Here is a 1,153,433-nt window from a genome sequence, read left to right as displayed (position 1 = left end):
AATGTCAATTAGAACATAAAACCGAATCCCACTCAAAATCGAATATCGGCAAAACACCAGTACGTTTACATAGACCAACATACAAATCCCTGGTTTACTAATATTAACTTTGAAAAAGAACACCAAATCGATCTCCAAGTCCCCAAAATAATAGACCTGCTTCATGTTGGCGATTATAGCATGAGCAGGTATGAATTAGAGATGCATGCACAGACCAGTTCTGTTCTGAGTATAAAAAGGTTGTAAAGTTTTAGAATTTTTAAAAATAAAAAATTACATGGGGTCCCCCCATAAAAACATAACCAGCGCCAGGCTTTTCTGAGTCAGTCCTTGTTGTGAAAAAATGGGGGACAAAAGACGTAGGGGTATTTTGCACAACCGTGGATAGCCCCGGCTATCAGCCCAATCCTGGGAGAGGGGGAACCCCTTTATTGGGTGGGTCCCTACCTCTCCTGGGATTCTCAGCCTGGACTGACTAGCAGTCATTCATAATGCTTTTTCCGGGGCACCTGGTGAAAGGGTACCCCGGCTGCGGCATTACACCCCCACTAAAAAGTGTTTGGTGCTGGTTTTGTAAAATAAAGGGGACCTTTACGTCTTTTGTCTCCTGTATTTCCAAACCCAGGACCTGCTCCCTGAGCCCAGTGCTGGTTGTGCAAAATACGGGGGACCCCTACATCTTTTGTCCCCTGTGTTTTCACAACCAGGACCGGCTCAGAAAAGCCTGGTGCTGGTTGTACTTTTAGGGTGGGACCCTACATCATTTTTAAAAAGAAATGTAACACTTTACAAGCTTTTACACACAGAAGCATGCATGGATCTAAAAATAATATGCCTCGCACCTGTAGTGAACAAAAAATCAGATATCTCCAGCAGCCAATCAGCACTAACACATGGAGAACGCCAGTCTCCACACACAAAACTTGGTACAAAGAAAAAAATGTGCGGTAAGCTGTGGTGCTCAGAAATAATAATAATTCAGATTCCAATAGATAATATATATTTATTTTAAATATTTCACAGGTAGATTAACTCCGGCGAGTACATATAAATAACAATGGCCCTCATTCAGAGCCGTACGCTCTGAGCAGAGCGCACGCTCTGAATGAGGGCCGGGCTCCATTTTCATGGAGCGTCCTCCTGGACGCTCGTATAGCTGTGGGTCACCACCCACAGGCTATACGAGCGTGCTTTTTGATGGCCGCGATGGTCGAGACCATCGCGACCATCGAAATTGCGAGCCGGAGCCTGCGGTTGAGGTTTTCAACCGCAAGCTCCGGAGTGATTTTGGCTCTATCAGAGCCAAAATCACTCCCACTGACATCACTAGTGATGTCAGTGGGCCGGCTTCTGACGGGAGGCGTTCCTGTGGGAACGCCCCCGTCAGGGAGGCACGCCCCCGGCACGCCCACCAAAGGGGGCGTGCTGTCAATCAACATTGACAGCACGCCCCCTTTGATCGGACACAACGAGCGAAGGACTTTCCTTCGCTCGTCGCGTCTGGCGCATGCGCACGACGGAGCTCCCTCCGTCGTGCGCATGCTCAGTGCATAACATCGACCCACTTGCGAGCGGACAGCCGCTCGCGAGTGGGTCTGAATCAGGCCCAATGTGCACAATGTTAAGATTACAACATTGGGACTAAATATACAATAACTCCTTCGCATATGGAAAAAGTTACACTGTTGTTGTTAAGTGTGATGATATATTGTAACAATGACGGATGAAACACACAAACAGCAAATGTATCTGATAATAATCCAAGAGCACAAGCATATATGAAAGACAGTCAGCCTTTTCCTAATCCTCCATGATGAATATTGAACAAAGTTAAAAAGGCAAAAGTTTGCATGTGCTAATAAACTTAAATACGTCTCTAATCCTCAATCCGGCTAGGAGTATGGGGATTAGGAGTATGGGGATTAGGAGTATGGGGATTAGGAGTATGGAGATTAGGAGTATGGGGATTAGGAGTATGGGGATTAGGAGTATGGGGATGGCAGTTTCACACATGTGGGAAAAAGTCATAACATCCAATATCCTCGTTTATACTCACTGTCCGTAAGCACCAGATCCACAGCGACACAGCCGGCAACAAGTGACAGCGCCGACAGGTAACTAGCGCCGCTGCACAGGCACGCCGAAGGGTCAGCTGGTCATTAACGGTAAACAAGCAGGGAGCCACAATAGCTCCAGCAATCATCTGCTGCAAGGGTAAGCTACAGTGAGCTAGGCCAGACAGGCCACCCAGAGGAACAGTTGATCGGCAAAGTTAAGGATCCCCAACAAACAGCTTTATCCAGGCACAATGGAGTTGAGCAGACACAGGGGGTCATTCAGACCCGCTCGCGAGCGCAGGACGCTCGCAAGCGGGTCGATGTTCCCCCAATGCGCATGCGCACAACGGAGGGAGCTCCGTTGTGGGCATGCGTTAGACCCGGACAACGACAGCCAAGATGTCGCTCCGGGTCTCGCACCAAAGGGGGCATGCTGTCGATGTTGATTGACAGCACGCCCCCTTTGGTGGGCGTGTCGGGGGCGTGGCTGCCAGACGGAGGTGTTCCCATGGGAACGCCTACCGTCTGAAGCCGGCCCCACTGACATCAGTAGTGATGTCAGTGGGAGTGATTTTGGCTCTGATAGAGCCAAAATCACTCCTGGGCTTGCGGCAGCGAGACCCTACTGCAGGGTCTCCGTCGCAAGCCCGATGGTCGCGAAGGTCTTGACCATCGCGACCATCTTTTTGGCCGCTCACATATGTTGTGGGTGGTCACCCACAGCTATGCGAGCGGCCAGGAGGCCACTCCATTTCCATGTAGGAGGGCACTGATTCAGAGCGAGCGCTCTGGTCAGAGCGTCCGGCTCTGAATCAGGCCCACAGTGCAGTATGATGCAAATAAAGATAGCACCTGTAGCTCTCAACGCGTTTCTCCATGAACCACGGCTTTCTCAAGAAGCAGGTGGATCTCACTGATCTGTGCATGCATCTGTGTAATTCACACCTGCTCATGCTAAAATCGCCAGCATGAAGCAGGTCTATTATTTTGGTTATTTCGATTTTGTATTCGATTTGGACATGGGCATGCAAAATCGAACAAGAAATCTCTATTAAAAATGTTAACCAAATCGAATTCCATTTAGAAAAGGCTTCCAAAATCGAATTTTAGTAAATGTGGGATTATGACAGGGATTTCTACATTCGATTTGATTAGATTTCAGGTGAGCTAAATCGAACATAAAATCAAATACAAAATCGAATATACCCCTAAGTGTGCTAAAAACATCTATTTGTAAATGTCAGCAGTTATTCAGTAGACTCACGGCCTGATTCAGTATGGATCATTAGTCTTCTTGTACGCACGCAGCGCAGTTGCTAATATCCGCGGTGCTATTTAAATGTTTGCATTCACATTGCGATCGCAGACAGACATAAGATGCCCACTTCCCCTTACTCACATCCGCATGCTAGGGTAACATAGTGAAACCATCGATAACATAAAGTAACATCGGACCCATATGCACACTTGTACAAGCCCTGACCTTACTCAGAACTTGCTAGCAGCCACACACGCTATCAGTGGTACGGCTGCTGTGGATAATTTATGCACGCCCCTGCAACGGCGTTGAAAAGCACTGGCACGTCTGCGTTTACCCGACTAACCCCCGTCACCACCCACAAACAGCACTTCCTGTCAATCACTCTGCCTGGGTCTGCGTAGCCTCAGCAATAGCAGTTGTCATCGCAATTGCTAGTTCATGCACTTTGATGCATGCGCAAAATGCAACAATCGTCCGATTACGTGCGTTTAGCAATTGCGTTCCTTATTGAATCAGGCACTCAGTTCCTGCAAATACTTACTTGCTGGAACTCTGGGATAAATGTATGAAGCCTTGGAGAGAGATAAAATTGAGAGAGAACAAGTACCAACCAATCAGATCCTAACTGTCACTTGACAGTCTGTGGCCCTCATTCAGACCCACTCGCGAGCGGCTGTCCGCTCGCAAGTGGGTCGATGGTCTGCACTGCGCATGCACACGACGGAGGGAGCTCCGTCGTGCGCATGCGCAAGACGCGACGAGCGAAGGACTTTCCTTCGCTCGTAGTGTCTCATCAAAGGGGGCGTGCTGTCGATGTTGACTGACAGCATGCCCCCTTTGGTGGGCATGCCGGGGGCGTGCCTGCCAGACGGAGGCGTTCCAAAGGGAACGCCTACCGTCTGAAGCCGGCCCCACTGACATCACTAGTGATGTCAGTGGGAGTGATTTTGGCTCTGATAGAGCCAAAATCACTCCTGGCCTTGCGGTTGAGAAACTGAACCGCAGGCTTCTGCTCGCAGTTTCGATGGTCGCGATGGTCAAGACCATCGCGACCATCATCCTGCACGCTCGTATATGCTGTGGGTGGTGACCCACAGCTATACGAGCGTCCAGGAGGACGCTCCATATTTATGGAGGTGGGCCCTGAATCAGAGCGAGCGCTCTGGTCAGAGCGTCTGGCTCTGAATCAGGGCCAGTGTTTTGAAAATGACAGTTAGGAGCTGATTGGTTGGCATTTTAACTCTCTCTACCTTATCTCTTTCCAAGCTTTGATAAATCTCCCCCTCTGTCCTTGTCTGTCCCATTTTTATTTTTTGCATTTGTAATACTGTATGCAGTATAGTGTTCTGTGTATCCCAATGCCAATTGCATTGCCATTGTAAGTTTACAGTCATAAGCAGAAAGTATAGTATACTGTATGGTGGATAATCAGTTTTCATTCTGTCCAAGGTGCTGAAAATAATAACCCAATAAAAGCCTCATTTGTTCATTAAATAAAGTAACAAGCTGCATTACTTACACAGTAACAAGCCGCATCACTTAAAAATTGGAAAATCATGGATTTATAGGGTTTTTAGATCTTTTTAATCATGGATAATAATCTTACTAGCAGATGCATAATTAAAAATATTGACTGTGTTGCAAATGTTTCCATTGATTGAAAGTAGTCATGTCTTTACTGCTCACATTTTGTGCTGCTACGGACATTATGAGATCCCTTTGCTATTTAAAATGTAACAATAAATAATGATAGATTCAACCTTCACTTTCTATTTGCTAAAAACTAAGGTTAAAAGAGATTAAAGTTATGTAGAATTTGAATTATGATCTAATTTACCCCAAACACAATTGCACAATTTAATTTCTGTTTATGTTTTGGCTGCAGTAACCTCTGATACATTAATACATTGATGTTAATGCATCTTTTTTTTTTTTTAAATCAAATACTTAATTGAGAAATGTTAATGCCAATGGAATTGGGAAACTGGGAGCAGAACATTTTGTACTGGGTGAAATGGGTCATAATGGAAAAGAAATGAAATAGCTTTTAGGATATTTTAGGATTTCTTTTGCGTGGTTATTGCCCTTAACCTCTGTTTTACTGTGATATTGTTGGAGCTGCAGTTGTTATTTCTATGATCTTTCTTTCTACATCGTCTATATGTCGTCTCAGTTCTCACGTTGCTGTAAGGAAAAAAAGTGCTTTATAATTGCCAGTAATAATTGATATGACCTATTGTTGGAACCTGGGTGATCTGGGACCTGGGTGATCACTATTGGTGTCAGCGGAATGTGAAAGTGGATGTTAGGCCAGGCTTGCAGGTTTATTGGTAACAGCAGCTAAGCACACAGGTAACAGCGGTAGCTGCAATACAGCGGTAATTCAGGGGTAGACAGCGGTGGTCACTGCGGTGGCTATCACAGCGGTATAGAGTCTCACCTGGTGGAGCAAAGGGCCTGATTCAGAGCCGCCCGTAAGCGGCCGCTCGTTCGCTCCGAGCGATGTTTGCCCAACTGCGCATGCGTACGGATCGTTATACGCATGCGCGAACCAGTCAGTGCGGTCGAAATTCATGTGCTTGCAAAATAGCGAATGCCTGATAATTTGAGTGACAGAAAGAGGCGTATGTGGGTGGTAACAGGGGAAGGTGCTTGAAAACGGGGAGTGGATATCCGAACGCAGGCGTGCTTAAAGGTCAAAACGGCCGTTTTATGGGTGTGCATAATTAAAACAGCAGCGTCATTGACCACGTCACTGGGTTATTTTATAGCCAGAACTGCTCGCAAAATTGTGGTAGCAAAAACCAACCACAAGAATAGCGAGCAGTTCATACCCTGGTCGATGTACTCAATTAATCTAATAAATAGCGGACATGACGTAGGATGCGAGCGGCCAGGGGGCGTAGTTTCCCAAAAAACGACCGCAAGTTTTGTACGCTCGTTCAGACCTAGAGGCGTGAACAGACTGCAAAGAGCGAACGGTTCATTTGAATAGCCACCCCTATTTTCTGGACGAGCGAGCGCTAATTGCGTCCGGCTCTGAATCAGGCCCAAAGTGCTTTACGTCCGCGCACATGTGCATTGCTGCACTCTGTATTTTTAGAGCAGTCATTATAATGATCATCAGCAATTACGCCTACCCAATGCAGGTAATGCAAATTAATGTGGCATCAACAATGCATGTCCATTAATACTGTCTGCTTGCCCATGAAACACTCTGACGTGCCCACAAAACAGTCCTCTTATCTGCATTTGTATTATTGCTGTCCTGTTGCCCATTTAGTGGCCACAGAGAAATAGGTGAGATAAGTATGAATCCTGTATACCTATACATTTGCAAAGATGCATGTGAATTCCGCAATGCATTCACCGTATGCAAAGTAACCCCCAGATGCCACCGTCTCTGAAGTTGCCTCTCGGATCAGACCCACAGTATCGCCAAGTGAGATCTGGCCGCTGTGCAAGACTCTTGTAGATAATAAATGCAGCTCACATTCACTCCATTAAACAATAACTTTTGACTTTATCTTATATAAATAATTCTTTATATAGAATATATACACATTGCTTATTATAGTATCTTCACTACAGCATGTATTCCAGCTGTCTTTATCTATGGTAACGAATGTTAGCACATGCTGAGGGGGGGATTTACTAAGATCTGGAAAGTGATGAATTGGAAAGTGGTAAATTACACTGCACAACAATGAAAATGTTTCCGATGTGAAAATAGTTACTTCTAATTGATGTCAGCATGCAAAGAATGAATATGACATTTATAACGCTCAGTTAGCTCTGAGTTCCGAGATATAGCCCATTTATGACGATGTAGGGGTATTCCTAGTGAAGTGGGCAGAATGGAGAGAATCTTACCAGCAATCTGCGTTCCGCGCAGAGGGGGCGGGGCCTAATGACCCAATTAAATGAATCAGTTATTTGTCCTTTCCCCTATTCAAATATTTGCGATTCACGGGATTACCCACACATGATAACTGTGGTGCACTGAGTGACAGCATAGGGAGCGATTCCACCAAGACATTTCAGCAATAGGACAAAGATATCAGGGGAGGTGATCACTACTGTTGGACAGTGACAAGAGAGGCCCCAGAAGAGGAGGACAAGTGACAAGCAAGGAGAAAGCACCCCCATGAATAGGCCACTATATTACATAGTACTTTCGTATGCTGTATGTTTGTTTCCTATGCTGTATGTTTGTTTCCTATGCTGTATGTTTGTTTCGTATGCTGTATGTTTGTTTCCTATGCTGTATGTTTGTTTCCTATGCTGTATGTTTGTTTCGTTTTGTGTTCTTATTTGTGATTGTTTGAATTAAAGCAACTGTTATTTATTTTCTGTCAAGAAAATATCAATTATTTTAAAATAGCTTTTCACTATGACTATATTACTAATGTACATACAGTATAGTGCTTTTAGTTAGTAAAAACATTCTGAAATCATTTTAGTTTTTATTGACCTCAAATTAGTAATGTATGACTATTTTTACAAAGGAAACACATTAAAAGCCACTCAGCTCCTGTCATTTTTCAAACAAAGCCTGTAACATGACAGTTAGGAACTGATTGGTTGGTAGTTTATCACTTTCCAATGTATTACTTTCCAGAGCTTAGTACATCTATCCCGCAGTGTTTATTAATCACATATGAGAAGGGAAAAGGAAAGCTTTTGAGGACCAATTACTTGTCAGACAGAAACACAATGAATCCTTCCTGCTTCACAAAGCCGATATGTTCAAATAGTACTCATATGTAAGTGTCTTAATTCATTCATAAGGCAGTGAAAAGCAGCAATGGCCTTCATTATAATGGGCCTGGTTCACTCAATTATTGGGACACCTGATGCAGCTGTGGGGGAGGAGAGAGGAGCCTCAAAACTGCCATGAGAGCGAGAGGAAGCGGAGGGAACTACCTAAGCAAAGTCCTGAGAGATGACAGTCAGAGAGCCCTGAGCTAGGGATGCCATCGGTGGTGTTACCATCGATGGATACCATCAATTGTAAAATAGCAAGTAGCCATCGATGGCTACAAACTATTCAATGGATGACCATCAATGGTAACACCAATCGATCGTCATCCCTATTACGTGAATGACTGGCCCGTGGGCCAAACAGAACATGGGGGCGGGGCTTCATGTGTGCCAGGGGGCAGAGCTAGGCTCCAATGTCGGCACCTTGGCAAAAAACAACATTTGGTTATGCTGTGACATCGATGGGGGAGAACTATATGGTTCTCCCCCATCAATGTCAAAAGCAACTGACATCGGCCATAAACCATCAATGATTCTGAATCATCGATGGTCGATTGCCATCCCTACCTTGAGCTGGCAGAGGAGGCAGAGGGTGGAGATTCCCATGAGTGGGAGCAGGACCTGACAGATTTCGGAGGACCAGGACTGTGATGATAATAATGCCCTGTGCCCCTCACAGATAGTGACAGAATCAGGCTGCCACTGGTAACAGAGGTTACATATGTAGCATTTGCAATTACCACACACTAAGGACCTCATTCAGAGGCGGTCACACGGAGTGATTGGACATATCGAGCAAAGTTTTTTTCAACTGCACATGTGTGTATGTGTACAGTACGCGTGCGCAAGCATGTCTTCCCGACCGCAATCCTCTTGCTCGCTAGTCACTACGAGGTAGTAGTTGTGATTGACATTTCGTGCCGCTTGTGGGAGGTTACAGGGGAATGTGCTTGTGAACGGGGGTGTGGTGGTGCGCACGCAGGCATGGTTGACATTAAAAATGGCGTTTTAAGGGCGTGCAAATATTACTGAGCGAGTTATCACACACATCATCTCGTTGCAATAACGACGCTACTAAGGGTAGCCCAGGGTCTACCTTAAGCATTGCGACTGTTGGCGATGGTTTCTGCCTCAACCGATGTTTGTAGGCAATTAACAATGTAACAGGTGTTAATCGTGCTGATGTAGGTTGCCGCCTGCGACCGACTCTGAATTAGGCCGTAAAGATAGCAGGTGTGATTTCAAGCTTACAATGTGCTTTGCGACTGAGCGCTCGTTTTGCATATTCTCGGTCACTTTGGGTGCGACCGATAGCTCCCGAGCGACCGCCTCTGAATGAGGTCTAAATTACTTCTGTGACAGCACTGAGGACAGACAGTAATGGCTGACAGGCTATGCACTCATACAGGCACCATATACAGCTCTAACCAGTAACACCAGGAATACCCTCACCTGACAGCACTGAAGACAGACAGTAATGGCTGACAGGCTATGTGCTCATACAGGCAGCATATACAGCTCTAACCAGTAACACCAGGAATACCCTCACCTGACAGCACTGAGGACAGACAGTAATGGATGACAGGCTATGTACTCATACAGGCAGCACATACAGCTCTAACCAGTAACACCAGGAATACCCTCACCTGACAGCACTGAGGACAGACAGTAATGGCTGACAGGCTATGCACTCATACAGGCAGCACATACAGCTCTAACCAGTAACACCAGGAATACCCTCACCTGACATCACTGAGGATAGACAGTAATGGCTGACAGGCTATGTGCTCATACAGGCAGCACATACAGCTCTAACCAGTAACACCAGGAATACTCTCACCTGACATCACTGAGGATAGATAGTAATGGCTGACAGGCTATGCGCTCATACAGGCAGCACATACAGCTCTAACCAGTAACACCAGGGATACCCTCACCTGACATCACTGAGGATAGACAGTAATGGCTGACAGGCTATGCGCTCATACAGGCAGCACATACAGCTCTAACAAGTAACACCAGGGATACCCTCACCTGACAGCACTGAGGACAGACAGTAATGGCTGACAGGCTATACTCTCATACAGGCAGCACATACAGCTCTAACCAGTAACACCAGGAATACCCTCACCTGACATCACTGAGGACAGACAGTAATGGCTGACAGGCTATACTCTCATACAGGCAGCACATACAGCTCTAACCAGTAACACCAGGAATCCCCTCACCTGACAGCACTGAGGACAGACAGTAATGGCTGACAGGCTATACTCTCATACAGGCAGCACATACAGCTCTAACCAGTAACACCAGGAATACCCTCACCTGACATCACTGAGAATAGACAGTAATGGCTGGCAGGCTATGTCCTCATACAGGCAGCACATACAGCTCTAACCAATAACACCAGGAATACCCTCACCTGACATCACTGAGGACAGACAGTAATGGCTGACAGGCTATGTGCTCATACAGGCAGCACATACAGCACTAACCAGTAACACCAGGGATACCCTCACCTGACATCACTGAGGACAGACAGTAATAGCTGACAGGCTATGTGCTCATACAGGCAGAATATACAGCTCTAACCAGTAACACCAGGAATACCCTCACCTGACAGCACTGAGGACAGACAGTAATGGCTGACAGGCTATGCGCTCATACAGGCACCATATACAGCTCTAACCAGTAACACCAGGAATACCCTCACCTGACATCACTGAGGACAGACAGTAATGGCTGACAGGCTATGCGCTCATACAGGCAGCAAATACAGCTTTAACCAGTAACACCAGGAATACCCTCACCTGACAGCACTGAGGACAGACAGTAATGGCTGACAGGCTATGTGCTCATACAGGCAGCACATACAGCTCTAACCAGTAACACCATGAATACCCTCACCTTACAGCACTGAGGATAGACAGTAATGGCTGACAGGCTATGCACTCATACAGGCAGCATATACAGCTCTAACCAGTAACACCAGTAATACCCTCACCTGACATCACTGAGGACAGACAGTAATGGCTGACAGGCTATACACTCATACAGGCAGCACATACAGCTCTAACCAGTAACAACAGTAATGGCTGACAGGCTATGCACTCATACAGGCAGAAGATACAGCTCTAACCAGTAACACCAAGGATACCCTCACCTGACAGCACTGAGGACAGACAGTAATGGCTGACAGGCTATGCGCTCATACAGGCAGCACATACAGCTCTAACCACTAACACCAGGAATACCCTCACCTGACATCACTGAGGACAGACAGTAATGGCTGACAGGCTATGTACTCATACAGGCAGCACATACAGCTCTAACCAGTAACACCAGGAATACCCTCACCTGACATCACTGAGGACAGACAGTAATGGCTGACAGGCTATGCGCTCATGCAGGCAGCACATACAGCTCTAACCAGTAACACCAGGAATACCCTCACCTGACAGCACTGAGGACAGACAGTAATGGCTGACAGGCTATGCACTCATACAGGCAGCACATACAGCTCTAACCAGTAACACCAGGAATCCCCTCACCTGACATCACTGAGGATAGACAGTAATGGCTGACAGGCTATACTCTCATACAGGCAGCATATACAGCTCTAACCAGTAACACCAGGAATACCCTCACCTGACATCACTGAGGACAGACAGTAATGGCTGACAGGCTATGTGCTCATACAGGCAGCACATACAGCACTAACCAGTAACACCAGGGATACCCTCACCTGACATCACTGAGGACAGACAGTAATAGCTGACAGGCTATGTGCTCATACAGGCAGAATATACAGCTCTAACCAGTAACACCAGGAATACCCTCACCTGACAGCACTGAGGACAGACAGTAATGGCTGACAGGCTATGCACTCATACAGGCACCATATACAGCTCTAACCAGTAACACCAGGAATACCCTCACCTGACATCACTGAGGACAGACAGTAATGGCTGACAGGCTATGCGCTCATACAGGCAGCAAATACAGCTTTAACCAGTAACACCAGGAATACCCTCACCTGACAGCACTGAGGACAGACAGTAATGGCTGACAGGCTATGTGCTCATACAGGCAGCACATACAGCTCTAACCAGTAACACCATGAATACCCTCACCTTACAGCACTGAGGATAGACAGTAATGGCTGACAGGCTATGCACTCATACAGGCAGCATATACAGCTCTAACCAGTAACACCAGTAATACCCTCACCTGACATCACTGAGGACAGACAGTAATGGCTGACAGGCTATACACTCATACAGGCAGCACATACAGCTCTAACCAGTAACAACAGTAATGGCTGACAGGCTATGCACTCATACAGGCAGAAGATACAGCTCTAACCAGTAACACCAAGGATACCCTCACCTGACAGCACTGAGGACAGACAGTAATGGCTGACAGGCTATGCGCTCATACAGGCAGCACATACAGCTCTAACCACTAACACCAGGAATACCCTCACCTGACATCACTGAGGACAGACAGTAATGGCTGACAGGCTATGTACTCATACAGGCAGCACATACAGCTCTAACCAGTAACACCAGGAATACCCTCACCTGACATCACTGAGGACAGACAGTAATGGCTGACAGGCTATGCGCTCATGCAGGCAGCACATACAGCTCTAACCAGTAACACCAGGAATACCCTCACCTGACAGCACTGAGGACAGACAGTAATGGCTGACAGGCTATGCACTCATACAGGCAGCACATACAGCTCTAACCAGTAACACCAGGAATCCCCTCACCTGACATCACTGAGGATAGACAGTAATGGCTGACAGGCTATACTCTCATACAGGCAGCATATACAGCTCTAACCAGTAACACCAGGGATACCCTCACCTGACAGCACTGAGGACAGACAGTAATGGCTGACAGGCTATGTACTCATACAGGCAGCACATACAGCTCTAACCAGTAACACCAGGAATACCCTCACCTGACATCACTGAGGATAGACAGTAATGGCTGACAGGCTATACTCTCATACAGGCAGCACATACAGCTCTAACCAGTAACACCAGGAATCCCCTCACCTGACAGCACTGGGGACAGACAGTAATGGCTGACAGGCTATGCACTCATACAGGCACCATATACAGCTCTAAGCAGTAACATCAGGAATACCCTCACCTGACAGCACTGAGGACAGACAGTAATGGCTGACAGGCTATACACTCATACAGGCACCATATACAGCTCTAACCAGTGACACCAGGAATACCCTCACCTGACATCACTGAGGACAGACAGTAATGGCTGACAGGCTATACTCTCATACAGGCAGCACATACAGCTCTAACCAGTAACACCAGGGATACCCTCACCTGACAGCACTGTGGACAGACAGTAATGGCTGACAGGCTATGCACTCATACAGGCAGCACATACAGCTCTAACCAGTAACAACAGTAATGGCTGACAGGCTATGCACTCATACAGGCAGAAGATACAGCTCTAACCAGTAACACCAGGGATACCCTCACCTGACATCACTGAGGACAGACAGTAATGGCTGACAGGCTATGTACTCATACAGGCACCAAATACAGCTCTAAGCAGTAACACCAGGAATACCCTCACCTGACAGCACTGAGGACAGACAGTAATGGCTGACAGGCTATGTACTCATACAGGCAGCACATACAGCTCTAACCAGTAACACCAGGAATACCCTCACCTGACAGCACTGAGGACAGACTGTAATGGCTGACAGGCTATGTACTCATACAGGCAGCACATACAGCTCTAACCAGTAACACCATGAATACCCTCACCTTACAGCACTGTGGATAGACAGTAATGGCTGACAGGCTATGCACTCATACAGGCAGCACATACAGCTCTAACCAGTAACAACAGTAATGGCTGACAGGCTATGCACTCATACAGGCAGAAGATACAGCTCTAACCAGTAACACCAGGGACACCCTCACCTGACATCACTGAGGACAGACTGTAATGGCTGACAGGCTATGTACTCATACAGGCAGCACATACAGCTCTAACCAGTAACACCAGGAATACTCTCACCTGACAGCACTGAGGACAGACAGTAATGGCTGACAGGCTATGTACTCATACAGGCAGCATATACAGCTCTAACCAGTAACACCAGGGATACCCTCACCTGACAGCACTGAGGACAGACAGTAATGGCTGACAGGCTATACACTCATACAGGCAGCACATACAGCTCTAACCAGTAACAACAGTAATGGCTGACAGGCTATGCACTCATACAGGCAGAAGATACAGCTCTAACCACTAACACCAGGAATACCCTCACCTGACATCACTGAGGATAGACAGTAATGGCTGACAGGCTATGTACTCATACAGGCAGCACATACAGCTCTAACCAGTAACACCAGGAATACCCTCACCTGACATCACTGAGGACAGACAGTAATGGCTGACAGGCTATGCACTCATACAGGCACCATATACAGCTCTAAGCAGTAACACCAGGAATACCCTCACCTGACAGCACTGAGGACAGACAGTAATGGCTGACAGGCTATGCGCTCATGCAGGCAGCACATACAGCTCTAACCAGTAACACCAGGAATACCCTCACCTGACATCACTGAGGACAGACAGTAATGGCTGACAGGCTATACACTCATACAGGCAGCATATACAGCTCTAACCAGTAACACCAGGAATACCCTCACCTGACAGCACTGAGGACAGACAGTAATGGCTGACAGGCTATACACTCATACAGGCACCATATACAGCTCTAACCAGTGACACCAGGAATACCCTCACCTGACATCACTGAGGACAGACAGTAATGGCTGACAGGCTATACTCTCATACAGGCAGCACATACAGCTCTAACCAGTAACACCAGGGATACCCTCACCTGACAGCACTGTGGACAGACAGTAATGGCTGACAGGCTATGCACTCATACAGGCAGCACATACAGCTCTAACCAGTAACACCAGGAATACCCTCACCTGACAGCACTGAGGACAGACAGTAATGGCTGACAGGCTATGCACTCATACAGGCACCATATACAGCTCTAACCAGTGACACCAGGAATACCCTCACCTGACATCACTGAGGACAGACAGTAATGGCTGACAGGCTATACTCTCATACAGGCAGCACATACAGCTCTAACCAGTAACACCAGGGATACCCTCACCTGACAGCACTGTGGACAGACAGTAATGGCTGACAGGCTATGCACTCATACAGGCAGCACATACAGCTCTAACCAGTAACAACAGTAATGGCTGACAGGCTATGCACTCATACAGGCAGAAGATACAGCTCTAACCAGTAACACCAGGGATACCCTCACCTGACATCACTGAGGACAGACAGTAATGGCTGACAGGCTATGTACTCATACAGGCACCAAATACAGCTCTAAGCAGTAACACCAGGAATACCCTCACCTGACAGCACTGAGGACAGACAGTAATGGCTGACAGGCTATACACTCATACAGGCAGCACATACAGCTCTAACCAGTAACACCAGGAATACCCTCACCTGACATCACTGAGGACAGACAGTAATGGCTGACAGGCTATGCACTCATACAGGCACCATATACAGCTCTAAGCAGTAACACCAGGAATACCCTCACCTGACAGCACTGAGGACAGACAGTAATGGCTGACAGGCTATGCGCTCATGCAGGCAGCACATACAGCTCTAACCAGTAACACCAGGAATACCCTCACCTGACATCACTGAGGACAGACAGTAATGGCTGACAGGCTATACACTCATACAGGCAGCATATACAGCTCTAACCAGTAACACCAGGAATACCCTCACCTGACAGCACTGAGGACAGACAGTAATGGCTGACAGGCTATACACTCATACAGGCACCATATACAGCTCTAACCAGTGACACCAGGAATACCCTCACCTGACATCACTGAGGACAGACAGTAATGGCTGACAGGCTATACTCTCATACAGGCAGCACATACAGCTCTAACCAGTAACACCAGGGATACCCTCACCTGACAGCACTGTGGACAGACAGTAATGGCTGACAGGCTATGCACTCATACAGGCAGCACATACAGCTCTAACCAGTAACACCAGGAATACCCTCACCTGACAGCACTGAGGACAGACAGTAATGGCTGACAGGCTATGCACTCATACAGGCACCATATACAGCTCTAACCAGTGACACCAGGAATACCCTCACCTGACATCACTGAGGACAGACAGTAATGGCTGACAGGCTATACTCTCATACAGGCAGCACATACAGCTCTAACCAGTAACACCAGGGATACCCTCACCTGACAGCACTGTGGACAGACAGTAATGGCTGACAGGCTATGCACTCATACAGGCAGCACATACAGCTCTAACCAGTAACAACAGTAATGGCTGACAGGCTATGCACTCATACAGGCAGAAGATACAGCTCTAACCAGTAACACCAGGGATACCCTCACCTGACATCACTGAGGACAGACAGTAATGGCTGACAGGTTATGTACTCATACAGGCACCAAATACAGCTCTAAGCAGTAACACCAGGAATACCCTCACCTGACAGCACTGAGGACAGACAGTAATGGCTGACAGGCTATGTACTCATACAGGCAGCACATACAGCTCTAACCAGTAACACCATGAATACCCTCACCTTACAGCACTGTGGATAGACAGTAATGGCTGACAGGCTATGCACTCATACAGGCAGCACATACAGCTCTAACCAGTAACAACAGTAATGGCTGACAGGCTATGCACTCATACAGGCAGAAGATACAGCTCTAACCAGTAACAACAGGGACACCCTCACCTGACATCACTGAGGACAGACTGTAATGGCTGACAGGCTATGTACTCATACAGGCAGCACATACAGCTCTAACCAGTAACACCAGGAATACCCTCACCTGACAGCACTGAGGACAGACAGTAATGGCTGACAGGCTATGTACTCATACAGGCAGCACATACAGCTCTAACCAGTAACACCAGGAATACTCTCACCTGACAGCACTGAGGACAGACAGTAATGGCTGACAGGCTATGTACTCATACAGGCAGCACATACAGCTCTAACCAGTAACACCAGGAATACTCTCACCTGACAGCACTGAGGACAGACAGTAATGGCTGACAGGCTATGTACTCATACAGGCAGCATATACAGCTCTAACCAGTAACACCAGGGATACCCTCACCTGACAGCACTGAGGACAGACAGTAATGGCTGACAGGCTATACACTCATACAGGCAGCACATACAGCTCTAACCAGTAACACCAGGAATACCCTCACCTGACAGCACTGAGGACAGACAGTAATGGCTGACAGGCTATGCACTCATACAGGCAGCACATACAGCTCTAACCAGTAACACCAGGGATACCCTCACCTGACAGCACTGAGGACAGACAGTAATGGCTGACAGGCTATGTACTCATACAGGCAGCACATACAGCTCTAACCAGTAACACCAGGAATACCCTCACCTGACATCACTGAGGACAGACAGTAATGGCTGACAGGCTATGCACTCATACAGGCACCATATACAGCTCTAACCAGTAACACCAGGAATACCCTCACCTGACAGCACTGAGGACAGACAGTAATGGCTGACAGGCTATGTGCTCATACAGGCAGCATATACAGCTCTAACCAGTAACACCAGGAATACCCTCACCTGACAGCACTGAGGACAGACAGTAATGGATGACAGGCTATGTACTCATACAGGCAGCACATACAGCTCTAACCAGTAACACCAGGAATACCCTCACCTGACAGCACTGAGGATAGACAGTAATGGCTGACAGGCTATGTACTCATACAGGCAGCACATACAGCTCTAACCAGTAACACCAGGGATACCCTCACCTGACATCACTGAGGATAGACAGTAATGGCTGACAGGCTATGCGCTCATACAGGCAGCACATACAGCTCTAACCAGTAACACCAGGAATACTCTCACCTGACATCACTGAGGATAGATAGTAATGGCTGACAGGCTATGCGCTCATACAGGCAGCACATACAGCTCTAACCAGTAACACCAGGAATACCCTCACCTGACATCACTGAGGATAGACAGTAATGGCTGACAGGCTATGCGCTCATACAGGCAGCACATACAGCTCTAACCAGTAACACCAGGGATACCCTCACCTGACAGCACTGAGGACAGACAGTAATGGCTGACAGGCTATACTCTCATACAGGCAGCACATACAGCTCTAACCAGTAACACCAGGAATACCCTCACCTGACATCACTGAGGACAGACAGTAATGGCTGACAGGCTATACTCTCATACAGGCAGCACATACAGCTCTAACCAGTAACACCAGGAATCCCCTCACCTGACAGCACTGAGGACAGACAGTAATGGCTGACAGGCTATACTCTCATACAGGCAGCACATACAGCTCTAACCAGTAACACCAGGAATACCGTCACCTGACATCACTGAGGACATACAGTAATGGCTGACAGGCTATGTACTCATACAGGCAGCATATACAGCTCTAACCAGTAACATCAGGAATACCCTCACCTGACAGCACTGAGGACAGACAGTAATGGCTGACAGGCTATGTACTCATACAGGCAGCACATACAGCTCTAACCAGTAACACCAGGAATACCCTCACCTGACATCACTGAGGACAGACAGTAATGGCTGGCAGGCTATGTCCTCATACAGGCAGCACATACAGCTCTAACCAATAACACCAGGAATACCCTCACCTGACATCACTGAGGACAGACAGTAATGGCTGACAGGCTATGTGCTCATACAGGCAGCACATACAGCTCTAACCAGTAACACCAGGGATACCCTCACCTGACAGCACTGAGGACAGACAGTAATAGCTGACAGGCTATGTGCTCATACAGGCAGAATATACAGCTCTAACCAGTAACACCAGGAATACCCTCACCTGACAGCACTGAGGACAGACAGTAATGGCTGACAGGCTATGCACTCATACAGGCAGCACATACAGCTCTAACCAGTAACACCAGGAATACCCTCACCTGACAGCACTGAGGACAGACAGTAATGGCTGACAGGCTATGCACTCATACAGGCACCATATACAGCTCTAACCAGTAACACCAGGAATACCCTCACCTGACATCACTGAGGACAGACAGTAATGGCTGACAGGCTATGCGCTCATACAGGCAGCACATACAGCTTTAACCAGTAACACCAGGAATACCCTCACCTGACAGCACTGAGGACAGACAGTAATGGCTGACAGGCTATGTGCTCATACAGGCAGCACATACAGCTCTAACCAGTAACACCATGAATACCCTCACCTGACATCACTGAGGACAGACAGTAATGGCTGACAGGCTATACACTCATACAGGCAGCACATACAGCTCTAACCAGTAACAACAGTAATGGCTGACAGGCTATGCACTCATACAGGCAGAAGATACAGCTCTAACCAGTAACACCAAGGATACCCTCACCTGACAGCACTGAGGACAGACAGTAATGGCTGACAGGCTATGCGCTCATACAGGCAGCACATACAGCTCTAACCACTAACACCAGGAATACCCTCACCTGACATCACTGAGGACAGACAGCAATGGCTGACAGGCTATGTACTCATACAGGCAGCACATACAGCTCTAACCAGTAACACCAGGAATACCCTCACCTGACATCACTGAGGACAGACAGTAATGGCTGACAGGCTATGCGCTCATGCAGGCAGCACATACAGCTCTAACCAGTAACACCAGGAATACCCTCACCTGACAGCACTGAGGACAGACAGTAATGGCTGACAGGCTATGCACTCATACAGGCAGCACATACAGCTCTAACCAGTAACACCAGGAATACCCTCACCTGACAGCACTGAGGACAGACAGTAATGGCTGACAGGCTATACTCTCATACAGGCAGCATATACAGCTCTAACCAGTAACACCAGGGATACCCTCACCTGACAGCACTGAGGACAGACAGTAATGGCTGACAGGCTATGTACTCATACAGGCAGCACATACAGCTCTAACCAGTAACACCAGGAATACCCTCACCTGACATCACTGAGGATAGACAGTAATGGCTGACAGGCTATACTCTCATACAGGCAGCATATACAGCTCTAACCAGTAACACCAGGGATACCCTCACCTGACAGCACTGAGGACAGACAGTAATGGCTGACAGGCTATGTACTCATACAGGCAGCACATACAGCTCTAACCAGTAACACCAGGAATCCCCTCACCTGACAGCACTGAGGACAGACAGTAATGGCTGACAGGCTATGCACTCATACAGGCACCATATACAGCTCTAAGCAGTAACACCAGGAATACCCTCACCTGACAGCACTGAGGACAGACAGTAATGGCTGACAGGCTATACACTCATACAGGCACCATATACAGCTCTAACCAGTGACACCAGGAATACCCTCACCTGACATCACTGAGGACAGACAGTAATGGCTGACAGGCTATACTCTCATACAGGCAGCACATACAGCTCTAACCAGTAACACCAGGGATACCCTCACCTGACAGCACTGTGGACAGACAGTAATGGCTGACAGGCTATGCACTCATACAGGCAGCACATACAGCTCTAACCAGTAACACCAGGAATACTCTCACCTGACAGCACTGAGGACAGACAGTAATGGCTGACAGGCTATGTACTCATACAGGCAGCATATACAGCTCTAACCAGTAACACCAGGGATACCCTCACCTGACAGCACTGAGGACAGACAGTAATGGCTGACAGGCTATACACTCATACAGGCAGCACATACAGCTCTAACCAGTAACAACTGTAATGGCTGACAGGCTATGCACTCATACAGGCAGAAGATACAGCTCTAACCACTAACACCAGGAATACCCTCACCTGACATCACTGAGGATAGACAGTAATGGCTGACAGGCTATGTACTCATACAGGCAGCACATACAGCTCTAACCAGTAACACCAGGAATACCCTCACCTGACATCACTGAGGACAGACAGTAATGGCTGACAGGCTATGTACTCATACAGGCAGCACATACAGCTCTAACCAGTAACACCATGAATACCCTCACCTGACAGCACTGAGGACAGACAGTAATGGCTGACAGGCTATGTACTCATACAGGCAGCACATACAGCTCTAACAAGTAACACCAGGAATACTCTCACCTGACAGCACTGAGGACAGACAGTAATGGCTGACAGGCTATGTACTCATACAGGCAGCATATACAGCTCTAACCAGTAACACCAGGGATACCCTCACCTGACAGCACTGAGGACAGACAGTAATGGCTGACAGGCTATGTACTCATACAGGCAGCACATACAGCTCTAACCAGTAACACCAGGAATACCCTCACCTGACAGCACTGAGGACAGACAGTAATGGCTGACAGGCTATGCACTCATACAGGCAGCACATACAGCTCTAACCAGTAACACCAGGGATACCCTCACCTGACAGCACTGAGGACAGACAGTAATGGCTGACAGGCTATGTACTCATACAGGCAGCACATACAGCTCTAACCAGTAACACCAGGAATACCCTCACCTGACATCACTGAGGACAGACAGTAATGGCTGACAGGCTATGCACTCATACAGGCACCATATACAGCTCTAACCAGTAACACCAGGAATACCCTCACCTGACAGCACTGAGGACAGACAGTAATGGCTGACAGGCTATGCGCTCATACAGGCAGCATATACAGCTCTAACCAGTAACACCAGGAATACCCTCACCTGACAGCACTGAGGACAGACAGTAATGGATGACAGGCTATGCACTCATACAGGCAGCACATACAGCTCTAACCAGTAACACCAGGAATACCCTCACCTGACAGCACTGAGGACAGACAGTAATGGCTGACAGGCTATGTACTCATACAGGCAGCACATACAGCTCTAACCAGTAACACCAGGGATACCCTCACCTGACATCACTGAGGACAGACAGTAATGGCTGACAGGCTATGCGCTCATACAGCTCTAACCAGTAACACCAGGAATACCCTCACCTGACATCACTGAGGATAGACAGTAATGGCTGACAGGCTATGTGCTCATACAGGCAGCACATACAGCTCTAACCAGTAACACCAGGAATACTCTCACCTGACATCACTGAGGATAGATAGTAATGGCTGACAGGCTATGCGCTCATACAGGCAGCACATACAGCTCTAACCAGTAACACCAGGAATACCCTCACCTGACATCACTGAGGATAGACAGTAATGGCTGACAGGCTATGCGCTCATACAGGCAGCACATACAGCTCTAACCAGTAACACCAGGGATACCCTCACCTGACAGCACTGAGGACAGACAGTAATGGCTGACAGGCTATACTCTCATACAGGCAGCACATACAGCTCTAACCAGTAACACCAGGAATACCCTCACCTGACATCACTGAGGACAGACAGTAATGGCTGACAGGCTATACTCTCATACAGGCAGCACATACAGCTCTAACCAGTAACACCAGGAATCCCCTCACCTGACAGCACTGAGGACAGACAGTAATGGCTGACAGGCTATACTCTCATACAGGCAGCACATACAGCTCTAACCAGTAACACCAGGAATACCGTCACCTGACATCACTGAGGACATACAGTAATGGCTGACAGGCTATGTACTCATACAGGCAGCATATACAGCTCTAACCAGTAACATCAGGAATACCCTCACCTGACAGCACTGAGGACAGACAGTAATGGCTGACAGGCTATGTACTCATACAGGCAGCACATACAGCTCTAACCAGTAACACCAGGAATACCCTCACCTGACATCACTGAGGACAGACAGTAATGGCTGGCAGGCTATGTCCTCATACAGGCAGCACATACAGCTCTAACCAATAACACCAGGAATACCCTCACCTGACATCACTGAGGACAGACAGTAATGGCTGACAGGCTATGTACTCATACAGGCTGCACATACAGCTCTAACCAGTAACACCAGGGATACCCTCACCTGACATCACTGAGGACAGACAGTAATAGCTGACAGGCTATGTGCTCATACAGGCAGAATATACAGCTCTAACCAGTAACACCAGGAATACCCTCACCTGACAGCACTGAGGACAGACAGTAATGGCTGACAGGCTATGCACTCATACAGGCAGCACATACAGCTCTAACCAGTAACACCAGGAATACCCTCACCTGACAGCACTGAGGATAGACAGTAATGGCTGACAGGCTATGCACTCATACAGGCACCATATACAGCTCTAACCAGTAACACCAGGAATACCCTCACCTGACATCACTGAGGACAGACAGTAATGGCTGACAGGCTATGCGCTCATACAGGCAGCACATACAGCTTTAACCAGTAACACCAGGAATACCCTCACCTGACAGCACTGAGGACAGACAGTAATGGCTGATAGGCTATGTGCTCATACAGGCAGCACATACAGCTCTAACCAGTAACACCATGAATACCCTCCCCTTACAGCACTGAGGATAGACAGTAATGGCTGACAGGCTATGCACTCATACAGGCAGCATATACAGCTCTAACCAGTAACACCATGAATACCCTCACCTTACAGCACTGAGGATAGACAGTAATGGCTGACAGGCTATGCACTCATACAGGCAGCATATACAGCTCTAACCAGTAACACCAGTAATACCCTCACCTGACATCACTGAGGACAGACAGTAATGGCTGACAGGCTATGTGCTCATACAGGCAGCACATACAGCTCTAACCAGTAACACCAGGGATACCCTCACCTGACATCACTGAGGACAGACAGTAATAGCTGACAGGCTATGTGCTCATACAGGCAGAATATACAGCTCTAACCAGTAACACCAGGAATACCCTCACCTGACAGCACTGAGGACAGACAGTAATGGCTGACAGGCTATGCACTCATACAGGCAGCACATACAGCTCTAACCAGTAACACCAGGAATACCCTCACCTGACAGCACTGAGGACAGACAGTAATGGCTGACAGGCTATGCACTCATACAGGCACCATATACAGCTCTAACCAGTAACACCAGGAATACCCTCACCTGACATCACTGAGGACAGACAGTAATGGCTGACAGGCTATGCGCTCATACAGGCAGCACATACAGCTTTAACCAGTAACACCAGGAATACCCTCACCTGACAGCACTGAGGACAGACAGTAATGGCTGACAGGCTATGTGCTCATACAGGCAGCACATACAGCTCTAACCAGTAACACCATGAATACCCTCACCTTACAGCACTGAGGATAGACAGTAATGGCTGACAGGCTATGCACTCATACAGGCAGCATATACAGCTCTAACCAGTAACACCAGTAATACCCTCACCTGACATCACTGAGGACAGACAGTAATGGCTGACAGGCTATACACTCATACAGGCAGCACATACAGCTCTAACCAGTAACAACAGTAATGGCTGACAGGCTATGCACTCATACAGGCAGAAGATACAGCTCTAACCAGTAACACCAAGGATACCCTCACCTGACAGCACTGAGGACAGACAGTAATGGCTGACAGGCTATGCGCTCATACAGGCAGCACATACAGCTCTAACCACTAACACCAGGAATACCCTCACCTGACATCACTGAGGACAGACAGTAATGGCTGACAGGCTATGCACTCATACAGGCAGCACATACAGCTCTAACCAGTAACACCAGGAATACCCTCACCTGACAGCACTGAGGACAGACAGTAATGGCTGACAGGCTATGCACTCATACAGGCACCATATACAGCTCTAAGCAGTAACACCAGGAATACCCTCACCTGACAGCACTGAGGACAGACAGTAATGGCTGACAGGCTATACACTCATACAGGCACCATATACAGCTCTAACCAGTGACACCAGGAATACCCTCACCTGACATCACTGAGGACAGACAGTAATGGCTGACAGGCTATACTCTCATACAGGCAGCACATACAGCTCTAACCAGTAACACCAGGGATACCCTCACCTGACAGCACTGTGGACAGACAGTAATGGCTGACAGGCTATGCACTCATACAGGCAGCACATACAGCTCTAACCAGTAACACCAGGAATACCCTCACCTGACAGCACTGTGGACAGACAGTAATGGCTGACAGGCTATGCACTCATACAGGCACCATATACAGCTCTAACCAGTGACACCAGGAATACCCTCACCTGACATCACTGAGGACAGACAGTAATGGCTGACAGGCTATACTCTCATACAGGCAGCACATACAGCTCTAACCAGTAACACCAGGGATACCCTCACCTGACAGCACTGTGGACAGACAGTAATGGCTGACAGGCTATGCACTCATACAGGCAGCACATACAGCTCTAACCAGTAACAACAGTAATGGCTGACAGGCTATGCACTCATACAGGCAGAAGATACAGCTCTAACCAGTAACACCAGGGATACCCTCACCTGACATCACTGAGGACAGACAGTAATGGCTGACAGGCTATGTACTCATACAGGCACCAAATACAGCTCTAAGCAGTAACACCAGGAATACCCTCACCTGACAGCACTGAGGACAGACAGTAATGGCTGACAGGCTATGTACTCATACAGGCAGCACATACAGCTCTAACCAGTAACACCAGGAATACCCTCACCTGACAGCACTGAGGACAGACTGTAATGGCTGACAGGCTATGTACTCATACAGGCAGCACATACAGCTCTAACCAGTAACACCATGAATACCCTCACCTTACAGCACTATGGATAGACAGTAATGGCTGACAGGCTATGCACTCATACAGGCAGCACATACAGCTCTAACCAGTAACAACAGTAATGGCTGACAGGCTATGCACTCATACAGGCAGAAGATACAGCTCTAACCAGTAACACCAGGGACACCCTCACCTGACATCACTGAGGACAGACTGTAATGGCTGACAGGCTATGTACTCATACAGGCAGCACATACAGCTCTAACCAGTAACACCAGGAATACCCTCACCTGACAGCACTGAGGACAGACAGTAATGGCTGACAGGCTATGTACTCATACAGGCAGCACATACAGCTCTAACCAGTAACACCAGGAATACTCTCACCTGACAGCACTGAGGACAGACAGTAATGGCTGACAGGCTATGTACTCATACAGGCAGCACATACAGCTCTAACCAGTAACACCAGGAATACTCTCACCTGACAGCACTGAGGACAGACAGTAATGGCTGACAGGCTATGTACTCATACAGGCAGCATATACAGCTCTAACCAGTAACACCAGGGATACCCTCACCTGACAGCACTGAGGACAGACAGTAATGGCTGACAGGCTATACACTCATACAGGCAGCACATACAGCTCTAACCAGTAACAACAGTAATGGCTGACAGGCTATGCACTCATACAGGCAGAAGATACAGCTCTAACCACTAACACCAGGAATACCCTCACCTGACATCACTGAGGATAGACAGTAATGGCTGACAGGCTATGTACTCATACAGGCAGCACATACAGCTCTAACCAGTAACACCAGGAATACCCTCACCTGACATCACTGAGGACAGACAGTAATGGCTGACAGGCTATGCACTCATACAGGCACCATATACAGCTCTAAGCAGTAACACCAGGAATACCCTCACCTGACAGCACTGAGGACAGACAGTAATGGCTGACAGGCTATGCGCTCATGCAGGCAGCACATACAGCTCTAACCAGTAACACCAGGAATACCCTCACCTGACATCACTGAGGACAGACAGTAATGGCTGACAGGCTATGCGCTCATACAGGCAGCACATACAGCTTTAACCAGTAACACCAGGAATACCCTCACCTGACAGCACTGAGGACAGACAGTAATGGCTGACAGGCTATGTGCTCATACAGGCAGCACATACAGCTCTAACCAGTAACACCATGAATACCCTCACCTTACAGCACTGAGGATAGACAGTAATGGCTGACAGGCTATGCACTCATACAGGCAGCATATACAGCTCTAACCAGTAACACCAGTAATACCCTCACCTGACATCACTGAGGACAGACAGTAATGGCTGACAGGCTATACACTCATACAGGCAGCACATACAGCTCTAACCAGTAACAACAGTAATGGCTGACAGGCTATGCACTCATACAGGCAGAAGATACAGCTCTAACCAGTAACACCAAGGATACCCTCACCTGACAGCACTGAGGACAGACAGTAATGGCTGACAGGCTATGCGCTCATACAGGCAGCACATACAGCTCTAACCACTAACACCAGGAATACCCTCACCTGACATCACTGAGGACAGACAGTAATGGCTGACAGGCTATGTACTCATACAGGCAGCACATACAGCTCTAACCAGTAACACCAGGAATACCCTCACCTGACATCACTGAGGACAGACAGTAATGGCTGACAGGCTATGCGCTCATGCAGGCAGCACATACAGCTCTAACCAGTAACACCAGGAATACCCTCACCTGACAGCACTGAGGACAGACAGTAATGGCTGACAGGCTATACTCTCATACAGGCAGCACATACAGCTCTAACCAGTAACACCAGGAATACCCTCACCTGACATCACTGAGGATAGACAGTAATGGCTGACAGGCTATACTCTCATACAGGCAGCATATACAGCTCTAACCAGTAACACCAGGGATACCCTCACCTGACAGCACTGAGGACAGACAGTAATGGCTGACAGGCTATGTACTCATACAGGCAGCACATACAGCTCTAACTAGTAACACCAGGAATCCCCTCACCTGACAGCACTGAGGACAGACAGTAATGGCTGACAGGCTATGCACTCATACAGGCACCATATACAGCTCTAAGCAGTAACACCAGGAATACCCTCACCTGACAGCACTGAGGACAGACAGTAATGGCTGACAGGCTATACACTCATACAGGCACCATATACAGCTCTAACCAGTGACACCAGGAATACCCTCACCTGACATCACTGAGGACAGACAGTAATGGCTGACAGGCTATACTCTCATACAGGCAGCACATACAGCTCTAACCAGTAACACCAGGGATACCCTCACCTGACAGCACTGTGGACAGACAGTAATGGCTGACAGGCTATGCACTCATACAGGCAGCACATACAGCTCTAACCAGTAACAACAGTAATGGCTGACAGGCTATGCACTCATACAGGCAGAAGATACAGCTCTAACCAGTAACACCAGGGATACCCTCACCTGACATCACTGAGGACAGACAGTAATGGCTGACAGGCTATGTACTCATACAGGCACCAAATACAGCTCTAAGCAGTAACACCAGGAATACCCTCACCTGACAGCACTGAGGACAGACAGTAATGGCTGACAGGCTATGTACTCATACAGGCAGCACATACAGCTCTAACCAGTAACACCAGGAATACCCTCACCTGACAGCACTGAGGACAGACTGTAATGACTGACAGGCTATGTACTCATACAGGCAGCACATACAGCTCTAACCAGTAACACCATGAATACCCTCACCTTACAGCACTGTGGATAGACAGTAATGGCTGACAGGCTATGCACTCATACAGGCAGCACATACAGCTCTAACCAGTAACAACAGTAATGGCTGACAGGCTATGCACTCATACAGGCAGAAGATACAGCTCTAACCAGTAACACCAGGGACACCCTCACCTGACATCACTGAGGACAGACTGTAATGGCTGACAGGCTATGTACTCATACAGGCAGCACATACAGCTCTAACCAGTAACACCAGGAATACCCTCACCTGACAGCACTGAGGACAGACAGTAATGGCTGACAGGCAATGTACTCATACAGGCAGCACATACAGCTCTAACCAGTAACACCAGGAATACTCTCACCTGACAGCACTGAGGACAGACAGTAATGGCTGACAGGCTATGTACTCATACAGGCAGCATATACAGCTCTAACCAGTAACACCAGGGATACCCTCACCTGACAGCACTGAGGACAGACAGTAATGGCTGACAGGCTATACACTCATACAGGCAGCACATACAGCTCTAACCAGTAACAACAGTAATGGCTGACAGGCTATGCACTCATACAGGCAGAAGATACAGCTCTAACCACTAACACCAGGAATACCCTCACCTGACATCACTGAGGATAGACAGTAATGGCTGACAGGCTATGTACTCATACAGGCAGCACATACAGCTCTAACCAGTACCACCAGGAATACCCTCACCTGACATCACTGAGGACAGACAGTAATGGCTGACAGGCTATGTACTCATACAGGCAGCACATACAGCTCTAACCAGTAACACCATGAATACCCTCACCTTACAGCACTGTGGATAGACAGTAATGGCTGACAGGCTATGCACTCATACAGGCAGCACATACAGCTCTAACCAGTAACAACAGTAATGGCTGACAGGCTATGCACTCATACAGGCAGAAGATACAGCTCTAACCAGTAACACCAGGGACACCCTCACCTGACATCACTGAGGACAGACTGTAATGGCTGACAGGCTATGTACTCATACAGGCAGCACATACAGCTCTAACCAGTAACACCAGGAATACCCTCACCTGACAGCACTGAGGACAGACAGTAATGGCTGACAGGCTATGTACTCATACAGGCAGCACATACAGCTCTAACCAGTAACACCAGGAATACTCTCACCTGACAGCACTGAGGACAGACAGTAATGGCTGACAGGCTATGCACTCATACAGGCAGCATATACAGCTCTAACCAGTAACACCAGGGATACCCTCACCTGACAGCACTGAGGACAGACAGTAATGGCTGACAGGCTATGTACTCATACAGGCAGCACATACAGCTCTAACCAGTAACACCAGGAATACCCTCACCTGACAGCACTGAGGACAGACAGTAATGGCTGACAGGCTATGCACTCATACAGGCAGCACATACAGCTCTAACCAGTAACACCAGGGATACCCTCACCTGACAGCACTGAGGACAGACAGTAATGGCTGACAGGCTATGTACTCATACAGGCAGCACATACAGCTCTAACCAGTAACACCAGGAATACCCTCACCTGACATCACTGAGGATAGACAGTAATGGCTGACAGGCTAAACTCTCATACAGGCACCATATACAGCTCTAACCAGTAACACCAGGAATCCCCTCACCTGACAGCACTGAGGACAGACAGTAATGGCTGACAGGCTATACACTCATACAGGCAGCACATACAGCTCTAACCAGTAACACCAGGAATACCCTCACCTGACAGCACTGAGGACAGACAGTAATGGCTCACATGCTATGTACTCATACAGGCAGAATATACAGCTCTAACCAGTAACACCAGGAATACCCTCACCTGACATCACTGAGGATAGACAGTAATGGCTGACAGGCTATGTACTCATACAGGCACCATATACAGCTCTAAGCAGTAACACCAGGAATACCCTCACCTGACAGCACTGAGGACAGACAGTAATGGCTGACAGGCTATGCACTCATACAGGCAGCACATACAGCTCTAACCAGTAACACCAGGAATACCCTCACCTGACAGCACTGAGGACAGACAGTAATGGCTCACATGCTATGTACTCATACAGGCACCATATACAGCTCTAACCAGTAACACCAGGAATACCCTCACCTGACATCACTGAGGACAGACAGTAATGGCTCACATGCTATGTACTCATACAGGCAGCATATACAGCTCTAACCAGTAACACCAGGAATACCCTCACCTGACATCACTGAGGACAGACAGTAATGGCTGACAGGCTATGTACTCATACAGGCACCATATACAGCTCTAACCAGTAACACCAGGAATACCCTCACCTGACAGCACTGAGGACAGACAGTAATGGCTGACAGGCTATGTGCTCATACAGGCACCATATACAGCTCTAACCAGTAACACCAGGAATACCCTCACCTGACAGCACTGAGGACAGACAGTAATGGGTGCAGACAGTAATGGCTGACAGGCTATACACTCATACAGGCACCATATACAGCTCTAAGCAGTAACACCAGGAATACCCTCACCTGACAGCACTGAGGACAGACAGTAATGGCTGACAGGCTATGTGCTCATACAGGCAGCATATACAGCTCTAACCAGTAACACCAGGAATACCCTCACCTGACAGCACTGAGGACAGACAGTAATGGCTGACAGGCTATGTACTCATACAGGCAGCATATACAGCTCTAACCAGTAACACCAGGAATACTCTCACCTGACATCACTGAGGACAGACAGTAATGGCTGACAGGCTATGTACTCATACAGTCAGCACATACAGCTCTAACCAGTAACACCAGGAATACCCTCACCTGACATCACTGAGGATAGACAGTAATGGCTGACAGGCTATACATTCATACAGGCAGCACATACAGCTCTAAGCAGTAACACCAGGAATACCCTCACCTGACAGCACTGAGGACAGACAGTAATGGCTGACAGGCTATGTACTCATACAGGCAGCACATACAGCTCTAACCAGTAACACCAGGAATACCAACACCTGACATCACTGAGGATAGACAGTAATGGCTGACAGGCTATACTCTCATACAGGCACCATATACAGCTCTAACCAGTAACACCAGGAATACCCTCACCTGACATCACTGAGGACAGACAGTAATGGCTGACAGGCTATGTACTCATACAGGCACCATATACAGCTCTAACCAGTAACACCAGGGATACCCTCACCTGACATCACTGAGGACAGCCATTAATGGCTGACAGGCTATGTACTCATACAGGCACCATATACAGCTCTAACCAGTAACACCAGGGATACCCTCACCTGACATCACTGAGGACAGCCATTAATGGCTGACAGGCTATGTACTCATACAGGCAGCACATACAGCTCTAACCAGTAACACCAGGAATACCCTCACCTGACATCACTGAGGACAGACAGTAATGGCTGACAGGCTATGCACTCATACAGGCAGCACATACAGCTCTAAGCAGTAACACCAGGAATACCCTCACCTGACAGCACTGAGGACAGACAGTAATGGCTGACAGGCTATACTCTCATACAGGCACCATATACAGCTCTAACCAGTAACACCAGGAATACCCTCACCTGACATCACTGAGGACAGACAGTAATGGCTGACAGGCTATGTACTCATACAGTCAGCACATACAGCTCTAAGCAGTAACACCAGGAATACCCTCACCTGACAGCACTGAGGACAGACAGTAATGGCTGACAGGCTATGTACTCATACAGGCAGCACATACAGCTCTAACCAGTAACACCAGGAATACCCTCACCTGACATCACTGAGGATAGACAGTAATGGCTGACAGGCTATACTCTCATACAGGCACCATATACAGCTCTAACCAGTAACACCAGGAATACCCTCACCTGACATCACTGAGGACAGACAGTAATGGCTGACAGGCTATGTACTCATACAGGCACCATATACAGCTCTAACCAGTAACACCAGGGATACCCTCACCTGACATCACTGAGGACAGACAGTAATGGCTGACAGGCTATGTACTCATACAGGCACCATATACAGCTCTAACCAGTAACACCAGGAATACCCTCACCTGACATCACTGAGGACAGACAGTAATGGCTGACAGGCTATGTACTCATACAGCCACCATATACAGCTCTAAGCAGTAACACCAGGAATACCCTCACCTGACAGCACTGAGGACAGACAGTAATGGCTGACAGGCTATGCACTCATACAGGCAGCACATACAGCTCTAACCAGTAACACCAGGGATACCCTCACCTGACATCACTGAGGACAGACAGTAATGGCTCACATGCTATGTACTCATACAGGCAGCACATACAGCTCTAACCAGTAACACCAGGAATACCCTCACCTGACATCACTGAGGACAGCCATTAATGGCTGACAGGCTATGTACTCATACAGGCAGCACATACAGCTCTAACCAGTAACACCAGGAATACCCTCACCTGACATCACTGAGGACAGCCATTAATGGCTGACAGGCTATGTACTCATACAGGCAGCACATACAGCTCTAACCAGTAACACCAGGAATACCCTCACCTGACATCACTGAGGACAGACAGTAATGGCTGACAGGCTATGTACTCATACAGGCACCATATACAGCTCTAACCAGTAACACCAGGAATACCCTCACCTGACAGCACTGAGGACAGACAGTAATGGCTGACAGGCTATACACTCATACAGGCAGCACATACAGCTCTAACCAGTAACACCAGGAATACCCTCACCTGACATCACTGAGGACAGACAGTAATGGCTGACAGGCTATGCACTCATACAGGCAGCACATACAGCTCTAACCAGTAACACCAGGAATACCCTCACCTGACATCACTGAGGACAGACAGTAATGGCTGACAGGCTATGCACTCATACAGGCTGCACATACAGCTCTAACCAGTAACACCAGGGATACCCTCACCTGACATCACTGAGGACAGACAGTAATGACTGACAGGCTATGTGCTCATACAGGCACCATATACAGCTCTAACCAGTAACACCAGGAATACCCTCACCTGACATCACTGAGGACAGACAGTAATGGCTGACAGGCTATACACTCATACAGGCACCATATACAGCTCTAACCAGTAACACCAGGGATACCCTCACCTGACAGCACTGAGGACAGACAGTAATGGCTGACAGGCTATACTCTCATACAGGCAGCACATACAGCTCTAACCAGTAACAACAGTAATGGCTGACAGGCTATGCACTCATACAGGCAGCATATACAGCTCTAACCAGTAACACCAGGAATACCCTCACCTAACAGCACTGAGGACAGACAGTAATGGCTGACAGGCTATGTACTCATACAGGCACCATATACAGCTCTAACCAGTAACACCAGGAATCCCCTCACTTGACAGCACTGAGGACAGACAGTAATGGCTGACAGGCTATGCGCTTATACAGGCACCATATACAGCTCTAACCAGTAACACCAGGAATACCCTCACCTGACAGCACTGAGGACAGACAGTAATGGCTCACATGCTATGTACTCATACAGGCAGCACATACAGCTCTAACCAGTAACACCAGGAATACCCTCACCTGACATCACTGAGGACAGACAGTAATGGCTCACATGCTATGTACTCATACAGGCAGCACATACAGCTCTAACCAGTAACACCAGGAATACCCTCACCTGACAGCACTGAGGACAGACAGTAATGGCTGACAGGCTATACACTCATACAGGCAGAATATACAGCTCTAACCAGTAACACCAGGAATACCCTCACCTGACAGCACTGAGGACAGACAGTAATGGCTCACATGCTATGTACTCATACAGGCAGCACATACAGCTCTAACCAGTAACACCAGGAATACCCTCACCTGACATCACTGAGGACAACTATTAATGGCTGACAGGCTATGTACTCATACAGGCAGCACATACAGCTCTAACCAGTAACACCAGGGATACCCTCACCTGACATCACTGAGGACAGCCATTAATGGCTGACAGGCTATGTACTCATACAGGCAGCACATACAGCTCTAACCAGTAACACCAGGAATACCCTCACCTGACAGCACTGAGGACAGACAGTAATGGCTGACAGGCTATGTACTCATACAGGCAGCATATACAGCTCTAACCAGTAACACCAGGAATACCCTTACCTGACAGCACTGAGGACAGACAGTAATGGCTGACAGGCTATGCACTCATACAGGCAGCACATACAGCTCTAACCAGTAACACCAGGAATACCCTCACCTGACAGCACTGAGGACAGACAGTAATGGCTGACAGGCTATGCGCTCATGCAGGCAGCACATACAGCTCTAACCAGTAACACCAGGAATACCCTCACCTGACATCACTGAGGACAGACAGTAATGGCTGACAGGCTATGCGCTCATACAGGCAGCACATACAGCTTTAACCAGTAACACCAGGAATACCCTCACCTGACAGCACTGAGGACAGACAGTAATGGCTGACAGGCTATGTGCTCATACAGGCAGCACATACAGCTCTAACCAGTAACACCATGAATACCCTCACCTTACAGCACTGAGGATAGACAGTAATGGCTGACAGGCTATGCACTCATACAGGCAGCATATACAGCTCTAACCAGTAACACCAGTAATACCCTCACCTGACATCACTGAGGACAGACAGTAATGGCTGACAGGCTATACACTCATACAGGCAGCACATACAGCTCTAACCAGTAACAACAGTAATGGCTGACAGGCTATGCACTCATACAGGCAGAAGATACAGCTCTAACCAGTAACACCAAGGATACCCTCACCTGACAGCACTGAGGACAGACAGTAATGGCTGACAGGCTATGCGCTCATACAGGCAGCACATACAGCTCTAACCACTAACACCAGGAATACCCTCACCTGACATCACTGAGGACAGACAGTAATGGCTGACAGGCTATGTACTCATACAGGCAGCACATACAGCTCTAACCAGTAACACCAGGAATACCCTCACCTGACATCACTGAGGACAGACAGTAATGGCTGACAGGCTATGCGCTCATGCAGGCAGCACATACAGCTCTAACCAGTAACACCAGGAATACCCTCACCTGACAGCACTGAGGACAGACAGTAATGGCTGACAGGCTATACTCTCATACAGGCAGCACATACAGCTCTAACCAGTAACACCAGGAATACCCTCACCTGACATCACTGAGGATAGACAGTAATGGCTGACAGGCTATACTCTCATACAGGCAGCATATACAGCTCTAACCAGTAACACCAGGGATACCCTCACCTGACAGCACTGAGGACAGACAGTAATGGCTGACAGGCTATGTACTCATACAGGCAGCACATACAGCTCTAACTAGTAACACCAGGAATCCCCTCACCTGACAGCACTGAGGACAGACAGTAATGGCTGACAGGCTATGCACTCATACAGGCACCATATACAGCTCTAAGCAGTAACACCAGGAATACCCTCACCTGACAGCACTGAGGACAGACAGTAATGGCTGACAGGCTATACACTCATACAGGCACCATATACAGCTCTAACCAGTGACACCAGGAATACCCTCACCTGACATCACTGAGGACAGACAGTAATGGCTGACAGGCTATACTCTCATACAGGCAGCACATACAGCTCTAACCAGTAACACCAGGGATACCCTCACCTGACAGCACTGTGGACAGACAGTAATGGCTGACAGGCTATGCACTCATACAGGCAGCACATACAGCTCTAACCAGTAACAACAGTAATGGCTGACAGGCTATGCACTCATACAGGCAGAAGATACAGCTCTAACCAGTAACACCAGGGATACCCTCACCTGACATCACTGAGGACAGACAGTAATGGCTGACAGGCTATGTACTCATACAGGCACCAAATACAGCTCTAAGCAGTAACACCAGGAATACCCTCACCTGACAGCACTGAGGACAGACAGTAATGGCTGACAGGCTATGTACTCATACAGGCAGCACATACAGCTCTAACCAGTAACACCAGGAATACCCTCACCTGACAGCACTGAGGACAGACTGTAATGACTGACAGGCTATGTACTCATACAGGCAGCACATACAGCTCTAACCAGTAACACCATGAATACCCTCACCTTACAGCACTGTGGATAGACAGTAATGGCTGACAGGCTATGCACTCATACAGGCAGCACATACAGCTCTAACCAGTAACAACAGTAATGGCTGACAGGCTATGCACTCATACAGGCAGAAGATACAGCTCTAACCAGTAACACCAGGGACACCCTCACCTGACATCACTGAGGACAGACTGTAATGGCTGACAGGCTATGTACTCATACAGGCAGCACATACAGCTCTAACCAGTAACACCAGGAATACCCTCACCTGACAGCACTGAGGACAGACAGTAATGGCTGACAGGCAATGTACTCATACAGGCAGCACATACAGCTCTAACCAGTAACACCAGGAATACTCTCACCTGACAGCACTGAGGACAGACAGTAATGGCTGACAGGCTATGTACTCATACAGGCAGCATATACAGCTCTAACCAGTAACACCAGGGATACCCTCACCTGACAGCACTGAGGACAGACAGTAATGGCTGACAGGCTATACACTCATACAGGCAGCACATACAGCTCTAACCAGTAACAACAGTAATGGCTGACAGGCTATGCACTCATACAGGCAGAAGATACAGCTCTAACCACTAACACCAGGAATACCCTCACCTGACATCACTGAGGATAGACAGTAATGGCTGACAGGCTATGTACTCATACAGGCAGCACATACAGCTCTAACCAGTACCACCAGGAATACCCTCACCTGACATCACTGAGGACAGACAGTAATGGCTGACAGGCTATGTACTCATACAGGCAGCACATACAGCTCTAACCAGTAACACCATGAATACCCTCACCTTACAGCACTGTGGATAGACAGTAATGGCTGACAGGCTATGCACTCATACAGGCAGCACATACAGCTCTAACCAGTAACAACAGTAATGGCTGACAGGCTATGCACTCATACAGGCAGAAGATACAGCTCTAACCAGTAACACCAGGGACACCCTCACCTGACATCACTGAGGACAGACTGTAATGGCTGACAGGCTATGTACTCATACAGGCAGCACATACAGCTCTAACCAGTAACACCAGGAATACCCTCACCTGACAGCACTGAGGACAGACAGTAATGGCTGACAGGCTATGTACTCATACAGGCAGCACATACAGCTCTAACCAGTAACACCAGGAATACTCTCACCTGACAGCACTGAGGACAGACAGTAATGGCTGACAGGCTATGCACTCATACAGGCAGCATATACAGCTCTAACCAGTAACACCAGGGATACCCTCACCTGACAGCACTGAGGACAGACAGTAATGGCTGACAGGCTATGTACTCATACAGGCAGCACATACAGCTCTAACCAGTAACACCAGGAATACCCTCACCTGACAGCACTGAGGACAGACAGTAATGGCTGACAGGCTATGCACTCATACAGGCAGCACATACAGCTCTAACCAGTAACACCAGGGATACCCTCACCTGACAGCACTGAGGACAGACAGTAATGGCTGACAGGCTATGTACTCATACAGGCAGCACATACAGCTCTAACCAGTAACACCAGGAATACCCTCACCTGACATCACTGAGGATAGACAGTAATGGCTGACAGGCTAAACTCTCATACAGGCACCATATACAGCTCTAACCAGTAACACCAGGAATCCCCTCACCTGACAGCACTGAGGACAGACAGTAATGGCTGACAGGCTATACACTCATACAGGCAGCACATACAGCTCTAACCAGTAACACCAGGAATACCCTCACCTGACAGCACTGAGGACAGACAGTAATGGCTCACATGCTATGTACTCATACAGGCAGAATATACAGCTCTAACCAGTAACACCAGGAATACCCTCACCTGACATCACTGAGGATAGACAGTAATGGCTGACAGGCTATGTACTCATACAGGCACCATATACAGCTCTAAGCAGTAACACCAGGAATACCCTCACCTGACAGCACTGAGGACAGACAGTAATGGCTGACAGGCTATGCACTCATACAGGCAGCACATACAGCTCTAACCAGTAACACCAGGAATACCCTCACCTGACAGCACTGAGGACAGACAGTAATGGCTCACATGCTATGTACTCATACAGGCACCATATACAGCTCTAACCAGTAACACCAGGAATACCCTCACCTGACATCACTGAGGACAGACAGTAATGGCTCACATGCTATGTACTCATACAGGCAGCATATACAGCTCTAACCAGTAACACCAGGAATACCCTCACCTGACATCACTGAGGACAGACAGTAATGGCTGACAGGCTATGTACTCATACAGGCACCATATACAGCTCTAACCAGTAACACCAGGAATACCCTCACCTGACAGCACTGAGGACAGACAGTAATGGCTGACAGGCTATGTGCTCATACAGGCACCATATACAGCTCTAACCAGTAACACCAGGAATACCCTCACCTGACAGCACTGAGGACAGACAGTAATGGGTGCAGACAGTAATGGCTGACAGGCTATACACTCATACAGGCACCATATACAGCTCTAAGCAGTAACACCAGGAATACCCTCACCTGACAGCACTGAGGACAGACAGTAATGGCTGACAGGCTATGTGCTCATACAGGCAGCATATACAGCTCTAACCAGTAACACCAGGAATACCCTCACCTGACAGCACTGAGGACAGACAGTAATGGCTGACAGGCTATGTACTCATACAGGCAGCATATACAGCTCTAACCAGTAACACCAGGAATACTCTCACCTGACATCACTGAGGACAGACAGTAATGGCTGACAGGCTATGTACTCATACAGTCAGCACATACAGCTCTAACCAGTAACACCAGGAATACCCTCACCTGACATCACTGAGGATAGACAGTAATGGCTGACAGGCTATACATTCATACAGGCAGCACATACAGCTCTAAGCAGTAACACCAGGAATACCCTCACCTGACAGCACTGAGGACAGACAGTAATGGCTGACAGGCTATGTACTCATACAGGCAGCACATACAGCTCTAACCAGTAACACCAGGAATACCAACACCTGACATCACTGAGGATAGACAGTAATGGCTGACAGGCTATACTCTCATACAGGCACCATATACAGCTCTAACCAGTAACACCAGGAATACCCTCACCTGACATCACTGAGGACAGACAGTAATGGCTGACAGGCTATGTACTCATACAGGCACCATATACAGCTCTAACCAGTAACACCAGGGATACCCTCACCTGACATCACTGAGGACAGCCATTAATGGCTGACAGGCTATGTACTCATACAGGCACCATATACAGCTCTAACCAGTAACACCAGGGATACCCTCACCTGACATCACTGAGGACAGCCATTAATGGCTGACAGGCTATGTACTCATACAGGCAGCACATACAGCTCTAACCAGTAACACCAGGAATACCCTCACCTGACATCACTGAGGACAGACAGTAATGGCTGACAGGCTATGCACTCATACAGGCAGCACATACAGCTCTAAGCAGTAACACCAGGAATACCCTCACCTGACAGCACTGAGGACAGACAGTAATGGCTGACAGGCTATACTCTCATACAGGCACCATATACAGCTCTAACCAGTAACACCAGGAATACCCTCACCTGACATCACTGAGGACAGACAGTAATGGCTGACAGGCTATGTACTCATACAGTCAGCACATACAGCTCTAAGCAGTAACACCAGGAATACCCTCACCTGACAGCACTGAGGACAGACAGTAATGGCTGACAGGCTATGTACTCATACAGGCAGCACATACAGCTCTAACCAGTAACACCAGGAATACCCTCACCTGACATCACTGAGGATAGACAGTAATGGCTGACAGGCTATACTCTCATACAGGCACCATATACAGCTCTAACCAGTAACACCAGGAATACCCTCACCTGACATCACTGAGGACAGACAGTAATGGCTGACAGGCTATGTACTCATACAGGCACCATATACAGCTCTAACCAGTAACACCAGGGATACCCTCACCTGACATCACTGAGGACAGACAGTAATGGCTGACAGGCTATGTACTCATACAGGCACCATATACAGCTCTAACCAGTAACACCAGGAATACCCTCACCTGACATCACTGAGGACAGACAGTAATGGCTGACAGGCTATGTACTCATACAGCCACCATATACAGCTCTAAGCAGTAACACCAGGAATACCCTCACCTGACAGCACTGAGGACAGACAGTAATGGCTGACAGGCTATGCACTCATACAGGCAGCACATACAGCTCTAACCAGTAACACCAGGGATACCCTCACCTGACATCACTGAGGACAGACAGTAATGGCTCACATGCTATGTACTCATACAGGCAGCACATACAGCTCTAACCAGTAACACCAGGAATACCCTCACCTGACATCACTGAGGACAGCCATTAATGGCTGACAGGCTATGTACTCATACAGGCAGCACATACAGCTCTAACCAGTAACACCAGGAATACCCTCACCTGACATCACTGAGGACAGCCATTAATGGCTGACAGGCTATGTACTCATACAGGCAGCACATACAGCTCTAACCAGTAACACCAGGAATACCCTCACCTGACATCACTGAGGACAGACAGTAATGGCTGACAGGCTATGTACTCATACAGGCACCATATACAGCTCTAACCAGTAACACCAGGAATACCCTCACCTGACAGCACTGAGGACAGACAGTAATGGCTGACAGGCTATACACTCATACAGGCAGCACATACAGCTCTAACCAGTAACACCAGGAATACCCTCACCTGACATCACTGAGGACAGACAGTAATGGCTGACAGGCTATGCACTCATACAGGCAGCACATACAGCTCTAACCAGTAACACCAGGAATACCCTCACCTGACATCACTGAGGACAGACAGTAATGGCTGACAGGCTATGCACTCATACAGGCTGCACATACAGCTCTAACCAGTAACACCAGGGATACCCTCACCTGACATCACTGAGGACAGACAGTAATGACTGACAGGCTATGTGCTCATACAGGCACCATATACAGCTCTAACCAGTAACACCAGGAATACCCTCACCTGACATCACTGAGGACAGACAGTAATGGCTGACAGGCTATACACTCATACAGGCACCATATACAGCTCTAACCAGTAACACCAGGGATACCCTCACCTGACAGCACTGAGGACAGACAGTAATGGCTGACAGGCTATACTCTCATACAGGCAGCACATACAGCTCTAACCAGTAACAACAGTAATGGCTGACAGGCTATGCACTCATACAGGCAGCATATACAGCTCTAACCAGTAACACCAGGAATACCCTCACCTAACAGCACTGAGGACAGACAGTAATGGCTGACAGGCTATGTACTCATACAGGCACCATATACAGCTCTAACCAGTAACACCAGGAATCCCCTCACTTGACAGCACTGAGGACAGACAGTAATGGCTGACAGGCTATGCGCTTATACAGGCACCATATACAGCTCTAACCAGTAACACCAGGAATACCCTCACCTGACAGCACTGAGGACAGACAGTAATGGCTCACATGCTATGTACTCATACAGGCAGCACATACAGCTCTAACCAGTAACACCAGGAATACCCTCACCTGACATCACTGAGGACAGACAGTAATGGCTCACATGCTATGTACTCATACAGGCAGCACATACAGCTCTAACCAGTAACACCAGGAATACCCTCACCTGACAGCACTGAGGACAGACAGTAATGGCTGACAGGCTATACACTCATACAGGCAGAATATACAGCTCTAACCAGTAACACCAGGAATACCCTCACCTGACAGCACTGAGGACAGACAGTAATGGCTCACATGCTATGTACTCATACAGGCAGCACATACAGCTCTAACCAGTAACACCAGGAATACCCTCACCTGACATCACTGAGGACAACTATTAATGGCTGACAGGCTATGTACTCATACAGGCAGCACATACAGCTCTAACCAGTAACACCAGGGATACCCTCACCTGACATCACTGAGGACAGCCATTAATGGCTGACAGGCTATGTACTCATACAGGCAGCACATACAGCTCTAACCAGTAACACCAGGAATACCCTCACCTGACAGCACTGAGGACAGACAGTAATGGCTGACAGGCTATGTACTCATACAGGCAGCATATACAGCTCTAACCAGTAACACCAGGAATACCCTTACCTGACAGCACTGAGGACAGACAGTAATGGCTGACAGGCTATGCACTCATACAGGCAGCACATACAGCTCTAACCAGTAACACCAGGAATACCCTCACCTGACAGCACTGAGGACAGACAGTAATGACTGACAGGCTATGTGCTCATACAGGCACCATATACAGCTCTAACCAGTAACACCAGGAATACCCTCACCTGACAGCACTGAGGACAGACAGTAATGGCTGACAGGCTATACACTCATACAGGCACCATATACAGCTCTAACCAGTAACACCAGGGATACCCTCACCTGACAGCACTGAGGACAGACAGTAATGGCTGACAGGCTATACTCTCATACAGGCAGCACATACAGCTCTAACCAGTAACAACAGTAATGGCTGACAGGCTATGTACTCATACAGGCAGCACATACAGCTCTAACCAGTAACACCAGGAATACCCTCACCTGACATCACCGAGGACAGACAGTAATGGCTGACAGGCTATGTACTCATACAGGCAGCACACACAGCTCTAACCAGTAACACCAGGGATACCCTCACCTGACATCACTGAGGACAGCCATTAATGGCTGACAGGCTATGTACTCATACAGGCAGCACATACAGCTCTAACCAGTAACACCAGGAATACCCTCACCTGACAGCACTGAGGACAGACAGTAATGGCTGACAGGCTATGTACTCATACAGGCACCATATACAGCTCTAACCAGTAACACCAGGAATACCCTCACCTGACAGCACTGAGGACAGACAGTAATGGCTGACAGGCTATGTACTCATACAGGCACCATATACAGCTCTAACCAGTAACACCAGGAATACCCTCACCTGACAGCACTGAGGACAGACAGTAATGGCTGACAGGCTATACACTCATACAGGCAGCATATACAGCTCTAACCAGTAACACCAGGAATACCCTCACCTGACAGCACTGAGGACAGACAGTAATGACTGACAGGCTATGTGCTTATACAGGCACCATATACAGCTCTAACCAGTAACACCAGGAATACCCTCACCTGACATCACTGAGGATAGACAGTAATGGCTGACAGGCTATGTGCTCATACAGGCACCATATACAGCTCTAACCAGTAACACCAGGAATACCCTCACCTGACAGCACTGAGGACAGACAGTAATGGCTGACAGGCTATACACTCATACAGGCACCATATACAGCTCTAACCAGTAACACCAGGGATACCCTCACCTGACAGCACTGAGGACAGACAGTAATGGCTGACAGGCTATGTACTCATACAGGCACCATATACAGCTCTAACCAGTAACACCAGGAATACCCTCACCTGACAGCACTGAGGACAGACAGTAATGGCTGACAGGCTATACATTCATACAGGCAGCACATACAGCTCTAAGCAGTAACACCAGGAATACCCTCACCTGACAGCACTGAGGACAGACAGTAATGGCTGACAGGCTATACTCTCATACAGGCAGCACATACAGCTCTAACCAGTAACACCAGGAATACCCTCACCTGACAGCACTGAGGACAGACAGTAATGGCTGACAGGCTATGTACTCATACAGTCAGCACATACAGCTCTAAGCAGTAACACCAGGAATACCCTCACCTGACAGCACTGAGGACAGACAGTAATGGCTGACAGGCTATGTACTCATACAGGCAGCACATACAGCTCTAACCAGTAACACCAGGAATACCCTCACCTGACATCACTGAGGATAGACAGTAATGGCTGACAGGCTATACTCTCATACAGGCACCATATACAGCTCTAACCAGTAACACCAGGAATACCCTCACCTGACATCACTGAGGACAGACAGTAATGGCTGACAGGCTATGTACTCATACAGGCACCATATACAGCTCTAACCAGTAACACCAGGGATACCCTCACCTGACATCACTGAGGACAGACAGTAATGGCTGACAGGCTATGTACTCATACAGGCACCATATACAGCTCTAACCAGTAACACCAGGAATACCCTCACCTGACATCACTGAGGACAGACAGTAATGGCTGACAGGCTATGTACTCATACAGGCACCATATACAGCTCTAAGCAGTAACACCAGGAATACCCTCACCTGACAGCACTGAGGACAGACAGTAATGGCTCACATGCTATGTACTCATACAGGCAGCACATACAGCTCTAACCAGTAACACCAGGAATACCCTCACCTGACATCACTGAGGACAGCCATTAATGGCTGACAGGCTATGTACTCATACAGGCAGCACATACAGCTCTAACCAGTAACACCAGGAATACCCTCACCTGACATCACTGAGGACAGCCATTAATGGCTGACAGGCTATGTACTCATACAGGCAGCACATACAGCTCTAACCAGTAACACCAGGAATACCCTCACCTGACATCACTGAGGACAGACAGTAATGGCTGACAGGCTATGTACTCATACAGGCACCATATACAGCTCTAACCAGTAACACCAGGAATACCCTCACCTGACAGCACTGAGGACAGACAGTAATGGCTGACAGGCTATACACTCATACAGGCAGCACATACAGCTCTAACCAGTAACACCAGGAATACCCTCACCTGACATCACTGAGGACAGACAGTAATGGCTGACAGGCTATGCACTCATACAGGCAGCACATACAGCTCTAACCAGTAACACCAGGAATACCCTCACCTGACATCACTGAGGACAGACAGTAATGGCTGACAGGCTATACACTCATACAGGCACCATATACAGCTCTAACCAGTGACACCAGGAATACCCTCACCTGACATCACTGAGGACAGACAGTAATGACTGACAGGCTATGTGCTCATACAGGCACCATATACAGCTCTAACCAGTAACACCAGGAATACCCTCACCTGACATCACTGAGGACAGACAGTAATGGCTGACAGGCTATACACTCATACAGGCACCATATACAGCTCTAACCAGTAACACCAGGGATACCCTCACCTGACAGCACTGAGGACAGACAGTAATGGCTGACAGGCTATACTCTCATACAGGCAGCACATACAGCTCTAACCAGTAACAACAGTAATGGCTGACAGGCTATGCACTCATACAGGCAGCATATACAGCTCTAACCAGTAACACCAGGAATACCCTCACCTAACAGCACTGAGGACAGACAGTAATGGCTGACAGGCTATGTACTCATACAGGCACCATATACAGCTCTAACCAGTAACACCAGGAATACCCTCACCTGACAGCACTGAGGACAGACAGTAATGGCTGACAGGCTATGTGCTCATACAGGCACCATATACAGCTCTAACCAGTAACACCAGGAATACCCTCACCTGACAGCACTGAGGACAGACAGTAATGGGTGCAGACAGTAATGGCTGACAGGCTATGCACTCATACAGGCAGCATATACAGCTCTAACCAGTAACACCAGGAATACCCTCACCTAACAGCACTGAGGACAGACAGTAATGGCTGACAGGCTATGTACTCATACAGGCACCATATACAGCTCTAACCAGTAACACCAGGAATCCCCTCACTTGACAGCACTGAGGACAGACAGTAATGGCTGACAGGCTATGCGCTCATAAAGGCACCATATACAGCTCTAACCAGAAACACCAGGAATACCCTCACCTGACAGCACTGAGGACAGACAGTAATGGCTCACATGCTATGTACTCATACAGGCAGCACATACAGCTCTAACCAGTAACACCAGGAATACCCTCACCTGACATCACTGAGGACAGACAGTAATGGCTCACATGCTATGTACTCATACAGGCAGCACATACAGCTCTAACCAGTAACACCAGGAATACCCTCACCTGACAGCACTGAGGACAGACAGTAATGGCTGACAGGCTATACACTCATACAGGCAGAATATACAGCTCTAACCAGTAACACCAGGAATACCCTCACCTGACAGCACTGAGGACAGACAGTAATGGCTCACATGCTATGTACTCATACAGGCAGCACATACAGCTCTAACCAGTAACACCAGGAATACCCTCACCTGACATCACTGAGGACAACTATTAATGGCTGACAGGCTATGTACTCATACAGGCAGCACATACAGCTCTAACCAGTAACACCAGGGATACCCTCACCTGACATCACTGAGGACAGCCATTAATGGCTGACAGGCTATGTACTCATACAGGCAGCACATACAGCTCTAACCAGTAACACCAGGAATACCCTCACCTGACAGCACTGAGGACAGACAGTAATGGCTGACAGGCTATGTACTCATACAGGCAGCATATACAGCTCTAACCAGTAACACCAGGAATACCCTTACCTGACAGCACTGAGGACAGACAGTAATGGCTGACAGGCTATGCACTCATACAGGCAGCACATACAGCTCTAACCAGTAACACCAGGAATACCCTCACCTGACAGCACTGAGGACAGACAGTAATGACTGACAGGCTATGTGCTCATACAGGCACCATATACAGCTCTAACCAGTAACACCAGGAATACCCTCACCTGACAGCACTGAGGACAGACAGTAATGGCTGACAGGCTATACACTCATACAGGCACCATATACAGCTCTAACCAGTAACACCAGGGATACCCTCACCTGACAGCACTGAGGACAGACAGTAATGGCTGACAGGCTATACTCTCATACAGGCAGCACATACAGCTCTAACCAGTAACAACAGTAATGGCTGACAGGCTATGTACTCATACAGGCAGCACATACAGCTCTAACCAGTAACACCAGGAATACCCTCACCTGACATCACCGAGGACAGACAGTAATGGCTGACAGGCTATGTACTCATACAGGCAGCACACACAGCTCTAACCAGTAACACCAGGGATACCCTCACCTGACATCACTGAGGACAGCCATTAATGGCTGACAGGCTATGTACTCATACAGGCAGCACATACAGCTCTAACCAGTAACACCAGGAATACCCTCACCTGACAGCACTGAGGACAGACAGTAATGGCTGACAGGCTATGTACTCATACAGGCACCATATACAGCTCTAACCAGTAACACCAGGAATACCCTCACCTGACAGCACTGAGGACAGACAGTAATGGCTGACAGGCTATGTACTCATACAGGCACCATATACAGCTCTAACCAGTAACACCAGGAATACCCTCACCTGACAGCACTGAGGACAGACAGTAATGGCTGACAGGCTATACACTCATACAGGCAGCATATACAGCTCTAACCAGTAACACCAGGAATACCCTCACCTGACAGCACTGAGGACAGACAGTAATGACTGACAGGCTATGTGCTTATACAGGCACCATATACAGCTCTAACCAGTAACACCAGGAATACCCTCACCTGACATCACTGAGGATAGACAGTAATGGCTGACAGGCTATGTGCTCATACAGGCACCATATACAGCTCTAACCAGTAACACCAGGAATACCCTCACCTGACAGCACTGAGGACAGACAGTAATGGCTGACAGGCTATACACTCATACAGGCACCATATACAGCTCTAACCAGTAACACCAGGGATACCCTCACCTGACAGCACTGAGGACAGACAGTAATGGCTGACAGGCTATGTACTCATACAGGCACCATATACAGCTCTAACCAGTAACACCAGGAATACCCTCACCTGACAGCACTGAGGACAGACAGTAATGGCTGACAGGCTATACACTCATACAGGCACCATATACAGCTCTAACCAGTAACACCAGGGATACCCTCACCTGACAGCACTGAGGACAGACAGTAATGGCTGACAGGCTATGTACTCATACAGGCACCATATACAGCTCTAACCAGTAACACCAGGAATACCCTCACCTGACAGCACTGAGGACAGACAGTAATGGCTGACAGGCTATACATTCATACAGGCAGCACATACAGCTCTAAGCAGTAACACCAGGAATACCCTCACCTGACAGCACTGAGGACAGACAGTAATGGCTGACAGGCTATACTCTCATACAGGCAGCACATACAGCTCTAACCAGTAACACCAGGAATACCCTCACCTGACAACTACAGTCACCTAATGCTGAATTACTACCTACTGTAATGAGCTTACTGGATGCTATTATTCAATCAACTCCATAGTAATGAATAAGTGCACCATGGTAGCATGGCCATGCGCACAGAGAGAAAAGTAAATTAAACTTGTTGCTTCATGTAAATTGCAGTGTCCTATACCCATATTTAGGGCCATGTAGTGTGAGCCATTAGGGAAATCTTTTGGTGATAGTAATAATGAGAATACATATAGAAGTATTTTACTGCTTTTTTTTTTTGTAATATTAAATTGTATTTACTGTCATTTCTTGTGCATATTTTTGGTATCATCTAGAATGTGTGTTTTAATGTGTAATAACCCTATGACATTGATGCTGCTTTAACTGTATTTAATGCAAACAGGTTTTATTACTTAGGAAGTGTTCCAGTCATATAAAACTGAATTTTCCTTTATTAACCTGTGTGATTCTGGGGTCTGGGGTCAGGCTCCCTTCACCTCTCTGCCAAGGAAGAAAGAACCTGTTATGTTTGAAAGACTGGACAACAAAGGTGGGTGTCACACCTCTGCCTGATTAACATGCAGAGGTGTTTGTGGGCTGGGGCAGGGACGGTCTGCATTTCCAGGAACGGGTGCGTGTCATTCCCATTTTCTGGGAGTGGCAAAGCCAAGATCTGCATCCATTGGCTGCAGACTTCCTGGCCTCGCAGGCTGACAGGACCCAGAGAAGCGATGGTAATGTCTGCTACCACCAGTGTCGGACTGGGGTATGAAGGGCCCACCAGGGAATGCAGTGGTAGGGGCCCATGCTTAAGGGGTGTGGTTATCCATCAGAGGGGGTGTGGCCAGTCTCCCAAAATGCTTGTATAATCAATAGGTGTAGATTCTATAGAAGGGAACCAATCACCCATATTGATCAGTGGTACTGCTCCACCAGATAACTGACCTAATAGGGTAACAAAGTATAATTTGAGGTCTGGAACCTGACAACTTGAAGAGTGGGTGGGCCCACCGGGGATTTTCCCTGTATCCCTGTGGGCCAGTCCAACCCTGGCTACCACGGCCTGGCCAGAGGGGCAACTATTGTGACCGATGGTTTCAATGGTGATCCCAGGCTGTGACCTCGGTCCCAGCGCTGGGATTCCAGATGCAGCAAGGAGGTGTCAGATACCTCCTACTGCATTTGCATTTTTGCAGGGCGGACTTGTACACCTGCTTGTGTGTGGCTTTGCCATTCCATCATCTGTTGAATCAGGGCCATTATCAGTAAGACAATCTGAATTCAGTTACAGTTTAATAGGTACATCCCATTCATGTTGTTTTTAGAAGTGAACTAATATTGAAACTCCAAAAGTCTGTAATGTGTGTATGTATAATGTAGAGTAAATATTACCCTGCTAGCAGCAATGCGGGTCCTACTAACATAAAGTATATGCCCAGCTATATCCTTGCAGCGGCAAATCGCACCACGCATAGTGCACGACGCACACCCGCAAGCGGATATGTACACTGCGTACGCGACGTGCCTCCATAGGAATGTATGGTGTGATCACAATGTGCGCCATAGTATATGCAGGCGCGGGGAAGGGCATGGCACAATGCGTGCGCACATTTGTGGTGCGATCAGTGACAATATAACTGGGCGCATCTGTTATCACAAGCTAATTAAAATATAACATTATTGAATCTGGGGGGGGTGAAAGTGTAAAATGTGAATATGCATCAACTCAAACAACCAATCAGCAATTAGTTTGGGTGTAGTAGGTATTACCGCCGGGCACATGGACGGCGATTCAAATCCCAACAGCGGCAGCCCGGCTAGGGTGAAAATCCCGATCGTCCCTAAGGTAAGTATCGCTAACCTAATTCTACCCCCTAACCCTCCCTCAGGGGTGCCTAACCCTAACCTCCCCCTAAGTGCCTAACCCTAATCCCCCCTCTAAGTGCCTAAACCTAACCCCCCCTTCCCCGCTGCCTGAACCTAAGTCCCCCGGGGGGGTGCCTAACCCTAAGTCCTCCCGGGGGTGCCTAACCCTAACCCCACCTTCCCCACTGCCTAAACCTAACCATCCCAGGGGGTGCCTGACCCTAAGTCCCCCCGGGGGTGCCTAACCCTCCCTTCCCCTAGCCTAAACCTAACCCTCCCGGGGGGGTGCCTGACCCTAAGTCTCCCCGGGAACTCTAAACCTAACCTTCCCCCACACGGCTTCGTTCGTTATGCCGGGCGTCGGTCTTCAGGCGTGTGGTTAATGACAGGCGTCGAGTTTTTGGCGCCTGTCATTAGTACCACGCCACGATTAGAAAGTCTGGAAGGCGGCGGTCGGCATTTAGACCGTAGGCTTCCAAACTACATCCCATTAGTTTGGCTTGATCTAGTGACCTCCTTATTCGTTCGTCTCTAATGAGACAGAAAGACACCTCACAAAGTATGAAATGAGCAAAAGGTTTCACCCAAAAGCTTATGACAAGTAAAAAAAACTGACTCATTACAGGTGGGATTTTTCTGATAACTGCTGAGCGCCCGGTGACAAAGAACACGGACAGCCTATTGTATTCCAAAGAGTGCGGACATTATCAAAATAATGCGCTTGTTTTGTACGTGTTTCCAGGAGCCGGTTCATTATTGCACTCTCACCAAGCGCTGATGGAGGAGGGTTCATTAAACGTTGCAGCATTTGGACAGGGTACAGTCTTCAGGGTGGCGTGCTCGGGCTGTCGTAGCAGCAGATATTATTCCTCCTACAGGATACTTGCTGTCATCGTTGTTGCCTTGCCTACACACATTAAGTTGTTTTGCCACTGATTATATGCAAGTCCTCGAGATAACTTTTTTTTTTTTTTTGCAAAACAAGCCTAGGAGGTAAAAGGTTAATTACCCAAAATTGTTGCAAAATATGCGATAGGAAGAAATAGGCAATTAGAGAGAAGAGTGTAGGAGAGAGGGGGGGCTGGCGAAGACAAAGAATGGCACTCTGTGATGTCATGGATCCTTGGAGGGGAGCCAGGAGAGGCAGAAACACATAGCCGCCAGAGGGAAAATCAAGAGAAATAGACGACACATTACAAAGGGTGAGAGAGACGCATCCACATCTGAAAAGAAAGCGATAATGACTGTAGCAGTGGACAATAGAATAATACAAATTAGCATCGCCTTTATCTTCCCATAAAATGATTCATTACCCCTTAAATGGGGAATTGAGAGGAGATGAAGAACGGTGCTTAACTTTGTTAGGCTGCGGTGGCACGCCGGCCGTGTCGGCTCTAGGCCCGATCCCTGAAAGCGCTCTCTGTCCGTCTTGTTTGCTGCGGATCTAGTTTGCTTTGGGCTTGCTTCAGCGTTGAGACACATCCAAACAGTAAATCATTCTCTGTTTGTATAGATTTTAAGTTGAAGTGGTGGCTGAAACGCAGGGAGCTGGCTCCCGCCTTCCCGGCTGATCTTATTGATGGCATTGTGGGTGATTTGGGGTTTTTTGTTTTATTTTATTTTTTATTTCTGTTTCTTTAAAATAGAATTTAAAGGGAAGTTTCTTGTTATTTCTTATCTTTAATACATATGTGCTCTGATTCCTTATTGTTAGCAGGATAGTGATAAGACAGGTATCCACTACCCGACAGTGAACAGACTGAACGATATCGATATCGTTATCATTCAGTCGTTCACTACACTGCAGGGTGCCCACACTGAACGATATGTCATTCAGTGCAGGCACAATCAATCATCTGCAAACATGCTGAATCTGACGATATTGTGAGGTTGACCAGCATGTTTGCACGATGATAGATGTCTAAAAGATGTCTTAAAGACCAAATTTTCAAACAATTATCGAACGATTTTATCGGTATCGTTCAATCGTTCAACTTAATCGTCTAGTGCAGTGGTTCTCAAACTCGGTCCTCAGGACCCCACACAGTTCACATTTTGCAGGTCACCCAGCAGGGGCCCTGGTGTACTCATTACTCACTGCCATATTTTAAAAGATCCACAGGGGGAGCTAATTATTTCACTTCAATTCTGTGAGGAGATATGGAAAACATGCACTGTTTGGGGTCCTGAGGACCGAGTTTGAGAACCTGTGGTCTAGTGGATACCCCCCCTATAATCTGACCCTTGGAACCAATAGAGTGAGCATCTCATAGTATGTCAGATCAGTGCCCATTAGATGGTGGAAGGTAAATGAATCTTTACGGTAATATCGGTAGTGTGACCTCGGCGTGAGTCGTGGATGTGGGGATGTGAAGCCTACTGCTGATGGGTCTCTTGCATCTAGCACGGGGCCTGTGCAATGGCTGATGCTACTGATGATGGTTGCGGCCTTTGGTCGGAAAGTCAATGGGCATCCTGGCTTCCCTCCTGCAGACCCATGAACCAACACATTAGCCCTATGGAATCTCACATTAGCATAAAGTAGTATATATCGGGCTTCTCTGGCTGCCGGCAACTCCTTATGTGTTTGAGTCACAATCAGCCCCACAAGATGGAGACCATGTAACTCTCATGGGAGTTTCACCATCCTGAGAGGATACAGCGAAAACAACATTGTGTACTCTGTGTTTCATGAATAATAGTTAATGGGTACTACAGTGACCTGTTAAGACATGCTCTCAAAATGCGTAGGGTTACTGCGTTACTGGCCAGGCTGCATCTGCTTCATACTTACCTACCTTTCAGAATCTCTTCCCGGGAGAAGCCCGGGTAAGAGAAGCAGCAGGGGGCCGATGGGGGCGGGGCCTAATGAAGCGCGTAATTAAGCCACGCCCCCTCGTGGCAAAACTGCCGCGATTGGGTAAAGTTTGCATAGGGGGCGGGGCCAAATGCTGTGATTCATGCAGAATCACATCTTAAGCCCCGCCCCCTTCACAGAGACCCGCGATCGCCACGGGTATTCTCCTCATTCTGCCCACTTCACTAGGAAGTGGGCAGAATGCGGGAGAAATGCCTACCCTTCCGGGGGTGCGGGGGGTTACCCGAAAAATCGGGAGCCTCCCGCGAAAACCGAGAGGGTAGGCATGTATGATCTGCTTCCATTGGTGGAGACGGAGAGCAACTAAATGGTTCTATTTTTATTTGAAAAAATTGCTTGTTGTCTTGCTGGCTTCCCTATTAGTGTCTAACATTATTCTATGCTGACATATAAACCATTGAAATCACCAATTTCTAGACTGTCTGGAAATGAGCCAGAGGTAGGAACAAATCCAAATCAGGAGCGATTTGCTTCTGGAACAAACCATGTTGCAATACAAGGGGTGAAAATAAAATAAAAAATGTTTGCATGTACTGTAGGCTAAATACTGTCTGCCTATGCATACAGCCCACAGAGGCTGGAGAAGGTTATTTTTACACTGCTATTTAGATTTCTTTGGACACATCCCTCCCAAATCTAAATCTCTCTGCACATTATACACCTGCCCCCCCCTGCAGTGCAGCATGGTTTTACCCAGATGCAAATTTCTCCTGTTCTGCTTCATTTTCTGTTTTGCTCCTATATTGAACCAAGCCATCTGTGTTTGACCCGTATAGTATTAGATTGCAATAGCACACTTGCCTACTCTTCCGGGACTGCTGGAAGCCCCCCAAAAATTAGGTGCCGTTCCCCGCCCCCCACAAGAGTAGAAAAGTCCCTCAGAATGGCTGCCAGCCCCCCCCCCCGTGCCCGCACCAAAAGTGGGCGGTCCGGGGTGTGATGATGTGATTCACGCTGAATCGTGTCATCATAGCCACGCCCACTGCTTTATAATGCCGGCAATATTGCAATCACGCCGGCAAGATCCCCCACCGCACACTTCAGTCGCCCCCACACCCCTGCACTGACCTGGCTGTAAGTATGCTGGCTGTATCATACATGCCGACATTTCACTCCCTCCCAGCTTCTGGGAGGGAGCTGTCGGGCTTCTCGGTGGGGGGCGGGTCGCAGCAAAAAGGGAGCGTGGCCCGGTGATGATGAACATTTTGGGGCGGAACATGGGGGTGTGGCAGCACATTCGCGTCATCGCGGCTCCGCCCCCTCTTCACAATGCCGTTTTTAAAGGCATTGTGAGGCAGGGGGCGGGGCCGTGATGTCGCGATTCAGCGCGAATCGCGTCACTGGCCCCTCCGCTGCAGGGATTTTTATGGTGAGTGCAGGGGGCGGGGGGCGGACGGATCGCTGGTGCCCGGGAGACTTGCCTGCCTTCCCGGGAGGTCGGGAGCGGAACCCGATTTTCGGGAGGCTCCCGACCAAATCGGGAGGGTAGGCAAGTATGGGCTGTATTGTATAATATCTGACATAAATATGAGGATCTTAGTGCACCCCTGGTCATCTGTTTGCAGAAGAATAGTAACCAGAACATGTCTCCTGAAGGGTGCAAGCAGAAATATGCATTAACTGATACCCTGTGACTGCTGGTGGGTTGGTTGTGGGTCTCTAATTATCTCTGTGCACTTCACTTGGGAGAACAGATCATGCTATAAAACCTGCAGCTAATTGAATCTGCACCAAAATGTTCCTAGCGGTGATTAGTATAAGTTTAATGTGTACAGTATCTCCAGCATGCTGTATTATTATGTCAGTCTGTCACAGTGGTGATGACCTTTATATACAGATGACAAAATTGGCATGTGGAATGAATCCTCCCAGTATTTCATATTCGGCATACTAAAGTTTGTGACTTACTTCAATTTGGTCTTGCACCCCCTCCCATCCACCCCCTTCCCCATTAATCCATATGTGTTTCTAACTAGGATAGCTTTTAAGTAAATCTCATCATCTACAACCAGGAGGGATTTTACCTAGGAGCTGCAGGGCTGCGTACCCCCCGTTAACCCCCCCCCAATAAAATCTACTTCACATTGGAAGCCCTTTCTTCTGCTAATTGAAAGCCATTCCCAAGGGCAGGTTTTTTCTCCCCCTAGGACTGCCAGTAGGTCATTAGGAGAAACACTTCCAATGTGATGCTGCTGCAAGGGGAACTGCCTCCGATGCAGTCTCTAGAAGCCGGGTTTTGTGAGTGTGCGCTTTTATTTTTTTCTTCATCCCCTGCCTAGATTTTCTGCGCATCGTGTGTAACAGAATGAGGCCAGTTTGCTGTGTGCTGCATCCCAGGGAAGACAACAGACTGAAACCTGTAGGAACCGCCGCTGTCTATAACCTTAAGGAGGAGGCCTCCAAAAGGAGATGCAGTGTGGAAGCCGACGGTCGAAATGCCGACCGCCTGCTTCCCGACTGTCTAATCCCGGCAGGGGTCTAATGACATGTGTCGAGAACCCAGACGCCTGTCATTTATCTACGTCGGGAGCCGGACACCCGTCATACCGATCAAAGGTAAGCCGGGCGCGGACAGGCGCAGGGGGAGAGGTTTAAGTAAGGGGCTCCCGGGGGGGACTTAAGGTTAGGCACCCCCCCCGGGAGGGTTAGGGTTAGGCTAGGGGAAGAGGGGGTTAGGGCTAGGCACCCCCCGGGAGGGTTAGGTTTAGGAAGCGGGGAAGGGGGGGTTAGGTTTAGGTACTTAGAGGGGGGTTAGGGTTAGGCACCAGGGAGGGAGGTTAGGGTTAGGCACCCCTAAAGGAGGGTTAGGGGGGGGTGGTTAGCTTAGTTAGTACTTACCTTTAGAAAAGCCGGGATCTTCACTGGTGCCGGTCTTGCGGTGTCGGGATTTGAACCGATCCCCCCAAAAGAGGTATTTACCCTGTTACAGAGATTGTCAGTACAGATTGCCATCTACATTAGGCTCGCCTTGTGACTGTAGATGGACCCCTTCTCCTGATAGTGCCAAATGTTCTGTTCATATATTATATTATTAATAACACACCATTGCTTCTCCTTAGCGTACCAGCCTTACTCTCTTAGTAAACAGCGCACATTTTGTACGAGTGCTCTCATTGCTTTGCCCAAACTTTTTTTTGTTTGGTATTACACCAGCATTAAGGAGCAAAAGGCGATGTGTTCCTGAGTCTGACTAGGGAAATATTACCGCTAGAAGTATTAGATTAAGTACATATTACTGAATAAGACAGAATCAGCTGCGTTCTGACAGAAAAACAACAAAATAAATAAATATAGATGAGAAATACACAAGTGCCGCCGTCAGTCTCCGCAGCTGTTCCTACATTCGCTGTAGTCGGAATTTGGAAGCTGTAGCTGATTTCTGCAAGGAGCATAAAACATTTCTGAAAGATTATATATATACAATTGAATTAAATATAGAAATGGCACTACCATCTAGTGAATAAAACACATGAACAAGTGATTTTCATTACTGGCTGCACTGAAGCTTTCCATCAGGTTTTATAAGCAATAAACAAATATGAATTCTGCTTCATTATTGAGATTTGTACTTGGTGTCTTAGTGATATCAGTATTGTCTGTAGGTGGGTTATAGCAATTATGAAGGCATCAGTACACTTATTTTGAAACCATAGATAAAGGCCAGAGTAAGAGCAGGGCACTTACGCACTGTGGGCCTGATTCAGACCCGCTCGCGAGCACTATGCGCTCATGAGCGGGTCGATGTTAGGCCACTGCGCATGCGCACGCCGGAGCTGGCTCCGACGTGCGCATGCGCGAGACCCGGCTAGCGACGGGCGCTCCGTCGCTCCGGGTCTCGCAGCAAAAGACGGCGGCTGTCGATTTTGATCGACAGCTCGCACCGTTTTGGAGGCGTGGCATGGGGGTGGCTTCACAAACGGAGGCGTTTGTGGGCGGCCCCACTGACATCACCAGTGATGTCAGTGGGAGAGCTTCCGGCTCTATTAGAGCCAGAAGCTCTCTGGGGCTTGCGGCCATCATCCTGGCCGCACGCAGTAGCTGTGGGTGGTCATCCAAAGCTATGCGAGCGGCCGGGAGGCCACTCCAAAAAAAAAAAAAAAACGCTCTGGCCCCTATAACTTCTTGCCCTCAGGACATGTGATGTCATCATGTGATGTAGAGGGGGCGGGGCGAGACCTGTCAGGTACCGGGGTGTGTCCTAAGGATGTGCCGCCAAGCACCTCTCCTCCCTGCAGAGTGCAGTTCTAGGCAATCCACAGGCTGGAGAAGGGTGCCACTGGGGCAGTGACAGTGATAACCCTCAGCCTTGCGCCATTAGCGGCGACACTGGTGGTACAATCCTCCTTACGGCCCAGTACACTGACCTAGCAGCTCTCTTTTTTTCCCTTTCAAATACTAATACTGAGTTGTAAGTGGTGAACTTGAATATAAAGTTAAATATTATATTCTGTGTGCATTAGGACAAGGTATTTTTACAAATCGCAAACAGTGCATCAAAAGCGCGTATTAGGTGACCGTGCAGTAAACAAAACCTTTTACTGACCCTGGTTATGGCAAAGTTGTGACATTTGGAGTAATTCCAGCGACCATGAAGGGGCCCTGCAGAGTGGGTACTATGCCAGCTGCTGTGGCACAGTCTGCATTTTTTCGCATGGCGCCTGCAGAGGAACGTGAATGCACACAGATGTGCGATTGTAGAAAGGGCGCATAGAGACATACGGACAGAGAGGCAGAATCCGGTTTGGAAGGGGTGCAGATCAGCAAGGACATGTACAGTAAACGTAAACATGGCTCATGCAGACCAATTATGCACCTATACATATGCCCGGTAAGAAGCATAACTTCTTATTACATGCCACAAGGCATGAGCAAGTACACACTGATGATGATAATTTGTCTTAAATAAATGTTGGCATTAGGGTTAGGCTGCGGGACAGGAAGTTTAGGGTTAGGCACTAAGGGCAAGTTAGGGTACAGTATGGGGGCTAGGCACTAAAGGAAGGGGTTGGGATTAGGGTTGGGGATAGGGAGACTGTACGTGCTTAAGTTGTCTCAGTCGGAAGTGACAGTCACATGACCGTTGGGACTCGGACGATACTGCTGGAGTCGCTGCAGCCGCCGGGAGCAGGTAAATCACCACTGGGCTAACAGGGACGATATGTTGATTTCATTAGAGTCTACAAGATGAATTTCAACATGGTCAACATTTTCATGTTGACATTATGAATGTCAACATATTATATCACACAAATTTGTTTTACTAAATGACAGCCTCGTCCTTCTCTTTGTATGTGCAGCCTCATCCCTCTCTCTGTCTCTCCATCTCCAGACACATCTCCATCTCTCATCCTTGTCTCTGTCCATCTCCAGCATCATTCCCCTCTCTGTCTTTCCAACCTCATCCCCCTATCTGTCTCTCTAGCCTCATCCCCCTCTCTGTCTCTCTAGCCTCATCCCTCTCTCTGTCCATCTCCAGCATCATTCCCCTCTCTGTCTCTCCAACCTCATCCCCCTCTCTGTCTCTCTAGCCTCATCCCTCTCTCTGTCCATCTCCAGCATCATTCCCCTCTCTGTCTCTCCAACCTCATCCCCCTCTCTGTCTCTCCAACCTCATCCCCCTCTCTGTCTAGCCTTATCCCCCTCTCTGTCTCTTCATCTCCAGACACATCTCCATCTCTCATCCTTGTCTCTGTCCATCTCCAGCATCATTCCCCTCTCTGTCTCTCCAACCTCATCCCCCTCTCTGTCTCTCTAGCCTCATCCCCCTCTCTGTCTCTCTAGCCTCATCCCCCTCTCTGTCTCTCTAGCCTCATCCCTCTCTCTGTCCATCTCCAGCATTATTCCCCTCTCTGTCTCACCAGTCTCATCCCACTCTTTGTATGTACATCTCCAGCCTCATCCCCCTTTCTGTCTGTCTGTGCATCTCCAACCTCACCCTCAATTCTGTCTCTCCATCCCCATCCATCTCTCTGTCTCTTTATCTCCAACCTCATCCCCCTCTCTGCCTTTCCAATTTCATCCCCCTCTCTATCTGTCCATCGCCAACCTCACCCCCAATTCTGTCTCTCCAGCCCCATCCTCCTCTCTGTCTCTTTATCTCCAGCCTTATTCCTCTCACTCCTTTTCTCCATCTCCAGACTCATCCCCATTCTGTCTCCATCTCCAGCCTCATCCCCCTCTCTGTCTCTCCAACCTCATCCCCCTCTCTGTCTCTCTAGCTTCATCCCCCTCTCTGTCTCTCTAGCCTCATCCCCCTCTCTCTCTTTAGCCTCATCCCTCTCTCTGTCCATCTCCAGCATCATCCCCCTCTCTGTCTCTCTAGCCTCATCCCCCTCTCTGTCTCTCCAACCTCATCCCCCTCTCTGTCTCTCTAGCCTCATCCCCCTCTCTGTCTCTCTAGCCTCATCCCCCTCTCTGTCTCTTTAGCCTCATCCCTCTCTCTGTCCATCTCCAGCATCATCCCCCTCTCTGTCTCTCTAGCCTCATCCCCCTCTCTGTCTCTCCAACCTCATTCCCCTCTCTGTCTCACCAGTCTCATCCCACTCTTTGTCTCTCTATCTCCAGCCTTATTCCTCTCTCTCCTTTTCTCCATCTCCAGACTCATCCCCATTCTGTCTCCATCTCCAGCCTCATCCCCGTCTGACTCTCCAGTCTCATCCACCCTCCCTATCTCTCTGGCTCTAGCACCCACCTCCTCTCCACCTGAGTCTCTCTGGCTCCAGCCACTGCATACAATTACTTTCTCTTTGCATCTCCTTTGCCATTGTTGTGACATCAGGGAAAATCAAAACCTTTATTGTGCTGACTGGCTGCCCGGCTCCTTCTTTATGTCTGCGTCCTGCAGTATTTACTGCAGCCACACAGGCAGCACTGCCGGCAGCGGTCAGAACCTAGACTGGACTCTGCAGTCTCCTGAGTGGCCGGGGCTCCTGAGAGTCTTGGGGCTTTGTACAGCTGTCCTCCTAGTACCTGGCCTGTCCTTCCTTAAACAGTTCCTCTACTAACCCGACTATTCCCGACTCCAGTTTCACTTTTAATACACAGTATCCTTTGTTATTGTCTATTACTTCTCCCAGATTCTCTGCTGTTCTAAACATTGTTTCATTATGAATGGCAACATCACTTTCCAAGAAATAACACAACACTAATAAAACAATATAATACAATCAAGTTTATCCCAAATTAATAAGAAATCCACCTGAAACCTAATACACTGAAATCCTGAATGCCTTCCAATAGTTTATTTTGTTCAGACTGGTAGCATAGGTCATACTGTATATCCACTGCAGTCAGTAAGTGTCTCTGATGAAGATACACATCAGCAACTAGGACTATACAAAATAAAATACAAACTACAATATAGGGGTTGTGCTGTAGGCAAAAAATGATAACGCAAAAGGCTTTTAAAGATCTAGTTGAATTCTTGTTTTGTAAAACAAATAATTTTTGCGCATTTGCACATTGCTGAACCAACTGTATGAATTACAAAAACTAGGTAACTAAGTAATGTCACCATTATCTACATTCTGGCCCTGTCCTTAGTTCAGGGCTGGTGCTAGACTTATAGGCACCCTACGCAAAACTTCTGCTTCATGACATCTCTCCCATAGTGCACTGCGGGACCTGGAAGACGGTGCTCAGGAGTGGGGGGGGGTTGGTAAGGAGCCGGGTTCTGCCGGGAGAGGGTAGAGAAGGAGCCGGGTGCCCGCTGGTAACACAATCTCAGCAGGCACCCTGCAAATGGGGGGTGTGATCAGAGGGCCGGGCGACCTCTAGTGGCCGGTGCATCTAGGAAGCTGCCTAAGCTCGCCTAGTTACATTTATAAAAGGACTCGTGTTGCTATCCCCTAATGCTGGGTACACACTGGCAGTTATATTGGCCCATCAATTGATCGGCCAATATATCGCGTGCGTCGGAGAGTGGACTAGCGATATGTTTGTGAATAACGTAGTTCACAGACATATCGCTTTGGCTTTGCTGCACAGCCGATGGCAGGTACATCGGCAGATATATTGGGGCATCGTGCGGTGCGTACGGGCGGTCACCGGACCGCCCTTACACATGTTGCACAGGCCACTGGGGAAGGGGCGCGACACGACCCCTGACCAGCGGCAGTGCCAGATTAATGTCCGCATAGGCCTGGAGCTGAAATTTATGATGGGCCTATTGTTTGGCGCTGCAGGGGGTGTGACAAGTGCTGCAGCACTGTGATTGCTGATGTGGGGTCGTGACCATAGTGGTGTAGGTGTGGTTTGCATAGTGGCTGGCACAGGGCGCTCCTGAGCTAGGCCTGCTATGCCGATGACTGTGTGTAATATACTCCTGCATTGACAGGCGGTACTCCACGGAATTAAAGCTTGTTCACATGCAAACTTGCATGTGAATAAGCTTCTTTAAATCCGTGGTGGAATGCCTCCTATCAATGAAGGAGTGTGTGGCACTCATGTGCAAAGTTTGGTGCTATGGTGGCTGGTGACCTCCTAATTACCTGTGAAGGGAGAGGACCATGCAGCAGTGGAATGTACAGCTCTGGACGGCTTGTACATATCACAGTAAAATCCATTTATTTTATTAACAATTCAGAACTTGTATTTGTCCCTTTGGTAATCCTGACAAAAGCATGAATACAAGTTCTGAATTGTTGATAACGTAAATGGATTTTAGTATGTTTTATACAAGCCGTCCAGAGTGCCGTCATTCAACTGCTGTATATGCAGTCAGGTGCATAAATATTGGGACATTGACAGAATTTTCATATTTTGGCCTCTATTCACCACCACAATGGCTTTGAAATGAAACAAACAAGATGTGCTTTACCTGCAGACTCTCAGATTTAATTTAAGGGTAATTACATCCAAATCAGGTGAACGGTGTAGGAATTACAACGGTTTCTATTAGGGGTGTGCACCGGCCACTTTTCGTGTTTTGTGTTTTGGTTTTGGATCTGGATCTTTCTTCGTGTTTTGGATCTGGATTGGTTTTGCCAAAACCACCCTTCCGTGTTTTGGGTTCTGGGTTTTGTGTTTTGGATCTGTATTTTTTTGAAAAAAAGCATAAAAACAGCTAAAATCACAGAATTTGTAGGTTTTTCTGCTCCTATGCTATTATTAACCTCAATAACCTTAATTTCCACTCATTTCCAGTCTATTCTGAATACCTCACACCTCACAATAGTGTTTTTATGTCCAAAAGGTTGCACCGAGGTAGCTGGATGACTATGCTAAGCGACACGAGTGGGCGGCACAAACACGTGACCCATCTAGGCGTGAAACTGCAGTGGCAGACAGGATGGCATTGAAAAACTAGGCCCCAAACTGTACATAATGCAAAGAAAAAAAAGAGGTGCAAGATGGAATTGTCCTTGGGCCCTCCCACCCACCCTTATGTTGTATAAACAGGACATGCACACTTTAACAAACCAATCATTTCAGCGCCAGGGTCTGCCACACAACTGTGGCTGAAATGATTGGTTCGTTTGGGCCCCCACAAAACAAGCTGGCAATTTATCTGTCCCTGCACAAACTGGCTCTACGGAGGCAAGATGTCATCCTCATCCTCCTCATCCACCGATTCCTCACCCTCTTCAGTGTGTACATCCTCATCCTCACAGAGTATTAATTCGTCCCTGCTGGAACCACAGGTCCCTCTGTACGTTCTGGAGGCTGGTCTCCCTGGAAGAGTTGATAATTCATTTTATGAACATCATCTTCTCCACATTTTGTGGAAGCAACCTCCTATGCCTTTCGCTGACAAGGTTCCCGGCTGCACTAAACACTCTTTCGGAGTACACACTGGAGGGGGGGCAACTCAGGTAAAATAGAGCCAGTTTGTACAGGGACCTCCAAATTGCTTCTTTTTCCTGCCAGTACAGGTACGGACTGTCTGACATGCCTACTTGGATGCTGTCACCGATGTAATCCTTTAACAGACAGACGCACGCTTGTCGCTGCTGCTTTGAGGATTCAAGTGCGGCTACAGCCCACACAATTCACAAAGACAGAAAAAAGAAGAAGAATATTTTTATTGTTTGTGTAGCACACTTTGAGGGTGTCACCACCCTTTAACAGACAGACGCACGCTTGTCGCTGCTGCTTTAAGGATGCAGGTGCGGCTACAGCCCACACATTTCACAAAGACCAAAAAAAAAAGAACAATATTTTAATTGTTTGTGTAGCACACTTTGAGGGTGTCACCACCCTTTAACAGACAGACGCACGCTTGTCGCTGCTGCTTTAAGGATGCAGGTGCGGCTACAGCCCACACAATTCACAAAGACAGAAAAAAGAAGAATATTTTTATTGTTTGTGTAGCACACTTTGAGGGTGTCACCACCCTTTAACAGACAGACACACGCTTGTCGCTCTTCTTTGAGGATGCAAGTGCGGCTACAGCCCACACAATTCACAAAGACAGAAAAAAGAAGAAGAATATTTTTATTGTTTGTGTAGCACACTTTGAGGGTGTCACCACCCTTTAACAGACAGACGCACGCTTGTCGCTGCTGCTTTAAGGATGCAGGTGCGGCTACAGCCCACACATTTCACAAAGACCGAAAAAAAAGAACAATATTTTAATTGTTTGTGTAGCACACTTTGAGGGTGTCACCACCCTTTAACAGACAGACGCACGCTTGTCGCTGCTGCTTTAAGGATGCAGGTGCGGCTACAGCCCACACAATTCACAAAGACAGAAAAAAGAAGAATATTTTTATTGTTTGTGTAGCACACTTTGAGGGTGTCACCACCCTTTAACAGACAGACACACGCTTGTCGCTGCTGCTTTGAGGATGCAAGTGCGGCTACATCGCACACAAGTCACAAACACATAAAAAAAATAGTTTTTTATTTTTTGGAGCACTTTGAGAGTTACACCACCCTTTAACAGACAGACGCACGCTTGTCGCTGCTGCTTTAAGGATGCAGGTGCGGCTACAGCCCACACATTTCACAAAGACCGAAAAAAAAAGAACAATATTTTAATTGTTTGTGTAGAACACTTTGAGGTGTCACCACCCTTTAACAGACAGACGCACGCTTGTCGCTGCTGCTTTAAGGATGCAGGTGCGGCTACAGCCCACACAATTCACAAAGACAGAAAAAAAAAGAACAATATTTTTATTGTTTGTGTAGCACACTTTGAGGGTGTCACCACCCTTTAACAGACAGACGCACGCTTGTCGCTGCTGCTTTGAGGATGCAGGTGGAATCTAGACGGGATTTGGAACCGAGGACACACTACCTCCATCAATTGTCTAAATCCCACTGCACTAATGTCGGATACCGGACGCACGTCTAACACCAACATAGCAGTCAAGGCCTCAGTTATACGTTTTGCTTCAGGATGACTGCTGTCGTACTTCATCCTCATCGCTAGGGACTGTTGGAGGGTCAATTGTTTAGTAAAAGTAGTGATGTTCCTACTTCCTCTCTGGGATGATGAACAACTCCCAGCAGCAGCAACAGCACTAGGAGGAAGAGGTTCTTGATCTTTCCCTATTTTATTTTTATCGGAGAAAGTTTGGTCCTCCATTTATGTTATATTGATATATATACGTGCGGCTAAAGCGCACACAAACACAGAAAATATTTCTTTATTTTTGCTGGAGAGTAGTGCACTTTGTGGGTTACACCACCCTTTAAGAAATGAGCCAGCCGGCTCTTTACTTATGGGACACAGGCGCACGCTTGGCGCTGCTCCTTTGTTGATGCACGTGCAGCCACAGTGCACACAAGTCACAAACACAGAAAATATATATTTTTTTGGTTTGGAGTGTACTTTGGGGGTTACAGAACCCTTTAACGGTCAAGCCAGCCGGCCCTTTACTTATGACACAGGCGCACGCTTGGCACTACTTTGTTGATGCACGTGCGGCTACTGCGCACACAATTCACAAACACAGAAAATAATTTTTTTTTTGGTTTGGACTGGAGTGTACTTTCGGGGGTTACAGCACCCTTTAATGGTCTAGCCAGCCGGCCCTTTACTTATGACACAGGCGCACGCTTGGCACTACTTTGTTGATGCACGTGCGGCTACTGCGCACACAATTCACAAACACAGAAAATAATTTTTTTTTTGGTTTGGACTGGAGTGTACTTTGGGGGTTACAGCACCCTTTAACGGTCAAGCCAGCCGGCCCTTTACTTATGACACAGGCGCACGCTTGGCACTACTTTGTTGATGCACGTGCGGCTACTGCGCACACAATTCACAAACACAGAAAATAATTTTTTTTTTGGTTTGGACTGGACTGTACTTTCGGGGGTCACAGCACCCTTTAACGGTCAAGCCAGCCGGCCCTTTACTTATGACACAGGCGCACACTTGGCACTACTTTGTTGATGCACGTGCGGCTACTGCGCACACAATTCACAAACACAGAAAATAATTTTTTTTTGGTTTGGACTGGAGTGTACTTTGGGGGTTACAGCACCCTTTAACGGTCAAGCCAGCCGGCCCTTTACTTATGACACAGGCGCACGCTTGGCACTACTTTGTTGATGCACGTGCGGCTACTGCGCACACAATTCACAAACACAGAAAATAATTTTTTTTTTGGTTTGGACTGGAGTGTACTTTCGGGGGTTACAGCACCCTTTAACGGTCAAGCCAGCCGGCCCTTTACTTATGACACAGGCGCACGCTTGGCACTACTTTGTTGATGCACGTGCGGCTACTGCGCACACAATTCACAAACACAGAAAATAATTTTTTTTTTGGTTTGGACTGGAGTGTACTTTGGGGGTTACAGCACCCTTTAACTGTCAAGTCAGCCGGCCCTTTACTTATGACACAGGCGCACGCTTGGCACTACTTTGTTGATGTACATGCGGCTACTGCGCACACAATTCACAAACACAGAAATTAATTTTTTTTTTGGTTTGGACTGGAGTGTACTTTGGGGGTTACAGCACCCTTTAACGGTCAAGCCAGCCGGCCCTTTACTTATGACACAGGCGCACGCTTGGCACTACTTTGTTGATGCACGTGCGGCTACTGCGCACACAATTCACAAACACAGAAAATAATTTTTTTTTTGGTTTGGACTGGAGTGTACTTTCGGGGGTTACAGCACCCTTAACGGTCAAGCCAGCCGGCCCTTTACTTATGACACAGGCGCACGCTTGGCACTACTTTGTTGATGCACGTGCGGCTACTGCGCACACAATTCACAAACACAGAAAATAATTTTTTTTTTGGTTTGGACTGGAGTGTACTTTCGGGGGTTACAGCACCCTTAACGGTCAAGCCAGCTGGCCCTTTACTTATAACACAGGCGTACGCTTGGCACTACTTTGTTGATGCACGTGCGGCTACTGCGCACACAATTCACAAACACAGAAAATAATTTTTTTTTTGGTTTGGACTGGAGTGTACTTTCGGGGGTTACAGCACCCTTTAACGGTCTAGCCAGCCGGCCCTTTACTTATGACACAGGCGCACGCTTGGCACTACTTTGTTGATGCACATGCGGCTACTGCGCACACAATTCACAAACACAGAAAATATATTATTTTTTTAGCACTTGGGGGGAGCACCCCTGATGGACAGAGCACCCCCTGGATAACACTACAGCACCCCTTTAGGACTGGGACACTGCACAGGACTTTGGAGTGGACACAGCCCCTATGGAGAACTGACTGCACAACACAGTCCAGCCAGCCCCTATGGACTTTGAAGTAGTGGACACAGCCCCTATTAACAACAGCAGCACAGCACAACACAGCCAGCCCCTATGGACTTTGAAGTAGTGGACAACAGCAGCACTACACTACACTACACTACACAGCCTTAACTCCCACCCTCCCTCTTCACTGTCCACAGCCGAGTGAGAAAATGGCGCCGACGCGGGTACCTTATATAGGTTCCAAAACCCGCGAGACTCGGAAGGCGGGATGATGACATTTTGCCTCGATTTCAGATCCGAGTCAGGCGGGAAAAGTCGAGCCTGATTCGGATCGGACTCGGATCGGGGGGGCTCGGGGGGGTTCGGATTTCAGAAATCCGAACCCGCTCACCCCTAGTTTCTATATGTGCCTCCCACTTTTTAAGGGGCCAAAAGTAATGGGACTATCAACTCAAAAGCTATTTCATGGACAGGTGTGGGCTATTCCCTCGTTATTTCATTATCAATTAAGCAGGTAAAAGGTCTGGAGTTGATTCTAGGTGTGACATTTGCATTTAGAATCAGTTGCTGTTGACTCTCAATATGAGATCCAAAGAGCTGTCACTATCAGTGAAGCAAGCCATCATTAGGCTGAAAAATCAAAACAAACCCATCAGAGAGATAGCAAAAACACTAGGTGTGGCCAAATCAACTGTTTGGAATATTCTTAAAAAGATAGAATGCACCGGAGAGCTCAGCAACACCAAAAGACCCGGAAGACCATGGAAAACAACTGTGGTGGATGACAGAAGAATTATTTCCCTGGTGAAGAAAAACCCCTTCACAACAGTTGGCCAAATCAAGAACACTCTCCAGGAGGTACGTGTTTATGTGTCAAAGTCAACAATCAAGAGAAGACTTCACAAGAGTGAATATAAAGGGTTCACCACAAGATGTAAACCATTGGTGAGCCACAAAAACAGGAAGACCAGATTAGAGTTTGCCAAACAACATCTAAAAAAGCCATTACAGTTCTGGAACAACATCCTATGGACAGATGAGACAAAGATCAACTTGTACCAGAGTGATGGGAAGAGAAGAGTATGGAGAAGGAAAGGAACTGCACATGATCCAAAACATACCACCTCATCAGTGAAGCATGGTGGTGGTAGTGTCATGGCGTGGGCATGTATGGCTGCCAATGGAACTGGTTCCCTTGTATTTATTGATGATGTGACTGCTGACAAAAGCAGCAGAATGAATTCTGAAGTGTTTCGGGCAATATTATATGCTCATATTCAGTCAAATGCTTCAGAACTCATTGGACAGCGCTTCACAGTGGAGATGGACAATGACCCGAAGCATGCTGTAAAAGCAACCAAAGAGTTTTTTAAGGCTAAAAAGTGGAATGTTATGCAATGGCCAAGTCAATCCCCTGACCTGAATCCGATTGAGCATGTATTTCACTTGATGAAGACAAAACTGAAGGGAAAATGCCCCAAGAACAAGCAGGAACTGAAGACGTTTGCAGTAGAGGCCTGGCAGAGCATCACCAGGGATGAAACCCAGCGTCGGGTGATGTCTATGCGTTCCAGACTTCAGGCTGTAATTGCCTGCAAAGGATTTGCAACAAAGTATTAAAAAGTGAAAGTTAGATTTAGGATTGTTTAGTTTGTCCCATTACTTTTGGCCCCTTAAAAAGTGGGAGGCACATATAGAAACTGTTGTAATTCCTACACCGTTCACCTGATTTGGATGTAATTACTCTCAAATTAAATCTGAAAGTCTGCAGGTAAAGCACATCTTGTTTGTTTCATTTCAAAGCCATTGTGGTGGTGAATAGAGGCCAAAATATGAGAATTCTGTCAATGTCCCAATATTTATGCACCTGACTGTATATTACACACATACAGTGGTAAATTGGGAGAGTATAGGAGCTTGAGCCACACTTAAGGGGACCAGGGCAGGTGTGGCGGTGTTTGTTTTCAGTCATATTGTCAACATTCATCATGTTGACATGAAAATGTTGACATTAGGGTTTGGCTGGGAGGGTTATGCTGGCCACACACATAGCGATATTTTACCCGATCTGGCCGATTCCGACACATTGGAATGACAGATTGTGTAAAATATGGCCAAATGGTGAGAAAATCGTGAGTCCCCACTCACGATGCGATGCGCATCCCCGCTGGTCGTACATCGCATCATCAGATCTGCCGTGCTGTAGGGCAGATCTGCCAATCTGGGTTACAAATGCACTAGAGAAATGTCTGGCTGCACGATAGATCATTTGAAGATTGGCTGCAAACATCAAGTCATGTGCAGAGCTGCCGAGGAGAGTTTTCAAGGGAAATCGTGCACGATGTCGGATCGTGAACACATTGCTATGTCTGTGGCCAGCTTTAGGCACTAGGGAAAGGTTAGGGTTAGGCTGTGGGGGTGGAGGAGTATAGGGGAGGCACTGCAGGGAGGGTTAGGCACTAGGGGAAGATTAGGGTTAGGCTATGGGGGGTGGAGAAGTATAGGGGAGGAATTGCAGGGTAAGCACTAGGGGAAAGTTAGGGTTAAGCTGTGGGGGTGGAGGAGTATAGGGGAGGCTCTGCAGGGAGGGTTAGGCACTAGAGAAAGGTTAGTATTAGGCTGTGGGGGGTGGAGGAGTATAGAGGAGGCACTGCAGGGAGGGTTAGGCACTAGGGGAAGGTTAGTATTAGGCTGTGGGGGGTGGAGGAGTATAGGGGAGGCACTGCAGGGAGGGTTAGGCACTAGGGGAAGGTTAGTGTTAGGCTGTGGGGGGTGGAGGAGTATAGGGGAGGCACTGCAGGGAGGGTTAGGCACTAGGGGAAGGTTAGGGTTAGGCTGTGGGGATGGAGGAGTATAGGGGAGGCACTGCAGGGAGGGTTAGGCACTAGGGGAAGGTTAGTATTAGGCTATGGGGGGTGGAGGAGTATAGGGGAGGCACTGCAGGGAGGGTTAGGCATTAGGGGAAGGTTAGTATTAGGCTGTGGGGGTGGAGGAGTATAGGGGAGGCTCTGCAGGGAGGGTTAGGCATTAGGGGAAGGTTACGGTTAAGCTGTGGGGGGTGGAGGAGTATAGGGGAGGCACTGCAGGGAGGGTTAGGCACTAGGGGAAGCTTAGTATTAGGCTGTGGGGGGTGGAGGAGTATAGGGGAGGCACTGCAGGGAGGGTTAGGCACTAGGGGAAGGTTAGTATTAGGCTGTGGGGGGTGGAGGAGTATAGGGGAGGCACTGCAGGGAGGGTTAGGCACTAGGGGAAGGTTAGTATTAGACTGTGGGGGGTGGAGGAGTATAGGGGAGGCACTGCAGGGAGGGTTAGGCATTAGGGGAAGGTTAGTATTAGGCTGTGGGGGGTGGAGGAGTATAGGGGAGGCACTGCAGGGAGGGTTAGGCACTAGGGGAAGGTTAGTATTAGGTTGTGGGGGGTGGAGGAGTATAGGGGAGGCACTGCAGGGAGGGTTATGCACTAGGGGAAGGTTAGTATTAGGCTGTGGGGGGTGGAGGAGTATAGGGGAGGCACTGCAGGGAGGGTTAGGCACTAGGGGAAGCTTAGTATTAGGCTGTGGGGGGTGGAGGAGTATAGGGGAGGCACTGCAGGGAGGGTTAGGCACTAAGGGAAGGTTAGTATTAGGCTGTGGGGGGTGGAGGAGTATAGGGGAGGCACTGCAGGGAGGGTTAGGCACTAGGGGAAGGTTAGTATTAGGCTGTGGGGGGTGGAGGAGTATAGGGGAGGCACTGCAGGGAGGGTTAGGCACTAGGGGAAGGTTAGTATTAGGCTGTGGGGGGTGGAGGAGTATAGGGGAGGCACTGCAGGGAGGGTTAGGCACTAGGGGAAGGTTAGGGTTAGGCTGTGGGGATGGAGGAGTATAGGGGAGGCACTGCAGGGAGGGTTAGGCACTAGGGGAAGGTTAGTATTAGGCTGTGGGGGGTAGAGGAGTATAGGGGAGGCACTGCAGGGAGGGTTAGGCACTAGGGGAAGGTTAGGGTTAGGCTGTGGGGATGGAGGAGTATAGGAGAAGCACTGCAAGGAGGGGTTGTACTAGGGGGAGGTTACAGTTAGTCTGGGTACAGCCTAGACAATGTGTACCCAGCCCGATCGGGGGAGCCGGCATCGGCACGTGCATACACACTTTCCGATGCGGGCAGCAGCGGCGAGAGCTTTGCTGCATTCGGCAGCATGGCCCTCGCTAATGACTTCCCCCGTTGGCCCTGCATGTAGGGCTGACAGAGGATGTCGCTGACAACGTGCCAGATCGAGCATCGCCAGCATCATAGTGGGCACACACTAGATGATGAGCCTAATATGTCGGTCCGATCCATCAGATCGGACGACATATTGTCTACTGTGTACCCAGCATTAGGCTACAGGGGGAAGACAGCTGCACCTGTCAAAAGCAGGTTATAGACTGCTGGGCCAACAGGAGTGAGATGTTCATTATGTTAATATATCACACCCCTGCTACAGCCCCCTTAGAGTGCCTCAAGCTCCTGTCCCTCCCTATTTACCGTTGTGTCTGTGTAAGTGTGTGTATATACATTGTATATATATATATATTATATATACACACACACACACACTTACATATATGTGTATATATTTATACATACATACATATACAGTAACACCTATATAGAAAGATAGATGGATAATCTATTTAGAAAATATATATATATATATATCAGAGCCGTAACTAGACTTTTTGGTGCCCTGTGCTAGGAAAGAGCATTGGTGCCCCCCCATTTTTAAAAAAGGGAGATAATACCCAAAGGGCCATGGCCTGATGGGGAAGGGTCAGGGAAGAGATAGGAGAGGCCAGCAGATGCTGGAATAAGAGGAAGCTACAAGTGAGAATGATAATAAACAGAAAATTGACATGCCCAAACAGCACCCCCTGCCCTGCGGTGCCCTGTCCCATTGCACAGGCCGCACTACCCTAGTTACGGCCATGATATATACACATATACTCGGGCCAGATAGTACACTGACCTGTGTGATCATGACATGCTTGGCTGTTTCCCTTCTGTAGTTCGGAGCCTCAGCCTGTCGTACACAGCTTTGGAGTAGGACTAGGACGGTATAGGGGCGGAGCTTCATGTTACTTGGGGGCGTGGCTTTGTAGAGTACATAAGTGGGTTACAAATTAAAGAACTAAAACTGCCCAAACTAAATAAAGTGTGGTGAACAATGTAAAATACAAATATGGTATACTAATAATGAAAATAATAATAATGTTCTTTCTTCTACACAGTCGCAACACGCATATGTGTCCCGATTTTGTACACTGTCGCAGTACAGATCAGGCTGCACTGTATCAGAAATGTAAGGGGCTCTCATGGTTGCTGGCTGGGGGGTAGCTAAAAAGATGCTCAGTGATGTTATGCCTTATGGGAGTGTTGTAGCTGTGTTGCTGGAAGCAGTTACTGTATTGTCGAAGTCAAATATTAACACTGAATGAAGTACAATAAAATACAACACTTTCTGTACATTACTATAAATATTATTTTCATTATAGGTGTAATTTCTTATTTATATTGAATTTGTATAACTGTATATTGATGTTTAATCAGCATTTGATATGTATTGTTTTACAAATACTGCATCTCTGCTGTAAATATAAATGTAATATTATAGATGTAAGTTTCTAGTTCCATTTATTAGCAGTTAAGCAATGTAATGTGCTGCCCCTGAAACTCAATACATCCCTCACCCATGATACTGTAAAACAAAGGAAATCCAGAATGGGATAGTCATCGACGGGGCCCTCAGGCTTTATGAAAATGTGGCCACTCACACAAAGGAGAAGATCCTGACCTATCCAATGTTGAGTATACACAGATCCCTGCTTGTACCCAATGATATTATTCCCTAAGGACTATTTGAATGTTAACCTTTAAATTGTACTGCAGTGACCTTTGGAAGACAATGCATTCAGAATTGAATCCCTTGGTTGGTGCCAACCGTGCATGCACATTGTAGGCGCAGTACTCTTTGTATTTCTTTGTGCGAATAAATCTTTTGGAATTCCAAGTAAGCTGATCGGACTTCACAATTATTTTGCTTTAATAATTGGGGGCTCGTTGTACAAAGATGCTGATCCGCCCACAACACAGAGACAGAGGACCTCATTCAGAGTCGGTCGTTGCAGATATGCAAATGATGCACTCGCAAGTTACGTCCTTAAGATCGGATCGTTAGCTGGCCGACCAAGGGGAGGATGCGGCCGTAAGACAAAAAATATGCCCCCTTCTCGTACGCATTACACGTCATCTCCGGCCATATAAGGATTAATCGAGACCATTGGTAACCATCGGAACTGGTCGTAGAGCTTAAGGTTGACCATACCCTCTCTTAAGCACTACGATTAGGTCAGTGTACAAACCACCCATGTCACGTGTGCCATGACACTACTTTGTTAATTATGCACTCCCATAAAATGCCATTCGCATAATTAGGCACGCCTGCGTTCGGATCTCCACTCTCCCGTTTTCAAGCACCTTCCCCTGTTACCACCCACAAACGCCTCATTCTGTCACTCAAACTACCGACCTGGCTGTGTTCAAGGAGATAGAAATTTCTGATCATAGCAGCTAGTTTGCGCACGCGCATTGCGAACTTTACACATGCGCAGTTTAGCGAACATCGGTGGCGTACGACCGTGCGGCCGCAACAACCGACTGAATGAGGTCCAGAAAGTGGTGTCTCTAGTAAAGGTTTTTTTTTACACAATATACCTGATTTCTTGACATTTTTTTTTACAGTGATAAGATATATAGTGAACTAACTGGGACGTGTAGATCATTCTGACAACATTCGTTTAGAACCATTTCTATCAGGCGCAGACCTTAAACTATAAATCAATATTGTAAACCCTTAGGAGGTGAGGATCTCCCAATTATTAAGGTCATTTGCTGCCGACCCGCAGTGAGCACTAAGTCACCTATGTATTGATACAGTTGACTATTACACGCCCAGTAAACGGACCCGACATGCCTGCGATTTTGGCTGAACTTTCCGAAAACCACCCACAAAACGCTCTATTTCTGTCAATCAATTGCTAGTGAATCCTCACAGCGAGCGCAATTCATTCGCAGCTTGTGTGCAATGCAGCTGTGACGCGTGCGCATACCACCGATAATCGCAGAACTGCGTAAACATTGGAATAGCGGTCAACTCTGAATTACGCCCAATATATATAACCTGTGTGCTATATAAATCTGTTATTGAGCACTGCAGTTTAATGTGATATAGTGGTGTAACATGTACGCTATATGCCCTCCCAGCGCAGAGTGCGTCCGCCATTTAGTCTTTAGCTGAACCCTTTCCAATGACACTGTGACTATTATTACAAGCTCCATCTCTCGTGCACCTTTGTATCTCCTTACAGAGATCTACTCTTACATTAGCTGAACAATATTCTGAAGATGTACACAACCTTAAGCAAAGAAAATCTAACCAGATGGCACAATAGAACATTGCCGGCTCTTTCTTTCCATTACCCCAGACACAATGTAACATCACTTATCTTCAGGAATATTGTTATACGGAGCAGAAAAAGCCTCTCTCAGGCAGGACAGATAACGTAGCCCTCCGGTACTCTGCAGGCAGATCAGCAATCAGCTTATTGCAATCAAAACTCATTTTCTAACACATCACTTTTTTTGTCCCACATTCATCAATGAAAGATCTTAGTACTAATTGTGATTTATAGTTGCTATTCAGACATTAAGACTTTTCCACAGCTGCGTACTACAGTACCACATAGAAGAAGATCGTATTGACTGTATAAGAAAGGAGAGCGTTAAACCTCAGAGGCTGGGGGCAGTCCTGTGGGGCATCACATGATAGGAATTGTCCTATAGCGGGGAAGGTTAGTGTGTTTGAGTGCTGTGGGGGTTGGTTCAGCCTCCTTTGCAGTGGCGTTACTAGTGGGGTGCGGACCGTACCCGGGTGTCACCCGCCGAGGGGTGACACCAAAGTGCCAACTCCCCCTCAGTGACAGGAGACGGGTGCTGCATAGTAGCATTATGTGCAGCACTCGGTTCCTGAAATAGTGATGGAGCCGGCACTGTGAACTTACTGGTCTCCGGGGGCAATCTGCACCTCCTGGACCCCCGGAGTGACCTAACCAGGGGTTCGTGTCATGAGGCCACACCCCTCCACTGTGATACCACGCCCCCTCCCTCAAGGCCATGCCCCTTTTTTTTACCAGTGCATGGCTTCACCCCACGCACTTATAGCTGCCCAGAAGGAGACCACACCGGGTGTCCCACAGATAAGTGGAAAGAATGGCAGGTTATCTTTTTTGGGGCGTTTTTTCCTCAGTTAGCGTTGGACCGTTTATATGTTTTCTGGTGCGCTCGCCTTCATTGACTGTTTCTATCTGCTGGACCACCTAACCGGGGGCAGCGCCATCACCCTGCCGGGTTGGTAGTACAGGTAGAAGGGTTGGGTAGATACCTTTGTGGGTGTTTAGTTTGTTTGATAAGTAAGGTCTAATCTGTTGGGGATGAGGATATGAGCCATTCTTTCTTTGCCACCATGTTTTATATATATTTATATATATATTTATTTTATTCTGCTCGTATTTTTTAGGTTTCAGCTCATTTGAATAAATAGCTAACAGTTCCTGCCAAATTCATGTCTCCATGCCGTTATTTTATTTAAGATGTGTGTGTGTTTATTATCATCGATGTATGCACGGGGCAATCCTCATCCACTGGGAGGTTTAGTACCTATATTTCCATTATCTATCTGTACTGGCGTATGTATATGGCGTACTTACAGTATATCATATAGCGTACTTATAGTATGTGGTGTACTTATATGATATAGTGCACTTTTATGTCATGGTGTACTTACTGTATGGTATGGTATACTTATATGATGTAGTATACCTCCCGACAGTATAATCCAGATGCCAGCATCCCGACATGGTTAGCATACCGACACCACACTAATTATATATACACATTCATGTGTTCAAAATCAGCAGCCTGGGCTAAAGGGAACCAGTTCCATAAACAGAGCACAGAAGAGTCCAGAACAGAGGGCCTGATTCAGAGCCGCTCGTAAGCGGTCGCTTGTTCGCTCCGAGCGATGTTCGCACAACTGCGCATGCGTATGGGTTGTAATACGCATGCGCGAACCAGTCATTGCGGTCGGAAATTGTGTGCTTGCAAAATAGCGAATGCCTGCTAATTTGAGTGACAGGATGAGGCGTTTGTGGGTGGTAACAGGGGAAGGTGCTTGTGCTTGAAAACGGGGAGGGGAGATCCAAACGCAGGCGTGCCAAACGGTCAAAACGGGCGTTTTAAGGGTGTGCATAATTAACAAAGCAGCGTCATCGACCACATCACTTGGTTGTCTTTTAGCCTGAACTGCTCGCATGATTGCAGTAGGAAAATTCTACCACAAGCACTGCGAGCAGTTCATACGCCTTTCGAAGTACTCGATTTATCTAATAAATAGCGGAGATGACGTAGGATGCGAGCGGCCAGGGGGCGTTTTTAAAAAAATAGCGAGCGCATGTTTCGTTCGCTCGTTCAGACATAGAGGCGTCAACAGGCCGCAAAAAGCGAGCTCTCTATTTAAATATCCGGCCCCTTTTTCTGAACGAGCGAGCGCAAATAGCGTCCGGCTCTGAATCAGGCCCAGAGTCCCTATAAGTGTTTTACCAAACAGTTTGTTGCAGAACAACAAGTCCACCTGATGTTAAAGTGTGTAAAGGGCAGTGCCAGATCAAGGCCCACATGGGCCTGGAGCTGAAATTTATAAAGGGCCTATTGTGTGCTTCCGCAGGGAGCGTGACCAGCACCTACCTTCAAAAACTTCAGTCTCCCTCCTCTGTTTTTATCTGTAATGTAATGTGAGAGTCTACAAATGAACAAAGGGAAACATTCCTTGGTAACGTGAGCCTAATATGGCAAAAAAAAAAAAATGCAACTTAATGAAATGTAAATGTAAACTGTAAAATCTCTGTATATAAAAGAAGATACCTCACATTACTAATAGCTATACTGAGAGGATACACACACAGTGACACACATATATAGGTCTGTCCTGTCTCAAACATGCCTGGGTAGTGGAAGCCAGGAAGCCACCTGCCCCCTCCAATGGCTCCCACTGCTAGGGAGATGAGATTGACATAGCCAGAGAGGAGGACCCGCCGGGTGTTGGGAATGGCTTAAGTAAAGGGGCTGGACAGAGTGGGCAGGGGAGAATGGAGATGGGGTGCAGAAAGGGACAGAATGGTGGTGGGGGAAGCAGACAGAGCAGTAGAGAGAGGGATGGAACGGGACAGAGACACAGTCAGAGCGGGGAAGGGATGGGGTGGAACGGGAGATGGGATGGGGGGAAGACTGAGAAGATGTATACCCTGGGGCCCCGGCACTTCCTGAATACGAGGGCGTAGTGCTCTACAGCCCCTAAAAGGCCACAGCCTGTCAATCAGGGGGCACTGCGTATGATCACACATGACCCGTTCTGCACATGCGCAAAACCGGTCCTGTTCATGCGCAGAGACACAATTATCGGAGATGTACGTAAACCTGATCTCTGAATGAGACCCAAAATGTTTTAGCGCACCGATAAGGGACAACTACATTTAGATGATATGATTTTTAATTGCACGATACATCTACTCCTAAATATAAATTACTATACAATGTTAATAATAACAGAGCTCCCCACCTGCACCATAAGCTAAATAATACTTTTGTTCATCACACCTCCTCAAATAGACTTTGGTGCTGTAAGATAAACACCTATTTTATATATATACAGATATTATATATATATATATATATATATATATATTACACACACATATATACATTATATAAAATTTATATAAATATATATATACAGTCAGGTCCATAAATATTGGGACATTGACAGAATTTTCTGATTTTGGCCTCTATTCACCACCACAATGGTTTTGAAATGAAACAAACAAGATGTGCTTTCAGATTTAATTTGAGAGTAATTACATCCAAATCAGGTGAACGGTGTAGGAATTACAACGGTTTCAATATGTGCCTCCCACTTTTTAAGGGGCCAAAAGTAATGGGACTATCAACTCAGAAGCTATTTCATGGACAGGTGTGGGCTATTCCCTCATTATTTCATTATCAATTAAGCAGGTAAAAGGTCTGGAGTTGATTCTAGGTGTGACATTTGCATTTGGAATCACTTGATGTTGACTCTCAATATGAGATCCAAAGAGCTGTCACTATCAGTGAAGCAAGCCATCATTAGGCTGAAAAATCAAAATAAACCCATCAGAGAGATAGCAAAAACATTAGGTGTGGCCAAATCAACTGTTTGGAACATTCTTAAAAAGAAAGAACGCACCGTAGAGCCCAGCAACACCAAAAGACCCGGAAGACCATGGAAAACAACTGTGGTGGATGACAGAAGAATTATTTCCCTGGTGAAGAAAAACCCCTTCACAACAGTTGGCCAAATCAAGAACACTCTCCAGGAGGTAGATGTATATGTGTCAAAGTCAATAATCAAGAGAAAACTTCACAAGAGTGAATATAGAGGGTTCACCACAAGATGCAAACCATTGGTGAGCCACAAAAACAGGAAGACCAGATTAGAGTTTGCCAAACAACATCTAAAAAAGCCATTACAGTTCTGGAACAACATCCTATGGAAAGATGAGACACAGATCAACTTGTACCAGAGTGATGGGAAGAGAAGAGTACGGAGAAGGAAAGGAACTGCACATGATCCAAAACATACCACCTCATCAGTGAAGCATGGTGGTGGTAGTGTCATGGTGTGGGCATGTATGGCTGCCAATGGAACTGGTTCCCTTGTATTTATTGGTGATGTGACTGCTGACAAAAGCAGCAGAATTAATTCTGAAGTGTTTCGGGCAATATTATATGCTCATATTCAGTCAAATGCTTCAGAACTCATTGGACGGCGCTTCACAGTGCAGATGGACAATGACCCGAAGCATACTGCAAAAGCAACCAAAGAGTTTTTTAAGGCTAAAAAGTGGAATGTTATGCAATGGCCAAGTCAATCCCCTGACCTGAATCCGATTGAGCATGCATTTCACTTGATGAAGACAAAACTGAAGGGAAAATGCCCCAAGAACAAGCAGGAACTGAAGACGTTTGCAGTAGAGGCCTGGCAGAGCATCACCAGGGATGAAACCCAGCATCTGGTGATGTCTATGCGTTACAGACTTCAGGCTGTAATTGCCTGCAAAGGATTTGCAACAAAGTATTAAAAAGCGAAAGTTAGATTTAGGATTGTTTAGTTTGTCCCATTACTTTTGGCCCCTTAAAAAGTGGGAGGCACATATAGAAACCGTTGTAATTCCTACACCGTTCACCTGATTTGCATGTAATTACCCTCAAATTAAATCTGAAAGTCTGCAGTTAAAGCACATCTTGTTTGTTTAATTTCAAAGCCATTGTGGTGGTGAATAGAGGCCAAAATATGAAAATTCTGTCAATGTCCCAATATTTATGGACCTGACTGTATATATACACATACACACACATATATATATATATATATATATATATATATATATATATATACTGTACACATACACACTTCATTTTATTACATTACATTATGTGGAAGATAATATTGAATTCATACCCTGAATAAGGGTCTACTCTATGTGAAGAAAAACAATTTACAGTAAGTGTGTAGTTTACATCAGGTTAGGGGGTGCACTTGGTGTCAGAGTGACTGTCATGAATTACAAAGCAGGAGGATTAGACAGTTTGCAGCAGACCTACCTTGGTTCCTGATGCCCTGTTGGATCTCATCAGTTGGACAGGTAATGGTCTATGCTGAGGAGCCGCCTGGGCTGAGCTACTCACTGACGGCATGCCTGTCCATTGAGACACAGTGGGGCGGCCGTGGCACATAGGTGATGTCGCGCAGCGCGACGTCACATGGCGCGGAAGAGCGGCGCAGGGTAGGCTTGTGAAGTCTTCCACTGCGCCGCCATTTCTATTATGCCAGGCATTCTCGGAGACCCTGGCAGACGGGCAAGAAAGGATGGGGGATGGTGGGGGGAATGTTGCTGCCCGGTGAGGATTAAACGCACGGTGCCTTGGACGGCCGCTTAGAGGCTGAGTAAGGAAAAATGTTTTCCTTTCTCCACAGCTGATTCTGTGGACAGTGGGCCTATTTTCATTGGAGGCCTGGAGCTGAAGCTCCACCCGCCCCATTTTTAATCCGGCCCTGGTAAAGGGCAATCTAGCCACATCCAAATTCACAACAGCAAATCCTTCCAGTGCTAATGAAGTAGGAAATATAATAGGGAGCCCATTGAGGTGTATTGCGGAGCAATGTAACGTCTGGTGTTAGTATAATAAAGTCACGCTAGTCTACCAGCAAGAGATCTCATCATTTCTGAAATGGTCCGTATGGGTTCCCCTTCTCTGACCAAAGTCCTGAAAATAATGAAGTGTGTCCACTAATGTAATCAACAAGTCTACGGCAGAGCGATAGAATCAAAGTACTAGACGCGTTTCACCACTCCAGCATGGCAATTTCATCTGAACAATGGTTACAACGCAAATCCCAATGTCCCTCACCCTAAAAATAAATTGGACACTTAAAGATAAACCAAACAGTATTTTAGGCAGAATGGAGACTAAAATGGTTGAGTTGTGTCAGAGGAATGGGAAAGAAATTATTATAGTTTAGTCATCCTATAGCTCTTGCTGTAGTCAAACGCAGAATATATATTATTCCTGTGAAAACATATTTAGATGTTATATTAAGAAAGTGTCTGAAAAGAAACAAAACTTCAGGATTACAGATGGTGATATATGAGCAATGTGCCTAATTCTATTTGTAGAACAGCCGTCTCTAGCTGCCAGTGCAATTCACTTTATAAACATTGAATCAGAATTACAAGCATAATATATTTTATTTTTAATTAAGAATATTTCCCCCAATATGGACTCATAATGAAAACTCATAATCTAAGTTACAAGGTCATAATCGTTAGTTTTCATGTTTAAAGATGTAACAGTGTCTACCACTGTGGTTTCTATGTACTAAGGGCCTGATTCAGACCTGTTCGCTATGCTGCATTCGCACATACTGTAGCCTGCCGATGTTTTCAATCTGCGCAAAGACGCAGTGCGCGTGCGTGAACCAGTCCATGCAATTGCAAAGTGATCTCACCCTGTACACAGACGTCTCGCTAGATCGAGTGACAGGACGAGCCGTTTGTGGGTGGTGACAGGGGTTGGTCAATGGAAACGGGGGAGTGGTGGTGCGAATGCAGGCGTGTTTGAGCGTTTTAACGCCATTTCAGAGGTGTGCATAATTAATACGCAGCATCATAGTACACGTCACATGGCTGAATTACACACAGCAGCACTCGCAGTGACTGCGGTAGGGTATGGTCAGCCACAAGTACTGCGTATGGGTCCGATGTTACTAGATGTTACCGATTGTTGAATACACTTCCTGGAGATGACGTTTATCACTAAGGGAAAGTGGGCGTCTTAAGACAGGCTGGTGGGCGTCTAAATACATAACGCAATCGCACGGTAAGGCAAAGTGAGCGTGCTAATGCCTTGGCGTGCGATCGTGGAATTTGCATACTTTGGCAGCTGACGGCTGCGTGTGAAGGCATCTAGGGGGTCATTCAGACCCACTCGCAAGCGGCAGTACACTCGCAAGTGGGTCGATGTTCCCCACTGCGCATGCACACGACGGAGGGAGCTCCGTCGTGCGCATGCGCGAGACCCGGACTGCGACAGGCAAGTTGTCGCTCCGGGTTTCGCACCAAAGGGGGCGTGCTGTCGATGGTGACTGACAGCACGCCCCCTTTGGTGGGCGTGCCGGGGCGTGCCTACCAGACGGAGGCGTTCCCATGGGAACGCCTACCGTCTGAAGCCGGCCCCACTGACATCACTAGTGATGTCAGTGGGAGTGATTTTGGCTCTGATAGAGCCAAAATCACTCCAGGGCTTGTGGCAGGGAGACCCTACCGCAGGGTCTCCGTCGCAAGTCCGATGGTCACGATGGTCAAGACCATCGCGACCATCTTTTTGGACGCTCGTATATGCTGTGGGTGGTCACCCACAGCTATACGAGCGTCCAGGAGGATGCTCCAATTTAATGGAGGAGGGCCCTGATTCAGAGCGAGCGCTCTGGTCAGAGCGTCCAGCTCTGAATCAGGCCCATTGTCCGTATTCATGTGTTTCATTTTTCGAACAGGTTACTAAATTTACTAAGCTGCCGATTTGTTGTCATTCGTGTTGATTGATGGATATTCATTCGTAACCATTCGTAATTTTCATTCGCATTTTGCGTTCAATTTTGATCATCTTGGCCGAACATGGGAGGAATTTGGCATCCGTTCATATTTTGCCAATGCGTACGCAATCACTGTAACTCTACCAATTTCACAAGTTCCGAAAGAGACTGTGCGTGATTGGTTTAAAGCGTCATACTTGTGGGTGGCACACAATGTATGGTGTCATTGGTGCGTACACACGGTACGATAAAAATGCACGATATGAACGATAATGATATCGTTTATATTGTTATTGTTCAGATTGTTCATTTTTTGGTGCGTTCCAACCCTTAAACGACCTGCAATGCGCGGGCACGTATGGACGATAACAATATTGTCCATCGGCCGTGCATGCAGGCCAACCTGGTCGATATCGACTAGGTTACATCGCGTTGATCGCGGGTTGCTGGCCAGTCTTTAGTGATATCGTTAGTGGTAGTTGGCGATCGATAGCGATCGATAGCGATCATCCAGCACACCGGGAAGGTGGAGGGAGATCAGACAGCAATATCGTTATCACTGACTGATCGTACCGTGTGTACGCACCATTAGTTTGCTATTGTGTAATGTAATGTTTTGTTGTTAAATTACAGATGTGTCCACATACATTTATCCTCCTCACGCTACAAGTCGCGCTACACATAAGACGGGAGCTCCGTGTGTCGCTCGGTTGCACAGAGCGTCTTATTTTGTGACTTTTTTCCTTCAAATGCGTCTTTTTCGCACTGTGATACATAGCACAAAACCTAGGCATGCTGCACATCATTTTAAACAGCAGAAGCTGCTTGTACTAACTAGTTGCAACCGAGTCACTCATTGGCATGTATGACTTCGCCGTCGGCCAATGCTGACCATGCTCAGTTTTATGGGCCGGGTTTCTTCCAGCCTGGTGGTAGAGCCTCAGGTATCTCACAGCGCCCACAAGATCTCCATCCAGCACAGAAAACTGCCATGCGTTGTTACTCTATGTAACAGGGGAGAAGTGTATGCATAGGCTTAACCCCCTTTTAGTGGCCACAGATTTGAGGTGTTAGTGATGGTTAAGTATCTTCAGATGTCAAACTCGAATTGAAAAAGATGTTCTATTTGAGATCTCTATTTGGGTTCGTTTTAGCGTCTTTTGCGGCCGAATTGCGCTATAATTCGCCGCGATGACAAATTCGAATCATTAGTAAATTTCCAGGTCCTATTGCTGTCTATGGCAAAAGGCTGCAGAGTTGGATCGATGGTCTATTTGTCCGAAAACATGTTACCGTCCGAGTTTCAGGTCTTCTCGACCGATTTTTCTCTTTAAAATGGGACAAACTCGGATGATTTTAGCGTTTACTAAATTGCAAATATATGCATTTAACGTGCGATTTAGCCACATTCAAATTCATTTGAGCTTAGTAAATTTACCCCTTAGAAGCTGATTGGTTGGAATTTTATCTCTGCCCACTTTATCTCTCTCCAAGGATTAGTACGTAGACCCTCTATGTCTTCAATGACTATTATCTTTCAGAATCGCATCCTCCTTTACCTGAAGATCTATCTCAGAGTGGGTTGTACTAAGCTTCATACTGTATGTAGATCTGCAGTAGTTGCAGAACTACAAGTACCAGCATGCTATGTAGAACATGTGGGGACTTCCACTGCAGCTATATTATTATTTATCCTATTGGAATTTTCCTTCATGGAATCACATTTGATTAATTGGGACACATACAATGTGGCTTCAGTCGTACCAAACAGCCCCTCTCGGGACATCAGTTCCCAGGCGAGTTGGCCGTATCGAGCATCCTTTCTGTTTAATATCTGCATCTTATTTGCACAAATAAAACAACTGGAAGCAACGAGCATAATCTGCTAGATTACACTGATTATCAATTTGATGTGTGACGTGTCAGTGTGCCATTGTTCTGGGAGGGCACCGCAGGGCAGGGGGCGCTGTTTGGGCCTGATAATTTTCTGTTTATTATCATTCTTGCTTGTAGCTTCCTCTTCTTTTATCCCCAGCATCTCCTGGCCTCCCCTATCTCTTCCCTGACCCTTCCCCATGAGCCCATGACCCTTTTTCAGGTGCGTTATGTCCCTATTTATCCCCAGCATCTCCTGGCCTCCCCTATCTCTTCTCTGGCCCTTCCCCATGAAGCCATGGCCCTCTCTCAGGTGCACTATATTATGCCCCTATTTATCCCCAACTGCTCCAGGCCTCCCCTATCTCTTCCCTGGCCCTTCCCCATGAAGCCATGGCCCTCTCTCAAGTGCACTATATTATGTCCCTATTTATCCCCAACTGCTCCAGGCCTCCCCTATCTCTTCCCTGGCCCTTCCCCATGAGGCCATGGCCCTCTCTCAGGTGCACTATATTATGTCCCTATTTATCCCCAGCATCTCCTGGCCTCCTCTATCTCTTCCCTGGCCCTTCCCCATGAGGCCATGGCCCTCTCTCAGGTGCACTATATTATGTCCCTATTTATCCCCAGCATCTCCTGGCCTCCCCTATCTCATCCCTGGCCCTTCCCCATGAGGCCATGGTCCTCTCTCAGGTGCACTATATTATGTCCCTATTTATCCCCAGCATCTCCTGGCCTCCCCTATCTCTTCCCTGGCCCTTCCCCATGAAGCCATGGCCCTCTCTCAGGTGCACTATATTATGTCCCTATTTATCCCCAACTGCTCCAGGCCTCCCCTATCTCTTCCCTGGCCCTTCCCCATGAGGCCATGGCCCTCTCTCAGGTGCACTATATTATGTCCCTATTTATCCCCAACTGCTCCAGGCCTCCCCTATCTCTTCCCTGGCCCTTCCCCATGAGGCCATGGCCCTCTCTCAGGTGCACTATATTATGTCCCTATTTATCCCCAGCATCTCCTGGCCTCTCCTATCTCTTCCCTGGCCCTTCCCCATGAGGCCATGGCCCTCTCTCAGGTGCACTATATTATGTCCCTATTTATCCCCAGCATCTCCTGGCCTCCCCTATCTCATCCCTGGCCCTTCCCCATGAGGCCATGGTCCTCTCTCAGGTGCACTATATTATGTCCCTATTTATCCCCAGCATCTCCTGGCCTCCCCTATCTCTTCCCTGGCCCTTCCCCATGAAGCCATGGCCCTCTCTCAGGTGCACTATATTATGTCCCTATTTATCCCCAACTGCTCCAGGCCTCCCCTATCTCTTCCCTGGCCCTTCCCCATGAGGCCATGGCCCTCTCTCAGGTGCACTATATTATGTCCCTATTTATCCCCAGCATCTCCTGGCCTCCCCTATCTCTTCCCTGGCCCTTCCCCATGAGGCCATGGCCCTCTCTCAGGTGCACTATATTATGTCCCTATTTATCCCCAGCATCTCCTGGCCTCCCCTATCTCATCCCTGGCCCTTCCCCATGAGGCCATGGTCCTCTCTCAGGTGCACTATATTATGTCCCTATTTATCCCCAGCATCTCCTGGCCTCCCCTATCTTTTCCCTGGCCCTTCCCCATGAGCCCATGACCCTTTTTCCGGTGCGTTATGTCCCTATTTGAAAAAAAAAGGGGGGCACCAAAGATCTTTCTGGAACAGGGCACCAAAAAGTCTAGTTACGGCTCTGTAATATGTTAAGAATATCATCTAACATGTCTCAAAAAGTCTCTCAGGTCTGCGAATTTCTCTTTTGGTTCTTTCATACACAGTCTGTGTTTCATCAACCATGTTGCACCTTTCTTGAATCATGGTATGTTCACCGTTATCCAGATTATCATACATGTCAGGTGAAGGATATTCTTCGATCATGTTGTCTTCATGTTGGTTAGGTTGAGATCTTTAATCCACCCGATTTCTTCTTAATTCTGTTTCACGCTCTGTGCGTATAGTATAAGATCTTGGTGCTACTTCTGCTTGCACAGTACCTTTCTGCATCCAAATACCTTTCTCATAGTCTCTGAGACGGACTTGGTCGCCCGGTCTAAGATCAGACAGGCTTTTTGCTCGTCCATCATGGAACAGTTTTTGTTTCACCTGTTGTCGTTCCTTACTCAGTCTTACTAATGTTGAACTATGCGTTTTAAGCAGTTCATCATGTATTGGAAGATTTGCTCTAATTCACCTTCCCATCAACATTTGTGCTGGAGAGAACCCATTCTGCAGAGGTGTACTGCGGGAGATTAAGAGACTTTTGTAGAAATCTTCTTTACCTTCCTGCGCTTTTTTCATGAGACTCTTTACAGTTTTTACTGAACTTTCCACCAATCCATTTGACCGTGGATAGTGGGGACTTGACGTGGTATAGACAAATTCCCAATCATCAGCAAATTGTTTAAATTCAGCACAGAAAAACTGAGGACCATTGTCAGTGAACACCTCCATAGGAACACCATGCCTTGCACCCACTTCCCAGCATTCCCCATGGTACTAGGGACCGTCACTGAAGATTCAGGCTTTCACATATAAGTTAGGGAGTGTCTACAAACATTAGGCATATCTAATGCAATAACATCACACACACTATGCGAAAAATATCGTTTGTGCAGCCGATATATCTGTGAATGACATCTTTCACAGACATATCACATTGTGCCTATTGGTAAGTGTGTATGCTTACAAAATCGGTCGCTCGGTCTGCGTGGCGGTCTTTTGGCCGGCTGCTCGGGTGCCCGGCCTTAGAATACTGTATATAAGAAAATGAAAACACCTGATTAAATAAAAAAAATATTGGTGCTCCTCCCTTTCAAACTGATGCAAATTAACAGCTGGTGGTGATAATTGAAATTGATACATTATCTTTGTTTTACAAGCGACATGCATTAGGCAAGGCAGTAGTGTCTTACTGCGTAGATGGATACCCCTCTGTAAATAGCTAGTGATTATTACTCAGCTTCCTCTAAGCTGAGGGCTTTGCAAAGTGGCAACATCTTGTTTTAGGGAAGAAATGGTGAATATGAGCATAGAAAAATTTAATATAATATCTAATTTGAAAACTGTTGAAGCATAATATCGCACAAGTATAAAAAAAATTCATGTTGACGCTTCTCTTTGATTTTTGTGAGGTGAGGTGTTCAGGTGCACTTTGTCCTGAAAGTCTGCAGATAGCAGTATAGAGAGCATCCTGAGCAGAGGGCCTGATTCAGAGCTGCTCGCTCCGACATAGCGCTCGCTCTGAATCAGGGCCTGGTTTGGTTTTTTTTGGAGCGGCCTCTTGGCCGCTCGCATAGCTGTGGGTAACCACCCACAGCTATAGCGAACGGCCATGATGATGGTCACGATGGTCAAGACCATCGCGACCATCGGGCTTGCGACGAGACCCTTGTGGTAGGGTCGCGTTCATCGCAAGCCCCAGAAAGCTTTCGGCTCAAACAGAGCCGGAAGCTCTCCACTGACATCACTTGTGATGTCAGTTGGGCCACCCCCAAATGGCTGGCGTTCTCGTGGGAATGCCTCGGTTTTGGCCAGCCACCCCCCCCGGCCCACCCACCAAAGGGGGCGTGCTGTCACTCAACATCGACAGCACGCCCCCTTTGGTACGAGACCCGGAGCGACGGAGTGCCCATCACTAGCCGGGTCTCGCGCACTAGCCGGCTCCGTCGTGCGCATGCGCTGTGGGCCACCATCGACCCGGCTGCGAGCGCTCAGCACTTGGGGCCGGGTCTGAATCAGGCCCAGAGGCCGGGCTCTGCATCAATCATGACCAAGCACACGGCCCTAGTCACTTTGTAATTTCAACCTTCTCGAAATAAATGGTATGTGCTATAGCTGCTCATAAATTGAAAACCACAACTGACTTTAAACTAATTGAAACTACCAAGCAACCAATTAAAAATTATTTTTCTCCCTCTTTTTCTTATAGAATATATTGCCATTCTTTATTAAATAAAAATGTTAAGGAACCACAGTTTTAGGCAGGGACGTGCAGTCAGGGTAGGCAGGGGAGGCAGAGCCTAAGATTTGATATAAAAATGATTAGAATAATACAAAGATGATATTTACATCTTCTTTGTTTATTATAATAATTTTTGTAGTTAACACTCACCAGCTTTGTGGAGCTTCCTGGGACTGCAGGAAGACAAGAGATGAGGCAGCAACAGCTCAGCCTCGCTTCTGTATAGTCAGACACTGCTTGCAGAGCTGGGGGAGGGGCCACACCACGGGCAGTAAGCTGCACAGAAAGAGAGCTAATAGAGGCATGCCTCTGAGTATGGGGTGCGTGCCTTGAGCACTGATGGACAACTTGGATGTATCATGTGACCGGGAAGTGCACTGCTGTGTTTAGAGATCGGAGCTCAGCTCAGTCAGCAGCAGCAAGAGAAAACGCAGTGATGGAGGTAGGAGAATCAATGGACACTGAAGCTTAGTGTAGTGTGGGGAGAGTTACAGTGAGTAGGGGGTGAGACAGGCTCCCAGCACTCAGACCTATCTCCATGTGTGCCTCCCCAGCCATTGACCTCACCACACATCACTGGTTTTAGGTTATAAATAATTAAGTATCAAGGAGTTGGGGTAATGGCCATTAAAAGCCGTGCCTGACCAATATTTTGAATATATTTCATACATACCATAATATTTAGGTTGACTCTTTCACTCAGCTCTAGTACGTCTCTTCTTGAGTTATATTACAGCTATTTAATTGGGGTTAACTAACTACTAAAATTAAAGGTGGCTTGTACAGAGGACCTCCAGAAAACCAGTTACAAACAGGGCTGACATGAGAAGTTTCGGGCCCCCTGTACAATGGGGTCACTACTTTGCTTATAGAAGTCATGGCCACACCCTTTTTGGGGTGTGGCTCCACCTCGTTCACAGTGCCAGGCCTTGGCAACTTTTATCCACCGGCCATTCTCAGCACCTCTGTTTACAGATATAATTTGTGGAGGTTATATATTCCTTCACACATCAAACATCCTCTCTGTAATCCCCTTGAAGGAAACTGATGCAGCTTTCAGTCCTCTTTTGCAAAAGGTTGCTAACAGGGATTAATAACTTACCTAAGGAAGTCCAAATGCAGCAAAACGCGTAGAGTCTTCACCACTGGACACTTCAAGTGAAATGGTTTTTTTTTTCAACTCAACATGCTGTTATTCCTGATACTATCTGCTTGCATTTCAAATGAACTAAGGGTCTAAGAAGTAGATGTACTAAACTCTGGAAAGTGATAAACTGGAGAGTGATAAACCATACCTCCCAACATAACCCTCTCCAGGAGGGACACAATGCTCTGGTCCTGGACTTCCCTGGTAAGAGGTGGGGCTGCAGCAGAGTTCAAAATTCAAATAGGGGAGCCACACCAACTGTCATTTCACAGGCCGCCAAACATCACTGGCTGGGACTCACTGGCAGTTGGTGTGACTCCCCTATTTGAATTTTGGACTGTGCTGCAGCCCCACCTCTGGAGCCACCACCAATCATAAATTACCAGGGAAGTCCAGGACCAGAGCATAGTGTCCCTCCTGGAGAGGGTCATGTTGGGAGGTATGGATAAACTACCAGCCAATCAGCTCATAACTGTCATTTTTCAAACACTGCCTGTAACATGACAGTTAGGAGCTGACTGGCTGGCAGTTTATCACTTTCCAATTTATCACACTCCAGAGCTTAGTACATTTCCCCCTAGAAGGCCAATTTACCAATACCTGCCAAAAAGGAAAGGTTCTCTGTCACAGTGACAGAAAAACTGAAGAGGTCACCAAGACAACTAGATGTTGATCTGCTCCCCAGTAATACTAGCTCGATAAGAGGACTTACCAGGCAGCCTTGGGGCAAGCACAAAGGAACTGGAAGCCTGGACTTCCAGTTCCATTTTTTTGTGGGAAAATAACTAATAATAAAACAAATTGTGACTTTTTTATTACTTATATAATTACTGTAGGAACAAATGCTAGCGAACCACTTGTTCAGGGCTGGGATTCTAGGTTCCTCCTTCACTTGACTGAAAAATGGTGTGACCACATATATAGAGCCAGAGAGTCTGCGTGGCACTCACACGTGCCACAGAAGGGCCAGTGGGAGACAGTCCCATGAGGCTTGGATTCCATCAGAGACTCAGCTTGGAGCACTGTAGAAAAAGCCTACTGACTTTGAGGGACTTTAGGGCAAAAATTACTGAGAAAGATTCTGCATGATACTGAAATGTGGTAATCGTACTAAGAGGGGAACGTACCAAACCTCCTAAAGAGTGGAGAAGTTGCCCATAGCAACCAATTGCTTATACCTATAATATAAAGTACTTGATAAGTGCTAATTGATTGGCTACTATGGGCGACTTCTTCACTGGTCCACTTCTCCACTCTTTATAATGTTTGAAACATTTCATAGGGGCCGAGCAGTGAGGCAGCGCCCCAATAGTTTTTGTTATTTTAATTTTCCTTAAGTTGAATATTAAAGCAATTTATGTTTGGACTCTGATTGCGTGATTCAGCAAGGAACGCACGGATGCAGACGTATGCACCTGTTCGCTGTGAGAATATGCTAATCAATGCACACTCACAGAGACCACAGAACAAGATGCAAACGTCCCCAGCCCCATACTAAGCCGCCCATCTCCCTTTACTCAAAGCCTGATCAGCGCGCAAGATAACGTAAACATCGGTAACATCGAGAACCATCGGACCCATTACTATAATAGTGGTTGACCTGACCTGACGCAGGATTTTGACCGCTTCCTGTGTACAGCTTACGGTATGGCTGCGTATGCCGCCACACTGCCTTAATTATGCATGCCCCTATAATGGCGTTATAACGTCTGCGTTCGCCTGACCACCCCCCGGCACCGCTCACTCACGGCACTTCCTGCCAGTTTCAGAAGGGTCTGCGTACACACTGCGTATGGCCTGCGTACCATAACCCAATCACACTGGCTAGTTCGCGCATGCGCAGTGCGATGCATAAACATGCGCAGAGCAAAAACATCAGCCAAGTGCGTGCGTTTTCTCCCGTGCGTTCCTTGCTGAATCACGGCTCTGAATTACCAGATGGAGCCCATATCTTGGTACCCTCAGCACTGCACCATACTACCTGAGTGCAATTCCCCTTATGTCACGATATATATTTTTGTTACATAAACTGGATGCCAAATATTAAAAAATAAACAAGCAAAAACTTTTTCTTTAGTGTTAGTCTACATCACAAGCATTTTTCCTCATTAGTTTATATTTAAAATAGCTCAAGTACCCGGCCAAGTTATTAAGTTATATTATGTGATGTTGTTTAAATCCTTTCAGTTAAACGCCCAGTACAGGCTCGTTGGGTCAAAGTTCTGTCCAGCGTACATCAACTAGAGGTCCGACCGGGTCCTCAACCCTCTAGTATGTCTTCTGGGATCCAATGTTACCACTCTGTGAAGTTTTCATCTAAATTATGTGATTCTTCCAAATCCATCCAGTGGAAGGCTCAGAACAGGCTCCCTGCGTCAAAGTTCTGCCCGGCGCACTCTTCCATGAGGTCCAACCATTCCAGACCAATTGCCACCCCTCTGTGAAGTTTTCATCCAAATCCATCCATTGGTAAGGTCCAGAACAGGCTCCCTAGGTCAAAGTTCTGCCCAGCGCACACCAATGGGGGGTCCAACCAGGACCCTAAACTCCATAAAACCTGGCCATGATTCAACTGGATCCAACCTCATGTTGGTATCATCCCAATCGGTGCAGTGGTGTCCGAATGCATAACCAAACAAACAGACCAATGAATTTTATATATAAGATGTTAAACTTTTAAATTAAATTTTACTCATTTTAGTTTCAAAGCCATGTTTATAGCATAACCCTGACAAAACCACTACCGTTTCCAAATTAATTTACTTATCCCTAATGGTGCATACACACGATCAGATTTTTTCTTCAGATATGGATGATAACGATTTAAAAATCGTTCAGTCGTTCATATCTGATGGAAAATCGTTCATATCTGACATGCCTGAACGATGGACGATCAACGATGCGCGTTCCCGTTTGTCAGATAACGATATCTGACATCTGATGGGTTTGCAGTCAGACTTGGATGATTCCATTCATTTTAATGCAGTCAAAAATCGTTCAATCGTTCAATCGTTCAAATCGTTCAAAACTTCGGTCAAATCGTCCAAATCGTTCAAATCGTTTAATCGTTCAGTCGTTCATCTGACAAATCTGACAAGTCTGACAAATCTGACCGTGTGTACGCTCCATTATGGTGCATACACACGGTCAGATTTTTCCTTCAGATATGAACGATAACGATTTAAAAATCGTTCAGTCGTTCATATCTGAAGGAAAATCTGACATATCTGACATACCTGAACGATGGACGATCAACGATGCGCGTTCCCGTTTGTCAGATAACGATATCTGACATCTGATGTGTTTGCAGTCAGACTTGGATGATTCCATTCATTTTAATGCAGTCAAAAATCGTTCAATCGTTCAAATCGTTCAAAACTTTGGTAAGATCGTTCAAATCGTTCAATCGTTCAATCGTTCATCTGACAAATCTGACAAGTCTGACAAATCTGATCGTGTGTATGCACCATTAAGCTGCATACACACCCAACGATTTTGTTACCAACGATTTTATGAACGATTTTTATGAACGATTTTCTGTCAGATTATCTGTCAGATTATAGGTGCATACACACTAGACGATATGCTCCCTGAGCGATATCGTCTAGTGTGTCCCCGGCAGGCTGTGCTCAATGTCGTTCATGACATTGAGCACAGCCGCTGAACGATATCATTAGCGATATCGTTCAGCGCCGGGCTCTCTCACCCATTCCCTGACATGCAGCAACCTGACGAGGTCGTCAGGTTGGCCTGCATGTCAGCCCGATGAACGAGGATGACGAACGACCCGCGGGAACGCGCGTCGTCATCATCGTTCATCTTTTTTGTGTTAAAAATGGACGATAAAGTGGACGACTGAACGATAACGATATCGTTATCGTTCAGTCGTCCACTTTAATCGCCCAGTGTGTACGCATCTTATCTGTCAGATTTTTTAATGTGTAATGAACGATTTTTATGAACTACAAACGATTTTTGCATATTCCCTTAATGAAAATCGTTGAGTTGACAAGTCTGACTGAACTACAAACTACAAACGACAAACTACAAACGTGAACGCGCATGAACGATAATCGTTCATCGTTTGACTCAGAAAGTGAACGATTTTTTCAAATGATTATCGTTAAACGATATCGTTTAACGATAATTGTTTGCAAAAATCGTTCACTTTCTGAGTCAAACGATGAACGATTATCGTTCATGCGCGTTCACGTTTGTAGTTTGTCGTTCAGTCTGACTTGTCAACTCAACGATTTTCATTAAGGGAATATGCAAAAATTGTTTGTAGTTCATAAAAATCGTTCATGACATTTAGTAAATGAACAACTTTAGTAAACGATTTTAGTAAATTTTTTCAAGGGAAAAAATCGTTTACTAAAATCGTTCATTAAAAAATTTGTTGTGTGTGTATGCAGCTTTACACTTTTTAATTGCAGAGTCGGGACAAAAACCCTCCTTGACTTCTGTAAAATTAACCCATCGCACATGGATGATTTCCATATGGTAAATAAATAATCTTATAGCTGTCATTATTTAACCAAAGTATTTATTGTGCTCAGAAAACAACTCAGTTCCAAATAAAATCCTCCCTCAGACGTCAAGTTCTTATGATCTAATTACAGAAAAAGAGGAATGTTTTTTAAAGCGCGTTTGCAGTATCTTTTTTAAAAGGTGTTAAATCATTCTCATTAATCATATTGAGACGGCAGGGTTCCAGACCCAGCTTTCAATCAGTTTTCACGCTCCTGGAGACTCTTGTATTATAAGGGCAGAATAGCGAATGAACACTCTATTAGACTGCAAATTAGCTGCAAATCAATTACTCCAGACAAAGATGTGTAAACACAATATGCAATGTCTGTAACTCATCTCGCATCTCCTAAATAAATGATGCCAGCGCTCTGTATATTGGCTTTGTTTCAAAATAAAAAGTTGCACCTGATGCCTCCTGTATGCTGGTGGTACCAGGATTTTTTCGGCAGATATATTCCTGGCCGATCCCTGGGATAATGAGCCAATCCCCAGTGGTCAGCTGCTTGGGCAGCTATATGTTCTGGGACTTATGGGAAAGAAGAATAGAAAAGAAGGGAGCGCTGATAGAAGTCATAAAACATTTAATAGCAATTCATGAGGATAAAGATAAAAATCACATATAAGAGAACATAAAATGTATAATGCACATATGTACAGATAGAAGCTAAGTCTCGTATAATTGAGTAAATGAGAACAGCAGCAATGTTACCATATGAGTAATGTCCATGGTTAGAAGGTATTAAGTGCTGTTGTAAGTGACCTGTATAGGATCATGAGTGTCCAATCATAAAAAGAATGATTCCAATTCCAGAAAAAGTGGTTGATTAGTGAAAATTCTATGAACCTGTGCTATCCTGACTAATGTTCTTGCACTGTAGTGAAAAAAAGTGTTCCAGTGTGTAAAAAAGTTGACGAGGGTTAAGCAAGATGAATATGATGACTATAGTATAAATGGATATTAGATCCAGTACTTAGCTGATGGATGAAAATGGCCGGACCGGTCTCGGTATCAATCAGTCAGTATTCCTCCTAGTCCCGTCCTCTCGTGGCAGGCAGTGTCCGGAATGCCGCTCTAAGGTGGCCTTAGGAAGGAAGGCAGCGGTGAAAGGGTAATGCTGACTGATTGATACCGAGACCGGTCCGGCCATTTTCATCCATCAGCTAAGTACTGGATCTAATATCCATTTCTACTATAGTCATCATATTCATCTGGGTTAACCCTCGTCAACTTTTTTACACACTGGAACACTTTTTTTCACTACAGTGCAAGAACATTAGTCAGGATAGCACTGGTTCATAGAATTTTCACTAATCAACCACTTTTTCTGGAATTGGAATCATTCTTTTTATGATTGGACACTCATGATCCTATACAGGTCACTTACAACAGCACTTAATACCTTCTAACCACGGACATTACTCATATGGTAACATTGCTGCTGTTCTCATTTACTCAATTATACGAGACTTAGCTTCTATCTGTACATATGTGCATTATACATTTTATGTTCTCTTATATGTGACTTTTATCTTTATCCTCATGAATTGCTATTAAATGTTTTATGGCTTCTATCAGCGCTCCCTTCTTTTCTATTCTTCTTTTCCATAGGGGCTAGCCACCCCTTAGGTGTAGCTGCTTATAGATTTCACTCTTTTTAGACCACAGCGCCCGGTTTCCTGTATTATTATAACTTATGGGAAAGGTACAGAATTTTTATCTCTGCAGAGCATCCATCTTGCTCTCATCAGCGGCGTGCCATGTCCAGAGTGAGCTCCACGGTGGGGAGCACTGGTCCAGCTACAGTCACTCATAGGAGGCATCTATATGATGAGGGAAGTCCACAATGAGCTGGGTGGCAGAAATGGGACTTTGATTTGGATAGAAATCTATTGATTCCTTTACTAATGGATGGAACAATTATATGATCTCATCAGGACCCCTCATACTGACATGATAACAAGAGCATAAGTGACCAATACTATCTAACATATGGCACAGTCTGTGACATATGTTGTGCCAGCTACACAGCCTCTCCCTTCCATTGATTAGCTTAGCAATATGACTCTTAGTGGTTCCAGAGCATTGCACAAAGGTTGAAGTGGAGGGCTACTGTAGCTCCCAGCATGTGGTTAAAGCATCTGCACAGATGTTACTAACTAACATACTAGTGATTGAGCCAAGCCCCTGAAGCGATTATACAGTATCAGGTATTCACCTAGCAGTCAGTGCTAGGTGATTGACATGTGTAGATGACCCTATTTCCATCTGCCAGGTTAATGAAACTGTGCACCACCATGATCTGCCTTCTGACCTCGTACAGCATATATTTATTTGCCCATTTTATATTACTGTGTACTGACATTATCTACCTTCTGACGTTGTATACTTATCCATCTGACCATTTTGATTTTACTATATACTGACTTGATCTGTCTTTTGACCTCACTCTGCTGTCCAGAGATGTGGACTGCTCCCAGGGACCAGGCTATTTGCAGTGCCGGCTCCCTCACTGTGTCATGAGCCGAATGCTGCACATAATGTTATAATACAGCACTTGGCTCCTGTAACTGAGGGGGATCAGGCACTTCGGTGTCACTCCTCAGCAGGTGAAACCCTTGTGATGTCGCTGGGATATATGTCATCATTAGTATCTGCATGTGCACCAGCCCCATGCCAGGTGCAGGAGATTCATCATCATTAGTATTTGCACGTGTACCAACCCCAAGCTAAGTGCTGGTGATCCTTCACCATCAGTATCTGCATGTGAACCTGCCCCAAGCCAGGTGCAAGAGATTCGTCATCATTAGTATTTGCACGTGTACCAAACCCACGCCGGGTGCAGGAGATGCTTCATCATTAGTACCTACACGTTCATCAGCCCCATGCTAGGTGCAGGAGATCTGTCCTCATTATTATCTGCAAGTGCACCAGCCCCATGCTAGGTGCAGGAGATCCGTCATCATTAGTATCTGCAAGAGCACCAGCCCCATGCTAGGTGCAGGAGATCTGCCATCATTAGTATATGCATGTGCACCAGCCCCATGCTAGGTGCAGGAGATCCGTCATCATTAGTATCTGCATGTGCACCATCCCCATGCTGGGTGCAGGAGATCCATCATCATTAGTATCTGCATGTGCACCAGCCCAATACTAGGTGCAGGAGATACGTCATCATTAGTATCTGCATGTGCACCAGCCCCATGCCAGGTGCAGGAGATCCGTCATCATTAGTATCTGTATGTGCACCAGCCCCATGCCAGGTGCAGGAGATATGTCATCATTAGTATCTGCATGTGCACCAGCACAATGCCAGGTGCAGGACATATGTAATCATTAGTATCTGCATGTGCACCAGCCCCATGCTAGGTGCAGGAGATCCGTCATCATTAGTATCTGCATGTGCACCAGCCCCATGCTAGGTGCAGGAGATACATCATCATTAGTATCTGCATGTGCACCAGCCCAATGCTAGGTGCAGGAGATCTGTCATCATTAGTATCTGCATGTGCACCAGCCCAATGCCAGGTGCAGGAGATCTGTCATCATTAGTATCTGCATGTGCACCAGCCCCATGCTAGGTGCAGGAGATCTGTCATCATTAGTATCTGCATGTGCACCAGCCCAATGCCAGGTGCAGAAGATCTGTCATCATTAGTATCTGCATGTGCACCAGCCCCATGCTAGGTGCAGGAGATCTGTCATCATTAGTATCTGCATGTGCACCAGCCCAATGCCAGGTGCAGGAGATCTGTCATCATTAGTATCTGCATGTGCACCAGCCTCTTGCTAGGTGCAGGAGATACGTCATCATTAGTATCTGCATGTGCACCAGCCACATGCCAGGTGCAGGAGATATGCCATCATTAGTATCTGCATGTGCACCAGCCCAATGCTAGGTGCAGGAGATCTGTCATCATTAGTATCTGCATGTGCACCAGCCCCATGCCAGGTGCAGGAGCTCCATCATCATTAGTATCTGCATGTGCACCAGCCCCATGCTAGGTGCAGGAGATCTGTCATCATTAGTATCTGATGTGCACCAGCCCCATGCCAGGTGCAGGAGATCCGTCATCATTAGTATCTGCATGTGCACCAGCCCCATGCTAGGTACAGGAGATCTGTCATCATTAGTATCTGCATGTGCACCAGCCCCATGCCAGGTGCAGGAGATATGTCATCATTAGTATCTGCATGTGCACCAGCCCCATGGCAGGTGCAGGAGATATGTCATCATTAGTATCTACATGTGCACCAGCCCAATGCCAGGTGCAGGAGATCTGTCATCATTAGTATCTGCATGTGCACCAGCCCCATGCCAGGTGCAGGAGATATGTCATCATTAGTATCTGCATGTGCACCAGCCCAATGCTAAGTGCAGGAGATCTGTCATCATTAGTATCTGCATGTGCACCAGCCCCATGCCAGGTGCAGGAGATCCGTTATCATTAGTATCTGCATGTGCACCAGCCCCATGCTAGGTGCAGGAGATACGTCATCATTAGTATCGGCATGTGCACCAGCCCAATGCTAGGTGCAGGAGATCCGCCATCATTAGTATCTGCATTTGCACCAGCCCCATGCTAGGTGCAGGAGATCTGTCATCATTAGTATCGGCATGTGCACCAGCCCCATGCCAGGTGCAGGAGATACGTCATCATTAGTATCTGCATGTGCACCAGCCCAATGCTAGGTACAGGAGATACGTCATCGTTAGTATCTGCATGTGCACCAGCCCCGTGCCAGGTGCAGGAGATACATCATCATTAGTATCTGCATGTGCACTAGCCCAATGCTAGGTGCAGGAGATCCGCCATCATTAATATCTGCATTTGCACCAGCCCCATGCTAGGTGCAGGAGATCTGTCATCATTAGTATCTGCATGTGCACCAGCCCCATGCCAGGTGCAGGAGATCCGTCATCATTAGTATCTGCATGTGCACCAGCCCCATGCCAGGTGCAGGAGATCTGTCATCATTAGTATCTGCATGTGCACCAGCCCCATGCCAGGTGCAGGAGATCCATCATCATTAGTATCTGCATGTGCACCAGCCCAATGCCAGGTGCAGGAGATCTGTCATCATTAGTATCTGCATGTGCACCAGCCCCATGTTAGGTGCAGGAGATCTGTCATCATTATTAATATTTGTACGTGCACCAGCCCCATGCTAGGTGCAGGAGATCCGTCGTCATTAGTATCTGCATGTGCACCAGCCCCGTGCCAGGTGCAGGAGATACATCATCATTAGTATCTGCATGTGCACTAGCCCAATGCTAGGTGCAGGAGATCCGCCATCATTAATATCTGCATTTGCACCAGCCCCATGCTAGGTGCAGGAGATCTGTCATCATTAGTATCTGCATGTGCACCAGCCCCATGCCAGGTGCAGGAGATCCGTCATCATTAGTATCTGCATGTGCACCAGCCCCATGCCAGGTGCAGGAGATCTGTCATCATTAGTATCTGCATGTGCACCAGCCCCATGCCAGGTGCAGGAGATCCATCATCATTAGTATCTGCATGTGCACCAGCCCAATGCCAGGTGCAGGAGATCTGTCATCATTAGTATCTGCATGTGCACCAGCCCCATGTTAGGTGCAGGAGATCTGTCATCATTATTAATATTTGTACGTGCACCAGCCCCATGCTAGGTGCAGGAGATCCGTCGTCATTAGTATCTGCATGTGCACCAGCCCCATGCCAGGTGTAGGAGATCTGTCATCATTAGTATCTGATGTGCACCAGCCCCATGGCAGGTGCAGGAGATATGTCATCATTAGTATCTGCATGTGCACCAGCCCAATGCCAGGTGCAGGAGATCTGTCATCATTAGTATCTGCATTTGCACCAGCTCCATGCCAGGTGCAGGAGAACACTCATCATCAGGGCCAGATTTACCGCTAGGCAACCTAGGCATTCGACTAGGGCCCAGCGGGTCCCAAGGGGCCTGTAGTCGGGCCCCCCCTCCCGAAATCCGGCCCTGTGCATAAAGCTGCTGTTGGGACTAACTGCTGCCCGGACGAGGAGAGGACACACGCCAGATACCCTGCTCCTACCAATAGGGGGAGGAGGCGGAGTCACAGACCAGGGCCAGCCGGCAGCCCTACCACCAAGCAGTGTTTGTGCCTCATTCAGGAGGCTTGGATGGATCCGTGAGGGCGACGTGATGTTTAGGGGTTGTTAATCTAGGTGGTTTGGGGAGATGGGTCTGGGCTGACAGGGTTCTATGGTGGGAGTGGTCTGTGCTGAATGAGCAGAGGGAGGGGGGTCTATACCAAGAAAGAAATGGGGTCTATGCTGTGAGAGGATGGAGTACCTGTGCTAAGAGGGCAGGGTTGTTACCAAGAGGGCAGAGCGATCTGTGCTGTGCAGGGGAAGGTTTGTGCTGTGAGGGGGGGGGTCTATGCTATGAGGGTAGTGGGCCTATGGGGAGAAGAGTCTATGCTGTGAGGGGTGGAGGTTCTGTGCTGTGAGTGGAGAGGGGTGATGTGAGGGGAGGTGGGTCTGTGCTGTGAGTGCAGAGGGGTGATGTGAGGGGGTCTGTGCTGTGAGGGGTGGGGGTTCTGTGCTGTGAGTGGAGAGGGCTGATGTGAGGGGAGGGGGTCTGTGCTGTGACTGCTGGGGGTTCTGTGCTGTGAGGGGTGGGGGTCTGTGCCGTGAGTGCAGAGGGGTGATGTGAGGGGAGGGGGTCTGTGCTGTGAGGGGTGGGGGTTCTGTGCTGTGAGTGGAGAGGGGTGATGTGAGGGGAAGGGGTCTGTGCTGTGACTGCTGGGGGTTCTGTGCTGTGAGGGGAGGGGTTCTGTGCTGTGAGACAGGCAGTCAAGGGGGCCGTATGTGGTGCTTTGAGGTGGGCAGTAACTGGCTTAGGGCCGTATTAATTAGGCTGCGAAAATGGGTTATCGGCAATAATTTATCGCCGAATACGTCATTTTCACCTGTTTCACTTATCCCCATATTCAATTACAAAGATTTTTCACAGGTGCGAAAAGTCTTTGTTAGAAAACAGGGATAAGTTTTCACCATGTAATACATGGCGAAAAAAAGTGCAGAATTGGGGTTTAGGGGTGCAGGCTTAAAAAAAAAATAGTATGCAGCCCTGGGGTCTTCTAAAAGTAATCTGTGTCAAAAAATTTTTTAAAAAAATCCTCAGGACACCCCAAAAAATTTACTTTCATTTCAAAGAATTCGGGTGGTAGCGGCAGGTGCAAATTTGAAGAATTTTCAAAAATTACTTTAGGGACTTAAAAATATGCTTGCACCCATTTTCATGTACCCAAATTTGATAGCTTTTGTTTTTACTAAAAAAACTACTTCCAAGTGCTTTTCTTCATCACTTCTTCACAGGCACATTTATGCACCTGCCGCGGCTATTAAAAACCCCAACTACCTTCAGGGGTACCCATAGTGATCCCCCATGTCAGACCATCTTTAGGGGGGGTGTCAGGATGATTTCCCAAAAATTTCCAGGACTTTTTGATACCTTTTCGCCGGATCCTAATTGAATATGGGGATAAAGCGGGCACACGCCCAATACTTTATCCCAGAAAAAACGGCGATGATGGCGAAAAGTCCGACCTCGGACTTTTTGCCTCAAATTGAATATGGCCCTTAGTGTGTGTGCTATGGGGGACATGAGTGAGTTGGGATGGAGGACAATGTGCGGAGGGATTGCTGTCAGAGGGCAGTGTGATATTTAACGGACAGGCTATTAAAGCTATAGAGGGGGCAATCAGCGGGCCCTATCTCAGAAAAGCTATGCAAAAGCTAGGAAAAAGCAAGTGTATTATACATACATAGCCAACGTTTCAAGGCCGCAGTGGACCTTCACGGTGCTGTAAAAGAGGCATGAATCAGGAATAAAAATGTAGTGCTATGGATTGTGGGAGGGGGCCCCAAAACTGGTATCTTGCCTAGGGCCCCATGAGCTCCAAATCCGGCTCTGACTCAGACCGTCTCATACGACCATCAGACCTCTCCACATGTCCTTCATGGGCCCCTCAGATCTCTACAAATGGCCATCAACCTGCCACTCAGATCTCCTCAAATGCCACTAAGAATTCCCCTACATGCCACTGAGAACTCCTTACATGCCACCCACCTACCACTCAGACCTTCTCACATGACCATCAGACTTCGCCTTATGCCCCTCACATGCCATTCAGGTCTCTCCACATGCACCTCACATGCCATTGAGACCTCCTCACATGACACTCATACTGTACCTCCTCACATGTCACACACCTGCCACTCCTCAGACCTTGTCACGTGACACCCGTCTGCCACTCAGACCAGTGTTAGGTAGAGAAGCATGATCACATGGATCATACCTGTATTCATTTACTTGACTTCACTTGGGCACTTCAGCACTAGACTCTACACATATTTAGAGTAGATATATTTTGGTATATTGCAGTATATGCCCCAATACTTTGTATATATTGTAGTTGTATTTTGCATTCTTAGGAATTGTAATTGTCTTTTTCACCGGTAAACTGTACAGAAATACTAATGTATCCCGATTATGATGACGCCATTTATATATCTCGCTATAAATGTCTACCACACTGCTCCGCTGCAAACAGCGTCACTGTTTTCCTTTAGTTTAAACCCCCAGACAGAGTGAATATTTCATCTAAAGGATATTGACGTTCCCGTCTGTGTTTCAAGAAATGTTCTCAAGCTGAACCGAGAGCATACGTTTCCTTCTGCCTCAGCAGATGGGAAGAGTTGAAAGAAGAAAAAAAAAACCTAAATTAAGACAGTCGTTGTATGACGAGAATCCGACTTTAACAGCCAGAATGCGTAAAAATGTATTCCGCTCATACGGCGCCAACTCCTATGCTAAACTCATTCCTGTTTTACGCTGTAACAATGATTTTATCTCAGGTTCAGCGTCCAAGCTATGTTGAAATGCCTCATTAGTTTCATTATTAAATTTTAATGTGCAACCTTTTGAGACTGTAGCACTAGCTGACATCAAAGCCTTGAAGCTGGGTTACGCCGGCTCATTCTCTAATACCAGAGCCAGGCAGCGAGTAACAACCTCATTATTTGTAGCAAGAAGATTCATGCGGATTATTTAGCAGAGGAATTAGAGACATGATATGGAACTGCACGCTGGGTCCGGATGAGATCTAGGGGCCCATTTATCATTGTATCTATGAGGCTTAATCCCCAAAAAACGGATGTTAACCGCAGATATTAAGTTTCCACGAGAGGTATTACAGAGAGACCACAGTAGAAATCTCCGATACCTGCTGCCAGGGGCGCCGAGAGGAAGGGGAAGCGGATACAAATTGCCCGTGCCCGGGTCCGACGCCACTCCTCCTCCCTCTTAAGTCACAGCAGCCCAGCACACACTGCTGTGTACTGGGCTACACTGGGAGACTGCTCGTGGCTGAAGCCACATGGCTATGCCTATGGGGGGAGCGATCATGCTGATCATGCCCCCCGTTGACTGTGCACTTGAGGGGCACACAGCGCCCTCCTCCTCCCGGTGGTGAATTTTTTTTTATTGTTTATATACATTTTTTTTTCTAAGGGGACGTGACCACGCCTCCCACTATTAGGCCATGCCCCCTGTCACCTGGGCCCGGCGCTGCTCTCGTCGGCCCTACTTGCTGCAATCCCTCCATTCCCGCCGGCAGCCACATCCCCCTTAAGGTTTCTATGTGGGATGCGATGCTGCCACATTCACCAACTTCCAGAGATTGGCCCCCGCAGCTACCGCCATCTGAAGATCACGGTAGCCCATTGTAGCCTGTGGGTTTGTGTTGTCAGCGGTAACGCACATGCGCGGCAGAGTCGGCAGCACTCAGAGCACATCACAGGGATGAGCTGTTTTCAGAGCTCCTGTCCCCAAGGGTGTTGAAAAATACATCCCGCCAATGTAATCGCATGCTGCATAATTGCATTCCGCGCTAATATGGCGCCCAGATCACATTGCAAATGTGATTAATAATAAATGAGCCCTTTAGTGACTTTTGCATTCCAGGATGTTAGGTCGCGGTTTGTAACCTCCGGGACGACGTTATTGCATTGGTTTCAATGGCTGTCGTCCTGCGACTTTTACTAAGTACATCATTTTATCAAGCTAGATTATTTTAAGTCATTTTTTTAGCCACGTTTTCCTATATCCAGGTAGAGTTGTTGCTTTGGGATATGACATATTAGGTACAATAAGTGTATCCAGAGACCAGTTATGTTTCAAACCTAGGGGCAATAAAAATAAACAACCGAGCCTGAAGCCTAGAAGGAAAAGGCCATTAATTTTGTAAAAGAACAAGTAAAGGTAAAAAAAAAATAAAAAAAGCCATCCACTGTCAGTGACAGCTGAGAGGCCTGGACTCTGAGGAGTGTCCCTTGGCCACACGGTTACACAGGGTATTAAGAGTGGACGACATGTATTAAATGCTGGCGTGCTGGGCAGCTACACATTTGCAATAGGAGACCCATCATTGCTGGGATTCCCATCCTATTAAATGCAGTATAGATGTAATCAGGCCTTGTTAGGCAAAGCATTATTAATAGATCCAGGTAAAATTTGCAATACACTTTGGAGGTAAGAGTGAAAAACAATCATAGCATTGCCCCCTGCCCTTAATATTTGACAAGGCTCATATACATGATATCCGTGTACATAGCACAAACCATGCTAACATTGTATAGAGCACACTGAACCTCATTCAGAGTCGGTCGTAAGCGGCCGCTCGGTCTTACCCAGCGATGTTCGCTAAACTGCGCATGCGTAAGATTCGCAATGCGCGTGCGCAAACTAACTGTTGCGATCGGAAATTTCTCTCTCCTTGAACACAGCCAGGTCGTTAGTTTGAGTGACAGAATGAGGCGTTTGTGGGTGGTAACAGGGGAAGGTGCTTGTGAACGGAGGCGTGGTGTTCCGAACGCAGGCGTGCCTGACTATGCTAATGGAGTTTAATGGGAGTGCATAATTAACAAAGTAGTGTCATGGCATACGTGACATGGGAGGTTTGTACACTGACTAGATCGTAGTGCTTAAGAGAGGGTATGGTCCTCAGGTTAAAGACACGCTTCGAGCTGCAGTTCAACTTACAGCCTGGTATAATGAAGAAACCTTGTCTTCAGGTGAACCACCATTTTAATTCCTGTATTGTTACGTTCCTCATGGATACATTGTATTGCACATCACTGTTGTGGTCTTGTTGATGTCTTGCCATTTTCTGATCAATATGTTATATTGTTTATTGCGGTTTTACAATAAAAATATGTTTTAAAAAAAAAAAAGAGAGGGTATGGTCAGCCTTAAGCTCTGCGATCAGCTCCGATGGGTCCCGATGGTCTCGATTAATCCTTATAACCCCGGAGATGACGTGTGTTGCGATCGAGAAGGGGGCATGTATTTAGTCTTACGGCCGCTTCTTACCCTCGCTCGTTCAGCTAACGATCTCATCTTAGGGCGCAACTTGCGATCGCTTCATTTGCATATGCGGCCCCTTTCCCCTACGACCGAGCGGCCGCTTAAGATCGACTCTGAATGAGCTACACTGTCTCTTGCCAAGATGGGTTTAGTGACTAGGAGATCCCACTGAACAGGCTCCTTTTGTATTAATAATCCAGAGTTCTTCATTTTTGTCCTTCTTGAGCTGGAAAATCACTTCTCAAAAGTTGCACTGAAAAAAAAAAAAGTTTGAAGTTATCATTTTCAATTGGTGAAAAAATTCTATTAAGAAGGTAAAATTCAAAAATTCTACTAACACAAGCCAAAATAAGATATATTTTAAATGACCTTTTTTTTTTTTTTTGCATGAACCATTGATGAAGAATAGGTGAATTGACTTACCGAATCTATTGGCCAACATCATGGTTGTTCCTTTGGCTGAAGAGCTGGAGATTCATTCTTCTCTAATTATTATAATTTTTTCCTAGCTGGGATAGCCGGCGTTGCCTGGGTTGAAGACTGGACCCTGAAGTACATCTGCAGCCTTTATTTGTTTACATTCTCCTCACCTATAACCCCATTCCACTGATCCTGACCCCACTCTTTGCTAACATGCATGCAAACAGTAGTGTAACTACCGAGGGTGCAAGGATTGCGGCTGCTATGGTGTCCAAGCTACCTATGTAGCCCGCCGCTCCGCCTGCACCCAGTCACACACACAAGGTGGGCCGGTCCAGTCAGGGCTTTTGAGGGGGGGGGACCGGGTGTCAGCAGTGTTGATTTGGTGTCCGCCTGCCAGCTGATTACAGCAGGCGCACTGATAGGCAGTCATGGAGAGACATTGCCGTCGGTCGTGAGGCAATCAGACTGATAGCCAAACAACAGTGGTGGCTACTGATTGGCTGCTAGTCTGCGAGCTCCAATTGGCTCTTGACCGGCACCAGATTCAAATTGCACCAACAATGTCTGTCTGGAATCAGTATGATTTACTGCCGGCCGCATACTAACCCAACAGCGGCTGCCCGACAGAGGAGGAAATCCTGATCGTCTATAAAGGTAAGTATAACTAACCTGATCCCCCCCCTAACCCTAGCCCTCCTTTAGGGTGCCTAACCCTAACCTCCCCCCCCAGTGCCTAACCCTAATCCACCCCAGTGCCTAAACCTAACCCCCCCTTTCCCGCTCCCTAAACCTAAACCTAAGTCTCCCGGGGCGGTGCCTAACCCTAACCTCCCACCGTGCCTAAACCTAATGCTCCCATTCCCCTAGCCTAAACATAACCCTCCCGGGGCGGCGCCTAACCCTAAGTACCCCCCGGGAGCCCTGAACCTAACCCTCTCCCCTCGCGGCTGTCTGCGCCCGGCTTGCCTTTGAACGGGATGCCAGGTGCCGAGATTTCGACGCCTGTCATTTAACCCTTGCCGGGATTAGACAGTCGGGAAGCCGGCTGTCGGGATTCCCTCCATCGGCTTCCCATCTGTCTATGTCTGCCACTGCCTGCTGGTGCGCCAGCTGTAATAGGCTGGTGCCTGGCACGAAATTCACACCTGCTGGCTGCTGATGGCACACAGGGGGAGGTGAGAGGCTGCTGGAGGACACAGGGAGGTGTGTTGCTGGGGGGGTATAATGTGTAAGCGACACTACTATTGTGTGGAATAATGTGTTGTATGGGGCGCTACTACTGTGTGGCATAATTTGTAAAGGGCTTTACTGTGTGGTATAATGTGTAAGGGGCATTACTGTGTAGTTTAAGGAGCATTACTATGTGGCATAATGTATAAGGGGCATTACTACTGCGTGGCATAATGTATATAAGAAGTACTACTGTGTGGCATAACATGATTGGGCTTTGTGTGGGGGCAAATGTATGTTTTTTTTTTTACCTCTGGGGGGACCCTTTTAAGATCTTGCTATGTGGTCCCCAAAGTTCTAGTTAATCCCTTGCATGCATTGCAAACACAGAGGCTCTGGATTTAACATGAACTTGCATGAGTCATTAAGTTTGCTCAGACAGGTTAAAATTTATACTTTTGTTGCTTTCTCACAGGTTTTTGCCAGACTTCCAATTTCCACCGGAGCCAGCTACGGAACCTGTGTAATTTAAGAATGCCCCCATTTTCAAGGATTGCGCGACAGTGTGTGGCCCTGACGAAGTTCAAACCTAGGCAAAAACCTAATCCTGTTCAAACTACACCACCCTGCCACATTTTCTGAAGCTAGGTCCAAAACTCTGGCCGTGCATAAAGGACAAAAAGACGGACAGACAGCCACACAGACACGCTTTCTTGTTTATTATATAGGTATACAGTACATACAGAGGCTTTAGTTTGGCCCCGTGGTCAAAGTATTCTGCCTTATGCACAGGATGGAAACTGCATATCACACACCATTGTACTGCAAACCATGGGCTACCTTCAGGGGTCTATGTACTAAGCCTTGGAGAGAGATAAAGTGGACAGAGATAAAGTACTAACCAATCAGCTCCTAACTGTCATTTTTCAAACACAGCCTGTAAAGTGACAGTTAGGAGCTGATTGGTGAGTACTTTATCTCCATCCACTTTATCTGTCTCCAAGGTGTATTACACATAGGGGTCTATTTACTAAGCTGTTAGGAGATAAAGTGAACGGTGATAAAGTACCAGCCAATCAGCTCCTAACTACCATTTTTCAAACACAGCCTGTGACATGGCAGTCAGGAGCTGATTGGCTGGTACATTATCACCGTTCTCTTTATCTCCTAACACAGATTAGCAAATAGACCCCATAGACTTCCTTAATTTGCTTTATACAGAAAAACAGGGATTTTTTAGGGGTAAATTTACTAAAGTGAGAGTTTTTAGAAGTGGAAATGTTGCCCATAGCAACCAATCAAATCGTTAATATCGTGCAGTGTGTATGCATTACATCATGTAGCGCGCGCTCCCCTGGGGCCGACAGCCGCATCTCCTGAACTTTTGTGCATGCAGTAAAATCAGGTGCTGTGGCTAACGATCCCAAGCAGCGCTATGCAGCGGAGCCCGGCATATCGGGCGGTCGGGCACTGGATCGCCCAGTGTGTACAGACCTACCAATAAGTCGGCCAGTCGGCAGGGGGGTCGTCGGTCGTATTGCTGGGTACACACGCCGTTAAGTGTGTACCCAGCTTTACTGACACACAAATGGATGTGTCCACATGTGCACTTGTCACATAAAACACTTTACTGTGCTTGTAAAGTGTATAATAACACAGCTCTGTGCATCTGTGTAACATTGCACCAGGAGAGACTCGGTGTACCTGCTACAGTTGTACCTTCCACAGTGTTCAATAAAGAAGGTGAACTGCAATATTACATCGTATAATGTCTGCTGCAATTGCTTCTGACAGGGTACAAAACACAATAATAACATTAAAGACTACATCTGAGCTTTACTGTTAACTCAGCAAATGCCACTTGCACAAATGAACATTTCCACAGCCTTTGTGCTATTCCTTTGTGTGGTTCATACCAGCACCGGAGAATTTATTTTGTTATGCTAAACTGTAATATATACATAGAGTCTGCAATCCAGGACAAAGCGAGCAATAAGATACTGTAGCAATGGAACTAAACAGTATACATTTTACGCATAGATCTGGATAGTTTCATTACATGGCTACAATGTTCCAATCTTCCAAACATTGCTCCCAAACCAGAAGGGACTCTGCTGGGAGCAGTGCCACAAATCTGCGGGATGTTTCTGCATCATGATAGCAACCTCAAACTTTTACACTTATATCGGGGCTGGTGTCACAGGAGCAGCTTTCACTCAGCCAGAGAAGAACACTTTCCTGCCTCACAATAATCCAGCGCCAGGAAAGCTCTTTAGATATGCAAAGTAGTTTTAAAGTAGCACTTATTCACTTCAGTGACATGCGCAGGAGAAATATCATAAATGTGTAGGAAGCAGTTATTTGTTTAATCTGTTTGATTGCTGAGGGCTAAATCTGCTTGTGTGACAGTGTCTCGGCAGAATATACTTTGGCAAAAGTGACGGAGATATCTGACTTGACCACAACAGGGCACCACCGAAGGATTATAAATTGGCCAATAATGGCGATTTGCTTTTTCATGGTAGAAAAGATGAGAAAACACCACTTTGTACATTATAAGGTAGCCCACCACACCTGGGACCTCATTCAGAGTCGGGTACAAGCGCCGATGCGCTTGTAACCGACTCGATGGTTAGTCCTGCGCACGCGCAGCAGCCGCAGTGGGCGTGCGCAAGCCCCGGATCGACAGCGAGACTCTGTCGCTCCGGAGCTCGCTACCAAAGGGGCGGCTGTCGATGTTGATCGACAGCTTGCCCCGTTTGGTAGGCGGGCCGGGGGGGTGGTTTCCAAAACTGAGGCGTTCCTTTATGAACGCCTGCCGTTTTGTGGGCGTCTGCACTGACATCATCAGTGATGTCAGTGGGGAGCTTCCTGCTCCATCATAGCAGGAAGCTCCCTGGGGCTAATGAGTGCCCAGACAAAACCTTAGGGTCTGGTCGTAAGCCCCGATGGTCGCGATGGTGATCACCATCGCGACCATCAACCTGGTCAGCCGTTAAGCTGTGGGTGGTAACCCACAGCTTAACGATTGACAAGGAGGCAGCCGTTCAGGATGCAAGCGGCCGCCCTGATTCAGTGTGACCGCTTGCAACTAACGACCACCTCTGAATGAGGTCCCTGGTGTGAAGCCATGCATTTAAATGTGCAAGGACTGAGACGCCCACTGCGTTTTGCCACTGCGTTCAATATCAATGCTGCCTTCGAATCAGGCCCACGATGTGTCAATCTGGGCCAATGCAGCATTTACTAGTTAATTACTAATGGGCTCCAGCAAAATCACATAATTTACCCATAAATTGCACCATGCAAAAAGTCAATCACCAACAATTTAAATTTTAGATATACAGTAGAGTATGACAAAGACAAACAGTAACAAGGAACCATTGTACTGTAGGTCATTCTGTCATTACCTTGGCAATTAGAAGTAATCTGCTAACCACATTAATTAGTATAATAATCTCGGTAGAATAAAACTTTGTGTTCATCCAGTTGATAACTGCGAGTCCTGATCCAGCTGATAGAAGTTCCACCAGAGGTGCCCGTGGGAGCCGAGTCCACTGTATTGGAAATTCAGTCATTCGGGGGAGATGTACTAAGCTCTGGAAAGTGATAAACTGGAAAGTGGTAAACTACCAATCAATCAGCATCTGTCATGTTACCGACTGTGTTTGAAAAATGACAGCTAGGAGCTGATTGGTTGGTAGTTTATCACTCTCCAATTTATCACATTCCAGAGATTAGTACATCTCCCCCATATGTATAAAATGTACAGAGTTAAAAAAAAAAGTGAAATTTACGCTTTGGGAACTCAGGTGCTCATGCGGTTTTCTGTAGGTTACAAGCCGCTGTTTTCTTAGTTACATAATTGGGAATCAGAAAGAAAGAGCTGTCCTTTCAAATGTTACAGCTTTCATACACTAATGAAGCGCGGATACCTCCTGTAGTGCATACAAAGTTGAGATTCCTGAAATAAACCGGCTCATTAGCGTGAAGAGAACATAAACTCTAAGGTCTGACTTGTTAAATCTGGGCTGTACACTTTTGTGGGACTGAAATTAACAGAAAACGTATTAATAATCTTAAAGTGGAATTAGCATTATGAATGATCTGCTTCCTATATAATAGTACAATCGGTATATAATGATTTGTTACAGAGAGGCTCGGGAAGCACTCCCATCATATAGTGCCTCAGGGCGACAGCTTGACCTCTGGTGTTGGGTTACCTCTGTCTGCTTGTGTTATATACTATTAGGCTAGCTCATGCTTTATTTTATAGGGCAGGATTGGATGCATATCCCTGTGGGAGCATTGGTTTACCGGGGGGCAATTGGACTAAAAAATACCCAACATGCATTAGTCTTACATTGTTCAATCCGTATTTACCATAGAATAAAGATAGAGCGGGTCTGAATCAGGCCCAGTGTTCCACAGTGCACTAATGGCGTGCGCTTCCAATGTGAAATTGCGTAGCGATACAGAGTGAGAAAACTCAATACTCAGCTGAACTCACTCTCCTCTTGTCAGTAACGCCGCTCCAGCGGCTTTCAGATGGTAGTGACTCCGGCTCCAGCAGTGTGGAAATGATAACAACACACAACGAAGCCGTCCCTCCAGGTGGAAGCTCCGACCGCAGTCCTCCGAGTGTCTCACCCACAGGAGGCTGCGCGGGTCACATGGGGCGTCAGCTGTTTGTAAATGTGTGAGCCGGAGAAGTATATAGATGTAATCCCAGAGAGTGAGTATTCGACAGCAGTTGGGCTCAGCTCTCAAATAATGGTCCGTGTCCTCAACGCGTTTCTCCGCACACCGGCGGCTTTTTCAAAAGGCGGAAGTGTGAGTCTGTGGATCAGATCAGAGCTAAATAGCTCAGATAATCAGTTTAATGGATTGACTCTAGGTGTTCATAATTAATGAAACTCTCTGACCCATATAAAGCATATAGGGATGGTTCTTAAATATATATACACATAGGGCCTGATTCAGAGCCGGACGCTCTGACCAGAGCGCTTGCTCTGAATCAGGGCCCTCCTCCATGAAAATGGAGCGGCCTCCTGGCCGCTCGTATAGCTGTGGGTGACCACCCACAGCATATGCGAGCGGCCAAAAAGATGGTCGCGATGGTCTTGACCATCGTGACCATCGGACTTGCGACGGAGACTCTACGGTAGGGTCTCCCTGCCACAAGCCCTGGAGTGATTTTGGCTCTATCAGAGCCAAAATCACTCCCACTGACATCACTAGTGATGTCAGTGGGGCCGGCTTCAGACGGCAGGCGTTCCCATGGGAACGCCTCCGTCTGGCAGGCACGCCCCCGGCACGCCCACCAAAGGGGGCGTGCTGTCAATCAACATCGACAGCATGCCCACTTTAGTGCGAGACCCAGAGCGATGGAAAGCCCGTCGCTCCCCGGGTCTCGCGCATGCACACGACGGAGCTCCCTCCGTCGTGCGCATGCGCAGTGGGGAACATCGACCCGCTTGCGAGCATACTGCTGCTCGCGAGCGGGTCTGAATGACCCCCATAGTGTAGATCTATCTGATCACATCCCTACAACCATAGATAGTGAATGGAGTTATATATGGATAAAACATTTATCACCATAATAAAACACATACAAATTCATCTATACAATTCATACACATATTGTTTATTTATTATCATCTTTTAATGTTTATTTACCCATAAAACAAAAAAACAAACAATTAGACATATAAGCATAACTTGACGTGCTAAATATATCTAGTATCTATACCAAAAAGTGAGGTTAATAATGAAGAATATGCAAAAAACCTACATAATATTATTAAAGGTGATTTATATCTACACTCCCCTACTATTTGTGTGTATTTTTCTGTTTTTGTTGGAAGTGTGGCAATACTTCCTGTGGGTGTGCAGCAATTCACACAAGGAGGGGAGTTGACAATACACCACCACTGGCGCTTGGGTTATATCTTTTGAAAAATCTTTTCCAGGTTCAAACTGACACCCACAAAGTCGACAGGAAAAAAACATGAGACTCTGACATAATTTCGAAATGTTCAAAATATAATACATGATGTCAGCACCCAATTGTCAGCCTAACCCTGACCCCTAACACTAAGCGCAACCCCCAACCCTACTAAAAACCACAAACTCTCAACCCTAATCCTAAAATTTTTATAGACATGTAAACGATTTACCTCGTAGTTATGTTCACATTTTGAAACTGTTGATATTTTGGTTATGGACAGTTTAACCACGTTGACATTATAAAAGTCGATATGATGTCAATACGTTGACTGTCGGTATTCTGCATGATAATGACTACATACCCTTTTCTGCGTCTGTATACTGAAATAGGTTGCAGATGAGGTTAGTGATAGGCTACGGATAGGGATAAGCTGCTGGTGGAATTAGTGATAGGCTGTGGATGGGGATAGGTTGTAGGTGGGGTTAGAGATAGGCTGTGGATAGGGATAGGTTGCAGGTGGGGTTAGTGATAGGCTGTGGATAGTGATAGGTTGTAGGTGGGGTTAGAGATAGGCTGTGGATAGGGATAGGTTGCAGGTGGGGTTAGTGATAGGCTGTGGATAGTGATAGGTTGTAGATGGGGTTAGTGATAGGCTGTGGATAGGGATAGGTTGTAGGTGGGGTTAGTGATAGGCTGCGGATGGGGATAAGTTGTAGGTGGGGTTAGTGATAGGCTGTGGATAGGGATAGGTTGTAGGTGGGGTTAGTGATAGGCTGTGGATAGGGATAGGTTGCAGGTGGGGTTAGTGACAGGCTGTGGATAGGGATAGGTTGCAGGTGGGGTTAGTGACAGGCTGTGGATAGGGATAGGTTGTAGGTGAGGTTAGTGATAGGCTGTGGATGGGGATAGGTTGTAGGTGGGGATAGTGATAGGCTGTGGATGGGGATAGGTTGCAGGTAGGGTTAGTGATAGGCTGTGAATAGGGATAAGTTCCTGGTGGGATTAGTGATAGGCTGTGGATGGGGATAAATTCCTGGTGGGATTAGTGATAGGCTGTGGATGGGGATAGGTTGCACGTGGGGTTAGTGATAGGCTGTGAATAGGGATAAGTTCCTGGTGGGATTAGTGATAGGCTGTGGATGGGGATAAATTCCTGGTGGGATTAGTGATAGGCTGTGGATGGGGATAGGTTGCAGGTAGGGTTAGTGATAGGCTGTGGATGGGGATAAGTTCCTGGTGGGATTAGTGATAGGCTGTGGATGGGGATAGGTTGCACGTGGGGTTAGTGATAGGCTGTAGATAGGGATAGGTTGCAGGTGAGGTTAGTGATAGGCTGTGGATAGGGATAGGTTGTAGGTGGGGTTAGTGATAGGCTGTGGATAGAGATAGGTTGTAGGTGGGGTTAGTGATAGGCTGTGGATGGGGATAGGTTGTAGGTGGGGTTAGTGATAGGCTGTGGATGGGGATAGGTTGCAGGTAGGGTTAGTGATAGGCTGTGAATAGGGATAGGTTGCAGGTAAGGTTAGTGATAGGCTGTGGATGGGGATAGGTTGCAGATGGGGTTAGTGATAGGCTGTGGATGGGGATAGGTTGCAGGTGGGGTTAGTGATAGGCTGTGGATGGGGATAGGTTGCAGGTGGGGGTAGTGATAGGCTGTGGATGGGGATAGGTTGCAGGTAGGGTTAGTGATAGGCTGTGGATAGGGATAGGTTGTAGGTGGGGTTAGTGATAGGATGCGGATGGGGATAGGTTGTAGGTGGGGTTAGTGATAGGCTGTGGATAGGGATAGGTTGCAGGTGGGGTTAGTGATAGGCTGTGGATAGGGATAGGTTGTAGGTGGGGTTAATGATAGGCTGTGGATGGGGATAAGTTGTAGGTGGGGATAGGGATAGTCTACGGATGGGGATAGGTTGCAGGTGGGGTTAGTGATAGGCTGTGGATGGGGATAAGTTGTAGGTGGGGATAGTGATAGGCTGTGGATGGGGATAAGTTCCTGGTGGGATTAGTGATAGGCTGTGGATGGGGATAGGTTGCAGGTGAGGTTAGTGATAGGCTGTGGATAGGGGTAGGTTGTAGGTGGGGTTAGTGATAGTCTGTGGATAGTGATAGGTTGTAGGTGGGGTTAGTGATAGGCTGTGGATGGTGATAGGTTGCAGGTGGGGATAGTGATAGGCTGTGGATAGGGATAGGTTGTAGGTGGGGTTAGTGATAGGCTGTGGATAGGGATAGATTGTAGGTGGGGTTAGGGGTAGGCAATAAGCGGCTCTCCAGCTGCTGTTGAACTACACATCCCAGCAGGCCAGTTTTAGCATGGCCAAATAGCAAAACTGTGGCAGAGCATGCTGGGATGTAGCTCTACAACAGCTGGAGCGACACTTATTGACCACCCCTAGGTTAGACTTTGGAGGAGACTAGATTTAGGAGATTAGGTTTGGGTGGCCTAAAGGCAAGGCATAAACTGCTGGTGGGGTTAAAGATAGTCTGTAGATGGGGATACTGTAAGTGGGATAGGTTGCAGGTGGGGTTAGTAATAGGCTGTGGATGGGGATAGGTTGTAGGTGGGGTTAGTGATAGGCTGTGGATGGGGATAGGTTGCACGTGGGGTTAGTGATAGGCTGTGGATAGGGATAGGTTGCAGGTGGGGTTAGTGATAGGCTGCGGATGGGGATAGGTTGCAGGTGGGGTTAGTGATAGGCTGTGGATAGGGATAGGTTGCAGGTGGGGTTAGTGATAGGCTGTGGATAGGGATAGGTTGCAGGTGGGGATAGTGATAGGCTGTGGATGGAGATAAGTTGTAGGTGGGGTTAGTTATAGGCTGTGGCTGGGGATAGGTTGCAGGTAGGGTTAGTGATAGGCTGTGGATAGGGATAGGTTGCAGGTAAGGTTAGTGATAGGCTGTGGATGGGGATAGGTTGCAGGTGGGGTTAGTGATAGGCTGTGGATGGGGATAGGTTGTAGGTGGGGTTAGTGACAGGCTGTGGATGGGGATAGGTTGCAGGTGGGGTTAGTGATAGGCTGTGGATAGGGATAGGTTGCAGGTAGGGTTAGTGATAGGCTGTGGATGGTGATAGGTTGCAGGTAGGGTTAGTGATAGACTGCGGATGGGGATAGGTTGTAGGTGGGGTTAGTGATAGGCTGTGGATAGGGATAGGTTGCAGGTGGGGATAGTGATAGACTGCGGATGGGGATAGGTTGTAGGTGGGGTTAGTGATAGGCTGCGGATGGGGATAGGTTGTAGGTGGGGTTAGTGATAGGCTGTGGATAGGGATAGGTTGCAGGTGGTTATAGTGATAGGCTGTGGATGGGGATAGGTTGCAGGTGGGGTTAGTGATAGACTGTGGATAGGGATTGGTTTCAGGTGGGGTTAGTGATAGGCTGTGGATAGGGATAGGTTGTAGGTGGGGTTAGTGATAGGCTGTGGATAGGGATAGGTTGCAGGTGGTTATAGTGATAGGCTGTGGATGGGGATAGGTTGCAGGTGGGGTTAGTGATAGACTGTGGATAGGGATTGGTTTCAGGTGGGGTTAGTGATAGGCTGTGGATAGGGATAGGTTGTAGGTGGAGTTACTGATAGGCTGTGGATAGGGATAGGTTGTAGGTGGGGTAAGTGATAGGCTGTGGATAGTGATAGGTTGTAGGTGAGGTTAGTGATAGGCTGTGGATAGGGATAGGTTGCAGGTGGGGTTAGTGATAGACTGTGGATAGGGATAGGTTGCAGGTGGGGATAGTGATAGGCTGTGGATGGGGATAGGTTGCAGGTTGGGTTAGTGATAGGCTGTGGATAGGGATAGGTCGCAGAAGGGGATAGTGATAGGCTGCGGAGGGAGATAGGTTGTAGGTGGGTTTAGTGATAGGCTGTGGATAGGGGTAGGTTGCAGGTGAGGTTAGTGATAGGATGTGGATAGGGATAGGTTGTAGGTGTGGTTAGTGATAGGCTGTGGATGGGGATAGGTTGCACGTGGGGTTAGTGATAGGCTGTGGATAGGGATAGGTTGCAGGTGGGGTTAGTGATAGGCTGCGGATGGGGATAGGTTGCACGTGGGGTTAGTGATAGGCTGTGGATAGGGATAGGTTGCAGGTGGGGTTAGTGATAGGCTGTGGATAGGTATAGGTTGCAGGTGGGGATAGTGATAGGCTGTGGATGGAGATAAGTTGTAGGTGGGGTTAGTTATAGGCTGTGGCTGGGGATAGGTTGCAGGTAGGGTTAGTGATAGGCTGTGGATAGGGATAGGTTGCAGGTAAGGTTAGTGATAGGCTGTGGATGGGGATAGGTTGCAGGTGGGGTTAGTGATAGGCTGTGGATGGGGATAGGTTGTAGGTGGGGTTAGTGACAGGCTGTGGATGGGGATAGGTTGCAGGTGGGGTTAGTGATAAGCTGTGGATAGGGATAGGTTGCAGGTAGGGTTAGTGATAGGCTGTGGATGGTGATAGGTTGTAGGTGGGGTTAGTGATAGACTGCGGATGGGGATAGGTTGTAGGTAGGGTTAGTGATAGGCTGTGGATAGGGATAGGTTGCAGGTGGGGATAGTGATAGACTGCGGATGGGGATAGGTTGTAGGTGGGGTTAGTGATAGACTGCGGATGGGGATAGGTTGTAGGTAGGGTTAGTGATAGGCTGTGGATAGGGATAGGTTGCAGGTGGGGATAGTGATAGGCTGTGGATGGAGATAAGTTGTAGGTGGGGTTAGTTATAGGCTGTGGCTGGGGATAGGTTGCAGGTAGGGTTAGTGATAGGCTGTGGATAGGGATAAGTTGCAGGTAAGGTTAGTGACAGGCTGTGGATGGGGATAAGTTGCAGGTGGGGTTAGTGATAGGCTGTGGATGGGGATAGGTTGTAGGTGGGGTTAGTGACAGGCTGTGGATGGGGATAGGTTGCAGGTGGGGTTAGTGATAGGCTGTGGATAGGGATAGGTTGCAGGTAGGGTTAGTGATAGGCTGTGGATGGTGATAGGTTGCAGGTAGGGTTAGTGATAGACTGCGGATGGGGATAGGTTGTAGGTGGGGTTAGTGATAGGCTGTGGATAGGGATAGGTTGCAGGTGGGGATAGTGATAGACTGCGGATGGGGATAGGTTGTAGGTGGGGTTAGTGATAGGCTGCGGATGGGGATAGGTTGTAGGTGGGGTTAGTGATAGGCTGTGGATAGGGATAGGTTGCAGGTGGTTATAGTGATAGGCTGTGGATGGGGATAGGTTGCAGGTGGGGTTAGTGATAGACTGTGGATAGGGATTGGTTTCAGGTGGGGTTAGTGATAGGCTGTGGATAGGGATAGGTTGTAGGTGGGGTTACTGATAGGCTGTGGATAGGGATAGGTTGTAGGTGGGGTAAGTGATAGGCTGTGGATAGTGATAGGTTGTAGGTGAGGTTAGTGATAGGCTGTGGATAGGGATAGGTTGCAGGTGGGGTTAGTGATAGACTGTGGATAGGGATAGGTTGCAGGTGGGGATAGTGATAGGCTGTGGATGGGGATAGGTTGCAGGTTGGGTTAGTGATAGGCTGTGGATAGGGATAGGTCGCAGATGGGGATAGTGATAGGCTGCGGAGGGAGATAGGTTGTAGGTGGGTTTAGTGATAGGCTGTGGATAGGGGTAGGTTGCAGGTGAGGTTAGTGATAGGCTGTGGATAGGGATAGGTTGTAGGTGTGGTTAGTGATAGGCTGTGGATGGGGATAGGTTGCACGTGGGGTTAGTGATAGGCTGTGGATAGGGATAGGTTGTAGGTGGGGTTAGTGATAGGCTGTGGATAGGGATAGGTTGCAGGTGGTTATAGTGATAGGCTGTGGATGGGGATAGGTTGCAGGTGGGGTTAGTGATAGACTGTGGATAGGGATTGGTTTCAGGTGGGGTTAGTGATAGGCTGTGGATAGGGATAGGTTGTAGGTGGGGTTACTGATAGGCTGTGGATAGGGATAGGTTGTAGGTGGGGTAAGTGATAGGCTGTGGATAGTGATAGGTTGTAGGTGAGGTTAGTGATAGGCTGTGGATAGGGATAGGTTGCAGGTGGGGTTAGTGATAGACTGTGGATAGGGATAGGTTGCAGGTGGGGATAGTGATAGGCTGTGGATGGGGATAGGTTGCAGGTTGGGTTAGTGATAGGCTGTGGATAGGGATAGGTCGCAGATGGGGATAGTGATAGGCTGCGGAGGGAGATAGGTTGTAGGTGGGTTTAGTGATAGGCTGTGGATAGGGGTAGGTTGCAGGTGAGGTTAGTGATAGGCTGTGGATAGGGATAGGTTGTAGGTGTGGTTAGTGATAGGCTGTGGATGGGGATAGGTTGCACGTGGGGTTAGTGATAGGCTGTGGATAGGGATAGGTTGCAGGTGGGGATAGTGATAGGCTGCGGATGGGGATAAGTTGCAGGTGGGGTTAGTGATAGGCTGTGGATAGGGATAGGTTGCAGGTGGGGTTAGTGATAGGCTGTGGATAGGGATAGGTTGCAGGTGGGGATAGTGATAGGCTGTGGATGGAGATAAGTTGTAGGTGGGGTTAGTTATAGGCTGTGGCTGGGGATAGGTTGCAGGTAGGGTTAGTGATAGGCTGTGGATAGGGATAGGTTGCAGGTAAGGTTAGTGATAGGCTGTGGATGGGGATAGGTTGCAGGTGGGGTTAGTGATAGGCTGTTGATGGGGATAGGTTGTAGGTGGGGTTAGTGACAGGCTGTGGATGGGGATAGGTTGCAGGTGGGGTTAGTGATAGGCTGTGGATAGGGATAGGTTGCAGGTAGGGTTAGTGATAGGCTGTGGATGGTGATAGGTTGCAGGTAGGGTTAGTGATAGACTGCGGATGGGGATAGGTTGTAGGTGGGGTTAGTGATAGGCTGTGGATAGGGATAGGTTGCAGGTGGGGATAGTGATAGACTGCGGATGGGGATAGGTTGTAGGTGGGGTTAGTGATAGGCTGCGGATGGGGATAGGTTGTAGGTGGGGTTAGTGATAGGCTGTGGATAGGGATAGGTTGCAGGTGGTTATAGTGATAGGCTGTGGATGGGGATAGGTTGCAGGTGGGGTTAGTGATAGACTGTGGATAGGGATTGGTTTCAGGTGGGGTTAGTGATAGGCTGTGGATAGGGATAGGTTGTAGGTGGGGTTAGTGATAGGCTGTGGATAGGGATAGGTTGCAGGTGGTTATAGTGATAGGCTGTGGATGGGGATAGGTTGCAGGTGGGGTTAGTGATAGACTGTGGATAGGGATTGGTTTCAGGTGGGGTTAGTGATAGGCTGTGGATAGGGATAGGTTGTAGGTGGGGTTACTGTTAGGCTGTGGATAGGGATAGGTTGTAGGTGGGGTAAGTGATAGGCTGTGGATAGTGATAGGTTGTAGGTGAGGTTAGTGATAGGCTGTGGATAGGGATAGGTAGCAGGTGGGGTTAGTGATAGACTGTGGATAGGGATAGGTTGCAGGTGGGGATAGTGATAGGCTGTGGATGGGGATAGGTTGCAGGTTGGGTTAGTGATAGGCTGTGGATAGGGATAGGTCGCAGATGGGGATAGTGATAGGCTGCGGAGGGAGATAGGTTGTAGGTGGGTTTAGTGATAGGCTGTGGATAGGGGTAGGTTGCAGGTGAGGTTAGTGATAGGCTGTGGATAGGGATAGGTTGTAGGTGTGGTTAGTGATAGGCTGTGGATAGGGATAGGTTGCAGGTAGGGTTAGTGATAGGCTGTGGATGGTGATAGGTTGCAGGTAGGGTTAGTGATAGACTGCGGATGGGGATAGTTTGTAGGTGGGGTTAGTGATAGGCTGTGGATAGGGATAGGTTGCAGGTGGGGATAGTGATAGACTGCGGATGGGGATAGGTTGTAGGTGGGGTTAGTGATAGGCTGCGGATGGGGATAGGTTGTAGGTGGGGTTAATGATAGGCTGTGGATAGGGATAGGTTGCAGGTGGTTATAGTGATAGGCTGTGGATGGGGATAGGTTGCAGGTGGGGTTAGTGATAGACTGTCGATAGGGATTGGTTTCAGGTGGGGTTAGTGATAGGCTGTGGATAGGGATAGGTTGTAGGTGGGGTTAGTGATAGGCTGTGGATAGGGATAGGTTGCAGGTGGTTATAGTGATAGGCTGTGGATGGGGATAGGTTGCAGGTGGGGTTAGTGATAGACTGTGGATAGGGATTGGTTTCAGGTGGGGTTAGTGATAGGCTGTGGATAGGGATAGGTTGTAGGTGGGGTTACTGATAGGCTGTGGATAGGGATAGGTTGTAGGTGGGGTAAGTGATAGGCTGTGGATAGTGATAGGTTGTAGGTGAGGTTAGTGATAGACTGTGGATAGGGATAGGTTGCAGGTGGGGATAGTGATAGGCTGTGGATGGGGATAGGTTGCAGGTTGGGTTAGTGATAGGCTGTGGATAGGGATAGGTCGCAGATGGGGATAGTGATAGGCTGCGGAGGGAGATAGGTTGTAGGTGGGTTTAGTGATAGGCTGTGGATAGGGGTAGGTTGCAGGTGAGGTTAGTGATAGGCTGTGGATAGGGATAGGTTGTAGGTGTGGTTAGTGATAGGCTGTGGATGGGGATAGGTTGCACGTGGGGTTAGTGATAGGCTGTGGATAGGGATAGGTTGCAGGTGGGGTTAGTGATAGGCTGCGGATGGGGATAGGTTGCAGGTGGGGTTAGTGATAGGCTGTGGATAGGGATAGGTTGCAGGTGGGGTTAGTGATAGGCTGTGGATAGGGATAGGTTGCAGGTGGGGATAGTGATAGGCTGTGGATGGAGATAAGTTGTAGGTGGGGTTAGTTATAGGCTGTGGCTGGGGATAGGTTGCAGGTAGGGTTAGTGATAGGCTGTGGATAGGGATAGGTTGCAGGTAAGGTTAGTGATAGGCTGTGGATGGGGATAGGTTGCAGGTGGGGTTAGTGATAGGCTGTGGATGGGGATAGGTTGTAGGTGGGGTTAGTGACAGGCTGTGGATGGGGATAGCTTGCAGGTGGGGTTAGTGATAGGCTGTGGATAGGGATAGGTTGCAGGTAGGGTTAGTGATAGGCTGTGGATGGTGATAGGTTGCAGGTAGGGTTAGTGATAGACTGCGGATGGGGATAGGTTGTAGGTGGGGTTAGTGATAGGCTGTGGATAGGGATAGGTTGCAGGTGGGGAAAGTGATAGACTGCGGATGGGGATAGGTTGTAGGTGGGGTTAGTGATAGACTGCGGATGGGGATAGGTTGTAGGTGGGGTTAGTGATAGGCTGTGGATAGGGATAGGTTGCAGGTGGGGATAGTGATAGGCTGTGGATGGAGATAAGTTGTAGGTGGGGTTAGTTATAGGCTGTGGCTGGGGATAGGTTGCAGGTAGGGTTAGTGATAGGCTGTGGATAGGGATAGGTTTCAGGTGGGGTTAGTGATAGGCTGTGGATGGGGATAGGTTGCAGGTGGGGTTAGTGATAGGCTGTGGATGGGGATAGGTTGTAGGTGGGGTTAGTGACAGGCTGTGGATGGGGATAGGTTGCAGGTGGGGTTAGTGATAGGCTGTGGATAGGGATAGGTTGCAGGTAGGGTTAGTGATAGGCTGTGGATGGTGATAGGTTGCAGGTAGGGTTAGTGATAGACTGCGGATGGGGATAGGTTGTAGGTGGGGTTAGTGATAGGCTGTGGATAGGGATAGGTTGCAGGTGGGGATAGTAATAGACTGCGGATGGGGATAGGTTGTAGGTGGGGTTAGTGATAGGCTGCGGATGGGGATAGGTTGTAGGTGGGGTTAGTGATAGGCTGTGGATAGGGATAGGTTGCAGGTGGTTATAGTGATAGGCTGTGGATGGGGATAGGTTGCAGGTGGGGTTAGTGATAGACTGTGGATAGGGATTGGTTTCAGGTGGGGTTAGTGATAGGCTGTGGATAGGGATAGGTTGCAGGTGGTTATAGTGATAGGCTGTGGATGGGGATAGGTTGTAGGTGGGGTTAGTGATAGGCTGTGGATAGGGATAGGTTGCAGGTGGTTATAGTGATAGGCTGTGGATGGGGATAGGTTGCAGGTGGGGTTAGTGATAGACTGTGGATAGGGATTGGTTTCAGGTGGGGTTAGTGATAGGCTGTGGATAGGGATAGGTTGTAGGTGGGGTTACTGATAGGCTGTGGATAGGGATAGGTTGTAGGTGGGGTAAGTGATAGGCTGTGGATAGTGATAGGTTGTAGGTGAGGTTAGTGATAGGCTGTGGATAGGGATAGGTTGCAGGTGGGGTTAGTGATAGACTGTGGATAGGGATAGGTTGCAGGTGGGGATAGTGATAGGCTGTGGATGGGGATAGGTTGCAGGTTGGGTTAGTGATAGGCTGTGGATAGGGATAGGTCGCAGATGGGGATAGTGATAGGCTGCGGAGGGAGATAGGTTGTAGGTGGGTTTAGTGATAGGCTGTGGATAGGGGTAGGTTGCAGGTGAGGTTAGTGATAGGCTGTGGATAGGGATAGGTTGTAGGTGTGGTTAGTGATAGGCTGTGGATGGGGATAGGTTGCACGTGGGGTTAGTGATAGGCTGTGGATAGGGATAGGTTGCAGGTGGGGTTAGTGATAGGCTGTGGATAGGGATAGGTTGCAGGTGGGGTTAGTGATAGGCTGCGGATGGGGATAGGTTGCAGGTGGGGTTAGTGATAGGCTGTGGATAGGGATAGGTTGCAGGTGGGGTTAGTGATAGGCTGTGGATAGGGATAGGTTGCAGGTGGGGATAGTGATAGGCTGTGGATGGAGATAAGTTGTAGGTGGGGTTAGTTATAGGCTGTGGCTGGGGATAGGTTACAGGTAGGGTTAGTGATAGGCTGTGGATAGGGATAGGTTGCAGGTAAGGTTAGTGATAGGCTGTGGATGGGGATAGGTTGCAGGTGGGGTTAGTGATAGGCTGTGGATGGGGATAGGTTGTAGGTGGGGTTAGTGACAGGCTGTGGATGGGGATCGGTTGCAGGTGGGGTTAGTGATAGGCTGTGGATAGGGATAGGTTGCAGGTAGGGTTAGTGATAGGCTGTGGATGGTGATAGGTTGCAGGTAGGGTTAGTGATAGACTGCGGATGGGGATAGGTTGTAGGTGGGGTTAGTGATAGGCTGTGGATAGGGATAGGTTGCAGGTGGGGATAGTGATAGACTGCGGATGGGGATAGGTTGTACGTGGGGTTAGTGATAGGCTGCGGATGGGGATAGGTTGTAGGTGGGGTTAGTGATAGGCTGTGGATAGGGATAGGTTGCAGGTGGTTATAGTGATAGGCTGTGGATGGGGATAGGTTGCAGGTGGGGTTAGTGATAGACTGTGGATAGGGATTGGTTTCAGGTGGGGTTAGTGATAGGCTGTGGATAGGGATAGGTTGTAGGTGGGGTTAGTGATAGGCTGTGGATAGGGATAGGTTGCAGGTGGTTATAGTGATAGGCTGTGGATGGGGATAGGTTGCAGGTGGGGTTAGTGATAGACTGTGGATATGGATTGGTTTCAGGTGGGGTTAGTGATAGGCTGTGGATAGGGATAGGTTGTAGGTGGGGTTACTGATAGGCTGTGGATAGGAATAGGTTGTAGGTGGGGTAAGTGATAGGCTGTGGATAGTGATAGGTTGTAGGTGAGGTTAGTGATAGGCTGTGGATAGGGATAGGTAGCAGGTGGGGTTAGTGATAGACTGTGGATAGGGATAGGTTGCAGGTGGGGATAGTGATAGGCTGTGGATGGGGATAGGTTGCAGGTTGGGTTAGTGATAGGCTGTGGATAGGGATAGGTCGCAGATGGGGATAGTGATAGGCTGCGGTTGGGGATAGGTTGTAGGTGGGGTTAGTGATAGGCTGCGGATGGGGATAGGTTGTAGGTGGGGTTAGTGATAGGCTGTGGATAGGGATAGGTTGCAGGTGGTTATAGTGATAGGCTGTGGATGGGGATAGGTTGCAGGTGGGGTTAGTGATAGACTGTGGATAGGGATTGGTTTCAGGTGGGGTTAGTGATAGGCTGTGGATAGGGATAGGTTGTAGGTGGGGTTAGTGATAGGCTGTGGATAGGGATAGGTTGCAGGTGGTTATAGTGATAGGCTGTGGATGGGGATAGGTTGCAGGTGGGGTTAGTGATAGACTGTGGATATGGATTGGTTTCAGGTGGGGTTAGTGATAGGCTGTGGATAGGGATAGGTTGTAGGTGGGGTTACTGATAGGCTGTGGATAGGGATAGGTTGTAGGTGGGGTAAGTGATAGGCTGTGGATAGTGATAGGTTGTAGGTGAGGTTAGTGATAGGCTGTGGATAGGGATAGGTAGCAGGTGGGGTTAGTGATAGACTGTGGATAGGGATAGGTTGCAGGTGGGGATAGTGATAGGCTGTGGATGGGGATAGGTTGCAGGTTGGGTTAGTGATAGGCTGTGGATAGGGATAGGTCGCAGATGGGGATAGTGATAGGCTGCGGAGGGAGATAGGTTGTAGGTGGGTTTAGTGATAGGCTGTGGATAGGGGTAGGTTGCAGGTGAGGTTAGTGATAGGCTGTGGATAGGGATAGGTTGTAGGTGTGGTTAGTGATAGGCTGTGGGTAGGGATAGGTTGCAGGTGGGTATAGTGATAGGCTGTGGATGGGGATAGGTTGCAGATGAGGTTAGTGATAGGCTGTGGATAGGGATAGGTTGCAGGTGGGGTTAGTGCTAGACTGTGGATGGGGATAGGTTGCAGGTGGGGTTAGTGATAGGCTGTGGATAGGGATAGGTTGTAGGTGGGGTTAGTGATAGGCTGTGGATAGGGATAGATTGTAGGTGGGGTTAGGGGTGGGCAATAAGCGGCTCTCCAGCTGCTGTTGAACTATACATCCAAGCAGGCCTTGGAGCAGTTTTAACATGGCCAAATAGCAAAACTGTGGCAGAGCATGCTGGGATGTCATTCTACAACAGCTGGAGGGACACTTATTGACCACTCCTAGGTTAGACTTTAGCGGAGACTAGATTGAGGGGATTAGGTTTGTGTGGCCTGAAGGCAAGGAATGAAGGAAAGTATTTGCAGGTAAGTGTTGGGTACAGGATCCCGACAGTCAGAATCCTTACAAAATTTGGTAAGTATTATAACCCTAACCCACTTTTCCCACAGCCTAACCCTAACCCTCCAAGAGGAGAGACGCAGCTCACTTGAGTGGATGTAGTCAGGAAGCCGAAGGTCAAGATGCCAACCCCTGGTTTCCCGACTGTCAAATCCCGGCTGGGTACAAATAACAAGTGTCAAAATCCCGACGCCTGTCATTAGACCTACGCCGGGAGCCCGACGCCCGGCATACCGAACGAAGGTAAGCCAGGTGCTGGGCGCAGACAGCCACGAGGGGGGTTACATTTTAGGGTTCCTGGGGGGATTTAGAGTTAGTCCACCTCCCTGGGAGAGTTAAGTTTATGCCAAGGGGAGGGTGGGTTAGGGTTAGGCACCCCCAGGGGGAGGTTAGGGTTAGGCACCCCCTGGGAAACTTAGGTTTAGGCCACGAGGATGGGGGGGTTAGGTTTAGGCTCTTAGGGAGGGTTAGTCACTAGGGGGGAAGGTTAGGGTTAGGCACCCCCCCTGGGAGACTTAGGTTTAGGCCGCGAGGACGGGGGGGTTAGGTTTAGGCTCTTATGGAGGGTTAGGCACTAGGGGGGAAGGTTAGGGTTAGGCACCCCTAAGGGAGGGTTAGGGGGGGTAGGATTAAGGTTACTTACCTTAATCTGCTGTCGGGATCTTCACCCTTGCCCGGCTTCCACTGTTGGGAATTGAACCGCCGGCCGCATGGCTGCATACTGATCCCAACTTGTGGTGGGGGCAGAGCTCGGTGCTACACATCATTAAGTCTCACCCCCTCATGGGAAATGCCGCAAATCGTGGGTTAATCGAGAAGGATGGGGCCAATGTGATGTCATTCTCTTGGAAACATGTCATATTGGCTCTGCCTTTTCACTGTGTAGCCATGATTCACGGTATCAGCGCCGTAACTAGGGTGGTGCAACATGTGCCATGGAGGGCACCACAGGGCAGGGGGTGTTGCTCGGGCCTGTAAATTTTCAGTTTATAATCATTCTCACTTGTAGCTTCCTCTTCTTTTATCTCTGGCATTTCCTGATCACCCCCATCTCCTCCCTAGCTGACTCCCCTCCATCTGGCCACCTCCCCAAATCACCTTCAGTCACATCCTCTTTTATTTACCACACATTTCAAAATACTGTCATAGCCAGGACTCGAACCTATCACCTCTCACATAACAGTCAGACACCTTACATATGGAGCTATCTGCCCCACAATTTCTGATGGCAGTCCCGAACACAGCCACCGATTCCCTCGAGTACCCTTGCCGGTGAGTTCAGCTACCGGCACAGGGTACATACACGGATCTCCCCACCACTGATATTTGCTGCATACACACTACAAGCAGCGCTCTTTCTATAGCTTCAGTCAGTGACCTACACTGCCGGCTCCAGGCTTGTGTGCGGCTGATCTGATGGACAAATCCTGCTGCAGCTTCCCCAGCGCTCTCCTACATCTAGTGCTGGTGAGTTATACTGCGTAATTATTGTGTATCATCACTGCAGCCATTGTACTCACACTGTATTTGGCAGTGAGACCTGGACAACAGGGGTACAAAGTGATCAGTACCCCTTCATCATCGTACGTAACAAATCAGATTTTTTTCATGGACGTTCCCAATGAGGCCACGTCCCTTTGTCGGATGTGCGTCTTATGTCCCTATTTGAAAAATTGCGGAGGGGGGCACTAATGCTGTTTCTGGCCCAGGGCACCAAAAAGTCTAGTTACGGTTCTGGGTGGGATTTATCATAGTGCCCACTGTTGTGAGAGGGCTGCCTTCCGGGGGTGTGGGAGAATACCTGCATATTCGGGAGACTCACACAACTTTCGGGAGAGCAGGCAGGTATGACCTAACCCTAACCCCTAACCTAATCTATACTCTAACCCTAATACTCACCGTAGGGATGTCAGCGGTCGGGATTCTGCTTTTTCGCTTTTTCCTAGCACTGTTTTTTTAATTCACACATTTATATGTATAATTTAGCATTTTTATAGGAACAATGGAACAATTAGCAAGTAACCAAAACGCCATAACACACAGCACTGTCCAAATGCTGCCGGGAATTGCATGAAACTGTGTCTTGAAAATAGGACATTTTATCAAACATCTAAATTATAGCCCCGGGAAGGCTCAGTGCATGGTGGCAAATCTACTTTACTTTCTGGTCATCAAAATCTACTTTATTTTATTCATTTTTTTCCTCCCTGACTTTACAGATAATAACGTTTATCATCACATAATACATTAGTGCAGCAATGTCTCAAGATACACGTCCAACAACACTTGAGGGCCTCAGATTAACTGTACATTATTACATTTCTCGGACATATACAACCTTCACTTCAGCTTAGAATGTGACCAATGTCTGATAACAATAATACGGCTTTCCCAGTGTTACCTTCTTCCCTGTCTTACACAAACACTATAATGTTGATAGATAGATATTTTTCTATCTATCTATCTATTTATCTCATATCTATCTATCTATCTATCTATCTATTTATCTCATATCTATCTATCTATCTATCTATCTATTTATCTCATATCTATCTATCTATCTCATATCTATCTATCTATCTATCTATCTATCTATCTATCTATCTATTTATCTCATATCTATCTATCTATCTCATATCTATCTATCTATCTATCTATCTATCTATTTATCTCATCTCTATCTATCTATCTATCTCATATCTACCTATCTATCTATCTATCTATCTATCTATCTCATATCTATTTATCTCATATCTATCTATCTATCTATCTATCTATCTATCTATCTATCTATCTATCTATCTATCTATCTATCTATCTATCTCATATCTATTTATCTCATATCTATCTATCTATCTATCTATCTATCTATCTCATATCTATCTATCTATCTCATATCTATCTATCTATCTATCTATCTATCTATCTATCTATCTATCTATCTATCTATCTATCTATCTGGTAACATTAATACGGCTTTCCCAGTGTTACCTTCTTCTCTGTCTTACACAAACACTATAATGTTGATAGATAGATATTTTTCTATCTATCTATCTATTTATCTCATATCTATCTATCTATCTATCTATCTATTTATCTCATATCTATCTATCTATCTATCTATCTATCTATCTATCTATCTCATATCTATCTATCTATCTATCTATCTATCTATCTATTTATCTCATATCTATCTATCTATCTATCTCATATCTATCTATCTATCTATCTATCTATTTATCTCATCTCTATCTATCTATCTATCTCATATCTATCTATCTATCTATCTATCTCATATCTATTTATCTCATATCTATCTATCTATCTATCTATCTATCTATCTATCTATCTATCTCATATCTATTTATCTCATATCTATCTATCTATCTATCTCATATCTATCTATCTATCTATCTATCTCATATCTATCTATCTATCTATCTATCTATCTATCTATCTGGTAACATTAATACGGCTTTCCCAGTGTTACCTTCTTCTCTGTCTTACACAAACACTATAATGTTGATAGATAGATATTTTTCTATCTATCTATCTATTTATCTCATATCTATCTATCTATCTATCTATCTATTTATCTCATATCTATCTATCTATCTATCTATCTATCTCATATCTATCTATCTATCTATCTATTTATCTCATATCTATCTATCTATCTATCTATCTCATATCTATCTATCTATCTATTTATCTCATCTCTATCTATCTATCTATCTATCTATCTCATATCTATCTATCTATCTATCTATCTATCTCATATCTATTTATCTCATATCTATCTATCTATCTATCTATCTCATATCTATTTATCTCATATCTATCTATCTATCTATCTCATATCTATCTATCTATCTATCTCATATCTATCTATCTATCTATCTATCTATCTATCTGGTAACATTAATACGGCTTTCCCAGTGTTACCTTCTTCTCTGTCTTACACAAACACTATAATGTTGATAGATAGATATTTTTCTATCTATCTATCTATTTATCTCATATCTATCTATCTATCTATCTATCTATCTATTTATCTCATATCTATCTATCTATCTATCTATCTATCTATCTATCTATCTATCTATCTCATATCTATCTATCTATCTATCTATTTATCTCATCTCTATCGATCTATCTATCTCATATCTATCTATCTATCTATCTATCTATCTATCTATCTATCTATCTATCTCATATCTATTTATCTCATATCTATCTATCTATCTATCTATCTCATATCTATTTATCTCATATCTATCTATCTATCTATCTATCTCATATCTATCTATCTATCTCATATCTATCTATCTATCTATCTATCTATCTATCTATCTATCTATCTATCTGGTAACATTGATATGGCTTTCCCAGTGTTACCTTCTTCCCTGTCTTACACAAACACTATAATGTTGATAGATAGATAACTGCAAATATATTTTTCTATCTATCTATCTATTTATCTCATATCTATCTATCTATCTATCTATCTATCTATCTATTTATCTCATATCTATCTATCTATCTATCTCATATCTATCTATCTATCTATCTATTTATCTCATCTCTATCTATCTATCTATCTCATATCTATCTATCTATCTATCTATCTATCTATCATATCTATTTATCTTATATCTATCTATCTATCTCATATCTATTTATCTCATATCTATCTATCTATCTATCTCATATCTATCTATCTATCTCATATCTATCTATCTATCTATCTATCTATCTATCTATCTATCTATCTATCTGGTAACATTAATACGGCTTTCCCAGTGTTACCTTCTTCCCTGTCTTACACAAACACTATAATGTTGATAGATAGATAACTGCAAATATATTTTTCTATCTATCTATCTATCTATCTATCTATCTATCTATTTATCTCATATCTATCTATCTATCTATCTATCTATCTATCTATTTATCTCATATCTATCTATCTATCTATCTCATATATATCTATCTATCTATTTATCTCATCTCTATCTATCTATCTATCTATCTCATATCTATCTATCTATCTATCTATCTATCTATCGATCTATCTATCTATCTATCTCATATCTATTTATCTCATATCTATCTATCTATCTATCTATCTCATATCTATTTATCTCATATCTATCTATCTATCTATCTATCTCATATCTATCTATCTATCTCATATCTATCTATCTATCTATCTGGTAACAATAATATGGCTTTCTCAGTGTTACCTTCTTCCCTGTCTTACACAAACACTATAATGTTGATAGATAGATAACGGCAAATATATTTTTCTATCTATCTATCTATCTATCTATCTATTTATCTCATGTCTATCTATCTATCTATCTATCTATCTATTTATCTCATATCTATCTATCTATCTATCTATCTATCTCATATCTATTTATCTCATATCTATCTATCTATCTATCTCATATCTATCTATCTATCTATCTATCTATCTATCTATTTATCTCATATCTATCTATCTATCTATCTATCTCATATCTATTTATCTCATATCTATCTATCTATCTATCTATCTATCTATCTATCTATTTATCTCATATCTATTTATCTCATATCTATCTATCTATCTATCTATCTCATATCTATTTATCTCATATCTATCTATCTATCTATCTATCTCATATCTATCTATCTATCTATCTATCTGTCTGTCTATCTATCTATCTATCTATCTATCTCATATCTATCTATCTATCTATCTCATATCTATCTATCTATCTATCTATCTATCTCATATCTATCTATCTATCTCATATCTATCTATCTTATATCTATCTATCTATCTATCTATCTATCTATCTATCTATCTCATATCTATCTATCTTATATCTATCTATCTATCTATCTCATATCTATATACCTATCTCTCTCTCCAGTGGTGGAACTAGCAGCGGTGCAGCTGATGGCTTGCACCAGGGCCCGCTGTGGTGCAGGGGCCCATAGCCCCTGCAGACAACAGCATCACTGCACCCGCCGCCAGTGTCTCCCGGGCCCCATAGTGTAGTGTGGACAGCAATGAGTGAGGTCTGTACTACACAACAAACTCCGTCGCCGGCCCCGGGTAGTACACTCGTGCGGTGTGTTTGTTTTGACAGCCTATGAGAGTCCTACAGACTCTCATTGGCTGCTGCATCCACGGAGGGACCCGGGAGCTCCGCCTTCCGGCTCCAGCAGTGGGTGATGGGAGTGGCGATATAACGTCTCTTCCATACTGCAGAGCAAGAGCGGGTCAGGAGGACGTAGGAGCAGACAGCGGTGGGCACAGGAGCAGGGATTCAGGTAAGTGGGGTTTTTTGTGTGTGTGTTTGTTCTATAGGCGGACTACTACTGGGGGCACTGCACAGGGGGACTACTACTGGGGGCAGTGCACCTAGGGGGGACTACTACTGGGGGCAGTGCACATAGGGGGGACTACTACTGAGGGCACTGCACATAGGGGGGACTACTACTGAGGGCACTGCACATAGGGGGGACTACTACTGAGGGCACTGCACATAGGGAGGACTACTACTGGGGGCAGTGCACCTAGGGGGGACTACTACTGGGGGCAGTGCACCTAGGGGGGACTACTACTGGGGGCACTGCACATAGGGGGGACTACTACTGAGGGCACTGCACAGGGGGTCTACTACTGGGGGCACTGCACATAGGGGGGACTACTACTGAGGGCACTGCACCTAGGGGGGACTACTACTGGGGACACTGCACATAGGGGGGACTACTACTGGGGGCACTGCACATAGGGGGGACTACTACTGAGGGTACTGCACATAGGGGGGACTACTACTGAGGGCACTGCACATAGGGGGGACTACTACTGAGGGCACTGCACATAGGGGGGACTACTACTGAGGGCACTGCACATAGGGGGGACTACTACTGGGGGCACTGCACATAGGGGGGACTACTACTGAGGGCACTGCACATAGGGGGGACTACTACTGGGGGCACTGCACATAGGGGGGACTACTACTGAGGGCACTGCACATAGGGGGGACTACTACTGAGGGCACTGCACATCGGGGGACTACTACTGAGGGCACTGCACCTAGGGGGGACTACTACTGGGGGCAGTGCACATAGGGAGGACTACTACTGAGGGCACTGCACATAGGGGGGACTACTACTGGGGGCACTGCACATAGGGGGGACTACTACTGGGGGCACTGCACATAGGGGGCACTGCACATAGGGGGGACTACTACTGGGGGCACTGCACATAGGGGGACTACTACTGCGGGCACTGCACATAGGGGGGACTACTACTGGGGGCACTGCACATAGGGGGGACTACTACTGAGGACACTGCACATAGGGGGGACTACTACTGGGGGCAATGCACATAGGGGGGACTACTACTGGGGGCACTGCACATAGGGGGGACTACTACTGAGGGCACTGCACACAGGGGGGACTACTACTGAGGGCAGTGCTCCTAGGGGGGACTACTACTGGGTGCAGTGCACCTAGGGGGGACTACTACTGAGGGCACTGCACATAGGGGGGACTACTACTGGGGGCAGTGCACATAAAGGGGACTACTACTGGGGGCACTGCACATAGGGGGGACTACTACTGGGGGCAGTGCACATAGAGGGGACTACTACTGGGGGCACTGCACCTATGGGGGACTACTACTGGGGGCAGTGCACATAGAGGGGACTACTACTGGGGGCCCTGCACATAGGGGGGACTACTACTGGGGGCACTGCACATAGGGGGACTACTACTGGGGGCACTGCACATAGGGGGGATTACTACTAAGAGCACTGCACATAGGGGGGACTACTACTGCGGGCAGTGCTCCTAGGGGAGGCTACTACTGGGGGCAGTGCACCCAGGGGGGACTACTACTGGGGGCACTGCACATAGGGGGACTACTACTGGGGGCACTGCACATAGGGGGGATTACTACTAAGGGCAAAGCACATAGGGGGGACTACTACTGGAGGCACTGTGCGGGTTTTTAGAAGTGAAGATGTTGCCCATAATCAATCAATTTCTACTGTAGCTATTACCTTCTAGAAGGTGCTGGATAAATGTTAAGTAGAATATGAGTGGTTCCTATGGGCAACAGCTCCATTTCTATAAGCCTGCACTTTAGTAAATGTACCCCTAAATATTACAAACAAGAAGAAATTGATCCTCTACACTCACATTTAGCAATACATTAATGACCACTGCGAGATAAAGCAATGGAAGAATGACTGCAAAATGTAAGGCTTATAATGGGTGCAGGGTGTGCGGTGCACATGATCCACCGGGTCCAGGGGGGGCCCGCACCGCACACCCTGCACCCATAGCATTTAAAACTTAACTCTCCGAGGTCCCGCGTCGGGTATTAGCGCTGTACAAAACGCTGGAAAAAATGGCCGCCACTGTAATTTTTACGGCATTTTGCGCATGCGCAGCAGACTCCGGGCACACTCTAGTGCCCAGAGTCTACTAATGCTCCGGTGGCTAGCCAGCCGCGTCTGTCGGCTGCTGGCTGCCGGGAAGAGAGGAGGGGGCCCTGGATGGGGAAGGCACATGGGCCCCCTCTTCTCTAAAGACGACCCTGTAGAGGCCACAATGCAGGAGAGAGCAGGTCACATCAAGGCAGGGTTGCCTACCCTCCCGATTCGGGCGGGAGCCTCCCGATAAATGGTTGCAGCTCCCGCCCCCCGGAAAGGCAGGCAAGCCTCCCGCCTGCCGCCGATCCCCCGACCCGCCCTCCGAATTACCTGATAAACCCCCGCAGCAGGGGGGCCGCTGACGCGATTCGCGTCATTTTGGCCCCGCTCCCTGCTTCGCAATGCCTTTTTTTCCTGCATTGTGTAGCGGGGGCGGGGCTAAAATTACGCGATTGCGTGGCCCCGCCCCTGTCACGCCCGCAAACCGCCCTCACCTCGTTTGGACCGCCCCCTTTTGCCGACCACGCCCCCTGTTCTGCTGATCTGGCTGCTCCCTCCCGGAAGGAGCAGCCAGATTGTCGGCAAGTATGCATCAAGGTCAATTCTAATATCGTTTATATTTTACAGAAAGAGAAAACTATGGGCCAAATGTAAAAGGGTGCGATTTTTAGGGTCCCGTTTTGACTTGCATGTGAATTAAAACTGCGGGAAAACCTTGCACCTTGCAATGCGACTTTCATTACCAGATGCTAGTCACACAGGGGCATGCACAGATCATTGAGATCCATGCATGCTTCTGTGTTCAAAAACCTATTAAAGTGTAAAACGAAAAAAAAAAAGATGTGGGTCCCCCCCCCCCTAAAAGCACAACAAGCACCGGGCTATTCTGAGTCTGTCCTGGTTGTGAAAATATGGGGCGGAATAAAGATGTAGGGGTCCCCCATATTTTCATCAACCACTACCAGGCTCAGTGAGCCAGTCCTTTTTGTGGAAATAATAGGGGACAAAATGAGTAGGAGTTCCCTGTATTTTACACAACCAGCACCGGACTTTCTAGCAGGGGTGTAATGCTGCAGCAATGGGACCCTTTCACCGGGTCCTCCTAGCCAAAGCATTCAGCACCCCTAGCTAGTCAGCCCAGACCGGGGATCCCTGGGCAGGTGGGGAAACCTCCAATCAAGCGGTTCCCCCTTTCCATGGCACCCCATGCCTTGGCTGAAAGTCTGCGGCTTTCCGCAGCACATCTGGGCGGTGGGTGCCGGGTGATTGTGTCAAAAAATAGATAAAACAATATTGTCTTTTACAGGAGAACTAGAGGTCCCAGCAAGCCTCCCCTGCATGCTGGTACTTGGAGAACCATAAGTACCAGCATGCGGGGCATTAAGGGCCCACTGGTACCTCTAGTTCACCTGCAAAAGAAAAATAAAAAACAGGACACAGACACCAAAGGTTTTAATATTTTATTACACATACACTCACACATACTCACCTACTATCCCTGTAGCCATTCACATCCTCTTCTCCGTGTAGCATCCACGTAACTTGTAAAAAAAAAAATCCATATTCACCAACCCCTTGTTCCGGTACTCTTCTGTCCATGTAGGCATCCATGTCTTCAGGAAAAAACAAACCAAGAACCACGGACATAGGTACCATTTTCTAAGGATGATACTTCCCTAATGACGTCTCAGCAGCGGCATTTCACATAGAAATACATTGACTGAGTCTTCACTGACTGTAAGAGGCAAGCCTTGCCTCTCTCAGCTAATGAGTGGTTCCCACCATGGACTTCAATGGTGGAAACAGCTAGGTAACCTTTAGTAAGTCATTGGTGGGAAGTGCTCATTGGCTGGCTCTTGGTGGGAACCGCTCATTGGCTGGCTCTTGGTGGGAACCACTCATTGGATGGCTCTTGGTGGGAACCGCTCATTGGCCGGCTCTTGGTGGGAACCTCTCATTGGCTGGCTCTTGGTGGGAACCTCTCATTGGCCGGCTCTTGGTGGGAACCTCTCATTGGCTGGCTCTTGAGTTTAACTAGCTATTTAAAAATGTGGTCATCTTTATTTAGTTTGAGAATACCTTGTGTACTTAATTATATACTGTATTTTGGCACCTTCAAAATTATATTCTGTCCTTGTGCAACTGAATATATACGAGAATAAACACCGGCTTTAATGTTCCTATTTCAGACTTGGCCAAAAGCTCGATAATTGACATCAACAAATAGCGTATGCTGCTAGCCAAATTCTTATTTTACCTACTGAACCTGTCATTTTGTGCAATTAATTTCCCCTTCATTATACCGTCCCTGAAATAGCTTCTGGATACAAATCAGCTATAACTTTAGGACCTTGTTATGTGATAGATAATGGTCATTTTAGAAAAACACAGGACAAATGAGGAAAATATGCCGTCCATTAGTATTTTGTGTTGATTGAGAGGTTATAAAGTGCTAACTCTGTATTTGTGCTGCTGGGTGACTTGCCGGGGGATTAAATTCCTTTTTGACCTTGAATAATTTACACTATTTTTATTTTACATTTTGAGCAAAAAAGTGACAAATAGTCAGCTTTGTGATTGTCATTCAGACTCAAAGGGGCATATTCAATTGGGGGTGAGAAAAGCAAAAATCCCACACCTGCGAGGTTTTCCTGCAGGTGCGGGATTTTTGCTATTCAATTAGGTGCGGATTTTTTCCACCGGAGACCCCCGGGCAGGTAAGTACAGAATTTTTTTTACGCGTTGCAGGGTTTTCAGAGCTGAAAACCCCCGCAACCACTTTTTTTAATTTGGATACCGCAGGTATTGGGAGCGCGCATACCCGCGGTAATCCAAAATTGGGCGCAAGGTTTTTTCCTCGCTAAACCTCGGTCCCAATTGAATATGCCCCAAGGGAAGATATACTGTATTAAATAAACTGCACATGTGTATATGGGATAAAGAAAAAAATCAGGACAAAATAAACCTTTCTCCTGATTTGCTAATTCAACACCCACCACCCCCATGCTTCCTAACCACATCCCAAGACCCCAGTTCCCTAAAGTCATTTCCTTATTCAGTCATAGTCTGAAAATTGGGACTTTTGGATGATACGGAAGGATAATATTCAATGTTTTCATTACTTCTATATTGCCCGTGCTGCTCCCTACCTCTGGAACTCTCTCCCTCTCCCCATCAGACTCTCCACCCAGGGGCATATCTATAATGAGTGGTCCAGGGAAGCCCCGCACAACACACCCTGCACCCATAGTATTACTTACCTCTCCGGAGTCCCATGTCGGCGCAGGGGTCCGTCGCTGTAAAAACGACTGGAACATGGCCGCCACGGTCATTTTCCCATCGTTGGCGCATGCGCAGTACAGGGAAAGTGGCCGCCGAGGCCATTTTCCCGGTGACCTGCGCATACTCTATAGACTCTGGGCACACTCTAGTGCCCAGAGTCTTTAACTCTGGCCGCGCACAGTTCAGTGCGCTGCTGGCCGCCGGACAGAGAGTAGGGGGCCCGTTTCGGAGACTGCACACGGGCCCCCTCCTGTCTAGAAACGCCCCTGTCTCCACCTCTCTACAAATCTTAAAACGGGCTCTCAAGACCCACTACTTCATCATAGCCATCCAGCTCTCATCCTAACCCATCCTTCCTCACTGTCTATCCCATCTGTGCCACTCCTGTTTGTCTGCCCCTCCCCATTAGAATGTAAGCTCCTACGAACAGGACCCTCTCCCCTCATGTGCTTCTCCTTATACTGTATTTTCATCTTCTCTTTACTCCTCACAAGGGAACCTAACACCTGGATGTTGATTCCCTGCTGCTTATTTTGTGTGTTATGATCGCTACTGCAGCAATGTGTATAAGCCGTGTCCTTCTCCTGCATTGTATTGTGCTGTAAGTCACTGGTTTCTTGTTCACTTATTTGTTTATGCACAATGTTAGGCGCTGCGGAACAGTTGTGGCACCATATACATAAAGGATAATAATAATAATTGGAGCTTCTGCTAAAGCTAGAAAAGAATAATTTCCGATGTTTGTTTAGAGTCAGTAACAATGATAAGTGCAGCTTTAAGTGTCTGTACTCCCGAACTGTCCCGATTTCAGTGGGACAGTCCTGCTTTTTGGGCACTGCGTCACGCGGGGGATGGTTGTCAGGGAACTCGCTCACCTGTTGTTCTGTATAGCATAGTTGTGGGTGAAGAGATGCTGTGCCCAACAGTGCTGAGAGAGGCTGGGAAAGTTCTGGGCAGGCCGGAAACTGCCACCATGACTCGCAGCCACACCCCCTTGTATGGACACACCTCTGGCATATGAGTGTCCATTGTGGTTAGATACATTACCTTCTGGAATCTATATAAGAGGCAGTTTTCGTTCGTGGTTGTTTTGGGGTCAGGGGCTGGACGCAGTGCATACATCACAAATACAGGGTGAGATGTAATAGGGTCCGAGTTTATTGTGTAAGACAAACTCGGACCTTCTTGCACATTGAAAGGTCTGAGTTTGTCTCACTACTCGCCAAATGTAACAGCCTGTGAACTTGTGAGTTAGAGGCTATTACATAATGCGAGTAACGGTGAGGTTTCTCCTATGAAATCTCGGACCCCTTAATGAGACTAGCATTAAAAGGTCCAAGTTATACAGAAGCCTTCACAGATCAGCGGTTCTCACCATAGACTTCAATGGCACTTTCCCACCATTGAAGTCTATGGGGGAAAGTCTGACAGGCAGCCTGACCACTTGGTGCCAATCGGCGGGCAGCTCCTATGGAGGCGCCCGCTGATTGGTTGACGGCTCCTGTAATGACAGGGCTCACGTGGGTCCCAGTCATTCGCAACTGGACAAGGGGATGTGAATGGCTACAGGGATTATAGGTGAGTATACATGAATGTGAGTGTGTGTGAATGTGAGTGTGCATGTGAGTGTTAGTGTGAATGTGAGTGTGCATGTACAGTATGCTTTAATAAAACTTTACTTTAAATGTGTGTGCTTATTTTAATGTTTATTTTGCCGGTAAACTACAGGTACCAGTGGGCCCTTAATGCTGGTACTAGTGGTTCTACAAGTACCAGCATGCGGGAGAGGCTTGCTGGGAGGAATGGGATTGAAATACAGACGGTTCAAATCCCGACAGTGACTGTGCGTCAGATCGAGATCCCGATGGGCGTTGGTAAGTACCCTAACCCTCCCCTCCCCCCCTAACCCTCCTCTAGGAGTGCCCAGAGGCAGATTTAGACGTCATGGGGCCCTAAGCAAGATACAGATTTGGGGCCCCCTTCCTCAAACAATACAGAACACCATATTTCGTTCCTGCTTTATTCCCCTTACATTATTTGCCATTTTCAACTTTTTAAAACATTAAACATTAGAGTTGCTGTGAAAAAATGCTCATACTCTAGGCCGTGATTCAAAAAAGTATGGGAACTGCCCTATAGGTAAAATCTGAATGCTGTCTGCAGGGACAGAGGGCTTAATTCAGAGATGGACGGAACTACAGAGACGCACACAAGCGGCTGCGAAATTCCGTCCATCTCAGATGCCAATGCAGCAGGAGGTGTCTGTCAGAAACAGACACCTCCTTGCTGCAACTGTGATCCCAGCGCTGCGGCCAAGGTCACAGCCTGGGATCGCCATCGCAACTTTTGGACTTGCAGATGCAAGACTGCACATGCGCAGTACACATCCTGCGCATGCGCAGTCCTTTAACAATTGGAGATGTGCACTAACCCCATGGCGAAGTGGAAATTTGGAGGTGGGGGTATGAACTTTCAATCTTCAACCCCCCCTCCCCCTCCATGTGTCAGCAGTGAGCGGTAAGCAGTGCACGTACTCACCCCACCTTGCACTGTCCCTGAAGCCTTATGTCACGCTGGGGGATTAAAAATCATACTTACCTATGTGAGCTGCGCACTGACGCCGTCTAAGGAACAGCACTCGGCGACTCCCAACCAAGTGGAGGGAGATGTTTCCGCAGACAGAGCGGCATTTAAAGCCGGCGCTGGCTGGCAGCCAATGAGAAGCTGCCACTTGGCAGCTTCTCATTGGCTGGCGGGCCGCGAGCCATGATTGGCTTGTGGCCACCCCTTCTTTTAATCCGCGAACCAGGCTGGCGGCTGGAGCTAACTGATGTCAGTGTAGCTCCTGGCTGCCTCCATCCTAGCGCCGTCATCGAGATGTGTCCCCAGTGGGACACATCTCCATGCAATGCCGCTGCTGTTCCAGCATTGGGATCCCATATACGATCCCAATGCTTGTACCTTGCTTAATGTGGCAAAAAACTAAGTGGTGGCAGGAAGTGGCGGTATATCATACCGCCGTATACCGCCCCACTTCGAGCACTGGGTTAGTGCACATCTCTGAATCAGGCCCAGACTCACTAAACGGCAGCTTCCGCCTACAGTTCATCTACTGAACTGCAACAAAGAGCACAATCGCCCCAGCGGGCTTTCATATTTGCAGCATACTGTGTACCACAGACTTGATTTGGCTACAATACGTACAACTCTGAATTGCCAGCAGATTTGTGAGCTTGCCTACGGAGCATGCACAGTGGGAAACCACCCAACTCCCATTGGAGAAATGTGCAGCGCAACTGAGACGCACGCGCAAACTAAAAACAATTGTCCATTTTTGTGCAGCATCGACACTGCGTCCACCTCTGAATTAGGCCCAAAATGTTATTCTCTGTTACATTTAAATGGAAGTATTGTGATATTTGCTCTTGTCACAAAGGTACCGGGCCGTAACTAGGGCCGTACGGCTGGTGCCGCCGTACAGAGTACAGGATACTCTGAGGGAGGAAATAACCGCGTCCGCAAAGTCCATTTGTCGGGCGCCGGCTGTTATATTTTTTACTAGCGGTGCGCCCGGCAGCTCATTCTCACTGGCAGAGGCTGATTGGGCTTTAACGGGATGTTACCCGTTTGCCACGCATCACTCTCCTACCATTCTTGCATGACAGGCAGTGGCAGCCCGCCAGCATCCCGCAGCGCAGAGGAGCGCTGGGCTTTTGAATTCACGAGAGGGGACTGACCTCTCCCGAGACAAAGCTCCGCGCTCTAGTCACCATTTGGATGCCTAATCTCCAGCTCTTCCATGTACAGCCTGTCCTCTCCTGTTTCCTCCCTGTACAGCAGATGCAGCAGCAGAGTCCCGGCGCCGGTAGCGGTGAGTAACAATAGCATCTCCCTCTCCCCTGGGGCGGGATGCACTAACATAGTGCACTACTTACCGCTAGACACCGCATTGGTACTGATCGCATATGTACTAACATATGCGATCAGTACATCAAAGGCCAGCTCTTCCGATAAGAGCTGTCCTTTGCGATTTCCGCTGCGCAATGGACTTCCGGGTTTATGACCCGGGAGTCCATCTGCGCATGCGCAGAGTAAAGCAGCTGCTGCGGGGCATGCTGGGAGGGTTCCGATCGGATCCCTCCTACCAGCGCGATGTGGTAGAAGCCCATAGGCTTCTATAGGGTAACGCCAGCAAAAGCAGGCGTTACTTTTCGCATCGGAGCCAGGCAACCAGGCCAATAGTGCATATGGAAAATGCGGTAAAACCCCGGAAATGGGGGTTTTATCGCATTTTCAATTTAGTGCATCTCGCCCACTAGTCACCATAGTCAATGGGTGGGATGCATGACGCACACCGATATGCATTACGAACGCCGCAAAGGACTGCTCTCTCGGTAAGAGCGCTCTTTGCGATGGGGGGACTTCCGGGTCTACGGAGAGGGATGCATGTGCCGCGGGGGGTGTGGGAGGGATCCAATTGGATCCCTCTCTCAGCACTCTCCCGATAGAAGCCCATAGGCTTCTATAAGGTAATGCCATCAGGAAGATGGCGTTACCCACGGCAACCAAGCCCCGGAGTGCATCACATTCTGAGGCTTGGTGCATATAAGAAATGCGGGCAAACGCTCAATTTTGGGGTTTGACAACATTTGTACCATTGCTGCATCCCGTCTGATATATGGTGAAGCAACAGGTTGTGGAGGAGTGGAGAATGGAGGGGGTTAGTGCATGGCTGGTGGTGGTGCTGATATTTAGGAATAAGAGGTTGCACTTCCACCCCTGCACTCTCTAACTACCCACCCCTGGACCTCCCACCCCCTGCACAGTGTAACTGTTCTTCTGCAACTAAAACCGTCACACCCTATAACTGCCCCCAGCAGGACTACTAATAACCAACCCTCTCCCCAGAAATTCTTAAACATCAGGACTACTAATAAATAAAGATTTTGGGGGAGGCGATATTTAAATCAGTAGGAAAATAAAAAATCAACCTCCGTATTTTGGACTATAACATACAACAGAGTCTTGCTGAAGACAGAAGATTAAAAATCTCTCCTTACGTCCTTACGCCATTTCCTATGTCTGAAAAACATTGCCTCCGTTATGCCGCCATGAGTAGCGGTTCATTGTAGGAGGGGTTGCTACCTAGCAACAGCTAATTGGGCTTTGGTTGCAAACCTCCCAAATTTCGCTGGAGGCAGGGACAGTGCAAAAACGTTCTCTTATCAGCCACAAGCAAACGGGGACATGATACGGGCACCTGCCTCGCAGACAGTGTGCGCGATTGCATTGTGTGCGCACATTGCGGTCACTTATGCCTTGGTGCACACACCTCTCGGGGCAAATTTTCTTTCAGCGACTGACAATGGAGGACACAGAGTCTGTTTCTGTGACAGACTCAATACACTTGTCCCCAATTACTGTCAGTTTGGACACCAGGAAGCCTAATTAAAGGCTGGTGTCAGTCTCCTCCTCAACTTTTGTTCAGTAGAAGAACAGACGTGTCTGTGTTAGTTCAGCTGACAATATTTCTAACTCAGATTCTGAGGCTAAAAACAATAAATCAAACAGTTCGGACTCTTCCTCCCCTTCTACAAAGAATGTCCGGGAGCATATTTTTTGATGAAGACGTAAACAATAAATTAATCGTCATTCTCATAGGTTCAAGCATATTCACAGCTATCACTGGTAGGCAGAGGAGAACTGCCCGAAGCTGTTTTTTACCTACAAAAAAAGCAAGATGGCTTCTTCAGAACAGTCCTAAATATCAAGGATTGAGGGCCTGATTCAGACCCGCTCTCAAACGCTATGCGCTCGCAAGCAGGTCGATGTCCAGGCAGTGCGCATGTGCCGCGTGCACAAGCCCCGGAGCGAGCGAGAAATCACTTGCTCTGGGGCTCGCAACAAAACGGGGCGGCTGTCGATGTTGATCGACAGCTCGCCCCATTTTGTAGGCGGGGAGGAGGGGGGTGGCTGGCCAAACGGAGGTGTTCCCGAAGGAATGCCTGCCATTTGAGGGCGGCCCTACTGACATGTCAGTAGTTGAACTTCCTGCTCTATTAGAGCAGGAAGCTCACTGGGGCTTGCGGGAACGAGACCCTACCACAAGGGTCTCGTCGCAAGCCCGATGGTTGCGATGGTATCGACCATCACCTGGCCGCTCGCAAAATCTGAGGGTGGTCACCCACAGCTTAGCGAGCGACCAAGGGCCGGCTCTACAAAAAAAAAAAAAACGCCCTGATTCAGGGCCTGATTCAGAGCCGGACGCTCTGACCAGAGCGCTCGCTCTGAATCAGGGCCCTCCTCCATGAAAATGGAGCGGCCTCCTGGCCGCTCGCATAGCTGTGGGTGACCACCCACAGCATATGCGAGCGGCCAAAAAGATGGTCTTGACCATCGGACTTGCGACGGAGACCCTGCGGTAGGGTCTCCCTGCCACAAGCCCTGGAGTGATTTTGGCTCTATCAGAGCCAAAATAACTCCCACTGACATCACTAGTGATGTCAGTGGGGCCGGCTTCAGACGGTAGGCGTTCCCATGGGAACGCCTCCGTCTGGCAGGCATGCCCACCAAAGGGGGCGTGCTGTCAATCAACATCGACAACACGCCCCCTTTGGTGCGAGACCCGGAGCGATGGGAAGCCCGTCGCTCCCCGGGTCTCGCGCATGCGCAGTGGGGAACATCGACCCACTTGCGAGCGTACTGCCGCTCGCGAGTGGGTCTGAATGACCCCCTCAGAGCGAGCGCTCTGAAAGAGCGTCCGGCTCTGAATCAGGGCCTGAATTCGATACTTAAGGCCAAGAATATTCTGAATGGAAAGCCTATCAGATATCCTTTTCTTACTTACATATGGTTGCTGTTGTCTACACCCAAATCACAGGCATCTACAAAGATAAACAAAATGACTGTATAGGAGTGGAGAGGGTGAAATCTCCTAGGCTGGGGGAGGACCTGTGTGGGGAATCATGTGATAATAAGGGCCTATGGGTTTTAGGGTCATAGGTATTAGCAGGGATAGTAGAGTTTGTTGGAGGCGGAGTCAGCCTCTTTTGTTCCTGTCTTCCTACCCTCCCTCCCAGGGCCGGATTACTAATGGGCCGGGTGGAGCTCCAGCTCCAGGCCAACCATTCAAATAGGCCCAACGCAGTGCAGACAGGAAAAAAAAATCCCTGTGAACACTGTCTGCACTACTTTGAATCCGACATTGCAGTGATGGAGGATTCGAAGTCTGGTCCATTCACCCCCCTCCGCGCATCGGCAGTCCGAAGCTCCGTCACTGACTGTCCAATTTCTCTCCCTGGCCCTGCAGTCTGAGGCTCCGCCCCCATGCCGCCCGAAGCTCCGCCCCCATGCCGCCCGAAGCTCCGCCCCCCCGGTCGTACTAGCTTCCCTGACCATGTGAAATTGGCTCCGGTTCCCTGGGTCATCTGAAGCCCAGCCGTCTCACCCAAGGGGCCACTACTCCCCTCCTCCCTGCGCAATGAAATTAAACTATAAGGTTAGCCTTTTGAGCAGAGGCTGAGCTGCTGTGAGAAGAAGCCAGCATGCATAACCAGCGTTCCTTCCCACAGGTCAGTGTCATGTCTGGCATCTATTAAGTGTGTGTATGTGTGTGTGTATATATATGTATATGTTTTTGTATATGTGTGCACATGTATGTAAATATATATATGTATATGTTTTTGTATATGTGTGGGTATATATATATATATATATATAGATCAGTTGTTGAACCTGGCACTCCCATACTCGCAGTGGTGTATCTATAATGAGTGCAGTGTGTGCGGTGTGGGGCCCCCGGGTCCAGGGGGGCCCCGCACCGCACACTCTGCACCCATATTTTTTTAAAACTTACCTGTCCGAGGTCCCGCGTCGGGGGTCACTGCGGCTCAGAACACGGGAAAAATGGCTGCCCCGCCCATTTTCCGGCGTTCTACGCATTTGTAGTAGACTCCGGGCACACTCTAGTGCCCGGAGTCGACTAATGCTCCAGTGGCTAGCCAGCCGCGTCAGTCGGCGGCCAGCCACCAGGGAGAGAGGAGGGGGCCCCGCACGAGGAGTGCACACGGGCCCCCTCCTCTCTTAAAACGCCCCTGCATGCTCGTAAATAGAATTTGCGCCAGTGTCCTCCTTAATTGCCAACTTCTGCAATAGGTTGGCATCCACACAATTATGCCAATAAATGCGACCCTGATGGTGATTATGGACCACACAGGACATCCAATTGCTTTCAAAATACAATAACTCTTTACTTAAGCTGGGTACACACTGATAGATATATCCCCCATTTCACTGAACAGGCGATATATCCATAGTGCATCACCGTGTGTGTACAGCGGATATGTCTGTGAACGACATGGTTCACAGACATATCCGATCTGCTGTGCAGCTGTCAAGGCCGGGTCATCGGGCAGATGATTGGCAAGTGTGTATACACTTAAAAATCAGCAGGTCGCGGGTCAGTCCAACATCGACCTAGTGTGTACCTGGCTTTAGGTTCTTTCATGATTAAAGAACCTAAGTAAAGAATTCTGAAACATTGAAAGCATCTTGGGGGTCTTGTGTGATCCACAATTGCAGTCAGAGTGTCGCCTTCACTGGTATTGGATGCGGTCATTATACCGACAGTCGGGATTCCGGTGCTTACAATGCCAGCGCTGGAATCCTCATACCTGTCAGAATCCTGGTCCCGGCATCCTGACTAAGTACCGGGCTTAGGGTTAAGCATTAGGGGGAGGGTTGGACACTAAGTAGAGAGGGTTAGGTTTACGGGTGCAGAGAGGAGAGGTCAGGATTAGGCACTATAGGATTAGGCACTAGGGGGGGAGGGTCAGGATACTGACCAGCAAGTGTTGTTATCCTAACCCTGGCGGGATGCCGGCGCTGGAAACCCATACCCAACCCATTGATATATATATTAGTGTTTATATACAGTGTGTCTGTGTGTATATATATATATATATATATATATATATGTCTCTGTGTGTATGCATATAGGGAGCTGCTGCATCTATGAGGGGTGATTATGATCAATCATAACCTCCAGAGGTGCCGCAGGCCGCGGATGGCAGCTGTGTTTGCACTTTCACAAAAGAAACAAAACTTTTTTGTTTTAGCTCCACTATAAATTTGTTAAAGGTAGGCGCAAGTTTTGCCCCCATGGACATAGCCATGCCCCCTGTGTAGACCACATCACTGGTCACACTGCCACAGAAGTTATCACACTCCTCTGCAGCGCCACACAATAGGCCATTCATAAATTTCAGCTCCAGGCCCATGTGGACCTTAATCTGGCACTGCTCCCTCCCCAAATTGTACGTTATGTGCTCTCTTTGGTTTGGGTTTGGTGATTTCTTCGTTGGCCATTTTAGGCAGGAAAGAACGGCAGGTTACCTATTAGCACTGTGAATATTGGTTTACTCTTTGTTTTGCTCAGGTTCGTTGACTGTTTATGTCTGCTGGACCACCCTGCCGGGGGCAGCATCATCACCTGATCGGGTGGGTAGTCAAGGTAGAAGGCTTGAGTGTATGTGTTGTGGTTGGAGTGTTTATAGTGTTGGACTTGGGCTGTTGTTAGCCGTTCTTTCTTTGCCGCCATAATTTAATTTAATTAATTTTAGTAACTAATTTCATTCATCTGTTATTTAAATAAAATAGCTACAAATTCTACCAAATACATGTTTCCGTGTCTTTATTTCAGTTGAGTATGTTTTATTGTCGCTGAGTCACACACGGGTCAATCCTCAGACGATAGGAGGTTTAAAGATTATTTTTGGAGGGATGGCTGATTCCAATACACGGTTACGGCGTTTTGCCTCTTTATTGCTACATGTACTTTTACCAAACTGATTAAAGCAGTAATATCACATCTGTGCCAGTAAACGGTTCAGTGCATTATACAGATGTGGTTTCAGTCGCACCACACAGCCCCTCTCGAAACACCAGGTCCCATGGCGTCCTTTGTTACGCTAAACGTCTTTTTCACTCAATATGTGCATCTTATTCGCTAAAATAAAACTGGGAGCAACACAACCTCTTTGCTATGTGGCACTTATAAATTTGATGCAAAACATTTGTACATCCGTGTGTCTGAATCTGTACACGAAGGGCTCCGATGCAGCCGTCGTGGATTTCTCCAGTGCAAAGTTCCATTGCTTCATCTGCGGCTTTGTACGTATTCAAAACGAGATGTAGTTATGAGACCTTTGGCCGCATGGATCCCGGCAAGGAATTTAACATAGGCGTCAAAATACTGACGCCTATGTTAATCCGGGCACCAGAATGCCAAGGACACCAGCCCGTATGAAGGTAAGTCCGGAAAACCCCTAGTGTTAGCTGCGGGGGAGGGGGGTGGGGGTGGGTTAGGATTAGGGAGTCTAGCGGGGTTAGGTTTGTGGGGGGGAGATTAGGGTTAGGCACCCCCTGGGTAAAGATTAGTGCTAGGCACCCCCGAGGGAGGTTTAGGGAGCGGTAAGAGGCGGTTAGGGTTAGGCACAACTAAGGGAGAGTTAGGTTAGGCACTAAGGGGGGAGGTAAGGGTTAGGCACCACTAGGGGAGGGTTAGGGGGGGCAGGGGAGGTTTAGGGTACTTACCTGCCCCATTCGGGATCTCCTCCTGTCGGGCACCCGCTGTCGTGATTTGCTAAACAGCCGCCGGTATTTCAATCCCATTGCATTCAAAAGAGGGATGAGCGGTCCGGCTTCTGTGGAATCCGAACCGCTCCGAACTAGAGATGAGCGGGTTCGGATCTCAGGGATCCGAACCCACCGAAATTTAGCAGATCCGAGTCGGATCCAAGCAGGCTCGGGGTTTCCCGCCTGACTCGGATCTCAAAACCGAGTCAAAACCATAGAGTCGGAAATCTTGCGGTTCGCAAGCTTACATCTCTATGATCAGTGTAGTATATAGGGACCAAGCGACAGATACCATTCCACTCCGGCTGTGGAGAGTGAACAGGGAGGGTTGGTAGTGTAGGGCTGGGAGATGTGCTGGTGCTCCTGCTCGTGTGCTTCGCTGTCTGCTGTGTCCTGGGCTGGTGCTACTGATCCATTCTGGTCTGGGGCTGTGCTGTTTGCTGTGTCCATCTGGGCTGGTGCTGCGTCCATCTGGGCCCAAGTTCTGGACTCCCAAAAAACTATATATATATTGTCATAAAAAAACAATAAAAGTGTCTTATTGTGTAATATTTTTCTGTGTGTGTGCGTGTTAGGCTTAACCACACAAGATCCAGCCAGCAACGCAAGTTGCGACCTAGTGCTGCCCGACTCTAGTCGTCATCAATCGGTGCTCTGGGCCCAAGGTCTGGACCTGTAAAAAAAATTACTAAAAGTGTATTTTTTTGTGTAATATTTTTCTGTGTGTGTGCGTGTTAGGCTTAACCTCACAAAATCCAGCCAGCAACGCAAGTTGCAACCTAGTGCTGCCCGACTCCATTCGTCATCAATCGGTGCTCTGGGCCCAAGTTTAGGAGCTGAAATTTTTTAGATCTTTGTCTGTGTGTGTGCGTGTTAGGCTTAACCACACAAGATCCAGCCAGCAACACAAGTTGCAACCTAGTGCTGCCCGACTAAAGTCGTCATCAATCGCTACTCTGGGCCCAAGTTCTGGAGCTGAAAAAAATTAAAAATAAATTTGTCTTTTTTTTTAAAATTTTGTCTGTGTGTGTGTGTCAGGCTTAACCGCACAAGATCCAGCCAAGACGCAAGTTGCAACCTAGTGCTGCCCGACTCCAGTCGTCATCACTCGGTGCTCTGGGCCCAAGTTCTGGAGCTGAAAAAAATTAAAAATAAATTGTCTTTTTTTATCTTTGTCTGTGTGTGTGTGTGCGTGTTAGGATTAACCGCACAAGATCCAGCCAGCACCACAAGTTGCAACCTAGTGCTGCCCGACTCCAGTCATCATCAATCGATGCTCTGGGCCCAAGTTCTGGAGCTGAAAAAAAATAAAAATATTTTTTTTGTCTAATATTTGTCTATGTGCGCACGACTGCATGTGTGTGAATTTTGTTACCGCACCTTGGCTACACTATTAGTGCTTGTGACACTGCTTCAAGACCGCAGAAAATATGGAGGGCTGTCACATGACAGGAGAGACAGTTCTAGAACCACATGTCGTAGCTGTTGCCAGCAGTGCAAGACCGTCAACTTCCTCATCCTCTATGAAGGCCCATGCCCCAGTGCTTAAGTCATGCCATCGATACGGTAAAGCAAGTCTTACTGAAGTTAAGAAAAAAAAATTGAAAGGAAATTTGCCTTTAGATAAACAAAAAAATGGCAATATGCCTTTCACTACACGAAGTGGCAAGAAAAGGATAAGGCCTTAGCCTTTCTTTATGAAGACTGCTGATTCTGATAGCCCTTCTGCTTGTAATAGTAGTGGTGGTGGTCCAATTAAAAATTAGAAAATTGTTAAGACAGCTCCGGAAAAACCAACTGTGTGCCCTGAGAAATCGAAATCACAAATCCCCGAGGAGAGTGCAAGTGTGTCCGCTGTTGCCATGTGTGAGCCAGACCTAAATACTAGTGTACTGGAAGATCCTCCAAGTTCCAACATTTGTGTGCCCTCTGTAAATGAGGGGAAGGGCAGTCAACATCTTGCAGACGTAGTCATTGAGGATGCTTCTGTGGAATTGCACATGGAGGAGGAGGATATTTTGGTAGTTGAAGGCGCTAAGAATGATGAGGATGTTGAAGATGTTGGTGATGAGGATGTTGATGCCGAGGATGTCCTTTGTGTAAGTAAGGCAACAGCTGTTGCCCATGGATTGAAAAAGCCAAAGCCCATTGTTGTCATGCTGGGGCAAAAGACCAAAAAATCCACTTCTCACGTGTGGAATTATTTCCACCCCAATCCGGACAACAGTTGTCAAGCCACATGTAACTGTTGCCTAGCAAGAGTGAGCAGAGGGAGGGACCTAAACCACCTAGGAACCTCCTCCTTGTTACGTCACTTGGAGCGCATTCATCAAATATCAAAGTGTACGCTGCCAAGTTCCAAAACTCAAAACATAACAAGTCCAGTGTCACCTACCTGCTCCCTCTATGTGAGATCCAAGTGCATTCGATCTCCAACACCAACACCTGCATCATCAACATCCTCATTTGTCATCCGGAGTAGTCCTGCTGCATCCAATGTTGGTATTTGCCTGTTGCTGTTGCTGTCAGTGGATCTTCATCCCAGAAGGGGACCAGGAGGAAGACTACTTGTAGCGTATCTTCAAAGAAACAATTAACTGTTAAAGAATCGTTTGCAAGGGCAAACAAGTATGACAGCAATCACCCATTTGCACAGCAGATTACTGATGCCATAATAGCTATACTGGTATTAGATGTGTGTCCAGTATTCACCATTACTGCAGTGGGTTTTCAACAGTTAATTAAGGTCCTGTGTCCTCGCGACCAGATGCCTTCTAGATTCCATTTCGCTAGAATAGCAATTCCAAGTCTGTACAAGGACATTAAAAAAAAACTTATTAATGTCCTTAAAAATGCCGTTGTACCCACTGTCCACTTGACCACTGATATGTGGACAAGTGGGACAGGGCAAACTAAGGATTACATGACTGTGACAGCCCACTGGGCAGGTGTATTGCCTACAACAGCAGCAGCAACATCTACCAAAACACAGCTGATACAGAGGCAGGCTACTCTTTGTATAACTTTGTATAAGAGGCATACCGCTGAGAACCTTTTAGAAAAACTCAGGGAAATCATTGCTAAATGGCTTACCCCACTTGGACTCTCCTCAGGATTTGTGATTTCGGACAATGCCACCAATATTGTGAGAGCATTACATGTGGGCGAATTCCAACACGTCCCATGTTTTGCTCACACAATTAATTTGAAGGTGCAACATTTTATAAAAAAATGACAGGGTCGTGCAAGAGATGCTCTCCGTGGCCCGCAAAATATCTGGACATTTTAGACATTCGGCAAACACTTGTCAAAGACTGCATGACCAGCAGGTACTGTTAAATTTGTCCTGCCATCAGCTGAAGCAAGAGGTAGTAACTCGGTGGAATTCTATCCTCTACAGTATATGTTTCAGCGGATGGAGGAACAGCAAAAAGCCATCCAGGGCTATAAAACGGCCTATGACATAGGCCGTGGAGGGGGAATGCACCTTACTCAAGCACAGTGGAGAATAATTTCCGTGTTGTGCAAGGTTCTCAAACCCTTTGAACTTGCCACACGTGAAGTTAGTTCAGATACTGCCAGCTTGAGTCAGGTCATTCCCCTCATCAGACTTTTGCAAATTCAGCTGGAGAAACTGAAGGAGGAGGTGAAACGGAGCGATTGCGCAAAGTATGTCGGACAGGTGCATCAAGTCCTTGATTCACTTCACCAGGATCCAAGAGTCGTCAATCTATTGAAATCTAAAAAATATATTTTGGCGACCATTCTGGATCCTAGGTTTAAGTCCTACCTTGTGAGTTTTTTTCCAACAGACCAAAATCTAAAACTGTGCAAATAGATGTTTGTAAAAAAATTGTCAGCTGCAGCCGCACGTGAAACGCCATCATCTCCTCCTTCAGTTTTTGCAGCTGCCAGGAAAAGTCTAAATTTTCCTTACAGAATACCTGCTGGTCATGCAGATCGTTCACCAAAAAATGACATCTGGTCGGGCCTGAGAGAACTGCCTACTAGTGACATGTCTTCTACCATGACTATGTGTGATACGGTCTCCATTCACAGAATGGTGGAGGACTATTTCAGAGATAATAGGTATGTCAGACAGTCCCTTTCAGTACTGGCAGGAAAAAGAGGCAATTTGGAGTCCCATACACAAAATGGCTTTGCATTACTTAAGTTGCTCGCCCTCCAGTGTATACTCCGAAGGAGTTTTCAGTGCAGCTGGCAACCTTGTCAGTGATCGGCGTAGGAAGTTACTTCCTCAATATGTGAAAAAGATGATGTTCATTAAAATGAATGACAAATTCCACGAGGAAGACCTCGACCAACAATTACATCAAATAATGACAGAGGCGCCCATGGTGGATATAAGCGGGGATGAATTAATATTGTGATGGGGATGACCAGGATGAGGGCAACGACAACTAGTAATGTAAAGCCAGTTTGTGTATGGGATCATTTTCATTTCCATGTCCAATGCACATTGGCAGCTTTTTTTAGGGGGTTCCAAACAAACCAATCATTTCAGCCACAATTGACAGTCCTTGTCACTGAAATGATTGGTTTGTTAAATTGTCGTGTTTCGTATACAACATAAGGGTGGGTGGGAGGGCCCAAGGGCTAATCCATCCTGCACCTTTTTCCATTCCATTATGTGCTGATTGGCGCATTGCTGCCTGACATTTTAAATTAATGTTATGGTTGGTTATGGTTGTTTTTAAATTAATTTATTATCAATTTTACAGCCAGGGGCTGTACCAATGAATTTCTTTTTATTAATTATTCAGCCAGGGGCTGCACCCAATGAATTGTTTTTTAATTAATTTATCAGCAATTTTACAGCCAGGGGCTGCACCCAATGAATTGATTTTTAATTTAATTTATTAGCAATTTAACAGCCAGGGGCTGTACCAATGAATTTCTTTTTATTAGTTATTCAGCCAGGGGCTGCACCCAATGAATTGTTTTTTAATGAATTTATTATCAATTTTACAGCCAGGGGCTGCACCCAATTGTTTTTAATTAATGTATTATTAATTTAATAGCCAGGGGCTGCACCAATGAATTTCTTTTTATTAATTATGCAGCCAGGGGCTGCACCCAATGAATTGTTTTTTAATTAATGTATTAGCAAATTTACAGCCAGGGGCTGCACCAAGGAATTTATTTTTATTAATTATTCAGCCATGGGCTGCATCCAATTAATTGTTTTTTAATTAATTTATTATCAATTTTACAGCCATGGGCTGCACCAATTAATTATTTTTTAATTAATGTATTATCAATTTTACAGCCAGGGGCTGCACCAACTATCAATTATCAATTATTCAATCCTCAAGGGTATCATCTTTGCACAGTCCTCAACTCTATTAATAATTATATCAATCAGTTTAGAGCCAGCAAGCTGGATGCAACCTTTTGGCCCTATAACTAGATGAAATAATCAATATTGTGAGCTGTGAGGTGGTCAAAATTGACTGGAAATGAGTGGAAATAAATGTTATTGAGGTTATTAATACTGCAGGAACAAAAAAGGGCCCATTTTATGTGATTTTAGCTTTTTTTTTATTTTTTAAGATAAAATCAAGATCCAAAACCAAAACACGAAAATAAAGCACGGAGGTCAGGTTTTGGCAAAACCAATCCAGATCCAAAACCAGGGTAGATCCAGATCCCAAACCAAAACACGGGGGTCGACGCTCATCTCTACTCCAAACATGTGGAATACGAGTCCACCAGAGCCGTCGCTCGGGTGTTTCCACCTGACTAATTTTCCAGTTCGAGGCTGAGCATCATCTTCCCGACGTCGGATTCTCGGGAGACTTGGTTTTATATAAAGCGCTGGGACTGCAATTTGTCACTAAGCATGCAAGCTGCACACAGCTCTGCAAAGTTGGCTGCCAGTGCCTGTATGAAACAAAGACTCCATTGGCTGTGCTGTTAATGTTAAGTGACTGTAGGGAGATCCGAGTCAGCACGCTGATGTTTGCTGCGCTAATAATTACAGTGGCTATAGTAGCCTGTCCACTGTCCAGACTCCAGATTCCATTGGCTGTGCTGTTAAGTGGCTGTGCACTGCTGATATATGCTCAGTTGCTCATTAAAGTACTGCCCATCTGCTCCAGTGTAAAAAAATGTTTTTTTTTTAAGTATAAAAAAAGAAAAAATATATATATTCTAAAAAAAAAATGTGCTGTATCTCACTGTGTAGTGTACTCTTAGTACTGTATAGTGTATTGAAGCACCGTGACTTCATGGGCAGTAGCCCTCTGTGTGTATAAGCACCATGACTAATTGGGCAATAGCCCTCTGTGTGTATAAGCACCGTGACTCCTTGGGCAGTAGCCATCTGTGTGTATAAGCACCGTGACTCCTTGGGCAGTAGCCATCTGTGTGTATAAGCACCGTGACTCCTTGGGCAGTAGCCATCTGTGTGTATAAGCACCGTGACTCCTTGGGCAACAGCCCTCTGTGTGTATAAGCACCGTGACTCCTTGGGCAGTAGCCCTCTGTGTGTATAAGCACCGAGACTCCTTGGGCAGTAGCCCTCTGTGTGTATAAGCATCGTGACTCCTTGGGCAACAGCCCTCTGTGTGTATAAGCACCGTGACTCCTTGGGCAGTAGCCATCTGTGTGTATAAGCACCGTGACTCCTTGGGCAGTAGCCATCTGTGTGTATAAGCACCGTGACTCCTTGGGCAGTAGGATTCTGTGTGTATAAGCACCGAGATTCCTTGGACAGTAGTCATGACCATCGCGACCATCTTTTTACCTGCTCGTATAAGCTGTGGGTGGTAACCAACAGCTATGCGAGTGGCCAGGAGGCCGCTCCATTTTTAGGTAGGAGGGCCATGATTCAGAGCGAGCGCTCTGGGCAGAGCATCCGGCTCTCAATTAGGCACTGTGTGTATAAGCACCATAACTAATTGGGCAGTAGCCCTCTGTGTATACAAGCACCGTGACTCCTTGGGCAATAGCCCTCTGTCTGTATAAGCATCGTGCCTCCTAGGGCAATAGCCATCTGTGTATACAAGCACCGTGACTCCTTGGGCAGTAGCCCTCTGTGTGTATAAGCACTGTGACTCTTTGGGCAATAGTCCGCTGTGTGTACAAGCACTGTGACTCCTTGGGCAGTAGCCCTCTGTGTGTATAAGCATCGTGACTCCTTGGGCAATAGCCCTCTGTGTGTATAAGCACCGTGACTCCTTGGGCAGTAGTCCTCTGTGTGTATAAGCATCGTGACTCCTTGGGCAATAGCCATCTGTGTATACAAGCACCGTGACTCTTTGGGCAATAGTCCGCTGTGTGTATAAGCACTGTGGCTCCTTGGGCAGTCGCCCTCTGTGTGTATAAGCACCATGACTCCTTGGGCAATAGCCCTCTGTGTGTATAAGCACCATGACTCCTTGGGCAATAGCCTTCTGTGTGTATAAGCATCGTGACTCCTTGGACAATAGCCATCTGTGTATACAAGCACCGTGACTCTTTGGGCAATAGTCCGCTGTGTGTATAAGCACTGTGGCTCCTTGGGCAGTCGCCCTCTGTGTGTATAAGCACCATGACTCCTTGGGCAATAGCCCTCTGTGTGTATAAGCACTGAGACTCCTTGGGCAGTAGCCATCTGTGTGTATAAGCACTGTGACTCCTTGGGCAATAGCCCTCGGTGTGTATAAGCACTGTGACTCCTTGGGCAGTAGCATTCTGTGTGTATAAGCACCGTGACTCCTTCGGCAATAGCCATCTGTGTATACAAGCACCGTGACTCCTTGGCCAGTAGCCCTCTGTGTGTATAAGCACCGTGACTCCTTGGGCAGCAGCATTCTGTGTGTATAAGCACCGTGACTCCTTCGGCAATAGCCATCTGTGTATACAAGCACCGTGACTCCTTGGCCAGTAGCCCTCTGTGTGTATAAGCACCGAGACTCCTTGGGAAGTTGCCCTCTGTGTGTATAAACACCGTGACTCCTTTGGCAATAGCCATTTGTGTGTATAAGCACCGTGACTCCTTGGGCAATAGCCCTCTGTGTATACAAGCACCGTGACTCTTTGGGCAATAGCCCGCTGTGTGTATAAGCACCGAGACTCCTTGGGCAATAGCCATCTGTGTGTATAAGCACTGAGACTCCTTGGGCAATAGCCCTCTGTGTGTATAAGCACCGAGACTCCTTGGGCAATAGCCATCTGTGTGTATAAGCACTGAGACTCCTTGGGCAATAGCCCTCTGTGTGTATAAGCACCGAGACTCCTTGGGCAATAGCCATCTGTGTGTATAAGCACTGAGACTCCTTGGGCAATAGCCATCTGTGTGTATAAGCACCGTGACTCCTTGGGCAGTAGCACTCTGTGTGTATAAGCACCGAGACTCCTTGGGCAGTAGCCCTCTGTGTGTATAAGCACCGTGACTCCTTGGGCAATAGCCATCTGTGTGTATAAGCACCGTGACTCCTTGGGCAGTAGCCCTCTGTGTGTATAAGCACCGAGACTCCTTGGGCAGAAGCCATCTGTGTGTATAAGCACAGAGACTCCTTGGGCAGTAGCCCTCTGTGTGTATAAGCATCGTGACTCCTTGGGCAACAGCCCTCTGTGTGTATAAGCACTGTGACTCCTTGGGCAGTAGCCATCTGTGTGTATAAGCACCGTGACTCCTTGGGCAGTAGGATTCTGTGTGTATAAGCACCGAGACTCCTTGGGCTGTAGTCATGACCATCGCGACCATCTTTTTACCTGCTCGTATAAGCTGTGGGTGGTCACCAACAGCTATGCGAGTGGCCAGGAGGCCGCTCCATTTTTAGGTAGGAGGGCCATGATTCAGAGCGAGCGCTCTGGGCAGAGCATCCGGCTCTCAATTAGGCACTGTGTGTATAAGCACCATAACTAATTGGGCAGTAGCCCTCTGTGTATACAAGCACCGTGACTCCTTGGGCAATAGCCCTCTGTCTGTATAAGCATCGTGCCTCCTAGGGCAATAGCCATCTGTGTATACAAGCACCGTGACTCCTTGGGCAGTAGCCCTCTGTGTGTATAAGCACTGTGACTCTTTGGGCAATAGTCCGCTGTGTGTACAAGCACTGTGACTCCTTGGGCAGTAGCCCTCTGTGTGTATAAGCATCATGACTCCTTGGGCAATAGCCCTCTCTGTGTATAAGCACCGTGACTCCTTGGGCAGTAGTCCTCTGTGTGTATAAGCATCGTGACTCCTTGGGCAATAGCCATCTGTGTATACAAGCACCGTGACTCTTTGGGCAATAGTCCGCTGTGTGTATAAGCACTGTGGCTCCTTGGGCAGTCGCCCTCTGTGTGTATAAGCACCATGACTCCTTGGGCAATAGCCTTCTGTGTGTATAAGCACCGTGACTCCTTTGGGCAATAGCCCTCTGTGTGTATAAGCACTGAGACTCCTTGGGCAGTAGCCATCTGTGTGTATAAGCACTGTGACTCCTTGGGCAATAGCCCTCGGTGTGTATAAGCACTGTGACTCCTTGGGCAGTAGCATTCTGTGTGTATAAGCACCGTGACTCCTTCGGCAATAGCCATCTGTGTATACAAGCACCGTGACTCCTTGGCCAGTAGCCATCTGTGTGTATAAGCACCGTGACTCCTTGGGCAGTAGCCCTCTGTGTGTATAAGCACCGTGACTCCTTGGGCAGCAGCATTCTGTGTGTATAAGCACCGAGACTCCTTGGGAAGTTGCCCTCTGTGTGTATAAACACCGTGACTCCTTTGGCAATAGCCATTTGTGTGTATAAGCACCGTGACTCCTTGGGCAATAGCCCTCTGTGTGTATAAGCATCGTGACTCCTTGGGCAATAGCCCTCTGTGTATACAAGCACCGTGACTCTTTGGGCAATAGCCCGCTGTGTGTATAAGCACCGAGACTCCTTGGGCAATAGCCATCTGTGTGTATAAGCACTGAGACTCCTTGGGCAATAGCCATCTGTGTGTATAAGCACTGAGACTCCTTGGGCAATAGCCCTCTGTGTGTATAAGCACCGAGACTCCTTGGGCAATAGCCATCTGTGTGTATAAGCACTGAGACTCCTTGGGCAGTAGCACTCTGTGTGTATAAGCACCGAGACTCCTTGGGCAGTAGCCCTCTGTGTGTATAAGCACCGAGACTCCTTGGGCAGTAGCCATCTGTGTGTATAAGCACGGAGACTCCTTGGGCAGTAGCCCTCTGTGTGTATAAGCACCATGACTCCTTGGGCAATAGTCCCCTGTGTATATAAGCACCGTGACTCCTTGGGCAATAGCCATCTGTGTGTATAAGCACCGTGACTCCTTGGGCAATAGCCCTCTGTGTGTATAAGCACCGTGACTCCTTGGGCAATAGCCCTCTGTGTGTATAAGCACCGTGACTCCTTGGGCAATAGCCCTCTGTGTGTATAAGCACCGTGACTCCATGGGCAACAGCCCTCTGTGTGTATAAGCACCGTGACTCCTTGGGCAGCAGCATTCTGTGTGTATAAGCACCGAGACTCCTTGGGCAACAGCCATCTGTGTGTATAAGCACCGTGACTCCTTGGGCAATAGCCATCTGTGTGTATAACCACCGAGACTCCTTGGGAAATAGCCATCTGTGTGTATAAGCACCATGACTGTTTGGGCAATAGCCCTCTGTGTGTATAAGCACCGTGACTCCTTGGGCAATAGCCTTCAGTGTGTATAAGCACCGTGACTCCTTGGGCAATAGCCCTCTGTGTGTATAAGCACCGTGACTCCTTGGGCAATAGCCCTCTGTGTGTATAAGCACCGTGACTCCTTGGGCAATAGCCCTCTGTGTGTATAAGCACCGTGACTCCATGGGCAATAGCCCTCTGTGTGTATAAGCACCGTGACTCCTTGGGCAATAGCCTTCTGTGTGTATAAGCACCGTGACTCCTTGGGCAATAGCCCTCTGTGTGTATAAGCACAGTGAATCCTTGGGCAATAGCCTTCTGTGTGTATAAGCACCTTGACTCCTTGGGCAAAAGCATTCTGTGTATATAAGCACTGTGACTCCTTGGGCAATAGCCCTCTGTGTGTATAAGCACCGTGACTCCTTGGGCAAAAGCATTCTGTGTATATAAGCACCGTGACTCCTTGCGTAGTAGCCCACTATGTGTATAAGCACCGTGACTCCTTGGGCAATAGCCATCTGTGTGTATAAGCACCGTGACTCCTTGGGCAGTAGCCCTCTGTGTGTATAAGCACCGTGACTCCTTGGGCAATAGCCTTCTGTGTGTATAAGCACCGTGACTCCTTGGGCAAAAGCATTCTGTGTGTATAAGCACCGTGACTCCTTGGGCAATAGCCTTCTGTGTGTATAAGCACCATGACTCCTTGGTCAGTAGCTCTCTGTGTGTATAAGCACCGTGACTCCTTGGGCAATAGCCCTCTGTGTGTATAAGCACCGTGACTCCTTGGGCAATAGCCCTCTGTGTGTATAAGCACCGTGACTCCTTGGGCAATAGCCCCATGTGTGTATAAGCACAGTGACTCCTTGGGCAATAGCCTTCTGTGTGTATGAGCACCGTGACTCCTTGGGCAGTAGCTCTCTGTGTGTATAAGCACCGTGACTCCTTGGGCAGTAGCTCTCTGTGTGTATAAGCACCGTGACTCCTTGGGCAGTAGCCCTCTGTGTGTATAAGCACCGTGACTCCTTGGGCAATAGCCCTCTGTGTGTATAAGCACCGTGACTCCTTGGGCAATAGCATTCTGTGTGTATAAGCACCATGACTCCTTGGGCAATAGCCATCTGTGTGTATATGCACCATGACTCCTTGGGCAATAGTCCCCTGTGTATATAAGCACCGTGATTCCTTGGGCAATAGCCCTCTGTGTGTGTATAAGCACCGAGACTCCTTGGGCAGTAGCCATCTGTGTGTATAAGCACCGTGACTCCTTGGGCAGTAGCCCTCTGTGTGTATAAGCACCGTGACTCCTTGGGCAGTAGCCATCTGTGTGTATAAGCACCGAGACTCCTTGGGCAGTAGCCATCTGTGTGTATAAACACCGTGACTCCTTGGGCAGTAGCCCTCTGTGTGTATAAGCACCGAGACTCCTTGGGCAGTAGCCATCTGTGTGTATAAGCACCGAGACACCTTGGGCAGTAGCCCTCTGTGTGTATAAGCACTGTGACTCCTTGGGCAATAGCCATCTGTGTGTATAAGCACCGTGACTCCATGGGCAATAGCCCTCTGTGTGTATAAGCACCGAGACTCCTTGGGCAGTAGCCATCTGTGTGTATAAGCACCGTGACTCCTTGGGCAGTAGCTCTCTGTGTGTATAAGCACCGTGACTCCTTGGTCAATAGCCATCTGTGTGTATAAGCACCATAACTCTTTGTGTATAAGCACCATGACTAATTGGGGAATAGCCCTCTGTGTGTATAAGCACCGAGACTCCTTGGGCAGTAGCCCTCTGTGTGTATAAGCATCGTGACTCCTTGGGCAACAGCCCTCTGTGTGTATAAGCACCGTGACTCCTTGGGCAATAGCCATCTGTGTGTATAAGCACCGTGACTCCTTGGGCAGTAGGATTCTGTGTGTATAAGCACCGAGACTCCTTGGGCAGTAGTCATGACCATCGCGACCATCTTTTTACCTGCTCGTATAAGCTGTGGGTGGTCACCAACAGCTATGCGAGTGGCCAGGAGGCCGCTCCATTTTTAGGTAGGAGGGCCATGATTCAGAGCGAGCGCTCTGGGCAGAGCATCCGGCTCTCAATTAGGCACTGTGTGTATAAGCACCATAACTAATTGGGCAGTAGCCCTCTGTGTATACAAGCACCGTGACTCCTTGGGCAATAGCCCTCTGTCTGTATAAGCATCGTGCCTCCTAGGGCAATAGCCATCTGTGTATACAAGCACCGTGACTCCTTGGGCAGTAGCCCTCTGTGTGTATAAGCACTGTGACTCTTTGGGCAATAGTCCTCTGTGTGTATAAGCACCGAGACTCCTTGGGCAATAGCCCTCTGTGTGTATAAGCACCGTGACTCCTTGGGCAGTAGTCCTCTGTGTGTATAAGCATCATGACTCCTTGGGCAATAGCCATCTGTGTATACAAGCACCGTGACTCTTTGGGCAATAGTCCGCTGTGTGTATAAGCACTGTGGCTCCTTGGGCAGTCGCCCTCTGTGTGTATAAGCACCATGACTCCTTGGGCAATAGCCCTCTGTGTGTATAAGCACGGTGACTCCTTTGGGCAATAGCCCTCTGTGTGTATAAGCACTGAGACTCCTTGGGCAGTAGCCATCTGTGTGTATAAGCACTGTGACTCCTTGGGCAATAGCCCTCGGTGTGTATAAGCACTGTGACTCCTTGGGCAGTAGCCCTCTGTGTGTATAAGCACCGTGACTCCTTGGCCTGTAGCCATCTGTGTGTATAAGCACCGTGACTCCTTGGGCAGGAGCCCTCTGTGTGTATAAGCACCGAGACGCCTTGGGAGGTTGCCCTCTGTGTGTATAAACACCGTGACTCCTTTGGCAATAGCCATTTGTGTGTATAAGCACCGTGACTCCTTGGGCAATAGCCATCTGTGTTTATAAGCACCGTGACTCCTTGGGCAATAGCCCTCTGTATGTATAAGCACTGTGACTCCTTGGGCCTTATCCCTCTGTGTGTATAAGCATCATGACTCATTGGGCAATAGCCATCTGTGTGTATAAGCACCATGACTCCTTGGGCAGTAGTCCTCTGTGTGTATAAGCATCGTGACTCCTTGGGCAATAGCCCTCTGTGTATACAAGCACCGTGACTCTTTGGGCAATAGCCCGCTGTGTGTATAAGCACCGAGACTCCTTGGGCAATAGCCCGCTGTGTGTATAAGCACCGAGACTCCTTAAGCATTAGCCATCTGTGTGTATAAGCACCGAGACTCCTTGGGCAATAGCCCTCTGTGTGTATAAGCACCGTGACTCCTTGGGCAATAGCATTCTGTGTATATAAGCACCGAGACTCCTTGGGCAGTAGCCCTCTGTGTGTATAAGCACCGAGACTCCTTGGGAAATAGCCCTCTGTGTGTATAAGCACCGTGACTCCTTGGGCAGTAGCCCTCTGTGTGTATAAGCACCGAGACTCCTTGGGAAATAGCCCTCTGTGTGTATAAGCACCGAGACTCCTTGGGAAATAGCCCTCTGTGTGTATAAACACTGAGACTCCTTGGGCAATAGCCCTCTGTGTGTATAAGGACCGTCATTCCTTGTGCAGTAGCGCTCTGTGTGTATAAACACTGAGACTCCTTGGGCAATAGCCTTCTGTGTGTATAAGCACCGTCACTCCTTGGGCAGTAGCGCTCTGTGTGTATAAACACTGAGACTCCTTCGGCAATAACCTTCTGTGTGTATAAGCACCGTGACTCCTTGGCAGCAGCATTCTGTGTGTATAAGCACCGTGACTCCGTGGCAGCAGCATTCTGTGTGTATAAGCACCGTGACTCCTTGGCAGCAGCATTCTGTGTGTATAAGCACCGTGACTCCTTGGCAGCAGCATTCTGTGTGTATAAGCACCGTGACTCCTTGGGCAATAGCCATCTGTGTGTATAAGCACCGAGACTCCTTGGGCAGTAGCCCTCTGTGTGTATATGCACCGTGACTCCTTGGGCAGTAGCCCTCTGTGTGTATAAGCACCGTGACTCCTTGGGCAGTAGCCCTCTGTGTGTATAAGCACCGTGACTCCTTGGGCAACAGCCCTCTGTGTGTATAAGCACCGTGACTCCTTTGGGCAATAGCCCTCTGTGTGTATAAGCACTGAGACTCCTTGGGCAGTAGCCATCTGTGTGTATAAGCACTGTGACTCCTTGGGCAATAGCCCTCGGTGTGTATAAGCACTGTGACTCCTTGGGCAGTAGCCCTCTGTGTGTATAAGCACCGTGACTCCTTGGCCTGTAGCCATCTGTGTGTATAAGCACCGTGACTCCTTGGGCAGTAGCCCTCTGTGTGTATAAGCACCGAGACGCCTTGGGAAGTTGCCCTCTGTGTGTATAAACACCGTGACTCCTTTGGCAATAGCCATTTGTGTGTATAAGCACCGTGACTCCTTGGGCAATAGCCATCTGTGTTTATAAGCACCGTGACTCCTTGGGCAATAGCCCTCTGTATGTATAAGCACCGTGACTCCTTGGGCCTTATCCCTCTGTGTGTATAAGCATCATGACTCATTGGGCAATAGCCATCTGTGTGTATAAGCACCATGACTCCTTGGGCAGTAGCCCTCTGTGTGTATAAGCATCGTGACTCCTTGGGCAATAGCCCTCTGTGTATACAAGCACCGTGACTCTTTGGGCAATAGCCCGCTGTGTGTATAAGCACCGAGACTCCTTGGGCAATAGCCGGCTGTGTGTATAAGCACCGAGACTCCTTGGGCAATAGCCATCTGTGTGTATAAGCACCGAGACTCCTTGGGCAATAGCCCTCTGTGTGTATAAGCACCGTGACTCCTTGGGCAATAGCATTCTGTGTATATAAGCACCGAGACTCCTTGGGCAGTAGCCCTCTGTGTGTATAAGCACCGAGACTCCTTGGGAAATAGCCCTCTGTGTGTATAAGCACCGTGACTCCTTGGGCAGTAGCCCTCTGTGTGTATAAGCACCGAGACTCCTTGGGAAATAGCCCTCTGTGTGTATAAGCACTGAGACACCTTGGGAAATAGCCCTCTGTGTGTATAAACACTGAGACTCCTTGGGCAATAGCCCTCTGTGTGTATAAGGACCGTCACTCCTTGGGCAGTAGCGCTCTGTGTGTATAAACACTGAGACTCCTTGGGCAATAGCCCTCTGTGTGTATAAACACTGAGACTCCTTGGGCAATAGCCCTCTGTGTGTATAAGGACCGTCACTCCTTGGGCAGTAGCGCTCTGTGTGTATAAACACTGAGACTCCTTGGGCAATAGCCCTCTGTGTGTATAAGCACCGTCACTCCTTGGGCAGTAGCGCTCTGTGTGTATAAACACTGAGACTCCTTCGGCAATAACCTTCTGTGTGCATAAGCACCGTGACTCCTTGGCAGCAGCATTCTGTGTGTATAAGCACCGTGACTCCTTGGCAGCAGCATTCTGTGTGTATAAGCACCGTGACTCCTTGGCAGCAGCATTCTGTGTGTATAAGCACCGTGACTCCTTGGGCAATAGCCATCTGTGTGTATAAGCACCGAGACTCCTTGGGCAGTAGCCCTCTGTGTGTATATGCACCGTGACTCCTTGGGCAGTAGCCCTCTGTGTGTATAAGCACCGTGACTCCTTGGGCAGTAGCCCTCTGTGTGTATAAGCACCGTGACTCCTTGGGCAACAGCCCTCTGTGTGTATAAGCACCATGACTCCTTGGGCATTAGCCCTCTGTGTGTATAAGCACCGTGACTCCTTGGGAAATAGCCCTCTGTGTGTATAAGCACCGTGACTCCTTGGGCAGTAGCCCTCTGTGTGTATAAGCACCGTGACTCCTTGGGCAGTAGCCCTCTGTGTGTATAAGCACTGAGACTCCTTGGGAAATAGCCCTCTGTGTGTATAAACACTGAGACTCCTTGGGCAATAGCCCTCTGTGTGTATAAGGACCGTCACTCCTTGGGCAGTAGCGCTCTGTGTGTATAAACACTGAGACTCCTTGGGCAATAGCCCTCTGTGTGTATAAGCACCGTCACTCTTTGGGCAGTAGCGCTCTGTGTGTATAAACACTGAGACTCCTTCGGCAATAACCTTCTGTGTGTATAAGCACCGTGACTCCTTGGCAGCAGCATTCTGTGTGTATAAGCACCGTGACTCCTTGGCAGCAGCATTCTGTGTGTATAAGCACCGTGACTCCTTGGCAGCAGCATTCTGTGTGTATAAGCACCGTGACTCCTTGGGCAATAGCCATCTGTGTGTATAAGCACCGAGACTCCTTGGGCAGTAGCCCTCTGTGTGTATATGCACCGTGACTCCTTGGGCAGTAGCCCTCTGTGTGTATAAGCACCGTGACTCCTTGGACAGTAGCCCTCTGTGTGTATAAGCACCGTGACTCCTTGGGCAACAGCCCTCTGTGTGTATAAGCACCATGACTCCTTGGGCATTAGCCCTCTGTGTATAAGCACTGTGACTCCTTCGGCAATAGCCATCTGTGTGTATAAGCACCATGACTCCTTGGGCAATAGCTCTCTGTGTGTATAAGCACCGTGACTCCTTGGGCAGCAGCATTCTGTGTGTATAAGCACTGTGACTCCTTGGGCAAAATCCCTCTGTGTGTATAAGCACCGTGACTCCTTGGGAAATAGCCATCTGTGTGTATAAGCACCGTGACTCCTTGGGCAGCAGCATTCTGTGTGTATAAGCACCGAGACTCCTTGGGCAATAGCCATCTGTGTGTATAAGCACCATGACTCCTTGGGCAATAGCCATCTGTGTGTATAAGCACCGTGACTCCATGGGCAATAGCCATCTGTGTGTATAAGCACCGTGACTCCTTGGGCAGTAGCCCTCTGTGTGTATAAGCACCGAGACTCCTTGGGCAGTAGCCCTCTGTGTGTATAAGCACCGAGACTCCTTGGGCAATTGCCCTCTGTGTGTATAAGCACCGTGACTCCTTGGGCAATAGCCCTCTGTGTGTATAAACACCGAGACTCCTTGGGTAATAGCTCTCTGTGTGTATAAGCTCTGTGACTCCTTGGGCAATAGCCATGTCATGGCCAGGATATTTCAGCATGGCGCTAGGCGAGTGTTACCTGTGATGTCATTGTGGCGCGGGCTGTCTGGTGGCGGAGCTGGTTTCTGGCCGGGGGCTTTGGCTGCGCGCATTTTTGTGCGGGCCTGTTGTCACTCTGCACTGGTAAGGTCTGGCGGCGTCTCCATTCCGTTTGGCATGGGCGCCGCCATCTTGCCTTCTGGCCATGTGATGCGGCTGGCCAATCCTGGTGAGTCACATGTTCCCTCCGGCCAGTAACAGCACGGCATGGGGTATTTAGGAAGGGTCAGTGCCTTCCTTCTTTGCCAGTGCAACGTGTATCTCAGCCTAGCTGAGAGGGAGTTCTCTGTGCTTTCCTGTTCCTGTGAATTCGCTGTCTGCCAGTCTGCCTGTCAGCTCCTAGCTCCCACTGGAGTACCCCGCTTCCTCCATCACCCTTGCCCATATCTGAGTGCCTGAGCCTGCTGACATCCTGCGCTTCAGTTCACTACCTGCAAACCTGGCTTGATTATTTTCAGTTCACTACCTGCAAACCTGGCTTGATTATTTTCAGTTTCACTACCTGCACACCTGGACAGCTCTAATTGTTTCTACTTGGACATTAACCCTTTTGCTCCCACCACAGAACTCGTGTGCACATTTATATATTCCTGGACTTTTATTTACTGCCACATTATATGTCTACTCAAGCACTTATTAAAAATCCTAGTTTTATTTTCAAACCTGCTTCTGTGATCGCTCCTGCTACCACCCCGGGTCCACAAACAACCCAGAACATAACAGTTTTCACTGGCCCCATGTAGCCGGCCACGTATCAGTTAGAGATGAGCGGTTTGGATTCTGTGGAATACGAACCGCTCCGAACATTGGGGATCCGAGTCCACCCGAACCCTGTTCGGGTGTTCACCGCCTGACTCGGATCCCCGTTCGGGGCCGAACGGCGGCCGCCTGATGTCGGATTCTTACTAGAGAATCCGACATCTGGTCTCCTCGCGTGTAGGGCAGAGCGCAGTGATAGCGCTCTGCCCTACACAGACACAGACACACAGCCGCCAGCGGCAGCTGTGTGTTTGTTACAGCAGCCAATGAGAGTCACACAGACTCTCATTGGCTGCTGCACGGAGGGAGCCGGCTGGAGCTCACACATGAGCTCCGTCTTCCGGCTCCCTCCTCAGCGTGTGACAGAGCGGACGGCGCGGGAGCGGGGAATCAGGCAAGTTTTATTTTTTTTACTTGTCAAAGGTCCGGGGGCGCTACTGGGGGGGGTCTGCTACTGGGGGGGGGCTATACTACTTGGGGGGCCATACTACAGAGGGGCCTGCTACTGGGGGGGGGGCTATACTACTGGGGGGGTCTGCACTACTGGGGGGGTCTGCTACTGGGGGGGGCAATACTACTGGGGGGGCCATACTACAGAGGGGCCTGCTACTGGGGGGGCTATACTACTGGGGGGGTCTGCTACTGGGGAGGCCATACTACTGGGGGGGATCTGCACTATTGGGGGGCCATACTACAGAGGGGCCTGCTACTGGGGGGGGCTATACTACTGGGGGGGTCTGCACTACTGGGGGGGGTCTGCTACTGGGCGGGGCTATACTACTGGGGGGGCCATACTACAGAGGGGCCTGCTACTGGGGGGGGCTATACTACTGGGGGGGTCTGCTACTGGGGGGGCCATACTACTGAGGGGCCTGCTACTGGGGGGGGCCATACTACTGGGGGGGCTTACTACTACTGGGGGGGGGCTGCTACTGGGGCAGCCTACTACAGGGGGGGCCATACTACAGGGGGGGCCCATACTACAGGGGGGCTACTACTGGGGGGGCCTGCTACTGGGGCAGCCTACTACTGGGGGAGCCATACTACTGGGGGGGCATACTACTGGGTGGCATGCTAATGGGGGGCATACTACTGGGGGGGCCTGCTAATGGGGGGCATACTACTGGGGGGGGCCTGCTAATGGGGGGCATACTACTGGGGGGCATTCTACTGGGGGCACTGCATAGTGGACCCTACTACTAGGGGGACTGCATAGGGGGCACCACTGCTGGGGGACATTGTGTAAGGGACACCGCTACTGTGGGCATTGTGTAAAAGGGTCACTACTGTGGGCATTGTGTAAAAGCGGCACTACTGTGTGTCGTAACATAAATAAGAGACACTACTTTATGGTGTAATGTGAATCAGGCCCTATTGTGCACTGTGACTCCTAGGGCCGTAGCCCACTTTGTAAACAAGTACTATGACTCTGCTGGCCGTACCCCACTGGGTGGGTGCCCTACTTTTCATTTCTGCCACTGCTGTGTGGCAATGTGTCATAGATGTGCTTTATACTGTGGTGTCTGTGTCGTTGTGCCGCTGCTTTGTCGCTTAGTAACCAGTCAGCTCACTGCAACCTTTGGCCAATAATGTTGAAAACAATATTATAAGCTGTGATATGGTCTAAATTGACTGGAAATTAATGTTATTGAGGTTAATAATACTCTAGGAAGAAAAAAAAGACCAATTTATGTGATTTTAGCTTTTTTTGTCAATTTTTGTAAAAAAATCCAAATCCAAATCCAAAGCCAGTCACCGCAGTTTGGCAAATCCAAATCCAAATCCAAAGCCGGACGACGAATTAGAACCAAATCCAAATCCAAATCCGGCAAAAATGGTCCGGCGCACATCCCTTGTATCAGTAGTCAGGAGTGGATTTGTTCTGGTGCATTTCTGGTCGTTTAGAAAATCTGGAAAACATGCAGCATCAGATGGCTCAATTTCTGCAAGAGATGTCCAAGCGACAGGATAGTTTGCAAACTTCCTTTTCTACCCGTGAAGTACCAGCATCTACATCCGCATCAGCGTCTGGGAATACAGGAGGCAGATCATCTCCCCGCTTACATCTTCCTTTACCAAGTAAATTTGACGGCAATCCTAAACTCTGCCGAGGATTCCTAAATCAGTGTGACATACATTTTACCCTGCAGCCTGACCAGTGTCGTAGCTAGACGGCAGTGCGCCCAGTGCAGCACTGCTGCCCCTCTCACTCCCTCTCCGCCCCCCCTGAGCGCTAACCCTACCTTCCGGCAGCAGGAGGGCGGGCGGGATCTTCCGCCAATTTTTCAATGTCCGGCGTGCACCAGCCGGAGGTCTCTATCTGCAGACCTCTGGCACAGAAAAGTGTGTGGCCGGTGCCGGTGCAGGATGGCGCCCGGTGCACATGACCCCTCAGCCCCCCCTAGTTGCGGCCATGAGCCTGACAACTTTCTAACTACAAGAACTAAAGTGGCTTATATAGTCTCTCTGTTATCCGGCCAGGCCTTGGAATGGGCTTCCCCACTCTGGGAGCGCTCAGATCCACTGCTGGATAATTACGCAGGCTTTGTGTCATCCTTCAGGAGGATTTTCGATGAACCTGGGCGTACTGTATCAGCATCATCAAACATCATGACACTGAGACAAGGGGTCCGTCCTGTCAGTCAATATGCCGTTCAATTTCAAATTTTAGCATCAGAGCTCAAATGGAATGAGGAAGCCCTCGCCTCGGTCTTCTGGCATGGGTTGTCAGACCGACTAAAGGATGATCTAGTCACTCGAGAGCTTCCTACTAATCTGAACAACATGATTTCGTTGTGTATCAAAGTTGACCTACGCTTCAGGGAACGTCAGGCTGAAAAAAACAGAACTGACCGGCAAAGGTCATTTACCCCCTCCATTTCTACCCGACCCATTCCTTCTTCTACTGAAGAGGAGCCTATGCAGGTGAATCATACACATCTCTCCAAAGAAGAACGTCAGAGAAGAATGCAAAAGAACCTCTGTCTGTACTGCGGAGAGTCCGGTCACCTGCTGATCTCCTGCCCCCGTAAACCGGGAAATGCCAAATCCTAACTGACCCTGGAGACATCAAGTTAGGAGTTATGAACCCGTCTCCAAAAATTAAAGATTTTACGATTACCCTAGCCTTTGATCTTAAACCCAAACCTGTCTTTGCTACTGCTCTACTTGACTCGGGAGCAGCCGGAAATTTCATAACGTCTAGTTTCATAGATAAATTTCAGATTCCTTGTTTGTCTCTCAACCATGCCATCTCTCTGACCTCTATAGACGGACGCCCTCTAACTAACGGGATAGTCACCAAAGAGACTCAACCAGTATTGGTCCAAATTGGAGCACTTCATTCTGAGTCCTTAAAATTCCTGGTGATATCAGAGGCCTCTCAAGAAGTGGTTCTTGGTCTACCCTGGTCAACATAATCCCAGGATTGATTGGAGTTCTATGCAGATTCTGTCATGGGGTATGGACTGTCAGAAATCCTGTCTTCCAAAAATTCGACCTGTGAGAAAGACAGTTCCATTAGTTTCTTCTGCCATTCCCAAGGAATATCAGATGTTCGCCGACGTGTTCTCTGAACAACAAGCAAATATCTTACCCCCTCATAGGGAATGGGACTGTCCAATTGAATTGATACCTGATAAGATACCACCTCGTGGTCGTACCTATCCGCTGTCCTTGCCTGAGACTCAAGCCATGACCGAGTACATCCGGGACAACCTGGCAAAGGGGTTCATTCGCCCCTCTACTTCACCTGCCGGAGCTGGGTTTTTCTTCGTTGGCAATAATGACGGTGGTCTAAGACCATGTATCGATTATCGAGGCCTTAATGACATTACTGTAAAGAATCAATACCCTCTTCCCCTGATTACTGAGTTGTTTGATAGGGTCAAGGGCTCTGTCATTTTTTCTAAATTAGATCTGAGAGGGGCTTACAACCTCATTCGTATCCGAGCTGGCGATGAATGGAAGACCGCTTTTAATACCAGAGATGGACATTTCGAGTATTTAGTAATGCCTTTTGGATTGTGAAACGCCCCTGCTGTCTTTCAAAGTTTCGTTAATGAGATTTTCCGGGATCTGTTATATGTTTCAGTTGTTGTCTATCTGGATGACATACTGATTTTTTCACCCTCTGTGGCTAAACATCAAGAACATGTTAAAGAAGTTCTGACCCGTTTGAGAGAAAACCACCTTTACTGCAAACTGGAGAAGTGCGTCTTTGGAGTGCCCAGTGTACTTTTTCTCGGCTATGTAATATCTGGCTCCAGTTTAGAAATGGACCTCAAGAAGGTACAAGCAATTCTGGATTGGACCCGACCTCAGACACTGAAGGCCATCCAGAGATTGTTGGGCTTCGCCAATTATTATAGACGCTTCATTAAGGGATTTTCTACACTGCTGGTTCCCATTACAGCCTTGACCCGCAAAGGTGCTAATCCTGCCCAATGGTCATCTGAGGCAGAGTCTGCCTTTCATCTTCTAAAACAGGCCTTTATCTCAGCACCAGTTCTTCGACAACCAGATCTGGACAGGCCTTTTTTGTTGGAAGTGGACGCATCATCTGAAGCTGTGGGAGCAGTCTTGTCTCAACATTATGAGGACAACCGAGTCCATCCGTGTGGGTTCTTTTCTAAAAAATTCTCACCTGCCGAAAGGAACTATGCCATAGGTGAGCAAGAACTACTAGCTGTAAAGTTGGCGTTGAAGGAATGGAGATATTTGCTAGAAGGCGCCAAGTTTCCATTTACTGTATTTACGGACCATAGAAATCTCCTATTTCTCAAAAACCTCCAATGTGTGAGTCCTCGTTTGGCCCACTGGGCAATATTCTTTGCCAGATTTCAGTTCACCCTGACCTTCCGGTCTGGAGCACTTAATCAGAAGGCTGATGCCCTATCGAGATCTCTCCTCTGTGATGATCAATCTGAAAATCAAAGCAATACCCCTGTCTTGGAATCAAGAGTTTTCGCCGCATTACAAGTTCAGCCTCCTACGGGAAAATCATTTGTGGCCCCAGAATTAAGGAAGCAGCTTCTCACTTGGGCACATTCCTCTCGCTTCGCAGGGCACTCAGGCACTCGGAAGACCTTGGAGTTCCTGAAAAGACACTATTGGTGGCCTTCTATGAAGGCAGATATAATGGAGTTCATCTCTTCCTGCTCCTCCTGTGCCCAGCATAAATCATCACGACAAGCTCCAGCTGGGGAATTGCTTCCATTACCTACTCCATCCCGTCCATGGACGCATCTCTCCATGGATTTTGTCACAGACCTGCCAGTCTCTCAACACTATCTGGGTTGTAATAGACCGATTTTCTAAGATGGTCCACTATATACCGTTGAAGAAGTTACCTTCTGCCCCTGACCTGGCACAGTTGATGGTCCAACACATATTTAATCTACATGGCCTTCCTGCTGAAATTGTCTCTGACCGTGGTGTGCAATTTACTGCAAAATCCTGGAGGGCTTTGTGTTCTGTTCTTCAAGTGAAGTTAAACGTTTCCACGGCCTACCATCCGCAAAGCAATGGCTCCACCGAGAGAGTTAATCAAGATCTAGAGACTTTCTTAAGAATTTTTATGTCATCTTCTCAGGACAATTGGGCTGCCTTGCTGCCGTGGGCTGAATTTGCACATAATGCTTCCTACCACTCGTCAACTAACCAAACGCCATTTCAGGTTGTATATGGCCTTCATCCTCGTGTTCCCGAATTCCGAAGCCTGCCTGTTTTCGATGTTCCGGCCGTGGAGGACACGGTGCGGAATTTTGCTGCCATCTGGACTCAAGTACGGTCTGATTTGTTGAAGGCATCCTCTCGCAATAAGACCCAGGCCGATAAGAAGCGTAGAATAGTTCCACGCATGCAAGTTGAAAGCCAGGTCTGGTTATCCACCCGGGAATCTTCGTCTGAGGGTTCCTTCTATGAAATTTGCACCACGCTTCATCGGTCCCTTCTCCATAACAGAAGTCATTAATCCAGTGGCCTATCGTCTACAGTTACCCCCATACCTAAAAATCCCTAATTCCTTCCATATTTCCTTATTGAAGCCCCTGGTCCTGAATAAATTCCATAGTGCTCTACCTGCTTCTCCTCGAGTCCAGACAGAGAGAGGAGATGAGTTTGAGGTCGCCCAGATCTTGGACTCTCATCTACGCAGAGGTCATCTACAGTATTTGCTGGATTGGAAAGGTTACGGTCCAGAGGAACGTAGCTGGACCAATGCGCATGAAATCCACGCTCCCACGCTCATCAGGAGATTCCATTCTGCCCATCCGGAGAAGCCTGGTGAGTGTCCTGAGGCCACCCCAAAAGGGGGGGGTACTGTCACGGCCAGGGTATTTCAGCATGGCGCTAGGCGAGTGTTACCTGTGAGGTCAATGTGGCGCGGGCTGTCTGGTGGCGGAGCTGGTGTCTGGCGGGGGGCTTTGGCTGCGCGCGTTGTTGTGCGGGCCTGTTGTCACTCTGCGCTGGTAAGGCCTGGCGGCGTCTCCATTCCGTTTGGCATGGGCACTGCCATCTTGCCTTCTGGCCATGTGATGCAGCTGGCCAATCCTGGTGAGTCACATGTTCCCTCCGGCCAGTAACAGCACGGCATGGGGTATTTAGGAGGGGTCAGTGCCTTCCTTCTTTGCCAGAGCAACGTGTATCTCATCCTAGCTGAGAGGGAGTTCTCGGTGCTTTCCTGTTCCTGTGAATTCGCTGTCTGCCTGTCAGCTCCTAGCTCCCACTGGACTACCCCGCTTCCTCCATCACCCTTGCCCATACCTGAGTGCCTGAGCCTGCTGACATCCTGCGCTTCAGTTCACTACCTGCAAACCTGGCTTGATTATTTTCAGTTCACTACCTGCAAACCTGGCTTGATTATTTTCAGTTTCACTACCTGCACACCTGGACAGCTCTAATTGTTTCTACTTGGACATTAACCCTTTTGCTCCCACCACAGAACTCGTGTGCACATTTATATATTCCTGGACTTTTATTTACTGCCACATTATATGTCTACTCAAGCACTTATTAAAAATCCTAGTTTTATTTTCAAACCTGCTTCTGTGATCGCTCCTGCTACCACCCCGGGTCCACAAACAACCCAGAACATAACAAGCCATCTGTGTGTATAAGCAACGTGACTCCTTGGGCAATAGCCATCTGTGTGTATAAGCACAGTGACTCCTTGGGCAGTAGCCCTCTGTGTGTATAAGCACCGTGACTCCTTGGGCAATAGCCATCTGTGTGTATAAGCACCGTGACTCCTTGGGCAGTAGCCCTCTGTGTGTATAAGCACCATTACTCCTTGGGAAATAGCCATCTGTGTGTATAAGCACCGTGACTCCTTGGGCAGTAGCCCTCTGTGTGTATAAGCACCATGACTCCTTGGGCAATAGCCCGCTGTGTGTATAAGCACTGTGACTCCTTGTTCAATAGCCATCTGTGTGTATTAGCACCGAGACTCCTTGGGCAGTAGCCCTCTGTGTGTATAAGCACCATGACTCCTTGGGCAATAGCCCGCTGTGTGTATAAGCACTGTGACTCCTTGTTCAATAGCCATCTGTGTGTATAAGCACCGTGACTCCTTGGGCAGTAGCCCTCTGTGTGTATAAGCACCAAGACTCCTTGGGCAATATCATTCTGTGTGTATAAGCACCGTCACTCCTTGGGCAATAGCCTGCTGTGTGTATAAGCACCATGACTCCTTGGGCAATAGCCATCTGTGTGTATAAGCACTGTGACTCCTTGTGCAGTAGCCCTCTGTGTGTATAAGGACCGTGACTCCTTGGGAAATTGACTCCTTGGGCAATAGCCTTCTGTGTGTATAAGCAATGTGAGTCATTGTGCAATAGCCATCTGTGTATACAAGCACCGTGACTCCTTGGGCAATAGCCCTCTGTGTGTATTAGCATCGAGACTCCTTGGGCATTAGCCCTCTGTGTGTATAAGCACCGAGACTCCTTGGGCAATAGCCTTCTGTGTTTATAAGCACCGAGACTCCTTGGGCAGTAGCCCTCTGTGTGTATAAGCACCGTGACTCCTTGGGCAATAGCCATCTGTGTGTATAAGCACCGAGACTCCTTGGGCAGTAGCCCTCTGTGTGTATAAGCACCGTGACTCCTTGGACAGTAGCCCTCTGTGTGTATAAACACCGTGACTCCTTGGGCAATAGCCATCTGTGTGTATAAGCACTGTGACTCCTTGGACAACAGCCCTCTGTGTGTATAAGCACTGTGATTCCTTGGGCAGTAGCCCTCTGTGTGTATAAGCACCGTGACTCCTTGGGCAGTAGCCCTCTGTGTGTATAAGCACCGTGACTCCTTGGGCAGTAGCCATCTGTGTGTATAAGCACCGTGACTCCTTGGGCAATAGCCCTCTGTATGTATAAGCACTGTGACTCCTTGGGCAATAGCCCTCTGTGTGTATAAGCACTGTGACTCCTTGGGCAATAGCCATCTGTGTGTATAAGCACCGTGACTCCTTGGGTAGTAGCCCTCTGCGTGTATAAGCACCGTGACTCCTTGGGCAATAGCCATCTGTGTATAAGCACCGTGACTCCTTGGGCATTAGCCCTCTGTATGTATAAGCACTGTGACTCCATGGGCAATAGCCCTCTGTGTGTATAAGCACTGTGACTCCTTGGGCAATAGCCATCTGTGTGTATAAGCACAGTGACTCCTTGGGTAGTAGCCCTCTGCGTGTATAAGCACCGTGACTCCTTGGGCAATAGCCATCAGTGTGTATAAGCACCGTGACTCCTTGGGCAGTAGCATTCTGTGTGTATAAGCACCGTGACTCCTTGGGTAGATGCCCTCTGTGTGTATAAGCACCATGACTCCTTGGGCAATAGCCCTCTGTATGTATAAGCACCGTGACTCCTTGGGCAATAGCCATCTGTGTATATAAGCACCGTGACTCCTTGGGCAGTAGCCCTCTGTGTGTATAAGCACCGAGACTCCTTGGGCAATATCCCTCTGTGTGTATAAGCACCGAGACTCCTTGGGCAATATCCTTCTGTGTGTATAAGCACCGTGACTCCTTGGGCAATATCCCTCTGTGTGTATAAGCACCGAGACTCCTTGGGCAATATCCTTCTGTGTGTATAAGCACTGTGACTCCTTGGGCAATAGCCATCTGTGTGTATAAGCACCGTGACTCCTTGGGCAATAGCCATCTGTGTGTATAAGGACCGTGACTCCTTGGGAAATTGACTCCTTGGGCAATAGCCTTCTGTGTGTATAAGCAATGTGAGTCATTGTGCAATAGCCGTCTGTGTATACAAGCACCGTGACTCCTTGGGCAATAGCCATCTGTGTGTATTAGCATCGAGACTCCTTGGGCAGTAGCCCTCTGTGTGTATAAGCACCGAGACTCCTTGGGCAGTAGCCATCTGTGTGTATAAGCACCGTGACTCCTTGGGCAATAGCCCTCTGTATGTATAAGCACTGTGACTCCTTGGGCAATAGCCCTCTGTGTGTATAAGCACCGTGACTCCTTGGGAAGTAGCCCTCTGCGTGTGTAAGCACCGTGACTCCTTGGGCAATAGCCATCTGTGTATAAGCACCGTGACTCCTTGGGCAATAGCCCTCTGTATGTATAAGCACTGTGACTCCATGGGCAATAGCCCTCTGTGTGTATAAGCACTGTGACTCCTTGGGCAATAGCCATCTGTGTGTATAAGCACAGTGACTCCTTGGGTAGTAGCCCTCTGCGTGTATAAGCACCGTGACTCCTTGGGCAATAGCCATCAGTGTGTATAAGCACCGTGACTCCTTGGGCAGTAGCATTCTGTGTGTATAAGCACCGTGACTCCTTGGGTAGAAGCCCTCTGTGTGTATAAGCACCATGACTCCTTGGGCAATAGCCCTCTGTATGTATAAGCACCGTGACTCCTTGGGCAATAGCCATCTGTGTATATAAGCACCGTGACTCCTTGGGCAGTAGCCCTCTGTGTGTATAAGCACCGAGACTCCTTGGGCAATATCCCTCTGTGTGTATAAGCACCGAGACTCCTTGGGCAATATCCTTCTGTGTGTATAAGCACCGTGACTCCTTGGGCAATATCCCTCTGTGTGTATAAGCACTGAGACTCCTTGGGCAATATCCTTCTGTGTGTATAAGCACTGTGACTCCTTCGGCAATAGCCATCTGTGTGTATAAGCACCGTGACTCCTTGGGCAATAGCCATCTGTGTGTATAAGGACCGTGACTCCTTGTGAAATTGACTCCTTGGGCAATAGCCTTCTGTGTGTATAAGCAATGTGAGTCATTGTGCAATAGCCATCTGTGTATACAAGCACCGTGACTCCTTGGGCAATAGCCATCTGTGTGTATTAGCATCGAGACTCCTTGGGCAGTAGCCCTCTGTGTGTATAAGCACCGAGACTCCTTGGGCAATAGCCTTCTGTGTTTATAAGCACCATGACTGTTTGGGCAATAGCCCTCTGTGTGTATAAACACCGTGACTCCTTGGGCAGTAGCCCTCTGTGTGTATAAACACCGTGACTCCTTGGGCAGTAGCCCTCTGTGTGTATAAACACCGTGACTCCTTGGGCAGTAGCCCTCTGTGTGTATAAGCACCGAGACTCCTTGGGCAGTAGCCCTCTGTGTGTATAAGCACCGTGACTCCTTGGGCAGTAGCCCTCTGTGTGTATAAGCACCGTGACTCCTTGGGCAGTAGCCCTCTGTGTGTATAAGCACCGAGACTCCTTGGGCAATAGCCTTCTGTGTTTATAAGCACCATGACTGTTTGGGCAATAGCCCTCTGTGTGTATAAACACCGTGACTCCTTGGGCAGTAGCCCTCTGTGTGTATAAACACCGTGACTCCTTGGGCAGTAGCCCTCTGTGTGTATAAACACCGTGACTCCTTGGGCAGTAGCCCTCTGTGTGTATAAGCACCGAGACTCCTTGGGCAGTAGCCCTCTGTGTGTATAAGCACCGTGACTCCTTGGGCAGTAGCCCTCTGTGTGTATAAGCACCGTGACTCCTTGGGCAATAGCCCTCTGTGTGTATAAGCACCGAGACTCCTTGGGCAATAGCCTTCTGTGTTTATAAGCACCATGACTGTTTGGGCAATAGCCCTCTGTGTGTATAAACACCGTGACTCCTTGGGCAGTAGCCCTCTGTGTGTATAAACACCGTGACTCCTTGGGCAGTAGCATTCTGTGTGTATAAGCACCGAGACTCCTTGGCAGCAGCATTCTGTGTGTATAAGCACCATGACTCCTTGGGCAGAAGCCCTCTGTGTGTATAAACACCGTGACTCCTTGGGTAGTAGCCCTCTGTCTGTATAAGCACCGTGACTCCTTGGGCAATAGCCATCTGTGTGTATAAGGACCGTGACTCCTTGGGAAATTGACTCCTTGGGCAATAGCCATCTGTGTGTATTAGCATCGAGACTCCTTGGGTAGTAGCCCTCTGTGTGTATAAGCACCGAGACTCCTTGGGCAATAGCCTTCTGTGTTTATAAGCACCATGACTGTTTGGGCAATAGCCCTCTGTGTGTATAAACACCGTGACTCCTTGGGCAGTAGCCCTCTGTGTGTATAAATACCATGACTCCTTGGGCAGTAGCCTTCTGTGTTTATAAGCACCATGACTGTTTGTGCAATAGCCCTCTGTGTGTATAAACACCGTGACTCCTTGGGCAGTAGCATTCTGTGTGTATAAGCACCGTGACTCCTTGGGCAATAGCCCTCTGTGTGTATAAGCACCGTGACTCCTTGGGCAGTAGCCCTCTGTGTGTATAAGCACCGAGACTCCTTGGGCAATAGCCTTCTGTGTTTATAAGCACCATGACTGTTTGGGCAATAGCCCTCTGTGTGTATAAACACCGTGACTCCTTGGGCAGTAGCATTCTGTGTGTATAAGCACCGAGACTCCTTGGCAGCAGCATTCTGTGTGTATAAACACCGTGACTCCTTGGGTAGTAGCCCTCTGTCTGTATAAGACCGTGACTCCTTGGGAAATAGCCCTCTGTGTGTATAAGCGTTCAGATCTCCACTCCCCGTTTTCAAGCACCTTCCCCTGTTACCACCCACAAACGCCTCATCCTGTCACTCAAATTAGCAGGCATTCACTAGTTTGCGAACACACGATTTCCGACCGCACTGACTGGTTGGCGCATGCACATTACCACCCATACGCATGTGCAGATGTGCGAACATCGCTCGGAGCGAACGAGCGGCCGCTTACGAGCGGCTCTGAAACCGGCCCTGAGTTTAATATACATAGAAAGGTAACATTCACCTGACAGTAAAAGTCTCTCAGGAGATTTCAGATTGGTGCGTACCACCCGGACCACCTCCAGGGCCTCTACTAAACTCCCCTCCATTGGTGACAGTCACTTCGGATTATCAGATGTATCATAAGAGGGTTAGTAGGCTTCACTCAAGATCATGCAGAGAGAGGAAAGTTGTTTACTGAGGAATGACTTATTCAGAAACATTTGCTAGAACTAAAGGCAGGAAAAATTAAAGGGGGAATAATTTAAAAGCCAAATCAGCCTGGTTTTGCCTTTTAAATGATTGCTCCTTTAAAGCAGTGGGCAGTCTTGCCAGGAACTTGCCGATACCTGCAAGTTGTAGACTATTACATTTGCCCCTTAAAGCCTTAGGGCCTGATTCAGACCCGGTCGCTCGCTGCCAAAAGGGGCCGGGTATGCAAATCCTGCGATCGCACTGTCTGGCTTAAGGACACCCTCTATGGCTTAGAGGACGACGACAGTGAGCGTACGCAGGAGTATAAAGCCGCCCACCTTTCTCTCATAGCAGATGTCATCTCCAGGAAGTGTGTGATATATCAGGAACATCGAGACCCATCAGAGCTGCACGCAAGCACTGCGATCAGTTCAGGCTAAAAAACAACCAAGTGACGTGTTCAATTACGCTACTTTGCTAATTATGTACACCCATTAAACTCCGTTTTGACGCTCAGATACGCCTGTATTTGCACATCCACTCCCCCGTTCACAAGCACCTTCCCCTGTCACCACCCACAAATGGCACTGGCACGCAATTCCCGGCTGCAGTGAATGGTTCGCGCATGCGTACTTTGGCGCATGCGCAGATGTGCGATAATCACCCCTAGCGAGTGTTCGCAGCTAAGCGAGCGAGTCTGAATCAGGCCCTTAGTTCCCATCAAGACATTCCTGCCCACCTATGTCTGGACAACAATACAGCGACGTCTTATATAAACAGAATGAGGCTATCGTCATCCAGGGCCTCAACTAGGGGGGGCTAGAGGTGCACGTGCACTGGGTGCCAGAATGCAGGGGGTGAAAAAGGGCTGACTCAGCCCCTGCGCACCCCGCGCAGTCTTGTAGTGCGCGGTGACTTGGGGGCTGCAGATTCCGTGCGGACTAGCCATCCGCATGGGCTCTGCTGGAAACGGACATCCAAAAATGGCTGCCGCCAAGGAGGAAACAGGTGCTAGAGGTCCTACTGGACCTCTAGTGTCTGTTAGGCCAGCGCAATGCACATAGCATTTCCGGAAGTGCCAGGAATGCTGGCGCTGCTGGCAGAAGCTGCATCTTGACAACGAGCATAAACCCCCTGGCAACGAGCATGAAACCCCCTGGCAACGAGCATGAAACCCCTGGCAACGAGCATGAAACCCCCTGGCTACGAGTATGAAACCCTCTGGCTTCGAGCATGAAACCCCATAGCAACGAGCATGAAACCTCCTGGCTACGAGCATGAAACCCCCTGGCTATGAGGATGAAACCCCCGACAACAAGCATGGAACCCCTGGTATTGAGTATAAAAGCCCTGACAACGAGCAGGTAATTTTAAAGTAATTAGAAGCCTTACTGTGGGGCATAAAATGGTGTCAGGGGCAAATATGTAAGTGGCACTTTGGTAATAGGCATTACAGTGTGTGGCATAATGTGTAATGGGCATTATGGTATGTGGAATAATGTAAGTCACTATATCAGGGACGTCTGACTAGTGCACTGCCTTATGGAGGAGCAAGGACAAAATCCAGGTACAGGAAGGGAGGGTGTGCAAAATTACTGCCTTGCACCGGGTGACAGATATCCTGGTTTCGGCCCTGCGTCGTCCATATCTCTTTTGCAGAAATATCCGGTAGATACAAAACTGGGAGATTCAGAACATCTTTTTGATTTGCGACTTACTTGCCAGGGGAAATGAATGCACTTGCAGACACTGTACATTATCTAGAGTTGGGTATGAAATCCCGGCGGCTATTTCGACGCCTATGTTAAATCCCTTGTCGGCCTTCTGCTGTCTGGATATAGACCTGGCGGCATTTAGCCCGCCGGTCTATAAACTACATCCCATCTAGACAATAGACAGCTTAGACAAAGTGAAGAAGCTATTTAAAAGAAAACTATTCGCCAATCCTAGAATTACACTGGTTCCTCATTTGTGGTAAAAAAGTGGACAGAGGAAGCCTGAAAATGTATGTGAAGCCCTCTCCTTGGATGGAACTGGCTTGTCCTTATGCCTTTTTCCCACCAACTCTCTTACTAAAAGACCTCTACAAGTTCGGGATAGAAAAAATTGCCTAGATAATTCTAGTACGCCCAGTGTGGCCTTTCCAGAGATTGCTTCTAGAGTACTCTAGATCTCCTGAACACCCATTCCCAAATCACATTCATGGCAATATTGTTAGGTTGCTAGATTATTTAGCTGTAGCCTTTCCAAGGAAAGCAATAGTAAATGCTTAACGAAGAACTCGTGCAAGTGCAAATTAGGATTCAAGGAGACTTATCTCATACTCCATCTTCTCCATTTCGCTCTCGAAATTTTGGCTTATAGATATGAACCGGGCTGGTTTCTTCTACCATAAGATCCTATGATTCAGCACTGACCCCAGTGACCCCAGGTTTGACAGAAAACATATTATACCTGGAACAACAAGTCCGGTCTGCTGCAGCTCCATCAAACAACTTCCAGGCGTTAAAGTAGAGTCCATGCCTCCTCAGCTCTGAGGTTAGCAAGAACTTATTCATCTCACGTAATTACATCTAAAACACGTTTTTTGCCAGTGAACTTATCCTTTAAGTGGAGCATTTGCAGAAACAGATCAGAGACTTTTTTTAAGTCAACTGCGACTTACTCCTGTTCCACAGCTGCATAAATTTGCAGACTAATTTTTTTTTCTTTGCTCAGAAACACAACAGCTGACCGGAGCAGGGATGATTTATGTCTGCTTGCTGTAACCCAGCAGAGTTATTGATTTGACAGGTAACTACCTCCCCTCCACCCCCCGTGCAAGCCTGAGTCGTTTTCTAATACCCCACTGAGGGTCACTCACCTGATTTTCAATTCGCAATCTAGAATTCAATTAAGTCAGAAATCCTTTCCTCCCCGCTTGCAACGTATTAGAGCTAATTTCTAATGTTATTTATCTGATAAAACTATGATCAAAGTTAATACCGTGGAATTAATAGAAGCTTTTCAGCTTATCATTAGGATTTGTAAGTAACTTAGCCTGGGTAGATGGCTGGTACAATTCCATGAGAATTCCGCTCAGGCAGATAGTTTCCCGCATAGAAGCGCAGATTCTGAAAATTACCTGCTTCTTAGTACTGATGTTTGTTAGCCTGGAGCAAGGGAAAATAGATGATTAATGTATCACACCTTGCTGGGACCAAGTCATGCTTGTATATTAACACAATGCATAACGCACCAGGGCCTCTCAGCAGATTTACCAAATTATCAAGCCAGGAACCTATTACTGATAGCAAAGTGATTAATTCCGTTCTAGCAGGATAGTAATAAGCTTAAATATCACATTTAGTACACAGACCAAGCGCCTGTTTAAGATGTAAGTGAGAGGGGTAGTGGATTGGAGGTCAGAACTCTACATGCATGCTAATGTATTTTATTCTGGTGTACAGGGGGAGAACCAGAGAGGGTATTTTTTGCATGTAGCCTAACTGTACATCAGCTGGCTGACACCCTGGGGGCTTCTATTGTGCAACCTAAACAATATTTATGAGAATATACAGCAGATTACTAATTCTCTAATTGCCGCATCATCAAGGCAATTTATGGCTAATATTCACAAAGACGCTGAGTGCTAGAGACTTGACAGGTTGCGTTTTCATAAATATTACTTTTCCCTTAAAATTGCCTTTGTAATCAATACATTGAGCATTAAATAGAAGTTCAAGTGAGCAATAACTAGTTCTGTAAATTGACCACTAGGGGCAGTGCTCCACTGGACTCTATTGTTCTTTATCCATTGTGTAAAGGAGAAACTACACCCCCACACGGATTTCTGTAACTTCCAGTCAAGTTATCAAAACTCTATGGGGAAAGGGGGAGGAGCTGCCAAGTTGGCCCATGTGATGTTTGGCAATCAGCAACTGCTTATTTGCAAGATAAAACCCGGGTACGTTTATATATATATATATATTAATATAGTTTCAGAGGTGGATTCATTGTCGATGTTTGCGCAGTTGAGTGATTATTTGATACTGCGCGAGCGCAAAATGTCAGTGTAACTCCTACGATGCACGCGTACCACTGCACGGAGAGACTGCTGTTGTGAATGGAGTTGTTTGTAATAGAGCTGGGGGCAGACAGACATGGGCGTTCCTTATAGGTGACTGGGAGGCGGCTTGAAGTGAGCGCAATAAAAGGCCGTCTCATGGGCGTGTTATGGGAGTGTCACGGGGGATACAGTTAATATACCTACAGCCGGGATCCCAATCAGTGTTAGAAGACTGGCACTGGAATCCCGACATGGCTGGAGATGCCAATGCTGGAATCCCCACAGCAGCATCCCGGTTGTATAAGTACAGCGGGTGACTTTAGCCGTTAGCCGCGGGGGGGTGTTTAGGTTTAGGCACCCTGGGGGGGGGTTAGAGTTAGGCAATAAGGGGGTTAGGCACTAAAGGGGAAAAGTTATGCTCAGTCTATTGATAGCCGGCATCCCGAGAGTCGGGATATCACACCAATCCCTGTCACGGGAGAGTCAGTGAACTCGGCTGATTTCTCAAACGCAGATCCGCAGTCACAGAGACCATGATTACAGAGAGTTCAGAAGCAGACACTGTGCCAGACATCTTAAATGTCAATGGTGCTCCGATGGTGGACTGTGCGACTACATTGGCAGATTTCCACTGTCCACGGACATTATGGGGGATTTTCAATATGGGGGCGAAAAGTCCGTGATGGAGTCTTCGCTCCACATCGCAGCTTTTCCGGGGATTAAAGTATCGGGCGCGGGCGCGCTTTATCCCAGTATTCAATTAGAAATCAACGAAAACGGGAGCCGGTGGAAAGGTAAGTATCGCCAAAATACTGGAATTTTCTGGAAATATTCCAGGGACACCCCTAAAGATGTCTAGACATGGGGGATCACTATGGGCACCCCCAATTTTACCTGCTGAAGGAAGTCGGAGTTTCTAATAGCCACGGCAGGTGCATATTTGTGGCTATGAAGAAGGGGTGAAGAATAGCACTTAGGAATAGTTATTTTTACAAAAAGAAAATCTATCAAATTTGGGGTACATGAAAATGGGGGTAAGCATTAAGTCCCTAAAATTTTTTTTTTTTAAATTCTGCAAAAATGCACCTGCCGCTACTCCCACAATGAAGAAAACACCTGCCGCATACTTGGGGACCCCTCTAAATTTAATGTGGCTATTTTAGAAGTGTGTTCCTTTTTTTTTTTTACACCCAAAGTTAAAATTCATTTTTTGGGGGTCCCGATTTTTTTTTAAAACTTTTTTTGCCAGTTTACTTTTAAATGACATTCCCATGGGTGCAGGCTATTTTTTTTTAAGCCTGCACCCCTAAGCCCCAATTCTGCACTTTTTTTCCCCATGTAAAACATGGTGAAAAGTTATCCCTGTTTTTTTGCAAAGTCTTTTCGCACCGGCAAAAAGTCCGGGGATAATTAAAACATGCAAAAATGACGTAATCGGCGATAAATTATTGCCGATTCCGACTTTTTGCTGCCTAATTGAATACGGCCCTAAAAGTGGGTGACTCAGTGCTTGCAAGAGAAGGGGAAGACTGAGACTTCATAGCATTCGCATATTAATGCAGCCGCGAATCCGAACCGCGCATGCAATAGCGTCCACCTCTGAGACAGGCCCACATTCACTTTCCTATAAATAAGTTTGCAATTCTGCCTTTAAAGATTTGTAAGCTTTCGCAAAGATACATGATGTAACATTTTATTCTTATGTATGTTTTACATTTTTGTTGATGTTAGGTTACATATTTATGAATTTTATTTTTAAGTATTTTGGGATTTTTGTCAGCATTGGCACCGCAGTCCAGTTATCGAAATATTTCTTCATGTCACTTTGCTGCCCATTAGAATTACAGATATCGCTATGTTGGCCGTTTTAAACAGTGGCCAGTATTTGATCTCATTTCCTTGTTTCATACATTACAAAGTATTCCATTTCTGTACATTTATTATTTCATATATAAATAACATATATTTCGATTTTCCAGTGATGTCCACTTTTTAATTGCATGTCAGTGGTTTACTTCAAGTGAAAAAGCAAATTGAAACATGCCTCTAAAAACGCGCAGTTACTTTGGATGGTCGACATTATGAGATTTCGGAAAACGCAATCTGTAATTTTCAACATCAGATTTAAATTATTTGTGAAAACACTAAGAAACAAAATAAACGGTGACAATACAATGTTAACTGAAGTGAGAAATTGTTTCAGTGTTCTTGGTAAACAAAAATTAATTACAAAAATGAAATGATGTACACACCAGGCCCAAAAAAGAAGACACTAGCAACTTAAAAAAAAAAAAAAGTTGGAACTTTAAATGTAAAATAAGTTTATTCATAGGCAAAAACTTTCACTGTAAAAAAAAAAAAAAAACAACTTCACAGAAACAGCAGTTGTCTAATGTTGCGGTCTTCATCCATCCTGGGGGGGGGGGAGCTTTTTCTCTGTCAGCTGCAGAAAACCAGTTGATCATTTCAACAGATGAACATCAGCAGCTGTAAGGCAAAAATGTTCCTGCCTGCTACGCCAATAATATACCAGAAAGAAAAGTAGCGGTTTCAGTATCTCCTGGTAGATACTATGGTAAAATATTTGGTTCTTCTTCATTTTGTAAATGCCTGGGCACATTTGTATGTTTCAGTATCTAGAAGGAGTAGATCTTAGTCGTGATGCACATGATAAAGGCTACAACATTGCCATTTCAAAAAGTAAAATATTTGTTAACATAGGGCAAAATTTACTAAGCGGCGGTTTGACGGCGGTTTCTATTCTATTCTAAACCCCGGGGGTTTGGTGGCGGTTTCTATTCTATTCTAGACCCCGGGGGTTTGGTGGCGGTTTCTATTCTATTCTAAACCCCAGCGGTTTGGAGGCTGTTTCTATTCTACTCTAAACCCCGGGGGTTTGGTGGCGGTTTCTATTCTATTCTAAACCCCGGGGGTTTGGTGGCGGTTTTGCAGCGGTTTCTAAATGACAGCCCTGTTCTATTCTATTCTAAAATGTGTTTTTGCCCAATGTTCTAAAATAGAAGTAAATTTTGCCCAATGTCTCTAACTGGTCCTAACTACTAATTTGTAAACCACATTCATCAAAAAAAGGATGCTCCTTTGGCAAAGGAAAACTGGGACATTAAGTACTAATTTCTTTAAATGGTCAAGTGCACTAAATTATATGTTCTGAACTTTTTTAGGTTCTGGCCTAATTTACAGTCCTTGAAAAAGTTCCTAGAAAATAAGCCTGCACCTAGTTTGTGGACCCACTTGAAGAAGTCGCTTCAATCTGTCCCTCCGGCACTTTATCACTGACGCTTTACCCATTTACATTTATTTGAGTTTCTTCAATGACCTATATTAACTTAGTTGTAGAGTGAAGGGAAATAGTGACTTATTCCTCGTCATATTGTTACAATGTTTCCACTGCATTGTTTAAGGAGTGCCTAGAACCAGGCTTTCCCACAGAAGCACAAGCAGAGGTGCACGCCCATTAATATTATAGGGTGATAGGGTGAGATCTCAGGCCCTCTCCGACTCGTTATGTCATTCAGATACTGTATGTGCATCTATGCTCCTGATCCGAACTCAGCAAAGAATACCTCAGAGTCGCCCCAAATCAACATCAACAGCACGCCCCCTTTGATCAGACACAACGAGCGAAGGAAAGTCCTTCGCTCGTCGCGTCTGGCGCATGCGCACGACGGAGCTCCCTCCGTTGTGCGCATGCTCAGTGCAGAACATCGACCCACTTGCGAGCGGACAGCCACTCGCGAGTGGGTCTGAATCAGGGCCTAAGTAAAATGAGATAAGATACCAGCCAATTAGCCATGTCACAGGCTGTTTGAAAAATGGCAGTTAGGAGCTGATTGGCTGGTACCTTATCTCCTTTCACTTTGTCTCCTAACACTGCTTAGTAAATAGACCACTTTGGGCCTCAAATATCAACAAGTTTTATCATTCACAACGACTGATAAAACTATGATAACGGTGCTCCAGCCAATCGGCTCCCAACTGTCATCTGTTTGAAAAATGACAGTTGGGAGCTGATTGGCTGGAGCATCATCTATCATATTATCACTTGTTGTGAGTGATAAAACTTGTTGATATTTGAGGCTCTTGAGTTTTTATTCTCTGTAATATGTCGGGTTTTTTTTTTTTTTTCAAACACGTCTTTTTTTTTTATTTTTACTTGAAGGCTACGACTTCAAAAATTGCTTTTTACAGCAAGATAAAAAAAACACTGTTACCTTTTTTTTTTCCCCGGCTTGTTCTCTTGTCAAATCTAATAAATAATCCAGCTCTTTACACGTGATTATATCTTCAAGGAGTCTTGGCAGATTCTTGGTAGTGCAGATAAGTGAGAACATGAATAACAAGCATCTTATATTTAACAAAGACTGAGGGGTCTATTTACTAAGCAGTGTTAGGAGACAGAGGGCCTGATTCAGTCCCGGTCGCAAGCGCTGAGCGCTCGCAACCGGGTCCATGGTCGCTCAGAGCGCATACGCACGACGGAGCCGGCTCCGTCGTGCACATGCACGAGACCCGGATAGCGACGGGCAATCTGTCGCTCCGAGTCTCGCACCAAAGGGGGCGTGCTGTCGATGTTGAGTAACAGCACGCCCCCTTTGGTGGGTGGGCCGGGTGGGGTGGCTGCCCAGATGGAGGCGTTCCCATGAGAACGTCTACCAACTGGGGGCGGACCCACTGACATCACGAATGATGTCAGTGGGAGAGCTTTCGGCTCTGTTTGAGCCGAGAGCTCTCTGGGGCTTGCGGCCATAAGACCCTACCACAAGGGTCTCGTCGCAAGCCCGATGGTCTCCATGGTCTTGACCATCCCGACCATCATCATGACCACTCGCATTAGCTGTGGGTGGTCACCCACAGCTATGCAAGAGGCCGTTCTAAAAAAAAAATGCCCGACCCTGATTCAGAGCGAGCGCTCTATCAGAGCGACCGGCTCTGAATCAGGCCCAGAGTGAAAAGTGATAAGAAAGTGATAAGGTGCCAGCCAATCAGCTCCCAACTGTCATATTTCAATCACAGCCTGTGAGATGACAGTTGGGAGCTGATTGGCTGGCACCTTATCACTTCCTTATTACTTTTCACTCTGTCTCCTAAAACTGCTTAGTAAATAGACCCCTGAAGGAGATAAAACAGAAGTCGTTTGCCATCGCGTCGTGATGTCCGGCTCACATATAGCTCTCGGAATGAGGAATGCATCTTGGGTTTCACCTGCATTATCTTAAATGGTCCTGTGGGGGGATCAGTATGAAAGACCGCCGGATCTATGTAAGACGGTTCAAATACCGACAGCAGAACACCGGCAGCGTCCAAAATCCTGATCGTAAGTATTTTAACTATTGCTAACACTTTCCCCCCTCTAACCTTCCCTTAGGGGTGCCTAACCCTAACCTGCCCCCTAGTGCCTAACCCTACCCCCCCTGTAAGTTCCTAAACCTAACTCCCCCCTTCCCCGCACCCTAAACCTAAGACTCCCGAGGGGGGGTGCCTAACCCTATCCTCCCCCCGGGGGAGACTAACCCTAAACCCCCCTCTCCTACCCTAACCCTCCCAGTGGGGGGTGCCTAACCCTAAGTCACCCCCGGAGCCCTAAACCTAACCCTCCCCCCCGCGGCTGTCCATGCCCGCCATCCGGCTTACCTTTGTTTGCTATGCCAGGCATCGGGCTCCCGGAGTAGGGATAATGATAGGCATCGATACTGCGATGCCTGTCATTAGTCCCCTGTCGTAATTAGACAGTCGGGAAGCCGGCGGACGGCATTTCGACCGACGGCATCCCGGCTGCACACCCCGGTGGGAGCTCATGTCAGCCCAATGCACGGATACAGTAATCACCTATCTTGCTGCATGTATGTAACATACAGTATGGGGGACCTGTGCCATAAAAAGGTGCTGGGGCTGTTTCCTGTAGTAGCCAAATAGACTCTTTATTTACTAAGCGGCGGCTTATTATAGCTGTTGACCCATTAAAAGGACAATGCTTTTGATCGCATATCTCTGGGCCTAATTCTGAGTCACACGTTACACCGTCGCAATTCCAGGCGTCTCCAGCAATCAGAACTCCTACGTAAATATCCTATCGCATCCTGAGCCATATGCAACTATGTGACAGCACCTCCACCAAGTAATGGCACTTACACCTACCCTCGGTGCAAGGTGCAGGAGGGGCAACTGAAAATGGCGTGCACTGTGCATGCGCTCAACTGGAAATAGGTCGCTACAATTATAAGAAGTAGGGAGATAACTTGTTGGTGCCCACACCATACTTGCCTACCCTTCCGATTCGGCCGGGAGCCTCCCAAAAATCAAGTGCCGTTCCCGGCCCCCCGGAAAGGCAGGCAAGCCTCCCAACCCCCGGCGACCCATCCGCCCCCCCCGCCGTTACAGTGTAAATCCCCGGTAGCAGGGGGCCGGTGACGCGATTCGAGCTGAATCGCGTCATCGTGGCCCCGCCCCCTGCTTCACAATGCCATTAATAACGGCATTATGAAGAGAGGGCGGGGCCACAATGATGCAACCGTGTTGTCACGCCACAAATTTGTGTCATTTACCGACCACGCCCCCTTTTTAACCCGCCCCGCCCCCCCACCGAGAATGCGCAACAGCTGCTTCCCGGAAAGAGGGAGCGAGATGTAGGCAAGTATGGCCCACACTTTGGGGCATATTCAATTGGGCTTAAGGTTTAGCGAGGTAAAAAAACCTTCCGCCCAATTTTGGAATACCTCGGGTATGCGCGATCCCAATACCCACGGTATCCAATTTAAAAAAAGTGGTCGAAGGGTTTTCAGCCCCTCTATCTTGTCACTGGAGAGGGGTCTGCAGGGTGTCCAGGGGGCTGCTGGGAGGCTCCACAGGCTGGTGGAAGGGGCAAGAACTGCTGGGAGAAGTAGTTCTCCCAGCGCTCATTCCGGGGAGGGGGGGCACACAGACACTGGGGGAGCCAAACAAAATGGGGGTCAGACACACAAGACTCATACACACACACACACACATACACACTTACAAACAGTAAGAAACACTCACACACACTGACATACTCATCCTGCTGCAGAAGACCCGGCTTCCGACGCTAGATGAAGAGGGTAAGTAATTAAGGACTAATTAAGCTATTTGGACACTTCCAGGGTGCCAGAGCAAGTCCCGCTGATTTCTCCTAAAATTAACGACACTTGCTCTGGAGGAGTGAGAATAAAAACCTCCCGGCACGTAAAAAAAGACAAATTCAGAACCTATTTGAATAGCAAAACGGGTTTTTTACTATTCTCTCACCCAATCGAATATTCCCCCGAGTGAAATAAATATGTAAAATGATACCATAGATGATAAAATAAGTATTATGCTGGCACCTGAGGGGAATAATATCTCGAACCACTATCAAAGGGAACAGTAGACAGCAAATATCCTAAATATAGTTTTCAACAATAACCATTTACTCTAAAAATAGGGACAATATGAGATCAAAGAAAATAAAATAATGGAGATTGATTCATACAAATAGGGATGCACTGGGACCAGGGGCGTCTTAAGAGAGGAGGGGGCCCGTGTGTACTCCCCGTGCGGGGCCCCCCACAGACAGGTGAGTTTAAAATAATATGGGTGCAGGGTGTGCAGTGCGGGGCCCCCCTGGACCCAGGGGCTCTGCACACACTGCACCCATTATAGATACGCCCCTGACTGGGACCCCTTGAAGATCTCCGGGAATCATTTCAAGGACGGATAGGGGACCTCATTCAGAGTTGGTTGTAAGCGGCTGCTCGGTCGTACGCCTAACGACCGAGAAACTGAAAAAGGAAGCAATCGCACGGCCGGTCGGTCGCAACCAAAGTGACGCCCATACGTGACCAATGCACCTCCTCTAGCTAGCGAGTGATAGCAGCTAGCGATCGAGTCAATCGTTGTCAGTCGTTGTCAGTCGCTGTCAGTCGTTGTCAGTCGCTGTATGTTAATTTTCTTCTGATGGTTGCGGCCGCTTGTGTTGTATTGTTCAAATGTCATTTAGTTCATGCTGATGTTTTACTGGTAGTGTGTTTGTAAATTAAAAAGATTTTAAACCCGGAATTTGGAATAATAATGTTGTGTTGTTGTTAAATGCATGATAAAATTAACAAAACCGCACAGAATAAGCCATCCCCATGAAATGTATTTATTCTTATAATTCGCTAATGCTAACGCAGCTGAATCAATTACAAGCCAATTAGCAGTGTTATTAGCTACAACAAACGATTATTAGCTACTTGCATTGTGTGGCTCAAAATAGAAACATCAAACATAGCATCAGTCACATTCGATAGTATCGATTGTACTCTGGGGCTTGAGAGAGCACGTACCCAACCTCAGGCTGTACGCCCTCAAAACGCTGAGGCACGCCTGCGTTTTACAGACCACCACCCACAAACTGCCTTTCATGTCAATCAACTCTCGGAAGCCACTTCCTGCTCGTAAGCCGAGCGATCTACAGCATTTTGGATCGCAAAGCCTCGTACGCACATGTGCACAACTAACCGTGCGCATGCGTGGTTTGGAAACATCGGATGCGTACGACCGAGCGGCCACTTACGACCGACTCTGAATGAGGTCCAGGGTCCTAATGCATATATCACTCTCTCTGGTACGAGTCTTCTCCTTCCTGTGTGACCGCCGCCGATGCGTTTCGTCCTGTACGTAGGTCTTTTTCAAGGCATTGAAAAAATACCTCATATTGTCCCTATTTTTATACAAAATGGTTATTGTTCAACACTGTATTTATGATATTTGCTGTATTTCTGACTATTCCCTTTGATAGTGGAATCTTTTATTTACTTGTAAATTAATAAATTAGTGTTTTTAACCCTTAATTGGTTTCAAGATATTATTCCCCTCAGGGGCCATCATAATACTTATTTTATCATCTATGGTATCATTTTACGTATTTATTTCGCTAAGTGTGGGCGACATCACATTATATTCCTACTTCCTATAACTGAGGCTGCCTATATGGGCTAAAAGTGGTTGAAATATATCTACAATGAGAATATGACGCTACTCTGACTACACGCCCACAGGGCGCTTCTCACGTGCGGACACCCAGTAGCCATGCACTAACCCCTATTCGTCCACCAGTGATAAGCAGCTGAGATGCGCACAAGCCAGAATTCCTTTCAGCTGCTACGCTGGCCACGATACATGGATATTGCAAGTTGCGGTCACAATCAGTCATATACGTGCGACTCAGAAGCCGGCCCAAGGGTCTGCCGGCCGCACATTTGTGATTTATAATAAGGTCCAACCAGGAAGGACTGATATAGTACAGTATAATGACTCAGAGATGGGAAATGAGGGCCTGATTCAGAGCCGCTCGTAAGCGGCCGCTCGTTCGCTCCGAGCGATGTTCGCACATCTGTGCATGCGTATGGGTTGTAATGCGCATGCGCCAACCAGTCAGTGTGATCGGAAATCGTGTGCTCGCAAAATAGCGAGTGCCTGCTAATTTGAGTGACAGGATGAGGGGTTTGTGGGTGGTAACAGAGGAAGGTGCTTGAAAACAGGGAGTGGAGATCCGAACGCAGGCGTGCCAAACGGTCAAAACGGGCGTTTTAAGGGTGTGCATAATTAACAAAGCAGCGTCATCGACCACGTCACTTAGTTGTCTTTTAGCCTGAACTGTACGCATGATTGCGGTAGGAAACTGCTACCACAAGCACTGCGAGCAGTTCAGACGCCTTTCGATGTACTCGATTAATCTAATAAATAGCGGAGATGACGTATGATGCCAGCGGCCAGGGGGCGTCTTTACAAAATAGCGAGCGCATGTTTCGTTCGCTCGTTCAGACATAGAGGCGTCAACAGACCGCAAAGTGCGAGCGCTCAATTTAAATAGCTGGCCCCTTTTTCAGAACGACCGTCCGCAAATAGCGTCCGGCTCTGAATCAGGCCCTGATATAGTACAGCATAATGACTCGGAGATGAGAAATGAGTCATTAAGTCAATTACAGTCGTTTATTCATTCAAGGATATTTCAAACACCTTACCTAAGAGTTCTATAAATAACCACATTTAACAGAGAGCACCGATGCAATAATAAAAATAATATATCATGTCATGTGGATTATTTAAAAAAAATATATAATAAATTCCGTCTATACTAAAACCCAAATCCACCTGACGTGACGATCGGCTTCACAGTGAGTCGATGACAAGCTCATCTCAGCACAGAGAGCAGACGCTTTTCCTTTCACCAATTCATTTGCAAAAATTTTTTTATTTATTTATGTTTTTTTCTATCACAAATTCCCTCAGACCGTTCAGTCTTTGACTGCGGAACCGATGTGTCGGCAGAATGTTGCTGATATTACTTTTTTTTTATTCCTTTTTATTTTTGTAAATAAAGTGATGGTGGCTGTAGCATCTTCGATAAGATTTGCGGTACGTGGTTAGATAGCTATGAAAAGCCACATGTTCATACCGCTTCCTCAGTGAGGGGCAGCAGCACGCATCCGTTGTCACTGCCCTTTCAGCCCCCATGTGGTAAGACAGCGGCGTGTGCGGTGTAGTGTAGCTCCGACACTGGCTCTCCTCCATTGGGTAAATGGAACTGTGCACTAGACAAGGTAATGGGAAGGTTTTGATAAGAGAAAGCTCTGCAGCTATTATTCTTCCCAGTGTGTGGCTTACAGAGAGAAATGTGGGGCCCAGGGAAGGTTAATGTGCCATCAACAAACCCCACTGATTTTTTCCGAATGAAGGTCATGATCCACCCTAGATCTGGAACAACCTGGATGGAACAGATATCTCATCCTCCCTCCGGTTCTGGTTCTAGGTATCTAACCATATTAGTCTGTAGGGCAGAACAGCAATCTGTATTGGTTATATAAGCGGTAACCCCTCTACATACCACTGATGCCGTAGGTGCACACCAGTAGGATAAAGTAGGTACCGGGCACAGTTATAAAGGATTATGAACGGTCACAGTGATACCAGGACCAGCCATTTTAGACTTTGCTAACCACAAAGGTCCCTCCCTTCGGGACAGGTTGTGATCACTTGTGCTGAACACCAGTCAAATCTCTGTTGAAGGTATATAAGGGTAACACAGATGAGGGGAGGTTCTTCCATTTGTTCCTGAGGAAGCCCTTCATAGGGTGAAACGTCGAACTGAGAAGCACTGAGTCTGCCGACAGACCCTACATCTGTGTCATTCCCCCCCACATAATTGGAAAAACTCCAGGAAAGGTAACCCTATGAATACTCCAGGTTTGAAGCTGGGAGGCTGTCATTTTTGAAGGAACCTGAGGTAGAGGCTGTCATTTTTGAAGGAACCTGAGGTAGAGCATAGCACCAATAGGTGTTTTTCCCCCCTACATGGAATATTTTTGATGTGGACTTGGATTAAACACAGCAACTTTTTCTGAATATCAAGAAGAATTGATTTATCACTATTCTATTCAATTAAATCCCTACATAGGTTTCTTTGTGCAGTGAGTAATTCACTTCCTTGGCGCTTTTCTGCACATCGCTATTTTTTCTTCTATTTGTTGTGTCAGTTATATATTGTGTATATATATGTGGTATACCGGTACTAGGTATTTTGTTTTTTAGTGTTTTACTAGTACTAGTTATTAATTGATTGTATATTACTGTTTTGCTATGACATAGACTCACCCCCCCCCATTTTTTACAAATTAAAACGCAATACTTTGAATATAATTTATTGACTCTATGTGAATTCATTATTCACACTTGAATTGCGCAGGAAAGCCCCTTTTCTCTTTTGCATGTATTGTTTGTGGGCATAGGGGAGTGTACCCAATACGCTTCCTAGCAGCATTGTAAGTGTAAGGTGGTCACTTTTTTGTGGTCTGGGTGCGGTGTTAACCCCCTATTATCTAACATAAAGGATTATCCCACCAGGACATCTTGCACCTACCACCTATATAATATCACTGTTATTCTTAATCCCCATATGGGTAAATTCCCCATTATTTTATTATAATGTCATGTTCTCTGTAGATACTGTAAGTTATTATCGTACTTGGTCTCTGTGGTGTTGGTGGTTGACTATGGCTTCCGGTGCTCACAGAGGGAGTAGGATCTGGTGGTTGAACACAGCTGGTTTCTTTCTCAGGTACTATCTGGCTATTGTCCCTCATGTTTACCATGTCTTGTTTTCACTGGTCGATTTCCCAGCTCAGTGGGGACATCCTAGCAGGCGACCATGGGGGATATAAGGTGGTCCCATATATCAGAAGCTCCTATATAAGGAAGACTGACTGTGTGTCCTTTGCCCGATCCCATTTCCATGAGGCCGGTTGGAAAGCAGAACTTACTTATATTAAAGGAGTGTTCAACTTTGTATAGGCCCCTCTAGGTATTTACTTACACCACCTCATCACTACGGGCATCTTCTCCACTGGTCCACTAAATGACTCTGAACTGATTGGGTGCCCCACAGCACTGCTCGCACATCCTTCCCTATGGCCCTGTACAGAACAATATATACAATGCCTTGCAATAGTATTCACCCGCCTTTGCATTTTTCATGTGTTGTTGCCTCACAACCTGGAATTAATATGGATTGTGTGAAGGTGTGCATCATTTCATTCACAGAACATGCCTACAACTGTGAAGTTGTGTTTTTTTTAATATTGTGAATCGAACAACATTTAGGACAACATGACAGAAAACTTCAGCGTGCATAACTATTCACCCACCTAAAGTCAGTACTTTGTTGAGCCACTTTGGATAAGTCTCTATGAGCTTGCCACATCTTGCCCCAGGGATTTTTGCCCATTCCTCAAGGCAAAACTGCTCCAGCTCCTCCATGTTGGATGGTTTCCGCTTGTGAACAGCAATCTTCAAGTCTGACCACAGAGTCTCAATTGGATTGAGATCTGGGCTTTGACTAGGCCATTCCAACACATTTAAATGTATCCCCTTAAACCACTCGAGTGTTGCTTTAGCAGTATGCTTCGGGTCATTGTCCTGCTGGAAGGTGAACCTCCGTCCCAGTCTCAAATCACAGGCAGACTGAAACAGGTTTTGCTGAAAAATATTCCTGTATTTAGCACCATCCATCTTTCTCTCGACTCGTATCAGTTTCCCAGTCCCAGCTGCTGGAAAACATCCCCACAGCATGATGCTGCCACCACCATATTTCACTGTGGGGATGGTGTTCTTGGGGTGATGGGATGTGTTTGGGTTTGCCCCAGACATAGCGTTTTCCTTGGTGGCCGAAAAGTTCAATTTTAGTCTCATCTGACCAGAGCACCTTCCTCCATACATTTGGGGAGTCACCCACATGCCTTTTGGTAAACTCAAATCGGGTCTTCTTATTTTTACCACTAAGTAATGGCTTTTTTCTGGCCACTCTTCCATAAAGCCCAGCTCTATGGAGTGTACGGCTTATTGTGGTCACATGCACAGATACACCAGTCTCTGCTGTGGAACTCTGCAGCTCCTTCAGGGTTACCTTTGATCTCTGTGCTGCCTCTCTGATTAATGCCCTCCTTGCCCGGTCTGTGAGTTTTGGTGGGCGGCCTTCTCTTGGCAGGTTTGTTGTGGTACCGTGTTCTTTCGATTTGATGATGATGGATTTGATGGTGCTTCGGGGGATCATCAAAGATTTGGATATTTTTTTTATAACCCAACCCAGAATTATACTTCTCAACAACTTTGTCCCTGACTTGTTTGGAGAGCTCCTTGATCTTCATGGTGTGATGCCTCTTGCTTAGTGGTGTTGCAGCCTCTGGGGCCTTTCAGAAAAGGTGTGTTTATATACTGACAGATCATGTGACACTTAGATGTCACACAGGTGGACGTCATTTCACTAATTATGTGACTTCTGAAGGTAATTGGTTGCACCAGAACTTTTGAGGGGCTTCATAGCAAAGGGGGTGATTACATATGCACATGGCAATTTTCAGAGTTTTATTATACAGACTCTTCTTTATATATATTTTTCTCATTTCACTTCACCAAATGTGACTATTTTGTGCAGATCTATCACATAAAATTCAGATAAAAAATAAAATAAAATAAATTACAGGTTGTAATGTAACAAAAAAGGTAAAAAGCCAAGGGGGTGAATACTTTTCCAAGGCACTGTATCTGGTACCTGCCAGTCAGGGGCTTCAGTCCTCCATGAGCTGGCCTTAGGACCCCCCTTAGTCAAAATTGACTATGAAAACTACACACACTGCCACTGGGCCCTGGTAATAACACCCTTGCTCCACTTCTCTCCCATCACAGGGGCTGGTGAGGTGTGTGCAAGTCTACTGTGAGGACTTGTAGGCTTCACCAGTGGCGTAATTATAGAGGGTGCATGGGGTGCACTTGCTATGGGGCCGGGCAGCTTAGGGGGCCCGTCAGCCCAGCAAAAATCCCGCTGCACCCTCTGTAGCACGACTGTCCAAGACTTGCTGGTGCCACTGGGAACACTGGTCTCTGAAGCAATCAGAGACTAAAGACACCACTCTGATTGCTTCAGAGGCCAGCGTTCCCAGTGATGCAGCTTCGCGTCACCCTCATCACCTGCGATGAGAGGAGCCTGCGCCTGCTGCTGGATCTAGTTAGATCCAGTCAGCGGCAGCGTCTACGTGGGAGAGCTGATGGCGTGGATTGGAGCATTGCCCAGCGGCCAGCGTGAAGAGAGGTAAGTACTGCACGGGGAGGGGGCCACAGCATAAGGGGCACTACTAGGGGCATTACTGAGGGCACAGCATAAGGGGCACTAGTAGGGGCATTACTGGGGGCACTGCATTAGGGGCATTACTGGGGGCACAGCATAAGGGGCACTACTAGGGCATTACTGGGGGCACTGCATAAGGAGCACTATTGGGGGCACTGCATAATGGGCATTACTGGGGCACTGCATAATGGGCACTACTGGGGCACTACATAAGGGGCTTTAATACAGGGGGCACTGCATAAGGGGCTCTAATACAGGGGGCATTGCGTAATGGGCACAACTACAGGGGGCATTGCATAATGGGTACAACTACAGGGGGCACTGCATAATGGGCACAACTACAGGGGGCATTGCATAATGGGCACAACTACAGAAGGTACTGCATAATGAGCACAACTATAGGGGGTATTGTATAATGGGCACTGCATGAGGGGGACAACTACAGGGGCACTGTATAGGTAGACCTATGGGGGACCTGAGGAAATTTTACTATGGGGCCCCCATACGTCTGGTTACACCCCTGGGCTTCACTGCACTTTATAGCTAAGATACGATGTGAGGGGTCAACAAATTGGTGCTGTATTTCTGGATACATGAAAGAAGTGTAATGCAATCACATTCCAACCGTCTCCCTGTACCACCCTGCAACCTAGATACAAGGCTGCCATTAATACGGCTAACTTCCTCTCCTTGAACTGATACCAATAGGTGAGATAACTCGTGAAGCTAAACCCTCAGCCAGCTTCTATGGGGGGTATCACGACCAGCGTTTCTCGGCATGGTGGTCGGCGGGTGATACCTGTGAGGATGCTGTGGCGGAGGGCTTCTGGCGGTGGTGCAGGTGCCTGGCGGGGAGCATTGGATGTGCGTAGTCCGGTTTGGGCATATTGTCACTCTGTGCTGGTTAGGCCTGGCGGTGCTTCTGTTCCGTTCTGGCATGTGCGCCGCCATCTTGCCTCCGGTCATGTGACTTAGTTGCCCTATCCTGGTGGGTCACATGCTCTCTCTGGCCTCTCACAGTGCGGCACTGGGTATTTAAGGGAGTGCCGAGCTTCCTCTCATTGCCAGTGCAACGTGTTTCTCAGCGAGAGCTGAGAGAGAGTTCCTGAGCTAGTCAGCCTGCCTGTAGGATTCTGCCTAAGTCTGCTATACCTGAACCTGCTCCTAAACCCTCCTGGATGCCCCTGCCTCCTCCTATTGCCTCTCCTACTGCCTGAGTACCTGTGTCAGTCATTTACCCTGCACCCTGCCTCCACTTGCATTTCATCTGGACATCATTCATTTCAGCTTGCAACTCACTTCAGTCTGCCATTCACTTCAGCTGGACTATATCACCTCTGCCTGCATATCATTTCAGCTCACCTTACCTGCATACTGGCAGGGCCGAAACTAGGATATCTGTCACCCGGTGCAAGGCAGTAATTTTGCGCCCCCCTCCCTTCCCGTACCTGGATTTTGTCCTTTCTCCTCCATAAGGCAGTGCACTAGTCAGACGTCCCTGGTGTAGTGACTTACATTATTCCACACACCATAATGCCCATTACACATTATGCCACTCACTGTAATGCCTATTACCAAAGTGCCTCTTACATATTTGCCCAATACCATTTTATGCCCCACAGTAAGGCTTCTAATTACTTTAAAATTACCTGCTCGTTGTCAGGGGTTTTATGCTCATTACCAGAGGTTTCATGCTTGTTGTCGGGGGTTTCATGCTCGTTGCCAGGGAATTTCATGCTCATTGCCAAGGGGTTTCATGATCGTTGCCAGGGGGTTTCATGCTCGTTGCCAGGGGGCTTATGCTCGTTGCCAGGGGTTTCATGCTCGTTGCCATGGGGTTTCATGCTCGTTGCCATGGGGTTTATGCTCATTGCCAGGGGGTTTCACAGGAGAAGATGCAGCGTTCTTCATCTTCTCCCTGCAGCGCCAGCGTTAACCGATACTTCTGGGAACGCTATGTGCATTGCGCTGGCCTAACAGACACTAGAGGTCCAGTAGGACCTCTAGCATCTGTCTCCTCCTTGGCGGCGGCCATTTTTGGATGGCCGTTTTCAGCAGAGCCCATGCCGACTGCTGGTCCGCATGGAATCTGTAGCCCCAAGTCACCGCGCACTGCAAGACTGCACGGGGTGTGCAGGGGCTGAGTCAGCCCTTCTTCACCCCCTGCATTCTGGCACCCGGTGCATGTGCACCTCTAGCCCCCCCCTAGTTGCGGCCCTGATACTGGACTGTTCCTGCCTGTCACTATCTGGACATTCTCCCATTTACTTCACTACAGTTCCCAAGTGCACTTCAGTGCTATACCTGGACTTTTTCCTTTGCCATTTCCATGTCTACTAAGCCACTCATTAAAAGTTCCACTTTTTTATTTAAATCTGCTTCTGTGTCTGCTTCTATCACCACCCCGGGTCCACAACAAAACCAGAACCTCACAGGAGGTATTCAATATGGGAGCGAAAAGTTCATGCTGGAAATTTCGCTCCACATCGCAGGTTTTCCGGGGATAAAATATCGGGCGCGTTCCCACTTTATCCCAGTATTCAATTAGAAATCAACGAAAACGGGAGCCGGCGGAAAGGTAAGTATCGCCAAAAAATGGGAATTTTTGGGATATATTCCAGGGACCCCCCTAAAGATGTCTAAACATTGGGGATCACTATGGGTACCCCCATTTTTACCTGCTAAAGGAAGTCGGGGTTTCTAATAGCCGCGACAGGTGCATATTTGCGGCTAGGAAGAAGGGGTGAAGAATAGCACTTAGATTTTTTTTCTGGTAAAAATAACTATTGCTTTCAAATTTGGGGTACATGAAAATGGGGGTAAGCATTTTTTTAAGTCCCTAAAATTATTTTTAAAAACTCTGCAAAAATGCACCTGCCGCTACTCCCGCAATGAAAAAAAAACACCTGCCGCATACTTGGGAACCCCTCTGAATTTAATTTGGGTATTTTTGAAGTGTGTTTCCTATATTTTTTTTTTTACCCACAAAATTAAAATTAATTTTTTAGGGTGTCCCAATTTTTATTTATTTATTTTTTTTTACTTTTTTTGACACAGTTTATTTTTAAATGACATTCCCAGGGGTACAGGCTATTTTTTTTAAGGCAGCACCTCTAAACCCCAATTCTGCACTTTTTTTCGCCACCTATTTCAGTGGTGAAAAGTTATCCCCGTTTTTTTTTTTCAAAGACTTTTCGAAACTGCGAAAAGTCTTTGAAATTGAATACGGGGATAATTGAAATGGGCGAAAATGACGTCATTCGCCGATTACGACATTTTGCTCCAAATTGAATGCGGCCCTTAGGGCCTGATTCTGAGTCATGCGCTATGCCGATAATAGCGCCGATGCTGAAAGTACTGCGCTTGCGTCCGAGCCACACTGCACCTGCATCCAGATTGTTACCGCACCAAGATACAGAACGAATTTGGACGCACTTTAGTGCTCCTGCAAGTTTCAATGGTACTTCTGATGGTTCACCATCCGAGATGGATTTCCACAAGAAGTGGAGGTCTGAGGTTTGAAGAAATCGGCTAATGGCATTAACGGTAAGAGAAGCAGCCGCGGCTGCGTGCGACTGAGAATAAGCCCCCTAAGTCACAGCTTCAGTTTAAACTTTTTTTTTCTCTCTTTTTTTTTGTATCTACTGTAATTATTAAGTGTGATAATTATTCCCCTCTTAGTTTATTGAGACAAGTGACACAAACAGACCCGGAAAACACGACAATGATTTTTACCAGAGTTTTATTTCCGCTGAGAAGATCCAATTCCAAATATATCCACTTTTTTTTTTTCTCGACTATTTTAGCTAGTTTCACAAATTCAGTACAAAATCAAGTGCAAAACAATACAGATTCCATGAAGTATCGGATGGATGATAAATGGATTGTCACATTCTAAATTTGAATAATACTTTTCGAAGAGAAATAGCTCTGAAATCACAAAAAACATATGAGAATTGTGCTATAATTAGGGATCTGCAAAAAACATGGTGTCGGCGTCCTATGCCAAGAGACTTAGTGACAGACAGTACAGTACAGGGTTGTTTTACAGCAGCGCCATCGGTAAAAACAGCTCTGGCCGCTGGATTCTAGAGGGGGATCCGCTCTCCTATACCGTTAATTTAAGCCGGTCATATACCTAGCTGCTAAATGATCACCATGCACAGAAAGCATCTCGCAGTGCCGCTTTAAGATCCGAATGAGCCCTGACCACGTTGGTGGGCCCGCCATCACTTTTGTCATACAGAAAGAGTAATTGGCAACAAAAGAATACGGTTTCCATAAGAGGTCAGTAAATCACAATAACTGCATATTTATTTTTACAATTCATCAAGTATATACAGGTATAAAATCTATTATCCGGAACGTCTGCGGGATTAGCTTTTTCCAGATAAAGAGTTTTCCATGAATTTGGAGCACCATGCCTGAAATATACAAAATTGCATTATAACATTTACCACTGCATCTAGATTATTCTTATTAATTTGTGTAGGACTGCTCCTCACAGTGACTGTCGTTTGAACTACTCTGTGATCATGTCTCTTTGTGACATGCCCCATCCTTCCTAAACATGTTAGCAGTGCTCCTCATAAATACAGTAGGCACAGTACTTCTGTCTGTATGTGACATTTCCTGTCTTCCTAAACATGTTAGTAGTTCTCTTCAAAGTGACAGCAGGCAGAGGTACTCTGTGTGACAGTCCTCTCCTTCTTAAATATAATAGCAGTGCTCCTCACAGTGACTGGAGGCGGAGCTACTCTGTGTGACATCCCCCCTCCTTCTTAAATATGATAGCAGTGCTCCTCACAGTGATTGGAGGAGGAGCTACTCTGTGACATCCCCACTCCTTCCTAAATATGATAGCAGTGCTCCTCACAGTGACTGTAGGCGGAGCTACTCTGTGATCATGTGTGTGTGATATTACCCTCCTCCCTAAACATGTTAGTAGTTCTCTTCAAAGTGACAGCAGGCAGAGGTACGCTGTGTGACAGTCCTCTCCTTCTTAAATATGATAGCAGTGCTCCTCACAGTGACTGGAGGCGGAGCTACTCTGTGTGACATCCCCCCTCCTTCCTAAATATGATAGCAGTGCTCCTCACAGTGACTGGAGGTGGAGTTACTCTGTGTGACATCCCCCCTCCTTCCTAAATATGATAGCAGTGCTCCTCACAGCGACTGGAGGCAGAGCTACTCTGTGTGACATCCCCACTCCTTCCTAAATATGATAGCAGTGCTCCTCACAGTGACTGTAGGCAGAGCTACTCTGTGATCATGTGTGTGTGATATTACCCTCCTCCCTAAACATGTTAGTAGTTCTCTTCAAAGTGACAGCAGGCAGAGGTACGCTGTGTGACAGTCCTCTCCTTCTTAAATATGATAGCAGTGCTCCTCACAGTGACTGGAGGCGGAGCTACTCTGTGTGACATCCCCCCTCCTTCCTAAATATGATAGCAGTGCTCCTCACAGTGACTGGAGGCGGAGCTACTCTGTGTGACATCCCCCCTCCTTCCTAAATATGATAGCAGTGCTCCTCACAGCGACTGGAGGCAGAGCTACTCTGTGTGACATCCCCACTGCTTCCTAAATATGATAGCAGTGCTCCTCACAGTGACTGTAGGCAGAGCTACTCTGTGATCATGTGTGTGTGATATTACCCTCCTCCCTAAACATGTTAGTAGTTCTCTTCAAAGTGACAGCAGGCAGAGGTACGCTGTGTGACAGTCCTCTCCTTCTTAAATATGATAGCAGTGCTCCTCACAGTGACTGGAGGCGGAGCTACTCTGTGTGACATCCCCCCTCCTTCCTAAATATGATAGCAGTGCTCCTCACAGTGACTGGAGGCGGAGTTACTCTGTGTGACATCCCCACTCCTTCCTAAATATGATAGCAGTGCTCCTCACAGCGACTGGAGGCGGAGCTACTCTGTGTGACATCCCCACTCCTTCCTAAATATGATAGCAGTGGTCCTCACAGTGACTGTAGGCAGAGCTACTCTGTGATCATGTGTGTGTGATATTACCCTCCTCCCTAAACATGTTAGTAGTTCTCTTCAAAGTGACAGCAGGCAGAGGTACGCTGTGTGACAGTCCTCTCCTTCTTAAATATGATAGCAGTGCTCCTCACAGTGACTGGAGGCGGAGCTACTCTGTGTGACATCCCCCCTCCTTCCTAAATATGATAGCAGTGCTCCTCACAGTGACTGGAGGCGGAGTTACTCTGTGTGACATCCCCCCTCCTTCCTAAATATGATAGCAGTGCTCCTCACAGCGACTGGAGGCAGAGCTACTCTGTGTGACATCCCCACTCCTTCCTAAATATGATAGCAGTGCTCCTCACAGTGACTGTAGGCAGAGCTACTCTGTGATCATGTGTGTGTGATATTACCCTCCTCCCTAAACATGTTAGTAGTTCTCTTCAAAGTGACAGCAGGCAGAGGTACGCTGTGTGACAGTCCTCTCCTTCTTAAATATGATAGCAGTGCTCCTCACAGTGACTGGAGGCGGAGCTACTCTGTGTGACATCTCCCCTCCTTCCTAAATATGATAGCAGTGCTCCTCACAGTGACTGGAGGCGGAGCTACTCTGTGTGACATCTCCCCTCCTTCCTAAATATGATAGCAGTGCTCCTCACAGTGACTGGAGGTGGAGCTACTCTGTGTGACATCCCCCTCCTTCCTAAATATGATAGCAGTGCTCCTCACAGTGACTGTAGGCAGAGCTACTCTCTCATCATGTGTGTGTGATATTACCCTCCTCCCTAAACATGTTAGCAGTGCTTCTCACAGTGACTGTAGGTGGAGCTACTCTATTATCACAAACAGAGGGACTGATTCAGACCCATTCGCTATCCGCGTACGCTCATTCCCTGCGTATGTAAATTTGACAAAGTCACGCCACGGGAAGCGATCGCTCGCCAAGGCATAAGCACGCCCACCATGTGTTAGCGAGCGGCCACTTTGTGTATGCGTACACCCAATCGCACAGGCAGAGCCGCCCACCAGCAACACGTCATCTCCAGGAAGTGTATTAAAACATTGGTACATTGAGCACTTTCGGATGCTAACGCAGTGCTTGCGGTTGCCTTACCCTACCGCAAGCATTGCGAAGAAATCAGTGTAAAAAAAAGTCATGTGACGTGTACTATGACGCTGCCTGTTAATTATGCACACCTCTAAAACGGCGTTTTATTAGCTTCCTGCCCCTGTTTATTAGCTTCCTGCCCCTGTTACCCCCCTGTCACTCATTACCCTGGGCTGCCTTGCTGGGCGAGCGAGAGGGATGCGATCGCAGTGTGTAGTTTGCGTACGCGCAGAAGGAAGCGTGCGCATGCGCGTACGCAGAACATCCTGCCGCTTGCGAACGCACAGCGCGAGCAAGCGGCTCTGAATCAGGCCCGGAGTCACTTTGTGATCATGTCAGTGTGAAATTTCCTTGATTTCTAAGCCTGTTAACAGAGCTCCTCACAGTAACCACAGGTGCAGTCACTGTTGTGATAAAGTCTGTGTATGACATTCCGCTCCTCATTAAACTGTTTAGCACTGCTCCTCATAGTGACTTTAGAACTACTGTGAGATCATGTCGTGTGTGTCATTTCCCCCTCCCTAAACTCTTTAGCACTGCTCCTCATAGTGACTCTAGAACTACTGTGTGATCATGTCCGTGTGTGTCATTTCCCCCTCCCTAAACTCTTTAGCACTGCTCCTCATAGTGACTCTAGAACTACTGTGTGATCGTGTCTGTGTGTGTCATTTCCCCCTCCCTAAACTCTTTAGCACTGCTCCTCATAGTGACTCTAGAACTACTGTGTGATCATGTCCGTGTGTGTCATTTCCCCCTCCCTAAACTCTTTAGCACTGCTCCTCATAGTGACTCTAGAACTACTGTGTGATCGTGTCCGTGTGTGTCATTTCCCCCTCCCTAAACTCTTTAGCACTGCTCCTCATAGTGACTCTAGAACTACTGTGTGATCGTGTCTGTGTGTGTCATTTCCCCCTCCCTAAACTCTTTAGCACTGCTCCTCATAGTGACTCTAGAACTACTGTGTGATCATGTCCGTGTGTGTCATTTCCCCCTCCCTAAACTCTTTAGCACTGCTCCTCATAGTGACTCTAGAACTACTGTGTGATCATGTCCGTGTGTGTCATTTCCCCCTCCCTAAACTCTTTAGCACTGCTCCTCATAGTGACTCTAGAACTACTGTGTGATCATGTCCGTGTGTGTCATTTCCCCCTCCCTAAACTCTTTAGCACTGCTCCTCATAGTGACTCTAGAACTACTGTGTGATCATGTCCGTGTGTGTCATTTCCCCCTCCCTAAACTCTTTAGCACTGCTCCTCATAGTGACTCTAGAACTACTGTGTGATCGTGTCTGTGTGTGTCATTTCCCCCTCCCTAAACTCTTTAGCACTGCTCCTCATAGTGAACGCAGGCGCGGTCACTCTGCGATCATGTCTGTGTATGCGTCCTTCCTAAAAATGCTAGCAGCGCTCCTCATAGTACACCGCAAGTAGAGCTGCTTGGTGATCATGTCTTGCGCTAGGCATATAAGTAGATCTCGGGCCAGGGCTTGGGTGGCTTGCATCAATGTTACAGATGGAGCAGAGTTTATTGCAGTGCTAGAGATTAAGTTGGAAAATCTGCGCTGCCTTGTAACAGACGTTGGATTAGTTTAGCGATGTATAGCTTGGGATACTTGAGTTACAGGAACAAGAACACTAGAGTCATTCACTACAATAAGCTATTTTTATCTGTTGGTATTCCAAGGATACCAGGGGTGGGGGGGCTAATTTATTGGCCGTAAATGCCCACTAGGAAGTCGGCAGTAGATGTTAGCAGACATCAGCTAGGTACCGTTTGCTCATTACTTAGAGTGTCCTGACAACATGCTTGACAATAACATCCTTTGGAGTCACCCATGAATGGGACATTAGCTGTGATAAAATAGCGCCATCTATTGGACACCATTTATCTGCCAAGAAAAGCCGTGTTACATTAGAGAATTCTGCATGGGTTAAAAAAACAGCGAGCTTGAAGAGCGGCCGAGCTATCGGCATTCGCAGTGAAGTCTCTCACACCGGGGTGACCACATGATATGAACTCCTAAAAATATGTTCTGTACATTTCAACATTTTTTCTTTTATATATATATATATATTTATATAGACTGAACTCCCTCCCCGTAAGCTAGTAAAACCCCCATCTGAATAAAAAAAAAATAATAAAACTTTATGAAGGCACACCCATGCGAGACATACAGGTATAAACTGCTCCATGCAGTTTTTCTTCCATTTTTTATTTTTTTTGTGTTGCTGTTTCTTGTATAATACTGAACCAGGATACCCAAATGTATAACTTGCAGTCGATCTAGCTAAACGTAACTGGGAGAAATCTTTCGAAGGCAATATCTCTGTAATAAAAATGGAAAATGTTTGATACACATGAGTTCAAAATCTTATTTTCGAAAAAGGCGAGGGAACACGTGCCTGGGAGCTTTAAAGCGTATTACTTGCCGCCTGTGCAATACTCTCTCAGCTTATTAATTTATAGGGGGCTTCTTCGCACACCTCAGCCTGCGCCTACCATGGCAGACCGTCACCCAAACTCTTTTCTGAAAAGTTTTCAAATTACAAACATGAAGTCACGATTATTAATATTCCTCTAAAAGTAATTTCAGAGCTTTTTACGTTATCTCTCTCTTTTTTTTTTTTTTTTCTTAAAAAAAGGACAATGTGTACTGCGTCACAACGTAATGCAGCTAATCGTAAAAGAAAAATTAAGGTATTTACAAAATGAACAATTCTAAAGAAGCCGACCGATCCCCGCGTAAGCACTGCCGATTATATCCCAACACACTGCGCTTCGGAAACAGACCAGATCGCATCCCGTCGTCAGCACTTCCGTAGTCATCTTTTAAAGCCTTTTTTTTTTTATGGTTCCGTGTGTTTATTGTATAACGACGTTCTTCAGGTATATTATGCTCGTAAAAGAGGAAAGTGTCAAAACAAGGTACCAACAAGAGAAAATGATTTCTGCTCTTCCGGTAATGCCGTACTGGGCTGTGCTTGGTGCTGAAAGACACAAAAGGAGAGAGAGGAGAGCGATAAATACATCTGAAAGCACTATATTTCCAGGCAGGCAGCAGAATAATATATACTTAAATAGAAATAATATGATCAGTGAAACACTATACAGCACTCCAGCCCGGCTCGTCCGCACGTTACCAGATTTTTTTTTTTTTCTCCTTATTTTTTTTAACCGATTCCAGGTGAAAGAGGAAACACTCCCTGCTACAATTATCCAGGCCTAGCAGCTTAAAAGCTCTCAGACTAATTTATATGGTACCTGACTGGACAGGAATGGCGTCTGGTCCCAATAACCAGGACCGGCTCCAGGCACGCTACGTGGATGCGGCTGCACAGGGGAGCCGGGGATCCTGCTGCCATTACTATTTTATGCTCAGGGGGAGGGCGCAGTGAGGGAAGAGGCGAAGGGGGAGCACGGTACGGCGCTGGGTGTCGATACACCTAGCACCAGCCCTGCCAACAACTGGGTCATGAGATACATAACTGTGCGCACCGAACTGTTCACGGATCTAATCAGCTAGGGCCTGGTTCCGAGTTGGGACCAAAAGTAAAAACAAAAACTTTGCCCTTTCGTAAAGATAATGCTGCACTGCAGGTGGGTAGATGGAAAATGTGCAGAGAGAGTAAAGGTGGGTATACACCTAGCAGATATATCTGTAGATGATGGTCGTTCATATACACTGAACGACCATTATCTTCCAGGCAGACACAGGTCCAGCCGGCCGGGGGCATGTCCGCCCCCCTCCTCGTGGCTGCCGCTGAATGTCTGCAGACCGCCCGTACCCCCCGTACACACTTGCCGATGGACAGATATGTCTGCAGATATATCTGTTCATCGACTGTGCAGCGCAGCTAATGCGATATATGTCTGTGAACGACGTCGTACACAGACATATCGCAGGTACACACTGGCCGACGGGCACCAGACATTTTGGACCATCAATTGGTCGGCCAATATATCTGTCAGTGTGCACCCAGCTTTAGATTTGGGTGGGGCGTCTCCAAACCATACTTGCCGACTATCTGGCTGCCCCTTCCGGGAGGGAGCATCCAGATCGGCATTACTGAGGGGCGTGGCCAGCAAACGGGGGCGGGGCCGGCCATATGACACATTTTGCGGGCGGAGCGGGGGCGGAGCCACGTGAGCACGTAATTTTGGCCCCGCCCCCGCGACACTGCCGATATTACAGGCAGTGTCATGCAGGGGGCGGTGCCAAAATGACGCGAATCGCGTCACCACCCCCCTTCGCTGCCGGGGGTTTTACAAACAATTGGTGTGGGCCAGGAGGGGTCGGCGGCAGCCGGGAGACTTGCCTGCCTTCCCGGGAGGTCGGGAGCGGCACCTGATTTCCGGGAGGCTCCCGACCAAATCGGAAGGGTAGGTAAGTATGCTCCAAACTCAGGCTAAATTGCGGTGTAAAGCTGTCCAGTATTTGTGGGCTGCACGCAAAAGCAGCCAGTGTTTATCCTACATGCAATATAAATACTTTTTGCACCATATATTGACCGTGTGCAGCGAGCCCTCTCCTCTGAGCAGCAAACTAAATAGCCAAAAAGGGGTTTACGAAACCAAAATAAAGAAGAAAATAAATATATTTAATAGCAATTATTAATAAAAATATTAAAGAGGTAAAACGCAGAGCAGGGTGTAGAGGATAAATATGCGCAGCTCGTTTAGCGGGCTCTGTAGTTAAGAATGGCTTTGAGCGGTTACTAAACAGCCCCTTTTAAATAACCTGCTTGGTCACTTTGAATTAATGTCCAGTGGATTCCAAACGACAGCCCCATTTTGCAGCCCTGGCAGACAATTTTACTCGTCACCTGGGTATCTTAGCAACAGTGCGATGCTGGTTAGAGAGCAGCTAATTTGGGACCTATCAGTACTATGGAAGCATTCTGACTCGCTATGCTGCGCTGATAAGAATGATTCCAACAATGCCTGCGATGGAAAAGAAAATGATGTACTGTAGTGTTATGCTTATATGAGCTTAAGTAGTGTAAGATATTCTGCTGCTACAGTATCTCTGACATGAAGAGACTAAGGGCCTGATTCAGAGCCGCTCGCTATTTGCGGTCGTTCGTTCAAAAAAAACGGGTGGCTATTCAAATGAACCGTTCGCTCTTTGCGGTCTGTCCACGCCTCTAAGTCTGAACGAGCGAGCAAAACTTGCGGTCGAAATTTTGTTAAAAACGCCCCCTGGCCGCTCGCACCCTACGTCATGTCCGCTATTTATTTGATTAATCGAGTACATCGAACAGCGTATGAACTGCTCGCTATTCTTGTGGTTGGTTTTTCCTACCACTATATTGCTAGCAGTTCTGACTACAAAACAACCAGGTGACGTGGTCAGTGACGCTGCTGTTTTAATTATGCACACCCATAAAACGCCCGTTTTGACCTCTAAGCACGCCTGCGTTCTGATCTCCACTCCCCGTTTTCAAGCTCCTTCCCCTGTTACCACCCACATACGCCTCCTCATGTCACTCAAATTAGCAGGCATTCGCTATATAGCGAACAAACGATTTTCGGCCACACTGACTGGTTCGCGCATGCGTATTAAAAACCGTACGCATGCGCAGATGGGCGAACATCGCTCGGAATGAGCGTACTGCCGCTTACGAGCGGCTCTGAATCAGGCCCAAAGGCCCTTATTCAGAGGCAGTCGCAAGAAGCGATCGCTCTCTCTGAATGAGGGCGGCCACTTATTTTTTTTTTAGTGCGGCCTCCTGGTCGCTAGCTAAGCTGTGGGTTACCACCCACAGCTTAGCGACCGACCAGGTTGATGGTCGCGATGGTGAACACCATCGCGACCATCGGGGCTTGCGACGAGACCCTAAGGTTGGGTCTCGGCAACTGCAAGCCCCAGGGAGCTTCCTGCTCTGATCGAGCAGGAACTCCCCACTGACATCACTGATGATGTCAGTGCGGCCGCCCACAAAACGGCAGGCGTTCCTTAAGGAACGCCTCCGTTTGTGAAACCACCCCCCCCTGCCCCACCTACAAAACGGGGCGAGATGTCGCAACAGCCGCCCCTTTTGTAGAGAGCTCGGTCCGGGGCTTGCGCACGCGCAGTGCGCAGGGCTAACCATCGACCCGATTGTGAGCGCATCGGCGCTTGCGACCGGGTCTGAATGAGACCCAGTGTTCTTTGCTGTAGAAAACCGCCAATCTCTGTAGCTCAGTTATAGAAGTTGCACATAAACGTAATTTCGCAGAGGGATGTGTCCGACACTCTTCAGGCATCAGTGTGGCAGTGGCAGGAACCTCCTATATTCCTCCCAAACATCCGGGTTCCGTCAGTACAGTCCCAATTTGCGTATATGTGTCCGGTGCTGGTGGGGGGGGGGGTTATGTGAGGTATTCCTCTGCGATCTGCATTTTTTTTTAAAGCGCCTATAATGGGTGTGGTCACATACAAAATGATACGGCTGTGGCTATGCTCGCTCAAAAATACTTTCCTCTAATATCGATTATAAAAATAACAAATGAATTACAAAACGTAATAAACAAAAAAAATATATATACAGTATGTTACTGGCATAAGCACAACATAAAGCTGAATTCTAACTATAACAATTTAGTATGAAGCTCAGTTCCAAGCTGTCCCTCGCTGCGCTGTGCTCCCACAGAGATCGCTGATGGTACGAGCTGCAGGCCTGCATAGCAGGGCGACTTTCTGGCTTGTGCTGGCCCTGCCCCCTGAATGAGTGATGTCATGCTGAGGGGGCGGGGCCAAGGAACAAGAGGCGTTTTGGGTGACTGTATAGGGTGCAGGGTGCGTTAGTGCCACCCATGGGCTGCGGGGGAGTTGGGGGGGAGTCACTCGCACAACATCTACGTAGTGTGGGGTAGAGCCTGGGGGCAGTCTAGCATCTCTGGGCACGCTGGGCATCCCCCAGAGTGATGCAACCAAGTGATGGCCCTGGCAGGATTTTATAGGGCTTTATACAGGGCTTTAACCCTAACAGTCAGGTGCATTTTAGGAATATCCCACAATCTATACAGATCACCCTACTGTATGTCCCACCAGATCTGCTCATCCCCACAGATAATCATCCCAAAATCAAAGCCATCTTGTCACGCTCATTCATGTGCCGTTTCATAAAGATATGATGCTAAAAAATAGGGACATGGCATCAAAAGTCAGAAAATAACCATCTGCACCACTGCGCTTAAATAAATGAGATCCCCTCTGTTCTAACCTTTCATGGCTGCGGTTCAATTCAGCGCAATGCTAAATAGCCCCCGGGAGGGAGCTCCTGGGGCTATTCAATCCAGCGAGCTGTTACGTCGGAGAATGCCGGTTCTCGCGACTTAATCTGGGCTGTTAGCGCCGCGCTAAGCCGGAAAACAACCGCGCGGCCGGCACTTTTGTCGGATTTCTCCTCGCACCCTCAGGGGGGTGCGAGAAGAAATCCTTTAGTCGGACCAAGCATAGCGCTGAAATGAATAGCTCCGGGCGCTCCGTCACGCGGCTATTCATCATCGCGCTGAATTGAATAGCGGCCAGTGAGACACAAGGAAATAAAAGTAATGTAGGGACAGAGGATTTGGGTTACAAAAAAACAAACACTAATGTCTCTGTTTTTTGGAATGTTGTTTTTCTTTATTTGCAAAAACCTAATCGCTTTTCCTGCAGGTAAGTATGTCATCCATTTCTGTATACTGCCTGTAACACCACCTGCCTGCTAATGACTAGATTCAAATTAGAATGTTTACACAACATGGCCTACTTCTTCTATCTGAATACTGATTTATGTACATTTTTTTAACCCAGTTACTCATTTATGAGATACAGTCTAACAGAACGCAGTGGAAGCTCAGGCGCGTTTACATAAAGGTATATATACACCGTACACGTGGCACAGCAGGCCTAGGAGTTGCGGCAGAGTTGGCCTCAAAATGGGCATAAAAAAAAAAAAAGATGTAAAAATCAGGTGTGCTAAGTTGTACACGTCTGGCGCTATGTATGGCGGCGACTTGGAAGCTTATACGCACGTTTTACGCCACTATTAGACATCTACACAGTCGAGTCACAGTATTATGACCACCTCCTACATTTGACGTCTGCAGCGCGTAGCCCATGAAGTACGTCACGTGGCGTGAGCTAGCTTGGTGGGTATATAAGGTGTGCGAAAGGCCGTATGTACACATATCATTCGTTGCTGTCATGGATAAAGCAGCGATTTAACAGAGTTGCAAAAAGGGATAACTATTGGCTTTCGGGCCAAGGGTGGCGGTATTTCTGAAACAGCGCAGTTTGTGAACTGTTCGCGTGCTGCTGTGGTGAAGGTGTATATCGTGACTGGACAAATGGCACCATTGTGATAAACGACGTGGAAACTGTGGAGCACCACGTGCAGGGGCGTTTCTAGAGAGGAGGGGGCCTGTGCGCAGTCTCCGTCATGGGCCTCCTCCTCTCTGTCCTGCGGCCGTCTGCGCACTGAGCGGTGCGCGGCCAGCGCTGCACTTATAGACTCTGGGCACTAGAGTGTGCCCAGAGTCTATAGCGCATGCAGAAACAATGGGAAAATGGCCACGGCGGCGTTTTTTACAGGCACAGACACCGGAGCCGACGTGGGACTCCGGAAAGGTAAGTTTTATGGGTGCAGGGTGTGTGGTGCGGGTCCCTCCTGGACCCAGGGGCCCGTGTGCATCGCTCACCCTGCACCCATTATAAATACGCCCCTGACCACGTGCCATTGATGTGAGAGGTGAACGTTAGCTATGAAGGTGCATGAGGGCTGACCGACACGCTACAGTGGAGCAGCTCACCGTCAAAATGAACCTGGGGCCACCTGACGTGTGTCCAATACAACAGTTCTGCGCACCCTGCTGCGTAGGGGGCTCCGATGCAAACGGATGGTCACTGCACCTATGCTAAGGAAGGTGCATCGGTTGAAAAGGCTTCAATTTTCACGCCTGTATCGGAATTGGACCTCCGCTGATTGGCGAAGGGTTGTCTTCTCCGACGAGTCACATTTTCTGCTTCATCGAACGGATGGACATTGGCGTGTCAGGCGTGAAACATCGGCGAACAAACACCCTGCAACCATTGCTGGAAGAACACAAGCTGGTGGTGGCAGCGTTATGGTCTGGGGAATGTTTTCATGGCATTCACTGGACCCACTCATCCATGTGGAAGGCACCCTCAGCCGATTTGGTTATGATTCCATCCTTGCAGAGCATGTACACCCATACATGCTGACTGTCTTCCCTGAGGCGGACGGGATCTTCCAGCAAGACAATGCGGCATGTCACACGGCTAGTAATGTCCGACAGTGGTTGGACGCGCACGACCAAGTACTTCCCTGGCCCCCTAATTCCCCAGGCTAGAACCCAACTGAGCATCAAGTGTGGGACCTTATATAGACAGGTGTATGCCTTTCAAAATCATGTCCAATCAACTGAATTTACCACAGGTGGACTCCAATTAAGCCGTAGAACATCTCAAGGATGATCAGTGGAAACAGGATGCACCTGAGCTCAATTTTGAGCTTCATGGCAAAATGAATTTATTCCATTTTGGAATAAGGCTGTAACATAACAACATGTGGAAAAAGTGAAGCGTTGTGAATACTTTCTGGATGCACTGTACATACAGTATATGGCAAAATGCAAATCTGTTTCCCGCCTTTGGTAATAATACACATAAACGCGAATGGAAGGTCATGAGGTCATGTCATTAGTTTCTAGTGAATGAATGGACTGTGTTCTGATTATCACTGTATGTGTAAAGGGTACAAATGAAAAGAATTCACTTCCTGTCCATTAGCAGTAAACACTCGGCTTCTTCCTACCTTCTGGAAGCGTTATATATGTTTTATTTTATACTATATACGTAAAACAAAAATGTAACTCTCGAATCTCGTTGATTCATTCTCCTATTCGTTGTTTTGTCTGTCTTTACCTTCTTTTGGAAAGTAATCCTTGTTACTTACCATAGGTCACATGAGAGCCCAGGCGCCTCCTGACCTGTCAGTGCCCTGTCCGTTCTCTATCACAAACTGCTCCTTAACTAACAAAGGGCTATTTTTGTGCCGAAAAGGTAGAGGTTTCAGACCTTATCTTAATTGGGAAGTGTCTGTATAACAAAGAGTGCTATAAAATTGCAATTGTAGATGTCTCGTACAGTACACAAGGAAAATTGAAACTCTTGGGAAATAAACTGGCCGCTTGAGCGCTGGACGTATTTATTTGAAGAGCAACACGATACATTTTGGCCACAAACTCCGCAACATCGTGTACCTGGACTGTGTCGGGGAGTCAGGGACCTAAACCATCCAATTACCAGCAAGATGCCAATAACATTTTAATAGATGGCTTTGCCGTGCACTGGAGACGGCGGATTAAAGTTTAGAAATTGTAGGAAAATAGAGGCTAATGGGTCTCGCACCCCAATAAAGCAGAATAACAAAAATACTAATGAAGACCCTCTAGGCAGCTCAAGGTGAGAAGCATCTTTTTTTCTTCACCTATTTCGGTCCATTTTTACCTGAAAAAAATCTCACAAATGTGTCACATGACGGAAAGCTGAGCTGTCAATCAAAGCAAAACACAGAGAGAGAGACGAGGATCACCTCATAGTACTGGTATTCCACTCCAGGGCCAGATTAACAATGGGGCAGCTGGCACTACGGCCCCGGGCCTCCACATAAAAATAGGCCATTCACCACAATCAACCCTTCATAATTTTCATCCACCAAGCCCATTTGGCGCTGTTCCTCTCATATCACTTCACTTTTGCTTCCCCACTCTTGACAATCTCTACACTGGTTCCTCTTCCCCTACCGACTTCACTTTAAATTCCTCCACTCTCCCACCCAATATTATTTAACTCCACACTCCCGCCCGCGCTCTCCCCTCTGTCAATGACCGACGGCACAACTCCCCACCAATAGCCACACTCCTGCATCCAAAACTCATCCTGGGCCATCCCCAATTTCTGGAATACACTTCCACAGGTCCATTGACACCCACCAGTTCATCAAAGCCTACCAGCTTCCTGTGTAGCTCCACTCTTCAGCTGGCCTCTGCCTACAGTCTCACTCTGGGGGTCATTCAGACCCGGTCGTTAGCGCCGATGCGCTCGGACCGGGTCAATGGCCCCCCACAGAGCATGCGCATGACGGCGCCGGCGCCGTCGTGCGCATGCGTGAGACCCGCTACGACCGACAGCGTTGGTCGTAGCGGGTCTCAATCCAAAGGGGGCGAGCTGTCGATGTTGATTGACAGCTCGTCCCGTTTGGAAGGCGGGCCGGGGGGGTGGCAGCCCAAACGGGGGCGTTCCCATGGGAACGCCTACCGTTTGGGGGCGGCCCCACTGACATCACTAGTGATGTCAGTGGAGAGCTTCCGGCTCAGACAGAGCAAAAAGCTCTCCGGGGCTTACGACAAGGGAGACCCTACCCTAGGGTCTCATCGTAAGCCCCGCAGCCTTACCACCGCAAAGGAGGACGTCTTGAAAATTCAAGAGGTCCTCCCCTCATTCAGACCGACTGCACGCTCTGTGCGACCGGCTCTGAATGAGGTCCTCTATGTGGCCGTACTTAATAAGGAGCCTCGAATGATGTCACATGACCTAGCGGACAGCTTAACGTACCGCTAAATACTGCAGCTTCTACTGTACTTGGAATGTATCCAGCTTAAAACACTCTGGAGAACCCTGTTTTTTTCATGCATTTATTTATTCTAATTTTCTCTTGCCGCAATGTTAAAGTTACTGATAATGTGTGTTTATTATGAAGACATCTGATGTCCTACGCGGAAATAAATAACAATATCAGCTTTTCATTCGCGCATCGTTCTTCTGCTATTCTTGCATTCGTTCTATTGAGGTTTTTCCCTAATTCAATTTCTATTGTCTCTATTGTAATTAGACACTTAACGCTTTCGGCAGTTGTCAGTAAAAGCTTACTCTATTGTGCGACATCACAATTTCCGTAAGCATCGACGCTTTCCGATTAATCATCTTAATTGCTTTCAAGCCGTCAATCATTCTTCGTGAACAGGAAGAATATTTTAAATTCCACCTGTTTTCACTTAGAGATGTTAAAGGGCAATTTACATTGGAAATTATGTTTTTTGTTTGTTTTTTATATATATTTGCATTATATTTAATTAAACAAGAAATTGTTGAGACTTTAGCTTCTCAGCAATGTCTATCTAGTAAAATGTCTAGCAATGGCGGTGTACCGGCAGAGTTTTAATTTCACTCTAGAGATCCAGATCAATTTCTATACACTGTCCGCACTTGTGCCCGTTGAAGATTTATGACTTATAAATCGCATGTTGACAGTCTATAAAAGTAAAAATTATGACGGATAGTGATGAACTAGATAATCGTTTCTAACTTATATCAAAACTGACATTGACGGTTTGGACCATGAAAAAGTTTATCAGGGTCTAAAACTCAACAACACTTTGAAGATCTAACGACCAGTTTTATGGCTGTTCTGCAACATATCGGAAACAGACATATTGCAAAAATGTTTTTTTTTTTTATTATTTACAGCAGAGAATTCCTTATGGAGCACAAATCCCGGATGCTGAAAGAATGGATAAATAGCAGTCTATATTCTCTGGCGGAGAGGAAGCAGATCTGTAACGCAATCCCACTTAAAGGATGAGACTTCCGTGCCACTGAATTAATTAGGGCTCGTAAGGTAGCAGTCAGTTAATGTTACAGGAGATAGAGGTGACAGAACCCTTAAGAGCTTTTCCAAACGAGGATTTGAAAGTGATTACACAAAAAAATAGGTGTTTGTATTCAGCTGCAGACCTCCGCCCACACGCGGAGAGGTGTTCTGCCGAGGCTTGCAATTTTAGGACACGAGAAGCAGGTTTATTTCCATAGGAGCAGGTATATTCTTCATCTTAATGTTTTACTATTAACTTATTTGATATTATTTAGAGGTTTAGTATCACTAAATATGCACTGCCCAGCAGCCAATCTAGTATAATAGTAAAATAATATATTTGATGCATATATTTAAGTTATTGCACAAGTTAAATCAATAAAAATAATATATTGTGATATATAATAATGTTAGAAGTCACAGGGTGTTTAGTGACCATATGGAAGTTTGGGTTTAGAGTTTTTGAACAGGTCCCAAAACCGCCCATATCCCTATATTTCAGAGTAAGGGGTATAATGCACCCATCTGATAAACCTTGCTTACTAGGAACATATACACACAGACAGACACCTAGACAGGCTGACTGTACTTAATCGCGTCATCAATGTAAGTAATTACTTTGCACGGCATCGCCAAGCAGACTGTGCTTCAGGGGTGGTTGGGGGGATTTGTGATCAGTGTGTAACTACTGCCACCTATGACACTTCTTCTCTCTGCCCACTATCGCTGACTGCGCCTGCATAGCATCGCAGCGGCACAATGGGCACTGCCAATGTGCCGCTGTATGCCGCACCGCTATATAGAGGTGGCTAGCTGTAGTGGGCAGAGCAGTGGGGGCAATAGCTGACCCGGGCCGTGGTAAGTAGTACCCCCTCCCCTCTTGGGCCTCTGGGCCTGATTCAGACCCGCTCGCAAGCGGGTCGATGGACGGGCAGTGTGCGCGCGTGCGCAAGCCCTGGAGCGAGCGAGAAATCACTCGCTCCAGCGCTCGCATCCAAAAGGGGCGGCTGTCGATGTTGATCGACAGCTCGCCCTGTTTGGTAGGCGTGTCGGGGGGGTGGGGTGGCTGGCCAAACAGAGGCATTCCCGAAGGAACGCCTGCCGTTTGGGGGTGACCCACTGACATCACGAGTGATGTCAGTGGTGATCTTCTGGCTCTATTAGAGCCAGAAGCTCACTGGGGCTTGCGACGGACGAGACCCTACCACGAGGGTCTCGTCCCAAGCCCGATGGTCGCGACCATCATCTGGCCGCTCGCTAAAGCTGTGGGTGGTCACCCACAGCTTAGCGAGCGGCCAGGAGGCCGAACTAAAAGAAAACCATGCGGCCGCCCTGATTCAGATTCGCTCGCTTTTTGCGAGCGACTCTGAATCAGGCCCTCTATCAGTTTATTTTATCTCCACTGTCACCTTTTCTTGTGCTACACAGTATATAGTGACTTTGGCTTAGTGAAAACGACAATAAAATATACATTTTATATAAAACACATTAGGCAGTAAACTTTTATGTATATATTATTCTCCAATAAAAAATAAAAAGTAGCAAATTATCCTCTCAGAAAATAATAATTGTTTATTTTAAGGATTCTCAATAAAATATTCTGTCAAATTAGTTTTATCAAGTAAATTATTATTATTATTATTATTATTTTTACTAAATTGTGTAGCCTCAAACAGGACAGTCAGGCCAGGATTGTCTCCTACATGAAATGTATATATAAATATATGCGTTAGTATGAATTTCGTCCACTGAATTATTTATGTGTGATTATCTTTTCCTGAATGTATGCAGACAAATTGCTGTGAATATATTAAGAAAACCTCCAGGAAAATAACCACAAGTGACAAAGGGAAGTTAACGCATTTGTGGTATTAACGATGTCGGCCTAGAAAGCAGCCTCATTACTTCTGCCGCTTCAACTGAAGTCTACATAATTTAGACAGGAACATTGCATTTTCCCATTTGTCTCTGCTCAGACCCTCATCCTTCAGCTTTTTAATCACTCACTTCTCTCTTTTCCTTTAAATCTTTCTGCCCATTAACATCAAACGCCAATAGCGATCTTCCAGGCTCGGCTGAAAACCCCGTTCTATTTTCTTAAAGTGTCCCTGTTCTCTGCACACACAGCCCAGACAGACATTGGGCCTGATTCAGAGCTGAACGCTCTGACCAGAGCGCTCGCTCTGAATCAGGGCCCTCCTCCCTGAAAATGGAGCGTCCTCTTGGACGCTCGCATAGCTGTGGGTGACCTGCGAGCGTCCATGATGATGGTCGCGATGGTCTTGATCATCGCGACCATCAGGCTTGCGACGGAGACCCTGCGGTAGGGTCTCGCTGCCGCAAGCCCTGGAGTGATTTTGGCTCTATCAGAGCCAAAATCACTCCCACTGACATCACTAGTGATGTCAGTGGGGCCGGTTCCAGATGGTAGGCGTTCCCATGGGAACGCCTCCGTCTGGCAGGCACGCCCACCAAAGGGGGCGTGCTGTCAATCAACATCGACAGCACGCCCCCTTTGGTGCGAGACCCGGAGCGACAGCTTGTCTGTCGCAGTCCGGGTCTTGCGCATGCGCACGGCGGAGCTCCCTCCGTCGTGCGCATGCGCAGTGGGGGAACATCGACCCGTTTGCGAGCGTCCTTTGCTCGCGAACGGGTCTGAATGACCCCCATTGTGTGCAATAAAAAAGAAATTCAGCCAATCAGTTGGAAAATAAACTGGTGACATCATTGGGAGTGAGCATAAAACGTGCTTCATATTTTCAATATTTAATGTGCCTAGCCACGCCCCTTCCCTTATGATGTCACACATATATCCCTTGCTAACGTGTCATGCTGTCTACTGAATTTAGAACTCACTTCCGCCTATCCGATTGCAAGTGTACACGGGATCAAAACCGCTTATAACCAATCAGCACCTAACGGTCATGTGTTTGAAAAATGACAGATAGGAGCTCATTGGTTGGTAATTTGGGGTCTATGTACTAAGCTTTGGAGAGAGATAAAGTGGGCGGAAATAAAGTACCAATCAGCGACTGTCACTTTACTGCATACTAGCCGACTCTCCCGCAATGGCCCGAAGGCTCTCCAATATAAGGCGGCACTCCTGGTTTGGGCGCCACCCACCGCTTCTCCCCACACTTACATGTCAAAAGTGGGCAGTCCGGAAGGGTCGCTGAATCGTGTCATTGTAGTCCCGCCCCCTGCTTTACAACGCCGAAATCTCGCCATTGTATAGCGGGGGACGGGCTGCAATGACGTAATATTGCACCGCCACGTCCCACACCGCCCACCATTACCTCCGCCAAGCCCCTGCAGTGCCCACCATTACCTCTGCGAAGCCCCTGCAGTGCCCACCATTAACGCTACAACGCTTCCTGCACAGCCCCCCATTACCGCTACCATGCTCCCTTTCAATGTTTGAAAAATGATTCAGACCCGTTCGCTAGCAAACGCTCGCTCAGAGCGAGCGATGTTTTTCAATCTGAGCATGTGTACGCTTCGTATTGCGAGTGCTCGAACTGGTACGAGCTATGGGGAAACTCTCGCTCGCCAAGCATAGACAGCCCAGCTGAATGAGTGACAGGAGAGGCCATTCGTGAGTGGTAACAGGAGCAGGCCACTGGAAATGGGGAAGTGGAGGTGCGAACGCAGGCGTGCCTGAGAATCCGAACGCCGTTTCAGAGGCTTGCATAATTAACAGCCTGCGTCATAGGACACATCACTTGGCTGCAAAATACACTAAAGTGATCGCAGTGCTTGCGGCAGGGTATAGTCAGCCTCAAGCGCTGCAATCGCATCCGATGGTGCTCGATGTACCAATGGTTTCATGCACTTCCGGGAGATGATGTGCGCAATAGGGCGTCTTAAGACAGGCTGGTGGGCATCTACAAACACAAAGTGATCGCTCGCCAAGACATAGTGGGTGTGCTTATGACTTATAACATAGTGGGTGTGCTGTCGAAGCTAGATAATTGGCTGAGACAAGATCAGTTTAAAATTGGATCGCAGCGACGCCATCTTGCGACTGGCTGCAAGACGCCATCTTGGAAATGAGATCGCAAGAGGCCATTTTGCGAATGGCCGCCTAAGCGCCATTTTAGATAAACTCAAACTTTAGTACATGTGGCGATATTACTATTAGCATCATGCGATTGCATCTGTGACCATCGCCATAAGTTACGGCGATTCATCAAAAGCCCATTTCATGACTTTACGTAGTTTGGGTGCTCTGGATAAAGTGTGTGTATTATTATAATTCCCCTAAAGGATATATTTCAGAAATGGCTGTACAGTATGTCAAAATTGGATTGCATTAGCTAAACAGAGCAAATGGCCACGTGACAACTAGCCTGTGAAGACAAGCTTCCTGGACATAACGTCTGCTCTCACTCCAGGTGGCCATGCTCGAATACAGAAAGAGGGTCGTTTGTAGAACCTTACATTAGCAGGCTTCCTACAATAAAATACCTTCAAAGCCAAGAGTGCTATCTGAGGTTTGAGTTTTGTAGCTGTGCTAATTTGCATCTACACAGGCCCTGGGAGAACAAAGACCAGTATTTTGGAGCCTGAAAAGGGTGGTGGCTGCTGGGGCTTGAGCAAGTCATGGAACTATAATGCTCAGAATTCCACACTGCTAGGTGTTCACTTCTAGGGATAGCTGAGAGCGAAGAAGTGCTCCCCATGTCGGTCTATGGTGGTCTCCCTCCACACAGATTCTCTAAGACTTCAGATCAGCGTTATCTCTGTGCTCTAATGAATTCACGTGCCTGTAGAGGCTCATGCTATAATTGCGTAAGCACTGTGAGTTTAAGTGAGATTTAAGTGCACCATTTCTCATACACATTAATACGCACAATTTCGCTGTTAACTAGTCGCATATTAGGGAATGCATAAGACCCTGTATGAAAATGCTGAATATTAGCTCCATGCACACGCATCTGCCCCAAGTTAACTAGCGTGTTTACATCAAACCCCACATACTCACACATTACATATTCACATACAAGGTTCCATAAGCTATAAGGTATAAGATTCAAGTATGCACATTTATTATCATTGCTAGGAAATAAAGGTTATTTCGTAACTAAGGTTTTATACGTGATAAGTAAGCCATGTTTGGTATTGTACTGATGCGTACTCTCTCAACAGTATTCCGGTAATATCGATGGAGAGATCGCATCATGCATTCTTAACTTATAGACCGCAGAGACTTCAAGCAACAAAATGTACATTATATGAACAACTGTTAGGATTTGCATGAGGCGGGAAACCAGAGACCACCAGTTGTTAGAGGCTGGATTGTGTCTATTTGAACCAATTTGTTAAATGCCTTGTAACATATGCCCTCTCCTTTAGGACCAATGGTATTAGCAACAAACTTCTCTATTGTGTTGTTTATTCCAGGGGGGTATAAATTTGTGTGCTCTGGCCCTGGGTTCCTAGTCTGTGTGCTGAATGCTGATTGACGAGGGGTTTCTTGCTGATGCCTACATCTGGACCAGAGAGCGCTGCGTATGTATAATTGTACTTGGGTCTGTATAATCTCTTTGAGCTAAGATTATATGTGGATCATAGCGTGTAACTGCTGTACTTTTACTTGAATAATACTTTGTGCTTTGGAATCACAGGTTCTAGGTCTGGAGTCTTCATTTACTGTATGGCTGCGTACGCAAATTAGCGTCATCCTTATAGGTTTATAGGCAGGATATCAGAAGGGATAGGCAGGGGTGTATAGAGGTTCATAGGCTGTATCCTTAGTGCTTATAAATATAGACGCAGATAAATATAATTAAAATCTTAAACCAGTAGAAGTACAAGCGGTTAAATGTTTGAAATGTTGGAAATCTGATGAGACATCAGTTATAAAACAAGATGATAAAGGGGGGGCAGTTTAGTTCAAAATAGGGAGGCTTATTTAAGTGAGGCTTATAAAATAAAAGATACATCCACCTACGACAAACTTAATAGTGACCCAACAGAAGACTATCAAAAAAAACTTTTTCACTTTTTAAATAGAGCCAAAACGAAAGGTATTCTATGCGAAAAAGAATTTGAATGTTTATACATGAAAACCCCACAAACAGCAATATTTTATCATATTTCAAAAACACACAAAAATAAAAACTGTCCCCCCCCCATCCTCTAGGAGACCTACAATTCCTGGGATAGATTCTTTAACAGCTGACGTGTCTCACTATGTTGATCTTAAACTTCAGAAGTATGTGAAAAGTCAGAGAATATATCTTAAAGATTCCACTAGTTTATTAAGAGACCTGCAGACGATCCATTGGGATCTGACAATAGACGTACAAGCCCTCTTTTCCACTATCCCACATGAAAAAGGATTAAAAGCAGTAGAAAAGGTTCTTAATCAAGACACAGATACTGTATATCAAGTGATCTTAGGGGCTTTCTTTTATATAGTATCAAGTTCATATTACAACATAATTTTTTCAAATTTGAGTATGCTTTTTTCCTCCAATGCCAGGGCACAGCAATGGGCACAAAATTTGCCTCTGCATATGCAAATTTCTTAATGGGAAAATAGGAGGATGAGTTTATTTATAATACTGAATATGATACAAGTCATATGAAATTTTATCGCAGTTGTATTGACGATTTGATTTTGATCTGGTTGGGGAGTCCAAATAGTATCAATAAATGTATATCATATATAAACACTAATGGTTATAATTTGAAATTTCTCATGCCTATAAATGGCATGAGAAATGTATTGATTACTTAGACCTAAAACTACAGGATACAGGACAGGATAGGGGAAATATTACCTTTTTCAAAGAAACAGATGCAAATAGCTATATTCCTGCTAAGAGTTGTCATTTAACCAGTTGGAAAATTAATGTGCCTTATGTACAGTTCCATAGAATTAAAAAGAATTATAGTAGTACACGTACATTTTGGGAACAGTCACAACTGCTAGTCGATAGATTCTTACATAGAGGTTATGATAAGGAAAAGATTGAAGAAGTCCAACGGACTTACCTTAAAGATGGGGGGGGACCTTTTAAAAGTAGACTCTACACAGACTGACACACAATTTGTACAGAAACCCTTCTTAACACAGTTTAATAAGGATATATATATATATATATATATATTTTAAATTGGAGAAACATTGGAATATTCTCCTAAAGGCCCTATATTAGGTGCACATCTTCCTGAGAAACCTTCCATAATTTATAAAGCCCCTAATTTGAAAAGTATTTTTGCGCCTAGTCAGATGGGGTCAGAAATAAAAATATTGAACAATTTTTATCAAAGAAACCTGGCTGTTATCCTTGTAATAAATGCATATATTGCAAATTTATAGAAAAGTCACCGGTACTAAAGGATGATGAGAATAAAACATTTAAGATGTTCTGAATTGCAACTCCAGTTTTGTTATATATACTGTAGGATTACTTGTAAATGTGGTCTTTTCTATATAGGAAAAAATAAAACTATGGCCCTCATTCAGAGCCACTCGCTAGCGGCAGTACGCTCGTTCCGAGCGATGTTCGCACATCTGCCCATGCGTACAGATCGTTATACGCATGCGCGAACTAGTCAGTGCGGCCGAAATTCATGTGCTCGCAATATAGCGAATGCCTGCTATTTTGAGTGACAGAATGAGGCGTATGTGGGTGGTAACAGGGGAAGGTGCTTGAAAATGGGGAGTGGAGATCCGAACGCAGGCGTGCTTAAAGGTCAAAACGGGCGTTTTATGGGTGTGCATAATTAATACAGCAGCGTCATTGACCACGTCACTGGGTTATTTTATAGCCAGAACTGCTCGCAAGATTGTGGTAGCAAAAACCAACCACAAGAATAGCGAGCAGTTCATACGCTGGTCGATGTAATCGATTAATCTAATAAATAGCGGACATGACGTATGGTGCGTGCGGCCAGGGGGCGTTTTTAACAAATAAACGAGCGTATGTTTTGCTCGCTCATTCGGACTTAGAGGTGTGAACAGACTGCAATTTGCGAACTGATCATTTGAATAGCCACCCCTTGTTTTTGAACGAACGACCGCAAATAGCGAACGGCTCTGAATCAGGCCCTATGTCTACATCTAAGAAATATTAAGAACAAGATTGAAACACACAGTCTACCAAGACATTACTCTGACCATCATAACTCTGCCGTGTTAGACTTAAAATTCACCATTCTTGAATATGTTAAGGAAGCTATCTATGAGGGAATCTTACTGGATATTCACTTTAAATTCAATGGCTCCTAGAGGTCTAAATGAGGGGATTGATATTCTTTTCTATAATGAGTTCACAATTGGTTACTATATTAGTATGTATGCTTCTGGTTATGGATGTATAAGTAAATAGATTATTGTAAATGACAACACTATCCCTTTTATCACTTTTTTAGTATATATATACTTTTTATATATTTATTTGTTATCTGGGGTTGTATATCTAATGTTTGAGGGCAACTTTATTTTTATTTATATTTAATTTTAATTATATTTATTTATATTTAATGTCTGAGGGCCACATCACTACTGCCTGCTTATTATATATGAAATATGGCAGAGTTAGGCTGCCAGAAGCCCAGCGGAGGACCTCACCGGAGTGGTAAGTATTCGAAAATACCAGTGAATTTTTTCGTTAGTATCACAGTGATAGTAACCTAAAAATTCCGCCGGTATTTGCTTTCATTGGTAAATAGGGGCCTTATTGTATAGGATTAATTTTAATACACCACTAAGTTATTCACTTAAGTAAATCACTGTCTAATTAGGGAGGAAGGAAGCCAAACAAGAATTCGTTCCTGGCCGATGTTATGCAATTGCGCATGCATCGCAGTGCGGGAACTAGTCCGAGCGATCGGGAAGCGTTCGCTCGCCCAGCAAAGCCAGCCCAGTGGAATGAGTGACAGGAGAGGCCGTTTGCGGGTGGTAACGGGCAGGGCAGTAGTAATGGGGGAGTGGAGTTGCGAACGCAGGCGTGCCTGAGTGTTTCAACGCCGTTTCAGAGGCGTGCATAATTAACAGGCAGCATCATTGTACACGTCACCTGGTTGAATTATACACTGAAGTGATCGCAGTGCTTGTGGTAGGGTACAGTCAACCGTAAGCGCTGCGGTCAGATCCGATGGATCCCGGTGTACCGATGGTTGTATATACTTCCTGGAGATGACGTTCGCTAGTGGGCGACTAAAGACAGGCTGGTGGGCGTCTTTAAACACAAAGTGATCGCTCGCCAAGACATAGTGGGCGTGCTTATGCCTTGCCGTGCGATCGCCTGCCTTGACGTCACTTTGCTGAATTTGCATACGCTGGGAGTGAGCGGCAGCATCCAGGGAAGGGTCTGAATCAGGCCCATAGTGAAATACTCCAATATATATTGGGAAAAGTCCGTGATTCATTAGATAATTTCAGCGGATTGAACTATTAGAGTATAATAAGATCTCAAGAAAGGCAGTAAAATTAAACCTATGAAGGCAGTCTATTTAAGTATATTGGCCAGAATTAACTAGCCTTTCAATAATGTTGGCATATATTGACAATTGCCAACATTCTGGCTGCCTCATCCGGTAGGGAGCAGCCAGATCGGCATAGCAGGGGGCGCGGCCTATACAAGGGGGCGGGTCCATTTTGTGGGTGGATCGTGGGTGTGACATTTTGTCCCTGTCCCAGCTACGAGATTCTCGGCATTGTGAAGCAGGGGGCGGGGCTAAAATTATCCTATTCAGCGTGAATCACGTCACCGCCATGCTGCGGGGGTGTCTTTTGTTTGATTCAGCTGCCACCTGGAATCTTGCCTGCCTTTCCGGGGGGCGGGAGCTGCAACCGCTTTTCTGAAGGCTCCCGGCTGAATTGGGAGGGTAGGTAAGTGTGCAACAGGTTTACTGTGACAAGTATACAAAAACATCCAACAGACTGGAGAAGTCACTCTTTTTCAAAAATTAGTACAATAAGAATTGCGTCCCTTTTTGATTTTTATATTCGGACTTGAAATACCAGCTCATTATGTTTGCTTTGAAATGTAATATACTGAAATATCAAGTTCAAATATATATACAATCAACTTTGATAATTTTATTGATAGGGTCCCCCGCAGACCTTAAGCCGGCCCTGTGCATATTATTTACTGATTATTTTAGGAAGAAAAATCCCTTCCCTTTCTGTCTCTAAGCGGAATGAATGTCATTTCCTCCCTGCCTGTCGGCGTACAGGTGTTTTATACAATCCCAGAGGTTTTGTTAAAGCTGACAGCTGTATACAGCACTGTCCTGCCTGTCTCTATGTTTTACTCTTTGTTCAAAGCCATTAAATGTAATGGGGCTCTGTGGCTGCATGTTGAAACATCTCCTCTTAAAAAAGATAGATTAATAATGAGCAGAGTTTCTCATGATTTGGCTAAACGCGCCAGCTTAATAGGTTTGTTCATTATGAAAAACCTTTCCGAGGATGTCACCCAGATTTTATGCTCTGATCTAGTCCTCGTCTGCGGCTCAGTTCGTCTTCGAAGCGTTTTAATTTCACCCTCCTGAACTGACATTGTTTGATGTGTCTGACGAGGATTCTCATATTGGTAATTGTCAGCAGCTGTTAGTCCAGCCCCTTGTCAGTGTGGTACATAGCACACTGCCATCTGCGTGGCAGACCACTTGGCCGGCAGTCCGACTTTGGGTAAGTAATGGCCCCCGCACGCTGGTCATAAAACTGTGCCATCTTGAAGTAATTATGCTGTTTGTTGCATGGATTGAATCTTCTGTCTACTGTACAATTCTCAGGGTTCAGCTGCGAGGCACAGTTAAAATATGCATGTTTCTGCTGCTGGAGTTGTAAGTATGGTCTCCGGGTGTATAAAGGACAGCACCATTACACAACGTAAACCGGCTTTTGTGGTGTTTGTGCCAAATGACTGTATTGTGCATGTAATATAAAAGCGAATGTTAATGGGTGTGGCATGAAAAGTCGACATTCAAAAAATGTCAACATCGTTAAAATGTCGACTTGTTCATTAGTTTGACATTTTACATGTTGATATAGAGGGTTTTTTTTTGGCTTATTTTAGCCTAATCCTAAAAATAAGGAAACAACTGTATGTCATCATTCTGGTTTCAACATGTTATTGCTTATCGACATAAAGTGGTCTATGTACAGTATTATGCCTCGGAGAGGGATGGAGATTAAGGGTGTCATTCAGACCCCGCTCGCAAGTGCCGATGCGCTCACAAGCAGGTCGATGTAGGGGCCCTGCACACGCGCAGCGGCCGCACTGCGCGTGAGCAAGCCCCGGAGCGAGAGAATTTCTACTACAAAAGGGGCGGCTGTCGATGGTGATCGACAGCTCGCACCATTTGGTAGGCGGGCCGGGGGGGTGGCTTGCCAAATGGAGGCGTTCTGTTTGGGGGCGGCCCCACCATCACGACCATCAATCTGGCCGCTCGCTAAAGCTGTGGGCGGTCACCCACAGCTTTGCGAGCGGCCAGGAGGCCGGCTCTTTTTAGAGATGCGGCCGGCTTCATTCAGAGCGAGCGCTCGTATTTTGCAAGCGGCTCTGAGTGAGGTCCTAAGTACCAACCAAGCAGCTCCTAACTGTCACTTTACAGGCTGTGTTTGAAAAATGACACTTAGGATATGATTGGTTTTTATTTTATCTCTCTTCAAAGCTTAGTACATAGACCCCAAAGTCCGTGTCGCCATTCTGACCAGATCCCATGTTGATACTTCTATAAAATAAGTGGCTATGATCTATATTATACTGTCTCCATTACGCACAGAGGGAGCTGGGGCTGGCACCTATGGCAAGTGCCCCCCCACTCCCGCTAACGGCTTCCACTGAGTGCAAAGATAGTGAGGAACAGCGTACAGGTGGAGCTGGAAAATGATGGTTCAAAGAAGTTGCACAAGATAATGCATTGTCATGCAGACCACAGATCTCTAATACAGTGGTTCCCAAACTGTGTGCCGTGGCACCCTGGGGTGCCTCGGGACACTCTCAGGGGTGCTTTGGTTGGTGGTCCAGCACCAAATCAACCTATTTATGATCAATGTAAGGCAAAAACATAAAATATGCGGACAAACAGAAGCGCAAACCCTGCCCACCACCATATAACTGAATTTAAGTATGACCAATGAGCACAATTTAATTTTTTTTTTTTCTGAATTTCTCAACAACAAACTTTTTGGCTTAGGGGTGCCGTGAAAAAAATGTTGATACTCTAGGGTGCCGTTATTCAAGAATGTTTTGGAACCACTGATCTAACAGCTTTTTGTGATGCAGTCCCGGAAACAATCCCGTGGGTATTCAGGATGGAGGCTAGAGAACAATGCTGGTAATTCACCGGTTCTTTAGAATGCTGGTTATCAGCCGGATTCCGCCGGGATGGACAAATGGTTCAAAGAGAGTCTGGCATCACCACCCCTGTTACCTCCTCCAAATGCTGACTTCCTGTCGCTTACTTGAGAGAATTCTCTGTGCGCCCGTAATCGCCATGTGATCGCTGCGCACCCACAGTGCGCTTACACGCATACGCACTGGCAAAACAATCACTCGATCTGCGTAAATATCGTCATTGTGTAAATCTCTGAATCGGACCTTTCTAGTGGAGAATCCAGCGCTATGATTGTTGGAAGGCTGGCATTATTCCTCCATCGCAGTGGCCGGTGTTGACCCCTTGGAATGGGGTCTCCAGCCTACTGAGATGGGTCTACACTTGAGCTGCCAATAATGATCTGACTGAGTATGGCTGGCTTTACAAAATAACGAGCACGCGATACCTCCCAAATTTGCGCCCCCAGTCACAATCATGCTCTATCCTTCCTAAGCTTGATATACAGGTGCAGTAGGATAAGGAAGCGGTGTGCTTGTGAACACGTTTTATGGTTAAGCTCTCGTGAGCCAAGACAGTATAACTGATACAAGGGAATAGTTCCCTTCTCTGCCGTCTGCAGGAATATGGCGCGGGAATGGCCACCTGGGGAGGCTGATCCTGCCACCTCACACATTCACCAAGTGTGGGATGGTTACGGTGAAGCTACTAAGGGGTCTACTTACTAAGCAGTGTTAGGAGACAGAGTGAAAAGTGATAAGAAAGTGATAAGGTGCCAGCCAATCAGCTCCCAACTGTCATTTTTTCAAACACAGCCTGTGAGATGACAGTTAGGAGCTGATTGGCTGGCACCTTATCACTTTCTTATCACTTTTCACTCTGTCTCCTAACACTGCTTGGAAAATAAACAGCCCATTACCCCTAGAACTATGTTACCCTAGGCCTGTCTCATACTAAATATCCATTATCCAGTCTGATATTTATATTCCAAAGACTAGAGTGGATGGACTATAACACTGGAAAGCAAGCCACTCGATGACATGCCTGATGCATTACATAGTGCACATGCCTTTAATAAGTATAAATTAACTGATCCTAGCTTTCATACCGAAGCTTGTGCCTCGACGTTCATGGGTTTGATTGATGAACCTAATTAAACTATTGCATTGATTTAAATTCCCTATAGGGCATGCATGTTTCTTTGGAAGATGTTTTACTATGCATGAAAAGATTTATGAGGAACCTACATAATGTATATTGTACAAAATGATGATATAGTATCTGTTTTTAAAAAAAAAAAATATATATATATATATTGGGCAGAACCTCTTTGATAATAATCACAGTTTTCCATTAATTTCTGAGTGTTGAAAGTCTGAATGTACCGACAGCGCGAATGGAATTATTTAAGGCAACATAAACACCTGATTGGTTGGTCTGCGGAGATTGATGGGGTTCTCATCATGTAAGTGCATTTGTACTTCATCTCTAATAAATGAAAATCCCTTTATCTATTGGCGGGTTCTATATTTTTGTCTCTCCATATACTTACGTATTGTCTGAGCTGCGCTCATGTATACAGTAAGTCGGTGAGGAGGCTTTTGAGAGCCGGAAGGGAGGTGAGGCCGGGGCGCTACCGGAAAGAACTTTACTTTGATCTCATCTCATCAGCGCTGACCCAGTTACCGTAATGTGAGTTTTTATTTTCCGTCCGTTTTTTATCTACGTGAATGACAGTGATTCTCTTCTAATTGTGTATATGATTCTCACACTTGCTTCTTAGAGATATTTATCATTCTGACAAGTTCCCAGCAGTTGTATGCACAATGGTTGTGATTTAAGGGCATAATCATTAATTATCGGGACACGGTCCCGATAATTATAAATTTGCTGCATTAAGAAACTAAGGCCCTCATTCAGAGCCGTACGCTCTGAGCAGAGCGCACGCTCTGAATGAGGGCCGCCCTCCATGAAAATAGAGCGTCCTCCTGGACGCTCGTATAGCTGTGGGTCACCACCCACAGCCTATACGAGCGTGCAGTTTGATGGCCGCGATGGTCTTGACCATCGCGACCATCGAAACTGCGAGCCGGAGCCTGCGGTTGAGGTTTTCAACCGCAAGCCCCGGAGTGATTTTGGCTCTATCAGAGCCAAAATCACTCCCACTGACATCACTAGTGATGTCAGTGGGCCGGCTTCTGACGGGAGGCGTTCCCATGGGAACGCCCCCGTCAGGGAGGCACGCCCCCGGCACGCCCACCAAAGGGGGCGTGCTGTCAATCGACATCGACAGCACGCCCCCTTTGATCAGACACAACGAGCGAAGGACTTTCCTTCGCTCGTCGCGTCTGGCGCATGTGCACGACGGAGCTCCCTCCGTCGTGCGCATGCTCAGTGCAGAACATCGACCCACTTGCGAGCGGACAGCCGCTCGCGAGTGGGTCTGAATCAGGGCCTAAGGACTCTGATAGGAGACCATCCATGCAATGTCTAAAGGTGCATACACACACAACGATTTTTTGAACGATTATCGTTAAACGATATCGTTTATCGATAATAGTTTGAAAAAATCGTTCACTTTCTGAGTCAAACGATGAACGATTATTGTTCATGCGCGTTCACGTTTGTAGTTCAGTCAGACTTGTCAACTCAACGATTTTCATTAAGTTAATATGCAAAAATCGTTTGTAGTTCATAAAAAACGTTCATTACATTTAAATGAACATAGTAAATGAACAACTTTAGTAAACGATTTTAGTTCATTTTTTCAAGGTAGAAAATCGTTTACTAAAATCGTTCATTAACTCAATCGTTGTGTGTGTATGCAGCTTTAAAAGCTGCATACACACAACGATTTTGTAAATGAACGATTTTAGTAAACGATTTTCGTTCACTTTTTCAAGGGAAAAATGAACGAAAATCGTTTACTAAAATCGTTCATTTACTAAATGTAATGAACGATTTTTTTTTAACTACAAACGATTTTTGTAAGTTCCCTTAATGAAAATCGTTGAGTTGGTCAGTCTGACTGAACTACATACAAACTACAAACGTGAACGCGCATGAACGATAATCGTTCATCGTTTTAACTTAGAAAGTGATTGATTTTTCCAACGATGAACGATAATCAATATCGTTTATCGATAATCGTTCAAAAAATCGTTGTGTGTGTATGCACCTTTAGAAGTAAAGTTATCAATCGTGCGATCCCTTTACGGTCAGGCTCAGGACCTGGCTGTGCTACTGCAAATGCGTGTTCATCAGACTGAATACGCCAGCGGCCATTGCTGGAGAGATCCTACAGATCCCTCTCCTGGAAATTTTTGGGGCAATGTAGCCCGTAGGCCCATTAGCTACCGGAGCTTGGTACATTCTAAATTTTAGCATCTTCCATAGTGACCTATGGGGGCTGCTTTTGCAGTCAATAAAGACGGATCGTAGCAGATATTCTGCCGTGGTCTACTGTAGTACATCTGGAGGATCCTAAGTATTTGCAGGTCGCCCCCAAAATCGGGTGTTTTTGGGGGGCTATCCCGCAAGTATTTTTAAATAAATATGCCCCTGAGAGTTGGGCGCCACAGCAATGTAATTCTATACCTCATGTGAAATTTGAGCTGCATATACTGTACATAACACTTACAGCCCTGTGCGCATTTGGAAGCAGATCGTACGAGTACAGTACGGGCGTGCGGGAAAATATACTCGCCTCTTTCAAATGCATCCTATATTGGGTTACATGTATCTTTGAAATACGCTCCCTGCCAAGTGTGATCTGGGCCTACACATGATGACAGGTGTGATCTGGGCCTACACATGATGACAGGTGTGATCTGAGCCTACACATGATGACAGGTGTGATCTGGGCCTACACATGATGACAGGTGTGATCTGGGCCTACACATGATGACAGGTGTGATCTGGGCCTACACATGATGACAGGTGTGATCTGGGCCTACACATGATGACAGGTGTGATCTGGGCCTACACATGATGACAGGTGTGATCTGGGCCTACACATGATGACAGGTGTGATCTGGGCCTACACATGATGACAGGTGTGATCTGGGCCTACACATGATGACAGGTGTGATCTGGGCCTACACATGATGACAGGTGTGATCTGGGCCTACACATGATGACAGGTGTGATCTGGGCCTACACATGATGACAGGTGTGATCTGGGCCTACACATGATAACAGGTGTGATCTGGGCCTACACATGATGACAGGTGTGATCTGGGCCTACACATGATGACAGGTGTGATCTGGGTCTACACATGATGACAGGTGTGATCTGGGCCTACACATGATGACAGGTGTGATCTGGGCCTACACATGATGACAGGTGTGATCTGGGCCTACACATGATGACAGGTGTGATCTGGGCCTACACATGATGACAGGTGTGATCTGGGCCTACACATGATGACAGGTGTGATCTGGGCCTACACATGATGACAGGTGTGATCTGGGCCTACACATGATGACAGGTGTGATCTGGGCCTACACATGATGACAGGTGTGATCTGGGCCTACACATGATGACAGGTCTGGTTTTTAAAGTTGATTGATGCATATTTGCTCTACACACGTCCATAGGCCAGAGAAAGAGGACTATGGGGGTCATTCAGACCCGCTCGTGAGCGGCAGTACGCTCGCAAGCTGGTCGATATTCCCCCACTGCGCATGCGCACGACGGAGGGAGCTCCGTCATGCGCATGCGCGAGACCCGGCGAGCGACGGGCTCTCCATCGCTCCGGGTCTCGCACCAAAGGGGGCGTGCTGTCGATGTTGATTGACAGCACGCCCCCTTTGGTGGGCGTGCCTGCCAGACGGAGGCGTTCCCATGGGAACGCCTACCGTCTGAAGCCGGCCCCACTGACATCACTAGTGATGTCAGTGGGAGTGCTTTTGGCTCTGATAGAGCCAAAATCACTCCAGGGCTTGCTGTAGCGAGACCCTACTGCAGGGTCTCGTCGCAAGCCCGATGGTCGCGATGGTCAAGACCATCGCGACCATCATCATGGACGCTCGCTATAGCTGTGGGTGGTCACCCACAGCTATACGAGCGTCCAGGAGGACTCTCCATTTTCATGGAGGGCCCTGATTCAGAGCGAGCGCTCTGGTCAGAGCGTTCAGCTCTGAATCAGGCCCTATGTGTTAATATGGCCTGAAAAGATAAATTTTCTGTCGCCCAATCTCGTTGCAATAGAAAACTTTTTTTTGCCCCTAATAAAAATCACCCGGGGGGCTGAGCTATGCTGAGTATTGTCTGGTAACAGCCAGCATACTCTGACAACTTGCAGGACACTGCAGGGGGGCTCTGTGCACGGGTGTGCCCGGCTTATTGGGAGCCCAAGCAAGTTCGATAAAAAAATAAGAAATAGAAATGGAAAAAACAAAATAGAAAATAATATTTTAATGTACTTTTAAAAAAAAAAAATTACACCTAGGGGGTAAATTTACTAAAGTGAGAGTTTTTAGAAGTGAGTTTTAGAAGAGATGTTGCCCATAGCAACCAATCAGATTCTACTTAACATTTCACTAGCACCTTCTAGAACAGTGGTTCTCAAACTCGGTCCTCAGGACCCCACACAGGTCACGTTTTCCAGGTCACCCAGCAGGTGCACAGGTGTGTTCATTACTCACTGACACATTTTAAAAGAGCAACAGGTGGAGATATTTATTTCACTTGTGATTCTGTGTGACCTGCAAAACTTGCACTGTTTGGGGTCCTGAGGACCGAGTTTGAGAACCTGTGTTCTAGAAGATAAGAGCTAGAATCTGGTTGCTATGGGCAACATCTCTTCTAAAAACTCTCACTTTAGTAAATCGTGGTGAATATCTCCATTTGGCACCACGGACTTAGACACGCCAAGCGTACGGACAGCGTTTCAGAAAATATGCATCTTATTCACATCCCTGATGCGATAAAAGTACAGTGCACTGGTACCCTGGTACTCACGCTGGCACCTCGTGGCTTCTGCGGGTGACGCTGTTACTAATCTGGGTAAAAAGACAGAGGTGCGATAGCGGTGACCCGCCTCATACCGTGCACAACGTATCTTTATCTGTGACTTTGAACCAATTATTTTGTGACAAAACTACTAATAAAGGGTCTATTCACCAAGCCTTGGAGAAAGATAACATGGAGAAAGAGAAGTCTCAGCCAATCAGCTCCTGTCATTTTTCAAACACAGGGGTCTATTTACTAAGCAGTGTTAAGAGACAGAGTGAAAAGTGATAAGAAAGTGATAAGGGGCCAGCCAATCAGCTCCCAACTGTCATTTTTCAAACACAGCCTGTGAGATGACAGTTGGGAGCTGATTGGCTGGCACCTTATCACTTTTCACTCTGTCTCCTAACACTGCTTAGTAAATAGACTCCACAGCCTGTAAACTGAGAGTTAGGAGCGGATTGGTTGGGACTTACATTTCTCCATTATCTCTCTCTCCAAGGGTTAGTGAATAGGCCCCTAGTGTGCCAAAGGCCTCATTCAGCACAGATCACACTTCTGCAATTGCACACACCCACTTGAATGCGCTCGCAGTGCAATCACAGCACATTACCAAGACGCCCACCACTGTATAAAGTCGCCCACTTCCCATTGCATACATCCGCAAATCAGCGAAAACATCAGTAACAACGAGTAACATCGGACCCATACGCAGAGTTGTGGTTAAAGCTGATCCTGACTCACAGACTACGAAACGTCCTGTCGCCATGTAGACCTCTGGTTATGCACGTCATCACAGGGGCTTAATTATGCACCCCCCTGTAACAGCGTTCAAACGCACCGGCATGCCTGCATTCCTTTGACCACCCCACCCCCTCTCCACCACCAAATGGTGATTCCTGTCAATCATTTCTTTGTGTGGCTGCGTGTCCGCTGCATTTGCATACCCGATCGCAGTGGCCAGATTGCGCACACACACTGCGATGCATACGCATGGGCAGGACGCAAGCATCGACCAGTTGCGTGCGTCCGCAGCCTTGCGATCCAAGCTGAATCAGGCCCCAAAGTACACTATAAGCGACTTTGTATGTGGTTACAAAGACGCAAAATTCAAGTTAGAAAGTACAGGAATTGCTACCCATGGGGGGGCATCTAATTTGCGCCGTGTCTCGCATCATATAATGCAGATACGCCTGGTGGATGAGGAGGGCTCCAGTCAATAAATAAACAATAAAAAGGTCGACAACGTCTAGATAGACAACAGTTGTTAGGCAGGCAATAGGTCGACAGGGACAAAAGGTCGACATGGATTAAGGTCGACAGGTACAAAAGGTCGACGGGGTCAAAGGGTTAACACAAAAATGGTCGACACATATAATACTTTTTTTAAGGTTAGGCACTAGAAGGGTCAGTTATGGTTAGGCACCAGGAGGGAGGGTCGGGGTTAGGTACTTACCGGAGGGTTATGGGGGCCCACACCACACACCCTGCACCCATTTATCCAATACTTACCACTCCTGAGTCCCGCGTCAGTGGTAGTAACGCTGTACAAATCACCAGCAAAATGGCACGACGGCCATTTTCCCAATGTTTTGCACATGCGCAAAAGGGAATTCACTGGGAAAATGGCTGCCGCGACAGCTCCCCGGTGACCTGCTCATGCGCGGTAGACTCTGGCACAGACTAGTGCCCAGATTCCACCATTACGCTCAGTGCGCAGCTGGCTGCTGGGTAGAGAGGAGGGGGCCCTGGACGGAGACTGCGCACAGGCCCCCTCCTCTTTTAATACGTCCCTGCCTCTACTGCTCTTGTTAAATATGCGATAACCAATGATAACTTTGGGATTTCTAAATAGGGAGATGGGAATGTAGTTAAAATATCGGCGATGGGATTCCGGCCGCTGATATACCGATGCCCAAATGGGATCAGGATACCCGCGTCGCCATACCGAATGCCGGAAACCCGAACGTCCGTACGCTGTACGTCAGGCACCCCCCAGGGAGGGTTAGGCTGCGGGGAGGGGGTGTTAGGGTTAGGCACCAGTGGGGGGGGAGGTTAGGGCAAGGCATTCCCCCGGGAGACTTAGGTTTAGGGTGCGGGGAGGGGGGGTTAGGTTTAGCCACCATCGGGGGGGAATTTAGGGTTAGGCACCACTAAGGGAGGGTTAGGAGAGGGTTAGGGTAGGGAGAGGGGGAGGGTTAGGGTACTGTCGGGGGGTTGGTTAGGGTGCTGTCGGGACCTCCACAGTTTGGGCTTCCGGCGTCAGGATTCGAACTGGTATATCATACCCATCCCAGGAGATGGTCTATCTCCAACAAAAATACTCGTTGTTGCCAGATTTAAGTCCCTTTTTCTCTATGATAAATAGCCCTCTTCAAATTACCCACATATTTGGTAATTTACTAATAATTCTGTTATACAGTATGAAACAAATTGTAGAGACCTCACTAAACCTGTACAAGATAGAAATACAGGAAAGAGTCAGTCTCTATCCATGATGAACAGTAGAGAGAAATGGGCATTCTGTGCAAACAAAAGTATGAAAACAATAATAATAATATCAACAATGTGGACATAAAATAGAGTTCCCATTGTATAAATATAGACTCCGCTCCAGAAAGTTATCTCGTCTCTGTCTCAATAGACATTTTAATTGAGGGGAAAAAAAAGTCATTTTAGAAATCATCGAGTCTAATGTCACCATTTATTGCCTTTTTCATTTGCTTCTAAGACCCTATTTAAGCAGAGCTTCCAGGTTACCATGACAATATAATTATAAGAGATAACCGTAAAATCATACAGATGCCCTAAATACAGTCAGCAATAAGCGTAATGTGCGCTATCAGTGCTTAATTAAAACTACCAAGGGATAAGGGTGACTTTAGGGGTGATGTATATTACAGCTGGTAGATACAGTATGTACAGACACATTCTCACTAAGTAATAACAATAATACTTTTATGGAAGTAGTGAACAAATAAAGAAGACAATGGATTTCACTCACGTCAAAAAAGTCTCTTTTCTATTGGACGATCTTCGTCGTTTCTAATTGTTGGTATGATATAAGGTCGTGGCCTCAACGTAAGGTCGGCATGTGCCGGCTGTTACCTGTCAACCATCCCAATTTTGATAGGACAGCCCTGATTTGAGGACTGTGTCGGGCTGTCACGTTTGGGACGGTGGGTCTGATTCAGGTATGTACGTAAACCAGATGTTTAAAGTACATATTCAATGTTTGTGGGTCTGCGTATGCGCAGAACTGGTCCTGCGTGTTAGTGCCTCAAGCCTCATCGTGAGTGACATGCTGCGACCATTTGGGGACAGGGAGAGGACGGTTCCGGGCTGCGTTCCTGGGAAGTGCCAAGACCAGGGTCTGCGCCATAGGACGCAGATTTCCTGGTCTTGCAATCGGCCAGGCTGAGTAAACTTCGGCTTACACAGCCTGGCCAAAGCAGCAACCATTCCAAAGCCGCGTCTATGGACGCTGCTCTCGCACCACAGATGCATGAAGGAGGCGTTTGTTTCCTACAGACACCTCCTGCTGCATTCGCATTGTAGTTGCATGTTGTATTGCACAGCTGCTTCCTTGCGGCTGTGCGATACTGTCCATATCTGCATCAGGTCCCTGTGTTGTCCCGATCTGCACGGCAATTGGGAGGTATGTAGACCATCAGAGAATGGGTGCCAGGCACACCTGCCACTGGTTCACGGCAGTGAAAGGGTGACAGAGGAGACCTGGGCGCTGAGAACCCACCCAGGCCGGGGCCATGGCCCCATGGTGATTAAGACATGCCATTTCCGTGATGTGGTCATGATGATATGATGTCATAGTCACGATCCTGGCTTTCTTACAACTTTGGGATATGGGCAATGGTGCAGCTAGATTGACCCTGCCCCCCCCCCCCCTTCCTGCAAAATCCCAACCACTGACATATGCAGAAGCACTAAGTGGCTTATTTATTAGATACTGGAGGCTTTCTAGTTCTGAATTCTAGTTGGGTGCTACAATTACTGTTGATCCAGCTGTTCATGGTCATAAAGAGAGAGGCAAAGAATCAAGCAGCCCGGAGACCGTGCAGCACTTTGGAATTGGGGCTGTATTACTATAACTCTCACCATATACTAGGTGCAAATGTTCTGTGTATGGGCTCATTTGTCTCAACAGCCTCATTGCATCAATATGACTGTAGCACTGACCTTATTACTGCCGCTCTTGCCATTACGGTAATTGTAGAATACTGCAGGAAACTTATTTTATGCTAATTATTCTACAGTTACTGTACTGTTACTGTCACCCACCCGCTGCTCTTGCACCCTGCGTATCCTTGCATAAGAGCCTGGAGAAGTTTGGCCATTGGTATGGCTTTGCTGAAGGTCGCCAATCGTGTTCATTTAAGGTTTTCCAGCTGTACCGGACAATGGCACTCCCCCTCCACATACACTGGTTATGACAGTCAGGGATAATGGTCTTGCTAACCATCCTGGAGTGGGAGGATTACTGTTGAGCATTGCGGGTGAGATATGGAAGGATTATGGGTTCCTCCTGCAAGCTCACAACAGGGGCAAATGCAGGCTTTGTAGAGCAGTGGCGTAAATTCATACCAGACGCCCGGAGGCAAGTTATAATTTGGTGCCCCCCCCTGTCACAGTGTGCAATTGACACTGTGAAATTTGCATGCAGGCAGGCTCTAGATAGACGAAGGAAGCAGCTGATGGTCTGACATGGAGCTCTCCACTAGTGTATGGTGGCTTCTCAGGTGCCGGGAAAGGGTGCCATGTATTGGGCGGCCATGACGTTACACTCTAGGTGCACAGTTACAGCCCTAAGTGGGGAGAATATGTTGTGGACAATGGAGAAGGTGCCCCCTTCAGAGCTGGAGCCCGGCGGCAGGCGCCTCCGTTGTCTTCCATAGTTCTGCCCCTGTTGTAGAGGTTTTTTTTAAATGCTTGCTTTTAGAGTGAGGGTTATCAGCCCATGAGCATGTACATTATTAGTACATAACAAGCTATAGCCTGCCTCATACAAAGTACAGTGTATGTAATACAGTACTACAGACATACACAGGGTCCACGATCATGGTAAGCTGCTCTCTGGTCCGCTGCGTTGATTCAGCGCACAGATCCACACGCACAGCAAACGGAAGGAGAATCTGCTGCCACTGGGCATGCCCAGCATCTCCATTCTGACCGTTACACAGCATGTGGCAGCCGCTGGCAAGGCTGTGAGAAGGGGGGTTTTCAGGCAACGGGACCCCCCCCCTGCATTTGCCTAATCACAAGCTCAGAGTAGCCTCCGCCTTAATAAAACATTGGTGGGGACACTTTCAGCATCTGCGGTCTCTATTCACCTAGCTGTTCGGAAAGCCCGCACGCCATGGTCCGCCGTGAAATACAATATGTCACCCTGCCCCTCTATGCGCAGTTTGAAGTACAGGCCAAGCTGCTCATCCAGGGGCAAACGTGAATTGAATTGTGGTTTAAGTTGATCTTACTGGAGCTTCCAGGTTCATAGAGAATACAACAACGTCAGACGGTGTCGGCGTTTGCTCAAGCAAGTGCTATTACGTACTTTTTAGCCGACCATGAGCCGTAGATAGTTGTTTATAACCTGTGTGTGGAAAGACCCCGTCAGACTTAGAGCCAGACTAACAATGGGTCAGAAGGCGCTACTGCTCCAGGCCTGCACATAAAAATAGATGATGACTGAATGATCATGACCAGCCGCCCAACTGGCCCCATGGTTGGACATAAAATATGACAATTGTATTTCTAGTTTCCTCCCAAAGTTATGCTATGTTTTATACTTCTACACGACATAGTGTAGGGATTGTACATGGCCACATGGCACTGGCCACACCCACATGGCACTAACCACACCCACACGGCACTGGCCACACCCACACATGACTGGCCACACCCACACATGACTGGCCACACCCACACATGACTGGCCACAGCTCCTTCACTTCTCACAATAGGCCCGTGACCATTTTCAGCTCCAGGGCCCAATCGGCCTTAATCTGGCCCTGCTCAAACACCAGACATGCCTGCGTTTCCAAACGCTCTGTGACCCCCACGAACACGCTCATTCTTCCTAGTTTAAATATCAGAGTCACCCATATACTATTTTATATTTGCTCGGTTCCAGGAGCAAAAAACATTTCATAGTCTAAAAAGAACAGTGTGGTTTTGTCAAATTATGTCGTCCTTCTCCCCATCAGCGTCAGAGCCTTCAGGCTGTTTTATTTGGTATTAACGCGTCGGTGACGTGGATGATGGACTGGGCTGGGTCCTAAATCTTTACTCAGATAGCGAAAAGTTCCAATAACAAATAAATAAGGGCTTTATAGCTTAGATCTGCTCTCCTTCCAAGCTGAATTATTAAATTGCACAAGAGGATGATCAGAGCCCTGGCTAGTATTCCTGACATGACGCTGTACATGGTCTCCGTGTTCCTGCATTAAGCAGCGTTGTTCCCCCAGTAACCTATCACACTTCTCATCTATCAAGTGCATTTTAGCAGCGCTGAAGAAGGCGCCTATCTCTCTGTATCACACTCCACCTAAGTATCATCCATACTGAATTTGTCATTTTTACTTACAAAAATTAACAGAGTAAAGTGTCGCCGCTGATCCACGCTCGGGTAATTCTTCCTGGCAGATAATAGCTTTGTGACATCTCTCTGTGTGTTTTATAAAAAAAAATCCACTAAATAAGGCAATTATTTCACGATATGTCTCCGGGTCTAGATCTACAATATTGTCTGCTCTTATTGCTGAGAATTTGTGGCAAAGGTGCTTGTAGTAATGGCACGAATCCACCGGCACTCCATGCTCGCCGTCCATATCAGCGTATTGTATTCATCCGCTTATCTTATACAAGATGCATTATCTACTCATTGACATCCAGATAGAGGCTTGTGAACATGATTTCGCTCAGAAATGGACATTATGGAAATGCCGTCCGCGCCAAGTTGAGTCATTGTTGTCTGTTTCAGAGCCGAGATGGAAAATGAAGGATGAGGTAAGGTGTTATCTAACACACATGAGACCTGTAGTACAAATATAGAGAAAAGCTTCATAAAGGGACATCAGAAAAGCAGGTGGATTTGCAATGAAGAGGTAACTGTCTTTTGTGTTGGGCATGAATTTCATAATTGTGCATCTTTGGTTCTATAAGCCATCAAGTGATTGTTTGCCACTGCGTACACGTAAACGTCGCACTGCGAATGCGCTGCGATTGTTTTGCGATCTCCGTAAGACTTGCTCGTACACATGCGATGCTAAAGTTGAAAGATCCGGTTGTTTAATATTCAGCCTGTCTTATTGGGCCCATGTATGTTGCAATTCCTTTTCCTGCATACTTGCCTACACTCCCGGAAGTCGCGGGAGGCTCCTGATCTTTCGGATAACCCCCCGCGCCCCGGGAAGTGTAGGCAGAGCTCCCGCATCCTGCCCACTGTCTAGTGAGGCGGTCAGGATGGGGAGATTAAATGGGGAATTTGCGGATGGGCGGGGCTAAACGGCGCAATTTGCGTAATTTAGTCCTGCCCCCTCCTCGCGGACCTTTCTGGGGAAAGAGGCGGGGCCTATTATGTCAACGGTCCGGCCCCGCCCCCTTAACCGGCCTGCAGGAGGGCTGCTCCACGGAAAGCATTTATAGGGAGTCAGTATGTTTTACTGACGCTTAATTGGCTGTCAAAACGGCAGCATATTTTGGCACCCTTAGGGGTTTATTTAATAACAGGGTGCAATGGACACTACTGTACTGTAACTCGCAGCAGCCGATTTCACGCATCTCAGCTTTTCATGCTGGGGAATCGGGACAAACGCGTGAAGGAGTCATGGCCGCACATCAAAGGGGAGTGGTCAAAGGACATAGGGGGTCATGTACAGCGCTTCTATTGTGCTGGATCACCCTTTGCCCATTTCCTCTCCCTAAACACCACCATTTGAATGTCCCTGTGCATTTCAGAACATTGCACTGTTTTTAAATGAACCTTGGAGCACACCTGCCATTTTCCCACTTCTGTTATCACAAATATTGCTTCAGCATACAAAATGGCTGCCTGCACTCTATCTGGGTGACAGGGAAGCATACCTTTCAACAATTATATTTTTGCAGCAGAACGATACGCTGAAGCTGGGTCTGGACTGGAGCATGGTCGTCGTGTTTGGGGCATATCCCAGTTCTTCAGAAGCACTGAGCCACCCCTAGCCTCCATCATAAACACCCCTTCAATAGCTCGCACGGCTTTGAAGGGGCAACTCCCAACTGTGTTGGACAAGAGCCCTGATCCTCAGGATGGTGGGGCCATCCCTCAGATTGGGAATACCCCGTCTGCTGTATATATCCGAACAGTCTGGAGAAAGTTTTAAGGAAATTTGTTTTTGCTAAACTTTTGGTAACAGAACTCAGCTGAGCCGTGATCCTGTAATACTTCATCTCTGTTGTCTCCAGATGGTTTCTAAACATTGCTCCCACCAAGCATTATGCATTAAATTAAAAATTGTTTATTAAAGGTCTGTGCACAGACCTGAACTTTTCTGTTCATTATAGACTTTTTTTTTAATTTTTTTGTTAAATGCGAGGGCATCTGATAAACCGTCCACATAAAATAGATCTATGGTTCGTTCACTTCAAATGTCTGTAATATATAGGACCATGAAACCATGAGGACATTATTTGGCTGAGAGCATAAATAATAAAACATGTCAGTCTAGTCATTGTACATTTATTATATTAGTTAGTAAATGCAAAGGCCATCCTTATTCTCCTACAATAAAAACTACCCAGCCTTTTCATAAAAGATGATTGCAATTTCCAGTAGCCTGTATTTGCAATAAAAAGCTATAACTCACCAGAATTTGAGCTATTTGCTCTTAAGATACAAGAGCGGTATTTCCCCCCACCCCCTCTCTCCAATGCCGTACGTGATATTAAGTATTCATAGATCTGAAAACGAAGCTCAGATGTGGTCCAAGTATAATTGTTCCTACTTTTCAAGTTGATTGAAATCGTTTCTGAGCGAGACGTATGCTGCGCACTGGTAACCGGGTCGTTTTAGGATGGTGAAAAAGTGGCCAGGTGCCTACTAAGCTTTTCTTCCTGATCATAATTGCATCTATTTGAGCATTTCCATTCCTCTGTCTGATGTGAGATTATACTAGGGAGAAAACAAAATATATGGTGAATCTTCTCTGTATATCACAGGACTCTACATAACGGTCTCCGGAGGTTCCTACGTGTCATCTGAAATGTATTATTCATAGGGATGAGCGGGTTCGGTTCCCTGAGAACCGAACCCACCCGAACTTCGGGGATCCGGGGCGATCCGAGCCCAAGCTCGGATCTCCCTGTCTGCCCCGGATCCCTCTCCCGAGGCAAAACCTCGAGATCTGCTGTCGGATCTCGAGGTTTTGCCTCGAGCGGCCATTTAAAAAAAAATGCCTTTGCCTTTAATGGGCAAAGTGCTGATTGGCTGACAGAGCCGTCTGTCACGGCTCTCAGCCAATCAGCATTATGGTGCTCATTTGCATGTAGCACGGACTCGTGAGATCCGTGCTACATGCATCTGTGTGACTGACAGTGACACAGAGCACAGATGGGTCAGTGAGACACGTCTGTGCTGCTGTGTATTTCAATGACACAGATGCACGCACGGACCAGGAGATCCGTGCTACTTGCATCTGTGTCATTGACACAGAGCACTAACGGGTCCGTGAGACCCGTCTGTGCTGCTGTGGTAAATAAAAAAAAAAAAACCTGTGTAAAAAGAGAAAAAAATGGCGTCCTCCCCCCCAAAAAAAGAGCAACCAGCCCCGGGCATTAGTGACCCAGTGCTGGGTGTGCTTAAATACAGGGGACAAACGACATAGGGGTCCCCTGTACTTAAACACAACCAGCACCGGGCTAGTCAGAACCAGAGCTGGTTGCCAAAATACGGGGGACAAACGACGTAGGGGTCCCCCGTATTCTGCGCAACCAGCTCTGGGCTCTGATCCGGTCCTGGTTCTGGAAATACAGGGGAAAAAAATGAGTAGGGTTCCCCTGTATGTTCCAGAACCAGCACTGGACTTTTTCTAGCGGGGGGCTGATGCCACAGCCAGGGGAGCCCTTTCACCGGGCCCCCCAGCCGCAGCATCAGCCCTGACCGCTAGTCAGCCCAGGCCGGGGATCCCTGGAGAGCTGGGGACCCCCCCAATAAAGGGGTCACCCTCTCCAGGGCACCCCAGGCCCAGGCTGATAGCCCGGGGCTATCCCCGCCACCCCTGGTGGCGGTGGGTGGCGGGTTGATTGTGTGGTGTGGTGTAAATAAAGAATATCAAACATTGTCTTTACAAGTAGAACTGCAAGTCCCAGCAAGCCTGCCCCGCATGCTGGTACTTGGAGAACCACAAGTACCAGCATGCAGGGCATTAAGGGCCCACTAGTACCTGTAGTTCACCTGTAAAAAAATGTTTAAAAAAAACACAGGACACACACACCGTGACAGTATAAGTTTATTAAACATACATACACACACACACATGTACACATACTCACCTATGTAACCCTGTAGCATCGGTCCACTTGTCCGGTAAAGTATCCATAGGGGACCTGTGAAAAAAAACATACTCACCATCTCCTATGCGAGGTTCTGTCCTCTTCGTTCCAAAGTAGGCATCCCCGGACTTGGCAAAAAAAAAAAAACGAAAACGCGATCCACGAACTTAGTACCGTTCTATAGAACGGTACTTCCCGAATGAGAGCTTAGCGGCGGGGTATCACCATGGAAACCCCGCTGCTAAGCGTTCATTGGCTGAGAGAGGCCATCTCCCGTCTCTCTCAGCCAATGAACGGCTCCCTCCATTGTAGTCAATGCTGGGAGCCGCAAGGTTATTAAAGTTTACCCTGCGGTTCCCACCATTGACTACAATGGAGGGAGCCGTTCATTGGCTGAGAGACGGGAGATGACCTCTCTCAGCCAATGAACGCTTAGCAGCGGGGTTTCCATGGTGATACCCCGCCGCTAAGCTCTCATTCGGGAAGTACCGTTCTATAGAACGGTACTAAGTTCGTGGATCGCGTTTTCGTTTTTTTTTTTTGCCAAGTCCGGGGATGCCTACTTTGGAACGAAGAGGACAGAACCTCGCATAGGAGATGGTGAGTATGTTTTTTTTCACAGGTCCCCTAGGGATACTTTACCGGACAAGTGGACCGATGCTACAGGTTACATAGGTGAGTATGTGTACATGTGTGTGTGTGTATGTATGTTTAATAAACTTATACTGTCACGGTGTGTGTGTCCTGTGTTTTTTTAAACATTTTTTTTACAGGTGAACTACAGGTACTAGTGGGCCCTTAATGCCCTGCATGCTGGTACTTGTGGTTCTCCAAGTACCAGCATGCGGGGCAGGCTAGCTGGGACTTGCAGTTCTACTTGTAAAGACAATGTTTGATATTCTTTATTTACACCACACCACACAATCAACCCGCCACCCACCGCCACCAGGGGTGGCGGGGATAGCCCCGGGCTATCAGCCTGGGCCTGGGGTGCCCTGGAGAGGGTGACCCCTTTATTGGGGGGGTCCCCAGCTCTCCAGGGATCCCCGGCCTGGGCTGACTAGCGGTCAGGGTTGATGCTGCGGCTGGGGGGCCCGGTGAAAGGGCTCCCCTGGCTGTGGCATCAGCCCCCCGCTAGAAAAAGTCCAGTGCTGGTTCTGGAACATACAGGGGAACCCTACTCATTTTTTGTCCCCTATATTTCCAGAACCAGGACCGGATCAGAGCCCAGAGCTGGTTGCGCAGAATACAGGGGACCCCTACGTCGTTTGTCCCCCGTATTTTGGCAACCAGCGCTGGTTCTGACTAGCCCGGTGCTGGTTGTGCTTAAGTACAGGGGACCCCTACGTCGTTTGTCCCCTGTATTTAAGCACACCCAGCACTGGGTTACTAATGCCCGGGGCTGGTTGCTCTTTTTTGGGGGGGTGCACGCCATTTTTTTCTTTTTTTACACAGGTTTTTTTTTTTTTTTTTTACCACAGCAGCACAGACGGGTCTCACGGACCTGTCATTGCTCTGTGCCAATCACACAGATGCATGTAGCACGGATCTCCCGGGTTCGTGCTACATGCAAATGGGCACCATAACGCTGATTGGCTTCCTGTCTGCCACTGCAGTGCCACTCCTAGATGGGCCACGTGTTTGTGCCGCCCCCTTGTGTCGCTTAGCATAGTCATCCAGCTTCCTCGGTACAACCTTTTGGCCTAAAAACAATATTGTGAGGTGTGAGGTGTTCAGAATAGAGTGGAAATGAGTGGAAATTAATGTTATTGGGGTTATTAATAGCGTAGGAACAAAAAAAGGCCCATTTATGTGATTTTAGCGGGTTTTTTTTATTTTTTAAGAAAAAATCCAGATCCAAAACACAAAACCCAGAACCCAAAACACGGAAGGGTGGTTTTGGCAAAACCAATCCAGATCCAAAACACGAAGAAAGATCCAGATCCAAAACCAAAACACAAAACACGAAAAGTGTCCGGTGCACACCCCTTATTCATCAATCTGACCTTTTGCCGGATATAAAAACGTTGAGGGATTTATTACCAGACAGGTAGAGAAGAGACTAGTAAGTGAGAGTATGTACTACAGCCAGACTTGGACAGTCACAATTGTGAAGTAGAGTCGGGCGCAGGCATAAATTACGCTGGCGAAAAAAAGACACATTTTGCACAGTATGCACAGAGGGATGCAACTGAAGATGCAGCCATCTTGGAAAAGGTGGTTTACATCCTAGGAAGAAACAGGAGGTATTTTCCAGCCAATGGTGGCAACGTTGGCCGGTTATTCATAGTCAAACTTTTTGCAGGATCTTTTCCAGATCAAAATAAGCACTTAAATAAATTCATCTATCTACATTTATTTATATTCTATGGGATGAGCCTGGGTGTCATGAACCCTCTGGGTGCAGTTGAGTATAAGTCACAGATTAAAGTAACATATCCAAAAGGATGATTATATATAAGGGAGGATACAACCAGGGCCATAGCTAGGGTAGTGCGGCCGGTGCCATCGCACAGGGCACCACATGTCAGGGGGCGCTGTTTGGGTCTGTGAAATTTCTGTTTATTATCATTCGTGCTTGTAGCTTCCTCTTATTTCATCCCCAGCATATCCTGGCCTCTCCTATCTCTTCCCTGGCCCTTCCCCATGAGGCCATGGCCCTCTCTCAGGTGCACTATATTATGTCCCTATTTATCCCCAGCATATCCTGGCCTCTCCTATCTCTTCCCTGGCCCTTCCCCATGAGGCCATGGCCCTCTCTCAGGTGCACTATATTATGTCCCTATTTATCCCCAGCATTTCCTGGCCTCCCCTATCTCTTCCCTGGCCCTTCCCCATGAGGCCATGGCCCTCTCTCAGGTGCACTATATTATGTCCCTATTTATCCCCAGCATCTCCTGGCCTCCCCTATCTCTTCCCTGGCCCTTCCCCATGAGGCCATGGCCCTCTCTCAGGTGCACTATATTATGTCCCTATTTATCCCCAGCATCTCCTGGCCTCCCCTATCTCTTCCCTGGCCCTTCCCCATGAGGCCATGGCCTTCTCTCAGGTGCACTATATTATGTCCCTATTTATCCCCAGCATCTCCTGGCCTCCCCTATCTCTTCCCTGGCCCTTCCCCATGAGGCCATGGCCCTCTCTCAGGTACACTATTATGTCCCTATTTATCCCCAGCATTTCCTGGCCTCCCCTATCTCTTCCCTGGCCCTTCCCCATGAGGCCATGGCCTTCTCTCAGGTGCACTATATTATGTCCCTATTTATCCCGAGCATCTCCTGGCCTCCCCTATCTCTTCCCTGGCCCTTCTCCATGAGGCCATGGCCCTCTCTCAGGTGCACTATATTATGTCCCTATTTATCCCCAGCATCTCCTGGGCTCCCCTATCTCTTCCCTGGCCCTTCCCCATGAGGCCATGGCCCTTTTTTGGGTGCATTATGTCCCTTTGAAAAATGAGGGGGGCGCCAATACTCTTTCTGGCACAGGGCACCGAAAAGTCTAGTTACGGCTCTGGATACAATGGCAGGGGAATGCAGAAAATCTTCAAAAAGCAGATACACTTGTTAATGCAGATACACTTGGAAAAGCAAGAGTCTTTACATTTATGCATCACATTCCATTCCATGTTAAACAGAAGTTAGGCAATATTGTGGCGGCATCCGCAGATTATCACGTGATTGCTGTATACTGCTGCAATTACTGCTTGTCTGTCATTTTATGAAAGAAATAAAGGAAATCGGCAGCTGGATAAGTTCTATTTTTGTAAAAAAAAAACAATGTAATGTTATAATACGATTGGTTATGGACAGCAAAAATGAATATAAGACCTATCACCTTAAAAAAAACTAATATTCATATCTAATGTATTAGCAGAGTATTGCGACCACAGTGCATTCCACAGGGCAGGAGAGGACACTGAGGACCATGACCTATCAGCTTGAGGCTGCTGGACTGTGCCTGCAGTCCATGACCTATTAGCAGAGTGCAGTGCAATGGGTCTGTGAAGGTATTTATCTATCTAGCAGGAAGAAAGCAGGATGTTGGGAGTGTTGTGCAGGTGCTGGTGGTGGTTAGTCCACACGTGGTACACCTTAACCAGGTCTTACTGTTGGTTTATTTAACATGTACTGTAGTACAGCAAGCAGCATAGAGGCTCAAGGATGAAAAGGTATATACGCTATATGGTGCAGCCTAGAACACAAGGGTATTGCTGGGTATTGCGGTGCACCGGCCAGTAAGATGACATACACAGCTTACGTAAGTGGCGGTGGTACAGGATACTTATGGTGCCCGTAGGGCTCTGTATGGCTCTCTGTCTGCGGGAGTCTTAAGAGGGCAAGTACAGTACATGTAACTGGAACGTCGGAGAGGAAAAAGGCACCAACAGGGCGCACATATGCAGCACCACATGCCAGAGTTCAGGTCTCATGCGGAGCCACGGCGGGTCATGTTACCATACAGTAAGTGGATGCAGGCAGCGCAGAGCAATCTAGCCTGTCCACCTGTATTTGTCTAATTTGGCCTTCCACATAAAGGGGTAACACTGTGGTCCCATGATACACCTCCCAATGCTTCCAATTTCTGCAGGACACTCCCGATTTGAAGGGCCTGCCGCTCTCCTATTGTCCCACAATCCACATAGTATCTGTCCTGATTTTCCGTAAGGTTGGGAGGTATTTCCCTTACTCTAAAGATCAGATGCAGGTGCTTCCAAGTGACAATGGGCACATGCCCAGCAAGCCACGTGCCACATCCCGATTCGGAATCTCCCAAAGCTGGCAGGTATGCTCTGATCTGACGTGGCAACTTCTACACTAATACCCCTTTTACACCAGAGCTAAAACCCGGGTTTTTGAAGGGTTAACCCGGGCAGCTCCCTGGTGTAAAAGGGGAGAGGGTTGGATCGCCAGGTCGAGTGACCCGGCAATCCAACCCAGGTAACTAGCAGGGTTTAACACGGGCATAGCCCGTGAAACCCTGCTATGGGAACAGCGCACTCCGGGTCACGAAGACCTGGAGTGCGCTGCTAGCCAGCCGATTGGCCCGCTTCAGTGGCGCTTGGAGATGACGTCATCTCCAAGCGTCCACTTTCACTCCGCAAAAGCCGGGTCTATGCAGACCCGACTGCGGTGTGAGCGGCGCTGACTCGGGAATATCCCGAGTCAGCGCCGGCAAAATTCCGGGTCTGATCCGGATAGGAACTTTGTTCCAACTCCGGGTCAGACCCGGAATTTAGGTGTAAAAGGGGTATAACAGACACATGCAATCGTAAAAAGAAATGGATGGGATGTTGTCAATAGGTCAACAGTTACAACGACACAGTGCCGACAGTTATGATGTTGACTGCTAAAATCTCAGAATGTCAACATTGAGGTTAGGGGAGAAATAGTCAACAGAACACTGGAACATCGGAAGTCTGACCCAAAAGTGATGGTCACATGACTGCCGGGACGACGCTGGAGCCGCCAGGAGCAGGTAAGTGACCGCTGGGCCATCATAGATGATATGTTGACATGTTGACATTTCATCACTGTGTTTCGCACTTCTCCACATTTCCCTCCTGCTATCATCACTCCGGCATTGCTGTTAGCCCGTCATTAAAGATTCTATAACCGTAAAATGTATGTAGCTTATTGATAAATACACTGCAATGTATATGCAGCCAGATAAAGCGTTGGTGGCACAGTGGTTAGTATTGCTGGCACATTAGGCACAAATCCAACCCGCACATAACCACTCTCTTGGATTTAACCCGGAAAGATGGGTCACTCTCATGCACCCACGCTCCCCCCCCAACCCCCCAAGGCCGTGAAATGGGCAAGACGAAGTGCAGTGATTTGCTGTGCATCGTATTATCCCAGGTTAGCCTGTTAATACACTGAGAAAAGTTGAAAAAAATGATTCCTCTGATAAAAACATTAGAGAAAGGGCTTTTCTCAGCTTAATGAATAGGCCCCTATGTCCCTCATTTTTCAACCACAACAAATAGCACAGATATCTACAATGAGGCCATATTTGATGAATATACTGGTATATCTCTAGCTTGCACCTGTTGTTCTTGTGGAATTATTAACAGATGCTTCAAGTAGAACACAGTAATTAAATTAGAGTAGCGTTAGGGGCAATATGTTTAAATGTAAGCTCGATGCTTTATTTCCCTCATTGAAGAATGAAGGTCCTTTCTATATATATACAGTCAGGTGCATAAATATTGGGACATTGACAGAATTTTCATATTTTGGCCTCTATTCACCACCACAATGGCTTTGAAATGAAACAAACAAGATGTGCTTTACCTGCAGACTTTCAGATTTAATTTGAGGGTAATTACATCCAAATCGGGTGAACGGTGTAGGAATTACAATGGTTTCTATATGTGCCTCCCACTTTTTAAGGGGCCAAAAGTAATGGGACTATCAACTCAAAAGCTGTTTCATGGACAGGTGTGGGCTATTCCCTCGTTATTTCATTATCAATTAAGCAGGTAAAAGGTCTGGAGTTGATTCTAGGTGTGACATTTGCATTTGGAATCAGTTGCTGTCGACTCTCAATATGAGATCCAAAGAGCTGTCACTATCAGTCGCTTCGGAGCTGGCAGCAAAATGGGGCGGCTGTCAATGTTGATCGACAGCTCGCCCCGTTTTGTAGGCAGGTAGGGGGGGTGGCTGAACAAATGGAGGCACTCCCGAAGGAACGCCTGCCGTTTGTGGGTGGCCCTACTGACATCTATTAGAGCTGGAAGTCCACTTGGCACTGCGAGTGCTGGGACCCTACCACAAGGGTCTCCTCGCAATGCCGATGGTCGCGATAATCGCGACCATCGCCAGGCCGCTCGCACAAGCTGTGGGTGGTCACCCACAGCTGTGCGAGCGGCCTGGAGGCCGGAATGAAAATAAATAGGGACGCCCTGATTCAGAGTGAGTGCACGCAAATAGCATGCTCCTCTGAATCAGGCCCTGAATTTGCACAAGGCATACGCACAACTCAGAACAGAGAGTAAATCTGGCTACACACCAACGAAACACCCCAACACGCCCACAAAACTGTTCTCATGTGTTCTTTTGTATTGCTGCCGCAAGTTGCCATCTCGTCTATTTAACGGCCGCAAAGAAGCGGCTGAGATGCGTTGCACTCCCGCGTACAACGGCATAGATGCATATACAGTCCACAGCGCAGGCGTGGAAGAAGCACGCAAGATGCGGACGCATTCAGACCTGCCTGCCTCTCAGAATTAGGCCCAAAAACTTCAGATTTTCGGCAAGAAGCAAATCTCCGGAATAACCCAAAAGGGTTTATTGGCTGTAACAAGTACTTACAATAGACGAACGGATGTTAAAAAAAGTGATACTTCAGTTTAAAATAATGAAAACAGGAAAGTTTTTAATGTAAGGGAACCAGATTATTTATATATTTGTGGATAAACCTATCGTATGACCTGAATGCCCCACAAGGACCTCCAACGACTAGTGAGGACTAATGTTCTGGTAATGTCACTGGCTACTGGGCACTGCATAAGATAAAAGCAGAGCCTATGTCCCAGAACGCTATATAGGGGTTCCGCGTGGCTACTGCTGTCATGAGAATAAGGAGAGTGAGTGGGTTAAAGCCTCTCTCTGTTCCTTGGCAACAGTGACCAGATAACGCTGGGATAGCAATTTATTACTCGCTAAGGTCAATGGTAAAGGTTCTGTCCAGGAAAATAATGAATTGTAGGAAGGTCGGTTCATGTCATCACCGTGCAGGTAAAAAATATCCCAGTGTCTGGAAACTGCCTGAAGGGAAGGGACACAGATGTATGGCGTTCACGTAGCGCAAACACAAGGGACCCGAAAGAGCAGAGCCAATTGGTAGCCTAGGGAATGCACGAAGCACGGAAATACAATGATAAATTCATTGAGATGAGGGTAAAAGATGAGCAAAATACAGATTCACAACCTGTGCGTCAGTGCGCGGACGTTTGTCCCTTTTTTTTTTGTTTTTATCGGAGCTCAAATATTTTGGCTATCAGGGAATATTTGTATAATAGTTATTACCAAGGACCTGACAGACCAGACAGATAAACCCGTGCATGGCTAAAATCTGCAATGGGAAAATCAGGACGAATTAGGCCACTTCCCCAGCCCACCCATGTGCCACAACCAATTTCAGTTGGGAGCAAACACCTCTTTGACAACTGAGCCAGCGACGTAGCAGAGCTTAGCAGCGCCCTGTGCTGGCCCCACCCCCTTTGAACATGACATCATAACGTCAGGCTTGCCTACCCTCCCGATTTGGCCGGGAGCCTACCGAATATCGGATGCGCTCTGAGCCCCCCCCGGAAAGGCAGACAAGCCTCCCGACATTCCCGAACCCTCCCGACTTTTCCTCAGAATACACAAGAAATCCCCACAGCAGGGGGGCGGTGATGCGATTTGCGCTGAATTGCGTCATCGTGTCGTGCTTATAGGCACGCAACGTAGTTGCTAATATCAGCGGGGATATGTAAATGTTTCCCTTCGCATTGCGATCACAGCCTGAAATAAGGACGCCCACTTCCCCTTACTCATATGCGTATACTTGGGCAACATAGCGAAACAATCGGTAACATCGAGTAACATCGGACCCATACGCACAGTTACGGCAGGTCAGAGCTCACTCAGGAATTGCTTACTTCAGCGCACGCTATGAGTCCTCAGGCTGCATATGGTATCGCAGTGGCTAATTTATGCACGCCCCTGCAATGCCATTGAAATGCACTGGTACGCCTGCGTTCGCCCAACCACCCCCCCGTCACCACCCCCAAACAGCACTTCCTGTCAATCACTCTGCCATGGATCCGTGTATCCTCTGCCATCGCTTTCCCGATCGCAGCATCTGGCTCGCACACTGCCATATATACGCATGGGCAGTGCAAATTAATCGACCGATTGCGTGCGTATAAGCAACTTCGTTCCTTGCTGAATCAGGCCCTTGGTCTGCAGGTTACCCATGGTGGGCAGATAGGTGATATTGTCTGCCAGTCTGGATAGATCCCAAACATGATCGGACGTTAATTGGGGTTGCTGGTCATTTAGGGTCTACAAACTTAGGGCCTGATCCTGATGCGGACGGTATGGCACAAAAAGCAAGGAGGCGGCTGTGCAATCTCATCCAACTAAAATTAAGATGCAGCAGGAGGGGACTGTAGGAAATAGGCACATCTTGTATACATTTGCAATCCGAGTGCAGCGTCTGTAGATGCATAGGCAAACGCAGGGTGGGGGGGGGGTTCCAGTTGCCTGGAAATCCCCCTACCCAGCCCACACCATGACCACAATCGAAATAGTAATATAATAGAATTTTACTAGTGCTACATATTTTTCTCAGTATCACAAATTAAATAATTAGCACCAGCCGTGTAATGTAATGTCTTACTGTGATCACTGGTCCTGTATATGCTGGAATTATGACACATAGGGGCCTATTCATTAAAGAATACAATTCACTGGAGATAATTAGCTTTAGAACTCTCATGGAGTTCTAGCTAATTATAGGTGGAATTCATCATTCCACCTCTCCATAAGTATCTATTCCGGTATCTGTCATTTTTGCGATGACAGCTTTTCGGGAAATAAATACTTTTCCTGCCTACACTACCTTATCGCATCTGGAAACAGTGCTGCGCATGCGCTGTTACATCTGTAAAACCAGCGCATGCGCAGCACTGCCTACAGATACGTTAAGTTTCATACCCCCCCCCCGATCCCCCCCTCCCCCCTCCGCTCACCTTACCCCCCCCCCCGACTTACCTGTCCGCGCAGCAGCCTCCGGCTCCGTCCTGCTGGTCTGTCATGTGGTTTCCCAGCAGACCACATGACAGATTAGAAAAAAAATATATATTTTTTTCTTTTTCTAAACTTTCTTGTGCTCTGCTGGGGAGCACACATGACAGACCAGCCTCCAGAGCCTGAGGACGGAGCAGAGCGCCGGAGGGACTCGTCGGGGGACCTGCACACATGGATACAGATAAGTGGATTCTGCTATTCGCCACCTCACAGTGGCGAATAGTAACTGCATCAAATTCCGAAAATTTATAATTTTCGGAATTTGATGAATACAACAATTTCCACATCCCCATACTAATGTACTAATGTACTAATGTACTAATGTATGGCATACTTACCTACCTTTTAGAATCTCTTCCCGGGAGAAGCCCGGGTAAGAGAAGCAGCAGGGGGCTGATGGGGGCGGGGCCTATCGAATAGCGTCATTAAGCCCGCCCCCTTGTGGCAAAACTGCCGCGATTGGGTGAAATTTACATAGGGGGCGGGGCCAAATGCTGTGATTCATGCAGAATCACATCTTAAGCCCCGCCCCCTTCACGGAGACCCGCGATCGCCGCGGGTATTCTCCTCATTCTGCCCACTTCACTAGGAAGTGGGCAGAATGCGGGAGAAATGCCTACCCTTCCGGGGGTGCGGGGGGTTACCCGAAAAATCGGGAGCCTCCCGCGAAAACCGGGAGTGTGGAAATTAACGCAGGGGAACTTAGCAAGGAGATATCTGTGATATCTCCTGTGTTAAGTCTGTTCATGAATTCCAAAATAAAGTTATTTAAGGAAAATGTCCTTAAAAACGTTATTTTGGTGTTGATGGATAGGCCCCACAATACACTATGTATGACACATATAATGGGTTACTGTGATCACTGGTCCTGTATATGCTGGAATTATGACACACAATACACTATGTATGACACATATAATGGTTACTGTGATCGCTGGTCCTGTATATGCTGGAATTATGACACACAATACACTATGTATGACACATATAATGGGTTACTGTGATCGCTGGTCCTGTATATGCTGGAATTATGACACACAATACACTATGTATGACACATATAATGGGTTACTGTGATCGCTGGTCCTGTATATGCTGGAATTATGACACACAATACACTATGTATAACACATATAATGGGTTACTGTGATCGCTGGTCCTGTATATGCTGGATATATGACACACAATACACTATGTATGACACATATAATGGGTTACTGTGATCACTGGTCCTGTATATGCTGGAATTATGACACACAATACACTATGTATGACACATATAATGGGTTACTGTGATCGCTAGTCCTGTATATGCTGGGATTATGACACACAATACACTATGTATGACACCTATAATGGGTTACTGTGATCACTGGTCCTGTATATGTTGGAATTATGACACACAATACACTATGTATGACACATATAATGGGTTACTGTGATCGCTAGTCCTGTATATGCTGGGATTATGACACACAATACACTATGTATGACACATATAATGGGTTACTGTGATCGCTAGTCCTGTATATGCTGGGATTATGACACACAATACACTATGTATGACACCTATAATGGGTTACTGTGATCACTGGTCCTGTATATGTTGGAATTATGACACACAATACACTATGTATGACACATATAATGGGTTACTGTGATCACTGGTCCTGTATATGCTGGAATTATGACACACAATACACTATGTATGACACATATAATGGGTTACTGTGATCGCTAGTCCTGTATATGCTGGGATTATGACACACAATACACTATGTATGACACCTATAATGGGTTACTGTGATCGCTGGTCCTGTATATGCTGGGATTATGACACACAATACACTATGTATGACACCTATAATGGGTTACTGTGATCACTGGTCCTGTATATGTTGGAATTATGACACACAATACACTATGTATGACACATATAATGGGTTATTGTGATCACTGGTCCTGTATATGCTGGAATTATTACACACAATACACTATGTATGACACATATAATGGGTTACTGTGATCGCTGGTCCTGTATGTGCTGGAATTATGACACACAATACACTGTGTATGACACATATAATGGGTTACTGTGATCGCTGGTCCTGTATATGCTGGAATTATGATACACAATACACTTTGTATGACCTATATCAAAGCTGGATAAGCGCTAATTCTGCCCTCTTCATGGACTGGCCACACTCACTCTAAAATCCAGCATTTGGAAACCCCCCCTCTAGAAATCCTGCGTTGGACACTGAGTAGATGCGGCTTCAGATTACCATCGCAACCATTGAAGCTTAATCAGCCTGGCTGTCGGATCCCATCTGCCAGCTCCAACAGCGCAACCTGCCCCCCAATTTTGTACAATGGCTCTGGTCGCCGCCCCCGCTCCTCCAACCACACGCCGCAGCATGTCAACCGTGCTGCGGCTAATAGTACAAAAGTGAAAGGGAACCCTGCTCCACCCCATCTTTAGCTTGCTGCCATTTCCCATCTCGCAAGATAACGTATGCCCTGTCGGTGGTTGACCTGTCTTCACTGACACAATCTCACCAGCGGCTCCCACGTGATCAGCGCACTGACCTCCTGAAATACACTGTGCTGCTGTGAACATCCAGAGGAGCTGATTGGCTACAGGTTCTTATATCCACGACCAGTACAAAAGCTTTGCAATAAAATTATTGGGATTTTGAGCTTTATAGTAACATGTGAAAACTAAAAATGTTGAAATAATAATAATAATAATAGAAATCATAAAAAATACGTAGGTTTCACAGGGGATCTGGATAAGACGCAAGTGGACAGGATGCCGGACGTCAGGATACCGACGGCGGAATCCCGGCGCCCGTCAGAATGCTCACCCCGCTATCTCCTTGAGATCAAGATACTGACGTCGGCATCCCCACCACCGGCATTCCGAAGGCAAGTATGCGGGTTAGCGTTAGGGTTCGCGCGGGGATGGGTGGGTGAGGGTTAGACAATGACCAGGGATGGGTAGGGTTACTGTAGGCTATGGGGAGGGGTGTTAGGGTTAGGCACCACCGGTGGAGGGCTAGGATTGGGGGTAAGAGGGGGAGGGTTGGTCTACTTACCGGCCCCTGTCGGTATTTTGCCGCTGTTGATCTTCTGGCCTCCGGCATCCCGCCCACCGGTCATTCATACCGATTCCGTTTCTTATGTAGGGCTACTAATAAATAGTAATAATAGTAATACGAGGCCTTCACTAATTATTTTTTATGTTGTCCATTTTCTTATAAGCTGATGTTTGAAAACACTGTTATTCAATAGATGTTCAGCAACTACACTTGATCCGGGTAGTTACACACAAGGAAACAAAAAAATCGATATTCTTGTTCTTCTGCTCAAACAAAGAAGACTTCATGCTGTGTACACATAATTTAGCAAACAGTCATTAAAATCCGCCTGGCAGGCAAAGCCCCGGAAAGGCTGTTCTAGAGCAGTGAGACTATACCCACCGTTGGCATGCGGGTCGTACCCACTGCCGTGTATTACACATTCATGATTTTATACCCAGATCGCTTCCGGGCGTGTTTAGGATAAGAAGCCTCACTCATCGTTTAACAGTATCGGTCATATTTCTTATTCAAGTAATTAAAATATTATATAATCAGAGGGAATCCTTTACCACGAGGTACATGTATTAACATTATAATTCCTGAAGCGCCAATGACTTACGCGGCGCTGTACATGGAGGGGATCATGATACAAATACATAAGCTACGATGATATAAAACGGAATTTGAAGATGGCCCTATATATATCATCGTAGCTTCGTATCGTATACCTGCTGCCAGCCGCCTTCACACATTGCTTTATCTATGTCAGGGGGTGATGACATGGGCGGTCGCCTATGTCATGTGCGTTCCTATTATTGTCACTATAGAATGGTTAGCATTGCTATTTTGTGGATACCAATAAAGGTTGTGTACGGGCGCTGAGATGGTCTGCTACTAGAATAGGGAGAGTCATACCCTTAAACAGAAAACACACATATACAGGATAGTAGCGCTCTATTACAATACATAGATATGTATTTAAGAAATTAGAAAGATAGATAATTCATATATATTACCTTTAATTAAAAATATTTGCATAAAAATGTAATCTCATAACATATACACAAATTCATATATGAGCAAAATGCCTCACCCAAGTGAATGTCCACAATAAATACAGCCTGTTCCTATGGATACTTCTGGATTTGAGCAAACCAAATATAAATTGCAGCAATTTGCCAGTTTCATTATAAAAAGTAGGACTGTCCAATTGGTGTATAATTACTAGACCTTCTCACCGGTAGTGGGGTAATCCTTTTAGCATGTGAATTCCATACGCATATACTTGGAGCCCTCATATGTCCGCGGTGTGCGGATAAGATTAGGATATAAAGGCCCCCTTGGACACACTATCTCCACCTTTGAAAAAGCCGTCATTTGTGTACAGCGAAACGCGTTAGGGGTTATTGCCTCCACCCATCAAAGTGATCCTGCAACCTACCACCTGCACAAAGAAGCCTGGACCAACGTGCCGAATATATCACAAGCACCATTACCACCTTGGACTTTGTCCTTACTTCCTTCCAGGACCGAATCGTATCCGCACACCGCGAACATCTGAGGGCTCCAAGTATATGCGTATGGAATTCACATGCTAAAAGGATTATCCCTCTACCGGTGACAAGGTCTGGTAATTATACACCAATTAGACAGTCCTACTTTTTATAATGAAACTGGCAAATTGCTACAATTTATATATTTTTTTATCAATTCCGGAAGTATACATAGGAACGTGCTCTATTTACTGTGGACGTTCACTTGGGTGAGGCACCTTGCACATATATGAATTTGTGTATATGTTATGAGATTACATTTTTATAATTTTTTTTTTAATTAAAGTGAATATATATGAATTATCTATCTTTCTATTTTCTTAAATACATATCTATGTATTGTAATATAGCGCTACTATCCGGTATATGTGTTTTCTCTGGTTAGCATTGCTGCCTCAAAACATGGAGGTCATTTCACTAGGAAGTGGGCAAGGGTGACTTAATCCATAAGTGCCTACTTACTTATTCTCCTCTCCAGAAGAAGCCCAGAGAGGAGATGCAGGTGGGCGGCGATGGGGGCATGGCCAGACTATCCACATTATAAGGCCCCGCCCAATCACAGTCAAATGCCGTGAATCCCGCATATTTAAATCGTTTTGTGGCAAAAATGGTGCAATTCTCATAGAATCGCGTCATTAGGCTCCGCCACTACTCGCGGACCGCCGATTCCGAGGAAAATTCTCCCCATTCTGTCCACTCTTCCGGGGGTGCGTGGGTAACACAAAAATTAATTTGCTTCTCGAAGTACCGCGCCATAATTAAAATCGGCTCCTCCATGATGCAAAGGCTAAAATGTTATCGCCGGAGGGATTACTATTATTGGCAGTAACGCCTCTAAGGTGAAAATAAGCCCTAGCCCTGACGAAAAGCCCCCATTTTGCCAGCAACAGGGCTTTTCATCGTTTCATTAATAGAACCTGTTTTTTTTTTTTACCTCAGCAAACTTATTCAGAAAATAACGAGATGTTGGTGTATTATTCCTGTAGTCTGTGTTCTTTTATTCCTGCTAAGATCACAAGATAACAGATTGCTACGGGACAGTTTTATGCGCTGCGGAACATTATACGTACGACTTCGACACACGTAATGTGACAGGGAATCACCCAACGATAAACACTTTTTAAGAGCACTGTAAATTGATGCCACATGAAAACCTAACACTCTGAGCGATTAAACTGCACCAAGACCCTTTGGGGGGAGCAAAAACAGTAAAAAATAAAAATAAAAAAAAAACAAAAAACAGATTTTCCGACACAAACATATGGCACGCTGGAACACGTCAAACTGTATTGTTGCCTCATAAACTTAAGTTTATACCAAACAGCAATTAAGAAACAAATGAAACTGCAGTCACTTCAGCGAAACCTCTTATTTTAGGTGACATGAGAAATTAAATTAACCTCTATTATTTCGAGTGTTTTTTTGAAATTTTTTATTTTTATTTTTAACCGCCATCTCTAATGTGCTCATTTCTAGATAAGGAACTCGATCGCTCTGTAGTGTTTATAAATAAATAATAAAAAAATAAGTAGGTCTTGTTTATTCCATCTCGGCGACATGAAGCGCTAAGCCGGCCTGGTAAGGATGGATTGCATTATGAGAAAATGCTAATTCAGTCGTCTGAACCATATTCAGCACTGGGAATATCAAACGTCTGTAAGAATTGATTAGGCATCACGCTGAACATTGCTCACTAAAGCGCCAGAGTCATTTACTCTTGCGTATTTTATACGTATGGATTTTCTCATCGACCCTTGAGCTGCAGACCACGGATGGGGTAGACGCTTCCCCAGCCGCATGTCAATCACGCAAACCAGATACAATGTTTCACTTTTTGTTCTGTGGGCCTGATTCACTACGGATTGCAACAGGGATCGCGGCTGCGATTACGCACGTCGTGAGGGGCTTGATGAAGCGATTATATGATAATGGCGCCATTTGGCTCCTCCCCCTGTCCGTGATTCATGTCATTTCGTCGCAAGGTTGCGGGGCCTAATGACACAATCGTTCGGCCCCACCACCATCACTGCCCACTTGCATCTAGTGAAGGAGCCTTCTCCCGGGAAGCTCCATTTAAATGTCAGCAAGTATATGCTCAGCAGAGGTGTAACAGGCAATCACCGGGCACCATGGCAATATGTATTGTGGGTGGGGTTGGGGGGAGGGGCCTAAGCATATGCTTAATGCTTATCGGCAGAGATGGCCAATAGGAGGGCCTGGAGTGCGATCGCCAGCAAAAAATCTCCCCCCCCCCCCCCCAATAACTAATTCCCACATGCGCATCAGAATACAACAGCACCATCAGTGCAATTATAAATGCGACGGATATATGGCTTTATTTATTATCCCGTTAGTTATATGGCGCACGCATATTCTGCAGCACTTTTACAGGCAATATGTCACTCACTTACAACAGTACCTGCCCCAGAGGAGCTTGCAATCTATATTCCCTAGCACATGGAGGCACACACACACACACTAGGGATAATTAGCATGTTTTTCAAGTGTGGAAGGAAACCAGAGCACCGGAGGAAACACACCCAAGCACAGGGAGAACACACAAACACCACACAGATAGACCATGAACGGGAGTTGTATGCATGACCTAGCTACTGTGAGACAGTAACCAGTAATGCTAACCACTACGCTAACCTTGCTGGCAAGCATTGCCTGTATTGATTGGAAACCATGGAAACCAATCCAAGATCGGGGCCTGATTCAGAGGCGTACGCTATTGCAGATGTGGCTAGCGTTCCCGCTAGGCTGTTTTCTGGAAGGCAAAAAGCGCCCTGCCCTAACAGCCTGCGGGAACCGTCTTCACCCATGGGTCGCAGTGTCCCGCGGGTGAAGAAATGTGCGCTGACCCGGTCACCGCCGGAGAATAGACGCCGGGCACATGCGCCCGGCATCTATTCTCCCTGTCTGCAGTGCTTGGGGGCTGACCGGCGTGTCCGTAAGTGCCGGGCACGCCCCCAAGAGTGACGAAAAGGGGACGCGTCTTATAGACACGTCCCCTTTTCGATGACCACGCCCCCTTCTCGGTCGCGGACATGCCCTCTCTAGCTCCGGCGCCCTGCCTCCCGCCGGAGCTAGAGGGAACACCATGTGGCTGTGTATTTTTACGCAGCCATGACTGCGTCTGTATGCTAATGCCGCAGCCGAAGGGCCACCTAATGAGATGCGCACCGATTACATCACTAATCTGCCGCTGTGCTTATTAAGACGCACCATTGTTACAATAGACGCCTCAACAGAGATTACACCTGCAATTTTTTAATTTCAACATGGCCGCCGGGGTCAATGCAACCGCGTCTTTGGATGCAGTCGCTGACAACGACATGCCTGCGACTGGCTAGCACCACTTTGTTAAATCCCATCGAAATTGCGTGGATCTGTGTGTAATTTTGATCTGCGTCTTGTGACACATGCGCAGACTGAAAAAAAAAATCATCAGCTTGCGACTGACATCGCCTTTGCGTCCACCTCCGAATCACAAAATTCTCGATATATCGCCATTAGACGACTGTCCCTACTTTTTGTTGTCTGGGACACAATAATTTGAAGAATAAGAGCTGGCATTAAATTCATACAAGTTTCACATGTTATTTTTATATAGACGACAGCATTCTCTATGCATTACGTGTTATTATATAGACGACAGCATTCTCTAAGCATCACGTGTTATTATTATATAGACGACAGCATTCTCTATGCATTACGTGTTATTATTATATAGACGACAGCATTCTCTATGCATTACGTGTTATTATATAGACGACAGCATTCTCTAATCATCACGTGTTATTATCATATAGACGACAGCATTCTCTAATCATCACGTGTTATTATATAGATGACAGCATTCTCTATGCATTACATGTTATTATTATATAGACGACAGCATTCTCTATGCACTACGTGTTATTATATAGACTATAGCATTCTCTAAGCATTATGTGTTATTATATAGATGACAGCATTCTCTATGCGTTACGTGTTATTATTATATAGATGACAGCATTCTCTATGCATTACGTGTTATTATATAGACTACAGCATTCTCTAAGCAATATGTGTTATTATTATATAGATGACAGTATTCTCTAAGCATCACATGTTATTATATACATGACAGCATTCTCTAAGCATTACGTGTTATTATTATATAGACTACAGCATTCTCTAAGCATCACGTGTTATTATTATATAGACGACAGCATTCTCTAAGCATTACGTGTTATTATTATATAGATGACAGCATTCTCTATGCATTACGTGTTATTATTATATAGACGACAGCATTCTCTAAGCATCACGTGTTATTATATAGACGACAGCATTCTCTATGCATTACGTGTTATTATTATAGAGACGACAGCTTTCTCTAAGCATCACGTGTTATTATTATATAGACCACAGCATTCTCTAAGCATCACGTGTTATTATTATATAGATGACAGCATTCTCTATGCATTACGTGTTATTATTATATAGACGACAGCATTCTCTAAGCATCACGTGTTATTATATAGACGACAGCATTCTCTATGCATTACGTGTTATTATTATAGAGACGACAGCTTTCTCTAAGCATCACGTGTTATTATTATATAGACCACAGCATTCTCTAAGCATCACGTGTTATTATTATATAGATGACAGCATTCTCTAAGCATCACGTGTTATTATATAGATGACAGCATTCTCTAAGCATCACGTGTTATTATTGTATAGAGACTACAGTATTCTCTAAGCATCACGTGTTATTATATAGACGACAGCATTCTCTAAGCATCACGTTTTATTATATAGACGATAGCATTCTCTAAGCATCACGTGTTATTATATAGACGATAGCATTCTCTAAGCATCACGTGTTATTATATAGACGATAGCATTCTCTAAGCATCACGTGTGTTTAGGACAGGAAAATATAAAGATCAGAGGCAGGATCACAATATTATAATATGTATTATTTTAACAGATTTACGCCAGGGGCGTGTCTATAATGAGTGTAGGTCCAGGGGGGCCCACACCGCACACCCTACACCCATATGTTTAATGCTTACCTCCCAGCCTCCGGAGTCCCACGTCGGTGCCGGTATCAGCGCTGTCAAAATCTCCTGGAAAATGGCCTCCACAGCCATTTTCCCGGCATTTTGCACAAGTGCAGTAGGCAAAACACTGGGAAAATGCCCGTGGCCCTATTTTCCCAGTGACCTGTGCATGCGCTGTAGACTCCGGGCACACTCTAGTGCCCAGAGTCTACAGGTGCGGCTGAATGCCAGCCGCCGGAGAGAGAGAGAGAAGGGGGCCTCGGACAGAGAGCCGGACGCTCTGAATCTGGGCGTTTTTTTTTTTAGTGCGGCCCCTGGCCGCTTGTATAGCTGTGGGTGACCACCCACAGCTACTGCGAGCGGCCAGGTGATGGTCGCGATGGTCTCGACCATCGGGGCTTGCGACGAGAACCTTGTGGTAGGGTCTCGTTCCCACAAGCCCCAGTGAGCTTCTGGCTCTTAATAGAGCCGGAAGCTCACCACTGACATCACTTGTGATCTCAGTGGGGCCGCCCCCAAACGGCAGGCGTTCCGTCAGGAAGGCCTCCATTTGGCCAGCCCCCCCCCCCCCTGCCCGCCTCCAAAACGGGGCGAGCTGTCGATCAACATCGACAGCTGCCCCCTTTTGGTGCGAGACCCAGAGCGAAGGAGCACCCGTCGCTAGCCAGGTCTCGCGCATGAGCACGTCGGAGCCTGCTCCGGCGTGCGCATGCGCAGTGGCCAAACATCGACCCGCGAGTGCTATAGCTGGTTTGAATCAGGCCCAGAGACTGCACATGGGCCCCCTCCTCTCCTGAAACGCCCCTAATAATTGCCGCTAATTATTTTAAGAGCAGAGATGACATGGGAAAGATCGTGGGCAGGCCCCTAAAATCCCCCCCAAAACTTGTGTACAATGTTTGTTTAGTCTGCGAAAGATATCATAAGTAATCACTGGGGCGTTTAGGTTAATCAGTGCTCAATTACCAACCAAAAACTGTCTAATTGGCCTCCTCTATGAGTAGGGTAGATCCATTCATCACAATTTTATACATTTTGCTTGTCTGGTCCCCAGGGACAGATCCTGCGTCGTGGAGATGGGTCTCTTGATTAGCTATTTACCAAGCTGTTTAAAAGACATGTGAGATAGTTTTATCTACACCTAGTGGTTGCTATATAGATCGACTTGGTTGGATTTTTCATATTATATGGTATACAGTTGATCTACTGTATGGCTATGAAGGACTGGGGGACTACAAGTGCCAGCATGTATTGCCATCCTGCTGAATACACAACAGTTATAACTATAGTAATAATTTAAGAGACTTTGGAGGTGGATCAGAGGAGCAGCAGGGAAGCCATCGGGCGCAAATGGTCCCAATGGTTACCGCACAGAGAGACGCAGATCCATGCCATTTTGTTGGTGCGGCCAATGTTGCACCTGTACGCGGATTGGGGCTGCAGCCAGCGGACGTCTCAATAGGACGCCCATTGGCCGTAGAATGAAGACGCAGCCGCTACTGCAAGAGGTCCCCCTCTGAATCCCCCCTTCTGTATACCGCAGGCATGAGTTACTATTGGGATTCATCCACACAATGTCAAGTATTAAATGTAATACTGCGAATGGAGTTGCCTAAGGAATACTAAAATCAGGAGATACATTTATTAGATATGAAGTAATCATGTCACTCACCCATAACACTACGTGCCTGTAGCTGAACTGAGGAAATAATAGAAAACTGGCATCTTCTAGGAAGGAAATCTTGGCATTGCTACTTACTATGTGCAGCCTGAGTGCACTGATGTGCAATCCCTAGATTGCACTGATGTGCAATCCCTAGAGTGCAGTAATTATAGCCAGGGTTCCTTAGATTAATATGCTGTGTAATGGGGATTCACTCGGCCCACATGTCTCTGCCTGACGATATCCTGTGCCTCTATGTTCTAAGATGTGTTTCACTTGGATCTGAGCTTATTTTTTCTGCTATTAACCTTCATTAGTTGCCATTTGTTTGTCCCCTGCTTTGCAAATTGTGGGAATAGATTAAATTATAACAGCAGTGACCTGTCCACCCATATGATTGTGTTATAGAGGACAGGGCTGCATGTGGCAGGGGCAGTGACATGATGTGAGCAGGGGCGCCGAGAGGGGGGGGGAGCGGGTACAGTTTACCCGGGCTTCCAGAGGGGCCCGGCGGGGGCCCGGGTCTGGTGCCGCCCCCTCCCTCACTTCCTCCCTCCCTCCCTCTGCAGCAGCCCAGCGCACGCTGCAGCAGGAGATTGCTTGCGGCTGCTAAGTAGCAGCCACAGCAATCTCCTATGCCTGAAGGGGGGAGCGATTACACTGATCGCGCCCCCCGCTGGCTTTGCGCCGGGCTGAGGGGCTCACAGCGCCCCCTCCCCGGCGCGCAGTGCTGCTTCGCGGCGCTGCAAAACTCTATTTTTTTTCAAGGAGGCATGGCCATGCCTTCTGAAATTAGGCAACGCCCCATCTTTACCGGGGCCCCGCGTGGCTCTCTACGCCCCTGGATGTGAGGAGGGGAATGGAGGCAGCAGGAAGTCACAGACTGAGCATTAAATAGTGGGAGGAGCAGGGTTCCCAGCAGCACAGAGTTTATCAGGAGATGAGTGATGTGTTAGTGAGGACAGGGCTGCATGTGACAGGGGTAGTGACATGATGTGAGCAGGGGAATGGAGGCAGCAGGAAGCCACAGACTGATAGTTATATAGTGGGAGGAGCAGGGTCCCCAGCAGCACAGAGTAAATCAGGAGATGAGTGATGTGTTAGTGAGGACAGGGCTGCATGTGACATGATGTGAGGAGGGGAATGGAGGCAGCAGGAAGTCACAGACTGAGAGTTATATAGTGGGAGGAGCAGGGTGGACACCAGGATGGACCCGTGTAAAAAATCCCGGGTACGACCCAGTATTGCGATGTGAAAGGGGTATTACTGACACAGCAAGTTCTCTGACAATTCCTGTCTGTTAGAGACCCCCAACCTCTGGCTGAAGTCTGGGCTCTAAGGGCCTCATTTATCAATGAGTTTTATCATATGCAGCAAGTGATAAAACTCGTTGCTTATGATAATAGTGCTCCAGCCAATCAGCACAAAACTGTCATCTGTTTGAAAAATGACAGCTGGGAGCTGATTGGCTGGAGCACTATTATCATAAGCAACGAGTTTTATCACTTGCTGCATATGATAAAACCCCTTAATGTGTATATTACTATATTTGTGTCTTGTTCCTACTGTCCACAGATCTGTCCCTTGTCAGATGCTTCCTAGTGGAACAAGAGGGAAGTGTATTAAGCCATCTACAGAGCGAAGTTGCCATAGCAACCAATCAACTTGTAGCTAGTGTTTATAAAGTACATTAGATAAAATGATAGGTAGAAGCTGATTGGTTGCTATGGGCAACGTATTTAAAACAGTGATGAGCAACAGGCGGCCCGGTGATCGCAGTGCCCAGCTCCTCCTCGCTGTGTTGTCCTATTTGTTTGTTACAGCTGCTGATATATTACTACAGATTGGTGTCGCTTTCTTTGATTAAATGTTCATTTAACTTTCTACTTAGAATAAGCGTAATGAGGGCTCCAAAGTGTATAAGTTTGGCTATCGTTGCTTTAGAAGCTCTGATACATCTCCCCCCAAACTTGGGATGCGGCAATCTGCAGCAAAACCTGCAGCAAAACCTTCGGAACATACTTGCATACTCTCCTGGCACCCCGCAAGAGTAGACAAGTACCCCGGAATGGCGGTCGCACCACCCCCCCACAACCCCCCCACGCTTGCCGTGAAAGTGGGTGGTCTGGGGCCGCGATTAAGTGATTTGCCCTGAATTACATCATCGTAGCCCCACCCGCTGCTTTATAATGACGGTAATATCGCCATTATAAAGTGGGGGTCGGGGCCGCAATCATGTCGGCACGCCCCCGCTCCGCCTACCTAAACCGCCACACGTTCTCTGCTGCATCGACCTAGCAGCCCAAATGTCGGTAAGTATGCTTCAGACACTCATTAGAATCATAGCCCAGGTGAGTCAGCGCTAAACCGCTAACGGCAAAGTGCGTCTACTACTAGCACCTCTTACGCAAAGTCTACATAGGGAGGGGCCACTTACCAAGGGTGGTTGTCACAAAGTGGACAGCCCCATAAATGATACATCGAAAAATGGGACACTGGAAGGTTATGGCACATATATCTTTGCTTAATTAAATCCACAACCACACTGGGAACACAGATCACATTTAAGCCCCCCGGCTTGTATAGTACATACAATTAGATAAGAGGGTATGGAGAAGACAAGTACAGAAGAGATCCATTTGCTACATGTAAAATTTAGTGGGGATTAGACTTCAACAATACAGAAAAATGAAACATTATTAGAAGGAAGTAGAGATGTGCGGGGCTCCCCGTGTTTTGGTTTTGACAAAACCCCCCTCAAAGGTTTTGGTTCAGTTTTGGATTTCTTTAAAAAAAAAATGATAAAAACAGCTAAAGTCATGTAACGTGGGCCTGTTATTGTTCCTATGGTATTATTAACTGCAAGAACTTTGATTTGCAGTCATTTCCAGTCAGTTTTGGCACCTGAAATCACGAGCAGGGGTGCCGAGTGGGGGGGGGGAGCAGGTACAAATTACCCTGGCCCGGGCTTGCTGGAGGAGCCCGGCACCGCTCACACGCCCCCCTCTTTCATCACAGCAGCCCAGCACACGCTGCTGTGTGCTGGGCTGCACTGGGAGACTGCTCGCGGCTGCTATGAAGCAGCCACAGCAGTCTCCTATGCCTGTGGGGGGAGCAATCAAGCTGATCGCGCCCAAAACTGGTTATGCGCCGGATTGAGGGGGCTCAGCGCGCCGCTCGCCAGCTCGCGGGGCGCTGCAAAACTTGATTTTTGGTTCTCTCGAAGGGGGCGTGGCCACGCCTCCCGCAATTAGGCCATGCCTCCTTTACCCGGGCCTGCCACGGCTCTCGGCGGGCCTGATCACGAGAGAGGCACTTACACAGAGCTGTAACTAGACTTTATGGTGTCCTGGGCCAGAAAGAGCATTAGTGTCCCCCTCCCAAATAGGAACATAAGACGCGTATCTGAAAAAGGAGCCTGGCCTCATGGGGAAGGGCCATGACAAATCTGATTTGTCCCGTATGATGATGAAGGGGTACTGATCCCATAGTACCACTGTTATCCAGTGTGAATCCAATGGCTGCAGTGATGATACACAATAACTGTGCAGTATAACTCACCAGCTCTAGATGTAGGAGAGCGCTGGGGAAACTGCACCTGAAGTGGGATTTGTCCATCAGAGCAGTCGTGCACAAGCCTGGAGCTGGCAGTGTAGATCATCGACTCAAACTATAGAAAGAGCGCTGCTTGTAGTGTGTACGCAGCACGTATCAGTGGCGGGGAGATCCATGTATGTATTCTGCGCCGGCAGCTGAACTCACCAGCAAGGGTACTCGAGGTGTGCTGGTAACACCTGCGTCGGGAATCGGTGGCTGTGTTCAGGGCTGCCATCAGAAATTGTGGGGCAGATAGCTCCATGTGTAAGGTGTCTGACTGACTGTGAGAGGTGATAGGTTTGAGTCCTGGCTATGACAGTATTTTGAAATGTGTGTGTTAAATAAAAGAGGATGTGACTAAAAGTGCTTTGGGGAGATGGCCAGATGGAGGGGGAGTCGGCCAGGGGGGAGATAGGGATTGCCAGGAGATGCCAGAGATAAAACAGGAGGAAGCTACAAGTGAGAATGATTATAAACTGAAAATTTACAGTACCGAGCAGTGCCCCCTGCCCTGTAGTGCCCTGTGCCGTGGCACATGTCGCGCCACCCTAGTTACGGCCCTGGACTTACATGCAATCCAAAACAAATGAGATCCGTTTTTTAGATCTGTGATCCGACTTGTGAGAAGATCCGAGCCGAGACTCGGTTCTACCTGGAACCCCAAAGTTCGGGTTTGTTCAGTTTTCAGCAAAACCGAACCGCCCATCTCTAGAAGGAAGAGTAGCAAACAAAATAAAAAAATAATAACAGTAACTAAAAGAACAAAACTTCAACTGCACTGATATGGAAACAAGATGAGAAAAGAAAAAAAAACATTTTCTATATAGAGGCGAATGAAAAGAGAAGACAGAAGCTGGGGAGGTTCTTCGTGTAATGTACTAAAGTCTCTGTTTTATGTTTGCTTGATAGGATTGTCTCAGTATGGGGGCATTAAAATCAACTGAGACTTGTCACTTTGTCATGTCACCTGTTGCGAGACTCTCTGCCGCATTAATATCCATCAAGTAAATTGTTGTCACAAACAAATAAAGAAAGATAAACACAGATAATTCTGCCATCAGGAGTCAGGCGTACAGCGCGCAAAAGTGACTGATGACATTTCACTACAGCATTTTTAGCATTTAATTCTCATTGTTCTAAATTAAGTTCCAAAAATAGTTTGGTTAATACCTGCCTAATGTGATTTCCATCCAATTTTCACAGAATTTTTGGCTACAAAACAGGAATGGGACGCATAAGGAATAATTACTTTTTTTGTTAAAAGAAATGGAGAAATCTGTCCAAGCACAAAGAAAATAATCCAGCTCATCATCACTGCTGTGTGTGCGCCGTCTGTGCGCCGTTTAGTGGACAGCATGTCTGCCCTAGATAGCAAGAGAGCAGCGTACCAAACACAGGATCTCTACACTCATATCACCCTACAAATTGCACCCTCCTCCCAATTTCCTCCCAAAGTCTCCATTCCATCTACCCCATTAGATGGCCAACTGCGACTCACCTCTCCAAATTCTCTCCCCATTGACACATATCCATCTTCCGTTAAACGTGGGCCCTCTCATGGATCCTAAATAAATCTTGCTCCAAGTACCACTCTGTTTCTCTTCCCCCCTTTGCCTCCTGTCTACTATTAGCTACTTTCTCTCCTCCATTACCCTTCTCAATTCCCTGGACCCAGGCTTCTGCCCCCAACATTCCACTGAGACTGCAGCCAAATAAGTGGTCAATGATCTAATTGCAGCAAAGTCTTGGGGCTATATTTGCAAAGTGGCGGTCGGCAGGTTGAAGCTGAAAATTTAAAGCGGGACTCACATTTGGTGTAAAGCCCTGCGTACTTTACACTGAATGTGAGTGCCGCTTTAAATTTGCAACTCCAACCCACTGAGAAGCGGCCGCTTTGAAAATATATAGCCCTTGAAGTCACTTCTGCATGCTCATCCTCTGGGATCTCTTTGCTGCCTATGAGAATGCAGATTACCAACTTCTCCTAAAAAACAGCATAATATTCAATCTCAGGGAGTGCTTAATAAAATCTCCTAAAAAAACTCCACTTCAATACTCCTCAGGACGCAGTTCTTTCCTGGTTAACTTTCCAACCGCTACTTCAGTGTCGTCAATTGTTTCTCTACTTGCCTCACTGTAAACCTCTTCTCTAGGTGAATTAATTTTCTACAGTACCACCTCTATTCTGACCAGGGACGCCCAGAGTGGGAGAAGCTGGTACTAATTACCCGAGCCTGGGCTTGATGCAAGGACCCTGTGGGGACCTGGGTCTGCCGCCCCATTCTCCCCTCCCTTGCTGCGTGCTGGGCTGCGGCGGGACCAGGGAAACTGCTGCCGTTGATCAGCAGCAGCAGTCTCTTATGGCTGTGCGGGGGAGTAGTGATCACACTGATTGTACCCCTGCTGGATTTTCCCCCTCCCCCCTATGGGCAGCAAATACTATTTTCATAGAAAAAATTTAAGGCGGTGTGGCCACATCTAGTGACATTGGACCTGATTCAGACCCGTTCGCTAGATGCAATCGCTCGCTCCCAGCGTATGCAAATTCAGTGAAGTGACGTCAAGGCAGGCAATCGCACGGCAAGGCATAAGCACGCCCGCTATGTCTTGGCGAGCGATCACTTTGTGTTTATAGACGCCCACCAGCCTATACTACTCATATTAGTACACCCTCATATTATACTTGCTGAATGCCTGCAAACAGTGGGAGGCGTGGCCAGGCAATGGGTCCGTGTTGGGGGCGGGGCCACAAGGTCACGTCATCGTGGCTCCGCCCCCTCTTAACAATGCAGAAAAAAGGCATTGTGAAGCAGAGATCAGAGCCACGATGATGCGATTCAGCGCAAATTGCGTCATCTGGACCCCAGGCTGCGGGGGTTTCTACTAGGTAGTCGGGGGGGGGGCAGGCGGCAGCCGGGAGGCTTGCTTGCCTTTCCGGGGGGTCAGGAGTGGCACCCGATATTCGGGAGGCTCCCGACCAAATTGGGAGGGTAGGCAAGCCTGCCTCACATCTACCTTACTCCCACCTATACTACTCGCACTAATACGCCTTTACAGCTGTCACAATCTCCACTCTAAGCCATACTCAGTCCATGTGTTTCAGTCTTTTCCTACAAGACCGTAATCTTCTTCATGTACCCTACTCCCTCATGTCTGATTTTGTCTTTTATATCACTGATTTATGTAGGTCCAATTTTAGTCACTGTCTGTTGCTGAGGAACACTGCGGTGCCTTACAGATTACCGTCAATAATAATAACATAATAAGAAGAATACTTCGTAGTGATGCAACAAAACAATTTCTATTTATGTTATATTTGTGCTTCTCTGTGAATAGTTACCCAAAGGGACGATCAAATCAGGAGCAATTATCATGCCTACACCCAGTATTACTAAAATCACACATTTGTATCTTCTGGGGGAGATTTATCAAAGCTTGGAGAGAGATAAAGTACCGAACATTCAGCTTGTAACTGTCATTTTTCAAACCCAGCCTGTAATATGCAGTTAGGAGCTGATTGGGTGGTACTTTATCTCTCTCAAGGCTTTGATAAATCTCTCCTTTTGTGACGTAATGTTACTTTATACCTGGATAATATGTACACCATCTGTTTAAAGAAATCTGTTACCATAGTTTAAATGAAATACACACAAACATAAAAATGTGACTGTAGTTCCCCTTTTGTGCAGATGGTGAAAAACATCATTTGTACTGGAAACGTCATGCACTTTAATATATGTATAATGATGTTTTCCCTTTGCCCATGAGTATCACATACACATGCTTAATGCACAGCAGCAGCGCCTAAGAGCAGTATACACACACACAGGAACATGCTGAGATTTCTAAAGCACTTTTGCTATGCATATGGTCCGAGCGTCCGATGCCCTCGGTGTCCTTTAAAATGTATCCATCACCCACTCACAATAAAGGCAGCAATTTTTGTGGGTTGAACCCAATACCAATTACTAACAACACTGAGGCACAGGGTATTTTGTGCCTCATGCCTCAGTGATGTCTAGTAAATTGATAGGCTTAATATTATAGGTTCATCTCACAACACGGCGGCCTCAGTTATGTGTGGGTCACAGCTATAGGGTGCTGCTTGTCAATCCGTCACTTGTCTACCCAATAAAGCATAAATCTGTAATTGTTTGTTGTGCCACAAAGTAAATCTCTCTACCTTACATATTCATTGTACAACATAAAAATGACTCCTAATCCACCACAGGTATTTTATGTGTGATATAAAAAAAACGTTTTTCACAAATAATGTAAAGCACTGCAAAATGTATATTAAGTCACAAAATATCTATTTAGTAAGTTACAAACTTATCTTTGTGCCACATTATCTATCTATCTCATATCTATCTATCTATCTATCTATCTATCTATCTATCTATCTAATATCTATCTATCTCATATCTATCTATTTATCTATCTATCTATCTATCTATCTCATATCTATCTATTTCTCTATCTATCTAATATCTATTTCTCTATCTATCTATCTATCTATCTATCTATCTATCTATCTCCTATATATCTATCTACCTATCTATCTATCTATCTAATATCTATCTATCTGTCTCATATCTATCTATTGATCTATCTATCTATCTCCTATCTATCTATCTATCTATCTATCTATCTATCTATCTCCTATCTATCTCATATCTATCTATCTATCTATCTATCTATCTATCATTTATTATAACACATTTTTGTACAAGAAAATTAACATTACATTTCAAAATCGATCTTGAGTTGTTATACTTTAGTGTCGCAAAATAAAATTTGTGCTAGAGAATCATGCTTTTATACTACAAAACTGACTGAATTCTAGAAAGTGTATACTGGAAACACAAATTTGGAGAAGTACAGGAAATGAATAGGTCGACATACAAATGGTCAACATGGGGAAAATCTACACACCGGCTATACGGAAATCCTTGTGAACCTTTCTAATTATTCAACCACTATTAACAGCAAACAAGTGGTTTCACTATCGGAGATTGCACCAGCATCCCCGTAATTAAGGAGTTACTATCTACAGATTTGCCGGTGCCAGTTTTTTATATTTGACTACAAAGTCCGTTGTGTCCATAAGAGCTATCTAAATCCACTATCCAAGCGGCAGCTAATTGAAGGAACCACAGTATTTACAATTAATATACTTTGTTGCAAACTTCATATTGTAAGTTTTCTTTGTGTGAATAGAGGATTCCTTAATATTTTTATGCACTGGAAGCGCTAATCACTTGTGGATGTTGCCTTAGGTACAATGACATATATATATGTGTGTAATTTGTATTAGATTATACCCATTTGTTAGTAATTGTTCTAAAAAATTTGATGTGTTTTATTAAATTGTGATCTTATTTTTCATATATTTATGGTCCTATTTATTTTTCTGTCCCATTGCTGGACGTAATATTGTATACACTGGAGACCAAGCACTGCTGTGTATTTATTTTCTAGTATCTCTTTTGTTATAGGTGGCGGAGACCATCTAGTGACAGCTGCTGGTCAGTTACATACATTTGGTCTTTTGTGCTCTCCTGTGCACAGCGCCAATGGTAATTACGTGTATATATTAACATGGGGACAAGGTCTACACAGAAATGACTGACGCGTTGTTTTATATGATTATTAGGGTAAGGATTAGAGATAGGGTTAGGCACCTGGCAGAGGGTTATGCTGCAGAAGGGGACGGTTAGGGTTAGGCACTAGGGGGAGGGTTAGGCACCAGAGGGAGGGGTAGAGTAAGGCACCAGAGGGAGGGGTAAGGTAAGGCACTAGGGGGAGGGTTAGGCACCAGAGGGAGGGGTAGTGTTAAGCACCAGAGAGAGGGGTGGTGTTAGGCACCAGAGGGAGGGGTAGTGTTAGGCACCAGAGGGAGGGGTAGAGTAAGGCACCAGAGGGAGGGTAAGGTAAGGCACTAGGGGGAGGGTTAGGCACCAGAGGGAGGGGTAGTATTAGGCACCAGAGAGAGGGATACAGTTAGGCACCAGAGGGAGGGGTAAGGTAAGGCACTAGGGGGAGGGTTAAGCACCAGAGGGATGGGTAGAGTTAGGAACCAGAGGGAGGGGGATGGTTAGGCACTCGGGGGGAGGATTAGGCACCAGAGGGATGGGTAGAGTTAGGCACCAGAGGGAGGGGTAAGGTTAGGCACTACAGGGAGGGTTAGGCACTAGGGGTAGGGTTAGGCACTAGGGGAGGGTTAGGCACTAGGGGTAGGGTTAGGCACCAGAGGGAGGGGTAGAGTTAGGCACTAGGGGGATGGTTAAGCACCAGAGGGAGGGATAGGCACTAGGGGGAGGGTTAGGCACTAGGGGAAGTATTAGGCACTAGGGGGAGGGTTAGGCACTAGGGGGAGAGTTAGGCACTAGGGGAAGGATTAGGCACTAGAGGGAGGAGTACGGTTAAAATAACGGAAAATAAAATTCGAACTTTTCTCTGTTGACCATTTGTTTGTCGACCTTTTGAGCCAGTCAACCTAAGTCCATGTCAACCTGAGGCCTAATCGTGGAGGCTTGGCCAGGCCCAAACCCCTATTTGCAGCACTGGCCCTGGCCCAGGTAATTAGTACCCGATCCCCCTTTCTCGAGGGCCCCTGTTAACCAGGGCCAGACTGGCCATCTGGCACTTTTGGCAAATGCAAGAAGGGCAGATGGCCTGATGGGCCGGTCCGGATTGAAACCCTGCTCCGCCTCTCGGTGCACTACTCAGCCGGGATACTGAGAGACGGGGGTGTCCGGTGAGGCCAAACTACACTCCAGTGTGGCAAGGCCACGCCCTGTCCAACAAGGCCATGCCCCCTTCACGTAAGTGCCTATGGCACGCTCATAGGGACTCATGCCAGGGCTGTTATGCAACCCCAGTCAGTCTCTGCTGTTGACCATTTGACTCTGTCTACCTATTACCTATCGACCATCTGGTGTCAACCTATTGACTGTCTATCTAGACACTGTAGATATTTAAATCCACAGCCTATATCATATCTACATTTAATAAATAAAAGAGGCAAACTAGTTAAAACTTTTCATTATAAACAGTCCAAGATTTGTGGATAAGTCGCACAGTGTCGGGGTCTGTCTTCCAATAGACTGTAGGCCTGCCGGTATGTAATAACATCACTGATCACTTAGGATTACTAATAGATTACTCTTATATCTTACTCTTCTTTCATTGATGATCAGAGGCGGAGGTCAGGATCTTTACATTGAACGGGAGTAGACGGTAGGAAATACTTTGTACGAGTGCAAATATTGTTCATTGTTACTGCTTATTCTACATATCACATTTATTCCACTTTTAAAAGTGAATTATTAGAAATTAATTTAGTCACTATTACAACTATTACACAGATTTTTTTGATTGGTGTAAACCTGAGACTTTTTTACGCAGACAAAACAGTTTACGTCATGTTAAAAAATATGTATTTTGAACTATGAAAGAGTTCTTTATGACTCCTGCAGTACTACTTTCATCCTACACCACCGTTCTATTGACTACAAAATTAATTTTGGGTTACATGTGGTTATGACATGAGCTGGACAAAACTTATTTTGTACTCAAAAAAAAATTTATGATTACAAATTAAATTTTTATTACAAAATTATTATTTTTTTTTATTCATTTTTTTTGTTTTCTTTTATTAGATTTGTTCTTCCAATTTTTATTTTTATTTTTTATTTAATTTTGTAGGCTACTTCCGAATTTTGTGAAACCGGTTAAAATAAAAAAAAATTAAATCTGACGAAATATGTCTTGTCTGTATGATTGATTTTGGTAGACAGAAATTTTGATGGACAAACAGCACCTCACAGACACGGAAAATTTAGCACCGACCCTAATGCTGAATTGCAGCCACATACAAACATATAACACGACAACAAACATCATGACGGTTCCATGGTATTGCTGGCTTGACGCTAGAAATGGCTGATGGCATGGCAAAGCAGAGAGAAAGTACCCAGACATACTGGAGGGTATGCGGACACTGACCTGAGCTGGTGACAGGACTAGAGGTGGAAGGTTCAAAAATTTCTACAAAAACGGGAAGAGGAAAAGGAAACAAAACAAGAAGAGTTTGGGTATTAATCACACACTTTATGGAAGACAGACATAGAATGAGTCAGGCTGCATTCATGCAACAAACCGCGACATGTTTACCGGGGAAGTGTCATTTTTATCATCTAGAAATTGCCGCAATATAATAATTCACCACAATCCTCCATCGAATGTTATTTTATATTTACTGGCACATAAAAGCTATTCATGGTTCTTTTCTTCCATTTTTTTTTGGAGGGGGAGGGGGGATCTACTTGTATATGACTTTATCACCAGCTGTCTGCAGGTTTTATTTTTCACTTTTGTGCAATAATATTTATTGACTGGAGAGCGAAAAAGTCTGACTGAGGTCTATGTACAGTGAAGGCTGACATGTTCCGGGCTCTGGGCCTCATTTACCAATGAGTGATATACTTGTAATCACTTGTACTAATCTTAAATGGCGCTCCAACCAATCAGCTCCTGTCATTTTTCAAACACATGCCAGTTAGGAGCTGGTTGGTTGGAGCACCATTTAAGCTTAGTAACCAGTGATAACAAGAATATCACTGGTTGATACATGAGGCCCTCATTCCGGTATTGATGAGAATGCAGCTCATCATCAACCTGAACAGCTTGATTGACACGAATAACTTAGCGCGGCAGCTCACATTAGTATATTCCAATTAGCACCATGCAGTGAAATTAATGTGTTAAATTAAGGCTGAAATGTTAAATAACACATCATTTCGGTGAAGAATTCTATATGTAGTGCAATGCACATCACCAATACTAATTTGCTAATGTAGTGTGGCAAGGAAAGGGCTGAGAAATTGTAATTACAGATGTGCAGGTACCACCAGTAAAAGATGTTCATTTTGCAGCATTAAAGTGAATATTTATCTTACAGTACGTACTGTGCTAAATAGGATGCACTTTATTTCAGTACAGTCGTTATGTAAATATTTACTGTGTTTGTTTCACAATAACAACAAAGACTGGAAATAATACACCCATCCCCCGTACCCCCGGAAGAGTAGGTACTTCTACTGCATCCTGCCGACTTCCTAGAATTTGACCAGCAATCTATGGTCTGCACATAGGGGGTGACGCCTACTGATGCTATTCTATGATAATCGCGTAACTTGGCCCCGTTCCCTATTTAAATATGCGCAATTCACAGGATTTCCCCTGTGAGGGGCGGGGCTTCATGACGCTGATATCCCAGCCCCACCATATCACTGCCCACTTGGAAGTCCTCACCCGGAGAGGTAAATATATATATCGGTAAGTATGACTCATACTTACCATACACCTACCTACTGTACACTACCCAAACTGGTACACACTCACACTTACCACACACCTACCTACTGTACACTACCCAAACTGGTACACACTCACACTTACCACACACCTACCTACTGTACACTACCCAAACTGGTACACACTCACACTTACCATATACCCACCTACTGTACACTACCCAAAACTGGTACACATTCACACTTACCATACACCCACCTACTGTACACTACCCATACTGGTACACCCTCACACTTACCATACACCCACCTACTGTACACTACCCAAACTGGTACACACTCACACCTACCTACTGTACACTAGCCAAGCTGGTACACATTCACACTTACCATACAAACACCTACTGTACACTACCCAAACTGGTACACACTCACACTTACCATACACCTACCTACTGTACACTACCAATACTGGTACACCGTCACACTTACCATACACCCACCTACTGTACACTACCCATACTGGTACACACTTACCATACACCCACCTACTGTACACTACCCAAACTGGTACACCCTCACACTTACCATACACCCACCTACTGTACACTACCCATACTGGTACACACTTACCATACACCCACCTACTGTACACTACCCATACTGGTACACCCTCACACTTACCATACACCCACCTACTGTACACTACCCATACTGGTACACCCTCACACCTACCATACACCTACCTACTGTACACTACCCATACTGGTACACACTCACACTTACCATACACCTACCTACTGTACACTACCCCAACTGGTACACACTCACACTTACCATACACCCACTTTCTGTACACTACCCATACTGATAAACACTCACACTTACCATACACCCACCTACTGTACACTACCCAAACTGGTACACACTCACACTTACCATACACCTACCTACTGTACACTACCAATACTGGTACACCCTCACACTTACCATACACCCACCTACTGTACACTACCCATACTGGTACACACTTACCATACACCCACCTACTGTACACTACCCATACTGGTACACCCTCACACTTACCATACACCCACCTACTGTACACTACCCAAACTGGTACACCCTCACACTTACCATACACTACCCATACTGGTACACACTTACCATACACCCACCTACTGTACACTACCCATACTGGTACACCCTCACACTTACCATACACCCACCTACTGTACACTACCCATACTGGTACACCCTCACACCTACCATACACCCACCTACTGTACACTACCCATACTGGTACACCCTCACACTTACCATACACCCACCTACTGTACACTACCCATACTGGTACACCCTCACACTTACCATACACCCACCTACTGTACACTACCCATACTGGTACACACTCACACTTACCATACACCCACCTACTGTACACTACCCATACTGGTACACCCTCACACTTACCATACACCCACCTACTGTACACTACCCAAACTAATACACACTCACACTTACCATACACCTACCTACTGTACACTACCCCAACTGGTACACACTCACACTTACCATACACCCACTTTCTGTACACTACCCATACTGGTACACCCTCACACCTACCATACACCCACCTACTGTACACTACCCAAACTGATACACCCTCACACTTACCATACACCTACCTACTGTACACTACCCATACTGGTACACACTCACACTTACCATACACCTACCTACTGTACACTACCCACACTGGTACACCCTCACACCTACCCTACTCTCGCCTCTTCAGAGGTCTCCATGTCATTCACTCGTCAGCCCGACCACACAATGATCAGATCTGCTGAAGTCCACATTACCAGCTTTAGTGAAGAGGAGCGGAGCTGCCCTTCCCTTAAACAAACTCAGCATTTTGAGGATTAAATCTTAGTTTGCTATGTTCAAATGGGGTTCCCAATTCAGCCACACACGTGGGGGACCAATATAGTCTAATCTGACCCCTCCATGCTGTGACTGTGTAGTTGGGTCTCAATAGGGCCCGTTAGTGTGATTGGCAAAGGATTGGGCCACTGAAGGCTGATTGGGCTTTGTGCATGGTTGTCCATGATCTAATTCATTTCCGTACGGGTCACTCTCAGGCACTGCACTCATTGTAAAGCTCAACATGCTACAAGGTCAGGACAATATGAGATCATTCAGCGACTGGTCAGCATTCGTTTCCATGAGGGTCATCTAACAAAACAACTGCACTTATAACTGGGCGTACATGTGCTGTAACACACAGCAACCCATCGAATTTTGGGATTTTATTATTTTTTTTACCTGTGATCTAGTTTTCAAACCTACCAGTTTAATGGAATAAAGCCTCACTTGGAGTCACCAGACTTTTCCTTAAATATATCTGGATATATTGGTGCCCACCAGAGTTTTAAATGATCCCATAAACTGGTCAGTAGTCTGGGAGATGTCAGTTTTTGGGACATTTGATCCAAGAAATTCCTATTCCTGTTTGACCCACTTTTAACTAATCATATTAGTAATTGGTCTTTTTATAGTAAATTGAGCCCCAGGAGGGATTGAGGAATAGAGGCTCCTGGGTTGAACAGTCTGACAATGTTCCCACTTGAAGTCTTGGAGAAAGACAGACGCGTCTACAGTACATGGAGCCTGGGAGAGGTGCCAAGACAAAGCAAGTGGAAATAGGTGGCTGCCGTGTGAAGTGCGAGGCTGAAAGGATTCTGAGGCGAGTGTCACAGTTGTTGACTTTAACAACAGAACTTTTTTTTTTGGCAGTCTCAGCAGAGAAGAGTCGGGAAAGTCACACACATTGTTTGTAGAGCGGAGTCACAAAGGCTCGGAGCTTTGAGGGTATAAATAGACTTCAGAGTCTTCTAACTTAATACCTGCATCTAACCTATCATGCATTTTCTGTATAAGATATTTAATTTTGCAGTCAACTATAATCGGTGTTGTATAAATAAAGGTTCATATTTTTTTATTTTTAACAAATTGGGTTTGCAGTAGATGTGCAAAGAAAGATTTACTCAATAATAAGACAAAGTGCAGGTCTTTTATTAGGCGCACAATAAGTACAGCAACTGCCAGGGCCGTAGCTAGGGAAGTGCGGCCGATGCCATCGCACAGGGCACCGCAGGTCAGGGGGCGCTGTTTGGGCCTGTCATATTTCTGTTTATTATCATTCTCACTTGTAGCTTCCTCTTATTTCATCCCCAGCATCTCCTGGCCTCCCCTATCTCTTCCCTGGCCCTTCCCCATGAGGCCATGGCCCTCTCTCAGGTGCACTATATTATGTCCCTATTTATCCCCAGCATCTCCTGGGCTCCCCTATCTCTTCCCTGGCCATTCCCCATGAGGCTATGGCCCTCTCTCAGGTGCACTATATTATGTCCCTATTTATCCCCAGCATCTCCTGGGCTCCCCTATCTCTTCCCTGGCCCTTCCCCATGAGGCCATGGCCCTCAGGTGTGCTCTATTATGTCCCTATTTATGCCCAGCATCTCCTGGGCTCCCCTATCTCTTCCCTGGCCCTTCCCCATGAGGCCATGGCCCTCTCTCAGGTGCACTATATTATGTCCCTATTTATCCCCAGCATCTCCTGGCCCCCCTATCTCTTCCCTGGTCATTCCCCATGAGGCCATGGCCCTCTCTCAGGTGCACTATATTATGCCCCTATTTATCCCCAGCATCTCCTGGCCTCCCCTATCTCTTCCCTGGCCCTTCCCCAGGAGGCCATGGTCCTCTCTCAGGTGCACTATATTATGTCCCTATTTATCCCCAGCATCTCCTGGCCTCTCCTATCTCTTCCCTGGCCCTTCCCCATGAGGCCATGGCCCTCTCTCAGGTGCACTATATTATGTCCCTATTTATCCCCAGCATCTCCTGGCCTCCCCTATCTCTTCCCTGGCCCTTCCCCATGGTCCTCTCTCAGGTGCACTATATTATGTCCCTATTTATCCCCAGCATCTCCTGGCCTCCTCTATCTCTTCCCTGGCCCTTCCCCATGAGGCCATGGCCCTCTCTCAGGTGCACTATATTATGTCCCTATTTATCCCCAGCATCTCCTGGCCTCCCCTATCTCTTCCCTGGCCCTTCCTCATGAGGCCACTGCCCTCTCTCAGGTGCACTGTATTATGTCCCTATTTATCCCCAGTATCTCCTGGCCTCCCCTATCTCTTCCCTGGCCCTTCCCCATGAGGCCATGGCCCTTTCTCAGGTGCACTATATTATGTCCCTATTTATCCCCAGCATCTCCTGGCCTCCCCTATCTCTTCCCTGGCCCTTCCCCATGAGGCCATGGCCCTCTCTCAGGTGCACTATATTATATCCCTATTTATCCCCAGCATCTCCTGGCCTCCCCTATCTCTTCCCCGGCCCTTCCCCATGAGGCCATGGCCCTCTCTCAGGTGCACTATATTATGTCCCTATTATCCCCAGCATCTCCTGGCCTCCCCTATCTCTTCCCTGGCCCTTCTCCATGAGGCCATTCCCCTTTTTTGGGTGTATTATGTCCCTTTGAAAAATGAGGGGGGTGCCAATGCTCTTTCTGGCACAGGACACCAAAAAGTCTAGTTACGGCTCTGGCAACTACAGTATATCCTAATTAATGCTAATGTACGTGAAATGGTTGGTTGGTCAAGCTGAACCTGAACATGTGCCTCCTTATAGTATAATTAACATGTCCATTATACTATAACTATACTATAATGGCCAACAATAGGAAACACTACCAGTCCAATCTTTGTTTGTTCTCTCAGTGCGAATACATTATATAATAAACATGTTTGATTTCAGTAACCATTCAGGGGTTTGTGTATCAGAGGGGCACGCACTGATCTAAACGTTCCTTCCATTTTTAATGCAAAGTTAATATGTGCAATAAAATACTTTTTCTTCAATTCCATAGTCCTTTTTATTTCGGCACACTGTTGTAAATGGTTTACATTAAGTGTCCTAGGGTTGCTGCTGACGTGAGCGGACAAAATTAAATATATTTACACAGCAACTATTCAGTGTTACTAGTCCCTTCTGTGCTCCTGATTAGGGGCCATTCATCAATCTTCAGCTGAGAAGTGGTGGTGTGAATACAGGTGCTGCCTTAGCAATTATCACATCCCGGGCACTTGCGTGAATTAGAGTTATTGATATAACACATTGGTAAGCTGTCTATTGAAATATGAGCTCACCTGCTGCACAATTTATGTCAAGGATGGAGATGGAAGAGCGAGACAGAGTGATTGAGAAAGAGAGGAAAGGAAAGAGAGATTTACTAAGGTGAGAGTTTTTATAATTGGAGATGTTGCCCATAGCAACCAATCAGATTCTACTTAACATTTCTCTAGAACCTTCTAGAAGATAAATGCTAGAATCTGATTGGTTGCTCTGGGCAACATCTCCAATTCTAAAACCTGCATTTTAATAAATATACCCCGTAGAGAGAGGGATGGAAAGAGAGACTGAGAAAGAGTAAAGGACAGAGGGAGGGAGAAAGAGAGAGGAAAAGAGATATTAAGGAAGGGGAAGACAGACGGAGAGACTGAGTACTACTAGATGCGGGAACGACGGCACGATTACGACATAGTAATCGCGTCATCGTCCCCCTAGGGGTGAAGTGTATACACTGAACGTTCAGACATTCAGTGTACGCAGATCAATCATCCCCGAACATGGCAACCTGACGGCGGTCGTCGGATTGACCATCTAGTTTGGGCGACGATCAGGGCCGGATTAAGGGGGGGGCGACAGGGGCGGTCGTCCAGGGGCCCCCACACACAGGAGGGCCCCCACACACATACCCGGCTGGTGACGCGGGGACTAGGGGCACATGTAGACTGCTGCCTGCGCTGCTGCATGATCAGCAGGGCGCAGGCAGATACCTGTAAGGGGACAGGACAGTCCGGGGATCCGCGTCGCTTAGTAACTTTATTGAACCGGCGGTGCCAGTGGCCGGTGCAATAAAGTTTTTTTTGTTCAATCAGTGAAGCGTGCGTGACGTCGTGACGTCACGCAGCGCTGCACCTATTGAAAGAGCAGGCATACGAGGAGCTGTGCTGCAGTGAGCAGCCGACAAACAAATAAGGTAAGTGTGGGGGCTAGGCGCTGGGGAGGGAGACGCAGTGTGCCGAAGAGACAGACAGGGTCTGTCAGAGTGTCATCAGGGGGAGGAAGCACTGTGGCTGTATTGGAGGGGAACAAGGGCCCCCACAATTTAGGTGCCCCGAGGCCCCCACATGACTTAATCCGGCCCTGGCGACGATAAATGTTAAAAACGACCAGCGGGCGCGCGTATCGCTGGTCGTTTTTAACATTTTACTGGGTGATTTGCGGCCGATTACCAAGCGTTTGAGCGATAACGACGGTCGTTATAGCTCAACGCTAGGTTTAATCACCTAGTGGATGGGCAGCATAAGGGAGCGAGGGAGAGAAAGAGAACGAGAGGGAGGGAGAGATGTATATGCAACATGAGTTTTCCATGAGAAATACATTAATACATTGCTATTTGGTAAATGTGATATAAGGGAACTGCTGTCATTTTTACAGAAAGTGATGGCCAAGAAAGAAACATTGTATAACATATTAATGTGCTATGTAACAGCTGCAGAAAGCTGAAGCTGTCCCCAGAAGCAGGACAGGAGGGAGGCTTGGGTAATGCCCTCATACACTATAGCTGCAGTCGCGCCAAACAGCCCTTCCCAGCGCCCCAAGCATCAGCGCAACTCGGCTTGCACCAACAAGTGTTTTTTTTCACCCGAAAATGCATCTTAGTCGCATGGCGTATTGGGGCTGGGTGCACGAGGACACATCTATCTGTACAGTGGCGTAAGTTCATCCCTAACGCCCCGGAGGCAACTTTTAACTGGGTGCCCCTCCCGTCACAGCTGCTGACACTGTAATGTAGTAAATCACATGCAGACAGGCTATAGATAGACGAAGGCAGCAGCTGATGGTCTGACATGGAGCTCTCCACTAGTGTATGGTGGCTTCCCTTGTGCCCGGAAGGGGTGCCATGTATTGGGCGGCTGTGACGGTACACTCTGGGTATATAGTTACAGCCCTAGGTGGGGTGAATATGTTGTGGACAATGGAGGAGGTGCCCCCTTCAGAGCTGGAGCCCGGCAGCAGGCGCCTCCATTGTCTCCCATAGTTCTGCCCCTGTATCTGTATTTGGTAAAGAACGATCACTGTTGCCAGCAGCTTAATGTCATATGAGATGACTGTAGATTCTTTCATGATATTTCTGCAATGACCGGTCCCTTGTACCTTCCGCTGTCTCTTCTCAGTCCAGCCATACCTGGCCACTAGTAGCCGCACAGAAATGGCGCTCGCCAATGTCTGATTTAAGTTTAGTGGCTAATAATGCTTGTATTATGCTCCCCTCAATTTATAGAGACACATAACATGTTGGTGTTTTTTTTTAAATTATGATTATTATTATTATTTATAATAATAATAATAATAATGTTGCAAAGGTGAGAACGGCGTACATGCATGTAATAAGTACCATACCCCTCTCTTTTTAATGTCTCCCATTCTGTTTACTCGCTCCGGTGGTCGTCATTTTTAAAACCTCATAATTTAAATATTGGGCTTATTACACCTCTATAATAAGGCTCTGAAAAATATTACATTATGTAATTAGAAAAGTAAAATAACCTATTAATAAAACTAAACAACAAGTACATTATTCTGTGTGCTACATACAACCGTGGTCAGCAAAGAATATACATCTGCTTTCTGACTGGTTGCATAGTGGTCAGTACTCTCAGCAAGCAGGTGGAGTCACAGAACTATTATTAGTTGGTAAAAGATTGGAGGTCTCAGCTGTTGCGCTGATTATCAATACATTTATGAAGAAGAATAGAATATGCCCCGCTCCTTATTACTATCTCTCCGATCAAATATGGGGAGATAAAATCTTAAATAAGTTATATATTAGAGAAGCGTAGAATTTAATACTGATCAGACAAGGAGATGAACGGACAAAGTCATCTGACACCAGACATGGACATCATGAATATTGTGGCATGACATGTAATGGTTCCAGGCGTTACACCGGATTGTGTCAATGACATTTTGTGATCATTTTTATGGAGAGATCTAATGTATCTTGATGAATCTGTACACTGGTGTTCCCTACTTCCTTAGAGGAAAGTCATAATCGCGCCTTTGGCCAAGCTCCAAAACAATTCTTATAACAAGCTCAATTACAGATGATCCAGGAAAAGTTTTCACTGGGTTAGGCTGGCCTCAGGGGCATTACCAAATCTCTTTGTTGGCCCCATAGCAACAGCTTGAAGTGACACCCAATGCTTCTAGAAAGACACATGTTTATTTTCGGCCTCATTGTATTTCCCTCTGCCCCCCGTCACATTATGCCACACAGTGCCACCCGTTCATATTGTATCACACTGTACTGTCCCCAGTTCACATTATGCCACATTGTAATGCTCTTAGTTCACATTATGTTACACAGTGCCGTCAGTTCACATTATTCCAATCCATGCCCCCAGTTCACATTATGCCACATTATAGTTCCCCATTTCACATTATGCCACATAGTGCTCCCAGTTCATATTATAACACAAGATGCCCCCAGTTTACATTATGCCACATGATGACCCAGTTCACAATATGCCACAGAGTGCACCCAGTTCACATTATTTTACACAGTGCCCCCAGTTCACATTATGCCACATTATAGTTCCCCAGTTCACATTATGCCACAAAGTGCTCCCAGTTCATATTATAACACAAGATACCCCCATTTTAGATTATGCCACATTATACCCAGCTCACAATACGCCACAGAGTGCACCCAGTTCATATTATGACACAAGATGCCCCCAGTTTACATTATGCCACATGATGACCCAGTTCACAATACGCCACAGACTGCACCCAGTTCACATTATGACACACAGTGCCCCCAGTTTATGTTATGCCACAGTATAGTTCCCCAGTTCACATTATGCCACATTATTAGTTACCCAATTCACATTATGCCACAAAATGCTCCCAGTTCATATTATAACACAAGATGCCCCCATTTTACATTATGCCACATGTACACCCAGTTCACAATACGCCACAGAGTGCACCCAGTTCATATTATGACACAAGATGCCTCCAGTTTACATTATGCCACATGATGGCCCAGTTCACAATACGCCACAGTCTGCACCCAGTTCACATTATGCCACACAGTGCCCCCAGTTTACATTATGCCACATGGTATCCCTAGTCCACACTATGCCACACAAAGTCCCCAGTTTACATTATGCCTCCAGTTCACATTATGCCACACAGTACCCCCAGATCACATTATGACACAAGACACCACCAGTTTACATTATGCCACACAGTGCCCCCAGGTCACATTATGACACAATATGCAACCAGTTCACATTATGCCACACAGTACCCCCAATTAACATTATGCCACACAGTGCCCCCAGTTCACATTATGCCACAAAGTATCCACCATTTAACATGACAGATGTTGCCCCCAGTTCACATTATGCCACACAGTGCCCCCAGTTAATATTATACCAAGTTGTGCTCCCAGTTCACAATGGCGGATGCTTGCTTTCTGCACTTCCTGATCTTGGCCGCTTTTCTCTTTTTCTTGTAAATACTGATGATAAAAACTTACTAATATATTGAATCAGCTAAAAAATATAATTTCAGACAGGCTAAATGTAAATTTTACATCACCTATAGAGAATGAACTAGGAATATTATAGTTGATGCACTGCTTTGTAATTTTTTTTGGCATGAGTACAAAAACATTCATCTGCCATCCTTCCCATTCTCCCTGCTGTTCAAATAATTTCTGCTTTAAGACCAGATTTATTACTTCAAACTCAACAAGCCAAAAAAACTCCACCCGGCAAAACTCCTAAAATACAGCTTGTATTACTCCAGCCTATCCCCATGTATCCATTCTTAAAGAAGTACATGTCTCAGAAGTGGTTGGAGACCCAGGTGTCTGCCAGTCTGTCCAAAAACTTTCTAGAACAGTTTGGTGGCTACTCGAGATATTAAGGCTTGTAAAGTGTGCGATAGAAATGAATCTTTTAGCCCTGCTCCATTTCATCTGCTTCAGCCTTTGTCCATCACTAAAGAACTATGGATTCATATATTCATGGATTTGATTGCCAAATAACTTAACCGAAGGATTTAGCGCCATTTGGGTGCTCACCGACCCTTAGTGAAATGTGTTTCTTTATAGTTTTATGCCACTTAGTCTACTCTTCTGCCAAACAAATGCCCATGACAAACCAGACAACACAGCAAGAGAATAGGGCACTGCTAATACACTAAACATGTCATAAACAAAAAACAAAATCGGACCAAAAAAATCATATTACATAAATATGCATAGAGATTCATACGAAAAGTCCTCAGAGAACTGAAATGCGTTGATCACACCTGTGAACAGACAGTTCTCCATGCCGAGAAAGTTCTGCAATAATAAAAAAAATATTTATGCTTAAGACATTAAACAGGGTGGAGGAAATACCCGACAGATCAGGTCAATAGTCCAGTAAAATCAAATGGGCAATTATATATCTTTAGGAGCCAGAGATACCTGCTACTAATGACATAACTACCATAACTACATAGCAACCTATGTAGCGGAAGATGCAGAAAGCCAAGGTCGTAGAGGAACACGTCCATCTCAGAGGCATCATCATGTGGCGACATAATCAGTCTTGGGTCTATAGGTCCTTCTTAAAAAACGAAGGCCTACCTTTATCCCCAACATAACAACAACACATCGGGTATGGACTTCAGTGATAGTAGTAAATACAGGTAACAAAGGGGGTCATTCAGACCTACTCGCGAGCGGCAGTACGCTCGCAAGTGGGTCGATGTTCCCCACTGCGCATGCGCACGACGGAGGGAGTTCCGTCGTGCACATGCGCGAGACCCGGCGAGTGACGGGCTTTCCATCGCTCGGGGTCTCGCACCAAAGGGGGCGTGCTGTTGATGTTGATTGACAGCACGCCCCCTTTGGTGGGCGTGCCGGGGTCGTGTCTGACAGACGGAGGCGTTCCCATGGGAACGCCTACCGTCTGAAGCCGGCCCCACTGACATCACTAGTGATGTCAGTGGGAGTGATTTTGGCTCTGATAGAGCCAAAATCACTCCTGGGCTTGCGGCTGGGAAACCCGACCGCAGGGTTTCCCTCGCAAGTACGATCTTTTTGCACGCTCGTATATGCTGTGGGTGGTGACCCACAGCTATACGAGCGTCCAGGAGGACGCTCCATTTTAATGGAGGAGGGCCCTGATTCAGAGCGAGCGCTCTGGTCAGAGCATCCGGCTCTGAATCAGGGCCAAAGTGTTGCAGATCTGAGTAGAGGCAGACAGAGATGGGCACAACTGATAGTGTGCTGTAGTATAGCTGGGAAACTACCTGGAGCAACGGAGATGCCTTCAAAATTTTCCTATATGCCAGAATAAATTCTAATTACGGCTATAATTATAGTTGTTTCTGCCCTTAATATTTTGTAGGGACACCTCTTTAATTATTATGCAAATAACCCTGTTTTTTTTAATCTTTACTGGGAAAAGATGGTGGTTGCTCCAGGCCAAGTAAAAAGAATTAAAAAAAATAGACAAAAATAAATCAAATCAACATAAAAATATTTACATGCGCCACTAAACAATCGTGCCTGGAATTTGCGTCTAGTTGCCCATGCAAGTAAACAGTGTCGGACTGGAGCATGAACGGCCCACCAGGGGGCGCATGCTTTGGGGTGTGGTCAGTTACCACAGGGGATAAGGCCAGCCCCCACAGAGGCTTGGGCAGACAGAGACCATGTAACTGACCATTTAGTAGAGTAACAATGTATAACTTGAGAGCACAGTCTGGAACCTAAAATTAGAGCAAGCTGTGGGCCCACCGGGAAATTCCCCTGTACCCCTGTGGGCCAGTCCAACAATGCAAGTAAACACATTGTTAACAGTGGTAGTTAAGGTAAGTTGTCTTCTTCTGTCTCTGCAAAATGCCCACAAAACTAATTAAACTAAATAATGATTTTTGTTAGTTCAAAGCATAGCTGGCCATCAAAGAAATAAACCCCCTAATTTCTTAATAATAAGTGACATATCCAACCACGCCGGTTACCGCGTTATACACAGCAGGAGCATAAATTACAGCATATACCCTACATTTCATTACAAATTACTTTATACTGTTACATCTCTATTATAAAGCGGCACAGTGTTAGTATCCAGGAGACTTTCAGTGCATCACTATATATGCGGTTCAATATGGTGACAATTAATCTCACACTCTCTGTATTGTTAATAATTGCAAATCTAATTTATGCACCAACCAGTGCATACCGGTAATTTGATTGAAGCCAGGACTTTGTACGTGAGACTCATTGTTCAGCAATTTAACTTAAAGACCAATAAACACATGCCGAGCTCCAAAATCAAAGTTCCCAAATTTAATTTAACAGTTTGAAGAGTAACCCTATCGTGAAGAACAAGATCATCATTCTGTGCAGCAAAATTCTCCAGAGGAATTTGACTTGTTCAAGTTTGTTGGAAGCCGGTGTTAGAATTACAGTAATTAGTAGCTTAAACTATTAATAAGCCAGGCTGCCAAGTTGCAGGAGAAGAGAATTTGCATTTTCAAAAGCAAATTAGTCTCGGCAAAGACAAATAACACAATTCTGTTGCATCGTAGCCCTTCTGATTAGTGTCAGACCAATCATCGTCAGCATTTATTTGTCATCTTTCTCTTTATGACATGACAGCTGGATGATGCCATTGAGCAGGGTGTCTGGGTGTTTTTTAGGTCTTCAAATTATTTAAATTAAATATTGCAAAAAAAAAAAAATTGAGAAACAATACAACCCCCCCAGCAGGAGCTGCTCACAAGGACGTTGTCTGAGGTCCACTCTACTTTGCTGTGGTCCCCACAGACCACACATGAAGCATAGTCATTCATCTCTAGGCTAAAGGCTATCTGGGAGTGTTTCAATAGATCTAAAATAAAAAGGTCAACAGTGAACAGTGAATAGGTCAACACCAAGAGTCAATAGGTCGAAATGGACAAAAAAAATCAACAGGTTAAAAAAAAAAAGTTGACGCACAACAGGTCGACATGGATGTAGGTCGACAGGTGCAAAAGGTCGACAGGGTAAAAAGGTCAATGTGGGAATGGCTGACACAAAAGTTATCAATACCTTTTTTTTCTAAGTCTAATCTTCACCCTTACCTTAACCCTTGGTGCCTAAAGCTAACTGTCCCTCCTAGTGCCTAACCCTAACCATCAGGGTAAGTGCCCCACCCTAATCATCCCTCCTAGTGCCTAACCCTAACCATCAGGGTAAGTGCCTCGCCCTAATCATCCCTCCTAGTGCCTTTTTACTGTCGATCTTTCAATGGAACCCAGGATATCCGGGTAGTGGAAAGTAGATGGTACCCCAAAATGGACATTAAGAATTCTGTGCCTGATTCAGACCCGGTCGCAAGCGCTGAGCGCTCGCAACCAGGTCGATGGTGGCCCAGAGCGCTTGCACAGGATGGAGCCGGCTCCGTCGTGCGCTTGTGCGAGACCCGGATAGCGACGGGAAGCCATCGCTCCGGGTCTCATACCAAAGTGGGCGTTCTGTTGATGTTGAGTGACAGCACGCCCCCTTTGGTGGGCGGGCTGGGGGAGTGGCTGCCCAAAAGGAGGCGTTCCATTGTGAACGCCTCCGTTTGGGGCCGGCCCCACTGACATCACGAGTGATGTCAGTGGGAGAGATTTTGGCTCTGTTAGAGCCGAAATCTCTCTGGGGCTTGCGGCAACGAGACCCTACCACAAGGGTCTCGTCGCAAGCCCGATGGTCGCGATGGTCTTGACCATCGCGACCATCTTCCTGGCCGCTCGCATTAGCTGTGGGTGGTCACCCACAGCTATGCGAGTGCAGTAGGCCGCTCTAAAAAAAAAAAAAAAAAATAGCCCGGCCCTGATTCAGAGCGAGCGCTGTGTCAGTGCGTCTGGCTCTGAATCAGGGCCTCTGTTTGACTTTTTTTTTTTTTTTAATAATCTTTTTATAAGTAGCACTTTTAGCCACAAATCTGAGTGTTCATTTAGTTTAATATAAGGCTTCAGGTCCATTTTCCCCTCAGTTATCCAGAAGCTTCATCCTTGATACTGAATTATCAGGTCCACCGAAGGGGATGGAAGGTGGGAGCCTCGCTACAATGTAACCCTATCTAGATCTTATTTTAATTTTCGCTTGTAAACCCAAGAATAATTAAATCAATCTCACCCAGTGTCCCATGCAAAAATAGTGACTCAATACTAGGAAGTTATCTTTATTCTGAGACCTGCATGACCATCAAACAGAGGTTAAGGAAGAGATGCATCAAACATTCCAATCTGGTTCTAGTACTTTCTATAAAATGAATAAAAAGAATCTCATTTGTTGCAGAATGGTTGCTATGGGCAACACCCCCATTTGGCCTGTTTAGGGCAACACCTCCCCCTTAATCTTTCACACCTTCAGGATTGTAGGAACCAGAAATTCAATACAATGCTCCCCCCCAAGATCATGAGGAAATAGACACACAGTCATCTCTATTGATGGTAAAAAATAAGTGCAAAATGTATAAATAAATAAAATAATCTATGCAATTGTATATAAATCGGAATGTGGGTGTAATTCGAAGTACTGATGGGCAAATTGATTTTGCGGATTTGGAAAACCCATTTGGATTGTAGAGATTTGTTAATCGCTCACAATTCACCCAAAGATAACTGAATAAATACCCAGCATCAGGACCATGCTCAAATAGGTGCGGATTCATGCTTCTAGTCTGAATGGGGGATGTATCAAGCTTTGGAGAGAGATAAAGTGCAGCAGTTGCCCAAACTAACAAATCAGCTTTTAATTGTCATTTATCTAGCGCAGTCTATGAAATGACCATTATGCTGCGTACACACGGTATGATAAGCTGTCAAGATTTTAACGATAATGATCCTATAGTTATTGTTAAAATCTGACAGTTTCTGGCCCCTGCAAACGACCGTACGATGGTCGATGCACAGCCACGTATAGTAGTCGTTATCGACCAAGTTAGCCTGCTTACTATAGGGACCCGCAAACTTTAGAGTCGTTAAGGGGTTACTGCATGTGTTGGATGAACATCCAACACATGCAGGACGATCAGACAACGATCGTCTGATCGTCGTCTGATCGTTGCCATCGTACCGTGTGTACGCAGCCTTAGACTTCTCCATTTTATCTCTTAATTGTTTGATACATCTCCCCCTCTGTCTTCTGCTGTCTCTCCTCGTTCTAACACTACTACACCACCTATGGGGCTTAGTCTGAGTCGGACGGATGTTTTAGCATTCAGTACATGCACAGAAGCAAATGTAGACATATTTACATATCTCCGTCCGATTCTTACGGATCTTGGCTGGATCTCTATGGCATGAAATGGGTGTTTCAGGGTGGGAACTGGGGGACGACAAAGCAATCACCTGGAACTGTTCGTTCTTGTAGGAGTGTCATGGCAGTGACCTTGGTGTGTGGCTAGAGTCCCACGCGAGTCTGAATGTTGAGTATAGAAAAGGGAAGCCTAATTCTGACAGATCTCTTCCACCTAGATTGGGGCTGGTGCAAGTGCCAATGCTTATGGTGACGATTGAGGCTGTGGAAGGAAAAACAATGGGCGGAGGAGTGGCTTCTGGCTTGGAGCCGCACAGATTCTCGCATTAGCCCTACGGAAACTGGCATTAGCAGAATCGGCTCCTTTATATCTAATGAAAGTCACCTACACTTTCCCTCAGCAAGTGTTATTCCTCTACCTTCTGTATCTCATGTTCCCGGGGGAACACAATGCCGGTAGTCGCAATACAGATGCCGGAATCCCGACAAGGGTCAGAAGCCCTGCTCGACAATCCCGGCGGCCGTGATTCCGCGGGTAAGTTTTAGGGTTCGCTGCTAGGGGGAGGATTAGGGTTAGGCCGCGGGATGGGAGAGTTAGGGTTAGGCTGCAAGATCGGAGGGTTAGGCTGCAGGAAAAGTGGGTTAGGGTAAGGCATCGGCATATTAACCGCCCGGATGCCGGCTTCGGTATTGTGACCGCCGGCATTCTTTGCACCGGGATCGCGTACCCCACCTGTTCCCGCTAACTCTTACACTGTAATTGTTTAGGCCGTTACATTCTGTTTTATTGTATGTAATTTGTTACTGTAATTCCCGATTCTGACAATGTAGAGCGCTGTTTGATATGCCAGCTGTTTATAAATAAAAATATAATAAGTATGGAATGAAACCATCTCATTTGCCAGTATACGCCAATGGCCATAAAGGTGTATCAGATACATTTCATGTATTTGTAGGTCATACTGTAAGTACCACATATTTTATTATTTAGACTTTGTCACACTGTCCCCATTTTTAATTACTCTAATGGAGTTCTGAAGAAATTAATAATGAGCACATATGGACTACAATAAATTTGTAGTTTTTTTTCTAATGTTATTTTTTGCTGAGAAAAAAGGTCCAATGACTGAAAAAAAAGGTGCGCTACTCAGATAAAAGTTACGAGTTGATACAAGATTTATAGCAGCTTCCACACTTTGGATAAGTGAGCAAATACTTATTTTATTAATTTCTGAAATTATTTCACTGATGTTTTCCTGTATCTGGAATTATTTAGAAGAATTAAAATTCAGACCAAAAAAAGGGGTTTGATACTGTGTACCCCTGAGTCCCATCAGAAAAAGGCATTTTTCCCCCAATTTATTCATTGCCTTTAACAGTCACATCCTTGATAAAACTTTGTGAGTTGTTCAGAATATCAATTATGAAATTTTTATTTTTACATTTCTATTGTGAGTGGTATGGAAATTAAAAACATAGGGTCTCATTCAGACCCGATCACGAGTGCAGGACGCTTGCAAGCGGGTCGTTGGTACCCAAATGCTCATGCGCATGACGGAGGCTGGTGAGTGACAGCAAGCCCCCTTTGGTGGGCGTGCCGGGGCGTGACTGTCCAGACGGAGGCGCCTACCATCTGGATCGGGCCCCACTGACATCACTAGTGATGTCAGTGGGAGTGATTTTGGCTCTGATAGAGCCAAAATCACTCCAGGGCTTGCGGCAGCGAGAACCTACCGCAGGGTCTCGTCGCAAGCCTGATGGTCGCAATGGTCTAGACCATCGCGACCATCATCATGGACGCTCGCATAAGCTCTGGGTGGTAACCAACAGCTATGTGAGCGTCCAGGAGGATGCACCAAAAAAAAACAAAACGCCCTGATTCAGAGTGGGCGCTCGTTCAGAGCGTCCGGCTCTGAATCAGGCCCATAATTCTAACTTTACAATTCACAATTCTGACTAAAAGAAGGGTTAAAGGCTGTTGCTATATAAAATAAAATATATAAAAAGTCAGAATCACCACCTTTTAAAGCAAAAAGTATAATTTATCTCAGAATTAAAACTTTTAGGTTCTGTTCACATACAGTATATGCACTAGGAACATCTAAAAATTCTGATTATTTAATTTCAGAATGATTATTTTATCCTATTTCTCTAGGCAGAAGCACAGCAGAAGAACCCTGATGCTGCCTAAAATACAAATGTATCATTCTTACTTTAAAAAGTCTGAATTCTCAGATTGTAATATCAAAAGTCTGACTTTTATTTATTTTTTAAATATATTAATTTCAAAATAACGAAATCGCATGACCAGCAAGTACAAGCATAAACATGATACGGGATAAATATTTAACATTTTAAATAAATATTTAATGGGCAGGGAAAGAGGGGAAAAAAAAATTAAACATTAAACCATTATGGGGTGTGAAAATCGTTAAATATAATGGGGGAGGAGGACTATTATTTATGTTTTAAAGGATAATATATTCCTAAAGAAAAACTGCGGTTGATTATCAAAACATTCAAAGTGTCAATTTCCAATATAATAATAATAGACACAAGCACTGAGGTGTATGGTCGTAATTATATGTTTGTTTTTGGACACTGAACGTGTCCGTAACTGATGTCACTATTAATGCTGTGTAATCGCTCATAACCGTTTTTCTGAATTTTTTTATTGTGTTGATAAGATATAAACATCCGAAGGCTTCTGACATGAAGTGATAATCTTCTTAAATCGCACAATTTATTAATTTCATTCATTAGTGCTATCTAGGTGGAGAAGCACACAGCCAAGTAACTGTGGGCCTGATTCAGCAAGAATCGCAGTTACTAATACACACGCAATCGGCAGACCCATCGCAGGGTGATTGAGAGGAGGTGCCGTTTGTGGGTGGTGACGGGGGTTGGTCGGGCAAATGCAGACGTGCCAGTGCGTTTCGACGCCGTGCATTAATTATCCACTGCACTCCCATGCGCAGGACTCATATCGTGCGCTGAAGTTAGCAGTTCCTGAGTGAGGTCTGACCTGCCGTAACTGTGCGCATGGGTCTGATGTTACTCAATGTTACAGATTATTTCGCTCTGTTGCCCAAGTATACTGATGTGTGTAAGGGGAAGTGGGCGTCCTAATGTTAGGCTGAGATCGCAATGCGAATGCAATTATTTGCATATCACCGCTGATATTAACTGCGTTGCGTGCGTATTAGCAGAATAGCGATCCTTGCTGAATCAGTCCCTGATTCAGAGCCGCTCGTAAGCGGCCGCTCGTTCGTTCTGACCGATGTTCGCACATCTGCGCATGCGTATGGATTTTAATACGCATGCGCGAACCAGTCAGTGCGGACGAAAATCGTTTGTTCGCTATATAGCGAATGCCTGCTATTTGGAGTGACAGAAGGAGGCGTATGTGGGTGGTAACAGGGGAAGGTGCTTGAAAACGGGGGAGTGGAATCCGAACGCAGGCGTGCTTAAAGGTCAAAACGGACGTTTTAAGGGAGTGCATAATTAATACAGCAGCGTCATTGACCACGTCACTTGTTTTTTTTTTACTCAGAACTGCTCGCAAAATAGCGGTTGAAAAAAACCAGCCACAAGAATAGCGAGCAGTTCATACGCTGTTCGATGTACTCGATTAATCTAATAAATAGCGGACATGACGTATGGTGCGAGCGGCAAGGGGGCGTATTTTTCAAAATTACAACCGCAAGTTTTGCTCGCTCATTCAGACTTAGAGGCGTGAACAGACCGCAATGAGCGAACGGTTCATTTGAATAGCCACCCCTTGTTTTAGAACGAACGACCGCAAATAGCGAGCGGCTCTGAATGAGGGCCTCAGTCCCTGTGTTCTTAGCCAAAGCATTTTCCCATTTGCACAACTTCTGCAATACACATACAGTATTTATTTGCAGCACATCAGACAATTAGCTTTGTAGGTGTAGAACTACACAAACACATGATGCCTACCAGAGTATCTGCTAAAAGACCTAGAGTGCCACAAAACACACATTTTAGCTGTGCCAAGCTTCCATAGGCCTCTAATTAAGGCTTCTTTTTGCTGTGAGGTCACAATATCCAATTTACTCGTACCGTCTGCTGGTTACCGAGTATCTGCTGCCTGCATCACACAACTGTAAATTAATTGACAGGGTGTTATGGAAAAATACCTGGGAAACTCATTTCTAGGCTGCAATCCTGTCAGTGTGAGTCACTGATAAGTCACGCGACTCGCGCCAATGAAGAGGAGCGGGTTCAAGGCGGCACAGAGAGGATAGGGGCGAGGTGGGGGAGGGCGATAGGGCATGGCTAAAGTCGGTCCCAGGTAGGACAGCGAGACAGTGCCCGAAAAGCGGGACTGTCCCGCTGAAATCGGGACAGTTGGGAGGTATGCAGAAGCACAAGTCCTGGGGTTAAAATGCGGGGTTGCTATTATAATATATAGGGGCTTATTTCCAGTCGGACACAGCTGCGGCTGCAGCTTTGTACTCTCTCTGATAGTCAGATGGGACTACCTGTCTAATGGCCCGTACACACGGTCATATAAACTGGACGATTTTAACGATAACGAAAAACAATCATATCGTTAAAATCGTACAGTTTGCAAACGACCAAACGATGGTCGATGCGTGGGCACAAATGGTCGATGACGACCATCGCCCGTCGCCCGTGCATGCAGGCCAACCTGTCGATATCGAGCCTATTTACTATAGAGACCTGCGATCGGTACTCGCGGGTCATTATAGTGGTTAGGGGGTTAATGCATGTGTTGGATGCTCAATAACGATCATTCAACACATGCAGGATGATCAGATAATGATCGTGGTGCTGTATGACCGTGTGTCAGAAGTCTGCGCAACTCTGTATACCATTTGTGCTTTTTAGCAAATTCGGGAGCGGGGGTCATGCTCCAGGCTACATCTTTGGATAGGATGTATGACCACTAACAAAATTAATTCTCTCCCTAGATTTTTTTTTACTTATTCCAAACCCTGTCTTGTCTAGCAGAAGACCTGGGGTTTACTACTCTTAGCTGTCCATCTTACTTAAGAGTTACTAGCTCATGGGAAGTCCCACCTATGAGTATGGGTTGATCTAGAGAAAGATTTTTACAGTTTTCCTGATACAAAACTCCCTACTCTATCCCTCTAAATCCTGGTGTCCATCAATACAACCACACCCTACTCTATATCTCTAAATCCCGGTGTCCATCAATACAACTACACCCTACTCTATTCCTCTAAACCCTGGTGTCCATCAATACAACCACACCCTACTCTATCCCTCTAAACCCTGGTGTCCATCAATACAATTACACCCTACTCTATATCTCTAAACCCCGGTGTCCATCAATACAACTACACCCTACTCTGTTCCTCTAAACCCTGGTGTCCATCAATGCAGCTACACCCTACTCTATGCCTCTAAACCTTGGTGTCCATCAATACAACTACACCCTACTCTATCCCTCTAAACCCTGCTGTCCATCAATACAACTCTACACCCTACTCTATCCCTCTAAACCCTGGTGTCCATCAATACAACTACAGCCTACTCTATTCCTCTAAACCCTGGTGTCCATCAATATAACTACACCCTACTCTATCGCTCTAAACCCTGGTGTCAATCAATATAACCACACCCTACTCTATCCCTCTAAACTCTGGTGTCCATCAATACAGCTACACCCTACTCTATTCCTCTAAACCCTGGTGTCCATCAATATAACTACACCCTACTCTATCGCTCTAAACCCTGGTGTCAATCAATATAACCACACCCTACTCTATCCCTCTAAACCCTGGTGTCCATCAATACAGCTACACCCTACTCTATTCCTCTAAACCCTGGTGTCCATCAATACAACTACAGCCTACTCTATTCCTTTAAACCCTGGTGTCCATCAATACAACTACACCCTACTCTGTTCCTCTAAACCCTGGTGTCCATCAATACAGCTACACCCTACTCTATTCCTCTAAACCCTGGTGTCCATCAATACAACTACACCCTACTCTGTTCCTCTAAACCCTGGTGTCCATCAATACAGCTACACCCTACTCTATCCCTCTAATCCCTGGTGTCCATCAATACAACTCTACACCCTACTCTATCGCTCTAAACCCTGGTGTCCATCAATACAAATACACCCTACTCTATCGCTCTAAACCCTGGTGTCAATCAATACAACTACAGCCTACTCTGTTCCTCTAAACCCTGGTGTCCATCAATATAGCTACACCTTACTCTATTCCTCTAAACCCTGGTGTCCATCAATACAACTACACCCTACTCTATTCCTCTAAACCCTGGTGTCCATCAATACAACTACACCCTACTCTATCGCTCTAAACCCTGGTGTCAATCAATACAACTACACCCTACTCTATCGCTCTAAACCCTGCTGTCCATCAATACAACTACACCCTACGCTACCCCTCTAAACCCTGGTGTCCATCAATACAACTACACCCTACTCTATTCCTCTAAACCCTGGTGTCCATCAATACAACTACACCCTACTCTATCCATCTAAACCCTGGTGTCCATCAATACAACTCTACACCCTACTCTATCCCTCTAAACCCTGGTGTCCATCAATACAACTCTACACCCTACTCTATCCCTCTAAACCCTGGTGTCCATCAATACAACTACACCCTGCTCTACCCTTTAAACCCTGGTGTCCATCAATACAACTACACCCTACTCTATCCATCTAAACCCTGGTGTCCATCAATACAACTCTACACCCTACTCTATCCCTCTAAACCCTGGTGTCCATCAATACAACTCTACACCCTACTCTATCCCTCTAAACCCTGGTGTCCATCAATACAACTACACCCTGCTCTACCCTTTAAACCCTGGTGTCAATCAATACAACTACACCCTACTCTATCCCTCTAAACCCTGGTGTCCATCAATACAACTCTACACCCTACTCTATTCCTCTAAACCCTGGTGTCCATCAATACAACTACACCCTACTCTAGCCCTCTAAACCCTGGTGTCCATCAATACAACTACACCCTACTCTATCCCTCTAAACCCTGGTATCCATTAATACAACTACACCCTACTCTATCCCTCTAAACCCTGCTGTCCATCAATATAACTACACCCTACTCTTACATTTGCAAGTTCAATAAGGGATTATTGTGTCAAAGTTTATAATTTAATTCAAAGTTTATGAACCCTTTATAGTCTTTCCTCCAGGTTTTATCTCCAAAACTTTTGACTCCTGGACCAATTACAATATAACTTGTCTCTGTGACTTTGCCTCCTTAATATATTTCCCAAATTTTCAGAGCTGCGGGACGGCCATGGCATTCCATCCGACCGTTTTTATTGATGTCTTCCGGCATTCCCTCACCCTTTTCTCTTTCCCTTCCCTCCCACGGACACAGCCTCGGTATTATCCTTTGTCACCTGTAACTTCAGGAGGTTTTTTTTATTGCACTAATGCTCAGTTACCCTATGTAAAATAATATTAGAAAGTGGAGACACAGGTGCACCTACTCCAAAAAGAGGCACTGTATCATGTTAGGAGGGTCTATGTCACAAACAGCATGGCCATGCACTAGGGGGTGTCTAACGCTTCTGAAGTGCTAGGCAGCTGACAAATAGCATTCCCTAGAAATCTCCTAAAAACATACTTTAGGTTGTGTTCTTCCAGGCTCTCAGGGTAGCAGGCCACCCTCACGGGTATGCAGTCGGGAAGCCGGAGGACCTAATCCCGACAGCCGGCTTCCCGACTGCTTAATCCCGGCGAGGGTTAAATGACAGGCGTCTTATTCTAGACGCCTGTCATTTTACCGACGCTGGGAGACCGGCGCCCGGCATCCCGATCGTAGGGGCGGCGGGCGCCGATCGCGGATAGCTGTGGAGGGGGGAGGGTTATGTTTAGGGTTCCCGGGGGGACTTAGGTTTAGGCGGCGGGAAAGGGGGGGCTAGGTTTAGGCACTTAGAGGGGGGATTAGGGTTAGACACTGGAGGGGGGAAGGTTAGGGTTAGGCACCCCTAAGGGAGGGTTAAGGTTAGGGGGTAGAATTAGGTTAGAGAATACTTACCTTGGACGATCGGGATTTCCTCCTCTGCCAGGACGCCGCTGTCAGGATTCCAACCGCCGGGCATGGGTCCGGCGGTAAATCATACCGATTCCCCCTCACGGATCTTGCCCACTAAGTAAGTGAAATAGGCACAGCAACACCCTTGTACACCCGTGTATTGCCGCGTGCACCAGAGGCGCCTGCTAACCATGGTGAGCAGGGAGACCCAGGTGTCGAAAATACATTTTGCAGGCCCCAGTCCTGCTCTAAAAAATATGCACTTCAAGAACAAGGGCCTCATTGCTCCACCTCCACGGTTCGCCCAGACCACCGCTGGGCCCCAAGTAATTAGTACCTGCCCCACCATCAGCGCCCCTTTGCTGACCACAGGATAACAGGACATTCCCCTAAAATCAAGACTGCGTGAAATGGGGGCAGTTGGGACTTGTGTAATGTTATTTAAGCTTACAAAATGTATCATATAATATCAATATATGTACATTTATAAAGGAAGAGGCAGCAGTACATAAAACTGCAGTATGTGTTATTTATCCAGAACCTTTCTGAATAGATACACAAAGAATAAAGGAGATAGAAAAGGAATAGAAAAAGCGTTTTGCCAGCATATTACAAAAGCCTTTAATGTAAACAGTTGCTATGCTGAAGTCAGTGCTTCTTATTACCGCCATTCCTGCCTTTTGTAATCGTCTGCTCACTCTATTTGCTGAACTTCAATAAAATCAGCAGAAGAAAGAAATATAACCCAAGACGTTGCTTCCAGCGCTGTCTGCGATACATCAGTGCGTGCGCTTCCCGTACTGGAAGGTTTGAATCCGCAGTTACGACACCTGAAAGCCGTCAGATCTCCCTTGATGTCAATACAACAGATATACACTAAGCATTATTATATATTTTTTTAAACTAGACTGTTTGTTGTATCATATCAAATTAGGCCATGCTGATTGTTTTTTATCCAAACAAAGGATAGCCATCTGCTTCGCGCTGCAGAAAATAATGATTTGGTATTAATCCCACATTCCGCAGTTGCTAATTAGCTGAATTATTTGTCTAGACCAAAATCCGTCTCGTGGAGCAATAAAAATGTAGAAATGATTTGCTCATTTTCACAAATCTCTTTCTTTGAACCTGTGTGTTAGCAGATTTGTCTTTCTTCGTTGTGACTCTTTTTTTTTTGAGTCTACATCGCTGGGGGGGCTAACGTGTCTCTCGGAAGGAGCCAGGTGCCACTCCGAATCAGAGCAAGTGTGGCTGGAATGTGTCATCCAATTAGGCACTCAGTCTCTGATGTACCGTAAACATAGAGAGTAATTAGCATTTGGATGGTATCATGAATTTGGAAATGAACAGAAATATCTAGTAATTGAAATCATTGTTAAATTACATTCAACAACAAATGCGAACTGCATACATTCAGATTCAGGAATTAAAGGTTATGTACCTTTCGTAAAACATCAGTTAGGCACACCTGACACAACGTATCTCTTTAGTTCCTCCCATTCCAAATCCCTACAGAGGTCCGTATTCAATTTGAGCTGGGCCGCGATACTTTTTCGCCTCCCGGACTTTTCGCCTACATCTCGTGTTTTGCAGGCGGAAAAGTATCACGCTCTTGCCCGCTTATCCCCGTATTCAATTTGAAATTAGGCGAAAACAGGACCCGGTGTAACTTAAACAAGCGGAAAGTCCTGTCAGATTTGGGGAAATCAGTCTGACACCCCCCAAAAGATGCTCTGACATGGGGGTTAGCTATGGTACCCCCCGATTTGGCTTGCTGAAGGCATTTGGTGTTTTTAAACGGGCTCAATAGCTGCTAAATAGCGTTTTTCTATACGTGGTGCAGAATTCTGGAAGGTTTTTTTGCAGAAAATAACTTATCCCAGCAAATTTGGGGTACATGAAAATGGGGGCCAGCATATTTTAAAGTTGCTAAAGTTAATTTAAAGAAAACGTGAAAAACCCACCTGCCACAAGCACCTACAATGATAAAAACACTTGCGGCATACTTGGGGACCCCCCCAGAGTCAAGTTCGCTAGTTTTTAAGTTTGTCCCCTAACATTTTTTTTGCCCCCAAATTCAAAGTGATTTTTTGGGGTGTCCTTAAGTGTTTTTTTTTTTTAAATGTTGACACAGTTTACCTTTGGGGGACTGTCTGAAGGCTGCACGGGTGTTCCCGCAACGTTGCACCCCAAAACCCCAATTCTGCACTTTTTTCCGCCTGCTATTCATAGGCGAAACTTTTCCGCCTATTACATTGCATTGACTTTCCGCCTTGGCGAAAAGTCTTCCAAATTTAATACGGCGATACTTTTCCGTCTGGCGAAATGACGTCATCGGCGAAAAGTTTTCACCCAAAACACGTGAAAACGGCTTTTCACTCCAGATTGAATACGGGCCAGAGTTGGAAGTCTCGCAATGCTGACAGCAGGGTGTTAACCAGCTAAAGTCACTCTTGATGGCCAAGTACTATAGCTTAGATACATCAAAGTGTCTCCCAAATCATACTTGCCCACTCTCCCTGATTGCACCTTACCCACATTATGTACCTATTATATACTTAGAGATATATACATTGAAATGGTATAATCTGTGCTATTCCCCTGCATTAGTTATAAGGCACAAGTGGCCGCTCGTTCGTTATGAGCGATGTTCGCACATCTGCGCATGCGTACAGATTTTAATACGCATGCGCGAACCAGTCAGTGCGGGCGAAAATCGTTTGTTCGCTAAATAGCGAATGCCTGCTACTTTGAGTGACAGAAGGAGGCGTATGTGGGTGGTAACAGGGGAAGGTGTTTGAAAACGGGGAGTGGAATTCAGAACGCAGGCGTGCTTAAAGGTCAAAACGGGCGTTTTAAGGGAGTGCATAATTAATCCAGCAGCGTCATTGGTTTTTTTTAACTCAGAACTGATCGCAAAATAGCGGTTGAAAAAACCAACCACAAGAATAGCGAGCAGTTCATACGCTGTTCGATGTACTCGATTAATCTAATAAATAGCGGACATGACGTATGGTGCGAGCGGCCAGGGGGCGTATTTTTCAAAATTACAACAACACGTTTTGCTCGCTCGTTCAGACTTAGAGGCATGAACAGACCGCAAAGTGCGAACGGTTCATTTGAATAGCCACCCCTTTTTATAAAACGAACGACCGCAAATAGCGAGCGGCTCTGAATGAGGGCCAATGATCCCTATGGCTACATGCATTTTTATATAATCTTTCTTTTGGCCACTTGTTTGGAACTTCTTGTAAAACACACTACATGAGCGATCCCTGAACAGTATCAGTGGGTTTTCATCAACGCGGAGATCTTACTAACTACTTTGGGGCTCATTTACATTTGGATATAAGTCAATTTTATGACACGACTGCTACATCTGAATGACAATTTCAGATGTAGCAGTAAGCGCCCATCACATGTATGACACGCCTCTCAGATGTAGCAGTACACGCCCATCACATGTATGACACGCCTCTCAGATGTAGCAGTACACGCCCATCACATGTATGACATGCCTCTCAGATGTAGCAGTACACGCCCATCACATGTATGACATGCCTCTCAGATGTAGCAGTACACGCCCATCACATGTATGACACGCCTCTCAGATGTAGCAGTACACGCCCATCACATGTATGACACGCCTCTCATATGTAGCAGACACGCCCATCACATGTATGACACGCCTCTCAAATGTAGCAGTACACGCCCATCACATGTATGACACGCCACTCAGATGTAGCAGTACACGCCCATCACATGTATGACACGCCTCTCAGATGTAGCAGTACACGCCCATCACATGTATGACATGCCTCTCAGATGTAGCAGTACACACCCATTACATGTATGACACGCCTCTCAGATGTAGCAGTACACGCCCATCACATGTATGACACGCCTCTCAGATGTAGCAGTACACGCCCATCACATGTATGACACGCCTCTCAGATGTAGCAGTACACGCCCATCACATGTATGACACGCCTCTCAGATATAGCAGTACACGCCCATCACATGTATGACACGTCTCTCAGATGTAGCAGTACACGCCCATCTCATGTATGACACGCCTCTCAGATGTAGCAGACACGCCCATCACATGTATGACACGCCTCTCAGATGTAGCAGTACACGCCCATCACATATATGACACGCCTCTCAGATGTAGCAGTACACGCCCATCACATGTATGACACGCCTCTCAGATGTAGCAGTACACGCCCATCACATGTATGACACGCCTCTCAGATGTAGCAGTACACGCCCATCACATGTATGACACGCCTCTAAGATGTAGCAGACACGCCCATCACATGTATGACACGCCTCTCAGATGTAGCAGTACACGCCCATCACATGTATGACACGCCTCTCAGATGTAGCAGTATACGCCCATCACATGTATGACACATCTCTCAGATGTAGCAGTACACGCCCATCACATGTATGACACGCCTCTCAGATGTAGCAGTATACGCCCATCACATGTATGACACATCTCTCAGATGTAGCAGTACACGCCCATCACATGTATGACACATCTCTCAGATGTAGCAGTACACGCCCACTGTACCGCCTAGCTCATACTGTCGCTTTCACAATCTCCCTGAAATGTTTTTTCGAAAGTAGGCGAGTAAGTCCCAAATACATACCTCTAAGCTGTGGAGCTCCGTGAATCTGCACAAGTGGCACGATTACATTACAATGGGGTGAGGTCACGTCAGGATGGAGGCCTGGTAATACTGCCGGGGCCAACATTGTGATGCACGGGACAAACATGTCCTTGAGTTGGACGGCAGGAGAAAGCTCAGGTTGGGACTGTCCTGCCTCTATAGCCACCATTGGGCTGTAATGTAATCCCCTGCACTCAGGAGTTTGTGAATGTACATCTGCAATCTGGTAACAGTTTGTGTCTACAAGTGGGGGGTGGGGACTCCCAGCTCAGGAGTACCTGACATGACGTACTGTTAATAACAGGTGCTGTAGAGAGGTACACACCCCCTGTTAGGTTCTGTAATATAACTATCTATTGCCAAATACAAAGATTACTACATGCAGAACTATTTTGGAAGCCTAAATCGGGGTCGGTATGGGAGAAACCTCCCCCAATCACTCCTAGATAGGGGTTCCCTTCTGTAGCTAATTTAAAACAGGGTACAAAAAAGTTTCTGCAGAAACAGAGGCTTTTGGGGTACACACTCGCGGATGTTTAAAAAATTGCCCCTGCTACTTAATGCAGAAAACGCAATGTATCAACAGCACTTGTCAAACCCCATAATCTACAGTATTGATAAAAATGGCAAGCGCTGCAACAATACTCAGGGGTCTAGTTACTAAGCAGTGTTAGGAGACAGAATGAAAAGTGATAAGAAAGTGATAAGGTGCCAGCCAATCAGCTCCTGACTTTCATTTTTCAAGCACAGCCTGTGAGATGACAGTTGGGAGCTGATTGGCTGGCACCTTATCACTTTGTCTCCTAACACTGCCTAGTAACTAGACCCCTAAGTCACAGTTGCCTGTAGCAACACTAGCAGCCGCTTTTAGAAACAGGTCATGGCTGCAACAAACGCACATTAACCGCCCACTGCGGGCGAGACAGGTGTCATTTAAAACCTGATCTTATCACGACCGCTTACGTGACACCAGATTTCCTGACCTATATACTTGTTACGGGGACACGGAGACAGATCAGTAAAGCAAGAAAAAGACGGCTAGTCCTTGTCAGAAGTACACTTACTTTTTGATAATACTGCATTCTGCATTGTTGTCTAAGTAAAAGCCGGCATGGATACGTATAAGAGAGATGGTACAGTACGTTATAAGGCTACGTTCTAGCATCTGAAGGATGAGCCGATGATGAAAACCAAGGACAGCTGTTTTCCTTAAGTGGCCACTGATGTTCTCCATATTCCAGTGCAATAGTCATACAATACAAGCACTTCTATATGCTAAATACATGCACAGGCAGAAATTAATGTGATGCCACTAATAAAGAGAGACAGTTGGCTGTGAGAAGCTTATGCAAATGAAACACAGATTTTGAAGCCTCTGCTTACATTTTTTTTACACTAAATGAATTGAAAAATCAACACGATTGAAATTGTTTATCTAGAATGTGATGTTTGGGACAGCGACGAGTGCTGCCGGCTTTGCCTTGTCACGAGTCCATCATCATTTAAAGAGGAAGGTGTGAAATTGGGAAACTAATATCTGCCAACCTTTGCTACTGCGCTTCGAATTTTGATAGCGAGAAGGTTGTGGGGCCTATTCATCAACACTAAAATAACGTTTTTAAGGACATTTTCCTTAAATAACGTTATTTTGGTATTCATGAACAGACTTAGCACAGGAGATATCACAGATATCTCCTTGCTAAGTTCCCCTGCGTTAATTTCCACACTCCCCATACATTAGTACATTAGTATGGGGATGTGGAAATTGTGGTATTCATCAAATTCCGAAAATTATCAATTTTCAGAATTTGATGCAGTTACTATTCGCCACTGTGAGGTGGCGAATAGCAGAATCCACTTACCTGTATCAGCGTGTGCAGGTCCCCCGACGAGTCCCTCCGGCGCTCTGCTCCGTCCTCAGGCTCCGTCCTGCTGGTCTGTCATGTGTGCTCCCCAGCAGAGCACAAGAAAGTTTAGAAAAAGAAAAAAAATATATATTTTTTTTCCTAATCTGTCATATGGTCTGCTGGGAAACCACATGACAGACCAGCAGGACGGAGCCGGAGGCTGCTGCGCGGACAGGTAAGTCGGGGGGGTGGGAAGGTGAGCGGAGGGGGGTGGGGGGGGTACAAAACTTAACGCATCTGTAGGCAGTGCTGCGCATGCGCTGGTTTTACAGATGTAACAGCGCATGCGCAGCACTGTTTCCAGATGCGATAAGGTAGTGTAGGCAGGGAAAAGTATCTATTTCCCGAAAAGCTGTCATCGCAAAAATGACAGCTTTCCGGAATAGATACTTATGGAGAGGTGGAATGATGAATTCCACCTATAATTAGCTAGAACTCCATGAGAGTTCTAAAGTTAATTATCTCCAGAGAATTTTAATGTTTAATGAATAGGCCCCTGTGTCTTTAGGGCTCATTTCCTAACGCCGCATTCACATGCTACATTTGCATATAACCACAACAGCTACAGAGAATTTGCGCTGAAACCTCATGTAGGCCGAATTTCTTGGTGATTAAACAGTAAAATGACCATCAACCAGAGCCAGTACGTTGTATGTGCTGACAGTGCATTGCCGGGTGCCTTAGCAAAAGCCAGGTAAGGGCCAGGTGATGCCTCTGCAGGATCAGGGACTCGTTAGTGGCGATCCCTTCCGCTCGGTAAAGCTCCACACTGATGAGATCCATCTTCCACACTCCTGTATGACAGACACAGCTCAGCTAATCAGTAAGCCCAGCACTGTCAGAGAGGAGGCTTCTCCTTCTTTACAACCTTTGTGAAGCTTGGGGGGGGGGGACTGAGGGCAAGCAGGTCGATGGTGTCCCAGCCGGCTCCAACATGTGCATGCGCGAGACCCGGATGGTGACGGGCAATCCGTCGCTCCGGGCCTTGTACCAAAGGGGGCGTGCTGTCGATGTTGACTGACCGCACGCCTCCTTTGGTGCGCGGGCCGGGGAAGCGGCTGCCCAAACAGAAGCGTTCCCATGTGAACGCCTCCGTTTGGGGGCGACCCCACTGACATCACGAGTGATGTCAGTGGCAGAGATTTCCGCTCTGTGAGAGTCGAAATCTCTCTGAGGCTTGCGGCAACGAGACCCTACCACAAGGGTCTCGTCGCAAGCCCGATGGTCCATCTTCCTGGCTGCTCGCTATAGCTGTGGGTGTGTCACCCACAGCTATGCGAGCGGCCAGGAGGCCGCTCTAAAAAATAAGAAGGCCGGCCCTGATTCAGAGCGAGCGCTCTGTCAGAGCGTCCGGCTCTGAATCAGGGCCAGAGCTCCCAGGTTAGGATTGTCCCAGAAATAGACAGTGTGACTAGATTAGGAAGATCTCCACTCAAAATAGAATGTCCTGCATTAGGAAGTGTCCCCTCAGGTAGGAGCTGGTTGGTTCCCGTCCCCTGTGTGTACTGGCAGCACTACAATGTGGCATTTTGTGAACTGTGGGGAATACAAAGAGGAGTGACATTATTTATTTATTATTACCAGTTATTTATATAGCGCACACATATTCCGCAGCGCTTTACAGAGAATATTTGGCCATTCACATCAGTCCCTGCCCCAGTGGAGCTTACAATCTATGTTCCCTATCACATGCTCACACACATACACACTAGGGATAATTTTTGCTCGGAGCCAATTAGCCTACCAGTATATTTTTGGAATGTGGGAGGAAACCGGAGTACCCGGAGGAAACCCAGGCAAGCACAGGGAGAATATACAAACTCCGCACAGTTAGGGCCGTGGTGGGAATTGAACCCATGACCTCAGTGCTGTGAGGCAGTAACGCTAACCATTACACCGTCTGTGACATAAACTAGAGGTACAGTATAAAGAACATACCTGCCGACTTTCTGGCTGCTCCTTCCGGGAGGGAGCAGCCAGATCGGCAGGACGGGTAGGGGGCGTGGCCAGGACAAGGGGAGTAACCGGGCAAGTGACAGGCACTTGTAGGCGTGGCGGCGGCGGGGCCACTCGACCGCATTATTTTGGCCCCGCCCCTTGCTACACAATGCCGATAAAATTGGCATTGTGAAGCAGGGGGCGGGGCCAAAATTACGCAAATCGCGTCACCGCCCCCCCGCTGCGGGGGTTGCAGGTGTTATTGCGGGGGGGATAGGAGGGGTGGGCAGCAGCCGGGTGAATTGCCTGCCTTCCCGGGAGGTCGGGAGCGGCAACCGATTTTCGGGAGGCTCCCGACCAAATCGGGAGGGTAGGCAAGTATGATAAAGAATAGGTTCTCAAACTTGGTTCTCAGGACCGCAAACCGTGCATGTTTTCCAGGTCTCCTCACAGAATCACAAGTGAAATTATTAGCTCCTCCATCTGTGGATTTTATAAAATGTGTCAGTGAGTAATGACTACACCTGTGCACCCTGCCAAGAGAACTGAAAAATGTGAACTGTGTGGGGTCCTGAGGACCGAGTTTGAGAACCACTGGTATAATGTATACTGGCAGCACTACAATGTGGCATATTGCAGACTGTTGGGGATTATAATGTGGCATAATATGAACCATACTTGCCGACTGTATTAATCTCCTCCCCGGGGTCGGAACTGTATACGTCATTAGGTTAAAATGATACGATTTGCTTCATCTTAGCCCCACCCCCAACTCACGGACCCGAAAATTCCCTGTAAAATCTCCCCATGCAGGAGATATGCCTACTCTTCCGGGGGTGCAGGGGGTTACCTGAAAAATTGTGAGCCTCCAGCAAATTTCGGGAGAGTAGGCATGTATGATATGAACTGGTGGCACTGTGTGGTATAATGAGAACTAGGGCACTTCTATGGGGCATAAAATGAACTAGGGTAATATCAAAGAGGTGTATCTCCACAAGAATTAGGATAGGGGCCCCTTCAATACGTTGCTACGGGGCTCACAGAGTTCTAGCTACGTTTCTGCATCATACAACATTATATATATATATATATTAGGGGTGAGCGGGTTCGGATTTCTGAAATCCGAACCCCCCCGAGCCCCCCCGATCCGAGGCCAATCCGAGTCAGGCTCGACTTTTCCCGCCTGACTCTGATCTGAAATCGAGGCAAAACGTCATCATCCCGCCTTCCGGGTCTCGCGGGTTTTGGATCCTATATAAGGTACCCGTGTCGGCGCCATTTTCTCACTCGGCTGTGGACAGTGAAGAGGGAGGGTGGGAGTTAGGGCTGGCTGGGCTGTGTAGTGTAGTGTTGTGCTGTGCTGCTGTTGTCCATAGGGGCTGTGTCCACTCCTCCAAAGTCCATAGGGGCTGGATGTGCTGTGCTGTGCTGCTGTTGTCCATAGGGGCTGTGTCCACTCCTCCAAAGTCCATAGGGGCTGGCTGTGCTGTGCTGCTGTTGTCCATTGGGGCTGTGTCCACTCCTCCAAAGTCCATAGGGGCTGGCTGTGCTGTGCTGTGCTGCTGTTGTCCATAGGGGCTGTGTCCACTCCTCCAAAGTCCATAGGGGCTGGTTGGGCTGTGTTGTGCTGCTGTTGTCCATAGGGGCTGTGTCCACTACTCCAAAGTCCATAGGGGCTGGTTGGGCTGTATTGTGCAGTCAGTTGTCCATAGGGGCTGTGTCCACTCCAAAGTCCTGTGCAGTGTCCCAGTCCTAAAGGGGTGCTGTAATGTTGTCCAGGGGGTGCTCTGTCCATCACGGGTGCTCCCCCCAAGTGCAAAAAAATAAATATTTTTTCTGTGTTTGTGAATTGTGTGCGCAGTAGCCGCACGTGCATCAACAAAGTGGTGCCAAGCGTGCGCCTGTGTCCCATAAGTAAAGGGCCGGCTGGCTTGTCCGTTAAAGGGTGCTGTAACCCCCAAAGGGCACTCCAAACAAAATAAAAAAATATATTTTTTTGTGTTTGTGAATTGTGTGCGCAGTAGCCGCATGTGCATCAACAAAGTAGCGCCTAGCGTGCGTCTGTGTCATAGGTAAAGGGCCGGCTGGCTTGACCGTTAAAGGATGCTGTAACCCCCAAAGGGCACTCCAAACAAAATAAAAAAATATTTTCTGTGTTTGTGAATTGTGTGCACTGTGGCTGCACGTGCACCAACAAAGGAGCAGGGCCAAGCGTGCGCCTGTGTCCCATAAGTAAAGGGCCGGCTGGCTTGTCCGTTAAAGGGTGCTGTAACCCCCAAAGGGCACTCCAAACAAAATAAAAAAATATATTTTTTTGTGTTTGTGAATTGTGTGCGCAGTAGCCGCACGTGCATCAACAAAGTAGCGCCTAGCGTGCGCCTGTGTCATAGGTAAAGGGCCGGCTGGCTTGACTGTTAAAGGGTGCTGTAACCCCCAAAGGGCACTCCAAACAAAATAAAAAAATATTTTTTTTTGTGTGTGTGAATTGTGTGCGCAGTAGCCGCACGTGCATCAACAAAAGTAGCGCCTAGCGTGCGCCTGTGTCATAGGTAAAGGGCCGGCTGGATTTTCCGTTAAAGGGTGCTGTAACCCCCAAAGGGCACTCCAAACAAAATAAAAAAATATATTTTTTTGTGTGTGTGAATTGTGTGCGCAGTAGCCGCATGTGCATCAGCAAAGTAGCGCCTAGCGTGCGCCTGTGTCATAGGTAAAGGGCCGGCTGGCTTGACCGTTAAAGGGTGCTGTAACCCCCAAAGGGCACTCCAAACAAAATAAAAAAATATTTTCTGTGTTTGTGAATTGTGTGCACTGTGGCTGCACGTGCATCAACAAAGGAGCAGGGCCAAGCGTGCGCCTGTGTCCCATAAGTAAAGGGCTGACTGGCTCATTTCTTAAAGGGTGGTGTAACCCACAAAGTGCACTAGTGTCCAACAAAAATAAAAAATTATTTTCTGTGTTTGTGTGCGCCTTTGCCGCACGTATATATCAATATAACATAAATGGAGGACCAAACTTTCTCCGCTAAAAATAAAATAGGGAAAGATCAAGAACCACTTCCTCCTAGTGCTATTGCTGCTGCTGGGAGTTGTTTATTATCCCAGAGAGGAAGTAGGAACATCACTACTTTTACTAAACAATTGACCCTTCAACAGTCCCTAGCGATGAGGATGAAGTACGACAGCAGTCATCCTGAAGCAAAACGTATAACTGAGGCCTTGACTGCTATGTTGGTGTTAGACGTGCATCCGGTATCCGCCATTAGTGCAGTGGGATTTAGACAATTGATGGAGGTACTGTGTCCCCGGTTCCAAATCCCGTCTAGATTCCACCTGCATCCTCAAAGCAGCAGCGACAAGCGTGCGTCTGTCTGTTAAAGGGTGGTGTAACCGTCAAAGTGCGCTCCACAAACAATAAAAAAAATTATTCTTTTTTTTTCTGTCTTTGTGAATTGTGTGGGCTGTAGCCGCACTAGCATCCTCAAAGCAGCAGCGACAAGCGTGCGTCTGTCTGTTAAAGGGTGGTGTAGCCCTCAAAGTGCGCTCCACAATCAATAAAAAAATTATTTCTTTTTCTGTCTTTGTGAAATGTGTGGGCTGCATCCTCAAAGCAGCAGCGACAAGCGTGCGTCTGTCTGTTAAAGGATTACATCGGTGACAGCATCCAAGTAGGCATGTCAGACAGTCCGTACATGTACTGGCAGGAAAAAGAGGCAATTTGGAGGCCCCTGTACAAACTGGCTCTATTTTACCTGAGTTGCCCCCCCTCCAGTGTGTACTCCGAAAGAGTGTTTAGTGCAGCCGGGAACCTTGTCAGCAAAAGGCGTAGGAGGTTGCTTCCACAAAATGTGGAGAAGATGATGTTCATAAAAATGAATTATCAACTCTTCCAGGGAGACCAGCCTCCAGAACGTACAGAGGGAACTGTGGTGGTGGATTCCAGCAGGGACGAATTAATACTCTGTGAGGATGAGGATGTACACAACACTGAAGAGGGTGAGGAATTGGTGAATGAGGAGGATGAGGACGACATCTTGCCTCCGTAGAGCCAGTTTGTGCAGGGACAGATTAATTGCCAGCTTGTTTTGTGATGGCCCAAACGAACCAATCATTTCAGCCACAGTCGTGTGGCAGACCCTGGCGCTGAAATGATTGGTTTTATTAAAGTGTGCATGTCCTGTTTATACAACATAAAGGTGGGTGGGAGGGCCCAAGGACAATACCATCTTGCACCTCTTTTTTTTCTTTGCATTATGTACAGTTTGGGGCCTAGTTTTCAAACTGCCATCCTGTCTGCCACTGCAGTATCACTCCTAGATGGGCCACGTGTTTGTGCCGCCCACTCGTGTCGCTTAGCATAGTCATTCACCTACCTCGGTGCAACCTTTTGGACATAAAAACACTATTGTGAGGTATGAGGTGTTCAGAATAGACTGGAAATAGAGTGGAAATTAAGGTTTTTGAGGTTAATAATAGCATAGGAGCAGAAAAATCAACACATTCTGTGATTTTAGCTGTTTTTATGCTTTTTTAAAAAAAAAATACAGGTCCAAAACACAAAACCCAGAACCCAAAACACGGAAGGGTGGTTTTGGCAAAACCAATCCAGATCCAAAATACGAAGAAAGATCCAGATCCAAAACATGAAAAGTGGCCGGTGCACACCCCTAATATATATATATATATATATATATATATATATATATATATATATATATATACACACACATACATATATAGATTTATTTATGATGTACGTACAAACAAATGTTTTCAGGTAAATGATATTTGCATTGTCAGACAACTGGCTTTGTAAACCAAGATACTGATTTTTCTTGCACATGAAAGTGTCTCCCAGGTTCAGCTGAATTCATTTACATCAGACTACGGTAATCAGGTTATTACACACTGTACCGTACCCCAGTCTTGGAAGATATTAGTCAGTGTGAGGATTACTTACGTTTTCAGATGCACTAATGTATGAGTACTAAGTGTACTGAAGTTTCTGATGCTGAGAAATCCCTGTGGTGTGTTTCTTTCTTTCATTCTTTTTTTTTTTATTTTTGGAGAAGCTACAGGGCTTAGAGCTAATATTAAATAAAATAAATGACGTCAGCTGAAAATCCTGTCTGCAAAGAACAAACAAAAATAATGATTTCTTGAAACTTTTTTAACGGTGAAAAAAATATCTATAAAAAAAACACAGTATCACTGGTACAATACAAGATTCTCTCAGCAAATTAAAGTTACATACACGTCATTAATTCTTGCCTATCAATTCACTAGGAACCAGTGACATCACTCAATGCAGTCTGTGCATTCATTAGGAACCAGTGACATCACTGAAAACTGCAGCCTACTCATTGACTAGGAACCTGTGACATCACTGAGAATGCAGCCTATCCCTTCACTAGGAACTAATGACATCACTGAGAATGCACCCTATCCAGTCACTAGGAACTAATGACATCACTGAGAATGCAGCCTATCCAGTCACTAGGAACTAATGACATCACTGAGAATGCACCCTATCCAGTCACTAGGAACTAATGACATCACTGAGAATGCACCCTATCCAGTCACTAGGAACTAATGACATCACTGAGAATGCAGCCTATCCAGTCACTAGGAACTAATGACATCACTGAGAATGCACCCTATCCAGTCACTAGGAACTAGTGACATAGCAGAGATCATTATTTTTTAGGTATTTTCTCTGCCTTGTGCATTCACAGTGCCAGATAGATTAATGGCCATAATCATGAATACAATTGGATAAGTAGGAAGGAGTGCATTTCATATGCAGGGAGTTAATGAAACACCTGAGCCTGTGGGTGTTGGCCTCTGGACAAGAAGGGGCTAATTGATTAGTGAGGTAGTATTGTGGGGTTAGGTTTGGTTAGGCTATAGGATTGGGCAGGGGGTGGGGTTAGGTTTGGTTAGCCTATAGGATTGGACACGGGGTGGGGTTAGGTTTGGTTAGCCTATAGGATTGGCAGAGGGTAGGTCAGTGCTATATCACAGTTGCTGCTTGGCAGCCGTTTCATAGAAATGTCCCTGGTCGGCTGTTTCTCGCCCTCCCTTATTCATTGAGTTATTTGGTGTCGGCTATTCTTGTGGCGGGAAAGAACGGTAGCAGTCGCCATCTGTCTTTGGAGCTTGAGGAGCTCTCCCTTCCAATACATGGCTTAGGCTGATTCTACCCTACTGGGGTCAGCGGCAACCACCTAACCAGGTGGTCCTCACGTCGTGTCATTAGGGTGGGAGGTGGATACCTTGGGCGTGGTAATGGGCTGGCTGCTCGCCTCCCATTTAGAAGATGGATGTGAGTATGCAGTTGGTGATCTTGTATTGTGGGGCCGTTCTCTCTGCGCCATGACTTTCTTTCTTTCATATTCTATTAGTTAGTTCAGTTATATATTAAATAGTTTAATTAGTTTAATAATAAATAAAGCTGACCTTCCTCTCCCCTTATACAAGTCTCTGTGTCGTTATTTCATTATGATGATGGTTTACCCTGCACTGTTAGGAGGGAGCGCTCACCAGGTGATGGGGAGTTTAATGATTGTTGCAGGAAAGTCAGAATTAAAGACTTAGGGCCTGATCCAGCAAGGATCGCAGTCGCTAATATGCACGCAATCGGCCGATTGTTGTGTACTGCGCATGCGTATGCATCGCAGTGTGCGTGCGCACACCGGTCATTGTGATCGCAGTGACTACACAGACCCTTCGCAGAGTGATTGACAGGAAGTGTGCAAGGTAAAATGGGCATCTTTATGTTATGCTGCGGCGTCAGGGCCGTAACTAGGGTGATGCGACAGGGCAGGGGGCGTTGTTTGGGCCTGTCAATTTTCCTGTTTACCATAATTTTCACTTGTAACTTCCTCTTCTTTTATCCCCAGCATCTCCTGGCCTCCCCTATCTCTTCCCTGGCCCTTCCCCATGAGGCCATGGCCCTCTCTCAGGTGCACTATATTATGTCCCTATTTATCCCCAGCATCTCCTGGCCTCCCCTATCTCTTCCCTGGCCCTTCCCCATGAGGCCATGGCCCTCTCTCAGGTGCACTATATTATGTCCCTATTTATCCCCAGCATCTCCTGGCCTCCCCTATCTCTTCCCTGGCCCTTCCCCATGAGGCCATGGCCCTCTCTCAGGTGCACTATATTATGTCCCTATTTATCCCCAGCATCTCCTGGCCTCCCCTAGCTCTTCCCTGGCCCTTCACCATGAGGCCATGGCCCTCTCTCAGGTGCACTATATTATGTCCCTATTTATCCCCAGCATCTCCTGGCCTCCCCTATCTCTTCCCTGGCCCTTCCCCATGAGGCCATGGCCCTCTCTCAGGTGCACTATATTATGTCCCTATTTATCCCCAGCATCTCCTGGCCTCCCCTATCTCTTCCCTGGCCCTTCCCCATAAGGCCATGGCCCTCTCTCAGGTGCACTATATTATGTCCCTATTTATCCCCAGCATCTCCTGGCCTCCCCTATCTCTTCCCTGGCCCTTCCCCATGAGGCCATGTCCCTCTCTCAGGTGCACTATATTATGTCCCTATTTATCCCCAGCATATCCTGGCCTCCCCTATCTCTTCCCTGGCTCTTCCCCATGAGGCCATGGCCCTCTCTCAGGTGCACTATCTTATGTCCCTATTTAAAAATAGGGGGGAGGGGGGGCGACAATACTCTCTCTGGCACAGGGCACCAAAAAGTCTAGTTACGGCTCTGCGCGGCGGCATATCATTTGCAATGGATTAGCATACTATCGCAGTGAGACTGCGTGCGTAATCGCTATTGCAATTAGTTGCATTTAGAGAAGAAGAAACATCGCTGCATAACATCGCTGCACTGTACATCAGTAGCTGTCAGGGAATTTGATTGAGATTCTGGTTAGCATCCTATACTGTTCTCTGCACAGGGTATATTTCTCTACTCTTGTGATAGTATATGGCTTATTTTATAACACAGGAGAGGTATGGTAGCATGTACGTGCTGTGACAGGTCTTTAATCTGCCCTAGGCACTGTGGATGAATATGGACTGCATTAGTAAGTGTGCACTTTTAAAAAATAAATATAACCTTACAGAAATCTAATGTATTATTGTCAGCGGTGCCCTGGGCAGGAGCCACGTTTGCCTCCATGATAAATGAAGCTCCGCTAGATCTTGCTTAGGCCATGTGACCTGAAAACGGTCCTTTCACTTTACACAGGTTTAATAAAAGTGAAATGTGTAAGAATTAAGAACGATCAATGCAAGGACGCAATCAGATTAATGTTTACATTGACTGAGAGGTAATAACCAACAACTAGGGGATTATAGATTAATTCATATTTTGTGTCAGAGAACAATTAAATCTATAGTTGCCGCTGCTCTCTGCTGCGTGACATAGTACATACAATATATCAGATACTGGATTGACGTCATTTAGAAACAACTTTAAATTTTAATGTTTTGTGTTCCTAAGAGTCATTTATACAGTGTATATATAAATATATATATATATATATATACACGCGTGTGTGTGTGTATATATATACCTGTGTGTGTGTGTATATATATACCTGTGTGTGTGTGTGTGTATATATATATATATATATATATATATATATTGGTCCTTCAAAATCTATTACTGATATTTGCAAGAGAATGGTACAAAACAAGACATGTACACAAAGGAAAGGACTGGATGTGATTAATACAAAATTGGGGTCAGTAAGAGACATCTTACGATTTATCGTCCCAACGGTGATCGGAACGCATCATAAAGTGTGTATACGCCCGATTGTGCATGCACAACAATCGTTCCTCACATCGTCCCATCTTCTGTGCTGCAATGAATGACACCAAACAGCATGTAACAATATATATTGCACCATCGTACACTGAATCGTGTACGGTATGGGCGATATAGTGTTACATCGCCTTGTCCCGTCGCTCGGTACATACATCGTATAGTCTGTACCCAACTTAAAGATTGAAGAAAACATCGGGAAAGTGATTAAAGGGAAAAAATGAGGCAAAGAAGGAGGATTTACAGGCAAGAGAGAGATCCGGTTAGTAAAAGGGTCACGTCGCTATGTAAGAAAGGATATCGCGATGCAGGGGATGCAGATAGTCTGCGGTTTAAGTAAGACAGTATTTTTAAGGATACTTAGTATTTGCTGTTGAGTGTTAGGGTCTAGGATGTCTATGGATGTCACGGACTGCACTGACTACACTGAGGTGGCGGATTTTGTTGGGGGGGTCTGCAGCCTCGCAGCCCCTAGGCAAAATCTGCCACTGGTAACTAATATCCATAATATCCTCCATAACTAAGGCGGTTACCGCCGGGATTCCCTAGTCACTAATGAATACAATAAGTCAAACAGGACCCGGGACCTATCCCTGAGATTCTCCGCTAGTTACCACACCTCCATCGCTACAACAATGGGCCTAGACGTCATCTTGAAAATAGATATTGCGACTGTTTTGCACTGCGCAGACGTCCGAGGTGCGCACACACAACTATAAGCAACTGCGGGAGGCCGTTCAGAGCATACTTGCCTACCCTCCCGATTTGGTCGGGAGCCTCCCGAAAATAGGGTGCCGCTCCCGACCTCCCGGGAAGGCAGGCAAGTCTCCCGGCAGCTGCCGACCCCTCCTGCCCCCCACCGCAATGACAGGAAAATCCTCGGCAGCGGGGGGCCTGTGACGCGATTCATGTCGAATCGCGTCATTTTGGCCCCGCACCCTGCTTCACACTGCCTGTAATATCGGCAGCGTGTAGCGGGGGCGGGGCCGAAATGACGCGGTAGCTTGGCTCCTCCCCCCGCTCCACCCACAAACTTTTGTAGTCCGGCCGGCCGCACCCCCGTTTGCTGGCCACGCCCCCCAGTCAAGCCGATCTGGCTGCTCCCTCCCGGAAGGGGCAGCCAGATAGTCGGCAAGCATGGTTCAGAGTCCTATACATCTCAGCCATTACTTCACTTGCTGCCATGAGTGTACTTGGGTTATTGCCATACTTCCCTACCCTCCTGGGAGGCTCCCGATTTTTTTTGGGTAACCCCCGGCACCCCTGGAAGGGGAGGCACTTCTCCAGCATTCTGCACAATTCCTAGTGAAGTGGACAGGATGGGGAGAATATTACCAGTGATCGGCGGGTCCGTGCATTGTGGGCGGGACCTAATGACGAGATTCTACGAGAATCGCTTAATTTAGCCCCGCCCCTATTTTAAATGTCCGGCGTTCGAGACTAATTACCATGAGGAGGATGGGCTTCATGACGCAACCCGGCTGGACCCCACCCCCAACACCGCCACCTGCTTCTCCTGGGGAGGAGAATTTACAAGTCGGAAAGTATGGTGGTTGCACGTTCTGAGGGTATGTCGTGGGGACAGATGTCTTACACCAAGGATAGCGCTGATAGTGATGTCTTACACCAAGGATAGCGCTGGTGCACAGATACGCTGATAGTGATGTCTTACACCAAGGATAGTGCTGGTGCACATATACGCTGATAGTGATGATGGCTAGTTCACAAGCGGATAAATAGGGGCTGCCTACTGCGCAATTCTGAATCGATCGTCGATTGAAAGCGCATTGGCGTCAGGAACAGATGACGTTTGCTGGCGACACTGTGGGACCTGCGTATAAGGTGCTACGTAGAACTCCCAGTTACAGAATATGCAGGTCCGCAACTGGGGGGGGGGGCTGGAGGTGCACGCGCACCAGGGGCACCACTGCACCCGCCGCCAGTGTCCTCCAGCCAGGCACCACAGGGAGGCTCCAAGCCGGACGCCCGCTGAGATGTTATTACCAGCGCACGGCCGGCTCCTTCCCTACAGCGCCGTGGTAGCCGGAGGCTGGGGTTCTCTCCTGACTCCAGCTTCCAGCTCTCCCCACGGGCACTAGTTCCGAGGAGCAGCCGGGCGGACTGGGCGGCGGTGGACGTAGGAGCAGGGTTTAAGGTAAGTATTGTTTTTTTGTGTAAGCAGCACTACCGGGGCATTACTATGGAGGCATTACCATATGGGCACTACTACAGGGGCATTACTATGGAGGCATTACCATATGGGCACTACTACAGGGACATTACTATGGAGGCATTACCATATGGGCACTACTACAGGGGTATTACTATGGAGACATTACCATATGGGCACTACTACATGGGCATTACTATGGAGACATTACCATATGGGCACTACTACAGGGACATTATGGAGGCATTACCATATGGGCACTACTACAGGGGCATTACTATGGAGACATTACCATATGGGCACTACTACAGGGGCATTACTATGGAGACATTACCATATGGGCACTACTACAGGGACATTACTATGGAGGCATTACCATATGGGCACTACTACAGGGGTATTACTATGGAGACATTACCATATGGGCACTACTACAGGGGCATTACTATGGAGACATTACCATATGGGCACTACTACAGGGACATTACTATGGAGACATTACCATATGGGCACTACTACAGGGGCATTACTATGGAGGCATTACCATATGGGCACTACTACAGGGGTATTACTATGGAGACATTACCATATGGGCACTACTACAGGGGCATTACCATGGGGGCATTAATATATGGGCACTACTACAGAGGCATTACTATATGGGCATTACTATGGGGGCATTACTATATGGGCACTACTACAGGGGCATTACCATATGGGCACTACTACAGGGGCATTACTTTATGGGTACTACTACAGGGGCATTACTATGGGGGTATTACTTTATGGGCACTAGTACAGGGGCATTACCATATGGGCACTACTACAGGGGCATTACTTTATGGGTACTACTACAGGGGCATTACTATGGGGGCATTACTATATGGGCACTACTACAGGGGCATTACTATGGGGGCATTGCTATATGGGCACTACTACAGGGGTATTACCTCAGGGGGCATTACTATAGGTGCACTGCTGCAGAGGTCATTACTTTATGGGTACTACTACAGGGGCATTACTTTATGGGTACTACTACAGGGGCATTACTATGGGGGTATTACTTTATGGGCACTAGTACAGGGGCATTACTATAGGCGCATTACTATATTGGCACTAATACAGGGGCATTACTATATGGGCACTACTACAGGGGCATTACTATATGGGCACTACTACAGGGGCATTACTTTATGGGTACTACTACAGGGGCATTACTTTATGGGTGCTACTACAGGGGCATTACTATGGGGGTATTACTTTATGGGCACTAGTACAGGGGCATTACTATAGGCGCATTACTATATTGGCACTAATACAGGGGCATTACTATATGGGCATTACTATATGGGCACTACTACAGGGGCATTACTATATGGGCACTACTACAGGGGTATTACCTCAGGGGACATTACTATAGGTGCACTGCTGAAGGGGGCATTACTATAGGGGCACTGCTGCAGGGGCATTACTATGGGATAATTACCAGGGGGGGCGTGCCAAATTACTGTCTTGCCCCGGGTGACAAAAATCCTATTTTCGGCCCTGAAATATCTTTAATGTTTCACTTCTGAAATCCCCAATCCCCTCCAAAAAAAATAAATAAATCATAATTCCAGTTTCTGGTGTAGTTATCGCTTACGTTACATTTAAATATATATTTTTCCTGATACAAAATAAGCTTACCTAAATCCATGTCACATCAAATCTTTCAGGCAGCTGATAAGTGACTGTTACAGGCCAAACATTATCTTTAATACCCAACGTGAGTGACATCACAAAAGCCAATTATGACGGCAGTCAGCTATTCGGCCTCTCCAAGCTGATAAATCTCAACCTGTCTGCGTTTTGTAACTGCGAGGAGTCAAATACCATTCATCACATTTTCACGGCTACTAACACGGAGTCAGACATCGTGGGATAATTCCTGTTTTTGCTGCTGCATACTGGAATTTAGTGCTAGGACGCGAATATACTCCAAGGAGAGAGATCATTTCAGTTAACAGAAGTAAACTAAAAATTCATGGGATTTGCTATTTTGCTACTTCAAAAATCCAACCACTGAGCATTTCTTTCCAGAGAGCACATTGCCGGAGGCGACAGACCACGAAACTGTCGCACTATGGGGCTCGTGAAATAAAAATCTCACTATTGCAATGCGAGAATGAACAAATCGCATCTTATGTTTCTAGAATTAGATTTAATAAAAATGATTCTGGCGAACTATATTCAAACCAGGTGGTTTTGTTTTGGTTAAGCCCTTCACAGCCACGTGCCACACTTGGCCAGGTGGATCCTGCAGTAACAAGATGCTCACTTTATGACCACGGAAATCAGGGCTGTCTGACTAAATCAGGACCTGTTGTGGCGAGCCACTTACTTTATGGCCAAAGAAATCAGGGCGGTCTATTTGGGGGTACGCAGGAAGATGGATCTCTCCCTCCCCCAGTACATACAGATTGTGAGGTACAGTATGTCCCACTCAGTGTTGCTCTGATTAGCAGAGCAGCAGTGAACGGTTGGCGGGAACATACGCCATCTTGAGGGCAGCAGTGAAATGTTGCTTTAAGGAGAAGGGAATGGGACAGGGAATGTCTATTGCGTCATAGGCATTGGTCAGGGTCCTGCGATGCATTTCCACACTCCTGTGACATGTGACCGTGCCACATTCTTACAAGAGTGAGGGCAAGCGTCTACTTGTCCCGATTTCACCAGGAGAAAAGTTGGGAATAATGAATTTATTATTATTATTGTAGCTGGCAAACAAAGGTTCTGGGTGATCATACTGCAAGTTCCAGGGCCCCATCATATAGAGCCAATAATGGTGATCCCAGGCTCGCAACAGAAATAATAGCAGAGGGAAACGTTTATTACATAATAGAGGTGCTCGGATACTGTGGGGTCTATTTACTAAGCAGTGTTAGGAGACAGAATGAAAAGTGGTAAGACAGTGATAAGGTGCCAGCCAATCAGCTCCCAACTGTCATCTCACAGGCTGTGTTTGAAAAATGACAGTTGGGAGCTGATTGGCTGGCACCTTATCACTTTCTTATCACTTTTCACTCTGTCTCCTAACACTGCTTAGTAAATAGACCCCTGTATAATTATAATATCATAAATTCTGAGGTAAATTTTCTTCATACCAGCATGAATTGCAAGAAGTGCTAAGCTGGTTACACACTACATGATCCATTGCACGCTATATCGTTCCGACGTGGAACGGGACGATATATCGTGCGGATCACAGTGTGCACGCCCGATCGTGCAGGCCGGCGGGTCATTGATCGCATGTCCCATCTGCTGTCCAGCACTGCAGATGGGATGGGGCGATGAATGATACCAATGCTGCTAAATGCAGCATAGAACTACACATCGCACCGTCAACCACTGCATCGCACAGTGTCTACGGACGGCGCAGTGTATTGTGCTGTCGCATCGTGTAGTGTGCACCCAGCGTTAGGGGTCTATTTACTAAGCAGTGTCAGGAGACAGAGTGAAAAGTGATAAGAAAGTGATAAGGTGCCAGCCAATCAGCTCCGAACTGTCATCTCACAGGCTGTGTTTGAAAAATGACAGTTGGGAGCTGATTGGCTGGCACCTTATCACTTTCTTATCACTTTTCACTCTGTCTCCTAACACTGATTAGTAAATAGACCCGTTAGTATTGGGGCACATCTGCAGCATGGGGGGGTTGAAAGGAATATTCTGTCAGATTTGCCATCTCTCTCGCAATGTCCAGTTAAGTGACTTACGGTGAAATTGCGTCACTAAACGCCGCCCTCCGCTAAGTGATGCCACGATGCACGTCACCATACTACCCGAATGTCCCTCTTTGAGTTCTAAGTACCATATAAAAAGCAACACTGACTATCATCCTGTGGGTGCAAACAGAACCGAAAATAAATTGTATTAATTTTTTTTTTTGTTAGAAATGAAGATGGAAAATCCATGAAAGGGTTTATATCCCAGACTTCACCTACAGGTGGCAGGCTGCTAACATGTATTCTACAGAGGGGTTTCATAGAAAACATTTTAGGAAAATAAGCCCCCCATTTGCAAGGTTTACCAAGCAGAGGTAAATAACAGCTAAAAGCAATAGGTAAAACTGAATTATATTAGCACGCAAGAGCTCCGATCGTATAAAAAGACCTCATTCTCTGCGACGGGACGTAACCTAGTAACTTGATCAATTATTGATGTCTAATCTGCATGTACTACTAATCTACCACACTTGACCTTAATCATAAAACTACAGCCGTCTAAGTCAATACATATTAACTGCAAGGTTAAATACATGCAGGCTGTAGGTGGGGGTTGTGTGATAATGGAAGTTATGTGATAATCTCTCGCTATGCAGCCCAATGACATTATAAACGTGTTATTGTAGAACAGCAGGTGGCAGGATGACGCTTACCAAATTATACCGTAGTAACTGCGGTGATCTTAAAGTAAGGGGGGGGGGGGGTCGGGGGGGTGATATAACTGTAGATGAGAAAGGTTTTTAATTCACAATTGCCAATGTTAAGCTCCTTAACTACTACAGGGGCTGACAGTATAATGTTTCTACCCATATGGCTCCCAGTTTCCGCTCATTTAAAAAAAAAAAAAAATTCTCTGCACTTAGTCGATAATTTAATACGATTACCAGAAAAAAATGTTGAGAATGTGAAATTCAATTTAAAAAGAGCCGAATATATAAATTATGCAGCACAGGAGTAAGTACAATCCCGAGGGCTTTGTGACATAAGGACATTGCTATGAATTCATGTTACTATCTTATATATCTGTCCACCGGCAGCCTACAACATGCCAGGTGTACATGCTAGGGGGGAAACGAGAGTTTATTATTATTATTTTTTTTAAATCTCTATCTATAGTATATTTTCCATTTTCTGATAAAATAAAAATACTATTGTGACCTTTGTCCTGAGCTCATTGCGTAATGCAGTATACATAATACCAGCCTGATGTTTGTTACCTTGGTTATAGGCTGGGTCTGTGCAACAGAGGCGGGGAGTTATTTAACATTTATTAACAGTCTGTATCTCGAAAGATATAATTTTAAATATCCCTGTTATGTACTAACTGTAACCCGCAGGGTGATGTCATTAGTGATGTCTCAGTAATGTCTCAGTAATATCTCTAGTGATGTCTCAGTAATGTCACTAGTAATGTCTCAGTAATGTCCCTAGTGATGTCTCAGTAATGTCCCTAGTGATGTCTCAGTAATGTCCCTAGTGATGTCTCAGTAATGTCCCTAGTGATGTCTCAGTAATGTAACTAGTGATGTCTCAGTAATGTCCCTAATGATGTCTCAGTAATTTCACTAGTAATGTCTCAATAATGTCACTAGTGATGTCTCAGTAATGTACCTAGTGATGTCTCAGTAATGTAACTAGTGATGTCTCAGTAAAGTCACTAGTGATGTCTCAGTAATGTCCCTAGTGATGTCTCAGTAATGTAACTAGTGATGTCTCAGTAATGTACCTAGTGATGTCTCAGTAATGTCCCTAGTGATGTCTCAGTAATGTCATTAGTGATGTCTCAGTAATGTCACTAGTAACGTCTCAGTAAAGTCACTAGTGATGTCTCAGTAATGTCACTAGTAATGTCTCAGTAATGTCCCTAGTGATGTCTCAGTAATGTCTCTAGTGATGTCTCAGTAATGTCCCTAGTGATGTCTCAGTAATGTCACTAGTGATGTCTCAGTAATGTACCTAGTGATGTCTTAGTAAAGCCACTAGTAATGTCTCAGTAATGTACCTAGTGATGTCTCAGTAATGTCTCTAGTGATGTCTCACTAATGTCTCAGTAATGTCTCTAGTGATGTCTCAGTAATGTCCCTAGTGATGTCTCAGTAATGTCACTAGTGATGTCTCAGTAATGTCTCTAGTGATGTCTCAGTAATGTCACTAGTGATGTCTCAGTAATGTCCCTAGTGATGTCTCAGTAATGTCACTAGTGATGTCTCAGTAATGTCTCTAGTGATGTCTCAGTAACGTCTCTAGTGATGTCTCAGTAATGTCTCAGTAATGTCCCTAATGATGTCTCAGTAATTTCACTAGTAATGTCTCAGTAATGTCACTAGTGATGTCTCAGTAATGTACCTAGTGATGTCTCAGTAATGTAACTAGTGATGTCTCAGTAAAGTCACTAGTGATGTCTCAGTAATGTCCCTAGTGATGTCTCAGTAATGTAACTAGTGATGTCTCAGTAATGTACCTAGTGATGTCTCAGTAATGTCCCTAGTGATGTCTCAGTAATATCATTAGTGATGTCTCAGTAATGTCACTAGTAACGTCTCAGTAAAGTCACTAGTGATGTCTCAGTAATGTCACTAGTAATTTCTCAGTAATGTCCCTAGTGATGTCTAAGTAATGTCTCTAGTGATGTCTCAGTAATGTCCCTAGTGATGTCTCAGTAATGTCACTAGTGATGTCTCAGTAATGTAGCTAGCGATGTCTTAGTAAATCCACTAGTAATGTCTCAGTAATGTACCTAGTGATGTCTCAGTAATGTCTCTAGTGATGTCACTAATGTCTCAGTAATGTCTCTAGTGATGTCTCAGTAATGTCCCTAGTGATGTCTCAGTAATGTCACTAGTGATGTCTCAGTAATGTCTCTAGTGATGTCTCAGTAATGTCACTAGTGATGTCTCAGTAATGTCTCACTAATGTCTCAATAATGTCTCTAGTGATGTCTCAGTAATGTCACTAGCAATGTCCCTAGTGATGTCTCAGTAATGTCTCTAGTGATATCTCAGTAATGTCACTAGTGATGTCTCAGTAATGTACCTAGTGATGTCTCAGTAATGTAACTAGTGATGTCTCAGTAAAGCCACTAGTAATGTCTCAGTAATGTACCTAGTGATGTCTCAGTAATGTCTCTAGTGATGTCTCACTAATGTCTCAGTAATGTCTCTAGTGATGTCTCAGTAATGTCCCTAGTGATGTCTCAGTAATGTCACTAGTGATGTCTCAGTAATGTCTCTAGTGATGTCTCAGTAATGTCACTAGTGATGTCCAAGTAATGTCTCAGTAATGTCTCTAGTGATGTCTCAGTAATGTCACTAGTAATGTCTCAGTAATGTCCCTAGTAATGTCTCAGTAATGTCCCTAGTGATGTCTCAGAAATGTCACTAGTGATATCTCAGTAATGTGACTAGTGATGTCTCAGTAATGTCACTAGTAATGTCTCAGTAATATCTCTAGTGATGTCTCAGTAATGTCACTAGTGATGTCTCAGTAATGTCACTAGATATGTCTCAGTAATGTCCCTAGTGATGTCTCACTAATGTCTCAGTAATGTCTCTAGTGATGTCTCAGTAATGTCCCTAGTGATGTCTCAGTAATGTCACTAGTGATGTCTCAGTAATGTCTCTAGTGATGTCTCAGTAATGTCACTAGTGATGTCTCAGTAATGTCTCAGTAATGTCTCAGTAATGTCTCTAGTGATGTCTCAGTAATGTCACTAGTGATGTCTCAGTAATGTCCCTAGTGAAGTCTCAGTAATGTCTCTAGTGATGTCTCAGTAAAGTCACTAGTGATGTCTCAGTAATGTCACTAGTGATGTCTCAGTAATGTCTCAGTAATGTCTCTAGTGATGTCTCAGTAATGTCACTAGTAATGTCTCAGTAATGTCCCTAGTAATGTCTCAGTAATGTCCCTAGTAATGTCTCAGTAATGTCTCTAGTGATGTCTCAGTAATGTCACTAGTGATGTCTCAGTAATGTACCTAGTGATGTCTCAGTAATGTAACTAGTGATGTCTCAGTAAAGTCACTAGTGATGTCTCAGTAATGTCCCTAGTGATGTCTCTGTAATGTAACTAGTGATGTCTCAGTAATGTACCTAGTGATGTCTCAGTAAAATCACTAGTGATGTCTCAGTAATGTCCCTAGTGATGTCTCAGTAATGTCCCTAGTGATGTCTCAGTAATGTCACTAGTGACGTCTCAGTAATGTCACTAGTGACGTCTCAGTAAAGTTACTAGTGATATCTCAGTAATGTCAATAGTAATGTCTCAGTAATGTCCCTAGTGATGTCTCAGTAATGTCTCTAGTGATGTCTCAGTACTGTCCCTAGTGATGTCTCAGTAATGTCACTAGTGATGTCTCAGTAATGTACCTAGTGATGTCTCAGTAAAGCCACTAGTGATGTCTCAGTAATGTACCTTGTGATGTCTCAGTAATGTCTCTAGTGATGTCTCACTAATGTCTCAGTAATGTCTCTAGTGATGTCTCAGTAATGTCCCTAGTGAAGTCTCAGTAATGTACCTAGTGATGTCTCAGAAATGTCTCTAGTGATTTCTCAGTAATGTCACTAGTGATGTCTCAGTAATGCCTCAGTAATGTCTCTAGTGATGTCTCAGTAATGTCACTAGTAATGTCTCAGTAATGTCCCTAGTGATGTCTCAGTAATGTCTCTAGTGATGTCTCAGTAATGTCACTAGTGATGTCTCAGTAATGTCCCTAGTGATGTCTCAGTAATGTCCCTAGTGATGTCTCAGTAATGTGACTAGTGATGTCTCAGTAATGTCACTAGTGATGTCTCAGTAATGTCCCTAGTGATGTCTCAGTAATGTCACTAGTGATGTCTCAGTAATGTCACTAGAGATGTCTCAGTAATGTCCCTAGTGATGTCTCAGTAATGTCCCTAGTGATGTCTCAGTAATGTCACTAGTGATGTCTCAGTAATGTCTCTAGTGATGTCTCATTAATGTCACTAGTGATGTCTCAGTAATGTACCTAGTGATGTCTCAGTAAAATCACTAGTGATGTCTCAGTAATGTCCCTAGTGATGTCTCAGTAATGTCCCTAGTGATGTCTCAGTAATGTCATTAGTGATGTCTCAGTAATGTCACTAGTAACGTCTCAGTAAAGTCACTAGTGATGTCTCAGTAATGTCTCAGTAATGTCTCTAGTGATGTCTCAGTACTGTCCCTAGTGATGTCTCAGTAATGTCACTAGTGATGTCTCAGTAATGTACCTAGTGATGTCTCAGTAAAGCCACTAGTAATGTCTCAGTAATGTACCTTGTGATGTCTCAGTAATGTCTCTAGTGATGTCTCACTAATGTCTCAGTAATGTCTCTGGTGATGTCTCAGTAATGTCCCTAGTGATGTCTCAGTAATGTCACTAGTGATGTCTCAGTAATGTCTCTAGTGATGTCTCAGTAATGTCACTAGTGATGTCTCAGTAATGTCTCAGTAATGTCTCTAGTGATGTCTCAGTAATGTCACTAGTAATGTCTCAGTAATGTCCCTAGTGATGTCTCAGTAATGTCCCTAGTGATGTCTCATTAATGTCATTAGTGACGTCTCAGTAATGTCACTAGTAACGTCTCAGTAATGTCTCTAGTGATGTCTCAGTAATGTCCCTAGTGATGTCTCAGTGATGTCACTAGTGATGTCTCAGTAATGTCCCTAGTGATGTCTCAGTAATGTCTCTAGTGATGTCTCAGTAATGTCACTAGTGATGTCTCAGAAATGTCCCTAGTGATGTCTCAGTAATGTCACTAGTGATGTCTCAGTAATGTGACTAGTGATGTCTCAGTAATGTCACTAGTGATGTCTCAGTAATGTCCCTAGTGATGTCTCAGTAATGTCACTAGTGATGTCTCAGTAATGTCACTAGATATGTCTCAGTAATGTCCCTAGTGATGTCTCAGTAATGTCCCTAGTGATGTCTCAGTAATGTCACTAGTGATGTCTCAGTAATGTCACTAGTGATGTCTCATTAATGTCACTAGATATGTCTCAGTAATGTCCCTAGTGATGTCTCAGTTATGTCACTAGAGATGTCTCAGTAATGTCACTAGTGATGTCTAAGTCATGTCTTTAGTGGTGTCTCAGTCATGTCACTAGTAATGTCTCAGTAATGTCTCTAGTGATGTCTCAGTAATGGCACTAGTGATGTCTCAGTAATGTCGGTAGTGATGTCTCAGAAATGTCATTAGTGATGTCGCAGTAATGTCACTAGTAATGTCTCAGTAATGTCCCTAATGATGTCTCAGTAATGTCTCTAGTGATGTCTCAGTAATGTCATTAGTGATATCGCAGTAATGTCACTAGTAATGTCTCAGTAGTGTCCCTAATGATGTCTCAGTAATGTCTCTAGTGATGTCTCAGTAATGTCTCAATAATGTCACTAGTGATGTCTCAGCAATGTCTCTAGTGATGTTTCTAGTGATGTCTCAGTAATGTCACCAGTGATGTCTCTAGTGATGTCTCAGTAATGTACCTAGCGATGTCTCTGTAATGTCACTAGTGATGTCTCAGTAATGTCACTAGTGATGTCTCAGTAAAGTCAATAGTGATGTCTCAGTAATGTCACTAGTGATGTCTCAGTAATGTACCTAGTGATGTCTCAGTAATGTCACTAGTGATGTCTCAGTAAAGTCACTAGTGATGTCTCAGTAATGTCTCTAGTGATGTCTCAGTAATGTCAATAGCGATGTCTCATTAATGTCACTAGTAATGTCTCTATTGATGTCTCAGTAATGTCTCTAGTGATGTCTCAGTAATGTCCCTAGTGATGTCTCAGTAATGTACCCAGTGATGTCTCAGTAATGTCCCTAGTGATGTCTCAGTAATGTACCTAGTGATGTCTCAGTAATGTCACTAGTGATGTCTCAGTAATGTCAATAGTGATGTCTCAGTAATGTCTCTAGGGATGTCTCAGAAATGTCTCTAGTGATGTCTCAGTAATGTCTCAGTAATGTCCCTAGTGATGTCTCAGTAATGTCACTAGTAATGTCTCAGTAATGTCACTAGTGATGTCTCAGTAATGTACCTAGTGATGTCTCAGTAATGTAACTAGTGATGTCTCAGTAAAATCACTAGTGATGTCTCAGTAATGTCCCTATTGATGTCTCAGTAATGTCCCTAGTGATGTCTCAGTAATGTCACTAGTAACGTCTCAGTAAAGTCACTAGTGATGTCTCAGTAAAGTCACTAGTAATGTCTCAGTAATGTCCCTAGTGATGTCTCAGTAATGTCTCTAGTGATGTCTTAGTAATGTCCCTAGTGATGTCTCAGTAATGTCACTAGTGATGTCTCAGTAATTTACCTAGTGATGTCTCAGTTAAGCCACTAGTAATGTCTCAGTAATGTACCTAGTGATGTCTCAGTAATGTCTCTAGTGATGTCTCACTAATGTCTCAGTAATGTCTCTAGTGATGTCTCAGTAATGTCCCTAGTGATGTCTCAGTAATGTCACTAGTGATGTCTCAATAATGTCTCTAGTGATGTCTCAGTAATGTCACTAGTGATGTCTCAGTAATGTGTCAGTAATGTCTCTAGTGATGTATCAGTAATGTCACTAGTGATGTCCCTAGTGATGTCTCAGTAATGTCTCTAGTGATGTCTCAGTAATGTCCCTAGTGATGTCTCAGTTATGTCACTAGTGATGTCTCAGTAATGTCACTAGTAATGTCTCAGTAATGTCTCTAGTGATGTCTCAGTAATGTCACTAGTGATGTCTCAGTAATGTCGGTAGTGATGTCTCAGTAAGGTCACTAGTGATGTCGCAGTAATGTCACTAGTAATGTCTCAGTAATGTCCCTAATGATGTCTCAGTAATGTCTCTAGTGATGTCTCAGTAATGTCATTAGTGATATCGCAGTAATGTCACTAGTAATGTCTCAGTAATGTCCCTAATGATGTCTCAGTAATGTCTCTAGTGATGTCTCAGTAATGTCTCAATAATGTCACTAGTGATGTCTCAGCAATGTCTCTAGTGATGTTTCTAGTGATGTCTCTGTAATGTCACCAGTGATGTCTCTAGTGATGTCTCAGTAATGTACCTAGCGATGTCTCTGTAATGTCACTAGTGATGTCTCAGTAATGTCACTAGTGATGTCCCTAGTGATGTCTCATTAATGTCACTAGATATGTCTCAGTAATGTCCCTAGTGATGTCTCAGTTTTGTCACTAGTGATGTCTTAGTAAAGTCACTAGTGATGTCTAAGTCATGTCTTTAGTGGTGTCTCAGTCATGTCACTAGTAATGTCTCAGTAATGTCTCTAGTGATGTCTCAGTAATGTCACTAGTGATGTCTCAGTAATGTCGGTAGTGATGTCTCAGTAATGTCATTAGTGATGTCGCAGTAATGTCACTAGTAATGTCTCAGTAATGTCCCTAATGATGTCTCAGTAATGTCTCTAGTGATGTCTAAGTAATGTCATTAGTGATATCGCAGTAATGTCACTAGTAATGTCTCAGTAATGTCCCTAATGATGTCTCAGTAATGTCTCTAGTGATGTCTCAGTAATGTCTCAATAATGTCACTAGTGATGTCTCAGCAATGTCTCTAGTGATGTTTCTAGTGATGTCTCAGTAATGTCACCAGTGATGTCTCTAGTGATGTCTCAGTAATGTACCTAGCGATGTCTCTGTAATGTCACTAGTGATGTCTCAGTAATGTCACTAGTGATGTCTCAGTAAAGACAATAGTGATGTCTCAGTAATGTCACTAGTGATGTCTCAGTAATGTACCTAGTGATGTCTCAGTAATGTCACTAGAGATGTCTCAGTAAAGTCACTAGTGATGTCTCAGTAATGTCTCTAGTGATGTCTCAGTAATGTCAATAGCGATGTCTCATTAATGTCACTAGTGATGTCTCTATTGATGTCTCAGTAATGTCTCTAGTGATGTCTCAGTAATGTCCCTAGTGATGTCTCAGTAATGTCACTAGAGATGTCTCAGTAATGTCTCTAGTGATGTCTCAGTAATGTCTCAATAATGTCAGTAGTGATGTCTCAGTAATGTCTCAGTAATGTCTCAATAATGTCACTAGTAACGTCTCAGTAATGTCTCAGTAATGTCTCGATAATGTACCCAGTGATGTCTCAGTAATGTCCCTAGTGATGTCTCAGTAATGTACCTAGTGATGTCTCAGTAATGTCACTAGTGATGTCTCAGTAATGTCAATAGTGATGTCTCAGTAATGTCTCTAGTGATGTCTCAGTAATGTCTCTAGTGATGTCTCAGTAATGTCTCAGTAATGTCCCTAGTGATGTCTCAGTAATGTCACTAGTGATGTCTCAGTAATGTCACTAGTGACGTCTCAGTAATGTACCTAGTGATGTCTCAGTAATGTAACTAGTGATGTCTCAGTAAAATCACTAGTGATGTCTCAGTAATGTCCCTAGTGATGTCTCAGTAATGTCCCTAGTGATGTCTCAGTAATGTCACTAGTAACGTCTCAGTAAAGTCACTAGTGATGTCTCAGTAATGTCACTAGTAATGTCTCAGTAATGTGACTAGTGATGTCTCAGTAAAGTCACTAGTAATGTCTCAGTAATGTCCCTAGTGATGTCTCAGTAATGTCTCTAGTGATGTCTCAGTAATGTCCCTAGTGATGTCTCAGTAATGTCACTAGTGATGTCTCAGTAATTTACCTAGTGATGTCTCAGTTAAGCCACTAGTAATGTCTCAGTAATGTACCTAGTGATGTCTCAGTAATGTCTCTAGTGATGTCTCACTAATGTCTCAGTAATGTCTCTAGTGATGTCTCAGTAATGTCCATAGTGATGTCTCAGTAATGTCACTAGTGATGTCTCAGTAATGTCTCTAGTGATGTCTCAGTAATGTCACTAGTGATGTCTCAGTAATGTCTCAGTAATGTCTCTAGTGATGTCTCAGCAATGTCACAAGTGATGTCCCTAGTGATGTCTCAGTAATGTCTCTAGTGATGTCTCAGTAATGTCACTAGTGATGTCTCAGTAATGTACCTAGTGATGTCTCAGTAAAGTCACTAGTGATGTCTCAGTAATGTCCCTAGTGATGTCTCAGTAATGTAACTAGTGATGTCTCAGTAATGTACCTAGGGATATCTCAGTAAAATCACTAGTGATGTCTCAGTAATGTCCCTAGTGATGTCTCAGTAATGTCCCTAGTGATGTCTCAGTAATGTCATTAGTGATGTCTCAGTAATGTCACTAGTAACGTCTCAGTAAAGTCACTAGTGATGTCTCAGTAATGTCACTAGTGATGTCTAAGTCATGTCATTAGTGGTGTCTCAGTCATGTCACTAGTAATGTCTCAGTAATGTCTCTAGTGATGTCTCAGTAATGTCACTAGTGATGTCTCAGTAATGTCGTTAGTTATGTCTCAGTAATGTCATTAGTGATGTCGCAGTAATGTCACTAGTAATGTCTCAGTAATGTCCCTAATGATGTCTCAGTAATGTCTCTAGTGATGTCTCAGTAATGTCATTTGTGATATCGCAGTAATGTCACTAGTAATGTCTCAGTAATGTCCCTAATGATGTCTCAGTAATGTCTCTAGTGATGTCTCAGTAATGTCATTTGTGATATCGCAGTAATGTCACTAGTAATGTCTCAGTAATGTCCCTAATGATGTCTCAGTAATGTCTCTAGTGATGTCTCAGTAATGTCTCAGTAATGTCTCTAGTGATGTCTCACTAATGTCTCAGTAAAGTCTCTAGTGATGTCTCAGTAATGTCCCTAGTGATGTCTCAGTAATGTCACTAGTGATGTCTCAGTAATGTCTCTAGTGATGTCTCAGTAATGTCACTAGTGATGTCTCAGTAATGTCTCAGTATTGTCTCTAGTGATGTCTCAGTAATGTCACTAGTGATGTCTCAGTAATGTCCCTTGTGATGTCTCAGTAATGTCACTAGTGATGTCTCAGTAATGTCCCTAGTGATGTCTCAGTAATGTCACTTGTGATGTCTCAGTAATGTGACTAGTGATGTCTCAGTAATGTCACTAGTGATGTCTCAGTAATGTCCCTAGTGATGTCTCAGTAATGTCACTAGTGATGTCTCAGTAATGTCACTAGCTATGTCTCAGTAATGTCCCTAGTGATGTCTCACTAATGTCTCAGTAATGTCTCTAGTGATGTCTCAGTAATGTCCCTAGTGATGTCTCACTAATATCACTAGTGATGTCTCAGTAATGTCTCTACTGATGTCTCAGTAATGTCACTAGTAATGTCTCAGTAATGTCTCAGTAATGTCTCTAGTGATGTCTCAGTAATGTCACTAGTGATGTCTCAGTAATGTAACTAGTGATGTCTCAGTAAAGTCCCTAGTGATGTCTCAGTAATGTCCCTAGTGATGTCTCAGTAATGTAACTAGAGATGTCTCAGTAATGTACCTAGTGATGTCTCAGTAAAATCACTAGTGATGTCTCAGTAATGTCCCTAGTGATGTCTCAGTAATGTCCCTAGTGATGTCTCAGTAATGTCATTAGTGATGTCTCATTAATTTCACTAGTAACGTCTCAGTAAAGTCACTAGTGATGTCTCAGTAATGTCACTAGTAATGTCTCAGTAATGTCCCTAGTGATGTCTCAGTAATGTCTCTAGTGATGTCTCAGTACTGTCCCTAGTGATGTCTCAGTAATGTCACTAGTGATGTCTCAGTAATGTACCTAGTGATGTCTCAGTAAAGCCACTAGTAATGTCTCAGTAATGTACCTTGTGATGTCTCAGTAATGTCTCTAGTGATGTCTCACTAATGTCTCAGTAATGTCTCTAGTATTGTCTCAGTAATGTCTCTAGTGATGTCTCAGTAATGTCACTAGTGATGTCTCAGTAATGTCTCTAGTGATGTCTCAGTAATGTCCCTAGTGATGTCTCAGTAATGTCTCAGTAATGTCTCAGTAATGTCTCTATTGATGTCTCAGTAATGTCACTAGTAATGTCTCAGTAATGTCCCTAGTGATGTCTCAGTAATGTCTCTAGTGATGTCTCAGTAATGTCACTAGTGATGTCTCAGTAATGTCACTAGTGATGTCTCAGTAATGTCCCTAGTGATGTCTCAGTAATGTCACTAGATATGTCTCAGTAATGTCCCTAGTGATGTCTCAGTAATGTCCCTAGTGATGTCTCAATAATGTCACTAGTGATGTCTCAGTAATGTCTCTATTGATGTCTCATTAATGTCACTAGATATGTCTCAGTAATGTCCCTAGTGATGTCTCAGTTATGTCACTAGTGATGTCTCAGTAATGTCACTAGTGATGTCTAAGTCATGTCATTAGTGGTGTCTCAGTCATGTCACTAGTAATGTCTCAGTAATTTCTCTATTGATGTCTCATTAATGTCACTAGATATGTCTCAGTAATGTCCCTAGTGATGTCTCAGTAATGTCTCTAGTGATGTCTCAGTAATGTCACTAGTGAAGTCTCAGTAATGTCTCAGTAATGTCTCAATAATGTCTATAGTGATGTATCAGTAATGTCGCTAGTGATGTCTCAGTAATGTCCCTAGTGATGTCTCAGTAATGTCACTAGTGATGTCTCAGTAATGTAACTAGTGATGTCTCAGTAATGTCCCTAGTGATGTCTCAGTAATGTCCCTAGTGATGTCTCAGTAATGTAACTAGTGATGTCTCAGTAATGTACCTAGTGATGTCTCAGTAAAATCACTAGTGATGTCTCAGTAATGTCCCTAGTGATGTCTCAGTAATGTCCCTAGTGATGTCTCAGTAATGTCATTAGTGATGTCTCAGTAATTTCACTAGTAATGTCTCAGTAATGTCTCTAGTGATGTCTCAGTAATGTCACTAGTGATGTCTCAGTAATGTCACTAGTGATGTCTCAGTAATGTCACTAGTGATGTCTTAGTAATGTCTCTAGTGATGTCTCAGTAATGTCTCAATAATGTCACTAGTGATGTCTCAGCAATGTCTCTAGTGATGTATCTAGTGATGTCTCAGTAATGTCACTAGTGATGTCTCTAGTGATGTCTCAGTAATGTACCTAGCAATGTCTTTGTAATGTCACTAGCGATGTCTCAGTAATGTCCCTAATGATGTCTCAGTAATGTCTCTAGTGATGTCTCAGTAATGTCATTAGTGATGTCTCAGTAATGTCTCAGTAATGTCTCAATAATGTCACTAGTGATGTCTCAGTAATGTCTCAGTAATGTATCAATAATGTCACTAGTGATGTCTCAGTAATGTCTCTAGTGATGTCTCAGTAATGTCTCTAGTGATGTCTCAGTAATGTCACTAGTGATGTCTTAGTAATGTACCTAGTGATGTCTCAGTAAAGCCACTAGTAATGTCTCAGTAATGTACCTAGTGATGTCTCAGTAATGTCTCTAGTGATGTCTCACTAATGTCTCAGTAATGTCTCTAGTGATGTCTCAGTAATGTCCCTAGTGATGTCTCAGTAATGTCACTAGTGATGTCTCAGTAATGTCTCTAGTGAATTCTCAGTAATATCACTAGTGATGTCTCAGTAATGTCTCAGTAATGTCTCAGTAATGTAACTAGTGATGTCTCAGTAATGTACCTAGTGATGTCTCAGTAAAATCACTAGTGATGTCTCAGTAATGTCCCTAGTGATGTCTCAGTAATGTCCCTAGTGAAGTCTCAGTAATGTCATTAGTGATGTCTCAGTAATTTCACTAGTAACGTCTCAGTAAAGTCACTAGTGATGCCTCAGTAATGTCACTAGTAATGTCTCAGTAATGTCCCTAGTGATGTCTCAGTAATGTCTCTAGTGATGACTCAGTACTGTCCCTAGTGATGTCTCAGTAATGTCACTAGTGATGTCTCAGTAATGTACCTAGTGATGTCTCAGTAAAGCCACTAGTAATGTCTCAGTAATGTACCTTGTGATGTCTCAGTAATGTCTTTAGTGATGTCTCACTAATGTCTCAGTAATGTCTCTAGTGATGTCTCAGTAATGTCCCTAGTGATGTCTCAGTAATGTCACTAGTGATGTCTCAGTAATGTCTCTAGTGATGTCTCAGTAATGTCACTAGTGATGTCTCAGTAATGTCTCAGTAATGTCTCAGTAATGTCTCTATTGATGTCTCAGTAATGTCCCTAGTGATGTCTCAGTAATGTCTCTAGTGATGTCTCAGTAATGTCACTAGTGATGTCTCAGTAATGTCACAGTAATGTCTCAGTAATGTCTCAGTAATGTCTCTATTGATGTCTCAGTAATGTCCCTAGTGATGTCTCAGTAATGTCTCTAGTGATGTCTCAGTAATGTCTCTAGTGATGTCTCAGTAATGTCTCAATAATGTCACTAGTGATGTCTCAGTAATGTCTCAGTAATTTCTCAATAATGTCATTAGTGATGTCTCAGTAATGTCTCTAGTGATGTCTCAGTAATGTCTCTAGTGATGTCTCAGTAATGTCACTAGTGATGTCTCAGTAATGTCCCTAGTGATGTCTCAGTAATGTCACTAGTGATGTCTCAGTAATGTCTCTAGTGATGTCTCAGTAATGTCCCTAGTGATGTCTCAGTAATGTCTCAGTAATGTCTCAGTAATGTCACTAGCAATGTCTCAGTAATGTCCCTAGTGATGTCTCAGTAATGTCTCTAGTGATGTCTCAGTAATGTCACTAGTGATGTCTCAGTAATGTAACTAGTGATGTCTCAGTAAAGTCACTAGTGATGTCTCAGTAATGTCCCTAGTGATGTCTCAGTAATGTAACTAGTGATGTCTCAGTAATGTACCTAGTGATGTCTCAGTAAAATCACTAGTGATGTCTCAGTAATGTCCCTAGTGATGTCTCAGTAATGTCTCTAGTGATGTCTCAGTAATGTCATTAGTGATGTCTCAGTAATTTCACTAGTAACGTCTCAGTAAAGTCACTAGTGATGTCTCAGTAATGTCCCTAGTGATGTCTCAGTAATGTCTCTAGTGATGTCTCAGTACTGTCCCTAGTGATGTCTCAGTAATGTCACTAGTGATGTCTCAGTAAAGTACCTAGTGATGTCTCAGTAAAGCCACTAGTAATGTCTCAGTAATGTACCTTGTGATGTCTCAGTAATGTCTCTAGTGATGTCTCACTAATGTCTCAGTAATGTCTCTAGTATTGTCTCAGTAATGTCCCTAGTGATGTCTCAGTAATGTCACTAGTGATGTCTCAGTAATGTCTCTAGTGATGTCTCAGTAATGTCCCTAGTGATGTCTCAGTAATGTCTCAGTAATGTCTCTATTGATGTCTCAGTAATGTCACTAGTAATGTCTCAGTAATGTCCCTAGTGATGTCTCAGTAATGTCTCTAGTGATGTCTCAGTAATGTCACTAGTAATGTCTCAGTAATGTCCCTAGTGATGTCTCAGTAATGTCTCAGTAATGTCTCAGTAATGTCTCTACTGATGTCTCAGTAATGTCACTAGTGATGTCTCAGTAATTTCCCTAGTGATGTCTCAGTAATGTCACTAGTGATGTCTCAGTAATGTCACTAGATATGTCTCAGTAATGTCCCTAGTGATGTCTCAGTAATGTCCCTAGTGATGTCTAAGTAATGTCACTAGTGATGTCTCAGTAATGTCTCTATTGATGTCTCATTAATGTCACTAGATATGTCTCAGTAATGTCCCTAGTGATGTCTCAGTTATGTCACTAGTGATGTCTCAGTAATGTCACTAGTGATGTCTAAGTCATGTCATTAGTGGTGTCTCAGTCATGTCACTAGTAATGTCTCAGTAATGTCTCTAGTGAAGTCTCAGTAATGTCTCTAGTGATGTCTCAGTAATGTCGGTAGTGATGTCGCAGTAATGTCACTAGTGATGTCGCAGTAATGTCACTAGTAATGTCTCAGTAATGTCCCTAATGATGTCTCAGTAATTTCACTAGTAACATCTAATTAAAGTCACTAGTGATGTCTCAGTAATGTCACTAGTAATGTCTCAGTAATGTCCCTAGTGATGTCTCAGTAATGTATCTAGTGATGTCTCAGTACTGTCCCTAGTGATGTCTCAGTAATGTCACTAGTGATGTCTCAGTAATGTACCTAGTGATGTCTCAGTAAAGCCACTAGTAATGTCTCAGTAATGTACCTTGTGATGTCTCAGTAATGTCTCTAGTGATGTCTCACTAATGTCTCAGTAATGTCTCTAGTATTGTCTCAGTAATGTCCCTAGTGATGTCTCAGTAATGTCACTAGTGATGTCTCAGTAATGTCTCTAGTGAAGTCTCAGTAATGTCCCTAGTGATGTCTCAGTAATGTCTCAGTAATGTCTCAGTAATGTCTCTATTGATGTCTCAGTAATGTCTCAGTAATGTCCCTAGTGATGTCTCAGTAATGTCTCTAGTGATGTCTCAGTAATGTCACTAGTGATGTCTCAGTAATGTCCCTAGTGATGTCTCAGTAATGTCACTAGTGATGTCTCAGTAATGTCCCTAGTGATGTCTCAGTAATGTCCCTAGTGATGTCTCAGTAATGTCACTAGATATGTCTCAGTAATGTCCCTAGTGATGTCTCAGTAATGTCCCTAGTGATGTCTCAGTAATGTCACTAGTGATGTCTCAGTAATGTCTCTATTGATGTCTCATTAATGTCACTAGATATGTCTCAGTAATGTCCCTAGTGATGTCTCAGTTATGTCACTAGTGATGTCTCAGTAATGTCACTAGTGATGTCTAAGTCATGTCATTAGTGGTGTCTCAGTCATGTCACTAGTAATGTCTCAGTAATTTCTCTATTGATGTCTCATTAATGGCACTAGATATGTCTCAGTAATGTCCCTAGTGATGTCTCAGTAATGTCTCTAGTGATGTCTCAGTAATGTCACTAGTGAAGTCTCAGTAATGTCTCAGTAATGTCTCAATAATGTCAATAGTGATGTATCAGTAATGTCGCTAGTGATGTCTCAGTAATTTCCCTAGTGATGTCTCAGTAATGTCACTAGTGATGTCTCAGTAATGTAACTAGTGATGTCTCAGTAAAGTCCCTAGTGATGTCTCAGTAATGTCCCTAGTGATGTCTCAGTAATGTAACTAGTGATGTCTCAGTAATGTACCTAGTGATGTCTCAGTAAAATCACTAGTGATGTCTCAGTAATGTCCCTAGTGATGTCTCAGTAATGTCCCTAGTGATGTCTCAGTAATGTCATTAGTGATGTCTCAGTAATTTCACTAGTAACGTCTCAGTAAAGTCACTAGTGATGTCTCAGTAATGTCTCAGTAATGTCCCTAGTGATGTCTCAGTCATGTCTCTAGTGATGTCTCAGTACTGTCCCTAGTGATGTCTCAGTAATGTCACTAGTGATGTCTCAGTAATGTACCTAGTGATGTCTCAGTAAAGCCACTAGTAATGTCTCAGTAATGTACCTTGTGATGTCTCAGTAATGTCTCTAGTGATGTCTCACTAATGTCTCAGTAATGTCTCTAGTATTGTCTCAGTAATGTCCCTAGTGATGTCTCAGTAATGTCACTAGTGATGTCTCAGTAATGTTTCTAGTGATGTCTCAGTAATGTCCCTAGTGATGTCTCAGTAATGTCTCAGTAATGTCTCAGTAATGTCTCTATTGATGTCTCAGTAATGTCACTAGTAATGTCTCAGTAATGTCCCTAGTGATGTCTCAGTAATGTCTCTAGTGATGTCTCAGTAATGTCACTAGTAATGTCTCAGTAATGTCCCTAGTGATGTCTCAGTAATGTCACTAGTGATGTCTCAGTAATTTCCCTAGTGATGTCTCAGTAATGTCACTAGTGATGTCTCAGTAATGTCACTAGATATGTCTCAGTAATGTCCCTAGTGATGTCTCAGTAATGTCCCTAGTGATGTCTCAGTAATGTCACTAGTGATGTCTCAGTAATGTCTCTATTGATGTCTCATTAATGTCACTAGATATGTCTCAGTAATGTTCCTAGTGATGTCTCAGTTATGTCATTAGTGATGTCTCAGTAATGTCACTAGTGATGTCTAAGTCATGTCATTAGTGGTGTCTCAGTCATGTCACTAGTAATGTCTCAGTAATGTCTCTAGTGAAGTCTCAGTAATGTCTCTAGTGATGTCTCAGTAATGTCGGTAGTGATGTCGCAGTAATGTCACTAGTGATGTCGCAGTAATGTCACTAGTAATGTCTCAGTAATGTCCCTAATGATGTCTCAGTAATGTCTCTAGTGATGTCTCAGTAATGTCATTAGTGATGTCGCAGTAATGTCACTAGTAATTTCTCAGTAATGTCCCTAATGATGTCTCAGTAATGTCTCTAGTGATGTCTCAGTAATGTCATTAGTGATGTCTCAGTAATGTCACTAGTAATGTCTCAGTAATGTCTCTAGTGATGTCTCAGTAATGTCACTAGTGATGTCTCAGTAATGTCACTAGTGATGTCTCAGTAATGTCCCTAGTGATGTCTCAGTAATGTCCCTAGTGATGTCTCAGTAATGTCACTAGTGATGTCTCAGTAATGTCTCTATTGATGTCTCATTAATGTCACTAGATATGTCTCAGTAATGTCCCTAGTGATGTCTCAGTTATGTCACTAGTGATGTCTCAGTAATGTCACTAGTGATGTCTAAGTCATGTCATTAGTGGTGTCTCAGTCATGTCACTAGTAATGTCTCAGTAATTTCTCTATGGATGTCTCATTAATGTCACTAGATATGTCTCAGTAATGTCCCTAGTGATGTCTCAGTAATGTCTCTAGTGATGTCTCAGTAATGTCACTAGTGAAGTCTCAGTAATGTCTCAGTAATGTCTCAATAATGTCTATAGTGATGTATCAGTAATGTCGCTAGTGATGTCTCAGTAATTTCCCTAGTGGTGTCTCAGTAATGTCACTAGTGATGTCTCAGTAATGTAACTAGTGATGTCTCAGTAAAGTCCCTAGTGATGTCTCAGTAATGTCCCTAGTGATGTCTCAGTAATGTAACTAGTGATGTCTCAGTAATGTACCTAGTGATGTCTCAGTAAAATCACTAGTGATGTCTCAGTAATGTCCCTAGTGATGTCTCAGTAATGTCCCTAGTGATGTCTCAGTAATGTCATTAGTGATGTCTCAGTAATTTCACTAGTAACGTCTCAGTAAAGTCACTAGTGATGTCTCAGTAATGTCTCAGTAATGTCCCTAGTGATGTCTCAGTCATGTCTCTAGTGATGTCTCAGTACTGTCCCTAGTGATGTCTCAGTAATGTCATTAGTGATGTCTCAGTAATGTACCTAGTGATGTCTCAGTAAAGCCACTAGTAATGTCTCAGTAATGTACCTTGTGATGTCTCAGTAATGTCTCTAGTGATGTCTCACTAATGTCTCAGTAATGTCTCTAGTATTGTCTCAGTAATGTCCCTAGTGATGTCTCAGTAATGTCACTAGTGATGTCTCAGTAATGTCTCTAGTGATGTCTCAGTAATGTCCCTAGTGATGTCTCAGTAATGTCTCAGTAATGTCTCAGTAATGTCTCTATTGATGTCTCAGTAATGTCACTAGTAATGTCTCAGTAATGTCCCTAGTGATGTCTCAGTAATGTCTCTAGTGATGTCTCAGTAATGTCACTAGTAATGTCTCAGTAATGTCCCTAGTGATGTCTCAGTAATGTCACTAGTGATGTCTCAGTAATTTCCCTAGTGATGTCTCAGTAATGTCACTAGTGATGTCTCAGTAATGTCACTAGATATGTCTCAGTAATGTCCCTAGTGATGTCTCAGTAATGTCCCTAGTGATGTCTAAGTAATGTCACTAGTGATGTCTCAGTAATGTCTCTATTGATGTCTCATTAATGTCACTAGATATGTCTCAGTAATGTCCCTAGTGATGTCTCAGTTATGTCATTAGTGATGTCTCAGTAATGTCACTAGTGATGTCTAAGTCATGTCATTAGTGGTGTCTCAGTCATGTCACTAGTAATGTCTCAGTAATGTCTCTAGTGAAGTCTCAGTAATGTCTCTAGTGATGTCTCAGTAATGTCGGTAGTGATGTCGCAGTAATGTCACTAGTAATGTCTCAGTAATGTCCCTAATGATGTCTCAGTAATGTCTCTAGTGATGTCTCAGTAATGTCATTAGTGATGTCGCAGTAATGTCACTAGTAATTTCTCAGTAATGTCCCTAATGATGTCTCAGTAATGTCTCTAGTGATGTCTCAGTAATGTCATTAGTGATGTCTCAGTAATGTCACTAGTAATGTCTCTAGTGATGTCTCAGTAATGTCACTAGTGATGTCTCAGTAATGTCACTAGTGATGTCTCAGTAATGTCACTAGTGATGTCTTAGTAATGTCTCTAGTGATGTCTCAGTAATGTCTCAATAATGTCACTAGTGATGTCTCAGTAATGTCACTAGTGATGTCTCAGTAATGTCACTAGTGATGTCTTAGTAATGTCTCTAGTGATGTCTCTAGTGATGTCTCAGCAATGTCTCTAGTGATGTATCTAGTGATGTCTCAGTAATGTCACTAGTGATGTCTCTAGTGATGTCTCAGTAATGTACCTAGCAATGTCTCTGTAATGTCACTAGCGATGTCTCAGTAATGTCCCTAATGATGTCTCAGTAATGTCTCTAGTGATGTCTCAGTAATGTCATTAGTGATGTCTCAGTAATGTCACAAGTCATGTCTCAGTAATGTCTCAATAATGGCACTAGTGATGTCTCAGTAATGTCTCAGTAATGTATCAATAATGTCACTAGTGATGTCTCAGTAATGTCTCTAGTGATGTCTCAGTAATGTCTCTAGTGATGTCTCAGTAATGTCACTAGTGATGTCTTAGTAATGTACCTAGTGATGTCTCAGTAAAGCCACTAGTAATGTCTCAGTAATGTACCTAGTGATGTCTCAGTAATGTCTCTAGTGATGTCTCACTAATGTCTCAGTAATGTCTCTAGTGATGTCTCAGTAATGTCCCTAGTGATGTCTCAGTAATGTCACTAGTGATGTCTCAGTAATGTCTCTAGTGAATTCTCAGTAATGTCACTAGTGATGTCTCAGTAATGTCTCAGTAATGTCTCAGTAATGTAACTAGTGATGTCTCAGTAATGTACCTAGTGATGTCTCAGTAAAATCACTTGTGATGTCTCAGTAATGTCCCTAGTGATGTCTCAGTAATGTCCCTAGTGATGTCTCAGTAATGTCATTAGTTATGTCTCAGTAATTTCACTAGTAACGTCTCAGTAAAGTCACTAGTGATGTCTCAGTAATGTCACTAGTAATGTCTCAGTAATGTCCCTAGTGATGTCTCAGTAATGTCTCTAGTCATGTCTCAGTACTGTCCCTAGTGATGTCTCAGTAATGTCACTAGTGATGTCTCAGTAATGTACCTAGTGATGTCTCAGTAAAGCCACTAGTAATGTCTCAGTAATGTACCTTGTGATGTCTCAGTAATGTCTCTAGTGATGTCTCACTAATGTCTCAGTAATGTCTCTAGTGATGTCTCAGTAATGTCCCTAGTGATGTCTCAGTAATGTCACTAGTGATGTCTCAGTAATGTCTCTAGTGATGTCTCAGTAATGTCACTAGTGATGTCTCAGTAATGTCTCAGTAATGTCTCTATTGATGTCTCAGTAATGTCCCTAGTGATGTCTCAGTAATGTCTCTAGTGATGTCTCAGTAATGTCACTAGTGATGTCTCAGTAATGTCTCAGTAATGTCTCAGTAATGTCTCTATTGATGTCTCAGTAATGTCCCTAGTGATGTCTCAGTAATGTCTCTAGTGATGTCTCAGTAATGTCTCTAGTGATGTCTCAGTAATGTCTCAGTAATGTCTCAATAATGTCACTAGTGATGTCTCAGTAACGTCTCAGTAATTTCTCAATAATGTCATTAGTGATGTCTCAGTAATGTCTCTAGTGATGTCTCAGTAATGTCTCTAGTGATGTCTCAGTAATGTCACTAGTGATGTCTCAGTAATGTCCCTAGTGATGTCTCAGTAATGTCACTAGTGATGTCTCAGTAATGTCTCTAGTGATGTCTCAGTAATGTCCCTAGTGATGTCTCAGTAATGTCTCAGTAATGTCTCAGTAATGTCACTAGCAATGTCTCAGTAATGTCCTTAGTGATGTCTCAGTAATGTCTCTAGTGATGTCTCAGTAATGTCACTAGTGATGTCTCAGTAATGTAACTAGTGATGTCTCAGTAAAGTCACTAGTGATGTCTCAGTAATGTCCCTAGTGATGTCTCAGTAATGTAACTAGTGATGTCTCAGTAATGTACCTAGTGATGTCTCAGTAAAATCACTAGTGATGTCTCAGTAATGTCCCTAGTGATGTCTCAGTAATGTCATTAGTGATGTCTCAGTAATTTCACTAGTAACGTCTCAGTAAAGTCACTAGTGATGTCTCAGTAATGTCCCTAGTGATGTCTCAGTAATGTCTCTAGTGATGTCTCAGTACTGTCCCTAGTGATGTCTCAGTAATGTCACTAGTGATGTCTCAGTAATGTACCTAGTGATGTCTCAGTAAAGCCACTAGTAATGTCTCAGTAATGTACCTTGTGATGTCTCAGTAATGTCTCTAGTGATGTCTCACTAATGTCTCAGTAATGTCTCTAGTATTGTCTCAGTAATGTCCCTAGTGATGTCTCAGTAATGTCACTAGTGATGTCTCAGTAATGTCTCTAGTGATGTCTCAGTAATGTACCTAGTGATGTCTCAGTAATGTCTCAGTAATGTCTCTATTGATGTCTCAGTAATGTCACTAGTGATGTCTCAGTAATGTCTCTAGTGATGTCTCAGTAATGTCACTAGTAATGTCTCAGTAATGTCGCTAGTGATGTCTCAGTAATGTCACTAGTGAAGTCTCAGTAATTTCCCTAGTGATGTCTCAGTAATGTCACTAGTGATGTCTCAGTAATGTCACTAGATATGTCTCAGTAATGTCCCTAGTGATGTCTCAGTAATGTCTCTAGTGATGTCTAAGTAATGTCACTAGTGATGTCTCAGTAATGTCTCTAATGATGTCTCATTAATGTCACTAGATATGTCTCAGTAATGTCCCTAGTGATGTCTCAGTTATGTCACTAGTGATGTCTCAGTAATGTCACTAGTGATGTCTAAGTCATGTCATTAGTGGTGTCTCAGTCATGTCACTAGTAATGTCTCAGTAATGTCTCTAGTGAAGTCTCAGTAATGTCTCTAGTGATGTCTCAGTAATGTCGGTAGTGATGTCGCAGTAATGTCACTAGTGATGTCGCAGTAATGTCACTAGTAATGTCTCAGTAATGTCCCTAATGATGTCTCAGTAATTTCACTAGTAACGTCTCAGTAAAGTCACTAGTGATGTCTCAGTAATGTCACTAGTAATGTCTCAGTAATGTCCCTAGTGATGTCTCAGTAATGTCTCTAGTGATGTCTCAGTACTGTCCCTAGTGATGTCTCAGTAATGTCACTAGTGATGTCTCAGTAATGTACCTAGTGATGTCTCAGTAAAGCCACTAGTAATGTCTCAGTAATGTACCTTGTGATGTCTCAGTAATGTCTCTAGTGATGTCTCACTAATGTCTCAGTAATGTCTCTAGTATTGTCTCAGTAATGTCCCTAGTGATGTCTCAGTAATGTCACTAGTGATGTCTCAGTAATGTCTCTAGTGATGTCTCAGTAATGTCCCTAGTGATGTCTCAGTAATGTCTCAGTAATGTCTCAGTAACGTCTCTATTGATGTCTCAGTAATGTCACTAGTAATGTCTCAGTAATGTCCCTAGTGATGTCTCAGTAATGTCTCTAGTGATGTCTCAGTAATGTCACTAGTGATGTCTCAGTAATGTCCCTAGTGATATCTCAGTAATGTCCCTAGTGATGTCTCAGTAATGTCACTAGATATGTCTCAGTAATGTCCCTAGTGATGTCTCAGTAATGTCCCTAGTGATGTCTCAGTAATGTCACTAGTGATGTCTCAGTAATGTCTCTATTGATGTCTCATTAATGTCACTAGATATGTCTCAGTAATGTCCCTAGTGATGTCTCAGTTATGTCACTAGTGATGTCTCAGTAATGTCACTAGTGATGTCTAAGTCATGTCATTAGTGGTGTCTCAGTCATGTCACTAGTAATGTCTCAGTAATTTCTCTATTGATGTCTCATTAATGTCACTAGATATGTCTCAGTAATGTCCCTAGTGATGTCTCAGTAATGTCTCTAGTGATGTCTCAGTAATGTCACTAGTGAAGTCTCAGTAATGTCTCAGTAATGTCTCAATAATGTCTATAGTGATGTATCAGTAATGTCGCTAGTGATGTCTCAGTAATGTCCCTAGTGATGTCTCAGTAATGTCACTAGTGATGTCTCAGTAATGTAACTAGTGATGTCTCAGTAAAGTCCCTAGTGATGTCTCAGTAATGTCCCTAGTGATGTCTCAGTAATGTAACTAGTGATGTCTCAGTAATGTACCTGGTGATGTCTCAGTAAAATCACTAGTGATGTCTCAGTAATGTCCCTAGTGATGTCTCAGTAATGTCATTAGTGATGTCTCAGTAATTTCACTAGTAACGTCTCAGTAAAGTCACTAGTGATGTCTCAGTAATGTCACTAGTAATGTCTCAGTCATGTCCCTAGTGATGTCTCAGTCATATCTCTAGTGATGTCTCAGTACTGTCCCTAGTGATGTCTCAGTAATGTCACTAGTGATGTCTCAGTAATGTACCTAGTGATGTCTCAGTAAAGCCACTAGTAATGTCTCAGTAATGTACCTTGTGATGTCTCAGTAATGTCTCTAGTGATGTCTCACTAATGTCTCAGTAATGTCTCTAGTATTGTCTCAGTAATGTCCCTAGTGATGTCTCAGTAATGTCACTAGAGATGTCTCAGTAATGTCTCTAGTGATGTCTCAGTAATGTCCCTAGTGATGTCTCAGTAATGTCTCAGTAATGTCTCAGTAATGTCTCTATTGATGTCTCAGTAATGTCACTAGTAATGTCTCAGTAATGTCCCTAGTGATGTCTCAGTAATGTCTCTAGTGATGTCTCAGTAATGTCACTAGTAATGTCTCAGTAATGTCCCTAGTGATGTCTCAGTAATGTCACTAGTGATGTCTCAGTAATTTCCCTAGTGATGTCTCAGTAATGTCACTAGTGATGTCTCAGTAATGTCACTAGATATGTCTCAGTAATGTCCCTAGTGATGTCTCAGTAATGTCCCTAGTGATGACTAAGTAATGTCACTAGTGATGTCTCAGTAATGTCTCTATTGATGTCTCATTAATGTCACTAGATATGTCTCAGTAATGTCCCTAGGAAATGTCTCAGTTATGTCATTAGTGATGTCTCAGTAATGTCACTAGTGATGTCTAAGTCATGTCATTAGTGGTGTCTCAGTCATGTCACTAGTAATGTCTCAGTAATGTCTCTAGTGAAGTCTCAGTAATGTCTCTAGTGATGTCTCAGTAATGTCGGTAGTGATGTCGCAGTAATGTCACTAGTGATGTCGCAGTAATGTCACTAGTAATGTCTCAGTAATGTCCCTAATGATGTCTCAGTAATGTCTCTAGTGATGTCTCAGTAATGTCATTAGTGATGTCGCAGTAATGTCACTAGTAATTTCTCAGTAATGTCCCTAATGATGTCTCAGTAATGTCTCTAGTGATGTCTCAGTAATGTCATTAGTGATGTCTCAGTAATGTCACTAGTAATGTCTCAGTAATGTCTCTAGTGATGTCTCAGTAATGTCACTAGTGATGTCTCAGTAATGTCACTAGTGATGTCTTAGTAATGTCTCTAGTGATGTCTCAGTAATGTCTCAATAATGTCACTAGTGATGTCTCAGCAATGTCTCTAGTGATGTATCTAGTGATGTCTCAGTAATGTCACTAGTGATGTCTCTAGTGATGTCTCAGTAATGTACCTAGCAATGTCTCTGTAATGTCACTAGCGATGTCTCAGTAATGTCCCTAATGATGTCTCAGTAATGTCTCTAGTGATGTCTCAGTAATGTCATTAGTGATGTCTCAGTAATGTCACAAGTCATGTCTCAGTAATGTCTCAATAATGTCACTAGTGATGTCTCAGTAATGTCTCAGTAATGTATCAATAATGTCACTAGTGATGTCTCAGTAATGTCTCTAGTGATGTCTCAGTAATGTCACTAGTGATGTCTTAGTAATGTACCTAGTGATGTCTCAGTAAAGCCACTAGTAATGTCTCAGTAATGTACCTAGTGATGTCTCAGTAATGTCTCTAGTGATGTCTCACTAATTTCTCAGTAATGTCTCTAGTGATGTCTCAGTAATGTCGCTAGTGATGTCTCAGTAATGTCACTAGTGATGTCTCAGTAATGTCACTAGTGATGTCTCAGTAATGTCTCTAGTGAATTCTCAGTAATGTCACTAGTGATGTCTCAGTAATGTCTCAGTAATGTCTCAGTAATGTAACTAGTGATGTCTCAGTAATGTACCTAGTGATGTCTCAGTAAAATCACTAGTGATGTCTCAGTAATGTCCCTAGTGATGTCTCAGTAATGTCCCTAGTGATGTCTCAGTAATGTCATTAGTGATGTCTCAGTAATTTCACTAGTAACGTCTCAGTAAAGTCACTAGTGATGTCTCAGTAATGTCACTAGTAATGTCTCAGTAATGTCCCTAGTGATGTCTCAGTAATGTCTCTAGTGATGTCTCAGTACTGTCCCTAGTGATGTCTCAGTAATGTCACTAGTGATGTCTCAGTAATGTACCTAGTGATGTCTCAGTAAAGCCACTAGTAATGTCTCAGTAATGTACCTTGTGATGTCTCAGTAATGTCTCTAGTGATGTCTCACTAATGTCTCAGTAATGTCTCTAGTGATGTCTCAGTAATGTCCCTAGTGATGTCTCAGTAATGTCACTAGTGATGTCTCAGTAATGTCTCTAGTGATGTCTCAGTAATGTCACTAGTGATGTCTCAGTAATGTCTCAGTAATGTCTCTATTGATGTCTCAGTAATGTCCCTAGTGATGGCTCAGTAATGTCTCTAGTGATGTCTCAGTAATGTCACTAGTGATGTCTCAGTAATGTCTCAGTAATGTCTCTATTGATGTCTCAGTAATGTCCCTAGTGATGTCTCAGTAATGTCTCTAGTGATGTCTCAGTAATGTCTCTAGTGATGTCTCAGTAATGTCTCAGTAATGTCTCAATAATGTCACTAGTGATGTCTCAGTAATGTCTCAGTAATTTCTCAGTAATGTCACTAGTGATGTCTCAGTAATGTCCCTAGTGATGTCTCAGTAATGTCACTAGTGATGTCTCAGTAATGTCTCTAGTGATGTCTCAGTAATGTCCCTAGTGATGTCTCAGTAATGTCTCAGTAATGTCTCAGTAATGTCTCAGTAATGTCACGAGCAATGTCTCAGTAATGTCCCTAGTGATGTCTCAGTAATGTCTCTAGTGATGTCTCAGTAATGTCACTAGTGATGTCTCAGTAATGTAACTAGTGATGTCTCAGTAAAGTCACTAGTGATGTCTCAGTAATGTCCCTAGTGATGTCTCAGTAATGTAACTAGTGATGTCTCAGTAATGTACCTAGTGATGTCTCAGTAATGTCCCTAGTGATGTCTCAGTAATGTCCCTAGTGATGTCTCAGTAATGTCATTAGTGATGTCTCAGTAATTTCACTAGTAACGTTTCAGTAAAGTCACTAGTGATGTCTCAGTAATGTCCCTAGTGATGTCTCAGTAATGTCTCTAGTGATGTCTCAGTACTGTCCCTAGTGATTTCTCAGTAATGTCACTAGTGATGTCTCAGTAATGTACCTAGTGATGTCTCAGTAAAGCGACTAGTAATGTCTCAGTAATGTACCTTGTGATGTCTCAGTAATGTCTCTAGTGATGTCTCACTAATGTCTCAGTAATGTCTCTAGTATTGTCTCAGTAATGTCCCTAGTGATGTCTCAGTAATGTCACTAGTGATGTCTCAGTAATGTCTCTAGTGATGTCTCAGTAATGTCCCTAGTGATGTCTCAGTAATGTCTCAGTAATGTCTCAGTAATGTCTCTATTGATGTCTCAGTAATGTCACTAGTAATGTCTCAGTAATGTCCCTAGTGATGTCTCAGTAATGTCTAAAGTGATGTCTCAGTAATGTCACTAGTAATGTCTCAGTAATGTCCCTAGTGATGTCTCAGTAATGTCACTAGTGATGTCTCAGTAATTTCCCTAGTGATGTCTCAGTAATATCACTAGTGATGTCTCAGTAATGTCACTAGATATGTCTCAGTAATGTCCCTAGTGATGTCTCAGTAATGTCCCTAGTGATGTCTAAGTAATGTCACTAGTGATGTCTCAGTAATGTCTCTATTGATGTCTCATTAATGTCACTAGATATGTCTCAGTAATGTCCCTAGTGATGTCTCAGTTATGTCACTAGTGATGTCTCAGTAATGTCACTAGTGATGTCTAAGTCATGTCATTAGTGGTGTCTCAGTCATGTCACTAGTAATGTCTCAGTAATGTCTCTAGTGAAGTCTCAGTAATGTCTCTAGTGATGTCTCAGTAATGTCGGTAGTGATGTCGCAGTAATGTCACTAGTGATGTCGCAGTAATGTCACTAGTAATGTCTCAGTAATGTCCCTAATGATGTCTCAGTAATGTCTCTAGTGATGTTTAAGTAATGTCACTAGTGATGTCGCAGTAATGTCACTAGTAATTTCTCAGTAATGTCCCTAATGATGTCTCAGTAATGTCTCTAGTGATGTCTCAGTAATGTCATTAGTGATGTCTCAGTAATGTCACTAGTAATGTCTCAGTAATGTCTCTAGTGATGTCTCAGTAATGTCACTAGTGATGTCTCAGTAATGTCACTAGTGATGTCTTAGTAATGTCTCTAGTGATGTCTCAGTAATGTCTCAATAATGTCACTAGTGATGTCTCAGCAATGTCTCTAGTGATGTATCTAGTGATGTCTCAGTAATGTCACTAGTGATGTCTCTAGTGATGTCTCTAGTGATGTCTCAGTAATGTACCTAGCAATGTCTCTGTAATGTCACTAGCGATGTCTCAGTAATGTCCCTAATGATGTCTCAGTAATGTCTCTAGTGATGTCTCAGTAATGTCATTAGTGATGTCTCAGTAATGTCACAAGTCATGTCTCAGTAATGTCTCAATAATGTCACTAGTGATGTCTCAGTAATGTATCAATAATGTCACTAGTGATGTCTCAGTAATGTCTCTAGTGATGTCTCAGTAATGTCTCTAGTGATGTCTCAGTAATGTCACTAGTGATGTCTTAGTAATGTACCTAGTGATGTCTCAGTAAAGCCACTAGTAATGTCTCAGTAATGTACCTAGCGATGTCTCAGTAATGTCTCTAGTGATGTCTCACTAATGTCTCAGTAATGTCTCAGTAATGTCCCTAGTGATGTCTCAGTAATGTCACTAGTGATGTCTCAGTAATGTCTCTAGTGAATTCTCAGTAATGTCACTAGTGATGTATCAGTAATGTCTCAGTAATGTCTCAGTAATGTCTCTAGTGATGTCTCAGTAATGTCACTAGTAATGTCTCAGTAATGTCCCTAGTGATGTCTCAGCAATGTCTCTAGTGATGTCTCAGTAATGTCACTAGTGATGTCTCAGTAATGTCCCTAGTGATGTCTCAGTAATGTGACTAGTGATGTCTCAGTAATGTGACTAGTGATGTCTCAGTAATGTCACTAGTAATGTCTCAGTAATGTCCCTAGTGATGTCTCAGGTTTGTCACTAGTGATGTCTCAGTAATGTCACTAGTGATGTCTAAGTCATGTCATTAGTGGTGTCTCAGTCATGTCACTAGTAATGTCTCAGTAATTTCTCTATGGATGTCTCATTAATGTCACTAGATATGTCTCAGTAATGTCCCTAGTGATGTCTCAGTAATGTCTCTAGTGATGTCTCAGTAATGTCACTAGTGAAGTCTCAGTAATGTCTCAGTAATGTCTCAATAATGTCTATAGTGATGTATCAGTAATGTCGCTAGTGATGTCTCAGTAATTTCCCTAGTGGTGTCTCAGTAATGTCACTAGTGATGTCTCAGTAATGTAACTAGTGATGTCTCAGTAAAGTCCCTAGTGATGTCTCAGTAATGTCCCTAGTGATGTCTCAGTAATGTAACTAGTGATGTCTCAGTAATGTACCTAGTGATGTCTCAGTAAAATCACTAGTGATGTCTCAGTAATGTCCCTAGTGATGTCTCAGTAATGTCCCTAGTGATGTCTCAGTAATGTCATTAGTGATGTCTCAGTAATTTCACTAGTAACGTCTCAGTAAAGTCACTAGTGATGTCTCAGTAATGTCTCAGTAATGTCCCTAGTGATGTCTCAGTCATGTCTCTAGTGATGTCTCAGTACTGTCCCTAGTGATGTCTCAGTAATGTCATTAGTGATGTCTCAGTAATGTACCTAGTGATGTCTCAGTAAAGCCACTAGTAATGTCTCAGTAATGTACCTTGTGATGTCTCAGTAATGTCTCTAGTGATGTCTCACTAATGTCTCAGTAATGTCTCTAGTATTGTCTCAGTAATGTCCCTAGTGATGTCTCAGTAATGTCACTAGTGATGTCTCAGTAATGTCTCTAGTGATGTCTCAGTAATGTCCCTAGTGATGTCTCAGTAATGTCTCAGTAATGTCTCAGTAATGTCTCTATTGATGTCTCAGTAATGTCACTAGTAATGTCTCAGTAATGTCCCTAGTGATGTCTCAGTAATGTCTCTAGTGATGTCTCAGTAATGTCACTAGTAATGTCTCAGTAATGTCCCTAGTGATGTCTCAGTGATGTTACTAGTGATGTCTCAGTAATTTCCCTAGTGATGTCTCAGTAATGTCACTAGTGATGTCTCAGTAATGTCACTAGATATGTCTCAGTAATGTCCCTAGTGATGTCTCAGTAATGTCCCTAGTGATGTCTAAGTAATGTCACTAGTGATGTCTCAGTAATGTCTCTATTGATGTCTCATTAATGTCACTAGATATGTCTCAGTAATGTCCCTAGTGATGTCTCAGTTATGTCATTAGTGATGTCTCAGTAATGTCACTAGTGATGTCTAAGTCATGTCATTAGTGGTGTCTCAGTCATGTCACTAGTAATGTCTCAGTAATGTCTCTAGTGAAGTCTCAGTAATGTCTCTAGTGATGTCTCAGTAATGTCGGTAGTGATGTCGCAGTAATGTCACTAGTAATGTCTCAGTAATGTCCCTAATGATGTCTCAGTAATGTCTCTAGTGATGTCTCAGTAATGTCATTAGTGATGTCGCAGTAATGTCACTAGTAATTTCTCAGTAATGTCCCTAATGATGTCTCAGTAATGTCTCTAGTGATGTCTCAGTAATGTCATTAGTGATGTCTCAGTAATGTCACTAGTAATGTCTCTAGTGATGTCTCAGTAATGTCACTAGTGATGTCTCAGTAATGTCACTAGTGATGTCTCAGTAATGTCACTAGTGATGTCTTAGTAATGTCTCTAGTGATGTCTCAGTAATGTCTCAATAATGTCACTAGTGATGTCTCAGTAATGTCACTAGTGATGTCTCAGTAATGTCACTAGTGATGTCTTAGTAATGTCTCTAGTGATGTCTCTAGTGATGTCTCAGCAATGTCTCTAGTGATGTATCTAGTGATGTCTCAGTAATGTCACTAGTGATGTCTCTAGTGATGTCTCAGTAATGTACCTAGCAATGTCTCTGTAATGTCACTAGCGATGTCTCAGTAATGTCCCTAATGATGTCTCAGTAATGTCTCTAGTGATGTCTCAGTAATGTCATTAGTGATGTCTCAGTAATGTCACAAGTCATGTCTCAGTAATGTCTCAATAATGGCACTAGTGATGTCTCAGTAATGTCTCAGTAATGTATCAATAATGTCACTAGTGATGTCTCAGTAATGTCTCTAGTGATGTCTCAGTAATGTCTCTAGTGATGTCTCAGTAATGTCACTAGTGATGTCTTAGTAATGTACCTAGTGATGTCTCAGTAAAGCCACTAGTAATGTCTCAGTAATGTACCTAGTGATGTCTCAGTAATGTCTCTAGTGATGTCTCACTAATGTCTCAGTAATGTCTCTAGTGATGTCTCAGTAATGTCCCTAGTGATGTCTCAGTAATGTCTAGTGATGTCTCAGTAATGTCTCTAGTGAATTCTCAGTAATGTCACTAGTGATGTCTCAGTAATGTCTCAGTAATGTCTCAGTAATGTAACTAGTGATGTCTCAGTAATGTACCTAGTGATGTCTCAGTAAAATCACTTGTGATGTCTCAGTAATGTCCCTAGTGATGTCTCAGTAATGTCCCTAGTGATGTCTCAGTAATGTCATTAGTTATGTCTCAGTAATTTCACTAGTAACGTCTCAGTAAAGTCACTAGTGATGTCTCAGTAATGTCACTAGTAATGTCTCAGTAATGTCCCTAGTGATGTCTCAGTAATGTCTCTAGTCATGTCTCAGTACTGTCCCTAGTGATGTCTCAGTAATGTCACTAGTGATGTCTCAGTAATGTACCTAGTGATGTCTCAGTAAAGCCACTAGTAATGTCTCAGTAATGTACCTTGTGATTTCTCAGTAATGTCTCTAGTGATGTCTCACTAATGTCTCAGTAATGTCTCTAGTGATGTCTCAGTAATGTCCCTAGTGATGTCTCAGTAATGTCACTAGTGATGTCTCAGTAATGTCTCTAGTGATGTCTCAGTAATGTCACTAGTGATGTCTCAGTAATGTCTCAGTAATGTCTCTATTGATGTCTCAGTAATGTCCCTAGTGATGTCTCAGTAATGTCTCTAGTGATGTCTCAGTAATGTCACTAGTGATGTCTCAGTAATGTCTCAGTAATGTCTCAGTAATGTCTCTATTGATGTCTCAGTAATGTCCCTAGTGATGTCTCAGTAATGTCTCTAGTGATGTCTCAGTAATGTCTCAGTAATGTCTCAATAATGTCACTAGTGATGTCTCAGTAACGTCTCAGTAATTTCTCAATAATGTCATTAGTGATGTCTCAGTAATGTCTCTAGTGATGTCTCAGTAATGTCTCTAGTGATGTCTCAGTAATGTCACTAGTGATGTCTCAGTAATGTCCCTAGTGATGTCTCAGTAATGTCACTAGTGATGTCTCAGTAATGTCTCTAGTGATGTCTCAGTAATGTCCCTAGTGATGTCTCAGTAATGTCTCAGTAATGTCTCAGTAATGTCACTAGCAATGTCTCAGTAATGTCCTTAGTGATGTCTCAGTAATGTCTCTAGTGATGTCTCAGTAATGTCACTAGTGATGTCTCAGTAATGTAACTAGTGATGTCTCAGTAAAGTCACTAGTGATGTCTCAGTAATGTCCCTAGTGATGTCTCAGTAATGTAACTAGTGATGTCTCAGTAATGTACCTAGTGATGTCTCAGTAAAATCACTAGTGATGTCTCAGTAATGTCCCTAGTGATGTCTCAGTAATGTCATTAGTGATGTCTCAGTAATTTCACTAGTAACGTCTCAGTAAAGTCACTAGTGATGTCTCAGTAATGTCCCTAGTGATGTCTCAGTAATGTCTCTAGTGATGTCTCAGTACTGTCCCTAGTGATGTCTCAGTAATGTCACTAGTGATGTCTCAGTAATGTACCTAGTGATGTCTCAGTAAAGCCACTAGTAATGTCTCAGTAATGTACCTTGTGATGTCTCAGTAATGTCTCTAGTGATGTCTCACTAATGTCTCAGTAATGTCTCTAGTATTGTCTCAGTAATGTCCCTAGTGATGTCTCAGTAATGTCACTAGTGATGTCTCAGTAATGTCTCTAGTGATGTCTCAGTAATGTACCTAGTGATGTCTCAGTAATGTCTCAGTAATGTCTCTATTGATGTCTCAGTAATGTCACTAGTGATGTCTCAGTAATGTCTCTAGTGATGTCTCAGTAATGTCACTAGTAATGTCTCAGTAATGTCGCTAGTGATGTCTCAGTAATGTCACTAGTGAAGTCTCAGTAATTTCCCTAGTGATGTCTCAGTAATGTCACTAGTGATGTCTCAGTAATGTCACTAGATATGTCTCAGTAATGTCCCTAGTGATGTCTCAGTAATGTCTCTAGTGATGTCTCAGTAATGTCCCTAGTGATGTCTCAGTAATGTCACTAGTGATGTCTCAGTAATGTCTCTAGTGATGTCTCAGTAATGTCACTAGTGATGTCTCAGTAATGTCTCAGTAATGTCTCTATTGATGTCTCAGTAATGTCCCTAGTGATGTCTCAGTAATGTCTCTAGTGATGTCTCAGTAATGTCACTAGTGATGTCTCAGTAATGTCTCAGTAATGTCTCAGTAATGTCTCTATTGATGTCTCAGTAATGTCCCTAGTGATGTCTCAGTAATGTCTCTAGTGATGTCTCAGTAATGTCTCTAGTGATGTCTCAGTAATGTCTCAGTAATGTCTCAATAATGTCACTAGTGATGTCTCAGTAACGTCTCAGTAATTTCTCAATAATGTCATTAGTGATGTCTTAGTAATGTCTCTAGTGATGTCTCAGTAATGTCTCTAGTGATGTCTCAGTAATGTCACTAGTGATGTCTCAGTAATGTCCCTAGTGATGTCTCAGTAATGTCACTAGTGATGTCTCAGTAATGTCTCTAGTGATGTCTCAGTAATGTCCCTAGTGATGTCTCAGTAATGTCTCAGTAATGTCTCAGTAATGTCACTAGCAATGTCTCAGTAATGTCCTTAGTGATGTCTCAGTAATGTCTCTAGTGATGTCTCAGTAATGTCACTAGTGATGTCTCAGTAATGTAACTAGTGATGTCTCAGTAAAGTCACTAGTGATGTCTCAGTAATGTCCCTAGTGATGTCTCAGTAATGTAACTAGTGATGTCTCAGTAATGTACCTAGTGATGTCTCAGTAAAATCACTAGTGATGTCTCAGTAATGTCCCTAGTGATGTCTCAGTAATGTCATTAGTGATGTCTCAGTAATTTCACTAGTAACGTCTCAGTAAAGTCACTAGTGATGTCTCAGTAATGTCCCTAGTGATGTCTCAGTAATGTCTCTAGTGATGTCTCAGTACTGTCCCTAGTGATGTCTCAGTAATGTCACTAGTGATGTCTCAGTAATGTACCTAGTGATGTCTCAGTAAAGCCACTAGTAATGTCTCAGTAATGTACCTTGTGATGTCTCAGTAATGTCTCTAGTGATGTCTCACTAATGTCTCAGTAATGTCTCTAGTATTGTCTCAGTAATGTCCCTAGTGATGTCTCAGTAATGTCACTAGTGATGTCTCAGTAATGTCTCTAGTGATGTCTCAGTAATGTACCTAGTGATGTCTCAGTAATGTCTCAGTAATGTCTCTATTGATGTCTCAGTAATGTCACTAGTGATGTCTCAGTAATGTCTCTAGTGATTTCTCAGTAATGTCACTAGTAATGTCTCAGTAATGTCGCTAGTGATGTCTCAGTAATGTCACTAGTGAAGTCTCAGTAATTTCCCTAGTGATGTCTCAGTAATGTCACTAGTGATGTCTCAGTAATGTCACTAGATATGTCTCAGTAATGTCCCTAGTGATGTCTCAGTAATGTCTCTAGTGATGTCTAAGTAATGTCACTAGTGATGTCTCAGTAATGTCTCTAATGATGTCTCATTAATGTCACTAGATATGTCTCAGTAATGTCCCTAGTGATGTCTCAGTTATGTCACTAGTGATGTCTCAGTAATGTCACTAGTGATGTCTAAGTCATGTCATTAGTGGTGTCTCAGTCATGTCACTAGTAATGTCTCAGTAATGTCTCTAGTGAAGTCTCAGTAATGTCTCTAGTGATGTCTCAGTAATGTCGGTAGTGATGTCGCAGTAATGTCACTAGTGATGTCGCAGTAATGTCACTAGTAATGTCTCAGTAATGTCCCTAATGATGTCTCAGTAATTTCACTAGTAACGTCTCAGTAAAGTCACTAGTGATGTCTCAGTAATGTCACTAGTAATGTCTCAGTAATGTCCCTAGTGATGTCTCAGTAATGTCTCTAGTGATGTCTCAGTACTGTCCCTAGTGATGTCTCAGTAATGTCACTAGTGATGTCTCAGTAATGTACCTAGTGATGTCTCAGTAAAGCCACTAGTAATGTCTCAGTAATGTACCTTGTGATGTCTCAGTAATGTCTCTAGTGATGTCTCACTAATGTCTCAGTAATGTCTCTAGTATTGTCTCAGTAATGTCCCTAGTGATGTCTCAGTAATGTCACTAGTGATGTCTCAGTAATGTCTCTAGTGATGTCTCAGTAATGTCCCTAGTGATGTCTCAGTAATGTCTCAGTAATGTCTCAGTAACGTCTCTATTGATGTCTCAGTAATGTCACTAGTAATGTCTCAGTAATGTCCCTAGTGATGTCTCAGTAATGTCTCTAGTGATGTCTCAGTAATGTCACTAGTGATGTCTCAGTAATGTCCCTAGTGATATCTCAGTAATGTCCCTAGTGATGTCTCAGTAATGTCACTAGATATGTCTCAGTAATGTCCCTAGTGATGTCTCAGTAATGTCCCTAGTGATGTCTCAGTAATGTCACTAGTGATGTCTCAGTAATGTCTCTATTGATGTCTCATTAATGTCACTAGATATGTCTCAGTAATGTCCCTAGTGATGTCTCAGTTATGTCACTAGTGATGTCTCAGTAATGTCACTAGTGATGTCTAAGTCATGTCATTAGTGGTGTCTCAGTCATGTCACTAGTAATGTCTCAGTAATTTCTCTATTGATGTCTCATTAATGTCACTAGATATGTCTCAGTAATGTCCCTAGTGATGTCTCAGTAATGTCTCTAGTGATGTCTCAGTAATGTCACTAGTGAAGTCTCAGTAATGTCTCAGTAATGTCTCAATAATGTCTATAGTGATGTATCAGTAATGTCGCTAGTGATGTCTCAGTAATGTCCCTAGTGATGTCTCAGTAATGTCACTAGTGATGTCTCAGTAATGTAACTAGTGATGTCTCAGTAAAGTCCCTAGTGATGTCTCAGTAATGTCCCTAGTGATGTCTCAGTAATGTAACTAGTGATGTCTCAGTAATGTACCTGGTGATGTCTCAGTAAAATCACTAGTGATGCCTCAGTAATGTCCCTAGTGATGTCTCAGTAATGTCATTAGTAATGTCTCAGTAATTTCACTAGTAACGTCTCAGTAAAGTCACTAGTGATGTCTCAGTAATGTCACTAGTAATGTCTCAGTAATGTCCCTAGTGATGTCTCAGTCATATCTCTAGTGATGTCTCAGTACTGTCCCTAGTGATGTCTCAGTAATGTCACTAGTGATGTCTCAGTAATGTACCTAGTGATGTCTCAGTAAAGCCACTAGTAATGTCTCAGTAATGTACCTTGTGATGTCTCAGTAATGTCTCTAGTGATGTCTCACTAATGTCTCAGTAATGTCTCTAGTATTGTCTCAGTAATGTCCCTAGTGATGTCTCAGTAATGTCACTAGTGATGTCTCAGTAATGTCTCTAGTGATGTCTCAGTAATGTCCCTAGTGATGTCTCAGTAATGTCTCAGTAATGTCTCAGTAATGTCTCTATTGATGTCTCAGTAATGTCACTAGTAATGTCTCAGTAATGTCCCTAGTGATGTCTCAGTAATGTCTCTAGTGATGTCTCAGTAATGTCACTAGTAATGTCTCAGTAATGTCCCTAGTGATGTCTCAGTAATGTCACTAGTGATGTCTCAGTAATTTCCCTAGTGATGTCTCAGTAATGTCACTAGTGATGTCTCAGTAATGTAACTAGATATGTCTCAGTAATGTCCCTAGTGATGTCTCAGTAATGTCCCTAGTGATGACTAAGTAATGTCACTAGTGATGTCTCAGTAATGTCTCTATTGATGTCTCATTAATGTCACTAGATATGTCTCAGTAATGTCCCTAGGAAATGTCTCAGTTATGTCATTAGTGATGTCTCAGTAATGTCACTAGTGATGTCTAAGTCATGTCATTAGTGGTGTCTCAGTCATGTCACTAGTAATGTCTCAGTAATGTCTCTAGTGAAGTCTCAGTAATGTCTCTAGTGATGTCTCAGTAATGTCGGTAGTGATGTCGCAGTAATGTCACTAGTGATGTCGCAGTAATGTCACTAGTAATGTCTCAGTAATGTCCCTAATGATGTCTCAGTAATGTCTCTAGTGATGTCTCAGTAATGTCATTAGTGATGTCGCAGTAATGTCACTAGTAATTTCTCAGTAATGTCCCTAATGATGTCTCAGTAATGTCTCTAGTGATGTCTCAGTAATGTCATTAGTGATGTCTCAGTAATGTCACTAGTAATGTCTCAGTAATGTCTCTAGTGATGTCTCAGTAATGTCACTAGTGATGTCTCAGTAATGTCACTAGTGATGTCTCAGTAATGTCACTAGTGATGTCTTAGTAATGTCTCTAGTGATGTCTCAGTAATGTCTCAATAATGTCACTAGTGATGTCTCAGCAATGTCTCTAGTGATGTATCTAGTGATGTCTCAGTAATGTCACTAGTGATGTCTCTAGTGATGTCTCAGTAATGTACCTAGCAATGTCTCTGTAATGTCACTAGCGATGTCTCAGTAATGTTCCTAATGATGTCTCAGTAATGTCTCTAGTGATGTCTCAGTAATGTCATTAGTGATGTCTCAGTAATGTCACAAGTCATGTCTCAGTAATGTCTCAATAATGTCACTAGTGATGTCTCAGTAATGTCTCAGTAATGTATCAATAATGTCACTAGTGATGTCTCAGTAATGTCTCTAGTGATGTCTCAGTAATGTCACTAGTGATGTCTTAGTAATGTACCTAGTGATGTCTCAGTAAAGCCACTAGTAATGTCTCAGTAATGTACCTAGTGATGTCTCAGTAATGTCTCTAGTGATGTCTCACTAATTTCTCAGTAATGTCTCTAGTGATGTCTCAGTAATGTCCCTAGTGATGTCTCAGTAATGTCACTAGTGATGTCTCAGTAATGTCACTAGTGATGTCTCAGTAATGTCTCTAGTGAATTCTCAGTAATGTCACTAGTGATGTCTCAGTAATGTCTCAGTAATGTCTCAGTAATGTAACTAGTGATGTCTCAGTAATGTACCTAGTGATGTCTCAGTAATGTCACTAGTGATGTCTCAGTAATGTCACGAGCAATGTCTCAGTAATGTCCCTAGTGATGTCTCAGTAATGTCTCTAGTGATGTCTCAGTAATGTCACTAGTGATGTCTCAGTAATGTAACTAGTGATGTCTCAGTAAAGTCACTAGTGATGTCTCAGTAATGTCTCTAGTGATGTCTCAGTACTGTCCCTAGTGATGTCTCAGTAATGTCACTAGTGATGTCTCAGTAATGTACCTAGTGATGTCTCAGTAAAGCCACTAGTAATGTCTCAGTAATGTACCTTGTGATGTCTCAGTAATGTCTCTAGTGATGTCTCACTAATGTCTCAGTAATGTCTCTAGTGATGTCTCAGTAATGTCCCTAGTGATGTCTCAGTAATGTCACTAGTGATGTCTCAGTAATGTCTCTAGTGATGTCTCAGTAATGTCACTAGTGATGTCTCAGTAATGTCTCTATTGATGTCTCAGTAATGTCCCTAGTGATGGCTCAGTAATGTCTCTAGTGATGTCTCAGTAATGTCACTAGTGATGTCTCAGTAATGTCTCAGTAATGTCTCTATTGATGTCTCAGTAATGTCCCTAGTGATGTCTCAGTAATGTCTCTAGTGATGTCTCAGTAATGTCTCTAGTGATGTCTCAGTAATGTCTCAGCAATGTCTCAATAATGTCACTAGTGATGTCTCAGTAATGTCTCAGTAATTTCTCAGTAATGTCACTAGTGATGTCTCAGTAATGTCCCTAGTGATGTCTCAGTAATGTCACTAGTGATGTCTCAGTAATGTCTCTAGTGATGTCTCAGTAATGTCCCTAGTGATGTCTCAGTAATGTCTCAGTAATGTCTCAGTAATGTCACGAGCAATGTCTCAGTAATGTCCCTAGTGATGTCTCAGTAATGTCTCTAGTGATGTCTCAGTAATGTCACTAGTGATGTCTCAGTAATGTAACTAGTGATGTCTCAGTAAAGTCACTAGTGATGTCTCAGTAATGTCCCTAGTGATGTCTCAGTAATGTAACTAGTGATGTCTCAGTAATGTACCTAGTGATGTCTCAGTAATGTCCCTAGTGATGTCTCAGTAATGTCCCTAGTGATGTCTCAGTAATGTCATTAGTGATGTCTCAGTAATTTCACTAGTAACGTTTCAGTAAAGTCACTAGTGATGTCTCAGTAATGTCCCTAGTGATGTCTCAGTAATGTCTCTAGTGATGTCTCAGTACTGTCCCTAGTGATTTCTCAGTAATGTCACTAGTGATGTCTCAGTAATGTACCTAGTGATGTCTCAGTAAAGCGACTAGTAATGTCTCAGTAATGTACCTTGTGATGTCTCAGTAATGTCTCTAGTGATGTCTCACTAATGTCTCAGTAATGTCTCTAGTATTGTCTCAGTAATGTCCCTAGTGATGTCTCAGTAATGTCACTAGTGATGTCTCAGTAATGTCTCTAGTGATGTCTCAGTAATGTCCCTAGTGATGTCTCAGTAATGTCTCAGTAATGTCTCAGTAATGTCTCTATTGATGTCTCAGTAATGTCACTAGTAATGTCTCAGTAATGTCCCTAGTGATGTCTCAGTAATGTCTCTAGTGATGTCTCAGTAATGTCACTAGTAATGTCTCAGTAATGTCCCTAGTGATGTCTCAGTAATGTCACTAGTGATGTCTCAGTAATTTCCCTAGTGATGTCTCAGTAATATCACTAGTGATGTCTCAGTAATGTCACTAGATATGTCTCAGTAATGTCCCTAGTGATGTCTCAGTAATGTCCCTAGTGATGTCTAAGTAATGTCACTAGTGATGTCTCAGTAATGTCTCTATTGATGTCTCATTAATGTCACTAGATATGTCTCAGTAATGTCCCTAGTGATGTCTCAGTTATGTCACTAGTGATGTCTCAGTAATGTCACTAGTGATGTCTAAGTCATGTCATTAGTGGTGTCTCAGTCATGTCACTAGTAATGTCTCAGTAATGTCTCTAGTGAAGTCTCAGTAATGTCTCTAGTGATGTCTCAGTAATGTCGGTAGTGATGTCGCAGTAATGTCACTAGTGATGTCGCAGTAATGTCACTAGTAATGTCTCAGTAATGTCCCTAATGATGTCTCAGTAATGTCTCTAGTGATGTTTAAGTAATGTCACTAGTGATGTCGCAGTAATGTCACTAGTAATTTCTCAGTAATGTCCCTAATGATGTCTCAGTAATGTCTCTAGTGATGTCTCAGTAATGTCATTAGTGATGTCTCAGTAATGTCACTAGTAATGTCTCAGTAATGTCTCTAGTGATGTCTCAGTAATGTCACTAGTGATGTCTCAGTAATGTCACTAGTGATGTCTTAGTAATGTCTCTAGTGATGTCTCAGTAATGTCTCAATAATGTCACTAGTGATGTCTCAGCAATGTCTCTAGTGATGTATCTAGTGATGTCTCAGTAATGTCACTAGTGATGTCTCTAGTGATGTCTCTAGTGATGTCTCAGTAATGTACCTAGCAATGTCTCTGTAATGTCACTAGCGATGTCTCAGTAATGTCCCTAATGATGTCTCAGTAATGTCTCTAGTGATGTCTCAGTAATGTCATTAGTGTTGTCTCAGTAATGTCACAAGTCATGTCTCAGTAATGTCTCAATAATGTCACTAGTGATGTCTCAGTAATGTATCAATAATGTCACTAGTGATGTCTCAGTAATGTCTCTAGTGATGTCTCAGTAATGTCTCTAGTGATGTCTCAGTAATGTCACTAGTGATGTCTTAGTAATGTACCTAGTGATGTCTCAGTAAAGCCACTAGTAATGTCTCAGTAATGTACCTAGCGATGTCTCAGTAATGTCTCTAGTGATGTCTCACTAATGTCTCAGTAATGTCTCAGTAATGTCCCTAGTGATGTCTCAGTAATGTCACTAGTGATGTCTCAGTAATGTCTCTAGTGAATTCTCAGTAATGTCACTAGTGATGTATCAGTAATGTCTCAGTAATGTCTCAGTAATGTCTCTAGTGATGTCTCAGTAATGTCACTAGTAATGTCTCAGTAATGTCCCTAGTGATGTCTCAGCAATGTCTCTAGTGATGTCTCAGTAATGTCACTAGTGATGTCTCAGTAATGTCCCTAGTGATGTCTCAGTAATGTGACTAGTGATGTCTCAGTAATGTGACTAGTGATGTCTCAGTAATGTCACTAGTAATGTCTCAGTAATGTCCCTAGTGATGTCTCAGGTTTGTCACTAGTGATGTCTCAGTAATGTCACTAGATATGTCTCAGTAATGTCCCTAGTGATGTCTCACTAATGTCTCAGTAATGTCTCTAGTGATGTCTCAGTAATGTCCCTAGTGATGTCTCAGTAATATCACTAGTGATGTCTCAGTAATGTCTCTAGTGATGTCTCAGTAATGTCACTAGTGATGTCTCAGTAATGTAACTAGTGATGTCTCAGTAAAGTCAATAGTGATGTCTCAGTAATGTCCCTAGTGATGTCTCAGTAATGTAACTAGTGATGTCTCAGTAATGTACCTAGTGATGTCTCAGTAAAATCACTAGTGATGTCTCAGTAATGTCCCTAGTGATGTCTCAGTAATGTCCCTAGTGATGTCTCAGTAATGTCATTAGTGATGTCTCAGTAATTTCACTAGTATCGTCTCAGTAAAGTCACTAGTGATGTCTCAGTAATGTCACTAGTAATGTCTCAGTAATGTCCCTAGTGATGTCTCAGTAATGTCTCTAGTGATGTCTCAGTACTGTCCCTAGTGATGTCTCAGTAATGTCACTAGTGATGTCTCAGTAATGTACCTAGTGATGTCTCAGTAAAGCCAGTATTAATGTCTCAGTAATGTACCTTGTGATGTCTCAGTAATGTCTCTAGTGATGTCTCACTAATGTCTCAGTAATGTCTCTAGTGATGTCTCAGTAATGTCCCTAGTGATGTCTCAGTAATGTCACTAGTGATGTCTCAGTAATGTCTCTAGTGATGTCTCAGTAATGTCACTAGTAATGTCTCAGTAATGTCTCAGTAATGTCTCTATTGATGTCTCAGTAATGTCCCTAGTGATGTCTCAGTAATGTCTCTAGTGATGTCTCAGTAATGTCACTAGTGATGTCTCAGTAATGTCTCAGTAATGTCTCTATTGATGTCTCAGTAATGTCCCTAGTGATGTCTCAGTAATGTCTCTAGTGATGTCTCAGTAATGTCTCTAGTGATGTCTCAGTAATGTCTCAGTAATGTCTCAATAATGTCACTAGTGATGTCTCAGTAATGTCTCAGTAATTTCTCAATAATGTCATTAGTGATGTCTCAGTAATGTCTCTAGTGATGTCTCAGTAATGTCTCTAGTGATGTCTCAGTAATGTCACTAGTGATGTCTCAGTAATGTCCCTAGTGATGTCTCAGTAATGTCACTAGTGATGTCTCAGTAATGTCATTAGTGATGTCTCAGTAATGTCACTAGTAATGTCTCAGTAATGTCTCTAGTGATGTCTCAGTAATGTCACTAGTGATGTCTCAGTATTGTCCCTAGTGATGTCTCAGTAATGTCCCTAGTGATGTCTCAGTAATGTCACTAGTGATGTCTCAGTAATGTCTCAGTAATGTCTCAGTAATGTCTCTAGTGATGTCTCAGTAATGTCACTAGTGATGTCTCAGTAATGTCCTTAGTGATGTCTCAGTAATGTCTCTAGTGATGTCTCAGTAATGTCACTAGTGATGTCTCAGTAATGTCCCTAGTGATGTCTCAGTAATGTCACTAGTGATGTCTCAGTAATGTGACTAGTGATGTCTCAGTAATGTCACTAGTAATGTCTCAGTAATGTCCCTAGTGATGTCTCAGTAAAGCCACTAGTAATGTCTCAGTAATGTACCTTGTGATGTCTCAGTAATGTCTCTAGTGATGTCTCACTAATGTCTCAGTAATGTCTCTAGTGATGTCTCAGTAATGTCCCTAGTGATGTCTCAGTAATGTCACTAGTGATGTCTCAGTAATGTCTCTAGTGATGTCTCAGTAATGTCACTAGTGATGTCTCACTAATGTCTCAGTAATGTCTCTAGTGATGTCTCAGTAATGTCCCTAGTGATGTCTCACTAATATCACTAGAGATGTCTCAGTAATGTCTCTAGTGATGTCTCAGTAATGTCACTAGTGATGTCTCAGTAATGTCTCAGTAATGTCTCTAGTGATGTCTCAGTAATGTCACTAGTAATGTCTCAGGAATGTCCCTAGTGATGTCTCAGTAATGTCTCTAGTGATGTCTCAGTAATGTACCTAGTGATGTCTCAGTAAAATCACTAGTGATGTCTCAGTAATGTCCATAGTGATGTCTCAGTAATGTCCCTAGTGATGTCTCAGTAATGTCATTAGTGATGTCTCAGTAATTTCACTAGTAACGTCTCAGTAAAGTCACTAGTGATGTCTCAGTAATGTCACTAGTAATGTCTCAGTAATGTCCCTAGTGATGTCTCAGTAATGTCTCTAGTGATGTCTCAGTACTGTCCCTAGTGATGTCTCAGTAATGTCACTAGTGATGTCTCAGTAATGTACCTAGTGATGTCTCAGTAAAGCCACTAGTAATGTCTCAGTAATGTACCTTGTGATGTCTCAGTAATGTCTCTAGTGATGTCTCACTAATGTCTCAGTAATTTCTCTAGTATTGTCTCAGTAATGTCCCTAGTGATGTCTCAGTAATGTCACTAGTGATGTCTCAGTAATGTCTCTAGTGATGTCTCAGTAATGTCCCTAGTGATGTCTCAGTAATGTCTCAGTAATGTCTCTAGTGATGTCTCAGTAATGTCACTAGTAATGTCTCAGTAATGTCCCTAGTGATGTCTCAGTAATGTCTCTAGTGATGTCTCAGTAATGTCACTAGTGATGTCTCAGTAATGTCCCTAGTGATGTCTCAGTAATGTCACTAGTGATGTCTCAGTAATGTCCCTACTGATGTCTCAGAAATGTCCCTAGTGATGTCTCAGTAATGTCACTAGTGATGTCTCAGTAATGTCACTAGATATGTCTCAGTAATGTCCCTAGTGATGTCTCAGTAATGTCACTAGTGATGTCTCAGTAATGTCTCTAGTGATGTCTCATTAATGTCACTAGATATGTCTCAGTAATGTCCCTAGTGATGTCTCAGTTATGTCCCTAGTGATGTCTCAGTAATGTCACTAGTGATGTCTCAGTAATGTCATTAGTGCTGTCGCAGTAATGTCACTAGTAATGTCTCAGTAATGTCCCTAATGATGTCTCAGTAATGTCTCTAGTGATGTCTCAGTAATGTCATTAGTGATGTCGCAGTAATGTCACTAGTAATTTCTCAGTAATGTTCCTAATGATGTCTCAGTAATGTCTCTACTGATGTCTCAGTAATGTCATTAGTGATGCCTCAGTAATGTCACTAGTGATGTCTCAGTAATGTCTCTAGTGATGTCTCAGTAATGTCACTAGTGATGTCTCAGTAATGTCACTAGTGATGTCTCAGTAATGTCACTAGTGATGTCTCAGTAATGTCTCTAGTGATGTCTCAGTAATGTCTCAATAATGTCACTAGTGATGTCTCAGCAATGTCTCTAGTGATGTATCTAGTGATGTCTCAGTAATGTCACTAGTGATGTCTCTAGTGATGTCTCAGTAATGTACCTAGCGATGTCTCTGTAATGTCACTAGCGATGTCTCAGTAATGTCCCTAATGATGTCTCAGTAATGTCTCTAGTGATGTCTCAGTAATGTCATTAGTGATGTCTCAGTAATGTCACAAGTCATGTCTCAGTAATGTCTCTAGTGATGTCTCAGTAATGTCACTAGTGATGTCTCAGTAATGTCACTAGTAATGTCTCAGTAATGTCACTAGTGATGTCTCAGAAATGTCTCTAGTGATGTCTCAGTAATGTCTCAATAATGTCACTAGTGATGTCTCAGCAATGTCTCTAGTGATGTATTTAGTGATGTCCCAGTAATGTCACTAGTGATGTCTCTAGCGATGTCTCAGTAATGTACCTAGCGATGTCTCTGTAATGTCACTAGCGATGTCTCTGTAATGTCACTAGCGATGTCTCTGTAATGTCACTAGTGATGTCTCAGTAATGTCACTAGCGATGTCTCAGTAATGTCACTAGTGATGTCTCAGTAAAGTCACTAGTGATGTCTCAGTAATGTCACTAGTGATGTCTCAGTAATGTACCTAGTGATGTCTCAGTAATGTCACTAGTGATGTCTCAGTAAAGTCACTAGTGATGTCTCAGTAATGTCTCTAGTGATGTCTCAGTAATGTCTCAATAATGTCAGTAGTGATGTCTCAGTAATGTCTCAGTAATGTCTCAATAATTTCACTAGTGATGTCTCAGTAATGTCTCAGTAATGTATCAATAATGTCACTAGTGATGTCTCAGTAATGTCTCTAGTGATGTCTCAGTAATGTCTCTAGTGATGTCTCAGTAATGTCACTAGTGATGTCTTAGTAATGTACCTAGTGATGTCTCAGTAGAGCCACTAGTAAAGTCTCAGTAATGTACCTAGTGATGTCTCAGTAATGTCTCTAGTGATGTCTCACTAATGTCTCAGTAATGTCTCTAGTGATGTCTCAGTAATGTCTCTAGTGATGTCTCAGTAATGTCCCTAGTGATGTCTCAGTAATGTCACTAGTGATGTCTCAGTAATGTCTCTAGTGAATTCTCAGTAATGTCACTAGTGATGTCTCAGTAATGTCTCAGTAATGTCTCTAGTGATGTCTCAGTAATGTCACTAGTAATGTCTCAGTAATGTCCCTAGTGATGTCTCAGTAATGTCTCTAGTGATGTCTCAGTAATGTCACTAGTGATGTCCAAGTAATGTCCCTAGTGATGTCTCAGTAATGTCACTAGTGATGTCTCAGTAATGTGACTAGTGATGTCTCAGTAATGTCACTAGTAATGTCTCAGTAATGTCCCTAGTGATGTCTCAGTAATGTGACTAGTGATGTCTCAGTAATGTCACTAGATATGTCTCAGTAATGTCCCTAGTGATGTCTCACTAATGTCTCAGTAATGTCTCTAGTGATGTCTCAGTAATGTCCCTAGTGATGTCTCAGTAATATCACTAGTGATGTCTCAGTAATGTCTCTAGTGATGTCTCAGTAATGTCACTAGTGATGTCTCAGTAATGTCTCAGTAATGTCACTAGCAATGTCTCAGTAATGTCCCTAGTGATGTCTCAGTAATGTCTCTAGTGATGTCTCAGTAATGTAACTAGTGATGTCTCAGTAAAGTCACTAGTGATGTCTCAGTAATGTCCCTAGTGATGTCTCAGTAATGTAACTAGTGATGTCTCAGTAATGTACCTAGTGATGTCTCAGTAAAATCACTAGTGATGTCTCAGTAATGTCCCTAGTGACGTCTCAGAAATGTCCAAAGTGATGTCTCAGTAATGTCATTAGTGATGTCTCAGTAATTTCACTAGTAACGTCTCAGTAAAGTCACTAGTGATGTCTCAGTAATGTCACTAGTAATGTCTCAGTAATGTCCCTAGTGATGTCTCAGTAATGTCTCTAGTGATGTCTCAGTACTGTCCCTAGTGATGTCTCAGTAATGTCACTAGTGATGTCTCAGTAATGTACCTAGTGATGTCTCAGTAAAGCCACTAGTAATGTCTTAGTAATGTACCTTGTGATGTCTCAGTAATGTCTCTAGTGATGTCTCACTAATGTCTCAGTAATGTCTCTAGTGATGTCTCAGTAATGTCCCTAGTGATGTCTCAGTAATGTCACTAGTGATGTCTCAGTAATGTCTCTAGTGATGTCTCAGTAATGTCACTAGTGATGTCTCAGTAATGTCTCAGTAATGTCTCAGTAATGTCTCTATTGATGTCTCAGTAATGTCCCTAGTGATGTCTCAGTAATATCTCTAGTGATGTCTCAGTAATGTAACTAGTGATGTCTCAGTAAAGTCACTAGTGATGTCTCAGTAATGTCCCTAGTGATGTCTCAGTAATGTAACTAGTGATGTCTCAGTAATGTACCTAGTGATGTCTCAGTAAAATCACTAGTGATGTCTCAGTAATGTCCCTAGTGACGTCTCAGAAATGTCCAAAGTGATGTCTCAGTAATGTCATTAGTGATGTCTCAGTAATTTCACTAGTAACGTCTCAGTAAAGTCACTAGTGATGTCTCAGTAATGTCACTAGTAATGTCTCAGTAATGTCCCTAGTGATGTCTCAGTAATGTCTCTAGTGATGTCTCAGTACTGTCCCTAGTGATGTCTCAGTAATGTCACTAGTGATGTCTCAGTAATGTACCTAGTGATGTCTCAGTAAAGCCACTAGTAATGTCTCAGTAATGTACCTTGTGATGTCTCAGTAATGTCTCTAGTGATGTCTCACTAATGTCTCAGTAATGTCTCTAGTGATGTCTCAGTAATGTCCCTAGTGATGTCTCAGTAATGTCACTAGTGATGTCTCAGTAATGTCTCTAGTGATGTCTCAGTAATGTCACTAGTGATGTCTCAGTAATGTCTCAGTAATGTCTCTATTGATGTCTCAGTAATGTCCCTAGTGATGTCTCAGTAATGTCTCTTGTGATGTCTCAGTAATGTCTCTAGTGATGTCTCAGTAATGTCTCTAGTGATGTCTCAGTAATGTCTCAATAATGTCACTAGTGATGTCTCAGTAATGTCTCAGTAATTTCTCAATAATGTCACTAGTGATGTCTCAGTAATGTCTCTAGTGATGTCTCAGTAATGTCTCTAGTGATGTCTCAGTAATGTCCCTAGTGATGTCTCAGTAATGTCCCTAGTGATGTCTCAGTAATGTCACTAGTGATGTCTCAGTAATGTCTCAATAATGTCACTAGTGATGTCTCAGCAATGTCTCTAGTGATGTATCTAGTGATGTCTCAGTAATGTCACTAGTGATGTCTCTAGTGATTTCTCAGTAATGTACCTAGCGATGTCTCTGTAATGTCACTAGCGATGTCTCAGTAATGTCCCTAATGTTGTCTCAGTAATGTCTCTAGTGGTGTCTCAGTAATGTCATTAGTGATGTCTCAGTAATGTCACAAGTCATGTCTCAGTAATGTATCTAGTGATGTCTCAGTAATTTCACTAGTGATGTCTCAGTAATGTCACTAGTAATGTCTCAGTAATGTCACTAGTGATGTCTCAGTAATGTCTCTTGTGATGTCTCAGTAATGTCTCTAGTGATGTCTCAGTAATGTCCCTAGTGATGTCTCAGTAATGTCCCTAGTGATGTCTCAGTAATGTCACTAGTGATGTCTCAGTAATGTCTCAATAATGTCACTAGTGATGTCTCAGCAATGTCTCTAGTGATGTATCTAGTGATGTCTCAGTAATGTCACTAGTGATGTCTCTAGTGATTTCTCAGTAATGTACCTAGCGATGTCTCTGTAATGTCACTAGCGATGTCTCAGTAATGTCCCTAATGTTGTCTCAGTAATGTCTCTAGTGATGTCTCAGTAATGTCATTAGTGATGTCTCAGTAATGTCACAAGTCATGTCTCAGTAATGTATCTAGTGATGTCTCAGTAATTTCACTAGTGATGTCTCAGTAATGTCACTAGTAATGTCTCAGTAATGTCACTAGTGATGTCTAAGAAATGTCTCTAGTGATGTCTCAGTAATGTCTCAATAATGTCACTAGTGATGTCTCAGCAATGTCTCTAGTGATGTATCTAGTGATGTCCCAGTAATGTCACTAGTGATGTCTCTAGCGATGTCTCAGTAATGTACCTAGCGATGTCTCTGTAATGTCACTAGCGATGTCTCTGTAATGTCACTAGTGATGTCTCAGTAATGTCACTAGCGATGTCTCAGTAATGTCACTAGTGATGTCTCAGTAAAGTCACTAGTGATGTCTCAGTAATGTCACTAGTGATGTCTCAGTAATGTACCTAGTGATGTCTCAGTAATGTCACTAGTGATGTCTCAGTAAAGTCACTAGTGATGTCTCAGTAATGTCTCTAGTGATGTCTCAGTAATGTCAATAGCGATGTCTCATTAATGTCACTAGTAATGTCTCTATTGATGTCTCAGTAATGTCCCTAGTGATGTCTCAGTAATGTCACTAGTGATGTCTCAGTAATGTCACTTGTGATGTCTCAGTAATGTCTCTAGTGATGTCTCAGTAATGTCTCAATAATGTAAGTAGTGATGTCTCAGTAATGTCTCAGTAATGTCTCAATAATGTCACTAGTGATGTCTCAGTAATGTCTCAGTAATGTCTCAATAATGTCACTAGTGATGTCTCAGTAATGTCTCTAGTGATGTCTCAGTAATGTCTCTAGTGATGTCTCAGTAATGTCACTAGTGATGTCTTAGTAATGTCCCTAGTGATGTCTCAGTAATGTCACAAGTAATGTCTCAATAATGTCAGTAGTGATGTCTCAGTAATGTCTCAGTAATGTCTCAATAATTTCACTAGTGATGTCTCAGTAATGTATCAATAATGTCACTAGTGATGTCTCAGTAATGTCTCTAGTGATGTCTCAGTAATGTCTCTAGTGATGTCTCAGTAATGTCACTAGTGATGTCTTAGTAATGTACCTAGTGATGTCTCAGTAGAGCCACTAGTAATGTCTCAGTAATGTACCTAGTGATGTCTCAGTAATGTCTCTAGTGATGTCTCACTAATGTCTCAGTAATGTCTCTAGTGATGTCTCAGTAATGTCTCTAGTGATGTCTCAGTAATGTCCCTAGTGATGTCTCAGTAATGTCACTAGTGATGTCTTAGTAATGTCTCTAGTGAATTTTCAGTAATGTCACTAGTGATGTCTCAGTAATGTCTCAGTAATGTCTCAGTAATGTCCCTAGTGATGTCTCAGTAATGTCACTAGTGATGTCTCAGTAATGTGACTAGTGATGTTTCAGTAATGTCACTAGTAATGTCTCAGTAATGTCCCTAGTGATGTCTCAGGTTTGTCACTAGTGATGTCTCAGTAATGTCACTAGACATGTCTCAGTAATGTCCCTAGTGATGTCTCACTAATGTCTGAGTAATGTCTCTAGTGATGTCTCAGTAATGTCCCTAGTGATGTCTCAGTAATATCACTAGTGATGTCTCAGTAATGTCTCTAGTGATGTCTCAGTAATGTCACTAGTGATGTCTCAGTAATGTCTCAGTAATGTCACTAGCAATGTCTCAGTAATGTCCCTAGTGATGTCTCAGTAATGTCTCTAGTGATGTCTCAGTAATGTCACTAGTGATGTCTCAGTAATGTAACTAGTGATGTCTCAGAAAAGTCACTAGTGATGTCTCAGTAATGTCCCTAGTGATGTCTCAGTAATGTAACTAGTGATGTCTCAGTAATGTACCTAGTGATGTCTCAGTAAAATCACTAGTGATGTCTCAGTAATGTCCCTAGTGACGTCTCAGAAATGTCCAAAGTGATGTCTCAGTAATGTCATTAGTGATGCCTCAGTAATTTCACTAGTAACGTCTCAGTAAAGTCACTAGTGATGTCTCAGTAATGTCACTAGTAATGTCTCAGTAATGTCCCTAGTGATGTCTCAGTAATGTCTCTAGTGATGTCTCAGTACTGTCCCTAGTGATGTCTCAGTAATGTCACTAGTGATGTCTCAGTAATGTACCTAGTGATGTCTCAGTAAAGCCACTAGTAATGTCTCAGTAATGTACCTTGTGATGTCTCAGTAATGTCTCTAGTGATGTCTCACTAATGTCTCAGTAATGTCTCTAGTGATGTCTCAGTAATGTCCCTAGTGATGTCTCAGTAATGTCACTAGTGATGTCTCAGTAATGTCTCTAGTGATGTCTCAGTAATGTCACTAGTGATGTCTCAGTAATGTCTCAGTAATGTCTCAGTAATGTCTCTATTGATGTCTCAGTAATGTCCCTAGTGATGTCTCAGTAATGTCTCTTGTGATGTCTCAGTAATGTCTCTAGTGATGTCTCAGTAATGTCTCTAGTGATGTCTCAGTAATGTCTCAATAATGTCACTAGTGATGTCTCAGTAATGTCTCAGTAATTTCTCAATAATGTCACTAGTGATGTCTCAGTAATGTCTCTAGTGATGTCTCAGTAATGTCTCTAGTGATGTCTCAGTAATGTCACTAGTGATGTCTTAGTAATGTCCAAAGTGATGTCTCAGTAATGTCACTAGTGATGTCTCAGTAATGTCATTAGTGATGTCTCAGTAATGTCACTAGTGATGTCTCAGTAATGTCTCTAGTGATGTCTCAGTAATGTCACTAGTGATGTCTCAGTATTGTCCCTAGTGATGTCTCAGTAATGTCCCTAGTGATGTCTCAGTAATGTCCCTAGTGATGTCTCAGTAATGTCACTAGTAATGTCTCAGTAATGTCCCTCGTGATCTCAGTAATGTCACTAGTGATGTCTCAGTAATGTCTCTAGTGATTCTCAGCAATGTCTCAATAATGTCACTAGTGATGTCTCAGCAATGTCTCTAGTGATATATCTAGTGATGTCTCAGTAATGTCACTAGTGATGTCTCAGTAATGTCACTAGTGATTTCTCAGTAATGTCTCTAGTGATGTCTCAGTAATGTCTCAATAATGTCACTAGTGATGTCTCAGCAATGTCTCTAGTGATGTCTCAGCAATGTCTCTAGTGATGTATCTAGTGATGTCTCAGTAATGTCACTAGTGATGTCTCAGTAATGTCACTAGTGATGTCTCAGTAATGTCTCAATAATGTCTCAATAATGTCTCAATAATGTCCCTAGTGATGTCTCAGTAATGTCTCTATTGATGTCTCAGTAATGTCACTAGTAATGTCTCTAGTGATGTCTCAGTAATGTCCCTCGTGATCTCAGTAATGTCACTAGTGATGTCTCAGTAATGTCTCTAGTGATTGTCAGTAATGTCTCAATAATGTCACTAGTGATGTCTCAGCAATGTCTCTAGTGATATATCTAGTGATGTCTCAGTAATGTCACTAGTGATGTCTCAGTAATGTCACTAGTGATGTCTCAGTAATGTCTCAATAATGTCACTAGTGATGTCTCAGCAATGTCTCTAGTGATGTCTCAGCAATGTCTCTAGTGATGTATCTAGTGATGTCTCAGTAATGTCACTAGTCATGTCTCAGTAATGTCACTAGTGATGTCTCAGTAATGTCTCAATAATGTCTCAATAATGTCCCTAGTGATGTCTCAGTAATGTCTCTATTGATGTCTCAGTAATGTCACTAGTAATGTCTCTAGTGATGTCTCAGTAATGTCCCTAGTGATGTCTCAGTAATGTCACTAGTAATGTCTCGATTGATGTCGCAGTAATGTCTCTAGTGATGTCTCAGTAATGTCACTAATAATGTCTCTATTGATGTCTCAGTAATGTCACTAGTGATGTCTCAGTAATGTCTCAGTAATGTCACTAGTAATGTCTCAGTAATGTCACTAGTGATGTCTCAGTAATGTCACTAGTGATGTCTCAGTAATGTCCCTAGTGATGTCTCAGTAATGTCCTTAGCGATGTCTCAGTAATGTCACTAGTAATGTCTCTATTGATGTCTCAGTAATGTCACTGGTGATGTCTCAGTAATGTACCTAGTGATGTCTCAGTAAAGTCACTAGTGATGTCTCAGTAATGTCACTAGTGAAGTCTCAGTAATGTCCCTAGTGATGTCTCAGTAATGTACCTAGTGATGTCTCAGTAATGTCACTAGTGATGTCTCAGTAATGTCATTAGTGATTTCTCTAGTGATGTCTCAGTAATGTCACTAGTAATGTCTCAGTAATGTCACTAGTAATATATCTAGTGATGTCTCAATAATGTCCCTAGTGATGTCTCAGTAATGTCACTAGTAATGTCTCAGTAATGTACCTAGTGATGTCTCAGTAATGTACCTTGTGATGTCTCAATAATGTCCCTAGTGATTTCTCAGTAATGTCACTAGTAATGTCTCAGTAATGTCCCTAGTGATGTCTCAGTAATGTCACTAGTGATATCTCAGTAATGTCACTAGTAATGTCTCAGTAATATACCTAGTGATGTCTCAGTAATGTCCCTAGTGATGTCTCAGTAATGTCACTAGTGATGTCTCAGTAATGTCACTAGTGATGTCTCAGTAATGTACCTAGTGATGTCTCAGTAATGTCACTAGTGATGTCTCAGTAATGTCCCTAGTGATGACTCAGTAATGTACCTAGTGATGTCTCAGTAAAGTCACTAGTGATGTGTCAGTAATGTCACTAGTGATGTCTCAGTAATGTCACTAGTGATGTCTCAGTAATGTCCCTAGTGATGTCTCAGTAATGTCACTAGTGATGTCTCAGTAATGTACCTAGTGATGTCTCAGTAATGTCACTAGTGATGTCTCAGTAATGCCACTAGTGATGTCCCAGTAATGTCACTAGTGATGTCTCAGTAATGTCACTAGTGATGTCTCAGTAATGTACCTAGTGATGTCTCAGTAAAGTCACTAGTGATGTCTCAGTAATGTCACTAGTGATGTTTCAGTAAAGTCACTAGTGATGTCTCAGTAATGTCACAAGTGATGTCTCAGTAATGTACCTAGCGATGTCTCAGTAATGTCACTAGCGATGTCTCAGTAATGTCACTAGTGATGTCTCAGTAATGCCACTAGTGATGTCTCAGTAATGTCACTAGTGATGTCTCAGTAATGTCACTAGTGATGTCTCAGTAATGCCACTAGTGATGTCTCAGTAATGTCTCTAGTGATGTCTCAGTAATGTCACTAGTGATGTCTCAGTAATGTACCTAGTGATGTCTCAGTAATGTCACTAGCGATGTCTCAGTAATGTCACTAGTGATGTCTCAGTAATGCCACTAGTGATGTCTCAGTAATGTCACTAGTGATGTCTCAGTAATGTCACTAGTGATGTCTCAGTAATGCCACTAGTGATGTCTCAGTAATGTCTCTAGTGATGTCTCAGTAATGTCACTAGTGATGTCTCAGTAATGTTACTAGTGATGTCTCAGTAATGTACCTAGTGATGTCTCAGTAAAGTGACTAGTGATGTCTCAGTAATGTCACTAGTGATGTCTCAGTAATGTACCTAGTGATGTCTCAGTAATGTCACTAGTGATGTCTCAGTAAAGTCACTAGTGATGTCTCAGTAATGTCACTAGTGATGTCTCAGTAATGTACCTAGTGATGTCTCAGTAATGTCTCAGTAATGTCTCAGTAATGTCTCTATTGATGTCTCAGTAATGTCCCTAGTGATGTCTCAGTAATGTCTCTTGTGATGTCTCAGTAATGTCTCTAGTGATGTCTCAGTAATGTCTCTAGTGATGTCTCAGTAATGTCTCAATAATGTCACTAGTGATGTCTCAGTAATGTCACTAGTGATGTCTTAGTAATGTCCAAAGTGATGTCTCAGTAATGTCACTAGTGATGTCTCAGTAATGTCATTAGTGATGTCTCAGTAATGTCACTAGTGATGTCTCAGTAATGTCTCTAGTGATGTCTCAGTAATGTCACTAGTGATGTCTCAGTATTGTCCCTAGTGATGTCTCAGTAATGTCCCTAGTGATGTCTCAGTAATGTCCCTAGTGATGTCTCAGTAATGTCACTAGTAATGTCTCAGTAATGTCCCTCGTGATCTCAGTAATGTCACTAGTGATGTCTCAGTAATGTCTCTAGTGATTCTCAGCAATGTCTCAATAATGTCACTAGTGATGTCTCAGCAATGTCTCTAGTGATATATCTAGTGATGTCTCAGTAATGTCACTAGTGATGTCTCAGTAATGTCACTAGTGATTTCTCAGTAATGTCTCTAGTGATGTCTCAGTAATGTCTCAATAATGTCACTAGTGATGTCTCAGCAATGTCTCTAGTGATGTCTCAGCAATGTCTCTAGTGATGTATCTAGTGATGTCTCAGTAATGTCACTAGTGATGTCTCAGTAATGTCACTAGTGATGTCTCAGTAATGTCTCAATAATGTCTCAATAATGTCTCAATAATGTCCCTAGTGATGTCTCAGTAATGTCTCTATTGATGTCTCAGTAATGTCACTAGTAATGTCTCTAGTGATGTCTCAGTAATGTCCCTCGTGATCTCAGTAATGTCACTAGTGATGTCTCAGTAATGTCTCTAGTGATTGTCAGTAATGTCTCAATAATGTCACTAGTGATGTCTCAGCAATGTCTCTAGTGATATATCTAGTGATGTCTCAGTAATGTCACTAGTGATGTCTCAGTAATGTCTCTAGTGATGTCTCAGTAATGTCTCAATAATGTCACTAGTGATGTCTCAGCAATGTCTCTAGTGATGTCTCAGCAATGTCTCTAGTGATGTATCTAGTGATGTCTCAGTAATGTCACTAGTGATGTCTCAGTAATGTCACTAGTGATGTCTCAGTAATGTCTCAATAATGTCTCAATAATGTCTCAATAATGTCCCTAGTGATGTCTCAGTAATGTCTCTATTGATGTCTCAGTAATGTCACTAGTAATGTCTCTAGTGATGTCTCAGTAATGTCCCTAGTGATGTCTCAGTAATGTCACTAGTAATGTCTCGATTGATGTCGCAGTAATGTCTCTAGTGATGTCTCAGTAATGTCACTAATAATGTCTCTATTGATGTCTCAGTAATGTCACTAGTGATGTCTCAGTAATGTCCAGTAATGTCACTAGTAATGTCTCAGTAATGTCACTAGTGATGTCTCAGTAATGTCACTAGTGATGTCTCAGTAATGTCCCTAGTGATGTCTCAGTAATGTCCTTAGCGATGTCTCAGTAATGTCACTAGTAATGTCTCTATTGATGTCTCAGTAATGTCACTGGTGATGTCTCAGTAATGTACCTAGTGATGTCACAGTAAAGTCACTAGTGATGTCTCAGTAATGTCACTAGTGAAGTCTCAGTAATGTCCCTAGTGATGTCTCAGTAATGTACCTAGTGATGTCTCAGTAATGTACCTAGTGATGTCTCAGTAATGTCACTAGTGATGTCTCAGTAATGTCATTAGTGATTTCTCTAGTGATGTCTCAGTAATGTCACTAGTAATGTCTCAGTAATGTCACTAGTAATATATCTAGTGATGTCTCAATAATGTCCCTAGTGATGTCTCAGTAATGTCACTAGTAATGTCTCAGTAATGTACCTAGTGATGTCTCAGTAATGTACCTTGTGATGTCTCAATAATGTCCCTAGTGATTTCTCAGTAATGTCACTAGTAATGTCTCAGTAATGTCCCTAGTGATGTCTCAGTAATGTCACTAGTGATGTCTCAGTAATGTCACTAGTAATGTCTCAGTAATATACCTAGTGATGTCTCAGTAATGTCCCTAGTGATGTCTCAGTAATGTCACTAGTGATGTCTCAGTAATGTCACTAGTGATGTCTCAGTAATGTACCTAGTGATGTCTCAGTAATGTACCTAGTGATGTCTCAGTAATGTCACTAGTGATGTCTCAGTAATGTCCCTAGTGATGACTCAGTAATGTACCTAGTGATGTCTCAGTAAAGTCACTAGTGATGTGTCAGTAATGTCACTAGTGATGTCTCAGTAATGTCACTAGTGATGTCTCAGTAATGTCCCTAGTGATGTCTCAGTAATGTCACTAGTGATGTCTCAGTAATGTACCTAGTGATGTCTCAGTAATGTCACTAGTGATGTCTCAGTAATGCCACTAGTGATGTCCCAGTAATGTCACTAGTGATGTCTCAGTAATGTCACTAGTGATGTCTCAGTAATGTACCTAGTGATGTCTCAGTAAAGTCACTAGTGATGTCTCAGTAATGTCACTAGTGATGTTTCAGTAAAGTCACTAGTGATGTCTCAGTAATGTCACTAGTGATGTCTCAGTAATGTACCTAGTGATGTCTCAGTAATGTCTCAGTAATGTCACTAGTGATGTCTCAGTAATGTACCTAGTGATGTCTCAGTAAAGTCACTAGTGATGTCTCAGTAATGTCACTAGTGATGTCTCAGTAATGTACCTAGTGATGTCTCAGTAATGTCACTAGTGATGTCTCAGTAAAGTCACTAGTGATGTCTCAGTAATGTCACTAGTGATGTTTCAGTAATGTACCTAGCGATGTCTCAGTAATGTCACTAGTGATGTCTCAGTAATGCCACTAGTGATGTCTCAGTAATGTCACTAGTGATGTCTCAGTAATGTCACTAGTGATGTCTCAGTAATGTCTCAATAATGTCTCAATAATGTCTCAATAATGTCCCTAGTGATGTCTCAGTAATGTCTCTATTGATGTCTCAGTAATGTCACTAGTAATGTCTCTAGTGATGTCTCAGTAATGTCCCTCGTGATCTCAGTAATGTCACTAGTGATGTCTCAGTAATGTCTCTAGTGATTGTCAGTAATGTCTCAATAATGCCACTAGTGATGTCTCAGCAATGTCTCTAGTGATATATCTAGTGATGTCTCAGTAATGTCACTAGTGATGTCTCAGTAATGTCTCTAGTGATGTCTCAGTAATGTCTCAATAATGTCACTAGTGATGTCTCAGCAATGTCTCTAGTGATGTCTCAGCAATGTCTCTAGTGATGTATCTAGTGATGTCTCAGTAATGTCAATAGTGATGTCTCAGTAATGTCACTAGTGATGTCTCAGTAATGTCTCAATAATGTCTCAATAATGTCTCAATAATGTCCCTAGTGATGTCTCAGTAATGTCTCTATTGATGTCTCAGTAATGTCTCTAGTGATGTCTCAGTAATGTCCCTAGTGATGTCTCAGTAATGTCACTAGTAATGTCTCGATTGATGTCGCAGTAATGTCTCTAGTGATGTCTCAGTAATGTCACTAATAATGTCTCTATTGATGTCTCAGTAATGTCACTAGTGATGTCTCAGTAATGTCCAGTAATGTCACTAGTAATGTCTCAGTAATGTCACTAGTGATGTCTCAGTAATGTCACTAGTGATGTCTCAGTAATGTCCCTAGTGATGTCTCAGTAATGTCCTTAGCGATGTCTCAGTAATGTCACTAGTAATGTCTCTATTGATGTCTCAGTAATGTCACTGGTGATGTCTCAGTAATGTACCTAGTGATGTCACAGTAAAGTCACTAGTGATGTCTCAGTAATGTCACTAGTGAAGTCTCAGTAATGTCCCTAGTGATGTCTCAGTAATGTACCTAGTGATGTCTCAGTAATGTACCTAGTGATGTCTCAGTAATGTCACTAGTGATGTCTCAGTAATGTCATTAGTGATTTCTCTAGTGATGTCTCAGTAATGTCACTAGTAATGTCTCAGTAATGTCACTAGTAATATATCTAGTGATGTCTCAATAATGTCCATAGTGATGTCTCAGTAATGTCACTAGTAATGTCTCAGTAATGTACCTAGTGATGTCTCAGTAATGTACCTTGTGATGTCTCAATAATGTCCCTAGTGATTTCTCAGTAATGTCCCTAGTAATGTCTCAGTAATGTCCCTAGTGATGTCTCAGTAATGTCACTAGTGATGTCTCAGTAATGTCACTAGTAATGTCTCAGTAATATACCTAGTGATGTCTCAGTAATGTCCCTAGTGATGTCTCAGTAATGTCACTAGTGATGTCTCAGTAATGTCACTAGTGATGTCTCAGTAATGTACCTAGTGATGTCTCACTAATGTACCTAGTGATGTCTCAGTAATGTCACTAGTGATGTCTCAGTAATGTCCCTCGTGATGACTCAGTAATGTACCTAGTGATGTCTCAGTAAAGTCACTAGTGATGTGTCAGTAATGTCTCAGTAATGTCACTAGTGATGTCTCAGTAATGTCCCTAGTGATGTCTCAGTAATGTCACTAGTGATGTCTCAGTAATGTACCTAGTGATGTCTCAGTAATGTCACTAGTGATGTCTCAGTAATGCCACTAGTGATGTCCCAGTAATGTCAATAGTGATGTCTCAGTAATGTCACTAGTGATGTCTCAGTAATGTACCTAGTGATGTCTCAGTAAAGTCACTAGTGATGTCTCAGTAATGTCACTAGTGATGTTTCAGTAAAGTCACTAGTGATGTCTCAGTAATGTCACTAGTGATGTCTCAGTAATGTACCTAGTGATGTCTCAGTAATGTCTCAGTAATGTCACTAGTGATGTCTCAGTAATGTACCTAGTGATGTCTCAGTAAAGTCACTAGTGATGTCTCAGTAATGTCACTAGTGATGTCTCAGTAATGTACCTAGTGATGTCTCAGTAATGTCACTAGTGATGTCTCAGTAAAGTCACTAGTGATGTCTTAGTAATGTCCAAAGTGATGTCTCAGTAATGTCACTAGTGATGTCTCAGTAATGTCATTAGTGATGTCTCAGTAATGTCACTAGTGATGTCTCAGTAATGTCTCTAGTGATGTCTCAGTAATGTCACTAGTGATGTCTCAGTATTGTCCCTAGTGATGTCTCAGTAATGTCCCTAGTGATGTCTCAGTAATGTCCCTAGTGATGTCTCAGTAATGTCACTAGTAATGTCTCAGTAATGTCCCTCGTGATCTCAGTAATGTCACTAGTGATGTCTCAGTAATGTCTCTAGTGATTCTCAGCAATGTCTCAATAATGTCACTAGTGATGTCTCAGCAATGTCTCTAGTGATATATCTAGTGATGTCTCAGTAATGTCACTAGTGATGTCTCAGTAATGTCACTAGTGATTTCTCAGTAATGTCTCTAGTGATGTCTCAGTAATGTCTCAATAATGTCACTAGTGATGTCTCAGCAATGTCTCTAGTGATGTCTCAGCAATGTCTCTAGTGATGTATCTAGTGATGTCTCAGTAATGTCACTAGTGATGTCTCAGTAATGTCACTAGTGATGTCTCAGTAATGTCTCAATAATGTCTCAATAATGTCTCAATAATGTCCCTAGTGATGTCTCAGTAATGTCTCTATTGATGTCTCAGTAATGTCACTAGTAATGTCTCTAGTGATGTCTCAGTAATGTCCCTCGTGATCTCAGTAATGTCACTAGTGATGTCTCAGTAATGTCTCTAGTGATTGTCAGTAATGTCTCAATAATGTCACTAGTGATGTCTCAGCAATGTCTCTAGTGATATATCTAGTGATGTCTCAGTAATGTCACTAGTGATGTCTCAGTAATGTCTCTAGTGATGTCTCAGTAATGTCTCAATAATGTCACTAGTGATGTCTCAGCAATGTCTCTAGTGATGTCTCAGCAATGTCTCTAGTGATGTATCTAGTGATGTCTCAGTAATGTCACTAGTGATGTCTCAGTAATGTCACTAGTGATGTCTCAGTAATGTCTCAATAATGTCTCAATAATGTCTCAATAATGTCCCTAGTGATGTCTCAGTAATGTCTCTATTGATGTCTCAGTAATGTCACTAGTAATGTCTCTAGTGATGTCTCAGTAATGTCCCTAGTGATGTCTCAGTAATGTCACTAGTAATGTCTCGATTGATGTCGCAGTAATGTCTCTAGTGATGTCTCAGTAATGTCACTAATAATGTCTCTATTGATGTCTCAGTAATGTCACTAGTGATGTCTCAGTAATGTCCAGTAATGTCACTAGTAATGTCTCAGTAATGTCACTAGTGATGTCTCAGTAATGTCACTAGTGATGTCTCAGTAATGTCCCTAGTGATGTCTCAGTAATGTCCTTAGCGATGTCTCAGTAATGTCACTAGTAATGTCTCTATTGATGTCTCAGTAATGTCACTGGTGATGTCTCAGTAATGTACCTAGTGATGTCACAGTAAAGTCACTAGTGATGTCTCAGTAATGTCACTAGTGAAGTCTCAGTAATGTCCCTAGTGATGTCTCAGTAATGTACCTAGTGATGTCTCAGTAATGTACCTAGTGATGTCTCAGTAATGTCACTAGTGATGTCTCAGTAATGTCATTAGTGATTTCTCTAGTGATGTCTCAGTAATGTCACTAGTAATGTCTCAGTAATGTCACTAGTAATATATCTAGTGATGTCTCAATAATGTCCCTAGTGATGTCTCAGTAATGTCACTAGTAATGTCTCAGTAATGTACCTAGTGATGTCTCAGTAATGTACCTTGTGATGTCTCAATAATGTCCCTAGTGATTTCTCAGTAATGTCACTAGTAATGTCTCAGTAATGTCCCTAGTGATGTCTCAGTAATGTCACTAGTGATGTCTCAGTAATGTCACTAGTAATGTCTCAGTAATATACCTAGTGATGTCTCAGTAATGTCCCTAGTGATGTCTCAGTAATGTCACTAGTGATGTCTCAGTAATGTCACTAGTGATGTCTCAGTAATGTACCTAGTGATGTCTCAGTAATGTACCTAGTGATGTCTCAGTAATGTCACTAGTGATGTCTCAGTAATGTCCCTAGTGATGACTCAGTAATGTACCTAGTGATGTCTCAGTAAAGTCACTAGTGATGTGTCAGTAATGTCACTAGTGATGTCTCAGTAATGTCACTAGTGATGTCTCAGTAATGTCCCTAGTGATGTCTCAGTAATGTCACTAGTGATGTCTCAGTAATGTACCTAGTGATGTCTCAGTAATGTCACTAGTGATGTCTCAGTAATGCCACTAGTGATGTCCCAGTAATGTCACTAGTGATGTCTCAGTAATGTCACTAGTGATGTCTCAGTAATGTACCTAGTGATGTCTCAGTAAAGTCACTAGTGATGTCTCAGTAATGTCACTAGTGATGTTTCAGTAAAGTCACTAGTGATGTCTCAGTAATGTCACTAGTGATGTCTCAGTAATGTACCTAGTGATGTCTCAGTAATGTCTCAGTAATGTCACTAGTGATGTCTCAGTAATGTACCTAGTGATGTCTCAGTAAAGTCACTAGTGATGTCTCAGTAATGTCACTAGTGATGTCTCAGTAATGTACCTAGTGATGTCTCAGTAATGTCACTAGTGATGTCTCAGTAAAGTCACTAGTGATGTCTCAGTAATGTCACTAGTGATGTTTCAGTAATGTACCTAGCGATGTCTCAGTAATGTCACTAGTGATGTCTCAGTAATGCCACTAGTGATGTCTCAGTAATGTCACTAGTGATGTCTCAGTAATGTCACTAGTGATGTCTCAGTAATGTCTCAATAATGTCTCAATAATGTCTCAATAATGTCCCTAGTGATGTCTCAGTAATGTCTCTATTGATGTCTCAGTAATGTCACTAGTAATGTCTCTAGTGATGTCTCAGTAATGTCCCTCGTGATCTCAGTAATGTCACTAGTGATGTCTCAGTAATGTCTCTAGTGATTGTCAGTAATGTCTCAATAATGCCACTAGTGATGTCTCAGCAATGTCTCTAGTGATATATCTAGTGATGTCTCAGTAATGTCACTAGTGATGTCTCAGTAATGTCTCTAGTGATGTCTCAGTAATGTCTCAATAATGTCACTAGTGATGTCTCAGCAATGTCTCTAGTGATGTCTCAGCAATGTCTCTAGTGATGTATCTAGTGATGTCTCAGTAATGTCAATAGTGATGTCTCAGTAATGTCACTAGTGATGTCTCAGTAATGTCTCAATAATGTCTCAATAATGTCTCAATAATGTCCCTAGTGATGTCTCAGTAATGTCTCTATTGATGTCTCAGTAATGTCACTAGTAATGTCTCTAGTGATGTCTCAGTAATGTCCCTAGTGATGTCTCAGTAATGTCACTAGTAATGTCTCGATTGATGTCGCAGTAATGTCTCTAGTGATGTCTCAGTAATGTCACTAATAATGTCTCTATTGATGTCTCAGTAATGTCACTAGTGATGTCTCAGTAATGTCCAGTAATGTCACTAGTAATGTCTCAGTAATGTCACTAGTGATGTCTCAGTAATGTCACTAGTGATGTCTCAGTAATGTCCCTAGTGATGTCTCAGTAATGTCCTTAGCGATGTCTCAGTAATGTCACTAGTAATGTCTCTATTGATGTCTCAGTAATGTCACTGGTGATGTCTCAGTAATGTACCTAGTGATGTCACAGTAAAGTCACTAGTGATGTCTCAGTAATGTCACTAGTGAAGTCTCAGTAATGTCCCTAGTGATGTCTCAGTAATGTACCTAGTGATGTCTCAGTAATGTACCTAGTGATGTCTCAGTAATGTCACTAGTGATGTCTCAGTAATGTCATTAGTGATTTCTCTAGTGATGTCTCAGTAATGTCACTAGTAATGTCTCAGTAATGTCACTAGTAATATATCTAGTGATGTCTCAATAATGTCCCTAGTGATGTCTCAGTAATGTCACTAGTAATGTCTCAGTAATGTACCTAGTGATGTCTCAGTAATGTACCTTGTGATGTCTCAATAATGTCCCTAGTGATTTCTCAGTAATGTCACTAGTAATGTCTCAGTAATGTCCCTAGTGATGTCTCAGTAATGTCACTAGTGATGTCTCAGTAATGTCACTAGTAATGTCTCAGTAATATACCTAGTGATGTCTCAGTAATGTCCCTAGTGATGTCTCAGTAATGTCACTAGTGATGTCTCAGTAATGTCACTAGTGATGTCTCAGTAATGTACCTAGTGATGTCTCACTAATGTACCTAGTGATGTCTCAGTAATGTCACTAGTGATGTCTCAGTAATGTCCCTAGTGATGACTCAGTAATGTACCTAGTGATGTCTCAGTAAAGTCACTAGTGATGTGTCAGTAATGTCTCAGTAATGTCACTAGTGATGTCTCAGTAATGTCCCTAGTGATGTCTCAGTAATGTCACTAGTGATGTCTCAGTAATGTACCTAGTGATGTCTCAGTAATGTCACTAGTGATGTCTCAGTAATGCCACTAGTGATGTCCCAGTAATGTCAATAGTGATGTCTCAGTAATGTCACTAGTGATGTCTCAGTAATGTACCTAGTGATGTCTCAGTAAAGTCACTAGTGATGTCTCAGTAATGTCACTAGTGATGTTTCAGTAAAGTCACTAGTGATGTCTCAGTAATGTCACTAGTGATGTCTCAGTAATGTACCTAGTGATGTCTCAGTAATGTCTCAGTAATGTCACTAGTGATGTCTCAGTAATGTACCTAGTGATGTCTCAGTAAAGTCACTAGTGATGTCTCAGTAATGTCACTAGTGATGTCTCAGTAATGTACCTAGTGATGTCTCAGTAATGTCACTAGTGATGTCTCAGTAAAGTCACTAGTGATGTCTCAGTAATGTCACTAGTGATGTTTCAGTAATGTACCTAGCGATGTCTCAGTAATGTCACTAGTGATGTCTCAGTAATGCCACTAGTGATGTCTCAGTAATGTCACTAGTGATGTCTCAGTAATGTCACTAGTGATGTCTCAGTAATGTCTCAATAATGTCTCAATAATGTCCCTAGTGATGTCTCAGTAATGTCTCTATTGATGTCTCAGTAATGTCACTAGTAATGTCTCTAGTGATGTCTCAGTAATGTCCCTCGTGATCTCAATAATGTCACTAGTGATGTCTCAGCAATGTCTCTAGTGATATATCTAGTGATGTCTCAGTAATGTCACTAGTGATGTCTCAGTAATGTCTCTAGTGATGTCTCAGTAATGTCTCAATAATGTCACTAGTGATGTCTCAGCAATGTCTCTAGTGATGTCTCAGCAATGTCTCTAGTGATGTATCTAGTGATGTCTCAGTAATGTCAATAGTGATGTCTCAGTAATGTCACTAGTGATGTCTCAGTAATGTCTCAATAATGTCTCAATAATGTCTCAATAATGTCCCTAGTGATGTCTCAGTAATGTCTCTATTGATGTCTCAGTAATGTCACTAGTAATGTCTCTAGTGATGTCTCAGTAATGTCCCTAGTGATGTCTCAGTAATGTCACTAGTAATGTCTCGATTGATGTCGCAGTAATGTCTCTAGTGATGTCTCAGTAATGTCACTAATAATGTCTCTATTGATGTCTCAGTAATGTCACTAGTGATGTCTCAGTAATGTCCAGTAATGTCACTAGTAATGTCTCAGTAATGTCACTAGTGATGTCTCAGTAATGTCACTAGTGATGTCTCAGTAATGTCCCTAGTGATGTCTCAGTAATGTCCTTAGCGATGTCTCAGTAATGTCACTAGTAATGTCTCTATTGATGTCTCAGTAATGTCACTGGTGATGTCTCAGTAATGTACCTAGTGATGTCACAGTAAAGTCACTAGTGATGTCTCAGTAATGTCACTAGTGAAGTCTCAGTAATGTCCCTAGTGATGTCTCAGTAATGTACCTAGTGATGTCTCAGTAATGTACCTAGTGATGTCTCAGTAATGTCACTAGTGATGTCTCAGTAATGTCATTAGTGATTTCTCTAGTGATGTCTCAGTAATGTCACTAGTAATGTCTCAGTAATGTCACTAGTAATATATCTAGTGATGTCTCAATAATGTCCCTAGTGATGTCTCAGTAATGTCACTAGTAATGTCTCAGTAATGTACCTAGTGATGTCTCAGTAATGTACCTTGTGATGTCTCAATAATGTCCCTAGTGATTTCTCAGTAATGTCACTAGTAATGTCTCAGTAATGTCCCTAGTGATGTCTCAGTAATGTCACTAGTGATGTCTCAGTAATGTCACTAGTAATGTCTCAGTAATATACCTAGTGATGTCTCAGTAATGTCCCTAGTGATGTCTCAGTAATGTCACTAGTGATGTCTCAGTAATGTCACTAGTGATGTCTCAGTAATGTACCTAGTGATGTCTCAGTAATGTACCTAGTGATGTCTCAGTAATGTCACTAGTGATGTCTCAGTAATGTCCCTAGTGATGACTCAGTAATGTACCTAGTGATGTCTCAGTAAAGTCACTAGTGATGTGTCAGTAATGTCACTAGTGATGTCTCAGTAATGTCCCTAGTGATGTCTCAGTAATGTCACTAGTGATGTCTCAGTAATGTTCCTAGTGATGTCTCAGTAATGTCACTAGTGATGTCTCAGTAATGCCACTAGTGATGTCCCAGTAATGTCACTAGTGATGTCTCAGTAATGTCACTAGTGATGTCTCAGTAATGTACCTAGTGATGTCTCAGTAAAGTCACTAGTGATGTCTCAGTAATGTCACTAGTGATGTTTCAGTAAAGTCACTAGTGATGTCTCAGTAATGTCACTAGTGATGTCTCAGTAATGTACCTAGTGATGTCTCAGTAATGTCTCAGTAATGTCACTAGTGATGTCTCAGTAATGTACCTAGTGATGTCTCAGTAAAGTCACTAGTGATGTCTCAGTAATGTCACTAGTGATGTCTCAGTAATGTACCTAGTGATGTCTCAGTAATGTCACTAGTGATGTCTCAGTAAAGTCACTAGTGATGTCTCAGTAATGTCACTAGTGATGTTTCAGTAATGTACCTAGCGATGTCTCAGTAATGTCACTAGTGATGTCTCAGTAATGCCACTAGTGATGTCTCAGTAATGTCACTAGTGATGTCTCAGTAATGTCACTAGTGATGTCTCAGTAATGCCACTAGTGATGTCTCAGTAATGTCTCTAGTGATGTCTCAGTAATGTCACTAGTGATGTCTCAGTAATGTACCTAGTGATGTCTCAGTAATGTCACTAGCGATGTCTCAGTAATGTCACTAGTGATGTCTCAGTAATGCCACTAGTGATGTCTCAGTAATGTCACTAGTGATGTCTCAGTAATGTCACTAGTGATGTCTCAGTAATGCCACTAGTGATGTCTCAGTAATGTCTCTAGTGATGTCTCAGTAATGTCACTAGTGATGTCTCAGTAATGTGACTAGTGATGTCTTAGTAATGTACCTAGTGATGTCTCAGTAAAGTGACTAGTGATGTCTCAGTAATGTCACTAGTGATGTCTCAGTAATGTACCTAGTGATGTCTCAGTAATGTCACTAGTGATGTCTCAGTAAAGTCACTAGTGATGTCTCAGTAATGTCACTAGTGATGTCTCAGTAATGTACCTAGTGATGTCTCAGTAAAGTCACTAGTGATGTCTCAGTAATGTCACTAGTGATGTCTCAGTAATGTACCTAGTGATGTCTCAGTAATGTCACTAGTGATGTCTCAGTAAAGTCACTAGTGATGTCTCAGTAATGTCACTAGTGATGTTTCAGTAATGTACCTAGTGATGTCTCAGTAAAGTCACTAGTGATGTCTCAGTAATGTCACTAGTGATGTCTCAGTAATGTCCCTAGTGATGTCTCTAGTGATGTCACTAGTGATGTCTCAGTAATGTCACTAGTGATGTCTCAGTAATGTACTTAGTGATGTCTCAGTAATGTCACTAGTAATGTCTCAGTAATGTCTCTAGTGATGTCTCAGTATTGTCACTAGTGATGTCTCAGTAATGTCCCTAGTGATGTCTCAGTAATGCGCTGCCATAAGGGAAGGGAGCATTTTGTCATTTTAAAATCGGGCAGGGCGCGGCGACCAGCTGAAACAGCCTAACGGGAACACTAAGTATATTGCTTTATAGGGGCACATCTATACACCAAAGCTGACAAGTGGATTGTCTTTCTAAATGTTGGACATGCACCCCTGTTTGTCTGACCCTCCCCCTTAGAATGTAAGCTCTTGCGAGCAGGGCCCTCTTCCCTCACGTGCTTCTTCCTTACTTTTACTTTCATTTACAATGGCACCTAATACTGCGTCACTGACACCCTGCTGCTTATTTATGTGTTATGCACCAATGTATATAAATCATGTACGTGTCCTGCATTGTCTGTACTGTTAATAACTGTTGTCTTCTGTGCTCATTTGTTTCTGTACTGTGTAAGGCGCTGCGGAACCCTTGTGGCACCATATAAATAAAGGATAATAATAATAATAATAATAATAATAATAATAATAATAATAATAACAACATGTGCCGAATATACACCGATTTACTCATTTAATTATCAAACTCACACATTAGTCACCACTTGCCTAATCTGGTATCACCGTGTATATGTAAGCTCTGATCCACCTGTATGCAGAGATGTGTGCATCTTGAGCCCCCCAACCCTTACGCTTGGTTTGATATCTATCATCATCATCGCCAGCCTATACTTGGTGCAAATGATACACCTGGAAACAGGCATACTTACGCTTCTGTCCAATTCTGCATGGCCCGTAGTTCCGCAGACACGGCCTCAGACGCCCAGTAACGCCTCTTCAGTAGCAAGTGGTGATTGCAATATACAGTATACGATTGTGCATCTGCTGCACTTGCATAGGCTCAGTTCCGGGGCATGTGCAGTGCAAAACCATGCACGATACGCTCCGCAGACATGGCGTGCACTCGACTCTGCATGAGGCCCTGAGTGCGCACTGCTCTCCGGCTGCCTCGGTACACGTCAGGTTAACAATAACAATGTATTATTTATCATCAGTAAATGAGGAAAGGATCTGAAATGGACATTTTTCCCTTGAGCAGAGTCTCAATATCATACATAAAAGTCACAGTTTAAAGGCTAATTCCATGCATGGAGATTAGCCGAAATCGCAATTAGTATGCAAGGCTGATATGAAAGACAAACATACCGAGTAGTAAGCGCTCTATCCATCAAGGATTATTTGCATGTGTAAATGTCAGAATATCACCCTGCGATGACCTTACTGGCAATCTGTGTATCCGGGTATCATGGGACAGGACCGTACACGTGACGTGGACTCATGCTATGTAGCGCTGATTGGAGAGCACAGGATTTCTCATTCAGATACGATATTCATTTACCCCTTTTCTCTTTTCCAGAATATGCATGGCGCTACAGATATTTACATCGTTACATGTTTTATTTCACTTTATAATCCAGATACAGCCACAAGTGGTCGGACTCCCTGAACCTATGATATTTAGTCCCTCACTGATGCCCCTTTGAGACTTAAGCATAAAAATTGTTTTTTTGTGCGTGAACGCCCATCAACCCGTGTCTGGCATACGGTATGTCTGAAAGGTGTGACCCAGGTTGACAGTCTCAGGTCCGAGACCCAGCTCGCTAGCAGGGTTTTTCCTGGGACTTGCAACCCGGGTCTAAGACACGGCTCAAGTGTAAAAGGTGTGACCTGGGTCTTGATGACCTGGGTCACGCCTAAAACAAACTGATTGACCGGAGACAGTGGCGCTTGGAGACGAGATCATCTAACAGCACCCACTGAATGCCAGAAGACCCGGGTCACTGCAAGACCAAGGTCCGGTGTGACGACACAGGAATATGTGTGACTGGGGCAGCCCGGGATCAACCCATGCTCAATGTCCCGGGTCCAAGTCGGGTTTAAGCTGGGAATTTATATTTGAAAGTGGTCTGAATCAGGGCCACTGGGCCTGATTCAGAGCCGGACACTCTGACAGGGCGCTCACTCTGAATCAGGGCCGGTCTTTTTTTTTTTTTTATGGAGCGGCCTCCTGGCTTTGGGTTTGCCCCCCACAGCTAACGCGAGCGGCCATATGGTAGGGTCTCGTGGCCGCAAGCCCCAGAGAGCTTTCGGCTCTAACAGAGCAGAAAGCTCTCCCACTGACATCACAGTGGGGGCTTTCACCATAGGGGGCGTGCTGTCACTCAACATCGACAGCACCCCCCCTTTGGTGCGAGACACGGAGGGACGGATTGCTATCCGGGTCTCGAGCATGCGCACGACAGAGCCGGCTCCGTCCTGCGCATGTGCTCTGGGCCACCATCGACCCGGGTGCGAGCCCTCAGCAATTGCGACCGGGTCTGAATCATGCCCTCTGTTTTATTAATCCTTATTTAGTAGTCCACATACACCAATGACCTAATCTCACCAGACTCCAGCCAGCTGCTATACTGTGCTACTACATCCCTATACTAAGGCAATATCATTATAAAATTATCATTATATTATTTCATTTGTACGGTATATTGGAGAGTGATTAAGAAAAACTAAGTTCAATCATGAAATATTTGTAAAATTAATTAGAATTATTTTTATTAATATTTGTATTGAAACTCACTCCATCACAATTAAAAATGCAAAACGGGTACCCTTGTAGCTTAGTCAGATGTGAATCAGCGGCAGAGAGTGTGTACAAAAGTATCGGAGGCCCAGGCAGGCCAGAAAGGGTAATCAACGCTCCCAATTTGGGGCAGAAATACCCCCTTTCAGGGCCACCACCTACGTAGGGGTCCCACAATTCCCAACGTGATGTGGCCATGTTCCCCCACATCGCGTGGTCACAGTTCCCAACGTGATGTGGCCATGTTCCCCCACATCGTGTGGTCACAATTCCCAACGTGATGTGGCCATGTTCCCCCACATCGTGTGGTCACTCCACCTTCATACCGGGGCCCTGGAATGTCTCACGTCAGCCATAAAATAAAAGTAACCAGTCCAAACTGTTCCCCATCAGTGTGATTCCCTTAACACTGTCCTACAGTAAGTATACAGAGCTGCACACCCTATCCGTAACAGTACAGGGCCATCACACCATAGACCAGGTTTTTTTTACTTACGATTCACCGGCAGGCTGGCGTTGCTGGTTCCCAGCTTGTTTACCGCTACACATGTGTAGTTGCCAAAATGTTCTTCTGTTACGTTAGAGACATGAAGGATCGATCTGGTGCTGTAATTCTTTATGAGGATGCCTTTCTGTCCATTTGTGAGTCTGCAAAATAGAAGTCAGCCATTCGTCACATTCTACAGATGAAGCAGTCTCTGTTGAAGCACTCAGGGCACTTCTTAACTCACCAAGCGGCTCAGTCTTGTTTTAAGTTTTTCCATTGAAGTAGATTAGACATTAGACGGATCCAGGGCATCGGTAAATTAAGCCGTTTAGCATGAAAGCATCCATAAATGTGACCCAATCACTGAACAGTGTTACAAATGAATGAAAATAAATCGAAAACAACTACCTGTCTTCACCTTAAACATCAAGGTGTCACTGTGGGTGATAACACTACTATCACTAGTGATATACCCCGTTGGCAAAAAGATTCACCTAGTTTCGCCAAGCATGAGGAATACTAATTAACATGGGTCACAGTGGTACCAGTACCACTGCAATACGTGTTCTGTTAGGGCCACCTCAGGTTGGTGATAACATAAAAATATCACTGATAAATGTGTTCTTTTAATTTTTATTAATGATCTGATTATTGGGGTAATGAAGGAATTTTTCCACCCCCTCAGGCTAAATTGGCAATAGTCTCACTGGGGGTTCTGTTTTGCCTTCATGCGGATGAACGCATTTTGAATTGACAACGGGCTGACCTTTGAAAGCTGAAGAAAGTTTTTGCATAGCGCATGCAGTGGGTAGCAGAGCCGTAACTAGACTTTTTGGTGCCCTGTGCAAGAGAGAGCATTGTCGCCCCCCTCCCCACCATTTTTTAAATAGAGACATAAGATAGTGGACCTGAAAAAGGGCCTTGGCCTCATGGGGAAGGGCCAGGGAAGAAATAGGGGAAGCCAGGACACACATGCCTACCCTCCCGGTTTTCGGGAAAGGCTCCTCATTTTTAGGGTAACCCCCCGCACCCCTGGAAGGGTAGGCATTTCTCCCGCATTCTGCCCACTTCCCGGTTTACCGCGAAAGGGGTGAGGCTCAATGACGTGACCTATCAGGCCCCGTCCCTGTCACAGCCCACCTGCAAGTATGGGCCAGGAGATTCTGGGGATAAAAGAAGAGGAAGTTACAAGCAAGAATGATAATAGACAGGAAAATGGACAGGTCCAAACGGCGCCCCCAGCCCTGCGGTGCCCTGTGCCATGGCACAGGTCGAACTACCCTAGTTACGGCCCCGGCGGGTATATACTGTATATTATATAGAAGCACAATGACAGCTCACTCGGCAGTCACAGAACGGTTCTGTGAATCATTGACTTGTGCTTTATGAGAACTGATATTAATTGTTGTAGGACGGAGTGCATTTCTTATGCAGGGAGGTAATTAAACACCCGAGCCTGTGGGTGTCGGCTTCTGGACAAGAAGGGGCTAGTTGTTTAGTGAGGTAGTGTTGCGGGGTGGGGTTAGGGTTGGTTAGCCTATAGGATTGGCAAGGGTGGGGTTATGTTTGGTTAGCCTATAGGATTGGCAGGGGGTGGGGTTAGGTTTGGTTAGCCAATAGGATTGGCAGGGGGTGGGTTTTCAGTGCTATTTCAGAATTGCTGCTTGGCAGCCGTTTCATAGAAATGTCTCTGGTCGGCTGTTTCCCGCCCTCCCTCCCTTATTCATTGAGTTATTTGGTGTCGGCTATTCTTGTGGCGGGAAAGAACGGTAGCAGTCGTCATCTGTCTTTGGAGCTTGAGGTGCTCTCCCTTCCAATACATGGCTTAGGCTGATTCTACCCTACTGGGGTCAGCGGCAACCACCTAACCAGGTGGGCCTCACGTCGTGTCCTTGGGGTGGGAGGTGGATACCTTGGGCGTGGTAATGGGCTGGCTGCTCGCCTCCCATTAGAAGATCGATGTGAGTATGCAGTTGGTGATCTTGTATTGTGGGACCATTCTCTCTGCGCCACCATACTTTGTCTGTCTGTCATTATTCTTCTATTAGTTAGTTCAGTTATATATTAAATAGTTTAATTAGTTTAATAATAAATAAAACTGACCTTCCTTTTCCCTTATACAAGTCTCTGTGTCGTTATTCCATTATGATTATGGTTGATGGTTTAGCCTGTACTGTTAGGAGGGAGCGCTCACCAGGCGATGGGGAGTTTATCGTTTTCACCAGATACAGTATATACTGGACTAGGATCTTGTCGTCTGGAGCAGCAGCTTGGGAAGCAGATGGTGCGGGAGAGTTTCTTTTGTTTATATGGTCACTTGTGTCTGTGCTATATACTGTCCCATTTATACTCCATTTGTAAACAATAAATAAATAAAGAATTCAATAAAAAATAAGAAAAGTATAACACATGTAGTAACTGTTAATCCGTGTGGTTGGAGCAAATGAATATTAGCTCATTTTTGCACATTGGGCCTGATACCGAGATAGGCGCATTGCCGATTATTTCCGCAGTTGGCTGATGTTGCTTATTCGCACTGTGCAGGGCACCGCAAACGTTTTGGCGATCTGAGATGCTGCAGCTGCCACATCAGTGTCACACCTGTTTGTCTGCCCCTCCCCTTTAGAATGTAAGCTCTTACGAGCAGGGCCCTCTACCCTCTTGTGCTCCTCTTTACTTTCATCTACTCCTTACTCACCACTAGGGCACCTAACATTGGCTGCTTACGCTCTGCTGCTTATGTGGGTGTTATGGTCGCTAATGTAGCAATATATATTATTCATGTCCTTGTCCTGTATTGTATTGTACCGTAAGTCACTGCTCACCTATTTATGTACAATGTGAGGCGCTGCGGAACACTTGTGGCGCCATAGAAATAAACAATGATAACAGTAATAATAATAATTAGCATATTTTCGCACAGCTATTACGTACAGGGAGGTGCTATTAGTGGCCATGTCTGTAGCAGGATCGTTGTACAAGACGTATACATATAGTAAGTTCTAAACGAATGACACACAAAATCCCGCACTCATTTATTCTAAAATAGCAATAGAAACTCTTACTTCTTCTCTCCTTTGTACCACTCGAATGACGGAGACGGGACCGCGGCGGTTTCACATCTGATTAATCCTGTTTTTCCTAGGGAAACCCCGGATGGTGTTATTTCCAGGATTGTGGGTGCAACTAGGGAAAAAAAATGACATGCATAAAATCACACATTCATATACGGCTTTCTACTATAAAATATATAGCACTCTATGGTCCGTATTCAATTTGAGGCGAAATGTCGTTTTCGCCTATTTCAATAGGTTCAGGAGTATCCGGTAAGTATGCGGCAGGTGTTTTCTAGAATAGGCTATTAGCGGCAGGTGCTTGTTTGCAGAATTTTTAAAATATTAGTTTAGGCACTTAAAAATATGCTAGTACCCATTTTCATGTACCCCAAATTTGATGGGACCACTTTCAAAAACGAAAAAAAAACCTAAGTGCTCTTCTGCATCACTTCTTCAATGTCGGGAAAAAAACACCTGCCGCAGCTATTTAAAAACCCGACTTTCTTTTGCAGGTAAAAATGGGGGTACCCATAGTGATCCCCCAGGTCTGGACATCTTTGGGGGTCCTACAATTATTTCCCGAAAATTCCCATATTTTTTCAACGATCAAAGTTTCGCCTGTTCCTGATTTTGCCTACTTTGGAATTGAATACGGGGAATAGCGGGCACACACGTGATACTTTTCCGCCTAGAATACAGGCGAATGAGGTGAAAAGTCTGGACTTTTTGCCTCAAACTGAATAAGGGCCTATGGGGTGTATTTACTAAAGGTCGATTTTAAACGATTTAAAGTTGATCAACAGCAATGTTGTGTTCCTGGGGCTAAATCACGTATTTACTAACAGACAATTTTTTTTTTTTTAAGTACTGTATTAGTAAATGTGAGTAAGCTCCAGAGACACAAAACTTTTATCGATTTTAAATAGATCAAAAAAATCGACCTTTAGTAAATATACCCCTATATGTTACATATCATGTGAAAATAGTGGAGCTAAATAAACACACATAAAAATCCTTTTATATAATACCTGTAATAATAACAAGGATGCACTCCCTTCATTTGTGAGGTGGTTGCTGACCATACTTACCCATTCTCCTGGTATGCCCGGGAAATTACCACATTTTGGGTGGTAACCCTCCAGTATCCCTCCCTCTTCCTACAGAACTCCCACAGGGGAGATTAGGAAAGTTGGTAAGCACGCTGTCCACTTCTGTTACCTCTGCCGAGGCTCATGGTAGCACAAAGCAGTAATCCAGTCTTAAATTCAAAGATTATAAAATAAAGTGCTAAGTATTCATGTTTCAGTGGATTAATGAATTAGACCAGTGGTCGCCAATCCGTAGCTCGCGGTCTTAATTTTGGTAGCTTACCTAGGTACAGGACTGCCGAGTCACATAGGAGGAAGTGACCTCTGACGCGCGTTCCCCCCGTGGCGTCAACATCATGGGTGGAGCCACAGGCAAGCACATCAGGTGATTGCCGCAGCCTCTATGGCAATCACCTAGTGTGCTTCCCCATGGTTCCATACACGGCGTTTATGCCGTGGCAGAGCGAGTGACTCCAGCCCTGGTGGAAAATCACACAGCAGCTCTGCCTATACAATATATTTTGCTCCTCTACTGCACGTACTGCCTTGGAGCCGGTAAGTAACAGTGAAATGTATCTGTGCTTAAACTTTATTCACAAATTACAATAATATCACTGTAACAATTAAATCATGCTGGCCTACCCTCCCGATTTTAGCGGGAGGCTCACGATTTTTAATTAAGCCTCCCCCTCCCCTGCAAGCATACATCAACTCCCGGAATTTAAATTTTTTTTTAAAAAAACTACGGACCGTGCATGCACGAGTCCGGGAATGCTGGGGGCGGGGCCTGCACGGGACGTCATGACCGGCCACCGCAGGGTTGTGGCACAGCAGCACTCTGAAAATGCACTCATTGACAGCCATCCATTTAATCATGGTGAGTGCCCGTTTAGAGTGCAGTTAATGCCTGTGACAATAAATACTATATATATATATATATATATATATATATATAAAACACAAGGTAATGAAGAGGAGAATGTCACAAACATATGATCACTGAGGGTCTGAATGAGGGTCTGTGCATGCAAATATTTGAAAGTGACGTGGCAGGGAGCGATCACTCGCCAAGGCATAAGCACGCCCATCGTACGAGCGTTCACTTTGTGTATGCAGACTCCCCTTAGTGAATGCAGAGACGCCCACTGCCCCACGTCATCTCCTGGAAGTTTATGAAAACATTGGTACATCGACCACTATCGGATGTGAACGCAGTGCTTGTGGTAGCTTTTTTCTACCGCAAGCATTGCAAGGAAAACAGAGGAAAAAAATGGCTGGTGACGTGTATATTGATGCTGCCTGTTAATTATGCACGCCTCTAAAACGGCATTGAAACACTCTGCATTAAAACACTCTGCATTGAAACACTCTGCATTGAAACACTCTGCATTGAAACACTCTGGCACGCCTGCATTTTTACTGGACTGCCCTTGTTACCACCCACAAACGGCCTCTGCGGTCACTCACTCTGCTGGGCTGGCTTTGCCTATTTATTATCTTGTGTAGCAGTGTTCTTCATAGTGACTGCAGGAGAAGGGACTCTGGGCCTGATTCAGACCCGGACAGTATCTGCAGACCGTTCGCTATTGCCGATAGTTGCTAATCTACGTATCACTGTGCAGAGCACTGCTACACAAGGTAATGAAGAGGAGCATGCCACCCACACACAAATGATCACTGGGATTGTCCTCCTGCAGTCACTATGAAGAACACTGCTACACAAGGTAATGAAGAGGCGAATATTACACACATATGATCCCTGAGCCCCTCCTCCTGTAGTCACTGTGTAGAGCACTGCTACACAAGGTAATGAAGAGGGGAATGTCACACACATATGATCACTGAGTGACTCCTCTCATAGTCACTGTGTAGAGCACTGCTATACAAGGAAATGAAGGGAAAAATATCACACACATATGATCACTGAGCCCTTCCTCCTGCAGTCACTGTGCAGAGCACTGCTACACAAGGTAATGAAGAGGAGCATATCACACACACAAAAATGATCACTGGGATTGTCCTCCTGCAGTCACTATGTAGAACACTGCTACACAAGGTAATGAAAAGGAGAATGTCACACACATATGATCACAGAGTCCCTTCTCCTGCAGTCACACTGCTACACAAGTTAATAAATAGGTAATGTCTCACACTCATACACATGATCACTGAGGCCCTCCTCCTGCAGTCACTGTGTAGAGCACTGCTACACACAAGGTAATGAAGAGCATATCACACACATATGATCCCTGAGCCCCTCCTCCTGTAATCACTGTGTAGAGCACTGCTACACAAGGTAATGAAGAGGGGAATGTCACACACATATGATCACTGAGTGACTCCTCTCATAGTCACTGTAGATCACTGCTATACAAGGAAATTAAGGGAAAATATCACACACATATGATCACTGAGCCCTTCCTCCTGCAGTCACTGTGCAGAGCATTGCTACACAAGGTAATGAAGAGGAGCATATCACACACACAAAAATGATCACTGGGATTGTCCTCCTGCAGTCACTATGTAGAACACTGCTACACAAGGTAATGAAAAGGAGAATGTCACACACACATATGATCACAGAGTCCCTTCTCCTGCAGTCACTATGTAGAACACTGCTACACAAGTTAATAAATAGGTAATGTCTCACACTCATACACATGATCACTGAGGCCCTCCTCCTGCAGTCACTGTGTAGAGCACTGCTACACACAAGGTAATGAAGAGCATATCACACACATATGATCCCTGAGCCCCTCCTCCTGTAGTCACTGTGTAGAGCACTGCTACACAAGGTAATGGAGAGGGGAATGTCACACACACATGATCACTGAGTGACTCCTCTCATAGTCACTGTGTAGAGCACTGCTACACAAGGTAATGAAGAGAAGAATATAAAACACATATGATCACTGAGCCCCTCCTCCTGTAGTCACTGTGTAGAGCACTGCTACACAAGGTAATGAAGAGAAGAATATTACACACATATGATCACTGAGCCCCTCCTCCTGTAGTCACTGTGTAGAGCACTGCTATACAAGGTAATGAAGAGGAGCATGTCACACACATATGATCACTGAGTCCCTCCTCCTGTAGTCACTGTGTAGAGCACTGCTACACAAGATAATGAAGAGGCAAATATCACACACATATGATCACAGAGCCCCTCCTCCTGTAGTCACTGTGTAGAGCACTGCTACACAAGGTAATGAAGAGGAGCATATCACACACATATGAACACTGAGTCCCTCCTCCTGCAGTCACTGTGTAGAGCACTGCTACACAAGGTAATGAAGAGGGGAATGTCACACACATATGATCGCTGAGTGACTCCTCTCATAGTCACTGCGTAGAGCACTGCTATACAAGGTAATGAAGAAAAGAATATTACACACATATGATCACTGAGCCCCTCCTCCTGTAGTCACTGTGTAGAGCACTGCTACACAAGATAATGAAGAGGCAAATATCACACACATATGATCACAGAGCCCCTCCTCCTGTAGTCACTGTGTAGAGCACTGCTACACAAGGTAATGAAGAGGAGCATATCACACACATATGAACACTGAGTCCCTCCTCCTGCAGTCACTGTGTAGAGCACTGCTACACAAGGTAATGAAGAGGGGAATGTCACACACATATGATCGCTGAGTGACTCCTCTCATAGTCACTGTGTAGAGCACTGCTATACAAGGTAATGAAGAAAAGAATATTACACACATATGATCACTGAGTCCCTCCTCCTGTAATCACTGTGTAGAGCACTACTATACAAGGTAATGAAGAGGAGAATGTCACACACATATGATCACTGAGTCCCTTCTCCTGCAGTCACTATGACGAATACTGCTACACAAGGTAATGAAGAGCATATCACACACATATGATCCCTGAGCCCCTCCTCCTGCAGTCACTGTGTAGAGCACTGCTACACAAGGTAATGAAGAGGAGCATATCACACACATATGATCCCTGAGCCCCTCCTCCTGTAGTCACTGTGTAGAGCACTGCTACACAAGGTAATGAAGAGGTGAATGTCACACACATATGATCCCTGAGCCCCTCCTCCTGTAGTCACTGTGTAGAGCACTGCTACACAAGATAATGAAGAGGCAAATGTCACACACATATGATCACTGAGTCCCTTCTCCTGCAGTCACTATGACGAATACTGCTACACAAGTTAATAAATAGGTAATATTACACACACACACACACGATCACTGAGGCCCTCCTCTTGCAGTCACTGTTAAGAGTACTGCTGGACAAGGTAACGAAGTGGTGAATATCACATAGACATGATCCAAGAGGCCCATCTGCTGCAGTCACTTTGAGGAGCGGTGCTACTGAGGGCAATGAGGAGGATAATGTCATCCACAGAGTCGGATTTGTAGTCATCAGTGCCACCTGGAATGGGTACACGGACACAAGGCATTTGTACCCCCATAATACTGTGTATGCGCGTTTGCATTCTAGGGCTCCAAAATGAATTCTGCTGTAGGGAGAATGGGACCTTGCTGGTCCCTTTGCCTCTGAAAAAGAAATGCAGAGCACTGTGTAGGGGAGCAGAGCACAGTGCTAGGAGCAGAGGCACAGTGCTAGGAGCAGAGCACAGTGCTAGGAGCAGAGCACTGTGTAGGGGAGCAGAGCACAGTGCTAGGAGCAGACCACAGTACTAGGAGCAGAGGCACAGTGCTAGGAGCAGAGCACTGTGTAGGGGAGCAGAGCACAGTGCTAGGAGCAGAGCACTGTGTAGGGGAGCAGAGCACAGTGCTAGGAGCAGAGCACAGTGCTAGGAGCAGAGCACTGTGTAGGGGAGCAGAGCACAGTGCTGGGAGCAGAGCACAGTGCTAGGAGCAGAGCACAGTGTTAGGAGCAGAGCACTGTGTAGGGGAGCAGAGCACAGTGCTAGGAGCAGAGCACTGTGTAGGGGAGCAGAGCACAGTGCTGGGAGCAGAGCACAGTGCTAGGAGCAGAGCACTGTGTAGGGGAGCAGAGCACAGTGCTGGGAGCAGAGCACAGTGCTAGGAGCAGAGCACAGTGTTAGGAGCAGAGCACTGTGTAGGGGAGCAAAGCACAGTGCTAGGAGCAGAGCACTGTGTAGGGGAGCAGAGCACAGTGCTGGGAGCAGAGCAGAAGAGTAATAAAGAAAGGAAGTCTTCTTACCTGGTACAGTAAGTGTGGTGGAGGGTGTCCCTGCATAGAAAACTTGTGGTCCTTTGATCAAGATACACTGCAGACCCTCCACCTACAGGTACTATGAGGAGCACTACTATACAAAGTAATCAAGGTAATGCCAAATAAATGTGATAAATACAGACCCAACACCTACAGGTACTATGAGGAGCACTACTATACAAAGTAATCAAGGTAATGCCAAAATAAATGTGATAAATACAGACCCAACACCTACAATCACTATGAGGAGCGCTACTATACAAAGTAATCAAGATAATGCCAAAATAATTGTGATACATAGAGACCCTCCTCCTACAATCACTATGAGGAGCACTACTATACAAAGTAATCAAGGTAATGCCAAAATAAATGTGATCAATATAGACCCAACACCTACAATCACTATGAGGAGCACTACTATACAAAGTAATCAAGGTAATGCCAGAATAAATGTGATAAATACAGACCCAACACCTACAGGTACTATGAGGAGCACTACTATACAAAGTAATCAAGGTAATGGCAAAATAAATGTGATATATACAGACCCTCCACCTACAATCACTATGAGGAGCGCTACTATACAAAGTAATCAAGGTAATGCCAGAATAAATGTGATCAATATAGACCCAACACCTACAATCACTATGAGGAGCACTACTATACAAAGTAATCAAGGTAATGCCAGAATAAATGTGATAAATACAGACCCAACACCTACAGGTACTATGAGGAGCACTACTATACAAAGTAATCAAGGTAATGGCAAAATAAATGTGATATATACAGACCCTCCACCTACAATCACTATGAGGAGCGCTACTATACAAAGTAATCAAGGTAATGCCAGAATAAATGTGATAAATACAGACCCAACACCTACAGTCACTATGAGGAGCACTACTATACAAAGTAATCAAGGTAATGCCAGAATAAATGTGATAAATACAGACCCAACACCTACAGGTACTATGAGGAGCACTACTATACAAAGTAATCAAGGTAATGCCAAAATAAATGTGATAAATACAGACCCAACACCTACAATCACTATGAGGAGCGCTACTATACAAAGTAATCAAGGTAATGCCAAAATAATTGTGATACATAGAGACCCTCCTCCTACAATCACTATGAGGAGCACTACTATACAAAGTAATCAAGGTAATGCCAAAATAAATGTGATAAATGCAGACCCAACACCTACAATCACTATGAGGAGCGCTACTATACAAAGTAATCAAGGTAATGCCAAAATAAATGTGATAAATACAGACCCAACACCTACAATCACTATGGGGAGCGCTACTATACAAAGTAATCAAGGTAATGCCAAAATAAATGTGATAAATACAGACCCAACACCTACAATCACTATGAGGAGCACTACTATACAAAGTAATCAAGATAATGCCAAAATAAATGTGATAAATACAGACCCAACAAGTCTCAAGATAATGCCAAAATAAATATGATAAATACAGACCCTCTACCTACAATCACTATGAGGAGCGCTACTATACAAAGTAATCAAGGTAATGCCAAAATAAATGTGATAAATACAGACCCAACACCTACAGTCACTATGAGGAGCACTACTATACAAAGTAATCAAGGTAATGCCAGAATAAATGTGATAAATACAGACCCAACACCTACAGGTACTATGAGGAGCACTACTATACAAAGTAATCAAGGTAATGCCAAAATAAATGTGATAAATACAGACCCAACACCTACAATCACTATGAGGAGCGCTACTATACAAAGTAATCAAGGTAATGCCAAAATAATTGTGATACATAGAGACCCTCCTCCTACAATCACTATGAGGAGCACTACTATACAAAGTAATCAAGGTAATGCCAAAATAAATGTGATAAATGCAGACCCAACACCTACAATCACTATGAGGAGCGCTACTATACAAAGTAATCAAGGTAATGCCAAAATAAATGTGATAAATACAGACCCAACACCTACAATCACTATGGGGAGCGCTACTATACAAAGTAATCAAGGTAATGCCAAAATAAATATGATAAATACAGACCCTCTACCTACAATCACTATGAGGAGCGCTACTATACAAAGTAATCAAGGTAATGCCAAAATAAATGTGATAAATACAGACCCTCCACCTACAATCACTGTGAGGAGCGCTACTATACAAAGTAATCAAGGTAATGCCAAAATAAATGTGATAAATACAATGTATGTACAATGTAATTGCTATGCAATGTAACCAAGGAAATATGGAGAGGATGGTCATGTACAAAGACAGGGTCACAAAGTGCCTCCTGCTATAGCACAACGTATAGCACAACGTCTCATATAATGCACATGTCTGCTGGCGAGAGACTTTCTGAGGATGGTTCCCTGATAAAACAAAACACACTTCTGGGGGAAATCCCATGTGAGCTGAGCACGCCTGTTGGGTTTAATATCATCAAACATTCTGCATACAATTCATAAATGTCACAGAAGCCTGTGCAAGGTGCAGCGGGGCCTAGACGGTTACACTTACAGAGGGTATGCAAAATAATCTGCAAGAATAGGTTTTCGTCTTTTAACATTTTAATGAGCTGTGGGATTTTCGTGCATATTAGTTATGTTACCCTAATTACTCATTATAATTCTAATGTGCATTTTATATTTAATTACAATCCTTATAAAGCTTTGCAATGGACAGTAAATTATTATAACTAGCGAGTGCATAATGAATTGAAGCTAAATTTATTAACTTTTACACCCAGCTACCATAGTAGGAACTTTCCAATTTACCTTTGTTGATTATCCGCATAATATGATTAAACAAACTTTTTAAATGTAATTAATTTTGCATTATAATGCATTAAGCTCGGGAAATTCTAGCATTTTCTGACAAAACAAATTTGCGCTTTTTACTAAAAGCTCACGCTGTCATTTGTTAGTGTTTTTTTCTCCATATTGTTATCCGTGAAATAGGCTGAATTATCTAAAAAGAATATTTTTCTATAGAGAAGTAAATGAACAATGTAGAGGGGAGAACCTGCCTCTTGTCATTCATATTCTCTTTGTTCGGAGCATGCATAGTATACTCTATACATAATATAATGCTCATTTCATCTATTGCTCAATAGGAGGCATTCATCAAAGTGTGGGCAGCGCAGTGGCACAGCAGTCAGCATTGCCGACTCACACCACTGGGGTCATGAGCTTGGTCCTCTGTCTGAAGCTTGCATGTTCTCTACGTGTTCCCATGTGTTTCCTCTCACACTCCAAAAACATACTGGTAAAAGTTAGAAGATTACATTTGTGCCACCGGGGCACATCACGCCCACCTTGCAGACAGATAAGCGCCTTTGCCCTTACTGGAGTTTCGGAAGGGCGTCCTATTTCCGATGAGATCTCCTGGCAAATATTGTTAGATTTCTGCATCAAGAAAAATGTCACTTAATAAATGATAATATATAATTCCACTATAATTTGCTTCCTCTAAAACCTGCTTCCTGAGACAGCTGCGTTAGGCCGGGATATTTCATACCGATCCCGATAGGCTGCCTCACTGCAGACAGCGCAAGTGTCGTAGAATGGCAACATTGCGCCCTGGACAGCCCCGCACATGAGACGTGACAATATCATGAAGAGGGGTCTAGACGAGGAAACTGAAAGCCAGGAGCTTCCTAAGGGTTCACTGGACAGCTCTCGGGAATCGGTATGTAATGCGTCCGGATGTATTGACGGCGGACTAAATACAGAAGCTGGAAGTCCGAACCGTCAGGATCCCGACTGGGGCTGGTACGTACCCTAACCCCCCCCTCTCCACCCCCTAAACCTCCCTTAGTGGTGCCTAACCCTAATCTCCCCCCGATGGTGCCTAACCCTAACCTCCCCCCTATGTTACCTAACCCTAACACCCCCTTCCCTCCCGGGGGGGTGCCTAACCCTACCCTCCCCCCCAGTGGTGCCTAACTCTAACCCCCCCTTCCCCTAGACTAACTCTAAACCTTCCCAGGGGAGTGCCTAACCCTAATTCCCCCCGGGGGTGCCTAACAGTCCACGCTTATCTTCATTCACAATGCCGGGCGTTGGGATTCTGGCATCTGGCTAAAGATAGGCGTTGGTATTTAGATGCCTATCTTTAGTACAGAGTCAGGTTTACAGCGTCAGGATTCCGATGTCCGGCATTCCAGACGTTGGTAAATAAACTGCATTCTCTCTCGGGCACCCTGCAAGCCAACTGCTGGTGTCACCGGGGCACCTACTGTGCCATCCCCTCAGCGTTGTACCCTGGGTAACAGGCAGCACCATTCACCGATCCCTAGTTACAGCCTTGGTTATGGGCACACCTTGCTTAACGCATAAAAGGTGATTTAGTATCTGCCAAAGTGTAAGACCTCAGCACTGTGACAAACAGACCAGCTGTAGAGAAAGTGCTCCTAGTATTACAGATAACTACTTGGATTTGCAGGACCAGGTAGTGGCACAAGCGGATGGCATGTTTCCAGTGGCATTTGCCAACACGCCAAACTAAGCACAGAAATGTTTCAAACATGTGTAAAACAGTTGTGTACCTAGAAATAAATTCTGAGGACTTGTGCCCAAAAAGAACCATTGCAGATCTGCAGACCTCATAACTGACCCTCACAGGGTAAGCATTTGCCCTAACATGTGCCCTTTATTGCCCCTTACACATACTAACTACGCAAAGGAAACTGCAGCCACTGAGCCACAAAAGGTCTTCACAGCCCACTGTCTGCAGAGCAGAGACCTCATTGCCACATTATTGTTCCCGAATTGTGATATGGGACCCAGTAATGTAGCGTTCTGCTACTGTTAGGTTACAGTACGTTATATATCACTATAATAATTGTTATTCATGTATGAGCCTGCTGTATAGTTTGTTCTGTTGCCTATTCTCACTCTTACAATATCATTTTCATCCACCAGAAAGGATAAAGTTTTTCTGCCCATGGTAATAAAAGTTCTTTCAGAGCTACCCAGGGGTTTGGGGAATAATGGCATTATAAAATGACTTCCCCTTGATTCTCCCTCATGCATGTCAAGAGTACAGATGTCACGTTCTCTGTTTTAATGGCAAAGGGCAGTATTATTGTCCCCTGCCACTGTGTGGACAGTAGTGTAATCCATTATCTTTTCTAAATGGCAAGAAATAATTATATTCTGCAATCAAGTATGATTAAAGCAATGGCCCAACTCATTTGGAAATATTTAGTTGGATTATGTCTCCGAGACTTGAGTTTAAAATGAAATAAATTAAAGCCCAACTGACCTTATAACTGCGGAGGCTGAGTCACAACCAGATCTCTTGGACATAAGGTTCCCTAGATACAAGGAAACTAGAGATTCTATCGGAGACCTTTTTTGTACGGCCTGTAGCGTATGTGTGCGCTATATGAATAAATACTAATGCTGATATATAATGTATCCTGTACTATAAATTAAACTGTACCATAAACTCTAAGGCTGTTAGAAGTCATCGAAGCGCTGCACGACCATGGGCCTGGTACAGAGATGGACGCAAATGGCGTTGCAGCGGCTGTTTGAAAATCTGCAAATATCGCAGCCGGTGGAATATGTATGGAGACGTCTACCGGGGTCGTCGCAAATCCGACGCTTGCATTCAACCGTTGTACGCACATCAGTTGTTCATCGGTCTTCAGAGTAATTTTATGGTTGCGCAGAATGGACGAAGGAACTAAGACGCCGGAGTCTTAACAACCGTGGGCCTGATTCAGAGACGGACGGTAACGCAAATGCAACTGCGTACTCTCACGGATCACAGTTGCTAAACTATGCTAATGCGTCAGCAAGCAGATTTAGTATTGAGACGCCCACCGGACCCCTCGTAGTTGGCCGCAACCGCGCACACAAACACAGCATTGGACGCAGATGGACTCCTTGGGTGAGTCTGTGGTCGCTGTAAATGAACGCTGTATTTGAGACGCTGGAGCTTTGTTCTCTGCGTGCGCGATAGCAGATGCTGCCTACTACGTGCCCAGGAATCTGCCCCGGCGCGCCCGCGTTTTGGCTGGAACTCCCGGTAGCCACTCACATAGCGCTCTCTTCCTGTCAATCAATTGCCAGTGAATCCTCACAGCCAGCGCGATCGCAATTTATTCGCGGCGCGTGTGCAATGTGGCTGTGACGCATGTGCAAAACACCGATAATCATTTGACTGCGTGAACATCGGAATAGCGGTCAGGCCCTGGGTAAGGGATCGCAGTCGCAGGCTGTGACGCTCTCAAACCATTCGCAACATGCCTGCATTTCACCAACTGTTAATCACTTTGCAGATAAATGCTGTCTGTTATTCCGACGCATGCGCAGTAGAAAAAACATCGGCCATTTGCGAAATCATCGGTATTGCGACTACCTCTGAATCAGGCCCTATATAAAATGCACACGACTGCAGGTCCAGTCATTTTATATAAGTCACAAAGATTGGAGGGGACTTAACTTCAGTAATAATTTACAGTAAGGGATTGTTATTCCTTATAATACACACGATTTCCTACAGGACACTGAAGTGACCACATCAGAACTAAATGATACAGAAACTAATTACAGTAAGTTATATGTATAACCATCACGCGCCAAAACATCAATAAAAGGATCAGTAGATCGCGGATCCCTTTTAAATCACAACGAACCAATATAATTGCATTTTTATTAGTTTCATTATACTGTGTTATAGTTCATAACTCTTCTAACCTCGTCTATAATAAATACCTGATGCTAATAATCCTAATTATAAAAAGGAATATCTTTTACTAAGCAATGCCTCTTTTAAAATAATCCCTTAACATAGCGGTTATATGATGACCATACAGTACATAGGCATGACCACATGAAATGGAAATTGCACGCACGTGTCTCCACAAAGACGAACCGGGAAAATGCACTCAGGGCCTGATTCAGCTTGGATCGCAGTCGCTAATACGCACGCAATCGGACGATTATTACGTTTTGCGCATGTATCGCAATGTGCGAGCCGGCCACTGCGATCAGGACTGCGATCGCAGTGTCTACGCAGAAGCATCGCAGAATGGTGGCAGGAAGTGCTATTTGTGGGTGATGACGGGGGGGTGGTCAGGGAAACGAAGGCGCGCCAGTAAGTTTGAACGCCATTGCATGGGCGTGCATAAATTATCCACTGCGATGCATCTACGCAGCCTGAGGACACATAGCGTGCGCTAAAGTTAGCAATTTCCGCGTAAGGTCAGAGCGTGTGCAATTGTGCGTGAGGCTGCGATGGGACTCGATTGTACCGATGTTTTCACAGTCTTGCTATACATTATGGATGTGTGTAAGATAAAGTGGGTGTCCTTATGTAGTGCAGTGACGGCATAGCGATCGCAATGAATTAGCATACTATCGCAGTTGAACTGCGTGCGTAATCGCTATTGCAATCACAGTTGCGATCGGCAGTGAATCAGACCCTCAATACGAAAAAGTGTTATAAAAAAAAACAATCAAGGAACCCTGCACCCAACCCAATAAATTGTGCACTCACCGTACATTGTTCACACGAGTATAGGTGGAGAGGATGTTGTCAGATACAGTGACGGGAAATCGGTCGCAGAATAAGGAAACTCCAATCACACGTCGCGTAATAAGATAGATGTGTTCTTAGACCTACTGTCAATGTATGCTATCATTTATGTGTGAAGTGCGCTGCTGTCTATCCCTCTATCGATTCTATCCATTGTACTTGTTATAAAAGGTCGCATTCCCAGTTGGCATAGTCTAAGCTCTTTATCAAACGAAGAACAGAAGGCAGAGTATGCCTGTTGTGGGTTAAATCACCAGGCTATGGGTGTTTTGTGTGAGGTCACATGGGTTAGTTTTACCCAGTGTTAAGGGGTGGGGTTAAAAATTAGGGCATTTAACGTTTGGGGGTCACATGGTAAAAGCCTCTTTGTGAAGAGCCAAGAAATACTCACCAAAAGATGATGAAAATATAAATACTTTCAGATGATACTGTATAATTTATTGTACAGCATGGTATGCAGTCTATACTAGGACAAGATTCATAATCATACCCGTCTATATACTATATACTATATGGAAGCTCTGCAGACATTATGGGTGAGATAGAGGCCCTCATTCAGAGGCACTCGCAAAATGCGAGCGCTCGTTCTGAATGTGGGCGGCCGCTACTCTTTTGAAGTGCGGCCTCCTGGTCGCAAGCTAAGCTGTGGGATACCACCCACAGCTTTAGCGACCGACCAGGTTGATGGTCGCGATGGTCAAGAGCATCGCGATCATCGGGGCTTGCAACGAGACCTTGAGGTTGGGTCTCGGCAACCGCAAGCCCCAGGGAGCTTCTTGCTCTGATCGAGCCGGAAGCTGCCCACTGACATCACTGCTGATGTCAGTGCGGCCGCCCACAAAACGGCAGGTGTTCCTTAAGGAACACCTCCGTTTGTGAAACCACCCCCCCGCCACGCCTACAAAACGGGGCGAGCTGTCGATCACCATTTCTCTCTCGCTCCAGGGCTTGTGCACGCGCTTGCGAGCGGGTCCGAATGAGGTCCAGAATCCATAGAATTCTTTCCCCACTGACACTTCCTATTCTATCATCATCACTTGGAGCCCCCGACCCCCTCACTTGCCTCTGACAGTGGTGAAATGTTAACAGCCCCTGCCCTACTTGGGCTACACATAGGAGAGAACTTTAGGCCAGAACGTAGGTCTACCAGCCCTCAGGTAATTTATAGGAAAATATAAATTCACTACAAGATGGATTCTTTAAAGAGCCCAAAGAAGATATGCCATCGGTGGATATTATAGGGCCATCTACAAAAAAACGAGGGACACCCATTCTGCACGGCTAAATCTACCTGTCCATGCGCCTGATTAGGCCATTTCCGGACACACTGACCATAGGTCTCTAAGGGGGAGATCTACTAAGCTCTGGAAAGTGATAAACTGGAGAGTGATAAACTACCAGCCACTCAGCTCCCAACTGTCATGTTGCACCTGCGTTTGAAAAATTACAGTTAGGAGCTGATTGGCTGGTAGTTTATCACTCTACAGTTTATCACTTCCCAGAGCTTAGTACGTCTGCCCATAAGAGTCATTTATGAACTTTAAAAAGTGCAGACTCCCAATGAATTCTTGGGCCTGATTGTGGGTCGGATGTGGCAGCCCGCTTGCTACCTTATGTAATGCAAGCATCCATCTGTATATGCCGGCCCACCCACGGTTTTCCCGTCTGCAGCCGCCATCATCAGTATCGGGCTGGATGCGAGGGATCCGTCTGATACAGGCATGCGCAGTCAGAGATATATTCTACGGTGCTTCCATTGTTTGCAAATCTGTCGATATTTCCAGACATCTGAGCCTAACTCGTCCCTTCTGCATTCTAAGGTCCACACCCACCTATGGGTTCATGGAAAATCAATCTGAAACAAGCTTTTCTAGGTTTACAGACAGAAAACCTTTAGTGGTGCCTAACCCAAACCTCCCCCCTTAGTGCCTAACCCTAACCTCCCCCCTTAGTGCCTAACCCTAACCTCCCCCCTTAGTGCCTAACCCTAACCTCCCACCTTAGTGCCTAAACCTAACCCCCCTTCCCCTAGCCTAAGCCTAACCCTCCCCGGGGGGGGTGCCTAACCCTAAGTCCCCCCGGGGGGTCCCTAAACCTAACCCCCCATCCCCGGTTCCGTGGATACTTACCCCCGGTGTTGGGCGATCGGTCCAGCGCCCTGTCGGAGTTCCAACATCTGGTTTAACACAGGCGTCGGTATTTCGACGCCTATGTTAGATCCCTTGCCGGGATTACACTGTTGGTATTGAGACCAGCGGCCATGCGTCCACCGGTCTCATAACTACATACCCTTCATTACAGGTCTTGCTTTTGGGTTGGGTACGTGATGCTGGCGCTCGGAATCCCGGTCCGAATCCTGACCAGGTTACAATGCGGACACCTAAAGCTAAATACTCCTAACCCTACCCCTAACCCTCCCTCCCCTGTGCCTAAACCTAACCTCCCCCCCCAGTGGATTCTGGCGGTTGGGATGACGGCGCCAGTATTCTGATAAGTGACGGGATTCCGGCCTCGGCATTCTGACCGCTGGAATACCAGCGGTCAGGATTCTGGACACATCCCCTTGCTTTTGAGTGCTTTAAAATTAAATTGGTCAGAGTGCACAGGATAAACAGCTGCTGTATCCTGCAGAAGTACAAGCTCAAAGGTGCAAAATTACTCCTAGACAGGGTCGGACTGGCCGACAGGGGTACAGGGGAAATCATTGTTACTTGATTAGTTGGTCAGTTACCTGGTAGAGCAGGACAATGGATGAACATGGGGGCTTGCTTCATTACTATTGAAACTACATCAACAGTCACCCTCTTACCAATCAAATGTATCAGGCCCAACACACCTCTGTACTCTTTAAAGGTTGACCAAGACTCTGTGGTGGCTGGCTACACCCTCTCTGGAGACTGGCCACACCCGTTAAGCACGGGCCTCTGCCACTGCATTCCCCAGGTGGGCCCTTTAAGCCCCAATCAGACACTGCCCTCAGAAGACGTATAGGACTAGACCAGTACAGTGTTGGAAGACCATTTGCAAAATGCAAAGCCTATCTTTTAACACTGTGATGCAAATATAAGCCCTCATCTAATCCTCATACCCAAATCACCCTTCTGTTCTGCCATTGCAAAAATGTTGCATTACTGCAAGAACCACAGACATCTTGGTCCACAGATCCATTCAGTTCATCATAGAACTAGTCTCAACTGAGTGCATCCAGGCAGGCATGTCACCGTCGTGCGCTTGTACTGCCGTTTTACACTTTTGGGGGTAAATTTACTAAGATGGGAGTAATATTTAAGAAGTGATTTTGCCCATAGCAACCAATCAGATTCTACTTTTCATTATATATATATAATAATAATATAAATTCTCATTTATCTAGCACCTTCTAGAAGATAATACCTGGAATCTGATTGGTTGCTATGGGCAACATCACTTCTTAATAGAACTCCCATCTTAGTAAATTTACCCCTTGGTGTGTTTATGGGCCCCAAATTACCACTCAGCTAGATCATGGGATCAGAATCTATAAACAGTCAAAGTTGGTTTTGCCCCTTAAATTATTGCCATTTTAAAGCTACAATCTTAATAGCCACGGTTTTGCCGGTTTACGGAACTTGCACCCTATTGCAAATGCCCTGTAGTCAAAATGGGCATTTATCACACACAAAACAGCTACAACTCAATCAGACAACTGTTTTTTTTTTGTTTCTTTTTTATTTCACAACTTCATCTTATCTCTTGGCTGTCATTACGTAGCCCAATCTTCAGTTTTATAGTCCATCAGTTTAACATGTATAACGATGACAGAGCCGCTCCTTTGTTTATATAATGGTTACGTGTATCAATATGTTAAATTATTTTGATTCTGAAAACAGATTATATTTTCAATGTACTTGTTCTTCTATGTGTGTCAGTGCCTCCCAGGATTGATATGAAATGTGTGTGAATTATGCAGTAATTTGTTGGAAGCACAGAGATCTGTCTTGTCTTTTAGTTTCATACCCTGGTGATTGACAATGAGTATGCAAATCTCCGCTGTTACTGTAGCTACATAGACACACGCTTGCTTATCGCTGCTATTTCATAGGAGATAATGAGATTTTAGGTAAAATGCCTGATTTTTAAAAGGCTTATTTAAAGGGGAACACTTTTTCTTTCTTTACAAAACATTCCGAGTTAATCCCACTTTTTTAGGGTACTTTAATTTAGCACTAGTCAACTTTACCTTAGAACCCAGCACCCACCAGTAGCACTGACATGATCATTCTGACAATACCTGAAATGATGACACGTGAAATCCAGACATTCTCCGAATGTTAACATTATGGTTAGGCTGCGGAATGAGAGGGGTAAGGTTAGGCACTAGGGGAAGGATAGCACTAGTGCACGCAGGGGGGGGGGGGGGGTTCTGAGTACCCAGAACCCCCCCTGACAGACTGGACAGCAGGCACCATCCTCTTAAGCCCTGGATTTGCAGGTCAGTTGGGAGGAGGCGGAGCCAATATGACATCATTCCATTAGATTCGCATCATTTGATTGACTTGCGAATCACAGCATTTTGTCGCTAGGGGGAGGGGCCTAGTGACACAGTGTCAGCCTGCCAGGTCCCACCCTTACCATGTCTACAACCCACAGCTGCTGCAAGGTAAGTGTGTGTGTAATGTATGTGTGTATATATATATATGTGTGTGTGTGTGTATGTATATATATATATGTGTGTGTGTGTGTGTGTGTGTGTGTATGTATATATATATATATATATATATATATATGTAAACAGAAAAGTCAGCACTCACCATTGTTAAATCACTCACAATAATATATAAATAAATAATGGGGTTTTGGTTCATGGATTGATCAATGCATTTAAGCCTGCAGCCCACATCACAGGACCCCACTTCTCTGCAGGTCCTACACTATGACAGAGTGATGAGTTTTCTGTTTTTATTTATTTAAGCAATGTAGTCACAAGCCACTTGTACCCCAGGCCTGGGAATGGCGAGTGCAGGTCTGCACCCCAAATCTGGGAGTGGCGAGTGAGGTGGATTTCTGACCAGTGGCGTAACTATGGAGGGTGCAGGGGGTGCGGTTGCTATGGGGCCCGGCGGCTCAAGGGGCCCGCCGGCCCAGCGATCGCACCCCCTGCACTTTCCATATGCCGGGCGCCCGCTGAGATTTTGTTACCAGCGGACGCCCGACTCTTACTCAAACCCCCGGCGGCAGCCGGAGGACGGAGCTCACTCCGTCTTCCGGGTCCCACAATGCACTATGGGAGTGACGTCATGACGTCACTCCCATAGTGCCGAGGAGCGGACGCCGGGGACGGAGCTCAGGAATGAGCTCCGTCTTCCGGGTCCCGCAGTGCACTATGGGAGTGACGTCATGACGTCACTCTCATAGTGCCGAGGAGCGGGCGACGGGGCGGTCGGCGGCTTCACAGGAGCGGGCATAAGGTAAGTTTATTTTTTGTTTGTTTTGTGTGTGCGCACGCGCCCGCGCGCGTGGGGGGAAGTTACTGGGATCTCACTACTGGGGCATTACAGAGGGCTCACTACAGGGGGCAGCTACTGGGGGCATTACAGGGGGCTCACTATTGGGGAAAGCTACAGGGGGTCACTACTGGGGGCAGCTACAGGGCTTCACTACAGGGGGCTCACTACTGGGGCAGCTACTGGGGTCTCACTACTGGGGGCAGCTACAGGGGGTCGCTACTGGGGGCTCACTACTAGGGCAGCTACAGGGGCTCACTACTGGGGGCTCACTACAGGGGGCTCACTACTGGGGGAAGCTACAGGGGGTCACTACTGGGGGCTCATTACTGGGGTCACTACAGGGGGCTCACTACTGGGGCAGTTACTGGGGTCTCACTACTGGGGGCAGCTACAGGGGGTCACTACTGGGGGCAGCTACAGGAGGTCACTACTGGGGGCAGCTACAGGAGGTCACTACTGGGGGCAGCTACAGGGGGCTCACTACTGGGGGCAGCTACACAGGGCTCACTACTGGGGGCAGCTACAAGGGGCTCACTATTGGGGGCATTACAGGGGGCTCACTACTGGGAGCAATTACAAGGGGCTCTCTACTGGGGGCATTACAGGGGGCTCATTACTGGGGGCAACTACAGGGGGCTCACTACTGGGGGCACTGCGTAAGGGGCACCATTACAGTGGGCATTGCATAAGGGGCACCATTACAGTGGGCATTTAATGTTTTAGGGGAACTACTGTGGTTATTGTGTAAGACCTAAGTTAGGGGGGGCCCTTAAAATGTTGCTATGGGGCCCAAAAAGTTCTAGTTACGCCCCTGTTTCTGACTATATCTATATATATATGGAAAACAAAAAGGTGAGAACAAGCGCCTATATAGTGTAGTATTATGTGAAGTATGCAGCACACTCTAATTAGAAAAATAGCATGCGTACCGTAATGACCCAGAACAACGGGTATTTGTATATGAGTCCTTTTTCAGGTTTCACCACGTTATTCCTCTTATACACCCAAATGGTAGCCGATTATACACTCCAAATATGGGATTTAAGGAGAGAGAAAACACAGGCTGCGCAGAGCTGTCAGTGCAGCAGAGTGCAGCCGTCGGGTGGAGCGGGCCGGTAAGCACACTAGAGGACAGGCGGAGAGGACATATACAGTATATATGTGTGTGTGTATGTGTGGAAGCACCCCTGTAAAAATCCTGCGTTTGCACCTGGTTACGGTTAGGCTAACACCGTCAACTCATCTAAACCCACACCCCCTCTCACCCTCTTCGCTCTTCCACTAACTGTAGCCTTGCCCTCGTGCAGAATGCCACTCCCTCAAAACACACCTGTTCCTCACAGCCTATCAGCTCTCCTTACCTTTTTTTAATTCTTGATTACCGCCTAATCTCGTCCCAGTTTACCACATTTCCCTAGTGTGGAAACTCTCATGAGCAGGGCCCTCCTTCCTCTTATTTCCTACCTGCACTATCCATATCCGTAGTGTTCTCCCACTCACAGACAGCAATTCCAGTCATTTGTGCTTCCCTCCCCCAGGGCACTGGGTCACTGAGAGCTGCTGGTTATAACTCTTACCCCCTCAGTTGTCTATATATATATATCAGTGTTTACCTCTCCCTTACACTGGCTCTTTGTGCCTTTACCTTGAATTGATTGTTTTTCATTGTGATTTATCCCTATACGGCACTATACACACTTATTACATCATAGAGATAGAAGATAGATAAATATATATAATGATTAAATATTCATGTTCTAGTGCAATAGTATAAGACCAGTTTTTTTTTACCTAAAAAAAATAATTCCTAATTGTGATATTATCCTTGAAAACTTTCACTATTTTGTTACACTAAATTGACCACACCCACTTTTTAACCTGTTCCTCAAATCATTAAAAGTAACGCCACTTCTTCCAAAATATTATCTCCTTTTAAAACACTGTTGGTATTGGGGGAAATAATATCATGCTTAAATTCGGCCCAGTAAATATGTCACTTAGTGAAATCACGCATCAGCCCTAACAGGAGAGAAAACCCCAAGGGGCAGATGTACTAAGCTCTGAAAAGTGATACATTGGGAAGTGGTAAACTGCCAGCCAATCAGCTCCTAACTGTCATGTTACAGGCTGTGTTTGAAAAATGACAGTTAGGAGCTGATTGGTTGGTAGTTTATCACTCTCCAATTTATCACTTTCCAGAGCTTAGTACATCTGCCCCCAAATTTCTTCTCCCAAAGTTAAAAATTAAAAAGTTCTAAACAAATGGACATCTGCACTGTATTATTATCCGAAAAGAAAGCCAAACCTGTTTTATTCCTGTGTAGACCAATCCAGTGTGTTTTATTGCTCCTGAGGAGGCCAATGTAGTGTCTTTTTATTTCTGAGGAGGCCAATGTATTGTGGAGGCAAATGTAGTGTGTTTTATTACTGAGGAGGCAAATGTAGTGTCTTTTATGCCTGTGGAGGCCAATGTGGTTGTTTTATTCCTGAGGAGGCCAATGCAGTGTGGTTTATTCCTGAGGAGGCCAGTGTAGTGTGTTTTATACCTAAGGAGGCCAATGTAGTGTGTTTTATTCCTGAGGAGGCCAGTGTAGTGGGTTTTATTCCTGAGAAGGCCAGTGTAGTGTGTTTTATTCCTGAGGAGGCCAATGTAGTGTGTTTTATTCCTGAGGAGGCCAGTGTAGTGTGTTTTATTCCTGTGGGGGCCAATGTAGTGTGTTTTATTCCTATGGAGGCCAATGTAGTGTGTTTTATTCCTATGGAGGCCAATGTAGTGTATTTTATTCCTGAGGAGGCCAATGTAGTGTGTTTTATTCCTGAGGAGGCCAATGTAGTGTGTTTTATTCCTGAGGAGGCCAGTATAGTGTGTTTTATTCCTGTGGAGGCCAATGTAGTGTGTTTTATTCCTGTGTAGACCAATCCAGTGTGTTTTATTGCTCCTGAGGAGGCCAATGTAGTGTCTTTTTATTTCTGAGGAGGCCAATGTATTGTGGAGGTAAATGTAGTGTGTTTTATTACTGAGGAGGCAAATGTAGTGTCTTTTATGCCTGTGGAGGTCAATGTGGTTGTTTTATTCCAGAGGAGGCCAATGCAGTGTGGTTTATTCCTGAGGAGGCCAGTGCAGTGTGGTTTATTCCTGAGGAGGCAAATGTAGTGTGTTTTATTCCTGAGGAGGCCAGTGTAGTGTGTTTTATTCCAGAGAAGGCCAGTGTAGTGTGTTTTATTACTGTGGAGGCCAATGTAGTGTATTTTATTCCTGTGGAGGCCAATGTAGTGCATTTTATTCCTGAGGAGGCCAATGTAGTGTATTTTATTCCTGAGGAGGCCAATGTAGTGTGTTTTATTCCTGAGGAGGCCAATGTAGTGTGTTTTATTCCTATGGAGGCCAATGTAGTGTGTTTTATTCCTGTGGAGGCCAATGTAGTGTGTGTTATTCCTGAGGAGGCCAATGTAGTGTGTTTTATTCCTGAGGAGGCCAATGTAGTGTGTTTTATTCCTGTGGAGGCCAGTGTAGTGTGTTTTATTCCTGTGGAGGCCAATGTATGTGTGTTTTATTCCTGAGGAGACCAATGTAGCGTGTTTTATTCCTGAATAGGCCAATGCAGCGTGTTTCATTCCTGAGGAGGCCAATGTAGTGTCTTTTATTCCTGAGGAGACCAATGTAGTGTGTTTTATTCCTGAGGAGGCCAATGTAGAGTCTTTTATTCCTGTGGAGGCCAATGTTGTGTCTTTTATTCCTGTGGAGGCCAATGTGTGTGTATGTTTTTCATTGGTCATGCAGGCCGCATTGCTGGATGGTGTGCCTTGGCAATTTTAAAATCTTGTGTAGAGTGCCTTGCGTTGAAAAAGGTTGAAAATCACTGAAACAGGTGTATATAGAGAACAGAGCAGCGGGAAATATTAAGCCGCAGGCTTCTATATTGTCATTTATTGTTGAATCTGCATAGTATTAGGGGTGTGCACCGGCCACTTTTCGTGTTTTGTGTTTTGGTTTTGGATCTGGATCTTTCTTCGTGTTTTGGATCTGGATTGGTTTTGCCAAAACCACCCTTCCGTGTTTTGGGTTCTGGGTTTTGTGTTTTGGATCTGTATTTTTTTGAAAAAAAGCATAAAAACAGCTAAAATCACAGAATTTGTAGGTTTTTCTGCTCCTATGCTATTATTAACCTCAATAACCTTAATTTCCACTCATTTCCAGTCTATTCTGAACACCTCACACCTCACAATAGTGTTTTTATGTCCAAAAGGTTGCACCGAGGTAGCTGGATGACTATGCTAAGCGACACGAGTGGGCGGCACAAACACGTGACCCATCTAGGAGTGACACTGCAGTGGCAGGCAGGATGGCAGTTAGAAAAACTAGGCCCCAAACTGTACATAATGCAAAGAAAAAAAGAGGTGCAAGATGGAATTGTCCTTGGGCCCTCCCACCCACCCTTATGTTGTATAAACAGGACATGCACACTTTAACAAATCAATCATTTCAGCGCCAGGGTCTGCCACACAACTGTGGCTGAAATGATTGGTTCGTTTGGGCCCCCACAAAACAAGCTGGCAATTAATGTGTCCCTGCACAAACTGGCTCTACGGAGGCAAGATGTCATCCTCATCCTCCTCATCCACCGATTCCTCACCCTCTTCAGTGTGTACATCCTCATCCTCACAAAGTATTAACTCGTCCCCACTTGAATCCACCACCACAGGTCCCTCTGTACCTTCTGGAGGCTGGTCTCCCTGGAAGAGCTGATAATTCATTTTGATGAACATCATCTTCTCCACATTCTGTGGAAGCAACCTCCTACGCCTTTCGCTGACAAGGTTCCCGGCTGCACTAAACACTCTTTCGGAGTACACACTGGAGGGGGGGCAACTCAGGTAAAATAGAGCCAGTTTGTACAGGGGCCTCCAAATTGCCTCTTTTTCCTGCCAGTACAGGTATGGACTGTCTGACATGCCTACTTGGATGCTGTCACCGATGTAATCCTCCACCATTCTGTCAATGGTGACAGTATCATATGCAGTGACAGTAGACATGTCAGAAATTGTTGCCAGGTCCTTCAGTCCGGACCAGATGTCCAAACTTGGTCCTGCCTGCCCTGCATCACCGCCAGCGGGTTGCTTAGGATACCTAAGTTTTTTCCTGGCAGCCCCAGTTGCGGGAGAAAATGAAGAAGGAGCCGTTGACGTGTCACGTTCCGCTTCAGCTGACAGTGTGTTCACCAGCAGGTCTTTGCACCTCTGCAGGCTTGTGTCGGCCGGAAAGAGAGACACCACATAGGCTTTAGGATCGAGCACGGTGGCCAAAATGTAGTGGTCTGATTTCAACAGATTGACCACCCTGGAATCCTGGCAAAGCGAATGAAGGGCTTCATCCACAAGTCCCACATGCCGAGCGGAATCGCTCCGTCTTAGCTCCTCCTTCACTTTCTCCAGCTGCTTCTGCAAAAGCCTGATGAGGGGAATGACCTGACTCAAGCTGGCAGTGTCTGAACTAACTTCACGTGTGGCAAGTTCGAAGGGCTGAAGAACCTTGCACAACACGGAAATCATTCTCCACTGCGCTTGAGTCAGGTGCATACCCCCTCCTTTGCCTATGTCATAGGTGGATGTATAGGCTTGTATGGCCTTTTGCTGCTCCTCCATCCTCTGAAGCATATAGAGGGTTGAGTTCCACCGCGTCACAACCTCTTGCTTCAGGTGATGGCGGGGCAGGTTCAAGAGTGTTTGCTGGCGCTCCAGTCTTCGGCACGCAGTCGCTGAATGGCGAAAGTGGCCAGAAATTTTTCGGGCCACCCAAAGCGTCTCCTGCACGCCCCTGTCGCTTTTCAGAAAATTCTGCACCACCAAGTTTATTGTGTGAGCAAAACATGGGACGTGCTGGAATTTGCCCAGATGTAATGCCCGCACAATATTGGTGGTGTTGTCAGATATCACAAATCCCCAGGAGAGTCTAAGTGGGGTAAGCCACTGGGCGATGATTTCCCTCAGTTTCTCTAAGAGGTTGTCGGCGGTGTGCCTCTTACTGAAACCGGTGATACACAGCGTAGCCTGCCTTGTAACGAGCTGGCGTTTCTGAGATGCTGCTACTGGTGACGCTGCTGCTGTTGCTGCGTAAGGTGATACATCTACCCAGTGGGCTGTCACAGTCATATAGTCCTTAGTCTGCCCTGTTCCACTTGTCCACATGTCCGTGGTTAAGTGGACATTGTGTACAACGGCATTTTTCAGGACACTGAGGACACTTTTTCTGACGTTTCTGTACAGTCTCGGTATCGCCTGCCTAGTGAAGTGGAATCTAGACGGGATTTGGAACCGGGGACACACTACCTCCATCAATTGTCTAAATCCCACTGCACTAATGGCGGATACCGGACGCACGTCTAACACCAACATAGCAGTCAAGGCCTCAGTTATACGTTTTGCTTCAGGATGACTGCTGTCGTACTTCATCCTCCTCGCTAAGGACTGTTGGAGGGTCAATTGTTTAGTAAAAGTAGTGGTGTTCCTACTTCCTCTCTGGGATGATGAACGACTCCCAGCAGCAGCAGCAACAGCAGCAGCGGCAGCAGTAGGCGTAGCAATGCAGGATCCTCCGGAGGAATCCCGGATAGGAGAGTCAGTCATGCCAGTGATATGGCCTGCAGGACTACTTCCGATCCTGACTAAGGAGGAAATTGACGAGGAGGGAGTTGACGGTGTGGTTTGCAGGCGCTTGGATACAACAGGACAACGGGATTTAGGTGTCCCTGGACTGCTTACGGTCTGAGCCAAAGTTTCTGAACTTGACAGTAACTTTTTATGAACGCGCTGCAGGTGCCGTATAAGGGAGGATGTTCCTAGGTGGTTGACGTCCCTACCCCTACTTATTTCACCTTTACATATGGTACATATGGCAAGACAGTTGTTGTCCGGATTTGGATAGAAATATTGCCAGACCAAAGAGGTGGAATGTTTGGTCTTCTGCCCAGGCATGACCGTGATGGGCTTTTTCATCCCACGGACAACAACTGTCTCCCCCGGAGCCTGATTTAAACAAACCACATCACCATCAGAATCCTCCTCGCCAACTTCCTCCTCAGCGCCAGCTACACCAGTATCCTCATCCTGTTGTACTTCAACAGTGACATCTTCAATTTGCATATCAGCAAGTGGACTGTGGGTGCTCCTTTCAGCACTTGCAGGGGGCGTGCAAATGGTGGAAAGAGCCACCTCTTCCCGTCCAGTGCTGGGAAGGTCAGGCATCGCAACCACCACCACACTTGGACTCTCTTTGGGGATTTGTGATATCTTCTTAGAAAGCACAGTTCTTCGCTGTGCTTTTGCCAGCTTAACTCTTTTGATTTTTTTAGTGGGAGGAGTGCTTCCATCGTCATGTGAAGCTGAACCACTAGTCATGAACATACTAGGGATCGACCTTAGCCGTTCCTTGCCACTCCGTGTCGTAAATGGCATATTGGCAAGTTTACGTTTCTCTTCAGCTGATTTAAATGTCTTTTTCAAGGTCATTTTCCTGAACTTTGCCATTTGGGATTGTATGTGCCCTCTACTATGACATTGGGCATCGGCCTTGGCAGACGACGTTGATGGCATGTTATCGTCTATGTCATGACTAGTGGCAGCAGCTTCAGCACTAGGAGGAAGTGGTTCTTGATCTTTCTCTATTTTATTTTTATCGGAGAAAGTTTGGTCCTCCATTTATGTTATATCGATTTGATATATACGTGCGGCTAAACACAGAAAATAAATTTTTTTTTGGTTCGGACTGGAGTGTACTTTGTGGGTTACAGCACCCTTTAACGGTCAAGCCAGCCGGCCCTTTACTTATGACACAGGCGCACTCTTGGCACTACTTTGTTGATGCACGTGCGGCTACTGCGCACACAATTCACAAACACAGAAAATAATTTTTTTTTTGGTTTGGACTGGAGTGTACTTTCAGGGGTTACAGCACCCTTTAACGGTCAAGCCAGCCGGCCCTTTACTTATGACACAGGCGCACGCTTGGCACTACTTTGTTGATGCACGTGCGGCTACTGCGCACACAATTCACAAACACAGAAAATAATTTTTTTTTGGTTTGGACTGGAGTGTACTTTCGGGGGTTACAGCACCCTTTAACGGTCAAGCCAGCCGGCCCTTTACTTATGACACAGGGGCACTCTTGGCACTACTTTGTTGATGCACGTGCGGCTACTGCGCACACAATTCACAAACACAGAAAATAATTTTTTTTTAGGTTTGGACTGGAGTGTACTTTCGGGGGTTACAGCACCCTTAACGGTCAAGCCAGCCGGCCCTTTACTTATGACACAGGCGCACGCTTGGCACTACTTTGTTGATGCACGTGCGGCTACTGCGCACACAATTCACAAACACAGAAAATAATTTTTTTTTGGTTTGGACTGGAGTGTACTTTCGGGGGTTACAGCACCCTTTAACTGTCAAGCCAGCCGGCCCTTTACTTATGACACAGGCGCACGCTTGGCACTACTTTGTTGATGCACGTGCGGCTACTGCGCACACAATTCACAAACACAGAAAATAATTTTTTTTTAGGTTTGGACTGGAGTGTACTTTCGGGGGTTACAGCACCCTTAACGGTCAAGCCAGCCGGCCCTTTACTTATGACACAGGCGCACGCTTGGCACTACTTTGTTGATGCACGTGCGGCTACTGCGCACACAATTCACAAACACAGAAAATAATTTTTTTTTTGGTTTGGACTGGAGTGTACTTTCGGGGGTTACAGCACCCTTAACGGTCAAGCCAGCCGGCCCTTTACTTATGACACAGGCGCACGCTTGGCACTACTTTGTTGATGCACGTGCGGCTACTGCGCACACAATTCACAAACACAGAAAATAATTTTTTTTTTGGTTTGGACTGGAGTGTACTTTCGGGGGTTACAGCACCCTTAACGGTCAAGCCAGCCGGCCCTTTACTTATGACACAGGCGCACGCTTGGCACTACTTTGTTGATGCACGTGCGGCTACTGCGCACACAATTCACAAACACAGAAAATATATTATTTTTTTAGCACTTGGGGGGAGCACCCCTGATGGACAGAGCACCCCCTGGACAACACTACAGCACCCCTTTAGGACTGGGACACTGCACAGGACTTTGGAGTGGACACAGCCCCTATGGAGAACTGACTGCACAACACAGTCCAGCCAGCCCCTATGGACTTTGAAGTAGTGGACACAGCCCCTATTAACAACAGCAGCACAGCACAACACAGCCAGCCCCTATGGACTTTGAAGTAGTGGACAACAGCAGCACTACACTACACTACACTACACAGCACTAACTCCCACCCTCCCTCTTCACTGTCCACAGCCGAGTGAGAAAATGGCGCCGACGCGGGTACCTTATATAGGATCCAAAACCCGCGAGACTCGGAAGGCGGGATGATGACGTTTTGCCTCGATGTCAGATCCGAGTCAGGCGGGAAAAGTCGAGCCTGACTCGGATCGGACTCGGATCGGGGGGGCTCGGGGGGGTTCGGATTTCAGAAATCCGAACCCGCTCACCCCTACATAGTATACATTAGATACTGCTTTCTACAAGGTGCGTTATGATTAGGGGTGTGCATCGGCCACTTTTCGTGTTTTGTGTTTTGGTTTTGGATCTGGATCTTTCTTCGTGTTTTGGATCTGGATTGGTTTTGCCAAAACCACCCTTCCGTGTTTTGGGTTCTGGGTTTTGTGTTTTGGATCTGTATTTTTTTGAAAAAAAGCATAAAAACAGCTAAAATCACAGAATTTGTGGGTTTTTCTGCTCCTATGCTATTATTAACCTCAATAACCTTAATTTCCACTCATTTCCAGTCTATTCTGAACACCTCACACCTCACAATAGTGTTTTTATGTCCAAAAGGTTGCACCGAGGTAGCTGGATGACTATGCTAAGCGACACGAGTGGGCGGCACAAACACGTGGCCCATCTAGGAGTGGCACTGCAGTGGCAGACAGGATGGCAGTTTGAAAAACTAGGCCCCAAACAGTACATAATGCAAAGAAAAAAAAGAAGTGCAAGATGGAATTGTCCTCCTACCCACCCTTATGTTGTATAAATAGGACATGCACACTTAACAAACCAATCATTTCAGCGCCAGGGTCAGCCACATGACTGTGGCTGAAATGATTGGTTCATTTGGGCCCCCACAAAACAAGCTGGCAATTAATGTGTCCCTGCACAAACTGGCTCTACGGAGGCAAGATGTCATCCTCATCCTCCTCATCCACCGATTCCTTGGATAAAACAGGAAAAAGGGATTTAGGTGTCCCTGGACTGCTTACGGTCTGAGCCAAAGTTTCTGAACTTGACAGTAACTTTTTATGAACGCGCTGCAGGTGCCGTTTAAGGGAGGATGTTCCTAAGTGGTTACAGTCCCTACCCCTACTTATTTCACCTTTACATATGGTACATATGGCAAGACAGTTGTTGTCCGGATTTGGATAGAAATGTTGCCAGACCAAAGAGGTGGAATGTTTGGTCTTCTGCCCAGGCATGACCGTGATGGGCTTTTTCATCCCACGGACAACAACTGTCTCCCCCGGAGCCTGATTTAAACAAACCACATCACCATCAGAATCCTCCTCGCCAACTTCCTCCTCAGTGCCAGCTACACCAGTATCCTCATCCTGTTGTGCTTCAACAGTGACATCTTCAATTTGCATATCAGCAAGTGGACTGTGGGTGCTCCTTTCAGCACTTGCAGGGGGCGTGCAAATGGTGGAAAGAGCCACCTCTTCCCGTCCAGTGCTGGGAAGGTCAGGCATCGCAACCGCCACCACACTTGGACTCTCCTTGGGGATTTGTGATATCTTCTTAGAACGCACAGTTCTTCGCTGTGCTTTTGCCAGCTTCACTCGTTTGATTTTTTTAGCGGGAGGAGGGCTTCCATCGTCATGTGAAGCTGAACCACTAGTCATGAACATAGGGAAAGACCTTAGCCGTTCCTTGCCACTCCGTGTCGTAAATGGCATATTGGCAAGTTTACGTTTCTCTTCAGATGATTTAAATGTTTTTTTCAAGGTCATTTTCCTGAACTTTGTCATTTGGGATTGTATGTGCCCTCTACTATGACATTGGGCATCGGCCTTGGCAGACGACGTTGATGGCATGTTATCGTCTATGTCATGACTAGTGGCAGCAGCTTCAGCACTAGGAGGAAGTGGTTCTTGATCTTTCCCTATTTTATTTTTATCGGAGAAAGTTTGGTCCTCCATTTATGTTATATTGATATATACGTGCGGCGAAGGCGCACACAAACACAGAAAATAATTTTTTATTTTTGTTGGAGACTAGTGCACTTTGTGGGTTACACCACCCTTTAAGAAATGAGCCAGCCGGCCCTTTACTTATGGGACACAGGCGCACGCTTGGCACTACTTTGTTGATGCACATGCGGCTACTGCGCACACAATTCACAAACACAGAAAAAAATTTTTGATTTGGTTTGGAGTGTACTTTGGGGGTTACAGCACCCTTTAACGGTCAAGCCAGGTGGCCCTTTACTTATGACACAGGCGCACGCTTGGCACTACTTTGTTGATGCACGTGCGGCTACTGCGCACACAATTCACAAACACAGAAAATTTTTTTTTTGGTTTGGAGTGTACTTCGGGGGTTACAGCACCCTTTAACGGTCAAGCCAGCCGGCCCTTTACTTATGACACAGGCGCACGCTTGGCACTACTTTGTTGATGCACGTGCGGCTACTGCGCACACAATTCACAAACACAGAAAAATTTTTTTTATTTGGTTTGGAGTGTACTTTGGGGGTTACAGCACCCTTTAACGGTCAAGCCAGCCGGCCCTTTACTTATGACACAGGCGCACGCTTGGCACTACTTTGTTGATGCACGTGCGGCTACTGCGCACACAATTCACAAACACAGAAAAAAAATTTCTATTTGGTTTGGAGTGTACTTTGGGGGTTACAGCACCCTTTAACGGTCAAGCCAGGTGGCCCTTTACTTATGACACAGGCGCACGCTTGGCACTACTTTGTTGATGCACGTGCGGCTACTGCGCACACAATTCACAAACACAGAAAAAAAAATTTTTGGTTTGGAGTGTACTTTGGGGGTTACAGCACCCTTTAACGGTCAAGCCAGCTGGCCCTTTACTTATGACACAGGCGCACGCTTGGCACTACTTTGTTGATGCACGTGCGGCTACTGCGCACACAATTCACAAACACAGAAAAAAATTTTTTATTTGGTTTGGAGTGTACTTTGGGGGTTACAGCACCCTTTAACGGTCAAGCCAGCCGGCCCTTTACTTATGACACAGGTGCACGCTTGGCACTACTTTGTTGATGCACGTGCGGCTACTGCGCACACAATTCACAAACACAGAAAAAATATATTTTTTTTAGCACTTGGGGGGAGCACCCCTGACGAACAGAGCACCCCCTGGACAACACTACAGCACCCCTTTAGGACTGGGACACTGCACAGGACTTTGGAGTGGACACAGCCCCTATGGAGAACTGACTGCACAACACAGTCCAGCCAGCCCCTATGGACTTTGAAGTAGTGGACACAGCCCCTATTAACAACAGCAGCACAGCACAACACAGCCAGCCCCTATGGACTTTGAAGTAGTGGACACAGCCCCTATTAACAACAGCAGCACAGCACAACACAGCCAGCCCCTATGGACTTTGAAGTAGTGGACACTGCCCCTATGGACAACAGCAGCACAGCGCAGCACAGCACAGCACTACTCTGCACAACACTACACTACACAGCCCAGCCAGCCCTAACTCCCACCCTCCCTCTTCACTGTCCACAGCCGAGTGAGAAAATGGCGCAGACGCGGGTACCTTACATAGGATCCAAAACCCGCGAGACTCGGAAGGCGGGATGATGACGTTTTGCCTCGATTTCAGAATCCGAGTCAGGCGGGAAAAGTCGAGCCTGACTCGGATCGGCCTCGGATCGGGGGGGCTCGGGGGGGTTCGGATTTCAGAAATCGAACCCGCTCACCCCTAGTTATGATGGTTCCTTCTCTCACTACTGATTTGATCCAAGCAGGTTGGCGGCACTCACAGGACTTTTACTATATATATATGCTGTACTTTAGGACCTGGCGTCTGTGTTTGAGCATGCTGTGTAGTTGGAATTCTTGACAAATGCCTTTTGGGACCAAAACGTTGATGTGATAAGTATCTAATTGTCTTGAAAGTCTAGTGCTCCTTTTTATGAGAACCTGGCGAGCGCCCTCTATAAGGATTTGTTTATTTTGGACCTGGATGAAGTTTGTGGATTGTGGAGCACCTCAGATGCAGATTTTATATATATCTATATTTTTTATTTATATAAAATGTATGTATTTAATTTAATATACATATAATATAATACTGTATTATCTAAATATTTATTGTGATATGCTCTTCGCTCCTTTTAAAGTTAAAAATATTACTACTACAAGGAATAATAATAATGATAAAAGTAATTGGTGCGGTAATAGCATAAAAAACGTAAAAGTATTAATGCTGAAATATGTTAGTAAACAACACAACACAAGAGAGAGATTAAGTAGATAAGAGGCAGATGGATAATAGTACAATAGTACAAGTACAATAACAATGATCTGAAACTTCTCTTACAAGTGCCGATAAACCGCGCCATCAAACCTTCATGCAAACCCGATGCTTCCAGAATGCCGGAAACGCTCCGCGTTTGAGATAGAACTCGGCTTAAAATACCAACATAATTACTAATTTACTACCATAAATTCATAAGAGATAATAAAATGTTTATTTGCTTATAAAAAATGAATGACACAGAAAAAGGAGACAATCACTTGAGCGATACATTGTAATTATGCGTCTTAGTTATGTCACAAAGCATTTAATGTACAGTAGCTTAAGAGGCATAGCTGCAAAAAAATTATCATTTTCATTTAATCATTACATTTATAGACCTGCGTGTAGCAGAAGATGTGTACTGGGCTTCAAGCACAGGCATTAAAATAACTCCATCTCTATACAATGGATGGAGGCAGCCATTTTTTTGGTTGGAACAATATTAACGAGAGTACAACTTAAGATTTTGCATGGAGTCAAGGTCGTTGATACCCCTGTTCCACTGCCCAAATAACCCTGGTTATTGCCGGAAAGTGAAACCTGAGAAGGACCTGGATAATGGTGCGGTGTAAACGGTACGACCCGGGTGATGTGACCCGAGTCATGCCTAAAATAAGCTGATTGGTGACTGTGGAGCAGTCGCCACCCACTTTTTATGAAATCACAAGTTTAGCATGGTAGACTCGGGGTTCTGTGTGAACGGGGCCGACTCGGAAATAATCTTGGTCAGACCCGGCTCTGACACGGAGTAGAACTGTCTTCGAAAGCACAGGTCGGACCCGGGCTTTTGGTGGAAAGACAGGATTGTTACTGGTCTGTAGAGAATTCCTAAATTGCATTCTTCCTTAGAAACATGGGTTCATCAAACAAAATGGCCGCCGAGCCAAATCAGAATCAGTTAAGATGGCTGTCTCTATTACAGGCCACACCACTACCATCTTCAATTAAAATTCAGAGTTGCTTGCACTCACTGCAGAATGGCTTGGCTTGAAGCAAAACGTCTTTTAACCCGGCAGAGGGGCTCGCGCAGAAACTGTAGATGCTCTCCCGCCATAGTCTGCCTTTGTCATTATTGGTCAATAGCATCTCCATTTTCTGACTCCTTGACTGAGCTTCATATATATCATAAAAGTGAGTTCCAATCAATTACAATATAGCTTTGTCAGAGAGCAGCTACTGGACCAACAGGGCTGATGCAGAGAGCGTTTAGAAGAGAGGGAAAATGGCGGCCTTAGGGACAGTTTCATTATGGTAAACCAAGCGCTAGAAAATGGGGACTATGTTGTATACTCCCCACCTCTATGATGTCTTTTCGGCACTGGGGTATGGGCTCTGTAATTTCCACCCGCCATTCAGCAATTAATAGGGGTATTCAATATGAAAGGTTAACTTCCCTGGCGAAGTTAACGTTTCATATAAGTTCTTTTCTGCGTAAAGGTATGGTGCGCGCTCCCGCTTATCCCCGTATTCAATATCAAATTAACGAAAACGGGAAACTCCGAAGTTGGATTTGCGTAAAGTTACAATTAAAATAATTGTAAGACCCCCCTAAAGTTGTAAAAACATGGGGGGACACTATGGATACCCCCATTTTAGCCATTAATTGAAAGTCGGGGATTTAAATAGCCGCAGCAGGTGTTTTTTTCCCGACATTGAAGAAGTGATGCAGAAGAGCACTTAGGTTATTTTTTTCGTTTTTTTAAGTGGTCCCATCAAATTTGGGGTACATGAAAATGGGTACTAGCATATTTTTATGTCCCTAAAGTAAGTTTTTAAATATTCTGCATTTGTGCACCTGCCGCTATAAATCTATTCTAGAAAACACGTGCCGCATACTTGCAGAATAGCCATGAACCTATTTTCCTATTGTTAAACAATTTTTTCCCAATTTTTTTTTTTTGCACCCCAATTTTTAAATTCATTTTTTGGGGTGTCCCTATGTTTTTTTTTACTTTTTTTGACACAGTTCTTTTTTAAATGTCAATCTCAGGGGTGCAGGCTATTTTTTTTAAGCCTGCACCCCTAAACCCCAATTCTGCACTTTTTTTCGACACCTATTCAATGGTGAAAACTTATCCCCGTTTTTTAGCAAAGACTTTTCAAAACTGCGATAAGTCTTTGAAATTGAATACGGTGTCAAACTAAAACCAGTGATATTAACGCAAAAAAGTTCAAAAGTGCGATATTAACGCAAAAAACAATGTTATCGCCCCCATATTGAATACCCCTAATAGTCTGTAATATACACAAATGTCAATTATCTATATATATATAATGGGTTGTCATTTGTTCAGAAGCCAACAAAAATGTGCGTTTGAATGTTATATTAGAAACTTGAGAATGGGGTTTTCATTGTACATTGGCCACCTGAGAATGTGCGTTATAGAGTATGGGGGCTGTTCCTGGTGTATTCTGTGACGTCACTACTGGGTTTAATGTTCTGAGGGCCTGATTCAGCAAGGAACGCAATTGCTAATACGCACACGCCATTGGCCAATTGTTTCGCACTGCGCGTGATTATGCACCACAGTGCGTGGGCACGAACTAGCCGCAGCGATCATAGTGACTACGCGGACCCATCGCAGAGTGTTTGACAGGAAGCACCGTTTGTGGGTGGTGACGGGGGGGGGTGGTCGGGGAAACACAGGCGAGCCAGTGCGCTCAGATGCCGTTGCAGGGGCGTCCATAAATTATCCACTGCGATCCCATATGCAGTGTGAGGCTTCATAGCGTGCGTGGTTGTTAGCAAATTTCTGAGTAAGGTCAGAGCTTGTGCAAGTGTGCGTGAGGCTGCGATGGTACTCCATTGTACCGATGGTTTCATTATTCTGCTAAACATTGCGGTTGTGTGTAAGATAAAGTGGCACTGTGATCGCAGTGGATTAGCTTGCTATCGCAGTTGCACTGCACGCGTACGCAATATTGCGATCCGCAGTGAATCAGGCTCTGAGCAAAGCATTAACTGCAATGACCAGACTTGCAATGCCTTTGTGGCAATGAGTAGGGTGATATTTTCCTGAATTCACCTGGCATTCTAAAATAAATGATCCTGGCACTGCACTAGAGACTGGGTACTGTAGGGGCAATTAACCTCCAGAGAATTATTGATGTATTGCCCACCAGCCACCGGGATGCAAGTAATAAAATACACCATGGTGAAGTGCTGTTAGGATGCTAGTTACTAACGCTGCTGTTCACCTGCTAGCAGAGAGAAGTCACAGCCGTGCGTTGTATATCTATAGGAACTGGCAAGCTGTGACTTACAGATTCCCTGCATATAACATCACTCCTCACCATGGCTGTACAACACGGCGGCAATTCATTGTTCTAGTCATTAATTACAGTGATTTGCAGAGTTAGCTCCTACTTATAGTAATTCAAGGGCAATATAACTCAAATCAATCAATTACTGGCTAAGGAATAACCATCAAGCCTAATATATCACACTGCGGGCTGTAAGTCCTGTAGGTCTAAAATTATATCTGCATTATCTTTGTCTGACGGAGAGACCGGCTCTGAGGGTTGCTTTTCATTGCCAGTGGTCTAAACAGTAAATTAAACACTCTGTTCTGAGAAAAGAAAGAAAAGGCATAGATCCCTCTTTCGCATTATTAACTGAATGTCATCATAGAACAGACAACTATTTCCTACCCAGGGTGAGGTTCTATATGTCAAAACAGTCAGAATGTCAACACCAGAATGTCGACATGTTCTGAACATAGGTGTTACACAGTATGTCGTCATGTAACATGTTGACATACAGAAGTTTCGACATTATGTTGACAGTGTGCAAAATATCGACATAGAATTTTTCACTATTTTAGTCTTACCCTTTTTCACTGTTAACATGCAGACTGTCAGCATAATGAACATGTGGGCATTTTGACCATTTCTGTATGTTGACATAACGTCCGCATTAACATTCTGACTGTCGACATTCAGAGCATGTTGACTTTTTGACTTTGAAGCAGTGTCTTCCTAAGGTAAAGTTATTTTTAAATATTATAACATTATATTATGGTGTGTTTATAATATAGGGCCTGATTCAGCAAGGATCGCTATTCTGCTAATATGCACGCAACGCAGTTGCTAATATCAGCGATGATATGCAAATAATTATTGCAGCCTAACATGAGGACGCCCATTTCCCCTTCCTCACACCAGTATACTTTAGCAACAGAGCAAAACAATCTGTAACATCGAACCCATACGCACAGTTATGGCAGGGTCAGACCTCACTGTTGGGTTTTCGGCATCGGCATCTCAAGTGAAGTTACCATTATTCCGGCGCCGATATTCTGGACGCGGGTTGGGATTCCAGCGCCAGGATTTCGACCGCCGGCATCTCGACCGCCAGCATCTTAATTGCATCCCATTCACACCCTTTTCACATTATTTTAGTAATACCTATATTTACTAAAGGGCAATTGGAGTAGAATTCGTAAAATTCTACTCCAAGCCCTAATTATAACTTATTTTTAGTAAGCAGATCACATTTCCCATGATTGTAATGGGAAATGTGATCTGGCCAAAGTTACTAAAAATAAATTGTGAATAAATACCAGGGAAAGCCCTGTGATTATAACGCCACCTGGAGGTGGCGTTATCCAGGGTCTCCCCCGGTTACCGGACTCCTGCTCTGCTCTAATGGGCAGAGCAGAGCCCCAGTACTGGTTGTGCTAAATACAGGGGGCAAACGACGTAGGGGACCCTTTTATTAAGTACAACCAGCACCAGGCTAAATCAGAGCCAGTCTTGGTTGCCAAAATCTGGGGGACAAACGACGTAGGAGTCCCCTGTATTTAGCGCAACCAGCACTGGGCTCTGAGCCAGTCCTGGTTCTGGAAATACAGGGTACAGCTACGGACAAGGATGCAGCTGGGCATACTGTATCACCGAGTCCAAAAGTGTGGCCACTCCTGTAGTAGACAATCACAATTTGTGTCGGTCATTAGTGCCATAACTTTCCCAGAAATGATTTGTGGTCCCAAAGAGAAATGACATAGGCGTTGCTGGTTTTGAGAGTGGTTGGGTGGATCTGGGTGTGTCCTAACAAAAATTCCAATTAATATCATGTAATAATATAACATATTTCAGTTTAAAGCAATGCCATCAGCCCATGTTGAAATTTTGAATTATATGAGCCACCCATGTATTATGAAAAAATGCGGAATTTACATATGGCGGGATTTTTTCTTTATTAGCGCTGGACTTCTCCAAATGCAGAACTGCCAAAATAAAACCTGCACCTACTGCGTTTGAAGAATACTCCTGTCGGCTACAACGTCAACCTGGCTTTTATCCCTTCCCATATGACGAGGTTTGGTTCTGTCTGTTATCGTTCTCCGATGGGATTAATTTAAGCATCAGAATCAAGCTGTTTCAGTTTTAACATTGCAACGTCAGTCATGGGGTTTGTGAGCAGTTTATGTGTTTGCTGATGAATAGCTGATAGTCAACATCAGGGCAGTAATTGTCGTGTCCACATTTTACTATCCACAACTATAAAAACGTTGACGAACCATATGTAGGACAGACATATTCCAGTTATGATGGTCTCATGCTCACAGCCTTGTTAAACAGAACATTCAAAATGATAAATGTCAATAATACATTATGATTTCGACTGTGATTTTCTCATGTTTTGCAGAAACAAATTCTGTTATGTACTGTATGTAATAAATTAAATCTCCAGTGACTAAATGGGGTGATGCAGCCCACTTTTAAAGGTGTTTTCCAGATTTTTCATCTGGTCTTAATCCAGTAGCTCAGCGGGATTCATGCTGTGCACCTGATTTGGTAATCCTAAATGCTCTCTCTTACTTTGGGGACTTCGGAAAGCTTCTTGAGGGCTGTGGAGTAGGGGATAGGGTGCTACGGTTCCCAAATGGATGCATCCTGCTCAGTAGGACATAAGCTGTGATGACGAGAGGTTTGGGTTTGGCCATAGAAGGGGAGGCTAGGGTTAGGCTACAAGAATGGGCAAATTAGGCTGTGATTGGAAGAGGCTACATGTAGGCTTGCTTTTGTGGGATAGGTTCAGGTTAGGCTGTTGGTGGTCAGAGCTGGACTGGAGGGGGAGGGGGATAGTCTAGCACTGGGCTGTGGGGTGGTTAGCGATAACTTCTACATGTGACAAGTTAGGTGGTGGAAAATTAGGCTTCCAAGGTGACAGACTATTCTGCAGAGTTGACGATAAAGCTTTGACGTGGCCAGGGGAGTATTGGGGTGTAATGGGAATTAATGGTTAAGCTACCAGGAGGACTGACTGGGCTTGGACTATGGAAAGACAGAATTGGGCTATGACAGAAGAGTTAAGGGTTACGCTGAGGGGGTGTTTACAGTTAGGGTGTAAGGATGACTGGCAAGGGTTGGGCTGTGGGAGGTTTAGGGACAGACATTTTGAGGGACATGTTAAGGTCAGGTCAAGTTAGGAAAATACTAGGGATGCTGGGTTAAAGGAGGAGATCAGCTCATTTACCTATCCCACAGGCAAACACATGATCCTTGCCGAATTTAATGTCTCCCAAACTATCATGGGGAGAACAAGACCAGAAATAGGATGTTAATGGGAACTGGGCATCGGCAATACTGCCCGGCATTTCTACATGTATCTGTGGATGATATCAGTCATCAGTCAGATATCAATAAGGACATTTGTATTTTAGTTTGAATCATCATCCTCACATTGTGGGTGACAACATTAAGTATAATATAACTGAGTATAATTAATGGTTTGTTATTACAACCTGTTACATAGGGTACATTACAATGATTGTTTTTATGTATATGTTGTACAGTATATTGTTATATTGTATTGAATGGATTCATTTCCTATCATAAAATACTATTCTTCAGGAAAATCCTGATTCTTGTAGACAATCACAATTTGTGTCAGTTATGATGATTTATGGTCCCAAAGCGAAACGCGTTGCTGGTTTGGGGAGTTGTTGGGTGGATCTGGGTGTGTCCTAACAACAATTCCAATTTGTATCATGTAATAATATAACATATTTCAGTTTGAAGCAATGCCATCAGCCCATGTTCTGCGTTTAGCTAGAAATTATTGCAGGATGCCGCATATTTTGGATTATATGAGCCCCCATTTATTATGAACCAATGTGGAATTTACATATGGCGGGATTTTCTCTTTATCAGCAATGAACTTCTCCTAATTAAGAATATTTAACTTCTTCACACAGATAGTACCCTGATCTGAATCAAGCACATGGCCCAGGGCAAAACTCTGCAGTGTTCTTGATATGAAAATATATACTAAACTCAACAATTTTAACAGTCCTCATTACATTCCTAATGAAAAAATAAGGGCAAATTAGCGCTCACCACTGCTCACCCAAACCATACTAATCTGTCCCTGCATAACCCAAACCATTCTAGTCTACCCCTGCCATAACCCTAACCCTACTAATCTGCTCCTGCTATAACACAAACCATACTAATCTGCCCCTGCCATAACTCCAACCATACTAATCTTCCCCTGCCATAACACAAACCAAACTAATCTGCGCCTGCCATAACCCAAACCCTACTAATCTGCCCCTGCCACCATAACCCAAACCCTACTAATCTGCCCTTGCCATAACCCAAACCCTACTAAACTGCCCCTGCCATAACCCAAACCTTACTAATCTGCCCCTGCCATAACCCAAACCCTACTAATCTGCCCCTGCCATAACCCAAACCCTTCTAATCTGCCCCTGCCATAACCCAACCATTCTAATCTGCCCCTGCCATAACCCAAGCCCTACTAATCTGCCCCTGCCATAACCCAAACCCTACTAATCTGCCCCTGCCATAACCCAAGCCCTACTAATCTGCCCCTGCCATAACCCAAACCCTACTAATCTGCCCCTGCCATAACCCAAACCCTACTAATCTGCCCCTGCCATAACGCAAACCATACTAATCTGCCCCTGCCATACATATTTAATTCGATGTCACACACCTACTTGTACGTGACCTCCAAAAATCAGGACTGTTATGTGAAAATTGGGACACTTGGAGACCCTGGCTTATAAACAACTCCTGTCCCATTTCAAATAGTATCACACAAGCCACAGCACGATACATGCCACTCTACGGACTAGATTCCCCCAGACCTATTCAATTAGAGACTGGTGACCAGCCTGCAGGAGGGGGTGAGCAGAATAAGCATCAACTGCTGTCTCGGGGCTGCTCAAGAGTTTTAACGTGGTCTCTAAATGAACAGCTCCGAGCACTTTACCCGGGAGAAGAGAGAGCGCAACACAACGGCAGCCGGTTAAATCTACCCTATGATTTTTCTAGCTGAACTGTGAAGTTTGAAGGAATATAAATGTAAGCACTTAATGCATTTCTGAGAATCTCAGAGCAGGACCACACCCAGACAGATGGACAGTGATCTAATCAGCATTCCAGCATCCAGCATTTCAAAGTGCAAACACACAGTGCTTGTAATGTGGGAGGGGCATTGACAACAGCTCCATCTGTCATATACACACAAGTGGGGAACAAGGGCATGGCGCTTTAGGAGGCTTTGGGAACTTAGAAGATGTGGGCTAATCGCGGTACATCACATATAGATAATAAACAATAGTGTTAATGGGCCTGATTCAGCGTTATAGGGCATTGCACAGCCGCTGAGGGGCGGATGTGCCATACCATACCACTCATATGCAAATGCAGCAGGAGGCATCCACATCACAAATCCGAGTGCTGCGTCCTAAGATGCAGGACCGACTACCTACAGGACCATCGGCCATCTGAGGTTACCCAGATTGCTCCTCGCAGCTCTATAGCCAAGGCCAAGAAGACGCAGACCTTGTCCTCAGCACTCCCAAAAAAAACAGGGGCGAAATGTCAATGTTTCTGGAACGGAGGCTGCTCCCTCCCACTTCCCACCTCCAGACGTCCGCGGCCTCTCAATCAGGCTGCAGCTTAGGAAAAACGCAAGAGCTCTCGCAGAGGGACGCCTGCACATGCGCAGTACAGAGATACTGCGCATGCAGAGTATTACACAAATCAGCGTTTTTCCTGCGCTAGTCTGATTCAGGCCCGATCTCAACACTGAAAACAAATATGAGATTTTTATATTTTAGGAGGAATTTTCTTTTAATGATCTAAACCGTTCGATGTTGGAACTTGGTAGCGACGCTGATTCCTTCACCCTTTAAGTAACTCTAATTCTTCCTCTTCTTTCCAGGCATTGTTTTGGAACTATCTACAATGGTCATCTTTGACGGCTGCCACAAGATAATGGAAATACAAGACGGAGTTTCGTGTCAGGTGTCCCCTGTATGTGATTTATGCCGTATCTTCACTTTTGGACGTTTTACAAAAATTTCTAATGCAGAACTATTTAATTGCTGAAATATTTCCACAGACGTTTTCCTCACATTTCTCCAAAACGGAATGAAGTGAAATTGAAGTGGACAGAGAACACAATTAGTGCTTCTAAATAATGACTCTCTCTACAAGCATTAGGAGCCGGATATTGAGTCGGACGCTGGTGCGGCCACCTGTTTTGCCGCAGTTGCATCAGTGTCTTTATGCTAATGGCAATACAAAGCCCTTCCCTGGTGGAGATCTATGGACCTCATTCAGACCCGGTCGCAAGCGGAGCGCTCGCAACCGTGTCGATGTTTTAGTCCTGCGCATGTGCAGCGGCAGCACTGTGCGTGCGCAAGCCCCGGAGCGAGAGTGAAACTCTACAAAAGGGCCGGCTGTCGATGTTGATCGACAGCTCGGCCCGTTTTGTAGGCGGGGCGGGAGGATGGCTACACAAACGGAGGCATCCTAATGGCCGTTTTGTGGGTGGCCGCACTGACATCAGAAGTGATGTCAGTGGGGAGCTTCCTGCTCGATCAGAGCAGGAAGCTCCCTGGGGCTTGTGTTTGCCGAGACCAAACCTTAGGGTCTCGTCGCAAGCCCCGATGGTCGCGATGGTCTTGACCATCGTGACCATCAACCTGGTCGGTCGCTAAAGCTGTAGGTGGCCGCACTAAAAAAAAGAAGCGGCCGCCCTCATTCAGAGAGAGCGATCGCTTCTTGCGACCGCCTCTGAATGAGGGCCTATGTGTGCAGGGAGTGAGACGCCCAATGTAAGAATCCGTAGACACAGAAATAAGGCTTGGTGCGTCATTAAACGCATTATTGGTCGCACCATCAAATCCTGCACCTGCCCTATCCGAGTACGGCCTCGTATGCGACCGGCTCAGCTTCTCTGACCGTTACCCAAAACGCCTACAACACTCCTCTGACACTCCCATAACATGCAACATCTCCATGCATCTAAACTGCGCCTCTGTGAGTACAAAATCGGGATGAACGCTCGGACGCATGCTCAGACAAAAAACATCGCTCCACTGCGTCTGATATCGTTGCTGAGTCAAACTCATACTTACCTACCTTGATGATTTCCTCTCCGGGAGCAGCCCGGAGAGGAGAAGCAGATGGGAGGTGATGAGGGTGGGGTGGGTGATTTGCGTCATTAGGCCCCGCCTCCTCCTCGTGGGTCCGCCTTTTGCAGGTGAGTTTCTCCGCATCTTGCCCACTTCTCTAGGAAGTAGGCGGGATGTGGGAGAAGTGCCTACTCTTCCGGGAGTGAGTGGGGCTACCCGAACAATCGTGAGCCTCCCGCAGGTTCCTGGAGAGTAGGCAAGTATGGTCAAACTCATACTAATAGTGGCTTAAAAAATCCATAATAATGTAAAATATGTGTGCTGCTTTATATAAAACTGTATCAGTTTCTTTATATTTGGTTGTAATTGATATAGTTGGAGAGGAGGACCGTTGTCTTAATGCTGAAAGGGATGGTAAGCGACTATTTACCTATTAGCTAGTACCTAGAATGCATTAAAGGGTATCTTGGTACTGGTAACAGACAATTGTTCACTACTAGAGGATGATGGGCTTTTGTTCATCACTAGAGGATGATGGGCTTTTGTTCACTACTAGAGGATGATGGGCTTTTGTCCACCACTAGAGGATGATGGGCTTTTGTTCACCACTAGAGGATGATGGGCTTTTGTTCACCACTAGAGGATGATGGGCTTTTGTTCACCACTAGAGGATTATGGGTTTTTGTTCACCACTAGAGGATGATGGGCTTTTGTTCATCACTAGAGGATGATGGGCTTTTGTTCACCACTAGAGGATTATGGGCTTTTGTTCACCACTAGAGGATGATGGGCTTTTGTTCACCACTAGAGGATGATGGGCTTTTGTTCATCACTAGAGGATGATGGGCTTTTGTTCACCACTAGAGGATGATGGGTTTTTGTTCACTACTAGAGGATGATGGGGTTTTGATCACCACTAGAGGATGATGGGCTTTCGTTCACTACTAGAGGATGATGGGCTTTTGTTCACTACTAGAGGATGATGGGCTTTTGTTCACTACTAGAGGATGATGGGCTTTTGTTCACCACTAGAGGATGATGGGCTTTTGTTCACCACTAGAGGATGATGGGCTTTTGTTCACTACTAGAGGATGATGGGCTTTTGTTCACTACTAGAGGATGATGGGCTTTTGTTCACCACTAGAGGATGATGGGCTTTTGTTCACCACTAGAGGATGATGGGGTTTTGTTCACTACTAGAGGATGATGGGCTTTTGTTCACTACTAAAGGATGATGGGCTTTTGTTCATCACTAGAGGATGATGGGCTTTTGTTCATCACTAGAGGATGATGGGCTTTTGTTAACTACTAAAGGATGATGGGCTTTTGTTCATCACTAGAGGATGATGGGCTTTTGTTCACCACTAAAGGATGATGGGCTTTTGTTCACTACTAGAGGATGATGGGCTTTTGTCCACCACTAGAGGATGATGGGCTTTTGTTCACCACTAGAGGATGATGGGCTTTTGTTCACCACTAGAGGATGATGGGCTTTTGTTCACCACTAGAGGATGATGGGGTTTTGTTCACTACTAGAGGATAATGGGCTTTTGTTCACTACTAAAGGATGATGGGCTTTTGTTCATCACTAGAGGATGATGGGCTTTTGTTCATCACTAGAGGATGATGGGCTTTTGTTAACTACTAAAGGATGATGGGCTTTTGTTCATCACTAGAGGATGATGGGCTTTTGTTCACCACTAGAGGATGATGGGCTTTTGTTCACTACTAGAGGATGATGGGCTTTTGTCCACCACTAGAGGATGATGGGCTTTTGTTCACCACTAGAGGATGATGGGCTTTTGTTCACCACTAGAGGATGATGGGCTTTTGTTCACCACTAGAGGATGATGGGTTTTTGTTCACTACTAGAGGATGATGGGGTTTTGATCACCACTAGAGGATGATGGGCTTTTGTTCACTACTAGAGGATGATGGGCTTTTGTTCACCACTAGAGGATGATGGGGTTTTGTTCACTACTAGAGGATGATGGGCTTTTGTTCACTACTAGAGGATGATGGGCTTTTGAAGACTTTGGACTAAAGAAAGCGCCAGATCAGTGAATGCTATCTATCTAGGGAAGTATGGTGAAAACGTCCTTTATTTCCTGAAGGCTTGCTGTATTTTTTAATTTTAACCTGTGCTCTTTTGTATACACCGTTAGTTGTTTGCCCATTTTTTTTTTAAGTGCAAACTTCGTCCAACTCAGTATCAGATCCACTAAATAATAGCTGGAATGAGATGCATCTGTCTGAGAGAGTCAATGCATTACTTATGGTATATGTTGTCCTGCTCTCCACATGAAGGCTATACTATAAGGCCAATTACGTCTTACTGACTGCAATCCTTTCCAATATTTCCCAGGAGCTCGCCCCTAGAGCATGTCCGCTTGCTCCACAAGCCCTTTTAGATGAAATAATAATCCAGGTTGAACACCTCCAATACCTTAATGTATCTGTACAGTTATAACATATCCCATCTCTCGTATCCACCGAGATATACATTAAGGTCATTACGTTTTCCCTGGTATAGTTTATGATGTACTGTCTAGCAAGCACTTTCTGAACACTGTAATTTATTTATGTTCTTCTGGAGATAAGGTCTGTTGCTGCAGTATTAATTGTCCCAGAAGGCGAAATACGTCTGTAGCTAATACTATGTATGCAGCAGACAAACAACAAGTCTGTGTCCAGGTTGGTCTGTGATGTCTGTCAGGTGCATCTGCTTCTGTTGTTTAAATTACCCAAAATATAATGACCAGTCCTATTGCTGGTTTCTATATGTAGGTGTATAAGCTGATATTGTAATGATGAAATGGTCAAGCAGGTTACCTTACAGAGACAATCTCCTGTAATCAAAATGTTAACCCCTTCATGGCTAGAAAAAATGTAAACACTGGCAGAGACAGATTAAGAAACACACTGATCACTATACACAGGTCACACCTATCTCACACACCTGATACACACTGATCACTATACACAGGTCACACCTATCTCACACACCTGATACACACTGATCACCACTATACACAGGTCACACCTATATCACACACCTGATACACACTGATCACCACTATACACAGGTCACACCTATATCACACACCTGATACACACTGATCACTATACACAGGTCACACCTATCTCACACACCTGATACACACTGATCACCACTATACACAGGTCACACCTATATCACACACCCGGTACACACTGATCACTATACACAGGTCACACCTATATCACACACACTGATCACCACTATACACAGGTCACACCTATATCACACACCCGGTACACACTGATCACCACTATACACAGGTCACACCAATATCACACACCCGGCACACACTGATCACCACTATACACAGGTGACACCTATATCACACACCCGGTACACACTGATCACTATACACAGGTCACACCTATATCACACACCCGGTACACACTGATCACTATACACAGGTCACACCTATATCACACACCCAGTACACACTGATCACCACTATACACAGGTGACACCTATATCACACACCCGGTACACACTGATCACCACTATACACAGGTCACATCTATATCACACACCCGGTACACACTGATCACTATACACAGGTCACACCTATCTCACACACCTGATACACACTGATCACCACTATACACAGGTCACACCTATATCACACACCCGGTACACACTGATCACTATACACAGGTCACACCTATCTCACACACCGGATACACACTGATCACTATACACAGGTCACACCTATCTCACACACCTGATACACACTGATCACCACTATACACAGGTGACACCTATATCACACACCCGGTACACACTGATCACTATACACAGGTCACACCTATCTCACACACCTGATACACACTGATCACTATACACAGGTCACACCTATATCACACACACGGTACACACTGATCACTATACACAGGTCACACATATATCACACACCCAGTACACACTGATCACTATACACAAGTCACACCTATCTCACACACCGGATACACACTGATCACCACTATACACAGGTCACACCTATCTCACACACCCGGTACACACTGATCACTATACACAGGTCACACCTATATCACACACCCGGTACACACTGATCACCACTATACACAGGTCACACCTATCTCACACACCGGATACACACTGATCACTATACACAGGTCACACCTATATCACACACCCGGTACACACTGATCACCACTATACACAGGTCACACCTATCTCACACACCTGATACACACTGATCACCACTATACACAGGTGACACCTATATCACACACCCGGTGCACACTGATCACTATACACAGGTCACACACCCGGTACACACTGATCACTATACACAGGTCACACATATATCACACACCTGATACACACTGATCACCACTATACACAGGTGACACCTATATCACACACCCGGTACACACTGATCACTATACACAGGTGACACCTATATCACACACCTGATACACACTGATCACCACTATACACAGGTCACACCTATCTCACACACCCGGTACACACTGATCACCACTATACACAGGTCACACCTATCTCACACACCTGATACACACTGATCACCACTATACACAGGTGACACCTATATCACACACCCGATGCACACTGATCACAATACACAGGTCACACACCCGGTACACACTGATCACTATACACAGGTCACACATATATCACACACCTGATACACACTGATCACTATACACAGGTCACACCTATCTCACACACCTGATACACACTGATCACCACTATACACAGGTGACACCTATATCACACACCCGGTACACACTGATCACTATACACAGGTGACACCTATATCACACACCTGATACACACTGATCACCACTATACACAGGTCACACCTATCTCACACACCTGATACACACTGATCACTATACACAGGTCACACATATATCACACACCTGATACACACTGATCACTATACACAGGTCACACCTATCTCACACACCTGATACACACTGATCACCACTATACACAGGTGACACCTATATCACACACCCGGTACACACTGATCACTATACACAGGTGACACCTATATCACACACCTGATACACACTGATCACCACTATACACAGGTCACACCTATCTCACACACCTGATACACACTGATCACTATACACAGGTCACACATATATCACACACCTGATACACACTGATCACTATACACAGGTCACACATATATCACACACCCGGTACACACTGATCACTATACACAGGTCACACCTATATCACACACCTGATACACACTGATCACTATACACAGGTCACACCTATCTCACACACCTGATACACACTGATCACTATACACAGGTCACACCTATCTCACACACCTGATACACACTGATCACCACTATACACAGGTCTCACCTATATCACACACCCGGTACACACTGATCACCACTATACACAGGTCACACCTATCTCACACACCTGATACACACTGATCACCACTATACACAGGTCACACCTATATCACACACCCAGTACACACTGATCACCACTATACACAGGTCACACTGATATCACACACCTGATACACACTGATCACTAAACACAGGTCACACTTGTATCACACACCTGATACACACTGATCACTATACACAGGTCACACTGATATCACACACCTGATACACACTGATCATCACTATACACAGGTCACACTGATATCACACTACTGATACACACTGATCATCACTTTACACAGGTCACACCTATCTCACACACCCGGTACACACTGATCACTATACACAGGTCACACCTATCTCACACACCTGATACACACTGATCACTATACACAGGTCACACCTATCTCACACACCTGATACACACTGATCACCACTATACACAGGTCTCACCTATATCACACACCCGGTACACACTGATCACTATACACAGGTCACACCTATATCACACACCTGATACACACTGATCACCACTATACACAGGTGACACCTATATCACACACCTGATACACACTGATCACTATACACAGGTGACACCTATATCACACACCTGATACACACTGATCACCACTATACACAGGTCACACCTATCTCACACACCTGATACACACTGATCACTATACACAGGTCACACATATATCACACACCCGGTACACACTGATCACTATACACAGGTCACACCTATATCACACACCTGATACACACTGATCACTATACACAGGTCACACCTATCTCACACACCTGATACACACTGATCACTATACACAGGTCACACCTATCTCACACACCTGATACACACTGATCATTATACACAGGTCACACCTATCTCACACACCTGATACACACTGATCACCACTATACACAGGTCACACCTATATCACACACCTGATACACACTGATCACCACTATACACAGGTCACACCTATATCACACACCCGGTACACACTGATCACTATACACAGGTCACACCTATCTCATACACCTGATACAAAATGATCACCACAATACACAGGTCTCACCTATATCACACACCCGGTACACACTGATCACCACTATACACAGGTCACACCTATCTCACACACCTGATACACACTGATCACCACTATACACAGGTCACACCTATCTCACACACCTGATACACACTGATCACCACTATACACAGGTGACACCTATATCACACACCCGGTGCACACTGATCACTATACACAGGTCACACACCCGGTACACACTGATCACTATACACAGGTCACACATATATCACACCTGATACACACTGATCACTATGCACAGGTCACACATATATCACACCTGGTACACACTGATCACTATACACAGGTCACACTTATATCACACACCTGATACACACTGATCACTATACACAGGTCACACTGATATCACACACCTGATGCACACTGATCACTATACACAGGTCACACACATATCACACCTGGTACACACTGATCACTATACACAGGTCACACTGATATCACACACCTGATACACACTGATTACTATACACAGGTCACACCTATATCACACACCTGATACAATTGGGTGCAGCTCCCGGAAAGGCAGGCAAGCCTTCCGGCAGCCGCCGATCCCCTCGCCCTCCGCGATTAATAGTTAAACCACCGCAACAGGGGCAGGGGGGGTGGGGGGTGGTGACGCGATTCAGTGTAACGCGATTCAGTGGTCATTTTGGCCCCTCCCCCTGCTCCACAATGCCTGTATTATCGGCATTGTGTAGCGGAGGCGGGGCCAAAATGACGTGATCGCGTGCCCTCGCCCCCACTACGCCCACAAATCCCCGTCACCCGCATGGCCACTCCCCCTTGTCCCAGCCACGACCCCCTGTCCTGCCGATCTGGCTGCACCCTCCCTGAAGGAGCAGCCAGAAAGTCAGCAAGTATGATCTAGACTGCAAAATGTCGATGGGTACTCCATGCCAACAGAGTACATGCACTATGAGGCAAGTCAGAGACGGCCACTAATGTGATCGCCGCTGCGAAAATATACTAATAGCTGCAAAGCATATCCGGGCATCGGGACACCCACTGCTGCCTTCTCATATGCGGACGACGTCGCTGATGTGCGTGAATATCAGTAACATCGGCTCACATCAAGCGGCCATCTTGCCCTTGTGGAAGGTCTGACACGCACATGGCTCTCATGTTGTGTAGGAGATTGCAATGGCTAATCTATGCACGCCCATGTCGCAGCGTTCCAACGGACAGACACGCCTGCGTTTTTCTGACCACCCCCCGTTACCTCCCCCAAACGCTGACAGCCTGTCACTCACTTTGAGATGTATTTCTCTGTGCGCACGTAGTCACAATATGATTGTTGCACACCCGCAGTATGGCTTATACGTATGCGCGATGGCAAACAATCGCTTAATCTGCATCCGTAATCGCCATTGCGTCCAGTTCTGAATCAGGCCCAATGTCGACTTGGCACAATGACGCTTCCTGTCAATCACTCTGCGATAGGTCTGCATAGTCACTGCGATTGCAGTCCCGATGGCAGTGGCTGGTTCGCCCACGTGCACTGAGATGCATACGCAAGCGCAGAATGCAACAATCGGCCGATTGCGTGCATAACCGCAGTTGCGATCCTTGCTGAATCAGGCCCATTGTTCAAATGTTGACAAGTCACCCTAACCCATACATGCCTACTCTCCCGATTTGGTCGGGAGCCTCCCGAAAATCGGTTGTGCCGCTCCCGACCTCCCGGAAAAGTAAGCAGGCCTCCCGGCCCCCCCAGTCCCCCCCGCAATACCACCCGAAACACCCGCAGCTGGTGGGCTGATGACGCGATTCTCGCTGAATCGCGTCATCATGACCCCGCCCCCTTCTCCACAATGCCAGAAATCTCGGCATTGTGTAGCGGGGGCGGGGCCAAAATTATGTGAATGTGAGGCTCCACCCATAACTCCGCCCCCAAACGGCATGTGCCGTCCCAGTCATGCCCCCTTTTGCCGGCCCCGCCCCCCTGTAAGCTGACCTGGCTGCCTCCCTCCCGGAAAAGGCCAAAAGGATATCGGCAAGTATGCCCTAACCCTAACATTAACTCTAACCCTAAAATTTCTAATATTGACATTATAACTATATAGAAAAGCCATACTATAGGGCTCTATTTATTAACATTATTTTTACTAAAATAAAGTGAAAAAGGGTGTTTTCACACCCTTTTCACATTATTTTAGTATCACCTATAGTTATTACAGGGCAATTGGAGTAGAATTAGTAAAATTCTACTCCAACCCCTAGTATCACTTATTTTTAGTAAAGCAGATCGCATTTCCTATAATTGTGATCCGACCATAGTTACTACAAATAAATTGTAAAAAAATACCGGGGGAAGCCCTGTGATAATAACGCCACCTGGAGGTGGCGTTATCCAGGGTCTCCCCCGGTTACCGGGCTCCCACTCTGCTCTAACGGGGAGAGCAGAGCCGGGAGCCGGTACCAGTAATCAGCTGTGTGGTCTAAACAGACCGCAAGCTGATTGCTGTAAAAAAAAGAAAAACAAAATTGAAATATTTTTTTTTCCTTACCTGAATCCAGGGACCGGTGATCGGGCCTCCGGTGATGGCTCCTCTCTGGTCAGCTGGTCTTCCACAGTGCACTGCTGCCCGGTCATCAGGTGATCGGGCCCCAGTGCAGTATGAAAGATCACCTGATCGGGAAGCCCGGAGAAGATCACCGGAGGCCAGGAGGATGCAGGTAAGTGTAATGAAGGGAGGGGGGGTCGCGGGGGTCCGCAATCACGGGGGGCGGGGCTTAGCGTCGGTGGGGGTAGCAGCGACGGTGGGATGGCGCATGCGCGGGCTCTTAGTCGCGGTATTTTTTCCGAAAATACCGCGACTAGAGTGCAGATGGGATCCGCAGGGACAGAGCTTTATCGCAAGCTCTGTCCCTGCAAGGGATTTATAGTAAATCCCTGTGATATTGCCTGAATTCGCAATGCGTATTCACTCGGTAATATCACACTACAATCCGCATTCAATATGTGGATTGTAGTAAATAGAGCCCTCTATGTCGACATTAATCGGTTGGTCATTAATTCTGAAAAAGATCCCGGGATCTTATTATAAAGTGCAGCGTGCAGGCCAGGCTCGGCTAGCTATGGTTGAAGAGTTTGGAAGAAGGCGGAGATTAGGAGAAGGTCAACAGAGGTCGGACCATACAATAGGCCGCACGGGCTTCTACCTGGGGCCTAATGTGCCGTTGCAGGGCCCTAGTTACATAAAACTATTTCTGAGTGGGATTTATGAGATACGAAGGGGGTTGGTTCATGGGGCCCATTACAGTATCATGCCTAGAGTCGCAAAAGAAATTTAATTGGTGCCGGAAAAACAAACTGGATGTAAGAACTTAAATTTCATATAGTACAGAGGAGCGTTTGGCACGACGGGAGCATCGTGCCTCTGCACCTCCCTCTCCTACATTGTTTTTAAAGGGTAAAACCTTAAAGAAACAAAAGAAAGATATTTAAACATGAATTCATAGAGCAATAATACTGTAAAGGAGCGTACACACTAGACGCTATGCTCCCTGAGCGATATCGTCTAGTGTGTCCTCGGCAGGGTGTGCCCAATGTCGTTCATGACATTGAGCACACCCGCTGAACGATATCATTAACGATATCGTTCAGCGCCGGGCTCTCTCCCCATTCCCCAACATGCAGCAACCTTACGATATCGTCAGGTTGGCCTGCATGTTTACCCGATGAACGATAATGACGAACGACCTGCGGGAACGTGCATAGGGCCTGATTCAGAGCCGCTCGTAAGCGGCCGCTCGTTCGCTACGAGCAATGTTTGCCCAACTGCGCATGCGTACGGATCGTAATACGCATGCGCGAACCAGTCAGTGCGGCCGAAAATCATTTGTTCGCTAAATAGCGAATGCCTGCTATTTTGAGTGACAGGAGGAGACGTATGTGGGTGGTAACAGGGGAAGGTGCTTGAAAACGGGGACAGGAGATCCGAACGCAGGGGTGCTTACAGGTCAAAACGGGCGTTTTAAGGGTGTGCATAATTAATACAGCAGCGTCATTGACCACGTTACTGGGTTATTTTATAGTCAGAACTGCTCACAAGATTGTGGTAGCAAAAACCAACCACAAGAATAGCGAGCAGTTCATACGCTGGTCGATGTACTCGATTAATCTAATTAATAGCGGACATGACGTAGGATGCGAGAGGCCAGGGGGCGTATTTAAAAAAAAACGACCGCAAGTTTTGTTCGCTCATTCAGACATAGAGGCGTGAACAGACCTCAAAGAGCGAACGGTTCATTTGAATAGCCACCCCTATTTTCTGGACGAACGACCGCAAATAGCGTCCGGCTCTGAATCAGGCCCATAGTCGTTATCGTTCATCGTTTTGGTGTTAAAAATGGACGATAAAGTGGACGACTGAACAATAACAATATCGTTCAGTCGTCCACTTTAATCGCCCAGGGTGTACGTACCTTAAGTCTCTCCCAGCATTTCCCACCAAAGACTGTGGGCCTGATTCAGAGGCACACGCTCTGAATGAGGGCGGTTTTAAAAAAATCCACCTCTAGGTCGCTCGCATAGCTGTGGGTTACCACCCACAGCTTGTGCAGGCGGCCTGGCGATGGTCACGATTATTGCGACCATCGGCCTTGCGATGAGACCCTTGTGGTAGGGTCTCGTCCACCGCAAGCCCCAGTGAACTTCAGTAGATGTCAGTAGGGCCGCCCACAAACGGCAGGCCTACAAAACGGGGCGAACTGTCGATCAGCCGCCCTGTTTTGCTGCGAGCCCCGAGCGAGTGAAGTTCTCACTCGCTCCGGGGCTCGAGCACGCGCAGTGCGTGCGCACTGCCCGACCATCGACCCGCAGCGCTCGTGAGTGGGCCTGAATCAGGCCCTGTGTTCAGCTCCCGGACACAACTGTCTTCTAAAAGAAAAGTATTTTTGAGAAAGATGCTGCTTTAACCTTATGGGGAAAAAAAAGGGAAGATAATGATTGCCAACTCATCAAAGGGCATTAAATACAGTTTCTATGACTTTCAGACTTCTTTCCACAGCCTGTCTCATTCTGACTTGATAAATGGCAGCTCTGGTGATGGGCGCCACGGTCGGAGACCTGCCAGCGTGTAACCTTTTACTTTCATTCAACTCTTTTGCTTCTCCTCTTGTAGCATCCATTTAATCCGTAATTGTCTTCTTGTATCTTATCTTTCACAGACCGATTAAATTAGCCGCCTGCATTATGTTTAATTACTGACAATTACGCTAACGAAAACATTGGTCATTTTTGCTCACACCCCTGTGAGGTGCCGACATCATCGCCAAAACACAACGGATGATGCTACTAACCGGTACCTCGCAGCTAACTGAATCGCCCCGCTACTGTCAGTATATGTTTTACAATCTAAATCAATGGACATATTAGAACCACACAGAAGGAAACGCCAACACTGGACACTACGTAACAGTCCACAGAGTTTTGTTTATACAAGCGATACGGTATCTATACTCTACATGTCAGACTATCTGTACGAAGACTCCGCCGGTACAGTCAAATAAAAAGTTAACTTTATTAATAGAACCCAACACTTGTAATCTTAAGGTGCGTACACATGGTACGATATCTATGAACGATAACGATATCGTTCAATGACAAATCGTTCATATCGTTCATTTTTATGCAGCAAACGACCAACGAATGACTAACGATGCACGCTCCCGCATGGACGATAATATCTGTGGTTGTCCGTACATGCAGGCCAACTTGGAGGATTTCATCACGATTTACATGTTCAGAGATGTGGCAGGAGGACTTCACTGAAAGATATCTATCATATACAGGGGCTATTCATTAAACGTAAAAATTCTCTGGAGATAATTAGCTTTAGAACTCGCATGGAGTTCTAGCTAATTATAGGTGGAATTCATCATTCCTCCTCTCCATAAGTATCTATTCGGAAAAGCTGTCATTTTTGCGATGACAGCTTTTTGGGAAATAGATACTTTTCCCTCTCTACACTACCTTATCGCATCTGGAAACAGTGCTGCGCATGCGCTGTTACATCTGTAAAACCAGCGCATGCGCAGCACTGCCTACAGATGCGGTAAGTTTCGTACCCCCCCCGAGCCCCCCCACCCCCGAGCCCCTCCGCTCACCTTCCCCCCCCCGACTTACCTGTCCGCGCAGCAGCCTCCGGCTCCGTCCTGCTGGTCTGTCATGTGGTTTCCCAGCAGAGCACATGACAGATTAGAAAAAAATAAATACATTTTTTTTTCTTTTTCTAAACTTTCTTGTGCTCTGCTGGGGAGCACACATGTCAGACCAGCCTCCGGAGCCTGAGGACGGAGCAGAGCGCCGGAGGGACTCGTCGGGGGACCTGCACACGCTGATACAGGTAAGTCGATTCTGCTATTCGCCACCTCACATAATGGCGAGTAGTAACTGCATCAAATTCCGAAAATTTATAATTTTCGGAATTTGATGAATACCACAATTTCCACATCCCCATACTAATGTATGGGGAGTGTGGAAATTAACGCAGGGGAACTTAGCAAGGAGATATCTGTGATATCTCCTGTGCTAAGTCTGTTCATGAATACCAAAATAACGTTATTTAAGGAAAATGTCCTTAAAAACGTTATTTTAGTGTTGATGAATAGGCCCCATAATGTGTACACCCAATATCTATCATATATATATATATATATATATATATATATATATATATATATCTATCATAGACAGTGTGTACACCCAATATCTATCATATATATATATATATATATATATATCTATATCATAGACAGTGTGTACACCCAATATCGTTTGTCCTGCACTACAGAAAGTTCAAAAGAAATCGTTCAGCGATATCGGTCACTGTAGGGCCGGCTCCAGGGTAGTCGCGCCCTGTGCCGGCCGGGTGTCTGGAAAATGGGGGCATGGCCTAATTACCATAGGTCACGCCCCTTAAGTGACGTTACTTGGGGGTGTGCCCGCATGGCACGTCTGCCGTGTAACGTCAGGCTGGGGGAAGCCCAACACTCGTCACTACCTGGGCTTCCCCCAGCCCTCTCCCGTCATTGAATGGATGCCGCGCGCATCCGCGCAGCATCCATTCAGCCTCCAGGGTCCGGCACAGCTGCGGCGATGGGGGCATCCAACCTCCCGACCAGACCACCCGCGGGCCACTTCGGCTCACGGGTGGAACAGCAAGACTGTTCTGTCCCGCAGAAATCGGGATGTTGGGGAGGGGTGGGCCCTGTATGGGGTGGCGCCCCTGTCTGTCCGCACTGGTCGAACACCCCAAGAGCCGGCTCTGGTTCCCTGAACAGATCGTACCGTGTGTATGTAGCTTTAAACAAAAATAACTAATGTACGTCATCGTGACAATAAGAAGAATTGCCAAGGTCAGAAAATTGTAATTAAAACGATTTATACGACTCAGTGCATCTACAGTACTTGTATATCTCAGCACGCGAGTCTACGTTTATTCATAAGTGCGCCCCGACACACCTCCGCTCCGGCATTTTATGGGAATCCATTAACAATGATTATAATAATATTATCGCAATATAATAATAATACGTCCCGCACAATTGATTGTGCAGAAAGACCTCATTGCATAGCACTGATTGCCATGACGACCCCTGTTTTAAATGTAACAGTCCTGTTTCCTCTTAAATGACAGCTGATGTAACCCTATGGTTTATATAATTACAGTACGGGGACAGTGAGGCTGTGGGTCTCATTCAGGTGCACGGAACCCCTTTCTATAATCCGTCTCGGTGCATCTCTGGACGAGCCATGGCGGCACCATCAACGCTTGCGCCAGCTCCATGACGGGTGCAAATTCTCCATCTGCACATGGAATCCTGTGTCTGTGCTGCTGCGTCTTCAGACACATCCGCCTCTGCTTAACTTAATCCCAGGAATACACTTTAATGTCCTGGGCTCTTACATCCAAGTTCTCTCTGTGTCTTCCGTCGGTGACCATCGGAACGCATGCGCAGTGGTACTCAGACACATGCACAGATATACTGTAAAACATCAGCCACATCAGTGCGGCATCGATGCTTCGTGCACCTGTGATACAGGCTATGTGTAGCATTTGCATAATCATTAAGGGCGTCATTATTATTATATTATTATCAGTTAGTTATGTAGCTTGCCTGAAGAGGAGAGTATTCAGGGAATGTTTGGAGACCAGAAATGCCAAGGAAGAGAGGGGGTGGGGGGTGAAGTGGGTACTAATTCCCTGGGCCCAGGCTAGCGGGAGGGACACAGTGGGGGCTATGTTCTGCTGCCCCTCCCCTGCTAACCTGTCAGCAACAGCAGCCTCTCACACTAGCACATACTTACTCTCCTTCTGGGAGGGCGATGAATGTCTGTCTAGGCTTCTACTGCGGGGTGTGTGGTGCAGCAATGATGTAGCATTGTGGGCGGAGCAGGGGGCAATGACCGTGTGATCGCGCCCTTGTGGCATTAATGGCATTGTGAAGCAAGGAACGGGGCCACAATGATGCAATCCAGCGCAAATCGCGTCACTGCTCCCCACCCTCCGCTGCAGGGGCGTATGTATGGTGATGGAGGGGGATGCATGGCGGGTGGCGGTGGTCGGGAGATTTACCTACTTTTCCGGGAGTGCCACTAGATTTTCAGGAGACTCCAGGCTATCCCAGGAAAGTAGACATGTATGCCCTAGCATGTGCTGAGCTGCAGGAGAACCAGAGAGGCCGCTGCCACTGAGCTACAGCAGTCTCCCCTACCTGCATCATGTGTGGGGAAAGCGATCACACTGATCCCCCTCTTCTTAGATCTTCCCCGGATGCACTGTGCCCCCCACCCCTTTGCAGAAAGAGGCGCAGCACATAAAGGTTACTCATATTTTATTGGAGCGGGCATGGTGACGTCTCCACAATTAGGTCAAGCCCCCTACAGTACCGGCCCCGCTCTCTACGGCCCTGTTGGAGACTAGAGGAAATGCTTATTGTGCATGGGAGAGCATTCCACAGAGTGGGTGCAGCCCAAATGTATGTCGGTGTAGTTTGGTTACTGGCCTTATGTGTAAGTAAAAGTATTTTATATTGGATTCGGTAGAATACAGGTAACCAATGGAGGGACTGACAGAGCGGAGCAGCAGATGATGAACATTTAGCAAGGAAGATCAGCCTCGCAGCTGCATTCACAATGGATTGTAGGAGTGAAAGTCTATTTTGGGGAAGACCAGTAATGAGAGAGACTATTGCAATAATCAATGCAGGAGATAATTAGTGCATGGAGTTTTAGCAGAGCCTTGTGTAAGAGTTTTTGCGGAGCCTTGTGTAAGATATTTTGTATATGTTTTTACATGTATGTAACATGATGGGATTGGGGAATAAGGGACAGTTCAGAGTCAAGGATGACACCTAGGCAGCGGGCTTGTGGGGTAGGGTGGATTGTCGAGTCATCAACAGTGATAGAGAGATCAGGTTGTATTATCCTGTGCAAATATTAATTCTGTTTTGGAAACATTATGTTTGAGGTGGCGAGATGACATTCAACATGTAATGACAGGAAGACATTCAGTATTGCGGACTAATACAGATGGTGACAAATCTGGTGAGGATAGGTACAGATGATACTGAAATCCAAAAGAGCTGATAAGTTTTCCAAGAGATGTGGTATAGATTGAGAAAAGCAGAGGGACCTAAGACTGAGCCTTGCGGTACTCCAACTGATGGAGGTGGCTAAGAGAAGGTTGGATCCAGAGAAACAAATACTGCAAGAGCTATTTTAATATATATGATGAGAACCAAGAAAGGGCTGTGTCCTGAACACCTAGGGATTGTAGAGTTTGTATGAGAAGAGAGTGGTCAACAGTGTCACATGCAGCAGAGAGATCTAGAAGAGTAAAAAGTGAGTAATGGACTTTACACTTAGCAGTGACCAAATCATTTACTACAGTGTTGTCTCTGTGGAGGGCTGGGCATGAAAGCCTGACTAAAGTGGGTCCAATAAGTTGTTCCAGTGAATATACTGTGTGTGAGGATGGTGCAGGCAAGTCTCTCAAGTAGATTATTAAACTAGGGGTAGGGGGTTGGGGAAGCACTTCTGCACTAGGTTTAGGTTTAAAAATATATATATATATATTCCAAGAAAAAATATAATAAAAACATTGAAACAAACGTGGTTTAGACTCATTACAGTATATCGAACTACAATTGTGGGTAGTAAATGCAGGGCTAATTGATTTCAGCTATATAAATATATATAATTCCCATGTTATGATTAATGACACTGAAGACAACATTTAATGGAATCTTCACTCAGAAACATAACCTAAAGGGACACAGAGACAAATGAATTATTAATAATTTAATATCAATTGGTGACAAACCTTTGTTTCAATGTTTTTATTATATTTTTTTCTTGGAATATTTCACTAATAAGGCAGAATTTAAAAAAAAAAAATTTATTTAATAAAAGTTATATTGTATATATAATTATCCTCTATGTGCGCCTACAAAGAGACAAACTTTTCTTCTCTTTTTTGTAAAGTCTCTCAAGTAGCTTGGAGGGGCAAGGGAGCTGGGACAGTCATTTTAGAGAGAGTTAGGAATACAGTAGGATATTCAATGTATGCTTGAATAATGGTAGAAAGATACAAGTATGGAGAGAGAGAGAGATTACAGTTAAGGTTGGGATGAACACAGGACAGGGGAGTGGAGGGGGCCCGTGTGCAGTCTCTGTCCTGGGCCCCATGCTCTCTCTCTGGTGGTCTGCAGCTCACTGAGCACAGTGCAGCAGCAGTAGACTCTGGGCACTAGTCTGTGCCCAGAGTCTACAGTGCATGCACAGGCCGCGCAATTTTCCGGATGTTTTCCCAACTGCATATGTGCAAAACACAAGCAAAATGGCCGCCGCGGCCATTTTCCAGGTGATTTTTACAGTGCCGATACCGGCGTCGACGAGGGACTCCGGAGGCGGAGTGGTAAGTATTATAGATATGCCCCTGGCACAGAAGACAAAGCTTTACTGCATACTTGCCTACTCTCCCGGGAGTCGTGGGAGGCTCCCAATTTTTCGGGTAACCCCCCACGCCCATGAAAGCGTAGGCAGATCTCCCGCATCCCACCCACTTCCTAGTGAAGTGGGCTCGATTGGGACATTTTCTAAGAAATTATGCAAATCACGGACCTGCAAATCGTGGGGTTTTCATGTAAAGGGGATGGGGCCTAATGACGCCGATAGCTTGGCCCCGCCCCTGAACCAGAGAGGAGCAGCTCACGGAATGGACGTCACTAAAGTCGGCAAGGACAGTATGCTTCTCTGATTTCTGTAGGAGAGGTACTGTAGTAGAATAGGAAGATGAGAAGAGTGTAGATACTTTGGGGTTTATTTACGAAGTGTTGGTTTGTAATACCCAACAAATCTGTTCGTGTTTAGGTCTGTAAATCAATGTGCTTTGCTATTACTAGCCGTGTCCTGCACAGACCTGGGAGATAGAATCAGGGGGCATTTCCTGCTTTCCAGGAAGACCTTCAGCCCACAAAGAAACACAAGAAGTAAGAACTTCTACCGTCAGAATACAAGCCCCAAATTCCGAACTGCGAATTGTAATCAGAGTCTATTGACATTTGTATCTGGCGCGATTCAGTCACGCAGGCGCTGTGCGAAAATATCCAAATGTAGCAGCCACTGGGTCGTGTATTGGGACATCCATCGGCGGCGGCGCGAATCCAAGCGACTGCGTACAAAGGATGCGGCGGTTGCAGTTAAATCAATAATCGGCCTTCTGAGTAACCCTATGGGCACGGGAACTGCGTGCGGGATCTCAGTCGCAAGGTGAGACACGCCCCAAAAATGGTCGCAACACACTTGTATTTGAGTCGCCCCTCCACCGTTGCTGCCCACAAACGGTCTCTGCCTGTCAATCACTTTGCAAATAAATCCTCACTGCGAGCGTCAACGGTAATGAAACTTGGCGCATGCGCGGTGCAACTCATACACATGCGCAGATCACCGATAATCACTCAACTGCGTAAGCATCTGCATCGTGTCCTTCTCAGAATTAGGGCCCCTATGAACCTTAATTGTAAGGATCTGAAAATTACAGATGTGTCCAAACAGCGTAAAACCTAACGCTTGCCCAGCCAGGACTATAGGGATTTGTGTGCTAGAGGTGCCATCGCCTACAGTACCGTCGCTGCCCAATGACACCTGCATCTGGCTAGCAGGGTGCCAGTAGCGCTACTTCAGTGTTGCCCAGAGCATCCAAAGGACCCTACAGCATGTAGAGCCGCCCGAAGCCTGTGGGAAGCCGTCCACTTTCTACTGCTGGTGGCCACGCCCCATCGTGTGACATCACAGGCCTGGGGACAGGGCTGGCGCAGGTGGCAGTGGAACCCGCCTACCACTGTGCCCAGCATAATGATCCCGGCTCAGGGCATTTCTCTCCCATTGAGCAGAGCAAACTGTGACATTGCCTGAAGTATTCAGTGTAATCAACCTTTGGACTCAATTCAAAAACAGCATTAACGTGAACACGGAGCGTAAAATGTAGCCATTTATTTATATATTAATTTAAAAATAAAACAAAACAGGGTTTTAGACAGGACTTAGAAAAAAATTAATTTTCTGTTGTCTCTCACCAGCGGCAGCGCACAGATCTAGCGAACATTGGCAGCGCTGTGACCCATATGCTTGTTTGGAATAATTAGATAATTAAAAGCAAGATAGCCAGTCAGAGAAATAGTAACATAGGTTTGAGAAATCAGCCACAGACTGTCAGGCGGATTCTAATGCCGTCGCCTTCCTCAGCGTGGTGTCGCTTCACCTTAATTACAGCTCCAATCTTACCTTTGTTTCAGTTTTTTATATAGCGCAAAACTCCAACCCAATCAAAGCCCTAATTAAGAATGGAATGAAAAATGCACAGATTGGAAATCTACATTAATATATGTATTATGGGGGGGGGGGAGGGGGAGGAATGTTTAATGTTGTTGACCGACTGTAATCTGTATATAATAATATTTCTTATACTGCTTTATGGAAAAATAAATAAATAAATAAATTGAATTGTCGCTTACACAGCAGAACAATCTGATTAATCCATTATTTTATTGTATACTAATGGCCTGGTTTTGAGTTGCATGAGATGCCGATGTACATGGAGCTGAGAGACTCTCGCTACTGCGCGTGACCGAATTACGCGAAGAGCCCGGCGACGCCTCCAATGTGGCCGGCTGCATCTCCTCTCTGGAAATGCAGTATGCGGCAAGTGTGGCTTCATGTAAGGCGTGTTTGACACCGCACGGGAGCCTCCCACCAAATGTATCAACCAATGAGATTGCCTGTGGTCCATGTGCAATGTTCTGCAGCGTTTATAACAAATCTTCAATATACACTGGATTACATTACACACCCAGGCATAATTTTTTCTCCTCCTCCTCCTCCTCCTCCTTTAGCTACTGCATAGTTTTTATTCTAGGGTATAATATAGGACACTGTACTCCAAATACAGGGCAGTTAAGGCGACCACGAGGTCCAGGTATGGAGAGGGGGCGTGGTCAAATCTGGGAGACGTGGCCATGCCCCCTCCAAAAAAAAGGGCCAGCTCCAGGGGTCGGAGCACCCTGTGCCGGCCCCCCCGCGAGCAAAAATGGTGGCGTGGCCTAATTACCATCGGTCACGCCCCCTACATGACGTTATTAGGAGGAGTGTCTGCCTCCAAATAAGGTCAGGCTGGGGGGAGCCTCACTAGCTGGGCTTCCCCCAGCCCTCTCCCGTCACTGAATGGATGCCGTGCGCATGCGTGCAGCATCCATTCAGAGTCTCCGGGGTCCAGCACCACCGTACAGCTGTGGCAGTGGGGGGTCCCCAACCTTCCGATTTAACCACCCGCGGGCCAATTCGGCCCACGGGTGGAACAGCGGGACAGTAACGTCCCGCTGAAATCAGGTTGTTGGGGAGGGGTGCGCCCTCTATGGGTGGCACACCTGTGAGACTGCTCAGGTCGAACACCCCTAGAGCCGGCCCTGGATGTGCTGTGCTGTGTTGGGTGGGTGTGACGACAAGATTCCTACCCTCCAACATGACCCCTTCCATCAGGTACAAAATGCTCTGCTCCTGGGCTTCCCACCTACTTTATGATTGCAGTCACCTGTGTTGAGCTAGGTAATTGATGAGAAGGGTGATTCAACACAGGTGTCTGCAATCATCAATTAAGAAAGAAGTCCAGGAGCAGAGCATTTTGTACCTAAAGGCCCCAGTACATCAGCAATTGATTGCAGCAATCGCGCAATTTGCAATCGATTGTGTATAAAAATCTTTCCCTTTTTCAATCGATTGTGGCAATTCTGCAATCGAAAGATTTTTAATACACAATCGATTGCAAATTGCACGATTGCTGCAATCAATTGCTGATGTATGGGGGCCTTAATGGAATGGATCATGTTGGAGGGTATGCAAGACCCTTCGTCCGCGATTACTAACATTGTGAAGTGTGGGCGATGATGATGCGATTCACGGCGAATCGCATCATCGGCCGTCCTGACTGCACCACTTCACTTAGTAGGTGAGCGGCCTTGGGCAACACACATCCCCCAGTTTCTACTTTGGTTTTCAATTAAATGAACCTTAAGAAAAACCTTAAAATTTCTCAGATCTTACCCTTCTAGGATCCTTCGGCGTCTCAGCATAGTCACGGGACAGCGATAAACAAGACACAATGGGCCTGATTCAGACCCACTCGCAAGCGGCTGTCCGCTCGCAAGTGGGTCGATGTTGTGCACTGCGTATGCGCACGACGGCGGGAGCTCTGTCGTGCGCATGTGCCAGACGCGACGAGCGAAGGAAAGTCCTTCGCTCGTTGAGTCTGATCAAAGAGGGCGTGCTGTCGATGTTGATTGACAGCACACCCCCTTTGATGGGCGTGCCAGGGGCGTGGCTGCCAGACGGAGGCGTTCCCATGGGAACGCCTACCGTCTGAAGCCGGCCCCACTGACATCACTAGTGATGTCAGTGGGAGTGCTTTTGGCTCTGATAGAGACAAAAGCACTCCAGGGCTTGCGGCAGCGAGACCCTACCGCAGGGTCTCGTCGCAAGCCCGATGGTTTGCGATGGTCTTGACCATCGTGACCATCATTTTGGCCGCTCGCATAAGCTGTGGGTGGTCACCCACAGCTGTGCGAACGGCCAGGAGGCCGCTCCATTTTTAGGTAGGAGGGCCCTGATTCAGAGCGAGCGCTCTGGTCAGAGCGTCCGGCTCTGAATCAGGCCCTGTGATCAATATCACTGTGTTTGTTTTAATTGTTGTATTTATCTGTTTCAATGATGAGGACAAATGCTGGTATCTGAGTTTCCGCATTGCTTCAACAGTTGATCAACCTTTAAAAATGCAGGTTAACTAACCTAACTTAGACTAATTACGGCCAAATCCCTCTACTCCTATACGTTCCCGCTGTGGCCGTTACAGAAATTAATTTGTTAATTCTGAGGAAAGCCTGGATAACTTGTGCGGCCATAACACACACTTCATTAGTTCCTTGAGAAATTAAGATTTTATGATGCTAAACCGCAGGGAGTTCGGTTCAATGCAAGTATCAACTCCTTATTCGGCAAGTAAGTAGAAGTTCTTAAAATCCCATTACTACACACGACGAATATAAGATTGCTAGCACACGGGAGAAAGGAAGGGTAGTAAACGGTACATAACTATGTCATATAAAAGCCCAACATTCTTATAAACTCCGGCAATAAATACATCTATTCACATATATTACATGAGTTTGATGAATGAGATTATTCTAAAGAGCTGATCCAAATTTTCACAACTGTTCTGGGAAATACTCATCCTGTTGTGAATTTGATTACAAAATGTTTCAATGTTCCGTCAGCGGAATTTGGCCTTAAGTGTTCCCAGTCCTACCACCAACACACGGCACAGCAGAAGGAACTGAACATCGTAATCCCATTCATAGCATAGAATGTAATGGAAATATCAGTTTACAAATACAGAGCCTGATTCAGAGCCGCTCGTAAGCGGCCGCTCGTTCGCTCTAAGCGATGTTCGCACAACTGCGCATGCGTATGGGTCGTAATGCGCATGCGCAAACCAGTCATTGCGGTCAGAAATCGAGCGCTCACAAAACAGCGAGGGACTGCTAATTTGATTGACAGAATGTACCGTTTGTGGGTGGTAACAGGGGAAGGTGCTTGAAAACGGGGGACTGGAGATCCGAACGCAGGCGTGCCTAATGGTAAAAAAGGCGTTTAATGGGAGTGCATAATTAGTAAAGGAGCGTCATCGATCACGTCACTTGGTTGTCTTTTAGCCTGAACTGCTTGCAGTGATAGCGGTAGGAAAACCTACCACAAGCACTGTGAGCAGTTCAGATGCCTTCCGATGTACCCGATTAATCATATAAATACCGGAGATGACGTGTGATGCGAACGGCAAAGGGGCGTCTTTACAAAATAGCGAGCGCATTTTTCGTTCGCTCGCTCAGAGGCGTCAACAAACCACAATGAGCGTGCGCACAATTTAAATAGCCGGCCCCTTTTTTGGAACGACCGTCCGCAAATAGCGTCCGGGTCTGAATCAGGCCCACAGTTCAAAATGGAAAGTTGGGTATTTTTTTGAAATTTAGCATCGCTACGAAACAACCTTTTGGCCAAATAACTCGTATTGCACTACATTTTGCCCACAGGAATTACTAATTTCTACGTAAGAAGTTATAAGCGTTACCAAAGGTGAAAATGTGATTTTCAGCCATCTTTAATTATATTTTTCACAAATTTTCAAGAAAAAAATTATATTAGTGTAGTGTGTTAAATCACATCTCCCAACATTATGAAAGACTCAGGACATGTGGGCATGACCGCAACCTAAGGCACATGGGGCTATGGCTGAGGCACACTGGGGGTGTGGCTGATGCACATGGGGCTATGGCTGAGGCACACTGGGGGGTGTGATTGTGTCATAGTGGGCATGGTGCACCCAACCTCCCTCCCTGCCTCCTAAAACCTCTGAACATGCCTCCCAACTACCCATGAGGATGAACACAGTGACCACATAACAGCAGGAGAGTCCCTTTTAATTGGGACTGTCCAACCGAAATCGAGAGCATAGAGGAAACTGAATGGATATTCTGTGAAAGCAATTACTAGGAAATCAAAGCTGTTTCCGAAAGTTACTGCGTGAGGTAGGTATTTGAGGAAGCCATGCTGAGGACTAGAAAAGGCCATCGATGTGTTAACCAATGATGGTCGATCATGTTTACCATCGGGAGGAAACTATTGATGACCTCCGCTGGTGACATCGGATCTCCCCAGCTGATGTGCACCATTGGTGATCATCCATCGGCAGTGAAACTATTTGCCATCGGTGCCAGAACATCAATGGTTATTAATTGTCGATGGTCGTTGGCCATCCCTGATTCCCTACTATAGTCTGATTTAATATTGAAATGTATTTTTCATTAGATACGTTTTTCTGAAACAAATCTATACAACGAACATGTGGACATACAATGAAACTGGAGGGAGGTAGGTTCAAAGGAAATTTTAGGAAAAATGACTTCACAGAATGGGTAGTGGATAAGTGGAATAGCTTCCCATCAGAGGTGGTAGAGGCCAATACAGGAGATCAATTTATATATGCTTGGGATAGACATAAGGATATTCTGACAAAGGACTAAAGGATCATAAAGGGTTGAGGTTACTAAAGGGTGGACTAGATGGGCAAGTGGTTCTTATCTGCTGTCAAATTCTTTTTCTAATGTGGCGATAACATTAGTTTAGAGTGATAGTGATCTCTACTTAACCGGACGTATTGCTCATATTTTTTGCATGTAATTAATATAGAATTTTAATACTAAAATGTGATGTATTGAATTGAAGTCTGCAACTCATCTACAGTATATGCAGGCAAACAGGGAACAATGCAAATAGCTTCCTACTGTATCTTCAGGCTGCTCGGCACACGTAAGAGGCTAATATAGCCAGTGGTCTCTGGATAAAGATGCATTAAGACTATTAAGTGCTCTATACTATTCTCCATAATTGAAATGGCTTTAAATCATCATAATGAGTAATGACCACTGGTGCTATTTTCGTCAGTTAATCCAGCACAAAACCTAATCAGACCGCGCAGATCTACATATCCGTCAGCACAAAACATACGCAGTCATTGTAATGAGAACAATGTCACCTGCCTAGAACTCTGATACTTATCTGCATTCTATAGGCAGGAATACATTGTATTCATCTAGTCTCCTAAATGGTATACAGGCTGTGCATTAGAATGGCTGCATGCAATGGGTAACAGACACTGTTATTAAACTAATCATAAGGGCAGCACAGGAAAATGTGCATAGTATATGCTGAACTGACAATACATTGATATATGCTTTGTATATGATGGACTATCACTTTCTATGATCATATTGTGGTGGGATCTGGGTGTCACAATAACACATACAAAGTATACATCAAAGCGGCGCAGATAGAAGACCATGCAGACTTGATTTTAGGGCAAATTACATTGTGTAAATTGCGCAAATCGCACGGCGAATGCCCAGACAGAGGACGCACTCACGTATGTACCAATGCAGACTTGGGAGTATCTGGCACTTCCACCTCTGCAAGACTGGAGGGGTGGGAAGAGGGGAGGGGAGTTTCTTGCAAACAGGGGCCCATGCAGATCTGCATAACACACATAGAACTTAGGGCCTCATTTAGGCCCGCTCACAAGCTTAGCGAGCAGCCAGGAGGCCGGTTTAAAAAAAAAAAAAGCGGATGCCCTCATTCAGAGCGAGCGGGTCGATGGTGGAGCACTGCGCACGCGCTGCGCGTGCCGCGCGCAAGCCCCGGAGCAAGTGAAAAATTCAGTCGCTTCGGGGCTCGCTATAAACAGGGCGGCTGTCAATGTTGATTGACAGCTTGCCCCATTTTGTAGGCGGGGAGGGGTGTGGCTGGACAAATGGAGGCGTTCCTGAAGGAACGCCTGCCGTTTGTGGGCGGCACTACTGACATCACTCGTGATGTCAGTAGTGAGCTTCCTGCTCTATTAGAACCGGAAGCTCACTGCGGCTTACGGCAGACAAGACCCGACCACAAAGGTCTTGTCGCAAGCCCGATGGTCGCGACCATCACCTGGCCGCTCGCAAAAGCTGTGGGTGGTCACCCACAGCTTAGTGAGTGGCCAGGAGGCCGGCTGAAAAAAAAAAAAAAGCGCCGGCCCTCATTCAGAGCGAGTGCTTGCTTTTTGCGAGTGGCTCTGAATGAGGTCCATAAACCAGGGGCATATGTTGCTGTTGATGCGGCACTTATCACAGCAAGAAAGTCAGGTAAAATCACATATTTACTTTAATCAGCAAAGGTTGTACGTGCACCACGGGATCCGCCAGCTCTCCAGAGACTGTTACACCCATTAGATATGTCCACATTTACCGCTGATCCATTTGTGCCAAGTAGATCCGTTTGGAGCGCCACAGACTTTGCAACTATGTCGCATCAAGCATCTTTTTTCTTTAAATATGCATCTTTGGGCCTAATTCAAAGATGTACGCAATGCTGATATACAATTTATTACACACAAATAAAAAACTGACTATAAAAAATCATATGGCCACATTGCGTCATAAAACCAGAAAGTGATAACGTAAATGAATATCAAAGCTGTAACTAGACTTTTTGGTTCCCTGTGCAAGAAAGAGCATTGGCGTCCCCCCTATTTTTCAAATAGGGACATAATATAGTGCACCCAAAAAAGGGCCATGGCCTCATGGGGAAGGGCCAGGGAAGAGATAGGAGAGGCCAGGAGATGCTGGGGATAAATAAGGACATAATATAGTGCACCTGAGAGAGGGCCATGGCCTCATGGGGAAGGGCCAGGGAAGAGATAGGAGAGGCCAGGAGATGCTGGGGATAAATAAGGACATAATATAGTGCACCTGAGAGAGGGCCATGGCCTCATGGGGAAGGGCCAGGGAAGAGATAGGAGAGGCCAGGAGATGCTGGGGATAAATAGGGACATAATATAGTGCACCTGAGAGAGAGCCATGGCCTCATGGGGAAGGGCCAGGGAAGAGATAGGGGAGGCCAGGAGATGCTGGGGATAAATAGGGACATAATATAGTGCACCTGAGAGAGAGCCATGGCCTCATGGGGAAGGGCCAGGGAAGAGATAGGGGAGGCCAGGAGATGCTGGGGATAAATAGGGACATAATATAGTGCACCTGAGAGAGAGCCATGGTCTCATGGGGAAGGGCCAGGGAAGAGATAGGGGAGGCCAGGAGATGCTGGGGATAAATAGGGACATAATATAGTGCACCTGAGAGAGGACAATGGTCTCATGGGGAAGGGCCAGGGAAGAGATAGGGGAGGCCAGGAGATGCTGGGGATAAATAGGGACATAATATAGTGCACCTGAGAGAGGGCCATGGCCTCATGGGGAAGGGCCAGGGAAGAGACAGGAGAGGCCAGGAGATGCTGGGGATAAATAGGGACATAATATAGTGCACATGAGAGAGGGCCATGGCCTCATGGGGAAGGGCCATGGAAGAGATAGGGGAGGCCAGGAGATGCTGGGGATAAATAGGGACATAATATAGTGCACCTGAGAGAGGGCCATGGCCTCATGGGGAAGGGCCAGGGAAGAGATAGGAGAGGCCAGGAGATGCTGGGGATAAATAGGGACATAATATAGTGCACCTGAGAGAGGGCCATGGCCTCATGGGGAAGGGCCAGGGAAGAGATAGGAGAGGCCAGGAGATGCTGGGGATAAATAGGGACATAATATAGTGCACCTGAGAGAGGGCCATGGCCTCATGGAGAAGGGCCAGGGAAGAGATAGGGGAGGCCAGGAGATGCTGGGGATAAATAGGGACATAATATAGTGCACCTGAGAGAGGGCCATGGCCTCATGGAGAAGGGCCAGGGAAGAGATAGGGGAGGCCAGGAGATGCTGGGGATAAATAGGGACATAATATAGTGCACCTGAGAGAGGGCCATGGCCTCATGGGGAAGGGCCAGGGAAGAGATAGGGGAGGCCAGGAGATGCTGGGGATAAATAGGGACATAATATAGTGCACCTGAGAGAGGGCCATGGCCTCATGGGGAAGGGCCAGGGAAGAGATAGGGGAGGCCAGGAGATGCTGGGGATAAATAGGGACATAATATAGTGCACCTGAGAGAGGGCCATGGCCTCATGGGGAAGGGCCAGGGAAGAGATAGGGGAGGCCAGGAGATGCTGGGGATAAATAGGGACATAATATAGTGCACCTGAGAGAGGGCCATGGCCTCATGGGGAAGGGCCAGGGAAGAGATAGGGGAGGCCAGGAGATGCTGGGGATAAATAGGGAAATAATATAGTGCACCTGAGAGAGGGCCATGGCCTCATGGGGAAGGGCCAGGGAAGAGATAGGAGAGGCCAGGAGATGCTGGGGATAAGGGCCAGGGAAGAGATAGGGGAGGCCAGGAGATGCTGGGGATAAATAGGGACATAATATAGTGCACCTGAGAGAGGGCCATGGCCTCATGGGGAAGGGCCAGGGAAGAGATAGGGGAGGCCAGGAGATGCTGGGGATAAATAGGGACATAGTATAGTGCACCTGAGAGAGGGCCATGGCCTCATGGGGAAGGGCCAGGGAAGAGATAGGGGAGGCCAGGAGATGCTGGGGATAAATAGGGACATAATATAGTGCACCTGAGAGAGGGCCATGGCCTCATGGGGAAGGGCCAGGGAAGAGATAGGGGAGGCCAGGAGATGCTGGGGATAAATAGGGACATAATATAGTGCACCTGAGAGAGGGCCATGGCCTCATGGGGAAGGGCCAGGGAAGAGATAGGGGAGGCCAGGAGATGCTGGGGATAAATAGGGACATAATATAGTGCACCTGAGAGAGGGCCATGGCCTCATGGGGAAGGGCCAGGAAGAGATAGGGGAGGCCAGGAGATGCTGGGGATAAATAGGGACATAATATAGTGCACCTGAGAGAGGGCCATGGCCTCATGGGGAAGGGCCAGGGAAGAGATAGGAGAGGCCAGGAGATGCTGGGGATAAGGGCCAGGGAAGAGATAGGGGAGGCCAGGAGATGCTGGGGATAAATAGGGACATAATATAGTGCACCTGAGAGAGGGCCATGGCCTCATGGGGAAGGGCCAGGGAAGAGATAGGGGAGGCCAGGAGATGCTGGGGATAAATAGGGACATAATATAGTGCACCTGAGAGAGGGCCATGGCCTCATGGGGAAGGGCCAGGGAAGAGATAGGAGAGGCCAGGAGATGCTGGGGATAAATAGGGACATAGTATAGTGCACCTGAGAGAGGGCCATGGCCTCATGGGGAAGGGCCAGGGAAGAGATAGGGGAGGCCAGGAGATGCTGGGGATAAATAGGGACATAATATAGTGCACCTGAGAGAGGGCCATGGCCTCATGGGGAAGGGCCAGGGAAGAGATAGGGGAGGCCAGGAGATGCTGGGGATAAATAGGGACATAATATAGTGCAACTGAGAGAGGGCCATGGCCTCATGGGGAAGGGCCAGGGAAGAGATAGGAGAGGCCAGGAGATGCTGGGGATAAGGGCCAGGGAAGAGATAGGGGAGGCCAGGAGATGCTGGGGATAAATAGGGACATAATATAGTGCACCTGAGAGAGGGCCATGGCCTCATGGGGAAGGGCCAGGGAAGAGATAGGAGAGGCCAGGAGATGCTGGGGATAAATAGGGACATAGTATAGTGCACCTGAGAGAGGGCCATGGCCTCATGGGGAAGGGCCAGGGAAGAGATAGGGGAGGCCAGGAGATGCTGGGGATAAATAGGGACATAATATAGTGCACCTGAGAGAGGGCCATGGCCTCATGGGGAAGGGCCAGGGAAGAGATAGGAGAGGCCAGGAGATGCTGGGGATAAATAGGGACATAGTATAGTGCACCTGAGAGAGGGCCATGGCCTCATGGGGAAGGGCCAGGGAAGAGATAGGGGAGGCCAGGAGATGCTGGGGATAAATAGGGACATAATATAGTGCACCTGAGAGAGGGCCATGGCCTCATGGGGAAGGGCCAGGGAAGAGATAGGAGAGGCCAGGAGATGCTGGGGATAAATAGGGACATAGTATAGTGCACCTGAGAGAGGGCCATGGCCTCATGGGGAAGGGCCAGGGAAGAGATAGGGGAGGCCAGGAGATGCTGGGGATAAATAGGGACATAATATAGTGCACCTGAGAGAGGGCCATGGCCTCATGGGGAAGGGCCAGGGAAGAGATAGGGGAGGCCAGGAGATGCTGGGGATAAATAGGGACATAATATAGTGCACCTGAGAGAGGGCCATGGCCTCATGGGGAAGGGCCAGGGAAGAGATAGGAGAGGCCAGGAGATGCTGGGGATAAGGGCCAGGGAAGAGATAGGGGAGGCCAGGAGATGCTGGGGATAAATAGGGACATAATATAGTGCACCTGAGAGAGGGCCATGGCCTCATGGGGAAGGGCCAGGGAAGAGATAGGAGAGGCCAGGAGATGCTGGGGATAAATAGGGACATAGTATAGTGCACCTGAGAGAGGGCCATGGCCTCATGGGGAAGGGCCAGGGAAGAGATAGGGGAGGCCAGGAGATGCTGGGGATAAATAGGGACATAATATAGTGCACCTGAGAGAGGGCCATGGCCTCATGGGGAAGGGCCAGGGAAGAGATAGGAGAGGCCAGGAGATGCTGGGGATAAATAGGGACATAGTATAGTGCACCTGAGAGAGGGCCATGGCCTCATGGGGAAGGGCCAGGGAAGAGATAGGGGAGGCCAGGAGATGCTGGGGATAAATAGGGACATAATATAGTGCACCTGAGAGAGGGCCATGGCCTCATGGGGAAGGGCCAGGGAAGAGATAGGGGAGGCCAGGAGATGCTGGGGATAAATAGGGACATAATATAGTGCACCTGAGAGAGGGCCATGGCCTCATGGGGAAGGGCCAGGGAAGAGATAGGGGAGACCAGGAGATGCTGGGGATAAATAGGGACATAATATAGTGCACCTGAGAGAGGGCCATGGCCTCATGGGGAAGGGCCAGGGAAGAGATAGGGGAGGCCAGGAGATGCTGGGGATAAATAGGGACATAATATAGTGCACCTGAGAGACGGCCATGGCCTCATGGGGAAGGGCCAGGGAAGAGATAGGGGAGGCCAGGAGATGCTGGGGATAAATAGGGACATAATATAGTGCACCTGAGAGAGGGCCATGGCCTCATGGGGAAGGGCCAGGGAAGAGATAGGGGAGACCAGGAGATGCTGGGGATAAATAGGGACATAATATAGTGCACCTGAGAGAGGGCCATGGCCTCATGAGGAAGGGCCAGGGAAGAGATAGGGGAGGCCAGGAGATGTTGGGGATAAATAGGGACATAATATAGTGCACCTGAGAGACGGCCATGGCCTCATGGGGAAGGGCCAGGGAAGAGATAGGGGAGACCAGGAGATGCTGGGGATAAATAGGGACATAATATAGTGCACATGAGAGAGGGCCATGGCCTCATGGGGAAGGGCCAGGGAAGAGATAGGGGAGGCCAGGAGATGCTGGGGATAAATAGGGACATAATATAGTGCACCTGAGAGACGGCCATGGCCTCATGGGGAAGGGCCAGGGAAGAGATAGGGGAGGCCAGGAGATGCTGGGGATAAATAGGGACATAATATAGTGCACCTGAGAGAGGGCCATGGCCTCATGGGGAAGGGCCAGGGAAGAGATAGGGGAGACCAGGAGATGCTGGGGATAAATAGGGACATAATATAGTGCACCTGAGAGAGGGCCATGGCCTCATGGGGAAGGGCCAGGGAAGAGATAGGGGAGGCCAGGAGATGCTGGGGATAAATAGGGACATAATATAGTGCACCTGAGAGAGGGCCATGGCCTCATGGGGAAGGGCCAGGGAAGAGATAGGAGAGGCCAGGAGATGCTGGGGATAAGGGCCAGGGAAGAGATAGGGGAGGCCAGGAGATGCTGGGGATAAATAGGGACATAATATAGTGCACCTGAGAGAGGGCCATGGCCTCATGGGGAAGGGCCAGGGAAGAGATAGGAGAGGCCAGGAGATGCTGGGGATAAATAGGGACATAGTATAGTGCACCTGAGAGAGGGCCATGGCCTCATGGGGAAGGGCCAGGGAAGAGATAGGGGAGGCCAGGAGATGCTGGGGATAAATAGGGACATAATATAGTGCACCTGAGAGAGGGCCATGGCCTCATGGGGAAGGGCCAGGGAAGAGATAGGGGAGACCAGGAGATGCTGGGGATAAATAGGGACATAATATAGTGCACCTGAGAGAGGGCCATGGCCTCATGGGGAAGGGCCAGGGAAGAGATAGGGGAGGCCAGGAGATGCTGGGGATAAATAGGGACATAATATAGTGCACCTGAGAGACGGCCATGGCCTCATGGGGAAGGGCCAGGGAAGAGATAGGGGAGGCCAGGAGATGCTGGGGATAAATAGGGACATAATATAGTGCACCTGAGAGAGGGCCATGGCCTCATGGGGAAGGGCCAGGGAAGAGATAGGGGAGACCAGGAGATGCTGGGGATAAATAGGGACATAATATAGTGCACCTGAGAGAGGGCCATGGCCTCATGGGGAAGGGCCAGGGAAGAGATAGGGGAGGCCAGGAGATGTTGGGGATAAATAGGGGCATAATATAGTGCACCTGAGAGACGGCCATGGCCTCATGGGGAAGGGCCAGGGAAGAGATAGGGGAGACCAGGAGATGCTGGGGATAAATATGGACATAATATAGTGCACATGAGAGAGGGCCATGGCCTCATGGGGAAGGGCCAGGGAAGAGATAGGGGAGGCCAGGAGATGCTGGGGATAAATAGGGACATAATATAGTGCACCTGAGAGACGGCCATGGCCTCATGGGGAAGGGCCAGGGAAGAGATAGGGGAGGCCAGGAGATGCTGGGGATAAATAGGGACATAATATAGTGCACCTGAGAGAGGGCCATGGCCTCATGGGGAAGGGCCAGGGAAGAGATAGGGGAGACCAGGAGATGCTGGGGATAAATAGGGACATAATATAGTGCACCTGAGAGAGGGCCATGGCCTCATGGGGAAGGGCCAGGGAAGAGATAGGGGAGGCCAGGAGATGCTGGGGATAAATAGGGACATAATATAGTGCACCTGAGAGAGGGCCATGGCCTCATGGGGAAGGGCCAGGGAAGAGATAGGAGAGGCCAGGAGATGCTGGGGATAAGGGCCAGGGAAGAGATAGGGGAGGCCAGGAGATGCTGGGGATAAATAGGGACATAATATAGTGCACCTGAGAGAGGGCCATGGCCTCATGGGGAAGGGCCAGGGAAGAGATAGGAGAGGCCAGGAGATGCTGGGGATAAATAGGGACATAGTATAGTGCACCTGAGAGAGGGCCATGGCCTCATAGGGAAGGGCCAGGGAAGAGATAGGGGAGGCCAGGAGATGCTGGGGATAAATAGGGACATAATATAGTGCACCTGAGAGAGGGCCATGGCCTCATGGGGAAGGGCCAGGGAAGAGATAGGAGAGGCCAGGAGATGCTGGGGATAAATAGGGACATAGTATAGTGCACCTGAGAGAGGGCCATGGCCTCATGGGGAAGGGCCAGGGAAGAGATAGGGGAGGCCAGGAGATGCTGGGGATAAATAGGGACATAATATAGTGCACCTGAGAGAGGGCCATGGCCTCATGGGGAAGGGCCAGGGAAGAGATAGGGGAGGCCAGGAGATGCTGGGGATAAATAGGGACATAATATAGTGCACCTGAGAGAGGGCCATGGCCTCATGGGGAAGGGCCAGGGAAGAGATAGGGGAGACCAGGAGATGCTGGGGATAAATAGGGACATAATATAGTGCACCTGAGAGAGGGCCATGGCCTCATGGGGAAGGGCCAGGGAAGAGATAGGGGAGGCCAGGAGATGCTGGGGATAAATAGGGACATAATATAGTGCACCTGAGAGACGGCCATGGCCTCATGGGGAAGGGCCAGGGAAGAGATAGGGGAGGCCAGGAGATGCTGGGGATAAATAGGGACATAATATAGTGCACCTGAGAGAGGGCCATGGCCTCATGGGGAAGGGCCAGGGAAGAGATAGGGGAGACCAGGAGATGCTGGGGATAAATAGGGACATAATATAGTGCACCTGAGAGAGGGCCATGTCCTCATGGGGAAGGGCCAGGGAAGAGATAGGGGAGGCCAGGAGATGCTGGGGATAAATAGGGACATAATATAGTGCACCTGAGAGACGGCCATGGCCTCATGGGGAAGGGCCAGGGAAGAGATAGGGGAGACCAGGAGATGCTGGGGATAAATAGGGACATAATATAGTGCACCTGAGAGAGGGCCATGGCCTCATGGGGAAGGGCCAGGGAAGATATAGGGGAGGCCAGGAGATGCTGGGGATAAATAGGGACATAATATAGTGCACCTGAGAGACGGCCATGGCCTCATGGGGAAGGGCCAGGGAAGAGATAGGGGAGGCCAGGAGATGCTGGGGATAAATAGGGACATAATATAGTGCACCTGAGAGAGGGCCATGGCCTCATGGGGAAGGGCCAGGGAAGAGATAGGGGAGACCAGGAGATGCTGGGGATAAATAGGGACATAATATAGTGCACCTGAGAGAGGGCCATGGCCTCATGGGGAAGGGCCAGGGAAGAGATAGGGGAGGCCAGGAGATGCTGGGGATAAATAGGGACATAATATAGTGCACCTGAGAGACGGCCATGGCCTCATGGGGAAGGGCCAGGGAAGAGATAGGGGAGGCCAGGAGATGCTGGGGATAAATAGGGACATAATATAGTGCACCTGAGAGAGGGCCATGGCCTCATGGGGAAGGGCCAGGGAAGAGATAGGGGAGACCAGGAGATGCTGGGGATAAATAGGGACATAATATAGTGCACCTGAGAGAGGGCCATGGCCTCATGGGGAAGGGCCAGGGAAGAGATAGGGGAGGCCAGGAGATGCTGGGGATAAATAGGGACATAATAAAGTGCACCTGAGAGACGGCCATGGCCTCATGGGGAAGGGCCAGGGAAGAGATAGGGGAGACCAGGAGATGCTGGGGATAAATAGGGACATAATATAGTGCACCTGAGAGAGGGCCATGGCCTCATGGGGAAGGGCCAGGGAAGATATAGGGGAGGCCAGGAGATGCGGGGGATAAATAGGCACATAATATAGTGCACCTGAGAGACGGCCATGGCCTCATGGGGAAGGGCCAGGGAAGAGATAGGGGAGGCCAGGAGATGCTGGGGATAAATAGGGACATAATATAGTGCACCTGAGAGAGGGCCATGGCCTCATGGGGAAGGGCCAGGGAAGAGATAGGAGAGGCCAGGAGATGCTGGGGATAAGGGCCAGGGAAGAGATAGGGGAGGCCAGGAGATGCTGGGGATAAATAGGGACATAATATAGTGCACCTGAGAGAGGGCCATGGCCTCATGGGGAAGGGCCAGGGAAGAGATAGGAGAGGCCAGGAGATGCTGGGGATAAATAGGGACATAGTATAGTGCACCTGAGAGAGGGCCATGGCCTCATGGGGAAGGGCCAGGGAAGAGATAGGGGAGGCCAGGAGATGCTGGGGATAAATAGGGACATAATATAGTGCACCTGAGAGAGGGCCATGGCCTCATGGGGAAGGGCCAGGGAAGAGATAGGGGAGGCCAGGAGATGCTGGGGATAAATAGGGACATAATATAGTGCACCTGAGAGAGGGCCATGGCCTCATGGGGAAGGGCCAGGGAAGAGATAGGGGAGGCCAGGAGATGCTGGCGATAAATAGGGACATAATATAGTGCACCTGAGAGAGGGCCATGGCCTCATGGGGAAGGGCCAGGGAAGAGATAGGGGAGGCCAGGAGATGCTGGGGATAAATAGGGACATAATATAGTGCACCTGAGAGAGGGCCATGGCCTCATGGGGAAGGGCCAGGGAAGAGATAGGAGAGGCCAGGAGATGCTGGGGATAAGGGCCAGGGAAGAGATAGGGGAGGCCAGGAGATGCTGGGGATAAATAGGGACATAATATAGTGCACCTGAGAGAGGGCCATGGCCTCATGGGGAAGGGCCAGGGAAGAGATAGGAGAGGCCAGGAGATGCTGGGGATAAATAGGGACATAGTATAGTGCACCTGAGAGAGGGCCATGGCCTCATGGGGAAGGGCCAGGGAAGAGATAGGGGAGGCCAGGAGATGCTGGGGATAAATAGGGACATAATATAGTGAACCTGAGAGAGGGCCATGGCCTCATGGGGAAGGGCCAGGGAAGAGATAGGAGAGGCCAGGAGATGCTGGGGATAAATAGGGACATAGTATAGTGCACCTGAGAGAGGGCCATGGCCTCATGGGGAAGGGCCAGGGAAGAGATAGGGGAGGCCAGGAGATGCTGGGGATAAATAGGGACATAATATAGTGCACCTGAGAGAGGGCCATGGCCTCATGGGGAAGGGCCAGGGAAGAGATAGGGGAGGCCAGGAGATGCTGGGGATAAATAGGGACATAATATAGTGCACCTGAGAGAGGGCCATGGCCTCATGGGGAAGGGCCAGGGAAGAGATAGGAGAGGCCAGGAGATGCTGGGGATAAGGGCCAGGGAAGAGATAGGGGAGGCCAGGAGATGCTGGGGATAAATAGGGACATAATATAGTGCACCTGAGAGAGGGCCATGGCCTCATGGGGAAGGGCCAGGGAAGAGATAGGAGAGGCCAGGAGATGCTGGGGATAAATAGGGACATAGTATAGTGCACCTGAGAGAGGGCCATAGCCTCATGGGGAAGGGCCAGAGAAGAGATAGGGGAGGCCAGGAGATGCTGGGGATAAATAGGGACATAATATAGTGCACCTGAGAGAGGGCCATGGCCTCATGGGGAAGGGCCAGGGAAGAGATAGGAGAGGCCAGGAGATGCTGGGGATAAATAGGGACATAGTATAGTGCACCTGAGAGAGGGCCATGGCCTCATGGGGAAGGGCCAGGGAAGAGATAGGGGAGGCCAGGAGATGCTGGGGATAAATAGGGACATAATATAGTGCACCTGAGAGAGGGCCATGGCCTCATGGGGAAGGGCCAGGGAAGAGATAGGGGAGGCCAGGAGATGCTGGGGATAAATAGGGACATAATATAGTGCACCTGAGAGAGGGCCATGGCCTCATGGGGAAGGGCCAGGGAAGAGATAGGGGAGACCAGGAGATGCTGGGGATAAATAGGGACATAATATAGTGCACCTGAGAGAGGGCCATGGCCTCATGGGGAAGGGCCAGGGAAGAGATAGGGGAGGCCAGGAGATGCTGGGGATAAATAGGGACATAATATAGTGCACCTGAGAGACGGCCATGGCCTCATGGGGAAGGGCCAGGGAAGAGATAGGGGAGGCCAGGAGATGCTGGGGATAAATAGGGACATAATATAGTGCACCTGAGAGAGGGCCATGGCCTCATGGGGAAGGGCCAGGGAAGAGATAGGGGAGACCAGGAGATGCTGGGGATAAATAGGGACATAATATAGTGCACCTGAGAGAGGGCCATGGCCTCATGGGGAAGGGCCAGGGAAGAGATAGGGGAGACCAGGAGATGCTGGGGATAAATAGGGACATAATATAGTGCACCTGAGAGACGGCCATGGCCTCATGGGGAAGGGCCAGGGAAGAGATAGGGGAGACCAGGAGATGCTGGGGATAAATAGGGACATAATATAGTGCACCTGAGAGAGGGCCATGGCCTCATGGGGAAGGGCCAGGGAAGAGATAGGAGAGGCCAGGAGATGCTGGGGATAAGGGCCAGGGAAGAGATAGGGGAGGCCAGGAGATGCTGGGGATAAATAGGGACATAATATAGTGCACCTGAGAGAGGGCCATGGCCTCATGGGGAAGGGCCAGGGAAGAGATAGGAAAGGCCAGGAGATGCTGGGGACAAATAGGGACATAGTATAGTGCACCTGAGAGAGGGCCATGGCCTCATGGGGAAGGGCCAGGGAAGAGATAGGGGAGGCCAGGAGATGCTGGGGATAAATAGGGACATAATATAGTGCACCTGAGAGAGGGCCATGGCCTCATGGGGAAGGGCCAGGGAAGAGATAGGAGAGGCCAGGAGATGCTGGGGATAAATAGGGACATAGTATAGTGCACCTGAGAGAGGGCCATGGCCTCATGGGGAAGGGCCAGGGAAGAGATAGGGGAGGCCAGGAGATGCTGGGGATAAATAGGGACATAATATAGTGCACCTGAGAGAGGGCCATGGCCTCATGGGGAAGGGCCAGGGAAGAGATAGGGGAGGCCAGGAGATGCTGGGGATAAATAGGGACATAATATAGTGCACCTGAGAGAGGGCCATGGCCTCATGGGGAAGGGCCAGGGAAGAGATAGGGGAGACCAGGAGATGCTGGGGATAAATAGGGACATAATATAGTGCACCTGAGAGAGGGCCATGGCCTCATGGGGAAGGGCCAGGGAAGAGATAGGGGAGGCCAGGAGATGCTGGGGATAAATAGGGACATAATATAGTGCACCTGAGAGACGGCCATGGCCTCATGGGGAAGGGCCAGGGAAGAGATAGGGGAGGCCAGGAGATGCTGGGGATAAATAGGGACATAATATAGTGCACCTGAGAGAGGGCCATGGCCTCATGGGGAAGGGCCAGGGAAGAGATAGGGGAGACCAGGAGATGCTGGGGATAAATAGGGACATAATATAGTGCACCTGAGAGAGGGCCATGGCCTCATGGGGAAGGGCCAGGGAAGAGATAGGGGAGGCCAGGAGATGCTGGGCATAAATAGGGACATAATATAGTGCACCTGAGAGACGGCCATGGCCTCATGGGGAAGGGCCAGGGAAGAGATAGGGGAGACCAGGAGATGCTGGGGATAAATAGGGACATAATATAGTGCACCTGAGAGAGGGCCATGGCCTCATGGGGAAGGGCCAGGGAAGATATAGGGGAGGCCAGGAGATGCTGGGGATAAATAGGGACATAATATAGTGCACCTGAGAGACGGCCATGGCCTCATGGGGAAGGGCCAGGGAAGAGATAGGGGAGGTCAGGAGATGCTGGGGATAAATAGGGACATAATATAGTGCACCTGAGAGAGGGTCATGGCCTCATGGGGAAGGGCCAGGGAAGAGATAGGGGAGACCAGGAGATGCTGGGGATAAATAGGGACATAATATAGTGCACCTGAGAGAGGGCCATGGCCTCATGGGGAAGGGCCAGGGAAGAGATAGGGGAGGCCAGGAGATGCTGGGGATAAATAGGGACATAATATAGTGCACCTGAGAGACGGCCATGGCCTCATGGGGAAGGGCCAGGGAAGAGATAGGGGAGGCCAGGAGATGCTGGGGATAAATAGGGACATAATATAGTGCACCTGAGAGAGGGCCATGGCCTCATGGGGAAGGGCCAGGGAAGAGATAGGGGAGACCAGGAGATGCTGGGGATAAATAGGGACATAATATAGTGCACCTGAGAGAGGGCCATGGCCTCATGGGGAAGGGCCAGGGAAGAGATAGGGGAGGCCAGGAGATGCTGGGGATAAATAGGGACATAATATAGTGCACCTGAGAGACGGCCATGGCCTCATGGGGAAGGGCCAGGGAAGAGATAGGGGAGACCAGGAGATGCTGGGGATAAATAGGGACATAATATAGTGCACCTGAGAGAGGGCCATGGCCTCATGGGGAAGGGCCAGGGAAGATATAGGGGAGGCCAGGAGATGCTGGGGATAAATAGGGACATAATATAGTGCACCTGAGAGACGGCCATGGCCTCATGGGGAAGGGCCAGGGAAGAGATAGGGGAGGCCAGGAGATGCTGGGGATAAATAGGGACATAATATAGTGCACCTGAGAGAGGGCCATGGCCTCATGGGGAAGGGCCAGGGAAGAGATAGGGGAGACCAGGAGATGCTGGGGATAAATAGGGACATAATATAGTGCACCTGAGAGAGGGCCATGGCCTCATGGGGAAGGGCCAGGGAAGAGATAGGGGAGGCCAGGAGATGCTGGGGATAAATAGGGACATAATATAGTGCACCTGAGAGACGGCCATGGCCTCATGGGGAAGGGCCAGGGAAGAGATAGGGGAGGCCAGGAGATGCTGGGGATAAATAGGGACATAATATAGTGCACCTGAGAGACGGCCATGGCCTCATGGGGAAGGGCCAGGGAAGAGATAGGGGAGGCCAGGAGATGCTGGGGATAAAAGAAGAGGAAGCTACTAGTGAGAATGATAATAAACAGAAAATTGACAGGTCCAAACAGCGCCCCCTGCCCTGCGGTGCCCTGTGCTATGGTACAGGTTGCACTACCCTAGTTTGAGGCCCTGATGAATATAGTCATGCATCCAATACAGGATGCTGTTCATAGTTATAGAACTTATTAAACAGTACACATTATATATATATATGGGTTGGGTATGAAATCCCCGCTGTTGGGAAGCCGCTGCTGGTCAGAATACTGACAGCGGCATCCCGACACCCATAGGAACTAACGGTAAGTGTTTTCCTAACTCCTACCCTAACCCTCCCTCCCCGGTGCCTAACCCTAATTCCCCCCCCCTAGTGCCTAAGCCTAACCTCCCACTCCCGCACCCTAAACCTAACACCCCCTCCCCGGTGCCTAAACCTAAGCCCCCCCTAGTGCCTAAACCTAACCTCCTCCTCCCCGCACCTTAATCCTAACCCTCCCCCTAACACCCTGATACTTACCTTCAGGATGCCGACGGTCGGTATACTGGTGCCGGGATTCTGACCTGTCAGTATTTCAGCGCCGGTGCCCTCCGTATTCCGCACGCTGGGATGCCGACTACATCATTATATATATATATATATATATATATATATATATCATATTGTAATCTATTATCAATCTTTGCTTGAATAAAAAACCTGTTGGGGTCCACATTTATCATACCTAGGTTAGTCAGTCCACAGATTATTGGTTAGTAAAAACTCCAAGTGGATTACAAATGTTAGTAAGTCCGTAAAATAAATAATTCTGTATCTAGTTAGTGTTTTTAGTCACAGTTTGTCCTTGTGGTGCATATGAGTTGGGTTAGAATGCTTAGACAGTCCACAATACATACGTGTGCCAGTCCCTATTCCAAAGCAATTATAGCTGGCAAAGTCTTCTTAACTCCCAGCCGCTGATATTCCAGCTGATGTTGTAGGCTGTGTGCACCACCTCTACATTCCCAGATACCAACAGAGCCCGCAGGCTGTGTGCACCACCTCTACAGTCCCAGATACCAACGGAGCACACAGGCTGTGTGCACCACCTCTACATTCCCAGCTACCTCCAGAGTCTGCAGGCTGTGTGCACTACCTCTACATTCCCAGCTACCACTGGAGTCTGCAGGCTGTGTGCACCACCTCTACATTCCCAGCTACCACCGGAATCTGCAGGTTAAGTGCACCACCTCTACATTCACAGCTACCACTGGACAGTGAGCGCATCAATCAAGCATAGGAAATGCTTGATTACAGATGACTACAAATGTCTTCTTTATTAACAAATGACTATGGACCTGATTCAGAGATGTACGCTAACAGATATGATCACAAGCGTGCTTCTTAAGTGTACAGTATAGAGTTTCCCAAACCTCATCAGGTTTTAAGGCTATCCATACTTGAGCACAGGTGACATAATTAGCACCTCAGCCAATTTGATTTAACCATCTGAACTTACATTTTGAGATGCGTATGAAAATACACTATTTTCTTTTTCAGTAATTTATGCCCATTTAGTGACCAAATGCGCATCAGCCACGAGTCCATTTTGCATAGGAACCAATTAATCTGCTAGTATGTTTTAGAAATGTACCTGGAGATAACACCAAAAAACCTGGGGATCAGGGTTGGACTGGACCAGAGGGGAAATCTCCGGTGGGCCTCATTGCCTGAGGACCCCACCCAAACCTCTAGGGGTGGAGCAGGATCATTGATGAAGTTGGGTGCTTGATTTGTTTCTATGGAAACTACACCAAGATTATCCCTATTACACTTCTACAAAAGGTAACTGTATGCTCACATAGCCAGGCTTGATTTATGCTAATTCTTTCTATTTCAAGCCTTTGGGACCTGAGGTGCATCCAGCAGCATGAAAATGTTCCCTATGTATATTGAATCAGCTCAACGCACTTTATATCAGTGGAACACAGCTGCCTAAAGTGCACCTGTGTGTAAGAACCCTTGGTCAGCTGTCAAGACCTTTCCACCTGTATTTTATATTTAATTTGAGAAGATTAAAGATGAGCAAAGCGTCACAGTGAGATTAAATTTACGTATTGCCTCTTTATTTTACACTCCCATTGCATAAGATAAATGGATTTCCTGGGATTCTTTCCTCTTCTATCGAATCATCCTCTATTCTACAGGTGGTTTCACTCACTATTGGCCCCAAAGTTTTTTTATAACTTTAAAGTAACTGGCCTTGACGTGCGCTGACAGTGTGCGCCTGCTGTAGACGTACTACAATAGGTTACATCCAAAAACCGTCTTTCCCTAATCCACCCTCGCCTATTGGATAGTACAGCTTATTTACACTGTATACTAAGAACAATATTTTTCTACCAGGTATAATATACAGTAAACAACGTCCGCCGTGCCACCAGCTCCTGCAGAAAGCATGGCAGTGACCGTGGCGTCTCTTTAAACAGCCGTTACTAGAAAATGAAATGCAAATGAGCTAATTATAGTTTCAATGAAATTCATCAGGCTCTGTCAAGGTTAACGCCAGGAACTAATGGTATGTTAATGAAGTCATACCTAACCGTGGCGTTACTCCCAGTCAGACGGTAAATAGGGGTCTTTATGACTCTCCGAGAATAAATCACTATCTCGGGTTCTCACCGAGGCCAAGTCCCCACAACAAGAGAGGCGGCATTCATAGATAATACGGTATAATAGCCAAATACGGAGATAATGACGCCATTGTTTAAGAGAGCAATGTTACATGTACTAGACGTTACAATGATCAACGATGAAATCACCTGAGCATTGTGGGAGTGACAAGGGAAGGAGAGGAATGGCGCCAGATAACAATGGTTTCCAATTACCTCTGTATTCAATGGTGACTTAATATAAATCAGAGAGCAAGATGTTTATTTGCAACAGCTTCTAATGCTGTAACATTCATGAATATACAGTATATATCTATCAGTCGATCGATCGATATACCGTATATACTCGAGTTATAAGCCGACCCGAATATAAGCCGAGGTACCTACTTTTACCCCAAAAAACTGGGAAAACTTATTGACTCGAGTATAAGCCTAGTGTGGGAAATGTCAGCAGCTGGTAGTGCCCCCAGTGGTAATTCCCCCTTTCAGTGCCTCCAGTAGTAATCCCCCCCTGGTAGTGCCCCCTGTAGTAATCCCCCCCTGGTAGTTCCCCCTGTAGTAATCCCCCCCTGGTAGTGCCCCCTGTAGTAATCCCCCCCTGGTAGTACCCCCAGTGGTAATCCCCCCTTTTAGTGCCACCTGTAGTAATCGCCCCCTTGTAGTGCCCCCTGTAGTAATCGCCCCCTGGTAGTGCCCCCTGTAGTAATCGCCCCCTGTAGACCCCCCCCCCCAGTAGAGAGAGATGTGATAAGAATAAAAAAAAAAAAATCACTTACCTGAAACTCCCGCTCCTGGTCCCGCCGCTGTCCGCTCCTCCGGCCGCTTTGCATTATGGGAGAGATGTCGTCATGATGACGGCTCTCCCATTACCCACTGCGGGAGCCGGAAGATGGCTCCCGCAGTGGGAGCAGCAGCTGCCGCTGCCGCTGAGAGTCTTCCAGACTCTCAGCGGCTGCTGATTACAGCAAACACATAGCTGCCGGCTCCGGCGGCTGTGTGTTTGTGCTGTGTAGCGCTGACGGAACTACGTCCGGTCAGCGCTACACTTCACTCGAGTATAAGCCGAGGGGGTACTTTTTCAGCACAAAAAATGTGCTGAAAAACTCGGCTTATACTCGAGTATAGATAGATAGTATAGATAGATCTATGTAAAATTTTCCATAGCTTGATAGAATATAGATAAACCAGGGGTGGGGAACCTTTTTTCTGCCGAGGGCCAATTTTTTTTTGGCAGAATCCAATGACCCTACCAGTATGCTTTTGGATTGGGAAAGGAAACTGGAATACATGGATGAAGCTCACACAAACACAGGGAGAACATACAAACTCTGCACAGATATGTCTTTGGTGGTAACTGAACCCAATACCTCAGTGCTGTGAGGCAGCAAGCTAACCAGTGTGCCATTATGTACAGCCATTTCCTATGCAGCCGGGGGGGGAATGGCCGAGGCCGCATTAGTGTATCGATGGCCGAGGCCGCATTAGTGTATCGATGGCCGAGGCCACATTAGTGCATCGATAGGCTCCATCTCCTTTGTTATGCTCAGACTCCAGGATCACATCTCAAATACACGGTTTCCTGATGTTACATCACTGAAATCTTCATTGTTAATGAAGCTGAACAAACGTTTCAAGGCCTTTCACAGACACATAACAAGTCCGGCCAATATAACATCACTGCAGAGGTATATTTGTGCTAATTATATACGGCCACGTGAGGAAACGCACTCTGTGAAGTAGATCTGGAAGCTCGCGCGCCCAGGTGCATGTTCAGATGTATAAATAATTCATGGGCCGCAGAAAATTGTCCTGAAACGCCAATCACCACTTCATAATATCAGCAGTATATATTAGGTCAGAAATATCTGCGGGTCTCTCGGCCAAGTGCTCGGTGAGAAACGATCCCTCACAGTAGCCGTGCCCGGGCCTCCCATTATCACCTGTCATGTGTTATTGCCACATATTTGGCCAAAAGGAAAATTCCTTTTTGTTTACTTGTCAGGGATGATGAATTGTGTACCAAAAGCACAATTCCTGAAATCACTGCCGAGAACGACTCTGGGATTGTTTATTAGGAGAAAACATGGCATATGAAAGCAATCAGGAGCTGAGGGCAGGCGGAGACGGACAAAAAATAATGCTGACATGGACACAAGGCGTCAACAACGCTCCCTCTGCTGATCAATATAGCACGGCATGCGGACATTAATGGCAATAGGCACGGGAAAGTCATTTACGAAGCACCAAACAGCTGAGGCACGAGGCTCTTTGGTTGTGCTCTGTGCAGCCATTTGCCTCGGCTGGCACACATGCACCTAGATTTCCACCACAGTGCATAGGCTTGCACAGCAAAATGGCGGCCTTGGCAGATAAACACCGGCAGAGTTGTGTGTAGTTATGAGGCAGTCGGGGTCGATGGCGTTCCATACACAATATGGAGAAGAGGCACTGCTGGGTGTACATTAATGAGATTTAGGGGATATTTATTACATTCACTGTATATCATGGGCAATCCCACAAAATCTAAGCCCCCCGGGATGTAACGAGGAGGGATCACATCAGATATTTTCCGACAGCAAAAGCAGCTGCCATATTCAGGGCCAGCGCGAGCTTTCTCTGTCCTGGTCTGCACTTTTGCGCCCCACTCCCAGCCCCTCAGGGTATACCAATAACACCAGCGGGTGGGTGGAGGGCGGGATTTTCTGGAGCCGGCCGGTGGTGTGTGGCTCTGTTCAGGCAGGGTATAGGGCTGCACCCTCCAGGTTATGGCACGCCGGGGCGACAGCCCTGCTAGCCCGTGCCTTCTGCCGCCACTGGCCATATGTTTCTGTGGAGGCTGCTAAACTGTCGGAGTTTTCAAGATCCAGAAAGCAAAGCATCCCGCAGCTTGGCCCTGGCAGCTAACATGCATATTCCTGACGAAATCACAGGCAGATGACCGCGCATATGAATTACGCACACCGGGTCTGAGCCCGGAAGCAAATTGATAGCAGCAGTTCTCACTGCTTCTAGGAGTTCGCCAGGACAAGGTTGTTTCGGAAGCTCTGTCCCAGCGATCCAAAAATAATAAATGCATGCTGTCATTTTCATCACTGCAGCGCAAGTTGGGCCGTAACTAATTATCACACGCCAACCGCGTAAAAAATTTCATTGGCGATAAATACGGGCTGGGTACGGGATGCCAGCGCTCAGGATCCTGGTGGTCAAAATCCCAAGAGCCGGCATCTTGACAGGGTTAGGATACTGACACCTGTCGGTTGGTATCATACCCCCCCCCCCTTCCCTGCCCCTAACCCATCCTCCCCGGTGCCTAAACCTAATCTACCCCTTCCCGCACCTAAACCTAACCATCTCCCCCCTAGTGCCTCAGCATTGTTTCACGGCACCCATAAGCCACGCTTGGCGACTTCTATATTTTCCTCCCCGAGAGAAGCCGGTGTTGGTGGCGGGGCCTGACGGTTAGCGTAATTAAGCCCCACCCTCTTGCGGTAATTTGCCACATTTTTTAAATAGGCCAAATGACACTAGGAAGTGGGCGGAATCTGGGAGAAGTGCCTACACTTCCAGGGGTGCGGGAGGGTTACCCAAAAAATCGAGAGACTCCCGCAGGAAGAATGCCTTAAGCCAAAAGTTTGTTATTGACAAATTTAGAAAAAAATGTAGTGAAGTGTAGTAAATGGTGCTGACCTGTCATCCTTAGGGTCAGTTATGGGGTGGGGGACAGGTTTGAGCTTCTGTTTGTCCACATATTTACATTACATTGACCATAAAGAATTTGATTTGGTGTTGGACCACCAACCTGAGGCACCCCAGGGGGCCGCGGCACACGGTTTGGGAACCACTGGAATATTGTAATGCGATAAAAGGAAGAGATAGTGCATTTAAAGAGTTGCTTAGTGTTTGGAGGGGTCTTCAGCAATAGATTTTTGTAAGTGCGGAGATTGGGTGTCACCCTATACGTTTAATGGAAACCATCTTACACCTTCCAGTTGCAAATCAATGAAGTATATTTTTACATGCAAAAATCGGGGAGGGATATTGCGCACTGGACTGGATCTAGATCTGCGGGGTGAGCCGCACTTATAGAAGGGTGCCTGACCTTCTAAGTTTAGAAGATAGGAAATTGTGGGAACAAATTAAATGCGCTCTAGACCCCTCTTCAAGATGATGTGTGCCAGGTGTCAGTATGTGTTTAGAGACGGCAGGGGTCTAGACCGCATTTAATCTGTTCCCACAATTTCCTATATTTTTACATGCACTTTGCCCAGTGTGAGCTCCAACATTTCTACATGTTGAGGGAAGAGGGAATTAAGTAAAATGCTAGTTATACCTAACAGGTGTGATTTGGTTTTCACTGATAGTTCCATCTCCCTGCCACAGCATACTTGCCTACCCTCCCGATTTGGTCGGGAGCCTCCCGAAAATCGGGTGCCACTCCCGACCTCCCGGGATGGCAGGCAAGTCTCCCGGCTGCCGTGGATCTCTCCTGTCCCACCGCAATAACTTCTATAACCCCGGCAGCGAAGGGGGGCGGTGACGCGATTCGCGTCATTTTGGCACCGCCCCCTGCTTCACACTGCCTGTAATATCTTATAACCTGGCTGCCCCGCCCCCGTTTGCTGGCCACGCCCCCCCAGTAATGCCGATTTGGCTGCTCCCTCCCGGAAGGGGCAGCCAAATAGTCGGCATGTATGTGCCACAGTATAAATTAAGTCTTAACTCCACGTAAGAATACTAACAAATGTTTTTCTTTTACCAATTCAAATAATTATGCTGGGAACAAGACTTACCTGACATACAGTAACTCCTGGTACTTGTAATAGGGCTTCTATCTGCAATTGTCTTTTGCCGCCATTGGCAGACATGAGAATAACTGGGGTTAGGGATGCAGACTGCAACGACTCACAGATGCCAACAACAGCCGTGTCTGAGTCTTTCAACTGATGGGTTAGGGCAGAAGAGCCGAGGGCAGAATTTGCAGTAAGTGGCTTAACTCCCAAGGCTGGGGGCTGACCCTTGTGTCAGAGACGTATGGTTAGCCTTTTAGGTTTGGGTGTTGATTTTCAGAGGCTTTTACAGTACATCATCTGCCTTGCTGGGCAAAATCCGTCTCTACTGGTTGAATCTTCCCTAGCTTTTTTTCTTTGCGCGTTAGTGTTTTTTTTGTTAGCTATTCTTTGTGGGTGTGATATTATGGAAGAACAGCAGACTGGGTGGAAGTTTGGAGTTACAAATTCAAAGTTCCATTTATATTTTTTTTGTGTGGTGCGCAATGTGATTACGTTGCAAGCTGCACCACTCTTCTACGGGCAGTGAACAGAGTAGTCATGTTTATAAGGGAAGTTGGATACCCGTATTATTGTTGTGTTGTGCACTTGGTAGTCTTGGGTAGTCTTGGCTTACAATACATTTTGGTTTAGGTAGGTATGGTTTTGATTTGTTCTTACCGTCCTCTCTCAGCAACCATAAATTCTTAAATGTAGGCTTCAAGATTGACTTGAATTTTAAATAAAGAGCTGACCTAGGGCCTGATTCAGAGCCGGACGCAATTAGCGCTCGCTCGTCCAGAAAATAGGGGTGGATATTCAAATGAACCGTTCGCTCTTTGCGGTCTGTTCCGCCTCTAGGTCTGAACGAGCGAACAAAACTTGCGGTCGTTTTTTGGGAAACTACGCCCCCTGGCTGCTCGCATCCTACGTCATGTCCGCTATTTATTAGATTAATCGAGTACATCGACCAGCGTATGAACTGCTCGATATTCTTGTGGTTGGTTTTTGCTACCACAATCTTGCGAGCAGTTCTGGCTATAAAATAAGCAATGGTCAATGACGCTGCTGTTTTAACTATGCACACCCATAAAACGCCCGTTTTGACCTTTAAGCACGCCTGCGATCGGATCTCCACTCCCCGTTTTCAAGCACCTTCCCCTGTTACCACCCACATACGCCTCTTTCTGTCACTCAAATTATCAGGCATTCGCTATTTGGCGAGCACATGAATTTCGACCGCACTGACTGGTTCGCGCATGCGTATAACGATCCGTACGCATGCGCAGTTGGGCAAACATCGCTCGGAGCGAACGAGCGGCCGCTTACGAGCGGCTCTGAATCAGGCCCCTAATTTTGAATCCAAAATTTCTTCTGTGTCCGTGTCTTTGTTTCAGTGTAAGATTTATATTGTTATTTTGGTGTTAATATATTTATTATAAGGCTGGCACAGGAGACACCCTTCAGCCAATAGAAGGTCTAATTCTAGTTCAAGCATCATGAGTTAATCCAGCATGAGGCGTAATAATTTTGATGGATTGCACTGTATTATATCATTTTAGTAATTAGGTCAAATTACAGTTTACCATTTCGGAACTTATGGTGCGTACACACTGGGCGATTAAAGTGGACGACTGAACGATAACGATATAGTTTTCGTTCAGTCGTCCACTTTATCGTCCATTTTTAACACAAAAACGATGAACGATAACGACGACGCGCGTTCCCGCTGGTCGTTCGTCATCATCGTTCATCGGGTTAACGTGCAGGCCAACCTGACGATGTCGTCAGGTTGCTGCATGTTATGGAATGGGAGAGAGAGACCGGTGCTGAACGATATCGTTAATGATATCGTTCTGCGGGTGTGCTCAATGTCATGAACGACATTGAGCACACCCAGCCGGGGACACACTAGACGATATCGCTCAGGTAGCATAGCGTCTAGTGTGTACGCTCCATTAGTTAACTTTTACAAATGTTACTTGTATGAGTGGATCTTCAGGTCAGGGTAGGTTTTGCCTTCACTAAAAGTATAGATTCTATCATAGAATGCTTTCCAAATACCAAATAAGCCATGTGCCGGACTTCTATTAGGTATAAAAAGGCAGAATCTCTGTTGTGCTAATGTCATATGGAAGGTTAAATAGGCTAAAATAACTAGACGCCTTTCTCAAGACACTTTGTCAAATTGTAATATTGTTTATGATATATATGGAATTATATATATATATATATATATATATATATATATATATATATGATTTGTTTGTATACAAAATACAGACTTAGGACATCTGTTTACAGTTTTTTGAAATGATAAATGGGGGAAACAGTTACATTTTCAGCCGAATTACTATAAACCAAGAACGTGCTTCTTCCCCAGCCCTTGGAAATCGAGCAAAGTCATCGTATGGAAGGAATAGGGATTTCACAGCTGGAAGGAATCCCATGCTACAAGGACCTTTATGGATTATTGGAGTGTAATTTTCTATTACCAGAACACTAACTTTTTAAGCGCTTGCTGTGAATTGAAACAGCGGGAGATAAGGACGCCATTAAGACGGAGGAGGCATCGAGAGTGTTGAAGCTTAAAACTACTTCCATCGTGGATGTTCAAGGGGGCGGGGGGGGGGGGGGGCTGGAGTCATGTCAATTCTAAACGATCAATCACTGGTTTTTGAGGCTACCATAGATATAGGGGCTTCAGATGGTTAATATGATGAATATAGGACGCATCACAATAAATTGGTAAATATGCATTCCTGACACGTAGCCAATAAAAAAAAACCTCTCAGCATTGGATAGACCAACCCGGAGGCCACTTAATTCTGTCAGGGTTAGAATTTAGGTTCGGGCAGAGGAAGTAAGAAACTAAAAATATTCCCTAGTGACTCTAAACTTAAAGAACAAAATATATGGCGCATTGGCTAAAGCAGTAACAGGAAGGCAGCATAAAGAACAACTTAATGGTTTAAAATTTTCGATACACCTCCCGTCCTCCAATCAGCGGAATAGCGTCTTTCTCCAGGACGCACCACTTGGAGTTTGAAAGCAAGCCGCACCAGATACTAGTTGTCCACACGGCTTGTCCAATCAGCCACAAGCTAATAGGGGTTTGGGGCTGATTATAAATTGTGAACAAAGCAAAAGAAAAAAACAAGAAGCAGAGTAACTTGGCACCTGGACAAACCGTGCTGCACCGTCAAGGGGGCAATTACATGTATTAGTTTTGCATGCAGGGTCAGCTTTATTTGCACACTGCAATTGAGATCTGAGCTAGGACACCCCCCCTCCCACATCTAAATCTCTGCCCCACCTGCAGTTAGCATGATGTTACCCAGGTGCAAAGTTACTTGACTTTCTGCTTTGTCCTAACTCAGAAATAGCCCCGAACATCCGATTTACCATTTATCTATACATAGTATAAAATAAAGTCCCTGGTAGGTATCTGTGTGTTTGGGCTAATCTCCAAATTAGCCAGATGGATTTTGACGCAGTTGTCACTATTCTATAGAGCAGTGCCCCCATATAGTGCCCCTGTAGTAGTGCCCCCATAGTTATGCCCCTGTAGTAGTGCCCCCATATAATGCCCCTGTAGTAGTGCCCCCATATAGTGCCCCTGTAGTAGTGCCCCCATATAATCCCCCTGTAGTAGTGCCCCATATAATGCCCCTGTAGTAGTGCCCCATATAGTGCCCCATATAATGCCCCTGTAGTAGTGCCCCCATATAGTGCCCCTGTAGTAGTGCCCCCAAATAATGCCCCTGTAGTAGTGCCCCCATTTAGTGCCCCTGTAGTAGTGCCCCCATATAATGCCCCTGTAGTAGTGCCCCGATATAATGCCCCTATAGTGCTGCTTGTACAAAAAAAAAAAAACACTTACCTTAATCCCCGCTCCTGCATCCGCCGCCATCCTGTCCGCCCGGCTGCTCCTGGGAACTATGGGAGAGACGTCATGACATCTCTCCCATAGTGCACATGGAGAGAGGCGGAAGCTGGAGTTCAGAAGAGAACTCCAGCCTGCGGCTAACGCGGCGCTGCAGGGAAGGAGCCGGGTGCCCGCTGGTAATAACATCTCAGCGGGCGCCTCCCTGCGGCACAGCCGGGCATGCATATGGATCATTCTATATTATAGAATGATTCATATGCATGCCCGGCTGTCTGTCCATTACCCCCAGGATTTTCATTTTTACCCCATGTGGGGTAATTTACCCCTGTTCCCCGACCACTGTTATAGAGCATGTGTGGAGGAAGGATTAGGTGTATGACACAGTAATGTATGACAATAGGGAGCAGAGCAGTGATGATATTAGTGATGTAGCTGTCACTATGGTATAGAACATGTGTGGAGGAAGGATTAGGTGTAGGACACAGTAATGTATGACAATAGGGAGCAGAGCAGTGATGATATTAGTGATGTAGCTGTCACTAGTGTATAGAGCATGTGTGGAGGAAGGATTAGGTGTAGGACACAGTAATGTATGACAATAGGGAGCAGAGCAGTGATGATATTAGTGATACAGCTGTCACTAGTGTATAGAGCATGTGTGGAGGAAGGATTAGGTGTAGGACACAGTAATGTATGACAATAGGGAGCAGAGCAGTGATGATATTAGTGATGTAGCTGTCACTATTGTATAGAGCATGTGTGGAGGAAGGATTAGGTGTAGGACACAGTAATGTATGACAATAGGGAGCAGAGCAGTGATGATATTAGTGATGTAGCTGTCACTAGTGTATAGAGCATGTGTGGAGGAAGGATTAGGTGTATGACACAGTAATGTATGACAATAGGGAGCAGAGCAGTGATGATATTAGTGATGTAGGTGTCACTAGTGTATAGAGCATGTGTGGAGGAAGGATTAGGTGTAGGACACAGTAATGTATGACAATAGGGAGCAGAGCAGTGATGATATTAGTGATGTAGGTGTCACTAGTGTATAGAGCATGTGTGGAGGAAGGATTAGGTGTAGGACACAGTAATGTATGACAATAGGGAGCAGAGCAGTGATGATATTAGTGATGTAGCTGTCACTAGTGTATAGAGCATGTGTGGAGGAAGGATTAGGTGTAGGACACAGTAATGTATGACAATAGGGAGCAGAGCAGTGATGATATTAGTGATGTAGCTGTCACTAGTGTATAGAGCATGTGTGGAGGAAGGATTAGGTGTAGGACACAGTAATGTATGACAATAGGGAGCAGAGCAGTGATGATATTAGTGATACAGCTGTCACTAGTGTATAGAGCATGTGTGGAGGAAGGATTAGGTGTAGGACACAGTAATGTATGACAATAGGGAGCAGAGCAGTGATGATATTAGTGATGTAGCTGTCACTATTGTATAGAGCATGTGTGGAGGAAGGATTAGGTGTAGGACACAGTAATGTATGACAATAGGGAGCAGAGCAGTGATGATATTAGTGATGTAGCTGTCACTAGTGTATAGAGCATGTGTGGAGGAAGGATTAGGTGTATGACACAGTAATGTATGACAATAGGGAGCAGAGCAGTGATGATATTAGTGATGTAGGTGTCACTAGTGTATAGAGCATGTGTGGAGGAAGGATTAGGTGTAGGACACAGTAATGTATGACAATAGGGAGCAGAGCAGTGATGATATTAGTGATGTAGGTGTCACTAGTGTATAGAGCATGTGTGGAGGAAGGATTAGGTGTAGGACACAGTAATGTATGACAATAGGGAGCAGAGCAGTGATGATATTAGTGATGTAGCTGTCACTAGTGTATAGAGCATGTGTGGAGGAAGGATGAGGTGTAGGACACAGTAATGTATGACAATAGGGAGCAGAGCAGTGATGATATTAGTGATGTAGCTGTCACTAGTGTATAGAGCATGTGTGGAGGAAGGATTAGGTGTATGACACAGTAATGTATGACAATAGGGAGCAGAGCAGTGATGATATTAGTGATGTAGGTGTCACTAGTGGATAGAGCATGTGTGGAGGAAGGATTAGGTGTATGACAGTAATATATGACAATAGGGAGCAGAGCAGTGATGATATTAGTGATGTAGATGTCACTAGTGTATAGAGCATGTGTGGAGGAAGGATTAGGTGTAGGACACAGTAATGTATGACAATAGGGAGCAGAGCAGTGATGATATTAGTGATGTAGATGTCACTAGTGTATAGAGCATGTGTGGAGGAAGGATTAGGTGTAGGACACAGTAATGTATGACAATAGGGAGCAGAGCAGTGATGATATTAGTGATGTAGCTGTCACTAGTGTATAGAGCATGTGTGGAGGAAGGATGAGGTGTAGGACACAGTAATGTATGACAATAGGGAGCAGAGCAGTGATGATATTAGTGATGTAGATGTCACTAGTGTATAGAGGATGTGTGGAGGAAGGATTAGGTGTAGGACACAGTAATGTATGACAATAGGGAGCAGAGCAGTGATGATATTAGTGATGTAGGTGTCAGTAGTGTATAGAGCATGTGTGGAGGAAGGATTAGGTGTAGGACACAGTAATGTATGACAATAGGGAGCAGAGCAGTGATGATATTAGTGATGTATCTGTCACTAGTGTATAGAGCATGTGTGGAGCAAGGATTAGGTGTATGACACAGTAATGTATGACAACAGGGAGCAGAGCAGTGATGATATTAGTGATGTAGCTGTCACTATTGTATAGAGCATGTGTGGGGGAAGGATTAGGTATAGGACACAGTAATGTATGACAATAGGGAGCAGAGCAGTGATGATATTAGTAATGTAGCTGTCACTAGTGTATAGAGCATGTGTGGAGGAAGGATTAGGTGTATGACACAGTAATGTATGACAATAGGGAGCAGAGCAGTGATGATATTAGTGATGTAGATGTCACTATTGTATAGAGCATGTGTGGGGGAAGGATTAGGTGTATGACACAGTAATGTATGACAATAGGGAGCAGAGCAGTGATGATATTAGTGATGTAGCTGTCACTAGTGTATAGAGCATGTGTGGAGGAAGGATTAGGTGTATGACACAGTAATGTATGACACAAGGGAGCAGAGCAGTGATGATATTAGTGATGTAGATGTCACTAGTGTATAGAGCATGTGTGGAGGAAGGATTAGGTGTAGGACTCTGTAATGTATGACACAAGGGAGCAGAGCAGTGATGATATTAGTGATGTAGCTGTCACTAGTGTATAGAGCATGTGTGGAGGAAGGATTAGGTGTAGGACACAGTAATGTATGACAATAGGGAGCAGAGCAGTGATGATATTAGTGATGTAGATGTCACTAGTGTATAGAGCATGTGTGGAGGAAGGATTAGGTGTATGACACAGTCATGTATGACACAAGGAGCAGAGCAGTGATGATATTAGTGATGCAGATGTCACTAGTGTATAGAGCATGTGTGGAGGAAGGATTAGGTGTATGACACAATAATGTATGACAATAGGGAGCAGAGCAGTGATGATATTAGTGATGTAGCTGTCACTAGTGTATAGAGCATGTGTGGAGGAAGGATTAGGTGTATGACAGTAATGTATGACAATAGGGAGCAGAGCAGTGATGATATTAGTGATGTAGCTGTCACTAGTGTATAGAGCATGTGTGGAGGAAGGATTAGGTGTAGGACACAGTAATGTATGACAATAGGGAGCAGAGCAGTGATGATATTAGTGATGTAGCTGTCACTAGTGTATAGAGCATGTGTGGAGGAAGGATTAGGTGTATGACACAGTAATGTATGACAATAGGGAGCAGAGCAGTGATGATATTAGTGATGTAGCTGTCACTAGTGTATAGAGCATGTGTGGGGGAAGGATTAGGTGTAGGACACAGTAATGTATGACACAAGGGAGCAGAGCAGTGATGATATTAGTGATGTAGCTGTCACTAGTGTATAGAGCATGTGTGGAGGAAGGATTAGGTGTATGACACAGTAATGTATGACAATAGGGAGCAGAGCAGTGATGATATTAGTGATGTAGATGTCACTAGTGTATAGAGCATGTGTGGGGGAAGGATTAGGTGTAGGACACAGTAATGTATGACACAAGGGAGCAGAACAGTGATGATATTAGTGATGTAGCTGTCACTAGTGTATAGAGCATGTGTGGAGGAAGGATTAGGTGTATGACACAGTAATGTATGACAATAGGGAGCAGAGCAGTGATGATATTAGTGATGTAGATGTCACTAGTGTATAGAGCATGTGTGGGGGAAGGATTAGGTGTAGGACACAGTAATGTATGACAATAGGGAGCAGAGCAGTGATGATATTAGTGATGTAGATGTCACTAGTGTATAGTGCATGTGTGGAGGAAGGATTAGGTGTATGACACAGTAATGTATGACAATAGGGAGCAGAGCAGTGATGATAATAGTGATGTAGATGTCACTAGTGTATAGAGCATGTGTGGAGGAAGGATTAGGTGTATGACAGTAATGTATGACAATAGGGAGCAGAGCAGTGATGGTATTAGTGATGGAGCTGTCACTAGTGTATAGAGCATGTGTGGAGGAAGGATTAGGTGTATGACACAGTAATGTATGACAATAGGGAGCAGAGCAGTGATGATATTAGTGATGTAGATGTCACTTGTGTATAGAGCATGTGTGGAGGAAGGATTAGGTGTATGACAGTAATGTATGACAATAGGGAGCAGAGCAGTGACGGTTTTAGTGAAGAAAATCAATGAAGAAATGAACGGGCGAGCGCTTTCTTGCCTTACGCTGCCTAAACCATCACAGACATATCACAACCATAGACTTTGGGGGTCACTCAGACCCACTCGCGAGCGGCAGTACGCTCGCAAGTGGGTCGATGTTCCCCACTGCGTATGCGCACGACGGAGGGAGCTCCGTCGTGCGCATGCGCAAGACCCGACGAGCGAAGGACTTTCCTTCGCTGGGAGTGTCTCATCAAAGGGGGCGTGCTGTCGATGTTGATTGACAGCACGCTCCCTTTGGTGGGCGTGTCTGCCAGATGGATTCGTTCCCAAGGGAACGCCTACCGCCTGAAGCCGGCCCCACTGACATCACTAGTGATGTCAGTGGGAGTGATTTTGGCTCTGATAGAGCCAAAATCACTCCTGGCCTTGCAGTTGAGAAACTCAACCGCAGGCTTTTACTCGCAGTTCCGATGGTCGCCATGGTCAAGACCATCGCGACCATCATTTTGCATGCTCGTATATGCTGTGGGTGGTGACCCACAGCTATACGAGCGTCCAGGAGGACGCTCCATATTAATGGAGGTGGGCCCTGATTCAGAGCGAGCGCACTGGTCAGAGCGTCCGGCTCTGAATCAGGGCCTTTATTTTATACCATGTAGAGATTGATACATATTATCCGGCTTCTCCAGAAAAATTGATGTAAGCTCCGATTACTGATACAAAATTTAAGTTATTCCCTTTTTTTACCATTCATGTTAAAATGATTCTTTCATTTCAAACGAGTCCAGTTCCCGGTAAGACCCTGCTTTGGCATGACAATAAATAACGCACAGGGACAGACACCTAACATGGCCGGAGTTGACCTACTGTACGTGGAGACGGTTTTACTCATGGACAACTTTACGTGGCCCTTTTGCGTGTCACGTCAAAACGTAATCTTTTTGTTGATGTCTTGAGGAAAAACGACTAAAGTTGTCTACAAGGCGATCTTATAAGACCTCGGTTAAACAAGACTAACGTCGTAAATTCAAATTTGCTCCCCTGCGTAGCTGAGAGCGTGTCTCTAGTTTTATATGATTAAAATGCAATTACTATTAAGTACCGTTTAGACTTGAATAACTTAATTATGCAGTAACAACCTCCCATCATGTGTACACCAATGTATGTGTTAGTTTTGCCCATTGCTAGTGGTGCGCGGCTTCGCCACGCACACCGCGTCCCTCCTCGCACCGGGTGACACCGTGGGCAGAGACGCCACTGCTCATGTGACCCACGTTCTGGTAGTCCCAAGACCAGTGACCCATCTGATGTTTTAACTAATTGTTTACTGACGATTAAGGGTTCTCATTTATCAATGAGTTTTATCATTCACAAGAAGTGATAAACCCGTTACGTATGATAACGGTGCTCCAGCCAATCAGGTCCTGTCATCTGTTTGAAAACTGACAGTTGGGAGCTGATTGGCTGGAGCACCATTTATCATGCGCAACGAGTTTTATCACGTGTTGTGAATGATAAAGCTTGTGGATAAATGAGGCCCCTTGATTGCTATCCTTTCCTATGTAGAGATAAACACTTCCTATGGGAACTGCGCAATTTGTGTCAGCGTTCTGCCCCAGCTACTTACATAGCCACACAGCTGGCCATAAATCATATAAATCATACGTATTAAAATTGTTACTTTAGTTTTCTCCCAAAATAAGGCATTTTTTTAATTTTTATGTATTTAGGGAGACAATGAGGCCGATAGTGTAGGGGATGTACACGCCCATGTGGCACTGGCCACACCCGCACAACAAGTCACTCCACCACAACACTGGTCACACCCAAATGCCAGTGACCACACCCACACCACACTGGCCACATGGCACTGGTCACACCCACACCGCACTGGCCACACCCACATGGCAATCGCCACACCCACAAGTCGCTCCACCACAACACTGGTCACACCCAAATGCCACTGACCACACCCACACCGCACTGGCCACACCCACATGGCACTGGTCACACCCACGCATCACTTGGCACAGATCCTCCCCAATGCTGTATAAAACTAGAAATACAATTTTAAAACGTATCATTTATGGCAGACCGTGCGGCAGGCTAGGCAGCTGGTCGTCGTCATGCTGCCACGATGATAGGCCTATTTTAATGTGGAGGCCTGGAGCCGGAGCTCCATCTAGGCCCATTGTTGATCTGACCCTGGCTGTAGCTGGTTTTGCCCAGTGATGGGCTCTAGCAGACGCCACAACGCCTCCTCACCTATTCCTGACTGGTACCGTGCTGGCGACCCCTGAGACTTGCAGCAAGCAGCACTGTGAGCTGCCTCAGAAGACAGCCTGATCAATGTGGTTTGAAGTCACTGAAGCATAACTAATAAGCTCTCCGAGGCGGAAAAAAGACTCTGACTCGGAAATGTCACGTCTCTGCGGGGACCTGACTCCTCCAGTTTACTTTAAACATTATAAGAATAGTTAAAACTTTCTTGATGATCTGTCTCACTTGAGAATTGTTACCCACGGCATTTCGATTTCACACCACTGTGCCGGCAATTGGGGGAAATAAATAAAGAAATAAAGAAATGTATGTGACTTCATCTGAAGCTCCAGGAGACTGGCCGTTTGTGAGGACTGGCAGCGCGATCCCGTTATATATGGGGGCTCAATCGCAAGTGATCAGAGGACTATTATGCGTCCTGCTAAACCGAGACTAAGGACAAATGTATATGTTGCAGATTGCAACCCGAAACCACGATGACATTCCCGTCACCCATGTAATATCCATTATATACTTTACCCAGACATAGGGGGGTATGCAATTATCAGCCTTGAAGTAGCGCTGTTAATTGATTGCGGCGGGGCTATCCAATTAGCCCCAAAGTGCCGCCCGACACCGACACTTATCGTGGATATTTCTCGGGATCTGTTGTGTCCCAAAAAATAATCCACGATAAGTGCCGTTTTTTCACCACCTAAATGGCGAAAACACATAGGCCTGCGAGCTTATCGCCAATTCTATGTTTTCGGGGGAAATATCTTATTATTTCGACCAAAATAATAGGATAGGTGGAAAAAAACACTGTTGAAAGAACACGTCTAATTGAATACCCCCCATAGTTGGATAATACCCCCCCCCAAAAAAATACTATGAGGTCAAATCTAATGCAAGGTGCGAGTCACATAGCGAAATAATTTTGCAATCCAATTAGCAACTCACACTGATCAGTCAGACTGAATTCACAACTTTCCCCTCGCACCTCCCTGAGGGTGAGAGATGGAAAGAAAAATCTCTATTTTAAGGTTAAAATGTGGCGAGACCGTGCTGAACCCCTTGGACACCCCCTCTAATGACTAATTAGGCATTTGGAAGTTTCCAATTAGCTTAATTAGTCCAATAATTACATGTCATGTTTTGTGGTAAAAAAAAAATCCTCAAATTACCCCAAAATCAACTTTTTCGTTAGTTTAGACACCCCAATTTTAATTACAATAATTTTTTAGTTGAAAAATAATAGTTTTTTTTTTTTAATTTTTAAAATTAAATTAAAATTAAATTAAATTCGTTTGAGATTAAACAAAAAAAGTTTGTTTTTTATCATTTTCTTGCATTTAAAAAAAACAAACACAAATCAGCCATTTTACACCAACTAAAAACCTACAGTACCTTCCTAGTGCCCACAAACAGCCTTCTATACAGTCCTGCTAACGAAATTATCCATTTTGGGGGTTCCAGGATGGTTTTCATGCATTTCTCGCAAATCTCCATTTGGCACTCAATTCGCACCACTCCGCTGCGAGTAGTGCGAATAGGCATTTTGAATTGAATTGGAGAATTCTCGGGAGATCGCTTCGCTGCGAAGTGTTCGAGTTTCAAGAAAAAAACTCGCTACTCGCCATTCACACCTAATAGGATTGACCCCTATGAGTATTCTAAATAAAAATTAAATGAAAGAAAGTAGAGCACAGAGGGTTTAATTCATCTTCACTTAATTCTACAAAAGCAGGTGAAAATGTTAAATTGTAGAAATGAAGTTATCGGGCCAATCACCTGCTTACCTTCCTCTGGCGGAATGAATATGGTATAGGGACACAATTCATCAAGCTCCGAAAATATAATATTTTTCTCGCTCAAAATGAGCCCCTCAATTTGATATGCGATATTTGTACATCTGTGTGCGACAGAGTCTGGGGTCCCTATGTCAGTGGCCGAAACTTTTGCTCACGCCAAGGTCGCTTTGTGACTTTGTACGTCTGGAAAACCAGTTCCTGTGTGGTTAATGTCACAGCCCAGGATCTCTAGTACACTGTGAGCAGCTTTTCACCGTGTCTGCGATGCGAGTAAGATGCAAAATGTAAAGAAAAGAGCGTTACGATACTCCTCTCGGAGTGTCTTGGTTGCACATCACACAATGTATGGCGTATAGCCATACTTGCCTACCCTCCCGATTTGGCCGGGTGCCTCCCAAAAATCGGGTGCCGCTCCCAGCCCCCCGGAAAGTCAGGCAAGACTCCCGGCCCCCGGCGACCCGTCTGTATAAACCCTGGCGCTGAATTGCGTCATTGTGGCCCCGCCCTCTGCTCCACAATGCCATTAATCTTGGCCACGATGACGCGATCGCTCTGTCACGCCCCATGCCCCGCCCTGACCCCAATGACACGACATTTGCCCGGCCTCGCTCCTTTTTTCAGCATCACGCCCCCCCGTGTGGAAGCCCGGCAGCTCCCTCCCGGAAGGAGTGAGCTAAATGCCAGCAACCCTGTGTATAGCGTGCCTAGGTGTGTGAGGGCGCCCTCTGCAGTTTTAGGTGACAGGCACGCTTGCAGTGATGAAAGAAGTACAATTTTAGGACCCCCCCATGCAGCAGAATGATGGGTTCCACCACTGATGATCTATATATAATTCAGGGTGACAACCTGCAAAACTCAGAAATGAATGCACCTTTGCTATACAAATATTTCTGCTTTGTCGATTATTAATATACTTAAGTTATATACAGGACAATGACTTGGGGTATGGTTCAGACTCTCTCGGGAATATGGCACCATCTACTGAACAACTAATAAATCATCTACTCAAGTGAGATCATGATAGTCATTTCTACATCTACATTTATATAGACGTAGAGATGACTATCATGGTCTCACTCGAGTAGATGAATGTTGGTTGAGCTTCACTGTGAGAGGTTGCTTGAGTGACCAGAGAGCGGTACAAAGAACCAAATTTACAACTATTGTCAGAAGGTAAAAGAATATACATTTAGTCAGGAGAAGAGAGAGGGCAGCTGCTTCCACGCAAACACCAAAGCCGGCCATAAATCAAGCTTTTAATAACACAGATTCTTCCTCACAGCCAACTTTGTGACAAATGTTCTGAACAGAATCCATCACCCGTGCTGTATCTGTCCTATCTGAGAGCAGTTTTATTTCTCCTTCTTTACATTGTAGCACTGCAGCTTGTAATGAGGAGACGGTGTATTTTACTGTCACCCCAATCTCACAGCGCTCCCGTCACCCGCCCCCCGGGGGAGTCAACCTTGTGGTTGTCTGAACCAATGATGGAGCCCATAGCCTAAAAAAGTCTCTATTGTCATAACTAAAATATGAGTCCAACAGATCATTCCATAGTAAATGGTGAAATAATATAGGGCTTGGATAAAGCTACCGCAGACTTACCCAGTTTGTGGCTGCCCCCTCAGTGCTGCAGGGTGGCATGGCAGCGGCAATGGTGGGTGGTGTGGGGATGTGGCAGCGGCAATGGTGAGCGGTACGGGAGCATGGCGGTGCAATCGCGTCATTGCAGCCCCACCCTTCGCTATACAATGCCGAGATTACCGCCATTGTAAAGCAGGGACCGGGATATGATGGCGTGAGTCGCGACATCAGATTCTCCCAGACCGCCCATTTTCACTCCTTAAGTGGGCAGCTGCGAGGAGGGTGGGAGGGATTTTGCGCAGGTGGCGGCTGGACCGGGAGACTTGCCCTCTCTTGCGGGTGGCCGGGAGCGACACATGATTTTCGGGAGCCTCTTTGAGGAACTGATGAGCACAGTTTAAATGTTACTTTATTTAGATTTCAATTAAAATCTTATCTTATTTCATTACAGTAACATCTGAGTCAATGCACATGCACTTCATGTACTATTATGTATGCAGGGGCAGATTAAGAGAGGAGGGGGGCAGGGTGCAGCCCCCACGCAACGAATCCCCCCTCTCACCATTTTCCTGGTGATTTCTGTAGTGCTGGTGGACAGGTACTCTAAGTATAGTCAATGGGTGCAAGGACCCAAGTGCCCCACACATCCTGCACCCATTGTAGGCACGCCAATGTATCTATGAAGGAAAGCACATGTTGGAACTTTGGGCCTGATTCAGACCCACTCGCAAGCGGCTGTCCACTCGCAAGTGGGTCGATGGTGTGCACTGAGCATGCGCACGACGGAGGGAGCTCCGTCGTGCGCATGCGCCAGACGCGACGAGCGAAGGACTTTCCTTCGCTCGTTGTGTCTGATCAAAGGGGGCGTGCTGTCAATGTTGATTGACAGCACGCCCCCTTTGGTGGGCGTGCCGGGGGCGTGCCTCCCAGAAGGGGGCGTTCCCAAGGGAACGCCTACCGTCAGAAGCCGGCCCACTGACATCACTAGTGATGTCAGTGGGAGTGATTTTGGCTCTGATAGAGCCAAAATCACTCCGGGCCTTGCGGTTGAGAAACTCAACCGCAGGCTCCGGCTCGCAGTGGCGATGGTCGCGATGGTCAAGACCATCGCGGCCATCAACCTGCACGCTCGTATAGGCTGTGGGTGGTGACCCACAGCTATACGAGCGTCCAGGAGGACGCTCCATTTTTATGGAGGACGGCCCTCATTCAGAGCGTCCGTCTCTGAATGAGGGCCTTTGTTCTATACAGATACTCACATCCCTGGTTTGTGCTGATGGGGACCCTGCTCCTTCCACTATCTTGATGTCAGTCTGTGGCGACTTGCTGACTCTTTACAAATCTGACAAGTGGACTGGCCAGCACACACCTCCTGAAACACTCTGTGCTGCTGATCTGACTGGGTTACAGGATTCTGACGATTAGCTTGGGCATCGATTGTATTGACCACTTCAACACATGGTGATGGGTAGGATAGGAAGACTGATAACAAACACATGCTCTGGTTCTTCTCATATGCACCTTTAAATGTATCTACCTGTCATAATTCCACCCAAAAACTGTAGTTTCAATTGGTCTAGGCTAAGCCGAGCCCCAAAGGTTATAACGTGGAATCCAATGCGCAGATTCCACTGACGTCCTGGGCACACCCACAGAACATGGGTATCATGACCTCATGGAGAGGGGGGTAGGTTGGGAGCAGCCAGGTAGCTGGGCGCCAGGTGTATCCTACTGATGCACTGCCGAGCACATCTCCAGGATGCAGGCTGTCCCTCTAGGAACCCAGCAAGCCGCAGAAGAGTGCCACTGGATATCGGAAACATCGGTCACATCATCGGACCTCTGAGTAAGCCTATGGTTCCTCGGAATAACTCTTGCCAGGGCCAGTGACACTGCATCCAAAAAAGTCTGCGTTTTTGTCGCCACTCCCCCGTTGCCTACCCCAAACTGGTCGCTGCCTGTCAGCCACCCTACGTCCTAATCCACACTGTGACCAACGTCACAAGAATATAGCGGCACATGTGCTGAGCGACTCAGACGCATACGTAGTCCACAAAACATCAGCCAGTTGCGAACGGATCTAAACTGCGTCCATCTCTGTATCAGGCCCTTAGTGCTTGTTGTCATTGACAATAGCAGCTATGGGCCTCAGAGATGGATATAATGCCTATGTTTACGCAGATGAGCGATTATATTGATGGTCTGCACATACCTTTTATTCACAGCGGCGATTGTGTACCGACGGCGGTAAGAGCGAGGATTTAGCTGCAGTGTAATTGTCATTCAGGGACCGTTTGTGGGAAGTAACTAGGGATTAGCGCCACAAACGCAGGGGTATCGTGACCATTTTGGGGGTAAGCCACAGACTGCAATATGGCACCGGCGTCTCAGTTTCCGCTGCCATTCTTAATGACCATAGCTTAACTCATGAGGCCGATTATCTACCGATGTGCGTTCGATGATTGCGTCCCTGTACACAAGCCACGGATCTGTGATGCCACCAGTGGACGTCTCAATATGATTCTAGTTGGCTGCGACGCTGGGGCGTATTTATAATGGGTGCAGGGTGTGCGGGACCCACGCCGCACACCCTGCACCCATATTATACTTAACATTTCAGAGTGCCACATTGGCAAGGGTGTCAGTGCTGTAAAAACGCCTGGAAAATGGCGCCCCGGCCATTTTCCCTGTAGACTCTGGGCACAGTCTAGTGCCCAGAGTCTATCAGTGCGGCGCTGCGCTCGGTGCACTGCCGGCCGCCGGACTGAGAGGAGGGGGCACAGGATGGAGACTGCACGGGCCCCCTCCTCTTTTGAAACGCCCCTGCTGTGACGTTTGCATATTTTCGCACATCCGCTGTATATAAATTCGCAGAAACGGTGGCATTAGCTTCCATCTGTGAACCAGGCCCTATATTTCATATAAAACTTACTATTCCGCGCACACCTTCCAATTTGAAATATTCAATAAAGGACATGACGGATGGATTAAAAATGCTGCATGTTGTTGAGGATGTAAGTAGATGGGACTGTTTGATCCCCGTGGAATCACTGAATGTATAAAATGTCATCACCAGACCCACCTTTCCCTTCAACACATTAAGAATTCTGAGAGTCACTGAGATAACTAAACATCAATCAACGGAACGCTCTGTACTTTTTTGTTGGGAAATATTTTTTTCTTTATAACAGATTACCCTATCTGCTTTGGCTCTGCTTTTTATTATTATTATATTTTTTTTTTTGCACACATAGCAGATGGTAATTCCTGTAAGGAATGTTCTCTTGGATAACAGCAACATAAGCCCATTGTGAGTCTTCACCCATCGCAGCTTTTTATCATGTGCAAAGGGCTCGGGACAGCCTGGAAGTCGTTCCATCTATTTTTGGACCATCACTGTGAATTACAGTTTCCCAGCAATCGCTATGCACAAACACACGCACACACATTCACTTGCTGCTTTAATGGGAGTTTGCACCCAAGGGAAGTTAAATGCTGCGGCCGGGATCTGATGTAAAGATGTGCGGGGAAGGGGGGGGGGGGCGTTTAGTTTAGGGGAGATGACAGATAAAGAGCTGGTCACTTAGATTGACGGTTAAAGTATTTAAAAATGGACAACCAACTATATTTACTAGAAGTAACTAATCTTATGATTAAAATACTAAAGTTAAATCAAGGATTTATGTATTATAAAATAAGATGTATTTTTCAAGCAAATTGTAAAATTTTGCAGAAACGAGAGGAGAAAAAACTTTTTTGTCCATTTTTGTAAGTAAGTAATGTGATAGAAGCACTGGAAAAGTTTGGAATGGCTTCTATGTGTGTCCCTGATTCCTGTCCTATGTGTTTTGAAACCCCCAGGAGAAGTCTGTTTGACAAAAGAGACTAGAAATGTCGGCTTTGGTGAAAAGCTGGAATGGGTCCTGGAGGTGTGGATGTGAGGAGAGGGAGGGCTCCATCCACAGGTCACTCCAGGTGTTGGGCCTTTCAGCCTGGTAGCAGGATCATTAGGGCTTGCACCTGGAAATGGCTGATATAAGCTGGGTTTAGTTGTGGCTGAGTGTTTCAAACCTGGGAGAGCACTTTTGAAACAAACCTGTAGGTACTGTGGACATGAACTTGGTTAGTGTTCTGATAGTGAGGGAACCTACTGTCTAGTTAGATCCCAGACGGGCTAGGATTTTGCTGATGTTTTATTTTGTTTATGTGTCTGGTACAATAAAGACTGGCTCCGTCCAGCTTGCATGAGAACCCCAGAACTGTGTCCTGTTTCTCCAGCTGCTGTGTGTGTAAAGAGGGAGTCCATCTACCCCAGGAGAAGGACCCCTATCCCGACTGTGTCACAGTAAGCAAAGGCACTGTACACACCATATAGATCTGCCGTACAGGAAGAATCGCAGGTGACCCCATGCTATCAGTGATAGTGGTGTACAGTATATAGAGTGTGATTCAAATAGTGATACATTTGTGATAATGGCTGCACAGAAATCATGCTGTAACCCCATAGCAGACAATCATTTTCATTTTTGGAACCAATAATGGCAGGGGCGTCCTACAACAGGGGGCGTCCTACGACAGACAGGGACCAGTGTGCAATTTTGGTTTGCCATCCCCCCACCCCTCTCGCGCCAGCGCATGCACAGTGAAGACCCAGGGATTATGCCAGAGCCCACTGCAAATGCACAAGTCTCTGCGAATATGGAGCTGGTGCCATTTTTCCGGTGATTTCTTTACTGGACATGTGCAGACGCCATTTTCTCAGTGATGCAGCCGCAACGTTAGTATACTGAATGGGTGTAGAGTGTACACTTGACTCAGTGGCCTGTGTGTACTGAATAACTGGCAAACATTGGGGTCAAGGCTTGGATGGAGATAAAGTGAACAGAGATAAAGTACCAGCCAATCAGCTCCTAACTGCCATGTGACAGGCTGTGTTTGAAAAATGACAGTTAATCTGCATACACACACAACGATGTTAGTAACCAACGATTTTAGTGAACGGTTTCCGTTCAGATTTTCCCGTGAAAAGTGAACAAGAATCGTTCGCTAAAAATCGTTGGTTACTAAAATAATGAACGATTTTCAAAAACGATGAACGATTTTTTATTCATGCATACAGTGAATGGAAATCGATCATCGTTTACCATTCATTCTGCACAACATGAACGATTTTCTGAATGACAATTATTTGTTGGACAGTCAGAATGGACGATGAACTACAAACTACAGACTTGAACGCGCATGAACGATTATCGTTCATTGTTCAGCTTAAAAAGATGAATGATTTTACAAATGATTTAACGATAACTATGTCGTTATAGTTAAATCGTTCAAAAAATCGTTATGTGTGTACGCACCTTTAGGAGCTGGTTGGTTGGCAGTTTATCTCCATCCACTTTATCTCCGTCTAATATGGGCCATATTCAATTAGAGTTGAAAATTCTGAGGGCGGACTTTTCGCCGCCATCGCAGCTTTTCCTGGGGATAAAGTATCGGGCACGTGCCGCGTATCCCCGTATTTAATTAGGAATCGGCGAAAACGGGACCCAGCAAAAAGTCCTGTCACTTTTGGGGAAATCAGCCTGTCACCCCCCCCCCCAAAGATAGTCTGACATGGGGGATCACTCTGGGTACCCCCGAATTGGCCTGCTAAAGGTATTTGGGGTTTTTAAACTGTGTCGGCAGGTGCTTTTATGCGTCTTTGTAAATGTGGTGAAGAATAGCATTTAGCAACATTTTTTTGGAAAATGACTAGTCCCATCACATTTGGGGTACATGAAAATGGGTGCAAGCATATTTTGAAGTCCCTAAAGTGAACTTTATAAATTCTTCAAAAATCCACCTGCCGCAACCAACCGCATTCTAAAAAACACCGGGGGCATACTTGGGGACCTGGCCCTGAGGCTATTTCGCTACTTTTTAAGTTTGGCCCTCAACTTTTTTTTCCCCAAAAACGAAACCACTTTTTTTGGAGTGTCCTACTGTACTTTTAAAACATTTTTTGACACAGATTACTTTTAGGGAACATTCCAAAGGCTGTAGGGTACTTTTTTAAAGTCTGCACCCCAAAACCCCAATTCTGTACTTTTTTTCGCCACCTATTGTATGGTGAAAAGTTATCCCCAGTTTTTGACAGACTTTTCACACCTGTGAAAAATCTTTGGAATAGAATACGGGGAAAAGTGAAAACGGCAAAAATTACGTACGATAACCCGTTTTCACAGCCTAATTGAATATGGCCCTTAGGCTTAGTAAATAAACCCCATTATACTGTAGATACGCTAGTGAATAATGGTGAACAGGCGGCCCTCCAAGCCTTCATCTGCAGTCTGCAGTCCCTTGATGCTTAAGTTTATAGCAAGCGGGATGTCAGTGTCGATGACATGCGCTTAGCGCCGTACGCCCTGTGCTGGCCCCGCCCATTGAGCGCAGTACGCCCTGTGCTGGCCCCGCCCATTGAGCGCATTATGTCATGATGTTATGACATCATAAAGGAGCGATGGGGGCTCCAGCAAGGGGAAGTGCAGTACTGCCCTGGTCTGCCGCAGTGATAGCAGTCGCAGGGTGCCGTTTCTGCTAGCCACGAGCAAGTGCCATGGGGTACCGAACGGTGCCACCCACAGAGCCCTGCGCTATTTGTGGCGGCATCGCTCATACACCCCATGTTATGTCCCTATGTGTGCCTGACGTAAGCCAGGTGCATATGCTACCATTGCTGACTAGAGAGCATCCTGCATTATGCATATAGGAGGAAATACAGCAGATTCCCAGTTCAGCCCGTCCGGGTAGCGATCTCGCAAGATTCGCCTTTCTTTCCTTTCCTGGAGTGCACAGCTTGGACGAAACCGCGCTGTATCACCGTGCGTAAGTTCAGGTGCATTTTGGCTTCCCCTGAGACGAATCCAACACATTCGCCTTTTTACGGAAGAATTTCATCCGCCGTACAACCAGTGTCAGACTTAACGAAATTACGCCATAATGAAACGTGATTCATACTCCTGCTAGTTGTGCTCTGATACCGGGAAGTAATTGTACAGCTATTTTTTTTTTTTTTTTTTAAATATAAAATATAATGCAAACCCTCTGTTATCATTTTAGGGCTGTTAGCGGGACTCGCTTAGCAGATTAAAAGAATCACCATAGAAATTTATGGCCGCTCTCTGCTGCAGGTGAAAAGTGCATGCTAATACCGACTGCTGCTTGTGGAGGGGAGAGAAAAGCTCCCACAGTCCTGAAAGTCAGTCTGACTAAATAGAAGAGGGAGATTTATTGGCCTTTAGCAAACAGTGTATGTGACTAGAAGACTTTCTAACAGCTGCCTTCATGGATCATTTTTATTGCCCTACAATTTCTGCAGATGACAGCCACAAGTAAATATTTTGGTTGGCATCTGTAGAATGGTAATGGGCGTCATCCATAACTGACTACTCACCTTCTCGCTACTTTTTCTTTTTTAGGACAAAAATATTTTTTTATTTTCCCTTTTTCATTACCTCCAGCACTTACCTGTGTGTAGTTTTTCTCTGCTTGTCTCTTTCCTGAGCTTTAGCTGCTGCTGTCTATATTACTCTCCCAGCAAATAGAAATGGATAAGCATTAGCGCTCAGATAGCCGTAGGGAAACTGCAGCAGTGTAACGGTTGTTGTACTACAACTCCCAGCCTCATCTGACAGTTTTTGTGTACTGTCTGCCTAATTCTCAAAGGTCCATCTTCTAACATTGGGCCTGATTCACTACGGAACGCAACTGAGGATGCAATAGCGACTACGCACGCAGTTCAACTGCGATAGTATGCTAATTAATTGCGATCGCAATGCCGTCGCAGCACAACATAAGGACGCCCACTTTACCTTACGCACATCTGTATTGTCTAGCAAGACTGCGAAAACATCGGTACAATCGAGTACCATCGCAGCCTCACGCACACTCACACCAGCTCTGAGCTTACTCAGAAATTGCAAACCTCCACGCACGCTATCAGGCCGCAGGCTGCGTAGGGCATCGTAGTGGATAATTTAGGCACGCCCCTGCAACGGCGTTCAAACGCACTGGCGTGACTGCGTTCGGCCGCCCCCCCCCCCTGTTACCCACAAACGGCACTTCCTGTCAATCACTCTGCGATAGGACTGCGTAGTCACTGCATTCGCAGCCCGATCGCAATGGCTAGTTCGCACACGCGCTCTGCGATGTATAGGCATGCGCAGTACGCAAGAATCGACTGACTGAGTGTGTATTAGCAGCTGAATCAGGCCCATTGTCACTGCACTCCATTTCCCATAAACCACAGTAAGCAAACACTAAGTTATCATAGTATATCTTACACTATACAGAAAAATACTAAATGCTAACTGGATGTATTTTGTGGTCAGTATGAATGTTGCACCTAAATGCTAGTAACCGACTCCAATCCTCCCCCAGTTCATTACTAGATGTTCTACAGTAAATCAGCACTGGGAGCTGTCCAAGGTTCTGCAGACAGCAAAATATTTGTACAGTATGATAGAAAAATACTAAATGCTAACTGGATGTATTTGATGTTCAGTATGAATGTTGCACCTAAATGCTAGTAACCGACTCCAATCCTCCTCCAGTTCATTACTAGATGTTCTATTGCAGTGATTCCCAACCTCGGTCCTCAAGGCACACTAACAGTCCTGGTTTTAGTGATATCCAGGCTGGAGCACAGATGGTTAAATCAAAATAACTGAGATACTAATTAAGTCACCTGTGCTCCAGTATGGCTATCCTCAAAACCTGGACTGTTAGTGTGCCTTGAGGACCGAGGTTGGGAAGCCCTGTTCTATAGTAACTCAGCACTGGGAGCTGTCCAAGGTTCTGCAGAGAGCAAAATATTTGTACAGTATGATAGAAAAACAAGGAAGAACTGTACCCGAAGCTTAGAATGTATATTTCATCATCACAAGCAGTAGTTTTATTAAAAGGGGCCTATTTATAGATGCAATGTCCCCAAAACGTAATGTTAATTATCTTGTAGCAATAAGGATCATTTTGTGGGGGATATTTAACATTGGGCTGTCGCCATAACAAAGGCTCTGATAAGAGCCCATCCAGGCGATGAGAAAGAAGTAAAATGATCGCTTTCGCAACCACTATGTTTTCGGGTTTGGACCGGCTGCGCTATTGTGCATGTGCGGCTGTGCAGCTTTGCGCATGCAGGGAAAAGTACGGTAGTTGTAATGAGCGTCAGGTTCTGCAACAGCACACTAGGGAGGGATTGTAAGGTCTTTTGCCGGTCAGCAGGGACCATTCCAGCTGCGGCTGGTGCCAACGACTGAAGCTGACCAGCGGCGCCATACCCCTACATTAAACCTTCTTCTGCAGGCAGAGAGTTGGAGAGGGGTGGCAGGTACAGACAGTGAAGGACTGGGTACACACTAAGCAATGTGTGTACCCAGCGATGCGACTGGTGATTCCCGCTGACGGCCTGACATATTGGACGTCTATACACTAGACGATCCAATGCCCGACCGACTGATATGTCGGCCCCTGCTGCATGGGGTCATCTGCCGCATTCTCGGGTTGGCCCTGCATGCATGCCAACCTGACAATGCGACTGACGACCCCACGGGAGCCCGCACTGCACTACATAAAGAATATACATTAGACGATTTTGATTGATATGTCGTTCCGATGCATCGGAATCAGAAGTATAGGGGCCTATCCATTAGCAGATAAAATGAACGATTGAACGATATATCATTCAATCGTTCATTATATCTGCTAATGGATAGGCCCTGAACGATGACAGATGCGCACTTCCGCGTCCGATAAATCGCATCTATCATCTCTCCATCTCTCTTGGTCAATTATCACATACAGCTGTACGATATTAGATATATCTGGCAGTTTATATGCTGTAAATGACAAAAGATATTAGCAGCAGCTACAGAGCGCGGCAGTGAAAAAAATCCACTCCCTGAATGATGTCATGCGATATCGTTCATCGTTTGCCAAAATCTGTCACGTACATGACAGATATCGTTCAGCACGGCCACCGGAATTTTCAAAGGACATCTTTTGTCTTTCATTGCTCAGAAATATGGCCCTCATTCAGAGCCGCTCGCTAGCGGCTGTACGCTCGTTCCGAGCGATGTTCGCACATCTGCGCATGCGTACGGTTTTTAGTACGCATGCGCGAACCAGTCAGTGCGGCCGAAAATCGTTTTTACGCTATATAGCGAGTGCCTGCTATTTTGAGTGACAGAATGAGGCGTATGTGGGTGGTAACAGGGGAAGGTGCTTGTTAACGGGGGAGTGGAATTCGAACCCAGGCGTGCTTAAAGGTCAAAACGGGCGTTTTATGGGAGTGCATAATTAATACAGCAGCGTCATTGACCACGTCACTTGGTTTTTTTAAACTCAGAACTGCTCGCAAAATAGCGGTTGAAAAAACCAACCACAAGAATAGCGAGCAGTTCATACGCTGGTCGATGTACTCGATTAATCTAATAAATAGCGGACATGACGTATAGTGCAAGCGGCCAGGGGGCGTTTTTAACAAAAAAACGAGCGTATGTTTTGCACGCTCGTTCAGACTTAGAGGTGTGAACAGACTGCAATTTGCGAACGGATCATTTGAATAGCCACCCCTTGTTTTAGAACGAACGACCGCAAATAGCGAACGGCTCTGAATCAGGCCCTATATCTGCTAATGGATAGGCCCCTTAACATTCCAAAATCGTTTAGTGTGTACCCATGTTTAAGTGTCCCAGTTCCTTCAACTCGCACAGCACAACATCTGCCACAGGATGATTAATACGTAGACCCCTTAGAGCTCTGCTAATTTCCATCTTGTTTTTTTAGGGAGAATACAAATTTAATAACACATTTTTATCATACAATTAAATATAAAGTGTGTTTATTTTTTTTTTTTTGCGGGAGCAATGTGCTCATTTTCCTCTTGGGTTAACATGTGCGTTTTAACTAAGCAATGTTTTCCTAACAGTCACCGGAAGTTAGCTTACCCGTACATCGCACAGGGTCAGCGTCTAACGAAATCTGACCATAAATGTTGAGCAGTGGAATGTTTTGCTGCAGCTGATTGGACAGCGACAGTGGTTTTGTCTTCTCATGGTGACAATAATTCCCTTCTACAGTCACATTTGTCAGGCCCTGGAAAATCATTGGATACATGTGCTTCTGTTTTATTAGTCATAGGGGTCTATGTACTAAGCAGTGATAAGAGACAGAGTGATAAGTGATAAGAAAGTGATAAGGTGCCGGCCAATCAGCTCCCAACTGTCATTTTTCAAACACAGCCTGTGAGATGACAGTTGGGAGCTGATTGGCTGGCACCTTATCACTTTCTTATCACTTTTCACTCTGTCTCTTATCACTGCTTAGTACATAGGGCCTGATTCAGAGCCGGACGCTATTTGCGCTCGCTCGTTCAGAAAAAAGGGGCCGGCTATTTAATTGAGCGCTCGCTCTTTGCGGTCTGTTGACGCCTCTATGTCTGAGCGAACGAAACATGCGCTCGCTATTTTTGAAAAGACGCCCCCTGGCGGCTCGCATCATACGTCATCTCCGCTATTTATTTGATTAATCGAGTACATCGAAAGGCGTATGAACTGCTCGCAGTGCTTGTGGTAGCATTTTCCTACCGCAATCATGCGAGCCGTTCAGGCTAAAAGACAACCAAGTGACGTGGTCGATGACGCTGCTTTGTTAATTATGCACACCCTTAAAACGCCTGTTTTGACCGTTTGGCACACCTGCGTTCGGATCTCCACTCCCCGTTTTCAAGCACCTTCCCCTGTTACCCCCCACAAACGCCTCATCCTGTCACTCAAATTAGCAGGCACTCGCTATTTTGCGAGCACACGATTTCCGACCGCAATGACTGGTTGGCGCATGAGCATTACGACCCGTACGCATGCGCAGATGTGCGAACATCGCTCAGAGCGACACTAATTCACTGGTGGTGTTATGTTATATTCATTTGGGATGATTGATACTCACATGAGTTGTTAACCAAGAAAAGGGGAGCATATAGCTGAATGCCGAGGCAAGTAATCTTTCTTATGTAGAATACAACATTGACTACACATCTAATAGGCTGTAGTCGAGCCTGCGATTTTATGCTAATGCTAGTATTAGCCCTTCCCCTGGTGTACAAAGGTGCGTCTCATTGTGCAAGAACTGGGACGACCACTTTGAGCGACTTTAGAAGCAACCGTCTCGCTTGGTGCGTCTTTACAATCTACCATCGTACGTACCTGTTTGAAAATTTTCCTGTAAAATGTCCATTCCATGACTTTAGGTTGCCATTCCGTTTTCATAGAAATACTGTATATAAATGCTGGAAGAGACAGCTCGAGTCGCGCACAATGGAAAGGTTTTATTTACTAAAGCCTAATCTTGCATGAGTTCTGCTATTTGCCTCTTGCTGGTACACTGCACAGGATGATACGTTTAATCAATCCACTCATCCTGCATTTTCACAACTCATTTGATGTGGCCTAGTCAGCCGTGTAACATGTTAACCGTCTTCTGGGCTCGTACTCGGCAAGAGCTGTTCAGTTTGTTGAAGTGGATACGCTCTCTCTTTCATTCCTATTCCCAGTACGCCTCCCTGCGCCTTGCGCTGTACCGGGTATCCCTTCTACCGGAATGCTTAAGACTTGATCAACAATCAGCCAGGACAGTGTGATTTGCTGCCATAATCTTCCCTGAGATTAGGGGAACGAGCAGGCGCGTCAAATCATGTTTGTTCTGTTCTGTGGATCTGCGAGTCCTGAGCTAGAGCGTATTTTGCAAAGTGCTGGGTGAGGCGAGACAGGATTTTATGTCTGTAACTAAATTCCCTGACTGATACAAGGGAAATGCACTGTGCAGGAAAATAAAGCAGAACTAATGTAGAACAAATAGAATTAAACAAACCACTGTACTTTGCCCTGCGCTAGGTTATACCGTGTTAGGCTGCGCAACACAACAAGGACGATAAATGGTGCCAAGTTTATGGTATCAAACAAATCCCCAGTTACAGGTGATTTCTTATGGGGATACAAGCAGGAGTAGCCTTGTTAACATTAGCGTGGGTGTACCTGCCATTGCAAAAACAATAAACGTGCCATCAAAGTCCGCCTTGCACTTACAACACCTCCGATAAGCAGTAGCATAAATGTTTGATTCATTTGTTTATTTTCTTATTATATATTTTACATTTCTATTACTGTGCTACAATATTTTACTAACAAAAGAACACAAGAGATCCTATGGAAAAATAGTAAATTGCAAACCAGTTAATACTAGATTTCTTTGATTGGTCCATCAGTGTTGCCGGGCAAGAGAGTGCTGAATCAGTACTCTTTTACTTCTGTCTGGATATATATCTCCTCTCAGGCCAGCGAAAGGAAACCTGATACACTTCAGCAGCCACGAGAGCTGCCCTTTAACCTTCGTAATAGCCGTACGTTACCCTTAACCTCAATAAAACAGTATAAGAATACAAGTGTTGGAAGTTATAACAAAGAAATATGACAGTAAAGCAGGAAGAAGCTGGGGGCTGCAGGTGAAGGCGTAGGGGGCCAGATCCAGCCCTAAGTCCACCTGTTGCCCATCAATGCCTTAGAGGCGGCCCAGTACATCCAGGAGCCAGTTTCTTGAATACAACACTAGAGGCTATTCCCAGGCTAGCACAGACAGGGGGATTGGAAATGGTGGCTCACTATAGCGCACAGACACTAAAACACGAAGGGGCTGTAGCAGGCCCCATAGCGGCACCAACCTCTGAAACTATAGTAGTTATGTTACTGCAGCCTACGAAATTCCAGCAATTCCCCAGCCATACCGTGTCCACTCAGATATGTCGCCCTCCTAGGGTCTAATGCAGTTCACTAGGCGAGACTTCTGTCATGAAATCTTATGACTTTCTCTTCAATGGCAAGACAATTGGGTGGTGTGAATGCCCAATGTTTTGTGCAAGGTTTATTAATGCACATTCTGCTATCGGCACCTCATGTACAGTATACGCTGAGGATATATACACATTGGTACTTTTTCATGCATCTTCCATTTATCAAACGAGAAGGGAACCAACATTAAAATAGGTCTAAATACCTCATACACTTGGTCTACATATCATTTTACAATTGGTGTAAGTACTGTACTATTATACACAGGGGCGGATCAAGAGAGGGGAGAGTCCGAGTGCAGTCGCCGCAGGGGCCCCGCCCCCTCCCTCTCACCGGCTTTTTCTGCAGTAGACTCTAGGGCTTGCCAGAGTCTACTGTGCATGCGCCGGACTCCCTTTAGCACCAACAAAGAGGTAACTATGGTGTGGGTGGGTCACTGGACCTAAGAGCCAGAGTGAACCTTGCACCCATTAAAGATAAGCCAATGAATATACACTTGGTCTACATAGCATTTTACAATTGGTTAATGTACATCATAATTGCCAACTCTCCCTCATTGTCAGGGAGATTCCCTGAAATAGCAGCAATCTCCCTGACTCCCTGAAGAGTCTACCAATCTCCCTGATGGCACCTAACTCCCATTATGTAGCCGTTATAGTAAATAGATATGTACATTCAAAAAGGTTCATTAGGGGTATATTTACTGTACTAAAGTTAGAGTTTTTAGAAATGAAGATGTTGCCCATAGCAACCAGTCAGATTCTACTTAACAGTTTAATAGCACCTACAAGATGATAGCTAGAATCTGATTGGTTGCTATGGGCAACATCTCCACTTCTAAAAACCCTGCACTTTAGTACAGTAAATATACCCCTTAGTGGGGGTCATTCAGACCCGCTCGCGAGCGGCAGTACGCTAGCAAGCAGGTCGATGTTCCCCACTGCGTATGAGCACGACGGAGGGATCTCCGTCGTGCGCATGCGCGAGACTCGGGGAGCAACGGGCTTTCCATCGCTCCGGTCTCGCACCAAAGGGGGCGTGCTGTCGATGTTGATTGACAGCACACCCCCTTTGGTGGGCGTGCCGGGGGCGTGCCTGCCAGACGGAGGCGTTCCCATGGGAACGCCTACCGTCTGAAGCCGGCCCCACTGACATCACTAGTGATGTCAGTGGGAGTGATTTTGGCTCTGATAGAGCCAAAATCACTCCAGGGCTTGTGGCAGCGAGACCCTACCGCAGGGTCTCCGTCGCAAGTCCGATGGTCGCGATGGTCAAGACCATCACGACCATCTTTTTGGCCGCTCGCATATGCTGTGGGTGGTCACCCACAGCTATGCGAGCGGCCAGGAGGCCGCTCCATTTTCATGGAGGAGTGCCCTGATTCAGAGCGAGCGCTCTGGTCAGAGCGTTCAGCTCTGAATCAGGCCCAGTATCATTTCCCTGCATTGGGTATAAGGCACAATGATCCCTATGGCTACATGTATTTTCTGAAAAGTATCACTGTGTTTTCATCAACAAATAGATCTTAGTAATTGCTTTGGGGCTCATTTACATTTGGATGTAAGTCAGTTTATGACACGCCTCTCAGATGTAGCAGTACACACTCATCGCATGTATGACACGCCCCTCAGATGTAGCAGTACACGCCCACTTTACCGCCGCGCTCAGAGGTGTTACTTTCACAATATCCCTGAAATGCTTTTTCAAAAGTAGGCAAATATGATTTACCTTCTATAGGTGTATTTCTAATGGGTGCAGGTTGAGCAGTGCAGGACACTAGCAATGTGAATTACCTGATAAAGAACATAAACTAGCCCAGTGCAAAACAAAGACATAAATTAAACTGGTTTTACATGAAAGGGTAGACAACCCAACAACACGTTTCTCTCAATGTTCAGTAAAACACCCAAAATTCTACTAAAAAGCTCTCTTTATATCTACGTTGTCATATATATATATTTCTATATATTCTATATATGGTAATTGCAAAATAACTTGCATTGATATATTAGTTTTCCTGATAAGACCTTGGGACAACCTCCACCCCACACACACATACACAAACGTACACGCACACACACACATACACAAACGTACACGCACACACACATTTAAAAAAGAAAAAAAACATCTGTGCAGGCAGGGAACGAGAAAACAAAAATAAACTGTAGAATGTAGCATCTCTGAGACCCCATGGATGATCTCCATTTTACATAACAAAGGGAGGATATATTTTGCTGCTATTGTGCATTTGAAATAAAAGTGTTTTCGTTGTAAATGTTTCCTGCACGACAAACCAAGATCATCTAATTTGTCTCCTGTATTCAGTCACGTGGAGCATATTTATATCCACTGGCAGCTACCTTGAAAATCTACCTGGATAATGTGGTCGGTGGTGTAGAAAAACACTAGGCAGCGTAGTCTGCGCCGAGCTGTTTCCATGGCAACAGAAGCCTTGTTTTACACTGATAATTACACACAGGAAGGAGACAGGTGTTTGACTTTTAAAGACACTTGTGTCTATCATTGTGATTACCTTTTACAAAGCAGTAACAGGACACAAATGGGTGGGGCCTGTGTTAATTAGGTAAATGATGATTGCATTTGCCTATGGCAGACACAGAGTATCAGAATTTTTTTTCACGGCACCCCTAGGCCAAATGTCTATTATTAAAGAAATTCAGCAAAGATTTTTAAAATAAGTACATTTTGCTTATCTAGCTATGTAGTGGTGGACAGGGGTGTTTGTCCACATATTTTATGATAGGCAAAACCAGTGCTAGTGGCTCCCAATCACATTGACCATGAATTTGATTTGGTTCTGGGCAGCAGTGCTCCCCTGTGTATGATAGTACATGGACCAATTGTATGTAGGCCAGCAGCAATCTCCTCTCACTCCCTGCAAGTGCCTTGGGGGTGGCTGATTGCACTGACCTCTTCCTGGCTGGAGGGGACAAATTTGACCCCTGAATGAGGGGGACATACAGGGTTGCCTACCTTTAACATTCTCTTCCCGGGAGAAGCTCGGGTAAGAGATGCAGCAGGGGGCCGACGGGGGCGGGGCTTGACGATTCGCGTCATTAAGCCCCACCCCCTCGCAGTAAAATTGCAGCGATTGGGCACAATTTACATAGGGGGCGGGGCCAAATGCTGTGATTCATGCAGAATCACAGCTTAAACCCCGCCCCCTTCACGGAGACCCGCGATTGCCGCGGGTATTCTCCTAATTATGCCCACTTCACTAGGAAGTGGGCAGAATGCGGGAGAAATGCCTAACCTTCCGGGGGTGCGGGGGGTTACCCGAAAAATCGGGAGCCTCCAGCGAAAACCGGGAGGGTAGGCATGTATGGGGACATATCTATCCCATTCTTAGCTAACACTGCACTTTAAAAAATAAAAAAAAAATTGTGAGAGGGCATGGCCACGCCTCCTATTTTGATCATGCCCCTCACAGTACCCACCCTGTCACTGTTCTTGACGGCCCAGTTTGGGAACCACTAGCACAAGGTGTTCCTGCCGAAATAACATTCTCTGCAGAAGACATAATAGATATCCTTACCTCTATCATAATAGATGCTCCCTAACTCTGGAACTCTCTCCCTCTCCCCCATCAGACTCTCCACCTCGCTACAAATCTTCAAACGAGCACTAAAGACCCCACTACATCATCACAGCCTTCCAAGCTCTCATCCTAACCTACTGCTCCTTCCTCACTGTCTACCCCGTCTGTGTCACCCTTGTCTGTCTCCCCCCCCTTTAGAATGTAAGCTCTCACGAGCAGGGCCCTCTTCCCTCATGTGCTTCTTCTTCCCTTGCTCATACGATCATCTACTCCAAACTCCCCACACTTGGTTGCTGACGCCCTGCTGCTTGTTTTGAGTGTTATGATCGCTTTTGCAGCAATGTTTATAGACCATGTCCTTGTCCTGCACTGTATTGTACTGTAAGTCGCTATTTTCTTGTTTGCTCATTTGTTTATGTACATTGCGAGGCGCTGTGGAACCCTAGTGGCGCCAAATAAATAAAGGATAATAATAATCCTTGTCCATCTAGGGCATGCTTGCTGACATTTCGCTCCCTCCTTCCGGGAGGGAGCTGTCGGGCTTACAGGGCTGGGGGCGTGATGCGGCCAAAGGGGGCGGGGTCCAGCACATGACGCGGCATTGGGGGCGGAGCATGGGGGCGTGACAGCACGATCGCGTCATCGTGGCTCCGCCCCCTCTTCACAATGCCGTGATTAATGGCATTGTGCAGCCGGGGGCGGAGCCACGATGACGCGATTCAGCGCGAAACGCGTCACCGACCCCCCTGCTGCCGGGGTTTGTACTTAAAAGTGCGGGGGGGGTGCGGGCACATCGCCGGGGGCCGGGAGGATTGCCTGCCTTCCCGGGAGGTCGGGAGGGTAGACAAGTATGATCTAGGGCTTCCTAATACTCAGAGGCGCCGAGAGGGGGGGGCTTGCTGCAGGGGCCCGGGTCCGGCACCGCTCCTCCTCATTCTTCAGTCACAGCAGCCCAGCACATGCTAAAGCAGCAGCCGGAGCGATCTCCTATGCCTATGGGGGAAGCATATCATAAGCTGATCGCACCCCCCCATTGGCTGTGCACCAGGCTGAGGGGCACGCAGCGTCCCCCTCCCCAGCGCGCAGCAAAAGTTTTTCAATAGTAATGCCCCCTGTATAAATGCCCCCAGTAGTATTACCCCTGTAGTTGCACCCCAATAGTAATGATCCCCAGTAGTAATGCCTCCAGTAGTCATGTCCAATAGTAATGCCCCCTGTATAAATGCCCCCGTAGTAATACCCCTGTAGTTGTGCCCCCAGTAGTCATGCCCTCTGTTGTAGTGGCCCCAGTAGTAATGCCCCTGTAGTAGAGCCCTCTGTATAAATGCCCCTGTATTAGTGCCTCCAATAGTAATGCTCCCTCTGTAGTAGTGCCCCCCCCCAGTAGTAATGCCCCCAGTAAGCCGCTTGCCCTGCCTGTTGCCTTATAATGCATCTCAGTTGGTAAAATCACACACAAAGGCTTTACTACAAAGAGTACAGGAGATTATTCATTTGCATGTACTATACATTCCTTTGGTAATTATAATTCACAGGCGCCTCTGTCGTTAATGAGCGCAGCGTCGTACTACGGAGCAGCTGACGCGGGGACTGCGGGAATTATTCTTAGAGGAAACAGAAGCCGCTCTTACAGGGAGAAAACTAAAACGTACACAAATTATCTTCCATAAATCAGCATCTGCCTAGTAAACTCTAATGCAGTATCTAATACAATTTATGATGGTGAAATAAAATGAGATTACTCTCTGAATTGCTAATCTGCTTGATCTCACTTGTGATATATAGGAGGTTTCTAGAGCCGTGCGTTCCCATCAGTAGTGCACGTTCATTTGGTGTGATGGACAATTCATCACTTTTTTAAACCTTTCCAAATGTTTCAATTATTTTGAAAAGATTAAACCACATACAGTCAGGGTCTTAAACTGGGTACACACCAGACCAGGGATAGGGAACCTCAGGCCCGGGGGCCGTATAAGGCCCTCGGAATCATTTGGTCTGGCCCTCTGAGCTGTTTTCTGCTGGCCTCACCTGGATAGCACTGTGCCTAGAATGGTCTCCTGCAGCCAGAATCTATGCAGCAGTGTCGCCTGGGGTATCCTTAGGAGGCTTCAGACCGTCACACCGCTGCCCTTACAGCCCACTGGATGCTCTGGTCATTGCTGTAATCACCAGCTAATGTGGCCCCGCCCCCATATGACGTCACATGGAGGGGGCGTGGCCTGTACCGGGCCCGCGAATATTACATATATCAAAATGGCACTCGGCAGATAAAAGGTTCCCCACGCCTGCAGTAGACGATATCATACATGCCTACTATCCCGAAAGTCACGAGAGGCTCACGATTTTCGGGTAACCTCCAGAAGAGTAGTCACTTCCGCCGCATCCTGCCCACTTCTCTAGGAATGGGGTGAATTTTCACGGAGATCGGTGGGCCCCGAGTAGGGGGCGGGGCTTAATTAAACAATTCTACAAGAATAGCGTCATTTGACACACACCCTAATTAAATATGCATTATTTGGGGCTTAAATACGCAGACAGTCCGGCCCCGCACCCCCTCCCCGTCGCCGCGCACCTGCTTCTCCTCCCCAGGCCTCTCCCAGGGAGGAAGAAAAAAAAGTAGGCAAGTGTGGACGATATATTGAGAGATTTGTCGTTTTTGAGACGAATCGGAACAACAAATCGTCCACATGGTCCAGTGTGTACGCACGTATCGCGTGCTCCTGTGCGTCGTTCATTGCATCTTCAGATTTGCTTGGAGGACGGAACCGCATATCGTTATGTCAGTTATGTCGGTTATTAAATCTTATAATGTGTACCGTCAACCTTGCATAGTAAAGAGCAAAGGGAAAATCGACCCGACCGTCGGCAAGTTTGCCAGGTCATCTAGTGTGTACCCAGCTTTAGTTATTTTACACAGGGTGCAACATACACAATTGTACTATACTAAGTGTAACCCACAGCAACTGACCAATGGGAAATACATGTAAGAGCGCTTTAATGGTGCAGTAGGTAACATCTGGGCTCAGACCTGTCAGTTTCATTCTAACGAATTTGCATTTAGAGGGTCTTACAATGACATTGTGAGCGTACGGTTTACATTGTATTTCTGGTTTTCATTATTAACATTTTTGAAAGCCAATAAAAAGGCATTTACTTACAGTTCACAATGACGTTGACTTTCCTGTTATCTAAATAGGGGACTGTATTTTCAGCCACACACTCATAGTCCCCGGCCTGGTCTCGCGTAATGCCGTAAATGTCTAAAAATTGCCCACTTCCAAATGGTTTCGCTGAAAGAAAAGAAAAAAAAATATTAGACGTAAAAAAAAAAAAAAGATGAAAAGCAACAACGTGTCCATTAAACCTGTTGGAATAGTTTACAGTGAATTTAACATCATAAATAGTAATGAAAGCTTTTAGCAGTTCTTGCTTTTTCCCTAATAAAAAAAAATAAAAACAATAATAATGACATTAAAGGGCCACTTCCACATTTAGGAAGTCGTTTAGTTTTCTGTCTGCATATTACAGGGTGAGACAGATAAAACCACATGGGGCAGAGGTGCGAATACATTAACATACTAATGTCATCAGGAACTAGAAGATAGTTTTTGAATCTTAGGGCCTGATTCAGACCCACTCGCGAGCAGCTGTCCGCTCGCAAGTGGGTCGATGGTCTGCACTGCGCATGCGCACGACGGAGGGAGCTCCGTCGTGCGCATGCGCGAGACGCGACGAGCGAAGGACTTTCCTTCGCTCGTTGTGTCTGATCGAAGGGGGCGTGCTGTTGATGTTGATTGACAGCACGCCCCCTTTGGTGGGCGTTCCGGGGGCGTGCCTCCCAGACGGGGGCGTTCCCAAGGGAATGCCTACCGTCAGAAGCCGGCCCCACTGATATCACTAGTGATGTCAGTGGGAGTGATTTTGGCTCTGATAGAGTCAAAATCACTCCGGGCCTTGCGGTTGGGAAACTCAACCGCAGGCTTCGGCTCGCAGTGGCGATGGTCGCGATGGTCGCGATGGTCAAGACCATCATCCTGCACGCTCGTATAGGCTGTGGGTGGTGACCCACAGCTATACGAGCGTCCAGGAGGACGCTCCATAATTATGGAGGTGGGCCCTGATTCAGAGCGAGCGCTCTGGTCAGAGCGTCCGGCTCTGAATCAGGGCCTTAGTTTCGTAAATATTTCAAATGCATACGCCATCTATATACATAGGAAAACAGGAAGCGATCAAGGCCCGTATTCAATTTGAGGCGGAAAGTCCGGGTCAGCGATACTTTTTCGCCGATGAAGTCATTTTCGCCTGCTTTGCTTTTACCCCGTATTCAATTTGAAAGACTTTCCGGCTAGGTGGAAAGTCAATGCAATGTAATAGGAGGCGGAAGAAAGAGCAGAATTGGGGGTTTTGGGGTGCAACGTTGCGGGAACCCCCGTGCAGCCTTCAGGACAGTCCCCAAAAAGGTAAACTGCGTAAAAAAAAATTAAAAAAACACTTAAGGACACCCAAAAAAAGACTTTGAAAAAGGGGGCAAAAAAAAAAAAGTTGGGGAACAAAGTTAAAAACTAGCGAACTTGACTCTGGGGGGGGGTCTCCAAGTATGCCCCAGGTGTTTTTGTGATTGCAGGTGCTTGCGGAAGGTGGATTTTTCACGATTTTTACAACTTCACTTTAGCAACTTTTAAATATGCTGACCCCCATTTTCAAGTACCCCAAATTTGCTGGGATAAGTTATTTTCAGGAAAAAACCCTCCTGAATACTATTCTGCACCACTTATACAAAAACGCTATTTAGCAGCTATTGAGCCCGTTTAACAACACCAAATACCTTTAGCAAGCCGAATCGGGGGGTACCATAGCTAACCCCCATGTCAGAGCATCTTTTGGGGGGTGTCAGGCTGATTTCCTAAAATCTGACAGTACTTTCCGCTTGTTCAAGTTTCGCCGGGTCCCGCTTTCGCCAATTTTCAAATTGAATACGGGGTAAAGCGGGCACGCGCGCAATACTTTTCTGCCTACAAAACAGGCGAAGTAGGCAAAAAGTCCGGGACGCGAAAAAGTATCGCGGCTTGGCTCAAATTGAATACGGCTCTTAGTGGGGAGAACCAATATTTATTAATTTAGAGCCTGATTTAGCAAGGATCGCTATTGGAATCACTTATGCATCGCAGTGCGCAAATGCTTCACTGTGATCACACTGCATCACAGAGATCACGCAGACCATTTGCAGAGTGATTGAAAGGCAGAGAGCGTTTGGGGGTGGTGACTGGGGGATCGTGGGAGAAACACAGGCGTGGCAGTGCATTTGAACACCGTTACAGGGGCGTGCATAAATTAGCCCCTGCGACGGCATATGCAGCTTGTGTACTCACTGCGTACAGGAAAGTTAGCAATTTATAAGTGCGGTCTGACCTGCCGTAATTGTGCGAGAGGTTCCGATGTACTTCGATGTTTTGGCTGGATTGCAAGGGGTTACGGATGTGCAAGAGAGGAAGTGGGCGCCAGCATCTTGTCCGTGCGAGTGCTTTGCGATTGCAATTATAAGCATACTATCACAGAACTACCGCGATCGCATCAGCGATCCTTGCTGAATCAGGCCCTTAGTTCTTTCAATAATCCTAATATTCCAAATTTATTGATAGAGAGCTTGATTAAGTAGTGCATGCGCAGGACCCATTCTGCGAGTGTGGGATCTCAGTGACGTTTAGGTAATCAGCACACACAGTACATTCTCAGTGGGGAAACTGAACTGGAACCTGTCCTGACCCTATGGTTTATATTTATTAAAGTGAGAGTTTTTAGAAGTGGAGATGTTGCCCATAGCAACCAATCAGATTCTAGCTATTATCTTCTAGAAGGTGCTAGTTAAATGTTTAGTAGAATCTGATTGGTTGCTATGGGCAACTTCTCCACTTCTAAAAACTCTCACTTTAGTACATATGTCCCTATGACTCTTATGAGGTGCCACAGGTGATAGTGACAAATGTTTCCACTAGTTTTAACTTTGAATAAACCTGAAGAGAAGCCCTGGTGAGTGCGTTCTGCTTGTAGCAACTATGGAATATTTACTGGTACCCACAGAGGACCAATGATTGGTCACCCCACACATACAAAACCCAGATAAACTATATGAACATTCCAAAAGTAAAAATGAGCATGTTACACCTACAGTAGCACTGCTCAGAGCCGGCTCCAGGTGGAGCAGCGCCCTGTGCCAGCATCGGTTGGACGCTCTTAAGCCCCTACCGCGCTTGTCCAGAAAGGGGGTGTGGTCTAACCTCCATAGACCATGCCCCGTAGATGACATTATTTGGGAGCTCAGCACTCTGGGCCTGATTCAGAGCACATTTGCGGTCACTCGTCCAGAAAATAGGGGTGGCTATTCAAATGAACCGTTCGCTCTTTGCGGTCTGTTCACGCCTCTATGTCTGAACGAGCGAACAAAACTTGCGGTCGTTTTTTGAAAAACTACGCCCCCTGGTCGCTCGCATCCTACGTCATGTCCGCTATTTATTAGATTAATCGAGTACATCGACCAGCGTATGAACTGCTCGCTATTCTTGTGGTTGGTTTTTGCTACCACAATCTTGCGAGCAGTTCTGACTATAAAATAACCCAGTGACGTGGTCAATGATGCTGCTGTATTAATTATGCACACCCATAAAACGCCCGTTTTGACCATTAAGCACGCCTGCGTTCGGATCTCCACTCCCTGTTTTCAAGCACCTTCCCCTGTTACCATCCACATACGCCTCCTCCTGTCACTCAAAATAGCAGGCATTCGCTATTTAGCGAACAAACGATTTTCGGCTGCACTGACTGGTTCGCGCATGCGTATTACGATCCGTATGCATGCGCAGTTGGGCAAACATCGCTCGGAGCGAACGAGCGGCCGCTTACGAGCGGCTCTGAATCAGGCCTTCTGTCAGAAGCTGGGCTGCCCCCAGCCATCTGCCTGCACTGAATGGATGCAGCGCGCATTCCCACGGAATCCATTCAGCTTCACCGGCACCACTGCTCTCTGCTTAGCAAAGCAGAGCTGCGGCAGTGCGTGCCCCCAACCTCCCGGCATCGGTAAAATGACAGGTGTCTAGATTTAGACGCCTGTCATTTAACCCTCGCCGGGATTAAGTAGTTCAGAAGCCGGCTGTCGGCATTGCGACGGCCGGTTTTCTGAACGTATAACGGCTGGTGCACATGCCAATATTAATGATGACGCCCAGCGACGGCATATGCAGCCAGAGCTCTACATGGCGACAGGAAGCTTCGCAGGTTGTGAGCCATGTCAAGCTCAACCACAACTCTCCGTGTGGGTCCGATGTTACTCGATGTTACCGATGTTTTCGCTGACTTGCGGATGTATGTAATGGGAAGTGGGCGGCTTTATGAGCTGGGGGCGACTTGATATAGTGCTGCGATCGCAGTCATTTGCATAGTTTCGCTACGTACGGGTGCATGAGATTGCAGACTTGCGATCCGTGCTGCATCAGGCCCTGAGACCAAGCATCATGTGACAAGAAAAATCTAAAACAATATATAACGAAAGCGGTAGTAGTAGGGTGGTAGGAGGTCGGAGTTTACACTCTTGCGCAGTGCGCTTTTTCACGTGCCGCCATTTCACCGGTGACCGAGGAACCCTTCCAGCCTGCAGAGGCATCTAACCAGCCCAGAGAGTTGGCACGCTCTCTGAGTTTTAGAGGGCGGACCATTTAGCAACTAAAACCCTTTCAAAAATAATAGATTTTCAGCGAGCGTCCAGGGAACACCATATATGTGGCATGATGTGTTTTTGAGATTATTGAGATTTCAAAGCGTGATTTTAAGGAGGAGTCCTACAGTATATAAAATATCATTTATTCAGGTAAATCGTATTACCAAGCAATATGGCGAAGACCAAGCTAATGCTAGTGAATACTTTCTAGCTTACGGAAATATACAGCTTGTTTTATAAGTGTCCTATAAGGGCCCAACGTCTCAGAATTGGATGCGTTTTCACATGGACTAAGAACACGGATTGTTCTACAAACACACAAACTAATCCTTGTATGAATATAAAAAAGAAACAACTCTAGCCACAAACAACGGCAAACAATTACATTGGGGCGGAGGGGGGAGACGACTTGTTTTCTGCAGAAGGTCTTCGGTGAATATGTAATGTACAAAGTCTAAATAAAGCAAGTACACATATTTTTAAATTGCATGAAGTCTTCTCTATTCTGTGATACTGATGATAAAAGAATTATGAAAGGAAATCTCTTACAATAGAAGCAGCTGTGTCTCTTTTCTGCATGGATGCTCGCACCCGCCTCTGTGCCCAGGTGGAAGCGATTTAGACAAAATGTTTGCTAACTACTCCAAAACACCACGGAAGAAATGGCAGCGGAACGGCACAGAAATGAGCAAAAATCCCCCTTCGTTCAGCTAAAATTATATATTCATGTGAAACCCAACGAGGAATATTGCAGTCATATTTTGCAAAGGATTTTGGGTAGCGCAATAATAGCAACTGGTCCATATTCATCAGACGAGCATTAGATGGATGAATAATTAATTAAGCTGTCTAGCGCGTTTCATTTATGTAATATGAGCCATTTTAGGTAGTTGTCAGACTCGCCAGTTTTCCGACACTTAACTTTCTTGACACGGGAAAAGTTTCTCTTAGAAAATAGACGAAAAAAATCTGAAAATATAATAGCACATGAGTGTTTGGGAATTTGGCTCGCCAACATTTTGGAGATTAAGGGGGAGATGTATCAAGCAGTGGAAGGAGTTGAGAAGTTGCCCATAGCAACCCAGCGTTCCCGCTAGGCTGCTTTAGCATGGCGCCGCACGCTGCCCGATTTCAAAAGGGTAGAATGCGCCCTGCCCTTTTGGTGGTGTCCCGCTAAAAAACCTGGCAGGTGCCGTCCCCACCCATGGGCCACAGTGTCCCGCATGTGGGGAAGACAGCGGTGAAGCACTCATGGCCGGTGAATAAATGCCATGCGCATGGCATCTACTCACAGAGAGAGGAGAGCTTGAGGGTAGCCCGGCAGGTCTGTAAGTGCTGGGCACGCCCCAAAGAGTGATGAAAGTGATGCCCCCTATTCTCATGCACACGCCCCCTTTTCGGGTGCACTTTCTAGGTCCGCTGCGGGACCTAGGGGTAAATTTAATAGTGAGAGTTTTTAGAAGTGAGTTTTAGAAGAGATGTTGCCCATATCAACAATCAGATTCTACTTAACATTTAACTAGCACCTTCTAGAAGATAATAGGTAGAATCTGATTAGTTGCTATGGGCAACTGCTCCACTTGTCCACTTTTCCCCCCTTTACACTGTTTGATACATTTCCCTTTAATGCCCAAGACTATAGAGAAGGCACTATGGTGATAGACAACGCCCCAACATCCCCAGAATGCGAATAGGCTGCACTCCACATCCTTTAAGCCATGAGCTTGGTGCACAAGCTACGCACATGACATGAGTGACATCGTACATGGGCTTAGATTTAGAGGTGGACGCGCTGCCGATGATGGTTGTAGCGGAGCAATTGTTTGCTACTGCGCATACATTTAAATTGCATCGCGCATGCATCCTGATTGTGTCCATACAGGAGGCCATGCTCACATAGGAGGCCATGCTCGCATAGGAGGCCATGCTCGCATAGGAGGCCATGTTCCCATAGGAGGCCGTGCTCACATAGGAGGCCGTGCTCACATAGGAGGCCGTGCTCACATAGGAGGCCGTGCTCCCATAGGAGGCCGTGCTCGCATAGGAGGCCGTGTTCACATAGGAGGCCATGTTCACATAGGAGGCCATGTTCACATAGGAGGCCGTTCTCACATAGGAGGCCGTGCTCACATAGGAGGCCGTGCTCGCATAGGAGGCCATGCTCATTTAGGAGGCCGTGCTCGCATAGGAGGCCATGTTCGCATAGGAGGCCATGTTCACATAGGAGGCCATGCTCCCATAGGAGGCCGTGCTCGCATAGGAGGCCATGTTCGCATAGGAGGCCATGCTCCCATAGGAGGCCATGCTCGCATAGGAGGCCATTCTCACATACGAGGCCATGTTCACATAGGAGGCCATGCTCCCATAGGAGGCCGTGCTCGCATAGGAGGCCATGTTCGCATAGGAGGCCATGCTCCCATAGGAGGCCATGCTCGCATAGGAGGCCATTCTCACATACGAGGTCGTGCTCACATAGGAGGCCATGCTCCCATAGGAGGCTGTGCTCGCATAGGAGGCTGTGCTCGCATAGGAGGCTGTGCTCGCATAGGAGGCCATGCTCACATAGGAGGCCATGCTCACATAGAAGGCCATGCTCACATTGGAGGCCGTGCTCACATAGGAGGCCATGCTCACATAGGAGGCCATGCTCACATAGGAGGCCATGCTCGCATAGGAGGTTATGCTCGCATAGGAGGTTATGCTCATGCTCACATAGGAGGCCGTGCTCACATAGGAGGCCATGCTCGCATGGAGAAATTGCACTGCCATAGGGCTGTTGCAAGTTTAAAGATGCACCAATCAGTATTATAGCGTGCGCAGAAGCTGAAAGTGGGTCTCAGTCCTTGCACCTTCGGGAACACGGCTGTGCAAAAGGGAAGGACTTTATAGCGGCATCTGCATAAAGTCGCAGACGTACCACCGCCCATAGACACAGATATGGCTACTTATACATCCACCATCAGCCCCATTGTCACCTAACAGTGCCAACCACTTCGTCTTTCTTTCATGGCTCCTGCTATGACGTCTGGTGCATTTATATGTCTATATGTCACCTCCTCACCTACACTGATAACAGGACTAGGGTTATAATAAATATATTTTAGGAAATTTCCTTTCTGCAAATGTTACTGTGTGTGTATTCCTGTGTGTGTATTCCTGTGTGTGTATTCCTGTGTGTGTATTTCTCTTTAGGACCAATAACCGACTGTGACATCTGCCACTATTGCTCACACTCAGAAATATTGGCCGTTGTGCCAACAAGTCAGATGGTGGCCACAGAACGCCTAAGCAGTATTAATAAATTTGCTTTTGCTTGTGTTCCCAATACATAAGCAGATCCATGAACACAGGGGGTGATGCAGCTTGGGACAGAATTGCAAAGTCGCACGCAGGCTATAGATATATGATGTATGCACGCAGGCTATAGATATATGATGTTTGCGCGCAGGCTATAGATATATGATGTATGCACTCAGGCTATAGATATATGATGTATACACGCAGGCTATAGATATATGATGTATACACGCAGGCTATAGATATATGATGTATGCACTCAGGCTATAGATATAAGATGTATGCGCGCAGGTTATAGATATATGATTTATGCGTGCAGGCTATAGATATATGATATATGCACTCAGGCTATAGATATATGATGTATGCACGCAGGCTATAGATATATGATGTATGCACGCAGGCTATAGATATATGATGTATGCGCGCAGGCTATAGATATATGATGTATGCACTCAGGCTATAGATATATGATGTATACACGCAGGCTATAGATATGATGTATGCACTCAGGCTATAGATATATGATGTATGCGCGCAGGTTATAGATATATGATGTATGCGCGCAGGCTATAGATATATGATATATGCACTCAGGCTATAGATATATGATGTATGCACGCAGGCTATAAATATATGATGTATGCGCGCAGGCTATAGATATATGATATATGCACGCAGGCTATAGATATATGATGTATGCATGGAGGCAGCTTTGCAATTCTGTCTTTGCAAACATGCAAATGCAGCAGGAGGTGTATGAGACACCCTGTATGATAACCCCTGTATAACACCCCTGCTGCATGTGCGATCCCAGTACTGCGGCCAAGGCAAAGGCATAGGAGGGGCTGCGTGCAATGACGCAGGACCCGCTCTGCGCACATGCAGATTCCCAATAATTGGGAATCTGCGTTCAGCATTGCACGAAATTGAATTAGCCCCATAGTCCGGAAGGCCTCTGAATATAATTACCTTTAAAGAACTATTATATAAAACCACAAACAGGGAAACATTCACAAAAACTTACAATAATATATAATGTGGGAAACAATGTAACTTATATAGCAGCTTTAAATCAACCACATCATCGTTACAAGCTGGTAATGTACAGTATTTAAAATGGGCATTTTCAAAAGAAAGTTAATGTTACAAGTAATGACATGGAATAAAGCAGCAATGAAATGTAGGTTTTTTTGTTTTTGCTTTGTTTTTTTTAACTTTAAATAGCAACAAACTAACACAGAAATAAACCATCTAAGGAACATGACAATTACTGACCATGCTCTTACACATGATCACAGTGATTTATGTGGGGAAACAATGGGATTGCTTGTTTAATACAGTTTTTATGCAATATATACAGTATTTAAGACTGTGGCATCAGTAAACAAGGGCCCCCCAATGGTACGCAGTCGGGAAGCCGGCGTACCTAATCCCGACAGCCGGCTTTATCCCGGCGAGGGTTAAATGACAGGCGTCTAAAATGTCATTTTACCGACGCTGGGAGACCGGCGCCCGGCATCCCGATCGACGGGACGCCGGGTGCGAATAGCTGTAGGTTGGGGAGGGTTAGGTTTAGGGTTACCAGGGGGGATTTAGGATTAGGCATTCCCCCGGGAGGTTAGGTTTAGGCTAGGGGAATGTGGGGGGTTAGCGTTAGGCACCCCCGAGGGGGACTTAGGGTTAGGCACCCCCCCGGGAGGTTAGGATTAGGCTAGGGGGAAGGGAGGGTTAGGGTTAGGCACCCCCGGGGGGGATTTAGGGTTAGGCACCCCCCCGGGAGGTTAGGATTAGGCTAGGGGGAAGGGAGGGTTAGGGTTAGGCACCCCCGGGGGGGATTTAGGGTTAGGCACCCTCCCGGGAGGTTAGGATTAGGCTAGGGGGAAGGGAGGGTTAGGGTTAGGCACCCCTGGGGGACTTAGGTTTAGGCGGCGGGGAAGGGGGGGTTTGGTTTAGGCACTTAGAGGGGGGATTAGGGTTAGGCACTGGGGGGAAGGTTAGGGTTAGGCACTTAGAGGGGGGATTAGGGTTAGGCACTGGGGGGGAGGGTAGGGTTAGGCACCCCTAAGGGAGGGTTAGGGGTAGAAATAGGTTAGTATATATATATATATATATATATATATATAGTATATATAGTATATATACAGATGCCGCTGTCGGGATTCCAACCGCCACACATGGGTCCAGCGGTAAATCATACCGATTCCCTCCCAACATTGGTCTGTATGTTCTTGTGTTGCATTTTATGTGTTAGTTTCAAAGGAAAAAGTGCAGTTATGCATGTAAAAGCTTTATAAATAGAGCATGATAATCATTACGTTATATTACATTATTTCATTGTAATTATTTCCTTTATCCACAAATACTGTAAGTGAGGTTCCAAATCAGAGTTCTAGGACGGTATGGGTTCTATTTGCTCCCAGTAGTCACATTGTTATCTATTAAAAGGGACTTACTGTATATAACGCCAGCGCTGTACAATTGTGAACGTATTAGTAATAAAGCAAGACTGGGTAATAACAGACAGACATAGAGGACCCTGCTCGCAAGTTTACACTCTATAGGGAAAGAGACATTGATACACAAGTGCTACCTATGGCATAATGGTCCAGCCATGTACTGTTGGAGAGCGCTTGGTCCTCAATGTTCTTGTTTTTTCTTTAAAACATAAATTCTATGTTTTGATTTTGTATGTAGAATGTTTTAATATTTTTAGTGTCTCTGGATAATTTCCCTCCCCCCGCCTCCCCCAACTTTGTTCTGCCCCTATCTTTCTATTTCTTACTGTTATTGATAAGGCTATTGTTATCGATATGCTTTTGTTTATGTTTTTGTTTTCTTTTATCTGTATTATACTATTTCTATCTGTTGTGAATTGTATCATTGTCTATGTAGGCTATGTTTTTGTTTATGTTTTTGTTTTCTTTTATCTGTATTATACTATTTCTATCTGTTGTGAATTGTATCATTGTCTATGTAGGCTATGTTTTTGTTTATGTTTTTGTTTTCTTTTATCTGTATTATACTATTTCTATCTGTTGTGAACTGTATCATTGTCTATGTAGGCTATGTTTTTGTTTATGTTTTTGTTTTCTTTTATCTGTATTATACTATTTCTATCTGTTGTGAACTGTATCATTGTCTATGTAGGCTATGTTTTCAAAATCTCAAATAAATCAAGTTAAACAAAAAAAAAAATCATATTTTCTTTGAAATTTAAACCTTTATAACACTTTCTTAAGAAACCGATTCCCCAGCACCTAGTCACTTACATTCCTGTCATACACATGTAGGGATGTTTGACCAATTTCCATGTTTTGAAAGCTTGATACTTAATTATATTCTTATCTGAAGAATGAAATCAGTGAATAAATCTTTGAGGAAAAGCTAAATAATGAGAAACAAACAGCTTTAATGTATCAGTGTAGCTGTTACTACAGTGCCAGGCTATAGATAAAGCATGAAGGATCTCAGGCTTGTGGCGTTTTAGCATAATCAATATGGCCCCCTGCGTGCAACGGAATTAGACTTACTGTTCTCCGTGAACAATTGATGCTCTTCAATCGAAGGAGAAATTTCTCATTATTTTCTGTTGAAACATATATGTATAAAATACAAAAGCATCCAATATCTACAAATGGTGGTTTATTCTACAGTACGTATTATTGTGTATACTATAAAACAATGTGGTGTGTTATGCTGGCCATACACGCTACAATTATCGGGACGATCCGCCCGATATCGGCGGATCGCCGCGATAATTGTAGCGTGTGGGGGGGCGACCGAGGGTTAAATATTGCTCGGTTGGGCACGCTGGATTGTCCAGCATGCCCGTCCGATGCGATATTTCCCGGTAAACTGTCGGCCGCATCGGGCAGTGTATGCCCAGCGCAGCCGACAGACAGACATTTCCTGTGTTCCTTCCTACGGAAGGAACAGGGAAATGTCTCCGCCCCGGGGGGCGGAGCGCAGATGTCGGGCTATACACTGTGAGATTTCTCTCACAGTGTATGCCGGTGACTTCTGCGGCTGGCAGGCTGCCAGATAAAATGTCTGTCGGTCTGACAGGCATTTTATCTGGTAGTGTATGCCCAGCATAAGAAATGGTTTTCTTTTTTTTTCTAAATATTTTGACTAAACCAAAACCTAAACTTCCAGGTTTAATAAATGAATAAATTTGTTACTATGTATCCAGTGCTACTAAAGGTGGCCATACACGGCACGTTATATGTGCCGATCCGATGGATCGGCACGATATAGGTGCTATATCGTGTCGTGTATGGGCACGATATCGTACCTGATATCGTGCTGCGCGCTCCCGCGGGAACTACATTTACAGTAGCTAGAACGTCACAGAAAACAGAGAAAAGGGTAAAGAACGGTTCAACAAACTGCAGAGAGTTCTACCCACTAATATTCCCATAAAAGACTCGGATAAAAATACATCTGAAATGGACAAGAGCAAAAAAAATCTAATAAATAAATATAACAGATCAAGTGAGACCTGTTGTTCACTAAATGTAAAGATACTTAGAAAAGTGCATGAACGTCCGTCAAAGCGACACAGCTGGGAAGGTGCCATGGCGTACGGCATATACTTTGCAATATGGCAATTATCTTAGGTTCTGACTTTTAAAATGTCACAATAACAGCTTCAAGTGACTGTCTCCGTGCTAGGCCCTTGCTGGAAACTAGGATGTTGCCCTTTACAATGAATGATATATAAAATAATGCTCAGTGTGAGTATATCAAGGAAGAAAAAATGTATATATATTATATATATATATTATATATATATATGTGCTCACAAGTCCTGCACACTCAAACATTAGGTCAAATGAAATAAGTAGGCAGAAATTGAACCTCCGTATGTTGGGACGACACGTCCAGTGGGGACCCGGAAGTGACGCGTGCGTTCCAACGGAACTTATGTTCCACAGGCCGGAAGTTTTATTCCAGCTGGCTCCGATACCTCATAGTTTGCTACATTGTATATAATGAATTTCTAGTTTTATAACAGTCGATCATGCTATATGAGAATGCACCTAAGAATATGGTATTCTCATACAGCATGATCGACTGTTATAAAACTGGTACAGGTTGAGTCTCCCATATCCAAAATGTTTGGGACCAGGGGTATTTTGGATAACGGAATATTCCGTATTTTGGAATATTTGCATATCATAATGAGATATCTTAGGAATGGGACCCCAATATACACACAGAATGTATTTATATGTTATATACACCTTATACACACAGCCTGCAGGTAATTTTATACAATATTTTCAATAATTTTGTGGCTCAAACAAAGTTTGTGTACATACATGAAATTCAGTTATGTTTCATATACACACTATACACACAGCGTGAAGGTAATTTTATACAATATTCTTAATAATTTGTGCCTTAGACACAGTTTGTGTACATTGAACCATCAAAAATCAAAGGTTTCATTATCTCAGTCATGCCAAAATTATTCCGTATTTGGATATGGGAGACTCAACCTGTAATTTATTATATACAGTGTAGCAAACTATGAGGTATCGGAACCAGCCGGAATAAAACTTCCGGTCTGTGGAACATAAGCTCCATTGGAAGTCACGAGTCACTTCCGGGTCCCGCTTCCAGAGAATGTGAGCTACACAGGTGAATGCTATGTGATAGCGTCATTAGCATACCCAGGTGTGCTTCATTAGGGGTATAAGAACATGGGCCTGTAGTTGTGTGGTTATGCCCCAGGAAGAAGGTACCTGAGGGTGCCGAAACAGCTGTCGGGCCGGACTACACACTTCAATGCCACAGCTATGGTTCACCGACAGTGATGATGAGTATTATACTTCCACTTATGCACTATTGCACTTTTATATGTGGATTGACGCTGTTTTTTACATGGAACACTGGCCCTGATTCAGAGCCGGATGCTCTGACAGAGCGCTCGCTCTGAATCAGGGCCGTCCCTCTTAATTTTTAGAGTGGCCTCCCAGCCACTCGTATAGCTGTGGGTGACCACCCACAGCTATAGCGAGTTGCCAGGAAGATGGTCGCGATGGTCAAGACCATTGCGACCATCGGGTTTGCGACGAGACCCTTGCGGTAGGGTCTCGTTGCCGCCAGCCCTGGAGTGCTTTCGGCTCTATCAGAGCTATCTAGCCACCTATCTACCCAGCTCCACAGGTTTCAACAGCTGTTGTTGAGCCCTACAACTCTATTCTGACTACACATACAACACTAGAGCACTAGAGTGGATAATGAGGCAATTTATGTCAGTGGGGCCGGCCCTAGACGGTAGGCGTTCCCATGGGAACGCCTCCGTCTGGCCAGCCACGCCCCCGGCACGCCCACCAAAGGGGGCGTGCTGTCACTCACCATAGACAGCACGCCCCCTTTGTAGCGAGACCCGGAGCGACGACTTGCCCGTCGCTAACCGGGTCTCGCGCATGCGCACGAGGGAGCCGCATCCGTCGTGCGCATGCGCACTGGGCCAACATCGACCCGCTTGCGAGCGCTCAGGCCCACTGATTGATGAAAATTATGATGATATAAAAACTACTTTTTTGCATGAAGTTGGTGTGCTGGTTGTCTAGTGTTCCGGACATTTCTGCCTATATAGACACATTATATATATATATATATATATATATATATACACCCAGATAGGCAGCACTCCAGGTGTACGTATTGTCGGAAACTGACCAATATGGAATGTTATGTGGTCACATTGTTACCGCCAGGTCTAAAAGCTTCCGCGGCGGTTTGTATGTCAGTCTCCATCTGCCGTAAGTTTAGAAAAGTGAATGTTCCTGGCAGCTGTGAAAATTAATATTTGTAGAGAAACGAAACCAACCATTTATTTTTATTACACAGATGTAACAATGGAACGTAGAAGTAATTACATAAGCAATGAATTATCATTAATATTTTCAAGTCTCTACTTTTAGAAATGATGACAACTTCTATTTATACCAGCTGCTGCCGATTTTCAGTGACAGAAGGGAAATTTCCGATTTTAGTAAATGGTCAATGAAGGCACTTTTATTAGTGATGGAGCCTGGATAACAGCGACCATAAAATAGGTTCCTAACCCCCCCCCCCCCCCCTTTCCATGTCCCAACAAGACTATTTTAAAAAGTTTTTTCCTGTAGAATATTTATACTAAAATAAAATAAGCCCAAATCTCGTGCAACATAGAAAAAATAAATGAAAAACACAAAGATAAAACCTCAAAACGGGTCTTAAATCAAAACAGTAAAATTGTATCCACCACATGCACCGATCCTCAAATTGTGCCAAATAGCCCCTTTTGGTGCACCACGGTCTTAGCGACTAAGTCGCGCCACGCTACAGATTTTTCCACAAAATATGTGTATTAGGGGTCTATTTACTAAGCAGTGTTAGGAGACAGAGTGAAAAGAGATAAGAAAGTGATAAAGTGCCAGCCAATCAGCTCCCACCTGTCATCTCACAGGCTGTGTTTGAAAAGTGACAGTTGGGAGCTGATTGGCTGGCACCTTATCACTTTCTTATCACTTTTCACTCTGTCTCCTAACACTGCTTAGTAAATAGACCCCTTAGTCACATCACCAATGCAACAAAATCATACCTCCCAAACATCCCGATTTCAGTGGGACAGTCACACTTTTCGGGTCTTACAGTCCCACCCACGGGCCGCAGCGTCCTGCAGGTAGTCAGGAGGTTGGGGGACACTCTGTCACCGCTGTTCTAGCGTCCATTTAGTTCCGGGAGGAGGCTGGGGGCAGGTGTTCTGCAGCAAGAGGAGGAAAGGGGGCATACCCGAGTGTCACGCCCCCAACACATCACACTTTAAGGGGCGTGGCATAGCAGACATGAGGCCACCCCCTTTCGCACCAAAGTCGCTCACAAGAAGTATTAGAAAGTTGGATGTAGGCGCTGGCATTACATGCTGCAGCGGCTGTGGGCCTGATTCAGACCCGGACGCTATTTGCGTCCGCTCGCTGGCTAAAAGGGGCCGGCTAATTAAATCATGTACTCGCACTGCGTCACGTAAAGCCGCCCACTAAGTAATAGCGAGAGGCCGCACTATGCCCTCGCACCTATATAAAGACGCCCCTTTTCCACTCGCAACACACGTCATCTCCGGCAGTTGTAAGATTAATCGGGAACATCGAGAGCCATCGGAGCTGCTCGCAGCGCGCTCCACCTGCTCGCACCCCACACTGCCGTCCACTTAAGAGCACAAGTGGGCAGTCCGGGGGCGGCTGATGACGCGGTTCTTGCTGAATCGCGTCATCGGAGCTCCGCCTCCCTATACCATGCCTGTTTTCTCTACACTGTATAGCGGGGGGCGGGGTCACGATGACGCTATGTGCTGTGCACCCTGTACCAGCCACTTTCCCGCCCGCCATGCCCGATCTGGCTGTAGTAGGTAAGTATGACTTCATTTAGGATAAAGTACATGGTGGAGCAATCATGTAAATTAATTTACATGTAAAAGTAAGTTAGACACCGTAAATCCACAAACTATCCATGTAAAGGAGCCACCACCAGCCCTTGAATATTAGTTCAATATTTTGTCCCTTAAAAGAGAGTTTTTGCTCGTGGTTTCCATGCGCACTCAGGGCCTGACTCAGCAAGGATCGCTGATGCGATCGCGGCAGCAAGCGCGTACACAGTTCTGCTGCGAAATTATGCAAACGACTGCGTTCGCAATGCCGCCGCAGCACGACATAAGGACGCCCACTTCCCTTGACTCACATCCGTAATATCTTGCAAGTCTGCGAAAACATCGGTACCATCCAGTACCATCGGAGTCTCACACACACACACAATTAAGGCAGGTCAGACCTCACTCACAAACTGCTGAACTTCCTGTCGGTATCTAGAGCTCAGGCTGCGTATGGCGTCGCAGGGGCTTAGTTATGCTCGCCCCTGTAAAGGCGATGAAACGCACTGGAACGCCTGCGTTTCGCCGACCACCTCCCCCGTCACCACCCACAAACGGTACTTCCTGTCAATCACTCTGCGATGGGTCTGCGTACACACTGCGATCTCATTCCCCATCGCAGTGAATAATTTGCGCACGCGCACTGCCATGCATGCGCAGATGGTGAAAATCGTCCGGCTGCGTGCGTCTTAGCACCTGACATCCTGGCTGAATCAGGCCCTCAGTTGTCCAGTCACATTTAGCACTGTATATTGTGCACAAAAAGTAGATGCATGATGTCCCTGTCTTTGCATGTTAAATGGAACTTCCTGGGTAATTCATTTTGAAACTTTGGACCAATTAAGCAGCAGCTACATCCGGTCTCAGCAATGCTCCATAGTCTAGTGAGGCCCTGACTTTGTGCAGGAAAGTTTTGGGGAAAATGAGCAGCGTTTCACTGCTAGGAAAGATGAGAGCTGATGGGAGCTGATTATAAGTGCAGCAGGATGACAGGGTGATGTAAAACAAGAGTACGACACAGGTGTAGGTTACGTGAGACAGAAAATAATTGATTATAAGATGACTTGAAGTAAGTTTCGTCAAACAATAATGGGATTGAAGTCTTCTCAAATCAAAAGGATTGAAGCCCCGATGCCTAACTCTTCCAGACATGTATGAAACATTTAGAGACAGAAGTTGAATTTTTTATGTCTTTTACCAATTTTTTAAACACTGTAGCTGAAGCTGAAATCCTAAGTGAGACTGTTGCTACGAGAGCCGCCTAGAAAGGAGGGCAGCTACAGAACCACCGCTGCCCACCAGGGGGCCTTCATGGAAACATCCTTCAGGTTAGCACATGCATGGAAAATAAAAGTGTGTATATTAGAGATGGTCTTTTAAAGGCCAAATTCCACCTGAGAGATGTACAAAATTCTGCACCCAAATGCGGAATGAGATCAATATTCCACGGAACGGTACTGAAAATGCTGCTGTTTTCTGCTGGATATAAACTCTGTGCACACAAAAAATTCTGAATCTGCGCAAACAACAGACTGCAGCCAATGAAAACTCGAGAGGCACCTTACTAATCTCTCATATAGAACACATAATACATATAAAGGGGTAAATTTACTAAAGTGAGAGTTTTTACAAGTGAGTTTTAAAAGTGATGTTGCCCATAGCAACCAATCAGATTCAACTTAACATTTAACTAGCACCTTCTAGAAGATAATAGCTAGAATCTGATTGGTTGCTATGGGCGACATCACTTTTAAAACTCACTTCTAAAAACTCTGACTTTAGTAAATTTACCCCAAAGAGTCACATTCGGCGCTGTCAGATAGTAAAAAGGAAGGTCTCTTACATCTGTATTAATCCAAATTATAGAACAACAAGTCCAAAATGATTCCTATTTGGATTTATTCTGTTCCACTTTTGGATGAATCTTTGGGCCTGATTCAGACCCACTCGCGAGCGGCTGTCCGCTCGCAAGTGGGTCGATGGTGTGCACTGCGCATGCGCACGACAGAGGGAGCTCCGTGGTGCGCATGCGCAAGACGCGACGAGCGAAGGACTTTCCTTCGCTCGTTGTGTCTGATCAAAGGGGGCGTGCTGTCGATGTTGATTGACAGCACGCCCCCTTTGGTGGGCGTGCTGGGGGCGTGCCTCCCAGATGGGGGCGTTCCCAAAGGAACGCCTACCGTCAGAAGCCGGCCCCACTGACATCACTAGTGGGGAGTTTGACTGGGGCGGTACACCTGTCAAACCGTAACGCAGGTGTCCTAAGGCGAGCTCAGGGAGGACAGAAACCTCCCGTGGAGCAGAAGGGCACTAGTGATGTCAGTGGGAGTGATTTTGGCTCTGATAGAGCCAAAATCACTCCGGGCCTTGCGGTTGAGAAACTCAACTGCAGGCTTCGGCTCGCAGTGGCGATGGTCGCGATGGTCAAGACCATCATCCTGCACGCTCGTATAGGCTGTGGGTGGTGACCCACAGCTATACGAGCGTCCAGGAGGACGCTCCATAATTATGGAGGTGGGCCCTGATTCAGAGCGAGCGCTCTGGTCAGAGCGTCCGGCTCTGAATCAGGGCCTTTGTTTCTCTTCTTTCTATAATATTGCTCACAAAGGATGTAAAGGAAAAGGAAATAGTGCAAATATTGTTTGATAAAAATAAACAACAATTTACTAAAGTATTGCACTCACATTCCAAATAAAATAACAGGCGTATAGCTTTGCCAATATGATGCACACTTGGGTCAGTTATGTATGGGGTACCAATGAATTCCTAGTTGGAAAAGAGTGGGGGGTATTTACAGGGTTTCCAGATACCTGTAATCTCCTCACAATGGACACGGTTCCCCAAATCACAGCGATTCCATAGTGTCAAGTACCACTTGCTTAACGCGTTTCAAAGCCACCGATCCTTCATTAGAAGCACTATATCCTGTTTTTACATCCTTTGTGACCACGTTCTTTGGCTTGAACAGGTCTCTGAGTGCCACTGCATTTTTCTACTCTGATAAATATATATATATATATATATATATATATCCGCTACATAATGGGGGCAGTGTGCAATCAGGGAGATTTCTTTCTTCAGGGAGACAGGGAGATTGCTGCTGTTTCAGGGAGTCTCCCTGACATTGAGGGAGAGTTGGCAAGTATGGTGTAAAGTGTATTCGGGTTTCAGGAAAACCGAACCGCGCATCTTTTGTATATTTCCGCACAAATATTTGTATTTTGACATACACGTATAAACTGTTCTGCTTTATCAGCATTGCAATACCTGTAGAGGAACCTCCGTAATCCCACTGTATGCGCCACCCTGCCAATCCACGGAACGCCCCGAGACGTCTCCCCAGCCAGACGGCTGTGTGCATCCAATAACTTTCTGAAAACTTGCAGAGTTTAAATGTTATTTATCTGAAATGGGAGGAGGGCAATAACCCAGTGACACCGTACAGGCAGCATCAGAGATTTCTCCGAAAAGCAATTATCTTTAGCAAGTCTGGCATAGTATAAAATCTTTACATTTCACTAACTTCTATTACCAGCATAATGCTTGTATTTCATCTGAATTTCAACTGGAAAAGCTTGTGGGTAAGGAGGCTGTTTATAGGTCTGGTCACAGCGCACCTTCAGATAAGAGCTTGTAAATCTCACAGTTTTGGGGAGAGACTCGAAAATCGTGTATCTACAGATGGAGCAGAATTGATTGTAGTGAATGGAAATTCTTGTTTTTCTGTCCGAGGCTTAAGTTAACTCAATATCTGCCACAGCGTAGCAGCACAGATTCTCTATTTCACACCAGGGGGAGATGTACCAAACCTTGGCGAGAGATAGAGAAGTTGCCCATAGCAACCAATCGGCTTCTGACTGTCATTTTTCTAGCACAGTCCGTAAAATGAGAGCTAGAAGCTGATTGGTTGCTTTGGCCCAACTGCTCCACTTTATCTCTCTCTAAGGCCTGATGCCTCTCCCCCCTACGTTATGGTGCATTATTCATTATAATAAACTTTGATCATCTACTGTGCATAAATAAAAGTTGGCACTTTATAACTATGATTACACTTTATTTCCATGCACTTACTTATACTTTCATCTACTCCTTACTGCTCACAGGGGTACCTAACGCTTTGGGCCTGATTCAGACCCGCTCGCAAGCGGGTCAATGGTTGTGCATTGCGCATGTGCAGCGTGCGGAATGCGCAAGGCCCATAGCGAGTGAGAAATTCACTCGCTCCGGGGCTCGCTACTATTACTATACTATTACTCGCTACTATTACTATACTATCCGGGGCTCGCTACTCGCTACTAATGTTGATCGACAGCTAGCCCCGTTTTGTAGGTGCGGGGGGGGTGGCTGGACAAACGGAGGCGTTCCCGAAGGAACGCCTGCTATTTGTGGGCGGCCCTACTGACATCACCAGTGATGTCAGTAGTGAGCTTCCGGCTCTATTAGAGCAGGAAGCTCACTGGGGCTTGCGGCAGACGAGACCCTACCACAAGGGTCTCGTCGCAAGCCCGATGGTCGCGACCATCACCTGGCCGCTCGCAAAGGCTGTGGGTGGTCACCCACAGCTTAGCGAGCGGCCAGGAGGCTGGCTTAAAAAAAAAAAAAGCGTCAGTCCTCATTCAGAGTGAGCGCTTGATTTTTGCGAGCAGCTCTGAATGAGGTCCTTTGTTAGTTATGCCCGGCTGCTTATTATAAGTGTTATGATCACCAATGTAGCAATGTGTATATACCATGTCCTTGTCCTGCATTGTATTGTACTGTAAGCCACTTGTCACTTATTTGTCTATGTGCTGTGTAAGGCGCTGCGGAACACTTGTGGTGCCATATAAATAAAGGATAATAATAATAATAATAATAATAATAATAATAATATCAATAACAATAATAAAAGAAGGTGCTAGATAAATGTTAAGCACAATCTGATTGGTTGCTATGGGCAACATCTCCATTTCTAAAAACCTGCACTCTAGTTAATATACCCCTAACAGGGGTATTCAATATGAAACGTTAACTGTCGAAGTTAACGTTTCATATCGGAGTTTTTACCTGCATTAAAGTATCGGGCGCGCTCCCGCTTATACCCGTATTCAATATAAAATTAACGAAAACGGGAAACTCCGAAGTTGGATTTGCGTCAAGTTATGAATTTTTCCTTAAAAAAATTGTAAGACCCCCCTAAAGTTGTAAAAACATGGGGGATCACTATGGGTACCCCCGTTTTAGCCTTTAACTGAAAGTCGGGGATTTAAATAGCCGCAGCAGGTGTTTTTTTCCCGACATTGAAGAAGTGATGCAGAAGAGCACTTAGGTTAATTTTTTCGTTTTTTAAAGTGGTCCCATCAAATTTGGGGTACATGAAAATGGGTACTAGCATATTTTTATGTCCCTAAAGTAAGTTTGTAAATGTTCTGCATTTGTGCACCTGCCGCTATAATTCTATTCTAGAAAACACGTGCCGCATACATGCAGAATAGCCCTGAACCTATTTCCCTATTGTTAAACAATTTTTTGCCATTTTTTTTTTTCACCCCAATTTTTAAATTAATGTTTTGGGGTGTCCCTATTTTTTTTTAAAACTTTTTTTGACACAGTTCTTTTTTAAATGTCAGTCCCAGGGGTGCAGACTATTTTTTTTAAGCCTGCACCCCTAAACCCCAATTCTGCACTTTTTTTCGACACCTATTCAATGGTGAAAACTTATCCCCGTTTTTTATCAAAGACTTTTCAAAACTGCGATAAGTCTTTGAAATTGAATACGGTATAAAACTAAAACCTGCGATAATGACGTCATACCTCCGATATTAACGCAAAAACGATGTTATCGCACCCATATTGAATACCCCTGAAAGAAAATCCTATTTATTTTTTATATTTATTAAAGGGATGAACAACCGTTTTGTGACGTCTTTTATTCTACTAATATTCCAGTAATTATAAAGTACAGTTAATGCTAAAATTGTTTGCCTGCTTTTTTTCATTGCTGTCTTAAGGACTCCTGTCCGCCATGTTAGGGGCTTCTGTGGTGGCAAAGTATTGAAGGGTTCCATGGGTCCCACGTGTGTTAATTACTGTGGGGCCCCAAGTTCAGAGGTCTCATGTAGAGCCCCAGTGTTTCTAAGTGTGGGCTGGTAATGCAATTTCTTGCGCGGCCCCCACAAGAGGCAGAACCCTGTGCTTGTGGTCTTGCTGTGATAGTGGAAACCTATACAGGGTCTCAAGTGTTGGGGCTGGTTGGGGGAACCTTGACTAATTTTACTATAGTGTCAGTGCCCAAAATATTTGTCTTTAGCCAGTGATGTCCGTGTGCCCACTTAAAGCGCTCCTATGATATGGAAGCATTGGGCAGAATACAATTCAAAAAGTCCAACAAAATTCCCACTTTAAAAAGCCCCTGAAGGTCTTTAAGAGCACACGTATGTTTTTGTAGCCAAAACACCACGCATAATGCCGGCATGGACTTAGTAGTATAGCCAAGACTTTGCTGGGGTTTGGTATGGGAATCCCAATGGTCAAAATCCTGACAGATTTAGGTAAAAGTACTGTAACCCTTACCCTAACTCTCCCCCTAACCCACCCCTTGCCGCAGCCCCATCCTAAGCCACCTCTCCCGCAGCTTGATCTAACCCTTCTGTCCCGCAGCCTACCCTAACTGTCCCCTTCCGCAGCCTAACCTTAACCCTTCTGTCCCGCAGGCTAACCCTAACTGTCCCCTTCCGCAGCCTAACCTTAACCCTTCTGTTCCGCAGCTTACCCTAACTGTCCCCTTCCGCAGCCTAACCTTAACCCTTCTGTTCCGCAGCTTACCCTAACTGTCCCCTTCCGCAGCCTAACCTTAACCCTTCTGTCCCGCAGGCTAACCCTAACCGTCCCCTACCGAGCCTAACTTTAAACCTCCCATCCTGCAGCCTAACCTTAACCCTTCCGTCCCGCAGGCTAACCGTAACGTCCCCTACCGAGCCTAACTTTAACACTTCTGTCCCGAAGCCTTACCCTAACCCTCCCTTCCCGCAGCCTAACCCTAACCCTCCCTTCCCGCAGCCTAACACTAACCCTCCCGTCCCGCAGCCTAACCCTAACCCTCCCGTCCCGCAGCTTAACTGTAACCCTACCCCTAACCCTCCCCGTAACCCTAATACTTACCGCCGGAATGTGTCAGGATTCTAACAGCGAGGATGCTACTGTCGGTATAGTGACCGTCGGCACCCTGACTATCGGGATCCTAACGACATCCCCTTTGCTGTGTATAGCCATGGGGATGTGGATGGTAACAGTCCAAATTCAATTGGTAAAGCATGAAAAATTTGAATTAAGTGGAAAACTAGGCTGATACTTTGCCGAACAATCAAAAGGTTGTTTATCTACCCCTATAAATGGGTTCGGAATATTAGGTCGGCGGTCATTATGGACATTCATAATGTCGACATAATGTCATTATGGTCTTTATTCCAACAATGTGCTTTTCAGATAAATCTATCCGTAATGCTATACCTAACCCCTAAGCCTAACCCTAGTGCTCATGTAGACATATTGTCAATGCTGACATTTCCTATGTCGTCATTCCGTCCATGTTGACAGTTCCAGGTGTCGACAAACATAATGTCATAATTTTAAACGATCCTGACGTAATAAGTATCGGCATACTGGTGTCTACATTGTCATCGCGGACAATCTGACTGCATACCCTATATACAGCAACTGTGGGTGCAATATTCTGTGTAATGCATTAATTACTGTACAAAAACCAAATAACTACTCATCTATGCCATTTACTAACATATAAACACTATAATCTGATTGTTGCCATCAACTCCGTTTTTCTTTTGTTTATTGAGTTCAAGTAGTTGATGAAACCAGGTCTCAAAATAAGCCAATAAGTAAAGTTCTGGAACGTTCTCTAACTCATCTCCGGTGATGTCTTTTTGTTCGTTAAATGAATCTTCTGCAGACGATGTACCTCTCAGACAGGAACATGACTCAAGTGCACCCAAGATATACAGACCTAATATACGGGCAGAATGACAGCGGTATGATGATTCATTAGTGTGCTGCATCTCTAGGGGGATGATACCGCGCTGCAACAATGTGGCCGGTGACAAAGGGCCTTGTATTAGGAAACAAAATGAATACTCTGGAGTCTTCCAGGCTGATGAAAGGTTGTAGCAGAGGTTCAGCGTCTTAGCTTGAAACTAGGGCAGAATTTATTCTAGTAAGTTCACATAATTCCTATTGTGGAAAAGTCGCTATACGGATCATAGAATAATTAGGTGTCAATCTGATGTTTTTGAGGTGTGCAACAAAATACAGTGTGTGTGTATATGTGTGTGTGTGTATATATGTGTATTTGTGTGTGTGTGTATTTGTGTGTGTGTATTTGTGTGTGTGTGTGTATTTGTGTGTGTGTGTGTATGTGTGTGTGTGTGTGTGTGTGTATGTGTGTGTGTGTATTTGTGTGTGTGTGTGTATTTGTGTGTGTGTGTATTTGTGTGTGTTTGTATTTGTGTGTGTGTGTATTTGTGTGTGTGTGTATTTGTGTGTGTGTGTATTTGTGTGTGTGTATTTGTATTTGTGTATTTGTATTTGTATTTGTGTGTGTATTTGTATTTGTGTGTGTGTGTGTATTTTTGTGTGTGTGTGTGTGTATTTGTGTGTGTGTGTGTGTGTATTTGTGTGTGTGTGGATAGAGAGGGAGAGATGCTCAGCCCTCATAAAATTAGAACCATAAACATTTCATTTCAAAAACACATCTACAGATGTGTCCATTTGCAGCTTTGAAAACGTGCGCACGCATCGCAAGATGCGATATTTTAGCCACAGGCCTGTTCGCTTCGCACTATGCAATGCTATGGACCTCGGGCGCATACGCAGCACACGCGACAATTCGCCTGCCCGCTTTTCGTGTTATGCGTCCTGTGATTTTTTTTTTTCTGCAATTGCGGCAAAGATGCGAATGGACACATCTGTATCGGTAATGACGCATCTACAGACATTTCAACAAATATCATACGATATAACGAACCAATCCGACGATAGAGCTGTAAGGAACTGGGGGCCACAGGTCAAGGCTCAGAGGACCACATGTGGCCCATCACTGCCCTAAGAGCTGGTAACATCACTGATGACCACAGTCAGTGGTTGGGTCCCAAAGTGGGTGCCATGAGACACTAGCAGGGGTGCCACGTGCTGGTGGTTCAGGACCAAAACTAATTATCTATGGTCCACGTGATAGGCAAAACTAATGCTGGTGGCTGCTACTAATAAACTACATGGATTAAAGGTGGGTAGACACGGTACGATGTAGGTAACGATGCGATCTCATTAACAATTTCTCTTGAACTCCTGAACACTCCTGGACAAACGATATTGTGCATACACATGAAACGATAGTACAAACGATATTTTGCATACATAGGAACGATAGTACAAACGACATATTAACAACTGGAAATCGTTAATGATATATCATTTGGCAGCAAACAACCTCACTATGCATCTTCTGTCCCCCCATCGACTGCCACAAAATAGAGGAGGGGAGTGACCAGGAAAAGTGACGATAAATCGTTCGTCGTCCATGAAATCGTTCATCGTGTATACACGCAAAACGATGTGTGTTTATAATTGTGAAAAACAGGTCGAGATCTTTCTGCATGTTGAAGAGATCAACGACCACGACCAACGACCAGCGGGTCCGCGCATGGCATCGTTATCTTGCCTACACACGGCACATTTTTAAACGACTTGTCGTTCCAAATGGTCGAAAACGGCAATATCGTTTAAAAAATCGTACCGTGTGTAGAGTCCTTCACAGAAGTGCGATCCTGTCCACCACAACATAACTGACCCTAAGAATGACAGATAAGCACAATTCACTTCATTTAATAATTTGGGATGAATTTCACAATAATACCACTTTCAGACAGAAATATCCCTAAAACCTGGGTTTTTCCCATATCTTTCAACCCGGGAAGGACCGGGGAATTTGCTCCTAACCCCCTTTCACACAGCACAAAATTCCTGGAAAATTCCCGGGTCGACCCCTTTCACACAGAACACAGATTATCCCTGCAATATACAGTGTGTCATAATAAATGGACTGCTTTATGGCACACAGTCATGAAAAGTGCAGCCCGTGCACCGCCGTCTCAGCCAATAAGCACTGCTTACTATGCCCGGAGTAGAAAAACCCGGGTCGGCACCTTTCAGACAGCCGCCAACCCGTGTAAGTCCCGGGAAAAACCCAGGTAAATACCTGGGTCGAAGTACCGGGAATTAGGTCCCGTGTTGACCCTTTCAGACAGAAAAAAAACCCAGGTCGACCCGGCTAGAGCTGGAAAATTACCGGGTTCTTTTCTCTGTCTGAAAGGGGTATAAGAAACTCTTGGCCTAGGAGCACCATAAAAAATTGCTGATACTCTGGGACGCCCTGATTCTAGAAAGTTTGGGAGTCACGGCCATTGTGAATAGACAGGCTAAGTTACCATAAACTGTGATTCATAACACAAATGGTCTCAGGTGCACTGTAATAACCCTGGAATATTTCAAAGACTGTTGAAACCTTTATGAGACAACTGACAAACTTGTTTCATAAAGTATTGGAAACAAAATGACATTTACATTACACTACTCAGGGATCCTATTATAATGGCACTTAGAATTCACTGAGCTACATCTTTTCATAAGAGCTCTCTCTCCTTTTAGATGGTAAAGTCTGCTTTTAGAATCTATAATGCAATCACAAAGAGTTATTAAACCATTTGTACTGTAGTGCTATAATCTCTACCTCCAGCAACATTAATGGCTTTTTTAGTTTTCCTCCCATAGAATAACACGTCTTAGAGTGCACAAATTATCTACTTTGTACCCTGCGAGAGATTCATAGCTTTAACATTTACACGTGAAAAGTTCGGTCATAAACAGTGAAGGAGTGATAAGCACAGAGCTGAATCCGCATTGTGTCACTTTATATAGACTTAGTACTGTTTAATCCCAGACAAGACCGTGGGGTATCCATCAATGGGCCATTTAGCTTTAACTAAAGATTCTGCATGCTCCTATGTTGTTAATCTCAGAATAAATGTCACCTCATGTAGGTTGCGCCAATAGCAGATAAGGTAGGGGGAAGCACGGAGATTGCGTCAGTAACAGATACTGTAGGGGAAGCACGGAGATTGCGTCAGTAACAGATACTGTAGGGGAACCACGGAGATTGCGTCAGTAACAGATAATGTAGGGGAACCACGGAGATTGCGTCAGTAACAGATAATGTAGGGGAACCACGGAGATTGCGTCAGTAAGAGATAATGTAGGGGAACCATTGAGATTGTGTCAGTAACAGATAATGTAGGGGAATCACAGAGATTGTATCAGTAACATATTATGTAGTGGAATCATGGAGATTGTGTCAGTAACAGATAATGTACGGAAACTACATAAATTGCATAATTAGCAGATAACATAGGGGAACCATATAGGTTGCATCAATAGCAGGTAATGTAGGGGGAACCACGGAGATTGCGTCAGTAACAGATACTGTAGGGGAACCACTGAGATTGTGTCAGTAACAGATAATGTAGGGGAACCACGGAGATTGTGTCAGTAACAGATAACGTAGAGGAACCATGGAGATTGTGTCAGTAAGAGATAATATAGGAGAAACAACGAGGTTGTGTCAGTAACATAATGTAGAGGAACTACGGAGATTGTGTCAGTAACAGATAACATATTGGGGAACCATGGAGTTTGCGTCAGTAACAGACAACGTAGGTGAACCACAAAGATAGGGCTAGTAACGGATAACGTAGGGGAACCATGTAGATTGCATCAGGAACAGATAGTGTAGGGAAACCATGTACATTGCATTAGTAATATAATGGAACGGTACCACATAGATAGATCCTTTACCAAACAACGTAAGGGAACCATGTAGACTGCATCGCTAACATAATGGAATGGAACCACGTATATTATATAAGTAACTGATACCGTAACTGAACCACATAGATTGTGTGAGTAACAGATTACATAGGGGATCCACCGCAAGCCCCAGTGAACTTCCTGCTCTAATAGAGCAGGAAGTTCACTACTGACATCACTGGTGATGTCAGTAGGGCCGCCCACAAACGGCAGGCATTCCTTCAGAAACGCCTGTTTGTCCAGCCACACCCCCCCCCCCTCTGCACGCCTACAAAACGGGGCGAGCTGTCAATCACAATCGACAGCCGCCCTGTCTTGTAGTGAGTCCCGCCGTGAAAATTAACTCGCTACGGGGCTCGCGCGTGCGCACTGCCTGGCCATCGACCTGCTTGCGAGCGCTGTGCGCTCGCGAGCGGGTCTGAATCAGGCCCTGAGTTATATCACTCATTGTGAATGATAAAACTCATTGATAAATGGGCCCCTGAGTGACATAACGTCCCTCTTGCTACCCCCCTATATGGAGCTCCAGTCACTGACCGAGGAGTCAACACTTGGTGAGCCTCCCCTGCATGCAGTAGTTGCCAAACATTAGACTTAGAGGGGTATTCAATATGGGTGTTTTTTGCATTAATATCGCACTTTTTATCGTTTTTGCGTTAATATCACTTGTTTTAGTTTTACACTGTATTCAATATCAAAGACTTATCGCAGTTTTGAAAAGTCTTCAGGGCTATTCTGCAAGTATGCGGCAGGTGTTTTCTAGAATAGAATTATAGCGGCAGGTGCACAAATGCAGAATTTTTTAAAACTGACTTTAGGGACACCAAAATATGCTAGTACCCATTTTCATGTACCCCAAATTTGATGGGACCACTTAAAAAAATGAAAAAAATAACCTAAGTGCTCTTCTGCATCACTTCTTCAATGTCGGGAAAAAAACACCTGCTGCGGCTATTTAAATCCCCGACTTTAAATTAAAGGCTAAAACGGGGGTATCCATAGTGTTCCCCCATGTGTTTACAACTTTAGGGGGGTCTTACAATTATTTTAAGGAAAAATTCGTAACTTTACGCAAATCCAACTTCGGAGTTTCCCGTTTTCGTTAATTTTATATTGAACACGGGTATAAGCGGGAGCGCGCACCAGACTTAACGCAGAAAAAAAACTCCGATATGAAATGTTAACTTCGCCAGGGAAGTTAACCTTTCATATTGAATACCCGTCTATGACTCACAGGGTCGCTTGGTGAATGGGCTGGTTAACTTATGTCTGTTGTTATGAAATTCTCTTACGGTCAGAGGATTTCCCTGTGATGTGAAGAGGCCGGAAATGACTCAAATATTTACTGGATGTGGTGTGGAAAAAGGAAATACCTGTACAATTTATGGTATTATCCTCCATTCACGTATATGTATAACATCCGGCGTCAGTGACTGAGGGGGTCATTCAGACCCGTCGTTAGCGCCGATGTGCTCGGACCGGGTCGATGGCCCCCCACAGAGCATGTGCACGACGGCGCCGGCGCCGTCGTGCGCACACGTGAGACCCGCTACGACCGACAGCGCCGGTCATAGCAGGTCTCGATCCAAAGGGGGCGAGCTGTCGATGTTGATTGACAGCTCGCCCCGTTTGGAAGGAGGGCCGGGGGGTGGCAGCCCAAATGGAGGCGTTCCCATGGGAACGCCTACCGTTTGGGGGCGGCCCCACTGACATCACTAGTGATGTCAGTGGAGAGCTTCCGGCTCAGACAGAGCCAGAAGCTCTCCGGGGCTTACGACAAGGGAGACCCTACCCTAGGGTCTCGTCGTAAGCCCCGATGGTCGCGATGGTCTCTGACCATCGAGACCATCACCGGAGCGGTCGTTAGCCATGTTAACCCACAGCCTAACGACTGCAACAGAAGCGGCCGGTCAGGATGCAAGTGGCCGCCCAGTTTCTGAGCGACCGCTTGCATCCTCCGACCGCCTCTGAATGAGGCCCTGAGAACTTACAGTTTGCACATCACAACTGTCCTCAGGTTCAGCGTCAGTGCCAGGACGATTAACTGGTTCATCATCATCATCACCCTCATCGCCATCAACAAGGGCAACACCGCTAGATGTAATGGTGACTATCAGGGCCGGCACGAGGCATGTTCGACCAGTGTAGCCGAAAAGGGGCGCCACCCCATAGAGGCACACCCCTCCTTTTTCGGGCACTGTCCCGCTATTCCACTCGCGGGCCAAAGTGTCTGGCGGGCGGTCGTGAGGTTGGGCACCCCCACTGCCGCGCTGCGGTGCCGGACCCAGGACAAGCTGAATGGATGCTGCCCACATGCGTGCAGCATCCATTTGGTGCAGGAAGATGGCTGGGGGCAGCCCAGCTACTGTAGGAATGCTGGGTCTGCCCCCAGCCTGATGTTAAACGGGAGGTGTGCCATATGGGCATGCCCCCAAATAGCGTCATTCAGGAGTGTGGCCTACGGTAATTAGGCCACGTCCTCCTTTTCAGTCAATTAACGGGCGCTCAGGCCCGTTCTGCACAGGGCGCAGCTCCTATTGGAGCCGGCCCTGGAGACTATGATATATTGCATATGTTGGATCACGTTTGGACCATTGCCTTGTTTTCCCATTTCTTGATTTTGGAACTATTTTTGGTGCTTGTTTGTAAGGTAGAAGTTGAGGGGCTACTACTGTATCATTGGAACTACACGACATCGTGTTATCATTTTCACTATTCTACCCTACACTTTCCTCCACAGGGTAGTGTTTTATTCTCCTAAAGACATTGGATGGGGAGGCATCAACACCACTTAGCTTCCTTACCACTTGCATTGACATTGCCTCTTTTCTTGTATAACATACTCAGCATTGTAGGGTTGTCTGAGTGCATTTGCCTTTTTTCCCCCTTTTCCTGATTTTGGTGGTACATTATCTTCCTTATTCCAATATCTTTGAGCTTAGGAGGAGAGTACGGTGCTGATGCAGAGTTGAACATGTTATTTTTTGTGGACAGATTTTGAGTGTTTGCTACTGTACACATGTACACATGATGCTGAGTTATAAGTCAGTTATATCTCCTTTTGGGGCTTACGGGGCGTAACTGGGTGGTAACTGATTGTTCACACATGGGCAAAGTTCAGTGAGGGCAAAGATATACCTGTATTCAGGCAGATCTTTTACACCAGGGACCGGGCACGTGCAAGTGCATCTTGATAATGAGCTGTGAAAGAGATGTAGGTATAGGGGCAGTAACATAGATCGGTACAACTCTGCATACGTGTAATTATTTAGTTCTGTGCACACCATGTGAGTGCAATTACGGCCGACTAGTGTTAAACTAATGTTTATCTTTATCATCCCTTTGAGGATGACTGTCACATCACCGTGCTACTGTCTTGTCATGCTCGTCCTCAATCTGCGGCATATAGTCACTGGTGCTATACTGTAATTGCAGAGGTACTTTATTATTATCACAACTTCCAGGACCTGACTGATTGGGCCTAATTCAGAGGTGAACAGACAGACACTGCACCGGCCATAGGACTGCTGCAGGCATCGATGATGCATACGATGGTGCAGTGAAAGTGGAGTGTCTTGAATCACTGGCGTTGCAGGGCTTGCACATTCAGGTGCACATGGTGGTGCACTGATAGACACTCCACTATCAGTGCACCACCGTGACTCAGGATAGGCAGAAACTAGCATTTGCATAGTATCACTCCTCAAAAAGGCGCAGCCTGGGTGGCAAATGCGCGCACCTCGAAATCAGGCCCATTGTCTATAGTGTGCAATGGTGTGACTCTGCTTCATAATTTGACAAAATATACTGTCGAGAGTCACTGGTTATATAATTACATGAGCTTCAAACATGGGCAGCCTCTCCTAGGTTCACCACTTTATTTTGAGAGTTTTTTGTTTTGTGGGGGTGGGGTGGGGTGCTGGGGTACGTGTCTTCACACTTCATCATCATCATTCTGCATAAGGTAAGTGAAACTACAATAGACTATATATTGGGGCTTTCTGGTACAATAAGGGCCTGATTCACTCCCGATCACAACTGCGATTACACATGCGATCAGCGTATTCACTGCGGTGCGTGAACCGACCACTGCGATCGGGACTGCGATTGCAGTGACTACGCAGACCCTTTTGACAGAGTGATTGACAGGAAGTACAGTTTGGGGGAGGTGATGGGGGGTTGGCGAAACGCAGGCGCGCCAGTGTATTCGAACGCCTTTGCAGGGGCATGCATAAATTATCCACAGTGCTCAAAGCGTGCGATGAGGTTAGCAATTCCTGAGTAAGTTCAGAGCATGTGCAAGTGTGCGTGAGGCTGCAATGGCACTAGGTGTTACCGATGGTTTTGCAGTCTTGCTATGGATTACGGATGCGTGTAAGGTAAGGTGGGCGTCCTTATGTTGTGCTGCGACTGCCTAGCGATCACAATGGATTAGCATGCTATCGCAGTAAGACTGCGCGCGTAATCGCTATTGCAGTTGTGATCCGTAGTGAATCAGGCCCAAAGTATTGCAGTTTGAGGAGTAGGGGTAGGGCAGACTGACTAGGGCAGAGGACTATAAAGCTGTCTGGTGTGTTATAAGAAATGCACCACTTGAGATACAGTAGCACTGGCTATTTGCAATCCTAATTGAGTAATATCAAGTTGGAAACTATGGGTTTTGGATTTATTACACTACAGTAACAGGGAGGTTACAGATGTGGGCAATATTGTAAAATGAGACAAAGCTGCTACTGTACATCCTAAATGTGCACAGAACAAAAAGCAAGGCTGAAGATTGGAATATCCAGGGGCCAAGCTACTGAGAGTCACGTCACCAATTACAATTACATAGAGTAGCATTCATAGACCTTTCATCTGATTCATCGGAGTTGAAAATTTGGGTAAATTTGAGCCGATTTGAGAAATTATTTTTTGTTCCACCTCTACTGCGCACCCCAAAATAATTGATCTAATATTGAAAAAAATAAGTGTAAAGATCAAGGCCCTCATTCAGAGCCGCTCGCTAGCGGCAGTACGCTCGTTCCGAGCGATGTTCGCACATCTGCGCATGCGTACGGTTTTTAGTACGCATGCACGAACCAGTCAGTGCGGCCGAAAATCGTTTGTACGCTATATAGCGAGTGCCTGCTATTTTGAGTGACAGAATGAGGCGTATGTGGGTGGTAACAGGGGAAGGTGCTTGAAAACGGGGGAGTGGAATTCGAACGCAGGCGTGCTTAAAGGTGAAAACGGGCGTTTTAAGGGAGTGCATAATTAATACAGCAGCGTCATTGACCACGTCACTTGGTTTTTTTTAACTCAGAACTGCTCGCAAAATAGCGGTTGAAAAAACCAACCACAAGAATAGCGAGCAGTTCATACGCTGTACGATGTACTTGATTAATCTAATAAATAGCGGACATGACGTATGGTGCGAGCGGCCAGGGGGCGTTTTTATCAAATAAACGAGCGAATGTTTTGCTCGCTCGTTCAGACTTAGAGGTGTGAACAGACTGCAATGTGCGAACGGATCATTTGAATAGCCACCCCTTGTTTTTGAACGAACGACCACAAATAGCGAACGGCTCTGAATCAGGCCCCAAGTTCATAAAAGATCTAACTGAAACGAATCCTGCGCATGGGGGCACATTTGCAGCGGGACAAGCCGTGTTGAAAGGAGTTTTGCATGCAGGGTAAATACTGGCTCCTTTCCCATGTAGCCCAGAAATACCGGGCAGCTTCGTTCTCACACTGTGATCTAACACTGAGCTAGAAAGCGTTTCATCTTAACTCATTGTACCATGCAGCAAGCCCCTAACCCCAAGCTCACCGTATAAGGTCACCATTACGGCATGGAGGTTAGATATGGGAGGCTTGTCCTCCCTTACAGCTCTGGGCTACTTCCTCAATTGCTCATAGTATATTCATCTCATGCACTGTGGGGGGAAATGGACTGTGCACATTGGGAGGTCTTCTCCTGGTACCAGGTTCTCAGGGCCATAACTAGGGTGTTGTGGCCGATGCGCCTGCACAGAGCACACGTACCCTGTGGGCAGAACCGGCCACCTTCACCCGTGATCACAGCCATTACCTCTTCTACTGCCCGCCAAAATGTATAATAGTAGCAGTGTGCCTGGCTCTTAATTTACTGGGCGCACCGCTATACTAATACACATTACAGCGGGCCGGACAGCGTTGCGGCTGCCTGCCCCTGTGGTCTGCCCCCTCTCTGCCTCCTGTTGTAGTGTGACTGTTTTCAGGGAGGGACTGGGAGAGACGTCATGACGTCTCTCCCAGTTCAGTCCCACAGTGCCCTGCGCCGAGGACCCGCTGCCGTTCCTCTGGGTGGGCTGCAAGCCCCCCACCCCCCCGGGTCCAACAGTGACCTTCTGAGAAACTTTACTATAAAGATAAGTGCTGCTTTAGAAAAGAGACCCGGTGGGCGCAGGGGGTGGGGGTGTGGGATTGGTGCTGTGGGCATAATATGTAAGGGGCATTACTACTGTGGGCATATTGTGTATGGAGCATCACTACTGTGGGCATAATATGTAAGGGGCAACACTAATGTGTGGTCATAATGTGTATTGGGCATTACTACTGTGTGGTTATACTGTGTAATGGGCATTACTACTGTATAGCGTAACATGTATAAGGTACACTACTATGTAGTGTAATGTGTATAAGGGGTATTACTGTGTGGCGTAATTTGTAAGGGGCGCTATTACTGTGTGGTCATAATGTGTAAGGGGCATTACTACTGTGTGGTCATAATGTGTAAGCGGCATTACCACAAGGTAGTGTAATGTGAATAAGGGGCACTACTGTGTAATGTAATGTGAATAAGGGGCACTACTGTGTAGTGTAATGTGAATTGGGGGTACTATAGTGCGGCCACGCCCTTTCCCTATGAGACCACGCCGTTTTTTCGGCCATGCGCCTTTGACACGCACTGTCCCTGTTTACAATATGGTGTCAGCACCAATGCACTTTCTGGCACAGGGCACCAAAATGTCTAGTTACGGCTCTGCTGGTTTTTACCTCACCTAGGAGATTACCATAATTGCCACTTATGCAGCATTTTCAATTAACTTTGGCTCAGCCTCTGCACAATTTTATAGAGGAAGCACATTAATAGACTCATAAACCAATGTAACAATAAAGTAAAAAGGTTAAATAGTGATACTGGCAATAAAGGCAGCGCTGATGTGTTTTACGGTTGGGAGTCAAAAAATTAAGGTGGGGGGTCAAATGAACAGTATTTTAGGGAGAGGAAAGACTGAAACTAATTAAGGGGTTCTCCAAGGTGACAGCGGGAATACTGTGCAGTCCAAAATGTTTTGCAAAGTGTCTGCTCAAATGGACCATGAAAAATCTACAATGTGGAGGGGCTGAGGCTCTCACAATGTGCAGGATACCAGTATTTTATTCATTTATCCAGTTCATTAATGACTCCCCGTCTGATGGCTGCAAGACGTCAAATCGTCACAGGAGATTTGCTGCCCATCCCAAAAGTTATTTGGAAATCACGAAACCACTGGAGGATATTTGTAGAAACATACTTGCTGTCACTGGATAAACAGTACTAGAAAATAACATAATTGAATTAACTCTTCTACATAGGTACCCGTATAACGGTCTTCAGAAACTGGGATGTCTAAACTATTTCACCTCTTCCAACTAGTTTGAAGGCCTCGCACGTTTACAGATAATGACATTTGTGTGTGCATTTTATAACTGCTAAACTGTTACTTGAATTTAAAGCTCACAGTATACGCTATAAAGTGTCACCTTCTCTGCCTGCTTGAGATGGAATCACTAGATTTTATGGATTGTTTTTTTTCTTTGCTTTGTCTTTATTCAAACAGCGAGCATTGCTGTGTTCAAGTACAAAGTTCAAATCCACCGTCCGCACGGGAAAATTTTATAAATACTGTGCAGTGTAGCCGATAAAGATAAAATAGGCTGAAACATATTTCAACAGTGCGAATTCCAGCATCAGATGGGCACACCATGGGGGGATGGAATCTTGCTGGGCAGATTTCTTCGTTTGGGAGAGATTTATCAAACCTTCTGAAGAGGATAAATGGAGGTGCTGCCCTAGTAGCCAATCAGATAACACTATAGCTATCATTATATAGAATATAGAATGTACTAGAAAAATGAAAGCTAGAATCTGATTGGTTTGCTATGGACAGCACCTCCAATCTTTAGGTTTGATAAATTTGCCCCTTAATCCCCAAAAACACAACGAGACAAAGAACTAAAGAGTAGCAATAGCGCAAACACACTGCACACCTACCTGATGGGGAGAGATGTCTCCATGATATCAAAGGCTCTGGTTTTCCGGTGGCCAAGCACGTCAGAGACACATTCGTTCCTTCATTAACCACAATATTGGAGGAGATGTCGTAGATCTTCGGAGAAACTGAAATATGATAAAGTGATTTTTAAAGGACATTTCTTTACTGCACAATACGTAAATACAAGTGTTCATATTAGAAACTGTTGGAATCCAGGTCAGCGAATCAGTGTTAGATGGGTCTGTGTATTAAGCCTTGGACGGAGATAAAGTACCAACCAATTAGCTCCAAACTGACATTTTTCAAATGCAGTAAAGTGACAGTTGATTGGTTGGTACTTTCTCTCTCTCCACTTTATCTCTCTCCAAGGCTTAGTACATCTATCTCAGAGTGTATTAATTACTTCAACTGAAAGTCTCTGAGTGTTGCAACGTCAAAATAAGTATGTATACTGACATTGAAGGACACTAGAGAAAACATTATTGATAACAGGAGATATATATATATATATATCATTCAAAATTCCGAGATCTAAAGTTTTGATGAAGTCAAGAGAGTGACGAAACGCGTTGGTAGCTGAACTTACCTGCCTTTTCTTTATGACATCAAGATAAGCTTTTTACAAAAAATTATTTATGTTTTTTACTAGTCCATCTATGAAATATTGGATTTTTTATTTTTGGTTGCAATTGCTAATTATATCGAATTGTGTGTTTTTATTTTTTTATTCTTTATATATTTGTATATATTTAATGAAATTGGTCCTTTTGAAAATGGTTAAAAAAATGTGTTTTTAAATTGATCAGTCGGTATTGTAGTGTCATTTATTATAGCACAGGCACTTAGCACTTTACTTGGTTAAAACGCTGCTCTCTGTTGAACACATTTTCTTCATTTTATCTTTCAGGATAATTATCAGTTGCAATTTTAGGTCAGTTGTTGCATGGGCACTTCATTTTTATTTTTATAAACACTTGACACTATTTATTGGTTTACAATTTATGATATTTTATTCATTAATTCATACACTTAAAGACACTGGCGCCATTGTCCAAGTCTCTCTCCCTTTCCCCCTCTCCCCCTCCCCCTCCCTCCCCCTCTCTCTCTCTCCCCCCCCTCTCTCTCTCTCCCCCCCTCTCTCTCTCTTCCTCTCCCTCTCTCTCTTCCTCTCTCTCTCCCTCTTCCTCTCTCTCTCTCTTCCTCTTCCTCTCTCTCTCTCTTCCTCTCTCCCTCTCTCCCTCTCTCCTCCTCTCCCTCTCTCCTCCTCCTCTCTCTCTCTCTCTCTCCCTCTCCCTCTTCCTCTCTCTCTTCCTCTCTCTCTCTCTCTTCCTCTCTCTCTCTCTCTTCCTCACTCTCTCTCTTCCTCTCTCTCTCTCTCTTCCTCTCTCTCTCTCTTCCTCTCTCTCTCTCTCTTCCTCTCTCCTCCTCTCCCTCTCTCCTCCTCTCCCTCTCTCCTCCTCCTCTCTCTCTCCTCCTCCTCTCTCTCTCTCTTCTCTCTCTCTCTTCTCTCTCTCTTCCTCTCTCTCTCTCACTTCTCTCTCTCTTCTTCTCTCTCTCTTCTTCTCTCTCTCTTCTTCTCTCTCCTAAAAAGTTTGGTGAATGGTCTGGTATATCTGTATGCAACGCTTGCAACAAGGTCGCTCATGCCCGCTGACATGCATGGACATGTCTGGACCTGCCACCAGTCGGGGTTTGCCTGAGGCCGCCACCGCACTGCCATTGAATTCATTTCAACAGAGTGTCCCGAGCAGTGTGCATCGAACAGCAATGGAGCAACGACACATTAAGTTCTGCTTCAAATTGGGCAAATCGGCGACGAAGAGACATGAAATGTTGGTGAAAGTATACAGGCAGGATGCTGCGAGTACAAAATGTGTATACGATTCGTTTGCATGCTTCCGCAGTGGCAAGGGATCGGTGGAAGACGAGCTCCATTGCTGTTCGGCGCACACTGCTCAGGACGCTCTGTTGAAATGAATGCAATGGGAGTACGGTGGTGGCCTCGGGCAAACGCCGACTGGGGGCAGGTCCAGACATGTCCATGCACGTAACCGCGCAGCGACCTTGTTGCAAGCGTTGTATGCAGATATATGAGACCATTCACCAAACTTTTTAGACAGACCTTGTATATCTATATCGAATATGTCGGCATGTGATGGCAGTTGGTATGCCCTCTGCCCCTCCCACCAGTGATGGGAGTGATGTCACTTCCAGTGATGTCAGTGATGTCACTTCCCAGAGAGTTCTGACATCACACACAGCTTCAGTCTCCAAACACTTCTGCTACAGTATTTCCCATATTTTATAACCACACCCCCAATACAATACTGTCTACCTGTCATTCACTTTGCAAATGGGTTCTCTGTGCCTGCGGAAGTGACAATTGCTGCGCGTGCGCAGTGGGACTTTGACGCATGTGCAATAGCAAAAAAAATCTCTTGATCTGTGTAAAAATCATCATTGCGTAATAACATCACGGCAATATCCACAACCAGACATGTTTAGCATTATAGAAGGAAACAGTCACACGGGGATGCACAGGCCACACACTGATAGAAAAACCATAGGTAGAGGAGGAAAGTTGACGGACATCTCAAACAGTAAAACAGTAATGATTAGAGATGTGCGCGGATCATCTTTGTGTTTTGGTTTTGGATTCGCATAAAAAAAATAAAAATCGATAAAAAAAAAAAGATTAAAAAAATTTCAAAAACATCTAAAATGTGCACATCCAAAACCCGAGTTCAGCTTTTAAATCCGAGTTCCAAACTGCCAACAAATCCAACACGGTACTCAGGGCCTGATTCAGAGCCGCTCGTAAGCGGCCACTCGTTCGCTCCGAGCGATGTTCGCACATCTGCGAATGCGCATGGATCGTAATGCGCATGCGCCAACCTGTCAGTGCGGTCGGCAATCGTGTGTTCGCAAAATAGCGAATGCCTGCTAATTTCAGTGACAGGATGAGGCGTTTGTGGGTGGTAATAGGGGAAGGTGCTTGAAAACGGGGAGTGGAGATCCGAACGCAGGCGTGCCTAAACGGTCAAAACGGGCGTTTTAAGGGTGTGCATAATTAACAAAGCAGCGTCATCGGCCACGTCACTTGGTTGTCTCTTAGCCAGACCTGTTCGCATGATTGCGGTAGGAAAATCCAACCACAAGCACTGCCAGCAGTTCAGACGCCTTTCGATGTACTCGATTAATCTAATAAATAGCGGAGATGACGTAGGATGCGAGCGGCCAGGGGGCGTCTTTACAAAATAGCGAGCGCATGTTTCGTTCGCTCGCTCAGACATAGAGGCGTCAACAGACCGCAAAGAGCGAGCGCTCAATTTAAATAGCCGGCTCCTTTTTCTGAACGAGCGAGCGCAAATAGCGTCCGGCTCTGAATCAGGCCCTCAGTTCGAACCGGGTCACAAAAGTGAATCTGAACTTAGACCCATTTCTACTTGGAACTCCTAAATTCGGGTGTGTTTGGATTCCGGAAATCCGGACCCGCACGTCTCTAGTAATGTTGAAAAGAAACAAGGTCTTGCTAAGGCATACTGCCAACTCTCCGTCAAATGGGGTCATTAGTATAATTTCCCTGCATTGGGTATAAGGCACAATGATCCCTATGGCTACATGTATTTTCTGTACAAGATCAGTGTATTTTCATCTGCAAGTAGATCTTACTGACTGCTTTGGGGCTCATTTACATGTGGATGTAAGTCAGGTTTATGACACGCCCCCCAGATGTAGCAGACACGCCCATTACATGTATGACACTTCTCAGATGTAGCAGTACACGCCCATCATATGTATGACACGCCTCTCAGATGTAGCAGACACGCCCATCACATGTATGACACGCCTCTCAGATGTAGCAGACACACCCATCACATGTATGACACGCCTCTCAGAAGTAGCAGTACACACCCATCACATGTATGACACGCCTCTCAGATGTAGCAGACACGCCCATCACATGTATGACACGCCTCTCAGATGTAGCAGTACACGCCCATCACATGTATGACACACCTCTCAGATGTAGCAGTACACGCCCATCACATGTATGACACACCTCTTGGATGGGTATGCAGTCGGGAAGCCGGCGGACCTAATCCCGACAGCCGGCTTCCCGAGTGCTTTATCCTGGTAAGGGTTCAATGACAGGCGTCTAAATCTAGACGCCTGTCATTTTACCGACACCGGGAGACCGGCGCCTGGCATCCCGATCGAAGTGATGCCGGGCGCCGAGTGCGGACATCTGTGGGGGGGAGGGTTAGGTTTAGGGCTCCCAAGGGAGGCTTAGGGTTAGGCACCCCCCCAGGAGGTTAGGGTTAGGCTAGGGGGAGGGTGGGTTAGGGTTAGGTACCCCCGGGGGGGACTTATGGTTAGGCACGCGCCCGTGGGACTTAGGTTTAGGCGGTGGGGAAGGGGACGTTAGGTTTACGCAATTAGAGGGGGGGTTAGGGTTAGGCACTGGGGGGGAAGGTTAGGGTTAGGCACCCATGAGGAGGGTTAGGGGAGGGAATTAGGTTAGTGAATATTTACCTTAGTGACGATCAGGATTTTCACCCATGTCGGGCAGCCGCTGTCAGGATTCCCTCAGATGTAGTAGTACACGCCCATCACATGTATGACACACCTCTCAGATGTAGCGGTACACGCCCATCACATGTATGACACACCTCTCAGATGTAGCCGTACACGCCCATCACATGTATGACACACCTCTCAGATGTAGCAGTACACGCTAATCACATGTATAAGACGCTTCTCAGATGTAGCAGTACACGCCCATCACATGTATAACACGCCTCTCAGATGTAGCAGTACACGCCCATCACATGTATGACACGCCTCTGAGAGGTAGCAGTACATGCCCATCACATGTATGACACGCCTCTGAGAGGTAGCAGTACATGCCCATCACATGTATGACACGCCTCTGAGAGGTAGCAGTACACGCCCATCACATGTATGACACACCTCTGAGAGGTAGCAGTACACGCCCATCACATGTATGACACACCTCTGAGAGGTAGCAGTACACGCCCATCACATGTATGACACACCTCTCAGAGGTAGCCGTACACGCCCATCACATGTATAAGACGCCTCTCAGATGTAGCCGTACACGCCCATCACATGTATAAGACGCCTCTCAGATGTAGCCGTACACGCCCATCACATGTATAAGACGCCTCTCAGATGTAGCAGTACACGCCCATCACATGTATGACACGCCTCTCAGATGTAGCAGTACACGCCCATCACATGTATGACACGCCTCTGAGAGGTAGCAGTACACGCCCATCACATGTATGACACGCCTCTGAGAGGTAGCAGTACACGCCCATCACATGTATGACACGCCTCTGAGAGGTAGCAGTACACGCCCATCACATGTATGACACACCTCTGAGAGGTAGCAGTACACGCCCATCACATGTATGACACACCTCTGAGAGGTAGCAGTACACGCCCATCACATGTATGACACGCCTCTGAGAGGTAGCAGTACACGCCCATCACATGTATGACACGCCTCTGAGAGGTAGCAGTACACGCCCATCACATGTATGACACGCCTCTGAGAGGTAGCAGTACACGCCCATCACATGTATGACACGCCTCTGAGAGGTAGCAGTACACGCCCATCACATGTATGACACGCCTCTGAGAGGTAGCAGTACACGCCCATCACATGTATGACACGCCTCTGAGAGGTAGCAGTACACGCCCATCACATGTATGACACGCCTCTGAGAGGTAGCAGTACACGCCCATCACATGTATGACACGCCTCTGAGAGGTAGCAGTACACGCCCATCACATGTATGACACGCCTCTGAGAGGTAGCAGTACACGCCCATCACATGTATGACACACCTCTGAGAGGTAGCAGTACACGCCCATCACATGTATGACACACCTCTGAGAGGTAGCAGTACACGCCCATCACATGTATGACACACCTCTGAGAGGTAGCAGTACACGCCCATCACATGTATGACACACCTCTGAGAGGTAGCAGTACACGCCCATCACATGTATGACACACCTCTGAGAGGTAGCAGTACACGCCCATCACATGTATGACACACCTCTGAGAGGTAGCAGTACACGCCCATCACATGTATGACACGCCTCTGAGAGGTAGCAGTACACGCCCATCACATGTATGACACGCCTCTGAGAGGTAGCAGTACACGCCCATCACATGTATGACACGCCTCTGAGAGGTAGCAGTACACGCCCATCACATGTATGACACGCCTCTGAGAGGTAGCAGTACACGCCCATCACATGTATGACACGCCTCTGAGAGGTAGCAGTACACGCCCATCACATGTATGACACGCCTCTGAGAGGTAGCAGTACACGCCCATCACATGTATGACACGCCTCTGAGAGGTAGCAGTACACGCCCATCACATGTATGACACGCCTCTGAGAGGTAGCAGTACACGCCCATCACATGTATGACACGCCTCTGAGAGGTAGCAGTACACGCCCATCACATGTATGACACGCCTCTGAGAGGTAGCAGTACACGCCCATCACATGTATGACACGCCTCTGAGAGGTAGCAGTACACGCCCATCACATGTATGACACGCCTCTGAGAGGTAGCAGTACACGCCCATCACATGTATGACACGCCTCTGAGAGGTAGCAGTACACGCCCATCACATGTATGACACGCCTCTGAGAGGTAGCAGTACACGCCCATCACATGTATGACACGCCTCTGAGAGGTAGCAGTACACGCCCATCACATGTATGACACGCCTCTGAGAGGTAGCAGTACACGCCCATCACATGTATGACACGCCTCTGAGAGGTAGCAGTACACGCCCATCACATGTATGACACACCTCTGAGAGGTAGCAGTACACGCCCATCACATGTATGACACACCTCTGAGAGGTAGCAGTACACGCCCATCACATGTATGACACACCTCTGAGAGGTAGCAGTACACGCCCATCACATGTATGACACACCTCTGAGAGGTAGCAGTACACGCCCATCACATGTATGACACACCTCTGAGAGGTAGCAGTACACGCCCATCACATGTATGACACACCTCTGAGAGGTAGCAGTACACGCCCATCACATGTATGACACACCTCTGAGAGGTAGCAGTACACACCCACTTTACCGCCACGATCATAGGTGTTGCTATTACAATCCCCCTGAAATGCTTTTTCAAAAGTAGGCAAGTATGTACTAAGGATAATCTATATAATAACATCAAGTGCTGGTAAGAGAAATAGAGAAATAGATGAGAGAGTAGAGAGAGGTGCAGTAAGTACAGTGAATTCCTAGTAAAACAATATAGTGGAATAGATTATGATATAACACTTTTTTGCACTGTAGCACGGAATAGCCCTGAGAAAAATGACCGTGAGGATCACTATCAGCATCAGTTATGTGAGCAAATACCAGCACGATGTAAAATGCCCAAAGCAATAGTCTGTGGAATGCCTAAGTAACAGTACTTAGAATAATGAACATAAATGTTATTTTATAGCCAGAAACCAGTACATTATAAGAGGTATAAAGATTCTAAATGTGAGGGTAAAAAAAAACCCAAATATATATATATATATATATATATATATATATACACACACACATATACACACACACACACACACACACATAACACTGCAGTGCCAACGTTCTCACTATAAACAAATGATCATCTTGAAGTGTTGTTTCATTTATCTGAGTTTTTATCCTGTGCCGTCTATGAAAGACACGTCTCAGTAGCACCAGAATTGCCTTTTTGTTGCCCTAGACAACTTTTTCCAGATATAATAAGATATAATTAGGTGATGACAGCACTGCCCCCGAAACTCAGCAGCCCTGAGACCAGGGCTATATGGCCTTTCGGGATCGGTATGAAATAACGCCGGACGCATGTCCGGAAGACCGGCAACTGAAGATCCCAACAGGTAAGAATTTTAACTATAACTAACCTTACCCACCCCCAAGCCTAAACCTCCCTTAGGGGTGCCTAACCCTAACCCCCCTGTAAGTACCTAAACCTAACCGCCCCTTCCCCACAGCTGTCTGCGCACGCCGCCCGGCTTACCTTCGTTTGGTATGCCGGGCATCAGGCTCACAGCGTAGGTAAAATGACAGGCGTCGGTATTTCGATGCCTGTCATTAGTATAATATGCAGAGCCATGCCTGGCGCACACAATAATATGCAGAGCCAAGCCTGGTGCACACAATAATATGCAGAGCCAAGCCTGGTGCACAGAATAATATGCAGAGCCAAGCCTGGTGCACACAATAATATGCAGAGCCGAGCCTGGTGCACACAATAATATGCAGAGCCAAGCCTGGTGCACAGAATAATATGCAGAGCCATGCTTGGTGCACACAATAATATGCAGAGCCAAGCCTGGTGCACACAATAATATGCAGAGCCAAGCTTGGTGCACAGAATAATATGCAGAGCCAAGCCTTGTGCAGAGAATAATATGCAGAGCTAAGCCTGGTGCACAGAATAATATGCAGAGCCGAGCCTGGTGCACAGAATAATATGCAGAGCCGAGCCTGGTGCACACAATAATATGCAGAGCCATGCTTGGTGCACACAATAATATGCAGAGCCAAGCCTGGTGCACACAATAATATGCAGAGCCAAGTGTGGTGCACACAATATGCAGATCCAAGCCTGGTGCACACAATATGCAGAGCCAAGCTTGGTGCACAGAATAATATGCAGAGCCAAGCCTTGTGCAGAGAATAATATGCAGAGCTAAGCCTGGTGCACACAATAATATGCAGAGCCGAGTCTGGTGCACACAATAATATGCAGAGCCAAGCCTGGTGCACACAATATGCAGAGCCAAGCCTGGTGCACACAATAATATGCAGAGCCAAGCCTAGTGCACAGAATAATATGCAGAGCCGAGCCTGGTGCACAGAATAATATGCAGAGCCAAGCCTGGTGCACACAATAATATGCAGAGCTAAGCCTGGTGCACACAATAATATGCAGAGCCGAGCCTGGTGCACACAATAATATGCAGAGCCAAGTCTGGTGCACACAATATGCAGAGCCAAGCCTGGTGCACACAATATGCAGAGCCAAGCCTGGTGCACAGAATAATATGCAGAGCCAAGCCTTGTGCAGAGAATAATATGCAGAGCTAAGCCTGGTGCACACAATAATATGCAGAGCCAAGCCTGGTGCACAGAATAATATGCAGAGCCGAGCCTGGTGCACAGAATAATATGCAGAGCCATGCTTGGTGCACACAATAATATGCAGAGCCAAGTCTGGTGCACACAATAATATGCAGAGCCAAGCCTGGTGCACACAATAATATGCAGAGCCGAGCCTGGTGCACAGAATAATATGCAGAGCCAAGCCTGGTGCACACAATAATATGCAGAGCTAAGCCTGGTGCACACAATAATATGCAGAGCCAAGCCTGGTGCACACAATAATATGCAGAGCCGAGCCTGGTGCACACAATAATATGCAGAGCCGAGCCTGGGGCACACAATAATATGCAGAGCCAAGCCTGGCGCACAGAATAATATGCAGAGCCAAGCCTGGCGCACACAATAATATGCAGAGCCAAGCCTGGTGCACACAATAATATGCAGAGCCAAGCCTGGTGCACAGAATAATATGCAGAGCCAAGCCTGGTGCACACAATAATATGCAGAGCCGAGCCTGGTGCACACAATAATATGCAGAGCCGAGCCTGGTGCACAGAATAATATGCAGAGCCAAGCCTGGTGCACACAATATGCAGAGCCAAGCCTGGTGCACACAATATGCAGAGCCAAGCTTGGTGCACAGAATAATATGCAGAGCCAAGCCTTGCGCAGAGAATAATATGCAGAGCTAAGCCTGGTGCACAGAATAATATGCAGAGCCGAGCCTGGTGCACACAATAATATGCAGAGCCGAGCCTGGTGCACACAATAATATGCAGAGCCATGCTTGGTGCACACAATAATATGCAGAGCCAAGCCTGGTGCACACAATAATATGCAGAGCCAAGTCTGGTGCACACAATATGCAGAGCCAAGCCTGGTGCACACAATATGCAGAGCCAAGCTTGGTGCACAGAATAATATGCAGAGCCAAGCCTTGTGCAGAGAATAATATGCAGAGCTAAGCCTGGTGCACACAATAATATGCAGAGCCAAGCCTGGTGCACACAATAATATGCAGAGCCGAGCCTGGTGCACAGAATAATATGCAGAGCCGAGCCTGGTGCACACAATAATATGCAGAGCCAAGTCTGGTGCATACAATATGCAGAGCCAAGCCTGGTGCACACAATATGCAGAGCCAAGCCTGGTGCACACAATAATATGCAGAGCCAAGCCTTGTGCAGAGAATAATATGCAGAGCTAAGCCTGGTGCACACAATAATATGCAGAGCCAAGCCTGGTGCACAGAATAATATGCAGAGCCGAGCCTGGTGCACAGAATAATATGCAGAGCCAAGCCTGGTGCACACAATAATATGCAGAGCCGAGCCTGGTGCACACAATAATATGCAGAGCCAAGCCTGGTGCACAGAATAATATGCAGAGCCAAGCCTGGTGCACAGAATAATATGCAGAGCCGAGCCTGGTGCACAGAATAATATGCAGAGCCAAGCCTGGTGCACAGAATAATATGCAGAGCTAAGTCTGGTGCACACAATAATATGCAGAGCCAAGCCTGGTGCACACAATAATATGCAGAGCCGAGCCTGGTGCACAGAATAATATGCAGAGCCGAGCCTGGTGCACACAATAATATGCAGAGCCAAGTCTGGTGCACACAATATGCAGAGCCAAGCTTGGTGCACAGAATAATATGCAGAGCCAAGCCTTGTGCAGAGAATAATATGCAGAGCCAAGCCTGGTGCACACAATAATATGCAGAGCCAAGCCTGGTGCACAGAATAATATGCAGAGCCAAGCCTGGTGCACAGAATAATATGCAGAGCCGAGCCTGGTGCACAGAATAATATGCAGAGCCAAGCCTGGTGCACACAATAATATGCAGAGCTAAGCCTGGTGCACACAATAATATTCAGAGCTAAGCCTGGTGCACACAATAATATGCAGAGCCATGCCTGGTGCACACAATAATATGCAGAGCCAAGCCTGGTGCACACAATAATATGCAGAACCAAGCCTGGTACACACAATTTGCAGAGCCAAGCCTGGTGCACACAATAATATGCAGAGCTAAGCCTGGTGCATACAATAATATGCAGAGCCAAGCCTGGTGCACACAATAATATGCAGAGCCAAGCCTGGTGCACAGAATAATATGCAGAACCATGCCTGGTGCACACAATAATATACAGAGCCAAGCCTGGTGCACACAATAATATGCAGAGCCAAGCAGATGGTGCTTGATTCCAACCAAGGCACTATCTGTGCGGCCTTTGGGCCTGATTCAAAGATGAACGCTAATGCAATCGCAGCTGCTAAAACATACTAATAGTTCCAAATCTCACCCGAGCATAGGGACGCCCATCGCTGCCTTCTCACCTGCGTACGACGTTACTTACCTGCATAAATATTGGTAACATGGAGCAGCCATCTTGCCTTTGTGGCAGGTCTCACCAGTCGCAGACACTGCAGCTCTCCTGACAAGCAGAGCGCTCTCATGCTGCGCAGGCAATCACAATGGCTAATTTATGCACGCCCAGGTCACTAGTGTGTAAACGGTCAGACACGTCTGCGTTTTTCTCACCACTCCCCCGTTACCTCCCACAAATGCTGACTACTTGTCACTCATTTTGCAAATGGATTCTCTGTGCGTGCGGAATCGCAAGACAATCACAGCACGTGCGCTCGATCTGCATAAAAATCGCCAGTGCATCCATCTCTGAATTAGGCCCTTTGCCTGTGTTCCTGGGTTACACAGTAAACTTCCTGCATTCCAAAAACATACTGGTAGGTTGGCTGGCTTCATCGTTTATGTGTTAGGACGAGCAGACTGTACGCTCTACTCGGGCAGGGACTCTGTAGCAGGGTTGCCGACATTCTAGCTGCCCATTCTGGGAGGGTGCAGCCAGATTGGGATTGCAGGGGGCGTGTCTGACATAGGGGGCGTGGTCGGACAACTTTGTGGGTGGATCAGGGGCGTGGTCACACAATCGCCACATTTTGGCCCCGTCCCCGCTACTCAATGCCAAGATTACCGGCATTGTGAAGCAGGGGGCCGGGAGCGGCATCAGATTTTCGGGAGGGTCCAGGCCGAATCGGGGGGGTAGGCAGGTATGCTCTGTAGCCACCTGTCTAGTTGCACAGGATGTGAATGCAGGCATAAGTAGGTGGGTTTTCCCTGACACTCACATCCCATACAGCACAGCACTCTCCTCCTCTTCTGGCATTTTTAGCCAAATAGTCAGAGAAATTAATTGCCTCTTCCTTGAAGGGGTGGGGCCATAGTGACCTGCGCAGTGCTCCTCTCCAACTCGCCTGCCGCTGGCAGGTCTATTATTTGGTCAGGTTGACCGTTGGTTTTTGGTTGTTTCTTTTTTTAGTCATTTTACAAACCCACCATTAGTAAATCCCCAGTTTCTATAGTCATCTATGCAGGGGCGTTTCTAGAGAGGAGGGGTCCCGGGTGCATTCTCCGACATGGGCCTCCGCCTCTCTGCCCCGCGGCCGGCAGGGCACTGAGCTATGCGTAGCCAGCGTCGGAGTTATAGACTCTGGGCACTAGAGTGTGCCCAGAGTCTATAGTGTATGCACAGGTCACCGGGAAAATGGCCGCGGCGGCCATTTACCCTGTACTGCGCATGCGCAAACAACGGGAAAATGGCTGCCGCGGCCATTCTCCAGTCGTTTTACAGCGCCGGACCCCCGCGCCGACGTGGGACTCCGGAGAGGTAAGTAATATTATGGGTGCAGAGTGTGCGGTGCGGGGCCCCCCTGGGGCCCGTGTTCCCCGCACACCCTGCACGCATTATAGATACGCCCCTGCGTCTATGCTAAAATACTGATTGTTGTTCCAATGTTGCAAAGTGTTCTAAAATCGGGTTTTAAGTTAGTTTTCAAAAACTGCCAGACAATTGTTCAAAAACACAAAATCAACCAAAATCGCCCTTTAGAAAATTTACCTCCTAGCGTCCGTGCGGCGCTAACACCTGGCACATCTTATTCTCATCCCAGATGGACAAAAATACAACACAGAGTGTACTAGAGAACCCGGGCTGCAACTGCAAAGGAATTAGTTTTACACACATAGTTACAGATGGAGGACATTGGGTCTAGAAGTGAAGAAAAGCTGCGGTCGCTGCATTGTAGCCCGTCGCACACAGATGTACTGTACAAATGTCACACATCAAAGTCATCAGTGTAATCTAGCAAAGTACATTTGTCACTCCCAGCTGTTTTTTTATGCAAATAAGACGCACACTTTGTAATAAAAAAAAAAGACACTCGGTGTGGCCGAGACGCCCAGCACCTGACACGCCAAGAGGGGCTATTTGCCACAACTAGAGCCACAGTATATGAGGACATTTGTATGTCATAGATCAATGTATCATACATATGGGGCATATTCAATTGGGCGCGAGGTTTAGCGAGGAAAAAACCTTGCACCCCTCGAGTCCAATTATGGATTACCGCGGGCATACACGCTCCTGATACCCGCGGTATCCAATTTAAAAAAAGTGGTCGCGGTTTTCAGCTCTGAAAACCCCGCGCTGCAAAAAAAATTAAAATAAAATAATTCCTGCCCGGGGGTCTCCGCGGCTCCCGATGGCCTCCCCTCCATCTTCTCACTGGAGAGGGGGCTGCTGGGAGTCCCGGGGGCTGCAGGGAGACACAAGGTCTGCTGGGAGATGTAGCTCTCCCAACGCCCATTACAGGGGGCACGCTGACACTGGGGGGAGGGGGGCACACACACCAGGGGTCACACACACACACACTCATACACACTTACAGACACTCACACCATACTTGCCGACAATCAGCTCCAGCCTTCCGGGAGGGAGCTGATTGTCGGCTAATAGCGGGGGGCGGGGCCGGCCATTGGGGGCGGAGCTGGGGGCGGCCATTTTGGGTCACACTGGGGGCGGAGCCGCACGATCGCGTCATCGTGACTCCGCCCCCTCTTCACAATGCCGTGATTTTCGGCATTGTGAAGCAGGGGGCGGGGCCACGATGACGCGAATCGCATCACAGGGCCCCCCGCTGCGGGGATTTCCGTTTTTTTCAGGGGGGAGGTGGGGACGGTGTGAGACTTCCGGGAGGCTTGCCTGCCTTTCCGGGGGGCCGGGGACGGCACCCGAAAATCAGGAGGCTCCCGGCCAAATCGGGAGGGTAGGCAAGCCTGACTCACACACACTGACATACTCACCACTGCTGCAGGAGACCGGGTCCCGACACTGGATGCAGAAGACAACACTTCGGAAGGTGAGTATTACAGACTAATTAAGCTAATTGGAAACTTCCAATTGCCTAATTAGTCATTAGGAGGGGTGCCACCGAGGTCCCAGAGCATTTCCCTCCCTTTTTTTCCGAAAATTGTGGTGTACTCTGGAGTTGCACAAAAAAACCCTCCTTGCGCTCAGGACAGGAAAAAACAAGCACCTAATTGAATAGCAAAAATCCCGCACCTGCAGGAAAGACCTCACAGGTGCGGGATTTTTGCTTTTCTCGCCCCCAATTGAATATGCCCCATGTGCGACAACATGAATGTTTTCCAAATGTTTTCGTGCGATTGTCTATAAGTAAATGCAAGAAAATTCTGACACAAACAGGAATCTTTGGAGAGAACTGGCAGGATTACAGGCGATATACGCTGGTCACCCTGCGGTTGCACTACGCATTGCAACTTGATGAGCAGCCGATAACACGACGTGTCAGTGAATCCATCATCGTGGTGCAAAACACAGCGGTCTTTGACGCAATTTCAGCAAGGCCCACATCTGTATGGTTTAGTGTGTTTCCTTCCAAAGTGAGGGCTGTTATCAGCCTAAGGATGAGAGAGGCCAGTGGCGTGATAGAGCTAAGATGTCTAATTACTGGCTGGATTGCAATAGTGTACTACAGCATACTAAGCCTCCCACACAATGAGGCTGCTACCTGACCCTGTAATGTAACAGAGTAACCTGACAGCCTCTGCCTGCAACATTTATCAAGATGTCATTATTTCTGCATTTTCAACATTTTAGCCTCCTTATTTCTATGTCAGTGGTTGATTTAAAGAGCACAGGAAAATGGTTTAATGAACCTGACCATGAAAGTGATAGAAGGTATGTCATATGCCGGGCGGGGGTTTAAACACATGAGGCTTGGGTCAGCAGACACGGAACAGACAGGGTTAATTGTTGTAATGTTAGAGGATTAGCATAGATGCAGTTTCATTGGCTGAGTGGGTGTGTGGGTGTGTTTGAGGGTATGTCTATCCCCTGTGGAACCTACTAGGTCCTCTTGCCTGTCGGACATCCCGCCCTCCCTCCCTAGTTGTTATCGGCTTTTGCGGGGAAGGGCGGCTGCGGTGACTGTCTGATTTTAGATCTTTAGGTGCGCTCCTCGCCAATACACAGTTTTTTGGGTAATTCTACCCTACTGGGGTCAGCGGTACCACTGTTCCAGGGGGGCCAATTGAATTTCTGTCTTTGGGAGGGGAGATGGATACCTTGAGTAGAAAATGATGGGCAGACAGAAGGCCCCATCTAGGCCTTGTAGACTGTAGTGGAAGTTTGCAGATGATTACTCTGGGGGTCTATTCATGTAGAACATTAAGTGGCTACTAAAAGACATCGCTATATATCGCGTCACATTCCGACGTCTTTGGGCGCTGTCCGGCCCCTCCGCGCAGGGCCGTAGCTAGGGTAGTGCGGCCAGTGTCATCGCACAGGGAACCACAGGTCAGGGGGCGCTGTTTGGGCCTGTCAAATTTCAGTTTATTAACATTCTTGCTTGTAGCTTCTTCTTATTTCATCCCCAGCATCTCCTGGCCTCCCCTATCTCCTCCCTGGCCCTTCCCCATGAGGCCATGGCCCTCTCTCAGGTGCACTATATTATGTCCCTATTTATCCCCAGCATCTCCTGGCCTCCCCTATCTCTTCCCTGGCCCTTCCCCATGAGGCCATGGCCCTCTCTCAGGTGCACTATATTATGTCCCTATTTATCCCCAGCATCTCCTGGCCTCCCCTATCTCTTCCCCGGCCCTTCCCCATGAGGCCATGGCCCTCTCTCAGGTGCACTATATTATGTCCCTATTTATCCCCAGCATATCCTGGCTTCCCCTATCTCTTCCCTGGCCTTTCCCCATGAGACCATGGCCCTCTCTCAGGTGCACTATATTATGTCCCTATTTATCCCCAGCATCTCCTGGCCTCCCCTATCTCTTCCCCGGCCCTTCCCCATGAGGCCATGGCCCTCTCTCAGGTGCACTATATTATGTCCCTATTTATCCCCAGCATATCCTGGCTTCCCCTATCTCTTCCCTGGCCTTTCCCCATGAGGCCATGGCACTCTCTCAGGAGCACTATATTATGTCCCTATTTATCCCCAGCATCTCCTGGCCTCCCCTATCTCTTCCCTGGCCTTTCCCCATGAGGCCATGGCCCTCTCTCAGGTGCACTATATTATGTCCCTATTTATCCCCAGCATCTCCTGGCCTCCCCTATCTCTTCCCTGGCCCTTCCCCATGAGGCCATGGCCCTCTCTCAGGTGCACTATATTATGTCCCTATTTATCCCCAGCATCTCCTGGCCTCCCCTATCTCTTCCCCGGCCCTTCCCCATGAGGCCATGGCCCTCTCTCAGGTGCACTATATTATGTCCCTATTTATACCCAGCATATCCTGGCTTCCCCTATCTCATCCCTGGCCCTTCCCCATGAGGCCATGGCCCTCTCTCAGGTGCACTATATTATGTCCCTATTTATCCCCAGCATCTCCTGGCCTCCCCTATCTCTTCCCTGGCCCTTCCCCATGAGGCCATGGCCCTCTCTCAGGTGCACTATATTATGTCCCTATTTATCCCCAGCATCTCCTGGCCTCACCTATCTCTTCCCTGGCCCTTCCCCATGAGGCCATGGCCCTCTCTCAGGTGCACTATATTATGTCCCTATTTATCCCCAGCATCTCCTGGCCTACCCTATCTCTTCCCTGGCCTTTCCCCATGAGGCCATGGCCCTCTCTCAGGTGCACTATATTATGTCCCTATTTATCCCCAGCATCTCCTGGCCTCCCCTATCTCTTCCCTGGCCCTTCCCCATGAGGCCATGGCCCTCTCTCAGGTGCACTATATTATGTCCCTATTTATCCCCAGCATCTCCTGGCCTCACCTATCTCTTCCCCGGCCCTTCCCCATGAGGCCATGGCCCTCTCTCAGGTGCACTATATTATGTCCCTATTTATCCCCAGCATCTCCTGGCCTCCCCTATCTCTTCCCTGGCCCTTCCCCATGAGGCCATGGCCCTCTCTTAGGTGCACTATATTATGTCCCTATTTATCCCCAGCATCTCCTGGCCTCCCCTATCTCTTCTCCGGCCCTTCCCCATGAGGCCATGGCCCTCTCTCAGGTGCACTATATTATGTCCCTATTTATCCCCAGCATATCCTGGCTTCCCCTATCTCTTCCCTCGCCTTTCCCCATGAGGCCATGGCCCTCTCTCAGGAGCACTATATTATGTCCCTATTCATCCCCAGCATCTCCTGGTCTCCCCTATCTCTTCCCTGGCCTTTCCCCATGAGGCCATGGCCCTCTCTCAGGTGCACTATATTATGTCCCTATTTATCCCCAGCATCTCCTGGCCTCCCCTATCTCTTCCCTGGCCCTTCCCCATGAGGCCATGGCCCTCTCTCAGGTGCACTATATTATGTCCCTATTTATCCCCAGCATCTCCTGGCCTCCCCTATCTCTTCCCTGGCCCTTCCCCATGAGGCCATGGCCCTCTCTCAGGTGCACTATATTATGTCCCTATTTATCCCCAGCATCTCCTGGCCTCCCCTATCTCTTCCCTGGCCCTTCCCCATGAGGCCATGGCCCTCTCTCAGGTGCACTATATTATGTCCCTATTTATCCCAAGCATCTCCCGGCCTCCCCTATCTCTTTCCTGACCCTTCCCCATGAGGCCATGGCCCTTTTTTGGGTGCATTATGTCCCTTTGAAAAATGAGGGGGGGCGCCAATGTTCTTTCTGGCATAGGGCACCAAAAAGTCTAGTTACGGCTCTGCCTCCGCGATCCATGTAGCGCAGTGAGAAGTCAGATCTGTTCCTCACTGTGCATGCCCCAGCATCCGAGCGCAGCAGGGTCACGTCAGACCTGCTGCTATGGACGCTGGGAAAAGGGGTGGAGCCAGCGTCGGGTGCCGGACAGAGAGCAGAGAAGTATGCAGCTTCCCTGCTCTGTCCGGCTTGCGGTACAGATTACACCGTCCTCAGACGGCGAATCTATACCGCAGGAGGGAATGGAAAGCTGAGCTCTCTGTTCCTAAATGAATCGCACTCACCGTACAGTAGTATGGTGATGAGATACAGTACAGGCATAGAGCAGGGGTAATACACTACTCCACGGTAAACTAGCTCCAAGAATAGCACGAAGCAGAGAAGAGTCCTGATTTCAGCTGAACAGGGCTCTTCTCTGCTTCATGAATAGGCCCCTCTGTCAGTAGGGCCGTTCTTTTTTTGCCACCATTCTCCTCCCCTTTTTCATTTAGCTATAACTTAAAATGAAAATAGTTTAAAAATGAAATAAAAGCTGACCCTGTCTTTCCTCACCACTATATGCCTCCGAGTCTTTATTTTTAGATAAGTACATGTCTGTTTGTCAGCTGTCTGGGAAGGTGTCGGCTCCGCTGACATCAGCCCATGTTTAGTTGTTTTGAGAAAAATAATTGTGTGGTCTGAGAGCTTTATACAACATCTGAAAATTAATGCATTTTAGAACGTTTTAAATGGTCATTCTGATACAATTGATTTACCTCGTGCCCTGTGCACTTTATTTTAATATCAACTTTATATCACCAAAATATAAATCTTTGCATGATGCACACTGAAATCCCCTAACCACGTAGTACAAGTCCTTTGTGTATAACGATCGGGGGGATTGTATTGTATTTACATGTTTAACTGCTACCACGGCCGGTGCAGTGCGGTAAGTGAGGTTGGGCGGATGCCAGGGCGGGGCGCCAGAGGTTACACAGGAGAACCAACTCACAGAGGGTATTCATTTTGCTATATATCTTTGCGACTGATTCAGAGGTACACGCTAACACCACCGCGGCTGCAAATATGTAGCCGAGCGGAGAGCGCAGACTGTGGCAATCGCAGGATTTCTAGAGGGGGGTTTCCAAATGCTTGATTTTAGAGCGAGTGTGGCCAGTCCACGAAGAGGGTAGAATTAATACTCAACCAGATTTAAATATGCGTCATACAAAATGTATTGTGTATCATAATTCCAGCATATACAGGACCAGAGAGATCACAATAAGCCATTAGATGCGGCAGTAGGGCCATCCATCCTGAGCTTAATGTTTTTATTTTAGTTGTGTGCACCATTCCAGACTATTGGAGCAAGTCCCGGAGTCTGGAGGAGCAGCAGAAGAACCTAGCACTGCCCTGGACATATATGTACATATAGTGCATGTTTTCCAGATCTCGTAGGTGGCGCACAGGTTATTTATTACTGTATGATACATGTTAAAAGATCCATAGGTGGTGCTAATTATTTAATTTGTGATACTGAGAAGAACATGCAACACTAGCAAAATTCTGTTATATTACTATTTCTACTGTGGTCATGTGTGTGCTGGGGAGGGGGGTTTCCAGGCAGACGGAAACCCCCCCTGTGTTTGCCTATGCGTGGACAGCAGTGGGAGGGGAAGGGTTAGGTTAGGGGCTCCCGGGGGGGACTTAGGGTTAGGCACCTCCTCTTGGAGGGTTAGGGTAGGGGAATGGGGGTTAGGGCTAGGCACCCCCCCGGGAGACTTAAGTTTAGGCTGCGGGGAAGGGGGGGTTAGGTTTAGGCACTTAGGGGGGGGTTAGGGTTAGTAAGTAGTTAAAATACTTACCGGTCGGGATCTTCACTGCCGGTCTTCCAGCGTCGGGATTTGAACCACCGATCTCCTTCAAAAATGTACGCAGCTACTGTGCAAATATACAGATGACGCAGACGTCAAGAGATGTACCGAGATGCCCACAGGCGGCTTCGCAGGTCGAAGCGGCAGCGTATAAAGACGCAGCATCGGTCACACAGAATAGCCGCGTTTCGTAAGACGCTCGTGTTGCTGTATGTTTGCCTAACGTCTATGTAATACCAAACACAGGGGCCATTGTCTGTCTCCAGCAATGTCCTTATCTACCATCATAGCTCTTCAGTCAATCTTATCGGTGTCTAATAATCTTCTGATAACACACGATCTTGGGAGTATTGGCTTAGGGGGGAGGCGGATATAACCTCAAAGTTGGGATGTAGTAGGTCGTACAGAACGTTCGCATGGTAATCGTGGAGTCATAGATTATTCAAGCAGCATGGGAGACGGATTTATGTGCATGTGCAGGATGGAAGCAGGGTCTGCATCCGTGGAAGCAGAAATTCCTGGCGTCACAAGCTGCCAGGACCAGGTCAGGCTGCGGTAAGCTTCAGCAGTGCGATGGTAATCCCAGTCTGCGACCTGTGTTGCAGTGCTGGGATCGCAGGTGCAGCAATGAGGTATCTCCTACACACACTGCTTGTGTCCGGCTCTGCAATTCCGTCCATCTCTCAATCAGACTCACTGTCCATGTTGTTGGGATAATTTGTGACTTTAACCTTTGTGATCAGTAATAAATAATAACACAACAATATATGTACTGTATAAATCCCCCTGTACTGAATGCAATCGCCAGAAAGAAAAGATATTTTGTTATATGTTTCAGTGTTTTTGTAAGAGGTCCTCTGTTGTGCAGAGAGCTCACCATCTAAAGTTGCTGAAACCAGAAGACGGTACCTGACCTAAGTGCAGTCTATTCCAGTGTTTTCCTCCCTGTCACATACATGGCATGTACACTACAGAAGTAAGTAATCTGGCACAGGGCTTTACGGAGGCATGACGAGGGCCACAGGGGTGGCATTGTACAATATGGCCATATTGTGAAATAAGACACTAAAGGCCAGGAGGGATATGTTATACTCGCCAATATGGTGGATATTGGAACCAACTTGTGCTATAGAGGCTGCAGGTGAATAAGTGTGCATGGTATCTACACAGTGTGGGGGAGAGCCTGGGTCGGAGAAGCCCAGCGTCTCTGGGAGCGCTGGGCACACCCCAGAGTGATTAAAATAGGTGCATAGTTACAAGGATGCCATGCCCTGTTCCCGCAAGGCCATGCCCCTTTTTTGGGGACATACCTTTGCCATGTGTAAAAAGACATTAGTTCCAAATCCCATATGTTGGGAGGTAGTCAGGTGCATAAATATTGGGACATTGACAGAATTTTCATATTTTGGCCTCTATTCACCACCACAATGGCTTTGAAATGAAACAAACAAGATGTGCTTTAACTGCAGACTTTCAGATTTAATTTGAGGGTAATTACATCCAAATGAGGTGAACGGTGTAGGAATTACAACGGTTTCTATATGTGCCTCCCAGTTTTTAAGCCACAAACAGACACCCCAGCACCAGCCCTGACTGCTTCAGTGCTAAAGAAGAGGGGATTCATCCTCAGCATAAACACCACAAGTGCTGCATCCTATATGTCATCACTGCAGGGGAATAAGGGAGGAGACATATTTAAATGAGGTGTCATCAGGCCCTTCCTCTTTCCATACAGAGTATTTGGGGGTGAGGTCATTCTGAGTGCCTTATCCCTGCACCAAGAAACTTAGGGGTACCTTCATTTGAAACAGTAAAGTCCTTTCTTTCCAATTATGTGTCCTCCTATTGTTTGGTGATCAGAGCCACATTAAAGGGAGGAACGGGTAAAGGGGGCAAGTGCCCCAGGCCCCCTTCATTCAGGGGCCACCTTATGAACATTTACTAAGCCTACGGTGCTCACTGCAGCATCTGAACTGCCTGGGATGTAATCTGGGAAAGAGGAGAAAGAGGGGTTGTGTTCCGAGGAAGGGGCAACGCTAAACGGCACTTTGTACAGTCCGCCTGCCTGCTGGCATCATGGGAGATAGTAGGACAGAGGCCCTGATTCAGAGCCGGACGCTCTGACAGAGCGCTCGCTGTGAATCAGGGCCGGCCTTCTTGATTTTTTAGAGCGGCCTCCTGACCGCTCGCATAGCTGTGGGTGACCATCGCGACCATCGGGCTTGCGATGAGACCCTTGTGTTAGGGTCTCGTTGCCACAAGCCCCAGAGAGATTTCAGCTCTCACAGAGCCGAAATCTCTCCCACTGACATCACTCGTGATGTCAGTGGGGCTGCCCCCAAACGGAGGCGTTCACATGGGAACGTCTGCGTTTGGGCAGCCACTCCCCCAGCCCGCCCACCAAAGGGGGTGTGCTGTCACTCAACATCGACAGCATGCCCCCTTTGGTACGAGGCCCGGAGCAACGGTTTGCCCGTCGCTATCCGGGTCTCATGCATTCGCACGACGGAGCCGGCTCCATCTCGCGCATGCGCACTGGGCCACCATCGACCCGTACTACTACCATGTACTACTGACCTCCATTCGGCCCAGGTAAATAGTACCTGCTCTCCTTCTGGTGGTTAGTGGTGCTACGCCTCATAGTAATTGCAGTGGTGGTATAGGGTACTTACAGTACTCTATATGCAAGGGTGTCTTTAAAGAGGAGGGGGTCTGCCTCCTCTCACTCCGGCAGCCGGCAGCCAACTTACACAGCTGGCCCGGCCACCGCAGAATCTATTGCGCAAGCACAGATCGCCGGGGAAATGGCGCGCCCGCTATTTTCCAGGCGATTTCCTCACAGAGCATGCGCAAAATACCGGAGAAATGGCCACGGTGGCCATTTTCCGGCGTTTGAGCAGCGCTGGGAGACCCTATGCGGGACCTTGGAGAGGCTAGTTTAGATACGCCCCTATGTGAAAAACACTACAGCACACAATGTACTCCTTGTAGCTCTAAATACGTTTTGTGCAGCCATTGAATGTAATTGAACGAAAGATTAATTTTACCCTAGGAAAACAAACTCTTTCCAGTAATATTTTACATTGCAGAATTTAAAGCACATTGGAGCTTACCAGGCAATCAGTCACCAGCTGGGAAATCTAGTGATATCCAGGATGTACATGATTAGATCTTTCACTGTTTGATTAAAACGCATAACTCAAAACATTGCCCTCCATCGCCTGCTATACAGTGTATCGTGGTCTGTGCTGATGATACATATGCTGGTGCCACCGATCTCAGAGCTTCTTGTCCTCCAATTTCAGTTACATTAGAAAACCTGGCATGACAAGCAGAGAGTCTGATTTGTGCTCAGCGGACCCAGGATGTGGATGAGTCCCCAGTGATCTCATGTGTCATGAGGTTAATGAAAAACCCCTTTGGTCCAAAAAAACCCCCCCACAGCTGTTTCTCTTTCTTTTTTAGCAAGAATGGTGGAGCCACTTGGCAAACCTGGTGCCTTCACACAGCCGGTATAGCAGGGTAACCCATACACCGAAGGCATCTTCTCACCAATCACTAACTTCAACAGGGGCAAACGGAGAAAGAGAGAATATATATATATATATATATATATATATATTGTGACACAGGTAGGTTAGGGGGTCCCTCTCCTGGGTAGAGGACTCCTTCCTTACACACACAGCAGCAGGGAAGCAGCACACCAGTCTGGAAGCAAGTACAAGCTGGTCGGCGCCAGTCTTTATTGTACAATGTCAGAAATAACATAAAGAAAACATAAACATAAATCCTAGCCCTGTCGGGGCACTAACTTCACAGGTAGTTCCCTCACTACCAGAACCTGGCAGGGCCTAATGCCCTCACCAGCAACCAAGACACAGCACAACACTTACAGTTAGGTTTTCAAGTGTCTCTGAGCAAACTCCCTGTCTGCTCTCCCAGGTGAGACAATCAGCCCTCAACACACTAGGCTTATATTGGCCACCCTCAGGTGGGAACCCAATCAAGCCTGTTACCAGGCTGCGAGAACCAAAACCTGGAGTGGCCGTGGGTGGAGCCCTCCCTCTCCTCTCACCCACAACCCCCAGGTCCCAAACCGGCTTTTCAAAAAGCCGAGACTCAAGCCTGCTACACTGCAGACCTTCTCCTGGGGATTTAAAACACATAAGACAGGAATCCGGGATAAATGTCCCTGTCACAGACCACTTTACCAGTGATCCTATCACAATATATATATATATATATATATATATATATATATATTGGGGTAGACAGACTCCCTCTTTATACACAGCAACCAGAAAAACTGTACACAATTCTAGGGGTTCTCGTACAAGCTACTAACCCATCTGGGTTCTAACTAGACAGTAAGTTCCCTCAATATCAGAACACTAAACAAAATTCCCATCCACAGTACCTTCTGGTTTACAGCCAAGAATGTCTCAGAGCAGTGCTTCTATCACAATAGATAGATAGATAGATAGATAGATAGATAGATAGATAGATAGATAGATAGATATGAGATAGATAGATAGATAGATATGAGATAGATAGATAGATACATATGAGATAGATATAGATAGATAGATATAGATAGATAAATAGTTAGATATTAGATAGATACATATGAGATAGATAGATAGATAGATAGATATGAGATAGATAGATATGAGATAGATAGATAGATAAATATGAGATAGATAGATAGATATGAGATAGATATTAGATAGATAGATAAATAGATAGATAGATCAACAGATAGATATGAGATAGATAAGACAGATAGATAGATAGATAGATAGATAGATTGATTGATAGATTGATAGATAAGAGATAGATAGATCATTAGATAGATCAATAGATAGATAGATAGATATGAGATAGATAGATAGATATGAGATAGATAGATAGATAGATAGATTGATAGTTGATAAAGTTAGATAGATCAATAGATAGATAGATATGAGATAGATAGATATAAACGAGATAGATAGATAGATAGATAGATAGATAGATAGATATGAGATAGATGAGAGACAGATAGATAGATATGAGATAGATAGATATATATGAGATAGATAGATAGATAGATAGATAGATAGATAGATATGAGATAGATAGATACATATGAGATAGATAGATAGATAGATAGATAGATAGATCTGTTCTCAGACTTATCTCTTGCACCATATATAGCGAAGGGTGCAAATACACTAATAGCGGCCACTTAAACAAGTGGCTGAATGTGGGCGGCCGCATAGTTGCCTTCATAGTCCCCATCCTACAAACATGAACACATATATACTCTTACATATACATGGTGGATGAATATTTGCATGCGTTACCGGCTCATCCCTGGCCCATATGAAAGCTACATATCCATTTGCTGAAGTCAACTTTATGCACTAAATGTTATCCATGACCAGTATATATGTTACTTATTGTTCTCTACAATACCAGCACCCTAACCAGTAACAGCAGGGTTACCGGATTATTTCATTGGTATTTCGTTGCTTCATTTAAATGCTGTGTATCCCGGCTCTATCTATATAACAAAACTCATTAGAATTGTTCATCCAGGGGAATATAATGATTTATCTAAAATGTCCTTTGTTGCTCTTATCATATGGAATAAAAAAAAAAAGAATATTTCTTATAAGAACGGATGGAAACTAATGATATATTTTAAGATAATGAAAATAAATGTTCAAGGAACAGCCTGGGACTGCCTGGGACAGCATGGAACAGCCTAGGACAGCATGGGACTGCCTGGGACAGCCTAGGAAAGCCTGGGACAGCCTGGGAGAGCCTGAGACAGCATGGGACTGCCTGGGACAGCCTAGGACAGCCTGGGAGAGCCTAGGACAGCATGGGACTGCCTGGCACAGCCTAGGACAGCATGGGACTGCCTGGGAGAGCCTGGGAAAGCATGAGACTGCCTAGGACAGCATGGGACAGCCTAGAACAGCATGGGACAGCCTGGGACAGCATGGGACTGCCTAGGACAGCATGGGATAGCCTAGGACAGCCTGGGAGAGCCTAGGACAGTATGGGACAGCCTGGGACAGCCTAGGACAGCATTGTTACAGCCAGGGACAGCCTAGTAGAGCCTGGGACAGCATGGGACTGCCTGGGACAGCCTAGAACAGCATGGGACTACTGCCTGGGACAGTCTAGGACAGCATGGGACTGCCTGGGACAGCCTAGGACTGCCTAGTACAGCATGGGACAGCATGAGACAGCCTGGGAAAGTATGAGACAGCCTAGGACAGCCTGGGACAGCCTAGGACAGCATGGGACAGTATGAGACACCCTAGGACAGCAGACAAGCTGAAGCAAAATGAAGCAGATCGGAGACATAACTAGGAACCGTCTACGATGTTGATATTCCATCTTCCAAATGTGTCTATGAGTCTAACACAAGTAGATAATATTCTGTGCTCAGAGGTGGAACCTTGAATAGTTCTTGTTATGTTCTGAGTTGCTTGTGGACCCGGGGTGGTAGCAGGAGCGATCACAGAAGCAGATTTGTAATTAAAACTAGGATTTTTAATAAGTGCTTGAGTAGACATATAATGTGGTAGTAAATAAAAGTCCAGGAAAATATAAATGTGCACAAGAGTTCTGTGGTGGGAGCAAAAGGGTTAATGTCCAGGTAGAAACAATTAGAGCTGTCCAGGTGTGCAGGTAGTGAAACTGAAACTAATCAAGCCAGGTTTGCAGGTAGTGAAACTGAAACTAATCAAGCCAGGTTTGCAGGTAGTGAACTGAAGCGCAGGATGTCAGCAGGCTCAGGCACTCAGGTATGGGCAAGGGTGATGGAGGAAGCGGGGTAGTCCAGTGGGAGCTAGGAGCTGACATGCAGACTGGCAGACAGCGAATTCACAGGAACAGGAAAGCACAGAGAACTCCCTCTCAGCTAGGCTGAGATACACGTTGCACTGGCAAAGGAAGGCACTGACCCTTCCTAAATACCCCATGCCGTGCTGTTACTGGCCGGAGGGAACATGTGACTCACCAGGATTGGCCAGCCTCATCACATGGCCAGAAGGCAAGATGGCGGCGCCCATGCCAGACGGAACGGAGACGCCGCCATGCCTCACCAGCGCAGAGTGACAACAGGGCCGCACAACAACGCGCGCAGCCAAAGCCCCCCGCCAGACACCAGCTCCGCCACCAGACAGCCTGCGCCACAACGACCTCACAGGTAACACCCACCTAGCGCCATGCTGAAATACCCTGGCCGTGACAGTTCTATTCTGTCATTATAGTACAAGGGGGGTAATAGGCCTGTATCACAGTTGTACGCTAATTGCATCACCGCGATGCAATATTATGCTAATGACGTAGGCGTCATCTTATGCAAATAGATGTCTCCTGCCGGCCTCCCTGATTCGCTGCCATAACTGAGGAGGCGGAACTGAATGACCATCAGCCATCTGGGTAACCCTCAGGTGTATTTCACACTGCCCGGGGCCAATAAAGCTGCATCCAAGGACACAGTCACTGCCCTTGGCACGCCAAGAAAACAGGGATAACACCTCCCCTGTTTTCTGGAACACTGGCTGTCACCATCTCCACTCACAAACAGCCGCAGCATGTCAATCATACCACAGCATAGGGGGCACTACGACCATCGGCACAGACACTGATCGGCCCATGCGCAGTACAGGTCCTGCGCAGGCACCGCACGCTCACCATTGGAGTTGTACGCAATCTATCGGGTTTGCGTACAACTTGGAATCAGGCCCAATTTTCACGAGAGATTGTTATGGAAGAAGATTTGGAGATATGATGTCTCCACCTGCACCTATCCCCAATTTGTGTAAGGTAGCCCTGTTTGGCGACTCTGCTACACCAAGCGTTCCGCCAGAGACTTTGCCACAATATATGCTGCTTATTTTCTATAATAATGCAACAAAAGTACAATGCACGGGTACCCTGTATACTGACGGTAACATTTCATGTAGCTTCTGTGTGTGACTCAGTCTCTAATATGGGTACAAAATGCAAAAGACAGCGGTCCGATACGAGTGACCTGCGCCATGCCTTGTGCCACGCTTAATCTGCCACTTTATACCAATTCTTTTGCGACACAAAAATGATTCCTGAGTGCCTATAGGTGAATTTGTGCACTGTTATGACACAAATAAGATGCAAAATATAAGAAAAAAACTGCAAAAGTACGGGAATTGCTACCTGTGGAGCATCTACTGTAAGTTACGTAAAGGGCGAGATGTAATAAGGTCTGAGTTTTCTTTGCGAGACAAACTCAGACCTTCTCGCACATTTAAAGGTCTGAGTTTGTCCCACAATTCGGCAAAGGTAATAGCCTGCGGACTTGTGCGTTTGAGGCCATTACATTGTGCGAGTCTGTGTGAGTTTACTTGTTTGACACTCTGACCTTGTTATGTGACTTTCCATACAAGGTCCGAGGTACACAGAAGCCTTCACAGATCAGTGAGATCCGTGAAGGCTTCAGTGTGTAAAAAAATATAAATATGTAAAAAATGAAAATGACGTGGGGACCCCCCTCCCTAAAAACACAACCAGTACTGGGCTTTTCTGAGTCAGTCTTGGTTGTGAAAATACAGGGGGAGAAAAAAGTAGGGTTTCCCTGTATTTTCATCAACCAACACCAGGCTCAGAGAGCCGGTCCTGGTTCTGGAAGACAGGGGACAAAATGATTAGGGGTCTCCTGTATTTTCCATTACCAGACCAGACTCTTTCTAGCGGGGTGTAATGCCACAGATGGGGTACCCTTTCATTGGGTCCCCCGGTCAAAGCATTGACACCTGACTGCTAGTCAGCCCAGGCCAGGGATCACTGGGGAGGTGGGGACACCCCAATAAAGCTGGGGATGTGGGGACACCCCAATAAAGGGGTTTTCCCTCTCCAGGGCACCCCAGGTCTAGGCTGATAGCCTGGAGCTATCCCCGGCACCCCTGGGCAGTGGGTGCCGGGTTGATTTTGTAAAAAAAATAGAATTATGAATATTGTCTTTTACTAGAGAACTAGAGGTCCCAGCAAGCCTCACTCGCATTCTGGTAATTGAAGTACCACAAGTATCAGCATGCAGGGCATTAAGGGCCCTCTGGTACCTCTAGTTCACCTGCAAAACTAATAAAAAAATAAAGACATTACTAAAGGTAACCTAACGGTTCCCACCATTTAAGTCAATGGTGGGTACCGCTCATTGGCAGAGAGAGGCGGAGAGAGAGAGAGAGGTGGAGAGAGAGAGAGGCGGAGAGAGAGAGAGGCAGAGAGAGAGTGAAATGCAGCGGCTGAGCTCTCGTTGGCAAGGTGCCACCCTTAGAAGACGGTACCTGTCCATGGCCTCGGGTATTGCCAGTTTGTTTATTTCTGAAACCTTGGATTCCTACATGGACCGAAGAGGACCGGAACCAAGGGGTAGGTGGGTATGGATTCTTTTTACAGGTGTCGTGAATGGCTACAGGGATTATAGGTGAGTATGCGTGAATGCGAGTGTGAATGCGAGTGTGAATGTGAGTGTGCATGTGAGTGTGCATGTGAGTGAGTGTGAATGCGAGTGTGAATGTGAGTGAGTGTGAATGTGCATGTGAGAGTGAATGTGAGTGAGCATGTGAGTGTGAGTGTAAATGTGCATGTGAGTGTCCATGTGAGAGTGAATGTGAGTGTGAATGTGAGTGAGTGTGAATACGAGTGAGTGTGAGTGTGAATGTGAGTGTCCATGTGAGTGTGCATGTATGTTGTAATAAAATTATATTTTCATGGTGTGTGAGTCTTGTCTTTTTTATACTCTCTCTAAATATAATAGTTGTAAAACTGTGCAGGTATACGGTAGCTCTATACTCGTACAGATTCAAAACTCGGGCCCTATTATATTGCGCCCCAAGTGTTACTCGCCATTTGGCGCAAAAAGCACGAGGTGAATAAGGACACCATTGTAATAATGAAGTGAAAACGCAGTGGTATAGCCATGAAATGACTGACTTTGTGCAGAAATTATGATAACCAAAGGCGCTGCGAGGGGAGGCTGGGCGCCGGGTACACAGCAACCAGGCCTATCGGTGGTGCCTGGCGAGGGCCCCAGTCAGTCAGGGAAGCAGAGCAATCTCCCCAATCAGTACGCGCATTCATATAAGTGCAGAACATGCAGAGCAGCTCGTGTCCATGACCCCACAATTGGCCTCGCTCCATTTAAGCACCGGGGCCCGCCTGATGTCTCGGTGACCATGATGATAACATAGTACGCATGTTCTGATAATAAGAGACGGAGGAGGGAATAAAGCATGGGGAAACATCAGAAACACGGAAGAACATGCAAACTACATACACATAACTGTTACAGAGATACACATTGGAACTGATGTAGAATGTGCGCCTACTGTAATGCGGATCACATGGTTGCACACTGTGCAAGTTCTAAGTGCACTCACATATGGGCCATGTACAGTCATGCACATTTCTATCGCTTATATGACTATGACTGCAGAGGCAGAACTGGGCTATAATGGGACTTCCTGGACGTAAGCGTAAATAGGTGGCGCAAATGAAAACTAATGATAACGACCAGTAGCAAACCAATCGTGCACTTGGGAGGGGGTGCACACCAAGCTATGAACAACTTTGCACGCGAACGAAAATACACATTTTTTTCCGTACGCGCAATTTTTTATTTTACCATTTACGGCAGCCTTGTAATATATGTGATTGCAAGCTCTTCTTCTGTCGTGCTGAATAGTTCCATACGGCGTCTTACATCGTCCACAGTAGAACGTTTCCCTTGTTACAGCCAAATGTCTGGGTTCCCGGTATATTAGTTAGATAGTGAACATGACAACATTTGTAATGTCAACATGGCCATTATATCGACAGAGAACATGTCAACGTGTTCACATTCAGCATGGCGACACGTCAACATTGTCGCAATGTCAACAATCCAGATTTCAGAGATGCCTAACCAAACCAAACCTAACCCTAATGTTGACATTTTCTCGATGTCCTATGTCGTCACTTAGTCCATGTCGACATATTCCAGATGGCGACATTTTCACCACGGCCGCATAACTGTCGGCGTTTAGGTGTTGACATTATTAATATAAACATAGTATATTGTGACTGCACACCAAGGGGTCTATTTACTAAGCAGTGTTAGGAGACAGAGTGAAAAGTGATAAGAAAGTGATAAGTAAGTGATAAGGTGCCAGCCAATCAGCTCCCAACTGTCATCTCACAGGCTGTGTTTGAAAAATGACAGTTGGGAGCTGATTGACTGGCACCTTATCACTTTCTTATCACTTTTCACTCTGTCTCCTAACACTGCTTAGTAACTAGACCCCCAAATGTCAGATAGCTGTAGGATAAGTTCTGGCGAGTCTGTGAAGTCTTTGGCTAAGCCGCGTTTTTCCAATCGTCATTAGCAGTTACTTCATATGAGGCGTATTTGGGGTTTAGATCCGTGTCGCACTATATTACACGTAGGCACAGATCTTGCAGAGAGCTAGAGACAGAACAAAAGACATATTTCAAGGTAGCTGAGAAGATGAAAGGCAGGAAATCCTGCCATAGACGTGGAGATGCCCCGGGGGCATTTACCTTAGAAACAAGTTATCGCATTCAAGATGTCAAAATTGACTAAATCTACACAAGCTGAAGAGTGTATTATTTATGAGATGAAAAGCCAAAGTCTGGCTGTTGACATTACTTCAAGATCTGTATCAGAAAATAACATGTCCGTGGAGGAAAGGTAACGAGATGAAAGAGGCATAATTACATGTGAAAAATTAGCAAGAAAATGCAAAATTACACTATAAGTCTTTCATACAGTACAGTAGGTGAGAGAACATACAGCAGCGCATCGGCTTCGGGTACAATGATACTGAATAACTGATGCTGTGCAGGCAGACAGGACACCAAACCCAATGGGTGCACATCCCCCAATAGCCCTGATTGTCACTGTACTGATCCTCGGACTCTGCAGGAGTAGTGGTGCATCGTGCGAGGAGTGGGTGTGGCTTCGTGAGAATGTAGGCGTCTTCTGGCGGCGCATTGGGCGGGGTTTAACGGGATGCAATCGGGAAGCCGGCTGACATTATACCGACAGCCGGCTTCCCGACTGTCATATCCCGGCGAGGGTGAAATGCCCAGCGTCTAGATGTAGACGCCGCTCATTTCACCGCCCGGCATCCCGATCGAAGGGATGCCGGGCGCCGTGAGTGGACAGCCGCTGGGGGGGGGGTTATTTTTGGCGTACCCAGGGCTTAGGCACCCCCCCGGGAGGGTTAGGATTAGGCTAGGGGGAGGGAGAGTTAGGGTTAGGCACCCCCCGGGGGGAGATTAGGGTTAGGCACCCCCCCGGGGGGATTTAGGGTTAGGCAGCGGGGAAGAGGGGGGTTAGGGTTAGGCACTTACAGGGGGGATTAGGGTTAGGCACTTGGGGGAGAGGATAGGGTTAGGCACCCCTAAGGAGGGTTAAGGTTAGGGGGGTTAGGTCAGTCATTACTTACCTCACGATGATCGGGATTTCCAGCGCTGTCGGGCTGCCGCTGCCGGGATCTGTTCCAGTGTCGGGCTGCCGCTGCCGGTGAATCGAACCGCCGACCGATTCCGGTTTAACTGGTCACACTCCTGCCACTGGGTATAATCCCTGTATTTCCCCTGCATTATACTGTAAACACTTTCCTTCTACATTTTAGCTGACATAGGGCCTGATTCAGAGATGAACGCTCTGACCAGAGCGCTCGCTCTGAATCAGGGCCCTCCTACCTTTTTTTGGAGCGTCCTCATGGATGCTCGCATAGCTGTGGGTTACCACCCACAGCTATAGCGAGCGTCCATGATGATGGTCGCGATTGTCTTGACCATCGCGACCATCGGGCTTGCAACGGAGACCCTGCGGTAGGGTCTCGCTGCCGCAAGCCCTGGAGTGATTTTGGCTCTATCAGAGCCAAAATCACTCCCACTGACATCACTAGTGATGTCAGTGGGGCCGGCTTGAGACGGTAGGCGTTCCCATGGGAACGCCTCCGTCTGGCAGGCACGCCCCCGGCACGCCCACCAAAGGGGGCATGCTGTCAATTAACATCGACAGCACGCCCCCTTTGGTGCGAGACCTGGAGCGATGGAGAGCCTGTCGCTGGCCGGGTCCCGCACATGCGCACGACGGAGCTCCCTCCGTCGTGCGCATGCGCAGTGGGGGAACATCGACCCGCTTGCGAGCGTACTGCCGCTCACGAAGCGGGTCTGAATGACCCCCATAAAACATTAAACAATATCTATTCAGGGGATGTAATCAGGGTGTCGATAATGACAACATTGACAGTGAAAAGGCCGACACCATACTGTAATGTCCAATGTCATAATGTCCACATGGATAAATATCGGCACAGCATGTCGACGCCTGCGAAAGGAGGCAAAGGGATCCAATAGGAAGGAGCTGGGCTGCAGTGGCGCCATCTGAATACAGCGTCGGTTCCCCACGAAAAATGGGGATTTTTCACCAATTATTCCCGTTTCTCACTGATGTTTCTTTTCCCCCCTATACTATTATTTCGGACTAAATAATTGCATATTTCTCCTGAAAACACAAAGGATCCATGATAAGTTCACAGACCTACAGTACGTGTTTTCGCCGTTTCAGGGTGAAAAACTGCACTTTTTGCAATTTATTTTCTCGGGACACATGAGGTCCCGAACAAAAAATCCCTGATAAGTGCCGGTGTCGGACTTCGGGGCTAATTGGGCAGCCCCAGGGGATTTATTAGCACCTGTACAATGGGCCTGATTCAGAGCTGCTCGTAAGCGGCCGCTCGTTCGCTCCAAGCGATGTTTGCCCAACTGTGCAAGCATACGGATTTTAATACGCATGCGCAAACCAGTAAGTGCGGCCGAAAATCGTTTGTTCGCTAAATAGCGAATGCCTGCTAATATAAGTGCCAGAATGAGGCGTTTGTGGGTGGTAACAGGGGAAGGTGCTTGAAAACGGGGAGTGGAGATCCGAACGCAGGCGTGCTTAAAGGTCAAAACGGGCGTTTTATGGGTGTGCATAATTAATACAGCAGCGTCATTGACCACGTCACTGGGTTATTTTATAGTCAGAACTGCTCGCAAGATTGTGGTAGGAAAAACCAACCACAAGAATAGCGAGCAGTTCATACGCTGGTCGATGTACTCGATTAATCTAATAAATAGCGGACATGACGTAGGATGCGAGCGGCCAGGGGGCGTAGTTTTTCAAAAAACGACCGCAAGTTTAGTTCGCTCGTTCAGACATAGAGGCGTGAACAGACCGCAAAGAGCGAATTGTTCATTTGAATAGCCACCCCTATTTTCTGGACGAACGACTGCAAATACCGTCAAGCTCTGAATCAGGCCCTATGTTCGGGGCAAATTGGATATAGCCCTTAAGCTCTAAAAAACAAATTTCGGACCTTGATGAATGGCCATGGGGCACATATGGACTCCATTGATGAATGGGCCAGCTACATAAAACATGCAGAATCTGGTGTATAATGGGCATGTTCCCCTTAATGGATAGGCCCCTATGAGTGTCTGTGATGAGAGCGTTATTTATATTCATCTCTGTGATCAGAGCCAATCATAATCCTAAATGGGCCCTGGGTGGGTGTGGACTATGGAGAGTTCCTCTGTGCTATATGGAGGTCTCTCTGTGCCTAGTACAGTGTTGTTACAATTGCTTATGTCTAGAATAATGGGAATCTCTGGTACTGGGGGAAGGGAGGGGTCCCTGAGTAAAATTGGGGCATTTATGCAATCAGAGGGTACACAGTATATCTACAAATTGAGGCAGTACAAGGGATTACCGTGAACTGTGCACCCCCACTGCTTAGCATACATTACAGCCTCAGGCTGAGGCTGCTTTATACACTGGATAATGGGGACAATGGTTCAGGAAACTTTGCAGAGTGCCTGATAGGATCTGATGCCTGATTGCATATCACAGGCGTATCTATTTCCAAAGATAATGCCAAAAGTATGGCTGATGCGTAGGAGACTCCGGCACAATGTCACAGGGGGAGATGTCTCAAACCTTGGAAAGAGATACAGTAAAGTAGAGAGGGATAAAGGGCCTGATTCAGAGCCGGACGCTATTTGCGCTCGCTCGTTCAGAAAATAGGGGTGGCTATTCAAATGAACCGTTCGCTCTTCGCGGTCTGTTCACGCCTCTAGGTCTGAACAAGCGAACCAAACATGCGGTCGTTTTTTGGAAAACTACGCCCCCTGGCCGCTCGCATCCTACGTCATGTCCGCTATTTATTAGATTAATCGAGTACATCGACCAGCGTATGAACTGCTCGCTATTCTTGTGGTTGGTTTTTCCTACCGCAATCTTGCGAGCAGTTCTGACTATAAAAAAACCCAGTGACGTGGTCAATGACGCTGCTGTATTAATTATGCACACCCATAAAACGCCCGTTTTGACCTTTAAGCACGCCTGCGTTCTGATCTCCACTCCCCGTTTTCAAGCACCTTCCCCTGTTACCACCCACATACGCCTCCTCCTGTCACTCAAAATAGCAGGCATTCGCTATTTAGCGAACAAACGATTTTCGGCCGCACTGACTGGTTCGCGCATGCATATTACGATCCGTACGCATGCGCAGTTGTGCAAACATCGCTCGGAATGAACGAGCGGCCGCTTACGAGCGGCTCTGAATCAGGCCCAAAGTACCAAGCAATCAGCTCCTAGCTGTCAATTTACAGGCTGTTTGAAAAATGACAGTTAGGAGCTGATTGGTTGGTACTGAATCTGTCTCCACTTTATCTCTCTCCAAGGTTTGACACAAAGGGACAAATGTAATAGGGAGAGAGTTTATAATAATGTGAGAGCTTAGCTGTAAACTTTCACACTGTTTAATATAGATTCCGGTAACATGAAAACTCGCCTGGTTTTAGACTAAAAAACTCTCATCCAGATGATTTCCCATTTTGAAGATAAAACTCGACCAATGGGAGCGATTACTGCTAAACGCTCACATTTTCTACCCTCTCACCCTATTGCATTTGGCCCAAAGTCTTTGTAAATTTAGGAGTACCAATTTTTTTTAGAGGGAGAGGAGGTTGACGGATATCTGCGCACAGCCCCCCCCACCCCCACTGTCCCTGTTGCATATCTCACTTGCACAGCGCAAATCTAGAAAGTAATTGCGAAGCAATAAACTCCTAAAGTGAATTTTTCAGATATGAACCATACAAGTAAAATGAGTGAATGTTCCTTACTGACGAATAGGAGAAAACCTGGACCACAAGTGGGACCTTAATGCTCATTTATCAAAGTGTATTTGAGGTAAAATCCCTGAAAACACCCGCTTTCGGGGGTTTACCTCAAATACTAAGTATCCCACGCATGCTCAGTGGAGCCAGCCGGGACTGAGACAGCGTTTCAGCACTAGGATGATGCGCTGTGGTCTCTAGCGGGGATCGCTGGAGAGGAGTTATCGCTCCCCCGCTCCGGCCGATGAGATGTTAATACATCTCATCGTTGGCGCTTCCTGCTTCGCCGCGGTAAAGTGCCGCTATAATACATCTGCCCCTATGTGTGTGAAAATATAGAACCAAGACACCTGCAGCCGAAGCTCAGTCTACAGGAAAATAAACACGTTGCTGTGAGTATATACATTCGTATACAGGTTGGACAGAAACATAAGTATCCAATCTAAACTGTATCCGAATGTGTAATTTACTTTGCTATGTTTTTCTCTTGTAACATATCATTATGTTGCAATAATTGCAGTCTGCATAAACAAAATGAGCGTGTTATTTTAAATTGCCAGCAATTCTTTTGCGCTTCAGAAATGAAAAGTATAATTTAGTTCTCTAAATATTAGGTCTCAGTCATTTTGCATAGGTCTGTCTGCTCAGATCATGGAACGGCTAGTCTCATACCGAACACTAACTAAAGGTAAAAGATCTAAAGGTTAAATCATGTGAAACCAGATAATAATAATGTTCTCCCCAGAATTTTTTTTCAGCCGCGTGGTATCAAGAAGTAGCTGGGTGGGGCCTTCGCAATAATAAAATGTTGTAAACCCTGCTATAATGATTTAAACAGTGGCCCTGATTCAGAGCCGGACGCTCTGACAGAGCGCTCGCTCTGAATCAGGGTGTCGTTTTCTTTTTATGGAGCAGCCTCCTGGCCGCTCACATTGCTGTGGGTTGCCACCCACAGCTAATGCGAGCGGCCAGGATGATGGTTGCGATGGTCAAGACCATCGCGACCATCGGGCTAGCGACGAGACCCTTGTGGTAGGGTATCGTGGCCGCAAGCCCCAGAGAGCTTTCGGCTCAAACAGAGCCGAAAGCTCTCCCACTGACATCACTTGTGATGTCAGTGGGGCCGCCCCCAGACGGTAGGCGTTCTCATGGGAAGGCCTCCGTCTGGGCAGCCACCCCCCCCCCCGGCCCGCCCACCAAAGGGGGCGTGCTGTCACTCAATATCGACAGCACGCCCCCTTTGGTGCGAGACCCAGAGCGACGGATTGCCCATCGCTATCCGAGTCTCGCGCATGAGAACGATGGAGCCGGCTCCGTCATGCGCATGCGCTCTGGGCCACCATCGACCCGGTTGAGAGCGCTCAGCTGAATCAGGCCCAGTGTCTCCAGGCTGGCCCCTTATGCAGTACCCCCAGACTGGCCCCTTATGCAGTGCCCCCAGACTGGCCCCTTATGCAGTGCCCCCAGACTGGCCCCTTATGCAGTGCCCCCAGACTGGCCCCTTATGCAGTGCCCCAAGACTGGCCCCATATGCAGTGCCCCAAGACTGGCCCCATATGCAGTGCCCCCAGACTGGCCCCATATGCAGTGCCCCCAGACTGGCCCCATATGCAGTGCCCCCAGACTGGTCCCATATGCAGTGCCCCAAGACTGGCCCCATATGTAGTGCCCCCAGACTGGCCCCATATGCAGTGCCCCCAGACTGGCCCCATATGCAGTGCCCCCAGACTGGCCCCATATGCAGTGCCCCCAGACTGGTCCCAGCCCAGAACTTAACTGAACATGATCGGCGGTGGCGCTCCTACTCCCGCTGCCTCGCTGTGACTGGATCTAGCAGGCGCGCAGAGTAAGCTCTTCACATCACGGGTGACGTCATGACGTCACCTGTGTAGTGCATCACTGTGAACGCTGGCCTCTGAAGCGACCAGATGATTCTTAGCCTTCGGTCGCTTCAGAGGCCAGCGTTCCACACCAGGAGGGGAAGGGTGACCGGGAATGCGGCGGGGGTAAGTGCCGGGCGGTGGGCTGTTTCTGCCGGGCGATGCGCCCTCAGAAAACAGCCTGGGGAGAACACTGAGCCGTGTGACACACCTTTGCTATATATAAGGGGAGCCTGCAATATATTGATGTGACAGCTCCTATTCTGATCATATAGAAAAGCAATGCGCAGATTCAGCTCTGGGATGTACAGAAACGCTGCGTTGTGTGCGGTTTATTAGTTTATTAGGCTTATTTCATTCATTGGGTTTAGGAGCTTCTGCGCAGAAGTTGTCTAAATATCTTCACAATTACTCATTATATATTATTTTCCAAATAATGGCCTGATTCATTATTGCGATTGCAGCTGCGATTACGCACGCAGGTGTGCTGTGAAAATATGCTAATGAATGCAATCGCAAAGTCGTCACACAGCCAGCATAGAGACGCCCACTATTGCTATCGCACATCCGGAATACCTTGCAGTCCTGCATATACGAAATTGTAGAGAAGTATCCGCACAGACCATATAATGATTATCTCTCCCACTCTTATAACGATTTTTCCTATATATTTATTATCTTAGTGGGAGGTGCTTCCCAAGAATAAAACAATTCACAATACAAAAGCAAAAGAAAGCAAAGTATTCCTATAATGGGGCACTCACAGACTGACCATCTAGACACACAGGACCTCATTCAGAGGCGGTCGTTAGATGCAAGCGGTCGCACAGAATCAGGGCGGCCGCTTGCATTCTGAACGGCTGCCTCCTTGTCGATCGTTAGGCTGTGGGTTACCACCCACAGCTTAACGACCGACCAGATTGATGGTCGCGATGGCGAACACCATCGCGACCATCGGGGCTTACGACCAGACCCTAGGGTAGGGTCTGGGCACTCATAAGCCCCAGGGAGCTTCCTGATCTGATGGAGCAGGAAGCTCCCCACTCACATCACTGATGATGTCAGTGCGGCCGCCCACAAAACGGTAGGCGTTCGTAAAGGAACGCCTCCATTTTGGAAACCACCCCCCGGCCCGCCCATCAAACGGGGGCAGCTGTCGATCGACATCGACAGCCGCCCCTTTGGTAGCGAGCTCTGGAGCGACAGAGTTTCTCTGTCGCTCCAGGGCTTGCGCACGCACAGTGCGGCCGCTGTGCGTGCGCAGGCCAAACCATCGAGTCGGTTACGAGCGCATCGGCGCTCGCGACCGACTCTGAATGAGGTTCACTAACTGGAAAATAAATCTATATGGTGACCTATTAGCAATTATAATAAAATATAACCTTTATTAAATCCATTTAAAATTGGGTCAGCGAAATATACAAAAATTGTTTATTAAAATTATTAGTGCAAGTGAATTAAAATATATATATTGTTCTCCACAATTGTTTGTCTTACTATTCCTTTCTATTGGGTTCATTCCGTATATAAGGACCACTTCTATCCCTATAATTGAGATAATTCCTCAAGTGTTGCCCACTCTACTCTGTTAGATCTTGATACTCTAATGATTATTTCTGTTCCAACTAATAAATGTCGCATCAGATCTCACAGTGTGTTGTTTTACAGAGACAATTGTATTAAGCATGTGATGTCCATGAATGGATGAACACAGATACTCGGCGTTACATTGTATCTATAGGGCAGAACGGAGGTGTTACATCTGTAATAATATAACAAAATCACAGAACTGAGGGCCTGATTCAGAGCCGGACGCTATTTGCGCTCGCTCGTTCAGAAAAAGGGGCCGGATATTTAAATAGAGCGCTCGCTCTTTGCGGTCTGTTGACGCCTCTATGTCTGAGCGAGCGACCGAAACATGTGCTCGCTATTTTTTTAAAAACGCCCCCTGGCCGCTCGCATCCTACGTTATCTCCGCTATTTATTAGATTAATCGAGTACATCGAAAGGCGTCTGAACTGCTCTCAGTGCTTGTGGTTGGATTTTCCTACCGCAATCATGCGAACAGTTCAGGCTAAGAGACAACCAAGTGACGTGGCCGATGACGCTGCTTTGTTAATTATGCGCACCCTTAAAACGCCCATTTTGACCGTTTGGCACACCTGCGTTCGGATCTCCACTCCCTCGTTTTCAAGCACCTTCCCCTGTTACCACCCACAAACGCCTCATCCTGTCACTCAAATTAGCAGGCATTCGCTATTTTGCGAGCACACAATTTCCGACCGCAAAGACTGGTTCGCGCATGCGCATTATGACCCATACGCATGCGCAGATGTGCGAACATCGCTCGGAGCGAACGAGTGGCCGCTTACGAGCGGCTCTGAATCAGGCCCTGTGTTACAGTAGTGTTCACAATAATATGGTATATCAACCTGCTTGTTATATAGTATGTATATGAGACCACAAAACGCCGGAGTAGATCGGTGTACCTAGCTCTTAATACAGATATAACTGTTCAAGAAGGAAGCATACTATTATATAAACCACACTGGGAGGATTGGGATTGAGAGCTGTAACAGTGACGTTACACTATATCTAAGGTGTGTGAATTCGGGATTACAGAGTGGTCATATCTGTGATATTATATTGTAGAATCACAGATCATAATAGGGGAGTCACCACAACTATATGGTCCCCTTACTTACCTGTCTCATAGCATGTATAGGACAGTGCATCAATGCCGGACTATATGAGTGCAGTGGATTGTACTTCTCGGTGACTAAGTGAAGGAATACTGGGCGCTGTCTGGCGCCAGCGATACTCCAATTGTTCATTAAGGGTATATACTCATAATGATATCTGTTTTAGAAAGTAAGGCTAATGGTCTATGGGCCTGATTCAGACCCGCTCGCGAGCGCTGAGCGTTCGCAAGCGGGTCGATGTTGGCCCAGTGCGCATGCGCGAGACGGGGGCGGCTCCGTCGTGGGCATGCGCGAGACCCGGATAGCGACGGGCAAGCCGTCGCTCCGGGTCTCGCTACAAAGGGGGCGTGCTGTCGATATTGAGTGACAGCACGCCCCCTTTGGTGGCCGTGCCGGGGGCGTGGCTGCCTAGATGGAGGCGTTCCCATGGGAACACCTACCGTCTAGGGCCGGCCCCACTGACATCACAAGTGATGTCAGTGGGTGGAGTTCTTGCTCTGTAAGAGCAAGAAGTCCACTGGGACTTGTGGCAACGAGACCCTACCACAAGGGTCTCGTCGCAAGTCCGATGGTCGCGATGGTCTTGACCATCACGACCATCATCCTGGCTGCTCGCACTAGCTGTGGTTGGTCACCCACAGCTATGCGAGCGGCCAGGAGACCGCTCTAAAAATACAATAGGCGGGCACTGATTCAGAGCAAGCGCTCTGAAAGAGCGTCCGGCTCTGAATCAGGCCCAATATGTATAATCCCACTCTAATAATGCAGGATTAAAGTTAAACACAGGTATTGAACAGTGGTAACAAGAGTATCTGTGTTCATCCATTCATGGACATCACATGCTTAATACAATTGTCTCTGTAAAACAACACACTGTGAGATCTGATGCGACATTTATTAGTTGGAACAGAAATAATCATTAGAGTATCAAGATCTAACAGAGTAGTGTGGGCAACACTCGAGGAATTATCTCAATTATAGGGATAGAAGTGGTCCTTATATACGGAATTAACCCAATAGAAAGGAATAGTAAGACAAACAATTGTGGAGAACAATATATATATTTAATAATTTTAATAAAGAATTTTTGTATATTTTGCTGACCCAATTTTAAATGGATTTAATAAAGGTTATATTTTATTATGATTGCTAATAGGTCTCCATATAGATTTATTTTCCAGTTAGTATGTCTAGACATGGTCAGTCTGTGAGTGCCCCATTATAGGAATAATTTGCTTTCTTTTGCTTTTGTATAGTCCTGTGTATACATCGGGAACATCCAGTAACATCGGCTTGTCAAGCACAATTACACCAGGTCTGACCTTACTCAGAGATTGCTAACCTCGTCGCACGCAGTGATCACTGAAGCTGCATAAGCCATCGCAGTGGATAATGTATGCACGCCCCTGCAACGGCATTCAAACTCACTGGCACGCCTGCGTTTTGCTGACCCCCCCCCATCACCACCCACAAATGGTACATCATGTCAATCACTCTGTGACATGCTTGCCGACTATCTGGCTGCCACTTCCGGGAGGGAGAAGCCAGATTGGCTAGACCGGGGTGGGGGGGGGGGACGTGTCCAGCAAACGGGGTGGGGCCGGCCAGACTAAAAGAGTATGCGGACGGAGCAGGGGGCGGAGCCACGTGATCGCGTCACTTTGGCCCCGCCCTCGCTACACACTGCCGATATTACAGGCAGCGTGAAGCATGGGGCGGGGCCAAAAATACGAATCGCGTCACAGGCCCCCCGCTGCTGAGGATTTTACTGTAATTGCGGTGGGGGGCAGGAGGGGTTTGCAGCCGTCGGGAGACTTGTCTGCCTTCCCGGGAGGTCGGGAGCGGCACCCGATTTTCGGGAGGCTCCCGACCAAATCGGGAGGGTAGGCAAGTATGCTCTGTGATGGGTCTGCGCGGTCCCGATTGCGGAGGCCAGTTCGCGTATGCTCACTGCGATACATATGCATGCGTAGTACGCAACAGTCGGCCAGTTGCGATATTTGCTGTATCATGCCCATAGTGCACATGGATGATTATACATACATTAAACTATATATATATATATATATATACTTGTATATAAATATATACTTTACAAGCGTTGTGAGCACATATATTCCATGTTGATTGTAATCTGCCTTTTTTTATTTTTTTTTACTCTTATCAGTTATTTCAGTGTTATCAGTTCCTTATTGTTACCATGGCAGCAGACAGCACCAGTGTACAGTACTGCAGCTAAGAGCTATAGCATATAAGGAGGTCTTCAGTTGGGTACACCCTATGGGCCTGATTCAGACCCACTCGCGAGCGGCTGTCCGCTCGCAAGTGGGTCGATGGTCTGCACTGCGCATGCGCACGATGGAGGGAGCTCCGTCGTGCGCATGCACGAGACGCGACGAGCGAAGGACTTTCCTTCGCTCGTTGTGTCTGATCAAAGGGGGCGTGCTGTCGATGTTGATTGACAGCACGCCCCCTTTGGTGGGCGTGCCGGGGGCGTGCCTGCCAGACGGAGGCATTCCCAAGGGAACGCCTACCGTCAGAAGCAGGCCCACTGACATCACTAGTGATGTCAGTGGGAGTGATTTTGGCTCTGATAGAGCCAAAATCACTCCGGGCCTTGCGGTTGAGAAACTGAACCGCAGGCTTCGGCTCGCAGTGGCGATGGTCGCGATGGTCGATTATCGCGACCATCAGGCTTGCGACGAAACCCTGAGGTAGGGTCTCGGCTCCCGCAAGCCCGAGTGGACTTCTAATAGAGCAGGAAGCTCACTACTGACATCATGAGTGATGTCAGTAGGGCCGCCCACAAACGGCAGGGAACGCCTTCCTAAGGGAACGCCTGTGTTCGTGCAGCCACCCCCCCTACAAAACGGGGCGAGCTGTCAATCAACATCGACAGCCGCCCCGTCTTGTAGTGAGCCACGGAGCGGCGGAGTTGCCGTCACTCGCGCATGAGCCAAACATCGACCCGCTTGCGAGCGCTATGCTCTCGCGAGCGGGTCTGAATCAGGCCCATGGTCATGGAGCTGCATTACTGAATAAAGGACCGGAAATGTGGCGCATGCACGGAAGGTATGTAAAACGCCCGTCACTTTCTGCGCATGCGCCATGCATACATAGCGTTATTTCTGCACGTGTCATTTACGCAGACCGTGGGGGAGATCAAACATTTGCACACGGAACCCCTCATAGAGTTAATTTTAATAAGTTTACAAAGGTGCAGGTTTAGCCCATATCAACCAATCAGAATCTGGCTATTATTTATTCTATGAAATGATAGCTATGATTTGATTGGTTGTAAGGGTAACACCTCCATATTGTAAACCAATCCTTACAGTGCTCCCATGTCTGAAAACGTCCCTGTGGGAGATTCTACGTGAAATGAATATGTATCAACAGCGGCAGCTGGGTAATTGCGCGCAAATCAAAGAGGCGTTAGACGGTAATAGATGGAGGATATCATAAACAGAAGACTGTCTGCGTCTGCACAGTGTTATTAATAAATACTAAAGTCACATTTGCCATGCAAAATACAATTAAATGCGGACACAAGTACAAAATAAAAGCAGAAATGAAGTTCAATTAAAATAAAACATCTGTTGTTATTGTCTTAAAAAAATAAAATGGGAATCTGCTTTACTGCCATGGGCCAAATGCAAGTATCAAATAAATAATGCACATGGTATGGATGTGGGGGTCTTAAATGATGTGTTCATTTGAAACGTTTTTAAAGACAATTTTGTACTAAAATTCTAGTCTCATTCAGCTCGACCTTCGTAGTCTATCACAGGCTTAGGGGTCTATTTACTAAGCTGTGTTAGGAGATAAAGTGAACGGTGATAAGGTACCAGCCAGTCAGCTCCCAACTGCCGTGTCACAGGCTGTGTTTAAGAAATAGCAGTTAGGAGCTGATTGGCTGGTATCTTATCACCGTTCACTTTATCTCCTAAAACAGCTTAGTAAATAGACCCCTATAACTTTTATTAATTCATGTATGAATGACGCCAGTACATTTGTGGAAGAGGGAAGTTACTGAAATATCAATAAATATTAACATAGGGCCTGATTCAGATTTGGGAACAGAGGGGTCATTGAGACCCGCTCGCGAGCGCAGGACGCTCGCAAGCAGGTCGATGTTGCCCCACTGCGCATTGCGCACGACGGAGGGAGCTCCGTCGTGCGCATGCGCGAGACCCAGATAGCGATGGGCTCTCCGTCGCTCCGGGTCTCGCATCAAAGGGGGCGTGCTGTCGATGTTGATTGACAGCACGCCCCCTTTGGTGGGCGTGCTGGGGGCGTGGCTGCCAGACAGAGGCGTTCCTATGGGAACGCCTACCGTCTCAAGCCGGCCCCACTGACATCACTAGTGATGTCGGTGGGAGTGATTTTGGCTCTGATAGAGCCAAAATCACTCCAGGGCTTGCGGCAGCGAGACCCTACCGCTGGGTCTCCATCGCAAGCCCAATGGTCGCGATGGTCTTGACCATCGCGACCATCATCATGGACGCTCGCTATAGCTGTGGGTGGTCACCCACAGCTATACGAGCATCCAGGAGGACGCTCCATTTTCATGGAGGAGGGCCCTGATTCAGAGCGAGCGCTCTGGTCAGAGCGTTCGGCTCTGAATCAGGCCCAGAGTAAGATCGAGCAAGTATATCTGGACAAACCATGTTGCAAAGCAAGGGGTGCAAATATATATTCCTTTTTTTGCATGCAGATTAAATACTGGCTGCTGTTTACATGTAGCCCACAAATGCTGGACAGCTTTATTTTTACACTGCTCAGACTGCAGGGTGCATGTCTGTAGCGTCCAAAGGAAGTTCCAGGTGGCACTGCAGCAGCGATCCTGGCTACAGGATGCCATTCCAGCCACCCTGTTAGCCAGAAGCAATGGTGCCGCCCACAGAGACCCAGGGGAATAGCGAGGGTGGTTCCAGGGGAGCATGAGCTCCGGGCACCAAAATGGACAGAGGGCGCCATTCAGGCTTCCGGAATTCATGGGGCGCTGCACAGTATGACGGCCGCCTGTTCGTTTTATCTCTGTTTGTTTGCTCTATATCCTAAATAAGTTACTGATCTGAGATCCATTTCTACATTTTATGCTCCCTCCCAGATTGCCTCCCCTCCGGCCCACCCTCCTCTGTGATCATCTTCTGTCACCTCCCCTCCGGCCCCCCTCCATGTGATCATCTTCTGTCACCTCCCCTCCAGCCCCCCTCCATGTGATCATCTTCTGTCAACTCCCCTCCAGCCCCCCTCCATGTGATCATCTTCTGTCACCTCCCCTCCAGCCCCCCTCCATGTGATCATCTTCTGTCACCTCCCCTCCAGCCCCCCTCCATGTGATCATCTTCTGTCACCTCCCCTCCGGCCCACCCTCCTCTGTGATCATCTTCTGTCACCTCCCCTCCGGTCCCCCTCCATGTGATCATCTTCTGTCACCTCCCCTCCGGCCCCCCTCCATGTGATCATCTTCTGTCACCTCCCCTCCGGCCCCCCTCCATGTGATCATCTTCTGTCACCTCCCCTCCGGCCCACCCTCCTCTGTGATCATCTTCAGTAACCTCCCCTCCGGCCCCCCTCCATGTGATCATCTTCTGTCACCTCCCCTTTCCTGTCAGATTGATTACATTTACTTCTCACCTCTTTAATTCCATCCCATATCTACCATAGCATTGCCCCTGTCCACTCCCTTTCTTATTGGCTTCTGTCACCACCCCTCTCTGATCGATTGGCACGTTCTCTCTGATCCCCTCCCTCCTTCTCTCCTCATTCATTCATTGTGCTTCAATGGACTTAAAAGTGACACATCTGAGGTACAATCCTAAACTTAAATTTTAAGGTATGAGTTTGAGGGTGATACTGCCACTGTTTGCTGTTTTGTTTTTCTCTTCACTTCAGTATTCCCACGCAGGCTGGCCATACCCCTCTTTCACAGTTCAGTACAGGGAAGGTGGGGGGGAGGGGTGCTATGACATGCACTTTCTCTGGGCGCCATTGTTCCACGCTACTCCTCTGCAGAGACCAGCCCCTAGTTAGGCCACTGCCTGTACAACATTTAGGCAATTATATCCAGCAAGTAACTTTACGTTTAACCCCAGGGCAACAACTTAACAGCTTTGCTTTATGATATACAGTATAAGCATGGCAAAAAAGTGCATAAGCTACACTATGTAGACAAAAGTGATTGGACACCCCCGCACAAGGGAAATGCATACCGTGCATACCATTGCACATGAGTTCCAAATGGCCTCTAATGTGGCGGTTTTGACAAGAACACTTTGTAAGGGGGCTCATGCACTTGCAGTTCTATGGAAGCAACAAATGTTTTTATCAGGACGAAAATGCCACCTGTCATGTTTATTCACTTAACTGACACATTTTTTTTTCCAAAAACCGTTCCGAAATTGATTTTTTTTTTTTTTGTGATTGAAATAGGTCAAGAACATCTTTTTAAAAAGTTTCCAATACGATTTTTTTTTTTTTAAATACATTTTTTTTAAACACCGTATACCATAAAAATAGCAATTTTTTATGGTATACTGTACTGTTGGCCATTGACAGCTGTACCATCGGTGGCCAATGGGTTCAACGATCAATAGAAACTATTGATGGTTTAAGACCGCAGCCACTGATGTTTCCTTAACATCATTTGGGGGTTTCCATAGTTGGTGCAGCAACGGCGCCCGTCAGCGATGGCAAAAACACTTGTCATAGACTATCGATGGTTTGCAAACCATCGATGGTCGGTGGCCATCCGTACAATAGGGTATAGTATACTAATCCTAATCGGAGGCCCCGTATTGAATCTTGATCGATACAGGACCGCCAAATATAATATGACCTATAACATCAATGTTAAAAATAAAATACTCCAAAAATTGTAAAAAAATAAAATATATATATACACACACACATATAATGCAGTAATGGCCGCCGCAGCACCGGGAGGAGGGGGTGGACCAGGGGTACAGCTACAGCAGGCAGCTGAGCTTGGAGGAGAAGTTGTGGCTCCGGCTCCCCCGGGTGGGGGGGGGGACAGTAGCAGCCGCAGCTACTGCAGTGAGGATGGTCACACAGGCTGCTCGGTCACAGCTGGCCACAGTGATCAGGACACAGCATATGGAACCCACGGGTGCCCTTACAGCCGCATCAAGAGGGGGGGGGTGCCGCAGGGTGCCCGATCACTGTGGCCAGCAGTGATCGGGACACACTGGAGGGGCAGCCATGGGTGCAGAGGGACTGGGAGGTCCCTCAGATGTAGGCGGCTGCATGAACATTAGCTTCCCGTAACCGCCTAGTGGGCATTTCTGACTCTTAGCATCAGATGCGACCATGTCAGGGAAAGCCCAGCCTGGCGTGGTCGCATCTGATGCGATCGTGCCAGGCAAGTGGTTAAAGGGCGATGCTGGACTGGTATACAGAAAATTCGGTAACCCGGATGGGACTGGCAAGCTCAGAGTCCAGATCTTAACCCCATTGAGATCCTCTGGGACGGATTGGAGCGACCGGTGCGTTCTAGGCCGACTCCACCTTCTTCATACCCTCCAACATTTTAGAGTATGGACCCGGTACATGGGGGCATGGCCACAGATAAAGGGGCGTGTCCACGTGGCTGGAGGCAATGGTGCTGGCTGGTTTAAAACTTGCAGTATAAGTGTTATACTGCCAGTTCTATATACAGGCGCTAGCGACGGTCAGGGCAAACTTTAGAGGAGGAAGGAGGACTGAGAATAGCCGGCTGTCACTCAGCAGCGCTGCGGGAGTCCTGTGTCCCAGCAGCGCTGCTTAAGAAATCGGGTGATTGTACCAACCCGGTACAAAATGGTACAGCCCCTGTTGCCGGTACAGACCATTAAAAAACGGTACTGTACCGGCTGAAACGGTATAGTTGGAGGGTCTGCTTCTTCAGTGTCACAGTTGGTCAATAATCGTAAGGCGGAATGGCAGTACATAACGCCTGCTGCTGTCCAGGAACTTGTGGACAGTTTGCCAGGAAGGGCGTCTGCAGTAATCACTGCGCGTGGTGACCTACGGCGTACTGACATCAATAACATCTCATTGGTCTATTTGCTGTCAGTGTCCAGTCAGTTTTGTCTGCATAGTGTATTTCCTAAAATTTGCAGAGAGGCCCATAGAATCCAATAATGGAGACTGAAGTAAGGATAAAAACACAACATTCATTATTATTGTATCCTTCATAGGAAGGTTTGTTACTTCATACAAAGGAAAGGAGAAATGTTTAGATATTATATAGACAGGTGTCATTTATATGTCTGTGCTGCACAGAATATAAAACTTAACAAAAGTGATGAAATAAACAGACAACAACAAAAAAAGCAGAACAAGTGGGTCCTCAGCACTTAAAAGTCCTCATTTATTTTTTCGTTTGGGTGTTTCTATTTAAATTCTATTCACTGGAACCAGATCCTGTATAAAGCTGACTGTAAACCTGTTTTCCTTTCTCTTTATTTTGATGGCTAATTAGTTTTTTTTACCCACAGATAGCAGCAGGGAGATAAGCTGTTAGATAAATAGTAATAACCAGCTGTGAAAAACCCACATTTCAGGGTCGCTGTAGCGAGACTTCTCAGTATTAGAATTAATTGTGCATTTCACACACTTGCAGAAATGTATTAAAAATAATTGTATTTACCCCGCCATGTAAAAAGCTGGTAGGGGAGTCTGGCACCAATTGGTGTAGATGTACTAAAACGAAGGTAAATCCACCTGTGGCTTTCCAGCAGTTGGGGAATTAGAGATTGGTGAGACCTGTAGTTCTACAAGGGTTCCACAAGAGACAAAGGGCCTGATTCAGAAAAAGGGGTGGCTATTTAAATGAACCGTTCGCTCTTTGCGGTCTGTTCACGCCTCTATGTCTGAACGAGCGAACAAAACATGCAAACGTAATTTTAAAAAAAACGCCCCCTGGCCGCTCGCATCATACGTCATGTCCGCTATTTATTAGATTAATCGAGTACATCGAAAGGCGTCTGAACTGCTCGCTATTCTTGTGGTTGGTTTTTCCTACCACAATCATGTGAGCAGTTCTGACTATAAAACAACCAAGTGACGTGGCCGATGACGCTGCTTTGTTAATTATGCACACCCTTAAAACGCCCGTTTTGACCTTTAAGCACGCCTGCGTTCGGATCTCCCCTCCCCGTTCACAAGCACCTTTCCCTGTTACCACCCACAAACGCCTCATTCTGTCACTCAAAATAGCAGGCATTCGCTATCTAGCGAGCACACGATTTTCGGCCGCACTGACTGGTTCGCGCATGCGTATTAAAATCCGTACGCATGCGCAGTTGTGCCAAAAATCGGTAGGAATGAACGAGCGTCCGCTTACGAGAGGCTCTGAATCAGGCCCAAAGTACAACATGTTACCGAAGCTTATCTGTAGTAAGACACCAGGATGTACCATAATTACCATGACATTTGGGGGCTCACAAAACTTTTAAACTTAGTGATTTTTTTTTGTAATGAAATTTTGTAACTTTTGTTTAAGTCCATTTTTAAGTCTATTTGCCTCATACAGTGGTATACATTTATGAAACCGGCAGACGGAATGCCGGCCGCTGGCTTCTACACTAAATCCCGGCGAGGGTTACAAGACAGGCGTCTAAATCTAGACGCCTGTCATTTTACCGACGCCGGGAGACTGGCGCCCAGCATCCCGATCGAAGGGACGGCGGGTGCGGACAACCGCGTGGGGGGAGGGGGGGAGGGTTAGGTTTTGGGCTCCCAGGGGGAGCTTAGTGTTAGGCACCACCTCCGGGAGGTTAGGGTTAGACTAGGGGGAGGGTGGGTTAGGCACCCCCGGGGGGAGGTTAGGGTTAGGCACCCGCCCCAGAGAACTTAGTTTTAGGCGGCAGGGAAGGGGGGGTTAGGTTTAGGAATTTAGAGGGGGGATTAGGGTAGGCACTGGGGGGAAGGTTAGGGATAGGGGGTAAAATCAGGTTAGTTTATACACCTGGAGACGATCGGGATTTCCTCCTCCGTCGGGCTGCCGCTGCCGGGATTTGAACCATGCGGCCGGTGGTGAATCATACCGATTCCCATACAGTATAGAAAGCAATGCAAAGGGCTGATAATTACACAGACTAGGCTTACATGTACCCGAAATAGAGGTTCCAATCCTCTTTCTAATACCATCCCATTTATTAAACACCAGGGGGCAAATTTACTAAGATGGGAGCTCTATTTAAGAAGTGAAGTTGCCCATAGCAACCAATCAGATTCTACTTCTCATTAATCTAGCACCTTCTAGAAGATAATACCTGGAATCTGATTGGTTGCTATGGGCAACATCGCTTCTTAAAAGAACTCCCATCTTGGTAAAGTTACCCCCTGGGGCGCAGTGCCAGATTAATGTCCACATGAGCCTGGAGCTGAAATCTATGAAGGGCCTATTGTGTGCCGCTGCAGGGGGTGTGATTAGTGATGTGGGGGTGTGACCAGTGTGGTGTGGGTGTGGTCTAAATAGGGGGGGTGTTTTGTGCCATGGAAGTGGCAAGCTCTATAGAGGGCATAGCTAGCACCTACCTTCAACCCCTTTATAGTGGAGCTATGTATGGGCCTGATTCAGAAATGTATGCAACGGCGATATATTTGCAGATAAGTGATTATTGGTAAACTGCGCATGCATCTAAGTCATCCCTGTGCAGGCATCCCTGTACATTGCCGTAGTCGCTCACAGCGACTTTTTACTCGCAGTGTGACAGTCAGGGAGCGTTTGGGGGAGATAACGGGGAGTGGCGGCAAAGTATGCAGGAATGCCGTGACCATTTTGGATGCGTGTCCCATCCTGCGCCTGCGATCCCATAAGCAAGAAAAAAGGGCTTTTCAGTTCCCACATCCGTTCTGCGCGACTGAAACTCCAGATATGCGCAATTCTAATATTTGTCACAGCCTGCAGTGGTGCCAGGAAGGTGGTACGGGTCGGTACGGCATACCACTAAGAAATTAGCAGCTGCTTTGCGGTAGCTCCTAAAACCTTACTGCTGGCGTAATTAGCTGCGCCACTAAGTGAGTCAAAGTGCTCTGCAGTGAGGCGGAGCCTGGGAAATCAGTGACAGGGCAGCCCAGCAGCAGCTCCTGAGCGCTGGACATGCCCCCAGAGTGATGGAACTAGGGGAGTATTGTGCAGACAGCCCCTTTTTGTGCACACACCTTGGAGGCACACACAGAGTACAACTCATAAACTGAAACTACTTGTACCACTATCTATCTATCTATCTATCTATCTATCTATCTATCTATCTATCTATCTATCTATCTATCTATCTATCTTTTCTGCGCTCTCATAGACCCAGAAGTCCCTCATTCGCAAAGGACAGCTCTAACCGAGAGAGCTGTCCTTTGCGTTTGTTGTCATGCATATCAGCGTAATTAAAGCCGCCATGCAGGCGAAGATGGCATCACCCACCGCATCCCAGCCCGATGCATTCCGGGGCTTGGTGCATATGAGAAATGCGGTTAAACCCGCATTTCTCCCATTGCTGCATCCCGCCCCAGGATTGAGTATTATACATGGAATCTTGGGCTGATTCTGAGTTGAAGGCAAAGCATCAGTAATTGTGGAAGTAATCCAAATCATTCTAGTTTAAAGGACAATCCGTGCTACTCGGCGCTGTGTTGACCGTCTGGAGAAGAAAAATGAATCAGTTCAGTAAAACGCGTTGATGTCTGTACCGGATCACATAGGCTGACATAACCCTGTGCAGGGCTCCCATGTACTGTACACTGATTTTTAAGGACTGTTCAATTCTTTTTTTTTCCCACTCAAAAACTTTCACTCACACTCACTTTCATATAATTTAAAGTCCTGCTAAATACAAATTAACAGAAGTGTTAAAAGAGTCTCATACGGGCCAGACTAAGGCCTTCATTCAGAGGCGGCAGTACGGTCTACGACCGCACGGCCGCCTCGATGTTTGTCAAGTGTGCATGCGCACGAGGGAGCCGGCTCCTTCGTGTGCATGTGTGAGACCCGCTACGACCGACAGCGCCGGTCGTAGCGGGTCTCTTTCCAAAGGGGGCGAGCTGTCGATGTTGATTGACAGCTCGCCCCGTTTGGAAGGCGGGCCGGGGGGGGGTGGCAGCCCAAACGGAGGTGTTCCCATGGGAACGCCTACCGTTTGGGGGAGGCCCCACTGACATCACTGGTGATGTCAGTGGAGAGCTTCTGGCTCTGACAGAGCCAGAAGCTCTCCGGGGCTTACGACAAGTGAGACCCTACCCTAGGGTCTCGTCGTAAGCCCCGATGGTCGCGATGGTCTCTGACCATCACGACCATCACCCTAGCGGTCGTTAGAGCTGTGGGTGTTAACCAACAGCCTAACGACCGAAACAGAGGCGGCTGGTCAGGATGCAAGCGGCCGCCCAGTTTCTGAGCGACCGCTTGCATCCTCCGACCGCCTCTAAATGAGGGCCTAAGCCACAAGAAAAGAGGAGATCCACCATGCTGCTGGGAATGGAGGTAAAAATGGTATTGGGGGTAGGAATGGTGGAATGAAACGTGGGAAGGCGGGAGGGTGGAGTGAGTGACACGACAGATGGCCGAATGGGACAGGGGAGCAGAGATGGTGGTTTTGTAGCACAGAGAGCGGGGGGGGGGGGGGCATCAGATAGAGAGTATATAATATACTGGTTTAGTTACTACTTAAAATGTGCGTCTGACAATTCTGCGCTGTTGAAGTACTTGGAGGGACATTCGGCAGCTACTGACGGTTTTCAAGATATTTTCAGGTCATGAATAACTAAATCCTCAGTATTTCAGTAGCACGATGAAAGGGTGGCGGGGGAGGCGGGGGAGGGGGCGGGTGCTCCAATTCATTTCCTCCCTCTCCCTTAGGGCGGGTGACTCCTGACCCCCATATTACAACTTTGCATCAAGTTTAATTTTTCTTGTGTGACAATAAGAGAGAAACGTTCTCACTGATTACTCTGCCCCTCGGTATCTTTCTGGAACATACACATTATTTCAGCATATGGTGAACATATTAATAATTGTAATTAATGAGAATCATTTAAATAGATGCTCATATCGGCCAATTAGCTCCAGGGCATGTGCACTGCTTCATTGATGGATGACTCTAACACGATCGGGACTTGTATTATGATGATGGAAATGCAAACACAAGTCCTAATTATCTACATTCTGAGCCTCATCAGCCATTTATGCAGAAAGTAATATACACACACATATATATATATATATACACACACACACACACATATATATATGTATACTAGTAGTTGTAGACCAAGCATCTTCCAGGTCAATCAATTAGCCAACCCCTCTTGTCCCAGTCATGCCCGCTCTCCAGCCCGCCCTCTGTCCTTCCCATCCAGTTAACAATACTGCTTCTGGCCCTTTCTCCATTCCCAGTGCTCTTCCCGGTCTGTGCACAGTGCACACATTGAAAGACAGGGCAAGTTATATTTATATACAGATGGGTCCACACACATCTAGCCTCCTTGCGTGTTAAATAGCCCTTCTAGCTGCGCCATGCCGTGGAGTGACTCGGTAGCGCTTAGCATCTTGTTGTGTGTCTTTTTACCTTCAAATGTGTCTCATTCACACAACAATGCGACTGGATAGCGCACCCAGCTTCTGCTGATTAAAATGATATGTGGCATGCCTATGTTCTGTGAGTGAGTGCGGGTCCCACTGACATCATCCACTAGTGATGTTAGTGGGAGTGCTTTTGGCTCTGATAGAGGCAAAAGCACTCCTGGGCTTGCGGCAGCGAGACCCTACCGCAGGGTCTCATCACAAGCCCGATGGTCGCGATGGTCATGACCATCGCGACCATCTTTTTGGCCGCTCGCATAAGCTGTGGGTGGTCACCCACAGCTATGTGAGCGGCCAGGAGGCCGCTCCAATTTTAGGTAGAAGGGCCCTGATTCAGAGCGAGCGCTCTTGTCAGAGCGTCCGGCTCTGAATCAGGCCCAGAGAACATAGACATGCTACTTATTATTTTAATCAGCAGAAGCTGCTTGTGATATCTAGTCAAATAGGCAAATAAGACGTATTTGAAGGTAAAAATACGGGCACAAGACGCTCGGCGCTACTGTGTCACACTGAGCTCCCGCGTTATGTGTGGCGTAACTTGTAGTGGAAGGATGATAGATGTATGTGGGCACATATGTGTAAAGCAAAGGGAAAACTAAGCGCCTATTAGTGCCATCTAGGAATCGGGGGGTTAATATATACTCCTTTTCCAAACTGTCTACATCAACTAACATTGATCCTTTAAATCATAGGAGAAATGTCTGTAAAATATTTAAAATTATTGCCAAGATGTCCACCATATAAAACCAGATGATATATATTTAAATAGTAGACAATTTATTAAAAAAAACATCAGAGAAATGTCTAGAAAAAGGGCGATGCATATAAATACACCATCTATAAATTCATGAGCAGGTAAACACATAGATTATATCCTTCTCCGTCTGAGCGTGAGGTCAGTATGAGAGACCCAACGCGTTTCATCCAGTATTAGACTTCATCACGTCTAATCCCATGCTTTAAAGGATCAATGTTAGTGGATCTAGACATGTTGGAAAGGGAGTACAGGTATATATATATATATATATATATATATATATATATATATATATATATATATATATATATGAACCCCCTGATTAATGGTTGGCACTAATAGGCACTTCGTTCTACCTCGGCTTTCCAATGTTACTGATACTGCGGTTGTCCACTGCTAGGGATTTGGGAATGAGCTGACACCCCTGAATGTTTGGGGAGTGTCGTCTGAGAAAAACAGCATTGCTATAAAAGTGCTGTTGCAATACCTAAACTAATATAATATATACATAGTGTATACTGTATTCATTAGCTAAATTTACATATTCAATTCATGTAAAGTGGACCACTTATTTTATTAGCCTAGTAGAAGCACTGATAGTATCTCTCCTGACAATAATCCTTTTATAACGTCATCCAACACAAACGCTTTTATTAGATACTAATAGAGTTAGAGGCCTATTTATTTTAGTGTTTTTGCAGTCACCTTTGTTACCTTTTCACAACTTGACTCCTCGGAAGAGGTTACCATTGTACCCAGTACACTGCAGCCGTTGTCATATCTGTAATGAGTGCAGGGTGTGTGGTGTCTATGGACCCTGGGTCCAGTGGGCCCATACCATACAACCTGCATCCATATACTATACATAACTCTCCGGAGTCATGCATCAGTGCTGCAGCAGAGATCACTGGGAGAATTGCACATTGGCCATTTTCCCTGAAATTTGCGTATGCTCAGTGGACTCTGGTAAATTGCAAAAGTATATTGTGCCTCAGAGAGGAGGGGCCCATACTGTGCCTCAGAGAGGAGGGGCCCATACTGTGCCTCAGAGAGGAGGGGCCCATACTGTGCCTCAGAGAGATAGGGCCCATACTGTGCCTCAGAGAGAAAAGGCCCATACTGTGCCTCAGAGAGAAAGGGCCCATACTGTGCCTCAGAGAGAAAAGGCCCATACTGTGCCTCAGAGAGGAGGGGCCCATACTGGGCCTCAGAGAGAAAGGGTCCATACTGTGCCTCAGAGAGGAGGGGCCCATACTGTGCCTCAGAGAGGAGGGGCCCATACTGTGCCTCTGAGAGAAAGGGCCCAAACTGTGCCTCAGAGAGAAAAGGCCCATACTGTGCCTCAGAGAGGAGGGGCCCATACTGTGCCTCAGAGAGAAAGGGCCCATACTGAGCCTCAGAGAGGAGGGGCCCATACTGAGCCTCAGAGAGGAGGGGCCCATACTGTTCCTCAGAGAGGAGGGGTCCATACTGTGCCTCAGAGAGAAAGGGCCCATACTGTGCCTCAGAGAGGAGGGGCCTATACTGTGCCTCAGAGAGGAGGGGCCCATACTGTGCTTCAGAGAGAAAGGGCCCATACAGTGCCTCAGAGAGAAAAGGCCCATACTGTGCCTCAGAGAGGAGGGGCCCATACTGAGCCTCATAGAGGAGGGACACATACTGTACCTCAGAGAGAAAGGGCCCATACTGTGCCTCAGAGAGAAAAGGCACATACTGTGCCTCAGAGAGGAGGGGCCCATACTGAGCCTCAGAGAGGAGGGACACATACTGTACCTCAGAGAGAAAGGGCCCATACTGTGCTTCAGAGAGAGGGGCCCATACTGTGCATCATAGAGGATGGGCCCATACTGTGCCTCAGAGAGGAGGGGCCCATACTGTGCCTCAGAGAGGAGGGGCCCATACTGAGCCTCAGAGAGGAGGGGCCCATACTGTGCCTCAGGGAGAAAGGGCCCATACTGAGCCTACAAATGGGTCCCCTCCTTGCTCCAGCATCACAGGAAATGACCCTGCCAGCCCGCTGTTGCACATGCACAGCCCGGGAACCATACATTCCCTTCAGGGATTATGTAGATATATAAATATTCATATATTAAAAAAATACATATTTATCTTCCTAGTGATAAATAGACAGTGGGCCTGATTCAGAGCCGGACGCTCTGACCAGAGCGCTCGCTCTGAATCAGGGCCCCCCTACATGAAAATGGAGCGGCCTCTTGGATGCTCGCATAGCTGTGGGTGACCACCCACAGCTATAGCGAGCGTCCATGATGATGGTCGCGATGGTCAAGACCATCGGGCTTGCGACGTAGACCCAGCGGTAGGGTCTCGCTGCCGCAAGCCCTGAAGTGTTTTTGGCTCTATCAGAGCCAAAATCACTCCCACTGACATCACTACTGATGTCAGTAGGGCCGGCTTCAGACGGTAGGCGTTCACGCCTCCATCTGGCAGCCACGCCCCCGGCACGCCCACCAAAGGGGGCGTGCTGTCAATCAACATCGACAGCACGCCCCCTTTGGTGCGAGACCCGGAGCGACGGCTACCCCGTCGCTAGCCGGGTCTCGCGCATGCGCACAACGGAGCTCCCTCCATCATGCGCAGTAGGGCACCATCAACCCGCTTGCGAGCATCCTGCGCTCGCGAGCGGGTCTGAATCAGGCCCAGTGTTCTATGGGAGACACTTTCCCGGCAAGAGAATTTTGATAAATAGGTAACAAAACCACTTCTTATTGCAGTGATATGTGGTGACAGGATGTGATACCTAACAGGGTACTTTTGCAATTGGTGATAATACAAAAGTGTAACAATAAGGCTGAGAAATAGCGGTGTCTGGAAACATGTACACATACTGCACTACTGAGCAGGACTGCCACCATTGGGAAGGCCAACACTGCCTCAATTAAAGTGCAGATTCTATGGTAAAAGAATATACATAATGCAGAGCACAATTCAGTGAAAAGACAAATATCTTGCCATGTAATATGGTGAGAAAAAGACATATTTATTCGATTATTGAGGTACATACTCATATTTATCAAGCTAGTCTTACTGGGGGAGGTTTAAGAGAGGAGAGAGCCATGCATAGCAGGTCTATAGGAACGCGGCGCTCGTGCCATGTTCCCGGTGATTTTTCTACTGCACATGAAGTAAAAATGGCGGCCGTGATTGAAGCTTTGATAATCAATGTGAAATGAAAATGCAAAGGATCTAATGCAGAGCTGAATGCAACAATGGCCCTGATTCAAAGCCGGACGCTCTGACCAGAGCGCTCGCTCTGAATCAGGGCCCACCTCCATAAATATGGAGCGTCCTCCTGGACGCTCGTATAGCTGTGGGTCACCACCCACAGCATATACGAGCGTGCAGGATGATGGTCGCGATGGTCTTGACCCTTGGGAACGCCTCCGTCTGGCAGGCACGCCCACCCACCAAAGGGGGCGTGCTGTCAATCAACATCGACAGCACGCCCCCTTTGATCAGACACTACGAGCGAAGGAAAGTCCGGAAAGGAAATGCGTGTGGCGCATGCGCACGACGAAGCTCCCGCCATCGTGCGCATGCGCAGTGCACAACATCGACCCACTTGCGAGCGGACAGCCGCTCGCGAGTGGGTCTGAATCAGGCCCTTGGTTTTCTGCTGCACCAAGTGAGCAGGTCGCGGCCCTCTGGACAGGTACCTGGGAATGGCAGAAGACCGGAACTATATTACGTTAAGTTATTGCTAGAACACTGGAACACGATTAGAAATCCTGATCACCGGCTTGCATGAGATTACTGAGAAAGTACTAAGAATCACTAAGAAATCCAGGAGCTGACTAAGGGCCTGATTCAGAGCCGGACGCTCTGACCAGAGCGCTCGCTCTGAATCAGGGCCCTCCTCCATTAAAATGGAGCGTCCTCCTGGACGCTTGTATAGCTGTGGGTCACCACCCACAGCATATACGAGCGTCCAAAAAGATGGTCGCGATGGTCTTGACCATCGCGACCATCGGACTTACGACGGAGACCCTGCGGTAGGGTCTCCCAGTCACAAGCCCTGGAGTGATTTTGGCTCTATCAGTGTTGTCAGTGGGGCCGGCTTCAGACGGTAGGCGTTCCCATGGGAACGCCTCCGTCTGGCAGGCACGCCCACCAAAGGGGGCGTGCCGTCAGTCACCATCGACAGCACGCCCCCTTCGGTGCGAGACCCGGAGCGACCGCAGGGTCTAGTCGCAAGCCCGATGGTCGCGATGGTCTTGACCATCGCGACCATCATTGTGGCCGCTCGCTATAGCTGTGGGTGGTCAGAAAAGGAACCTTATGTATTGGGTAAAACTGGAATTAACGTCCTGTAGTTATAAATAGTTATGTAATTGTCATTAGTATATTTGCTTCACTATTATACCGCCAGTGCTAAATCAGAGAGATATTGCACACTCTTTAACATGAACAGAAACATATATAATACAATTATTTATTCATAGTCATACATGCCAGAAATTGGAGCAGATGGTTTGGTATTATTGCGGTGGTATGTTTCCAATCAGAGATACTGTAGACCTGTATTGCTCAGAATTGCAAGACTGGAAATTTAAAAATAAGTTTTTAATAAGAAACCCTCGCTGCTCTACAATATGTACCTGTACAGTAGAATAATATGATTACATGCGAAGATACTGCCTGGATGTGTTGTAGGGGACACTGGAAGACAGTCTGCTTTCATTTTGAGGGCTGAGACAAAAAAACGATAACAGGAACGCCGGAGGCTGTAAGGACAGACCTCCTGCTCAGGTATCAGTGTACTGGAAAGCGAGGCATTGTCGCTTTTATCTCCCAAATGTCCTTTGCACGGCCCCAGCAAATCCCATACTTCATTTCAAGTAGAGCTGTTTGAGAATTATCTTATTAGTTCCACATTCCAACCATACAAAAAAAAAAAAACAAATTAGGCTTTGCAAGCCGGGTGAATTGCTATATTAATATTTGCCATTCATTTTGCAGACACCTTAGACGTTAAGAGAAACACAGAGCTTATATTTGCTGTGCTCATGGGGACGCTGGATCATTTTTCTCTCTAAGTCGCTTCTCCAATGATTGGATGGTACGCTTGAGCCACAAGTGCGCTGAAAAAGGGGATCCGCAGTCGGCATATAGATTTGTTTGCATGTATTTGTGTAATATTGTATAAACAGAATCAGGAATTCCTTTGACTGATGTGAATTTGTCTAGTTGTACTTTGGGGCTATGAGTGCTGCAGTCCAGTTTTACAGACACGGCCATTCAGAGTTGGACGCAGACATGGCTCTTCCCTGGTCCATTCAGAGTTGGACGCAGACATAGCTCTTCCCTGGTCCATTCAGAGTTGGACGCAGACATGGCTCTTCCCTGGTCCATTCAGAGTTGGATGCAGACATGGCTCTTCCCTGGTCTATTCAGAGTTGGACACAGACATAGCTCTTCCCTGGTCCATTCAGAGTTGGACGCAGATATGGCTCTTCCCTGGTCCATTCAGAGTTGGACGCAGACATAGCTCTTCCCTGTTCCATTCGGAGTTGGACGCAGACATAGCTCTTCCCTGGTCCATTCAGAGTTGGACACAGACATGGCTCTTCCTTGGTCCATTCAGAGTTGGACGCAAACATGGCTCTTCCCTGGTCTATTCAGAGTTGGACGGAGACATGGCTCTTCCCTGGTCCATTCAGAGTTGGATGCAGACATAGCTCTTACCTGGTCCCTTCAGAGTTGGACGCAGACATAGCTCTTCCCTGGTCCATTCAGAGTTGGACGCAGACATGGCTCTTCCCTGGTCATTCAGAGTTAGACGCAGACATGGCTCTTCTCTGATCCATTCAGAGTTGGACGCAGACATGGCTCTTCCCTGGTCATTCAGAGTGAGACGCAGACATGGCTCTTCTCTGATCCATTCAGAGTTGGATGCAGACATGGTTCTTCCCTGGTCTATTCAGAGTTGGACGCAGACATGTCTCTTCCCTGGTCCATTCAGAGTTGGATGCAGACGTAGCTCTTCCTTGGTCCATTCAGAGTTGGACACAGACATAGCTCTTCCCTGGTCCATTCAGAGTTGGACGCAGACATAGCTCTTCCCTGGTCCATTCAGAGTTGGACATAGACATGGCTCTTCCCTGGTCCATTCAGAGTTGGATGCAGATGTAGCTCTTCCTTGGTCCATTCAGAGTTGGACGCAGACATAGCTCTTCCCTGGTCCATTCAGAGTTGGACGCAGACATGGCTCTTCCCTGGTCCATTCATAGTTGGACATAGACATGGCTCTACCCTGGGCCATTCAGAGTTGGACGCAGACATAGCTCTTCCCTGGTCCATTCAGAGCTGGACGTAGACATGGCTCTTCCCTGGTCCATTCAGAGTTGGACACAGACATGGCTCTTCCCTGGTCCATTCAGAGTTGGACGTAGACATAGCTCTTCCCTGGTCCATTCAGAGCTGGATGTAGATATGGCTCTTCCCTGGTCCATTCAGAGTTGGACACAGACATGGCTCTTCCCTGGTCCATTCAGAGTTGGACGTAGACATGGCTCTTCCCTGTGTACATCCATGAGTTCCAATGTGCAAGGAATGAGATGCCCACTGTCAGCATCTACTGAAATAATGCTTGATGAATTTTTGGATACAGAATCGGTCGCACCATCGAAACTGTCCTATGGTAGGTGCAGTTCCTCTGAATAAGTATTGGCCTCCTACATTAGTGGTTCAACGTCATCGTACGGAGCCGTTTTCATTGACATATCCGCGACACACCTGCAACACTCCCATAGGATGCAACCTCTCTGAGCGTCTTTTTAACCACCGCGTTACCTCCCAGTCACTGTCCAGAAACGCCACTTACATTTCTGATACCGTGTGTCCAAATCTGCACCGCGACTCTGTACATACAAAATCGGGATACCTGCGCAGTGCAACACAGATGCATACGCCTACGAAAAAACATTGCTCCAATGCATCTGTCATCGCTGCTGCTTCCGATTTAGGGCGGTATTCAATTAGTTTCGCACATGAGGAAAAGTTTTGCCTGTCAGATTTTTCGTTGACATCGTGTGTTTTGGATGCGGAAACTTATCGTGCGCGTCCCTGCTATTCACCGTATTCAATGACAAACCATGTGAAAACGACAAGCGGCAAATTCAGAATAGGCAGAAAGTGCTGTCAGAAGTGGAGAAATCAGCCTGAACCCCCCAAAAAGATTCACTAACATTGGGGATCTATGTAGATGTGTCTGAATAGCCCTAATAAATGTGTTTGGGGTACTTAAGTTGTTTCAATAGCTTCTTACTAGCGTCTTTGTAAAAGTGGTGAAGAATGGCATAAAGCTGTATTTTTGGGCGAAAATCAGTAGTCCTGTCAAATTTGGGGTACATGAAAATGGGTGCTAGCATATTTTTATGTTTCTAAAGTGAACTTTTAAAAAACATGAAAAACCACCCTCATACATGCACCTACAATCCCAAAAACACATGGCCCCTCCTTACAGCACCCCAAGAAGTCTATTTCGCTAGTTATTATGCTTGTCCCCCCACTTTGTACTTTTTTGCCCCCAAAATGAAAGCAGGGATTTTTTGACAGAGTTGTCATTTGGGGGGGCTGTCCCTAGGGTCTTGAGGGGTTTCCTCTCGTTTGCACCCCAAAATAAAAATTTGCACTTCTTATCACCTGCTATTCTTAGGCAAGTCTTTTTTGCCTATTACATCGCATTGACTTTCCACGTAGGCGAAAAGCGTCTGGAATTGAATTTGGAGACAAGTTCTGACCAGGCGAAAAGCCCCGATTGGCCACACTTTTCCGCCGATAACGGCTTTTTGCTTCTAATTGAATACTTAGAATTGGGCCCATTGTGATGTCTGTGGTCACGTATGTGACTAAATATCGCCGCAAACAGAGCTTCTAAATGTATTACCATTTATTAGGGGAATTCATTATTTTCTAAATCCATATTGTGCAGCAGAAATCGTGGCGTCACGCTGAACCTCGTATGCCAATATGAAACGTTAGAGACCACTGCTCTTTATATGGCTGATCTCTCTTTTATATACAGCATATATACTGTTGTTTTCTAAACAAGAATAATCTTTTGTCACTTACGATGTGTATACAGCTACACGGAGCATATTCCGAGGAGCGCGGTTACGAGAACACTTCCATTACTTCCCTGCTGCCTAGATGAGGTTATCAGCTATACATCTAGCTCATGACTCAATAGACTGCCGAGCAGAACGCCGCTTCTGATTACTTGTCAAGAAAACACAAAAGAAAAAAATAACAAAAAAAAACCAAAACAAATGACAACATAATATTCTAGATGGAAATCACACGACTACATACGTTATGAAAACAGAGGTTTCTGAATCTGATAACGAAATGGAAACTTGCAGCTAAATGTTCTCCAAGAAACCAATGTGATATGTATGCATGGCGTGGTCGGATACTGTAAGTACATTTTGCAAACAAACGTACGTCAGCCAATGGAATGAATAGCTAAATCGCCTAATAGGCGTAAATGCCACATCGGGGCGATTGAAGATCTTACAGGACTCTGGAGAGTGATCTAAAGCAGATGACTCCAAGCGCCAAGAATTAGTTCGACTTATAATTATGCGCGGGCATTCACAAGCGTATTCACACATTCTTCCACACCTGCTCATCCGTACTGCTGGTAATTAAATGTGCAACTTGGCATTTGAAGGGCAACTCCAACTCCAATAATCATCTTCTTTAATTGTACTTAGAACATGTGGAACCATGTGATAACGCAAAGATTATATTGTCTGTGTATAGGGAATAAACACAACTGAGAGGCATTATAGTGCATGATTAGTGATAGGTGTGCGTCTGTCCCCTCAGGTATTCAGCCTCCCCCTCTCTGTAATCAGGGCCAATGACGGCTATGTATAATCAACATATTATTTATCCTCAACTGGAGGGAAGAAGATGGGGGCAGGAGTATGAAAGAGCTTTATACTAAACATCAGGTCCGTAGCTAGGGTAGTGCGGCCGGTGCCATCACACAGGGCACCACAGGTCAGGGGGCGCTGTTTGGGCATGTCAAATTTCTGTTTATTATAATTCTCACTTATAACTTCCTCTTATTTCATCCCCAGTATCTCCTGGTCTCCCCTATCTCTTCCCTGGCCCTTCCCCATGAGGCCATGGCCCTCTCTCAGGTGCACTATATTATGTCCCTATTTATCCCCAGCATCTCCCGGCTTCCCCTATCTCTTCCCTGGCCCTTCCCCATGAAGCCATGGCCCTCTCTCAGGTGCACTATATTATGTCCCTACTTATCCCCAGCATCTCCTGGCCTCTCCTATCTCTTCCCTGGCCCTTCCCCATGAGGCCATGGCCCTCTCTCAGGTGCACTGTATTATGTCCCTATTTATCCCCAGCATCTCCTGGCGTCCCCTATCTCTTCCTTGGCCCTTCCCCATGAGGCCATGGCCCTCTCTCAGGTGCACTATATTATGTCCCTATTTATCCCCAGCATCTCCTGGCCTCCCCTATCTCTTCCCTGGCCCTTCCCCATGAGGCCATGGCCCTCTCTCAGGTGCACTATATTATGTCCCTATTTATCCCCAGCATCTCCTGGCCTCCCCTATCTCTTCCCTGGCCCTTCCCCATGAGGCCATGGCCCTTTTTTGGGTGCATTATGTCCCTTTGAAAAATGAGGGGTACGCCAATGCTCTTTCTGGCACAGGGCACCAAAAAGTGTAGTTACGGCTCTGATAAACATAATAATGAATAAGTATAAGCTGGTAACTGAATTAAATACAAAGTGTTCTTAGTTGCGTGTGCAGGGGGGGGGTTGTGACCTTTAAAAACAAATAGTGACTGCAGTACGTCAAGCTTATAATGTTTGACATATACTAAGAATAAGTGGGTAGATATAGACATACAATATAGAATTTTAGGATTGCTTGTTTGATGGGGATAAAAATAACTTTTGGAAGAGTATACAGTATCTGCCCAAATCGGTTCATCTGGATAATTCCCAGTATTCACTCCTGGGATTATCTTGATACTGTCGGCACAATTCCCATCATTTCCGATAGTTCTCCCGGTCTTCAGGAAAAATAGGTGACTTCTCTCGGGAAGTGGGTGGGGTGGTCCATAATGATGCCCCTCCCCCATTCATTGTGATGATGCGAATCACGGTACGATGCCCCCTGCACCCGGGATATATGTACATATCCCCCTCTGGATCTCCTGTAGGCCAATATGTAAAGGCCCCCATACATCAGCAATTGATTGCAGCAATCGTGCAATTTGCAATCGATTGTGTATAAAAAAATTTCCCTTTTTCAATCGATTGTGGCAATTCTGCAATCTGCAATCGATTGAAAAAGGGAAAGATTTTTATACACAATTGATTGCAAATTGCACAATTGCTGATGCATGGGGGCCTTTACAGTATGCTGTATGAGATGAGTTCAGTTATTGGTGAATACTGTAGGCAGTACGTGAAAATGAGATGACGATAAACACTACACAAGAAAACTGTATATAGCAAAAAAAAACTACTTTAATGAGCATCATCAATTTTTCTCAAACATCCTCTATATCAAGCGAAAAAAAATAAAACAAAAATGTTTGGATGTGATGTTTTACTGCAAATAAATATATCAAATTACACATTCGGAACATCCAGAGAAGAAATATGAAATCTTGCCAACTGCTACGGGCGATGATTCCGATAATGCATACAGTATATTTACTCAGAAATCATCTCTCATCTGTTCCAGCAGCAAAGAGACATGAGTGCAGGGTGTGCGGTGCACAAGGGTCCCTGGGTCCAGGGGGCCTCACACTGCACACCCTACAGCTGGAGCTGCAGACAGAAATCTCTGTGACAATGGTGCAGTGGCCATTTTACCGTAGATTTTCACATGCACAATAGAGCAGTCGCCTAGAGAATAACACAGGCACCATGTTCCCAGAGACCTGTGCATGCGCAGTAGCCAGAGTAGGGATGGCCATCAGTGGGGTAACCATTTGTGATCACCATCGATGGTACAATACCATCTAAGATTTACCATCGATAATTTTCAACACTCAATGGCATCCTCTGCTGTGGGGGGCACAGTAGGCTACGGACCAATCAGCACAGTGGGTGGGGCTTAGCGTGCAAATGGGGGTGGGGCTAATCTCTGTATTGCTGGCACGGCAGTAAAAAGTGAAAAAGAAAACATTGGTTCCAGGCTGCCATTGATGGCAGAGAACCATTGGATCTCTGTCATGGATGGCGAAGCCATCAGCCATTGGTAATTAACCATGAATGGTTGTAAACTATCAATAATCAATGGCCATCCCTAAGCCAGAGTCTACTACACAGCCAGAGAGGAGGGGGCCCGCACAGAGGGCCTGATTCAGAGCCGCTCGTAAGCGTCCGCTAGTTCGTTCCGAGCGATGTTCGCACAACTGCGCATGCGTACGGGTCATAATATGCATGCGCGAACCAGTCAGTGCGGTCGAAATTCATGTGCTCGCAAAATAGTGAATGCCTGCTAATTTGAGTGACAGGATGAGGCGTTTGTGGCTGGTAACAGGGGAAGGTGCTTGAAAACGGGGGAGTGGAAATCCAAACGCAGGCGTGCCAAACGGTCAGAACGGGCGTTTTATGGGTGTGCATAATTAACAAAGCAGCGTCATTGACCACGTCACTTGGTTGTCTTTTAGCCAGAACTGCTCGCATGATTGCGGTAGGAAAATGCTACCACAAGAATAGCGAGCAGTTCATACGCCCTTCGATGTATTCGATTAATCTAATAAATACCGGAGATGACGTATGATGCGAGCGGCCAGGGGGCGTTTTTCTCAAAATAGCGGCCGCAGGTTTTGTTCGCTCGTTCAGACTTAGAGGTGTCAACAGACCGCAAAGAGCGAGCACTTCATTTAAATAGCCAGCCCCTTTTTCAGAACGACCGTCCGCAAATAGCGTCCGGCTCTGAATCAGGCCCAGAGGCTGCACAAGGGCCCTCTCCTCTCTTAAACAACAATACCCAGTGGTTGACAGTCTGCTGCCGTTTTTTTGGCGGGGAGCGGGCGGCGACGGCCTCTATTTCCCAAATTGGAGACGTGGGGGGAGGAGTGGAGAGGCCAGGTTCTCCATTGGCTGACGGAGAGTTCCCGGCCTCTTTTACTTGTCTGTGGCAGCCGGCTTACTACATTACCATATTACAGCTGCTACCATGATCCGTCCGCAGCTGAATGAGCCCCTTAATTACATCCAGATAGCAACTGCTGCTATTATTTTTGTGCCTGACATTATAAGGGGCGTCATGTGATCTCACTATGGTCGGGAACCAATGCCGCATAGATTGTGTTTGATAGGCGCAGCACTGTGCATACTGTAAAGACAAGGATCAGCTGCAGTTTGGGATGACGCAACACATTGCACTACAAAATACATCTCAGTACTATTACAGGCAACAGCAGCCAGGGCTGACGATCTGAACATCTTATTGCAACCATCTCACTACTCCTGCTAGACAGAGCAATGAGGGCCCTGCCCTATGTGCCTCTCACTGCCGGCCAAGCGTTTCAGGGGCAAATACACAGAAACTACGAGGGGTATTCAATATGAAAGGTTAACTTCCCTGGCGAAGTTAACGTTTCTTATCGGAGTTTTTTTCTGCGTAAAGGTATGGTGCACGCTCCCGCTTATCCCCGTATTCAAAATAAAATTAACGAAAACGGGAAACTCCGAAGTTGGATTTGCGTAAAGTTACAAATTTTTCCTTAAAATAGTTGTAACACCCCCCTAAAGTAGTAAAAACATGGGGGATCACTATGGGTACCCCCGTTTTAGGCTTTAATTGAAAGTCGGGGATTTAAATAGCCGCAGCAGGTGCTTTTTTCCCGACATTGAAGAAGTGATGCAGAAGAGCACTGATTTTATTTTTTTCGTTTTTTTAAGTGGTCCCATCAAATTTGGGGTACATGAAAATGGGTACTAGCATATTTTTAAGTCCCTAAAGTCAGTTTTTAAAAATTCTGCAATTGTGCACCTGCCGCTATAATTCTATTCTAGAAAACATGTGCCGCATACATGCAGAATAGCCCTGAACCTATTTCCCTATTGTTTAACAATTTTTTCCCATTTTTTTTTTTTGCACCCCAATTTTTTTATTAATTTTTTGGGGTGTCCCTATTTTTTTTAAAAACTTTTTTTGACACAGTTCTTTTTTAAATGTCAATCTCAGGGGTGCAGGCTATTTTTTTTTAAGCCTGCACCCCTAAACCCCAATTCTGCACTTTTTTTCGACACCTATTCAATGGTGAAAAGTTATCCCCGTTTTTTATCAAAGACTTTTCAAAACTGCAATAAGTCTTTGAAATTGAATACGGTGTAAAACTAAAACCAGTGATATTAACACAAAAAAGTTAAAAAGTGCAATATTAACAAAAACGATGTTATCGCACCCATATTGAATACCCCTATACGACTGCGCTGCCACAGAACACACCAAACAAACACGATACAGGCACATGGGAGAGGTGTAATAAATAGAAATGATTACTATAAGGGACTATACAGTCTGACTAATAAAATCAATAAGAACATACTGTATAATATCACAAGTTGTTGATGTTATAAACTTAAAGTTGTAACAAATTATTAAATATGTGTATTATTACATTTTAAAACACTTAAACATTTTAAATCACAGTAATAATAATAATAATAATAATAATAATAATAATAATAATAATAATATTATTGTGGCAAGATATTATTTATGTGCAAGTGCCCCATTACCAGCCAATCACGCCACTTCTGCTGCTAGTGGAGATGCCACTGTATTGTGTGTGACTCAGCATCGCTCATAGTTGCGTACAATCAGCTCCGGAGCAAGTGCAAGAACATGCAACGTACGCTCTGCATAATGGACGTGACCTAGTCCCATTACCAACTGTAATGCTGCCTATAGGGGCGTTTATGTAATAACCTGCAAGAGGCAGACACAGGCGCGGTTTCTGCAAGGCTTCCTGTATTTTTAGAGCGTCAATCAATTAAAAGGAAATAAGAACCTGCCTGTATCCTGCAGGGTAATACATAAACCCCATAGCCGCTATTGCTTGAGTCCATGATTAAATAATCTGCTTCATTCTAAAATTGGATTTATTAGCACTTACTCATATAGCGCACATTTATCACATTGGCGCTTTACAGAGATCACTTCATTCCCATCAGTCCCTGTAGCAGTGGAGCTTACAATCTATGGTCCTCTGTCAGAGTTGTACGCAGACCCGATGGTTTGCGTACAGCTCTGATTGTTGGAGATCTGCACATACATATGATCTGTGCAGGTCTCCTTCTGTGACTACGGACGTAATTCCCCTAAGTCGAAGCATGATTGACATGCCGCAGTGGTTTGGGGGTGTGTCATACCAGTTTTCGGGGAGTGGCGAGGTCATTGCCTGTGTCTTCCGGCGCAGATTTACTGGTCTCAGCATCGGAGCTGTGACTGTCATTAGTAGCCTTAGGGTCTCAGATGGCCGATGCCGCAACTGATGTGAACCGATGATGCGTATTTGACGCAGCACTCAGATCTGCGATGCCGCCAGGGGGTGTCTTTTGTCTTCAGATGCCACCTTCAGCATTAGCATTTATTAGCATCGCTTTACAAATCTGAATCAGGCCCTACTGTATATTCCCTATTACACGGGGACACACAGACAAACCATACCTCCCAACATGACCCTCTCCAGGAGGGACACAATGCTCTGGTCCTGGACTTCCCTGGTAAGAGGTGGGGCTGCAGCACAGTTCAAAATTCAAACAGGGGAGTCACACCAACTGTCATTTCACACGCTGCCAATCATCACTGGCTGGGACTCACTGGGAGTTGCTGTGACTCCCCTATTTGAATTTTGGACTGCTCTTCATCCCCACCTCTGCCACCAATCATAAATTACCAGGGAAGTCCAGAACCAGAGCATTGTGTCCCTCCTGGAGAGGGTCATGTTGGGAGGTATGGACAAACTAGGGGGTAAATTTACTAAGATGGGAGTTCTGTTAAGAAGTGATGTTGCCCATAGCAACAAATTAGATTCTACTTCTCATTTATCTAGCACCTTCTAGAAGATAATACCTGGGGGTAAATTTACTAAAGTGAGAGCTTTTAGACGTGAGTTTTAAAAGTGATGTTGCCCATAGCAAACAATCAGATTCTAGCTATTATCTTCTAGAGGGTGCTAGTTATATGTTAAGTAGAATCTGATTGGTTGCTATGGGCAACATCACTTTTAAAACTCACTTCTAAAAACTCTCACTTTAGTAAATATAGTAATATACCCCCTGGAATCTGATTGGTTGCTATGGGCAACATCACTTCTTAATAGAACTCCCAAATTAGTAAATTTACCCCTAGGAATCATATTTTTGTCAGCAGTCAAACAACCTAAAGGTATGATTTTGGAGTGTGGGAGAAAACTCAGGCAAACCTGGGGAAAACGTAAAAACTCCGCACAGATCGGAGACCTGTCATGACTGGGAATTGAACACATGATCTCAATGCTGTGAGGCAGCGATGCCAACCACTATGTCAAATGTGTTGCACAATAGGCCTGATTCAGGTTGCAACTGCGATCGGGGTTGCGATTACGCACGCAGTCTCACTGCGATAATATGCTAATCCAATTCGATCGCTATGCCGTCGCAGCACAACAGGCCCACTGTACCTTACGCACATCCGTAATACTTTGCAAGATTGCGAAAACATCGGTAACATTGAGTACCATTGGAGCCTCACGCACACTTGCACAAGGTCAGACCTTACTCTGGCATTGCTAATCTTCCGATGCGCAGTGACGGCCTGATTCTGTAAGGATCACAATTGCAAAGCTGCGCGTAGGCTATAGATATGATGTATGCACGCAGGCTATAGATATGATGTATGCGCGCAGGCTATAGATATGATGTATGCACACAGGCTATAGTTATATGATGTATGCACGCAGGCTATAGATATATGATGTATGCACTCAGGCTGTAGATATGATGTATGCATGCAGGCTATAGATATGATGTATGCACGCAGGCTATAGATATGATGTATACACGCAGGCTATAGATATGATGTATGCATGCAGGTTATAGATATATGATGTATGCATGCAGGCTATAGATATATGATGTATGCACTCAGGACCTGATTCTGACCCGCTCACGAGCGCTGAGCGCTCGCAAGCGGATCAATGGTGCCGTAGTGCGCATGCGCACAACGGAGGGAGCTCCGTCATGCGCATGCGCGAGACCCGAATAGCGATGGCCAAGCCGTCAATATGGGTCTCACACCAAGGGGGCGTGCTGTCGATGTTGATTGACAGCACGCCCCCTTTGGTGGGCGTGCCGGGGGCGTTGCTGTCCAGACGGAGGCGTTCCCATGGGAACGCCTGCCGTCCGGGGCCAGCCCCACTGACATCACTAGCGATGGCAGTGGGAGTGCTTTTGGCTCTGATAGAGCCAAAAGCACTCCTGGGCTTGCGGCAGCGAGACCCTACCGCAGGGTCTCGTCGCAAGCCCGATGGTCGCGATGGTCTTGACCATCGCGGCCATCTTTTTGGTCGCTCGCATAAGCTGTGGGTGGACACCCACAGCTATGCGAGCGGCCGGTAGGCCGCTCCAATATTAGGTAGGAGGGCCCTGATTCAGAGCGAGCGCTCTTGTCAGAGCGTCCGGCTCTGAATCAGGCCCTCAGGCTGCAGATATGATGTATGTATGCAGGCTATAGATATATGATGTATGCACAGAGGCAGCTTTGCAATTGCGATCCTTGCAGATATGGCACTGCAGGGGAAGCATCACACCTCCTGCTGCATTACTTATCCAAGCTGCGTTGTCCAAAGTAGCATCAAATACTCTGCGGGAACATCGGCTGGCTAAGGTGACCCATGGGCTCATGCAAGCCGACCGCCGCAGATGAGAGGAAGAGGCCAGGAAATCTCCGCCAGCCGACCAAGATCCTGGTTTCTTCCCTTCCCCCCGAACAGCAAGGATGTGCCTCCGTTTCGGTAAATGGAGGCCCTCGCCGCCCCCTCCCCACCCACAAACGGCAGCAGACTGCAAATGAATGATAGTCTGCTACCAGTCTGCGTGCGGGATCGCAGATCCGTTCCGCACATGCGCAGAACGAGTCAGGCGCCTGCGCAGATTACCGATCATTGGGAATCTGCGTTCAGCAGTGCATTACTGAATAAGGCCCTGAGAGCTCAAGCAGCGTATGCCATCGCAGTGGATAATATATGCACGCCCCTGCAACGGCGTTCAAACGCGTCTTCACGTCTGCGTTTCTCCAACCATCCCCCCGTCACCACCCCCAAACGGCACTTCCTGTCAATCACCCGGCGATGGGTCTGCGTACTCACTGTGATCGCAGTTCCGATCGCAGTGATTGGTGACCACACTGTGATGCACAGGCATGCGTGGTACGCAACAGTCAGCCATCGAATTTATTGGCTCCTAATTATTCCACTTTGCTCTGTTTTAGCTGCCTGTAACGGCGCGCTGAGACATAGATGTGGAGTTATCCCTCGTCCGCTACCATCGGAACGCTGCATCTCCGGAGTGACTGGTGTTTGGGCAAGGCTCTCATAAAGAACGACAAACGTGTGCACAGTTCCAGAACTCTCATAACTACTGGAAACTTCTAAAGTTTTTAAAATAATGCCCTCCAGACATCACAGCTAATGACGGCACACATCATTAAGCCTCTCTGCTGGGAGACTGCGGTGTACAGGCTGCAGAAACAACATCTCCGCACTGCAAGCTTTATATATCACTTATGTTTGGTTCAGAGCCACGTTTGATGCCACAAAGACTTTGCATTAGCGTGGCAGGAGCCGCACCCCACTACCCTGTGCTGTATGGGGGATCATTCATCTAATTCACAGCCAGCAGCTTCCCACATCCCAGGGACCCTATCGCATGCAGTCCTGTCCTGTCCCTACTGACGCCACCAGACAAGGTATTGCCTCCTAGAAGAGCTACATACTCCTCTCCTGAAATACTCTGTGCCGCTGTGGTCATTCTGATGACCTGGTTTGCCACAGGTTGTTCTGTCCCCCTCACTGCAAATATTCAAAAGCTGCACCGACCCTGTTTAAATGCTGATTCCAGGTCCTGGCTTTTGTAGTACTTTGTGGACTTAGGGTTACACATAATTAGCAGCCCATTTATAGTGCTTTGTCGAAGGGACCACCCGTCATGCCCACCTGGTCAGCCTGTTTGCTTTATACAGACAATATATAAAGCTTTGACTGATAGATTTAAAACGCCTTTAAAAATAAAAAGCTAGGCAGGCGGCTGATTTTCCATTCTTCGCTGCTCCCGTTTTAAAATCTATCGGTGAAAGTCTTCGATGATCAGTGGCTTTGATAACCTGCTGGAAATATACCCCCATTAGCCAACGAGCAACTCTGTAATTGCAGGCCAGGGTTTCATGATGTCTAACATCCTTTATTTTGCAGCAGGGCGTACTTGACTCTTTATAGATTCTGGAGGTAGTGACATCACCACTCGCCAAATATAAGGACACTTTGCATGTATATGACTGTGTTTATTTGTATATGTGCGTGTGTGTGGTGCATACAGTGTACAGGTGTATAACACGCACAGGACTCACCCTGGACAGTGAGATGAACCAGCATTGTCCTCGGGCTGTGCTCCGTTTGTACCGAGCAGGTATACGGCCCGTCGTCTGAAATGTCGACCTTCTGTATCCGCAGACTGTATTCCTTTTTGTTGGCTGTTGCGATGGAGACTCTGGGGTCCACTGACCACTTGTCGTTCCCTGCGAATATAATACTGGAGCGATTCAACCAGGCTCCCTTTGATGCTCCGTCTTCCAAGAAACACCTGCAGATAAGGAAACAAAGAGAAATGACATTATCAACAAAAGTATGACAGGCGTACTACGTACAATCTGGTGGTCCCTACACCTCGCTGGTGGCAGCTGGTGCCTTTAGCTACATAACATATCTCCATATACAGAGGCATCATTCCGTCTCTATAGCTGCTCTCCTTATACTACAGATGAACCCTGCGGCAGGACTTGTATAACGATTGTATAGATACATCAGTAGCATCATTTACTCAGTGGTAGAACTACCGTGGGGGCAAGCGACACAAGGCCCGGAGGTAAAGGGCTTGTTGGTTTGCCCACCCCCATCTTGAAGATACATGCACCCTTTCCCCCAAGATTCCCAATCTACTCTGACACCAACAAAGCTGCACATTCTCCTAAAAGGCTGCTGCACACCTGCCTCAGAGCAGCCCCACGATAGGGACGGCCATCGACCATTGATGATTAACAAACATCGATGTTTAACCACCGATGGCCAATGGTTTTGCCATCGATGGTGGTGATTCAATGGAGCACAGTGCCAAACTATTTTTTTTCTCCCCTCCATTTACCAAGGAACAGAGCTTAGCTCTGCCCCGACACAACCCGCAAAGCCCCGTCCCCACTCCCTGATTGGCCTGCTCCCTGGGCAGTATTAAAACATAGACAACCAGTAGTGGATGAAACCATTGATGGTTCACAGCCGATGGTTTCATACCATTGATGTCATCCACCAATGGTAATATCGATGGTGCCCATCGATGGGTAACCTATTGATGGCCATTCCTAACCCAGGGTCCCAAAGGACAAGCACAAAACACAGTTCTGCCCCTGTAACTGTTTCCTGTATTTTAGTCAAATACACTGTATTAATTACAGTATAATACATTGTATAACTATGCAACAATTATTATCATTAACTATTCCCCACAAATTAAAATTTTTATACTTATAGAGGCTGATAGTGTAGGGGTGTACACGCCCACAGTGCACTGGCCACACCCACACATTACTGGCCACACCCACACAGCACTGGTCACACCTCCTCTGCTTTTTACTAAAGGACTTTAATTTTTTTCACCATAGGTCCATGTGGCTCTTAATCCCGCACTGTCCGTGAGTGCCTCTCCCGGCTGCAGGGTGCCATTCTAGGCACCACACAAGCTGAGGAAGAGCACCATTGGGTCAGCCACGTTACCCTGGACGGCGGCTCCAGCCACATACCCCTCCTTACAGTCCTGTGTACAGATGCAAAGAATAATTATGAAAACAAGACACATTTATCATTTAGCACAAAATGAACATCAAAGAGAGCGCAATAATAAAAACACAACACTGCACGGGTCAGCCACATTAACCAGGCCGCATATAACTAAACAGTTATACGCTACGTTTTTTCTACACTCACATTCTTACATGGCTGTATAAAGTTTGCCATCTTCTGGGCAGGTATAAATAGGTATGAGTATTACTGACAGCATGATCAATTCTGCGTACCAGCACTACGCCACAAGAAGCTTATCTGTAACACCATCAGACCATAGAAAGGCTCACAGCTCTCAGCACGTGACTTCTGAATGATCACAAAGGATTAATAAAATAATTCACAGAATCTTCGGAGCACAGGACAGCCCACAGCAATCAGCTCATTTGCATAATGCATTAAAGGACAAGAGACAGATAATCAGTTACAGGCTTACAGAATGTTATGTGTTACCCACTGTACAATGTGATTCCATTTTTATCCAGGCTGTACTGTTAAGGTGCGTATCCACTAGCAGATAGAGGAACGATAGTACGATTACAACATAGTAACCGTACAGTCGTTCCCCATCCCCTGTAGTGCCTACACTGAGGGCCTCATTCAGAGGCGGTCGTAGGATGCAAGCGGTCGTTCTGAAACAGGGCTGCCGCTTGCAACCTGAACGGCCGCCTCCATGTCGGTCGTTAGGCTGCGAGTTAACACCCACAGCTCTAACGACCGCTAAGGGTGATGGTCGCGATGGTCAAGGTCTAAGGTAGGGTCTCGTCAACCTTAAGCCCCAGGGAGCTTCCTGCTCTGTTTGAGCAGGAAGCTCCCCACTGACATCACTGATGATGTCAGTGGGGCCTCCCCCAAACGGCAAGCGTACCGACAATAACGCCTCCGTTTGGCCGGGCACGCCCAGCAAACTCAACATTGACAGCTCGCCCCGTCTGCTACGAGACCCCTAACGACGGATCACCCGTCGTTAGCCGGGTCTCGCGCATGCGCACTGGAGCAGCATCGACCCGGTCGCGAGCTCGTAGAGCTAACGACCGGGTCTGAATAAGCTCCTGAATGCTATGTCGTTCAGTGCAGGCACCATCCCTCATCCCTGAACATGGCCAATCTGTCGTCATCGGCAGATTGACCGGCATGTTCAGGCGATGATTGATGTCGGAAACGACCAGCGGGAGCGCGCATCGCTGGTCATTTGACATTTTCATGCCCGATTCATGCACGAATAATAAGTGATTGCACGATTACGATGTCCTAATCGCGCAATCGCTCATTAATATCTGCTGGTGGATACGCGGCTTTAGGGGCATATTTATTAAAATTATTTTACGGAAAATCCCCTGTAAACGCCTAAGTAGTTTCCCCAAAATGCATGTGGGGGTGGGGGGGTACTGGAGCAAATATCTGCAGCAGACCCCATTTTCAAGCGCAAAAGCAGCCCCCATCATTTTCTTCAGTTGGCATTAGCCCATAGTCACCTATAGTCCACTGCGCTGCATTTTTTGGGAGGATAGGGATCCTTGGGTCCCTCCCCTACAGCTTATACTGGCAAACGCACACCCCTATTGCTGTGCATGCTCATTAGTTGCGCTGTGCGTGTGTGTGATTATTTGCTACTGCCCATTGCGAAACATATTTATTTATTACCAGTAATTTATATAGCGCACACATATTCTGCAGCGCTTTACAGAGAATAGTTGGCCATTCACATCAGTCCCTGCCCCAGTGGAGCTTACAATCTATGGGCCTGATTCAGAGCCGGACGCTCTGAAAGAGCGCTCACTCTGAATCAGGGCGTTTTTTTTTTTTGGTGCGGCCTCTGGGCATAGCTATTGCGAGCAGCCAGGTGATGGTCGCGATGGTCTCGACCATCGCGACCATCGGGGCTTGCGACGAGACCCTTACGGCAGGGTCTCGTTCCCGCAAGCCCCAGTGAGATTCTGGGTCGTGATGTCAGTGGAGCCGCCCCCAAACGGCAGGTGTTCCGTCGGGAACGCCTCCGTTTGGCCAGCCATCCCCCCTGCCCGCCTCCAAAACGGTGCGAGCTGTCGATCAAAGTCACAAGCCGCCTCCTCTTGGTGTGAGACCTGGAGCGAAGGAGCGCCCATCGCTACCCGGGTCTCGCGCATGCCGGAGCCGGCTCCGACATTTGCAGTGGCCAAACATCGACCCGCTATGCACTCGCGAGGGGGTCTGAATCAGGCCCAATATTCCCTATCACATGCTCACACACATACAAACTAGGGTTCATTTTTGATTTGGAGCCAATTAACCTATCAGTATATTTTTTGAAACCGGAAGAAACCAACGCAAGCACAGGGAGGATGTACAGACTCCACACAGTTAGGGCCGTAGTGGGAATCGAACCCACGACCTCAGTGCTGTGAGGCAGTAATGCTAACCATTACACCATCTGTGCTGCTGAACATATTCTAAAAACCACTACGGTGCATGCGTTACCTAAGTGTACGCACAAATGTGCTGTTACCTACGGGACTAATGGTATCAGAAATAGCGCGGGAAAACCATGGGCCTAAAGTAAACTCAATAAAATCCATTGGCGGGAGTGTTATGGGAAAGTCGCGTTCGTGTCAGTGACAGCGGCTGCTATATCAGGCGCAGAGCCGCAGTCACAGGTGACATGCTCAGACGGAGACACTGCAGCTGCGATGGGACTGGTGCACGCGATGATGACGTGGCAATAATCACAGGCGCTGCTATGGCGTGTGGAGGTGCTGACAGTGGGCGTTTCAGAGCTTGCTCATTTAGACGCTGGATAGTGCGCCGAGGGCTCGTCTGAAACTAGCATTTGCATATTATTGCCACCGCGACTCCGCAAACAGACACAGCCGTGATGGTGAGTGAGAATCAGGCCCAATGTCTCTGTATAAGGTAGCACTGCGATTAGTATTTCCTACGTAAGATTATTTCCCGCTAGCCTCACTAACGGCATTGCATTTTCCTCTGTTACCACCTGTGTTTCTGTTTATGTCTTTATGAGAGAGCAGCGCACAGCCGCACCGCCATGAGCAAGGCACGAGGAACAGGCGCTGACAGGTACACGGGAAAGGTTCGCTACACACAATTCATGGCGGTGAGATAACACAGGTGGGTAAAATGAAACATTAACGTTATGGACATTTGCTTTGCAGCTTTGTTCATGAGAAGAACTGGGTCCGTGCCACAGCCAGTGCAGGGGGCTGCTCGGAAGGGATCGTTATGAAATACCGCTGGCCCTCTGGCCGGCAGTTCGAATCCCGGGAGCGGCAGGCCGACAGAAGCAGAGTTCCCCGCAGCGATAGCCCTACAGCGCTGGAAATCCCGATCGTCCATAGGTAAGTAATGACTAACCTAACCTAAGCCCCTAACCCTAACCCTCCTTAGGGGTGCCTAACCCTAATCCCCCCTCTAAGTGCCTAACCCTAACCCTCCCTCCCCCTAGCCCAACCCTAACCCTCTCGGGGGGGGGTGCCTAACCCTAAGTCCCCCCCGGGAGCCCTAAACCTAACCCTCCCCCCCAACGGCTGTCCGCTCGCCTTCGATCGGGATGTCGGGTGCCGGTCTCCCAGCGTCGGGAAAATGACAGGCGTCTAGATATAGATGCCTGTCATTTAACCCTCGCTGGGATAAAGCAGTCGGGATTAAGGGCCTGATTCAGAGCCGGATGCAATTAGCGCTCGCTCGTTCAGAAAAAGGGGGTGGCTATTCAAATGATCCGTTCGCTCTTTGCGGTCTGTTGACGCCTCCATATCTGAACGAGCGAACAAAACTTGCGGACGTTTATTTGAAAACTACGCCCCCTGGCCGCTCGCATCCTACGTCATGTCCGCTATTTATTAGATTAATCGAGTACATCGAACAGCGTATGAACTGCTCGCTATTCTTGTGGTTGGTTTTTCCTACCACTATATTGCGAGCAGTTTTGACTATAAAACAACCAGGTGACGTGGTTAATGACGCTGCTGTTGTAATTATGCACACCCTTAAAACGCCCGTTTTGACCTTTAAGCACGGCTGCGTTCTTAATTCCACTCCCCGTTTTCAAGCACCTTCCCCTGTTATCACCCACATACGCCTCATCCTGTCACTCAAAGTAGCAGGCATTCGCTATATAGCGAACAAACGATTTTCGGCCACACTGACTGGTTCGCACATGCATATTATAAACCGTACGCATGCGCAGAAGTGCGAACATCGCTCGGAACGAGCGTACTGCCTCTTACGAGCGTCTCTGAATCAGGCCCTAAGACAGCCGGTTTCCCGATTGCATCCCGCGCGGAAGTCACCTCTACAGCGAAATCACTGATTATCAAATAAAACTTCCAATTTCACATTTTTAGCCCTGCAGCTATCCTTGCAACTTGCACTGACTCCTTTCATGCAGGATCATGTGATTTGTGGTAGGGATGGCCATCGTCCATTAATGGTTAACGATCACTGATGGTTAACCAATGATGGCCACTGGTTTCGCCATCGTTGGCGGATATTCAATTGTTCTTCGCCACCAATGGCACAGAGCCCCGTAATGTTTTTTGTTTATTTTCTCCATGGTTCCAGGACACTGAGCATAGCTCCGCCCCCTGACGAGACCAACAAAGCCCCGCCCCCGACTCTGATTGCTCCTTTTCATCTTTACTATTGTACTTTTTGGACTTCCTCACCTTTTCTCTCCTAGTGTTTTTTCTTTCTCCATTTGGCCTTTCCTACCCTGTGTGCCTTCATCCTTACAGATACTCATTTTTGGTGGGATGTAGTTAATAGACCGGTGAACTACATACAAAATACAGACGCCTATCCTTATCCCGATGCCGGAATACAGAAGGACACCGGACCGATCGAGGTAACGCCGGGCGTCTGAGCACTTAGCCGCGGCGGGGGTGGGAGGGGGGATGTGTGTTAGGTTTAGGGAGCGTAGCAGGGTTAGAGTTAGGTTTTAGAGTGGCAGGTTAGGGTTAGGCACCCCTAGGGGGAATGTTAGGGGTAGGCACCTCCCAGAGAGGGTTAGGTTTAGGGTGTGGTAAGGGAGGATTAGGCTTAGGCACCCCCGAGCGGAAATTAGGGTTAGGAACTAGGGAAGGAGGTTAGGGTTAGGCATATCTAAGGGAGGGTTAGGGTTAGGGGGGAGAGGGCTAGGGATAGAGTACTTACCTACCCTGTCGGGATCTTCTCCCATCGGGCTGCCGGCGTCGGGATATATTTTATACCCATTCCATTTTTGGCTGTGGCTAATGCAGGGGCTTCCCTAGCTCTCTTTGCACCCGAAGCGGGTAGCGGCAGGGAGGGGCGTGGCCTCATGGGTGGGGGTGGGGCCTCATGGCCCAAACCCCCATTTTTTGTCACACCGCAGGTGCTGGAGGTGCAGGCTGTGTGAAGTGCCGGCTCCCTCACTGTGCTAGGAGCAGAGTACTGCACATAATGCAGCACCCAGCTCCTGTCACTGAGGAGGAGCCAGCACTTTGGTGTCACCCCTCGGCTGGTGACACTCGGGTGCGGCATGCACCCCCTGCACCACCCTTGTGACGCCAGTGGGCTAATGTGATGTTGTTATTGGGTGATTAGAGTGTCTGTGCTGCCATCATGAGGTGCTATGTGAGGAGTAAGTATGGGAAATAACAGAAGTGTTTGGAGACTGTAGATGTGTGTTATACGGGAACTCTCTGGAAGTGACATCACTGGCACAGGTGGGAGGGGTCAGAGTTTATACCAACTGTCATTGCATGCCAACGTAAGTCTATACAGACAGTATAGTGTGTATATACAGACAGTATAGTGTGTATATACAGAGAGTATAGTGAGTGGACTCCTCTGTACCTGAGGTCTAAATGAGTGTCTGATCATCACCAAGGAAATCTGGCTCAACAAGCAACTTGTGGGTTCACAATTTGAAAATTGTGTTTTATAAGGACTATAAATGAGCCCATTTACTGTACCCCCCAACTGTAAGAAAAAAGGGGTATTAGTATTTTTGTCCTATGGCTCTGTGCCTTCATAAGGTCATGGAACATCTCAGTGGTTGTAATACCATTATACTTTCCGGCAAGGGGACCATTGTTCTGTGGCCCCTGTGTCTGTCTGTCTGTCCTCCACCAAATTTGGCATGGAGGTGTAGTTTTGCCAGGATTAGGTTTTTACCTACAGTAGGTTTGAACTTCGTCAGGGCCACACACTGTCACACAATCCCTAAGAATTGGGACACTTAATTACACAGGTTCCAGGGCTGGCTCACCTGGAAATTGGCAGTCTGTGAAAAACCTGTGTAAAAGCTACAAAAGTATCCTTTATTACCCTCACAGTCTGAGCAAGTGTCGAACTTTATGACTCATGCAAGTTTATGTTAAATCCAGAGTCAGTCCTTTGTAAAGTGACCATATACAGTATATTAGTCAGCCCTCTGTGTTTGCATGCAAGGGCGTAACTAGAACTTTGGGGGCCACATAGCAAGATCTTAAAAGGACCTCCCCCAAAGGTAAAAAAAAACACATACATTTGCCCCTTGCACTACACAGTAATGCCCCTTACACATTACATTACACAGCACAAACCTGGCTCATACAGTCCTAAAGAGCTTTAACATTGTTGCCAGTAAGCAACTAGTTAAATTGTCTCTTGTTACATTTTAATGCAGATGTATAATTGTCTTGAACCAGTGTGACCTGCAGGCTCAGGCAGAGACAGTACAGCTAAGGTCCGTATTCAATTAGAAGCTAAAAGCCGTTTTCCGCAGAAAAGTATTGCGGATCGGGGCTTTTCGCCAACTTATCTCCAAATTTAATTTCAGATGGTTTTCGCCTGCGCGGAAAGTCAATGCGATGTAATAGGCGAAAAAGATTCGCCTAAGAATAGCAGGAGAAAAGACGGGCAACATTTTTATTTTGGGGTGCAAACGTGGGGAAACCACTCAGAACCCTTGGGACAGCTGCGTCAAAAAACTTTGAGAAAAAAAACATAAGAACACCCCAAAAAAGTACAAAGTGGCTGGACAAGCATAAAAACTATCGAAACAGACTTCTTGGGGTGCTGTAAGGAGGGGCCAAGTGTTTTTGGGATTGCAGGTGCATGTGTGAGGGAGGTTTTTCATGTTTTTTAAAAGTTCACTTTAGAGACATAAAAATATGCTAGTACCCATTTTCAAGTACCCTAAATTTGACAGGACTACTTATCACCAAAAAATCCTGCTATATGCCATTCTTCACCACTTGTGCAAAGACACTAATAAGAAGCTATTGAAACAACTTAAGTACCCCAAACACTTTTATTAGGGCTATTAGTGCACATCTACACTGATCCTCCATGTTAGTGCATCTTTTTGGGGGTTCAGGCTGATTTACCCAATTCTGACAGCATCGCCTGTCCTGAATTCGCCGCTTGCCGTTTGCACGTGTTTCTGGAATAGAATGTGTAGAATAGCGGAGTCACGCACGATAAGTTTCCGCGTCCAAAACATGATGTCAGCGAAAAGTCGTGCAGGCGAAACTTTTCCGTGGGTGTGAGACTAATTGAATACGGCCCTAAATGGGAAAAGTATCACAATTCCGAAAAGCTGATTCCGCAAAAACAGAGCAGTGATACTTTAGTTATTGAGGCACGATGACTGCCTCCGAAACACTCAGTGAACTTGCAGCGAGTTTGAAACAAAATTGTCACTAGTAATAATTATGTAATGATGAATATGCCCCTAGGTCCTCCTCTATTGGCTGGCCAAGTCCCTCTGTGTTGGCTGGCCACACCCCCTGTGGTGGCTGGCCACACCCCTGTGGGCCCTTCATGGCCCAAACTGACACTGCCCATAGTCCTCTGTATACTAGTCCATTTTCACATGTGCTAAATATCATCATGTTCTCTAGTCCTCAACAACATACAGTATATTATATATGCAAAATTCATGTATTAGCTTTAAAAAAAACTGTAGAGCTTTAAAGAAAAAAAGCAGTGATACAAATAGATATAGTCTCCATCTGGGGAATGAGTGACGTGTGACAGATTTTTTTGGACCTTCTATGAACAGGCGGATTGATTAATACAAACACAGACTGATGGACTCCCATATAGTAACAGAAAGATACAAGTGGCAAATATCCATTCCTGGCTGTGTCAAATCCGTTCGGGCACAACAGCAGGAGGTGCCTAATTTGTATATTTTTGTTTAGCTATTTTAGCAAGCAATTGTCTTGCATCTAATGTCAGACCCCATTCAACAAAGACATAGCTTCCAGCATGACACATTTCTCAGCGTGATAATGGTTTGGTTCTGCTTTTCCCACTTATTTTCCGGGTTATAGGATTATGGCTCCAACATATCCCGGTGTTCTCAAGACTTGCTTTTTTGGCAGGGATTCTACAGCTGCTCCTCAAGCGTCCGGCCTTCCAGCTGTCACACATGGAGGGTGGATGAAGAACATGTACAAAACGTGTCCCGTTATTTTCTCCTGCTATGTTGGGGGGTAGGACATGAAAATCCAATCTAGAATCCAGACTCTTGGGAGATATGGAGTAACAGAACTTTAGGGGGAGAGAAATGGAGATGTTTCCCATAGCAGCCAATCAGATGTTGGCTATCATTTATCTAGCACATTCTATAAAATGATAGCTAGAACTTCATTGGTTGCTATGAGTAACATGTCCGCTTTATAATATTTCAGAAATCTCCCCCTAGATAGTGGGAATCACCTCCAATAGGTATTTAACAGTATTGGCAACCAAAATGAAAACCTGTTTTTTTTTATTGAATGAGGAATTATCAGATAATGTGGCTGAATATTGGTTATATAACAATGAATACAGGCCTATGCCACAAGTGAAACTATATATAAGTCACAAGAATATCACCACGATGAAAACAGCAGAACAAACAAAATCTATTGTTATAAAATTGGAGCCTGATCTATATTAGGTCATCAGGCACATTGGCGTGATAACCTAATCACCATCGGGCATCGGGAGCGAAGAGCACCGGGAACGGGGTGGGTATTAGGAGTGGGACAGGAGAAGGGTGGCCAGCGCTATAGAGAGGGTGAAGAGCGGAAGGGAGAGCATGAAGAGCGGGAGGTAGAGGGCAGAGAGCAGGAGGGAGGGGGCAGAGAGCAGGAGGGAGAGGGTGAAGAGCAGGAGGGAGAATGTGAAGAGCGGGAGGGAGAGGGCAGAGAGCAGGAGGGAGAGGGCAGAGAGCAGGAGGGAGAGGGTGAAGAGCAGGAGGGAGAATGTGAAGAGCGGGAGGTAGAGGGCAGAGAGCAGGACGGAGGGGGCAGAGAGCAGGAGAGAGAGGGTGAAGAGCAGGAGGGAGAATGTGAAGAGCGGGAGGGAGAGGGCAGAGAGCAGGAGGGAGAGGGCAGAGAGCAGGAGGGAGAGGGTGAAGAGTGGGAGGTAGAGGGCTGAGAGCAGGAGGGAGAGGGTGAAGAGCAGGAGGGAGAGGGCAGAGAGCAGGAGGGAGAGGGTGAAGAGCAGGAGCGAGAGGGCAGAGAGCAGGAGGGAGAGGGTGAAGAGCAGGAGGGAGAGGGCAGAGAGCAGGAGGGAGAGGGTGAAGAGCAGGAGGGAGAGGGCAGAGAGCAGGAGGGAGAGGGTGAAGAGCAGGAGCGAGAGGGCAGAGAGCAGGAGGGAGAGGGTGAAGAGCAGGAGGGAGAGGGCAGAGAGCAGGAGGGAGAGGGTGAAGAGCAGGAGGGAGAGGGCAGAGAGCAGGAGGGAGAGGGTGAAGAGCGGGAGGTAGAGGGCAGAGAGCAGGAGGGAGAGGGCAGAGAGCAGGAGGGAGAGGGCAAAGTGCAGGAGGGAGAATGTGAAGAGCGGGAGGTAGAGGGCAGAGAGCAGGAGGGAGAGGGTGAAGAGCAGGAGGGAGAGGGTGAAGAGCAGGACGGAGAGGGTAAAGTGCAGGAGGGAAATGGCAGAAAGCAGTAGGGAGAGGGCAAAGTGCAGGAGGGAGAATGTGAAGAGCGGGAGGTAGAGGGCAGAGAGCAGGAGAGAGAGGGTGACGAGCAGGAGGGAGAGGGTGAAGAGCAGGAGGGAGAGGGCAGAGAGCAGGAGGGAGAGGGCAGAGAGCAGGAGGGAGAGGGCAAAGTGCAGGAGGGAGAATGTGAAGAGCAGGAGGGAGAGGGCAGAGAGCAGGAGGGAGAGGATGAAGAGCAGGAGGGAGAGGGTGAAGGGCGGGAGGGAGAGGGCAGAGAGGGGAAGGGAGAGGGCAGAGAGTGAGAGGGTGGAGAATGGGAGGGAGGTGGTTGAGAGTGGGCTGGCAGGAGATGGGAGAGAGACGGGTATGGCAGCCAGCTGTTAGCGATCTCTCAGAAGCTGGGTCCATAACTACTAGTGTATCAATAAAAATGAGAAATTATAACAAGAACACAATAAAACACTATAAGGGTCAATTGTAAAAGCACAAAATGAGGGTCCAGAGGTGCAAAGGCCATTTCTTATTTTGTGCTTATTTTTCTAACAAAGCCTCTGGTTCTAACAGAAGCATTTGGGGGTTACAATGTTTTCATCACCTAATAAAGGGAGTTGGGTACCTCGGGGTGCTCCTTGTGGAGCGCCAAAGCCATTCCGCATATGCGCAGTGACGGAGCCGCCACGGCGGACACAGAGAGGATTTCTTCCCATAGTGAGTGACAGATAGACAGTATTTAGGGGGATAAGGGGGGGTGGCCAGAAAAACGCAGCCGTGTCGGGGCCGCTTTCTGGGCGTGCCCTAGTGGTCCGCTGTGAATCTGTACGCTGTTGGAGAGGGGTGGACGTCTTATCTGAGAAGCACATTCCGAGACAGCACAACCACAGACTGTCTCAGATGTTTGATGGTGCACCGACGTGCGACCACTGATCACAATGTTCCTACTCAAGACACCAGCTGCGTCCTATTCCTGTTTCCAGAAGTATCTTTTGCACATGACATAGGCCGGTGCAAGTGTGTCCAGAACATAATGACTCACAGCAAACCAAGCGTGCAGATAGGGAGCGTGCAGATAGGGAGCGTGCAGATAGGGTGAATGCACGCATTTATTGACGTGTACATCATCTAGGAGCACATATGGTCGAATTCTGTCCAACGCCGCGTCAGGAGCAATAACCTGAATGACAATATAGGAAAGAGTCTTTGTAGCGAGTGGCATTACTATCATGGCGGCAGATATTGGAGCCATATTGGTCTAAGGAAACAACCATGTCTACCTATGGTTGAAACAACCTTTCTAATTGGTCACTGCTAATGCGTGCATAGAGTGCGCATAACGCCGGCGCGCTGAAGTGATTCTTCCGCATGTATAGGGATGATGCATGAGAGCCGCACCTCCGAGGTGTCACTACCTTACTCAGGCCTAACGCCTACGGCCGGCAGGAATCGTATACCAGCTGCCCGTGGGAGTAATTCTCGTGCCTGTGCGGCCTGTTCATCACTGAGCACCTCTTGAAAGACTGAACGGCTTCATGTGCTTCATATATACAGGAGACAAATGCGTCAGCCACATAGACAGAAAGGTGCTTCTTCCTTTCTGTGAGACGTGCCTGTAAAGAGAGCGGTTATGAAACCCGTATTGCAGGGTTATTTGTTCATTTGCTGCTTGAGGTTACTGAGAGAGAAATTCCACACAAGCGGCCATATTTATGAAGCTTTAATTTCTACTGAAAGAGCACTTTCTGAGACGCAGCTGCTCGGTGAATTTATTGCCTCTATATTAGAGTGAGATAGAGGAATATGGTTTATTGCTCTACAGCACAGATTCTCAAACTCGGGGCCTGATTCACAGGCGCTCGCTCTGAATCAGGGCGTTTTTTGTTTGTTTGTTTCGGCCCCCAGGCCGCTTGCAAAGCTGTGGGTGACTGCTAGTGCCAGCGACCTGGCGATGGTCGCGATTATCGAGACTATCGGGCTTGCGTCGAGACCCTGCGGGAGGGTCTCGGCTCCCGCAAGCCCAACTGGACTTCCTGCTCTAATAGAGCAGGAAGTCCACTACTGACATCACGAGTGATGTCAGTAGGGCCGCCCACAAACGGCAGGTGTTCCTAAGGGAACGCCTGCGTTTGTGCAGCCACCCCCCCTCCCCGCCTACAAAACGGGGCGAGCTGTCAATCAACATCAACAGCCGCCCCATCTTGTAGAGAGGCCGGGGTCACGCCGGCTTACACCAGAGGCGACGCATTCGTGCGGTGGGGAACAGTCAGGCCCTCAGTCCCTTCATAGCTATAGGGGTATTAGGGGTATATTTACTAAAGTAAGAGTTTTTTTTAGAAGTGGAGATGTTGCCCATAGCAACCAATCAGATTCTAGCTACTTTCTTCTTGAAAAGGGGTGAGCAATAAGTGACCCCTTAGCTGTTGTAGAACTGCACATCCCAGCATGCCCTGCTACTGTTTTGCTATTTGGACATGCTAAAACTGTTGCAAGGCATGCTGGAATTTGTAGTTCAACAGCTTGAGGAATGCTTATTGCCCACTCCCATTCTAGAAGATAATAGCTAGAATCTTATTGATTGCTAGAGGCAGGGTTGCCAGCAGAAATTATGGGGCCCGTTACTGACAAAATAGGCAGGGTCCCCTCCCCGGGATGGGGGGAACTGAGCAGGGAAGGCTGGCTGGACTAGGGGGGGGGGGGGGTGGGCACAGGGCTGGGAAGGCTGGCTGGACTAGGGGAGGGCACAGGGCTGGGAAGAATAGCTTGACTGGGGGGGCACAGGGTTGGCTGGATTGGGGGAGGGCACAGGGCTGGGAAGAATGTCTGGAGTAGAGGGGGGAAAGGACAGACAAGGATGGCTGGACTAGGGCTGGCTTGCTGGACTGTGGGTGAAGCGCAGGGAAAGCTGGCTGCGGGTGCAGGGAAGGGTCAGTATGCTTACCTGTCACTGGCAGCCAGGCAGACATGGAGGAAACCAGGCCTGGATGTCAGCGTTGTAGATTGCATCGGCAGCCAGAAAGAAGAAACAGTGGCGGCATCATTTTAAATACGGCGTTGGCCGCGAGCCAATCACAGCTCACGGACCAGCAGCCAATCAGGAGAGGCCGCTGCTGATTGGCTGCTCGCGAACCGGCAGCCAATTAGGAGTGTCCGCTCCTGATTGGCTGCCGGTCTGCGAGCAGTGATTGGCTTGCGGCTGGCAACATTCGGGCCCCCTCTCTCTCTGGGCCCATGACTACAGGCCCGGCAGTCCCCCCCTGATGGCGGCCCCGGCTATGGGCAACAGTTCCACTTCTAAAAAACTCTCACTTTAGTAAATATACTTCCAGGTCTCTGTGGTCCCTGGTGCCTGGCACAGCACTAGGTGGCACATACGTGTTCACATGTTCTGTCCCCAGGACCCCATGTTCTTAGAGATTCCATTATATTGTGGCTGCCAGTGGTGTCTGCATGCAGATTTTTAGAAGAGGAGATGTTGCCCACAGCAACCAATCAGATTCTAGCTATTATCTTCTAGGAGGTGCTAGATAAATGAGAAGTAGAATCTGATTGGTTGCTTTGGGCAACATCTCCACTTCTAAGAATCTGCACATTAGTAAATATCCCCCTGAGAGTGTGGGCAGTGCCATGGGCGGGAGTGATGGATGTAGAACGGTTTGACATGTACAGCTATTTGCTCATTTCTATATCTAAGAGTTTACACGCATGACAGCTTCCCCTGTGCCTGTGATACGTTCGGTCTGAGCTCCTGGGTGAGCGGAGCTTATCGGGCACTACAAATAGGGATTAATGTGCCCAATGAAGAAAGTGACAACAAGACACGCGCGCATTCACAATGAACACTATTGTCTTGAGTCTATGTTCCGCCTGATTGCATTTTTATACAATGACATCAATATAATTCCAGCACATACATTACAATAGCACATGTAACATTCTTATATTTTTAAGATTGTTTCATTCACTTTTCAATTTTTGCCATGTACATTTCAACACACACAGACGTGTACATATAAAATGCTATATATATATATATATATATATATATATATATATATTATATATACATATATTACATGATAAACATATTCAATACTAATTATATATTAAACATATTCATTACTAATATATATATATATATTAGTAATGAATTTTTTTATCATACATACAGTATATATATACAGATCAGCCATAACATTAAAACCACCTGCCTAAAATTGTGTAGGTCCCCCTTGTGCCACCAAAGCAGCTCTGACACATCAAGGCATGGACACAAAACCTCTGAAGCATACTTGTTTACCCTCCTGATTCGGCCAGGAGCCTTCCGAAAATCGGGTGCCGCTGCCAGCTCCCCGGAAAGGCAGGCAAGCCTCCCAGCGGCCGCCGGGCCGGTCAGGCCCCCCCCGTCCCCGCGGTTACCATAAAAAACAGAAATGGTGTCAGTGGGGCTGATTCAGCATTGCACATAAGTGCGAGTGTGCAGAATGGGTACTACATAATCGCACGCAGCCCCTTAAATGCCTCTGCCTGATTGACTTGCAGAGGCATTGAAGGGGCTGCGTGCGATTACGCAGGACTCATTCTGTACACTCGCACTTACACAGGCGGTGTGGGTGTGGAGGCGTCTGGCGTGTGACAAGGCCAGGGACTGTGCCGATGGACGCAGTTTCCTGACCTAGCAAGCCGGCCAGCCTGAGTAATCTGAGCTTACTCAGCTGGCCGGAGGCCTGGTACCGTCCACCATCGACCACTGATGGTGATCCCAGCATGCGACCTCGGTTGCAGTGCTGGAATCGCAAATGACGCAGGGGATGTCACACACCTCCTGCTGCATTTGCATATTTGCAAGGACTGAATAGCAAAGTTGCCTGCCTGCAGTTTTGCAATTCCGTGTGATGCTGAATCACCCCCAGTGTTGCGCAGTCCTGGCACCTCCGAACAAGGGCAGGTTTCTATTGACAACCCTCAGTCATTTCTAACTAAGAGGCTCATTTATCAACAAATTTTATCATTTGCAACGAGTTTTAAACTTGTTGCGTATGATAAATGGTGCTCTAGCATGATAAATGTTGCTCTAGCCAATCAGCTCCCAACTGTCACTTTTCATACAGGTGACAGTTGGGAGCTGATTGGCTGGAGCACCATTTATCATGCACAACAAGCTTTATCACTCTTTGGGAATGATAAAACTCGCTGATAAATGGGCCCCAAAGTCATGTATTTTTATGTCTCGAAAAAAAACCAATCCACACTATTCTACTTCTACATTACAACAAAACTTAAATGTGTACGTCCTTGATATAACATCTAGACAACGTAACAATCCATTGAAGTTTTTTTCCTCCTGCATCAATGATACATCTCAGAAACATTGTATATTTTCTAATTATTCATGCTGGTACCGACATCTTTTGTTTTATTTTACTGTCTATTGTCTTTAGTTTAATAATATATTTCAATACACGTGAGACAGCATCAGAGGCAGGTATTCCAAAATCAAATTACAGCAGATTTCTTACAAGCACCCAAAGGTCAGATGCAAAATAAAGTAAAAAAAAAAAGTTTGGTTATATTCCTGGGCGACACAATAGGCAAATGCTTGGAAGAGTTTCTTCAGATTATTACAATGTTTCCTCTCTACATTTAATAAGCATTGTTACTGACAACTGTATGAAACTAATAACTGAAGTCAAGGAACAAAGTGTACTGGAAAGAGAAAAAAAAAAACTAATTTAAGATCAGCCTCAACATCCCCGGCATCAGAAAGCAAAAGCCTGAAAGGTCATTCTTAATTGAAAGTCTTTCTAGCACGTATTGAGTGGGGGGGAAAAAAAATGTGTCCCATTCACACACAGACACAAAAAAAATAAAAGTACAGAAAAAAAGTGAAAAAAAAAAGTCTCTTTCGCAAGGAAGATATAAAGCTTACTGTACAAAAAGTGTTGTAAAATGATGAAGATCAACAAAAGGGATTGTAACCTTATCTCGGTGTTTGAAAATCATTTTTGGCCACGCGGTTCAGCAGATCGTGGCTTATTTTCACAGGGGCCCTCAGATGTAAGGGACATTGTGTGGTCCTGCATTATACTGCGTTCACAAAGACGAGGGTTGGACCTTTTTTTTTTTTCTTTTCTAGGTTCAATTGATTTTTTTTTTTCTTTTTTTTTTTGCTTCTCCTAGGTATTTTTGTCCATCGAAAAAGTAAAAAAGCCATAGAGCTGATTGGCAGAATGGCAGCGTTTTCCTTTGTCTGCGGGAACGGAGGCAGCCATGGAGTTGGGTGCCGGTCGCACACCATTATCAGGACAAAGGAAAACCAACCGGAGCTCATATTTCTTCAAAGTGAAAAAATAGTAATGACGAACAATGTGCCTACCCTTCAGAGCAATCTGATCATTAATAGTTCCATGAATACAGGGGCACGCTGGTGGCATCCTTTCTACCGGAGCATGGATACATATGATGTGCTTCTTCCTTAGATCTTTTTCATCTCCTAGGTTTGATTTGAAAATGAAATGTCAGACTGATCATTTATTCTGCGTGATGAGCAATATACTGTGTATATATATATATATATATATGTCTTACTGCATGGCAGAAAGGACAGTTTCACAGTTAGTACCAGCAAATTGCCCGCGCATCCTCCTACTACCTGGCGCTTGCTTGTCACTGTATGCTCTATCTTGCATTCTATTTACCACCTGGAAATTGTGGCGTAGCAAGTCGTACATCCACAGACTTTAGGTCTTAGGTGGACGCGGTCCTCGTCTGTGCTGCGTCTTCGCAGCGAAGCTGAGAAGGTAATGCTGCAGCTGGCGTCTTGTGTAATGAGACCCCCGCCTACCGGCTTCTCAGATCCGCTGCGTGCGTCTGAAGATGCAGCACGGGATCAACAACGGCAACACTGAGCAGACATCTGAGTAAGCCTAAGGATCCTCAGAATGTCCACCGCAACTAAGCCGCCGAGGCCAGTGAATCTGTGTCGGAAGATGTAGTCACTGGCTTTGGCGCACCACAAAAATGGCACAGCCTCCCTCAAGTACTGATATTGTCTCCGCCCCCAAACGGATCCAGTGTATCAATCACGCTGCGAGAAGGATCACAGTGCGACCGAAGCCGCGACGCCAACACAGCACATGCGCACAGTGGCTCTGTAGCATGCGCACATTAAAAGAATCATTGGTAGATTGCGGCTGAATCAAAATAGCGTCCACCTTTGAATTTGCCCTATTGTTTCGGAACAGTAATAGGTCCCCGAGCAATGGACTGGAGACAGACTTCAAGACAGTCTGAAATTTTTCAAGTTGTACAAAATTCCTAGAAACATTTACATTAATTATCATAATCCCTACTGGGAAATATATATGGGATAACGGCCCTGATTCAGAGCCGGACGCTCTTTCAGGGCGGTTTTTTTTCTGGAAGCCGGCCTCCAGGCCGCTTGCTAAGCTGTGGGTGACCACCCACAGCTTTTGCTAGTGGCCAGGTGATGGTCACGATGGTCTCGACCATCGGGCTTGCGACGATACCCTTGTGGTAGGGTCTCGTCTGCCGCAAGCCCCAGTGAGCTTCCTGCCCTAGAGAGCCGAAAGCACTCCCACTGACATCACTTGTAATGTCAGTGGGGCCGGCCCCAGATGGTAGGTGCCTCCGTCTGGGCAGCCACGCCCCCGGCCCACCCACCAAAGGGGGCATGATGTCACTCAACATCGACAGCACGCCCCCTTTGGTACGAGACCCGGAGCGACGGATTGCCCGTCGCTATCCGGGTCTCGCGCATGCGCACGACGGAGCCGGCTCCGTCATGCGCACTGGGCCACCATCGGCCCGCTTGCGAGCGCATAGCGCTTGCGAGTGGGTCTGAAACAGGCCCTGAGATAGGCAGAAATGCAGGCGGAAGTAATCAGAGTACATAGAGGGTTAGGACATGAATGACGGCCGGTAATGGGGATAAAAGGAAGAAGGTGGAGAACAGTTACAGTATGAAGAAATAAAGATGGGAAATAACAGTATAATAATGTCACGTACTGTAAAAGGTTTAATAAAACAACTGACTGAAGATGCTGAGTCAGACGCACGTGGGAAACTGGACAATTCTCGCGGATTTCAGCACAATGAAATAAATTATTCATTGCACAAGCGCCGGATATGACTTGTACTAACTGACGGAGATCGCGCCTGCAAACGGATGACCCAAAGGTAATACAGCTTCCAAGCCTGATCGTAGCGTTCGTACCGGAGATTGGACATTTGTTTCTGACCTAGCATGGGGCTAGTGCATGTCCCAATACTAATGATGGTGGCTGCGCCTACAGAGGGATACGCAGAGGGCGGGACACAGTGGCAAGCGCAGGTTTTCCAGAGGGGGGTTTCCAAACGCTTGAGTTTAGAACAATTGTGACCAGTCCATGAAGAGGGAATAATTACTGTAGCACTTAATCAGTCATAATATACGTTGTACGAAGTATAGTATAGTGTATGTAATAATTATGACATGAACAGGGCCAGTGATCACAGTAAGCCATTATATGTAGGGCCAGTGATCACAGTAAACCATTATATGTAGGGCCAGTGATCACAGTAAGCCATTATATGTAGGGCCAGTGATCACAGTAAGCCATTATATGTAGGGCCAGCGATCACAGTAAGCCATTATATGTAGGGCCAGCGATCACAGTGAGCCATTATATGTAGGGCCAGTGATCACAGTAAGCCATTATATGTGGGGCCAGTGATCACAGTAAGCCATTATATGTAGGGCCAGCGATCACAGTAAGCCATTATATGTAGGGCCAGCGATCACAGTAAGTCATTATATGTAGGGTCAGCGATCACAGTAAGTCATTATATGTAGGGTCAGCGATCACAGTAAGCCATTATATGTAGGGTCAGCGATCACAGTAAGCCATTATATGTAGGGCTAGCGATCACAGTAAGCCATTATATGTAGGGCCAGTGATCACAGTAAGCCATTATATGTAGGGCCATCCGGGCTGAGCTGAATGTTTTTAATTTAGATGTTGGCACCATTCCAGATCATTTGAGCAAGTTCGGGAGTCTGGGGGAACAACAAAAGAACCTAGCACTGCCCTGGACATATATGTATAGATTGGTCTACTTATGTACTGGATAGTGTATTATTATACAGTATTAATAATTGACCCTATAGATGATCTATATCAGTGCACCCCTAACAGTGCATGTTTTCCAGATCTCCTAATTAGTGCACAAGTGTATCATTACAGACTCACACATTTTAAAAGATCAACAGGTGGTACTAATTATTTCATTTGTGTGGTGTGTGCTGGGGAGGGTGGATTTCCAGGCAACCGTACCCCCCACCCCTCCCCTTCTCCTGCATTTGCCTATGCGACAGGTTTCCACTTTTAGCTGCACGGGTTTTCTTCTCAATTTGGTGTATTGTCAAACAAATGATGATAGACTACCGGGGGAATATTTACTAAAGTCCAGGTTTTAAGAAGTGGAGCTGTTGCCCATAGCAACCAATCAGATTCTAGCTATTATCTTCTAGAAGGTGGTAGATAAATGATAAGTAGAATCTGATTGGTTGATATGGGCTTCATCTCTACTTCTAAAAACCCGCACTGTAGTAAATACCCCCCCGGAGTAATGTACGTATGACCAAGGGGCCTGATTCAGAGGTGCTCGCTATTTGCGAACGCTCGCTCTGAATCAGGGCGGATTTCTTTTTAAAAAAAAAATCCACCTCCAGGTCGCTCACATAGCTGTGGGTGACCACTCACAGCTTGTGTGAGCGGCCTGGCGATGGTCGCGATTATCGTGACCATCGTGCTTGCGACGAGACCCTTATGGTAGGGTCTCGGTTCCCACAAGCCCGAGTGAACTTCCTGCTCTAATAGAGCAGGACGTTCACTACTGACATCATGAATGATGTCAGTAGGGCCGCCCACAAACGGCAGGCGTTCCTTCGGGAATGCCTCCGTTTGTCCAGCTACCTACCCTCCCCGCCTACAAAACGGGGCGAGCTGTCGATCAACATCGACAGCCGCCCTGTTTTGTAGAGCGCCCCGGAGCGAGTGAAGTTCTCACTCGCTTCGGCGCTCTTGCATGCCACGCGTGCGCACTGGCCACCATCGACCCGCTTGCGAGTGCTATCCGCTCGCGAGCGGGACTGAATCAGGCCCAGTGATCTGCATGTCTATAAGAGAATGGCAATTTGGAGAAATGGAAATTACATACTTTATAAGGGGGCAAAGATTTGGGGCTGTGGTGTACTCTGCACATACACAACACAGTAAACAGAATTACCCTAAGAAGGATGAATATCATCCCTATGAAATAAGATGTAGATCATTACAGGAAGGAGTAAGACCGTAGAAGTGTCTCTTGTCATTTCAAGTGTGTGAACTTAACTGGAATTAAATATTCAATGAACCAGGCAGCAAAAATGACTAAATATAAATACGATCCATTAAAACCCCAGCAATGCTCTGTGATAAAACACATCCTGGCAATTAATTTCAATGGAGCAGGAGGTTCTCTACACAGATGGAAAGGTGCTATAGCCTCATATATACAAGTCATAGCCTGTACATGAAAGGGTCAATACATTAATTAAAATATGACTGCGGTCTCTTTTTATAAGGATGGCGACATTAATTTAATCCCCTTCTGTCTCACACGTCTATGAAAGCAGCGCTGTGTAAACAGTTCACATCTCAGCGCTGGTCTTTTCTTTTTAATTAAAAAAATAACAGAAAGGAAGATTCATAAAAGTAACGTAGACAATGTCGGATGTTCTCCCTGCGCTTCATGGTGAATTTCACATACTTAGGATAAGCTTGTGAGAGATATTGATATAATAAACCCACACAATGGGTATAACAATACAGAAACAATATACAAACAAACGAATTATTCATAGATTTCTAAGCAAAAGCTAAACTTATGGCACTGTGTCTCATTGCAACAAAAAGAGATCCTGCAGAGTTACCAGACTCCCGAGTCATATACAGAAAAGATCACAGTATTGCACTATGAGTAGTTACAACGGAATGGGTATGTAATTCCGACTGTTGGGATGTCTCCTGTCAGAATACCGACAGCAGCATCCCGATGGTTGGTAAGTATACTTACCCTCCCCCCTTCTCCCTCTAACCCTCCCTTATATTAGTCTAACCCTCCCCAACCGTCACCCTAACCCTCCCCATTAATACCTAAACCTAAGTCTCCCCCATTTTTGCCTAAACCCACCCACGCCCCCCAGTGGTGCCTAAGCCTAACCTCCCCCCAAAAAACCTAACACTAACCCCGCTATGTAACCTAAACCTAACCCTCCCCCCCCACAGCTAACAATAAGGACGCCCCAGACTTATCTCGTTCGGGCAGGTATCCTTCTGTGTTCCGGCATTGGGATTAAGTTAGGTGTTGGTATTTCGATGCCTATCTTAACTCCTTTGTCGGGATTCCCCTGTCGGTATTGAGACCGGCGGTATCGGTACTATATGTACAGCATATGAATAGGCAAGAGTCCAGATTTGCCTCTAATGTTTCCTATTCTGATAGGCAGAGTCCTGGTGCAGTAGGTAATAATGTGGTGGGTATTAACATATTATTAGTCTGGCAAAGTCCCAAGGGCAGATGTATGAAGCTCTGGAGAGTGATAAACAACCAACCAATCAGCTCCTAACTGTCATGTTTTAGGCTGTGTTTGAAAAATGACACTTAGGAGCTGAGAGGCTGGTGGTTTATCACTCTCCACTTTATCACTTCCCAGAGCTTCATACATCTGCCCCCCAGTCTTGTAAGGTCAGTGATATTATTCCCTTGATATTATTCCCCTTCTTACCCAATGTATTCTTACAGATCAGTCCCTTGTACATGGGTCTCTTTTGCTCTCTACCGGATCCCTGGGAGTGCTGGCAGGTTGTTCCTTCCTTCCACGAGACATCCGAGTTCCCAAGTCATGTGAGATTAGGTTTGTGTTGGCTCTGGCAACTTGACTGTCTGTTGGCACTGTCTCTCCCGCCGGAGAGGAATGGATGGTTAAGTTCTGTATGTATGTGCTGTTCTCGGACACGTATTGGCCTTCAAGCCTTCCTCATAGATTGGTTGGGGTATAGTAGACATGATGGCCCTTTATCCTGTGAGTCCGGTGACTGTTCTATGATGTATTATGCGGGGAGGGAACCCTGGTTTCCATAGTAAAGCGACATCAGAAACCATAGGACTTAGAAAGCCAACACTATTTTCACAGAACTTGAGACAACCACCTCCATACAGGAAAACAGAAATACAACATTATGTGACATATTTCTCATATTACAGAAACTCATCAATAAAGAGACTAATTTATGGTGGGACAGCAAAACACTTCAATGGTATCTCACACATGATGTAATACCAAAGGGATTCAAGGTTAAGAATCAACCCACACACAACTTAGACAATGATCAATTCATTAATAAATGGGACTCAATTCTTTAAGTGTTCTAAGAACCTCATTAAACGAATAATTGAAACACGCAATTCAGATTTAGTAACAATTGAGTCTGAGATCAAAACACTTAACATGGAACTAGACACATACAGAAATGATAAAGCATTCACGCAACTAGGACAAATTGTGCAAAATAGACTTCAAAGGAATGATGAAAATATAACAGCAACCAAGAAATCTAAGACAATTAGAGACAACCTAGGAAAGAAACATACGCGAGGCAAAATAAAGATATAACAAAGTTAGGCCAGTACACCAAATAACATTCTCCAGTTAGGAACAACATAAATATTGAGAGAGGTAAAAAAAACATATAAAAAAAAATAATTAAAACAGGAACCTACATCTAAAATCCATATCAAAACACAATTAAAACAAGAAACTCCATCTAAAAACAATATCAAAACAATTAAAACAAGAACCTCCTAGACTCAACCTCACCTACCAGCAGTTAATGACAAGAACTCATAACCAACAGAAGGTGAACTGACTGAGATAACCAAGGACGATTCTGTTGAATCAGACACAGAATCCATATCCGACACTTCATTTTCTACTTACAGTATACCAGAAGATGACGAGCATGAAGATATAAAAAGATTCTCGCTAGAGAGGGAGATTCAAACAAGGACCAGTGACATTACCAAGAATACCAGACCTACAACTTCAGAACTGAGCCAATTAAATAATCCAGCTAACAGGCATGGGGCACACTTTTGTTTAGACCCACAAGCAGGAATTCGTAGTTGCGCAATAAACCACCATACTCCGAACAAAAGAAAACTGGAAGAGTTAGGGGAGGATGTAGAGGAGGGAATAATAACAACACAAAGAAACAACAAGAAACAGGCAGCAGGAATTGTCATCTTGAGTAGTGTGCAATTAAATAAGACCACATTTCACTAATTCAAAAACGACTTAAATTCACATTGAATAAGGGCATGGACTATCGAAACATATTTATATTTACACAAATTCATCAGGAAACTGACACTTCTCAATACCACATCAATAATCAAATTTTAGACAACAAACTCAAGGAAAACAAGAGGATATAAAAAGATTCTAATAGAAAATCACAATTTTATAATTTTTTTTATAAGCACCAGATCATACAGTACATATTTTTTACTGCTTGCCCAAAGTACACAAGATCCTAAAAAAGAGCTACCCATTAGACCCATCATATCGGGGATTAATTCCCTAACCTCCAACTTACTGTATCAAAATGAATCGATCAATTTCTCCAGCCATACGTAAAAACTCTGAGATCTTATATAAAGGATACAACAGACATACTGTTTACCCTACAAAATATAAATTAAGAAGAATGAACAAGAGGTAGAAGACACCAACCATTTCCAAAAAGAGGACACCACCATGGCAGAGGGACAAACAGAATTCATTTCACAAGCAGTTAGGCTGACATTACAACATAACTATGAATGATTTAAGGGCAAGTTCTACTGGCAAACAACAGGGACAGTAATGGAGACCAGATTTGCCCCAAGGTATGCTAATCTCTTTATGAGTAGATTGGAAGTTAAAAACATTTGGTCTCAGCATAGCTTTGGAGCAAATCTGGTCCTCTGGCATAGATTCGTAGATGATGTTTTTTTCATCTGGTAGTGGGCTGAACAGACATTGTATTTCTTGGCTATATCAATAAGAATGACAACAATCTAGTATTCACCTCAGAAATTAAGTCAATTTCTTAGATCAAACCATTTTTGTAGAAAATAAAACCCTGAATGCTATGAGAAACCGGTAGATGTCAACAGCTATATCCTGTCAAATAGTGGGCATCACCCAAACTGGTTAAATAATGTACCCATGAGCCAATTCTGACAAACTACCAACCCCAAGGGAAAGAATTTAAAAATATAAATTTCTATAAACAAAACTACAACCAAAACTCAGTAGAAAAAGCCTACAATAAGGTGGAGAGTATGAACTCTACTAATATATTGTCCTCTCAGTTGCTTAATGAAGTGACCCGGCATATGCTGGGTCACTTCATATGCTACCCTCTGCCTTCGACTCCATCAGCCCCTGCCCCCTTTTGTTTGGCTCCCTCCGGTTCCTGTACTTCTGCTGTTCTGCCGGAGCATGCACACTAGAGATCGTACCGATGCGATATATAGTGAAAAGTAACAATTCATATCGCAAAGCCTACATGAATAGACCCCTCAGTATATGTCTCATTTAGGACAACAACAGCCCCTGCCCCCTTTTGTTTGGCTCCCTCCGGTTCCTGTACTTGTGCTGTTCTGCCGGAGCATGCACACTAGAGATCATACGGATGTGATATATAGTGAAAAGTAACAATTCATATCGCAAAGCCTACATGAATAGACCCCTCAGTATATGTCTCATTTAGGACAACAAGACAACGTGGAGGATTACACATCAAAGAAGAGAAGAATGTCCCTTTGCACACATAGAGTCTGATTCAGAGGTGCACGGTAATGCCACCGCAAATGCAAATTTGTACGCAGAGTCTGTGCAAAAATATGCAAATGGTGCAGATGGCGGAAGATGTATCTAAGCAGATCCAAGTGACCGAATACAAAGACGCAGCATCGATCACAGAGCCTCCAATAGACTGTATTTCTGACTGAGTAACCCTATGGGCGTGCAGAATGGCCACATGTACTAAGATGCTGGAACCATGTTTACTGCATACGGGATCGTAGCTACAGCCTGCAACATGCCCCTGAAATGGTCACAACACACCTGCGTTAACTGCCCTAGACGGGTGCCAGACTATAGGTAGACAATGTCTAGATAGACACCAGATGTTAGACAGTTAATAGGTCGACTGGGACAAAAAGTTGACAAGGACAAAAGATCAACACACTAAAGGTTGACATGTAAGGAGGTCAACAAATGGTCAACAGGGTCAAAAGGTTGGTTGATGCAAAAATGGTCGACACATGCTTTTTTGGGAGTTAGGCACTTACCGGAGGGTTAGGCACTTACCCCGACGGATAGGGTTAGGCACCAGGAGGGAGGGTTAGGGTCAGGCACTAACTGGAGGTTTAGGGCAAGGCACTTACCCCAACGGTTATGGTTAGGCACTTACTTAGACAGATAGGGTCTGGCACCTACCCCGACGGTTAGGGTTAGGCACCAGGAGGGAGGGTTAGGGTTAGGCACCAGAAGGAAGGGTTAGGGTAAAGATTAGTGCTAAAAAAAACAAAAACAAATCACATTGCGACCATTTTTGTGTCAACCATTTTTGTGTCAGCCTTTTGACACTGACGACCATTTGTACCTGTTGACCTTCTTACATGTCAACCTTTAGTGTGTCGACCTTTTGTCCCTGTCGGCCTTGTGTCCTAGTCGACCTATTGACTGTCTAACATTTGGTGTCTATCTAGACATACCTTTTTGACACAAATATGGAATCCAAACTCAAAGAAGGCCTAATTGATACACTTGAATAGATAATAAAAACAATTTAATATTTCATTAATGGATCAAAAAAAGAGAATTAAAAATAGGACTTAAAAATAATCAATTAATTATATACAGTAAAAATAAGACCCAGAAAAAAACAAAGAAAATAAAAAATAAAATACAAATATATAATGGCAATTATATTAATATTATATACAAAATATACAAAAGTATTAAAAATATAAGTATATTGGAATTGCAAACCACTTGGTATAACTTCCGTGATAAAACTGAACCTGTTTTACCACGGAAGTGATATCAAGTGGTTTGCAATTCCAATATATTGTACTTATATTTTAAACACTTTTGTATATTTGCATGTAATTTAAATGCCATTATATATTTGTATTTTCATTTTTATTTTCTTTGTTTTTTCTGGGTCTTATTTTTACTGTATTTAATTAATTGATTATTTGAAAGTCCTATTTTTAATTCTCTTTTTTCGCTCCATTAATGAAATATTAAATTGTTTTTATTATCTATTCAAGTTTATTAATTAGGCCCTCTTTGAGTTTGCGCTCCTTATTTGTGTCCTACATGTCTCTATTTTAAGAGGGTCAGCGCCTCTGTTGGTAGCAGCATTCATGTAGGGTCCACATTAAGGTATCATTTAAATACTCTTTCCTTTATTGGTATAGTGTCGCCTCTGTTTGTGTTTTTGTTGGTGATATAAATTCTTTTTACTGTCTATCTGTTATTTCAAACCCCCTCCCCCACCCCAGACAAACCCAGACTGTCTGTAATGTACCTTGACGCGTGTGTGGTGCGACCTAGATGCATGCGCAGTTTACCATAAATCGATGAACTCTGTAAATATATGAATCAGTCCCTTACCTATATATTAACAAGTAATTTCTCCTCATACATTTTAGAACATAAGTACAGAGCATTCAAAGGGAAAACCCAGGAGGCCACAGGAAGGTAGATACCCTCAGATGTAACCATAGGCTCTGCAATCACTGTACTAATGGTAACAGTATGAGGAATATTAGGAATAGAGAACCACACAAGGGAATTTGATTATAAATAAATCACACATTTACTAATACTTATAAAACCAAATAAAAAATTGTCTGTTAGTAAATGTGTGATTTAGCCCCAGAAACACAACATCAATGTTGATAGATTTTAAATCGATCACAATCGAATTTTAATAAATATACCCCTTAAGATAGGATAACATCATTATCATGTCAGCATGCATGTGTATGGCAGAATAGGATAATACATGCAAACACATAAGCCTAGAACATTAGGGAGGTACAGTATATAGGATCACATCATGGTGATTTTACATACAGGAAAACACTCCATACTACTGTATGTCAGCAGGCATAAACATGTCAATTTTTCCTTTAATACTAATGAGAGAGATTGAATACAGCAAAAGAAGTGTCACATTACTATGAAAACCAGGGTTCCCTCCCAACAAATGACATCATAGAACAGCCACCGGGCATGTCCACTATACCCCAATCAATCTCTGAGGAAGGACTGGAGGCCAAAACGCGTCGGGTGGCAGCACATACTGTACATACACAACTTAACCATCCATTACTCTCCGGCTGAAGAGACATCGCTGACAGGTGGCCAACTGCCCAGAGCCAACACGAACCTAATGCCGCAAGACGTGGAAACCCGGAAGTCTCACCAGCGATCAGTGGCACTGGCAACTACGGTAATGTCTAAATCCCCTTCACGGAGAGGACCCTGACATCATCAGCCAGTGTCCAACATCATTCCCAGTGTCCAGCGTCATTCCCTTCCATCCAAGTGGGCATAGAGGGGGAATATAACCTTGTGGCAAGCATAACGAGCCACCGAGCCCGAAGTGTGGGAAGCACAGCGAACCCGCGAGGGGACAACTTTCTTCTTTAGGTGGCCTTAATGGGCATGGAACTGCACTTCTGCCCTCACTCACGTCACTTCCAGGTCCCTAGCAGGAAGGGGAAATAAGCTCTACCCCGGCACTACACAGCTTACTATCACTACCACACTAACAAGTTCCCTTTCACAACTGTCCCATGGAGTACTGCCCTTATTCCACATTTAGGAGCAGAATTGTGTGGAATTTGTTGAACGGTGGTTACCAAAATTTGTAGACCAAAACTCCAAGTAACTCCAGGAATTAACTTGCTGGAAAAACCATCACACAAAATGATCATGTACAATATCTGTCTAGATGACTGTGCGTCAAAAACCAAAAGCTGACATGTAGTTTTCCCTATCATAGCCAAATCACAGTAGTAGAGTCCATCTTTCTTTTTATACTACTAGCATGCTAAAGGTAAATAAATCTGATTATTATTGATAAATAAATTGACAATAAATTCTAGATTAAATAGCAAACATGATTTATATTCTTTTTATTTGATCATCAGAAAAAAAGTTCATTCATGGTAACCTATGCAATTTAGAATGTGTTAGAGTTTAAAAATTAAATGAAAAGTTTTCAAGTGAAAATAATTCTAAAACATGATATACTGTATATGGCATGGATCGGATATACTATATATGGTATGGATCGGTGTGATCATTAATGATAAAATTAATGCATATTAAGATTCTAATGAATTATAATAATAATAATAATAATAATAATAATAATAATAATAATAATTATTATTATTATTATTATTATTATTATTATTATTATCATCATCATCATTATTCTATTTTATTTTTAAGATGTCACATAGTGCCTGCAGCGGCTTACAAGGAATGTACTGTACATACAGTACTAACAATGAAAATTGGCACATCGTAGGTACACTATGTGTAAGGTGACATATCATAGGAATAACACAGATAAAAATAGACTACTATAGTACGACGTGGGCAAGGGGACAAGGCGGGGTCTGAATAAGAATGAATAAGAATTTATTCATAAATTAAAAAAAATTAAAATCTACTATAACAAACCAAGAAAATAAAGTTGAGCTTTAATGGGGGAGAAGAAGCCACTTTATTTTTAGAAATCTCTGTTTATTGGACGGAACCAGTGTGATAGCGTTTAATTACCGAAACTCCTCCGACACAGCAAATGAGTTACTGTGCTAAGACAAAGATGTGTGAGTGCTGAGATGCTACTGAGCAAAATAAATAGCTATATTGACTTAATACTCTAGCTAGTGAGATAGCCAGTTCTGTCTTTTTATAATTTGACAATTAAAGAAAGCCGCTTCTGGAGTACGGTACTGTATTTCACGTTAATTAGTACCATGGGGAGAGGAGAAAGAAAAAAAGACGTCCATCACACGCAGCTTCCCTGCGCTACATCTAACAAACTTCTTAAATTATAAATGGGCTACAATTTGCTACACAATGGACATACGACTGAAACGGCATCGGTGCCTCCATAATATGATTTGAAATAATAGCGCAAAATTGTATTTGCAGTGTTTCCTCATTGAGAAATCCATGACTCATTCCTTTATCTACACTACTGAGAAAAGGGGCTCATTAATGCTCAGGAATACACGACACTGTATCTGTCAGTTACTCTCTATTAATTGTATTTATAATAATCCCTTATCATTAAACAACAACCTTAATATTCTGTGCCAACACGGAGCCCCAGAGATCCCGGACTGTGATGGCGCAGCCTCTAATTTAATTATGTGCTAAATTGCCGCATGCTGATTCCAATATTAAGCTTATTAAACTTGCGTATTTTGCATATTTCATCTATTTTGTTTTCCAGGCAGTCGACATTTCATAATGAAAAAAAAATAAGTGTTTCTTTTTCTGGAGGAATGAGAAATAATCATAATGGTCAATTAATCCTCACTCTGCATCTTGGACCTTATTTTGGAGTGATTACTATGACAAGGAACCACAAGCAGGTTTGAATCCAAAAACGCCCAGAACATCGGAGACTGTGTCATGGAGACTGTGTGATATCTAACTCTCCGACCCAACTGTCAGATTATTTTGACTTTCAGTTATTTTGTAGCCTTTTTTTTTATTCTGTTCATTTGTGATTTTGGAACTGCAATTCTCAATCTACAAGTTGTCTTATTGCATTCAATAGTACAGGTATTAGACCTGGGCAAAACATTTCACCTAGTTTTGGATTCCATTGGAATGTTATTGGTTCTCTGTATTATTGTGCCTACTTATAGGCTATCCTGCCCTTTACTACTCACCACAGCGCGAACATAGCCCTAACTCACACCATGGGGTATATTTACTAATGTTCGGTGCTGGCTGTGCTTTTTAGTGGGGGACCCCACGTAATTTTTAAAAAAAAATTTAACACTACAATTTTTGACACACATAAGCATGCACGGATCTCACTGACCTGTGCATGCATCTGTGTAATTCATACCTGCTCATGCTAAAATCGCCAGCATGAAGCAGGTCTGTTATTTTGGGGATTTGAAGTCTGATTTTGTGTTCGATTTGGACAAGGGCACGCAAAACCGAACAAGAAATCAATATTCAAAACTGAACCAAATCGAATTCGATTTCGAAAAGGCTTCCAAAATCAAATCTTAGTAAATGTGAGATTTCGACAGGGATTTCTACATTCGATTTGATTCGATTTCAGGTGAGCTAAATCGAACATAAAATCGAATGCAAAATTGAACATCGAGAAATATACCCCTAAGACTTCATCTAGAGGCCTTGAAAACGCAAACCATTTACATTCTAATACATGAATACGTAAAACGTCAGAGGTCCCCGATGGGTGTGAGGTTGGCATTTTTGCACAGGAAATGAGGAACCACTTTGCAGTTCCGCCATACTTACCTAGGTTATACCATACTTCTGTCGACAGATGTGTGCACCCCTGTTTGAAGCAGCACTGTGCTACCAGAGGGTATGTGGCTGCACTACGTCCAGGCCCGCCAAGAGCCGCGCCGGGCCTGGGTAAAAAGGGGGCATGTCTTAATAGCTGGAGGTGTGACCACGCTCCCTTAGGTAAAAAAAAATAAGTTTTGCAGCACCGCGCACTGGTGATGGGGGCGCTATGTGAGCCCCCTCAGCCCAGCCTGGCACATAACCAGTGGGGGGCATGAACAGCTTGATCGCTAACCCCACAGGCATAGGAGACTGCTGTGGCTGCTTCTTAGCGGCCCCAGGCAGTCTCTCAGTGCAGCCCAGCACACAGCAGCGTGTGCTGGGCTGCTGTGATGTAAGAGGGAGGGGGGATCGGTGCCGGACCCTGGCCCCCGCGGGGCCCCTCCAGCAAGCCCAAGTAATTAGAACCTGCTCCCCCCCCCCCCCCTCGGCGCCTCTGACTATGTCATGGGCATAGCTGCCTACAGCTGCATAAGTTCTAGGAAACTCCCGAGCTTGGTCGGAGTACTCCAGGCTCCCAGGAGAATGGGTAACCCTACCCAACCATAGCACTTCTATGGTCCTGTGGCTGCAATTATGCTGGAAATAGTGCCAGGCCACCCCTGCCCCTTCCACCTAGACCTCCCTCTCCCCGAATCTAACAGAGTCCACAATGGAAAAGGAGGTGGTCACGTCACACAGGGAGCAAGTCGTGTCCCTTCCCTGTAACATACTTGGCCAACCAAACCTCTGTAGTACTAAGGTTAGCAAAATCCAGCCCTGGTGTAGGCTAAAAGACAAAGAACGCGTAGAGTGGCCTCCCATACTGTGTTTGGTTGGACATCTTTGTCGATTGCCAGCATTTCGTTCTGGAGGTCTATACTTGCATATTGTTTTTTTTTATCTGGTTCATGGAATCATGAGATAAGAGCTTGTTTTTTAAGGTTGTGTAACTTGGGTAATGCACTAGGTGGTCTTGCACCTATATTTCTGTATTAAGAGTTCTACGATGGAGAAACATTTCTACAATTATGAAGGTGGAAAAGCCAGGAAAAGATATCACCGATAAGCAAATGTATTGATTGGAGTATGTATGAATTTAGCAGAAATAACAATCCTGCATCAAGGATAATATGATTTCTAACCCCCCTCCCCCTTCTATTTGTTTCTAGATTGCTGTATATATATACTGTATATATGTCCATTATCTTGTTGATGTATTTGTAGTTGACTGTATATGTTGCACGATATTGGTATTTCATTTCTACATGTCGGCTTGTTTTTGTCTAATTTAGGATAACAATCTGATTACCATGGAAACCGTGTGTCTGGTCTGAGAAGCATTGAGGCTGGGAGTTGCCATTCTTACTATCTACTTTATTCTGTTTGGTGACTGGTAATTGGGTCTGTAGCATCAATGCCAAGATAGGAGAAGCCACCCTATACCCCCCCTGGAACATGGTGCACACCTGTATCACTATACACAATGAACTGAAAAAAATGATGCTTTGAGATTTATGGCCTGACGGACTGTCACTTTTCTTATTGCACATGTGTTTGGAAGGTGGAAGAACATACAGAACCTAATGTGTGCCCCAATACCATAATAAGAAAGACACAGACCCCACTGTAAGTCTTTATTTGGAATTAAGGGGACTATTTACTAAGCAGTGTTAGGAGACAGAGTGAAAAGTGATAAGGTGCCAGCCAATCAGCTCCTAACTGTCATTTTTCAAACACGGCCTGTGAGATGACAGTTAGGAGCTGATTGGCTGGCACCTTATCACTTTCTTATCACTTTCACTCTGTCTCCTAACACTGCTTAGTAAATAGACCCCTAAAAGCTGGACAGACAAACAGAGAAGTCAACCAGGGAGGATGGTATTCAAAAAAAGATATTTGGGGTCTATTTATGAAGCCCCAAAGAAGCCTTAACTTCTGCAAATACGGTTTTTTTTTTCCCCACCGGAATTAGAGTTTCCGTCTGTTTATTAAAGGCTGCCATCCGCGGTGGCTGTCGCAATGTTTTGCCTGCGTTAGCCCACGTATGTACGGTATGTGGAAGCTAACTATGTCCTATTTAACAAGGACAGTGCCAATAAGTATCACTATCTCAGGAAGGAAAACATTAATTATTACTAATATAGAGCCTTTTTTATTCCTTTCTAAAATAAATGTCAAAAGTTTATTAATTTTCAGTCAGCAAACTCAGGTCACGTATACGCAGAGGGGACTGAACTTACCCACAACGCGGTAAGTTACTTCTCCCCTATAAATGATCCCCGCTGCCAGCAGTATTTATAGGGAAGCTGAGCATCACTCGGTTCACATTGGGAGTGTTTTCCGATAAATTCGACAGAAATTTTTTTTGTCTATCGAACTACGGGCCTGATTCACAGCCGCCCGCTGTTTGCGAGCACTCGCTCTGAATCAGGGCGGAGGTTTTATTTTTCCTGCCCACTCGCTAAGCTGTGGGTGCCCACCCACAGCTTGTGCGAGCGGGCTGGAGATGGTCGCGATTATCGCGACCATCGGCATTGCGAGGAGACCCTAAGGTAGGGTCTCAGCACTCGCAATGCCGAGTGGACTTCCTGCTCTAATAGAGCCGGAAGTCCACTACTGACATCCTAGCGAAGTGGGCAGAATGGGGAGAATTTCCACAGCGAACGGGGGTCTCTGAGTTGGGGGCATGGCTTAATGACGCGATTGTACAAGAATCGCGTCATTTAGCCACGCCCCCTATTAAATATGGGCTAATTGTGGTGATTTACATGTGGTACATCGGCGCCCACCTGCTTCTCCTCCATAGGCTTCTCCCTGGGAGGATAAAAAAAATGTAGGCGAGTATGGGTAACTTATAACACGTTATGTTATATTATTATTATTTATTTGCTAGCACTGAATTTAACTAAACTATAATAAAATGAGATTGTGTGATAACAGACATACAGAGAGGAAAGAGGGCCCTGCTCTCTATAGGGGAATAGTGGTGTGATATTGTCCCAGCATTCATATAGCACCATTTACTGTGGTAATATGATGAAAGACTGCGGTGGTCTGACAAACATGTAATCCCACTGCCCAGGGCTCGGGTGACAAAGCCACTGCCCAGGGCTCGGGAGCCGGGAGACATTCCCTGTAATGTGGGAGAGTGAGTGACGAGTTAGAGGTGGAAATGACATTCTGGAACTCATTTAAATATTCTGCACCGAGCAGAGCTGGTCACTAAGGTTTATGCTTACATGTAATCTAGTCTTCTGCAATAAGAATGAATGATCACCATGCACGTTTTCATCTCATATATTATATTATATTATATTACAGATACTAAGAGCATGGGTGTAACTACCCTAGGTGCTAGGGGTGCAGCTGCTATGGGACCCAGAGCTGAGGGGGGCCCATCTTCCTTGTCAAAGTTACATGTGTTCTATACATTTCTCACCATTGGGTGGTACATAGGGGCCCTTACACACTTTTGCTAAGGGACCATCGCATGCCTAGTGACGCCATACCTGGCGACTTCTGAGTTTACCTTCCCGGGAGAAGCCCAGGGAGGAGAAGCAGGTTGGGGGCGAGGGCGGACGGGTTTAATCCCCGCCCCTCGTGGGAATTTGCATAATTGATTAGGGAGCGGGGCCGAATGACATGATTCTCATAGAATCACGTCATCAGTACCCTGCCCCCTGCAGGCGGACATGCCGATCCCGTGGAATATTGTCCCGATTCTGCCCACTTCGCTAGGAAGTGGGTGGAATACGGGAGAAGTGCCTACACTTCTGGGGGTGCGGGGGGTTACCCCAAAAAAATCGGGAGCATACTGCAGGTCCTGGGAGGGTAGAAAAGAATGAGTTACGCCCCTGTCTAAGAGTCTCTTACAATTCTTCCTTGAATGACAGCTGTAATAGAACGACGTATATCTGTAATCTAAGACTGTCTGCTTACACACAAATGATGAGACCGCATTGCTGCTACAGCTGAGCGCAGGATTATGCTGAGACCTGTATGGTCCCTGCATTGCCCTGACAGTTCATGTAACAGGACCTTGTGAAAAACCTCAGAACTAGCACTGATGAGACACCCAGCCACATTGCCTTACTTACGGTGATAAGAGGAAAACCTGGCAGCAGCAAGGCATATCTGGCTGATGAGGTTCCCCCCGAAGGAATGTGGGTATCATCTGGCTCACATTGTACCCATGGGCAAGGGCACAGTGAGGGAGGGGAAGCAGGTACAACGCACCAGGGCCTAAGACTCTATAGGGGTCTGAGAGTGAAGATGAGGTGTAAACACAACCCCTCCCACCCAAGTGTGCGCACCACACGAATAACAGCATGATGGGTTTAGCCATGCCCCCCCCAACACCACCACCACCAGTGTCCAGGCCTACCCAATATAGCTCAACAGCCTTGCCCATATGAATATCAGGTAGTTCTCCAGAGTGGATTCAGTATGAAACACCGCAGCCCGACCTGGAAGGAAATCCAGATCGTCTACAAGGTAAGTAAATACTAACCTAACTGAACCCCCTAACCCTCCTTTAGGGTGCCTAACCCTAACCTCCCCCTCCTGTGCCTAACCCTCATCCCACCTCTAAGTGCCTAAACCTAACCCCCCCTTTCCCCACCGCCTAAACCTAAGTCTGCCGGGGAGGTGTCTAACCCTAACTCCCCCAGGGGTGCCAAACCCTAACCCTCCCTCCCCCTAGCCTAACCCTAACCTCCCGGCGGGGTGCCTAACCCTAAGTCCCCCCTGGGAACCCTAAACATAACCCTCCCCTCCCCCGCGGCCGTCCGCGCTCAGCGCCCGGCATCCCTTCGCTCAGGATGCCGGACGCCGGTCTCCTGGCGTAGATTAGTTAACCCTCGCCGGGATTCTGTAGTCTAGATGTCGGCGGTCGGCATTGTGTCCGCCGGCATCAGAAACTCATACCCTCCAGGGTAGCTGGGAGAATAGACCGTTGCTTATGATAAAACTTGTTGATAAATGGCCACCTAAATTTGGTAGATATCTTAAACTTCCAGGATTGTCAAAACTTATACCGTGAATGAACCCTAATAACCAGCATGAAATAAATGTTTACAAATTCTGAGGGGGAGAATTGTTTTTTTGGGTGCCCGTTAGTGATGGGCACCCAACAGAGCTATTCAGTTGTTACTCCGATCGGGTGTGAGTGTCGTGGTTACAGGGCTTGAACATTTGTAAGGTACTGTATAGAGCACCCAAACGGCCGACTTTTCGCAGATTTTTTGCTCGCCACCTCAGGAAGATAAGAACAGAAATCTGGGCGCCCTCTGCATTCGCTCCTGATAGGAGCAAAAATCGGATAGCTCAGTTGGGCGCTCAAACAACAAAAGCATTACAATAGCACCACACATTTGTATAGGGGGCAGTACAGTGTAGTGGTTAGCATTACTACCTCACAGCACAGAGGTCATGGGTTCGATTCCCACCATGGCCCTACCTGTGTGGAGTTTGTATATTCTCCCTGTGCTTGCGTGGGTTTCCTCCCACACTCCAAAAATATACTGGTAGGTTAATTGGCTCCCCACAAAAACTGACCATAGTGTGTATGAGTGTGAGTATGTGGTAGGTAATATAGATTGTAAGCTCCACTGGGGCAGGGACAGCTGTGCATGGTAAGATATTCTCTGTAAAGCGCTGCGGAATATGTGTGCGCTATATAAATAACTGGTAATAAATTAAATAAATAATATATGATTTTGCTTTTTTTTAACATTGTATAAACCACAGGCAGCGCAAAGTACTCGTCTTGTACACTCAGGAGACCCAATTATATAAATAATGATACTAGTTTCATTGGTGGGTTTGGAATACAAAAATACCTTCTGGCCAGACATATGCTTCTTAAATGCGAGACTCGTTCTACCACTGAACCAGTGTCAGCTGGCTGGCTCGTCAATGGGTAATATAACTAATTGCCAAGCCACCAAGGAATGCTTTTGCTGTGGATCTGAATGGGGGACAGAACCTCTGATACAGCAGATGTAAATTCGGTATGGTCATACACTGACGTTCAGACACTGCGAGCATACACAATATGGACAATACTATATATAAAAGAGCAGACACTCCAGCTATCCAGAGATAGACCTTTGCATTGGCTTTCCCTAAAAAGCTAAAGCAATGCTAACATATAAGCAGGACTCTTAGGGGCTGACGCAGACGCACACGCAGCAGCTGCGTCGGCCATCAGTGACTCTATACAGAGGCCGCAACAAAGCCCTTTCCTTGTTTACGTGCAGCCAATGAGATGCTCACGTTTGGCGTCCATGCACGCTGTAATACTGATTAGTGCGTCCTTATCCAACACCAACGGTGGCACCATGGAAACTATAGCAGGTGCACTTTCTCTGTCTAACCACGCCCTGCTATGCCTGCGGCTGTGCGTCTGGGAAGGCAGCCATTTGCATTGACACACCCACGACGCTCCCATAACACGCCTAATGAATGGACAATTATTGCGTGTACTACTAGCCACCTCCCATCTCATTTCCGCAACGTTTCTGACACCAGCCGTCCTGATTGCAACAGCGTCTATGCGCTCACGCTCTGTGTAACGGCTGCGCCGAAGGAGTTTTTAGTAAATTTTCGCACATGCGGAGTTGCAAAAAAATCTACATGATGTGAAAAAAGCCGCCACTAACTCTTGGACCTCTCCTCTGCTCGAGGATCATGGTCTGAATGTCGACACTCAGAACAACCGCAAGGACATAATATCGACATGTGACATACCAGAACGCACCATGTCGGCATGGTCATAATGTTGACCATGATGATGTCAACAGTCAGCATGTCGACATAGCATATTAACTGTATTAGAGTCGTAAACATTTTATAACTCTAACCACAGCCTATCCCTAAACCTAATCCTAAACCTAATACTGACATGTACTGTCGACATAAAGACAACAAACCCTGAATCAGCACCTGTGTTGTAAATCTGCACTCAACAGAATTTAATTGCGAGACGGACTCCCGCGATTGGAGACGCGCGTTTGCGCCTCCATAGGTTTCAATGAAGACGCACTCTAGCGATCGGGGATGCTCTATAGCGTAGCCACAATGAACTTGCCGACAATCAGCTGCAGCCTTCCGGGAGAGAGCTGATTGTCGGCTAACAGCGGGGGGCGGGGGCGGCGATTGACGTGCATTGGGGGCGGAGCTGACCATTGCTGTCACATTGGGGTTAGAGCCGGGGGCGGGGCTGCATGATCGCATCATGGCCCCGCCCCCTCTTCACAATGCCGTTATTTCCGGCATTGTGAAGCAGGGGGCGGGGCCACGATGACGCGTCACCACCCCCCCCACTGCGGGGGTTTCTCGTTTTTTCCAGGGGGGAGTCAGGAGGGTCGCAGGCTTCTGAGAGGCTTGCCTGCCTTTCCGGGGGGCCGGGAGCGGCACCCGAAAATCGGGAGGCTCCCGGACAAATCTGGAGGGTAGGCAAGCCTGATCTGTATAGTCTAGAAATTTAGCGGGGGCAAACATGGTACAACCATTCTGTTGTGTACGGTGCTGCGGTTGGGCTACACTTGTGAATAGAGGGCCTGATTCAGAGGCGCTCGCAAAAAACGAGCGCTCGCTCTGAATCAGGACGGGCGCTGATTTTTTTAGATACCACCCACAGCTTATGCAAGCGGCCAGGATGATGGTCGCGATGGTCAAGACCATCGTGACCATCGGGCTTGCGACGAGACCCTTGTGGTAGGGTCTCATGGCCGCAAGACCCAGAGAGCTTCTGGCTCTAATAGAGCCGGAAGCTCTCCCACTGACATCACTGGTAATGTCAGTGGGGCCGCCCACAAACGGCAGGCGTTCGCATGGGTACGCCTGCGTATGTGAAGCCACCCCCTAGCGCCACGCCTACAAAACGGGGCGAGCTGTCGATCAACATCGACAGCCGCCCCTTTTGTAGTGAGCCACGGAGCGAGTGCTTTTTGTGCTCGCACCGGGGCTCGCACGTGCGCACTGGGCCACCATCGACCCGCTTGCGAGCGCTATGCGCTTGCGAGCGGATCTGAATCAGGCCCAGAGTACAGTTTAGGCCGGTAAAGATTCCCAATCAGGTGCAGAGAGGGGCGAATATCCTGCGGAATAGCTTTTACATTTTTGCTTAGCTCTAATGGCAAGCAACAAGGAAGTGAATAACTAGCGCTATATCAAATTGTCATCGTACTGCTGAAAAGCCTCAAACTGTGATCAGTATACCATTATCCTGAAGGAACATACTGTAATACATTACACACCCAAATTAAAGTCTTGCAGTCCTGATACTATATTGTATTTCTCTCTGTGCAGTCAGGCAATAGGAGCGTTCCTAAGTCGGACAAGTAACCAGTCGTTGCTGACTTATCGACAGACAAGCAAAACATTTCTGCAGACCAGTCAGAGCAGATGGTGGAAAAATGCATTTGGTGATTCTCAGGCATGAGACACGCACCGGAACACAAATTACAGGCGTAACAAAACAGCTTGGGCACCGACACCCCCTTCTGCTCATTCTGCCCGCAATACCTGGATGTAACAGTCACTTGAAAATGTCATTTGTTATTACGTTCAGAATGTGCACCTGACAGGCCTTAGTGGGAAGAATGCTCCGCACCAGCTTTGGTCTGTATCACAAATCAGGAATCACGGGGGAAGTGCAGCCAGTGAGACATGCAAAGGAACAGCTCGGGTTTAAGAGCACTCAAATATTCGCCACGTCTGGTACCGTAACTGTGCCACCGGATAAGCAGAAGAGAGACTCGGAAAGCATCAGTGGCCAAGAGAATAATAACACAGGCAAAGGTTAAACATACTGCAGTGCCGTATAGAATCTATCATCCAGAATGCTTAGGTCACAGTCTCCCGGAAAAGGGGGTATCTGAAATTTTGGAGAATCATGTGACATATCTAAAGTGCATAATATACTGTACGAAGTGTATAGAAAAAAATGTCACTTTTTAATTTTACCGCCCTTAGCATTCTCTCCTTTTTATCGCCCCAAACATTCTCCCCTTTTTACCGCCCCTAGCATTCTCCCCTTTTTACCGCCCTTAGCATTCTCCCGTTTTTACCACCCCTAGCATTCTTTCCTTTTTACCGCCCCTAGCATTCTCCCCTTTTTACCGCCCCTAACATTCTCCCCTTTTTACCGCCCCTAGCATTCTCCCCTTTTTACCGCCCCTAGCATTCTCCCCTTTTTACCGCCCCTAACATTCTCCCCTTTTTACCGCCCCTAGCATTCTCCCCTTTTTACCGCCCCTAGCATTCTTTCCTTTTTACCGCCCCTAGCATTCTTTTCTTTTTACCGCCCCTAGCATTCTCCCCTTTTTACCGCCCTTAGCATTCTCCCCTTTTTACCACCTTTAGCATTCTCCCATTTTACCGCCACTAGCATTCTCCCCTTTTTACCGCCCCTAGAATTCTTTCCTTTTTGCCGCCCTTAGCATTCTCCCCTTTTTACCGCCCTTAGCACTCTCCCTTTTACCGCCCTTAGCATTCTTTCCTTTTTACCGCCCCTAGCATTCTTTCCTTTTTACCGCCCTTAGCATTCTCCCTTTTACTGCCCCTAGCATTCTCTCCTTTTTACCGCCCCTAGCATTCTCTCCTTTTTACCACCCCTAGCCTTCTCTCCATTTTACCACCCCTAGCCTTCTCCCCTTTTGACCGCCCTTAGCATTCTCCCCTTTTTACCGCCCCTAGCATTCTCCCCTTTTTACTGCCCCTAGCATTCTCCCCTTTTTGCCGCCCTTAGCATTTCCCCCTTTTTACCGCCCCTAGCATTCTCCTCTTTTTACCGCCCCTAGCATTCTCCCCTTTTTACCGCCACTAGCATTCTCCCTATTACCGCCCCTAGCATTCTCCCCTTTTTACCGCCCCTAGCATTCTCCCCTTCTTACCGCCCATAGCATTCTCCCCTTTTTACCGCCCCTAGCATTCTTTCCTTTATACCGCCCCTAGCATTCTCCCCTTTTTACCGCCCCTAGCATTCTCCCCTTTTTACCGCCCCTAGCATTCTCCCGTTTTTACCGCCTTTAGCATTCTCCAGTTTTTACTGCCCCTAGCATTCTTTCCTTTTTACCGCCCTTAGCATTCTCCCCTTTTTACCACACCTAGCATTCTCCCCTTTTTACCGCCCCTAGCATTCTCCCCTTTTTACCGCCCCTAGCATTCTTTCCTTTTTACCGCCCCTAGCATTCTCCCCTTTTTACCACCCTTAGCATTCTGCCCTTTTTACCGCCATTAGCATTCTCCCGTTTTTACCGCCCCTAGCATTCTCCCCTTTTTACCGCCCCTAGCATTCTCCCCTTTTTACCGCCCCTAGCATTCTTTCCTTTTTACCGCCCCTAGCATTCTCCCCTTTTTACCGCCCTTAGCATTCTCCCCTTTTTACCGCCCCTAGCATTCTTTCCTTTTTACCGCCCCTAGCATTCTCCCCTTTTTACCACCCTTAGCATTCTGCCCTTTTTACCGCCATTAGCATTCTCCCATTTTTACCGCCCCTAGCATTCTCCCCTTTTTACCGCCCCTAGCATTCTTTCCTTTTTACCGCCCCTAGCATTCTCCCCTTTTTACCGCCCTTAGCATTCTCCCCTTTTTACCGCCCCTAGCATTCTCCCCCTTTTACCGCCCCTAGCATTCTTTCCTTTTTACCGCCTTTAGCATTCTCCCCTTTATTAAGCTGATTTGCAGAGTTTTCCGCACGGTCTGTAGGGTGGTATCTGTGACATTATTGTAAATATCAAGTCATTCGCCTTTCATCTCCATTTTGTTCTGAACCTTGAGATCAGGTTAGATTAAGTTGCCCACTGATTCATTTCCAGAGCACACTGCTTACAGAGATCATTGTAGACAGGCGGCATTCTAACGACGGTCTCCCAAATTCCTGTTAGGTGCTCAACTTGGGTGCCACCTAATATGCTTAAAGTGGTTGTCAACAGGGGAAGGACATCCAGACAGAAAACGCTTTTATTATGTAACCCCCATTGAGGCTCATTGGATGCTTGTCTAATACAGATCATAGTTGCCGACTCTCTGGCTGCCCCTTCTGGGAGTCGGCAACCAGATCGGTACAGCAGGTGGCATGCGGGGGGTGGCTCGGCAAAGAGGGCGGTACTGGGGTCCCTGTCCCTGCTTTACAATGCAGAGATTGCGGGGATTGTAAAGCAGGTGGCGTGGCTACTTTGACGCGATTCAGCGGGTATCACGCTGTCGGCTACATGGACTGCCCAGTTTACTCTGAAAGTGGGCGGCACTGGGGAAAAACACTGCAGCCTCCGGGAGACTTCAATGCTCTTCCTGGCGGCCCCGGAGCAGCACAGAAGATACAAGAGCCTGCCGGCTCTTCCTGGGAGAGTGGGCAAGTATTATTCAGATGTGTCTTTATTCAACTAGCTTCAATTCATGCCGCGGCTTAGTTGCATATTCTGTGGTGCGCCAAATTGGGCTATTTGGCGTGCCACACAAAATTAAATAAGCCGCGCCACGTTTCCTGTTGTTCTGTATTTTTACTAAATTGCTTCTGTTTGCACTGATAATGTGATGAAATCAGTAAGTACGCATACCCTGTATACCACTAGTCCAGAGGTTTCCAACCACGGTCCTCAAGGCACACTAACGGTCCTGGTTTTAGTGATATCCATGCTTGAGCACAGGTGTCTTAATTAGTACTACACTTATTTTGATTTAACCATCTGTGCTCAAGCATGGATATCACTAAAACCTGGACTGTTAGTGTGCCTTGAGGACTGAGGTTGGGAAACACTGCACTAGTGGATTTGCGTGATAAAGCATTGAGACCAAAGAACACTAATCTGAGAAAAAAAGGCCGTTATGCAACATTGTGCAAATTTACACTGCCACGATTGCTACGCCCTCAGTACGCTACAATCCTGATTGTATGCTCCTGCAGTGCGAAATAAAAACTGTATGCTGTGGGAAACAGATGTTAAAACGTGAAAAATTCGAAACTAGCTACCTGTGGTGCGCATCAAAGTCGCGTCATGCTTCACGCCATATAGCGCAAAAACGCTGGGTGAATAAGGACACACCTGTAGCTCCTAATACATCTGTAGGGGTAAGAAAATACCAGGGATCTGTAGAAGTTCTATTGGCTACTGTAAGACAACAGATATGACGATGGCGGGGGTGACCCCCTGTGGGCTGTTCCCTGATGGCAGAGCCATTGGTGGCTGGGTGAAAACTCAAAATTGAGAGGAGTTCTTCCTCGCCTCAGTAACTATACTGTAGCAATTAATTAAATAAGACATTTTTTAATTGCTTAGGGCATTTCGGGGAAACTTTACAAATAAACCCAATATATGTCCATGTTCTTTTATTTACGGACGGGAGAAAATAGCAGCGGGCAGGAGAAATATGCAGTTTTGTTCTGGTGCACCGAGCAGAGATTGTGTTGGCTTGGAGTAGGGAGAGGGGAACGGCAGCCAAGAAATGTGTTAGCCGCCGCGTGTGGGGAGAGCGCTGCACTTAGATGAATGAGCCAAACTTGTTCAGGTGCAAATCTCTTCCCTGCTGAGGACCGAGGAGGAGAATTGCGTTGCCAAGTGTGGATCAAACATAGTAAGCACATCTTAATAATCCAGCAAAATAAATTCTCAATTCCCTGAGACCAAGACAATGCGCGGTTAACTCAATGCTGCATTATCTGTAGCCCAAACCAGGGAGGCATTCAATCATTTCCCTCTCCTATTTAGTTTAGAAAGAGCTAATAAGGACTGTTATGGTGCATACACACGGGACGATCGTCAACGACAGCGATATCGGTGAACGATTTCCCCGGTTGTGCTGGATGATCGATATCGATCATGTAGTGTAGTGTTTGTGGTGCGATAGATGCCACCTGCTCTGTTTATCTGATGTCACTGGAAGCAATGGGGTACCTGCAGTGTCTTCCATCGCCCATCCCCAAGAGGAAATGCTATGGGAACCAGCATTAGGAGGGCGGGTCGTCTCTGTGTCACCTCACGCTGCCTAGAAACCTAAGTCTCAGGCACAGCCCTGATGCCTCACCGGTAATGTAAATGCTTTGAACGGGCTAATGGTCTTACATACATAGGCATCACCAATGAGGCCACTGCAAGAATGGAGAGAGGTCACTGACATGTAATGCCAGGAGACGCCTATTATGGGCTGAGGGTACTACCTATGTCAATGACTGGTAGACCTGACATTATACTGTACATCATTTATAGCCATTTACACAATGGTGATTTTCTGAATAAGACAAAATGGGAGACGACTGAAATTTACCTGAAAAAAAAAAACATCGCTATGACGACATTGTTGAAATGCAGAATATCAACATAGTCACAAAGTCGACATTGAAATGGTGAAATGCCGCCATTTTCAGAATGTCGACAGTTTGGGTTAGGCTGAGGGAGGGGAGGTTAGGGTGAAGCTGCAGGAGGGGAGATTAGGGTGAAGCTGCAGGAGGAGAGGGTTAGGCTGCAGGAGGGGAGGTCAGGGTGAAGCTGCAGGAGGGGAGGTTAGGCTGAAGCTGCAGGAGGGGAGGTTAGGGTGAAGCTGCAGGAGGGGAGGGTTAGGCTGCAGGAGGGGAGGTTAGGGTAAAGCTGCAGGAGGGGAGGTTAGGGTGAAGCTGCAGGAGGGGAGGTTAGGGTGAAGCTGCAGGAGGGGAGGTTAGGGTGAAGCTGCAGGAGGAGAGGGTTAGGCTGCAGGAGAGGAGGTTAGGGTAAAGCTGCAGGAGGGGAGGTTAGGGTGAAGCTGCAGGAGGGGAGATTAGGGTGAAGCTGCAGGAGGAGAGGGTTAAGCTGCAGGAGGGGAGGTTAGGGTGAAGCTGCAGGAGGAGAGGGTTAGGCTGCAGGAGGGGAGGTCAGGGTGAAGCTGCAGGAGGGGAGGTTAGGGTGAAGCTGCAGGAGGGGAGGTTAGGGTGAAGCTGCAGGAGGAGAGGGTTAGGCTGCAGGAGAGGAGGTTAGGGTAAAGCTGCAGGAGGGGAGGTTGGGGTGAAGCTGCAGGAGGGGATGGTTAGGCTGCAGGAGGGGAGGGTTGGGCTGCAGGAGGGGAGGTTAGGGTGAAGCTGCAGGAGGAGAGGGTTAGGCTGCAGGAGGGGAGGTCAGGGTGAAGCTGCAGGAGGGGAGGTTAGGGTGAAGCTGCAGGAGGGGAGGTTAGGGTGAAGCTGCAGGAGGAGAGGGTTAAGCTGCAGGAGGGGAGGTTAGGGTGAAGCTGCAGGAGGAGAGGGTTAGGCTGCAGGAGGGGAGGTTAGGGTGAAGCTGCAGGAGAGGAGGGTTAGACTGCAGGAGGGGAGGTTAGGGTGAAGCTGCAGGAGGAGAGGGTTAGGCTGCAGGAGGAGAGGGTTAGGCTGCAGGAGGGGAGGTTAGGGTGAAGCTGCAGGAGAGGAGGGTTAGGCTACAGGAGGGGAGGTTAGGGTTAAGCTGCAGGAGAGGAGGGTTAGGCTGCAGGAGGGGAGGTTAGGGTTAAGCTGCAGGAGAGGAGGGTTAGGCTGCAGGAGGGGAGGTTAGGGTTAGGCTGCAGGAGGGGAGGTTAGGGTGAAGCTGTAGGAGGGGAGATTAGGGTGAAGCTGCAGGAGTGGAGGTTAGGGTGAAGCTGCAGGAGGGGAGGGTTAGGCTGCAGGAGGGGAGGTTAGGGTGAAGCTGTAGGAGGGGAGATTAGGGTGAAGCTGCAGGAGGGGAGATTAGGGTGAAGCTGCAGGAGGGGAGGTTAGGGTGAAGCTGCAGGAGGGGAGATTAGGGTGAAGCTGCAGGAGACATTCACATTCGTGTTGGCAAAATATACCCACCCCAAGTACACAATAGTTTTGCACATCCACAAAATTACAAAGGCTTCTGCTGGTTAGAGGGTGTCCCCTCATTCTCCTTGAGCTGTTTTTTGACATTCAGAAGAGTAGAAAGGAGTCAGGGCCAACGCCACCGCTAGGCAAACGCAGGCGGTCGTCTATGGTGCCAGAGTTCAGGAAGCGCCTAAACATAATCATTTTACGCTCACATTGTCTTTATTTTCACTATGGCGCTCGCTCACTATGACATGGGGGGGGGGACTGAAAACGACAGCTTCTTACACACATGTTGGTAATGGGCTGGGAGTGTGGCATCAGGAGATCATGCCGCCATGCCAAACTAAGTATGAAGTGGAGAGGGGGCAGGGCAGTGCCCATGGGGGTGGGCATCTGACGGAAAGGGTGCCACCCAGAATGCTCAGGGGAGATGTAGCCCTGTCAGGAAAGATAATGGCGCACGTCATTTTGTGCATTTAATGCAGATAATCACATTTATAGGCACAAGATAACCTGTGTACACAGACAGTATATAAAAGCTATATGTTCCGATATCCCTTCACCCTCCAATTCATTTTAGACATCCAGGAGATGAGTCTGGAACAAGCAGCGTTTCAGGAGAAAAACACAAAAGTGGAAATGAATGAAGTTGGTCACATTAAATCAGCAATAACATGAACTTAGGGGTGATTATAATATGGGTGTTTGTAAAGTGGGGTAGCCTGGTGCTCAAAGCAGTAAGCGATATAATGGAACAATAATAAATTCACCCAGACAAACCCCCCTGATCCACCACATAAAACCCCCCTTCTACCAAAACCATACCCCCTCCCCCGTCCCAATAATTCCAGAATGTCCGGCACAGTCACAAATCCTCTGAGAGAGTGGGCCAGTTTCCCGCTCGTTGCCCACTTTGTAAGCCAGCGGGCGGCCTGGGGGTTTGGGGACTCATTGAATGGCCCTGACCCTGCAGTACGATGCCGAGAATCTCAGCGTGAACAACAGAGGGCTGGGCCACAAATATGTGATTGTAGCGCCATCCCTCTCTCCCCCTTCCTGGGCAAGGCTGCTTAAAATAAAGGCAAACGTACACGACTGGTGGTCTGAATATGTGAACAGTACGACCAAAAATGGGCCTATTGGGTGATATTCTGTTCTATTAATTTTTATATCTGACAGTACACTGGCTTCCGGTCTAAAGATCTACAGTAAAAAGGTAGACACTGTCTAGATAGACACCAGATGCTAGACAGTCAATAGGTCGACAGGGACAAAAGGTCGACACACTAAAGGTCAACATGTAAGAAGGTCGACAGGTACAAATGGTCAACATTTAAAAGGAAGACACAAAAATGGTCGACACATGTTTTTTTAGGGTTAGGCACTTACCCTGGTGGTTAGGGTTAGGCACCAGAAGGGAGGGTTAGGGTTAGGCACTTACCAGGGGGTTTGGCACTTACCAGGAGGTTAGGGTTAGGCACTTACCCTGGTGGTTAGGGTTAGGCACCAGGAGGGAGGGTTAGGTTTAGGGTTAGGCACTTACCAGGAGGTTAGGGTTAGGCACTTACCAGGAGGTTAGGCACTTACCCTGGTGGTTAGGGTTAGGCACCAGGAGGGAGGGTTAGGGTTAGGCACTTACCAGGGGGTTTGGCACTTACCAGGAGGTTAGGGTTAGGCACTTACCCTGGTGGTTAGGGTTAGGCACCAGAAGGGAGGGTTAAGATTAGGCACTTACCAGGAGGTTAGGGTTAGGCACTTACCAGGAGGTTAGGGTTAGGCACTTACCCTGGTGGTTAGGGTTAGGCACCAGAAGGGAGGGTTAGGGTTAGGCACTTACCAGGGGGTTAGGCACTTACCAGGAGGTTAGGGTTAGGCACTTACCCTGGTGGTTAGGGTTAGGCACCAGGAGGGAGGGTTAGGTTTAGGGTTAGGCACTTACCAGGGGGTTAGGCACTTACCAGGAGGTTAGGGTTAGGCACTTACTCTGATGGTTAGGGTTAGGCACCAGAAGGGAGGGTTAAGGTTAGGCACTTACCATGGGGTTAGGCACCAAGGGGAGGGTTAGGGTGAAGATTAGAGTTAGAAAACAAAATCTGTCAACCATTTTTTGCCTACCTTTTTTATGTCGACCTTTTGACACTGTTGACCATTTATACATGTCGACCTTCTTACATGTCGACCTTTAGTATGTCAACCTTTTGTCCCTGTCGACCTATTTAATGTCTAACATCTGTTGTCTATCTAGACAATTGTCTACCTTTTTATTGTAGATCTTTCATTCCACACCCCAGCACACTGCACTAAAATGTTAATGGCTCCGCAAGATACTATTCCTAAACTGCTTTCTAAATCTACAATGTATCAACGCCATGAATAACTTCTTTGTGTTGTACCAGTGCTACCAATCAGGCAACGTAACGTCTCTTTACTTTAAACAAATCGTTTATAATTCTATATTAAATAGACAGTGCTGTAAAAGAAGGAAAGTGCAAGTGCTGATTAAACTCCATTTTGGAGTACTTGTCCAACGAGGCCTTCTCTGTACTTCCTTATCCGAGTGCCATTAACCCGCAGTTCACATCGTTACAATGTACTAACCTTTCAGTGCAAATGCCTAGAGCTAATTGTATAGGAATCACTGTCATTGGCTGGCAGACTCTTCAGGTAGTAGAAGGTAATTAATCAGAGATTACAGTATGCTACTGTAGTTGCATCGTAAATTTTTTTGCAGACATAATCATTTTAAGCAGTGATAGCAGATAATTGTACAAGTCTCATAAATTGCAGGTGAGTGTCAGTTTTAGCACAGGCGTTGCCAAATAGCAGCTCTGAGATTGCAGATACATTAATTGCACGTTTGTGTGTGTGTATCAGTGTGTGTGTCAGTGTGTGTGTGTCAGTATGTGTCAGTGTGTGTGTGTGTCAGTGCGTGTGTGTGTCAGTGTGTGTGTGTCAGTGTGTGTGTGTGCCAGTGTGTGTGTGTGTGTGTGTCAGTGTGTGTGTGTCAGTGTGTATGTGTCAGTGTGTGTGTGTGTGTGTCAGTGTGTGTGTGTCAGTGTGTTTGTGTGTCAGTGTGTTTGTGTGTCAGTGTGTGTGTGTGTGTGTGTCAGTGTGTGTGTCAGTGTGTGTGTGTCAGTGTATGTGTCAGTGTGTGTGTGTGTGTGTGTGTGTGTCAGTGTGTTTGTGTGTCAGTGTGTGTGTGTCAGTGTGTGTGTCAGTGTGTGTGTGTGTCAGTGTGTGTGTGTGTGTCAGTGTATGTGTCAGTGTGTGTGTGTCAGTGTATGTGTCAGTGCGTGTGTGTGTGTCAGTGTGTGTGTCAGTGTGTGTGTGTGTCAGTGTATGTGTCAGTGTGTGTGTGTGTGTGTCAGTGTGTGTGTGTCAGTGTGTCAGTGTATATGTCAGTGTGTATGTGTCAGTGTGTGTGTGTGTGTGTGTGTCAGTGTATGTGTCAGTGTGTGTGTCAGTGTGTGTGTGTCAGTGTATGTGTCAGTGTGTGTGTGTGTCAGTGTGTTTGTGTGTCAGTGTGTGTGTGTGTGTCAGTGTGTGTGTGTGTCAGTGTATGTGTCAGTGTGTGTGTCAGTGTGTTTGTGTGTCAGTGTGTGTGTGTGTGTCAGTGTGTGTGTCAGTGTGTGTGTGTCAGTGTATGTGTCAGTGTGTGTGTGTGTCGGTGTGTGTGTGTGTCAGTGCGTGTGTGTGTGTGTCAGTATGTGTGTCTCAGTGTGTGTGTGTCAGTGTGTGTGTGTGTGTCAGTGCGTGTGTGTGTCAGTGTGTGTGTGTCAGTGCGTGTGTGTCAGTGTGTGTGTGTGTCAGTGCGTGTGTGTCAGTGTGTGTGTGTGTGTCAGTGCGTGTGTGTCAGTGTGTGTGTGTGTCAGTGTGTGTGTCAGTGTATGTGTGTGTCAGTGTGTGTGTCAGTGTGTGTGTGTGTCAGTGTATGTGTGTGTCAGTGTGTGTGTCAGTGTATGTGTCAGTGTGTGTGTGTGTCAGTGTGTGTGTCAGTGTATGTGTCAGTGTGTGTGTGTGTCAGTGTGTGTGTTTGCAATTAAGAGAATTAGGCAGCTGTTAATATCTTAAAACGGATTTTGCAGGGAGTAACTATAGAAACAGTTTTACTATTTGCTAATAGCCGCACACGTTATTTCTTGAGAGTGTAAAATTTCTCTTGATTAAAATTAAGTATCCATGTAAATATCTAGGTCACAGGAACAAGTCGTATCCATTACTGCACCCAATGTGCTCTGGAGATACAAGTAATTCCATAAATCCCGTCCGGCATAGTATAAATATCAATCATTACTCTCATATGTTTGAATATAAACCCTGAAATCACAGTCAGTAGTACCTAGCTGTGGTTATTCAGACTGGTAGTCCTTCTAAAAACAGCTGAGGAGAAATGGACTTCAAATTATACCACTTTTACACCGAAATTCCGGGTCTGACCCAGAGGTTGGAACAGGGTTCCTATCCGGATCAGAACCGGAATTTAGCCGGCGCCGACCCAGGATATTCCCGAGTCGGGGCTGTTCACACTGGAGTCGGGTCTGCATAGACCCGGCTTTTCCGGCGTTGAAATGGGCGCTTGGAGATGACGTCATCTCTAAGCGCCACTGAACCCGGACCAATCGTCCGGCATGCGGTGCGCTCCAGGTCATCGTGACCCGGAACGCGCATTTCACACTGCAGGGTTTCACGGGTTACTGCCGTGTTAAACCCTGCTAGTTACCTGGGTTGGATTGCAACCGACCCGGCGATCCATCCCTCTCCCCCCTTTTACACCCGGGTTTTAGCTCCGGTGTAACAGGGGTATTATTGTCATTATAATATCGGATTTTTACAGTTCAGAATTCAGGGGTCTACTAAAGAATCCCCCGACCAGAGGCCTATTTAAGGAAGATTATAGCAGTACAGAGAATATCTACATAGGAAACACATGATTAATTATATAAAGTGATTTATATATACAGTATATTATATATACTTTCTATAATCTTGCGCCCCTTGCCTCCACAAACCAAGTACTGTGTGCATGTGTTCCTGAGGTGCAGCAATCAAGGCTTCAATAATCACCAAAAGTGAGCAGTTGTATTGCAAAGTGTCAGTGCTCTAGTCAAACTGCACTGACAGAATATACAGTATATTCAACAATTATACAATTATTTTTATATTTTTTAACTATTTATTTTCCACAGAAGTGAGCATCACTCAGCTGCCGCAGAAATCTTATATTGATAAATGGCTGCAATAAAAAACTTTATTTTTATTTTTTTGCTGCGATATCCGCGGATATAAAATAGTCCCCTGAATAAATCACATGGCTGATGACTGCAATTTGCTCCTGTGTGCATAACAGTCCTTTAGCTACATTTTCGGGGCAATAGACACTGAAGACATTGATGGATGAATGAATCTGTGGGATGTGGTACATAATGTGGGATGCCAAATTGAACAATTAAGCTGCATACACACACAACGATTTAGTTAATGAACAATTTTAGTAAATGATTTTCTCCCTTGAAAAAATGAACTAAAATCGTTTACTAAAGTTGTTCATTTGCTAAATGTAATGAACGATTTTTATGAACTACAAACGATTTTTGCATATTAACTTACTGAAAATCGTTCAGTTGACAAGTCTGACTGAACTACAAACTACAAACGTGAACGCGCATGAACGAAAATCGTTCATCGTTTGACTCAGAAAGTGAACGATTTTAACAAACGATTATTAGAATCGTTCAAAAAATCGTTGTGTGTGTATGCACCTTTAGCCATACAATTGGTGATCAGGAGGCTTAATCAGAGATCACACTGCCTGTCTGTGGCCAGAGTGACTGGAAGTCATTTGACTCATTACTTGTAGAACATTTTATAAACAAACTTGGTCCACCAAATTATTATTTTTATCGGTACCTACTTAGATAGAGGCGTAGCAAGCAGGGTAGCGGCGGTGGCATTTGCTCTCGGGGGGGGATGGGTACCGCTGGGTTCTTTTTCTCCCCTTACTACCATGAAAGTACCATCAAAGAATGTTTTACAGTCATATGAGGCTTTCTATAGAACTATGCACTGACACAACTCCACAGTGATCCTGCAGAAAGACTCCAGTATCTACTGGTGGAGCTGGTGTTTCTGTCTGTACTGGTTCCCCAGGCTTACATGAATCAATTTTGACATGTACTGCTGAGCTGGGCACAGCGGCAGATCACCGTTATATATTAATATTTGCATATCCAAAAACGTGATGCAAACTGGTTACAATGAGAAACAAAGTATTGGGCCTGATTCAGACCCGCTCGCAAGCTCTTCAGCACACGCACAGCAGCCACACTGCAAGTGTGCAAGCCCCGGAGCGAGAGACATTTTCTCGCTCCGTGGCTCACTACAAAAGGGGCGGCTGTCGATGTTGATCGACAGCTCGTCCCGTTTTGTAAGCGTGGCAGGGGGGGTGGCTTCACAAACAGAGGCGTTCCCATGAGAACGCCTGCCGTTTGTGGGCGGCCCCACTGACATCACCAGTGATGTCAGTAAGAGAGCTTCCGGCTCTAATAGAGCCAGAAGCTCTCTGGGGCTTGCAGCCACAAGACCCTACCACAAGGGTCTCGTTGCAAGCCCCGATGGTCGCAATGGTCTTGACCATCACGACCATCATCCACAGCTATGCGAGCGGCCAGGAGGCCGCACCAAAAAAAAACACCCTGATTCAGAGTGAACGCTCTTTTAGAGCGTTCGGCTCTGAATCAGGGCCATAGTCCAGAGACAGACTATGGGATGAATGTTTTTCATAGTGATAACCAAATAAAAGTTGTGAAAGCATTTGGCTTGCAGAATTGTTCTCCAAAGTCAGTAACTCCTGGGCAAAAAACAAATGTCATCCGTTACCGTGCTTGTTTATAAATAGGTGGGGCTTTTGCCAAAAGGGGACTTGTAAGAGATTGAGCTAGTGACATCAGAATGTGACAAAAGCCTTTGAGACACAAGCATTGGCCCTGATTCAGAGCAGGACGCTCTGACCAGAGCGCTCGCTCTGAATCAGGGCCCACCTCCATTAATATGGAGCGTCCTCCTGGACGCTCGTATAGCTGTGGGTCACCACCCACAGCATATACAAGCGTGCAGGATGATGGTCGCGACCATCGAAACTGCGAGCAAACGCCTGCGGTTGGGTTTTTCAATCAGAGCCAAAATCACTCCCACTGACATCACTAGTGATGTCAGTGGGGCCGGCTTCAGATGGTAGGTGTTCCCTTGGGAACGCCTCCATCTGGCAGGCACGCCCCCGGCACGCCCACCAAAGGGGGCGTGCTGTCAGTCACCATCGCTCCCTCCGTCGTGCGCATGCGCAGTGGGGACCATCGACCCACTTGCGAGCAGACAGCCGCTCGCGAGTGGGTCTGAATGAGGGCCATTATGTGCAGAAAGAATTGAATGTGAACAACAGTTTAGCACCTGACAAACTATTTAACCACTTAACTGACAAATCTTTTTCCCCAAAAAGCCCTCAGAAATTGTCGTTTTCTATTTATGACTGAATTAGGTCAAGAACATCTTTTTAACACTTATCCAACATGATTTTATAAAAAAATATATATTTTTAATTACCGTATACCATAAAATTAGCAATTCTATGGCCATTGACAGCTGTACCATCGATGGCCGATGGGTTCAACCATCAATAGAACCCATCGATTGTTTTCGACTGCAGCCTCCGATGTTTCCTTAACATCGGTTGAGGCGCTGCCATCGTTGCAGCAACGATTCCCCTCAGCGATGGCAAAACCACTTGTCATAGACTATTGATGGTTTGCAAATCATCAATAGTCGTGACCATCCCTAGTATACTGTAGGGATGGCCATCGACAATTTGAGGTAATCGATGGTTTATGGTCGATGTCGAATAGTTTTACCAAAGATGACAGAGATTTTTTTCCTGGATGGGATGGAGCTTAGCCCCACTCCCCTGCTAAGCCCCGTCCTTTTTTTGGGTTGGCCCATGGCCTCCATTCCCCACCACAGCGGTGGCCATTGAGGGGTGCAAACCATCGATGGTTTGCATGCCATCAATGGTAACCACCGATGGACCCATCGATTGGTAACCCCTCCGATGGCCATCCTTAGTACACTGTATAGTGTATATATATATATATATATATACACAACTATATATCTATAGATATTTCACTGTACACACTGCCCGATCACTGTTGCCAGCTGTGATCGAGCACATGTGGGGCACAGACGGTTCTTCGGCTTGTAGTGCAGATTCAGCTGCACAGAAGCCGGAAGGAGGAGGACCCAGGGGTGCCCCTGGCCGGACACAACAGCAGCCGCGGCCGGCTTACAGGAGCCATGGCTGCTTATGGATAACATGCCGGGAGAGGGAGTGATACAGCAGCCGCAGCTGCTTATGGATAAGATCCCAGGAGAGGGGTTGATACAGCAGCAGCCGCGGCTCCTGGACACGGCTCTATGCAGCCACACCAGGCGGGGGGTTATGCCGGCTTCCCGATCACTGTGGCCAGCAGTGATCGGGACACAGCAGCAGCGCTGCTGCTTCTATAGAACACAACCGAATCGAGAGGGGAGTGCCGCCAGGTACCTGATCACTGTGGCCAGCAGTAATCAGGACCCAAAGGAGGTGCAGCCGCGGGTGTAGAGGACCAGGAAGTCCCTCTGATATAGGCGGCTGCAGCCGCCTAGTGTGCATTTCTGACTGGTTGCATCAGATGCAACCATGTCAGGGAAAGACCAGCCTGGTATGGTCGCTTCTGATACAACCGTGCCAGGGATGTGGTTACTACAGGTTTTAGTTTTTCATGGTGGTCAGAGGGTAAGCAGTGTCTGGGATCTTCCAAACTCCCAAATGTCGATATGTTGAAGAAATAAATCACTATTTCTGCAATACCACTTGCTCCCAGCAGATGGCAATGCCAAGTAATCCCATTGCCCTTTTATTGTACATTGGCCCTCATTCAGAGCCACTCGCTAGCGGCAGTACGCTCGTTCCGAGCGATGTTCGCACATCTGCGCATGCGTACGGTTTTTAGTACGCATGCGCGAACCAGTCAGTGCGGCCGAAAATCGTTGGTACGCAATATAGCGAGGGCCTGCTATTTTGAGTGACAGAATGAGGCGTATGTGGGTGGTAACAGGGGAAGGTGCTTGAAAACGGGGAGTGGAGATCCGAACGCAGGCGTGCTTAAAGGTCAAAACGGGCGTTTTAAGGGAGTGCATAATTAATACAGCAGCGTCATTGATCACGTCACTTGGTTTTTTTTAACTCAGAACTGCTCGCAAAATAGCGGTTGAAAACACCAACCACAAGAATAGCGAGCAGTTCATACGCTGTACGATGTACTCGATTAATCTAATAAATAGCGGACATGACGTATGGTGCGTGCGGCCAGGGGGCGTTTTTATCAAATAAACGAGCGTATGTTTTGCTCGCTCGTTCAGACTTAGAGGTGGGAACAGACTGCAATTTGCGAACGGATCATTTGAATAGCCACCCCTTGTTTTTGAACGAACGACCACAAATAGCGAACGGCTCTGAATCAGGCCCATTGTGGCTTGTAGACTACTCTAAGATATGATTATATGGGTTGCACATTTACATGTATCTATATTTCTCTATGTAGCATGCAAACTTCCAGGAAATAATGACTTTATTATAATGAATATTTTACAGACTCCTCAGTAGAAAGGTTTTGTACAAGTACTGTTCACATGCAAAAACACTTTATGCTAATTGACTAATGTTCACTCTATTTTAAATAACATCAAAACGATCTTATAAATAAGTTACGATGGGATGGTCTATACACTATTGCGGAAGCGAATACAGATTGTGCAGAATTCAGTGCAATGAATGGTGCCCACTGGCTAAGGATTGACAGGGTAGAAATCTACATTGCCAGGTCCCAGAGCAATATTTGGAGGGGTGCAGTGATGTCAGTCCATCCTTCCAAGGCACCCACTCTGCCCTTTTGACCATGCCCTGGGAAGGAGGGAGTCGAATGTAAAGCCCATAAGTGACTTGCCTACTTATGCACAAGGCCGTGGGCACAATCAGAAGATCTTGAAAACAAGGAGTATAAGTGAAACTGGGTGCTCCCTAATATGAGCAGGCCGTGTGGACAAAAGGTTTCCCCTAGTGGAAACTGGTTGGGATATGTAGAAAAAAGGATATTGCCCTGGTTAGGCTCTAATTAGGATGCTACCAACTGATGGATCCAAGAAGTCTCAAAATTAATGAAACACATACATTTATTAAAACAAGGATATAACATGCAACATAATCACATTAGGACACAAATGGTCCAACAATGGAGAATGATATTAGATAACGATCATATGATAAAATAAAGAGTGTGGCTGTGGATTAAGCAATCCCACGTTTAGGGCTTGAATTCACAAATCCCAAATGAAAAGTACAATGGATAAAAAGCTTCTCAATATAAATAAATAAAGTGAAAATAAAACACCATTGCTGGTAAATGGATTTCTTCATAAACACATTAGGACACAAATGATCCAACAATGGAGAATGATATTGGATAACGATCATATGATAAAATAAATCCGAGAGTGGCCGTGGATTAAGCAATCCCACATTTAGTATAGTCTTGGGCCTTGAAGAAGAGACTATACGTCTCGAAACGCGTCGGCGACCTGCACCTGTGCCAACCTCCGGATTCCAAACTTCAAAGGACTTCCTCCCTGACTGGGTACATGCGATTGGAGCCACTGCAGGGCAACCCGGAATCCTGCAGCCAACACCCGCTGGCTCCCCACTCCCTGTCGGGTAGGACTTTCCTCAGTTTATGAAGAAATCCATTTACCAGCAATGGTGTTTTATTTTCACTTTATTTATTTATATTGAGAAGCTTTTTATCCATTGTACTTTTCATTTGGGATTTGTGAATTCAAGCCCTAAACGTGGGATTGCTTAATCCACGGCCACACTCTTTATTTTATCATATGATCGTTATCTAATATCATTCTCCATTGTTGGACCATTTGTGTCCTAATGTGATTATGTTGCATGTTATATCCTTGTTTTAAGAAATGTGTGTTTCATTAATTGTGAGACTTCTTGGATCCATCAGTTGGTAGCATCCTAATTAGAGCCTAACCAGGGCAATATCCATTTTTCTACATATCACAATCAGAAGATCACTCACCAGACTCCTCACAGCTTGGTACCATAACCAATATACCATCACTGCCCAGCGGCATAACGCTGTAATCATACCCTGCAACCGTCCCACTTTTGTGCGGGACAGTCTCATTTTTCGTCCACTGTTCCACTCACATTGCTGGAACTCCTCGCTAGCAGGATTAGGGTTCCGGCGAAGAGAAAATCCTACACACAGCAGCAGGGTTTGCGCCGTTGCGCCTCTTGTATTGATAACTTACAGCTAAACCGCGTTGTGTATCTTTGCGGTATGTAACAATTTGGAAGTAAAGCACTGAGCCGCTAATGATAAATAGAGCTCCCAATATCAGGCCTGATTCAGAGATTTAAGGCAAATCGATATTCATGCAAATCTCCGATTTTTGATGATTTGCGCATGTGCAGGAGCCACATGGCACATGGGCAGATCTGATTCTGCGATGCCGCTTGCAGTGCCCAAATCTTGCAGCATGATTGACATGATGCTGGTGTATCGGGGAGACCACAGGCAGCGCTATAAAAAATGGAGGCATGACAGCCACATTTTCTGGGCGTGCCGAAGGCAGTGGCTGCATCACTCACTGGCCCGGCTGAGTGATTTAACTGGATATCCAGAGTAGCCTGAAGTGAGATGTCCGATGTTCGCGCAGTGGATCCGGACGCAGCCCGCGGACCAGGGAGGCCGGCAGTGGGCGTCTCTTTATATAAGAAGCCTCCTGCGACTTTTACAGATTTTAATACAGGCGCTGGGTAGAACAAAACAGTGTGTCGTTTGCAATATACATTTTGTTTTTCATTCAGCCATCAGAAGACTTTTACAAAGAGTTTACGTGTATTGTATGCCTAAGACTGAGCCAAGGTCCATCAATTTACTGTATTCAAGATCATATTTAAATTAACTTGTTAAATATAATTCTATAACTACTGTAGGTTGACAGTTATACTTAAAAGTCACGCCGACAGAGTTGTGTCCAACCGTGACCCTGCTCATTATATTGTTTTCCTCTTTTCTGTTTTCTTCATGACCTAAAGTTATGACATCATCATCATTTTTTTATGACATCCCCCCGGACATCTAATTTGTTCGGGACACTCAGCAGACGTGGGCAAAGCTGAGAACACTGCCTCTTGCTATTAAGCCATAAAAAGATATATATGGCTTTGAGTTATATAGTACAATCTATTAAATGATTAAAATTTATGCTGGTGGATATGTAACTGAGCCAGCAATGATATCTTCCTGGAAATCATTAAAGCTAATTATTGGAAATCCAATAGATTATTCATTAGTATGAAATAATGAAAAAAGAGATTTATACTGATAGAAGATTCTGTAAGCCCTGGTAATAGATGAGCTTGCCGGTATGAATTCTGATGTGCGCCAGGTAATAGCGGACGACCAATGTTTACATCATAAAGCATTTTATGTATTATAAAAAATTTTATATATAAAGTTCCGACTAGTGTGAAACATTCAATACTGACAGGTTTTTTGGTGACTGCTGTACAATACAGAGTGGATCCCAGTGACTGCCATATAGTAGAAAGAGCATCTCAGCGATAGCTGTACAATACACACTGCATCCCAGTGACTGCCATATAGTACAAGGAGCATCTCAGCGATAGCTGTACAATACAGAGTGCATCCCAGTGACTGCCATATAGTACAAAGAGCATCTCAGCGATAGCTGTACAATTTAGAGTGCATCCCAGTGACTGCCATATAGTACAAAGAGCATCTCAGCGATAGCTGTACAATATAGAGTGCATCCCAGTGACTGCCATATAGTACAAAGAGCATCTCAGCGATAGCTGTACAATATAGAGTGCATCCCAGTGACTGCCATATAGTACAAAGAGCATCTCAGCAATAGCTGTACAAAAATGAGTTTCCAGTAAGCCTGACTGGTGTTTTAAAGGAGCAATCATTTAAAAGGCAAAACCAACATGGTTACCCCTTCGGGCAAACTCACTGGATACTCGCTGATCCCTTAGTGTAGTTGTTTTTACAATAGGTAGATAGATATGAGATAGATATATAAATATGAGATAGATAGATAGATATATATGAGATAGATAGATAGATATGAGATAGATAGATAGATAGAAAGATAGATAGATATGACATAGATAGACAGATAGAGAGATATGAGATAGATATTAGATAGATAGATATATAGATAGATAGATATGAGATAGATAGATAGATATGAGATAGATAGATACATAGATAAATATGAGAGAGAGATAGATAGATGAGATAAATAGATAGATATGAGATAGATAAATAGATACATAGATAGATATGAGATAGATAAATAGATATGAGATAGATAGATACATAGATAGATATGAGATAGATAGATAGATACACAGATAGATATGAGATAAATATGAGATAGATAGATAGATAGATAGATAAATAGATAGATGAGATAGATAGATATGAGATATAGATAGATAGATATGAGATAGAAGGTAGATAGATAAATGAGATAGATAGATAGATAGATAGATAGATAGATATGAGATGGATAGATAGATACACAGATAGATATGAGATAAATATGAGATAGATAGATAGATAAATAGATAGATGAGATAGATAGATATGAGATATAGATAGATAGATATGAGATAGAAGGTAGATAGATAAATGAGATAGACATATCGATATGAGATAGATAGATAGATATGAGATGGATAGATAGATAGATATGAGAGATAAATAGATAGACATGAGATTAGATAGATATGAGATAGATAGAAAGACCTGAGCTAGATAGATAGATAGATAGATATGAGATAGATAGATATGACATAGATATATAAATATATATGAGATAGATAGATATGAGATAGATAGATATAAGATAGATATAGATATGACATAGATAGATAGATAGATATGAGATAGATAAATATAGATATGAGATAGACAGATAGATAGATAGATAGATAGATGAGATAGATAGATATAGATATGAGATAGATAGATATGACATAGATAGATATATAGATATGAGATAGATAGATATGAGATAGATATAGATATGAGATAGATAGATATGACATAGATATATATGAGATAGATAGATATGAGATAGATAGATATAGATAAACAGACATGAGATAGAAAGATGATAAAGATAGTTATATAGGGGAAGCAATCGGGAAGCCGACTGCCTAAATCTCGGCAGCCGGCTCCCCGACTGTCTGATCCCGGCATGGGTGAAATGCCGGGTGTCTAGATGTAGACGCCCGCATTTCCCCGAAGCCGGGAGACCGGCGCCCAGCATCACAATCGTAGTGATGCCGGGCGCCGCGAGCGGACAGCCGCGGGGGGGGGGGGGGGGGGGGGTTAGGTTTAGGGCTCCCGGGGGGGACTTAGGGTTAGGCACCCCCCCGGGGGACTTAGGTTTAGGCAGCGGGGAAGGGGGTGGTTACGGTTAGGCACTTAGAGGGGGGATTAGGGTTAGGCACTTGGGGGGGAAGTTAGGGTTAGGCACCCTTAAGGAGGGTTAGGGGGGTTAGGTTAGTACATACTTACCTATCCACGATCGGGATTTCCAGCGCTGTCGGGCTTCCGCTGCTTCGCACTCTGCTCCTGTCGGGCTGCCGCTGACGGGAATCGAACCGCCGACCTTGCGGCCGGCGGTATATCATACCAATTCCTTATATAGATAGATGGATATAGATAGATAGAAAGATGATAAAGATAGCTATATAGATAGATGTTAGATATATAGATAGATGATATAATTACAAGGTACATAGATAAATAGAAGATAGATAATCCCTGACAACCTCCATAGACTGTATTCTTGTTTTGTATGCTAATGACTCTGCCCTAGTTATGTTGTTTGGTTTTTGTGCTCATGCAGGAAAGTGTATGTGGTAACTTCCGTTATCTTGGGCTAATGAGCAGAGAAGCAAAGAAAAGAACATGAAGCCAGAAACAACATAAATACCAGTTACCTGCTCTGCTGCTGTTGGTGAACCTGAGAACTTTGGTGCGGCTCTGAGCCCTGGATGGGGGGAGAGGGGGGGGGGTGTTACTTTATCTCAGGAGACTGAGGAGCTCATTTAGACCCGCCCGCTAGATGCGTTCTTTCGCTACCAGTGTATGCAAATTCGGCTAAGTGACGGCACGGCAGGCGATCGCACGGCAAGGCATAAGCACGCCCACTATGTCTTGGCGTGCGTTCACTTTGTGTATGCAGACGCCTAATTGCCTGTCTTAAGACACCCACTAGCGTACGTCATCTCCAAGAAGTGTATGCAAGCATCGCTGCATCGGGTACCATCGGAAGCGGACGCAGCGCTTGAGGTTGACTATACCCCACCTCAAATACTGCGATCACTTGAGTGTAAAAAAACAGCCAGGTGACGTGTACAATGACGCTTCCTTTTAATTAGGCACGCCTCTGAAATGGCGATGAGACGCTCAGGCACGCCTGCGTTCACATCTACACTCCCCCGTTTCTAGTGGCCAGCCCATTACCACCCACAAACGGCTTCTCCTGTCAATCACTTTGCTGGGCTGTCTATGCTCGGCGAGCGAACGCATCTTCATCTTTCGCACTAGCTATGAGCGAACGCTTCTTAGCGAGCGGGTCTGAATCGAGCCCTGAGTTCCACAAGCCATTTATTTGGCTGGCACACACATACCCTATCACTCTTGGAAGGAGCTGCTACACTCAGGCTGAGTATGGTCAGCCTCACACCCCCGAGCACCCACACCGGTGGGCCGCCTCCTGTAGATTTGATTCCGCCGGCTGACAATTTGCCCACATTTATTACATGTGGCCACTTTCAGAATATTGTTTCCAGGGCCACTTTACATCCCTTATTGCCCCTGCATCCAGTGCTTTGAGTTTGCACCCTGCCTTCAGCCCTGGTCTACAGACTAAAACAGGGGCAGGCAGATGTCAGTGTTAGCTGTGCTGGCTCATCCAGTGTCACAGACTGTACAGTGGGCCTGATTCAGAGCCACTCGTAAGCAGCCGCTCATTCGTTCCGAGCGATGTTTGCACAACTGCGCATGCGTACGGATCGTAATACGCATGCGCCAACCAGTCAGTGCGGCCGAAAATCGTTTGTTCGCTAAATAGCGAATGCCTGCTATTTTGAGTGACAGGAGGAGGCGTATGTGGGTGGTAACAGGGGAAGGTGCTTGAAAACGGGGAGTGGAGATCCGAACGCAGGCGTGCTTAAAAGTCAAAACGGGCGTTTTAAGGGTGTGCATAATTAATACAGCAGCGTCATTGACCACGTCACTAGGTTATTTTATAGTCAGAACTGCTCGCAAGATTGCGGTAGGAAAAACCAACCACAAGAATAGCGAGCAGTTCATACGCTGGTCGATGTACTCGATTAATCTAATAGCGGACATGACGTAGGATGCGAGCAGCCAGGGGGCGTAGTTTTCCAAAAAACGAACGCATGTTTTGTACGCTCGTTCAGACCTAGAGGCGTGAACAGACCGCAAAGAGCGAACGGTTCATTTGAATAGCCACCCCTTTTTTCAGAACGAGCGAGCGCAAATCGCGTCCGCCTCTGAATGAGGTCCCGTGCTCCTTCTATAAAAGCTCACATTTAAAAAAAATAAAAAGTATATATTGTTTTTCGATCTTGTTTTAACTGTACCAAGTTCCACATTTCAATAACCACAAGAATCAGCGTCAGCCAAGGATCAGAATGAAATGATGCACTGATATGTTTCAGGCTTTGTCGTGTCTGAATAAACTGTATGACCTTGATACATAATTTCCTCTCGGTTGTGTTTGTTCAGTTTCCATAGCACTGTGTTTGGAAATTCACATATAACAGAAAACCTTTCTGAGTTGCCCTGAAGTCACTGGAAGTTGTCCCTGCTTTCTTGTACCCGCCATCTTGTTTTACGGAGGGAATTATCACTTTTGACTTGTGCATTTCATTAACCACTTAGCTAACGATTCTTGAAAAAGTGCTCGAAGATTGTCGGGTATTTTATGAGTGAATTTGGTGAAGACCATCCATTTTAACTTATCCAAAATGGTTTCATTAAAAAAAAAAAAAAAAAAAAAAACTTTTTTTTTTTTATTAAAGATTTGTAAAGAAAATATTTCTATTTCAAATAACAAACATCGGAACCACCATCGGAACATTGGAAACATTGCCACGTTCAATTTGAGAATGGATACAGGAACCAGGTATGTCAGGGGTATAAGGGGGGAGGTTAACTTACTTTTCCCCAATGGCTGCTCAGTTTTGCAGGCGCTGGGTGGGGGGGGGGGGGTCCTGCTTTGCTAGCAATAAATATAATCTTCTCACATTTTGGGATGTTGTATAAAATCACATTTGACTACTCTCCTCCGGGTATATCAACGAAAGTGCGAGTTTTTAGAAGTGGCGATGTTGCCCTTAGCAACCAATCAGATTCTAGCTATTATCTTCTAGAAGGTGCTAGATACATGTTAAGTAGCATCTAATTGGTTGCTATGGGCAACATCCCTGCTTCTAAAAACCTGCACTTTGGTAAATATACCCCCCGGAGTTTCTGGGAGATTTATGAATTTTGGGGAGTCCTCCCAGCCTCCCAGGAGCGTAGGGCACCCACCTGGATCCTGCTTCTCTTTCTTATTAAATGGATGGGGTGAGGCATTGATGATATCATCACCTGGCTCCCCACCGCCATCTGCTGCATAAGGACATGAATCGCAGGGCGGAGCCTTATGATGAAGAAGACTTGTCCCTTGGTCTTCTGCTCCAAATCCAAAAAGCAGACAAATATTTCTAAAATATATTAAATTTATGTTTATCAAGTACCTCTCTCTGTAGGTCCCTACAGGACTTAGCGAAAAAATTATTATCATTGTTAGTATTATTATTATGCTTAGAAATTATTTTATTTTTATTTATTTAAAAATAATAAAAATACAGGTTTAGGATAATACCAGATTATACAGCCCATCAATAGCTTATAGATAAAGTTACAACACTGCGTTTTCCTAATATCGAGAATTTGTCTGCAAAATCAGTTAGTTGCCGAGAAGGAGGCGCTGAGTACGCTGGACCTTGGGAATGTTCTTGCTGATGAATCCTCCGTACAGCTAGAGGGAAAAAGAAAAACGGTTCCTGCATTCTACAATATTAATTTTATTCATAATTCACTAGAGACTGTGAAAATGTAATTAAAAAAAATCAGCAACGGCATTCAGACAAGAATAACAAGCTCTTAAATATGCACTGAAAAAATAGTCACATTTATTCCTAACTAGAAAGGAACAGTTGACTTAAAAATGCTCTCCAAACAGGACAACATGGCACCAAACGTCACCCTGCCAAAAATAACCGTTGTGTGTCAAATATATTTTTCTCCCTTAAATTACACACACAGGACCTTGGAGTATTGCTACACTACCTAGCGATTAGGAACGAGGTGGAGAGGAGCGTCAGGTGCCTCTACAAGCAGCGGCGCACCTCTCAAGGCAGCCCCACAAGACAGACGTCGTACAGTAGGTGCCATCAGGAAAGCAGTCGTGTCCCCTCCTATGGCCTTGCATCTTTAGTCCGGCCCTGTGTAACACCTGGGGTTTTGCCTATTTGAATTTACAAAGGGCTGCGTCTGATGGACTTGACGAGTATTTACTTGACAACGATACTGTACATACACATTTTATCTCTTTTTGCCCAATATAGGTGGGTATTTATCAAAGCTGGGAGAGAGATAAAATTGTAAAAAATAAACTATTAACCAATCAGCTCCTAACTATCATTTTTTAAACACAGCCTGCAAAATGTAAATTGGAAGTTGATTGGTTAGTACTTTATCTCTCACAATTGTATATCTCTCCCAGCTTTGATAAATACCCCCGATAATCATTGTGGCACAAGTACCCAGAACACCCCCCCCCCCCATCCTCTGGCAGCTTGGAGAGCAGACACCATGATATTAAGCACCGTCTCCCTCTTGGCAAAATGCTGCGATACGCAGGTTAATAAGGAAGAGGAAGGGCCAATATTACACAATTATATTAGAATCGCAACATTTGGCTCCACCCCCTCTCGATTGACCCATGAATCGTGGCAGTTTTCAGCTATGGGTAGGAGCCTAATGACATGGTGCTAGCCTGCCAGGTGCCATCCCTGCAGCTACTGCATAGTAAGTGTAATGTATGTGTGACATATGTATGTGTGAGTAATGTATGTGTGACATATGTATTTGTGGGTAAGGTATGTGTGACATATGTATGTGTGAGTAATGTATGTGTGACATATGTATTTGTGGGTAAGGTATGTGTGACATGTACAGTCAGGTCCATAAATATTGGGACATTGACAGAATTTTCAGGTTTTGGCGTCTATTCACCACCACAATGGTTTTGAAATGAAACAAACAAGATGTGCTTTAACTGCAGACTTTCAGATTTAATTTGAGGGTAATTACATCCAAATCGGGTGAACAGTGTAGGAATTACAACAGTTTCAATATGTGCCTCCCACTTTTTAAGGGGCCAAAAGTAATGGGACTATCAACTCAAAAGCTATTTCATGGACAGGTGTGGGCTATTCCCTCGTTATTTCATTATCAATTAAGCAGGTAAAAGGTCTGGAGTTGATTCTAGGTGTGACTTTTGCATTTGGAATCAGTTGCTGTCAACTCTCAATATGAGATCCAAAGAGCTGTCACTATCAGTGAAGCAAGCCATCATTAGGCTGAAAAATCAAAACAAACCCATCAGAGAGATAAAAAAACATTAGGTGTGGCCAAATCAACTGTTTGGAACATTCTTAAAAAGAAAGAACGCACCGGAGAGCTCAGCAACACCAAAAGACCCGGAAGACCACGGAAAACAACTGTGGTGGATGACAAAAGAATTATTTCCCTGGTGAAGAAAAACCCCTTCACAACAGTTGGCCAAATCAAGAACACTCTCCAGGAGGTAGATGTATATGTGTCAAAGTCAACAATCAAGAGAAGACTTCACAAGAGTGAATATAGACTGTTCACCACAAGATGCAAACCATTGGTGAGCCACAAAAACAGGAAGACCAGATTACAGTTTGCCAAACAACATCTAAAAAAGCCATTACAGTTCTGGAACAACATCCTATTGACAGATGAGACAAAGATCAACTTGTACCAGAGTGATGGGAAGAGAAAAGAAGGAAAGGAACTGCTCATTATCCAAAACATACCACCTCATCAGTGAAGCATGGTGGTGGTAGTGTCATGGCGTGGGCATGTATGGCTGCCAATGGAACTGGTTCCCTTGTATTTATTGATGATGTGACTGCTGACAAAAGCAGCAGAATGAATTCTGAAGTGTTTCGGGCAATATTATATGCTCATATTCAGTCAAATGCTTCAGAACTCATTGGACAGCGCTTCACAGTGCAGATGGACAATGACCCAAAGCATACTGCAAAAGCAACCAAAGAGTTTTTTAAGGCTAAAAAGTGGAATGTTAGCAATGGCCAAGTCAATCCCCTGACCTGAATCCGATTGAGCATGCATTTCACTTGATGAAGACAAAACTGAAGGGAAAATGCCCCAAGAACAAGCAGGAACTGAAGACATTTGCAGTAGAGGCCTGGCAGAGCATCACCAGGGACGAAACCCAGCGTCTGGTGATGTCTATGCATTCCAGACTTCAGGCTGTAATAGCCTGCAAAGGATTTGCAACAAAGTATTAAAAAGTGAAAGTTAGATTTAGGATTGTTTAGTTTGTCCCATTACTTTTGGCTCCTTAAAAAGTGGGAGGCACATATAGAAACCGTTGTAATTCCTACACCGTTCACCTGATTTGGATGTAATTACCCTCAAATTAAATCTGAAAGTCTGCAGTTAAATCACATCTTGTTTGTTTCATTTCAAAGCCATTGTGGTGGTGAATAGAGGACAAAATATGAAAATTCTGTCAATGTCCCAATATTTATGGACCTGACTGTATGTGTGAGCAATGTATGTGTGACATATGTATGTGTGTAATGTATGTGTGACATATGTATGTGTGAGTAATGTATGTGTGACATATGTATGTGTGAGTAATGTATGTGTGAGTAATGTATGTGTGACATATGTATTTGTGGGTAAGGTATGTGTGACATATGTATGTGTGCCTAACTAAATCCCGACGCCGCAAGCCCGAACGCTGAAAACGCTGAAAATCCTGACTGGGGCTGTTAAGTACCCTAATCCTCTCCTCTCCCAACTCTAACCCTCCCTTAGGGGTGCCTAACCCTAACCTCCCCCTGGTGGTGCCAAACCCTAACCTCCCCCCAGTGGTGCTTAACTCTAACTTCCCCCCAGTGGTGTCTAACACTAACCTCCCCTTGGGGGTGCCTAAACCTAGCACCCCCTCCCCACACCCTAAACCTAACCCTCCCGGGGTGGTACCTAATCCTAAGCCCCCCCAGGGGTCCCTAAACCTAGCCCTCCCCCCCTAAGAGCTATCACTCCCAAGCTTACCTTTGTTCAGGAAGCCGCCTGTCTAGATTCTGGCGTCAGGATTTAGACGGGCGACGGATTTAGTCCTGCGTCGGTATTTAGATGCCGGAATTTAGTCAGATGGCCTCCCACTGTATTCCTGTTTGTACATATATAAGTAGTACGTGTTTGTATATATGTGTGTGTGTGTGTGTGTGTATATATGTATTGTATGTGTATGTATATATGCGACTGTGTGGAAAGTTCCCCTGGAAAAATCCTGCATTTGCCCCTGGTTTTCTGTCTCTTTCCCGTACCCCCCGCCCCCTCATGCTGCCTGGCAATCTTATCCATATAATGTAATCCCTTCCTAATGCAATTGCAATCTCATGGTTGGGCGGAGGTCCAAAGTATTACAAAGATGCTCCTAGTTAGGGCTGTGACTTGTATAGACGAGAAGCAGTCAGGTAGCCGACAGACGGAATCCCGGCCATTGCTTCCCGACTGATTAATCCCGGCAAGGGGTTATATGACATATTACCTATGCCGGGAGCCCGACACACCGACCCCGGGGGGAGGTTAGGGTTAGGCACCCCCCTGGGGGATTTAGGTTTAGGCGGCAGGGAAGGGGGGGTTAGGCTTAGGAACTTAGAAGGGGGATTAGGGTTAGGCACTTGGGGGGAGGTTAAGGTTAGGCACCCCTAAGGGAGGGTTAGGGTTAGGGGGGGAGGGATTAGGTTAGTTATACTTACCCTAGGGACGATCGGCATTTCCTCCTCTGTCGCCGCTGTCGGGATTAGAGGCGGCCGGCAGTAAATCATACTAAATCCGTATGCTCCATACATCTATGTGTACTATATGATATAAATCCCCCGAGATAAGACAAAATAATAAATAAAAAAGTTAGACTGGTTTTCAATCTTTGTTTTTGTCCTGTGAGCACAATGTCCCATAAGTCGTCCATTCATTTATTGTGACAAACATAATGACCTCTTATGCTAAACTTAACTTCTAAGAATAAATAACAACACTAACAACAACTGCTTGGTTTGAATCAGAATTGATGTATTTATTAATTGCAAATTATTTATTAATTTTTAATGAAGGAGGGTGGCAAAAGAAGGCGCTACCACAACCCAGCTCTAGCCAAAATAACCTCTTACCACAACAATGGGGGACGACTAAAACACCCCCCCCCTTTTCACTATGCGTAACCTGCGTTGTGCAAGTCTCACCGCCCCTTACTTTGGCACAGTCCGGACGCTTCCGCAAAGAAAACGCCCAATCGTCCAACCCGCACAGGTAGGACACACTCGCCGTCCTTCAAAGGGGCAAGTGCCTCACAATGACCGCTTATGCCACATGTGGCCGCTGGTTAGCAGCACCTTCCCGCCCACTGGTTTAAGATTGTTTAGTGAAGACGAACAAAACAAAGACAAACACGGTTTTTGGGGAGGGAGGAGCTACCAACTGAAAAAGAGGCTGAACCTATTCAAATTCGGCCTTAAATACCAAAACCTAGATGTACCCGCCCCTATAAACCCTAATTGGCTGACCGAAAATGAATAAAATAAAAGGCCTCACAAAATAGAAAACTGCCTAGCAAAAGATTCTCTAAACACCCATCACTAAAAATTGAGGACTCTTATATAGTCTCATGCTTATACAGCCTCGTCTAGTCTTCTCACTGTTCCTTCTCAGTAACATGAGCTCCTGTCATTCATGAGAAAGAGGATATTACTGCGAGCACTCATCTCCTAGTGCCTAACAGTAACCTCTCTGAGTGTGAGTGTCTGCATGGACAATAGGGCATTACCCAGCATCCTGTTCTCATTTTCTTTTTTGCCATATTCTGTTTTATTCATTTAATACAAAGTATATTATAACAGACTAATGAGACTTTATTTCCCCCTTAGGTAGAATTCAGGGAAATGTTCCTGAAAACCTGCTTCTTTCCTGGACCCGTGTTTTTATCTCCCGACAGCAGACACTCACCCGGCTGCTCAGCCCCTTCCAGCACGGCCCGTACACATTAAGCACCGTTGCTGCGGGATAATCAGGATTATTGATTCAGCCATGTTTAGTTGTTGTGAGTTCTGCTTCACTATCTGTCGCTGTGTCTTAAGCCTCTTACACTGTCCGATTAGGTATGTATCTTTTCCAGGCATTTCAGGGGCGATAATTGCAACATTACCAGCAAAACTGTTAACTTTGTGTCTTCCCGTAAATATAACAGCAAACAAATCCATTGTCTGCTGGGTTTGGGATCTTGTGTGCATCACATAAAAGCACGCCAGGCTGGTTTTACCATTTAATTTATTGCCCAGGGCAGCTATGATGTCATGTCTAGGAGACAGGGCCGCAGGCACCAGGAAGTAGGGAACTGCACTGGCGGCAGGGGGGTCCCTATGATGTCACACCTAGGGGGCGGGGCCTCCGCCACTAGCACGTAGAGCACTGCCTGGAGCATCCTGCAGTAGCACCACTGGCTGCAGGGTTCCCGTTCCAGGCACCTGGCAAGCCACATGCAGGTCAGTGGGGCAGCGACGGTGCTTCCCCAGGGTCCTGCGTCCTGGGAGACGGCACTGCTCACACACCTCTTATTGCTGATTTAAATCTGCAGGTGAGATCGTCGGAAATTACGCTGCTTCTGAAAACCCGGACACAATCCCATAACTCTCTATTATCTTAAGGAAGAGCATAAATCCCCTTCACTAGCCGTACCTGGAAGTGACGTGAGTGAGGGCGGAAGTGGAGGTTTCTGCCCACACTTTCCACGAAAATAAGAAAGTTGGCCCCTTGCGGGCTCGCTGCTGGCATGGTGGCTCGCTTCGCTCGCCACATGAATAAATTCCCCCTCTATGCCCACTTGGATGGTAGGGAATGACGTTGGACACTGGCAGATGATGTTATCATACATCTACGGAAGGGCATTAATCTTTTCCCATTATCTTAATTGTTACCTCTTGTGCATGACACGCTCAGTGGGAACTGGGACGCATCCTGTGCACGTTAGGTTTGATGTGAACGTGTGCTGCGGGCGCAATTATGTCATCATGCAAACTTGTGTGATGACATCATTTAGCTCAGGGACCAATTTTATAAAAGCAGATCAAAAACTATTATGGTGCTATTAAAATCTAATCAAAATAAATATTATCAGGGACCTCACATAACCTATTCCTGAAAGTATAGGAACTACAGTACAACTGTTTTTTTCCCCCCTCAGACTGTCCTGCAACCAAAGTGGAAACTCTGATTCTCATTCATTTCAATAAGGTTAGCATGTGAGAGTATTTATTATTTAAACTGAGTATAACCTGAAATCCCCTTATTCCGCAAGGCAATCCACTGCTAGGCCAGCCAATTATCCCATTAATAAGGGATGCTTAGTATTTATACAGGTTCCCTGGCTGGCTGATTGAAACCAATTAAAGTGATTACTGCAAGTCTACAGGTCCCCTAGCTCCAATTAGGAGCCACAGAACATGCGTAAATTATATTAAAGGGACCTGTTGGATGACTGTCCATTATCACCCTGGTGGGAATAAACACAGGAGACTTCCCCCCTGTTCAGCATTATTTCCCTTGCTCTAGTGTTGTACAAATGTACTTTTTACCAGAATTTCAACTTTAAAATCACTTTTACACTTCTCCCTCCAGGTACTGCAACATTGAGGAGGGATGTCATTTATTGGCGTAAAGATGTTGGATCAGGGAACAGCCAGAGGAAAAGGCAGAGTGCATACCTCCCAACTGTCCCGCATTCAATGCTGTCCCGCTGTCCCACCCGCGGGCCAGAGTGTCCTACGGTAGGGTGGAATGTAGAGAGAGGACAGCACATGGCATCTGTTCACCAGTGTAGGGAGAGCCTGGGTGCTGTCCAGCATCTCGGAGAGTGCTGGGCATGCCCCCTATAGTGACATAACGGGGGTTGCCACTCGGCTCCTCCCCGTTTTCATGAGGCACCGCCCCTTCCCATGAAGCCCAACCCCCTTTTCGGGTGTGCGCCCCTTCAGTGCGCAAAGTGTCCCTCTTTACTGTTCTCAAAAAGGTATGAGAGTGTGCCAATAAAAGTGGATACGTTTGTTGGGCTATAGCTAGCTCTAGGGGCGTATCTACCCCTTGGCCAGGATGGCACTGACCAGGGGCACCTGCCGAGGTGGGGGGCGCCCTCCGGCAGTGCCACCTATGGCCAGAGGGTAGAATCAAGTCAGGACTGCCAGAATTAGAGTCCGGGTGGGTACGCCCCTGGCTCCTAGATGTCCAGGGCTGAGCATCTTTATATAGGTATAAAATTGACAATAATAATTAAAAGGAAAAATGTTGTACATAGGGTTAAATTACTTTTCAGTTCCTTAATAAGCATTCAGATGGATTTGTTTGTAAAATAAAATGCAATAATATAAAACATATCACATTGTTGACAAGCCTAAGCACAAATGAGCAGAAAATAACTCATAAAAGTGTTATGCGTTCAGTGAGATTTGTGCCCGGGAAACGGAAACACTGTTATTGACAACTTTGATGATCATTGTACATTACCACAAAAAAACATTCCACTTAAAGGACTAAGGCCCTCATTCAGAGCCGTACGCTCTGAGCAGAGCGCACGCTCTGAATGAGGGCCGGCCTCCATGAAAATGGAGCATCCTCCTGGACGCTCGTATAGCTGTGGGTCACCACCCACAGGCTATACGAGCGTGCATTTTGATGGCCGCGATGGTCGTGACCATCGCGACCATCGAAATTGCGAGCCGGAGCCTGCGGTTGAGGTTTTCAACCGCAAGCTCCGAAGTGATTTTGGCTCTATCAGTGTGACTAGTGATGTCAGTGGGCCGGCTTCTGACGGGAGGCGTTCCCGTGGGAACGCCCCCGTCAGGGAGGCACGCCCCCGGCACGCCTACCAAAGGGGGCGTGCTGTCAATCAACATCGACAGCACGCTCCCTTTGATCAGACACAACGAGCGAAGGACTTTCCTTCGCTCGTCGCGTCTGGCGCATGCGCACGACGGAGCTCCCTCTGTCGTGCGCATGCTCAGTCCAGAACATCGACCCACTTGCGAGCGGACAGCCGCGCACGAGTGGGTCTGAATCAGGCCCTAATTCCATTTTTTATAATTACAAATCAAAATATACGCAAATGGTTATTAGTACGTCAAAGTTAGCGAAGCATAATACAGAGACGTTTCAGCTTTTACAGATATTTTGTGTAACTTTATGTACAGTATCAAGAATCACTAAGACTGCTTAGACTGAAAGCTCATTTGGACAAGGCCATCATCACTGTACATTCTACTAAATAATCCCTGCAATATCTCTATTTGCTACATACAATGTCTATAGAGTAATCAGCGCTTACCTGCACTATAAATAATGCCATTTTCAGGGAGCTGTGGCCCTTAAAAATAGGCAGATTATTATAGGCATCAGCCAGAACATTAAAAATGTTAGTACTGTCTGTTGCAGAAGAATGTTGGCAGTTGCCATTTTTCCTTGATTTGTTTTATAAGGCTGCTACCAAGGCAGCCACAGTCACGTGGTACATGATGTAGTACGCAGAGAGACTTTGGAAAGCCTCTTTGAACTCTGCATGACCAGGCATGCTGGAAGTTGAGAGCCTGGGTCTGTGAATCTAACAGCTATAATTTGCAATAAACAAGGATATTGTGAAAAGGAGATAATGATTTGTAGAGGGAGAGCTAAGAAAATCAGATGCATGTCTAAAAAGGCACCTTCTATGTTGGTTTGGGGCTTTTACTCATGATTATAAGTGAACGTTGGGATTTCTTTTAGTTTATAGAGTATGTCAGCTATATAAACTTTGTGTACTGGAAGGTATCGGTGCACCTGTGACGTATATCTATACTCAGCATCGCCTGCCAGATGATATACATAGTGGAGACCGTTTTGAGGAGCAAATCTATGTACAGTCTCAGAAATCAATATTTTGGGACGATACATTATGTATGTAGATGTCATCATGATATTTGTTGATGCCAATGCTTCAGTGGTCAGTTTTGTATATGACCTCGGTGAATGTCTACGGGCCTGTTTTTGAGATGCGCGCTTTGTCAATGTCGAACGTAGTTCTGCAGTTTTTTTTTAAAGCGCATGCGTCTAAAGGAGGGTATCCACTACCCGACAGTGAAAAGATTGAACGATAACGATATCGTTATCATTCAGTCGTTCACTACACTGCAGGGTGCCCACACTGAACGATATGTCGTTCAGTGCAGGTACAATCAATCATCTGCAAACATGCTGAACCTGACGATATCGTCAGGTTGACCAGCATGTTTGAACAATGATAGATGTCTAAAAGACCAAATCTTCAAATGATTTTCAAACGATGTTCAAACGATGTTCAAACGATGTTCAAATGATTATCGAACGATTATCGAACGATTTTATCATTATCATTCAACTTTATTGTCTAGTAGATACCCCCCTTAAGTCACACTGTGCTGATTATGACCATCCAGAGTCGTAATTGGGGGAATGTTTACACAAGGAAATGATCCAATATAAGATGTTTCCATGGTCACCAGTAAATCTCAATGTCATTAGTATGCCATCATTTGTAATACAAAATATTCATATCATTTTCAGTCTAAAATGTGTTTCTAACATATAATATATAATTTATGAACCATGGTTTTCTGATTTTTAGCAAATGTGCCCCAATTCGGCAAAATGATTGCCCACGGGGACAGTATGCAATAATACCCTGTTTGATAAGTTATAGGGTAACTTTACAGAGTCATTATTGTCTGCATCTTTTTACCAGTTTCACAGATATAGGGCCTGATTCAGAGCCGCTCGTAAGCGGCCTCTCGTTCGCTCCGAGCGATGTTTGCCCAACTGCGCATGCGTACGGTTCGTTATACGCATGCGCGAACCAGTCAGTGCGGCCGAAAATCATGTGCTCGCAAAATAGCGAATGCCTGATAATTTGAGTGACAGAAAGAGGCGTATGTGGGTGGTAACAGGGGAAGGAGCTTGAAAACGGGGAGTGGAGATCCGAACGCAGGCGTGCTTAAAGGTCAAAACGGGCGTTTTATGGGTGTGCTTAATTAAAACAACAGCGTCATTGACCACATCACTGGGTTATTTTATAGTCAGAACTGCTCGCAAAATTGTGGTTGCAAAAACCAACCACAAGAATAGCGAGCAGTTCATACGCTGGTCGATGTACTCGATTAATCTAATAAATAGCGGACATGACGTAGGATGCGAGCGGCCAGGGGGCGTAGTTTCCCAAAAAACGACCGCAAGTGTTGTTCGCTCGTTCAGACCTAGAGGCGTGAACAGACCACAAAGAGCGAACGGTTCATTTGAATAGCCAACCCTATTTTCTGGACGAGCGAGCGCTAATTGCGTCCGGCTCTGAGTCAGGCCCATAGCCAGCAGTACAGCCCATTATTTATCACATTGCTGGAAGTACAGTCACAGGGTCACTGCTGGCGAGTCCTCTATTTGTACAGGGAACAATAGGCTTTGTGTGCTTTTATACCCTTAACAAATGACATGTTATATTATATTTTGCTCACAAAGTTATTTGGTTTCCGCCAATATGCTAAATAAATATGAGTTCTGAGAATGTCATGAATGGATATCTACCAGCAAAGGCAAACAAATGTGTCTGAGGTGTTTTATTGTTAGGCAGGCTGTAAGTAGGGACGGGTAAGCCGTGCCGCCGTCCAGGGTGTAGGACCTAGGGGGCAGCGCTGTTGCTCCCTTGATGCACCAGAGTGCATGAATCAGCACCCTGGAGACTAGAAGGTCAGCAGGATGCTTAGCTCCTTCCTGGTGCCAGCAACCCACCCTCTCATTGTGACATCACATCTTCATGGGATGGAGTCAGCACAGGGGGGGGAATATCTCCCTGCTATGGCGCTGGAGTAAGCGGTACTCTATCAAGATCCCCCCCTCCCAGGGCTCTCATTACTTCCTTTAATGCTTCATTTGGGGTATCCATATACACAGTTATACATGACACATGACTGGTCAATCTCAGTTGTCATATAGATCTATTCCAGACCAATGTATCTGGCCAACTCAACTATATATACATACTGTATTCACTGCACCTGCACTTTCCTAGACAGATTCAGGAAAGCGGATTGGTACAGCCACAATTTTGGTCCTGCAGGATGGCTATGGGGGCCAGCTAAGGCCCCATACAGTATGTATCCCGGAAAGTCCTCTTTCTCAACCGAAGCTCTTTAACTGAAAAAGAAAAAAATAATAATCTTTTATAACTGTTTCACCTTATATGGGACCTAAAAGGAAGGTGGCGGTTGAGCTATTTACCAATCATATTAGGTTACTATCAAAAATACAACTACTTTACAAAATATTTAAAAGAATGTATAGAACTAGATCCTATTTCCATTCTAAATTTCCAAGTTTTGTGTAAATTCTCCTTTACTTGCTCCTTTTTTTTGGATCGATGCACTCTGTTGCTGTGTATGGAACACCACTGGAATTGTGTGCTGGCAACCCCCAAATTGTTCCCCAGTATTTGCCACTATCGGTAACCTTTATCTAATATTTTCCCCATAAATATAAAAAGCTTCCTACCGCACACCTGAAACAGAAAGCCGTTAAGTACTGAGCGACAGCCTTGCAGGGCATCCATAGCTCAATAACTGAGCTCTGCGGAAGTGCTACCATAAAGCTCTGCTGTAAGCTATAGAAGAACTCTGGGGTATAATTATCAAACCCTCTAAAAAGCATAAGTGTTCCTATTAGTGGCCCATCAGATTCTAACTATCATTTATCTAGTACATTCTATAAAATGGTAGATAGAACCTGATTGGGTGGTGGCACCACCTATTTAAGGGGAAGATTTAGATAAGGAGGTGTTGTTCAAAACACAATTCCTAAAATGAATTAGTAAAAAATCAACTTATGTGAATGAAAATCCAGAAAATTGTACATTAACTGGCAGTAGTGTGAATAATGTGGGCCATACATGTAAGCGCCAATCCGATCTGTCGACTGGCGATCTGATCCACCGATCGGCGGACTCCCATGGTCAGCAATTTGTCAGGGAATCAACAAAGAAAACAACATGTTAACAATCCCCGACTCATCGATTCCAACCATTTTGAGGTCAGAATTGGGGGATCGAGATTATCCAACTTGTTAGATTTTGCCGATCCCTTTATCCAAGCGACAGCAGAATGGGGAATTACCCAAAGAGTGGGCAGATGCATGGGCCCCATTACTCAAGAAATCGGCTAATCGAAGAAGGTGGAGATGCAGGGTACTGGCCTTGCTGTATGACAAGACGGTGGAGATACAGGATGTTCTCTGCAAAATAGGTGTCTCTAATGGATAAAGCCAGTCTTACATTACTTTATATATGTTGGAAAATCTTGTCGCGTGTCCAGTAGTCCATAGCGTGTAGCTTAAGATAAAGGTTGTGGATTATTCTACACAGCTTAGTTGTGATGCCACGTTAACTTACTGTATCACATAAAAATTCAATTAACATAACAAAAATGAGAGATTCAAGTGTGAAAATGACTAGATGAGCACGATATAAGAGCAAAATAATTCTGCAGGCACCAAATTTCCTCTATTGCCATATATCACTGATTACAAGCACGTGCATCTCTAGGGCTAACCTACCATGAAATGAGCCCTTAATCAGACTCCTATCGTGCTCTATAAGTCCTCATGCTTTAGCCATCAGGTTCCGTATGAACGATAGGTTTAACCTTTTCCGGACCTTTGAAAAATGTGACGGGATGCCTGTAACACACAAATGCTGTTCAAACATTTATAAACTACTATAACTGCTTCTTGTGCAAGCAAATTGGTGACTAGTGATGCTTTCACTTATAATTGGTGCTTACTCATAATTAGTATTTTAGTGAGTCACAACATCTCCCCCCTCTGTAGATTAAAAGAATAAGTTCTTATAGCGTCACTAAACTCCTTGGAGACTACTAATATTTATTTTTAACTTTTTCTGACATCCAATGCACCCAATATATATTTTATGGACATTTCCAGAAGTTATCAGAAAATAGAAGCTATTGCTATTAATTATGTCACCAAGACTCCTACCCTCTGAACTGTAAACTGATGGGCAGAGTGCGAGTGCCTCTTAGTCCCCATTAGGTGTCACATACCACATATTACTGGTTCCTAGTGAATGTATAGGCCTGCTATTGATTATGTCATCCTACAACAAGACTGGGTGCTTCAGGATTGCCCTTACCTCTCTAAATTGTTCACAAATGGAGGCATTTTGTGAGTGTCTTACAGTCCCTAATGCACTTCAAGTGCCTCTTGCCTCAGTGATGTCACTGTATTCTAGTACAGGCTGCATAAACAATCATTTTAGTCCATCCCACAATAGGTATGTATGCCTCCCCTGTGTGTAGGTGATTATTGGTGTAGCCGCTATAAGAGGTTTGTAAGATGAATGGGGAAAAAATGATCTCACATTTCTCTTTGTTACAATAGAAAAATCAGATAAATGAAGAGAAATGAGAAAATTCCAAGCAATTGACTTAATTGGTTTTCTGTAATATTATGTTCAGTGTTCTGTCTTTCTCTTTCCCTCAGCTCTCAACATATATTTCATCTCTAAGCCTGCAAAAAGGAATATTCCGTCATAGTGCGGCAGATCGTGACCCTCCAACACCACACAAAATTTTCACTGTTCCCTTTTATAACGTCAAAATACATGCTTATATTGTCTGAATTAATAAATAAAATATCAGGATAACATACTAAATTATTTAAAATAAAATATGTGTACTAATAATCCTAATGTCATCTGTTACTTTCAAATTGTCCCTCTTTTATTCCAATGTGTAGATGTTCTCCTGGATTGTACATGGCAGATGTTGTCACTATTGTATATAAAGGATAGTACATTATAATAATATTAATTATAATTGATATTCTACTACATAGTCAACCTACACCATAAACTTAATTTGGAATCTCAGAAAAATATACATTCACTCTCATTCCAGCTTTCTGCAATTTTTTCTTTAACTACTAAAACTGTACTTAACCATCACTTTAAAATAAAAAAAATAAATCATTTCACAAAACATTTTTTTACTGCTACTCTTTAGATTTGGAAAAAAAAATCATTCATAATATATATTTTGCACCTCTCAGGATAAAATAAATGATCATCAATTGACTGGACTGAAGTGAGTGCATTGTGAATTATAACAGCTCGCTACATATAATTTTTTTCATTATGTTCTTTTTAGAAACACAAATATACAGAGCTATTGAAAATAAAGCTATTATTTTCTAGTAAATATGCTCTCAGCTTTGAATATAGCATTTCAGTCAAACTGAGATAGTTGCTTTTAGGTCAAATTGACTAGGTATTAATTTGCTTTTGTGCAGATTTCATCGTATTGCCATCACAAAGAAATATAAAAAGAATCTTTACAAATATTTTTTTTTCAAAAAGGGCTTGGTTGATTTTTGTAAATTTGTCTAGTAAATATTTTACATTGTCAATTTAAAGAGTATGTTTGCAGGATTCCTGGTTTTCTAGTTACAAATACTTATAAACTAAACAGCTAAAAAAAGTACATTGTCCTACCTCCCACTTTTACTAAAATTGCTGTTTACAATTTTGGAACCAAAATAATGGCATTGGCACAGCTGAAACTCCACTTTGGAAAAATAGTCTTACATATTGTGATTAGATTTATTTGTTAGAGCTTATTGATTGCAAAATATTATTTATGGATTCTCTTCAACATCAAATTACTTCTGACTGTTTACAAAAAGCCTAAGTGTAAGAGCAGCATAAATAAAAAATATGAAAAAAATAGAAAGGTTGCAAAAAATCTTTTGACAACAATTTATATACAAAGAGGCAAGCTTTTCTCATTTTGGATACCTGTCATCTGAGCTATAATAAATTTAAGAAGCACATTTGTGGTATTATTCATAAAATACCTACAGAGATCCTTATTTCAATGCAGAACTATCATAAAAGAAACAAAAACAAAACTTAAAAATTATCACTAAATTTATTCTGTTTATATTAGTATTGTCACAAGTGCAAAACAAGATGTAAATTAGACTTCAATTTGTATGCTCTACGCCCATAGGATAAAAGTTGAAACTATGTTCATACAATTCTGCTGCTGAGAATCTGAAGAGGGTAAATGTTGAATATTAACTATAATATAGCAGAATAAGTATATCATTGTTTTATCATTTAGGGGTTATGGATACAAAGGGGTCAATTCAATTAGATGTGAGTTTGCCAAAGTTAACTTGCATTACAAAACTTGCAAACTTCGTGGAAAAACGAGATTCAATTAGTAATGGCAATTTGCAGGCCTCGTGGCGATGACACACATTTTTCTACAAAAAGCGAGTAGGCAGAAGTGCATTAAAAGTGGGGGAATCATCCTCGAACCCAAAAAAGTGGCAACGAAGATAGTAGGAACATATAGAAGGCTGTTAGTGGCCATAAGGAAAGTATTGAATGTTCTTAAAAGGGGTCAAATGTCTGTAACGTGATGTTTCAGTGTTTTTCTTTTACAAGTTTGTAAAATGTTGGAAAAAACACTTGTGACTCCCATCCAAGTTCAAAAAATACTTTCCCATCAAGACAACTCTAAATACCTGTCCCACATCATTTACACTTCTACATACAGCACATATCCCAAACCATTTACACCTCTACATACATGTCCTATACCATATAACCCATTATTGAGCTTTTCAGAGAAATTCACAAATTCTAGTATTTTAAACCAATCCATGTTACTCATTGGGAGGAGTGTCACAGAAGTTGTGCTCTGTGTCCTGACAATATTACCTTACAATAAAGATTTTCCTTACCTTTTTCACCTGCTCAGGTGGGAGGGCACAAAATAACCAGTGAATTTGCTAATACAATGCCAGTTCGGAATTGCATTGCAAATGCAATTTGCTGCAAAAACGTCTCGCAGGATGCAGCTCGTTCCTAATTTAATTGTCCCCCAAAAGGTATGTCTATCAAAAGGAGTTGTCCACTTTTGAGAAGCAGCTGTAAAAAAGCAGCAAAATGGGGGGTTCCAATTATAGGGAACCCCACCCCCCAACATTTCACTGAAGCCAGACAGCCATAAAAACAAGAGCAAATGCAGGATTTCTAGTGGAGGGTTTCCAATACTTGATTTAAGAACAAGTGTACTCAGCATAATTAGCACCTAACAAGCTATAGTCTGTTTCATACAAAGTGCGGTGCATGTAATACGTCAGACATACAGTATACAGGACCACGATCAAGCAGTAGGCAGTAGCCTGTCTGAGCTGATTTTTTTATTTTTATTTTTTGGATTTGGGCACCATTCCAAAATCCAACACATTGGTCTCCTTAAGGTGCCCATACACGGGACGATTTTTTACACGATATGGCCAGTTACGACAGGTTGGACAGACCAATCGTGTGAAAATAGATTTACTTTGTGTGTTCTGCGACCCCGATGCGTGTCCCCGCCGTCGTCTAGTTGGATCGCAGATCAGATGGTTTTGCAGAGAGATCTACGATCTTTTGAGTACAATGTGATACACTTCTATGCATCTTATCCTATGATTGTAACGATCAATCGTACACCATTTTACCACATCTTATGAAGAATTTCAAGGGCAATCGTACAACTCATCTTACCAATTTTGAATCGCACCATGTATGGGAGCCTTTACACACTTTGTAGTGTATACAGTATTAATAATTAACACTAGTAGTAGTGTTTCCCCAAATCAGTCCTCAGGAAACCATAGCAGTATGTGTTCTCCATATCTCCTAGTAGGTGTACATATTGTATGTAGTGAATTTGTGTTATATACTTCTGACTTTGTAGTCATTATATGAGCAGCCGACCGGGGAAGAGGTTTTCTGGGCAACTGAACCCCCCCCTCCCCATTTGCCTATGAAAAATAATTATATCAATAATAGATCATAATAAGTGAGTGGTACCACGTAATCCAGTCTGGGATGCCCTGTCTATTAGATGAAGCACAGTCACCGTAGACTAGATCATTTCATTTGGGAACTACTTTTCTCAGCATGTAGTGCAACAATGTACTACATACCTCTGCCAGTGTTCCGATCCTAGCCCAACGATAGCGATAACAGGCGGCTGTATACTGGTAGTCTCTCTGGTAGGGTGTATGCTGGCAATTTAGCCTTTATGATGGCCTATAAACTTGAAGTGGAAAACAAAAAGGAAGTAGGCGGCTCTATTAAGCCTACCGGAAAATCTCCCGGTAAGGTCTATGGTCGTTCCTCATCCCACTATTCAATTCTATTCAGGAAAGAAAATTATAGTAGCTAATTAATGTATCCCTTGCATGACACAAGTTGTCGTAATGAACACTGCAGCGATGACATCACAACTCACTGATATCAGCAGAATTTGCTTCTTAAGCAGGTATTACTTGCAAGAGTTTACATACTACACATATTGTAATAACATCACCATTACATATAGTTATATAAAAATAATGAAACAATAATAATAATAATTGAACAGTGACAGGGGCATTATCATGGGGAGAATAGATAGACCAGTCCATTCTTTTGTACTCTCAGGGGGATATTTACTTAAGTGAGGTTTTTTTCAGAAGTGGAGATGTTGCCCATAGAAACCAATCAGATTCCACTTAACATTTATTTAGCACCTTCTAGAAGATAATAGCTAGAATCTGATTGGTTGCTATGGGCAACATTTCCCCTTCTAAAAACCTGGACTTATACCCCTCTTAATCTCTGCAATGTACATAAAAGAAGAATATGGAGAATATGAAATAGATATGTATCATCTGTCCCATGGGGAAGAGTACAGAAATTATACTGTATATTTCAAACAAAGGGTTGCATTAAATTTATCAATTTTATTTACTGAATAAGACCTAAGGGCAATCCAATGTATCTACATACAGTATATCACCACCCTGTCCTATTTTATAATACAGCCTTATATAAATATCGCTTGAGGTGGTGAACATTATTTCAGGATGTCTTTAGAGGTACCCAGATGGTCTATCAACATTGAAATATTTGTTTGTTTTCAAAAAGGCTTGAGATTTTAAATATTTTTTTTTTATTCTTTTAGATTAGCGTCAGCAGAATGGCTTATCAACAGATTTTATCCACTGTTATTGGTTTTAAAATCTTACAAATAGGCAATCCAATGCCGTATACCATCTGGCAGTCATTAGCATTAAAACCTAATATGAAATACGAAGGAAAATTCATGTGAAACGCGTCGGTTGTTGACTAACATTTTTCTCGCACTCTTCAGGTCAATGGGTGTCACTCCAATGTCCACCACTGGCAGCGTTTGGAAAACACCAACTGCAAATGAGGAAGGGGTCATTGGAAAGAATGGTTTCTACTTTTAGAGCTACTATCCGTGGATTAAAAATGCACAAAACAAAAAACTTGACGGCAGTGGGCCCATGTGTACAACTTATTCATATTTATTACTATGTCATAACATTGCAAAATCTAACCATTGTGCTCTACATGCAAAGACAACAACACCTGCAAGCTTTGTATAGCTAATCCTAAGTGCTAAAAACATGCTCACTTCTGTACCTGTCAGATAATATACAGTTATCATACTTGGGTCACTTACAAAGGACAGCAGGGTTGTCACTTGCAAACTCTTTTGTCAGAGATGTTGTTTATCCAATCTGTTTGCATCCTGATGAGAAAATGCCACTTGTACTGAACCTTTTAAAAGTTGTCAGAACTTCAGAAGACTATTGCCAGCATTGGCAGAAGTAAAAAATCCTCAAATTACAGCGCTCAAAAATATATACATTTTGCCTTTAGGCGTGTAAATTTGCCTGTCCAGATGTGATGTCAGTGTTGGCGGCCTCTGCAGCAAGTGTACAGGCGGTCGCGGAGTTGTCTGTACACACCACCGGAATAGCTGATATATCTTCAAAATTATCTACACGTATGTGCACCAGCCTAATCCTGGGTGCCAAAATTTTTTGTCTGAAATAGGCAGATCTTTGTTCACTCTAGCCTCTGAATAGGTCGCAATTTCGTCTACACACCCACAGAAAACATATGCTATGTAGAGATGCGAATGACTTTAAATGATACTCTGAATAGCACCGCAGATTTGCAGAGATGCATAATTATGCCTCATTTGGCATCGGGAACATGCGCTGTGCAAAAGATCACTGATGCGTCCGCTATCTTGCCGGCCCCGGCATGTATAATGGATCCCTGTGATTATTTTCTGAAAATATACATTATGCAACAATAAATTAATAATAAATGAAAATATTATTATTATTATTATTATTATTATTAATAATAATAATAATAATTATTATATAATTACTACTAATTATTAATGATATTAATATAATCTTACACAAGCAATAATACTAATTTCCTGCAGTAAAATAAGATAGAAATTAGTAAATTACATAGTAACGGAAGTATTATTGATTGAAACCTAAATTCACCTTCCCAGAATAAAAAAAATCCTGATGGCGCCAGCATATACAGCTTGCTGCGGGATATCAATCTGCATATTTATATTATTAAGTGATATGTTTATATGAACATTTGGAGATCCGTTGGCTGCGTTTTTATTTTACAATCAGTAAACTGTTACTAATTTGAAAAAAAGATTTCCAGTTTTCACTGATTCCATCCAGCCAAGTCGGTGATCCCAGAAGCTTTACTGAATGCGTTTTAAATAACAATTAAAAAAAAAACCTCATTATCAAATTGGCAAGAACAATAAATAAATCAATATTATTCTGCGCAAGAAGAAAAAACTATACTGTTAATAAGTATTAAGTTGTTTTCCATTATATTGGCAGCAAATACTTTGGCCTGATTTATCAGCTGTATTACTGTAGTTTTCATTTTGTTTGTTTACAATACTATATTAGCACACCCATAGGGTATATATTCCGGGATGCAGTCTTAAGGTTGACATTAAAGTTAACAATCCTAATGTCGATACCACAATGTCAACAGTTATGATGACAACTTTGTTAAAATGTTGACATTGTTGAAGTGTTGACAGGCAACATGTTGACATGTTCTAATGATGACATCTGCAATTCTCAGATTGTCAACATTAGGAGTATTGCGGAATGAGAAGGTTTGGTTTAGGCACTAGGGGAGGTTAGGATTGGTCTACGGGAGGGGAAGGGTTAGGCTATGGGATGGAAGGGTTAGGCACTTGGTGGAGGATAGGGCTAGGCTACGTTGTGGAGGGTTAGAGTTAGGCTGCGGGATGGGAGGGTTAGGCACTAGGGGAAGTTAGGGTTAGGCTACGGGGAGGAGGATAGGGTTGGGCTACGGCAGGGCCGCAACTAGGGGGGCTGGAGGTGCACGTGCACCGGGTGTGCTGCTGCACCCGGCACCAGTGTCCTCCAGCCCGGCGCCGCAGGGAGACTCCAAGCCGGATGCCCGCTGAGATGTTATCACCAGCGGGCGCCCGGCTACTTCTCTGCAGCGCCGTGCTAGCCGTGCTCTCCTGAACTCCAGCTTCCGGTTGTCCCCACAGGCACTATGGGAGAGACGTAATGACGTCTCTCCCATAGTTCCGAGGAGCAGCTGGGCGGACCCGACGGCGGCAGTCACAGGAGCGGGGTTTAAGGTAAGTATTTTTTTGTGTGTGTGTGTGTATGTGGCACCACGGAGGCATTAACAGGGGGCACTACAGGAGGACTACAGTGGCATTACCTACAGGGGCTCTGCAGGGACATCACCAGGGGGCTCTACAGGGGCATTACCAGGGGGCTCTACAGGGGCATAATCAGGGCACACTACAGGTGGCATTACCAGGGGGCTCTACAGGGGGACTACAGTGGCATTACCTACAGGGGCATAACCGGGGGGCTCTACAGGGGCATTACCAGGGGGCTCTACAGGGGCATTACCAGGGGGCACTACAGGTGGCATTACCAGGGAGCTCTACAGGGGCATTACCAGGGGGCAGTACAGGTGGCATTACCAGGGGGCTCTACAGGGGCATTACTATTTGGTCACTACAGGGGCATTACCATATGAGCACTATAGGGGCATTACTATTGGGACATTACCATATGGCCACTAGTACGGGGCATTACTATAGGTGCACTGCTGAAGGGGGCATTACTATGGGGGCACTGCTGCAGGGGGCATTACTATGGAAGAATTACCAGGGGGGGTGGATGCCAAATTACTGTCTTGCCCCGGGTGATAAAAACCCTAGTTTCGGCCCTGGCTACGGGTGGGGCAGGGTTAGGCTGCAAGATTGGAGGGTTAGGATTAGGCACTAGGGGGAGGTTAGGGTACAGGGAGAGTTTATGGTTAGCCTTCGGGATGTGAGGGTTAGGTACTAGAGGGAGGTTAGGGTACAGGGAGCAGTGGCGTAACTAGGGGGGGTCGGGCAGGGTGCGTGCCCTGGGCGCCGAGGGACCACGGTCCGGCCCGCCCTAGTTAGCCACCAGTGTAGCGCCGACTGCAGTGAGTGCGGTCAGCGCTACACATTTACACAGGACCGGCGCTAGGCTTCCAGTGCCGGTCCTGTGCTGCACAGCTGAGCCCGTTCCCTTCCCCTGAGCGCTTGCCCAATAATGCTAGGAGGCAGGCTCAGGCTGTGCATAACACACGCATCGCCGCCAGCACTGATTCAGAGCCGGCGTTTTTATTTTTTAGGAGCCGGCCTTGCTTTTACGAGTGGCCAGGTGATGGTCACGATGGTCTCGACCATCACGACCATCGGGCTTGCGCCGAGACCCTTGTGGTAGGGTCTCGTCTGCCACAAGCTCCAGTGAGCTTCCGGCTCTAACAGAGCCGGAAGCTCACCACTGAAATCACTCGTGATGTCAGCGGGGCCGCCCCCAAACGGCAGGCATTCCTTCGGGAACGCCTCAGTTTGCACAGCCACCCCCCCCGCTCCGCCTACAAAACGAGGCGAGCTGTCAATCAATATCGACAGCCGGCCCATCTTGTAGTGAACCGAGGAGCGATGGAGCTGCCGTTGCTCGCTGGGGCTCACGCATGCGCAGTGGGGGACCATCAGGCCCTTAGTCCTTAAGGAACCCTAACAATCCGGGTTTTAAGGATATCCATGCTTGACCACAGGTGGATTAATTAGTACCTCAGTTAATTTGATTTAACCACCTGTACTCAACTATGGAAATCTCTAAAATCTGAACTGGGTTAAGGCTAAGCTACGGTGGGGAGGTTAGGGATAGGTTACTTGGGGAGGATGGTTGGGTTTAGGCTACAGGGGGGAAGGTTAGGCACTAGGGGGCGGATTAGGGTTACAATACTTACGCTGCTTTGTCAGATGTCTGCTCCAGAACTGCTCTACACATGACTGACGGAACACGGAAACCGCTACTGGCGCCGGGAGCAGGGAAGTCAGCTTCTAGACTACCAGGGACAGTCTGTCGACATTCTATCATGTCGACATTTCAGGAGTGTCCACATGATAGATGTCGACATGATGAATGTCAATCTTATATACCACACCCATATTTTCCTATACATTTATACAGTATATTTAATATAGATTCAAAGTATTACAGTGTTACATTGCACAGTATGTGTTTGCAAATGTTTGATACATCTAACAGTATGGAAAGTACGTTTTCTTTAAGTCAATGTTTTCCTCAACTTTTATTTATTCTTGGGACCTCATTCAGAGCCGCTCGCAAAATGCGAGCACTCGCTCTGAATGAGGGCGGCCACGTCTCTAAAATGAGCCGGCCTCCTGGCCGCTCGCTAAGCTGTAGGTGACCACCCACAGCTTTAGCGAGCGGCCAGGTTGATGGTCGCGATGGTCAAGACCATCATGACCATCAGGGCTTGCGACGAGACCCTTGTGGTAGTGAACTTTTGGCTCTATTAGGCCCGGAAGCTCACCACTGACATCATGAGTGATGTCAGTGAGGCCACCCCCAAACGGCAGGTGTTCCTTCGGGAACGCCTGTTTGGCAAGCCACCCCCCCCACCCCACCTGAAAACGGTGTGAGCTGTCGGTCACCATCAACAGCCGCCCCTTTTGTAGTAATCCACGGAGCGAGAGAATTTCTCTCTCGCTCCGGGGCTTGCACGTGCGCAGTGCCTCTACAACGACCCACTTGCGAGCGGGTCTGAATGAGACCCTTGATTCAATAAGATTGTTATAATGTTTATAAGGAAAACAAGTCACCATTCTTTTATTAAAGACAAATTGTATTGAAAGGATGAGAGGCAGGTACATAAATTACCTGCTCAGAGATCCAAAGAGGAAAAAATGACAGAACAATAGTATAGTAGCTAAAATCAGCAAGTTGTCCAACGACAAACCAACAGTCAATAGTTCTGCAGACTCAACCAATTTTTAAGAAAAACAAAGCACAGAAAGAGAAGAGAAGAAGAGATAGGGAAAAATAATGGAAGGAGGGAAAGACGGACAGACTCAGCTGAACCATCCGCACATGAATGGCAGAGGGTATGAATCACTGAGGACACCGACACCGACCCGGAACCAATACAATAACATTCTGTCTGCCTGCCCTGCACACAGCCATTATAAATAGATTATATTTGGGTTTAATGAAAGAACTTGCTGGTGAAAAGTACATGACGGAAGATGAGATTTGTAGTTCGATTTTACTCGGATCTCAAAAACTGCATCATACTGGCTATCCGGCTGTCACGTGTTTTGGATAGCCAATAAGATAAATCCAAACTAATCTGAACTTGCAATAATTTGGTGATATGAACCGAATAAAACCGAACCCGCACATCTGTAATATTTTCAAACATTTAATGCTATAGAAAATACTAGTTTATCCCTACACGGCCTTTAATTAATGCGCGCACCATGTATCCATGGCATAGAGAAAGCCTTATAATATGGTTTCACTTATACATGGAGAACAGGGGGAGATTGGTGATTTGCCGGAGGCCAGGAAGGTGTAGTGCTTGGTCTCAAGAGAACAGCTCCCATTTCACAGGGCAGCATCCTAACCTCGGGACTGTTGTATTAAAACCTGCCTTTCATTAGCAAGCTGGAAAGCTTACAGCTCGCAGAACGCTTGCATTTAAATGGCATTAAATTTGGAGTACAAGCTGATTTAATATGAAAAGGCATTTTGCGGTTTTAAATGCGTATGACTGTTCATTTACATATTTTTATTCTAATTTTCTTCTACTTTACATACAATAGTGGCTGTTACGAGGCCAGCAGCAATCAGTGCTGCTTGCTTCCGGTGTGGGATTTGAATGTGAATCATTTTTTGTATTATTATTATTATTTTGGAGTTGTATGGCGTGTTAGGACAGTTATTAAAATAAGAGGCGATGCGCTGAAACTACAGGGCATCAAGTTTGGGGAAAATGTGAGGAAAAAATATTTTCCAAAAGGGTAGTGGAAAAGCTGCATACACACACAACGATTTTGTTACCAAGAATTTTATGAACGATTTTATGAACGATTTTCTGTCAGATTATCTTTCAGATTTTTTAAAGTGTAATGAACGATTTTTATGAACTACAAACAATTTTTGCTTATTCCCTTAATGAAAATCGTTCAGTTGACAAGTCTGACTGAACTATAAACTACAAACGTGAACGCGCATGAACGATAATCGTTCATCATTTGAGTCAGAAAGTGAACGATTTTTTAAAACGATTATCGTTAAACGATATCGTTTAACGATAATCATTAAAAAAAATCGTTGTGTGTGTATGCAGCTAATGGAGCGTACACACGGTCAGATTTGTCAGACTTGTCAGATTTGTCAGATGAACGATTGAACGATTAAACGATCTGAACGATTTGAACGATTTTACCAAAGTTTTGAACGATTTGAACGATTGAACGATTTTTGACTGCATTAAAATGAATGGAATCGTCCAAGTCTGACTGCAAACCCATCAGATGTCAGATATCGTTATCTGACAAACGGGAACGCGCATCGTTGATCGTCCATCGTTCAGGCATGTCAGATATGAACGATTTTCCTTCAGATATGAACGACTGAACGATTTTTAAATCGTTATCGTTCATATCTAAAGGAAAAATCTGATCGTGTGTATGCACCATAAAGGTATTAAAAAAAAAAAAACGATTGTAACCGATTAATTATTACCACACACATAACAACATAAAAATCCCCATGGTTTTAGCAGTACAATCAGAGCCATAACTAGACTTTTTGGTGCCCTAGGCCAGATAGAGCATTGATGCCCTTCCCCCCCAACCTATATTTCAAATAGGGACATAAAGCACGTACTAGAAAAAGGGGTGTGGCCTCATGGGTAAGAGTCATGACAAATCTGATTTGTCCCGTACGATGATGAAGGTGTACCGATCCCATAGTACCACTGTTATCCAGGTGTCACTGTGTGAATCCAATGGCTGCAGTGATGATACACAATAATTTTGTTGTATAACTCACCAGCTCTAGATGTAGAAAAGCGCTGGTAAAGCTGCAGCAGGATTTGTCCATCGGAACAGCCGTGCACAAGCCTGGAGCCGGCAGTGTAGATCACCAACTGAAGATATAGAAAGAGCGCTACTTGAAATGTATATGCAGCACATAGCAGCAGGGAGATCCGTGTATGTACTCTGTGCCAGCAGCTGAACTCCCCGGCAAAGGTGAGCTGGTAACACCTGGGTCAGGAATCGGTGGGAGAGGTGAAAGGTTCGAGTCTTGGCTATGACAGTATTTTAAAATGTGTGTGTTAAATAAAAGAGGATGTGACTGAAGGTGATTAAGGAGGTGGCCAGATGGAGGGGGAGACGGCCAGGGAGGCGATAGGGGCAGCCAGGAGTTGCCAGGGATAAAATAAGAGGAAGCTGCAAGTGAGAATGATGATTATACACAGAAAATTGACATGACCGAACAACGCCCCCTGCCCTGCGGTGCCCTGTGCCATGGCGTATTACCCTGAGTACAATAAATTTGATAATGAGGGTTTGGGTGCGTACAGTATTTACTTCTGCTAAGGCTGTTTTTTTTTTTCAATCAGTGGGCGTCTTTTTTTATTACTGTTCACGATGGACCAAGCATATGTCAAGTTACCTCAATCTCCACCCTCTGCTCGACTCCTGCCTCCACTCAGACTGGTCTCGCCCCCTTTTTGCTGTTCCCAGAGGTCTATTTACTATTAAATATTTGTAGGATATTCCCCGAAAAAAAAAAAACGTTTTCGTGCGGTGCCCGCAAATATTTTCATCCGCAAATGCAGCCCCTACAGATTTTTATCTGGGCTGCTATGCTGCCGGATTTACCAAACTCCGTAAAGAGAAGGTAATGCCATCTCTAGATGGCGTTATCCGATAGTAGCCTATGGAAACAGTTCACTATCACACTGCTTACATGCCTTCACCAGGATGGGCTCTTATTTAGAGCCAGTCTCCCGGCAAAAGCATAATAGTAAATTTGCGTTAAAATATTAATTTTCAAGTTGCAAATAAATGTGATAAATGTGCCTTTTAGTGTTTTTATCTTTCAGACATAATTTGTTTTTCGATACATTTTGTTTTATATCGCTACATATTTTTATGCTAGATTTTATTTGAATGATAATCTTTGTTCTTTCTAGTGATTCACGAATACAGTTTGTGCACACATTTACATTATATTACTGAAGTTGTTTAATTGTTTTTTTTATTGACCTATAGCGCTGATTTTTATAATTCTTATCTCTATCGTACACAATAACATTGCCACCGTATGTTCTATAGCATAACGTGTTTGCATATCAACTTTATGGGATAATTTAATGTGTCAGGAGAATTGCTTATTTAGTAAAAGCCGTTTTGCAGCGGCAAGCTGTAATTGTAGCATGTCATTTGTTAATAATTGGCATTTTGTGAATGACCTTTTTCACTGGGGCTCAGATCTCGGCTGAAGGGTAATCTTCTAGCCCTCATAAAGATATCTACAGTGAGATTTTTGATGCTAAAATGTATAATTGCCAATGTTCTGTTCTGTAAGGAATCAAATTAACTGTTAACTCTTGCAGCGCTGAACCACAAAGGTCACAAGTACTAAGCGTTGCTCGGGATAGTGTGGTCATTAGCGACTGCCTCCATTCCATGTCTTTAATATTTTTGTTTTTCTTTAAAAAAAAGTGCCTAAGCGTTGCTCAGGATAGTGTGGTCATTAGTGACTACCTCCATGTCTTTAGTATTTTTGTTTTTCTTTAAAAAAAAGTTCCTAAGCGTTGCTCAGTATAGTGTGGTCATTAGTGACTGTCTCCATGTCTTTAGTATTTTTGTTTTTCTTTAAAAAAAAGTGCCTAAGCGTTGCTCAGGATAGCGTGGTCATTACTGACTGCCTCCATGTCTTTAGTATTTTTGTTTTTCTTTAAAAAAAAGTTCCTAAGCGTTGCTCAGGATAGTACGGTCATTAGCGACTGCCTCCATGTCTTTAGTATTTTTGTTTTTCTTTAAAAAAAAGTTCCTAAGCGTTGCTCAGGATAGTGTGGTCATTAGCGACTGCCTCCATGTCTTTAGTATTTTTGTTTTTCTTTAAAAAAAAGTTCCTAAGCGTTGCTCAGGATAGTACGGTCATTAGCGACTGTCTCCATGTCTTTAGCATTTTTGTTTTTCTTTAAAAAAAGTTCCTAAGCGTTGCTCAGGATAGTATGGTCATTAGCGACTGCCTCCATGTCTTTAGTATTTTTGTTTTTCTTTAAAAAAAAGTTCCTAAGCGTTGCTCAGGATAGCGTGGTCATTAGCGACTGCCTCCATGTCTTTAGTATTTTTGTTTTTCTTTAAAAAAAAGTGCCTAAGCGTTGCTCAGGATAGCGTGGTCATTAGCGACTGCCTCCATGTCTTTAGTATTTTTGTTTTTCTTTAAAAAAAAGTGCCTAAGCGTTGCTCAGGATAGCGTGGTCATTAGCAACTGCCTCCATGTCTTTAGTATTTTTGTTTTTCTTTAAAAAAAGTTCCTAAGCATTGCTCAGGATAGCGTGGTCATTACTGACTGCCTCCATGTCTTTAGTATTTTTGTTTTTCTTTAAAAAAAAGTGCCTAAGCGTTGCTCAGGATAGTGTGGTCATTAGCGACTGCCTCCATGTCTTTAGTATTTTTGTTTTTCTTTAAAAAAAAGTTCCTAAGCGTTGCTCAGGATAGCGTGGTCATTAGCAACTGCCTCCATGTCTTTAGTATTTTTGTTTTTCTTTAAAAAAAAGTTCCTAAGTGTTGCTCAGGATAGTACGGTCATTAGCGACTGTCTCCATGTCTTTAGCATTTTTGTTTTTCTTTAAAAAAAGTGCCTAAGCGTTGCTCAGGATAGTATGGTCATTAGCGACTGCCTCCATGTCTTTAGTATTTTTGTTTTTCTTTAAAAAAAAGTTCCTAAGCGTTGCTCAGGATAGCGTGGTCATTAGCGACTGCCTCCATGTCTTTAGTATTTTTGTTTTTCTTTAAAAAAAAGTGCCTAAGCGTTGCTCAGGATAGCGTGGTCATTACTGACTGCCTCCATGTCTTTAGTATTTTTGTTTTTCTTTAAAAAAAAGTTCCTAAGCGTTGCTCAGGATAGTACGGTCATTAGCGACTGCCTCCATGTCTTTAGTATTTTTGTTTTTCTTTAAAAAAAAGTTCCTAAGCGTTGCTCAGGATAGTGTGGTCATTAGCTACTGCCTCCATGTCTTTAGTATTTTTGTTTTTCTTTAAAAAAAAGTTCCTAAGCGTTGCTCAGGATAGTACGGTCATTAGCGACTGTCTCCATGTCTTTAGCATTTTTGTTTTTCTTTAAAAAAAGTGCCTAAGCGTTGCTCAGGATAGTATGGTCATTAGCGACTGCCTCCATGTCTTTAGTATTTTTGTTTTTCTTTAAAAAAAAGTTCCTAAGCGTTGCTCAGGATAGCGTGGTCATTAGCGACTGCCTCCATGTCTTTAGTATTTTTGTTTTTCTTTAAAAAAAAGTGCCTAAGCGTTGCTCAGGATAGCGTGGTCATTAGCGACTGCCTCCATGTCTTTAGTATTTTTGTTTTTCTTTAAAAAAAAGTGCCTAAGCGTTGCTCAGGATAGCGTGGTCATTAGCAACTGCCTCCATGTCTTTAGTATTTTTGTTTTTCTTTAAACAAAGTTCCTAAGCATTGCTCAGGATAGCGTGGTCATTACTGACTGCCTCCATGTCTTTAGTATTTTTGTTTTTCTTTAAAAAAAAGTTCCTAAGCGTTGCTCAGGATAGTGTGGTCATTAGCGACTGCCTCCATGTCTTTAGTATTTTTGTTTTTCTTTAAAAAAAAGTTCCTAAGCGTTGCTCAGGATAGCGTGGTCATTAGCAACTGCCTCCATGTCTTTAGTATTTTTGTTTTTCTTTAAAAAAAAGTTCCTAAGTGTTGCTCAGGATAGTACGGTCATTAGCGACTGTCTCCATGTCTTTAGCATTTTTGTTTTTCTTTAAAAAAAGTGCCTAAGCGTTGCTCAGGATAGTATGGTCATTAGCGACTGCCTCCATGTCTTTAGTATTTTTGTTTTTCTTTAAAAAAAAGTTCCTAAGCGTTGCTCAGGATAGCGTGGTCATTAGCGACTGCCTCCATGTCTTTAGTATTTTTGTTTTTCTTTAAAAAAAAGTGCCTAAGCATTGCTCAGGATAGCGTGGTCATTAGCAACTGCCTCCATGTCTTTAGTATTTTTGTTTTTCTTTAAAAAAAGTTCCTAAGCATTGCTCAGGATAGCGTGGTCATTACTGACTGCCTCCATGTCTTTAGTATTTTTGTTTTTCTTTAAAAAAAAGTGCCTAAGCATTGCTCAGGAAAGTACGGTCATTAGCGACTGTCTCCATGTCTTTAGTATTTTTGTTTTTCTTTAAAAAAAAGTTCCTAAGCGTTGCTCAGGATAGTACGGTCATTAGCGACTGTCTCCATGTCTTTAGCATTTTTGTTTTTCTTTAAAAAAAGTGCCTAAGCGTTGCTCAGGATAGTATGGTCATTAGCGACTGCCTCCATATCTTTAGTATTTTTGTTTTTCTTTAAAAAAAGAGCAATTTATTTAATTTATGACGTGCAAATGGAGAAATTCAAATACTTGCTGCGCACATCCCCGCAGAATATGGTAGCCTAACGTCATTAACTTTCCTTCAGCAATATTGTTGGAGCATAGGAACCACATGGGATGTGAGTACTTACTATAGGCTGGCCATACCCGGCACAATCCCTTTTCTGATCAGCAGATGAAACAATTGTTCTCGGTCGATTACCACTCAGTGTTTGGACGTGAATGATAATCGTTCACAGCCTGAACGACTGAAAGATGTTCTGAATAGTTTGGTTATCAAACCTGTCTGATCCTCCCGACTGCTGTTCAACTGACTGCAGGTTGGGAATGGAGATCGTCCGCTTCGGGTTGCTCTATCGTGTAGTCATGATTAGCAGTAAGGTAGAAATAGGGCTTTTATATATAAAAAAAGTTATCCAGTAACCTGATTGGCTGCATCAAATAAAGACCAACAGAATTTCCGTCTGTCTGCAACTTTGCATTGAGCACAAATAGGAGGAGGATGCAAGAGCCCAGAAGAATATTTAAATTAATTGTATACTATTTACCTGAAGTCTCCAGCTCATACAGTTAGTTAAAAGTAACTTTAATATATGGCTGTTTTTCCACCAGAGGTCAGAAGAAAAGGTATACTGAAATTCTTTGCAAATTAAGGCTCCTGATATGTTCTTCTTACACTGCTGTGGACGCATGGGGGCCTCCCTTATGCCGCGTACACACTAGACATAATGCTCCATGAGCGATATCGCCTAGTGTTTCCCCTGCAGTGCCGGGCTCAATGTCTTTAACGACATTGAGCAGACACACTGAACGATATCGTTAACGATATCGTTCAGTGCCGGCACCCTCTCTCATCCGATAACGTCAGGTTGGCCGCATTTTCAGGCGATGAACGACATCTTCAATGACCCGCGGGAGTGCACATCGTTTGTCGTTCACCGCGTTACACACTGGATGATATTGGACACGATGAACGATAACTATATCGTTATTGTTCAAATCGTCCAACTTATCGTCCAGTGTGTACGTGGCTTTACTCTGCTTCTTTGACTAAATAAGAACTTTTTTATTTTGCTTTCCTTTATTCTCTGTTCACTTTTTTCCCTCATCTTTTAACACACACCATAACCCCCACTATGATGTCAGACCAGGACTGGATAGCGGTAATGTGACACCACCAGGCGCTGAGCATTCCAGCAACACTACACAAACGCTAATGCTATGAAAGATCAGATACATGCACAGGATCTCACGGGAAGCTGGTCCTCTTTAAATGGTTCTGGAGTTTAGGAGTCACAAACTTTTGTAGTATGATCCCACCATAAACTAGCTAGTACATTTCATATGTAAAAGAGGAGTCTACCCAAAACTTAAAATTGAGTTCTGATGACATTAACTTCTAAAATGTTTAACATTTAATAAAAAAAAAAAAATTATTTTTGTATACAATTTATTTCATATGAGGGTCAATTTATTTATTTTGATATCTGAGAACAATGAATATGCTGTATGGAAATAAAGTAATACTTTTATGGATATAACATTGTATGATTCAGAGAAAACTATTCTACTTATGAATCATTTAATTTGAAAAAATTCCTCGGTTGAGGACAAAACTAGGAATTAATTTTGTAGCACACTAGTGGCACCAGGTACTTGGCCCTTGCTATGTGTTAGACTGTTGCGGTCACTTAAGGTTCACCAACAAAGTTCCAACAGGAGATCTTTACTGTAACTCATAAGGAACCCTTGGTGAGAGCAGGAGGTGACTGAGGGGAAGTTTAATGGAGGACAGACCTGGGGTTTGTTACAAGTCCAAGAGCCTTTGGACTGTCGCTGTTCAACGTGTACACTCCATCCCGCGTTACATACTTCCAGGTATGACCATCGACCATAGATGGTTTGCCACTGATTGTCGATAGCTTAGTCATTGATGTTAGAGAATCAGAATCAAATTGATTGACCAAGTATAACGCTGCAAGGACTTAATTTTGGCAGCTACTGCTACCATAAAAAAACATAAAAAACATCCATAACACACACATATAAAACAGCAATTGTTGCAGAGGTCAGATGGTTCTCAGCCATCGATGACAGAGATATGGCAATGTTATGTTTTTTATACCCCAGGCGCACTGCTCATAGCATCTAGCTCCACCCCATTCCCTGATTGGCCTACCACGGTCACTTGTCCAACAGCATGGATGCCATCAATGGTTCTCCATCAGTGGTTTCATGCCATTGATGGAAAGTACCCATGGCATCATTGATGGAGATCCCTTTGATGGCCTTCCCCATATTCATACATCCTCATAGACATATTCCCAGCTGCTCGATGGTACAATTGGTGTCATTGCACAATGAAGACATGGGCTGATAACACAAATTCCATCCCCACCCTCTCTGCATTTGTCCCTTCAGACCAGAGAGGCCAGTTCCCCAAAAAATCAAGGCAGTTACGTAGGTTGTCAGTGGGAAGTGCATTATTTTTTGGGACGGCGGTCACTTTGGGGTTGTTGATCTCCGATTTATAGATAGGCAACATTCTTGTGAGCGTTGATTTATTACACAAAATGTCTCTATTGTATCTAGGGAATAGGTGCATGGAACTACGGAAATATTCTAACATGGAAAATGTTAATATTTACTTTTTAAATGCAAGAATTCCAAATTCAATTTATAAAATTACTGACTTCAAAAGAGGAACAATTCCTTGGTAGCAAGTGATATCATGCAAGACCCAGCAACAACAGCTTTATTCAATGCACTTAATTAGCCCTAAGACTTCTGGTCATAAAGATATTCTCTGCTTGAAAGTGGAAATTAACTTGCAAAGTTTAAAATCCTATTTCAGCATTAATTAGATTCTTTTATACCAGAATTATAAGAAACCTCATATTTCTTGATCTTACCCCAGAATCGTCTGCAAAGAAAACAGTTTCATTCATTTTTATCAATCAAATCTTCTATCATTATACTAAAGACTTATTACACTTCTCTTGGGAAGTTTCAAATCCAATTTTAATTAAAGTACAATATTCATTTCTCATGTTTCTTGAAATAACTATTTAATCCAACATAACAATCTATCCCTTATTATCCAACCCACTATCTATTCTGATCGGCTTTTATCCTGAAAAAGGTCATTAGTATTTTCCATCTTCCAGGAAACAGACCAGAAATATACAGAATTAAATGTGCTATGTATTGTTTGTCCAAGTTATTACATACTATATACAACTATGGCCCGTATTCAATTTGAGGCGAAAAGTCCAGACTTTTCACCTGCTGGACTTTTCACCTCCTTCGCTAGCTTTCCAGGCAGAAAAGTATCTCGCGCGTGCCCGATAATCCCCATATTCAGTTTCAAAGGACGCAAAAACGGGACACGGTCGAAACTGGGAGTGGCGAAAAAAATGGGAATTTCCGGGAAAACATCCTATCACTCCCCTAAAGATGTCCAGACATGGGGGATACTATGGGTACAACCGTTTTTGCCTGCTGAAGGGAAGTCGGGTTTTTAAATAGCCGTGGCAGGTAGCAATTTTTTTGGGGAAAAATAACTATGGCCATCAAATTTGGGGTACATGAAAATGGGTGCAAGCATATTTTTAAGTCCCTAAAATGATTTTTCAATTTCTTAAAAAATGCACCTTCCGCAACCACCCGCAATGAAGAAAACACCTGCCGCATATATGGGAACCCCTCTGGATTGAATTTAGATATTTTACAAGTGCCTTCCCTATTTATTTTTTTTATAACCCCATAACTTGAAATATTTTTTTGGGGTGTCCCGTTTTTTTCTTTTTTTTTACTTTTTTTTTCATACAATGTTTTTAGGAGGCATTCCCAGGGGTGCAGGCTTTTTTTTAAAACCTGCACCCCTAAACCCCAATTCTGCACTTTTTTTCCCCAGCTAAAGGCTGGAGAAAACTTATCCCTGTTTTTTTTATAAAGACTTTTCGCACCAGCGAAAGCAAATTGAATACGGGGATAATGGGTTTTCGCCTGGAATTGAATACGGGCCTATAAAGTAATCACAGTTAAGGAAACATCGGGCAGTTATCATATCAAAGCAGAGTGACTCTAATGCAATAACTGGGAAGAGGTTGGCGCATAAGGTTCTTTAATATTTGTTCTTTTATGTTATTAATATTATTAACCATGAAGGTTTTCTAAATAATGATCACACAACAGCATAATTGCCAATTTTAAAATGTACCTTTCTAGGAACTCTGGACCAGATTCAGACCCGCTCGCTAGGATGCGTTCGCTCGTAGCCAGCCGATTTTCACATTTTGCACATGCATATGCATTGCAATGCGCGTGCGCGAACCAGTGTGAGATCGGAAAGCGATTGCTCTTTGCGCATAGACTGCCCTGCAGAGTGAGTGACAGGAGAAGCCGTTTGTGGGTGGTGACAGGGGCAGGCCACTAGAAACGGGGGAGTGGAGGTGCGAATGGAGGCGTGCTAGAGTGTCCGAATGCCATTTCAGAGGCGTGCATAATTAACAGGCAGCGTCATAGTACACGTCACCTGGTTGTATTTCACACTGCAGTGATCGCAGTGCTTGCGGTAGGGTATAGTCAACCTCAAGCGCTACGATCGCTTCCGATGGTACCCGATGTACCGATAGTTGCATACACTTCCTGAAGATGACGTGCGCTAGTGGGCGTCTTAAGACAGGCTTGTGGGCATCTACATAAACAAAGTGATCGCACTCCAGGACATAGTGGGGGTGCTTATGCCTTGCCGTGCGATCGCCTGCCTTGCCGTCACTTGGCTGAATTTGCATATGCTGGGGGCGAGCGTACGCATCTAGCGAGCGGGTCTGCATGAGCTCCTCTGGTCATTATGGGAGGGCTGGCATTAAAAATAAAATTGCGAAACGCGCGGTCAAAAATGTCACAATTCTTGGATAATTGCATCATCGTGCCAAGGACATCCCACCAGGAAGTAGACGGGATGCTAGAGTTTCATGTACTGTCTCAGCAGTCCGTGGGAGTCCCCAAAATTCAGGACCTTGCAGGCGATCAGGCAGTACATAGACCTGTCACTTTGCTGCAACATGTAGCAGTCTAACATTCCCATGCCCAGGGATGACTGGAGGGGTGGCAACAAAGTAGCCAGGCCTGTCTGTGACCCCAGGTCCCGCAGCCATGCCCTCAAGATGATGTGACCACACCCATCGCTAGAAAGGACCCCCAGTATTCACAATAGGGGGTGACCACACCTCCATATACTTGGCCGTGCCCCCCTAATCCCTGCACATTCCTACTCTAGGGTGGCATTGGTGCACAGATGTTGTTTTGATGTTTTATATAATAATATGTTTTACAAAGCAATATTTGTACATAAGGTTCATGTAACCAAACTTGTAACATAAGCAACCATGAATTTCCATTATACAAAAGCAGTTGGAGGTAAGGACCATTGATGTATGGTATAGGGCATTGCAGAAAGTGGACGAAAAAAAGAAAATCTTAGTATTCAGCTAATGGAGTTCTCCATCGAAGACATTGTGCCACCCGACTACCCATTTATAACCCTCATATAATATAATAGTAATTATTGTGACTTGGTCAGACACTATAGCGCTGATTAGTCCAGGGAGCTCTTTGCTGGGTCTGTAGCCCCTGTTTCCATGCAGCTCTCCTGTCTCCCCAATGTACTGCTGCCTGGGGCACTGTTTCCAGAATTTCAGTCTTGAAAGACCCCTTACAGTCAAGGTTTTAAGCAGTGCTGGATATCCTTAAAACAAGGACTGCTAGGGAGGCCTGATTCAGCAAGGATCGCATTTGCTTATACGCACACAATCGAGCGATTGTTGTATATACATCGTAGTATGCGTGCTCGAACTGGCCACTGCGATCTGGAGGGCGATCGCAGTGACCATGCAGACCCATGGCAGAGTGATTGAGAAGAAGTGCCGTTTGTGGGTGGTGACCGGGGGGCGGTCGGGTGAACGCAGGCGTGCCAGTGCGTTTAAACGCCGTTGCATGGGCGTACATAAATTATCCACTGTGATACTAAATGCCGCCTGAGGCCTCATAGAGTGCGCTAGGGGCGGATCTAGACTTTTCTTTTTGGGGGGGGGGCGGTTAAACAATGAATCCTGCCTCCCCCTCTTCTCTAGCCCTGTTTCCTCCCCTTTCCAGTCCTGTTTCCTCCCCTTTCCAGTCCTGTCTCCTGTCGGCCCTGCAAACACACTACAGCTGGCCACACACTAGACCAACTTTCATCCGACCATACAACTAGTTGTCTGGTTGGAATGAAAATCTGGTAACGTATGGGAGTAACTGATGATCAGTTTTTGTTCCTAAATGCCAGAAAACAGATGAAAATGAAAAGTTTGTTAAATGTTTGATCTAAACAATTTGTTCTAACAACAGTTTTTGTCCATTTTCCGGCATTTGGGAGCAAATTGCTGATTGTCATTTCCTTTCATTCCTTACCAGATTTTCATTCCAACCAATCAACTAGTTGGCTGGTTGGATGTAAGTTGGTCCTAGTGTGTGGCCAGCTTATGTCATAAAAGCAGCGGTTAATAGGGTTAATGTCACTCAGTGAGATCCGCACTCCCCTAATGACGCTGCTGATTTATGCATTGTAAGAATTGAGCTGTATATTTATGTTTAACTAACTGGTTAAAAGGAATAATAAATTTTTATAGCTTTGTGGAATAGACAACTTTTTTTAGTAGGTAATTGTGCCATACAATTCAAATCCACTGATGTTGGACCAGTTATTTGGGGGTGGGGTTGGGCAGGGTTGCCGACTTTCTGGCTGCCCCTTCCGAGAGGGACAGCCAGATCGGCAAATCAAGTGGGCGTGGCTGGCGTGTGTGGGCGGAGCTGGGGGGGGCGGCATTTTGGCCCGCTACATAATGCAGAGATTACCGGCATTGTGAAGCAAGGGGTGGGGCCAAAATGACACGATTCGCTGAGAATAGCACCACCGCCCCCCCGCTCGAGGGAATTCTGTTATAACAGCGGGGGGGAGAGGCGGTGGCTCCCGGGAGACTTGTCTGCCTTTCCGAGGGGCTGGGAGCGGCACCCGCTTTTCGGGAGGCTCCTGGCCGAATCGGGAGGGTAGGCAAGTATGGGGTTGGGTGACTAAACTTTTCATACCCCAGTACATGCTACACTGGTGTAATGGCAGACAGTGCCGTGCTGGTTTATGTCACAAAAATATGCATGTTTAAAAGACACAATTGTATACACACAAATATATATATATATATATATATATACTGTATATTTACACACATATATATACATATACTTACACACAAACTCGTACTGTATTTATATTTACTACTTCATTGCTGAAACCATCCATATGGTCCAACACTGTATATGTACTGGGGCATGACTTGGAAAATAAACTGCAGTGAGAACTGCATGTAGTGTAGCAGTGCTACACATAATGGACCTGATTCAGACCCGCTTGCTAAGGTGCGCTCGCTCGCTCTGAGTGACTTTCTCCCATCTGCGCATGAGTATAATTCGCAGTGCGCGTGCACAAGCCATTCGTTGCGATCTGATTTTGGTAGCTCATAAGCCACTATCAGGTCGCTGCTTTGAGTGACAGATAGCGCCGTTTGTGGGAGGTAACAGGGGAAGGTGCTTGTAAACGGGGGAGTGGATGTGCGAACGCAGGCGTGTCTGGCCGCCAAAACGGCATTTAAAGGGTGTGCATAATTAGCAAAGTAGCGTCATTGTACACGTCACCTGCATGTATTTCAGCCAGCGCTAATCGCTGTGCTTGCGGCTGGCTAAGGCAACCCCACGGGCTGCGAGCAGCTCTGATGGCTCATGATGGTCTCGATTAATCCCTCATTTCCCAGAGATGGCGTCTGTTGCGAGTGGCAAGGGGGCGTCTTCAGACATTTGCGAGCACACTTTGCCGTAGCTCGCTAAAACATAGTGGGCGTCCTTACGCGACAGTGTGAGCGCTTCATTTAAATATCCGGCCCCTTTTTGCCAGCGAGCGATCGCATCTTGCGAGCGGGTCTGAATGAGCTGCAATATCTGCTGATCAGTGGCAAATCCTTAAGCAACTCACAGTTTAAGTGCTTGACCTATTCCTATCCTGGACAGACAATCAGTGTCAGACAGCCGCTGCCCAGATTAGCAGCAAGGAATGGGATGCAAGCTTGTGAGTACCTCTTCGATCTGTGGAAGACTTTACAATCAATCTAAAATCCTCCCAGCAAAGCACTGCTCCTGATCGCAGCAGAGCAGACACACTGTAATAACGGAATCGCCCCCCCCATCTGGATCCGTCACTGGCGTGCGCTGAAGCAATTCCTGAGTGATGTCTGACCTGCCTTTACTGTACGTATCAGAAGTTACTCGATGTTACCGATTGTTTCGCTATATGGTGGCCAAGTATACTGATCTAAGTGGAAGTGGGCGTCCTTATGTTAAGCTGCGATGGCATTATGGACCTCATTCAGAGTCGGTCGTTGCGGCCGCTCGGTCGTACGCCACCGATGTTCGCTAAACGGCGCATGCATAAAATTCGCAATGCGCGTGCGCAAACTAGCTATTACGATCAGAAATTGCTCTCTCCTTGAACACAGCCAGGTCGTTAGTTTGAGTGACAGGATGAGGCGTTTGTGGGTGGTAACAGGGGAAGGTACTTGTGAACGGGGGAGTGGAGATCCGAACGCAGGCGTGCCTGGCTATGCAAACGGCGTTTTATGGGAGTGCATAATTAACTAGTAGTGTCATGGCACATGTGACATGGGAGGTTTGTACACTGACTTGATCGTAGTGCTTAAGAGAGGGTATGGTCAACCTTAAGCTCTACGAGCAGCTCCGATGGTTCCCGATGGTCTCGATTAATCCTTATATGCCCGGAGATGACGTGTAATGCGAACGAGAAGGGGGCGTATTTTTAGTGTTACGGCCGCATCCTCCCCTCGCTCGTCCAGCTAATGATCTCATCTTAACGACGCAACTTGCGAGCGCTTCATTTGCATATCCGGCCCCTTTTACCTTACGACCGTGCGGCCGCAACGACCGACTCTGAATGAGGTCCTATGAGTGCAAACATTTACATAGCAACTGCGCTGCGTGCGTTAATAAGCAGGATAGCGACCCTTGCTGAATCAGGCCCAGAGTTTGGGAAACACTGGTATAAAGCAACATGTGAGATCACACAGCCGGGGAAGCTACCAGCGCTATAATGAGATATCATCTATAGCTCATTACACTGTATCAGCGAGGATGGAGAACTGCATGGAAACAAGGCAATTAATTACCAGGATGAGGACAGGGTACAGTACGTGCGCTGGAGGGGATGAGCAATAATGAGCCATGAAAGGTAAAAAATATAATACAAAAATAATTTTAGAATATTTTCTATTGCAATCCTTAAACATCATGTTTCCTATTAGTGTTACTTGTGTAATAATAATGCTACCCAGGGCAGGAGATTAAAGGGTATATTTATCTTGATGCGGCGTTAGAATTTTTTTCACTTGCCGTTAATTACAGCAATAGAAAATCTTCTCTCTCTGCAACTTATCATTAAAACAAATAAACATATAAAATAGTATTACTGCTTTACCGACCAGTCCTGTTCCCCGCTGCACATGTGTGACCTGGCATTGCAGATTCTATTGATAAAAAAAAAATGCAATACCAAACTAAATAAAATGATTAAAACAAATGCAATACCAAAATAAATAAAATTATTTAAAAAAAATACAATACCAAAATAAATAAAATGATTTAAAAAAAATGCAATACCAAACTAAATAAAATGATTAAAACAAATGCAATACCAAAATAAATAAAATTATTTAAAAAAAATACAATACCAAAATAAATAAAATGATTAAAAAAAATACAATACCAAAATAAATAAAATTATTAAAAAGCAGAAAAAAAAATTGAAGATTTTTTTCCTGTCTGGTGCCTCCGCCATCGCCATCTTTGCACAGTCTGTTGTGTTTATATTAAGAGGACGGTGACTTTTCTGGGCAGCTGTAGCATAATAGAAAATACTGTATGAGACCACCTACATAGAGACACCTCCGGACAATTTGCCCAATATCGAATTGTGTGCGGGCATGAAAACATTGTGATGTCGAATAATAATAATTTTTAGCATTTTGGTTAATACGATCAGAAGATAACTACAAATGTCCGCCTGTACGCTGGTCTAGCTGGACCCTTCTAGCCGCTCTAGAAGCGCTTTGGCCACATGGCGAAAGCATGAATCCAGTCGCAGAGCGGCAGGCTCTGCCCATGTGCGACTGGCTGTTTGCTAAGTATTACCCTTGGGGTTTGTCGAACAGATTTTGAGACATAAACACAAAATTCTGGGAACTGTAGGCAGCCATTTTGCCATGGACAATGCATTTCTTATCTCCAGCTACAAAGGCCAGCTCTACAATCCGTTCTATATAGTGTCATTTATCATGGCTGGGAAAATCTTATGCATTATATCTCCAGAAGTCTCTACCAGCTGGTTCCCAACCTTTATGAAAAAACTCCATATTACCGTCGTTATTGAATTTTACTGGATGCAAAAACAAAATTCAATCAGGAGATGCTTTGTGAGATGAGCCCCCTGCTGAGTGCGCTATCATTACGCGATTCACTTAGGAGGTTTATATGAATGTTTATGTGCTTTCCCTTAACTGAAAAAAAAAGTAAAATATCTATGCAAATGTATGCCATTTGTGTGAGTCCATAAAACCAACCGCACTCCTTTATCTAAAGCACTCCGACATTACGGCTATCTCCCTATTATACAGTGCAGCATAAATTGCCAGGCCGCTCACTAAAAGGAACAATTACTTGTTATGCACCAAGACCTTATAATAATGATTTAAATCTATTCGGAGGCATAAACTACTATAAGTTATCTCCTGTAAATAGTATTTGCATAAACATTTAAGTTCTTATGTCATTTCTTACATACCAGGAGTTCTGATATCATCACTTGTTTATAAGGAGAATTTGTGTATTATAGGAAACCGTACACTAGCGCATGGTGGAACGGAATACGTTGGTAGAATTAATGTCGTTTGTACAAAAGCGATAAAATTGCTTATATGTTTCTTTATTATTTTTTTCAATGGAAACTTTATCTTCCACAAAACATAAATCTTACGTTGCATGTTTTTCTATATTTGGCCTTAAATACACCCCCCCTAACCAGCACACCACACAACAGAATAACTTATTCATTATTATAATAAATGCTTTATTATTACACTGCAAGATAGGTCAGAGTTTGGACACGCACCTCCCACATCCACGTTATATATCTGCCCCACCTACAGCGCAGCACGGTGTTACCAAGGGGCAAAGTTACTGGCTATTTTTGTTGCTTTGCTCCAAACTCATAATAATCAGCCCCTGGAGGTTCTGTTAAATCCATATCCACAAATAAACTGCGGAATGGCAAAGCCAATGCAAAAGCCGCCGTGCCTTTCCTATGCTTGGAGGGGAGGGGGGTTCAAGTCGTCCCCTTGCCCCCTTCCCCTGTTCTGTTGTAAATTTGCAATGTTGACACTGACATAATGTTGACATTCGCAGAGTATCGACATTCAGTCGGCATGTTGACAATGGGATTTCCTGTGTCCAAGACTAGCTCTAACAGCAGCCTAACCCAAACCGTAATCTACTGTAACCCTAACCCAAAAATTGAGTGTTGATATTTTAGATGTCAAAATTCTGACAGTGTCGGCATTATTTCAATGTCGATGTTGTGTATGTCGACATTCAGTACATGTTCACATTCTAATGTTGACAAGTCGACATGCTGATGTTGACATTCTGAATGCTGACTGAATACATGACCTCCCTACTTTGAGACTTGCAAATTCAGGATGAAATAAGTCATAGATCTGCCCAGATCTTCCCCAAAATGCCTATTTTTTGGGCAAATTCTGCCCCTTCTGAGGTCTGTGTTTCATGACTATCCCGCTAATATCGAGACAGCTGGGAGGCTTAACCAATGTGCATGGCAGACAGTCAGAGCTACACAAAGTATATGCACTTGTGCCTGTCTGCACCATTTCTGGTTAGGGATGGCCATCGGTGGGTTAACCATTGATGGTATGAAACCATCGGCTCCTATGAAACCTTCAGCTGCAAACCATCGATGGTTTCATCCACCAATGATCATCTCTGGCTTAAATTTTGCCGGGCAGCAAGCCAGTCAGGAAGTGGGGGGGCGGGGCTTTGCGGGTCATCTCTAGTGCAGTGCCAGGCTCTGCGTTCCGGCACATGGGGGGGGAAACAACATATGACTCAGGGCCTGATTCAGAGCCGGACACTCTGACCAGAGCGCTCGCTCTGAATCAGGGCCCTCCTACCTAAACTTGGAGCGGCCTCCTGGCTGCTTGCATAGTAGTGGGTGACCACCCACAGCATATGTGAGCGGCCAAAAAGATGGTCGCGATGGTCAAGACCATCGCGACCATCGGGTTTGCGACGAGACCCTGCGGTAGGGTCTCGGTGACCGCAAGCCCTGGAGTGATTTTGGCTCTATCAGAGCCAAAATCACTCCCACTGACATCAGTGGTGCCGGATCCAGACGGTAGGCGTTCCCATGGGAATGCCTCCGTCTGGCAGCCACGCCCCCGGCACGCCCACTAAAGGGGGCGTGCTGTCAATCAACATCGACAGCACGCCCCCTTTGGTGCGAGACCCGGAGCGACGGCTTCCCCGCCGCTAGCCGGGTCTCGAGCATGTGCACGACGGAGCAGCCTTCGTCGTGCGCATGCGCACTAGGGCGCCATCGACCCGCTTGCGAGCGCTCAGCGCTCGCGAGCGGGTCTGAATCAGGCCCTCAGTACCAAAGTTATCAGATAACCATTGGATCTCTGCTATCGATGGAAAAAACATTCGGTGGTTGCTAACCATACATTCCCGTCTCTATTTCTGGTTTACAAATGAGAATACTTAGAGAATACTTATCTAGAAATGCATATTTATGGTATGGGCAGATCCACTGACGCTGTGATGCTCTGCTAGTCATTGCACGTTCTGTAAATCTTAATATTTCATGCTATTTTGCGGAGCTTTGATTCTCTCTGCGTCTTCATCCTCTTCCTGTAAATATTAAGCATTAATATGCACACAGCATGTGGATCATCCAATACTCTGGAGCACCACAATAAATAAATAAACTATATATATCTGACACAGCAAATCTTACAACATGAAATGCGGAGGGGGTCAGTGCCGGGGTCACACTCACTCAGAGAGACAGAAAATCTCCATTTCTTGTGCTAAACATGAGAATATAATTCAGAATATCGTATGTTGGGTTGACCGTAAAACAACTCAAACAGCATTTGTGAAGATATGATAAACTTTAATATTTCTACGCAGTTATCACAATATATCCGGGCAGTAATATAATAATGTTTCAGTTATTGCAAAGTCCCACTTCACATACTATACGCAGCATTAGGATACATCTCCCCATCATTAAACCCTGGTCAGACCCTGATATAGCCACATCGCCATAGGAGGCCACGTAAATCGCATTTCGATGTGCAGTAGGCTGGGGTATAGTTACGTGCATAAGCTATTACTGTTATTATTACCATCTAATTATATAGCGCACTCACATTCTGCAGCACCATACAGAGAATATATTTGGTTATTCACATCAGTGCCTGCTCCAGAGGAGCTTACAATCTATATTCCCTATAACATATACACACTAGGGTTAATTTTCATCAGAAGCCAATTAACCTATCTGTATGGTTTTGGAGTGTGGGAGGAAACCGGAGCAACTGGATTAAACCCACAGAAACATGGATAGAACATACAAACCCCATGCAGATAGCCATGGTGGGAATGGAACCCAAGACCTCAGTACTGTGAGGCAGTATTGCTAACCACTGTGCCAATTGTGTTGTCCTACGCATCCAGCTCAAAAACAAAAGAATTTGCACCAGATATATGCATCAGGCGTAACGTGTGTATATTCCCCATGATAGCGTAACCATAGATTAGGGAAGCAATGTGGTTGGACAGTTAGTAGAAAATGTTGAAGTTGCATAAACCTATTATAGCGTTTCCGCTAGGCTAGTTAGCGTGGCGCCACGCCCTGCCTGATTTCTAAACGTCATAATGCGCCCTGCCCCTCTTGGTGGCGTCCCACTAAAATAGCCTGCGGGTGCCGTCCTGACCCGCGGGTCCCAGTGTCCCACGGTGGGGAAGATAGAGACAGGAGCGCTTGGGGGCAGCCCGGCATGTCCGTAAGTGCCAGACACGCCCCGAGAGTAATTGAAAGGGGGCGCGTCTTAAATACAGGCCCCTTTTCTCATGGCCACGCCCCCTTTTTGGGTGCCTTCGGTACGCGCGCAGGAGTGATCCTTTCTAGGTCCACAATGAACACTACTATCACCCTACTCGTAAGCAATATAATGTACAGTAATAAAGTGTCATATACAATAGAAAAAATAGCTTCTTGAAAGTTTTATTAATATATATGCTGGATTCAATCTAAAAAGTAAAAATAATACAAAATACAGTTTTAATTATGTGCAAATATTCTTTTATCCTTTAAAATCAAACGGGAATCTTCTTTCTTACAATAGTCCAAATGAAAATGTAAATGATCAAATGCGAATACATATAATATAGAATCTAATAATTTAAGTAATAAACAGACAAATGGTTAAGCATCTTTATGCACTGCATGGGGAATCTTTCAGAGGCGTCCTGCATATACAGTTGGCCCCGGCACTCCCAATGGGGTGTGACCACCTTCTTGGGGTCCAAAATATCTCATGGTGGCTCTATCTGCTGCCCACATTCCCTCAGTATACTAACATTCGTGCACTGGCGGAACTACTGAGAATTTGCCGGACAAGCGAATGCTCTGCTCCCTCAAATTTTGCTAAGGAGACAGTAAATGCCTTGTTCCACCCCATGGAAGTTTGTGCTCTTAGGACTTCCATCTTGGGCATCACAAAAGTCTCCATCATATACATGAAAAGTCTCCATCATATACATGAAAAAGTAGATTGCTTATCAACAAACAAGCTCAGGGAGGACAGAAACCTCCTGTGGAGCAGAAGGGTTATTATAAGGTTACTTAAAATTAGAGGTCCGGTTCTCAGAGAACAGACAACAACTGAATTTAAGGGTTCCGAGTCGTACCGAGTCCAAGTTCGGAAATACTTTGGGGTACAGACCTTCCTGCAGTTCGGAACTCGGATTTAAAAACCGAACTTGGGTTTTTTATTGCATATAAATAGGCCAAAATGATGTAATTTTAGCTGTTTTTTATTTTTTTTAAATACAGATCCAAAACCAAAACCAAAAACACGAAGATGAATCCGGATTCAAAACCAAAATATGGTAGTCAGCGCACATCCCTACTTTAAATGCTCCAGAAATTTAGGTGCGGTCTTTCTTACAAGCTTTTGCTGTGCATTCTATTATGGAACACGTTGAAATTGATATAAAAATCCTTGCATCCAGGGCTTGTGTTCTCCAAACACGTAAAGAGATAACAGGCCTTAGGCGAAGCACACCGGAACAAAAATGTACATTTCAAGACTGGGGTGTGAAGCACAAAGATCAGTATTTACTTTTCACCTATTGGCAAGAAACATAACCTTTAAATGAGAGAATATTTGGTTAAGGTGAATGGCGACACGGCCGGGGGACAGATACAGTAACCCTGAAAAATATTACAGGTCATTCAATATCCGTTCTATAAATATATATGTCCTTAAGGTAAACATTAATGGCATAATGTTTTGACGTGCTGGTTCCCTCCAGCAAAAAGAGGGGATGGGGGGTGGATGAGACTCTGAAAAATAATCAATCTACCATTTTTTGCAGTGAATTTGTAAAGTACATTATCGAAATCATAACCTGCCCAGATGAAATAATTTTTTTTTTTTTTTTTTTTAATGAAATAAACAACGGAATTGATTTTCCCATAGTACATAAGCACAGGTGCCCATCTGGCAGACTGTGATTTATTTTTTAGCCATTGATTCGGCAGAAGCGGTTATATAAAGTCACGGGGAGGCAAGCCAGGCACGCTGACCTTTGGATAAATGTGTTCCTTTCCCTTCTCATCAAAACATACCGGTTTTTGATCATAAGGCTATTATCGTGTGACATAAAGTGTCACTCAAACCCCAGCCCTGCAATGTGAACCAATTTCCCTGTACTACATTATAGCAGCAGGGCTATAGCTCACCTCCTATCATACTGAGAGCAATATCTCAGATGCCTGGTGCATGAATAAAACTGACAGCTACACGTCTCTAACGGGGACCCAGAAACAGAACACATACATGTGTTTCCCATGGGACCTACACATTGGCTATATGGAAATGGTCAGGCCAGGATTTAAGGCATCATTTTATCAAGTCATACTAAAATGTGCAATTGGTTAAACCATGTCGCAATGGAAATGTCATTTTAATTTTGCATGCCGGAAAAATACTGTCTGCTTTGCATGTAGCACCCAACTAGTGTCCAGCTTTATTTTTACACTGCAAAAAAGAGTTATACTTGGAACAGCACCCCTTACTAGATTAAAGTGTGTCCATAATTTTTCTAATATGCTCCCATCTGCAGCTCTATATGGTTTGCCCATATTTCTTTACTCTCTCCATAGGCAAATGCAGGGGGGGGGGAGGTTCTGTCTGCCTGGAAACCCCCCCTCCCCAGCCCACACCATCACAATGGAAATAGTAATATAATAGAATTTTACTAGCGCTGCATATTCTTCTCAGTATCATAAATGAAATAATTAGCACCACCTGTGCAACTTTTAACATGTATCAGTCAGTAATAAATAACCTGTGCACCAACTAGGAGATCTGGAAAACATGCACTGTTAGGGATGTGCTGCTATAGAGCCCAATATGTGCATATATATCCAGGGCAGTGCTAGGTTATTCTGCTGCTCCCCCAAACTCCCGGACTTGCTCTAATATTCTATAATGGTGCCCACATCTAAAATAAAAACATTCAGCTCAGGCAGGATGGCCCTACTGCCACATATAATGGCTTACTGTGATTGCTGGTCCTCTATATGCTGGAATTATGACACACGATATACTTTGCATGATGCATATTAAAGCTGGTTAAGTGCTAATTCTAGGGTGTAGTAGATATTACTGCCGAACGCATGTCCGGCGGTTCAAATCCCGACAGTGGCAGCCCGACAAGGGTGAAAATCCTGATCGTCCCGAAGGTAAGTATCGCTAACCTAATTGCCCCCCCCCCTAACCCTCCCTTAGGAGTGCCTAACCCTAACCTTCCCCCCAGTGCCTAACCCTAATCCACCCTCTAAGTGCCTAAACCTAACCCCCCCTTCCCCGCTGCCTAAACCTAAGTCCCCCGGGGGGTGTCTAACCCTAACCTCCCCCGGGGGGGTGCCTAACCCTAACCTCCCCTTCCCCTAGCCTAACCCTAACCTCCCAGGGGGTGGCTTACCCTAATTCCCCCCCAGGACCCCTAAACCTAACCCTCCCCCCGCGGCTGTCCGCGCCCGACATCATTTCGATCGGGATGCCGGGCATCAGTCTTCCGGCGTCTGGTTAATGACAGGCGTCTAGATTTAAACGCCTGTCATTAGTACCACGCTGGGATTAGGACGTCTGGAAGCCGGCGGTCGGGACTTAGACCATCGGATGCCAAACTACATCCCCTAATTCTACCCTCTCCACGGACTGGCCACACTCACTCTAAAATTAAGCATTTGGAAACCCCCCCTCTAGAAATCCTGCATTTGCCACTGCTCTCAGTGAAGTGTCTGCTGCCCGGGAGTTTGACGACGTGATTCATGGTGTCACCTATTTGCTGCATTTAAATATGTTGGGCTCCCTATATATCTCTACAATGGGTATGTTTATCGCACATTATTTTGAGAGCAAATATTCAGTACTGGAGTAAGACATTATATCGGTAACGCAGGAGATAAGGATATATTCCTGCTTACCTGGCAGTCCCAAAGTGGCATGCCATCCCCATACAATAGTATGGAGACTTAAATACATCAAGCTCTGAAAAAATAAAGTTATTGGAGTTTAATCCCGAGAACTGACTGTGTCTTCAGATGGAGTTAGCTCCAGGAGTCCCATTCGGAGGTCCGGAGGTAGAGAAGAGGCCCCACCCCCTATTTATTAACATTATTAATTAACGGTTATTTACAGATGTGTCCACATACATATATCCTAAGAGTCGCGTTACACATAACAAGTGAGCGCCGTGCGGCTCGGTAGCACCTGCCATCTTTTTGTGCAACTTTTTCACTTCAAAGTGATGTCAATAGGATGCACAAACAGCTTCTGCTGATTACAATGATATGCAGCATGCCTATAATCTGTGTGTGCGACTGCGGGTGTATCTGCATGCTACGTTACAGTGCCACAGCCGCTGACACCGTAACGTAGCATTTTGCATACAGATACAGCCGCAGTTGCACACAGAACACAGGCATGCCGCATATCATTTTAATCAGCAGAAGCTGCTTGCGCGTCCTATTGGCATTGCTGTGCGAATAAGAGGTATTTCTGGGGGAAAAGTCGCACAAAAAGAAGCTCAGTGCTACCGAGTCACGCCACGAAATGGCGCAACTAGAAGGGCTGTTTAACGATCAAGGAAGCGAGAGGTATGTGGACATATCTGTATATAGCGCCAACATATTTTATTGCGCTTTACAATTGGGAAGAAAACAGTAATAAGATGAGACTGAGTAACTGTGATTGCCAGCAGGTACATAATGAGTGTTGTTGAGAGATGCAGATTGTGTGCACAGGGGAGAGACCAAGCTGGGAAACACTGTATTCTGAGATAAGAGATGTATGTTGGTGTAGTTTGGTTAACAGCCGGATGTGTAAATAGAAATATTTTATATTGAATTCGGTAAAATACAGATAACCAATGCTAGGGAGATCAGCCTTGCAGCTTAATTCAAAATAGATTGTAGGGATGAAAGTGTGTTTCAGGGAAGACCAGTAATAATCAATCTGGCTCTCTCCGTGCAGCTACCAATTAGTAGCGGAAATGAGATGCTAGGGATGGCTGGGGCAGCTGCATTTTCGTAGATGTCCTGGAACCAGAGCTAGAATTGCAACTTGCGGTCAGATACTAACGGCAGTCCATCACAAAAAAATAATGAGTAGAACCATAAAGCTGTACTGGCACTTAATAAAGTGTATTATAAAAATGTATCTAAAACACAGCCTAAAACGAGTCCTGTAGGCAATAAGAGTGAACACTGAATCATATTTATATTAAAAAGTGATTTCTTTAGCTGCAGAGGGGGAAGTTGTATCCAGCGTGGCGGCAGAGACGGGAGCTTGTCTTACATTGGTGTATGGAGATGTCAGGTTGCCCTCTTTGTTTCATGTTGTTATTACATTTCTGAATTCTGAAAAAACTGTTTGATCTGCGGAAAAAGGACATTTTGAACGCTACAATTTGTCACACTAGTCAAGCAAATCAGATGATTCGCAGGCAGGAAAACAAAGAAGTTTGTTACATTTGTTTCTGCTATTAAATGTTTGTATGGAAAGGCATGTCATTGTGTCAGTCTGCGTCTGCTCAAATCCTGTAACATCAGCTTAAAAGACAATTCAATTTTAAAGAAAGGGGTTTTAAAAAGCGATTACCCACCTCCACACTTTAATTGAGGTAACCCCTGATTTAATCAAAGGAGATCCTAATGTGCACGGCTTGCGGCAGCGGAAAGTTATGTGGTCTCAGCTGATCTCTGTGTCACCACATCGCTAAAAGCTTCTGATATCATATAGGCTTTTGTCAACTGATGTCATTTCAGCTTCAGGGGTCTATTTACTAAGCTGTGTTAGGAGATAAAGTGAACGGTGATATGGTACCAGCCAATCGGCTCCTGTCTGGCATGTCACAGGCTGTGTTTGAAAAATGGCAGTTAGGAGCTGATTGGCTGGTACCTTATCACTGTTCACTTTATCTCCTAACACAGCTTAGTAAATAGACCCCTCAGTCCACTCATGTCATATCAGCTTCAGTCCTCTGATGTCATACCAGATCATTCCACTGATGTCATACCAACTGCAGTCCACTGATGTTCTATCAGATCAGTCCTCTGTTGTCATACCAGCTTTGATCCACTGATGTCATACAAGATAGGTCCACTTATGTCAGTTCAGATTACTGATGTCATTCCAGCTTCAGTCCTCTGATGTCATATCAGCTGTAGTCCTGTGATGCCATACTAGATCAGTCCACTGATGTCATCCAGCTTCAATCCACTGATGTCGTACTGGCTTCAGTCCACTGATGTCATACTGGCTTTAGTCGACTGATGTCATGCTGGCTTCAGTCCACTAATGTCATGCTGGCTTCAGTCCACTGATGTCATAGTGGCTTTAGTACACAGATGTCTTCCTGGCTTTAGTCGACTGATGTCATTCTGGCTTCAGTCCACTGATGTCATAGTGGCTTCAGTTTACTGATGTCAAAGTGGCTTCAGTCCACTGATGTCATACCGGCTTCAATCTACTGATATACTGGTTTCAATCTACTGATGACATAGTGGCTTCAGTTCACTAATGTCATATTGGCTTCAGTCCAATGATGTTATGGTGGCTTCACTCCAGTGTTGTCATATCAGGTTTATTGATGTCATAGTAGCTTCAGTCAATTGAGATCATACAGACTTCAGTCCACTAATGGCATATCAGCTTTAGTTCACTGATGTCATATTAGATTCAGTACATTGATGTCATAGGGGATTCAGTCAACTGATATATTGGCATGAGTCAACTGATGTCATAGTGCAGAGGTTCCTTAGTGCGTTCCTCAAGGCAACCCAACAGTTAAGGTTTTAGAGATATTCTTGTTTGGGCACAGGTGGTTAAATTACCTGTGGTCAAGCATGGATATCCTTAAAACTTGGACTGTTAGGATGCCTTGAGGAACAAGATTGGGAACCTCTGTCATAGTGCATTGATTCATTCCACTGATGTCATAGTGGCTTAAGTCCAATGATGTTATAGCGATTTCGGTAAACTGATGTCATAGTGGCTTCTCTCCACTGATGTCAATTCAGTTTCAGTGTATTCATGTCAAAGGTGGTTCAGTCCACTAGTGTTATAAAACAGTTCAAGAGTCCTTTGAGTTGGAATGCTAACCTCAATCTTAGCCTAATCTATTATCCTACGACCAAGTTCTAACTCAAATGTAACTCATACTTTGTTATGTTCTTAATCTCTGTTCTGAAATAAGTCAACGACTCCCAATCATAAACATTACCCAAACTCTTAACTTGCTGTAGCACTGACTGAGCTATAGTTACTCCAAAAAAAATCCCAAAACGCTGAACACATGTAATACATCAAATATACATTAGTAGAAAAACATAACACAGAAATTGCTATTGTTGATCATTTGAAACATTCTGGAATACAGATATAAGTGACAGATCATATGCTACAAAAGGATGTAGCATGTCAATATTCTGTACATGTCAACATTAAGAACATGTCGACAATATGCAGTAAGCATTCTGAATGCTGACAAAATAAATCACACCCATAAGAATCACTGAAATGAAAAAAAAAAACCCAGAAAATACATTTTTATGATGTGTGATATAGTAAATAGTTTATCACTAAGAGAATGTTTAGGACATTGTTGCTTTTTAAACATTAATACAATACCCCTAGTATTTAATCTTTATTTTTATGAAACGCGTTGCCCCTTGAGTCGCTGGGAATTTGCTGCATTTGTGGTTAACTGGCCAGGACATTTAGCTTGTGGTCAGAAAGCTCTTGGTTCTTTAATTGCTATAATGTTATACCTCCACCGTTTATAACCAAAGTGATTTGTGGATTCTTTATACAATTGAACAGTATGTTCTGAATATGTGACATTGACAAAACATCTGCAGGAACTTTATCAGGCTCTTTGTGGAAACGATTTTGCTTTATAATCTTTTAACTCAAATTACCTCAAGTAATGATTTAAATTGCTTTACTTTCAGTACTGAAATGAGATCTAAGAGTCAATCCTATTATTCTAAAAAGGGAAAGTTGTAATACTTGGACATTTCTTTCTAGGCTATAAATACAGCCAATGCTTTTTTCCAAAGGAATTTGATGTATCTTAATCCATTTTGTTTTAATAAATCTTAGTATTCCATAATAGCAAAAGGATTTATATATTCAGTAAGTAATCACTTTGAGATATTTATGGCTAGACAGTGAATAGATGTGTTAGTGAGGACAGGGCTGCATGTGACAGGGGCAGTGACATGATGTGAGGAGGGGAATGGAGGCAGCAGGAAGTCACAGGCTGAGCGTTATATAGTGGAAGGAGCAGGGTCCCAGCAGCACAGAGTATATCAGGAGATGAGTCATGTGGTAGTGAGGACAGGGCTGTATGTGACAGGGCCAGTGACATTATGTGAGGAGGGGAATGGAGGCAGCAAGGAAGCCACAAACTGAGAGTTATACAGTGGGAGGAGCAGAGTCTCCCAGCAGCACAGAGTATATCAGGAGATGAGTGATGTGTCAGTGAGGACAGGGCTGTGTGTGACAGGGCCAGTGGCATGATGTGAGGAGAGGAATGAAGACAGCAGGAAGCCACAGACTGAGAGTTACAGTATATAGAAGAGCAGGGTCCCCAGCAGCACATAGTATTGATATGAGGTTCCCTTCAGGCTGATGCAGGAAGTTATGATTGAAAACCATTTCATTGTGCAATACAGATCATGAATCCTACTTGTTTTCTTTATTCCTGCTTTATTACACTGAATCAGTTTGGCATAATTACTGACACCATTTTAGCAAGAAACTATGTACAATTTCAAACACTGTAAATGTAGGGTATAAAATTGCCACAATATGATAAACATGATTAACCTCATTTGACACAATGCATGTCATCTGCAGTGGTAGAAAATATCACTCTATGTGAATAAATATACAATTCCCAACGAATGCAGCAACGGTGGTGGTCCTATTTTGTATTACAAATCCTTTCAGACTATGTAGTCCCAAATTGTCTATATTTAATTAATTCTGTCAACAAACAAATCTACATCAAGATTGCATTTAGAGTTCTTGTAAACAACTTTAATTAATTACAGTGTATAATAATTTCCTGTTACTCAATCTTTCTGTAAATGCAACATTTTATTACTTGGCAGAGTAGCAATTGGATTCCAAGACTACTTATCTATTGTCCCCCGGTCTCCTCGACAGAAGAAACAAATGGAACATATCCAAAAGCTTCTCCTTCAGCTGAGCAAAGCTTCACGTTCTCTGCAGAAACTTCCACATGGAAATCATCCACGTATCTTTACAGATCGGCAAGTGATCCTCTGCTGCCCCGCGACAAATCTTTCCATAATCTGCCAATTGATGCCACGGTTATTACTAAGAAAGGTCGCTCGTTGTTTTACGTCTTGTGACGGAAGCCGCTGATTAGCTGAAGTGCAAAGTTCCGGCAATACAACTTTTGAGTTCTCATTTTTATTCCTCTGCCACAGCGTGGAAACACCATTCTACGCTTTGTTCGTGAATTTACATTTTGCGCACTCGTTGTCTATGGATAGAGCGGAGATGATCGTTATCCGCTCCTTCTGCTGGCCGATGTGGTTGGGGTGGGACTGGGAACACTTATGGTTCGCAGTCAAATGTTGAATAGGAAATAGGAATAGGAAAACACATTTCAAATGTTTCAGTCACCCGTAAATCTCATGCCCGAACTGCAGCTGTTTGCTGTATTTACTAATCTCTGTTTTGTAAAATGTACTTCCACCGACTGTATGCTATACTGGTGTGCTATACCTCCACTGTATGCTATACTGGTGTGCTATACCTCCACTGTATGCTATACTGGTGTGCTATACCTCCACTGTATGCTTTACTGGTGTGCTATACCTCCACTGTATGCTATACTGGTGTGCTGTACCTCCACTGTATGCTATACTGGTGTGCTGTACCTCCACTGTATGCTATACTGGTGTGCTGTACCTCCACTGTATGATATACTGGCGTGCTGTACCTCCACTGTATGCTATACTGGCGTGCTACACCTCCACTGTATGCTATACTGGCGTGCTATACCTCCACTGTATGCTATACTGGAGTGCTATACCTCCACTGTATGCTATACTGGTGTGTTATACCTCCACTGTATGCTATACTGGTGTGTTATACCTCCACTGTATGCTATACTGGTGTGCTATACCTCCACTGTATGCTATACCGGCGTGCTATACCTCCACTGTATGCTATACCGGTGTGCTATACCTCCACTGTATGCTATACTGGTGTGCTATACCTCCACTGTATGCTATGCCGGTGTGCTGTACCTCCACTGTATGCTATGCCGGTGTGCTGTACCTCCACTGTATGCTATGCCGGTGTGCTGTACCTCCACTGTATGCTATACCGGTGTGCTGTACCTCCACTGTATGCTATGCCGGTGTGCTGTACCTCCACTGTATGCTATGCCGGTGTGCTGTACCTCCACTGTATGCTATGCCGGTGTGCTGTACCTCCACTGTATGCTATGCCGGTGTGCTGTACCTCCACTGTATGCTATGCCGGTGTGCTGTACCTCCACTGTATGCTATGCCGGTGTGCTGTACCTCCACTGTATGCTATGCCGGTGTGCTGTACCTCCACTGTATGCTATACCGGTGTGCTGTACCTCCACTGTATACTATACCGGTGTGCTGTACCTCCACTGTATACTATGGCGGTGTGCTGTACCTCCACTGTATGCTATGGCAGTGTGCTGTACCTCCACTGTATGCTATGCCGGTGTGCTGTACCTCCACTGTATGCTATGCTGGTGTGCTGTACCTCCACTGTATGCTATACTGGTGTGCTGTACCTCCACTGTATGCTATACTGGTGTGGTATACCTCCACTGTATGCTATACTGGTGTGCTATACCTCCACTGTATGCTATACTGGTGTGCTATACTTCCACTGTATGCTATACTGGTGTGCTATACCTCCTCTGTATGCTATACTGGTGTGCTATACCTCCACTGTATGCTATACTGGTGTGCTATACCTCCACTGTATTCTATGCTGGTGTGCTATACCTCCACTGTATGCTATACTGCTGTGCTATACCTCCACTGTATGCTATGCTGGTGTGCTACACCTCCACTGTATGCTATGCTGGTGTGCTACACCTCCACTGTATGCTATACTGGTGTGCTATACCTCCACTGTATGCTATACTGGTGTGCTATACCTCCACTGTATGCTATACTGGTGTGCTATACCTCCACTGTATGCTATACTGGTGTGCTATACCTCCACTGTATGCTATACTGGTGTGCTATACCTCCACTGTATGCTATGCTGGTGTGCTATACCTCCACTGTATGCTATGCTGGTGTGCTATACATCACTGTATGCTATACTGGTGTGCTATACCTCCACTGTATGCTATGCTGGTGTGCTATACCTCCACTGAAGTGCATCCTCCATGGGCAGGATGTACTTCATGTGGATCTATTCATACAGGGTATATCATACTGCCACACATGTGTCAATTTTCCAATATATTCCTTGGGTCATTGTATGGTTTATCACCCACAGTGCAACCTTTGTAGTGCGCCCACCATGGCTGCCTCACCTGGTACACTCATGGATGGGTTGAATAATAAATGGACCTGACGTTTATGTTGGGACCGTACTCCTAGCATCAGGACGCTGCAACCACCCATTTTGTGTCATCTCTTCTAGGCATAACCTATTCCACCCAGGGTTATCCTACGTAGTGCGCCCAACATGGCTGCCTCATCTGGTACCTTTGTGGGTGGAATATATAACCCATGGAAGTTATTTCCCAAAATGTCTCCACCAACCCTGCAATATGCTTATCGTGCTCTCTAGGTTTCGGTTGATTTCAATTATCTCGGTGTGGTTTTCTATTTTCTGCAATACTAAATCCTTCTACAATGTACCATGTTTTCTGATGTCTGTAAAGAGACTTTGAGTCCTATGGGAGAAAAGCGCTATATAAAATATTATTATTATTATAAGTTAAAGTAACCGGCATAATATAAAATATGAAATAAATTAGAGTTAAATTTAATGAGGATTATTTAAATATTGCCTTAATTATGGCTCTTTTTACTGTGTTATAAAGGGGTTTTCCAATCTGACAGTTGTTTTGATAGTTTTTGCTTGTAAGTAGCGCACAAATCTTCTACCATAGGAATGTGTTTTCTCCCATTCCTATTGTTTAATTCCAAAATGTTTTCATTTTGTTCAGCAGAAAATATATGCCTAGCACTACTGTAAGTCTAGGGACCTTCACACTTGAATGTGATTGGCTGTATTGTAATATATAACAAAAGTGCCGCCATTAAAACCATTATCTGCCCATCTTTCCAGAGAAAAGATAAAAAGTATAATATGCAATTTAACTGTGTATTTTATACAGCTGTCTCCTATACAGAGTGGAGGCATTAATTTTGTGGTTATATCTAATTATTGGTTTTTGTCGATTGCATTATTATTATTATTATTATTATTATTTATAATACAACTAGTATTAGTATAGATATTATTGCGATTACGATTTTTAGAATAATATATATTAATACTTGTTGTATTAGTAATATTGTTTACTTTACTTTTTACTTTTATTGCGTTTTCAGTAGAAATACTGAATATTTTAACCTTGCTTTTTTTTTTTTTTTTTAGTTTTCTCCATCATTTAAAATGTTAGACGTTCAATTTTTCATTTAAGATGCAAAAGAACAGATAATGCTCTGGTAGTCTCTACACTTTTTTAGACTGATAAAACATGATTACATAGAGAATGCAAAACGCAATTATCGTATGACCTGACCTAATCTCCATGAGTTAATCTGTTCTGTTCTTATAGAAAAAAAAAAAAACTTTTAATGAAAGATCTTATTTTTTTTTCCTTTTACAAGTTAATGTTAATAACCTCTGTCATTTGCATTTGACCTTGGTTAGCCAAGGTAATATAAGTACTAAATTATAAAATGCTTGTTTAATAGAACAATAATGTAGAACTTTAGAAAAAAAAATTATTAAGGTCGTAAAGTACTCTTATTAAATCATATTGGTAGATTAAAACATACCAGCGACTTGATAAATGAAGGATATTTAAGTTCAAAAGTCAAAAGCCATTTCAGGTTGGACCCAGACAAAATATGCCTTTCCAAACACTCTTTAACCACATTATTCATAAAAATACTACGACTTTAATACATACAACTCAGGATGCTGTTAAAGAAGCCATCAGAAAAAATGTGTCCGCTATGGACATAATTTACGCTGTATAAAAATGTGACTTGAGTAAGATATGCTGCACTGCACACATAGACAATTTGCACCATTGTTTTGAGTTGAGAGTATCTAATACTGTTATGAAATGGTAGGACAATGCCCACCGGTCCCCATAACAAAATTTGGACCAGGACCCGGCAACACTGTTACAGTCGAAGATAAGCAGAGCGAGATCCCTTTCTGGGCATATACAGATCCACACATCTGGCGTATGTTCTGTAAAGTCCTTGCATGAACAGTGGTGCCCCAACCAGGGTGGGGACACCCGCAAGGTGACTATACATTGATGCTATTCTACCCGAAATCATTAGCAACCCGAACAGCAAGGGCATATTAACGCCTGAGGGGGCGTTTGTGCAGTGGGCCCTCCTCTGAGCTATTGTATCCTACCAGGTGCCGGCAAGCGGCTCCCCCTCCTCAATGATGCCATCTTCCCAGTGGTATTCAGGAAAATGACAAACGTGCATAACATTTCAAAGGTTCTGGCGCAGTATCAGAGTCTTTTACTTTCCGAAGATGTCACTGGGAAGATGGTGCAACGTAGGGGGGGGGTCCTGCTTTCCGTTACCAGCTGGCATATTCTGGCTGTCTTGGAACCCTGTGTGCACCCAATGTATATACGCCTATGCTATGCAGGTATTTGTTTTGTCACCGCTTGTATCCACAAATGCTTGGAGTGTCCCATTTGGAGCATTTACATGTACAGTAGGTACGTAGAGACACAAGTGAACCACGTCCCTTAGAGATGCATTCATTATTGACTTAAGCTGGGTACACAGCAAGACAATGTCGGCACGGTATATCGTTTCCGGACTAATCGGAACGACATTTCGGATGAATCGCTCAGTGTGTACAGCCAATATGCGCACTCCCGCGGTCACATGCATTATCGTCTGGTCGCCCATGCTGCCCGTCCAACCGGATGATATCGAATGAAGAACTGAACAAGGGATCGTTCTGTCGTTCATTGCATCGCTCAAATGTGTACCCGAGGTACAATATGTCGGCCTGTCGGGGACCGACATATCGTCCGGTACACCTCGGTATCTATGTACCTAGGTATCCTTAATATATGCCTATTAGAAGGCCCGGTGTAAGACTCCCAGTTGATGATGCACGGTCAGAAATGTAAATGTACGGTCACATTTTTGCTTGTACGCCAAAGTTGCAATTATTACGTTTGCCACTACATCAGGTCCTGTGTCTGAATTTGAATCCAGCCAATTGTGCTGTTAAGCTGGATAAACACTGAAAGATATATTCTATGATATACCATTCCGACGTGGATCGAGACAATAAATGAATGGTATAGTGTGTACGCCCGATCGCGCGTGGGCGGGGCTCATCCATCGCATCGTCCCGCACAGCAGATAGGATGATGTGGGGAACAACACCATGCTCCTACATGCAGCATGGAACGATATATCGCACGGCTGTACACCGGATTGTGCAGTTTGTACGGCCGGCGCAATATATCATTCCATCTCGCTGTTCCGTCGGCCGGGTACACATCGTATAGCATGTACCCAGCTTTAGCCTGTGCTCACGTCAGTGTAATTATCTAAAAAATAAGCAAAATGAATCCAATAAATAGCAGCGTAAACTTGTGTTCTTAGTTTTTTTTTATGTTATAATAATGAGTAAAGTAAGGTGATTTGGCCATGCTCCCAAAGATCTAATAAAGGGATTTAGGGCCTGATTCAGACCCGGTCGCGAGCGCTGGGCGCTCGCAAGCAGGTCGATGTTGGCCCAGTGCGCATGCGCACGACGGAGCCGGCTCCGTCGTGCGTATGCGTGAGACTCGGATAGGGACGGGCAAGCCGTCGCTCTGGGTCTCGTACCAAAGGGGGCGTGCTGTCGATGATGAGTGACAGCACGCCCCCTTTGGTGGGCGTGCCGGGGGCGTGGCTGCCCAGACGGAGGCGTTCCCATGGGAACGCCTACCGTCTGGGGCCGGCCCCACTGACATCAAGTGATGTCAGTGGGAGTGATTTTGGCTCTGATAGAGCCGAAAGCACTCCAGGGCTTGCGGCAACGAGACCCTACCACAAGGGTCTCGTCGCAAGCCCGATGACCCTTGTCAAGACCATCGCAACCATCTTCCTGGCCGCTCGCTATAGCTGTGTGTGGTCACCCACAGCTATACGAGCGGCCAGGAGGCCACTCTAAAAATTAAGAAGGACGGTCCTGATTCAGAGCGAGCGCTCTGTCAGAGCATCCGGCTCTGAATCAGGACCTTAATCCGGGATGTTCAGAAAGCCGGTATCATTGCTATACAGTAAGTGCGCTTAACCAATGGCAGTTACAAGAAAATGGACCATATTGTATTTGAACTATGGACCGGGTTAAATAGCGTACGCAAATGCAATCGCCTACGGATCGCAGTTGCTAAAATATGCTAATGCCTGGCAAAGCACAGCCGGCATAAAGACGCCCACTCCTGCTTTCTCATATACGTCCAATGTCGCTTTTCTGCACAATCATCGGTGCCATCGATGCACTTCGGCCGGTCACGCAGCATTTACGACAAGTCTGACCAGCCGCAGACACTGCAAGTCTCCTCGCACACAGGGAGCTCTCATGCAGAGTATGCAATCGCAATGGCTAATTTATGCACGCCCATGAAATGGCGTCCATACGGACAGGCACGCCTGCATTTACCTAACTACAAATTCACCCCACCCCGTTACCACACCCGAATGCTGTCAGCCTGTCACTCACTTTGTGATGGATTCCTCTGTGCATACGGAACTGCAATGTGATCGCTACGCTACGGCTTATGTGCAAACAATCGCTCGATCTGCGTTCATAATCGCCATTGCGTTGCTGCTGAATCAGGCCCTATGATTCCAATAATGAGATGTAGTGATCTTCAATACTGAATTATGGGGATATATTGTAGCATGTTATGTTATTTTTTTTCAGGTATCATGCCCAGAGCTGTTGCCTTTCCACATTTGGATTCACACCTGTTCAGGAGATATCAACCCAATTAACGGCAAAATAGTAAATATGACCTGTCCCCAGGAGCATATGGGGCTCTTATTAAACTATCATGCCTCCTGGATCAGTGGCCCCATACAAATGGCTGCATCTAATGTACAGTATGTAGGTGATTAAACTTTGACGCCATTTTGTGTATTGCCTCTAAGGGGTCTATTTACTAAGCAGTGTTAGGAGACAGAGTGAAAGTGATAAGGTGCCAGCCAATCAGCTCCTAACTGCCATTTTTCACACACAGCCTGAGATGACAGTTGGGAGCTGATTGGCTGGCACCTTATCACTGACATCAGTTTTCACTCTGTCTCCTAACACTGCTTAGTAAATAGACCCCTAAATATTTAAGCAACTAAAATTATAACCATTTGTATCTGTTTCCCTGAATTCAATCCAGCTATTGCAGGTTCAGGGGCCTATTCATCATACCTTAAATATCGAGGGAGGTAATTAGGTTTAGAGCTCGCATGGAGTTCTACCTAATTACCGGAGGAATTCATCATTCCTCCTCCCTATAACTATCTATTCCGAAAAGCTGTCATTTTTGCGATGACAGCTTTTCGGGAAATAGATAGTTTTCCCTGCCTGTTATAACTTACCGCAGCTGGAATCCGTGCTGCGCATGCGCTGTTACATTCGTAAAACCAGCGCATGCGCAGCACTACCTACAGCTGTGGTAAGTTTGTGTGCCCCCCAACCCCCCCTCCCCCCTCCGCTCACCTCCCCCCGTCCCACACTTACCTGCCCACTGCAGCGCTACCGGCTCCGTCCTGCTGGTCTGTCATGTGTTCTCCCAGCAGCACACAGTACAGTTTAGAAAAAAAAAAAATAGTTTTTTTCTAAACTTTATTGTGTTCTGCGGGTAGAACACAATGTCAGCATTGCAGACGGAGCCAGAGGACACATCAGAGCGCCGGAGGGAGACGCCGGGGGACCTGCACAGCTGGAAGCAGGTAAGTCTGTCCTGCTATTCGCCACCTCACAGTGTCGGATAGTAACTCCATCAAATTCCGAAAATACGTAATTTTCGGAATTTGATGATTAGCATAATTTCCATATCCCCATACTAATGTACTAATGTACTAATGTATGGGGAGTGTGGAAATTAACGCAGGGGAACTTAGCAAGGAGATATCAGTGTTATCTCCTGTGCTGAGTGGCTTCATGAATACTAAAATAACGTTATTTAAGGAAAATGTCCTTAAAAACTTTATTTTAGTGTCGATGAATAGGCCCCTCAGCCACTAAGTTATCACAAACTGTGTTCTCCCCCCACACTCACGCACACACACACACACACACACACACTCACACACACACACACTCACACACACACACACGCACACACTCACACACACACACGCACACAAACACACACTCACGCACACACGCCGCTCTCACTTGTAATGTTGTTTTATTGCTCTGCATTTACATGTGCTTGCTGGAAGTCTAATAACATTTCTTTTGCGGGAAACAAATGATCAGGCTCTCTCCCGGCATAATAACTACACACACTTGTCCTGGTGTTCTTGTTTTAGTACGCGCTGTTCTTACAGGAACACGGTTATGTATGAAAAATGTGCCACAATTGGTTTACTCTACAAGAACTGGAGTTTACGGTTTCCGAACGACATCCTTTTCCTCAGCTGGTGAAGTACAAAGCCGTCAGGACTTCTCAGCCTAATGCTACAGTAAGTGTGTCACATTTATGCAGGGGGCTGCGATTTAAATATGGCGAGCTCCTTACGTCCTTACGATGCAGTGAAAACACTGACCGCGCAATACTCTGCCCACGACAAGCGTATAGATGATGAGGTTTGCTAATGAACATGTCGCAGTTGCACCGTGTAAAACTGGTCAATGTTTTTCAGTGCGTTCGTTGCCTACTATTCATTAACTATTAATATTTATTATTATTACCAGTTATTTATATAGCGCACACATATTCCCCAGTGCTTTACAGAGCATATTTGGCTATTTACATCAGTCCCTGCCCCAGTGGAGCTTACAATCTAAGGGCCTCATTCAGAGGCGGTTGGAGGATGCAAGCGGTCGCTCAGAAACTGGGCGGTCACTTGCATCCTGACCGCCCGCCTCTGTTGCGGTCGTTAGGCTGTGGGTTAACACCCACAGCTCTAACGACCGCTCCGGTGATGGTCGCGATGGTCAGAGACCATCGCGACCATCGGGGCTTACGACGAGACCCTAGGGTAGGGTCTCACTTGTCGTAAGCCCCGGAGAGCTTCTGGCTCCGTCTGAGTGATGTCACTAGTGATGTCAGTGGGGCCTCCCCCAAACGGGAGGCGTTCCCATAGGAACGCCTCCGTTTGGGCTGCCACCCCCCCAGCCCGCCTTCCAAACGGGGCGAGCTGTCAATCAACATCGACAGCTCGCACCCTTTGGAAAGAGACCCGCTACGACCAGCGCTGTCGGTGTGCGGTCGTAGACAGTACGGCCGCCTCTGAATAAGCTCCTATATTCCCTACCACATATGATGTAGTGTACACACAAACACAACCAACTAGGGGTCATTTTTGTCAGTAGCTAATAAGCCTATACCAGTATTAGCTAGCGTGGATAGCACATTTAAACAAAAATAATTAAAATACTTATATTTAAACTCAGTTGACTTGGGATGGATTGTGCCTGGTGGGCATTGGTGACCTAAAGTGAGTGTAACATAGTGGCTTAGCCATTTGTTTAAGCTACTTCTGTGCGTTATAGAACCGTATTCAATTTTAGCTGAGCCATGATACTTTTTCGCAGCCTGGACTTTTCGCCTACTTCGCCAGTTTTGTAGGCGGAAAAGTATCACGCGCGTGCCCACTTTACACCGTATTCAAATTGAAAGTACGCGAAAACGGGACCCGCCGAAACTTGAACAGGCGGAAAGTCCTGTCAGATTTGGGGAAATCAGCCTGACACCCCCCAAAAGATGCTCTGACATGGGTGTTAGCTATGGTACCCCCCGATTTGGCTTGCTGAAGGTATTTGGTGTTTTTAAATGGGCTCAATAGCTGCTAAATAGCGTTTTTCTACACGTGATGCAGAATAGTATTCAGGAGTATTTTTTGCAGAAAATAACTTATCCCAGCAAATATGGGGTACATGGAAATGGGGGTCAGCATATTTAAAAGTTGCTAAAGTGAAGTTGAAAAAATTGTGAAAAACCCACCTGCCGCAAGCACCTGCAATAAAAAAAACACCTGAGGCATACTTGGGGACCCGCCCAGTCAAGTTCACTAGTTTTTAACTTTGTACCCCAACTTTTTTTTTGCTCCCTTTTTCAAAGTAATTTTTTGGGGTGTCCTTAAGTGTTTTTTTTTTTTTACACAATTTACCTTTGGGGGACTGTCTGACGGCTGCATGGGGGTTCCCGCAACGTTGCACGCCAAAACCCCAATTCTGCACTATTTTCCGGCTGCTATTCATAGGCGAAACTTTTTCGCCTAGTACATTGCACTGACTTTCCGCCTGAATACGGGGTAAAAGCAAAACAGGTGAAAATTCCGTCATCGGCGAAAAGTATCGCGGATCCGGACTTTTCGCCTCAAATTGAATACGGGCCATAGTGTCAACAATTGAGAAGCTGGAATATCGTTAACAAAATGTTTCACAATAATGTTTTTTTTGTTTGAGGATTTTATTAAAAATAATTCACAGGAGAATGAAATGAATCGCAAACAATGTAATACACATTATTAAGCCCCATAAATAAATTAATTAATCTGACTACTGATAAAGCGCACTCACATATCAAAGGGAAAACCATGAAATCACATTAATGAAATGAAATAAGGAAACATATGGGAGACAATGGAAATCTCCTTGGCCGTCATCTCCAGGTGTATTGGAGTGCACTCAATTAGATAATAGAGAAACCATCACACCTCCATTTTTGGGCTGCTTTGTTACTGTATATATATATATTTTTTTTTTCTTCAAAGTTAACTAGTGAAATTTTTTGTTTCTTGCACAATGTGTGGATCCGCTGCTTATCAGCTCACCTTGATTTATTGTTAGATTTTTCAGGGGGATAGATCGTACTTATATGTGGGCTTGACAACTCTGCCCTTCATTTTCCCCAAAACACCCCTCAGATCTCACCAAATGTGGTACGGCGGAAGCCTAAACTCCTCCAGCAGATTTGAAATTTCCACTCGAAACTGCCGACAACTGTGAATTTCCCATTGGCCATTAAAAGCACCATGGTTGGATTGATCGATGGCCGACAACTGCGAATTTCCCATTGGGCATTAAAAGCACCATGGTTGGATTGGTCGATGGCCAACAAATGCGAATTTCCCATTGGGCATTAAAAACACCACGGTTGGATCGATAGAGCCCATCTCAGAGTTTATTGCTTCCCCATTAAATCTATTGAGGGACCCTGCTAAATCGCAAGGTGCTGGGGAGCGAGAGGGGGGGCTTGAGGTAAATAGCTTTCAGGATTATAGGATAACTTATTAAACTTTTTTAAACTGCATACGCTTACACAGTAGTAGTGGTATAATCAGGAGAACACAGGCTAGGCTGGTGGTCATCCAGAGTGAAGGTGCTTAAGAGTCACTGGCCTGACCTGGGACCAGGGACACATTATCTGGCTCACTTTATATTCCAGAGCCAGCATTATTAGAAAAGCTCCAGTCAGGGGCGTATCTATGATGGGTGCAGGGTGTGCGGGGAACACGGGCCCATGAGTCCAGGGGGGGCACGCACCGCACACCCTGCACCCATAATATTACTTACCTCTCCGAAGTCCCATGTCGGTGCGGGGGCCGGCGCTTTAAAACGACTGGAAAATGGCCGCAGCGGCCATTTTCCCGTCTTTTGCACATGCGCAGTACAGGGAAAATGGGCGCCGTGGCCATTTTAACGGTGACCTGTACATACACTATAGACTCTGGGCACACTCTAGTGCCCAAAGTCTATAACTCCGGCCCTGGCCGCACACAGCTCAGTGCACTGCCGGCCACTGGACGGAGAGGAGGGGGCCCGTGTCGGAGAATGCACACGGGACCCCTCCTCTCTAGAAACGCCCCTGGCTCCGGTTATTGTTTATCTGTTACTGTCCAATGTGAAACTCTAATATTTATTTAGTAACAGTTATTTATAGAACACACACATATTTTGCAGGGCTTCACCTCAGTCCCTGCCCCAGTGGAGCTTACAATCTACCGATCACATGAACACATATACACTAGGGTTTATTTTTGTCAGAAGCCTACTAACCTACCAGTATATTTTTGGAGTGTGGGAGGAAACCTGAGCACACGGAGGAACCAAAGCAAACAGATAGAGGACATACAAACCCCACACAGATGGGGCCCTGAAGGAAATTGAACCCAAAACCTCAGTGCTTTGAAGCAGCAAGTTAATCACTGTGCCACCATGCTACCTTATCTCACCTAAAGCCTGCACTTCCTACAGTATCGATCATTCTGCGATGGGTCTGCGTACACACTGCGATCTCATTACTGATCTCAGTGGCTAGTTCGCACACGCACACTGCGATGCATATGCATGCCCAGATCGTCAAAATCGGCCGACTGCGTGCATCTTAGCACTTGCGTTCCTTGCTGAGTCAGGCCCATAGTTTGCAATATATGTACATTTCCCTTCAGCAGTCTGACTTCATTAATCACCAACCCATTAAGTCATGAGTTATATTACACTTTTTTGTTTATTCCAATAAGACAACAAGTAAGGGAATGGGTATGAAATACCGCCGGCCGCATGGCCGGTGGTTCGATTCCCGTCAGCGGCAGCCCGACAAGAGCAGAGTTGGAAGCAGCGGAAGCCCGACAGCGCTGGAAATCCCGATCGTGGATAGGTAAGTATCTACTAACCTAACCTAACCCCCCTAACCCTCCTTAGGGGTGCCTAACCCTAACGTCCCCCCAAGTGCCTAACCCTAATCCCCCCTCTATGTGCCTAACCCTAACCCCCCCCTTCCCCGCTGCCTAACCCTCAGTCCTACCTGGGGGTGCCTAACCCTAACCCTCCCTCCCCCTAGCCTAACCCTAACCCTCCCGGGGGGGTGCCTAACCCTAAGTCCCCAGTGGGAGCCCTAAACCTAACCCTCCCCCCCCGCGGCTGTCCGCTCGCGGCACCCGGCATCACTACGATCGGGATGCCGGGCGCCAGTCTCCCGGCGTCGGGGAAATGCGGGCGTCTACATCTAGATATGCCGGGATATGACAGTCGGGAAGCCGGCTGCCGGTATTTAGGCAGTCGGCTTCCCGATTGCTTCCCCAAGTAAGAGATAGGTGACCGTATATGTGCTCAATTTCACACATGAAAGGCCAACAGAGCTGACCTGGTCGCGGAGCAATGTCGAAGGAGCTACAATCTGTCTGGTCAGCTGACCAGAATTTCGAACCCACCAGAACAAATCCGATAGTGACATGCAACATCGTAGAACATTTTTTTGTCCAAAACAGTCAAGTTTCATCATGGGGCAATTTTAGGGGGTGCACTAAACAGGCCAGCACTGAACTGATTATTCCACATTCACTACTAAAGCTGCGTACACACTAAACCAGTGGTCGCCAACCTTAATTGAGGTGAGCGCTACTTTAGTAAAATGAAACCTCCTGACGAGCTACTAAAATTATAGAAAAAAAAAATCTGACTATTAACCGAACAACTGAAGGTCATTTAATGAAATAAAAAAAAATGTCATAGAAAACAGCAATGCATTTAATTATTACAGTGATATTGTTGTAGTTTGTAAATTAAATTTAAGCACAGGCACATTTCATTGTTACTTACCGGCTCCACCTGACGTGCTTCCCTGTGGCTCCACCCATGGCGTCGATACGACGGGGGGAGAACGCATCAGAGGTCACTTCTTCCTAGTTTATTTGGCAGTACTGCAGCTAAGTGAGCTACCAAAATTAAGATCGCGAGCTACAGATTGGCGACCACTGCACTAGATGATATTTTGCACGATTAGCCCAATTTCTGTGCATCGGAACTTCAAATCACGATGCGCGTACCCGCGGGTCATACATCGCATCTTCAGATCTTGCCTAAAGCAGGCAAGATCTGCCAATCTCGTACACAAGGCACTAAGGGCCTGATTCAGAGCAGGACGCAATTAGCGCTCGCTCGTCCAGAAGATAGGGGTGGCTATTCAAATCAACCGTTCACTCTTTGCGGTCTGTTCACGCCTCTAGGTCTGAACGAGCGAACAAAACTTGCGGTCATTTTTTGAAAAAATACGCCCCCTGGCCGCTCGCATCCTACGTCATGTCCGCTATTTATTAGATTAGTCGAGTACATCGACCAGGGTATGAGCTGCTCGCTATTCTTGGGGTTGGTTTTTGCTATCACAATTTTGTGAGCAGTTCTGGCTATAAAATAACCCAGTGACGTGGTCAATGACGCTGCTGTATTAATTATGCACACCCATAAAACGCCCGTTTTGACCTTTAAGCACGCCTGCGTTCGGATCTCCACTCCCCGTTTTCAAGCACCTTCCCCCGTTACCACCCACATACGCCTACTCCTGTCACTCAAATTATCAGGCATTCGCTATTTTGCAAGCACATGAATTTCGACCGCACTGACTTGTTCGCGCATGCGTATTACGATCCGTACGCATGCGCAGTTGGGCAAACATCGCTCGGAGCGAACGAGCGGCCGCTTACGAGCGGCTCTGAATCAGGCCCTAAAAATCGTTAAGGATGCACATTAGATCGTTGGTCAGATTGGACACTTTTTAGCACCATATCGTGTCCTGGGGCTACCGGGGAAAGTTCAAGGGAAATCGCTGACGATATCTCATTGTGAGCACATGGTCTAGTGTGTACGCACCTTAAGTTTAGAATTGTTGTTTTAAACCCTGTCCAGTAACAGCACACGTCTTACGTAACATATCACTCATCAGGGACACATTCTGCATTTTGTAGTAGCTGACTACATAATCGATTTGAAATCATGCAATTGCCTGCATTTACTCTAGTAAGACAAATCACACGGTCTCGGCGTTGATGTTATGGCTGATTACATGGTGACCCATTTAGAGGAAATCATAAAATCTACAAATTGCAAAAATTCTATGAATTACTAGGGAAGTTGTAGGCTAAATACTAGCTGCCGTTTTCTTTGCCGATCATTCCGTGAGGACATCCAGAAAACATACACTGTAATGGTGCATACACACGGTCAGACTTTCTGTCAGATCTGAACGATAACGATTGTAAAAATCGTTCATATCTGAAAGAAAATCTGACATGTGGAACTGCAACAATGAAGGACGCGCGCTCCCGTTTGTCAAATAACGATATCTGACATCTGATGAGTTTACAGTCAGATTTGGACGATTCCATTCATTTTAATACTGTCTGAAATCGTTCATCTGACATATCTGATCGTGTGTATGCACCATTAGTTGTGCCTAATGCAATAGTGGAAACTTGATGGTCTTGCTAGTATGGTCTTTAAAGCATATTGCCAATTCTATATGGAAACAAGTTGATTGCACAGTGTGGTTATTTATTTTGAGTCTTTATTTAGATGTGACTTTTACTCCATTTTTCAACACTTTCAAAGTAAACCATGTGACACTGAGGGGTAAATTTACTAAGAATCGAGTCTGGGAGAGTTCGCTTTTTTTTTTTCAACTCGATTAGCTTCACCGAAACCCGGGTGATTTGAAGCTCCTGAGACACACATAATTTACAAAGTGAGTTTAGCTGAGAGTGAGATGGCCGATGGTGAAGCAGATCGAGATTTCTCTCCCGAGTAGCAAGTTTAGCAGGAGATGACTCACCCGAGATTGCTGTGTCTTCTCTCTGCAAAACTCTCCCGAGCAAGCAGCCTGCACATATCGGTGAAAGGGTCTCCGGGCTGTGGCATTACAGCCCAGCCGTTTTGGGTCTGGTGCTGGTTTTAAATATAGGGGGGACCCTACGCAATTTCCCCCCCCCTATATTTAAAGCCAGGACTGGCCCTGCAGCCTAGTGTTGGTTTCTAAACTACAGTGGAACCCTACACATTTTGTTCCCCGTAATTTTAGAAACCAGGACAGGCTGGCAAGCCTGGGGCTGGTTAGGCTTTTGGGGGGAGACCCTATGTAATTTTTTTCTGATATTTACATTTTATTTCTATTTTTACAGGCAGAAACATAACATGGATCACAGCGATGTGTATGTTTCTGCCAAACTCTCAGATCACAGGCAGGTGTAATTTTTCACGAGGTTTTACAGGAGAGTTTCCCCATCTCTTGGTAAATTCCAGAATCCTATCTTCACCAGTGAAAAGGATCTCGAGTTTTGCCGATGGTGAATTGAAGAGAGTTTGCCAACTCTCCAGTATTTTCCCGGTAGCAAAGGTGATCGCTCTCCCGAGTTTGTCATTAGTAAATTTGATACTGGGAAAAAATGCCCAAACTCTCCAGAGTTTGCAAACTCTCCCAAACTCTCAGCTTAGTAAATTTACCCTGGAGATTTTACTGAGCACATGGACTAGTGTGATATTTTGGTAGGAGTTTTTAACAAAACTAACATGGAAATATTTAATCGATGTGAAGATTAACAGTGGCAAATTCAATTCAGCGTGGTGGGGGACAATGCAATTAGCCGCAAGACTTACCGTGTGCTTTTATCTCCCGGGTTAAGTGCCTGGAGCTATTCAGTTACGCCGCAGTAAGCCCCGAAGGTGCACTTATCACTGATCTCTTCTCACCCTTTTGACTTAGGCACCCTCGAGAAAAACCGCGGACTAACCGCGTGCCGTATTTGCATGCTTCGGGCACTAAACCCGGAATCTTTGCAGCCCTTAACCCGGTAGGTAAGTTCTGCCACTAATTGATTTGCCCCCTTAGTGCCTGTGAAACGGTTGGGCGAAGGCTCCTGGTGACCTTTAGGGGTAAATTTACTAAGATGAGAGTTATTAGAAATGGAGATGTTGCCCATAGCAACCAATCAGATTATAGCTATTCTCATCTAGAAGGTGCTAGTTAAATGTTAAGTAGAATCTCATTGGTTGTTATGGGCAACATGACCATTTCTAAAAACTCTCATCTTAGTAAATGGACCCCCTAATGCTGTTTATTAGCGAAACCTGGGTACCTTAACAGACGGTAATGTGCGCAGCCAGACAATTCGGTGATCTCTGGCGGAACATCGCACAGAGCTGAATTTCCCCCTTACAGTCTTATCCCCAGACCCTATTTGCAGTAATATTCATGCTATTTTTTTTTTTTTTAAATAATAAACTTTTCTCAAAAACAATTTAAATGTGTACTAAGCAAAAAAATAACAGCTTACCGAACCACGCAGAGGCCACTCTGTAATGAATGCATGCTATGTTATGTATTTATTCTTATCCATAATTATAGATTTATTCCTGACATTACTACATATTCAAACCCCCCAGAAAAAGATCTGTAAATATGCTAAACTGACCGAAAATAATGAAGGTCCCGGCAGGGTGATATCTAGAATGCCGCAAGACCTCCTGCAAGTGATAAATTATTCACTGATTAATGAGTTTTAACATGTGCTAAATAGATGATCCCGTATAAGCTCCAAAATATTCCGAATTGTGGATAATGAAAAGTAAAGTGCAACAGTAACATACATCCTTAGTTCATTAGTTGGGAATTAATGATGCACTGGACCGGTACAGGATTATTCTGACATCCCTGTCAATTAATCAGCTTAGTACTTAGCTTAAAAATAAATTCTAATTTATGACTCACAATTTAACCTGGACACTTCCCAAATTCCCTCTGCAGAATGGTAACGTAGGTACAGAGAGCAGACATATGAGGGATTTGCAGCGTAGACGTACTGCGCAGCCTGCAGAGATGCTGTCAAGACGTGTTCGGAATATTGCGCCGACTGATGCAGTAACTACGAGGAAGACTTTTGTTTGTCCTCTGTGATTTCAGTCGGGAAACCACAATGGAACAGACTTGCTTCTGCCGCTGTTTTCTCCAAATGGGATTTACGGCAATTAAAGTTGATTTAACACTTCGATTTACAACAGTTTGGTTCCATTTTAAATTGACTTGGCCATAAATGTAACCTCATAATGCAGACAGTGTATTGATCATGTCACAGGAGAGGAGGCTTTAAAATATGTGAAAAAGTTGCATTAATGTTGATTTTTTTTTTTTTAGAGGGTGCAGAGGACTAAGATAACAGTACAAGTTATTTGCAATTTGTAATGAGAACTTTACGTACTATATAACGCCAAGTATCCACTATGTACTGCCAAGCATTCACTGTATACTTACTGTATAGGGCCAATCAATTATTGTATACTCCATACTTGCCGGGGAGCAGCCAGGTTGGCGCAGCAGGGGGCGTGGCGGTGGTAATGGTGGGTGGTGCGGGGGTGTGGTGGCACAGTCGTGTCATTGTGTTCACACCCCCCACTATACAATTCAGAGATTACCGGCATTGTAAAGCAGAGGGTGAGGCTATGATGCCGCGTTTCAGCGCGAATCGCATCGTTGCACCCCCTCCGGGCTGCCAACTTTCGCTCAGTAAAAGTGGGCAGGCTGAGATGGGTGCGCCGGTGGCGGCTGGTCCGGGAGACTTGCCCTATTTTGCCGGAAGTGCAGACTGATTTTTGGGAGCATCCCGGCTGTTCCGGGACAGTAGACAAGTATGCTATACTCCTATTGTATACTCCTGAGAAATATAGTGCCATTATTATTATTATTACTGTTCATTTATTAGGCACCACAAGGGTTCCATAGCGGTATGTCTACAGACAGAGCACAATTTACAGATATACATAATTAAATCCACAGATCATGCATACATAGTGAAAAGAGAGAGAGAGGGCCCTGCTTTCAAGAGCTTACATTCTGGGGGACTGTGGGTGGACACAAATGTGAAGTGGGGAGCAGAGTTGGGTATTGTAGAGGCCGGAGAATTAGGAGGAGGGGTGGTAGGCTTGGATAAAGAAATGAGGTTTCAGATCTTGTTTGAAGGCAAGAAGTCTAGGTGAGTTTCTGATGGAGCCTGGGAGAGCATTCTAGAGCATAGGAGCAGCATGGGAGAAACACTGGAGGATACGATTAGAGAGGAGGTGATGCAGCAATCAATGGTAGATTCAAAAAGGCATGAGAGTTCTGAATGGCAAGGGGCTGGTAATATATACAGAGAAGAGTGGTTGAGGGCTTTGAAGGTAAGCAAGCGGAGTATGAATTCATTCTAAACAGGACTGGGAGCCATTGGAGCAACGGGCAGAGGGGGGCAGATGAAACAGAGCATTGAAAGAGGAAAAAAGACTGAAGGGGGGGGGAAGCAATCGGGAAGCCGACTGCCTAAATACCGGCAGCCGGCTTCCCGACTGTCATATCCCGGCAAGGGTGAAATGCCGGGAGACCGGCGCCCGGCATCCCGATCGGCCGGCGGTATTTCATACCCATTCCGACGGGGGCAAGGCTGGATGTGGGAAGAGTCAAGGATGACACTTAGAGGTAAATTTACAAAAGTGAGAGTTTTTAGAAGTGAGTATTAGAAGAGATGTTGCCCATAACAACCAATCAGATTCTATTTAACATTTAACTAGCACCTTCTAGAAGATAATAACTAGAATCTGATTAGTTGCTATGGGCAACATCACTTCTAAAACTCACTTCTAAAAACTCTCACTTTAGTAAATTTACTCCTTAGACATAAGACTTGGGGAAGAGAGGAAATAGAGGTATTGTCACTGGTGAGGGAGGGAAGGGAACAGGCCAAGACATGGAGGGGAAAGAGAGGGAGACATGGAGGGGAAACTGTGGGAGACATGGAGGGGAAACAGAGGGAGACATGGAGGGGAAACAGAGGGAAACATGGAGGGGAAACTGTGGGAAACATGGAGGGGAAACAGAGGGAGACATGGAGGGGAAACAGAGGGAGCCATGGAGGGGAAACAGAGGGAGCCATGGAGGGGAAACAGAGCGAGAAATGGAGGGGAAACAGAGGGAGACATGGAGGGGAAACAGAGCGAGAAATGGAGGGGAACAGACCGAGACATGGAGGGGAACAGACCAAGACATGGAGGGGAAACAGAGGGAGACATGGAGGGGAAACAAAGGGAGACATGGAGGGGAAACAGAGGGAGACATGGAGGGGGAACAGACCAAGACATGGAGGGGAAACAGAGGTAGACATGGAGGAGGAACAGACCAAGACATGGAGGGGAAACAGAGGGAGACATGGAGGGGAAACAGAGGGAAACATGGCGGGTAAACAGAGGGAGACATGGAGGGGAAACAGAGCGAGAAAAGGAGGGGAAACAGAGGGAGACATGGAGGGGAAACAGAGGGAGACATGGAGAGGAAACAGAGGGAGACATGGAGGGGAAACAGAGGGAGACATGGAGAGGAAACAGAGAGAGACATGGAGGGGAAACAGAGGGAGACATGGAGAGGAAACAGAGAGAGACATGGAGGGGAAACAGAGGGAGACATGGAGGGGAAACAGAGGGAGACATGGAGGGGAAACAGAGCGAGAAAATGAGGGGAAACAGAGGGAGACATGGAGAGGAAACAGAGGGAGACATGGAGGGGAAACAGAGGGAAACATGGAGTGAAACAGAGAGAGACATGGAGGGGAAACAGAGAGAGACATGGAGGGGAAACAGAGGGAGCCATGGAGTGGAAACAGAGGGAGAAATGGAGGGGAAACAGAGGGAGACATGGAGGAGAAACAGAGCGAGAAATGGAGGGGAACAGACCAAGACATGGAGGGGAACAGACCAAGACATGGAGGGGAAACAGAGGGAGACATGGAGGGGAAACAGAGGGAGACATGCAGGGGAAACAGAGGGAGACATGGAGGGGAAACAGAGGGAGACATGGAGGGGAAACAGAGGGAGACATTAAGGGAGAACAGAGGGTGACATGGAGGGGAAACAGAGGGAGACATGGAGGGGAAACAGAGGGAGACATGGAGGGGAAACAGAGGGAGACATGGAGGGGGAACAGACCAAGACATGGAGGGGAAACAGAGGGAGACATGGAGGGGAAACAGAGGGAAACATGGAGGGTAAACAGAGGGAGACATGGAGGGGAAACAGAGCGAGAAAAGGAGGGGAAACAGAAGGAGACATGGAGGGGAAACAGAGGGAGACACGGAGAGGAAACAGAGGGAGACATGGAGGGGAAACAGAGGGAAACATGGAGGGTAAACAGAGGGAGACATGGAGAGGAAACAGAGGGAGACATGGAGGGGAAACAGAGGGAGACATGGAGGGGAAACAGAGGAAGACATGGAGGGGAAACAGAGGGAGACATGGAGGGGAAACAGAGGGAGACATGGAGGGGAAACAGAGGAAGACATGGAGAGGAAACAGAGGGAGACATGGAGGGGAAACAGAGGGAGACATGGAGGGGAAACAGAGGGAGACATGGAGAGGAAACAGAGGGAGACATTGATGGGAAACAGAGGGAGATGCGGAGGAGAAAGATGACATTTCAGGTTTAAATAAGTTACGTTTAAGGAAACTTTGAGACAAGTGTTTATTACATAATGCCAAACATTTACTATATACTGCCAAGCATTTACTATACTGTATACTGTATGCCAAACATTTAGTATATACTGTATGCCAAGAATTTCTTGCATAATGCCAAACATTAACTATATGCCGCCAAGTATTATGACATAATGCCAAACATTTACTATATACTGGATGCCAAGAATTTATTATATAATGCCAAACATGTACTATATACTGGATGCCAAGAATTTATTATATAATGCCAAACATTTACTATATACTGGCAAGTATTTATTGCATAATGCCAAACATTTACTGTATACTGCCAAGCATTTCTTATATAATGGCAAACATTTATTATATACTGCCAAGCATTTATTATATAATGCCAAACTTTTACTATATACTACCAAGCATTCATTACATATGCAAAACATTTACTATATACGCCAAGCATTTATTACATAATGCCAAACACTTACTATATATGCCAAACATTTACTACATAGTACAAATCATTTACTATATATGCCAAGCATTTATTACATAATGCCAAACATTTACTACAGTATATACTGCTAAACATTTATTATATAATGCCAAGCATTTATTATATAATGGCAGACATTTACTACAGTATATGTTGCTAAACATTTATTACATAATGCCAAACATTTACTATACATGCCAAGCATTTATTATATAATGCCAAACATTTACTATATACACCAAGCATTTATTACATAATGCCAAACATTTAATATATATGCCAAGCATTTATTACATAATACTGAACATTTACTATATACTGCCAAGTGTTTATTATAATGCCAAACATTTACTATATACTGCCGAGTATTTATTACATAATGCTAAACATTTACTGTATATGCCAATCATTTATTACATAATGCCAAACATTTCCTATATACTGCCAAGTATTTATTACATAATGCCAAACATTTCCTATATACTGCCAAGTATTTATTACATAATGCAAAACATTAACTATATACTGCCAAGTATTTATTACATAATGCAAAACATTAACTATATACTGGCAAGTATTTATTACATAATGCCAAACATTTACTGTATATGTCAAGCATATGTCGTTCCGATCTGGGCTCTGAAGACGTCAACTAAGCCCCTCCCATATCCTCCATTTTCTCTCCCTACAGTCTGCTCGTCGAAAGCTGTTTATTTAACATTATTTCAATTTTCCAGAAATCGTTAAGATGGTCGTATGGTGTTTAAAAAGCCAACAATATATAGTTAATGATCTAACAACCAAACGAGGGGTGCAGTTGAAATCCTTACAGCAGGGATGCAGGAGCTCATAATGCTAGTTGGGGGGAGGGTTAGGTTTAGGCACTAGAGGGGGAGGTTAGGTTTAGGGTGTAGGGAGGAAGAGTTAGAGCAGGGATGGGGAACCTCAGGCCCGGGCTCCGTATAAGGCCCGCGGAATCATTTGGTCTGGCATTTTTCTGTTAGCCTCATAGCAGGGGGGCTAGAATTGCACCCTGCAACCAGAATCTATGCAGCAGTGCCGCCTGGAGCATCCTTAGGACACTTCAGACGGTCACACCGCTGCCCTTACAGCTCCCCGGAGCATCCTGAGGATGCTCCGGGCATTGCTATAATCACCGGTGATTGTGTCCCCGCCCACGTGTGGCATCACACGTAGGGGCGTGGCCTACTCCAGGCCCGCGCATAATGTTATATATATCTAAATGGTCCTTGGTAGAAAAAAGGTTCCCCACCGCTGGCTAAGCGATAGGGTTAGGATTCTTAATGACAGGCGTTAGGTATCCCAACCCTGTCGGGATGCCGGTGTCGGGATTCTGACCACCGAGATCCCAAGCGCCGGGTTGCCGTACCCAGCTCACCAAACGATGCATCATATATCGTTCCATCATGGGGAGGATTGCATAGTGTGTAGACAATATATGGTTTGTTCTGGGGATGAAGGAAAATCGGAATGACCATTGAACCAGTTGCACTTATTTATTAAAAAAAAAAAAACCTTGCGTCACATTTTTGACTACTTAATGGTGAGGCTGGGTGTACATAATTGTAATTGTGTTATATGGTAGCGATATTTGAAGAGTGGACATGAGTGTGGGTGCACACGAGATGGGAGGACACGGAACGCTGGGTTTCAAGTTTAAAAATTGTTTTGCTTAAAGTAGATCCAGATGCATGAACTCTGAAAGGGGCAAAGTTTTATCCAACAGTAGCCATGTCTGTGTGGGTTGGGGCAGAGGGCCTGATTCAGACCCGCTCGCGAGCGCACAGCGCTCGCAAGCGGGTCGATGTTTGGCCCCTGCGCCGCCTCCAGCGTACGCATGCGCGAGCCCCAGCGAGCGACGGCAGCTCCGTCGCTCCGGGGCTCACTACAAGATGGGGCGGCTGTCGATGCTGATTGACAGCTCGTCCCGTTTTGTAGGCGGGGAGGGGGGGTGGCTGCACAAACGCAGGCGTTCCCTTACCGAGTGTCCACTACCGACACTCGTGATGTCGGTAGTGGACTTCCTGCTCTATTAGAGTAGGAAGTGCACTTGGCCTTGCCGGAGCCAAGACCCTCCCGCAGGGTCTCGCCGCAAGCCTGATGGTCATGATAATCGCGACCATCGCCAGGCCGCTCGCACAAGCTGTGGGTGGTCACCCACAACTGTGCAAGCGGCCTGGAGGCCGAAAAAAAAAAAAGAACGCCCTGATTCAGAGAGAGCCGTCGCAAACAGCGAGCGCCTCTGAATCAGGCCCAGAGTGCGGTTGGATCAGGCAGCGCTTTGATCAGAGGCTCCCAAACGTGGTCTTCAAGGTACCCCAACAGCCCGGTTTTAAAGAAATCCATGGTTTAGCACAAGTGGTTAAATCAAACTGACTGAGGTACTTACTGTGATCAAGTATGGATATCCTTAAAACCTGGACTGTTAGGGTGCCTTGAGGACCGAGTTTGGGAACCTCTGGTTTAGATAGACCGTGTGGGGCTCTTTTTGTCTTGACTTCACATGTCTAAATGTTTAGAGGTCAAATGCTACCGTTATTATTAATATTATTATTGTTGTAAACGTTATGCCTTTTATCCTATAGCATTGCTTGTGCTGTTCCACCAATGACAGCATATGTCGCAGACAGAGAAAACAAGGAAGGCAGACTGAGAAAACAAGCAGGATTCATGTGCTATTTTAGCCGTACGGGTGTAATGAAGTGTTGCCTAATGCCCAATTTACATTTCCCCTGAGCCAGCACTTATTACAATGTCTTTCACTGAATTTGCTGAAGCCCATAAAATTGCAGGGTCATGTAAGAAGGCAGAGAGTAACCCTAAATCTGCATCGCTGGTACAGTTGATACTTATCTTCAATTTTCTACATGTCCAGGAATATTTATAAAGCCGCTGGACTTAACGAAGGTTCTGTTAATAGGAATGTGCAATCATTTCAGACCTGCCGCATTCCCTCCATACAAACAGCAGACAGGTGACGTTACCAGCAACCTGCGAACACCGGCGGATATGTGGGTGGTCTTCCCTAAACCAAACTATGCTGTGTACCAAGAATTGGGGAGAGATAAAGTAGACAGAGATAAAGTACCAACCAATCAGCTCCTAACTGTCACTTTACAGGCTATATGTTTTAAATATGACAGGAGCTGACTGGTTGGTACTTTATCTCCGCCCACTTTATCTCTCTCCAAGACTTAGCACATAGCCCCCTTGTACTGCAACACTTTACCTGATATATAGGATACTGAAATCATTATTATAAGAGCTTATCACGATATAACACTGCAATGATGGAGCTACACTCACAATGCTACTTGGGTAGGGGTGGGGAACCTTTTTTCTTCCAAGGGCAATTTTGATATATATAATATTTGCGGGCCCGTTGCAGGCCACGCCCTCTCTGTGTGACATCACATGGGGGCGGGGCCACAATCGCCAGTGATTACAGCAATGCCCAGAGCATCTTCAGGATGCTCCAGGCAGCTGTAAGGGCAGTGGTGTGATTGTCTGAAGTGTCCTAAGGACGCTCCAGACGGCACTGCTGCATAGATTCTGGCTGCGGGGTGCCATTCTAGGCACCCAGCTAGCCAGATGAGGCTAGCAGAAAAAAGCTCGGAAGGCCAGACCTAATGATTCCGCGGGCCTTATACGGCCCCCGGGCCTGAGGTTCCCCGTCCCTGTACTAGAGAGAGGTTAAACTCTAGCCAAGTAAAACGTAACCATATACACATAAAGTGACCGCTATCTGCAGTACCGTATCAGCGAGCATTTACAACAAGTGTTACAAGGTATAACAAACAAATCTGACAATAGGACAGTAAGTATCTGGGAGCGCAGGTAAAAGGTTTGGAGGGCTGGGTGCGGCTCTAGGCCTCCTGTTGCCCATAACTGCCTCAACACATACATAAAAAAAGTACAGGGGAAATATCACTTTCTTTTTTGAAAATTCATACGGCTACCAGACACCTTGGCTGTACAGGGAATGTAGTCATAATATCGCCTCTCAGAATCCCGGTGCCAGCATACGATGGTAAGTAGTGGGGCTAGGGGGAGGATTAGGGTTATCCACTAGGGGGAGGGTTATAGTTTGCCACTAGGGGGGGGGCATTTAGGTTTAGACTGCAGGGGGGGGGGTTAGGTGTAGGCACTGGAGGGGGGAGGTCTTAGGTTTAGGCTGTGGGGGGGGTAGGTTTAGGCAGTAGGGGGAGGGGTTAAGATTAGGGGGATAAATGTATGAAGCTCTGAAAAGTGATAAGTGCAGAGTGATAAATGACCAGCCACTCATCTCCTAACTGTCATGTCACAGGCTGTGTTTGAAAAATGACAGTTGGGAGCTGATTGGTTGGTTGGTTATCACTCTGCACTTTATCACTTTTCAGAGCTTCATACTGTACATCCCAGGCATCCGGTACCCAATCCGCCGTACAACCTATTTATATTCATAATTCACAAAGTTCTCTGCAGCATCATGACTGGAAAACAGTAATTTAAGGATAACGCCACCAAAACTATTATTTATTACCAGTTATTTATATAGTAAATCGTGAGTCCCCGTTGGTCGCACATCGCATCGTCAGATCTGCCGTGCTGTAGGGCAGATCTGACAATCTAGGACACGATGCACTGTGACAGTCTGACTGCAGGAGAGATCATTTGCAGATCGCCATGTCTGCAAGGATTTATTGGAATAAAAAGGAAAGGGGAACAGGAACGGGGAGAGTCACTTTATATATGTTGGGTTAAATCTGCAGCTCACAACCAGACGAGTGTGGAATTCCTTTATGCTGTAATCATTAAGATCCATGATGGTGCATTCATGTCCCCCTATTGTTCTGTAATGTGGTCTTTAGATGCTAACTTTTGTATCAGTGAATCTAAGATCTCTTACTTATCACACCTAACACAACAGTCTGTTTACATGAGATATTCTACTAGTTTTATTAAAAAGTGAAATACGTTAGCGTCATTCAAACACTGGCGAAAGGCTGCAAAAAAACAAAACAAAGTGAAAATCAAAGGCAAAGAGAACATTCTGTGACATTCTTACACACACATATCAGCAGGACTTAAAGTCAATAGATGATTGTGCTTATTTGCATGAATAAAAAATGTATTGGAAAACATAATCTAAGTGATTAGTTTTTGCTGTAGTGTCGTTCTGTTTTAAGAAGCAAATCTTTGGAACAATCTGTACAGTACAAATACATTTGTGGCATTGTGTTTATAAAGCCACATTACAATATCACAAGCCTGACAAATACTGTAACAAATTACAGCATTAGAACTTCATAAGGCTAGACCCACCATAGGTAATCAGAGCACTACATCATGAACAGGGTTGGCCACTGTGATTCTGTGGTGGGAGCAAAGGAAAAACAGCAATTAACTGTGCACCTAGACAAACCATGTTGCAATGCAAGGGTACAAATACTTTTACTTTTATTTATTTATTTGCATGCAGGGTAAATACTGGCTGCTTTTGCATGTAGCCCACAAATGCTGGACAGCTTTATTTTTACACGGTAATTTAGGTTTCAGTTTGTACACGCCAATCAGGGCTGGCTCAAGGGTCGTTCCAGTTGCTGAGCAGGAGCCCCACCACATAGGTGACATAGTTCGGCCGCTGCTGGGGTCCCAGACTGATCGAGCCACAGCGCCAGTCACCAGTGCTAACATCGAGCCCGGATATCCCTGGGCTCCTCAGGGCAGCTCAGACACAGCCTGGGCCTTTTCCTACCTCTGACCGCACCGTGGAGTATGTTCCCAGCAGCCATCACTCCAGAGTCCACCGGCTTTGTGCCCCAGGACCGCAGCGTGCATAGGTGTGAGCGCCCTCCCATCGCCTTGCTCCGCACAGTGGCAGCCAGGCACAGGTCCCTTGGTTATCGTCATCATGTCGAATCGGCTGAAGAGCTCGGAGGTGTGCATGGACTGCAGTGTGACACCGGGCTGGCTGCTCTCAGGGTGGGGTCACCCATGTATACTCCCTATGGGTGACACCGTGGCTGTGGGCGATGGAGGGCCTGGAAGCTCCTCTCTCTCTTCTGCTACCAACAGGTCAGTTTTCAGTAGGAGGCTGGGACAAAGAATATGTGATTTATTTTTTTTTTACCTGTGGGGGCCAATGTTTGTCTTATTCTTTTAAGGCCAATGTGTGTGTTTTGTTTTATTGTGTGGGCCAATATGTTTGTTTTTTCCCTATGGGGGACAATGCATGTGATTTTCTTTTCCTGTGGGGGACCTAGGCCTACATCAGATTTGTACGCTAATAGCGTCGCTGCTGCGTCTTTGCGATGCTCTAAATTATGCAAATACTGCAGGAGGCGCCTGATGAAAAATGACGCAGACCGTGGCCTCAGCGCTCCCACAAAACGGAGTTGACACGCCTCCGTTTTGGAAAACGGACCCCGTCGACACCCATTTCCCTCCCTAAACGGCCGCAGCCCATTAATCTGGCTTCAGCGTTCAGGGCACTGTAAACGGGGTATGCGTAGTCCCCAAATCATCGGTCAATTGCAACCGATAGGCGACTGCTATCTACCAAATGTGTGTTTTTTTTCCTGTGGAGGCCAATGTGTGTGTTTTTTCCTGTGAAGGCCAATGTGTGTCTTTTTTTCCTGTGGAGGCCAATGTGTGTGTTTTTTTTTCCTGTGGAGACCAATGTGTGTCTTTTTTTACCTGTGGAGGCCAATGTGTGTGTTTGTTTTCCTGTGGAGACCAATGTGTGTGTTTTTTTCCTGTGGAGACCAATGTGTGTCTTTTTTTCCTATGGAGACCAATGTGTGTCTTTTTTCCCTGTGAAGGCCAATGTGTGTGGTTTTTTCCTGCGAAGGCCAATGTGTGTCTTTTTTTCCTGTGGAGGCCAATGTGTGTGTTTGTTTTCCTGTGGAGGCCAATGTGTGTGTTTTTATTCCTGTGGATGCCAATGTGTGTGTTTTTTTTTCCTGTGGAGACCAATGGGTGTCTTTTTTTTCCTGTGGAGACCAATGTGTGTCTTTTTTTCCTATGGAGGCCAATGTGTGTGTTTGTTTTCCTGTGGAGACCAATGTGTGTGTTTTTTTCCTGTGGAGACCAATGTGTGTCTTTTTTTCCTATGGAGGCCAATGTGTGTCTTTTTTCCCTGTGAAGGCCAATGTGTGTGTTTTTTTCCTGCGAAGGCCAATGTGTGTCTTTTTTTCCTGTGGAGGCCAATGTGTGTGTTTTTGTTTCCTGTGGAGACCAATGTGTGTCTTTTTTTCCTGTGGAGGCCAATGTGTGTGTTTGTTTTCCTGTGGAGGCGAATGTGTGTGTTTTTATTCCTGTGGATGCCAATGTGTGTGTTTTTTTTTCCTGTGGAGACCAATGGGTGTTTTTTTTTCCTGTGGAGGCCAATGTGTGTGTTTTTTCTCCTGTGGAGGCCAATGTGTGTGTTTTTTTTTTTCCTGTGGAGGCCAATGTGTGTGTTTTTTCTCCTGTGGAGGCCAATGTGTGTTTTTTTCCTGTGGAGGCCAATGTGTGTGTTTTTTTTTCTATGGAGGCCAATGTGTGTTTTTTTTTCCCTGTGGAGGCCAATGTGTGTGTTTTTTTTTCCTGTGGAGACCAATGTGTGTCTTTTTTTCCTGTGGAGGCCAATGTGTGTGTTTGTTTTCCTGTGGAGGCCAATGTGTGTGTTTTTATTCCTGTGGATGCCAATGTGTGTGTTTTTTTTTCCTGTGGAGACCAATGGGTGTCTTTTTTTCCTGTGGAGGTCAATGTGTGTGGTTTTTTTTCCTGTGGAGGCCAATGTGTGTGTTTTTTCTCCTGTGGAGGCCAATGTGTGTGTTTTTTTTTTCCTGTGGAGGCCAATGTGTGTGTTTTTTCTCCTGTGGAGGCCAATGTGTGTTTTTTTTCCTGTGGAGGCCAATGTGTGTGGTTTTTTTTCCTATGGAGGCCAATGTGTGTTTTTTTTTCCCTGTGGAGGCCAATGTGTGTGTTTTTTTTTTCCTGTGGAGGTCAATGTGTGTGTTTTTTTTCCTGTGGAGGCCAATGTGTGTGTTTTTTTCCTGCGAAGGCCAATGTGTGTCTTTTTTTCCTGTGGAGGCCAATGTGTGTGTTTTTTTTTCCTGTGGAGACCAATGTGTGTGTTTTTTTCCTGTGGAGGCCAATGTGTGTCTTTTTTTCCTGTGGAGGCCAATGTGTGTGTTTTTGTTTCCTGTGGAGACCAATGTGTGTCTTTTTTTCCTGTGGAGGCCAATGTGTGTGTTTGTTTTCCTGTGGAGGCGAATGTGTGTGTTTTTATTCCTGTGGATGCCAATGTGTGTGTTTTTTTTTCCTGTGGAGACCAATGGGTGTTTTTTTTTCCTGTGGAGGCCAATGTGTGTGTTTTTTCTCCTGTGGAGGCCAATGTGTGTGTTTTTTTTTTTCCTGTGGAGGCCAATGTGTGTGTTTTTTCTCCTGTGGAGGCCAATGTGTGTTTTTTTCCTGTGGAGGCCAATGTGTGTGTTTTTTTTTCTATGGAGGCCAATGTGTGTTTTTTTTTCCCTGTGGAGGCCAATGTGTGTGTTTTTTTTTTCCTGTGGAGGCCAATGTGTGTGGTTTTTTTTTCCTGTGGAGGTCAATGTGTGTGTTTTTTTTCCTGTGGAGGCCAATGCGTGTGTTTTTTAACAATGAAATTAATAATAGTAATAAATAATTATGGATATAGCTGGGAAGGAGGCACTCCAAAAAATTTTTTTGCCAGTAGACCTGGCACCGACCCTGCTGATCCCAAATCTAAATCTATCTGCACATTTAATACCTGCCCCTCCCGCAGAGCAGCCTGGTGTCACCAAGGTGCACAGTTACTGACTGTTTTGCTTTGCTCCTAACTGAGAATGAGCGCAATGTGTCGCCTGGAACTGTAAAATGCAGTTGTAGGGCCGATCCGTGTAGAACGACAGAACTGCGACACATATATGTATGACCACGATTTATAAGGCTGGTTGCATGCACTGTTTTCTGCTATTAATATGGCACAAGATGCCCACACCAGTATACATCACCCACTTTCTTAAACTGAAGTAAGACCACTTCTATACTGTACAATATGTAATCTTTTATATTAAGTTTCATCATTTTTGGAGACACATTTTTTCGGCTGCTTTTACCTCTGAGTCTTGTAGAAATGTCTCCAAACGTTCATAGCGATGATTATCTGGTGTTATGAATGAAACTTATTCTTGGTCCATAAGGGATTGTTTAGATGGCTTAATGAACACATAATCACTCTTCAACATAAACAGCTCAGTTGTCTGCAAATATCAAGATTATTTATTTTTCTGATTAATCTGTGTGTTTATCAGCTACTTGTAGTTGTCTCTATGGCATAAGACTGGTAGTTACTGTACATACACTGTCACTATTTTATTCCAGCTCATGGCAGAATTAAAGGATTGATCCTAGCTAGCATGGCTGGAATAGGGGACCTGATGGGGTGAGTATATACAGACCTGTCAGGTCCCATGCTAAGTAGGAGGGGGAAGGGGGTAGAGGAGGGGGGATATGATTACAAATTACCCTCTATATGGAGCCCCCTTAAATGAAAAAACTATATTCAAGATTTTAACCATTATTAAATACAATTTACCGTATATGGGTATGGATGATCAATCTGTATAATTGAATCACCCGACGTGAGTGATTCATTGTATTTGTTTTGTATTCTGCGGGACGGGCTTACTATTACAGGAAGGTGATGGGGGTTGATTAATTCATATTATTTTATCACTGGATTTACCGGTTTCTGAAGGCAATGGTTCCCTGGTGCAATGGGCTGGTGGATCCGGTGATAAATACAATTATATTTGGGCTGGTACAGTATCTTTGTAGGCTGGGCTGTGTGTTGTCTGTAGCCTTATATAGGCAGCTCATGGCCATCTACACACGCTGGACCACATCATTCTGCTACTCCTAAGTGCTGCTTCCTCCACAGAGTACCATGCACCCGCCAGCAGAGAGAGCTCAATGCAAGTAGAGTCCCCTCTCCTGACCTGCCCGTGTTTGTCCCATCATCCGTGTGTGAGTGTCTCTGCTCCTATTCTGCGTGTCTGAAAGTAGATTTCACACTTTGTATCCACTTAACCCACCTTTCCTCCTCTCCTGCCCGATGTTACAGGCAAAACCACTGCTGGTGTCCGCCAACCAGAAGCGATGTGGACAAATAGGAGCACAACCTTATTCTGATTTTAATATTTCTGATTGTTTCCCAACAGGAAATGTTTGGCTGATGGGAGCCGTGCTGAGTCACAATGATCCGAGAGTTTGCCATAAGGTATGTGCCCCTTTCAAAGGCAGGTGTATATAAAACAATTGGTGTATATATACACCGATCAGCCATAAAACCAAAACCACCTCCCTAATATTGTGTAGGTCCTCCCTTGTGCTGCCAAACCAGCTCTGACCCTAGGAGACATTGACACCACAAGGTGTCCTGCGGTATCTGGCACCAGATCCTGTAAGTTGCGAAGTGGGGCCTCCATGGCTCGGACTTGTTTTTCCAGCACATCCCACATACTGTATGTGGCCAGATCACTGGTTGTCCTTCCTTGGAGCACTTTTTGTAGGTACTGACCACTGCATTCAGGGAACACTGCACAGGACCTGCCGTTTTAGTGATGCTCTGGCCCAGTTCTCTAGCCATCACAATTTGGCCCTTGTCAAAGTCGCTCAGATCCTTACACATTGCCCAGTTATCCGGCTTCCAACAGATCAACTTCAAGAACTGATTGTTATACACTTCAACAGTCAGTGGTTTATATGTTATGTTGATCGACATATATATTTATAATCATTTCCAATCAAATCCACCCCACAAGCTCACCGCCTAGGTATCATTCTTCACAATGAACTGTCCTTTGTTCCCACATCCAATATTTCTCCAAATCATGTTACATACATCTAAAAAACATATCCAGTATACGACCATATCTTACACAAGACCCTCCAAAACCTCTAATCCATGCACTCATTACTTCCCGCATTGTCATTACTTCCCGCATTGTCATTATCTCCCGCATTGTCATTATCACCCGCATTGTCATTATCACCCGCATTGTCATTATCTCCCGCATTGTCATTATCACCCGCATTGTCATTATCTCCCGCATTGTCATTATTTCCCGCATTGTCATTACTTCCCGCATTGTCATTACTTCCCGCATTGTCATTATCTCCCGCATTGTCATTATCACCCGCATTGTCATTATCTCCCGCATTGTCATTATCACCCGCATTGTCATTATCTCCCGCATTGTCATTATTTCCCGCATTGTCATTACTTCCCGCATTGTCATTACTTCCCGCATTGTCATTATCTCCCGCATTGTCATTATCACCCGCATTGTCATTATCTCCCGCATTGTCATTACTTCCCGCATTGTCATTACTTCCCGCATTGTCATTACTTCCCGCATTGTCATTACTTCCCGCATTGTCATTACTTCCCGCATTGTCATTATCTCCCGCATTGTCATTATCACCCGCATTGTCATTATCTCCCGCATTGTCATTATTTCCCGCATTGTCATTACTTCCCGCATTATCATCATTTCCCGCATTGTCATTATTTCCCGCATTGTCATTATTTCCCGCATTGTCATTACTTCCCGCATTGTCATTACTTCCCGCATTGTCATTACTTCCCGCATTGTCATTACTTCCCGCATTGTCATTATCTCCCACATTGTCATTATCACCCGCATTGTCATTATCTCCCGCATTGTCATTATTTCCCGCATTGTCATTACTTCCCGCATTATCATCATTTCCCGCATTGTCATTATTTCCCGCATTGTCATTATTTCCCGCATTGTCATTACTTCCCGCATTGTCATTGTCTCCCGCATTATCATAATTTCCTGCATTGTCATTATTTCCCGCATTGTCATTACTTCCCGCATTGTCATTACTTCCCGCATTGTCATTATCTCCCGCATTGTCATTATTTCCCGCATTGTCATTACTTCCCGCATTGTCATTATTTCCCGCATTGTCATTACTTCCCGCATTGTCATCGTCTCCCACATTATCATCATTTCCCGCATTGTCATTACTTCCGGCATTGTCATTATCTCCAGCACTGTCATTATTTCCTGCATTGTCATTATCTCCCGCATTGTCATTACTTCCCACATTGTCATTGTCTCCCGCATTGTCATTATCTCCCGCATTGTCATTACTTCCAGCATTGTCATTACTTCCCGCATTGTCATTACTTCCCGCATTGTCATTATCTCCCGCACTGTCATTACTTCCCGCATTGTCATTACTTCCCGCATTGTCATTATCTCCCGCATTGTCATTATCACCCGCATTGTCATTATCTCCCGCATTGTCATTATTTCCCGCATTGTCATTACTTCCCGCATTGTCATTACTTCCCGCATTATCATCATTTCCCGCATTGTCATTATTTCCCGCATTGTCATTATTTCCCGCATTGTCATTACTTCCCGCATTGTCATTATCTCCCGCACTGTCATTACTTCCCGCATTGTCATTACTTCCCGCATTGTCATTATCTCCCGCATTGTCATTATCACCCGCATTGTCATTATCTCCCGCATTGTCATTATTTCCCGCATTGTCATTACTTCCCGCATTGTCATTACTTCCCGCATTATCATCATTTCCCGCATTGTCATTATTTCCCGCATTGTCATTATTTCCCGCATTGTCATTACTTCCCGCATTGTCATTGTCTCCCGCATTATCATAATTTCCTGCATTGTCATTATTTCCCGCATTGTCATTACTTCCCGCATTGTCATTACTTCCCGCATTGTCATTATCTCCCGCATTGTCATTATTTCCCGCATTGTCATTACTTCCCGCATTGTCATTATTTCCCGCATTGTCATTACTTCCCGCATTGTCATCGTCTCCCGCATTATCATCATTTCCCGCATTGTCATTACTTCCGGCATTGTCATTATCTCCAGCACTGTCATTATTTCCTGCATTGTCATTATCTCCCGCATCGTCATTACTTCCCACATTGTCATTGTCTCCCGCATTGTCATTATCTCCCGCATTGTCATTACTTCCAGCATTGTCATTACTTCCCGCATTGTCATTACTTCCCGCATTGTCATTATCTACCGCATTGTCATTACTTCCCGCATTGTCATTATCTCCCGCATTGTCATTACTTCCCGCATTGTCATTATTTCCCACTTTGTCATTATCTCCTGCATTGTCATTACTTCCCGCATTGTCATTATCTCCCGCATTGTCATTATTTCCCGCATTGTCATTATTACCCGCATTGTCATTATTTCCCGCATTATCATTACTTCCCGCATTGTCATTACTTCCCGCATTGTCATTATTTCCCGCTTTGTCATTATCTCCCGCATTGTCATTACTTCCCGCATTGTCATTATCTCCCGCACTGTCATTATTTCCTGCATTATCATTATTGGCCGCATTGTCATTACTTCCCGCATTGTCATTATCTCCCGCATTGTCATTATTTCCCGCATTGTCATTACTTCCCGCATTGTCATTACTTCCCGCATTGTCATTATTTCCCGCATTGCCCGCATTGTCGTTATCTCCCGCATTATCATTATTCCCCGCATTGTCGTTATTTCCCGCATTGTCATTATCTCCCGCATTGTCATTATTTCCCGCATTGTCATCATTACCCGCATTATCATCATTTCCCGTATTGTCATCATTTCCCGCATTGTCGTTATTTCCCACATTGTCATTATCTCCCGCATTGTCATTATCTCCCGCATTGTCATTATTACCTGCATTATCATTATTTCCCGCATTGTCATTATTTCCCGCATTGTCATTATTACCCGCATTGTTATTATTACCCGCATTGTCATTATTACCCGCATTACCATTAGTACTTGCTTTGTCATTATTACCCGCATTGTCCTACTGGTCTTTCCCAAAACAGCCTCTCACCACTTTAATACATAATGAATGCAGTTGCGAGGCTGATCTTCCTCGCTAAACATTCATTGTCTGCTGACCCACTATGTCAGTCTCTCCATTGGTTACCGTAACTTACCGGTCTTCTACTGTATTCAATATAAAATACTTACACTCACACATAAAGCTATTAACCAAACCACACCAACATACATCTCTTCACTTATCTCAAAATATCTTCCAACCCGAAATCTCTGCTCTGCACAAGATCTGCGTCTCTCATCCCCACACATTATCTGCTCCCACTGTCTATAACAAGACTTTTTGCGGGCTGCACCCACTCTGTGGAATCCGCAGACTTTACTCTAGTCTCCAAATCTTCAAGCGGTCCCTGAAAACTCATCTCATCAGACAGCTTATCATATTCCAGAACCACAAACTTAACCTCCACACGCTTCTGTATCATACCCAACATCCCCTCTATACATTCCACACATAACTCTACATACCGTATTTTCTCTCTCTTCACTTTCACATCCTCTGTGTGACTGGGTCATGCAGCCCTCCTGGAACCTCTGCAACCTGAATGTCCGCAAGCAACACTTGTCAACACAACTGATTAGACAGCTTAATAGCAACTTGTGCTAAAACCAAGGTTACCAGTGCCGGAGGGAAAAAATAACTCCTGACCTACAGGTTTCTCTGACATTAGACCACCCATGGTTCTGCTAGTTGTGGGGTTTACAAGCAAAACCTATTCTTTTCTGTGGATTTCTTAATTAAGTTTCCCGACAGGTGGGGAGCGGCAGGTGGGGAGCAACAGGTGGGGAGCGGCAGTGTCCTAAACCTCCTCTATGTCTGCAATGGTAAATGTGCTGAAATGCTTTAGCACAGTGCAATTCTTTCTGATCATTTATCTCTACTAAGAATTATTTGCTTTTCATCATTTGGGAAATTGGCTATGGGCCTTAAATCGCTTCAAGCGTTTGGACTGTCTGTCGGCATTTTTCAACTCATAATAATCTTTACTTGCAATAACATAGGCTCACTGCCTCTGCAGCCAGGATTGAATCATCAATTAGGTTATCAATAGGAAAATACATAAAGTCTTGTCACATGTAATTATTATCTACGCGCAGGGCCCGGAGTTTCGTTCCCGGCTAATTGTCAGGCTCAGATTCACGTTTGTGCTTCTAGGATGTATGTTACATACAAACATGGGATCGTGACCTTGCAGATTGGAAGCGCTGATACAAATATCATCACGATTTACCCTGGAAGAATGATAATAATTAAAATGCAAATGTAATGTAACACAGAGATGGTGATGATCTGAGAGGTCGATGTATACAGCACAGGCCTATCTCTCACCACACATCGGTTATTGCACACAGTTTTTACATAGGGGGAAAATCAAGGTTCGCAGTTGCTAATACGCACAGAATCGCAGACGGATTGCTGCGGACTGCGCATGAATGTGCATCGCAGTGCGCGTGTGTGAACCGGCCACTGTGATCGGAACTGCGATCGCAGTGACCACGCAGACCCATCGCAGAGTGATTGACAGGAAGTGCCGTCTTTGGGAGGTGACGGGGGGGGGGTCGGTGGAACGCAGGCGTGCCAGTGCGTTCGAGCGCCGCTACAGGGGCGTGCATAAATTAGCCACCGCGGTGCCCTACGCACCTTATAGCGTGCAACGAGGTTAGCAATTTCTGCGTGAGGTCAGAGCTTTTGCAGGTTTGGGTGAGGCTGCGTTGGTACTCGATGGCACTCAATGGTTTCGCAGTCTTGCTAAACATTATGGATGTGTGTAAGGTAAAGTGGGCGTATTTATGTAGTGCTGCGACAGCGTAGCGATTGCAATGGATTAGCATACTATCGCAGTTGAACTGCGCGCGCAATCACTATTGCGATCTGTAAAGAATCAGGCCCGTAGTTGTATGTTTAAAGAGTGGCGAGAGACATACTGGGACTTGTAGTTCTGCCACACCTGAAGCATTAACTGATTTTTTTCTATTGTTCAAAGTAGAGATGTGAGTTGACCCCCGTTTTGGATCTGGTTTAAACTTCGTGTTTTGGATCTGTTTTTTTTAAGGTAAGTATTGTGTAATCCTAAACAAACGCTGTGTGAGGAGGCACAGGGCCTGATTGGGAGGAGCACGCAGTCAGTGCCCGTACACGCTGCCGGTAATTCTGATCACTACACATCGGCACATCACTGTTGGCAACGTCCACACAAGCAGCAGCCTATGGCAGGCGCAGGGCCTCCTCCTGAACTCTACCTAAACATGGTCTCGCACGCAGCCTGTCGATGTTTGCATTCCGCGCATGTATTGCAGTACGCGTGCACGAACTGGCCGCTGCGATCGGGAATCGACTGCAGCGAGCACGCAGAGGCTTCACACAGTAATTGACAGGAAGTGATCGTTTGAGGGTGGTGATGGGGAGGTGGTCAGAGAAACGCAGGCGTGCCTGGGCATCTAGACGCCGTTTCAGGGACGTGCATAATTAGGCCCCAGCGACGGCATGCGCATCCTAACGTCTAGCTACACACACAAACATTTGCAATGTTTGCGGTAGGGTCAGGTCAACCACAACTTGTGCGTGTGGGTCCGATGGTTCCTGATGTTACCGATGTCTTCGCTGTCTTGCGAGAACGCAAGTGAAGGGGAGTAGGCGGCATTATGTAGTGCTGGGGGGTTACATTGCGTATGCGGTCTTTAGAGTATATTCGAATCGACAGGCTGCGTGCGAACGCAGCCTTGCAACTGGGTCTGAAGCAGGCCCTTAGATCCAGCAGCGAAGCTAAAAAATGACAATGCCGCAGGAGGCGTGGGTAGAAAAAAAGACGAAGAAGCGGTCATCGCGCATCTAAGTCTAAGCGTACTCAGAATGGGTGACGGAACTCCTCTTCCATGGCCATCGGCACTCACACAAACTGGTCCCCGTCGCCTGCCATTCCTCGCCCCCAACGACCATAGCCTGTCAATCAAGATGTAGTGTCCAGGACACTGCGACCGCGGTCACAGTAGCATCACAGCAAATGCGCACTGAGGCCCCAGCGCATACGCACTCCCTAACACATTGGTCGATAGCGACCAATAGGGGACTGCGTACAACTCTAAATCAGGCCCATAGTCCATATCTGCCTACTGACGTGGGAGCAGGTACTTGGGATTGTCACACTGACTATTATCACCAAATGTATAATGCACAACCTACCATGTAATCCTGTAAGACTAACACAACCACTCTCTATGAGGATACGCCTGCTGCTCCGATGTTCGTTTCCTTGGTCAGTATTGCCGACACGCGCTGACTCATTTCACTCATACAGTATGTAACAGAGATTTACACCACAGCCGGCCTCAGAGGGGGGTGATACGGTGATGAATGTACCCCAACCAGGGGGAAAACATCAAGAAAATATATGTATTGATGTTCTGTATAAACACGGAACTGGATAAAAGAAAGAAAACATATGAATTATACATTTCTTCTAGGTCGGTAGTTCAAGTATTCACTGAAATTAGCCACTTAGGCCTCAGGGAAATTCCGGATTGGAACCCTGGGCCTAATTCAGACCCGCTCGTGAGCGCTCGCAAGCGGGTCGATGTTGGCCAAGTGCGCATGCGCACGACGGAGGCGGCTACGTCGTGCGCATGCGCGAGACCCGGATAACGACGGCCAAGCCGTCGTTATGGGTCTCGCACCAAAGGGGGCGTGCTGTCGATGGTGAGCGACAGCACGCCCCCTTTGGTGGGCGTGCCGGGGGCGTGGCTGCCCAGATGGAGGCATTCCCATGGGAACGCCTACCGTCTGGGGATCAGCCCCACTGACATCACAAGTGATGTCAGTGGGAGTGCTTTTGGCTCTGATAAAGCCAAAACCACTCCAGGGATTGCGGCCACGAGACCCTACCGCAAGGGTCTCGTCGCAAGCCCGATGGGCACGATGGTCTTGACCATCGCGACCATCATTTTGGCCGCTCGCTATAGCTGTGGGTGGTCAGGAGGCCACTCTTAAATTCAGAGGGACGGCCCTGATTCAGAGCGAGCGCTCTGTCAGAGCGTTCGGCTCTGAATCAGGGCCACTGTTCCAACCTCCGGTTCAGACCCAGAATTTCGGTATAAAAGCGGTTTAAGATGGAAACAATGGTTTTCAGTTACCCCATAATGGCTTACGATGTTTGCCAAATGTTGCCTGCCACATTTAAAGCATTTCACCCCAGTTAAAATCATTGAAGTAAATGGAAGGAACTTCCACACACATCCTGAATTCAAGAACACAAACGCGTTTCACACGCTGTTTTACTGGCTTTTTAACTCGCGCCAGTGGTGACCTTATCTTGATCTGTGGAAATGACAGTAACGGTCAGTAAAATAAGGCAGCATGCGCTGAGCAACTTGTCAATGCTTTACTGACTTGTTTAGTAACTACGGCAGTCTTGAAAGGTTAGGTAAGCTATTACAATTAAGCATCTATTACAACGTAATAATTTATTTATAACACACCCGTAGATGCTAGAGAGGCATAACCAGAACATCTGTATATAATGTAATATTTTAGTGTGTCTCTTCACGTAATAAATACTCTGAAATGACAACTATACTGTAATAAAATAAATAAGTGACATGAAAAACAATGTATTGTGATAATTCCAATTTACTGAACATAATTATTAATTTACTTTATTACATTCTGCGTGGAGCAATCACAGTTTTGTGCCATCAGACAGCATTGGGGATATGGAAATATATTGTTCAACTAATTAAACTGACTGGGCTGGAGATTCATTACAAGACATGCACAGTGACAGATAACTTTGCCAGAGCTGTAATCAGCGTTCTTGTCATTTCTGTTAACCAGGGGGTCACCCGGCACACGGCGGTGGCCAGGAGTCCACTGGACACAACCAGCTAGTGTAAGCCAATAAGTTATAATATAGTGCACAGATGGGACATTGAGGGCTAATTACTAACATTGCTCACAAATATACACTTAAACCAAAGTAATAAGACTTTTATTTCCATTACGCTAATCAGGTAAAATCTAATTGCTGTTTGGCTATGATGTTTTTAGCGCTGATTTGCACCTATGAGCAACATTAGGGAATAAATAATCACAAATCAGTATTTTTGAGAGCACAAACGTCTGCAAATCGCTGAACCGAGCCGTTCTCTGCAGAATTTTCTGTATCACTTAAATGACACATATATTACATATAATTTCCTGCACCTCCTTTTAGTATGGGGCAACCCTTATATATACTATGTACTGATAGTTTTTAAATATTTACCGACATGTATCATTTTTACTGACCTATTATGAAACTGACCTATTATCATACTACTAATCTGTCCAGATTTGAAAACTAAGGGGCTAATTCATCGATGGAGGCTAATGCGATCACAGCGGCGATTTCTTTCGCAAGGCAGCTGTGACAATATGGTAATGTTAGCAAAGATCACCTGAACATAAAGACGCCCGCTGCTGCCTTCTTAGCTGCGTGCGATGACACTTATCTGCGTAAATATCGGGAATATAGACGCACATCGGCGGCCATCTTGCCCTTGCGACAAGTCTGATCTGTAGCGCACCTTGATAGCTCTTCTGACACGCAGAGCTGCGTAGGAAATTGCAGTGGCTAATTTATGCGCGACCATGTAACGGCGTTCAAACGGACAGCCACGCGTTCCAAAAAGAAGTGACAAAATTGATACAAAGAAATAATTTGACTGCGCATGTCAGGAAGGAGGCAATTCTCACTCGCTACGGGGGTTGCGCACGCGCATTGTGCACACCACGTGTGCGCAATGCACAACCATCGTCCCGCTTGAGAGCACATAGCACTTGCGAGTGGGTCTGAATGAGACCCTAGGTTACAAGGGCAATGTACTCCTAAATCAACAATCCTACGGGCGTATTTTTACACGTACGTTCAAGAAAATCAGGAAGCCGCAGCGGACGGTACGTGGTCCCACACAGGGCATCACAGCAATGGGAGACTCCAAAAACACTGGTACAGGAGGATAATGGCACCAAGTGCATCTCAATAATAATATGACCAGATCAAATTAATGATGATGACAAGGACTGGCATCTCAGGAGCTTCACGATACACTTAAAGCCTATCACACGATTTATTTGTTCTGATGATATATAACATACTATACTGAGCCGCACATATGTTAACATACATGGGACTCGAACGCCACTTTTCCTTCCACTTCCTGTTCCTAAATAAGTTCAATATGACCTTCAGGCCTTCCCATCACCAACCCCTTGCAGCCGGAATAATCTTTCCTTCCCTTCCCTCCACATCATCTGTCCCACGCTATAAATCCCATCACTAACTTCCCATTGCTCTATTGCAATTCGTCTTAGGGTGCTCAACTCTTATAACCTCCTCCCATCTTCAAGACTTCTCCTGCGCTGCTACCCACCTATGGAACTCCTTGCCTTGCCCTATCAGACTCACACAAAACGTACAATTCTTCAAAACGTTCGCTGAAAAGTCAGCTCTTCCTGCTTGCCTACATACTGTAACCTCCTCCTAGACCCTCAAGTGTATACACTCCCTCTACTTGCCTACACACCACATTCACTCACGTCCCCCCATAAGTCTCTCCTTCTAGATTGTTAGCTCTCATGGGGAGATTCCTCTCTACTGAATGTGTCATGTCTGCCTACCCCGTATGACCTGGATGCCATGCCTTATGTTTTATTGTCTGCTGTTTGCTCACTCCCACGCTTGGAATTTACCCCTGTATCCTGGGGTCAATCCAACTGCTTGCAAAAGGAGCGAGTTGCCGCTGCCACAGCGTTAAAATGGCGGCTAACGGCACGGCATCTTGCGCCCCTCGCAGCTTGCTCCAAGCCTGAATTCGCATCATTTTGCTTGGAGCCCTATGGGGCTGCGAGCACTTTTATGCAAATTCAGGCTGCCATCAACTGTGCCTGTTTTCACGATGACTCGCACCCGCAGGAACATCGCGCGTAATTGAATTGACCCCATAGGCATTTTTGCTATCTGAAGACGATCCATGTATGTGAGATTATGCTTAGTTTTATTCATGTGTCTGTTATCATGTTTCTTATTTTCGTGTTCATATGTTTATTGCACTTACAGTATGTAAGATTGTCCGGCGCTACAGAATCCGTTGCGCCCCATAAATAAACATTGATGTGTTTTATTTCTTGAGCGGCTTAGTCCATCTCTGGCATTTCACACACCGTGCATTTAAACAATTTATTCTACTTGAAACTAATCAGCTCGGCTTGAACAAACCGCGAACTTTAAGTAAAGTGTCTGGATCTAATGATGGCGAGGAAAATCCCATAGGTGCCAGTTTTGTGCTGGTCAGCAGACATTTCCCCTACTACAACCATAATGAGTACGGTTGCCTCGAGAGCAGCGCGCAGTGAATAGGGGCAGCGCTATTTATTGTGTGACACTGAAACTTTAAACTAGTCCCAGAAGGCGGCCATTCGATTCCTCGGCAATATTAGTGGAGGGAGAAATGAGAGATTTATGATGTGCATCTAGTAATGATACATAGACGATGCAGTGTAACCGCAATGTTCTGTCTGTAATACGAAGATGTCTGCTGCTTAATCAGACCCTGGGCCTCCAATAGTAAAGATAATGTCATTCTCACAGCAGTTCTGTAACAGGTAACACAATGAGATTCCGTGGAAGCCTGTGCATTGTATTTCCTCACTGAAATTGCTTTGTGTTTGCAAAACTCGCTCTCATCAGATCTACTGCATTACATATGAGAAATATACTGAACCCGCAGTTTAATGACAAATATAAATCTTTCAGTGCAACAATGTTAGCAATCCATTGTAGCAGCACAAAAGCAAATAAATTACGGCTAGCGTCATCACACGGCTGCATTAAACGGGACGAGGAGATGGAAGTAGAGTAGGTGCCTTTGTTCGTGTATATACATCTTTCATCATTTATACTTGAATAACACTATTTACTTATGTTAACACTGCATTAAATGTGTGAATTACTCACCTAACAAATTCAAGGTCAGTATTAAAATAGTAGACGTGTCATTCCCTGTAGACGTGTGTTCAGATCTGTATATGTAATACGCTATTTTTCTTGCACTTATATTTTCATTAATTTACACCCTTTACAGCCCCATAGTATCCGAGTGGTCTGCAAAACCTCTCCAGGTGCCCTGAGACTACAACCTAATTTGTGCATGTTGTGTAGAAGCGCACAATTATGATCCTATGGGATCTATGTACTAAGGGCCTGATTCAGACCCGGACGCTGTTTGCGGCTGCTCGCTCTCAAAAAGGGGCCGTCTATGCAAAACATGCGCTCGCTCTTTGCGGTGTAAGGACCCCTGTATGTCTTAGCGGGCGAGGGCTTAGGGCCTGATTCAGAGCTGAACGCTCTGACCAGAGCGCTCGCTCTGAATCAGGGCCCTCCTACCTTTTTTTGGAGCGTCCTCATGGACGCTCGCATAGCTGTGGGTTACCACCCACAGCTATAGCGAGCGTCCATTATGATGGTCTTGACCATCACGACCATCGGGCTTGCGACGGAGACCCTGCGGTAGGGTCTCGCTGCCGCAAGCCCTGGAGTGATTTTGGCTCTATCAGAGCCAAAATCACTCCCGCTGACATCACTAGTGATGTCAGTGGGGCCGGCTTGAGACGGTAGGCATTCCCATGGGAACGCCTCCGTCTGGCAGGCACGCCCCCGGCACGCCCACCAAAGGGGGCGTGCTGTCAGTCACCATCGACAGCACGCCCCCTTTGGTTCGAGACCCGGAGCGATGGAGAGCCCATCGCTCGCCGGGTCTCGCACATGCGCACGACGGAGGGAGCTCCGTCGTGCGCATGTGCAGTGGGGGAACATCGACCCGCTTGCGAGCGTACTGCCGCTCACGAGCGTGTCTGAATGACCCACTTATTGCGCTCGCAAGTGTTTAAAGACGCCCCCTTGCCACTCGCAACAAACGTCATCTCCAGGAAATGTAGGATTAATCGGGACCATCGGGAGCCATCGGAGCTGCTCGCAGCACTTAAGGTAGACCTAGGCTCCTGCAAGCAGTGCGAGCAGTTCATGGAAAAATCATGCACACCCATTAAACTCCGTTCTGACGGTCGGGCACGCCTGCGTTCGCAGCACTACTCCCCCGTTCACAAGCACCTTCCCCTGTTACCACCCACAAACGGCGCTATCTGTCACTCAAAGTAGCAGCAGGCTGTGTACTGCAAGCGATTTCACATCGCAGACGCTTGTTTGCGCACGAGCACTGCGACTTATACGCATGCGCAGTTGTGCGACCATCGCTCAGAGCAAGCGCAGCTTAGTGACCGGGTCTGAATCAGGCCCTAAGTCTTGGAAAGAGATAAAGTGGACGGAGATAAAGTACCAACCAATCAGCTCCTCGCTGTCATATTTCAAACACAGGGCCTGATTCATTAAGGACCGCAAATGCAACACCGCTCGCAGTTGGTCGATTGTTGCGTACTGAGCATGCGTATTCACGCACTGCGCATGCGTGAAGGCACCACTGCGATCGCACTGTGATCATGGAGACCACGCAGAGCCATTGCAGAGTGATTGACAGGCAGTGAGCATTTGGGGGTGGTGACTGGGGGGGGGTCAGAGAAACGCAGGTACTCACTGTGTGCAACGAGGTTAGCGATTTCTGAGTAAGGTCAGGGCCACTGTAATTCTGAGTGACGGTCCGATGGTGCTCGATGTTACCGATGTTTATGGAGGTTTGCAAGGTATTACGGATGTGAGATAGCGGTAGTGGGAGGCAGTGGGCGTCTCTATGCTGGTAGTGCGACGGCATTGTGATAGCATTCATTAGCATATTTTCACAGCAGACCTGCGTACGATGTTGGAGCTGAAACACAATAGCCCACAGTCTGTAACATGACAGTTAGGAGCTGATTGGTTGGTACTTTATCTCCATCCACTTTATCTCTCTGCAAGGCTTAGTACATAGACCCATGTTAGCTGTCATATTGATGTAAAATGCGGCACAGGTTTGCACTAAACAACAAGGAAGTTTTATCAGAGGTGGCAACCAGTGTGTAGTCTCCACATACGCTCCCCCCTGTCAGAGGAGGCAACCAGTGTGCAATCTCCACATACGCTCCCCCCTGTCAGAGGAGGCAACCAGTGTGCAATCTCCACATACGCTCCCCCTGTCAGAGGAGGCAACCAGTGTGCAATCTCCACATACGCTCCCCCTGTCAGAGGAGGCAACCAGTGTGCAATCTCCACATACGCTCCCCCTGTCAGAGGAGGCAACCAGTGTGCAATCTCCACATACGCTCCCCCCTGTCAGAGGAGGCAACCAGTGTGCAATCTCCACATACGCTCCCCCCTGTCAGAGGAGGCAACCAGTGTGCAATCTCCACATACGCTCCCCCCTGTCAGAGGAGGCAACCAGTGTGCAATCTCCACATACGCTCCCCCCTGTCAGAGGAGACAACCAGTGTGCAATCTCCACATACGCTCCCCCCTGTCAGAGGAGGCAACCAGTGTGCAATCTCCACATGCACTCCACCCCGTCAGAGGAGACAACCAGTGTGCAATCTCCACATATGCTCCCCCCCTGTCAGAGGATGCAACCAGTGTGCAATCTCTACATGCGCTCCACCCCCTGCCAGAGGAGGCAACCAGTGTGCAATCTCCACATGCGCTCCATCCCCTGCCAGAAGAGGCAACCAGTGTGCAATCTCCACATGCGCTCCATCCCCTGCCAGAGGAGGCAACCAGTGGGCAATCTCCACATGCACCCCCCCACCACCACCCTCGTTCATATACAGTGTATACGATGTCAGAGACTACTGTGCAAGTGTATATCTCCATGGAAATTGTGACTGTGCCATTTTCCGGGTTGTTTTCTTTACTAATGTGCATATATCCGGGAAAACCAAGCCAGCATCATCTTCCAGGTGAGTTCTTCAGCGGCGGTTACAAGGCAAGTATATTTAATGGGTGCAGGGTGTTGGCCCCCTTTGGGTCAGGAGCCAGCGTACGACACACCCTGCACCCGGTGTAGATATCCCAGTGCTGCGCAAGTTCCCCCTTGTATTAAATGCTGATTACTGGAAACAGTTCAGTGCTAGAAAGGAGGCATCGGATTGGTTTAAGTCTAATAATAAGCGAAACGTGGTTGGTGCAACAATGAACCAGATTCCCAACTGAACTGTTTTAAACTACTCCCAGATCATCACTGTCAGAAGCAAACATTGCAATTTAAATGCCAAGGAGCACACAGAAGGACAGACAAGCCTAATGTTAATAGCTACATTATTGTGCCTAGCATAGCGTGGACACTGAAAAGGTTGCACAAAAATAAAATAATTCCAACGAAAACTGAGCACTTGTCTATAATGACAAAACTAGGGGGTATATTACTAAAGTGAGAGTTTTTAGAAGTGGAGATGTTACCCTTAGCAACCAATCAGATCCTACTTAACATTTAACTAGCACCTTCTAGAAGATAATAGCTAGAATCTGATTGGTTGCTATGGGCAACATCTCCACTTCTAAAAACTCTCACTTTAGTAAATATACCCCTAGGAGTTCATTTTAAGCTTTTTAAGTATGTTGGTTTGTCAAACTATATTTATTTTTTAACATTTTCTTTTATTGTGAATTGTCAGCAGTAACTGTTGCAAATAACAGGTCTAACATGAAAGGAGTAACATTAGAGTTCCCCTCCCTGAAAAAAACAGCTACAACATAATAATAAGTAATATAAGAGGGATTTGAAAACATCTCAGTCACCTATTGTGCATGAGTCTGATATTATTAGCAAGTAAAATGGAAAGTAAATGTAGTTATTTTTATATGTCATTCATTTTCCTTTGCAATTAACAGGAACTTTACAGCTTCTTACAAAAAAAAAATCACCGCCGTTTTATACCGTGCGGCTGTCATTTATGATTTAAATGGAGGTATTGACATATACCGGGGGCGATTGACATATGTCAGACTGCTAACAAACGTCGTGTCTTTCTTGGCAACTGAAAAATCTCTCGGGTAACGCTTGACAGATTTCGTTTTATGTTACGAACGCTTCCACCATATTTAACGCCAATGTCCACTCAGTCATTTGATATAAGCGGCATTGTCTGATCAAACCGAGCGTCTGATTAGTTGGTGCTTTAAATCAGATGTGACCCACCAGTGGCACTACAAGCCCCAGCATGCTCTGCTAGATGATAGCTGGCAAATGATCCTGGAACTTGTAGCTTTATAACTCCAGGTTGTCCAAGTCTGAGTTAAAGGTTCTAGACCAATGTTGTTAAAAGTTTTCTCGATCCAAATTTATAATTTATCTATTTGACGGTGTGCTGGGTTTTGGGGGCATATGTATTAATAATCGGGTTTTAGAACGATAATTGTAATTTCTTATGTATTGCCCATGTAGATGAAATATCACAGCCAGGAACAGGGGATACGGAAAGAGCCCGTCCCTGCGATGGACACCCAGGACATCACATGATTGCCGGTATACACTGCAGCGATTAATGAAGGATGGAATGATCACTCGTTCCGGCCCTCATTAACATGCATGGCACGTGGAGCTCATTCAGAGCCAGCCGCTAGCAAGCGGCCGCTCGTTGCAGACGATGTTCGCTAATGTGCGCATGCGTATAGTTTGCAGTGCGCGTGCGCAAACTAGTACGAGCGATCGCAAATTTCTCGTTCGCCCAGCAAAGACAGCCCAGTGGAATGAGTGACAGGAGAGGCCGTTTGTGGGTGGTAACAGGGGCAGGCCAGTAGTAACGGAGGAGTGGAGTTGCGAACGCAGGCGTTCCTGAGTGTTTTCACGCCGTTTCTGGGGCGTGCATAATTAACAGGTACATAGTACACGTCACCTGGTTGATTTTTACACTGAACTGCTCGCAGTGCTTGCGGTAGGGTACAGACAACCACAAGCGCTGCGGTCAGATTCGATGGATTCTGATGTACCGATGGTTGTATATACTTCCTGGAGATGACGTACGCAAGTGGCTGGTCGCAAAGACAGGCTGGTGGGCGTCTAGAAACAAAAGGTGATCGCTCGCCCAGACATAGTGGGTGTGCTTATGCCTTGCCGTGCGATCATCTGCCTTGACGTCACTTACCTGATTTTCCGTACGCTGGGAGCGAGCGGCCGCAACTAGCAATCAGGTCTGAATCAGACCCCGTATACGATATCGTCAGGTTTAATGTGCAGCACATCAAACATGGTGACGTCGCATTTGACCACGGGAACGAGCATATATCGTGCATACACACTGCACCATATGCACGATTTGAAGTTGTAATTTGGCTAAATCGGAACGTCATTGCGTCAGTGTGTACCCAGCTTTAGAAGTGAAGTGATCGCATTAGGGGTCACGTCACTTCTATATCGGGACCCCATAGTGCTGCTACGCATTCTTCACATGCCAAAGATGGGTAATTCTGACAGATTTACAGCCCCCATTAGAAATCTACGGGGTCTGCAGCTGCTGTATGAAATGGACGGTCCACAGCATGAGCAGTGCTAAAACATGCTCCGCAAAAGTGAGTATGTGTGAGCGCAAACGCAGTAAGGAAATGCGCATTATACGTAAAGCAAACTGACGCACCTCTAAGTGTAAATGAGCCCCATAATAGTCTGGTTCAGTCTCTCTCTAGTCAAACACAGCAGAGTAATAATGACATTAATAGGGGTATTCAATATGGAGCGAAAACTCAGTTTCGGCGATGTTTTTGCTCAGATGACATCATTTTCGCCGCTTTTACTTGTACACCATATTCAATTTGAAAACTTTTCGCCGGTGCGAAAAGTATATTGCACTCAAACTGCGAAAAAGTATCACCAAGGAATGGGTGGCGAAAAGAAGTGCAGAATTGGGGTTTTGGTGTGCACCATTTTGGAAACCACCCTGCAACCTTCAGGCAGTCCCCCAAAGATAAACTGTGTCAAACATTTTTTAAAAAATACCTCAGAAGACCCCAAAGAAGCACTTTCATTTTGGGGGCGAAAAAAAAAATTGGGGGTACAAAGTTAAAAACAAAGTACAATCTAGGGGGGTCCCCAAGTATACCCCAGGTGTTTTTATCATTGCTGGTGTTTGCGGCAGGTGGATTTTTCACATTTTTTAAAACTTCACTTTAGCAACTTTTAAATATGCTCACCCCCATTTTCAAATACCCAAAATTTGCTGGGACTACTTATTCTCTGCAAAAAAAAAAACTTCTAAATACTATTCTTCACCACCTTCCCAAATCCCCAAAATAGCAGCTATCGAGCCCGTTTAAAGACCCCAAAAACCTTCAGCGGGGCTAATTGGGGGTATCCAGAGTGATCCCCCATGTCAGAGCATCTTTTTGGGGGTGTTAGGGTGATTTCCCCAAAAATCAGCGAAGTTTTCGCTGATTTCACTTTCGCCGGGTGCCATTTTCGACGATTTCAAATTGAATACGGGTATAAGCGGGAGCGCGTGCGATACTTTTTCGCCGGGAAAAGCTCCGATGTGCGGCAAAAACTTCGACACGCATAGACGGCGATGTTTACGTTTCAAATTTAATACCCCTCTAATACTCTGATTGGGGTGAGGGTCTTTCCAATGTACTTGGGGAATTTTATCGCTGTTTATCAAAGTTTAGCAACCTTTTATTTTATTCTGTTATTGTAAGAAATTGTCATTTATTCCCTGTCACTGACGTAAGTCAGTTTTACAGTCACCGACTTATTGATGTATTATCGGTGGGCGCTGTTCTTACTCTCTGATTGAAGACTAATGCAGTCATTTCTTTACATTTCATTTCCCGGAAAGACCACGGGAGATGCGCTCTATTGACGAATCCTAATGACAAGAAATCTCAATACTTACAGATGTGACCTCAGCCATCGCGGCATTGCACTGCGCAGGACATGCACTTTATGGGATATTTTTATCTGTAGCTCTGTAAGTGATGTCTCTGGGATCAATGCCGTACGGTGCATTTAGCATCGCTTCACTCATGCAGGCGCCTCTTCTAGTTATACGGATCGCTAATGCTCGCCACATGGAAATGGACAACTCCGTTATGATACAAAAGACGACGGATACAGTATGTTTCCTAGTGTAACGCTGCAGCAGAAATATCGCCGAGTAACTGCGCTAGAAAACATTGATTTCTGCCACAATAAGAGGTGGAAATGTATTATTCTGGGTAATAAGAACCCCAAAACTTTGGTGCTTTTACAGCATTTGCTATGGCTCCAACTTTCTCTATTAGGCACTGGTGGAGCTAATGACGTTGCAGGGGGTGCAGAGCCTATGGGGCCTGGGGTAGCGGCCAAAAAGGGTCTGAACACTGCGCACATTCAAAAAATTAAAGCAGCAGCCGCGAGAGGACAGAAACCGCCCTGGGGCTACCACAAAGCTGCACGCAAGTTGGCTACAGCTGCAGACAAATGTATATGTTATCACGTATCCAGAGATGTACACATCTATGTGATCGGCCCTTCCCTGTCCATCCGCTAGCTTTCATAGCAGTCATCATTATCAGCGCCAGCTCGCACCAGCTCGGATCCTGTGCAAGAGATCTGCTTGAACGGGATCAGGTCAAAATCCCGAACGTCAGGATGCCGACGCTTAGAATGCCGGCTCCGGAAATCCCGAGACCTGTCAGAATCCCGGTGCTGGCATCCCGATGGTAAGTACTGGGGTTAGGGGGAGGGTTAGGGGCTAGGGTTAGGCACTAGAGGGAGGGTTAGGGTTAGGCATTAAGGGGGGAGGGTTAGGATTAGGATGCAGGGAGGTTAGGTTTAGGCACTAGGGGTGGAGGTTAGGTTTAGACACCAGGGTGGGAGGGTTAGAGTTAGGAAGAGGGGGAGGGTTAGGATACTGACAGACAAGTGGTGTTATGCTAACCCTTTCGGGATGCCGGCATCAGGATTCTGACATCACGACAGCCGGGATTCCGAGTGCCGGCATTCCGTACCCAACCCGCTTGAACATGGATCTCTGCGGACATAATGAAAACATTGGCCAACTTCTTAAATATCGGCTTAGTGTACAGCTTTCAATCAGGCCCTTGGCCCATGACCTCAGCATTCAGGAGGAGGGTAGCAGGATACATGAAAAAAGGGTCATGACCTCGAGGTATGGAGTGTGGCCATGTGTAATGCCCCCATTTTTTGTCACGCTGGGGTCATGCCCAGTGCTTCTAGAGCCACAGGGCTGCCCCCAGTCCCTCCCCCTAGTCTATGGATGCCTTGCGCATGCACCCGACACCCATTCACCACTGCTCTGCTATGCAGAACAGTAGGTGAGAGGGATACTTCCTAATCATGCTGTGTCCCACGGGACACTGGGCCTGATTCAGATCCGCTCACAAGCGGGTCGATGGTCCCCCACTGCGTATGCACGAGACCCGGCCAGCGACGGGCGCTCCGTCGCAACGGGTCTTGCACCAAAATGGGGCGGCTGTCGATTTTGATTGACAGCTCGCCCCGTTTTGGAGGCGGGCAGGGGGGGTGGCTGGCCAAACGGAGGCGTTCCCGAAGGAACGCCTTCCGTTTGGGGGCGGCCTCAGTAGTGAGCTTCCGGCTCTATTAGAGCCGGAAACTCACTGGGGCTTGCGATGGACGAGACCCTACCACAAGGGCCTCTTCGCAAGCCCGAAGGTCGCGACCATCGCGACCATCACCTGGACGCTCGCAAAAGCTGTGGGTGGTCACCCGAAGCTTAGCGAGCGGCCAAGAGGACGACACTAAAAAAAAATAATGCCGTCCTGATTCAGAGCGAGCGCTCTGAAAGATGGGGGACGTGGGGTCATTTCTATAGTCAACCACTGACGCTGCCATCTTTTTGCTAATCTGAGATATAAGAGGGACTCATCCAATGTTGCTCGTCTCTCTCTGAACTTCAGTAATAATGCAGCTTGCAGCAATATCAAGAGCCATTGAAAATGATGAATGGATAATTTTTGTTATTAAATCAATCAGCCCGGTGGATCAAGTTCATGCGTTCAGCATATAAATATATATATTTTTTTTATACTTCCCCTCTCTTGTCCCCGAGACACGTGCCGCCTGTCTGATCATTTCCAGCTATTTGGCGAACATGAATTTCTACTTGTTAAATGGATATTGAAAACACAGGTGCAAAAAGGCGATAGCTCTCAATTTAAGCTTTTTTTTTTTTTTCCCGGTGATGTTGAAGTGTGGTAGCATCATTATGTAATCTCATTCAGAGCGACAACCGAGGAAAAGCTGCCATAACATCAGGTTAATACATGTCGTAAAGGTAATGCAGCATCATGTCAGATGTAAAGGAGCCAAAGGACCTTATGCTATATTTAAATAGCATTGTTATTATAATATAACTCTTCTCATTGTGTCACAGACTTGATAATTGAGTTCTGGGACCCTTCCTGATACCAAATCATATTTCTTGTTCGTTACATTCCTGCTGCATTTTATTTATCCATATTACTATTGAATAATTCCAAACTTGTACAAGCCTAAACGTCAGTATATAGGGCCTGATTCACTTGCGATCACAGCTGCGATTACGCACGGAGGTCTGCTGCAAAACTATGCTAATGAATGCAATCACAAAGCCGTCGCGCAGCCAGTATAGAGATGCCCACTACTGTCCACTACCGCTATCTCACATCCGTAATACCTTGCAGTCCTACGTATACAGCGGTAACATCGACCCCTCACGCAGAGTAACAGCAGCCCTGACCTTGCTCAGAAATTGCTAATTTCGTTGTACGCTGTGAGTGCTCACGCTGCGTATGCTGTCGCAGTGGCTACTTTATGTGCGCCCATTCAACGCCGTACAAACGTTTCTCTGAACACTCCCACATCTCCACCCACAAACACTGACCTTCCGTCACTCCCTCTGCGATGGCTTGCTTTCTGCATGAGAGATCGCAGATCGATCGCAATGCTGACTCACACATGCATATGCATGAGCAGTACGCTCCATCGACCAATCTGAGTACGCTGTGGCGCTTGCGATCCGTGATGAATCAGGCCCTTAGTTTGCATCTTGTGTGGAGCTTAGAGGGTGGATTATACATGAATGAATTGTTCCACCTGATTGCTGCACAACTGGATCTGTACAGAGCTCCACAAGCAGAGGGATAAAATGTACTAATTTAGGTTGTTTGTGGACTAGATGATAGGACGGGAGTCTTGGGTAAACCTCTGCAAACCTCGTTATTCACCAGATATTACAGCTATGAATTCTGTAATACAGTGGTGAATACATGTAGTGGTGAGAGGAATGGGTAGGGTAGGGCTGTCTCAATACAGGAACATGTCATTCCTCCGAAGGCCAACTCAACCCAAACCCAACCTGAGCTCCTGTCTATGGACACTCAGGAGTCTGGATTACTGAAACTGATTTTTTGGACTAACAGAGGGGGGAAAGCAGAGCCAAGCTAGTATCTCATCAAGGGCCCCATGGAATCTTATTTAGGCTGCTGGTGCTGGCAACCAAGATGAAGCCATATTTGGGTCCTTAAAGAGATATTGGTAGCTGTAATTTGACAACTAAACAAGGTCATTGCAAAAATAATAATTCTCAAATAATTAAGGAACTGATTCTGAGTAAAGCAAAAAAAAAAGTTATACACATTTCAGAGCAAAACCCCAGGGCCAGCCACGGGCCACCAAACACAGGTTTCAAGCCGTGTGACACCGCAGGTTGGACCCAAGTTATTGCCGGGGCTTTTACACTGCTGGCACCTAGAGATGACATCATCTCCAAGCACCTGTGAGCCAGCTCTTCATAGGTGGTAACAGGACCCGGACCAACCCAGTTAGCTACCTATGTTGGATTCCTGGGTCACTGGCCAGGGTTGTTTTTCGAGGAACCTTTCACACCGAGCCGCATCCCGGGTTAACCTGGCAATTACCCGAGTTTTTGTGGTGGTGTGAAAAAGCAGTGGCGTATCTATAATGGGTGCAGTGTGTGTGGGGCACACGGGCCCCCGGGTCCAAGGGGGCCCCGCACCGGACACAGTGCACCCATATTTTTTTAAACTTACCTGTCCGTGGTCCCGTGTCGGGTGTCACTGCTGCTCAGAACACGAGAAAAATGGCCGCCGTGGCCATTTTTCCGGCGTTCTGCGCATGCGCAGTAGACTTCGGGCACACTCTAGTGCCTGGAGTCTACTAATGCTTCGGTGGCTGGCCAGCCGCGTCAGTCGGCTGCCAGCCACCGGGGAGAGAGGAGGGGACTCCGCATGGGGAGTGCACACGGGCCCCCTCCTCTCTTAAGACACCCATGTGAAAAGGGTATAACTTTGCACCTGGAACAAACCATGCTCCAATGTAAGGGGGGCAAACACATTTATCATGTTTGCATGCAGGGCAAATACTGGCTGATTTTGTATGTAGCCCACAAATGCTGCACAGATTTATTTTTACACTGCTATTTAGGAATTTGGACATGACCCTCCCAACTCTAACTCTCTCTGCACATTATACATCTCCCCCCCTTGCAGTACAGAATGGTTTTACCAAGGTGCAAAGTTACTTGCTCATTTTGCTTTACTTCCAACACTAAATCAGCTTCTAATGGAATCGGTATGAATGACCGGCAAAAAGGGATGCCGGTATTCAGAAGACCGACAGCGGCATCCCAATGTGCAAAATACCGACAGGGGCTGGTAAGTAGACTAACCCTCCCCCTCTCCCCCCCTAATCCTCCCCTGGTGGTGCCTAAACCTAACCTCCCCCCGATGGTGCCTAACACTAACCCCCCTTTCCCACACCCTAAACCTAACCCTCTCGGGGTGGTGCCTAACTCTAAACTCCCCCCGGTGGTGCCTAACCCTAGCCCCCCCTCCCTGTAGCCTAACCCTAACCCTCCCCAGTCGGTGCCTAACCCTAACCCACCCTAGGAGGTCCTAAACCTAATCCCCCTATCCCCGGGCTAACGCTAATCCGCATATTTACCTACAGGATGCCGACGTCGGTATCTTGATCTCTTCGAGATAGCGGCGTCGGCATTCTGACAGGCGTCGGGATTCCGGCATCGGTATCCTGATGTCCAGCCTCCCGTCCGCCGGCATCTTAACCAGATCCCCTTTTAAATACGTAAAACAGATTGACGAGCAGCTGTATAACCATAGTAGTATGTGAATTTTACAATTTGTGATTAAAGGGAGCGGAAAACCCTGTAAATCTTTACTATTAATGAAAACTTTACTAGACTGTTAAGGTGCGTACACACTAGACGCTATGCTCCCTGAGCGATATCGTGTAGTGTGTCCCAGGCAGGCTGTGCTCAATGTCGTTCATGACATTGAGCACAGCCGCTGAACGATATCATTAACGATATCGTTCAGCGCCGTGCTCTCTTCCCCCATTCCCGAACATGCAGCAACCTGACGACGTCGTCAGATTGTGCTGCGTGTTCAGTCGATGGACAATGTCGGAAACGACCAGCGGGAGCGCGCATCGCTGGTCGTTTCCGACAAAACAGTGCGCGATTTGTGCACGATTACTGAGCGATTGCACGATTACGATGTCGTAATCGTGCAGTCGCTCAGTAATATCGCCCAGTGTGTACCCACCATTAGGGTGATGTTGACCGTTGCATTTCAACCCCACCCTTCATGTAATAACGGCAGTTTGTAGATTAAATTGAACCGTATAGGGGATGTATGACCGCCCTATACTGTGAAACAGCTCTGCAATAACATTAAGCAATTAGCAAGTCACAGAGCAAAAATAAAACTTGACACTTTCCAAGTGATAAAAATAAAGTAAATCGATATCTCAATATATGTAATAAACTGAGGTGTCCTTGTACATCTTCATACTGTACCTCCAGTTCCTATACTCTACAGCGATTTTGCTAATATCTGAATTCCTTCTGACCCTTCGTGTTACCACTGACCTGCACATTCAGGGATCACTTAGCCAAAAGTCACTTCAATAATTTGTCACTCCTAATCAAGTTACACGCCTAATACAGGATTATACAGCACTGACTACAGGAAATGTTAAAAGCCAAATTATGCAAAAGAAATTCAAGTAAAAATCGCCCAAGAGAATTATTTACTCTCATAAATTGCAGCTCGTAAAAAAAGACCCTGGAACGTGCGATTAGCATCTGCATAGTCACGGATGGCATTTAATAATCCAGTATGGATAAGGAAGAATCTGACGTTAAATCGAAAAGAATCTTCTTAGAGTAATGAACAATCTCCATTTAGCTGCCCTGCGGATCGCCAGCGAATCACTGGGCATCACTTACAGTTACACAGGGCAAGAAATCCGCTGTTACAAAACGTTACTGCCGTGCCATGATTTGTATGGCAGGATTTCCAGAGCAAATCTTGTGCCGGAATATATGCATCACAAAGTCATCCCCCAGAAATTACATTGGGGATGGAGTCTGAAGCATGGTGGCACAGTGGTTAGAAATGCTGCCACACACTGCTGGCATTATGGGTTCGATTTCAACTAAAGCCTTATTTGTGTGGAGTTTGTATGTTCTCCCAGTGTTTGAGTGAGTTGCCGGTTGCCTCAAACACCCCGAGAACATACTGGTAGTTTATCTGGCTTATGACTTAACAAACCTGTGTAAATATATCTTATTAACAGTTATTTACATATTATGCAGCATTTTACAGCGTATATTTCAGTCATTCACATCAGTCCCTGCACACGGGCGGTGATATAAGGCGTGGTGACGTGTAGTATATCTTGTGTAAGGCGTATACCTTCATAACAGCAATGGTTGTATGCATTACAAAATGGATATGATTGCGATCCCTAATGAATCAGGCCCTTAGTCATAGTAAATAATATAAGCACCAGGGCCGTAACTAGGGTAGTGCGGCCGGTGCCATGGCACAGGGCACCACAGGTCAGGGGGCGCTGTTTGGGCCTGTCATATTTCTGTTTATTATCATTCTTGCTTGTAGCTTCCTCTTATTTCGTCCCCAGCATCTCCTGGCCTCTCCTATCTCTTCCCTGGCCCTTCCCCATGAGGCCATGGCCCTCTCTCAGGTGCACTATATTATGTCCCTATTTATCCCCAGCATCTCCTGGCCTTCCCTATCTCTTCCCTGGCCCTTCCCCATGAGGCCATGGCCTCTCTCAGGTGCACTATATTATGTCCCTATTTATCCCCAGCATCTCCTGGCCTCCCCTATCTCTTCCCTGGCCCTTCCCCATGAGGCCATGGCCCTCTCTCAGGTGCACTATATTATGTCCCTATTTATCCCCAGCATCTCCTGGCCTTCCCTATCTCTTCCCTGGCCCTTCCCCATGAGGCCATGGCCTCTCTCAGGTGCACTATATTATGTCCCTATTTATCCCCAGCATCTCCTGGCCTCCCCTATCTCTTCCCTGGCCCTTCCCCATGAGGCCATGGCCCTCTCTCAGGTGCACTATATTATGTCCCTATTTATCCCCAGCATCTCCTGGCCTCTCCTATCTCTTCCCTGGCCCTTCCCCATGAGGCCATGGCCCTCTCTCAGGTGCACTATATTATGTCCCTATTTATCCCCAGCATCTCCTGGCCTCCCCTATCTCTTCCCTGGCCCTTCCCCATGAGGCCATGGCCCTCTCTCAGGTGCACTATATTATGTCCCTATTTATCCCCAGCATCTCCTGGCCTTCCCTATCTCTTCCCTGGCCCTTCCCCATGAGGCCATGGCCTCTCTCAGGTGCACTATATTATGTCCCTATTTATCCCCAGCATCTCCTGGCCTCCCCTATCTCTTCCCTGGCCCTTCCCCATGAGGCCATGGCCCTCTCTCAGGTGCACTATATTATGTCCCTATTTATCCCCAGCATCTCCTGGCCTCCCCTATCTCTTCCCTGGCCCTTCCCCATGAGGCCATGGCCCTCTCTCAGGTGCACTATATTATGTCCCTATTTATCCCCAGCATCTCCTGGCCTCTCCTATCTCTTCCCTGGCCCTTCCCCATGAGGCCATGGCCCTCTCTCAGGTGCACTATATTATGTCCCTATTTATCCCCAGCATCTCCTGGCCCCCCTATCTCTTCCCTGGCCCTTCCCCATGAGGCCATGGTCCTCTCTCAGGTGCACTATATTATGTCCCTATTTATCCCCAGCATCTCCTGGCCTCTCCTATCTCTTCCCTGGCCCTTCCCCATGAAGCCATGGCCCTTTTTTGGGTGCATTATGTCCCTTTGAAAAATGAGGGGGGCGCCAATGCTCTTTCTGGCACAGGGCACCAAAAAGTCTAGTTACGGTTCTGATAAGCACAGCCTCTCCTGGGGTAGACAGAGCACACGTCAGGCATACAGCAGACACAGGGAAAATCCAGCATGTACATATAAGTAGCCTACAGGACATTTTTTATTCATTGGTGATAGTACTAAATAGGAGCCGATTCTTCAGCAGACAAAGGCCCTCATTCAGAGCCGCTCGCTATTTGCGGTCGTTCGTTCTAAAAAAAGGGGTGGCTATTCAAATGAACCGTTCGCTAATTGCGGTCTGTTCACGCCTCTAAGTCTGAACGAGCGAACAAAACTTGCGGTTGTAATTTTGAAAAATACGCCCCCTTGCCGCTCGCACCATATGTCATGTCCGCTATTTATTAGATTAATCGAGTACATCGACTAGCGTATGAACTGCTCGCTATTCTTGTGGCTGGTTTTTTCAACCGCTATTTTGCGAGCAGTTCTGACTATAAAATAACCCAGTGACGTGGTCAATGACGCTGCTGTATTAATTATGCACACCCTTAAAACGCCCGTTTTGACCTTTAAGCACGCCTGCGCTCTTATCTCCACACCCCCGTTTTCAAGCACCTTCCCCTGTTACCACCCACATAGGCCTCATCCTGTCACTCAAAATAGCAGGCATTCGCTATATAGCGAACAAACGATTTTCGGCCACACTGACTGGTTCGCGCATGCGTATCAAAATCCGTACGCATGCGCAGATGTGCGAACATCGGTCAGAACGAACGAGCGGCCGCTTACGAGCGGCTCTGAATCAGGGTCAAAGCGCAAAGCAAAATCCTGGCTTCCCTGGGCCAAATGACCTGATCACAGGACGGTCCTCTCAGATCGGGACTGTCCTGCCAACATCGGGATGGTTGGGATATATGATATTGGTCCAACTGTCTGGCCTGGGGATTGCCCACGCCAGCAGGAAGACCCACGAACGTTGACCTCCTGCTTTATATAAACCAGTCCAACTTATCTAGCGCTGGAGCTGGCTGAGGATTTTATTTGGGGGGGCCACAATGCTCCGATCTTAATTTTTTAATGTATAAAGCTTCTCCCGAATACTGCAATATTTTAATTGGGTTTCACAATTCAACCGGGCAATCTACTATCAGTGCCGCCACTGACTCAGTACAGCCGTAAAGAGTTCCCTTGCCATCCTACTAATGCCCTTACTGTGCTCGTCTGATTGCCGTATTGCCCGTCAGGACTTGGCAATCCCAATAAACTGTTTTTTTTTTTCTCCTTATTTCAGGAAGGGGGAGTCACATGTGTGCGTCTTGCTCACATAGTATCAGACAATTCATTGGTGTCAGACAAGGGTTAACAGCTGCTATAACAACATAGCAGCTCCCCAGAGACCTATACATGGGATATAGGCAACCGTTTACAATACCGGCTCCGGCTCGCCAGAAGGTAAATGAGCACTGATACATAACTTTTCATCCCAGCAGATCAGCAAATGTACCCAGTGCATTAAAATCACTCGAGGTGCAAACATGGATTTTGCCAATGATTTCATTCAATCGTAACAATGTTTTATTTCACTAACTTGATCATTTGTATTCCAGTCACCGGTTCACCGAATAGCCAGATAGCTCTTTTGCTCGGAAAAGACGACTTATCCTTAAAAATGCTAAACACTAGACACGCAATCACCCGCACAGCGATTATAACACCAAACAGCAAGTGAAGCATATAATTGCTAAAATCATAATGCGAAAAAGAAAGGAAAATAACTTTGTAATGCATGAAAATGAAGCACATTTAAGTTAGTTAGTTTATTATCCAAGGTGTCTAACTTTAAAGGATTTGCTTTATGTAGTTAAATATGAGTATTATAGTATTTCACAATAATGATAAACTCACTACGATGTATATATATCAAGATAATGGCGCTGAATTATTGTTATTCAGTGATTATAAAGAAAACTGTTAATCACTGCAATGTGCTTAAAATATACTGACAGAACAGATGAGTTACGTGAGCTGCCCGAGGATACTGGTTGGAAGGGTTTCCTGGGAGTATATTGACTAAAGTGAGAGAGTAACCAATCAGATTCTACTTAACATGTATCTAGCACCTTATAGAAGATAATAGCTAGAATCTGATTTGTCGCTATGGGCAACATCTTTACTTCTAAAGACCCGCACTTTAGTACATACTGTATATACCCCCCCAGAGTCTTATGCCAGATTACACATGCAGAGTGAACCCTTAAATTGTGACTCAGACTTCCAGTTCCACTTGCTAAAAGTAAACACATAAACAGATTAAACCCCCCTATCAGTTACATTCTACACATAGCCCCCTTCTAATTCCCAAACTTTCTTGAATCACGGCTCCCTTGAGTATCAGCAGTTTTTCACGGCCCCCTACGCCAAAAATTTCTTATTCGGAAATTCAGCAAAAATCATTAAATTGAGTGCATTGTGGTTATATGTCATCCTTAGGGCCAGTTCTGCGGTGGTGGACAAGATCGCGCTACTGTTTGTCAACAAATTTTTACGATTAGTGGCCACCAGCAGTGGTTTTCACTATCACATGGACCATAAATTATTTGATTTGGTACTGGACTACTAATTCGTGGCCCCCCCACAAGTGTCCTGCGGCACCCGAGGGAGCCACTGCACCCAGTTTGGGAACCACTGACCTAGGGGGTTCATTGTGCTCAGCCAGAACCCTGGTTTGCACTTCAAATATATTTGCATACTAGGAGCCGGTATTGAAACCGATTGCCTATATCCCAAATTAATTATATATGCATATGAAGTAGGGATGTGCAGGCTCGGCTTAGTTCGGATTTTCCAGCCAAATTTGGATTTTTCCCACCAAAAATTGTGTCTCAGAAAGAGGCAAAATGTCACCTTTCATGGACAAACATCATCATTCCTGGACAAAAGTCCGTGAAAGATGATGTTTGTCCATGAAAGATGACGTCTTGCCTCTTTTTGAGACCCGATTTTTGGCGGGAAAATCCAAGCTAAACCGAGCCGTGGCCATTTTCCAGTCGTTTTACAGAGCCGGACACCTGCGCTGACGTGGGACTCCGGAGAGGCAAGTAAGATTATGGGTGCAGGGTATGTGGTGCGGGGCCACCCTGGACCCAGGGGCCCGTGTTCCCCGCACACCCTGCACCCATTATAGATACGCCCCTGGTTGCAACAATGCATGTAAGGTTGCAGTCCTTGTACAATGCATGTAACGCTGCAGTCCTTGTACAATGCATGTAACGCTGCAGTCCTTGTACAATGCATGTAACGCTGCAATCCTTGTACAATGCATGTAACACTGCAGTCCTTGTACAATGCATGTAACGCTGCAGTCCTTGTACAATGCATGTAACGCTGCAGTCCTTGTACCATGCATGTAACGCTGCAGTCCTTGTACCATGCATGTAACGCTGCAGTCCTTGTACCATGCATGTAACGCTGCAGTCCTTGTACCATGCATGTAACGCTGCAGTCCTTGTACCATGCATGTAACGCTGCAGTCCTTGTACAATGCATGTAACGCTGCAGTCCTTGTACAATGCATGTAACGCTGCAGTCCTTGTACAATGCATGTAACGCTGCAGTCCTTGTACAATGCATGTAACGCTGCAGTCCTTGTACAATGCATGTAACGCTGCGGTCCTTGTACAATGCATGTAACGCTGCGGTCCTTGTACAATGCATGTAACGCTGCGGTCCTTGTACAATGCATGTAACGCTGCGGTCCTTGTACAATGCATGTAACGCTGCGGTCCTTGTACAATGCATGTAACGCTGCAATCCTTGTACAATGCATGTAACGCTGCAATCCTTGTACAATGCATGTAACGCTGCAGTCCTTGTACAATGCATGTAACGCTGCAGTCCTTGTACAATGCATGTAACGCTGCAGTCCTTGTACAATGCATGTAACGCTGCAGTCCTTGTACAATGCATGTAACGCTGCAGTCCTTGTACAATGCATGTAACGCTGCAGTCCTTGTACCATGCATGTAACGCTGCAGTCCTTGTACAATGCATGTAACGCTGCAGTCCTTGTACAATGCATGTAACGCTGCAGTCCTTGTACAATGCATGTAACGCTGCAGTCCTTGTACAATGCATGTAACGCTGCGGTCCTTGTACAATGCATGTAACGCTGCGGTCCTTGTACAATGCATGTAACGCTGCGGTCCTTGTACAATGCATGTAACGCTGCGGTCCTTGTACCATGCATGTAACGCTGCAGTCCTTGTACCATGCATGTAACGCTGCAGTCCTTGTACCATGCATGTAACGCTGCAGTCCTTGTACCATGCATGTAACGCTGCAGTCCTTGTACCATGCATGTAACGCTGCAGTCCTTGTACCATGCATGTAACGCTGCAGTCCTTGTACCATGCATGTAACGCTGCAGTCCTTGTACAATGCATGTAACGCTGCAGTCCTTGTACCATGCATGTAACGCTGCAGTCCTTGTAAAATGCATGTAACGCTGCAGTCCTTGTAAAATGCATGTAACGCTGCAGTCCTTGTACAATGCATGTAACGCTGCAGTCCTTGTACAATGCAAGTAACGCTGCAGTCCTTGTACAATGCATGTAACGCTGCAGTCCTTGTACAATGCAAGTAACGCTGCAGTCCTTGTACAATGCACGTAACGCTGCAGTCCTTGTACAATGCACGTAACGCTGCAGTCCTTGTACAATGCACGTAACGCTGCAGTCCTTGTACCATGCACGTAACGCTGCAGTCCTTGTACCATGCACGTAACGCTGCAGTCCTTGTACCATGCACGTAACGCTGCAGTCCTTGTACCATGCACGTAACGCTGCAATCCTTGTACAATGCATGTAACGCTGCAATCCTTGTACAATGCATGTAACGCTGCAGTCCTTGTACAATGCATGTAACGCTGCAGTCCTTGTACAATGCATGTAACGCTGCAATCATTGTACAATGCATGTAACGCTGCAGTCCTTGTACAATGCATGTAACGCTGCAGTCCTTGTACAATGCATGTAACGCTGCAGTCCTTGTACCATGCATGTAACGCTGCAGTCCTTGTACCATGCATGTAACGCTGCAGTCCTTGTACAATGCATGTAACGCTGCAGTCCTTGTACAATGCATGTAACGCTGCGGTCCTTGTACAATGCATGTAACGCTGCGGTCCTTGTACAATGCATGTAACGCTGCGGTCCTTGTACAATGCATGTAACGCTGCAGTCCTTGTACAATGCAAGTAACGCTGCAGTCCTTGTACCATGCACGTAACGCTGCAGTCCTTGTACCATGCACGTAACGCTGCAGTCCTTGTACCATGCACGTAACGCTGCAGTCCTTGTACCATGCACGTAACGCTGCAGTCCTTGTACCATGCACGTAACGCTGCAGTCCTTGTACCATGCACGTAACGCTGCAGTCCTTGTACCATGCACGTAACGCTGCAGTCCTTGTACCATGCACGTAACGCTGCAGTCCTTGTACAATGCACGTAACGCTGCAGTCCTTGTACAATGCACGTAACGCTGCAGTCCTTGTACAATGCACGTAACGCTGCAGTCCTTGTACAATGCACGTAACGCTGCAGTCCTTGTACAATGCACGTAACGCTGCAGTCCTTGTACAATGCACGTAACGCTGCAGTCCTTGTACAATGCACGTAACGCTGCAGTCCTTGTACAATGCACGTAACGCTGCAGTCCTTGTACAATGCACGTAACGCTGCAGTCCTTGTACAATGCACGTAACGCTGCAGTCCTTGTACCATGCACGTAACGCTGCAGTCCTTGTACAATGCACGTAACGCTGCAGTCCTTGTACAATGCACGTAACGCTGCAGTCCTTGTACAATGCACGTAACGCTGCAGTCCTTGTACAATGCACGTAACGCTGCAGTCCTTGTACAATGCACGTAACGCTGCAGTCCTTGTACAATGCACGTAACGCTGCAGTCCTTGTACAATGCACGTAACGCTGCAGTCCTTGTACAATGCACGTAACGCTGCAGTCCTTGTACAATGCACGTAACGCTGCAGTCCTTGTACAATGCACGTAACGCTGCAGTCCTTGTACAATGCACGTAACGCTGCAGTCCTTGTACAATGCACGTAACGCTGCAGTCCTTGTACAATGCACGTAACGCTGCAGTCCTTGTACCATGCATGTAACGCTGCAGTCCTTGTACCATGCATGTAACGCTGCAGTCCTTGTACCATGCATGTAACGCTGCAGTCCTTGTACCATGCATGTAACGCTGCAGTCCTTGTACCATGCATGTAACGCTGCAGTCCTTGTACCATGCATGTAACGCTGCAGTCCTTGTACAATGCATGTAACGCTGCAGTCCTTGTACAATGCATGTAACGCTGCAGTCCTTGTACAATGCATGTAACGCTGCAGTCCTTGTACAATGCATGTAACGCTGCAGTCCTTGTACAATGCATGTAACGCTGCAGTCCTTGTACAATGCATGTAACGCTGCAGTCCTTGTACAATGCATGTAACGCTGCAGTCCTTGTACAATGCATGTAACGCTGCAATCCTTGTACAATGCATGTAACGCTGCAGTCCTTGTACAATGCATGTAACGCTGCAGTCCTTGTACCATGCATGTAACGCTGCAGTCCTTGTACAATGCATGTAACGCTGCAATCCTTGTACAATGCATGTAACGCTGCAATCCTTGTACCATGCATGTAACGCTGCAGTCCTTGTACAATGCATGTAACGCTGCAGTCCTTGTACAATGCATGTAACGCTGCAGTCCTTGTACAGGAGGACTCTCACCTGAGAAACGCCACAAACCTCTACACTGCCGGGAGCTTCCCTTTGATACATAGGGAGAAGCTGAGTCTCAAGGCATTTCCTACATAATAAATAGAGCACAATGTGAGTGCCTGATATTGAAATACAGTATTAGACTTCCACTACAAACCGTAAAAACGGTAAAACCCGAGCAGAAAATAGCGCTTGTTGGTTTGAAAAGCTGAAATTTGCGCCGGTAGGTTAGATGGAAGTAGTAGGAGTTTGGCAGAGTGAGGATGTTACCAGAGACAACCCTAACCAGTTTGATGCCCTAGGCAAGATTTTGGGTAGTGCCCCCTAGCACCATCGCTAGTTCCGTTTGTGACCCAGCACCCCTCTCCCAGCACAGCACCCATTAACCAGCAGCACAGATCACAGAGGCAGCCAGCAACATCCATCACCCCTCACCCATAGCAATACTCATCCACAGAGCTGTAACTAGACATTGTGGTGCCCTGTGCCAGCAAGAGCATTGGCACCCCCACCCCGTGTGTTGGCTGCTGGACTCCACAAAGGTCCATGGGAGAAGGAGCTGGGCAGCCCTCCTCCAGCTGCAATTTTTGTTACTTCCTGCTGCCCCCACTGTCTCTGCTCCACGGTCCTGCTGCTGCCGGCTGTATGAGCTACTGTCCAATCAGAGCTGAGCTGAGAGCTGCGATCGCGGTAGGACGAGTTGCTGTAATTATTGCAATAAATGACTGGCAATCCCTATCTATCGCTGATTGGGAACAACCAGATTTCATCATGGCTGTCAGAAAACCTAATTAGTTACTAATTACGATCTCTGGGTCTGATTCAGACCCGGACGCTATTTGCGGCCACTCGCTCTCAAAAAGCGGCCGTCTATGCAAAACATGCGCTCGCTCTTTGCGGTGTAAGGACGCCTCTATGTCTCAGCGGGCGAGGGCTTATTGCTCTCGCAAGTGTTTAAAGACGCCCCCTTGCCACTCGCAACAAACGTCATCTCCAGGAAATGTAGGATTAATCGGGACCATCGAGAGCCATCGGAGCTGCTCGCAGCACTTAAGGTAGACCTAGCCTCCCACAAGCAGTGCGCGCTGTTCAGGGAAAAATCATCCAAGTCACATGTTCAATGACGCTACTTTGCTAATTATGCACACCCATTAAACTCCGTTCTGACGGTCGGGCACGCCTGCGTTCCCACATCCACTCCCCCATTCACAAGCACCTTCCCCTGTTACCACCCACGAACGGCACTATCTCTCAAAATAGCGGTCCGACTGCGGGCTACGGGCGACTACTTTCCCATAGCACTGACTGGTTCGCGCACTCGCATTGCGACTTATACGCATGTGCAGATTGAGAAAAATCGCTCAATGCGAGCGAGCGCAGCATAGCGAACGGGTCTGAATCAGGCCCTCTGTGCACAACCATTGGCCATTAGCTAACCAAACGACCTAGATCCTCACGTGATTCATCCTGAGGGCTGACAGACCACACCCGTCCAATTCAGTGGCATAAGGACCCTGGAGGGAGTAAAGGGCCACACTTGCACTGGGTTACAGAGAAGTCAGCTTTGATGGAGTAGCGGTCGGACAAGGACAGAAACGCTATAGGGAAGCTGTAGCAGAGAAGGGGTTAATAAGAGCCAAAAATGAATTAAACCAATCAGAATTTAGCTGACAGAAGAGCTACGTTGGGTCCATCCTATTGTGCAGGTTTCCAAAAGCATATCCAGAGAGGGAAGATCGCGGCGATACAAGTACCGTCGCAGTCCTCTTTTCGCTATCGCCATATCAGGATTGTGATAGCGGAGGATAGTGGCGGGAAAACATGTTGTATTGCTGTATTTAAATAAAGCATTTTTAATGCCCAAGTCCACTGGCCTGGTGAGGCGGTAAGACCCTTACAGCTGCCGGGCCAGTATCACTGCTCCGGTGATATCTTAATGGTAAATTGCGGTGATTATCTATATTCCGTCTCTGCCATAAGCGACGGGAGCAAAATCAATTTTATCGCCGCATTTTGGTGAATATCTTGCTCACTTCTCTGTGAAATTTAATATGCAAAAATCCTCCTGAATTCCTGCAAATCGCTTCATTTCTGCTCTCATTTAGGAATTACGGCTGAGACCGCTGGCTGGATTTTTTTTTACCTCTACTTTTTTTTAATGCAAAACAGAACTGCATTAAGGGACATTTTCAGGTCCTCCTTACAAAACACATGTGAAGAAGAATTGATTTTGAAAACCCAATTAAGGCAAATGGCCGAGATATCGAATATCATAATTCAAGAGTTTTTCCTTTAGGCCCCGTTCTGAGAATGAATTATGCCTTGGAGCAGGAAAGTCTAAGTGCTGAAAAGGTAAAACGCGGAGCATTTGCCTGCGCTGGGATGTATTCCCAGATTATATTTAACAAGCAGAGCTGTTGGTATGTGAACAGCATGCTGCGGGAACTAATCATTCCGTTTTCACGATACATTAAAGACTATAGTGTTCCTCGCCGGTGTAAGACAAAAGAGACGGGGTCGGAAATGTGACTATTATCAAGCTTGGGTTGTGCACAGCCCAAGCAGGACGCAAAGTATTAGGGGCAGTAAAGAATCTTCCTTTAAGCGTTTTTACATTTTATTAGAGGTTCCCATCAGCATGTGCTGTCTGGAGAGTATTATGTCAATACTACAGTCTAGATCCGCCATGTGGCGTAAATTGCATATAAAGTAAACAGATCTCTTTAATGGGATGATATTTTATAGGGGGATGGCTTACTGGGCAGAGCTTTTAGGCGCGGATAAATCATAAGCTTATATTTCTGCAGAAATGAAAGTACTGTATTCCCTATCCTGGATGAAGCAGCACAGATGGAAATAATGGCCAAGCTGTTATACAATGTCCTTTGCAGAGGAGAGTCCGGCACCTTCAGGCGCTGGTGGCTGAAATTGACCTTTTGTCTAACAAATGACGCCAAATGTTATTCATTAATTCTCCGTCAGTTTATTCAGTCAGATTTTGATCAAATTAAAATTATATATGTAAAGAGACCTCGCCACAATAATGTGCGCGCATTGACGTAAAGTCTTTACATATGAGAAATGAAGATGATCATACCTGCTTACTGTCCCGGAATGGGCGGGAGGCTCCCGAAAATCGTGCGGCGCTCCCTACCACACCGAAAAGTAAGCAAGTCTCCCGCACCCTTCTCCGTCTCCTGCACCCTCAGCGGACCCCTCGACCCACTTGCACCTTTGGCGACTCGCGTCATGGCCCCCCCCATTGGTGGGCAATGACGCGATTTGCGGTGAGTTGCGTAATCGTATCCACGCTCCCGCTATACAATGCCTGCTTTCTCTGTACTATATAGGGGGCGTTGGGGCCACGATGACGCAATTGTACCGCCACGCTCCTGCACCACCCACTTTCTCGCCCGCCACGCCCCCTCTCCTCCAAGCTGGCTTCAAAGTCGATAAGTATGAGATGAATACTGAAAGCAGGTGCTAGGGGGTGGTCTAGGAGCACATGGGAGAGAGAGCAGGTGCTAGGGGGTGGTCTAGGAGCACATGGGAGAGAAAGCAGGTGCTAGGGGGTGGTCTAGGAGCACATGGGAGAGAAAGCAGGTGTTAGGGGGTGGTCTAGGAGCACATGGGAGAGAAAGCAGTTTATAGGGTGTGGTCTAGGAGCACATGAGAGAGAAAGCAGTTTATAGGGGGTGGTCTAGGAGCACATGGGAGAGAAAGCAGTTTATAGGGGGTGGTCTAGGAGCACATGAGAGAGAAAGCAGGTGTTGGGGATGGTCTAGAAGCACATGGGAGAGAAAGCAGGTGCTAGGGGATGGTCTAGGAGCACATGGGAGAAAAAGCAGGTGTTAAGGGGTGGTCTAGGAGCACATGGGAGAGAAAGCAGTTTATAGGGGATAGTCTAGGAGCACATGGGAGAGAAAGCAGGTGCTAGGGGGTGGTCTAGGAGCACATGGGAGAGAAAGCAGGTGTTAGGGGGTGGTCTAGGAGCACATGGGAGAGAAAGCAGTTTATAGGGTGTGGTCTAGGAGCACAAGGGAGAGAAAGCAGTTTATAGGGGGTGGTCTAGGAGCACATGGGAGAGAAAGCAGTTTATAGGGGGTGGTTTAGGAGCACATGGGAGAGAAAGCAGTTTATAGGGGGTGGTCTAGGAGCACATGAGAGAGAAAGCAGTTTATAGGGGGTGGTCTAGGAGCACATGGGAGAGAAAGCAGTTTATAGGGGGTGGTCTAGGAGCACATGAGAGAGAAAGCAGGTGCTAGGGGATGGTCTAGGAGCACATGGGAGAAAAAGCAGGTGTTAAGGGGTGGTCTAGGAGCACATGGGAGAGAAAGCAGTTTATAGGGGATAGTCTAGGAGCACATGGGAGAGAAAGCAGGTGCTAGGGGATGGTCTAGGAGCACATGGGAGAGAAAGCAGGTGCTAGGGGATGGTCTAGGAGCACATGGGAGAGAAATCAGTTTATAGGGGATGGTCTAGGAGCACATGGGAGAAAAAGCAGGTGTTAGGGGATGGTCTAGGAGCACATAGGAGAGAAAGCAGTTTATAGGGGGTGGTCTAGGAGCACATGAGAGAGAAAGCAGGTGTTGGGGATAGTGTAGGAGCACATGGGAGAGAAAGCAGGTGCTAGGGGAAGGTCTAGGAGCACATGAGAGAGAAAGCAGGTGCTAGGGGATGGTCTAGGAGCACATGGGAGAGAAAGCAGGTGCTAAGGGGTGGTCTAGGAGCACATGAGAGAGAAAGCAGGTGTTGGGGATGGTCTAGAAGCACATGGGAGAGAAAGCAGGTGCTAGGGGATGGTCTAGGAGCACATGGGAGAAAAAGCAGGTGTTAAGGGGTGGTCTAGGAGCACATGGGAGAGAAAGCAGTTTATAGGGGATAGTCTAGGAGCACATGGGAGAGAAAGCAGGTGCTAGGGGGTGGTCTAGGAGCACATGGGAGAGAAAGCAGGTGTTAGGGGGTGGTCTAGGAGCACATGGGAGAGAAAGCAGTTTATAGGGTGTGGTCTAGGAGCACAAGGGAGAGAAAGCAGTTTATAGGGGGTGGTCTAGGAGCACATGGGAGAGAAAGCAGTTTATAGGGGGTGGTTTAGGAGCACATGGGAGAGAAAGCAGTTTATAGGGGGTGGTCTAGGAGCACATGAGAGAGAAAGCAGTTTATAGGGGGTGGTCTAGGAGCACATGGGAGAGAAAGCAGTTTATAGGGGGTGGTCTAGGAGCACATGAGAGAGAAAGCAGGTGCTAGGGGATGGTCTAGAAGCACATGGGAGAAAAAGCAGGTGTTAAGGGGTGGTCTAGGAGCACATGGGAGAGAAAGCAGTTTATAGGGGATAGTCTAGGAGCACATGGGAGAGAAAGCAGGTACTAGGGGATGGTCTAGGAGCACATGGGAGAGAAAGCAGGTGCTAGGGGATGGTCTAGGAGCACATGGGAGAGAAATCAGTTTATAGGGGATGGTCTAGGAGCACATGGGAGAAAAAGCAGGTGTTAGGGGATGGTCTAGGAGCACATAGGAGAGAAAGCAGTTTATAGGGGGTGGTCTAGGAGCACATGAGAGAGAAAGCAGGTGTTGGGGATAGTATAGGAGCACATGGGAGAGAAAGCAGGTGCTAGGGGATGGTCTAGGAGCACATGAGAGAGAAAGCAGGTGCTAGGGGATGGTCTAGGAGCACATGGGAGAGAAAGCAGGTGCTAAGGGGTGGTCAAGGAGCACATGGGAGAGAAAGCAAATACTAGGGGGTGGTCAAGGAACACATGGGAGAGAAAGCAGGTGCTAAGGGGTGGTCAAGGAGCACATGGGAGAGAAAGCAAAAGCTAGGGGCTGGTCTAGGAGCACATGGGAGAGAAAACAATGGCTAAGGTGTGGTCTAGGAGCACATGGGAGAGAAGCAGATGTTAGAAGGTGGTCTAGGAGCACATGGGAGAGAAAGCAGGTGCTGGGGGGGTGGTCTAGGAGCACATGGGAGAGAAGCAGATGTTAGGGGGTGGTCTAGGAGCAGATGGGAGAGAAAACAGGTGTTAGCGGGTAGTCTAGGAGCACATGGGATAGAAAGCAGGTGCTAGGGGGTGGTCTAGGAGCACATGGGAGAGAAAGCAGGTGCTAGGGGCTGGTCTAGGAGCACATGGGAGAGAAAGCAATTGCTAAGGTGTGGTCTAGGAGCACATGGGAGAGAAACAGATGTTAGGGGGTGGTCTAGGAGCACATGGGAGAAAAAGCAGGTGCTAGGGGGGGGGTCTAGGAGCACATGGGAGAGAAGCAGATGTTAGGGGGTGGTCTAGGAGCACATGGGAGAGAAAACAGGTGTTAGGGGGTAGTCTAGGAGCACATGGGATAGAAAGCATGTGCTAGGGGGTGGTCTAGGAACACATGGGAGAGAAAGCAGGTGCTAGGGGATGGTCTAGGAGTACATGGGAGAGAAGCAGATGTTAGGGGGTGGTCTAGGAGCACATGGGAGAGAAAACAGGTGTTAGGGGATGTTGTAGGAGCACATGGAAGAGAAAGCAGGTGCTAGGGGGTGGTCTAGGAGTACATGGGAGAGAAGCAGATGTTAGGGGATAGTCTAGGAGCACATGGGAGAGAAAGCAGGTGCTAGGGGGTGGTGTAGGAGCACATGGGAGAGAAATCAGTTTATAGGGGGTGGTCTAGGAGCACATGGGAGAGAAAGCAGTTTATAGGGGGTGGTCTAGGAGTACATGAGAGAGAAAGCAGTTTATAGGGGGTGGTCTAGGAGCACATGGGAGAGAAGCAGGTGCTAGGGGGTGGGGTAGGAGCACATGGGAGAGAAATCAGTTTATAGGGGGTGGTCTAGGAGCACATGGGAGAGAAAGCAGTTTATAGGGGGTGGTCTAGGAGTACATGAGAGAGAAAGTAGTTTATAGGGGGTGGTCTAGGAGCACATGGGAGAGAAAGCAGGTGCTAGGGGGTGGGGTAGGAGCACATGGGAGAGAAATCAGTTTATAGGGGGTGGTCTAGGAGCACATGGGAGAGAAAGCAGTTTATAGGGGGTGGTCTAGGAGTACATGGGAGAGAAAGCAGATGTTAGGGGGTGGTCTAGGAGCACATGGGAGAAAAAGCAGGTGTTAGGGGGTGGTCTAGGAGCACATGGGAGAGAAAGCAGTTTATAGGGTGTGGTCTAGGAGCACATGGGAGAGAAAGCAGTTTATAGGGTGTGGTCTAGGAGCACATGGGAGAGAAAGCAGTTTATAGGGGGTGGTTTAGGAGCACATAGGAGAGAAAGCAGTTTATAGGGGGTGGTCTAGGAGCACATGAGAGAGAAAGCAGTTTATAGGGGGTGGTCTAGGAGCACATGGGAGAGAAAGCAGTTTATAGGGGGTGGTCTATGAGCACATGAGAGAGAAAGCAGGTGTTGGGGATGGTCTAGGAGCACATGGGAGAGAAAGCAGGTGCTAGGGGATGGTCTAGGAGCACATGGGAGAAAAAGCAGGTGTTAAGGGGTGGTCTAGGAGCACATGGGAGAGAAAGCAGTTTATAGGGGATAGTCTAGGAGCACATGGGAGAGAAAGCAGGTGCTAGGGGATGGTCTAGGAGCACATGGGAGAGAAAGCAGGTGCTAGGGGATGGTCTAGGAGCACATGGGAGAGAAAGCAGTTTATAGGGGATGGTCTAGGAGCACATGGGAGAAAAAGCAGGTGTTAGGGGATGGTCTAGGAGCACATAGGAGAGAAAGCAGTTTATTGGGGGTGGTCTAGGAGCACATGAGAGAGAAAGCAGGTGTTGGGGATAGTCTAGGAGCACATGGGAGAGAAAGCAGGTGCTAGGGGATGGTCTAGGAGCACATGAGAGAGAAAGCAGGTGCTAGGGGATGGTCTAGGAGCACATGGGAGAGAAAGCAGGTGCTAAGGGGTGGTCAAGGAGCACATGGGAGAGAAAGCAAATACTAGGGGGTGGTCAAGGAACACATGGGAGAGAAAGCAGGTGCTAAGGGGTGGTCAAGGAGCACATGGGAGAGAAAGCAAAAGCTAGGGGCTGGTCTAGGAGCACATGGGAGAGAAAGCAATTGCTAAGGTGTGGTCTAGGAGCACATGGGAGAGAAGCAGATGTTAGGGGGTGGTGTAGGAGCACATGGGAGAGAAATCAGTTTATAGGGGGTGGTCTAGGAGCACATGGGAGAGAAAGCAGTTTATAGGGGATGGTCTAGGAGTACATGAGAGAGAAAGCAGTTTATAGGGGGTGGTCTAGGAGCACATGGGAGAGAAGCAGGTGCTAGGGGGTGGGGTAGGAGCACATGGGAGAGAAATCAGTTTATAGGGGGTGGTCTAGGAGCACATGGGAGAGAAAGCAGTTTATAGGGGGTGGTCTAGGAGTACATGAGAGAGAAAGTAGTTTATAGGGGGTGGTCTAGGAGCACATGGGAGAGAAAGCAGGTGCTAGGGGGTGGGGTAGGAGCACATGGGAGAGAAATCAGTTTATAGGGGGTGGTCTAGGAGCACATTGGAGAGAAAGCAGTTTATAGGGGGTGGTCTAGGAGCACATGGGAGAGAAAGCAGATGTTAGGGGGTGGTCTAGGAGCACATGAGAGAAAAAGCAGGTGTTAGGGGGTGGTCTAGGAGCACATGAGAGAGAAAACAGGTGCTAGGGGATGGTCAAGGAGAACATGGGAGAGAAAGCAAATGCTAGGGGGTGGTCTAGGAGCACATGGGAGAGAAAGCAAATGCTAGGGGGTGGTCTAGGAGCAAATGGGAGGGAAAGCAAATACTAGGGGGTGGTCTAGGAGCACATTGGAGAGAAAGCAGGTGCTAGAGGGTGGTCTAGGAGCACATGGGAGAGAAAGCAGGTGCTAGAGGGTGGTCTAGGAGCACATGGGAGAGAAAGCAGTTTATAGGGGGTGGTCTAGGAGCACATGAGAGAGAAAGCAGGTGTTGGGGATAGTCTAGGAGCACATGGGAGAGAAAGCAGGTGCTAGGGGATGGTCTAGGAGCACATGAGAGAGAAAGCAGGTGCTAGGGGGTGGTCAAGGAGCACATGGGAGAGAAAGCAAATACTAGGGGGTGGTCAAGGAACACATGGGAGAGAAAGCAGGTGCTAAGGGGTGGTCAAGGAGCACATGGGAGAGAAAGCAAAAGCTAGGGGCTGGTCTAGGAGCACATGGGAGAGAAAGCAATTGCTAAGGTGTGGTCTAGGAGCACATGGGAGAGAAGCAGATGTTAGGGGGTGGTCTAGGAGCACATGGGAGAGAAAGCAGGTGCTAGGGGGTGGTCTAGGAGCACATGGGAGAGAAGCAGATGTTAGGGGGTGGTCTAGGAGCACATGGGAGAGAAAACAGGTGTTAGGGGGTAGTCTAGGAGCACATGGGAGAGAAAGCAGGTGCTAGGGGGTGGTCTAGGAGTACATGGGAGAGAAGCAGATGTTAGGGGGTGGTCTAGGAGCACATGGGAGAGAAAGCAGGTGCTAGGGGGTGGTGTAGGAGCACATGGGAGAGAAATCAGTTTATAGGGGGTGGTCTAGGAGCACATGGGAGAGAAAGCAGTTTATAGGGGGTGGTCTAGGAGTACATGAGAGAGAAAGCAGTTTATAGGGGGTGGTCTAGGAGCACATGGGAGAGAAAGCAGGTGCTAGGGGGTGGTGTAGGAGCACATGGGAGAGAAATCAGTTTATAGGGGGTGGTCTAGGAGTACATGAGAGAGAAAGCAGGTGTTAGGGGGTGGTCTAGGAGCACATGAGAGAGAAAACAGGTGCTAGGGGATGGTCAAGGAGAACATGGGAGAGAAAGCAAATGCTAGGGGGTGGTCTAGGAGCAAATGGGAGAGAAAGCAAATACTAGGGGGTGGTCTAGGAGCACATGGGAGAGAAAGCAGGTGCTAGAGGGTGGTCTAGGAGCACATGGGAGAGAAAGCAGGTGCTAGAGGATGGTCTAGGAGCACATGGGAGAGAAAGCAGTTTATAGGGGATGGTCTAGGAGCACATGGGAGAGAAAGCAGGTGCTAGAGGGTGGTCTAGGAGCACATGGGAGAGAAAGCAGGTGCTAGAGGGTGGTCTAGGAGCACATGGGAGAGAAAGCAGGTGCTAGAGGGTGGTCTAGGAGCACATGGGAGAGAAAGCAGGTGCTAGAGGGTGGTCTAGGAGCACATGGGAGAGAAAGCAGGTGCTAGAGGGTGGTCTAGGAGCACCCTCTATTCAAATAGGGGAGCCACACCAACTGCCAGTGAGTCCCAGCCATGTATGTTGGGCAGCGTGTGAAATAGCAGTGGGTGTGAATTTTGGACTGTGCTGCAGCCCCGCCTCTGGAGCCGCCACTGATGTACAGTATGTATTATATAACTGTATGTACTGTACAGTATGTATTATATAACTGTATGTACTGTAACTCTATGTGTGATACACTAGTGCCATTGCTGACTATACACTGAAAAAACAAAGGAAATCAGTCCCATTAGCTCTCACGTTAAAGATGTCATTCTGCATACATACCCCGGCATTTTAATGTTATATTTAATAGGGAATTTTACCAGCTAGGAGTTTTTGCTTAGTAAATAAACCCCTTGAACTTGAACTTAGTAAATAAACCCCTTGAACTTCCCAACAGCTGGACTGACACAGGTTAGTCTACAAGCTGAAAGTAAAATGATGTGCTTGCAAACGACAGACTACAAACAAAGGTTTAAAGCATAAAGCTCAGACTGACCCAGCAAACATGACGCTTGCGGCAGGATTTAGGAGCCTCTCGGCAGGATAATTGTGCGTAGTACAGCAGCGCTGCAAATGACATACAAACGTGCACATAGCAGCATGTACAGCAATACAAGCATTGCTAGAGCCCGGGCGCTGTCATTAGGAGAGATGCACAATTTGGAACCGTCGTCATATCTCCAAACGTGAGTGAACAGTCGCTAATCAGCACAACATCACGGAGATAGGGATTTACTTTACCTAAAGGTGATACAGTGCGCACCAGAAGCCGCCTCTCATCTCCCTGTCTGTGCTGGGCATACACACAACAGGTGTAAATCGTGACCAAGACTCGGCAAATGAGCAGGGGGTGTGGCCGGGGATGGGAGGAACAAGTATGTCATGCTGGGGCCAATTTGGGGAACTTTGGGGTGACCATTGCTGGGTGTAATACTGTATATAGACCAATATCCTCAGTTATATTGCGGTCTCACAGAGGGCCAGATTCAGAGACGGACGCTAATGCAATTTTCACGCAGTTTGAGCGATTGCTTGCCATTGTGCATGCAGTGCACGTGCGAGGAGGCAGCTCTGCGATCACGCAGCTCACGGAGACCAATCGCAGAGTGACTGACAGGAAGTGAACATTTGGGGGTGTTGACGGGGGGGGGTGGGCGGTGACATGCAAGCGTGCCTGGCTGTTTAAACATGAGCATGCATAAATTAGCCACTGCGAGTGCAGACGCGGCTCTGTGTGTCAGAAGAGCACCCAAGGCTGCGGCAGGTCAGACCTGCGGCAAGGGTGAGATGGCCTGCCGATGTGCTTCCATGTTACCGATATTTCCGCAGGTATGCGTCGTCGCACGCAGGGGAGAAGGCAGCAGTGGGCGTCTTTATGCTCGGGTGATCTTTGCTAACATTACCATATTTTCGCAGCCGTGTTCCGTACGAAATCGCAGCTGCGATCGCATCAGCGGCCATTTGTGAATCAGGCCCAAAATACATAATGCACAACATACAGTACACGTTTTTACAATACATGGGTTTTCACAGCTGCATTTTTTTTTTTTAAATATCTTTTTATTAAAGCATCACATTACATTACACACATCCAATACATTATTACAGACTGGGACAATGAAAATACAACAACAATTCCATGTCTACAATTGTTCTGAAGCTGCTTCTCAATTAGATTGCTATATGAACCTTTATAAAACAGGTATTATATATATATACATATATATATATATATATATATATATATTATCACAGATAGTCCCGGCTCTCCCTTCCTCCATATATAGAATAATAGGCCGGGTGCCCACACAAATGCATCAAAAATGCTATATACTTCCCATCGGTGTGGCACTCCTGGACGACATCACTCACTCAGACAGCGGCCGCTGTCTGAGTGAGTGATGTCGTCCAGGAGTGCCACACCGATGGGAAGTATATATATATATATATATATATATATAGACGCATCTCCTGTTTTAAAGCAACGTTTTGGGCTTTATTGCCCTTCATCAGGCTGCATAAACATGTTTATGCAGCCTGACGAAGGGCAATAGAGCTCGAAACGTTGCTTTAAAACAGGAGATGTGATTTTGTTATTATTAAGTCCGTTGAGTGCCGCACCTGGATCCCTATACAATTGAATGTAGCGGGCACGGCGGCTATTTAAATACAGGAAGTAGAGTGCTGTACCTATTGGCGATATATATATATATATATATATATATATACATTATATATCCCTGTACATGACATGATCACTATTAGATCTAGTGATATCTGGGCGTAATAATAGTTTATACGTAATTGAGAAACAACATAATAAAAAGTGTCCACAGTGACAAAGATATCGTCCCACTGTGGCCGGTCAGCAAGTACTTATAAAGCATTTAAGTCATTAATTTATCCTTATTGTCATATATTATTCTTATAATGAACTATGCAATGATGCCTTATAGGACATTTATTTCTGCAACGATGATGTGCCAGATCCATTACTACACACTATTTATACCCGGCCTCTCAATCTAACTAATGGAATGATGCACATTAGTACTGTGCTTTAGTACAGCTTCAGGGGGAAAAGTGGTCCGTATGCAGTTTTAAAATTAATCTCCCCCCTAAGGCCGCAATGTGTACCTTGGAACCCCCCCGATGGGATCCTGAAAAGGGGTGTGGCCTCATGGAAGGGGCATGGGCTCATTGTGCTGTGGCCCCTTCCCCCATTATGCTGTGCTCCAAGTACCCCTCTCCCGGACAGATACAGCACAGCACCCATCACTCAGCACAGCGCCCATTCACCGAGCACAGCACAGATCACAGCACCTCTCTCCCAGCACAGCACCCATCACCCAGCACAGCGCCCACTCACCGAGCACAGCACAGATCACAGCACCTCTCTCCCAGCACAGCACCCATCACAGCGCCCCCTCACCGAGCACAGCACAGATCACAACACCCCTCTCCCAGCACAGCACAGTACCCATCACCCAGCACAGCGCCCCCTCACCGAGCACAGCACAGATCACAACACCTCTCTCCCAGCACAGCACAGTACCCATCACCCAGCACAGCGCCCCCTCACCGAGCACAGCACAGATCACAACACCCCTCTCCCAGCACAGCACAGCACCCATCACTCAGCACAGCGCCCCCTCACCGAGCACAGCACAGATCACAACACCTCTCTCCCAGCACAGAGCCCCCTCACCGAGCACAGCACAGATCACAGCACCCATCACCTAGCACAGCGCCCCCTCACCGAGCACAGCACAGATCACAGCACCTCTCTCCCAGCACAGCACAGTACCCATCACCCAGCACAGCGCCCCCTCACCGAGCACAGCACAGATCATAGCACCTCTCTCCCAGCACAGCACCCATCACCCAGCACAGAGCCCCCTCACCGAGCACAGCACAGATCACAACACCCCTCTCCCAGCACAGCACAGTACCCATCACCCAGCACAGCGCCCCCTCACCGAGCACAGCACAGATCACAGCACCTCTCTCCCAGCACAGCACCCATCACTGCGCCCCCTCACCGAGCACAGATCACAGCACCCATCACCCCTCTCCCAGCACAGCACCCATCACCCAGGCCCATTAACTGAGCTCCGATTGTGGATGCTGCACAGTGGCAATAACAGCTGCCAGAGTCTCTGCCCACCCGGCAGCTGGTGCCCCGGCTATGCCTGCCCCAAATCTAAGCCGTCCCTAGGCTTGGATGCCCCTAGGCAATCCAAATTCCCTAGACATTTGCTTAGTTTGTCTATGCCTAGGCCCGGCTCTGACTTGATCCATCGATCATTTCAAACTGGTTCAAAATGTGATCACGTTAAACTGGTCCAAAGGCCGCAAACATGTCTGCAGTACGATGGCCAATAGAACCTGGGCAGAATTTCTGCTAATTAATTTGCGGCTCCTGGTCACCCCTCGTGTTTGAGGTTCCCCAATAGTGTTCGATATTCAATTTTTAAACACTGTTGTATTTCTATAAGATATTTTAAATGATAATAAAAAAAAATTCAGATATGTTCTAATTAATTTGAACAATAAACCAGAGTCAACGTTGTCGTAGCTGTTCGATTTTCTGGAATTATTTTTTTTTGCATTTTAATTAATGAGAATTCATTGAGTTATTTTAGGAATTTTCACAAAATATAAAGATTTGGTGGATCAGTTACAGAAAACATTTGCAGCCAGTTAAAGCATCTTTTATTAAACACCAATGCCCAATACTGCCAATGAGGGGAAAGTATAGGTGACAAGAAACTTCTCAGTTATCATATATCAACTTACTGAAAGTCTCTGATTTACCGTATATCCAAAGTACGAAGTGGAAAGACTTCCAATTAGATTGAGTCTTACATACAGTACAAAGCTTTCCTTCATACCAGTCACCGTCACATGGGCTAAACCAGAGGTTCCCAAACTTTTTTGAATCAAGGCACCATAGAGTATCAGCAATTTTTTCACGGCACCCCTAGGCCAAATACTTCTTATTGAGAAATTTAGGAAAAAATATTAAATGAAGTAAATTGGGCTTACAGTATCGGTCATCCTAAGGGTCATTTATGGGGCGGTAGACAAGCTTGTGCTTCTGTTTGTACACATATTTTTTAATTGGTCACCACAAGCACTGGTTTTGCCCATCACACCCTTTATAAATAATTTGATTTGGTCCCAGACCACCAACCAAAGGCACCCCTGCAGGGCCCTTGAGGCACCCCAGTTTGGGAACCACTGGACTACACAATCAAACTGAAGTTTTGAAAATAGGTTGGTTCATTGTAACTCTATAATCAATGAGGTCCAGTAAAGAAAAGGAAACAACGAGATAAAAAGGGCAATTACAGCAACCTTCCTGAATTTTATAATGTAACTGTAATCAATTATTTGTATTGCAAAATTAAACAAACTGGTATAAAGAAGAAAACAACTGCTAATTTGGTAAATAAATCAAATGAACAGACCTGGTATATTTAAAAAACTCCATATACAGTATAAATCACGTAATATTGTTTACCTTAACTATTAGTATCAATTTACTCAATAATTCTGTCAATTATTGAGAGTTACAAGTGTAGGCTTCTATGGAAAGTGCAAGTGGCCATGACCATAATACAATTATGTTACACTGTATACAGACATAGGACACTACAACCCCGACATGACCTGACCACTGTACATGATCATAATACACATATATTACACTGTATACAGACATAGGACACTACACCCCCAACATGTCCTGACCACTGTACATGACCATATTAAATATCTATTACACACTATAAAGACATAGGACACTATACCCCCAACATAACCTGACCACTGTACATGTCCATAATACACATCTATTACACTGTATACAGACATAGGACACTACACCCCCAACATGACCTGACCATTGTACATGACCATAATACACATCTATTACACTCTATACAGACATAGGACACTACATCCCCAACATGTCCTGACCACTGTACATGATCATATTATACATCTATTACACTGTATACAGACATAGGACACTACACCCCCAATATGACCTGACCGCTGTACATGACCATAATACACATCTATTACACTGTATACAGACATAGGACACTACATCCCCAACATGACCTGACCACTGTACATGACACTAATACACATCTATTACACTGTATACAGGCATAGGACACTACACCCCCAACATGACCTGACCACTGTACATGACCATAATACACATCTATTACACACTATACAGACATAGGACACTACACCCCCAACATGTCCTGACCATTGTACATAACCATAATACACATCTATTACACTGTATACAGTCATAGGACACTACACCCCCAACATGACCTGACCATTGTACATAACCATAATACACATCTATTACACTGTATACAGACATAGGACACTACACTCCCAAAATGTCCTGACCACTGTACTTGACCATAATACACATTTATTACACTCTATACAGACATAGGACACTACACCCCTGACATGACCTGACCACTGTACATGACCAAAATACACATCTATTACATTGTATATAGACATAGGACACTTCACCCCTGACATGACCTGACCATAATATACATCTATTACACACTATACAGACATAGGACACTACACCACCAACATGACCTGACCACTGTACATGACCATAATACACATCTATTACACTATATACAGACATAGGACACTACACCCCCAACATTACCTGAGCACTGTACATGACCATAATACACATCTATTACACTGTATACAGACATAGGACACTACATCCCCAATATGACCTGACCACTGTACATGACCATAATATACATCTATTACACTGTATACAGACATAGGACACTACACCCCCAACACGTCCTGACAACTGTACATGACCATAATACACATCTATTACACCATATACAGACATAGGACACTACACCCCAACAAGACCTGACCACTGTACATGATGATAATACACATCTATTACACCGTATACAGACATAGGACACTACACCCCCAACATCACCTGACCACTGTACATGATCATAATACACATCTATTACACCGTATACAGACATAGGACACTACACCTCCAACATGTCCTGACCACTGTACATGACCATACTACACATCTATTACACTGTATACAGACATAGGACATTACACCCCAACATGACCTGACCACTGTACATGATCATAATACACATCTATTACACACTATACAGACATAGGACACTACACCCCCAACATGACCTGACCACTGTACATGATCATAATACACATCTATTACAGACTATACAGACATAGGACACTACACCCCAAACATGACCTGACCACTGTACATGACCATAATACACATCTATTACAGACTATACAGACATAGGACACTACACCCCCAACATGACCTGACCACTGTACATGATCATAATACACATCTATTACACTGTATACAGACACAGGACACTACACCCCCAACATGACCTGACCACGATACATGACCATAATACACATCTATTACACTGTATACAGACATAGGACACTACACCCCCGACATGACCTGACCACTGTACATGAGCATAAAACACATCTATTAAACTGTACACAGACATAGGACACTACATCCCCAACACGACCTGACCACTGTACATGACCATACTACACATCTATTACACACTATACAGACATAGGACACTACACCCCCAACATGACCTGACCACTGTACATGATCATAATACACATCTATTACACCGTATACAGACATAGGACACTACACCCCCAACATGACCTGACGACTGTACATGACCATAATACACATCTATTACACTGCATACAGACATAGGACACTACACCCCCAACATGACCTGACCACTGTACATGATCATAATACACATCTATTACAAAGTATACAGACATAGGACACTACACCCCTAACATGACCTGACCACTATACATGACCATAATACACATCTATTGCACACTATACAGACATAGGACACTACACCCCCAACATGACCTGACAACTGTAAATGACCATAATACACATCTATTACACTATATACAGACATAGGACACTACACCCCTAACATGACCTGACCACTGTACATGACCATAATACACATCTATTACACTGTATACAGACATAGGACACTGCACCCCCAACATGACCTGACGACTGTACATGACCATAATACACATCTATTACACTATATACAGACATAGGACACTACACCCCTAACATGACCTCACCACTGTACATGACCATAATACACATCTATTACACTATATAGAGACATAGGACACTACACCCCTAACATGACCTGACCACTGTACATGATCATAATACACATCTATTACACTTTATACAGACATAGGACACTACACCCCCAACATGTCCTGACCACTGTACATGACCATAATACACATCTATTACACTGTATACAGACATAGGACACTACACCCCAACATGACCTGACCACTGAACATATTCATAATACACATCTATTACACCGTATACAGACATAGGACACTACACCCCCAACATGACCTGACCACTGTACATGATCATAATACACATCTATTACACCGTATACAGACATAGGACACTACACCCCCAACATGACCTGACCACTGTACACGATCATAATACACATCTGTTACACACTATACAGACATAGGACACTACAGCTCCAACATGTCCTGACCACAGTACATGACCATACTACACATCTATTACACTGTATACAGACATAGGACACTACTCCCCCGACATGACCTGACCACTGTACATGACCATAACACACATCTATTACACTCTATACAGACATAGGACACTACACCCCCGAAATGTCCTGACCACTGTACATGATCATAATACACATCTATTACACACTATACAGACATAGGACACTACACCCCCAACATGACCTGACCACTGTACATGATCATAATACACATCTATTACACACTATACAGACATAGGACACTACACCCCCGACATGTCCTCACCACTGTACATGACCATAATACGCATCTATTACACTGTATACAGACATAGGACACTACATTCCCAACATGACCTGACCACTGTACATGACCATAATACACATCTATTACACCGTATACAGACATAGGACACTACACCTCTAACATGACCTGACCACTGTACATGTCCATAATACACATCTATTACACTGTATACAGACATAGGACACTACACCCCCAACATGACCTGACCACTGTACATGACCATAATACACATCTATTACACTGTATACAGACATAGGACACTACATCCCCAACATGACCTGACCACTGTACATGACCATAATACACATCTATTACACTCTATACAGACATAGGACACTACACCCCCAACATGACCTGACCACTATACATGATCATAATACACATCTATTACACTGTATACAGACATAGGACACTACACCCCCAACATGACCTGACCACTGTACATGACCATAATACACATCTATTACACTGTATACAGACTTAGGACACTACACCCCCAACATGACCTGACCACTGTACATGATCATAATACACATCTATTACACACTATACAGACATAGGACACTACACCCCCGACATGTCCTGACCACTGTACATGACCATAATACACATCTATTACACTGTATACAGACATAGGACACTATATCCCCAACATGACCTGAACAATGTACATGACCATAATACACATCTATTACACTGTATACAGACATAGGACACTACACCCCCAACATGTCCTGACCACTGTACATGACCATAATACATATCTATTACACCCTATACAGACATAGGACACTACACCCCTAACATGACCTGACCACTGTACATGATCATAATACACATCTATTACACCGTATACAGACATTGGACACTACACCCCTAACATGACCTGACCACTGTACATGATCATAATACACATCTATTACACTGTATACAGACATAGGACACTACACCCCAACATGATCTGACCACTGTACATGACCATATTACACATCTATTACACTCTATACACACATAGGACACTACACTCCCAACATGACCTGACCACTGTACATGATCATAATACACATATATTACACTGTATACAGACATAGGACACTACACCCCCCAACATGACCTGACCACTGTACATGACCATAATACACATCTATTACACACTATACAGACATAGGACACTATATACCCAACATGACCTGACCGCTGTACATGACCATAATACACATCTTTTACACACTATACAGACATAGGACACTACATCCCCAACATGACCTGACCGCTGTACATGACCATAATACACATCTTTTACACACTATACAGACATAGGACACTACATCCCCAACATGACCTGACCACTGTACATGACCATAATACACATCTAATACACTGTATACAGACATAGGACACTACACCCCCAACATGACCTGACCACTGTACATGACCATAATACACATCTATTACACTGTATACAGACATAGGACACTACACCCCCAACATGACCTGACCATTGTACATGACCATAATACACATCTATTACACTGTATACAGACATAGGGCACTACACCCCCAACATGTCCTGACCACTGTACATGACCATAATACACATCTATTACACTGTATACAGACATAGGACGCTACACCCCCAACATGACTTGACCACTGTACATGATCATAATACACATCTATTACACTGTATACAGTCATAGTGCACTACACCCCCAACATGACCTTACCACTGTACATGACCATAATACACATCTATTACACTGTATACAGACATAGGACACTACACCCCCAACATGACCTGACCACTGTACATGACCATAATACACATCTATTACACTGTATACAGACATAGGACACTACACCCCCAACATCTCCTTACCACTGTACATGACCATAATACAATTCTATTATACTCCATACTTATGGGCACAAGCGCTATATGTTGGAAACGCTATGCATACCAAGTGGTTCTTCTTTTTGATCCACAAACTGGCTTGTAAATCCTTCTTTCAACATCAATGAATCCTGATTGAAGAAGTCTAATGTTAGCTTTTGTTCAACACATATCATTATAAAGATCTATTTTTATACCCCTCCTACATACTGTATTCTGAGTTTGTTACATAAAACCTTTATTTGCTTTGCTTCTTTACACCTCAGAATTTAATGCTGGCTTCTATTTTAAAATGCCTGTTGAGTGGGAGGGCAATAAAAAACATAAATGTACAGTACGATCTGACAGTTACCTTTGTTGCTAATGATAACCTTCAGTATACCGGATAAACCTTTCACGGGTACCGTATCCCCAATCTCTGCGTGGGTGCAACCTACTGATTACAGTCACACAGGAATAACTATGCAACGCAGACTTAAGACAATAAGCTCCTATTGCCAGCACAGACTAATCGAAAGTACAGTAAGGAAGTTTCATTATGCGCTATTTATGGTGTCACGGCCGCCGACACTTGAGACTCCTGGGAGGAGGCAGGCCTACTAGGCACAATAAACTGGGGTGGCTTTAGGAATGACCCTTTCGTGAAATCTCGATAGCACGGAGTAAAAGTAAAATAGAATTTATTCAGAGGAGAAATATAATAGCAATGTCTCACATAAAGTCTCATCAACACAGAGGTTCACATAAGCAATAATGAGTATAGGAGAAAACCCCCCCATATATAGTCTTTAACACAGAAAAGTTAATATGGTAGGGGAACCCCGAGTCCAGTATGAGGCTAACACCTCAGGATGGTATAGAGGAGCTTCACCTGGGTGGAACCCTGTAGTGATGGAGATCCGGAGCAGAGTGAGCCCTGTGATGCGGTGAAAAACGGAGCAGGGTTGAGCCCTGTGATGCGATGAGGTCGGAGCAGGGTTGAGCCCTGTGATGAAGTGAGGTCGGAGCAGGGTTGAGCCCTGTGATGCGGTGAGGTCGGAGCAGGGTTGAGCCCTGTGATGTGATGAGGTTGAAGCAGGGTTGAGCCCTGTGATGCGATGAGTTCGGAGCAGGGTTGAGCCCTGTGATGCGATGAGTTCGGAGCAGGGTTGAGCCCTGTGATGCGATGAGTTCGGAGCAGGGTTGAGCCCTGTGATGCGGTGAGGTCGGAGCAGGGTTGAGCCCTGTGATGCGGTGAGGTCGGAGCAGGGTTGAGCCCTGTGATGCAGTGAGGTCGGAGCAGGGTTGAGCCCTGTGATGCGGTGAGGTCGGAGCAGGGTTGAGCCCTGTGATGCGGTGAGGTCGGAGCAGGGTTGAGCCCTGTGATGCGGTGAGGTCGGAGCAGGGTTGAACCCTGTGATGCGGTGAGGTCGGAGCAGGGTTGAGCCCTGTGATGCGGTGAGGTCGGAGCAGGGTTGAGCCCTGTGATGCGATGAGGTTGAAGCAGGGTTGAGCCCTGTGAAGCGGTGTGTTTCCGGAACAGGGTTGAGCCTGCGGTATATCTAGAATCCGGAGCAGAGTTGAGCCCTGTGATGCGATGAGGTTGAAGCAGGGTTGAGCCCTGTGAAGCGGTGTGGTTCCGGAACAGGGTTGAGCCCTGCGGTGTGACTAGAATCAGGAACGGGGTTGAGCCCCGTGATGCGGTGATGATAACTGTAACGGTGCAGTTGACAACTGTAACGAAGATGGGTTCGATGTCCACAGGAGTGAGAGGCAACAGGCAAAGTAAATAGTGCAGCAAAAGGTGAAACCACAACAGTGTAGCAAAAAGCAATACTTAGGTAATGGCTATGCTGAGCTCTGTAGTGCGGCTGGTAACTTGGCATCAGAAGTTTAGCTGGAACATGAGCGGAGATATAGCAAAGTCCACAGCAACCCACAGGCACAGCGGGGATCTGGCAGGAGTCCAAGAAAGACCTGAAAGTAACGTTGCACAGACACTGAGACACAGTTAGTAACAGGCTTTATACTAGAGGTCTGTGATCCATAGGAAGTTTCAGAACATGTGACCCAAATAGAATCGTTTTGAAATAATGAGCAATCTAGTTATCCCACAACCTGACGACGCCTGGGAAACAGATGATCACTTTAACTCTTTATTCCCTGTATGTGAAGAACGCCAGCAAGCAGGATAGCTCCTCCAACGACCACAAAGGAACTTTGGAAAAAGTAATCTATCTTTATGTACTGAAATAGTCGCAGTCCTGACATATGGGCTGTTTCTCTATTTTTTTATTAATCCATAAAATGTGCAGTTGTATTATACTTCCCACTTCTGGAACAAATATCAGTCTTTAGGGGTCATTTCCAAAATCACCAAACTGTAGTCCTACAGCGCCAGTGCCACTTTGTGACATCACATGCCTATTTTGGCATTAACATGGCCAATAATATGGCTAAGCGTACTAGTGAGTCAGAATGGGAGAGTATAAGATGTTGCATCTTCTGTTGGGGTGAAGCCTAACAGATTGGTATGTTCCCTATGGAATGTGGGCTGGCCACAGCCATTCGCATCAATTTGTGCCCAGATGCAAAATAGGAAAAAAAAAAAAAAGATTTCAATGGGTCTCAAAGGATGGGGATTTCCCATTTATGGGACAATTCCATGTTTAGCAGGTAGATGTAAAGTCCTTTTCATTCCAGAACTTGATTTGTACACAGTCACCAGGGTGACAGACATGGGGAACACTTTATATAGGAAAGTGCACACGTGCCAATGAAATAAATTCATTGAAGTATATGACATCTAAAACACTCCTTACTTACTCCCATCTTATTTAAGACATAAATGAGACTCCAGTGAGCACTATTAGGAGAACAATTGGAAAGTTGTCCCCAATTAACAAGTCTGTTAAAAAAATATATATTTTGGGCTGCAATTCATACAGTCACTACTTAGGAGATACAGATGACTAAGGGCCTGATTCAGAGCCGCTCGTAAGCGGCCGCTCGTTCGTTCCGAGCGATGTTAGCCCAACTGCGCATGCATACGGATCGTTATACGCATGCGCTAACCAGTCAGTGCGGCCGAAATTCATGTGCTCGCAAAATAGCGGATGCCTGCTATTTTGAGTGACAGAAGGAGGCGTATGTGAGTGGTAACGGGGGAAGGTGCTTGAAAATGGGGAGTGGAGATCCGATCGCAGGCGTGCTTAAAGGTAAAAATGGGCGTTTTATGGGTGTGCATAATTAATACAGCAGCGTCATTGACCACGTCACTGGGTTATTTTATAGCCAGAACTGCTCGCAAAATCGTGGTAGCAAAAACCAACCCCAAGAATAGCGAGCAGTTCATACCCTGGTCGATGTACTCGATTAATCTAATAAATAGCGGACATGACGTAGGATGCGAGCGGCCAGGGGGCGTATTTTTCCAAAAAACGAACGCAAGTTTTGTTCGCTCGTTCAGACATAGAGGCGTGAACAGACCGCAAACAGCGAACGGTTCATTTGATTAGCCACCCCTTGTTTTAGAACGAACGACCGCAAATAGCGAGTGGCTCTGAATGAGGGCCTAAGTTGGGTCAAGGGGTGCACAGGGCTGAAAATTACGCTGAGGTCCCACATCCCACCTACAAACAGCGACTTGCAGCAGCAGTGCTACAATACTACGATTTCATGCGCATCACGTCATCAAGCCCTTGAATCGCCCACTTTACTGGAGAACGCTGTAGTCCTGAGGCTTCCAAACTCCACCAATACAGTCCAGGGGTATGCGTTTATGATGCCGACCGCCGACATCTCCACTACAGAATCTCGGCGAGGGTTAATTAACCTACGCCGGTAGACCAGCGCCCGGCATCCCAATCGAAGGGATGCCGGGCACCGAGTGCGGACAGCCGCGCGGGGGGGGGGGGGGGAGTGATAGGTCTAGGGTTCCGGGGGGGACTTAGGGTTAGGCACCCCCCATGGAGGTTAGGTTTAGGCTAGGGAGAGGGAAGGTTAGAGTTAGGCACCCCCCCCGGGGGACTTCAGTTTAGACGACGGGGAAAGGGGGGGTTAGGTTTAGGCACTTAGAGGGGGGATTAAGGTTAGGCACAGTGGGGGGAGGTTAGGGTTAGGCACCCTAAAGGAGGGTTAGGGGTTTGATTAGGTTAGGGTATACTTACCTTTCACACGATCGGAATTTCCTTCCACGTTGGGCTGGCGCTGCCGGGATTTAAACCGCCATGCGGACGGCGGTGTAAAATATGTATTCCCAGTCAAGGTATTAGGGATATCCATGTTTGAGCACAGGTGACTTAATTAGCACCTCAGTCAATTTTATTTAACTATCTGGGCCCAAGCATTTATATCCTTAAAACCTGGACTGTATTGGCGGAGTTTGGGAATCTCTGTTTCAGTCATGCAGACATTCTGGGAGCGTAGGTAAGTATACAATCCAGCCAATGGCCCCCCGGAGCATTTGCATGGTGCCTTTTCCCAAACCCAAAAGCGGATGTGCACTATACTGCAGGCAAACATATTAAACGTATTTGTATAAGTGCTTGGCTGCAAATCCCTGTTTGTCATTCATTCATGCCTTCCTCCTCTTCCCTGTTTGTCATTCATTCATGCCTTCCTCCTCTTCCCTGTTTACAACATTATTTCCACATCGAAATTTCTAAGATTTACCCCTAGCTAAAATGGTTTCCATTCATACAGCGGAATATAGACTCCAATTTCCCTGCGCATATATCTGGGAAAATAAAGCACACAATAGTTTTCTCTAATTTGTATTCTGCCCGTAAGACGCCGTCATATGCAATTCAGCAGCTGACCAGCTTAAGTTTTCAAATAAAATGTTTTTTTTTCTATTCATTGCAGCAGAGTAATTTAGTTTCATCTCAGTGTGTGAGTTGAGACGTCTCCTAAACATTGTGCATTTGTCTGGCATGCAGAAGAATATGATTATGTTTTTTAAGAGGGGATATGAGGAATACGTCTCTTACAATTGCTGATTACAGACCTTATTTACTGACGTGGGGGACGGTTTCCAGGGCACCCTGGTGTAAGGCTCTGCCTGCGATGTACACGGTTACTTGTCAACAATGTCATTAAACTGATCTATTGTATTCTTGACTGGCTGCCAATATCTGTTTCTTAGATCAGCTGTTAATGGCGTTTCGCATTTATTGCCAAGCTTGACCTTAACGAACTCTTGTTTAATCCTTGCGTTTGGAGCACGCAGAATAACAAGCTGGAGGGGTGGGAGAGTTATAAAGATGTCTTCCAACAGGTGGAGTAGGATTGTGTGCAGCGATTAGAGCGCCACACCTGGGACATAAGAAACTACACTATGTAGACAAAAGTGATTGGACACCCCCGCGCAAGCCAAATGCATACCGTGCATACCATTGCACATGCGTTCCAAATGGCCGCTAATGTGGTGGTTTCGATAAGAACACTTGGTAGGGGGGCTCGTGCACTTGCAGTTCTACAGAAACAACAAATGTTTTTATCAGGACGACAAAGGGCCTGATTCAGACCCACTCGCAAGCGGCTGTCCGCTCGCAAGTGGGTCGATGGTGTGCACTGAGCATGCGCATGATGGAGGGAGCTCCGTCGTGCGCATGCGCCAGACGCGACGAGCGAAGGACTTTCCTTCGCTCGTTGTGTCTGATCAAAGGGGGCGTGCTGTCGATGTTGATTGACAGCACGCCCCCTTTGGTGGGCGTGCCTCCCTGCTGGGGGCGTTCCTAAGGGAACGCCTACCGTCAGAAGCCGGCCCACTGACATCACTAGTGATGTCAGTGGGAGTGATTTTGGCTCTGATAGAGCCAAAATCACTCCGGGCCTTGCGGTTGAGAAACTCAACCACAGGTTCCGGCTCGCAGTGGCGATGGTCGCGATGGTCAAGACCATCGCGGCCATCAACCTGCACGCACGTATAGGCTGTGGGTGGTGACCCACAGCTATACAAGCGTCCAGGAGGACGCTCCATAATTATGGAGGACGGCCCTCATTCAGAGCGTGCGCTCTGCTCAGAGCGTGCGCTCTGCTCAGAGCGTATGGCTCTGAATGAGGGCCAATGTCACCTGTCATGTTTCCAGGGCAATGATGGACAGGTATACAGAAAATTTGGTAAAAGCTTGGAATTGTTAGTTGGTGTTCCACATTTATATATGAAGTAAGGTGGATATGTAAGGCAGGTGAGCAATGCTCTGCTTCCAGGCTGCAGGTAAGAGGAGTCTTACCGTGTTATAGGCCAGTCAGTTTTCCATTAGCGCCTGTGTAATCCAGCTTACTGGTTCCCGTTAGCGCACTGAAACTCAGGCTTCCAGTTCCAGATTCAATAAAAAAATGTACAAAATTGTTAGAAAAATGTAAAAAAATAGAAACAAATACTAAAAATGTATAAGCCCCTACAAAAAATGTAAAATGTTTTCTTTCAATAATAAATAACTTTTCCCGGGGTCGCCCATGGCCAGCTCAGAGTCCAGATCATAACTCCACTGAGGACCTCTGGGACAAATTGGAGTGACGGGTGCGTTCTAGGCCGACTCGACAGTGTCACAATTGGTCACAGGGCCTGATTCAGACCCGGTCGCAAGCGCTGAGCGCTCGCAACCGTGTCGATGTTTGCCCACTGGATGGAGCCGGCTCCGTCGTGTGCATGCGCGAGACCCGGCTAGCGACGGGTGCTCCGTCGCTCCGGGTCTCGCACCAATGGGGGCGAGCTGTCGATGGTGAGTGACAGCTCGCCCCGTTTGGTGGGCGGGCTGGGGGGGTGGCCGGCTAAACGGAGGCGTTCCCGACGGAACGCCTGTCGTTTGGGGGCGGCCCCACTGACATCACCAGTGAATGTCAGTGGGAGAGCTTCCGCCTCTGAAAGCTCTCTGGAGCTTGCGGCCACGAGACCCTACCACAAGGGTCTCATCGGAAGCCCGATGGTCGCGATGGTCTTGACCATCGCGACCATCAACCTGGCCGCTCGCTATAGCTGTGGGTGGTCACCCACAGCCTAGCGTGCGGCCAGGGGGCCGCTCCAAAAAAAAAAGAAACGCCCTGATTCAGAGTGAGCGCTCTTTCAGAGCGTCCGGCTCTGAATCAGCCCCACTGTACTTAAGGCGGAATGGCAAAACATAGCGCCTTCTGTTGTCCAGGAACTTGTGGACACTTTGCCAAGAAGGGCGACTGCAGTAATCACTGCACGTGGTGACCTACAAAGTCCTGACGTCAGTAACATCTCACTGACCTATTTGCTGTCAGTGTCCAATCAGTTTTGTCTACATAGTGGACCTTGGGACTGATTTCTAATTGCCTTAGCCGTGAAAAGTTTAGGATAGCACATTAAGATGTTTAATACGTTATATATATAGAAATAAATATATATATTATTATCATTTATTTATATGGCGCCACAAGTGTTCCGCAGCGCCTTACAAAGTACATAGACAAATAAGTAACCAGCGACTTACAATACAATACAAAGAAAGACAGGGACATGGATAATAAACATTGCTATATTACCGACCTATACACCCACATAAGCAGCCAAGTGTTAATTGCCCTAGTGTGGAGTAAGAGATGAATGAAAATACAGTAAGGAGAAGCAGAAGAGGGTAGAGGGCCCTGCTCGAAAGAGCTTACATTCTAAAAGGGAGGAGCAGACGAACAACAGCGACACAGATGGGGTAGACGGGGAGGAAGGAAGATGTAACAGCAAGTTAGAATGATAGCTGGAAGGCTATATATATATATATATATATATATATATATATATATATATATATATACAGGTTGAGTCTCCCATATCCGAAATGCTCGGGACCAGGAGCATTTCGGATTTTGGATTATTACAGTTTTCGGAATACCTGAGGGGGAGCACAGCGGGAGGCCTGGTGTGTGCTGCGGGTGGGTCCGGAAGGTGTCGCACGGGTGCTGTGGATGTTGCGGTGGTCCGGCGGGTGGAGCAGGTGTCGTGAGGGGTCCGGCGAGTGAGGCGGAAGGGTCCGGCGGGTAAGGTGAAAGGGTGCAGCGGGTGTGGCAGGTGTCACGAGGGGACCGGCGGGTGACGCAGAAGGGTCCGGCGGCTGCCACTGTGGGTCCGGCGGGTGCTGCGGGGGGTGGCCTGGAATGTGGCCCACGCAGCTATTCATTGGCCACTATACTAGTGACGTCATGACGTCAGGTCACGTCGTGACGTCACAGATGCCCTGAAATAGTCCGGTTTTTGGAATATTTCGGTGTTTGGATTTTCGGATATGGGAGACTCAACCTGTATATATATATATATATATATATATATATATATATACATATACAACCCCAAAATACCCTTATTTCGCGCTAAGGTCAATTCAAGCAGCACCTCAAAGTTGTCAGCGGGAACCTAGCAGATATTCCAAAATAGAGTGTTATACCTGAGGGCGCTATTATGCAATGAATTACAGATTATACTGTATAATAAAAAATAATAGAAAAAAAATTAAAAGGCAGTCCGTACTTTAAGGAGAACACTTGTGCTTGTTCCAATCTGAAGTGGTTCAAAGCAGTCCTGAACAAAAAGACACTTGATTTTTCTTCATAAGCTATGACGGAACTGTTATGGTAAGTGGAATTATCCTATAAGTATACCCTCTCATGGCTCGGAGGCTAAAGATCTCTCTTTTACCATCTTAGAGCACATAAAAGATAACCCTAGAGGGGGGGAGTAGGGAATTGCTCCTTTCCAAAAAGGAATCATACTGGATTTACACCCTTGACACCCTTTCCTCTAAAGGTATAAGTTAAGGTACAGATATTGTTTAATTTCTTTAAGTCCCTTATTAGAATATAGGGCCTGATTCAGAGCCGCTCGTAAGCGGCCGCTTGTTCGCTCCGAGCGATGTTTGCCCAACTGCACATGCGTACGGATCGTTATGCGCATGCGCGAACCAGTCAGTGCGGTCGAAAATTTATGTGCTCGCAAAATAGCGAATGCCTGATAATTTCAGTGACAGGAGGAGGCGTATGTGGGTGGTAACAGGGGACGGTGCTTGAAAACGGGGAGTGAAGATCCGAACGCAGGCGTGCTTAAAGGTCAAAACGGGCGTTTTATGGGTGTGCATAATTAATACAGCAGCGTCATTGACCACGTCACTTGGTTATTTTATAGCCAGAACTGCTCGCAAGATTGTGGTAGGAAAAACCAACCCCAAGAATAGCGAGCAGTTCATACGCTGGTCGATGTACTCGATTAATCTAATAAATAGCGGACATGACGTAGGATGCGAGCGGCCAGGGGGCGTATTTTTTCAAAAAACGACCGCAAGTTTTGTTCACTCGTTCAGACCTAGAGGCGTGAACAGACCGCAAAGAGCGAACGGTTCATTTGAATAGCCACCCCTATTTTCTGGACGAGCGAGCGCTAATTGCGTCCGGCTCTGAATCAGGCCCATATCTCATTTTTGTATTAGGTTTCACTTAATTCTTATTATGTTTGGAATTGGATATTAAATCGGTTTATTTTAACCTTAATTTGGTTGTTTTTTGTAAAGCTGGAATTATTATGGGGATTCCATGATACTTAAACTAGGGGTATGTCACTTTAAAAATACAGTTTAGTTAAAATTATAGTATAATAAATTGTAATATCATATTATATGTATACTCTATTGATTTTTTTTCATTTTAACACTAAAACTAAGAGTTAATTTATTGTAGGTAATAATTTTAAAATTTTCACCTCAAAGGCATTTATATTTTTGCATCAAGGGATTTTTGATGGATCTGGCTAAATGTAGGAGGTTGGAATTCGTAGTTGGTGTTCCACATTTATATATGAAGTAAGGTGGATATGTAAGGCAGGTGAGCAATGCTCTGTTTCCAGGCTGCAGGGAAGAGGAGTCTTACCGTGTTATAGGCCAGTCAGTTTTCCATTAGCGCCTGTGTAATCCAGCTTACTGGTTCCCGTTCGCGCACTGAGACTCAGGCTCCCAGTTCCAGATTCAATAAAAAAATGTACAAAATTGTTAGAAAAAAAGTAAAAAATAGAAACAAATACAAATGTATAAGCCTCTACAAAAAATTTAAAATGTTTTCTTTCAATAATAAATAACTTTTCCCTGGATCGCCCATGGCTAACGCCATCCAGGGAAGGTACTTGTACAATCGGATGTAGTTAGCAGACCTGCGTCCGGGATGCCACCGGTCTAAATCCCGACGGTGGAAGCCCGGCATGGGACTTAAGATATGCGTTGAAATACCAAATGCCTATCTTAATATAGACGCCAGAATACAGACAAGACGCCAGCCCAAACGAGGTCAGCCGGGGGCGTCTTAGCTGTAAGCCGCAGGGGAGGGAGAGTGTTAAGTTTAGGTAGCATAGCGGGGTTAGCATTAGGTTTTGGGGGGGATAGGATTAGGCACCCTTAGGGGGAGGGGATAGGCACCACTGGGGGGGGGGGGTTAAGATTAGGCACTAAGGGGGAAGGGTTAGGTTTAGGCACGAAGGGGGAGTCTTAGGTTTAGGCACTAACGGGGAGGTTTAGGGTGCGGGGTGGGGAAGGTTAAGCTACAAGAAGGGAAGGTTAGGGTTAGGGGGAGGAGGAGGGAGGGTTAGTATACTTACCAGACCCCTGTCAGGATACCGACCATTGGGATGCTGCTGTCAGTGTTACATACCTATTCCGTATAATCTATGGCTGTCCACAATACTGTAAACAGGCTTTGTAGGAGTCCTCTAGTGAAAGCTTCTGCCTACGATAAACAGAGATAGACACCACCGGGAGCGGGGGCTTTGATAGATAGGCAGAAGCCCCAAATCCTGCCTTCCCTCACCTTAGGCTCCTCTGAGAGTGTGTAATAATAATACTAACCCCAATCTCGTCCATTACCGAATGTTTTTACAATCATGGAAATAATATCAGATACGATGACTTGTACTCTGACTTATATTGTTGCTACATTGTTAAATCACATCAAGTTCTCCCGGATCTGCATTATTTAATATACAAAACTCTGACATGAGTTAAAATAGAAATCAAACAGCGAGGAAATCCATGCTAGTTCTCCCTACAGGCGTGCTATGATGGATGTCGGTAGTATGATGAATACGTTTAAATAAAAATAAACACTTATGTTTTCTCAGGTATATTATTTAGCTGAGTAGCACATAGGACTGTAAGGTGTTTGTGTATAACAGCGGGTTTGTCTGCTCTCATTGTTTCAACAATTCAAAAAGAAAGAATTTGTGTTCAGCTGAGATTGTTCTCTTATTAAGCTTTAAAAGTTACAGTGGCAGAGAAGAGACAGGTAAGAGAGAGGTAAGAGAGAGGTAAGGGACAGGTAAGAGAGAGGTAAGGGACAGGTAAGAGTCAGGTAAGAGAGAGGTAAGGGACAGGTAAGAGTCAGGTAAGAGAGAGGTAAGGGACAGGTAAGAGTCAGGTAAGAGAGAGGTAAGGGACAGGTAAGAGTCAGGCAAGAGAGAGGTAAGGGACAGGTAATAGAGAGGTAAGGGACAGATAAGAGTCAGGTAAGAGAGAGGTAAGGGACAGGTAATAGAGAGGTAAGGTACAGGTAAGAATCAGGTAAGAGAGAGGTAAGAAACAGATAAGAGTTAGGTAAGAGAGAGGGGTAAGGGACAGGTAAGAGTCAGATAAGAGAGAGGTAAGAGAGAGGAAAGAGTCAGGTAAGAGAGGTAAGGGACAGGTAAGAGAGAGGTAAGGGACAGGTAAGAGACAGGTAAGGGACAGGTAAGGGACAGGTAAGAGACAGGTTAGAGTCAGGTAAGAGAGAGGTAAGGGACAGGTAAGAGACAGGTAAGAGAAGTAAGGGACAGGTAAGAGGCAGGTATTAGACAGTTAAGAGGCAGGTATTAGACAGTTAAGAGGCAGGTAAGAGTCAGGCATGGGACAGGTATAAGTCAGGTAAGAGAGAGGTACAGGGCAGCTAAAAGACAGTCATGGGGCAGGTAAGAGACAGATATGGGGCAGGTAGGAGGTAGGTAAGAGCCAGGTAAGAGAGTTAAAAGGCAGGTAAGAGACAGATATGGGGCAGGTAAGAGACAGGCATGGGGCAGGTAAGAGACAGGCATGGGGCAGGTAAGAGACAGGCATGGGGCAGGTAGGAGGTAGGTAAGAGGCAGGTAAGAGAGAGGTAAAAGGCAGGTAAGAGACAGGCCTACTCTTGGTGATAAGGTTACTACAGTAAATGTGAAGCTCATAGAGGCGCTGATGCAGGTTGGAGAACGTATGCTCTTTGCATGGCACATCTTGCGTGAATTCACATTGCGCATGCTCAGAAAATGAGCGCACACAAGTATGAGACTGCAGAGGCAAACGCACTCTAATGGCATCTACACTTACGGTCACAGGAACAATGGGGGAGTGAAGTGGCGTTTTCACACTAGGAATGGCGTGTCCACACACAAGCAGAGCAGGTACAAGTACACGCTAACGACTTGTAACAAACCAGGCGCATATGCTGACGATGCAAAGGCGCATAAAGCTCCGCATACGGGTGTAAATACGCCATTTTTACGTGCACATTTCTTTTGAGTTATTTATGTCCATTCTACTTACAACGCTGCACTAACCTTATTGTTTTTAGACCAATATTATTGTTTTGATAGATGCTTACTGACGTAACATAAGATGTGCAGTCACAGCATAATGATACAAAATATAAACCAAAAACACAATATGCCAAAATCTCTCCCACTGACATCACTCGTGATGTCAGTGGGGCCGCCCCCAAACGAAGGCGTTCACATGGGATCGCCTCCGTTTGGGCAGCCACTCCCCCGGCCCACCCACCAAAGGGGGCGAGCTGTCACTCAACATCGACAGCTCCCCCCCTTTGCTGCGAGACCCGGAGCGACGGAGTGCCCGTCGTTATCCGGGTCTCGCGCATGCGCACGACAGAGCCGGCTCTGTCGTGCGCATGCGCAATGGCCCACCATCGACCCAGTTGCGAGCGCACAGCGCTTGCGACCAGGTCTGAATCAGGCCCTCAGTTTACTTTATAATTATTCTTTTTTTTTAGTTATATTTATTTAGAACATTTGTTTTTCTTAATTAACAGTCACTGCCTCCACCACCCTTCACCAGCTTCAGAGACAATTTGGACCCCATGGGATAATACATAAAAAGTATGGCCGGTTGCGACCTTTCGCCTGTCGGAAACTTATCTCCGTATTCAATTCCAAATAGTTTTCGCGTACACGGAAAGTCAATGCAATGTAACAGGCGAAAAAGTTTTGCCTCTGAATAGCAGGAGAAAAAGGAAGTGTAACATTTTTATTTTGGGGTGCAAAGGTGGGGAAAACACTCAGAACCCTTGAGACAACCCCCTTAAAGGACAACTGTGTCAAAAAAATCCAGGAAAAAAAATAAGAACACCCAAAAAAAGTACTTTTATTTTGGGGGCGAAAAAGCACAAAGTGGGGGGCCAAATTCAAAAACTAGCGAAATAAGGTTCTTGGGGACAAGTGTTTTTGGGATTGCAGGTGCTTTTTATGACAGAGGAATTTCACTTTTTTTTAAAGTTCACTTTAGAGACATTAAAATATGCTTGCACCCATTTTCAAGTACCCCAAATTTGCCAGGACTACTTATTTTCTCAAAAAAATACTCCTTTATACCATTCTTCACCACTTGTGCAAAGTCGCTAATTAGTGGCAATTGTGTGAACTTAAGTACCCCAAACAGTTTTATTAGGACTAATCGGGAACTACTACATTGATCCACAATTTTCTGCATCTTTTTGGAGGGTTCAGGCTGATTTCCCCGATTCTGACATCACTTTCCGCCTTTTCTGACTTCACATATCGCCGTTTTCGCATCTTTAGGAATTGAATACGGCGAATAGCGGGGGTGCACATGATACATTTCCGTGGCCAAAAGACGCAATGTAGGCGAAAAGTCCGGCAGGTGGAACTTTATCGCGGGTGCGAAACTAATTCAATACTGCCCTATGTTCAAATATGTTATTCTGGGTACACACTGGCCGATATATCATTTGTACGGCTGACGAATGATAAATTGTACTGGCCATCGATCAGTGTGTACAGCTGTCATATCTATGAATGACAACGTTCACAGATAGTACGTGCAGTATGGCAGATTATATATTGGGCATAATCGCCAGTATGTGCGGGCGACTGACCCATATGTCGGCCGCTGGAGAACGGCAATGAAGTCACCACCGGTTCCTGTGGCCAGACATATCGGTCAGTCGATAAGTGTGTACAGAGGGGGTCATTCAGGACGCTCGCAAGCGGGTCGATGTTCCCCCACTGTGCATGCGCACGACGGAGGGAGCTCCGTCGTGCACATGCGCGAGACCCGGCGAGCGACGGGCTCTCCATTGCTCCGGGTCTCGCACCAAAGGGGGCGTGCTGTCGATGTTGATTGACAGCACGCCCCCTTTGGTGGACGTGCCGGGGGCGTGCCTGCCCGACGATGGCCTTGCCATGGGAACGCCTACCGTCTGAAGCCGGCCCCACTGACATCACTAGTGATGTCAGTGGGAGTGATTTTGGCTCTGATAGAGCCAAAATCACTCCAGGGCTTGCGGCAGCGAGACCCTACCGCAGGGTCTCCGTCGCAAGCCCGATGGTCGCGATGGTCAAGACCATCGCGACCATCATCATGGACGCTCGCATATGCTGTGGGTGGTCACCCACAGCTATGCGAGCGGCCAGGAGGCCGCTCCATTTTCATGTAGGAGGGCCCTGATTCAGAGCGAGCGCTCTGGTCAGAGCATTCGGCTCTGAATCAGGCCCAGTATGCACAACTGCATTCACACCGAATCGGTCTGTGTACCCAGCGTTACAGACAAGGATTTGGGTGCACTTTCTAATTCACATTTTATTGATTTATTTCTTCCTTGGCCTTAAAAAAAAACTTTGATATCAAACAGCATTAAAATGTAACGGCGGTGCAATCAGTTGTCTGTGCTGTAAACATTACAATATTTGCTTTGGGATCAATTAACTGAAATATTGCACCTTAAGGCACTGAGTGATCCTTAACAAGTATATTCCTTTCAAGGGGCTGGTGCTGTTCAATGTATTGATTTATACCAGTAATATTATTCATATTTTATAAACCCCCAAACTCCCGGAGATAACGGAACCGAACGTTTCTGGTAAATATTTAGCAGCAGCCGTATTAATATAAGACACATTAAAGGTTTCTGATGTACGACCAAAGCACCCGACACAGACAACGGCACATTTTATAATGAACTATTGCTTTCTGTGCAATTAAAGAACACATCGGAAAAGGCTTAAATTGGAAGTCATGCATATTCATTAGACGCAGCAGATCGCGGCAACAGTTGGGCAATCTGTTTATCTTAATTACGCATGAGTAATGGAGACTCTTTGACCAGCAGATTGTCGGCTCCTGCCCTGGGACAAGCCTTTGTACAAGATAAATTGCACGTGTTTATTTAGCTGAAATTAAAAATATAAATAAAAAATAAAAAAAATAGCAACTCGCTTGATGGATTGTCTTTGCGTAACATTCTAATCAATAATTAAGACAATTACTTTTAATAACATCCACAGCAATAAGTTAGACAGTGTGGTGTTGATTCTGAGTGGGACGCAGAAGCACCTATTGCCGCAGTTGCGGCTGTGTCTAATGCTATTGCCGAGGCCTATTTCACAAAACTGAGACGCCAGCCTGCAGCATCTTGAGAAGGTGCAATTCCGTCTCTGTGCGTCTTTAGAAGCACCATCGAAACTTGCACCAGCGCTACGACGGGCGCAGCTTCTACGTCCTGTGTGAGCGGTTCAACGTCTGTGGACACAGCTGCTTTCAGTGACACGCCCTACCCTGTGTCCGATTCTGTACTGCGCCGCGGAGCACTAACCCCAGGCTTGCCTACCCTCCTGATTTGGTCGGGAGCCTCCCGAATATCGGGTGCCGCTCCCGACCCCCCGGAAAGGCAGACAAGCCTCCTGGCTGCCGCCTACCCCTCCGAACTACCACTAAAAAACCAAGCAGCGGGGGGGCCCGATGAAGCGATTCGCGCTGAATCGCATCATTGTGGCTCCGCCCCCTGCTTCACAATGCCTTTTTCCCGGCATTGTGAAGAGGGGGCGGGGCCATGATGACGTGATCATGCGGTCACGCCCCTGGCCCCACCCCCAAAATGTCATCATAGCCCCGCCCACGCCTCCCGCAGAATACAGACATTCAGCTCCCTCCCGGAAGGAGGGAGCTGAATGTCGGCAAGTATGACTAACCCTCCATGCGCACGTGCTGTGCGACTGGGACTCACGCGCAGACTTAAGACATCAGCCAACTGCGTGCGGTATCAACACTGCGTGTGACCCAGAACCAGGCCTCGTAGCAGTACACACGAAAGAAATATAATACGCATGTTTTCTACATGTAGCTGCGAACAGCGCACGACTGGAAACAATTTTCCAACATCAGATATCTGAATTTTTATACTGATTTACTCTGCACTGCTGTGACCATTAACGGTTTCCCAAATCTCCACACAGAAAACTTGATGCTGACAAAGGACGTTGCAGTAAGATGAGCCCTGCGATGTAGTGCCAGTTGTACAGCGTGTTCCGCACTCGACGCGCCAGCCTTGGCACACAATGAAGTGGGCGTCATTATTGTGCCACGATCCGGTGCATTCGACAAACGTCTAACTTAAGTGTGCTCCGTCTGTATATATTGTGAATGGAAAATTGCACTTGAAAGTATTATCTACTTGAATGTGCTGGCGTCTATCCAATGCTCCTTGTCCAAACATGCCTGGGAAATATAAGAACGGTATGAAGCAGCAACGTTCCCGTCTAATGTGACGGAGGCTATTCAATTGTTTGAGGGGCCAGATACCCCGCTCTGGTCACTGGGGCTTCATAAAACAACTTCTCCCATGCAAAGTGCTAGTTAATATGTCCAATACCCGAGCGTGATGCGATTACGGCGCCCAAAAGCCCGACTTTGGGTGGATTTCGGCTCTCACCTCAGGAGGCTGCGACCACAAATCTGCGATAAGTGATGGGCGCCTGAAACAATTGAATGGCTCCCGGCCACTTTAGATGGGAGCAAGAAACAATTGAATTCCCCCCACGAGTTCCCTTTAAATATTTATTTTATTAGAAGCCACACAAAGAGACCTGAAGGAGGGCTCCAGAATGCAAATTGTGAAATGAGGGCCTGATTCAGAGGTGCTCGTTGTTTGCGAGCGCTCGCTCTGAATTAGGGATGTTTTTTTAATTTTTTTGTTTCGGCCTCCAGGCCGCTCGCAAAGCTGTGGGTGACCACCCTCGGCTGGTGCGGGCGGCCTGGCGATGCTCGCGATTATCGCGACCATCGGGCTTGCGTCGAGACCCTGCGGGAGGGTCTCGGCTTCCGCAAGCCAGAGTGGACTTCCTGCTTTAATAGAGCGGAAAGTTCACTACTGACATCACGAGTGATGTCAGTAGGGCCGCCCACAAACGGCAGGCGTTCCTAAGGGAATGCCTGCGTTTGTGCAGCCACCCCCCCTCCCCGCCTACAAAACGGGGCGAGCTGTCAATCAACATCGACAGCTGCCCCGTCTTGTAGTGAGCCCCGGAGCGATGGATCTGCCGTCGCTCGCGCATGCGCACCCTGGAGGCAGCGCATGTGCAGTGGGGGAACATCGACCCGCTTGCGAGCGCTGGGCGCTCGCGAGCGGGTCTGGATCAGGCCCTCAGCACAGCTATCTAATTTATATTAGATTTGTGCTTCCCGTGCTCAATGCTGCAAATCGTAGCATTGCAGACACCCCTGCACCTCTACCTTCTCATCCACATCTCCCAGGGGAAGCCAATCAAATGTTGGCAAGGATGCATTAGATTCCACAGACACCAAGACTGACTACATAATTTCTGCTCGCACCCTGCTGAGGTGCAATCAAAAATCCGACTAAACTAGGGCCGCCATGCTGTTTTGCGGATTAGCATGTGTGCTAACAGCATCGCGGCCGGCACTTAAGTCGGAGAATGCCGGTTACTGCGTCTTGACTCCCGGCTTAAGGTGTGGTACCGGCGTCTCCCGACTAAGTGCAGGGTGCATTGGGGACAATTGAATAGCTCTGGGAACTCCACTGAATTAATTCACCCCCATAGTGTAATATTTAGGAATTTAACTTTAACTATAAATTATGAAACACTCATACATACTAATAGAACAATTATATAAGTAGACAGGACCAGGAGGTGAGAGCAAGAAGTTTTCACAGCTGTGACGATTTCTCATCAGGGCCTTCAGTATCGGAGCTGTCTCCATCCAACCGTTGTCCTCAAGGTAGTAGGAGCCAGCTAACGCGTTTTGGAGATATAGAGAGATATAGTATATACAAGATATAGCGAGATATAGATGGGCAGCACAGACGGTGTAATGGCCACACGGCACTGAGGTTGTGGGTTCGATTCCCACTACGACCCTAACTGTGTGGAGTTTGTACATTCTCCCTGTGCTTGCCTCCTGGTGCTCTGCTTTCCTCCCACACTCCAAAAATATACTGGTAGGTTAATTGGCTCCCAACAAAAATTATTTGTTGTTGTATGTGTGTGTGTGGGAGCATGTGTTAGGGAATATAGATTGTAAGCTCCACTGGGGCAGGGACTGATGTGAATGGCCAAATATTCCCTGTAAAGCGCTGCGGAATATGTGTGCATTATATAAATAACTGGTAATAAATAAATAGGATATAGATATATACACAGAGATATACACAGTTGATACCATTATTCCAAAGGCGTGCCAAATAAGGTTACTTTTGAAATTAGTTCAAGTATAGTATTTAATTTGTAGCATATGAAACCTTAATAGTCCGGACCTATTTGTACAGTATCCCTGGGTAACTTCTTTAAACTCCAGATGGAGGACTGAAGGCATATGCTTTCCCCTTTTGGATCCTAAAACAAGACCCTTGCACCAGATACACCCAACAAAGCGTTCACTTGCTTCTCCGTTAAATCGTTTTTATTGTACAAAATATGAGCTAAAATGAATCTTTCTTGACATACAGTTCATGAAATTTTAGGCCACCCCTAGGGATAACATGGAACCCACTTGCTGTCTCACCCTTAGTGTGTGAGCTCCTGACAGCAGTAACTCCCAACCGCGGTCCATCCCACCTATACACCCAACGCGTTTCATCTAGAATGACATCCTCAGGGGAGTGGTTTGTGTCTCAATGATAATCCATGGATGTGTTCTTTACCTTCCTCAGAACCCCCAAACGACACTTACACAGATTGTACCAGACAGTCATTTTATTGCGAGCCAGTAGGATATTAAAAGTACATTTTCTAAACTTGTAATTCATTTATTATACAGATTTCACAATTTACAATTTGTGTGTCAGCTGGAATACAAACAAATCTATTTTTAGGGCATTTAACACTTTTACAAGCCAATGTGTGTGTTTGCATATATGCACACACATATATATATTGGTATATTATGTTATATGAGTGTGTGTGCATGTGCCTGGTTATGCCCGCATCTGCTGTGTCCCCCGATTGTCGGAGCCCACTGGTACATATTGTCCCATATAATAATGATCAGGAAAGCATTTTGTCACAAATACAGCCAACAACTTTAGTGTTTAAAATCAGAAATGGCCATGGTAAATTAAAGTATGAAATAGGTTCTTTTAATAGAATTTCCATAGCTGAAAGCAAAGCCAGCAGGTTGGTAAACGAGGTTCCCAGCTGGGAGCTTGCGTTCAGAACATGTGCACAAGGCATCTGGCGCAGAACACTAATTGTTGGGGTAGGGAACCTCGCTCCGATCGAAGACAAACAAAATAAGGTTATAATAACGTACACAACTCTAAACTAGGATAAACTCTAATAATGGAAAGTAACTTAAAAAGTAGAAACTAAATAAACCTCCGCCGGACACATAAAACAGAAGCAACATTTTATATCTTTGCTCATTTTGTCAGCCAGTCGGTGGGTATGATATGATGCTATAAGGAAACAGCTAAAAGAGATAACAGCATAAACAGCGTCAGCGCTGAATTCTTCCACGCCGACCGGATGCGCAACTATATAATGTTTTGTTTCGGCCTCCGTGATGTCACTAATCTTACAGAATTTACAGACTTCTTGTGAAATGTTCTTATTTAATAATAAAATAGCCCTAATTTAAAATTCTATCATTCGCACTGGCATTAGGTATTTATGAAAAGCTTTAAGCATATGAAGTAAGCACAAATTAATCTCTTTGTTGCCGGAATCGATGGCTTTCTATGAGAATCCAGCGGAATTCAGATATATATAAATTAGCAGCGTAAAATTCCTTTTTCCTTTTTTTTTTTTGCTCATTAAATTCCCTTTTCCTCATATGACAACAGAAAAGCGAAGCAGAGACGTGAAGTGACAAACAGATGAGCATTGGACAATTAGAACTTTAATTAAGAATACACAGAAATTACGGGACACAGGGCCTGATTCAGAGCCGCTCGTAAGCGGCCGCTCGTTCGTTCCTACCGATGTTCGCACAACTGCACATGCGTACGGATTTTAATATGCATGCGCGAACCAGTCAGTGCGGGTGAAAATCGTGTGCTCGCTAAATAGCGAATGCCTGCTATTTTGAGTGACAGGATGAGGCGTTTGTGGGTGGTAACAGGGGAAGGTGCTTGAAAACGGGGAGTGGAGATCCGAACGCAGGCGTGCCAAAAGGTCAAAACGGGCGTTTTAAGGGTGTGCATAATTACTAAAGCAGCGTCATTGCCCACGTCACTTGGTTGTTTTATAGTTAGAACTGCTCGCATGATTGTGGTAGGAAAAACCAACCACAAGAATAGCGAGCAGTTCATACGCCGTCCGATGTACTCGATTAATCTAATTAATAGCAGACATGACGTAGGATGCGAGCGGCCAGGGGGCGTTTTTTTCAAAATTAAGTTCGCATGTTTCGTTCGGTCGTTCAGACATAGAGGCGTGAACAGACCGCAAAGAGCGAACGGTTAATTTAAATAGCCAGCCCCTTTTTCTGGACGAGCGAGCGCAAATAGCGTCCGGCTCTGAATCAGGCCCACTGACAATAACTATATTTGTTTCCATATTTATTATCAGGACACATGGAGCAACGTGATCAACGCTGATTTATAACTGACGATTAGGCTATTGTCCTTATAATAGATACATTGAGCTCGATCCAATTACTGGCTGAATTCAATTAGACGTGAAAAGTCAGGAAACTTATCGCCTATTGTACTTTCTGCCGCATTCACCTGTTTGAGATGCAAATTTGCGGCATGCGCGTCCTTGCGATTCGCCAAATTCAATTGCAAAACAGGCGAAAATGCAAATAGGCAAATGCAAAACTGGCGGAAAGTACTGAATAGATTGGGGGAATCAGTCTGTACCCCAAAGTAAGACACACTGACACTGGTAATCATTAAAGATGTGTGCTAATACAGGGCCGAAACTAGGATTTTTGTCACCAGGGGCAAGACAGTAATTTGGCGCCCCCCATGTAATTCCCCCTGCAGTAGTGCCCATATTGTAATGCCCCCATAGTAATGCCCATATGTTAATACCCCCATAGTAATGTAGTAATGCCCCTGTAGTGCCCACCATACAGTAATGCCCCTGTAGTGCCCATGCTCCCATATTAATGCCCCTGTAGTGCCCATGCTTTCATAGTAATGCCCCTGTAGTGCCCATGCTCTCATAGTAATGCCCCTGTATTGCCCATGCCCCCATAGTAATATCCCTGTAGTGCCCTTACAGTAATGCCCCTGTAGTGCTCATGCCCCCACAGTAATGCCCCTGTGGTAATGCCCCTGTAGTGCCCATGCCCCAATAGTAATGCCCCTGTAGTGCTCATGCCCCATTATTAATGCCCCTTATTGCCTATGCCCCCATAGTAATGCCCCTGTGGTAATGCCCCTGCCCCCATAATAATGCCCCTGTAGTGCAGCTTATTAAAAAAAAAAAATACTTACCTTGAACCCCGCTCCTGCATCCAGCGTCGCGTCCGGTCCACCGGCTGCTCCTTGGAACTATGGGGGAGATGTCATGACGTCTCCCCCATAGTGCCCGTGGGGAGAGCCGGAAGCTGGAGTTCGGGAGAGAACTCCAGCCTCCGGCTCCGGCTACACCGCGTCGCTGCAGAGAAGGAGCCGGGCGCCCGCTGGTAATAAATATTACCAGCGGACGTCCGGCTTGGAGCCTCTCTGCAGCGCCGGGCTGGAGGTCACTGGCACCAGGTACAGCGGCTCACCCGGTGCACGTGCACCTCCAGCCCCCCCCTAGTTGCGGCCCTGGCTAATAGCCCTAATAAATGTACTTTGTGTCCTTATTTTGTGTTAAAAGCTTTCTAGATGCATATTTGTAAAAATGGTGAAGAATGATATAAAACTGTATTTTTTTGTTGAAAATAAATAGTCCAGCCAATTTGGGGTACTTGAAATGGGAGCTTGCATAGTTTTATGTCTCTAAAGTGCACTTTTAAAAAATGTGAAAAATTTACCTGCTGCATGCACCTGCACTCCTAAACACACCTGCTGCATGCACCTGCAATCCTAAAACCACCGGACCCATCCATACAGTCCCCCAAGTAGCCTATTTTTTTTTTATACTTTTTAGCCTTGTCCCCCCACTTTGAACACTTTTACCCCATAAATGACATGGTTTTATTGTGGTGTTCTAAGGTTTCTTTTTTATTGTTTTGGCTGATTTGTCCTTTGGGTCGGGGGGGGGGGGGGGGGGGGGGTCCAAAAGGTTCTGAATCAATTCCCCACATTTGCAGCCCAAAATAGGGATTTTGCACTTTTTTTGCCTGTCATTCAGTGGAGACACTTTTCCGCCTGTTTCAGAGCATTGAGTCTCCGCTTAGGCGAATTGGTCCTGGAATTGAATTTGGAAATAAGCCGCAAACAGACAAAAAGCGGCAATAGGCAAAACTTTTTCACCGATTTTGCCTTTTCGTGTCTAATTGAATTTGGCCCTAGGTGCGAATTGCCATTGCAGCAGCATAGAACTTACAGTTAGACAGTGGCACGGCAACTCACCCCCCTCATGGCCCAATCTTATCCTGGACTCGCATATTTTTTCTAAAAATCGGGTCGTACCGTAAGTGCATCATACAGCCGCACTAACTCGTGGGTGCAAGTAATCTGCACCTAACTGGATCAAGCCCATTGGCTGCTTTCACCAGCAGATCATATCATTGCAATATTGTATTGAGTAAGGACACTACCAGTCCCCCGGAGTGCACCATTTTCTACATATTACGTGATTTTAGGAGGTTGGGTGGGACACCTCTCATTTGGAACTGCTCAGGGTACACTTTTACTAACCTTGAGCGCGCTGCACGCTTCGTAAATAGAACTTTGATTGAAGAATTTCTGATCATGTGATCATATTGTACGTCCGCATTTCAGTTCAACAAATAATGCACAATTTGTACTTTCTCCATTTCAGCTGTTAAATTTTCAGATTGCATAAACCTGATTGTCCTGTATAATCTGACAGTAATTGAATACAATGTGTCTGACTAGCAAACATTCATTTTCTATTGAAGCATTCTGTACTTTCCCAGACAGCCTCCTCCAGATACATTTGTGTCGGTTTGTCATACAGATGTCACCTCTAAACATATTTTCCTTCTGTATGATTTGAATGCACAAAAAACCCTCAATCTTGGGTACATTGGTTGACAGGACCGTGATCCGGCAGTTACCTAGGGGCCATTTATAAAAGGCATAAGCTGCGTAAAGGGTCTGCGCTGGACGAATGAGACCAAGGAGCAGTTGGCATCATAGGACAGAGGGCCTGATTCAGAGCCGGACGCTCTGACCAGAGCGCTCGCTCTGAATCAGGGCCCTCCTACCTAAACTTGGAGCGGCCTCTTGGATGCTCGTATAGCTGACCATCGCGACCATCGGGCTTGCGACGAGACCCTGCGGTAGGGTCTTGGTGACCGCAAGCCCTGGAGTGATTTTGGCTCTATCAGAGCCAAAATCACTCCCACTGACATCACTAGTGATGTCAGTGGGGCCGGACCCACATTCAGCTCTCGCTCTGAATCAGGGCCGTCCTTCTTGTTTTTCAGAGCGGCCTCCTGGCCGCTCGCATAGCTGTGGGTGACCACTCACAGCTATAGCGAACGGCCAGGAAGATGACGAAAGCACTCCCAGTGGGGCCGGCCCCAGACGGTAGGCGTTCCCATGGGAACGCCTCCGTCTGGCAGCCACGCCCCCGGCACGCCCACCAAAGGGGGCGTGCTGTCACTCACCATCGACAGCACGCCCCCTTTGGTGTGAGACCTGGAGCGACGGGGACGGGTCTTGCGCATGCGCACGACGGAGCTCCCTCCGTCGTGCGCATGCGCACTAGGGCACCATCGACCCGCTTGCGAGCGCGGTCTGAATCAGGCCCTCAGACAACTTTTAAAAATGATTGGTCGTGCTCACATAACCCCTCCCCCAGTTTTGACTGACATATGCCCAGCATAGACATGAGCAGTGGTGGCAGCTGGCTCCTGTGGCTGCTACAACTGGTTCTGATCCTTCCACCTAAAGGCAGTGTAAAAAAACAAAGGTACAATAAAGGCTTTGTAAGGCTGCTATTAAAATAAGATTAAAGGGAAGTTATTAAGGGACTTGTGATTCCTATTTCAGCAGCAAAGCCCAGTAGGGATGTAGTTAAATTGCCGGTGGACAGGATGCCGGCCCACGAAATACCGAGGCCAGAATCTCGCCGCCCGGCAAAATACCGATACCAATATCCTGAAGGAAATCAGGATACCGGCTTCTGCATCCCGGTAAGTATCGCAGGTTCCCCGGGGATGGGGGGGTTAGGTTTAGGCTACAGGGAGTGGGGGGTTAGGGTTAGGCACCCCCGGGGGGTGTGTTAGGTTTAGGGTGCGGTAAGAGGGGATAAGGGTTAAGCACCACCAGGGGAGGTTAGGGTTCGGCACTAGGGGGAGGGTTAAGGTTAGGCACCAAATAGGGAGGGTTAGGGGTAGGGATAGTATACTTACCACCCCTGCCGGGATCTTCAGCGTTCTGGCTTCCGGTGTTGGGATTCAGCCACCGGTACTTCATACCGACTACCAGCAAGTGTACAGTGCTGATTGGGCGCAATGCCGATGTTTTACGGGGTTGAGTGATTATCGGTGGTCTGTGCATGTGTCTGAGTCACGCTGCGCATGCGTCAAGCTTTGCCCGCAGTGAGGATGTCGCTGGCATTGAGGATTTATTCGCACAGTGATTGACAGGCAGGGACTGTTTGTGGGTGGTGACTCAAAAACAAGCGCGTGGCGACCATTTTCTGCCTGCGACAGCGATCCCATACGCAGTAAAAAGGGCTCCGGCATCTCATTTTCCCGCGGCCATTCTATAAGGTTTGCTCCAAAGTACGATAATCGACTGATCTGCAATCGATGGCGCATCTTTCTACTCAGTCACTTTGCATTCGTGAAGCCGCTGGCGGGCGTCTCACTACAAATCCCGCCGGTTACGACATTGGCATAATTTTGCACAGACGCTGTGTACAAATTCACAGCTTCCGCGGCATTAGCGCCCATCGCCGTACCTGGCCCAGTATACCACAGTACTGCCGCTGCAGAGGACGAGGCTGATCATTAGACAGAGTTTGTCATTACATAATATAAGCTATGGCTGTTGCAACAGATACTATATACATTACCCCAGAAAATGGGAACAGACCAGAGAGGTTCTAGTGCAAGGTAACAGCTTTGGTGCTAGTACCTGGAAACCTTGAACCACAAGGAGATAATGCCAGCGGGCGTTCTCTGCATTTGTACTGTAATGTATGTAGCATTTTTTTTCTAAACATATCTTACACTGCTGGTTAATGCACTCTCCGGTTGATTGCATCCAACGCTGCCTGTTCTGCTAAATTATAAGAGCCTTTTGTGTTACAGCAAAGGCGCATTACGCAGATCTACATACCAAAGCGCCTGATGTCAGCAGGATTCAATTGAAAAAGGTGTGTGATCAACGATTCACACTGTGATGTCACTAGTTCCTAGAGGACAGGCTGCATTAGGGGTCAATGGCTGCGTCCACTGTGCATCAGGGGCGGTTGCACTATAATATCTTATCAGGGCCGGCTTATAAGCAGTACGACAGGGGCGGTCGTCCCGGGACCCCCACACACCAGCCCCTGGCCACATCCCCCTGATGAACCATTTTTTACAAATTTTAACGGAGCCGGCTGCTGTGGCCCGCAGTTTAACCCCGCCCCCCAGCATTTGGCTCTGCCCCCTCTTCAAAAACCCAGCGAATCCCGCTGGTCCAACTTCTGCTGCTGCCTCTGAAACCAGGAGAAGCAGTAATGTATATGTGTATCTGTGTCTATATATGTGTGTGTGTGTAAATATATTGTATATGTATGTGTCACAACCCGGGTCTGTTTCCCCTGCCGCTGGGTCACTCACCGATTCTGACAGCGTTATGTATCATATCCCAGATGCACAGGCTTCAGTGTTTCTCGGCCCTGCTAGGCCTCAAGCAAGATGTACTGCAGTGACAAGTCCCGATCACCTGTCTGCAACAGCCAATCAAGTTATAGCCTGAGCCACACCATACCACCTGTCTCTGCTCAGCCTATCCCAGGTAACCCAGGGGTATATATTCCAGCTGCTGACTCTTCCTAATTGCCAGTACAATGTCTAATCTCAGTTCCTACTGAGTGAGCTATACTGAGCTCCTGTTGCTTACATGTATCCTGTGTGTGCAGTTTGCTTCCTGCTGCTACACGGATTCCTGCAAGTGATCTACACCTGGTGCAGCTATTCCACTGGCTGCACAGAGAATCTCAGCCTGTTCCTTATATCCGAACCTGCCACTCGCCTGTGTATGCCATTCTCACTGCATGGCAGGCTTGCCGACATTTAGCTCCGTCCTTCCGGGAGGGAGCTGTCGGGTGTCGGGCTTACAGGGCTGGGGGCGTGACGTGGCCAAAGGGGGCGGGGCCCGGCACCTGCCGTGATTAATGGCATTGTGCAGCCGGGGGCGGAGCCACGATGATGCGATTCAGCGCGAATCGCGTCACCGGCCCCCCTGCTGCCGGTGTTTTTACCTAAAAGTGCGCGGGGGGGGGGGGGTGCGGGCACATCGCCGGGGCCGGGAGGTTTGCCTGCCTTCCCGGGAGGTCGGGAGCGGCACCCGATTTTCGGGAGGCGCCCGACCAAATCGGGAGGGTAGGCAAGTATGCTGCATGGTGAGTGTTCCTGGTTCCTGCTCCATTTGATGCCGTCCCTGGTATCATCACCTACTATCCATTCCCGGTGTCTGGTCTGCATCCGGTCCTGCTACCATCTGAGTGCTCCTGTATCCTGGACTACAACGACAACCCAGTTTCAGCCTGGTGAATATGTTGCCAAGATCTACCACTCCAGCATTCCAGTTACAGTAAGAAGAGTGTTTTATTATATACCTACAGTACTAATCCAGTATCAGCCTGGGCAATCTACTGCCACACTCTCCTCTGATCGCACATAACAACTTGTCTTCAACACCGACGTCCCTGGTGGTCTAGTGGGTACGATCCGGCATCTCTCCGCCAAGACCCGGGTTTGATTCCTGGTCAGGGAAGTGTTCTTCAATGCATGCTAGGAGGTCTCCTTAGTCCTGCCAGCTTTCTGTACACACCTCCAGACACCCACACAGACGAATATCAGACACCGGGATCACAAACAAATACTAGTCTGACAGTATGTATACATGTGTATATATATTTGTGTGTATGTAATATATATATGTGCCTGTGTGTGTTCAGGCCTATGCTTATGTATGCTAAGGTGCAGTGTTTGCTGCCATTAAAAGCCACCGCTTTACCAGGTACCAGCCTGCTGGAGTGCTCATTTCTATACCCCGTGTTACTATATATATATATGCGTGTGTGCGTGTGTGTGTGTGTGTGTGTGTGTGTGTATATATATAATTTTTTTTTTTTCTACTTTTATTGACTGGGGCCCCCCACTCGTTTGTTGCCCAGGGGCCCCCACAGACCTTAATATGGCCCTGTATCTTATATGACAAGAAGAGTAAATAGGAAATACCACAGATAGCATTAATGTATCGCGTTCAAAATAATACTGAATTGATTATCCTAAGCAATGATTAGACTGACCATGATCTTAGGCACTCTGTGAGTGTATATGACATTACTAAGGGCCTGATTCAGAGCCGGACACTATTTGCGCTCGCTCGTTCAGAAAATAGGGGTGGCTATTCAAATGAACCGTTCGCTCTTTGCGGTCTGTTCACGCCTCTAGGTCTGAACGAGCGAACAAAACTTGCGGTCGTTTTTTGGAAAACTACGCCCCCTGGCCGCTCGCATCCCACGTCATGTCCGCTATTTATTATATTAATCGAGTACATCGACCAGCGTATGAACTGCTCGCTATTCTTGTGGTTGGTTTTTCCTACCGCAATCTTGCGAGCAGTTCTGACTATAAAATAACCCAGTGACGTGGTCAATGACGCTGCTGTATTAATTATGCACACCCATAAAACGCCCGTTTTGACCTTTAAGCACGCCTGCGTTCTGATCTCCACTCCCCGTTTTCAAGCACCTTCCCCTGTTACCACCCACATACGCCTCCTCCTGTCACTCAAAATAGCAGGCATTCGCTATTTAGCGAACAAACGATTTTCGGCCGCACTAACTGGTTCGCGCATGCGTATTACGATCCGTACGCATGCGCAGTTGTGCAAACATCGCTCGGAACGAACGAGCGGCCGCTTACGAGCGGCTCTGAATCAGGCCCTATATTCCTAAGCACACAATCTTCATTTATTTTTTTTTTACTATAGATTCAATTATTTATAAAAACTAGAAATGATCTAGTAAACACAATTCCACACGCTTGCAGCATAAAGGTCAGGGTAACTCTAGCAGAAGGCCTGTTCCGAGTGAGCTAATGTAATTCTTTAAAGGAATTAATGATCAAATATTTGTGTAAATGTGTTTTGCCTCGTGATACAAGATGTTATATGCAGTAGCAGGGTATCACCTCTAGGGGCACTACATTCCAAGTGTTTGGAATCTCATTATGATGAGAGTGTACTAACAATTTCTCCTAATTATTGATATTGTTTCAACAGACTGACGGTTTCTCGGCAAAATGGCACTGAGGGGCAAATTAATTACGTTTGCCTGCCAGAGCTTGGTAATGTTAGCAGCCCTCATCGAAACCTACGGGGGCTGCTTTCGCAATCTAAAATGTGGGATTGCAGCAGATATATTTAATATATGTATGCTGTGGTCCTTCATACATACATACATCCAGGGGACAATGTATTTGCAGGTAGCCCCCCAAAATGGGTTTTGGGGGATATTCTGCAAATACTGATCGCTAAATATGCCCCTTAGACCCCCTACCCACAAATTCCCAACAGTCTGTCGCCTTTCTATGTTTTGATTAAAGAGCTCTTATACAATGAGTAACAGTTCATTAATTTGCTTTAACCCCTTTAACCCAGAGGTTCCTAAACGCGGTCCTCAAGGCACCTTCACAGTCCAGGGTGTAAGGATAACCATGCTTGACCACAGGTCACTTAATTAGTACCCCAGTCAATGTGATTTAACCACCTGTGCTCAACCACGGATATCTTCAAAACATGACTTGTTGGGGTGCCTTGAGGACCGCGTTTGGGAACTTCTGCTTTAGCTTGTTTTACTGCAATCTTACTAGACGCAATGCTTTTCGTAACTTGCTTTAGTTCTGCTGTCCAGAGAAACAAATAAGATGGAAGGAATAAATAGTAATATTAGTAAAGGGAAGACATGTACAAGATATTGATTCCTTTCACCAAAGCTACAGGGGCCAGAAGCTGCTGGCAAGAGACGCTGTTAGAATGTAGAAGGCAGAGGTAGCGTCAGACCAATGTATTTAGGAAATAAGGGGGAAACTAAAAAACTACAGTATGAATAAAATAATTTGGATTAAGTCAATTTTCAATATTGATTTTATAATTATTTTTTTTTTGTAAATATAGGCTGTATTTTATAGATCATTAAGCCACTGATAAACCTCTTGTACAGGTGACATTGTGGCTATTTATATAGAATGAATATATTCTTCTGCGCTGTAAAAACCAGGCTATTTACACGTGCACGTCAGGCCCTGCCAAGGGCGTAGCACTCGAACATCGGAACCCACAGCACACTTTTGGAGTCGGGTCTCGTAGAGCTGCTCCATTTGTTCTGCTGAAGACCCAGTATGGGCATTTTGAAACCTCAGTGTGGGCTCCTCTGGTGGAAGTTCCTTACATGTCCCTGGCCCAACGGAGCTTACAGTCTAATTACCTTACCACTAGCACAAAACATAAATTAGAGTCAACTCGGTTAGAAGCTATGTCACCTAACAGTATGTGTTTGGGCTGTAATCGGAATGAAATACTGACAGTCGGGATTCTGGTAGTCAGAATCCCGAAGCCGGGATCCCGACAGGGTTAACATACCGACACTTGTTGGTCGGTATGCTAACCCTCCCCCTCTTCCTACCTTAACCCTCCCCCCCTTGTGCCTGAACCTATCCACCCCCCTTAGTGCCTAAACCTATCCCCCCCCCGTTAGTCGCTAACCCTCCCCCTAGTGCCTAACCCTTACCCTCACCTAAACCCCGTTACTTACCTTCACAATAAGGCGTGTAGAGGGGGGAACATTAAGCAGTACAAAGAGATGGAGCCAAAGTGATGCAGATGGGTGGAAAACAGAGGTGCGGATGGGGGGAAAAGAGAGTGTCACGGTTTGGGGGGACAGAGCAATGTGGATGGGAGGTACAGAGTGGCATGAACATGGGAAGACAGAGCAGTGCAGATGGGTAAAGACAGATTGGTGTGGATGAGGGAATACAGACTAGCACAAATAGGAGAACACACAACAGTAGGGATTGGGGAAGACAGAGTGGTGGGGGTGGGAGGGTAGACAGAATTGCACGGGTAGGGGGGACAGAGTGGTGCAGATGGAGGAAAAAAGAGTGCCACATATGAGAGGAAGACAGAGCGGCGTGGCTGGGGTAGAAGGCAGTGGTGCAGAAGGAAACAGAGTGGCACAGATGCAGGGCGGTGCGGATGGGAAAAAACAGATTGGTGCGGATGAGGGCATGCAGACTAGCACAGTTCGGAGACCACACAGCAGTAGGGATTGGGGACGATATAGCAGCATGGAGATGTATAGCGGAAGAAAGTGTACATGCATAGACAGAGTATGATAGTTTTAGAAATTAGGGAGCTTAATGTGTATTCTCAATGAGATGGATGTATGGAGTGAAAAGGATGTTGGAACCCAGTGGGAGTGTTGTGGTGAACGAATGGGAAGATTGTGGGCACTGAATGAGATGTGTGTGTGCTCAGACCTCAGTTGCATAGACTGCATGTGTGTATTCCAATGAGCACACATTTCTGTGAATTAGCAGCTCCACCATTTTGGTGACCGCAATCTCACTCTGTGAGAGTTCTGAATCTGCAGTTAACCACAGGGTGTGATGGGATACCATATCTGTATTGCGCAAGTAACACGTCCATTAAGGCATCAGCCTTAATGATCGGAATTTCATTGCTTTTCTAAGATTGAGTGTCAGAAATTCAATAGGTTTTGTGACATTTCAGATCATGTCTAAGAAGCCTTAATGGGACATGTGAAACCCTAAGGTTTTTTGTCTATGGAATGTGTGTTGATGTGTATATATCTAAAGCTAGCATATGGCGGCATTCCTTGCAAGAAAGGACGAGCCTGGTTCATTCTTTCTAGCATGGAATGCTGATGAATGTTGGTGTGTGTGTGTGTTTGTGTATATATATATATATATGTGTGTATACATATAGGTAGCCCAATGTCGGTGTATGTGTGTGTGTGTACGTGTGTGTGTATATATGGGTTATATATATATTACCCACATTCTGGTGGAATCGGCTCCCACCAAGGAGGCTGTGGTGAAACCTGTGCTTTCTGCATTAGCAGTGGAGATGTGGAATTCTAGGTTTTCACATTCGGTCGGGATGCCGGTAATGTAAGCGTCGGCATCCCAACTGCCGGGATGCCGAATGCATACCGTTTGGCCTACAGCACCCAATGGGAAACCTGGCTGCTGTGTAACCCACTGTGCCAGTGTTTCACTGGTGTCCATGAGACAGGTTTAGTCATACCTTTCAATAGTCCTGATATATGCGCCCCTTAAATGGGAGGGGCTACTTGGAAAGTAGGTGTGCTCAACAATAATGAGGTGGTTGAGCAAGAACAGGGCGGAGTTTGGACAGATTCAATTCAACGGTTGTAGGCGGAGTTTTATTTTGCATTGTAAAAGCAAAGACATATAATGAAAATGATATCACATTATGCCACTTAATCTCGAATAGCAGTTAAAAAAAATTTAATTCCACCGTAGTTTTCATTTAAACAGTAAAATAAATAACAAAAAGCACATTATACAGCATTTTTTTTTATGTGGCTGGGATTTGAAACTGACACATTTATGAGCTCGGTTACATAAAGTATTGATGCACAGCAATACCAAATAATTACTGTTTAAAAACAAGCCACAACATGAAAATATAATACAAAACTGTCAAGGAAATTGGTCTCCTGCTGGAAACTGCTACAAATTACCGGAACACACAGACTTTGTAAAAGTAAATGTTTAAACAAACCCAATATACTATTATTTGCCATGCAAATAAAAAATGACTAATCACAACTCTTCCCGAGGATCACAGCGTTATAAATGAGAGGTTTGGCTATAACACCCGGAGTATATGACAGCACAAGGCAATCTGTATACTGCGGAGCTACATATCCCAAATCCGCCCAGGCCAGCCACACTGTGGCTTGTATTCATCCAAAACTGAAGAGCCGCAGGTGCTTTAGCCCTGAGTACACTGATTATATGAGTACACAGTTATCATTTATTTACTCTGATTTTGCCTTATAAATGATTGCCCTTTTTAAACACCAAAATTGCAGAGTAAGAATAAAGTTGACTGGTATCTATTGACTACATGCAAAAGTAGTGAGTATTTACCCTGCATGCAAAAGCAACAAATGTATTGCGCTCATGGATAGTCAAAATAGAAATTTTTGTTTTGCTTTACTCTGAACTCTGAATCAGACAAAATGAGTGCTACTTGCAGGATCTCACCTCCTTCCCCTCCGCTTTACCTCGCATCCACCTCCCCTAAAATATAAGTTAATAAAGTAACATCTACCTGCAGTGTGGGAGGTGAGCACTGCAGTTGAGTCCATTCATCACTTGACTATCCATCGGTTTTTCGAAACCACCGATGATCGGCCAAGTTCTGTTGCAACTTTAAATCCATCTGACAAGGCTGCTGATCCCCGGCAGCGTTTATAAACCGTGGGTTAGTAAATCTCGCCCCTGATGATTTGTGTGGTCAGGTAAGATACTGTCCAGTCCCAGACCGCACTGCAATAAATGCTGAGACACATTTGCATACAACTTATTTCCAGATTGGACCAGAAATAAGAGTTTGGTATAGTTTTGGTGAAAAATTAAATATAATGAATATTAGTGCTCAGTGTCTGCTCAGAACTTCTAAAACTTTTGACTGAGAAATGTGTTTTAGATGTTTGAACTTCTTTTTATATAAAGGTGCATCTCAGAACACAATGGGCCTGATTCAGAGGCGCTCGTAAGCGACCGCTCGTCCGTTCCTACCGATGTTCGCACAACTGCGCATGCGTACGGATTTTAATACGCATGCGTGAACCAGTCAGTGATCGCTAAATAGCGAATGCCTGCTATTTTGAGTGACAGGAGGAGGCGTTTGTGGGTGGTAACAGGGGAAGGTGCTTGAAAACGGGGAGTGGAGATCCGAACGCAGGCGTGCCAAACGGGCATTTTAAGGGTGTGCATAATTAATAAAGCAGCGTCATCGACCACGTCACTTGGTTGTTTTATAGTCAGAACTGCTCGCATGATTGTGGTAGGAAAAACCAACCACAAGAATAGCGAGCAGTTCATACGCCGTCCGATGTACTCGATTAATCTAATAAATAGCGGACATGACGTATGATGCGAGCGGCCAGGGGGCGTTTTTTTCAAAATTACGTTCGCATGTTTTGTTCGCTCGTTCAGACATAGAGGCGAGAACAGACCGCAAAGAGCGAACGGTTCATTTAAATAGCCAGCCCCTTTTTCTGATTGAGCGAGCGCAAATAGCGTCCGGCTCTGAATCAGGCCCAATATTCCCTTATCAATGACAAGAGCCTCATATCACTACTCTGTGCTGCTGGGGACCCTGCTCCTTCCGCTATATAACTCTAAGCCTGTAACTTCCTGCTGCCTCCATTCCCCTCCTCACATCATGTCACTGCCCCTGTCACATGCAGCCCTGTCCTCTCTAACACATCACTCTTCTCCTGATATACTCTGTGCTGCTGGGGACCCTGCTCCTTCAACTATATAACTCAGTCTGTGACTTCCTGCTGCCTCCAATCCCCCCCCTCACATTATGTCACTGCTCCTGTCACATACAGCCCTGCCCTCACTAACACATCACTCATCTACTGATATACTCTGTGCTGCTGGGGATCCTGTTCCTTCCACTATATAACTCTCAATCTGTGGGTTCCTGCTGCCTCCAATCCCATCCTCACATCATGTCACTGCTCCTGCCACGTACAGCCCTGCCCTCACTAACACATCACTCATCTCCTGATATGCTCTGTGCTGCTGGGGACCCTGCTCCTCCCACTATATAACTCTCAGTCTGTGGTTTCCGGCTGCCTCCATTCCTCTCCTCACATCATGTCACTGCCCCTGTCACATACAGCACTGTTCTCTCTGACACATCACTCATCTCCTGATATGCTCTGTGCTGCTGGGGACCCTGCTCCTCCCACTATATAACTCTCAGTCTGTGGTTTCCGGCTGCCTCCATTCCCCTCCTCACATCATGTCACTGCTCCTGTCACATACAGCACTGTCCTCTCTGACACATCACTCATCTCCTGATATACTCTGTGCTGCTGGGGACCCTGCTCCTCCCACTATATAACTCTCAGTCTGTGGTTTCCGGCTGCCTCCATTCCCCTCCTCACATCATGTCACTGCTCCTGTCACATACAGCACTGTCCTCTCTGACACATCACTCATCTCCTGATATACTCTGTGCTGCTGGGGACCCTGCTCCTCCCACTATATAACTTTGTCTGTGGCTTCCTGCTGTCTCCATTCCCCTCCTCACATCATGTCACTGCTCCTGTCTAGAGTTGATGTCACGCAGTGCAGTAACTCATGGTTTCACTCTCTTTGTACCTCCTCCCCTATCAGACCATACAGAACCTCAGCACAGGGGGAAGAAGTCCTCCACAGGTGTAATTACACAGAACCAAACACATGTATGTACTTAGTATGTAGCTACATGTACACGCACAGAGATAACACTACGCCCATGACCCTTACCCTTCTTGCTGCAGGGCCAGAATGCGCTCAGGCTGTCCCCATTGCTGTCAGAGGCCGGAGAGTCGGGGTTGAAGGCTCCCAGAGCTATTCAATACACCGCGCAGCTAACCCCGACTAAGGATTTAATTCTCGCACCCTTCCGGGGATGCGAGCAGAATCTGACAAAAGTCCCGGGGCCAGGCTGTTTTCTGCCCATCGCGCTTGGAAAACAGCATCGTGCCGGGAAGTTAGGTTGGGGAATGCCCGTTCTCGCGCCTTAAACAGGGTGTTTAGTCGCGAGAACGGGCATTCTCCGACTAAACACGGCGCACAATTGAATAGCTCCGGGAGCTATCTCCCGACGCTATTTACATCGCTGGCAATTGAATCGAGCCCAATGTCTAGATAGACACCAGATGTTAGACAGTCAGTAGTTAGACAGGGAATAAAGTTAGACACAAACAAAACTCAGACACATTAAAGTTAGACATGTAATAAGTTCGACAGGGTCAAAAGTTCGACATACAAATAGTCGACAATTATTATTTTTTGTTTTTTTTTAGCCCTAATCTTCACCCTAACCCTCCCGTTGGTGCCTAACCCTAACAGTCTGGTTAAGTGCCTAACCCTAAACCTAACCCTAATAAAGGGAAAAAAAAAATGTGGTGACCATTTTTGTGTCGATCTCTTTCTTGTCGAACTTTTGACCCTGTCGATCTTTTGTACCTGTCAAACTTTTTACATATCTAACTTTAGTGTGTCTGACTTTTGTCTGTATCGAACTGTTATCCTTGTCTAACTATTAACTGTCTAACATCTATCTAGACATTGTCTAACTAATTACTGTCTGTCTATAGTCCGGAACCCGTGACCACATCCCATTAGAAAAAAATAAAACAAATAATATGTTTGCAGCTCGCTGTGAGCCCCCTCAGCCTGGCGCATAGCCAGTGTGGGGCGTGATCAGTGTGATCGCTCCCCCCACAGGCATAGGAGACAACCACTTAGCAGCTGCGAGCAGTCTCCCAGTGCAGTCCAGCACACGGCAGCGTGTAAGAGGGGGGGGGGGCGGACCCGGGCCCCTCCAGTAAGCCTGGGTAATTAGAATTAGTACCCGCTCCCCCCCCCTTCTCGGCGCCACTGGTCACATGCAGCCCTGTCTTCACTAAAGGGCCCCATACAAGCTGTGATATGCACCTAGTGATGCGATCCACTATCCCACGGCCGACATATCGCCCGATATGCTGCCCGCCTCCCCATAGATCTGCATGGGATCGTACATCGCTTCTCCAGATCACTTGAACAAGCGAAAAGATCTGGAGGAGCGACGGACGACCTCGCGGGAGCGTGCAGTGGCCGATATCATGCCCACACACACGGAACGATATAGCAGAGATATCATTCCAATCCGTCGGATCGGCCGTTATATCGCTCCGTGTGTTGGGGCCTTTACACAACTGCATTAGCGTACCGGTCACTGCCTCTTATGTGATCAGAGCATGTGTCTGCTGAAATATTCTGTGCTGCTGGGGATTATATATGTACCTTTGGCAAAAGGGGACCGTGCAGTGATGTAATGCTGTTTCTACGCCAATTGCATTTAGGAACCTTATCTCATTCCCTATTACAGATCGAATAGAAGACACCATAGCGCAGGTTTTCAGAAACTAATTTTGGAATCAATAATATTTTCTGTATTATGAACACTGAAAACTGAACTACACAACTAAAGCTAAACAAGCTGGGCTAAATAAAAATAGGGATAAAATGTTAGATGTCTACAAGTATAAATGTATATGTGTATATCACTGTACTTCCGGGTTTGGGCCCGGCGAAGTTACGACACAGCTGTGCTAGCAGCCAAAGAAAAATATAGGGACTGCTCCAGCTAGAGGGCCTGCAGCATATGTCAGAGATAGAAAAATACGTTGGGTACCACCAGAAAAAGACACAATTTTATATATGTATACTGCACTCTAGCCCAAAAAATGGTGCATACTCTCAGAAGTTTATTTGAAAGATGTATAAATATATGTAGATACACGATGTTGATCATATAGATATATGATGTTGACTCATTATGTGGTTTTATGTACTAGATTACATGGGGCCTGTAAGCTGATGATATTGTGCTGATGATCCTTGTGATGTTTTTAGTATAGACTGCTTTATCATGTCCGCAGCCATGTTTTGTTAATGTTGACGTGGTCTCCATGGCTACAGGGGACGGGTTGATGGCGTCATGATTAGGCGCCATCCTTCCGGACGCTGACGGATGCCGTGATGTTCACATGGTGGTGCTATTATGTAAGTGTTGTATATGTAATATTTACACCCTGATGATGGAGGAATAAAAAAATACTCTGAAACGTTGGAATATACCTGCGTCTTGTTGCCTTTTTCCACCATAGTGCCACCGTCTGTTAATATATATATATAATGTGTTCACTCTAGCTCCGGCGGCAAGCTGGTTGCCAGAGCTAGAGAGGGCACATCCGTGCGTGCACGCCCAAAAAGGGGGTGTGGCCATTGAAAAGGGGACGTGTCTATTAGACTCATGCCCTTTTTGTCACTCTTGGGGGCGTGCCGGGGACTTACGAACACGCCGGGCAGCCCCCAAGCGCTGCTGACACGGAGAATAGATGCCGGGGGCATGCGCCTGGCGTCTATTCTCCGGCGGTGACCGGGTCACCGCACATTTTCCCACCCGCGGGACACTGCACCCACAGACTGAGGACAGGGTGCTTTTTGCAGGGCACCGCGCCCCGCTTAAACAGCCTAGCGGGAACGCTATATATATATGTATATGTGTAAGTTCAAGCGATGCTGAGTTGTACGCTCTGCAGACGCATCTCCACTTGCAAGTGAACCGGATGCTACTGAATGCCGGGATATAAACTACATCCCGTCCAACCAAACACAGCATGGGAGGCAACCCTACGCGTTTCACCTGAAAGATAAAGCTCCTCTCCAATGCTGTTTGGAAATGTCTACAATGCTGTTTGGAAGACAAAAACTTTTTCAATATTTTAAAGGATAAAATGCGATGATGGGAACCACCCGCCCTTTCTTCTTGTATTCAGTTTGCTGTGATTTGGTCCGTTTCCTGCTGATTGGGGCTGCAAACGAGGAGATGCCATCTACATTAAGAATCATTTATAAACACACAGTGCCCATGGTGCATTGATATCCTGCTGACAACAGTACCATATTCAGCACCCAGAAAGGATGTGACCAACTGGAACGGTCACGCAGTATCGCCAAACGATTACAGAATGCATGGCATGGGGGTGTGTCCTAGTGTGGTCTAATGTGTCTGATTTCCCAGTTGGAAGTGTAACAATATTTGATGTATGATTATAAATTCTTGTAAATGATTTCTGTATTAAGTCTGAGTTTGACTGTCGTCTTTCTACTTTTCATTAGTGAAAATGGGGATATTATATGAAAATGAATGTAGTGGTAATACGCACTGCAGGCCTAGATAGATACGGGTTTAATAATTATTCGCTATATACTTTTTACAGAGGATACATTTGTTGCTTTTCATTTCTGAAAGCTTTTCTCATTGCCGAAGCTATCATACCTTACTCCCATATTTGCTATTAAAGTGTCTAATAGGATTCAATTTTTTTTTATTTTTTTCATCTAAGACATCCTGGCTGGTTCTTTAATTGTAATTGTTTATTACATTTTTCAAGAGCTGGCCTCTTAATCAGTAGGAATAAGAGTTCTCAGAGGAACTCATTTTAGTCGTTACAGTTTATAGAAACACTTTCTTTGCAATGAAATACCTGATTCATGGAGTGGAAAACAGATTTGCAATTTGCATTTTTCATTTAATATATCTTGAATGAACAACACTTCAGCAGACTATTTTTAAGAAACAATTCATCCGTTTTAAAAATTAATATTTCGCTTACAGCCTCATCAGGGCAGAGGAAGTCTTGTTATGTCAAAATGAGCAATGCCACGGCTTATTGTAACGTGACCGGCAACGGCTGAGGTTGTCATATTGTGGCTCTTCAGCTGGAACGTGGTAACCAAAGCTTACCTGCCTAGATGGAAGCTGCCGGTATAAATGGCAGCCACAAACAGGCTGCACTGGCTTCTTGGCTCAAGCACCATGTGCCAATATTATTGTCAGATAGCAAAAATAGACATATCATCCATTCATCAGTGCTCGGGTCAAGTGGCCTTATCACATGCTGAGTTTTATTACCTACAGGTGCTATCTCACTGGTATATATTATTTAGGCAATGTTGATGTTTATTCCCGGATGAAGCTTCACTGTCTATAATAAATGGTGATGAACCAGCACACTGGTCTCCCATTGGTTCTGATTTTTGCTGCTGAATCTTTATATCGAAGGAATAGTTTGTTTTCCAAGAGCGTAGACCACTGGCCTATATATTTGGTAATATGCTTAAGGTACGACTCCTTAGCTGCATTTAGCCTACAAAAGACGGCTAGAATTGGTTGTTAAGATTTCATTGTTCCCTATAAATTAAAAATATCTGGAAATTGTAAATTAGTTTTAAATGCAAACTTGGTAACCAAAAAAAAAACCACAGAATGAAATAAACAAAGGAAAAGACTGACTGATGTTCCTGACCGGCTCAGATCATGTACCCTAGTCATCTAGGTGCAAGAGCACGCTGATAGGCGAAATCTACTGTGCAGGATCACACTGGACAGCAGATTCTCAGTGTAGCTGGTCAGAGTGGGGCTCACATTATATATATATATAATAATTAGTGCTATCTTTCAGCAGGAACTCAGGGCTCGATTCGGACACTAAGAAGCGTTCGCTCGCAGCTGCCGATGGTTCGCAATGTGAGCATGCAGCGCACGTGCGCAAATCACTGCAAAAGATCGGGAAGCGTTCGCTCACCGAGCATTGACAGCCCACCAGAGCGAGTGACAGGAGAAGCCATTTGTGGGTGGTGACAGGCTGGCCACTAGAAACGGGGGAGTGTAGATGTGAACGCAGGCGTGCCTGACCGAAATGACGCCGTTTCAGAGGCGTGCCTAATTAACAGGCGGCGTCATAGTACAGGTCACCTGGTTGTATTTCACACTGAAGTGATCGCAGTGCATGAGGTAGGGTATAGTCTACCTCTAGCACTGCGTTCCATGGTACCCGATGTACCGATGGTTGCATACACTTCCTGGAGATGACGTGCGCATGTGGGCGTCTTAAGACAAGCTGGTGGGCGTCTGCATACACAAAGCGATCGCACGCCAAGACATAGTGGGCGTGCTTATGTCTTGCCGCGCGATCGCCTGCCTTGCCGTCACTTAGCCGAATTTGTATACGCTGGGAGCGAGCGTAAGTATCTAGCGAGAGGGTCTGAATCGAGCCCTCAGCTCCTGATCCTCTCATAAGCTATGACATAATGTCCCAGGCCAAAATGTATTTTCCATAAGACAAGTTCTATTTTAAGGGCCCTTTTGAGTGCCTTCTATTATAATTACTATATATACATGTGTGTATATAATATATATTAAGTATATATAATGTATTTAATTGTCTTTGTATAGCTCCACCCACAGTTCCTGAACCTATTTCAGCCCTGTGTGTGTGTATGTATGTATGTATGTGTGTGTATGTATATATGTGTATATATATATTTTTTTTTATTTTTTTTTAAACTGCACTCCAGCCCAAAAAATGGTGCATAAACACAAAACACTATTTGAAAGATATAATAAATATATATATATGCTGTGTAGGTTAATGAGCTCTACAGTTCTCTCCCTGCTATCTTGGGCTCTGATTTGCTCTTGTCTGCAAGTTCTCTCCATTTCCCAGTTTAAAGTGTGAATGTTAAATACAGAAAAAATTGCCTTGAAATGTTTCTTTATAGGGCTGATTGCTCACGTTTCAGACTGAAAAACATCAATGCTTATTTGTCAGAACAGATTCGCTTTACTGATAGCGCTGCCTGTGTGCAAAACCGGTAACTGTGAGAACAGCTTGTAAAGTCAGATGTGCCCGAGATTTGTGGCTGTCTATACCCAGTGCATTTAAAATGTCTCATCTAAGCTCCTTGCTGCAACATGTTAATTACTGTGCATACACTGAATTAGGAAGTCTTCTAGATGTGAACCGTTCAGTGTTTAATCTCTCGGGACTCGTTGCTTACAGAATAATTTAGCTCCCTGTGTGTTTTTGCCTCTTTTGTTCCTTAGAATAGATGATGCAGTATTTCAGATAAATCAGAATTACGCCATAAACCCGCAACATTTTTTACATCTACGACATTTTGGGAGAACCTGTTATCTACAGAAACCTAATTTTATTTTTTTTGGTATTACAGAAATCTTTTTTGATGCTACTCCTCGCCAGTATTCCAAAAAGCGTCTGGAGTCACCTACGAATGAACAGTATTGACATTGACCAAGTCGACATTCATCATGATTGAAATGTCGACATGATTAAAATGTCGACACTACGTCCCTGGTGGTGTAGTGGTGACCTGGTAAGGTGGCTCCGGAGGTGTCTTCCGGGTCCGGTAGTGATGCCAAGATGACTTCCGGCAGATCCAGTGGTGCTTCTGGCGATATGACTAATCCTGACACCTAATCCTCCCCTTAGTACCTAACCCTCTGCTGCTAATCCGTACAGAATGTCGACATTTCACATGTCAACATTTCAGTTGTTCAATGTTGACATTTCAACAATGTCGACATCTTAACTGTCAACATTGTATGGCGCACATTCAACTAGCCACTGTGCTTATTGGACGGGTAAAGCATCATTAAGCCCCTCACTGCAAAATGCTGCGATTCGTGGGTCAATCAGAAGGAGGCGGATCCAATATGCCACAATTCCATTAGAACTGCGTCATTTGGCTCCGCCCCTTCTGATTAACCCTTGAATTGCTGCAGTTTCACACTAGGGGAAAGGCCTATATATCTATACACACATAGGCCCTGATTCAGAGCCGGACACTCTGACCAGAGCGCTCGCTCTGAATCAGGGCCCACCTCCGTTAATATGGAGCGTACTCCTGGACGCTCGTATAGCTGTGGGTCACCACCCACAGCATATACGAGCGTGCAGGATGATGGTCGCGATGGTCTTGACCATCGCGACCATCGAAACTGCGAGCAAAAGCCTGCGGTTGAGTTTTACAACCGCAAGGCCAGGAGTGATTTTGGCTCTATCAGAGCCAAAATCACTCCCACTGACATCACTAGTGATGTTAGTGGGGCCGGCTTCAGAAGGTAGGCGTTCCCTTGGGAAAGCCTCCGTCTGGCAGGCACGCCCCCGGCACGCCCACCAAAGGGGGCGTGCTGTCAGTCAACATCGACAGCACGCCCCCTTTGATGAGACACTCCGTCGTGCGCATGCGCAGTGCAGACCATCGACCCACTTGCGAGCGGACAGCCGCTCGCGAGTGGGTCTGAATGAGGGCCATAGTATTGTGCATGTGTGTGTGTGTGTGTGTGTAAACCCCCCTATAAAAATCCTGCGTTTGCCCGATACTGCTGACGTCAGAGAAAAAAAAACTTTATTAACAGCACACAGTGACGTCCTCTGCCTTCACAGTCAGCCACCACAAGACGCACTACAGCCACAGGCGAGTAACCCTGCCGATATCTGTGAAAACGATAAGCCACAAAGGTAAGTTTTGCATTTCTCACTCCTGCATAGTCCAGTAATACTGTGGTGATAAAAACACGGCTAAATCACCTGCCAACCATTTACCCTAACTCTATCTTTCTCTCTCTGCTTTCCCAGGTTCTGGACTATATTTATCTGCATGTACTCTCTATCTACAGTGCCAGCTTTAAGTGTGATTGTTACATGCACTAGAAATTGCCTTGAAATGTTTCTTTATAGTACTACTCGCTGACGCATCGCACTGGAAAACATCAAGGTATATTTGTCACGACAGATCTGTGTTGCTGAGAGCAATGCAGATGGGTGAGAACATGCCAGTGCTCCTTAGTGTAGTGAAATGAGTGCATTATATGGCTATATTGTAATAGGCAAAACTATATATAAAAAAAAAACAATTGGTTAATTTCACCCAATTAGCATTGCGAGATTCAGTGTAACCGAGACGCGTTATCCGCTATTATATGCAGGATCCATGGAATCTATTCGTGCTGAAAGGTCGGGGAGATGTAAGACGGAGCATCGCGTCATTATTGTGACATGCCTGGATTTACTGTGCTCGGTGGGTAATCTGGGCTTCTGCACTGACTTGGAATGTTAAGTACAGAGGGCCTGATTCAGTAGCGATCATAGCTGCGATTTTGCACGGAACGCAGCTGTGAAAACATGCTAATGCCTGCCAAAGCTCAGCCGGCAGAAGACGCCCACTGCTGCCTTCTCACATGCGTACGATGTTGCTTACCTACATAAACATCGGTACGATTGACGCACATCGGCCAGTCATGCAGCAATTACACCAGGTCTGACCTGCCGCAGGCACTGCAAGTGGGCTCTCTAGCTGCGTATGCAATGGGCTCTCTAGCTGCGTATGCAATGGGCTCTCTAGCTGCGTATGCAATCGCAGTGGCTAATTTAAGCACGCCCAAGCAGCGGCGTTCAAACAGATAGACACGCCTGCGTTTTTCTGACCACACACACTTATCACATGATAAACATTTTTCCCAACATCCATTCCTGGTGCAAATTGTTGCATTTCCTTTTTATCAGTGAGTGACACTGATCGGTGTAGACACAAGTAACCACATTATACTAACTCTCATCTGTTACATGTTTCTTGCCGTTCCTTTATCTTTCTTCTACTCTCCTATTTCATTTTTTTCTTTTTAAATGGACTAAGCCACTATATTTTACTTAATGATTTCACTAAGGTTCTGCAGACTCAGTGAGTCCGTCATAGGGGTCAAGCACTGGATGACAATCCATCCCTTTAATTGCTTCTCGCTCAGCTTCAAATTAACAATAAGATCCAACGGTAATCTCCAAATGTAAATGGGAATGCGCACCGGAAACGTATGAGAAAGACCCTATTCCACTATTATCACTTAATGTATCTGAGTGTAGAGATAGCAGACAGCACAAGCTAACAGGTCCAGGCGCAAACACAGGACTTCTAGAGGGGGGTTTCCAAATGCTTGGTTTTAGAGCAAGTTTGGCCAATCCATGAAGAGGGCACAAGTAGAACTTAAATTGTAGTCTGTGTCATGCAAAGTCCAATGTACGTATAAATACTTCAGTCATACATTATACAGGGCCAGCAATCACAGTAATGGTGCATACACACGGTCAGACTTCTGGTCGATCAGATAACGATCGTTGTCTGATCATCCTGCATGTGCTGGATGTTCGATATCGAACATCCAGCACATGCACCAACCCCCCATCGACTATAACGACCCGCGATTAACGATCGCAGGTCCCTATAGTAACCAGGCTAACCTGGTGGATATCGAGCAGGTTGGCCTGCATGCACGGGCGATGGTTGATATCGATCATCCGTGCCCGCGCATCGACCATCGTTTGGTCGATTGAAGGGGCCAGAAACTGGTTGATTTGAACGATATTGTTATCATTCAAATCGATCAGGGAAATCTGACCGTCTATATGCACCTTAAGAGTACACAAATATGCTGCCACTTGGCATGCATAGCAGCTCCTTGTCACCCCATGGGTGTTGGGCACGGCCGCAGCTCTAGTAAAATCAAAAATCATATTATACAGTATATTACTGATATTATGATCTGCCAAGGATATTATACAGTATATTACTGCTATTATGATCTGCCAAGGAGGGGGGTCTCCGGGCAACTGGAACCCCCCCTCTGCGTTTGCCAATGGGGTGTACCATATGATGTCTCTTATGAGTACTGTGGACCTTATTCAGAGGCGGCCGTACAGTCTACGACCGCCTCGATGTTTTGCCAGTGCGCATGCGCACGAGGGAGCCGGCTCCCACGTGCGCATGCGTGAGACCCGCTACGACCGACAGCGCCGGTCGTAGCGGGTCTCTTTCCAAAGGGGGCGAGCTGTCGATGTTGATTGACAGCTCGCCCCGTTTGGAAGGCGGGCCGGGTGGGGGGTGGCAGCCCAAACGGAGGCGTTCCCATGGGAACGCCTGCCGTTTGGGGGAGGCCCTACTGACATCACTAGTGATGTCAGTGGAGAGCTTCCGGCTCTGACAGAGCCAGAAGCTCTCCGCGGCTTACGACAAGTGAGACCCTACCCTAGGGTCTCGTCGTAAGCCCCGATGGTCGCGATGGTCTCTGACCATCGCGACCATCACCCGAGCGGTCGTTAGAGCTGTGGGTGTTAGGCTGTGGGTTAACGACCGCAACAGAGGCGGGCGGTCAGGATGCAAGTGGCCGCCCAGTTTCTGAGCGACCGCTTGCATCCTCCGACCGCCTCTGAATGAGGCCCTGTATCTCAGAATTGACTTCAAGGGGCCTATTCATCATTAAATATTTGTGCCGTATTCCTCGAAAACAACCCATTTTCGGGGGATATCACAAAATATTTAGCATCCCCTGAATATACCACGATGGTTCCTCAATTTCCGAAGGCAGCCGCAGCCCCAATAGGTTTCTATGGGGCTTGCGATGCTGTCAGAATTACAGATACCCACTGTAGCCTATAGGATACACTTCACAAAATGTATCAGAGGAGGGTTCCCCCTGAACTCTCCCTGGAAATGGCCGCTGTACATGAGTGGTCAGTAGACCGCGCAGGAGTCCGATAGAGGAGTGAAGAGACCGCTGACGCGGTCACCTCACAGCGAGCACATCACACCGACAGGCTCCTTTCGGATACCCTGTCCCTGAATGTGCTATTTAATACATTCCGGCTGTATAACAGCATACTGTAATGCGATCGTGGGAGCTAATATCACACCCAAATCACATTTTTGATTATTGATAAATGGGCCCAGTATGAGCTGATAAAGGGCCTGATTCAGAGCCGCTCGTAAGCGGCCGCTCGTTTGCTCCGAGCGATGTTCGCACAACTGCGCATGCATATGGGTTGTAATACGCATGCGCGAACCAGTCATTGCGGTCGGAAATTGTGTGCTCGCAAAATAGCGAGTGCCTGCTAATTTGAATGACAGGATGAGGCGTTTGTGGGTGGTAACAGGGGAAGGTGCTTGAAAACGGGGAGTGGAGATCCGAACGCAGGCGTGCCAAACGGTCAAAACGGGCGTTTTAAGGGTGTGCATATTTAACAAAGCAGCGTCATCGACCACGTCACTTGGTTGTCTCTTAGCCTGAACTGTTCGCATGATTGCGGTAGGAAAATACAACCACAAGCACTGCGAGCAGTTCATACGCCTTTCGATGTACTCGATTAATCAAATAAATAACGGAGATGACGTAGGATGCGAGCGTCCAGGGGGCGTCTTTACAAAATAGCGAGCGCATGTTTCGTTCGCTCGTTCAGACATAGAGGCGTCAACAGACCGCAAAGAGCGAGCGCTCTATTTAAATATCCGGCCCCTTTTTCTGAACGAGCGAGCGCAAATAGCGTCCGGCTCTGAATCAGGCCCAAAGTACATGTAACTAGCTCCCAATTCCTGTGTTGCTTTTTCGAGCAGAAACGCTTTATAACTCATAAAACGGCCCACGTCAACTTTTCGTTGACTGGACGATCTATCAATGGTTCTTGATAACAGTCTGAAAAAAAAAAAACTAAAAGAGAAATAAAGTTACTGAGTTTTGTTACATTCCTCCTATTCTCTAAAGAATGCAAATTCCTACAGTGTAAGGTAATACCTGGGCCTGTGACCTTATATAACTGCTTGTCCTAAACATTCCCTCAATGACACTGATTCCGGAAAGTGCTTCAGTGGCGAATACTTATACAATGATATATATTGAAGGTTCATTTGCAGTGTTGCTTAGAGAATTTAGCCTTGTTATTTTTATATCCACCTTTATTTTCTGACCCTCGATGACCATTCAACAGAATTAGCAAATCCTGGCAGCATCACTGGCACTAAATACTGTATAGAGTTCTCAGGAATATCACCTTTCAATAATAAATGTACTATGTATGGATTGGACTGCAGAATCTTTAAACAGTTCCAGATTTGTATGCGCCATTATCGCCTGGACGGCGGCTTGCCACGCGCCACCTCCCTTGGAACATTAAGTTATACCCTAGATAACAGCCACTATAATATTTTGTTGCTGTCACAGGTGAAGCCATGGCCCCCCCCGGTGATAAACTGTTACAAGCCTTTCTCCTTACGCATTGTTGCCAAGTGCAGATGTGCCAGCTTTGAGCACTCACTGGTCAGCATTTTTATCCTATAATGTATGCTACAAGATGACAGCTCATTAAATCCCCCGAGACGTCACTTCAGGAGTCGCGCAGTAAATTTGCTGTGAAGTGACAGATATCCCAGTGGTGTTCCCATTAATCTAACTGATACATATTAATGCATACCAATCTTATTCATACCAAACTGATACCATTTACGTGTGTTCAATGGCAATTATTATTATTATTATTATTATTTATTATTAGCTTTTATTTATATGGCGCCATAAGGGGTCCACAGCGCCTTATAGAGTGCGTAAACAGAAACATTAAGAACAAAGCAAGAACAAGGTGATTTACATTACAAAACACTGCAGGACATGGATGTGGTTTATAAACATTTCTGCAGCAGCAGTCGCAGTACCAAAAATAATTATAAAGTTGTCCTGGAAGATAAGATAGTAGTACTACGAGAACATTATAGCATACTTACTGACTTTTAGCCTACCAGGTCGGTCCTCTCCTCACAGCAGGTGGGCGGTGCCGGGTGGGGGGGGGTGTGGCGGCTCAATCGTGGCCCCACCTCCCGCTGTACAGAGCCGATATTACAGGCGCTGCAAAACGGGGGGCAGGGCACGCTGACGCGATTCAGAGCGAATCGCGTCATCGCCCTACCGGACCGTCCACTTTTGCTCAGTAAGTGGGCGGCCACTGGGAGGGGGGGGGGGTTTGGTACCATAGACTTGCGTAGCCTTCCGGGTGGTCAGGAGCGACACCCGATTTTCGCTATGCGTTATAGAGCGTGTGAAAGAAAGAGAGAGAGAGAGAGAAGTCACACATAAATAATATAAACACCTTATTTGTACAACACACCTTGATTTGAAAGTAAACCCAATAAACAAAGTGATAAATAATAATTTCCCATAATTTCATTATGCACTATCATCTTATGGATGTACTTCTTACCCCCTAACCTGAGCCCTGGAAGCCAGACCAGGTAATCACAGACGGTGTAATGGTTAGCATTACTGCCTCGCAGCACTCAGCTTGTGGGTTCGATACCCTACAACGGCCCTAACTGTGTGGAGTTTGTATATTCTCCCTGTGCTTGCGTGGGTTTCCTCCGGGTGCTCCGGTTTCCTCCCACACTCCAAAAATATACTGACTGATAGATTAATTGGCTCCCAACAAAAATGAACCCTAGTGTGTATGTTGTATGGAATATAGATTGTAAGCTCCATTGGGGCAGAGACTGATGTGAATGGGCAAATATTCTATTTAAAGCGCTGCGGAATATGTGTGCGCTATATAATTTACCTGGTAATAAATAAATAATCTGTCTATACTGAGTGCTACAATGTGCCGTCATTTTTCCAGGAACTTCTCTGATGCAGAATCAGCAGAAAAGTAAAGTTGACCATCCTCAAATGACAATGAAGGAATGGGCGTGTGAGCAAACGGACTAATCACAAACTGCAATCATCGACCTGCTCCCCTGCCCACTATTCGCGACGTCACATGTTCTGGGGTTGGTGGGGGCTGTCATGGGGAGCGGAAGTGCTCTGCTTCCACCCTGCATATGTGCAGAAAAATGTGCATCGCAACCGATATACATTAGTTATAATGGCTGCACGCCCCCACCTTATAAGTGCCGTCCATCTGACTATGAAAAATGTGCATATCCTTTAAATAAAGGATATTTTACACATACTAGACTTGTGTGTGTAAACCCCAAATCCCTGTTGTTGCTACACGTGTGAATGAGCACTGATCAATGCCTCCAGCTCAGAGGAACGCTTGGAGAAAAGGCCCTGACATATTCCAAGTGAATACAGATTAAAGATCTTTACCTGCCGGACACACTGATTGGATCTCTGAGCTGGCTGGAGCCACTTGCACAGAACTGAAGTAATATTAGTCACAGAACAGTAATATTAGTCACAGAACAGTAATATTAGTCACAGAACAGTAATATTAGTCCTGACCCGGGTAGCCCACCATTGGCAGAACATACTGCCCTGTATGTATCATGCCCCTATGACTATGCAGATTTAGAGGAAGCAGGGAATGTAGCGATGATTCCTACAAAATTATTTTATTCGGAGAACACAATTAAGGGCTATTGGAAAAGATATGGAGATATTACATTTTAGCAGACGTATCTCTATTTTTTTAATACATCTCTTTTTAATGCATGTCACAATCCATGAAGCTTTGCATATACTGTATATTTGACACAATATGAATCAAACTCTTCTAAATTAAACTAGTCAGAAATTCCCGTTCAGTGGCCATTTGTGGAACGCTCCCACTAGCCAGACGTCAGCCCCAGCCTCACTGGATGATCTCGCACAATAATTCAGTCACAAATATTTAAAGATCTCAGCAAACCGCATTGTGAAACTAAAGATCTATGGCTTAAAGCAGCTGCAATAAATCTCAGTACAACTAGATGTTTGTGTTAGCACCGAGGCCTCGATTTACAATTCAGTCCACATCTGGGAATAAAAAAAAAAATATATATCCCAAAACTGCTGTATTTCACAATCACAGACCGCGGAGAAGTTGAATGATATCTCGGGTACCATCGCGCATGACAATCTGCGGCAATATGGTTTTATGCGCTGAGTTGCTCGGCCTGTGCATTTTGCAAAATCGCACAAATGCTAAACTATAATTTAGGCCAGGAAAATGCATTTACCTAGCACAGTCATGCTGTCCAGTGTGCATTAATCTTGTTCCTGCATTTCACCAGCGGTGTGAAATCTCATCGAGCTGAGACTATTGTCAGTGCAAAATGCTTATAATACACAGGAATATCTAGAATGATGTTGGGAAGGAAAACTAGGAAGATTTTTGGTAAAGAGCATCCTGGAGGCTGGATGAGGCTCTCCTGAAAATAATCACAAGCAAATCTCACCGTGGATTTGTTTACAAGCTTCATGACTAAATCAAATGGTTTTACACTTAAGTTCTCTGTGCCATGCATGGAAAGTGAATTCTATTTTGCAGTATCAAACAGGGTAAACTCAGAATATTCGCTGCCGACTGAGCGGAGCTTTATGTAATATAGTGTCAAAGATAAGGTTCAGCTGTTTGCTAAATTATCCCGGGCAAAGAGATAAAAAAAACAAGGAAAACACATAATTATACTACAGGTCACAGCACAAGAGATCAAACTGATCTGGATTCAGTGTATGGCTGCATTTCGGATCTAAAGGACTGCACATTAGATAAATCCAGTCTCCATCCTCTCCAGCCTGCATCCCGATTCCTTGGTTTATCTCTGCAAAATCAATCCTCACTTTTACAGACCCTGATTCCTAATACCAAAACCCTCATAAAGAGTTAACCCATTATGTGATACGTACTGAGCGACAGGCACCTTACAGTCCAAGGACTTAAGGCTGCTGTGTAACCCAAAGGGTTATATTTCCTGTGCTCCGAATGTAAGGATCAATCACCCTTAAAGTCAGGTTTTAATATAATATCTAAAGAAAACTGGTAAATAATTTGAATATCTCCAATCGCCTAGGCATATTTATTTAGTGGCGTGCTAATCACCTTAAATAAGACAAAACAAACCCCAACCTACGTCCCAATGGAAAGCAGCATTGTAATTACATTTACATCGCTTGTGGCGAAAAAGCGTACAGATCAAAGTAGCCGCGAGGATGGATAAACACATTTGTGTCTGTTGTTATGAGAAGTGAAAGGATAACGCTGTAACATGGAGGAGAAATGGGATCAGGGAATACAAAGGTATCACTGATAATTCCAAGTATTCATGCTGGAAAGTTGGGAGGGGGGCAGCGACAGTCATCTGTAAGCAGGAATGGGCAGCACAGAGGCTTTCAGCTCTAAAACAGCTTCCCAGCACCATATGTGAACACCATTCATTAAGATAAGACATCAGAAAGGTTTAGCCTATAATCTCCGTCTAGTAATGACTCAAAGTAGGGTGAGGGCTGTCTTAGCACAGACAGAAAACAACATATTTAAGGATGTATTCAATGTTCAAATGCAATCTTTTAGTAACAAGAAAAGCATTATATATATATATATATATATATACTCAATTACAGTATAAATATATCGATATAGAGCTTATTTCCTTCTATATGAACCATCCAGTGGAATCTTGATACATACTGTATCCTTGACCTGAATGAATTCTACATTTTAGTTACAGTGAGATGATCGGTTGAGTAAACACACAGAGCCGGGCTGTTGACATATTATTAATGTATGTATGAAATGGTTGCAATAGGTTATGGAAATTAACATGTAACAATAAAATAGTTTAACCCAACCAGTGCTTGCCAGTCAGCAGTGTTCTGTATATACATGCTGTATAGAGACAGTATACTATTATGTTTTTATGAAGTGTTATTATTAAATAGAAGACAGGGAGACTAGTGAATGCTCCCACTACCTGGGCTAACGGATAGAGGTATAATCTCGTCAGCACTGTTAAATCCAGCAAGCTAATGATCTTAGTATTACAGAAGGTTGTCTCATTAGGAAGATGCAAAGACCAGCTCAGAATAAGAAGGTTTCGCTACAATTAGCAGACAGCAGCAAGTTTGAGTGTAGCTTGCACGATCGACGGTGATGGTTTCTGCTACGACAGTGACAAGACAATCACAATATAAAAGTCTGTTAAACACTCTAATTTAACAGTCTACTCTAATACAACATGGGAATGTCCTAGCCACTGCAACACTGACTGATTCAGCAGCTAAGGGCACAACAGTTGTGTATTAGAATTCTCTTTACATGGATGAAGAGCCTGGTGATATGTGCCAGAAAGGGGAGAGGGTCTCTGGCTGACCAATGGCTGCAAAAGCACAAAGCATCTTTACAACTACATTGTATGAGAAAGTGTCGTTTGGGGGGGGGGGGGGCTTTGAGGTGCAATGAGAGTGTGGGCTGTAGGGAAAAACTAACACACAAATGATGTGCACTGGAAGGTGTTGCTGTTGTGTCATCGATCGTTTAACCCTATTGAGTAACAGGTATACAAGCAACGCAAACAACATACTGCATGGGGATAGGAAGTCTTTACCCCTTGCAATGCAATCATTAACCTTTGCAATGCAGCCATTAACCCTTACAATGCTATCATCAACCTTCGTAATGCAGCCATTAACCCTTGCAATGCAATCATTAACCTTTGCAATGCAGCCATTAACCCTAACAGTGCACTCATTAACCTTCGCAATGCAGCAATTAACCCTTACAATGCAATCATTAACCTTCGCAGTGCAGCCATTAACCCTTGAAATGCAGCCATTAACCATTGCAAAGTACAGTCATTAACCCATGCAATCGTAGTTATTAACCCAGGGGTAGCAATGGACCAGCCGTGCATAATAAGCAGTGTACGCTGAGACATCCTCAGTGAAGCCTGGGGCAGCAAAGTTAACCCCTTTTCTCTGCAAATCTGAAGTATGTACAGTATGCCCTCATTACGCTGGGTATTAGTTACACAACTTACACTCTCTGAGCTTTTCCCTTCCACACAGCTCCCCCTACCAGCATGCACAGACATGGCCATACACCTGAGGCATCCACTGGCTCTCACACCAGACAAATAACAGTAGTAATAGGGGTAGTAGTGGTAATAGTGGGGGTGGTAATACGGGTAGTGGGGACAGTAGTGGTAATGGTGGTGGTGGTAGTAGTGGGATTGGTGGGGGTTGTAGTGGGGGTAGTGGAGATATTAGTGGTAGGGGTAGTGATGGTAGTAATGGTGGGGTTATTAGTGATGGTAGTGGTAGGGGTAAGTAGTGGTAAGGGTGGGGGTAGTAGTGTTAGTAGTAGTGATAATGGTGGGGGTAGAAGTGATGGTAGTAGTGGTAATAGCGGTGGTAGTAGTGGTAAGGGTGGGGGTAGTAGTGGTAATGGTGGGGATAGTAGTAGTGATAAAGGTGGGGGGTAGAAGTGATGGTAGTGGTGGGGGTAGTAGTGGTAATGGTGGGGGTAGTAGTGGTAAGGGTGGGGGTAGTAGTAGTGATAATGGTGGGGGTAGAAGTGATGGTAGTGGTGGGGTAGTAGTGGTAAGGGTGGGGGTAGTAGTAGTGATAATGGTGGGGGGTAGAAGTGATGGTAGTGGTGGGGGCAGTAGTGGTAATGGTGAGGGTAGTAGTACAGTGAAGGACCAGTTACAGAGATGGAAGTACAGAGCATCGCACCCCAGGCTGGGGGCACACAGAGCATCACTCCAAGGGCTGGGGGAGGGCAACACAGATCATCACACCCCAGGTAGGGGGGGAGGGCAGGACAGAGCATCACACCCCAGTCTGAGGGGGCACAGATGATCACACCTCAATAGGATGTGGGGGGCACACAGAGCATCACACCCCAGTCTGTGAGGGCACAGTGCATCACACCCCAGTCTGACGGGGCAGCACAGAGTATCACACCCCAGACTGGGGGCAACACAGAGCATAACTGCCCGGACTGGGAGCAGCACAGAGCATTACCCCCCGGAATGGGGGCAGCACACATAGCAGCACAGCCTCCTACCTCAGCATAGCCGTCTCTCCTTGCCTGACGACGACCAGGTTGACGTCCGCTGGCCGTGGGTAGTCCATGCTGTGCCCGGCGGGCAGGCAGGAGGGCAGCAGGCAGCAGACGCTGAGGAGGACGGCGGCCAGCCACTGGTTCGTGCAGCAAGCGGCTCCCTGCACCAACATCATCATGTCCATCACTGCCGGGGCTGCCCCTGTCAGCCCGGGATCCCTGGCAGCGGCGGCGGCGGCGGCGGCGGAGCGGGAGGAGGATCAGGAGGAGGAGGAGGAGGATCGGTGCTGCTGCTGCTGGTGCTGGAGAATGAGCGGCTGCGGCAGCGCACGGCCCCCAGGCTCTCAGCCGGTTGCCATGCGGCCGTTTCCTTAGCAACCGCAGCCGGGGAGTAACTGCTGGTGATGGAGCAGAGAGAGAGGGAGAGAGTGCAGCAGCCTCACTCACACTCACACCGGGCACTCCCCCCTACTTACACACACTCCCCCCTCCTCTCTCATGTCATACTCTGCAGCCCAGCACTGGGAGGGTTAACTGAGGGCTGCTGCAGTCAGGGGTATTTACTGACAGGACAGGGAGGCAACTTTTAATTAGTGAGAGTTGGTGACGTTTTAACAGGGGGAACCTGTACTCCTTCTCCCCTCTCCATATACTACCCCTATTCCCCCTCCTCCCTCCCTCTCTCTCTCTCTCTCCTTATCTCTTACTCTCTATTTCTTTCTGTGCCTTTTTCTTTCTTTCTTTCTTTCTTTCTTTCTTTCTTTCTTTCTTTCTTTCTTTCTTTCTTTCTTTCTTTCTCTCTCTCTCTCTCTCTCTCTCTCTGTCCCTCTCTCCCCTCTCTCTCTGTCTGCCTATTCTCTCTCTCCCTCTTTCTTTCACTCACTATCTCCCTCCCTCTTTCTCTCTTTTTTTGCCCCTCTCTTCTCTCACTGTCCCTCTCTTCTCTCACTGTCCCTCTCTTCTCTCGCTCCTTTTCTATCCCTCCCTCTTTCTCTCTTTGTGCCTCTCTCTGTGTCTCCCCCCTTTCTCTCTGTCCCTCTCTTCTCTCCCCTCTTTCTCTCTGTCCCTCTCTTCTCTCTCTCTTCTCTGACTGTCTCTCTCTCCCTCTTCTCTCACTGTCCCTCTCTCCCTCTTCTCTCACTGTCCCTCTCTCCCTCTTCTCTCACTGTCCCTCTCTTTCGCTCCTCTCACTCCCTCTCTCCCCTGTCCCTCTCGTTCTCTCTCTTCTGTCTCTGTCCCCTCTATCTCCCCTTTTCTCTGTCACACTCTCCCTCCCTCTTTCTCTCTTTGTCCCTCTCTCTCTCTCCCCCTCTCTTCTCTCACTGTCTCCCTCTTCTCTGTGTCTGTCCCCTCTATCTCCCCTTTTCTCTGTCACACTCTCCCTCCCTCTTTCTCTCTTTGTCCCTCTCTCTCTCTCCCCCTCTCTTCTCTCACTGTCTCCCTCTTCTCTGTGTCTGTCCCCTCTATCTCCCCTTTTCTCTCTCACCCTCTCCCTCTCTCTTTGTGTCTCTCTGTCTCTCTCCCCCTCTCTTCTCTGTCTCTGTCCCCTCTATCTCCCATTTTCTCGTTCCCTCTTTTGCGCTCTCTCTCTCTCTCTCTCTCTCTCACATCTTCCTCACTTTGTTTCAATAAATGTTCCTGTCACTCATCTAGCGCCTCTGCTCCTTTCTGGCGTCCCATCCCTGTGATGGGGACAGCGTGTCATCACCAGCCCTAGCATATATATATACTGTATATATATATATATATATATATATATATATACGGTGCGCCCTGCCACCCTGTGAGGTGTCACTGTGCCCCACCTGTGTTGCCCCTGCTGTCCGCCTCACTGCAGACCTTACATGAACTCCCTTATAGCACTGAGTTCTGTAACCTCCCTGCTAGAGAATTCCTGTTCTGTCTCTGCAGCCGTCTCTGTCACCTCACATCTCACTGTGTTCTCCTCTCATTATTCCACACACTCCGCAGCTGTCACTTTCTCATTCACCTGTCACATCCTTCTTCATTTGCTAGTTTATTTTCTCACTCTTCCTTTACACCAAGTGTTGCTTTCTAATTTTGTCCCCTTTTCCTTGTCACAATCTATCATCCAGATTCCGGCTTCTATGTTCACTATTATCACTATTATCATTCTTTTTCACGTGCTGTACTTCCATTAGTTATCATTCACGTGCACGTTCCTAGATGGAGGACCACAGAGGCAAGGGCACAAAAGATTTTGGGAATTCATTAACCCTCTACTGAGTTTATTTGCGCTACAAAGTACAAAATAGTCTATAGCTCTTCATAGTCAGCGAATAGTGGGTTCTACATACAGATATGTCACTTGCATTTTTGCCGCTTCTGCGGAAAATCGCGCCACGTATGGCGCGAGTCGTGCTCCCGCGAACGGGTACGTAGCACGCGTTAGCACCCGCGATTCATAGGATTGCATGGTGCGATTGCAGCGCACGGCATGGCGTACCGCGCTGCACGCAGTCGCGGCAAATCACATGGCACGACGCGTGCACAAGATTACAAAATTGGCTGTACTGGCAAGATGTGTGCACTCGGCCAGGGTAGCGTATGGGCCTACTTTACTCCATAAGGTAGTATATACGCCTGGGACACACCAGGAGATGTGGCTGCGGGCTAATAATAATGAGACTGATGGGACTGTACCCCCAGGCCTCCATATAGAAATAAGCCGCGTGCTGTTGAAACTTGCCTGCTTGTTTATTTCTGCAGTGCAGTTTTAAGCCGCTAGACACTTGTACGACTGGCAATCGTGCTGATGGAGGTGGCACTTTCCATTCCACCAGCTCCAAAGGAGATTGCCGGTACACACCTAAAAAAAGTGTAAGGATCCACAGAGCAATCACTGTTCCGTCCTTTATTAATATGTATCGTGTGATTGGCCCGAGCACACTGCACGAGGTGTCTGATTTGTTGTTCCAATTTGGCCAAATCGGACTGATATCGTGCAAGTGTTTACCCAGCATTAGAAGCCTCTGTCAGTGCTGCGGTGTCACTATGTGTCAAGATGGATAAATGAGAACTGCTGGACATGCTCAGCCGCAGCATCTCCTCCAGAAGCCACAGCGGAGCTCGGACATGACGTGCGTTGTGCAAAGATAAAACGCACTGACCATTCTGCATCATTGTCTTTGATAAAGCTGCTGGGCTGGCCTCCTGCATTGAAAATGATAGATGAACTAACTGAGGAAATGATTGTAGCTGTAAAACTTACTGGTCAATTAGGGGAGACTGTACCTGGTCAGTTAGTGGAGACTGTACCTGGTCAATTAGTGGAGACTGTACCTAGTCAGTTAGTGGAGACTGTACCTGGTCAGTTAGTGGAGACTGTACCTGGTCAATTAGTGGAGACTGTACCTGGTCAGTTAGTGGAGACTGTACCTGGTCAATTAGTGGAGACTGTACCTGGTCAGTTAGTGGAGACTGTACCTGGTCAATTAGTGGAGCCTGTACCTGATCAATTAGTGGAGACTACCTGATCAATTAGTGGAGACTGTAGCTGGTCAATTAGTGGAGACGGTAACTGATTAGTTAGTGGAGACTGTGCCTGGTCAGTTAGTGGAGACTGTAACTAATCAGTTAGTGGAGACTGTACCTGGTCAATTAGTGGAGACTGTACCTGGTCAGTTAGTGGAGACTGTACCTGGCCAGTTAGTGGAGACTGTACCTGGTCAGTTAGTGGAGACTGTAACTGGTCAGTTAGTGGAGACTGTATCTGGTCAGTTAGTGGAGACTGTAACTGATCAGTTAGTGGAAACTGTACCTGGTCAGTTAGTGGAGACTGTAACTAATCAGTTAGTGGATACTGTACCTGGTCATTTAGTGGAGACTGTACCTGGTCAGTTAGTGGAGGCTGTAACTGGTCAGTTAGTGGAGACTGTAACTGGTCAGTTAGTGGAGACTAACTGATCAGTTAGTGGAGACTGTAACTGATCAGTTAGTGGAGACTGTAAGTGGAGACTGTAACTGGTCAGTTAGTGGAGACTGTACCTTGTCAATTAGTGGAGACAGTAACTGATCAGTTAGTTGATACTGTAACTGGTCAGTTAGTGGAGACTGTACCTGGTCAGTTAGTGGAGACTGTACCTGGCCAGTTAGTGGAGACTGTAACTGGTCCGTTAGTGGAGACTGTAACTGATCTGTTAGTGGAGACTATACCTGGTCAATTAGTGGAGACTGTAACTGATCAGTTAGTGGAGACTGTAACTGGTCAGTTAGTGGAGACTGTACCTGGTCAGTTAGTGGAGACTGTACCTGGCCAGTTAGTGGAGACTGTAACTGGTCCGTTAGTGGAGACTGTAACTGATCTGTTAGTGGAGACTATACCTGGTAAATTAGTGGAGACTGTAACTGATCAGTTAGTGGAGACTGTAACTGGTCAGTTAGTGGAGACTGTACCTGGTCAGTTAGTGGAGACTGTAACTGTTGAGTTAGTGGAGACTGAACCTGGTCAGTTAGTGGAGACTAACTGATCAGCTAGTGGAGACTGTACCTGGTCAATTAGTGGAGACTATAACTGATCAGATTGTGGAGACTATGGGGGTCATTCAGACCCAGTCGTTAGCGCCAATGCGCTCGGTCCGGGTCGATGGCCCCCCACAGAGCATGCGCACGACGGCGCCGGCACCTTCGTGCGCATGCGTGAGACCCGCTACGACCGACAGCGCCGGTCATAGCGGGTCTCGATCCAAAGGGGGCGAGCTGTCGATGTTGATTGACAGCTTGCCCCGTTTGGAAGGCAGGCCGGGGGGTGGCAGCCCAAACGTTTGGGGGAGGCCCCACTGACATCACTAGTGATGTCAGTGAAGAGCTTCCAGCTCAGACAGAGCCAGAAGCTCTCCGGGGCTTACGACAAGGGAGACCGTACCCTAGGGTCTCGTCGTGAGCCCCGATGGTCGCGATGGTCTCTGACCATTGCGACCATCACCGGAGCGGTCATTAGAGCTGTGGGTGTTAACCCACAAACTAACGACCGCAACAGAGGCGGGCGGTCAGGATGCAAGCGGCCGCCCAGTTTCTGAGCGACCGCTTGCATCCTCCGACCGCCTCTGAATGAGGCCCTATACCTGGTCAGTTAGTGGAGACTGTACCTGGTCAGTTAGTGGAGACTAACTGGTCAAATAGTGGAGACTAACTGATCAGTTAGTGGAAACTGTACCTGGTCAGTTAGTGGAGACTGTACCTGGTCAATTAGTGGAGACTGTACCTGGTCAGTTAGTGGAGACTGTACCTGGTCAGTTAGTGGAGACTGTAACTGATCAGTTAGTGGAGACTATACCTTGTCAGTTAGTAGAGACTGTAACTGATCAGTTAGTGGAGACTGTAACTGGTCAGTTAGTGGAGACTGTACCTGGTCAGTTAGTGGAGACTGTAACTGTTGAGTTAGTGGAGACTGAACCTGGTCAGTTAGTGGAGACTAACTGATCAGCTAGTGGAGACTGTACCTGTTCAATTAGTGGAGACTATAACTGATCAGATTGTGGAGACTATGGGGGTCATTCAGACCCGGTCGTTAGCGCTGATGCGCTCGGTCCGGGTCGATGGCCCCCCACAAAGCATGCGCACGATGGCTAAGGCACCGTCGTGCGCATGCGTGAGACCCGCTACGACCAACAGCGCCGGTCGTAGCGGGTCTCGATCCAAAGGGGGCGAGCTGTCGATGTTGATTGACAGCTTGCCCCGTTTGGAAGGCAGGCCGGGGGGGTGGCAGCCCAAATGTTTGGGGGAGGCCCCACTGACATCACTAGTGATGTCAGTGGAGAGCTTCTGGCTCAGACAGAGCCAGAAGCTCTCCGGGGCTTACGACAAGGGAGACCGTACCCTAGGGTCTCGTCGTAAGCCCCGATGGTCTCTGACCATTGCGACCAATACCGGAGCGGTCATTAGAGCTGTGGGTGTTAACCCACAAACTAACGACCGCAACAGAGGCAGGCGGTCAGGATGCAAGCGGCCGCCCAGTTTCTGAGCGACCGCTTGCATCCTCCGACCGCCTCTGAATGAGGCCCTATACCTGGTCAGTTAGTGGAGACTGTACCTGGTCAGTTAGTGGAGACTAACTGGTCAATTAGTGGAGACTGTAACTGATCAGTTAGTGGAAACTGTACCTGGTCAGTTAGTGGAGACTGTACCTGGTCAATTAGTGGAGACTGTACCTGGTCAATTAGTGGAGACTATACCTTGTCAGTTAGTGGAGACTGTACATGGTCAATTAGTGGAGACTGTAACTGGTCAATTAGTAGTGACTGTAACTGATTAGTTAGTGGAGACTGTACCTGGTCAGTTAGTGGACACTGTACCTGGTCAGTTAGTGGAGACTGTAACTGGTCAATTAGTGGTGACTGTAACTGATTAGTTAGTGGAGACTGTACCTGGTCAGTTAGTGGAGACTGTACCTGGTCAGTTAGTGGATACTGTAACTGGTCAGTGGAGACTGTACCTGGTCAATTAGTGGAGACTGTAACTGGTCAATTAGTGGTGACTGTAACTGATTAGTTAGTGGAGACTGTACCTGGCCAGTTAGTGGAGACTGTACCTGGTCAGTTAGTGGAGACTGTAACTGGTCAGTAGAGACTGTACCTGGTCAGTTAGTGGAGACTGTAACTAATCAGTTAGTGGAAACTGTACCTGGTCAGTTAGTGGAGACTGTAACTGGTCAGTTAGTGGAGACTGTACCTGGTCAGTTAGTGGAGACTGTAACTGGTCAGTGGAGACTGTACCTGGTCAGTTAGTGGAGACTGTAACTAATCAGTTAGTGGATACTGTGTCTGGTCAGTTAGTGGAGACTGTACCTGGTCAGTTAGTGGAGACTGTACCTGGCCAGTTAGTGGAGACTGTACCTGGCCAGTTAGTGGAGACTGTACCTGGTCAGTTAGTGGAGACTGTAACTGGTCAGTGGAGACTGTACCTGGTCAGTTAGTGGAGACTGTAACTGGTCAGTTAGTGGAGACTGTAACTGGTCAGTTAGTGGAGACTGTAACTGATCAGTTAGTGGAAACTGTCCCTGGTCAATTAGTGGAGACTGTACCTGGTCAATTAGTGGAGACTGTAACTCGTCAATTAGTAGAGACTGTAACTGGTCAGTTAGTGGAGACTGTAGCTGGTCAGTTAGTGGAGACTGTAATTGGTCAATTAGTGGAGACTGTAGCTTGTCAATTAGTGGAGACTGTACCTGGTCAATGAGTGGAGACTGTACCTGGTCAATTAGTGGAGACTGTACCTGGTCAATTAGTGGAGACTGTAACTGGTTTAGTGGAGACTGTAGCTGGTCAATCAGTAGAGACTGTAACTGGTCAGTTAGAGGAGACTGTACCTGGTCAGTTAGTGGAGACTGTAATTGGTCATTTAGTGGAGACTGTAACTGGTGAATTAGTGGAGACTGTACCTGGTCAATTAGTGGAGACCGTAGCTGGTCAATTAGTGGAGACTGAAGCTGGCCAATTAGTGGAGACTGTAGCTGGTCAATTAGTGGATACTGTAGTCCTCTTTTGGCAACAACCCAACAGGGTAAATTATGACAGTATAACTGTTCCAATTAATCGTCTGACTGTTTTTTTTACACCTTTGTCTCCTGTAAGGTAAATTTGTACTTATAATAATAAGAACCCACTACCATATGGTATCTGGATGGTAGGTCTACACTAAAAAGGTAGATAGTCAATAGGTAGCCACCTGAAGGTCAACAGTCAGTGGGTCGACAGGGTTAAAAGGTCTACAGGTAATTGGTCGACAGAGACTTAGGTCGACGGTTAAATATTGACGTTCGCATTGTCGACACATTGTTATTCATGATTTCTAGGGTTGGGCTTAAAAAAAAAATATGTCCTTTTTTTGTGTCAACCATGTGAATGCCGACCTTTTACAACTGTCAACCAAATGCTTGTCGACCTTTTAACCCTGTCGATCTATTGACAGTATCGATTTTCTGGTGACCTATCAATCCACACCCCTTCCATATTATCCTCCATCAAATATATATATAAATATATTTAGGGCCCCATTTAAGAATGATGCATAACGCCTTTAGCACTCGCTAAGGGGGTTGTGTCATCCTTTCTGTATTTAACAAATAGCGGTCATCTAAAATAACCGCTGTTCATCGCTCTCGCCATCTTTAGATGTCCCCATCGCCGGCAATGGGGACTCAGCAGCAGCCTTTCCGGCTTCAGTGAAGACTTCCAGGCACTGCCAGGTCCCGCCGGGTGAAACAGTCATGTGACTGTCCCTCACGCATGCACATGACAGAGTAACCCATCACTGGGAATAACAGGCTGCTAGTAGCTGAGCAGAGGACCCTGCCGATGAGGAGGACATCACTGGACCTCGCCGGAGGGGTAAGTACTGGTGAATACCGGTGGTATCACTGCGATACTAAACAACATATGCTGCTGGTATTTAGGATCGTTGTTAAATGGGGCCCTTAGTTCTGATGAAGGAGCATATGCCTCTGGTTACTATAGAAAGACCTTTTAGACACTTAGGGTCGTATTCATTTCGGAGCGAAAAGACGTTTACGCCCGTTTTTTGGAGATGATTTCGCCTGAAAATTTATCTCCGTATTCAATTCCAGTCCATTTTCACCTATGCAGAAAGTCAATGCACTGAAACAGACGATACTTTTTCTCCACAGAATAGCAGGAGAAGTGAAAATTCTATATTTAGGAGTGCAGATGTTGGGAAACCACTCAGAACCTTTGGTACATCCCCCCAAAGGACAATTCATCCAAATAAAAGAAATAAAAAATTCCAGGAACACCCCAAAAAAACGCATTAGAAATTTGGGGCGAAAATGGAAAAAGTGGGGGGACAACTTCAAAAACTAGCGAAATGAACTTCTGAGACATGAAAATATGCTATTACCCATTTACAAGCCCCCAAATGTGATGGGACTACTTATTTGCACTGCTTTATGCCATTCTTCACCACTTTTACCAAGACGCTAATAGCAAGCAATAAGTACCCCGACTAGTTCAATTAGGGCTAATACTAAACTACCAGAATGATTTCCGATGTCAGCCCATCTTTTTCTGGGGTACAGAGTGTTTTCCCCAATTCATCCTGCACTTTTTGCCTGTTTCACATTCGCCGGGTCCCGTTATCACCTGTTTGGCAATTGAATACGGATGAAATCGGGAGTGCGCACAAAAAGTTTTCACGTCACACAAAGGTGGCGAAAATTCAGGCAGGCAAAACTTTCTCGCGGATGTGAAACTAATTGAATATGGCCCTTAGGGGTAAATTTACTAAAGTGAGAGTTTTTACAAGTGGAGATGTTGCCCATAGCAACCAATCAGATTCTAGCTATTATCTTCTAGAAGGTGCTAGTTAAATGTTAAGTAGAATCTGATTGGTTGCTATGGGCAACATACCCACTTCTAAAAACTGTCACTTTAGTAAGTTTACCCCTTAAAGTGTAAATAAAACATTTATTTTATATGATAACAATGAGATTACTTTTGTTTTTTTCTGAATATGCGGATCCCTAAAGGGACCGGGCCAAGGGGTAGGTGAGCAAAGATTGTTTTTACAGGTGTTGTGGATGCTACATGGAGAAGAGGACGTGAATGGCTAAACAACATGATTTGTACATTCGATTTGATTCGACTAGAGGTGAGCTGCATCGAACATCAAATCGAGCTTTGATAAATATACCCCATAGTTTGGGTTTTTGTCTTTAGTGGTCATTAAAATATGATGCCTTTGCCTCCCATCTGACTCCACCAGAATAATCCTGATATTTGGGGCTGTGCCCCAGCATGAGATATACAGGGGTATTCAATATGGGTGCGATAACATCGTTTTTGCGTTAATATCGCACTTTTTGATGTCATTATCGCAGGTTTGACTTTTACACCGTATTCAATTTCAAAGACTTATCGCAGTTTTGAAAAGTCTTTGATAAAAAACGGTGATAACTTTTCACCATTGAATAGGTGTCGAAAAAAAGTGCAGAATTGGTGTTTAGTGGTGCAGGCTTAAAAAAAATTGCCTGCACCCCTGGGAATGACATTTAAAAAAGAACTGTGTCAAAAAAAGTTTAAAAAAAATAGGGACACCCCAAAAAATTAATTTAAAAATTGGGGTGTAAAAAAAAAAAATGGGAAAAAATTGTTTAACAATAGGGAAATAGTTTCAGGGCTATTCTGCAAGTATGCGGCACATGTTTTCTAGAATAGAATTATAGCAGCAGGTGCAGAAATGCAGAATTTAAAAAAAAAACTTACTTTAGGGACATAAAAATATGCTAGTACCCATTTTCATGTACCCCAAATTTGATGGGACCACTTAAAAAACAAAAAAAATAACCTAAGTGCTCTTCTGCATCACTTCTTCAATGTCGGAAAAAAACACCTGCTGCAGCTATTTAAATCCCCGACTTTCAATTAAAGGCTAAAACGGGGGTACCCATAGTGATCCCCCATGTTTTTACAACTTTAGGGGGGTCTCACAATTATTTTAAGGAAAAATTTGTAACTTTACGCAAATCCAACTTCGGAGTTTCCCGTTTTCTTTAATTTTATATTTAATACGGGTATAAGCGGGAGCGCGCCCGATACTTTAACGCAGGTAAAAACTCCGATATGAAACGTTAACTTTGACAGTGAAGTTAACGTTTCATATTGAATACCCCTCATAGTTGGGTAATTTTTTTACACTCTTCATATTTCCTTAAACACTCTGCATGAGCCATAAGGAATATGGGAGGGAGATGTTGGTGGTTGTAGGGAGACACTAGTAGCTGTGCCCTCTGTGGCTCTGGTCTCGCCCACATGGCATCTCCCACCACCCAGGCATAACTGGCCACACTCCCAGCGCTTGATTTTCATCTACAAGCCTATGTGGCCCTTAATCTAGCACAGTGTTAAGGTGCATACACACACGCTTTTTTGAACGATTATCGATAACGATATCGTTTATCGTTCAATCATTGAAAGAATCGTTCACTTTCTGAGTTAAAACGATGAACGATTATCGTTCATGCGCATTCATGTTTGTAGTCTGTAGTTCAGTCAGATTGACCAACTCAACTATTTTCAATAAGGGAATATGCAAAAATCGTTTGCAGTAAAAAAAAAATCGTTCATTACATTTAATAAACGAACGATTTTAGTAAACAAATTTCGAAAAGCGTTTACTAAAATCGTTCATTCACTAAATCATTGTGTGTGTATGCAGCTTTAGTAGCAGATGCTAAAATTACAGTACTTAATACATACACGATATAGTACTTCAATGAAGTATCATATACTGTACATTAGACAGTTCGTATCTACACCGGTTTGGTATGTATTTTCTACATTTAAAATGTCGCCAACGAGAACGGGGACACTTCGTAAAGCATCATGTTTGAAGTTGCAAAGCCGACACTGTTAAAATGCCAGAAATTGCATTATTAGCATGTCGGCATGCCGAATTTGATCTAACAGTGTCCACATTTCGTTGTCGACATTTTCAATGTCACTCACAACTAATGCCCGTATACACAGTGGGCCTGATTCAGAGCCGCTCGTAAGCGGCCGCTCGTTCGTTCCGAGCGATGTTTGCCCAACTGCGCATGCGTACGGATCATAATACGCATGCGCGAACCAGTCAGTGCGGCCGCAAATCGTTTGTTCGCTAAATAGCGAATGCCTGCTATTTTGAGTGACAGGAGGAGGCGTATGTGGGTGGTAACAGGGGAAGGTGCTTGAAAACGGGGAGTGGAGATCCGAACGCAGGCGTGCTTAAAGGTCGAAACGGGCGTTTTATGGATGTGCATAATTAATACAGCAGCGTCATTGACCACGTCACTGGGTTATTTTATAGTCAGAACTGCTCGCAAGATTGCGGTAGGAAAAACCAACCACAAGAATAGCGAGCGGCCAGGGGGCGTAGTTTCCAAAAAAATGACCGCAAGTTTTGTTCGCTCGTTCAGACATAGAGGCATGAACAGACTGCAAAGAGCGAACGGTTCATTTGAATAGCCACCCCTATTTTCAGAACGAACGACCGCAAATAGCGTCTGGCTCTGAATCAGGCCCAGTGTTATTAATAAATACTAAAGTCACATTTAAAATGGACCAATACCAAATATCATTGTAACGATGCACATAGATTACAGCAACTACATTATAATAATAATAGTATAAGTGGGAGGGATTCAGATGCAACCAGCCAATCGGAAACAGCCATAGATTATCAGTATGCATGCGTTTTTTATGGACATATATGACAAATATAACAGGAACACACTTAAGCTGTGTATCCACTAGACGATATACTCCATGAGCGATATCGTCTAGTGTTTGTCCTGCAGTGACGGGCTCAATGTCGTTAACGATATAGGCCCTCATTCAGAGCCGTACGCTCTGAGCAGAGCGCACGCTCTGAATGAGGGCCGGGCTCCATTTTCATGGAGCGTCCTCCTGGACGCTCATATAGCTGTGGGTCACCACCCACAGGCTATACGAGCGTGCATTGTGATGGTCGCGATGGTCGAGACCATCGCGACCATCGAATTTGCGAGCCAGAGCCTGCGGTTGAGGTTTTCAACCGCAAGCTCCGGAGTGATTTTGGCTCTATCAGAGCCCAAATCACTCCCACTGACATCACTAGTGATGTCAGTGCGCCGGCTTCTGACGGGAGGTGTTCCCTTAGGAACGCCCCCGTCAGGGAGGCACGCCCCCGGCACGCCCACCAAAGGGGGCGTGCTGTCAATCAACATTGACAGCACGCCCCCTTTGATCGGACACAACGAGCGAAGGACTTTCCTTCGCTCGTCGCGTCTGGCGCATGCGCACGACGGAGCTCCCTCCGTCGTGCGCATGCTCAGTCCATAACATCGACCCACTTGCGAGCGGACAGCCGCTCGCGAGTGGGTCTGAATCAGGCCCATAGTTCAGTGACGTCACCCTCCCTCATACCCGTACTTGCAGAGCCTGACGATATCGTCTGGTTGCCCTGCAAGTACGGGCGATGAAGGATATCGTCAATGGCCAGCTCCGCGCATCGTTGTTCGTTGACGGCATACCCACTACACGATATTGCGGACGATGAACGATAGCGATATCGTTCAAATCGTCCAATTTATCGCGTAGTGGATACGCGGCCTTACTGTACTTAGGGGCCCATTTATCAATGAGTTTTGTCATACGCAACAAGTTATAAAACTTTTTGTGTATGATAAATGGTGCTCCAGCCAATCAGCTCCCAACTGTCGTTTTTCAGACAGATGACAGTTGGGAGCTGATTGGTTGGAGCACCATTTATCATACGCAACGAGTTTTAAAACTTGTTGGGTATGATAAAACTCATTGATAAATGGGTCCCTTCATCTGAGCTCACACGCTGCCTCCAAATCCCCTTCTGCCTCACTGAGCTTAAGGGGGAACAATCACATACAGTAATGCATCCCTCTAGGCATGAGAATGTATGAGTAATAGTAATATATGAGTAATAATATATGTAATAGTCTATGGTAGCGTGCACAATGAATCATCTACTTGAGTCCCTTAATGCCTGTTTTGAATAATTTGTAATTTGAATGTTATAACAGCTAGCGCTTGGAATCCGTATGTAATCCCGGCCGCCGGTAACCTGACTACATGCCCTAGTGCTTATATTATCGCTTGTTTCCAAACTATGGAGGTGAGGTTTATTTTTTGCTTCTTATTATAACTAAAAAAGGGGAAGGGGATAATACATAGCCTGGATACCACAGCAATTGCTGATGATTCATACTACATAGTAGCTTTACTGCCGCCACTGATATCTCTTTCACGGACTCCTTGAATTGACGAAAGACAACTCGATCTTCACCCTTGATAAACCAACCCCCTAGTTTTGGGTGCGGTTATTATTATTTTGTATTTATAAGATGCCTTAAGGGTCCTGTAGTGCCGTACAAGGGAATTAAATTGATCACAAGATACATAAGTACTAATACAGTCTATATTTATTCACATATATATTTTTATGGACTATTTAGTTTACTTTTGATTACTGCTATAAAACATAGGCTTATTAGATATTACATATTTTTACTTATTTGACTAAATATTTCACCAGATATTGCTACATATTTATGTACAGATTTTGCCACATAATACTACACAAAAATCCCATGCCCTCATAATTAAAGTGAGCAGTTCTTATAATAATGTAGGGAAGAGAAAGGAGAGAGGCTCCTGCTCAAATGATCTTACAACCTACAATCCCTTAGTTACCAGAAGATGCAAAGTTAGACTTATAGGCTTACACATGGAACATGTATGTACCTCACACAAACACCAACTGTCATCCCAAGTGCTGCCAAACATCACGGGCACTTTTGCGTGGCTCCCCTATTTCAATAGTGAGGGAGGGGAATGTGTTACTACAGAGGTGAGGGAGGGGAATGTGTTACTATAAGGATGAGGGAGGGCTAAAGTTACTACAGGTGTGAGTGAGGGTAATGTGTTACTACAGGTGTGAGGGGAAGATTGTATTTCTACACAGGTGAGGGAAGGGAATGTCGAATGTGTTACAGGTGAGGGAGGGGAATGTGTCAGTACACAGGTGAGGAAAAGTAATGTCTTACTATAGCAGTGATGCAATACTATGGAGGTGAAGGATCAATGTGTTATTGGGGTGGTGAAATGGAAACAGTAAATATCTAAGGTCTATATATAAATGGAATGGGATTGAATTTCCAGCGGGTTCAAATCCCAACAGCGGATGCCCGCCAGGATCAAGATCCTGACGGGGCAGGTAAGTACCCTAACCTCCCCTGTTCCCCCTAACCCTCCCTTAGTGGTGCCTAACCCTAACCCCCCCTTACCGCTCCCTAAGCCTAACCCTTCCGGGGGGTTGCCTAACCCACCCTAACCCTCTCCCCAGGGGTGCCTAACCCTAATCTCCCTCCCACACAACCCCACTAGACTCCCTAATCCTAACCCTCCCCCCCGCGGCTAACACTAAGGGCGCCCCAGACTTACCTTTGTTCTGGATTATGATAGGCGTCAGTATTTCGACACCTATCATAAAACCCTAGCCGGCATTCCGCTGTCGGGATTATGATCGGCGACCATGCTGTGAAGAGGAATGTCCCTAGCGTCACTTCCTCAGTCCAGTCCCTGGAACATCCAGAGTCGTGGACTGATGGCGTCACACATCACTGGCTCTGGGGTTACCTTGGCTACACCAGACGCTGTCCGACACGCTAGTGGCGGTCTGTAAACCATAAAAGTGTAAACGTGTAAAAGATAAGACTCACCACCAGATGTTACTAGTAGTCCCGACTGGAGATAGGAAAAGGTATAAATAATAATCGCAACATAAATAGAAATAAACAACATTGATATCTAAACAACTAGCAATAAAAGGTTCTGGCTAAAGTGAATAGACATGCAGCGAAACAGGTATGCAAATATTAGCTAAAGGGAAAACCATATCTACAGTATGCTGAAAAGGAAAAAAGAAAAAGGTAAGTATGGGGAAAGATAAACTAGGAAAATGAAAGAAGAAGAGAGGGAAGGAAGGAAGGGGAAAAAAAAGAAAAAACTGAAGAAAAAAAAAACAAAAAGGGAGAAATAAAGATATGCTGAATATCAAAAACAGCGATCTATTACAGATACGAATTGTTGAAATTAAGATACTACATGAATAGAGACCTGCATATAGCATTACATGAAAGTCCAGTGAGACCCTGTGTAAACAAACGCATTAAATAATAAACAAAACCGGTCCTAAAATAAACTAGGTCCAGTGATCCCTGCTGGAAAAAATGAAGACATTTTTTGAAAGCATTCCAGGAGATCTTCTCATTTAATCCATGAGGATGGACGGTGTTCAGATTGTAGATCCAGCGGGCCTCCAATTGTAATCATTTGTTTCCTCTATCACCTCCTCTAATAGAGGGTGGGATATGGTCAATGGCCACATATTTCAAGGATGCAAGCGTGTGGTTCCTGTTGGCAAAGTGCCTTGCCACTGGGTGGTCCGATGATTTGCCAGCCAATTCTAAGTTGATAGCCGACCGCTGGAGGCCATACATTCTTTCATAGCCCAGTGGTCTTCCCTACATAGTAAAGGCCAAGGGCAAGTCATTTTATAACTGATGTGGTTAGACATGCAGTTAAGAACATGCTTAATCTGTATCACAGCCTGTATGTGGAATATATATATATATATATATATATATATATATATATTAGGGGTGTGCACCGGCCACTTTACGTGTTTTGTGTTTTGGTTTTGGATCTGGATCTTTCTTCGTGTTTTGGATCTGGATTGGTTTTGCCAAAACCACCCTTGCGTGTTTTGGGTTCTGGGTTTTGTGTTTTGGATCTGTATTTTTTTGAAAAAAAGCATAAAAACAGCTAAAATCACAGAATTTGTAGGTTTTTCTGCTCCTATGCTATTATTAACCTCAATAACCTTAATTTCCACTCATTTCCAGTCTATTCTGAATACCTCACACCTCACAATAGTGTTTTTATGTCCAAAAGGTTGCACCGAGGTAGCTGGATGACTATGCTAAGCGACACAAGTGGGCGGCACAAACACGTGACCCATCTAGGCGTGAAACTGCTGTGGCAGACAGGATGGCATTGAAAAACTAGGCCCCAAACTGTACATAATGCAAAGAAAAAAAAGAGGTGCAAGATGGAATTGTCCTTGGGCCCTCCCACCCACCCTTATGTTGTATAAACAGGACATGCACACTTTAACAAACCAATCATTTCAGCGCCAGGGTCTGCCACACAACTGTGGCTGAAATGATTGGTTCGTTTGGGCCCCCACAAAACAAGCTGGCAATTTATCTGTCCCTGCACAAACTGGCTCTACGGAGGCAAGATGTCATCCTCATCCTCCTCATCCACCGATTCCTCACCCTCTTCAGTGTGTACATCCTCATCCTCACAGAGTATTAATTAGTCCCTGCTGGAACCACAGGTCCCTCTGTACGTTCTGGAGGCTGGTCTCCCTGGAAGAGTTGATAATTCATTTTATGAACATCATCTTCTCCACATTTTGTGGAAGCAACCTCCTACGTCTTTCGCTGACAAGGTTCCCGGCTGCACTAAACACTCTTTCGGAGTACACACTGGAGGGGGGGCAACTCAGGTAAAATAGAGCCAGTTTGTACAGGGACCTCCAAATTGCTTCTTTTTCCTGCCAGTACAGGTACGGACTGTCTGACATGCCTACTTGGATGCTGTCACCGATGTAATCCTTTAACAGACAGACGCACGCTTGTCGCTGCTGCTTTGAGGATTCAAGTGCGGCTACAGCCCACACAATTCACAAAGACAGAAAAAAAAAAGAATATTTTTATTGTTTGTGGAGCACACTTTGAGGGTTACACCACCCTTTAACAGACAGACGCACGCTTGTCGCTGCTGCTTTGAGGATGCAAGTGCGGCTACAGCCCACACAATTCACAAAGACAGAAAAAAGAAGAAGAATATTTTAATTGTTTGTGTAGAACACTTTGAGGTGTCACCACCCTTTAACAGACAGACGCACGCTTGTCGCTGCTGCTTTAAGGATGCAGGTGCGGCTACAGCCCACACATTTCACAAAGACCAAAAAAAAAAGAACAATATTTTAATTGTTTGTGTAGAACACTTTGAGGTGTCACCACCCTTTAACAGACAGACGCACGCTTGTCGCTGCTGCTTTAAGGATGCAGGTGCGGCTACAGCCCACACAATTCACATAGACAGAAAAAAAAGAACAATATTTTAATTGTTTGTGTAGCACACTTTGAGGGTGTCACCACCCTTTAACAGACAGACGCACGCTTGTCGCTGCTGCTTTGAGGATGCAAGTGTGGCTACATCGCACACAAGTCACAAACACATTAAAAAAATCGTTTTTTATTTTTTGGAACACTTTGAGAGTTACACCACCCTTTAACAGACAGACGCACGCTTGTCGCTGCTGCTTTAAGGATGCAGGTGTGGCTACAGCCCACACATTTCACAAAGACCAAAAAAAAAAGAACAATATTTTAATTGTTTGTGTAGAACACTTTGAGGGTGTCACCACCCTTTAACAGACAGACGCACGCTTGTCGCTGCTGCTTTAAGGATGCAGGTGCGGCTACAGCCCACACAATTCACATAGACAGAAAAAAGAAGAATATTTTTATTGTTTGTGTAGCACACTTTGAGGGTGTCACCACCCTTTAACAGACAGACGCACGCTTGTCGCTGCTGCTTTAAGGATGCAGGTGCGGCTACATCGCACACAAGTCACAAACACATTAAAAAAATAGTTTTTTATTTTTTGGAGCACTTTGAGAGTTACACCACCCTTTAACAGACAGACGCACGCTTGTCGCTGCTGCTTTAAGGATGCAGGTGTGGCTACAGCCCACACATTTCACAAAGACCGAAAAAAAAAGAACAATATTTTAATTGTTTGTGTAGAACACTTTGAGGGTGTCACCACCCTTTAACAGACAGACGCACGCTTGTCGCTGCTGCTTTAAGGATGCAGGTGCGGCTACAGCCCACACATTTCACAAAGACCAAAAAAAAAAGAACAATATTTTAATTGTTTGTGTAGCACACTTTGAGGGTGTCACCACCCTTTAACAGACAGATGCACGCTTGTCGCTGCTGCTTTAAGGATGCAGGTGCGGCTACAGCCCACACAATTCACAAAGACAGAAAAAAAAAGAACAATATTTTAATTGTTTGTGTAGCACACTTTGAGGGTGTCACCACCCTTTAACAGACAGACGCACGCTTGTCGCTGCTGCTTTAAGGATGCAGGTGCGGCTACAGCCCACACATTTCACAAAGACCAAAAAAAAAAGAACAATATTTTAATTGTTTGTGTAGCACACTTTGAGGGTGTCACCACCCTTTAACAGACAGACGCACGCTTGTCGCTGCTGCTTTAAGGATGCAGGTGCGGCTATAGCCCACACAATTCACAAAGACAGAAAAAAAAAGAACAATATTTTAATTGTTTGTGTAGCACACTTTGAGGGTGTCACCACCCTTTAACAGACAGACGCACGCTTGTCGCTGCTGCTTTAAGGATGCAGGTGCGGCTACAGCCCACACAATTCACAAAGACAGAAAAAAAAAGAACAATATTTTAATTGTTTGTGTAGCACACTTTGAGGGTGTCACCACCCTTTAACAGACAGACGCACGCTTGTCGCTGCTGCTTTGAGGATGCAGGTGGAATCTAGACGGGATTTGGAACCGAGGACACACTACCTCCATCAATTGTCTAAATCCCACTGCACTAATGTCGGATACCGGACGCACGTCTAACACCAACATAGCAGTCAAGGCCTCAGTTATACGTTTTGCTTCAGGATGACTGCTGTCGTACTTCATCCTCATCGCTAGGGACTGTTGGAGGGTCAATTGTTTAGTAAAAGTAGTGATGTTCCTACTTCCTCTCTGGGATGATGAACAACTCCCAGCAGCAGCAACAGCACTAGGAGGAAGTGGTTCTTGATCTTTCCCTATTTTATTTTTATCGGAGAAAGTTTGGTCCTCCATTTATTTTATATTGATATATATACGTGCGGCTAAAGCGCACACAAACACAGAAAATATTATTTTATTTTTGCTGGAGAGTAGTGCACTTTGTGGGTTACACCACCCTTTAAGAAATGAGCCAGCCGGCTCTTTACTTATGGGACACAGGCGCACGCTTGGCGCTGCTCCTTTGTTGATGCACGTGCAGCCACAGTGCACACAATTCACAAACACAGAAAATAATTTTTTTTTGGGTTTGGACTGGAGTGTACTTTCGGGGGTTACAGCACCCTTAACGGTCAAGCCAGCCGGCCCTTTACTTATGACACAGGTGCACGCTTGGCACTACTTTGTTGATGCACGTGCGGCTACTGCGCACACAATTCACAAACACAGAAAATAATTTTTTTTTTGGTTTGGACTGGAGTGTACTTTCGGGGGTTACAGCACCCTTAATGGTCAAGCCAGCCGGCCCTTTACTTATGACACAGGCGCACGCTTGGCACTACTTTGTTGATGCACGTGCGGCTACTGCGCACACAATTCACAAACACAGAAAATAATTTTTTTTTTGGTTTGGACTGGAGTGTACTTTCGGGGGTTACAGCACCCTTAATGGTCAAGCCAGCCGGCCCTTTACTTATGACACAGGCGCACGCTTGGCACTACTTTGTTGATGCACGTGCGGCTACTGCGCACACAATTCACAAACACAGAAAATAATTTTTTTTTTGGTTTGGACTGGAGTGTACTTTCGGGGGTTACAGCACCCTTAACGGTCAAGCCAGCCGGCCCTTTACTTATGACACAGGCGCACGCTTGGCACTACTTTGTTGATGCACGTGCGGCTACTGCGCACACAATTCACAAACACAGAAAATAATTTTTTTTTTGGTTTGGACTGGAGTGTACTTTCGGGGGTTACAGCACCCTTAACGGTCAAGCCAGCCGGCCCTTTACTTATGACACAGGCGCACGCTTGGCACTACTTTGTTGATGCACGTGCGGCTACTGCGCACACAATTCACAAACACAGAAAATAATTTTTTTTTTGGTTTGGACTGGAGTGTACTTTCGGGGGTTACAGCACCCTTAACGGTCAAGCCAGCCGGCCCTTTACTTATGACACAGGCGCACGCTTGGCACTACTTTGTTGATGCACGTGCGGCTACTGCGCACACAATTCACAAACACAGAAAATATATTATTTTTTTAGCACTTGGGGGGAGCACCCCTGATGGACAGAGCACCCCCTGGACAACACTGCAGCACTCCTTTAGGACTGGGACACTGCACAGGACTTTGGAGTGGACACAGCCCCTATGGAGAACTGACTGCACAACACAGTCCAGCCAGCCCCTATGGACTTTGAAGTAGTGGACACAGCCCCTATTAACAACAGCAGCACAGCACAACACAGCCAGCCCCTATGGACTTTGAAGTAGTGGACAACAGCAGCACTACACTACACTACACTACACAGCCCTAACTCCCACCCTCCCTCTTCACTGTCCACAGCCGAGTGAGAAAATGGCGCCGACGTGGGTACCTTATATAGGATCCAAAACCCGCGAGACTCGGAAGGCGGGATGATGACGTTTTGCCTCGATTTCAGATCCGAGTCAGGCGGGAAAAGTCGAGCCTGATTCGGATCGGACTCAGATCGGGGGGGCTCGGGGGGGTTCGGATTTCAGAAATCCGAACCCGCTCACCCCTAATATATATATATATATATATATAGTGATATCTTGGGGGTAATTAGCTTGGTAAATTGGTGTCAGTGGTGCAGTGATTAGGTGCAGAATTAGAGTCCACACATGGCATTCCAGCAGAATAAATGAAAATGGTGCTTTTACTTCCAGCATGCAAACCAGGAAACAGTAATAGAAAATAATAAACAACCTAGCCCCTATTTAGGGTGTCTAACTCACTTCTTGAATCCTCTCTGTCGTGGTGCAGCTAGTCTGCCAACAAAGTCTCTGCCTGCTTCTCTGCAGATCTATCGACAGCTCCAGCCTGGCTTGGCTTGGCTGCCACAGCTACACAAACAGTCAGTCTTCATGGCCTTCCCTGTATCCTACAGATATGGGCCCTGGCTTCCTCAGCCTGCAGCTTCACTGCTTTATTGTCACAGTCTGAGTTTTGTTGTCCCCCCTGCCTCCTGCAAGTACAGACCCAGGCCTCCTGGCCCCCAATGGCTTGTTCAGCTTCACTGGGCTCTCTGGCTGCCACAGTCCCACATAGACTGTCTCCAACAGCAGCCTGACTGGTCTGCCTCCTCATCAGCCCATACCTGAGCTCTCTCCACAAGGCAGCCCTTACACATCTTCCCAGAATCCTTTTCTTCTTTGTGTGGACGGATCTCCCCTGCTCCACACAGAATCTGCTGCTCACCAACGCCATCTCTGGTGATACTGCAACAATATATATATATAATTTAAACTACAGCTGTGTAGTGGCTGATATTAAAAGGGAGCCCCCCCCTACTCTCCTCACACCAAAAGGTGCCCCAGGGGCATAGAGTATTATTATTATCTTTTGCTTATGATGTGCCACACAGTGGCTGCTGCACCTTCCAAGGGGGTTGAGAGGACAAAAGGAGATAGACACACACACAAATCATATAATGTAGAGAGGTACAGAAACACATACTAACAAGATGTGTGGTGGAGGCATGCATGTGGAGACTGAGGTAGAGTGGGAATGTGTCATTACTGGGCCCAATGTTTGGTTCATGTGTGTGGGCATAGGCTGCAGGCATAGTAAGGAAGGGAATGTTTTAGGATGCACTATGAAAAAATCATTCAATCACGAGCGTGCACACAAATTAAGCTGGCCGGCTTCCAGGGACTGCATTGGCTGCAGCCCGCTAGAAGCTGGGTAGGGCTTCGGTGATGGCTTCCCGTTGGAAGAGCTCTATACTATTGCAGTCTGAGCTGGCAGTCCCAGGGGCAGAAAACACCTCCTCTTGGGACTGCTTGTCCATCATGTGATTAGTAGGGAGTGCATCCAATGAGAAGTCACTGCTAGGTAGTCACTGCAGGTGGTGGATTTTACTGGGTGAGGCAGCAGCTCTGAAGCCCCTAGGTAAAGTCCACCACTGTTTTCCAACTACATCCACTGCTTTCTTGCCTGGAATGAAAAAGGAAGCGGCCTAGGGATAGAAGATGGTAGAGGTGCTGGTTATAAAATCTGCTGTTCTTCAGTCTACACAACCCTCTTTACCGCCGTACCCATAGCGGAAGGCTCCTACTTTGATTTTTAATGGAAGGAGTGTTAGAAAATGTGACCATGGCTAGCATCAGGAGGCTAGGATCCGAGAATGAGAAGGTTCTGGGCATCTGAAAACCCCCTTAAGTGATCCATTGCACCACTGAAGCAGCAAGTTAAAGTGGAACCTTTAGGGACACTGCTGGGTCCCACAGTTACCGGATCACAGTTTGCCTTTATTGTAACTTCGTGATCTTTGCATAATCCTACATATTATTTTTGGCAGGAGTTTTCTCAGAATTACTAATTGCAAGCCTTTAAGGTGGCTGCGCCACACCTGCATTAATGTAGTCCGCCAGGAAACACAGACTTAAAAAGTAGTGGAGGGTTCCAGAGTCCCGCACTAATGCATGTGCTCCAGGATTGGCTATTTTCTGTTACCTTTAGGTCATGTATTATACACTCTCCACTGGATAGCCCAGGATGCCCATTCAGCAGTATGTGCAACCGTTCTAGGTAATCCCAAACTGGGGGTGGTGTGTTTTTTGGATAGCCAGTTTCTTTCCAATTCCCCTCTCAGTACACTTCTAGAGGCTGAGGATAGGAAAATGAATGATAAAGACTCGTAATCGCATTTGTCGAGCATGTCATAAGGATTTTCCTAATGATTATAATGAAGCTTTATGTATGAATTGTATTCCTCATAAAGAGAACCCAGTACAATCCCCATAACAATTCAAGGATTTGATTAACTGAATGATAAAGTATTTCATGCCTAAGGAAGAGCTGCAAGCAACTCAAGGGTTAAAAGAACCAGATCTCAGATGTATTTAGCGATGACCAAGGTCCTAGTGTCTCTGACGGGTGCACTCAGGAATCGGGGCGCTGTGGTTTGGATGGTAGTCAATAGATAGACAATGAAAAGGTCGGCAGTGTCTAGGTAGACACCAACTGCTAGACAGGTACAAAAGGTCGACGAACAAAATGTCGACATAGATTAAGATTGACAGGTACTAAAGGTCGACATGGTCAAAAGGTCAACATTGGAATGTTTTTTTTTTGTTTTTATTTTAGGCTTAGGCACTTACCGGAGGGTTAGGTTTAGGCTGTTGAAGGGATGGTTAGGGTTGGGCACTTATCAGAGGGTTAGGGTTTGGCACTAGGAGGGACGGTTAAAGTTAGGCACTTATCGGAGGGTTAGGTTTAGGCTGTTGAAGGGATGGTTAGGGTTGGGCACTTATCGGAGGGTTAGGGTTTGGCACTAGGAGGGACGGTTAAAGTTAGGCATTTATCAGAGGGTTAAGGTTTGGCATTAGGAGGTACGGTTAAGGTTAGGCACTTACCCTGATGGTTATGGTTAGGCACTAGGAAGGATGGTTAGGGTTAGGCACTTACCCCGATGGTTAGGGTTAGGCACCAGTAGTGGTGGTTAGGGTTAAGACTAGGGATAGAAAACAAAAAAACAACATTGTGTCAACCATTTTTGTGGTGGCCACTCCAATGTCAACCTTTTGACCATGTAGAACTTTTGTACCTGTCCATCTTCATCCATCTCTACCTTTTGTGTGTCGACCCTAGATGATGAAATTTTGGGGGCTGCCCCCAGCCGTATCCCTGCACTGAATGGACATGCACTGCATCCATTCAGCTACACCAGCAGCGCTGCTCTCTGCTTAGCAAGGCAGAGCTGCGGCAGTGCGTGTCCCCAACCTCCCGACCACCCTCAAGGCACTCTGGCCCTCCGGTGGAACAGCGAGACAGTGCCCAGAAAACAAGACTGTCCTGCTGAAATTGGGACGGATGGGAGGACTGCGCCTCTATGGGGTGGCTCCCATGTTTGACCACACTGGTCGAACACCTCTAGAGCCGGCCCTGCCTGCAGACAGGAAAATCAGAGCACAGCTCCCAATGCACCATGCCCAAAGTTCTTACAGGACTATGGTTAGATCCTAAACACAGACAAGAGTTACCTGGTATCAGCCCAACAGCTGCAAATTTTGGAAATACTTTCATGCACAAAGAAGGACAAAAGCATCAGTGTCAGCAGAAAGACTCATAAAGCTTCAAGATATGACTTTTCTAAATCAGAGTCAACCACAGACTTCGATAGGGCAGTGTCTCAGGCTGTTGGAATGTTTACAGCAACTGTCATTGCCGAGATGGTGTATGCAAAGTCCTCCATTAGGGATAATCAATCAGTGTCCTCACAACCCTGGATGTTAGAAAGGAAACTGGGAAATCTCTTCACTGTTGGAAAGATTCAGCATTAAAAGAAGGGGGAGCACCACTTCCAGACCCAAAGTGGACTGTGATGATAACAGATTTAAGCTGCAAAGGCAGATGCCATAAAAACAGTACAGGGCACATGGAATACAAACATTCCCATGCTACCTCAATTATAGCACAAACATCTCATTTATAAACCAGCAAGGAAGCACCAAGACCAGCAGAATTATGACAGAAGGGTCACAATCATGACGTGTGACGGGAATAATCTGAGATCTCTGTCAGTTCTTCATACAACAGACGAAGACTACAATTACACACTCAGGACCTTGTCATAGCAATTACTGTGTATCTCCTGAGAACAAAGGAATTCGAGAAAACAGTTCATTGCTTTGTACTTCCTGAATGTCCATGTCAAGGGCAAGCTCCATCCAAAGACACATGCTTGCAAGACAGATTTAGGAAGTTATTTCACTGGCTTATAATAAGAACAGGCATCATGTGTATACAAAAAACAAACAAACAGGATTTTCTACATATGTTTAAATTAGGGGTGTGCACCGGCCACTTTTCGTGTTTTGGTTTTGGATCTGGATCTTTCTTCGTGTTTTGGATCTGGATTGGTTTTGCCAAAACCACCCTTCCGTGTTTTGGGTTCTGGGTTTTGTGTTTTGGATCTGTATTTTTTTTTTAAAAAGCATAAAAACAGCTAAAATCACAGAATGTGTGTGTTTTTCTGCTCCTATGCTATTATTAACCTCAATAACCTTAATTTCCACTCATTTCCAGTCTATTCTGAACACCTCACACCTCACAATAGTGTTTTTATATCCAAAAAGTTGCACCGAGGTAGCTGGATGACTATGCTAAGAGATACGAGTGGGCGGCACAAACACGTGGTCCATCTAGGAGTGACACTGCAGTGGCAGACAGGATGGCAGTTTGAAAAACTAGGCCCCAAACTATACATAATTCAAAGAAAAAAAAGAGGTGCAAGATGGAATTGTCCTCCCACCCACCCTTATGTTGTATAAACAGGACATGCACACTTTAACAAACCAAACATTTCAGCGCCAGGGTCTGCCACACGACTGTGGCTGAAATGATTGGTTCGTTTGGGCCCCCACAAAACAAGCTGGCAATTAATCTGTCCCTGCACAAACTGGCTCTACGGAGGCAAGATGTCGTCCTCATCCTCCGATTCCTCACCCTCTTCAGTGTTGTGTACATCCTCATCCTCACAGAGTATTAATTTGTCCCTGCTGGAATCCACAACCACAGGTCCCTCTGTACGTTCTGGAGGCTGGTCTCCCTGGAAGAGTTGATAATTCATTTTATGAACATCATCTTCTCCACATTTTGTGGAAGCAACCTCCTACGCTTTTAGCTGACAAGGTTCCCGGCTGCACTAAACACTCTTTCGGAGTACACACTGGAGGGGGAGCAACTCAGGTAAAATAGAGCCAGTTTGTACAGGGACCTCCAAATTGCTTCTTTTTCCTCCAGTACAGGTACGGACTGTCTGACATGCCTACTTGGATGCTGTCACCGATGTAATCCTTTAACAGACAGACGCACGCTTATCGCTGCTGCTTTAAGGATGCAGGTGCGGCTACAGCCCACACATTTCACAAAGACAGAAAAAAAAAGAAGAATATTATTATTGTTTGTGGAGCGCACTTTGAGGGTTACACCACCCTTTAACAGACAGACGCACGCTTGTCGCTGCTGCTTTAAGGATGCGGGTGCGGCTACAGCCCACACATTTCACAAAGACAGAAAAAAAAAGAAGAATATTTTTATTGTTTGTGTAGCACACTTTGAGGGTTACACCACCCTTTAACAGACAGACGCACGCTTGTCGCTGCTGCTTTGAGGACAGTATCATATGCAGTGACAGTAGACTTGTCAGAAATTGTTGGCACGTCCTTCAGTCCGGACCAGATGTCCAAACCGGCCCTTGACTTATGACACAGGCGCACGCTTGGCGCTGCTACTGTGTTGCTGCACGTGTGGCTACATCGCACACAAGTCACAAACACATAAAAAAAATATTTTTTATTTTTTGGAGCACTTTGAGGGTTACACCACCCTTTAACAGACAGACGCACGCTTGTCGCTGCTGCTTTGAGGATGCAGGTGGAATCTAGACGGGATTTGGAACCAGGGACACACTACCTCCATCAATTGTCTAAATCCCACTGCACTAATGGCGGATACCGGACCCACGTCTAACACCAACATAGCAGTCAAGGCCTCAGTTATACGTTTTGCTTCAGGATGACTGCTGTCGTACTTCATCCTCATTGCTAGGGACTGTTGGAGGGTCAATTGTTTAGTAAAAGTGGTGGTGTTCCTACTTCCTCTCTGGGATGATGAACAACTCCCAGCAGCAGCAACAGCACTAGGAGGAAGTGGTTCTTGATCTTTCCCTATTTTATTTTTATCAGAGAAAGTTTGGTCCTCCATTTATGTTATATTGATATATACGTGCGGCTAAAGCGCACACAAACACAGAAAATATTTTTTTATTTTTGCTGGAGAGTAGTGCACTTTGTGGGTTACACCACCCTTTAAGAAATGAGCCAGCCGGCTCTTTACTTATGGGACACAGGCACACGCTTGGCGCTGCTCCTTTGTTGATGCACGTGCAGCCACAGTGCACACAATTCACAAACACAGAAAATATTTTATTTTTTGGTTTGGACTGGAGTGTACTTTGGGGGTTACAGCACCCTTTAACGGTCAAGCCAGCCGGCCCTTTACTTATGACACAGGCGCACGCTTGGCACTACTTTGTTGATACACGTGCTGCTACTGCGCACACAATTCACAAACACAGAAAATATTTTTTTATTTGGTTTGGAGTGTACTTTGGGGGTTACAGCACCCTTTAACGGTCAAGCCAGCCGGCCCTTTACTTATGACACAGGCGCACGCTTGGCACTACTTTGTTGATGCACGTGCGGCTACTGCGCACACAATTCACAAACACAGAAAATATTATTTTTTGGGGTTTGGACTGGAGTATACTTTGGGGGTTACAGCACCCTTTAATGGTCAAGCCAGCCGGCCCTTTACTTATGACACAGGCGCACGCTTGTCACTACTTTGTTGATGCACATGCGGCTGCTGCGCACACAATTCACAAACACAGAAAATATATATTTTTTTGGTTTGGACTGGAGTGTACTTTGGGGGTTACAGCACCCTTTAACGGTCAAGCCAGCTGGCCCTTTACTTATGACACAGGCGCACGCTTGGCACTACTTTGTTGATGCACGTGCGGCTACTGCGCACACAATTCACAAACACAGAAAATATTTTTTTTTGGGGTTTGGACTGGAGTGTACTTTGGGGGTTACAGCACCCTTTAACGGTCAAGCCAGCCGGCCCTTTACTTATGACACAGGCGCACGCTTGGCACTACTTTGTTGATGCACGTGCAGCTACTGCGCACACAATTCACAAACACAGAAAATATTTTTTTTTGTGGTTTGGACTGGAGTGTACTTTGGGGGTTACAGCACCCTTTAACGGTCAAGCCAGCCGGCCCTTTACTTATGACACAGGCGCACGCTTGGCACTACTTTGTTGATGCACGTGCGGCTACTGCGCACACAATTCACAAACACACAAAAAATATTATTTTTTTAGCACTTGGGGGGGAGCACCCCTGATGGACAGAGCACCCCCTGGACAACACTACAGCACCCCTTTAGGACTGGGACACTGCACAGGAGTTTGGAGTGGACACAGCCCCTATGGAGAACTGACTGCACAACACAGTCCAGCCAGCCCCTATGGACTTTGAAGTAGTGGACACAGCCCCTATTAACAACCGCAGCACAGCACAACACAGCCAGCCCCTATGGACTTTGAAGTAGTGGACAACAGCAGCACAGCGCAGCACAGCACAGCACAACACTACTCTGCACTACACTACACAGCCCAGCCAGCCCTAACTCCCACCCTCCCTCTTCACTGTCCACAGCCGAGTGAGAAAATGGCGCCGACGCGGGTACCTTATATAGGATCCAAAACCCGCAAGACCCGGAAGGCGGGATGATGACGTTTTGCCTTGATTTCAGATCCGAGTCAGGCGGGAAAAGTCGAGCCTGACTCGGATCTGACTCGGATCGGGGGGGTTCGGATTTCAGAAATCCGAACCCGCTCACCCCTAGTTTAAATCCTTTTCTTTGATCTCCTTAGGAGACACTGGATATATGTTGTGGTACACAGGGTCGTAGAGAGTAATGGTGGACCCCGGTGATAGGGAAGCCGTGAGCAAATTCCTGGGAATGTGGCAATATTAGTTTGATAAATAAGGAAAACAACTTTGTGCAGAAGCATTGTGCGCCGAGGAGGGGAGCGTTTTTCATCCTGAACAGATGGCCCAGGCCCCCAAGACAAGCCTGTTGCCCTGCTGGGTCCCTACATAAGCCTGGGCCCATGTAAGTAGTACCCACTCACTCCCTCTTGGCACCCGTGGGGGTATAGTAGGGGCGGAGAAGAGTGAACGTCTGCTATATTTAACAAAGCCCCATAGGGAGAGGTCACCCTGTGTCCCCCATTGGACTCAAAGAAATACATTTAACAAAAGTATAAAATGCTGTTAACTAATGTTGGGTACACACTGGCAGATATATTGATTATCAATTGATTGGCCAATATAACAAGATATCAATTGATTGTCCAATATATCGTGTGCATCCGCCAGTGTGTACCAGCGATATGTCTGTTAATGATGTTCTTAACAGACATATCACGTTGGCTGTGCTGCACAGCCGAGACCGACCGCCCGTACACTTGCTGCAGAGGCCAGTGGAAGGAGGGTGCAACGCAACCCTCGACCTTCATGACCCACGGCCAGATGATGGTTGCTCAGTGTGTATGAACAACCATCATCTGCAGATATATCTTTCTGGTGTGTACCCAGCTTACGTCCTCCATTGGAGACAATGGATATACACTGCGGACATCGCAAAGCTGACTCTACTGGTGGGTACGCTCAGTGGAAGAAGTTTGGCGCACCCATCTCAAAAAAAAAAAAACTGTCATTGTTAGATAACCTGTAAAATCTGGTGAATATAGCAGACAATCAGGTTATGGCCTTACACAGATGCACATTATGAGGTAGGATGTGCAATGAGATTGTCAGGAGTTGGGTGGCTAGCCACAAATTAGCCAGAACAAAGGTGGAAGTAATCCACCTAGCAATAGTCTGCTTGGAAGACCACCATCCTTTTCTTTGAGCAACAGGAACTTTCAAAAGATCTTTCATTTCCTTGGCATCACTTATCCGTCTTTACCAATAGTCATATTATGGTCCAAAGCTAGTATACCAATGGGGGTGATTTAGAGGTGGACGCAGTATCATCTGTATGGTAATGCCATGACCGATGGACGTTATATTGAGCTGCCCACTGGCCAAGGCATGAGTCCGATGATGTGCACTATCGACCAGACATCATCCACACCATCGGACATTCAAGAAACCCTACGGTTGCTCAGAATGTCTGTTGGTACATGACTGCCAGTGCCAGTGGAACAGTGACGCGCCCACCTTCATTAATCATTCCCCAAGTCACCTCCGTCTCTCCTCTCTGACTGATACTGCATCCCAGCATCAGTCGGAGCTGACCCGGAGAGGAGATGTACCTGCCCTCCGCAGCATGAAGAAAGACGACCATGGAGGAGAGGTAAGTTGTGGAAGGGGGAGGGGGGGTGGTGACAGGGGACCTAGGGGGGCCCATAACATTTTTGCTTTCCTCTCTTCCCGACAAAAATATCCTTCCTCATTGCAAGAAGACTCTTTCCGTCTCCCTTTTGACTTAGTTTCCTCAAAGTCGTGGCATTATATCACTGGATTATTATTTTCAGCAGAGGAGATGATTTGCATTTATTAAAGCATAATCACGGCCGGAATCGGTATGACATACTGCCGGACTTAAGCCCGCAGATGTAATACTGACGCTGGAAGGCAGAAAGGTGAAAATCCCGACTAAGGTAAGTTCTAATCCTAACCCTCTCCTCTCCCCCCCCTAACCCTCCCTTAGGGGTGCATAATCCTAACCTCCCCCCTAGTGCCTAACCCTAACCCTCCTCCCAGAAGAGCCTAAACCTAACCCCCCGCTTCCTAAATGGGGGGGTGCCTAGCCCTAACCCTCCCGGGGGTGCCTCTCCCTAATTCCCCCCGGGAGTCCCTAAACCTAACCCCTCTCTCCCGCGGCTAAGAAGTCCCGACTCCCGGCCTACCTTCGTTCGGTATGCCGGGCATTGGGATTTCGGCATCTGGATAATGATCTGCGTCGGTATATTGACACCTATCATTAGTCCCATGCCGGGATTTCACAGTTGGGAAGCCGGCGGTCGGAATTCCGACCGCCAGCTTCCTAACTACATACTATCACAGCCTCAACTCTAGGATATTAATTGTACCTCCTTCGGGGTACAAAGACCTTGCAACCAAGCCTGAACTGAGCCTGAATGATAACCACTACCCAACCATTTTCACCAGCGTCCTATCCCAAATGTTGATGGTCCTCCCTCAAGTGAAGTTCTCCACTCTCAACCACCATCGCTGGGTGGGGTCGATTGAGACTTCTTGTAACTGAAAATGCAACAATGAAATCTATTGTTCAGATACCGAAGTCTGGAGAAATTTAGGGGGAACTGGCCTTGATCAAATAGGTAAGGACCGAAAATCACCACCCTAGAATGAAGAAGGGCCACAATCACGACCATTATCTTTGTGAACACTCGGGGGGAGATGCACTGAGCCTTGGAGAGTGATAAAGTGAAGAGCACCAACCAATCAGCTCCTAACTGCCATTTTTCAAACACAGCCTGTAAAGTGTTAGGAGCTGATTGGTTAGTACTTTATCTCTTTCCAAGGCTTAGTACATCTCACTTAGTGGCCCATTTTGCAACAAGTTTTATCATACGCAACAAGTTGTTGCGTATGATGATGGTGCTCCAGCCAATCAGCTCCTAACTGTCATCTGTTTGAAAAATGACAGTTGGGAGCTTATTGGCTGGAGCACCATTAATCATATGTAAAAAGTTTTAAAACTCATTGCGCAGTAAAAAACTTGTTGAGAAATGGGCCCCTTGATGAGAAGCGCTGGGAACTGGCAATGCTGGTGTACCTTGTGCCCTCTCTCTGGTTTGCGTGGTGATGCTGGGACTGACTGCCAGCAACCCAAGCATAACAGATCGGTGACTGCCTTCCCTGGTAGTGACCCTACTTATCTGAATGTATAACGATGGCAGTGGGCAACCGGCGGCTGTGGAGGCCACTTTGCGTACTTCTCAGAATCAGCCCGATGATAATTATAAAGAGAATTGCACATATTTCTAGAGAAATGGACACAGAAGTGCTGAGCCCCAATCAACAATTTCATGACCCGTCTGCTGAGACGCTATATACCACATTTCCAGGTTGAAGCAATGATAACGAACCCCTTTCTCCACTGTCTTTATCATTCCAACTACCGTAGAGAAATCACTGATGTTCCCTGCGGTCCCTGGATTTTCCCATATTACAGCTTCCCCATAGCCTGCTATGGGCACTATGGTGCCTGTGCAATTTGGCATGAGAGGTCCCCTAATGGTATTACCTATGCCATACAATGGGTGACATGCCAAGCTGGAAAGACCAGGGCAAACCAATGCGCACTTTACGTTGACACGTCGCCGGTAACGCTAGGCTGCGCATAAAGCAGAGAAAACCCCGGCTGAAATCAAAAAGGAGCCGAGATTGCTAAATAGCAGCACTAATAAGATCTGTCTTGCTGCCAAAAGCACAATATAGATTTGCAGTTAGAGTAGGGTCTACATAATTAGAGCCCTATATCACTTACATAGAACTTTTCTTTTTTTTCTTATGCCTATGCAGTTTATACTGTAAGCTTGTTTGCCATGTTTATATTAATGATAGTAAGAAGATATTTTTTAGTGTTTTTTCAGCGGTCAGATATTTTTACAATTGAAAGTGGTGTCCCAATTTTGGACAATTCCTTCTTCATGAAATATTAACATGAATGAATGCACGAAAGCAGCCTTCATTTCTCAGCGCTCTTGTGATACCAAACGCTGGTCACCTGCTCTGTCTTGGTCATTTAACGCACATTCATAGAGCTTTATTCAAGCTTGTTTGAGTAGCTGCGTTGGGAGCTGACTCTGTAGAATCTATCTGTCTGCTACAAATGGGGGACAGGATTGATTAAGAATCATATACACAAATTGAACAACACCTTTAAGATGCAATAGACATTGATTAACTTATCCATATATCATGCCCAGGTTTTATATAGGGTTTTTGGTCTGAACAAGTGATTTATGCCCCTTCCAATGCCCTATAAATATTTGACCTACATAGCTCTGAAGAGACCCATAAAGCCTTGGGAACACCTTTAAATAAGCGCAGACTTAACTTCTTGTAGCTCATGGTAATATATTTGTCAAAAAAAAAATAATATATATATATATATATATATATATATTTTTTTTTATATATATCCAACTTTAAGAGTAAAATAAAATCCAACTATAAGTAAAATAAATACATCCCACAAAAGGCTTTAAAATAGCGTCATCATCATTGTTTATTTCCAAAGAGTCACAAATGCCCAACATAGAAATACATGAGCACAAATCAAGTAAAATAGCAATGGGACAGGTGGGGACAGTAGGAGCAGAGGGACAGGTGGGGACAGTAGGAGTAATGGGACAGGTGGGCAGTGTAAGAGCAATGGGACAGGTGGGGACAGTAGGAGCAATGGGACAGGTGGGCAGAGTAGGAGCAATGGGACAGGTGAGGACATTAGGAGCAATGGGACAGGTGGGCACAGTAGGAGCAATGGGACAGGTGGGGACAGTAGGAGCAATGGGACAGGTGAGGACAGTAGGAGCAATGGGACAGGTGGGGACAGTAGGAGTAATGGGACAGGTGGGCAGTGTAGGAGCAATGGGACAGGTGGGGACAGTAGGAGTAATGGGACAGGTGGGGACAGTAGGAGCAATGGGACAGGTGAGGACATTAGGAGCAATGGGACAGGTGGGCACAGTAGGAGCAATGGGACAGGTGGGGACAGTAGGAGTAATGGGACAGGTGGGCAGTGTAGGAGCAATGGGACAGGTGGGGACAGTAGGAGTAATGGGACAAGTGGGCAGTGTAGGAGCAATGGGGACAGGTGGGGACAGTAGGAGTAATGGGACAGGTGGGGACAGTAGGAGCAGAGGGACAGGTGGGGACAGTAGGAGTAATGGGACAGGTGGGGACAGTAGGAGCAGAGGGACAGGTGGGGACAGTAGGAGTAATGGGACAGGTGGGCAGTGTAGGAGCAATGGGACAGGTGGGGACAGTAGGAGTAATGGGACAGGTGGGGACAGTAGGAGGAATGGGACAGGTGGGGACAGTATGAGAAATGGGACAAGTGGGCACAGTAGGAGCAATGGGACAGGTGGGGACAGTAGGAGCAATGGGACAGGTGGGGACAGTAGGAGCAATGGGACAGGTGGGGACAGTAGGAGTAATGGGACAGGTGGGCAGTGTAAGAGCAATGGGACAGGTGGGGACAGTAGGAGTAATGGGACAGGTGGGGACAGTAGGAGCAATGGGACAGGTGAGGACATTAGGAGCAATGGGACAGGTGGGCACAGTAGGAGCAATGGGACAGGTGGGCACAGTAGGAGCAATGGGACAGGTGAGGACAGTAGGAGCAATGGGATAGGTGGGGACCGTAGGAGTAATGGGACAGGTGGGCAGTGTAGGAGCAATGGGACAGGTGGGGACAGTAGGAGTAATGGGACAGGTGGGGACAGTAGGAGCAATGGGACAGGTGGGGACAGTAGGAGCAATGGGACAGGTGGGGACAGTATGAGAAATGGGACAAGTGGGCACAGTAGGAGCAATTGGACAGGTGGGGACAGTATGAGAAATGGGACAGGTGGGGACAGTAGGAGTAATGGGACAGGTGGGCAGTGTAGGAGCAATGGGACAGGTGGGGACAGTAGGAGTAATGGGACAGGTGGGGACAGTATGAGAAATGGGACAGGTGGGCACAGTAGGAGCAATGGGACAGGTGGGGACAGTATGAGCAATGGGACAGGTGGGGACAGAAGGAGCAATGCAGGGTCGGTATGCAGGTAGAAAATGCAGAGGGTGTAATTGGACCTGATCCAGGAAGTAATAGGGTGGGTAAGAAGAAAAGGTGGGATATGATGGACCATTTGAAAGACTGAAAATTGGGGGAGAGCCTGGCCAGGTGAGGCAGGGTTCCACAGGTACGCAGGTGTTGGGATAATGTCTTGTATTTGGGAGTGAGATCAGGCAACAAGAGGGGAGGAAAGACGCAGTGGACAGAGCCAGATGTTCCTTGTGAGGTACAATATACATGCTCCCACATCCGAGGGCTGCATCTGTTGACGCACATTGTCACTTACAGGCCTTACGTGCTATGTTGCTTGTTCATTAATGACACCCTTTGTTCCCCTCCCAGTGTACAGTGTATTGGTCAGAATAAAGTGCTGTAACACTGGATGCTGCCCCCGTCAGTGTCAGTGTCAGTAATACAATATCCTTAAAAAGAAAAAAAAGAAAAAAAATCAAAAATTGCTTCTGCATAATCATTGCTCATTAGATTTTACTCAGCAGATCTAATTGCATGTATTCCTCCTGTTACACCACTTTGGATTCTAAAATTGCATCCCCAAGGCCGTAAAACATTGTCCCATTTACAACCGTGAAAGTTATCAATTATTAATGTTGGAATCTGTGCTGTTTATCTGACTCCCCCCCTCCCCCCCCCCACGCTCCCTCTGTCCCTCTCTTTCTCCCTTCCATTGCCTTTATCGCACTCTGTCCCTCATCCTGGCGGTGACACGCTCAGTCTCCGCTGCATTCCTGTCATGCTTAGCTTTCTCTACCTGTCAAACAATCTATTATCCTGTTATTTTCTTTCCACACTCTTCCTATTATCATCTCTTTGCTTGTCAAAATCCCTCTCTCTCTCTGCCACATCCTCTGCTCAGGGGTTTACCTGGAGATTAGCGATACGATCGCCTGGAATTTATATATAACTATTCCCACCACGCAGAGTCCCCAGCAAAAACAAATTCAGTGTAAATAAAACAACTGGCGCCTGGAATTTACTTCCCCAATATAGATGAACAAAGTGGTTCTTGAAAATGTACTATGCAGGCGTTTGGCCGATTTACGCAATTTGAATTTACTGGTGTATCAAGTGACAATTGGGCAAATGTACTGAGCCTTGGATAGTGATAAAGTGAGAGAGAGATAAAGTACCAGCCGATCAGCTCCTAACTGTCATGTTACAGACTGTGGGGTCTATTTACTAAGCCTTGGATGGAGATAAAGTACAAGCCAGTCAGCTCCTAACTGCCATGTCACAAGCTGTGTTTGCAAAATGACATTTAGGAGTTGGTTGGCTGGTACTTAATCTCCGTCCACTTTATCTCTGTCCAAGGCTTAGTAAATACACCACTGTGTTTGAAGAATGACAGTTAGGAGTTGATTGGTTGGTAGTTTATCAATCTCCACTATATTACTCTCCAAGGCTTTAGTACATCTGCCCCAATCTGTGTTGTGCTTTCGAGTAAATAAAAAAATATACATATTATATTGCAACCCACTTATGTTTTATTATATGATACTTTTTGCAGAGAAATGCGCAGACTGAGGGGACTTTGAAGTGTACAACAGACGGTGCATTTGCCACAAACTGTTCCAGTTTCAGATACTAATTGTAATGGGAATGATGGGATAACATTCTCCATAAGTCACCTATTGGATTTATTAATACACCTAGGGCCTGATTCAGAGCCGCTCGCTATTTGCGGTCGTTCGTTTTATAAAAAGGGGTGGCTATTCAAATGAACCGTTCGCACTTTGCTGTCTGTTCACGCCTCTAAGTCTGAACGAGCGAGCAAAACTTGCGGTTGCACCATACGTCATGTCCGCTATTTATTAGATTAATCGAGTACATCGTACAGCGTATGAACTGCTCGCTATTCTTGTGGTTGGTTTTTCAACCGCTATTTTGCGAGCAGTTCTGAGTTAAAAAAAAACAAGTGACGTGGTCAATGACGCTGCTGGATTAATTATGCACTCCCTTAAAATGCCCGTTTTGAACTTTAAGCACGCCTGCGTTCTGTTCTCCACTCCCCGTTTTCAAGCACCTTCCCCTGTTACCACCCACATACGCCTCCTTCTGTCACTCAAAGTAGCAGGCATTCGCTATATAGCGAACAAACGATTTTCAGCTGCACTGACTGGTTCGCGCATGCGTATTACAATCCGTACGCATGCGCAGATGTGCGAACGTCGGTCAGAACGAACGAGTGGCCGCTTACGAGCGGCTCTGAATCAGGCCCCTTGTTACTAAACCTGAACACTAGAAATAAAGACACTGAGACAGTAAATTGGATTAAAGGGGTCGCACCAATTAATTTATAGATCAGATCAGAATGAAATGTTATTATGGTGGCAGAAAAAGACAGGGATACCTCGGCCACAGCCCAATAGATAGATTTGAATAATGTGGGCGGATCCCCGCCCTAACGCAAACTGGCTTAGGCAGTACCACCTCCCCCCAATTGGCCTAGCAATAGCCTCTCCATAAGATAGAGGCCAGGTCCCCCCCTGAGGTAGAGACCAACTCGCCGCTCTCAGAGGAGAAATGCCACCGAACCACTCTTGCGCCCTAATAGGCTGCTGAGGAGCGCTGCTTTCCGCAGTGCCGCACCACCTTTTGTTGGAAATGATCAGATTGGAATTAAACATTATACAAACCATAGAATAGCTGGGTGGGTATCCAAAACTGGAAAGATGGAGAATGCCCTTTGAACTGTCTATTTATATGCCTAACTAAAGACCAGGGCCGGCTCCAGGGGTCTGAGCACCCTGTGCAGGGCTCGTAGATTGTGCCCTGCGCACGAAATTGGGAGCGTGCCCTCATTACCATAGGCCACGCCTCCTAAGTGACATTATTCAGGCACGCCTCCAAATAATGTCAGGCTGGGGGTAAAGCCCAGCCCTCCGTCACTGGCTGAGCTTCCCCCAGCCCTCCCCCATCAGTGAATGGATGCTGCGCGCATGCGCGCTGCATCCATTCACACTCCGGGGGTCCGGCACCGCCACACAGCTGCGGCGATGGGGATCCCTAACCTCCCGATTTGATCACCCGCGAGCCACTTCGGCCCATGGGTGGAACAGCGGAACAGTACTGTCCCGCTGAAATCGGGATGTTGGGGAGGGGTGCGCCCTCTATGGGTGGCACCCCAGTGCGACTGCTCTGGCCAAACACCCCTAGAGCCGGCCCTGCTAAAGACCCTCCCATTAACTAAACTGATAGGCTAAAGAACCCTGACTGACATCTCACTCCGCTCTGCTAGCAACAAACATTGGGGCAGATGTATGAAGCTCTGGAGAGTGATAAAGTGCAGAGTGATAAACGACCAACCAATTAGCTCACAACTGCCATGTTACAGGCTGTGTTTGAAAAATGACAGGTGGGAGCGGATTGGCTGGTCATTTATCACTCTGAACTTTATCACTTTCCACAGCTTCATACATCTACCCCATTAACCCTTACCAACCGCGCCAAATATTCCTTAAAAAAACAGGTGCTTATATATCATCAGACTTATACAGTCTTCAGATACTTTACTGTAACTAGTAGTAATGAATCCCTTTAGTACCACCCCATACACTTAAAACCAATAATCACGCTTTCTCCATAAATTGCTTTTTCACTGGGAATTACCTATTTACTTCCTAGTCTAAGGGGTCTAGTTACTAAGCAGTGCTAGGAGACAGAGTGAAAAGTGATAAGAAAGTGATAAGGTGCTAGCCAATCAGCTCCCAACTGTCATTTATCAAACACAGCCTGTGAGATGACAGTTAGGAGCTGATTGGCTGGCACCTTATCACTTTTCACTTCTCCTAACACTGCTTAGTAAATAGACCCCTAAGTACTTTTTTCTGCAATTTGACTTTTTTTTTTTTTTTGCAACATATTTTACTGTTTGTATATAAAAGGTAAAAAAATTACATACATAAGAAAAAAATTTCATATTGCCGTTCAGTATATTTACATTGTCAGTGTAACCATGCAGTATATTGCTGCATTTATTCACTGGCTTCTCATGTTTGTAGGGATACGTCATATTTGTATGTTATTAGATAGTATGTTAAGTGATGTTTGTTATAAGAAATGGTATATCACAATGATCTGTAGGATTTTCAGAACGATATTCCCACTTTAGCATTCCACATTTTGTTGAGCTGATTCTGAGTTGAGAACAAAGCAAAATAGAGCAAGTAACTGTGCCCCTGGGCAAACCACGCTGCAAAGCAAAGGGTGCACATACATGTATTTGCATGCAGGGTAAATACTGGCTGCTGTTGCATGTAGCCCACAGGTGCTGGGCAGCTTTATTATTACACTGTAATTTAGACCTGAGCTAGGATGCGCCTCTTCCAAATCTAATTCTTTCCGCACTGTGGGCCTGATTCAGAGCCGGACGCTATTTGCGCTCGCTCGTTCAGAAAAAGGGTCTGGCTATTTAAATTGAGCGCTCGCTCTTTGCGGTCTGTTGACGCCACTATGTCTGAGCGAGCGACCGAAACATGCGCTCGCTATTTTGTAAAGACGCCCCTTGGCCGCTCGCATCCTACGTCATCTCCGCTATTTATTAGATTAATCGAGTACATCGAAAGGCGTATGAACTGCTCGCTATTCTTGTGGTAGAATTTTCCTACCGCAATCATGCGAGCAGTTCTGGCTAAAAGACAACCAAGTGACGTGGTCCATGACGCTGCTTTGTTAATTATGCACACCCTTAAAACGCCCGCTTTGACCATTTGGCACGCCTGCGTTCTGATCTCCACTCCCCGTTTTCAAGCACCTTCCCCTGTTACCACCCACAAACGCCTCATTCTGTCACTCAAATTAGCAGGCACTCGCTATTTTGCGAGCACACGATTTCCGACCGCACTGACTGGTTGGCGCATGCGCATTACAACCCATATGCATGCGCAGATGTGCGAACATCGCTCGGAGCGAACGAGCGGCCGCTTACGAGCGGCTCTGAATTAGGCCCTGCGATGCATATGCATGTGCAGAATGCAGCAATTGGCCGATTTCATGCGTATAAGCAACCGCGTTCCTTGCTGAATCAGGCCCATTGTCGGATGGGCTCTAGATAGGAGAGTGACTTATTCTATGTACAGCTTTATAATTTTGAATCAGCTTGGAACTGGTAAAATATACATTAGAATATAAATATGTCTATGCTTTGGTGTTATCCATATTACAGACGATAACAGCTGTGAATATAAAACAGACAATTATTGTCGGCACAAGGGCAGTAACTAGCTATGGGCGACCGGTGCTGGCACACAGAGGGCCTGATTCAGACCCGGATGCTATTTGCGGCCACTCGCTGGCTAAAAGGGGCCGGCTATATAAATCATGTGCTCGCACTGCGTCGTGTAAAGCCGCCCACTAAGTAATAGCGAGCGGCCGCACTATGCGCTCGCATCTGTATAAAGACGCCCCTTTGCCACTCGCAACACACGTCATCTCCGGCAGTTGTAGGATTAATCGGGAACATCGAGGGCCATCGGAGCTGCTCGCAGCGCTTGTGGTAGCCTTTTCCCACCACAACAGTGCGAGCAGTTCAGGCTAAAATACAACCCAGTCACGTGTGTAATGACGCTACTTTGCACACCCATTAAACGCTGTTCTGACGGTCGGGCACGCCTGCGTTCACACATCCACACTCCCGTTTACAAGCACCTTCCCCTGTTACCACCCACAAACGGCACTATCTGTCACTCAAAATAGTGGCCCGACTGCGGGCTATGGGCGAGCACTTTCCCATCGCAATGACTGGTTCGCGCACGCGCATTGCGACTCATACACATGCACAGATTGCGTAATATCACTCAATGCGAGCGAGCGCAGCATAGCGTCCAGGTCTGAATCAGGCCCAGAGTGCAGAGGCTCTGTTGGCGGCACCATCCCCACCTCACGGTCCTTGCTACTGGCTAGCAGCCAAGATTGCCGCTGCAGCACTCGTGGAACATCCTGTGGACACTCCAGAGGGGCACCCTGCACAGTATGTGCAGCCGATCGGGCACCATAATTACCACTGGAAAGCATGGACCTTACCAGAGCTGCCGGTCGCGTGCCCTTTTTGCGATGTCATGACGTTGCATGCTCAGGGGGTGGGGCAGGCATAGTTTGCATTTGTGCACTATTACGGAACTGGTAGGCACTTTCAATAGCATTGCAAATCTGTGTGTTTCTAGTGAGACTGCCCAATATTTCAAAGTAGCAGTCAATTAAAAGGCAAAATCAACCCGGTTTTGCCTTTTAAATGACTGCTAATTTAAAACATCGGGCAGTCTTGCACGGAACTCACCGATGCCTGCAGTTTGCAGGCTGTTACATTTACCCCAAGGGCTGGCTAGTGAGCCACACACCTAAGTATTGTGGGCCTCATTCAGAGGCGGTCGTAGGATGCAAGCAGTCGTTCTGAAACAGGGCGGCCGCTTGCATCCTGAACGGCCGCCTCCATGACGGTCGTTAGGCTGTGGGTTAACACCCACAGCTCTAACGACCGACAAGGGTGATGGTCGCGATGGTCAAGACCATCTTGACCATCGGGGCTTATGACGAGACCCTAAGATAGGGTCTCGTCAACCTTAAGCCCCAGGGAGCTTCCTGCTCTGATCGAGCAGGAAGCTCCCCACTGACATCACTGATGATGTCAGTGGGGCCGCCCCCAAACGGCAAGCCTTCCTACTGGAACGCCTCTGTTTGGCCAGGGACGCCCCCGGCCGGCCCAGCAAACGGGGCGAGCTGTCACTCAACATCGACAGCTCGCCCCGTCTGCTGCGAGACCCCTAACGACGGAGCGCCCGTTGTTAGCCGGGTCTCGTGCATGCGCACGACGGAGCCGGCTCCGTCGTGCGCATGCGCTGTGGGGCAACATTGAGTCGGTCGTGAGCGCTCAGCGCTCACGACCGACTCTGAATGAGCTCCTGTATGCCTTATATAGCCTTGGTTGACAGCAGCCATGACAACACTAGAAATGCGCTGATGCAACATTCTGACCATTAGTTTTGCTTTAGAGTTATCATCAAACTTTTACAGGATAATGAGGGCGAGCTATTCCCCTCTCTAAACCAATGATCCAGCAGCAGTAAGCAGGTAAATGTTCCTGAAGATAGCGCCGGTCAGATTAGTAGATGACGAGTCAAGAAGTGACGATTGATGAGGATGAAACGCAGATAGGAAATGACATTGTAGGTGGTTGATAATTATCAGCCATCATGGCACACGCTATAATGATATTAGAGATTAGCGAAGTTGTGATAAGTATTTTTGAGAGCTGCGTTTCGCTGTGGGACAGGCAATTAGAGATGGGCAAGTTCGGTGACGCATATTTATGGCCTCACTTTTGCTAAATGCATTCCACTCAAAGGGCCTGATTCACTAAGGATCGCTATTCTGCGTATACGCACGCAACGCAGTTGCTAATATCAGCGGTGATATGTAAATCTTTGCATTCGCATTGCGATCGCAGCCTGACATAAAGACGCTCACTTCCCCTTTCATCCATATACTTGGCCAACATAGCGAGTAACATCGGACCCATACGCACAGTTACGGCAGGTCAGACCTCACTCAGGAATTGCTAACTTCAGCGCACACTATGAGGCCTCAGGTTGTATCTGGTACTGTATCGCAGTGGCTAATTTGTGCACGCCCCTGCAACGGCATTGAAACGCACTGGCACACCTGCGTTCGCCCGACCACCCCCCGTCACCACCCACAAATGGCACCTCCTGTCAATCATTCTGCCATGGGTCTGCGTATCCTTTGCGATCGCAATCCCGATTGCAACTCCTGGCTCGCACGCTGCGATGCATACGCATGGGCAGTGCAAATTAATCAGCCGATTACGTGCGAATAAGCAACTGCGTTCCTTGCTGAATCAGGCCCAAAGTCTGAATCAGCGGCGTTTGCTCCAGCATTACTGCTAAAGCAGGACGACACTCGGTGAGATGAATGCTGCCTACGTATAGATTACAGTGCTTAAACAATAGGTGTGTTTACATGATAGTAGCAATTTGTACATCACTTCCTGGCAACATTTCCACGTTGCAAAATGGACATAATATACATTCATATGTACTGTACATTTTCAACACAATACAATACAAGCAATGTTAAACACAGTTTGCATCAGCAGAGTCTGCTCCCCTATTTTCAAGATCCAAAACAGTCCTATGTCATCACAATAAGAACCCCTTTAAAAAAAAAAAGTTGCAAAAAGTAGAATTATTTTTAAACTTTGCATTCACTTCTTTCTGTGCCTAGCAATGGAAAATTATATTTGGGCACCTACGATGATACCAGACCTATCTGTAAATATGAATTTCACTTAGAAGAGGTTAATTCCTTTAATGATTGTGTTATTTATTCAAAAAAAGGGCATACACTACTTCAGGTGCATAATAGTCTCAATATTTTATTACACGCCTAACAACAAGAGACAAGGCGTAAGAAAAGGATGCTTGCTTATTATACATAACAAATAAAGACAATGTCAAAACAGTGTCAAAATGTAAAAAGTAAAGGCTCGTAAATTAAAATACCATCAGCAGAAGCAGTGGCCTCGGGAGGGACTCGGTTTGTAAACAAATTAAACACTTGACACAAAGTGTGAGATTTACTGCGCACCAGCTGAAATTGTTTAAGAGAAAATTAATAATGATTAAGATTAAAAAAAACAAAAAAAACATTGTACAATACTAATGCTGCAATGTCAGCACAGAACTTACCGCCGTTTTCTGTTTTCTTTGTAGATGCGTCTAATGTATTTGTGCTTAATTACAATTACAGTTGGGTCAACAAATCTAATATTCAGATGATTGTGAATACTCCGGACACTTTGTTTTAATGTTGCATAAAAATAATTGGATGCAGCAATTTATTTACTCATTAAGCAATTGAATTGTACTTGTTCTGCGTAGTAGTTGTCTTGTTTTTGCAGAGGGGAAGCAAAAAGTTTCAAAATAGAAAATATCAATAAGGAGAAGATCGGTGTTACACGGCCAGGGCGAGACAGGAACGTGCCCTAGTACTCGGCCTCATTGGGGTCTATCATTTACAGTAGAACACAATTGTTGACCTGGTCTGGCACTCCAATGACATATGTATGAGGATTTGAAGATTAAATGGGATGATGCAATATGATATCTACTTACATCAGATGTTGACCTCTCTTTAGGCTGAGAACAACATATGGTGAAGTCGGACCTTTTAGCACAAATGCAAAGAAACAAGGTTGAGCAATATGGCCACACAGGCGGATGGTCAGATTGCAGTGATCTGTTAGCTTAGGCACTTGCTTTGGGATCCGGTCTATAGATCGACAGTAAAAAGGTCGACAATGTCTAGATAGACACCAGATGTTAGACAGTCAATAGGTTGACTGGGACAAAAGGTTGACAGGGACAAAGTGTCGACACACTAAAGGTCTACATGCAAGAAGGTCGACAGGTACAAATGGTCGACAGGGTCAAAAGGTCGACAAAAAAATGGTCAACATGTTGTTGTTTTTTTTTTAGGGTAAGGCACTTACCGGAGGGTTAGGGTTAGGCACTTACGGTTAGGCACTTATCCTGACGGTTCGGGATAGGCACTTACCCCTATGGTTAGGGTTAGGCACCAGGAGGGAGGGTTAAGATTTGTTTTAGATTAGAAAACAAAACAAAAATGTATCGACCTTGTTTGTGTCGATTTCTTGACCCTGTTGACCATTTGTACCAGTCGATCTATTGACTGTCTAACTTTCTGTGTCTATCTAGACACTGTCAAACTTTTTACTGTCTATCTTTCAATCTACACCCACTTGCTTTGCACTAGTGATGGTGATTTGGGGGCAAGTAATTAACTCAGACATATAGAAAATAATGTTAGCATTAAACAAAAAAAATAATAATAATAACATATGAACTGAAATCTAACCAGACCGACCAAAAAGTTAACTGGCATTGTAATTGATTAAAATTCCCCTCCCCTTAAAGGCTCAGGGGTCTATTTACTAAGCAGTGTTAGGAGAAGTGAAAAGTGAAGAGTGAAAAGTGATAAGGTGCCAGCCAATCAGCTCCTAACTGCCATCTCACAGGCTGTGTTTGAAAAATGACAGTTGGGAGCTGATTGGCTGGCACCTTATCACTTTTCACTTCTCCTAACACTGCTTAGTAAATAGACCCCTGAGTTTTGCAAATAAAAAAAAATATCCAGAATGTAATAATTTGCTAGATACGCTCACAGAGACAGGGAATGGTCAAGAGTTCTCCTTCCTGTAAGACTAAATGGGCCAACTTTACTACTATTATTATTATTATTATTATTATTACTACTACTATTATTATTATGATTATTACTACTACTATTATTATTATTACTACTACTATTATTATTATTACTACTACTATTATTATTATGATTATTACTACTACTATTATTATTATTACTACTACTATTATTATTATGATTATTACTACTACTATTTTTATTATTATTATTATTATTATTATTATTATTACTACTATTATTATTATTATTATTACTACTACTATTACTACTACTATTATTATTATGATTATTACTACTATTATTATTATTATTATTATTATTACTACTATTATTATTATTACTACTACTATTACTACTACTATTATTATTATGATTATTACTACTACTATTATTATTTTTATTATTATTACTATTGTTCATGTCTAAAGATCTGCCTATTACACAACGCTCTACAGAGAATACGAGTCATTTCCATCAGTTTATTAGCACCATGGACAGCATTAACTCTACTGCAGCAGTAATGCAATAACTCACATGTCTCTTAAATTCACTGGTCCTTTCATTGGTCGCCCACAATCAGTAATACCTACAGCTCCGTCTGTATAATGCAGCAATAAAGGCTGCACCATCTGTACAGGAAATCCACGAAACGTGTGTCTCTATAACAGCTTTCTCAATGTAATAAACATAGATGTTTTTTTTTGTCAATGATGTTACAAATTAAAGCCCTATCCTATTTATTACAGCAGCCGAATCCCAATGCACCTGCCTCTGTATTCAGCAGCATAATGTCTAACAATCCCCCTCTAGCCAGTGTCCTTCTTAACCTATAGCCCCACTTTGCCATTGGATCACTTATTTGATCAAGCTTGTTTTATGGCTGCATTTATATTTTCCTGCAGATCCTCAGCCGCTTCTGACTCTCCGCAGTTATTGAAAGGACCCCCTTTGGAGTCTTACCAGCTCCATTATTTAGTCCTAGGCATACAGTCTACACTGACATTATCAACTGCCTGTAAACAGCACCTGGTGTATTCTCTGCTCTTGATAAACAAGGAACATGATTATCTTGGAAGGAATGAAAAGTAAACTTAGAAAATGAAATCTCTGCGCATGAATAGAAGCTTCTGAAATGAAATATCCGTTCGCTGAATAGAATTCACCAGGCTACCTCTTTCCTGGAGTGTGTATTTATTGCAAATATCGGACCATTTTTTTTTTCTTTAATCAAGTTCTCTTTATGTTGTTACTGTCTAATATCCGCGCAGTTTTAACCGTGCTCGATGACATTTAAAAAGGTGCATTCGGTATAAATCTAGTGTCAAACCGTAAGTGGAGATTTGGGCTCCCAGTTAAAGATAACTGCTCGCTGCTAGCGCCTAAATATTGTTATTGTAGACGGTGCAGGTATGGGGCCTGTTATCACAGACACTTGCTGCCTAGGATTTTCCAGGTGAGGGGCTCCCCATAATTTGGAGCATGATGTCTAAAATAGAGTACAGTATATTTAGAAATAATACATGTATTTCTCCACCGTGCCCCTGGCATGCAATTGTATAGCAGTTCTCTTCGCAATAGCTGAATACTCGCCAATGTTTTATAATAATTTCCAGGCCCATGTTGCGGATGTCTAGAGATGCTCAGACAGACTGCAAACTGGTTCACCATAGTGATAGATAAATGAGAACATTCCAACAGAATTTCTCAAAATGTAGATTGACTAAAAATAATTGTGATATAAGCAAGCGGTAGGGACGTTTTAAGTCTAGATTTTGACTTTTGTATTCAGCAGCCCAATAGGCCAAATATGATCAGGGGCGTAGATAGCAGGCCTGGGGAAGTGGGCGTGGCCTAATTGCGGGAGGTGTGGCCGTACCCCCTTTGTGGGAAAAAAAGAAAACATTTCTGTAACGCTGCGAAGCGGCCCTGCGCGCTGGAGACAGGGGCGCTGTGAGCCCCTCAGCCCGGCGCAATTCCAGGGGGCGGACGTGATCAGTGTGATCTCTCCCCCTTTCGGCAACAGCGATCTGTCTCCCGCTGCAGCCCAGCACACAGCAGCATGTGCTGGGCTGTTGAGAGGTAAGAGGAAGGGGGGGTGGCATCAGATCCGGGCCCCATCAAGAAGCCTGAGCCCAGGTAAGTAGTACCCGCCCCCCTTCTCAGCGCCCCTGAACGTGAAAGGATTCTGAACCTGACAAAATTTCGGTGAGCAAAACATTTGTACTTTAAATTTAAATGTGACTTGCCTAATTCTTGGCAGGTTCAGAACCCCACACTCTATTACATGTGGCCTCTACAAGACATCATTTAGGGATGTCCAGCTTGAAGAGTGGTCGGGGAACAGGGGTAAATTACCCCACATGTTGTAAAAATGAAATTCCTGGGGGTGATGGACGGACAGCCGGGCATGCATATGAATCATTATATAATATAGAATGATTCATATGCATGCCCGGCTGTGCCGCAGGGAGGCTCTAAGCCGGACGCCCGCTGAGATGTTATTACCAGCGGGCGCCCGGCTCCTTCCCTGCAGCGTCGCGTTAGCTGGAGGCTGGAGTTCTCTTCTGGACTCCGGCTTCCGCCTCTCCCAATGCACACTATGGGAGAGATGTCATGACGTCTCTCCCATAGTTCCGAGGAGCAGCCGGGCGGACAGGACGGCGGCGGATGCAGGAGCGGGGATTAAGGTAAATGTTTTTTTTTGTACAAGTGGCACTACAGGGGCATTATATGGGGGCACTACTACAGGGGCATTATATGGGGGCACTACTACAGGGGCATAACTATAGGGGCACTACTACAGGGGCATTATATGGGGGCACTACTACAGGGGCATTATATGGGGGCACTACTACAGGGGCATTATATGGGGGGCACTACTACAGGGGCATTATATGGGGGCACTACTACAGGGGCATTATATGGGGGCACTACTACAGGGGCATTATATGGAGGCACTACTACAGGGGCACCATATGTGGGCACTACTACAGGGGCATTATATGGGGGCACTTCTACAGGGGCATTATATGGGGGCACTACTACAGGGGCATTATATGGGGCACTACTACAGGGGCATAACTATGGGGGCACTACTACAGGGGCATTATATGGGGCACTACTATATAATTTCATTCCTTTCAAATCAAGGGGGTAACGTCGGCATATCTAAATATATTTTAGGGTAAAAGGTAAAAAAAGTTCCTTGACCCCTGAGCTAGAGAGTACAATTTTAATTTGCTATAGGGTGTGTGTCTGATTCAGAGGTGAACGCGGTGGCGATGTTTGCGTCGATTATCAATTATTTACTACTGCACATGCGCAAAAAGTCCTGAAACTCCCTAGGGCACATGCGGCACCATAAGTGTACGGCTCCGTAGGCGGCTGCACAGGAAGTTGCAGTCTTTAGAAACAGTTAGGCAATGCCATGGGCGTTATGGGCGGTGACTGGGAGGCGGCCTGAAGTGAACACAAGAATTGTCTGTCTCATGGGCGTGCGATGAGAGTGTCCCGGGTGTATCAGTGAACGCGGCTGTATCCCAGGCGCAGAGCTGCGGCCACAGAGGCCATGTTCCGTGGAATTTCATAAGGAGACGCTGCAATCTGCCACAGGCTGGGCAGGTGTTGATGGTGAATGCGATGGTGCGCCAATGGTGGAGTGTTTGGGACCACCGGTGGAGTTGCATCGTCCATGGGCAGTGATAGTGGGCATCTCAGGGTTTGCATAATCCAGCGCACGCTAGTACACACGGGGGAGGCTGAAACTAGTATATGCATATTATCGTAGCTGGGACGCAGCCAAAAAGTCGCTATCGCAGTGGCATTAGTGTCCAACTCTGAATCAAGCCCTGTATGTGCAAGTTTTAGTAAATATGGGCACCATTTAGCAGACTTAGGGGTAGATGTACTAAGCCTTGGAGAGAGATAAAGTACCAACCAATCAGCTCCTAACTGTCATTTTTCTAGCATAGCCTGTAATGTGACAGGTAGGAGCTGATTGGTTGGTACTTTATCTCTCTCCACTTTATCTCTTTATAAGGCTTAGTACATCTGCCCTATATTTACTAAACACCAGTAACTAGATATACAGAAAGGTTGGGTAAAAAGTCTTGTGGTGATAAAATGAGTTCTGATTTTACTTCCCCATTTCACAAAATGACAAATTCATACTGAGGGCCTAATTCAGACCCCCTCGCGAGCGCTGAGCGCTCACCAGCGGGTCGATGGTGCCCAAGTGCACATGCGCACGACGGAGGCGGCTCCGTCCTGCGCATGCGCGAGACCCGAATAACGACGGCCAAGCCGTCGTTATGGGTCTCGCACCAAAGGGGGCATGCTGTCGATGTTGATTGACAGCACGCCCCCTTTGGTGGGGGTGCCGGGGGCGTGTCTGCCCCGATGGAGGCATCCCCATGAGAACGCCTACCGTCTGGGTCCGGCCCCACTGACATCACTAGTGATGTCAGTGGGAGTGCTTTTGGCTCTGATAGACCCTACCGCAGGGTCTCGTCGCAAGCCCGATGGTCGCGATGGTCTTGACCATCGCGACCATCATTTTGGACGCTCGCTATACCTGTGGGTGGTTATCCACAGCTATGCGAGCGGCCAGGAGCAGGGACGGCCCTGATTTAGAGCGAGCGCTCTGTCAGAGCGTCCGACTCTGAATCAGGGCCTGAGTTTATATATATTTGTATCTTGCAGAATTTATAGCCCATAAATGGACCCTGTGTTTTTGGGACAGAAGGACTACAAAAGTGAGAGATCCAGCAGATGAGAATCATACAATTGATATAAGCTTGATTTGGTGTACCATCATTGGAATAATAATAATAATAATAATAATAATAATAATAATAATAATAATAATATCATTTATAGATAGAAAGGCACCTTACAAAGTGCATATACAGAATATACAACAGTGCAACCATAACAGGATGTAAAGTGCATGAAATTTACAAAGCAGAACATAGCAGGATATAAACCAATATAAACAGGTTAGACAAGTACTGTAATAAAAATGTATGCATACAGTCTCTATGAACACAAAGTCAGCACTGTGGCCATTTTATCCCCTGGCACATCCGCACCGGAAGTGACGAAAAACGAGTGGAAGTGCAGAGCGAACCACGTGACCACTCTACTCAGAGATCGGGAATCACCGGAAGTGACGATGACGTCACAGCCCCGCCGGCTGGAAGTGAACCCAATGCGGCTGGGCGGAGAATACAAACAAAGGAGGTATAAAGAGACGATAAGAGGGAAATCCACTTACCATCCTGAAGAAGCCTATTATTAGGTGAAACGCGTTGATGACAGTGAAGGGAATCTTACCTATGTCTGTAGTGTGTAAGTTATCCCCCAGTTTGCCGGCAAATGAACCTTACTGACCTCACCTCCTTTGAGCACACGGCAAGCACTTGCTCTTTTCAGACTTGGACTAATATCCACACTGGAATTACCTCCAGGGAAGATACGTTTATTCATCTGTATTTCTTTTTTGGAACAAACACCAACTGGAATACAATTAACAGGATAGCAGAGTAAAACGCTACTTTAGCGTGTCTGCCTTTCCGCAGTTTTACGTTCTCACATAGTCCTTTGTTTTATGTTATATGTTGTGAGTGAGTTTCTTAATTATATGTTGATAAACTATAAAGCACGCATGTGTACTTTTTACATTGTATCTATCAAACAATTTTATTAAATTTGCAATATTTTTTAGCACCTATCTTGTGACTATTATTTTAATACTGACTCTGTCACTATTGTGAGAACTTTATTTGAACTATATACGGAACCTATAGGAGGCGCCAGAGGATATCTTTTGGTATACAAAGTCAGCACTGCCTGAACCTGTGCAGTAGTTGACGGGCTCATCAACTACTGTAGGGTATAGGTGATAATGGCATAATTAAAGGAGGGAAGAGTACGAGCGTCCCGACGTGGTTATATGCGTTATAAGGGGATGGGCATGGGGGAGACAGATGAATGAGATAGTATGCAGGGACAAAATGGGGGTGTTAGGATAATGGCTGGTAGATTTGATTAAAAATAAATAGTACAGAGAGGCTGTTTGAAGCTTTGGAGAGAGGTGAAGAGTCTGATAGGTGGAGGAAGAGAGTTCCAGTGGTGGGCAGTGGTGAAATCCTGGAGGAGGAGTTGAGAAGAGGAGATCAGCTGGAAATAGAGACAGCAGCTATTGGCTGAGTGAAGTGAGCTTGCGGGGGCGTGGAGGTAGGGCAGGTTAGGGATGTAGGGAAAAGAGGTTTGGGTGAGGACTTTACTGGGCAGAGTGGGGAGTATGAATTAGACTGTATAGGGGAAGAGGAGTCCATGCAGTGCCTGGAAGAAATGAAATGCAGACAGGACAGATTGGAGTGGAGACAGATGGGAGTCAGAAAGGCCAGATAAGAGGAGGCTGCAGAGGTTTAGGCAGAAGATGACCAGGGTGAAAAAAGGATTAATTCTCTAGATATTGCCATTACGCAAGTGGCAACAATGGGACAGGGCATGAATGTGCAGTCAAGGACAACTCCAATACAGTGTAATTGTGAAACAGAAGAGATGGTGATGTTATCAATTGCTCAGAATCTATAAAAGATGTGGGGGCAAGAGAGTGGATCTGGGTGCAAAAAAATGCTATGGGGACGTACCAGAATCTGGCACAATGAATTTCCACACAGCAGCAGTAAGTCTGACACCGCAACCCTCTCACAGCAGCAGCGAGTGTGACACCGCAACCCTCTCACAGCAGCAGTAAGTGTGACACCACAGCCGCCTCACAGCAGCAGTAAGTGTGACACTACAGCCTCCTCACAGCAGCAGTAAGTGTGACACCACAGCCTTCTCACAGCAGCAGTAAGTGTGACACCACAGCCTCCTCACAGCAGCAGTAAGTGTGACACCACAGCCTCCTCACAGCAGCAGTGTGACACCACAGCCTCCTCACAGCAGCAGTAAGTGTGACACCACAGCCTCCTCACAGCAGCAGTAAGTGTGACACCACAACCTTCTCACAGAAGCAGTAAGTGTGACACCACAGCCTTCTCACAGCAGCAGTAAGTGTGACACCACAGCCTCCTCACAGCAGCAGTAAGTGTGACACCACAGCCTTCTCACAGCAGCAGTGTGACACCACAACCTTCTCACAGCAGCAGTGTGACACCACAGCCTCCTCACAGCAGCAGTGTGACACCACAGCCTCCTCACAGAAGCAGTAAGTGTGACACCACAGCCTTCTCACAGCAGCAGTAAGTGTGACACCACAGCCTCCTCACAGCAGCAGTAAGTGTGACACCACAGCCTTCTCACAGAAGCAGTAAGTGTGACACCACAGCCTTCTCACAGCAGCAGTAAGTGTGACACCACAGCCTTCTCACAGCAGCAGTAAGTGTGACACCACAGCCTCCTCACAGCAGCAGTGTGACACCACAGCCTCCTCACAGCAGCAGTGTGACACCACAGCCTCCTCACAGCAGCAGTAAGTGTGACACCACAACCTTCTCACAGAAGCAGTAAGTGTGACACCACAGCCTTCTCATAGCAGCAGTAAGTGTGACACCACAGCCTTCTCACAGAAGCAGTAAGTGTGACACCACAGCCTTCTCACAGCAGCAGTAAGTGTGACACCACAACCTCCTCACAGCAGCAGTAAGTGTGACACCACAGCCTTCTCACAGAAGCAGTAAGTGTGACACCACAGCCTTCTCACAGCAGCAGTAAGTGTGACACCACAACCTTCTCACAGAAGCAGTAAGTGTGACACCACAGCCTCCTCACAGCAGCAGTAAGTGTGACACCACAGCCTCCTCACAGCAGCAGTAAGTGTGACACCACAGCCTTCTCACAGCAGCAGTAAGTGTGACACCACAGCCTTCTCACAGCAGCAGTAAGTGTGACACCACAGCCTCCTCACAGCAGCAGTAAGTGTGACACCACAGCCTTCTCATAGCAGCAGTAAGTGTGACACCACAGCCTCCTCACAGCAGCAGTAAGTGTGACACCACAGCCTTCTCACAGAAGCAGTAAGTGTGACACCACAGCCTTCTCACAGCAGCAGTAAGTGTGACACCACAACCTTCTCACAGAAGCAGTAAGTGTGACACCACAGCCTCCTCACAGCAGCAGTGTGACACCACAGCCTCCTCACAGAAGCAGTAAGTGTGACACCACAGCCTTCTCACAGCAGCAGTAAGTGTGACACCACAGCCTCCTCACAGCAGCAGTGTGACACCACAGCCTCCTCACAGCAGCAGTAAGTGTGACACCACAGCCTCCTCACAGCAGCAGTAAGTGTGACACCACAACCTTCTCACAGAAGCAGTAAGTGTGACACCACAGCCTTCTCATAGCAGCAGTAAGTGTGACACCACAGCCTTCTCACAGAAGCAGTAAGTGTGACACCACAGCCTTCTCACAGCAGCAGTAAGTGTGACACCACAGCCTCCTCACAGCAGCAGTAAGTGTGACACCACAGCCTTCTCACAGCAGCAGTAAGTGTGACACCACAGCCTTCTCATAGCAGCAGTAAGTGTGACACCACAGCCTTCTCACAGAAGCAGTAAGTGTGACACCACAGCCTTCTCACAGCAGCAGTAAGTGTGACACCACAGCCTCCTCACAGCAGCAGTAAGTGTGACACCACAGCCTTCTCACAAAAGCAGTAAGTGTGACACCACAGCCTTCTCACAGCAGCAGTAAGTGTGACACCACAACCTTCTCACAGAAGCAGTAAGTGTGACACCACAGCCTCCTCACAGCAGCAGTAAGTGTGACACCACAGCCTCCTCACAGCAGCAGTAAGTGTGACACCACAGCCTCCTCACAGCAGCAGTAAGTGTGACACCACAGCCTTCTCACAGCAGCAGTAAGTGTGACACCACAGCCTTCTCACAGCAGCAGTAAGTGTGACACCACAGCCTTCTCACAGCAGCAGTAAGTGTGACACCACAGCCTCCTCACAGCAGCAGTAAGTGTGACACCACAGCCTTCTCACAGCAGCAGTAAGTGTGACACCACAGCCTTCTCACAGAAGCAGTAAGTGTGACACCACAGCCTTCTCACAGCAGCTGTAAGTGTGACACCACAGCCTTCTCACAGCAGCTGTAATCCATTCAAAACATTGCGCCTGATGGAGCAAGGAATGCCCAGGAGAGAACGTACTTGGCTGATGTTTCCGTACTGTGCCTATGTATGCATCACACTGCGTGTACGCAAGCTTCACGGTGAGATCTGGTAAGTGTACGCAGACTACATGCATTGTGTACGCAGGCTCCTTTCCATATTGATTGACAGGAAGTACCGTTTGTGGGTGGTGATAGGGTGGTGGTTGCCTGTGCGTTCGGGTGCTGTTTTAGAGGCGTCCATAATTAAACCAGTGCGGCGACGGACGCAGTGATGAGACTCTGTGCACACAGGAAGTTGCCAAGATCCTGCGCGAGGTCTGGTCAACCACTATTATACAAATGTGGTCGATGGTTCTCGATGTTACCGATGTTTACGCTATCTTGCGTACTGATCAGGCTGTGAGTAAAGTGACATGTGCGGTTTAATATGGGGCTGGGCATCTGCGTCTTGTGCTGCGGTCTCCGTGTGTAAGCATTGATTTGCATATTCTTGCAGCGGCTGGGTGCGTGAGTCTGCATCCGTGCGTTCCTTGCTGAATCAGGCCCATTGTACAGTGGCCCTGATTCAGAGCCGGACGGTCTTTCAGAGCGCTCGCTCTGAATCAAGGCGTTTTTTTGTTTGTTTGTTTCGGCCTCCTGGCCGCTCGCATACCTGTGGGTGACCACCCACAGCTTTTGCGAGCTGCCAGGTGATGGTCGCAATGGTCGCGATCATCGCTACTATCGGGGCTTGCGACAAGACCCTTGTGGTAGGGTCTCATTCCCGCAAGCCCCAGTGAGCTTCCTGCTCTAAATAGAGCAGGAAGCTCACCACTGACATCACTGGTTATATTAGTGGTGCCTCCCACAAATGTGGGAGGCCTGACAATGGTCGCGATTATCGCGACCATCTGGCTTGCGACGAGACCCTTGTTGTAGGGTCTCATCCACCGCGAGCCCCAGTGAACTTCCTGCTCTAATAGAGCAGGAAGTTCACTACTGACATCACTGGTGATGTCAGTAGGGCCGCCCACAAATGGCAGGCGTTCCTTCTGGAACGCCTCCATTTGTGTAGCCACCCCCCTGACCCGCCTACCAAACCGGGCAAGCTGTTCATCAACATCAACAGCCGCCCCTTTTGGATGAGAGCGCCGTAGCGAGTGATTTCTCGCTCGCTCCGGGGCTCACGCGTGCGCACTGCCCGGCCATCGACCAGCTTGCGAGCACTAAGCGCTTGCGAGCGGGTCTGAATCAGGCCCAGTATACCAAGTTCAATAATGGGAACTCTGCACAGAGCCATAGTGATTGGGAATTCCGTATGGAACACTTGGGAGTAGGGGTGCTTTAAGAGAGGAGGAGGCCTGTGTGCACCCTTCCATGCAGGTCCCCTCCTCTCTGGCAGAGCAGTGGATTCTGACTTAATGTCAGACTGTACTGCGCATGCACGGATCTCCAGGAAAATGGCAGCCGCACCTCATTCCTTTGGACATCTCTACTGCGCAGGCTCAAGCTACCGGGAAAATGGCCGCAGCCATTTTCCCTGTGATTTTTGCTGTTCTGCAGGTGCTGCTAAGCAGCACTCTGGAGACCGCAAAGGAGAGGTAAGTATAACTAAATTTTTGTGCACCTCACATCCTGCACCCATTGTAGATACGCCATTTCTTGGGAGACAATTTCTTTTAGAGAAACGTAAAACTCCACGGATCAGTTTACAAAGGTTTTCCCTTCTATATGGTGCACCCCAAACACAGCCACACTTGGCTTTTATACTGTTCACAACTGTTATGTTGCATGGGTATTGCAGTTTATTGCTGCAGGAACTCAAACTAATAGGGGCATGTATTTCTTTCAGTAGCCACCAATTGTCAGACGAAGGCACTCTGGGCCTGATTCTGTAAGGACCGCAATTGCAAAGCTGCACACAGGCTATGGGTATGATGTATGCACACAGGCTATAGTTATTATGTATGCACACAGGCTATAGATATGATGTATGCACACAGGGCCTGATTCAGAGGCGCTCGCAAAAAGCGAGCGCTCGTTTTGAATCAGAGTGGGCGCTGTTTTTTTTAGTGACCACCCACAGCTATTGTGAGCGGCCAGGATGATGGTCGCAATGGTCAAGACCATCACGACCATTGGGCTTGCAATGAGACCCTTGTGGTAGGGTCTCATGGCCGCAAGCCCCAGAGAGCTTCTGGCTCTAATAGAACCGGAAGCTCTCTCACTGACATCACTGGTGATGTCAGTGGGGCCGCCCACAAATGGCAGGAGTTCACTTAGGGAAAGCCTCCATTTGTGAAGCCACCCCCCGGCCACGCCTACAAAACAGGGCGAGCTGTCGATCAACATCAACAGCCGCCCCTTTTGTAGTGAGCCATGGAGCGAGTGCTTTTTGCACTTGCTCTGGGGCGAGCGTACTCTGCGCGTGCGCACTGGGCCACCATCGACCCGCTTGCAAGTGCTATGCGTTTGCGAGTGGGTCTGAATCAGGCCCACAGGCTATAGATATAATGTATGCACACAGGCTATAGTTATGATGTATGTACACAGGCTATAGATATGATGCATGCACTCAGGCTATAGATATGATGTTTGCACACAGGCTATAGATATGATGTATGCACTGAGGCTATAGATATGATGTATGGACACAGGCTATAGATATGATGTATACACGCAGGCTATAGAGATATGATGTATGCACGCAGGCTATAGAGATATGATGTATGCATGCAGGCTATAGATATGATGTATGCACGCAGGCTATAGATATGATGCATGCACACAGGCTATAGATATGATGTATGCACGCAGGCTATAGATATGATGCATGCGCACAGGCTATAGATATGATGTATGTGCACAGGCTATAGATATGATGCATGCGCACAGGCTATAGATATGATGTATGTGCACAGGCTATAGATATGATGTATACAAACAGGCTATAGATATGATGTATGCACTCAGGCTATAGATATGATGTATGCACGCAGGCTATAGATATATGATGTATGCATGCAGGCTATAGATGTGATGTATGCACTCAGGCTATAGATATGATGTATACATGCCGGCTATAGATATATGATGTATGTACGCAGGCTATAGATATGATGTATGCACGCAGGCTATAGATATGATTTATACACGCCGGCTATAGATATATGATGTATGCACGCAGGCTATAGATATGATGTATGCACGCAGGCTATAGATATATGATGTATGCACGCAGGCTATAGATATATGATGTATGCACACAGGCTATAGATATGATGTATGCACGCAGGCAGCTTTGATATTGCCATCCTTGCAGATATGGTAATGCAGCAGGAGGCACCACCCCCGCTGTGCATTAATTAAGTGAGCTGCGTTGGTTAATCTGCGTACCATATGCCGGCTGCGGTGACCCATGGGGTCCCTCAGTTGGCCGCCGCAGTTCATATGAAGAGGCCAATGCGGAAAGTCAATGCAATGTAATAGGCGAAAAAGTTTCACATATGAATAGCAGGTGGAAAAAAGTGCAGAATTGAGGTTTTGGGGTGCAACGTTGTGGGAACCCCTGTGCAGCCTTCAGACAGTCCCCCAAAGGTAAACTGAATACCCCAAAAAATCACTTTAATTTTGGGGCGAAAAAAAAAATTTGGGGGGACAAAGTTAAAAACTAGCGAACTTGACTCTGGGGGGGTCCCCAAGTATGCCCCAGGTGTTTTTTTGATAGCATGTGCTTGCGGAAGGTGGATTTTTCATTAAATATGCTGACCTCCATTACCAAGTACCCCAAATTTGCTGGGATAAGTTATTTTATGAAAAAACACTCCTGAATACTATTCTGCACCACGTATAGAAAAACGCTATTTAGCAGCTATTGAGCCCGTTTAAAAACACCAAATACCATCAGCAAGCCAAATCGGGGGGTTCCATAGTGAACCCCCATGTCAGAGCATCTTTTGGGGGGTGTCAGGCTGATTTCCCCAAATCTGACAGTACTTTCCGCCTGTTCAAGTTTCGCCATGTCCCGTTTTCGCCTACTTTCAAATTGAATACGGGGTAAAGCGGGCATGCGCGCGATACTTTTCCGCCTACAAAACAGGCGAAAAGTCTGGGCCGCGAAAAAGTATCGCGGCTCGGCTGAAATTTAATACGGCTCTTTGGTTTCCCTTTAAAATATTGCGGGTCAAAAAGGGCTATATTTATTTTATAAACTGTATATTTAGTTCCTGGACATGAGATTGAAGAATACTGTGATTAGAACAAAACTGTACCGATCATTTAGAAGCTCTCCCCGTGTTTTCTCTGGAAGTAGAAACATATTTGGGTGAAGAAGGAAGCCGTCACGGCCTGCGTTTTCCAAATGGTTTTCAGTTTCATGAAATTAAATGGATTTTAGATAAATGGTATCTCCGCATTAGTGATTAAAGTGAGTGGTGTGTCATTTTAAATCTACACACTAGAGACTTCTCATTAATTAGTAGGTGACCTATGCATTCAAATGTAGAGCAACGAGTGCACATACTGTAGAGAGCCAGTGCAGTACTGAACAGTAGAGGGCGCTAGTGACTGGTAGAGGCACCGCAACTTTGCATTCAGTGTATATAGGGCCTGATTCAGCAGCGATGGCAACTGCGATTAGGCACACAATCGGCCGATTGTTGCGTTCTGCACATGCGTATGCATCACAGTGCGCTAACACTCCACTGCGATCGCAGTGACTACGCAGACCCATCGCAGAGTGATTGACAGGAAGTACCATTTGGGGGTGGTGATGGGGGAGTGAGCTCAAAAAAGCAGACGTGCCAGTGCGTTTGAATGACGTTGCATGGGCGTGCATAAATTAGCCACTGCGACGCGGTTAGCAATTCCTGAATAAGGTCAGAGCTTGTGTAAGTGTGCGTGAGGCTGCAATGGTACCGATGTTACCGATGGTTTCTCAGTCTTGCTAAGTATTACGGATGTGTGTAAGGTAAGGTGGGCGTCCTTATGTTATGCTGCGTATGGCAATTGCAGACATTAGCATATCATCGCAGTGAGACTGCGTGCATAATCGCTATTGCGATCGCACTTGCGATCTGTACTGAGGGCCTGATTCAGACCCGCTCGCAAGCGCATTGCGCTCGCTAGCGGGTCGATGGTGGCCCAGTGCGCACGCGCAAGCCCCGGAGCGAGCGCAAAAAGCGCTCGCTCCGGGACTCACTACAAAAGGCACGGCTGTCGATGTTGATCAACAGCTTGCCCCATTTTGTAGGCGTGGCAGGGGGGTGGCTTCACAAACGGAGGCGTTCCCATGCGAACGCCTGCCGTTTGTGGGTCGGCCCCACTGACATCACCAGTGATGTCAGTGAGAGAGCTTCCGGCTCTATTTCAGCCAGAAGCTCTCTGGCGCTTGCGGCCACGAGACCCTACCGCAAGGGTCTCGTCGCAAGCCCGATGGTAGCGATGGTGTTTACCATCGCGACCATCATCATGGCTGCTCGCAATAGCTGTGGGTGGTAACCCACAGCTATGCGAGCGGCCAAGAGGCCGCAACTAAAAAAAAACCTGCGCCCGCCCTGATTCAGGCCCACAATCAGGTCATTAGCTCACAGTGCAGAGGGTCAGGGTCATAATAGTTGATAATTACAAATTAAGAAATATTCTTTGGTTCAGTTTGCTGGATAATTTATTATAGCACGGCATTAATCCTATATATATATATAGTTAGTCAATTAAATCACAAATCAGTTAAAAAATATGTTCCATGGGATTTAAAAAGAATTTGTAAGAAAAATTTGCAATTGTACTAATTTTCAAAAATGACATTTTAAGAGATAACTTTTTTTTTTTTTACAGCTTAATTTATTGGCAAAACCTATGGTGCTGATAGGTGTAAGCAGTGTGCGATGGAGGTCAGTCCACACAGCAGATAACTTAACCAGTCTTATCGGATTACTAACCGGCAGATAACAGTATGCAGGATAACACAGGGTTAATGCAGGCAGCCTTTAGAGAGCTGGACCCGCCCAGGTACTTTGAGGGGTGTGGCCTTATGTAAGGAGAGGTGACCACACCTCCTGAAAAAAAAAATAGAAAAAAAATAGTATTGGTTGTGCTGCAAAGCAGTACACTGCGCTCCACCAGGGGGCGCTGTGTCCAGGGGGAGGAGGAGATCAGTGTGATCGCTTTCTCTCCCCCCACACAGCCAGAGTAGACTGCTACTGCTGATCACCTGCACCAGCCTCCCTGGTCCCCACACAGCGGGCTAGGCTGGGGAGACAGGTAACAGCCATTAACAGGTAAGGGAGGCAGTCGGGCGGTGTACCGAGGCCCCCACCCGGCCCATCCATCAAGCAAACACCTGGGTAATTAGTGCCCACTCCACCCCTGTCCTCTCGGCGCCCCTAAATGCAGGTATTCACATACAACAGGTACAAACAGATTTAGCCAGGAACTTATGGGGCAGGTGGTGTGTTTTTTAGGGTAGCACACACCTGTATTATACATTCAGTTGTGGCAGTGGCCCCTTTACAGAAAGCGGTGGTGACACAGTGATGTTTTTAGCACCTCCAGAGCACAGTCTAGGGCACGTCCTCTTCTAATGGAGGACAGAGAGAGAAGACGTGCAGAGATTATTGGCAGCACAATGGCGCACGTGGGACCCGGGTGGTTCTGGGTCAGGGGTTGCAGCAGGGTATCTCCAGAAGTGCCTGGAATGTAAACAGAAGAGAGACCAGCGCAGAACACTCCTCTTCCAACATAACGTCTTTCAACATAGCCTGCACATCAAGTCCCTCATCCCCAGCATTCGTTACGCCTATGTACTCCTCCGTTCGCAGCGTGAATAACGTGATCTCTTTAGACCGTTTTGTATTCTTGTAGCAATGTTTTGTGTTCTTTTAATGCAAGCACGCCTGTTTCCCAAATAATGAGGAGCGTAACACATTATAACGCAGACATCTTTGGATCACGTGACCAGCACGCTGTATGAATGGCATGGCAGGGTCCATCCTGAGTCACATGACCCCAATTCAATATCTTGACAAAAGCCTTTGTTGCGTGAGTTATGAAGGAATCAGCGAGTGAATGCGCGGCACAAACAATATCTCCTGTCAGATGCGTTCGCGGACTGAGCTGGTTACATTTCACTAATGGAAACAAAATAATGAGCATGGATAACTTCTACACATTGTATTCCACATATTGTTTTACAGCAATTCATCTCATTTTACTGATTCAAGGCTAGCGGATACTGGGAACTTGTACTACTTGTTGGTTGAATAATTGAATAAACAACCTTAATGACTAATTGTCACAAATAGCTGTAAAACCCTATTTAACAGACTGTACAGGAGCTCACATAATTAGATAGTTATTTAATGTATAGAAAAGCATCATAAGAAATTGCAGGGATGGGATTTGGAACCTATTATACAGAATGTAAGAAAAATAAAGTATAGCAAATAATGTTTGTTTCCCGGGAATAAAATCGTGCATGGACATCTGGTGTTCCTTATACAGGCACTTTGTGGCACTATTATTCGATTTAGGGGGTCTATGTACTAAGCCTTGGATGGAGATAAAGTGGACTGAGATAAAGTACCAACCAATCAGCTCCTGTTATGTTACAGGCTGTCTTTGAAAAGTGACAGCTAGGAGCTGATTGGTTGGTACTTGATCTCTCTTCAAGGCTTAGTACATAGACCCCGCAGACTCTTAAATGAGCTCATTTGTGCCTCAGACATTGTGCAGAGGGAAAGTGGGCATTTTTTTAAATTCTAATTGAGATGGTTCAGCATTTTAAATCCAACATGTGGAAGACCTGGTATCCTGAGGTCACTAGCCTTCTGGTGAAACTATCCCTGTGGACTGAAAAGTTTTGGACGTACTGTAGAACAGTCAAACAATTTTATTTTTTTAATGAGTTTCAAATGTGTCAAATTAATATAAAATTGCGCATGGTGTGGTCTCGTTTTTTCCAACCTCAGCAATGCAGAAACCAGTGGCGCCACCTAGTGATAGAGAAATGCACACATATTCTGCAGCGCTTTACAGAGAAGTGTTGGCCATTCACATCAGTCCCTGCCCCAGTGGAGCTTACAATCTATGTGCCTGATTCAGACCCGCTCGCTCCGGGGCTCGCGCGTGCGCACTGTCGCTACAAGACGGGGCGGCTGTCGATTAATCGACAGCTCGCCCCGTTATGTAGGCGGGTCGGGGGGTGGCTACACAAACGGAGGCGTTCCCGAAGGAACGCCTGCCGTTTGTTGGCGGCCCTACTGACATCACACTTGATGTCAGTAGTGAACTTCCTGCTCTATTAGACTGGGGCTTGCGGTGGACGAGACTCTACCACAAGGGTCTAGTCGCAAGCCCGATGGTCACGATAATCGCGACCATCGCCAGGCCACCCGCACAAGCTGTCACCCACAGCGGCCTGGAGGCAGATTTTTTTTTTTTTTTAAATCTTCCCTGATTCAGAGCAAGTGCCTCTGAATCAGGACCTATGCTCCTTATTACATGCTCACACATATACACACTAGGGTTAATTTATGTTTGGAGCCAATTAACCTACCAGTATATTTTTGGAGTGTGGGAGGAAACCCACGCAAGCACAGAATATACAAACTCCACAGTTAGGACCATGGTGGGAATCGAACCCACGACCTCAGTGCTGTGAGGCAGTAACGCTAACCATTACACCGTCTGTGCTGCCCTATAAATACCCTCACCTTTCCTTCCAGAATAGTTAGCTAGATATAGATCAATGGGCTAATATGGAGCATTGAACATATCGGGGTGGGAGCAAAGCACAAAAGGAAAGGAGTAGCTTTACGCCTTGGTTAAACCATGCTGCCCTGCAGGTGGGGCAGATGTACGAGTATAATGTGCAAGAGATTTCTATTTGGGAGGAGTTTGTCCCAGCTCACAATTGCAGTGCAAAAATCATACTTACCTACTTTTTTCTCTCCTCTCCGGGAAAAGCCTGGAGATGAGATGCAACTGGCTACCGGGGGGAGGAACTCACCTCATTAGTATCATGCTCCCATCACAGCAAAATGCTGCAATATGCAGGTCCATGAGGAGGGAATAAATAACGGGGTTTTGCGTCAGCTTAGCCCCGCCCTTTCCATACGTACAGCGACTCCCGTTTTTAACTACCCTATTTTGCACACTAGCAAGTGGAGATTCGGTCACTCTTCCGGGTGATGCAGGGGACTCGGGAGCCTCACATAATTTCCAGGAGAGTAGGCTAGTAAGGTAAAAATAAAGTTGTCCATCACTTGTGGGCTACATGCAAAAGCAGCCAGTATTTACCCTGCATGAAAAAAATGCAAATAAAGGTATTTGCACCCCCTGCATTGCAGCGTGGTTTGTCCAGGAGCAAATTTACTCCTTTTTTTTATTGATTTTCTCTCAAATCTGTATGAGCCCCCAAGTGTGCGGATTTGGGTGTTAGTGGTCAGTTACAGCAATTGTTTTGCACTGTTAGACAATTAAATTTTCATGAACAACCATCCATGATGTATTTACGGCAGTCATGAGCTTCAAGCAGGGCAGTTTCACAGCCTTTTCCTTCTATGCGTGTGCTGCTCAATCCCTTCGACCAAGGCACATATCTGTATTCAAGCATGTTGTCACTGTTCCAACCAGATACGGATACAAAGCCACCAGAATTTTCTTGATGTAAGTAGTTACTTCTTTTACAATTTTCTTGGGTCTCTTCTGACTGTATGGTGGCTCAGTAGATCACCAGAGTCCATTGTGTAGACACCGACAATGAGGTGCTCCACACCCAAGGTGTAGGCCAAAAGAGCATGCTCGGGAGTCCATTGACTTGAGCTTGAAGCTCACCACCGCCAGTGTTATCTCTGATCATGTTCCTGATGAAGTCTCTGTGGCCAGGAGGATCAATCATTTTGACACAGTATTTGCTGATGTCTAATTTCCAGGGGAAAACCACGTTCACGTTCGGCCATCAGTTTGCCATTTGAAGAAGCCCTTTCTCATCTCAGCGGCTTCCTTCTCCAGCTTTTTCATAGAACTTGTCAATGGTTCACTTGTCCCTGCCAAATCATTGTAGATAAAGGGCCAAATGTAATAGGGTGAGAGTTTAGAAAATGTGAGAGCAAGCTGTCACATTTTTAAGCTCAGCCAATGTAATAAAGTCACAGAACATGGAAACTTGCCTGTTTTTCAGACTCAAAAAAAACTCCCAAGATTTAAACTCTCATCCAGGTGTTTCCTGTATTGAAAACACAACTGGATCAATGTATTAGTGTGAGAGTTTCTCTGCTAAAGTCTCACATTTTCTAAACTCTCACATTATTACATTTGGCCCAAAGTGTCCAGATGTTGTGGACTTTCCAGAATCTATGGGGTATATTTACTAAAGTGAGAGTTTTTAGAAGTGGAGATGTTGCCCAGAGCAACCAATCAGATTCTACTTAACATTTAATTAGCACCTTCTATCTAGAAGATAATAGCTAGAATCTGATTGGTTGCTATGGGCAACATCTCCACTTCTAAAAAAAAACTCTCACTTTAGTACATTTACCCCTAAGGTGTCCAATGATGACGATGTTGATGTGAGTTAACTGATTTAACTGACTGGAAAGTGGCTTATGAGAGGGCTATAAATGCCCTGTATACAGCCCTTTCTCTTATGCTGGTGACAAGATGGAGATCCCACAACTCTGGTGGTGCCTCTAGTGCATATATTACCACTCCTGCAGTCCCAAACTGTCTGTGTCGAGAAGCAAGTACAGTTAGGCTGCCTGGAAATGCTGACACACCAAGTAGACAGCTCCCAGCACTGTGATTGGTGGATAATTCACCAATTAGTATGTACGGACCTCCACCAATCAGCATGCTCAGAGTCATCTACTAACTGTACGCCACAGGTTCCAGAGCCGTAGCTAGGCATTTTGGTGCCCTGTGCCAGAAAGAGCATTGGTGCCCCCCCCCCCCATATATTTTAAACAAGGACAGTGCGCGGTGCACGCATGCTCCAAAAAACAGGGGGGCATGACATCACAAAAGTGCCAATTCACATTACACCGCACATTAGTGTCCGTTGTTGACATTACACTGCACAGTAGTACGCCAAACCCCTTAATACACATTACGCTACACAGTAGTGCCCTTTATATATGTTATACCACCCAATCACAGCCCATACTGCCCCCACTCTCACTGCCCCCCTCACAGCTCACTGCCCCAATTTATAGCTATCACTGCCCCCAATCATAGCCCACACTGCTCCCCATCACATTGCCCCTTCTCTCACCACCCCCCACTTAAAGCTATCACTGCCCCCAATCACAGCCAACACTGGGCCTGATTCAGACCCACTCGCGAGCGTTTAGCGCTCGCAAGCGGGTCGATGTTGCCCAAGTGCACATGCGCATGACGGAGGCGGCTCCGTCGTGCGCATGTGCTAGACCCGTTGTTATGGGTCTCGCACCAAAGGGGTCGTACTGTCGATGGTGATTGACAGCATGCCCCTTTTGGTGGGAGTGCCGGGGGCGTGGCTGCCCAGACGGAGGCGTTCCCATGGGAACGCCTACCGTCTGGGTCCGGCCCCACTGACATCACTAGTGATGTCAGTGGGAGTGATCTCGGCTCTGATAGAGCCAAAAGCACTCCTGGGCTTGCGGCAGCGAGACCCTACCGCAAGGGTGTCATCGCAAGCCCGATGGTCGCGATGGTCTTGACCATCGCAACCATCATTTTGGCCACTCGCTATAGCTGTGGGTGGTCTCCCACAGCTATGCAAGCGGCCAGGAGGCTGCTCCAAAAAGTAGCAGGGACGGCCCTGATTCAGAGCGAGCGCTCTGTCAGAGCGTCCGGCTCTGAATCAGGGTCACTGGTCCTTGTCACATATCCCAATGCCCCCACTGTCACATACCACAGACAATTATAATGATTATGCATTAGGAATACATATGAATGTTACTATAATACACTAGTCCTGTGCTAGATCAGGCTTATCTGTTGCAGTTGAGCAAAAACTGCCTGATCTAGGAGCAGGACTAGATTTTTCCTTTTATTGTTCTTTATTGATTTGACAGTTGATTACTTTTCTCCCTCCCTCCCCTCCATGGCAGGTTCTAACTGCTCTGTAGTTGCCTGCCTTTAACGAGGGTGAGCCATGACAGTGACGGCACTCACCACCCCGCATCTGTGAGCTCAGTCTTGCTGTCTCCCGCACACTGCAGACTGCACACATGGATTCAGTGGTGACAGAGCGCCGTGTTGCGCTTGCAACTACCAGGAAACGGCTCCTTGGTCAGCTATTTAGCAGTGCCCTGCACTGTGAGAGAGCCAACTCTCTGTTCCGGATATTGCAGGCTGCAGAGAAGCCGGGCACACCTCTGTCATAAGCATCACAGCGGGTGCTTGGCAGACGGAGATCGTAACGGCGGCCAGTTCCGCCCCAGAGCATCCTCCGCTCTGTGCGGTGTCAACGGTATCACCCTAGCTACGGCCCTGATAGTCGCACCTGGACTAGAAGCAAACTCAGGATGCTTTATGCCAGAAGCTGCCATGAACTGTATAAATTGGCCTAAAACAGCGTAAATTGTGCAAGCTCAGGGGGCCACCTGTCGCCAAGTCCAATCCACCTCTTTTGACAGACTGCCTTGTCCTGTTTTGAAGCCCATCAGTGTAAGGTCTAAGTTTTTTGTAAGCAAGGCATGTGCATAAGAGACAGTGGACCTCATTCAGAGTCGGTCGTTCCGGCTGCTCGGTCGTAAGCCACCGATATTCGCTAAACTGCGCATGCGTAAAATTCGCAATGCACGTGCGCAAACTAGCCGCTATGATCAGAAATTTCTCTCTCCTTGAACACAGCCAGGTCGGTAGTTTGAGTGACAGATGGAGGCGTTTGTGGGTGGTAACAGGGGAAGGTGCTTGAAAATGGGGGAGTGGAGATCCGAACGCAGGCGTGCCTAATTATGTGAACGGCGTTTTATGGGAGTGCATACGGTTCATGGGAGTGCATAATTTACAAAGTAGCGTCATGGCACATGTGATATGGGAGGTTTTTACACTGACATGATCGTAGAGCTTAAGAGAGGGTATGGTCAACCTTAAGGTCTACGACCAGCGCCCATGGTTACCGATGGTCTCGATTAATCCCTATATGCCCAGAGATGACGTGTAATGCGAACGGGAAGGGGGCGTATTTTTAGTCTTACGGCCGCATCCTCCCCTCGCTCGTCCAGCTAACGATCCCATCTTAACGACGCAACTTGCGAGCGCTTCATTTGCATATCCGGCCCCTTTTCCCTTACGACTGTGCGGCCGCAACGACCGACTCTGAATGAGATCCTGTAAGCTCAGAATCAAATTTTTGTACATTGATTCTAGGGGGTAAATTTACTAAGATTTGAGTTCTATTTAAGAAGTGATGTTGCTCATAGCAACCAATCAGATTCTACTTCTCATTTATCTAGCACCTTCTAGAAGATAATACCTGGAATCTGATTGGTTTCTACGGGCAACATCACTTCTTAATAGAACTCCCATCTTAGTACAGTAAATTTACCCCCTACGAGCAGCTTAGAAATCAAATTTGCATTTGCTAATAGGTTTCTTCGTTGTCCTCTACAACCCAGTTAATGAACCAAAAATATGCAAAAAAAATAAAATAAATAATACAGCTAAAGAATAAGATACATGAATATAACATTTGTGTGAAATAGAAAACAACATGTCGGTCAATGTAATAAAAAAACAAACAAATCTGCCATATTGATTTTCTTTTTGCAGTGCAAAAGCTTTTTGATCGCATAGAACCAACAGCGCTGGCTGGTACTTTGCCGTACCTTAAAAATGTGAGGGCATTATTTGTACAAGGGGATCTTGGCAGTGGAGCTGAGCTGAGGACGATCCCCCCATGAAGCTCCCCTTCTAGTTCACCACAAAAGGTCAGAGCCATTGTGACTCAAGATTTATTGGACTAGAGTGGAATAAAACTCTATTATATCTTCAGAGTCGGCTGAATGGCCCTCTTTCATTCCTGGCTGAGAAGATATCTGTGTAACTGTAACAGGCATTATTTCCATCTGCCCCTAGGTTTAGTAGCACAAATGGGTTTGTTTTGTGAACCAGAGATGAAGAAAGAAGCCGGGGATTTAAATTGCAGATTTTCGGTTCTGCCGTTTTCACATGATGCGATGAGCATGATGACAGCCAGGTTACTGGTTTCTCTGCGCGGGATCCCAGAGTATCATTCAAAATGATGTGCGTATATATTACATACCAAGGGCTTGATTCAGAGACGGGCGCAATCCCGATATTTTTGCAGAACGTGCGCTACGTGCAGCACACGTAGCGATCACATTGCGATGACGTTCGTACAGAGGAATCACTTCCAAAGTGAGTGACAGGTAGTCAGCGTTTGAAGTGCGTTGATGTTACTGATGGTTACGCTGTTGCGCGTTGTCTTGAGAAGGCGGCAGCGGGCGTCCCAATGCTCAGCTGTGCTTAAGAAGGCATTAGCATATTTCAGCAACTGAGATCTGTGGGCCTGATTCAGCAAGGATTGCAGTTGCTTACATGCGCCCAATCGGCCAATTGTTTCGCATTGCGCATGCATCGCAGTGCGTGCGCTAATTAGCCACTGAGATCGGAACTGGGATCACAGTGGCTATGCAGACCCATCGCAGATTAATTGACAGGAAGTGCCATTTGGGGGTGGTGGTCGGGCGAACGCAGGCGTGCCAGTGCGTTTCAATGCCGTTGCATGGACGTGCATAAATTATCAACTGTGAAACCATACGCAGCCTGAGACCTCATTGCGAGCGCTGAAGTTAACAATTCTTGAGTGAGGTCTGACCTGCCTCAACTGTACGTATGGGTTACTCGATGTTACCGAGTGTTTTGCTATGTTGCCAAAGTATACCTTTCTCTCCAGGAATGGCCCGCTGTCCCCATACACTAGTATCACAGATATCTCCTACTTACCTTTCTCTCCCGGAATGGCCGCTGTCACCGTACACTAGTATCACAGATATCTCCTACTTACCTTTCTATCCCGGAATGGCTCGCTGTCCCCATACAATAGCATCACAGATATCTCCTGTTTACCTTCCTCTCCCGGAATGGCCCTCTGTCCCCATACACTATTATCACAGATATCTCCTGCTTACCTTCCTCTCACTAAATGGCTCGCTGTTCCCATACATTAGTATCACAGATATCTCCTACTTACCTTCCTCTGGCGGGATGGCCCGCTGTCCCCATACACTAGTATCACAGATATTTCCTGCTTACCTTCATCTCCCGGAATGGCCCGCTGTCCCCGTACACTAGTATCACAGCTATCTACTACTTACCTTTCTCTCCGGGAATGGCCCGCTGTCCCCGTACACTAGTATCACAGCTATCTCCTACTTACCTTTTTCTCCTGGAATGGCCGCTGTCCCCATACACTAGTATCACAGATATTTCCTGCTTACCTTCATCTCCCGGAATGGCCCGCTGTCTCCGTACACTAGTATCACAGCTATCTACTACTTACCTTTCTCTCCGGGAATGGCCCGCTGTCCCCATACACTAGTATCACAGCTATCTCCTACTTACCTTTTTCTCCTGGAATGGCCGCTGTCCCCATACACTAGTATCACAGATATCTCCTGCTTACCTTCCTCTGGCGGGATGGCCCGCTGTCCCCATACACTAGTATCACAGATATCTCCTGCTTACCTTCATCTCCCGGAATGGCCCGCTGTCCCCATACACTAGTATCACAGATATCTCCTACTTACCTTTCTCTCCCGGAATGGCCGCTGTCACCGTACACTAGTATCACAGATATCTCCTACTTACCTTTTTCTCCTGGAATGGCCAGCTGTCCCCATACACTAGTATCACAGATATCCCCTGCTTACCTTTCTATCCCGGAATGGCTCGCTGTCCCCATACAATAGCATCACAGATATCTCCTACTTACCTTCCTCTGGCGGGATGGGCCGCTGTCCCCATACACTAGTATCACAGATATTTCCTGCTTACCTTCATCTCCCGGAATGGCCCGCTGTCCCCGTACACTAGTATCACAGCTATCTACTACTTACCTTTCTCTCCGGGAATGGCCCGCTGTCCCCGTACACTAGTATCACAGCTATCTCCTACTTACCTTTTTCTCCTGGAATGGCCGCTGTCCCCATACACTAGTATCACAGATATCTCCTGCTTACCTTCCTCTGGCGGGATGGCCCGCTGTCCCCATACACTAGTATCACAGATATCTCCTGCTTACCTTCATCTCCCGGAATGGCCCTCTGTCCCCATTCACTAGTATCACAGATATCTCCTGCTTACCTTCCTCTCCCGGAAATGTCCGCTGTCCCCATACACTAGTATCACAGATATCTCCTGCTTACCTTCCTCTCCCGGAATGTCCCGCTGTCCCCATACACTAGTATCACAGATATCTCCTACTTACCTTTCTCTCCCGGAATGGCCCGCTGTCCCCATACACTAGTATCACAGATATCTCCTGCTTACCCTCCTCTCCCGGAAATGTCCGCTGTCCCCATAAACTAGTATCACAGATATCTCCTACTTACCTTTCTCTCCCGGAATGGCCCGATGTCCCCATACACTAGTATCACAGATATCTCCTACTTACCTTTCTCTCCCGGAATGACCCACTGTCCCCATACACTGGTATCACAGATATCTCCTGCTTACATTCCTCTGGCGGAATGGCCCGCTGTCTCCATACACTGGTATCACAGATATCTCCTGCTTACCTTTCTATCCCGGAATGGCCCGCTGTCCCCATACACTAGTATCACAGATATCTCCTGCTTACCTTCCTCTCCCGGAATGGCCCGCTGTCCCCATACACTAGTATCACAGATATCTCCTGCTTACCTTCTTCTCCCGGAATGGCCCGTTGTCCCCATACACTAGTATCACAGATATCTCCTGCTTACCTTCCTCTCCCGGAATGGCCCGCTGTCCCCGTACACTGGTATCACAGATATCTCCTGCTTACTTTCCTCTGGCGGAATGGCCCGCTGTCTCCATACACTAGTATCACAGATATCTCCTGCTTACCTTTTTATCCCGGAATGGCCGCTGTCCCCATACACTAGTATCACAGATATCTCCTACTTACCTTTCTCTCCTGGAATGACCCGCTGTCCCCATACACTGGTATCACAGATATCTCCTGCTTACTTTCCTCTGGCGGAATGGCCCGCTGTCTCCATACACTGGTATCACAGATATCTCCTACTTACCTTTCTATCCCGGAATGGCCCGCTGTCCCCATACACTAGTATCACAGATATCTCCTGCTTACCTTCCTCTCCCGGAATGGCCCGCTGTCCCCATACACTAGTATCACAGATATCTCCTGCTTACCTTCCTCTCCCGGAATGGCCCGCTGTCCCCGTACACTAGTATCACAGCTATCTCCTACTTACCTTTTTCTCCTGGAATGGCCGCTGTCCCCATACACTAGTATCACAGATATCTCCTATAATACCCCTAAAGTGCTTGCTGGTCATTTCACATATTAATTAAAAATGGTAAGCCATGTAGTGAATGTTTATTTTTAGGCATCCTCATCGATTGCCCAGTGCTGCCATGTCTCCCTAATTAACCTCCCTCCCGAGGGATCTAATGGTCTCCTCCAACCCCTTCAGCTTATATTGAGCCACCGGGAGTCCTTGAGGTCGGGACTCTATGACTGACAGTTGAGGGGGGGAACCCGGCTGGCTTAAGAGACTTCAGAATAGGTACAAAAGGGGACAGTGACCGGCGCGTGAGTCCGGCGGGAGCACAGCCGTCTCGCGCTGAAGGCAGGAGAAGGTTATAAAAAGGCTGGATACTGACGATTGTGTGTAGTGTGCCTGAGGTGATCTGATGACTAAGGGGAGCCCTGCGCTGTGGGTTACCTACCTCAGGTTAGAAGGTGAACTGGTCAGCCGGATAGGAGTGACCAGCTGATGGAACCGGAGCTCCTGAGTGACAGTGGCAAGGTGCGGTGTGCACCAGTATCATCATCTGTGTAATCAGAGACTTTCCTGGGGTGTTGACTGGGAGGCGGAACTGGGCAGAGCTACTGCAGTGAGTGACTGCTATACTCTGCATTCCGGAGAGGAAAGAAAGCTGCAGGCGCGGCTACCTCAGTCGGGGGTTGAGCCGGAGGCGGATTTGTGAGTACAATAAACAGTATATTTGCAAATCATACACCTTACCACCACAGTGCCTGGGGACTGACAGGATTAAACAGCTGCGGTGTATCAGTTCACAGCCTTCTTAATTAAAGTTGCTGTAGATCCGGTTATCAGTTATGCAGGGAACTAATTAAAAGTCATTATGATACAACTTGTCAGGGCACATGCAAGATAATAACTCATGATATGCCTGGTCCCATCAGTTTCATTCAAAGAGTCAGCTCAGCTTTGAAGTGTCCTTTTGCAGCATACTTACCTGAGTACAGAATAGTTCTAAGTTTAACCAATAAAATTGGATACAGCTACCGGAGACCCAGCTAGTTTTGGAGCTATCTTGTCCCTTCAAGTTACCGGTGCCTTCCGGCATTTCATACTGAGCTAGAGAAGGGCATATTTATTAAAGCTAAAAGAGTATAACAAAAACTTACCTGTTTAGCAAAATTCACATATCTCTAGGTCAAGCAGTCAGAACACTTGCGACCAATTGTAGTCATAAAGGAAAGGATAGCTCTAGTACAAGAGGAACTACCCCTTTTCTCTTCAATCCAAATCGGATTTTCCCTCACTACGGTAGTGCTAGCCTACTATCACCAACGATAACACAAGTATCCCGGGCAACGTTTGCAAACAATTTTTGTTAGACAATCTTTTGCATGCAAAAAGGGAACTGAACTATTATTTCAGAGGTAAATCAAATAGTTCTAGTATATATCTCTGTATTGGAGTAACTGTATGTTGATGTTTTATTTTGCACCTGTTTGCATTTAACTTTTCTTCCAAAAGGGGGTCCAAAGTGTTCCAGAGTTCCGGTTACAATAAAACTTTGTGGATCCCGGTGCAATTTTCTGACTCTAATGCATATAACCAATTGTATTTGTATTTATTGAAATTGTATTGCTAATGGTAAGAGTTCTTGTTTGCCGGTACCACAAGGGTTCGAATAAATACTATGTTTCTATTGTACGCTGTTGGTTATCTCTAAATTATAACCTAGTGGAAAATTTCAGGACAAATTGAGGTCAGAACTCTTATGTAATAACATTAGCTAACTATAACACACTCAGCACTATATAGACTGGGGGTGTCACACTCCTGCTTACCTTCCTCTCCCGGAATGGCCCGCTGTCCCCATACACTAGTATCACAGATATCTTCTGGTTACCTTCCTCTCCCGGAATGGCCCGCTGTCCCCATACACTAGTATCACAGATATCTCCTGCTTACCTTCCTCTCCCAGAATGGCCCGATGTTCCCAAGCTATCTCCTACTTACCTTCCTTTCCCGGAATGGCCCGCTGTCCCCATACACTAGTATCACAGATATCTCCTGCTTACCTTCCTCTCCCAGAATGGTCCGCTGTCCCCATACACTAGTATCACAGATATCTCCTGCTTACCTTCCTCTCCCGGAATAGCCGCTGTCCCAATACACTTGTATCACAGATATCTTCTGGTTACCTTCCTCTCCCGGAATGGCTCGCTGTCCCCATACACTAGTATCACAGATATCTCCTGCTTACCTTCCTCTCCCGGAATGGCCGCTGTCCCCATACACTAGTATCACAGATATCTCCTGCTTACCTTTCTCTCCGGGAAAGGCCCGCTGTCCCCATACACTAGTATCACAGATATCTTCAGGTTACCTTCCTCTCCCGGAATGGCCCGCTGTCCCCATACACTAGTATCACAGATATCTCCTGCTTACCTTCCTCTCCCGGAATGGCCTGCTGTCCCCATACACTAGTATCACAGATATCCCCTGCTTACCTTTATCTCCTGGAATGGCCCACTGTCCCCATACACTAGTATCATCACAGATATCTCCTGCTTACCTTCCTCTCCTGGAATGGCCCGCTGTCCCCATACACTAGTATCACAGATATCTCCTGCTTACCTTCCTCTCCCAGAATGGCCCGCTGTCCCCAAGCTATCTCCTACTTACCTTCCTCTCCCGGAATGGCCCGCTGTCCCCATACACTAGTATCACAGATATCGCCTGCTTACCTTCCTCTCCCGGAATGGCCGCTGTCCCCATACACTAGTATCACAGATATCTTCTGGTTACCTTCCTCTCCCGGAATGGCTCGCTGTCCCCATACACTAGTATCACAGATATCTCCTGCTTACCTTCCTCTCCCGGAATGGCCGCTGTCCCCATACACTAGTATCACAGATATCTCCAGCTTACCTTCCTCTCCCGGAATGGCTCGCTGTCCCTATACACTAGTATCACAGATATCTCCTGCTTACCTTCCTCTCCCGGAATGGCCCGCTGTCCCCATACACTAGTATCACAGATATCTCCTGCTTACCTTCCTCTCCCAGAATGGCCCGCTGTTCCCAAGCTATCTCCTACTTACCTTCCTCTAACGGAATGGCCCGCTGTCCCCATACACTAGTATCACAGATATCTCCTGCTTACCTTCCTCTCACAGAATGGTCCGCTGTCCCCATACACTAGTATCACAGATATCACCTGCTTACCTTCCTCTCCCGGAAAGGCCGCTGTCCCCATACACTAGTATCTCAGATATCTACTGCTTACCTTCCTCTCCCAGAATGGCCCGATGTTCCCAAGCTATCTCCTACTTACCTTCCTCTCCCGGAATGGCCCGCTGTCCCCATACACTAGTATCACAGATATCTCTTGCTTACCTTCCTCTCCCAGAATGGTCCGCTGTCCCCATACACTAGTATCACAGATATCTCCTGCTTACCTTCCTCTCCCGGAATGGCCGCTGTCCCAATACACTTGTATCACAGATATCTTCTGGTTACCTTCCTCTCCCGGAATGGCTCGCTGTCCCCATACACTAGTATCACAGATATCTCTTGCTTACCTTCCTCTCCCGGAATGGCCGCTGTCCCCATACACTAGTATCACAGATATCTCCTGCTTACCTTTCTCTCCGGGAATGGCCCGCTGTCCCCATACACTAGTATCACAGATATCTTCTGGTTACCTTCCTCTCCTGGAATGGCCCGCTGTCCCCATACACTAGTATCACAGATATCTCCTGCTTACCTTCCTCTCCCGAAATGGCCCGCTGTCCCCATACACTAGTATCACAGATATCTCCTGCTTACCTTCCTCTCCCGGAATGGCCTGCTGTCCCCATACACTAGTATCACAGATATCCCCTGCTTACCTTTATCTCCTGGAATGGCCCACTGTCCCCATACACTAGTATCATCACAGATATCTCCTGCTTACCTTCCTCTCCCGGAATGGCCCGCTGTCCCCATACACTAGTATCACAGATATCTCCTGCTTACCTTCCTCTCCCAGAATGGCCCGCTGTCCCCAAGCTATCTCCTACTTACCTTCCTCTCCCGGAATGGCCCGCTGTCCCCATACACTACTATCACAGATATCTCCTGCTTTCCTTCCTCTCCCAGAATGGTCCGCTGTCCCCATACACTAGTATCACAGATATCGCCTGCTTACCTTCCTCTCCCGGAATGGCCGCTGTCCCCATACACTAGTATCACAGATATCTTCTGGTTACCTTCCTCTCACGGAATGGCCGCTGTCCCCATACATTAGTATCACAGATATCTCCTACTTACCTTCCTCTCCCGGAATGACCCGCTGTCCCCATACACTAGTATCACAGATATCTCCTGCTTACCTTCCTCTCCCGGAATGGCCGCTGTCCCCAAGCTATCTCCTACTTACCTTCCTCTCCCGGAATGGCCCGCTGTCCCCATACACTACTATCACAGATATCTCCTGCTTTCCTTCCTCTCCCAGAATGGTCCGCTGTCCCCATACACTAGTATCACAGATATCTCCTGCTTACCTTTCTCTCCCGGAATGGCCGCTGTCCCCATACACTAGTATCACAGATATCTCCTGCTTACCTTCCTCTCCCGGAATGGCCGCTGTCCCCATACATTAGTATCACAGATATCTCCTACTTACCTTCCTCTCCCGGAATGACCCGCTGTCCCCATACACTAGTATCACAGATATCTCCTGCTTACCTTCCTCTCCCGGAATGGCCGCTGTCCCCATACACTAGTATCACAGATTTCTCCTGCTTACCTTTCTCTCCCGGAAGGGCCCGCTGTCCCCATACACAAGTATCACAGATATCTCCTGCTTACCTTTCTCTCCAAGAATGGCCCGCTGTCCCCATACACTAGTATCACAAATATCTCCTGCTTACCTTCCTCTGGCGGAATGGCCCGCTGTCCCCATACTCTAGTATCACAGATATCTCCTGCTTACCTTCCTCTCCCGGAATGGCCGCTGTCCCCATACACTAGTATCACAGATATCTCCTGCTTTCTTTCCTCTCCCGGAATGGCCCTCTGTCCCCATACACTAGTATCACAGATATCTCCTGCTTACCTTCCTCTTCCGGAATGGCCTGCTGTCCCCATACACTAGTATCACAGATATCTCCTGCTTACCTTTCTCTCCCGGAATGTCCCGCTGCCCCCATACACTAGTATCACAGATATCTCCTGCTTACCTTCCTCTCCCGGAATGACCCTCTGTCCCCATACACTAGTATCACAGATATCTCCTACTTACCTTTCTCTCCCGGAATGGCCGCTGTCCCCATACACTAGTATCACAGATATCTCCTACTTACCTTCCTCTCCCGGAATGGCCGCTGTCCCCATACACTAGTATCACAGATATCTCCTACTTACCTTCAAATCCCGGAATAGCCCGCTGTCCCCATACACTAGCATCACAGATATCTCCTACTTACCTTTCTCTCGCGGAATGGCCCGCTGTACCCATACACTAGTATCACAGATATCTCCTACTTACCTTCCTCTCCCGGAATGGCCGCTGTCCCCATACACTAGTATCACAGATATCTCCTGCTTACCTTCCTCTCCCGGAATGACCCGCTGTCCCCATACACTAGTATCACAGATATCTCCTACTTACCTTCCTCTCCCGGAATGTCCCGCTGTCCCCATACACTAGCATCACAGATAACTCCTACTTACCTTCCTCTCCCGGAATGACCCGCTGTCCCCATACACTAGTATCACAGATATCTCCTGCTTACCTTCCTCTCCCAGAATGACCCGCTGTCCCCATACACTAGTATCACAGATATCTCCTGCTCACCTTCCTCTCACGGAAAGGCCGCTGTCCCCATACACTAGTATCACAGATATCTCCTGCTTACCTTCCTCTCCCGGAATGACCCGCTGTCCCCATACACTAGTATCACAGATATCTCCTACTTACCTTCCTATCCCGGAATAGCCCGCTGTCCCCATACACTAGCATCACAGATATCTCCTACTTACCTTTCTCTCCCGGAATGGCCGCTGTACCCATACACTAGTATCACAGATATCTCCTACTTACCTTCCTCTCCCGGAATGGCCGCTTTCCCCATACACTAGTATCACAGATATCTCCTGCTTACCTTCCTCTCCCGGAATGACCCGCTGTCCCCATACACTAGTATCACAGATATCTCCTACTTACCTTCCTCTCCCGGAATGTCCCGCTGTCCCCATACACTAGCATCACAGATATCTCCTACTTACCTTCCTCTCCCGGAATGACCCGCTGTCCCCATACACTAGTATCACAGATATCTCCTGCTTACCTTCCTCTCCCGGAATGACCCGCTGTCCCCATACACTAGTATCACAGATATCTCCTGCTCACCTTCCTCTCCCGGAATGGCCGCTGTCCCCATACACTAGTATCACAGATATCTCCTGCTTACCTTCCTCTCCCGGAATGACCCGCTGTCCCCATACACTAGTATCACAGATATCTCCTACTTACCTTCCTCTCCCGGAATGGACGCTGTCCCCATACACTAGTATCACAGATATCTCCTGCTTACCTTTCTCTCCCGGAATGGCCCGCTGTCCCCATACACTAGTATCACAGATATCTCCTGCTTACCTTTCTCTCACAGAATGGCCCGCTGTCCCCATACACTAGTATCACAAATATCTCCTGCTTACCTTCCTCTGGCGGAATCGCCCGCTGTCCCCATACTCTAGTATCACAGATATCTCCTGCTTACCTTCCTCTCCCGGAATGGCCGCTGTCCCCATACACTAGTATCACAGATATCTCCTGCTTTCCTTCCTCTCCCGGAATGGCCCTCTGTCCCCATACACTAGTATCACAGATATCTCCTGCTTAACTTCCTCTTCCGGAATGGCCTGCTGTCCCCATACACTAGTATCACAGATATCTCCTGCTTACCTTTCTCTCCCGGAATGTCCCGCTGCCCCCATACACTAGTATCACAGATATCTCCTGCTTACCTTCCTCTCCGGGAATGACCCGCTGTCCCCATACACTAGTATCACAGATATCTCCTACTTACCTTTCTCTCCCGGAATGGCCGCTGTCCCCATACACTAGTATCACAGATATCTCCTGCTTACCTTCCTCTCCCGGAATGACCCGCTGTCCCCATACACTAGTATCACAGATATCTCCTACTTACCTTCCTCTCCCGGAATGGCCGCTGTCCCCATACACTAGTATCACAGATATCTCCTACTTACCTTCCTATCCCGGAATAGCCCGCTGTCCCCATACACTAGCATCACAGATATCTCCTACTTACCTTTCTCTCCCGGAATGGCCCGCTGTACCCATACACTAGTATCACAGATATCTCCTACTTACCTTCTTCTCCCGGAATGGCCGCTGTCCCCATACACTAGTATCACAGATATCTCCTGCTTACCTTCCTCTCCCGGAATGACCCGCTGTCCCCATACACTAGTATCACAGATATCTCCTACTTACCTTCCTCTCCCGGAATGTCCCGCTGTCCCCATACACTAGCATCACAGATATCTCCTACTTACCTTCCTCTCCCGGAATGACCCGCTGTCCCCATACACTAGTATCACAGATATCTCCTGCTTACCTTCCTCTCCCAGAATGACCCGCTGTCCCCATACACTAGTATCACAGATATCTCCTGCTCACCTTCCTCTCACGGAAAGGCCGCTGTCCCCAAACACTAGTATCACAGATATCTCCTGCTTACCTTCCTCTCCCGGAATGATCCGCTGTCCCCATACACTAGTATCACAGATATCTCCTACTTACCTTCCTATCCCGGAATAGCCCGCTGTCCCCATACACTAGCATCACAGATATCTCCTACTTACCTTTCTCTCCCGGAATGGTCGCTGTACCCATACACTAGTATCACAGATATCTCCTACTTACCTTCCTCTCCCGGAATGGCAGCTTTCCCCATACACTAGTATCACAGATATCTCCTGCTTACCTTCCTCTCCCGGAATGACCCGCTGTCCCCATACACTAGTATCACAGATATCTCCTACTTACCTTCCTCTCCCGGAATGTCCCGCTGTCCCCATACACTAGCATCACAGATATCTCCTACTTACCTTCCTCTCCCGGAATGACCCGCTGTCCCCATACACTAGTATCACAGATATCTCCTGCTTACCTTCCTCTCCCCGAATGACCCGCTGTCCCCATACACTAGTATCACAGATATCTCCTGCTCACCTTCCTCTCCCGGAATGGCCGCTGTCCCCATACACTAGTATCACAGATATCTCCTGCTTACCTTCCTCTCCCGGAATGACCCGCTGTCCCCATACACTAGTATCACAGATAGCTCCTGCTTACCTTCCTCTCCCGGAATGGCCGCTGTCCCCAAACACTAGAATCACAGATATCTCCTGCTTTCCTTCCTCTCCCGCAATGGCCTGCTGTCTCCATACACTAGTATCACAGATATCTCCTGCTTACCTTCCTCTCCCGGAATGGCCCTCTGTCCCCATACAGTAGTATCACAGATATCTCCTGCTTACCTTCCTCTTCCGTAATGGCCTGCTGTCCCCATACACTAGTATCACAGATATCTCCTGCTTACCTTTCTCTCCCGGAATGTCCCGCTGCCCCCATACACTAGTATCACAGATATCTCCTGCTTACCTTCCTCTCCTGGAATGACCCGCTGTCCCCATACACTAGAATCACAGATATCTCCTACTTACCTTTCTCTCCCGGAATGGCCGCTGTCCCCATACACTAATATCACAGATATCTCCTGCTTACCTTCCTCTCCCGGAATGGCCCGCTGTCCCCATACACTAGTATCACAGATATCTCCTACTTACCTTCCTCTCCCGGAATGGCCGCTGTCCCCATACACTAGTATCACAGATATCTCCTGCTTACCTTCCTCTCCCGGAATGACCCGCTGTCCCCATACACTAGTATCACAGATATCTCCTACTTACCTTCCTCTCCCGGAATGGCCGCTGTCCCCATTCACTAGTATCACAGATATCTCCTACTTACCTTCCTATCCCGGAATAGCCCGCTGTCCCCATACACTAGTATCACAGATATCTCCTGCTTACCTTTCTCTCACAGAATGGCCCGCTGTCCCCATACACTAGTATCACAAATATCTCCTGCTTACCTTCCTCTGGCGGAATCGCCCGCTGTCCCCATACTCTAGTATCACAGATATCTCCTGCTTACCTTCCTCTCCCGGAATGGCCGCTGTCCCCATACACTAGTATCACAGATATCTCCTGCTTTCCTTCCTCTCCCGGAATGGCCCTCTGTCCCCATACACTAGTATCACAGATATCTCCTGCTTAACTTCCTCTTCCGGAATGGCCTGCTGTCCCCATACACTAGTATCACAGATATCTCCTGCTTACCTTTCTCTCCCGGAATGTCCCGCTGCCCCCATACACTAGTATCACAGATATCTCCTGCTTACCTTCCTCTCCGGGAATGACCCGCTGTCCCCATACACTAGTATCACAGATATCTCCTACTTACCTTTCTCTCCCGGAATGGCCGCTGTCCCCATACACCAGTATCACAGATATCTCCTGCTTACCTTCCTCTCCCGGAATGACCCGCTGTCCCCATACACTAGTATCACAGATATCTCCTACTTACCTTCCTCTCCCGGAATGGCCGCTGTCCCCATACACTAGTATCACAGATATCTCCTACTTACCTTCCTATCCCGGAATAGCCCGCTGTCCCCATACACTAGCATCACAGATATCTCCTACTTACCTTTCTCTCCCGGAATGGCCCGCTGTACCCATACACTAGTATCACAGATATCTCCTACTTACCTTCTTCTCCCGGAATGGCCGCTGTCCCCATACACTAGTATCACAGATATCTCCTGCTTACATTCCTCTCCCGGAATGACCCGCTGTCCCCATACACTAGTATCACAGATATCTCCTACTTACCTTCCTCTCCCGGAATGTCCCGCTGTCCCCATACACTAGCATCACAGATATCTCCTGCTTACCTTCCTCTCCCGCAATGGCCTGCTGTCTCCATACACTAGTATCACAGATATCTCCTGCTTACCTTCCTCTCCCGGAATGGCCCTCTGTCCCCATACAGTAGTATCACAGATATCTCCTGCTTACCTTCCTCTTCCGTAATGGCCTGCTGTCCCCATACACTAGTATCACAGATATCTCCTGCTTACCTTTCTCTCCCGGAATGTCCCGCTGCCCCCATACACTAGTATCACAGATATCTCCTGCTTACCTTCCTCTCCTGGAATGACCCGCTGTCCCCATACACTAGAATCACAGATATCTCCTACTTACCTTTCTCTCCCGGAATGGCCGCTGTCCCCATACACTAATATCACAGATATCTCCTGCTTACCTTCCTCTCCCGGAATGGCCCGCTGTCCCCATACACTAGTATCACAGATATCTCCTACTTACCTTCCTCTCCCGGAATGGCCGCTGTCCCCATACACTAGTATCACAGATATCTCCTGCTTACCTTCCTCTCCCGGAATGACCCGCTGTCCCCATACACTAGTATCACAGATATCTCCTACTTACCTTCCTCTCCCGGAATGGCCGCTGTCCCCATTCACTAGTATCACAGATATCTCCTACTTACCTTCCTATCCCGGAATAGCCCGCTGTCCCCATACACTAGCATCACAGATATCTCCTACTTACCTTTCTCTCCCGGAATGGCCCGCTGTACCCATACACTAGTATCACAGATATCTCCTACTTACCTTCCTCTCCCGGAATGGCCGCTGTCCCCATACACTAGTATCACAGATATCTCCTGCTTACCTTCCTCTCCCGGAATGACCCGCTGTCCCCATACACTAGAATCACAGATATCTCCTACTTAACTTCCTCTCCCGGAATGGCCGCTGTCCCCATACACTGGTATCACAGATATCTCCTACTTACCTTCCTCTACCGGAATGTCCCGCTGTCCCCATACACTAGCATCACAGATATCTCCTACTTGCCTTCCTCTCCCGGAATGACCCGCTGTCCCCATACACTAGTATCACAGATATCTCCTGCTTACCTTCCTCTCCCCGAATGACCCGCTGTCCCCATACACTAGTATCACAGATATCTCCTGCTCACCTTCCTCTCCCGGAATGGCCGCTGTCCCCATACACTAGTATGACAGATATCTCCTGCTTACCTTCCTCTCCCGGAATGACCCGCTGTCCCCATACACTAGTATCACAGATAGCTCCTGCTTACCTTCCTCTCCCGGAATGGCCGCTGTCCCCAAACACTAGAATCACAGATATCTCCTGCTTTCCTTCCTCTCCCGCAATGGCCTGCTGTCTCCATACACTAGTATCACAGATATCTCCTGCTTACCTTCCTCTCCCGGAATGGCCCTCTGTCCCCATACAGTAGTATCACAGATATCTCCTGCTTACCTTCCTCTTCCGTAATGGCCTGCTGTCCCCATACACTAGTATCACAGATATCTCCTGCTTACCTTTCTCTCCCGGAATGTCCCGCTGCCCCCATACACTAGTATCACAGATATCTCCTGCTTACCTTCCTCTCCTGGAATGACCCGCTGTCCCCATACACTAGAATCACAGATATCTCCTACTTACCTTTCTCTCCCGGAATGGCCGCTGTCCCCATACACTAATATCACAGATATCTCCTGCTTACCTTCCTCTCCCGGAATGGCCCGCTGTCCCCATACACTAGTATCACAGATATCTCCTACTTACCTTCCTCTCCCGGAATGGCCGCTGTCCCCATACACTAGTATCACAGATATCTCCTGCTTACCTTCCTCTCCCGGAATGACCCGCTGTCCCCATACACTAGTATCACAGATATCTCCTACTTACCTTCCTCTCCCGGAATGGCCGCTGTCCCCATTCACTAGTATCACAGATATCTCCTACTTACCTTCCTATCCCGGAATAGCCCGCTGTCCCCATACACTAGTATCACAGATATCTCCTGCTTACCTTTCTCTCACAGAATGGCCCGCTGTCCCCATACACTAGTATCACAAATATCTCCTGCTTACCTTCCTCTGGCGGAATCGCCCGCTGTCCCCATACTCTAGTATCACAGATATCTCCTGCTTACCTTCCTCTCCCGGAATGGCCGCTGTCCCCATACACTAGTATCACAGATATCTCCTGCTTTCCTTCCTCTCCCGGAATGGCCCTCTGTCCCCATACACTAGTATCACAGATATCTCCTGCTTAACTTCCTCTTCCGGAATGGCCTGCTGTCCCCATACACTAGTATCACAGATATCTCCTGCTTACCTTTCTCTCCCGGAATGTCCCGCTGCCCCCATACACTAGTATCACAGATATCTCCTGCTTACCTTCCTCTCCGGGAATGACCCGCTGTCCCCATACACTAGTATCACAGATATCTCCTACTTACCTTTCTCTCCCGGAATGGCCGCTGTCCCCATACACTAGTATCACAGATATCTCCTGCTTACCTTCCTCTCCCGGAATGACCCGCTGTCCCCATACACTAGTATCACAGATATCTCCTACTTACCTTCCTCTCCCGGAATGGCCGCTGTCCCCATACACTAGTATCACAGATATCTCCTACTTACCTTCCTATCCCGGAATAGCCCGCTGTCCCCATACACTAGCATCACAGATATCTCCTACTTACCTTTCTCTCCCGGAATGGCCCGCTGTACCCATACACTAGTATCACAGATATCTCCTACTTACCTTCTTCTCCCGGAATGGCCGCTGTCCCCATACACTAGTATCACAGATATCTCCTGCTTACATTCCTCTCCCGGAATGACCCGCTGTCCCCATACACTAGTATCACAGATATCTCCTACTTACCTTCCTCTCCCGGAATGTCCCGCTGTCCCCATACACTAGCATCACAGATATCTCCTGCTTACCTTCCTCTCCCGCAATGGCCTGCTGTCTCCATACACTAGTATCACAGATATCTCCTGCTTACCTTCCTCTCCCGGAATGGCCCTCTGTCCCCATACAGTAGTATCACAGATATCTCCTGCTTACCTTCCTCTTCCGTAATGGCCTGCTGTCCCCATACACTAGTATCACAGATATCTCCTGCTTACCTTTCTCTCCCGGAATGTCCCGCTGCCCCCATACACTAGTATCACAGATATCTCCTGCTTACCTTCCTCTCCTGGAATGACCCGCTGTCCCCATACACTAGAATCACAGATATCTCCTACTTACCTTTCTCTCCCGGAATGGCCGCTGTCCCCATACACTAATATCACAGATATCTCCTGCTTACCTTCCTCTCCCGGAATGGCCCGCTGTCCCCATACACTAGTATCACAGATATCTCCTACTTACCTTCCTCTCCCGGAATGGCCGCTGTCCCCATACACTAGTATCACAGATATCTCCTGCTTACCTTCCTCTCCCGGAATGACCCGCTGTCCCCATACACTAGTATCACAGATATCTCCTACTTACCTTCCTCTCCCGGAATGGCCGCTGTCCCCATTCACTAGTATCACAGATATCTCCTACTTACCTTCCTATCCCGGAATAGCCCGCTGTCCCCATACACTAGCATCACAGATATCTCCTACTTACCTTTCTCTCCCGGAATGGCCCGCTGTACCCATACACTAGTATCACAGATATCTCCTACTTACCTTCCTCTCCCGGAATGGCCGCTGTCCCCATACACTAGTATCACAGATATCTCCTGCTTACCTTCCTCTCCCGGAATGACCCGCTGTCCCCATACACTAGTATCACAGATATCTCCTACTTAACTTCCTCTCCCGGAATGGCCGCTGTCCCCATACACTGGTATCACAGATATCTCCTACTTACCTTCCTCTACCGGAATGTCCCGCTGTCCCCATACACTAGCATTACAGATATCTCCTACTTACCTTCCTCTGCCAGAATGACCCGCTGTCCCCATACACTAGTATCACAGATATCTCCTGCTTACCTTCCTCTCCCAGAATGACCCGCTGTCCCCATACACTAGTATCACAGATATCTCCTGCTCACCTTCCTCTCCCGGAATGGCCGCTGTCCCCATACACTAGTATCACAGATATCCCCTGCTTACCTTCCTCTCCCGGAATGACCCGCTGTCCCCATACACTAGTATCACAGATATCTCCTACTTACCTTCCTCTCCCGGAATGGCCGCTGTCCCCATACACTAGTATCACAGATATCTCCTACTTACCTTCCTCTCCCGGAATGTCCCGCTGTCCCCATACCCTAGCATCACAGATATCTCCTACTTACCTTCCTCTCCCGGAATGGCCGCTGTCCCCATACACTAGGATCACAGATATCTCCTACTTACCTTCCTCTCCCGGAATGTCCCGCTGTCCCCATACACTAGCATCACAGATATCTCCTATTTACCTTCCTCTCCCAGAATGACCCACTGTCCCCATACACTAGTATCACAGATATCTCCTGCTTTTCTTCCTCTCCCGGAATGACCCGCTGTCCCCATACACTAGTATCACAGATTTCTCCTGCTCACCTTCCTCTCCCGGAATGGCCGCTGTCCCCATACACTAGTATCACAGATATCTCCTGCTTACCTTCCTCTGGCGGAATGGCCCGCTGTCCCCATACACTAGTATCACAGATATCTCCTGCTTACCTTCCTCTCCCGGAATGGCCGCTGTCCCCATACACTAGTATCACAGATATCTCCTGCTCACCTTCCTCTCCCGGAATGGCCGCTGTCCCCATACACTAGTATTACAGATATCTCCTGCTTACCTTCCTCTCCCGGAATGGCATGCTTTCCCTATACACTAGTATCACAGATATCTCCTGCTTACCTTTCTCTCCCAGAATGGTCCGCTGTCCCTATACACTAGTATCACAGATATCTGCTGCTTACCTTCCTCTTCCGGAATGGCCGCTGTCACCATACACTAGTATCACAGATATCTCCTGCTTACCTTCCTCTCCCAAAATGGCCACTGTCCCCATACACTAGTATCACAGATATCTCCTGCTTACCTTCCTCTCCTGGAATGGCCCCATACACTAGTATCACAGATATCTCCTGCTTACCTTTCTCTCCCAGAATGGCCCGCTGTCCCTATACACTAGTATCACAGATATCTCCTGCTTACCTTCCTCTTCCGGAATGGCCGCTGTCACCATACACTAGTATCACAGATATCTCCTGCTTACCTTCCTCTCCTGGAATGGCTGCTGTGCCCATACACTAGTATCACAGATATCTCCTGCTTACCTTTCTCTCCCAGAATGGCCCGCTGTCCCTATACACTAGTATCACAGATATCTCCTGCTTACCTTCCTCTTCCGGAATGGCCGCTGTCACCATACACTAGTATCACAGATATCTCCTGCTTACCTTTCTCTCCCAAAATGGCCGCTGTCCCCATACACTAGTATCACAGATATCTCCTGCTTACCTTCCTCTCCCGGAATGGCCCACTGTTCCCATACACCAGTATCGCAGATATCTCCTGCTTTTCTTCCTCTCCCGGAATGGCCCGCTGTCCCCATACACTAGTATCACAGATATCTCCTGCTTACCTTCCTCTCCCGGAATGGCCGCTGTCCCCATACACTAGTATCACAGATATCTCCTGCTTACCTTTCTCTCCCAGAATGGCCCGCTGTCCCTATACACTAGTATCACAGATATCTCCTGCTTACCTTCCTCTTCCGGAATGGCCGCTGTCACCATACACTAGTATCACAGATATCTCCTGCTTACCTTCCTCTCCCAAAATGGCCGCTGTCCCCATACACTAGTATCACAGATATCTCCTGCTTACCTTCCTCTCCTGGAATGGCCGCTGTCCCCATACACTAGTATCACAGATATCTCCCGCTTACCTTTCTCTCCTGCAATGGCCGCTGTCCCCATACACTAGCATCACAGATAATTCCTGCTTACCTTCCTCTCTCGGAATGACCAGCTGTCTCCATATCCTAGTATCACAGATATCTCCAGCTAACCTTCCTCTCCCGGAATGGCCCACTGTCCCCATACACCAGTATCGCAGATATCGCCTGCTTATCTTCCTCTCCCGGAATGGCCACTGTCCCCATACACTAGTATCACAGATATCTCCTGCTTACCTTCCTCTTCCGGAATGGCCGCTGTCACCATACACTAGTATCACAGATATCTCCTGCTTACCTTCCTCTCCTGGAATGGCCGCTGTCCCTATACACTAGTATCACAGATATCTCCTGCTTACCCTCCTCTCCTGGAATGGCCGCTGCCCCCATACACTAGTATCACAGATATCTCCTGCTTACCTTCCTCTACTGGAATGGCCGCTACCCCCATACACTAGTATCACAGATATCTCCTGCTTACCTTCCTCTTCCGGAATGGCCACTGTCCCCATACACTAGTATCACAGATATCTCCTGCTTACCTTCTTCTCCTGGAATGGCCGCTGTCCCCATACACTAGTATCACAGATATCTCCTGCTTACCTTCCTCTTCCGTAATGGCCTGCTGTCCCCATACACCAGTATCGCAGATATCTCCTGCTTACCTTCCTCTCCTGGAATGGCCGCTGTCCCTATACACTAGTATCACAGATATCTCCTGCTTACCCTCCTCTCCTGGAATGGCCGCTGCCCCCATACACTAGTATCACAGATATCTCCTGCTTACCTTCCTCTACTGGAATGGCCGCTACCCCCATACACTAGTATCACAGATATCTCCTGCTTACCTTCCTCTTCCGGAATGGCCACTGTCCCCATACACTAGTATCACAGATATCTCCTGCTTACCTTCTTCTCCTGGAATGGCCGCTGTCCCCATACACTAGTATCACAGATATCTCCTGCTTACCTTCCTCTTCCGTAATGGCCTGCTGTCACCATACACTAGTATCACAGATATCTCCTGCTTACCTTCCTCTCCTGGAATGGCCGCTGTCCCTATACACTAGTATCACAGATATCTCCTGCTTACCCTCCTCTCCTGGAATGGCCGCTGCCCCCATACACTAGTATCACAGATATCTCCTGCTTACCTTCCTCTACTGGAATGGCCGCTACCCCCATACACTAGTATCACAGATATCTCCTACTTACCTTCCTCTCCCGGAATGGCCGCTGTCCCCATACACTAGTATCACAGATATCTCCTACTTACCTTCCTCTCCCGGAATGGCCGCTGCCCCCATACACTAGTATCACAGATATCTCCTGCTTACCTTCCTCTTCCGGAATGGCCACTGTCCCCATACACTAGTATCACAGATATCTCCTGCTTACCTTCTTCTCCTGGAATGGCCGCTGTCCCCATACACTTGGAGCAGTGAAAGCGTTCAGACATACAGCTGATTTTCGGATCAGCTATCTCCGCGCCAGTGCAAGGATGAATTGCTCTGGCGCTCGTGGTGAGATGAAATGTTAATTATCAGGGTCTGTTCAGACGTTGATAATTAACGTAATGAAGAGACCCCTTAGTGTCTAAAATGTAAAAAGAAGTTGTTTACCTGCAGTCATTGTTTTATCTGATTCTTTTCATATTTTTATATCTTATTTTCTTCTATTATTCACCTATGTGAACACTTTGCTATGACACCTGCGCTATATTTTTGTATTTATGTGTAAAAATTGTGTGTCTTGGAATTCTGTGGTTTTTTTTGTATTTGCTCCATCCTTAATAAAAATATGTTTAAGAAAGTAAAAAGTTGGTTACCTGACAATCTACATAGAAAACTGTTGCTCAATCCTAAAATATACGCATTTAATTTAATAGTAATAATAAAAACAGTTATTTATGTTATTTATATAGAGCCAGCATATTCTGTAATATGAGACTGTATAATATAAGACATGGGGGTACTAATCTCTGCAAAGTGATAAATTAGAGAGTGATAAACTACCAACCACTAAGCTCCTAACTGTCATGTTACAGGCTGAGGGCCTGATTCAGCAAGGAACGCACGGATGCAGACGCATGCACCCGGCCGCTGCGAGAATATGCTAATGAATGCGTACGCGCGGCAATCGCAGCAGAATAAGCAGACGCACAGCACTACATAATACCACCCACTTCTCTTTACTTGCGTCCTCTATACCTGGCAAGGCAGCCGAAGCATCGGTAACATTGAGAACCATCGGAGCCATACGCACAATAGTGGTTGACCTGACCCTCCCGCAGACATAGCGAGACTTCCTGTGTGCGACTAGACATTAGGCTGCGTCCACCTCCGCAAGGGCTTAATTATGCACGTCCCTGAAACGCCGTCCAAAGGCACAGGCACGCCCGACCACTACCCCGTCACCACCCACAAACTGCCCTTCCTGTCAATCACTTGAACCTGGGGCTGCGGACTCCCTGCGCACGTATACTCCATCGCACTAGCCTATTCACGCACGCGCACTGCAATGCATACACATTGCCATAGCAAAACCATCGACCGATTGCGTGCGTCTGCATCCATGCGTTCCTTGCTGAATCAGTTTGAAAAATTACAGGTAAAGGTTGATTGGTTGGTAGTTTATCTCTCTCCACTTTTTCACTTTCCAGAACTTAGATCTCTGGGCCTGATTCAGACCCGCTCGCAAGTGGGTCGATGGTGGCCCAGTGCGCATGCGCACGACGGTGCCGGCTCCGTCGTGCGCATGCGCGAGACCCGAATAGTGACGGGCAAACCATCGCTCTGGGTCTCTCTCCAAAGGGGGCATGCTGTCGAGGTTGAGTGACAGCACGCCCCCTTTGGTGGGCGGGCCGGGGGAGTGGCTGCCCAAACGGAGGCGTTCCCATGTGAACGCCTCCATCTGGGGGCAGCCCCACTGACATCACGAGTGATGTCAGCGGGAGAGATTTCGGCTCTGTTAGAGCCAAAATCTCTCTGGGGCTTGCGGCCACGAGACCCTACCACAAGGGTCTCGTCGCAAGCCCATGGTCGCGATGGTCTATGCGAGCGGCCAGGAGACCGTTCTAAAAAAAAAAAAGACAGGCCCTGATTCAGAGCGAGCGCTCTGTAAGAGCGTCCGGCTCTGAATCAGGCCCTCTGCACCACAGAAAGAAGTAAGAGGGCCCTGCTAGTTTTAACTAAAATATAATTATAATATCACTACTGTATCTCATCAATAACTTATTACCAGGTTTATGGGCTATTTCTGACTAGCGAGACAGCAGGTTCAGCATTTACCAGCCGCGTGGTGTTTTGTTTCCTAATCACTTCTTCCCTTCATGATAATACAAATAAATTTACAAATTGACTACATTAAAGCCGTTATCATATATTTAGCGCTGTCCCGTGGACATATTGCCTGACACCTAACAGCCGAAGCTGTGAAAACGCTACTGGTCTGAGCTAAGAATGGAGCTGGGTACAACGGCTGCCGCTTGACGTTTGCTAAATCCTGATCTGTTTAAATATAAATTCCAGCCAATTGTTGATAAACAAACAATTTCATTCTGTCATTATCATTTCAGTAGACAAACTGCAGACATTTACCAACTGAAATACCAAATGTCATAATAAACACTGTCTTGTAAGCGCTTGTGCGCCGGTATTTTGTCATTTGCTGCATACATGAAAACAGTGGAATAGATATTGGCAAATATATTTCATAATATACAGACTACCGTGATAGTTCTCTCAGCTATTTACTGGTAGCATCAAATATTTCATAGTCCTACAACTCAACTTTTTTCTTACAGATGTGCAACGATCGTGAGTTTTGGTTCTGGATCCGGAGGTATTTTGGTTTTGTAAAACCACCTTCACGTGTTTGGTTTTTTGTTTTGGTTTTTGGATCTGTATATTTTGAGAAAAAAACCCCAAGTTTGTTTTTTAAATCCGAGTTCCGAACCGCAGGAAGATCCGAAGTGGGACTCGGTTCGACTCGTTACCCCTAAATTCGGATCCGCGCATCTCTACGTTTTCTGTATGAGACAACCGTGTTCAATTAGTGGGGAAAAGTGCCGTTTGGCGAAAAGTTTCGGACTTGCCGCCTGTTTTCAAAGTGTCTCCATATTCAATTCCAGGACGATTTTACCTAAGCGGAAACTCAATGCATTGTAATAGGCTGAAAAGTATCTCCTATGAATAGCAGGAGAAAAAAAAGTGCAAAATCGTTACTTTGGGGTGCAAACGTGGGGAAACGACTCAGAACCCTTGGAATAGCCCCCCAAATCAACCTAATTTTTTTTTTTTAAATTACCTCAGAACACCCCAAAAAAGTACTTTCATTTTGGGGGCAAAAAAGAAAAAATTGGGGGGACAAGCATAAAAACTAGCGAAACAGACTTCTTGGGGTGCTGTAAGGAGGGGCCAAGTGTTTTTGGGATTGCAGGTGCTATTTATGAGGGTGGTATTTCACGTTTTTTAAAAGTTCACTTTAGAGACATAAACAGATGCTGTCACCCATTTACAAGTCCCCCAAATGTGACTGGACTACTTATTTTCACCCAAAAATACAGCTTTATGCCATTCTTCACCACTTTTACATAGACACTAATAAGAAGCTATTTAAACTACTTAAGTACCCCAAACACTTTTATTAGGGCTATTATCAGTATAATACATATGTTTTACCCTTAACCACTTAACTGACGATTTCTTACCATCAAAACTGTTTTTTTTTTTTAATGTAATAAAGTTTAAAAAGTATTTTTAAAAACCTAATGAAATATTTCATTTAAAAAAAAAAATATGCCCAGGGCAGAGGTTCCCAAACTTTTATGAATCATGGCACCCTAGTGTACCAGCAGTATCTTCACGGCACCCCTAATCCAAACGTTTGTTATTGAGAGATTCAGAAAAAATGTGAAGTAGTAAAATGAAGTATATTGTGCTCCCCTGTCATCCTTAGGGTCAGTTATGGGGTGGGGGACAGGTTTGAGCTTCTGTTTGGCCACATACTAACATTACATTGACCATAAATAATTTGATTTGGTGCTGGACCACCAACCTGAGGTACCCCTGCAAGGGTCCTGAGGCACCCCATTGTGCCACAGCGCACAGTTGGGAACCACTAGGCTAGGGGGAGTCTCGGACCACCCCTGTGTCTATATGCCCCCATTATAAGATCATTTTCCACCCCCTCCTCCCCATCACTAGTGTATTTTTTATTATTAATTTTTAAGCCCCTTCCCCTCCACATTTGACCCCTCCTTATCATACCCCCATACCCCCCTCCAACCAGAGGCAGAACAGCAGGTGCAGAGGGGCCAGAAGGTCCCTCTGAAATGGGCAGCTGCGGAATATGTATCATCCCACAGCCACCCAATGGGCGTTTCATGTCAGGGAAAGACCAGCCTGGTGTGATCGCATCTGATGGAACCATGCCAGGCAAGAGGTTAAATTAATGATGGGTGTATATGTGATGGCACAGAGTACAGTACTGTAGGTGATGGGTGTACCCTCTATTTTCCAATAACCAGTTTTAGGCTCGGAGACCCTGGGCAGGTTATGGATTTGGAGTGGCACGCACTTTATTCTCCATTTTTAACCATTACTAACATCTAAAGTAGAGGGAGCCTGCACAGATCATAGTGATCTGTGCAGCGCTTCCACTCTGCTGCAGATTGACGGCGGCTTTGCTGTTGGATCTGCTGCAGAGTAGGGGGTTGAAATCCAATGGGTATCAAGATCAGATTTTAAATGACAGTCAAAACAGGTCTATAGTAAATGATGGTTTTTAAGGCTGCAATCCAACGTCGATACTCGTAAGTTTCCATCTTATGGCTGATCAGTTCCTTAGTAAATTTACCCAAAAAGTCAAAATAAAGAATTCAAAATAGCATAAAGCAATGATGCACTATAAAAAGTTCTTGAATTGGATCATCCAAACTAATTGTCCATATAGTTGAACTTGAAACCAGCCCTTCTGGAATAAACACAGACAGAATTGCACTTTGATTAAATATATTGTTTTGATGTGTCAAAAGTTATTAAGGAACTTTGGAACCTCTTTACAGGAACTATTGATTCCAGACAGGAATCCAAATTATTTGTAGTCCCTCTGATAGTAATATATTTGATACACAGAGTGCGTGTGTGTATATATATATATATATATATATATATATATATATATAAAATCGTGACAGGGTTGGTCAGAACCCGAGCATAGTTTCCTGATGGAAGAAGCAACCCCTCCGGGGAAGCTGGGGTAAGTGTCGGAATAGACCGGGTATAAGGTATCCTTTTACAGTCCCTAAGGTGGAGAATGCAAGTCTCGCCATATATATGGGGGAATTCATTTAGCCACAGTAAATGCAAGCTAATTGATCCCCCGAGGCTATCCAATTAGCTTTGAAGTGCTGCCACATCAAGGTTTTTGTGGGGGGGGATCTCTGCAGATAATTAGCATGTTTTTGGGAAGCCACCAGCGAAGACACATCCGTCCGTGAACTTAAAACAGATCATTTTTTGGGTAGAAAAATGTAACTGCCCGATGCTTAAAAATAGGGAAAAGTCCCGTTTTTTGCAGCTGAATAATGATCAGGGATAAGTGAATACCCACCATAGGGTCTATACTGCTGGGTGGGCTGTTTGTGGAAAAATGCTAATTCCTCCAACCAATCGCATTGCAGTGCTGTCTGCGCCTCTCTCAAAGGTTAGAGATTGTTGACATTTATTAGAATTAATATTTTTGTGTGATCAGCAAGAGGGGCTTATTGTGCCCCCAGGGCAGTCCCCAAACTCTTTATACTTTATTTTATGAGATTCTATTTCAGGAACAATCCCATAGACACGGTATTATAAAGGGTGAAGTTATGAAAAACTGTTGGAAGAGATTTTTATTGTATTTCCATGTAATGTCAAATGTTTTACTTAATCTACGAGGAAATTGAGCTGTTTTACTTATATATCACTCAAAAAGGATACAGATAAGTTGGTTGAGGCACTCAGCATTAATGAGTAAAGAATGAGATCTCTTTGGCAGTATAATGTCATTCAATCTTTGTTTTTACCACTTCCCAGATACTGTATCAAGTTACCCTGGAAAAATACCAACTTTGTTGCAACCCAGTTGTGGAGTTTTCTTACTGAGTCGTGTATTCTAAATAAAATTTGTGCTAATATGAGAAGTTTGATTTTGTTTTGCAACTCCGTGGTTGCGGGCTGCAAATGGCGTCCACTAATTGCGCTATGCATGCGGAATTGTCACATAAGGTGGTTTGCCAGCTATAAAATAGTAGCAGTGACCACATTGGGGTAAATTTACTAAAGGTCGATTTAGATTTTTTGAGTGATTTGACATTCGATTTGCATTTGATTTACATTCGATTTTGCATTTGGGTATTTACTAAAGGCAAAATAGAATGTACAATCGAACATAAAACCGAATTTCACTCAAATCGAGCACAAAATCGAACATCGGTAAAACATCGGTACTTTTACATAGACCAACACACAAATCCCTTATTTACTATTATTCAATTTGAAATTGAACACAAAATTGAACTTCAAATCGAACTTCAAATCCCCAAATGAATGGACCTGCTTCATGCTTTTGATTTCAGCATGAGCAGCTCAGATCGATGCAGTTACAGGCAGACATCAGTGAGATGCATGCATGTATCTTACTGTAACAAGCTTAGAAAGAGTTAAATTAATTAAAAAAATGACGTGGGTCCCCCCCTAAAACAGAACCAGCCCGGACTTTTCATAGCCAGTCCTGGTTGTCTAAGTACAGGGGAAAAATTGCATAGGGTTCCCCCTGTATTTAGCACAACCAGCACCCGGCTCTGATCCTTTCGAATTTTAGTAAATGAGGGATTTGAAGAGGGATTTGTACTTTCGATTTGAATCGGTTTGAGATGAGCTAAATCGAACATCAAATCGAAAGTAAAAACGAACTTTGATAAATATACCCCAGAGAGTACCAGTCTGGTGCCATGTTCTGTTTTACTTTATGCGCAGTTTGAATTTTCTACAGATAAATTGTAAGGTTTTAAAATCTGCGCAAAAAGAATCATTTTAAATTGTGGTTCGACAAACTAAGGGCCTGATTCAGACCCACTCGCAAGCAGCTGTCCGCTCGCAAGTGGGTCGATGGTGTGCACTGCGCATGCGCCAGACGCGACGAGCTAAGGACTTTCCTTCGCTCGTTGTGTCTGATCAAAGGGGGCGTGCTGTCGATGTTGATTGACAGCATGCCCCCTTTGGTGGGCGTGCCGGGGGCGTGCCTCCCAGACGGGGGCGTTCCCAAGGGAAAGCCTACCGTCAGAAGCCGGCCCACTGACATCACTAGTGATGTCAGTGGGAGTGATTTTGGCTCTGATAGAGCCAAAATCACTCCGGGCCTTGCGGTTGAGAAACTCAACCGCAGGCTCCGGCTTGCAGTGGCGATGGTCGCGATGGTCAAGACCATCGCGGCCATCAACCTGCATGCTCGTATAGGCTGTGGGTGGTGACCCACAGCTATACGAGCGTCCAGGAGGACGCTCCATAATTATGGAGGACGGCCCTCATTCAGAGCGAGCGCTCTGCTCAGAGCGTCTGGCTCTGAATGAGGGCCTAAGTTTTTTATTTTTATTGTAGGAGATAATATTCAGGGCAGGAATTTTACAATTAGGAAGGCTTAAATGATGTGTCACTATTCACTACATTCACTATTGGATAAGGATTTTGTGTGTCAACTTTTTTATTCTACTGCGATATTACTTTTGTATCTATTTCCAAAATGGAACTAATAGGCCACAGGGGCAGATGTATTAAGCTCTGGGAAGTGATGAAGTGGAGGGTGATAAACAACCAGCCAATCAGCTCCTAACTGTCATTTTTCAAACACAGCCTGTAACATGACAGTTAAACTGCATACACATGGTACGATCTGCACAACCAATGATACCGCTGAACGATTTCCCTTGAACTTTCTGTAGTGCAGGACAAACGATGTTGGGTGTACACATTATATATGAAAGATATCTTTCAGCGAAGTCATCCTGCCACATCTCTGAACATGTAAATCGTGATGAAAATGTCCAAGTTGGCCTGTGTGTACGGACAACCATAGATATCGTTATCGTTCATGCAGGAACGCGCATCGTTGGTCGTTCAATGCATAAAAATGAACAATATGAATGATTTATCGTTGAACGACATCGTTATTGTTTAGATATCGTTAATAAATATTGTACCGTGTGTACGCACCATCAGGACCTGAATGGCTGGTTGTTTATCACTTCCCAGAGCTTCACACATCTGCCTCAATCTATACTGCTAGAGACAATACTGAAGCCCCTCTCCAAGGTGCTGAACAGAGATGAGCACAGTTATGGCAATACAGTATTTTGTGGCAGGACAGGATTTTTCTGCAGAGGTGTAAAGTGTCAATCTCCAAGTGCCGATTTTGCTTCGACACTACAGGGAATGGCCATTGCACACTATGGAGCATATTCACTTGGGAACGAGGTTTAGCGAGGTAAAATACCTCACACCCAATTTTGGAATACCGCGGGTATGCGCACGCCCGATACCTGCAGTATCCTATTAAAAAAAGTAGTCGCAGGGTTTTCAGCTCTGAAAACCCTGCTCCCGGTGGCCTCCCCTCTGTCTTCTCACTGGAGAGGGGGCTGCTGGGAGGCTCCAGGGGCTGGTGGGAGGGGCAAGGGCTGCTGGGAGATGTAGTTCTCCCAGTGCCCATTCCAGGGGGTCACACACACACTCACTCATACACACTTACAAACAGCAAAACAGCAATAAACACTCACACACACTGACATACTCACCCTGCTGCAGAAAACCCAACTTGAAGAAGACACCACTTCGGAAGGTAAGTAAGTAAGGACTAAGGGCCTGATTCAGAGCCGAATGCTGACCAGAGTGCTCGCTCTGAACCAGTGCCATCCTCCATGACAATGGGGCGGCCTCCTGGACGCTCGCATAGCTGTAGGGGCGACCCACAGCATATGCGAGCGTCCAGGATGATGGTCGCGATGGTCTTTACCATCGCGACCATCGGGCTTGCGACGGAGACCCTGCGGTAGGGTCTCGCTGCCGCAAGCCCTGGAGTGATTTTGGCTCTATCAGAGCCAAAATCACTCCCACTGACATCACTAGAGATGTCAGTGGGGCCGGCTTCAGATGGTAGGCGTTCCCATGGGAATGCCTCCATCTGGCAGGCACGCCCCCGGCACGCCCACCAAAGGGGCGTGCTGTCAATCGACATCGACAGCACGCCCCCTTTGGTGCGAGACCCGGAGCGATGGAGAGCCCGGCTCCCTCCGTCGTGCACATTCGCAGTGGGGGAATATCGACCCGCTTGCGAGCATCCTGCGCTCGCGAGCGGGTCTGAATGACCCCCTAAGTAAGCTAATTGGTAACTTCCAATTGCTTAATTAGTCCTCAGGAGGGGTACCGCCGGGGTGCCAGAACAAGTCCCGGTGATTTTTCAAAAAATTACAGATTTTAGGAAAAAACACACTTGCTCTGGAGGTGCGTGAAAAAAAACCTCCCGGCGCGTAACAAAGAAAATAAAAAAACGTACCTATTTGAATAGCGCACGCTATGAGACCTCAGACTGCGTAAGGCATCGCAGTGGATAATTTGTGCATGCCCCTGCAACGGCGTGCAAACGTACTGGTACACCTGCGTTTCCCCGATCACCCCCTGCAAGATCGCAGAGGGGCTTTGGCACATGTGCATTCTGATGCTTGCGATGATCACTAATAATCGCCTAACTGCGTAATAGTCAGAACAGCGTACATCTCTGAATGAGGCCCACAGTGTGGAATTTTCATCACGGAGCTTTGCTGCCTCAGTATGCCGACGCTGTGTATCTTTACCAGCGCACTCGCAATGCATGATTGGATGGCATTTAATTGAGCAGGCGACACCCATTTCTCCAGGTACTTCAAGTGCCCCTGTGACTGCACTGCAGTTGGCACTGTGGACCTCATTCAGAGTCGGTCGTTGTGGCCGCACGGTCGTAAGGGAAAAGGGGCCGGATATGCAAATGATGCACTCGCAAGTTGCGTCCTTAAGATCGGATCGTTAGCTGGCCGACCAAGGGGAGGATGTGGCCATAAGACAAAAAATACGCCCCCTTCTCGAACGCATTACACGTCATCTCCGGCCATATAAGGATTAATCGAGACCATCGGTAACCATTGGAACTGGTCGTAGAGCTTAAGGTTGACCATACCCTCTCTTAAGCACTACGATCAGGTCAGTGTACAAACCACCCATGTCACATGTGCCATGACGCTACTTTGTTAATTATGCACTCCCATAATCCGTATGCACTCCCATAAAACGCCGTTCGCATAATTAGGCACGCCTGTGTTCGGATCTCCACTCCCCCGTTTTCAAGCACCTTCCCCTGTTACCACCCACAAACGCCACAATCTGTCACTCAAACTACCGACCTGGCTGTGTTCAAGGAGAGAGAAATTTCTGATCGTAGCAGCTAGTTTGCGCACACGCATTGCGAACTTTACGCATGCGCAGTTTAGCGAACATAGGTGGCGTACGACCGTGCGGCCGCAACGACTGACTCTGAATGAGGTCCTGTATCTTTTATCAGGCGGACTCTGCCCTTAGCCACCGCACAGCTATACCTGGGACCTGGGTCACAGTCTCCATCTCCCCAGGCAATATTAGATTGGACTCTCATTGATTCGTGCGAGTTATTCCCTTTACGGCGACATTAGATAACTTGGATCTATACGGCGGTTCAGGTGTATGTTCTATTTTAATAAAAAAAAATTTATGACCTTAAGTAGTTACTATTGATTTTTATTCCATACCAGCCAATGTTGTATTAAGACCTTTATTGTACTGCGTATATATGTAATAAATTGGATTTTATTAGCACTGGTGCGTATTGGAGTTATATAGTGGTACCTTTATTTCCTTATGCGATTTGGGAGTTAGCGCGCTGCCTTATTCTCTTTGTTCATCCATTGTGTGATCGGGAAAGGGTGAGGAAAAACCAGGGTCGGATTAAGCAGGGGGCGACAGGGGCGGTCGTCCCTGGGCCCCCACACACAGAGGGAGCCCACACAGGGTCAAGTGACCCTGCCGAGAACAGGTGCCGGCAGCACCTGTTCCCGGGAGGAGGGCGCTCTGCAGCTGCTTGCAGCAGCACACTCAGTGCTGCTGCATCAGCTTGGGGCAGGGCGGTAGTGTGTACGGCACATAAGTGCCGTCCGCACTACACAGCACAAACACACAGCCGCCGGCGCCGGCAGCTGTGCCTTTGTTTTAGCAGCCCATGAGAGTCAGACAGACTCTCATCGGCTGCTGCGCCGCGGCCCACTGCCAGAGCGTCCGCCTTCCGGCTCCCGCAGTGGCTGATGGGAGAGATGTCGACGTCTCTCCCATCATGCAGAGCGGGCCGGCCCAGGAGGACGCTGGATGGAGGAGCAGATGCTGGAATGGGGATTAAGGTAAGTGGAGATTGTTTTTTTTCCTGTGTGTGTCTGTGGGGTGGGGGGGGGGTGAGTGACTATTCCTAAGGGCATTGCTGGGGGGGGTGAGTGACTATTCCTAAGGGCACTGCTGGGGGGGTGAGTGACTATTCCTAAGGGCACTGCTGGGGGGGGACTATTCCTAAGGGCACTGTTGGGGTGGGACTATTCCTGAGGGCACTGCTGGGGGGGGGCGGACAGACTACTCCTAAGGGCACTGCTGGGGGTACTACTGGGGGCACCGCACACTGCTGGGACCACTACTAGAGGACACTGTTTAGAGGGAGGGTACTGCTAGGGGCACTGCTGGGGATAACACTGGGGGCACTGCACACTGCTGGGACCACTACTGGGGGACACAGCATAGAGGGGGGATCACTACTAGGGGTACTCCTGGGGGGACTGCTACTGGGGGCACGGCTGGGCTGGGCTCAGCGCTATGTGGCTTGAAGGGGGCCCCCGCAACCTAGTTGCCCTGGGGCCCCCACAAGCCTTAATCCGGCCCTGGGAAAAACTTATATCCAGACTCCACTTTTCCTCCAGGGAATCATGGTAACGATGTGACCAAATCTGGGATTATGAAGGAATTATTCTGCGCAGACCTGAAGGGTGCTTTCTCTGGTTTTTGAGATGGTCTAAATATGGACTCAAAACTGGAATCAATTCGTGCACCTCAGTAAACACATTGGAGTCTATGTACTAAGGAGCTCACCTGCTCGCAAGATGCGGCCGCTCACTCGTACGCCGCGAGAGCTAGAGTATGGTAAACAATGCATTCGCCCGTGCAGTCGCCCGCACCCAAAATTACGCCCAAAAATGTACAATGCTCCTACTATAGCTAGCGAGCAATAGAAGTTAGTGACCGAGCCACTCGTTGTTTTTTTTTGTTGTGATGGTTGCGCTTGCAGGTTATTTTTCAGCAGCAAACATGTCATGTTTCGATTGATCTGTTTATCACACAGCATTTGTTAATCGATTGATGTCAATAATTTAATTAATTAACTTAAGTGATGGGCAAATGTTGGCTTTGTTCCCTTTTTTATTATGCCAATAACTTTATTGCTCAAATGTCATTTTCTTTGTTTTGGTTTTTTGGTTTAACCCTTCGTTGTTTTTTTGGGGTGGTTTTGCTTTTGTTTGTTTTTTTCTTGTAAATGTTTTGATGTTACTAAGTGCGTTTTTCAAATTGTTCTGTATTTCTTTGTATAGTTAATTTTTGCCCTTAACTTTGCAATCGCACCTAAATGCATGGAGCCAATCATAACCTGCAATATTATTACATATTAGTAGGGGTGAGCGGGTTCGGATTTCTGAAGCTGATGACATATACTGTACATAGAACTTATGACAGATACTGTACATAGAGCTGATAGATAATGTACATATAACTGATGACATATACTGTACACAGAGCTGATGACAGATACTGGACATAGAGCTGATGACATATACTGTACACAGAGCTGATGACAGATACTGGACATAGAGCTGATGACATATACTGTACATAGAACTTATGACAGATACTGTACATAGAGCTGATAGATACTGTACATATAACTGATGACATATACTGTACACAGAGCTGATGACAGATACTGGACATAGAGCTGATGACATATACTGTACATAGAACTTATGACAGATACTGTACATAGAGCTGATGACAGATACTGTTAGGGGTGAGCGGGTTCGGATTTCTGAAATCCGAACCCCCCCGAGGCACCCCGATCTGAGGCCGATCCCAGTCAGGCTCGTCTTTTCCCGCCTGACTCGGATCTGAAATCGAGGCAAAACGTCATCATCCCGCCTTCCGGGTCTCGCGGGTTTTGGATCCTATATAAGGTACCCGCGTCGGAGCCATTTTCTCACTCGGCTGTGGACAGTGAAGAGGGACGGTGGGAGTTAGGGCTGGCTGGGCTGTGTAGTGTAGTGTAGTGCAGTGTAGTGCAGTGTAGTGTTGTGCTGTGCTGTGCTGCGCTGTGCTGCTGTTGTCCATAGGGGCTGTGTCCACTACTTCAAAGTCCATAGGGGCTGGCTGGACTGTGTTGTGCAATCAGTTGTCCATAGGGGCTGTGTCCACTCCAAAGTCCTGTGCAGTGTCCCAGTCCTAAAGGGGTGCTGTAGTGTTGTCCAGGGGGTGCTCTGTCCATCAGGGGTGCTCCCCCAAGTGCAAAAAAATATATATTTTTTCTGTGTTTGTGAATTGTGTGCACTGTGGCTGCACGTGCATCAACAAAGGAGCAGCGCCAAGCGTGCGCCTGTGTCCCATAAGTAAAAGGCCGGCTGGCTTGTCCGTTAAAGGGTGCTGTAACCCCCAAAGGGCACTCCAAACAAAATAAAAATATATATTTTTTGTGTTTGTGAATTGTGTGCGCAGTAGCCGCACGTGCATCAACAAAGTAGTGCCAAGAGTGCGCCTGTGTCCCATAAATAAAGGGCCGGCTGGATTGACCGCTAAAAGGTGCTGTAACCCCCAAAGGGCACTCCAAACAAAATAAAAAAATATGTTTTTTTGTGTTTGTGAATTGTGTGCGCAGTAGCCGCACGTGCATCAACAAAGTAGTGCCAAGCGTGCGCCTGTGTCCCATAAATAAAGGGCCGGCTGGATTGACAGCTAAAGGGTGCTGTAACCCCCAAAGGGCACTCCAAACAAAATAAAAAAATATATTTTTTTGTGTTTGTGAATTGTGTGCACTGTGGCTGCACGTGCATCAACAAAGGAGCAGCGCCAAGCGTGCGCCTGTGTCCCATAAGTAAAAGGCCGGCTGGCTTGTCTGTTAAAGGGTGCTGTAACCCCCAAAGGGCACTCCAAACAAAATAAAAAAAAATATTTTTTTGTGTTTGTGAATTGTGTGCGCAGTAGCCGCACGTGCATCAACAAAGTAGTGCCAAGCGTGCGCCTGTGTCCCATAAATAAAGGGCCAGCTGGATTGACCGCTAAAGGGTGCTGTAATCCCCAAAGGGCACTCCAAACAAAATGAAAAAAAAAAATTTCTGTGTTTGTGAATTGTGTGCACTGTGGCTGCACGTGCATCAACAAAGGAGCAGCACCAAGCGTGCGCCTGTGTCCCATAAGTAACGGTCTGGCTGGCTCATTTCTTAAAGGGTGGTGTAACCCACAAAGTGCACTAGTCTCCAACAAAAATAAAAAATTATTTTCTGTGTTTGTGTGCGCCTTAGCTGCACGTATATATCAATATAACATAAATGGAGGACCAAACTTTCTCCGATAAAAATAAAATAGGGAAAGATCAAGAACCACTTCCTCCTAGTGCTGAAGCTGCTGCCACTAGTCATGACATAGATGATAACATGCCATCAACGTCGTCTGCCAAGGCCGATGCCCAATGTCATAGTAGAGGGCACATACAATCCCAAATGACAAAGTTCAGGAAAATGACCTTGAAAAAAACATTTAAATCATCTGAGGAGAAACGCAAACTTGCCAATATGCCATTTACGACACGGAGTGGCAAGGAACGGCTAAGGTCTTTCCCTATGTTCATGACTAGTGGTTCAGCTTCACATGACGATGGAAGCCCTCCTCCCGCTAAAAAAATCAAACGAGTGAAGCTGGCAAAAGCACAGCGAAGAACTGATTCGTTCTAAGAAGATATAACAAATCCCCAAGGAGAGTCCAAGTGTGGTGGCGGTTGCGATGCCTGACCTTCCCAGCACTGGACGGGAAGAGGTGGCTCTTTCCACCATTTGCACGCCCCCTGCAAGTGCTTAAAGGAGCACCTACAGTCCACTTGCTGATATGCAAATTGAAGATGTCACTGTTGAAGTACAATAGGATGAGGATACTGGTGTAGCTGGCACTGAGGAGGAAGTTGGCGAGGAGGATTCTGATGGTGATGTGGTTTGTTTAAATCAGGCTCCGGGGGAGACAGTTGTTGTCCGTGGGATGAAAAAGCCCATCACGGTCATGCCTGGGCAGAAGACCAAACATTCCACCTCTTTGGTCTGGCAATATTTCTATCCAAATCCGGACAACAACTGTCTTGCCATATGTACCATATGTAAAAGGTGAAATAATAGGGGTAGGGACGTTAACCACCTAGGAACATCCTCCCTTATATGGCACCTGCAGCGCGTTCATAAAAAGTTACTGTCAAGTTCAGAAACTTTGGCTAAGACCGTAAGCAGTCCAGGGACACCTAAATCCCTTTTTCCTGTTTTATCCAAGGAATCGGTGGATGAGGAGGATGAGGACGACATCTTGCCTCCATAGAGCCAGTTTGTGCAGGGACACATTAATTGCCAGCTTGTTTTGTGGGGGCCCAAATGAACCAATCATTTCAGCCACAGTCATGTGGCAGACCCTGGCGCTGAAATGATTGGTTTGTTAAAGTGTGCATGTCCTATTTATACAACATAAGGGTGGGTGGGAGGGCCCAAGGACAATTCCATCTTGCACCTCTTTTTTTTCTTTGCATTATGTACAGTTTGGGGCCTAGTTTTTCAAACTGCCATCCTGTCTGCCACTGCAGTGTCACTCCTAGATGGACCACGTGTTTGTGCCGCCCACTCGTATCTCTTAGCATAGTCATCCAGCTACCTCGGTGCAACCTTTTGGCCATAAAAACAATATTGTGAGGTGTTAGGTGTTCAGAATAGACTGGAAATGAGTGGAAATGAAGGTTAATGAGGTTAATAATTGAATAGGAGCCGAAAAACCCACAAATTCTGTGATTTTAGCTGTTTTTATGCTTTTTTTTCAAAAAAATACAGATCCAAAACCCAGAACCTAAAACACGGAAGGGTGGTTTTGGCAAAACCAATCCAGATCCAAAACACGAAGAAAGATCCAGATCCAAAACACAAAAAGTGACCGATGCACACCCCTACATATTAGTGTTACATGACTCATGCAGTGTCCAGTCGAAGTTAGCTTACTGTATGTGATCTATTAAACGTAACTAGCCGATCATCTTTTTTTTTGCATGTATAAATTGTGTTTACTGTTAAAATCGTCATTGCCATCATGAGAGCGGCAGCGTTGACGCGCCATGAGCTGTCCATTTTGGTACAGATTATGGACGACAACAACAGAATCAGAAGAGAGGCATACGTGGAGGTGCGGCAGCGTATGCGTACTTTGGGGTACAGGAGGACCATTGCCCAGCTTGAAAGGCGTTGGTCTGATTTGCGGCGATGCTCACCTGCCCATCTGGCTTCTTTGCGGCTATGTATTAGACAGCGTAAGTATAAGTTATTAAAATTAATAAATGTTCACCGAATTATTATGTTTCTTTTATTTTGTTTATACATTTTACTGTATAGTAAATATATTAACCAGTAATGTATGTTGCAACTATTGTACAGTATGGACCTACTGTACTATATATTATGTACAGTATGTCACCAAATTAGTTTAGACTTCAGCAAAAAATTTTTTACTTACTCAGATTTTCAGTATGTTAAATTCATGTATAGAAGCATAGCAAACAATTAAAGAGCCAAATTTAAACAAAATATATACTTCACTTAGGACAAGAGTGGATACGGAGATCACGGATAAGGGAAGCGCCCAACTTCACAATTGTGGGCCCCTCCCCTGCCCACTCCTCCCAAATTACTCCTCCCCCCTAGAACATTCCTCCCAAATTCCCTTCCCTCCCTAGAACACTCCTCCCAAATTTCCCCTCTCTCCCCTGCCCACTCCTCATATCCTTCCACCCCAACAGACCCTCACTTGGCACCAGATCCAGCATTTGAAAGGAGTGCTGGTAATATTTAATAAACTTTTTTTTTTTTTAAGTTTTTTAAAATAACGATTTTATTATAACTATTATGTATGTGTGTGGGGCTACATGGTAATGTTGTTAAGGGTGAGCATATAATATTCCAAATTGGTGGCCTTGTTGACATAACCACAAGTGTGAGTTTTAAAACATAAATAATGTGTACACTAATATTGTGGGTATTTTGTTCATGTTGTGGTAATTTAAATTGGACACTACTACAGGCTGTTTTTTTTTGGCCTACACTGTTTTGAACTGACAAAACTAAATAAATAAACATAGAAGCCAACCTTGTCTTTGGTGCTTGTTGAAGCATACTGTACATGAGGTGTCACCATGTTAAATTTAGGCTAGAAATAGTAATTTTGTGAAATGTATCAAAATTATAAAAAAGCAAAGTTGTTTGTTGTTGCCTTTAGCTTTTTTTTTTTGTAAAAATCTGAAAAATTTTGACCATCCATATGATATGCTCACTACTAATAGAGTTTGGTTTTGCAAATTAATAAATACTAATTTATGGTCAACATTCTCCTCGCAAATTAAAAACGATAAAATTGCATTTTAGGTGTGAATTTACACACAGATAAGTAGTACCCATTGTGTTTTTTTGCACTTATTGGTGTTATTTTGCCTTCAGTATTTGCATTAAAACAGAAATATGCAGTTTTACTATATTAATTCAGACAACAATGTTGCCTACTGTGAGCTGTGCCATGCTACAGGCCAACTCACGCCTTGTGTCGCTGTTACTTTTTGTGACATTTGGCTCTATTAACACTTGTATATCTCTTGTATAATAACCACCATATAGTGCCCTACCCTCTTTTACCTGGCCCTTTATCATGGTATTCTCTGTTATTGCCTTATTTTATGTCAACTAATTTTAATTTTGCAAGGGAGGCCACAAATGCAGATTGGGCCCCTGATACGCAAATTTTTGATTTTAATCTCTGTGTATGTTCCCATTAATTTCATGTATAGTAATATGTTTTTTAACTGTCTAAACTAACATTGATACATTTGTATTGTTTTTTTTTAATTTTTCAATTGTGTACATATATTTAATTTGGAAACAGTTTTTGTGTTTGTATTAAAACAAAATTTAGTTGACCCATTTTTTACTAACACAGAACTACATTGTGCTGTAACACCTGGCACAGTTTCCCAAATTTAGTGTGGCCAATCTTTTGCTATGCATGTACGGATGTGTACTTATCTTTCAGCTAGAGGTCAGCTTAGTGGCCACCCCTGATGTTTTTTGGGGGGCTTTTGTATCTAATACATTGGTTTTTAGTCCAAATTTATATCCCAAAATTTTTATTTTGTTACATTACCAACAGATCCCCGGATGATGTCGGACAGGCTGATGGAGGCGTTTGAAGAGGCAAGCTTCTATTTAGGCCACCTGGATGGCTGCTTCAGCAACATCATATCATTGTTGTGCAACAATTGAGGGTCCCATTTTTAATGTTTTTGTTCAAATGTACCTTATTTTGGCAGTAAAATTAAGTTGTTTTCTACCACAGAGTCATTATTCACATTGTGAACCAAGGGCCTGATTCAGAGCCGGACGCTCTGAATCAGGGCTGTTTTTTTAGAGCGGCCTCCCGGCCGCTCGCATAGCTGTGGGTAGACACCCACAGCTATAGCGAGCGGCCAGCAAGATGGTCGTGATGGTCAAGACCATTGTGACCATCGGGCTTGCGACGAGACCCTTGTGGCAGGGTCTCGTTGCCGCAAGCCCTACAGTGCTTTCGGCTCTAACAGAGCCGAAAGCACTCCCACTGACATCACTTGTGATGTCAGTGGGGCCGGCCCCAGATGATAGGCGTTCCCATGGGAACGCCTCCATCTGGGCAGCCATGCCCCCAGCACGCCCACCAAAGGGGGCGTGCTGTCACTCAACATCGACAGCACGCCCCCTTTGGTATGAGACCCAGAGCGACGGTTTGCCCGTCGCTATCCGGGTCTTGCGCATGCGCACGACAGAGCTGGCTCCATCGTGCGCATGAGCACTGGGTCAACATCAACCCGCTTGCGAGTGCTCAGTGCTCGCGAGCGGTCTGAATCAGGCTCCAAGTTCTACACCTCATTTTGTATGTTTTGCAGGGTAAACAAATTTTTAGGTTAATATTTAATTTATTGACATCCATTCTTATTTGAATGGGTAACTAACACCACATTTTTACTGGTTGTGAAAAATACCTAGAGCTGTTTTTATAAAAAAAAAATTCAAATATTTTACAATTGCTGAGATTTTAAAGGCAAAATATAGCCCACAAAAGAGATCATATACGCCATAAATAAAAAAAAATACCTGAAAAAGTGAGCTACCACAGCATCTCGGATGGCCCCCTGGGACACTCCCACACCCCCTACCTCATGGAGGCCATCCTCCGGCAAGGCAACATCTGGCTGCATTGGGACTTGGCTCCTTATGGCGATGTTATGAAAGATCCCACACAGGACCACGATCTTGGAAACCATATCCGGCGAATACATGAACTGGCCACCAGACCGGTGGACGCATCTGATTTGGTCCTTTAACAGGCTGATACAGCGCTCCACCACCTGCCTGGTGGCAGTAAACGCAGCATTATATTGAGTTTTTGGCCCTGGTGTGGGGGCCAAATAAGGAGTCAGCAGCCAGGGAATGCAAAGATATCCACTGTCTCCAGCACAAAATTAATTGGAAATATACATATCAGAAACAAACAGTGACATCAAGTTCATTTGACCAACACATCAACATATTTTACTTATCTAGAAGACACGCATCACCAGCTTGCAGGGTGGATACTTTGTGCCAAAGCCCTAATTGCCGAATCACAAATGCATCATAGGCACTCCCTAGAAACTTGGCAATCAGGGACAGGATCTGGAGGGAGGCATCACATACCACCATTACATTCAATGAATGAAAGTGTTTCAGGTTCCTATATATTGCCTTGTTCCCGGTGGAACGAAATAAGGTCTTGGATACAGAAGGTTAATTAAGCCACATAAACCAGTATCTTGAAAAAGAATATAATTTATTACAACAAATAACAAGATATAAAAGAATAATAGTTACTTAGCTTCGGAAAGTAAATGGTTACACGATCCAGGAGCCTCGGTCTTTCAGAATAGAGCTGGAACGAACAATTTCCTGGCCACCAGCTGCAGATTGATCCAGGCATGTGGCAGGCTATGGGTATCTCATTTGTCTTTGCTTATATAGTATCCTACTTGTCATACCCAGCTAACTTTTACTAATATGGGTATTAACTAGGGGTGTGCACCGGCCACTTTCGTGTTTTGTGTTTTGGTTTTGGATCTGGATCTTTCTTCATGTTTTGGAGCTGGATTGGTTTTGCCAAAACCACCCTTCCGTGTTTTGGGTTCTGGGTTTTGTGTTTTGGATCTGTATTTTTTTGAAAAAAAGCATAAAAACAGCTAAAATCACATAATTTGTAGGTTTTTCTGCTCCTATGCTATTATTAACCTCAATAACCTTAATTTCCACTCATTTCCAGTCTATTCTGAACACCTCACACCTCACAATAGTGTTTTTATGTCCAAAAGGTTGCACCGAGGTAGCTGGATGACCATGCTAAGCGACACAAGTGGGCGGCACAAACACGTGACCCATCTAGGCGTGAAACTGCAGTGGCAGACAGGATGGCAGTTTGAAAAACTAGGCCCCAAACTGTACATAATGCAAAGAAAAAAAAGAGGTGCAAGATGGAATTGTCCTTGGGCCCTCCCACCCACCCTTATGTTGTATAAACAGGACATGCACACATTAACAAACCAATCATTTCAGCGCCAGGGTCTGCCACACAACTGTGGCTGAAATGATTGGTTCGTTTGGGCCCCCACAAAACAAGCTGGCAATTAATGTGTCCCTGCACAAACTGGCTCTACAGAGGCAAGATGTCATCCTCATCCTCCTCATCCACCAATTCCTCACCCTCTTCAGTGTGTACATCCTCATCCTCACAAAGTATTAATTCGTCCCTGCTGGAATCCACAACCACAGGTCCCTCTGTACGTTCTGGAGGCTGGTCTCCCTGGAAGAGTTGATAATTCATTTTATGAACATCATCTTCTCCACATTTTGTCGAAGCAACCTCCTACGCCTTTCGCTGACAAGGTTCCCGGCTGCACTAAACACTCTTTCGGAGTACACACTGGAGGGGGGGCAACTCAGGTAAAATAGAGCCAGTTTGTACAGGGACCTCCAAATTGCTTCTTTTTCCTACCAGTACAGGTACGGACTGTCTGACATGCCTACTTGGATGCTGTCACCGATGTAATCCTTTAACAGACAGACGCACGCTTGTCGCTGCTGCTTTGAGGATACAAGTGTGGCTACAGCCCACACAATTCACAAAGACAGAAAAAATAAGAATATTTTTATTGTTTGTGTAGCACACTTTGAGGGTGTCACCACCCTTTAACAGACAGACGCACGCTTGTCGCTGCTGCTTTAAGGATGCAGGTGCGGCTACAGCCCACACATTTCACAAAGACAGAAAAAAAAAGAACAATATTTTTAATGTTTGTGTAGCACACTTTGAGGGTGTCACCACCCTTTAACAGACAGATGCACGCTTGTCGCTGCTGCTTTGAGGATGCAAGTGCAGCTACAGCCCACACAATTCACAAAGACAGAAAAAAAAGAAGAATATTTTTATTGTTTGTGTAGCAGGAGAGGATGCAGGTGGAATCTAGACAGGGTTTGGAACCAGGGACACACTACCTCCATCAATTGTCTAAATCCCACTGCACTAATGGCAGATACCGGACGCACGTCTAACACCAACATAGCAGTCAAGGCCTCAGTTATACGTTTTGCTTCAGGATGACTGCTGTCGTACTTCATCCTCATCGCTAGGGACTGTTGGAGGGTCAATTGTTTAGTAAAAGTAGTGATGTTCCTACTTCCTCTCTGGGATGATAAACAACTCCCAGCAGCAGCAACAGCACTAGGAGGAAGTGGTTCTTGATCTTTCCCTATTTTATTTTTATCGGAGAAAGTTTGGTCTTCCATTTATGTTATATTGATATATACGTGCGGCTAAAGCGCACACAAACACAGAAAATATTTTTTTATTTTTGCTGGAGAGTAGTGCACTTTGTGGGTTACACCACCCTTTAAGAAATGAGCCAGCCGGCTCTTTACTTATGGGACACAGGCGCACGCTTGGCGCTGCTCCTTTGTTGATGCACGTGCAGCCACAGTGCACACAATTCACAAACACAGAAAATATTTTTTTTTTTGGTTTGGACTGGAGTGTACTTTGGGGGTTACAGCACCCTTTAACGGTCAAGCCAGCCGGCCCTTTACTTATGACACAGGCGCACGCTTGGCACTACTTTGTTGATGCACGTGCGGGTACTGCGCACACAATTGACAAACACAGAAAATAATTTTATTTTTGGTTTGGACTGGAGTGTACTTTGGGGGTTACAGCACCCTTTAATGGTCAAGCCAGCCGGCCCTTTACTTATGACACAGGCGCACGCTTGGCACTACTTTGTTGATGCACGTGCGGCTACTGCGCACACAATTCACAAACACAGAAAATAATTTTTTTTTTGGTTTGGACTGGAGTGTACTTTGGGGGTTACAGCACCCTTTAATGGTCAAGCCAGCCGGCCCTTTACTTATGACACAGGCGCACGCTTGGCACTACTTTGTTGATGCACGTGCGGCTACTGCGCACACAATTCACAAACACAGAAAATAATTTTTTTTTTGGTTTGGACTGGAGTGTACTTTGGGGGTTACAGCACCCTTTAATGGTCAAGCCAGCCGGCCCTTTACTTATGACACAGGCGCACGCTTGGCACTACTTTGTTGATGCACGTGCGGCTACTGCGCACACAATTCACAAACACAGAAAATTATTTTTTTTTTGGTTTGGACTGGAGTGTACTTTGGGGGTTACAGCGCCCTTTAATGGTCAAGCCAGCCGGCCCTTTATTTATGACACAGGCGCACGCTTGGCACTACTTTGTTGATGCACGTGCGGCTACTGCGCACACAATTCACAAACACAGAAAATAATTTTTTTTTTGGTTTGGACTGGAGTGTACTTTGGGGGTCACAGCGCCCTTTAATGGTCAAGCCAGCCGGCCCTTTATTTATGACACAGGCGCACGCTTGGCACAACTTTGTTGATGCACGTGCGGCTACTGCGCACACAATTCACAAACACACAAAAAATATTATTTTTTTAGCACTTGGGGGGAGCACCCCTGATGGACAGAGCACCCCCTGGACAACACTACAGCACCCCTTTAGGACTGGGACACTGCACAGGACTTTGGAGTGGACACAGCCCCTATGGAGAACTGACTGCACAACACAGTCCAGCCAGCCCCTATGGACTTTGAAGTAGTGGACACAGCCCCTATTAACAACAGCAGCACAGCATAACACAGCCAGCCCCTATGGACTTTGAAGTAGTGGACAACAGCAGCACAGCGCAGCACAGCACAGCACAACACTACTCTGCACTACACTGCACTACACTACACTACACTACACAGCCCAGCCAGCCCTAACTCCCACCGTCCCTCTTCACTGTCCACAGCCGAGTGAGAAAATGGCTCCGACGCGGGTACCTTATATAGGATCCAAAACCCGCGAGACCCGGAAGGCGGGATGATGACGTTTTGCCTCGATTTCAGATCCGAGTCAGGTGGGAAAAGTCGAGCCTGACTCGGATCGGCCTCGGATCGGGGGGGCTCGGGGGGGTTCGGATTTCAGAAATCCGAACCCGCTCACCCCTAGTATTAACCTACTTCAAACTACTCTATTGGTTAACTACTGATTAGGACTTTCTAAAAACGTAATGCAGGCGTACATCGCAAAAGACAATGCCTAAAGGATTTATGGCTTGTCTACTTTCCACATTCCTGTGCCATTTGATGCCTGATACACCACTTCATGTCTGATACACACATAAGAACCATGAATGAAAATGGCTGTCAGAATCTTTTCTCCTAATCGTCATCAATTTAGCAGAATCCAGTGTGTTACAACATTTCCCTGCACAAAGAAATAATACCTTGATCCCAAGATACATGCATATTATGATCATGATTCCATAGATGAGCATATGCAGTAAACCAGTAAACCAACCCCCTATTCCTGAAAACCAATTTGCAGGGTTGAACCACCGTAACCAACTGTCCTCATGATGCTGTTTAGCAAAATGATCTTTTACAATTTGTACCTGAGTTAATTTATATAATTACAGCAGGTAGTGCCCACTACCATACACATACCTCCTTCTTTTGCAGTGAGGTAATCGAGAACCAAACAATGAACCTGTAATTCCCGCTTTAACATTTACATCTCTCTGAGCATTAAGTGAAATGTTTCATCATATATTTGAGTGATGTTATCCAATAGGGTTGCCAAATCAATTATAAATGAAAACGCCTTCTTAATGCAACATCTGTTCACCCAAGGCACATCAAATAAAGGCCGCACTGCTCTCTTGGTTAACAAATGATACAGAATCTGTTTGGTATTAACTTGATTCCCATCTGTAAAGAATGTGGTGGGTATCAAACATCCCAATGTACAATTACCAAATCCCCCATAGGGCAACCATTTGTAGGCCTTTCTCCCACAAAGGTAATACACATCATCTGGAAGAATATATGGAATATAAGCCACCACAGTGTAAACATTGGTCAAAAGATCTCTGCTCTAATCAGGATCAGGTGTTAATTGCTCTTTAACTATCTCTTTTACACTGCACTTTTCTTACTATGGCGGTGCCCTGGGGCAGCTTAGCTGGGCTTTTTTGGGGGTGTCCTGCACTCTGGATTTGAACCCTAGTATGTTAGGGACCTACCCTAAAGAGGTTACCTGGATATGGTGGGTAGGCCCATAACCTTGGCCATGATTATGCTAAAAACCTCTATTGATTGCAAAATGTTATTGCATTTATATATTATCACTAATTTGGAGTTGTGCACCTGAGATTTGTCTGTTAATTGCATTGGGGTATCACTACAATTACATGTAATGTTTAACAGACCCCGCCATTCCCTGGCAATATTAACCAATTGAGCTCCTATATCCCATATTTGAAATATCTTCCTACCCACCATACACTCAAACATAAACAATCCCCTTTTATATGTGAATACTCTAATAAAACAGTGAATAATACATATGATTATATCAAATATATCAGTTACTTACAAGATAATTAATATCAGTACAGTTCAGTTCAATGAAATCTTGAAAAAGTCTTGAGAATATTGGTGAGTGTGGATCCAACCAATATAAGGCACAAGTTCAGTCTTGCAGAATACACATAGATGTATGTAATGGTTGTGCTGTCAGATATTATAACTCTGTTGTCCTCCTGGACACTCTCTCCTGTATAAGAAATCACTCTCTGTACATTGTCATCTCAGGCACACCTCCAATGACGTTCTCTCACCTCCAGCTTAAACAAATAAACAGTGTGAGATAAACCATAACACTAAAACAAAATAAGCATTTACCCATCCCGCTGCAATTATCTCTTACACTTTTCTCTATTTCTCTTCCTACTAAACATTTCTTCACAACAACCTCCTCATAAGTGTTTGTGTATGTGCACCAGATATCGTACTTAAAAGTTCCACCTTTTACCACCCTCCGGTTAACCAAATATATATACTGTATACAACCTGCTCTAAAAACCGAACATTGTATATATATATGAACATTCCTGTTTCCTAAACACCACATCCATTCATTCAATGGAGGTAAGGAATCCCATTGATTTGAGCTTGCTCAGATGCAGCGTTAGCTCCATCATGTCTTAACAGCTCTCCTAGCATCATCAGTGCTGTCTTTGCGGTGAATTGCACACCATGCTCTGTACTCAGTTCAGTTGTGCATACACCATTGAAGCTGTAGGTGTGTGTATCAGTATGTCCCACATCGTTCTTCCAGCTTTGGACAGCAGTCCTTATTGACTTTGTGTCAAATGTCCATTTCTCAGTGTGAAGACTCTATGGCCTTTAGTCTTGTCAGTGACTTGGAAAACAGTCATAGATGCAACAAGTTCGCTAGCCCCTGCTTCTGTCAGTTGGCTATCAGCTTGTAAAGATAGCTGCTTTGCTCCAGCAAAGGTCCACAAAAGTCGCAGACTGATCCAGGTAAAGGGCAGGCTCCTGGAATCTCCTTTGTCTTTGCTTATATAGTATCCTACTTGTCATACACAGCTAACTTTACTAATATGGGTATGAACCTACTTCAAACTACTCTATTTGTTAACTACTGATAAGGACTTTCTAAAAACCTAAAGCAGGTGTACATCGCAAAAGACAACACATAAAGGATTTATGGCTTGTCTACTTTCCACATTCCTGTACCATTTCATGCCTGATACACCACTTCATGTCTGATACACACATAAGAACCATGAATGTAAATGGCTGTCAGTAGCCATTTTGCTCTCCCAATAAGGCTGAAATGGCATGTGAGTGCCATCCACTACCCCTTTGATGTGTGGGAAGCCAGTAATTTAAAAAAATTGCTGCTTTACCACACCAAGGGCTACCATATCCAATAGCATACTAATAAAATGCTGGATGTGTTTAAAAAATGCATCCATTATTTGCCTCAGGATTCTCGAAAAGGATGGCTGGGATATTCCACCCACCACACCCACTGTGGTCTGGAAGGACCCTGAGGTGCAGAAATGTAACACCGACAACAACTGCGTTAGTGGTGGCATTGCTGTAGGAATGTGAATTTCACTTTCTAGATCACTCTCTATTAATGAGAGAGTGTCTAGGATAATGCTGGGTGGAAACCGGTATGTTTTTAACACAACATCATCTGACATTCCAAAAAGGGTGACACATGTTCTATATATCTGAGGCCTTGGATGCCTCCTCTGCCTATGCCTAGCAGGATGATCAGCAGGGGCTGGCTGGCAACTTTCAGCCTGGGGGGCAGACACAAGCAAGTGGCCCAGTTTTTCTACTAGCAAATGCAATATAAAATTTGGCGTGACATGGTTTCCATAATGTGCGTGTGGTTTAAATAGCAAATGAAGCATATGAGGGAAAATTGTTATGACAAAGATCTATAAATAAATACCATCTATTGTGTGCGTCTCCTGGGGGCTGGGTTGAGCAGCTGTGCCCAGCCCTTTGTTCCGCCTTCCTCTAAAACTCTGGCCCTCATTCAGAGGTGGTCACAAAATGTGAGCGGTCGTTCTAAATGAGTATGGCCACTTGTATTTTGAAGTGCGGCCTCCTGGTCGCTAGCTAAGCTGTGGGATACCACCCACAGCTTTAGCAACTGACCAGGTTGATGGTCGCGATGGTCAAGATCATCGCAACCATCGGGGCTTGCGACGAGACCCTAAGGTTGGGTCTTGGCAACCGCAAGCCCCAGGGAGCTTCCTGCTCTGATCGAGCAGGAAGCTCCCCACTGACATCACTGCTGATGTCAGTACGGCCGCCCACAAAGTGGCAGGCGTTCCTTAAGGAATGCCACCATTTATGAAACCACCCCCCGCCATGCCTACAAACGGGGCTAGCTGTCGATCACCATTGACAGCCGTCCCTTTTGTAGTGAGCTCCGGAGCGAGAGAATTTCTCTCTCGCTCCGGGGCTTGCGCATGCGCAGTGTGGCTGCTGCACGTGCGCAGGGCCTAAACATCGACCCGCTTGCGAGCGGGTCTGAATGAGGTCCTCTGTCCCACAGAGTGTGTGTGTCTGACCCGGACAAAGCAGGGTGCAATTCATCGATCACAAAATGAGCAGGGTGCATTTCACAGTTAACAAAACAGGCAGGGCGTAGTGCCCTGCTAAAAGTACCTAGTGGGAACACTAATAATATACATACATACAGACACATTAAGTCCACACACATGCAGGGGAATTAAATTCAAAGCGATGTTGAATAGCCCTGGGAGGGAGCTCCCGAAGCTATTCAACACAATGTTTGGTCGGGCTAAAGGATTTCTATTCGCACCCCTCTGGGGATGCAAGGAGAAATTCTACAGACGTGCCGGCTGGCACTTTAGTCCCAGAATGCTGGTTCTCGCGATTAAATACCTAAGTTAGGTGGCGAGAATCAGCATTCTCCGACGTAACAGCGCGCTGAACTGAATAGCTCCGCGAGCTCCCTCCCGGTCCTATTCAGCATGGCACTGAATTGAATTCCGCCCATGGACATTATAAAGTACAAAACAACACCCCCACAAAGTTTATGCCACACTGACACATATAACTTGTATACAAGATATGATAGATAGATAGATAGATAGATAGATAGATAGATAGATATGAGATAGATAGATAGACAGACACACTGTATATAAGCCCCACCCAGCCACCCTCCACTTACCTGGTTTCTAAAAGTGTAGAGAAGATAGGATGTTCTCCTGCATTCTGTGGAGCACTCCTCACCTCTGCACTCACTGTCTCTCTCTCTTCCCTGGGTGCCATTACTCTTCTTATTCATCTCAGCTTCCCTGTCAGACTCCCCGATAAGCTCCGCCCCCTTTTTCCACTTTCCAGCCTCTATGGATCCTGGGAATGAACACCTGGCTCCTCATTGGTCGACAGCGGCCATTTCTTTGTAGCTTAGCATGGGGGCAGCCATTTTTTATTAGCCTCTTTAACTTAGATATCACTCGCTGCGTAGCTGCTCTTCCCCTGTCAGAGCTGAAGCAGCACTCTCTGCCACAGCCAGGAGGCCTTCACGTACTAACAATGTACGGGCCCGGGGGGCAGATGGCACCCTGCCCCCAGGCCCAGTCCGCCACTGATGATTAGGTAGGTAGGGGTGTGAGAGCATTGCCACGATCAAATCTCCAACCAAACTCTGACATTTTTTTAAAACATTTTTAATGTTGTTGAGAATGTAAAAAAGCAGCTAAAAACTTAACTTCAGTAGAATGTCAAAGAATCTTACAGTGTTGGGAAGGGAAATCTTGGGTTGCTCCTACATGTTTTAAAATAAAAAATAAAATAAAAAAAAATTAGTGAAAATTAAAAACATGGAAAAGAAAAGTAAACCATGCCCTCCTAACAAATAAGAAAATACAAAATTTTTATTGTTGAAGACGGCCTGCTAAAAAATACGAAACACCAGGAAATGGGAAGTCCACCCAAGGAAATTCCTAAGATAAGGCACTACTACAAATGCAAAAGGAAATGAAAAAAAAAATATTCACTGGTAAACATGACCTACTAAGGCAACCTCAAGACAAGAGCAACATGCAGTACTCATATGTACTTACCTGGCCCACAAACAAAAACCTTTAGGAAATGGGAAGTCCACCCAAGGAAATTCCTAAGATAAGGCACTACTAAGAAAATTAAAAACACTGGTAAACATGGCCAGCTAATAAAGAAGATGACTAGACATTGGAATAGTGACAAACATGGCAGGCTAAGGCAACCTCAACACAAGAGCAGCATGCACTACTCATATGTACTTACCTGGGCAAACTACCAACGATATATTGTGCATACAGAAAAAAGCACAAACCAGCAGCCACTAACCATCATTAAAGCACATCTAATGGCAAAAACACTTCAACCTTAAATAGGGTGCAAACTCCCGCCCCCCCCCCCAAAAAAAAGCATACGCACAGCCCATGGTGCCCAACTAATTATGCGAACAACCAATGATGCGTAAGCATTTATAAATAAGGTTCAAACACCACTATTACTCATACTTTCAACAGAAGTCACATCATGGACTCTCAGGAGCAGGAAAACCAGAGAACAGAACAATTAAGTAAGTTTCAACATCAATGTTTGCACCTGACCCAAAAAGGAATGAAAGTATGAATTATACATGCTTCACAAAGTAAACACAAATTTACTTTTACAATATTGTCCATGCACCAAGAAATATGGGGGCTGCACGGAAGGACAGGATTTGGGATGAGATCGCCAGTGCTGTGAACATGGAGGGGACCATCCACAGATCAGCTGTGGAGGTTAAAAGACGGTACGTTATTGAGAATTGAAATGTTTTTTGCTTTTTTTTAAAAACAACAATTGCCTTTTAATAAAAAAAACTAAAAATAAAAAAAACCATGACAGATGGAGCGACTTCAAGTACCGGCTGAAGAAGAAGCTCGCAAATAGGGCTCGCCATGCCATGGGGACAGGTGGTGGTTCCACCCCTGAGTTGCTCAAATTTACAACTGTGGAAAAAATGAATCAGAGGTGTGTGCAGGAAGAGGAGGTGGTCGGCAAGTCCAATATGGACACAGACATGCCTGACTTTGCAGCTCCACATGGTGGAGAAGGTAATTGTTTAATTTTAAGCCCCCCCCAAAAACAAAAAAAAACAACTTGCCATACACAATATGATTATTTGTTATTTGCTTCTTTACAGGACCAGAGGAGGAAGAGCCTGCTCCTGAGATGAGGTCTGTGCCCAGCAGATCTGGGGGCTCTGCAGGGGATGAACCAATTAATACATCTGGGGACCCTGTGGAGCCCACTCCTGGGGCCCCACCCTCGCAGCCCCTGGCCCTCCTCACTGAGTTGGTTGACAACACTCAGCAAAATACAAATGTTCTGCTGAGGATGGAGGCCACTCTGGTGAAGATGGATGCCACTCTGCTGAGGGTGGCGGAAGCCCTAGAGTCATCTGCTGCAGCCCATAATCGGTTGGCTGATGCCCAGGAGCAGGCAAACCAGCTTGTCATGTTGGAGCAAGCCTTCCTTCCTGCAAATCCATCGAGGACCACCAGCTCTGGCAGCCCATCAGCCAGCCCCCAACCTATGGTGAGCCCTATGCCTAGGCCAGAGCCAATACCATCCAGCTCTGGCCAGGCCAGTCGGCGTGTTACATGCCAGTCGACTGTTATGGAGCTTTATCTTTAGCCGAGGCATAAAAAACGCAGAAAATAGCACTGGCTATCTCGTCCTTTATCCATTCCTGTGCAGTCCCCATATTTCTTGCAACCCAAACCACCATCTCCTTCCTTGTGAATTTCTACTTTCTTTTACTTTTAATTTGATTGCATTTTCTTTGTATTTTTTTTTGTTTAAAGGACCCATTAATGTAAATGGGCAAAAAGTTAAAATTAAATTATAAAAAAAAACATATGTGTTTGTCTACATTTAATTTTTAAAATTTTTATTATACTTAAAAAATACACAGTGTTAATAATCCCAGTTAAAAGGTAATTGCTTACAAAAAACATTTGGTTAAACAATTAACCAAAATCTAGTTTGTGTATTATAAAAAAAACACGTTTGGAAATCCAGCAATAGTAAATTGGTTAATTAAGCTAATTCGCTCCTGCAGACGCACCTGAGCAATTGGGCAGCCAATTATCCCTGTTATTACCAACAACTTAGACGATTATTAGGTGTTTGCATTGTGGGCTTCGAAATAGCAACATCACTAGTAACATCAGTTACATTAGGTAGTATCGAAAATACTATCGGGCTTGCAGGAGCCCATACCCTACCACAAGCTAGACTATCATCCCGACCTGAAACCCGCTCGCAGAGCGACGTATTACTACTTCCGCTCTTCGATCTCTCTCGCAGCAGGTAATTTATGTATGCCCCTAAAACGCCGTGCGAACGCTGTGGCATGCCTGCGTTTTTAGACGACCCCCTGTCAACAACCACAAATGGCCCTGCCTGTCAATCAACTATTGGGAGTCACTTCCTGCTCGCAGCCTGTACAAGCGAAGTATGTGATCGCAAGGACTCGTTCGCACATGCGCACAACGAAGTGTGCATACAAGTGAGCGTGAGCTTGCGAGTGGGTCTGAATCAGGTCCTATGTACTAAGCCTTGGAGAGAGATTAAGTGGGCAGAGTTAAAGTACCAACCAATCAACGCCTAACTGTCAGTTTACAGTCTGTTTGAAAAATGATGGTTAAGAGCTGATTGGTTGGTACTTTATCTCCATCCACTTTATCTCTCTCCAAGACTTAATACATAGGCCCCATGGGACCTGATTGAGATTGGAAAGTAAAGTTGCAGCTTTTGTGTTTTTACAACATTGCATTATTAGTAGAGATGAGCGGTTTGGATTTTGTGGAATCCGAACTACTCCGAACACCAAGGAGCCGAGTCTACCTGAGCTGCGTCTCGAGTGTTCCTGCCTGACTCAGATCCCACTTCGAGACAGAACGTCATCCTCCCAATGTCGGATTCTCGTGAGAGTTGGTTTCTATATAAGGAGCCGCGACGGGACTTGGTGCCATTTCACTAGCTCGCTGTGCACTGCTCTGCTCATTAAAGTGGTTGTGTCCAGACTCACCAGCATAGGAATAGGGTGGAACTGTAGCACCTGGAGAAAGTGCATGTCTTTGCGCCCCCTCCCTGTAATGAACTGTGCCAGTGGGGTATGGCCAGCCTGCAGGGGAATATTGAAGTGAAGAGAAATGCCGCAGTGGCAGTATCATGCTGGGGCATGGAGGCCCCATCGGGGGGATAGAGGGCTTCATTCAGAGGTGGCCGTACGGTCTACAACCGCATGGCCGCATCGATGTTTGTCCAGTGCGCATGCGCACGAGGGAGCCGGCTCCTACGTGCGCATGCGTGAGACCCGCTATGACCGACAGCGCCGGTCGTAGCGGGTCTCTTTCCAAAGGGGGCGAGCTGTCGATGTTGATTGACAGCTCGCCCCGTTTGGAAGGCAGGCCGGGGGGGTGGCAGCCCAAACGGAGGCGTTCTCATGGGAACGCCTGCCGTTTGGGGGAGGCCCCACTGACATCACTAGTGATGTCAGTGGAGAGCTTCCGGCAGAAGCTCTCCGGGGCTTACGACAAGTGAGACCCTACCCTAGGGTCTCGTCGTAAACCCCGATGGTCACGATGGTCATAGATCATCGCGACCATCACCCTAGCAGTTGTTAGAGCTGTGGGTGTAAACCCACAGCCTAACGACCAAAACAGAGGCGAAGGGGAGGTGACAGAAGATGATCACAGAGGAGGGAGGGCAGAAGGGGAGGAGACAGAAGATGATCACAGAGGAGGGGGGGCCGGAGGGGAGGTTACAGAAGATAATCACAGAGGAGGGAGGGCCGGAGGGGAGGTGACAGAAGATCACAGAGGAGGGAGGGCAGGAGGGGAGGAGACAGAAGATGATCACAGAGGAGGGAGGGCCGGAGGGGAGGTTACAGAAGATAATCACAGAGGAGGGAGGGCCGGAGGGGAGGTGACAGAAGATCACAGAGGAGGGAGGGCCGGAGGGGAGGAGACAGAAGATGATCACAGAGGAGGGAGGGCCGAGGAGGAGATGACAGAAGATGATCACAGAGGAGGGAGGGCCGGAGGGGAGGTAACAGAAGATGATCACAGAGGAGGGAGGGCCGGAGGGGAGGTGACAGAGGATGATCACAGAGGAGGAAGGGCCAGAGGGGAGGTGACAGAAGATGATCACAGAGGTGGGAGGGCCGGAGGGGAGGTGACAGAAGATGATCACAGAGGAGGGAGGGCCAGAGGGGAGGTGACAGAAGATGATCACAGAGGAGGGAGGGCCAGAGGAGGTGACAGAAGATGATCACAGAGAAGGGAGGGCCGGAGGGGAGGTGACAGAAGATAATCACAGAGGGGGAGGGCCGGAGGGGAGGTGACAGAAGATGATCACAGAGGAGGGAGGGCCAGAGGGGAGGTGACAGAAGATGATCACAGAGGAGGGCCGGAGGGGAGGTGACAGAAGATGATCACAGAGGGAGGGCCAGAGGGTAGGTGACAGAAGATGATCACAGAGGAGGGGGGGCCGGAGGGGAGGTGACAGAAGATGATCACAGAGGAGGGCTGGAGGGGAGGTGAGAGAAGATGATCACAGAGGAGGGAGGGCCGGAGGGGAGGTGACAGAGGATGATCACATAGGAGGGAGGGCCAGAGGGGAGGTGACAGAAGATGAGCACAGAGGAGGGAGAGCCGAAGGGGAGGTGACAGAAGATGATTACAGAGGAGGGAGGGCTGGAGGGGAGGTGACAGAAGATGATCACAGAGGATGGGGGCTGGAGGGGAGGTGACAGAAGATGATCACAGAGGAGGGAGGGCCGGAGGGGAGGTGACAGAAGATGAGCATAGAGGAGGGAGAGCCGGAGGGGAGGTGACAGAAGATGATCACAGAGGAGGGAGGGCCGGAGGGGAGGTGACAGAAGATGATCACATAGCAGGGAGGGCCGGAGGGGAGGTGACAGAAGATGAGCACAGAGGAGGGAGAGCCAGAGGGTAGGTGACAGAAGATGATCACAGAGGAGGGAGGGCTGGAGGGGAGGTGACAGAAGATGATCACAGAGGAGGGGGGGCCGGAGGGGAAGTGACAGAAGATCACAGAGGAGGGAGGGCTGAGGGGAGGTGACAGAAGATGATCACAGAGGAGGGGGGGGCGGAGGGTAGGTGACAGAAGATGATCACAGAGGAGGGAGGGCCGAGGAGGAGATGACAGAAGATGATCACAGAGGAGGGAGGGCCGGAGGGGAGAAAATCTTGGCAGCTCGAGGGAGCATGAAATGTAGAAACGGATCTTAGATCCGTTACATATTTAAGATATAGAGCAAACAAACCGATATAAAACTAACAGGCTGCTGTCATACTGTGCAGTGCCCCATGAATTCCAGAACCCTGGACGGTGCCCTCTGTCCATTTTGACACCCGGAGCACATGCTCCACTGGAACCACCCTCGCTACTCCCCTGCTCACAAGTGGCTGTGCTTGTAAAGTGACTGTGTATAGGGGGCACACTGCACGCTGATGTATGCTACGCTATACTCTGCTGATTAAGTCGCCGTGTCCAGACTCACAAGTGGCTGTGTGTACAAGGTATGCTGATGTATGCTGTGCTGTACACAGGCCCATCTGCTCCAGTGTAAATAAAAAGTAAAATATTTTTTTTTTTTAAAGTTTAAAAAGTAAAAAAATATTTTTTTTGGAGCTTGGTCCGTAGCCCACTGTGTATACACTTACTGTGACTCTGCTGGCCATACCCCACTGTGTATACAATTACTGTGACTCTGTTGGCCGTACCCCACTGTGTATACAATTACTGTGACTCTGTTGGCCGTACCCCACTGTGTATACAAGCACTGTGACTCCTTGGGCCATAGCCTACTGTGTATACAAGTACTGTGACTTCTTGGACCATAGCCCACTGTGTACACAAGTACTGTGACTCTGCTGGCCGTACCCATTGTGTATACAAGCACTGTGACTCCTTGGGCCATAGCCCACTGTGTACACAAATACTGTGTCTCTGCTGGCCGTACCCGACTGTGTATACAAGCACTGTGACTCCTTGGGCCGTAGCCCACTGTGTACACAAATACTGTGACTCTGCTGGCCGTACCCCACTGTGTATACAAGCACTGTGACTCCTTGGGCCGTAGCCCACTGTGTACACAAATACTGTGACTCTGCTGGCCGTACCCCACTGTGTATACAAGCACTGTGACTTCTTGGGCCATAGCCCACTGGGTATAAAAGTACTGTGACTCTGCTGGCCGTACCCCACTAGGTAGGTGGGAGAGCCCAATGACAATTCCATCTTGCACTACCTTTTATTTCTACCACTGCTGTGTGACAATGTTTCATAGATGTGCTTTAAACTGCGGTGTCTGTGCCGCTGCTCTGTCGCTTGTTAACCAGCCAGCTCACTGCAGCCTTTGGCCAATAATGGTGAAAACAATATTGTGAGCTGTGAGGTCGTCTAAATTGACTGTAAATGACTGGAAATTAATGTTACTGAGGTTAATAACACTCTAGGAACAAAAAAAGCCCAAATTATGTGATTTTAGCTTTTTTGTAAATTTTTGTAAAAAATCCAAATCCAAATCCAAAGCCGGACGACGAATCAGAGCCATATCCAAATCCAGCAAAAATGGTCCGGCGCACATCATTAACTATTAGTTTATTTATTTTATACAACGCTACAAAGGTCTTATAGCACCGTATAGAGGCGATTACGTGCAGTAACATTAACATAGCACAATGGATGGTCATAGACAAGTTTAGAATTGACATATTTACATAATTGCAATCCACAATTTACATCATTGCAAAGAAAGGTATTACATTACCGGCAATGCCCGCAGGGTACCGGTTTTCCAACCCTCTCTCTAGCACCTCGCACCCATACAGGAGAGCAGAAAACTCTGCAATGCTGCTGTACCGTATTATGGATGATGTGTCCAGCTTCACGTCGTGACTGCACATGGATGGGAATTAAATACCCCCTATAATGAACACAAAAGGGGAGAGATCCCTCAGCACGAGAGCCTACATCCTAAAGAGGCAATGGGTAAAGAGCGAGAGGGGTTTTGAGGGCATGTTTAAAGCCTGTAACTTGGGTGGGAGTCTGATGGCGATGCATCTCCAGATCTGCATTTTGAATTGCATTTTGATATGTGCAACCTTAAATTTAGTGTATAAATGCATCTGGACCATAAGATATGATGCTAGTTTTTCGAGATGTGCGGTTCGGTTCCCCAGAAATCCGAATCCACCCGAATTTCGTGAATCCGGGTAAATCAGAGTCACGGTTCTAATCTCTTGAGGAGATCCCCGTAAATCCAGGTCGCGGTTCTGATCTTTTTGCGGTTCGGAATTCGGATTTTAAATCCGAATTTCGGGTTTTGGATGGCATAAATGACATTATTTTTAGCGTTTTTTTAAAAACTTTTTATCTATTTTTTTATTTAATAAAAAACACAGATCCAAAGCCAAAACACTTGAGGGTGGTTTGCAAAACCAAATCCAGATCCAAAACCTTGAAGTAGGGGTGAGCGGGTTCGGATTGAGCCCCCCCGATCCGAGGCAGATCCGAGTCAGGCTCGACTGACTCGGATCTGAAATCGAGGCAAAACGTCATCATCCCGCCTTCCGAGTCTTTGGAACCTATATAAGGTACCCGCGTCGGCGCCATTTTCTCACTCAGCTGTGGACAGTGAAGAGGGAGGGTGGGAGTTAGGGCTGGCTGGGCTGTGTAGTGTAGTGTAGTGCAGAGTAGTGTTGTGCTGTGCTGTGCTGCGCTGCTGTTGTCCACTACTTCAAAGTCCATAGGGGCTGGCTGTGTTGTGCTGTGCTGTTGTTGTTAATAGGGGCTGTGTCCACTACTTCAAAGTCCATAGGGGCTGGCTGGACTGTGTTGTGCAGTCAGTTCTCCATAGGGGCTGTGTCCACTCCAAAGTCCTGTGCAGTGTCCCAGTCCTAAAGGGGTGCTGTAGTGTTGTCCAGGGGGTGCTCTGTCCATCAGGGGTGCTCCCCCCAAGAGCTAAAAAAATAATATTTTTTGTGTGTTTGTGAATTGTGTGCGCAGTAGCCGCACGTGCATCAACAAAGTAGTGCCAAGCGTGCGCCTGTGTCATAAGTAAAGGGCCGGCTGGCTTGACCGTTAAAGGGTGCTGTAACCCCCCCAAAGTACACTCCAGTCCAAACCAAAAAAAAAATTATTTTCTGTGTTTGTGAATTGTGTGCGCCTCCTGCTGCCGCTGCTGCTGTTGCTGCTGCTGGGAGTCGTTCATCATCCCAGAGAGGAAGTAGGAACACCACTACTTTTACTAAACAATTGACCCTCCAACAGTCCTTAGCGAGGAGGATGAAGTACGACAGCAGTCATCCTGAAGCAAAACGTATAACTGAGGCCTTGACTGCTATGTTGGTGTTGGACGTGCGTCCGGTATCTGCCATTAGTGCAGTGGGATTTAGACAATTGCTGGAGGTAGTGTGTCCCCGGTTCCAAATCCCGTCTAGATTCCACTTCACTAGGCAGGCGATACCGAGACTGTACAGAAACGTCAGAAAAAGTGTCCTCAGTGTCCAGAGAAATGCCGTTGTACCCAATGTCCACTTAACCACGGACATGTGGACAAGTGGAACAGGGCAGACTAAGGACTATATGACTGTGACAGCCCACTGGGTAGATGTATCACCTTACGCAGCAACAGCAGCAGCGTCACCAGTCGCAGCATCTCAGAAACGCCAGCTCGTTCCAAGGCAGGCTACACTGTGTATCACCGGTTTCAGTAAGAGGCACACCGTCGACAACCTCTTGGAGAAACTGAGGGAAATCATCGCCCAGTGGCTTACCCCACTTAGACTCTCCTGGGGATTTGTGATATCTGACAACGCCACCAATATTGTGCGGGCATTACATCTGGGCAAATTCCAGCACGTCCCATGTTTTGCTCACACAATAAACTTGGTGGTGCAGAATTTTCTGAAAAGCGACAGGGGCGTGCAGGAGACGCTTTGGGTGGCCCGAAAAATTTCAGGCCACTTTCGCCATTCAGCGTCTGCGTGCCAAAGACTGGAGCGCAAGCAAACACTCTTGAACCTGCCCCGCCATCATCTGAAGCAAGAGGTTGTGACGCGGTGGAACTCAATCCTCTATATGCTTCAGAGGATGGAGGAGCAGCAAAAGGCCATTCAAGCCTATACATCCACCTATGACATAGGCAAAGGAGGGGGTATGCACCGGACTCAAGCGCAGTGGAGAATGATTTCCGTGTTGTGCAAGGTTCTCCAGCCCTTCGAACTTGCCACACGTGAAGTCAGTTCAGACACTGCCAGCTTGAGTCAGGTCATTCCCCTCATCAAGCTTTTGCAGAAGCAGCTGGAGAAAGTGAAGGAGGAGCTAAGACGGAGCGATTCCGCTCGGCATGTGGGACTTGTGGATGAAGCCCTTCATTCGCTTTGCCAGGATTCCAGGGTGGTCAATCTGTTGAAATCAGACCACTACATTTTGGCCACCGTGCTCGATCCTAGGTTTAAAGCCTATGTGGTGTCTCTCTTTCCGGCCGACACAAGCCTGCAGAGGTGCAAAGACCTGCTGGTGAACACACTGTCAGCTGAAGCGGAACGTGACACGTCAACAGCTCCTTCTTCATTTTCTCCCGCAACTGGAGCTGCCAGGAAAAAACTTAGGTATCCTAAGCAACCTGCTGGCGGTGATGCAGGGCAGGCAGGACCAAGTTTGGACATCTGGTCTGGACTGAAGGACCTGGCAACAATTTCTGACATGTCTACTGTCACTGCATATGATACTGTCACCATTGACAGAATGGTGGAGGATTACATCGGTGACAGCATCCAAGTAGGCATGTCAGACAGTCCATACCTGTACTGGCATGAAAAAGAGGCAATTTGGAGGCCCCTGTACAAACTGGCTCTATTTTACCTGAGTTGCCCCCCCTCCAGTGTGTACTCTGAAAGAGTGTTTAGTGCAGCCGGGAACCTTGTCAGCGAAAGGCGCAGGAGGTTGCTTCCACAGAATGTGGAGAAGATGATGTTCATCAAAATGAATTATCAGCTCTTCCAGGGAGACCAGCCTCCAGAACGTACAGAGGGACCTGTGGTGGTGGATTCAAGTGGGGACGAGTTAATACTTTGTGAGGATGAGGATGTACACACTGAAGAGGGTGAGGAATCGGTGGATGAGGAGGATGAGGATGACATCTTGCCTCCGTAGAGCCAGTTTGTGCAGGGACACATTAATTGCCAGCTTGTTTTGTGGGGGCCCAAACGAACCAATCATTTCAGCCACAGTTGTGTGGCAGACCCTGGCGCTGAAATGATTGGTTTGTTAAAGTGTGCATGTCCTGTTTATACAACATAAGGGTGGGTGGGAGGACCCAAGGACAATTCCATCTTGCACCTCTTTTTTTTCTTTGCATTATGTACAGTTTGGGGCCTAGTTTTTCAAACTGCCATCCTGTCTGCCACTGCAGTATCACGCCTAGATGGGTCACGTGTTTGTGCCGCCCACTCGTGTCGCTTAGCATAGTCATCCAGCTACCTCGGTGCAACCTTTTGGACATAAAAACAATATTGTGAGGTGTGAGGTGTTCAGAATAGACTGGAAATGAGTGGAAATTAAGGTTATTGAGGTTAATAATAGCATAGGAGCAGAAAAACCTACAAATTCTGTGATTTTAGCTGTTTTTATGCTTTTTTTCAAAAAAATACAGATCCAAAACACAAAACCCAGAACCCAAAACACGGAAGGGTGGTTTTGGCAAAACCAATCCAGATCCAAAACACGAAGAAAGATCCAGATCCAAAACCAAAACACAAAACACGAAAAGTGGCCGGTGTACACCCCTACCTTGAAGGAGATACAGATCCAAAACCAAAACCAAAACACGGAGGTCGGCGCACATCCCTACTAGTTTTGCACATGAGTGGTGCATCACTTTTACACCATGACACATATTTACAGCGCACAGACACAATGGGTTCTTATTCAGAGCTCCACGCACTGTCAACGACGGACGCAATGGAGCAATGTATTTCCTATGTGCATGCAACTATATCGCACTGCGCAGGCAGCCAGATAGCGTGCGCACACACACAGAGAGAGAGAGAGATGCACGGTCTCAGGAATATGTTGAAAATGTAGCGCGTGTCTCTGGGTAGTGACAGGGAGGTGGCTTAGCGCAGGCACAAAGATAGCCCGTCTTATGGGTGCGTTATGGGAGTGTCGCAGGCGTGATGCTCATTGTGGTTTCGTACACAGACGTTCCACTGCTCACAATCTGTAGGAGGCCGCACCTGAATGGAACTATAGCGCCTGCCACAGGGCAGGTCAAGCTTCAATGTTGCAACCGATGATGCATCTAAAGACGCACCAAGCGGTATCTCGGGACCTACTGATGCCAACAGTGGGCGCCTCAGTCCTTGCACATTTGGCGCATGGATGTGCGCCAGGGAAGGGCTTTGTAATGGCATGTGCATGAAGTCGCAGACGGGCGACAGGCAAAAGACGCAGACACGGTCGCATTTGCGTACGGCTCAGATTCAGGACTTAATATGAACAAGAGCTTTGTTTAGTCCAATTTCCTAGTCCTGTATCTTTCATTATTGTTTGTACAAGCCGCTTTCAGAATTAAAGTCTTGCCCTTTATGCAGTGCTGATATGTCAGACTGTTCAGGGGCGGTTTAAGAGAGGAGGGGGTCCGTGTGCAGCCTCCTCTCTGGCAGCGCAGTCGACTCTGGTTTGGTGCCAGAGTCTACTGTGCATGTGCAGGTCCATGGGAAAATGGTGCCCGCACCTTATTCATGGAAACATCTTTAGTGCGCATTCGCAAATCACCGGGAAAATGGCCGCCGTGCCATTTTTGCTGTGATTTTTGCTGCTTTGCAGCTCTGGGCTGCAGACGCAGAACTCTGGGGAATGTGCAGACTGTGGTTAAATAAGTATATATGGGTGGAGGGTGTGCCTTGTGGGCCCCCCTAAACCCATGTACACCGCACACCCGGCACCCATTGTAAACACGCCATTGAGATGGTTGATTTGTAGTGTGAAATCATGGAAAATGTATTTGAAAAGACTGATTTTAGTCTCATGTCTTCTCTCTCTCTCTTTGTTGCAGTAACTGCACCTTTCAAGAAGATCTCTGAAATAAAAGGAAATGTTTAGCTATAAGTCATTCCGCAATGGCCATAGTCAGCAATTTTCATTTGAATCTATTCATTACAATGCGGTGATTCTCAGTGTGAAACGGGTACAAGGTGACAGTAATTTGTGAGTTCTCATTTACATTCCGCAATACTCTCCGATGTGTCTGATTTTCCTGTCATTTTTCTGTAGCCGAAATTACATACAATAAAAATCACCGTTGTCTTCAATCCGGTACATTCTGTAAATGTTAATTGTGTGCTTCCTGCTAATACAGTACATGCTTTCTAAGTGGCGATTCTACAGATCTACAGGCAATAGGTATGTACAAGCCTATGGGGGTCATTCACTAACTGGAAAATACACGGAGATATCAAGTGCATTCATTAAAGTGTGCGAAAGCTGGGAGAGGGTACTAATTAGTACTAATGAAAGTGTTCTGTCTTTCAATCATCTGGTTTGATCTGAATTTTGGGCCTGATTCAGAAACGGACGCTAATGCGATCGCAACTGCACTTTCGTATGCAATAAAATATGTCAGCAAAGTTCGCCTGAGCATAAAGATGCCCACTGCTGCCTTCTCACCTGCGTGCGATGACGCATACCTACATAAACATCGGTAACATTAAAGCACTTGGTCGGCCATCTTATGATTGTGGCAGGTCTGACTTGCCGCAGCCTTGGGAGCTCTTCTGACACGCAGAGCCGCGTAGGCAATCACAGTGGCTAATTTATGCATGTAATGACGTTAAAACGGACAGGCAAGTCTGTGTTTTTTTGTCACCACTCCCCAATACCTCCCCCAAACGCTGGCAGTCTGTCTCTCACTTAGCGATGGATTCCTCTGTGCATGCGTGATGTCAATACGAACGCAGCGCAGTGCATACGCATGCGGAATGGCAAACAATCGCTCGATCTGCGTGAAAATTGCATTAGCGTCCGTCCCTGAATCAGGCTCACAGTCCTTTACATAAAAATGTTGCGTTGCGTTTAGAGACGTGTGTTGACCCCCATGTTTTGGATTTGGATCTGGGTTCATCTTTGAGTTTTGGTTTTGATAATCCACCCTCAAGTGTTTTGGTTTTAGTTTTGGATCTGGGTTTAAAAAAAATAAAATAATAAATTGATAAAAAGTTTTTAAAAATAGCTGAAATCATGTAATTTTTGCAATCCAACACCCAAAATTCATATTTAAAATCTGAATTTTGAACCACGGGAAGATCAGAACCAAGACTCGGATCTGTCCGGATTCAAGAAATTCGGGTGAATTCGGATTTCTAGAGAACCGAGCAGCACATCTCTAGTTCCATCACAACTAAACATCAGCAGTGGTTACACACATTTAACTTCTGCAACATGAGTAACAGGTGTTTATCCATAAATGTCTGATGTTCAGTACGTATGAAAAGCAAAAAATGTCCAATAAAAACTGTCAAACAGGGTGATATATTTACTCATTCAGCCAGAGACTTGGGGTGGGTGAGACATAGGGGTCTATTTACTAAGCAGTATTAGGAGACAGAGTGAAAAGTGATCAGTCAGTGATAAGGTGCCAGCCAATCAGCTCCCAACTGTCATCTCACAGGCTGTGTTTGAAAAATGACAGTTGGGAGCTGGTTGGCTGGCACCTTATCACTTTTCACTGTCTCCTAACACTGCTTAGTAAATAGAACCCTTAGAACCTGAGTCACACTCAAGTTTGCATCTAGCGATTTGAGATTTCACAGGGAATTCAGAGTCTCAGCCGTCTCTCTGCGGCTGCCCGGGTCCGATGCCACCCCTCCCTCCCTCTTATCGGTCTGCAGCCCAGCACACGATGCTGTGTGCTGGGCTGCAGTGGAAGACTGCTCGCTGCAGCCTGTGGTGGAGAAGCGTTCGCACTGATCACACCCTCCCCCCTGGATTTTCGCCGGGCTGCGGGGCTCACAGCGTCCCCTCCCAAAATATTTTGTTTGTTTTTTCACAAGGTGACATAGCCACGCCTCCCGTGATTAGGCCACACCCCTGGGACGGCCCTCTATGGCCCTGTATGGGGTGATGATCACAGTAGCATTCTGCTTGCTGTCCATTCACAGCGAGCCTCTGGAATTACGCTTGAATTAGGTACAAGTCAGAATATGGCCCATAGACAGTAAAATGGCTGCATCCAGTAGGCGACTTCTAAAAAAGCATCTAAATAAACATATATATAACGGAGGTTAGGAATAGAGCCGACGGCACATAAACTTCTAGTCAGGGATAGAGGGGTTAATAAAGTTAAAAATGTTTGTTTACAGTTATAGGCAGATGCGATAGGACGTTGGGTTAGGGGCGGAGTTGGGGAGAGGGGTAGAGAATCTACTGTGGTAAAATCTGCCTCTTTTGAATTGATCTGCGACCAAGAAAGTACAGTTCCTTCTTAGCAGATCTGTCTGTTGGGATAATCGTTTTTATTCATCCCTACTTTCTCTTTCCCCACTTTATATCTTTCCCTACTCTCTTCTACATACTTTCCCTATATCTACACTCTTTTTTCTTATCTAACTTTTCTTTGCCTCCTTGCTTAACCTTGCATTAGCACTATGAGCCGCCCCCAGCGCGCGCGCTCGGTACCCGCCCGTCTGTCAGACGGTGTCGGGCCCGGCGTGCTTTATTCCCCTCAGGTCCTGCCCTCCCGGCGTTCGGGAGGGTCAGGTACAGCGGCCCCCTTATCAAACAACGCTGCGGTCCCGCGCACGCGGCCGCGGCGGTCCCGCGAAACGCCACAGTTGCTGCCTCCGCCTGCCCCTGGTTCCCCGCTGGTCACCAGTACTAGTGCGACTGGGGACCAGGGCAGGCGGGGATCGGGGGTGGCCGGGCATAATGCAGCGCCCGCGCGAGTAGCGGGTGCACGCTCCGGCCGTTCACGCGGCCAGCAGCGGGCAGTTACACCGCCCGTCCCTTCTCTCCCAATGGCCGCTCAGAGTGAGCCGGCTGAAGTCCGGGGGGAAGGGCGGCGGAAGCGGCCACATAAGCGTGCAGGCCGGATGCCTGTCATGGCGCCGGCTTGCACGCAGGCCAATATTGCTACAGGCGGGGGGCGGAGATGAAGGGGGCGGAGCCAATGCCTGCATAGTGACAGGCAGGTTAATCCGCCCCCTCTTCTGCTGCCCTCTGTTTATAATGATGCAGACATGGGGTCCCCCATGTCTGCAGTAGCCAGCACCTCCAGGCCTGCGGGGGTGGCAGCTGCTCCGGCGTCTGCTATGCCTGCAGGGCCTGCGGCACCAGGGAGTGCTCCGTTGCTGGATGCTGGTGCCATAGCCGGACTGCTGGTGTCTGTGGTGGGTGCACTGACACCGCTTTTGACCCAGCAGCCTGGAAACGCTGACACAGGAGGCCCTTCTGCGTCGGCGGCGTCCGCCGTGCAGATGCAGCTTGGCCCTCTGGTGCACCAATTAGGCAGGATTTGCGGTCTTTCCCTCGCTCCCGTGCCCGCAGCTCCTTCCGTTTCTTTCTCTCCCTCTGCCATCTCCCTTCCTCAGCCCAATCAGGCTACGGACACAGACAATGCGCATGATGCCGCCTCAGTCTCTTCTTTTACAGACGACAGTCTGGAGGAGTTACCAGTGGTCGCAGCCCCGACCAGAAGTGCGACGGCGGAAGTCGGAGCTAACGCAGGCGCTGGAGTTACCAATGCCCTTGCCAGTGCTTCTGGTGAGTGTGACAGTACATCTGACTGCGGGTCTACTTCCATTTCCTCCTCCTCTTCAAGCGATAGTTCGCGGAAGGCTAGGCGTAAAAGGGCAAGGAGGTCTCGCAGACGTCGCTCACGTCATTCTGGCGAACGGTCCTCTGGCAGTAGTACCAGTGTAGATCGCGGAGCGGGTCCGGAGGATGTTGTACACTGCGCTAATACCGCTGTCACTCGAGGTACTGTATGCGTACCAGGGTTAAGCAGCGGATCAAAAAAGGGCGCTACGTAGATATGTTCACCCTTACAGCTATGGCGATGAAAGCTGCTGCGACCGCAAAGGCAAAAGGGGGTATTGGTCTGGAGGCCTTTAAGTCTTACACAAATTGGTTATCTGGGTTCTGCGTGTTCTCAACTTGCTATCTCAAAACCAGGCCTTCCGAGTACCTTAATGTGATAAGATATTTACACCTGATACATGGCCTATTCAAGGCCTCACGCAGTACGGCGTGGCGCCAATACGACGAAGAGTTTCGTTGAAAGCAAGATCGGGTTAAGGTCATGGAATTGGGTTGTAAAGATGTTGAGGTGTGGATGGAGGTGACACAGCCTACACGCGTCCTTGCTGATCAGTCCCCTGGGCGGCCAGTTCAACCCTCGTCCCCCTCGGCACCAAGGACAGCCAATGGAGGGCAAAACAAGCGGAAGTGTTACACATACAACAATGGGAATTGTACCCTTGGTAACAGGTGGTCGCTTTCGACACCAGTGCCTCCGCTGCGGCGCGGCACACCACAGTAAGGAAAGCTCCCGCGGTCCAGCTGGTTCACGTCGCTGCAATCGTCTCCTTTTTTCATTGCAAGCACTCTTCTCGGAATTTGGAGTACCTATTGCGCACGATAAAACTGAGGGCCCAGCCACTAAGCTGGTTTTCTTGGGTATTGAAATTGATACCTTGGAGGGTCTTTGCCGGCTGCCGCCGGACAAGATTCGTCGTTTGCAGGATACTATCCTCCTAGCGTTGGCAGGAGGAAAGGTAACTCTTCGTCAAGGTCAATCCCTGCTCGGGCTGTTTAACTTCGCGTGTCGAGTTATCCCGATGGGGAAGATTTTCTGTTGGAAGCTACAGAGGGCTTTGGTAGGGCTGCGTCACCCGCACCATTTTCTGCGACTGTCGTCTGAACTAAAGCTGGACCTGGCGGTTTTGGACGCATTTTTGGTCGATTTTAATGGAGTGCGCATCTGGCCTAATGCTTGCCTGCAGCTCTTCACGGATGCTGCTGGATCATCAGGTTTCGGATCTTTTTTGGGAGGAGATTGGTGTTTTTCAGTTTGGCCGACGGAATGGGTACAGGCAGGATTGACCAAGAACTTGCTCCTACTGGAGCTGTTTCCCATAGTGGTGGCATTAGAGCTATGGTGTCAGCGGTTGCGCGACCGTTCCATAGTTTTTTGGTGCGATAACCTCGGGGTAGTACATGCGATCAATAACCAAAGATCGTCGTCGCTACCAGTGTTGCGGCTTCTTGCTTGGCTGGTTCTGCGCGCTTTGCAGTTTAACATATTGTTCACAGCTCGTCATGTGCCGGGTACTGATAATTCCATTGCTGATGCGCTCTCCAGACAGGATTGGCGAAGGTTCCGCGAATTGGCCCCGTACGCAGCATTAAAAGGTGAGCTTTGTCCATTTCATTGTTGGCAGATCATCAAACCAGAATGGAAGATCTCGCACGTCGGTCCGTGGCCCCACGGACGTTGACGGCCTACCAGACATCTTGGCAACAGTGGGAGAAGTTTTTGCAAGGACGGAGTTCGTCAGGTAACTCTCATGATACTAATATGGTTGCTTTTGTTTGTTTCTTGTTCGATTCCGGCAGGTCGCGGGCTTATGTTGCCCAGAGGCTTGCTGGGATTTTGTTCTTTTTGCGCCTAGCGGGGCGGAGGGACATAACTAAGGGTTTTTTAATACAAAGGGCCCTTAGGGGTTGGTCTCGCGTCAGGCCTGCCACGGATGACCAGCGTCGTCCTATTGGTCCTGATTTGTTAGCGCGTCTAGGTGAAAGTTTGATGGGCATTTGTTCTTCGCAATTCGAGGTTCTGTTATTCCGCCTCGCTTTTGCGATGGCCTTTCATGGGGCTTTTCGCATCAGCGAGCTGGTAGCGTCTTCGCTCCGCGCTCAGCCCCCTCTGCTTCGTTGTCACATTTTGCTGCGTGATACGCTGTTGTGCCGTATTCGGCGTTCCAAGACCGATCAGATGGGTAGAGGTCGCTGGGTGTCCCTGAAGTCCTGTCCTGATGACGGGATTTGTCCGGTTCACTTGGCCTCCCAATATACTCTTTGCAGGCCAATGCGGCCGGGGGCTTGGCTTATGCACGAGTACGGAAGTCCTTTGACTAAATTCCAATTTAGATCGGTCTTCCATCGCTGCATACGGCACCTCGGGCTTTCTCCTTCGGATTACGGCACCCATTCTTTTAGAATAGGTGCCGCCACTTTTGCGGCCTCCTTGGGTCTTTCTTCACAGGAGATCCAGGCTCTCGGAAGATGGAAGTCCAATGCCTACAGAAGTTATGTTCGTCTGGAATCATAAATTGTTATACTTTATTCGTTTGGACTTGAGTGCCTTGGCCAACTCGCTGCTTTTCCGGTGGGGGTCCCGAGAGATTTTGCCCTGTTTTTTGCCCTGCTTTGGACATTGATCGTTTAGCTTAATATAATATTAATGTGAACGAATGAAATATAGAAAAGATCCAGCAGGTTTTTTGTAGGTTTTCACCTCGGGTCAAGTCTTCCTCCCCCCCTCCCACTCCTCCTTTGTGATTTACATGCTGCATATATACTTATCTATTTTATTTCTGTATATTTGCAGGTGTCCAGGACGCTAGGCCCATTTGGTTCATTGGTCACTCTTTTATTTTTTGGGCTGAGCAGTCACGCTTTGCTGTAGATGCCTCCGTGTTCCCACGTTGGGAGAGTGTTAGGTGGTTGGGGCAGAGAGGCATGCTTTGGGAAGCTTTGTTGCGCAACTTGCACAGGTCAGTAGCTGAATTTGGTTCCCCTTTAGTGTTAATTATACATCTCGGGGCAATGATTTGGGACAGAAAACTTCCTTAGAGTTGCGCCATGCGATTGTTCGTGACTTGAGAGAGGTGGTTCGGTTATTGCCTAACTGCCTTTTGGTGTGGTCCCCTATCATCACCAGGCTTTCATGGCGATATTGCTATAATAGTGTGGCTTTGGACAGGTCCAGGAGGAAGGTTAACAAATGGGTGGCTAGGCACGTGCTGGAAGTGGGAGGGTTGGTGGTGCACCATCCTTTAATTCGGATTCAGGATGCCCACCTTTTCCGCAGGGATGGAGTTCATCTTACTGAGGAGGGAAATTTTTTGTTTCTAGAAGATATTTTTGCAGTTTTTAAGGGCTTGGTTGGTTAGCATGGTGGCGGGCTGCTTCTCTCCTGAGAGCCGCTGTGGCGGGAAAGACCGGCAATATTGAAGTGTCCATCTTGCAGCAGTAATAGCGGTGCGCACCCCTTCAATGCACTGATAGGCTGATTTCACTCTATTGGGGTCAGCGGCACCTCTCGACCGAGCAGGATGAATGGTGCATTGTCATGGGTGTTGGGGCCGCATCACTTGCTCTGAAAGGGATAGTTGGCCCTTTGCAAGTTTTTAAGATCACCCTACCCTTGTCTGGGATAGTTGGCCCTCACAAGTTGTGATTTACTTCCGGCCTAAGACAAGTGGACGCGGGTTAGTTGCCGTTCTTTCTCCTGCCACCATGCCTACCTTTGTAACCAAATAAAGCTGACCAATTAATTTAAACGGCATAACTTGGTCTCCTGTGTTTATTTTAGATAAGTTTAGTTTAAGTTTATGGGTCACATCTATCATCTGACGATAGAAGTTTAATATAACGGAGGTTAGGAATAGAGCCGACGGCACATAAACTTCTAGTCAGGGATAGAGGGGTTAATAAAGTTAAAAATGTTTGTTTACAGTTATAGGCAGATGCGATAGGACGTTGGGTTAGGGGCGGAGTTGGGGAGAGGGGTAGAGAATCTACTGTGGTAAAATCTGCCTCTTTTGAATTGATCTCCCACCCTCCCTACCCTCTTGTGTCTTGTGTCGGCTTTATTTCATTGGCAGGGAAAGACCGGCAATATTGAAGTGTCCATCTTGCAGCAGTAATAGCGGTGCGCACCCCTTCAATGCACTGATAGGCTGATTTCACTCTATTGGGGTCAGCGGCACCTCTCGACCGAGCAGGATGAATGGTGCATTGTCATGGGTGTTGGGGCCGCATCACTTGCTCTGAAAGGGATAGTTGGCCCTTTGCAAGTTTTTAAGATCACCCTACCCTTGTCTGGGATAGTTGGCCCTCACAAGTTGTGATTTACTTCCGGCCTAAGACAAGTGGACGCGGGTTAGTTGCCGTTCTTTCTCTTGCCACCATGCCTACCTTTGTAACCAAATAAAGCTGACCAATTAATTTAAACGGCATAACTTGGTCTCCTGTGTTTATATTAGTTAAGTTTAGTTTAAGTTTATGGGTCACATCTATCATCTGACGATAGAAGTTTAATAGTACTGTAGCTGGTTTGTTATTAATATTAACTTTTCTTCAGTGCTGTGCTGGAAAAACATAGCACAATTCACAGAAACAGGGCATCAGTGGATAAGCACAGTACACCACAGCAGTCCTTAGCATAAGTACATACGGTAGCATATGTATAAGTGCTAAACATTAGTCTCACAATACAGACTGGGGGCGGGATGTACTAAAGTGCAAATACAACCAAAACTTTGACCACATTCCCCATATGTATAAATCTCCGGAAAGTGACATTTTCCAGAGCTTTTACTCTGCAGGGCAAGTTTAAGGCTTGTGGGGGATGGGTGAAACTAAGTTGTGGGAGCCCTCTACAATTAATTGTCCCCTTACCGTGTCCCACTCCAATATGGCCACAGTGCCCCCACTGGTGGCGCCCTCACAGGGGGCCCTGTCTCTCCAGCCCAGTGTTCCTCAACCTCAGTGTCTCCCCAGCGACCAGCCCCCACACTTACCTTTTTCCAGCTACCCACTGCGGCTCCTCTGCTGCCTGCTTTGTCTATCTTTCAGCAGGTGCAGTGCTGCATGACATCATGATGTCAAGCACGCTGCGTCAATTAAACAAACAGAATTTTATTTCATCGCCCGCCGCTGGTTGCAAAAAAGTTACTGCAGCTCCAGGAGCCTAGACAGCGGTACACCTGTCCCCCTAATTCACCCGTTGCTGAGCCTTCCTGTGTGTGTGGATCCCCTGTCACCCCCCCTTAATCCGACTCTAATACCCAGTAGACTACGCCATCTATAGATGGCGTTGCCTGATAGAAGCCTATGCGATTCTTTTCTCATTGTGCCCTGAGAGCAATCCAATAGGATCTCTCCCAGGGTCCCCGGCCGCAGCTCACTTGTCGGCCCGCACATGTGCAGAAGGACTCCTGGGTCATAACCTTAGAAGTCTGTACACCACAAAGGACAACTCTTTTCGGAAGAGCGGTCCTTTGAGATTTTAATCATATTTGTACATGCATGCCAGCGTTACTAACACCATGTGGTGGGATGCACAGCATCCATAATGCAATGGTTGATACATCCCGCCCTGGGTAAGACAGATAACAGCGACAAGGGTAGGGCAACTCGCTGACACTAACAGGAGCATACAGCTGCAAGCCGCAGGTGGGTTAATTTTAGTTACATTCAATGACTGCACTAACTCAATACATTTTATTTTTTGTTTTATACCCATATAAAGGAAATTAAATAAAAATAGGTAACACAGTGCCTGATTCAGACCCGCTCGCGAGCGCTATGCTCTCGCAAGCGGGCCGATGGGCGGCGCGAGTGAGCACTGCGCATGCGCGAGCCCCGCAGCGAGCGAGAAATCTTTCGCTTCACGACTCACTACAAGACAGGGCGGCTGTCGATGTTGATTGACAGCTCCACAAGGGTCTCGACGCAAGCCCGATGGTCGTGATGGTTGCGACCAAGACGGGGCGGTTGTCAATGTTGATCGACAGCTCCACAAGGGTCTCGACGCAAACCCAATGGTCGCGATGGTTGCGACCATCACCTGGCCACTCGCAAAAGCTGTAGGTGGTCACCCACAGCTTAGCGAGCGGCCATGAGGCTGGCTCCACAAAAAAAAAAAACGTCCTGATTCAGAGCGAGCGCTCTGAAAGAGCGTCAGGCTCTGATTCAGGGCCACAGTTTGTTTGATCCGCCCAATTTACCTTTCGATCATACAATATCAAACAAGATTGATTTGAAGTCCCCTTTTTTTTAACCTGCGGATTTAGCAGCCATTCACAATCAACTAATTATTTTTTTTAGCACCAATTTTCAAACCGAAATTAAAAATTTCAATTAGCGCTCGATTCGTTAAAAGATCTGAACCTTTTCAGAAAGTGTGGGGGATCTAGCTATCGCCTTACCTAATCAAGTCTACGCAGATGATCAGCCTTTCTTCCCACAGAATAAAGACAGAACACGCATAGCACATTACTTACACTTTCCGTTTGCTGAATGGTGGTAATGCAATCAATATTCTAATTATATTATACAAAATAGCAAATAACAGCCATACCACATGATGGGTTATAATTGCATGTTTGACAAAGCGTAAGTGTCAGATGAGACATTTATCCTACACGAAGGAAAATTACGCTTCACACATACACTATAAACATAATAAGCCCTTATTAGTCTGTAAAAAAATTTCTATCATTCCAAGGAGGTCATCTAAGCTATTTATATACAAGCCATGGATGCATTTAGCCAGGCGTAGGTTAACGATGTATTTGTCTCGGGGAAGTAGGGAAAATCTGACGCGAGTATTAATTACATAAATGATACATTTTAGTATAATAACGATAGCCAGAGACCAGGTGAGTGATATAAATTGGGACTGAACTTTCTTCTGACAATTATTTCTTAAGCAATGGAAATGTTTTGTGTACGCAAAAAAAAAAAAAATTAAAAGAAGAAGATATATTATGCTAGAGATAAAAAAATAGGACACCGTAAAAATTTAATCTGAAACTTCTGGAGATAAAGTAATAATTGTCCATTCTGCCTTATTCATTTTTTTTTACATTGCAATTATACTGTATGTGCATTTGTTATAAATATATTTAAATACATTTTGTACAATGAATCACTGTTGTTTTTTTTATTACCTCTGAACTGCTGTTTTCTACTAATTATCTGAGATGCGAAGTTTACTCCACTCCCACTCGTGACTTACAAAACAGGACTGACCTGCAGTTTATAGAGATGGAACATAATAACATGCCGAAGAAATGTTTTTTGTTTCTATTTAATTAGGAAGTGGGAATAGTTATATTTCAGCTTAATAAAAGCATTAAAGTGCTTTCTCCTGGCAGAGTGTTGTTGGTGGTTCTGGTCTTAAATATGACTGAGCTGGCAGGAATGAGGAGAGTCCCATTGTGTCTTCTATACAATTCTTTGTCCTGCTGACCTGGTCTTGTGTCTGACCGGCAACAGGAGAGTGCTGACCACAGGTGACCAGAAGTAGGATGTCCGTAAGTTTGGTTCATTGTGCTGCTCATTCACTATTTTGAAACAAATTATCTTCCAAACTTAAAATAATCTTGCCCGCAGGCTAAGGAGAAGTCAGACTTATCTGTGTAAGGTGTCTCTGAGAGGGAACTGGACATGCACAGCAGTTGCAGCAATCACTAGTAACTTGGTCCCCATTCCCATGCATTAAAATGGATGTGTGGACCTAGCAATCTTTGCTAGGTGATTGACCAGTCTATTACTTTTGATAATTGTGCATACCTGACTCTTTGACTTTCCATGTATTGATCTGTCAATACAGTATGTTTCCTCTCACCATTCCCAGTATTGTTTCTGAAATGCCTGGAAATAACCAGACTAATGGATTCAGCTTCTGCTTAACCCTATGTAACTGCTTTGCCCATAATTATACCAGACACCAGGATAGTATAAGAATATGCTTCTGCTAAAGCCCTTATTATTATCTTGCCAGTCAGTGTACCAAGTCCATGGGCTGTGCATGTGCCATACTAATACCAGACTTTTGTGCAATTGTCCATATCTGCCTAAACTACTACTTACAGTATATGTGTGTGTATATATATATATATATATATATATATATATTTATATATATATATATATATATGGGATTCGGTCTAAAGATCTACAGTAAAAAGGTAAAAAATGTCTAGATAGACACCAGAAGTTAAACAGTCAATAGGTCGACAGGGACAAAAGGTCGACACACTAAAGGTCGACATGTAAGAAGGTCGACGGGTACAAATGGTCAACAGGGACTAAAGTTTGACACACTAAAGGTCAACATGTAAGAAGATTGACAGGTACAAATGGTCGACAGGGTTAAAAGGTCGACATGAAAAAAGTAGACACAAAAATGGTCAACACATGTTTTTTTTTCTAAGACTAATCTTCAACCTAACTCTAACCCTCCCCTTGGTGCCTAACCCTTAATGGTCAACACATGTTTTTTTTTTTTTTTCAGGGATAGGGTTAGGTTTAGGGTTAGGCATTTACCCCGACGGTTATGGTTAGGCACTATAAGGTATGGTTAGGGTCAGGCACCTATACCGATGGTTACTGCTTTATGCCATTCTTCACCACTTTTACAAGGATGCTAATAACAAGGATTTTAAACAACTTCAGTACCCTAAACAGTTATATTAGGGCTATTGGAACATATCTACATTGATTTCCTGTGTTAGTGAATCTTTTTGGTGGGTTCGGACTGATTTCCCCAATTGTGACAGTACTGTCCACCTGTTCTGCATTCGCCGCTTACCGTTTTTGCCTGGTTAGTAATTGAATAGGGCAAAAGGCGTGCAAAAAGTTTTCGCGTCTGAAACTGACGATGTAGGCGGAAAGTCGGACAGGTGAAACATTTCCGACTTTTCGCGTCTAATTGAATACGGGCCGATCTTGGCTATTGTAGACCACTTTACTAAGATAACACACTTTGTTAACCTTGTTAAGCACCACGGACAGCTCATCAAACACATGTATAGATTATATGGCTTCTCTGACACCATTGCTTTGTATAGTGGTGCTCAATATAAGTCTAATTTCTGTGTATCTTGTGAAAACTTGTATGTCCAGTTGAAGGTGTTCTCTGCTTGTATTCTGCAAACAAATGAACAGAGAGAATCCAATGTTTGGAGCAGTATTTCTATCTATTTTATATCTATCTACAGTATTTAATATCTACATATGTCATATCTATCTATCTATCTATTTATCTATCTATCTCATACTGTATATATATATATATATTTCATATCTATCTACAGTATATAATATCTACATATGTCCTGTCTATCTATCTATCTATCTCATATCTATCTACAGTATATAATATCTTCATATGTCATATCTATTTATCTATCTATCTATCTCATATCTATCTACAGTATATATCTTCATATGTCATATCTATCTACAGTATTTAATATCTACATATGTCATATCTATCTATCTATCTATCTATCTCTCATACTGTATTTATATATCTCATATCTATCTACAGTATATAATATCTACATATGTTCTATCTATCTATCTCTCTCATACTGTATCTATATATTTCATATCTATCTACAGTATATAATATCTACATATGTCATATCTATCTATCTATTTATCTATCTATCTCATACTGTATATATATATATATATATATATATATATATATCTCATATCTATCTACAGTATATAATATCTACATATGTCCTGTCTATCTATCTATCTATCTATCTATCTATCTATCTATCTCATATCTATCTACAGTATATAATATCTTCATATGTCATATCTATTTATCTATCTATCTATCTCATATCTATCTACAGTATATATCTTCATATGTCATATCTATCTACAGTATTTAATATCTACATATGTCATATCTATCTATCTATCTATCTATCTATCTATCTATCTCTCATACTGTATTTATATATCTCATATCTATCTACAGTATATAATATCTACATATGTTCTATCTATCTATCTATCTATCTATCTCTCTCATACTGTATCTATATATCTCATATCTATCTACAGTATATAATATCTACATATGTCCTATCTATCTATCTATCTATCTATCTATCTATCTATCTATCTATCTATCTCTCATACTGTATCTATATATCTCATATCTATCTACAGTATATAATATCTACATATGTCCTATCTATCTATCTCATATCTATCTCTCTCATACTGTCTCTATATATCTCATATCTATCTACAGTATATAATATCTACATATGTCCTATCTATCTATCTATCTATCTATCTATGCAAAATGTGTTTATATTATTTGAGAGATGGTAATGAGAATATATATTATTGTAAATGATGCTAAGGAGAATATTAATTTTAAATAAAGCGATACATTGTGTCTCAGTGATGTGTTCTTCTTATTTAAACATATACAGTATAGTTATGCCCCTGGCTGTGAGGGGTAGTTTGGGTTAGGGCACTAGAGAGAGGGTTAGGGGTAGGGATTATGGTTAGAGGAGAAATACTCGCCCGAACGTTGCAGGATCTGAGGTCTGACCCGGAAATCACAGTCACATGACATGACCACTGGGACCCTGGAAGACACTGCAGAAGCCGCTGCAGCTGTTGGGAGCAGGTAAGTCCCCGCTGGGCCATCAGTGACCATATGTTGACATCCTAACATGACACTGGCTACATGATGAATGTCAAAATGGTCAACGCCATCGATATTTGAGAGTACACCGAGGAATGATGAACTTTGGCCAACCTGGAACCTGCCCATGTGACAATGCCTGACATAAAGCATATGTGCTCTTACCCTACAGAAATGAATACAATAGCAGCAATGAACTCATTTAAGTGCAAACTACTGTGTGCAGCACTCTTTCAGCAAGCGATAATGTTATCTCTACTTGTAAATCTTAAGCAAAATAATTGAATGAGTGAAAGGGAAGGAAATCCTCCTAATCTCCGCCGAGTTCGGCTTCCAGAAGCATTGAAGCAAGCACTTCCATTTTAGGAACAATGCAGAGCAAGATAATTTTAAATTATATATTTTTTTGTTAGAAATGATTCTTATATAGGCACAATGTTATACTGAGCCTCTGCCGAAATCTGCATTAAACATTTTATGGTAATTCTGCAGGAAGAGGAACACAAACTGCTAAAGTGGTTATAATTCTGCAGTCAACTGATGTGTATAAAATATGGGATGTAGTCATAAGTGCGACAAGTACAATGTCAGTGGCACAAACATGTCGACAGTTCTGAAACATTGTTGAAATGTTGACATTGAACATGTCAGCATCTGCAGAATGTGGACAACTTCACATTGTCGACATGTGAAAGTTCGGCATTCTGCAGTAACCAGATGGTTGGGGATAGGCTGTGACAGAGGAGGGTAAGGCTACGGGATCGGAGGTTAGGGTTAGGCACTAGGGGGAGGGTTAGGGTTAGGCACTAGGGGGAGGGTTAGGCTGCAGGAGGGGAGGTTAGGGTTAAACACTAGGGGGAGGGTTAGGGTTAGGCTGTGGGAGGGGAGGTTAGGGTTAGGCACTATGGGGAGGGTTAGGGTTAGGCCGTGGGAGGGGAGGTTAGGGTTAGGCACTAGGGGGAGGTTAGGGTTAGGCTGCAGGAGGGGAGGTTAGGGTTAGGCACTAGGGGGAGGGTTAGGCTGAGGGAGGGGAGGTTAGGGTTAGGCACTAGGGGGAGGTTAGGGTTAGGCTGCAGGAGGGGAGGTTAGGGTTAGGCACTAGGGGGAGGGTTAGGGTTAGGCACTAGGGGGAGGGTTAGGGTTAGGCACTAGGGGGAGGGTTAGGCTGCAGGAAGGGAGGTTAGGGTTAGGCACTAGGGGGAGGGTTAGGGTTAGGCTGCAGGAGGGTAGGTTAGTGTTAGGCACTAGGGTTAGGGTTAGGCTGCAGGAGGGGAGGTTAGGGTTAGGCACTAGGGGGAGGGTTAGGGTTAGGCTGCAGGAGGGGAGGCTAGGGTTAGGCACTAGGGAGAGGGTTAGGGTGCAGCAGGGGAGGTTAGGGTTAGGCACTAGGGGGAGGGTTAGGGTTAGGCTGCAGGAGGGGAGGCTAGGGTTAGGCACTAGGGAGAGGGTTAGGGTTAGGCTGCGGGAGGGGAGGTTAGGGTTAGGCACTAGGGGGAGGGTTAGGCTGCAGCAGGGGAGGTTAGGGTTAGGCACTAGGGGGAGTTTAGGGTTAGGCTGCAGGAGGGGAGGCTAGGGTTAGGAACTAGGGGGATGGTTAGGATTAGGCACTAGGGGGAGGGTTAGGGTTAGGCACTAGGGGGAGGGTTAGGCACTAGGGGGAGGTTAGGGTTAGGCACTAGGGGGAGGTTAGGGTTAGGCACTAGGGGGAGGGTTAGGCTGCAGGAGGGGAGGTTAGGGTTAGACAATAGAGAGCAGTTTAGGGTTAGGCTGCAGGAGGGGAGGTTAGGGTTATGCACTAGGGAGAGGGTTAGGGTTAAGTTACCATTAGGGACAATTTGTTAACATTCTAATCATGTCGACATTTCATCACTAAAAAGAAGGGGAGGAGCAGGTGCACACTATAAGCAACAAGAATTCTAATGATCAAAATATCCATAATAAACTACAACAGTTAACCATGTTTCAAAGTGAGGTTTCTTAGTACATTTTTGTCCAAATACGTTTGCCCACCTGCCACATCTCGGTGAACCTCATAAGGTGGGTACCTGACATCCCTAATGCTAAATAATTTATCTAGGACTTACCTTTCATAGAGCCCATTAGACGTGTGTACTGCAATGCAAGGACCCATACCAATTACAATCACCTGGGGCAGGTGGGAGGAGTGCTGGCCCAAGAGAAGAGGTCTCACCTACAAATGTATTTTAAATACACACACAGGAAAAAGGAGGGGCTGGGCTGCACATCCTAATCTTAAACATAATAATAGGTGCTACAATGCTGGTACCTGTAGTTCCTCAGCAGAAAAGAAGAGGGGAGATGCAGGTGCACATGATTAGCACTAAGAATTCTAATGATCAAAATATTTATAATAAACTCCAACAATTAACCCTACTTTAAAAACCATGTTAATTGTTATAGTTTATTATGGATAATTTGATCATTAGAATTCTTAGTGCTTATAGTGTGCACCTGCTTATCGCCCCTTCTTTTCTTTTGTAGAACTACAGGTCTCAGCATTGTAGCACCTATTATAATGTTTAAGATTAGGATGTGCAGCCCAGCCATGAGGTTATGAGTGCTATATGTGTGGAGTTTGTATGTTCTCCACATGTTTTTCCGGGTTTCATCCGGGAGTTTCAGTTTCTACCATGCTAAAAAAAATATATACTGGTAGGTTAATCAGCTTCTGATAAAAAAAACTTTACCCTAGTGTATGTATGTGTGTCCATGTGATAGGGAATATTGGCCCTGATTCAGAGCCGGACGCTCTGACCAGAGCGCTCGCTCTGAATCAGGGCCCACCTCCATAAATATGGAGCGTCCTCCTGGACGCTCGTATAGCTGTTGGTCACCACCCACAGCCTATACGAGCGTGCAGGATGATGGTCGCGATGGTCTTGACCATCGCGACCATCGCCAGTGCGAGCAGAAGCCTGCGGTTGAGTTTCTCAACCGCAAGGCCAGGAGTGATTTTGGCTCTATCAGAGCCAAAATCACTCCCACTGACATCACTAGTGATGTCAGTGGGCCGGCTTCTGACGGTAGGCGTTCCCTTGGGAACGCCTCCATCTGGCAGGCACGCCCCCGGCACGCCCACCAAAGGGGGCGTGCTGTCAATCAACATCGACAGCACGCCCCCTTTGATCAGACACAACGAGCGAAGGAAAGTCCTTCGCTCGTCGCATCTCGCGCATGCGCACGACGGAGCTCCCTCCGTCGTGCGCATGTGCAGTGCACACCATCGACCCACTTGCGAGTGGACAGCCGCTCGCGAGTGGGTCTGAATCAGGCCCATAGATTGTAAGCTCCACTGGGGCAGGGACCGATGTGAGTGACTGAAGTTTATTCTATAAAGTGCTGTTGAATATCTGTACTCTATACAAATAACTGTTAATAAATGAAATGTTAATAAATAAGGACTGATTCAATTAGCTGTAATGATACTATGGAGCATTGTTTCTGAGTACATTACCAGCAATTGCGGTAAAGAAAACATGTAACTTTTTGCTCGCACTTTTATGAGGTGCGAGACAAAATGAATGGCTCCGTTAGGCTGCTCATGTCTTCATTGAGCATAACAGTTTTATAGTATATGCTTCACCCTAGCAATCTAATTTAATTTGATCTCTGATAATAGTTTAAAAGCAGCCGGTCATCACAAACATCCCATATGGATGGTCGTACCCCCCCCATTCCAGACCTGGGCCTGACATTTCTAATCTTCTCCTATAGTGCAGTTAGTACAGCTGAAGACATTATATTATATACTCGTATGAAGCAATGTAAAGCGGAAAAACGCGTCAGTCATGAATTAAGCTTTTATAATACTTACAGGATTTGACCTGCTGCCTGTATTTGAACGCTGATAAGCCAACCTTGAACTTTGTGCTCATCTACGATCGCTTGGAGTACTGTGAACTAACACTTTTCAGATGCTATGCGCAGAATCACGCTGCCTAGGTAACAACAAGTTTACCGTACGTTGCACTTCACAATCTGCCATGTAAATCTTTGAACTTGAATTCAGACTTTACACTTTGTATGATGTTCAGATGCAGCGGCAGGAACAGATACAGGTACTGATAGACTTGAGAGTCGACAGGACTAAGGATGTGGTTTGGGAACAGCCAGAACTGATGGCAGAGTTCGGAGTACAATTGATGTGGCTTTGGAAGCCAATGGTGCGGCTTGAGGCCGATGATATGGCAAGAGCCAATAGTAGGAGTTTGTACAAAATGATGCGGCTTTGGAAGTCGATGGTGCAGCTTGAAGCCAATGGTGCGGCAGGACCGATAGTAGGAATTTGTGCACAATGATGCGGCTTTGGGAGCCGATGGTGCGGCTTGAAGCCGATTGTGTGGCAGGAGCCATTGGTAGGAGATTGTACACAATGTTGCGGCTTTGGGAGCCGATAGTGCGGCTTGAAGCCGATGGTGTGGCAAGAGACAATGGTTGGAGATTGTACAGAATGATGCGGCTTTGGGAGCCGATGGTGCAGCAGCGGCCGATAGTAGGAGTTTGTTCATAATGTTGCGGCTTTGGGAGCCGATGGTGCAACTTAAATCCGATGGTGTAGCAGGAGCCGATTGTAGGAGATTGTACACAATGTTGCGGCTTTGGGAGCCAATAGTGCGGCTTGAAGCTGATGGTGTGGCAGGAGATGATGGTCGGAGATTGTACAGAATGATGCGGCTTTGAGAGCCGATGATGCGGCTTATAGCCGATGGTGCAGCAGGGGTCGATAGTGGGAGTTTGTACACAATGTTGCGGCTTTGGGAGCCGGTGATGCGAATTAAGGCTGATGGTGTGGCAGAAGCTGATGGTAGGATATTGTACACAATGTTGCGGCTTTGGGAGCCGATAGTGCGGCAGGAGCCGATAGTAGGAGATTGTACCGAATGATGCGGCTTTCGGTGCCGATGGTGCAACAGTGGTCGATAGTAGGAGTTTGTACACAATGTTGCGATTTTGGGAGCCGATACACAAGTTTGTGTTCAAATAATGTACTGAGGCTTTGAAAGCCAGTGACAGCTGGGAGGCCGCCGGGGCAGCTGAGAAGCTGATAGAATGGACTGCTGGTGCGGCCAGGGAGCCGTATGAGAGACAGATGATCCAGTAACAGCACGGAGACTGCCGGTGTAACAGAGCCGAGTAGACCTTCAGGAACACTATAGTCGGCGAGGCGGCAAAAGTCCAGTGTGTACAAATAGGAGGACCCACCAATCATGCTGCACCGTGGATGACACGTCACTACCTGAGGCATGCCGATCGCCTAGCAACAGTGGAGACTGGAGTAACCCCGTCCTGACTGGGTAAACTGCTCGAGGGAGACAAGTCTTGACCGCGACTTGTAACAAGAGGGTTGCTGGAAGTTTAGAAGGTATTGCAACCATTTATTCCATGTCAGAATGAAAGGACCAAATTGAATTTGCGAGCTGCACATTTATACTTGCTGTACTCCGAGTCCCAGCCATCACTAGATCCAGCCTACACGTTCTATTTCCTGGAAGCTTTCTTCCCCGCCAGTTTGAATCGCTATACACCTATTGTCTGTTGTTATTGTAACCTTTATATTATTATAATTTTTGTATCTAAGCATTGTACTCTTTGTAAATAAAGTATTTCTTTTATTAGTCTATTTCATATACAGTATGCCCTGAGAGTTACATCTTTGAAGAAGCTATTGATTGCTAGACTGCCCTATAACTATTCTCGTCATTGTTATTGTGAGACTAATCAACTGAGATATAGGGGGCCTCATTCAGAGGTGGTCGGAGGATGCAAGCGGTCGCTCAGAAACTGGGCGGCCGCTTGCATCCTGCCCGCCCGCCTCTGTTGTGGTCGTTAGGCTGTGGGTTAACACCCACAGCTCTAACGACCGCTCCGGTGATGGTCGCGATGGTCAGAGACCATCACGACCATCGGGGCTTACGACGAGACCCTAGGGTAGGGTCTCCCTTGTCGTATGCCCCGGAGAGCTTCTGGCTCTGTCTGAGCCGGAAGCTCTCCACTGACATCACTAGTGATGTCAGTGGGGCCTCCCCCAAACGGCAGGCGTTCCCATGTTTGGGCTGCCACCCCCCCGGCCCGCCTTCCAAACGCGCCCCCTTTGGATCGAGACCCGCTACGACCGGCGCTGTCGGTCGTAGCGGGTCTCACGCATGCGCACGGCGGCGCCGGCGCCATCGTGCGCATGCTCTGTGGGGGGCCATCGACCCGGTCCGAGCGCATCGGCGCTAACGACCGGGTCTGAATGACCCCCAGATTGTGTCGCTGAGACTGCGCAATCATAACTAAAGAGATTTGGGTACCAGTGACCCTTATATCGCTTGTTGCCGAAAGCTACTGAGTGATATAAACACCAAGGGGTAAATTTACTAAAGTGAAAGTTTTTAGAAGTGGAGATGTTGCCCATAGCAACCAACCAGATTCCCGCTATTTTCTTGTAGAAGGTTCTAGATAAATGTTAAGTAGAATCTGGCTGGTTGCTATGGGCAACATCTACACTTTTGAAAACTCTCACTTTAGTAAATATACCTCCAAGACTTTTGGTGGGCCTGGCTGTTGAGAGGCATGACCGCAGGAGGTGGCACAGCTATGCCCCCTCATTTAGGGGTGAAATGGTGCATCAAAGGTAAAATTGCAGTAATTTACCACATCACAACAGGATCGTCATATGTATTAATAGGGTCCACAGTCCCGTGGCTCAGCTGGTGTTACGTACATATGTTATTATCTGGCTGCATCAAGCTCTTGAAGCTCTGAGCTTTTGCCCGACAGCTACCACCATCTTTGGGCCTGATTCAGCAAGGGACGCAGTTGCTTACACGCACACAATCGGCTGATTGTTGCGTTCTGTGCATGCATCGCAGTACGTGCGCGCAAACCAGCCACTGTGATCGGGACTGTGATCGCAGTGACTACGCAGACCCATGGCAGTGTGATTGACAGGAAGTGCCATTTGGGGGTGGTGACGGGAGGTGGTTGGCCAAACACAGGCGTGCGTAAATTAGCCACGGCAATACCATACGCAGCCTGAAGCCTCATAGCGTGCGCTGAAGTAAGCAATTCCTGAGTGAGGACTGACCTGCCTTACCTGTGCGTGAGGCTGCGATGGTACTCGATTGTACCGTTGTTTTCGCAGTCTTGCTAAACATTACGGATGTGCGTGTAGGTGAAGTGGGCGTCTTTATGTAGTGGTGCGGCGGCATTGCAATCACTGGATTAGCATATGTTCGCAGTAAAACTGCGTGCGTACGCTATATTGCGATCTGTAGTGAATCAGGTGCATTGGCCATTATAACCTATAGGATCATTTTCATGAAATGTACCTGAGAGGGATGGGAAGCGCCACGTGTGCTCACTTCCACCACCAGATCCCAGAACTAGAAGTGACGGCATCGCTACAGCTGGAGAAAAAAGCTGGTAAGCCGCCGATGTGCTGAGTATAACATCGCATTTATATCGTAATGTTAGGTCCCTCTCACCCACATGATGGATCTAGGCGTGGAGGCATAAGGGGTGTCAGAGGCGTATTAAGAGAGGAGGGGGCCCATGGGCAGTCTCCATCCAGGGCCCCCTCCTCTCTCTCCGGCGACCGCCAGCGCACTGAGCGCAGCGCTGCAGCAGTAGACTCTGGGCACTAGGTGGTGCCCAGAGTCTACTGAGCATGTGTGTGCAGGTCACTGGGAAAATGCAGCTGCGGCTATTTTCCAGGCGATTTTTACAGCACTGGTAGCGCAGACGTGGGACTCCGGAGAGGTAAGTATTGAAAATATGGGTGCAGGGAGTGCAGTGTGGACCCCCCTACACCCATTATAGATACACCCCTGGCGGGTGTGGTCATAACATTGATTGGGGCATTATGCCCCCCTGCACTGCTGATTCCCTCAAGATACCTGGGCCTGGGTAATCCATTCCAACCTCTCGGCACCCTTGGAATCGGTATGATTTAACGCCGGACCCATGCCCGACGGATGGAATCCCGACAGCGGCATCCCGGCAGAGGAAATCCCGATCGTCAAAAGTAAGTATTCTCTAACCTATTTCAACCCATTAACCATAACCCTCCCTTAGGGGTGCCTAACCCTAACCTCCCCCCCCAGTGCCTAACCCTAATCCCCCCTCTAAGTGCCTAAACCTAACCCCCCCTTCCCCGCCGCCTAAACCTAAGTCCCCTGGGGGGGTGCCTAACGCTAAGTCTTCCCCGGGGGTGCCTAATGCAACCCCCCCTTCCCCTAGCCTAAACCTAACCTCCCGTGGGGGTGCCTAACACTAAGTCCCCCCCGGGAACCCCAAACCTAATACGCGCGGCTATCCGCGCTCGGCGCCTGGAGTCCCTTCGATCGGGATGCCGGGCGTCGGGCTCCCGACGTATGTCTAATGACAGGCGTCTAAAGACGACTGTCTTTAGATCTTTGCCGGGATATGACAGTCGGGAAGCCGGGTGTCGGGATTAGGTGATATTAGGCCTAGCCCTTGCTACCTCAGGACTCGATATTTGGGCAAATGGCACATGCGCAGAAGACAGTGATGCTGGGTACACACTCGCCGACATAACGCCCAATATATTGTGTGCCTGTCAGCCAGTGTGTAACAGCGACGTCATTCACAGACATATCACGTTGGCTGATATACTGGGACATCGTGTTGGTGTGCGGGCTCTCAGCCGACTGCCCGTACACTTGCTGCACGGGCCGGCGGTGAGTGACAGATCAAGTGGGCGGGCGCATGTAAATGCTCGCCCAGCTGTGACTTCAGTCACGAGTCACGATCGGATCATGCAGACTGTATGCAGGACATATGTTCTGCACAGTCTGCAGATATATCGATCAGGTGTGCACCCACCTTAACAGGACAGTCTTCAAAAATTGGCCACTCGCTCTGAATGAGGGCGGCCGCTTCTTCTTTAAAATCCGGCCTCCTGGCCGCTCGCTAAGCTATGGCTAACCATACACAGCTTTAGCGACTGACCAGGTGATGATGACGATAGGGGCTAGCGCCGAGACCCTTGGGGTCGGGTCTCGTCTCCCGCAAGCCCCAGGTAGCTTCCTGCTCTAACAGAGCAAGAAACTCCCTACTGACATCACTGCTGATGTCAGTAGGGCCGCCTACAAACGGCAGGCGTTCCTTCAGGAATACCTCCGTTTGTCCGGCCACCCCCCCTCCCCGCCTACAAAATGGGGCGAGCTGTCGATCAACATCGACAGCCGCCCGTTTGTAGCGAGCTCCGGAGCGAGTGAATTTGTCACTCGCTCCGGGGCTTGCACACGCCACTGCGGCCGCTGTGCGTGCGCAGGGCCTCACCATCGACCCGCTTGCGAGCGCATAGGCGCTTGCGAGTGGGTCTGAATGAGATCCTTATTTCACTGATTTAAGAAAAAAATATGTACATAGTGGAAAGAAATGTATGTATTTTAATGGAATATAAAGAAACAAAAAAATGTTGTTGGTTGTTTTTGACTCTTGTCGGAGGTGGCCAGTTAGGAGTAGTCAGTTGCCTTCTTCTCTGTGATAATATCCAGACAACACATGGTTGTCCCCACTTTAATGCAATAACCGGCCCCAGAGCTGCCAAAACACAAAAAAATTTACAGAAATTGACGAGGACATTTTTTAAAATTTTTTTTTTGTTGTTCAACGACAGCTCTTAATTCATATCACTAAAGATTTTAATGAAGCTTGAAAATGGCCATAGAGCTGTGTTATTCCGTGTTCCGTGCTTAAATTATAAATGCTAAGCCCTATTAAATTTACCTGCAGGCTGAGTTTCGGAAACTATGAAACAGCTTTTACACTTTTTATTTAGAAGAAGAAGCTGCATTTAAAAAGTCTCTCCCGACTCAACTTCTTTGTAGGACAATGGACACAGCTAAAAGTACAGATAATGTATTTTTAATTCCTCCTATTATTTGTGAGTCATCGCACCTCGCCAATGCCATATTATGGGAGCGAGAAATAATTACGCTTTCCTTGTTACTAAAATGTCCGGGAAACGTCTTCTCATTTGGCCGATACAAGAGCATTTTTTTCTTCTTAATGATACAGAAGAGACATGGACACCTGTGAGTGTCAGTGATAAGATTAGGCTAGCAATGGGTGTGCAGGGCCGGATTAAGGTCTGCGGGGGCCCCTGGGCAACAAACTTGTGGGGCCCCCTAACAGAGATCCGAGTATGTGTATATATATATATATATATATATATATATATTTATACACACACACACACACACACACACACACACACACACACACACACACACACACACACAGTGTGCCCCTCCCAACCCCACAACCAGCCCACCAGCAGCACCACACTTTAAGAAAAAAAACATTAATTAACTCACCCTCCGGGCCCAGGCAATATCACAGCAGCAGCCAATGACCCAAGGCAGCGCCTGCACCTCCTGTCTTCAATTCACCTCCGCGGGCTCCAGTCCAGAGGCGGCTGTTGAGGGGGAGGGCTGGCGTGGGGCTGCGCAGTGTGACCTCTGACGTCACGCCTGCATTGCTGAACAGCCCCACTCCACAGCCTGCCTGCCTGTCGCCCAGAGCAGTGCCGCACTCTGAGCCCAAGTGCTCAGCGAGCGCTGCCTGGCTGAAGTGACAGAGGAGCGCAGCGGAGAGAGCTAGATGCTGTACTCCGCCGGTCTCAGTAGTGGCAGGGGACAGGGTGTGGGGGCCCCCTATGTGTGGGGGCCCAGGAACGACCGCCCCTGTCGCCCTGCCTATAATCCGGCCCTGTATGTATGTATTATATAACACCGAGGGCCAGATTGAGAAGTGGACGCAGAGGCTGCCACTGCTACATCCTGTGGTGGTTGGCCGCCTGTGACTTTATGCTAATGCTGCTTCAAAACCCTTCCCTGGTGTGCATCTGAGTGTATGGATGTGCAAGGAACGAGGCAACCACTTTGAGCGTCTATAGACGCTGGAATACCGCCTGGTGCATCTTTAGATGCCATCGATCGCACCATTGATTTTACGTCTGAGTACGGCCTCCACGTGGGTGTGGATTATTAGATCGACATTAAAAAGGTTGAGCAATAGGTCGACACCAGATGGTCGACAGTCAGTAGGTCGACAGGGGCAAAAGGCCAACACCACCTAGTGCATCTGTAGATGCCACCATCGGTTGCAGCTTCAATTTTACGTCTGAGTACGGCCTCCAGACGGGTGTGAATTATTAGATCAACAGTAAAAAGGACGACAAGCAATAGGTCAACACCAGATGGTCGACAGGGGCAAAAGGTCGATATATGCAAAAGGTCGACACACAAAAGGACGACAAGGATGTAGGTTGACAGGTACAAAAGGTCGTCAGGGTCAGAAGGTTGCCAAATAAATGCTACTCTTATTGGCTACAGTGCTAAAACAAACAATCACCGGCGTATTTGTTTTAATCTATAGCCACGGACCGCATGTGCCCTGGACTGCGGTCGGTGGCACCCAGGGCACGTGCCCTGCTCGACCCTCCCATGTTACGCCACTGACCCAGACCGTCTCTATTAGTGCCAAACGCTAACCCTCCGGTAAATGCCTAACCCTAAAAAAGAAAGTGTCCTATAACACGCTTATAAGACTCCCAGTCACTGCCCAGGAACACCCAGTACATCTCCAAGACATTTCTGCTGCTACGGTTACAGCGCCTTCGTGCATAAACTCTGTGTAGGGCATGCGCTGTAGGAGTTCATAGGGAATTTTGCGCACGTGCAGTACCATAGGATTGCTCAACTCCATGACCATTGGCCTCACGTGCGGCTCTGCATCGGGACCTTCAATAACTGACAGAGCAAAACTAGAACTCCGTCGTGTTTCAAAGTTTGACTCCTCATTATGTACAAGTATAAAAGGATCTGATTAATCTGTCAGTAACTTCAGCAGATCCGTCAGTGCAAACACAAAGAGCCGTATTTATTTTGAGTGGACCCGCGATACTTTTTCGCCTCCCGGACTTTTTGCCTACATCGCGTGTTTTGTAGGCGGAAAAGTATCGTGCGCGTGCCTGCTTATTCCCGTATTCAATTCGAAAGTAGGCGAAAACGGGACCCGGCAAAACTTAATCGGAAAGTATTGTCAGGTTTGAGGAAATCAGCCTGACACCCCCCAAAAGATGCTCTGACATGGGGATTTCTATGATACCCCCCCGATTTGGCTTGCTGAAGGCAGGGGCAGATTGGGCCGCCGGGACACTGGGCCGGTTCCCGCTGGGCCGGTCACTACAGTGGCCGGCGGCCACCCTCCACCTCCACTTACCCACAGCTGCAATCGGAGATCCGTTCCGATCTGGCAGCACTACACCACAAACTAAATTGGCTATGGGGAGCTGCTGCGCATGGCAGCTGCAGCCACAGCAGCTCCCCCACAATTCTTTGCGGAGCCTGTCAGCCACCACTGATGATGGCTCCGCCTCCAGCCCCTCCGCGTCAGGGCCCTGCCGCCAAGAGAAGCTCAGCAACAAGCAGCCCTGCACGGTGGGAAAGCCGGCCACGCCACAGAGAAGCAGCAGGCAGCCAAACAGAGGAGGAGGACCAGCAGCAGCAGGTAAGTGTTGGCGGGGTGGACGGACGGATGCGGACAGACACTGGGGCTGAGGGCTGGTGGCATGGGACTTATGCCGTGGGCTGGGACTGGTAGCTGGGGCTTGATTCTGAGCACTGGGGTTGGTGGCTGGGGAGTGGGGATTGATACTGGGACTGGTAGCTAAAGACTGGGGCTGGTGGCTTGAGACTCATGCTGTGCTCTGGGACTGGTCGCTGGGGCTTGATTCTGAGACCTGGGGCTGGTGGCTGGGGAGTGGGGACTCATGCTGAGGACTGGGGCTGGTGGCTTGGGACTCATGCTGAGGGCTGGGACTGGTGGCTCGGGACTTGGGCTTGATTCTGAGAACTGGTGGCTGGGGAGTGGGGACTGATGCTGGTGGCTGAGGACTGATGCTGAGAGATGCACACTGGGGCTGGAGGGAATGAGGCTGAGAGACACACTGGGTCCTGTGGGAATGGGGCAGAGAGACGCACACTGGGGCCAGGAGAATGTGGCTGAGATACACTGGGGTTGGGGGAATGAGGCTCAGTGCCACAGGTGGGCCCGGGGATGGAGAGATGCAGCGGGGCTTGGAGAGAAGCAAGGGGTCCTGGGGATGAGACCTGGAGATGAAGAGACACAGGGAGCCTGGAGAACCACAGGGATCCTGGAAAGCCACAGGGGGACCTGGAGATTGAGAGACGTAGTGGGTCTGGAGTAACACAGGGAGGCCTGGAGAGACATGGAAATTGTTTGTTCAGGGAAATTCACATTTTGCCCTGCACAAAACATTCTGTTACTATATATTACCTGGTTATGATGATGACATTGGTTATGTTTCTACGTAAACAGACATCTTCCAGTCAATGTGATCTCCTATATGAATAGTGAATACCAGCTGAAGGCACTGCCCAGTGAGGCTCAAACTCCTCAGAGGTTCCCCGTTGCAGAGAAACCACAATATAGTGTGACACAGTCAGGTTAGGGGGTCCCTCTCCTGGGTAGAGGACTCCTTCCTTACACACACAGCAGCTGGGAAACAGTACGCCAGACTGGATTCGAGTACAAGCTGGTCGGCGCCAGTCTTTTTTGTGCAATGTCAGAAATAACATAAAGAAAACAAAACACAAATCCTAGCCCTGTCGGAGCCCTCCCTCTCCTCTCACCCACAACCCCCAGGTTCCAAACCGGCTTTTCAAAAAGCCGAAACTCAAGCCTGCTACACTGCAGACTTTCTCCCGGGGATTTAAAACACATAAGACAGGAATCTGGGATAAATGTCCCTGTCACAGACCACTTTACCAGTGATCCTATCACATATCCCCCCCCTTTGTTTCGACCTATGGGGCGGAACAACTGAAGCCCCCAAACAATGAACGCGTGACAACGCGTCTGCTTTAGACAACAGGCCCCCTGGCCTGTGTCCCACTGAAAATTTAAAAGTTTGTAACGCCAAGAACCATCTCGTAATTCTCGCATTACTGTCCTTATTTTCGGACATCCACTTCAAAGGGGCATGGTCAGTGATCAATTTGAACTTTCTTCCAACCAAGTAGTACCTGAGAGCCTCTAACACCCACTTTATGGCCAACGCTTCCTTCTCCACTGTGGCATCGGGTAGGCATCAAATTTTGAAACACTGTTTAACTTTCGGAAGTCATTGCAGAAACGCACACTCCCGTCGGGCTTTGGAATCAACACATTGGGACTTGACCATTCACTATGTGATACTTCAATAACCCCTAACTCTAGCATATTTTTAATTTCTTTCGACACCGATTCTCTTGGTGCTTCTGGTAACCTATAGGGCTTTAGATTAACTTTAACCCCTGGGTCAGTGATGATGTCATGTTTAATGACTGAGGTTTTCCCAGGTACGTCAGAGAACAGCACAATATTTCTGACCAGAAACTCCTTGACCTCTCGTTGTTGAATTGCCGACAGGGTTTTTGCCACTGTCACTTTGGGAACTAAGGGCCCTGGATTTACTGGAGGGGCTCGGACGGCCGACGGTACCGTTCTATCTTTCCAGGGCTTTAACAGATTTATATGGTATATCTGTTCCGGCTTTCTTTTCCCCGCTGGTAAACTTTGTAATTGACCTGTCCCACTCTTTCTAAGATTTCAAAGGGCCCTTGCCATTTAGCCAAAAGTTTATTTTCCACAGTGGGAACCAACACTAACACTCTGTCCCCAGGAGCAAAGCTGCGTAACCGAGCATTGCGGTTGTATACCCTCTGCCGTGCCTGTTGAGCCGGTTCCAGGTGCTCTCTTACTATCGGCACCTCTATAATAGGCACTTGAACTAGTGGACCCTTAAAATGTGGCCTGGGAGCATGATACTGACACTCAGGGCAGGATGCGCAAAAGTCAGACACCTCTTTATGAAGCCCGGGCCAGAAAACCCTCTGCATTATTCGCTCAGTGGTTTTCTCTACCCCTAGATGGCCTGCCGTTATATGACCATGGGCCAGATCCAACACTGTTTTTCTGTAGGCTTTGGGAACTATTAGTTGTTCCACAATATCTTCCCCCTTCTTAGTCACCTGATATAGCAAACCCTGACACATTGCCATGTGGGGATAGGACAAAGGACTATCAGGGTCTATGGGTTTACCATCAACTACTTTTACATTCTCCCTGGCTTTTACCAAAGTAGGGTCATTCAACTGCTCCACGGCAAAGACCTCTCTTCTGACCTCTAAATCATGCAGACGATCACCTGGCCCAACAACACTTCCCACCTCAATGGGAGGCACATCAGTTGGCGGGCCACCGTCACGTTCCGCATTTTCTAGTTCGCCAACCATAGTAGAAAAAGGGAATAACTCTGACTCAGAAGAAACTCCCTCCTCCACTACATCGACTTCCTTCTCAAATGGATCGGGGTTGTTCACCTCTGGAACAAAACGGCTTTCCCACAACTTCCAGAAGTGAGCAAAGTCTCTCCCCAATATTGCATCGTACACCAGACCATGCACCAAACCCACAGAAACTATAGCAGAGCCACATGGTGTCTCAATGTTCACCTCGGCAGTAACATAATATCGAGTATCCCCATGTATGCAGGTCACACCAACAGTTTTCCCTGTACTCCTCAAGGGGTTCACCAGCTCAGCTTTTATAAGTGTCACCAAGCTACCAGAGTCTAACAGTGCCTCTACTCGGTTGCCATCTACAGTGAGTACACACATGTGCTTATCAGTCTCAGCCTGCCGGTCAGCCGTACAGGCTGTCTGTGCAAAGAAAGACCCTGTGCGGTAGACATGAGCAGTATCACATTGCATAGGTTCAGTTGTAAGTGAACAATTAGCGGCAATATGGCCGAAGTCACCACATCAGAAACACTGAGTCACATTTATGTCTATTCGTTTACAGGGCAAGAACCTTCCTGGCCTGGCAGGCCTGTCTCCAGGTTCTACACCCTCAGTCTTAGGTACATCCCACCGCCCAGCACCCTTCTCCCCTGGAACAGTCTTACCAGTGTCTGTGGGAGTTTGCCGGTGCGCCATCGGGGCTCGGTGGGGCATACTCATCAGCTCCTCAGCCGCCACATACCTCTCCACCAGCTCGACCAACTGGTCCGCGGACTTAGGGTCTGCATGGCTCACCCACTTGCGCAGAGTCACAGGTAATGATCGCAGGTACCGGTCCATCATGACCCTTTCCACGATCTGTGGTCCCGTCAGCGTCTCGGGCTGTAGCCATTTTGAGGACAGATGGACGAGGTCATGCATCTGCGAACGTGGAGGCTTGTCCATATGGAACTCCCAGCGGTGGACCCGTTGGGCACGAACAAAGGTGGTGACTCCCAAGCGAGTTAGGATCTCTTGTTTTAGTTTTTTTTAGTCCTTGGCATCAGCCAGGCATAAGTCGAAATAGGCCTTTTGTGGCTCCCCAGACAAAAAAGGTGCCACCAGACTTGCCCACTGCTCCTTGGGCCAACTCTCCCTTTCGGCCGTTCTTTCAAATGCGACGAGATAGGCCTCCACATCATCGCCCGAAGTCATCTTTTGGAGGAAGTGACTGGCTCGTACGGAGTGAGTGGTGGTGGGAGGACCTGTATTAACATCTCTGGGCCGGGCGACCAGGTGCTGTACCACCTCTTTTATGACCTGGCTGTTTTCCGCTAAGGCCTGGCGGGTTTCCTTGATGGCAACCTGTTGTTGCCCCTGGGCTGTCTCCAAGGCCAACAGTTGCACCCTGGTGGATTCCTGCAGAGCCCTGGTAGCTTCCTGCTGAGCTGCTGTAGCTTGGAGCAAGGCCTTAATAATGTCCTCCATTTTGTCCTGGGGTGTAGGCTGGAAGCTGAACCATGCCTCTCTGAGCATTGGCTGACGCCTCCTCTATGGGACTCCAAGGACACAGCGTTATTTCCACACTCACAAATTGGGTGTCTGTCCCTTTAATTTTTAAACGGAAAGTTTTCCTCTCGCTGCAACTTCAGTGTGTGTGGTTGCCCGCATTTCCACCATATTGTGACACAGTCAGGTTAGAGGGTCCCTCTCCTGGGTAGAGGACTCCTTCCTTACACACACAGCAGCTGGGAAACAGTACGCCAGACTGGATTCGAGTACAAGCTGGTCGGCGCCAGTCTTTATTGTGCAATGTCAGAAATAACATAAAGAAAACAAAACACAAATCCTAGCCCTGTCGGGGCACTAACTTCACAGGTGGTTCCCTCACTACCAGAACCTGGCAGGGCCTAATGCCCTCACCAGCAGCAAAGGCACAGCACAACACTCACAGATAGGTTTTTCCAGTGTCTCTGAGCAAACTCCCTGTCTGCTCTCCCAGGTGAGACACTCAGCCCTAAACACACTAGGCTTATATTGGCCACTCTCAGGTGGAAACCCTAACAAGCCTGTTACAAGGCTAAGAGAACCAAAACCTGGAGTGGCCGTGGGTGGAGCCCTCCCTCTCCTCTCACCCACAACCCCCAGGTCCCAAACCGGCTTTTCAAAAAGCCGAAACTCAAGCCTGCTACACTGCAGACTTTCTCCTGGGGATTTAAAACACATAAGACAGGAATCTGGGATAAATGTCCCTGTCACAGACCACTTTACCAGTGATCCTATCACAATAGGTAAGAAAAGACTTTCAAACTGACTGGCCTGTACCTAGTGCAGAGGGATGGGGTGCCCCAAAAAGAGTGTATCATTGACCAAGATTTATGCTGCCGACCCTGCTCCCCTCAGTGGCTTGCAAAAGCCCCTCCATGCACTAAGAGGAGGGAGTATTCTGCCCTCCTCCACAGACCCCGCCCTCTCAACATACCCACCTCCATCAGGGCAGCTTCCAGAAATTTCCCGGGCTAGTTTTCCACCCCAATCCGCCCCTGCCTGAAGGTATTTGATGTTTTTAATCGGGCTCAATAGCTGCTAAATAGCGTTTTTCTATACGTGGTGCAGAATAGTATTCTGGAGGTTTTTTTGCAGAAAATAACTTATCCCAGCAAATTTGGGGTACTTGAAAATGGGGGTCGGCGTATTTTAAAATTGCTAAAGTTAAGTTTAAAAAATCGTGAAAAATCCACCTGCCGCAAGCCCCTGCAATGAAAAAAAAACAACACATGGGGCATACTTGGGGACCCCCCCAGAGTCATTCGCTAGTCTTTAACTTTGTCCCCAAACATTCTTTTTTCGCCCCCAAATTGAAAGTGATTTTTTGGGGTGTCCTTAAGTGTTTTTTTCACATTTTTTGACACAGTTTACCTTTGGGGGACTGTCTAAGGCTGCACGGGGGTTCCCGCAACGTTGCACCCCAAAACCCTAATTCTGCACTTTTTTCCGCCTGCTATTCATAGGCGAAATTTTTTTGCCTATTACATTGCATTGACTTTCCGCCTAGGTGGAAAGTCTTTCAAAGTGAATACGGCGATAGTTTTCCGCCTGGCGAAATGACGTCATCGCTGAAAAGTTTCCGCCAAAAACAAGCGAAAACGGCTTTTTGCTCCAAATTGAATACGGGCCATAGTCTCCTGGCTCTCTCCTCTCTCCAACTAAACACCAGATGTAACACTGCTCTGCCAAAGGTTTATACTTCAAGGTTTCTGTAATAAAATATAACAAATAATAACTATGCAGGTGAGGCTTTACATAAAACAGAATTGGATCACTGTGTGTTTGGTATAATCTAGGGTTGATTTGACCTTAAAAATCTATCTAATTAATTATCTATCTATTAATTATCTTATCGATTGATCTATGGGCTTGAAAGAGTCGGTGCATGGGTCCCATGGTGCGTGCGCACAGAGTTGCGCCCTCAGAAATGTATTGGGAAGTAGTGGGTGTTCCCAGGCTGTGACAGGGAGGCGGCTATGCAGATGCACAGAGATGCTCCGCCTTATGGGGCGTGTTATGGGAGTGTCTCATAACTGGTTGCGAACTCAGACACTTAATTGCTTACATTGGAGGCCACACTCTGACGTAGGTTCTGCACCGAGCATGCGGCTGGTGCAAGGTTGGATGATTCAACAGAAGGTTGCAGCTAAAGGCGCACTAAGTAACATGAGTAACTTTAGAGGCAGTGTTGTAACTACAGAGGGTGCAGGGGGTGCGCTTCCTATGGGGTCCGGCGACTATGGGGGCCCGCCAGCCCAGCAAGCGTCCCCCTGCACCCTCTGTAGCTGCTGCAACTGGGAACATTGGTCTCTGAAGCCATCAGAGACTAAAGACACCTCTGATTGCTTCAGAGGCCAGCGTTCCTAGTGATTCAGTGCGGCGCAGGTGTGCGGGTGACGTCACCTGACATGTGAGGAGCGGCGCGCCTAAGTTTCTGTAAAAGCGGCACTACTGGGAGCACTGTATAACGGGCACTGCATACGAGGCTTTAATACAGGGGGCATTGCATAAGGGGCTCTAATACAGGGGGCATTGCATACGGGGCTCTAATACAGGGGGCATTGCATAAGGGGCTCTAATACAGGGGGCATTGCATACGGGGCTCTAATACAGGGGGCATTGCATAAGGGGCTCTAATACAGGGGGCATTGCATACGGGGCTCTAATACAGGGGGCATTGCATAAGGGGCTCTAGTACAGGGGGCATTGCATAATGGGCACAACTACAGGGGCATTGTATAAGGGGCACTACATAAGGGGCACCACTACAGGGGATATTGCATATTGAGCACAACTACAGGGGCACTGTATAGGTAGATCTATGGGGGCCTCGAGGACATTTTGCTATGGGGCCCCTATACCTCTGGTTCCGCCCCTATTTAGACTTGGTACGGGATGCTGGCGCTCAGGATCCCGACAGGGTTAGGATACCAACAGACTTAAGTATCCTAACCCTACCCCTAACCCTCCCTCCCTGCACCCTAAACCTAACCTCCCCCCTAGTGACTAACCCTAACCCTTACCCCCAGTGCCTAACCCTAACCCTTAACCCTCCCCCTAACTCCAGTACTTACCCAGTACTTACCATCGGGATTCCAGCACTGGCATTGTGACTGCTGTCGGGAATTCAGCTACCTCCCCTTTAGAGACAGTAATACACTACAAGACTCACCCACAGGAAACCAATGTACTGTCGTTGTTACAGAAGATCATGTGACTACAATGTCCCCTTAAGGGGTTGGCCTCGGTAACATTTGAAGGGAAGTGAATCCATGCTATCCAATCACACAAGGGGCAAAATTTACTAAGTGGTGGTTTGACGGCTGTTTCTATTCTATTCTAAACCCCGGTGGTTTGGCGGTGGGTTCTATTTTGTACTAAACCCCAGGGGTTTGGCGGCGGTTTTGTTATCTGCAGAATACTAAGGCCAAAACCGCTGCAAAATTGCCATCAAAACACTTTTTAGAATAGAATAGAACAGGCTGTTATTTAGAAACCACTGCAAAACCGCCACCAAACCCCTGGGGTTTAGAACAGAATAGAAACCGCCAACAAACCGCCACCAAACCGTCGGGGTTTAGAATAGAATAGAACCCGCCAACAAACCGCCAACAAACAGCCACCAAACCGCCGGGGTTTAGAATAGAATAGAAACCGCCACCAAACCGCCACCAAACCATCGGGATTTAGAATAGAATACAAACCGCCACCAAACTGCCACTTTGTAAATTTTGCCCAAAGCATTCCGACTCTTCTCCAAACGCGTCGCAACCTCTCCAGCCTGGAAGAGGCATTTCCCATCAAACGCCCATCTTGCAACTGCACTGACCGGATAGCACAGCTACCTGTATGTAACACATCACCATTAAAAAAGATCCAAACCCATTCACTCATCTCTGATTGATAACTTTAGTCTGCATTTTGGTGGTCACAAAGAAAAAGCAATTTCAAATCCAGAAACGTAATTATCACTGAACCTTTTCCCCGAATTACCTGAACACACACTGGCAGATTAGTCTAATTGTCCGAGTAAGTAATTAGTTACTCAGTTAGTCATACAGCTGCGTGGCCTGTGATGCAGTGACTTTGGCCAACGACTCTACTGGAGGATGTATAGGAATTTACAGATCTATCACATTTATAACAGGAATCGGTATGAATTACCGCCGGGCGGTTCAAATCCCGACAGCGGCTGGCCGACATGGCTGAAAATCCCGATCGTCCCAAGGTAAGTATTAACTAACCTAACCTCCCCCCCTAACCCTCCTTTAGGGGTGCCTAATCCTAACCTTCACCCCCAGTGCCTATAACCCCAATCCCCCCTCTAACTGCCTAAACCTAACCCCCCCTTCCCCGCCGCCTAAACAAAAGTCCCCCGGGGCGGGTGCCTAACCCTAAGTCCCCCCTGGGGGTGCCTAACCCTAACCCTCCCTTCCCCTACCCTAACCCTAACCTCCCGGGGGGGAGCCTAACCCTAAGTTCCCCCCGGGAGCCCTAAACCTAACCCCTAACCTTACCCCCCCCGCGGCTGTCTGCAGCGGTGCCCGGTATCCCTTCGAACGGGATGCCGGGCGCCGGTCTCCCGGTGTCGGGAAAATGACAGGCGTCTAGATTGTGACGCCTGTCATTTAACCCTCGCCGGGAAAAAGCAGTCGGGAAGCCGGCTGTCAGGATTACGTCCGCTGGCTTCCCGACTGCATACCTTATAACACGCTGGAAAGGTTCAAAAAGAAGAGGAATTAAGCATTTGCCTGTCTTTAGTCTATATCAGCTGCATTCTGTTCTGAAACCTTCACCTCTTATACTAATGAGTACAAAGTGGATGTGGGTGGTTCCCTTCCTGCCATGATAATTCACATTAACTGGTCATATTTTTTAATCAACCAAATGTGATCCCTTCATAATGTCTCTGTAAGTTTCTGCTTACCTAGCCCATATTCACTACTGATCATGCATTGTAAGACATTTAGGGGTCTCTATGGTGAATATTTTATTGCCCTTCCCCAAATGTTTGAGGGTTACCAGATTCCATCTCATTATTTGAAGCCATGGTCTAATATTTTGTCCATTTTTTTTTCATTATCATAATCAGCTCTTTGAAATAAGACAGTTCTCATTTTCCTTGGACACAGTGGGGTGGGGTGGGGTAGGCTGAGATAAAAGCAATTTTATGGTTTCTTCTAACCAGGCTTCATAAATAGGAACAATAAATATGGACCCTCTTTGCTTAGTGATAGAGATGATCAAAAATTGTTTCAAACCAGTTCTCAAATCGTGTGCAAAGATAAATTCTCAAACTTTAGACAGTCTAAAAAAATTGCACTCATGTATGTCTTACCTATGGGCGTGATTCAGTACCGATGGAAAACGCAACTACCAGAGGTGCTTTAAGAGAGGAAGGGGCCTGTGTGCAGGCTACGATCGGGCCCCTCCTCTCCGGCAGTGCAGTAGACTCTAATGCGCATGTGCAGGTCTCCGAGAGCATGGCGCCTGGGACATCTCTACTGCGCATGCGCAAAACACTGGGGAAATGGCTGCAGTGGCCATTTTCCCCATGATTTCTGCAACCAGTGCTGGGTCGACGGAGAGATAAGTATATGTAATTGGGTGCAGGGTGTGTGGTGTGTGGGCCCCCCAGGACACAGATGCCCGTGTGCACCGCACACCCTGCACCCATTATAAATTCACACCTGGCAACTACGGACACACATTGAGCGATTGTTTGCCATGGAGCATGTGTATAAGCTGCACCGCGTGCGTGCAGCGATCGCACTGCAACTACGAACGCACAAAGGGACTCATGGCAGAGTGAGTGACAAGATGTTAGCGTTTGGGGGTGGTGACAGGGGAGTGGTCAGAGAAACGCAGATGCGCCTGTCCATTTGAATACCAATTCCTGGGCGTACATAAATTAGTTACTGTGTTTGCATACGCAGCATGAGAGCCCACTGCGTGCGAGACTTGCAGTGTCCGCGGCTGGTCAGACCTTCCGGAAATGCTGGGTGAGTGGCCGATGTGCGTCGTTGGTACCGATGATTACACAGTAGAGCGAGATTGGACAGACATGAGAAGGCGGCAGTGGGCGTCTTTATGCCGGCTGAGCTCTGGCAATCATTAGCATATTTTAGCAGCAGCGCTTCATATGGATTCGCAGCTGCGATTATAATTGCGATCTGTACTGCTTCAGGCCCCTATGTTAGAGCCAATTGGAACATGTTTGAGCTAAATGATTAGATCGCCTCATTATGTAACCATTTTGCTGAGACACAGTCAAAAACCATATACCTTTAATATTTATTTTATGATTATCCTCTATGTGAACAGCCTAACGTATAAAATAAACAAGAACAAATTTCCATATTGGGCACAAACTCTCTCCTACAGTTGTCCGTAATAAGTCCAGATACGAGTATGTTCCAGATATGTCTCTTGTAATTCCAGGCGGCGATCAGTGATGAAGGAGCAGAAGTGTAAATCTTACACAGGCTGATGAGGTTTTGTGGAGTTTGCAGATTTTGTTCATCAGCTCTATGTACAGTATCTGTCATCAGCTCTATGTACAGTATCTGTCATCAGCTCTATGTACAGTATCTGTCAGAGGCTCTATGTACAGTATCTGTCGTCAGCTCTATGTACAGTATCTGTCAGAGGCTCTATGTACAGTATCTGTCATCAGCTCTATGTACAGTATCTGTCATCAGCTCTATGTACAGTATCTGTCAGAGGCTCTATGTACAGTATCTGTCGTCAGCTCTATGTACAGTATCTGTCATCAGCTCTATGTACAGTATCTGTCAGAGGCTCTATGTACAGTATCTGTCATCAGCTCTATGTACTGTATCTGTCGTCAGTTCTATGTACAGTATCTGTCATCAGCTCTATGTACAGTATCTGTCATCAGCTCTATATACAGTATCTGTCATAGGCTTTATGTACAGTATCTGTCATCAGTTCTATGTACAGTATCTGTCATCAGCTCTGTGTACAGTATCTGTCATCAGCTCTGTGTACAGTATCTCTCATCAGCTCTATATACAGTATCTGTCATCAGCTCTATGTACAGTATCTGTCATCAGCTCTATGTACAGTATCTGTCATCAGCTCTGTGTACAGTATCTGTCATCATCTCTATGTACAGTATATGTCATCAGCTCTATGTACAGTATCTGTCATCAGCTCTGTGTACAGTATCTGTCATCAGCTCTATGTACAGTATCTGTCATCAGCTCTATGTACAGTATCTGTCAGAGGCTCTATGTACAGTATCTGTCAGAGGTTCTATGTACAGTATCTGTTGTCAGCTCTATGTACAGTATCTGTCAGAGGCTCTATGTAAAGTATCTGTCATCAGCTCTATGTACAGTATCTGTCATCAGCTCTATGTACAGTATATGTCATCAGCTCTATGTACAGTATCTGTCATCAGTTCTATGTACAGTATCTGTCATCAGTTCTATGTACAGTATCTGTCAGAGGCTCTATATACAGTATCTGTCATCAGCTCTATGTACAGTATCTGTCATCAGCTCTATGTACAGAATCTGTCATCAGTTCTATGTACATGTAGTAGTACTGACTACAGTATATTTCAATATCCCAATTTACTATGGAGTATACAGTAGGTGATTAAGTTGAGCGATTGAACGATAACGATCGTTTGTAAATCGTTTGCAAAAATGTCTAAAACGACCAGTGATGCGCGTGCCCGCTGGTCGTCTAGACATCTATCATCATGCAAACATGCTCTATGTACAGTATCTGTCATCAGTTCTATGTACAGTATCTGTCATCAGCTCTATGTACAATATTTGTCATCAGCTCTATGTACAGTATCTGTCAGAGGCTCTATGTATAGTATCTGTCATCAGCTCTATCTACAGTATCTGTCATCAATTCTATGTACAGTATATGTCATAAGTTCTACTGTATGTACAGTATCTGTCATCAGCTCTATGTACAGTATATGTCAGCAGCTCTATGTCCAGTATCTGTCATCAGCTCTGTGTACAGTATCTGTCAGAGGCTCTATGTACAGTATCTGTCATCAGCTCTGTGTACAGTATCTGTCAGAGGCTCTATGTACAGCATATGTCAGAGGCTCTATGTACAGTATCTGTCATCAGCTCTATGTACAGTATCTGTAATCAGCTCTATGTACAGTATCTGCCAGAGGCTCTATGTACAGTATCTGTCATCAGCTCTATGTACAGTATATGTCATCAGCTCTATGCACAGTATCTGTCATCCGTTCTATGTACAGTATCTGTCATCAGCTCTATGTACAGTATATGTCATCAGCTCTATGTACAGTATCTGTCATCAGCTCTGTGTACAGTATCTGTCATCAGCTCTGTGTACAGTATCTGTCATCAGCTCTATGTACAGTATCTGTCAGAGGCTCTATGTACAGTATCTGCCAGAGGTTCTATGTACAGTATCTGTTGTCAGCTCTATGTACAGTATCTGTGAGAGGCTCTATGTAAAGTATCTGTCATCAGCTCTATGTACAGTATCTGTCATCAGCTCTATGTACAGTATATGTCATCAGCTCTATGTACAGTATCTGTCAGAGGCTCTATGTACAGTATCTGTCATCAGCTCTATGTACAGTATCTGTCATCAGCTCTATGTACAGTATCTGTCATCAGTTCTATGTACAGTATCTGTCATCAGTTCTATGTACAGTATCTGTCAGAGGCTCTATATACAGTATCTGTCATCAGCTCTATGTACAGTATCTTCATCAGCTCTATGTACAGAATCTGTCATCAGTTCTATGTACAGTATCTGTCATCAGCTCTATGTACAGTATCTGTCATCAGCTCTATGTACAGTATCTGTCATCAGCTCTATGTACAGTATCTGTCATCAGTTCTATGTACAGTATCTGTCATCAGTTCTATGTACAGTATCTGTCAGAGGCTCTATATACAGTATCTGTCATCAGCTCTATGTACAGTATCTGTCATCAGCTCTATGTACAGAATCTGTCATCCGTTCTATGTACAGTATCTGTCATCAGCTCTATGTACAGTATCTGTCGTCAGCTCTATGTACAGTATCTGTCGTCAGCTCTATGTACAGTATCTGTCATCAGTTCTATGTACAGTATCTGTCATCAGCTCTATGTACAATATTTGTCATCAGCTCTATGTACAGTATCTGTCAGAGGCTCTATGTATAGTATCTGTCATCAGCTCTATCTACAGTATCTGTCATCAATTCTATGTACAGTATATGTCATAAGTTCTACTGTATGTACAGTATCTGTCATCAGCTCTATGTACAGTATATGTCAGCAGCTCTATGTCCAGTATCTGTCATCAGCTCTGTGTACAGTATCTGTCAGAGGCTCTATGTACAGTATCTGTCATCAGCTCTGTGTACAGTATCTGTCAGAGGCTCTATGTACAGCATCTGTCAGAGGCTCTATGTACAGTATCTGTCATCAGCTCTATGTACAGTATCTGTAATCAGCTCTATGTACAGTATCTGCCAGAGGCTCTATGTACAGTATCTGTCATCAGCTCTATGTACAGTATATGTCATCAGCTCTATGCACAGTATCTGTCATCCGTTCTATGTACAGTATCTGTCATCAGCTCTATGTACAGTATATGTCATCAGCTCTATGTACAGTATCTGTCATCAGCTCTGTGTACAGTATCTGTCATCAGCTCTGTGTACAGTATCTGTCAGAGGCTCTATGTACAGTATCTGTCAGAGGCTCTATGTACAGTATCTGCCAGAGGTTCTATGTACAGTATCTGTTGTCAGCTCTATGTACAGTATCTGTGAGAGGCTCTATGTAAAGTATCTGTCATCAGCTCTATGTACAGTATCTGTCATCAGCTCTATGTACAGTATATGTCATCAGCTCTATGTACAGTATCTGTCAGAGGCTCTATGTACAGTATCTGTCATCAGCTCTATGTACAGTATCTGTCATCAGTTCTATGTACAGTATCTGTCATCAGTTCTATGTACAGTATCTGTCAGAGGCTCTATATACAGTATCTGTCATCAGCTCTATGTACAGTATCTGTCATCAGCTCTATGTACAGAATCTGTCATCAGTTCTATGTACAGTATCTGTCATCAGCTCTATGTACAGTATCTGTCGTCAGCTCTATGTACAGTATCTGTCGTCAGCTCTATGTACAGTATCTGTCATCAGTTCTATGTACAGTATCTGTCATCAGCTCTATGTACAATATTTGTCATCAGCTCTATGTACAGTATCTGTCAGAGGCTCTATGTATAGTATCTGTCATCAGCTCTATCTACAGTATCTGTCATCAATTCTATGTACAGTATATGTCATAAGTTCTACTGTATGTACAGTATCTGTCATCAGCTCTATGTACAGTATATGTCAGCAGCTCTATGTCCAGTATCTGTCATCAGCTCTGTGTACAGTATCTGTCAGAGGCTCTATGTACAGTATCTGTCATCAGCTCTGTGTACAGTATCTGTCAGAGGCTCTATGTACAGCATCTGTCAGAGGCTCTATGTACAGTATCTGTCATCAGCTCTATGTACAGTATCTGTAATCAGCTCTATGTACAGTATCTGCCAGAGGCTCTATGTACAGTATCTGTCATCAGCTCTATGTACAGTATATGTCATCAGCTCTATGCACAGTATCTGTCATCCGTTCTATGTACAGTATCTGTCATCAGCTCTATGTACAGTATCTGTCATCAGCTCTATGTACAGTATCTGTCATCAGCTCTATATACAGTATCTGTCGTCAGCTCTATGTACAGTATCTGTCATCAGCTCTATGTACAGTATATGTCATCAGCTCTATGTCCAGTATATGTCAGCAGCTCTATATACAGTATCTGTCATCAGCTCTATGTACAGTATCTATCATCAGCTCTATGTACAGTATCTGTCATCAGCTCTATGTACAGTATCTGTCATCAGCTCTGTGTACAGTATATGTCAGAGGCTCTATGTACAGTATCTGTCAGAGGCTCTATGTACATTATCTGTCAGAGGCTCTATGTACAGTGTCTGTCAGAGGCTTTGGGTATGAGGAGTATATTTACTGGTTAGCGTTTCTGGAACTCCTGAGATTCTTAGATGATTTTTAGGGGGTTTACAAGTCCCTTTGTCATCATTATTATCAATTAAAAAGTTATGGAATTTGGGAAAGTCAGCAAATTATGTTTTGTGGACGGCTGCGGACTCTCAGAAATCTGTTTGCTGTTAATATAGCAAGTGGCATTCTTTCAGTAGCTGGACCTAATTCATTATGGACCTGATCACGTGACGCACGTAGATGAGCACTCAGCAGTGTCTATTGGCGGTCGCCCGTCTTCGAATTAAAGCAATTGGCGCTACAAGCTCCTTCCATTGTGTACATCCGTGTGTCTGAATGTGCGAGGATTGAGACTCTGTGTAATGCATGCGCCGTGTGGGTTTTCAGAAATTTCCGAGTATGTGCAGTTTCCGATAACTGCTCAACTACGTGAACATTGTGGTTGTGCGCAGATTGCGAGCGAATCAGGCTCTATAAGTGGCCTCGTCGCCTGGCGTTAGAACGAAGCCTAGACGGCTGCCTTGGCGTCTGGAACATCGTCCGTGACAGGACAACATCTTAGTTCTGCTTTGTGTTTTCTATGCAATTTTTGTGATATTGTCCCAGATCTCTCAGTACAAAACAGTAACTACTGTACGTCTGTTCCTAAAAATGAAGAAAATAAGCTGCATTCAAAGTCTGTTACTCTGCGTAAATCATAGTTAGTTCATGTACTGTAGCATCCATTCAGCAACCTCTTCTGCTACAGTGACTTTTTTATGTAAGTGCATTTTATTTTTATTTTTAAAGGTTTTTTTAATGTCGCTTTTTTTACTACATATATTTAGTAGTAGTACTGACTACAGTATATTTCAATATCCCAATTTACTATGGAGTATACAGTAGGTGATTAAGTTGAGCGATTGAACGATAACGATCGTTTGTAAATCGTTTGCAAAAATGTCTAAAACGACCAGTGATGCGCGTGCCCGCTGGTCGTCTAGACATCTATCATCATGCAAACATGCTGGTCACCCTGCGATAACGTCAGGTTGAGCATGTTTGCAGATGATGGATGAGCCTGCACTGAACGACTGCTCATCCAGTGCAGGCTCATCGCAGACTGACAAACGACTGCACGATTACAATGTCGTAATCGTTAAGTCGTTTTCATGTCTGCTAGTGGATGGGCACCTAAAGACAAGCATTTTTATCTCATTGCTGTCTCTCGTTCTGATTTTGCCAGCCACTCTTAGGGGTATATTTAATAAAGCTTATAAAAAAGACAAGTGATGATGTTGCCCATAGCAACTAATCAGATTCTGTGTATCATTTTCTAGAATACAATAGAGAAATGATAGCTAGACTCTGATTGGTTGTTATGGGCAACATCACCACTTAGTAAATTTACCCCTCAGTGCTGAATTGTAAGGTATTGGGAGTTTCATGTTGCTGAGGATTAAGGTTAAATGAAGGGGATGAGGTGGACTGAGAGCTTGTTACCTGTAACAACGCTGGCATAGAAAGCCAAAAGGAAATTTTCTCCACATTGTAGCACATGCCCAAAGCAAGTTAAAAAGTTTGCTGAAGGTGCTCCGTCATTCATTGTGTGATTATTGTATAAACTTATTGCTATACTATTACATTGGTGATCCTAGCTCAGAACCAGTGATGTGCGACCAGGTGAGGGCGGTGAGGCAGAGCCTTCCCTGTCATACTTAGGTATACTCCAGAGTTTTCACTGTAAGGGGTCTATCAGGGCCGGCTCTAGGGGTGTTCGACCAGTGCGGTCGCACAAAGGCGCCACCCCTAGAGGGCGGCACCCTTCCCCAGCATCCCGATTTCAGCGGGACAGTATTGCCCCGCTGCTCCATCCGCGGGCCGAAGTGGCCCGTGGGTGGTCTAATTGGGAGGTTGGGGACCCCCTCCGCCGCAGCTGTGCGGTGGTGCCGGACCCCAGGAGTGTGAATGGATGCCGCGCGCGTGCGCGCGAAATCCATTCACTGACCGAAGAGGGCTGGGGGAAGCCCAGCCAGTGACGGATTTCAGGGCTTTACCCCCAGCCTGACGTTATTTGGAGGCGTGCCATGCGGGCACGCCTCCAAATAATGTCACATAGGGGGTGTGGCCTATGGTAATTAGGCCATGCCCCCAAATTCGCAATGAGAGGGCGCCATATGATGGTCCGGCACAGGGTGCTCTGACCCCTGGAGCCGGCCCTGGGGTCTATGTACTAAGAAGTGATAAGAGACAGAGTGAAAAGTGATAAGTAAGTGATAAGGTGCCAGCCAATCAGCTCACAACTGTCATTTTTCAAACACAGCCTGTGAGATGACAGTTGGAAGCTGATTGGCTGGCACCTTATCACTTACTTATCACTTTTCACTCTGTCTCTTATCACTGCTTAGTACATAGACCCCTAAAAATGATAAGAAAAAATTAAAGAAAATAGTATAAATATCTTTGTATGATTTTAATCATTTTTATAGTCAAAATTTCCAGCACTATATACTGTTGCACCTTTGCATAATGTCAGCATGAACCCTCAGGTTGATATACGTATATGTAAATAAGGTAGGGGTGAGCGGGTTCGGATTTCTGAAATCCGAACCCCCCCGAGCCCCCCCGATCCGAGTCCGATCCGAGTCAGGCTCGACTTTTCCCGCCTGACTCGGATCTGAAATCGAGGCAAAACGTCATCTTCCCGCCTTCCGAGTCTCGCGGGTTTTGGATCCTATATAAGGTACACACGTCGGCGCCATTTTCTCACTCGGCTGTGGACAGTGAAGAGGGAGGGTGGGAGTTAGGGCTGTGTAGTGTAGTGTAGTGTAGTGCTGCTGTTGTCCACTACTTCAAAGTCCATAGGGGCTGGCTGTGTTGTGCTGTGCTGCTGTTGTTAATAGGGGCTGTGTCCACTACTTCAAAGTCCATAGGGGCTGGCTGGACTGTGTTGTGCAGTCAGTTCTCCATAGGGGCTGTGTCCACTCCAAAGTCCTGTGCAGTGTCCCAGTCCTAAAGGAGTGCTGTAGTGTTGTCCAGGGGGTGCTCTGTCCATCAGGGGTGCTCCCCCCAAGTGCTAAAAAAATAATATATTTTCTGTGTTTGTGAATTGTGTGCGCAGTAGCCGCACGTGCATCAACAAAGTAGTGCCAAGCGTGCGCCTGTGTCATAAGTAAAGGGCCGGCTGGCTTGACCGTTAAGGGTGCTGTAACCCCCGAAAGTACACTCCAGTCCAAACCAAAAAAAAAATTATTTTCTGTGTTTGTGAATTGTGTGCGCAGTAGCCGCACGTGCATCAACAAAGTAGTGCCAAGCGTGCGCCTGTGTCATAAGTAAAGGGCCGGCTGGCTTGACCGTTAAGGGTGCTGTAACCCCCGAAAGTACACTCCAGTCCAAACCAAAAAAAAAATTATTTTCTGTGTTTGTGAATTGTGTGCGCAGTAGCCGCACGTGCATCAACAAAGTAGTGCCAAGCGTGCGCCTGTGTCATAAGTAAAGGGCCGGCTGGCTTGACCGTTAAGGGTGCTGTAACCCCCGAAAGTACACTCCAGTCCAAACCAAAAAAAATATTATTTTCTGTGTTTGTGAATTGTGTGCGCAGTAGTCGCACGTGCATCAACAAAGTAGTGCCAAGCGTGCGCCTGTGTCATAAGTAAAGGGCCGGCTGGCTTGACCGTTAAGGGTGCTGTAACCCCCGAAAGTACACTCCAGTCCAAACCAAAAAAAAAATTATTTTCTGTGTTTGTGAATTGTGTGCGCAGTAGCCGCACGTGCATCAACAAAGTAGTGCCAAGCGTGCGCCTGTGTCATAAGTAAAGGGCCGGCTGGCTTGACCGTTAAGGGTGCTGTAACCCCCGAAAGTACACTCCAGTCCAAACCAAAAAAAATATTATTTTCTGTGTTTGTGAATTGTGTGCGCAGTAGTCGCACGTGCATCAACAAAGTAGTGCCAAGCGTGCGCCTGTGTCATAAGTAAAGGGCCGGCTGGCTTGACCGTTAAAGGGTGCTGTAACCCCCAAGTACACTCCAGTCCAAACCAAAAAAAAAATTATTTTCTGTGTTTGTGAATTGTGTGCGCAGTAGCCGCACGTGCATCAACAAAGTAGTGCCAAGCGTGCGCCTGTGTCATAAGTAAAGGGCCGGCTGGCTTGACCGTTAAGGGTGCTGTAACCCCCGAAAGTACACTCCAGTCCAAACCAAAAAAAAAATTATTTTCTGTGTTTGTGAATTGTGTGCGCAGTAGCCGCACGTGCATCAACAAAGTAGTGCCAAGCGTGCGCCTGTGTCATAAGTAAAGGGCCGGCTGGCTTGACCGTTAAAGGGTGCTGTAACCCCCGAAAGTACACTCCAGTCCTAACCAAAAAAAAAATATTTTCTGTGTTTGTGAATTGTGTGCGCAGTAGCCGCACGTGCATCAACAAAGTAGTGCCAAGAGTGCGCCTGTGTCATAAGTAAAGGGCCGGCTGGCTTGACCGTTAAGGGTGCTGTAACCCCCGAAAGTACACTCCAGTCCAAACCAAAAAAAAAATTATTTTCTGTGTTTGTGAATTGTGTGCGCAGTAGCAGCACGTGCATCAACAAAGTAGTGCCAAGCGTGCGCCTGTGTCATAAGTAAAGGGCCGGCTGGCTTGACCGTTAAGGGTGCTGTAACCCCCGAAAGTACACTCCAGTCCAAACCAAAAAAAAAATTATTTTCTGTGTTTGTGAATTGTGTGCGCAGTAGCCGCACGTGCATCAACAAAGTAGTGCCAAGCGTGCGCCTGTGTCATAAGTAAAGGGCCGGCTGGCTTGACCGTTAAGGGTGCTGTAACCCCCGAAAGTACACTCCAGTCCAAACCAAAAAAAATATTATTTTCTGTGTTTGTGAATTGTGTGCGCAGTAGTCGCACGTGCATCAACAAAGTAGTGCCAAGCGTGCGCCTGTGTCATAAGTAAAGGGCCGGCTGGCTTGACCGTTAAAGGGTGCTGTAACCCCCAAGTACACTCCAGTCCAAACCAAAAAAAAAATTATTTTCTGTGTTTGTGAATTGTGTGCGCAGTAGCCGCACGTGCATCAACAAAGTAGTGCCAAGCGTGCGCCTGTGTCATAAGTAAAGGGCCGGCTGGCTTGACCGTTAAGGGTGCTGTAACCCCCGAAAGTACACTCCAGTCCAAACCAAAAAAAAAATTATTTTCTGTGTTTGTGAATTGTGTGCGCAGTAGCCGCACGTGCATCAACAAAGTAGTGCCAAGCGTGCGCCTGTGTCATAAGTAAAGGGCCGGCTGGCTTGACCGTTAAAGGGTGCTGTAACCCCCGAAAGTACACTCCAGTCCTAACCAAAAAAAAATTATTTTCTGTGTTTGTGAATTGTGTGCGCAGTAGCCGCACGTGCATCAACAAAGTAGTGCCAAGAGTGCGCCTGTGTCATAAGTAAAGGGCCGGCTGGCTTGACCGTTAAGGGTGCTGTAACCCCCGAAAGTACACTCCAGTCCAAACCAAAAAAAAAATTATTTTCTGTGTTTGTGAATTGTGTGCGCAGTAGCCGCACGTGCATCAACAAAGTAGTGCCAAGCGTGCGCCTGTGTCATAAGTAAAGGGCCGGCTGGCTTGACCGTTAAGGGTGCTGTAACCCCCGAAAGTACACTCCAGTCCAAACCAAAAAAAAATTATTTTCTGTGTTTGTGAATTGTGTGCGCAGTAGCCGCACGTGCATCAACAAAGTAGTGCCAAGCGTGCGCCTGTGTCATAAGTAAAGGGCCGGCTGGCTTGACCGTTAAGGGTGCTGTAACCCCCGAAAGTACACTCCAGTCCAAACCAAAAAAAATATTATTTTCTGTGTTTGTGAATTGTGTGCGCAGTAGTCGCACGTGCATCAACAAAGTAGTGCCAAGCGTGCGCCTGTGTCATAAGTAAAGGGCCGGCTGGCTTGACCGTTAAAGGGTGCTGTAACCCCCAAGTACACTCCAGTCCAAACCAAAAAAAAAATTATTTTCTGTGTTTGTGAATTGTGTGCGCAGTAGCCGCACGTGCATCAACAAAGTAGTGCCAAGCGTGCGCCTGTGTCATAAGTAAAGGGCCGGCTGGCTTGACCGTTAAGGGTGCTGTAACCCCCGAAAGTACACTCCAGTCCAAACCAAAAAAAAAATTATTTTCTGTGTTTGTGAATTGTGTGCGCAGTAGCCGCACGTGCATCAACAAAGTAGTGCCAAGCGTGCGCCTGTGTCATAAGTAAAGGGCCGGCTGGCTTGACCGTTAAAGGGTGCTGTAACCCCCGAAAGTACACTCCAGTCCTAACCAAAAAAAAATTATTTTCTGTGTTTGTGAATTGTGTGCGCAGTAGCCGCACGTGCATCAACAAAGTAGTGCCAAGAGTGCGCCTGTGTCATAAGTAAAGGGCCGGCTGGCTTGACCGTTAAGGGTGCTGTAACCCCCGAAAGTACACTCCAGTCCAAACCAAAAAAAAAATTTTTTTCTGTGTTTGTGAATTGTGTGCGCAGTAGCCACACGTGCATCAACAAAGTAGTGCCAAGCGTGCGCCTGTGTCATAAGTAAAGGGCCGGCTGGCTTGACCGTTAAGGGTGCTGTAACCCCCGAAAGTACACTCCAGTCCAAACCAAAAAAAAATTATTTTCAGTGTTTGTGAATTGTGTGCGCAGTAGCCGCACGTGCATCAACAAAGTAGTGCCAAGCGTGCGCCTGTGTCATAAGTAAAGGGCCGGCTGGCTTGACCGTTAAGGGTGCTGTAACCCCCGAAAGTACACTCCAGTCCAAACCAAAAAAAATATTATTTTCTGTGTTTGTGAATTGTGTGCGCAGTAGTCGCACGTGCATCAACAAAGTAGTGCCAAGCGTGCGCCTGTGTCATAAGTAAAGGGCCGGCTGGCTTGACCGTTAAAGGGTGCTGTAACCCCCAAGTACACTCCAGTCCAAACCAAAAAAAAAATTATTTTCTGTGTTTGTGAATTGTGTGCGCAGTAGCCGCACGTGCATCAACAAAGTAGTGCCAAGCGTGCGCCTGTGTCATAAGTAAAGGGCCGGCTGGCTTGACCGTTAAAGGGTGCTGTAACCCCCGAAAGTACACTCCAGGCCAAACCAAAAAAAAATTATTTTCTGTGTTTGTGAATTGTGTGCGCAGTAGCCGCACGTGCATCAACAAAGTAGTGCCAAGAGTGCGCCTGTGTCATAAGTAAAGGGCCGGCTGGCTTGACCGTTAAAGGGTGCTGTAACCCACAAAGTACACTCCAGTCCAAACCAAAAAAAAAATTATTTTCTGTGTTTAGCCGCACGTATATATCAAATCGATATAACATAAATGGAGGACCAAACTTTCTCCGATAAAAATAAAATAGAGAAAGATCAAGAACCACTTCCTCCTAGTGCTGAAGCTGCTGCCACTAGTCATGACATAGACGATAACATGCCATCAACGTCGTCTGCCAAGGCCGATGCCCAATGTCATAGTAGAGGGCACATACAATCCCAAATGGCAAAGTTCAGGAAAATGACCTTGAAAAAGACATTTAAATCAGCTGAAGAGAAACGTAAACTTGCCAATATGCCATTTACGACACGGAGTGGCAAGGAACGGCTAAGGTCGATCCCTAGTATGTTCATGACTAGTGGTTCAGCTTCACATGACGATGGAAGCCCTCCTCCCACTAAAAAAATCAAAAGAGTTAAGCTGGCAAAAGCACAGCGAAGAACTGTGCTTTCTAAGAAGATATCACAAATCCCCAAGGAGAGTCCAAGTGTGGTGGTGGTTGCGATGCCTGACCTTCCCAGCACTGGACGGGAAGAGGTGGCTCTTTCCACCATTTGCATGCCCCCTGCAAGTGCTGAAAGGAGCACCCACAGTCCACTTGCTGATATGCAAATTGAAGATGTCACTGTTGAAGTACAACAGGATGAGGATACTGGTGTAGCTGGCGCTGAGGAGGAAGTTGGCGAGGAGGATTCTGATGGTGATGTGGTTTGTTTAAATCAGGCTCCGGGGGAGACAGTTGTTGTCCGTGGGATGAAAAAGCCCATCACGGTCATGCCTGGGCAGAAGACCAAACATTCCACCTCTTTGGTCTGGCAATATTTCTATCCAAATCCGGACAACAACTGTCTTGCCATATGTACCATATGTAAAGGTGAAATAAGTAGGGGTAGGGACGTCAACCACCTAGGAACATCCTCCCTTATACGGCACCTGCAGCGCGTTCATAAAAAGTTACTGTCAAGTTCAGAAACTTTGGCTAAGACCGTAAGCAGTCCAGGGACACCTAAATCCCGTTGTCCTGTTGTATCCAAGCGCCTGCAAACCACACCGTCAACTCCCTCCTCGTCAATTTCCTCCTTAGTCAGGATCGGAAGTAGTCCTGCAGGCCATGTCACTGGCATGACTGACTCTCCTATCCGGGATTCCTCTGGAGGATCCTGCATTGCTACGCCTACTGCTGCCGCTGCTGCTGTTGCTGCTGCTGGGAGTCGTTCATCATCCCAGAGAGGAAGTAGGAACACCACTACTTTTACTAAACAATTGACCCTCCAACAGTCCTTAGCGAGGAGGATGAAGTACGACAGCAGTCATCCTGAAGCAAAACGTATAACTGAGGCCTTGACTGCTATGTTGGTGTTAGACGTGCGTCCGGTATCCGCCATTAGTGCAGTGGGATTTAGACAATTGATGGAGGTAGTGTGTCCCCGGTTCCAAATACCGTCTAGATTCCACTTCACTAGGCAGGCGATACCGAGACTGTACAGAAACGTCAGAAAAAGTGTCCTCAGTGTCCTGAAAAATGCCGTTGTACACAATGTCCACTTAACCACGGACATGTGGACAAGTGGAACAGGGCAGACTAAGGACTATATGACTGTGACAGCCCACTGGGTAGATGTATCACCTTACGCAGCAACAGCAGCAGCGTCACCAGTAGCAGCATCTCAGAAACGCCAGCTCGTTACAAGGCAGGCTACGCTGTGTATCACCGGTTTCAGTAAGAGGCACACCGCCGACAACCTCTTAGAGAAACTGAGGGAAATCATCGCCCAGTGGCTTACCCCACTTAGACTCTCCTGGGGATTTGTGATATCTGACAACGCCACCAATATTGTGCGGGCATTACATCTGGGCAAATTCCAGCACGTCCCATGTTTTGCTCACACAATAAACTTGGTGGTGCAGAATTTTCTGAAAAGCGACAGGGGCGTGCAGGAGACGCTTTGGGTGGCCCGAAAAATTTCTGGCCACTTTCGCCATTCAGCGACTGCGTGCCGAAGACTGGAGCGCCAGCAAACACTCTTGAACCTGCCCCGCCATCACCTGAAGCAAGAGGTTGTGACACGGTGGAACTCAACCCTCTATATGCTTCAGAGGATGGAGGAGCAGCAAAAGGCCATACAAGCCTATACATCCACCTATGACATAGGCAAAGGAGGGGGTATGCACCTGACTCAAGCGCAGTGGAGAATGATTTCCGTGTTGTGCAAGGTTCTCCAGCCCTTCGAACTTGCCACACGTGAAGTCAGTTCAGACACTGCCAGCTTGAGTCAGGTCATTCCCCTCATCAGGCTTTTGCAGAAGCAGCTGGAGAAAGTGAAGGAGGAGCTAAGACGGAGCGATTCCGCTCGGCATGTGGGACTTGTGGATGAAGCCCTTCATTCGCTTTGCCAGGATTCCAGGGTGGTCAATCTGTTGAAATCAGACCACTACATTTTGGCCACCGTGCTCGATCCTAGGTTTAAAGCCTATGTGGTGTCTCTCTTTCCGGCCGACACAAGCCTGCAGAGGTGCAAAGACCTGCTGGTGAACACACTGTCAGCTGAAGCGGAACGTGACACGTCAACAGCTCCTTCTTCATTTTCTCCTGCAACTGGGGCTGCCAGGAAAAAACTTAGGTATCCTAAGCAACCCGCTGGCGGTGATGCAGGACAGGCAGGACCAAGTTTGGACATCTGGTCCGGACTGAAGGACCTGGCAACAATTTCTGACATGTCTACTGTCACTGCATATGATACTGTCACCATTGACAGAATGGTGGAGGATTACATCGGTGACAGCATCCAAGTAGGCATGGCAGACAGTCCATACCTGTACTGGCAGGAAAAAGAGGCAATTTGGAGGCCCCTGTACAAACTGGCTCTATTTTACCTGAGTTGCCCCCCCTCCAGTGTGTACTCCGAAAGAGTGTTTAGTGCAGCCGGGAACCTTGTCAGCGAAAGGCGTAGGAGGTTGCTTCCACAGAATGTGGAGAAGATGATGTTCATCAAAATTAATTATCAGCTCTTCCAGGGAGACCAGCCTCCAGAAGGTACAGAGGGACCTGTGGTGGTGGATTCAAGTGGGGACGAGTTAATACTTTGTGAGGATGAGGATGTACACACTGAAGAGGGTGAGGAATCGGTGGATGAGGAGGATGAGGATGACATCTTGCCTCCATAGAGCCAGTTTGTGCAGGGACACATTAATTGCCAGCTTGTTTTGTGGGGGCCCAAACGAACCAATCATTTCAGCCACAGTTGTGTGGCAGACCCTGGCGCTGAAATGATTGGTTTGTTAAAGTGTGCATGTCCTGTTTATACAACATAAGGGTGGGTGGGAGGGCCCAAGGACAATTCCATCTTGCACCTCTTTTTTTTCTTTGCATTATGTACAGTTTGGGGCCTAGTTTTTCAAACTGCCATCCTGTCTGCCACTGCAGTTTCACGCCTAGATGGGTCACGTGTTTGTGCCGCCCACTCGTGTCGCTTAGCATAGTCATCCAGCTACCTCGGTGCAACGTTTTGGACATAAAAACACTATTGTGAGGTGTGAGGTGTTCAGAATAGACTGGAAATGAGTGGAAATTAAGGTTATTGAGGTTAATAATAGCATAGGAGCAGAAAAACCTACAAATTCTGTGATTTTAGCTGTTTTTATGCTTTTTTAAAAAAAAATACAGATCCAAAACACAAAACCCAGAACCCAAAACACGGAAGGGTGGTTTTGGCAAAACCAATCCAGATCCAAAACACGAAGAAAGATCCAGATCCAAAACCAAAACACAAAACACGAAAAGTGGCCGGTGCACACCCCTAAAATAAGGCTATGATACTAGCCAGCTCCTCCGCAGCCATTTACACTACCTCACCGCACGTCACTGCGCAGAGCGTGCTGTCTCTGGTGGTTGTTTTTTTTATATTTTAAAAGCATGGCTCGGAAATGACTGTAGATAAGCTATGGATCTTAACAAAAGACGGAGAGCGAATACCTGTTCAGTAATAATCATAGATACGCTATCTGTCAGGGACTACAAGTACCACAATTGCAATATTTCCTTCATAGCTTCTATTTTATTACTATGTTATACGTCACAGGTTACTGTATGGCGATGGAAAGAGCTGAACTACCAATATGGCCATTTTGACTAAATGTAGGCAGATCCTGGCTTCCAAGCTTTAGTTGCAGTATAATTCTTAGTCGGTCAGCCTCCCAGGATTAGTATTGTGGTTCAGCCTGGGTCAGAGAAGGGGCCAGAGCCCCATCCACCTCTACCATAATTGACTATTGCTATTCTCCCAGAGAAGGTTTCCACCTGGTTACTTTGTACCTACCACCCAGCTCCTGGCCCCTGTTGTCCACATTACTGTCTGCACTTGGCATAGATGGCTGTATTGGGTTGGTGGTGGAGCCTGTCAGTGCCATAGCAAGGCACAGAGGTGCCACATGTCGACACCCCCCACTCCTGGCACATGTGACGTCATGATGTCACAGGACAAGCACTGGGAGAAGGGATATGGGCATTGAGTGCATCCCAAGGACATGCCCTGTGTCTTTATATATAGTAGGGTATCTCTCCAGGCACCATGCAAGGTGGAAACAGGTGCCATCAGGGAAGCAACTGTGCCGATCTCTCGTTACAGCCTTATTGGCAGTTCCAAGACCACACAACCAAGACCTCTGAGACTTAAGTGGGCATATACACTAGCGAGCCCTGGTATCTTTGCCAGTGTTGACTTTTAGTTCTTCTCTGGTCCCAAATCCCCTGCTGCAGTGTATACCTGCCATAGCCTATCATTATGAGGTGACTTTACATTCAGTGACTGTATAGCATGCAGTGTTGTGTAGCTACAGGGTGCGTATGAGCCATTATTCATATTTATACTGATGAGTTTAAAGGTCAAACAGTCTGTCTGTCGGTGAGATTTCCTGGCCTGCCCTTCTCACCCATAACTGCCATGATGTCCATTTTAAAGTGCACTGAATAATACTAATAATAAAACGAGATGTATTAAGGGGTACTCATTTGCCTGTCAGTGCTCGCAGCGTGATTAATGTTCAGGTGGGTGTTGACCTGCCCGGGATACATGAATGGCATGCTAATGGTTGTATATTTCAGTATTTACAGGGAGACGCATTATACAACCGGGGTGGGGGGGGTGAGTTGTGCAGAAGCTTATGAAGAGCTTGGCGATTAAATGCCAGTGGCGGGCAAATTCTAATAGTACATGCAGCAAATTAGAGCGACAGTCTGAGCAAAAATAATGAAACAGAACATTAGTAGGCTAAGGATCAATTGCAAGGAAAAAATAGAAAAGCTGAACGTATAATTTGAAGTGCATTCAAAATCTGAACTTGTGGTTAATGCAAAAGCCCAAGAGAAGCAATTAAAAGTATTAATACAAAAGCAAAGAGATTTGCGTATAACATAAAGGAACTTGGAAATGAATATGTGGTCATTACTGCAATGTCTGAAGTCCATGGGATGACTTAGTGTCAATATTAGGAAACAATGCGCCATTGCACGGTCTGAATAAGATAAATATTTGATATTGGCCAAGCCAGGCATGTGGATACTGCTGGTATTATCCAGATAACCTAGGATTGCATGAATAATGTAACAATGCATTTTAGAGCTGTTTTAAACAATTGTAAATATTAGATTAACAGTATATAAGTTGTTTTTATTTTATTCATGCCACAATGGGCCTGATTAGCAAGGATCACAGTTGATAATACGTACGCAATCGACGATTGTTGCGTTCTGTGCATTTGTATGCATTGCAGAGTGCGTGCGCGAACTAGCTATTATGATCGGGACTACAATAGTTGAGGTTACGCAGACACTTCACAGAATGATTGACAGGAAGCACGATTTGTAGGTGGTGAAGGGGGGGGTCGGCCGAACGCAGGCGTGTCAGTGCGTTTCAACAGCGTTGCACGGGCGTGCATAAATTATCCACTGTGATACCATATACAGCCTGAGGCCTCATAGCGTGCGCTGAAGTAAGCAATTCCTGAATGAGGTCTGACCTGACGTAACTGTGGGTATGGGTCCGATGTTACTCGATGTTACTGATTATTTCACTATGTTGCCCAAGTATATGGATCTGAGTAAGGGGAAGTGGGCGTCCTTATGTTAGGCTGCGATTGCAAACATTTGCATATCACCGCTGATATTAGCGATTGCATTCCATGCGTTTTAGCAGAATAGCGATCCTTGCTGAATCAGGCCCAATGTTTGTGGGAATGTTACTATTGAAGTACGTTTCTTAATATAGTATTTTACATGCGGAGAAGAATCTTCATTAAATAACTGAAGTTTTATATTTAGTTAAATTTAACAATAATGATCTCTTCCATTTTGTTTTTTTGCGCAAGTTGGAAGGGATGGAGGGTTCCCTAATCTGAGCCAGCAGAGAGGGACTGACAGGCTTGCAGTCTTGATTGATGGTGTCACAGCAACTTAACTTACTGAAATTCTAATATTTGTGCCCTGTATCAAAGTTCCCAGTGCTATATGCTAGTATGCCACTCATACAAGTCCACATTCTGTGACAACTCCAGTATGGATGATATATACAGAGACACATTAAACTTGCATCATATACAGTACAGTATACTGTATAAACCCAGAGACAATACACAAAGTTATACAAAGTCAGACTCAAGTCATTGCCTTCAACTGTGCAAACATGATCTCCCTTTACCACCACCAGCTGGGAGCCCAATGACGTTCCCTGCAGTTACATATCTCTCAGCAATTAGTTGGGCAGACAGAATCAAAACAAGATATTGGAAGTGGTCACAGTTGGGACCTCTGAGGGGGAGATGTACTAAGCTTTGGAGAGAGATACAGTGGAGAGAGATAGAGGGGGAGATTTATTATAGCGGCACGCATCATGCCGCTATAACTCTTCCTGCTCTGCCTCGGTAAAGAGACTACCGATGAGATGTAATAACATCTTGTCTGCAAGAGTGGGGGAGTGAAAATGCTGCCCCCCCTCCAGCGATTCCGTGCCTGAGCCCACAGTGCATCAGCCTGATGCTGATGCACTGTGTCTCACCTCCCAGCCAGCTCCACGACTGGGCATGAGCGAGATCTCGCCAGCTTCACAAGATCTCCCTGCTGTGGTGATAGGGCAACGACTGCTGTAGATGTCGAAATCGATAGCTGCAGCTGTCAGAACGGCCAGAGCCACTGACCAATCATTCATTGCTGTTAGGAATTCCAGTGACCACCCCTAGTAAGCCATCGGGCTACGAGGTTTTCCACCACTAACAACCACCTGTTGTTCCCTTAGAAATAAATTGCTCACCGGTACTTAGGCAGCCGCCTGGACTTACTGCTTGGAGTAGTAGCAGCTTACAGGGGTGTCGGATGGAATCCTGTGATGAGGGAAAGAGTTTAGAACTGGAAGAATCAATGGTGTAGTTTAGAGAGGTGCGGCTTGTGTGCCGTTGGTGTGGCCAATGTGCCGATGGTGCGGCAAGAGCCGATGGTAGGAAGTTGATAATGAGTGCTTTGGCTTTGAGAGCAGATGCTGCAGCAAATGTTCCGATGGTGTGGCAAATGTGCCGATGGTGTGGCTTGAGTGCCGATGGTGTGGCTATAGCTGATGATAGACAGTTAATAGTAGATGCTGTGACTGTGGGAGCCGATGGTGTGGAAAATGTGCCGATGATGCAGCAAATGTGCCCATGGTGTGGCTTGTGTGCCGATGGTGCAGCAATAGCCGATGGTAGAGAGTTGGTAGTAGATGCTGCAGCTTTGAAAGGTGATGGCAGCACAGTTGTATTGATGCAGCTAGGAAGCCGTAGAAGAAGCTGGAGAGCCAGGGACAGCACGGAGGCTGCTGGTACGGCTAAGGTGCCACTGGTGCGGCAAAAGCCAATAGTAGAGAGTAGGTAGTTGGTGCTGCGGCTTTGAGAGCCGATGGAAGCACGGTGGTATTGGTGCAGCTAGGATGCCGTAGGGAAGCTGGAGAGGCGGGGACAGCACGGAAGCCACTATGAGAAAACCAGAATCTTCACCACGAGGAGGAACAGAACGCTGACCATGCAGCCGAGCCAAGGGAATTAACAGATACGCTATAGTTGGCGAGGCGACAAAAGTCCAGTGTGTTGAAATGGATAGCATGTCACTTTCTGAGGCGTGCCGATCGCCTAGCAACCGACGGCGCTGGAACAATAGCGTCAGTAAGAGGTAAACTGCTAGCAGAAGACAAGCCATGACCGCGACTTGTAACAATTGCCTAGAATATCAGCAGCACCAATAATAACAGGGGCACATAGTGCTAAACCCCCATATCGTACATCTACCCCAAAATGCCAACCTGTCATCTTTCAAACGCAGGGCCTGATTCAGAGGCGCACGCTATTTGCATGCGCTCGCTCTGAATCAGGGCGTTTTTTTTTAGTTTCGGCCTCAAGGCCGCTCGCAAAGCTGTGGGTGACCACCCACAGCTCATGCGAACGGCCTGGCGATGGTCGTGATTATTGCGACCATTGGGCTTGCGGGGAGATCCTGTGGGAGGGTCTCTGCTCCCGCAAGCTCGAGTGGACTTTCTGCTCTAATAGAGCAGGAAGTTCACTACTGACATCACTGGTGATGTCAGTAGGGCCGCCCACAAACGGCAGGCGTTCCTAAGGGAACGCCTGCGTTTGTGCAGCCATCCCACCTCCCCGACTACAAAACGGGGCGAGCTGTCAATCAACATTGAGCCCCAGAGCGACGGAGCTGCCGTCGCTCGCTGGGGCTCGCGCATGCGTACGCCGGAGGCAGCGCATGCGCAGGGGCCAAACATCGACCCGCTTGCGAGCACTATGCACTCGCACTCGCAAGCGGGTCTGAATCAGGCCCACAGCCTGTAAAGTGTCAGCTGACACCTTATCTCCATCCACTGTATCTGTCTCTGTAAGGGTTAATACACTCCCCCATGCTGTTTAATAGAGTCACCTATTACAGATTCTTGTACAGAGAGATGACAGGAGATGAGGTGTGTCGGGGGCCGTAGGGAGGGCAAAAACAAATTAATGTAAATAAAAAATTAAATTTATTATTGTCCTTTATATATATGTTACCTGCAAGTGTCTGCAGCACCATACAGGGAAACAGCTACATCGAAAATACAACCATTTCAATGTACAAAGGACCGGATTCAGACCCGCTCGCTAAGGTGCGATCGCTCGCTCTGAGCGATTTTTGCCCATCTGCACATGCGTATAATTCGCAGTGCGCGTGCACAAGCCAATCTTTGTGATCTGATTTTGGTTGCTCGTAAGCCACTATCAGGTCGCTCCTTTGAGTGACAGATAGCGCCGTTTGTGGGTGGTAACTGGGGAGGGTGCTTGTGAACGGGGGAGTGGATGTGCGAACGCAGGCGTGTCAGGCCGCCAAAACGCTGTTTAAAGGGCGTGCATAATTAGCAAAGTAGCGTCATTGTACACGTCGCCTGCATGTATTTCAGCCTGCACTGCTCGCTGTGCTTGCGGCGGGTTATGGCAACCCCAAGGACTGCGAGCAGCTCCGATGGCTCACAATGGTCCCGATTAATCCTACATTTCCCGGAGATGACGTGTGTTGCGAGTGGCAAGGGGCCGACTTTAGACACTTGCGAGCACAGTTTGTCGTAGCTCGCTAAAACACAGCGAGCGTCATTACGCGACGCAGTGCAAGCACTTCTTTTAAATAAACGGCCCCTATTTGCCAGCGAGCGACCGCAACTTGCGAGTGGGTCTGAATGAGCGCCAAAGTACTGGTTACTTTGTTTCAACTCTCTCTCTCAATGATTTACAAATTGCTAAGTATATTTTTTCTCAGTACAATCCTCCTCTCCCTCCGTACTCTCCCTTCAGGTACATGCGGGGGGACTCTGACTCAAAGATCAGGTAGCCAACTCCTGGAGAGGGAGCTTGAGTGCTGAAATGAAAATATCTTGCAATTGTGAGACACTGCTAAGAGCAACTAAATGATTCTCTCCCGCAGAGAGAATTTGCAGAATGTTTCATTTATATTATTTGAGTATAGTTTGAATTTTATTTTCAAGTCAACATAACCCCATATATCAACAATTTGTTTCTAAAATGTAGGAGCCTGCTTAACAGTTTAGGAGCCAGACCATCATCCCCAAATAAAGTATATGAAAACTGGTATCCTCCACATGCCCAGTGGCGGGCTGGGCCGGGGGGCAGGGTGCCATGTCCCCCCGGGCCGCAGCGTCATGTGGGCCGCGGGCAGTTTGTGTCACTGTGACACAGACTGCACCGCGTGTGTAGCGCTGACTGAGTTCGGTCAGCACTACACAGCACAAACACACAACCGCCGGAGCCAGCAACTGTGTGTTTGCTGTAATCAGCAGCCGCTGAGAGTCTGTCAGCGGCTCCCGCAGTGGGTAATGGGAGAGACGTCATGAGTAATGACGTCTCTCCCATGCAAAGCGGCCGGAGGAGCTGTTAGCGGCGGGACCAGGAGCGGGAGTTTCAGGTAAGTGATTTTTTTTTTATTAAGTCTCTTTCTACTTGGGGGGGCTACTGGGGGCACTACCAGGGGGGGATTACTATGGGGGCACTACCAGGGGGGATTACTACTGGGGGCACTACCAGGGGGGGATTACTATGGGGGCACTACCAGGGGGGGATTACTACTGGGGGCACTACCAGGGGGGGATTACTATGGGGGCACTACCAGGGGGGGATTACTACTGGGGGCACTACCAGGAGGGTGGATTACTACTGGGGGCACTACAAGGGGGGGACTACTACTACTGGGGGCACTACAATGGGGGGACTACTACTACTGGGGGAACTACAAGGGGGGACTATTACTACTGGGGGCACAACAAGGGGGGGCTACTGGGGCACTACAAAGGGGGGGACTACTACTACTGGGGGAACTACAAAGTGGGGGGACTACTACTACTGGGGGCACTACAAAGGGGGGGACTACTACTACTGGGGGCACTACAAGGGGGGGACTACTACTACTGGGGGCACTACAAGGGGGTACTACTACTACTGGGGGCACTACAAGGGGGGGACTACTACAAGGGGCACTGTATAGGGGGGAGGGGACTACTACTAGGGGCACTACATAGGGGGAGGGGACTACCACTGGGGGCACTGCATCGAGGGACCACTGCTGGGGGCTCTATATAAAGGGCAATACTGGGGGTACTGCATAGGGGGGAGACTACAACTGGGGCCACTATTTAAGGCGCATTGCATAAGGGTTACCACTATTGGGGGCACTGCAAGGGGGTGGACTGCTACTGGGGGCACTATATAGGGGGCACTGCATAGGGGGTACCACTATTGGGGCACTATATAAGGGGCTTACTACTGGGGGCACAAGGGGCACTGCACAGGGGGGACCACTACTGGGGGCACTATATAAGGGGCTTACTACTGGGGGCACAAGGGGAACTGCATAGGCGGGGATCACTACTGGGGGCACTACTGGAGGCCTGCATAAGGGTGTTCTCTCCTGTGGCACACGGGGGCACAGCATATGGGCACTACGACAGGGGGCTGCCCCTAATCTTTATTTTTACCTTACTTTAATCCCATATGGACCCGCCTCCTCCCTGAAACATTTGAAGAGGGGGCGCCGTAGCACGCACGTACTTCGGGCATCCTGGCTACATGCTACTCCTCTGCCAGGGCCGCCTGCATGCATTTGCCCCCCAGGCTAAAAGTTGCCAGCCAGCCCCTGCACATGACCCCATGTACTAAATTAACTGGTGCTATCAAGGAAACACAGACCTTTATAATGTCCCAGAGATGGATACTTTGGGCAAAATTTAATAAGCGGCAGGTTCTAAACCCTGGGGTTTTAGTAGCAGTTTGGCGGCAGTTTCTAAATGAAAGGACAATGGGCCATTCCGGGAGAGGAAGGTAAGCAGGAGATATCTGTGGTACTAGTGTATAGGGACAGCGGGTCATTCCAGGAGAGGAAGGTAAGCAGGAGATATCTGTGGTACTAGTGTATGGGGACAGCGGCCATTCCGGGAGAGGAAGGTAAGCAGGAGATATCTGTGATACTAGTGTATGAGGACAGCGGCCATTCCGGGAGAGGAAGGTAAGCAGGAGATATCTGTGATACTAGCGTATGGGGACAGCGGGACATTCTGGGAGAGGAAGGTAAGCAGGAGATATCTGTGATACTAGTGTATGGGGACAGCGGCCATTCCGGGAGAGGAAGGTAAGCAGGAGATATCTGTGATACTAGTGTATGAGGACAGCGGCCATTCCGGGAGAGGAAGGTGAGCAGGAGATATCTGTGATTCTAGTGTATGGGGACAGCGGGACATTCCGGGAGAGGAAGGTAAACAGGAGATATCTGTGATACTAGTGTATGGGGACAGCGGGACATTCCGGGAGAGGAAGGTAAACAGGAGATATCTGTGATACTAGTGTATGGGGACAGCGGGACATTCCGGGAGAGGAAGGTAAGCAGGAGATATCTGTGATACTAATGTATGGGGACAGCGTGCCATACCGGGAGAGGAAGGTAAGCAGGAGATATCTGTGATACTAGTGTATGGGGACAGCGGGCCATTCCGGGAGAGGAAGGTAAGCAGGAGATATCTGTGATACTAGTGTATGAGGACAGCAGGCCATTCCAGGAGAGGAAGGTAAGCAGGAGATATCTGTGATACTAGTGTATGAGGACAGCGGCCATTCCGGGAGAGGAAGGTAAGCAGGAGATATCTGTGATACTAGTGTATGAGGACAGCGGCCATTCCGGGAGAGGAAGGTAAGCAGGAGATATCTGTGATACTAGTGTATGAGGACAGCGAGCCATTTCGGGAGAGGAAGGTAAGCAGGAGATATCTGTGGTACTAGTGTATGGGGACAGCGGCCATTCCGGGAGAGGAAGGTGAGCAGGAGATATCTGTGATACTAGTGTATGGGGACAGCGGGACATTCTGGGAGAGGAAGGTGAGCAGGAGATATCTGTGATACTAGTGTATGGGGACAGCGGGACATTCTGGGAGAGGAAGGTAAGCAGGAGATATCTGTGATAATAGTGTTTGGGGACAGCGGCCATTCCGGGAGAGGAAGGTAAGCAGGAGATATCTGTGATACTAGTGTATGAGGACAGCGGCCATACCGGGAGAGGAAGGTAAACAGGAGATATCTGTGATACTAGTGTATGGGGACAGCGGGACATTCCGGGAGAGGAAGGTAAGCAGGAGATATCTGTGATACTAGTGTATGGGGACAGCGGCCATACCGGGAGAGGAAGGTAAGCAGGAGATATCTGTGATACTAGTGTATGGGGACAGCGGGCCATTCCGGGAGAGGAAGATAAGCAGGAGATATCTGTGATACTAGTGTATGAGGACAGCGGGTCATTCCGGGAGAGGAAGGTAAGCAGGAGATATCTGTGATACTAGTGTATGGGGACAGCAGGCCATTCCGGGAGAGGAAGGTAAGCAGGAGATATCTGTGATACTAGTGTATGAGGACAGCGGCCATTCCGGGAGAGGAAGGTAAGCAGGAGATATCTGTGATACTAGTGTATGAGTACAGCAGCCATTCTGGGAGAGGAAGGTAAGCAGGAGATATCTGTGATACTAGTGTATGAGGACAGCGGCCATTCTGGGAGAGGAAGGTAAGCAGGAGATATCTGTGATATATCCAACGTTACCTTTTTAATGAATGGCCCAGACACTTAATTTCTACATGCGCAGGTGAAAATGTTAATTTTCACCTGCTTTTGTAGAAATTAAGTGATGATGAATAGACCCCCAAGTCTTACAGGAGAACGCTAAAAAGGAAATGTATAATATTGTAGCTAATTCTGAGTTAGAGTCCTGTGCACAGCACAAACGGTGAGTGTCAGCATACAGCGAATGCGCAGGTGCAAACTGACGCATCTTTGGGTAAGTCTTTCCTATTTTGAGTCAGACGGATCTAAGTTGAATCAGTCTTTCCGTGAATTTGGGCATTTTGGCGTGACAAAAGGATGGCGATAATGGGATCACACAGAGCCATTAGCTGAACGGATTCCGCCAATAGCCTTTTACAGCTGCCCACAAATGCTTTGATTCTGTTGCAGGGGTGGGGGAACGAGAACCATTATCAATTAAACTGAAAAACAGCATTTGCATACATTTTGTTCAAACGCAAACCCCCCCACCCACAAACACTTTTCCTCATTTGTGAGCAGCACTACACCCCTGTCTGCAAAACACTCTCTCATGTACACTATGTAGACAAAAGTGATTGGACACCGCTGTGCAAGCGAAATGCGTACCGTGCATACTATTGCACATGAGTTCCAAATGCCCACTAATGTGTCGGTTTCGATAAGAACACTTGGTAGGAGGGCCCATGCACTCGCAGTTCTGTGGAAACAACAAATGTTTTTATCAGGATCACAATGCCACCTGCCATGTTTCCAGGGTGACGCTGGACTGGTATACAGAAAATTTGGTAACCTGGATGGACTGGCCAGCTCAGGGTCAAGATTTTTACCCCAGTGAGAACCTCTGGGTTGAATTGGAGCGACGGGTGCATTCTAGGGTGACTCGACCTTCCTCAGTGTCACAGTTGGTCACTGTACATAAGGCGGAATGGTAAAACATACCGCCTGCTGCTGTCCAGGGACTTGTGGACAGTTTGCCAAGAAGGGCGTCTGCCGAAATCACTGCATGTGATAGACCTACACAGTACTGACATCAATAACATCTCGTTGATCTATTTGCTGGCAGTGTCCAATCACTATAGATGGAGTACTGCAGGCTGAAAGTTGTTCCTTTACTCCTGATTGGCCGGCCCGTGTTAATCTGATCTAATTGGCAGCCTCAAGAAGCAGTGATTGGCTTATATACAAGAACTGTGCAGTACTATTGGGTGGTGCGTGTCTATGGTACCTTTTATTTTGTAAATATTTTATTTTGTTTTTCCCCATATTTGGTCTGGTCACATGGTCAACTATAACCATGTCGACATTCAAACTGTTGACACCAGAAGGCTGACATGGTCAAACTGTCGACAGCACCATATCGACATCCTCAGAATAGCGACATGGCTGACAGTTATCATGCGAAAGTTCGACATGCTGAGGTTGCTGACTGCTAGAGGGTTAGGCTGCAGGGGAAGATTAGAGTTAGGATATGGGTTGTGGAGATTAGGATTAGGCACCAGGATGAGGGTTAGGCGTTTGGATTAGGGTTAGGGATTTTGGGGAAATACTTACAAAAAACGCAGGTTCCTTAGAGGTCTGACTCGGAAGTGATGGTCACATGACCACCGGGACCTGGAAGCTGTGCTTGAGGCGCTAGGAGAAGGTAAGAGACCACCAGGGATGGTTTGTCAACAGTTGATCATGTCGACATATCATCCAAGGTACATGTGATGAATTTCGACACAGTCACTACATGTTGCATGACTTGATTACTGTCGACAAATCATACGGCACTCCAGTCATTTTGGGGTAAAATATGCGCTATAGCACATTAATATGAAAACTAGTAGACCAGATACTCCAGTCATAGTGTGCTTTGCAGGGTCTGAAATCTTAGTCACCATAGCAACCGGTATTTTTGGAGCTCTGCCATATATGATTGTCCAGGCAACTGCGATTGCAATAGCGATTGCGCACGCAGTCTCACTGAGATAGTATGCTAATCCATAGCGATCGCTATGCCGCCGCAGAACAACATAAGGACGCCCATTTTACCTTACACACATCTGTAATCCTTAGCAAGACTGCGAAACCATCGGTAAAATGGAGTACCATCGCAGCCTCACGCACATTTACACAAGCTCTGACCTTACTCAGAAATTGCTAACCTCATAAGTACTCAGGCTGCGTAAGGCATCACAGTGGATTATTTATGCACGCCCCTGTAACAGCGTTCAAACGCCTGCGTTTCACCGACCACCCCCTGTCACCACCCACAAATGGCCCTTCATGTCAATCACTCTGTGATGGGTCTGCATAGCCACTGCGATCGCAGTCCCGATTGCAGTGGCCGATTCGCACAAGCGAAATGTGATGCAGACGCATTGCACAGAATGCAGCAATCGCCCAGTTGCGTGGGTAACCGCAGTGGCGATCGGTAATGAATCAGGCCCTTTGTTTCTTTTTGCATAAAATCTTTGTTTTATCTCCCTGACTTTACTAGGAATAATAATAAATATCTGATACTGTCTATTAAGTTGCTTTAACCATTATAGCGCTACAGTAACAAACCTCTTTTTCTTTTTACATTTACACTGGATAATTTTATGGCTCTATAAATGGTGCACGCATCATAAAGTAAATGTCGCCTCTGTCATAAAACATTTTTTTTTAACATCAATTAACAATTAATTAACATTGCCCCTTTACTTTAATTAATAAATAACAACGCTCTCTTAATAAAATTAAATATTAACTTTTCATTTTTTTAGAGATGTGCGCCGACTCCCGTGTTTTGGTTTTGGATCTGGATCTACCCTGGTTTTGGATCTGGTTTGTTTTTGCCAAAACCTCACATCCGTGTTTTGTTTTCGTGTTTTGTTTTTGGATCTGGATTTTTTCGTAAAAAATCTAAATAACAGCTAAAATCACATAAAATGGGCCTGTTTTTGTTCCTACAGTATAATTATCCTCAATAACACTTATTTCCAGTAATTTCCAATCAATTTTGACCATCTTACAATATTATTTGCTTCATCTAGTTAAGGCCAAAAGGTTGCATCCAGCTAGCTGGCTGACTAAACTAAGTGATACAGTGGGCGGCACTAACATGTGGCAGTTCAGCTTCTAATTTCCAACACGGATACAGTGTGTTATACAGTGTGGGTTGGATACACCAATAGTGCACTTACTGTGACAGCAGTGTAGGCAGAGCGGGGTTGCTGATGGTGCCCTCAGTACATGGAATGGCAGTGCTGCGGTGCTGGTAGTGTCCTCAGGGCAGGGTATCGGCAGTGTCAGCAGAGCGGGGGTGCCAGCAGTGTCTTCAGTACAGGCTTGCTGGCTGTGTCGGCAGTGTGGGGGTTGCTGACGGTGTCCTCAGTACATGGAATGGCAGTGCTGGCAGTGTCCTCAGTACATGGAATGGCAGTGCTGCGGTACTGGCAGTGTTCTCAGTGAAGGATACCGGTGATGTCAGCAGTGCGGGGCTGCCAGCGGTGTCTTTAGTGCAGGTTTGCTGGCTGTGTCAGCAGTGCGGGGGTGCCAGCGTTGTCTTTCGTACAGGTTTGCTAGCTGTGTCGGCAGTGCGGGGGTGCCAGCGGAGTCCTCATTGCAGGTTTGCTGACTGTGTTGGCAGTGAAGGGGTTGCTGGCGGTGTCCTCAGTACATGGGATGGCAGTGCTGGCAGTGTTCTCAGTGAAGGGTACCGGCGGTGTCGGCAGAGTGGTGGTGCCACCGGTGTCCTCATCGCAGGTTTGCTAACTGTGTTGGCAGTGCAGGGGTGTACTCAATGCAGGGTTCCGGAGGAGTCGGCAGAGCGGGGGTGCCAGCGGTGTCCTCAGTGTAGGTTTGCTGACTGTGTCGGCAGTGCAGGAGTGTTCTCAATGCAGGGTAGCGGCGGTGTCGGCAGAGCAGGGGTGCCAGCAGTGTCCTCAGTGCAGATTTGCTGACTGTGTCAGCAGTGCAGGGGTGCTGGTGGTATCCTCACTGTGGGAGTGTCGGCAGTGTGGGGGTCACTGACGGTGTCCTCAGTACATTGGGCAGCAGTACAGGAGTGTCGGCAGCGGTAGTGTTGGCAGTGGGGGATGCTGCCAGTGGGGGTGCCAGCGGTGTCGGCAGCGGGGGTGCCGGTGGTGTCAGGTGATGCGGGATGGCGGGCGCCATCTTATTTCCCTCCTTTGTAGTGTTTTCAATGGGCTTAACGCTGATTGGCTGAGCGTTAATCCCGCTGAAAACAAAACCTCGTGACTCAACAGAGAGGTCGCAAGGTTTTGCCTCGGGTCAGGGATCCGGGGCAGGTAGGGCTGCGCTCGGATTGCCCCGGATCCCTGAAATTCGGGTGGGTCCGGTTCTCAGGGAACCGGACCTGCTCATGTCTACTTTTTTTATGCATTAATAAAATTGTATTTTCCCCAATAAGTTAATTATTATCAATGTTATCTGCCTTCTTAGCCAATACATAAGAATTGCCCTCATTATAAGTGTATTGTGACTTCTCTGCTTCTGATTGGCCAAATAGATGCGGCTGTTGTGTGTGTGTTTATTTTTTCATGGTTTTTTGACCAAAACATCAGCAATTTTGTCATTTGTGAACTGATGGACATGAATGGTGGGTTTCAAAACCTCATCAAAACGGCTGAATAGTAAATATATGCTGTACTTCCAAGACAGGGGCAAATGGAATAGCCCGAAATTTGCGAGAGCCGGTGCAATTCTGGCTAGATAGTCGCTAGATTTACAGTGGCAGTTAGTATAAAGGCAAAACCAATCATTTAAGCTACATACAGTATAGGGGTTGGGTATGAAATCCCGGCTGTCAGGATGCTGCTGGTCAGAATACCGACAGCAGCATCCCAATTGTCAGAATCCCGACACCTATAGGAAGTAATGGTAATCATTTTTCTAACCCATACCCAAACCCATACTTGCCTACCCTCCCGATTTGGTCGTGAGCCTCCCGAAAATCGGGGTGCCGCTCCCGACCTCCCGGGAAGGCAGGCAATCCTCCCGGCCCCCGGCGATGTGCCCGCACCCCCCCGCGCTTTTAAGTACAAACCCCGGCAGCAGGGGGGCCGGTGACGCGATTCACGCTAAACTGTGTCATCGTGGCTCCACCCCCGGCTGCACAATGGCATTAATCACGGCATTGTGAAGAGGGGGCGGAGCCACGATGACGCGATCATGCTGTCACGCCCCCATGCTCCACCCCCAATGCCGCATCATGTGCCGGGCATCGCCCCCTTTGGCCGCGTCACTCCCCCAGCCCTGTAAGCCCGACAGCTCCTTCCCGGAAGGAGGGAGCTAAATGTCGGCAAGCATGCCCAAACCCCTACCCTAACCCACCCTTCCCCCTTAGTGCCTAAACCTAATCTCCCCCTCCCCACACCCTAAACCTAACACTCCCTACCCGGTGCCTAACCCTAACCCTCCCCCTAATGCCTAACCCTAAACCCGCTACTTAACCCTAACCTCCCCCTACTTAACCCTAACCTCCCCCTAATGCCTAACCCTAAACCCTCTACTTAACCCTAACCTCCCCCTAACACCACGATACTTACCTTCGGGATGCCGGCAGTCGAGATACTGGTGGCGAAATCCTGACTTGTCAGGATTTCGACGTTAGTATTCAGACCATCGGCATTTCGCACACCGGCATGCCGACTACATCCCAAATATATATATATTAGGGATGAGTGGGTTTGGATTTCTGAAATCTGAACCCCCCCAAGCCCCCCCGATCCGAGTCGGGAACCGAGTCCGGCTCGGGTTTTCCCACCTGACTCGGAACTGAAATCGAGGCAAAGCGTCATCATCCCGCCTTCCCGGATCTAGTGGGTTTTGGACTCTATAAAAGGTCCCCGCGTCGGCGCCATTTCTCACTCTGTGTTGTGCTGCTGTTGTCCATAGGGGCTGGCTGGGCTGTGTTGTGCTGCTGTCATAGGGGCTGGCTGGGCTGTGTTGTGCTGCTGTTGTCCATAGGGGCTGGCTGGGCTGTGTTGTGCTGCTGTTGTCCATAGGGGCTGGCTGGGCTGTGTTGTGCTGCTGTCATACTGTCATAGGGGCTGGCTGGACGGTGTTGTGCAGTCAGTTGTCCATAGGGGCTGTGTCCACTCCAAAGTCTATAGGGGCTGGCTGGACTGTGTTGTGCAGTGTCCCATAAAGGCTGTAGTCCTAAAGGGGTGCTGTAGTGTTGTCCAGGGGTTGATCTGTCCATCAGAGGTGCTCCCCCAAAGTGCACTCCCAAAAAAATATATAGATTTTTTTTCCGTGTTTGTGAATTGTGTGCGCTGAAGCCGCACATGCATCAACAAAGTAGCGCCAAGCATGTGCCTGTGTCATAAATCAAGGGCCGGCTTACTTGTCCGTTAAAAGGGTGCTGTAACCCCCAAAGTGCACTCCAAAACAAAATATTTTTTTTTCTGTGTTTGTGACCTGTGTGCGCAGTAGCCGCACGTGCATCAACAAAGTACTGTAGCGCCAAGCATGCGCCTGTGTCATAAGTAAAGGGCCGGCTGGCTCATCTGTTAAAGGGTGGTGTAACCCCCAAAGTGCACTCCAACAAAAAAAAAACATTATTTTCTGTGTTTGTGAATTGTGTGCACTGTGGGTGCATGTGCATCAACAAAGGAGCAGTGCCAAGCGTGCGCCTGTGTCCCATAAGTAAAGGGCCAGCTGGCTCATCTCTTAAAGGGTGGTGTAACCCCCAAAGTGCACTCCAACAAAAATAAAAAAATTATTTTTGTCTGTGCTGTGAATTGTGGGCCTGATTCAGAGCCGGACACTATTTGCGGATGCTCGTTCTAAAAAAGGGGCTGGATATTTAAATTGAGCGCTCGCTCTTTGCGGTGTGTTGTCGCCTCTATGTCTGAGTGAGCGTTCGAAAAATGCGCTCGCTATGTTGTAAAGACGCCCCTTAGCCGTTCGCATCACACGTCATCTCCGGTATTTATTAGATTAATCGGGACCATCGAAAGGCATCTGCACTGCTCGCAGTGGTTGTGGTAGGATTTTCTTACCGCTATCACTGCGAGCAGTTCATGCTAAAAGACAACCAAGTGATGTGGTCGATGATGCTCCTTTACTAATTATGCACTCCCATTAAACGCCCTTTTGACCGTTAGGCACGCCTGCGTTAGGATCTCCACTCCCCCGTTTTCAAGCACCTTCCCCTGTTACCACCCACAAACGGTACATTCTGTCAATCAAATTAGCAGCCCCTCGCTGTTTTACGAGCGCAGGATTTCCGACCACAATGACTGGTTTGCGCATGCGCATTACGACCCATACGCATGCGCAGTTGTGCGAACATCGCTCAGAGCGAACGAGCGGCCGCTTACGAGTGGCTCTGATTCAGGCCCTGAGTGCGCTGTAGCCGCACGTCCATCAACAAAGGAGCAACGCCAAGCATGGACCTGTGTCATAAGTCTGTTAAAGGGTGGTGTAACCCCCAAAGTGCGCTCCACAAAAAATAAACAATTCTTTTTTTACTGTGTTTGTGTGCGAAATGTATGCGCAGTAGCCGCACGTGCATCAACAAAGGAGCAGCACCAAGCATGCGCCTGTGTCATAAGTCTGTTAAAGGGTGTGTGTAACCCCGAAAGTGCGCTCCCAAAAAAATAAAAAATTCTTCTTTTCTGTGTTTGTGTGCGCCTTAGCCACCTATATATATTTATATAACATAAATGGAGGACCAAACTTTGTCCGATAAAAATAAAATAGGGAAAGATCAAGAACCACTTCCTCCTAGTGCTGAAGCTGCTGCCACTCGTCATGACATAGACGATAACATGCCAACAACGTCGTCTGCCAAGGTCGATGCCAAATGTCATAGTAGAGGGCGTATAAAATCCCAAATGACAAAGTTCAGGAAAATAACCTTAAAGAAAAACATTTTTATCATCTGAGGAGAAACGTAAACTTGCCAATATGCCATTTACGACACGGAGTGGCAAGGAACGGCTAAGGTCGATCCCTAGTATGTTCATGACTAGTGGTTCAGCTTCACATGATGATGGAAGCCCTCCTCCCGCTACAAAAATCAAACCAGTTAAGCTGGCAAAAGCACAGCGAAGAACTGTGCGTTCTAAGAAGATATCACAAATCCCCAAGGAGAGTCCAAGTGTGGTGGCGGTTGCGATGCCTGACCTTCCCAGCACTGGACGGGAAGAGGTGGCTCTTTCCACCATTTGCACGCCCTCTGCAAGTGCTGGAAGGAGCACCCACAGTCCACTTGACTTTGCTGATATGCAAATTCAAGATGTCACTGTTGAAGCACAACAGGATGAGGATACTGGTGTAGCTGGCGCTGAGGAGGAAGTTGTCGAGGAGGATTCTGATGGTGATGTGGTTTGTTTAAATCAGGCTCTGGGGGAGACAGATGTTGTCCGGGCAGAAGACCAAACATTCCACCTCTTTGGTCTGGTAATATTTCTATCCAAATCCGGAAAATAACTGTGTTGCCACATGTACCATATGTAAAGGTGAAATAAGTAGGGGTAGGGATGTTAACCACCTAGGAACATCCTCCCTTATACGGCACCTGCAGCGCGTTCATAAAAAGTTACTGTCAAGTTCAGAAACTTTGGCTAAGACCGTAAGCAGTCCAGGGACACCTAAATCCCTTTGTCCTGTTGTTTCCAAGCGCCTGCAAACCACACCGTCAACTCCCTCCTCGTCAATTTCCTCCTTAGTCAGGATCGGAAGTAGTCCTGCAGGCCATGTCACTGGCATGACTGACTCTCCTATCCGGGATTCCTCCGGAGGATCCTGCATTGCTATGCCTACTGCTGCCGCTGCTGCTGTTGCTGCTGGGAGTCGTTCATCATCCCAGAGAGGAAGTAGGAACACCACTACTTTTACTAAACAATTGACCCTCCAACAGTCCTTAGCGAGGAGGATGAAGTACGACAGCAGTCATCCTGAAGCAAAACGCTTGAGTTAGGTCATTCCCCTCATCAGGCTTTTGCAGAAGCAGCTGGAGAAAGTGAAGAAGGAGCTAAGATGGAGCGATTCCGCTCGGCATGCGGGACTTGTGGTTGAAGCCCTTCATTCGCTTTGCAAGGATTCCATATGCACCTTAACCCCAGTAGTACCCCTTATACAGTACCCCCAGTATGCAGTTGTGGTCCCTCTTATGCAGGCCCATAGTAGTGCCCCTTATACAGTATCCCCAGTAGTGGTCCCCCTTATACAGCCCCCAATTAGTTCCCCTTACTCAGTACCCCCAGTAGTGGCCCCCCAAATGCAGTACCCCACGTAGTGTTCCCCCTTATGCAGTGCCCCCAGTAGCAGTCCCCACAATGCAGTGCGCCCAGTAGCATTATCCCCTTATGCAGTGCCCTTTATATAGTGCCCCCAATAGTAGTCCCCCCCTATGCAGTGCCCTTTATATAGTGCCCCCAGCAGTAGTCCCCCCCATGCAGTTTTCCCAGTAGTGGTCCCCTTATGCAGGCACCCTGTAGTGATCCCCCCCTATCCAGTGCCCCCTGTAGTGGCCCTTCCTATTATTGCCCCCAGTAGTGGTCCCCCAAGTGCAGTGCCTCTTGTAGTAGGCCCCTTTTATTATGCCCCCAGTGGTAGTTCCCCCCAAGTAGTAGTCCCCAGTAGAGTAGGTCCTCCCAATGGCACCCCCAGTAGTAGCCACCCCTCCCCCAGTAGAGGTCCCCCCAGTAGTAGCCACCCCTCCCCCAGTAGTAGCCACCCCTCCCCCAGTAGAGGTCCCCCCAGTAGTAGCCACCCCCCTCCCCCGTTGTGTAGATAGGTTTAAAAAAAAAATATATATATATATATATATATAAAAATATACTTACCTGAATCTCTGCTCCTGGTTCTGGTCCTGCTCGCGATGCCACTCCCGCCCGGGCTGGCGCGCTCAGCATTATGGGACAGACGTCATGACGTCAGTCCCATTACCCACTGCAGGAGCCGGACGGGAAGTCCGGCTCTTGCAGTGGGTGCTGCAGCAGTCAATGAGAGTCTCTCTGACTCTCATTGGCTGCTGTTTAACACACGCATTGCCGACAGCGCTGGTGGCGATGCATGTGTTATGCACAGCCTGAGCCCGCCTCCTGGCGCTATTGGGCAAGCGCTCAGGGGGAGGGAACGGGCTCAGGCGTGCAGCACAGGACCGGCGCTGGAAGCCTAGCGCCGGTCCTGTGTAAATGTGTAGCGCTGACCGCACTCATTGCGGTCGGCGCTACACTGGCTAACTAGGGCGGGCGGGCAGGTACCGTGGCCGGCGGCCAGGGCACGCACCCCGCTCGCCCTGCCCTAGTTACGCCACTGGTGTTTAGTGCAGCCGGGAACCTTGTCAGCGAAAGGCGTAGGAGGTTGCTTCCACAAAATGTGGAGAAGATGATGTTCATAAAAATGAATTATTAACTCTTCCAGGGAGACCAGCCTCCAGAACGTACGGAGGGACCTGTGGTGGTGGATTCCAGTGGGGACAAATTAATACCATTTTAAAAAAATGGGGCCCTACTCAACCATTTCTGGGTCCCATCATAATTTATGCTTTAGAGCTCCCCATATGCCTCAGACCTCCCCACATGCCAACACACATCCCCACATGCCCCTAAAATGCAGATCATATACCCCCAACAGAATCAGATATCCCCACAAGCCCCTTAAATGCATGTTTTAATGCCTCCATGATCTTTCAGGTAATGACTTGTCTGTTCACAAAACCCATAGTGAATAAGTAGGCTTACCATATCATCCCTTTAAACTGGGACACTCATGGATTACACAGGTTCTGTGGCTCATTAAAACCAGGTGAAATCTAGGCATGAAGTCAGCCAGTCACAGAACCTTTGTAATTAATTCACGTGTCCCGTTTTAAAGTGATATTATGGTTAGCCACTTAAGGTAATAGGCATATTTATCAAAGAATAAATGCCCGGTCTTTACACATTATTTCGCACATTAATGTCCTTTACACATTATGCCACACAGCAAAGCCCAGTCTTTACACATTATGCCATGCAGTAATACCCCTTACAAAATGATGCCGCACATTAATGCCCTTTACACATTATGCCGCACATTAATGCCCTTTAGTCCACCTATGCATTGCCCCCAGTAGTAGTCCCCCTATGCATTGCCCCTAGTAGCAGTTCCCCTATGGATTGCCCCTAGCAGCAGTCCCCCTGTGCAGTGCCCCCAGCAGCAGTCCCCCTGTGCAGTGCCCCCAGCAGCAGTCCCCCTGTGCAGTGCCCCCAGCAGCAGTCCCCCTGTGCAGTGCCCCCAGTAACAGACCCCCTATGCAGTGCCCCCAGTAGTAGTCCCCCTATGCAGTGCCCCCTGTATGCCTGTCAGACCACCTATGTAGTCCAATGAAGGTATCTGCCCCCCTAATAGGTGTGAGTGACCTGGGAATTAGGCCCAGGCCACTAAAGGGCAAATAGATGGGCCCTCTAGTGACCTGGGCCTAATGCCTAAGTCACACACCTATTTGGGAGGCATATACGGTACCTTCAATTGGGCCTAATGCCCCCTATGTTGCCCCGGCCTTATGCCCTCCTATAGACCCACAGGCCTATTGCCAGAATTTATCCCATGGGCCTAGTGCCCAACAACCCTGGTGGTCTAGGAAGGAGTAAAATATCGGTGGCCCAAGGCCGCCTACCGGTACAGTGGAAGAGGCTGCGGGTGGGATCTTCGTTAGCTCTTTTACTTTCCTCCCCTGCAGTCCTCTTCGGTCCTCAGCTTCAGTCTTCTGCCGCTGGCCTGTCCTGGCCAGTGGCACCGACTGTTCCTTCTTGATCACGCCGTCTTCTGGCCTCTTGCGCGGCCGCCGGAACTGTTGCTGTGCCGCTCATCTCTTGTGTTTGGGAGGTCTTCACTCCTCCTCTCCGCCGATGGACTGAACATTCCCGCTCAGCGGCGTCTATTCAAGACAGCGCGAGTGGGTGCGTCTGCCTCCTATTGGCTGCTGGACTGCGAGCCAAACGCTTGCGGCCAGTGCCAAACAACCGCCGCCGCTACTTGGCTTCCGGGCAGCAAGCTCCGCTCAGCTCGCGCCCGGAGCCAAGCTTCTCCTACCGCCACTGGTGGAAGGGACCAGGCGGTCCCTTCACCATGTACCCGCCGCGGTGGCTTACCCAGCACCAGGAACAACACTGTCCCAGCGCCGGGCATGGACGCTGTGCTGATGGTGGGATCAGACACTTGATCCCAGCATGGCTTTCCACAGCAGCAGCCAATGAGAGTTTATCTGACTCTCATTGGCTGCTCTAATAGCGTTGTGTCTGTCTCTGCAGGGGGACGCGCTGTGCTGCAGCCAGCTGTCAGGTATTGGCCACAGCACAGCACGTCCCCGGGGACCCGGTAACTTTAAAAAAGTGGGTCCTCAGTGCCCGATATCGAGTAAAATACATGCTATAGCGCGTATTTGTGAACACTGCTCTGTGAGGATGAGGATGTACACAACACTGAAGAGGGTGAGGAATTGGTGGATGAGGAGGATGAGGACGACATCTTGCCTCCGTAGAGCCAGTTTGTGCAGGGACAGATTAATTGCCAGCTTGTTTTGTGGGGGCCCAAATGAACCAATCATTTCAGCCACAGTCGTGTGGCAGACCCTGGCGCTGAAATGATTGGTTTGTTAAAGTGTGCATGTCCTGTTTGTCACAGTTGGTGCTAGTGAGTTACCTGTATCAGGTGATGAACTGGAATCACTGGAGGCCAGCTGGACTGGAACCATGGTTAACATGAATAGCTCTTTTATTATAAGAAGTGGGTAGCAGTGAGAACTGTCTTTGGTGATGAGTGACTGGAACTGGAAACTGGAGACGTAGGAATGAGACTAGAAGGAACTTGGAGGGACCGGACTGGGACCGGCAGGAAGGCTGACTGAGCTGGTCGGGATACCAGTAGATGAGCTTGCAGATGGATGGTAGCGTGGAAGCTACTTGTTGTGGCTTGGGAAGTCATAGGTAGACGTTGGTAGCTGGGTGGCTACGTGGAGTGGCTGGATAGCCGTGGGTAGACTCTGGATAGCGTGGAAGCTACTTAGAGCGGCCTGGGAGCCGTGGGTGAGAGATGGTAGCGTGGAAGCTACTTGGTGTGGCCTGGGAGCCGTGTGGAGAAGCTGGTAGCGTGGAAGCTACTTGGAGCGGCCTGGGAGCCGTAGGTGAGAGGCTGGTAGTGTGGAAGCTACTTGGTGCGGCCTGGGAGCCGTGTGGAGAAGCTGGTAGCGTGGAAGCTACTTGGTGCGGCCTGGGAGCCGTGTGGAGAAGCTGGTAGTGAGGATAGCTGAGCGCAGCAGGCTTACGGATAGCACTGGTCTAGGAACCAGCAGGAGCCTGGGTCATACTGGTACACAGAGGTACAGCTATAGCACAAGTAGTACACCACGGAATGTAACGAGATGTTCAAGCACTGAGTGCTATTAGAGGAGGATCTATATACCTAGAGTCTGGCAGCGATTGGTGGATACAGACAGGTGGTCTGGCAGTGGCATTCTGAGTGGAGCAAGGCACAACATGCAGAGGGAGTAATCATCTCTGCAGCCCTTGAGAATCAGGACCACACCTGTGATTCCAATTAAGACTAGCAATGCTCACAGACAGAGCAGAGTCCAAGTGTTTAATCAGTGTGGGGGAGAGCAGTCTGCACACACAGAGATGTTACAGCCAGCATGATTCAGCCAGAGCAGATGTCCCAGGAGAATTACAAACACAGATCCATGGAGCAGCTGGCAGAGGTTAGTCACAAAAGGTAAAAACTAGCCAGGATCGTGACACTGTTTATACAACATAAGGGTGGGTGGGAGGGCCCAAGGACAATTCCATCTTGCACCTCTTTTTTTTTCTTTGCATTATGTACTGTTTGGGTCCTAGTTTTTCAAACTGCCATCCTGTCTGCCACTGCAGTGTCACTCCTAGATGGGCCACGTGTTTGTGCCGCCCACTCGTGCCGCTTAGCAAAGTCATCCAGCTACCTCGGTGCAACCTTTTGGTCTAAAAACAATATTGTGAGGTGTGAGGTGTTCAGAATAGACTGAAAATGAGTGGAAATTAATGTACACATCCACATTTTTCTCAGTACATATATATGTAAGGGGGCTATAGGAATGAAATTTTCACCAAATGTCAGCAACAACCCATGTAATCCACACATGCAAAGAAATCGTAGATGTCCATAAATGAAGTTATGTGTAATAATGTGAAATTACACAGAGAAAAAGTATTGAACACGCTTACTGAAATTTATTTATTACTTCTTACAAAAGCCTTTGTTAGTAATGACAGCTTCAAGACCAGGGGCGTAACTAGGTATTTGAAGGCCCCATAGCAAAAGTGTGTATGGGCCCCTATGTACCACCCAATGGTGAAAAATGTATATAACACAGGAAACTGTCAGGAAAGATGGGCTCCCATCAGCTCTGGGCCCCATAGCAGCTGCACCCCCCGCACCCATGGATGTTAGTGGGTTTAACCACATAATTTAAAGTGCTACTAATATTAAAACACATCTGGATTTGCATTTAATATTAGTGCTGATTTACATTTTGGGGTCAAACACCCCAAGAAACGATGCATTGCAAAAGCCACCACTTTGCAAATATACCCTCTGAGTAGTATAAAGTATATCACATGAAAAAAATCCAAGTAGAGTACGAAACAAGCTTTTTCAAGTTTTTCTTTTGACTAATAGTGCTTTTTTGGGCTCATAACATAGTAGCACAGTGCTGCCATTATTGATCGATATATTCAACGCCCAGTCAGAAGACATTGTAAGGTTCATTTACTAACCACAAAATATGTGTACAAGCTGCTCGTTGCTTGTTGTGTCATGGCTGGAAAATATAAGAATGGGATTTCCCATCACTCTTAAAGCACCACCTTCATTAAGTACAGTAAGTCTCTCCTCAATTACTCCTCAGTTAGTCAATTTTGTCTTTTATAACCCATGAGAGTGTGATTAAAACTCTTTATTTCATATCACACTTTTATATCAAAAGTATAGAGGGATGGTAAAACTCTGAAAACGATGATGTATACCTAATGTATCAAGTCCATATCAACGACCATATGGTATTCTAGAATTAATGAAACATAACACACACATGTGAATACACTCCCTTACAAGGAGCAGGATGTATGGTATGATATTATGGGTATAGTCCACTTTAAAATGATCTGCTGCCTACACACAGGAAGACAGCCATTTTGTGGCCCAAACACTTGCATACTTGCCTGCTTTTCTTACGTCAGATTAAGTGGAAAGATAGGAAAAGAGTCAGTGAGTGGGGCTTGATATATAATGCAATTTGCATAATCAAGTGAGTGGGCAATCTCATCATCAAGTCTTCTCCTTCAGTAATCGCAGATTTGCTGAGGTGGCCGAGGCTCAATAATGCAATTTGCAAAATGTCCCAGGCTACTTTGCAGCATGTATATAGTCTCTGGGAGAATTGCTAATATCTCAGGTTCAAGGGGTCTCCTGGACTTTCTCAGACAGAAGGCAACTATGATATACAGTGTAGTATAGAAAGGGCATTCTATTGTAGTATTACTATTACCGAAGTATAACTTGTTAGATACTGACACACTGTTTATATATGTGTCCCCATGAGCAATATAATGTAGTATTACCATGTTATATACTGTAGGTATGAGACAGTGCTGCACTGTCTCATATAGTTAGTAACCTAATTACACATGGACTGGGCTACTGTTAGACTGATTCCATTCTGAGCCAGACAACAAAACACTGTTTAGAGAATCCAGTAGTCCAGTTTAATACTGTTGGCAGCAGCGGCAAACGCAGGATTCCTAGAGGGGGGTTTCCAAATGCTTGATTTTAGAGTGAGTGTGGCCAGTCCATGAAGAGGGTATAATTAGCACTTAACCAGCTTTAATATGCATCATACATAGTGTATTGTATGTCATAATCCCAGCATATACAGGACCAGCGATCACATTATGCCATTAAATGCGGCAGTAGGGCCATCCTGCCTGAGCTGAATGTTTTTATATTAGATGTGGACACCATTCCAGGGCATGGGAGCAAGTCCTGGATTCTGGGGGAGCAGCAGAATAACCTAGCACTGCCCTGGACATATATGTACATATTGGGTTCTCTAGCAGCACATCCCTAACAGTGCATGTTTTCCAGATCTCCTAGTTGGTGCACAGGTTATTTATTACTGTCTGATACATATTAAAAGAGCCACAGGTGGTGCTAATTATTTCATTTGTGATACTGAGAAGAACATGCAGCGCTAGTAAAATTCTATTACATTACTATTTCTATTGTGGTCATGGTGTGGGCTGGGGAGGGGGGTTTCCAGGCAGACGGAAACCCCCCCTGCGTTTGCCTATGGGCAGTGAATGTAAGGGCCTCATCTTCCTCACAGGGTGCCATTTGGATATCTGCAGAGAGCAGTGTAATTCAAATAAACTCCAACTGCCCTTGCCCCAGTTTCAGGACAGTCTCAATTATTGCTGCTTAGCGCATGATACACCCACTGTGTCTGGGACCGGCACAGAGCATGAGGAGAAGGAAGCCGCCTGCACGGGCACGGCGCACATTCAAGCCATACTTACCTTTGCAGAATCTGGTGGCGTCGTCTGCTGCTGAATTGCGGGACCCCTCCGAAGCATGGGGCCCGGTACATCTATCCCCCTTGTCCCCCCCATCGCCGGGCCTGCTGCCATCACCTGTGTGCAGCGCAGCCATGAGGAAACAGCGCCGATGTCCTTTTTAATAAAGCATCGGTCACAAGCCAATCGGAACTCGCGGACCAGCAGTGGCTACTGGTCCGCGAGTTCCTATTGGCTCGCGACATGCGTCTGATGAAAAAGGACATCGAAGCTGTTCATGAAGAGCTGCCGCAGCTGGTGGTCCAGCGCCAGAAAAGTGAATTTAAAGCAATAATAAAAACAATGCCGGCAGGGTGCAGGAGGTTGCTTGCTGGGCCGGCGAGCCCCCTAAGCCGCCGGGCCCCATAGCAAGCGCACCCCTTGCACCCTCCATAGTTACGCCACTGTTCAAGACGCTTCCTGTATGGAGAAACTAGTCTCATGCTTTGGCCCATTCTTCCACAGTCTTCAAATCTTGAAGGTTCTGTGGGCCTCTTCTATGAACTCTGGGCCTGATTCAGAGCCGGACGCTATCAGCCGTTCGCCCGCAGGAGGTACGTCCGTCCAAATGGCAAACAAGCGCTCGCACGTGTGGTCGCTCGTAGCGAGTCTTCCGCCCCATATTTCCACAACCCCTCCTCTAGCTAACGAGCGTTCTAAATAGCGAGCGCACTACTCGTTTTTGGATGAAGTGTTCGCTCGCACAATTCCGACCGGAAGTAGGCCTGTCATTTGTCGATTGCCTTGTTTTTCCTTCGTCAAACATCCGTGAATCGACTGGTGCCAATCATTACCTTAATTTACTTAATTGTTGGTCGAAAGTTTTCAATATTATTATTTTTTTGAATGTCAATAAAAACTTTATTGTTTGTTTTGTGTTCATTTTGGTCCGTAGAATCCGTCCGCTTTTAATGGCAAACTTGTTTTTTTTCAATCCAAAGGCAGTTTATTTGCTTTTTTAATAGCTTTTTTTTTGGTTTTAAATTCTGTAATTGTTTTATTTCCAGCTTGTTGCTAAAGCATCCAAATGCAGCAAGCCAATCATAAGTCACAATATATTTTTAGGGGTTGTTCACATGACTCACACATTAACCAATAGAATTCTTCATGTTATTTATGAAAGTACATTAGCCAATCAAAATTTAGGGGTCCCTGTAAAAAAAACATTGCCATTATGAGAGCCAGTGCTTTTACACGGGTTGAGCTGCTGGTGCTCACTGAAGTGATCGATCAGCGAATAACTGATATGCCGCCCCCCATCACCAACCAATGCAAGCGCCGGGCGTACGCGGAGGTGCGGCGCAGGCTGCGGGCCATGGGATATCGTTGGACCATTGGCCAATTAGAACGCCGGTGGTCGGATTAAACGACACCGGTCCCCACACCTGCTTGCGCATCTTCGGATGAGGATCCGTCGGCGTAAGTGGATATTTGAATGTTTATATATCTAGGACAATCTGTTGTTACTTTTTGTGTTTGCTAATGTAAATTTGCATTAATGCATGTGCATGTGTGCAGTATGGGTTTTTTTTGGGCTAAATGAGACCTTGTTATTGTTTTTTTTAAGATTAATATTTTCTTTTTGGTTAATGTTTTACATTAAAAATGTTTTTAGGTATACATATTTGCTAATATTACAAGCTATACATCATTTAGGTCAGGAGCGGATCCAGAGACATAGACGGAGGCGTGCCCGACCCCTCTCCCCAACTCCCACCATCTCCTCCCCTGCCCAATCCTCCCAAATTTCGCCACCCTCCCCTGACCTGGTCATCCCTATTTCCCCTCCCTCTCCTGCTCCCAAATCCAAATCACCCCTTCCTCCCCTGTCCTACCCATCCACATTCCCACACCCTCCCCTGATGCACCCACTCCTGAATCCAACCCCTCGCCCCCGTCTTCACCCATCCACTGGCCCACTTCGGAGGAAAAGGATCTGGGCCAACCTGGCCCTGAACCTGTAGGTATTTTTTTGTGGTTGTTTGCAATTTTTGTGTAAAAATGTGCCCTATATGCATACACTGTTGTATCCCTGCTTACAATCTAAGGGCAGTCCATTTTTGGTTATTTTTTGTTTATTTTGGGTGGTACTTTTTAAAAAATTTGGCTTCAATTTTCTTTTAATTTTTTAAAAACGCATTTTTATTTCTTTGTCATTTTTTTGGATTTTTTTTTAACCTAAATTTTTGAACAATTTATTCATGTTCTAAACAAAATAAACTTAACAAAATCCACATATGCCAGAGCCAAATACAAGTTTCATTGTTTTTGTTTAAATTTCTACAATAAAATAAATATACAAATGGTGTAAGGATTAATTAATATCCCAAAGTGATTGTTCCAACCATTATTCTCATGTTCATGTTTTTTTTGTTTTGTTTTGTTGCCAATTGGTAATGTAGGCAAATTTATGTTACCACTATAGTTTTGCGACAAAATTAGCATGGTATGTAAACTTTATTTAACTGTAAATAATCCTGTTTTTCTTGTATGTATTTGTAAAAAAATTCACATTTATTTGAAACTCATATTTATCTTTCTACAGACCCAAGGATGTGGGATCAAGTCATTTTGGGCCAGATAATGGCAATGAGGGGACATTTGGTCCAGCTGCTGGTCGCAATGGACCATTTGATTGTGTTTTTGTGACATTCATTTATTATGTTTTTTTATTTTGTTAATAAAAGCTGTATGTTTAAACCAATCTCATTTATTGTCTCCAAAATTAGCTCACAAGGTAATTTTTTGCAAAAATTTTTGGTGTAAACATTTTGGTTTATGGATTTTGCATATGAAAATGCAAACAATGTGGCATATGAAATTTTTGGAGTAAGTATTCTTTAAAAGTAAATCTTTAATAAAAAAAAGTGGTTTCCCAGACTTTAAAGATATATTTGTACATTCCAAAAATTGGTCCAATTGACATTAACTCCATAATGTTTTTTAAAAAATACCTTATGTAATTATTTGTTATTTAAAAATATTCATGCAACTCCCATAATAATTTAAAAAATAATAAAAAAGGTAGGCCCAACTATGCAAACATGTTGTTAATTGTTATGTTGTTTTTAAAATTGTTTTGCCCAAAAAAGTTACATTTGTTAAAAAAACCTTGTAAATTAAGTTAAAAGGTACTGTCCATATGCTGGTTTTTCTGGTAAACAAAAACAAATAATTTTAAAAGTAGTTTATTATACAATTTATCATAATTCAAAGCAAATACACACAAAGAATGGAAAAAAAAATCAAGAACTGCTTGAAGATGGTGCATGCCAACATGTTGTCCCAAAATCAGGTAAGAAACACATTTGTCCAGGTGTAAAGGTCATTTTGGAGTCATTAATGTCACAGGTGAGCATTTTCAGGAAGTAAGAAGGTTGTTGTTTGGATTTTGCAAATATAAAAAAATAAATAAAAAAAAGGTTAAAATTTGAAACATAGGATAGTAAACACACATAATTTTCAGTCTTCACAATGTCAACAAATGTAAAACCAAGGAAATGCAAATACCTGAAAAAGCGGGAAACAACATCATCACATATGGCCCCCCCTGACACTCTCCTCCGACCAACCTCTGGGGGGCCATCCTCAGGCAAGGCATCCTCTGGCTGCATTGGGACACCACTCCTTATGGCGATGTTGTGAAAAATCCCACACAGGACCACAATTTTGGAAACCATAGCCGGAAAATACATGAGGTCGCCACCAGAGCGGTGGAGGCATCTAAATCGGCCTTTTAAAAGGCCGATACAATGCTCCACCACCTGCCTGGTGGCAGTAAGTGCGGAATTATATTGAGTTTGTGGCCCTGGTGTGGGAACCAAATAAGGAGTGAGCAGCCAGGGTGTGCAAGGGTAACCACTGTCTCCTTGGAAAAAAAACAAGCATTCAGTACCATTTCTAAGTCAACAGTGTTTGCTTAAAAAATTAGGGGTACCACTTACCCAGAAGCCATGCGTCACCAGCTTGTAGGTTGTTTAATTTGTGCCAAAGCCCTGATTGCCGGATGACAAATGAATCATGTGCACTTCTTGGATACTTGGCATTCAGGGACAGGATCTGGAGGGAGGCATCACATACCACCATTACATTCATCGAATGAAAATGCTTGCGGTTCCTAAATATGGCCTCCAGCGCTGCTGGAGGCTGAACTGGTATGTGAGTGCTGTCCACAACCCCTATGATATGTGGGAAGCCTGCAATTTGGTAAAATTTCTGCTTCACCACATTAAGGAAACCCATATCCAATGGCATATTAATAAAATGATGTAGGTGCTTAAACAGTGCATCCATGACGGCACTAAGGATCCTTGAAAAGGAGGCTTGGGAAATGCCTGCAACAATCCCAACTGTGGTCTGGAAGGATCCTGAGGTGCAAAAATGTAACACCGACATTAACTGCATAAGTGGTGGTATTGCTGTTGGATTGTTAATTTGTCTTTCAAGATCACTCTCTATTAATGAAAGAGTGTCTAGGATGATTTGGGGTGGTAAGCAATACCGCCGTAAAACCACATCATCAGGCATTCCAAAAAGGGTGACACGTGTTCTAAATATCTGGGGCCTTGCATGCCTACGATGCCTACGCCTAGGAGGATGTTCAGGTTGGTCGGGGTCGTGGACCATTGCCACTATAATTCGCCCAACATCAATCTGAAATGTTAGACAATGTAGTTAATTTTCTAAAATTTAAAAACAAGAAAATATACTTATCTTTTTGACACATTAAGAAGAATCTTACAGGGTTAGGTAGTGACATCTTGAAGAAAACCTACGAATTAGATTTAACATAAATAAAAACTCAAAAAAATAAAAAAAAATTTTTTTTTTGTATGGTGTGGAGACTGACAATGAGGGGGCTGCGGGGCCTAGTACCCAGGCCAGGAATAAAAGAAAAAGGCAGCTGCAATTCACAAGAAAGGAGATGGAGGTTTTGGTGCAAAACTGTATTGACAACCTGGCACAGGTGCCACAAAATATGGGTGCAAGCCAGAGATGGAAACTGTGGGAGGACATAGCCAGTGCTGTCAATGGGGTTGGTGACTTTGTCTGTTCAACCAAAGAGGTCAAACGCCGGAACGTAAATGCTCTCACCTAAGTCCCAAAATGTTGAGGAACATTTCAAATCTAAAATTACTTTTTTTACCAACAGATGGAGTGACTTCAAATATCGGCTAAATCAAAAGTTGGCTGATAGGGCTAGGCATGCAGGGGGGACAGGTGGTGGGCCAACCCCTGTGTCACTGGAGCTGACCGATTTGGAGGAGCTGGCACAGGGGTGTGTGCAGGAAGAGGAGGTGTTTGGCGTGTCCAACATGGACACAGACATGCCAGACTTTGCGGCTCCACATGTTCCCCCAGGTCATTGAGATAAAACTGTTTAATTTTTTTTGTTTTGGAAAACTTAAAAATGTACTAATATTTGTATGATCTCTCTTTTTCACACAGACACAGAAGAGGACAAGTGTGCTCCAGAACTGAGTTTTGGCCGCAGTAGATCTGCTGGCTCTGCAGGGGACGAAGCAGTATTTCCGTCTGGGGACCCTGTGGTGGACAGTCCAGGGCCATCCCCCTCGCAGGCAGTGGCCCTTCTCTCAGATCTCAATGAGAAAACAGATAAAAACATCGAGATTCTGATGAGGATGAACGCCAATCTGCTACGGGTGGCGGACGCCCTGGAGGAAAATGCTGCGGCCAATGTCAGACTAGCTAATGCCCTGGAACAGCTCGTCCACCTGCGCATGTTGGAGCCGGCCTCCCTTCCTGCCGGAACATCAGGGCCCTCCACCTCTGGCACAACATCAGCCAACCCTCCAAATGTACCTAGCCCTATGCCTAGGCCAGAGGATACACCAGCTACCTCTGGCCAGGCAAGGCGTTCAACCAGACGGAAAAAGTCATGCTCCCTCCAACATCAAACCAAGCGGGGGAGAAGGCATTGACAGCACTGGCAAATTTCCCCACATTCCATCTCTGTGTTTGCCCCATATTTTTGCACCTCAAAACCTCCCTCTCCTTTCTTGTGAATTTTTTTTTTTATCATTACTTTATATATTTGAAGTCCCATAAAAAATATTTGGACTCAAAAATTACCCTAATTTTTGCAAAAAATGTGAACATTTATTTATTTACAAATAAAAAAAAAATAACCCAATAAAAATTGCCTAATTCATTCTCAAATGGCTAAAAGGGACTGTAACAAACATAATTCATTACTTAACAAAGGTCATATACTTAAAAAAATGTTTAAGTTAAAAAAACAAAAGGTAACAGGTAAGTAAACAATAACACAAGCCAAGCAATTAGTAGCTGATTGTCTTTCTGGATTTCAATTTTTTTTTTTAAAAACAAAATTTTTAAAAAAAAAGGTGTTGGGCTTTTTAAAACAAACAAAAAAAAAACAAGGTATTGGGCTTTTTAAAACCATAAAAATATCTGACAACAACATACGTACGGAATACAAGAAAAACATCTAACATTTTTACCTTTATTAAAACATTTATTTTGTGATTGCTGTGATTTCTAAAAACAAACAAATAGGAACAAAACATGCGTTCCAAATTTAGCTAATATATCCTGGCCATTGCAAATCACCTTCTCGCAAGTGATCCAATTATTAGGTGATTGGTGTTGTGCCTTGTAAAGGAGAATAGCAAAACATCGATTCGCTAAGGGAGCTACGAAGAGACCATCGTCTTTGCGAGATCGAATACCCTACCACAAGCTGAACGAGCAGTCATAATGGAAACTGGATCACACAGTGACGTATCCAAAAAACCGTCCAAATTGGACGTTCGCACAAAATAATACATGTACGTCCAAAAAACGGCTGGACACGCCTGCGTTTTCTCATCTCCACCCCCGTTACCACCTATAAACGGAATATTCTGTCAATCAAGTTACATAGGTCACTTCCTGTTCGCTGTGTAAACGAGCGAACGAAAACTGACCGCAATGATCCGGCCGCACATGCGCAATGAGAACCGGACGCATGCGTGGTTTAAAACAATCGAATGCGTATGAGCGAACGGCTGATAGCGTCCGGCTCTGAATCAGGCCCTCTGATCTTTAGTTCTTTCCATAGATTTTCAATTGGATTCCAGCCAGGTGATTGGCCTGGCCATTCTAGCAGCTTTATTTTCTTTCTCTGAAACCAGTTGAGAGTGTCCTTGGCTGTGTGTTTGGGATCATTGTCTTGCTGAAATGTCCACCCTCGTTTCATCGTCAGCATCCTAGTAGATGGCAGCAGATTTTTATCAAGAATGTCTCGGTTCATTTTCCATTCAACCTTCTTTCAATCATATGAAGTATACCAGTACCATATGATGAAAAACAGCCCCACACTATGATGTTCCCATCTCCAAACTTCACTGTTGGTATGGTGTTATTGGGGTGATGTGCAGTGCCATTTCTCCACCGAACATGGCATCCAAAGAGTTCAATTTTGGTCTCATCTGACCAGACTATGGCCCAGATTCAGAGCCGCTCGTAAGCGGCCGCTCGTTCGTTCTGACCGATGTTCGCACATCTGCGCATGCGTACGGATTTTAATACGCATGCGCGAACCAGTCAGTGCGGCCGAAAATCGTTTGTTCGCTATATAGCGAATGCCTGCTATTTTGAGTGACAGAAGGAGGCGTATGTGGGTGGTAACAGGGGAAGGTGCTTGAAAACGGGGGTGTGGAATTCGAACGCAGGCGTGCTTAAAGGTCAAAACGGGCGTTTTAAGGGAGTGCATAATTAATACAGCAGCGTCATTGACCACGTCACTTGTTTTTTTTTTACTCAGAACTGCTCGCAAAATAGCGGTTGAAAAAACCAGCCACAAGAATAGCGAGCAGTTCATACGCTGTTCAATGTACTTGATTAATCTAATAAAAAGCGGACATGATGTATGGTGCGAGCGGCAAGGGGGCGTATTTTTCAAAATTACAACCGCAAGTTTTGCTCACTCGTTCAGACTTAGAGGCGTGAACAGACCGCAATTAACGAACGGTTCATTTGAATAGCCACCCCTTGTTTTAAAATGAACGACCGCAAATAGCGAGCGGCTCTGAATGAGGGCCTATATTCTCCCAGTATTTCACAGGCTTGTCCAAATGTTGTGCAACAAACTTTAAATGAACTTCAACATGCTTTTTCTTCAATAATGGAGTCTTGCATGGTGAGCATGCATACAGGCCATGGTGGTTGAGTTTATTACTTATTGTTTTCTTTGAAACAATTATACCTGCTAAATCCAGGTCTTTCTGATGCAAGTGGTCCTTGGCTCTTGGACAACTCTTCTGAAAATTCTTTTCACTCCTCTGTCAGAAATCTTGCGAGGAGCGCCTGGTCGTGGCTGGTTTATGGTGAAATTATGTTCTTTCCACTTCCAGATTATGGCCCCAACAGTGCTCACTGGAACATTCAGAAGTTTCGAAATCCTTCTGTAACCAATGCCATTAGTATGTTTTGCAACAATAAGGTTGTGAAGGTCTTGAGAGAGCTCTTTGCTTTTACCCATCATGAGAGTTTCTTGTGTGAGACACCTTGGTAATGAGACACCTTTTTATAGGCCATCAGTTGGGGCTGAACCAGTTTAGATTAATTTGCACTGACAAGAGGCAGGATTGCTTTCTAATTACTGATAGATTTCAGCTGGTGTGTTGACTTTCCATGCCTTTTTGCACCTCCCTTTCTTCATGTGTTCAAAACTCTTTCCCTGGGTCATTTCACATTATTACACATAACTTATTTTATGGACATCTATGGTTTGATTTTCTTGCATGTGTGGATTGCATGGGTAGTTGCTGACATTTAGTGAAAATTTCATTACAATAGCCCCATTACAAATATATTTACTGAGAAAAAAGTGGATATGTTTAATACTTATTTTACCCTTTACCCGCTGTACATATATATATATTATATATACACACATCAGTTTATCACACATGTCATATTATTATTGTTACTCATTTACATAATGACCAGTAGTTACCATGACAGATGTTTGTAGTTATTATAAATTTTTTAATGCTTTTACGTTCATATTTTTATCCAACAGCATTTCTATATCTCCACTGTATCCTATTAAAGCAGGGACAGATTATTTTAACTGCAATTTTTTTTCATGCATTTGTTTTTGTAGTTTAATAAAACACATTTCCTTTATCCTTTTTGAGTGGTCATGTTTTCCCTCTCGTCCTGTGCCCCTAACGATGAAACCCAACCCCAGCATGTTTAGAAGTAACTCGTATAGTACATCTTTTGTTTTGGATTCAGAGCGTGACATTTCCCCAAGTACAAAAGACCCTGATACAGATGAAATCCAGCATGTGTGCAACATCTCGGTAATCTAGCGTTTCAGCATTAAATGTCTGCTGGGTTACCCTGCGTGCCATTGGACAGTATGTATGGTTTTATCTTGCGATGCAGAGATTTGTTCCTCTATTTGTACCTGACTGTTCTGCTGTTACTTTCATTCTAATAAATAACAAAACGAGTGTCACGGTCACACAGGAAAATGGATATCATGTTTTAATGAATACAGTAGAAACTATTTTGTCTGATAAAAAATACACAATGTTTATTAAACTTTTAAACAATCCTTTTACTGTTAAACAACATTGGGCCTGATTCAGAGCCGTTCGCTATTTGCGGTCGTTCGTTCAAAAACAAGGGGTGGCTATTCAAATGATCCGTTCGCAAATTGCAGTCTGTTCACACCTCTAAGTCTGAACGAGCGTGCAAAACATACGCTCGTTTATTTGTTAAAAACGCCCCCTGGCCGCTCGCACCATACGTCATGTCCGCTATTTATTAGATTAATCGAGTACATCGACCAGCGTATGAACTGCTCGCTATTCTTGGGGTTGGTTTTTTCAACCGCTATTTTGCGAGTAGTTCTGACTAAAAAAAAACCAAGTGACGTGGTCGCTGACGCTGCTGTATTAATTATGCACACCCATAAAACGCCCGTTTTGACCTTTAAGCATGCCTGCGTTCGAATTCCACTCCCCCGTTTACAAGCACCTTCCCCTGTTACCACCCACATATGCCTCATTCTGTCACTCGAAATAGCAGGCACTCGCTATATAGCGTACAAACGATTTTCGGCCGCACTGACTGGTTCGCGCATGCGTACTAAAAACCGTACGCATGCGCAGATGTGCGAACATAGCTCGGAACAAGCGTACGGCCGCTAGCGAGCGGCTCTGAATGAGGGCCATTGTCCTCTATTGGGATGGGGGTGGGCCTATGGGTCTCATTCAGACCCGCTTGCAAGCGCTTGAGCGCTCGGAAGCTGGTCGATGTTGGGCTCTGCATACTGCAAGCAATTCTCTCACTCTGGGGCTCACTGCAAAAGGGGTGGCTGTCGATGGTGATCGACAGCTCTCCCCATTTTGTAGGCGGGGTGGCTTAATAAACGGAGGCGTTCCCAAACGAACACCTGCTGTTTGCGGGCAGCCCCACTAATATCATTACTCTATTAGAGCCGGAAGCTCTCTGGGGCTTGTGGCAGACGAGCCCCTCCACAAGGGTCTTGTCGCAATGCCCCGAAGGTCGCGATGGTCTTGGCCATTGCGACCATCAACCTGGCCACTCGCTAAAGCTGTGGGTGGTCACCCACAGCTTAGCGAGCGGCCAGGAGGCCGGCTCTTTTTAGAGATGTGGCCGCCTTCATTCAGAGCGAGAGCTCGCATTTTGCGAGCGGCTCTGAATGAGGTCCTATGTGTGAACCAGGGTTTATCTGTGGCAGGATGTGGACTCAGGACATTACAGTGTATTTAACACATCTGTGATGCCTGGAGTATTTATATTTACACAGTATAAATTTTAATTACTTTGTCAGTATAGCTCATCAACGATGTAGTTGGTAGGTGTCCCCACAAGTTAGTCACCCTGCCCCCCTACCCCCCCTCCCACACACACAGAGGGGGTCATTCAGACCCGGTCGTTAGTGCCGATGCGCTCGGACCGGGTCGATGGCCCCCACAGAGCATGCGCACAACGGCGCCGGCACTGTCGTGCGCATGCGTGAGACCCGCTACAACCGACAGCATCGGTCGTAGCAGGTCTCGATCCAAAGAGGGCGAGCTGTCGATGTTGATTGACAGCTCGCCCCGTTTGGAAGGCGGGCCGGGGGGGTGGCAGCCCAAACGGAGGCGTTCCCTCTGAGCGACCGCTTGCATCCTCCGACCACCTCTGAATGAGGCCTAGAATCTCTAAGCCTGCCCCAGTTGTCATTATTATATTGGGGAAAGCAAACTAATGTCACTAACATCTCCCTTTTCCCCAGCCAATAAAGACTGTGTCAAGCCTTGGAGAGAGCTAAAGTACCAACCAATCTGCTTCTAGCTGTCACGTTACAGGCTGTTTTTGAAAGATGACAGATAGATGCTGACTGGTTGGAACTTTAGCTCTCTCCATGGTTTGATACATCTCCCCCTGTGTCTGGCATTGCTTGGCATACTACAGACATAACGAGGTGCAGATGTACACAACAAGCTGCTTAGAATGGTTTTAGATTGGACCTAGGGATGGAATGGCCCCACCCACCTCCTCCCACTTCTTACCCTGTGTATATGTGTCATTGGCCTGCTCCATTATAGCCCAGAGACACACTTCCTGCCCCTATCCAACATGGAAGACCAGCAGCAGAAACCTTCATATGTAAGAAACTGCCTGCTGCTGCGCTGCCCCTCTTATATCCCTTTTACACTGACTGAAAAATCCTGGTAAAGTGTAAACAGGTCAACCCAGGTTCAGTGACCCGGGGATCCGACCTGGCTAGCTTGCAGGGTTGAGGACGGGTCGTTCCCGTGTCACCCTGCAATGTAAACATCGCAACCCGGGTGACAATGATCCGGGTCGTGCCGCATGCTAGCTAATTGGCCGGTTTCAGTGGCGCTTGGAGATGACATCGTCTCCAAATGTCCACTGCAATGCCGGAAGACCCGGGTCCCTGCAGATCGGTCCGGTGTGAACAGTGCCGACCCGGGCATAACCTGGGTTGGCACCGCATTGGGAAAGGGGACTGGACGTGTTCCAAACCCCGGGTCAGACCTGGAACTTTTGGTGTAGAAGGGGCATTAATGTACTGTCAGAACACTGAATGAGTGACACTTGGGGGTCTATTTACTAAGCCTTGGATGGAGATAAAGTTGACGGAGATAAGGTGCCAACCAACCAGCTCCTAACTGTCATTTTTCAAACACTGGGCCTGATTCAGAGGCGATCGCCATTTGCGAGCGCTCGCTCTGAATCAGGGCGGATTTTTTTTTTTTTAAATCTGCCTCCAGGCCACTCGCATAGCTGTGGGTGAACACCCACAGCTTTTGCGAGCGGCCTGACGATGGTCGCGATAATCACAACTATCAGGCTGGCGAGACGAGACCCTTGTGGTAGGCTCCCGCAAGCCCGAGTGAACTTCCTGCTCTAATATCAACATCGACAGCCGCCTCGTTTTATAGCGAGCCCTGGAGCAAGTAAAGTTTTATAGCGAGCCCCGGGGCTCGCAGACGCACATTGTGCACACCGCGCGTGCGCACTGGCCGACCATCGACCCGCTTGCGAGCGCTATGTGCTCGCGAGCTGGTCTGAATCAGGCCCTCAGTCTGTGACATGGCAGTTAGGAGCTGATTGGCTCGTACCTTATCTCCGTTCAATTTTTGGTGAGTGCTTTTGGCACCCCATAAACCATGGCTTCCTATATGATTGCCTGTCCTGATTGGATAAAAAGCAATAGCTGTCCAATCATCTGTGTTGACATCTTTTCACGGTAGCCTGTGCACTTTCCCAGTTCTCCAGACTATTCTGCCCTGAGAAGGAGCAGTTGCTTCCTACCGTACCTGTCTACGGAGCTGACATAGAGATCTCTCTAGTTTGAGCGCTTAGCTCCATACACATGTTAACCACAAGAAACTGCCCGAGGGAATATCTCCTTGTGGTTAGAGAAGTCCATTCTCGCATCTCTTGTGTACATCCCCTCTGAGATCAATTAACCCTGCCTCAAGGGATGTGTAAGCTGCATTTAACAAGCTCTATGTACTGATGCTGGCTGTACGTGCATTCAACTTCTAGACGCTCTCTGACCTGCCTTAAATTAGGCATGCATGCACATTTCCCAGTCTTCTCCAAATTCCCATTTAAATATCCGGTTTACTTGGCCACTATGTTAACGATGCAATCCTTAACGAACAGTAAAATATATATGTGTATTATACGTGAGTGCAAAAAAATTAAACAGTCGTAATCACACCTAAAAAATGTTGTGATTCACCGATACTGCAGTCAAAACAGCCAAATGTAATTTGTGGACATACCTGTAGCATACTTGCTCCTGGAGTGCGGGGACGCACCCCTGAAAGAGAGAAGTGGGGAGGATGGTGAGATAATACCATGGGGAATTGCGGTCTATATGGAGCGGTCTATAAACGCCGAGTCATTTTAGCCCCGTCCGCTCTCTACTGACCTGCAAATCGCAGCATATTGCCGTCATGGGGCGGGGCCTAATGACGGGAAGGCCCGGCCCTGCCCCGATGGAGGCAGCTGCATCTGGCTTTCTCTCAGAGAGGAGATAATAAAATTAGGCAAGTATGGTACATAGACCACGTCTCAGTGAGTATAATCAGTGAAAAATAGACACTAAGGGGGCGATTTAATTGTTTTATGGGCAGTGATAATTAATGGGCGTCCAGTGTTGCATTCCAATTGTTGTGGGCGCGTCCTGCATCCCGCCCTGGATGTGACAAGTAACGCGGCACATGAGACCAGTGTTTGGGAGACTGCGGACAGTCTGCTGCTGAACATAACGTGACTGCCATGGTTTATTACTTCTCTAATTTGCACACAGATGCCAGTTGCTACTAAATAGTTTCAGCCCCGCGAGCAGGCCAGGATTACACCCTTTTCCTGTTCAGATGAAATGTACACAACCTTCAGAGCAGGCCAGGATTACACTCTTTTCCTGTTCAGATGAAATGTACACAACCTTCAGAGCAGGCCAGGATTACACTCTTTTCCTGTTCAGATGAAATGTACACAACCTTCAGAGCAGGCCAGGATTACACTCTTTTCCTGTTCAGATGAAATGTACACAACCTTCAGAGCAGGCCAGGATTACACTCTTTTCCTGTTCAGATGAAATGTACACAACCTTCAGAGCTGTATCCATGGACATTAGTGCCAATTATTCTGGGACGGAATTGATTGAGAATGGATGCTAGTAAATCTGCCTATTAATGTACTAACAGTGATCTACTGCAGCAATTTACTAGTAAAATGATATTATTAGCTGCATAAATATTTTGCAAATGAATTACAGGCTTCATTCTTTCATAATTACATGCTCTGTGTTAGTGATGATAATATTTTTGGAAAGCAATATTCTTTGGAAGGAATTGTTTATAGCAAAGAGGAAATATATTTAACAGCAAAGCACAATATCATTTACAATACTTCCAGTCTCCTAGAGGACCCTGTAATATTTTCGCTGACATCTTGCACCTTACGCCTAGTAAACTTTTGACATTGGACTAATAGGTCCAACTTTCCCTGACACCTCGCCCACCGTACACGTCTGCGAGTCTTTCCAAAGAACTATTTGGTCGGGGAAGGAGGAATTACATTTTAAGCCTAGTACTACAAACTTTTTAGTCTCTAATGCAATAAACTTTTCTAAGGAGCATTTCCTTGTGGCACGAGCAGCTTATTTTATCTATTTGCAGGTCCACGTGTCCCCAGAAGATTTAGGGTCATAATCAATTAGCGGCGAAAAGTCAGAATCCGCGAAAAAGTATCGCAGATGACGTCATTTTCGCCATCCGGAAACTTTTCACCCTATTCAATTGCAAAGTCTTTTCGCGTACGCGGAAAGTCAATGCAATGTAATAGGCGAAAAAGTTTCGGCTATGAATAGCAGCCGGAAAAATGTGCAGAATTGCGGTTTTGGGGTGCATAGGTACGGAAACCACTCTGCACCCTTGGGACAGCCCCCTAAAAGATAACTGCATTAAAAAAACAAAAAAAAATGAGGAACACCCCAAAAAATGACTTTGAAAATGGGGGCAAAAAAGTACAAAGCGGGGGTACACACATAAAAAGTAGTGAAATAGACTTTTGGGGGGTCTACAAGTATGGGGGATGTGTTTTTTTGTTTGCAGGTGCTTGCTGAAGGAGCATTTTTTGCATCACTTAAAACTTCACTTCAGCGAATTTAAACCATGCTTACACCCATTTTCATGTACCCCAAATTTGACAGGACTACTTATTTTATCGTAAAAATACTGCTTAATGCTATTCTTCACCACTTGTGCAAAGACGCTAATTAGAGGAAATCGAGCACTTTAGTACCCCAAACACCTTCAGTAGGGCTACTCAGGGACATCTATATTGATCCCTAATGTTAGTGCATCTTTTGGGGGTGTCAGGCGGATTTCCACCATTTTGACAGCACTTTTCGCCTGTTTCAGTTTTGCCAGGGCACGTTCTTGCGTCCTTTGGATCTGAATACGGCGGATAGCGGGGGTGTGCAATAACTTTCCGTGGCCAAAACACGAGGCAGGCAAAAAAGTATCGCGGGTGCAAAACTAATTCAATACGGGCCGTAGTCGGCATCCCAGCAGTCGGAATCCTGTCTCCAGAATCCTGACTGCTGACATCCCGACGGTAAGTATTAGGCTTGGGGTCAGCGCTAAGCACTAGGGGGAGGGTTAGGGTTAAGCTGCAGGAGGGGAGGGGTAAGCTGCGGGAGGGGAGGGGTAGGGTGCGGAGGAGGAGGGTTGCTATCTGTAAATATACACACGTATCAGTATTGAAGTCAGCAGGCACAAATAATTTAGCTCATGATTTGCTTCCGGCATACAACCAACATGGGGGGAATTCCCATTGATATTTTTTAAAAATGAGAAGGGAATACTTCGATTCATGTGCTTTTTATTCCCCTGCATAAAAGAACTCTGTGCTTTAATGAGAAGTCTGCAGGCCCACGTTCATTATGCGACTATCTCAAAGACGTACGATCAGAAAAGAATATATGTAGACATTTAAAATACTTATTCAATTTCAATGCCTTCCCTTCCTTCCCTTATTTTAATGAATGTAATCTGAAATTACGCGTTAAATGAGCAGTTTAAATTCTATACCCAGCCCATGGTCATTTAATGAGGTGGGCAGGCAGCAGGATGAAGCAGACAGACATCAATTTGCTCCTTGGACACAGGAGGCAAATTAGAATTGAACATAGGTATAAATTACCATCTCACCGGGCAAAGTCACATAGGGGGAGATCTGTAACAGGGAGTGTCATATGCAGTAGCAAGAGAAGATGCAAAAGCAGACTGAGGGCCTGTTTCAGAGTTGTGTTCTGTTGCACCGCCGTTGCAACCTCTATACACAACAACCGTGCAATACTATATTAAGACCGCAGGAGGCGTCTTGTGTGAATAGACATCTCCTGCCCAGCTTCTGTGATTGGCTGCTGTGTCTGAGGACTCAGCATTGGAACAGCTGCATGAATATCAGTCATCTGAGTTACTCAGGTTGCTCAGGGTGGAGTGGATTCACAAGAGGGGTGTGAGCCACACCCGGGTGTCACCGGCCGAGGGGTGACACCAAAGTGCCGATGTCTCCTTAGTGACAGGAGCTGGTTGCTGTACTGTAGCATTACGTGCAGCACTCGGCTCCTGACACAGTGAGGGAGCCGGAACTGCACACAGAGTGGTCCCTGGGGGCAGAACTCTGCACCTCTGGGATCCCCTTAGGTGATTATAATGGGGGTTCAGGCTGCAAGGCCACGCCCCCTACCCATGAGGCCATGCCCCTTTTTCCGATGCAACACTTCACCGCGTGCACTACAGCCCTCCCCACACCGGGTGTCACTGCAGGGAGGGCTGCCAATGTCAGGATGGCCTGTGTTTTCACGCTGCCATGGCTGCCCTTCCGCACTTCTGGTCATATCAACCATGCTGCAGCTTAGATGGCGATGTAATCGTCCGCGCAGACAGAGATCTGCACATGCACGGTACAGATCCTGTGCAGATGGACAAGCATCTGAGATGCACGTAAACCATCAGCTTTGCATACATCGCTGTATTAGGCCCTGAGATGTATACAGTATATGATGCTGTATAACGCTTATGTCACTGTGTCCTTGCATCATGTTTAGCAGTTTGCACCATGAAAGTCTCTTTCCTTTGGTTTTTGACCTTGTGTTAAATGTCTGATTTCCATAAATAGCAACGCCATACAGCAGCCTTTTTAGCAAAACTAGTTTATTCTAAAAAAAAAAAATCAATCACCTTTAAAAACATATAAATATATAGCAGAAATTGCCACAAGTCACCGCTGCTTTGTATTTAGAAATATAAACTTAATGTAAATAAAGCATAAACTTTTGACACTGAGGATTCCAATACGTTGTATAGACCATCACACTCAGGTATTGTTAGATACATTCTGCTAACGCATATCTAACAAACAAAACAAGTTAGATAATAACTGTAATGTACAAAATTGACCATTTGGGTCAATTAAATATAAACTTGTTATGGAAAGAGGTCTGAAACCCAGAAATAGTAAATCATTCATGTTTTTTTTATAAACACGTTATCACCAGTTACCAGCTACTAATGTCACTGCGAGGAGTAATGTTATATATGCTATAGAATTACAGCCTGGCAGCAGCAGAGTAAAGCAAGACTGGGGTAATTGTTAAATTAAAGATATTGGGCTCTATTTATTAACATTATTTTTACAAAAATAAAGTGAAACACACCCTTTTCACATTATTTTAGTTTCACCTAAATTTACTAAAGGGCAATTGGAGTAGAATTAGTAAAATTCTACTCCAAGCCCTAATTATCACATATTTTTAGTAAACAGATCGCATTTCCCATAATTGTAATGGGAAATGCGATCTGCCTGGAATTTACTAAAAATAAAGTGTGAAAAAATACCGGGGAAAGCCCTGTGATAATAACGCCACCTGGAGGTGGCGTTATCCAGGGTCTCCCCCGGTTACCGGACTCCTGCTCTGCTCTAACAGGCAGAGCAGAGCTCGGAGCCGGCCCCAGTGATCAGCTGTGTGGTCTAAACAGACCACTCGCTGATCACTGCTAAAAAAAAAGTAGTGAAAACCACCCTCCACTTAGTCCAGGGCAGGTGATCGGGGCTTCGGTGATGTCCTCCGTGGCACTGTGACCCATCAGCTGACCAGGTAGGATGGGAGACCAGCTGACCGGAGCCATGGAGGACATCACCGTAGCCCCATCACTGGAGGTAAGTGAAATTAAGGAGGGGGTCACGGGGGGGGGGGGGCGGGTATGCGGGCGCATGTGGGTGTTGCGACTGCGGAGGGGAAGTAGCGGCAGCCAGTCGCAAAAAATACAGTGATAAGGCTGATGTTGGGATTCGCAGGGACAGAGCTTTATCGCAAGCTCTGTCCCTGCAGGGGATTTTTAATAAATCCCTGTGATATTGCCTGAATTCGCAATGCAAATTTAGTCGGTAATATCACACTACAAATAGCATTTTAATGTGGATTGTAGTAAATAGGGCCCATTATATTTTAAATAATGGTGCTGAAAATTAGGGAATCAAAATCTTTATCCGAAAAATCTTCTAAGCATTTTGGGGCTGATGAACACAAGTCAGCTGCGTATCTCGCGGGAAATAACTGCACATAGTTACCCATTTGCAGAGCCGTACGCAGCTTCGCGAGTCGAGGGTCCCTATTCATATGCTTGATTTGACCATCAATGAACACTTGCAGCATCCTATCCTTGGTGCACAAGACTTATCAGAAAACAGAGGTATTTACGCTTTTGGCCAAAATTGCATAGGCCGCAATTCTGTCAGTACGAGCTCACTGAACTATGCCTATGTGAGAATACACCATTATCGCCCAAGTGGAGAGGCGACTGAAATACGTGTGATTCTGCATTACCCGTTCTTGTGTACGCTCGGTTCCGATGCATGCCAAGTGCAAGAACACAAAAGATACACTCAGGAGCGCCATAGGTAGGTGGCGGTTATGGATTAATTTGGCCCAGGCCTCAGAATGGGGCCAGGAAACGCAGGGGAGGCACAACCCCTCCCTTCACGATGCCACGACCACGCCTCGCATTGGCATATAACTAGCATGAACTGAAAAAGGGAGCGTAACTGCCCTCCCCCGGCTCTGAATACCCTCCGTACACAGGCCTACGTTTAGCACTGTATCAGCCCCCTTGTGTCTGTACAGATGTGTCCTCATTCATCTAGCATTAGTGCGCCATATGGCATGAGATACTTGGTGCAAATTAGATGCTCCATCACTGGTAGCGTTTCTTTTCTATTTTGACTTTTTCTGAATTTTGTGTCTAATTTGCACTGTAGCCGCATACAATTTCTTTTATAGTGTCCTAGGTATTTAGCATTAGTATTTTTATCGCAAACGAATTGGTACAAATTAGCAGGTTAAGCGCAACGATGCGCGGCAGGATGCAGTAACGCCACCATCACTAGTCAGGGTACCTGGTCATTGTACTTTTGTCGCATTACTGATGTGAATAAGATGCATATTTTGAGCCTATGGCGGGGCGTTTGGCATTTGGCTACAGGGCTGTAGCTAGGGTAGTGTGGCCGGTGCCATCGCACAGGGCACCACAGGTCAGGGGGCACTGTTTGGGTCTGTCATATTTCAGTTTATTATCATACTTGCTTGTAGCTTCCTCTTATTTCATCCCCAGCATCTCCTGGCCTCTCCTATCTCTTCCCTGGCCCTTCCCCATGAGGCTATGGCCCTCTCTCAGGTGCACTATATTATGTCCCTATTTATCCCCAGCATCTCCTGGCCTCTCCTATCTCTTCCCTGGCCCTTCCCCATGAGGCTATGGCCCTCTCTCAGGTGCACTATATTATGTCCCTATTTATCCCCAGCATCTCCTGGCCTCCCCTATCTCTTCCCTGGCCCTTCCCCATGAGGCCATGGCCCTCTCTCAGGTGCACTATATTATGTCCCTATTTATCCCCTGCATCTCCTGGCCTCCCCTATCTCTTCCCTGGCCCTTCCCCAGGAGGCCATGGTCCTCTCTCAGGTGCACTATATTATGTCCCTATTTATCCCCAGCATCTCCTGGCCTCCCCTATCTCTTCCCTGGACCTTCCCCATGAGGCCATGGCCCTCTCTCAGGTGCACTATATTATGTCCCTATTTATCCCCAGCATCTCCTGGCCTCCCCTATCTCTTCCCTGGACCTTCCCCATGAGGCCATGGCCCTCTCTCAGGTGCACTATATTATGTCCCTATTTATCCCCAGCATCTCCTGGCCTCTCCTATCTCTTCCCTGGCCCTTCCCCATGAGGCTATGGCCCTCTCTCAGGTGCACTATATTATGTCCCTATTTCATCCCCAGCATCTCCTGGCCTCTCCTAAATCTTCCCTGGCCCTTCCCATGAGGCCATTCCCCTTTTTTGGGTGCATTATGTCCCTTTGAAAAATGAGGGGGGCGCCAATGCTCTTTCTGACACAGGGCACCAAAAAGTCTAGTTACGGCTCTATTTGGCTCTGTACCCATTTGGCGCGATTTGAGAATAGTTGTAGACACATCTGTATAATGGCTGTTTCATTTTATTATTGTACAAATGAAATGGTTTGCAAAAAGTTAAGGATTAGCGTATAGCTCTGTAACTCCCATGCAGTATATTAAAATACAGAGGTTTTTATTTGCAATGTAGGTTCCTGATCAAAGGTTATCAGTAATGACCAAATTCGTCACTGTTAGGATAGAATATCTTAAAAGTCACAGAGTTTTCTGCTTGTTTCAAACAAAACCCTGTGTTTTAAATAAATATGTTCTACCTTCATTTTATGAAAATATCAAATGTGTTTGTGCCGTAATTTACTTTCTCAGCGCCTGACATTTGCAGCGCAGGCTGCCTTTGAATAATTTTCATTTGGCAAAACTATAAAAGGTCTGTACTAAGACAAACATTGTCAATTACAAATGATAAACCCATGCAATGCAAAGAACTTGGGTTTTAGAATGCAACAATTGACCTTTTTTTTCGGTGTTAAATTTCTTTATTAAAAGTTTAAAACATCTCCCTACAAGAGACATGGGGGCAAGTGCTCTGTTGCAACTCATACAAAGGATCAAAGGAACATATTAGACTCTATCTGAACAAGAAACTGAAGACATTTACAGGAATGCAAGAATTCTGCCTAAATATATTAACTCTGCGCAATTTCTATAGATGATCTACAGATGTGTCCTCACACTCCCAGTCTCAATACGCCATACGGCGCGATACGCCCAGAGCCACTGTGCTGCTCTGAGCGGCGTAGTGTACCGTCTTTTTCTTTACATTTTGCGTCTACAGTGCATATTCTACAGACGCCGGACTGTGACTTCAACTGCACAGGAATTAGAACAACGTACAAAGTCACAGGTGAAGCACAACGGAACTTGCATCGCAGCACTTCGTAAACAGATTGTGGGGTCTATTTACTAAGCAGTGTTAGGAGACAGTGTGAAAAGTGATAAGGTGCCAGCCAATCAGCTCCTAACTGTCATCTCACAGGCTGTGTTTGAAAAATGACAGTTGGGAGCTGATTGGCTGGCACCTTATCACTTTTCACTCTGTCCCCTAACACTGCTTAGTAAATAGACCCCTCAGACTCATTTGCGCACAGATGTAGAAATGTCGCACATCTAATTGATTATTGCATTCTAGCAAAGTAGTTTGTCGCTTTCAGTTGTTTTATTTGTGCGAGTGCAGCAAATAAAAAACAGCCATTTGGCGCGAGAAGTCACAGTGTATGAGGACATATGGGCATACGGTATGTTTATTGTATAATCTGACATAATAGAACATATTTATTCATATACGGATTTATCAGAGTTTTGCTTTAAGATTATTGCACAACATGATGAAATAAAGTTATTTTGTAATCTTTTCAGGTAGATTTGTTTATTTAGGAACCAGGGATGGCGAGAGAGGGGGAGGGGAGCGGGTACTAAATACTTGTTGGAGGGGCCTGGCGGGGCACCCCTCCCTCTTACCTGTTAGAAGTCCAGCACATGCTTTGCGGTGCGGCAAAAAGTTTTATTTCAGCTAAGGGGGCGTGGTCACACCCCCACAGTTAGGCCACGCCCCCATGTCTGGGCCGGCTCTCTATGGCCCTGTTAGGAACTATAACCCTTTAGTGCTGAATATAAAGGTTAATAGTTAATATACAATGACTGAGAAAGCTGCTGTCATCTGTTCGGCGGAATATTCATCAATATACTGTACAGTAGATAATATATATTGATGAATACACACACACATATATATATATATGTGTATATATATATATATATATATATATATACATAAACGCGGCAGGAAAGTCAGCGGCACTCAGGAGACTTCTTATGAATGAAAAAAAGGTGTCTTTATTTCGACGTTTCGAGGCAACGTGACCCCGTCTTCAGGAACACACACTCATTGTGTGTGTTCCTGAAGACGGGGTCACGTTGCCCCGAAATGTCGAAATAAAGACACCTTTTTTTCATTCAAAAGAAGTCTCCTGAGTGCCGCTGACTTTCCTGCCACGTTTGTATAGAGGGGAGTGATCTCCACCTTCAGAGGGCACCTGGAGCAAGGTATATATACCCATATTTGGGTCAGCAGAGTGCCGGGCCACTTGTACATTATATATATATATATATATATATATATATATATATATATATATATATATATATATATATAATATATATATATATATATAGGGCACCAAAGATGGTGTAATGGTTAGCATCATTTCCCACTATGGCCCTAACTGTGTGGCGTTTGTATATTCTCCCTGTGCTTGCCTGGGTTTCCTCCGGGTGCCCTGGTTTCCTCTCACACTCCAAAAATATACTGGTAGGTTAATTGTCCCCCAACAAATATAATCCCTAGTGTGTATGTGTGTGTGCATGTGATAGGGAGTATAGATTGTAAGCTCCACTGGGGCAGAGACTGATGAGAATGGCCAAATATTGTCTGTATAGCGCTGCGGAATATGGGCCTGATTCAGACCCGCTCGGGTCGATGGTGCCCCAGTGTGCATGCGCACGACGGAGGCAGCTCCGTCGTGCGCATGCGCGAGACCCAGCTAGCGACGGGGAAGCCGTCGCTCCGGGTCTCGCACCAAAGGGGGCGTGCTGTCGATGTTGATTGACAGCACGCCCCCTTTGGTGGGCATGCCGGGGGAGTGGCTGCCAGACGGAGGCGTTCCCATGGGAACGCCTACCGTCTGGGTCCGGCCCCACTGACATCACTAGTGATGTCAGTGGGAGTGATTTTGGCTCTGATAGAGCCAAAATCACCCAAGGGCTTGCGGTCACCGAGACCCTACCGCAGGGTCTCGTCGCAAGCCCGAGACCATCGCGACCATCTTTTTGGCCGCTCGCATATGCTGTGGGTGGTCACCCACAGCTATGCGAGCGGCCAGGAGGCTGCTCCAAGTTTAGGTAGGAGGGCCCTGATTCAGAGCGAGCGCTCTGATCAGAGCGTCTGGCTCTGAATCAGGCCCTATGTGTGCACTATATAATTAACTGGTAATAAATAATATATATAATATATATATATATATATATACAGTATATATATAAAATAGTCACCGTGAGTTGCGCCGTTGGATACCAAATTACTGGAAGAAGTCAATATTGACAGGACTGGTGCTCCAAGAAGTAGCTGTGTCCGGGAGGAGCCCAATCACTGCTATGAAACAATCAATGGAATATTTCACTGCCGGGCTCTGACCAAGCACTCGGAGGGGGCACAAGGCGGATGAAGAAGAGGCATCAGAATGTATCTCTCTGTGCAACCCAGACCTCCTGCTGTAATGTATTCCTGATAAACCGTGGGGGCTTTATTGCCAATATTATTATTATACTACTAAGCAAATATGGCTACTTTAATAACGGATTAACTTATCATAATTAATAACTAATTTTATACCTTTTATACTTACTATTGGGAATATTTCTTAATTAATTCTACCCTTAAAATATGTGGAAACTGCTTTATCCGTGTATATAATGGCAGAATGAAGTATACCTTATATGTACCACAGAGGAAAGCAGGAGATATTGGCGATATCGGCCACTTTCTGTCCGCCGGCTCCTGCAGAAACCGCTAGGCTAGGCCATGATGCAATGATTCCAAAAGAAAGAGTTAGGGGAGCACAGTGGTGGAGAATGTTTTTATATGCAGTTATATGCAGTTTAATAAAGGATAAAATTACGTCCATCAAGACAGCGTCGTAGCTAGACGGCAGTGCGCCCTGTGCAGCACTGCTGCCCCTCTCACTCCCTCTCTGCCCCCTCCTCCCCCCCCCCTGAGCTCTTACCCTAACTTCCGAGGGGAGGAGGGTCCGCCGATTTTCACTGTCCACAGTACGGCGCGCACCACTGCCGGAGGTCTCTATCTGCAGACCTCCGGCACATAGGAGTGTGTGTGGCCGGTGCCGCTGGAGGATGGCGCCCGGTGCACATGACCCCTCAGCCCCCCCCTAGTTGCGGCCCTGATCAAGATATATTGGGCCTGATTCAGAGCCGGACGCAATTAGCGCTCGCTCGTCCTGAAAATAGGGGTGGCTATTCAAATCAACTGTTCGCTGTTTGCGGTCTGTTCACGCCTCTAGGTCTGAACGAGCGAACAAAACTTGCGGACGTTTTTTGGGAAACTACGCCCCCTGGCCGCTCGCATCCTACGTCATGTCCGCTATTTATTAGATTAATCGAGTACATCGACCAGCGTATGAGCTGCTCGCTATTCTTGTGGTTGGTTTTTGCTACAACAATTTCGCGAGCAGTTCTGGCTCTAAAATAACCCAGTGACGGGGTCAATGACGCTGCTGTTTTAAATATGCACACCCATAAAATGCCCGTTTTGACCTTTAAGCACGCCTGCGATCGGATCTCCACTCCCCGTTTTCAAGCACCTTCCCCTGTTACCACCCACATACGCCTCTTTCTGTCACTCAAATTATCAGGCATTCGCTATTTTGCGAGCACATGAATTTCGGCCGCACTGACTGGTTCGCGCATGCGTATAACGATCCGTACGCATGCACAGTTGGGCAAACATCGCTCGGAGCGAACGAGCTGCCGCTTACGAGTGGCTCTGAATCAGGCCCATTGTTCATGTTTTCTATAAGTTATCGCTGGAGCTTGGTATAGTCGCAGCGCCGGACTCACATCACAGAGATCTTATTGATGATGAAATACATGGATTTCCTCACTCATGCACTCAGTCCTCCCTATCTTCTTTGTCTTTTGGGCATATTTATTATAAAATGTGAATATTAAGAATCCTTAGTGACGCATATTGCACCAATAAGGATTCTTTATTCACTTGAATGTATTAGTTTAGGTCTCCTCTATGGGCTCTTATTGCATCTGCGATCATTTTACTTTTACTTACGGGCTGCTTTGCGGCTACTGCGCATGCGCATTTTCAAGCTGCGTATGTTCAGTGCTGTAACGGCCGCAATGCACAGCAGGACTCCCATCAATGGGCTGCAGCCATCTGGAGATAGCGTTAGCCCACCCAGGCAAGATAGCAAAGCTCTGCGAATATTGTTAAATACCGCCCCCGTGCAAAATATATGGTGATGTTTGCTGCGGGATAAGGGACACTTAATTCTGCCTTAAACATATGAAAACTGCAGTTTTTGCATATTTTTAGGGTATAATTGATTAATAAATAGGACTCTTTGTGCTCATAGAATATTTGTGGCCGACATCCTTGTTCATCCCTGCTCTGAGTTTGGGAAGGATTGCATGGTAACCATACACCAAGCAGGAGGTGCCTGGGGATGCTCAGTAGTACTAGTAATTCTCGGGAGGGGTCAGTTTCTGGATGTGCTGCATAGGTCCCGCTATCAGTCTACAGAGGGCCTGACGCAGACCTGCTCGTGAGCGCACAGCGCTCGCAAGCGGCTTGATGGTCCCCCTCTGCGCAAGCGCGAGCCCCAGCGGGCGACGGCAGCTCCGTCGCTCCTGGGCTCACTACAAGACGGGGCGGCTGTCGATATTGATTGACAGCTCGCCCCGTTTTGTAGGCGGCGGCAGGGGTGGTTGTGCAAACGGAGGCATTCCCGAAGGAATGCCTGCCGTTTGGGGGCGGCCCTACTGACATCACCAGTGATGTCAGTGGTGAGCTTCTGGCTCTATTAGAGCCGGAAGCTCACTGGGGCTTGTGGCAGACGAGACCCTACCACAAGGGTCTCGTCGCAAGCCCGATGGTCGAGACCATCGCGACCATCACCTGGCCGCTCGTAAAAGCTGTGGGTGTTCACCCACAGCTTAGCGAGCGGCCAGGAGGCCGGCTCCAATAAAAAAAAGCGCCCTGATTCAGAGCGAGCTCTCTGAAAGAGCGTCCGGCTCTGAATCAAGGCCTGATACATAAAGAAGGGAATTAGTATTATTGCCACTTATATATAATAATGACAGTTGTAGCAGATGGAGGTGACGGTGTGTTCTTATTACAGGCCAGTTATTATTACATGCCAGCAGCTTTATCCTTGGAGAATGTCCTATCTGTGCAGCTACCGATGGGTTTGCTCTGCCGATAAGAGCTGTCCTGTGCGGTGTGGGAACTGCCGGGTTTATGACCCACAAGTCCCCCGGAGTACATCTGTGGAGTCTTCAGCCAGCGCATGCCTGAGCAATGGGCACCCTGGGAGGGGCCCTACTGGATCCCTCTCGGGTAAAATTCCAATATGATAGGCTTCTATTAGGCTATGCCATCTCCGGAAAGTGCTTGGTGCATACAGTAATTGCCGTCGAACCTCCGAAAACTTTACTTTTTCCAGAAGTTTTGACCGTCTCTAACAACTGCTTAATGTCTCCTCATTCTGATAATTATGGTAAGAAATAAATTATACGTAATTGAGTATAAGTCAATGCTCCAGTGTCACTATGAGACAGACTCAGGCTCTTATATAACTTTGGGGGTGATATTTGTGTTCTAGACTTGTTTAATGGTTTTTTTTTCTTGTTCTTTTGCCCAGCAGACATGTTTAGTACTCTTCACTGAGATCCACAGCGGAGATATCACACTGACATATGGGGAAAAGCAGGACGTCAGTGCAATATGTGTCAGCTCTTGGGATCAGATCGTGTTCTGGACTCTTAAACCCCTCAGGAGCACATGGAATGTAAAACCTCTTGGCCTTTAATATTGAATTATGGGATGTATACAGAACATTAAATGTTTATGTGTTTGTGTTATATCAGCAATAAAATATATTCAAAAGCCTGTGATGTAGATACTGATGGGTGATGTCACCAGCATGAAAGCTCTCATCACACAATAACCTCAGCAGCATTCTAGTGCCTGTTACAGTAACCTTCATACTGGTGATGGGGAGCAGGTGATGATCTACCGCAGGGGCGTTTCTAGAGAGGAGGGGGCCCGTGTGCAGTCTCCGACATGGACCCCCTCTACTCCACCCGGTGTCCGGCAGCGCACTGAGCTGTGCACAGCCAGCGCCGAAGTTATAGACTCTGGGCACTAGAGTGTGCCCAGAGTCTATAATGTATGCCCAGGTCTCCGGGAAAATGGCCACGGTAGCCATTTTACCTGTACTGCGCATGCGTAAACAACGGGAAAATGGCCGCTGTGGCCATTTTCCAGTCATTTTACAGCGCCGGACCCCCGCGCCGACATGGGACTCCTGAGAGGTAAGTAATATTATGGGTGCAGGGTGTGCGGTGCGGGCCCCACTGGACCCAGGGGCCCGTGTTCCCCGCACACCTTGCACCCATTATAGATACACCCCTGATCTGCCGACATACGGGAGCTGCTTGGAGTAACTGGACACAATGTTGGATGGAGACGATGTAAATATATCTATAGTCAGCCACTGCCTCATGATAATTACATATAAATACTTTGTATAGACAGCAAAAACAAGTGACACCTGGATGCTGAAACCGATCCCAGAAGGATCTCCTGGGGACCTTCTTTTCGGGAATTCCCTTTTTTTATTTTTCTTTGCTTTTTATTTCTTAATTTTAAAGTATTCGTGGAAGGAGATAATTCATTGATTGGACTTCCACGGCAGCGTTACCTCCCATGCTGGGTGCAATAAATTACTTGAATTATTTTTCTATCTTATAAACAAAAACACATTTACATCGTCCTTCATCAGACAGAGGGCTGGATACATCCAGCATCGCAATTTGCACTCTTAATTATGCTGGTATGCATGAAGATTTGCGAGTAAAGGGCCTGATTCAGAGCCGCTCGCTATTTGCGGTTGTTTCTTTCTAAAACAAGGGGTGGCTATTCAAATGAACCATTCGCTAATTGCGGTCTGTTCATGCCTCTAAGTCTGAACGAGCGAGCAAAACTTGCGGTTGTAATTTTGTAAAATACGCCCCCTGGCCGCTCGCATCCTACGTCATGTCCGCTATTTATTAGATTAATCGAGTACATCGACCAGCGTATGAACTGCTCGCTATTCTTGTGGCTGGTTTTTTCAACCGCTATTTTGCGAGCAGTTCGGAGTAAAAAAAAAGCAAGTGACGTGGTCAATGACGCTGCTGTATTAATTATGCACTCCCTTAAAACGCCCGTTTTGACCTTTAAGCACGCCTGCGATCTAATTCCACACCCCCGTTTTCAAGCACCTTCCCCTGTTACCACCCACATACGCCTCCTTCTGTCACTCAAAATAGCAGGCATTCGCTATATAGCGAACAAACGATTTTTGGCCGCACTGACTGGTTCGCGCATGCGTATTAAAATCCGTACGCATGCGCAGATGTGTGAACATCGGTCAGAATGAACGAGCGGCCGCTTACGAGCGGCTCTGAATCAGGCCCAAAGTCGCCAAGTTCAGCTCTCCCAGTAAGAGCTGTCCTATGAGTTAGAGGGACCTCTGGGTTTATAACCCTGACGTGCCCAGAACGACATGTGCGCTGCCGATTGGATCCCTCACACATCACTATGCAAAAAGAAATCCCTAGGCTTCTATTGGGCAGTGCCATCTGTAGATGGCGTTGCCCACCGGATCCAAGCTGCGGAAAGCTTCGTTTTCTGAAGCTTGGTGCATAGTGCATCCTGCCCAGAGAGAGAAAGCTCTGTCTTCCATGTGTCTGTACCTCTGGCCAATGTGAGCCATGTGCAATGAGAAACGTAGTATCCAGACGTAGTATCTAACCTAATTGAATAGCAAAAATCCCGCACCTGAAGGAAATACCTCGCAGGTGTGGGTTTTTTGCTTTTCTCGCACCCAATTGAATGTGCTCCCAAGTGTGGTAAGTCATTTTGCTATGACATCCCTTGGTTTTTCTAAGAGGTTGTCAGCAGTATGCTCATAGTGAAGCCTGTGATACACAAAGTATCCTGCCTCTGAGTGAGCTGGCGTTGTTTGTTAGATACTGCTGCTGAAGGCGATTCACCCATCCAATGGGCTGTCACAGTCATGTCCATATATTTGTGGTTAAGTGGACAGTAGGTACATTGGCATTTTGTAGACCAATAATTAGTTTTTTTTAACAAACTAGTACAGCCGAGGAATGGCTTTTTGGGAAAGATGGAACTGAGATGGATTTTGGCATTGAGGACACAGGACCTCAACTGTGCCAAACCCACTGCATTAATGGCGGATATTAGATGCTGGTCTAATACTAGCAGAGCTGTCATGGTGTCAGTGATCATCGGTGCGACTGGGTGAGAGCTGTCATACTTAATTCCCCTTGCAAACGATTGTTTCAAAGTCAATTGTTTTTTTAAATAGTAGCAATGAAGGATTTATCTGATGAATCCTGTATAGGGAAGGAGTCACCTAACCATAACAATTTGGAGGCAGGACTACCTCCGATCATTATGGAGGATATCGAGGATGAAGCTGTTGGCGGTAGAGATTGCAGGTGCTGGGATCTACTTGAGAAAAGGGAGCCAGCTGATGCTAGACAGCTTGTTATTTTTATAGCACCAATTTCTGATGTTGTAAAAACTTTTCATGAGTTCACTGCAAACGTAACAGGGAGGTTACTAGATGGTTAACATCCCTACTTCTACTTACTGTGGTCTTACAAACACTATAGATGGTGTGACAATTGCATTCAGGATTTGGGTAAAAATAATTCCACACATAAGAGATGGATTTGTTTGTCCCATACCCAGACATGACAATGGCTTTTTCTTGTCATGGACAAAAGCTGCTTTTACTGGTGCCTGATTTACACAAACAACATCCTCACCTTCAACATCCTCATTAGCACTGGGCATCAGCTACACAAATATCCCCCCATCTTCTTGAACTTCCTCACTGGCATCCTCAATTTTTATGTCATCAGCTATATTTGTGCTGCTCATCCCCACATTTGCATTGGAAGCCAAAATGGTGGAAAGTGGCTTCTCTGCGAGTACAGTGTCACAAAGGTCAGGCTCACACATGTACTCAAGGACACACTTAGACTCTCCTCAGGGATTTGTGATTGTGACATTTCTGTTTGTGAACACACAGTTTGTTCTACTGCCTTAGTGGTTTTCAGTTTTTTTTAACACCTCTCCCGGACTCTGAGTGAAAAGGGCTTGCATTGTCATGAGAGGCAGAAGATGCCTCACTGACAGTTTCAAAACCACCACTCATAAGTAAAGGTCAAGACCTGAGCCTTTCCTTGCCACTAGATGTGGTGAATGGCATGTTGCCAATTTTATGTTTTTTAGCACTAAACTTTCCCTTAAATAGAGGTGTTTTTGTTTTTACACCTGTAAAATATTTTTGATTTCAGGTGCCTTGACTTAAACCCTTTATGCCCTTGAACATCAGCTTTAGTTGATGTTAAATGACTAGTTTCATCATCATGACTGGTTGCAGCAGCTGCAGCAATAATATTTGCTTGCTGCACCTTCTTTTCACTAAACTGATTGTTATCCATTTTTTCAACTTATAGCTTGGTTCACACTGCATGGAGTCAGACTGCTGTTATGCACATGCACTACAGCGTGACTGAGTGGAATGCCGCCAAGTCCCATCCACTGCTCCCTTATATGGAATCCAAAACCCACGATAATCCGACGCCCAGGAAGATGACGTTCGGCCTCGATGTATAATCCGAGCCTGGTGCGAGCACCCGACCAAGGGGTCAGATTTGACTGGGATCCCCAAGTTCGGAGCACTTCAGATTTAAGGTAATCCAAACCGCTCATCTATAGCTGGGAGTAGTTATGCATTATACCTTTTAATAACATTGCCAGCATATCTTATTGACAATTATATTGGAAGGAGCCCTGACAAGTTAGCTGACCAGGGGCCCCCACAAACATTACTCTGACCCTGATGTCAGTGCATAAAAAGCTCATCACGGCTGTGAGTTCGTTGGTGCAAAGAGCACAGGCAACATAGAGGGATGGTCAGATAAATCATTCTTTGCTATGCTCATAATATGTACAAGTGCACAGGAGTTACCAACAAAGAGACTTGTATGAGTGCTTCCTCTAATACACTATGTGCCACGTTTCAGTTTGGTCGCAATCATCTCCCTTAGAGTTTAAGGTTAATGCAAATTATCCCTTATTGGTCTCAAGTGATCATCTTCACCCTTCACCGCCATCAAGAAGGAGCCGTTTCCTTGTGGGAGAATGATGCTATTACCTTCCCTACAATTCTAAACTTTGCTAGACTCACTGGGGAATACACAGCTCGTACTGGCCAGACGTGGTGGCATAATTTGCCCAACTAAGTGACTTTATATTGGTGTTACCATATTTTGTTCTATACCTGTACAATTTACTGTTGAGGATCTTTTACTTTCATTTTTATCATGTCTTTGAGGTTAACCTTTCTTTGAGGAGATAAATGGCGAACAGGGGTTAACAGTCACAAAGTTTTAGCATTTTTAGCACGACATCTTGTGAGTCATTAGAGAGATCAATCATGCTTAGCCATGTGCCGGGGACCCAGAGACACCCTGCATTCACCTGTACAGCTTCTGCTAGGAACGCTCGGCGGTGACGGCTGCCATTACTCACCGGCCAGAGTTGTCCTTTAAACTTAGTACTGCACTGAATCCATATTTCAGGTTCCAGTTGAATACTTGTCCAAGCATCGGCCACTGTGCAGTTTTTTTATTTGCTGGGTATAGCAGAGTTAGAAAATCTTCTATTGCTGCAACATACCATTAATAATAATAATAATAATAATAATAATAATACTAATACTAATACTAATAATAATACTAATACTAATAATACTACTACTACTACTACTACTACTACTAATAATACTAATATTAATAATAATAATACTAATGATACTACTACTACTAATAATAATACTAATATTAATAATAATAATACTAATAATACTACTACTACTAATAATAATACTACTACTAATAATAATACTAATACTACTACTACTACTACTAATAATAATACTACTACTAATAATAATACTAATAATAATACTAATATTAATAATAATAATACTAATACTACTACTACTACTACTAATAATAATACTACTAATAATAATACTAATACTAATAATACTAATATTAATAATAATAATACTACTACTAATAATAATACCAATAATAATAATAATAATAATAATACTAATAATAATAATAAAAAAATTATGCTCAGCTCCCCGGCAATGCTGGCTGGCAGCGTAGGCAGCACCTGCTGCTTTGCCGATTCGGCGGAGATGCAAATGCATGACCCGGCTTGTCGGTTTGCGCATACGCAGTGGCCTGGATGCCTGGACTTGCTACTTTTAAAAATAAATGGAAAAACAAAATTGTAAAATGTTTACAAAATAATAAACATTTTTTAAATAAAATAAAGATAAATCATTTTGTAATTAGTTTAAGAAAACACGCCTTGTTTAATTAAACCAAGCATTTTGTGCCTGCTATCACTATTCTAAGATGGCGATAACAATAAGAAGATTGCGGCAGTTCATATACCAAATGTTACTAATGCCACAGCCGATGGGCTGTCTACTGCGATGCCGAACTGCTGCGGCTCTAATCTGCTGCAGGGCACAAATAGTTGCACCAGAAAGCGGACATTGGCTCTATGGTTGCCCAGAATGTCTGACGTGACAATTCCACCAGTGACAGTGACCTCTGACCCAGCACCTGAAACTGGCAACCCCCCACCCCTCCAAAAAACCCCCCCAAAAAATAAAACACCCCCCGTCATGCCCTCTATGCAATTCCAATCTGTGTCCCCTGGTGAGAACCATCGGGATGCATGCACAGTGCGTCTCAGACGCTTGGCAGAATTTGCGCTTTAATTCTGCCTAGGAATAAACCAGGCATTTCACGTCCGCCGCTTACTTAACACTGCGAAAACATCGGAAACATCAGTCGTACATTGAAGCTATGCTGTCTCTGAATGAACGTCTCGCCGGGGTCTCTGCAGTTGTGTACGAATTTGCAGATCTCGCTAGGGCACGCCAGGAAAACGGTCCGACACACCTGCGTTTTTCTGCCCATCCCGTTACCTCCCACCAGGCCCGGCTCCCAGGGTCGGCTCCAGATATGTTCCGGGTTGTGCGGTCACACAGGGGTGGCGGGGTCCGGCAGTATCAAAGCCCCGCCCTCCACCCCATTGGGGGTGGAGGGCGGGGCACAGGGGGAGGGCGCAGTGAGGGAAGGGGCGGGGGAACACAGGACGGCGCAGGGTGCCGAGACACTTAGCACCGGACCTGCCGGCTCCTGATACATTATGTCAGTGCGGCCGCACAGGGGCGCCGGGTCCGGCTGAATAAAATCCCCGCCCTCCATCCACCTGCTGTATGTATAATTAAATGGTCAGGGGGTGGACTCAGGGAAGGAGCGGGCGGAGGGGAGGCACTGGATGGCGCTGGCCCTGCCTCTGACTGCCTGTCACTCACTATGCGAAAATATCCTCTCTGCATCGCTGCGTGCAGTGCGGCTTTGGCAAATATGCAATGGCAAAAAAATCGTTCGACTGCGTCCGACATTGAGTGTATCTCTGAATCACGTCCTCAGTCTCTCTCTCTCTCTCTCTCTCTCTCTCTCTCTCTCGGTTTGTCTGTCTGTGTCTATCTTCCCCGTCACATTCGCAAATGTTTTTTTTTTCCTTTTACAAAATACTGAAACGGCAAATAAATGCCATCTGTATAATTATCATGTAAGCATCTGTAATTACTACCTGTATTAACTTCTATCCCACATCAACATCATCTGAGCGCAATCTATGTAATTCCCATGAATGTGTCTGCAATTTGCCAGCAATTATTATTACCTGTGATAGCGTCTTGATCAGTGATGCAAATAGCCAGATCGTTATCAAATCTACTCTTAGCACTTGTGTCCCTTTGATCAGCTGAATATGTCGCTCACGTCCTGCCTTCACCATCTAATTGAGCTATTCTATACCTTGTTCACAGCTTCAGAGGATGCGATTGTGATATCCTTCCCGGGAGATTAATTTACGTGGCAGCCAAACAGCCTATTGCAAAAACAGTGATTGTAGGACAACCAGCAACAATCTTCATCTGCTGCATCTAGAAGCCACAGTTCTCCTCTCACTACCCTGGGTAACGTATAGAGATGTGCGCTGACCCCCGTGTTTTGGTTTTGGATCTGGATTCATCTTCATGTTGAGGTTTTGGATCTAAATTTAAAAAAAAAACAAAATAACAAAAAAAACCTGCTAAAATTATGTCATTTTGACATAATTTATATAGCGTACACATATTCCGCAGCGCTTTACAGAGAATATTTGGCCATTCACATCAGTCCCTGCCACAGTGGAGCTTACAATCTATGTTCCCTATCACATGCTCACACACATACACACTAGGGTTAATTTGTGCTGGGAGCCAATTAACTTACCTGTATATTTTTGGAGTGTGGGAGGAAACCGGAGTACCCGGAGGAAACCCACGCAAACACAGGGAGAATATACAAAATCACACAGTTAGGGTTGTGGTGGGAATTGAACCCACAACCTCAGTGCTGTGAGGCAGTAACGCTAACCATTACACCATCTGTGTTGTTAGCAAGCAATCAAAAACCAGAGATTGGTTTTAAAATCCGAGTTTCGAACCGGAACTCGGTACGACTTGGTTCCCCAAAGTGATTCCAAACTCGGACTGGGTTCAACTCAGAACCCCTAAATTCGGTTGTTGTCGGTTCTCTGGGAATCGGATCGGCACATCTCTAGTAACGATCTGATTTTGTCTCACATGTGGGCTGGTCCTGGGAAAGGCGCTATGGTATCTATGTGTGCGGCGTTTACCAAAATTACATCTGCGACTCTCCCATAACACGCCCATGAGATTCATCTCCGAGCTTTCGCATTGCCACCTCCCAGTCATCGTCCGAGGAAGCCCACTACAATTTCAAGACATTTCTGAGACAGTGAGTCTCAATTGCAACTGCGCCACTGTGCGATCCGGACATGACAATACGTGCGGTCCGTCTCAACCCAGTTAGGTGCGAATTGTGAGTAGCGAGTTTGTTTCATGAAACTCGCACACTTCGCACGAATGCCCGCTTCCGAGAATTCTCCAATCCAATTACAAATGCCTATTCGTGGGATTCGCAGCAGAGGTTTGCGAATTGACTGCCAAGTGAGATGTGATAGATGTGCATGAAAACTTGGGGAGACCATCCTGCACCCCCCAAAAATGTATAATTTTGTTAGCAGGACAGTTACAAGGCTGTTTGTGGGCATTAGGAAGGTACTGAAGGTTTTGAAATGGTGTCAAATGGCTGATTTGTGCTTTTTTTTTTATAAAAAAATTAATAAAAAGTTAAGTTTTTTCGTTTAGTCGTTTAGTCTCAAACGGATTAAACTAAAAATGCAAAAAAAAGTAGGGAAAAAAGTGAGTACTTTGAGGGCACCTTGAAAAACTGTCAAAAAAATTATTACAAAACAATTGTTTTTCGATAAAAAAATTATTGTAATAAAATTTGGGGTGCGTAAACTAACGTAAAAGTTGATTTTAGGGTAAAGAGAGGAAATTTTTTTACCCCCAAAAATTACAAGTAATTATAGGACTAATTAAACTAATTGGTCATTAGGGGGGGGGGGGGTGTCCAAGAGGTTCAGCATGGTGTCCCGACATTTTAACCTTAAAATAAAAATTTTCCTTTCCATCTTACACCCTCAGGAAGGTGCAAATGGTAAAATGCAAATTCAGTCTTACTGGTTCAGTGCAAGTTGCTAATTGGATTGCAAAATGAATTCACCTCTACTGCTTTTATACCTAAATTCTGGATCTGACCCGGAGGTTGGAACAGGGTTCCAAACCGGATCAGACCCGGAATTTAGCTGGCGCCGACCGAGGAAATTTCCGAGTCGGTGCCATTCACACCGCGTAGCCGGGTCTGAAGAGCCCTGGCTCTTCCGGCGTGGAAGTGGACACTTGGAGCTGACGTCATCTCCAAGTGCCACTGAAGCCGGCCAATCAGCCGGGATATGGCGCGCTCTAGGTCATTGTGACCCAGATCGTGCCATTTAGACTGCTGGGTTTCACAGTCATTCCCGTGTTAAACCCTGCAAATTACCTGTGTTAGAATGAAAGGTCACTCGACCCGCGAATCCAACCCTGTCCCCTTTTACACCAAGGAGCTACCCGGGTTAACCCTGCAATAACCCGGGTTTTATCTCTGGTGTAAAAGGGGTACTAGTGAATTCGAAGTGAAAATAGCAATTCGCACCTAATTGGATTGACTATAGAAACGGCTGATTATGTGCATTTGCCTCTCACTCTGAAATCCTTGTTAAATTCCACAATAGTCACCAACCTTATTCCAAGGCATTAATGTTAGAATCACTGTGTTGCCCATACTGCCCCTCATTACCCTGCTTCCCTCTTATTAACACTCATAAAGTTCTTTCCTAATTTTATACCTTCGCTGTTACAGTATATCCTCAACCTGCAAACACAATACATCACTGATGTTAAAATATTTTTTTATTCTCAATCTGTTTATATACTCGCCCAGTAAGAGCTGTCGTTTATATATTCTCCCATTAAGAGCTGTCCTTTATATACTCGCCCAGTAAGAGCTGTCCTTTATATACTTTCCCAGTAAGAGCTGTCCTTTCTATACTCTCCCAGTAAGAGCTGTCCTTTATATACTCGCCCAGTAAGAGCTGTCCTTTATATACTCTCCCAGTAAGAGCTGTCCTTTATATACTCTCCAAGTAAGAGTTGTCCTTTATATACTCTCCCAGTAAGAGCTGTCCTTTATAAACTCTCCCAGTAAGAGCTGTCCTTTATATACTCGCCCAGTAAGAGTTGTCCTTTCTATACTCTCCCATTAAGAGCTGTCCTTTATATACTTTCCCAGTAAGAGCTGTCCTTTATATACTCGCCCAGTAAGAGCTGTCCTTTATATACTCGCCCAGTAAGAGCTGTCCTTTATATACTCTCCCAGTAAGAGCTGTCCTTTATATACTCTCCCAGTAAGAGCTGTCCTTTATATACTCTCCAAGTAAGAGTTGTCCTTTATATACTCTCCCAGTAAGAGCTGTCCTTTATAAACTCTCCCAGTAAGAGCTGTCCTTTATATACTCGCCCAGTAAGAGTTGTCCTTTCTATACTCTCCCATTAAGAGCTGTCCTTTATATACTTTCCCAGTAAGAGCTGTCCTTTATATACTCGCCCAGTAAGAGCTGTCCTTTATATACTTTCCCAGTAAGAGCTGTCCTTTATATACTCTCCCAGTAAGAGCTGTCCTTTATATACTTTCCCAGTAAGAGCTGTCCTTTATATACTCTCCCAGTAAGAGCTGTCCTTTATATACTCTCCCAGTAAGAGCTGACCTTTATATACTCTCCCAGTAAGAGCTGTCCTTTATATACTCTCCCAGTAAGAGCTGACCTTTATGTACTCTCCCAGTAAGAGCTGTCCTTTATATACTCTCCCAGTAAGAGCTGTCCTTTATATACTCTCCCAGTAAGAGCTGTCCTTTATATACTCACCCAGTAAGAGCTGTCCTTTATATACTCTCCCAGTAAGAGCTGTCGTTTATATACTTTCCCAGTAAGAGCTGTCCTTTATATACTCTCCCAGTAAGAGCTGTCCTTTATATACTCGCCCAGTAAGAGCTGTCGCTTATATACTCGCCCAGTAAGAGCTGTCCTTTATATATTCTCCCATTAAGAGCTGTCCTTTATAAACTCTCCCACTAAGAGCTGACCTTTATATACTCTCCCAGTAAGAGCTGTCCTTTATATACTTTTCCAGTAAGAGTTGTCGTTTATATACTCTCCCAGTAAGAGCTGACCTTTATATACTCTCCCAGTAAGAGCTGTCCTTTATATACTCTCCCAGTAAGAGCTGTCGCTTATATACTCTCCCAGTAAGAGCTGACCTTTATATTCTCTCCCAGTAAGAGCTGTTCTTTATATACTCTCCCAGTAAGAGCTGTCGTTTATATACTCTCCCAGTAAGAGCTGTCCTTTATATACTCTCCCAGTAAGAGCTGTCCTTTATATACTCTCCCAGTAAGAGCTGTCCTTTATAAACTCTCCAAGTAAGAGTTGTCCTTTATATACTCTCCAAGTAAGAGTTGTCCTTTATATACTCTCCCAGTAAGAGCTGTCCTTTATATACTCGCCCAGTAAGAGCTGTCGTTTATATACTCTCCCAGTAAGAGCTGTCCTTTATAAACTCTCCCAGTAAGAGCTGTCGTTTATATACTCTCCAAGTAAGAGCTGTCCTTTATATACTCTCCCAGTAAGAGCTGTCCTTTATAAACTCTCCCAGTAAGAGCTGTCGTTTATATACTCTCCCAGTAAGAGCTGTCCTTTATAAACTCTCCCAGTAAGAGCTGTCCTTTATATACTCTCCCAGTAAGAGTTGTCCTTTATATACTCTCCCAGTAAGAGCTGTCCTTTATATACTCTCCCAGTAAGAGCTGTCCTTTATATACTTTCCCAGTAAGAGTTGTCGTTTATATACTTTCCCAGTAAGAGCTGTCCTTTATATACTCTCCCAGTAAGAGCTGTCCTTTATATACTTTCCCAGTAAGAGTTGTCGTTTATATACTCTCCCAGTAAGAGCTGACCTTTATATACTCTCCCACTAAGAGCTGTCCTTTATATACTCTCCCAGTAAGAGCTGCCCTTTATATACTCTCCCAGTAAGAGCTGTCCTTTATATACTCGCCCAGTAAGAGCTGTCGCTTATATACTCTCCCAGTAAGAGCTGACCTTTATATTCTCTCCCAGTAAGAGCTGTTCTTTATATACTCTCCCAGTAAGAGCTGTCCTTTATATACTCTCCAAGTAAGAGTTGTCCTTTATATACTCTCCCAGTAAGAGCTGTCCTTTATATACTCGCCCAGTAAGAGCTGTCGCTTATATACTCTCCCAGTATGAGCTGACCTTTATATTCTCTCCCAGTAAGAGCTGTTCTTTATATATTCTCCCAGTAAGAGCTGTCCTTTATATACTCTCCAAGTAAGAGTTGTCCTTTATATACTCTCCCAGTAAGAGCTGTCCTTTATATACTCGCCCAGTAAGAGCTGTCGTTTATATACTCTCCCAGTAAGAGCTGTCCTTTATAAACTCTCCCAGTAAGAGCTGTCGTTTATATACTCTCCAAGTAAGAGCTGTCCTTTATAAACTGTCCCAGTAAGAGCTGTCATTTATATACTCTCCCAGTAAGAGCTGTCCTTTATAAACTCTCCAAGTAAGAGTTGTCCTTTATATACTCTCCAAGTAAGAGTTGTCCTTTATATACTCTCCCAGTAAGAGCTGTCCTTTATATACTCGCCCAGTAAGAGCTGTCGTTTATATACTCTCCCAGTAAGAGCTGTCCTTTATAAACTCTCCCAGTAAGAGCTGTCGTTTATATACTCTCCAAGTAAGAGCTGTCCTTTATAAACTCTCCCAGTAAGAGCTGTCGTTTATATACTCTCCCAGTAAGAGCTGTCCTTTATAAACTCTCCCAGTAAGAGCTGTCCTTTATATACTCTCCAAGTAAGAGTTGTCCTTTATATACTCTCCAAGTAAGAGTTGTCCTTTATATACTCTCCCAGTAAGAGCTGTCCTTTATATACTCTCCCAGTAAGAGCTGTCCTTTTTATACTTTCCCAGTAAGAGCTGTCATTTATATACTCTCCCAGTAAGAGCTGTCCTTTATATACTTTCCCAGTAAGAGTTGTCGTTTATATACTCTCCCAGTAAGAGCTGACCTTTATATACTCTCCCACTAAGAGCTGTCCTTTATATACTCTCCCAGTAAGAGCTGCCCTTTATATACTCTCCCAGTAAGAGCTGTCCTTTATATACTCGCCCAGTAAGAGCTGTCGCTTATATACTCTCCCAGTAAGAGCTGTCCTTTATATACTCTCCCAGTAAGAGCTGTCCTTTATATACTCTCCCAGTAAGAGCTGTCCTTTATATACTCTCCCAGTAAGAGCTGTCCTTTATATACTCTCCCAGTAAGAGCTGACCTTTATATTCTCTCCCAGTAAGAGCTGTTCTTTATATACTCTCCCAGTAAGAGCTGTCCTTTATATACTCTCCAAGTAAGAGTTGTCCTTTATATACTCTCCCAGTAAGAGCTGTCCTTTATATACTCGCCCAGTAAGAGCTGTCGTTTATATACTCTCCCAGTAAGAGCTGTCCTTTATAAACTCTCCCAGTAAGAGCTGTCGTTTATATACTCTCCAAGTAAGAGCTGTCCTTTATAAACTGTCCCAGTAAGAGCTGTCGTTTATATACTCTCCCAGTAAGAGCTGTCCTTTATAAACTCTCCAAGTAAGAGTTGTCCTTTATATACTCTCCAAGTAAGAGTTGTCCTTTATATACTCTCCCAGTAAGAGCTGTCCTTTATATACTCGCCCAGTAAGAGCTGTCGTTTATATACTCTCCCAGTAAGAGCTGTCCTTTATAAACTCTCCCAGTAAGAGCTGTCGTTTATATACTCTCCAAGTAAGAGCTGTCCTTTATAAACTCTCCCAGTAAGAGCTGTCGTTTATATACTCTCCCAGTAAGAGCTGTCCTTTATAAACTCTCCCAGTAAGAGCTGTCCTTTATATACTCTCCAAGTAAGAGTTGTCCTTTATATACTCTCCAAGTAAGAGTTGTCCTTTATATACTCTCCCAGTAAGAGCTGTCCTTTATATACTCTCCAAGTAAGAGTTGTCCTTTATATACTCTCCCAGTAAGAGCTGTCCTTTATAAACTCTCCCAGTAAGAGCTGTCCTTTATATACTCTCCAAGTAAGAGTTGTCCTTTATATACTCTCCAAGTAAGAGTTGTCCTTTATATACTCTCCAAGTAAGAGCTGTCCTTTATATACTCGCCCAGTAAGAGCTGTCGTTTATATACTCTCCCAGTAAGAGCTGTCCTTTATAAACTCTCCCAGTAAGAGCTGTCGTTTATATACTCTCCAAGTAAGAGCTGTCCTTTATAAACTGTCCCAGTAAGAGCTGTCGTTTATATACTCTCCCAGTAAGAGCTGTCCTTTATATACTCTCCAAGTAAGAGTTGTCCTTTATATACTCTCCAAGTAAGAGTTGTCCTTTATATACTCTCCCAGTAAGAGCTGTCCTTTATATACTCGCCCAGTAAGAGCTGTCGTTTATATACTCTCCCAGTAAGAGCTGTCCTTTATAAACTCTCCCAGTAAGAGCTGTCGTTTATATACTCTCCAAGTAAGAGCTGTCCTTTATAAACTCTCCCAGTAAGAGCTGTCGTTTATATACTCTCCCAGTAAGAGCTGTCCTTTATAAACTCTCCCAGTAAGAGCTGTCCTTTATATACTCTCCAAGTAAGAGTTGTCCTTTATATACTCTCCAAGTAAGAGTTGTCCTTTATATACTCTCCCAGTAAGAGCTGTCCTTTATATACTCTCCCAGTAAGAGCTGTCTTTTGCGTTAGAAGGACTTCTGTGTTCATGACTGAGAATTTCTGCTCCACATGTGTCGAGTGGATCCCTCCCAGGGGGGAATCGCGAATCGCGAACTGAAGCCCATAGGCTTCTATTGGGCAGCACCATTTAAAGATGGCGTTGCCCACCGCATCTAAGCCCCGGAATCTATCGTATTCCAGCACATGGTTCATATGCGTTAAGCGGCCAGACCTCCGAAAACTTCATTTTTGGAAGTTTGACTGAGATATCTGCAATAGTGCATCCCACCTATAATTTTATGATACTTTTTTGTATACTCTTCACCAAGCAGCAGTATGCTCAGTCCACTTGCTACATCCTCTGGAACCATCTCTTTCTTATATACCATTTTCTTGCCACTCCACAAGCTGTCCACTTCACCCTCATATCTTATAAAACAACGTTTTAACTAACATCTGTGATCTCTCCCTTTGTGCTGGTGTCTTTGCATAATTCCAGACATGGTGATGGTTGATTGAAGACTATTTGTTATCTACCTTCTAGATAAGCTTCTATGAAGTGTATTGTGCCATCCTATATCTGTAATTGAATCCTATGCCTGTAACTGGTAAGATAAATGCTACATTACACTTTTGTCAGCACATTAACCTTTTTGTTATTCATCCACTGTGGCTTTTGCTGCATGCTTTGGGTCATGGGGCCTGATTCAGAGCCGAACGCTCTGACCAGAGCGCTCGCTCTGAATCAGGGCCCTCCTCCATGAAAATGGAGCGTCCTCCTGGCTTATGCGAGCTTCCATGATGATGGTCGCGATGGTCTTGACCATCGGGCTTGCGACGGAGACCCTGCGATAGGGTCTCGCTGCCGCAAGCCCTGGAGTGATTTTGGCTCTATCAGAGCTAAAATCACTCCCACTGACATCACTAGTGATGTCAGTGGGGCCGGCTTCAGATGGTAGGCGTTCCCTTGGGAACGCCTCCGTCTGGCAGCCACGCCCCCAGCACGCCCACCAAAGGAGGCGTGCTGTCAATCAACATCGACAGCACGCCCCCTTTGGTGCGAGACCCGGAGCGACGGCTTCCCCGTCGCTAGCCGGGTCTCGCGCATGCGCACGACGGAGCAGCCTCCGTCGTGCGCATGTGCACTAGGGCACCATCGACCTGCTCACGAGCGCTCAGCGCTCGCGAGCGGGTCTGAATCAGGCCCATATTCCGCAGCGCTATACAGACAATATTTGGCCATTCTCATCAGTCCCTGCCCCAGTGGTCACTCCCCGGGTCTCGCGCATGCGCACGACGGAGCTCCCTCCGTCGTGCGCTTGCGCAGTGGGGCAACATCGACCTGCTTGCGAGCGTCCTGCGCTCGCGAGCGGGTCTGAATGACCCCCATGGTCCTGTTGGAATTTAAATCTTCTTCCAAGTCCAACTGTTCTTGTAGACGCAGCAGGTTTTCCTCCAGAATTTCTCAGTATTTTGCCCTGTCTTCCCCCTCCCGCTGTATCTGTAGGAGCTTTCCTTTATCTTTGCAGCCCCTACTGTAGAGAAACGCCCCCATAACATGATGCTGCAACCGCCATGCGTCACTGTAAGCGTTGTGCTCTCACTGTGATGTGCAGTGTTAGATCTGCGCCAAGCAGAGTGCCGAAGAGTTCTGGTTTGGAGTCATCCCACCATAGATCCTTCCTCTGCATGGTCAGGTCTACCAGATGTCTTTGGGTAAACTGTTTCCAGGCTGTGATGTGAGTTTGTGTCAACATGGGCATTTTTTTTTCTGGCCACCATCCCATAGAGCCCAGGTGTATGAAGCATGCATTTCATGTTGTCCCATGCACAGTCACTCCCACCTCTGTCATGGAAGACTGTAACTCCTTTAGAGTCACCAATGCACTCTTCTGGGCTTCCCTTGCTACAGCTCTTCTTTTCTCCGGACACTTGGTTTTGGAGGACAGCCTGTCCCTGGCATGTTCACAGTTGTTTTATATTTTCTGCATATTTTTATGATGGACACAACTGTACTTTGGGGTATATTCAATAGTTTGGAAATATTCTTGTACCTTTGACCCGAGTGCTGCTTCTCAATGGGTTAAGCACTAGGGACAGGGTTAGGTTTAGGGTGTGGGACGGCAGAGGTTAGGTTTAGGCACTAGGATGGGAGGTTAGGTTCAGGCATTGGGGAGGGAGGGTTAGGGGTAAGGGTCAGTGTTAGGGTACTTACCTAATGGTGTCAGGATTCTGACTGTCGGAATGCCGCTGTTGGGATTCTGACTGGCATCATCCCGACCGCCTAGATCCCATACCCAACCCTTCTCAACAACTTTGTTGCGTGTCTGGAATGATCTTTTGTCTCCACTTTGAAATTGTTATGTGGAAATGCTCTAACTACCTGAGGAAGCTCTTAGAGACAGGTGTATTTATGCTGCCGTTATGTAATACACCTCACCTGCACACAGGTGGCCTCCAATAACCTATTATGTGAAGAAAGTCAGTTACGTCAGCGGAAGTCTACCATGGATATAGCAATGGGCTGCAGTCTAATCCAATCACTAAAGCTAGATAGACACTAATCAACCAGTTATTGGGACTTTGTGATGATTTTTCTGTAGTGTGTATGCACAATGGTTTTGCTGAAATGCTCGGTTTTGATCCACTTATTGTTCAGAACTTCTGAAAGATGTCGGCCAAAATGGCCCGATATCGTGTAGTGTGTGGGAACTCCCGATAATCAGACCATATTTCCTCCAATATTTTATGATTATGTCATCCTACCGTGTGGGCATACAAATGCAAAATCAATGTGAACATCGGCAGTTTTTAAAAGAAAAAAAAAAATCGCTTCGCGTGTAGCGACGATTTTGGGAGCTTTCACTGGTATTAAAATTGTACCGTTTATTGGATCGCTAGGAAAATGGCTGTAGTGTGTAACCAGCTTTATTCTCAGTTCTTTGTTTCTGATTAATTGAATGTATGAATTTATTTATTTTTTTGCACTTTATCGGGTATAGTACTTTGTGTTGATTAGTGGAAATAAACTTCATTTAAACCCATCACGGCTCCATGTTGTATTACAGCAAAATGTGACAAAGCCCAAAGGGCAATGACCGTATTTCCGGCGGTGAAGTGGACGCTTGGAGATGACGTAATATCCAGGCGCCACTGAAGCCGGCCAATCGGCAGGTATGCGGCACGATCCAGGTCACCATGACCCGGATAGCGCCTTTTACACAGCAGGGATTCACGGGTTATTCCCATGTTAAACCCTGCAAGTGACTTGGGTTGGAATGCCGGGTCACTCGACCTGGGAATCCAACCCTTTCCCCTTTTACACCAAGGAGCTACCCGGGTTAACCCTGCAATAACCCGGGTTTTAGCTCTGGTGTAAAAGGTGTATAACTGAAAACTCATAGATACTTATCAAGAAAACATTGGGGCCAAACACATATAGGCACATTATAGTTTTCTGACCCACCAGGTTCAATGATTGCCACTGAGCAGTGGTTGCAGAGGACAATATTAATGCAATACTTTCATTTATTGCAAATACTCTTATTCCTAAATGAGTGTTATAGTGAATAATTACTTATTTGAGAACGTAAACTGCTGCATAAATATTCTTTCTTATTAGCCGAGAGTCTGAGAAATGATTTGGTGAAAAGTTTTAACTTTGTAAATTCAGTCAGATCATTTCCCACTGGCCACTAGAGGCACTGTTCCATTAATGTCTATGGGTGACAAAAGTGGGAGGTTGCAAGGGAAAACTTATTTCAGCGATTCACTTAAGTTGGTTGTGGTGGGTGATATTGATATACAGTATATCAGATTTTTTTCCTGTGCTAGTGACAGTACTCATTCATTCAGAAACAAATACTGTTTCGTGGCCCTTTAAATATTGTTATCACTAGAATAGCTGTTTTGCCGGAAGTTTTGGCATCATTGTGGCCTGATCATTCGATTCACAGAGTGATTATGAAATCACAGCTAAATTGCAGTCACCCATTGTAATCCACCCCCAGTATTGACTCTAATTATGAAAAACAATTAGAAAATGATAGTGCTTTTGTGCAGTATCCATACAGGAGCCGACTGTCTCCGCTTAGGCTGCCAATCAGGGAACTAATCTCTGGGCTTTCTGTGCTTGATTATGAGAATGACCTTCGTGTATGTCTGAATTAGCAATAGCGCGCACGATTTCTTAGTATTTCACAGGAAACAACGATGCATTCTTACCACGCACTACAATGTTTTCTTAATGTAAAGTTACAGGTGTTAAAGACAGATAAGACATAAAAGGTTAATTCGTTTTATAAATAGACAATTTTCTGGGAATAAGAAAAAAAAAAAATATAATTCTTTATAGTCTAATCTCCATACTGGTTATGTGGGGGATTTCCTGCAGGACAATTGCTCTCTGGTACAATCACTAGTATAATATCAAAGGGGCACGTCTGTTAATTATCAGGTTTTAGACCCGATGATGATAATTTATTTTCACCGCTAATTGCAGCAATAAGAAATGAAGTATCGCCCGAATGTATTAAGTATCGCATGAAGGGACAGGAGCTCCGGGTGTGTTAGAAATGAAGTAATCCGCCATTGTGATCTCTTCCCTTCTCCTTTGGGACCCCGACGCGCTACAGTGCAAGCGAGGTCTGCTGACTGTGCATGTGCGAGCGGTCATTACTGGGTCCCTTTCCCGGTAACTATTGCAGGGTGTAGCCTATAGGATACATGGCGTTAGCTATCAAGGCCAAGCCTAGCTGAAATGCGTGGTAAATTCTACAATTTAGCAGCACTGGGAGATACCTGCTTGGGTACTGACTACATACAGTACATACGAAAACTGGTATTTTCAGGGGGCGTGGCCACCTTCGCTGGGAACGACAGCGATGCCCGGAGCATCTTAATGATCCTCCAGGGGGCTGTAAGGGCAGCGTTGTACACATCTGAAGCATCCTGCTGCAGAGATCCAGGCATCATGCTAGCCAGATGCAAGGACCGTCGGCCGCGGGGCAGAGGCGGCGCCACCCACTGGGCTTTACGCTCTGTACCGCTGCACCGCACAGCCTGTAAGTGCGTAGCACCAACCAACCCGTCTTCCAGTGTCACCACAGTCTCTGCTAGTTTCTACACTCAGAACCTGTCCAACTTTTTATTAAAGTTTTATTAAAGATCTGTGACAAAAATTTGGAATAGCTGCAATTTCAGCAACTGTTTTCTTGATAAGTTGATATCGTAATTTCTACAAACCTGATTCGTATTCGGATGCCCCACTAGAATGGTCTTATCTCATTAATACATGTCTGCATTAACATACA

At 46.0% G+C, this 1,153,433-nt stretch overlaps 1 protein-coding gene across 2 annotated transcripts; it reads right to left on the bottom strand.

Moving 5' to 3' along the window:
• Positions 1–202,977: 202,977 nt before the first annotated feature.
• On the bottom strand, positions 202,978–896,771 carry NEGR1 (neuronal growth regulator 1). 2 transcript variants are annotated; one of them, XM_088470777.1, is made up of 8 exons: positions 896,158–896,771; positions 636,962–637,194; positions 563,164–563,289; positions 526,704–526,835; positions 401,402–401,522; positions 398,346–398,497; positions 279,275–279,316; positions 202,978–208,056 (listed from the first exon to the last, which is right to left on the bottom strand). In XM_088470777.1, exons 1-8 carry the CDS (start codon positions 896,337–896,339, stop codon positions 207,932–207,934), a joined length of 1,113 nt encoding a protein of 370 aa, XP_088326903.1. In that variant the 5' UTR covers positions 896,340–896,771; the 3' UTR covers positions 202,978–207,931. The 2 variants fall into 2 exon arrangements, with proteins under 2 accessions (XP_088326903.1, XP_088326902.1); XM_088470776.1 differs by lacking the exon at positions 279,275–279,316.
• Between the last annotated feature and the right edge of the window lie 256,662 nt (positions 896,772–1,153,433).

Source organism: Taudactylus pleione, unplaced genomic scaffold (assembly GCF_031769625.1).
Source record: "Taudactylus pleione unplaced genomic scaffold, aTauple2 ptg000103l, whole genome shotgun sequence".
Lineage (NCBI taxonomy): Eukaryota > Metazoa > Chordata > Amphibia > Anura > Myobatrachidae > Taudactylus > Taudactylus pleione.
This window is presented reverse-complemented; position numbering and strand designations above follow the sequence as displayed.

Coding starts and splice junctions, on each gene's coding strand:
- NEGR1 (XM_088470777.1), bottom strand. CDS start 896,339: ATGGACATGATGATGTTGGTGCAGGGAGCCGCTTGCTGCACGAACCAG. Junction 401,523..526,703: donor AGTCAACGTCATTGTGAACT/GTAAGTAAATGC, acceptor TTTTTTCCCTAG/TTGCACCCACAATCCTGGAA. Junction 279,317..398,345: donor CGCCAGCCTGCCGGTGAATC/GTAAGTAAAAAA, acceptor CCGTTTTTGTAG/AAATTTTTGAACCTTCCACC.